The sequence below is a fragment of the Homo sapiens genome, chromosome 12 (assembly GCF_000001405.40).
Source record: "Homo sapiens chromosome 12, GRCh38.p14 Primary Assembly".
In the NCBI taxonomy this organism is placed as follows: Eukaryota; Metazoa; Chordata; class Mammalia; order Primates; family Hominidae; genus Homo; species Homo sapiens.
Genome location: NC_000012.12, coordinates 1926430 through 3058855, shown reverse-complemented (window position 1 = coordinate 3058855; position 1132426 = coordinate 1926430). Strand labels below are relative to the sequence as shown.

At 47.3% G+C, this 1132426-nt stretch overlaps 10 protein-coding genes, 12 long non-coding RNA genes, 1 other non-coding gene and 6 pseudogenes across 125 annotated transcripts, besides 90 other annotated features; 13 read left to right on the top strand and 16 right to left on the bottom strand.

The window, feature by feature from the left end:
* Positions 18180–99459, bottom strand: TEAD4 (TEA domain transcription factor 4). 3 transcript variants are annotated; one of them, NM_003213.4, is made up of 13 exons: positions 99375–99459; positions 98816–98908; positions 63864–64118; positions 47788–47852; positions 46624–46686; positions 41330–41458; positions 40268–40311; positions 39686–39741; positions 38083–38222; positions 36839–37012; positions 20748–20888; positions 18597–18749; positions 18180–18491 (listed from the first exon to the last, which is right to left on the bottom strand). In NM_003213.4, exons 3-13 carry the CDS (start codon positions 64087–64089, stop codon positions 18378–18380), a joined length of 1305 nt encoding a protein of 434 aa, NP_003204.2. In that variant the 5' UTR covers positions 64090–64118; positions 98816–98908; positions 99375–99459; the 3' UTR covers positions 18180–18377. The 3 variants fall into 3 exon arrangements, with proteins under 3 accessions (NP_003204.2, NP_958849.1, NP_958851.1); NM_201441.3 differs by lacking the exon at positions 41330–41458; NM_201443.3 differs by lacking the exons at positions 63864–64118; positions 99375–99459 and having other exon boundaries at positions 98816–98921.
* Positions 26130–26691: an enhancer, noted in NCBI's record as "H3K4me1 hESC enhancer chr12:3141331-3141892 (GRCh37/hg19 assembly coordinates)". NCBI's record gives its function as "activates a minimal SCP1, AML or CMV promoter by ChIP-STARR-seq in naive H9 embryonic stem cells {active_cell/tissue: H9 hESC(naive)}" and the evidence as "EXISTENCE:reporter gene assay evidence [ECO:0000049][PMID:30033119]".
* Positions 44379–45220: an enhancer, noted in NCBI's record as "H3K4me1 hESC enhancer chr12:3122802-3123643 (GRCh37/hg19 assembly coordinates)". NCBI's record gives its function as "activates a minimal SCP1, AML or CMV promoter by ChIP-STARR-seq in primed H9 embryonic stem cells {active_cell/tissue: H9 hESC(primed)}" and the evidence as "EXISTENCE:reporter gene assay evidence [ECO:0000049][PMID:30033119]".
* Positions 54612–55493: an enhancer, noted in NCBI's record as "H3K4me1 hESC enhancer chr12:3112529-3113410 (GRCh37/hg19 assembly coordinates)". NCBI's record gives its function as "activates a minimal SCP1, AML or CMV promoter by ChIP-STARR-seq in primed H9 embryonic stem cells {active_cell/tissue: H9 hESC(primed)}" and the evidence as "EXISTENCE:reporter gene assay evidence [ECO:0000049][PMID:30033119]".
* Positions 59339–59633: a silencer, noted in NCBI's record as "tiled region #741; HepG2 Repressive non-DNase unmatched - State 15:Elon, and K562 Repressive non-DNase unmatched - State 1:Tss". NCBI's record gives its function as "represses a minimal TATA promoter and a strong SV40 promoter by Sharpr-MPRA in HepG2 and K562 cells {active_cell/tissue: HepG2 | K562}" and the evidence as "EXISTENCE:reporter gene assay evidence [ECO:0000049][PMID:27701403]".
* Positions 66696–67197: an enhancer, noted in NCBI's record as "H3K4me1 hESC enhancer chr12:3100825-3101326 (GRCh37/hg19 assembly coordinates)". NCBI's record gives its function as "activates a minimal SCP1, AML or CMV promoter by ChIP-STARR-seq in naive H9 embryonic stem cells {active_cell/tissue: H9 hESC(naive)}" and the evidence as "EXISTENCE:reporter gene assay evidence [ECO:0000049][PMID:30033119]".
* Positions 77207–77826: an enhancer, noted in NCBI's record as "H3K27ac-H3K4me1 hESC enhancer chr12:3090196-3090815 (GRCh37/hg19 assembly coordinates)". NCBI's record gives its function as "activates a minimal SCP1, AML or CMV promoter by ChIP-STARR-seq in naive H9 embryonic stem cells {active_cell/tissue: H9 hESC(naive)}" and the evidence as "EXISTENCE:reporter gene assay evidence [ECO:0000049][PMID:30033119]".
* Positions 91686–92185: an enhancer, noted in NCBI's record as "H3K27ac hESC enhancer chr12:3075837-3076336 (GRCh37/hg19 assembly coordinates)". NCBI's record gives its function as "activates a minimal SCP1, AML or CMV promoter by ChIP-STARR-seq in primed H9 embryonic stem cells {active_cell/tissue: H9 hESC(primed)}" and the evidence as "EXISTENCE:reporter gene assay evidence [ECO:0000049][PMID:30033119]".
* Positions 94098–94923: an enhancer, noted in NCBI's record as "H3K27ac-H3K4me1 hESC enhancer chr12:3073099-3073924 (GRCh37/hg19 assembly coordinates)". NCBI's record gives its function as "activates a minimal SCP1, AML or CMV promoter by ChIP-STARR-seq in primed H9 embryonic stem cells {active_cell/tissue: H9 hESC(primed)}" and the evidence as "EXISTENCE:reporter gene assay evidence [ECO:0000049][PMID:30033119]".
* Positions 98554–99289: an enhancer, noted in NCBI's record as "H3K27ac hESC enhancer chr12:3068733-3069468 (GRCh37/hg19 assembly coordinates)". NCBI's record gives its function as "activates a minimal SCP1, AML or CMV promoter by ChIP-STARR-seq in naive H9 embryonic stem cells {active_cell/tissue: H9 hESC(naive)}" and the evidence as "EXISTENCE:reporter gene assay evidence [ECO:0000049][PMID:30033119]".
* On the top strand, positions 98808–101258 carry LOC124902859 (uncharacterized). Its single transcript, XR_007063159.1, has 2 exons — positions 98808–99115; positions 100631–101258. It is a non-coding gene; the product is annotated as an uncharacterized LOC124902859 (long non-coding RNA).
* Positions 104518–104616, top strand: RNU6-1315P (RNA, U6 small nuclear 1315, pseudogene; annotated as a pseudogene).
* Positions 117718–167965, bottom strand: TULP3 (TUB like protein 3). 2 transcript variants are annotated; one of them, NM_001160408.2, is made up of 12 exons: positions 167868–167965; positions 149276–149327; positions 137934–138093; positions 136454–136594; positions 128511–128608; positions 127616–127819; positions 125326–125438; positions 124295–124409; positions 121127–121225; positions 120571–120742; positions 119432–119545; positions 117718–118326 (listed from the first exon to the last, which is right to left on the bottom strand). In NM_001160408.2, exons 1-12 carry the CDS (start codon positions 167906–167908, stop codon positions 118130–118132), a joined length of 1506 nt encoding a protein of 501 aa, NP_001153880.1. In that variant the 5' UTR covers positions 167909–167965; the 3' UTR covers positions 117718–118129. The 2 variants fall into 2 exon arrangements, with proteins under 2 accessions (NP_001153880.1, NP_003315.2); NM_003324.5 differs by having other exon boundaries at positions 117718–119545.
* Positions 129831–129891, bottom strand: LOC124903097 (U7 small nuclear RNA). The gene has a single exon (XR_007063620.1). It is a non-coding gene; the product is annotated as a U7 small nuclear RNA (small nuclear RNA).
* Positions 135377–135883: an enhancer, noted in NCBI's record as "H3K4me1 hESC enhancer chr12:3032139-3032645 (GRCh37/hg19 assembly coordinates)". NCBI's record gives its function as "activates a minimal SCP1, AML or CMV promoter by ChIP-STARR-seq in naive H9 embryonic stem cells {active_cell/tissue: H9 hESC(naive)}" and the evidence as "EXISTENCE:reporter gene assay evidence [ECO:0000049][PMID:30033119]".
* Positions 139319–139613: a silencer, noted in NCBI's record as "tiled region #7040; HepG2 Repressive non-DNase unmatched - State 15:Elon". NCBI's record gives its function as "represses a minimal TATA promoter and a strong SV40 promoter by Sharpr-MPRA in HepG2 cells {active_cell/tissue: HepG2}" and the evidence as "EXISTENCE:reporter gene assay evidence [ECO:0000049][PMID:27701403]".
* Positions 168070–168119: a silencer, noted in NCBI's record as "silent region_4136". NCBI's record gives its function as "represses an Ori minimal core promoter by ATAC-STARR-seq in GM12878 lymphoblastoid cells {active_cell/tissue: GM12878}" and the evidence as "EXISTENCE:reporter gene assay evidence [ECO:0000049][PMID:35858748]".
* Positions 168390–168569: an enhancer, noted in NCBI's record as "active region_5816". NCBI's record gives its function as "activates an Ori minimal core promoter by ATAC-STARR-seq in GM12878 lymphoblastoid cells {active_cell/tissue: GM12878}" and the evidence as "EXISTENCE:reporter gene assay evidence [ECO:0000049][PMID:35858748]".
* RHNO1 (RAD9-HUS1-RAD1 interacting nuclear orphan 1) lies at positions 169332–182591 on the bottom strand. Of its 7 annotated transcripts, NR_046432.2 has the most exons (4): positions 181574–181633; positions 173322–173573; positions 171745–171878; positions 169332–170945 (listed from the first exon to the last, which is right to left on the bottom strand). NR_046432.2 is itself a non-coding variant. In NM_001257097.2 (3 exons), the coding sequence occupies exons 2-3, from the start codon at positions 173487–173489 to the stop codon at positions 170397–170399; spliced, it is 717 nt and encodes a 238-aa protein (NP_001244026.1). In that variant the 5' UTR covers positions 173490–173694; positions 181574–181633; the 3' UTR covers positions 169332–170396. The 7 variants fall into 7 exon arrangements, 4 of the variants coding, with proteins under 4 accessions (NP_001244026.1, NP_001244027.1, NP_001239428.1 ...); NM_001257097.2 differs by lacking the exon at positions 171745–171878 and having other exon boundaries at positions 173322–173694; NM_001257098.2 differs by lacking the exon at positions 171745–171878 and having other exon boundaries at positions 173322–173593.
* LOC124902860 (uncharacterized) lies at positions 172530–173053 on the bottom strand. Its single transcript, XR_007063160.1, has 2 exons — positions 172959–173053; positions 172530–172903 (listed from the first exon to the last, which is right to left on the bottom strand). It is a non-coding gene; the product is annotated as an uncharacterized LOC124902860 (long non-coding RNA).
* Positions 178840–179793: an enhancer, noted in NCBI's record as "H3K27ac-H3K4me1 hESC enhancer chr12:2988229-2989182 (GRCh37/hg19 assembly coordinates)". NCBI's record gives its function as "activates a minimal SCP1, AML or CMV promoter by ChIP-STARR-seq in naive H9 embryonic stem cells {active_cell/tissue: H9 hESC(naive)}" and the evidence as "EXISTENCE:reporter gene assay evidence [ECO:0000049][PMID:30033119]".
* Positions 181377–181816: a silencer, noted in NCBI's record as "silent region_4135". NCBI's record gives its function as "represses an Ori minimal core promoter by ATAC-STARR-seq in GM12878 lymphoblastoid cells {active_cell/tissue: GM12878}" and the evidence as "EXISTENCE:reporter gene assay evidence [ECO:0000049][PMID:35858748]".
* FOXM1 (forkhead box M1) lies at positions 181682–201176 on the top strand. 29 transcript variants are annotated; one of them, XR_931507.2, is made up of 11 exons: positions 181682–181936; positions 184331–184879; positions 186609–186760; positions 190102–190293; positions 192335–192463; positions 193457–193501; positions 193911–193971; positions 194104–194173; positions 194361–194536; positions 197444–197477; positions 199193–201176. XR_931507.2 is itself a non-coding variant. In NM_001413938.1 (10 exons), exons 2-10 carry the CDS (start codon positions 184378–184380, stop codon positions 199204–199206), a joined length of 1311 nt encoding a protein of 436 aa, NP_001400867.1. In that variant the 5' UTR covers positions 181682–181936; positions 184331–184377; the 3' UTR covers positions 199207–201176. The 29 variants fall into 29 exon arrangements, 28 of the variants coding, with proteins under 28 accessions (NP_001400867.1, NP_001400855.1, XP_047284503.1 ...); NM_001413938.1 differs by lacking the exon at positions 193911–193971 and having other exon boundaries at positions 186612–186760; NM_001413926.1 differs by lacking the exon at positions 193911–193971 and having other exon boundaries at positions 186612–186760; positions 197444–197557.
* Positions 181857–181926: a silencer, noted in NCBI's record as "silent region_4134". NCBI's record gives its function as "represses an Ori minimal core promoter by ATAC-STARR-seq in GM12878 lymphoblastoid cells {active_cell/tissue: GM12878}" and the evidence as "EXISTENCE:reporter gene assay evidence [ECO:0000049][PMID:35858748]".
* Positions 199065–246188, bottom strand: ITFG2 (integrin alpha FG-GAP repeat containing 2). 3 transcript variants are annotated; one of them, NR_147202.2, is made up of 16 exons: positions 246000–246188; positions 241538–241633; positions 240906–240947; positions 240601–240750; positions 238631–238770; positions 237984–238132; positions 237497–237594; positions 237260–237313; positions 237064–237164; positions 235945–236062; positions 234913–235086; positions 234604–234766; positions 227971–228022; positions 221900–222111; positions 200525–200844; positions 199065–199322 (listed from the first exon to the last, which is right to left on the bottom strand). NR_147202.2 is itself a non-coding variant. In NM_018463.4 (12 exons), the coding sequence occupies exons 1-12, from the start codon at positions 246093–246095 to the stop codon at positions 234663–234665; spliced, it is 1344 nt and encodes a 447-aa protein (NP_060933.3). In that variant the 5' UTR covers positions 246096–246188; the 3' UTR covers positions 233780–234662. The 3 variants fall into 3 exon arrangements, 1 of the variants encoding a protein (NP_060933.3); NR_130744.3 differs by lacking the exons at positions 199065–199322; positions 200525–200844; positions 221900–222111 and adding an exon at positions 226640–227072 and having other exon boundaries at positions 227971–228639; positions 240503–240750; NM_018463.4 differs by lacking the exons at positions 199065–199322; positions 200525–200844; positions 221900–222111; positions 227971–228022 and having other exon boundaries at positions 233780–234766; positions 240579–240750.
* Positions 201817–211133, top strand: TEX52 (testis expressed 52). 4 transcript variants are annotated; one of them, XM_047428053.1, is made up of 4 exons: positions 201817–201901; positions 203410–203960; positions 209331–209853; positions 210188–211133. In XM_047428053.1, the coding sequence occupies exons 1-3, from the start codon at positions 201830–201832 to the stop codon at positions 209623–209625; spliced, it is 918 nt and encodes a 305-aa protein (XP_047284009.1). In that variant the 5' UTR covers positions 201817–201829; the 3' UTR covers positions 209626–209853; positions 210188–211133. The 4 variants fall into 4 exon arrangements, 3 of the variants coding, with proteins under 3 accessions (XP_047284009.1, NP_001352103.1, NP_001352104.1); NM_001365174.2 differs by lacking the exon at positions 210188–211133 and having other exon boundaries at positions 209331–209810; NM_001365175.2 differs by lacking the exon at positions 210188–211133 and having other exon boundaries at positions 203410–204007; positions 209331–209810.
* Positions 212056–213041: an enhancer, noted in NCBI's record as "H3K4me1 hESC enhancer chr12:2954981-2955966 (GRCh37/hg19 assembly coordinates)". NCBI's record gives its function as "activates a minimal SCP1, AML or CMV promoter by ChIP-STARR-seq in primed H9 embryonic stem cells {active_cell/tissue: H9 hESC(primed)}" and the evidence as "EXISTENCE:reporter gene assay evidence [ECO:0000049][PMID:30033119]".
* Positions 213042–214029: an enhancer, noted in NCBI's record as "H3K4me1 hESC enhancer chr12:2953993-2954980 (GRCh37/hg19 assembly coordinates)". NCBI's record gives its function as "activates a minimal SCP1, AML or CMV promoter by ChIP-STARR-seq in naive H9 embryonic stem cells {active_cell/tissue: H9 hESC(naive)}" and the evidence as "EXISTENCE:reporter gene assay evidence [ECO:0000049][PMID:30033119]".
* Positions 223051–223594: an enhancer, noted in NCBI's record as "H3K4me1 hESC enhancer chr12:2944428-2944971 (GRCh37/hg19 assembly coordinates)". NCBI's record gives its function as "activates a minimal SCP1, AML or CMV promoter by ChIP-STARR-seq in primed H9 embryonic stem cells {active_cell/tissue: H9 hESC(primed)}" and the evidence as "EXISTENCE:reporter gene assay evidence [ECO:0000049][PMID:30033119]".
* Positions 223595–224139: an enhancer, noted in NCBI's record as "H3K4me1 hESC enhancer chr12:2943883-2944427 (GRCh37/hg19 assembly coordinates)". NCBI's record gives its function as "activates a minimal SCP1, AML or CMV promoter by ChIP-STARR-seq in primed H9 embryonic stem cells {active_cell/tissue: H9 hESC(primed)}" and the evidence as "EXISTENCE:reporter gene assay evidence [ECO:0000049][PMID:30033119]".
* Positions 223821–233508, top strand: NRIP2 (nuclear receptor interacting protein 2). Its single transcript, NM_031474.3, has 6 exons — positions 223821–224214; positions 227996–228148; positions 230442–230524; positions 230809–230930; positions 231179–231231; positions 231557–233508. Exons 1-6 carry the CDS (start codon positions 223873–223875, stop codon positions 231647–231649), a joined length of 846 nt encoding a protein of 281 aa, NP_113662.1. The 5' UTR covers positions 223821–223872; the 3' UTR covers positions 231650–233508.
* Positions 224140–224684: an enhancer, noted in NCBI's record as "H3K4me1 hESC enhancer chr12:2943338-2943882 (GRCh37/hg19 assembly coordinates)". NCBI's record gives its function as "activates a minimal SCP1, AML or CMV promoter by ChIP-STARR-seq in primed H9 embryonic stem cells {active_cell/tissue: H9 hESC(primed)}" and the evidence as "EXISTENCE:reporter gene assay evidence [ECO:0000049][PMID:30033119]".
* Positions 233439–233733: a silencer, noted in NCBI's record as "tiled region #8339; HepG2 Repressive non-DNase unmatched - State 15:Elon". NCBI's record gives its function as "represses a minimal TATA promoter and a strong SV40 promoter by Sharpr-MPRA in HepG2 cells {active_cell/tissue: HepG2}" and the evidence as "EXISTENCE:reporter gene assay evidence [ECO:0000049][PMID:27701403]".
* Positions 238319–238819: an enhancer, noted in NCBI's record as "H3K4me1 hESC enhancer chr12:2929203-2929703 (GRCh37/hg19 assembly coordinates)". NCBI's record gives its function as "activates a minimal SCP1, AML or CMV promoter by ChIP-STARR-seq in naive H9 embryonic stem cells {active_cell/tissue: H9 hESC(naive)}" and the evidence as "EXISTENCE:reporter gene assay evidence [ECO:0000049][PMID:30033119]".
* Positions 238820–239320: an enhancer, noted in NCBI's record as "H3K4me1 hESC enhancer chr12:2928702-2929202 (GRCh37/hg19 assembly coordinates)". NCBI's record gives its function as "activates a minimal SCP1, AML or CMV promoter by ChIP-STARR-seq in naive H9 embryonic stem cells {active_cell/tissue: H9 hESC(naive)}" and the evidence as "EXISTENCE:reporter gene assay evidence [ECO:0000049][PMID:30033119]".
* Positions 245892–246641: an enhancer, noted in NCBI's record as "OCT4-NANOG-H3K27ac hESC enhancer chr12:2921381-2922130 (GRCh37/hg19 assembly coordinates)". NCBI's record gives its function as "activates a minimal SCP1, AML or CMV promoter by ChIP-STARR-seq in naive and primed H9 embryonic stem cells {active_cell/tissue: H9 hESC(naive and primed)}" and the evidence as "EXISTENCE:reporter gene assay evidence [ECO:0000049][PMID:30033119]".
* Positions 245912–246161: an enhancer, noted in NCBI's record as "active region_5815". NCBI's record gives its function as "activates an Ori minimal core promoter by ATAC-STARR-seq in GM12878 lymphoblastoid cells {active_cell/tissue: GM12878}" and the evidence as "EXISTENCE:reporter gene assay evidence [ECO:0000049][PMID:35858748]".
* On the top strand, positions 245932–316230 carry ITFG2-AS1 (ITFG2 antisense RNA 1). 2 transcript variants are annotated; one of them, NR_146317.1, is made up of 4 exons: positions 245932–246294; positions 261910–261979; positions 286949–287003; positions 316067–316230. It is a non-coding gene; the product is annotated as an ITFG2 antisense RNA 1 (long non-coding RNA). The 2 variants fall into 2 exon arrangements; NR_146318.1 differs by lacking the exons at positions 261910–261979; positions 286949–287003; positions 316067–316230 and adding an exon at positions 253539–253725.
* Positions 246272–246361: a silencer, noted in NCBI's record as "silent region_4133". NCBI's record gives its function as "represses an Ori minimal core promoter by ATAC-STARR-seq in GM12878 lymphoblastoid cells {active_cell/tissue: GM12878}" and the evidence as "EXISTENCE:reporter gene assay evidence [ECO:0000049][PMID:35858748]".
* Positions 253433–263886, bottom strand: FKBP4 (FKBP prolyl isomerase 4). Of its 2 annotated transcripts, none has more exons than NM_002014.4 (10): positions 263612–263886; positions 261574–261718; positions 260985–261127; positions 260030–260150; positions 259612–259768; positions 258916–259006; positions 258734–258817; positions 258279–258464; positions 257500–257739; positions 253433–255705 (listed from the first exon to the last, which is right to left on the bottom strand). In NM_002014.4, the coding sequence occupies exons 1-10, from the start codon at positions 263714–263716 to the stop codon at positions 255598–255600; spliced, it is 1380 nt and encodes a 459-aa protein (NP_002005.1). In that variant the 5' UTR covers positions 263717–263886; the 3' UTR covers positions 253433–255597. The 2 variants fall into 2 exon arrangements, with proteins under 2 accessions (NP_002005.1, XP_047284495.1); XM_047428539.1 differs by lacking the exon at positions 263612–263886 and adding an exon at positions 262488–262915.
* Positions 261224–262423: an enhancer, noted in NCBI's record as "BRD4-independent group 4 enhancer chr12:2905599-2906798 (GRCh37/hg19 assembly coordinates)". NCBI's record gives its function as "activates an origin of replication core promoter dependent on BRD2, P300/CBP, MED14 and CDK7 cofactors, and independent of BRD4, by STARR-seq in HCT116 cells {active_cell/tissue: HCT116}" and the evidence as "EXISTENCE:reporter gene assay evidence [ECO:0000049][PMID:35650434]".
* Positions 262838–263247: a silencer, noted in NCBI's record as "silent region_4132". NCBI's record gives its function as "represses an Ori minimal core promoter by ATAC-STARR-seq in GM12878 lymphoblastoid cells {active_cell/tissue: GM12878}" and the evidence as "EXISTENCE:reporter gene assay evidence [ECO:0000049][PMID:35858748]".
* Positions 263598–263657: a silencer, noted in NCBI's record as "silent region_4131". NCBI's record gives its function as "represses an Ori minimal core promoter by ATAC-STARR-seq in GM12878 lymphoblastoid cells {active_cell/tissue: GM12878}" and the evidence as "EXISTENCE:reporter gene assay evidence [ECO:0000049][PMID:35858748]".
* Positions 263688–264067: a silencer, noted in NCBI's record as "silent region_4130". NCBI's record gives its function as "represses an Ori minimal core promoter by ATAC-STARR-seq in GM12878 lymphoblastoid cells {active_cell/tissue: GM12878}" and the evidence as "EXISTENCE:reporter gene assay evidence [ECO:0000049][PMID:35858748]".
* Positions 263688–264461: a biological region, named in NCBI's record as "H3K27ac-H3K4me1 hESC enhancer GRCh37_chr12:2903561-2904105".
* Positions 263917–264461: an enhancer, noted in NCBI's record as "H3K27ac-H3K4me1 hESC enhancer chr12:2903561-2904105 (GRCh37/hg19 assembly coordinates)". NCBI's record gives its function as "activates a minimal SCP1, AML or CMV promoter by ChIP-STARR-seq in primed H9 embryonic stem cells {active_cell/tissue: H9 hESC(primed)}" and the evidence as "EXISTENCE:reporter gene assay evidence [ECO:0000049][PMID:30033119]".
* Positions 264462–265007: an enhancer, noted in NCBI's record as "H3K27ac-H3K4me1 hESC enhancer chr12:2903015-2903560 (GRCh37/hg19 assembly coordinates)". NCBI's record gives its function as "activates a minimal SCP1, AML or CMV promoter by ChIP-STARR-seq in primed H9 embryonic stem cells {active_cell/tissue: H9 hESC(primed)}" and the evidence as "EXISTENCE:reporter gene assay evidence [ECO:0000049][PMID:30033119]".
* CBX3P4 (CBX3 pseudogene 4) lies at positions 271274–271609 on the top strand (annotated as a pseudogene).
* Positions 274928–275429: an enhancer, noted in NCBI's record as "H3K4me1 hESC enhancer chr12:2892593-2893094 (GRCh37/hg19 assembly coordinates)". NCBI's record gives its function as "activates a minimal SCP1, AML or CMV promoter by ChIP-STARR-seq in naive H9 embryonic stem cells {active_cell/tissue: H9 hESC(naive)}" and the evidence as "EXISTENCE:reporter gene assay evidence [ECO:0000049][PMID:30033119]".
* RPL23AP14 (ribosomal protein L23a pseudogene 14) lies at positions 276436–276962 on the bottom strand (annotated as a pseudogene).
* Positions 305153–305653: an enhancer, noted in NCBI's record as "H3K4me1 hESC enhancer chr12:2862369-2862869 (GRCh37/hg19 assembly coordinates)". NCBI's record gives its function as "activates a minimal SCP1, AML or CMV promoter by ChIP-STARR-seq in naive H9 embryonic stem cells {active_cell/tissue: H9 hESC(naive)}" and the evidence as "EXISTENCE:reporter gene assay evidence [ECO:0000049][PMID:30033119]".
* IQSEC3P1 (IQ motif and Sec7 domain 3 pseudogene 1) lies at positions 305619–306289 on the top strand (annotated as a pseudogene).
* Positions 305898–306110: a silencer, noted in NCBI's record as "fragment chr12:2861912-2862124 (GRCh37/hg19 assembly coordinates)". NCBI's record gives its function as "represses an EF-1alpha promoter that drives an FKBP-Casp9 reporter gene in an ReSE screen in HepG2 liver carcinoma cells {active_cell/tissue: HepG2}" and the evidence as "EXISTENCE:reporter gene assay evidence [ECO:0000049][PMID:32094911]".
* Positions 312194–318781, bottom strand: LINC02371 (long intergenic non-protein coding RNA 2371). Of its 2 annotated transcripts, NR_186579.1 has the most exons (5): positions 318655–318781; positions 316676–316782; positions 316248–316351; positions 315309–315392; positions 312194–312820 (listed from the first exon to the last, which is right to left on the bottom strand). It is a non-coding gene; the product is annotated as a long intergenic non-protein coding RNA 2371 (long non-coding RNA). The 2 variants fall into 2 exon arrangements; NR_186578.1 differs by lacking the exons at positions 312194–312820; positions 315309–315392 and having other exon boundaries at positions 315935–316351.
* On the bottom strand, positions 316050–316798 carry LOC100422463 (calcium voltage-gated channel subunit alpha1 C pseudogene; annotated as a pseudogene).
* Positions 360906–1088076, bottom strand: CACNA1C (calcium voltage-gated channel subunit alpha1 C). Of its 56 annotated transcripts, XM_017019926.3 has the most exons (53): positions 1087655–1088076; positions 1023267–1023344; positions 943311–943632; positions 938426–938531; positions 609741–609880; positions 601150–601289; positions 572594–572752; positions 565470–565666; positions 554317–554420; positions 545872–546044; positions 511332–511406; positions 508823–508913; positions 508193–508312; positions 501879–501905; positions 492274–492434; positions 491062–491287; positions 477059–477266; positions 475914–476034; positions 474239–474353; positions 473360–473480; positions 472952–473021; positions 465511–465643; positions 462853–462982; positions 461567–461626; positions 456896–457002; positions 453688–453775; positions 453070–453177; positions 452193–452245; positions 451726–451872; positions 450144–450345; positions 448157–448315; positions 446843–446953; positions 425144–425227; positions 424476–424559; positions 410349–410381; positions 407088–407216; positions 404956–405021; positions 403618–403709; positions 393866–394031; positions 393148–393275; positions 392074–392170; positions 389821–389923; positions 384214–384372; positions 381635–381762; positions 380989–381123; positions 379060–379412; positions 378281–378493; positions 376802–376906; positions 376178–376306; positions 373014–373120; positions 372587–372690; positions 370077–370409; positions 360906–367956 (listed from the first exon to the last, which is right to left on the bottom strand). In XM_017019926.3, the coding sequence occupies exons 1-53, from the start codon at positions 1087791–1087793 to the stop codon at positions 367657–367659; spliced, it is 7239 nt and encodes a 2412-aa protein (XP_016875415.1). In that variant the 5' UTR covers positions 1087794–1088076; the 3' UTR covers positions 360906–367656. The 56 variants fall into 56 exon arrangements, with proteins under 56 accessions (XP_016875415.1, XP_016875416.1, XP_047285469.1 ...); XM_017019927.3 differs by lacking the exons at positions 376802–376906; positions 554317–554420 and adding an exon at positions 553911–554014; XM_047429513.1 differs by lacking the exons at positions 376802–376906; positions 554317–554420 and adding an exon at positions 553911–554014 and having other exon boundaries at positions 384214–384315.
* Positions 366970–367239: a silencer, noted in NCBI's record as "silent region_4129". NCBI's record gives its function as "represses an Ori minimal core promoter by ATAC-STARR-seq in GM12878 lymphoblastoid cells {active_cell/tissue: GM12878}" and the evidence as "EXISTENCE:reporter gene assay evidence [ECO:0000049][PMID:35858748]".
* On the top strand, positions 367699–382855 carry CACNA1C-AS1 (CACNA1C antisense RNA 1). Its single transcript, NR_045725.1, has 4 exons — positions 367699–367787; positions 367877–368049; positions 368646–368716; positions 380959–382855. It is a non-coding gene; the product is annotated as a CACNA1C antisense RNA 1 (long non-coding RNA).
* Positions 378877–379840: an enhancer, noted in NCBI's record as "H3K27ac-H3K4me1 hESC enhancer chr12:2788182-2789145 (GRCh37/hg19 assembly coordinates)". NCBI's record gives its function as "activates a minimal SCP1, AML or CMV promoter by ChIP-STARR-seq in primed H9 embryonic stem cells {active_cell/tissue: H9 hESC(primed)}" and the evidence as "EXISTENCE:reporter gene assay evidence [ECO:0000049][PMID:30033119]".
* Positions 381318–381819: an enhancer, noted in NCBI's record as "H3K4me1 hESC enhancer chr12:2786203-2786704 (GRCh37/hg19 assembly coordinates)". NCBI's record gives its function as "activates a minimal SCP1, AML or CMV promoter by ChIP-STARR-seq in naive H9 embryonic stem cells {active_cell/tissue: H9 hESC(naive)}" and the evidence as "EXISTENCE:reporter gene assay evidence [ECO:0000049][PMID:30033119]".
* CACNA1C-AS2 (CACNA1C antisense RNA 2) lies at positions 386636–390356 on the top strand. The gene is made up of 2 exons (NR_046579.1): positions 386636–386727; positions 389840–390356. It is a non-coding gene; the product is annotated as a CACNA1C antisense RNA 2 (long non-coding RNA).
* Positions 398310–398960, bottom strand: RPS6P18 (ribosomal protein S6 pseudogene 18; annotated as a pseudogene).
* Positions 406282–407155: an enhancer, noted in NCBI's record as "H3K27ac-H3K4me1 hESC enhancer chr12:2760867-2761740 (GRCh37/hg19 assembly coordinates)". NCBI's record gives its function as "activates a minimal SCP1, AML or CMV promoter by ChIP-STARR-seq in naive H9 embryonic stem cells {active_cell/tissue: H9 hESC(naive)}" and the evidence as "EXISTENCE:reporter gene assay evidence [ECO:0000049][PMID:30033119]".
* Positions 419810–420311: an enhancer, noted in NCBI's record as "H3K4me1 hESC enhancer chr12:2747711-2748212 (GRCh37/hg19 assembly coordinates)". NCBI's record gives its function as "activates a minimal SCP1, AML or CMV promoter by ChIP-STARR-seq in primed H9 embryonic stem cells {active_cell/tissue: H9 hESC(primed)}" and the evidence as "EXISTENCE:reporter gene assay evidence [ECO:0000049][PMID:30033119]".
* Positions 430582–431251: an enhancer, noted in NCBI's record as "H3K4me1 hESC enhancer chr12:2736771-2737440 (GRCh37/hg19 assembly coordinates)". NCBI's record gives its function as "activates a minimal SCP1, AML or CMV promoter by ChIP-STARR-seq in naive H9 embryonic stem cells {active_cell/tissue: H9 hESC(naive)}" and the evidence as "EXISTENCE:reporter gene assay evidence [ECO:0000049][PMID:30033119]".
* Positions 431252–431923: an enhancer, noted in NCBI's record as "H3K4me1 hESC enhancer chr12:2736099-2736770 (GRCh37/hg19 assembly coordinates)". NCBI's record gives its function as "activates a minimal SCP1, AML or CMV promoter by ChIP-STARR-seq in naive H9 embryonic stem cells {active_cell/tissue: H9 hESC(naive)}" and the evidence as "EXISTENCE:reporter gene assay evidence [ECO:0000049][PMID:30033119]".
* Positions 446369–446521: a silencer, noted in NCBI's record as "fragment chr12:2721501-2721653 (GRCh37/hg19 assembly coordinates)". NCBI's record gives its function as "represses an EF-1alpha promoter that drives an FKBP-Casp9 reporter gene in an ReSE screen in phorbol 12-myristate 13-acetate-treated (for megakaryocytic differentiation) K562 erythroleukemia cells {active_cell/tissue: K562(+PMA)}" and the evidence as "EXISTENCE:reporter gene assay evidence [ECO:0000049][PMID:32094911]".
* Positions 446946–447446: an enhancer, noted in NCBI's record as "H3K4me1 hESC enhancer chr12:2720576-2721076 (GRCh37/hg19 assembly coordinates)". NCBI's record gives its function as "activates a minimal SCP1, AML or CMV promoter by ChIP-STARR-seq in primed H9 embryonic stem cells {active_cell/tissue: H9 hESC(primed)}" and the evidence as "EXISTENCE:reporter gene assay evidence [ECO:0000049][PMID:30033119]".
* Positions 502986–503486: an enhancer, noted in NCBI's record as "H3K4me1 hESC enhancer chr12:2664536-2665036 (GRCh37/hg19 assembly coordinates)". NCBI's record gives its function as "activates a minimal SCP1, AML or CMV promoter by ChIP-STARR-seq in primed H9 embryonic stem cells {active_cell/tissue: H9 hESC(primed)}" and the evidence as "EXISTENCE:reporter gene assay evidence [ECO:0000049][PMID:30033119]".
* Positions 506774–507973: an enhancer, noted in NCBI's record as "BRD4-independent group 4 enhancer chr12:2660049-2661248 (GRCh37/hg19 assembly coordinates)". NCBI's record gives its function as "activates an origin of replication core promoter dependent on BRD2, P300/CBP, MED14 and CDK7 cofactors, and independent of BRD4, by STARR-seq in HCT116 cells {active_cell/tissue: HCT116}" and the evidence as "EXISTENCE:reporter gene assay evidence [ECO:0000049][PMID:35650434]".
* Positions 525198–525705: an enhancer, noted in NCBI's record as "H3K4me1 hESC enhancer chr12:2642317-2642824 (GRCh37/hg19 assembly coordinates)". NCBI's record gives its function as "activates a minimal SCP1, AML or CMV promoter by ChIP-STARR-seq in primed H9 embryonic stem cells {active_cell/tissue: H9 hESC(primed)}" and the evidence as "EXISTENCE:reporter gene assay evidence [ECO:0000049][PMID:30033119]".
* Positions 537713–538912: an enhancer, noted in NCBI's record as "MED14-independent group 3 enhancer chr12:2629110-2630309 (GRCh37/hg19 assembly coordinates)". NCBI's record gives its function as "activates an origin of replication core promoter dependent on BRD2, BRD4, P300/CBP and CDK7 cofactors, and independent of MED14, by STARR-seq in HCT116 cells {active_cell/tissue: HCT116}" and the evidence as "EXISTENCE:reporter gene assay evidence [ECO:0000049][PMID:35650434]".
* Positions 550351–550851: an enhancer, noted in NCBI's record as "H3K4me1 hESC enhancer chr12:2617171-2617671 (GRCh37/hg19 assembly coordinates)". NCBI's record gives its function as "activates a minimal SCP1, AML or CMV promoter by ChIP-STARR-seq in naive H9 embryonic stem cells {active_cell/tissue: H9 hESC(naive)}" and the evidence as "EXISTENCE:reporter gene assay evidence [ECO:0000049][PMID:30033119]".
* Positions 550852–551352: an enhancer, noted in NCBI's record as "H3K4me1 hESC enhancer chr12:2616670-2617170 (GRCh37/hg19 assembly coordinates)". NCBI's record gives its function as "activates a minimal SCP1, AML or CMV promoter by ChIP-STARR-seq in naive H9 embryonic stem cells {active_cell/tissue: H9 hESC(naive)}" and the evidence as "EXISTENCE:reporter gene assay evidence [ECO:0000049][PMID:30033119]".
* Positions 565099–565599: an enhancer, noted in NCBI's record as "H3K27ac-H3K4me1 hESC enhancer chr12:2602423-2602923 (GRCh37/hg19 assembly coordinates)". NCBI's record gives its function as "activates a minimal SCP1, AML or CMV promoter by ChIP-STARR-seq in naive H9 embryonic stem cells {active_cell/tissue: H9 hESC(naive)}" and the evidence as "EXISTENCE:reporter gene assay evidence [ECO:0000049][PMID:30033119]".
* Positions 565600–566101: an enhancer, noted in NCBI's record as "H3K27ac-H3K4me1 hESC enhancer chr12:2601921-2602422 (GRCh37/hg19 assembly coordinates)". NCBI's record gives its function as "activates a minimal SCP1, AML or CMV promoter by ChIP-STARR-seq in naive H9 embryonic stem cells {active_cell/tissue: H9 hESC(naive)}" and the evidence as "EXISTENCE:reporter gene assay evidence [ECO:0000049][PMID:30033119]".
* Positions 633425–633965: an enhancer, noted in NCBI's record as "NANOG-H3K27ac-H3K4me1 hESC enhancer chr12:2534057-2534597 (GRCh37/hg19 assembly coordinates)". NCBI's record gives its function as "activates a minimal SCP1, AML or CMV promoter by ChIP-STARR-seq in naive H9 embryonic stem cells {active_cell/tissue: H9 hESC(naive)}" and the evidence as "EXISTENCE:reporter gene assay evidence [ECO:0000049][PMID:30033119]".
* Positions 642774–643273: an enhancer, noted in NCBI's record as "H3K4me1 hESC enhancer chr12:2524749-2525248 (GRCh37/hg19 assembly coordinates)". NCBI's record gives its function as "activates a minimal SCP1, AML or CMV promoter by ChIP-STARR-seq in primed H9 embryonic stem cells {active_cell/tissue: H9 hESC(primed)}" and the evidence as "EXISTENCE:reporter gene assay evidence [ECO:0000049][PMID:30033119]".
* Positions 648429–649191: an enhancer, noted in NCBI's record as "H3K27ac-H3K4me1 hESC enhancer chr12:2518831-2519593 (GRCh37/hg19 assembly coordinates)". NCBI's record gives its function as "activates a minimal SCP1, AML or CMV promoter by ChIP-STARR-seq in primed H9 embryonic stem cells {active_cell/tissue: H9 hESC(primed)}" and the evidence as "EXISTENCE:reporter gene assay evidence [ECO:0000049][PMID:30033119]".
* Positions 671480–671589: an enhancer, noted in NCBI's record as "active region_5814". NCBI's record gives its function as "activates an Ori minimal core promoter by ATAC-STARR-seq in GM12878 lymphoblastoid cells {active_cell/tissue: GM12878}" and the evidence as "EXISTENCE:reporter gene assay evidence [ECO:0000049][PMID:35858748]".
* Positions 680932–681533: an enhancer, noted in NCBI's record as "H3K27ac-H3K4me1 hESC enhancer chr12:2486489-2487090 (GRCh37/hg19 assembly coordinates)". NCBI's record gives its function as "activates a minimal SCP1, AML or CMV promoter by ChIP-STARR-seq in naive H9 embryonic stem cells {active_cell/tissue: H9 hESC(naive)}" and the evidence as "EXISTENCE:reporter gene assay evidence [ECO:0000049][PMID:30033119]".
* Positions 681534–682137: an enhancer, noted in NCBI's record as "H3K27ac-H3K4me1 hESC enhancer chr12:2485885-2486488 (GRCh37/hg19 assembly coordinates)". NCBI's record gives its function as "activates a minimal SCP1, AML or CMV promoter by ChIP-STARR-seq in primed H9 embryonic stem cells {active_cell/tissue: H9 hESC(primed)}" and the evidence as "EXISTENCE:reporter gene assay evidence [ECO:0000049][PMID:30033119]".
* Positions 704463–705057: an enhancer, noted in NCBI's record as "H3K4me1 hESC enhancer chr12:2462965-2463559 (GRCh37/hg19 assembly coordinates)". NCBI's record gives its function as "activates a minimal SCP1, AML or CMV promoter by ChIP-STARR-seq in primed H9 embryonic stem cells {active_cell/tissue: H9 hESC(primed)}" and the evidence as "EXISTENCE:reporter gene assay evidence [ECO:0000049][PMID:30033119]".
* Positions 705058–705654: an enhancer, noted in NCBI's record as "H3K4me1 hESC enhancer chr12:2462368-2462964 (GRCh37/hg19 assembly coordinates)". NCBI's record gives its function as "activates a minimal SCP1, AML or CMV promoter by ChIP-STARR-seq in primed H9 embryonic stem cells {active_cell/tissue: H9 hESC(primed)}" and the evidence as "EXISTENCE:reporter gene assay evidence [ECO:0000049][PMID:30033119]".
* Positions 707011–707511: an enhancer, noted in NCBI's record as "H3K4me1 hESC enhancer chr12:2460511-2461011 (GRCh37/hg19 assembly coordinates)". NCBI's record gives its function as "activates a minimal SCP1, AML or CMV promoter by ChIP-STARR-seq in naive H9 embryonic stem cells {active_cell/tissue: H9 hESC(naive)}" and the evidence as "EXISTENCE:reporter gene assay evidence [ECO:0000049][PMID:30033119]".
* Positions 710676–711183: an enhancer, noted in NCBI's record as "H3K4me1 hESC enhancer chr12:2456839-2457346 (GRCh37/hg19 assembly coordinates)". NCBI's record gives its function as "activates a minimal SCP1, AML or CMV promoter by ChIP-STARR-seq in primed H9 embryonic stem cells {active_cell/tissue: H9 hESC(primed)}" and the evidence as "EXISTENCE:reporter gene assay evidence [ECO:0000049][PMID:30033119]".
* Positions 720894–721394: an enhancer, noted in NCBI's record as "H3K4me1 hESC enhancer chr12:2446628-2447128 (GRCh37/hg19 assembly coordinates)". NCBI's record gives its function as "activates a minimal SCP1, AML or CMV promoter by ChIP-STARR-seq in naive H9 embryonic stem cells {active_cell/tissue: H9 hESC(naive)}" and the evidence as "EXISTENCE:reporter gene assay evidence [ECO:0000049][PMID:30033119]".
* CACNA1C-IT3 (CACNA1C intronic transcript 3) lies at positions 770111–789080 on the bottom strand. Its single transcript, NR_046769.1, has 3 exons — positions 788915–789080; positions 770652–770837; positions 770111–770188 (listed from the first exon to the last, which is right to left on the bottom strand). It is a non-coding gene; the product is annotated as a CACNA1C intronic transcript 3 (long non-coding RNA).
* Positions 784170–784763: an enhancer, noted in NCBI's record as "H3K27ac-H3K4me1 hESC enhancer chr12:2383259-2383852 (GRCh37/hg19 assembly coordinates)". NCBI's record gives its function as "activates a minimal SCP1, AML or CMV promoter by ChIP-STARR-seq in primed H9 embryonic stem cells {active_cell/tissue: H9 hESC(primed)}" and the evidence as "EXISTENCE:reporter gene assay evidence [ECO:0000049][PMID:30033119]".
* Positions 784764–785359: an enhancer, noted in NCBI's record as "H3K27ac-H3K4me1 hESC enhancer chr12:2382663-2383258 (GRCh37/hg19 assembly coordinates)". NCBI's record gives its function as "activates a minimal SCP1, AML or CMV promoter by ChIP-STARR-seq in primed H9 embryonic stem cells {active_cell/tissue: H9 hESC(primed)}" and the evidence as "EXISTENCE:reporter gene assay evidence [ECO:0000049][PMID:30033119]".
* Positions 788254–788452: a silencer, noted in NCBI's record as "fragment chr12:2379570-2379768 (GRCh37/hg19 assembly coordinates)". NCBI's record gives its function as "represses an EF-1alpha promoter that drives an FKBP-Casp9 reporter gene in an ReSE screen in HepG2 liver carcinoma cells {active_cell/tissue: HepG2}" and the evidence as "EXISTENCE:reporter gene assay evidence [ECO:0000049][PMID:32094911]".
* Positions 802414–802913: an enhancer, noted in NCBI's record as "OCT4-H3K27ac hESC enhancer chr12:2365109-2365608 (GRCh37/hg19 assembly coordinates)". NCBI's record gives its function as "activates a minimal SCP1, AML or CMV promoter by ChIP-STARR-seq in naive H9 embryonic stem cells {active_cell/tissue: H9 hESC(naive)}" and the evidence as "EXISTENCE:reporter gene assay evidence [ECO:0000049][PMID:30033119]".
* Positions 802914–803415: an enhancer, noted in NCBI's record as "OCT4-H3K27ac hESC enhancer chr12:2364607-2365108 (GRCh37/hg19 assembly coordinates)". NCBI's record gives its function as "activates a minimal SCP1, AML or CMV promoter by ChIP-STARR-seq in naive H9 embryonic stem cells {active_cell/tissue: H9 hESC(naive)}" and the evidence as "EXISTENCE:reporter gene assay evidence [ECO:0000049][PMID:30033119]".
* On the top strand, positions 835375–838319 carry CACNA1C-AS4 (CACNA1C antisense RNA 4). The gene is made up of 4 exons (NR_046578.1): positions 835375–835491; positions 836436–836656; positions 837161–837241; positions 838002–838319. It is a non-coding gene; the product is annotated as a CACNA1C antisense RNA 4 (long non-coding RNA).
* Positions 839933–840127: a silencer, noted in NCBI's record as "fragment chr12:2327895-2328089 (GRCh37/hg19 assembly coordinates)". NCBI's record gives its function as "represses an EF-1alpha promoter that drives an FKBP-Casp9 reporter gene in an ReSE screen in K562 erythroleukemia cells {active_cell/tissue: K562}" and the evidence as "EXISTENCE:reporter gene assay evidence [ECO:0000049][PMID:32094911]".
* Positions 860319–860613: a silencer, noted in NCBI's record as "tiled region #515; K562 Repressive non-DNase unmatched - State 24:Quies". NCBI's record gives its function as "represses a minimal TATA promoter and a strong SV40 promoter by Sharpr-MPRA in K562 cells {active_cell/tissue: K562}" and the evidence as "EXISTENCE:reporter gene assay evidence [ECO:0000049][PMID:27701403]".
* Positions 866496–867065: an enhancer, noted in NCBI's record as "H3K27ac-H3K4me1 hESC enhancer chr12:2300957-2301526 (GRCh37/hg19 assembly coordinates)". NCBI's record gives its function as "activates a minimal SCP1, AML or CMV promoter by ChIP-STARR-seq in primed H9 embryonic stem cells {active_cell/tissue: H9 hESC(primed)}" and the evidence as "EXISTENCE:reporter gene assay evidence [ECO:0000049][PMID:30033119]".
* Positions 867066–867633: an enhancer, noted in NCBI's record as "H3K27ac-H3K4me1 hESC enhancer chr12:2300389-2300956 (GRCh37/hg19 assembly coordinates)". NCBI's record gives its function as "activates a minimal SCP1, AML or CMV promoter by ChIP-STARR-seq in primed H9 embryonic stem cells {active_cell/tissue: H9 hESC(primed)}" and the evidence as "EXISTENCE:reporter gene assay evidence [ECO:0000049][PMID:30033119]".
* Positions 869246–869841: an enhancer, noted in NCBI's record as "H3K27ac-H3K4me1 hESC enhancer chr12:2298181-2298776 (GRCh37/hg19 assembly coordinates)". NCBI's record gives its function as "activates a minimal SCP1, AML or CMV promoter by ChIP-STARR-seq in naive H9 embryonic stem cells {active_cell/tissue: H9 hESC(naive)}" and the evidence as "EXISTENCE:reporter gene assay evidence [ECO:0000049][PMID:30033119]".
* Positions 871124–871624: an enhancer, noted in NCBI's record as "H3K4me1 hESC enhancer chr12:2296398-2296898 (GRCh37/hg19 assembly coordinates)". NCBI's record gives its function as "activates a minimal SCP1, AML or CMV promoter by ChIP-STARR-seq in naive H9 embryonic stem cells {active_cell/tissue: H9 hESC(naive)}" and the evidence as "EXISTENCE:reporter gene assay evidence [ECO:0000049][PMID:30033119]".
* Positions 874646–875145: an enhancer, noted in NCBI's record as "H3K4me1 hESC enhancer chr12:2292877-2293376 (GRCh37/hg19 assembly coordinates)". NCBI's record gives its function as "activates a minimal SCP1, AML or CMV promoter by ChIP-STARR-seq in primed H9 embryonic stem cells {active_cell/tissue: H9 hESC(primed)}" and the evidence as "EXISTENCE:reporter gene assay evidence [ECO:0000049][PMID:30033119]".
* LOC107984131 (uncharacterized) lies at positions 890292–926887 on the bottom strand. Its single transcript, XR_001749435.2, has 2 exons — positions 926845–926887; positions 890292–910022 (listed from the first exon to the last, which is right to left on the bottom strand). It is a non-coding gene; the product is annotated as an uncharacterized LOC107984131 (long non-coding RNA).
* Positions 906386–906605: a silencer, noted in NCBI's record as "silent region_4128". NCBI's record gives its function as "represses an Ori minimal core promoter by ATAC-STARR-seq in GM12878 lymphoblastoid cells {active_cell/tissue: GM12878}" and the evidence as "EXISTENCE:reporter gene assay evidence [ECO:0000049][PMID:35858748]".
* Positions 918574–919073: an enhancer, noted in NCBI's record as "H3K4me1 hESC enhancer chr12:2248949-2249448 (GRCh37/hg19 assembly coordinates)". NCBI's record gives its function as "activates a minimal SCP1, AML or CMV promoter by ChIP-STARR-seq in naive H9 embryonic stem cells {active_cell/tissue: H9 hESC(naive)}" and the evidence as "EXISTENCE:reporter gene assay evidence [ECO:0000049][PMID:30033119]".
* Positions 919074–919575: an enhancer, noted in NCBI's record as "H3K4me1 hESC enhancer chr12:2248447-2248948 (GRCh37/hg19 assembly coordinates)". NCBI's record gives its function as "activates a minimal SCP1, AML or CMV promoter by ChIP-STARR-seq in naive H9 embryonic stem cells {active_cell/tissue: H9 hESC(naive)}" and the evidence as "EXISTENCE:reporter gene assay evidence [ECO:0000049][PMID:30033119]".
* Positions 920938–921733: an enhancer, noted in NCBI's record as "H3K27ac-H3K4me1 hESC enhancer chr12:2246289-2247084 (GRCh37/hg19 assembly coordinates)". NCBI's record gives its function as "activates a minimal SCP1, AML or CMV promoter by ChIP-STARR-seq in naive H9 embryonic stem cells {active_cell/tissue: H9 hESC(naive)}" and the evidence as "EXISTENCE:reporter gene assay evidence [ECO:0000049][PMID:30033119]".
* Positions 922530–923325: an enhancer, noted in NCBI's record as "NANOG-H3K27ac-H3K4me1 hESC enhancer chr12:2244697-2245492 (GRCh37/hg19 assembly coordinates)". NCBI's record gives its function as "activates a minimal SCP1, AML or CMV promoter by ChIP-STARR-seq in primed H9 embryonic stem cells {active_cell/tissue: H9 hESC(primed)}" and the evidence as "EXISTENCE:reporter gene assay evidence [ECO:0000049][PMID:30033119]".
* Positions 1008771–1009272: an enhancer, noted in NCBI's record as "NANOG hESC enhancer chr12:2158750-2159251 (GRCh37/hg19 assembly coordinates)". NCBI's record gives its function as "activates a minimal SCP1, AML or CMV promoter by ChIP-STARR-seq in naive H9 embryonic stem cells {active_cell/tissue: H9 hESC(naive)}" and the evidence as "EXISTENCE:reporter gene assay evidence [ECO:0000049][PMID:30033119]".
* CACNA1C-IT2 (CACNA1C intronic transcript 2) lies at positions 1009393–1010504 on the bottom strand. Its single transcript, NR_046768.1, has 2 exons — positions 1010246–1010504; positions 1009393–1009722 (listed from the first exon to the last, which is right to left on the bottom strand). It is a non-coding gene; the product is annotated as a CACNA1C intronic transcript 2 (long non-coding RNA).
* Positions 1023625–1023914: a silencer, noted in NCBI's record as "silent region_4127". NCBI's record gives its function as "represses an Ori minimal core promoter by ATAC-STARR-seq in GM12878 lymphoblastoid cells {active_cell/tissue: GM12878}" and the evidence as "EXISTENCE:reporter gene assay evidence [ECO:0000049][PMID:35858748]".
* CACNA1C-IT1 (CACNA1C intronic transcript 1) lies at positions 1030017–1042185 on the bottom strand. The gene is made up of 3 exons (XR_001749433.2): positions 1040564–1042185; positions 1037850–1038930; positions 1030017–1030311 (listed from the first exon to the last, which is right to left on the bottom strand). It is a non-coding gene; the product is annotated as a CACNA1C intronic transcript 1 (long non-coding RNA).
* Positions 1046739–1047247: an enhancer, noted in NCBI's record as "OCT4-NANOG hESC enhancer chr12:2120775-2121283 (GRCh37/hg19 assembly coordinates)". NCBI's record gives its function as "activates a minimal SCP1, AML or CMV promoter by ChIP-STARR-seq in naive H9 embryonic stem cells {active_cell/tissue: H9 hESC(naive)}" and the evidence as "EXISTENCE:reporter gene assay evidence [ECO:0000049][PMID:30033119]".
* Positions 1054124–1054353: an enhancer, noted in NCBI's record as "active region_5813". NCBI's record gives its function as "activates an Ori minimal core promoter by ATAC-STARR-seq in GM12878 lymphoblastoid cells {active_cell/tissue: GM12878}" and the evidence as "EXISTENCE:reporter gene assay evidence [ECO:0000049][PMID:35858748]".
* DCP1B (decapping mRNA 1B) lies at positions 1054399–1117265 on the top strand. Of its 3 annotated transcripts, NR_135060.2 has the most exons (11): positions 1054399–1054574; positions 1060881–1060921; positions 1065465–1065592; positions 1067610–1067735; positions 1090946–1091012; positions 1093163–1093298; positions 1103296–1103424; positions 1105568–1106440; positions 1109522–1109770; positions 1112570–1112704; positions 1117065–1117265. NR_135060.2 is itself a non-coding variant. In NM_152640.5 (9 exons), the coding sequence occupies exons 1-9, from the start codon at positions 1054425–1054427 to the stop codon at positions 1112648–1112650; spliced, it is 1854 nt and encodes a 617-aa protein (NP_689853.3). In that variant the 5' UTR covers positions 1054399–1054424; the 3' UTR covers positions 1112651–1112803. The 3 variants fall into 3 exon arrangements, 2 of the variants coding, with proteins under 2 accessions (NP_689853.3, NP_001306221.1); NM_152640.5 differs by lacking the exons at positions 1067610–1067735; positions 1117065–1117265 and having other exon boundaries at positions 1112570–1112803; NM_001319292.2 differs by lacking the exons at positions 1067610–1067735; positions 1090946–1091012; positions 1093163–1093298; ... (3 more) ...; positions 1112570–1112704; positions 1117065–1117265 and having other exon boundaries at positions 1065465–1067400.
* Positions 1054678–1055317: an enhancer, noted in NCBI's record as "H3K27ac hESC enhancer chr12:2112705-2113344 (GRCh37/hg19 assembly coordinates)". NCBI's record gives its function as "activates a minimal SCP1, AML or CMV promoter by ChIP-STARR-seq in primed H9 embryonic stem cells {active_cell/tissue: H9 hESC(primed)}" and the evidence as "EXISTENCE:reporter gene assay evidence [ECO:0000049][PMID:30033119]".
* Positions 1065099–1065393: a silencer, noted in NCBI's record as "tiled region #10568; K562 Repressive non-DNase unmatched - State 24:Quies". NCBI's record gives its function as "represses a minimal TATA promoter and a strong SV40 promoter by Sharpr-MPRA in K562 cells {active_cell/tissue: K562}" and the evidence as "EXISTENCE:reporter gene assay evidence [ECO:0000049][PMID:27701403]".
* Positions 1103600–1104799: an enhancer, noted in NCBI's record as "MED14-independent group 3 enhancer chr12:2063223-2064422 (GRCh37/hg19 assembly coordinates)". NCBI's record gives its function as "activates an origin of replication core promoter dependent on BRD2, BRD4, P300/CBP and CDK7 cofactors, and independent of MED14, by STARR-seq in HCT116 cells {active_cell/tissue: HCT116}" and the evidence as "EXISTENCE:reporter gene assay evidence [ECO:0000049][PMID:35650434]".
* A 5014-nt stretch (positions 1117266–1122279) lies between the features above and the next one.
* Positions 1122280–1129654, top strand: LINC00940 (long intergenic non-protein coding RNA 940). Its single transcript, NR_036546.1, has 2 exons — positions 1122280–1122402; positions 1127426–1129654. It is a non-coding gene; the product is annotated as a long intergenic non-protein coding RNA 940 (long non-coding RNA).
* Positions 1125102–1125700: an enhancer, noted in NCBI's record as "H3K27ac-H3K4me1 hESC enhancer chr12:2042322-2042920 (GRCh37/hg19 assembly coordinates)". NCBI's record gives its function as "activates a minimal SCP1, AML or CMV promoter by ChIP-STARR-seq in naive H9 embryonic stem cells {active_cell/tissue: H9 hESC(naive)}" and the evidence as "EXISTENCE:reporter gene assay evidence [ECO:0000049][PMID:30033119]".
* Positions 1129655–1132426: the final 2772 nt, after the last annotated feature.

Genomic DNA, 1132426 nt, shown 5'->3' with positions numbered 1-1132426 from the left:
AAAGTATATGTGAGCTCCTGAAAATGTCAACTGGTTTTTGGTTGTTTTTGTTTTGCCAAAGCCAATTGTTCTGAAGTGTCCACTTTTAAAACACTGTGCATACCATAGCCAAGTTTTGATTCATAATTAAGCTATGAATTTCTTGTACTTTTTTTTTTTTCTTTTGAGACAGAGTCTGGCTCTGTCGCCCAAGTTGGAGTGCAGTGGCGCGATCTCGGCTCACTGCAAGCTCCGCCTCCCAGGTTCACGCCATTCTCCTGCCTCAGCCTCCCGAGTAGCTGGGACTACAGGCGCCCGCCACCACGCCCGGATAATTTTTTGTATTTTTAGTAGAGACGGGGTTTCACCGTGTTAGCCAGGATGGTCTCGATCTCCTGACCTCGTGATCCGCCCGCCTTGGCCTCCCAAAGTGCTGGGATTACAGGCGTGAGCCACCGCTCCCAGCCCGAATTTCTTGTACTTATGTATTTATATCAGGTAATGAGATTTAAAGGACACTCAGGGATGAAAGATGCACTGAGTTATTTAAAAACAAAAAACAAAACAAAACAAAACAGTGAGAGTTCTATGAATCTTGTTAATTCGGCAGGAAAAACTTGACCAAAGGAAGCCACCCACACTGATAATTGCCAGCCTGGGAGAAATGACTGTAGAAGGCACATCCAGGCCCCACTCCCAGACCCAGTGCCCAGGCTCCAAGCATCTCTCCATACTGGAACAGCACGGCAGCTCCAAATCTGGAACTCATACCCCGATCTGTAACCGTACCTCAGACCTACATCTTCAACTGATTTCAGCCCAACTGTGAGGCTAATTCTGCTTTCTTTCTTTGGATAGAGGCTTAAAAATAAATATAAAGAAGATGATGGACACGAACGTACATTAATACTCTTGTAATACCTTTAAGGAGTAACTACTTTAATAGCTTTAGGTAATAACTACTGCAAACACTGGGATGATTTGGGTTTTATCTGCTTTTAGTTGAGGTAAAATTCACGTAACAAAATTAACCACTAATGACTTTAAAGTATAGAATTTTAAAATCTGCTTTTTAAAGTGTTGGAAAAGTGTAAAAGCATGTGACATTAAACTTGTGATATTAGTTTAGTATTTAGGTAGATTAAGTTTGGTGGTTAAATGCTTAAATAAATCTAATTGGGTCTATAAATTGAGGCTATGTTTTGTGAATAGTGTTTAAATTATTAGTGCTACATGCTTAGTGTCTAAGATTTTGTTAGATTTGTATATCTGCCTTGTTAGATGTTTGAATATTAATATTAATATAGTTTAAACAGCCTAAGCTAATTTAATTAATCAAGCTTATAAGTAATATTTAATGTTTAGAGAATTTATAAGCTAATCAGGCATTAATCAAAGAACAAGTGATAGAAATACTAGATTTATGAGCAAAGTAACATAAAAATACTAGATTTATGAGCAAAGTAATAAATTGTATGAGTTGAACTTAACAAAACTAGTCTTGAAAATGTACAACTTTGGGTGCAGTGGCTCATGCTTGTGGTCCCACCATTTTGGGAGGCTGAGGCAGGAGCATCACATGGGACCAGGAGTTGAAGGCTGCAATGAGCCATGATTATACCACTGTGCTCCAGTTTGGGTGACAGAGCGAGACTCTGTCCCCCCAAAACAAAGTAAAACAAATAAAAATGAAAATAACAATAAAATGTACACCTTCAATAAACTGGAAACATAAGTAAAATACACAAATAAATTTGTTCCTCTCCACGCATAAAAGCTTCCCTCAGGCATTAAAAACTCAACTGACCATGACTTAGTAGCTTATAAACTAACACAAAAGTATAGAAAGAGATTTATTTGTTGAAATTTTGACAGTTAAAAATATTACAAGTCAAATTAAAAGGAAGCACCTCTTTCAAATTTAATTTTCTTTCATTCATTTTTATTGGTGTTTTGTTTGTAAAGAGAAAAGTCACTAATTTTTACAAACGGTGATGAATATGCTGCTCAAATGCATACCTTTCCATGGAAGGAAGTCTCTGTATCCCACTCATATCCCTACTCCATCTCCATGGGGGAGAGGAGTTATCATGGATTGACCATGGCTTTGGGGTGATCAATCTGTACCTGGTCAAAAAGTCTAGCTCTGTTGTTTCTCAAACTTCAGGAACCCCCTGAGGATTTTGACTGGGAAGGGCTGGAGTGGGTGGGGTGAGGTTTGCACGTGCAGTGGGCTCCCAGATGACGCACTGGCACTCTTCCGGGGACCACGCTCTGAAGCCCAGAAAGTAGGTGCTGTTCACAAGTGAGCACCTGTGCATGTGGCTCCTTCCGTGGTCCCAGTGACCACAGGCTGGGGCTGCTCCCTCAGCCAGGTCCGCCCTCTCTCTCTGTAGTGTTGTTTTGTTATAGATTAGGGGTCTTGTTATGTTGCCCAGGCTGGTCTCAAACCCCTGGACTTAAGCAATCCTCCTGCCTCAGCCTTCCAAAATGCTGGGATTACAGACGTCAGCCATTGCACCCAGCCTTCTCTAGCATTTTCTTTCACACAGCAGCGGTGACCTTGTGTCAGGAGGCTTTGGGGCACCTGCCGCCTCTCACTTCTGCATCTCACACTCCCTCTGTTGATCTAGTGTGTGTGTGGCCTTGCCTCTGTCACGCAGATCAGATCCAAGAGTAGTTTGGGTATGGCTGGGAGGGGGAGAAATAGAATAGGAGGCCTGACACAACTCTTCATTTGTTATGTGACTCCCCCCAGTAGAATATAAGCTCCTTAAGGGCAGGGACTTTGATTTTATTCACTGCTGCATCCCCAGCAGACAGAACAGTGCCCAACACACCCTAGGTGCTTAGTACATGTTTATGGGATGAATGAGGCCTGTCTGGACTCTAGGCATTCCTAGAATTCCTACTGGAGGCCCTGGGAGGACACAAACCCAGAGGAGGGAGCAGGGCAGAGGGCTAACAGAAAATGGAGGCCACCCGGGGAATGTGATGAGTTGCCAAACCAGGAGAGCAAAAGCAAATATCAAAGCCAGGGACTCCAGCCAGGAATCCAAGCCCCAGCCAGATGAAGAGAAAGAGCAAGTGGGCCAATTATAAGCCGGGAGGGGCTCGAGGCCTTCCCAGGAGCAGGCATCTGAGGCGTGCTTTCATGTGTCTCCAGGGCCAGTGCTAGGGTGGGTCCGTCAAGATGAAAGGGGCACAGGGATGTGATGGACGGAATGGTGTTTCCTGGGGGCTCTTCCTTTTCCAGAACTAATGCTGGGAGACAGCGTGTGGTCTAAGAAGTCACAGGCTGGCTTTGAGTCCCAGCTTCCACTCTCCGACTGTGTCAACTTGAGCGAGTTACGTACAAGTCACTCACCTTTGCTTGCTGTTAAGACGGTGCAAACCCCTAAACAGCTTAAAATCAGAAATCTGTGTGTCCCCGGCAACTTCAACATAATGTTGGCAGACACCAGCCCCAAAGGGTCTGTGCAGGATTGGTGGGGATTTAGAGAAAGAAATTGGAAAGAAGTCAGCAAAGTAGTTACTGACAAGGAAAAGCAGAATAAGAGAATCATGCCAAACTTCAAAACTTCTCAGCTTGGCCTCTGAGGGAGCGAGGCTGTGAAGAGAAGCAGATCCCTTTGATTCTGAGAAAACATTGATATAGTCACAAGACACTCAGCAGACTCTTGGTCTGAACATCTGATTACTCCCTGATTACTTCTAAGATGGGATTGCTAGCGCGCCAGCTGGCAAGCACATTTCCCTCTCGTGGTGCTTGTCTAATGTTTACTTCCCTCTATTCTCCACAATCTCCTGCACCCCACATCACCCCTATAGAAATATTTTACTAGCCTGGGCAACATGGCAAAACTCTGTCTCTACAAAAAAAAAATAATACCGAAAAATAAGCTGGCCGTGGTGGCGTGTGCCTGTGGTCCCAGCTACTCTGGAGGTTGAGGTGGGAGGATTGCTTGAGCCTAGGAGGCAGAGGCTGCAGTGAGCCAAGATCGGGCGACTTCACTCCAGCCTGGGCAACAGAATGAGATCTTGTCTTAAAAAAAAGAAAAAAAAAGAGAGAGAGAGAGAGGAAAGGCAGGAAGACAGGAAGGCAGGCAGGAAGGCAGGAAGGAAGGTAGGAAGGCAGGGAGGCAGGGAGGCAGGGAGGCAGAGAGGCAGGGAAGGAGGGTAATTGTTGCACCAAAAAGGGATTGCTTTCTCCCTTAATGCTGGTGCTCTCTGGGGCCTTCAGGGCCAGCTTCCAACTCTCCTACCTGGCCTTAGGCAAACCCTGCACATGCGTCACCTGCTGTCCACCTCTTTTCACGAGCACTGTGGAGGCGCCAGGACTTCCAAGTTGAAGTACAGTGCAAGATCTGCAACCTAGTAACCAAGTGGCGTTGAGTTAGTGATTTCTCTGAGCCTCTATTTCTTCATCTGTGAAGAGGATGTCTACAGTATCACAGTGTAGCTGTAAACGGCAAGAAAGACGTTGTATTTGAAAGCGCTTTGTAGGGGGCCAGGCGAAGTGGCTCACACCTGTTATCCCAGCACTTTGGGAGGCTGAGGTGGGCGGGCAGATCACGAGGTCAGGAGATCGAGACCATCCTGGCTAACACGGTGAAACCCCGTCTCTACTAAAAATACAAAAAATTAGCCGGGCGTGGTGGCGGGCGCCTGTAGTCCCAGCTACTCGGGAGGCTGACGCAGGAGAATGGCGTGAACCCGGGAGGCGGAGCTTGCAGTGAGCCGAGATCGTGCCACTGCACTCCAGCCTGGGCGACAGAGCGAGACTCCATCTCAAAAACAAAAAACAAACAAAAACAACAACAAAAAAGAAAGTGCTTTGTAAACTGAAAAGTGCTGTAGTCAGGGTGGCTGGGCACAGTGGTTCATGCCCATATCCCAGCACTTTGGGAAAACAAGGCAGGAGGATCACCTGAGTACAGGAGTTCGAGACCAGCCTGGGCAACATAGTGAGACCTCCATCTCTAAAAAATAAAATGAAATAAATTAGCGGGGTGCGATGGCATGCACGTGTAGTCCCAGCTACTCAGGAAGCTGAGGTAGTAGGATTGCTTAAGGCAAGGAATTCTAGGCTGCAGTGAGCTATGATCACACCACTGCACTCCAGCTCAGACAACCAAGCAAGATCTTGTCTCTGGGAAAAAAAAAAAGAAGAAGAAGAAGCTGGGCACAGTGGCTCAGGCCTGTAATCCCAGCACTTTAGGAGGCCAAGGCAGGAGGATTTCTTGAGCCCAGGAGTTTGAGACTGGCCTGGGTAACATAGTGAGACCCCTGTCTCTACAAAAAATTTTAAAATTAGCCAGGCGTGGTGGCGCATGCCTGCGTCCCCAGCTATTCAGAAGGCTGAGGTGGGAGGATCACTTGAGCCCAGGAGCTCAAGGCTGCAGTGAGCCATGATCACGGCACTGCACTCCAACCTGGGCAACAGAGTGAGGCCATCTCTAAAAAAGAAAAAAAAGTTTCCAGGAGTAGTGGTCAAATGCTATTGACAGAGAGTTAAGATGAGGGCAGAGAAATGCATTTGTCGTAGAGATCCCTGGTTTCCTCTACTTCCTGAGTAATAGGATTCCTCCATATGGCATATGGTCACTCAGAATAAAAACTATATTTCCTAGGGGCTCCTGCAGCTAAGTGAGGCCAATGAAGGTAAGCAGAAATGCAATTTCCAGAAATTCCCAAAAGGGAGGGGCATGCTCTTCTTCACTCCTTTTTCTTTCTTTCTTTCTTTTTTTTTTTTCTGGAATCTTAAAATTTATTTTGCCATTTTCCATGGAATATAATAAGAACACCATAAAAATGTGTATCAGTACATTATAAAATTGTAAAGCTTATATTAGTAAAATCTTGAAAAGTAAACTATAGAAATAGCATAAAACAGCAGAGTTCGACATTTGAGCAACCCATTGTCTAAGAAAGCATTGTCTTAGTCCTTTTGCGCTGCTATAACAGATATCTGGGACTGGTTTATTTATAAAAAATAAAAATTTACTTCTCTCAGTTCTGAAGGCTGGGAAGTCCAAGATCAAGGTTCCAGCAAATTCTGTGTCTGATGAGGGTCCAATTTTGGTTTCCACAATGGTGGCTTGAAAGCTGCATCCTCCAGAGGGGAGGAACACTGTCCTCACTTGGCAGAAGGCAGAAGGGCAAAAGGGCCAACAGCCATGGGAAGCCTCTTTCATAAGGGCACTAATCCTGTTCATGAGGGGAGAAGTCCTTATGATATAATCACCTGTTAAAGGCCCCACCTCTTAATACTATCACATTGACAACACCTGAATTTTGCAGGGGACACATTAAAACCATAGCAGCATAGATCTTACTTTCTTTTTTTTTTTTTTTTAAACTGAGTTTCGCTCTTGTTGCCCAGGCTGGAGTGCAACGGCCCAATCTCGGCTCACCGCAACCTCCGCCTCCCAGGTTCAAGCAATTCTCCTGCCTCAGCCTCCCGAGTAGCTGGGATTACAGGCATGCACCACCACGCCCAGCTGATTTTTTTTTGTGTGTGTGTTTTTAGTAGAGATGGGGTTTCCCCATGTTGAGGCTGGTCTCGAACTCCTGACCTCAGGTGATCCGCCCACCTCAGCCTCCCAAAGTGCTGGGATTACAGGCATGAGCCACCGCGCCCGGCCGCATAGATCTTACTTTCTTACTCGATTTCAGACATTGAGGTGTCAGCAACATACATAACTACCAGATATTACCAGAAAAAGATGATAACAGAAATTTTGTTAACAGATGTTAGGAGAAAAAAAAAAAAGCAGTCTCCCTACCACAAAATCTTGTCAGGGCCTTCAAAAGCTTCACTCCTTTTTCTTTTCAGTTGAATGGAATGTTATGTAATGGTCTTGGATTTCCTGAAGCTCTTCTGGACCATGATATTACCTTAGGAATAGAAACTACCCATTGTAAAGCAACAAGGTAAAATGATCTTGGAGCTAGGTATGGTGGCTCACACCTGTAATCACAGCACCTTGGGAGGCCAAGGGGGCAGACTGCTTGAGTCCAAAATACTCCAACGTGGTGAAACCCTGTCTCTGTGGAAAATACAAAAAATTTGCTGGGCATGGTGGCACACACCCAGAGTCCCAGCTACACAGGAAGCTGAGGTAGAAGGATCCCTTGAGCTCGAGAGGCACAGTTTGCAGTGAGCTGAGATCGTGCGACTGCACTCCAACCTGGGTAATAGAGTGAGACTGTCTGAAAAAAAAAAAAAAGATATTGGGTCCTTGATACCATGGAGTACCTTAACAATAATGGACAGATTTCATGAGAGAGAAATACTTTTCTATCTTAAATCACTTATATCATGCCATTGCGCTTCCAGCCTGGGCGACGAAGCAAGACTCTGTCAAGGGAAGGGGAGAGGAGGGGAAGAGAGGGGAAGGGGGAGAGAGAGAGAGAAAGGGAGGGAGAGAAGGAGGGAAAGAAGAAAGAAAGAAAGAAGAAAGAAAGACAGACAGACAGAAACAAAGAAAGGAAGGAAGGAGAGAGAGAGAGAGAAAGAGAAAGAGAAGGGAAAAGAGAAAAGAAGAAAGAAAGAAAGAAAAAGAAAGAAAGAAGGAAGGAAGGAAGGAAAGAAAGAAAAGAAAGAAAGAAAAAGAAAGAAAGAAAGGGGAGGGAGGGAGAGAGGGAGGGATGGAGGGAGGAAGGAGGGAAGGAGGGAGGGAGGCCAGAGTGTGGTGGCTGAAAGGAAGGAAGGAGGAAGGAAAGAGAAAGAAAGAAAGAAAGAAAAGGAAGGAAGGAAAGAAAGAAAGAGAAAGAAAGAGCAAAGCCAAGCCAGAGTGCAGTGGCTCATGCCTGTAATCCCAACACTTTGGGAGGCTGAGACGGGTGGGTTACTTGAGTCCAGGATTTCAAGACCAGCCTTGGCAACATGGTGAAAACCCATCTCTACAAAAAAATGCAAAAATTAGCCAGGTGTGGTGGCAGATACCTGTAGTCCCAACTACTCTGGAGGATGAGATGGAAGGATCACTTGAGCCGGGGAGGTGGAGCTTGCAGTGATCTGAGATCATGCCACTGTACTCCAACCTGTCTCAAAAAAATAATATTAATAAGAGAAAGAAATAAGAAGGAAAGCAAGCAAGGAAACAAGCAAGAAAGGGGCTGGGCATGGTGGCTTATGCCTGTAATCCTAGCACTTTGGGAGGCCAAGGCGGGCGGATCACTTGAGGTCAGGAGTTTGAGACCAGCCTGGCCTATATGGTGAAACCTCGTCTCTACTAAAAATACAGAAGTCAGCCCAGCGTGGTGGTACACGCCTGTAATCCCAGCTACTCGGGAGGCTGAGGCAGGAGAATTGCTTGAACCTAGGAGGTGGGGGTTGCAGTGAGTCGAGATCACGCCACTGCCCTCTAGCCTGGGTGACAAAGCGAGACTCCTTCTAAAAAAAGGAAGGAAGGAAGGAAGGAAGGAAAGAAGGAAGGAAGGAAGGAAAGGAGAAGGGGAAGGAAGCTGAATCCTAAACCAGGGAAAGCCACAAAGGAGCATGACTCATACCACCAAACCCTTCAAAAGTCATGAACTGGTGGCACCAGGTATCTCTGGAAGTAGAGGTAGAGATGGGGCCAAAGACAGAAGAATTGACCAAATTGAGCTCAAGAAGAGATAGATTCCCCAAATCTCTCCTCAACCCCGTGCAGTTGGGGGACTTCCCCTGCACAGCTCAGGCAGCAGCTGGGAGTTCTCTCCCTGGGGGACACCAGCTACAGCTGAACGCGAGAGCACACAGTGCATGAAACAGGGGGATTAGTGAAAGTTTCCATACTGCAGGTTGAGACATTCCAGCACTTGGTTCCCAGAATGCTGGTGGCCACATGCTCTCCCCAGCAAGCAATTGAAGAAACCCCATCCATGGAATTTGACCAGGCCAGGAGGAAATACCCTACAGAAACTCACTTCCTAAAATAAGAGCCCAGTCAGATGGTCACAGAGCGCGACCCAGTCTCCAGCACCTGCTGCACAGTCAGAGCCTCTCATTGGCTTTTAGCGCCCAGTCTTAAGTTTGAACAACTAGGACTGCTGGGCTTCTGAGGAAGGGCTCTGCCATGAATGGCCAAGACCCAAACTAACCAAGAGAAAGCCAACTGGGAGGAAACAGATGGAGCGGGAGAAAAAACCACCTCCCGAAACCGCTACTCTCCTCTAGTAAATGATTAAAGATACACCCTGTGGAGCAGGACCAGGACGTCACTCCAGCCCTCTTTCTCCACCTGAACATGTGCGCTCTCCTGCCTCCACACACTTGCCCTGGGCTCCTTCCCCAGGTCTTCACGTGGCTGGCTGCTGTATCGCCTCAGAGAGGCCTTCAAGGACCACCCACTCTGAAAAAGCCATTCCAGCCACCCCCTAATGCAGGAGTGGGCAAACTTTTTCTGTGAAGGGTCAGATAGTAAATATTTCAGGTGCTGTGAGCTGTATATGGTCTCTGCCACGACCACTCAGCTCTACCACTGTGGCATAGAAGCAGCCAGAGAAGATCTGTAAACAAGGGACTGTGGCTATGTTCCAATACAACTCTATTTATGGCCGGGCGCAGTGGGTCACGCCTGTAATCCCAGCACTCTGGAAGGCCAAGGCGGGCAGATCACTCGAGTCCAGGAGTTCGAGACCAGCCTGGACTACATGGCAAAAACTCGTCTCTACAAAAAATACAAAAATTAGCCAGGCATGTGCCTATGGTCCTATCTACTCTCGAGGCTGAGGCAGGAGAATTGCTTGAGCCCAGGAGGTGGAGGCTGCAGTGAGCTGAGATAGCACCACTGCATTCCAGCCTGGGCAACAGAGCAAGACCCTATCTCACAAAACAAACAAACAAAACTCTATTTGTGGACACTGAAACTGGAATTCCATATCATTTTCCAGGGTCACAAATGTTATTCTGCTTTCAATTTTTATTCAATCATTTTAAAACAAAATCCTGCTGGGCATGGTAGCTCACACTTGTAATCCTAGTGCTTTGGGAGGCTGAGGTGGGAGGATCACTTTGGGCCTATGAGTTCGAGACCAGTCTGAGCAACATAGCAAGACCCCACCTCTACAAGAAATTTTAAAATTAGCTGGCAAGGTGGCGCTGTCCTGTGGTCCCAGCTACTCGGGAGGCTGGGACAGGAGGATCACTTGAGCCCAGGAGGTTGAGATTGCAGTGAGCCGTGATTGTGCCATTGCACTCCAGTCTGGGCAACAGAGCAAGACCCTGTCTCCAAACAAACAAATGTAAAAACCATTCTTAGCCAGATGTGATGGTGTGGGCCAGTAGCCCCAGCTACTTGGGAGGCTGAGGCAGGAGCATCACTTGAGGCCAGGACTTCAAGACCAGCCTGGGCAACAACAGTGGGACCCTGTCTCTAAGAAAAACAAACAAAACAGGCGCTGGGCTGGACTTGGCCAAACCCTACTCCAACACATCATCTGGTTTTATTTTCATCAAAGCACACATCACCTCCTGCTGCTTTCTTGTTTACCTACCTTTTTTGTTGCTTGTTTCTTGGAAGTCCCCTGCTAGAAGGGAGGCCACAGGAGATTGAAGACCTCTGCATTCTGCCCCACTGTATCCCCAGCACCTAGGACTGTACTTGCTTCTAGCGTTTGCTCAGGAAATGCAGCCGTTGGCTGTGGCAGAATAGCACTGGGCCGCGCCAGCCACCCTCACCCCGCTCATCACTGCTGGCAGTGCCTGAAAGGACAACTCTCAGGGACAATAACGGGACTCCCAGCCTGGCTCCTCCCACATCCCTTCCACTTGTGTTTTCCTGTTCCTTTCTCCTTCCTTGCTTTCGTCAGTCTCAAATTGTAAGCCTGTCTGTGATGCCCAGCACAACCCACAAGCCTGAACCAAAAAGAACTCAGTCTAAAGCAGACCCTCCTCCACCCTCCCAGCCCTAAAGGTGAGGGGTCGTGTTGGGTCACTGGTCCAGCCTACAGTCTGAAAGGAAGGTGCTGAGCATGCGACCGGCAGGCCTCCTGTCTCTCCGCCCAGACGGGGAGAGGAAGCGGGGAGAAACTGCTCCAGGTACAAAGGAGGCTTCGGAATGATCCCCCTCTGAACCCTAAACTACTAAAAATGAGTGTAGTCGAGCAGCCAACTCTCAGGTGCTCAGTAGTGTTTGGGGAGTGACCGCTGGCTGCGTACTGTACCCTATTCAGCAGCATCGTCGCTTTCTGCATGATGTAATGCAGCAGTCCCCAACCTTTGTGGCACCAGGGACTGGTTTCATTTAAGACAATTTTTCCACGGATGGAGCGGGGAGTGCAGGTGGGATGGTTTGGGGATGAAACTGTTCCACCTCATATCATCAGGCAATAGATTCTTTTTTTTTTTTTTTTTTGAGACAGAGTTTCGCTCTGTCGCCCAGGCTGGAGTGCAGTGGCGCGATCTTGGCTTACTGCAAGCTCTGCCTCCCGGGTTCACGCCATTCTCCTGCCTCAGCCCAGAGTAGCTGGGACTACAGGTGCCCGCCACCACGTCTGGCTTATTTTTTTTTCTATTTTTAGTAGTAGAGACGGGGTTTCACCATGTTAACCAGGATGGTCTAGATCTCCTGACCTTGTGATCTGCCCGCCTCGGCCTCCCAAAGTGCTGGGATTACAGGCGTGAGCCACCGCGCCTGGCCAATAGATTCTCTTAAGAAGAGCGCAACCTAGATCCCTCGCATGCACAGTTCACAGCAGGGTTTGTGCTCTTGTGAGAATCCAACGCCACGGCTGGACAGGAGGCAGAGCTCAGACGGTAATGCTTGCTCTCCCACCTGCCGCTCACCTCCTGCTATGTGGCCTGGTTCCTAACAGGCCACGGATGGGTACTGGCCTGCAGCCCAGGGGTTGGGGACCTCTGATAGAATGGACTTGTGGTGGCAAAAAATGTTGTTGGGCACGGTGACTCATGCCTGTCATCCCAATTACTCAGGAGGCTGAGGTGGGAGGATTGCTTGAGGCCAGGAGCTCAAGACCAGCCTAGGCAGTATAGTGAGATCCCATCTCTAAAAAAACAAACAAAAAGTCATTGCTAACCAATGTCCAGAAAAAAGGATTTCTCGATTCTCGGATGGGAGAATTCAGGTCCCTGTAGTGGACGCAGGGGCACCAGGTCCTCAACATCAATGGCCTGCAATCCTTTAAGGTTGGGCAACTCCGTGCGTAAGCACTGGCACAAGCTACCGTGTGCAAGTGATCTGGTGTTCCATGGAGGAAGGAATGTGCTGACAGGCAGATACAAGCATTCCCATGTGCTGGGAGCGGTGCTGTTCCGTGTGAATTAATGAAGTGGCACTTGGGCTTATCAATCACGCTGCTCTGATTTTGGCTAGCAAGTCAGTCATGTGGGCTGCTAGTAAGCCTGCTTATTCCTGAGCCAAGTGCTAGACTCGAGTTCCTAGGATGCCAAGCTAGGGATCACATCTTGCCGGCCCCTGCCTGAACCTCTCCCTTTGACCACTCTTCAAATCCAGGGGGTCCTGTGTCCATTTAGTGTTGCTCCTAAAGGTGCAGTGCTCACAGAACCTGGTGACAGAACTCCCTCCTGGAACCTCGCTTGGGGACAGTAAAGGACTGAGATAACCAGATAGCCATGGAGACACTTGTTCCTGGGGAGCCCAGGGATACTGGCTTGAACCTGACCCCAGGCTGGGAGGCGTCCCTGAGTGCTTTTCATTCTCTGGGTGGGGGGGGGGTTGGGTGGGAGGCTGGGCAGCTTGCACGGCTGAGTCCCCGCTTCCACTGCCTTGCTTCAGGCTGTGATGGCCTCGGTGGCTGCGACCTGCTGCTGCCACCTCTGTGTTCTGTGGACAGGTGTGCACCTGTCATTTCCAAGAAAAAGATCACGCACACAAAGGCCTTTGTGTATGTAGCAGACTTTACTGAAGATTTGGAGAGATGAAGGGGTTTTACATAGCAAAAATACAAAAAAAACTGAAGGTTGAGTATTAGACATCCATGAGCTGAAGAAGACTCAGCCACTTCTACCAATGGGGCTCCCGCCTTCTACGAAGGCACCTGACCACCTCTCCCTGCTGTTTCTCAGGAAGCTGAATGAAAGCCAGATTTCCTGACAGTTTCTTAGAGTATTTTAGTCCTCCATTTGCTCTGCCCTCCCCCCCTTTTTTTTTTTTTTTTTTTTTTTTTGAGATAGGGCCCTGCTCTGTTGCCCAGGCTGGAGTGCAATGATGTAATCTCAGCTCACTGCATTCCTGACCTCCTGTGCTCAAGCGATCCTCCCACCTCAGCCTCCCAAGTCACTGGGACTACAAGAGCACGCCACCATGCCCTGCTAATTTTTCTATTTTTTTGTAGAGATGGGGTTTTGCCATGTTGCCCAGGCTGGGCTCAAGTGATCCTCCCGCCTCAGCCTCCCAAAGTGCTGGGATTACAGGTGTGAGCCACAGCACCCGGTCTGTCTTTCCTTTCTAGACCTTCCCTTGGGACCTCTTTCTCCCCTTAATGGGCCACAAAGTTATCTCCCCGATTTAGAACACTCCCTCCCCTTTCCTGACACCCAGATGAGGACGAAAATCTAAAAGCACAACCTTGCACGGGGCAGTTTTCGCTAAACCAAGACTCAAGGTCTTCTCCTCACCTTCTTTGAGGGACATTAGAGCTTTTTTTCTCTAAAAATAAGTATGCGTGCATGTGCGTGTGTTTTAGGGGCAGGAAGGGCGGAGTCAGGGGACATTTTTACACACCCACATTTCACATTCCCTGAGCTCGCCGTGAGCGAGGGGTGGCCCTGCTCCTTCACACACCATGACCTGTCCTCCTCCCAGTGGCAGTCCCAAGTCGGAGCATTTATTCCCATTTCACAAATGAGATTATGAAGTTCCCTAGAGGGTGTCTGTCCAAGATCACATGACTTGTAAGAGGTCAATTCAATCACTGGCCTGGCTTAACTTTAAGTTCTTTTTTTTTTTTTTTTTTCTTTGGGAGACAGAGTTTCGTTCTTGTTGCCCAGGCTGGAGTGCAGTGGCGCGGTCTCGGCTCACTGCAACCTCCACCTCCTGGGTTCAAGCAATTCTCCTGCCTCAGTCTCCCTAGTAGCTGGGATTACAGGTGCCCACCACCACACCCAGGTGATTTTTGTATTTTTAGTAGAGATGGGGTTTCGCCATGTTGGCCAGGCTGGTCTTGAACTCCTGACCTCAGGTGATCCACCCACATTGGCCTCCCAAAGTGCTGGGATTACAGGCGTGAGCCACTGCACCTGGCCAAGTGTACATTCTTAAGAACAACGTACATAGATTGGGGAAAAGTATCTCGTTTTCATTCTGAGAGCTAATACAACAGAGAGTGTACGAAGAGGTCAAACACAGGGACTGCTGGGTGGAACACACTGCCACTCCCCCTCCCCCTCCCCCTCTGTGCCACACACCTGATGTGGCCCCACCCAACACAGCCACGACCCTCCTACCCCCCACCACCTGCCCAGTGTCCTCTGAGTCTCAGCCCAGCAGAGGGAGCAGGTGCATGCTCTAGGCACACACAGGGTACAGGAGCTGGGCGAGGCCAACCATGCCAGCCCCTCGCTCCACACCCCACCGGCTTCCATCCTGAAAGGTAATACACACACGCACACACACACCAAATTCCTGTGTGGGTTTCTTTGTTAGAAAGATCATCCCACTCTGAAAGATGGGGGCCAATGGGAAACAGTCTGCTGGCTCATGGCTGGACCCGCTGAGAGAGATGGTCTGTCTCCCATCCCCATTTCCATCTGGACAGTGCTGCCTGCTAACTCGGATCATGTCAGAATGGTGGAAGAGTCTCTATCCCCACAGGGCTCAGGGACCCTTCCTCACCTCACAGGCCCAAGGGACATGACCGCCTGCCATGTGCATTCGCTCACTCATCAAACAGAACCAGGAAATGAGGTCTCACTGTGCAGAGCCGAGTTTCGTGGGAAGAGCCCGAAACACACTATCACACATGCCTCTCTGAGGTCCACAGCAGCCCACTGTCGTTTTCTAGAAAATCTGATCAAAAAGACTCCCCTGCTTAACACACTTCCAGGACTTCCCATCACACCGGGTAAGGTCCAAAGCCCTCGCCAAAAGAGGTGGTACCACCGGGCCACCTGCTGCCTTTCCCCACCTGGAATGCCCTGGCCCCCTCCTCTCTCCTGTTCACTCTGTTCTCTGTACCTGGGACACATCTGTCACCTCCCTGCCCCCAGCACCTGCTGTTCCCTCCACTTGGAATACCATTCCCCCAGACCCCCAGGGCTGGCTCTTCTTGTCCTTCAGAATCAACTCAAGCCCCACCACCTCAGAGAGGCCTCCCCCAGCAACTCGATCTCAGCGCCTGCGCAGCCTCACCACGCCCGCCTGTCTCCTCACTTGCTTACTCTGCTTCCCAAGGAGCCTGTCTGTCGTCTTCCTCACTGCCACATCCCCACTGCCACATTCCCACTGCCACATCCCCACTGCCACATCCCCACTGCCACATCCCCACTGCCACATCCCCACTAGCTAGCACAAAGCAGAAGTTAAATAAGTATTTGCTAAGTGAATGGATGGATGCATGAATCATCCAGGCAAGTTAGTGGAGCTCTCCGTGCCACGTTTGCCTCATCTGTAAAATGGGGCTAGCATAGTACCCATTGGGTGAGGATGAGAAGAGACCACAGAGGCACCTGTGTTCAGGCACCATGCTTGTGACAGGGGTTCTAACAGGGCATAAATGCAATGCTTTTGACACACAAGGGCAGGCATGACTGTCTTCTGCATGAGAAGAGGGGATTCCTCTTTGGCTCTGGAAGAATGAGTGCCAGATCACAGATGGAAGACGGGATGAGAACCACGGGCTGGGGGTGCTGGGAAGTAGGTGATTCAGGGCGGCTAGTGGGGAGGCAGCAGGGGAGCCTCAGAGGAGGCTGCAGGCGAGGTGGGGCCAGCTCACCCATTTGCCTCAAGGGTCATGGTCTGCACCACACCACAGGGAAGGCAGCTAAGTCTGCCACCTGCTATGGTTGACTGGCTTGGATTTTACACCTGTAAGGAGGTGACTGTCCACTAGGCTGCTGAGGTCAGTTCATAGAGGAAAGGAAAACTCACAGCCAACACCTGGACCCAAAAACATCTGCACTGACCTCTTTCCCAGCCAGGACACAAAAAGGTTATCTCTTTAAATGTGCATTTGTCCTGCGGCCAAGAGGCTGCTGGCACAACACATCCTTCCGTCACAGCGCTGGTGCTGCCAATCAAGCTAGAAGGACGGCCAACCCCAGCTTCCCTTATTCAATCCCCCAGGGACAGGGGAGGGGAGAGAGTGAAGGCAAAGGCTGTGCTGGTGCCTGGGGGTGGGGGCAGGAGAGCCTTACACAAACACGAACCCACACTGGGACATGTAGGCACCTGCCACCTGCTCAGGGGCTCATCCGACCCCAGGTTCCCCTAGAGCCCATGCCCCAGCTTCTGACGAGAGCTGGGCCTCCAGACTGCATAGCTCTGCAGCCTGGCAAGAGGTGTAGCGGTGGTCCTGATGCCCAGAGGGGTTTGGTTAAAGCTGTTCTTTGGTAAGACAGTGGGGGCTGGGCCGTGGAGGAGACTAGGCTGCTGGCCTCTTCCCCACATCTGGGATGCCGGTCAACTTCCCTCCATCTGCTTCACTAAATGCTGCCCACCCTTTAAGGGCAGCTGCCCTCAAGACTACCCTTCCCTGAGTCTTCTGCACCTTGATCTCTCCAGTCTCTGAGCGCCTGTGGCTTTGAGGATCACTTAATAGTTTTCCAGTCGGCCCTAGTGAGACTGCAAGCTCCTATGATTAATAACGACGTACATTTAGTGAACACATTTATGTGGGGCACTATGCTAGGCACTGTAGATACGCGAGGTAGGTTATCGTTATACAAATTTTACAGATGGGGAAACTGAGGCACAGTGAAATGAAATAACTTGCCCCAAGGTCACTCAGCTAGTCTGTAGCTTGTCTGACTCCAGAGCCCTCGCTCCTAACCACACTCCAAGACACCTCTTCGATGCTGTCTTACTTATGTAGTCCCATGCACTATCTCCACGAGTGCCAGACACACGGTAAACATAAACACCCCTAGGTTGAATCTTCCTTCCCTTTCTGCTCTAGGCTACTGGATCTGTGGTTCCTATGAGGGAAGATGACCCCAAAGAGCCACTAGGTGGCAGCAAGCAGCCAGATTCTGGCCTCCCCATGGGAGGGAGGGAGGCAGGGAGGCAAGGAGGCAGGGAGGGAGGAGCTCATTGTTAGGTGTATTAGTACAGCTTGCACCAGGCGCTTCACAGACTCCATCTCTTCCCACTCTACAGAGAGGAAAGGATACTAAGGTTCAGACAGGTTGACAAATGCCCAAGGTCAGGCAGCTTAGAATGCTAGGACCGAAGCCAGGAATGGCAAAACTCAGAGCCCATGCCAGTTCTCAGGAGAAATAAACCCAGGAACCCCTTCAGCTGCATATCTAAGTCTAGGCTCAGGGTGGGGTCCACTCCCCTCCTCCACCCCCGGGGAGCACAGAAACTACCCCTCAGGGAAGAAGTTAGATGGTGCAGGCTGGCTCTGAGGAGGCCTCCACCTAACAGGCACCCTGGCTGGGACAGAGTTTGAACAAGCCTCACAAGCACCAATGGCTCTCGGGGACCAGCGGAGCACCAGAGACCTCTCATCAACCTCCTGGCCACAGCCAAGAGGACACTGGTGCACCCAACCTCCCGCCGAGACTCCTCAGGCCGGCCTCAGCCCTGCCGCCTCCTGCCCTCCCCGCTTCAGGGTCCTTTGATTTGAAACCAGTGCCCCCAACGTGGTCACGGAAGATGGTCATGGAATCCACATCCATTGAGATGGACGGAAACTATCCAGAGAGTTCTGACAGTGTCCCCGTCCAACAACTGTCACCGCCACACCTAAAACCCACCCCCCAGGGGATGGGGCCTCTCTGTGTGAACCGTCCTGGGAGTGCAGCAGGGGCGCACGTGGCTGTGGGTGCGTGGCCCATGCATTCATCGGGCCTCACGGCGTGGCCAGCACCACAGTGCAGGGGCTTGAGAGGTAGCACAGGGACTGTCACATCTTCAGTTCCAGGGTCCGGCGATGTTCCTGGCTGAGTCCATTGGGACGCTGGCTTCAGAACTGCCCGGGGTACGTCTCTGAGCACTGCTTCCGGCCTGCCTCCCAGACGGCCCCCTTGCTCCCCCAGTCCCTCCCGAGGCTCACACAGCCAGACCAGGTCCTCTGAAAATACACAGCATCTTGGGTTTATTTGGGGTTGGGCACCTCAGGTTCAGGCACAGTTTGTTCCTGGGTAGAGTCACAACTGCTCCTCTCAGCTCTCTTGGCACTTCAGGGGGCTGCCCCTGCAGGTCCCCTCCCCACGTCCCCGTTTCCTGCACACACGTCTCTTCCCCCCTCCCTGCTCCCCGAGTCTCTCATTCTTTCACCAGCCTGTAGATGTGGTGCTGAGCCCCGTGCTCACTGGCTGACACCTCAAAGACATAGGCAATGCACAGCAAGGTCTCCTGTGTGTCTCTGTTGGTGACCACCTGTGGGAGAGAAAAAGACAAGGGTTAATAAGGCCCCAGAAGGGGCATGCCATGGCTGCTACCCACACACAGACTCCAGCCACACCCGCAGCACCCGCCGCACACCTGCAGGATGGTGAAGTTCTCCAGCACGCTGTTCATCATGTACTTCTCAGGGAGGTGCTTGAGCTTGTGGATGAAGTTGATCATGTACTCACAGAGCGGGGACCGGTGGATGCGGTAAGAGTAGTGTCCATTCTCATAGCGAGCATACTCTGTCTGCAGGACCCGGGGAGAGCAGGGGCTTAGAATCCCATTCTGACCACCTCCAGCCCAGACCCAACTCCACGGGAAGGAAAGGCAGAAAGCCTGGGGGCCCTTAAGAAAAGAGTCACCCCCAGCCAGGGGCAGTGGCTCACACCTGTAATCCCAACACTTTGGGAGGCCAAGGCAGGCGGATCACCTGAGGTCAGGAGTTCAAGACCAGCCTGGCCAACATGGTGAAACCTTGTTACTATTAAAATACAAAAATTAGCCAGGCACGGTGGCGCGTGCCTGTAATCCCAGCTACTCTGGAGGCTGAGGCAGGAGAATCGCTTGAACCCGGGAGGCGGAGGTTGCAGTGAGCTGAGATCGTACCACTGCATTCCAGCCTGGGCGACAGAGTGAGACTGTCTCACAAAAAGAAAAAAAGAAAGTCACCCTCTTAGGTTGGTGGACATTAAACAAGACCTCCTTTCTCCATGGGTGGCCAGCAGGAACCGGGGATGGCAGGAGGGGAGCTTAAGGAGACACAGGAGCAGTGGTAGGAGCCTCTCAATCCTGACTGTACATGAGGACACCATGAGGGGCACACAGGGACCCCTGGGAGTCTGGTGGTGATCATGCAAATTTCCCTGTCTACACACACGCATGCAAGCGCACATAGGAGTGCCGATAAAACTGGTGAAATCTGAACCAGCTTGGTGGACTGCATCAACGTCAATTTCCTGGTTGTCCACTTTACACTCTAGTTATGCAAGATATGGCCAGGGCAAGAGCTGGGTAAAGCGCACATGGGATTATGAGCCCAAGTGGATCCACCATTATCTCAAAAGTTTTACAAGTTTAATTAGAAATAAATAATTTGAGGAACTTTTTAAAAACCACTAATGCCTGGACTCTACCCTAGAGACTGAGGGGTGATGAATGGGTTTCAGGCACTGGTGTGTTTCCAAAGCTCCCAGGAGACTGCAAGGTGCAGCCAGGCGGAGAAGCACTGTGTGGAGTAATGTCTCCTCCCTGGTGCTGGCCGGGCATCTGGCTGCATTTGGCATGAGGAAGGCTATCAATAACTGACAGACTGTGAGAGTAGGACTTCATTAATTCAGACCAATCTGGGGAAGGGGTGAGGAGAGGGACGAAGACTGGCCTGCACGGTGAGGAGGTTTAACAAGTGTGTGGGCGGCACAGGGCCCCGGACTCTCAGAGTCCACAGGTGCTTTGGGTTGGAGGCCTTCAGTCCCAGCTCCTTGTCACTGCCACTACGCAGCGGGCCCAGAACACAGGGTGCTGCAGGAGACCGTGTCACGGACAGTGAAGATAACTTGGCCCTTGTTTAGGGCCAAAATACAGAGGATTTTATCACAACCCCCCAGACACGCACCGGAAAGCAGGGTGCCTGGGTGGGGATTCACCTGCGCTTATGCTCCTCACCACTGCCCTGCACTGCCCTTGGCCGGGGGTTTAGCAGAGTGGGAGAAACCATAAAAGGCAGGCCTGAATTTTCTGTAACTTCCATTAGAGCAGGGTCTCCAGGGTACCCATAAGCAGAAAATCAGGGAAGGAACAGTTTTAGGCATTCATGGAGTTCAAAGTGAGCAGGGGACAGAGATCTTAGCCCTGCTTCTGCACTAATGAGCTGTGTGACCATGTGCGGGCGATTGGTGGGAGGCCTCCGCTCTCTCTGGGCCTCCACTGTGAAGCCAGAGGGCTGGACTAGGTAGATGCCCAGGGCTCTGCCTGTGCTGCGGCTCTGCTCTTGGAGAGGACCGGGGGTGCCTGCAAGGACGTGCTTGGAAGATCCTGAAAGGGCAGCAATGGCTCTGGTTAGCTGGGCAGGACACTGGTGCCAAGGGGAGTGTGGGAGGCACACAGCACTGACAGCAGACAGGGAAGGCAACAAGGGATTATCCTGGCTCCCTAACGGAGGGCATTCCTCCTGAAAGCAAATGGAAGCCATGCCCAGCAAACACAGACCACTGCCACCGGCCCTCACCCGCCAGGGTGGCCTCCTACCTCAACTTTCTCCACCACCTGCTTGCCGAAAGAGCAGACCTTCGTGGAGCAGGTGATGATCATGTTCTCGGGGCTCTCATACTGGCTGGAGACCCCATAGAAGGAGCTGCCTTCATCCTCGATGTTGGTGTTGAGGTCTGCCTGGAGGGAGACAGTGGGAAGGCGAGGGAGTGTCAGCAGGTGCCATGTCAGACGGGAGCATCAAGGAGACCTCAGGGTCCCGGTCCCGGCTCTAGGGCTGGGAAGAAATCAGACTGAGGGTAGACAGTAGGACGCCAGAAAGCTTCCACATTCCTCTACATCTCTGCCTGGTACAAAATCAGGTCGTGTTGCCTAAATCATGGGAAAAGAGGACACTGGGACCCACACAGTTTCAGGCCACTGCTGCCTGCCCAGATATTAACACACCCAGCAGGTGGGAGCCCCAGATTCCATCTTTAAGATTTCAAGTTTCATAGTCTAAGACTTTGTTCTTGTTAAACTGCAAAGGTTTGAATCTCTACCAGTCAGCTCTATTTTAGTTTGAATGCGTCTATCAGAATTATTCCAGAGTCAATTTTGATAGTGCAGGAAGCATGAGAACAGAAAACCAGGGCAAGAGACCGGCAGTGGGGAGGGTGGAAGGGGTGAATGCTGCTCCTGTCTCATCCTCTTGTCTCGCCAGAGACCTGATCGATGCTCCCTCAGAAACGGCTCTGGGGCTGGCCTCTTCCCCCTCTAGGCACTGCTGGGTCCCGTCACCTTGGATCTTTTGACATCTCTGCTTCAGCCTCCAGAGCAATCTCCCCAGCACCAGCTGTCCCTCCCTTTGGTTCATTCTCTTAACTGCCCCGGGAATCTCTTCAGAAGTCAAGTCACTTCACCGTCTCATTGAGCCATTTAGCCACAAGGGACAGGAGTCTTGGTCCCCGGCCTGGCTCACAAGGCCCTTCACAGGCCCAGACACTGGTCCTCTAGGTCAGCTTCTCACCTTGCCTCAGACAGGCTGCTCTTCCTTCCCCTGATGAAAACAGAGCCCAGGGGGCCTCCTGCTGGATGTGGGGCTGATCTGAAACTTCCCTTCTAGAAAAGGCGGAGTAAGACTCTGTGCTGATCTCACACCCAAAACCACGGCCTCGGTTTTATCCATGAGGGGTCCTGACTGTTAGCCTTGCCCAACACCATCCAACTAGTAAGTGAAAGACCCCAGGTCTTCAGCCTCCAACCCCAATACTTGTCCCAAACCAGCAGAGTGCCACAGCGAAGAAAGGAAGGCACCAGATGAGACAATTTGGTGCTTTGGGGACTCTGAGGCAGGAATTGTATTCCTGAAGCCCTACGCCTTAGGGGTCCCCATGCCCAGAACTCCAGCCCCACATCAAATCACCCCATCTGAGCCAGGGGTGCTAAGAGAACAAGTCAAGACTCAGAAACAACGCACAGGCACATTACAAAGGCTTATTCTCAGGGGAGGCCGCTCCTCCCACCCACACCCCGGTCTGAAATCACTGCAAGCTGTGCCCAGAGCGCAGCCCTACGAATGCAGTAAAGCGTCAGGCCTTGGTCAAGGTTCTGACACCAAGGACTCTTCTGTGCAAAGATAAGGGGATCCCTAGAACCCCAGGAAGGTTTTGGTCAGATTCAGAGCCAGGCACCAAGCAATTCTACTACTGGCCATGAGGGGACACTCAATCGTTATTTTTCTCTCCTTTGGAGAAGTTTTCCCAGAGCAGGACCTTTCTCTAGACTGGCGGTGGGTGTTGATTGTCTATAGCACAATAGAAACATTATGTAGCCACAAAAAAACGCTGAGAAGGACCTGCATTTATTATCATGGATGACTACAAACACACTGAGTGGGAAAGCAGGCTACGGAGCAGAATGAGGGTGGATTACGTTTATGATGAGGAAAAAAAGGCTGTTTTCATGCTGAAACAGAATGGCATATGGTTCAGTGCACCTGCCTCGGCTTTGATGAGGCCTTTAGGGAAAAAAAGCATTCGTGTCAATGCTCAGCCTCTGAAACAGACAGCAGCATTTATCCTAAACACCCTCCACTACCACCCCTGAGCTGGCCTCAGTCTCCCCACTCTGTCTCCATCTGTGATGCTGGGAGGGAGGGGATGACACATTGTAGGCAGGGTGCCCAGGATGGCATGGCAGAGGTGGCTGAGGCCTCTGCCGGACTAGATTTAACTGTGGCTGTGACTGGCCGAAGGTCTTACAGGCAAATATAAGGTGAATGGGACCAGAACCCAGGCTTTCGGGCTCCTGTTTTCTTCTTCTTCTTCTTTTTTTTTTTTTTTGTTAAAGACAGAATCTTGTTCTGTCACTCAGGCTGGAGTACAGTGGTATGATCACGGCTCACTGCAGCCTCGAACTCCTGGATTCAAGCAGTCTTCCCACCTCAGCCTCCTGAGTAGCCAGGATTATAGGCATGTGCCACCACACCTGGCTAATTTTTAAATTTTTTGTAGAGGCAGGGTCTCGCTGTTTCCTAGGCTGGTCTCAAACTCTTGACCTCAAGTGATCCTCTCACCTTGGCCTCCCAAAGTGTTGGGATTGCAGGTGTGAACCACTGCACCTGGCCTGTCTCCTATTTTCTCGAAGTCACCTGCTCCTCCTAGGAGACTGACTTTGTCAGACTGTTCCTAAAAAGGGCCTGGGGGACAGTTTGTGTGCTCAGGACATATTCTGTAGCTGGAAGCACAGGGCAAAAATGTGAACAATGCCTGAAATGCCGCTGGCAGGAAGCCCAGCTGCCTGGGAAGGATGCACTGGACATGGTGGGGAACACCAAGAGGTGAGGCCAGGCATCAATGGTGGTGACCCTCAGATTTTAACCGCGCATGGTCCCTCTGATCAATGCCACATTCATGTGCCATCTACGACACATCCTGATTCTTTGAAATCAACTCACTTTTATTCCTTAATTCCATTCTAAGCAATAAATCCATGAAATCAAGGATTCTATTCTTTCTAATATATATGAAAATAACTATATAACTATTTTTTTAATTTTATTTTTTGAGACGGAATCTCGCTCTGTCGCCTGGGCTGGAGTGTGGTGGTGCAATCTCAGCTCACTGCAACCTTCGCCTGCCGGGTTCAAGTGATTCTTCTGCCTCAGCCTCCTGAGTAGCTGAGATTACAGGTGCCCACCACCACGCTCGGCTAGTTTTTGTATTTTTTTTTTTTAGTAGAGGTGGGGTTTCACCATATCGGCCAGGCTGGTCACGAACTCCTGGCCTCAAGTGATCCACCTGCCTCGGCCTCCCAAAGTGTTGGGATTATAGGCGTGAGCCACCGCGTCTGGCCTATAACTATTTTCCATATTTTCAAATAAAGTTATTTTAAAACACAGGGATAGGGCTTCGCCATGTTGCCCAGGCTGGTCTCGAACTCCTGGGCTCAAGTGATCCTCCTGCCTCAGCTTCCCAAAGTGGGGGGATTACAAGAATGAGCCACTGAGCCTGGGCAACTACTTAACTATTTAAAAAAATGCATATTCACGTGCCATCTTAGAAGAATCCAGTGTGCCAAGCTGGGAAGGACTGGCATCCACACCTCCCAGCTCTTCCAGACACACAGAGGCAGCGGCTGCCCCCAGCCCCCAGGAGCAATTGGCAGATCCCCCTCTATTACCCTGCTTGTCATAATCTGTCCAGATGTCCTTGCCCCCTTCCAGATACGATGCTCCCTGGAGGCAAGAACTAAGCTCTCCCAGGGCCTTAGTAGGGTGGGCCTTCAATCAAGGTTGCAGGCGGCTGTTCACCCTCTCACCTCCGGGTGGCACCAGTGGGAAGAGCAAGGTCCCTCAGGCGCAAGCAGGAACCTACCCTGTCCTGCTCACCCTGAGAGTTCTGCGCCCCAGCTCCACCCCCATCTCAGATACACTCTTCTGTCATCAGCTCCCACTCCCTGGCTCTTCCCATCGCTCAGGTGCCCATTTGTCCAGCCCAGGCCAGCAGTGCTAGAGGCAGGGGGGCCCAGAGAGGTTGAGACATTGTTTCTGCTCTCAGGGAATTTATAATCGGGAGAACAAATAGAATGCAAGTGCTAGGGTTGAGCAATGGGTCAGGGGGAGAAAGAGAGATCCCACAATCAGCCCCAGAACTCATGTTCACACTGCATAAACCCGGAACACACCAGCCGGCGACACGGACGAACCGCCCCAGAGCACCTCGACTCGTCCTCAGTGCCTGGATCCTTCTAATTACAGCCTCACCCCTTCTCCTGCAGCTATACTCCTTCCTGACATTTCCTGTCCACCCTCATATCCCCCCACACTGAGCAACCACCCAAAACAAGCTACGCTTCTTGGCCTAAGAAAAAATGAGAGCTGCCCCGGTCCCCTGCCCTGTGAGTGCCCCCTTGCAACCCTCCCTCCGCCCTATTCATAGCTGTGCGTGCGGGTGGGCAGCTGTGCCTGGAACAGGTGTGGGGGATCGGGTGACTGACAGATGAGCAGAGACAGCCGCAGCCCGGGTGTGGGGGCCTGGAGGGGCTCAGATTCATTGTCATGTGCTGGTATGTGCCTGGGAGAAATGTCAGGGACTGAAAGGGAAGAGCAGGCTGAGATGGGAGGAAGGCCTGGGGTACTCTGCTGCCTCCACGGTGCAGCCCGGCTCTGCCTGGCATTTCCAATGTGCAGAGCGGCGTTAATGGCCACCAAAGGCCCCCTCTCACCGGCCCCAGAGACAGGTGGCCTCTGCTGGACTTGCGGGGCTCTGGGGGAGGAAGGGAGCTTCATCGCATCAGTCCCTCGCTCCAGGCCCCGTGGCGCTCAGCAGATAGGGCTGAGGCTGTGCACAGCCCTAGCAGCCTCAGCCCTTCAGGCTGGCAGATGCCACTTCTAGCTGGAAATGTGTCCCAGCAGTCCGAGAGTCTATGAATGACCACCACAGCGCCCTCAGTAAGAGCAGTAACTCAGGGGACAGGCAGGGAGGCTGGACTGGAGACGGACAAGTCCTCCTCCCACTCCAAGGGGGTTCTGATTGCCTCTCCAGCACACACATTCAGGGCCTGGGAGCCAGGACTGAGAAAACAGCCAGGCAGGAAAAGAAAGGCTCCGGGAGAGGCGACACCGTTTCCTTGCCTGAGCAGTTTTCCTTCCTAACTGTGTGTGGCCAAGTTCACACCAGCTGATGGAGGGGGAAGGCGGGACCAGGCCAGGGAGCAGAAGACAGGAGCTTCCCGATGCGGGGGGAGCCGGGGCAGCCTGTGAGGACCCACGATTGACGCAAAGTCTCATTGTCAGCAAACACGAATATGTACCTTTCCCCGTCACATATGTGTCTTCCTCTGGTGCCTCTGCCCGCCCCACACATGCGGAGGAGGGAGCAGATGACCGCCAAGGTGCCCTGGCCTCCGGCGCTCCCTCATCTCTGATTTCACCTGCCCAGGCCGCTGGCACTCAGAGGGCTCAGGCAAGGGGTGGGGCAAGGGCAGGCCACAGCCCCCCACTCAGTACCAGCCGGCCACATACACGGGGTCTTCAGCGACACAGCCCCTGGCAGGTCCCCAAGATCAAACTGCTGACTATTCACACAAAGAAGCAGAGGCACAGAGAAGCCAATATTTGCCCAGGACACAGTTCTCAAGTGGTAGAACTGAGACTCTGCCCCAGCTGGGGCCAACTGCTGCCCACCGTGCCCTGCCATGACACATCAGAAGGGCCTTGCTGGGGGGCACACCACAGCCCCCTGTCCAGCGGCTCCTGTCCCAGGACCCCGAGACTCGCGCTGGATCCTCCCATCCAGAGTGCGAGCTCCTGGAAGCCGAGGGCCGCGCTGGGTCCGTACAGCACACGGCTGGAGCACACGGTCCACAAGGGAACCTGCTGAATCCCATGTCTTTGGCACCAGCTGTCCCAACCCTCTCTTCTCCCATCAACCCCCACCTCCAAACTCCCCTAAGAGTCAGAAAGAAAGAGAGGACACAGGCCACTACCAAGTTTGGAAAAGTACCTTCTAGGTCCTCCTTCCTTCCTGGCAACCTTAGTCTCCACGCAGGGCCACTGCCCTATTTTCTGGAAGGGATATCTGAGGTCGAGAACGCCCAAGAAGCCCAAGGGGCTGGCTCTACATTGACTGCACAGAGCTAAGTCTGCTCTCCCCACGCTGCCACTGCCTGCTGTTCCTCAGGGGGCTGGGGATCTGTTTTAGACAATTCAGAGCCTTCTCCAGTGGGAGCAGGAGAAGCTCCAGGATGCTGCATGGAGGGCAGCCAGTGACTTCGCAAGGAGGACTGTTTAGTATGGTGGCTCCAAGCACACACCCTGGGGTCAGGCTGCTCAGGTATGGACCCGTGGTCTGGTATGGGTCTGGTACTATGAACTGGGCAACCTTTGGCAGGTGATTCTACCTGTCTGTACCTCAGTTTCCCCTCTGCAGATGAGGTTATCCAGTCTTGGCTGTGGTGAGGATGAGACGTGTGACTGTATGTAACGTGGTGAGAAGAGTGCAGCTGTCATCTCTCTCAGTCTATCTGGGCCCATCTATCTCACAGCATGTATCCAACAGGAGTGCCCACAGGACAGAGGTCACCCTGGCTGGGGGACTCAGGGCCAGGCCCTGCTTACTCCATGCCTCAGTTTCCCCTACTTGTGAAACAAGAGACCTAGGATGGTCCTTATCTGGAGGGTGGCTAGAAGAACACAGAATATCACCAATAGCTAAAGGCAGGAGCTAGTGCAAGAGGGTCCCGGACATGCCACCTCCCGCTCCAAGGCAGTGTTCCCATGAGTGCTTCCTGCCACTGCCAACTGGGTCTCCGCTCTGACCCCAACTGTATCCCCAGGGTCCTGAGCCATGCCGGGAAAGAGCCACAGATCAGCTCGCCTAAGCTCCTTCCGCTGAGTCAGGGCTGAGCCTGGACAGGCCGGGGGCGGTGAGTGCTCAAGCAAGGGTGAAGGCTTCTCCAGGGGGCTGGGGGCCCCCTCAGACTCACAGCAGGGTTGGGAAGCGCCACTGCCAGCTGTACAGGTTCCAATTCCCACAACCGGGGCTGGACGGGAGACTGGGAGATGATTTAAGCCCCTCCTGAGAAAAAGTGGACAGCATCCTGCCTCCCACGCCACACCCTGAAGCCAGCCTCTCGGCCGAGGTCCTCAGGAGGCACATGCGTCTTGCCTGGTCTCCACTGCAGGAGTCTCACACCTGCTTCCAGTCTGGGTGCCAGAGTTAACCAACTAAGCACAACCCTGGCCACGTCCTGCCCTGTTCGAAAACCTTAAATGACTCCTCATCGCTTAAGGAGAAGGGCTAACAAATATTTCCCTGGCTACGCACGTGGCCATGACCGTCCACCCAGCACTCCTCCCTGCTAGAGCCTTCTCAGCCCAGCACTCCAAACAGCGACTGCCGACCCCTTCGAAGTGGCACACAGGTCACCCCATCATCCTGGACACCTGGCTAAAGGTGGGAGACTGACTACCCCAGTTTATTTTTTCCCCTTCCAGAGACCCAGCTAGAAGGACAACAGCAAGTAACTTTAAACAATATGCAGCACCACAAAGATAAAGAAAACAAAGAGACCAGCTGACAAGAGAGCTGGGCAAGCTTTGGAGACTCAAAGCTGATTAGGACCACACTGGATTCCACGGGGTAGAGAAAGCAAAAAGAGTCACAACCTACCAATATCTTCAGGGGTGACAGATAAGAAGCTGAGCTGCGTGGCTCGGAGCTGGAGGGAACAGGATTTGTCCCCAGGAACTGACAAAAAGTCTGTACACTGGACAGTCCAGCCCCCAGGCCCACCCCTCCCATGCATCGGTAGAAGATCAAAGGGTCAGCCGGGTATGGTGGCTCCTGCCCGTAATCCCATTACTTTGGGAGGCTGAGGCAGGAGAATGGCTTAAGCCCAGGAGTTTAAAACCAGTCTGGGCAACATAGCAAGACCCTGTCTCTATGAAATTAAAAATTAAAAAACACACCAACAAACAAAAAAACTTTTTAAAGAGGACCAAAGGGTGACCATCTTCAGAAATTAAACAGGAGGGCAACAGGTCTCAGGGACACAGGGCTTATTCAAAAGAGAGGGAAGAGGGGGAGTAAGAACAGGAGAGTTAAGTGAAAGCCAGCATCAGAAATGGTCAGGGCCCCTACCCCCGACCCTTTATCCCACTACCAGAACACTTGTGACCAAGTATGTCCCTTCCAGGGAAATTAGATGAATCGTCTCTGGAGAAACTAAATCACCTCAGGGGGAAAAAAAAGTCCAGTAAACACACATATTTATTGATTTCCCCAATAAAACAGCTAGCTCCCCAAGCCCAATCACCCTAAAGCGAAACCCACCAGGTGACAAGTCCTACCTTGCACGAAGAGCTCCCAGTCACTACTAAATATAACCAGAACAAATAACAAAAGGAAAACTTGATAAACTGGACATCATCAACACTAGAAACGTTTGTGCATCAAAGGACACTACTAGGAATGTGAAAAGGGGCCAGGCACAGTGGCTCACACCTGTAATCCCAGCACTTTGGAAGGCTGAGGCAGGAGGATCACTTGAGGCCAGGAGTTCAAGACCAGCCTGGGCAACATAGTGACACCCTCTATAAAAAATTTAAATAAAAATAAAAACTTGGGCCGGGCGCGGTGGCTCACGCCTGTAATCCCAGCACTTTGGGAGGCCGAGGCTGGTGGATCACGAGGTCAGGAGATCGAGACCATCCTGGCTAACACAGTGAAACCCCGTCTCTACTAAAAATACAAAAAAATTAGCTGGGCGTGGTGGCGGGCGCCTGAAGTCCCAGCTACCTGGGAGGCTGAGGCACAAGAATGGCGTGAACCCGGGAGGCGGAGCTTGCAGTGAGCCGAGATCATGCCACTGCACTCCGGCCTGGGTGACAGAGTGAGACTTCATCTCAAAAAAAAAAAAAAAAAAAAAATTGGCCAGGCGTAGTAGTGCATGCCTCTAGTCCCAGCTACTCAAGAAGTTGAGGCGGGAGGATCACTTGAGCCCAAGTTCAAGGTTGCAGTGAGCAATAATCATGCCAGTGCACTCCAGCCTGGAAGACACAGCAAGACCCTGTCTCTGAAGAAAAAAAGAAAAAAGAATGTGAAAAGACATTCAACAGAATGGGAAATAATAATTACAAATCATATAACTGATAAGGAACTTTCATCCAGAACTAAGAACTCATAATTCAATAATAAAAAATAACCCAATTTATTATAAAAATGGGCAATGGGGTTGGGGACAGCGGCTCACACGTGTAATCCCAGCACTTTGGGAGGTTGAGGCAGGCGAATCGCTTGAGCTCAGGAGTTCAAGACCAGCCTGGACAACATGGTAAAACCCCGCCTTTACCAAAAATACAAAAATGAGCTGGGCATGGTGGTGCGTGCCTGTAATTCCAGCTACTCAGAAGGCTGAGGTACGAGAATCAGTTGAACCTGGGAGGCAGAGGTTGCAGTGAGCCAAAATTACGCCGCTGTACTCCAGCCTAGGTGACAGAGAAAGACTGTCTCAAAAAAAAAAGGGCAATGGACCTAAATTTCTGAATTGGCATTTCTACAAAGAAGATATACGAATGGCCAGTAAGCACATGAAAAGATGCTTACCATCATCAGTCATCAGGGAAATGCAGATAAAAACCACAATGAGATACCACTTCACATTTGCTAGGATGGCTACAATCAGAGAATATCAAGTGTTGGTGAGGATGTGGAGAAAATAGGATCCTCATACCCTCATACCCTGCAGGTGGGAACAGAAAACGGTGCAGCCACTTCGGAAGACTCTTGGGAGTGCCTCAGAAAGTGAAAGAGAGTTGCCATATGACCCAGTAATTCCAGACATAAGCATATGGAAATGAAAATGAACGTCCACACAAACACTGGTACGTAATGTTCACAGTAGCACTACTCCTAACAGCCAAGAGGAGACAACCCAAATGCCCATGAACTGATGAATGGATAAACAATGTGGACTCTCCGTACATTTGGCCATAAAAAGGAACGTACGTGCTACAACATGGTTGAACCTTGAAAACACTATGCCAAGTTCAAGAAGCCAGTCACAAAAGACCACATCCTCCACAAACCCTTTTATACAAAATGTCCAGAATAGGCAAAGCTTCAAAGACAGAAAGTAGATTATTGCACAGGGCTGGGGGGTAGGAGTGGGGAGTGACAGCTAAAGGGAACAGGGCTTATTTTCGGGATGATGAAAATGTTCTAAAATTGATTGTGGTGATGGTTGCACAACTTTGTGAATATACTTAAAAACTCGGAATTGTATACTTTATTTTTTGAGATGGGATCTTGCTCTGTCACCCAGGCTGCAGTGCAGTGGTGTGATCTCAGCTTACTACAACCTCTGCCTCCCAGGCTCAAGCGATCTTCCCATCTCAGCCACCTGAGTAGCTTGGATTACAGGCACGCACCACCATGCCTGGCTAATTTTGGTATTTTTAGGAGAGATGGGGTTTTGCCATGTTGGCCAAGCTGGTCCCCAACTCATGGACTCAAGCAATCCACCCGCCTCGTCCTCCCAAAGTGTAGGGGTTACTGGCACATGCCATCACGCCTGACTAATTTTTGTATTATTTTTGTGGAGACAGGTTTTTGTCATGTGCCCAGGCTGGTCTCAAACTCCTGAGCTCAAGCAATCTGTCTGCTTCGGCCTCCCAAACTGCTGGGATTAAGATGTGAGCCACTGTGCGTGGCCTGTATGTTTTAAGTAGGTGAACTGTAAGGTAAGTTAATTACATTGCAAGAAAGCTGTTAAAAAAATACAGACAGGCAGCTAAGAACTAAAGACACCAAAGAAAACCCTCCAGCTGGAAAGACAAGGACCAAAACAAACAGAAAAACGGAATTAAAAAGAAACAAAGACAAAGAAAGGAGCAGGAGGCTGGGTGTGGTGGCTCACGCCTGTAAATCTATCACTTGAGGTCAGGAGTTCGAGACCAGCCTGGCCAACATAGCGAAACCCCTCTCTCTACTAAAAATACAAAAATTAGCCAAGCGTGGTAGCGGGCACCTGTAATCCCAGCTACTTGGGAGGCTGAGGCAGGAGAATTGCTTGAATAGGGAGGCGGAGGTTGCAGTGAGCCGAGATCACACCACTGCACTCCAACCTGGGCAACACAGCAAAACTTAGTCTGGGCGTGGGTTGGGGGAGGGTTAGGAGCAGGAGAAAACTTAAGAAGTAACACTTACTTCATACCTTTAAGAAAAAGAGGAGAAAAACTACATCCATCAAACATCTTGATGCAATCACAGAACAAGAAGGAGCTCTGGAAAATTAAAATGTCAGAGCCGAAATTAAATATTCAACAGAAGGTGTGGCAGAGATGCTGCTGTATTCCACTCATCTAATTCACCCTTAACTGTAGGATGCACACTTTATAAACTACCCAGAAAAAACAAAATGTCATCAACTGAACTAAGATACATCCATAAAAGGATGTATGCAGCTTCTTCTACAGTATTACAGCTCTGATTTTATTCAGAACAGCAACTTACCCAACTAAAAAAGTACCTTTCCCGGGTTCCTTACGGCAAGATGCAGCCACACAACTAATTATGGGGCTTCCCAGCAGGCCCCTTACAGGGAGCTAAACTGGCTTCTTTTGATGGTTGGAAGATGGCTACAGTGGCTGGAACTCCAGCAGTCATGACCCTGAGTACAGAAGTCATACACTGAGGACAGCAGATAGAGAGAAGCCAGGTCCCTCATGATGTCAGGAGCACTGGGCCAGCACTGGACAGTCTTTACCTCCAGACTTCCTTGATGTGAAAGAAAAACTATTTATGCCACTGTTTCTTTGGGGTTTGTGTGATATGCACTTGGACACAACCTTAACTAATTCAGAAAAGAGTCAGAATACAAAATTAAGGAAATCGCTAAGAAAACAGACCAAGATTGAAAATAAATGGTAAAAATCGTAGAGGATAAGTCCAAGAAAATAAAGAAATGGTAAACATCATAGAGGGTTCCAACATCATAACAGAGATTCCTGGAAAAGAAAACAGAAAACAGAGGGAAATAAATTATCAAAGAAATAATACGAGTACATTTCCTAAAACTGAAAGACTCATCTCACAGTTAAAAGTGCCTACCAAGTACCTGGCTCAAGACGGGGAAGTAAAACAACACATATCCCAAAGCTCACCAATGTGAAACTGGCCATTAGGGAGAAAGAAGAAACATTACAACTTCCAGAGGAAAAAAAAAAGTTACATAATAAAGGATAGGGAATTAGAATGCTATCAGACTATTTATGTCAGAAGATAATGACAAATGCACTAAAGAATGATCCTCGAAAATCATTTCTAGGCCAGGCACGATAGCTCATACCTGTAATCCCAGCAATTTGGAAGGCCGAGGCAGGAGGATCACTTGAGACCAGGAGTTCAAGACCAGCCTGGCCAACACTGAAAAATCCCATCTCTCTTAAAAATACAAAAATTAGCCAGGCCTGGTGGCACACGACTGTAATCCCAGCTACCTGCAAGGGTGAGGCATGAGAATTGCTTGAACCTGGGAGGTGGAGGTTGCAATAAGCCAAGATTGCGCCACTGCACTCCAGCCTAGGCAACAGAGCGAAACTCCATCTCGAAACAAGACCCTGTCTCAAAAAAAAAAAAGTCATCATTTTCTAGGGAAAATGATGTATGATCTAGATTCTTTATCCAGACTACCAATACCAATCAGTCAAGTATAAGGATATAATAAAAATAATGACATTTCAAAGAAGCAAGGTCATTTATGTACCATGCATCTTTTCTTAGAAGGTACTAGAGGATGTGTTCCCACAAAATGAAGGGGTTATACCAATAAAGAGAGAAATGCAAGAGCTAGGAAATTGTATCAATATAGGGGAGGCTCAGGATGACAACTGTAGGGCAAGCCTAGAGAATAACATGCTCAGGCCGGGCGCAGTGGCTCACACCTGTAATCCCAGCACTGGGAGGCTGAGGTGGGCAGATCGCCTGAGGTCAGGAGTTCAAGACCAGGCTGGCCAACACGGTGAAACCTTGTCTCTACAAAAAGACAAAAATTAGCCAGCCATGATGGTGGGTGCCTGTAATCCCAGCTACTCGGGAGGCTGAGGCAGGGGAATTGCTTGAACCAGGGAGGTACAGGTTGTAGTGAGCCGAGATCGCGCCACTACACTCTAGCCTGGGCGACAGAGTAAGACTCTGTCTCAAAAAAAAAAAAAAAGAATAACACGTTCAAACTGGAGCAGAACAGAGGCAGCCAGGAGAAAGATCTCCAGAAGAAAGGAGAAATTGATAAATTATCTAACAGTTTTGAATATTTGGGGGAAAAAAATTTTAATTTTATATGGTGGTTCTGATGGAGCAATTTGTAAAATTTTAAGAATAGGCTTATTAAAAAATATGCAAGAGCCATTTATTTGCAGGAAAAAAAAGTTGTACAAGAGGTAAAAATGTAATCATAATACCCTTCTTGACTCTTTGTACTTTTGTTTTGTTTTTTGTTTTTTTGTTTTGAGGCAGGGTCTTGCTCTGTCACCCGGCTGGAATGCAATGGTGCGATTTTGGCTCACTGCAACCTCTGCCTCCCAGGCTCAAGCAATCCTCCTACTTCAGCCTCCTGAGTAGCTGAGACCACAGGCACACACCACCACACCCAGCTACTTTTTGTATAGATGGGGTTTCATCATGTTGCCCAGGCTGGTCTTGAACTCAAGTAATCTGCCCACGTTGGGCTCCCAAAGTGCTGGGATCACAGGGATGAACCACCACACCCAGCCCGTTCTTGGCTCTTTGGTGTTCAATCTACATTGTCAAAAAATGTGAACATTACTTTGGGAGGCTGAGGCGGGCAGATCACGAGGTCAGGAGATCGAGACCATCCTGGCTAACACGGTGAAACCCCGTCTCTACTAAAAAAATACAAAAAATTAGCCAGGCGTGGTGGCGGGTGCCTGTAGTCCCAGCTACTCGGGAGGCTGAGGCAGGAGAATGGCGTGAACCCGGGAGGCGGAGCTTGCAGTGAGCCAAGATCACGCCACTGCACCTCTAGCCTGGGTGGCAGAGCGAGACTCAAAAAAAAAAAGTGAACATTTTATGACTTTTACTAAATTAAATAACTTATTGGATATTATTACATTGGGATGATGAGGGGGAAAAGTGATGTAACACAGCTAATTTTTTCTACCATAATGAAATGAAAATATAATGTCTTAATCCTGACATCGAGATACAGCAATATAAGCATATTACTTAGAACTAAAGAGATAAAGCCCAAAATAAACAGCTGAAATTTGCAGTGACTACCTTTGGGGATTGGGATTTGGGTGTGGGGAGGAGTAGGACAAGAATATGATGCTTTTCACTTTTTTTTTTTTTTTTGAGACAGTCTCGCTCTGTTGCCCAGGCTGGAATGCAGTGGCCGCCATCTCTGCTCACTGCAACCTCCGCCTCCCACGTTCAAGCGATTACTCCTGCCTCAGCCTCTTGAGTAGCTGGGATTACAGGCGTGTGCCACCACGCCTGTCTAATTTTTTTTTTTTTTTTTAAGTAGAGATAGGGTTTCACCATGTTAGTCAAGCTGTTCTTGAACTCCTGGCCTTGTGATCTGCCCGCCTCAGCCTCCCAAAGTGCTGGGATTACAGGCATGAGCCACCGCAACTGGCCCTTCATTCTCTTTCGTTAAATAAGGCTCCTGGTATTAATTAACATTTTAACCATGAACATGCATTGATTTAAAAAGAAGACCAAGTAAAATAAAATACTACTTATTTTTCATTCCAGAACAGGTTAAAACTCAAACTTTAGTATGATCAAGACCTTCCAGAACCTAACTCACTCTCCCAGTTGTCTCCTCTTATTCCCTCTTTACCTACGGCTTCAACTTCACTCCAGAGCCCACTTCCTTCTGCCTTTACTACTCATGCACTCCCAGGCCGCAACAGCCTTTCCCATCTCTGCCAATAGATGTGCCCATCCCTCAGGCCAGGGTCCAACTTCCATTCCGCTGGCAGAGCGCAAATGCTAAGTGTCTTAAAGGTCAGGGGCCCTAGGTCTCAGTTCCAACACTTGCCCCTTCTGGAGACAGCCTGCCCCCATGTTCAGCTGTGGATGAGAGCCAGGCTGGGAGCTGCTCACCGGGAGCCGGCAAGCCATCTGAACGTCTATATAAACTTCGGTGTGAATATGCCTCTTTCTAGGAAAAGTAAAGCTTTGAGATTATGAAAGTGGTCTGGCAGTAAATAAAGGGTAAGAATCTCTGCACAAGAGGCATTGAAAAGAGCGTGAGGAGAGCTGAAGGGGAGTGGGGAAGAGGGATGCGGGCAGAGCCACCCAAGCCTCAGTCCGTGTCCTGAGAATACTGGAGGCCTCAGTCACAGAGCCTGATTTCCTGCCCTTCCTCACCGCTGGCTTCATTAGCACTTACTTGTCTGACTCTCTCCTCGCACCCCTTTTCTGCACACACTGGGCCCCCAGGAAGCTAAGCTCCCAGAGCAGCTACTGTACCTCCCGGCCTCAGACAAGACGTTTCAATGGAGGAGGTTCCACCCACAAAATACCTGCCCGGGGTGAGGTGGGAGGGCAGCAGAGGCCAAGTCTACAGGCTGAGCTATCTGAGAAGCTGGGTGGGTGTTTCTTGTGGGGTGGCCTCGCCCTGGGGCAGAGTCAGCTGGGTGACCCATCCAACACTTCCCTCCCCTTCTCCAAGCTCTGTTCAGCCCAACATGCCTTGGACGCGAGCACCGAAGGACCAGCTCCAGGCCCGGAAACCCATGCAGGACTTGTCATTCAAAGACCTGGGTGACAAGGGCGCTCCTAGTCATGTCTTCACTTATCCCCGCAGGGTCCCGTTTGTCTTTTTCTGGAACTACACCTCCTCACCTCCTGAGGGCTCCACTGTTAGCCCGGCTTAGCTGCCATCCCCACCCGTGAGACAAGGCCTCGTTCGACTAGGCCAGCTCTCTGGGATCACCGCCCCGCTCCTCGGCTCAGCTCCAACCATCCCATAGCCATGCTGGGCTTACTCTCCCCTTCTCACTGGTGCCACCTCCCCAAGTTTCTACTGTGACAAGGGCACACTCTGGGCACTCTCGCCCCGTTCTCACTACCACGGACACGCTGGTGGCAGGAAAGAAGGGGTTATCACAGGCTTACCCAGAACTTCACAAGAAAAAAGGCATTGGAGGGTCCCCGTTCGAAGAGATCCTTGAGTCCACCCTTTTTCTCCGGGAATTTGTCATAGATTTGGCGGATGTCCACGGCTTCGAGGTAGGGGTCGCTGTAGCTTGGGCTGGACTGGCCAATGTGCACGAACAGGTGCTTGTTGTACTGTGGAGAGAGTGGGTCTGAGGGAGACGGAGCACAGGCCAGACGGTCAGACAGACAACCCTGGCTCTGCGTGCCCACCACGTGACCTGGTGCAAGCCGCTTGGCCTTTCTGGGCCATAGTTTCCCCATGAGTAAAATAGAGATGGTAAAAGTCTACTCCTTTTGTTTTACATCCTGGACTTCTAAGTAAAGGTCTATTTGGTTCATGGGTTCCTCAGCTAAAAAGAAGTCTGAGCCGGGTGCGGCGGCTCACACCGGTAATCCCAGCACTTTGGGAGGCCGAAGTGGGTGGATCACTTGAGGTCAGGAGTTCAAGACCAGCCTGGACAACATGGTGAAACCCAGTCTCTACTAAAAATACAAAAATTAGCCAGGTGTGGTGGCAGGCACCTGTAATCCCAGCTACTCCGGAGGCTAAGGCGGGAGAGTCGCTTGAACTCAGGAAGTGGAAGTTGCAGTAAGCTGAGATCATGCCACTGCACTCCCAGCCTGGGTGACAGAGTGAGGCTCTGTCTCAAGAAAAAAAAAAAAAAAAAGAAGTTTGAAGATGTCAGAGTGAGAAGGGCCCTGGCATCCTGTCACCTTGGCCTCCTCCAGGTCCCCCTCTGACCTTTGCAGGTGACGCTGGTCACCCAGGACACTGGACACCGAAGGGGACAGGCTGGTATCCCATAGGATATGGAGCAGACACAGGAGACTCCTCAGCTTCCTGCCCGCTTCTCAGAACCAGAGAGAGGCTGGGACAGTGTAGGGGTGGGGCTGGGACCAGAGCAACCTTGGACTAAGGGTCGGTTGGGTTAGGAGGGGAGGAGGAACACAGGACAGGGAGGGAGGAGCGTGACGCTGACTGGGCGCTGGGACACGGAAAGGAAGCCAGGGAGGAGGGAAAGAGGGAAGAGGGGTGACGTGAAGGAGGAAAGGAGGAGTGGGGGGAAGGGCAGAAGGGAAGATCGGAAAGGAACAGGGAACTTGAATTAAGCCCCAGCATGGAGTGGGGCAAGACTGCCGGAAGCAGAAACAGAGGGAGAGGGGGTGACCAGGGAGCTGGACAGGCAGAGGCCAGGACCTACCGTGTCCGGGTCCTGCTGCTGCTCCAGGAAGGCAGAGAACTCCAACATCCAGAGCTTGGAGCTGGCCACGCTGCGGCCCTGCCATGGGGGTGCCGGGGGCGCAGAGGGCGATGGGGCGGGCCCTGCAGGAGACTCAAACCCTGCACAAAGTGAGAAAGGCACATGGAACCTGGTCACGGACACCCGCCCTGCCCGCACCCTCTGCAAGGACCCCAGGCCTCCTCGGACAGACCCGTGCTGCCTGGGGGGACCGCCTGTCTCCCTAAATGGACCTCCTAGCAGAGGTGGTGGAGGGAGTGCCAGGCTTGGGCCAGGGCATCCTGGAGCTGCCCTGGTGGGGAGGGGCTCGCCTGGTACAACTCGGGCCACTCAGCACTCTGCATGGAACCGCCGAGCAAGACTGGATTCTGGAGGGCAGCTGGGGCCCTGCAGGACCGAGAGGCTTCCAGAACAGGCACTGTTAAGTTCCTGCCCTCAAGCAACTTCTGTTCCAGTCGGGGAAATAACCAGATGAATCCACTATTACAATATGGCATCATCCCGGAGAGACGGGGACGTTTCCTGTTTGCATCACATGTGTCTCCCCCGCTCCCAGAACAGGGCCTGGCCCAGAAGAGCCCCTCAATCCAGCGTTGCTAACAGATGAACCTACTCCAGTCCTACTGTAGTTTAGATCGTGTCCTGAAGGCACCAGGGGGCCAGGAAGGCACCATAAACCTGGAAGCAACACCGTGAGACTGAAGCTCTGGTGAGTGACAGGGTGACGAGAGGAGGTGAGACGGGACAGCGAGCCGGTGGAGAGGCTGCTGCAGGAACGCAGGCAAAAGCCAGCAGGCCTGGAGTGAAGACATGGTCAGTGTGGACAGAAGACTGGCATGAGACAGAGGGTGGACGGGACCTGACGCTGTGACTTTGTTTTGATGTGTGAACGAGAGAAAGCAGCCTTCAGGACCTGGGGGACAGAAGGCAGCAGGGCTGCTCTTGGTGGCAGGGAAAGCCAAGGGGCCGGGCAGGCAGACTCCACACCAGAAAGGGCAGTTTAAGAGTGAGGAGCTGGTCTTGTCCTACAGAGTGGGAGGTGGTGAGGGCCCCTCCTGAGAAAGAGACGAGGACAGAGCAGAGCCTGTCAGTGAGAGGGCGGGGTGGGGGCTCCTGTCAGCACCGCTGGCTGCCTCCACCAGGTCTTCTCCCACAAGGGTCCCTCTTCTCGGGAGGGGCTCCAGGCTGGTGAGCTAGACACCCCTCGGCCCTCCCAGGACCAGGTGTGTGAGGCACACTGCAGTAACAAGGCCGGCCAAGTGGGGCAGCCGCCAGGGCACGGGCACTGCCCTTGGAACTGCACGTGCCCCACAAGCCCTGAGCACAGCTTTGAGGGGACAGGAGCAAGGCAACCCGAGGGGCATGAAGGGGCTTGGCACACGGCTGAGGTGTGCATGCTGGGGGAAAGGAATGGGGTGTGGCCAGGGACTAGGACGTGTGGTCAGTGTGCATGACGGGGCAGCATCTAACAGGGACACGCAGGCGTTCGGCTGCCGGGGGCCTGGACCCAGAGGCAGGAGCCACATGGCTGCGATAGAAAGGGGGCCACGCAGCGCCCACCCACCTGGCAGAGGCAGCGGAGGCTGGACAGCATAGGTTTGCTGAGAGAAAGGCTTCACACTGCGGGAGAGAGAGGAGGGGAGGTGTCAGCCTCGGGCAGGCCACCGCCCCGGATCCCTGCACTGGGTCCAGTGGTCTGTGTGGTAGGTCCTGGTGGTCTGGATTTCAGTGGTCCCGATGGGCCTTGGCCTCCTACTCCCGCCCCTGCCGACTCCCCTGGGTTTCGTGGCGGGTCCACAGACACAGCGTGTCTGCTGAAGAAATCCACCCCTCCCTCTCCTCCTCCCAGGCCAGCCAGAGGTCTGCTTCCCAGCCTCCTCCCCTGGGGGACCCCAGCTCTGGCCCTGCCTATACCCTGGACAGACTGGAGTTTTGGCAAATACCACCCTAGGGTGTAGACATCACAGATGAGCCCAGTGATGGCTGACAGTAGAAGAGCCCAATCCCTGAGCTCAGAGCCATCCTGAAAGGCCGACCCCAGCAGCGGCCCCAGCACACCCTGGGGCCCAGGCTTAATGCCATGAGTTTATGGGTTCAAGTTCAGTTCAGGGAGCAACTGGCAAGAGAAACCAGAGGCCATACTCACTCATGGGACGTTCCGGCTTGGCCTGGCAAAGCTCCTTGCCAAAACTGAGGAGGCAAAAGGCATGGAATCAGCACGGCCCCAGGTGCACCCGGGGCCCTGTGGTGTGGGGGTGGGGGTAGGACCGGGCAGGGCCTCCACTGGGAGGAGAGGCTGGAGCCCGAGGCCTCGCCTAGCTAGTGAATGCTAACAGGCCACAGCAGCACCCCCAGAGTGAGTTTCAGGGGGCTCTCAGGCCCTGTGGAGGAGGGGCTCCATGGGAAAAGCACCCAGGTGTGGTCCACACAGCACAGGGCAACTCCTGCAGAGTCACAGTGCAGACCTAAGGCTCAGAAAAGTCCCAGTGCCAAGAACCCACTTAATGCCAAGGGTCCCAAACTTACTCACAGAACCACTGTGTCCTATCTGTTTAACATGCAGATGGACTAGTGCTCTCTGGGACGCACTTTGAAAAATGCTGTGGCCTGGCACTGCCCCTTCCCCACGTGCCTAGGGCGGTGCTGCAGGTGCCTTGAAGACTCATTTAGTCCCTGGAGCCAAGAAAGCCCCTGTGAGGAGACAGCTCTGAAAAGGGGCCTTTCTGGATCATTCTGAGAGTGTGGCCAACATGGTCATGGCTGGGAAAGTTAAAATCTGACCAGGGGTTTGTTTTTGGGGCACCAGCTCTCCACCTGGCAGGAGGGCAGGAATGAGGCTGCGTGGCACGAGCTGCCCAGGTACATGCTGGTCTCAGGCTTCCGCTCAGCCCCCTTGGCTTCAGCTTCCTCATCTGTAAATTAGGCCAACATGGCAGAGCTACCAGGTGGTCAGCTCCTGGAAGCTCCCCCTTCCCCCTTGTGAAGTCTGTGGAGTCATTGCCGAGGACCCCAAGAAAGCCGTCCCAATACCAGCCAAGCCGGGATGTGTGTGGCCCTTGGGTCCTTGTTCCCTCCTTCCCTGACTGCCCTGGCCAAGAGGACTCAGGTGAGAGAAATCTGGGCTGGCCAATGCTTCTGGCTCTTCTGAACAGGGAGGAGGGAGGAGGAGAGGGCTGGCCTGGCCTCCAGCTCTCGGCAGCCCACTTACCCCTGAGACTGCTGGGCGGCCGGGGCCCCGGGCGAGGGCCATGCTACTGTGGAAGGCCGTGGCGGAGATGATCTGTGCAGACGACATGGCAGCCATGCTCTGCAGGGCCTTGTCCTTAGCTGCCTGGTCCTGGGGGAGACATTGCAAGGGAGGACCTCAGCAGGGTCACTAGTCAGGCTGAGGCCAGGCAGGTCCGGCCCTCGGGTCAGGGAAGCTGTCTCGCTGCCAGTGGCCAGAGCTGGGGGACCAGGCGTTAAGTCTGTGCCGTGCTATTAACTTGTTTTGCAACTGAGAAAGTCAGCTGGTTTCTCTGGTCAGTTTTCTCATCTGTCAAAGGGGCATGATACTTGCCCTGCTTCTTTCATCAGAGCTTACAGAGACATTATCTGTCATTTTATTAATTACGGGGCCACCTTCTATGCCTTGCTCACCTCTCTACCACAGGTGCCTAGCTCAGCACCTGTCTTGTGAAAACGATGCATGAATATCTGCTGGATCCCTCCTCGAGTGCACAGGAAGCATCATCCCTGGCCACACGGGCTGTCTGGAGGCAAGAGACCACCTCCTGTGGCCCCTCCTGCCTCAGTCCTGCCCTAAGGATCTCCCTGGGCACTGTAGGCACCTGGGACTCACCCATCTTTCATGTGTCAGAGTGTAAATACCCACTGTCTGCCCTCCAAAGGTTCCAAGACCCCAGAGGATGGGTTCACCCTGAATAGGCCCGGAACAAATAAGCACACAGGGAAAGCCACTTGGATGGCACGGGTAACAATAGTAATCGTTTGTTATATTCATATAAGCCAGTGGTTTCCATCCTGAGTGCCCGAATTCCAAAGGTCTTCAAAACCAATGACACAACATTCCCTATTTCAAGAAGCCTAATGGAAACTGTGTCTTTTTCTTCTTCTTTTTTTTTTTTTTTCCAGAGACAGGGTCTCACTCTGTCGCACAGGCTAGAGTACTGCACAATCATGGCTCACTACAGCCTCAAACTCCTGGGCTCAAATGATCCACCCATCTCAGCCTCCTGAGTAGCTGGGACCACGGGCATGCGTTACTGTACCCAGCAGGGATTATCCAAAATAAGACCACACACACACGGGCTGGAACAGCAAGTATTATTCACTGTCTGCAGCTTTATCGGGGCTAAATGGCTCGACTGAGTCAACTCAGGGGCTCTGATTAGAAATTTGATACCTGGCCGGAAGTGGTGGTTCATGCCTGTAATCCCAGCTCCTGGAGAGGCTGAGGTTGGTAGATCGCTTGAGCCCAGGAGTTCTAGGCCAGCCTGGGCAACTTGGTGAAACCCTGGCTCTACAAAAAATACAAAAATTAGCCAGGTGTGGTGGTGTGTGCCTGCAGGCCAAGCTACTCAAGGAGCTGAGGTGGGAGGATTGCTTAAACCTGGGAAGCAGGGGCTGCAGTGAGCTGAGATTGCACCACTACACTCCAGCCTGGGCAACGGAGCAAGAATCTGTCTAAATAAATAAATAAATATCTTTATGATGATTATTATTTTTTCAGACAGCATCTCATTAGCCCAGGCTGGCCTCAAACGCCTGGCTTCATGTGATCCTCCTGCCTCGACCTCCCAGTGCTGGATTATAGGCATGAGCCACCGCCCCCACCCATGAATTTTTTTTTAATGACAAAGATAAAACCATTATTGAATAACTAATAATAATTAACTTGGTAGACCTGGATCTCCCTTAAGTGATACAAAGGTTGAGAACCTCCCAACTACTTGGGAGGCTGAGGCAGGAGGATGGCCTCAGCCCAGGAGGTCGAGGCTGCAGTGAGCTGTGACAGCACTACTGCACTCCAGCCTGGGTGACAGAGTGGAGTCTCTAAAACACAAACTAAAAACAGAAGTTGAGAAGCAACGGTGAGCCCTGCAGCTCGCCAGCTCTTCCGAGGGATGCCTCCACGCGGTCCACACGCAGCTCCATGAGGTGGGCAGCACCGCGGCCTGGAGGCTCAGGGAGGCTCAGAGAGGCTCAGTGCTCCCCCGCCATCCTGGTGCCGTGCAGGTGTGAAGCCAGAACACAGCAGGCCCTTCCACTCATCCTCTCAAGGTGACCATTTCACCCATGTGGCATGAGGCAGCCCACGGAAGGTTTTCAAGAACACAACCTCACTGAGTCCTGTGAGACTGACAGGACTTGTAGGATCATTAAGATGAAGAAACTGAGGCTCTGAGAATTTGGGTGACTAGGGTGCTGAGAGTGGTGATGGTGACCAGGTGAGCTTGGACCAGACTGGCACACGGGGGGCCATGCAAACCAAGGGGTCGGGGGAGACGCACCATAGAGGGCGGTGGGGAGTAGGGAACTGTTCCGAGTAGTGGGTCATTGTCGATGTGGACAAAGCAGTGAAATAGATGAGGTTTGTCCCTGGCCCCCCTTGGCCCCCTCCCCACTGTCCTTTTGGGGCCAAACTTGGGCTTTGCTCTCAGAGGCTGTCTCTGATAACCAAAGAGGGAGCTAACTAGTAAGTCTAAGTGTGTGTCTCCTCCCAGGACACTTGGAATTTTCAGGAGGAAAGTGCCCAGGCCAGCCCCTGACCTCTCCCCGCAGGAGGGCATGAGGGACTTGGCAGGCGCACCCTTGCGAGCCCGAAGACCTCGGCACTTAACAACTCCATCACGAGGCCGGGGCTGCATCTACTCAGTGCCTGCCTTCCTGGATACTCGATCTAAACAAACGGCTGGGGCTCAGGAAACCGCGGCCTGGGCAGGGTGGGGCAGGGGTCAGAGGAAGTGGGAAGGACCCGATGGGGAGTGACAGCAGTAGCCGGGCAATGGAGCCAGGGAGCCACTAACCGGGGCCGGGAGGGGAACTTGGATGTCACCTTGCTCGCCTGTCACTTTACAGATGAGGAAACTGGAGCTCCAGGAGGTCCCAGTGACTCTGCCCAAGCACTCACGGCCACGGGGCAGAGCCAGGCCTAGGACCCAGCCTCTCACTCAGGGATTTCTATTGGATCACTGTCCAACCCAGAGCTTAATCACTTTGGGTTCTAGATCCTTTGAGAATATGACAAAATCCTCACAGCAATCTCTCCAAGGCAACTCACATATACATGAAAATTTGCATATTTTAAGGAGTTTATGGCTCCCCTTGGTGTCTGTCCAGCCATCCACTGAAGGCTGTCCTTGGGCCCCAGGTCAGAACCTGTGGACAAGGACAAGTACAATTCCCTGAAGCAAATGTGGGCCACACAGCCGGCCCCCAAGGGATTGCCCTAAACCCAGTAGTGGGAAGTCTGTTCACCGTGGTCATCTGCAGGGTCCCGGTGAGTCAGAGGCAGACGAAAGAGGGGAAACAGGGAGCAGGGCTGGGTTCCATGGCTGTGGAAGCTGAGGCTGAGAGGCGGGAGCAACAGCTGAGGGCTGGTCAGCTGTCCCAGGGAAAAAGGAGCGAGGTGCCAGGCCACAGCTGTGGGGCTTGGGGAACAGCTGGGCTGATGGCAGGAGGAATGGAACTGAGTGGGCAGTGGGGTGTGGCTTCCTAGGAGGCAGAAAGGTCTGTGGTTCCCACCCACTCGTTCTGAGATTCCAGTGTCAGGATCATGAACTGCCAGGGCCAGAAGGGACTTTCAAGGTCATCTAATTCAGTGGCTTTTCTTTAATATAAAAAATATTTTCAGAGATGGGGTCTCACAATGTTGCCCAGGCTGAAGTGGCCAGTCACAGGTGCAATCACAGCCCACCGCAGCCTCCAACTCCTGGCCTCAACCTCCAAGTACCTGGGATTACAGGCGTGCATGCCCAGCTAGCCCAGTGGCTTTTTTTGAGATGGAGTCTCACTCTGTTGCCCAGACTGGTGTGCAGTGGCACTATCTTGGCTCACTGCAACCTCCACTTCCCAGGTTCAAGTGATTCTCCTGCCTCAGCCTCCCGAGTAGCTGGGATTACAGCTGTGTGCCACCACACCTGGCTAATTTTTATATTTTTAGTAGAGACAGGGTTTCACCATGTTGGCCAGGCTGGTCTTGAACTCCTGACCTCAAGTGATCCGCCCAACTCGGCCTCCCAAAGTGCTTACAGGCGTGAGCCACCGCGCCTGGCCTCCCAGTAGCTTTTAAACTGGATTCTGAGGTCCCCTAGAGTTCAAGTTCCATGGGGTGGGAAAGGATGCGCGGGAGGAGAGGAGCTTTGCCAACCTAGCTTTGACCAGAACGGCTCCTCTGATAACACATCAGGGTGATATTTTGTTGGGGGAAGAAAAGAAAAGGGGCTACATTGCTAAAAAAAAAAAAAAAAAAATGTTTGCAGGCCAGGCCCAGTGGCTCATGCCTATAATTTCAGCACTTTGAGAGGCCAAGGCAGGAAGATCTCTTGAGCCCAGGGGTTTATGACCCGCTCAGGCAAAATAGGGAGACCTCATCTCTATAAAAAAATAGAAAAAAATGGCCGTGCAGTGGCACTTGCCTGTGGTCCCAGATACTCAGGAGGCTGAGGTGGGAGTGTGATTGGAGCTTATGAGGTCGAGGCTGCAGTGAGCTATGACTGCGTCACTGCACTGAGCGTGGGTGACAGAGACAGATCCTGTCTCTAAAAATAAATAAATAAAAATGTTTATAAATGGTCTAGACTTAATGCCTCAAATGTCAGATCTTCCCACCAACTTGCTGTGTAGCCTCTGTCGTCATCACCTCCCTGATGGAGAGCTCACTCCCTCCCAGTGTTCACCCAAAGGCCCCTGGTTCCAGGGTCCCAGAGGCCTGACTCCTGTGGGGAGCAGGGCTACCCCGAGGGGAATGCCAGCAACATCAGGCCCCCCAGAGCCATCACCTATCAGCAGAGGCCCTGCAAGACGGGGCTGACCCAGGGAAGGGAAGGAACACCCAGTCCCACAGGACAGGAAGCAGGAAGGAATTTGCCAGCTCCCACAGTACCATAAACGCCACCCCCACCCCCACAGCAGGCACCCCCCCATGCCCCTGCCACTCCGCATGCTCTGGTCGAGGGCACTGAGGGGCCCTCAAGAAATGAGGGCTGGTGGGTGATCCGGCTGCTCTGAGCCGTGTGAGCCCCTCTAAGCAGGAGCCAGCAAGGGGGGATCCCAGCAGGAGCCTGGCCTGTAGCTCCCAGGGTGTGGGGAGCCAGGCATCCACACACTTGGCCCTCTTGTGCGGATGGGAGAGAGGTTACAGGCCCAACCTGGCTCTCCTCAACAGAGAGAAAAGCACACTGACTTGCACACCAGCAGTGATGCCCTGACCCCAAAGGGAAGATATGCTGCTGGCCACCACTCCTGGCCACTCCAGCACCCCCACTGCAGTTTCCTTACCTTTAGCTTGGCCTGGATCTCGCGAGCTTTGCGACGAGCCAGCACCTGGATGTGGCTGGAGACCTGTGGCAGGGAGAGAGGACTCCTGTCTCTACCTCCCAACAACCTGTGTTCCCCAGCCTGGCTTCCTGACTCTCGCCCTCCACAGCCCTCAACCCACATCTGTGGACCAAATGAATGAATGAATGAAAGGGTCAACTGGTGGGCCCTCAGTCCTGCCTTGCCCAGCTAATCCAGAAACCGGCAGTATTTCAAAAGTGCAGTGCCGGCAGGGAGCAGTGGCTCACACCTGTAATCCCAACACTTTGGGAGGCCAAGGCAGGTGGATCACTTGAGGTCAGGAGTTCGAGACCAGCCTGGCCAACACAGTGAAACTCCATTTCTACTAAAAATACAAAAATTAGCTGGGTGTGGTGGCGCATGCCTGTAATTCCAGCTACTCGGAAGGCTGAGGTAGGAGAATCGCTTGAACCTGGGAAGCGGAGGTTGCAGTGAGTTGAGATTGCGCCACTGCACTCCAGCCTGGGCAACAGAGCAGGACTCTGTCTCAACAACAACAAAAAAGAAAAGTAGTGCCAATGTTTTACTGTCTGTCCTAGTGTCCTGGAGAAGGATGAGATGGGGGCTGATGACTTTCCAGAGAGGCGAGGGGTTTCCTCCTAAGTGATGGCAGCAGGGACCCCAAGAAAACTGGACCACCCGGCCGGGGGTGGTGGCTCACGCCTATAATCCTACCACTTTGGGAGGCCAAGGCGGGTGGATTACATGAGGTCAGGAATTCGAGACCAGCCTGGCCAATGTGGTGAAACCCCGTCTCTACTAAAAATACAAAAAATTAGCCGGGCATTGTGGCGGGTGACTATAACCCCAGCTACTCGGTAGGCTGAGGCAGGAGAATCACTTGAACCCAGGAGGAGAAGGTTGCGGTGAGCCGAGATCACGTCATTGTACTCCAGTCTGGGCAACATGAGTGAAACCCCGTCTCAGAAAAAAGAAAGAAAAAGAAAACTGGACCACCTGTGACACGCCCAACAGGGATAACTCATCCAGAGCTGCCGCCCCTCAAAAGCCTGCGTCTGGTCCTGGGAGGGCCTGGCCCACCTTGGGAGCAGACTGGTGCTGGGGTACCACCCCCGGGACCCCTACCCGTCTCTTGAGGCCCACCTGCTTCCTGGTGCGGGTCTTCCCTGTCCGGAGCTTGATGTAGCGGGCAATCAGCTCGTTCCGACCTGCAGAGACACCAGCAGCCTCTCAGTGGAGAGAAGGACAAAAGGCTGGAAGCAGTGAGGGGGTGCGGGGTACCTTCTGCGGAGGAGCCCTGCCCTCACTCTCTGCCCATCCTAAGCGGATTTGTGGGGTGAGGATTCTGTGGGTTCCCTCTCTGGATCACAGGGATCTCCCAGCAGCGAGAGGAAGACAAGGCCTCACTGTGGGGACTGAAACCCGAGAACAAGGTTAACAGGGCCCGTGGCCACCAACCACGCACAGCCTGAGGAACTTCCAGAGCCTCCCTTGACCCCCGGTACCGTTCCTCACCCAGCGCTGGCGGCCTCCTCTCCTCTCCCCACACTTTCTCCTGGGCCTTCTTCACACTTGGGAGGCTCCAGGGAGCTGCCCGGCCCTCGGCCTTGCCCTGTGTGACTGCCACCGTGCCCTCCGCCTCTGTAAACGAGTAGAAGCGTCCAGACTTCTTGTCCTGTCTGCAGGCAGCAGCGGGCATGGGGGGTGCAACTGCTGGAGACACTTAGTGTCCCTGGAGAGGAGGCCTGAGCCCGTCCGCTCATAAAGAAAAGCCAGTCAGTGCACATGTGCAGCCCCATGGCTGACTCAGACCCCTCAACAAGGAAGGTTGAGCACTCTCCATGGGCCCAGCCCCCGAGGGACTGCTGCTACGCCTGAAGCATCCTGGAAAACCCCAGAGCATCCATGGTTTCCAGTATTGAAAAAGATGATGGAAAGGGGTTCCTTATTTCAAAGCATTACCTAGTTCAGGAGCGGCATGTGCCCACACAATGGAATCCAGGGGTGCTACGGACAGGGACGTGTTCAGAGGACCGGGGGCCAGTTCGGGCTGGGTGGTCAGGCAAGCCCTTGGGTGGCCCTTCACCCCTGGCTAGTGTTAAACCATACGGAGAAGCATCGGATGAGGAGAGGCAGAGCAAGAGGGTTTGAGTGGGGGGATCAGAGGGAGCAGGTGCCAGCCCGCCCTGTGCTGCGGAACCGGGAGGGCTTGCGGCTGTCCGTGGGAGGCAGCTGCTGATGCCCGGGGAGGTGAGGGGAGTGGGCTGCCTGCCACCTGGGTTGTAACCAGAGTGCACGGCCAAGGCCAAGCTGACCCCCCAGCTGACCTTTCCCCAATGCCAAGGCCGAATTACGAGGCTACTCTCCAGAGGTACTGTCTGCCAGAAAAGGTGTGCTGGCCTGGGACCACTGCCTCGTCTGTGTCAGAGGAAGGAGTGGGGGGAGAATCGGAGTCTGGGGACACTGTCTGTGGTCTGATCTGCACCTGAAACCCTGAGTCCACAAGATGTCTCCTCTCAAAGCTTTCTAGGGAAAGGCTTTGGCGGTCCAGTGAACGGTCGACAGTTCTACCCCAGGTCTAACTAAAGCCACCCATGCAGCATCTCGGGTCTAAGTCATCACCGGTGGGTGAATGAAGTAGGGCCACAGACCTGGGAGCTGGTGAGCCAGGCTAGAGCCTGGCAGCTCCACCAATGAGCTTTGGGAGCACGGTAAGTCTCTTCCCTTTAAGGACTTTCACTCAGCCTTCTCTTCTTCTTTATTTTTATTTTTTATTTTTTTTAGACGAAGTCTCGCTCTTGTCCCCCAGGCTGGCGTGCAATGGCACGATCTCGGCTCACTGCAACCTCCGCCTCCCGGGTTCAAGCGATTCTCCTGCCTCAGCCTCCCAAGTAGCTGGGATTACAGGTGCGTACCACCATGCCCAGCTAATTTTTTTGTATTTTAAGTAGAGGCAGAGTTTCACCATGTTGGCCAGGCTGGTCTCGAACTCCTGACCTCAAGTGATCCACCCGCATCAGCCTCCCAAAGTGCTGGGATTACAGGCGTGAGCCACTGCACCCAGCCCAGCCGTCTCTTCTTAAATCTAGTTCCTTTAAGGTTTTTCCCGCAGATTCTTCCAAATTTCTACAGATGTAGGAAACAGACCTCAACGCTGGCTCAGTGAGAACACTCTGTGGCTCAGTATCCTTTTCGGTAAAATGAACATGCTCTAGGCCCAAGTAAGTAACCCAGCTCAGAGACTAGTCTACGGGCAAGGAAAAGCATGAGGGAAGAAGAGAGGTTCCCAAGAGCTGCGAAGTGGGTGACGGTGTAGCAGGAGGGATGGGGATGGCAGACCATCTGGGATACGGTTCTTGGTTGCTCCTCTGGCCCGTCCCTTGCACACAGGATATCGTGTGCTCATCAGTTATCCATGTCTGTCTTTCCTTGTTAGACTCTCAACAGCTCAGAGGAAGAGACTATGCCTCCATTCAAGTCTGCATCTCCAGTACCTGGCACCTACTCACTGAATGAATGAATGAGTCTGGTGTGGCTCTACCTCCAAAACATATCCAGAATTCATACAGCCACTGTGCACCACCGCACCCTCCAGGGTCCAAGCTCCCGCCATCTCTGACTTGGATTAGGATCATCACCTTCCACCTGTATTCCCTGCTCCAAGTCTATGCTCAACACAGCAGCTGCAGCGACCCTATCGAAATTCAAAAGCCCTCCAATGGCTTCCATCTGCCCCAGATTAACAGTGTCCAAGTCCTTACAACGGCCTGGAAACCCCTGCAGGATCTGGCCACCCCAGTTCAGTCACCTCTCTGATCTAGTCTACCCGATCCATCCTAAACTTCTTGCTGTCCTGAAACACACCAGGCCCACACCTGCCCCACTATGGTCCTTGTGCTTCCTGTTTCTCCTCCAGGGAACACTCTGCCCCAGAGTCCCACACCACCTGCACCCCTTGGGTGCCACTGTCTCTTCCCTGACCACCCCACTGAGGGCTGAAATCATACTCCTACCCGCCCACCCTGGCACCCACTGCCTTTACTTTCCTCCACAGCACCTTCTAGCATAATACATAATCTAACTTATTTCAGTACTGTCTGTGCCCTCACCCCCGTCAGAACCACAGTCCATGCGAATAGGGATTTTTGGTCTATTTATTCACTTATTTATACCCACCACCTAGAAAACTGCCTGCACATTGTAGGCGCTCAATAAATACTTGCTGCCTGAATGATGAGGGAATGAATGCTAAGATGCTGGTCAGATGTCCCGTAACTGTTTTAGCCTTCTAAGACAAAGGAGTAAGTTAAATACATGCAAATAACCTTTTACTTCTGATTAGTCCGACGTAACTCTTAAGGCGCTGTCCTATCCTGGTCTCATTGAACTTTTCTGTACATGAGCAAACCCAGACTTTTGTGAGGCCTAAGACATTTAGCAATTGGGAGGCTCCCTTTGGGAAAAAGAATTTTAAAAATACAAAATTAGGTTAAAAACTTGGGGGCAATGGACACATTCATTATCTTGATGGTGGTGATGGCTTCACAGGTGCATACATCTGTCAAAATGTATCAACTTGGCCACTTTAAGCATGTACAGTTTGTTGTAATGTCAGTTATACTTCAATGAAGCAAAAATTAAGTTTAGGGACTTGGAAGGGGCCCATGTAAGTGCTGGGTCCTAACGCGTAAACCTCATTAACTTCACAGTAAATCCACCTCCTCCCTGCAGTGGGCAGGTAATTATACCTATTTGCCAGAGAACTGCACCAGATCACCCACAGCAGACCTAGGACTAACTGCCCAGGTGTGACTCTTGGCTCAGGTGCTTGAATATGGCCCGAGGCCTGGCCAAGCGAGGATGCTTAGTTAATGGAACCTCCTCTCATCAGGCAGGACTGCCCCGTAACAGTGCTGCTTCCTCTGCAGCCTGTGGTGAGAAGCAGTAGGGAGGCCTTGGCCCCCATCAGCTGAGACCCTAACCCCAAACATCACAGAGGACTCAGCCTCTGCAAGGAGCCCCTGCCCACCACCCCACAACTACCCTCACCCTCTGCCACAAGGTTCCAGGGCTCTGCTGCTAGAAAGGCCGTCTCAGCCCCCGGCGAGAGGCTAGTAATGGGGCGGGACAGGAGCCACACCAAGGGGTCTAAGGCAAGCTCAGCCGTCTTCTTTTTTGTTTTGTTTTGAGAGGGAGTCTCGCTGTCGCCCAGGCTGAAGTGCAGCTGGTGTGATCTCGGCTTACCGCAACCTCCACCTCCTGGGTTCCAGTGATTCTCCCACCTCAGCCTCCCAAGTAGCTGGGATTACAGGCGCACACCACCACACCTGGCTAATTTTTGTTATTTTTAGTAGAGACAGGTTTTACCATGTTGGCCAGGCTGGTCTCGAACTCCTGACCTCAAGTAATCTGCCCATCTCAGCCTCCAAAAGTGCTGGGATTACAGGCATCAGCCACCACACCCGGCCCATCTTTGTATTTTTTTTCTTTCTTCTTTATTTTTGATTATTTTTATTTTTCACTTTTTTGAGACGGAGTTTCGCTCTGTTGCCTAGGCTGGAGTGAAATGGCGCGATCTTGGCTCACCACAACCTCCGCCTCCCAGGTTCAAGTGATTCTCCTGCCTCAGCCTCCCAAGTAGTTGGGATTACAGGCAACGCCCAGCTAATTTTGTAGTTTTAGTAGAGATAAGGTTTCTCCATGTTGGTCAGGCTGGTCTCGAACTCCCAACCTCAGGTGATCTGCCCACCTCAACCTCCCAAAGTGCTGGGATTACAGGTGTGAACCACCACGCCTGGCTTTTCTTTCTTTTTTTAAACTGTACATACTGGTTGACTAGCCCTTATCTAAAATGCTTGGAACCAGAAGTGTTCCAGATTTGGGGTTTTTTTCAAATTTGGGGGCTATCTGCACTATATACTTGCCAGCTGAGCATCCCTAATCCTAAAATCCGAAATCCAAAACGGTCCAACGAGCATCTCCTTCGAGGCACACATCTCAAAAAGTTTCGAACTTTGGAGTATTTCAGATTTTGAATTTTCAGATTTGGGATGCTCAACCTGTATTTATGGGGTACAAAGTGATGTTATGATATACGTATATAATCTGCAATGATTGAATCAAATAATTAACATACCCATCATTTCAAATACTTATCATTTTTCATGATGAGAACATGAAATTTACTTTCTTAGCAACTTATGAAAAATGCAATACGTTATTATTCGCTACAGTCACCATGCTGGGCAATAGGTCTCCAAAAACATTCCTCCTTGACTGGGCGTCATGACTCACACCTATAACCCCAGCACTTTGGGAGCCTGAGGCAGGAAGATCGCCCAAGCCCAGGAATTCAAGATCAGCCTGGGCAACATAGTGAAACCCACTCCATCTCTACAAAAAAATAAAAATAAGTCTGGGTGCGGTGGCTCACGCCTATAATTCCAGCACTTTGGGTGGGCAAGGCAGGCGGATCACGAGGTCAGGAGATTGAGACCATCTTGGCTAACACAATGAAACCCCGTCTCTACTAAAAATACAAAAAAAATATAGCCGGGCATGGTGGCGGGCGCCTGTAGTCCCAGCTACTCGGGAGGCTGAGGCAGGAGAATGGCTTGAACCCAGGAGGCAGAGCTTGCAGTGAGCCGAGATTGCACCATTGCACTCCAGCCTGGGCGATAGAGCGAGACTCTGTCTCAAAAAAAAATAAACAAACAAAATAAATAAAAATAATAAAAATAAAAATAAAAAATTAGCCAGGCGTGGTAGCACATGCCTGTAGTCCCAACTACTCAGGAAGCTGAGGCAGGAGGGTCACTTGAGTCCAGGAGATTGAGGCTGCAGTGAGCTGTGATCACACCACTGCACTTCTGCCAGGGAGGGAGAGTAAGACCTTGTCTAAAACAAACAAAACGGAAAAACAAAAACTAGAAACCAAAAACATTTCCCCATCTAACTGAAACTATATTCTTTGACCAACATCTCCCCGTCATGCCCGCCCCAGCCTCCAGTAACCACCATTCTACTCTCTGCTGCTGTGAGCACCACTGTTTTAGATTCCACCTCTAAGTGAGCCCTCTCGGCATTTGTCCTTCTGCGTCTGGTATATTTCACTTGGCATACTGTCCTCCAGGTTTGTATTTGTTAAAGTTGTGCTTTTCCCTGGCTGTCTGTGGAGCTTCCTCCTCCTCTCCCTTGCTGGCTCATCTCAGACCCTCCAGCCTCGTTGTGCTGGTCAGGGGTGATGCCGGCAGTTGAGAACCCCCCGTGAGGGAGTGAAGTGTGGGGTGTCTGTGGGTGTGTGAGCCAAGGGGACCCAAGCAGCTTCCTTCCTGCCACCAGGGGTGCTCTAGAGGTCAACGCAGCCATCTCCCTGCCTCCAGGCCAGCTGGCATCTAATCCAGGCTTTACACACAGAGGGAGCTGCCGTGGCCTGTCACTCCTGTGAAAATCTTGATGACAATGAACACTTGCTGCATACCTCATCAGTACAAGTATCTGTGCGGATACAGATATGTATCCTGTGACAGCTTTATCTGCATTCACCCTTTCGATCCTCACAACAGCTAAATGAGGGTGGTACTGTCATCCACGCTACAGACAGGGAAACAGCAAGGTTGAGAAATCTTCTCAGGGTCGTAGGCAAGCATGTGGCTGAGATTCGGGTCCATGTAGTCTGGTGCCAGTGCCCATCTGTGGCTACTGCATGGTACCACTCCGAATGAACAGGGAATTGGAGGTCACTTCTCTCAGAAGCAGGGCTGGACCACGTGACTCTAGAGGTCCTGTTTAGCCTGATGAAGATGAAATGGAAGCCCAGAGAGGGGAAATGACTTATTCACAGTCTCATGGCTTGCTAGTGTCCCAGGCACCACGAGAAGGTATGTTTTCCAAGGCTGCCCCAGTGCTTCGAGAGTATTACATGCTGGCTATTTCCCCCCAGGATATGCTCCCCCGACAGGGCTGAGCTTCCTCCGCAAGGGACGATGCTGCTCCTTCCCTTTGGATCAATCCCCCCGATTCCTAAGTCTCTGCATGAGGTAAGGTCCCGGAGGGAGATCCAACTACTTGGACCTGAGGTCCTGCCCACCACTCATGGACAGTGGTACCCACAGCTGGTGGGAGCCAGCGTATCCTGGATCATGTAGACACCAGAAGGCCCCCAGAGTCAGGGGCAAGAGGGGAAGGGAGTAGGGAGCGTGGGCCTACAGGTAGAGTGTGGGAACCACAGTGAAGGCCGGCAAAGAAGGGCCATGGCAGTGAGAAACTTGTAAAGCACCCAGCTGAGGTGGTGGCGGTGGGAGGGGCTTGTCCTTGTCCTTGTCCCAGCTCTGCCCCTAGCTGCATAACCACAGGCTTCTCCCTCTGGTGGCTGAGAACACAGGCTGGGGAAGGAGGAGGCCAGTCAGGCAGCTGCGCATTGCAACGTGGCAGGTGGCCTCGGCCAACCCCAGGGCCGGCCTGGGTGGGGATGGGAAGGACACCCCTGCCAGACTGTGGGCCCATCTGTCCATCTGTCAGAGCACATGTGTCCGACAGCCCCCAGCTCACACCCACGGCCCCACCCCACCGGGGGCGAAGGCTGCCCGTGGAGAAACAGGAGCCTTGGCCTAAAGGCTGAGGGTGGAGCATTCCTGATGCAGCATCCAGGAGGAATCTCCGCTTTCTCCTAGCCCCACACTCAGCCTCACACACACCCTGCCGGCCACCTCCGCCACATAGCACCACTGAAAACGTTACCCCAGCTGCAAAATCCTGCCTGGGCTAGGTCATTTCTGTATCTCATTTCCTCTGTGCTGAGTCCCCTCTCTCCATGGCAGCCCACCCCCTAGACCATAAACTGTTAAATGGCATGGAGTAAGTAAAGCACGCACCACTCAGCAGAGGGCCAGCAAGGTCAGCGATTACTGTTAATATTGTTAACGAAGCCCTATTATAACGAATGCTATTAGCTTTCAAACTTGAAAAGGACTGAGGAGCTGAGAGCACAAGCCTCCCCACCCAAGAGTGGGTGGAAGTGTGCGTGGACATCTTTGGTTCACTGTAGGCCTCTGGTGGAGTGAGCAAGTGCCACACTGCACCCCTGTAGGTTGGGGCTCAGGGAGAGGAGGCTGGGCACATCCTTGCTGCCCCACCCTAATCCCCAATGGCCTGGAAGCGGGGGCCAGGGTGTGTGTGTTGGGGGTGCAGCTATCCAGGGATCAACTGAAGCCATAAACACCTGGGGCTGGAGAAGGAGGCTATTTGTGGAGAAGGAACTTCTGACTGAAGCCTGAGAAGGCAGCAATTGGGCCTGACATTTGAGCTGTTCCTACCATTGTCCCTGGAGGGCTCTGAGGCTTCTGGTGAAATCAGCCAGGCTTCAAGGCCACAGCTCCAGGAAGCCCCAAGAAGCTTGCACTGCTCCCCACCCAAGAGGGCATGCCCATTCCTGCCTCGGTGTCTGTCCTAGTCATGCTCCCCCGCCACACTGTGAGTTCCTTGAGGGCAGGTACGTGTTCCCCTCACCCCGTGCTGTGCATTTGGCACCTACTGTGTGCTCTCATCCCTACGACAACACTAGAAGGCAATGTCTTATTCCAATAACCTCATGGAAAGATGCTCCACAACACTAATCATCAGGGAAATGCAAATCAAAAACCACGAGATAGCGCTTCACACCCACTAGGATGGCTATGATCCAAAAAATGGAAAATAACAAGCGCTGATGAGGATATGCGAAATCAGAACCTTTGTTCATTGCTGGCGGGAATGTAAACTGATACAGCTGCTGTGGAAAACAGTTTGGTGGTTCCTCAAAAACTCAAACATAAAATTACCACATGAGCTAGCAATTCCAATCCCACAAGAACTGAAACCAGGGACTCAAGATACCTGTACACCAATGTTCACTGCAGTATTAGTCATAGTAGTCAAAAAGTAGAAGCAATACAAATGTCTATCCACAGGTGAACAGATAAGCAAGATGCAGTCTCTCCATACAATGGAATATTACCCAGCCTTAAAAAAGAGGGAAATTCTGAAACACGCTACAACATGGATGAACCTTAAGGACATTATGCCAACTGAAATAAGCCAGACATAAAAGGGGAAATATGTATGATTACATTTTTTTCTTTTTGAGATGGAGTCTCACTCTGTCATCCAGGATGGAGTGCAGTGGCATGATCTCAGCTCACTGCAACCTCCACCTCTCAGGTTCAAGCAATTCTCGTGGCTCAGCCTCCCGAGTAGCTAATTACAGGTGCACACCACACCCAGCTAATTTTGTAATTTTGTATTTTTAGTAGAGACGGGTTTCACTGTGTTGGTCAGGCTGGTCTCGAACTCCTGACCTCGAGTGATCTGCCCGCCTTGGCCTCCCAAAGTGCTAGGATTACAGGCATAAGCCACATGAGCCATCACGCCTGGCCTGATTCCACTTTTTTTTTTTTTTGAGACAGAGTCTCGCTTTGTTGCCCAGGCTGGAGTGCAGTGGCATGATCTCGGCTCACTGAAACCTCCGCCTCCCGGGTTCAAGCAATTCTCCTGCCTCAGCCCCTGAAGTAGCTGGGACTACAGATGCACACCACCACACCCGGCTAATTTTGTAATTTTGTATTTTTAGTAGTGACAGGGTTTCACCATGTTGGCCAGGCTGGTCTCAAACTCCTGACCTCTTGATTCACCCGCCTCGGCCTCCCAAAGTGCTGGGATTACAGGCGTGAGCCACCGCGGCTGGCTTGATTCCACCTTTATGAAATGCCTAGAATAGGCAAATCATAGAGACAGAAAATAGAACAGGCTACCAGCGGCTATAGGGGCAGAGGGGAATGGGGAATTATTGTTTAATGGGTACAGAATTTCTATTTGAGATGATGGAAAAGTTCTGGAAATGGATGGTGATGATGGTTGCACAAAAAGGTGAATGTACTTAATGCCACTGACCTGTACACATAAAAATGGCTTAAATGGTTAATTTTACGTAATGTATATTTTTCTCACAATAAAATAAATAAACCAAATCACCTCCCACAAAGGTAGTAGTATTATGACCTCCACTTTACAAAAGGAAAATGAAGCCCAAGGAGGTTAAATAACTTGCCCAAGGTCACGCCAGCTCTCAGGGACAGAGTAGATTTGAACACTCCCGTCATCAAGTCTCCAGGCACCTGAAGTCAGGGTTGTAGGCCGCAGGGAGGAGCATAGGAGCAGCTGGAAACCCACAGGGCAACAAAGCAAAGAGGAGCAGAGAATCCTGCAAATGAGGCCATGGTGAAGAAGCGGGGGGCAGGAGCCCAGGTGAAACTCCGTGACCTCTGTCCCATCACCTTTGTGAAAAGACCCTCGACGTGCTCTATCTAGTCCCAAACTCAGGCTGAGTCTGGTCCCGGTTCTGCCTCTTATTAGCTGTGTGACTCATCCAGAAAACGAGGGAATCCCTTCACCTCTGACAGTCTGACGAACCAACAGTGCTTTGCCCAGATCCTCCACCAGGGTCCCCCAAACCCACCATGTGAAGTCTCGCCTCTAGACTGATGCTCACAATCTCTCCACCCCCTTGCCTGGAGCACTGCTATGGTTTGAATATTAGTCCCCTCCAAAATTCATGTTGAAATGTAATCCCCCATGTGGCAGTATGGACAGGTGGGCCTTTAAGGAGTGATACGGCCCTGAAGGCACTGCCTTCACGATGGATTAATCCACGCAGGGATTAATGAGCTAACAGAGCGCAGGAGTGGGACTGGGGGCTGTCTCCGAGGAAGAAAAGGCCTGAACAAGCACACTCGGCCCCTTCGCCACGGGATGCCTGCACCACCTCGGGACTCTGCAGAGTTCCCTCCAGCACGAAGGCCCTCACAGATGCAGCCCCTCAACCTTGGACTTCCCAGCCTCTGTAACTGTAAGGAATAAACTCCTTCTTTATAAATTACCCAGTTTCAGGTATTCTGTTATCAACAACAGAAAACAGACCAAGACAAGCACTCACCCTCAGCTCTGCTTCCTTCAGGAAAACTCCCAAGATAAATCTGGTTAATATCGGCTGTGGACAACCCCAGTGTCTGCTTGGGTGGCTAACTGTCCAGAGAAGTTTTTCCTGCCCCTCTCATTAGACCATGAAGTTGTGGAGAGCAGAGACCACACGGCCTCAGCCCGGCCTGCCCAGTGTGGGGTGGTCACTTAATGAGAACTGACGGGCTGCTAATAGGATGGCCCACCTGGGACACAGGAGGGGAGAAGCAGAGAGAGAGGCAGGGAAAAGAGGCAGGAAGACTCGGGAAAGTCAAGAGCAACCTCAGGAAGGTGAGAAGCACAGGAGGCAGAAAGGGATGAATGCAGAGGGAACCCCAGAGCCAGCCACAGCCCTCCAGAGAGCAGGAGGCGGGACACGAGCCCACCCGGCCAGCACTGAGTGTGAGGAGCGGGGAAGGCGGGGAGCAGGCAGAAGGGGGCGAGAAGTTGTTCGAATCCCACCACCTGCACGCTAGGCTAGGCCGACTGTGAGCCTGGCCAAAGGAGGTCAGGGTGGCCAGCGTTGGCTGTGCCAGGGGGAGGGTCACACAGTGACAGGGCAGAAATGAAAGCGGCCGTGAGCAGGAGAAGGCAAGCACCCCGGGCTCGGGAGCCGGCCCAGGAGGGTAAGAGGTGCTCAAGGGGAGGGCTGGAGCCAACAAGCGTGGGAGACTCAGCTCAGAAATAGCAGGTGTTAATCTGCCGTGCTGCTTTGCATGTCATCTGCATGTCTGCCTGGCCTTGGTCAGCGTGTCCTATGCTGGATGTTCCGTGGGCGGAGCTCGGAGCAGGCCTAACCCCTGTCCTCAAACAGCTAAGGCCGGGTCCCCAGGTCGGGAATCATCCTCTTAGCCCCACCCCATACCCCACCGGGCCGGCCCACTTGGAAAGGGGCTGGTGGCCTTTGGATGCAGGGAAGTGAGGGGGGAGAAAAGACCAGAGCTCTGGGGATGCTAGAAGCAGCTGGGGGCTCAGAATGGGGCTGGGGTACACAGAGGATGGGAAGCGCAGATGCCCCAAGGGAAGATGAGAAGACAGGAGGGGAGCAGCCACGGTGAGCTGAGGTCTGAGTCAGCTCTCAGCTCGGCCTCCCATTCCGCCTCCCAGAGGGCCCATCCCACACACTGGGGGTGAGCTCAGAGCTATCTATAGCTCCCAGCCGGGCTGGTCAGCACTGCCTGCTGAGAGCCCTCCATCAGTCCCCACGCAGTCCTGCCTTGGCTCGGCCCCCGGGACTGGTAAGAAGAGACGGGGTGAGCGGGTGTCTGGATCCCAGCAGAACCTATTCTCATGCAGGACAGGTGCTGTGGGGGCTGGGCGGTTGTCAGAGCCTGCAGTACAGCCTCCAGGGCCCTGCCCAGGGCCTGACCCACCTGGAGCCAGGGCCAGGCAGTGGAGGAGCAAGGCCATTCAGCTGACAGAGGAACGCCAAGCTCGGAGGCAGGAGAACTGGGTTAAAGCCCCACTCTCCACTTCCAACTTGAGAGACTGGGAGAAACTCTTGGCTTCCCTGAATTTCCATTTCTGCATCTGCAAGCAGAGGTGCCATTCCTCCCTCCTTGAAGGGACCGTTGAAAGGACCGAAAGATCACAGATGCCCAGGATGCTGGGAGCGCTGACGTGTTATGAAGCACAGTGAAGCAGCACCTCTGCCTCTCCTCACTCTTCCTCCAGGCCCTCCCGAGCGTCCCCATCCCATGCCCCTCCCTGGGTCTCAGCACAGGGGAGGAGCAGCATCCGAGATGCCAACACGGCCAGGACAGTTTGCCAAACCATTTTCAGTCTGCTTCCCTGAGTCAGTGGCTTCCCTCCTGCCAAAGAGAATTCCAACCCAAGTCCTGCCAGAGATCCACAGCCCGGCGCTTCCCCAGGGTTGGTCACGGTCTCTTAACCCCAGTATCTTTATATGTGAAGCAGGGACAGAAATATCTACCTATAACAACTAAATAAAACTAAGCATCCACCCAAATGTCTGTCGGCAGATGAACAGATAAACAGAATGTGGTCTATACAATGGAATATTACTCAGCCTTAAAAAGGAAGGAAACTCTGACCTAGGTTATAATACAGATAAACGTTGAGGACCTTGTGTTAAGTGAAATTAGCCAGTCACAAAAGGGCAAATGTTGTATGATTCCACTTACATGAGGTAACTAAAGGAGTCAGACCCATAAAGACAGAAAGCAGAATGGCAGTTGCCAGGGCTGGAGGGCGGGGAGGATGGCGAGAATGGGGAATTATTGTTTAAAAGGTAAAGAATTTCACTTTGAAATGAAATATTTCTGGCGATGGGTGGTAGTAATGGCTGTACATCAATGTGAATATATTTAATGCCATCAAATTATAAACTGAAAAACTATAATGATTAAAATGGAAAATGTTACGTATTTTTTAACACACACACACCCCCCCCCCGAAAAAGCAAGTCCTCAAAGCCCTTGGTCCCCAGGGGTGCTCAACTCCACAAATGTCTGTTGATTTAGTGCATTCTAGCATCTCCACGGGGCCCTCCCAGACACCCACAGCGCCCTCCGCCCTTGCCCCTTGCTGGATGCCTCATGCACACTTTCGTTTTCCGGCCCACCTCTGTCTCTAAAGCACACAGACCTGCCCTGTGAAGGGTCCAGGACATACACCACAGCTCCCCAGCCAAGCCACCTGCCCTTCCCTACACTCCCCCTGCCCTTTCTCATTTCACACCTAAGCTACAATCTATACCCATCCCCTCCTCCACCAAAGCAGAGCCCGGGGGGTCCCAGAGGCTGCGTCCCTCCTGGCTAAATGGCAACAACCTCTGCAAAGCACCGAACACCACACCAGGCACCCCCAGGTGCTCCACACACAGCTGTCTCCCCCATGACGCTTCCCCAGGCGCTAAAAGTAAGAAGCAGAACTTCACAAGTAGAGGTGGAAGGGACTTCACAGGAGTTCTGGCCAGTAAATATTTCAGGGGTTAGTTTCCCAGTGTCTTCCTTAAATGTATCCAGGTCACTCTTCTTCATCCCATTCTCCTGTCTGCTAGCTGCAATGTAACTCCTGGAGCTGAAGCAGCTGCTTGGGCCTTAAGGGAACATTCACAATGGAAGGCATGCTCATGAGCCACAAGACGGAAGCATCCTGGGTCCCTGAGAGCTTCATGGAGCAGAGCTGCCACACCTTCCCTGGACTACCTACCCTCCAGACATTTATAGGAGAGAGAAGGAAATTTCCCTTATGTAAGCCACTGTTATTTGGGATCTGTTAAAGACAAATTTTATCTTAACTGCCACAAACACATTCAAGTATTTTATTTAGAAATACAGATGCAAGGCCGGGCATGGTGGCTCACACCTGTAAAATCAGCCGAGCGTGGTGGCGCACGCCTGTAGACCCAACTACTCGGGAGGGTGAAGCAGAAGAATCACTTTAACCCACGGGGCGGAGGCTGCAGTGAGCCGAGATTGCTCCACTGCACTCCAGCCTGGGCGACAGAGCAAGACTCTGTCTCAAAAACAAAAGAAAAGAAAAGAAAAGCTGGGTGCGGTGGCTCACACCTGTAATCCCATCACTTTGGGAGGCCAAGGTGGGCGGATCACCTGAGGTCTGGAGTTCAAGACCAGCCTGACCAACATGGAAAAACCCTGTCTCTACTAAAAATACAAAATTAGCCAGGAGTGGTGGCACGTGCCTGTAATCCAAGCTTACTCGGCAGGCTGAGGTGGGAGAATCGCTTGAACCCGGGAGGCAGAGGTAGCGTTGAGCTGAGATTGCGCCCATTGCACTCTAGCCTGGGCAACAAGAGTGAAACTCCATCTCAAAAAAAAAAAAAGAGAGAGAGAGAAAAGAAAAAGGAAAAAATAAGCAACCATCAGAGCAAGAAGTGGTCAAAGCAGGGAGAGTCTAGAGGGCCGACCCAGAAGTAAGGGCGACCCTGGGGAAGCCGAGCCAAGCAACAATGGTGGGGGTGGCACCAGCGTTGGGTGTGGGGGAGAAATGAATGGAAACCCGTGGGGGTGGGCAGCTGGTCTGGGGCCATCCTGTTGGAAGCCAGGCAGGGGCCCCGTTGTCACTGACTTCAGCCATTTAGAGACCCACTCAGGGCTCTCACTCCTGCCCCAAGACCACTGTTTTGAGCTAGGATTCCTAGAGGACTTTCCAACAGGAACAGAAGCCTTATCTGGGCCTTCCAACAGCCATTCAGTTTTTATTCTTGCTTCATTTTTTTTTTTTTTTTGAAACAGGGCCTCACTCTGGCACCCAGGCAGGAGTGCAACAGTGCACTCATGGCTCAATGCAGCCTTGACCTCTTGGCCTCAAGAGATCTTTCTGCCTCAGCCTCCCCAGTAGCTGGGACTGCAGGCTGGCACCACCAAACCTGGGTAATTTTTTTTATTTTTACTCCAGATGGTGTCTCGCTTTGTTGCCCAGGCTGGTTTCAAACTGCTGGCCTCAAGTGATCCTCCCACCTTGGCCTCCCAAAGTGCTGGAATCACAGGCTTGAGTGAGCCACCATGCCCAGCCCCTGCTTCATTTTTCCAGATGCCCCCTCTTCCATCCAAAAGTCATCGTGGCCCCATGCCAACTGCTTGGTCCTTCCCATGCATCGCTGAACAGTTTCAGCTGTGTTCTGCAACCCCAGCCACTCACAAAGATCAAGCCGTTTCTGGTGACCCTCTGCTGGGTTGGGGGGGGCCTTTCCTAGGGGAGTGGTCTCCAGCACTCTGCCTCTCCTAGGAACTCTCCAGGCTGCCTTGCAGAGCAGGTATCTGTGAGCTCACATTACCCTCACCCCAGATGACAGGCTGGGACTAGACCCGTCTAACCCACACCAGGCACACAGAAGGCTCGGCATCTGTTTGTTGCATGAATGAGTGAGGGAAAGAGGGGATGAGTGAGCATCCTTCACAGCCAAGGTGGGCAGCCTGCTGGTCAGGCACCTGCTGGGGTACAGCTTGTGGGGTGCTCCCCACCTGCTCTGGGGGGATGTTCTACCCCACCCAGATTCGCCTTTTCCAAGATTCCCACTCCCATCTCTGCTCACCGCCAGGGGCCCCACCCTCCACACCCCCTCACAGGCTTCTCCTCAGATGCCCCCATCCCTTGGGAGCCCAGGAGGGAAGAAAGCAGTGTCCACCCGACAAAGCCCCAAGTGGTCATCCCCTTCTGTGGCCCGGCAGGAACCCCAAGGTTCTGGTGTCGGCCCCTTGCCTCAGCCTCAGGTACAGGGCTGAACCCGACGGGCTCCTTACCATACATCTTGCCCTCGTCCGACAGGATGATTTTGCGCCTGCCACAGGGCGGGTAGATGGCGAGGGCCTCCTGGAAACTCTGCTCAATATCCGGGCTCCACACGCCCTCTGCGTCATTGTCGATGGGCTTGTCCAGTGCCTGACTGCCCCCAGAGGCGGTGCTCCCCTCAGGGGAGGTGGGAGAGCTCCACTCGTTGGAGGTAATGGTGCCGGCCGTGCCCTCCAAGGCTCCGCTTGGAGGAGCGCTCGTTGGACCTGTGGGGACAGGAACCACAGCCCCGGTGAGCAGTGGAAGAACTGCGTGGGCCACGGGATGAAGGCACTCCGGGGAGTGCCAGAGCCCGAATCAGTTGCTCAGGAAGCAAAGCGTGAAGTGAAAGATCTGTGAGAATCAGGCCTGGGGTCTTGAACAGGTCCCATCCCCTCTGGAGAGCTCATCTTCCCATCTGTCGAATGAGCACAATGACCTAGGCACTCCCTGGTATCAAGGAACCCAGACAAGGGCTGAAAAGTAGGAGACAAGGATGCAGTGCCGGGGATGCACTGACATTAAATCGACCCTGGGCAAAAAGCATGCAAAATCCTGGGTACTGTTGGTGGGAATGCAAAATGGTACAGGCCGGGCGCTGTGGCTCACGCCTGTAATCCCAGCACTCTGGGAGGCTGAGGCAGGCAGATCACTTGAGGTCAGGAACTCGAGACCAGCCTGGCCAACATGGTGAAACCCCGTTTCTACTAAAAATACAAAAATTAGCCAGGTGTGGTGGCGGGCACCTGTAATCACAGCTACTCGGGAGGCTCAGACAAGGAGAATCGCTTGAATCCGAGAAGCAGAGGTTGCAGTGAGCCGAGATCCCGCCACTACACTCCAGCCTGGGTGACAGAGCAAGACCATATGACCCAATACCTGGGTATATACCCAAACAAACTGAAAGCAGGGTCTCAAAGATATATATGTACACTCATGCTCGCGGCAGCATTATTCACAAGAGTCAAAAGGTAGAAGCAAACCAAGTGTCCATCAATGGATGAATGCATGAACAAAATGTGGTGTATACCTACAGCGAAATAGGAGCTTTAAAAAGGAAGGCAACCGGGACACGTGCTGCAGCACAGACGGACCTTTAGGACATTATGCTGAGTGAAACACGCCAGTTACAAAACAACCCAAACACTGCATGATTCCGCTGACGAGGTATCTAAGCAGTCACATTAGGCCAGGCACAGTGGCTCATGCCTATACTCCCAGCACTTTGGGAGGCTGAGGCAGGAGGATCCCTTGAGCCCAGGAGTTTCAGACCAGTCTAGGCAATATCGGGAGACCCCATCTCTACAAAAAATTAATTTAAAAAAAATTAGCCAGGTGTGCTGGCTCGCACCTATAGTCCCAGCTACTCTGGAGGGTGAGGGCAGAGAATCACTTGAGCCTGGGAAGTCAAGGCTGCAGTTAGCCATGATTGCGCCACTGCACTCCAGCCTGGGTGACAGAGCAAGGCTCTGTCTCAAAATAAATGAATACAATAAAATAAAAATAAAGTAGTCGGCAGGGTGCAGAGGCTCACACCTGTAATCCCAGCACTTAGGGAGGCTGAGGCAGGAGGATCATTTGAGTCCAGGAGTTAGCAAGACTTCATCTCTACTAAAAATTTTTTTTACAAAATGTTCTTAAGTGGTCAAACAAATAGAAACAGAGTAGAATGGTGGTTACCAGGAGCTCGTGGGAGAAAGACACAGAGTTGTGACTTGACAGGTACAGAGTTTCGGTTTTGCACGATGAAGAAGTTCTGGAGACCTGCTGCGCAGCATTGTGAATATACGTAACACTACCAACCTGGATACTTCAAGAGGGTTAGGATGGTACATTTTGTGGTCTTTTTTACCACAATGAAAAATTTTTAAAAACGCATATACAATATAATGTAGGTCACTATTCTCCTGTTCCCTTCCCAACTCAGGCTCTTTCTGAAAGAAACAGTCTTGGCAGCTCCTCACACACTGGAGCAACGGCAGGATTGACTTTCTGGTGCCTCTGGAGGCTCATGGTCACAACCCCACCTTCCCCTAACATGAGACAAATCCAGTGACCTCTTGGCTCCAACCATCCAAGCTGTAAGCTTCCAAACATAGTTCTCAGGGGTTTGTGAAGGAGCAGGACATACCAGTAATCTTAAGGCAGTTTTTGGGTTATGAGTACCAGCTGGGAACCACGTACCTCCCACAGCCCTCGCAGAGCCCCCAACTTCTCCCCATCCCAGCCACCGAGTCCACTTGTAAAGGAGGACCTCACCGCGTCACACACATTGCCCGTCCCTTCTCCCCCACTAGCCTTGAGGAGCAATGCAGTCCAGCAGCCCAAACCCAGGCTGGGGGTCTAAACCCCTGAGTTCGACCACTTCCACCTCGGATCCTCTGAAGTGGGACCTCCCAGAGCATTCCTCGCTTATCATTGCCCTCCATACCCTCAAACCCCTCATCTCCCACCCATGGCCTGTGAGAAGGACAATTTCCTTCACAGAGAGGCACTGTGAGGGAGGGGGTGAGGATCGAGGGGAGGGAGGGGCTAAGTGTGGGAGGCACATCCCAGGAGGAGAGGTCAAAAGGAGCTTGGCAAAGCAGCTGGCACAGACATGCAGTGGGAAAGAGGTTAGAGCCACTGACACGTAAAGCAGGAACCAGCCGGGCGCAGTGGCTCACACCTGTAATCCCAGCACTTTGGGAGGCCGAGGCGGGTGGATCCCCTGAGGTCAGGAGTTCGAGACCACCCTGGCCAACATGGCGAAACCCCGCCTCTACTAAAAATAAAAAAATTAGCCGGGCATGGTGGCGGGTGCCTGTAATCCCAGCTACTCAGGAGGCTGAGGCCAGAGAATCACTTGAACCCGGGAGGCAGAGGTTGCAGTGGGCCAAGATGGTGCCACTACATTCCAGCCTGGGCGACAGAGCGAGACTCCGCCTCAAAAAAAAAAAAAAAAAAAAGCAGGAACCGCCCCCCCCAACCCCCACCACAGGAAACCTAAGCAGCTCCTTCAGCTTGCTGAAAAGGGCACTGAGGCCCAGAGGCCTAAGGACACGCCCAAGGTCGCGCAGTGAGGCCAAGGTGCAGGTCAAGGTCTTGTTCTCAGCCCTTCAGAGTCACTGGCCTTTTTAGTGTAACAAGTGTTGCCTGTTGTCTCTGTGGCTGTTAAAGTAAGTTTTCATGAGAGTTTGGGGGCAGAGTCGCTTTTTCGGGAATAAACTAGCTTATTCTCATCAGAAATTCTGGTCTTGATTCTATCCTGAACATGAAAACATTTTTCCATACTTCCAAAACAAACTTCTTTTTTTTTGTGGGGGGACGGAGTCTTGCTCTTTCACTCAGGCTGGTGGGCAATGGTACAATCTCGGCTCACTGTAACCTCCGCCTCCCAAGTTCAAGCAATTCTCCCACCTCAGCCTACTGAGTAGCTGGGATTACAGGCACACATCACCACACCCAGCTGATTTTTGTATTTTTAGTAGAGACGGGGTTTCGCCACGTTGGCCAGGCTGGTCTCAAATTCCTGACCTCAGGTGATCCATCCACCTCGGCCTCCCAAAGTGCTGAAATCACAGGCGTGAGCCATCATGCCCAGCCTGAAACAAACTACTTAAAAGAGTTGCCAACTTTAATTTCTGGCAATATAGTAGATAAGATGATTTTAAAACTCTCACTCTATAAATAAATTTAGAAACGACTGAGCAAAGCTCCCTTAGTAATGAGGAAGCTGGTTTTTTATTTTTCATCACTTTAAATTTTTATTATTTTTTATTTTTTAGAGACAGTGTCTTGCTCTGTTGCCCAGGCTGAAGTGCACTGGCAAGATCATAGCTTAGTACAGCACTGAACTCATGGGTTCAAGAGATCCTCCTGCCTCAACCTCCTGAGTAGCTGGGACTCTAGTCACGCACCACCATGCCCGGCTAATTATTTATTTACTGTAGAGATTATGTATTTACTGCAGAGGTCTCACTAGGTTGCCTAGGCTGGTCTTGAACTTCCAGCCTCAAGCAATTCTCCCTCCTTGGCCTCCCATGGAGTGAGCCACCATGCCTGGTCACAACTGGGTTTTAATGGTTGCTCAGAGATGAGACCTTAGACCTAAGAGATGCAGAGAAGCTGAAACTGGGAACTATACCTAAATCCTCAGAGAACCAGTAGAACACTGACAAAATATGACAGCGAAGATTCTCTGGGCCAGGCGTTCTCTGGGCCAGGCGAAGTGGCTCATGCCTGTAATCCCAGTACTTTGGGAGGCCGAGACAGACGGATCACTTGAGGTCAGCTGTTCAAGACCAGTCTGGCCAACATGGCAAAACCTCTTCTCTACTAAAAATACACAAATTAGCTTGGCATGGTGGCACACGCCTGTAATCCCAGCCACTCGGGAGGCTGAAGCAAGAGAATGACTTGTACCTGGGAGGCAGAGTTGCAGTGAGCTGAGATCACGCCACTGCACTCCAGCCTAGGCAACAGAGACTCCATCTCAAAAAAAAAAAAAAAAAAAAAAAAAAAGATTATCTGTCTTAGCCTAAATTCTAGATATAAAAAATAATTCTTAAAAAAAAGAATTTGTAACCAAGGGCCTACCCTTTAATGGATTTGAAATTTGAATTTTATATCGCTTAGTAACCTCTAGCCAATTCTTAAAAATAAACAGTGGTCCCAGGCTGAAAATCTCTGAAGAGATTATGTTTAAATGATTATTGACCTAAATAAGGAATTGTAAATATGGGAAAGAATAAGATATTATCAAAACTACAAAGTAGGCTGGAAAAAGAACTACATCAAACATTTAAAAATAAACATTTTAGTCACTGAAATTAAAAACCCAATGGTTGGGATTAACAACTTAGATACAGCTAGATAAAGAAGTAACAATCTGGAAGACAGAGCTGAGGAAATTACCCAGATGTATTTTTTAAATGACAGTAAAGAGCAAGGAGAACAGAATAAGGCAATTCAACATCAGAATTCCAGAAAAAGAGAACATAGAAAATAAATACAGTAGAGCAACATTTGAAGAGAAAACAGCAGGCAATTTTCCAGATTAATAGAAGACATGACTCCAATAATTCAGGAACCATGCTGAATCCTAACCAGGATAAATTCAAATAAAAGGAACACATAACGTAGGGACACTGCAGAATACCCAAAACAGAGATCTTAAAAGCATGAAGAGTGAAAAAGGGCAGATTATCTAGAAAGGAAGGACTATTAAACTGATATTGAACTTCTTTCTGGTGTGGTGGGTCATGCCTGTAATCCCAGCACTTTGGGAGGCCAAGGCAGGTGGATGGCTTGAGGCCAGGAGTTTGAGACCAGCCTGGGCAACATAGTGAGACCCCTGTCTCTACTAAAAATACAAAAATTAGCTGGGCGTGGTGGTGGGCGCCTGTCATCCCAGCTACTTGGGAGGCTGAGGCATGAGAATCACTTGAACCCAGGAGGTAGAGGTTGCGGTGAGCCCATATTGCACCATTGCACTCCAGCCTGGGCGACAGAAGGAGATTCTGTCTCAAAAACAATAATAACAACAAACTGATAGCAAACTTCGTAACAGTAACACTAGAAGACTCAATATAACATCACCAAATTGTTAAAAGAAACTATCTGTTAATCTTGAATTTAAAACCCAAACAAAAAATCATTCAAGAGTGAAGATTAAATAGAGGCATTTTTAGACAAAAATAATAGAGAATTTACCAATCAAAGAGCCTCATTGAGAAAATCAGGGCTGGGCATGGTGGCTCATACCTATAATCTCAGCACTTTGGGAGGCCGAGAGGCAGGAGGGTTGCTTGAAGCCAGGAGATCCCACAGGGTGGGGGCTCGGTTCCACAGGACTGCCTCCCGACTTCCCATGCCAATCCCATGCCCTGGGTTGTTTTACCTGTGCTTCTGACCCACCAGCTATAGGTGGGGTTCCTAGAACCCTCTCCTTAGGATCAATTAACCTGCCATAGTAGCTCACAGAACTCAGAGAAACACTATCTACCTTTACCAGCTTATTCTAAAGGATCTCACAAAGGATAGAGACGCATAGGGCAAGGCACGTGGGACGGTTCGAGAAGCTTCCATGTTCTCTCCTGGGTACGCCACCCTTCAGGTCCCTCCACCCGTTCAGCTTTCTGGAAGCTCCTCGAACACAGTCCTTCTAGGTGTCTATGGTGGCTTCATTACATAGGCATGACTGATTAAACCATTGGCCACTGGTGATCAACTTGACCTTCAGCCCCTCTTGCCTCCCTGAGGTTGGAGGGTGTGGCTGCAAGTTCCACCCCTCTAATCCTGCCCTTTGTCTTTCTGGAGTCTGGTCCCATCCTGAAGCTACCTAGGGACTGCAAGCCCTAAATCGACTCATTAGCATACAAAAAGACACATCGTTTTGAAGATTGCAAGGATTTTAGGAGTTGTATGGCAGGACACTGAATGAAGTCCCAATATATCTTTTTTTTTTTTTTTTTTGAGCTTTTTTTGCCCAGGCTGGAGTGCAGTGGCGCAATCTCGGCTCACTGCAACCTCTGCCTCCCAGGTTCAAGCGATTCTCCTGCCTCAGCCTCCCAAGTAGCTGGGATTATAGGCACCCGCCACCTCACCCGGCTAATTTTTGCATTTGTATTTTTAGTAGGGACGGGGTTTCGCCATGTTGGCCAGGCTGGTCTGGAACTCCTGACCTCAGGTGATCCACCCGCCTCAGCCTCCCAAAGTGCTGGGATTACAGACCTGAACCACCGCGCCAGACCCCTAGTATGTATTTCACAGTGTCATAATACCTAAATAAATGGAGAGAAACTGTGTTCATGAATGGGAAAACAATATTATGAAGATGTTGAATCTGTCCAAATAAATCATAAATTCAATGAAATTGTGATTTTTTATTTTATTTTATTTTGTTTTTGTTTTTTTGAGATGGAGTCTTGTTCTGTCACCCAGGCTGGAGTGCAGTGGCGTGATCTCAGCTCACTGCAACCTCCACCTCCCAGGCTCAAGTGATTCTCCTGCCTCAGCCTCCCAAGTAGCTGGGATTACAGGCATGTGCCACCATCACGCCTGGCTAATTTTTATATTTTTAGTAGAGACAGGGTTTCACCATGTTGGCCAGGCTGGTCTTGAACTCCTGACCTCAAGTGATCCTCCTCCTCAGCCTCCCAAAGTGCTGGGATTACAGGTGTGAGCCACCGTGCCCGGCCCTGAAATTGTGATTTTAAAAAATTCCACACAGTTTTCCACAAAGCTTAACAAGCTGATTCCAGGCTGGGCACGGTGGCTCAGGCCTGTAATCCCAGCACTTTGGGAGGCCGAGGCGGGCGGATCACGAGGTCAGGAGATCGAGACCACGGTGAAACCCCGTCTCTACTAAAAATACAAAACATTAGCTGGGTGCAGTGGCGGGCACCTGTAGTCCCAGCTACTCGGGAGGCTGAGGCAGGAGAATGGCGTGAACCCGGGAGGCGGAGCTTGCAGTGAGCTGAGATCGCGCCCCTGCAGTCCCACCTGGGTGAAAGAGTGAGACTCCGTCTCAAAAAAACAAAACAAAACAAAACAAAACAAAACAAACAAAAAAAACAAGCTGATTCTGAAAACACATGGAAGAAGCAGGAGGAGTCTGTAGTCTTCCAAGTCAGCTCCAGGCTTCCTTTCTCCATATTCCCTGGGCTCCATATTTCACCAGACTCATTCTATAAAGATGTGTCCCTGGGTTCTGACCTGACCTCTTCTTTTTAAACCCTAAACAGACTCCTTGGGGGATCCCCACCCAAGGCTTGCATTCCCACTCTATTGGTTTAATCCCCAAATCTGTGTATCTTTCCTGAGGTGAAGGTCCTCACAGAAACTGCCTACCAGGCATCTCTAATCAATCTCCAGAGCTCCTCAAACTCAACATGCCCAAAACCAAGTGTTCAGCTTGTCCCCATATCCTGTTCCACCTCCTCGGCTCTCTCTCAGGAAATGAACCACTCACTATCCACACAGAGACCAGAAAGCTAGGAACGCAGTCATGCACTGCATAACAAAATTTCAGTCAGCCCCAAACGTTCATTCAAAGGGGGTCCCATAAGATGATAATGGAGCTGAAAACTTCCTATTGCCTAGTGATGTCAGAGCCATCCTACCATGGCAGTGCCACACATTCCTCACGTGTCTGGTGGCACTGGTGTAAAACAAACCTACTTGTGCTGTCTGTTGTGTAAAAGTCTAGCACACACAATTATGTACAGTACACAATCCTTGACAATAAACAACTGTGTTACTGGTTAACTATTTACTATACTATACTTTTTGTCGTCTCTTTTTATTATATCTATTTTATTTATTTATTTTTTTTTATTTTTTGAGACAGAGTCTCACTCTGTCACCCAGGCTGGAGTGCAGTGGTGCAGTATCAGCTCACTGCACCTTCTGCTTCCTGAGGTCAAGCGATTCTCGTGACTCAGCCTCCCGAGTAGCTGGGATTACAGGCACGTACCACCACGCCCGGCTAATTTTTTTGTATTTTTAGTGGAGACGGAGTTTCACCATGTTGGCCAGGCTGGTCTCGAACTCCTGACCTCTGGTGATTGGCCCGTCTCAACCTCCCAAAGGACTGGGATTGCAGGCGTGAGCCACCGCACCCAGCCTTTATCATCATTTTAGAGTGTACTCCTTCTACTTGTAAAAAAAAAATTACTGTAAAACAGCCTCAGGCAGGCCCTTCGGGAGGCATTCCAGAAAAAGACACTGTTACCCTGGGAGATGATATCTCCATGCGAGTTACTGCCCCAAACGCTTTCCAGTGGGGCAGGACATGCAGGTGGAAGACAGTGATACTGACGACCCTGACGCTGTGCAGGCCTAATGTGTGCGTTTGTCTCTGTTTTTATTATTTTTTTTTAGTTTTTATTTTTTTGAGATGGAGTATTGCTCTTGTTCCCCAGGCTGGAATGCAGTGACGCGATCTCAGCTCACTGCAACCTCTGCCTCCCGGGTTCAAGCAATTCTCCGCCTCAGCCTCCCCAGTAGCTGGGATTACAGGCAACCGCCGCCATGCCTGGCTAATTTTTTGTATTTTTTTAGTAGAGACAGGGTTTCGCCCTGTTGGCCAGGCTGGTCTTGAACTCCTGACGTAGTGATCCACCCGCCTCGGCCTCCCAAAGTGCTGGGATTACAGGCGTGAGCCACCACGCCCGGCTGGTATGTCTCTGTTTTTAACGACAAAGTTAAAAAGTAAAAAAACAGGTGAGGTAGGTGGATCACGAGGTCAGGAGCTCGAGGCCACCCTGGCCAATATGCTGAAACCCCGTCTCTACTAAAAATACAAAAATTAGCCAGGCATGATGGTGCGCACCTATAATCCCAGCTACTAGGGAGGCTGAGGCAGGAGAACCGCTTAAACCCGGGAGGCGGAGGTTGCAGTGAGCCGAGATCGTGCCACTACACTCCAGCCTGGGGGACAGAATGAGACTCCGTCTCAAAAAAAAAAAAAAAAAAAAAAGATTTTGTAAACAGAAGAAGGCTTATAGAATAAAGATATAAATTAAGAAAATATTTTTGTACAGCTGTACGATGTGTTTGCGTTTTTGGGTTTTGTTTTTTGTTTTTTGTTTTTTTTGAGACAGAGTCTTGCTCTGTCACCCAGGCTGGAGTACAGTGGCGCAATCTCGGCTCACTGCAAGCTCCACCTCCCAGGCTCATGCCATTCTCCTGCCTCAGCCTCCTGAGCAGCTGGGACTACAGGTGCCTGCCACCACGACTGGCTAGTTTTTTTGTATTTTTAGTAGAGACAGGGTTTCACCATGTTAGCCAGGATGGTCTCGACCTCCTGACCTCGTGATCCACCCGCCTCGGCCTCCCAAAGTGCTGGGATTACAGGCGTGAGGTGTTTGCGTTTTAAAGTGTTATTATAAAAGAATCAAAAAATTAAGAAGTTTATAAAGTAAAAAAGTTACAGAAAGCCAAGTTAATATATTCTTGAAGAAAAATCATTTTAAATACATTTAGCGTAGCCTAAGTATCTGTTTTTATAAAGTCTACAGTAGTATCAGTAATGTCCTAGTGTAGAGTAGTGTACAGTCAAGCCTACAGTAGCATACATTCACTCACCATTCACTCACTGACTCACCCAGAGCAGCTTCCAGTCCTGCAAGCTCCATTCATGGTGTACCCCATACAGGTGTGCCATTTGTTATCTTTTATATTTTATTTTCACTGTACCTTTTCTATGTTTAGGAATGTTGAGATATACAAATACTAACACTTAGAGTTACCACTGTGTTATAGTTGCCTATAGAACTGAGTATAGTCACATGCTGTACAGATTTATAGCCCAGAAGCAATAGGTTGTACCACACAGCCTGGGTGTGTCGTAGGCTATACCATCTAGGTTTGTGTAAGGACCCTCTATTATGGTTGCACAAGGATGAAATCGCCAAGAGACACATTTCTCAGGAGGCATCCCCTTCGTGAAGCAGCACATGACTGTTTTGACTTTTCCCTCTTATTAATATCTCCCACATCTAACTAATGACCACATCCTGTCTTTCTGTCGCCTACATGTCTCCTGAATCTACTCTATCTCACAGCCCTAATCCAAGCTTCCAGCGATGCACATCTGGATGACCTGGTGCAACCCCATTCAGGCTCCATAATCTCTTCACCCCAGCCAGTGATTTTTCTAAAATGCAAACCTGATCACATGATTCTGCTACCTAAAAATTTTCAATGCCTTTTCTTTGTTCTTAAGATAACACTACACACTCCATGATGGGATTTTCTAGCGCTTCCATCTGCTGATCCCTGCTCTCCGGCCATACCTTCCGCACACAGGCACCACCCTCTGTACTTCCTTCTTTGAACCCACCTCCAAGCCCCAAACTCAGCCATCCAAATCACCCCCCAACATGCTAGGCTCTTTCTCCACTCCTGGTGGAGGTGCTGCTACCTGAAACTTCCCTTCCATTCCTTGTTCACCGGACCAACTCTTGCTCAGCCTTAAGGTCCAGCCATATGTCACTCCCTCTGGGAAGATGACTCCAACCTTAGCAGATTCCTGCATTTCCATATCCAGCCCCCATCTCCCAGTAAGGACTGGTCTCCACCACACTTTAGACACCATGGGGACAGGGACAGCTGTCTTCCTCTGTAAGTCCTCAGCACGCTGCACAGAGCTGATGAACACAGAATGAACAAACGAAGGGATATTTGTTAAGTGTTATTGTGGAATAATGATTTCTCTGTGGGGAGAACAGATTGCTCTGTGCTTAGTTTTGGGAAACAAAAGAAACCTCAGGAAATGTCTGGATTTTGGCATACCAGAAAAAGAGCTTGAATTGTGCATAAATCCCTTTGGGGCTTATTTTGGAGGCTTGTAGAATGGAAGTGTGATGTATGGGAAGCAAGAGCCTGGCTTTGGTTCCAGTTCTACCACCAACTACACAACCACAGACAAACCACCTCTCATTTTTCTGGGCCTCATTTTGCTTATCTGTAAAACAAGAAGGATGCCCTCCTTGGGATCCAGGGTCCTTTCTGTGCTAGCAGTATCTGTGGTTCACACTCCCTCCCCAGATCCCAGAAGTCTCCAGTGGCCTCTAGAAGTACCTTGCAGACTTTCATGTGTGGCTCTGCTCAGAAGGCTGGGGAACTGATCCATCCCGGAAGGCTGTCCCGCAGGAGAGATGACATAGTGAGATGTCATCTAGCGTAGGGCCTGACACAGTCAGTGCTCATAAGAGCTATTTCTTATTGTCTTCATTGTTACTAAGCCATAAACAATGCCAAGTAGAAAGTCTGAAGCCCTAATGCCTAATATTAATACTTAATTAATTAATCATTTTAATACCTGAGGCCTCTTAAGTCCTGGTTGTAGCCTAGATTTTCTTCTGGACCTGACACTAAGTACAGATGGATGCCCTGAGTCAGGTGGAGGGTGCGGTGGAGGCCAGGATGTCAGGAGACGGAAAGGAGGGCCGCCACCTCCCTTACCCCACCTGACCCCTTCTATGGTCTCTGGGCCCTGCTCCTCCTCAGAATTCCCCTTCCTTCACCCAAGCTGAGCTGGACTGGCCTGGTGAAGTGAGCACCATCAGTCCCTGCAGAAGTTGGGCCTAGGGCAGCCCAGCAGAACACACACCTGGGGAGAACCAAAGACTCCTAATGCCAGACCCTGCCCCACGAGTGGGGTTTTCTGAGGACCTGCACTCCATGTCCCTAGGATTGGGTCTGTCCCAGGAAAAGCAGGGCAGCAGGTCATCCAAGGCCCTGGGCCACAGGGTTTGTTACCGAAATGGGGTTGCTCCCAGCCCCACGTGTCCCTGGTGCTCCAGGTTCACAGCCGTCACTGGCGAGCTTCTCCTATCTGCCCGCGGCCCACATCCCGGGGCTGGCAGCTGCCTCCTGCCACCAGGCAAACCTCCCACGCACCGCCCTGCCCTGCGGCTCATGGAATGGGGTAAGCCAGCACCAGCCTCCTCCTCCTTCCCCAAGTGCACCACAGTGACCCAGGAGGGCCTGCCAGGGGAGAGCTGGAGGCGGGGGACAGATGGCATCGTGGAGCTGGGCCATGCGCTGTGAACAGAAGAGTAAAAATAATCCCAGACTTGGTTCTCAGGGCCCAGCCCAGGAGCCTCTACTCTGCCTCAGCCCCAACCAAAAGCTACAGGGTAGCCCCCAGGGCAACCCCAGAAGACAGCAGGTTGCTCCATCCTAGGGCCCACAGGTGCTAATTACTCAGGAATTTCCAGAAGGATCAGGAATGTATGGGCTTTTATTAAGATCTCCCTAATACTCAGAACAGTAAGCTCCTCCAAAAACACTTTCAGGACAGGAAGGGAATCAGGATGCTAAGTTCCAAATGGAGAGTCCAAGCCTCAGGGAGGGCAAAGGACCTGCCCCGAGAAAAGGCAGAACCAGACCCCAGGCCAACCTGACGTCCTCTCCCTAGTCCGATCCATCTCACGCTCCCAGAGCCCTCCTTTCAGAGCCTTCTGCAGCCACTGTGATCCCTAAGCCCCTCACAACTCCTCCAGCCTCTAGAGCTGAGACAGAGAATTCAGAAGAAAACACCCTGATTTTGGGGGTCACTGGGCTTCATCTCTCAAAATAAGAAATGGAGAAGTCTCTTCATTTTAAGAGAAATCATCTCTTAAAATGAGACAGGTGAAAGAGGAGCAGCAGACCCCAGCCTTCTTCCAGGTGCATCCCCACTACCCTCCAGCACCCCTGGGCTTCTCACCATCTCCTGAGCCCCAAGTCTGTTCATACTGCTTCCCTGCTTAGGGTGGGCCTCAGTACTAATTTAATTCCTGCCAACAGTCCATCAACTAACTCTTTACTTGAAGTACCTGTTCTTGGACTAAACTCTAGAGAAAAGGGTCCAGACCTTCATGGGGCTCAGACTTCAGATGGGGATGGGAGACTAGACAGACATGCAAACAGGTAAGTGCTATGGAGTGTCAGAGGCTTGGGTGGAGGTAGGTACAGGGCACAAGCGGGTGCAGTGAGAGGCCCCCTCTACCCTGAAGGGTTCCCTGAGCCCCAGTTCCCAGAGGCCCCTGAGCTGCTACACTGATTGCCTGAATGTGCTGTGCTACTCTGGCCAGTCAGTTGTCTGCTGTCTTCCACGCTAACTAAGCTTGGAAACTCAGGAGCTGGAAGACAAAGGGAGGAGGCCAGGGGACCTGGGCGGGAAAGAAGAACCTATCCTGCAGGTAGTGCCGGGTGGGCTGTGCTGCCTCCTCACACAGTGCAAGCCCCTGTGCACTGGGCAGGCGACCCTGCAGGACGGATACAGGCAGCCCAGCACTTGTGGGAGGGCTGAGTGTCAAAGAGGTGCCCTGGACACTGAGGGACACACGTTTTACTACTTTAACACTAGGAGGTGCCAGTTTCAAATGCCCACTCTGCATCAGGCACTGGGCAAAGCACTTGACTACATCTTCCTCCAATCCTGCCCCCATCCCCTTGAGGTAGCTGCACTGCCCCATTTGGCAGGTGAAGATGCTGAGGCTCCTAAGGTGAAGTGCTGTGTCCCAGCCCAAAGCCAGTAAGAGACAAGGCTCAGACTGCGGCTCTGAAGCCCTTCCCCACTGCAAGCTGCCTCCTGCCCATCATGATGCTGCTTTTTTCTTGAGATGGAGTTTCGCTCTTGACCTCAGACATCTGCCCGCCTCGCCCTCCCAAACTGCTGGGATTACAGGCGTGAGTCACTGCGCCTGGCCATGATGCTTCTTTGACCTATTTTGCCAACTTTTTTTTTTTTTAATTGAGACAGAGTCTTGCTCTGTCACCCAGGCTGGAGTACAGTGGAGCGATATGGACTCACTGCAATCTCAGCCTCCTAGGTTCAAGAGATTCTCCTGCCTCAGCCTCCTGAGTAGCTGGAATTACAGGCGTGCACCACCATGCCCAGCTAATTTTTGTTTTTTTAGTAGAGGTGGGGTTTCACCATGTTGGCCAGACTGGTCTCGAGCTCCTGTCCTCAAGTGATCCGCCCGTCTCGGCCTCCCAAAGTGCTGGGATTACAGGCGTAAGCCACCACATCCAGCCTATTTTGCAAACACTTCTGTTGACAATAGGAAGGGGGATGATCTGACTCTGCAGCACGAGGGATGCAAGTTAGATGTGCAGAGTTGGAGGGAGGGGTAGCCTGGATTGGCAGGCTAAGGGAGCTAGAGAAGTTCATCTCTGCAGACACGAAGACCTCTTGGTCTCTTTCGTTGCATGGACCCCACTGTTCCTACGGCCTCCAGTGAAGGTCCCAGCGGAGAGAGGCAGGGTTCCCAGGGTTTGTGTGGAAAGAATCTCGGGGAAGAAAACTGCCCTCCAATGTATAAGTGAGGAGACTAAGGCCCTGAGAGGTGAACTGACTTGCCAAAGACCACAAAACCTGTTAAAACTGGGACTAGAACTACATCTCAGGCCTGCACTTTTCTGCCACACAATTCCAACCTCCATGACCATCACTGGATGCCTCTCAGTGAGCACAGGAGAGGGCTTCTTCCCAGGGAGGAGAGGAACAGGCTCCCCTGCCAGAAAGATCTCTCCCTGCTGATTCTCATGCCTAACAACTCAGCACAGGTACTTCAGTCCTTGTGCCCTTCATTCACTCACTGTTCACTGGGCATGTACTATATGACAGGCATTGGGCGCTGCTCTGGTATGAACGTGCCCCTCAAAGTTCGTGGGTTAAAAACTTAATCCCCAACACAAGAATGTTGGGAGATGGAGCCTTTAAGATGTGATTGGGCCTTGCTGAATGGATTAATGCTGTCATCTCAGGAGGGAAGGAGGGAGAGTCATCTATGAAGATGCAAGTACAGTCAATCCTCATTAATCACAGAATAGTCACAGATTTTGTACTTGCAAGTTTGCCAACTTGCTAAAATTTCTAACCCCCAAATCACTACTCCCAGTATCTTCACAGTCATTTGTGGACACATGCGTGCACTGAGCAGCCACAAATTCTCACTGCCTGACGCGCACGCTCCCAGCTGAGGTCGGCAACGCCGCACTTCGTCTACCTGGGTCAGCTCTCCTGCAGGTGTCTTGTTCTGGGTCTATTTAGTGCTGTGACTTCTGCACTTTTGCAGGTGCTTTTGCTGCCTCAAGTGGTCCCAAGCATAGTGCGGAAGTGCTGTCTGCTGTTCCTGAGCACAGAATGTCAAAAGGCACCAGGATAGTCAAAAGGGGAAGCAGCCCAAATGTCCATCAATAGAGGAATGGATAAACAAAATGTGGTGCATCCAGGTAATGGAGGATGATTCGACCTTAAAAAGGAATGAGACCGGGCGCGGTGGCTCACGCCTGTAATCCCAGCACTTTGGGAGGCCGAGGCAGGCAGATCACCTGAGGTCGGGAGCTCGAGACCAGCCTGGCCAACAATGTGAAACCCTGTCTCTACTAAAAATACAAAAATTAGCCGGGCATGGTGGCAGGTGCCTGTAATCCCAGCTACTCGGGAGGTTGAGGCACAAGAATCGCTTGAACCAGGGAGGCGGAGGTTGCAGTGAGCTGAGATCACACTACTGCACTCCAGCCTGGGCAACAGAGTGAGACTCCATCTCCAAAACAAACAAACAAAAAAGGCATGAAATTCTGACATAGGCTACAACATGGATGAACCTTAAGGACATTGCACTAAGTGAAACAAGCCAGTCATGAAAGGACAAATCTCATGTTATTTCACTTCCATGAAGTACTGAGAATATGCAAATCCATAGAGACAGCCGAAGAGAGACTATCAGGGGTTGGGGATGGGGGAATGGGGAGTTTCATTCATAACATTAACAGTCATTGTCAGGCGCAGTGGTTCACACCCGTAATCCCAGCACTCTGGGAGGCCGAGGCAGGTGGATCACCTGAGGTCAGGAGTTCGAGACCAGCCTGGCCAACATGGTGAAACCTGTCTCTACTAAAAAATACAAAAATTAGCCAGGGGCGGTGGCGCAGGCCTATAGTCCCAGCTACTTAGGAGGCTGAGGCACAAAAATCACTTGAACCCCGGAGGCAGCGAGCCAAGATCGCACCACTGCACTCCAGCCTGGGCAATAAAGTGAGTAAAGTGAGACTCCCTCTCAAAACAAAACAAAACAAAAAAAAACAAAAAGACAAAAAAAAAAAACAGGCACTTACTGTTTAACGGGTACAGCGTTTCAGTTTCGGAAGATGAAAAAGTTCTGGAGATGGAAGCAGGAGACTGCAGCACAATTGTGAATGTCCTTAATGCCACCAAACTGCACACTTGGAGTTCAAATGGCAAATTTTATGTTACATATATTTCACCAAAAAAATTGTTTAAAGCGCACCAGGAGATAGAAGACAAAAAGAAGAGGGCAGAGAAGGAAAAGAGGGTCTGCAGGGGACCTGGGCCCGAAATACAGGAGCAAAGGAAAGGGCCTGGTTACAGCTGGAAAAGAAAAGAGAAGGACAGGAGAGTCCCCAGGTCACAGGCAGGTGAGTCCCGAGGGATGGAAGGAAAGGGATTGGTGGAGAAGGAAAGAACCCAGCAGAGAAATGGATTTGGTTGGGCTGGGCCGGGCCAGGCTGTGTACTCAGTTAGAAACAAACAGATCCCATTGTGATTTCGGAAGGGCCAGGGCCTGCCGGAGGCCAAAAAAGGGCCCTTCTCAGAAAACAAGACCAAGAAAACCTAGGTGTCCCAGGGCCTGAGCTCCCACCACTGGAGTGCCTTCCTCTTGCTGAGCAGTGCCCCTTCCTCTCCTGAAATGCAACAAGTTCTCGGGAAAGGCCACGTGAAGTCCGGGACATGTTAAAGACGCCTCAGAGTCCTATGACCTGAGTGAAACCTGCCTCTCACCAGCTACGTTGCACAGCTGTTCAGCAACTTACTGAACCTCCCCAAAGCTTCTGTTTCATCACCTGTCAAATGGGGATGAGCATTCCTGCCTGCAGAGCCACTGAGGATTGAGAAAAGCAAGTAAAGCCCCTGCAAGGCAATGCACGGCAGCACCTTCCCGGCCATCCTTTGGTGTGAGGCCTTCATCACACCTGGCTTCAGGACAGGATGGGGAACGGGGAGCAGGTGAGAGGGGGGGAGGCCCCACAATCCTTCCCAGGCTAAGGAGATGTTGGAACAAAAGTCAGAGAGCTGGACCCCTTGAGCAATGCCTGGTCAAAAGAGAGAGGAAAAAGAAGGGAAGGGGGAAAGGGAGAGAGAGCAGGAAGGGGAGAAAGAGAAAGAGAGAGAGAGACGCCTGGGGCAGAGATTTAGCGTTTGGGCTCTGGACTCAAGACGCCTGAGCTCAGATCCTGGCCCAGCCTCACAGGGACCTGGGAGTCCTGAGCAAGCTACTCTAATCCTCAGTGTCCTCCCAACCACTGAAGAGGCACCAGTGCAATCTCAATCTCCCCAAATAACGGCTGTGAGGATTGAATTCCATCATGTCCATGAGCACAGAGCCTGGCCCAAAAAGGGGCTCCTTGCACGTGATTCACGGTCATTGCCCTGTAGTCATCAGGAGGGATGATGGAGGGCGGGACAGAGAGGAAGGAGCAGGAGGCCTGCAGGCTAGCAAGAGGGGAGGTAAATTAAGTAAATGGAGATGGCCTGGGATGCAGGCCAGCTGGGAGGAGTCTCCAGTGGGAGGGGCAGCTCAGAGAGCAACAGAGGGAGATAAGATTCCTAAATGCTGCAGGCCCCAGCCCAGGCCCAACCCAAGCAGTCTCTTCCCACCCAGCCCCCAGGCCCGGGCGGCAATGGGGTGGCGAGTACTTGCCTGGACCCAGCATCCCATCTCCTCAGCTCTCAGCCTGGACCCAGCATCCCATCTCCTCAGCTCTCAGGGAGGTGGAAGCTGGGAACCCCACCCCCAACCCCTTCGGCGTCAGGGGCGTGGGTATCTGCAGGCCCCACCCAACACATGCAGGAAGTGGGTCAAGGCAAGTGGTGAACAGAGGCCTTGCCCCCTGGCCTCCCCTCAGCCTCTGGACAAAGCTGTGATGATACAGGTTTAGTTCCAGAACAGCGCCCGGCCCAGAGGCCCCTGGAAACAGGTACCCAGAGGAAGGCAAATTAGCCTCCAAGCGCAGCTTTGCCACAGGTTCGTGGTGCCTCTTGAGCCAGTCACTTCCCCTCTCTGGGCCTCAGTGCCTCCATTTGCAAAAACAAAAGGTTGGGAGGGGGCAGGGTGTAATACTATTCAGAAAAAAAAAAAAAGAAATGAGATGGCCAGGTGTGGAGGTTCACGCCTGTAATCCCAGCACTTTGGGAGGCCGAGGTGGGCAGATCATCTGAGGTCAGGAATTCAAGACCAGCCCGGCGTCTTGGTGGAACACAAAATGGTGTGTCTACTAAAAATATAAAAATTAGCCGGGCATGGTGGCACGTGCCTGTAGTCCCAGCTACTCGGGAGGCTGAGGCAGGAGAATCACTTGAACCCAGGAGGCAGAAGTTGCAGTGAGCCAAGATCATGCCACTGCACTCCAGCCTGGGTGACAGAGCAAGACTTTGTCTCAAAAAAAAAAAAAAATGAGCTATGAAAAGACATGGAGGAAACTCAAATGCGTATTACTTAGTGAGAGACGCCAATCTGAAAAGGCCACATAGTGTATGATTCCAACCATATGACATTCTAGAAAAGGCAAAACTACAGGGACAGTCAAAAGATCAATGGTTGCCAGAAGTGGGAAGGAGGGATGAATAAACGGAACCTGGAGGATTTGGGGAACGGTGATGCTATTCTGCATGATACTGTAATGGTGGGTACACATTATTACCCATGTGCCAAAACCCAGAGTGGACAACACCAAGAAGGGACCCTAATGTGAACTATGGACTCTAATAATGTGCTGGCTGGGCACGGTGGCTCATGCCTGTAATCCCAGCACTTTGGGAGGCCGAGGTGGGCAGATCACCTGAGGTCAGGAGTTCAAGACCAGCCTGACCAACATGGGGAAACCCTGTCTCTACTAAAAATACAAAATTAGCTGGGTGTGGTGGCGCATGCCTGTAATCCCAGCTACTTGAGAGGCTGAGGCAGGAAAATTGCTTGAATCTGGGAGGCAGAGGTTGCCATGAGCCGAGATCACACCATTGCACCCCAGCCTGGGCAACAAGAGCAAGACTCCATCTCTAGTAATAATAATAATAATAATAATAATAATAATAATAATAATAATAATGTGCCGATATTGACTCATTAATTGCAACAAATGTACATCAATTGCAACAAATGCAAGATGTTAAGACTAGGAGAAACTGACTGGGGGCGGGGCAAGAATGTATCTACGGGAAGTCTACTTTCTGCTCAAGTTTTCTATAAACCCCAAACTACTCAAAATTATAGTCTTTTTTTGTTTGTTTGTTTTAAGGGTTGAGAGACTTTTTCTCCTCGGGGCCTTTCTTCAGGGTTCTAGAATAAAGCAAAAGTTGCCATGACAGGGATACTAAAAAATAAATAAATACAAAATTTTAAAAGTGAAATAAAGCAAAAAGCAAAAATTATGAAAATACAGTACTTGAGAGGCAAAAGTACTCAACCAAACCAATTGGCTTCACTTTAAGGAGGCGTGTCCTAGGAAAATGCAGATCTGAAAATATTAATAGATTTAGCCCGGGAGTGACTAACAGAAGCACTTGCCCTGGAATTCCGTCAAAGCCAGCACACTTGTTTCCTCAGCCTCGGGGGTGGGTTTGCCCTCAATCAGCTGCTCTCAAAGTCAGGCAGGAGGATCCCACCCTGTCAGAACCCGAGGGTCAGCCCAAACCAGGTGTCCAAGCAGCACGGGCATCTGGGGTGGGGCCTCGGTGCACGCCCTGCCCTGGGAGAAGGAGGAGCCAGGCAGAAGAGGGAGTCTCCACACCGGGGAATGCCTTCCAGGACCCAGAGCCTCAGGGAGCCACAGGACATCCTGGAGGCAGTGGGGCACTAGGAGCTCCGGGAAAGTAGGACTCCAGCTCTGCCCTACTCTCCAGCCCTACGCCCTAAGCACCTCTGGAAAAGCATCTGCACCCCCAGGGGGAAGAATGAAGACTCGAGCCTCTGGACTGGGCCATGGCTCTGAGGACATAGGAGCAGGCGGGGTTAGAATGAGCTTGGACAAGAGGTGGGAGGCGGCATCCATCCTGGCCTTGGTCATTTTTCATGTAAGTCTTCTGTCCCAGAGCCACCCTGCCTGGTCAGGGATAGGAAGGAAGATTATGATGTTTCAGACATTCTGTTAACAGCTCAAAGCTGGCCGGGCACGGTGGCTTACGCCTGTAATCCCAGCACTTTGGGAGGCCGAGGCAGGTGGATCACCTGAGGTCAACAGTTCGAGACCAACCTGGCCAACATGGCGAGACTCCCATCTCTACTAAAAATACAAAAATTAGCCAGGCGTGGTGGCTCAAGCCTGTAATTCCAGCTACTCGGGAGGCTAAGGCACCTTGAAAACCTGGGAGACAGAGGCTGCAGTGAGCCAAGATCGTGACACTACACTCCGGTCTGGGCGACAGAGTGAGACTCCGTCTCAGAAAAAAGAAAAAAGAAAAAACAATAGCTGGAAGCCTTCACTCAGACCCTAGGCTGAGGTTACCATCCCAGAGGACCCACCCTGACCCAGAAAACTCACCCCCACTGATTCTGTCTTGCACCAGCCACACACCCAGCACCTTACTCCTGCAGGCCTGCCAGTTACCGCGCCTCCCATTCCAGAAGGCACGATCATCCGGTTTGGAAACAAGGCCATGGAAGTGGTTGAAATGCAGGCTGGACATGAACATTTGTTTTTCTGGATGGGGCCAGCCCGGCCTGACCCAGCAGGCCATTAGCTGCAGACCAGGTGCAGCCCGCCAGGCAGGAAGGATGCCCGGCAAACCAAAATTCCCACCTGTGCCTCTCATTCTGAACCATGCTCTACGCCAGGAACAGAGCTTCTTGGAAGGCCCCGTGACTCCTCTTTTTCATGTCATTCTCTAGGTGTACCCCACTCCTCATTCCTGGTCCCATCTTGCACTGTGAGAAAGGCCACAGCTCAGGACACCAAACTCTCACCTCACTTTCAGAGTTCCTCACTCCCATCATCTTGTGAAGATTTTCTCCATAAACTAATTTCCTCCAAACATCTGTAAATCACATATCTGACTGTCCTGACAAAGAACCTGTATCCAGAATATGAAAGAACTCTCAGAACAACAGCTGGGCATGGTGGCACACACCCACAACTGTGGGAGGCGAGGCGGGTGGACTGCTTGAGCCAGGAGTTCAAGACCAGCCTAGGCAACATGGCGAAACCTCATCTCTACAAAAAGTACAAAAATGAGCCGGGCGTGGTGGCGTGTGCCTGTGGTCTCCACTACTCAAGAGGCTGAGGTGGGAGGGACACTTGAGCCTGGGTGGTCAAGGCTGCAGTGAGCTATGACCTTGCTGAGTGAAAGAAGCAAAGACCCAAAGAGCTATGTAACTGCATGATTCCATTTGTGAGACATTCTTGAAAGGCAAAATTATAGGAATGAACAGATCAGCGTGGCCAGGGGATGCCAAGAGGGGAAGGGGGAGGGATGACCTCCAAGGGGCCAATGCATGGATGGAATCGTTTGGGGGATGGAACAGTCTTTACCTTGATGGTGGCGGTGAAAACACATTCTGTGCATTTGTCAACATCTACTACTTACCAAAAACACTGTATTTTGCTGTATGTATGTTAAAAATAAATTTAGGGAAAGATTCACTCTATTTTATAGGATGAGATGTTTTTCTACAGGCGCGGTGGCTCACGCCTGTAATCCCAGCACTTTGGGAGGCCGAGGCGGGCGGATCACCTGAGGTCAGGAGTTCGAGACCAACCTGACCAACATGGAGAAACCCTGTCTCTACTAAAAATACAAAAAATTAGCGGAGTATGGTGGCGCATGCCTGTAATCCCAGCTACTTGGGAGGCTGAGGCAGGAGAATTACTTGAACCCAGGAGGCGGAGGTTGCAGTGAGCCGAGATTGCACCATTGCACTCCAGCCTGGGCAACAAAAGCAAAACTCTGTCTCAAAAAAAAAAAAAAAAAAAAAAAAAGAGACATGCTGCCTGAGTCTAAATAAACGTAAAAAATGAACGTAAAATAAGACCTTCTTATCCTGCCCAGAGGGCCTAGCTCAAACCCACCCTGTTCATAAAACCCACTTGGCCGGGTATGGTGGCTCACACCCGTAATCCAAGCACTTTGAGGGTCCGAGACGGGAGGATGGCTTGAGCCCAGGAGTTTGAGACCAGCCTGGGCAACACAGTGAGATCCTATCTCTAGAAATAATGTTTTAAAAATTAGCCAGGTGTGGTGGCACATGTCTGTGGTCCCAGCTACTCAGGAGGCTGAGGCAGGAGGATTGCTTGAACCCAGGAGCTCAAGGCTGAAGGGAGCTGTGATCACACCACCACACTCCAGCCTGGGTGGCAGAGTGAGACTCTGTGGCTCACGCCTGTAATCCCAGCACTTTGGGAGGCTGAAGCCAGGGGATCACTTGAGGTCAGGAGTTCGAGACCAGCCTGACCAACATGGCAAAACCCCATCCCTACTGAAAATGCAAAAAATAGCCGGGCATCATGACACGTGCCTGTAATCTCAACTATTTGGGAGGCTGAGGCAGGAGAATCACTTGAACCCGGGAGGCGGAGGTTGCAGTGAGCTGTGATCGCGCCACTGCACTCCAGCCTGGGTGATAGAGTGAAACTTCACCTCAAAAAAAAAAAAAAAAGAAAGAAAGAAAAAAAAAAGGATATAAAAATAAAACCCACAGCCAGGCGGGGTGGCTCATGCCTGTAATCCCAGCACTTTGGGAGGCCGTGGCGGGCAGATCATGAGGTCAGGAGATCGAGACCATCCTGGCTAACATGGTGAAACCCCGTCTCTACTAAAAATACAAAAAATTAGCCAGGTGTGGTGGGGGGTGCCTGTAGTCCCAGCTACTCAGGAGGCTGAGGCGGGAGAATGGCATGAACCCGGGAGGCGGAGCTTGCAGTGAGCCGAGATCGCACCACAGCACTCCAGCCTGGGCGACAGAGCGAGACTCTGTCAAAAAAATAAATAAGATAAAATAAAATAAAATAAAAATAAAAATAAAACCCGCAAAAAACAAAACCCACTTACCTCCCCTCCTCTCATCACTTCATGACAATAGCCCTCAAATCACATTTTCTCTGTCTTCTCAAGGATAGTTCTGTTTCTCTTCCTCTCTGTCTGCTTCCCTCTCTCTTACACATATACACGCTTGTCAGAACCCCACCCACTCTCAAAGCCAGCTCAACTGCCTCCTCCTCTTGGGACAGAATCAATCATCCTTTACCAGGCACTGCCACAGACCCTGCTTGTGCACGTTCTTTCGTCTTGCAGTATGTTACTGCTAGCTTCACAGTCCATTTCCCTGCAAGTTCCATGAGGACAGGAACCAGGGCTTCCGTTCCATACTCCCGCTGCACCTAGCACAGTGCCGGGCACACCGTGGGTGCTGTGGCTGCTGTGGATTGGGTGAGGGCAGGTGCAGTCGGAGGGAGCTGATGCCAAGAGAGGAGAGCTGGCTGTGCTGGGCTGGCAGTGCCCTGAGGAGGTATGGGAGGCACTGGTACAGCTTACTTCTTCTCTTGCATAAGCAGCAACTATTGCTTCAACCTCCAAGTGCTGGAAGTGACCCCACCTCTCATTCCAACATGAGGTCATGCAATTTACGACGGAGCATTTCCGAGGATGCTTTTGCTTCCTGCATGCCACCCGGCACAGTTCAAGCCCCAGGCAGACAGATGCTCAGGATGCACCTGCCGAGGGATGGGAACCTGTCTTGTCATCAGGATGCTGTCATTTCTCACTTCCAGAAGGCAGGTGCTCTTCACAGCAAAGAGTAGATTAGGATCTTCGGATCTGAAGTCCATTTCATTATGGAGAACTACCACAGTACAAACGTGGACTATCAGTAACTCCACAGGGCCACTCTACGATTGGGTTTTTCCACACACATCATCGACCCCCTACCTCTTACAAATTCCAGCTTCGACAGTTTTTAAGAACCATTTATAGGTCATTTATTTGACAAACACTTACACAGTGGTTATTATGTGCCGGGGAAAGAACTAAGCACTTTACAGATATTAACTCATTTAGTCTTCACATACACCGTATGAGGTTGGTTCTATTAACCTTATTATCCCACCCAGGTGTTAAGTGGCAGAACAGAGATTCAAACCCAGGCGGGCTGGCTGGAAAGCCACACTGTGCCAACCACGACCACTCGCCCCACGTGGTTACTGAACACAAGAAACGTTGTTAGTCCAAATTGAGACGTGTTGTTAAGTGTACAATACACACTACGGTTCTAGCGCTTTGTGTGGAAAGAAGGTAAACTATCTCATTGATACTTTTTACTATTGATTACGTTAAAATGATAATATTGTAGTCATAGGTTAAAGAATATATTATTACAATGCATTTTACCAGTTAAGTTTTCCTTTCTTTTTTTTAGAGGCAGGGTTCTCGCTATGTTGCCCAGGCTGGTCTCAAACCCCTGGGCTCAAGCAACTCTCCCGCCTCAGCCTCCTGAGTAACTGGGACCATGGGCAAAAGCCACCACACCCAGCTCTTTTTACTTTTTAAATGTAACTCCTAGGCTTACATAGTATTTCTATTGGACAGCACCACTCTGGAGTCTGCACTGATAGCCACTGCTCTCTGGGGTTGTGGGGGGTCATCTTCCCCACCCTCCAGCCTCAGGGCAAGACCCAGATTCCGCCTGTTCCTAACACCGTGCTTGTTTGGACAAAGACGATGGCAGCCACGCAATAATTCCCTCATCTCCCCATTCTGCTTCCTCTGACTGCTCAGACACTGCACCCTCGTCCCAAGCCTTGCCTCCAACTCCAGGTGCAGCTTCGCTGTACTACCTCCCTGTAGCAGGAATCCCGAAGTGTTTCATCTAGTGGAATCCCCGCATGCTGATATGTGGAGAAACTGAGGCCCAGGACCACAAAATCTTCGAGGAAGCAGTGGCCCTGGAGGTGACCTAGTCCTTTCCCATGCAGGGCAGAGACTCCTCCAAAGCATCCCTAGTAAGTTCTACATAATGAAACTCTATGTACAGTAGTCCTTTGGTATCTGTGGGTGATCGGTTCCAAGGCCTCTAAGGATACTGAAACCCGAGGATGCTCAAGTCCCTCATATAAAACGGTACAGTGTTTGCACATAACTTACGCACATCCTCCCATGTGCTTTAAATCATTTCTAGAGAACTTATCATACCTAACACAACGCATGCACATCACTTCATTTGCATGGATTCAATGCAGCATTCAGTGAGCAGCAAATTCAAGTTTTGCTTTCTGGAACTCTGTGGAATGTTTTCCCCTGAACACTGTCGATCCAGGGTGGGTCGAATCCATGTGGAACCTACAGATACAGAGGGCCCACTAGTTTTATGTGGTTTTACATAATGAAGTAATAGACTTCAGGTCAGATGGACCTAACCTGCTACTGCTGTAAAGGGTGCCTACCTTCTAGAAATGAGAAATGACAGCACCCAGATGCTGGGCAGGTTCTAAGTCCTCATCCAGCCTCTGTTAAGACACTCACAGGCCCAGCACAGTGGCTCATACCTGTAATCCCAGCACTTTGGGAGGCTGAAGCTGGAGGATCGCTTGAGGCGAGGAGTTTAAGACCAGCCTGGGCAAAATAAAGATAGCAAGACCTTGTTTCTACAAAAAGTTTTAAAAATTGGCAGGGCATGGTGGCACAAACCTGTCATCCCAGCTACTTGGGAGACTGAGGCAGGAGGACCATCTGAGTGCAGGAGTTTGAGGCTACAGTGAGCTATGATCACACCACTGCACTCCAGCCTGGGCAACAGAGCAAGATCCTATCTATTAAAACAAAACAAAACAAAAAAAACACCAGCCTGGGAAACACAGCAAGATCCTGTCTCTATGAAAAATAAAAATTAAAACAAAAAAAATGTTAGGCGGGCATGGCATCACCTGTGGTCCCAGCTACTGAGACCTGAGTAGCTGAGAAAGCTGAGGTGGGAGGATCACTTGGGCGCGGGAGGTTGAGGCCACAGTGAGCTGTGATTGCAACGCTGCACTCTAGCCTGGGTGACAGAGTTAAGACCCTGTCTCACAAAAAAAAAAAAAAAAAAAAAAAAAAAGGCCGGGCGCGGTGGCTCACACCTGTAATCCCAGCACTTTGGGAGGCCGAGGTGGGCAGATCACCTGAGGTCGGGAGTTCGAGACCAGCCTGGCCAACATGGAAAAACCCTATCTTTACTAAAAATACAAAATTAGCCAGGCATGGTGGCAAATGCCCGTAATTCCAGCTACTCAGGAGGCTGTGGCAGGAGAATCGCTTGAACCCGGAAGGTGGAGGCTGCGGTGAGTCGAGATCACGCCATTGCACTCCAACCTGAGCAACAAGAGCGAAACTCCGTCTCAAAAAAAAAAAAAAAAAAAAGACCCACATGTTTGAGATCAGATCACTGGTTGGGGGTAGAGGAAGACCCACAAAAATGGCGAGCTCAATACTTAACAGCTCAGGATATATAAACTTTCCAAAACCAGATGTGGCTTCCAATGTGGCCAGAGGGTCACAGAGCTTAGTGAGTAAAGGTTTCCCTTGACACAGACCTTACCACAGCACTGGCCCACACAGGCTTATGGTTTAATGGGGCAGTTTGAGAGTCAGATTGACCTGGGTCCAAACTCCAACTGCAGTATAACTTCTACAGTGTCCCCTCTGTAAAGTAGAGGTTGAAAAACAAAACAAAAACAAACCAAACCTTTCTCACAGGGCTGAGAGGATGAAATGAGATGATGAAGGCAGAAATGTCTAGAATAATGGTCTAGCACCTAACAGGCATTAAAATGTTCATTTCCCTCTTCCTTCGTTTTTCAGCCCAAAACCCCAAGCCTTTTCCCTCAACATGAATGAAGAGTAAGTCCCACTCTATTCTAGACTTACATAATTGATGCTTTGAACTTAAATGCAGGATGTTACACTTAGACCTATTACATTTCTTCTTGAGATAAGTATATGTTCAACATTGCTCAATGTCAAGTAATTTTTAAAAGCTAAAAACTAAAAACAATGTTTTAAAGTCAGTAGGGCATAGTTAAATATAGTATAGTCATAGAATGCAATGTTACTTGGATCCTTAAAATTATGGTTTTAAGTATTTTTTATGACATGCACTATTACCCATTAGATAGCATTCAGTAGGGAAAAAAACGGGATAGAGTATAATTGCAATTATGTTAAAATATATAGATTTGCATGAACACAAATTTGGAAGGACATTCACCGAAATACCAGCCCACCCGAATTATAGTATTATGTATCATTTTTTTCCTTTATGCCTTTCTTTATTTTCCAGGGTTCCTACAATGTACATATATTAATTTTAAGAGAGAAATATTTTTAAACTTCATCTTTCTACTTAATGGCAGCATTCCAGTCAACTGAGATGATTTTGAACCCTGGTTCTATCAGCCAATGTTTGCTACCCTCAACGCCCATAAAAACGAGAAACAGGGTCAGGTGCGGTGGTTCACTCCTGTAATCCCAGCACTTTGGGAGGCCAAGGCAGGTGGATCGCCTGAGGTCGGGAGTTCAAGACCAGCCTGGCCAGCATGGTGAAACCACATTTCTACTAAAAATACAAAAATTAGCCAGGCGTGGTGGCAGGTGCCTGTAATCCCAGCTACTCAGGAAGCTGAGGCAGGAGAATCGCTTGAACCCAGGAGGCGGAGGTTGCAGTGAGCCGAGATCGCACCACTGTACTCCGGCCTAGGCAATAGGGCGAGACTCCATCTCAAAAAAAAGAAATACGCCGGGCATGGTGGCTCACACCTGTAATACCAACACTCTGGGAGGTCAAGGCGGGCAGATCACAAGGTCAGGAGTTCGAAACCAGTCTGACCAATATGGTGAAACCCTGTTTCTACTAAAAATACAAAAAAATTAGCTGGGCATGGTGGCGTGTGCTTGTAATCCCAGCTACTTGGGAGGCTGAGGCATGAGAATTGCTTGAACCCAGGAGGCAGAGGTTGCAGTGAGCCAAGATCACGCCACTGCACTCCAGCCTGGTGACAGAGCAAGACCCATCTCAAAAAAAAAAAAAGAAAGAAAAAGAAATGAGAAACAGAAGACACAGGCCACACAGGCTCCTGGGAGAGGCTCGTATCTATGGAAAACATAGAGGACTAAGCCAAAGACAGCCCTGCGGCACATCACGGGGACCTCTTCACAGTAACACAAGCTCAGGAGTTAGGAGTCAGCATCCAGCGTAGTGGGTCAAGCAGTCACACATCCATCTCCCTGCTGTATCAGCCAGACCACACTGCTTTCTCTTGTACCAAGAAGATCATTAGACTGAAAAGGCTTACTGAACATTCCTCCACCCAAGTTAGAGTTGTTTTCTCCAAGACTTGGTAGAGTGAACCCAGGTTGGCTACTAGGTATCTCACTTCATTTTCACACTCTCCACATATTTTTGTTCAAAAATCTAACCTAGGCTGAGTGCAACCGTGTACACCTGCAGTCCCAGCTACTGAGGAGGCTGAGGTGGGAGGATTGCTTGATCCTGGGAGGTCAAGGCTGCATAAGCCATGACCGCATCACTGCACTCCATCCTGGGTGACAGAGCAAGACACTGTCTACGATAATAATAATAATGATAATTTAAAAAAATTTATGGCCGGGCGCGGTGGCTCACGCCTGTAATCCCAGCACTTTGGGAGGCCGAGATGGGTGGATCACAAGGTAGAGAGATCAAGACCATCCTGGCTAACATGGTGAAACCCCGTCTCTACTAAAAAATACAAAAAAATTAGGTGGCGGGTGCCTGTAGTCCCAGCTACTGGGGAGGCTGAGGCAGGAGAATGGAGTGAACCCGGGAGGCGGAGCTTGCAGTGAGCCAAGATCACCCCACTGCCCTCCAGCCTGGGCGAAAGAGCGAGACTCCGTCTCAAAAAAAAATTATTACACTGAAATTATTTTTGATAACACTAGGGTTTAAGAAAACACCAACATTAACTTCACTTTTTTTTTTTAAGGTGGCTACTAGAAAATTTTAAATTGGCAGGGTATGATGGCTCACATCTGCAGTTCTAGCACTTTGGGAGGCCAAGGTAGGAGGATTGCTTGAGCCCAGGAGTTTGAGTTCTGCCTGGACAACAAAGCGAGACCCTACCTCCACAAAAAAACTTTACAAATTAGCCAGGTGTGGTGGCGTATACCTGTAGTCCCAGCTACTCAGGTTAAGGCAATGAGGATTGCTTGAGCCCAGGAGTTCAAGGAGTGAGCCATGATTGCACCACTGAACTCCAGCCCGGGTGACAAAGTGAGTCTCTGTCTCAAAAAATAAAAAATCATTAAAAAACAAAATCTAACCAAGAATTGGGCAAGGAATCAATTCTAGGAGTCTGCCATTTCCAGGGTCCCCATCTTGCTTCCTTGAAGAAACAAATCAAGACAGCATGTGTTGTCTCTCCTACTCCTACCCTCCTTCCAGGTCCTGGCAGTGGTTCTGGGGTCACTCCTACACCTTCTCTTGGGACCCCAAAGCCTATCTGTGAGAATCCGGCAACCTGAACTCAGGCAAAGCAGCTTGTGTGGCCTGACTCACAATTCTCTCAGGGTAAGCTGTGGCCTCCTCACAAAGTCTGGTCGACCCTTACAAAGATGGAGGCAAGACAAGAGTCCTCCGCCTCCAGAACGTTCCACCCACTGTCTCGCTCTGCCTGCGGCTAAAGAAATCCCCCATGGCCAGGCGCACGGTGGTTCACGCCTGTAATCCCAGCACTCTGGGAGGCCGAGGCGGGTGGATCACCTGAGGTTGGGAGTTCGAGACCAGCCTGGCCAACATGGAAATACCCTGTCTCTGTTAAAAATACAAAAAAAAAAAAAAAAAAATTAGCCAGGTGTGGTGGCAGGCACCTGTAATCCCAGCTACTCAGGAGGCTGAGGCAGGAGAATCGCTTGAATCCAGGAGGCAGACGTTGTGGTGTGCCAAGATTGCAGCACTGCACTCCAGCCTGGGCAACAAAAGCAAAACTCCGTCTCAAAAAAAAAAAAAAAGAAAGAAAGAAATCCCTCACGTTGTCCAGCGACCCCAGCCTGGGGACTCCCTGTCCAGAGCTTTGCCCACAACCCAAGATCGCCGTTCCAGCCACAACTGCCCAAGGCTCACAGCCAAGGTGGAGACCAGCCAGGGAGCAACAACACCAGCCTTTTATCCCAGCCAGGATGATTCGCAAAGACATCTCAGGGGCTTGAGGGGAAGGGGAAGACCAAGTCCTGGCAGGGGCGAGCGTGGCACGAGCGGAGGCTGGCAAACACGAGCCCTGTGCTAGTAAGAGCCGAAAGCTCAGCACAGAACCGGCACGGAGCTCTAGCTTCACACTGAGTCAACGGCCCCCTTTGGAGGAGGGCCCCACCCCAGAGGCCCACCCTATGTGTCATCAGCCCCTCCCCAGCGCCCTCTGCACTGCCCCCAACCCTCTACCGGATATGCAATCCCATCCCCCAGGAGGGTCACCCCTGGCTCTGCACAGTTCCCATTTCCTGCCCCTGGTGACTCCTCTGAAGTCTATTGTTCCCATGAAGTTTGGGTCAAAGGAAGCAGAGTCCCCACCCATGGGGGCCCGCCTGCCCACACCAAGCCAAGGAGCCAGCCCCCGCTACAGGGAGCCTGGCCCATCCTCTGGCCCTTCCAGGAGCCCCCCTGTATTAAATGCAGGAGGACGTGGGCATAGATCTTGGAGACCTGAGTTCTAGTGGAAATTTTCCCAAATATCCAGTCCCCACCAGCTAAGGGCCCCAGGGCCAGATCACACAGGTGTGATTAGAATCTCCCAGATAGTAGCGGGAAAAACCAAAAGCAAGGGAAGAACCGTCATCTCAGAAAGCGTCCAGGCAAAAGTGGAATTAGAAGATAGGAGCTGGAGACCGTGTTCTCCCCAGTGACAAAGCCCTGCCCCCACCTCCACCTGGGCCCTCCTGGCTGCTGACAGCCCCCTCACCCCCCTTTACTGGACAGCAGCTGTTCAGCTCCAATTTCAGAGCTTTAAAGGGAGCTGTCGTCCAACCCCGGCCAACAAAGGGTCATGGGGGCAAAGGAAGACAGGCAAGGTAAAGCCACCCTCACAAGCCCTGAATTTCCAACTGCCACTGGACTGACCTCAACTGCAGGAAAGGCAAGGTCCAAAGCTGGGGACCAACGTCCTCCACTTCCACTGGGAAGGAGAAGGAGGAGCCACAGGTTTGGCAACAGGCATTGCTTTGTGACAGTCACCGGGGCAAGACTCCAGAGTGGAAATCAAAGGAGGTTGTGACATTTGCAACCCAGGAGATCTAAAAAGATAGGGAGAACCTTCACCTGCCGGCTCATCAAGGGGAGAGGAGGGTGTGTTTTAAAGACCCGAGGGCCCCTTCCCGACTCCACAGATTCTACAGTGAGATGGCTCCTTCCCCAGAACAGCTATGTGCTTTCTGCCAGGTCGGAGCAGAGTATTTCTGCCTCCTACCAACCTTATCTGAGCGACAAGGCATGGCCCAAGTCAGTCTGCTCCAGCTTCCGCGCCTGTTGGATGAAGGCGGCTAGGGGGAGTAGGGGGTGTACAAGCACTGCAATCCACAGGGCAGGAGACAGAACGCCAAGGGGAGAGCATAGGTTCTAATCCCTGCTCTGCCACTCACCAGGGTTGCGGCATTAAGCAAGTTACTGTCCCTCTAGGAGCATCAGTTTCCCCATCTTTAAAATGGGAGACTTAGGCCAGGCGCAGTGGCTCACGCCTGTAATCCCAGCACTTTGGGAGGCCGAGGCGGATCACCTGAGGTCAGGAGTTCAAGACCAGCATGGCAAACATGGCGAAATCCCGCCTCTACTAAAAATACAAAAAACGGCTGGGAGTGGTGGCTCATGCCTATAATCTCAGCACTTTAGGAGGCCAAGGTGGGCAGATCACCTGAGGTTGGGAGTTGGAGACCAGCCTGACCAACATGGAGAAACTCCGTCTCCACTAAAAATACAAAATTAGTGGGGCACGGTGGCGCACGCCTATAATTCTAGCTACTTGGGAGGCTGAGGCAGGAGAATCGCTTGAACCCGGGAGGCAGAGGTTGTGGTGAGCCGAGATCGCACCATCGCACTCCAGCCTAGGCAACAAGAGCGAAACTCCATCTCAAAAAATATATATATATATTTATATTTATATATATATTTATATATTTATATTTATATATATAAATAAATATATATAAATATATATATATGAAACTAGCCGGCCGGGAGGCTGAGGCAGGAGAATCGCTTGAACCCAGGAGGCGGAGGTTGCAGTGAGCCAAGATCATGCCACTGTACTACTGCCTAGGCGACAGAGCGAGACTCCGTCTCAAAAATAAATAAAATAAAATAAAATAAAAATAAAGTAAAATAAAATAAAATGGGGGACTTAGATGCTGACATTAGGGTATCTAATAATGTTCAGCAAGCTCACCCTGGGGCCAAGGCAAAACTGGAATCAGAAAATAGAAGCTGGCACTCTGTTCTCTGGTGACAAAGCCCTGTCTGTCCCCCTCCCTCCTGACCTGGGCCACTAGGACCCTGGATTCCTAAGGACGCGGAACACAGCGTAGGGCCTGGCTCACAGTAAATGCTCGATTCATGTTTGCTAAATAAACATGATAGACAGGGCAAGGTTTCTCAAATGGTGCTCAGAGAAACACTAATTCAAAAAACACTAATCCCTAGGAAAAAGGGGTTCTTACTGAAATAAGCGAAGGAAACACTGGATACAACAGCTATCCTATGGAGTCCATGGGATGTGCCAGGCACTGTGCTGCTGGGTGGGGGCTCTGCAGACATCGACTTTTCACAAGAAACTTTCTGGACAGAAAAGCTCCGCTCGTATTACCCACCAGGAAACAGCCTGAGAGCCTTAAAGGTAGTGAGAGACTCAGGATTTGTACCCTGGTCTGCCTGACCCCAAACCTGTGCCCTTTCCACTCCATCAGTGCTGCTTTTAGACCAGTCGCACACCAGGCCGAAGAGGTGAGAGGGTGAGGTGTTTCCCACAAGAACATCCACATCCTCAGGATGGATGGAGGAGCAAGGACGAGAACCCCCAACCCCCGAGACAGTTTCTGGCTCCTTCCTTCCAAGAAGCCCTACACATGATATCCACGTTGAAGCCCTCATGCAACAAGCTACTCATTCCTCTTCTCAAAGGAAGTGCTGAGTGTCTGGCAAGTTGGAAAGAATGAGGGATTCTTCTACTGGGTTACCTGGTCAGCTCCGAGGAGAGTTAAACCAGGAAAAGTAGTTCAGGCTGGTATACCTCCCTGTTTGTCCTTGAGGGCAACTTAAAAGCACTATTTACACAAGTCTCCAGATTCAAAACTGTCTCCTTTTCCCGGGGATCCACCCCGACAAACCTTCCCAAATCTCACCCGCCCATCCCATCCCCCAAAGGCAAAGATCTCAACTTCCTTCAGCCTCCTACCAGCTTTTTGACCTATTCCAGGCAAGCACAAGACCCTCGCCCTGAGAAAGTCAGCCTCCTGGCTCCAAGAGGCAGGTGGAGCCAGCTTCCTTCCAGCTCTGCCCGGTCCAGGGGAAACGGAGCCTGGAGGCCACACACTCCAAAACCACAGTCAAATTATCCCTGCACTCAGGCAACCAGAGACACTGACTCTTGCCCACGGCTATGTAGGGAGGAAGAACAGTCCTAGCCAGAACCAACATCCTCGAAGAGAAACACATACTCAAGAGACGTGGCATCACACACCTACTCAGAGATACTCACTTTCAGACAGCCCCTTCTCACGCAGACATATACACACACTCTGTCACTCACGTTCAACACAAACAAATACGCCCACTGGAAGCCAAGGTGAGCCACACGTGAACAGACATCACCCACACAGAGACTCAAAGCGAGGGGGACTCGCAGTCAGGTGTCACACAGACTCAGCACAGACGCAGTCAGTCCGCGGGGCCTCAAGTGCCTCAGCACAACGGGGGAAATGTTCACTTTGGGGTTTGAAAGTTCTGCTCCCTGGATCGATCCACTAGTCCCCATCAGGAAACACAGCAGCTTCCCAAGCCCTGAGGTGTAGGACCTTTTGCAGGGGTCCCCCGACTTTCGCATCGCCTTTGCACTTAAAACAGGCAGTCCGCTTACCTCCAGGTCTCTCCCTTCCAGGCTCGAAAAGGGCCCAGCAGAAAAGAGGCATGGGTGCTGGGTCTCTTCTGTTGCCGATGCTCTCGGTTCTGCCTCTCCGGTCCTTTCCACACCGGCCTCCCTTTCCCCCAAAGTCCCGAGTGTCCACCCCCCTTACCCGCCCCTGGAGCCGCTTCGCCTCCAGCAGCCTCAGTCGCGCCGCCTCCACGTGCCTCGCTCTTCCCAGTCTCGTCCCGGGAGGGAGCTCCGCACGCACCGCGCAGACTCCTGCCCTCCGGCAAAGTCCTACCAAGTCCCCGCGCCCCAGCCTTACCGGTCCCAGGGTGCGGGAAGGTGGGATGGGTGCGCTAAGCCAGTTCCAAGGAGTCCGCCCCGAGCGCCAACTCTTCCGGCCGCGGCGATCGTTCTGCGGGGACGACAGGGCGTCAGCGCGCAGAGCCGGGCTCCGGCCGGGGCCGACGGGCGGCGCAGTGAAGGCGGGGCCGCGGGGCCAAGCCCACCCCGCGCCGACCGGCCCCGGTGCGCCCAGCGGAGCGGAGCGGAGCGCGCGGAGGGAGGAGTTTTCCCAGAATGGGACTGACGGGAAAACACGGGGATCCCTATTCCTGGAGGAGTGAGTCAACCGGGAGCGAGGAGGGGAGCGCGGGGCGGACAGGAGGGAAGCGGGAGAGGGGCAGCGAGCAGCGCCGGAGCGCGGAGGGAAGCCAGAGGTCGGGACGGAGCGCGTCGGAGCGCAGAGGTCCAAGGCGGGAACGCGGGCGGCGGAAAGAAAAGAGCAGCCGAGCACGCGGCGCGAGCGGTCGGCTGCGGCGGCGTGGGGCGCGCGGCCCGTGAGGGCGCCGGCGGGTGCGGCGGGCGCGGGCGCCTCTCACCTGGCGGGACGCGGCGGCGCCGGAGCTGCGGCCCTCCCGCCCCCTGGCCTCGAGTGTGCGAGGAGGACGCTGGAATGCGCGGAATGAGGGCTGGAATGAGATGCGCGCCGCGGCGGGAGGGAGGGAGCCGGAGGGAGTGGCGGCGGGGCCACCGGCACCTCGGGGAGGAGACTGCGCCGCGCGCGGGCGGGCGAGGGGCCGGGCCGCCGGGGCGGGGCGGGGCCGGGCCGGGCCGGGGCGGGCGGCGGGGGAGGGGGCCGAGGGACGGCGGGGACCCCTCCACCCGGGCCTCGGCTGCGGCCCCCACGCCCACTAGCCCTTCGATCTCTCCGCTCCGACTGTTTGGCTGCTCGTTGCGCGCCCCGCGCCCTCCCCTCCTGGCGGGGTCCCGACTCCCTTTCCCAGGAGCCGAGAGCCTTCCTCTTCGCCGGGGTGGGGCTGTCCCGGGGGCGGGGGGGTGGACGGGGCCCAGACTCCCGCCCCGCCACCCGGCGTCCCTCCGCACGAGTCCCTGGGAGGCCGGGGAAGGGGCGGGCTCCCGGCGCGCAGGAAGGGCTGCTCCCTTCCTGCGGCTCCCACCAAAGGACACTTGCTCCGGGGAACCAGGAAGCAGGAACTCGCGGGCTCCATTCCCAGATCCGCTGCCAGTGCCCCCTCGCTTGCCCTCCCCGGCTTTAGCTCTTTCCGTTTTTCTCTCCTGCCCCTTGGGCATCTGTAAAACCGCCACTACGAGTAAACCACATGGGAGAAAGGGCACTCGGTTTGAAGTCCATGTGGCATGCCATGGGACGCCTTCTGGGCTCAGTGACTCAATGAATATTCATCTAAGATGTGTGATGAGTCCAGATACTGTGAAGATCAGGATCAGCCGTCAGCACCTGCCCTCAAAGAGCTCAGAGTTTAGCTGGGGAGGCCTCGGTGTATACTGCCATCGGTGAGAGTCTGGACTTCAGACACACATGCCCAGGAGTCTCTTATTGGGGCAGGAGGTGCTGGAAACACGCTGGGCTCCTTGTTTGGAGACGCTTAGGACAAACGGGCTTAAAGCAGTGTGCTGGCAGGTAGCGCCATCATCTACCTGGCCAGGAGACTGAAACCAAAGGACTTTTGGCTTTTTCCAAAAATCAAATCCAACCTTTTCTGGGGCATTATCACTTAGCCTTGTGTTGGGTGGTTGTCTAGATCTTATCTCCCTTGCCAAACAGAAACTTCCTTGAAGACAGAGTAATGTCTGATTTATCTTATCTTTCACACAGATCCAGCCTGGTGCCTGGGATAGGGAAGTGCATGATAAATGCTGCATAAATGAAAAACAATTGCTACCGTGGAAGATATTGAAAGGAAAGTGCTATCGATGCCAAAGTTGTTTCCAAGAGAGGTATTCCAAAAGTGTTTCAAGCAATGACTGAGCTAAGCATCCAGTCCTGCAAGGTGAAGGCGTTGAAGACGCAGCCCTCATTTGAATAGATGAATTGTGGTATTCTTGTTAAATAATGAATCATATCAAGGCTTGGTCACACCTCATGCACATGAAAAGACCAAAACGCAAGGCAGCATATCAGCGCCACGTGAAGTACACACTAAGCACCAACTATTTAATTCAGCAATCATGGGGGGCCCGGTGGCTCACGCCTGTCATCTTAGCAATTTGGGAGGCCGAGGCAGGTGGATCGCTTGAGCCCAGGAGTTCGAGATCAGCCTGGGCATCATGGTGGCCTGCACCTGTAGTCCCAGCTACTCAGGAGGCTGAGGTGGGAGGATAGTTTGACCCCAGAAAGTTGAGGCTGCAGTGAGCCGTGAATGCACCACTACACACCAGCCTGGATGACAGAGCGAAACCCTGTCTCAAAGTAATTAATAATAATTATATTAATTCAGCAATCATTGGAGTGTTTGTTGACTTTGACACCGCACTAAGGGAAGGAGTAGGTCCCTTTCCTCAAGTAGTTCCAGTCTAGGTGAGAAGACAGACAATTATGCAAAGTTCAATGGGAACCCAAGGGAAGGAACAGTGAAATCCAATTACAGTGCATTTGATCTAGCTCTTGAGGATAAATGAGGGTTTGCCAAACTGAGACTGGAAACCCCATTTAAGACACATGGAATAGCACCTACAAAGGTGAGGCAGCCAGTCTGCTGGTGTGTTTAGCGAAGCTATGTAAACTGGTGTGGCTGGAGAATAGAGATGTGGATAATAAGATTGAAGGAAGTGGATACCAGACTTTGAAGGTCATTGCGTGCCATGCTGAAGAGTTAGGCATCAAAAAAGACACAAGTGTGACTTAATCAGCAGCACCATCAAGAAGACCGTCTTGCAACAGTCTTGCAGTTGAACTGGAGACTCGGGGTGCCCTAAAACTCAAGCAGTGGTCCTGAGGTTGAGGAGGAGGGGAAGGAGCTAGGAAACGGTTCAGATCATTTGGCTGTGTAGTGAGAGAGAAAACAAAAATCGCTAACCTTTAACAGCTGAACAATGGTTGGTGTCAGTAAGTGAGATAAGAATTCAGGGCTGGGCACAGTGGCTCATACCTGTAATCCCAGCACTTTGGGAGGCTGAGGTGGGTGGATCACGAGGTCAGGAGTTCCAGACCAGCCTGACCAACATGGAGAAACCCCATCTCTACTAAAAATACAATATTAGCTGGGCGTGGTGGTGCATGCCTGTAATCCCAGCTACTCGGGAGGCTGAGGCAGGAGAATCACTTGAACCCAGGAGGTGGAGGTTGCAGTGAGCTGAGATCACGACATTGCACTGCAGCCTGGGCAAAAAGAATGAAACTCCGTCTCAAAAAAAAAAAAAAGAAAGAAAGAAATTCAAGCAAAAGGGGAGTGGGGTGAGGTCGGAGGGGAATCCAGCCAGGTTCAGGGGACGGAGAGGAAAGCAGGACAGAGTCCAGAGTAGAAACAGGAAAGCAACCCTAGTGTCACGGTTAGGGTAGACTGCTGACAACGAACTTGGAGATCTTTATTCCCTCTAAGTCTTAACTATCCAAGACCATCAGTGATCCAAGCTGGGAAGGTGTGTCTTCAGGATCTTGACTTTCTGGCCCATACCCTTATAGTCTCCTGGAGAGCTCTGGAGCTTTGGGGACCTCAGGCTTGGAGCTGTTGAGGAATGTCTAGGTAAAGGAAAGTTAACAGATGTACAAATTCTGAAGAGTTAAAGGCAAGGTGATTTTACCCACACATCAGCCCTTCCCAGGGATGTTTACATTTCTTAAGGGACAGGACCCTAATTCACTGACCCTCAGGAATGAGTCTTTTGGTGGAAATATTTCAGCTGTCTGGATCCTACAAATGGATCCTCACTCAAGCTTGATGATGGACTGTGCAGGAGGAGGAGAGTAAGGGTGTGGGCAGGGCTGGGTGGTTTCATGTAGGGGTATTTGTGTTGGCTATATTCCAAAGTCAAAGTTAAAAATCAATTAATTGGGCACAGTGGCTCACATCAGTAATCCCAGTACTTTGGGAGGCCGAGGTTGGAGGATCTCTTCAGCCCAGGAGTTTGAGACCAGCCTGAGCAATATAATGAGACCTTACCTCTACCAAATAAATAAATAAATAAAAATTAGCTGGGCATAGTAGCACACACCTCTGGTCCCAGCTACTTGGGAGGCTGAAGTGGGAGGCTTGTTTGAGCTCGGGAGGTCAAGGCTGCAGTGAGTCGTGACCTCGCCACTGCATTCCAGCCTGGGCGACAGAGCAAGACGTTGTCTCAGAAAAAATAAATAAAATAATATAAAATAAACCAGACACATTCATGATATAAGTGGAAAAGCAGATTCTAAAAATTATATATAGGGGCTGGGCATGGTGGCTCACACCTGTAATTCCAGCACTTTGGGAGGCTGAGACAGGCGGATCACCTGAGGTCAGGAGTTCGAGACCAGCCTTGCCAACATGGTGAAACCCCATCTCTACTAAAAATACAAAAAATTAGCCAGGCGCGATGGCACGCGCCTTTAGTCCCAGCAACTTGGGAGGCTGAGGCAGGAGAATCACTTGAACACAGGAGGTGGAGGTGGCAGTGAGCCTAAATCGCACCGTTGCACTCCAGCCTGGGCAGCAAGAGTGAAACTCCATTTCAAAAAATAAATAAATAGCTGGGCGTGGTGGCTGACACCTGTAATCCCAGCACTTTGGGAGGCTGAGGCGGGCGGATCACCTGAGGTTGAGAGTTCGAGACCAGCCTGACCAACGTGGAGAAACCCCGTCTCTACTAAAAATAGAAAATTAGCCGGGCGTGGTGGCGCATGCCTGTAATCCCAGCTACTCAGGAGGCTGAGACAGGAGAATTGCTTGAACGCTGGAGGCAGAGGTTGCGGTGAGCAGAGATTGCGCCATTGCACTCTAGCCTGGGCAGCAAGAGCGAAACTCCGTCTCCAAAAAATAAAATAAAATAAATAAATAAATAAAAACTATATATCAGATGACCCTGTTTTTGAAAAAAGTTGAAAAAGTATTTTAAAGGGATTATTTCTGAAAGTTTGCAAATTAAGGGGATCTAGTTTCTTGTTTTTATTCTTTTTTTTTTTTTTTTTAAGACAGAATTTTGCTTTCGTCGCCCAGGCTGGAGTGCAATGGCACAATCTTGGCTCACTGCAACGTGCGCCTCCCAGGTTCAAGCAATTCTCCTGCCTCAGCCTCCCCAGTAGCTGGGATTACAGGCATGCACCACTGCACCCAGCCCTATTCTTTCTTTTCTTTTCTTTTTTTTTTGAGACGGAGTCTCGCTCTGCTGCCCCGGCTGGAGTGCAGTGACGCCATCTCGGCTCACTGCAAGCTCTGCCTACTGGGTTCACGCCATTCTCCTGCCTCAGCCTCCTGAGTAGCTGGGACTACAGGCGCCCGCCACAACGCCGGGCTGATTTTTTGTATTTTTTAGTAGAGACGGGGTTTCATCTTGTTAGCCAGGATGGTCTCAATCTCCTGACCTCGTGATCCACCCGCCTCGGCCTCCCAAAGTGCTGGGATTACAGGCGTGAGCCACAGCGCCCGGCCTCCTATTCTTTATTTTCTGTAACAAACTTGTAGTTTATAATCAGGGACAAATGTGACTAGAACTATATATCTAACCCTTCCCTAATTTCTCCACATCTTTAAAAAACAAAACCCTTTACACATATGAAAATATCACATTGTGGTGCTTGCCTGGGCAGCACATATACTAAAATTGGATACTGATACAGAGAAGATTAGCATGGCCCCGAGCTCACAAATTCGTGAAGTCTTCCATTAAAAAAAAAAAAAAAAAAAAAAGGCCAGGCGCGGTGGCTCACGCCTGTAATCCCAGTACTTTGGGAGGCCAAGGCGGGCGGATCACGAGGTCAGGAGATCGAGACTATCCTGGCTAACACGGTGAAACCCCGTCTCTACTAAAAATACAAAAAATTAGCCGGGCGTGGTGGCAGGCGCCTGTGGTCCCAGCTACTCGGGAGGCTGAGACAGGAGAATGGTGTGAACCCGGGAGGCGGAGCTTGCAGTGAGCCGAGATGGCACCACTGCAGTCCGGCCTGGGCAACAGAGTGAGACTCCATCTCAAAAAAAAAAAAAAAAGGCTGGGCGTGGTGGCACACGCCTGTAATCCTAGCACTTTGGGAGGCTGAGGCAGGCGGATGACGAGGTAAGAGATCAAGACCATCCTGGCCAACATGGTGAAACCCCGTCTCTACTAAAAATACAAAAATTAGCTGGGCGTGGTGGCACGCACCTGTATTCCCAGGTACTTGGAAGGCTGAGGCAGGAGAATCGCTTGAACCTGGGAGGCGGAGGTTGCAGTGAGCCGAGATCACACCACTGCACTACAGCCCTGGCGACAGAGCAAGGCTCCGTCTCAAAAAAAAAAAATGTGGCCAGGCACGGTGGCTCAAGTCTGTAATCCTAGCACTTTGGGAGGCCAAGGTGGGCAGATCATCTGAGGTCAGGAGTTCGAGACTAGCGTGGCCAACCATGGAACCCAGGAGGCAGAGTGAGCCGAGATTGTGCCACTGCCCTCCAGCCTGGGCGACAGAGCGAGACTTCGTCTCAAAAAAAAAAAATGCACATTGTACACCATAAATATATACAATTTTTATTTGTTAACTATACCTCAATAAAGCTGGTGGTGGTAGCAAAGAGATTATATAGGATTAGAAGAACTCAATGAATAGGTTCTGAGTAAACGCCACCATGTAAGTCTTCTAGACTTCTTATCGATCCACTCATTATCCTACATATTTGTTTCAACTATTGCTGACTGCCAGTTTACAACTCTAGAAACTTTTTTCCCCAGTAAATCAAACCATTCCCACCAAACAAACAACTGACAGCTGGATTGAATGGCCTAATAGGAAACTGACAGAGTAAAGAGAGATTGTTTCCTAGCTTTTAGGTGAAAGGCAAATATTTTTCTTTTTTTTTTTATTTTTGAGACAGTGTCTCGCTCTGTTGCCCAGGCTGCAGTGCAGTGGTGCAATCAGGGCTCACGGCAGTCTTCACTCCCTGGGCTCAAGTGATTCTCCCACCCTAGCCTCCCAAGTAGCTGAGACTACAGGTGTGCACCACTTCACTTGACTAATTAAAAAAATTTTTCTTTGTAAAGACAAGATTGCCCTATATGCTCAAGCTGGTCTCAAACTCCTGGCCTCAAGCCATCTTCCTGCCTTGGACCTCCTAAGTGTTGGGATTACTGGTGTGAGCCACTGTGCCGGGCCACATCTTGCTTTGGAGATTTCCCCAAAGCTGCTCCCCATACCTTGGAAAGTATTATGCAATGACTCCTGCTGGTCAGCTGTGACTCAGGTGCTTTTTCTTTTTTAACCTCTCCATCCTATATTTATTTATTTATTTATGTTTTTTTTTTTTTTAGTAGAGATGGGGTTTTGCCATCTTGGCCAGGCTGGTCTTGAACTCCTGGCCTCAAGTGATCCGCCCACCTTGGCCTCCCAAAGTCCTAGGATTACAGGTGTGAGCCACTGCACCCGGCCCATCCTATACTTTTATTTACTTTTTTCCTTAAGAGAATGTTCACTTGACATCAGCTGAACTTCATTTTGTGCTTTGAAGGACAAAACAGACCATTTCCTGTTTTTTGTTTTGTTTCTTTTTTTTTCTTTTTTTTTTTTTGAGACGGAGTCTCGCTCTGTCACCCAGGCTGGAGTGCAGTGGCGCGATCTTGGCTGACTACAACCTCCACCTTCCGGGTTCAAGCGATTCTCCTGCCTCAGCCTCCCAAGTAGCTGGGATTACAGGCGCCCGCCACCACACCCAGCTAATTTTTTGTATTTTTAGTACAGACGGGTTTCACCATGTTAGCCAGGATGGTCTCGATCTCCTGACCTTGTGATCTGCCCGTCTCGGCCTCCCAAAGTGCTGGGATTCCAGGCGTAAGCCACCGCGTCCAGCCTGTTTTGTTTCTTTGAGCGAGAGCTCTGTCTCCCAGGCTGCAGTACAGTGGCGCGATCTCGGCTCACTGCAACCTCCACCTCCCGAGTTCAAGCGATTCCCCTGCCTCAGCCTCTCTAGTAGCTGGGATTACAGGCTCTCGCCACCATGCCCAGCTAATTTTTGTATTTTTAGTAGAGATGAGGTTTTGCCATGTTGGCCAGGCTGGTCTCAAAACTCCTGACCTCAGGTGATCCACCTGCCTTGGCCTCCCAAAGTTCTGGGATTACAGGCTCTTGCCATCACGCCCAGCTAAATTTTGTATTTTTAGTAGAGACGGGTTTCACCATGTTGGCCAGGATGGTCTCGATCTCTTGACCTCATGATCTGCCCACCTCGGCCTCCCAGAGTGCTGGGATTACAGGCGTGAGCCACTGCGCCTGGCCTTGTTTTGTTTTGAGACTGAGTCTCGCTCTGTCACCCAGGCTGGAGTGCAGTGGCAGGATCATGGTTCACTGCAGCCTGGACCTCCCGGGCTCAAGCTATCCTCTCACCTAGGCAAAACGGATCTTTATCAAAGGTTTTTTTTTTGTTTTTGTTTTTGTTTTCCCCAACTGTCTATAGAATAAAAGTAGTCAATAATTTGATAAGCATACTATTCATTCTATTATGTCTTCATGAAAGGCAAATGTAGGCCAGGCGGAATGGCTCACAACTGTAATCCCAACATTTTGGGAAGCTGCAGCAGGAGGATCACTTGAGGCGAGGAGTTCGAGACCAGCCCACGCAACATAGGGAGACTCCATCCCTACAAAAAATAAAAACAAAATTATCCGGGTGTCGTGGCATGTGCCTGTAGTCCCAGCTACTTGGGAGGCTGAGGTGGGAAAATTGCTTGAGTCTGGGAGGTCGAGGCTGCAGTGAGCCATGATTGTATCACTGCACTCCCACCTGGCAATAGAGCAAGACCCTGTCTCAAAAAAAAAAAAAAAAGAAATGTGAAAGAGAACAGACCCTAGGTCCACTGTCTAGGGAACAGTATATGCTGTGGGCTAAATTGTTTCCCTCCAAATTTGTGTGTTGAGGTCCAAACCCCTAGTACCTCAGAACGTGACTGTGTTGGAGATAAGGCCTTTAAAGAGGTGACTAAATTAGCAAGAGGTCATTAGGGTGGTCCATAATCTAGTGTAACTGGTGTCCTCATGAAAGAGATGAGGACACAGAACACTCAGACCAAGGGATGACCATGTGAGGACACAGGGGGAGAAAAGGAGAAAGGTCTCAGAAGAGACCACACCTGCCAGCACCAGCATCCTCCACTTCCAGCCTCCAGAATTGTAAGAAATGCATTTCTGTTGTCTGTGGATTTTGTTATGGCAGTCCAGGCTGACTAATTCAGTGTATTTATATTTCCAAACTGAAACAAACAACAGGTTTCCATTGCACAGAGGTGGAAGCCTTCTCTGCACAATTCTCAAGCAGGGTGAAGTTCCTACGGGGTCTTATCCTCAGCTATCCAGGAGCTTCCTGAAAAAAAGTCAAAAGGAAGGAAAGGCTTTCTCCAATCTCGCTCAGCTAAAATCTTCATCTTCAGTAATCCTGTTTGATAAAATATTCTGAAAATGAGAGTGCACTAAGTTGTGTGCGATGACCTTGTCGGGCCGTTAAACAGTCAGAGTTTAAATTCCAGCTTGGCCACCTACTAAGTGAGCCTCGGTTCCTCATCACTCATTTTTTCACTCCACATTTATTGAATGTGTGGAAAACAGAGGAGTCATGATGTCTGCCTCTCAGGCTGCTACGAGTGGAACACAGGAGCAGAATTGCTAAGAAGATAGTTAGCTTGGGAACCTGAAGTTGAGATTTCTGTAGACCAACTAACATTTTCCAACACAGCTTTCTGTGATGATGAAAATGTTCTCGGCCGGGCACAGTGGAGCATGCCTGTAATCCCAGCTACTTGGGTGGCTGAGGCACGAGAAGTCCTTAAACCCGGGAGGCAAAGGTTGAAGTGAGCTGAGATCACGTCACGGCACTCCAGCCTGGACAACAGAATGACACTGTGTCTCAAAACAACAACAAAACAGTTGGGCACCGTGGCTCATGCCTGTAATCCCGGCACATTGAGAGACTGAGGCAGGTGAATCACGTGAGGTCAGAGGTTCGAGACCAGCCTGGCCAACATGGCAAAAACCTGTCTCTACTAAAAATACAAAAATCACCCGGGCGTGGTGGTACACAGCTGTAATCCCAGTTACTCGGGAGGCTGAGGCAGGAGAATCGCTTGAACTGGGGAGCTGAAGGTTACAGTGAGCCAAGATCGCACCTCTGCACTCCAGCTTGGGCAACAGAGCGAGACTCCATCTCAAAAAAAAAAAAAAAGAGAGAAAGAAAAATGTTCTCCATCTGCACTGTCCACTGTGGTAGTCACTAGCCTGAGGACTTGAAATGTAGCTAGCCTGACTGAAGAACTGAATTTGAATGAATTTGAATGTAAATAGCCACATGTTGGCCAGCACAGCTGTGCACCATCTCAGCGGGAGATGCCCAGCAACAACTGGATAACACTTGCAGAGCTTGCAAAAAAATGTGGGACTGTGGGAGAAAGCAAGTGTAAACGTGTAAACTTATGGGAGTTACTAAGTGTGAAGAATGAGAAAGAAGAGGATTAAGATGACATTAGCCTGGTGTGGTGGCTAATGGGACACACCTGTTGTCCCAGCTACTTGGGAGGCTGAGGAGGAAGGATCGCTTCAACCCAGGAGGTTGAGGCTGCAGTGAGACATGATTGCACCATTGCACTCAGTCTGGTCAGCAAAACGAAACCATTCTCAAAAATTCATTGGCCTGGTGTGATAGCTCACACCTATAATCCCAGCACTTTGGGAGGCCAAGGAGGGTGGATTATTTGAGGTCAGGAGTTCAAGACCAGCCTGGCCAACATGGTGAAACCTCATCTCTACTAAAAATACAAAATTAGCCATGCGTGGTGGCACATGCCTGTAGTCCCAGCTACTCAGGGGACTGAGACAGGAGAATCGCTTGAACCTGGGAGGCAGAGGTTGTAGTGAGCCGAGATCACACCACTGCTCTCCATCCTGGGCCACAGAGTGAGACTCTGCCTCAAAAATAATAATAATAATAATAATAAATTATTTAATAGTAGTAATTTCATATGGTTTAAAACTTCTTTTTTAATGATTCCTCCTGGCCAGGCATGATGGTGGATGCCTAGAATCCCAGCACTTTGGGAAGCTGAGGTGGGAGGATCACTTGAGTCCAGGAGTTGGAAACCAGCCTAGGCAACATAGTGAGACCCCATCTCTACAACAACAACAAAAATTACTGGGGCATGGTAGCATGTGCCTCTGGTCCCATCTACACAGGAGGCTGAGGCAGGAGGATCACTGGGACCCAGGAGGTCAAGGCTGCAGTGAGTCGTGATTGTGCCACTGCACTCCACCCTGGGTGACAAAGTAAGACTGTCTCAAGAAAAAAAAAAAGAAAAGGATTCCTCCCACATCTGTCTTGCCTTCCTGTGCCCTGTCCTGCTCCTATAGTTAACCCACTTTTTAGTTTCCAGTTTTTCAGTGTTTATGCAAAAATAATAATGGGCTTGCAATTTCCCACCCTTTGTGCACAAAAGGAAGCATACTGTATACGTGGTTCTTTAGCTTACTTCTCACGGAATGGATCCTGCAGACATTTCCACATCAATCAATACAGTCTTCCTCATACTTGTTGATTCTCCACAGTATTCCATTGTGGGAAGTACCTTAGTGGGCTTTTTCCTCTTTTTTTTTTTTTTTTGAGGCAGAGTCTCTCTCTGTTGCCCAGACTAGAGTGCGGTGGTGTGATCATGGCTCACTGCAGTCTCGATCTCCCCAGCTCAAGTGATCCTCCCATTTCAGCCTCCTGAGTAGCTGGGACTACAGGCATGTGTCACCATACCTGGCTGATTTAAAAAAAAAGTGTTGTGTGGTTTTTTTTTGTTTGTTTATTTGTTTTTTTGTAGAAACAGGGTCTTGATATATTGCCCAGGCTGGTCTCAAAGTCCTGGGCTCAAGCAATACTCCTGCCTGGGTCTCCTAGAGTACTGGGATTAATTACAGGCATAAGCCAGCTGTGTCCAGCCTTACCTTAGTGTTTTTAACTAGTCCCCTGTAGATAGGCAATTTGTACATTAATCATGTGTGTGTGTGTTTGTTTTTTGTTTTTTTTGTTTTTTTGAGACAGGGTCTTGCTCTATCCCTAGACTGGAGTGCGGTGGTGCAATCCTAGCACACGTAAGCAATCCTCCTACTTCAGCCTCCCAAGTAGCTGGAAATACTACTGGTGTGTGCCACCACACCTGGCCCAAAGGTTACATTTATGTACCTCTATCTCTCTGAATAGCTGATATACGCCGGGCGCGGTGGCTCACGACTGTAATCCCAGCACTTTGGGAGGCTGAGGCAGGTGGATCACGAGGTCAGGAGATCGAGACCATCCTGGCTAACACGGTGAAACCCCGTCTCTGCTAAAAAAAATACAAAAAAAATTAGCCGGGCGTGGTGGCAGGCGCCTGTAGTCCCAGCTACTCAAGAGGCTGAGGCAGGAGAATGGCGTGAACCCGGGAGGCGGAGCTTGTAGTGAGCCGAGATTGCGCCATTGCCCTCCAGCCTGGGCGACAGAGCGAGACTCTGACTCAAAAAAAGAAAAAAGAAAAAAAAAATAGCTGATATAGAACAACATACGACTGACCAAAGGCAAAAATCAGGAAACCTTTTTCGAGGTCACTTTCTACTTTAGCCTGGTATGGTTTGTCCTAAGTATGCATCAGTACTTTGGAAATGGAACTTAGACCCACCTTTTTTGTTGCTGTTGTTGAGACAGTCTCACTCTGTCACCCAGGCTGGAGTGCAGTGGTGCAATCTTGGCTCACTACAACCTCCGCCTCCCGGGTTCAAGTGATTCTTGTGCCTCAGCCTCCTGAGTAGCTGGGATTACAGGCGTGCGCCACCATATCTGGCTAATTTTTGTATTTTTAGTAGAGATGGGGTTTCACCATTTTGGCCAGGCTACTCTCAAACTCCTGACCTCAAGTGATCTGCCCGCCTCGGCCTCCCAAAGTGCTGGGATTACAGGTGTGAGCCACCGCGCCCACACCCGGCCTAGACACACTTTAAAAATGCTGCTCTACTTCCTAGCCCTCTTCTGCCTGTCACCCTCCTTTCTCCTCAAACCATTCTTCCTTCCTAATCTTCCTACTCCCAAACTACGGAAGAAAGAGAACTGCTGGATAATTATTCTTTTTTTTTTTTTTTTTTGAGACAGAGTCTCGCTCTGTTGCCCAGGCTGGAGTGCAGTGGCGCGATCTTGGCTCACTGCAAGCTCCGCCTCCTGGGTTCAGGCCATTCTCCTGCCTCAGCCTCCCGAGTAGCTGGGACTACAGGCACCCGCCACCACACCTGGCTAATTTTTTGTATTTTTTAGTAGAGACGGGCTTTCACCGTGTTAGCCAGGATGATCTCGATCTCCTGACCTCGTGATCCGCCCGCCTCGGCCTCCCAAAGTGCTGGGATTACAGGCGTGAGCCACCGCGCCCGGCCTTGCATAATTATTCTTGAAACACTTAAGATTCATGACAAGGGGCAGAATCTAGGTAGAAAGTGCTTAACTAGATGTTAAACCCTGTGGCTTGAGAGCCCCAATGTTAAACCAAAGAGGTATAGTAAAGGCTGGTGATAGACCAGGAAAAAGCCTGCCCCCACCTAAGCCCCCAGCTTTACCCCGCTTTGGTCATGGCCAAAGCCGTGTTGGGGCTCAGGCCTGACGGACCAAAAGACAAGGCCCATCTATAAAGAATCTTGGAGGCCCATTTTGTATTTGAAATACTTCAAAAATTTCCAACAACATCAGGGCTAATATTTGTACAGGCAGTTACTTCAAGTAAAAACAAGAGAGATGGGTACAAAGTGAGGAAAGGGAGGTAGGATCAGGGCTGGGCTAGCACTGGTGTGTGGAGTAACCTGATTAAACCGTGCTGTGCTTCTGTCCTCTCCTATTGTCTCTGAAAAACCATCTAAATTTGCTTTATAAACATGTATAAGCCATTCTCTATAAGTGCGTGGCTAAGAAGATAATTGTTCTGTTAAGTTTTTTCTTAGAGACAGGGTTTCACTCTTTTGCCCAGCTGGAGTGCAGTGGTACAATCTTGGCTCACTGCAGCCTCCTGGGCTCAAGCCATCCTCCCACCTCAGCCTCCCGAGTAGCTGGGACTACAGGCTCGTGCCACAGTGCTTGGCTAATTTATTTTTGTAGAGATGGGGTCTCCCTATGTTGCCCAGGCTGGTCTGGAACTTCTGGGCTCCAGCAATCCTCCCACCTTAGCCTTCCAAAGTGCTGAGATTACAGGTGCGAGCCACCATTCGAGCTCATTGTTTTATTTTTAAAGAACATTAATAAAAATTATGGCCAGGCACAATGGCTCACACCTGTAACCCCAGCACTTTGGGAGGCTGAGGTGAGAGGATTGCTTGAGCCCAGGAGTTCAAGACCAGCCTGGGCAACATGATGAAACCCCATCTCTACAGAATACAAAAAAAAAAAAAAATTAGCTGGGCGTGGTGGCTCACGCCTGTATGCCTGTATCCCAGCAGCTCCGGAGGCTGAAATGGAAGGATCACTTGAGCCTGGGAAGGTCAAGACTGCAGTGAGATCATGCCACTGCACTCCAGCCTGGGTAACAGAGTGAGACCCTGCCTCAAAGTAAAAAAAGATAATATAGATATCTGCCACTATACTTAGTGTTTATTCTGTGCCGGCCAGATCCTGGGCATTTTACCTAGAATACCTTAACTCGTTTCTTTCTTTTTTTTTTTTTTTTTTTTTTTTTTTTGAGACAGAGTCTTGCTCTGTTGCCCAGGCCGGACTGCAGTGGCGCCATCTCGGCTCACTGCAAGCTCCGCCTCCCGGGTTCACGCCATTCTCCTGCCTCAGTCTCCCGAGTAGCTGGGACTACAGGCGCCCACCACCGTGCCCAGCTAATTTTTTGTATTTTCAGTAGAGACGGGGTTTCACCGTGTTAGCCAGGATGGTCTCGATCTCCTGACCTCGTCATCCTCCCGCCTCGGCGTGAGCCACCGCGCCTGGCACCTTAACTAGTTTCTAAACTCCAGAAATATTAGTGTTCTCAGGCTTTCAGAAGAGAGCCATGGTCTAACACGAGGTGCTTGGTAACTGCATGGTCATGTGGTCGGCTTGCTGTTTTCGCCTGGTGACTTCCTCACCTGTGCGGGGTCTGCCCGTTTAACGCACCTGCAACATGCATTCCTGGACAGTGGGTGGCGCCATGGAACCATCTGCCGTTCTCACTGCACCCCTTCATTTGTGGCAGCCTTAGCTTTTAGTGGATGAGGGGAGTCTATTGGTTGATAAAAAAGACTGTGAGACTTTTAAAGCATATCCATCGACAGTGATAACGAGGAGACGTAAGCAGGAAAGGAGGCAAAATGATCCACTATGCCAGTGGTCAGGAAACGTGTCTCAGGAGGTGGCACAGAAACTGCCAAGTCCTTGGCATGCCCCTGGCTGGGGCCTGCGTGGGCCAGGCTGAGAGAGCTGTGGACTGAAGAGAAGCAGGTGTTAGACGTGCAGACAGTTCCCGGGCAGGAGCTGGAGGCCGAGGAAAAACGCAGCTTGCAACATGCTGGAGTTCAGGAGCAAGCTGTGTGTGTGTCTTAAGAATTGCTTGTAAGAGTTACTATAACCAAATCGACAAATGTCAACTTGGCTAATAAATCGTACTTGGTAGAATAAAGAGGACAGTTCTCAGTGCACGATCCTGTTTCTTCCACAATTCCGGTCTCCTCTCCATGGTGCCTTCGCTGAGGCAATCTGTGCTTTCCCTGAACTCTGTGTCACCTCTCAGGCTAGCCGTCCTTAGCCATGAACAGAGCTAATGAACATGAGCCATGAACATGAAGCTGTCCAGGGGTAACCAGTGAGTTCAGCTCAAAACAGGGGAATGCCAGAGTGTTGTCAGCATGAGTGGGGAGAAACATGTAATTCAAGAATGTAGCCGGGCGTGGTGGCTCACGCCTGTAATCCCAGCACTTTGGGAGGCCGAGGCGGGCGGATCATGAGGTCAGGAGATCGAAACCATCCTGGCTAACACGGTGAAACCCCGTCTCTACTAAAAATACAAAAAATTAGCCAGGCGTGGTGGCAGGCGCCTGTAGTCCCAGCTACTCGGGAAGCTGAAGCAGGAGAGTGGCGTAAACCCGGGAGGCGGAGCTTGCAGTGAGCCGAGATCCCACTACCGCACTCCAGCCTGGGCAACAGAGCAAGACTCTGTCTCAAAAAAAAAAAAAAAAGAAAAAGAAAAAAAAAGAATGTAAAAGGGCACGTAGTTCAAAGTCTCTCAATCTATAAAGGAGGCACATGGCAAATCATTGGCAGAAATAGGGTCAGAACCCAGGAAGATTTTGCCTTAGTCGAACCATCACTTTATTTCTGCACTTACAATGCTGATCTCAAGGAAATGAATTGATGCTAGTTCATTTCTTCTATGATCTATTAAACTGATCAAAAAGAGCCTTTTGCAGGCCTGTTTTTAGACTTGTAATTGACACTTGCTGAAATCTTTCATGTCAATGCCCACCAGTATGTCCCTGATCACTAGTGTACAAAACTGTGTCACAAAGAATCTATTTGGGCCAGGCACGGTGGCTCATGCCTGTAATCCCAACACTCTGGGAGGCCAAGGGGAGAGGATCGCTTGAGCCCAGGAGTTCAATACCAATCTGGGCAACATGGTGAAACCCTGTCTCTATCAAAAATTAAAAAATTAGTTGGGGGTGGTGGATGCCTGTAGTCCCAGCTACTCAGGAGACTGAGGTGGGAGGATGGTTTGAGCCCAGGAGGCAGAGGTTGCAGTGAGCCAAGATCACACCACTGCACTCCAGCCTGGGCAACAGAGCCAGACCCTGTCTCAAAAAAAAAAAAAAAAACAGAAAAACTGGCCACCCATGCACCTTAGCCAAAAAGAATCATATGAAAAAGAAAATACATGTTGTGCATGTGGAAGACTAAAAAAATAAAAAAGGAAAAATCAAGTTGTAAGAATCGACTCCAGCTCTTGTCCTGATTTTTAGGCTCTTCTTGCTTCTTTCCATGTGTTCATCACTGTGATGCTGATAAGAGCCAGAAAGCCTAGGAAAGCTTTGTGGACACTTTTTTTTTTTTTGAGACAGAGTCGCATTCAGGCTGGAGTGCAGTGGCACAATCTTGGCTCACTGCAAACTCTGCCTTCCCAGTCCAAGTGATTCTCCTGCCTCAGCCTCCCAAGCAACTGAGATTACAGGCACCCGCCACCACACCCAGGTAATTTTTGTATTTTTAGTAGAGACAGGGTTTTGCCATGTTGGCCAGACTGGTCTGGAACTCCTGACCTCAAATGATCCTCCCATCTCGGCCTCCCAAAGTGCTGGGCATAAGTCACCACACCCAGCATTTTTTTTCAACTTCTGAACATAGGGCAGCTTAAAAATGTGAAGGCCGGGCATGGTATTTCGTGCCTGTAATTCTAGCACTTTGTAAGGCCGAGGTGGGAGGCTCACTTCAGCCCAGGAGTTCGAGCCTGAAAAACACAGTGAAGCCCTGTCTGTACTTTAATACAAAAAATTAGCCAGTCTTGGTGGCACATGCCTATAGTTCCAGCTACTCAGGAGGCTGAGGTAGGAGGATCCCTTGAGCTCAGGAAGTTGAGGCTGTGGTAAGCCAAGATCACACTACTGCACTGCAGCCTGGACAACAGGAGACCCTGTCTCAAAAAAAAAAAAGGAGGGGGGGGTGCCGAGCGCAGTGGCTTACGCCTGTAGTCCCACCTACTCGGGAGGCTGAGGCAGGAGAGTTGCTTGAACCCAGGAGGCAGAGGTTGCAGTAAGCCAATATCACCCCACTCCACTCCAGCCTGGCAACAGAGCCAGACTCCGTCTCAAAAAAAAAAAAAAAAAAAAAAAAAAAAGGCCGGGTGCAGTGGCTCATGCCTGTAATCCTGGCACTTTTGGAGGCCAAGGCGAGACCAGCGTGGCCAACATGGTGAAACCTCTTCTCCACTTAAAATACAAAAATTAGCTGGGTGTAGTAGCGCACGCCTGTAGTCCCAGCTTCTCAGGAGGCTGAGGCAGGAGAATTGCTGAAACCTGGGAGGCAGAGGTTGCAGTGAGCCGAGGTCATGCCCACTGCACTCCAGCCTGGGTGATAAAGCAAGACTTCGTCTCAAAAAACAAACAAAACGTTAACATTCAGAGGCAAGCGATGGGGTCTATGAGATAGTTCATTTGTGTTGCTGCTGAACCAGTAAACAATGCCAACAAGAACAAACCTGGGAAGCGGACCTGGGCAGGCATGCAAAGAATGTACACTCTACCCTCTGTGGCCTTGCTAAGCTCAGCTCTCGGTCCCGTCCTCTGTCCAGATGCCCCTGGCTATCATGTGTATAGTGTGTCTAGGTAGCCTCCGGAACACAGCCTTCTTAGTCTGCAGATTCCTGCTCTACATCAGGATGAGAAGTTTGTTAGTAATCACCTGGTTTTACAGAACTGATGTGTTACCAAAACATTTTTTTTTCTTTTTTTGAGGCGAGGGTCTCACTCTGTGGCCCAGGGTGGCGTGCAATGGTGTGATCTCTGCTCACTGCAACCTCAGCCTCCCAGGTTCAAGTGATTCTCATGCCTCAGCCTCCTGAGTAGCTGGGATTACAGACATGCACCACCACACCTAGCTAATTTTGGTATTTTTAGTAGAGATAGGGTTTTGCCGTGTTGGCCAGGCTGGTCTCCAACTCCTGGCCTCAGGTGATCCGCCTGCCACAACCTCCCAAAGTGCTGGGATTATAGGCGTGAGCCACTGCACGTGGCCCAAGATGACAATTATGATTATATAACATGACAGTAGGAACTTCCTGAGGCATAGGACTTGCAAAGGCAGTGACACATTTTTATATAAATTAACTTTTATTTCTGTAACATATAAAAGGTATAAATAGGACTTATGTAAAAACCAATCACCTGCACACACAAATTATGTGAAATTAGTTTATATATCTCTTTAAACCAGAGGGAGGAAGAAGCAGGATGAGGTCCACCTGGCCCACCATAAGTCCTTCCCCACATGCTGTCGTGTATTAATAGCTTCTGTGGCCAACCAGGGTTATCTGCCAGGCAGTGCCTCAGGATGGGGTGGGGGGTGGTGGTGGTGACGAGGTGTGAGGCTTCTGGGCATGGCTGTGAGGGAGGCACTTGGTGGGATACATGCCTGAGATGGAAACAGTCTCGTCCTCACCCAGCAGGTGGGACTTGTCGGTGGGGGACAAGCCAAGGGTCCCGCAGCTGCCAGTTGGCCCTCCTTCACATGCTTATCTGATGTGGTGCAGGAACAACAGGCGGAGGTGAGAGGTCAGTCCACAGAAGGGAGGTCTGAGGGAGCAGCCGCCACGGGTGTCCCACCCAACGCTGGCAAACAGTTCTGTGCACAAGGGATGCAGCTGAATGGTGCTGACGGTGGAGCTCACAGAGCTCCTGCATTCTCAAGGTTTGGATACATTCTGGGAAGGGTGAACTGGTGTAAGAGTCACATAATACGTGGAGGGGTGTAATAATCAAAAAAACGTAGCAAAACACCTTCTGTGCCTGAGCCAGGGTTGAGGGAGCCGAGAAGAAAGTCCACAGCTCTGCCACACGGGCCAGCAGTGCTCATGTCTGCTGGCTGATCCTCCCCAAAGCCTCTCCTGCCACCTTTTTTTTTTTTTTTTTAACTAAACTAAATGGTCAATACTGCCATCTCTCTTGATAATGACAAAGTGTTTGCACAGGATGCCTACAGGTGTGTGTGTCGCTCCTCACTAATGGATCCGTAGTCATATAGCTGTGAGAGGCACTCCTGGGTTGAAAATGAAGGCAATTATCACATTACTGTCAGTCCTGACTGAGTCACCTCTAGAGTTTATGCTTTCAGCCTTAATTGAAATGAAGACAATTATATAAAATTCTCACATAATTGATCACAAATGTGATCACAGCCACTCTTGACTAAGATTGGTGCCGGCCAATCTGCTGTGAGGGAATGAAGAGAGGAGAGGAACTGCGATGTCAGTCCCTGATTCTACTGCAAGTTTCCAAGCACATGAAATCCCATTCTAGCTTTGGAGACCCCAATGTGACAAGAATCTCCCTGTGCTTTAAATCATCTCTCACCCATGCTAAGCTGTGATCCCTCACCAAGTCTATGAAACCTGGAAAAGGAGTGAGAGTGCGCGGGGTGTGTGTGTGTTTTATATATTCAGGGGTCGTTCCAAAAGGGGCAAACTATTGCTCTTCGTGTGTGTGTTTTATATATTCAGGGGTCGTTCCAAAAGGGGCAAACTATTGCTCTTCGTGTGTGTTTTATATATTCAGGGGTCGTTCCAAAAGGGGCAAACTATTGCTCTTCGTGTGTGTGTTTTATATATTCAGGGGTCGTTCCAAAAGGGGCAAACTATTGCTCTTTGTGTGTGTGTTTTATATATTCAGAGATCATTCCAAAAGGGGCAAACTATTGCTCTTTAAGTCCTGGGGCAGGGAGGGGAAGGGGAGGCCACTGTCTGCTCCTGAAAGCTCTGTGGGGAGAAGGGCTCCCTGCCTGACTGTTCTCTCATTCACACGCCAGCTTACTGTCAAAGCTAGAAAGACCGATGCCAAAGGCCTGTACTGCACAAAGTGGGTAGTTGTAATCCAGTGTGAACACGTCATCTGCCACACGTCCAAACTGCATGACTATATAATCAGCTAGAAACAGAAAGAAATCAACATGTTAGAATATAATGTGGTTGCACTCAGGGAAATCTTTTTCTTTTTCTTCCTTTTCTTAGATGGGGTTTTGCTCTGTCGCCCTGGCTGGAGCCTAGTGGAATGACCACAGCTCACTGCAGCCTTGACCTCCCGTCCCAGGCTCAAGTGATCCTCCCACCTCAGCCTCCTGAGTAGCTGGGACTACAGGCAAGCGCCACCACGCCTGGCTAATATTTTACTTTTTGTGAAGATAGGGTCTCACTATGTTGCTCAAGCTGGTCTCAAACACCTAGGCTCAAGTGATTCTCCTGCCTCGGCCTCCCAAAGTGCTGGGATCCTATTTATGATACAGAAAGAATCCTCCAAATAGGCCAGTTAATCACCAGGTTTCTGTAGAATAGAGAGCAGCTTGCTGGGAATGTCATAAACTCCGCAGGCTAGAGCTGCCAGGAACCTTTATTGGGGTCATTTGCCTTTGTTTCCCAAACAACCTACTCTATGACTTCTCTGATTTTTTATTTTTTTCTGAGACAGGTTCTTGCTGTCACCCAGGCTGGAGAGCAGTGATGCAATCTCAGCTCACTGCAGCCTCGACCTCCTGGCTCAAGTGATGCTCCCACCTCAGCCTCCCGGGTAGCTGGGACTACAAGTGCCTGCCACCACGCCCAGCTAATTTTTCTATTTTTTGTAGAGATGGGGTTTCACACCATGTTGCCCAGGCTGGTCTCAAGCGATCTGCCCACCTCGGCCTCCCAAAGTGCTGGGATTACAGACGTGAGCCATGGTGCCCAGCCAACTTCTCTGATTTGCTATAGCATCTCTCTCACACTCCTCTCCCCTCCTCAACACAGTGATTTACAAGTTTTCTCTAAAACTGTAGTTTCATCTTTCCAAAGAAATCCTGTCTCTCCTCCATGATTATCTGCTGACTGTCACTTCCTATCATGTACAGGGAATGTGCATTCCCATCCTGTAAGAGCATCTGTCCTCCTCTTCCCACCCAACCCCTCCTGGAGGCTTACGGTCATTTTTGTGGACTATCTGGAAGTTCTTCACAGACGCCTGAGTGACCCGGCCACGGAAGTTGAGGACATAGGACTGAGTGTCACTGTTCCAGACGGGGGCCTTGTTGTGCAGCTCAACCAGATTTTCCATAGTTCTGTTCTGCCACCTTGAGAGCAAACTGTCATGGTTCTGTCCAAAGGGAAAATCATTACTTTGTACTGAGAACTCCAACTCTACGAGGTAGAAGGTAGAGTAGGAGAATACTTTCTCCATTTCAGAAAGGGTAAACCAGAAGCGAAGAATGAAAGCCAACAATGAAGACAGGTTTTTTTTAAAATTATTCTACATCATCCAGCATTTCTCTTTGTAGAAAAAATGGTTTCAAGGCAATGACTCTGCAACTGCTCTTATCCTGAGGTTTTGGAGGGGCAGCTTTCCTAAAGAAGTGTATGGAGCTATCTCCAGTGTGGGGCTCTGGAAGCTCAATCTTTTTTTTTTTTTTTGTATTAATCTCTGTGTATTGTACTACTGTCTTTTAGAGTCTTTCACTGATTTAAATACATTCTTACTCACGTTTTGTGGCTGATAGGGGATCTGCTTATGATTCAGTGTCATTCCAGGAATGATCACAGACATTTTCCTAGGACCTTTAAATCCAAGTACGTTTGTTTCCTGGAAGATAGGAAAACAAAGCAGAACTTGGAAACAGGAAAAAAATAGAGACCACATTCTTTTATAACATGAGACTTTCTTGGGAATGTAAGATGCTGACAATATCAGCTGTATCAGCCGGGGCAGTGGATCACGCCTATAATCCCAGCACTTTGGGAGGCCGAGGTGGGCAGATAACCTGAGGTCAGGAGTTTGAGACCAGCCTGGCCAACATGGTGAAACCCTGTCTCTACTAAAAATACAAAAATTAGCCAGGCGTGGTGGCAGGCGCCTGTAATCCCAGCTACTCGGGAGGCTGAGGCAGGAGAATTGCTTGAACCCAGGAGGCAGAGGCTGCAGTGAGCCGAGATCACGCCGTTGCACTCCAGCCTGGGCGACAAGAGTGAGACTCTGCCTCAGAAAAAAAAAAAAAAAAAAAAAAAAAAAAAAATCAGGTGTACCAAAAATAATTTTATTACTTTGCTGTAAACAGAATCAAAAACAGGAAAGTAATATTATATCTCTTTATACTTCTCTTTTTTTTTTTGAGACAGAGTCACGCTCTGTCGCCAGGCTGGAGTGCAGTGGCACAATCTCAGCTCACTGCAACCTCCAATCTCCACCTCCTGGGTTCAAGCGATTCCTGTGCCTCAGCCTGGGACTACAGGCGCATGCCACCACGCCTGGCTAATTATTTTTTGTATTTTTAGTAGAGACGGGGTTTCACCAAGTTGGCTAGGATGGTCTCGATCTCCTGACCTCGTGATCTGCCTGCCTCAGCCTCCCAAAGTGCTGGGATTACAGGCGTGAGCCACTGCACCTGGCCTATACCTTCTTTAAACACCTACATTTAAAACAGAATCTCTTGGCTTGAGAGTTTACTCTTAACTATTTTTTTTTTGGGACCAGAGTTTCACTCTTGTTGCCCAGGCTGGAGTATAATGGCACAATCTCAGCTCACCACAACCTCCGCCTCCCGGGTTCAAGCAATTTTCCTGCCTCAGCCTGAGTAGCTGGGATTATAGGCATGCGCCACCACACCCGGCTAATTTTGTATTTTTTTTTTTTTTTTAGTCGAGACGGGGTTTCTCCATGTTGGTCTCGAATTCCCGACCTCAGGTGATCCGCCCATCTTGGCCTCCCAAGGTGCTGTGACTACAGGAGTGAGCCACCACGCCCGGCCTCTTACTCTTGAGTCTTAAATGTGATTTGAGATAACTGTGAACAAACTGTTCAACTTTGTCAGCACCAACACATATTTATTTCCCAGTGAGGGCATAGCACTATATTACATACAGTGAAAATTAGTTGTGGTTAAATAAGGCCTGCACTAGGTATTAAAAATGCCTGTCAAGCCAAGCAGATTATTCTTATTTTATTTTGAGATGGCGTCTTGCTCTGTCACCCAGGCTGGAGTGCAGTGGCACAATCTTGGCTCATTGCAACCTCTGCCTCCTGGGTTCAAGCGATTCTCCTGCCTCAGCCTCCCGAGTAGCTGGGATTACAGGTGCCTGCCACCACGCCTGGCTAATTTTTTTTGTATTTTTAGTAGAGACGGGTTTTTGCCATGTTGGCCAGGCTGGTCTCCACCTCCTGACTTCAGGTGATCCACCGGCCTCGGCCTCCCAAAGTGCTGGGATTACAGGCGTGAGCCACCACGCCTGGCCGATTATTATTATTTTTTAAACAGGGTCTCATGCTGTCGCCCAGGCTAGAGTGCATGGTGTGATCACGGCTCACTGCAGCCTCGACCCTCCTAAGACTCAGGTGATCCTCTTGCCTCAGTGCCCCCAGTAGCTGGGACTCCAGCGACTGCCACCATGCCCGGCTAATTTTTGTATTTTTAGTAGAGATGGGGTTTCACCATGTTGCCTAGGCTGGTCTCTCCTGGGCTCAAGTGATCTGCCCACCTCAGCCTCCCAAAGTGCTGGGATTACAGGTGTGAGCCACCAAGCCCAGCCAAGCCAAGCAGATTATATATGAAAGCTATAGAGGAAAGACACCTTACATTAAAGTGTGAAGTCAAATGGTTCTCAGGCATGTAGATAAGATCTCATGGGATTAATTTCAACTTAAGAAAGTTGAGACTTTGGAATAAAAAAACCAGCTGAGATGGGTCAATTCCTTCTTGCTTTCTCTTACTCAACAACTCTTTGAATATCTACTGTGTGCCAAGCCATGTGCTAGTATGGATATAGCCATGAGTAAGAATTCACAAGTTTACAAACTGGTGGAAACGGTTCATGTTGAACAAGTAATAACAAATACATGTGGGTTACAAATGCTACAAGGACGCAGATGAAGGAATGTCAACCACATCTAGTGGAGTACATCAGAAAAGACTTTGATAAGGCAAAAGGCCAGAAAGAGGAAAAGGGAAGCCTCTCCAAGGAGGAAAGATGAGTGTGGTTGGACAAAGGAATGACAGGAGGGCTGCTTGGCTAGAATGATGGGAAGGAGGGGCATGCCAATAGAGAAGTCTGAAAGCAAATGCTACCATGTTAGATCTCACACAATGGGTAGTCACTAAAAGATTTGAAGCAGAACAGGAGGATCAACTGGAGCCTCGTTGTAGGAAGATTCATTTGGTGGCAGCAGAGAACGAGCTAGATAGTTCTCAAGCCTTTCCCGGGTGTGAAATGAAATGAAAAAGGACAATAAAACAAATAATAATAAGATACAATTTAAAAAGAAGTGGACTATAAATGCCAAAAAGAGGAAAAAAAATAAGAAAAAGAGATTAAAAAGAGAAAAAAGAGAATGAACTAGATAGGAAAAGATTAAAAGCAAAAAAAGATCAGCTTTAATTTATTGTAACCTTTGGCCACTGGGTAAGAAGTAAAGGTCTGAATTAAGTGGCAGCAGGAAAAAAGAAAAGGAAATAAGGGAAGAAATGTTCTGAGAGTGAAAAATAATTGAACTTGGCAATTCAAATAACTAAAACTCAAATACATGGAGAAAATGGTACAGCAACAGAAATCACAGAAATAGAAACAAGCTTGGGAGGGGAGGTTCTTCAGCGACACTAGGTGAAAAGTGCCAGCAGGACACCAGGAGGGCAGGCAGCGGCCCTGGGAAAGCAGCACTCACATAGGAGATGGCAGCCAGCTCCTGCCGGGTGTGGGCCGCTCCTACCAAACCCCGGCCCTTCATGGGGCAGATGCCACGGTCATAAACTGTAAACTTGGTCCCCATGAGGTTGGATCTGGAGTCAGGAGAAAAAGTCACCATGATGATCTGTATTTTTTTTCTTATACAAACACAATCTAAGAGAAGGAAAATGGAAGCCTATTTGCCTGTTTTCCAAATGTCTCAATGTTCATCATCACTTTTTCAAAAATATCTCATTAAAGCAAGGAAGGAACTGAGATTTTCTTTTAACTTTTTATTTACTTACTAATTCGAGACAGGGTCTCGCTCTGTCGCCCAGGCTGGAGTGCAGTGGCAGGGATCATAGCTCACTGCAGCCTCAAACTCCCAGGCTCAAGTCATCCTCCCACCTTAGCCTCCTGGGTAGCTGGGGCTACAGGTGAGAACTGCCACGCCTGGCTAATTTTAAAGTTTTTTGAAGAGATAATGTCTCAGTGTGTTGCCCAGGCTGGTCTCAAACTCCTGGCCTCAAGTGATCCTCCACCTCAGCCTCCCCAAATGCTGGGATTATAGGCCTGAGCCACCACACCAGCCTTATTTTTTTATTTTTTTGAGACAGACTCTCATTCTGTTACCCAGGCTGGGGTGCAGTGGCACTATCTTGGCTCACGGCAACCTCTGCCTCCTGGATTCAAGCAATTCTCGTGCTTCAGCCTCCCGGGTAGCTGGAATTACAGGCTGTTCTACCACACCTGGCTGATTTTTGTATTTTTAGTAGAGAGGGAGTTCTGCCATGTTGGCCAGGCTGGACTCCAACTCCTGACTTCAAGTGATCCGCCCGCCTTGGCCTCTCAAAGTGCTGGGATTACAGGTGTGAGCCACTGCGCCCAGCTTTTTTTTTTTTCCTTTTTCTTTTTTTTTAAGATTACAACATCAATACATGCTAGTTGTAACCAAGATAAGGACTGTTCTGCAACTATAGGAATAAGACTATCAGAAAGAATAGGACAGTGATCTAAGGTTGCTTTCACCTAAGCTTGCCGACATAACTTTCTCCTTCACGAGATAAATCAACTGGATCAATGGAGATAAGGTAGTTGGCTGTTTTGCTCTTTTTCCGCTTTCTAGCTGCAAGAAGAAATATCTGGGAAAAGAAAAAGTGTCAGTCAAAAATGAAGTCCAGAGAACCTGCCCCACCTCTGGTCATGGTTGTCCTACATATTCATTCAGCCAGTGCTTAGCAAGTCCTCAGCATATGTCAAGCTGTTAATCTTTGGGCCTTTATCCCTTTCTCTAACTCTCTTATCAGAATTCACTATCAGGCAGGGTGTGGTGGCTCACGCCTGTAATCCCAGCACTTTGGGAGGCCGAGGTGGGCAGATCACAAGGTCAGGAGATCGAGACCATCCTGGCTAACACCGTAAACCCTGTCTCTACTAAAAATACAAAAAATTAGCTGGGCGTGGTTGCAGACGCCTGCAGTCCCAGCTACTCAGGAGGCTGAGGCAGGAGAATGGCATGAACCCAGGAGGCGGAGCTTGCAGTGAGCCGAGATCATGCCATTGCACTCCAGCCTGGGTGACAGAATGAGACTCTGTCTCAAAAAAAAAATAAAAAATAAAAATAAAATAATTCACTATCAGGGTTTTCTTCCTATACAGTTTTTCTAAATTCACTAGCTTGATTCTCCATATAATTAGTTACAACTTCATCCCTAAAACTTCCAGTTAAAAAAAAAATCTCCAAAGCTGGGCCAGGTGGCATGAGCCTATAATCCCAGCTGCTTGGGAGGCTGAGGTAGAGGGATCACTGGAGTCCAGGAGTTCAAGGCCAGCCTGGGCAACCTTGCAAAATCCAATAAATAAATAACAATCAATGTTCATCCAATGCCATGATTAAGAGTCTTTCCAACCTTAGGAGAGACAGGATCCTGAAAACCTTCCCATTCTTTACTGTGATGGCTTTTTTTTTTTTTTTTTTTTGAGATAGGGTCTCACTCTGTCACCCAGGCTAGAGTGCAGTGGTGCAATCACAGCTCACTGCAACCTCTGCCTCCCAGGTTCAAGTGATTTTCCTGCCTCAGCCTCCCGAGTAGCTGGAACTACAGGTGCATGCCACCACTCCTGGCTAATTTTTTAATTTTTTGCTAGAGGCAGGGTCTCCCCATGTTAGCCAAGCTGGTCTCGAGCTCATGTCCTCAAGGGATCCACCTGCCTCAGCCTCCCGAAGTGCTGGGATCATACGTGTGAGCCACCGCACCTGGCCTGTGATAGCTTTCTTCATGCCATGGGGACACAGACAGAGGAATGTCAACCACATCTGGTGAAGCACATCAGGAAAGACTCTGATTAGGCAAAGGGCAAGAAGGGACAAAAGGGAAGCCTCTCCAGGGAGGAAATACTCTTTTTTCTATACTGCTGTTGTGTTAAACCACTGTGACCTCAATGGCATGAATACCATCCTATATAGGCATCCTTCCTAAACTCTCCTAGACTAGGACCATAATAGGGAAGCAGGAGAGTGGCAGTGGCTAAGCAGGAAGACTTTAGAATTATGCAAAATAGGTTTGAATTTGGCTCTGCCACCACTTAGTGCAACGTGGGGTAGGTAAGTCACTCCCTAAGCCCCAGTTACCTCATCTTTAAAGCAGAGGTAAGAAATCCTACCTAACAAGGTGGCTGCAAGGATTACAGGTGATAATATATATAGATATATATGCATATGCTTGGTCTGTCGTAAACACTCAATAAATGGTGGTTAGAAGAATTAACACCTAGTATCATTATCTTATTTCTAGGCTCTTAAAATCATCTGTTAAGACCTGGTATTAATACAAAATTAATAAAATAAAGTTCATCGCTGGCTCAAACTTATAAAATAAATTAGAACTTCTAGGGTGAGAAACAAGACATTTAACTTGTAGGTCCTTCTGTATTTCTAATTCCTCCTATTCCCTAAAACTCACTCTCCTTCCACAATGTCATGTTCTTCCGTAATAAAAAGAAAAACCAAAAGAACAAACAGTAACATTCAAAAACTCAATCATGGGAGACAGGTGAAAATAATTACATTAACAACTACCCGTCCATTTTCCCACTTCGTGGATAAAGCTCTTATTTGTGGGAGGGTAGAGCTTGCTGCCTATTAGACCATGAGCTCTTTGCAGAAAATGAGAACACAGCATCTGGGGACTGAAAGATACAATCTACTTCCAGCTGGCTTGGTCTAATACCAGAGTTAGTTCCCTAAGGCCCATCAACAATCTATTCCCACAACATTCTTCTCTCTCTCAAGAGTTTTCTTAGAAATCAATTCTCATACCTTCTGATTTTCTTCTTTTTCCAAGTACATATAGTAGGTGGGGAAGAGACCCCGATCCATTCCCCTTTTATCCCGGATTATCCGACATCTTACTGTGACACCTTGAGGGGCAGGACTATACACAAAGTCCTCCAGGTCGTCTATGTCTCCCAGGAGGTTATCAGCTGGTTGGGCGGCAGTAGCAGAACCGGAAGTGCCTGTATCCTGAAAGGACAGCCATACATGAGCAACAACAGGCCGAGACTCAAAATCTGATTCTCTTTGAAAAACACTTAGTGGACAAAGCAACTTAGTAATTTACCCGTGTCTTCAGTCTTCTGACAGAATGAGGAAAACTGAAAAGTTAAATTAAGTATATGAATATTGAGAGTAATGAAGAGTAAGTATCAAAATGGGACAAAGCCTCACAATAGCTGACCTGAGACAGAAAAAATTAGATCATAAACTAAATTTGAGCTTACACTTCTGAAGGAACCCTCACTCAGTAATGGTATTTAAATACTGAAGATATGTTTGAGGGCTGGGCACGGTGGCTCATGCCTGTAATCCCAGCACTTTGGGAGGCTGAGGCGGGCGGATCACGAGGTCAGGAGATCGAGACCATCCTGGCAAACATGGTGAAACCCTGTCTCTACTAAAAATACAAAAAATTAGCCGGGTGTCATGGCGGGCGCCTGTAGTCCCAGCTACTCGGGAGATTGAGGCAGGAGAATGGCGTGAACCCGGGAGGCGGAGTTTGCAGTGAGCTGAGATCATGCCACTGCACTCCAGCCTGGGTGACAGAGCGAGACTCCACCTCAAAAAATACATAATAATAATAAATAAATAAATACTGAAGATATGTTTGAGAAAGAGTCAAATTAGCTCTAATGGAAGAAGTTTCAGAACTACATACGGTTGAATTCTGGCTTGATGCAGAATTGGGTCTTTCTAAACATGCTGACTGGGATATTCCATCAGTCTCCTCATCGAAGTTCACACTTTCAGAGATATCTAGCAGAAAAGGAAGAACTGTTAGCACTGCCAACACTGTTTAAAAAAGGTCTTTGAAACAAAGATAGTTTTAATTTTCTTGCTTAAAACATTCTTAACTATTCTGACCGTAAACACAACTATTTTGTCCAAATACATAAAACAGGCAAATTCATAGAGACAGAAAGTAGAATAGAGGTTACTAGGGGCTGGGGGCAGGGGAGAATGAGGAATTATCTTGAATGGGTGTGAAGTCTCTGGGATGATGAAAAAGTTCTGGAGATGGATGGTAGTGATGGTTGCACAACATTGTTAATACACTTAATGTCACTGAATCTCACACTTAAAATTGATTAAAGTTGTAAATTTTAGGCAGGGCAGGCTGGGCGCGGTGGCTCATGCCTGTAATCCCAGCACTTTGGGAGGCTGAGGTGGGCAGATCACGAAGTCAGGAGATTGAGACCATCCTGGCTAACATGGTGAAACCCCATCTCTACTAAAATACAAAAAATTAGCCGGGTGTGGTGGCACGCACCTGTAGTCCCAGCTACTCAGGAGGCTGAGGCAGGAGAATCGCTTGAACCTGGGAGGCGGAGCTTGCAGCGAGCCGAGACTGTGCCACTGTACTATAGCCTGGGAGACAGAGACTCTGTCTCAAAAAAACAAAACAAAAAAAATTTAGGCAGGGCACAGTGGCTCGTGCTTGAACTCCTAGCACTTTGGGAGGCTGAGGCAGAAGGACTGCTTGAGGCCACCAGTTTGAGACCTGTCTCCATAAAAAGTTTTTTTAAAAAAATTAGCTGGTCACGATGGTACCTGTGTGTCTGTAGTCCTAGCTAGCTGAGGTGGTTGGATCACTTAAGCCCAGGATTTTGAGGCTAAAGTGAGCTATGCTTGTGCCACTGCACCCCAGCCTGGGTGACAGAATTACACCCGAACTCTTTTTTTTTTTGAGACGGAGTCTCGCTCTGTCGCCCAGGCTGGAGCGCAGTGGCGCGATCTCGACTCACTGCAAGCTCCGCCTCCCGGGTTCACGCCACTCTCCTGCCTCAGCCTCCCAAGTAGCTGGGACTACAGGCGCGCGCCACCATGCCCGGCTAATTTTTGTATTTTTAGTAGAGACGGGGTTTCACCGTGTCAGCCAGGATGGTCTCTATCTCCTGACCTCGTGATCCGCCCGTCTCGGCCCACCCGAACTCTTAAAAAAAAAAAAAGTGTACTTTTTGTTATTTGGAAGGGAAGGGAAGGCTTCAGTAAAAACAGGAAAACTTGCTAGACAAATTCTAAAAAGAGCTGCAGCACTGGTAAATTATTATGATTTTTTGAGATGGAGTCTCACTCTGTTGCCCAGGCTGGAGTGCAGTGGCACCATCTCAGCTCACTGCAACCTCCGTCTCCTGGGTTCAAGCAATTCTCTTGTCTCAGCCTCCCCGGTAGCTGGGATTACAGGTGTGCGCCACGAAGCCCAGCTAATTTTTTTGTATTTTTAGTAGAGACAGGGTTTCACCATGTTGGTCAGGCTGGTCTCAAACTCCTGACCTCAGGTGATCTGCCCACCTTGGCCTCACAAAGTGCTGGGATTACAGGTGTGAGCCAACATGCCAGGCCAACACTGGTAACTTCTATGTTACGATGCATATTTTACCACAGTAAAAAAAAAATTCAATGATGCATTATTCTTTACAGCAGTTTTATTCCCCTCAGCATTTTCTTTTTATTTTATTTATTTATTTTTTTTGAGATGGAGTTTCGCTCTCGTTGCCCAGGGTGGAGTGCAATGGTGCAATCTGGGCTCACCGCAACCTCCGCCTCCTAGGTTCAAGCGATTCTCCTGCCTCAGCTTCTCGAGTAGCTGGGATTACAGGCATGTGCCACCACATCCGGTTAATTTTTTATTTTTAGTAGAGACGGGGTTTCTCCATGTTGGTCAGGCTGGCCTCGAACTCCCAACCTCAGGTGATCTGTCCGCCTAAGCCTCCCAAAGTGCTGGGATTATAGGCGTGAGCCACCATGGCTGGCCCCCTGGCATTTTCTTAATCTCTGTCTAGTTAACTAAATCTAACTAGGAATGTTTGAAATACTAGTACTTTGGATTTATGGAGCATCTTTTATAGGAAATTTAAAACTGCTGGATGAAAAACTATTTTTTCATTTTATTCTTACATTTGAGTTAGAGGAGGAGATACTGATAGTCTTTTTGTTTTCTATTGTTTCTTGTTCATGGAGTATATAATCTGGAGAGGAATGCAGATGTAAAATAAAGTGTGATCAATGTGTGTTATGAAAGAGTGACGAGCCTCAGATTTATATGTGGGAGTACAGGCTCAGGAAGAATCATTTCTCCAAGAGAAAGAGGCAGAGCAAGACCTAAACTAAATTCCCTTGTGTCTAGTATCTGCGGGGTGAAGTTACCCCTCACTGAAATGGTCCTTGAATCATAGATTTACAGATGGAATTAACAAGTGTGGCTTTTTTCTCTGAACCACTTTTTGTGCACATTCAACATCTCGGAAAGAAAAATGATCTATTTTTATACGGTACATACATAGATTGGTATTAGCTTTACTGAAGAACACAAGGATAAGACAAAGGTCAGTTTTAAAAAAATCAATCTCAGGCCGGGCGCAGTGGCTCATGCCTGTAATCCCAGCACTTTGGGAGGCCGAAATGGGTGGATCACAAGGTCAGAAATTCGAGATCAGCCTGGCCAATAAGGTGAAACCCTATCTCTACTAAAAATGCAAAAATTAGCCAGGCACCTGTAGTCCCAGCTACTCAGGAGGCTGAGGCAAGAGAATCCCTTGAACCCAGGAAGCAGAGGTTGCAGTGAGCCGAGATCACATCACTGCACTCTAGCCTGGGCGACAGAGCAAGACTTGGTCTCAAAAAAAAAAAAAAAAAATCAGTCTCAACTGAAAACATAGGTCCATACAAAAACTTATGAGTGTTGATAACAACATTATTCCTAACAGGGAAAGTGGGAACAATCAAACGTCCATCAGCTGATCAACAAAATGTGGTTTATCCATACAATGGAGTGTTATCCAACAATAAAAAGAATGGAGTACGGACACTTGTTATAACATGAAGGAACCCTGAAAACATTATGCAAGTAAAACACTAGACACAAAAAGACAAATAGTGTATGATTCTATCAATATGAAATGTCCAGAACAGGCAAATCCACAGAGACAGCAAGTAGACTGGTGGCTGCCTAGGGCTGAGGGGATTGGAGGGAAATGGGAAATGACTGTTGAAGGTTATGAGGTTTCTTTTGGGGGTGATGAAAATTTTGTAAAATTGATTGTGAAAATGGTTGTAGAACTCTGTACTGAAAACCAATTTATTGTTTATTTATTTAAAGACAGAGTCTAGCTCTTGTAGCCCAGACTGGAGTGCAATGGCGCGATGTCTGTTCACTGCAACTTCCACCCACAACGTTCAATCGATTCTGCTGCCTCAGCCTCCCGAGTAGCTGGAATTACAGCTGCCCACCACCACCACACCTGGCTACTTTTTTTTGAATTTTTAGTGGAAACGGAGTTTCACCACGTTGGCCAGGCTGGTCTCGAACTCCTGATGTCAGGTATCTGCCTGCCTCTGCCTCCCAAAGTGCTGGAATTACCGGCGTGAGCCACCATGCCTGGCCTATTGTTTACTTGAAATGGATGAGGAGTATGGTCTGTAATTTATATCTCAAAAGAGTTGTTACTTAAAAAAATTATTTGCTTTGCAAAGGACACTTTTTCCTTCTGCTGTCTAAAATACTAACTTATTATTTTTTGAGACAGGGTTTCACTCTGTTGCCCAGGTGGGAGTGCAGTGGCCAAATCACAGCTGCTCAGTGCAGCCTCAACTTCCCGGGCTCAAGTGATCCTCCCACCTCAGCCTCCTGAGTACATAGGACTACACCATGTCCAGGTAATTTTTTTGTAGAGATGGGGTTTCACCAAGTTGCCCAGACTGATCTCAAACTCCTGGGCTCAAGCGATCCGCCCACCTCGGCTTCCCAAAGTGCTGGGATTACAGGCATGAGCCACCACACCTGGCACCCCCCCTTTTTATTGGTAGCAGAAAGGCAGAAACTCCTGAGATATCACTATCGTATGGCTATCTTCACCTATTACTATGCTTTCAAATGCCATTTTAATACCAAGAACTCAGTTCCCGTGAATCTGTCTTGAGAGATCAAAGATCTCTCTGAAACTTTTAAGACAAGCAAATTGGACCCACTTACAGGGACATAATCTGCCAAACTGACACTTCTTAGAATTTAATCAAAACAGCACTTAATGGGTTTTATAGTCAAGATGCAACCTGTTGAGACATGAAAAGGCGTTAACTCACCTGGCACTGGAAGGCCAATTCTGAAAACGAACAGCCATTTCATAGAGCAGTGCACAAGGAGACAGTGTGGTGTTTACAGTCAGGGATAAAGAACCAGACTAAGAATCAGAAAATCTAAATCTGCCACTTTTCAGCTAGTTGACTCAGGGTGAGTAATTTAGCTTTGGTTAAATAGAAAATTATTTTTGCTCCGACTCATCCTATCTGTCCAACGCATATCTTTCACTTTCTTTTGTTGTAAAAATAGTGGTAGTAAAATAATAGGAAAGTACCATGGTCACCTTCATGTTAAAGACAGGAAAACTGTCTTTACAAACCCCCAAGGCACTATTACAACTATTAAATCAGATGAGGTAGTACATGTCAAGTGCCTGACACATGATGGACACTCACAATGTCAGGCTCCAGCTACTTCCCTGCTCCCCTAGCACGTAGGCAGACACACATCCTTCTTTGTTCAGCGGAATCACCCCCTCCCTTCCTCCTGGTACCTCTCTTGTCTCTTCTCATTGCCCTAGCAGAGCAATTCTGCATCTCCCCTGCCTGTGCTTTTGCAAACACCACACTATATTGGAACTGGAGGTCAGGCCATCATCAGTCAAACGATCTCCTAAATAGCTTTCCTGTTTCTGGACTTCCCCCTTCAATTCCTTCTTTCTGGTACACAGTAATTTTTCCACAGCTCAACTGTGATCATATCATTGTTCAGCTTAAAATTCCTCACAGGTTCTTACTGCTCTTTTTTTTTTTGAGACGGACGGAGTCTTGCTCCGTCGCCCAGGCTGGAGTGTAGTGGCGTGATCTCGGCTCACTGCAAGCTCCGCCTCCCGGGTTCACGCCATTCTCGTGCCTCAACCTCCCGAGTAGCTGGGACTACAGGCGCCCGCCACCACACCTGGCTAATTTTTAGTAGAGACAGGGTTTCACCGTGTTAGCCAGGATGGTCTTGATCTCCTGACCTTGTGATCCGCCCGTGTCGGCCTCCCAAAGTGCTGGGATTACAGGCATAAGCCATAGCGCCCAGCCCTATTTTTTTTTAATTAATTTTTATTTTTAATTTTTATTTTTTGAGACAGGGTCTCACTCTACACACAGGCTGGAATGCAGCAGCACAATCTTGGCTCACTGCAGCCTCGAACTCTGGGGCTCAAGCAATCCTCCCACCTCAGCCTCCCAAAGTGCTGGGGTTATAGGCATGAGCCACTCCACCCAACCCAATTTTTTTTTTTTTTTAATTTTTAAAGACATGGTTTCATTCTGTCACCCAGGCTGGAGTGCTGTGGCATGATCATAGCTCACTGCATCCTCAATAACCTGGGCTCGAGCAATCCTCCTAGCACAACCTCTCAAGTAGCTGGGACTACCAGTGTGTACCACCACACCCAGCTAATTAAAAATTTTTTTTTGTTAGAGACTGGGTCTTGCTATGTTGCCCTGGCTGGTCCTGAACACCTAACTTCAAGCAATACTCCCACCTCAGCCTCTTAAAGTGCTGGGATTACACATGTGAGCCACCATGTCCAGCCTTCTATTACTCCTTAGATAAAGTCCCAATTCCTGACATGGTCTATTAGGTCCCATATAATTAGAGCCCACTTCCCTCTCCTGGCTCATCTCTCTACATCCCCCTTCCTACCCTATGACCACACGCCCTGAGCTGCTGCCATTCTGAACTGGCCAGCACCTCTTCCTGAGTCAGGCACTAGCTCAAATATCACTTTCTCTGGGAAAGTGTCCAAGTGGAGTGAGGCGTCAGGCTCTCTCAGCACCTTGATTTTCTAGCTCTAGCCTATTTAAGTGCATGAAGCTTCAATTAGAATAAGCGCTCCATGAGGGCAGGAACCATGCTTACTCATGTATCCTAAGTACCTAGAATGTTGCCTCAGATATGGTATGTACTCAAACATATTTTCTTACTTTACTTCTGTTGTTGTTGTTGTTGAGACGGGGTCCTGCTCTGTAACCCAGGCTGGAGTGCAGTGGTGCAATCGCAAGCTTAGTGCAACCTCCACTTCCCAGGCTCAAGCCATCCTCCTGCCTCAGCCCCCCAAGTAGCTGGGACTACAGGTGTGCGCCACTGCACCCAGACAATTTTTTTTTTTTTGCATTTTTTGTAGAGACAAGGTTTCTCCATGTTGCCCAGGCTGGTCTTGAACCCTTGGACTCAAGTGATCTGCCCGCCTCAGCCTCCCAGAGTGTTAGGATTATAGGCATGAGCCACCATGCCTGGACTCAAAACATACTTTCTTTTTCTTTTCTTTTTTTTTTTTTTTGAGAAGTTTCACTCTTGTTGCCCAGGCTGGAGTGCAATGGTGCAATCTTGGCTCACTGCAACCTCTGCCTCCCAAGTTCAAGCAATTCTCCTGCCTCAGCCTCCAGAGTAGCTGGGATTAATAGGCACCCACCACCATGCTTGGCTACTTTTTTTATATTTTTAGTAGAGAAGGGTTTCACCATGTGCTGGTCTCAAACTCTAGACCTTCAGGTGATCCACCCACCTTGGCCTCCCAAAGTGCTGGAATTATAGGCGTGAGCCACTAAGCCTGGCCAAAACATACTTTCTAAATAAGTGAATATACAAATTTGTTTAAACGTTCATTTATTATGCCATTCCGTGGTAGAATCTCCTGATTCATATATGCCAGGACCTAGCAATGTTTGCCTAATGCAAAGTAGGTACCCAATACATATTCATTATTGGGCTTCAGTTTTCTCATCTGCAAAGGGGATGCTTAATCCCTTCTCATTATAAAATTATTTTTCGGCTGGGCGTGGTGGCTCACGCCTATAATCCTAGCTAGCACTTTGGGAGGCCGAGGCGGGCGGATCACCAGGTCAGGAGATTGATACCATCCTGGCTAACACCGTGAAACCCCGTCTCTACTAAAAAAATACAAAAAATTAGCCAGGCGTGGTGGCGGGCGCCTGTAGTCCCAGCTACTCAGGAGGCTGAGGCAGGAGAATGGCGTGAACCCGGGAGGCGGAGCTTGCAGTGAGCCGAGATCGCGTCACTGCACTCCAGCCAGCGCGACAGAGTGAGACTTTGTCTCAAAAAAAAAAAAAAAATTATTTTTCTAAAAAGGAAAGAAGACTACAAGGGACCTTTGAAATGTATGGGAATATTTATGGAAATGAGAGCTCCAACTAGAAGAAAGGCTATCAATCATCACCAACTATGAAATGGAGGTGGAGTAGAGGGGTTGAGTGACAACTCTGTCAGAAGAAGAGGGTGGGAACTGAAAATAGTCAAAAAGAAACAAACAGTCATCTATGGCCATCTATGGCAGCTAGTATTTTATATTTAATTATCTTCTTTTTCTCAGGCAACAGTATAAATACTACCATTGCTGACAATTACCAACATTCAGATGTAAAAGATGCTAAACACTGTCACCTCTGTGAGGCCCTAAGCCATGAGTCATTTTCAGTCATGTAGATTGTTACCCACAATGAAAAGAAAGGAAAAGATTACAATTGAGTAAGGAGACAAATTGCCTTAAAATCATTACCAGTCCTCACCATGCTTTTGGAGACGCTCCTGAAGTCCTGGCTTGGAAGCAGTATCCACGGTGTTTTCAGCATCTTCTTCCACAACAGAGGAGCTTACTGATGGAGCATGAACTTCGTCTGGTTTCAGGACAGCAGCTGGACCATCAATACCTAAGGGCCAAAATAAAATGAATTTTAAAAAAGGAGCAAAGTATTATTCACTAGTTGGGTAGATTTGGCATATGTGATCAGAATTAAGAACTACCAAATCATTTTATCTGCCCTCCTTTCTTAACATCCATAAGAACATTTGTTAAGAGAGAAGGTCAGAACTGGTGTTCTTTTTTTCTGAGACAGGATCTCACTCTGTCACCCAGGCTGGAGAGCAGTGGTGTAATCACAGCTCACTGTAGCCTCGACTTCCTAGGCTCAAACGATCCTCCCACTTCAGTCCCCCGAGTAGCTGGGACTACAGGTGTGTGCTACTACACCTGGCTAATTGTTAATTTTTTTGTAGAGATGGAGTCTTGTTATGTTGCCCAGGCTAGTCTCAAACACCTGGCCTTAAGTGATCTGCCTTTCTGGCCTCCCAAAGTGCTGGGATCACAGGTATAAGCCACCACGCCCAGCCTGGTGTTCATTTTATTAACATGCTCTGTTACTAAAGTCATATGTACTTGTACTTCAGTAACTGAAGTAATATGTACTTCAGAAACTTAAGAATGAGACCAAGAAAACAAAGTAGGTCCTCCATAGTACAGATCCTGTACAAGCCAATAGCTCCAGTGGCTTGATTTAGAGGCACTTACAATCTTATTCTTCCTCCGCCCCTCCCCATCTCAGATGATCCTTTCAACTATCTGTTGGAAGAATGGACGCTCTCTACCTATTCCCGGCTTCATGATTCACCTCTGCCACGATTTAACAATCAAGAGCTCCTCAAATAGGTCATTCTAAACTCATTCATCTGGCATCTAGAAAACAACAGTTCTTGCCGGGCATGGTGGCTCAAGCCTGTAATCCCAGCACTTTGGGAGGCCAAGGCGGGTGGATCACCTGGGTCAGGAGTTCGAGACAAGCCTGGCCAACATAGTAAAACCCCGTCTCTACTAAAAGTATAAAAAAATTAGCCGGGCATGGTGGCAGGCGCCTGTAAACCCAGCTACTCGGGAAGTTGAGGCAGGAGAATCACTTGAACCTGGGAGGAGGAGGTTGGCAGTGAGCCAAGATCGCGCCATTGCACTCCAGCCTGGGCGACAAAAGCAAAACTCCGTCTCAAAAAAAAGAAAACAACAGTTCTAAAATGGACGCAAACCTTAAGGCATCTTCCACTGATTATATCATTGCTTTTATTCTCCTCAAAGACCCCAAATGTGATTATAAAGATTTATGAAGGTACCTAGTAATGGTGCTAATAATATTGTCCCTTTGGTCCGTCTGACAATCCTCGTGCCTTCTAGGTTTGTGAAAATTGTACCCCACTAGGAAGTGATGCTGCCTAAATACACACCATGTAAGATGACATTGCTGTGGGGAGTATGACAGTTCACCAAGGGAGTCTGCTCATCACTGGCCCTTGGCTTTGCCCGACGTAGCCTGGCTTCTGGATTGGGCTGCACCATAAATGGCTCAAGGCGCTTTTTCCTTTGCCTCTTCTCAAGTAGTAGCCTCTGGGAAAAAAGCGATATGACAGCCAGCAAGGAGAGTTTTGACATGACCTAACCATTTCCAACATGCCCAGTTTGTTTTTCACTGATCCTCACAAAACATCTTGTAAATTATTTTTTCCCCATTTAAGAAATGGGAAAACTGAGGCACAGAGAGGAGTAAGGATTCAATCATTTCATTTAACAAATACTTTTGAACACCTAACACCTATAAAGATCTATTTAAAATCAGATGATGCTTTTTTTTTTCTTTTTTTTGAGACAGAGTCTCACTCAGTTGCCCAGGCTGAGTGCAGTGGCACCATCACAGCTCACTGCAGCCTTGACCTCCAAGGCACGCCCAATCCTTCTGCCTCAGCCTCCTGAAGAGCTGGGACTACAGGTGTGTGCTACCATGCCCAGCTATTTTTTGTATTTTTGTAGAGACAGGGTTTCCCGACATTGCCCAGGCTGGTCTCAAACTCCTGAGCTCAAGCAGTCTGCTTGCCTTGGCCTCCCAAAGTGTTGGGATTACAGGCGTGAGCCACTGCACCTGTCCCACACAGTGCATTTGTAACCAAGTCTACTAAAGATGTATGGGAATCATCATAGCATTATCAAATGTGACCACAAGCTCAAAACATACAAACACACATGCACGGAGGACAGATGGAGGAACACAGCAAGGGTGGTTTCTTCAGGTGGCAGACTATGGCATGATTGTTTTCTCTTTTCTAGTCTTTTTTTTTTTTTAAGTTTTCTTACTTTTGTAAATGGAAGAAAAAAACTTTATTATTCTCTAAAACTCAAATTATTTCCATGTTCTAATTAGTCAAAGGGCAGTAAGTTTGGCATTCTTGTTTATCTTATATAATTAGAAATCAAATTTGGATCAAGGGTGAGAAGAAAAAAATGGCAGTTGGAACATATCAAATAGAAAGCAGTCAACTCTATGAATAAAAGCAAGATAAAGACTATGGTAGCAAGAAAAGTCAGGAAACAAGCATGACAGACTATGAGAAAAAAAAACCAATGAAATGGAAAGGAAGGTACTAGCACATAGTACTAGTACCTTTTGGCAAATAAGGGTTTATAATATATAGAAATTATTATTGATCTGGGATAACTCAGAGTAGGAAAAATGTTAAGCCCCATGCTAAAAAATAAAGACATGATTAAAAAACAAATATATTATAACCCACTTACTACTGTTTTTCAGGCAAAAGAAGCCATCTGTTTACTTTTTTCCATCGATACTGTTTTAGAAAAGTGCCTCCAGGAAGAAGAGTCACTCCAAGGGGTGAGACTATCAAAAAAGGAAGTGTGTTTTTCCTGAACTGGGCTGATGAGAGCACACTGATTAATTCAATAGCTTGCATATAGAGGGAAAAGATTGGGGAGTTAAGATAACGTGCCAATACAGAATATACCATCAAGAATGAATAGGTGTTAGAGCAAGGACTAAGTTGTTTGGAGATTATTTTGAGATTTCATGAATTACCATGAATAGAAGGACATTAACCCAGGAACACTAAATACACAGGAGGCTATAATGACTTCCACCAAACAGAATTGGCCACTGAGATTCTTCTAGCAGCCGGGCGCAGTGGCTCACGCCTGTAATCCCAACACTTTGGGAGGCAGAGTCAGGTGGATCACTTGAGGTCAGGAGTTTGAGACCACCCTGGCCAACATGGTGAAACCCCGTCTCTATGAAAAATACAAAAATTGGCCTGCGTCATGGCGCATGCCTGTAATCCCAGCTACTCAGGAGGCTGAGGCAGGAGAATCACTTGAACCCAGGAGGTAGAGGTTGTGGTGAGCTGAGATCATGCCACTACACTCCAGCCTGGGTGACAGAGCAAGACTCGAGACTCTGTCTCAAAAAAAAAAAAAATTCTTCTAGCAACCAAGAGGTCTTGTATAATGGATAAAAAGTAACTTGCTGGCCGGGCACAGTGGCTCATGCCTGTAATCCCAGCACTTTGGGAGGCTGAGGCGGACGGATCACCTGAGGTCGGGAGTTCAAAGCCAGCCTGACCAACATGGAGAAACCCCGTCTCTACTAAAAACACAAAAATTAGCCGGATGTGGCGGCGCATGCCTGTAATCCCAGCTACTCGGAGGCTGAGGCGGGAGAATCGCTTGAGCCTGGGAGGCGGAGGTTGCGGCGAGCTGAGATTATGCCCCTGCACTCCAGCCTGTGCAACAACAGCAAAACTCCATTTCAAAAAAAAAAGTAACTTGCCTGAAAAGGTGGTAAATATGAAGTACTGAAATCATAAGAAACTGCCATATCTTATCTATGTGGCCACAGCTATTTCATCTCATACATAGTCTGTGAAATGATCGATGAAACAAAATCACATACTGTAGGCTGGGCGCGGTGGCTCACGCCTGTAATCCCAGCAGTTTGGGAGGTCGAGGTGGGCGGATTACCTGAGGTCAGGAGTTTGAGACCAGCCGGGCCAACATGGTGAAACCCCGTCTCTATTAAAAAATAAAATTAGCCAGGCGTGGTGGCAAGCGCCTGTAATCCCGGCTACTTGGGAGGCTGAGGCAGGAGAATCACTTGAACCTGGGAGGCAGAGGTTGCCGTGAGCCGAGATTGGACCACTACACTCCAGCCTGGGCGACAGAGCGAGACTGTCTCAAAACAAAAACAAAAACAAAAATGAATGCTGTAGCTATTTTTTGAGACGGAGTTTCACTCTTGCTGCCCAGGCTGGAGTGCAATGGTGCAACCTCAACTCACTTGCAATCTCTGCCTCCTGGGTTCAAGCAATTCTCCTGACTCAGCCTCCGGAGTAGCTAGGATAACAGGCACCTGCCACCACACCCAGCTAATTTTTTTTGTATTTTTAGTAGAGATGGGGTTCACATGCAAGGAAAATATTTTCTTTTTTTTTTGAGACAGAGTCTTGCACTGTCACACAGGCTGGAGTGCAGTGGCGCGATCTCGGCTCACTGCAAGCTCCGCCTCCCGGGTTCACGCCATTCTCCTGCCTCAGCCTCCCGAGGAGCTGGGACTACAGGCGTCCGGCACCGCGCCCGGCTAATTTTTTGTATTTTTAGTAAAGATGAGGTTTCACCGTGTTGGCCAGGATGGTCTCGATCTCCTGACCTCATGATCCGCCCGCCTTGGCCTCCTAAAGTGCTGGGATTACAGGCATGAGCCACCGTACCTGGCCAAGGAAAATATTTTCTATAGAAAAGGAGTTTTCTGCTGTGGTCTAGAAAAGGGAGGCCAAAGAGCTAGAATTTGATAGGGTTATCAGGTTTGTCCAAGAAAGAGAAGTATCTTTTTTTTTTTTTGAGACAGAGTCTCGCTGTGTTGCCCAGGCTGGAGTGCAGTGGTGCGATCTCGGCTCACTGCAACCTCTGCCTCACGGGTTCATGCAATTTTCCTGCCTCAGCCTCCCGAGTAGCGGGGATTACAGGTGCACCCCACCATGCCCAGCTGATTTTTAAACTTTTAGTAGAGATGGAGTTTCACCATGTTGACCAGGCTGGTCTCAAACTCCTGACCTCATTCCCTCTGATTCCTTGCTCACCAATAAGCCTTCTAATTTGAAGTTTAACTTCTTAGGTATCGTATTCCCAGGAAAAGAGTATTATGAACAGTAGACATGAATACACACTGAAAGAGTAGAGCTCCCTTTATAAATTAATAACTTGGGGTTCTGGTTTTAAAACTTACTGGTGTGGGTTTAACTAGCGTGAATTTGTGCCAAAGGACCTGGTTATATCCAGTTCACTGACAAACTAAGCTCTCACTTGTTAAGGGGAGACTAGACCCCTGACCACAGTGTTCCTGCCAAGGTATCTGGGGAAGCCTCTCTCTATCTACTTACAGACAAATCAAACTCATTTAGACCAATGACTTAAGAAAAAAACAACTGTAGACTCAAACTGTAATCAGGGCCACAGCTACTATACCTCAGTATTGAATGATCTTACTACTGTCCAAGTTTACAAATAAGAAAAATACCATTAAACATATATGTGCAAGCTGCCATCTTGGTGAAAACCGTCATGCAGTTTGGATGGGGGAGGAGAGAAGTGCTACTTGTGTTTGAATGTAACAATGTCAATTCCTATTCCATCTATATTTTACTTCCCTGAAAACCTAAAAGTGCTTTAAACGAGGCTACATCAATGAAGGACTCATTACCAAGATAGAGTAAGTCAGGGAGCCAGGAAGAAAGCCAGAGCTGATGGTTAGATGCCCTAAATGCAATTAAAACACACTGCCTTCGTGATTTTAAGTGTCATATAAACTAAAACTTAATCACTTTTAAATTTCCTAATTATCTTGGGAATTGAACTGTAAAAGAATCTATCTTCCCAAGAATTTAGTGGTATGTCTTACTATCCTGCTAAAATATTGAATGGTGATGTCAAAATAAACAGTAAGAAATTAAAGGAGATCAGATAGGTGGAAATTTCCATGAAATAACTTTATCCAATAAAATAATAAAGCTCTGACCGGCGCAGTGGCTCATGCCTGTAATCCCAGCACTTTGGGAGGCTGAGGTGGGCCGATCTCTTGAGGTCAGGAATTCGAGGCCAACATGCCGGAAACCCCATCTCTACTAAAAATGCAAAAATTAGCTGGATGTGGTGGCACAAGCCTGTAAATCCAGCTACTTGGGAGGCTGAGGCAGGAGAATTGCTTGAACCCGGGAGGCAAAGGTTGCAGTGAGCCAAGATCGCGCCATTGCACTCCAGCCTGGGCAACAGAGCAACCATCTCAAAATAAATAAAACTTCATTTAAATTAATGATAGTTTAACTAATTCTCAATTTTCCTAGACAAGGAGTCACCCTAGAGGTGATGGGCTAAGGTTACACTATGACAGTTTTCCAACAGACTGACCAACCACAGAGTACAACCAGCATCAGGCTAGTTGTCTGCAGTCTATCAGTTTGTTTAAAAATCTCGGCCGGGCACGGTGGCTCACGCCTGTAATCGCAGCACTTTGGGAGGCTGAGGCGGGCAGATCACGAGGTCAAAGGATTGAAACCATCCTGGCCAACATGGTGAAATCCCATCTCTACTAAAAATTAAAAAAATTAGCTGGGCGTGGAGGCATGCGCCTGTAGTCCCAGCTACTCAGAAGGCTGAGGGAGGAGAATCGCTTGAACCTGGGAGGTGGAGGTTGCAGTGAGCCTGAGCTGAGATTGCACCACTGCACTCCAGCCTGGCGACAGAACGAGACTCTGTTTCAAAAAAAAAAAACAAAATAAAAAAACTAACTTAATCTCCCCGCCCACAAAGCAAGATCATAGGAAGGTAAGACTAAAATTTTTAAACTAGACTTCTTAAAATATCATTCAGTGCAGTGATGACCTCTCATCATACAAATAGATGAGCAACTTGGCTCAAAGGAACTATGTTGTACTTTAATCCATTTTCATCAGACGAAATAAATGTACTCTACCTAATATGCATCCATGTCAGAAATATCACAGCAAGAATCAGAAAATCCATTCTGGGCTGGGCGCAGTGGCTCACGCCTGTAATCCCAGCATTTTGGGAGGCCGAGATGGGTGGATCACTTGAGGCCAGGAGTTTGAAACCAGCCTGACAAACATGGCAAAACCCTGTCTCTACTAAAAATACAAAAAATTAGCCAGGCATGGTGGCGTCTGCCTGTAGTCCTAGCTACTCGAGAGGCTGAGGCATAAGAATCGCTTGAACCCGAGAGGCAGAGGTTGCAGTGAGCCAAGATCATGCCACTACACTCCAGCCTGGGCAACAGGGCTACACTCTTGTCTCAAAAAAAAGAAAAGAAAAGAAAATCCATTCTGCAGCTTGCTAAGGTGCCCACATACCCTGAAAACGAGTATCTTGCCAGGTATGGTGGCTCACACCTGTAATCCCAGCACTTTGGGAGACCAAGGTGGCTGGATCACTTGAGGCCAGGAGTTCAAGACCAGCCTAGCCAACATGGTGAAACTCCATCTCTACGAAAAATACAAAAATTAGCCAGGCGTGGTGGTGCACTCCTCTAATCCCAGCTACTCTGGAGGCTGAGGCACAAAAATCACGTGAATCTGGGAGGCAGAGGTTGCAGTGAGCCAAGATTGCGCCACTACACTCCAACCTGGGCAACAGAGAAAGACTTCTCCTCAAAAACAAGAAAGAGTATCCTAGTGAAACTGGTAAAAATAAAAGCAAGATATACTCAACAGGAAAGTATTTCGATAAATGGTGTTGGGAAAGCTGAATATCTGAATGAAGCTGAATCTCTGTTTCACGCTATACACAGCAATTAATTCAAACATACAGTTAGACAGAAGAAATATGTTCTAGTGTTCAATAGCACAAGAGGGTGACTATAGTTAAGAATAATTTATTGGCTGGGAGTGGTAGCTCATGCCTGTAATCCCAGCACTTTGGGAGGCTGAGGCGAGCAGATCACCTGAGGTCGGGAGTTCGAGACCAGCCTAACCAACATGGAGAAACCCTGTCTCTACTACAAATACAAAATTAGCTGGGCGTGGTGGCACATGCCTATAATCCCAGCTACTCAGGAGGCTGAGGCAGGAGAACTGCTTGAACCTGGGAGGCAGAGGTTGCAGTGAGCCAAGATTGCGCCATTGTACTCCAGCCTGGGCGACAAGAGCAAAACTCCGTCTCAAAAAAAAAAAAAAAAGAATTATTTATTGTATATTTCAAAATAGCTAGAAGATTTGAAATGTTCCCAACACAAAGAAATGACAAATGTTTGAGGTGATGGATACCTTAAATAACATGATCATTACAATAATTTGATCATTACACGTTGTGTGCATGTATCAAATATCAAATATCATGTGTACCCCATAAATATGTACAATTATTATACGTCAGTTTTAGAAGTAAACCACAGAGGCCGGGCACAGTGGCTCATGCCTGTAATCCCAGCACTTTGGGAGGCCGAGGCAGGCGGATCATGAGGTTAGGAGTTCGAGATCAGCCTGACCAATATGGTGTAACCCAGTCTCTACTAAAAATACAAAAATTAGCCAGGTGTGGTGGCGCACGCCTGTAATCCCAGCTACTCAGGAGGCTGAGGCAGGAGAATTGCTTGAACCCGGGAGGCGGAGGTTGCAGTGAGCTGAGATTGTGTCACTGCACTCCAGCCTGGGGGACAGAGAAATACTGCATCTCAGAAAAAATAAATAAATAAAAATAAATAAACCACGGAAAGTGTAAAAGCTAAAACTATAAAACTTGACCAGGCATGATGGCTCATGCCTATAATCCTAGCACTTTGGGAGGCAGAGGAAGGAGGATCACTTGAAGTCACAAGTTTGAGACCAGCCTGGGCAACACTGCAAGATCCCATCTCTAAATACAGGAAGAAGAAAAGAAAAAAGAAAAATTAGCCAAGTGTGGTCGTGCATGCCTGTAGTCTCAGCTACTTGGGAGGCTGGGGTGGGAGGATCGCTTGAGCCCAGGAGGTCAAGACTTCAGTGAGCTATGACCGTATCACTGCACTCCAGCCTGGGTGACAGAGTGAGAACCTATCTCAAAAAAATAAAAAAAAATAAAAGGCCACCACACACACACACATACACACACACACACACACACAAACTCAACATAATTAGTCATTAGGGTAATGCAAATCAAAACTACAATGAGATACCACTTCACACCCACTAGAATGGCTCTAAATCACAGACAGACAATAACAAGTGTTGGTAAGAATGTGGAAAAACTGGCTGGGCACAGAGGCAGAGGTTGCAGTGAGCCGAGATCGTGCCACTGCACTCCAGCCTGGCGACAGAGGGAGACTGTCTCAAAAGAAGAAAAAAAAAAAAAAAGAACGTGTTAAGGGAAAGAACAAGATCTACCCTATGTCTCTAGCACTAAGGCAGGGAGAATGTCCTGGGCACATGCGAATCTCCTTCCTTGGGTAGGTATATCCCTTCAGAAGAGGTGAATTAATCCTACTATCATATTTTAATGTGTCACTATAAATAGCATTTTACAAACTCTACCTGCTCTGATTTCGAATATACCAAGCTATGTCCCGATCGCAAACTTCCCACAGATATTTCTACTGGGAATGTAATGACCAGCTAATTCTCGAACACAGTTCACTAGAAAGTGATTCTCAGATTCAGATTCATCACTTACGAGACTGGCTAATACAAACCAATCCTCGGGAGACTGATTAACTTTGGTTGCTTTTAGCTGTTTCTTATCCTACAGAGCTCATGACCAGTGACACTTAACCAAAGGGACACTGCCATAGCAGAATTCCTGAGTCTAATCTAATGTACATCTGGGCAGGGCTTCCCCAGCCTCTGCCACCTCCATTGAGGGTAACTGCTAGGATGTGCCACCGTCACTGATGGGTGTGCACTGTATCCCTTGGGCAGGCTGGCCTACTCTGGACTGTGAAGCTCGCACCAAGATACTGCCCACCTGGGATGCCTGGGCTGAGCTGTAGCCTGCCCTTCCTCAATATGCCTCCATCTTGGCTCTAACTTAGACACGCTTAAGATTCTTTCTAACATTCTATTATTTTATCCAGTCTAACTTCACTCTACAGATGAAATGACTGAGGCCAACTGACTTTAAGAACTTTACCTAAAATCACACAGCTGAATAATGGCAGAGCCAGAACTAGACCAAAGCCTTCTGATTCCCAGCCCAATGTTTTCTTCATTATGTGGTGCTGCCTTTGTTGCTGTTATACACCATTTGAAAGCTCAGCTTGCATTTGTGGAAATTCCCTTACCCCCTACTGAGTGACTTCCTTCTTAAGCACTTATTGGCATTTCATGGCTCTAACAACATTCTCATACACTTTTTTTTTTTAAGAGATGGAGGGTGGTGTCTTGCTGTGTTGCCCAGACTGAACTAAAACACTTGAGGTCAAGGGATCCTTCCTCCTCAGCCTCCCAGGCAGCTGGAACTACAGGTGCACACTACCATGCCAGCTTCTCGTACGTTATTTAACACCAGAATGTATACATCTGATCCAAAGAGATTTTTTAATTTTAAAATATTCCTTTGAAACTCCTAGGCATGTAAAAAAAACTCCTATAAAATTTTATGTCTCTAAATTCACTGACTCAAAAAAAAAAAAAAAAAAAAAAAAAAAAAAAAAAAAAAAAAAAGGCTGGGCGCAGTGGCTCACGCCTGTAATCCCAGCACTTTGGGAGGCTAAGGCGGGCGGATCATGAGGTCAGGAGTTCGAGACCATCCTGGCTAACACAGTGAAACCCCATCTCTAGTAAAAATTAAAAAAAAATAAAAAATAAATTAGCCTGGCGTGGTGGCAGGCGCCTGTAGTCCTAGCTACTTGGGAGGCTGAGGCAGGAGAATGGCGTGAACCCGGGAGTTGGAGCTTGCAGTGAGGCAAGATTGCGCCACTGCACTCCAGTCTGGGCGACAGAGTGAGACTCCGTCTCAAAAAAAAAAAAAATTCACTGACTATCTCTGGAAGATATATTAAAAGTCAGTGATAGCCACTGATAAAGAACTGAGCCAAGCAGAGAGAGATGTTTTCATCAAACATCTATCTTATATTATTTGAATTCTTATGTTTTTATTACCTATGTAAAAACATAATTTAAAAAAAATTGTGCTACAAAAAGGCTTACAAAAGTTACAACATTTATTATCACATGTAGCATTTTCAATGAAAAGAATACAATTACAAAATATTAGGGCCACCTTAAAAAAAAAAACTCAGAAAATGTATCTATATACAAAATTTAAAGTTTGATGTCTTAGAACATGATCCATAGATGAACCATAGATTTTATCTAATGTTAACAAAGTAGGTACAATTGGGCCTTACGATACTAGGATGCCTAAGAATAAAAATGAATAAAAATAAATCAAAGATCTACATTTTTGTGCCCACTTCTCCCTAAATACAATTTGCTCTGCAACAGAATGAAGAAAATAAAGGGCTCATCACAATTACTGTGATCTCTGCGGGCAGAGGGATAAGTGTGTATGTATATGTGTGTGTGTGTAACAGAATTTTCTCCAAGATCACAGTAAATTAGTTTGTTTCTTAGTTTTCAGTAATTCCACCTTTAAAATAATTTATTAGGCTAGAAGTCCCATTATTAGTTCCACCAACCACATAAAGAAGAGAAGACAAAACTTTAGAGACTTTTAGTCACCTATTGAATCCAGACATCTTGACTGTTAACGATCCTAGCTACAGAATTTGCTGAATTAGAATAGATTCATAGAAAAAAGCGAATATAAATGCAATGTATGTTGGGTATACGTTCTAAGCTACCTGAATATGATGATCACAGCATGTAACAACACAAAACCGTTCATTTAGTCCTTCCTTTGTTCAAATACCTAATGAAGGATTACTACATGTCCAGCACTGTGCTGAGAACTTCTGATATAATGGTTATCCAAAACATGCTTGGCTCTGTTCTCACAGAGCTTAGTGTAATGGAGAAAACAAACTAAATGTGCCAGCAGCTCTGTGAAGAAAATTATTCTCTATGCGATGGGGATTTTTTTTTTTCTTTGAGACGGAGTCTTGCTCTGCTCACTGCAAGCTCCGCCTCACTGCAAGCTCCGCCTCCTGGGTTCACGCCATTCTCCTGCCTCAGCCTCCTGAGTAGCTGGGACTAGAGGTGCCCGCCACCATGCCCGGCTAATTTTTTGTATTTTTTAGTAGAGACTGGGTTTCACCGTGTTAGTCAGGATGGTCTCGATCTCCTGACCTCGTGATCTGCCTGCCTCGGCCTCCCACAGTGCTGGGATGACAGGCGTGAGCCACTGTGCCCGGCCCTGCGATGGAGATTTGAAAGCAGCACGGCAGCAAGCTCGGATATGCATTTTCGCATAAGAACACCATCTTGCAGTTAAGTGAAATGACATCGTAGAGAGGTACTTAAGGTAGCAGAACCAAATTACTACACAGAAATACAATGTTAACACTCTTCTAATTCCTCAGAAAGAAAGGCGCCAAGGAATTTTTGGTGATTGTAAATCCAAGGCCAGTCTTGTTGCTGACATCCTCAAAGCACTTTGGTCTTGCCATAGCCAGAGCCTTGGTTCAGCAACCACTAACTCCAGACACTGCTTCACAGGTAACCACCCGAGCCTTCTCCTTTCCAGTCTTCTTTCCATAGCCCTGCCAAAGGCTTCAGAGCCAAGACCATCAGCATCACGGTCAGTATAGTTGGCCACCTATTTCAAAAGAGGAGACTCTGCTCACCTGATAATCCAGCTTAGCCTGTCGCATCTTCATCATTTCTTCATGGAAGACACTGTTAAAAAAAAAAAAAATAAAGCAAGTATATAAAAAGAAAACGCCTTGTCAATTTCATCTTTTTATGTATGTACTCTTTTGGGCTATTTGGAACCAATCGATTCTGCCTCATAGAAGGCATCAGCTTCTAGAGGCTACCCACACTGGCTACAGGAGGACTTCCCACCCTTAACACCACACTTATTCCAGAGGACCTGAGGAGACTGAAATACTCCAAGGACAAGAAAAAGATGAAAACACAGACCCCACGCATGCAGGGATTTCCTTTTGTTTTAAACAATGTCTTAGGTACGCATTATGCTCTGAACACAGTGGTAGGCATTTTACATGGTATTATTCTGTTTATTCTTTCAAACAGCCCTAGGAACTAGGTACCATTATTTTTTACACTTTGAAGATGAAGAAACAGACTTGAAGAGTCATGTGTAAGGCTAAACAGCAGAAACAGACCCCAATTCTGGTCTCCTTCTGGCATCTAAATTACATCTGAAAAATCAAATATATTTATTTATTTTTTGGAGTTAGTTCTAAGACGGGAAAAATTTCACTGTGTATAGCATCTTACTAGAGCCTACTGAATTCCTGAAGATCTGGGCATTTCACTAAACTTACTCAAGTCTGTCATTAATAACACTTACTATGCCAGTCATCAAAGGAGAGGAGGACTGTAAGTATGGATGAACAGATGACATTTATTGCCACTGAGAGACAGATTTGCTTGAAGAAGGAAAAAAACAATAAAAATGGAATAAAACCAGTCTTCAGCTGATAAACCAAGCCCTTCTGAACATTTAAAAACTTTTTGGGCCAGGCACACGGTGGCTCACACCTGTAATCCCAGCACTTTGGGAGGTCAAGGCAGGTGGATCACAAGGTCAGGAGTTCGAGACCAGCCTGTCCAACATAGTGAAACCGTCTCTACTAAGATACAAAAAATTAGCCAGGTGTGGTGGCCACACCTGTAATTCCAGCTATTCAGGAACTGAGGCAGGAGAATCGCTTGAACCGGGGAGGTGGAGAAGAGCAAGATCACACGATTGCACTCCAGCCTGGGCGACAGGGTGAGACTATGGCTCAAAACAAACAAACAGAAAAAAACAACCTCTCTCTGAAGCCTTTTCTATTTTTGACAATTTCCTAATTTAAGACTTTTATTTTGTGACTCGGCATTCTTGGAAAGTGTGAAGTATGAAATAAGGCATAAATGGTTCTCAATTATTTGGATGATAAATGTTTACTGGGAACTTAGCGCCAGAAAAACTGGAACTACAAGGTGCTATTTAAGAAGACAAATTCCATTACCACAAAGAGAAACATGGTTTTTGCTACATTTGGGGCAAATATACCAAAGCATTTATGTATGGCTTAATGGTGTGCCACTATATTCCTACATTTTAGAAGGTTCTATGCATCTTACTAATGCATAGCAACTTCAATTTGCATGCTGTCTCAAAGATTCTTCCTCTTCATCACTTGGGAGGCACGTTTAACAACCCTCACACAGACGTGCAGGTGCTTTGTGATTTTCTGACATGCCTCTCTATTAATTCACTCATGACCTTCATGTTTAAAAAACAAATAAAAAAACACCGGGTGCTCAATAAATCTCTTTTCTCCCAGCTCCAAAGAGGAACAAATAAACAAAAATGTCAGATACAACAGCCTCTGGCCTTGACTTTGTGCCCCCCATGTTTCACCTACATATGTTCCTATGTTTCTTTAATGTTTTTTATCTGCAGTCATGTATTTTTAAATCCCAAATTTAAAAATCCTTCATTAATATAGTGTGACAAAAAAAGATAAAACAAAAACAAAACTAGAGTGCTAGAACATTACAGGTGTTCAGTGTGTATAAGAATAAAAAATTTTTTTTTTTTTTGAGACAGAGTCTCTCTCTCCTGCCCAAGCTGGAGTGCAGTGGCTTGAACTCATCTCACTGCAACCTCCGCCTCCCGGGTTCAAGCCATTCTCGTGCCTCAGCCTCCTGAGTAGCTAGAACTACAGGCATGCACCATCATGCCCAGCTAATTTTTGTATTTTTTTTTTTTTTTGGAGACGGAGTCTCACTCTGTCGCCCAGGCTGGAGTGCAGTGGCACGATCTCGGCTCACTGCAACCTCTGCCTCCCAGGTTCAAGCGATTCTCCTGCCTCAATTTTCCAAGTACCTGGGACTATAGGTGCACGTTGCTACACCGGGCTAATTTTTTGTATTTTTAGTAGACGGGGTTTCACCAGTCAGACAGGATGGTCTCGATCTCCTGACCTTGACCTCGTGATATGCCCACCTCAGTCTCCCCAAGTGCTGGGATTACAGGTGTGAGGCATCGTACCCGGCCAATTTTTGTATTTTTAGTAGAGATGGGGTTTTGCCATGTTGGCCAGGCTGGTCTTGAACTCCTGACCTCAAGTGATCTGCCCACCTCGGCTTCCCAAAGTGCTGGGATTACAGGCGTGAGCCACTGCACCTGGCCGTGTATCAGTATAAATTTTTTAAAGTTCTGCATAAAATGACATTATATAGCAAAAGGAAAACTTGGAGAAAAAAGTCCACTGTTATGGACTAGTAGTTTCATTTTTTAAAATTTATTATTTATTTATTTACTTATTTTGAGATGAAGGGTTCACTCTTCTTGCCCAGGCTGGAGTACAATGACGTGATCTTGGCTCGCTGCAACCTCCGCTTCCCAGATTCAAGCGATTCTCCTGCCTCAGCCTCCTCAGCAGCTGGGATTACAGGCGTGTGCCACCACGCCCGGCTAATTTTTGTATTTTTAGTAGAGACGGGGTTTCATCATGTTGGCCAGGCTGGTCTCAAACTCCTGACCTCAGGTGATCCACCCACCTCGGCCTCCAAAAGTGCTGAGATTACAGCCATTTTTTTTTAATTAAAAAAAATTAGGCCAGACGCAGTGGCTCATGCCTGTAATCCCAGAACTTTGGGAGGCCAAGGTGGGTGGATTGCCTGAGCCCAGAAGTTCGAGACCAGCCTGGCCAACATGGTGAAACTCCGTCTCTACTAAAATACAAAAAATTAGCTGGGCATGGCGGCATGCACCTGTAATCCCAGCTACTCAGGAGGCTGAGGCAGGAGAATCACTTGAACCCAGGAGGCGGAGGATTCAGTGAGCCAAGATTGCGCCACTGCACCACTCTAGCCAGGATGACAGAGCGGGACTCCGTCTCAAAAAAAAGAAAAAAGAAAGGGCCAGTGGCTCACGCCTGTATTCCCAGCACTTTTGGAGGCCGAGGCCAGCGGATCACGAGGTCAGGAGTTCAAGAGCAGTCTGGCCAACATGGTGAAACCCCATCTGTACTAAAAATACAAAAAATTAGCCGGGTATGGTGGTGGGCACCTGTAATCCCAGCTACTTAGGAGACTGAGGCAGGAGAATCGTGTGAACCTGGGAGGCGGAGGTTGCAGTGACCCAAGATGGCGTCACTGCACTCTAGCCCAGGTGACAGTGCAAGACTCTCTCTCAAAAAAAAAAAAAAAATTTTTTTTTTTTACACAGGGTCTGGCTCTGTCGCCTGGGCTAGAGTGCAGTGGCATGATCTTGGCTCACTGCAATCTCCACCATGAACTAGTATTTTCAAACAGCTGCTGCTACAAATCTGCACTCTGTTCTCAACACTAAACCAAAGGTGTGATGACTTCTGGCATGGGGGAAAACAAATCATTCCCCACCCATGCTAAAACTTCCTCAAAAATGCTAAGTTCTGGCATATGACTAAAGTTTTCAAACGTTTCTCTTAAGGCCTCAAATAGTGAAAAAAACAGGTGTGTCTCTGACAGTACATCTAGACACCACTTATTCCTTTCATCAAGCCTGGGCAAGCTGAACAGACAATCTGAATAAATAGGGTATAATCAAAGCATTTTGACCCGAACAGAAGAGACAATAAATACATGTTAAGTAACTGTAACATTTACAAGTCTCCTATATATCAAAAGTCACACTTTCTCCGAGTTCTAAGTTTAAATAAATTATAATTTAAAAAGTTATACCTTTAGTTAAATTATAACCTATAAAGACATTTTATAAGGCCGGGTGCGGTGGCTCATGCCTGTAATCCCAACACTTTGGGAGGCGGAGGCAGGTGGATCCCAAGGTCAAGAGATCGAGACCATCCTGGCCAACATGGTGAAACCCCGTCTCTACTAAAAATACAAAAATTAGCTGGGCGTGGTGGTACATGCCTGTTGTCCCAGCTACTCGGGAGGCTTAGGCAAGAGAATTGCTTGAACCTGGGAGGTGGAGGTTGCAGTGAGCCAAGATCACGCCACTGCACTCCAGCCTGGCAAGAGAGCGAGACTCTGTCTCAAAGGAAAAAAAAAAAAGATATTTTATAGACATATTCAATCTGAACTAAAATTTCTAGTCTAATCTGGAATATCATCTTAATAAATTTACATTTTTCTGATTTAATATTCTTTTTTTTTTGAGACAGAGTCTCACTCTGTCGTCCAGGCTGGAGTGCAGTGGCACGATCTCAGCTCACTGCAACCTCCACCTCCCGGATTCAAGCGATTCTCCTGCGTCAGCCTCCCAAGCAGCTGGGATAACAGGTGCCTGCCATATTTTTAGTGGAGACGGGGTTTCGCCATGTTGGCCAGGTTCGTCTCAAACTCCTGACTTCAGGTAAAGATGATCTGACCACCTCGGCCTCCCAAAGTGCTGGGATACAGGCATGAGCCACCATGCCCGGCCTGTGTTAATATTCTCTTTCCTTCATTTTAACTTAGTTATTGAATAGTAAGCCTAACCATAACCAAGCCTGGTTAATAAATCAACACAAAACAGAAAGAATTTCTACAGGAAAAAAAAAAGTGGAGTAATTCTTTTTCCTCTCATTTTTCTCAAAGAAAATTTCCTATTTTCTTGGTACAAACAGGGGAAACCCTAAACACACATCTTGAAGAAACACAGAAACACTCAAGCGTGGCAGAGGAGAATGCCCATAGAACACCATTCTCTTGAACTATTCTCCATTTACCAACCAGTAAAGGCTAAACTGAAGATACCTGCTGGGCATGGTGCCATGAGCCTGTGGTCCCAGCTACTCAGGAGGCTGAGGTAGGAGGAGTGCTTGAGCCCAAGAGTTCAAGGGTGCAGTGAGCTGTGACTGTGACCCTGCACAGCAGCCTGAGCAACAGAGCGAGATTCCATCTCAGATAGATATAGGTGAGACAGACAGATAAAATAAAAACTAACTGAAGATAACTACAAGGCCTTACAACACTGCACAGTGTACAGAAAGAGAATTTTCTGACAATGTGGTGAACCTTTATTTACGGACACCAAAAAAACCTAGACTAGGAAAGAGACATTAGTGGGAAAACTGACAAAATTCAAATAAGGCCTGTGAATCAGTTAACAGTACTGATTCTATATTAATTTCCTGATTTTGATAATGTGGCTATGGTTATATAAGATGTTAACATTAGGCCAGGCACGGTGGCTCACGCTTGTAATCCCAGCACTTTGGGAGGCCAAGGCGGGCGGATCACGAGGTCAGGAGTTCAAGACCACCCCGGCCAACACAGTGAAACCCCGTCTCTGCTAAAGATACAAAAATTAGCTGGGCGTGGTGGTGGGCGCCTGTAATCCCAGCTACTCAGGAGGCTGAGGCTACAGAATCGCTTGAACCCGGGAGGCGGAGGTTGCAGTGAGCCGAGATCGTGCCACTGACTGCACTCCAGCCTGGGCAACAGAGCTAGGCTTCATCTCAAAACAAACAAACAAACAAAAAAGAAGACGTTAACATTAGGGGAAACTTGGTGAAAGGTATAGAGGGATTCTCTAATATTTTTGCAAATTTTCTGTAAGTCTAAAAAGATTTTTTAAAATCAGGTATAAAAAATATTAGTGATGAATCTAGGTGAAGGGCATAGGTTTATCAACTGTGCTTTCTTGCAACTTTTCAGCAAATTTCATTTTTTTCTTTTTTCTTTTTTTTTTTTTTGAGATAGAGTCTCGCGCTTGTTGCCCAGGCTGCAGTGCAGTGGCGTGATCTTGGCTCGCCGCAACCTCCGCCTCCCGGGTTCAAGCAATTCTCCTGCCTCAGCCTCCCAAGTAGCTGGGATTAAAGGCATGCACCACCACGCCTGGCTAATTTTGTATTTTTAGTGGAGACGGGGTTTCTCCCTGTTGGTCTGGCTGGACTTGAACTCCCGACCTCAGGTGATCCACCCGCCTCAGCCTCCCAAAGTGCTGGGATTACAGGCATGAGCCACCGTGCCCGGCCAAATTTTTCAAAATAGAAAAAAAGAAAATATACATTTTCAAAGAGAAAAAAAGAAAATATACATTTTGGTAATTTTTTTTTCATTGTTGTGGACTGGCTACCTTTAAAAATCCCACTGCTACCAGGTGCAGTGGCTTATGCCTGTAATTCCAGAACTTTGGGAGGCTAACGTGGGGAGATCACTTGAGGTCAGGAGTTCGAGACCAGCCTGACCAACATGGTGAAACCCCATCTCTACTAAAAATACAAAAATTAGCCAGGCATTGTGGTCCGTGCCTGTAGTCCCAGCTACTCTGGAGGCTGAGGCAGGACAATCACTTGAACCCAGGAGGTGAAGGTTGCAGTGAGCTGGGATCACGCCATGACACTCTAGCCTGGGCAACAGCGCGAGACTCTGTCTCAAAAAAAAAAAAAAATCCCATTGCCCTTTAATCTAGCACCTAAATTATGCTCACACAGTATTTCTAGGGAATGAAGATGGTATGAACAATGAAGAAATTTGCTAAAGATAAGTAACAGAGAAACTTTGAGCATACTTTAAAACGTTACTCTCCATTGCTAGTCTAGTGCTATACCCAACAGACCACACTGCCAAGTACTTTGAAGCACTGAATAATGTTACTAATGACCCTCAAGAATCTATGATTATTCGGGACTCTCAATGTTCCTGTCAACTTCTCTCAGCCTGTTAAGTGTAAATTTTTCGAGCTGCCAGTAACACAAAATCTATTGCCACTAAACAATCAAGAGTGTTTCTTGCTGCTTCCTACACTGTGCCAGATAAGGATGCTGTAATCAGCACTCAACTGCAATTTGGCCACTGATGCAGGAGGCTAAACAGGCTCCTTCTGTGGTACTGGAGAGAGTAAACACCATCCTTGCCAGGAAAGCAGCAGGATAAGACTTGCAAAAATAAAGCCTGTGAGCAGCCCGTTGCTTTTCCTGATAGTAACTTGAGTGAAGGCTTCCTTTACTGACTACAGTATTGCTTCAGAACATCACAAATTGATGTTTTTTAGACTTAGAAATTAGATATAGTTATCTTCTCTCATTAATGCAACAAGTGCCAGTGTGCAGTGATAAAGAGGACAACTTGGCAATTTAGAGAAATTCATAATTGTAAATATTTAGTAATCAGCTGCTGCATGAAGCTAAAATAAATATAATTTACAAAAATTTGGTTCAACTCAACCTATCAGAAATAAACATAGTATGTGTGAGACAAGGAATTACTGCAAAGATATTACACAGGAAAGATAAAGGAAATAAAAGGTTTACCTCAAGAAAACAACTACAAAAAACAATTTTTTATTCTTAAATCTAGTTATTCATGCTTATTTGAAGATTGACTAACATCCTTTAGAAGAAAAACTGTAGGTATGATTATGACTTTTACTTAAATTCACATACTTAAAAATCAGCAAGTTGGACTTCATCAAAATGAAAAACTTTTGTTCTGCAAAGATACTGTTATGAAAATTAGAAGGCAAGCCACAAACTAGGGAAAATATTTGTGAAACATATATCCAACAAAAAATTAATATTTAAAATCTAAAGAACTCTTACAGATTAAGACAAACAACCTAACTAAAAATTGGAGCCAGGCACGGTAGCTCACACCTGTAATCCCAGCACTTCGGGAGGCTGAGACGGGCATATGACTTGAGGCCAGGAGCTGGAGACCAGCCTGGCCAACATGGTGAAATCCCATCTCTACTAAAAATACAAAAAATAAGCCAGGTGTGGTTGTGCTTGCCTGTATTCCTGGCTACTCAAGAGGCTGAGGCAGGAGAATCGCTTGAACCCGGGAGGCAGAAGTTGCAGTGAGCTGAGATCACGCCACTGCACTCCAGCCTGGGCAACAGAGTGATACTCTGTCTCAAAAAATAAAATAAAACAAAATAAAAATTGGGCAAAAAGCCTAGGCAATATAAGGAGGCCCTGTCTCTACCAAAAAAAAAAAAAAAAGAAAGAAAGAAAGAAAGAAAAAAAAAATCAAATTAGCCAGGTGTGGTGGAGCGCTCCGGTGGTCCCAGCTACTTGAGGAGAATGAGGCAGGAGGATTGCCTGAGTCAGGAAGGTCAAGGCTGCAGTAAGCCGTGATTGTGCCACTGCACTCCAGCCTGGGGAACAGAGACCCTTTCTCAAAAAAAAGAGGTGGGGGGAGGGGGCCCAAAATATTCACAAAAGAACTTTTCCGAATGGGTAATAAGCACATGAAAAGATATCCAATATGATTAGTCATTAGGTAAGTGTGTACTGAAACCACAACATGGCCAGGCACAGTAGCTCACGCCTGTAATCCCAGCACTTTAAGAGGCAAGAGGATCGCGTGAGCCCAGGAGCTCAAGACCAGCCTGGGCAACATGGTGAAACCGTCTCTACAAAAAAAAAAAAAAAAAAAGTATTTCGGCTTGGTTGCGCATGCCTATAGTTCCAGCTACTTGGGAGGCTGAGGTGGGAGGATTGCTTGAGCCCAGGAGGTTGAGCTATCGTCACACCGCCACACTCCAGCCAGGGTGAGAGAGCAAGACACTCTCAAAAAACAAAAAATAAAAATAACTGCAAGTAGAAAAAAAAAAAGTATCTGCAAGGTCTACAGGAATAGAAGAATTCCAGAAGGATATACACAAACTATTAACAATAGTTACCTCAAAGGTAGGGTGTTAAAAAAAAAAGTATTATTCAAAACAGATGTTTTTGAGTTTAAAAAGAGTACTTTATTAATTCTACCAAGACATCAGCTGACAAGGGTAGCAGAATAGGAAAGCTTGCCATCTCCCTTAGGCTTTACTTTTGTAATTTCATAGACCCAGTCACCGATCATTATTCCCTTTCAGTTTTTGGACATTTAAATTTTGCACTAATAATCTGTTATTGATATATTGATGTTTATACAGGTTACTGCAGGCAACATTTCCAATCCAAGTGCTTCAAACAGCCTAAGAAAGTGCTTTTATGCTCTAAATGAAATTGAGGAGAAAGGAGGAAAGTACGGTCCAGAGACCATCTACAGAACAACGTATCTTTAGAATCCAAGTTTTTTTGTTTTTGTTTCTGAGACAGAGTCTTGCTCTGTCGCTAGGCTGGAGTACAGTGGCGCGATCTCGGCTCACTACAACCTCTTCCTCCCAGGTTCAAGCTATTCTCCTGCCTCAGCCTCCCCTGTAGCTGGGAACACAGGAGTGCGACCACGCCTGGTTAATTTTTTATTTTTTTTGTATTTTTAGTAGAGACGGGGTTCCAACACATTGGCCAGGCTAGTCTCGAACTCGTGATCTCAGGTGACGCGCCTGCCTCAACCTCCCAAAGTGCTGGGATTACAGATGTGAGCCACCACAGCCGTCTCCAAGTTTTTTTTGTTTTTTTTTTTGTTTGTTTTTTTTTTGAGACGGAGTCTCGCTCTGTCGCCCAGGCTGGAGTGCAGTGGCATGAGCTCTGCTCACTGCAAGCTCCGCCTCCTGGGTTCATGCCATTCTCCTGCCTCAGCCTCCCGAGTAACTAAGACTACAGGCACCTGCCACCACACCCGGCTAATTTTTTGTATTTTTAGTAGAGACAGGGTTTCACTGTGTTAGCCAGGATGGTCTCGAACTTCTGACCTCGTGATCCGCCCACCTTGGCCTCCCAAAGTGCTGGGATTACAGGCGTGAGCCACCACGCCCGGCCCCCGCCTCCAAGTTTTATCTTGAAAATTAAATTCTGGGTTTTATTCCATAAGGTAACGGGTTCCATTTTAATATAAAAACAATCTTCAATGCTCTCTTAAATAATATTCACAGTATGAATAACTATGACCTTCCAGGAAAAAATACTTTTATGATTTAGCACAGGGGCTGCAAACTATAGCGTGTGGGCCAAATCTGGCCTGCCGTCAGTTTTTGTACTGCCTTTGAGCTAAGAATGAATTTCGCTGTTTTTTTTTTTTTTTTTTTGAGACGTCGTTTCGCTCTTGTTGCCCAGGCTGGATTGCAATGGCGTGATCTCAGCTCACCACAACCTCAGCCTCCTGGGTTCAAGCGATTCTCCTGCCTCAGCCTCCCGAGTAGCTGGGATTACAGGCATGGGCCACCATGCCCGGCTAATTTTGTATTTTTAGTAGATACATGGTTTCTCCATGTTGGTCAGGCTGGTCTCTAACTCCTGACCTCAGGTGACCCACCCGCATGAGCCTCTCAAAGTGCTGGGATTACAGGCGTGAGCCACTGTGCCCAGCCTATGAATTTCACATTTTTAAAAGGTTAAAAATATCTGAAGAATAATATTTTGAGACATGTAAAAATTATATTAAATTCAAATTCCAACCAGGTGCAGTGACTCATGCCTGTCATCCCAGCACTTTGCGATGCCTATGTGGGCAGACTGCTTGAGGCCAGGAGTTTGAGACCAGCCTGGGCAACATAGTGAGACCCGTCTCTACAAAAAATTTAAAAATTAGCCAGGTGTGGTGGTGCACACCTGTAATCCCAGCTACTCAGGAGGCAGAGGAAGGAGGACTGCTTGAACCCAGGAGTTCAAGGCTGTTGTGGGCTACGACTGCACCACTGCACTCAGCCTGGGCACATAGTGAGAACCTGTCCCCCCAGCCCAAAAGAAATTATCACTGTGCAGGAAGTAATGAATAAAAAGAAAAAAGTCTTCAAATTCCAGTGTCCATAAAGTCTTATTGAAATAGACACATTCATTCACTTACCTATTATCTATGGCTGCTTTTGTGCTACAACAGCAAAACTGAGTAATGAGCAACTGGGACAGAGACTGTATGGCCCACAAAACCAAAAACGTTTGGTTAAGACCTTCGCAGAAAAGGACTACTGGCCAGGGGTGATGGTGCATGCCTATAGTCCCCGCTGCTAGGGAGGCTGAGGCGGGAAGATGGCTTAAGTCCAGCAGTTCAAGACCAGCTTGGGCAACAAAGCAAGACCCCATCTGAAAAAAAATAATTAAAAAGGTCTGCTGACCCCTGGCTTGGCCTATATTAGTTCAAACTAATTGTAAGTCCCCATTTAGAGACGTGTGCTATGTGGTTACAGCACAGTTCCCAGTACAACTTAACCTAGTAAAGCCTCAAGTTTCCTAATTTACAAAGTGAGGACAATGACACTTAACTCAGAAGGTTATTGTGAAGATTAAATGAAACTTGGCTCATAGTAAGCACTCAAACTGCAACTGCTATTATATCTTTTTTTTTTTTTTTTTTTGAGATCTAGTTTCCGCTCTTGTTGCCCAGGCTGGAGTGCAATGGCGCGATCTTGGCTCACTATAACCTCTGCCTCCCATGTTCAAGTGATTCTCATGCCTCAGCCTCCCAAGTAGCTGGGATCACAGGCATGCGCCACCACACCTGGCTAATTTTGTATTTTTAGTAGAGACAGGGTTTCACCATGCTGCCCAGGCTGGTCTCTAACTCCTAACCTCAGGTGATCTGCCTGCCTTGCCCTCCCAAAGTGCTGGGATTACAGGCATGAGCCACCGCACTGGGCCTAGAATTTTTTTTTTTTTTTTTTTTAAGAGACAGGGTCTCGGGCCAGGCAGAGTGGCTCATGCCTTTCCAGCATTTTGGGAGGCCGAGGTGGGAGAATCACTTGAGGCCCGAGTTCAAGACTAGCCTGGGCAATACAGCAAGACCCTATGTCTTGAGAGAGAGAACAAACGAACATGACAGACCAACAGACAGACAGGGGGTCTCACTATGTTGCCCAGGCTGGTCTTGAGCTACTGGCCTCAAGTGATCTCCTTCCTCCTGCCTCAGCCTCCCTAAGTGCTAGGATTATAGGCCTGAACCACTGTGCCTGGGAAGATTTTTGTTTTACAATACTTCTTAATACTACAAATGAATGTGTTACCTTAATCTTCACTTCAGTGAGAAGACTAATGATTTCATCATAATACTTTATCACCTTTCAAAAGCTTTCGAATGTTGGAAACCCAGAAATTTCTAATAATTTCCCCTGTATTAAAAAAATCTTTAGGCTGGGCGTAGTGGCTCATGCCTGTAATCCCAGTACTTTAGGAGGCCGAGGCAGGTGCATCACCTGAGGTAAGGGGTTCGAGACCAGCCTGGCCAACATGGTGAAATCCTGTCCCTACTAAAAATACAAAAATTAGCCAGGGGTGGTGGCAGGCACCTGTAATCCTACCTACTCAGGAGGCTGAGGCAGGGAGAACTGCTTGAACCCAGGAGGTGGAGGTTGCCATGAGCCGAGATCCTGCCACTGCACTCCAGCCTAGGCGACAGAGCGAGACTCCAAAAAAAAAATTTAAAAGTCCAAAATTGTATTGTTATTGAAACATTGTTAAAATGTGTTGTCACTCTGCTAGTTGCACTTAAGTACAGTTCTACTTAGTGAATATTTAATACTGCCTGCCAGGAATTATATTAAATATATATTATTTTTCACATATGATGTGTGATAATTTTCACGATAACCTTGACAAAGTAGGCACTATAATCTCATTTTACAGACAGATATGAAACTCATAGATGCTCTAAATGAATTTCGGGAGAAAGGAGGTGAACTCCTTTCATATGAGTTTCATATCTCTCTGTAAAATGAGATTATAGCACCTACCTTGTAGATTTATTGAAGTTTCTTCCTGCAAAGCTAAATAGCAATAATTTTATTTTTCCAGGAGCATATTTGAAAAATATTTCTTGCTTTGTTACAGCCTTATTTTCTACACATCACAGGAAAGCAATTTTAAACTTACAACTATAGTTCATATTCTAAAGGTCAAACAGCTGATCAGCGAAAGAGCCCAAATTCAATCACAAGTCTCACTCCCAATCTACCTGAATGTGTTAAACCACACGACTGAACACGTGTATTAAAATGGTCAGCAGAGACAGGAATTTCATTCTCTGGTATTTCAATATGTTCATTAAAAATGCCAGCTGACTTGCTATTTTTAGGTAGAACTTCCAAGCCAGTGAATGGATTTTTAAGCAGCCCTGGGGAGGAGTGCCCTGAATAACGACATTTAGGTCAACCATACTGCATATACAACAGGGGTCCCCTAAGATGATAACACCACATTGTCAGCCAGGCACAGTGGCTCACGCCTGTAATCCCAGCACTTTGGGAGGCAGAGGCGGGTGGATCACTTGAGGTCAGGAGTTCAAGACCAGTTTGACCAACATGGTAAAACCCCGTTTCTACTAAAAATACAAAATTAGCTGGGCATGGTGGTGCACGCCTGTAATCCCAACTACTTGGGAGGCTGAGGCAGGAGAATCACTTGAACCTGGGAGGCAGAGATTGCAGTGAGCCGAGATCATGCCATTGCACTCCAGCCTGAGTAACAAAGATGCGACTCCGTCTCAAAAAAAAAAAAAAGTATTCTCACTGTACCTTTGCTATGTTTAGATATGCTAATACTTACCAGTGTGTTCCAATTGCCTACAATATTCAGTACAGTAACAGGCTGTATAGCTTTGTAGCCTAGGAGCAACAGACTGTACCACAGGGCCTAGGTAGGTAGTAGGATATCCCATCAAGGTTTGTGTACACTATGACGTTCACACAACAAAATCCACTAATGACACATTTCTCAGAATGCATCCCCATCATTAAGTGGCAAATAACTGTATAGAGTGAAAGAGGCATCAGATTTCATCATGTTCAAACTGATAACAATTTCAGATAATTGTGGAAAGAGCTATTAACAAAGTATGTTTCCTAACTCAATTGACAAATAGGTTCACCTTGTCCAAATCCTAAATGTCAATATTCGAAGGCCATGTTTTTACACATACTGACACACCAAGAACACATCTGGCTTGAACAAAATATTGCTTCTGAGAAAAGACACATAAAGGTCATATGAGAAGTGTCAGAAAAGAATTCCTTTGACATCTATCCTTCCTCATCTAGGGAGAAATGTTAGTATTCTAAGCTCAGCTGTCCTCTACTTGAAAGACGGCCACAATCTGGAGCTAACTTAATTGAAGCCAGGGAATGAACATCCATTTCCTAGGAGGCCCATTTAGTAGAGACACAATCAGAGCAGGGAGAACTGCCTGGGGAGAGGGAGGCAATGAGAAGCAAAGGCTGGCCGCTGATTTGAGCATTCCCATAGCCCCAAAGAATGCTGCAGGGAAAACTATTTTAGAGTAAACCCCTCCTGATTTTGCAAGTACCACACAGCAAAAGCAAAAAGCATTCTTTTGAGTGAACTAAACAAAAAGGCTATTTAAGATGTATGATTTAATCCAGAAGTTAAAAGAATGCATTTATTACTTGTAGATTCAAACAGACATTACTCAGAACTTAAGTTCGTTTTAACTTTTGCCCAATTCTCCCTTCTCAGGGGTTATATTTTCTCTCTTCGGGAATGTTATTTATTTTCACTATTTCTTATTTTTATTTCATTTTATTTTATTTTTCAAATGGAGTTTTGCTCTTGTCGCCCAGGCTGGAGTGCAGTGGTGTGATCTCGGCTCACCGCAACCTCCGCCTCCCAGGTTCAAACAATTCTTCTGCCTCAGTTCCCGGAGTAGCTGGGACTATACGCACACACCACCATAACTGGCTAATTTTTGTATTTTTAGTAGAGACAGGGTTTCGCCATGTTGGTTGGGCTGGTCTTGAACTCCTGACCTCGTGATCTGCCCACCTCCGCCTCCCAAAGTGCTGGGATTACAGGCATGAGCCACTGCACCTAGCCTATTATTGAGCTTTTTATCTTGACAGATCTCTTTTTTGTGTGCGTGCGTGTGTGTGTGTGTGTGTGTGTGTGTGTTTTTGAGACGGAGTCTTGCTCTGTCACCCAGGCTAGAGTGCAGTGGCACAGTCTTGGCTCACTGCAACCTCCACCTCCCTGGTTCAAGCGATTCTCCTGCCTCAGCTCCTGAGTAGCTAAGATTATAGGCACCTGCCACCATGCCTGGCTAAGTTTTGCATTTTTAGTAGAGATAGGGTTTCTCCATGTTGGTCAGGCTGGTCTTGAACTCGTGACCTCAGGTGATTTCCCCCCCCCCGCCCCGCCCCCCCGCCATCTCGGCCTCCCATGGTGCTGGGATTACAAGTGTGAGCCACCATGCCCAGCCTACTGTTTATATTTCTAAAGAGAAATCATGGTATATGGACAAACCACCGACTGGGATTTCTTAGATGACTCCAGCTCACAAGGTCACACCACAGTGGGAAGCACGCCTTCAATTCTCAATTCTCTATCACTTACAAAAGGCCAGATAGGGCTCAAGTTCCAGCACCAGCCAACCCCCGTCATCTCCAGGGAATCTATATTATAAAATGCCTAGCCTCAACAAAGGTCCTGAGTGTTGTTTCAAATTTCACCTCCAATTTTCACTAAACATTTCTGATATAAGAAAATAGGCCAAGCCTGGTCGCTCACACCTGTAATCCCAGCACTTTGGGAGGCTGAGGCAGGAGGATCACTTGAGACCAGGACTTCAAGACCATCCTGGGCAACATAGTGAGACCTTGTCTCTACAAAAAAATAAAAATTAAAAAAAATATTTGTAGTTAATAATTTCTCTATTTTGTTGAAAATAAATCTGCTTCATGATAAAAGTTACATAATTCCAAGAAAAAAAAAAAACACAGAAAACCTAAAAGTTGGTTGTTATCCTTACATTGAAAGGCAGTAATACAGAAAATTCTATCAATGTATTTCATCAAAAACATTAAACAGCCAGGCAGGGTTGGGGGGCTCACGCCTGTAATCCCAGCACTTTGGGAGGCCGAGGCGGGCGAATCCCCTGAGGTCGGGAGTTCAAGACCAGCCTGACCAACATGGAGAAACCCCCTCTCTACTAAAAATATAAAAATTAGCCGGGCACGGTGGCGCATGCCTGTAATCCCAGCTACTCAGGAGGCTGAGGCTGGAGAATCACTGGAACCCAGGAGGCAAGTAAGCCAAGATGGCGCCACTGCACTCCAGCCTGGGCGACGAGAGCGAAACTCCGTTTGGAAAAAAAAAAAAAAAAACACATTAAACACACAACCTGAAGCCCAAAAAGAGAAAAAAGCAAGAGACTCCCTCTTAGTAACAAATGAGTTAAACACTGATAGAAGTTGCACTAACATTACAGAGGGCAGGAGAAACATTTGGTGACTCACACATTCCCCTTTGATGTCAATTTTACAATTTAGGGCCAAGTGCAGTGGCTCAGGCCTGTAATCCCAGAAGTTTTGGAGGCTGAGGCAGGCAGATCACTTGAGCTCACTTCGACACCAGCCTGAGCAACATGACGAAACCCCACCTCTACAAAAAATACAAGAAATTAGCCAGGTGGTGCCACGCACCTGTGGTCCCAGCTACTAGGGATGCTGAGGTGGGAGGATCGCTTAACCTGGGGAAGAGGTTGAAATTAGTTGAGATCGCCCACCACATCCTAGCCTGGGCGACAGAGTGAGACCCTGTCTCAAAAAAAAAAAAAAATTAAAATTAAAAGAAAAGAAAATAAAATTTAAAGAGCTAGTTTCTTTCGGAAGAACAAGGAGGGGGCCAGGCGCAGTGGCTCACGCCTGTAATCCCAGCACTTTGGGAGGCCGAGGTGGGCAGATCACCAGGTCAAGAAATCGAGACCATCTTGGCCAACATGGTGAAGCCCCGTCTCTACTAAAAATACAAAAATTAGCTGGGCGTGGTGGCGCGTGCCTATAGTCCCAGCTACTCAGGAGGCTGAGGCAGGAGAATCACTTGAACCCGGGAAGCGGAGGCTGCAGTTAGCCGAGATCGCACCACTGCACTACCGCCTGGCGACAGAGAGAGACTCCGTCTCAGAAAAAAAAAAGGAAGGAAAAGCCTCTTGGTCCCAATTTCAAAGTCAATCCCGCATCCCGTTTTTTTTTCCCCAAAAAATCTGAGTCATATCAAACATCTGGTACTCATGAAATTTACTACTTTAAATTCATGGAATTAAAACTGAGCGCCCACAACTGAACAAATATTTTCGGAATTCAACCAGAGATGCTGAATACTAACTTTATCTCCTCTACCACTTACACCTGTAAATGTAGTTTTCTTCCTCGACTTGGGAAAAAAAAAAGCACAGTGAACAAATTTCAGAGTGCAGCTATCACCTCAATAGAACTTGACGAAAAAGGAAAATACATGTTCTTTACCCCCAACAACTTTGTGACAATTTTTAAAAATGGTTTAAAATTGTTTAAATATCTACTAGTGGAAATATCAAACTAAATACTTACACGTCAAATCATTTTTTTTTTAAGGTGACAGGATGTCACTGCGTTGCCCAGGCTAGCGAGCTCAGTGGCCCAACACAGGAGTTTGGAACTCCTGGGCTCAAGGAATCCTCCCTCCTCAGTCTCTCGAGTCGCTGGAACTACAGGCGCGCACCACCGTGTCCGGCCAAATTTTAATTGATTGACTGATTGATTTTATTTTATTTTATTTTTTTCTAGAGATGGGGGTCTCGCTATCTTGTCCAGGCTGGTCTCGAACTCCTGAGACCAAGCGATCCTCCTGCCTTGGCCTCCCAAAGTGCTGGGGATAATAGACGTGTTCCAAGGCGCCTGGCCCCAAATCTTTGTCTTGGTAATGGAATAAAAAGCGGGGTATACAGTTGGCGTGTAGGGCTTAAATCCTCAGATGACGCCAAAGTTTCTAACCAATGATTTCAAACGGCTTCCCATTAACTTCTCATTAACCTAGCGAACAAGAAAGTGACACGCTGAGATTTTGGATCCTTTTTTTTCCGAGGCTCTCCCTCTGGCAGAGAAAGAGGCGCACAAACAAGGGGTGTGGCCCACTGGCAAATCAGTCAGACCATCCCGAATCAGGGACAAACACTGGAAAGCAGAGAGGAAAAAGAAGTTTCGCGTTTCCGCTCCTCGGACTCTGCTCCAGAATTCAGCTTTACCCGTCCGAAGCAGCGGCGTCAGAACAAGCTACTAAACATCACCCGCACCGCCTCCCGGGAGGGGCTGGGTCCCCTCTCGGCTGTGACACCGCCGGGCAGTGGGAGCTGAGCGGGGCCAGCGCCTCTCCCCCGAGGGAAACCCGAGGCCCAGAGGGGCCGAGGGAGCCCGTCACGAAAACTCCAGAAGTTCCTAAGCAGGGACCTGAACCAAAGGTCTCTGCCCACGGCGCGGGATGTAGTGCCGCCGCTCCACTTGAGAAAGGGGTCCCCACACGGGAGTAGGGCGAGGGGGTCGCCTCCCGCCGCCGAAACCAGTCCCTCCCTGAGTCGCCAAGTCCCGAGTCCCGCCCTCTCCCCGCAGGGCTCCCGGAGAGGACCTCCGCCTTCTCGCTTCGCCCCTCCGCCTCGCTCAGGAGGAGACCTGCCACGGCCCTGTCTGACCTGTCGCCGCTGGGACTGAGCCGGCAGCGCGAAGCCTCCATGCCCGCCACCGAGGAAGCCCCCACCACGTACACACTCTTCCCCGCCGTCGCTAGAGTGGCTAGGCTGGCACGCCGCCGCGTCCCGCCTCCTGGCAACCGCGTTCCACACTGTCGCCGCCGCCGATTGGTCCGTGTTCTCGTGGCTCCTGTCTCATTGGCTATTGCCGGGGCCCAACGATGCGGGAGGGTTGCTAAGGGGCGGGAGGCGAGCGGGAGTTAAACGCGCCTGCGCGGGGGTGGGGTGACGCGAGCTAAGGCTTGGTCCTCTGGAGCGCCTCGCGGGGCCGGTACTGAGCGGGAAGACTTTGTTTTTGCCTGGGCCTCGCCCGCCGCGCGGCCAGCAGGCGAGTCCGGTCAGAGGAGTCTCCTATACCGCACCAACCGCCACGCACGCAACGGCTCCTCGCACCCCCGCCATTTTTACCGAGCCCACCCAGAGCGCTTCCCGAGGTCTGCCCTGTGAGGATGTACAGACCTCTGCCGCTTCCCATTCTGGCCCCTGCCCTGATACCAGCGGCCTTCGTGGACCCCCTCTGGTACCCTCTCCACTCCATCAGTCACTCCCAGTGAAACGCATCTTCCATAGGCTGGCCTTGAACTTCAACTGCACAGAACTTAAGCTTCCCCTACTCCAGCCCAAGCTTTTAGGTCATTCCTAGACCTGCTCTACAGACTCCCCTAAAGCACACGAGGGAATCCAGAGACTTTAATTTTTTGAGACAGGGTTTCTCTCTCGCCCAGACTGCAGTGCAGTGGCCCGGTCTCAGCTCACCGCAACCTCCGCCTCCCAGGCTCAAGCGATTCTCCTGCCTCAGCCTGTGGAGTAGCTGGGATTACAGGCAGGGGCCACTACTGCCTGGCTATTTTTCGTATTTTTAGTAGAGATAGGGTTTCACCATGTTGGCCAGACTGGCCTCTTAACTCCCGACCTCAAATGATCCACCCGCCTCAGCCTCCGAAAGTGCTGGGATTACAGGCGTGGGCCCGTCCTGGAGACTCTTTCCATCTACCTTTCTACCTCCTGTGGGCCTTCCTCAAACATCCATAGCCCACCGTGAGAGCCCCTGTCTAAATGTGTACTCTTGTCTCCAATAAATCCCGTCCCCAAATGTCAGTCCCTTTCTCCCTACCGACATGCACATTATAGTCCCTACAAAACATCCTGAGTCCTGACAAGTCACTGCACAAATGGCTTTATGGCGTTCTAAGGTCAAAGTTGTTTCCACATTGGTTTTGAACCTACAAGTTAGTACTTTAGGAGGCACACGCTGAGAGTGGACCGTTACACTGCCTGGGTCAGCGTGCACTCACTGTGTGACCTGTGCATGGTTCATTCTCTGCATCAAACTCCCATCTGTAAAATATACAGTAATCCCTGCTTGATCTAGTTGGGGCTGGACCTGACACAGTAGGTCCAGCTGAATGAATGCTAAATGAATGGGTTTAATGAGATGCTACTTGTCTGAGTAAAAGGCCGAGACATTCGGTTGACTGGGGAAGTCCTTCTGCATTAATTACAATAAGTAATACTCATTGAAAACTTTCCTTATTTACACACAGTTGAACAGTTATTCTAAGAAACCATTTTCCCACCCTATTTAATATTGACAGATTTCTTCAGTTAGAAACAAAAACTCAAAACACACGCAATCCTAAAGAACTCATCTATGTCCCCCTTATCTCCCCTCATCTTATGTAGTCCCTAAAACAGGGCTTGCTGCCCTTTCTTCTTCTTGCCTTTTCAGCAGATGAGTCAAGGTTGCAGAGGTGGCAGTCAACCATAGAGTCACAGAGTTTGATTTTTTTCCATCCATCAGGTCGTAGAAGCTGCCACTGAGCCTGACAAGAGTTGGTACTCAAAAATGCAGAATGAATTAGTTTGAATGAGGTGATTAAGGATTAATGAGTAGTGGTTAAGGAAACAAAGACCATTAGTGGATGGGGTAATATTGCTGTATTACTGATGGAAGCAGGATTCTCTAAAAAAACTTTCTGCAGCCATTTACTTACATACATTTTAAAGAGTTACTACAAGATATTTTAAAAATTTAAACAGTTAATACAAGAAAAATATGAAGTGAATAGTTCATGACACTAAACTGAACTGTTCATGACACAAAGTATCTTAGAAAACAAATCTCGGCTGGGCCAGCACTTTGTGAGGTCAAGGCCAGCAGATGACTTGAGGTCAGGATTTTGAGACCAGCCTGGCCAACATGGAGAAACCACATCTCTACTAAAAATACAAAAAAATTAGCCAGGCATGGTGGCTGGTGCCTGTAATCCCAGCTACTGGGGAGGCTGAGGCAGGAGAATCGCTTGAACCCAGGAAGTGGTGGTTGCAGTAAGGTGAGATCATACCACTGCACTCCAGCCTGGGCAACAGAGCAATATTACATCTCAAAAACAAAAACAAAAACCCTAGGAATTGAATTCCTTTATGACTCCAGAAAACATATCTCTTTTCTATTGAGATTACTGATGGCAGTCAGCTTTTCACAAGGAATTGGCTTCTGCTCAGCTTCCCTCTCTCCCTGAGGTAAGCAAGCAGGTGCTGTCGTCTCCTCCATGTGACCTTTATTCCATACTTGTCCTCGGGGGTGTCTTTAACCAGAACAGGTCCAGGCTCTGGGCTATTAGGAGTGCCAGTGTGAAGAGTGCAGCTTAGAAGGCTGTTTTCCTTCTGATCTTGGGGAATGAGTTCTTCCTTCACAGACGATGACTCTGGGGTCTGGATATCAGGTGGAATGAACACATAAGGTAAGCTCTGAAGTGCCTGCACTGACATGTTCCCACAGCTTTGGGGACTGAGCACTGGAACTAAGGGTCTTCTGGAAACATCCTTTTCTGATTCACTGGGGCACTCTCGGATTAAGGGGATCCCCAATGTCTCTGAACTGGAAGATTGCGGACTCTCAAAAGTTAGATGTGGAAACTTGGAGGTGGTAGGTTTTCGACTTGAGTGTCTCGCCCGGTTTTGGTGTTTCTGGTAGGCTGGGAACAAGCTTCCTGCTGCTGTATCAAAATCAGGTGATACCTTAAAAAAAAAAAAAAAGTGAGGTGAGCCTAACTAAGTACTAACCTAAGAGAGGAAACTGTATCTGATGACCAGACTCTTAAATCGGGGTCTACTGTAGTAATGAACACAAAACTAAAATAACTGTCTAATGGCATAATAACAGGAAGCTTTGGGCAAATTATTCCATCTCTCCGGCCTTCAGCTTCCTCATGTGTAGGAAAGGGGACGATGTCTCTTTCACTTCATCACACCATATGGATATAACTTTTTTTCTTCCCCCTGGGATGGAGTCTCACTCCGACGTCTAGGCTGGAATGCAGCGGCACCATCTCGGCTCATTGCAACCTCTGTCTCCCAGTTCAAGTGATTCTCCTGCTTCAGCTTCCCGAGTAGCTGGGACTACAGGCGCCTGCCACCACGCCCAGGTATTTTTTTTTTTTTTTTTTTTTTGGAGACAGAGTTTTGCTCTTGTCGCCCAGGCTGGAGTGCAATGGCAGGTCTCTGCTCACTGCAACCTCCGACTCCCTGATGCAAGCGATTCTGCTGCCTAAGCTTCCCGTGTAGCTGGGAATATAGGTGCGCACCACCACGACCAGTTAATTTTTGTATTTTTAGTAGAGACAGGATTTTACCATGTTGACCAGGCTGACCTTGAACTCTTGACCTCAGGTGATCCACCCACCCCGGCCTTCCAAAGTGCTGGGATTACAGGCATGAGTCACGGCACCCAGCCAATTTTTATATTTTTAATAGAGTCAGAGTTTCACCGTGTTGGCCAGACTGGTCTCAAACTCCTGACCTCAAGTGATCCACCCACCTCAGCCTCCCAAAGTGCTGGGATTACAGGCGTAAGCCACAACACCTGGTCTAGATATAACTTATTTATCTTTAAACTTCATGAGGGTAGGGACCAGTGGTCTTGTTCTTGATTCCCAGCACCTAGCAGAATGCCTGGAACAAAGAAGGCCCTCAGTTAATGAATAGCCAACTCCAAGCATAGCGGGTGAGAACTAGCAGAGGACCTGGCATATAATGAATATTCAATAAATGTTCATTCCTACTCTCATCCACAGGATTCTGATGTTTAGGTTTCTTCCACAATCCTGTAGCAGGTATTATGGTTCTTCCAAGCAGTCCTGAATAAGTTACATTTATTAAATACTCCTAAGCCAAGCTTATGCTTTTGTCTGGCCCTTTTACTATACTACTTTCCTGTTGTATAGTAGCTATATTCTCTTCCCAGGGTTTCTATTTTTTTTTTTTTTTTTTTTTTGAGACAGGGTCTCACACTGTTGCCCAGGCTGGAGTGCAGTAGCACAATCTTGGCTCACTACAGCCTTGACCTCCCGGTTCAAGAGATCTGCCCACCTTAGCCTCCCAAGTAGCTGGGACTACAGGTGCGCACCACCATGCCCAGCTAATTTTTCTATTAATATTTTTAGTAAAGATGGGGTTTCACCATGTTGCCCAGGCTGGTCTCGAACTCCTGGGCTCAAGCAATCCTCCTTCCTTGGCCTCCCAAAGTTCTAGGATTACAAACATGAGCCACCACACCCGGCCTCTCTTCCCAGGGCTTTTAAGCGGTCAAAATATGACATATGCTATTCTTATGGGGTTTTATTTTTCAAGGTTCAATCCATTACACAATAAACAGAGTATCTAGCCAAGTACTCCACCTTTCACATGAAGTTGAGGGAACAATCTCATTTTTAACTTGTTCTGCCATTTATCTGGCATTCTCACCCAGCTAATGGGTAAAAAAACTTTTACAATGAACTCTTTCAGAGGAAAATAGGGGAAGAGAAAGACTCCAGTTCCAACTAACCCGTTCCTCAGTTTGAACTGAGAAAAGAAGATGTACCAGGGAAGATGGCTGGCCACAGACAGAATACATTAACTCCTTGCCCCCGCCCCCATGAATCTTATTCTTTGGAGTCCCTGGTTCAAGGGGCAGAAGAGTCAGCATTCTGGAAAACCTAACAGAGTAAAAGTCAAAGTAGGCCGGGCAGAAGAGTCAGCATTCTGGAAAACCTAACAGAGTAAAAGTCAAAGTAGGCCGGGCGCGGTGGTTCACGCCTATAATCCCAGCATTTTGGGAGGCCGAGGCGGGCGGATCACGAGGTCAGGAGATAGAGACCATCCTGGCTAACACGGTGAAACCCCATCTCTACTGAAAATACAAAAAAATTAGCCGGGCGTGGTGGCGGGTGCCTGTAGTTCCAGCTCCTCGGGAGGCTGAGGCAGGAGAATGGTGTGAACCCAGGAGGCGGAGCTTGCAGTGAGCCAAGATCGCGCCACTGTGCTCCAGCCTGGGCGATAGAGCGAGACTCCGTCTCAAAAAAAAAAAAAAAAAAAAAAAAAAAAAAATGTCAAATAGTAATCCCATGGGCCTACCCAGGAAGTGATGGTGCTGTGGTCAATGGGCTTGCTGGGCACCTGTCGAGTGTGAGTGATGGGAAGCTGTGTAGATGCACAGCTGTGTTTGGGGCCCTCCAGTGGTTGTTGGTGGAACAGCAGCGGGGCTTTCTGGGAAGGCTGGCGGCGTTTTTTTCTGGGAGGCATCAACCGGTGAATGAGGAACAGTTAGTAACCACATGATGCTGTTAGCCTTCGGGTTGGGGGATAGGCTCCAATTCCAACCCATGCCTGTAGAGAAGAAACAAAAGCTGGGAGCAAATAATTCAGATGATTCCCCAGTTCTTCCTGATCCTCTGCCAGCCAATTCTACCATAAACTTCAAGGCTTTGGGGAGCACAGCCTCCTATACCTACAACCACCAAGCAAAACACAATATTCATATTCAACATTCATCTAACGAACATTTATTGAGTATGTGCTAAGTGTCATGCTGGGTGCTGGGAATTTAAAGATGAATAACCATTTATTCAACAATCATTAACTGAGTGCAAAGCACTTGTAGTGATACAGAGGTCATCCCTGTTTCGAGGAGCTGAAAGTCTAGCAAAGGGAAACAGACATTTACAACACTGTATGAGAATACAGTATGGTTCCATTCATTCCAAAGGAGGCTTTCTGGAAAGGGAGATACCTGACCTAGGTATGAAAGGCATAGAAGAAACAAAAAAGCAAGGAGGGCACTCCAGCCTGAGGAACAGTGTACACAAAGGCATGGAGACGAGACGGAGTATTGTGAATTCTGGGAATTACAAATTCAATGTATCTGGACACAGTATGAGAAGATAAATGGCAAGAACTCAGGATAAACATGGTGTCAGGCTGAGGTTAAAAAAAAAAATAGGTGACATGGCTGGGTGAGGGGGCTTACGCCTGTAATCCCAGCACTTTGGGAGGCTGAGGCAGGCGGATCACCTGAGGTCAGGAGTTTGAGACCAGGCTGGCCAACATGGTGAAACCTCGTCTCTACTAAAAATACAAAAGTTAGGCTGGGAGTGGTGGCTCACGCCTCTAATCCCAGCACTTTGGGAGGCTGAGGCAGGCTGATCACTTTAGGCCAGGAGTTCAAGGCCAGCCTGGCCAACATGGCAAAATCCCACCTCTACTAAAAATACAAAAACTAGCTGGGCGTGGTGGCACATGCCTGTAGTCCCAGCTACTCAGGAGGCTGAGGATCACTTGAACCCAGGAGATGGAGGTTGCAATGAGCTGAGATTGCGCAACTGCACTCCAGCCTGGGCAGCAGAGCTAGACTCTGTCTCAAACAAACAAACAAACAAAAAAGATTAGCCGGGTGTGGTGGTGCATGCCTGTAATCCGAACTACATGGGAGACTGAGGCAGGAGAATCGCTTGAACCTGGGAGGTGGAGGTTACAATGAGCCGAGATTGCACCACTGCACTCCAGCCTGGGAGACAAAGCGAGACTCGTCTCCAAAACAAACAAACAAACAAATAAAAAAAAACAGGTGACACCATATGAGTTTGGACTTTAAGCAGAAGAATTTGATCCCACCTGGCTTTTAAAAAATTTTTCACTCCAGATAATGTCAAATATATACTAAAGTAGACTGAATAATGTAATGGACCCTGTGTACCAATTATCCAGCTCCAATAACTGTCGGCTAGGCTAATCCTGACCCATCTACACCCCTAGCCACTTCTTCTATCCCTGGATTATTTGGAAGAAAATATATTTGGCCGGGCGCGGTGGCTCATGCCTGTAATCCCAGCACTTTAGAAGGCCGAGGCGGGTGGATCACCTGAGGTCGGGAGTTCGAGACCAGCCTGACCAACGTGGAGAAACCCTGTCCCTACGAAAAATACAAAATTAGCTGGGCGTGGTGGCACATGCCTGTAATCCCAGCTACTCGGAGGCTGAGGCAGGAGAATCGCTTGAACCCGGGAGGCGGAGGTTGCGGTGAGCAGAGATCACGCCATTGCACTCCAGCCTGGGCAACAAGAGTGAAACTCCGTCTCAAAAAAAAAAAAAAAAAAAAAAATATATATATATATATATATATATATATATATATATTCTATCCTTCCCATTAATATGACTAAACAAATATATAAATTCTTTAACATTAACAAATATCCAGCCAGCCAGTGTTCCCATTTTCTTTTTTTTCTTTTTTTCGAGATAGGGTCTCATCTGTTGCCTAGGCTAGAGTACAGTAGCATGATCATGGCTCACCACAGCCTTGACCTCCCAGGCTCAGGTGATCCTCCCACCTCAGCCTCCCAAGTAGCTGGGACTACAGCTCGTGCCACAGCGCTGGCTAATTTTCGTATTTTTGTAGAAATAGGGTTTCGTTGTATTGCCCAGGCTAGTCTTGAATTCCTGAGCTCAAGCTATCTGCGCACCTCAGCCTCCCAAAGTGCTGGAATTACAGGTGTGAGCCACCACACCCCAGGTTTTCTATGTGTTTTTTTTTTTTTTTTTTTGAGACAGGGCCTTGCTCTGTCACCTAGGCTGGAGTGCAGTGGTGTGATCATGGATCATTGCAGCCTCAACCTCTAAAGCCCAAGCAATCCTCCCACATCAGCTTCCTGAGTAGCTGGAACTACAAGCAAGCACACTGCACCTGGTTAACTTTTTTTGAAACATTTTTTATAGAGATGAGGTCTCACTGTGTTGCCTAGGCTGGTCTCAAATTCCTGGGCTCAACCAATCCTTCCCTCCTTAGCCTTCCAAAATACTGGGATTACTAGCAGTTCTTTAGATAGGCCTTCCCTAATAACTATGTCTAAAATAACAGTCAACTCAACCCCTTGACCTGTTTGATTTTTCTCTATACTTTTATCTTTTGAGACGGAGTCTCACTCTTTCGTCCAGGCTGGAGTGCAGTGGCTTGATCTTGGCTCACTGCAACCGCCACCTCCCGAGTTCAAGAAATTCTCCACCCTCAGCCTCCCCAGTAGGTTAGATTACAGTCACCTGCCACAATGCTTGGCTAATTTTTATATTTTAAGTAGAGATGAGGTTTCACCATTTTGGCCAGGCTGGTCTTGAACTCAGTTGAGACCTCAACTGATCTGCCTGCCTCGGCCTCCCAAAGTGCTGGGGTTACAAGCGTGAGCCACCATGCCTGGCCCCTCTGGTAGCCTTCTAACTGAGTTCCCTGCTTCCTTTTTCCACCCCCATCTCCAACCCGACTTTTCTCACAAGGTGCCTAGAGCATCTTTTTTTAAAGTTTTATTTATTTATTTATTTATTTATTTATTTATTTATTGTAGAGACAGGGTCTTGCTTTGTTGCCCAGACTAGTCTGGAACTCCTAGGCTCAAGCAATCCTTCTGCCTCGCCCACCCAAAGTGTTGGGATTACAGGCATGAGCCACCACGCCTGGCCCAGATCAACTTTAATAAGGGCTTCTTTGGTGGAATGGTGGGACACAAGGTTGAATGCAATAGGTAGAGAGGTAAATGAGAGTTGCAGCTGAGCATGCTGGAAAGACACAACAGAGCAGGTTGGTTCTATGCATTTGTGATCCATTCAATCAACAACAAAAAATAATATGCTTTGACTTATATGACTAGGCAGTAGAGATACAGGTTAAGAAAAAAAAGGACACAGTTTCTCTTTTTTTCTTTCTTTTTTTTTTTTTTGATGGAGTCTTGCTCTGTTACGCAGGCTAGAGTACAGTGGCGCGATCTTGGCTCACCACAACCTCTACCTCCTGGGTTCAAGCGATTCTCCTGCCTCAGCTTCATGAGTTGCTGGGACTACAGGCGCACGCCACCATGCCTAGCTAATTTTTGTATTTTTAGTAGAGACGGGGTTTCGCTATGTTGACCAGGCTGGTCTCGAACTCCTGACCTCGTGATCCACCCGCCTCGGCCTCCCAAAGTGCTGGGATTACAGGCGTGAGCCACCATGTCCAGCCAAAGTTTCTATTCTTAAGGAACTAACATCTTATAGAAAACACAAAAAATATATATATCCATTTGTTCATTCACTCATTCATTCACTTGAGAAATATTTACTGAGTGCCTACTGTGTGCTAGGCACTGTTCCAGGTGCTGAAAATATATACCAGAGAATAACATAAAACCTCTGCCCTTGTGGTGCTTACATTCTAGTCGGAAAGGAATAAAAAGTATAGAGAGGCCGGGCGCAGTGGCTCATGCCCTTAATACCAGCAGTTTAGGGAGCTGAGGCGGGCAGATTACTTGAAGTCAGGAGTTCAAGACCAGCCTGCCCAACATGGTGAAACCCCATCTCTACTAAAAATACAAAAATTAGCCAGGCGTCATGGCACACACCTATAATCCCTGCTACTCAGGAGGCTGAGACAGGAGAATCGCTTGAACCCGGGAGGCGGAGGTTGCAGTGAGCCGAGATCACGCCACTGCACTCCAGCCTGGGCAACAGAGCGAGATTCAGTCTAGAAAACAAACAAACAAAAAGCTACCACAGAAATCCAGTGAAAAGATAACAGTGGTAGCAATGGCTATAGTTTTGAAATTCATGACTTGCTGAAAGTCATCAGCTTCAAATGGGTACGTTGCTCAGCAATCCTGTTTCCTTGATCAACTCATTCTCCACAAAGATTATCTTAAAACTTCTCCAAGCTAGGTGCAGTAGCTCACGCCTGTAATCCCAGAACTTTAGGAGGCTGAGATGGGAGGACTGCTTGAGGCCAGGAGTTCAAGACCAGCCTGGGCAACATAGAGAGACCTCGTCTCTACTACAAATTTAAAAGAATAATTAGCTTGGCATGTTGGCATGTACCTGTAGTCCCAGCTACTTGGGAGGCTGAGGTGGGAGGATCACTTGAGCCTGGGAATTTGAAGATATGGTGAGCTATGATCGTGCCACTGCACTCTAGCCTAGGTGACAGACAGACCCTATCTCAAAATAAATAAATAAAGTGGAAATTTTGTTTGTTTGTTTTGAGACAAAGTCTCACTCTGTTGCCCAGGCTGGAGTGCAGTAGCGTGATCTCGGCTCACTGCAACCTCCTCCTAGGTCCAAGCGATTCTCCTGCCTCACTCTCCCAAGTAGCTGGGATTACAGGCGCCCTCACCACGCCCAGCTAATTATAGTATTTTTTAGTAGAGATGGGGTTTCACCACGTTGGCCAGACTGGTCTTGAACTCCTGACCTCAGGTGATCTGCCCACCTCGGCCTCCCAAAGTGCTGGGATTACAGGCGTGAGCCACCACGCCCAGCCTGAACATTTTTATTTTAATTTTTAAAATTATTTTTAGAGATGGGGTCCTGTTCTGTTGCCCAGGCTGGAGTACAGTGACACGATCATAGCTCACTGCAGCCTCAAACTCTTGGGCTCGAGAGATCCTCTTGCCTCAGCCTCCCGAATAGCTGGGAATACAGACAAGCACCACCACACCTGGTTAGTTTCTTATTTTATTTTTTGTAGAGATGAGGTCTTGCTTGAACTCCTGGGCTCAAGTGATTCTCCTCCCTCAGCCTCCTGAAGTGCTAGGATTACATGTGAATCACCACACCCTGCCCACTTTCTTAGAACTTCAGAACACCCCTTTTCTCTTAACAAATGACTTTACTTCCTACTTGACAAAGAATACAGAAGACATCAAAGGAAATACTCTCATTTTCCAGAAAGCAAATATACAAACCTATGCGTATCAACATCTATCTTCTTTCTGCTCTAATTAGAGGTCAGTTCATTCTGCTGTCTAAGTCCTTCCCCTCTGGTTGTGCTTTGGAGCTGTTCTCACTCTATATACTTTTCTTAGGCAAACTCATCTGCCTGTATTTCAGTATCCACCTAGAAGTAGATGACTTCAATATTTATATATTTTAGAATTCCTTAAGTTTGGGACCCAAATATCCCATTACCTACCTGAACAGCAACTAGATATTTCAAACGCACCTCAAATTCAACATGTGTAAGGCTGAGCGCAGTGGCTCACGCCTGTAATCCCAGCACTTTCAGAGGCCGGGGTGGGCAGATCGCTTGAGCTCATGAGTTTGAGACCAGCCTGGGCAACACAGTGAAACCCAAATTCTACAAAAAATACAAAAAATCAGGTGGGCACGGCTGCGTGCACCTGTAGTCCCAGCTACTCAGGAGGCTGAGGTGGGCAGATCACTTGAGCCCAGGAGGTGGAGGCTGCAGTGAGCCGAGATCGTGCCACTGAACTCCAGCCTGAGTGACAGAGCCAGAACCTTGTTTCAAAAAAAGAAAAGAAAAAAAAATTCAACAAGTTTAAAACTGAACTTGGCCGCGCACAGTGGCTCATGCCTGTAATGCCAACACTGTGAAAGGTGAAGGTGGGAGGATCACTTGAACCGAATAGTTCAAGATCAATCTGGGCAACAGAGTGAGACCCTGTCTCTACAAAAGATACAAAAATTAGATGGGTGTAGTGGCATGTGCCTGTAGGGGGTCCCAGCCATTCAGGAGGCTGAGGTGGGAGGATCACCTGAGCCCAGGAGGTTGAGGTTGTAGTGAGCCAAGGTCATGCCACTGGACTTCAGCCTGGGGGACAGAGCAAGACCCTGTCTCTAAAAAATAAAAAGATAAATAAAAATAAATATATAATTAAAAAAAAAACTCATTCTGAGCATTGCTTTGTAGTAAAAAAACAAAAACTGAATTCACGATCATTCCCCTGACAACCCCCCGCCCGTCCCTTGGCCAAAGTGATTATCTTCCAGGGCCCTTGGTCAGGGAATAGTGTCATTATTCCTTCAGTTATGCAGCTGAAAATCTTGACACTTCTACCTCCCATCCAACCCACCATCAAGCCCTGTCAACTTTACCTCTTAAACATGTTTTCTTAATGCCCCTTTTTTACTCTCTCTGTCTCCTTCTTTCTCTTCCTCTCTCTCTCTCCCTGCCACCCTTTTTCAAGCTCCAGCAGTTCTTGCCTGGAGTATTGCAACATCCAACTGTTCTGCCCTAATCCACTCTAGCAATCCCCGCTATAGAGGGACCTTTTAAAATGCAAATCTGACCTGGATTCACTTCTGCTTAAAGCTTATGACTGGTTTCCTTTAATTCTTGGATAAGCACAAAACTTCTCGGTATGGCTAAGGCTCTGCTTCCTCCGGCTCCAGCTTCAACTCACACCACACTCCATTCAGGTCGATTAGCTCAAACCCCTCAGATATTTCTCAGCCTTTGTACTCACTGTGCTTCCTCCTGCCATCCAGCCTTTGCACGCCTGATTCCCTCTGCTTAGAGGAGTTCCCTCCTTTCTTTGTAAAAGGCATCAGATCTCACACCAAGCTCTCATTACAAAAGCCTTTCCTGTCCTACCTCTCAAGATCTCGTTATTGTAAATACTCAAAGTATCATTAACCTCTAATGTTTCAATTTACAGCAATAATTCAACATTTGTTTGTTTTGGAGACGGTGTCTCCCTCTGTCGCCCAGGCTGGAGTGCAGTGGTGTGATCATGGCTTACCATAGCCTCCACCTCTCGGCCTCAGGTGATCCTTCCACCTCAGCCTCCAGAGTAGCTGGGACTACAGGCACGCACCACCACGCCCGGCTAATTTTTAGTAGAGAAGCGGTTTCGCTATGTTGCCAGGCTGGTCTCGAACTCGTGACCTCAAGTGATCCACCCGCCTCGGCCTCCTAAAGTGCTGGGATTACAGGCGTGAGCCACTATGCCCAGCCCACATTTGTTTATTTGATTAAAATGTCTGTGCCCCTCTTCCAGGATTGGGCTGTGAGCCCAGGGGAAGGAAAGAACCTTGTCTGCCATTGTATCTTCAGGGCCTAGCGGTGCCTGGCGCACAGCAGTTGCTCAACTAGACTGGTTGACTAAGTCAATAAATAAAGCACTACGGTCTATTATATCCGAAGGCTTGGCTTCGGGAGGGGCAAAAGACAGGTTTCGCGCTGAGGTAGGGTTCATGGTGCCGACATTTTTTTTCAAGATGGAAGAAAGCGGAGATAATACGCAGCCCTCAAAGGAACTTAGTCTAATCGGGGGGAGCAGACGATCGTTCACTGTGGGAAAATGGGGTACGATTTCCCCCAGTGAGGAAATCAACTAAAGCCGAGCTTTGAAAAGGGGAGCAGAGGAGCCTGAGGGGAAGCGGGGGCGTGTCGCCTGGCGTGACCAGCGCGGCAGGAAAAGCGGGCCCAGGGACCCGGGCCTGTCACGCCGCTTCCGCGCGTCCCCAAACTCTCCCTCGGCTCGCCCACCCACGCGGCGGGGACCCCTCCGGCCCCTCCCCGGCCCCACGGCCACTTCTTCCCCCACAAGCCGGCCTGCGGTCCGCCTTACCAGCCCGGGCCGGACGGGGCCGCAGCTCCTGGCAGACCGCACAGCCTTCGAGCCCGGAATGCCGAGACAAGGCCGGCGCCGATTGGCGACGTTCCGTCACGTGACCTTAACGCTCCGCCGGCGCCAATTTCAAACAGCGGAACAAACTGAAAGCTCCGGTGCCAGACCCCACCCCCGGCCCCGGCCCGGGACCCCCTCCCCTCCCGGGATCCCCCGGGGTTCCCACCCCGCCCGCACCGCCGGGGACCCGGCCGGTCCGGCGCGAGCCCCCGTCCGGGGCCCTGGCTCGGCCCCCAGGTTGGAGGAGCCCGGAGCCCGCCTTCGGAGCTACGGCCTAACGGCGGCGGCGACTGCAGTCTGGAGGTGAGCGGGATGCAGCAATGGAGTCCCAGGCCTGGCCTGGGCACAGGCGGGGAGCAAGGCCTCCGGGCGCGGAGGTCAGGGCGTCTAGCAGCAGGGCACGGGCCACGAGTGGAGATTTGGGTCACACGGGAAGAATCTGAGCCAGGGTGCAAGTTTTTTCTGCGTCCACCTCCTGGCCGTGGCCTTCTCACTGCTTAAAGCGCCCCTTGGCCTTCCCTGGAAGTCTGACCTCCGCACCCTGCCCGCGGCCTCGGGAGGGCTGGGGTGGCCTACCTTCTTAGGCCGACTGTGGCTGAGATGAAGACTGAGATTGTACTACATTGAGTCAAAGACCAACCTGCATACACACTCCCCTGCTCCCAGGCTGTCTCACCACTAGGCAACACCGCCTCCATCTTACTTACCCTTTTGCAGGGCCCTTTTCCTGGTTCTTGAGAATGTAGCAAGATTTCCCCGCTCAGGATGGGGATGGGTCGGAGGAGCCACTCTGGAAGTTTCCCGGGCAAGAAAGTGTTGGCAATAATAATAACGGGCTGGTCAGGAAGTAGAAGAGAAAATTAAGACTTAGATATCCTGTGGAAAAAGAGGAATAATATCTACTGATTGATGCGGGGAGAGAGGGAAGCCTGGAAAGATCGGAGGTGAAAGTAAAACTGAGATTTGAAGGTAGAGGTGTGGAGGGCCTGTGAACTCTATGCAGATGACAAATGTCAAAAAAGTGCAGTTGCTTTTCAGGGAGAGAATAAGTGTCCTAAAAAAGAGACAGCCAATTCCTCTGTCTTCCAAAGTTCCGTGAAATAGAATTACACAATTTTGCTTAATGGTAGAATATTCCATGTATCTATTAAAATCAACAAAAGGCCGGGCGCAGTGGCTCACGCCTGTAATCCCAGCACTTTGGGAGGCCGAGGCGGGTGGATCACCTGAGGAGTTCAAGACCAGCCTGGCAAACATGGTGAAACCCTGTTTCTACTAAAAAAAAAAAAAAAAAATTAGCTGGGCATGGTGGTGCATGCCTGTAATTGCAGCTACTCGGGAGGCTGAGGCAGGAGAATCGCTTGAACCCGGGAGGCCGAGGTTGCAGTGAGCTGAGATTGCGCCATTGCACTCCAGCCTGGGTGACAAGAGCGAAGCTCCGTCTCAAAAAAAAAAAAAAAATTAAAAAAAATCAACAAAAGACTTAAAAAAAAAAGACTACACTGTTAGCATTTCAGAACCACCTTAGTGTAATGATGATAGCTCATTGTGGTACTAAGAAGACAGGGGTTATAGTCTTATTTCTGGAAAAGAAATTAATAAAGTGGCATGCTTAGTTAAAATATATATAACCACATGCAAGTACTAAAATGCCACTGTATAAATACAATACAAATTGTAAAAGAAAACATGCTTTTTAAATTAGAGCAAGTATAATAGCCTGTGAAATAAATGTCACCCTCTAGAGTTGTTCAGTGCACAAGCTGCACAACTTTACATGGGCCTTCAGTAGAGGTTTCCATTTTATGTGAGGTTTTGTAAACTGGGAGATGATTTTTCCAGTAGTGTGGCAATAGTACAATCTGCCTTTCTTCCCTGATTCTGTGTGCACTGGTCCTATTTACAAAGTAATATAAAAATCAAAAGGCTTGGCCAGACGCGGTGGCTCACGCCTGTAATCCCAGCACTTTGGGAGGCCGAGGCGGGCAGATGACCTGAGGTCAGGAGTTTGAGACCAGCCTGAGCAACATGGTGAAACCCTGTCTCTACTAAAAATACAAAAACTAGCCGGGCGTGGTGGTGGGCACCTGTAATCCCAGCTACTCAGGAGGCTGAGACGTGGGACTCGCTTAAACCCAGGAGGCAGAGGTTGCAGTGAACTGAGATCGTGCCACTGCACTCCAGCCTGGGTGACAAAGTGAGACTCTGTCTCAAAAAAAAAAAAAAAAAAAAAATTAAAATCCTTTGTCTTGAATGGATTATGGGATCAGAGTTTCATCAGGACTCCTAATTACCATATGCTTTCCTATTCTAGCATCTTCCATTTCTGTCCATACAGTCATTGCAAGTGATCTATTTATATTATAGTAGGCAATTATAGAGATTTCCACATATTTGTAGCTATCCCATCCATTTCTGTAGCCAAATATTCTGAAGCTTCAAGGAGATCTTTGTCTTATCTCCAACCCAGTCCCATTTTTGCCCTTTGAATTGCTTCTGTCTGCTGTAATTTTAGCCTTCTTTTGTCAGTAAAGCTTATCTCCTTATTATCTGAGGTCTTTACAAAAGTCCATGGAATGTTTACCTGGGCCTTTAGGCTCATGTTCCTGGTCATATAAAGAGGAGCACCTTTCTCTAAAAGGACCTCTTCTCAGCCTAAACAATCTCTAACATCTTGCCACTATTTGCATTTTCCAGGGTCCACACTTGTGATTCTCAATGGAGAGTGAAAACGCAGATTCATAATGAAAACTAGCCCCCGTCGGCCACTGATTCTCAAAAGACGGAGGCTGCCCCTTCCTGTTCAAAATGCCCCAAGTGAAACATCAGAGGAGGAACCTAAGAGATCCCCTGCCCAACAGGAGTCTAATCAAGCAGAGGCCTCCAAGGAAGTGGCAGAGTCCAACTCTTGCAAGTTTCCAGCTGGGATCAAGATTATTAACCACCCCACCATGCCCAACACGCAAGTAGTGGCCATCCCCAACAATGCTAATATTCACAGCATCATCACAGCACTGACTGCCAAGGGAAAAGAGAGTGGCAGTAGTGGGCCCAACAAATTCATCCTCATCAGCTGTGGGGGAGCCCCAACTCAGCCTCCAGGACTCCGGCCTCAAACCCAAACCAGCTATGATGCCAAAAGGACAGAAGTGACCCTGGAGACCTTGGGACCAAAACCTGCAGCTAGGGATGTGAATCTTCCTAGACCACCTGGAGCCCTTTGCGAGCAGAAACGGGAGACCTGTGGTATGTGGTCTTCCAGGGAAAGGGGTGAGGGAGCCCAGCCTTTCCTCTGTAGTGGCAAGGTGTGTAGTCAGTCTTGATGCTTACAACAGTCAGGCTTCTGGCCGAGCACAGTGGCTCATCCCTGTAATCCCAGCACTTTGGGAGGCTGAGGCGGGCGGATCACTTGAGGTCAGCAGTTTGGACTAGCCTGGCCAACATGGTGAAACCCGTCTCTACTAAAAATATAAAAAAACTAGCCGAGCGTGGTGGCACACGTCTGTAGTCCCAGCTACTCTGGAGGCTGAGGCAGGAGAATCGCTGAACCTGGGAGGTGGAGGTTGCAGTGAGCTGAGATTATGCCACTGCACTCCAGCCTGGCCACAGAGGGAGACTCTGTCTCAAAAAAAAAAATAAAAATGAAAAAAGAAGGGGTCTCAAAAATAAATAAATGAAGAAGGGGTCTCACTATGTTGCCCAGGCTGGTCTCGGACTCCTGAGCTCAAGGGATCCAACCATATGGGCCTCCCAAGGTGCTGGGATTATAGGCATGAACGACAGCGCCTGACTTCATTTTCCTTCTTTTTTTTTTTTTTTTTTTTGAGATGGAGTCTTGCTCTGTTGCCCAAGCTGTAGTGCAGTGGTGCAATCTCAGCTCACTGCAATCTCCACCTTCTGGGTTCAAGTGATTCTCCTGCCTCAGCCTTCTGAGTAGCTGGGATTACAGGCACCCGCCACCACACCTGGCTAATTTTGGTATTTTTTAGTAGAGACAGGGGTTTGCCATGTTAGCCAGGTTGGTCTTGAACTCCTGACCTCAGGTGATTCGCCCACCTCGGCCTCCCAAAGTGCTGGGATTACAGGTGTGAGCCACTGCGCCTGGCCTCATTTTCCTTCTTGATAAAGGAGAAAACTGAAGCAAGAGGAGGAAAATGACTTTTTCTTTAGAGATGCGGTCTCGCACTGTCACCCAGGCTAGAGTGCAGTGGCGCAATCACGGCTCACTCTAGCCTCGAATGCCTGGACTCAAGCCATTCTCCCACATCAGCCTCCCAAGTAGCTGGGACTATAGGCATGCACCATCATTCCCAGTTAATTTTTTTTTTCTTTTTGCAGAGATGGGGTCCCACTATATTGCCCAGGCTGAAAAGTGACTTTTTTGGTGTGCATATCTCAATAATTCTTTTGTAAGCCTGCCTTGATTGATCTCTAAGGCTCAGTGTGGCTCAGCTTGAAATGCAATTTGAACTATGCTCCTAAATTTGTCCTGAAATGCATAATGGGGCAGAGTAACTTAGAGCCACAATAGATTCAGCATGTGTTCTCCGTCCCTAAAGGCAGAGGTCTTGGACAAGTGATCCCTAGCCACCAATTCTTTCTTTTTTATTTTTTATTTTTCTGAGACAGAGTCTCACTCAGGCTGGAGTGTAGTGGCGCAATGTTGGCTCACTGCAGCCTTCGTCTCCCGGGTTCGAGCAATTCTCCTGTCTCAGCCTCCTGAGTAGCTGGGACTACAGGCGTGTGCCACCACACCCAGCTAATTTTGTATTTTTAGTAGAGACGAGGTTTCACCATGTTGGCCAGGCTGGTCTTGAACTCCTGACCTCAGGAGATCCACCCGCCTCGCCCTCCCAAAGTGCTAGGATTACAGGTGTGAGCCACTGCACCCGGCCTGCTAGCCACCAATTCTGATGGACACACCTGGGCATCTGATGAGGCAGCTAAGTGGGGTGTTGGATTATTTTCCCTCTAGCAGATGGTGAGGCAGCAGGCTGCACTATCAACAATAGCCTATCCAACATCCAGTGGCTTCGAAAGATGAGTTCTGATGGACTGGGCTCCCGCAGCATCAAGCAAGAGATGGAGGAAAAGGAGAATTGTCACCTGGAGCAGCGACAGGTTAAGGTGAATTGTTCCGTCCCTCACTAAAGAAATCAGATCCAGTGTAGGGAATTCCTAGGTAGGGAAATGGATCAAGTGGCCTGATGGACCAGAATTTCCAAGTTCTGGTATTAGCTCTCCACTTCATGCTATTCTGCATAACTTTTGAGCTATTTTTCTGCCTGGGATCTTTTCTCTCCCATCTGTGAAATTTCCTTGAGGGCAGAGTCCCTTGGTCACTCTGTATTCCAGCCAGCACTGGGTTTAGTATTTTGTCCTTAGTAGGTATTCAGGAAATGATTAAGAGGTCTTCATTTTGGGAATCCACCTGAACTTTAAAGATGCTTCCCAACAGTATGAACAGTATGAATTGAATAGAATACAACAAGTTAATTTTATTAGAAGATATAATATTAATAGCAGATAAAGTCAGTTATATATATACACGTATATATATTTTTTTTTTTTAAGACAGCGTCTTGCTCTGTTGCCCAGGCTGGAGCGCAATGGTGCAGTCATGGCTCTCTGCAGCCTCGACCTCCAGGGCTCAACTGATCCTTCTACCTCAGTCTTCCAAGTAGCTGGGACTTGCCAGCTTGGTGCATGCCACCATGCCCAGCTAATTTTTGTATTTTTTGTAGAGATGGGGTTTCGCTATGTTGCCCAGGCTGATTTCAACTCCTGGGCTCTAGTGATCCTCCTGCCTCAGCCTCCCAAAGGGCTGGGATTACAGGCGTGAACCACCAGCCTGGCCTAGATACGAATTTTAAATACTTCTCTAGCAATCAAAATTGATCTAACCCAATTGTGTAGTCTGGGTTTTTTTCCCACAGTTACCAATATAACACATCTAGATTCTATTGTATATATGTGTAAATCACTCATTCAACCTTTATTTTCTTTTTTTTCTCAACTTTTATTTTAGGTTCAGGGGGTACATGTGCAGGTGTGTTACATGGGTATATTGTGTGTCGCTGGGGTTTAGTGTACAAATGATTTTGTCACCCAGGTAGTGAGTATAGTACCTGCTAGGTAGTTTTTCTGTCTCCCCCTCCTCCCACTCTCCACCCTCAAGAAGGCCCTGGTGTCTAGTGTTCCCTTCTTCATATCCATGTGTGCTCAATGTTTAGCTCCTGCTTTTTTTTTTTTTTTTTTTTTTTTTGAGACGTAGTCTTTCTCTGTCTCCTAGGCTGGAGTGCAGTGCTGCGATTTCAGCTCACTGCTACCTCCACCTCCCAGGTCAAGTGATTCTCCTGCCTCAGACTTCTGAGTAGCTGGGATTACAGGTGCCCGCTGCCACGCCCGGCTAATTTTTGTATTTTTAGTAGAGATGGGGTTTCACTATGTTGGCCAGGCTGGTCTTGAACTCCTGACCTCGTGATCCACCTGCCTTGGCCTTCCAAAGTGCTGGGATTACAGGCGTGAGCCACTGCGCCCGGCCTCTTTTTTTTTCTTTTTGAGACGGATTCTCTCTTTGTTGCCAGGCTGGAGTGCAGTGGCACAATCTCTGCTCACTGAAACCTCTGCATCCCAGGTTCAAGTGATTCTCCTGCCTCAGCCTCCCGAGTAGCTGGGACTATAGGCGCCCGCCACCACGCCCGGCTAATTTTTTTATTTTTAGTAGAGATGGGGTTTCACCATGGTGGCCAGGATGGTCTCAATCTCTTGACCTCGTCATCCACCCGCCTCAGCCTCCCAAAGTGTTGGGATTACAGGCGTGAGCCACCGTACCCAGCCTAGTTCCTACTTATAAGTGAGAACATGCAATATTTGGTTTTCTGTTCCTGCATTAAATCGCTTAGGATCATAGCCTCCAGCTCAACAATCTTTAAAAGTGAAAATTTGGCCAGGCGCGATAACTCATGCTTGTAATCACAGCACTTTGGGAGGCCAAGGTGAGTGGATCACCTGACGTCGGGAGTTCCAGACCAGCCTGACCCCGCCTCTACTAGCAATACAAAATTAGCTGGGTGCAGTAGTACATGCCTATAATCCCAGCTACTCGGGAGGCTGAGGCAGGAGAATCACTTGAACCCAGGAGGCAGAGCTTGCGGTGAGCCAAGATCGTGCCATTACACTCCAACCTGGGCAACAAAAGTGAAACTCTGTCTCAAAAAAAAAAAAAAAGTGAAAATTTACATGCGTGTATATGTAAGTAAATATTAATTGTGCTATATACATAAAATTTGTGTACTTTAGAAAGTAATATCTCCAATTTTAAAAATGTGAATGAGACCGGGCATAGCGGCTGACAATTGTAATCCCAGCACTTTGGGAGGCCAAGGTGGGCAGATTGCTTGAGCCCGTAAGTTCTAGGCCAGCCTGGGCAACATAGCAAAATCCTGGTCTCTACTACTAAAAATACGAAAAAAAAAAAAAAAATCGCCAGGCGCAATGGCTCATGCCTGTAATCCCATCACTCTGGGAGGCCAAGGTGGGTGGATCACCTGAGGTCAGGAGTTCGAGACTAGCCTGGCCAATATGGTAAACCCCATCTCTACTAAAAATACAAAAAAAGTAGCTGGGCGTGGTGGCAGGCACCTGTAATCTCAGCTACTTGGGAGGCTGCAGCAGGAGAATCGCTTGAACCCAGGAGGCAGAGGTTGCAGTGAGCCGAGATCGTACCATTGTACTCCAGCCTGGGCAACAAGAGTGAAACTCCATCTCAAAAAAAAAAAAAAAATTAGCTGGGCGTGGTGGTGTATGCCTGTAGTCCCAGCTACTTGGAGGCTGAGACAGGAGGATCACCTGAGCCTGGGAAGGTCAAGGCTGCAGTGAGCTGTGATCCAGCCACTGCACGCTATCCTGGGTGACACAGTGAGACCCTGTCTCAAAAAAAGAAAAAGAAATGTGATTGATCAGCTCTTTGCCTAAAACTTAGCTAACTGTGTGCTTTGCAGACATTGTCTGACTCATAGTCTTGAGAATGTTTCTCTCATACAAACATTGAAATGAGATGCGTTTATTCACAGCACATCAGGAACAGAAATGGGACTAAGACCTAGGTTTCTAGACCCAAAAGTCTGAAAAACGGGCGTGGTTTTAGTGTAACATCAATGCTTTGAGAATCAAAGTACATACTCAAACTTTCCTAAGAAATTTCAACTGGAAGGGACTGGATTTTCTCCAAATTCAACAAAATGATGGATGACAAAACCAGTTTCTTATTGGCTAGGGTCTAGGCTAGATCATCTCCAAGATTCTTCCCAACTCTAAAATTTTATTCTATGAGATAGTGGTCTCAGATGAGTTTGTTTCTAGACCGTCCTATGGGATAAAGGTTTCTCTAGATGTTCTTCAAGGGCTTGGGTTGGGGGTGCTTCTCATGAACTCTTTCATGTCATTCCCTGTGTCATAACCCTCAGGTTGAGGAGCCTTCGAGACCATCAGCGTCCTGGCAGAACTCTGTGTCTGAGCGGCCACCCTACTCTTACATGGCCATGATACAATTCGCCATCAACAGCACTGAGAGGAAGCGCATGACTTTGAAAGACATCTATACGTGGATTGAGGACCACTTTCCCTACTTTAAGCACATTGCCAAGCCAGGCTGGAAGGTAATGTGTCCCACAGCAACCAAAATCAAGGTCAGCCCAGCCTGACAGTCTCTCCAGTGCTGTACTGCAACTTGTATCTGGGACAGCAGTTAAGTGCAAAGGACACTAGAATGATAAACAAATGTATCTTTTAGATTGTGACTCAATCTTATTGAATCCAGGCAAAATCATTAAGAAGAGCTCCTTAACTACTTCATGTGTTACTACCTAAAGTCCATGGAGGGTCTTCAATGTAGCACTCAAGCCCACTTTTCTGCTACACTCAACAGCCGTCCTAGATGCCAGCAGCTAGAGTGGCTAAGTAGTTTTATGAAAATGTCTTGATTAAAAAAAAAAATGCTGTCTGTGAGCCTCATGACCCAAGATGTCATCTCCTGTAGCGTCACATAGCATTTCTAGTGGGCAGGGGTTTTCCTTTCACTTCATTCATGGAAAGACCGAGATGCCTGTGAGTCAACATAGCTCACGCAGTTGGTCGGTGTCAGAGCCACAAATGAGGTCTTCTGACGGGTGCTCAATTCCAAGTCAAGTGTGCTTTGTTTTCCTCATGGTAGAACTCTTTCTTTTTTTTTTTTTTTTTTTTGAGACAGAGTCTCGCTCTGTCACCCAGGCTGGAGTGCAATGGCAGATCTCAGGTCACTGCAACCTCCTCCGCCTCCAAGGTTCAAGCGATTCTCCTGCCTCAGCCTCCCGAGTAGCTGGGACTACAGGCATGCGCCACCACGCCTGGCTAATTTTTTTGTATTTTTAGTAGAGACAGTGTTTCACCATGTTGGTCAGGCTGGTCTCGAACTCCTAACCTCAAATGATCCACCCGTCTCGACCTCCCAAAGTGCTGGGATTACAGGCATGAGCCACCACACCTGGCCCCTCATGGTAGAACTATGTTTTTTTTTTTTTTGAGATGGAGTCTCGCTCTGTCACCCAGGCTGGAGTGCAGTGGCGCGATCTCGGCTCACTGCAAGCTCCGCCTCCTGGGTTCACGCCATTCTCCTGCCTCAGCTTCCCGAGTAGCTGGGACTACAGGCGCCCGCCACTACGCCTGGCTAATTCATGGTAGAACTTTTAATTTTACTCCCTTCCATCAGCTTACTTTCCTAGTTTTTTGTTTGTTTGTTTTTTGAGACAGGGTCTCACCCTGTTGCCTGGGCTGGAGTGCAGCCTCAGCCCCCTGGGCTCAAGCTCTTCCCTCCTCAACATCCCAAGTAGCTGGGATAACAGGTGCACCACCACAGTCCGCTAATTTTTTTTTTGTAGAGACAGTTGCCCAGGCTGGTTACTATGTTGCCCAGGCTGGTCTGAACTCCTAGTCTCAAGCACTCCTCCTGCCTTAGCCTCTCAGTGCACTGTGATTACAGGCGTGAGCCACCACACCCAGCCTTAATTTCCTAGTTTCTTGTTTGTTTGTTTGAGACGGGGCCTCACTCTGTCACCCAGGCTGGAGTGCAGTGACATGATCTTGGCTAACTTCAACCTCTGCCTCCCAGGTTCAAGTGATTCCCCTGCCTCAGCCTCCCGAGTAGCTGGGACTAAAGGCATGCGCCACCATGCCTGGCTAATTTTTATATTTTTGATAGAGACAGGGTTTCACCATGTTTGCTAGGCTGGTCTCAAACTCCTGGCCTCAAGTGATCCACTCACCTTGGCCTCCCACAGTGCTGGGATTATAGGCGTGAGCCACCACGCCGGGCCTAATTCCCTAGTTTCTTAATTTCTCTGAGCCACCTTTCTTGCTATTGATCACTACCTCACAGCCTTACTCTGCTTTTCTAGCCCCTGACAGCTATCTAGGTCTTTTCTTTATCACAATCTAAGGTTGGCATCAGTCTTTATTCCCGTAGAATAGATGGGTTTATGGCTGAAGGTGACGGCTCTGCGGTGTGGAGTGTCAGGAGAGTTGCCAAGAGGGCTGCAAAGACACCAGACGAAGCCTGTGCTGAGCACAGTGGGAGGGGCCTGAGGCTGGTTTCCCCATGTGTTTGAAGGGTGATGTTTCTGAATCTAAAGTAGCTGATAACCAGTTGTCTTGCTCTTCTTCCAGAACTCCATCCGCCACAACCTTTCCCTGCACGACATGTTTGTCCGGGAGACGTCTGCCAATGGCAAGGTCTCCTTCTGGACCATTCACCCCAGTGCCAACCGCTACTTGACATTGGACCAGGTGTTTAAGGTGAATGCCCTGCTTTCCTCTAAATAGGGCCTAAGTTGGAGGTTGTCATAGCCATCTCAAAAGGAAACAAGTTCTGCTAGTGATGCTTTCATTTGATCAGGGGAGAGTTAGAAGCCAGCCACCCAATTAGTGACTTGCACAAAACCCAGTGAATTAAGTACACTTGACAAATACCAAATGACACATTTTTGTGCCAGACCAGAGCAAGGAGAAGGCTGTTCTGACCCAACAGAAAGGGCTCCCCAGGGCAGTGTTTTCCTAACTTCCCTGTGAATGGGAATTGCCTGGGACATTGTTAAAACACAGCTTCCCAGACCCCTCTCTTGGGGCTCTTGATTTAGTGCTTCTGGGATGGGCCCAGGAATTTGTATTTTTAGCAAGCATCTCAGGTGATTCTTACAAGAAATTCTGGGAATGCTTGCTCTAAAAAAAGCCCTTCCTGCTGGGTGTGGTGGCTCACGTCTGTAATCCCAGCACTTTGGGAGGCTGAGGCAGGTGGATCACCTAAGGTCGGGAGTTGGAGACCAGCCTGACCAACATGGAGAAACTCCGTCTCTACTAAAAATACAAAAATTAGCTGGGTGTGGTGGCGCATGCCTGTAATCCCAGCTACTTGGGAGGCTGAGGCAGGAGAATCCCTTGAACCCAGGAGGCGGTGGTTGTGGAGAGCTGAAATCGCACCATTGCACTCCAGCCTGGGCAATAAGAGTGAAAGTCTGTCTCAAAAAAAAAAAAAAAAAAAAAAAAAAGCCTGCCTTAGGCTGGAGACCAGAAGCTGAGCTACCAGAACGTCTTTTCAGAAAGAAGTTATTTTGGTTTTTCAGAGTGCCCATAAGGCTGCTGGTAGCTGTAACCATTCTCCTGGGAGGGGCAGTTGTCTGGGGTGTCTTTTGTCATCAGTCAGGAATAAGTGTTTTTCCCAATCCGGTCAAATTGACCACGTTGGTGGTAACTTCATCTCATTTCTCTCCCACAATGCCTGGCCGCCACCAGCCACTGGACCCAGGGTCTCCACAATTGCCCGAGCACTTGGAATCAGTAAGGTTCTTTCCCTCTGGCTCGGGGCTTGGCCTTGTTTTCCTTTCACTGCTCAGCATGGCTTTAGTGGACAGAGACAAGATGTGATGTGGGGAAGGGTCCCTATGGCCATGTTTTGTCTAGGTGCCAGCCCTAGACACAGAACACCCTGAGGGTCAGGCACACACCCACTTCCCTCCCCTTCCATGGGCATCACAAGGGCACACTGAGCAGAGCAGGGCACAGCAGGGGAGCATGCTGCAGCAGCCACAAGCGCATGGCACCAGCCTCAGGGGCGGCAGTTCGTTCGCTCACTTTTGTGCCTAGCTTTTCTTTGCCACGCATATAGCTACCTGCTCTGGCATCCCCCAGGGGTGTTGAGGACACGTGGGTGAAGCGGTAGTGCCACTCTGCCATCATGTGTCTGTAGGCCACCCACCTGCCCACTCATCACAGTTTTGGAGACTGCTCGCCTACGTCCATCCCCTCAGGTTGGCCTCCTCTCTCTGGGCTGTCATTAACTCAAGCACACACCACCAGAGCAGCTGGTGGGGTTTTGCCATCCCCTCTTTACCTTATTGTGTTAACATAGGTTTCTTTCTCTCCCCATCTGCCACAAGCAGCAGCAGAAACGACCGAATCCAGAGCTCCGCCGGAACATGACCATCAAAACCGAACTCCCCCTGGGCGCACGTTAGTATGGGAGAGTGGGCCTTGGGCCTGGTCCTTGTTCTGGGGCCATATCTTTAGGGAACCAGACTCTGGGATTCTGTTCCCACCTCAAAGGGATCTGAGCCCAGAGAAGGAGAGCAAAGCTCCTGGGGCTGAGAAGGGGTGTACTCCAGTCCCCCTGCTCCTGATCTCTCGTGTTTCCTCCTAGGGCGGAAGATGAAGCCACTGCTACCACGGGTCAGCTCATACCTGGTACCTATCCAGTTCCCGGTGAACCAGTCACTGGTGTTGCAGCCCTCGGTGAAGGTGCCATTGCCCCTGGCGGCTTCCCTCATGAGCTCAGAGCTTGCCCGCCATAGCAAGCGAGTCCGCATTGCCCCCAAGGTGGGTGTCCTATTTTCCTCTGAAGAGAGATTCTGGCCAATTAAGAATGTTGGACCTTCAGCTTGCAAAGCACTCTGATAAGTGTTCCTTGAGAGCTTATAAATCTAGTTGGGTAGAAAAGGCATAAAAACATAGGGAAGTGTAATAGCATTAGAAGAGCTAAAAAGGTATTTGGATTACAATGTAAGTGGTGTCAGAAGGCCCATAAATACCTGATGAGCTTGTAAGAATTCAGACAAAAGTGATTGTGATAGATGGGCTAGGATTATTAAGGAAGATACACAAGGGAGGCAGGCCTTAGAAAGAGATGGATTTGGCCGGGCGCTGTGGCTTACACCTGTAATCCCAGCACTTTGGGAGGCCAAGGCAGGTGGATCATGAGGTCAGGAGTTTGAGACCAGCCTGGCCAACGTGGCGAAACCCCGTCTCTACTAAAAAATACAAAAATTAGCTGGGCTTGGTGGCACATGCCTGTAATCCCAGCTACTTGGGAGGCTGAGGCTGGAGAATCACATGAGCCCAGGAAGGGAAGTTGCAGTGAGCCGAGATCACTGCACTCCAGCCTGGGTGACAGAGCGAGACTCTGTCTCAAAAAAAAAAAAAGAAAAGAAAGAAGTGGATTTGAGGCTAGACGCTGTGGGTCTCACTTGTAATCCCGACACTTTGGGAGGCCGAGGCAGGGGTATTGCTTACAGCCAAGAGTTCGAGACCAGCCTGGGCAACATAGCAAGACCCCAGTCTCTGCTAAAAATGCAAAAAAAAAAATTAGCCACGGTGGTAGTACATGCCTGTGGTACCAGCTACTCAGGAGGCTGAGGCAGAAGGATCACTTGAGTCCAGGAGGTTGAGGCTGCAGTGAGCCCTGTTTGCACCACTGCACTCCAGCCTGGGCAACAGTGAGGCCCTGTCTCAAAAAAGAAAAGAAAAAAAGTAGATTTGGGTAAGCAAACAGGTGTAGAGAGAGCATGCTAATGGGCAGTGCCATGGAGGCGGGAAATGCAGTTCGTACCTGGCAGTAGTAAAGTGACTGGGTCAGACTAACTCAGGGTTTCTCAAGTACTATTCACGTTGACAGCTGGAGAATTCTTTGTTGGGCGTGGGAGGGACTGTCCTGTGCACTGAAGGGTGTTTAGCAGTATCCCTTGTTTTCCCCACTAGACGCCAGTAGCACCCACCACAGGCGCGGCAATCCAAATGCCTCCAGACATTGCCAAATGTCCCCTGGCAGGGAGGGAATCACCCCTGCTTGAGTATCACTGGTCTAGCTTGAGGGGAAGGTGAGAAGGGTAAATTCAGAGCCAACTTGGATCAGCCATCAGATCTGCACTTAACACTGTTAAAGGGTTCTGTGAGTACGGGCTGACATGTAACCAAAGTGAAAAGCTTCCCCCATCCCCTTCAGAGAGATGAAAATAGCATAGAGTCTGGAGTTTAGAGCGACTTGGGTTTGCTTTTTTTTTAATATATAAAATCTTTTAGGCCATGCACAGTGGCTCACACCTATAATCCTAGTATTTTGGGAGGCCAAGGCAGGAGGATCACTTGAGGCCAGGAGTTCAAGACCAGCCTGGGCAGCAAAGTAAGACCCTGTCTGTAACAAAAAAAAAAAAATTTTTTTTTAATTAGCCAGGCATTTTCATGTATACCTGTTGTCCCAGCCACTTGGGAGGCTGAGGCAGAAGGATTACTTGAGCTCCAGAGCTGGAGGCTGCAATGAGCTATAATCGTGCCACTGCATTCTAGCTTAGGCAACAAAATGAGACCCTGTCTCTAAAAAACATTTTCTTTAATTATAAATAAAACATATTACACACAAAATTATACCACACATACATAATTTAGCGTAAATTCATTCATGTGGCCGTAGCATGTGCCCTGTTTGGGTTTTCATGCAGTGGGTTTTCTCCCCTTTCCTTTTTGGCTCCCTCTCCACCCTACCATCACCCACATCACCCCTACTCCCAAGATAACTGGTTGATAATTTATGATGCTTTCTTGCATATTTTATCAATGCTCTTAGTTATACTATACATGTATAGCGATAGCCATTTTATATGTACACATACAACACACAGAACATTGATAATGTAATCATGTTGTGCATACTTCTCTACATGTCTCTTTTTTTTTTTTTTTTTCCTGAGACGGAGTCTCACTCTGTCGCCCAGGCTGGAGTGCAATGGCATGATCTTGGCTCACTGCAACCTCCGCCTCCTGGGTTCAAGCGATTCTCCTGCCTCGGCCTCCTGAGTAGCTGCGATCACAGGCGCACGTCACCACGCCCAGCTAATTTTTGTATTTTTAGTAGAGATGGGGTTTCACCATGTTGGTCAGGCTGGTCTCGAGCTCCTGACCTCATGATCCGCCTGCCTTGGCCTCCCAAAGTGTTGAGATTACAGGAATGACCCACCACGCCCAGCCTCTACATGTCTCTAACTCAACAATGCCTCATGGAATTTCTTCCAAGTCACTTGGCATAGTCCTAATTCATTATTTTTTAGTGTCCATGTAATATTCCATGATGTGGCTACACCACAGATTTTTCAGCCATTCCACTTTTATGGACAGATTCTGTTTCTCAAATTTTGCCCAATGAACGACACTGCAATAAATATGTTTGCAAGGATCTCTCTTACTAGTGCTTTCATTTCTCTAGGATAGAGTCCCAGATGTGAGATTGTTGGGTGAGAAGGTATTTTAAATTCTACTAAATATTGCTAGATTGCTTTCCAAAAAAGCTATGATAAGTCATGTTTAAACCAGCAATATATGATAAGATCTATATCTTTGCCAGCAATTGGTATTATTAGTCTGTTTAATATCTGCCAATCTAATATGTATAGGTTATATCTTCTTAATTTTTTAAAATGTTTTATTTATTTATTTTTAAATTTTTTATTTCCATAGGTTTTTGGGGAACAGGTGGTGTTTGGTTACATGAGTAAGTTCTTTAGTGGCGATCTGCGAGATTTTGGTACACCCATCACCAGCTTGTTTAATTTTATCTTTCTTTGTTTATCAGTAAGTCTGAGCACCTTGTCATTATGTTTGGTGACTTGGAATTGTCCTCTATGAATTGGTTATTTATGAACATTGCCCATTTTTATATAGGTTTTGTTATCAATTTGTGAGAGCTCTTTTTTTTTTTTTTTGAGACGGAGTCTTGCTCTGTCACCCAGGCTGGAGTGCAGTGGCGTGATCTCAGCTCACTGCAGACTCTGCCTCCTGGGTTCAAGCGATTCTCCTGCCTCAGCCTCCCAAGTAGCTGGGATTACAGGCGCCCACCACTGCGCCCAGCTAATTTTTGTATTTTTTAGTAGAGACAGGGTTTCACCATCTTGGCCAGGCTGGTCACGAACTCCTGACCTCATGATCCACCCACCTCGGCCTCCCAAAGTGCTGGGATTACAGGCATAAGCCACCACGCCCAGCCTGTGAGAGTTTTTTTTTTTTTTGAGATGGAGTCTTGCTATGTCACCCAGGCTGAAGTACAGTGGTGTGATCTTGGCAACCTCTGCCTCCCGGGTTCAAGCAATTCTCGTGCCTCAGCCTCCCGAGTAGCTGGGATTACAGGTGCATGCCACCACGCCCGGCTAATTTTGTATTTTTAGTAGAGACAAGGTTTCACCATGTTGGTCAGGCTGGTCTCGAACTTCTGACCTCAGGTGATCTGCCTGCCTTGGCCTCCCAAAGTGCTGGATTACAGGCGTGAGCCACCGCACCCAGCCCCCTGTGAGAGCTCTTTGTTGTTAAAATAATCTTCTTTCTTTTATGCTGAAGATATTTTTCTACTTCTATTGTTTATCTCTTTACTTTCCTTTCTTTTCTTTTCTGAGACAGGATCTTGCTATGTTGCCTAGTCTGGAGTGCAGTGGTGTAATGAAGGCTCACTACATCCTTGACCTCCCAGGCTCAAGTGATCTTCCCACCTCAGCCTCCCACCTGTAGCTGGAACTACAGGTGCATGCCACCACATCCAGCTAATTAAAAAAAATTTTTTTGTAGAGATGGGATCTCACTATGTTGCTCAGGCTGGTCTCAAACTGGCCTCAGTGTCTTGCAGTGCTGGGATTACAGGCATTGTTTGTTGTTTCTTAACTTTGTTTATGGTATCTCTTGCCACAGTAAAATTTTAAAGTTTTATGTAGTCAAATGTCTCTCTTCTCTTTTACAGTTTCTGGGTTTCCAGTCTTGGTTAAGAAGGTCACCCGCACCCTCAGATTGTATATGTAGTCTCCTAGATTCTCTTTCAGGATTTGTATGATTTTAAGGTTTTCATTTTTTTTTTAAAGCCAGTCAAATTTAGCAGTTGGGGGTTGTGTACCAACTTTAGTGACAATAATGTCACTACCCGCTACCATCAGAGCAGCCTAAGGTTCTTATTTTCATGCATTAAATCTTTGTATACAGTGTAAGACAAGCATGCAATTTTATTTCCTCTCGGATGAATGCTATTATAATTATGCCACTACATACTACATACCCGCATCTTTTACCCCCAGAATTGAACTACCAACTTCAACATACATCGTATTCTCATATTTAATAGATTTTAAGACTTCAAAACGACACAAAGAGGATCAGAACCCGTATGTGATATTTTTGTGCGTCCTGTCTGGTGACCGTTGGTTCACCTTATCTCTGTTTCCCTTTCAGGTGCTGCTAGCTGAGGAGGGGATAGCTCCTCTTTCTTCTGCAGGACCAGGGAAAGAGGAGAAACTCCTGTTTGGAGAAGGGTTTTCTCCTTTGCTTCCAGTTCAGACTATCAAGGAGGAAGAAATCCAGCCTGGGGAGGAAATGCCACACTTAGCGAGACCCATCAAAGTGGAGAGCCCTCCCTTGGAAGAGTGGCCCTCCCCGGCCCCATCTTTCAAAGAGGAATCATCTCACTCCTGGGAGGATTCGTCCCAATCTCCCACCCCAAGACCCAAGAAGTCCTACAGTGGGCTTAGGTCCCCAACCCGGTGTGTCTCGGAAATGCTTGTGATTCAACACAGGGAGAGGAGGGAGAGGAGCCGGTCTCGGAGAAAACAGCATCTACTGCCTCCCTGTGTGGATGAGCCGGAGCTGCTCTTCTCAGAGGGGCCCAGTACTTCCCGCTGGGCCGCAGAGCTCCCGTTCCCAGCAGACTCCTCTGACCCTGCCTCCCAGCTCAGCTACTCCCAGGAAGTGGGAGGACCTTTTAAGACACCCATTAAGGAAACGCTGCCCATCTCCTCCACCCCGAGCAAATCTGTCCTCCCCAGAACCCCTGAATCCTGGAGGCTCACGCCCCCAGCCAAAGTAGGGGGACTGGATTTCAGCCCAGTACAAACCTCCCAGGGTGCCTCTGACCCCTTGCCTGACCCCCTGGGGCTGATGGATCTCAGCACCACTCCCTTGCAAAGTGCTCCCCCCCTTGAATCACCGCAAAGGCTCCTCAGTTCAGAACCCTTAGACCTCATCTCCGTCCCCTTTGGCAACTCTTCTCCCTCAGATATAGACGTCCCCAAGCCAGGCTCCCCGGAGCCACAGGTTTCTGGCCTTGCAGCCAATCGTTCTCTGACAGAAGGCCTGGTCCTGGACACAATGAATGACAGCCTCAGCAAGATCCTGCTGGACATCAGCTTTCCTGGCCTGGACGAGGACCCACTGGGCCCTGACAACATCAACTGGTCCCAGTTTATTCCTGAGCTACAGTAGAGCCCTGCCCTTGCCCCTGTGCTCAAGCTGTCCACCATCCCGGGCACTCCAAGGCTCAGTGCACCCCAAGCCTCTGAGTGAGGACAGCAGGCAGGGACTGTTCTGCTCCTCATAGCTCCCTGCTGCCTGATTATGCAAAAGTAGCAGTCACACCCTAGCCACTGCTGGGACCTTGTGTTCCCCAAGAGTATCTGATTCCTCTGCTGTCCCTGCCAGGAGCTGAAGGGTGGGAACAACAAAGGCAATGGTGAAAAGAGATTAGGAACCCCCCAGCCTGTTTCCATTCTCTGCCCAGCAGTCTCTTACCTTCCCTGATCTTTGCAGGGTGGTCCGTGTAAATAGTATAAATTCTCCAAATTATCCTCTAATTATAAATGTAAGCTTATTTCCTTAGATCATTATCCAGAGACTGCCAGAAGGTGGGTAGGATGACCTGGGGTTTCAATTGACTTCTGTTCCTTGCTTTTAGTTTTGATAGAAGGGAAGACCTGCAGTGCACGGTTTCTTCCAGGCTGAGGTACCTGGATCTTGGGTTCTTCACTGCAGGGACCCAGACAAGTGGATCTGCTTGCCAGAGTCCTTTTTGCCCCTCCCTGCCACCTCCCCGTGTTTCCAAGTCAGCTTTCCTGCAAGAAGAAATCCTGGTTAAAAAAGTCTTTTGTATTGGGTCAGGAGTTGAATTTGGGGTGGGAGGATGGATGCAACTGAAGCAGAGTGTGGGTGCCCAGATGTGCGCTATTAGATGTTTCTCTGATAATGTCCCCAATCATACCAGGGAGACTGGCATTGACGAGAACTCAGGTGGAGGCTTGAGAAGGCCGAAAGGGCCCCTGACCTGCCTGGCTTCCTTAGCTTGCCCCTCAGCTTTGCAAAGAGCCACCCTAGGCCCCAGCTGACCGCATGGGTGTGAGCCAGCTTGAGAACACTAACTACTCAATAAAAGCGAAGGTGGACATGCTGGGCTCTGTGGTTTATTGGCGTCTGATTCCTAAGGCACCAGGAGAGGCTGGAAAAGAAAGAGGGTGTTGATGGAGACGATGGTGATAGGGAAGAGGCAAGGCCTGAAGTTCACCCAAAGCAGCAGTTGGAGCACTTGCACAGGCACACACTTGACAACACAAATTGCCAGTTTTCCCAGTGCTAGTCCTGCACAGCTCACCTCTTTTCCCTGGCGTCTCTGACCTTGTTCCTTGGGACCTTTGGACCTGCTGGTTAACTTAGGCCTTTTGAGGGTTCTTAATAAGACAAGCTCACGAGGGGTAGGGCCCCCTGAACATTAGGGCAGGAAGGGCCCAGTTACAGGTGCTTCATTCCCACTGCCATCCCCACCCTGAGGCCTGGGAGCCAGCCTGCCCTGCTTTTCTTCTGCCCGGCAGCAGCTCCTGTTACAGTTTTTTGCAGTCAGAACTTGAAGAAAGTGCTATCCCCTGCCTGTCTAACCTGAAAAGTAGCCAGGGGCCCAAGGGTCACAAGAGGCTCCAGGGACAGGTGAGGGCCTCTTCTCTGCATCACCACTCAAGCAGCATCACCATAGCAACCCCAGGAGTAAACAATGGTGCCAGAAAGGGCTTCCCCACAAAGCCGCCCCTCCTGGCTCTGAGGCCCAGAAGAATGGCCAGTAACCGGCAAAGATCACTCAGAGGGCCCAGTCACCCATCTCATATGGAAGAACCTTTCCTGCAGGTAGGGGGTGGCCCATCTCTGCCGCCTACCTTTTTGTACCCCACTGGGCTACAGGCTGTCCCTTATAGTGGGCCAGGCTTTCTTCTGGGCAGCAGACTGCCTGGCCCATACATTTTCTGCTGTCTTCCCCTTTTCATCCTATGACACTAGGAACCCAGAGCTCAGAACAGAGAGGAGATGCCTGGCTAGTGCCACATCTCCCAGCCCCACCCACTGGGGTGATCCTGTAGAAATGACTTAGGGGCCCAAGCTCAAGAAACAGGTGGGTTTTTGCAATCAGAAAAGTCCTGGGGGCCAGGCACAGTGGCTCACGCCTGCAATCCCAGCACTTCGGGAGGTCGAGGGGAACGGTTCACCTGAGGTTAGGAGTTTGAGACCAGCTTGGCCAACATGATGAAACCGTCTCTACTAAAAATACCAAATTAGCCAGGCATGGTGGCACGCGCCTGTAATCCCAGCTACTCAGGAGGCTGAGGCAGGAGAATCACTTGAACCCGGGAGGTGGAGGTTGCAGTGAGCCGAGATTGCACCATTGCACCTCCAGCCTGGGTAACAAGAGTGAAACTCCATCTAAAAAAAGAAAACATCCCTGGGGATGGATAGGAGGGCGAAGCATTTTAAAAGAGGCACATTTTTGTTGCAGTCAGGCACTGTGCTAAGTAAGGCCATTTCATTTCACCCAGCATGGTATGCCAAGCAAGAGCACAGACAGAGGGCTTAAGTCCCAGCTGTCACTCAGGCACCAGCACCCTGTGTGAGTCACCTACCCTTACTGTGTGTTGCTTTCTGCATCTTTGAGATGGGGACGATAGCAATACTTGCTCATAGAGTTGTGGGGGTTCAATAAGATCCATGTAAGTATTTAGCACAGCATCAATATGTACTTGCTGCTGTTTATTTAATGGGGGGCAGGGTGCAGAAAGGGGAAGGAGCTGCCATTCTAGATGCTTTCTATACTAGCGTTTTAATGAGGAGTGGGAGGAAAGCGTCAGTGACGGACAAATGAGTATTGAGAGGAGTCTGGGATGGGAAAACCCCTGGCCCTATTTTCTGGAGGACTTTCCTGGTATACCGCCAAGACCAGGAGCAAGTGAAGGTGGGCTGCCCCCCTTGGCATGGTAGGGAGCATTTCCCTTCATGATTTCCTGAGGCCTGATGTGCCCTCTAAGGAGCACCAGTTCCTGGGTGGGAATGTGGGGATGCCAGAACGGAGGAGGGAGGTGAAGGTAAAGAGTGAAAGCTGAGTACAGAGGGTGGGAAGTCAAAGCCAAAATATGGTCAATGGCAAGAGATCAAAAGATGAGTGACTGTGAAGATGATACGCAGCAGCCATAACTTCCGCCGGGAAGGAGAGGGATGGAGATGCGGCCCTGCCAGGACTTCTGCGTCCTCATGAGAATCCTGGGCTGGCAGAGGTCGTGCCTGGGAAGGAGAGCGGAGTGCCTCACCCACCTTTCTGCACCCCTGTCTGCACAACCTTCCCCAGGCTCCCTTTTGTCTCTCCCTAGATGGTCCAGGCCAGCGAGTCCCTCCCACCCTCCCAAACGTGGGCTCAGCGTGAGTTCTTCCTCCCCAGCGAGTCCTGGGAGTTCCCTGGCTTCACCCGGCAAGCCTACCACCAGCTGGCTCTGAAGCTGCCGCCCTGCACAGATATGAAGTCCAAGGTGCGTCAGCGGCTCATCCACCCTTGGAAGGGTGGCGCCCAGCACACCTGGGGCTTTCACACGTGGCTCGATGTGTGCCGTCTGCCTGCCACCTTCCCCACCCAGCCTGACAGGCCCTACGATAGCAATGTCTGGCGCTGGCTGACCGACTCCAATGCCCACAGATGCCCCCCCACGGAGCACCCCATCCCCCCTCCCTCCTGGATGGGGCAAAACAGCTTCCTGACCTTCATCCACTGTTATCCCACGTTTGTGGACATGAAAAGGAAGAAGCAGGTGATTTTCAGGACAGTGAAGGAGTTGAAGGAGGTGGAGAAGCTCAAGTTGAGGAGTGAGGCAAGAGCACCCCCACTCGATGCCCAGGGCAACATCCAGCCGCCAGCGAGCTTCAAGAAGTAAGACGGTGCCTCCTCAGGGAGCCCACCCAGCCTGCCCTGCCCAGGTGACCCCTCCCTCTCTCAGGTTCCTGTTTCTAACCGGGACTCTGTCCTTCCCCGCTCTGGCCATCTGAAAACCAAACTCTTTTCTGAGTGTAGCTGGAAGGACGAGGTGGAGACAAGGGAGGAACAGCGAGTGGAGGCAGGGAGTTTCACTAAAATCTGGGGGACAGCTATGCAGGTGACACCTGGTAGGCACTGGGGACACAGAGAAGTGTGACTCAGTGCCTGCCCTCAAGGAGCTTTGCAAAGATAGCTATCAAAAAAAGGCTACACATGCAAAGGGCCCAGAGTGCGAGACAGGGGGTGTTGTAAGGAAGTCAGTTATTAATGTAAAGAACTGGAGTGAAAGCTGTAGCCCGAAGGCCTGGAGTACAGTTCCAACCCCATCACCATGGTGAGGTGCCCAGCTTCTCCAGCCTCAGCTCCCTCACCGATGAAGGGGGGAGCCTCAGGTACCGACCTCACTGTGGGAGGATAAATTGAGCTAGTGAATATGTGGAAGAACTGAACAAAAGTTAGATGTTATGGCAGGGCGTGGTGGCTCACGCCTGTAATCCCAGAACTTTAGGAGGCCGAGGCGGCCGGATCACCTGAGGTAGGGAGTTCCAGACCAGCCTGACCAACATGGAGAAAGCCCATCTCTACTAAAAATACAAAATTAGCCGGGTGTGGTGATGGGTGCCTGCAATCCCAGCTACTCAGGAGACTGAGGCAGGAGAATCACTTGAACCTGGGAGGCGGAGGTTGCAGTGAGCCAAGATGGTGCCATTGCACTCCAGCCGGGGCAACAAGAGAGAAACTCCATCTCTAAATAAATAAATTAATTAAATAAAAGTTAGATGTCGTTACAGAAATTCAGGAGAGAAGGGGTGCAGCGACCTGGAGTGTCCCCGCCACAGGAAGGCCTCATGGGGAAGTCAGGGTTCAGGCTGGAAGGGTGGAAAGCCAGCAGACAGCTAAAAGCAGTGGCTGAGCCCCTCCAGGCAGGGCTGAGAAGTCGGGAGCGGAGCCAGGAACGTTGAGAGGAGCCGCTGTGAACCCCGCAGCTCCCCCTCCCGGCCACCCTGGGAACTCACGGATGCTTCCCAACTGTGTCCAGCCCAGGCACTACGCATGCAAGAGTAACAAGAAAGGGGGAAGGCAATGAAAAGGAATGTCTCAAATTCCAATCCCAAGGGCAGGACCAAAGCACTGGGGAGTTGGAGTGGCTGTGAAGATTTTTAATCTGAAAAAAAAACAAAAACAAAAACAAAAACAACAACAACAACAAAAAAAACAGGCCGGGCCTGGTGGCTCACGCCTGTAATCCCAGCACTTTGGGAGGCCAAGGCAGGCAGATCGCCTGAGGTCAGGAGTTCGAGACCAGCCTGGCCAACATGGTGAAACCCCGTCTCTACTAAAAATACAAAAATTAGCTGGGCGTGGTGGCAGGCGCCTGTAATCCCAGCTACTCAGGAGGCTGAGGCAGGGGAATCACTTGAACCCGGGAGGTGGAGGTTGCAGTGAGCCAACACGCCACTGCACTCCAGCCTGGGTGACAAGAGCGAGACTTTGTTTAAAAAAAAAAACAAAAAACCAAAGGTTGGTGACTTTGAGAGATCAGTCTCCTTTGTGGGGACCCAGGCTTCTCCCTGCTTCCCTGCTACCCTTGCCCTGAAGATTGCCAGTTGCTGATAGGTGCTGACCCTGGCAAAGGGGAGAAAGACTTAGAGTACTCCAGAGAGACTCACAGTGGCATGACAGTGCCAGGTGGTGTTCTGCCAAACACTTCTCTGTATTATTTAATCCCCCAGGACCTTCTGAGTAGAAACTATCATTAACCCCGTTTTTTTTTGTTGTTTCTTTTTTTTTGAGGCAGAGTCTTCCTCTGTTGCCCATGCTAGAGTGCAGTGGTGTGATCTTGGCTCACTGCAACCTCCGCCTCCTGGGTTCAAACCATTCTCCCTGCCTCAGCCTCCTGAGTAGCTGGGATTACAGGCTCCCGTCACCATGCCTGGCTAATTTTTGTACTTTTTAGTAGAGACGGGGTTTCTCCATGTTGGCCAGGCTAGTCTTGAACTCCCGACCTCAGGCCCAACTCGGCCTCCCAAAGTGCTGGGATTACAGGCGTGAGCCACCGTGCCCGGCCTCATTAACCCCATTTTACAGGTGGGCTATCTGAGCTGGACAGGTCAAGTATCTTGCCTAGCCGAGTATGATGGTTCATGCCTGTAATCCCAACACTTTGGGAGGCCGAAGTGGGAGGATCGCTTGAGGCCAGTTCAAGACCAGCCTGGGGCACCATATGAGACCCCGTCTCCACAAAAATATCAAAAAATTAGCCAGGCATGGTGGCACATGCCCATAATCCCAGCTACATGGGAGGCTGAAGTGGGAGGACTGTCTGAGCCCAGGAGGTCGAGGCTGCAGTTAGCCATCACTGTGCCACTGCACTCCAGGCTGGGCAACGTGGTGAGACCCTAGCTCAAAAGAAAAAAAAAACAGTTCCCACAGCAGGTGGTTAAGGTGGTTAGAGGGTCAAATGGCACAGGGCCTAGCATACATACAGAAGGGGCTCAATAGATTGTATCATTATTAGTATGGTATCTCCATGACAGTAGGATCCTTGTCTCACATGTTTACTGCTGTAGGCCCAGGCCCTGGAACCAGGAATGAAGGAATGTGTCTCAGACAAGGAATTAGGTCCCCAGAGAAGGCAGGACACATAACAGGAAGTCATGTGCCACAAAACCTTTTGGTCAGTGACAGACCACATATACCACAGCGGTCCCATAAGATTATAATGGAGCTAAAAAAAAAACTCCTGCCTGATGATGTTGAAGTTGTCTTAACATTTTAGCACAATTACCTCATTTTAAAAATAAATTTAGTGGACCGGGAATGGTGGCTCACGCCTGTAATCCCAGCACTTTGGAAGGTTGAGGCGGGCAGATCACTTGAGGTAAGGAGTTCAAGACCAGCCTGGCCAACATGGTGAAACCCTCTCTCTACTACAAATACAAAAATTAGTCAGGCGTGGTGGCACATGCCTGTAATCCCAGCTACTGGGGAGGCTGAGGCAGGAGAATCACTTGAACCCGGGAGGTGGAAGTTGTAGTGAGCTGAGATCACGCCACTGCATTCCAGCCTGGGTGACAGATCAAGACTACATCTTGGGAAAAAATTAAAATAAAAAAAATAAATAAAATTAAAATAAAACAAATTTAGCGGCCGGGCGTGGTGGCTCACGCCTGTAATCCCAACACTCTGGGAGGCCAAGGCAGGTGGGTCACCTGAGGTCAGGAGTTCAAGGCCAGCCTGGCCACCATGGCGAAACCCTGTCTCCACTAAAAATACAAAAACTAGCCGGGCATGGTGGCGGGGCCCTGTAATCCCAGCTACTCGGGAGGCTGAGGCAGGAGAATCGCTTGAATGCAGGAGGTGGAGGTTGCAGTGAGCCAAGATCATGGCCACTGTGCTCGAGCATCAGGGACAGAGTCAGACTCCATCTCAAAATAAATAAATAAATTTAGTGTCACCAAATCATGTAGTGTTTATGAAGTCCACAGTAGTGTACAGTAATGTCCTAGGCCTTCACATTCACTCACTCACTCTCCACTCACTCACTCACCCAGAGCAACTTCCAGTCTTGCAAACTCCATCACAGTAAGTGCCCTATACATCTTTAAATCTTTAATTTTTTTTTTTCAGATGGAGTTTCGCTCTTGTCGCCCAGGCTGGAGTGCAATGGTATGATCTCGGCACTGCTCACTGCCTCCTGGGTTCAAGCGATTCTCCTGGCTCAGCCTCCCAAGTAGCTGGGATTACAGGCACGTGCCACCATGCCTGGCTAAGCGAGACTCTGTCTCAAAAAAAAAAAAAAAAAAAAAAAAGACTCTGGGCCTGGTGTGTTGGCTCATGCTTGTAATCTCAGCACTTTGGGAGGCCAAGGCGGGCGAATCACTTGAGGTCAAGAGTTCGAGACCAGCCTGGCCAACATGGGGAAACCCCATCTCTACTAAAAATATAAAAAATTAGCCAGGAGTGGTGGTGCACCTGTAATCCCAGCTACTTGGGAGGCTGAGGCAGGAGAATCACTTGAGCCTGGGAGATGGAGGTTGCAGTGAGCCAAGATCGTGCCACTGCACTCCGGCCTGGGCAACAGAGTGAGACTCTGTCTCAACAAAACAAAACAAAACAAAACAAAACAAAACAAAAACAAAGACTCTGGATCAGTCAGTGAGCACACTGAAGCACTGAAGCTGTAGGGACCCAGAGGACTTCAGACATAGAATGAGATGTAAGCATGATCTTGTTGAGGAAATACAACATTTACATGTAAACCTGGCAGCCCATTATCATGACCTGGGGCCCCATTTTTTTTTTTTTTTTTTTTGAGACAGAGTCTTGCTCTTGCCCAGGCTGGAGTGCAGTGGCATGATCTGGGCTCACTGCTTGCAACCTCCTCCTCCCGGGTTCAAGTGATTCTCCTGCCTCAGCCTCCCGAGTAGCTGGGACTACAGGTGCCTGCCACCATGTCTGGCTAATTTTTGTATTTTTAGTAGAGACGGAGTTTCATCATGTCGGCCAGGCTGGTCTCGAACTCTTGACCTTGTGATCCACCCGCCTCGGCCTCCCAAAGTGCTGGGATTACAGGTGTGAGCCACTGGGTCCGGCCTAGGGGCTCTTTTTTCAAATGCTGAGGTTTGAGCCTCCCTCTGGAGATTCTAACTAACTGACCTTGAGGGCAGTGTGGGTGGGTTGTGTTTAAAAGCTCCCAGGGTGATTGTAATGTGCAGCCAGGCTGAGAGCCCCTGCATAAACCAACAACAGCAAACAGGGGACTATCTGCCGAACCAGGGGCAAAGTGCGCTGAGTCATAGAAAACTGGCCACTATTCAGCTGTGTTAAAAGAAACAAAAGTCTGTTTCCTACTGTTCGACCCAATACCGCAGGCTTACTGAGAAGAGGCAGTTATCCAGTTGAGCTGAGTTCTGTGATTTTCCCACTGTCACTGCATTAGTGGAAAAGGTGAGACTTGAAGGACAGTTAGAATCTGGATTGGGATCTGGATCATAATATTATATGCAGTATGTCAAAAGGATGGAAGGCTTACTAGCTGCACGACATTATTTCACCAGCCTAACACCAACACACACACATAAGGTGCAGGCCATTTGGCACAGGTCAATATCCGATTAGGTGGAGAGACAGAAGGGATTCCCTGCCGCCTGATGGCTAACTAGCTTGTGGACAGCGGCATCACCCTTCCCCTTCCCCGTCTCTCCACTGTCCCTGGATCTCTTCTTTGATCTCTCTGTTCTCTCCATACCCTTCTCCCAACAGGTACCGGCACATATCCGCTGGTGGGAGGTTTGAACCCCAGGGCCTCCAGCTCATGCCCAACCCGTTTCCCAATAATTTCGCCAGGAGCTGGCCCTGCCCAAACCCTCTGCCTCACTACCAGGAGAAGGTGCTAAAGCTGGCCTTGCTGCCCAGCGCGCCCCTGAGCCAGGACCTCATAAGGGATTTCCAAACCCTGATAAAGGACAGAACTGCCTTACCCCTCCACCATCTCTCCAAGGCACAAGCAAGCAAATCCCCAGCAAGGAAGAGGAAGAGAAGACCTGGACACTTCTAGAAGGGCTTCCAGAGGGGACGATCGTGATACCCAGAGCCCCAGGCTCCAGTGTTCTCAATCAATGCTCCTTCAGCAAGAGGCCCTGGGGTAGCAAAAGGACTCTGGCTTCTGCAGAACAGCCTCTCCACCATCCTCCCAGCCTCAAGCCACCTCTGTACCCCAGGCTATTGGAGATTCAACTGAAATTCTAAATTGTTATATTTCTTCCTTGGAGGACTCTCATCGAAGGTGGGAGGACTGCGGCCAGGAGGCTGGGTAGAGCAGGGAGAACAGGGAGGGGCTCCAGTTCCTAAGGAGAGGAGAAGTGGGAAGGAAGGAGTGTGTGTGTGTGTGTGTGTGTGTGTGTGTGTGTGCGTGTGTGTGTCTGTTGGGGTGGGGGAAGAGGCACTGTAAGAAACATGGATAAGAAGAAGCTATCTCCACTCTCATAACCCATTGGGAATGAGGCTGGGATTGGTCAGGGTATAGAAAGCCTCTTAGGCAAAAATAACCAAAATGCCACCCCCTCCCTGGACCATTTGATGTCTGGACAAAGACCAGACACAGCTGTGCTTGGTTGCAGGGCCCCATGCAGGGTTTGGAGGAGGAGAGGTCAGGTCAGGGCTGGTGCTGGAGAATGGGAGAGTCAGGCCCCAGGAAGGCTAACCAGGTCTCAGCAGAGGAACAAGAGTAGAACAAAGTAGAACTTCAAGGTAAAAGAGCGGCCTCTCCACACCCTGTTGGGGATACCTGTGGGGGAAGGGTGTGGAGGACTTATGCCAAAAGAGCAGTCAGCCCAGAGGCCTTGGGCCTCAGCTTTTTCTATCAGGGAGTCAAAGACCAGGGGTAAAGTAGAGGCAGGCAAAGCAACAGTCAGAATGGTGTTGGCCCTGGCTGGGGTGGAGATGGTTGGGGAGGGTGATGGGAAGGTGGCTGGAGGGGAAGAAGCTGAAATGGTGGGGGCCCTACCTCACCTCCTCCCACCCCCATCACATTCCCACATTGATGGTCACACCTGCTGGGCTTCTCTTGGCCTCCTGCCCACGGCCTTCTTTGTCTCCATTTCTCTCAAGCCCTGCAGGCACCTGGGAATCAAGACATCACAGGGCTCTAGAGCTGCTTTAACCACTAAGCAGCAATGTGACCTTTGGAAAAGTCACTATTCCCTCTGGCTTTCAGGTTCCTCACCTGCACAATGGGGACCATTAGTTTATAAATAAATGGAATAAATACAAGAATATAGGTGAAGGACCTGCAAAGTGTGTAGCACACTGGTGGCCCTCCAGAAATGAAGCTGTCAATCAGTGTTCATAGAATAAAAATAATAAGTAGATAGAATATTATGTAGCCATAAAAAGAAATTGAGTATTGATAGATGCTACAGTGTGGATGAAACTTGAAAACATCATGCTGAGTGAAAGAAGCCAGACACAAAAGGCCACACACATATTGTATGATTTCACCTACGTGAGGTACCTAGAATAGGCAAACGTATAGAGACAGAAAGTTGAATAGAAGATATCAGGGGCTTGGAGGAAGGGCATGGGGAGTCAGTGATTTTTTTGGGGGGCTTTTTTTTTTTTTTTTTGGACAGTCTTACTCTGTCACCCAGGTTGGAGTGCAGTGGCGTGATCTTGGCTCACTGCAATCTCCACTTCTTGGGTTCAAGCAATTCTCCTGCCTCAGCCTCCCGAGTAGCTGGGACTACAGGCGTGCGCCACGATGCCCGGCTAATTTTTTGTATTTTTAGTAGAGACGGGGTTTCACCGTGTTGGCCAGGATGGGCTCGATCTCCTGACCTTGTGATCCGCCCACCTCGGCCTCCCAAAGTGCTGGAATTACTGGGATTACAGGCGTGAGCCACCGCGTCTGGCCGGGAGTTACTGTTTAATGGGTACAGGGTTTCTGTTGGGGATGATGATGACAAAGTTCTGAAAACAGACAGTGGTGATGACAGCACAACATTGGGAAGGGACCACCTCATGCCACTGATTTGTGTACTTATGAATGATTAAAAGGTAAATGTTATGATATGTATATTTTACACATTAAAATTTTTTTTAAAAGAATACATGTTACAACATGGATAAACCTTGAAAACATTATGCTAAATGAAAAAAGCCAGACACAAAAAGCCACATATTATATGACTGCATTTACATGAAATGTCTAGAACCTGCAAAGCCACAGAGCTGGAAGGTGAATGGATGCTTCCCAGATGCTGGAGGAGGGGAGAACTGAAAATATTTTTGAACTAGATAGGGGTAGTGGTTGCACAACACTGTGAATATATGAAAAGCCACTGAAGTGTACGTACACTTTAAAATGGTAAATTTTGTGTTATGTGAATTTCATCTAAATTAAAAATAATGTAATACATCGAACTCTTGTAGAGCGTTTCTCAGTTTCCTTCTAACGCCATGTCCGTGATTGTCTTACATGGTCCTTCTCTTTGCTCCTCTCTGCTTGGTGTATGTGAGTCTATGTGTGACGGGGTGTGTGAGAGCAGAATTGAGGGGTGAAGGAGCGTTTCCTGAGTGCTCCACGGGAGTGCCAGGGCTCTGGGAATTTACCCAATCTCCTCACTCTGGACTGGGAATGAGGGTGGAAAGGAGGGTTCCCTTTACATAGGATCCAAAAATGTCAGAGCTGGGCAGGCCATTAGAAAACACGCCTAACAACCTCAGACTTCAGATGGGCAAAGTGAAGCCCGTCGAGAAGTGACTTGCTCCGGACCACAAAGCCAGGCAGCCTCCTGGCGAGAGGACGGGAGGGGTGTGCTGGAGCGGGGACTGCAAGGCCTGGGCTACCATCTGCTTCTCGGGCTACTTGCCACCTCACAGCGAGAGGCCCTGGGCATGGTTAGAGGGTGGGCAAGAAGATTTAGGGAGTGGGAGGAAGAAAGCCATTGGGATTCTTGAAAACAAGCTGCCTACTCTCTGGCCTTAAGCTAGGGGCGGGCAGAAAGGAAGCTGCACTCACACAGGCTCCTGCCCTGGCAGACCCTGCCCACCCAGAAGCTCCCAGCCTCTAGTCAGGACTTCACCCCGCCCCACCACCTTCCAGCCCTGCTCTCCGGAACAGCCTCTGCTCTGCAGCAGTATCCAGGCTCTCTTGTTCATCGGCCAGAGACACAGAAGTAAGGCTTCTGGCGCCCCCTAGCTCCAGCAGGCCATGGGGGTCTGCGGGGCAGCAATAGCAAGCACGCGACCTTCCGGGCCTGGGGACCCTAACGAGGCAACCCCCAGCCAGGCAGGTGCAGTGGTGTGCACCTGTAGTCCCAGCTACTTGGGAGGCTGAGGCAGGAGGATCGCTTGAGCCCAGGAGTTTCAGACCAGCCTGGGGAATACAGTGAGACCCTAACTCAACAAAAAAAAGAAAAAGAAAATCACCCCAGCTCAGCCTACATACACTTGGCTGGCAAGCATGAGCAACCTCCTTACTCCATCCCCACACACGAATGAACCTAGAGGTCCTGAAAGCCTTTGGTGGGGTGGGGTGGGGGGAATCTCTGTATCTGTATCTGCCTAAAGATCCACTCTTTCACCACAGCTGGAGTGCAGCTCTGAGAGGGAGGCAGGGGTGAAGGTATGGACACCCCTTTCCCCCACATACTTCACTCCCCAGAACACCCTGTGCCCTGCTGAATGCCACCAGCTTCACGGACAACAGTTAATCCCAGCAAAGGAAGTCTTCCCAGCCATTTCCGGGCCAAAAACTCCCCTCCCTCCACCTCCCCCTTTCCAAGCCTGATCTTGGTGTCATGACCTGAGCTGCTGACGCAAGTTCCTGAGCTGCTGGGAGCTTGAGGAATGGCTGGGGCCAGGGAGTCGGGAAGCTGTGGGGACTGGGAACCCCTGGGGGACCATACAGGGCCACCCACGTTGCCAGTCATGCCCTGCCAGGGTTGTCTCATCTAATTACCATGCCTCAAAAAGCCCCATAGCTGCTCCTTGAGATGACAAACTCGAGCCAAGATCCCCTCTGCAGACAGTCCCCACCCAACTCACTTTCCAGCTTCCCTGCGACCCTCCAGCCTTCATTCCAACTCATCGCTGCCTCACTTGCTGGGAGCCCCTTGTCTTCATGCCTCTTTTCCATCACTGAGCCCTGTCCTTAGTTGTGCTGCCACCGAGCCGCACACATTTGCTCTTTTCATTACACAGTGTCAATAGTGGCTGCTGCCCACCTGCCATCACAGGTAGCGGTTCCCGTGGCTCTTCACATAGCTGCTCCACTTATGTTAGTCCCAAGCCAGTTCATTCCCTGCCAGTCCCAGGGCAGAGCCTCACGAACGCCTCCACGCTTGTAAAGAATGTGGCTGCATCTTGCCATTGTCCAAATTCCAAGACAGGAATTTCGATGTGTGGCTTCCCTTAGACCACACTTATGTTTACTGGGTGTTTATGGAACGTTGACACTAGGTATCATGACATGGTTCCCAAACAATAGTCAGTGACTTCTTTAGTCTGAGTATCACTAGGAAGGGGAGGTCGTGTCCAAGGGTGCCAAGTGCAGGCCCACAGCTTAGGCAAGGAGGAGGGAAAAATACAGGGGAATGGAAGCGGGAAATAAAAAAGATAAACAAAGAGGGAGGGACAGGAGTGCTGAAGGTAGGTCCTGTATGATTTCCACCTTGGAGATACTAAGCTGAGGCATACAGTTTACTATTATTTAATTTATTATAATTATTATTTTGAGACAGGGTCTTGCTCTGCTGTCCAGGCTGGAGTGCAGTGGTGTGATATTGGCTCACTGCAACCTCTGCCTCCTTGGTTCAGGTGATTCTCCTGTCTCAGCTTCCCAAGTAGCTGGGATTACAAGCGCACACCGCTATGCTCAGCTAATTTTTGTATTTTTAGTAGAGACAGGGTTTCGTCACATTGGACAGGCTGGTGTCGAACTCCTGACCTCATGTGATCCGCCCACCTCAGCCTCCCAAAGTGCTGCGATTACGGGCATCAGCCACCATGCCCAGCCTTATTTTATTTTTTTTGAGACAGGGTCTCACTCTCACCCACGCTGGAGTGTAGCTGTGTGATCTCAGCTCATTGCAACCTCTACCTCCCAGGCTCAAGCAATCCTCCCACTTCAGCCTCCTGAGTAGCTGGGACCACAAGCGTGTGCCACCATGCCTGGCTATTTTTTTTTGTATTTTTAGTAGAGATGGGGTTTCGCCATGCTTGCCCAGGCTGAACTCCTGGGCTCAAGAAGTCCTCCCTCTTTGGCCTCCCAAAGTCCTGGGATTACAGGCGTGAGCCACCATGCCTGGCCTAGTTTACTACTTTTTGCTATTCTGTCTCATTCAAACTTCGCACCAACTCTACAGATTATGTGTTATTTCATTTTTACAGATGAAGAAACAAATGCCAAAAGATTAAGCACTTCACCCCAGGTCACCCAGCTAGTACAGGGACAGAGTTGGAACTTTTTTTTTTTGAGATGGAGTCTCGCTCTGTCACCCAGGCTGGAGTGCAGTGGCACGATCTCAGCTCACTGCAACCTCCACCTCCCGGGTTCAAGTGATTCTTCTGCCTCAGCTTCCTGAGTAGCTGGGACTATGGGCGCACGCCACCATGCCCACCTAATTTTTGTATTTTTAGTGGAGACTGGGTTTCCCTATGTTGGCCAGGTTGGTCTCGAACTCCTGACCTCAGGTGATCCACCCACCTCGGCATCCTTAAGTGCTGAGATTACAGGCATGAGCCACCATGCTCGGCCATGAGTTGGAACTCTTGATCAGGCCCCTCTGAGTTCACCATGCCATGCTCAGGCTGCTTTCATCAACAGAGCCAAAGCACTTGACCTCTTCGTGCCTTGGTTTTGCCATCCATGAAACAGGAAAATAATCCTAGCGTCAGAAATATAAAATGTTGTCCTTGCCTGGCAGCCTTTGGAAGATCCACCTCTTTGGGATGGCAGTAGGGAGGTGTGCTCTCCTGGCAGCACGGGCTGCCTGCGGCCCTTGCTGGACAGGAGAATTCTGGAAAACAACTTCATTCCTGTCTTCAGTAGATCTGACAGGCCCAGAGGAGAAAGCCTGAAATAGAAACTGGCTGCCCTTAACCCTCCACGGGTTCAAGAGAGCTGTTTGTCTAGCTCTGAATAACCCATTCTATAAAGAATATTCCGGGAATTTCCTTATGTGGCAGGGCACTGGACTGGGTGATTTCACTGGGCCAGAGGAGCTCTCCTCTCCATCCCCACCAGCAGAGACAAGAATTGGCACTATTCAGCCTTGAGGAAAGAATGTTGAAAAGATGGAAAGATCTCTGAAGGCATGAACGGCTATGACAAGGAAGGTGGGATACAGTTCATCTCTATCTCTGCTAGGCTTGGATAAGAGGGCATGAACTTTGAATATAGCCACCAGGACTTAGATTAAAAAAGAACTTCCTGAGAGAATTGAGATTCTATCAGGAAAGAGGAAAGGAGCTGTAGAATCTATTTAGATCAGGGCTGTCCAACAGAAACATAATGGAGCAACATCTATAATTAAAATTTTTTGTTTGTTTGTTTTGAGACAGGGTCTCACTCTGTAACCCAGGCTGGAGTGCAATGGCATGATCTTGGCTCGCTGTAGCCTCTACCTCCTGCGCTCAAGCAATTCTCCTGCCTCAGCCTCCCGAGTAGCTGGAACTACAGGCGCATGTCACTATGCCTGGCTGAATTTTTTTTTGTAGCGACGAGCTCTCACTATGTTGCCCACACTGGTCTTAAACTCCTGGCCTCAGGTGATCGTCTTGCCTTCCAAAAATGTGGGATTACAGGCTTGAGCCACCACACCCGGCCTAAAACATTTCTTACTTTTTTTAAAAAAAAAGGAAACAAGGCTGGGCGTGGTGGCTCATGCCTGTAATCCCAGCACTTTGGGAGGCCGAGGCGGGTGGATTACGAGATCAGGAGATCAAGACCATCCTGGCTAATATGGTGAAACTCTGTCTCTACTAAAAATACAAAAAAATAGCTGGGCGTGGTGGCACATGCCTGTAGTCCCAGCTACTTGGGAGGCTGAGGCAGGAGAATCCCTTGAACCCAGGAGGCAGACGTTGCAGTGAGCCGAGATCGTGCCACAGCACTCCAGCCTGGGCAACAGAGCAAGACTCCATCTCAAAAAAAAAAAAAAAAAAAGAAACAAGTGAAATTAATTTTTATTATTACATTGTTATTATTATTATATTATTGTTTTTATGTATTTTATTTAACCCAATAGATCAAAAATATTATCAATATGGGGCCACACACAGTGGTTCATGCCTGTAATCCCAGCACTTTGGGAGGCTGAAGGGGGTGGATCACGAGGTCAGGAGATCGAGACCATCCTGGCCAACATGGTGAAACCACATCACTACTAAAAAGACAAAAATTAGCCGGGCGTGGTGGCGGGCGCCTGTAGTCCCAGCTACTCGGGAGGCTGAGACAGGAGAATCACTTGAACCCAGGAGGCGGAGGTTGCAGTGAGCCGAGATCATGCCACTGCACTCCAGCCTGGGTGACAGGGTGAGACTCTGTCTCAAAGAAAAAAAAAAAAATCAATATAAAGTAATGCAATCAATTAGAAAATAATTCATGAGATGTTTCACACAGGTTTTTGTATTGTTTTCAAAATCCAGCGTGTGGTTTAACTTGCAGCATATCTCAGTTCAGATTGGCCACATCTCAAGGGCTCAATAACCATATATGTCTAGTAGTTACTGTATCAGACAGCATGAGTTTAGGATCACCAATAACTGTCTGACACCCAGTGGTAAATGCAAGGTGTGGTCTGGTTTTATCTAAAGACAGAAAGTGTTTTAGGAGGCCTTTGTGCCTGAGGGCTTATCAAGCTGGAAGGCCAAGGGAGCCTTCCTTTTTAAGCCCTTCTCTGCCCCTTCATCATTGCTAGAAATACAAAAACACCAGAGCCCTCTGGCGAGTCTGAGAACGCACTCAGTGGTACTCCGTGATCTCCGTTCTGCAGAGGGAACCCAGGGTCTGGCAGCCTAACAGATTCAGTGGGATGGGCACTATGCCAGGGTGACTGAGCAGCGGGATCCAGGACAAGGGCTTGCTCGTGGTATAGACAAGTTAACCCTATTCTCTCCATAGCAAGAGATGACGTTCTGTACTGCAGCCAGTCTGTTGTTAGCAGATGTGAGTGACTAGCCATAGGAGGAGACGGGCCTGACAGAGGGGATGGAGAAAGGCCAGTCCACCCCCTTGCCCCAGGCGGGTTTGGGGACATAAGAAGGACAATCCCAGACTACCCTGTCTTACCTGCACTCTTCCCTGTGTCTGTGGCACTCCTCCAGGTGTCTGCATGGCCCTCTCCATAGTGACCTATGTGTAAATGTCATCGCTTCTAAAAGAGCCACTCTGCCCAGCTCAGCTCCACCACTTTCTCTTCTTACCCTGCTTTTTTCTCTTTTTTCTACAAAAAAAAAAAATTGTATTTGGATTTTATTTAGAATTTTATTTATTTATTTTGAGACGGAGTCTTGCTCTGTCACCCAGACTGGAGGGCAGTGGCGTGATCTCAGCTCACTGAAAGCTCCGCCTCCCGGGTTCACGCCATTCTCCTGCCTCAGCCTCCCGAGTAGCTGGGACTACAGGCGCCCGCCACCTCGCCCGGCTAAGTTTTTGTATTTTTAGTAGAGATGGGGTTTCACCGTGTTAGCCAGGATGGTCTCAATCTCCTGACCTCGTGATCTGCCTGCCTCGGCCTCCCAAAGTGCTGGGATTACAGGCATGATATTTAGAATTATATTGAGTTTATGGACAAATTGGGGAAGAAATTAAATCCTTTTTTTTTTTTTTGAGACAGAGTCTCGCTCTGTCTCCCAGGCTGGGGTGCAGTGACGTGATCTCGGCTCACTTCAACTTGATCCACCTCCCGGTTTCAAGCGTTTCTCATGCCTCAATCTCCCGAGTAGCTGGGACTACAGGCATGAGCCACCACACCCAGCTAATTTTTTTTTGTATTTTTAGTAGAGACGGGGTTTCACCATGTTGGCCAGGCTGGTCTTGAACTGCTGGCTTCAGGTGATCCACCCACCTCGGCCTCCCAAAGTGCTGGAATTATAGGCGTGAGCCACTGCGCCCGGCCATCTTTATATTGAACCTTCCTACTCATGAACTTGGTAGATCTTGCCCTTTTTTTTTTTTTTTGGTTAGATTCAGGGGGCACATGTGCGGGTTTGTTAGAAGGGCACAGTGCATGGTGCTCAGGTCTGGGCTTCTCTTGATCCTGTCACTCAGAGAGTGACCACAGTACCCAACAGGAAGTTCTTCAGCCCTAGCTCCTCTTTCCTTCCTCGCTTTTGGAGTCTCCAGTGTCTGTTGTTCCCATCTTCGTGTCCATTTGTACTCATTGTTTAGCTCCCGCTTATAAGTGAAAACACGCAATATTTGGTTTCCTGTTTCTGTGTTAATTTGCTTAGGATAATGTCCTCCAACTGCATCCATGTTGCTGCAGAGGACATGATTTTGTTATTTTTTATGGCTCCATACTATTCCATGGTGTATTTTCTTCAGCACTTACCACCACCTGAGGTTATAAATTTAGTTGTTCATTATCTACCTGTTCCATTAGAATGTGAACTCCATGAAGGCAGGGACCTCATCTGGCTCTCCACTGTACACCCAGGGCCTAGCTCAGCGTCCAGTACATAGTAGGCGCTCAATAACTACTTTTTTCTGAATGAAAAAAAACTTCATTCATAGAAGAACCAATGCAGCGAAGGAGCCATATTTATCACTTTCATTTTTTCTCTCAGCATTTCTGAATTTAGATCCATTCACTTCAGAGAATAACAGACATTTTCCAAGTGTTTTGGACGAGAATACGCTCACTTCTTCTACTCCTAACGGTTCAGAATTGCTTAATCTTCCTGAATAGTTGGACGAAGTTTCTTCCCCCTCTGTCTCATTATTAGAGACCAATGGAGTTATTCCTTGTTGATTAATTATTTGGTTTTTTTTTGAGCCGGAGTTTCACCCTGTCACCCAGGCTGGAGTGCAGTGGCATGATCTCGGCTCACTGTAACCTCTGCCTTTCAGGTTCAAGTGATTCCCCCACTTCAGCATCTGAGTAGCTCGGATTACAGGCATGCGCCACTATGCCTGCCTAATTTTTGTATTTTTAGTAGAGACAGCGTTTCACTACATTGGTTAGGCTGGTCTCGAACTCCTGACCTCAAGTGATCCACCTGCCTCAGCCTCCCAAAGTGCTGGGATTACAGGCATGAGCCACTGTGCCCAGCTAAATTGTTTTTTTTTTTTAATTCTCTGTTAGGTAAAAAAGTTATGAGGGGAGGAGACTGAGCTGTCATGGGCAAGGCCGGGCCGCTCGCCTAGCCTCACAACACTCCCCACATTCTTCACTATCACAGCAAAGTGGTGTCTACAGTCCTGCAGAAAGGCCTCAGAGCTTTATATTGCTAGAACAATATATCCCACTCTTCTGGCAATCTGGGGGAAGGGCAGAGACTATGCCTTGTATTTACAAAGGAAGAAACCAAGAAACACAAAAAGGCAAGAGAGATTCTCCTTACTGCGGAGTCTGCCCCAAGATGGCAGTGAGACAGTACTTGCTTGGGTTACAGAACACAGGGGCCAACTCTCTCCCTACTCCACAGCTACATTCCAGAGAATGGCATTTTCGGAGCACAAGTGGTTTCCAGGGCCAGGCAACAAAGGACTTATCAGACTAACTGGAAGAGAGAAGCTGATGTCCCCAAACCCACTCCAAACTCCAAACTCCAAAGTCTCCATTCTATGCCCCAGGCACATTTACTCTTCCCTGGAGTGCAGTGTACAGACCTGAGCTCACTTGAGAGCCTGGGACAGCCCATCCATGTTGGCAGGCTGGCTCCCTAGAGCCAGCCATCTCATCCTTGTGAGTTGATAATTTAGCACAACTCCCCCAAAGGATGCATTAGTAAAGGACTCTTGAAGATGCTGAAGAATTTTCAAACCAAAGGAATGAATTGCTAAGAATAAAGTAAGTTGGAGGAGATGCTTTTCAGCTTGGGGCCTGCCCAGCATCACGCTGTGTGTCACTCAATAATCTATCAATTATAGATTATAGTTAATCCTGTTGAAATGACTACAGGAACCCAGCAAAACATGCCAGAGGATCCTCTTTGACCTCTATCCCAAGCAAACATATGGTGGTAATGGATGTCAAGACATGGGAGGGAGCTAGAAAGTTCCACTAAAGCTAAGTCTAAATGAAGCTCGGCTCTGGGTGGGGCAAATCTTGAGAAATGGCATCCTATTGCAGTTTGGTTTTCTTTCCGTGTTTATCATCTCTATCAGTATTCTCCTTTAGGCACAGCGTAAATTGAACAGACCTTGGGAGAGAGAACACAAGGACTGGACCACCTGCTCTGCTATATCATAACTGAATCTTGGGCATATTTTCTAAGAATTTTTTTCTTTTAGAGACAGTGTCTCGCTCTGTCACCCAGGTTGGAGTTCAGTGGTGCCATCATAGCTCACTGCAGCCTCGAATTTCTGGACTCAAGTGATCCTCCCACCTCAGCCTCCTGAGTAGTTGAGACTATAGGTACATGCCACCACACCTGGCTAATTTTTAATTTTGTTTTGTTTTTGTTTTTTGGGTTTTTTTTTTGAGACGGAGTTTCACTCTTGTTGCCCAGGCTGGAGTGCAATGGCACAATCTTGTCTCACTGCAACCTCCTCCTCCCGGCTTCAAGCAATTCTCCTGCCTCAGCCTCCCAAGTAGTTGGGATTACAGGCGTGTGCCACCATGCCCAGCTAATTTTTTTTTTGAGACGGAGTCTCTCTCTGTCGCCTAGGCTGGAGTGCAGTGGCGTGATCTCGGCTCACTGCAAGCTCCACCTCCCGGGTTCACGCCATTCTCCTGCCTCAGCCTCCTGAGTAGCTGGGACTACAGGCGCCTGCCACCGCGCCCGGCTAATTTTTTTGTATTTTTAGTAGAGACGGGGTTTCACTGTGTTAGCCAGGATGGTCTCGGTCTCCTGACCTCGTGATCCGCCTGCCTCGGCCTCCCAAAGTGCTGGGATTACAGGCGTGAGCCACCGCGCCCGGCCATGCCCAGCTAATTTTTTGCATTTTTAGTGGAGACAGCGTTTCACCATGTTGGCCAGGCTGGTCTCGAACTCCTGATCTCAGGTGATCCACCCGCCTCAGCCTCCCAAAGTGCTGGGATTACAGACGTGAACCACTGTGCTGGGTCCTAAGACTTAATGTACTAGTTTCCTGGGGATGCCATAACAAAGTATGTATCACAAGCTTGAGTGGCTAAAACAATAGAAATTTGTCATCTTACAGTTCTGGAAGCTGAAAGTACAACAGGAAGGTGTTGGCAGGGTTGGTTCCTTCTGACAGCTGTAAGGCAGGGTCTGTTCCACGCCTCTCCCCTGGCTTCTGGTGGTTTGCTGGTCCTCTTAGGTGTTCCTTGGCTTGCAGATGCATTATCCCGACCTCAGCCTTCACGTGGCGTTCTCCCCATGTGCGTTTCTCTCTGCGTCCCACTTCCTCCTTTTAATAAGAGCGCAGTCATATGGGAGTAGGCTCATCCTAATGACCTCATCTTAACTTCACCATATCTGTAAAGGCCCTATCTCCAAATGAGGTCGCCTTCTGAGGTACTAGGGGTTAGGGGTACATTTGGGGGGTGAAGGAAACAATTCAACCCATAACACTTTCTTTCCCTCTAAATGGGGATTAGAATACAGTATTTCTTCATATAATTGCAGTGGTTGTGAAAGTGTCTCAAAGAGGCTTGGTTCCTAGAAGCTCAGCAGACATCTGGTTTGTCTGAAAGTACATGTGCCTTGGAGCTGTCTGAGTCAGACTGCACCCTTAGGGAGCAGGGCTCAGGTGGGGTAATCACCCTGTGAGCATCCAACACAGGTAAACAGGTGCTTGGCCAATGCGTTTCCCTGATGGTGAAGAGGAAAGGCTGGAGAGAAAAATCTGCTGATAAGCCAGGGCTAGAAAAAGTCTGATACCAAGTCCTGGAGAGGATGTGGAACCTCAGGAGCCCCTGTGTGCAGCTGTCTCAGTGTGCACTGGTAAAAACACTCTGGCAATATGCCAAAAAGGCAAAGCTGTATATGGGATGCCCCAGCAATTCCACTCCTAGGTGTAGGTGTATACTCTAGAGAAATGCCTACATAGGTGCCCCAGGAGATGTGTGCAAAAATATTCATAGCAGCATTGTTTGTTAGACCTAAAAATGAAAAATAACCTACATTTCCTCAATGTCATGCATGCATCTAATGGAATACTATGTTACACAGCAGGTGAAGTCAATTAACTAGAGCTGGGCATACCGTATGGATGAATCTCACTAACAAAAACTATTCAGCAAAAAAGAGCAGATTGCAGAAGAATAAATACAGTGAGTAGGACAAAACCAACGACATATTGCTTAGAATGCATATGTAAGTATTTGCATAAAGAATATAAAGAAGTCTGGGCCTGATAAACACCAATTTCAGCAGGCGGAAGTGGAAGTGCACAGGGAGCTTCAACAGCTTATTTTTTAAACTGGTGATGAGTGAAGAGTACTGGTTATCTTATTCTTTATAACTTCTGTATATTTGAAATGCAACATTTTTTAAAGAGCCAGGACTTGAGGAGAGTCATATAAAGGAGACTGAGATGCCAGGGACAATTTCTACTCGTGGGAAGATTCAGAGTTGTTCCTGTCATTCCCTGGAACCCAGAATCCAGAGTCAATTAGTTAAAGACTCTGACATCTGCTAGGCGGGAGGCAAGAGACCTAACAAGGTAAGGCTAGGGGGATGAGAGGAGGGAAGGACGCTCTCATGCTGCCCCTCTTTGATCTGAACCCAGTTACTGGCCTGCGCGCCAGCCCTGGGCTGCAGATAATGCCAGGAGAAAACAGCTGGGCAGTCCTGGGAAGCCTGGGAGGGATGCAGAGGAGGGCGGGGGCCACACACGCTGGGAGGTGCACTAAGGCTGCTGCCCCCACACAGTGACAAGCGCTTCCTCGCAAACCACCTGGCACGGGCACCCTGACAGTTTACAGCACTGTCTCTCACTCTCCTTCTCTCTCTCTCTCTCACACACACACACACACACACACACACACACATACGCCCCATCCACCGCCCGCTCTGACCAGGACCCCAGCGTTGGGGATGCGGCCAAGTCAGCCAGCTGTGGGCCCTGCCAACCCTCCCTCTCTTCTAGGACTGGGTTTTTCCAGCCGGAGTCTCACTCCCTCTACAGCAATCTCGGGAAATTGGAGACTGACGCGGCTGCTCCTGCATGTTATTTATTTTTCCTCTTTCCCTCCCGTGGAGACCCTCCTGTTGGAAAGAGAGCTGCAGCACGGGACAGAGACAGGCAGGAAGAAGCAGAGAGGACTCGGTGACGCCCCCACCGAGCAGCCCCTGGCCCACTCCTCCAGCAGGGGCCATGAGCACCAAGCAGGAGGCCAGGAGAGATGAGGGAGAAGCCAGGACGAGGGGGCAGGAGGCACAGCTTCGAGACCGAGCCCACCTGAGCCAGCAGCGCCGGCTCAAACAGGCCACCCAGTTCCTGCACAAGGACTCGGCCGACCTGCTCCCGCTGGACAGCCTCAAGAGGCTCGGCACCTCCAAGGACTTGGTGAGGCATCACCCCTCCCCTGCCAGCGTCCCCTGGCCTTTTCCTTCCACTTCCCAGATCCTGAGCAGGAGGCAGGACCAGAAAGTGCAGACCCTCAGCTTTCAGGTCCCGCTCCCTTGCTGAGATGGGGAGAGGTCATCCTGCCAACTCAAGGCTCTTCACCGGGGATGTTCCCATGGTTTGGTGGCTCTGAGGGTTCCTATTCTCTCATTGCTTGGCTTCCCTTTTTCCTCTAATGGCCCCAAACTTGAGGGTGGTGAGGAGCTAGGCTGTTTAGAAGTGGGGGCTTACAGGAACACAGGAACCCTCTAGAGTGGTCACTTACAACCAGGAGGGCCTGGAGGACTGGCCAGTTTAGGGTTGTGACTTCCTGCTTCCCCCGAACCACAGGTTCCCCAGACCAGGTCTGTCTATCCACTTGTCCTTTCTCCTCAGAATCAAAACATCGGGGGTCTCCATCCTTCCCAGGGCATCAGGGTTTTGTGTGGCTCTTGCCGGGGGCCCCTGGCCGCCTTGAGTGCTGCTCCCCCAACTCCTGAGTGGAATGGACCTTCCAGGCTCCTCTCCTCCCATCCCATGTCTGCAGCAGCTTTGGCCTCAGAGGAATGGGGCAGGGGAGTAACAGTGAGGATGTGAGTGGGCGGCGGAAAACTGCAGATTCAGGCATTCCCCTCTGAGAGGCAATGCTGACAAGCGGGGCTGCGCAGCCACTTCGCTTGGGATCAGATCCTGGCTCTGCCATTTACTAACTTGTGCAATTGACTTTACGTCTCTGTGCCTCAGTTTCTTCATCTGTTAAATGAGAATCAAATCAATCATAGGATTGTTGGGAGAGTTGTTAGAGCTAATATATTTAAAGCACTTAGAACAGTGCCTAATAGCAGGCACTATCTAAATGCTATTATTATTATTCCCCCAGCTATTACTCCATTTAGTCTGAGAAATATTCCTGGCCTCTGACCCGTGGAAGAGAGGAAATCCTTTGTAGAAAGGCTTGGGAGCACTCGGTTCCCTGTCCCCTCTCCTAGTCTGAGAAGAGGTACTCAACCAGGCCTGTACTGACAGGTTGGAAGCATGTCTGCAGGCCTGTGCTCCACCAACTGCTTCTCCCCGGGAACCTGAAGGCCAGTGCAGCACCTCGCCTTTCCCTACTTAGCTCCACCTTTCCAGACTCCTCTCAGCCTGGGTTGCCCCCACCAGGACCACAGCCCAGAGGTCTGGCAATTCCCTAGCTCCCAACGAGAAAAGGGATTGCACTGAGACTTAATTCAGGGAACTGCCAGGGGCTTATTCCTACTTGCAGTGGCAGCAAGCATAGCTGAAAAACAGGGATGGAGCAGGGAAGCGGGTTCTTCGGCTCTCAATGGCTGGAACCTACTGGGGACCATCCTACATGTGTTTGGCCCCAGGAGAAGGTGCTCTACTGACATTGCCATCCCGGAGTGGCAGGTCCCGCCTTCTAATGAGAAAGTCCCGGGCTTTTCACCTCTCCCCTCTGCCTAGGATATCCCCAATTGATCCCTAGCAGTTACCTCCTATGGCTCTGGGAGCAAAGGCACAACAGGCAGGGAAGACCCCATCGTCTCCCTCCCTGGGATGGCTGAGGAGCAAACTGCACAACAGCGGGAGGGGCCTGAAGCCTGTGTTCATCGTGGGAAGGTGGAAGATGGGAAGTGCAGAGCCAGTCTCTCCAGCCAATCCCAGAGCTCGCTGAACTTTTCCCAGCACTGGGTCTACTGCTGGCAGCCTTGCTGCCAGGAGCAACCCCAAGGGCCTCATTAATCTAAGGGTAGAAAAACAATCCCAGGATCCCAAGGAGAGAGGGCAGGTGGAGAGGTGCATAGAGCCTGGGGGAAGAGTCAGTCTGCAGCAAGCATTTATTGAGTGCCTACTAGATGCTGAGCCATGCCCTGGGATATAAAAATGAGTGAGGTAGACTCAAGCGCTCTCCAGGCTAATGGGGGAGTAAAATCCATACATAACATTTGTGAGAAGCATGGAAAAGGGAGCTAAGACAAGGGACCCCAGCTTGGCGTGTATGGAGAGAGGAGCATGAAGAACTCAGAGAGGGTATCCTGGAGAGGGTACATCCTGCATTATAGGATGTACACAGAATCTCAAACTTAAGATACAACCTCTCTCTCAAATAAAGTGTGTTAAGCCAGTCATCCAGTCTAGCCTCGAGAAGAGTGAGGAAGAGGAGTTTCAGGAAGAGAGGAGAGAGGAGAGAGGAGTGAAGACATGGAGGCAAAAAGCGGCCTGGTATGAGCGGTGCTTCTGGGGCCCATAAACAGAGTGGCAGGGAAGGAGGCACGGCCCGGTCATGTGGACTGTGGATCACCTTCAAAAGCTTGAGCTCTATCATGAAAGCAATGCGGGGTAGGGTGGGGGGTCTTTGATGCATTTTAAATAAGAGAAGACATGGTTAGTTTCATGTTTTACTTTGGTGCTTCTCAAACTTTAACCTGCACATGAATCACCTGGGGATCTTGTCACAATGAAACATCTGATTCGGTAGGTATGAGAGTGCATTTTTAAGAGGCTTCGAAATGATGTTAAAGTTGCTGATCTGAGGACCACATTTTGGAGTAGCAAGGTTTTTAGCTTCCAGGCTGAAGCTCCAAGCAGATGTATTTGAAAGGTAACAGGTCTGGAGACAGGTTATGAACTTAAGAAGGTGTTCCAAGGATCCGAGAGAGCTGTGGGGAGTCTGGAACACAGGCAGTAACAGAAAGGAAGGATGGAGGCCAGGTACTGTGGCATATGCTTTTGGTCCCAGCTGCTCAGGAGGCTGAGGCTAGAGAATGCCTTGAGCCAAGGAATTAGAGTCCAGTCTGGGCAGCATAGCAAGATCCCATCTTGAAAGAAAAGAAAAAGAAAGAAAAGAAAGAAGAGAGAGAAGGAAAGGAGGGACAGATTGATTCTACACAGGAGGCAAAACTTATAGAATTTGGGAAGTGACTGGATGGAATGGGAGTGGTTGTAGATGAGGGACAGGTCAAAGATGACTCCCAGCATCCTAGTTCTTAAGAGTTTTTTTTGTTTGGTTTTTTTTTTTGAGACAGAGTCTTGCTCTGTCAACCAGACTGGAGTGCAGTGGTGTGATCTTGGCTCATTGCAACCTCTGCCTTCTAGGTTCAGGTGACTATCACACTTCAGCCTCCCGAGTAGCTGGGACTACAGGCACATGCCAATACATCTAGCTAATTTTTGTATTTTTAGTAGAAATAGGGTTTCACCATGTTGGCCAGGCTGGTCTCGAACTCCTGACCTCAAGTGATCCACCCACCTCGGCCTCCCAAAGTGCTGGGAGTACAGATGTGAGCCACCACGCCTGGCCTAGTTCTTGAGTTTCTTACTGTTTTTCATCATACCATCAACCCTGGGATCTGAAGCCCATTGAAGGATGAGGTCAGAGGGGAAGAAAAAAAAAACCCTCCTAGTTAAAAAAAAATGTAAGTTTGAGACAAAACTTCCCCCAAGCATACTAATTCCTGAAATGTCCCTTCGGCTACTAAGTCAGTTTAACAGAGAATGGACCATTCTCCTCTTCCCATTTCTTCACTGCTGAGCAATCTATGGGTGTCCAAGGAAAACGGCATGATTTGATACTGGGGCTTACTCTGCTCTCATTATCTGGGACCCTAGGGTAAACTCCTAGGGTAAGGCTCAGGGCTGGGGGGGTGGGGGGAGCATCCTGGGGTATCTAAGTGGGGTAACTGAGCAGCCTGGATGCCTGGGTTTAGAACTGCCTACCTTCATTGTTTTGTGATGGAGCCAGCAGCCGCGCAGTGTGATCCAAAGACGCCTGGTGGAGGGAAACCCGAATTGGCTTCAGGGGGAGCCTCCCCGGATGCAGGACCTGATTCATGGCCAGGAGAGCAGGAGGAAGACCAGCAGGACAGAGATTCCAGCTCTTCTGGTCAACTGCAAGGTGAGAGGCCTCCCAGGGACACACTTTCATTAACAACCCTGCCTGCACTCACTTCACCTGCTCTCCTTTCTGCTCTGCCCTGATGGGAGAGGGAGGGAGGGAGAAAGGGCACCTCTCTCCCTAGCCTGGACCTAACCAGGATCCTCTACCTCCTTCCTCCCTGCCCCAAGCCATGTCTCCTCGGTGCAACTCCATCTGTCACCACCATTACTCTGCCCCCCTTCCTTGGTCAAAATACAATACTTAAATTAAGTAAGTACTCCTCAGTGTGCTCTACACAGACAAATGGTGTGTGTGCATGGATAACGTAATTCTGGAAAAAACTCATGTGTTCTAAGGCATTGGCCCTGTAATCTCTGGAACCACTTAACCACTCAGTCACTATTGAACATTCGCAATAAATTCCCACTGGTCCTCGGCCACCGTCTTTGCTCTGTGCTTCTTCTATGTGGATTGCTCTTCTTGCTCTCCAATCATTCTGGGTCCGCATTCTGCAAGCAAAAGCCCAGCTCAGATGTTACCTCCTCCTTGAAACCTTTTCTGATTTCCCCAGTAGGAAACAGCCTTTCCTCCCTCCCAACCTCTAAGGCATGTTACTCACGTCCTTTTTTTAAAAAAAAAAATTTTTTTTGAGACAGAGTCTCGCTCTGTCACCCAGGCTGGAGTGCAGTGGCATGATCTTGTGTCACTGCAGCCTCTGCCTCCTGGGTTCAAGCGATTCTCCTGCCTCAGCCTCCTAAGTAGCTGGGACTATAGGCCCACACTACCACACTTGGCTAATTTTGTATTTTTAGTAGAGATGGGGTTTCTCCAGGTTGGTCAGGCTGGTCTCAAACTCCTGACCTCAGGTGATCCATCCACCTCGGCCTCCCAAAGTGCTGGGATTACAGGCGTGAGCCACCGCACCCCTCGACTTTTCCGGTCCTTTTGTTTATTTTTTAGAGACAGATTCTTACTCTGTCACCCAGGCTGGAGTGTAGTGGCATGATCAGAGCTCATTGCAGCCTCAACCTCCTGGACTCAAGCGATCCTCCCACCTCAGTCTTCTGAGTAGCTAAAATTACAAGTGTGCGCCACCACAGCTGGCTAATTCTTTTTTTGTATTTTTAGACTACCACGTTGGTCAGGCTGGTCCTGAACTCCTGGCCTCAAGCGATCCTTCCACCTTGGCCTCCCAAAGTGCTTGGATTATAGATAGGTGTGAGCCACAGGGCCAGGGCATTCACATCCTTTTATAGACCATAAAACTTTCTGCCATATAGTAGAGTTATATTATACTTCCTTTAGACTCCTGAAGAATAGCATTCATTGATATACCTTCCGGTAACATATCTTATAGTAAATACTCAATGAATGTTTGGAATGAGAAAACGATGTGTGTGTATATCCAAGCGTATATCAAAATGTCTATGTCCCAAAGTAGGTGAAGTTGTCTTCCTTTGTTTCCAATAGCGAACTTCTTGGTTACTCATATCTGAGTTTCCTAACAGGGATTCCAGTCTTCTCATCCTTCCTCTATTCCTAACCTGGAGTTTTCGAACCAGGAGGCCATCAAACTCCCAAGGATTCCTCTAAACAAACAAATCACCGTTTCTCCATTTCTGGCAGATCTTCCCCAAACTTATGAACCCATCACATATAACCACTTTTTTTTTTTCCATTTTATTTTTTGTAGAGACAGAGTCTTGCTATGTTGCCTAGGCTGGTCTTGAACTCCTGGCTTCAAGTGATCCTCTTGCCTCCAAAGTGCTAGAACTACAAGCATGAGCCACCGCACCTGGTCCACTTCCTTTTTTGATTTATTTATCTGGGAGTTCTGCCCCTATTGTATGAGTCTCATAAAAACCAGTTTTTTTGTTTGTTTTGAGACAGAGTTTTGCTCTTGTTGCCCAGGCTGGAGTGTAATGGCGTGATCTTGGCTCACCACAACCTCCGCCTCTCGGGTTCAAGCGATTCTCCTGCCTCAGCCTCCCGAGTAGCTGGGATTACAGGCATGCGCCACCACACCCAGCTAATTTTGTATTTTTAGTAGAGACAGGGTTTCTACTAAACCCTGGTCAGGCTGGTCTTGAACTCCCGACCTCAGGTGATCCACCCGCCTCGGCCTTCCAAAGTGCTGGGATTACAGGCGTGAGCTACCGCGCCTGGCCCCGATAAAAGCCAGTTTTAAAGACAGTTCATTTTCTCCACTCATTTCTAGGAGGGAATCATCAATGGGCTGGGAAACTGAAGGATCCAATTCCAACCCATTCTCCTAGGGACTCACTGATTCACCACGATTCTTCTTTCTTAGTGCCAGGACCAGCTGCTTAGAGTGGCCGTTGACACAGGCACCCAATACAATCGGATCTCTGCTGGATGTCTCAGCCGCCTGGGGTAAGAATGTGGCCCAAACAAGCAAGTGGGGGACAGGGTTTCTTTTTGGGGTGATGAAAATATTCTCAAATTAGATAGTGACGACAGTTGCATATTTTATCTCAATAAAGCTGTTATTTAACAAAAGAGTGGCTAGAAGACTCTGGCAGAGAAGGCAAGGATTTAGACCCCACGTGAGGTCAGGGGTTGGAGATGAAACCATAGTAGAGAGGGACACCTGCTGATTAATGGGGTGGAACCCTCTAGGGGCTGTGGTAGCCATAACCCTTGCTTCCCAACCACAGGTTAGAGAAAAGGGTCCTAAAAGCCTCAGCTGGGGACCTGGCCCCTGGGCCCCCAACCCAGGTGGAGCAGTTGGAGCTACAGCTGGGGCAGGAGACTGTGGTGTGCTCGGCACAGGTGGTGGGTAAGTCCCCCCTTCTGCAACAGCCCTGGTGCTCACCTCACCTTTCTCTTTGGGGTGGGGCAAAGGCTGAGACTTTCACTCCCTGCAGCACGAGGAGTTCCCAGAGATGTTCTGACTATCCCCCATCTCTGTGCCAGTGTCCTCGGATCTGGGGATGGGGTGGGCAGAGAAGGAGCAACGGCTAAGAGGAGGGCAGCAGTGACCACTGGGAACCCTCAGCCTCTTCTGTTTTCAAATTGTTCCTATAGATGCTGAGAGTCCTGAATTCTGCCTGGGCCTGCAGACTCTGCTTTCTCTCAAGGTAAGGCACCCACTCAGGGCCTGACCCAAAGCACTGGGAAAAAGTAGTAGAAGGCACAGGTGTGGAACCTGGACCAGGTTCTGATGAGAGTGACTTAGAGATGGGCAACTGTCCCTTTGCTTCCTTAGAGGTTCCTTACTTACCACCAAGTGAAAAATCAAGAGAACTGGGTCACCCCCTTCAACAGGAGTCTAGGGAAATGGGGATGGGGGAAGAGCAAAAGGCAGGTGGAAGCTGTGGGAAGTGGGAGGGGGAACAAAAGGAGCAGGCCGGGAGGCAGGTGGCGGGCTGAGGTGACCTGGCATGACTGCTCTACACCCCGCAGTGCTGCATCGACCTGGAGCACGGAGTGCTGCGGCTGAAAGCCCCGTTCTCAGAGCTACCCTTCCTGCCTTTGTACCAAGAGCCTGGCCAGTGACTGCTGTCTCAGTCAGTCCCCAGAGGGAAAGACCTTGCCTTAGAAGAAGAGGCGTGTGGGGAACGGGGGCTCTTGAAGCCAGGTAGCTGGGGACTATGGTGTCTGCCCTTCCAATCACCTCCCTGACCCCTGCTGTCCCATTTTCCCCAGCTGGCCGCATTCCTCTCTGCTTCTCAGCAGCTGTCCTACTCCCCAGGACGAGTTTTCACTAGAGGGCCCACGATGCCAGGATTCTGATTCATCTTCCTCCCAAGAAAAGCAAAGCCAAATCAAGACCACAGATAGGAACCTAAGCACAATGGGGTGCCTGCTTGGGCTGGGTCGAAGGCTCTGCTGACTGCTGTCCTTGTCCATCACCCAATACCACCCCAAACACAACTCAACTTCCCACACCACCATGTCTCTCACCACACCTTCTGGGCCTCATTATCTCCCACAACTAGACCGCCATGCCTCACCAACCTATGTCCCTGGACCTCCTGGTGTCTGCCTCTCGGAGTCTGTGCACATCTGCTCACAGTTGAGTGGGGGAAGAAACAGCCAGAATTCAATACAACAAAGAGCGGGAGTTAGTATAGGAATGTCCATCTCATAAGGCTGAGAGCTATTTTTTCCTGTGGCTGCAAATGTCTGAAGCCAGTTAGTTTGATTACCCTGTGCAAAACCTTGGACATACTTCTGCTATTAACGCTATAGGTATTTATCCGTTTCCACTGGCTTTTTGTACCCACCGAGCCCCTGAGCCTTGCGTGTGTGTGTGTGGAAGAGCCTTGTAGAGAACTGCTCCTGTGAGGCAGACAGGACAGTGAGGTTGTCACCACTCAGACTTCACCTATTCAGCATTCTTTCTGATTTCTAGAACTATCCACCTCATTAGGCCTTCTTCCTATCCCCATCTCTGGCCTCTTGAGCTTAAGCTTGTATTGTCCTGGAATCAGTGGCTTTCTAACCCCCTGCCAGGCTTTGCCAAAGCAAAAAGACAGAGGCTTTTTTTTTTTTTTTAAAGTTTGGGGTCTGTCAGGAGACAGAGGCTTTTTTGAATTCACTGTGAAGAGAAGAACCCGAACCTTAAGACGCCAGATCCCTGAGAGTCTTTCTGGCTGGTTTGAGTCTCTCAAATCATGGATTAGGAGTAAAGAAAGAGGCCAGGCGCAATGGCTCATGCCTGTAATCCCAGCACTTTGGGAGGCTGAGGTGGGTGGATCACTTGAGGTCAGGAGTTTGAGACCAGCCTGGGTAATATGGCAAAACCCCATCTCTACTAAAAAATACAAAAATTAGCCAGGTATGGTGGTGAACACCTGTAATCCCAGCTACTTGGAAGGCTGAGGCATAGGAGTTGCTTGAACCTGGGAGATGGGGGTTGTAGTGAGCCAAGTTCGTGCCATCGGACTCCAGCCTGGGTGAAGGAGTGAGACCCTGTCTCCAAAAACAAACAAAAAAGGAGCAGAGAAAGACAGTGGTACAGCTAACCTGAACAAGGGAACTGGGACCGTTGGGCTGAAACAGTCTTGAGCCTGGGGTTGACTGGGTTAGAGAAGAACCGGGATGCAAGGAGCTGCCTGTGACACCTGGCCTGCCCTTTCTCAGCTGCCTCCCCTGCCCTTTCTCAGCTGCCTCCCCTGCCCTCAGAAGGAAAGGAGAGGGCTCACTTATCACTTGTGCCATAGCACCTGGTCTCAAAATCCTAAAAGCTTTCCTCGCCCTCACTGCCTTGCTCCACAAGGTCCACTTTCCTGGGTCTTGTGCTGTGCCTTTCCTTGTCTGCCTCCTGCTGCTTCTGTAACTGCAGACCCCAGGCCCAATGGCAAGCCCTCGGCTCAGCTGCTTCTCCATTGGAATAAACTCTTGTTTCTCTATGTCGATGTTCTTCTCTGGTCTTCCTCCCTGCCTATCAAGAGCTGAGTGATAATTGCCCATTGTCCCTTACAGAAAGGAAATGTAAATGTGGGCCCTTGCCCAGGCTGACCCATCTGACTAGGGTCAGTATAATTGAGAGGAATTTGAAAGCAATGGCTTTCAAACTCCTCGACCACAGCTTACCACAGCAGGAATACATTTTACATGGCACTCAGTACACACATGCACATATGACTAACAAAACAATACTTACCTACACTGAGAGCAATGTACTCTGCTATTTTCTATTTTACTTTATTCTATTCTACCTATTTAAAAAATGCTGGCCATAATCCACCAAAGGACTGCAACCACAGTTTGAAAAACACCGATTTAGAGCATAGAGAATCAAGAACAGACGGCACATAAATGACCCAAGATATAATTCTGATTGTGGTCTGGATCATAAACCCGCATCACATTTTAAATGTCTATTGTCTTGGAGACAATAAGCTGTTTTATGGGGGAATGGGTGGGTGGAAAAATGGGAGCAGGGCTTCTGAAGCTGACTAATACCTGAAGAATACGGCAACGTGAGAAAGCACTGACCCGGCTGCTTTGGTAAATGGAAGAAAATCATCTCAGGGTTGCTAGGAACATGGGTAAGACCAGACTGTAGAAAGATCCTTCAAAACAAAACAGTTTGCCATTCCTTTAACAATTACTAACGTCAAGAACTTGGAATTGTGCCACGGAAGACAGAGCTTAAGATGGGGTGGAGCCCTTACCTCCACTGCTCCCCTGGGCCTAAAGCCTGGTTTCCTTATGGGTGTTGGGGCCACACAAACAAGTCTCTGTTTTCAACACAGTGACAGTGGGGAGTGGGTCATGTCCCAGATGATTTGGAACAAGGCCAGGGTCCTATGACCCTGCTGGCATGATGGGTGAGGTCCATAAGGAAATGGGCAGAGGGTCAACTTGTCTCTTCTTTCACCGAAAAGACTGCGAGGTCTATAGTTCACGGTCACCCTAGGGCTGCTGCCATCTTTCATGCCCAGAGTCAAATCCTGCATTTCTGTAATGCATATTCCCTATCCTGCCAATACCACAGATACCTTTAGGGGGTAGGGTGGGGGTTCAGAAGAATCCTTCACCAGCTATGAGGCAAGTACAGCTAGGTGGGATCCTGGAGGCTTGAGGGAGCACACTGTGGTGGCTGGTCTGGATGGTAGAGCGTTTGGTGAAGCAGGGCACGAGTCACAGGGAGGTCGTCAGGATCTGAGAGCCAAGAAGGGGTGGGTAAGAGGCTGTGGGTCTCCTGGGCACCCGGGCCACTGGCTTTTCTGGGACTCACCCACGCCCAGCTCCTGCAGCATGCTGTGGGTCTCCTGGGCACTCGGGCCACTGGCTTTTCTGGGACTCACCCACGCCCAGCTCCTGCAGCAGGCTGTGGTACTCCGGCTTGGTCTCCAGCAGTTTCACCAGATTGGTAGACTCCATCCGCTCCAGCTGCACCTCCCAGTACACATAGATCTTCTGGTTGAAAGTGACATATACGAGGCAGGGGCTGTTGCGGCCCTCTTTGCAGGCGTACAGGCCTGGAAGATGTTGGCAGGGAGATAAAGGTCAGGAAGTTTCAGTGCCGACAGTGGGGGGCAGACAGCAAGACACAGACCTCCGAGTCAGCACTTTCCATCCTCCCACTGATGTCAGGAAAAAAATTAAAGGTTATTTCTTCTCTGTTGGGAACTCAGTAAAACAAGTAAGATGGGAAAAGACCTGGCTCACTTCAGATGTAGAAAAACCATAGTAACAAAACCCGGGCAGAATAGCATCCAAAAAGGTGCTATTTATTGCTTTTCCCATCTTAGTGATATCCCTGGAGTGATGAGGGATGGCATTGCTCGCCCAAGGGCGAGACTAGCAAAACACGATCAGAAAGTAAAGCTTCTCTTAGGTGCCAATCCCTCCTTCCAAATGCATCCCCCAGTCACCCAGAGAGTGAGTGCTGCCTCCCAAGGCCCCTGATTTGGAACTAATGAAAATGCTCTAGGAGAACTTTCTTCACAGAGACCTGGCATGCTGAGGTGGAAAAGAACTTCCTGATGTCTTCACACATCCCAGACAGATGACAGAAACTCATTCCATTCTTTAAAATATTCGGGGTGGAGATGTTACTGTCTTTTATTTCTTCTTATTTAAAATTGTCAAGATGGCAATGTAGTGACCACCCCTCACCCCCAAACAAAAGAGCTGAAGAACTCACGGTGAATGAAGACTTACATCACTCACCCCTCACCCCCAAACAAAAGAGCTGAAGAACTCACTGGTGAATGAAGACTTACATCAGGGGATACGTCAGAAAGGGAAGTGAGGGGCAAACACTTCCCTGGCATGCCTAACACGCCTATCTAACTTAAGTGTGGTTAGAAAGGGGCCATGGGGGCGGGGGTCACCTGCACAGAAGGCACGGATATTTTCATCCACTTGGAAGCGGACGACGGTGCGGTTGTGATCAATGATATATGTCTGTCCATCCCAGGCGCATGCAACTACCTCCTCATGCCCGTTGCCCTGAAAAAGGACAGAGACAAAAGGAACATAAAGGAGCTGTGGACTGGATTCTGGATGACAAACAGCGAGCTGGGGAGGAATTTCACCCGTGGGTTCGGCAGTAAACGCAACTGTCAAATGAGCCACCTCACATAATGCTCACAGCCACCCTAGGAAGTAGGCAATTTTATACTGAGGAAACCTCAGCTCATAGAAATAGAGTCACTCACCCAAGGCCACTCAGCTAGGAGGCAGCAGAATCAGGATTCAAACCCAGGTCTGCCTCTTCTCCTAAACCAACAAGCATGCCTGATGGCAATATAAAGTATAGCCCCTACCTGCTGATTCAGGGGCCACAGTGATATTAAATAGAGATTCATATATGGACAAGAAAAACCTACAAAATATGCCTCTGGAGTTGGGATGAATAACACACTTCCAGGCTCTTACAGTAACTTTTCTTTGGGGCTACTACTTCTGCTGAAGTTATGGAAATGACAGACTTCTAACAGCACAGTATAGCATTAATTATGGTCGAGTAAGAGGAAACAAACTCGCTTCAGATGGATTTAGACCTATCTAAAGAGACTTACGGCCAGGCACAGTGGCTCATGCCTGTAATTCCAACACTTTGGGAGGCTAAGACGAGAGGATTGCTTGAGCCCAGGAGTTTGAAACCATATATAGTGAGATCTCATCTTTACAAAAAGTTTAGGAAAGTTAGCCCAGTGTGGTGGCACACGCCTGTAGTCCCAGCTTCTCAGGAGGCTGAGGTGACAGAATGGCTTCAGTCTAGCAGAAAAGGTTGCAGTGAACCAAGATCATGCCACTGCACTCCAGCCTAGGTGGTAGGGGGGAGACCCTGTCTCAAAAAAAAAAAAAAGGAAAAAAAAAAAAGAGACAGAGACTAAAGATAAAGGTTGGGAGTTCCCTGGGATGTGAGAATAGCCTGATTATTCCAAATCTCATCTCTCCATGTGGAAAACGCAGGAATGCTCTGCTCTGCCAGGTTTTCCACTCACGGTGACATCCAGTTTCTCCAGGGCAAAGAGCTGGTGATCCACCTGCACTGACCACAGCAGCTTGTCTGCTTCTTCCATTTCTTCCATGAGCTTCAGTGTCCCTGCCGGGGGAGAGGCAGGCTGAGTGTGGGTGGGATAGGCCCCGAGCAGACCCTACAGGCATACAGCCCCCACACCCCATCCTAGCATTGCTCACCATCCAGGGTGCACAGGGCAAAGAGGCCAGAGCCACTACTCTCAGTGCCGTGGCCTGTGAGGACCAGAGGAAGAATATGTAAAGGGCAGGGCAAGGTCAGAGCCTACGGGGAGAGGGGTGTTCTGCAGCAGCAGGGGAAGGACAGGGCTCGAAATGAGGGGAAAGCTATGGATCTCCACTCCTCCAGAACTGACGGCTACCCCTCATCTCCCTCCCTCACACCCACCACACTTTCACCTTGTTTGATGTTGCCAATTAGGTGAGTGGAGACATTCTTGTTGTGGATACGGCCAGATGTCTGGTGCAGCACCACGTCTCGGGCAGCTGGGGTCTCCCTGTGCACAGCAGGTGGACGGATCAAGCGGGAGACCAAGTGAGCTGAGCTCTCCAGCCCTTTGTAACCCCTATCCCTGCAAGAGCTTCTGGGATTTGAATCAGCTTAGAAACCTACCACTGACCCTATCTGGCCCATGTGGCAAACAGAAAAGACAGGGATGGGGCTGCCAGGTTGGAATCTCAGGACCTCTTTCAGGTGCTACAAAGTTAGAGCCCAGGATTCCCTTGGTCTTAAAGTAATCTTCCCCAGTGGGGCAAAGGTGCTTGGGTTGGGACCTAGATGAGGCAGCTCTGCCAACTGCAGACCCATTTTACTACCATGTGGCATCTGGGAGCCCATCCTGCTTCCATGCACCCCCACACCATCCACTGGCCTGTACCCCCTTACCTACTACCATCCGTGGGCCCTTCAGAGGCAGGAGGGGACCCAGTGTCCTTTTTCCAGGTACACAGTAGAATTGCATACGCACAACCTGGCTGAGACACCATCAGTTCAGGAAGACCCAGTGGCCCCAGAGTCACTGAGAGGCTGTCCACCTGCACCAGGGAATGGGATTAAAGGGAGACGGAGAGAGAAGGAAGTGGGTCCCTGCAGAGAACGGCAGGGGGCGGTGGGTGGGCGGGGGCGGGGGCAGGGGCAGGGCAGCAGTCCTGGGAACAGCCCTCTGGGCTTCAAGGGTAGCAGCAGGAGGAAGGATTTCGAGTTTCCAGGGCTCCTGCCTGGCACCGTCCTCTCCACACAGACCACATGCTTTCCCCTGTGCATGTCCCAGCTGGGGTCTAGGTCCTGATGCGGCCCACTCCACACCTACCTTCACACTCCTCATTCTTAGCCCAACATGCCCTTCTCTTTGCCTGTTACTAGCAATTTCCCCTAAGCCCCTGATTTGAAATGGTCTTTGGATCTCTCTTGACAAGGTGACTTTTCACTTCTCCCCACCCTGGCCCTGTCCCATGACTGCTCTCCCACTACCTCCTCCAGGAGACCTTCCTCCCAGCTCCCTGGGGCCTTGTTCCCCAGAGTCAGCTTCTTACCTGACCCTCCAGCATCCATTTCTTGAGGGACACCAGCTGCCCTGTCAGATGTTCAGGACCCTCACCTAGCTCCTCCCAGCGGAAAGCTCGCACCACACGGTCTGTGTAGCCCACCACCAGCTCACGACACCCATCTCCATCTGTGGGCATGAAAGACAAGATGGGCTCTGGAGTCCCACGAGCAGCCCCCGCTCCTCTGCTAACAGTGGCACCTTCCAGCCAGTGCGGCTTCACACCCGATCTGCGGTGCTACTCACTTCACCCTCAGTCTGCCCCCGCCCCTGCCTGTGTTTGCGGCATCTTGCCCGTCCATTTGGTCCATCTGTTCCGCAGCTCCTATCCGCTCTCTGCCTTCATATTACTTCTCAAACATGCAACTCAAAGTGTCCCAATTCATCCCACGTATCTCCCACCACCTACAAGCCCCCTATCTGGATGGTTCCCTTGCTTGCCACTTTTTTTTTTTTTCACCAAATGTTACCTTCTCAGTGAGGATTTCCCTAACATCTCCATTTAAAATTGCTACCTCTACCTCGACACTCTAGCTCTTTCTGTGAATTATTTTCTCCATTGCACTTACTATATATTTTTTTTTTTTTGAGACAGAGTCTTTGTCACCCAGGCTGGAGTGCAGTGGCACAATCTTGGCTCACTGTAACCTCCACCTTCCGGGCTCAAGCAATTCTCCTGCCTCGGCCTCTAGAGTAGCTGGGATTACAGGCATATGCCACCACGCTCAGCTCATTTTTTTTTTTTTTGAGACGGAGTCTCGCTCTCTCGCCTAGGCTGGAGTGCAGTGGCGCGATTTCGGCTTACTGCAAGCTCTGCCTCCTGGGTTCATGCCATTCTCCTGCCTCAGCCTCCCAAGGAGCTGGGACTACAGGTGCCCACCACCATGCCCGGTTAATTTTTTTTTTGTATTTTTAGTAGAGACGGGGTTTCACTGTGTTAGCCAGGATGGTCTCGGTCTCCTGACCTTGTGGTCTGCCCTCCTCGGCTTCCCAAAGTGTTGGGATTACAGGCGTGAGCCACCGTGCCCAGCCCAATTTTTGTATTTTTACTGGAGACGGGGTTTCACTATGTTGGTCAGGCTGGTCTCGAACACCTGAGCTTAAGGGATCCGCCTGCCTTAGCCTCTCAAAGTGCTCTCGAAGTGCTGGGATTACAGGCGTGAACCACCGTGGTCGGCTGCACTTATTTTCTTTTTTTTTTTGGAGACGGAGTCTGTTGCCTAGGCTAGAGTGCAGTGGCATGATCCTGGGTCACTGCAACATCCGTCTCCCGGGTTCAAGCGATTCTCCTGCCTCAGTCTCCTGAGTAGCTGGGATAACAGGTGCCTGCCACCATGCCTGGCTACTTTTTGTATTTTTAGTAGGGACAGAGTTTCACCGTGTGGGCCAGGCTGGTCTCAAACTCCTGAACTCAAGTGATCTGCCTGCCTTGGCCTCCCAAAGTCGTGGGATTATAGGGATGAGCCATCACGTCTGGCCGTGTACTTACTACCTTCTAATATACTACTTAATTATCTTACAAAATGTATAGTTTTTCTTTTCTTTTCCTTTTTTAAATAGAGACAGGGTCCCACGCTGGAGTGGAGTGCAGTGGTGAGATCATAGCTCACTACAGCCTGGAACTCCTGGCCTCAAGTGATCCTCCCATCTCAGCCTCCCAAAGCGTTGGTATCACAGGCGAGAGGCAGCACACCTAGCCTATATTGTTTCTTTTCTGTTTCTTCATAATAAGGCCCAGGAGGGCAGCAATTTTTGTCTATTTATTCACTATGGCAATTCCAGTGCCTTGAGTGATGCCTGGCTTATCATGGGAGCTCAGCACATAACAAATGCATACATGAATACGGATTCTCCCTCTCACCCCAATCCCTTGGGATATGCTCTAGTATCCACTGACTCCTACTCTCCTGGCTGCCTGCAAAGGTAGGCATGCCCACCGATGTCGCTGATCAGCATGACCTTGGTGTTGGCAGGGATGTGCTGCTTGAAGACTGGACGCTGCTCCTCTCCGATTAGTGTCTCGTGGTGCCCAGAAGCATCCAACACCTTGGCAGGTGTCAGGTCAAACAAATGAAACCAGCCTTCAGCACTCACTGCCACCAACAGGTTCTAGGACAAACAGAGGTATAGTAGAGATGGACTGGGGAGGGAGTTTTGGAAACAAGCCTGATCATCAGATCACAGAGGTCAGAGCTGAAGCCTTTAACCTTCAACTGATTTCCACTGTGAGCTAAGAACCAAGGAAGGTCCCCTATAGTTCTTACCTTTCCTTTATTACACACGTCTCCAACCCCAACGCAAGTCAGCTGTAAGAGAGAAAGGGAGGCTCAGGGAGACGCTAAGGGAGACCAGTACTCCCTGATCTCTGTGAAGCAGGAGGAGCGGGCAGGTTTTCTAATCACCATCGCTCACTGAAGACTTTCGCCATATGAACCATGGTGATGGTCTTTATTAACGGCGTTACTGTGCTGTAGGTTTGGTTTACCCAGACAGCAACATGAAGACCTGAGGCGGTTAAGACAACCTGCACTTAAAATAAAATAGAAACTCTGTATTTAATAGAGCTAGGCTATCACATTTCTAGACTTACTCAAATTATTGCCCCCATTTTTGACTATACTTTAAGATTAGACAACCTTAGGCAACTTCCATAAAGTGTCAAGGAGTACTCCACGACACAAAAACACCCCAGCCCACGCACGCGTGTGTGAGGACAGATGGGAGCACTAGCTGGGGGCTGCCCTCCCTGAATCAAATTGGCTGCAAGTCAGTGGCTGGGCCCAGTAGCTAGGGAGTCAGGACACATGGGTGAGCACCTGTGTGGGGCTCACCCTAGGTGGTCCCTGGACAGAAGGGATCCCTTCCCCCCTCCAGGCCCAGGGAAGTGAATACTGACCATTCCCTGGCAGGAACAGGTGAGCCATGGCCGACTGTCATCATTTTTATACACAGACACCTTCCCGCTGGTGTCTCCCACCACCAGTTCATTTAACTTCAAATGGAGAGAGAAGAAAGCGTTAGGATGGGACTCTGCTGAACCTCTTCAAGCTCTTCTCTACTTAGCCTAGCCAAGGGTAATCACAAGACCTCAACTTGTATCTTCATCTACTTTATTAAAAGTCTGGCCAGGTGCAATGACTCACACTTGTAATCCCACTACTTTGGGTGGTGGAGGTGGGTGGATCACTTGAGGCCAAGAGTTAGAGACCAGCCTGGGCAACATGGCAAGATCCCATTTCTACAAAAAAATTTAAAAATTTGCCAGGTGAGGCCAGGTGCAGTGGCTCATGCCTATAATCCCAGCACTTTGGGAGGTGGAGGCGGGTGGATTGGTTGGTTGAGCTCAGGAATTCGAGACCAGCCTAGCCAACATGGTGAAACCTTGTCTCTACAAAAAATACAAAAATTACCCAAGCATAGTGGTGCATGCCTGTGGTCCCAACTACTCGGGACACCGAGGCAGGAGAATTGCTTGAGCCTGGGAGGTAGAGGTTGCAGTGAGTGAGCAAGACTGCACCACTGTACTCTAGCCTGGGTGACAGAGTGAGACCCTGTCTCTCAAAAAAAAAAAAAAAAAAGAAAAAAAGGCCAGGCGCAGTGGCTCATGCCTGTAATCCCAGCATTTTGGAAGGCCAAGGCGGGCGGATCATGAGGTCAGGAGATTGAGACCATCCTAGCTAACACAGTGAAACCCTGTTTCTATTAAAACTACAAAAAATTAGCCGGGCATGGTGGCGGGCGCCTGTGGTCCCAGCTACTCGGGAGGCTGAGGCAGGAGAATGGTGTGAACCCGGGAGGCAGAGCTTGCAGTGAGCCAAGACTGTACCACTGCACTCCAGCCTGGGCGACAGAGCGAGACTCTGTCTCAAAAAAAAAAAAAAAAAGGCTGTGTGCGGTGACTCACGCCGATAATCCCAGCACTTTGGGAGGCCGAGGCGGGTGGATCACATGAGGTCAGGAGTTCGAGACCAGCCTGGCCAACATGGTAAAACCCCGTTTGTACTAAAAATACAAAAATTAGCTGAGCGTGGTGGTACACACCTGTAATCCCAGCTACTCGGGAGGCTGAGGCAGGAGAACTGCCTGAACCCAGGAGGTGGAGGTTGCAGTGAGCCGAGATCGTGCCACTGCACTCCAGCCTGATGACAGAGCGAGACTCTGTCTCAAAAAAAAAAAAAAAAAATTATCCAGGTGTGGTGGTGCACACCTGCAGCTTCAGCTACTCAGGAGGCTGAGGAAGGAGGATCACTTGAGCTCAGGAACCTGAAGCTGCAGTGAGCCATGATCGTGCCATTGCAGTCCAGCCTGGGTGACAGAACAAGACCCTGTCTCAAAAAACAAAACAAAACAATCTTTTGAGGCCAACACAACCATAGTTTCCCAGTTCTTTATTTCCATTTAGGGGTGTGTGTGTTAGGGGGCAGGAGAGGTTACAGGAATTGAGGCTACACACAATCTATGGCCCACCCCAGAAAAGTATGCGACCTGAACAGCTCTAGGTTACACATGCCTGACTTTGGCTCTTTGAATTTGCCCATTACAAATGGGACATGTTTTGAAAACAGCCCAAGATGGTGGAGTTTTGGAGAATCTAACTTCAGACCTCATGTTTAATCAGGGGCCAAATAAAAAGACAATGTGAACTCTTGGGGCCTTCCCTCCTCTAGCAAGGCCTTTTGATCTTGAGGTGTATGTGGGAACCACAAAGGATGGTGGGGCCTGAGGGGGCAGAGCCTGAAGGGGCTGCTCCCCACTCTGGGCCTCCAGTGCCCTCAAGTGATGGCTAAGCTCTAGAGAAGGGAGGTCCCTGTATGGAGCCTCTCCACCATTTGTATCTGGGTAGCTGCCCTTTACAGGGGCTCACGATGTTAACCAAGTGGCTTCAAACCCCACTTCCGCAAACTGCTTTATGATCTCCTCTTGGGGGTACAGCCAACATCCCCTTCCTGTTCCCAGAATACATTGAACTAATACTCTCAAGAAATTTAGTTCTAAAGGCAACAGAGATAAACAGGTGAACAGTAAGGAAAAGTTAGAAACAAATTGGAATTTATTTGAATCTTTGATTTCTGGCTGGGCGCGGTGGCTCACGCCTGTAATCCCAGCTACTTTTGGGAGGCCGAGGCAGGCCAAGGTTCGCTTGAACCTGGGAGGCAGAGGTTGCAGTGAGCCGAGATTGTGTCACTGCACTCCAGCCTGGACAATAAGAGTGAAACTCCGTCTCAAAAAAAAAAAAAATCTTTATTTTTTAATTGTTATAATTGTTATGGGACTTTCTGGTGAGAATATCAGATCACAGAAGCATAAAACTGGTTTTTTTTAAATCAAACCTATTACTTGACGTTTCTTATTTCTTTTCTTTCTGTTTTTTTGTTGTTTGTTTGAGACAGGGTCTCACTCTGTTGCTCAAGCTGGAGTACCGTAGTGTGATCATGGCTCACTGCAGCCTCAACTTCCTAGGCTCAAGTAATCCTCTCGCCTCAGCCTCCTGAGTAGCCGGGACTACAAGCATGCACCACCACACCTGGCTAATTTTTTCTATTTTTTTGTAAAGACGGAGTTTCCCTGTGTTGCCCAGGCTGGTCTCGAACTCCTAGGCTCAAATGATCCTTCCATCTCAGCTTCCCAAAGTGCTGAGATTACAGGCGTGAGCCATCACACCCGGCCAGTGCCTACATTGTTCTAAGTGTTGAGAATATAGCAGTGGAAAAAACAGATTAAAACATTCCTACCCCTATGGAGCTTATAGTAATGGAGCTTACAACTCAGGTGAAAAAAAATGGTAGTATATCTAACATTGCAGAAGTGAGTGTGTAATAGTGTAATTCTTTCAGATAAGTACAATTTCAAAAAAGCTGGTGCTATAAACCTATAAAAAAAGGGAATGCTTTTAAACAAAGAAGGCAATCAGATAAAATGGAAAATAATGTATATCTGAAGGTGCTTTGTCAATTTACTGTTTAAAAGTATGGCCTGGTGAGGTTGCTTACACCTGTAATTCCAGCACTTTGGGACACTGAGGCCAGTGTACTGCTTGAAGCCAGAGGTTTGAGAACAGCCTGGTTAACACAGTGAGACCTCATCTCTACAAAACTTTAAAAAAATTAGCCAGACATGGTGGCAGGCACCTGTAGTCCCAGCTACGCAGGAGGTTGGGGCAGTAGAATCATTTGAGCCCAGGAGTTCAAGGCTGCAGTGAGCTACGATTGCACCACTGCACTCCAGCCTGGGCAACAGAGTGAGACCCTGTCTCTATAAAAAACAAAAAAATTTTAAAAATTCCTCCTCTAATTTTCTCATAAAATTGGACTGCTTGGCAGTTCATGAAGAAACACGAAAGCCCAGAAAACATAACACAAATTTATGAGAATAACTCTTTCCTCCCCAGAGAGGGTAGAGCCAAAAAAGGCCTCATAAGATACCTTCTGCATCACAGCACTAGGGGGCGGTGGGAAATAAGTACAGGACAGTTAAGGAACTGTGAAGCAGGGAGGCCGAGTAGGAAGATAGGGCAGAGGGTAGAAGGGGGCAATACAGTGCTTTGCATTAGAACTATGAAATAGATGATAAATGAAAAGATAAAGTCTGCAAAAAAAAGAGCATCAGACACTATTCCCTTTAATGCTCCACCGGAGAATCCTCTCCATACTTTAGTCAATGCATCTCATTACATTTTATTATCCGGTGACTATTACACAGCTTGATTATGAGCTATCTGAGGACTGGAACTCTCTCGTTCATTTTTGAATTCCTAGAATGTAGCAGAGTCCTTGGTGCATAATGAGCAGTTCAGTAAAGATTTGCAGAAAAACAGAATAAAATACTAACACCACCACCACCACCACTAACACTTAAGTGAGCACTAAACTGTGTGCCAGGCATTGTTTTACCTGCTTGACCTGTGGTAATTTATTTAAAAAACGAGAAGGGCTGGGCACGATGGCTCAGGCCTGTAGTCCCAGCACTTTGGGCCAACATGGTGAAACCCCACCTCTACTAAAAACACAAAAATTAGTCGGGCGTGGTGGCGGGCGCCTGTAATCCCAGCCCCTTGGGAGGCTGAGGTAGGAGAATCGCTCGAGCCCGGGAGGCAGAGGTTGCGGTGAGCCGAAATCAAGCCACTGCACTCCAGCCTGGGTGACAGACGGAGCCTGTCTCAAAAAACAAACAAAACCTCCCAAGGAACAAAACCAACCACGAACACTGAAGCTATCAATAAAGTTTTTCTCTCTAGCGCTCCAAACTAGCCACAGCGCGCATGCTCACGCTCACGTGGCACGCTCGGGCGGCCTCTTCCACTTCCCTTGCCCCGTCCCTGCACAGATCCAGGCTGTCTCTTGCGGTGCGCATGCACCTACCGTATCGTTATCAACGTCTCCGAGGCAGATTGCGTGCGGGAAGAGGCTCCCGCTGAACTCCAGCGCCACGCGCTGCACGTAGCTAACTGACCTCATGGCACCTCCAAGAGCAGAGGGAGCGGAGAGGCCCAGTAAATATTCCCTGAACCCCCGTCGCGACAGCCGCCAGAGCGGAAGGCCACCTAAGGCAGCAAGTTACGTCACTGCCTGAACCTCCAATCTCTGCCTCTTCCTCCTTTAACCTTACAGAGGAGGCGGGTCTTCCGGGCTTGGAGGCGGGCTTCCCAACTCTGATGTGAGTGACAGGCCCACGGGCCACTCCTTTTCTCCACAGGGCTGCAGACCGTGGGTAAACCAACCCTGACGGGGGTCGATCTGTTCCCTTGGCAACAGGGCTCCCAAGGGCTTGACCTAATAACCTTGACCTTTTTCCTTTGTTTCCCTGGCAATGAAGATTCCTAGCCATCAGACCATTCCTGAGAATCTTACTAATCTTCGTAATAACTGATAATTGCATGGTTTTGAAAAGTGTTTTTAAAAAACTACCCATTAGGAGTGAAAACAATGTAGTGAGTTGCAATCAGCATATAAAAAATTAAATACAATAGTAATATACCAAGTGACTCCCAGGTAGTAAGGTAAGTACAGTTTTTGTGAAACTCTTGTTTCAATTGTATATACTTATATGTGTATACTGGCTTATAATGTAAAAAAAATTTTTTTTTTCAGTGTATGTGTTTTCTGGTCAATAGTTTAAAAGCCACCTGCTGCAAAGCACATTTCACATATTTCACATAATTAGTTCAGCCACTATGCGAGCTTTTTTTTTTTTTGGCTGAGGAAAACAGGTTCAGCAAGATTAAGTAAAATGGCAGAAGGAAGGATTGTGGGGCGGGGTGCGTGCTCAAACCAGAATTGTTTGATCCCAAACCCTAGGGCCTCTCCATCATTTACTATCATAGTTCGTAGGAGAGTCTTCAGGCTGGAAGTGAAGGTTGCCTGGATTCCGGATCTGCTCTGTCTTGTGGCCCCCCAGCACAAAGCTCTTGCATCTCAACCTCAGTAGCCTTACTCTTGTAGCACAGATGGGACTGTCACTCTCATGGCTGGCTTCTTGGGATACTTTCTTTCCATGTTGAATCCAGTTCTGCCTTTCTTTGGGGTGCCTCGTCAATCAGGGCAATATTTATGAAATCATACAGGTGTTCAATACATTTTTAGATTTAGGTCTAAAAACCCAGGCTGACTCGCACTTGGTGTTTCAAAAAAAAAAAAAAAATGATTCTACCTTATCTGGGATTTTGGACCAGGGGCTGTTCCTTTTTATCTTTTTTTTTTTTATTTTTATTTTTATTTTTTTTTGAGACAGAGTCTCGCTCTGTTGCCCAGGCTGTAGTGCAGTGGCGCAATCTCGGCTCACTGCAACCTCTGCCTCCCAGGTTCAAGCAGTTCTCCTGCCTCAGCCTCCCGAGTAGCTGAGACTACAGGCGAGCGCCACCACGCCCAGCTAATTTTTAATTTAATTTAATTTAATTTTTTTTTTTTTTGAGACGGAGTCTCGCTCTGTCACCCAGGCTGGAGTGCAGTGGTGCGATCTCGGCTCGCTGCAAGCTCCGCCTCCCGGGCTCAAGCCATTCTCCTGCCTCAGCCTCCGGAGTAGCTGGGACTACAAGCGCCCGCTACCACTCAAGGAGAATTTTTTGTATTTTTAGTAGAGACGGCGTTTCACCGTGTTAGCCAGGATGGTCTCGATCTCCTGACCTCGTGATCCACCCGCCTCGGCCTTCCAAAGTGCTGGGATTACAGGCATGAGCCACCGGCGCCCGGCCGCCCAGCTAATTTTTGTACTTTTAGTAGAGACGGGGTTTCACCATGTTGGCCAGAATGGTCTTGATCTCTTGACCTCTTGATCTGCCCGCCTCGGCCTCCCAAAGTGCTGGAATTACAGGCGTGAGCCACTGCGCCCGGCCCCTTTTTTCTTTTTCTTTCTTTTTTTTCTTTGAGAGTCTTGCTCTGGAGTGCAGTGGTGCGATCTGGGCTCATTGCAACCTCCGCCTCCCAGGCTCGAGATCTTGTGTCTCAGCCTCCCAGGTAGGTGGGATTACAAGCGTGAGCCACCATGCCCGGCTTGTCCCTACTTTCTATGTCTGTACATAGTGGGAGGAGGCTGGAGGGCAAGACCTTTTCTTGGGGGAAGGGGGTGGCAGATTTTTTCCTAGATGTCCCAGTGGATCTGACAGCCAGGTAAGAAAGAACAGCAGGTCAGAACAGTAAACTGGAGGAAGTCTGGACAAATACTGGAGACTGCAGATATATTCTGAAGCTGAACTGTGTTACAAGTTCATATTTCTGGTTGTGTACTGTGGGATGGCCAGGTCCATTAAAAGGCACTGGGTCCCACAGGTATTCCTGGTGCTTTGAATACATTTTCTCATTTACAGAGCAGTTGCATGCTCCCTCACCCCGTGTTCTACCCCATCTCTATTCTCTCATCCTAGTTCAAATCCTAAGCTTCATATTAGGCCTTTAAGGGGTGGGAAAACCAAAACCAGTATCAAAATGTTCACCTCTAGGTTGGCTGTGGAGGCTCATGCCTGTAATTCCAGCACTTTTGGAGACTGAGGCAGGCAGATCACTTGAGCTCAGGAGTTCAAGACCAGCCTGGACAACATGGCAAAACCATGACTCCACCAAAAATGCAAAAATTAGCTGGGCATAGTGGTGCATGCCTGTGGTCCCAGCTACTCAGGAGGCTGAGGCGGGAAGATCTCCTGAGCCCAAGAGGCAGAGGTTGCAGTGAGCCAAGGTGGTGTCACTGCACTCCAGGCTGGGTGAAAGTGAGACTCTGTCTCCAAAAAAAAAAAAAAAAAAAAAACTTTACCTCTGAAATGGTTTTTTCTTTCTTTCTTTCTTTTTTTCTGAGGCAGTCTCCCTCTGTCACCCAGGCTGGAGTGCAATGACACGATCTCGGCTCACTGCAACCTCCGCCTCCCGGGTTCAAGCGATTCTCCTGCCTTAGCCTCCTGAGTAGCTGGGACTACAGGAGACTGCCACCACGCCCAGCCAATTGTTTTTGTATTTTTAGTAGAGACGGGGTTTCACCATATTGGCCAGGCTGGTCTTGAACTCCTGACCTTGTGATCTGCCTGCCTCGGCCTCCCAAAGTGCTGAGATTATAGGCATGAGCCACCACGCCCGGCCTCTGAAGTGGTTTTAAAAAAATATATTACTAAATAACTCAGAACAAGAGATGAGATCACCCAGCTTCTTTCATCAGGTGCCTTGGCCTGACCCAGTTATCTAAGATCAGACCCCAACCCAGGATTCCCCAGTGCCTTAGTTTTATCTTCCTCATCATTTGGGTTTCTTGGTCTGGATCTTTCTGTGACACGGGGTGTCTGTTTTTAATTGTAGAATATGTTTGCCATGAAGGTCATGTAATTATGATCACAACTTCTTTTTTACTTTTTTTTTTTTTTGAGATGGAGTCTCGCTCTGTCGCCTAGGCTGAGTGCAGTGGCACGATCTCAGCTCACTGCAAGCTCTGCCCTCCGGGTTCACGCCATTGTCCTGCCTCAGCCTCCCGAGAAGCTGAGACTACAGGCACCCGCCACCACACCCGGCTAATTTTTTGTATTTTTAGTAGAGAATGGGTTTCACTGTGTTAGCCAGGATGGTCTCAATCTCCTGACCTCATGATCCACCCACCTCAGCCTCCCAAAGTGCTGGGATTACAGGCGTGAGCCACTGTGTCTGGCCTTCTTTTTCACTTTTTTGAGTTTCACTCTTCTTGCCCAGGCTGGAGTGCAATGGTGCGATCTTGGCTCACCGCAACCTCCGCCTCCCGGGTTCAAGCGATTCTCCTGCCTCAGCCTCCCGAGTAGCTGGGATTACAGGTGTCCACGACCATGCCCAGATAATTTTTTTTGTAGTAGAGACAGGGTTTCACCATGTTGGCCAGGCTGGTCTTGAACTCTTGACCTCAGGTGATCAAAGTGCTCGGCCTCCCAAAGTGCTGGGATTACAGGCCACCATGCCTAGACGTATGATCACAACTTCTATACCACACTTTTTGGCTTTTGTCAAGAGAGCCAAATAAAGTTAGGCAGGAAAGATAGGTCTCCAAGAAATAGGGCACAAGTGAAGTCCTTCCATGCCTGTGCCTCTCCCCACCTTGCATCAGTTACTTTAAGTCCAGTGAGTGTTTTGTATGACTAGGCATTGTCAAGCCATATGGACAGATCCCTGGCTCCACAAAGAGCACTCCTGGTCTTGGCCCCTTTCTAGTTGGAAGGTTGCTAGGTCTCTTTGGGCACCATCTAAACTCCATCTTGTCTAAGCCAAGCACTCTTTCTGCTGGTTTTTGTCTTGCTCCCCAAAACTGTCTAATTAGGGTATCTTCCTGGTTAGGTGACATGGATACAGTTATATGAGTGGCATATTCTTTACAAACAATAGAAATCTCCATAGGAGGGGATGGGGGGATTAAGTGGGGAGCGTTTCTTTCTTTTTTTTTTTTTTTAAGATGGAGTCTTACTCTGTCGCTCAGGCTGAAGTGCAGTGGCGCGCTCTTGACTCACTGCAAGCTCCACCTCCCAGGTTCACACCATTCTCCTGCCTCAGCCTCCCCAGTAACTGGGACTACAGGCTCCCGCCACCACACCCAGCTAATTTTTTTTTTGTGTGTGTATTTTTAGTAGAGACGGGGTTTCACCGTGTTAGCCAGGATGGTCTTGATCTCCTGACCTCGTGATCCGCCTGCCTTGGCTTCCCAAAGTGATGGGATTACAGGCGTGAGCCACTGCGCCCAGCCAGTGGGAAGCATTTCTAGGAAGATTCTTTGTGTACTTCATCCTCCAACAGTAGACAGAATGGTTTGTGTTTGCCCAGGGTGCCCAGGTAAGAAACAGGGTCTCCAAGTATCTTTCAAAACATGAGGCCCAGAGCCTCACCACCTTGGGGGCAGGGTCCATGGCTTCTCAATGGGCTTGGTTTGGCTTATATCACCATTTCCCCCTCCCCTCTCTCATTCATGGTACACCTTAGCATATTAAACTGTTGGAAAAGTTAGGTTTTTTGTCCTAGAAACTGGCAGAGTAGTGTGGGGCAGCTCTGCACCGGGTGAAATGCTGTTATTCAGAGCTCTACTAAGTCTCACTGCCTTCCTCAAGTTTGCCCCTGTTAAAATGCACCACCAACTCTGGGACGCTTTAATCCTAGAACTAACTCATCAGGATTGTCTGCTCAAGACTACTGATGGATGAGAAGTTCACTGTCACTGTGTCACTTAAACATTAGGAGACAGGGTTAAAACACAAAGAATGAGGAAGACGTTTTGGAACTAGATTAACACTGTAAAGACTAAATGGCCACCAAACTGTTGAATTTAAAATGGTTAACTTTGTTTCACCTAAAAATGTGAATTTCACCTAAAAAAATACAAATCAGTTTATGTCTGATGCACTTCTAAAACAGGAGACTGAAGATCCAATGGAATATAGAATATACATGCTGATCCTCTCTTCTAGCCACAGGACCCTTGACATTCACAAAGGCATTGCTTTTTCTTGATCATCCCTGAGACCATTCACTCTTACTTTGCCTCTCAAATTGGTATAGCATGGCAGGGCACAATGGCTCACGCCTGTAATCCCAGCACTTTAGGAGGCTTAGGCAGGCAGATCTCCTGAGGTCAGGAGTTCGAGACCAGCCTGGCCAACATGGTGAAACCCCATCTCTATTAAAAGTACAAAAATTAGCTGGGCATGGTAGTAGGCACTTGTAATCCCAGCTACTCAGGAGGCTGAGGCAGGATTATTGCTTGAACCTGGGAGGCACATGTTGCGGTGAGCTGAGATTGCGCCATTGCACTCCAGCCTGGGCAACAAGAGCTACACTCTGTCTGGAAAAAAAAAAAAAAAGCTGGGCATGGTGCCATGTGCCTGTAGTCCCTCCCAGCTACTCCGGAGGCTGAGTTGGGAGGATCTCTTGAGCCCAGGAGGTCGAGGCTGCAGTGAGCTGTAACTGCATCACTGCACTGAGCCTGGGCAAAATAGTGAGACCCTGTCTTAAACAAACAAACAAACAAAAAAACAAAAAAAAGAAAAAAAAAATAGGCTGGGCGCAGTGGCTCACGCCTGTAATTCCAGCACTTTAGGAGGCCAAGGCGGGTGGATCACCTGAGGTCAGGAGTTCAAGACCAGCCTGATCAATATGGCAAAACCCTGTCTCTACTAAAAATACAAAAATTAGCCAGGCGTGGTGGCGTGCGCCTGTGGTCCCAGCCACTTGGAAGGCTGAGAGAGAATTGCTTGAACCTAGGACGTGGAGGTTCCAGTGAGCCAAGATTGCGCCACTGCACTCCAGCCTGGGGAACACAGCAAGACTCCATCTCCAAAAAAAAAAAAAGAAAATAAATTAAATTAAAAAAATTGGTAGTGTTATTTAGCACAGGATAAATTAATGTTTTTATTATTTCTAGGTTTTCTAACTGGGGATAGTTAATGCATCCACATCATCTGAGGTTGGCAAACAGCTGGGGAACTGTAGCCATAAGGCAGCAATAATGAATTCCAGAAAGAGAACAAATTTTCCTTACTTACAATGTCCAGACTCTTACATTGGTTGTATTCAGCACTGCCCTTAATGCATTGTCGTTTCAACTTGTTTTAAGGTTCTGAGGTGTTTTGCATTTGGAAAGGGAAAATTAGTCACTGAGACGTAACAGGAATAAGGTTTGAGAAGTTCTGCTTTCTAACTTTTTCCAGTAATGACATTTTCTAAAAAGATACTACACTTTACTAGTCCTGCATAAAGTGCCTTTCACATATTTTTTCTCCAATGGAAATGGAATACAGTCCTCCATTCACCCTCAGGGTGGCGAAGCTGGCATAGAGTGAGGGCAAGTGTTAAGTGCACTTTGCCAAGCCTTGCAGGGTTTTGTGGGCCATGATAAGGATTCTTTAGCCTAAATGGGATGGGTAATCATTGAAAGTGATTTAAGTACTCGGAGGGACACGATTGGGATGCAGTACAGAGTGAACTGCAGGAGGGGCAGGAGGGAATCCCAGATAGGAGCCTGGGATTTGCAGGAGAGCAGGCTGGAGTGCATGGTGATGGGAGGGAGCGGTACTAGTATGGAGGGAGTAGAAATACTTGGGAGATAAAATTCATGGAACTCGATGTTAGAACCAGCACTAGGGCAAGATAAACCCTATTTTAAATTTTTCTAGAGACCACTTGCAAAGCTTGTTAAAAGCTCACAGTACTGCTTGCTACTAACTTTTCTTTCTTCAGGCACATTTCTCTGCATATAGAAAGATTTAAGTGTCGGTAGGCAGGGACAACTGACTGGGAAATGAACTTGTAGCACTGACCCAGGGCAGACTTGAGTATGTGGCAGGATTATTTTTAGGCTGAAAGACTTGTAGGCATTTTAACAAAACATCCTCACTAGACAGTTTTAATGTTACATAAACTAAGACTTATCTCTAGATGTTCCACGGTTACATGCAGTTTTACATTCTTGGAATCCTACAGGATGCAGAGCTGGAAGAAACCTCAGGAATGCTTTCGATTTTGCAGATGAGGACAGAAGCCCAGGACTTGCCAAAGGAACCTCATGGGAGAGTCTGGATTAGTTCAGAGACCTCACCTTTCCATTTAACTTCTGAGTCTTGGTTTTCTTATCTGTAAATAGGGTTATTAAAGTTATACCTTCTTTGTAGGATGGTTGCAAGGATTCAGTTTCACTCATGTGATGCTGTCAGTACAGTGCTAGGCTTACTCCATAAATGCTTGAGTTAGTGATTATTGTTGGCTGCAGGCGTAAGAATCTACTACTTTTGAAATACCAAGAGGACCCAGACACAAACCACAAACACAGGGCTGTGATGTGAGGTAAGCCCAGTAAGAAAGCAGTTACACAGGGACTTTTTTAAAAAAGAGATGGTCTCACTCTCTTGCCCAGGCTGGCGTGCAGTGGCACAGTCACAGTTCTCTGCATCCTTGGTGTCTTGGGCTCAAGGGATACTCACACTGGGAGACTTGTACACCCCAATTTTAATCCTGGCTCCAGCATCAGCTGTGTTGTATGACTTGGTGAAAATTTTCACACAGAAATACATCTTCCACCATTATACATTTCTTCTGGAAGGAACTATACAGGCATGTGGCTAAGCAGACAACCACATCGCTGTTGGGAAAGGACTGGAGAGCTCACAGTAGGAGAGAGGGATGAGGGCAGACACGGGCTCTGGCCTGGAGCCAGGATTATCTGGAGGCAGCTCAGCATGACTGGCTTGTGCTGCCTGGCTTCTCCCAGGGCCCCATCATGCCATAGGAGTTAAGGGTCAAAGCATAGTTAGAAAAAAAGCACAAGCCTTTTCCTGTTAAGGCTGAGAAGGAAGCTGGACGTGAACACTCTGCTTTACTCTTAACCTTAATCATGTAAGTTATCTGACAGGAGGAGGTCAGTGACACCAGGAGTTTTACCTTGTTAACAAACCAAAATGCAGATACCTCTGCCAGATCAGAGGTAGGCAGAAGACCAATTCCAACTTCAAAATGAACATGCATGGTGTCCCAGTCTTCTAGATCTTTATACTTTCGTCTTCCTAAGTGTCAGGGAAGAAAACCAGAGGCACTAAAACTGCCAGGTTGCTGGAGGGAGGGAGTGCTGGGAACCTTGGGCGAAGCCATAGACACAAATCCCAGCGGCAGCCTGTGCAGTGCTCAGGAAGCCATGCATGGTGGGGCTGCTTCCTGCCCAACTATGGCATCTACATGAGATGCTCACTTATTTAAGCTCAACTGGAACTAAGTGGGTGACCCCTTGATTGTGCTACTACCCATTATGTACCCACCCATACCCACCACTCCAAGGCTGAACAGAAAGGGTTGTCTGACACCCAGGTTTTATTGTTTCCACTTTATTGCTCAAGCATGGAACTTGAGGCAAGCCTGGACCTTCAGCAACGTGCAGAGAAGAGGCTGAGGGGATTTTGGGACACAACCTGGCCGAGAGGGGAAACTGACAGGGGAAATACCAGAACAGGGAACAGGGGGTGGTCACCATGACACCAGAAGACATCATCAGCCACACCGTCGGGGGTGAGGAAGGGAACAGAGAGAAGAAATGGCATAGCAGTGGTTTTTCCCATGTCCCTAGCACCCACATGGAGGCCACATTTGGAAATGGACTGGGAGAGGGAAAGGATGAGGAAAACGGCTGCCCAGGAGTCTCCCTCTCCACCCTGGGTTCTTATCAGACCTCATCCCTACCACTTGCCTCTTCTACCCTTAGAAAATGGACCTAACAGAGGGAGCAAAATAAATTAACATTCTGATGAATATATATGGATGGACATATGTTCATGTGCAATGGAGGAAGGGAAGAGGGGCTGACACCAGCTAAAATGATTCCCCACCTCAATCCCCCAGCCTACACCTTTCCCCCTTCCCCTAAAGCCACCATCCAACCAGATAGAAAAATAAAGGTCTAATTCACTCAAAATTCTTCAGTTTTTACAAAACTAACAGGGTGGAGTGGGGAGACTGGGGGGCAGGCAGCCGCAGGAGTAGGGCTGGTGGAGAGGGGCTATGCTTCTGTCTCCACCTGAGACTGGCTCCCTGCCGTGTTGCTCTTCTGCTCCTCCTTCATCTCTGTGTCAGTGGGATGGTCTCCTGAGGAAGCCTCTGCCTTGGCCTGCAAGGAAGATGAACAGCAAACGGGCTGACTTCCCAAGTGAAAAAACACACACTTAATTTCCAGCAGAATTACACAGATACACCCATTCTCCTACATCTGTCCTAAAGCTATACCTGTATAGGCCAAGCCTGGTGGCTTATGCCTGTAATCCCAGCACTTTGGGAGGCTGAGGTGGTCAGATTGCTTGAGCCCAGAAGTTTGAGATCAGCCTGGGCAACATGGTGAAACCTCATCTCAACAAAAATTACAAAAATTACCTGGGCGTGGTGGCATGCACCTGTAGTCCCAGCTACTCGGGAGGCTGAGACAAGAGGATCACTTGAGCCCTGGAGGCAGAGGTTACAGTGAACTGAGACTGTGCCACTGCACTCCAGCCTGGGCGGCAGGGCAAGAGACACTGTCTCAAACAAAACAAAACAGAACACTTGTATATGTACAAATTATGAACTCATGAGGTTATTCACTGCAATGCTGTTCTAAGCAGCACTGTCCCGTATGGTAGCCACTACTGTAAGTGGCTAGTTCAAACTCGTGTTTTTAGTGCAAAATATACATTGGATTTTGAAGATGGTTTGAAAAATACACAAATGCAACTAAAATTTAATTCCATTTGTTTTTCACCTTTTTAACATGGTTACCAGAAAATTTTGAATTACATGTGGTTGATACTGTATTTCTACTGGACAGTGCTGGTTTAGAACACTGTTTAAGACTGGCTGGGTGTGGTGGCTCACACCTGTAATCCCACCACTTTGGGAGGCAGGGGTGGGCAGATCACTAAAGTCAGGAGTTCGAGAGCCTGGTCAACATGATGAAACTTCGTCTGTACTAAAAATACAAAAATTAGCCGGGTGTGGTGGCGGGCGCCTGTAATCCCAGCTACTCGGGAGGCCGAGGCAGGAGAATCGCTTGAACCCAGGAGGTGGAGTTTGCAGTGAGCCAAGATCATGCCATTGCACTCCAGCCTGGGCAACAAGAACGAAACTCTGTCTCAGAAAAAGAAAAAAAATAAAACCACTGGAAGACTAAAAAGGGACTGATTGACTAAGACAAGCCATATCCATACAATGGAATACAATGTAAGCCTAAGAAAGAATGTAAAAGTTCTTTAAATACGGATGTAAAATAAGCCTCCAGCTACTATTACGTGAAAAAAGCATAGTATGCGCCAAATCATAGGTGGAGCACGTTGCCTGTGTTAGGGGAAAGGGAGGAAGCAACAGGAACGTCTGCCTGTGCCTTGACGCAATACACTGGACCATCCAAGACCCTGAAGGGGCAGCTGCTTCTGGTGGGGGAGGCAGACTTGACTGTATACTTTGGTACAGTTTGAATTTAACTAAGTGTATTATTTATTTAATCACACACAAAAAGCATCTCGCTTTTCTTTTTTTGAGATGGGGTTTCATTTTGTCACTCAGGCTGGGGTGCAGTGGTGCCATCCTAAGTCACTGAGGTCTCTACCTACTGGGTTCAAGTGATCCTCCCACTTTGGCTCTGCAAAGTGCTGGGATTGCAGGTGTGAGCCACGGCGCCTGGCCCACAAGAAAACATAAATCGGGAATTACACTCAGGGCAACCAACCCAACTTCTGGGGCTTGTGGGTAGGTTTCCCGCACTGATCACAGAACACTGGCCCCAACAGCAGGAACACGTGCTCCTTAATGCTCCAGGGAAAAGGCAACTTCTGGTTTCCGGGATTGGCACAGACAACCAAAGGCACAAAGAGCCCACAGTAGCCAGGTTAAGTGGAGGGATGCTATTCCAACTGTTCCCCACCCCAATCCTCACCTTGTTCTCCTCCTCAGCCAGCCTCTCAAACATATTGGCATAGAGCTTCTTCTCCCGGGCAAGCTGCCTTCGGATCCGCTGCTGGCACACAGCCAGCTGGGTCTTGGCGGCTTTGTTGTTGGGGTAGAGCTGCAGGACCTTCTGGAAATCAGCCCGTGCCAGTTCAAAGTCATTCACGGCCAGGTGGGCCTCTCCCCGGCGGAAGAGGCCCTTCTCGTTGTTGCTGTCCAGTTCTAGGGCCTAAAGAATGCAGAGAGGAAGCCACATTGTGGGAGCTCAGGGCTTGTAGCTCATCTGGCCTAGACTGGGTTCCAAAGGTACCCCTCAGGAGGATGAGGAGGAATGCAAGTGGCTGGCTGCACCCCAGGAAGAACAAGGCCTGAGGCATTAAATGGAACAATCCAGGGACCTCATTTAATCCAACAGGCAGAGAGGGAAGACAGCAGGTCTTTGGATGAAATAAAGACTTCAGACATTAACATTCACTTTAGAATAAAGCAAGTAGGTAAGCGGAGAGGCTAAGAACCAAGGTGGAAGAAAACTCTTTATGTGATTCTTCCCATTCCGTGTCCTCCTCCTTCTTGCCAACTGCTTCCCACCAAAGCTAAGGTTCTTGCTATGAATACTTGCATCCGTGCCTTTGGTCTGTAACCTCAGAGCTCCCACTGATCCACCCTGCTATCCCTGCCCTAGTCACCAAGGGGAAGTTTCAGACATGCTGGCAGCTCACCCAACTCTGCCTGTGAATGCTGCTTCCATGACCTCTGAGGGGGCCTCACCTTGTTACAGCTTTCAATGGCAGCAGAGAAGGCCTGTAGTTTCAGATGACACATGGCCAGGTTGAGGTGAGAGGCCAGTCGAAGGGCCTGTGCTTTCTGTGCTTCCTCATTGGAAAAACTAGACTCATATTCCAGCCAAGACACGATCTTCTTATACTGTAGTAAAGCTTGCTTGTATTTACCTTCCTGGAATGGGAGAGAGGCTCAGGCACCTGGCACAGTTTCAGTGGTACTAGGCTCTTATACCCTGCAGACATCAGTGACACATGGCCACAAGAGGTTCCTGCTCCCACCCTTCCCACTGGCAAGGCCAGCAAGCTCACATATATGAAGTGAAGATGGCAGGTGCCAACCTGTCCACTTCTTGGCAGAAAATGATCTCAGTCACCAAGGGAAGGGGAGGCTCAGAGCAACTCTTCCTGGGAGTGTCCTTAGGACAATGACTGTTGGCTCACCTTGAAGTACACAGTGCCCCGCTCTTTCACTATGGTGCTCTGTTCCAGCTTCTCTTCTGAATTCATCTCCCAAGACTCCTTGGCCTGCCACACCCCAGGAGAGAAACAAAGTTGTCAGCTACCCCAGAGTCACGTACAGGGTGGAACTTGACTTTAGATGGGAAGACCCTGAGCAAACTTACCTTTTCAAAACTCTTGAGGTGTAATTCATATTTCAGCTCAGCATTTGGTGGGATTTGGAACTTTTCCTTCCCAACACTGCCAAAAGCATAGCTGGAGGGGTGAAAAACACTATGTATCATCTTGGCAACACTTAACCTGCTCCAGGCTGAAAAGGCTTCCTGTCCATTTCCTGGAAAGTACCTTCCCATCCCTTGAGACTTGGTTCAAATGTTTGGCAAATCTTCCCTGGCCTCTTCACACTGTCAGATGGTCCCTCAGCATCCTTCATACCCTTCTAATAACTTACAGCCAGGCAGCAGTGTGATTACTAATTTAAATAGCACCTCACTAAACAATGAGCTAGAATTAGAAGGCAGAAACAATGTTCTATTAGTCTCTGAAGCCCTATAGGAATTTTCAGCAGTGCCTGGCATGTAGTAGCTGTTTCAGTAATGACTGAAATGAATTAATGGGAGAGGAAAATCTTGATGGCAGAGGAGAGAATCTGTAGCAACTATGACTGAAAAGACTGGGCTTAGATCCAAGGAGATGTAGACAATTGGGCCATACTTCTAAGTACACTGAGGATATCATAATGGTGTATGTTTGGTGTGGCCAGAGTTAAAAAGGATACAAACAGCTGGTTCTACAATTCATTTTATATCTTTGATCTTGGTTTGCCTGCCTGCCTACCCTACGAAGTGCCCACCCCTCACCTGGGCTTGAGGTACACGATGGAATGTTCTCCTTTCTCCATGCGCTGAATGGCCCTCTCCAGACCATAAGGCAGATCCAGGTTCTCCCCCTCGCCAATCTCAAAGCGGAGCTCCCGCTGGTCAAAGAGCTTGTCCTTGTAGTACCCTTCCAGTGCAACTGGCATGAAAGAGAGGCAGTGTACCAGAGTTGTAAGAGGGCAGGTGACTGAGGAAGGATGCCATCAGCCTCCCTGCATCACCCCCATCATCCCAAGATTCTCCTGTGTTCTCAAATCTGGAGTGATATGAAGAGAATATGGTCCAACCCCTCATTTTATGGACAAGAAGATAGGCTCGGAGAACGGAAGTGTCTTGCCCAAAGCCACACAAGGCCTAAATATCAGAATGAGAATTGAAAGCCCAGACTGTACTGTCTCACCCTCCACGATAGCACCCTCATTGGGCTTAGCATAGCCTTCACCGCGAGTCTGTATTCTGCGAATGATTCCGCCATCTTCCTCTTCCGTCAGATCTTCTCCCTTAAACTCAAACAACTCCACCTGTGGGACAAGATGTGACACAATTCCTTCCCATGCTAACTCATGGGCAGTGAAACACAATCTTTCTCATCCGAGAGAGTCCCTACTAACTGCCAGGCCGGATCTGACCACAAGGGCAGTCACAAGGAGTTGGGTAGAGTGGCACTTTTTTTCAGTTCTTGGGAGCTGCCCTAATCTCAACTTTGGTAGAGGTGGGCAGACTACATAGATTTCAGTTAAGCTGAGGAGAGCAATCTATTTGCTACCTGCTCTACTAACACGGACATATCAGGACGCGTCCCAGATAATCCTAATTCACACTACCTGATAAGCCCAACCTGGTAGGTATTAGAAATGATTACCCAACATCTCTCAGCAGTTTCTCAGTATTCAAGGGCCCACGGATTGGCTCAACCATTTTCAGATTGAACAATGTCAAGTTCTATCTCCTCAGTGAAGCCTTTTCTCAGCCCTTGACCCACAGGGGAGCTACTGCTCCCTCTTCTGGTCTCTAGAGCACCAATATTCTGTACTGCCATTTATAACGGGACATAGTTTCTGACATCCCGACTCCTTTCAGTATTCTTCTGGGTACCGCTCTGGAGATAAAGATGCCTTAACCCTGACCATGCTTTGAGTCTGGAGAGGGGCTTGTGCCTGCCTCTTCCCACCCGAAGCTTCTATTACTTCCATTACTAGCAGCAGCAGAGCCCTCTGCATTTCTCCTCCCATAAGGCCAGACCCTCAGCCTTGGCTACATTGTCTCCAAGAAGCAGGAAGGGCTGGAGGGCAGCCAGGCATTGGGCTGAGATAAGGCCTGGCTCTTAGCCTGGATCTCAGTGACCAAACACTCACCTCAAATACAAGCGTGGCATTGGGGGGAATCTTTGGAGGACTGCCTGCTGAACCGTAGGCATATTCTGGTTTGCAGGTGATGTGGCACACCTCCCCCACCTTCATGGTGGCTATGGCAATGTCCCAAGCCTTGATGACCTCCCCTGCAGGTACAGAAGCAAACAGGACCGCCTTAGCAGGGTTCTGATTCTGGGCTCAAACAGTGCTCCTGAAGAGTTACTGCACCACACTCATGGGGAAGCTGGACATCCTTTAGAAATGGGACCAGAAGGTGAGGTACCTGGTTGTATTAAGTGCTACCAGGTCTAAGAACTGTAAAAGATCACGTGACCCTGAACAAAAGAGTTTAAGATGCAAGACAGTCCACCTTTGAAGGGGGAGTAAGGTGTTGGGAGGTGATGAGGAGAAGGGGAGACAGAGATCAATATAGTTACAGAACGGTAGAAAAAAAAAAAAAAGAGTGACCGAAAGAGTTAACAGACTGTGATAAACCATTCCTCCCTGAGCTTGGTCCTGAGAAAATGGTTTCTGCTTGTGACAGCTTGTGTCCACCTCGAACCTATCCTACCAGCCCACTGACCACGCCTACCTTTTCCCAGGTCAAAGGAGAATTTGTCCTTGCGATCCAGACTGGAGTCAAACTTTGTGCCATCTAATAGCCAGCCAGTGTAGTGGACAAAGACTCGGTCCCCAATCATGGGCATCTCTGTACCTGTGCCCTCTCTCTTGATGACCTGGGAGGAAGGGGGAGAAAGTGAGTACCCCAGGGTTTGGGGCAGAAAGGGGCACCAGCACTGCCTGCAAGCCTCCAGAGGGAACATAAAGGGACTTCTCTGTGTTCATCCTCCTCTGCCTACTTGTCCCTCCAGATTCAGTTACTAGCAGCTTGGCTTATGAGTCAACTAACCTTCTTGTCTTTCTTGAGGTGCAGCAAGACTTGGTTTGAAAAAGGAGACAAAAGGCTGAGAGATCTGAGTTCAAGTTTCCGCTGTATGGTAAGTTTTTAAAATTCTCCACACTTTATTTGTAAAGCAGTGATGATAATCCCTATCTCCTACAGTTGTTGGAAGATTAGACCAGTAAAAGGTTGAATAATAGATTATTATTATAATCGGCAAAGGGGGAAGTATTTATGCCACACTTCCTCCTTCTTCCTTCATGCCAGTGGTCGTCAGACTAAGGTCTGGTTTGGAGACAGGAGAGCGAGAGGAGTATGAGTGAAGAGAATAGAAACAGTTCAAAACAGGTAAGGAAGAAACCAGGTTATAGGTGAACCCGGAGGCTCTCCATGGGACCTTAAACTCTGACTTGGGAGCTGAGTATTCCTCTGGTAGTTAGTCCAGGGCTGGAGTATTTCCCAGAAACGTAAAGGCTTCTTTAGCGCCACCTGGTAGGTGTGTGGTTACCCTCCAAGGGAAAGCTTCCACGAAGAATAGACAGGGGCTTTGAGGAGTAGAAAGGTAAAAGGGAAGGAATGATGGATCAAAGGGGAAATGAGCTTTCCTGGAATAACAATCTCGTAGAAAACGGCAGGACGCTGGAGCGAGAAGGGGAAGTCACATGCCACAGGAGAGCCGCTGGAGCAGACGCTTGAGGTCCCCAATAATCTGGTGCAAAGACAGATGCACTTCTGGACCAGGTAAAGGCCCCCTGAGGTGGGTGCCGCACACGCGGAGCTCAGCGGTGGGAAGCCAGGATGAGGACGCAGCAGCGGATGGGGAGAAGGCATAAGACGCAGGCTGGGAATTCACCATCTCTGATTCTCCCTGGAACCTGCTCCGACCCAAGGCAGGTTGTCCTGGCCCAGGTCAAGATGCCCTCCCCGCAGCTCCCCAGGCTATTTGTAGTCGAGCGGTCACTCGGCGGCAGGCTCCACAGCAGAGCGCCTCCTCCCCGCCCCACACCCCGCAGCCCTGGCTCCGGGAGGCGGCGGAGGGGGGAGGGGACTACAGCTCCCGGCATGCCCCGCGCCCGGCCTCCCCGGGGCCGAGGGAGGGGGCGCCGCGCGGCGAGTGGGGACCTCGCTGGGTCCCGGCGTCGGCAGGGGACCCCGGGAGGGCGCCGGAACCCTGTCGCGCCTGCGTCGCACAAAGGCCGAAGGGCCAGGAAAGCACTGTGGGGAGTCGCTCCCCGTCCTGGCCCGTGTTCCACCGCCCGGGTGGGCGAGCCCTGGCACCGCCACCAACGAGGCGGCCCGCGGCTGGCAGCTCCGCTGGGGCCGCGAGGTCGGGGGCGGCGTGGCGTGGGAGGCCCGGCCTGGCCCCGGGCTGCGGCTCGGGTGCCCGCGGCGGTCGCCTCGCCCCGCCCCTCTCCGCCGCCCCGCGCGCGCCGGGGTGGGCACTGCAATCCCGACCCCCTGCCCGGGCCCGGGCGCTGCCGGCTGGGGAGCCTGGGGCCTCGGCCCGCGCACCTAGGCCGCCCCCCTGCCGAGCGCATGGCCGGCCTCGGTGCCTTAAACGACGCAGCCCGGTCCGGGACGGCGATGCCACCGGCCCCCGGCGGGACGGCCGCGAGGCTGCAAAGGCGGCCGCCTCGACCCGTGCCCGGCCGCGGGCTCCGGGCGCGGCGGAAGGGCGGCCCGCGGGGCCCCGGGTTCCGACGCCTCCGCAGGCCCCGCCGCCCCTCACCTTCAGCACGCCTTCGTCCTGTTTGGGGCTGATGTCCACTCCCTCCATGGGCAGCGGCGCCGACTGCGCCCCGCTCTCGGTCGCCTTCATCTCCTCGGCTGTCATCTCCGCGCGGCGCGCCGTTTATCCGGGAGCTGGTGCCGGCGCGAGCGCACTCTGGGCCGCGGGCGGGGGCGCTACCTGCGGGGCGTGCGGGAGGCCGGGCGCGGCGGCACTGACTGCGGACCGCGAGGAGGCTTGAGCACCTCTGCACGCGGCGCGAGAGCTGGGGTAGGTGGGTCAGGAGCGGCTCGGGGAGCGATTGGTCCCGCCCCGCCGCGAGGGAGGGGCTGGGAGGAGCGGGAGCGCAGACAGAGGGGGCGGGGTGCAGAACTTTCTAGAGACGGCGGGACTGAGCCGGTTCGGGCTCAGTGCTGCGGGCGCTTCGGAATTTTTTTTTCTTTTTTTTTTTTTGGTTCTTGCCTCCTTCTGGCTGCCTGCCCCCTCCCCCTTCTCCTGGGACCCTCGGACTCGGGATCTCCCCGGCGGCCTCCCTTGGCCCTTCCTCCCTCCCTCCCATCCCCGCCCGCTTCCCTGTCTAACCGGATTCTTCCAGATTCTTCTCGATCGATCTCCCGACATCACTCCACCAGTCCGCTGCGCCTGCGGCGGGGTGTGGGGAGCGCAGGCTGCGGGATGGCAGTGGCGGCGCCCCCTCCCCGGGACCGGCCGTCACCACGGGCGGCGTGGCCTCTCTGCTATGACCCGCGTAGACCCTTCCCTACTTGGGGGAAAGAGGGCAAGGGCGTGCGCGGGGAGCGGGGAGTGAGTGGACAGCGCTGCCCCGCTGCAGAGAGCCGGGGAAAGCGACCTCGATTTCCCCAGATCCGAGAAGCCCCGGCCAGGCAGCGATGCCTCGCTCAGCGCCTGCAGATGCTGCGAGCAGCGGGGTTGGCAAGGCATGGCCCGCCCAGCTCGGAACTCAGATGGGGCACACACTCAGGGGACCCTTCCCGGCGGTAATAAAACTGCCGTTTCCGCGAATGCTTACAAAGATGGGTTCCCCTCACGAAAAAAGTCACTCGGTTTTCCTAAAGGCCCACAGAAGGAGTATTTTCTTCTCAATGTTTGCTTCCCGAGTGTTTTTCGACAGGCTGTGGAGCGCGCAGGTGCCGGTGTCACCTAAGCTATGGTCGTGGGACCTAGAGAGCCATCTAGAGAGGGGCCTGGTTTTGCTCAGCACCTAACCCCAGTTTAGCATAGTGCCTGGTGAGTGATGTCCCAATAGTTACTGGCTGCATGAATTTTCCTTTTTTAAATTTCTTTTTCCAAGTCTTGGCTGATTTTTTTTTCTTTTTTTTTTTTTTTTGAGACAGGGTCTTGCTCTGTCGCCCAGGCTGCAGTGCGGTGGTGCGATCTTGGCTCTCTGTAGCCGGGACTACAGGCGTCCGCCACCACGCCGACTAATTTTTGTATTTTTAGTAGAGACGGGGTTTCGCCATGTTGCCCAGGCTGGTCTCGAACATCTGGTCTCAAATGATCCGCCCGCCTCGGCCTCCCAAAGTTCTCGGATTACAGGCGTGAGCCACTGCGCCCAGCCTGAATTTTTATTCCAATAATAACTGTATTTTTGGACTTCCCGTTATGTGCCCGGCACTGTGCGATTGGACGCCATTAGTCTCATCAAACTAAATTGAAAGCTTTTTAGAGATGAACTTTCAGCGTCATAATGTGATGATTTATTGTAGTCCCTGCCGACGGAACTTGAAAGGGATGCAGAAGAAAAAGCCCTTCGCTTCAGCAATTTACAGCCCAAATGAGTTGAGCCATAATGAAGACGTCTCTTTAGGTGGCTGGAGACAGCTTCAGAGGATACGGGGCGCTGCCTCTGTAGGGGTTAAATCCACTACTTTTATGCAGAAGTAACAGTGCCAGGGGTCACCCAAACTCCGGGAGACCAGGATGGTGGGTGCTGGCTTCCGGGGTGGCAGTTTACCGCAAACTGTCCTTGGCTTGCACCTACTGATTCTCCACGTGTGGCGGTTTCTTTTCTGCGTCTTTTTCTTCATCGGAAGCGGACAGTGTGGGACCCCCCCTTTAATTCTGTTCGGCACGTACATAGTGGAGCCCTTCAGATTGCCTGCCGTTACATTAACACATAGCCTAATACCCTAGTGGAATGAGCATGTGCTTTGGAGTAAGGGACGTTGGGCGGCCCATGTGTTATGTTAGCTGTTTAAATTGGGGCAGGTTAGTTAATCTTCATGTCTCGATTTCTTGTCTGTAAAATAGAGATAGTAACATTTGTAAAAGAGGGTGATTTAATGGTTAAAAAAGCGGGAATCTGTGTATGGTATCTAGCTCAGTCCTCGCCTCCAACTCCGCAGCTGGTAAATAACGGTCGTTTTAGTGTGATCTGATAGGCGCTGCAGTGGAGATGGGGACAAAGGGCTAAGAAAACAGAGGTCTGTGAGACAGGGAAGGGCAAGAGGGCAAGGTTCCCGGTGAGAAGCTCTGTCCCCACACAGTGAAGGAGGAAACTAGGGGACCACAGGCAGAAACTAGGAGAAACCACAGGAGGAAACTAGGGGTCTTGAATCCTGGAGCAGGAACTTACTGTTTCTCTTAGAATATTTCCTGGTCGTTTATGTGATATTTTTCTGATCATAAAAAGTACATATACTGTAGAAAGTGTGCACGTGTTTTAGTCTCTTTCCTCTATCTCCTCACCCTTTCCCCAGGCCATTTAAGTTAGTATTCTCATTAAAGATGTGTAACCGGTACCACTCGAAATTCTTCCAAAATGTCCCCTTTTTTTGCGGGAGGAAGTCAGCACACTTTTTCTCATCCACCTTATCTGTAGGTGACTCCTGCTGGGATCAGAAACTTTGTTTTCGTCACACTGAGCCTCTTAGAGCTGACCTGGCTCAGATCCCAAACTCTGGGCCCATCATTTACACATGAAGACCCCTTGTTTCTACAGTTCATATCTTGACCTTCCTAGGCTGCCAATGCACTTAACATCCAAATAATTGTATGATATTTGGATCGTTCAAAAGACTGAAATGCATATAGGTGTGTGTGTTCATGTATGCATACATGTTATGCAGTATACCAGTACAATGAAAGCTGGAAATCTGTCACCCAGCCTAAGTTAGAATGTTCCCAGTATAATTTGTCAAAAATGTAATGCCAAAAAAAAAAAAAGCCGTTAAAGACCTTTACATATTTTCTTGTTAACTTTGGTGTCTGTTGATTGAGAAAATAGAAACTCTACTGACCAAAAAATACATATTTCTTTCTTTCTTTTTTTTTTTTTTTTTTTTTTGAGACGGAGTCTCGCTCTGTTGCCCAGGCCGGACTGCAGTGGCGTGATCTCTGCTCACTGCAAGCTCCGCCTCCCGGGTTCATGCCATTCTCCTGCCTCAGCCTCCCAAGCAACTGGGACTACAGTTGCCCACCACCATGCTCGGCTAAATTTTTGTATTTTTAGTAGAGACGGGGTTTCACCGTGTTAGCCAAGATGGTCTCCATCTCCTGACCTCGTGATCCACCTGCCTCGGCCTCCCAAAGTGCTGGGATTACAGGCGTGAGCCACCGTGCCCGGCCTCTACATACTTCTTAAAACATTTATTTATGTTAGTGATTTTAGTCCCATTTTCATACAATTTAAAAATAGTAGGCCCCTATGTGAGGCCTGTGCATAGTGAAGACCTGCGTGAAGGTTAAGCTCATGGGCTCTGGATTGGATTCTCCTGGATTCCAATTCCAGCACAAGCTCTTTACCTGGATTCAAATCTCAGCTTCATCATTGAACTCACCGTGTGAGTCCTGGAGGAAGGTTTCCTTGTCCCTAAAATGGCTGTCATGATAATGCCTTTCTCTCAGGGGTTTTCTCTGAAGATTAAATGGGTTATTTATTTTTTGGAGACAGGGTCACACGCTGTCGCCCAGGTTGGAATGCAGTCGTGCATCACAGCTCACTGCAGACTCCGCCTCCCAGGCTGAAGCAAATCCTTCCACCTCAGCCTCTGGAATAGCTGGGACTACACAGGCACAGACCACCATGCCTGGCTAACTTAAAAAAATTTTTTTTGTAGAGATGGGATCGCCCTGTATTGCCCAGGCTGGTCTTGAACTCCTGAACTCAAGTGATCCTCCTTGGTCTCCCAAAGTGCTGGGATTACAGGTGTGAGCCACTGAGACTGGCAATGGGATATTACATGTGAAGTACCTGAACTTGTATATGGTACACAGGGCGTAGGTGAGTGGTAGTGTGTGTGCCACATTTCAGCCTGTTGATTGCTGGAATATGCAGTTGTGTTTTTTGTTTGTTTGAGACAGGCTCTCGAGCTCTGTCACCCAGGCTGGAGTGCAGTGGCGTGAACATGGCTCACTGCAGCCTCAATCTCCCGAGCTCAAGCAATCCTCCTACCTCAGTCCCCCAAGTAGCTGGGACTACGGGTACATGCCACCACACCCAGTAATTTTATTTTTTGTAGAGACGGGGTCTCACTATGTTGCCCAGGGTGGTTTCGAACTCCTGAGCTCAGGTGATCTGCCCGCCTCAGCCTCCCAAAGTATTGGGGTTACAGACATGAGCCACAGGACCCGGGCCTTGGAATACGCAGTTGAAGATGTGGAAGACTCCAGCCCTGAAGTTGAAAGCCACTGGTCTAGATAAGGCTTTGCTCCATTAGTTCCAGAGGAGTGCTTCTCTTCTAATGTTAAATTACATCTGTGCTTTATGCACCTGGACACTTGACTATGAACTTGACTATCTCATGTAACTCACAGTAGCTTCACCTGCTGATATTCTGTCATTCCAACAAGACTGAAAGCCCCTTAAAGGTAGACTTGGTGTCAACACTTCCATGAATCCCACCATTAGCTGATCTCCTTGAGAGGAGGTAATGGGATATTTGGTGGTTGTCCTGCTGAAACAAAGCTTGTTTCCTTTTATAAAATCTAATTTCTTCCTTCTGATAAATACGCATATTTCTGTTTTGCTCTTGGGGAGATAGGAAGTAGCAAATCTTCATCCTACTGTATCTGTGGATGCACTGAAATTTGGCTTTGGCCTGGATCTTCAGAGGGTCAAATAGCCAAAGGTTGATTTCAGCATTATTTCTGTCTTCCTTGAACTTGTGTGTGATCAAGGATCACGTGGCCGGGTGCAGTGGCTCATGCCTGTAATCTCAGCACCTTGGGAGGCTGAGGCAGGAGGATTGCTAGAGGCCAGGAATTCAAGACCATCCTGGGCAACATAGTGAGACCCTGTCTCTACCAAAAACTAAACACAAAATTTTACATATGAAAAAGCATCATGTATGTGTCTAGGTTATTATCATATCTAATTAGCATAACTAGGACATGGATTGCCACTTGGGAAAAATAGTCTGAACGTCCATCATCCTCAGTTGAAAGTAAATGTATATTTAATATCATAAATGTGCACTGCAGTGATCACAAGAGCAATCCAGCAGCTGTCATTATTGAGAAATTAAGACATCATTGTTCCTTCACTATAACATCCAACTTCTATGATCAGTCTGCTAACTTTTAAAAAAGGTATGAATTGTAATAGGAACAATAATTTATTTGAGAGTTCATATTTATTCTTGTATCCTGGAAGTTCATTCTTTGTTGGTAATAGTTTTTGTTTAGTCAGATATTGACTTAAATATGTGTCCCTTTAGCATTTAGCCAAAATGTGTATTCACTGTATCTCTGAGTCTCACTCTTCACATAGGCTCACAGATGAGATGTTACGTAGCCCTTCTCTCTACGAGTAGCCTCCTCTGGGGGAGTTATTTTGGTTTTTCGTTGGGTTTACCTCCTCAGGTTTAATTTTCTCATGGGAAGAAAGGTTGCTGGAAGCCCTGGCCAGGGGTGGGGATTCTCACATAGATTCCTGGATAGACCAATCTGTCCCTCGTTAGACTCATACGCCCTTGGAGAAGAGGGGTATCTTTTTTTTTAAGGGGCCCTTGTTTGCTAGGGGCTTCATTGATTAATTATGTGGCACCCCAACCATCCTCTCTTTCCTTTCCTTGAGGGGAAAATGATGGAGAACGTCCCACAGCCCCTGTCCTCAGGGCTTGCCCCCTCCCCCCGCAAATTTATACTTCCTGTAGATGGCCAGCCGGTGGAAAGATGTTTATTGAGCACCTACTAGGTTCCTAGGTCTGTACCAGAGGCTGTGGAGTGCAGAGTCTGTGACATAATCTACCTTCCCTTAAGGAGCTTGCCTATAAAGAGAAGTAGAGCAGAACCCAGGACTAGCCAGTGTGGCACAGTTTCAAAGTGCAGAATGGCAGCATCTGGAAAAAGTATTCTGGGAAGTCCTCACAAAGAGCTAGAACTTGAGAAAGAGCTTGAAATATGGAAAATCATATTTACTTACTTTTAAAAGGACAAAACATATATCTTAAATGTATAGCTTGATACATTTTTCCATATGTATGTGTCCACAAAACTGTCACCCAGATGAAGATGTAGAAAATGTCAGCACCCTTAAGGCTCCTGGATGTTCCCTCCCAGTCAATCGTCATCTCCAATAGTAACGACTCTTCTGACCTTTGTCATAATAGATTAGTTGTATCTGTTTTGCACATCATTCAAGAGGGGTCGTACAGTATAGACTCTTTTATGACTGTCTTCCTTCCTTCCACATTATGTTTGTGAAATTCATCCATCTCGTGGCAGACAGGAGTAGCTCATTACCTGTCACTGCTTTGTAATCTTCCATGGTTTGAACACCCCACACTGTATCCATTCTATTGTTGATGACATTGGGGCTTCCAGTTTTTGGCTATGATGAATGAAGCTTCTCTGAATATTTTTGTACATGACTCTTGATGAACATACGTGCTTATTTCAGTTTGGTAGATACCTAAGAAGTGGAATTGCTGGGTTTGGGTGTTCCTTATATTTGGTTTTGGTAGATACTGACAATTGCCTGCAGTTGTGGTTCAGGTTACACTCCCACCGAATGTGTACAAGAGCACCAGTTTGTCCACACTCTTGCCAACACATGGTATTGTCAGTCCTTTTCATTCTAGTGCACCTGGGGGATGTAGAGCTAGATACATAATACATAATCTGTATTTTCTCGATAGCTAATTAAGTTGAACAGTTTTCATATACTTATTGGCCATCTGGATAGCCTCTTTTGTGAAAGACTTGTCTAAATCTTTGGTCCATTTTAAAGGATTTTGTTGGCCAGGCATGGTGGCTCACACCTGTAATCCCAGCACTTTGGGAGGCCGAGGCAGGTGGATCACCTGAGGTCAGGAGTTCAAGGCCAGCCTGGCCAACATGGCGAAACCCCGTCTCTACTAAAAATACACAAAATTAGCTGGGCATGGTGGCAGGCACCTGTAATCCCAGCTACTTGGGAGGCTGAGGCAGGAGAATTGCTTGAACCTGGGAGGTGGAGGTTGCAGTGAGCCGAGATCACGCCACTGCACTCCAGCCTGGACGACAGAGCGAGACTCTGTCTCAAAAAAAAAAAAAAAATTAAAGAAAAAAGAATTTTGTTGTCTGGTTATTAATCTGTGAGATTTCTTGATATATTATAGATAAAATTTGCTTTGACACACACACACACACACACACACACATATAGTAATGATCTTCTAGTCTGTGGCATGTCTTTTCACTTGCAAAATGTTTTTTTTTAATTTAACTTGTCCAGAGTTAATTGAAGCTTTTCTTAATTCTCAAAAAGCTGGTAAAGAAAAAGATGGTACTAAAAGAAAATCTGTATCTCACAGTGAATCTGATGTCAGCAAATCACAGAAGAAAAGAGATGCTGCTGACAAACCAAGAGGATTTGCCACAGGTCTTGATCCTGAAAGAGTAATTGGTGCCACAGATGGCAGCGGAAAATGGATGTTTCTCATGAGGTGGAAAGATTCAGGTGAGGCAGACTTCATGCTGGCAAAAGAAGCAAGTATGCAGTTTTCTCAGTTGTAACTGCTGTTTTTTTGGAGACGGTCTTGCTCTGTCGTCCAGGCTGGAGTGCAGTGGTATGATCTTGGCTCATTGCAACCTCCACCTCCTGGATTCAAGTGATTCTCCTGCCTCAGCCTCCCAAGTAGCTGGGATTACAGGTGCTCGCCACCACGCCCGGCTAATTTTTGTGTTTTTGGTAGAGATGGGGTTTCACCATGTTGGGTTGGCTGGTCTCAAACTCCTGGCCTCAAGCGATCAGCCCGCCTCAGCCTCCCACAGTGTTGGGATTACAGGCGTGAGCCACTATGCCTGGCCAGTAATTGCTTTTTATGAAGAGAGACTAACTTGGCATTTTTGTCCAGAAGATGAAACTCAATAATTGTTCACGTTAAAAAATATATATATGTGTATATATATATATGTGTATATATATGTGTATATATATGTGTATATATATATGTGTATATATATGTGTATATATATATGTGTGTGTATATATATATATATATATATAACATTTGGGTCTTGCTTTTTGATTTACTAATGTGACAAAATAACTACATTCTAATGAAAATCAAGTTTGATATGTTTGTTTTGAAAGTAGTGTTGGAAGAGTTGTTGGGGTTTTTTTTTCATCAGTAATACTGGTTACTTTGAACAAATAAATAAAAGATTTCTGTAGTTACTTCCTTTATTAGAAAAGAACATTTGATACCATGGTGTATTATTTCTTCTGCATTAAAGAACAGCTTTTCTATATGTTGGGGGAAATTTTCAGTCATTACTCCATTACTCCATCAGAACTTGTGTTTTTTTTTTTTTTTTTGAGACAGAGTTTCGCTTTTGTTGCCCAGGCTGAAGTGCAATGGCGTGATCTCGGCTCATTGCAACCTCTGCCTCCTGGGTTCAAGCAATTCTCCTGCCTCAGCCTCCCAAGTAGCTGGGGTTACAGGCATGTGCCACCATGCCCAGCTAATTTTTGTATTTTTAGTAGAGATGAGGTTTCCCCATGTTGGTCAGGCTGGTCTTGAACTCCTCACCTCAGGTGATCCGCCCGCCTCGGCCTCCCAAAGTGTTGGGATTACAGGCATGAGCCCCTGCACCTGGCCAAACTTGTTTTCTTATAAGCCTAAGGACCATCTAGATTTTTATTTATTTATTTATTTATTTTGTGTGTGTATACATAAAATGCACATGTAAATGTTTTCTTAAAAAAAATTCACCGAAACAAAAGCCACAGGCAAACCCATGTTTTTGAGATGCCATTATTCTAAGCAAGCTACGAGATGATCACTTCAAGTTAAAGTGAAAAGCTTCCTGAAGCCATACATTTCAAGGGAAATAAGTAATTCTACTTAATAGGACAATTTAAATCGGCTAATTTTAAAGCATCTATGTCTATAAATGAAGTGGTTTGTTTGCAAAATTCCTAAATGGAAAAATTTTATCACTGCCATCACTGGAGGTTTCCCCATCCAGATGAGGAAACAAGACACATCCCGGTGTGTTTTAATTAGCTAAACAAAACTGAGTTAAGTGAACATGTGACAGTTTCTCCAGTGGGCCATTCCTTAAAAACATTTTGAAATCTCTGTTGCTATATTGACTTAAAGTCATGATTCATGGAATATGTAAGACTTGGCTCATAGAAACCTAGTGAGATGGTTAGAGGTATTGGCAGTCTAGGACCTGCTGCCATAAATGTGTGAACAACCTTTGGTAATCTCAACTATTGACCTGTATGTTTCTTCTTTACCCCAATGTAGAGATTCAGTCAGGCTGGTGGGAAAAATATTAGGGATTGTTATAGAGATAGACAGAAATCTTCTTGGAAGGCCGAGAAGTTTGCATAATTTTGGTAATAGATCTGGCTAAAGGCAGCCTGGTCCCTTTACCTTTAGTTAAATAGATTAAAGTAGTAACAAAAGAATGTGGGGAAGTTATCTAGCTAGCTTGTTTACTCATATGGTCTTAAGATTAACCTTTGATGTACGGTGGGTGCTTAAGTGCTTTCTACTTGGGAAGTCCACAATGTCAATTACCCTCTAGTGGTATTGACTCAAGTCTTTTGTCAATAAATCTTTACCAATAAATGTGAGTCTCACTAGCTGGTCAGGGCTGAGTCGCAACTGTTTACAGGACTCTGCTGGAGTCTGTAAGCGGCTCGGAGACACTCAGCTGGACTGGCAAAGCAGAATATCTGAGTGTCAGTGTACTTCATTCATCTGTCACTGGGTCAGAGGTCTGCAAAGGACAGACCCCCTGCAGCTGGTGTCCCCGTGTGAGGAGTGCTACCACACCCCGACTCATTCCTTACATGTAGACTATTTTCTTTACTGGTTCAGCAAAAGCCAGGAAAAACAACTCTGTAGCAAGCAGAATGTTATTCGACTATATATTGTTTAATTTATTGTAAATACTGGTGAACAGTGGTCAATAAATAGTTTTATATTCCTTCAAAAAGAAAGAAAGAGCTTGCAGGGTGTGCATAGGTTGTCTGCAAACGCTGTGCCATTCTGTATCAGGGGCTTGAGCACCTGTGATGTTAGTATCTTCAAGGGAGGGTCCTGGAGCCAGTCCCCCACGTATACTGCGGACTGACTGTATTTGGATTTTGACAGAAGGCTGAGAAACCCAGAATGTCAGAGACAACCTCCCAGCCGTAGAAAGCCGAGTTAATATCAGGAGAAGCCAGTGGTTAAATTCACAGTCTTTTTACACACAAGAGCAAAACAAATTTTACAACAATGGTGGAAAAAACTCAGTGATCGCTCACTGAAGTGAATTAAAGGTGCAGTGATAGTTACAACATGGCAACCGCATATATTGACAAGCGAGATCTCATCCAAGAGTATAGGGTTTGATGGGGGGAGCGAGAGCCTCTCTGAGGATGCATCCTCCTTTGAAAGCACTCACCTCGCCCCTGCGTCCACGAACGTGGGAAAAGTGTGGGAGATGGCAGAGTCTCAGCAACCCCTCAATCCAGTTTGTCTCTTAGACAGCATCCATATCCCCCATCCTCCATCAGCTCCTTTTCCAGCTTCCCGATCCTGCAGTTGTTTTTGTACAGCGGAGAGGGAAGTGTCTGTGCTTAGGACAATGCTTCACATTGCCAGGAGAGGGCAGCAGATCACGCTCCCGTTCCCCGCGCTACCTCGGCGCTGTCCGGGATTCCGGTCAATTTTCAAGGGTCGTTGAGTGCTCATGGGAGCCAGGCTCTGTGCCAGGCACTGGGAGCGCAAAGCCAACTGAGATACGGGGCCCTACTTTGCAGGAGGCTGTGGTCTAAGAGGGCGAGGCAGCCATGGAAACATACAGGACCAGCGGGGCGAGGCGCTGGGGCAGAAGGCTCTTCAGGGGAGTGTGGGGTTCCCAGGAGGGGTATCAGAAAACACTCAGCAGAGGCCAGTCGCAGTGGCTCACGCCTGTAATCCCAGCACTTTGGGAGGCCGAGGCCGGCGGATCACTTGAGGTAAGGAGTTCGAGATCAGTTTGGCCAACATGGTGAAACCCCGTAGCTACTAAAAATACAAAGATTAGCTGGATGTGGTGGCTGGTGCCTACAGGCTGCTCGGGAGGCTGAGGCACGAGAATCACTTGAATCCTGGAGGCAGAGGTTGCAGTGAGCTGAGATCGCGCCACTGCACTCCAGCCTGAGTGACAGAGCTAGACTCTGTCTGAAAACAATCAATCAAACAAACTATACCCCACACAGCCAGCAGGAAGAGGTGCTTGAGCTGAGTCTTGGAAGCGGGTAGGTTTTTCCGGTTCCTAGGCCAGGCAGGGCACCCCAGGCAGGGGAGTCGGGGCTGAGTGTGATGCTACAGGGTGCGCTCAGGTTTGAACACAGAGCACTGGGGGCAGGAGGAGGATCTCAGAAAGGGGGAGGATCACGGAGGGCTGTCCTCCTTGGCCATGCTAAGACCTGAGACCTCCTGGGCTCAGGCCATCCTCCTGCCTCAGCCTACGGAATAGCTGGGACTACAGGCGTGTGTCACCATGCCCAACAAATTTCTCAATTATTTGGAAAGATGGGGTCTCCCTATGTTGCCAAGGCTGGTCTCAAACTACTAGGCTCAAGTGACCCTCCTGCCTCAGCCTCCCAAAGTGCTGAGATTGATGATGTGAACCACCACACTGGTCCAGTTCAATGATTTTTAGTATATTTGGTATATTTACAGAATTGTGCAACCATCACCAAAATCTACTTCTGGAACATTCTATCATCCCAGAAAGAAACTTGTGCCCATCAGAGTTACTTTTCATTCTCATCCCCAGCCCTAGGCAACAAGTTGTCTACTTTCTGTCTCTATATTAGGCTGTTCTGGATATTTCATATAAACTGAATCAGGCAATGTGAGTTCTTTTGCATCTGGCTTCTTTCATGAAGCATTGCATTGTTGAGGTTGATCAATGTAGTAGCATGCACCAGAACTTCCTTTTGATTGCTGAACAGTATTCCATTGTATGTTCCATGTTTTAATCCCTTTGCCCGTTGATGGGCATTTGGGTTGTCTTGACCTTTTGGTTCTTGTGAATGGTGCTGCCATGAACATTCACATACAAGCCTTTGTGTGGACATACATTTTCATCTTCCCTGGGTACATACTTAGAAGTGAAGTTGCTGGGTTTAAGGCAATTCTGTTTTTAACATTTTGAGAAACTGTCATACTATCTTCCAAAAAAGTGGCTGCACCATTTTATTTGTTTATTTATTTATTTAGAGGCGGAGTTTCACTCTTGTTGCCCAGGCTGGAGTGCAATGGTGCAATCTCGGCTCAGTGCAACCTCTGCCTCCCGGATTCAAGTGATTCTCCTGCCTCAGCCTCCCAAGTGGCTGGGATTACAGGCATGTGCCACTGCACCCGGCTAATTTTGTATTTTTTTATGGTGAAAAGATATACATATATTTAGAATTAGCCAGCTGGACTCAGTTTAGATGATCCCAATTTTGTTGGCAACATCCAAAGCATCATAATCAGGAGATGGCTGAACATACGCCTTCTTCTCTCCATCAGGCCGAATCAGGGTGTTGAATTGGGCCACGTCAATGTTATAGAGCTTCTTCACAGCCTGTTTGATTTGGTGCTTGTTGGCTTTAACGTCCTTAATGAACACAAGCATGTTGTTGTTGTCTTCTATCTTCTTCATGGCCGGCTCAGTGGTCAGCAGAAACTTAATGACAGCATAGTGGTCAAGCTCATTTCTCCTGGGGGTGCTCTTCCGAGGATCTTTGGGTTGCCTCTGGAGTCGCAGTGTCTTGGGCCACTGGAAGGTTGGTGACATGTAGATCTTCTGTTTTTTGTGGCTGTGGACACCTTTCAACACTGCCTTCTTGGCCTTCAAAGCCTTGGCTTTGGCTTTAGGAGTGGCAGGAGCTTCCTTCTCTGCTTTCAGTGCCATCTTGTGAAAAAGTAATTTTGTATTTTTAGTAGAGACAGGGTTTCACCATGTTGGTCAGGCTGGTCTCAAACTCCTGACCCAGGCTGGTCTCGAACTCTTGATCCACCCACCTCGGTCTCCCAAAGTGCTGGGATTACAGGTGTGAGCCATTGCGCCCAGCCTGCACCATTTTGTATTTTCACTGGCAGTGTATGAGGATTTTGATTTCTCCACATCCTCTCCAACACTCGCTGTTATCTGCTGATTGGTTATAGTCGTTCTAGTGGGTGTGAAGTGACATCTCATTGTGGATCAATTTACATTTTCCTAGTGACTAGAGATGTTGAGCGCTTTTTAATGTGCTTATTGGACATTCATGTATGTTCTTAGGCCAGGCACAGTGGCTCACGTCAGCACTTGGGAGGCCAAGGAGAGCGGGTCGTGAAGCTAGGAGTTTGAGACCAGCCTGACCAACATGATGAAGTGTTGGGAACAGGCCCCAAAATCTGGCCATAAACTGGCCCCAGAACTGGCCATAAACAAAATCTCTGCAGCACTGTGACATATTTGTGATGGCCATGAGGCCCACGCTGGAAGGTTGTGGGTTTACTGGAATGAGATTTTATCCATTTTAATGGGTTACTAGCTGCTAATCTGTCTGCAGCTACTTCAAGCACTCCAGTTCCTGGCACTAAGGTCAGGTGTGCCTGGCATGCTTTAAATATTTGTCCTTTTAATTTTACAATTAAATTTTTTTTTGAGATGGAGTCTTGCAGTGTTGCCCAGGCTGGAGTGCAGTGGCACAATCTCGGCTCACTGCAATCTCCGCCTCCTGGGTTCACACCATTCTCCTGCCTCAGCCTCCCAAGTAGCTGGACTACAGGTGCCTGCCAACATGCCCAGCTAATTTTTTGTACTTTTAGTAGAGACGGGGTTTCACCATGTTAGCCAGGATGGTCTCAATCTCCTGACCTCGTGATCCCCCTGCCTCGGCCTCCCAATGTGTTGGGATTACAGGCGTGAGCCACCGCACCCGGCCACTCTGTTGTCTTTTTAAAATATTGAACTTATTTAAATAGAGACGGGTCTTACTATGCTGCCCAGGCTGGTCTCAAACTCCTGGGCGCAAGTGATCCTCTTGCCTCGGCCTCTCAAAGTGCTGGGATTACAGGTGTGAGCCACCATGCCCTGCCCTGCTGTCTTGTTTTGGGAGGTTCCTCCTTTCACATCATCCCCTCTATTCCTTTACATTCTGAAAATCCGTACTCACCAGGCCCTCTTCTTTGAACCTCCTCCTAACTCCTGCAGAGTTAATTATGCCCTCCTCTGTATCATTTCAGAGCATTGTATGCACCTATAATATTGCATGCATTGTCCTATAAGTATTTGTCATTTTTACTCACTCTGAGTTCAGCATTTATACTAGATTTATCTTAAATGCTCTTATAAATATCAGCATATAGAAAATATTTGTTAAAAAATATTTGTTGTACTCACTAGAATTAGGATTTATCTACAAGCCTCCTTGCTTTTACTAGATCACTTTCTAATTTGTCAGTTTAAATGCATTTTTAAGAGAACATTCTTAAAAATAACATTTTAAAAGTGACAAAGTAACATGTTTATTTCAGAATATATTAAATATTTCAGAATATATTAAAAAACCCTTAGAAGAAAAGAAAAATTATATCTAAATCTACCATCTGGATATGTTACCATTTTGATGTATGCCCTTTCAGTTTTATCTGTGCATTCATATGTTTTTGTCTATGTACACATACATATGTGTATAGATATGTGTATATATGTGGTTTACACATACATAACTGTATAATCTGGATATACCTAACTCCATTATCCATATCATTGGATATGTCTAAAACAATGTTATCTATGCTCTTTATAACCTGTCTTAATTTTTTTATATTTAATTAATATGGATACATACTAGTTGTACATATTTATAGGGTACCTGTGCTATTTTGATGCAAGCATACAATGTGTAATAATCAAATTAGAGCAATTGGGATATCCATCACCTGACACATTCATCAATTCTTTGGGTTAGGAACATTCCAATTTCACTCCGTCAGTTATTTTGAAATATATAATATTGTTAACTACAGCCACCTTATCGTGCTACCAAACACTAGATCGCAATCATTCTATCTAACTGTATTTTCCTACCCATTGTCCATCTCCCTAACCTGTCTTTTGTAGCTTAGGCCAACTCCAGCCTGACACCTGATGCTGTAAGTTTTCACTGGAATTCAGCCAGGCTGCTCATTTGCATATAGTTTGCATATTATCCAGGGCTGCCTCTGTGCGGCAAGGCAGAGTTGAGCAATTGCTACAGAGACCCCATGTATGGCTCACAAAACCTCAGTTACTTCCTCTTGGATCCTGTACCGAGAAAGTTTGCTGAGCCCTGAGTCAATCATCCCACATTGACTGGATAGCTCCCTATACAGGGCTAGGGAGAGAGGGAAGTGCAAGTCACTCTGCTTGTCTTGGAGCTGCTTTCTATCTATGGGGAGGGAAACCCTCAGAACTGTTCTTGGGCGTGGTACGTGCTGCATTACCAGCAGGGCTGCATTACCAGCTATTGGAGCCCAGAGAAGAAGGGATTAGTTCTGCCTGGAGGGATTTCAGGAAGGCTTCTCAGAAGAGGCCAGGTTTGAATTGCACCTTGAAGAATGAGGCAGACATAACAGACCATTACATAACGAGCCAGGAGATTGAATCAGTAATAAAAGGTCTCCTATCACAGACAAGCCCAGGATCTGATGGCTTCACTGCTGAATTCTACCAAACATTTCAAGAAGAACTAATAACAATCCTGCTCCAACTTTTCCCAAAATCTGGGAGAAAATTATGAGGCCAAAACCAGAGGAGGACACTACAAGAACATTACAGGCCAAGATCCATGATGAACATAGATGCAAAAATCCTCAATCTAATACTAGTAAATCGAATTCAATAGCACATTAAAAAGATCATTCACCATGATCAAGTGGGAGTTATCTCAGGGATACAAGCGTGGTTGAGTGTACACAAGTCTATAAATAGGACATGCTACAGTCATAGAATGGAGGACTAAAACCATAGGATCATCTCTGTGGATGCAAAGAAAGCATTTGACAAAATTCAACATTCTATCATAATGAAAACTCTCAACAAATTTGATATAGAAAGACTGTACCACAATGCAATAAGGCTGTATATGGCAAGCCCAAAGCTAACATCATACAGAATGGGATAAAGTTGTAAGCTTTTCCTCTAAGATATGTGTACCCCCAGGTGCACTGCAGCACTATTCACAATAGCTGAGAAATGGAATCAACCTAAGCCTACATCAGCAGATGAATGGATAAAGGAAATGGGGCATATATATAACAATGGAATATGATTTAGCCTTTAAAAAGAAGGAAATCCTGGCCGAATGCAGTAACTCACACCTGTAGTCCCAGCACTTTGGGAGGCTGAGGCAGGTGGATCACCTGAGGTTGGGAATTCGAGACCAGCCTGACCAACATGGAGAAACCCCGTCTCTACTAAAAATACAAAATTAGCCAGGCATGGTGGCGCATGCCTGTAATCCCAGCTACTTGGGAGATTGAGGCAGGAGAATTGTTTGAACCTGGGGAGGCGGAGGTTGTGGTGAGCTGAGATTGCAAGATTGCACTTCAGCCTGGGCAACAAGAGCAAAACTCCGTCTCAAAAAAAAAAAAAAAAAAAAAAGGACATTTGTGACATGAATGAATACGAAGGGCATTCATAACATTAAGCAAATAAGCCAGAAACCACACAGAAAAGCAAAACCACACAGTGTCACTTACATGTGGAAGCTGAAAAAGTTGAACTCATAGGAACAGAGAGTAGAATGGTGGTTATCAAGGGCTGGGGGTGCAGGTTGGGGAAATGTTTGTCAGAGTTAAGCAGGAGGAAGAAGTTCCAGAGATCTGCTGTATAACACGGTGATTAGAGTTAACAACACCACAGTGCAGGCAGGAAAATTGTGAAGAGAGTAGGTTTGAAGTGTTCTCACCACAAAAAATGGTAAGTGTGTGAGGCCATGCATGTTACATAACTCAGCGTGCTCATATTTGAAAAACACTACATTGTGCACCATAAATATCCAAATTATATCCAAAGTATATCCAATTTTTCTTTTTTCCTTTTTTTGAGACAGAGTCTCACTCTGTCTGCCAGGCTGGAGGGCAGTCGTGCAATCTCAGCTCACAAACAAAAACCAATTAGAGGGAACAGCATGAGCATGGAGAACCTTTTCACTGCAGGGCCAGCTGTTGGGGCCACCTTTTGGGTAGATGAGAAGGTGCTGACTCCGTGGAGTGAAATCAAGGGGCAGAGAAAAGCCCTCTGTATGCCCTGGAAATGCTCCCGTGGCCGGAGCATCCTCCCATTTCATGGATGCTTGCTGTCGCGTGGTCCTGCAGAGCCTGCGATGACTGCTGCCTGGGGACTGCGATGCAGTCATGTTTTATAAAACACACAGAAGCACTGAAGAGCCAGGTTGCGTGAACTTTGGGAAAATGGTTTATCCGGTGATTCTTGGACCCCTTTGGAGACTCAGGGCCCTTTGAGAAGCTGGTGAAAGACACATTTGCACAGGATTTTGCACACAATCCCGGAGAGTCTCAGGCCCTGTGAAACTCATCCCTAATCCCCAGGTGCAGAACTCCTCTTTATGCTGCTGCAGTTTATGCCTTAGTGAGAAAGAATGACTAACAACAAGGTTTAGCTGGGGTGATGGGGAGTGCAGATTTCTGCAGGGAATAGGGATGTGAGAAGGGGCTCTGAGGAAAGAAGAGGCACAGAGAAAGAGAGCAGTGTGACCCAGGAGACCTCCGTGTGACCTTGACACACTGGCTCAAGGCCTAGGCTGGTCAGAATGCACGTGTCCTGAGTGGCCCTGCCCCCTTTGTCAAAGGCCACTGTGCGTGGGGAGAAGTTTCTGGGGCATCTCCGTAGGACATGCCCTGTGTGTTGGATGGACAAGCAAGCTACGTTTCTCAGCAGTCACTGCAGAAGACGACGGGGAGACAAATCATGGAGCAGTCATGAATCCTGGTGCGACTTGGCCATTTCCTGGAGGGTGACCCTGAGACCCAAGGCACTCGCTAAGAACTCTCACCGCCTTAACTCAGTGATGAGCCGTCTTTCCTGCGCGCAGGTCTTTGTGCGGTGCTCTTACACCTCTGTCCTCACAGCAGTCCTGGAAGGAGCATGCACAGGAGGCAGTGTGGCCAGGCTTCCTGTGCAGACCACTGGCGTTCAAGTGGTATTTACCGGGGGTGAGGCCTGGAGCCGATCCCTCGCCTTTCCGGAGCCGCCTCCTTCTCATCCGTAAAATGGTAACAGCGCGCCCGCCTCCCAAGGGTGGGACGAGGCTCAGTCAGGAGGATGGCCATGAAAGCACAGTGTGGAGCTGCATCCGTTTTCTCTTGATGTGTCACAAATTACCAAAATATGGACTCTTCATGATTGTAGGACTGAATTCCCTGTTTTCCAGCTGGATGTCAGCCAGGGGCAACTCTCACCTCAAGGAGGCCACTCATGTTCCTTGCCCTGAGGCACCCTCCAGCTTCGGAGCCAGCAATGCTTCCTCATTGGATCCCTCTTGCCCTTGAGTCTCTCTGCCTTCCCTTCCTCTGACCTCTAGGCCCAGATGTAGAACAGCTCATGTGGTTAGGTCAAGCCCACAGGGATCATCCCCCTATATAAATGTCAACTGCAAAATCCCTTCCCATCAACACTGAGATTACTGCGTGACTGAGTAACTGACAGAAGATGTGTGTATACCAGGGCCCTGGAATTTTGGGGGTCATCTCAGAATTCTGCCTCTGTTAGGCCGATGTTATAGGATTTTTATTTGCATTTTAAAATCATATTCCATTGTTAAATATATGCCACAATTTCTTTATCCATTTGTCTGTTGATGGATGCTTAGATTGACTCCTGTTTCTTTCAGGTCACCCAACACTTGCAGTGTTGGATTCCCTTAAGGTTTTCTTGGAGTAGTGAGGTTCTTTGAAAATAAGTGCAGCGTCTTGGGTGAGGGGTCCAGTCCTGGTTGTGTTGAGTGACGGGAGAGCTGCACCCTGGTCCTGCCTCGAAGGCTCGAGAGGGCCATGTGAAATCATAAGGGCTTGGACCAACCTGGAAGACATGAGGAAGGAGTACTTCCCTTGAGGCTGTGGAAAGGGCTGGGACGACCTGTCCTGACTCTGTCCTTGTGCACACAGTGCATTTGCCAGCTGGCCGAGACTCTGGCTCTCAGTGGCTGTGGAGGTGTTAACTTGGAGTCCCAGCTGGGGAATATCACAGGGGTGCTGTTCCAGCTGGTGGGTGCGGCAGGCCGGAGGCATCCTGTCCTTGCCCTCTCTCTTCTTTGGTGGTGATGACTTCCTCAGACCAGGTCACCATCTCCAGACGGTACAGGGGTCTTTGACATGGTGACCTTTGCTGCACACATTGCAGGCTTCTCTGAAACAGGCAAATGCCTGGATTCTGGGCACAGAGTGGGACGTTTTCCATGAGGTAACTTGGATACATCCTGTGTGCTTTCTGGGGTGACAAGCCTCTGTGGCTCCCCCTGGACTCTAGGGAAAAGGCAGAAGGTTCAAGGCCCTCCTTCAGCCCGTGGGAGGTGCCAGGTCTTCTGTGTTGTGGAGTAGGCAGAGGACAATTGAACATTTTGCAAAAGGATGATGCCTTCCTTATATTTAATTGGCTGGCCTCTGTCTTGTTCCCTCTGGGGCTGGGAGTGGATTCCTGGGCTCCACTTTTCTGCTCTCCTTACAGCCTGGTGCCATGCACTGCATGGCTTCATGCCTCAGTTTCCTCCTCCACATGTAGGATCCCTGGTTTCCATCCTCCTGGGCCTGAAGGCCTTGGTCTCCCTACAGATAAGTGGCAAATACTACTCGGATTGTTACTCCATGCTGAACCATAGCTTAGCTCTGAGGGCTTTCAACATACTGAGTAAGTTCATATGTTTTCCTAGCCATGTGTGTGCGTGTGCATATGTGTGTGCACATGCATGCATGTGTGTGTGCCCACATGTGAACTCAGGACCCCTTTAGTCTCTCCCTGGGCCGGAGTTGGGGCCTAGGTTCCTATGGGAAGGTGGGGGTTCCAACCTCCGAGACAAGATTCAAAGTAATTAATGAGAACTTTGCCTGAAATTGAGTGAATCAGAAAGGGCATAGCCATGGCCCCACCCCACCCCTATTGTTCCCACTGCCTCACCTGGGGCTGACTCCCCTTTCTCCTGGCATGATCCCTATTTCAGAAAGGTGCTTATGACAGGACAGCACTGATGGGCACAGTGTGCTGCCTGTGGGCAGGTATGTGGGGCAGGAGGGGCACCTGGCACATGCTCGGCACATGGCAAATGCTGGGTGGACCTGGTTCTCTTTCTTTTTCTTTCGTCCAAGTCATGGTCAGTGGTTTGCTGTGAGCATGATTTAAGCCTGGGTATTACCTCCCGTTTAAACATACCCCTGACTGCCCTGTATTCACATCCTTCTGATAGCCAAGTTATATGGCAGGGATCAGCTGGTGATTTTGCTGGAAAACATCGTCAAACCCGAGGAGTCTGCCAAGGCAGTGACAACCCCGCAAGTCTTCAGGGATGTGTCCTGTAGAGGGAGTGGGAATGGGGCATGGTCCTGGGGTTCTAGGACTTGATCGTTCCCAGGAAATCTCCTTTCTCTGGAGACAGTCTGGTATAGTAGTTAGAAGCACGATTTTAAATGCAGTCATCTCAGTGGGTTGGGATCTTGGCTGTGCTTCTCACTAGCTATGTGGCCTAGAGCAAATGACTTTTAGTCTGTGCCTCTATTTCCTCATTTGAAAAACAGAGGTAAAAATAATTGTTACCTTTAGGGATTTTTAGTGAGGGTGGAGTGAATAAATGTGAGGTGCTGAGAACAGGGCCTGCTCTGCAGCTGGTTTTATAGTGGTTTATCTGTGATTACCGCCTGGAAGAGCAGGCTTCACCTCCAGTCAGGTATGGATGTTAAGCTTTCGCTGTGCACTAAGCACTGTGACAGGCACGGAGAATACACATACAGAAGACAGCCCCTGCCCTTAGCGAGCTCACTGTAGGGTAGGGGGCGAGGCTGTCCACATGGCGACAGTGCGGGACAACATGCACTGGGCTGCTTAGACGGGAGCGGCGATGCCGACAGGAAGGCAAGCAGGAGGAGGTCAGGGAAGCCGGGGTGGGCTTTACAGAGGGGATGGGCCAAAAGTAGAGAGGAGCCTGTGACCATGGATCAGGACAAGGAGGCCACAGGGGAGAGGAGCAGCAGCTGAGGTTGGAAAGGTTGAGATGGACAGAGGAGAGGACAGCTTGGCTGGAGAGGCGGATTTGTGTGGGCAGTCATGGAGACCAGCGAGGGTTGGGGCTCAAATGCCCTCCTGTGGAAAGTACTGGCCAGGCTGGTGGGTTTCAGTGTGGTTGGAGGCACAGGGATGGCTGAGATGCCTGTGGAGACTCCACCTGGCCTTTGACGGCCGGGACTGTACCTGGTGTTCCTCCCGCCCGGCTGTCATCTGATGTCTCCCCAAGCAGCAGAGGCGGGGTGGAGGCTGACCTCCAGCTGCACGCCTGTGTTTTCTCTAGTGCCCCAGAGGGAGACCTTGAAGAAGGAGGTGATGAGTTCAGTGGTTCTGCTGATACAGAAAGATCTGAGACCTGTGAGCATAGAGGCCGTGTGTCTGTGCTGGGAGGGCAATTGCTTTCTTGAGACCCTGGTGTCATGTAAATGGAGAGGAGAGGGAGATAGGGAATGAGTAGGAAGGCACCCTCACCAAGCCAATTCAGGCTCAGACCCCTGTCCTTCAGTTCCATTTGGGTTCTTTAAAACCAGAGAAGAGTTTGAGAAGTGGAGAGGTGGTGCCTAAATGCCCCCTTCTGAGCCTGTTCTGTGGGCGGCACTGTTGTGTCCTCAGGGCTCCAAATGACACTGACTCAGGCCCCAAGAACCCACAGGTTTCTTGGGAGGAGAAAGCCTTGGGCTTCATGGCTGGAGTGGGACCTGAGAAGCTGTATTTTTAAGCAGCTCTGCAGTCAGGGGTGCAGGCAGCAGAGACTCCCAGCTCTGGATGGTGTAGGACAGTGCGTTGGGATAGCTGCAGCAGGGCATGCTGGTTTTGAGTGTTAAATAGAGAACAATGCATCAGCCTGAAAAACAAGGGCCCAATTTCCAGAAGGGTCACAGGAGGCTGGGCTCTTGAGGGCTGGGCCCTCAGGACTTGCCAGATTGCTTCCTGGCTTTCCCTACAGAGGCCAAAACACGAGACCTTTCCTTCACTTGGATTCCCCTCCACCAACACTCCTGCCAATTTCAGTATCTGCGGGCATATGAAGTATGGGAAGTAAGTTCTTGGAGTTCTCCAGGAGGATGACAGAGCTGGAGTGGATCGGAACTTCAGAGCAGAGGACAGAAGTGGGCAGGTCCAGTCACGGGTGGTCTGTCACAGCCACAGCACCCACTGAAGAGTCACAGTGGACTTGGAGTCAGGAGGCCTGAGGTCCTTGAAGACCTCCCTGACCTGCTCTGGTCCACTGTGTGCTCACCTGGAACAAGAGGCCATCCTGCAGCCCCTTCCTGTCATGCATGTGATGGTCTGTGACCCAAAGGTACACATGCCCCTGCTGAGCTTCATCAAGACGCTGGGGCAGCACAGCTACATGACTCTGCCCCAGGGGAACATCATCATCCACCACCTTGTTGGGCTCAGCCAGCCAGAGCCCTCAGTGAGCAGGACCTGGTGCAAGTGAGGGGACCGAGGGTGGAGTGAGCCAGGGGCAGGGGACAGAGAAGGGAAGGGGTGGGAGCAGAGACACAGAATAGGGGCCTGGCTGGCCTGACAGGGAGGTGCTTTGGCATCCACACCCCTGATCAGTGGGCCAGGGGAGGCCAATACCTGGGAGATTCAGTTGGCATTGGTTCCATGTCTTGATCCTTTCTTTTGTTTCTCCAGAATGAAGAAGATACCCAGCAGATGTGTGCCAAGATTCTACAAATGGTACATACAGGTAGGGCCAAAGAGGCCTCTCCATTTCCTCCTCCCCTGCCTCCCAAGATCACTATTCTGCCCCCTTAGACTGCCTTCTTCCTCCCTCCCCTCCATCTAGCCCCTTGTAGTGTCTCTTCCTCCCCTTCTGATCTCCATCTGTTTCTGCTCAAAGGTCGGGGTCTCTTCTGAGACGTGACTCAGTGGAGCGAAAGACGGGCATTGAAGGTAACTCTGGAGACCTGAGTTTGAGTTCCTCGGCCAGTTTCTAGCTGTGGACCCTTGAGTCCCTCGGCCAGTTTCTAGCTGTGGACCCTTGAGTCCCTCGGCCAGTTTCTAGCTGTGGACCCTTGAGTCTGTAGGTCAGTTTCTAGCTATGGACCCTTGAGTCCCTCGGCCAGTTTCTAGCTGTGGACCCTTGAGTCTGTAGGTCAGTTTCTAGCTATGGACCCTTGAGTTCCTCGGCCAGTTTCTAGCTGTGGACCCTTGAGTCTCTAGGTCAGTTTCTAGCTGTGGACCCTTGAGTCCCTCGGTCAGTTTCTAGCTGTGGACCCTTGAGTACATTGCTCTCTGGGCTGCACTTGCCCCTTCTGTAGGAGGACTGTGAATTCCTCTCCTCCTGGAGGCACAACTGCTCTCCCTCCAAGCAAGCCCTGTCTCCTGACCTTTAACATTTCCTCTTCTCTGGAATGTTCCCCAGTGAAGGCGATAACAAGTCGCACAATTTCAAATTTTAAGAAGCCCCTCTGTTTAAGCACGTCCTTCCTAGTGTGATTTTCTTTTATTTATTTATTTATTTTATTATACTTTAAGTTCTGGGGTACATGTGCAGAACGTGCAGGTTTGTTACATAGGTATACATGTGCCATGTTGGTTTGCTGCACCCATCAACTCGTCATCTACATTAGGTATTTCTCCTAATGCTATCCCTCCCCTAGCCCCCCACTCCCCGACAGGCCCTGGTGTGTGATGTTCTCCTCCCTGTGTCCATGTGTTGTCATTGTTCAACTCCCACTTATGAGTGAGAACATGTAGTGTTTGGTTTTCTGTTCTTGTGTTAGTTTGCTGAGAATGATGGTTTCCAGCTTCATCCATGTCCCTGCAAAGGACATGAACTCATCCTTTTTTATGGCTGCATAGTATTCCATTATGTATATGTGCCACATTTTCTTTATCCAGCCTATAGTGATTTTCATAAGGACCTTGGTTACCTTTTAGCAATAAGGGGTAAGAGAGGAGAGAGCGAGAGAGGGAGAGTCAGAGATGGAGTCAGAGACTCTGTGAGCACATGGGAAGAGCGGGCTGTGTGTCCAGGCCTCTACTGCCCCTCCAGGAAAGGGATCCAGGGTTGTGGGGTTGGAGAACTCATGACGGGGACTGATTTGGGCTTGGAGTTGAGGTCCTTGCGTGTCGCCTGCCAGGTGTCCCTGCCGGTACTCATAAACCTTCTATGCCAACCAAGCCACATCTCGGCCTTCGTGGTCCTCAGCAAGGCAGCCAGGAAGGTGGCTCTGCAGGCCCACTCCCTGGGGCCGCACCCTTACCTCAGCAGCTTCCATGGCAGGCGTGAGTACAAGGCTGGGTGGTCTATGGGGAGGGGCAGCCAGGAAGGCTCCAGCTGCTGCAGGCATGGAGGGCAGTGGGGGCAGGCTGAGGCCCTGCACGGGTGTGAGATGGGGAGAGGGTACAGCTCTGCGGTGGGGATGAGGCCACAGATTGAGCCAGGGCCAGGATGAGAAGGGGAAGGTCAAAGGTCAGGGAGCAGCCTGAGGCAATTAGCCCCTGGCAGTGGAGAAAGGGAGCCTCCTTTGGAAGGGAGCCACCGTAGAACCAGTTCCTTGTCACCTTTAGTCCTCTTTTCACAACACTGGCATCCAGGTGGAAAAGCACTCTTGTTAATTACAAACTCATGGCTGCACTGACAGTCCTGCTCCTTTGTCCTCTTTTTGCCCCACTCTGAGCCTGGCTCTATACTTGTCCCATCCTTGACCTCTAAACCCAGTGGGGCTAGAGAAGCGGTGAGGGTGTCTGTTCAGCACTTCCTCAGTGGTGTGGTCACTGTTGTTAAAGCTGAAGATGCAGTGGTGGTCTTTTTTTTTTTTTTTTTATAGCTGCTTTATTTGTAGTAGCCCAAACTGGAAGTAAACCAAATGTCTATCAAGAGGTGAACAGGTGAAATGTTCCATTATATCTGTGCAACATAGTGAACAATATAAGGAAATGAGCAACATACTGAGAAATATAAATAAATGAATTAATTATACATAGCAACATTGATGAATCTCAAAATAATGATGCTCTGTAGAAAAATAAGACAAAAAAGAGCACATGTTTCATAATTAGATTTCTATAAAATTCTGGAAATGACAATCATTTAAAATCATATAAAATTCTGGAAATGACAAAATTCTAAAGCTTACCCTATAGTGCATAATGAAAGACTGAATATTGTTTTCATAACTTTATGAACATGGCAAGAATGCACTCCCCTATCACTTCTATTCTGAAGGTCCCAGGCATTAGAATAAAGCAAGAAAAAGGAATAAAAGCATAATAATTTGGAATGGAAAAAATAAATATTTCTCTACCTGCAGGTAACTTGAGTGTTTACATAGATAATACTAATGAATATACAAAATCTATTGATTTAGCATTTGTAATATAGAAGTTAATGACTAAAAATTTATTTATATATATATATATATATATATATATATAAGCACGAGGTGATTGGAACATGCAGTGGTGGTCTTTAGGCTGAGTGGAGATGTCACAAGGCCTCGGCATGGACACTGATGCTCATTTCCTCTTTGCCTGTACTCCTGCTCTGAAGAACTGATGGGGGATGCCAGTGGGGGCTGGAGGTGGGCTCCCGGGAGCTCACCCTTACTGTGTCTTCTTCTGTTGCCCTCTCTTTAACTCACCCTCAAAGGTCATCTCCCCACAAAGACTACTGACCCACCTTGTGGATAGTGGTGCTGAGATGGACATGGTGTCATCCATCCAATCAGTTCACAGTAGCCCAGGGCCATTCCATTCCAGGCCTGATGCCAGATATGGAGTGAGGAGGGAGGGCCGAGGGTCACGGGGGTCCTGGGAAGAGGCGCCTCAGGCCAACGGGCTTGGAGGTGGGGCCCTGGGCACGTAGTGGTAGGACTGGAACAGGGGGAGGCAGAGGACATAGGGAGGGCCTGGCTGTCTTCTCTGTGTGGCCTTGTTGTGAGCTTCTCTCTGTTGACCTGGGACAAGTCCCCCTGCCTTTCTGGACCTCCTTTTCTCAGCAAGCATGTTTTGAGTTTCTTAATTTTCCCAGTGCTGTGACAGACATAAAGAACACGTGGAGAGACAGGATGTGCACCTGGCTTCGAGGGGTTCACAGTGCTAGTGGAGAGACAGGATGTGCACCTGGCTTTGAGGGGTTCACAGTGCTAGTGGAGAGACAGGATGTGCACCTGGCTTCGAGGGGTTCACAGTGCTAGTGGAGAGACAGGATATACACCTGGCTTTGAGGGGTTCACAGTGCTAGTGAGGGAGACAAACCTGGGAGTAACCTCACCACCCACAGTTAAAGGTGACAGAGGTACTAACAAGTGCAATGGGATCTTAGCAGAGCAATGGATAACTTGGCCTCCAGGAGTCACGGAGGGCGTCACAGAGGAGGTGGCATCTGAGGGCATTTTGGGGAACTTGTTCAGCAGGTGGAAAAGAATGGGAGGGCTCAGCTTCAGCTCTACCATTCCATGGGTTTGTTCTAATTTTCTTCTTTGCCTTCATTCTTCTCTGCCTCCCATTTGCTTCTCTGGCTGTTCAGTTGTTCTCCCTGAAGCCCTACAGAGAAAAGGCATTTGGAAAAAACACCCTAAAGCTGTTATATGCTCCGCATCCCATTGCCTCCCTGCACCCCGTCATCAAGTCAAATGTGGGCCAGCTGTGGATGTGGGAGGTTCCCAAGATGTTGCAGATCCTGGAGGGTGAGGGCTTGTTTGAAAGGGAGGAGAAGTGGGGCTGGGCTGTGGGGCTGACTGTGGAAGGGATGGAGTTCCAAGCTGAGGGATGAATCTTCCTCTGGGTGAGGAGGGGAGCAGCCTCTCTGTCCCTCTGGAACGTCATCTGGGTGGATCTGCTCATGTGGGCCACACTCCATGCTGGGCAGACATGCAGTCCAGAGTCCTGTGGCTCCCGTCTCTTCTTGTGGGTGGAGGACCCCGGAAGAGTGTGGGCTTTGAACCAGACGCACCCGTGTCTGGCCCCTGCCTATCCCTTGGCCTCTGGCATCCCTCTCTATAATATGAAGTCCCCTCTCCTCAGTGGCATTCCTGGGCTCTGCTCTCTGGTCACACCTCTGTCTCATCCCAGATCTTAGGAAGTTCCTGTCGCTCTCTGAGCTGGATAGTAGAACAAAGCTGCTTCTCACCTGCTACTGGAGCATGCTCTGCCTGCCCCCGTCAGAGGTGATGCAGAAGGAGGAGTCCAGATCCACAGAGGGACAGGCCAGTGTGGTAAAGAGCTCTTTGAAGGCTGTCAACTGTTGTTGTTTTTGAGAGGGTGGGAGGCTGTAGGCTTGGAAGTTTTATGTAAGGCCCTCTTGTCATCTCTAAGAAAAACAAAAAGGAAGGCCTCATCAGAGGAAGGGCTGCTAGGTGAGGCAGCCTCTCCTCCACCCAGGAGATTATCATTCTTCCACGGGGCACTCATTGATGATCACTGTGCCCCTGGAATATCTGGCCCAAAGGTGGACACTGACTCCCTCCCTTTATTTATTTCGTTATTATTATTATTATTATTATTATTATTATTATTATTATTTTTGAGATGGAGTCTTGCTCTGTTGCCCAGGCTGGAGTGCAGTGGCGTGATCTCGGCTCACTGCAACCTCTGCCTCCTGGGTTCAAGTGATTCTCCTGCCTCAGCCTCCTGAGTAGCTGGGATTACAGGCATGTGCCACCACACCCAGCTAATTTTTTGTATTTTTAGTAGAGACGGGGTTTCACCATGTTGGCCAGGATGGTCTGGATCTCCTGACCTCGTGATCCTCCCACCTTGGCCTCCCAGAGTGCTGGGATTACAGGTGTGAGCCACCGTGCCCGGCTGACTCGCTCCCTTTATAGCTGTCATACAGCTGAATCCAGGCTGGAAGGTACAGACATGACTTTCCTCAAGGCCCATGGGTGAGCCACTGCAGGGAACCCAGGGGTAGGAGACTGAGTCCCTTTCCTGCAGGGCCACCAGGGTTTCCTGGAGGGAGGGCAGGGGGTTCGTGTCTTCATCTGCATTCTTCTGTTTTCCTCCTAGGAACTCTTTCCTGCTCTCTGAGTATTCCTTTATCTTGACTGGTTGTTCCATTTTATTGATGCTATAGTTGCTTGGATTTCTTTGAGGATATTAAGAAGAATTTTTTGAAACAAGGGAGGGCAGGGTTTGTGTGTTCATCTGCATTCTTCTGTTTTCCTCCTAGGAACTCTTTCCTGCTCTCTGAGTATTCCTTTATCTTGACTGGTTGTTCCATTTTATTGATGCTATAGTTGCTTGGATTTCTTTGAGGATATTAAGAAGAATTTTTTGAAACAGAATGTTCTACTGTTTATGAAAGAGTTTGGTTTCTTCAGGGACTGTTGGCTTCGTGTGGTTCTGGTGGTGGTGGGTGGGCGTTTGACAGGGCTTCCTCGTATTTGGGGCAGGCTGGGAATCCTGGCTGCCCAGCAAGATTGGCTTTAATCTGGAGTTGGGTTTCTTTTGAGGACTTCGTTCTGCAGAGTGTGGTCTTTCCTTTTCTTTCACGCTTCTTGCCATTATTCGGGCCCACAAGTATCTTGTAGGAGACCTTCCAGGCATATCGCCTACTTTCTTGATAAGGTTTTGGTTTAAAGGCAAATACTCACTTTTTCTGGGCAGGTCCACATTATTCATGAAAGGGCAAGCGGGAGAAATGCCCTGTCCTGGCGTTTGTGATTGCCCTGCAGATGGCCAGGCCGGCCTTCTTTCTTCCCTGGTGCCAGGGACCTCCTAGTCATCGCTACTGACCCAAGCAGCACGCACCAGGAGCAGAGCCCCAGAATGAGCACAGCCTAGGGTGTGGGGAGCGCAGGGCTGGGGGAATCTGTCAGGGAAGTCTCAACCCAGTAGGATGAGCTATATCCCAAGCAGACATTTGTGCTTTTGTGCAAAAAACAGAGGACTCCATTCAAGTTCACAGCAGGAAGGCAGCACTTGGAAATGTATGGGACAAGTTGCAGGGCAGAATTTAGCAGGGAAGCCTTCCTGGGGGAGAGAAAGAGCCCAGCAGAGTTTAGGAGGAGGAAGGGGCAGTATTGAGGCAATACTCTGAGTCCCTCTTTCCTCCTCAGTCACTGTTCAGGAAGTCCCCACGGTCTCTCTGCAGGCTCGTGGGAGCTCCCAGAACTGAGACACACTGATCCAGGCCTGCTTGGAGGTCAGTGGGATAAGGCCCTTGAAAGTCGGTGTATTGGGTTCCTAGGGTTCTCATAATAACACGCCATAGCTGGCTGGCTTTAAACATCAGGTGTTTATTGTCTCAGTTGTGAAGACTAGAAGTTCAAAGTCAAGGTGTTGTCAGGGTGAGTCCTACTGGAGGTTCTGAGGCAGATCAGCTCCATGGCTCTCTCCTGGCTTCTGCTAGTTCCTGGCACCCTCTGTTCCGGGCCTTGTAGACACATCACTCAAAGCTCTGCCTCCATTTGCACAGGGCACATTCTCGTGTGTGTGTGTCTGTGATGTGTGTGATGTGTGTGTGTGTTCTCTTCCTAATAAGGACAGCAGTTATTGTACTAGGTAGGGCCCACTCTAATCCACTGTGAGCTCCCCTTACCTTGATCTCATCTGCAAAGACCCTCTTTCCAAACAAGGTCACCTTCTGGGGTTTAGGTCGACATGAATTTTGTCAACCCTGTAGAGCTGAGAACAGAGCAGTCAAGGGCGGGAAAAGAGATCAACCTGAGGATGAAGCTTGGGCACAGAACTTTGAGAGAAGTGTTATCAGGGTTAGGGTCTAAGCAATGTTGGTCTGCTCCCTTGGAGGAGAATTTTCCCTTCTTCCTTCTGCTCTTTAGCTAGGGCTGTGGCCACCTCCTCTCTGCTCCCTCCAAGGAATTAAAGGTTAGAAGCATGGGCTCTGCACTTCCCTACCCTGCAGGTCCAGAGCCTGGTTCTCCTGTTAGCTGTGTGGCCTTGGGGACTTATGCCACTTCTCCCTACTCCAATTTCTCTGGGAAAATGGGAGAACAGTAGTACCTGGTTTATGCAGCTGTTCTGCAACTGAGTGAGACAATGTTTATAAAGTACTTGGCTCAAAGGGTTGAAGTTCAGGTTCAGGCAGTTTGCCTATGTTTAAATTGGCTTGGCTGTGTTTTTAGAGATTTGGCTCACTTTATGCTAAGGTCAATGTGATATTCTGGCCTTCTCTTGATTACCCTGTTCCCCACTTACCACATGAAGCTTCAGTTTTCTTTGCAGTTCTTTTGTTGTCAGAATTGAGATCACTCAGGGTTACAGACAGAGTATTTTGTTCAGAAGTTACTGAGGTAATCGTTTTCTGTGTGGTTACAGCATGAAATTGATATAATTTAGATTTTAAAATTGGTGTTAAATTTTAGAATTTCTGTTCTCCTTTCTTAATAGAAGATATTGGTGATGTAAAGATTTACATAATTAAAAAGTTACAACTACAGTTGTACTCAGAGTAGTTTTGCTCCTATCTGGATCCTCTTAACCTGTTCCTCAGTCACCCCTAGGGAGAACCATATTCATTGGCTTCTGATTTGTCCTTGCCATTTTTATTGTGGAAAGAAGCAAATGTGTGTTTCTGGTACATTCTGATTTCCCTTTTTTTCTCACACAGTAGGTAGTGCAGTCTCTCCAAGTGCTCTGAATCTTGCTTTTATCACTTATGCACACCAGGTGGCAAATATATTCCTTATTTTTTATTGTTGCATACATGGTGTGGATGGACTCTAGTTTATTTGATCAGTCCCCTATGGATGGGCATTGGGCTGACTCTAATCAATGATCATGTTGCTACTATCTGCTAGTTCTCTTCTTAACTTTTTTTTGGATATAATTGTGGATTCACAGTTAGTTGCAAAAGTAGTAGAGAGAAAACCAGGGCATTGGCATCGGTTGGCTATTGTTAAGACTACGGACCTTGTTAGACTATGGACCTTATGCAGCTTTCAGTGTCTGTATGCGCTGTGTGTGTATTCTACGCAAGGTGATCTCATGTGTAGTATCTTGTAACCATCTCCACCCCTGCCATTGCCATAGAACTGTCTCGTCACCGAGTGGAACTCACCTCCCTTGTGATTCTCCTTTTGAGACTCATCCCCACACATTGCCCGTGTGTCCTTGGCAGCCACAAATCCCTTCTCTGTTCTCCTCCATCTCTAGTTTTGTCATATGGAGGATGTTATGTACATGGAAGCGTGTAGTGTGTAACCTTCTGTAAGACTGGCCTTTTTCACCAAGCTTCCTGCTCTTATGATCCTCCACGCCGTTGCCTGTATCAGTAGTTTATTTATTTTTACTCTTGTGTGGATATCCTAGAGTTTGTTGACTCCTTCACCATTGAAAGATATTTGGGTGGTTTCCACTGTGAGGAATAAAGTTCTTAGGAACATGCATGTACAGGTTTTTGTGAACCTGAATTTTCATTCTTTGGGGTAAATGCCAAAGAGTACAATTGCTGAGTCACATGGGAAGTCCATGTTTGTTTGTTTGTTTGTTTGTTTTTTGAGATGGAGTCTCGCTCTGTCACCCAGGCTGGAGTGCGGTGGCACGATCTCGGCTCACTGCAAGCTCCGCCTCCCGGGTTCACGCCATTCTCCTGCCTCAGCCTCTCCGAGTAGCTGGGACTACAGGCGCGCGCCACCATGCCTGGCTAATTTTTTGTATTTTTAGTAGAGATGGGGTTTCACTGTGGTCTCGATCTCCTGACCTCGTGATCTGCCCGCCTCGGCCTCCCAAAGTGCTGGGATTACAAGCGTGAGCCACCGCGCCCGGCCCATGTTTGGTTTTTTAAGAAACTGCCAAATTCTTCTCTAAAGTGGCCGTACCATTTTTCAGTCACACAGCGATGTATGAGATGTTCAGTTTTCTTGCATTCCTGCTAGCACTTGGTTGTTATTTTTTTTTTATCTTATTCAGTCTAACAGGCATAGTGATAGCTCATTGTGGTTTTATTTTGCATTTCTCTAATGGCCAGTGGTGCTGACCATATTTACATGTGCACATTTTCTGTTCAGCTACTGTGTTTGGTGAAATGTCTGTCCATGTCTTTTGTCTGATTTCTCATGGGATTTTTTTTAAATGTGTTGAGTTTTGAGAGTTCTTCCTAGATTCCAGATACAAGTCCTTTGTCAGATACGTGGTTGCGGTTATTTTCAATCGGTCTGTAGCGTGTCTTTTCATCCTCTTAATAAGACCCTTCACAGAGCAAAAGGCCTACATTTTCATGAAGTCCACTTTATCAGTTTTTATTTCTATGAATTGTTATTTTGGTGTCATCTCTAAGAACTAGGTGTTAACTATTTCCATGTTTTTCCTTACTCACTAGAGTCTTCTTTCTACATTAGGGGAAAAGGAGGTGCCTCTGCTACTCTTCCTACCCAAAGCACTGGACCCCCAGAAGCTGCATGCTGTGCTGGCCTGGCTGCCGCTCTCCCCATACTCCCCAAGCGGGGGGGCCTGGTCCCCCCTCCCACCACCTCCAGCTACACTTTCCTTTCTTAAAAAACCTAAAAGGCTAGTCCTCCTTCACTCTAAAGTTCTTTCAGGAATGCTTCTGAAACAGCATGTCTCAAACTTCGGCGAATTCCACCCAGAGTCATAAAGACGTTTCACGAGGAGACCCCCTAGATACATACATCTTTGGCAATTCAGCAAGTGTGTCACAGCACAGCACTTACCTTTGTGGCATTTGATGTACACTGATAGTTTTTATTACGCTATGCTGTGCTGTACTATTCTTTTCAGAGCCAGTCATAGCTGACCAAATGGATGTCACCACCTTCTAATGGATCTAGGTTTGCAGCTAAAATGCTCCAAAAATTCCAGCAAGGACAAAAAAGTCTCAGGCCTAGATTTGCCACCAGTGCCGTCTTCTGGGCAGCTTTATTATAAGTAATGTCATGAAACACTTGTCAATATATGTATGTGTGCACTGAGTCTCACCAGAAAATATACTTACCGTCTGTTGGTTATAGCCTAAAAAGTTTAAGAAACTATGTTTAGAAATTTTCCTTGTCAGGAAAGGCCAAACTAAAAAGGGCATTGTGTGCGTGTGTGTGTTTGTGTGTGTGTGTGTGTGTGTGTGCATGTGTGTGTTGGGGGCTCCCGTTCCTCTAAGACGATGACAGAGGCTGTGCAGGTGTTTTCTATGTGATCTCCTCTCCTCCCGCAAATTATTCCCAGAGGAGGGATCTCAGGGACCTGCCTCTGCCTCCCCAGACATGTTCCCACATTTGGGTCAGCCTGGGCAGAGGGCAGAAAAGCTCACATATCTGTGTGGCGAGCAGGCTGGGCTCACTGCAGGCCTCCCTGTCATCATTCATCTTCACTTCACAGGTCTCATCCTGAGACATCTCCTCCTGACCCACCATGGCTGCCTGGCTCTCCCGGGAGTGGCACCTACAATGTTCAAGATAGAGAAAAACATCAAGACCTGCCAGCCAGCCCTTCTCCCCTTCCCTCAGCAAGTAAAGCATCACACACGCACATATACGTACACACAGAAACACATGCACACACAAGCATAGACGCACACACACAGGTGCACACGCACGTGAACATGCATGCAGTTGCTGTGGGCTCATACTCTTGTGAGAGCCATTGAAGCCGTGGAGCCATTGAAGTGTTGAGATCGGGGTGAGGGTTGCATGTGAGAGGGCATTTGGTATAGATCCAAGGAGATCTGAGTCCTGACCCTAATTCACTTACCGTCTGGTCCAAGTCACTTAGCCCAACACATGCCTCAGTTTCCCTTTCTATGAAATTGGAGTGACATATGCCCTGCCTGACTCAGAGGCTTGTTGTGAGTCACAAATAAAGCAACAGATGAGACGGTGCTCTGAGGGTTGAAAGAGCCAGCTTTGACGGAGGGTCCTGAGTCCATAAAGGGCAGAATGGGCCCATGAAGAGGCTGCTCCCCGCCAACCCACAGCTGTGACAGCTGGGCCTTTGGCATTTGTTTGGCTGTAGCCGAGGTGTCCCTGGCATCCTACTTTGATGATGCCCTTGATTCTGAATCTGGATCCCTGGAGTAAAGACCCAGAGAGGAAGCCTCACCTAGAGGGGTTTGCTTTCCTGAGCAGAGGGCACTGAGCCTGAGTCCCTGCTAAGCCTGAATCCCTCCTGAGCTCCAGACCCTCCCACACCAGGGCGTGGATTTCCCTGCTGGGACAGGGTCTTCTGCTCACCGGGTTGTGTCTTCTTTAGCTCTGGACCATGAACTCTTCCTTTTCCTGTCTGAGCTCAGCTCAGTGCCTCCCTCCATCTTTATCCTCAGACCCCAGAGGGCATCAACATTGGGAAAAGATCCCAGTTCATCCTTTCGGAGCTGAGCACTAGTCAGTGCCCTGTCTCTGAGCATCTCAGGCAGGGTAGGGGCAGTTTTGTCTCAGGGAGGCCTACAGATCACTACTGGCCCCGCAGTGGGAAGGAAAGATGAGAGGTGGGAGCTCCAGAAGGATTGGGAGGGGAGGGAGGTGGAGTGGGCTTTGGCGAGGCACGTGGGGGAGGGGCTGGAGACGCAGAGCAGCAGCAGGCAGGCAACAGCACTTCTGGGGGCCACAGGGCACAGGACATGCTGGTCCATCCTCAGCACAAGCAATACTGGCACTGGAGCTGCCCTTAGCCTTGAGCTGCGACACAGAGGACAAGGCCTGGGAGCTGGGATGTGGGCTATGCTCCTCTTCTTCACCAAGCTGAAGCTTGGCTCCTTGTGTTGTTTGTACCATCTGCAGTGGGCAGAGGGAACCGACATTTCATGAGCACTGACTGGGTGCTGGGCACTGTGCCGGGTACTTTGCATGTATTTTGCTCTGTGGAGAGATGTATCTGTGGGGCAAGGAAATCCCCTGGGACCTCTCCCCTAGCTCCTCTAAACCTCCCTCTCCCCTTATGTCACAGAGAACAAAGCTTCACATGAAAATGCCCTTAGAGGGCAGGGACTTAATTCACCCTGAGATGCTAAAGACGGACATGGAGCCCTCCTTAAGCAGAAGCTTCATGAGGCCAGAGGGGAGAAGGGGTGTGGGGACTCAGCACATCCTCAAATTTGGCTAATTAAACCTGGAATTGATTGAGACATGTCTCAGTCACTCTTCTTAACAAGGTCAACCGAGGCACAACACCAAAGTCCACCTTTCGTGCCCACTTTTAAATAACAAAGGAAATTACAAAATATTTTGCGCTGAATGAAAATGAAAACAAAATTTGTGAGCTCCAGCAAAAGCAGTGCTTGGTAGGAACTTTACAGCTCTAAGTGCTTAAATTAATAAAGAAGAAAAGTCTAAAATTAATACTCTAAGTTTCCACCTTAGAAACCTAGTTTAGTTTCCATTTGCAGCTGTAATAAATTACCACAAACACAGTGACCCAAAACTACACAGATTTAGTATCTTACAGTTTCAGAAGCCAAGAGTCTAAACTGGGCTTCATCTGGCTGAAATAGAGGTATTGACAGCACTGTGCTCCTTCTGCAGGCTCCAGGGGAGAATCTGTTTCCGTCCTTTCCCAGCATCCTCCGGCTGCCAGCATTCCTTGGCTTCTGGCTCGCAGCAGCAATCACATCACTCCGACCTCTGCTTCTCTGGTCACATCCCATCTCTGGCTTGTTTTTTTTTTTTTAATTTTTTACTTCCATAGGTTTTGGGGGAACAGGTGGTATTTGGTTACATGAGTAAGGTCTTTAGTGGCGATTTGTGAGATTCTGATGCATCCATCACCCAAGCAGTATACACTGAACCCAATTTGTAGTCTTTTGTCCATCATCCCCTCCCACCCTTTCCCCCTGAGCCCCTGAAGTCCATTTTATCCTTCTTATGCCTCTGCATCCTCTTAACTTAGCTCCCACTTAGGAGTGAGAACATACGATGTTTGGTTTTCCATTCCTGAGTTACTTCACTTAGAATAATAGTCTCCAGTTCCATCCAGTTGCTGTGGATGCCATTAATTCATTCCTGTTTATGGCTGAGTAGTATTCCATCATACATATACCACAGTTTTTTTTATCCACTCATTGATTGAGGGGCATTTGGACTGGCTCCACATTTTTGCAATTGCGAATTGCGCTGCTATAAACATGCGTGTGCAAGTATCTTTTTCATATGATGACTTATTTTCTTCTGGGTATATATCCCTTAGTGGGATTGATGGATCAAATGACAGTTCTACTTTTAGTTCTTTAAGGAATTTCCTCACTGCTTTCAATCATGGTTGTACTAGTTTACATTCCCACCAGCAGTTAGAAATTTTCCCTTTTCACTGCATCCATGCCAACATCTATTACTTTTGGATTTTTTGATAATGGCCATTCTTATAGGAGTAAGGTGGTATCACACTGTGATTTTGATTTGCATTTCCCTGATCGTTAGTGATGTTACTCGTGTTCTCATGTTTGTTGGCCATTTGTATATCTTCTTTTGAGAATTGTCTATTCATGTCCTTAGCTCACTTTTTGATGGGATTGTTTGCTTTTTTCTTGCTAATTTGTTTGTGTTCCTTGTAGATTCTGGATATTAGTCTTTTGTTGGATGTATAGATTGTGAAGATTTTCTCCCACTCTGGATTGTCTTTTTACTCTGCTGATTGTTTCTTTTGCCGTGCAAAAGTTTTTTAGTTTAAGTAAGTCCCACCTGTTTCTCTTTGTTTTTGTTGCATTTGCTTTTGGGTTCTTGGTCATGAAATCTTTGCCTAAGCCAATGTCTAGAAGGGTTTTTCCAGTGTTATCTTCTAAAATTTTTATTTTTTCAGGTCTTAGATTTAAGTCCTTGATCCATCTTGAGTGGATTTTTGTGTAAGGTGAGGGATGAGGATCCAGTTTTATTCTCCTACATGTGGCTTGCCAATTATCCCAGCATCATTTGTTGAATAGGCCCTGCCTCCCTCTTACAAAGACTTGTGATTACTTTGGATCCACCCATATAATCCAGGATGAACTTCTCATCTCCAGACCTTTACTTTAATAACATTTTTAAAGTCCCTTTTGTCATGTACAGTAACACATTTATAGGTTCAGGGGACAAAGATATGGGCATCCTTGGGAGGTCATTCTGCCTACCAGAGAGGCAAATACCAAAATGGATAGACAAAGAAATAGAATACCTGAATAGTCCTGTACCTATTAAAAAACCTGAACGTGTAGTTTAAAAATCTTCCCACAAATAGACCTCTGGGCAGACATGGCTTCGTTCTGTCAAACACTTAAGAAAGAAATGAACCTTAACTCTTCACATTGAACACAAAAGTTAACGTGGAATGGATCATAGACCTAAACTTGAAAGCAAAAACTATAAAACCTCCAGCAAAACAAACAAACAAACAAACAAGAGAGCATGCTTATAACCCTGAATAGGCAAAGAATTTTTGATAGGACACAAAAAGCATGAAGCATAGAATAAAAATCAGTATATTTTCCATCAAAATAAAAATCTTTGCTCTTCAACAGATATTAAGACAATGAAAAGGAAAACCACAGGCTGGAAGAAAATATTTGCCATACATACATCTGACAAAGACTGCTTTCCAGAATGTAGTAAAAAGTCTTATGATATAGTTTAAATATTTGGCCCCGCCCAAATTTCATGTTGCATTGTAATCCCCAGTGTTGGAGGTGGGGCCTGATAGGGTGTTTGAGTCTTGGGGGCGGTTCCCTTGTGGCTTGGTGCTGTCTTCAGGATGGTGATGAGTTCCTGTGAGATCTGGTTGTTGAAATGTGTGTAGCACCTCCCCCCTCACTCTCTCTTGCTCCTGCCTTTGCCATTTGATGTGCTGACTCCCGCTTTGCCTTCCGCCATGAGTAAAAGTTCTGTGAGGCCTTTTCAGAAGGCACGCAGATGCTGGCACCATGCTTCCTGTACAGGTTGCAGAACCTTGCCAATTAAACCCCTTTTGTTTATAAATTGCCCAATCTCAAGTATTTCTTTATAGCAATACAAGAATGTCCTAACACATCTTACAACTCAAAAATAAGAAGGCAGACAATTCAATAGAAACAGTGGGCAAAGGAGATACACAAGTAAACAATAAAACACATGTGAAGATACTCAATGGTGTTAGTCACCAGGAAAACACTTATTAAAACCATATTCATATGCAACTACTTGCCCACTCAAATGCATTAAATAAAAAAGGGATGAAAATACCAAATGTTAGCAAGGATTTGAAATACCTGACCCTGTCATATGTTGCTGGCAAGAATTAAAAATAGTACCATCGGCCGGGCGCAGTGGCTCACTCCTGAAATTCCAGCACTTTGGGAGCCAGGTGGATAACCTGAGGTCAGGAGTTCGAGACGAGCCTGGCCAACATGACGAAATCCCATCTCTACTAAAAATACAAAAATTAGCGGGGCTTGGTGGCAGGCTTCTGTAATCCCTGCCACTTGGAAGGCTGCGGCAGGAGAATCGCTTGAATCCGGGAGATGGAGGTTGCAGTGAGCTGAGATCGCGCCACTGCATTCCAGCTTGGGTGACAGAGCAAGACCCTGTCTCAAAAAAAAAAAAAAAAAAAAGTACCATCACTTTGGAAAACAGTTTGGCAGTGTCTTATTCAGTTAAATACATATTTTTATGTAATCCAGCAATTTCAGTTCTATAATTTTAGTCTTGATAAAACAGATGAAATATGTCCACACAAAGACTTGTCCATTAATAATCACAGCCAAGGCTGGGCGTGGTGGCTCACACCTGTAATCCCAGCACTTTGGGAGTCCAAGGCAGGTGGATCACTTGAGGTCAGGAGTTTGAGACCAGCCTGGCCAACTTGGCAAAACCCCATCTCTACTCAAAATTCAAAAATTACCCAGGTGTGGCGGCGCATGCCTGTAATCCCAGCTATTCAGGAGGCTGAGGCAAGAGAAACACTTGAACCCGGGATGTGGAGGTTGCAGTGAGCCGAGATCGCACCACTGCAGTACATCCAGCGTGACAGAGCAAGACTTTGGCTCAAAAAAAAAAAAAAAAAATCACAGCCACTTTATTAAAAATAACCAGAACTTGGAAACAACCAAAATGTTCATCAACAGGTGAATACATAAGTGATGGTATATCTATTGTGAATACGACTCAAAAATAAAAGGAACAAACGAGAGATTCCCATAACAGAATGATTAAGCCTCAAAAGCACTATGCTGAGCAAAAAAGAAAGACATGAAGTAGTACATGCTGTATGATTTCCATTTATGTGAAATTCCATAAGAGGCACAAATAACATATATTGATGGAAAGCAGATCAGTGGTTAACTGGTGCTGAGGAGGGGAGGATTGACTGCAATGGGGCATGAGGTTACTTTTTGCAATAATGGAAATTTTGATTGTAGTGGTGACTACGGAGATGTATATATTTGTCAAAATTCATTGAACTGTGCAATCAAGATGAGTGCCTATTACTGGATATAAATTGTAAGTCAGTAAAGTTGATTTTTAAAAAATAACAGCAAGAAGTTAAAAAATGAAAGTTCTTGGTCCTCATTCTTAGTGATTCCAATACAGCAGGACTGATACAGGGCCCAGAAATTTGCATTTTCAGCAACCCCCATGTATAATTATGCTGCAGGCTGTTTCACTTATAGTATTTGTCTCTATCAGCACACAATCCTGGGCAACAAACCAAATAGGCAAGCAAAGAAAGTTCAGAAGAAAAGAGTTTGAGGTTTTGTGTGTCCTAGTTCCATCCCCCAACCTCCATTCTTTAGATGGAATGCTGGTCACTACCAAAGCATCCTCCAGGGTGCTGTTTCCCCCAACCGTGGGCTCAGCTGTGGATAAGCTTCCTTCATTCATTCTTTACAAAAGGAATTTTGCTAAGAAGGTACATGGGATAGAAGCAAAATAAAAACACATCAGAACTGCAGAGAAGTCATTGTATTTTCATAGCACGAATAACTTCCTATAAGGTCATGCAAGTCTGGCACTAGAAGGGGTTGGGTGGCCCAGCTCATTGGGCACATGGTACCCACAAATATGCCTATCCTGGAAGAGCAGGAGGTCAACAGGAGCCTGATGGGCCACCTGTGTAAAGAATGCAACAGCATAACAACAAATATGCTAACACCCACATCCCAGCCTTCTTCCTACCCTGCTCCTATAAAAGGGAAGAGAGGGTAATTTCCCTGCCAAATTAGATTAAACCATACTGCTCTGTTTCTGTTTGTTAGTCTTTTCCTGCTATCTGCTGTATCTTCCCCATCTGTGGCCCACTGTTGTCTCTACCTGTTGAAATCCTTCTCATTCTTCATGGTCCAGCTTGAATAACACCTCCATCAAACCTTATCAGATCATCATAGTCAAATGAAGCCTCTCCCTCCCTTAAGCCCTGTGGCACTTGGCTTGAAGAGCTCTTACAGAGATCTTGACTTATATTTTACTGATTCATGTGCATGACATATCTACTCTACTATACTGGAATCAATTAGATTACAGAAACAATAATTTCTTATCTATGCCTGGTGGAGATCCTAGTACATTACTTTGCACATATGCATCTGTCAGGTACTTTACATAAAATTATTATAGAAATGAATGATTTGGTTGATGCTGATTAGTATCTCTGAGCTTTTGCTCATGCTGCCCTTCCTTTCTGGAAAACTTTTCTCACTTTAAGAGTCACTTCCTCCTGTAGTTCATAAATGTTTGTCAAATAGAATGATTTATTCAGAAGTTTCTGGAAGAATTAGCCCTTGCTACAGAGGGCCTGGTTTATTTAGTTTGTGTTCCTAGTAGAAACAGCCAAAACCGTCCTGAGGTCTCACTCCCAGAGAAAACCCAGCATGAACAGTCTTCCCACCCCAAGTTTTATCATGGCTGAAGGAAGGAGCAGGACCAGATGCTCTTTAAGGTCGCTTAGAGCTCCAGGATCCTTGTGTTCCAGGGAATTCCCCAGAACAATAGATTGCTGCGAGCAAGAGGCGAGTGTGGGCTCTCCTCAGCGGGTCTCTAGATGGATTCCAGCCGCTGGAAGGCCTGGGCCTGGGAAAAGAATTTGCGCCCCTTCAGGGACCCACGCCTTCCTCTTCTCCAGCTCATTTCTCTCTTTCTTTGCCCCCACCTTCCCCTTTTCTTCTTCCTCTCTGCCAGCTTCTCCCCTTCTCTTCCTTTTTTTTCTGCTTCTCTTCTCCTACCGGCCCCACCGCACCTTCCCTGTATCACCTCTTCCCCTTCGCCTACTTTCCCGTCTTGCCAGTCAGATTCACCCTCCTTCTCGGGTCGCCTGCGTTATCCTGCTTCCCTCCCACGCCCCGACACAGGCTCCCTCTCGCTGGCCTCCTCCCTCTCCTCTCTGCCCAGCGGGAGGCAGAGCCTCCTCTGGACACCAAGAGACAGGAAGGGGTGCTCTGGGCCGCGGCCTCTCCCCGTGGTGAGTGTGTGACAATCGGGGTGGCGGTGACGCGGCGCTGGCGGCGGGAGGGAGGCTGGGCCCGTGGGAGAGGACCGCTGGGCTGCTGGGTTCCCGCGCCCTCGCGCTCCCAGGCGCCAGCCCAGGGGCAGGCAGGGCGCAGGCGGCGGTGGGTGGCATCGAGAGCCTGCTGGAAAACCCGGTGCGCGCCGTGCTGTACCTCAAGGGCTCTGGGCCATCCATCGTGCAGAACCAGCAGAGCCTCGTCCACATCCAGCGCCAGCGCATCGACGAGCAGGAGCGGCGGCTGGATGAGCTGAGCGCGGAGAACCGCAGCCTGTGGGAGCACCAGCAGCAGCTGCTGCAAGCCCACCCTTGTGCCCGCCATCGTCGTTCCCGGTACTGGCCTTCTGGGCCACTGCTCTCACCGTTGCCACTGGGGGCCAGGAACCTCTCCAGGACCAGGGACAGCGCTCACCCGCCGCGCCACACCCCGCGCCCGAGCAGACGCCGCTTAAGCACCACGGACAGCTCCTGACGCAGCCCCAGCCTCCTGGCGGCCGGGCTCATACAGCCCAAGCGCCCCACCAGCTCCCGGGACACTTGGGGCCGCTACATACAAGTAGAAGGAGGGGTCACCGACTCTCCTGCAGCCCTTCTTCAGTACAAATGCCCCGCGCCCTCGGCAAGGGCGTCCTGAGCAGGAGACCTGAGTGAGCGGGGAGGAGCAGATGGGCACTGCTGTGGTGGGAGCCAGGGAAGAAAGTGGGTGTGAGAAGGAAACGGGGAAATAGAATGCGCAGGAGTCTAAAGGACCGGGGTGATGTGGCGTGAAGGGGTGAGAAGACGCTTGGGGACAAAAGCGTGACAGGAGATTTGGGGATGACGAAGGAACGATATCTGTGCTTGAGAAAGTTTTGGAGAATGTTGGAGCAAAAAAGGAGTAACCAGACCATCGGTAGGGGCAAAGGAGGAAATAAATGGGTTTTAAGCGACTGGGGACGTTGAGAACTGGCGGATTTAAAGGGGACTAGACTGTCAGGAAGTTTGAGTGAAGACTAAACTGAAGAAAAGAGAACCACTGAAAGATTTTTTTAAGTTAGGAAAAATTTGGAAGGAAGTTTGGGTAGTAAAAGTATTTGAATGGAGAGTGAGATATGAAAATATGGAGACTGGGAAAAAGGCATGTGAAGGGCTTTAACAGGGCTGGGGCCCAGGAAGAATGGTACTCGGGTACAGGGTAATTCAGGAGGCAGAGGACATAGCTGAAAAGCAGGAGTGATGTGGGAAAGCAGGGGAGCTGGAGGCAGGGGAAGAGAAAGTGTAGCTCTTTACATGTTGCAGTGGGCATCACAGCCAGGAGTGGCTCTTTAGGGGAAGCTTTCTCTGCTCTGACCAGAGGGGGCACCTTTCTTCTGAATTCCTGCAGAGCTGAAGCCATGCAAGGAAGCATCCCATCAGACTAATGGAGGACTCAGGTATAGCTTGAGGACTTGGTCTGGTTATAGCTTTTTCCTTCAACTCAAGAAGGATTTCCATGCAAGGTCATTGGCCATCATGGAAAGGGAATGATGATACAGGGGACAGTTGGCGGATGGAGTTGGTATTTGGATGACCTGACTGTTTAAATCTTCCTGTTAAGGCCAGCAGCTGCAAACCTGATTTCCTCTTGGTTATCTGCTGATCACTGAAATCTCATCTTGGGTCCTGAGAAAAATGTTAACTTCCCAGGACCTAGGGCCTAAAGCTCTTTCTTCATTCATGAGGTCTGTGAACTAGGCATATGGGAAGAAGACATGAAAGGGGCTGGCATGCACTCTCCTCTGTACTGGAAGGCTGTGGCTATGTCAGCTGTATTTCTCTGGTTAGACAGGTCATGGGGAACAAAAGGGAAGAACAGCTGGAGGAAATCACACCTGGTCAGCACCTGGCCTTGACAATGGTTATGCTAAAGGGGATTGGGAAGGGGAAAGTAGAGCTGGGAATCTCATCTTCATATAGTTTCATGTGTGTTTTAAGTCTGGGGGATACTTGTGAAGATTTCCTGTGTTCCATAAAAGCTAATTTTCTTCTTGCATCTGCTGTAGAGTTAGAGAAGTTGGGTTAGGGCATGTTAGCTCACAGGGTAGGTTGACCAGAAGCATGGAATCGAAGAGGTGATGATCTAACATGATCTGGCTTGGCAGACCTACAACATTCTATTCAGGCCCCCAAAAGACGCTGTTTTCTACCCCAACTTCCTCAATGGCCCATTTGCGCTTCCCTCAGTCTCACATTTTTGTTGTTTTGGTTGTTGTTATGTTTACTTGTCTGGCAAAAGCAGAAAAACAATTTTCCCTCAATGCTCAAGTCTCATCAAAAAGGAACATTTGGAGGTGCGCAGTGGCTCACACCTATAATCCCAGCAGTTTGGGAGGTTGAGGCAGGCAGATCATCTGAGATCAGGAGTTCAAGACCAGCCTGGCCAGCATGGTGAAAACCTGTCTCTAATAAAAATTAAAAAAAAATTATTTGCGGGCAAGATGGCTGAGTAAGAAGAGCTCTGGTCTGCAGCTCCCAATGAGATCAGCATAGAAGGCAGGTGATTTCTGCATTTCCAACTGAGGTACCCAGCTTATCTCATTGGGACTGGTTAGACAGTGGGTGCTGCCAACGGAGGGTGAACAGAAGCAGGGTGAGGCGTCACCTCACCTGGGAAGCTCAAGAGGCCGGAGAACTCCCTGCCCTAGCCAAGGGAAGCCGTGGGGGACTGTGTCTTCAGAAATGGTGTACTCCGGCCCAGATACTATGCCTTTCCCACAGTCTTCACAACCTGCCGACCAGGAGATTCCCTTGGGTGCCTACACCACCAGTACCCTGGCTTTCAAGCACAAAACTGGGTGACCATTTGGGCAGACACCGAGTTAGCTGCAGGAGTGTTTTTTCATACCCCAGTGGCTCCTGGAACACAAGCGAGACAGAACCGTTCACTTCCCTGGAAAGGGGGCTGAAGCCAGGGAGCCAAGTGGTCTAGCTTAGCAGATCCCACCTCCATGGAGACCAGCAGGCTAAGGTCCACTGGCTTGAAATTCTCACTGCCAGAACAGCAGTCTGAAGTCGACCTAGGATGCTTGAGCTTGGTGGGGGAGGGGTATCTGCCATTACTGAGGCTTGAGTAGGCAGTTTTCACCTCACAGGGCTTCCAGGAAGTTCGAATTGGGTGGAATTCACTGCAGTGTGGCAAAGCCACTGTAGCCGGACTGCCTCTCTAGATTCTTCCTCTCTGGGCAGGGCATCTTTGAAAGAAAGGCAGCAGCCCCAGTCAGGGGCTTATAGATAAAACTCCCATCTCCCTGGGACAGAGCACCTGGGGGGAGGAGTGGCTGTAGGCACAGCTTCAGCAGACTTAAATGTTCCTGCCTGCTGGCTCGGAAAAGAGCAGCGGATCTCCAAGCACAGCTCTAGAGTTCTACACAGTGTAAACAAAGCTTCCGGGAAGTTCGAACTGGGTGGAATCCACTGCAGCGCGGCGGAGGCAAGGAAACTAAGAACGCTGAAAAAAGGTTAGAGGATACCCCTCCCCCACCAAGCTCAAGCATCCCAGGTCGACTTCAGACTGCTGTTCTGGCAACGAGAATTTCAAGCCAGTGGACCTTAGCCTGCTGGGCTCCATGGAGGTGGGATCTGCTAAGCTAGACCACTTGGCTCCCTGGCTTCAGCCCCCTTTCCAGGGAAGTGAACGGTTCTGTCTCGCTTGCGTTCTGGGTGCCACTTGGGTAAGAAAAAAAACTCCTGCAGCTAACTCGATGTCTCTCCAAACAGCTGCCCAGTTTTGTGCTTCAAACCCTGGGCCCTGGTGGCGTAGGCACCCGAGGGAATCTCCTGCTCTGTGGGTTGCAAAGACGGTGGGAAAGGCACAGTATCTGGGCTGGAGTGCACTGTTCCTCAAGACACAGTCCCTCACTGCTTTCCTTGGCTAGGGGAGGTAGTTCCCTGACCCCTTGAGCTTCCTGGATGAGGCGATGCCCCACCCTACTTTGGCTGGCTGTCCGTGGGCTGCACTCACTGTCTAACCAGTCCCAATGAGATGAGCCAGGTACCTCAGTTGGAAATGCAGAAATCACCAGCCTTCTGCCTTGATGTCGCTGGGAGCTGCAAACCGGAGCTGTTTCTATTCTGCCATCTTGCCAGCCACCAGGAGCTGGTTTTTTGAAAAGGTTAACAAAATAGATAGATCACTAGCCAGACTAATAAAGAAGAAAAGAGAGAAGAATAAAAAAGACACAATAAAAAATGATAAAGGGGATATCACCAGTGATCCCACAGAAATACAAACTACCATCATATATTACTATAAAAATCTCTATGCAAATAAACTAGAAAATCTAGAAGAAATGGATAAATTCCTGGACGCATACGCCCTCCCAAGACTAAACCAGGAAGAAGTCTAATTCCTTCTGAAATTCTGAATATCAAGTTCTGAAATCGAGGCAGTAATTAATAGCCTACTAATCAAAAAAAGCCCAGGACCACAAGGATTCACAGCTGAATTCTACCAGAGGTACAAAGAGGAGCTGGTACCATTCCTTCTGAAACTATTCCAAACAATAGAAAAAGAGGGAATCCTCCCTAACTCATTTTATGAGGCCAGCATCATCCTGATACCAAAACCTGGCAGAGACACAACAAAAAAAAAAATTTCAGGCCAATATCCCTGATGAACATCGATGCAAAAATCCTCAATAAAATACTGGCAAACCGAATCCAGCAGGACATCAAAAAGCTTATCCACCAGGATCAAGTTGGCTTCATCCCTGGGATGCAAGGCTGGTTCAACATATGCAAATCAATAAACGTAATCCATCACATAGAGAGAACCAATGACAAAAGCCACATGATTATCTCAATAGATGCAGAAAAGGCCTTTGATAAAATTCAACATCCCTTCATGCTAAAAACTCTAAATAAACTAGGTATCGATGGAATGTATCTCAAAATAATTAAGAGCTATTTATGACAAACCCACAGCCAATATCATACTGAATGGGCAAAAACTGGAAGCATTCCCTCTGAAAACTGGCACAAGACAAGGATGCCCTCTCTCACCACTCCTTTTCAAGATAGTATGGGAAGTTCTGGCCAGGGCAATCAGGCAAGAGAAAGAAATAAAGGGTATTCAGATGGGAGGAAAGGAAGTCAAATTGTCTCTGTTTGCAGATGACATGATTCTATATTTAGAAACCCCCATCATCTCAGCCCAAAAACTTCTTAAGCTGATAAGCAACTTCAGCAAAATCTCTGCATACAAAATCAGGGTACAAAAATCAAGCATTCCTATACACCAATAATAGACAAACAGAGAGCCAAATCATGAGTGAATTCCCATTCACAATTGCTACAAAGAGAATAAAATATCTACGAATACAACTTACAAGGGATGTGAAGGACCTCTTCAAGGAGAACTACAAATCACTGCTCAAGGAAATAAGAGAGGACACAAACAAATGGGAAAACATTCCATGCTCATGGATAGGAGGAATCAATATCGTGAAAGTGGCCATACTGCCCAAAGTAATTTATAGACAATGCTATCCCCATCAAGCTACCATTGACTTTCTTCACAGAATTAGAAAAAACTACTTCAAATTTCATATGGAACCAAAAAAGAGCCCATATAGCCAAGACAATCCTAAGCAAAAAGAACAAAGCTAGAGGCATCATGCTACCCGACTTCAAATTATATTACAAGTCTACAGTAACCAAAACAGCATGGTACCGGTACCAAAACAGATATATAGACCAGTGGAACAGAACAGAGGCCTCAGAAGTAACATCATACATTTACAACCATCTGATCTTTGAGAAACCTGACAAAAACAAGAAATGGGGAAAGGATTCACTATTTAATAAATGATGTTGGGAAAACTGGCTAGCCCTATGCCGAAAACAGAAACTGGATCCCTTCCTTACACCTTATACAAAAATTAACTCAAGACTGATTAAAGACTTAAACTTAATACCTAAAACTATAAAAACCATAGAAGAAAACCTAGGCAATACCATTAAGGACATAGGCATGGGCAAAGACTTCATGACTAAAACACTAAAAGCAATGGCAACAAAAGCCAAAATTGACCAATGGGATCTAATTAAACTAAAGAGCTTCTGCACAGCAAAAGAAACTATCATCAGAGTGAACAAGAAACCTACAGAATGGGAGAAAATTTTTGCTATCTATCCATCTGACAAAGGGCTAATATCCAGAATCTACAAAGAACTTAAACAAATTTACAAGAAAAAAACAACCCCATCAAAAAGTGGGTGAAGAATATGAATAGACAGTTCTCAAAAGAAGACATTTATGTGGCCAACAAACATATGAAAAAAAGCTCATCATCACGGGCCATTAGATAAATGGAAATCAAAACCACAATGAGATACCATCTCACTCCAGTTAGAGTGGTGATCATTAAAAAGTCAGGAAACAACAGATGCTGGAGAGGATGTGGAGAAATAGGAACACTTTTACACTGTTGGTGGGAGTGTAAATTCGTTCAACCGTTGTGGAAAACAGTGTGGCGATTCCTCAAGGATCTAGAACCAGAAATACCATTTGACCCAGTAATCCCGTTACTGAGTATATACCCAAAGGATTATAAATCATTCTACTTTAAAGACACATGCACACGTATGTTTATTGCAGCACTATTCACAATAGCAAAGACTTGGAACCAACCCAAATGCCCATGTATGATAGACTGGATAAAGACAATGTGGCACATGTACACTTTAAAATACTATGTAGCCATAAAAAAGGATGAGTTAATGTCCTTTGCAGGGACATGGATGAAGCTGGAAGCCATCATTTTCAGCAAACTAACACAGGAACAAAAAACCAAACACCGCATGTTCTCACTCACAAGCGGGAGTTGAACAATGAGAACACATGGACACGGGGAGAGGAACATCACACACCGGGCCAGTCTGGGGGTGGGGGAGCTAAAGAAGGGATACCATTATGAGAAATACCTAATGTAGATGACAGGTTAATGGGTGCAGCAAACCACCATGGCATGTGTATACCTTTGTAACAAACCTGCACGTTCTGCACATGTATTCCAGAACTTAAAGTATAATAAAAAAAATAATAAAAAAATTAGCCAGGCATGGTGGAGCATGCCTGTAGTCCCAGCTACTCGGGAGGTTGAGATGGGAGAATTACTCAAACCCTGGAGGCAGAGGTTGTAGTGAGTGAGATCACACCACAGCACTCCAGCCTGGGCGTCAGAGTGAGATCTGTTAAAAAAAAAAAAAAAAAGAAAGAAAGAAAAGAAAAAGAACATTCTTCAAAGACGCTAAGTGGTCTTTTCCTTAAATAGGGAGAAAGAAATTTTCCTTCTTTGGGGTAAATGCCAAAGAGTACAATTGCTGAGTCACATGGCAAGTGTATGTTTGGTTTTATAAGAAACTGCCAAAATATTTTCCACAGTGGCTGTGGGAAGGGAAGGGAAGGGAAGGGAAGAAAGGGAAGGTCTAGTCACACAAATGGTGCATGAGCTGTCCAGTTTCTTAGCATTCTTGCTAGCATTTGGTGTTTTAATTTTTTTTTTTTTGATGTTATCCATTCTAACAGGCATAGCAATAGCTCATGTGGCTTGAATTTCCATTCCCCTAAGGGGCTAATGGTGCTGATCATATTTATATGTGTGCATGTGCTGTTCACATCCTTTCTTTGGTGAAATGTCTATTCATGTCTTTTGCCCATTTTCTCATGGGATTGTTTTTTTTTTTTTTTTTGAGACGGAGTCTCGCTCTGTCACCCAGGCTGGAGTGCAGTGCTGTGATCTTGGCTCACTGCAACGTCTGCCTCCCGGGTTCAAGTGATTCTCCTGCCTCAGCTTCCTGAGTAGCTGGGACTACAGGCGTGTGCCACCACATCTGGCTAATTTTTTGTATTTTTAGTAGAGACGGGGTTTCACCATGTTAGCCAGGATGGTCTAGATCTCCTGACCTCATGTTCCTCCCACCTTGGCCTCCCAAAGTGCTGGGATTACAGGCATGAGCCACCGCGCCCGGCCGAGATTGTTTTTTTTTAAAATGTGTTGAGTTTTGAGAGTTCTTCATGGATTCTGGATATAAGTCTTTTGTCTGCTATATGGCTTGCAGATGTTTTCACTCAGTCTGTAGCATGTCTTTTCATCCTCTTAATAGGATCCTTCACAGATCAAGAGTCCCACATTTTGATGAAGTCCATGTTATAAGTTTTTCCACATATGAATTGTTATTTTGGTGTCATGTCTAAGAACTAGATGTTGAATATTTCTCCTATGTTTTCTTCTAAAAGTTTTATAGTCTTGCATGTTACATTTAAATCTGTGACCCTTTGGAACTAATTTTGATATTAGGAGGAATTTCAGGTTGAGGTTCAAATTTTGCACATGAAAATTCCATTATTCCCATAGCATTTGTGGAAAAAATGCCCTTTCTCTATTGAGTTACTTTTGCACCTTTGTCAGAAATCACTTGGCCATATTTGTGTAGATTCATTTCTGTACTCTGTATTCTGTTCCATTGGTCTCTGTGTCCATTCCTTCAATAAACCACATGATTGTGATTACTCTTGCATTAAAGTAGGACTTAAAATACTGTAGCACAGTATTTTCATCTAAATGAAACTAAATTCATCTTTTTACCTTCACTTTTGCATATAAATTTAAAAATCAGTTTGTCTATATAGACAAAATATCCTATGCTAGGATTTTGATGGATTTGTATTTAAGTTACAGATCAATCTGGGGAGAATTGAAATTTTTACTATGTTGAATCTTCCCATCCGTGAATATCTCTTCATTTATTTAGACCTTCTTTGATTTTGTTTATAGCACTTTTTAAGTTTTCAGAGTAGACAATCTTGTATACCTAAGAATTTCATTTTTCAGAAGTATTATAAATGTAATTTTTGCAACATTTAAAATTTCCAGTTATTTATTGCTAGCATGTAAGTATTGAATTTAGTATTGCATGTGTTGACCTTGTATTATTTCTGGGTTTTCGTCTCCCCCAAGAAAGTCAATTTTTTACACAAGGAAGTCACTCTGGTTCTCCCTCCATGTTTGTCTACGCAGTGTCCACCCTTCCAGGTGTAGGCAATTCCCTTATCTAGAGCTCAACCCCAGCCCTTGGGCCTTAACGGTGTGTGTCCTGGGGAGGTGGTTCAAGCATCCCCCGTCAATGTAGAGATGTGGCAGAAACCCGTTCACCTGTTATATTGGTATCTGGCTCCAGAAAGAAACGTTTCATTGCTTTGACATAAAAATAAATTGATGAATGAAGTTAAACCCAGAAGAAGCTTCGCAAAGAGGCCGTGTAAGCATCTGCCCATGGGACTCCCTTCCACGCACCGTCTTTCTCACTAGGTGTTGGGGAGGACAGGGAGCTGGGGCTGGGGAGGGCAGTGGGAAGAGGGAGCTTTGCTTAGTTACAGGGAAAGGTGCCCCATTCCTGACAGTTGTAGGACTCTTCTTTCCCTCCTATCTTCCCCCTCAACCTCTTCAAATCGTAGCCTCTGGAGAACCTGGACTCTGGCGGCTGAGGCCTCCCTGGGAGTGAGGTTTGGGCTTCCCCGCCTGCCTTTGCACAGCAGCCTGTGTCAGGTGGCACCTGGACAGCCTGAGGGGAGGGACATCAGCAGAGGGGGGACAGGGCGGCAGACACCCCCACATCCCACCAGCTAGGCTGAGGTGGCTGGGACAACACCCCCAGATGGAACGAGTACTCTTCTCACCTTCCCAAATAGATCTTTGAGATGTCAGCGGCTCCACCACACTGGTCACTGTAGGTGAGTGAGCTGAACACGTCCCTCCATGAACTGGGAAGAGACACAGAGGGAGTCAAACTATGCCCTTTTCTTGCCTCCATTCTCCCAGTCCTCTCTGTGCTGACATTTGCCTCAGAGGCAGATCTTGTTTAAAAAACAAAATTGGCCCAGGCTCCATCAGCAAGTAGTTTCCTCCCTTGGGATTTAAAGAGGTCTTCTGGGAATCAGCAGGCCCCTTTTGTGGCCTCTTTGCTGAATTGTTTCTAAATATATTTTAATTATTCTAGGCCTCTAGGGACAGAGATGCCGTCATCCTCCTTTGCCACCTTTTCTATGATGGTTTGATGAGGTTAAAAACCCCGACGACCAGGGTTCCACTCTATCCTTCTCCTAAACATTTGTTCTATTTCTTTGCCTTTAGGAGTGGTGGGTGTGTATTGTCAGGCCTATTGTAAAGGATGGTGTAAAGTAACCATCCAAAGGTTGGTTACTTTACACGTCCCTTTGGATGACTTCTGTACATAGCACTCTTGCTATGAGTAATTCCTTTGTAGAAATAGGCTCTATGGAGAATTGTCTCCTTGGACCCTTCATGTAGCTCACGACTTTTATTATGGAAATAAATGAATAAAAGCCTGCAATTGTGGACAGACACAAATATGCTTGGACATGGCTATCTCTGATCTTGTGTGGCTCAAAATAACTTACAGAGTCTTCATTTTCAGAGTGTTCTCACCCAAAAAGGTACCAACTTGGGCATGGAAAGACCTGTTTCTCCTGGACTCCTGGACGTGCCAGCCATCGAGACAGGGAAGACCCACTGATGTCTTCAGGATTTGTCCATCACCCTGGGGACTGTCTGGCCTGCTGGCAGGTGACAGTGGCCTGTCCAAAAGTGTGAGCTACCTGATGATGAACCAGATGCAAGGGCAGGACTGTCTTCTGAGAGATGTCTCCCCCTCGGTCCTTCTGTCACTTCAGACATTCCAGGTGGAAGGAGGCTCTTTGACCTGCAAAGCCAGCCAGAGAGCCAGGATCAGGGCAGGAAAACAGGACGCTGGCCTGTGACAATTCACACTCTGGTGGGGTGCCAGGAGCAGTAACTATGGCCCGAGACACTCCTCCTTTCCCCTCCCCTCGTCTGAGACGTATTCTGGTGTCCAGGGCTCATCCCTGCACACCCTGCCTTTGGAATGTTGTCTCCTTGCTTTGGAAATGCCCCCACTGTGTGGGGCTGATTTGAGGCAGGCCACAACGATTTCCCAATCATCCCTGACCAGTGTTCTCTAGGGAGTAACCACCGACCACATCCAGAAAGCGAGCGGTGCATTTACCTAGTGAGGCAGAGCGGAGGAAACCCCTCTTTGGAGATTGCCGGATGTCCCTCTTGTCCTCCTCTGGGAGCATCAGTTGCCGATTTTTGTCATCCTGGTAGGAGAGCCTGGAACAGAGAGCTCATGGGGCTTGTTCCTGGAGGCTGAGAAGTGGCCACCCATAGGGGCAGCTGCACCCCCAGAAAGCACTTTGCTCTGATCCTTAGTGAAGGGACGCCCACTTTGTGCTTACATGCAGGTTTGGGGAAGTTGCCTACCCAAGAAGTTCTGGCCTGCCCCTGGCATCTTCCAGGCCTGCTCAGTGGGAATGGCCAGCTCCTCACCCGCAGCCTGTCTCATAAGCCTGCAGTTCTGACTTGGGGCAGTGAAGGCACTCTGGGGTCAAAGGTGTTGAGAAAGCGGAAAGAATCCTAGGCCCATGAAGTTCTTTTGGGGAATGGCCTTGGCTCCCGTGTTTGCATGAGCTGATGCTGTTTTCCCCAGTGACCCTCAACTTTCACCCAAACTTATGCCCGTCCCCCGATTTCTCCCGCCCTGCCACCCCCTCATCAGCAAGAGCACATAAGCAGCTGCCTACAACCACTCTACGGTCACTCAGTAGGTGAACAGCAGGGCTGTGAGGGACCTCATGGGGCATCTAGTCTATGGCTTCCAGGCCTTTGATGGAAACTCGATGAGAAGTAGATTTGACAGCTTCTCATCACGCACAGACACACCTGATGGAATGAAGCCTCATGCCCTTTGCTTACCCTCAGTGCATGCATTGCACCCTGGTGAGTCCCAGTCCACTTTAGTCTGTTCTATTTTTATTAAAATTTTGATTCACAATCTCTGCTGGGTCAGCCTGCAGTTCAAGAAGCACAGCTGCATTCCAACCTCATTCCCAGATGAGACCACTGACTTGCTGGTCCCTGGTGCCACCCTACACCTCTGAGGGTGACTCCATGCCTGCTCATGGCACAGCACAGAGACTTGGATGATTTATAGATGTGCAGGAAGGCTGGTAGAGTGCAGACCGCAGTATTTATACCTTCAAGACTTGCTCTTACTCTCAGCTAGCTAAGGCCTCCCTATTATATTTTCTTCTTATGCAAATCACCCCGGCTCTTGCAGATCCAGCTAGTATTTGACCCTGTGCATGGTACCTACTAAGGTCACCCTGCCCTCAACCTTCTCTGAATGCCTGTACCCTTCGGGGTTCCGCCACTCTAGGGCAATTAATGAGAAACTCTCTGTGTTATCTTCCTCTCCTGAGACCCTCTTAGTTTACTAGTTTGTGGGATCTCCTTAAGGCATGATTTAGCAGGTGCCTCGGTGCACCAAGCACTCTAGAAAACCAACATAGGTTAAATTATATGCTTTTCCTGATTTCTAGGGAAGGTGGTCAGGTATTAATTTGTATTCCCTAAAAATCAATTTAGAGACTGTTATCTCATAAGGAGCTTTGGGTATTTCCCTTTTTTATATTGACTGTGTTTCACTTAGTCAGAAAAGTAGAAGGTCTGTCACCCCCACCGCCCCATTTTGCTGATGGGGACATGAAGGCACAGGGCAGTTGAGTGATTTGTCAAGCGCCGCTGGTTGGGACTCTTTCCATGCTTTTCCTTACTCACTCGATTCTTCTTTCTATGCTGGGGAAAAAGAGGTGCTTCTGCTACTCTTCCCATCCAGTTCCTGAGGAGAAAGCACTGGACCCCAGGAAGCCGCATGCTGTGCTGGCCTGGCTGCCGCTCTCCCCACACTCCTCAGGGTGGGGCACCTGGTGTCCCCTCCCACCACCTCCAGCCACACCTTTCCTGTCTTCAAAAGTCTGCAAGGCTAGTCCTTCCTCACTCTGACATCTTTTCAGGAAAGCTTCTAAACACTGTGTCTCAAACTGCTGTAAATGCCACCCACAGTCATAAGACGTTTCACAAGGTGACCCCCAGATACACACATCTATTGGCAATGAAACAAGTGTTTCCCAACACAGTGCTTACCTTTGTGACATTTGATGCATTCTGATAGTTTCTGTTGTGCTGTGCTGCGCTATGCTATTCTTCTAAGGGTTAGTCATAACCGACCAAATGGATGTCACCACCTTCTAATGGATCTAGATCCGCAGCTAAAATCCTCCAAAAATTCCAGCAAGGACAAAAATCTCAGGCCTGGCTTTGCCACCAGTGCCCTCTTCTGGGCAGCTTTATTATAAGCAGTGTCTTGAAACACTTGTGTAATTGTCAATAGATGTATGTGTACACTGAATCTCACCAGAAAACATTTTTATGACTGTTGGTTACAGCCTAAAACGTTTAAGAAACAATGTTTAGGAATTTTTCTGGTCAGGAAAGCCCAAACTAAAAAGCATCGTGTGTGCGTGTGTGTGCGTGCGCGCGTGTGTGTGTGTGTGTGTGATGGGGGCTCCCGCTCCCCTAAGGAGATAACAGAGGCTGTGCAGATGTTTTCTCTGTGATCTCCTCTCCAGCAAATTATGCCCAGAGGAGGGATCTCAGGGACCTGCCCCTGCCTCCTCACATCTGTTCCCACACCAGGGCTTGGCTGGGAGAGGGCAGCTCACATCTCTGTGGAGAGCAGGCTGGGCTCACTGCAGGACTCCTATGTTGTGGGTTCATCTTCACTTCATAGGTTTTGTCCTGGGACCCAACCCCCCTCCTGACATGCCATGGCTGTCTGGCTTTCCTGGAAGTGACACCTACAATATCCAAGACGGAGAAAAACATCAGGAACTGCCAACACTTTTCCTCTTTCCTCAGTAAGCAATGCATTAAACATGCACACATGTGACATGCACACACACGTGCACATCTGCACACATGTGCACACACGTACACATCTGCACACATGCACACACGTGCACAGCTACACACATGCGAACAGGTACACACCTGCACACACGCATACACACATGCACACATGCACACATGTGCAAACACGCATACACACGTGCACATCTGTACACACGTGCACACCTGCACACATGCACACACGTGGACATCTACACACATGCACACACAGTACACATGTGCGCACACACCTGCACACATGCACACACACATACATGCACATCTGCACACATACACACATGCACACACACGTACATATCTGCACACACGCACACACGTGGACATCTGCACACACTCATACATACATGCACACATGCACACTCACATACACATCTGCACACATGCATACACACGTGCACATCTGCACACACATGCGGACATGCATGCAATTACTGTGGCCTTGTACTCCTGTGGTGGCTGATGAAGCCATGGATCCATGGAAGTGTTAAGATTAGGGTGAGGCCTCCATGTGGCAGGTTGTCTGGTGTGGAGCCAAGGAGATCTGAGTCCTGACCTCAATTCACTTATCCCTTGGTCCAAGTCACTTAGTGCACCCCTTGCCTTAGTTTCCCTTTATATGAAATTGAAGTGACATTTGTCCTGCCTGACCCAGAGGCCTATAGTGAGTCACAAATGAGGCGACAGACGAGACAGTGCTTTGAGACTGGGAAGAGACAGCTTTGACAGTGGGTCCTGGGCTGTGCCATAAAGGGCAGGGTGGGCCTGTGAGGAGGCTGCTGTCCCACCCCCAGCTGCAATAGCAGGGTCTTTGGGCATTTGTTTGACACAGCTGAGATGTCCCTGGCATCTTATTTTGATGGTGCCCTTGATTCTGACACCAGCTCCCTAGAGTAAAGGCACAGGCAGGAAGCTACCTAGAGGGGTTTGCAACTCTCCCACACCAGGACGTGCCTTTCCCTGCTGGGATAGGGTCTTCTGCTCACAGGGTTGTGTCTTCTTTAGCTCTGGGCCACAAGATCTTCCTTTTCCCATCTGTGCTCAGCTCAGTGCCTCCCTCTGTCTTGCTTCTGACCCACTTTACCCTCAGACCCCTGAGGGCATCAGGGAAATATCCTGGTCCATCCTCTCAGAGCTGAAAGCTGGATCAGTGCCCCTGGCTTTGAGCCTCTCAGGCAGGGTAGGGGCAGTTCTTTCTCGGGTCGGCCTACAGATCGCCACCTGCCCCACAGTGGAAGGAAAGATGAGAGGTGGGAGCTCCAGGAGGATTGGGAGGGGAGGGAGGTGGAGTGGGCTTTGGTGAGGCACGGAGGGAGGAGCTGGAGACACAGAGCAGCAGCAGGCAGGCAGCAGCACTTCTGGGGCCACGGGGAACAGACTTGCTGGTCCATCCTCACCACAAGAAATGCCAGGGCCTCAGCTGCTTTAGCCTTGAGCTGTGACGCAGAGGACAAGGCCCGGGAGCTGGAACGCGGGCTATGTTTCTCTTCACCAAGCTGAAGCTTGGCACCCTGTGTGTTGTTTGTACCCACTGCAGTGGGCAGAGGGAACCGACACTTCATGAGCACTGACTGTGTGCTGGGCACTGTGCCGGGTGCTTTGCATGTATTTTGCTATGTGGAGAGATGTATCTGTGGGGACAAGAAAATCCCCTGGAGTCTCCTCCCCCAACTCCTCTAAACATCCCTCTCCTCTTATGTCACAGAGAACAAAGCTTCACATGAAAATGCCCTTAGAGGGCAGGGACTTAATTCACCCTGAGATGCTAAAGACGGACATGGAGCCCTCCTTAAGCAGAAGCTTCATGAGGCCAGAGGGGAGAAGGGGTATGGGGACCGAGCCAGGACCTCTCTGGAATGAGAGTCTCCTGACCTACTTTCAAGCAAGGCAAGTCGGAGAATTCCTTTCTGACCATGCTCAGGGGAGAAAGGAGAAGTGTGGGTCAGAGAGTGACCTTCTTGCTCCTGCCGTTTTCTCCATCTGCTTCCATAGAAAATACTCAGGAGGCCAAGGGGCCATATGTTGGGGTAATGGGTTCTGGGCCCTGACACTGTCCTCCTACCTCTCTGACCATTTCCTCTCTCTTCCTTTGTGGACTTCTCTCGCAGGTGTCCATCTCTGTCCATCACGGGGACTCCGCCAGGGAGGGTGGGAGGAGGAAGCCAGGGATCTGGGGTGATCTGAGGGCAGCCTGAGAGGATTGAATGAGAGGGAGGGGGCAGGAGTGAGGGCCAGCTGCATTGATTACATTGATTCATATGAAATTGCTGATATTTGATCATTTTTACCTCTAAAAATCATAATTTCATCTGGTTCAAACTAAAACGTCAAAGCTTGCTTCAGTAAGGCTCATGTCCCACTGGACTTGTAGCCAGACGGTTGGGAGTGCAGGGTGCTTACAGGAAGGTGACTGGAAACCCTGCCGCAGGGCTCCTCTGCACACTTTGTAGCATCGCGGTTACAGAAGAGAGGTGCAGGGGACTCATGGGGAATCCTATATAGCCACAAAGTCACGCTTTTCCAGCTGAAAAGTGTATAGCTGACTGAAAACATCTGTCACTATTGCAGGAGGACAGAGAAGTACAGCAAATCTCTGCATCTCCAAGACTGGGAAGCCATCTCTGGGGTGATCTTGCAGAGCAGGCCCTGTAGTTCCATCGTTGTGTGGATCTGCACAGCAGGCTGTAATGCAGAGCCACTGCTGGAGCTTTAGAAATAGAGTTGTCAAATGGGTGGTTCTTCAAAGATATGCCTACAAAGTTCTCTGCAAAAACAAAAGGCTTGCTATAAGGAAGACTCCACTGCAGGGCAGCGGATGAGCAGCTTACCACCTGTGGATCTTAGTCAAGTCAATCTCTCTGAGCCTGTTTCCTCATCTATAAACGGGGATGATAATGCCTACCTCTTAAAGACTGTGCATAGCTTGCTTGGGCTGTCATACTGAATATCACAGACTGGGTAGCTTAAATAACAGAAATGCATTTTCTCCCAGTTCTGGAGGCTGGAAGTCTGAGATTCAGATGCTGTCAGGGTTGTTTTCTGGGGAGGGGTCTCTTCCTGGCTTGTGGATGGCTGCCTTCTTGCTGTGTCCTCACGTGGCCTCTTCTCTATGTACACGCAGAGAAAGACATCTGTAACATCTGTTCCTTTTCCTGTAAGGACACTAGTCCTGTCAGATTAAGGTCTCATGCTTACAACCTCATTTAACCTTTATACCTCCCTATAGCCCCTATCTTCAAGTAGTCATATTAAGGGTCAGGGTTTCCATATGTTAATTTTAGGGGGACACAAATCGATTCATTATAGACTGTTTTGAGGCTCACAGGACATAGATTATGCTCCGAAAATGGTAACTCTTTGGATATGCGTCATCCAGGAGGCCTAACAGGTTGCAGGGAATGAGGCTGATGAAGAAAAATCTGACCAAAGACCAAGATATCCCCAGGTCCTTGGAAGAGAACTGAACATGAGCACCAGATCCCACTCGACAGCATCAATATTTCACCGCACCTGGATTTATGCTTGAATCCACTGTTTAATAACTACCTGTGGCTTTCTTTCCTTAGTGCCAACTTCTCTCTCACTTCCTGGATTCAGTCACCCCCCACCAACTGTGCCTTGTCTCCTTCCCTGCTAGTCAATGAGCTCAGGCCTCTGTCCTTGATGGCTTGGCTGTGAACAATAGCTTCCTGCCTGAACTTTTGCCTTTATCCACTCAAATCCACTCACACCACAGACAGGCTGATCATGTACAATGTAGACTAGATCCTGTCACTTCCTTATTTGAAATGTTTCAGTGACTTCTATGATTTTAAGATAAACCCAAGCTTGTTAACAGGCTCACAAGGCCGACACCACCCACTCTAACCCCCATGTCCCTTGGCCTGGGTGCTTGCCACTCACCTACAAGTTTCACCCTCAGACTCAGATGCTCCTGGGTCTCTGCCTCTTTCTCTGCCCACTCCTGTTTGCTCCCACATCCTTGCCCCGGTCTGACTTTTCAGATCCCAGATTCCAAGTCACACCACCCTCTGGGGCCTTTTCTTGGAGTTGGGTCAGGCTTCATGTGTCCACGGGGCACCTGTTCCTCCTGTCCTGACGGTTACCTCACCGCACTGATTCTCTGTCCGCTTTAGGCTCTGAGCTCCAGGAGACGGTTGGCTGTGCCTACAGTTTTGTTTATCGTGGTCCCTGGCACAGCGTCTGGTCCAGAACAGATGCTCAAGTACTGGCTGAATAAATTTTCCTTTATGAATCATTTTTAATATTTCTGCTCCTATGTTCACAGAAGGCTTATTCGCAATAGCCCAAAGGTAGAGACCACTCAAGCATTCCCTGATGAATGAATATATAAAAGTGTGGTCTACTCATACAATGGAATATTATCTACCCTTGAAAGGGGATGGAATTCTGACACATGCTATGACATGGATGAACCTTGAGGGCATCACGTGAAGTGAAATAAGCCAGACACAAAGGAACAAATATTGTATGAATTCACTTCTCCTTCTCCTTCTTCTTCTCCTTTTTTGAGACAGAGTCTTGCTCTGTTGCCCAGGCTGGAGTGCAGTGGCGTGATCTCAGCTCACTGCAACCTCCGCCTCCCAGGTTCAAGCAATTTTCCTGCCTCAGCCTCCCGAGTGGTGACAGTTGCCCAACAATGTGAACATGCTTAATGCCACTGTGTCATGTTGCCCAAAATGGGTAAGATGGTAAATTCTGTGTTACGTATATTTTACCCCAATAAAAATAACTGTACTAAAACACTGTTTATGCAATTCCAAGTGACAAAACTAAAACCCCCAGGTAATACTGTAGAGAGACAGAAATGGATCAGGGTCCCCTGCTAGGGGCTGTGGTCAAGATTCCAGAGCCCATGGTGGGCAGGTCGCATAAAGGTCCCCACCATGGCTGGTCTTAATGCCACTAGATGGCCTCAGGTTACTCTTCCACCTGCTCCAGACCCAGCTGCTCATTTTTGTGTTCATGTCAACTGAGATATTTAAAAAGAACACCCAGGGCTTCATGAAACTGTTCTTAGAGTCTACTCACCAGGCTGCCTGCTAAGCAAGAGTGCCTTGAAATAGGCTTTGCTGCAGGTCCAGAAAGGAAACGTCCTTAAAGGCCCAGCAGCAGACTGTTTCCAAAGATGACCATACCTGCAGCTCCCATCTGGCAGGATTTTTGCAAGAAGATCTTATCTCTCCTCCTATCAAGGGGGAGCGTCTGTCAGCATCCCTTTCCCTTCCCCTTCCCCTGAGTCTGAGACTGCAGAAGTGAGGTTGAGTGGCTTCTGAGGCCGTGCCATGACAGAAATCCTGTCTCTGGGGACACCAGTTGCCACACAACGAAGAAACTCAAGATAAGAGATTGAGTTAGGAAGTGTCCACTCTCACCACTCCTATTTAACATAGTACTGAAAGTCCCAGCCAGAGCAATCAGGCAAGGGGTCGGGGTGGGGGGACGTGTATGGACCAGGCAGGCATCGTGTGAGTGATCCTCAGCTTAGCCCAGCTGCTGGCCACTGGGACTTCATTCAAGAACACCCAGGCTGACGCTATGTGGGACAGAGTAGGCCAGCCAGATGCAGCCCCACCTGCTGGCCCATGAATCATTAGGAATAATCCACCATCACAGAAGTGCCTTGATAGGATTTCCTGCAACTTCAGGAAGGAAACGTCCTTAAAGTCCCCAGTGGCAGACTGTTTCCAAAGATGACCATACCCGCAGCTCCCGCCTGGTAGGAGTTTTGCAAGGAGACCTTATCTCTCCTGCCATCAAGGGGTATGGGAATAGAGAACCAAAACCATGTTTTCTACCAAATGGAACACACAGAGCGTAGAACTGTATTGCAGAGCACTCTGGCACGCCCCCTCCACCTTGTATTCCCTGTGATGCTATTAAACAAGAAACAAAAAACAACAACAACAACAAAAGGATATCAGCCTGCAGCTCCTCATCCCATGCTTCACCTGTTTCGTCTCTCTGTGCAGGTGTCTGGTGTGTGTCGGTAGGCACGCACAGTTGGCCATGCTGTTTGTCAAGCATGTAACATCTGTGGTTTTCCCTTTTGACTTTATATCATTCATTTACACACTTGACAAACATTTATTGAGAGCTTCTCTATGCCCATCACTGGGGATTTAGAATTAAATGGCTACATATTGTTTTTTCACACTTTGGGCTATAATTTATATCATCATTGCCTTGAAATTGCTTTTTGAGTTAAATACAAACTGAACCAGGTGTGTCTCTCCTTGTCTTTCTAGAACTTTTAGCTCCAAAGACTTTATGGTCGCTTATACTATGATCTGTGGTATCAAACTATAAAGTAACCATTAAAACTATGGGGAAAGGAAAAGAAATGTACCATGAACCCAGTGTAATAGAATTAGTCTAACTACCCATGTAGCTCTGCTATTCCAGGCAAGATAAAAACAAAGCACAACAGTGAATTAGTCATTCACATTGCTTAATTACAGCAGCACATCACCTGCCTGAAGAAGAGGGCGGTCAGACCTCACCAGGTGGGAGCAGTTGAGGGTGAATCTGAGGTGAGGAGCTGAAGGCAGCATGGAGGCTGGTGTCCGCTCTGCCAAGGGGCTTGGCTGTGAAGAGGACAGAGAGAGAGGGTATGTTGTGGTGGGGATGGGTGGTGAGATGGGAGACACTCTTTGGCTGCAGATGGGAAGACTGTAGAGGTAGAAATTGAGAATTTAGAGGGAGGGGGCTGACGAATGGTGCAGGGTCTCTGAGGAGGTCTGGGGCTGAGAACTGGAACACCCCCTGGACGGGCCTTCAAAGAGATGAGTTGCAGTATTTCCGCCTTGTGACAAGGGGGAAGAAAAAGGAGGTTTGTGGGTTTGGAAGGGTAGAAAACAGGCGCTTCCTGGCCGGCAGTTTCTGTTTTTTCAGTTTAAAGTATGAGAGGAGATGAGAGTGTGGGAGAGGGGAGTTGGAGGTTTGAAAGAAATGGAAAAAGTGCTGATACCCTTGTGGGACCTGCTGATGGTCTATTCCAGGTCAGACTGCCGCACATCTGAATCTAGGGGCAGATGGAAGAAAAAAACAGGTCCCAACAAGAGCATCCCCAGGGCCTTCGCCCAGTCTTCAGAGCAGGCCCCTGATCCCATAAACACCTGCCTTCTAAACTCTTGGAGATTAGGCCTTCAGGCTCTCCTGCACCTGCTTTTCTGAGCGTGGTGATTCGTGGAGACTTAGAGACAGGCAGGAGGCTCAGCTCATGGGGCCGCTTGGAAGATTCTGCAGGGTGGAGCAGTTGGTGGGAGGGGAGAGGTTGTCCTTTGAGTAGGAGACCTAAGGAGGAGAGGGAACAAGAGCCAGCCCATTCTGGAGGCTGCCCCCTTGATTCCGCCTGTGATCGGCTTGAATGTGATCTGATCCTTGGGAGTAAATTTAAAATATGCCGAGTCTTAGGTAGCTTTTAAAGAGACTCTTCAGCACTAGCTGAGATCATTATTCAATGAAAACCAAAAGCGCTATTGAAGAAAACACAACCAGCAAATAACATGTTGGCAAGGATGTGGAGAAATTTGAACCCTTGTGCATTGCTGGGAGGAATGTAAAATGGTGCAGCTGCTGTAGAAAATGGTGTGGTGCGGCCGGGCGCAGTGGCTCATGCCTGTAATTCCAGCACTTTGGGAGGCCAAGGTGGGCAGATCACCTGAGGTCAGGAGTTCAAGACCAGCCTGGCCAACATGGCGAAACCCTGTCTCTACTAAAAATACAAAAAGTAGCTGGGGGTGGTGGCGCGCGACTGTAATCCCAGCTACTTGGGAGGCTGAGGCAGGAGAATTGCTTGAACCTGGGAGGCGGAGGTTGCAGTGAGTGAGATCTCACCACTGCGCTCCAGCCTGGCAGCAGAGCGAGACTCTGCCTTAAAAAAAAAAAATGGTGTGATGATTCCTCAAAAGATGAAACACAGGTTTACTATATTATCCAGCAATTCCCTCTCTGGTTATTTACCCAAAATAAGCAAAAGCAAGGACTTCGACAGATATTTGTACACTTATGTCCATAGAAGGTTTTATTTACAATAGCCAAAAGGTAGAAACAACCCAAATGTTCAGTGATTGATGGATGGATAAATAGAATGTGATATATACTTATTGTGGAATATTATTCAGCTTTTAAGGGGAAGAAACTTCTGATGCATGCTACAACCTGAATGAACCTTGAAGATATGCTAAGAGAAATAAATTAGTCATAATAAGATAAATATTCTATGATTTCACTTATGTGATGTACCTAGAGTAGTCAAATTCAAATGAAATTCTTCTGAATTTGACTATAGAAGGTACAATAGTGGTTAACAGGGCCAGAGAGTAGAGACACAACATACCAAAATCTGTGGGATGCAACTAAAGCAATGATAAGAGGAAAGTTTATAGCATGAAACACCTACATCAAGAAGTTAGAAGAATGTCAAATTAACAATTTAATATTGCACCTAGAGAAACAAGAACAAACTGAACCCAAATCTAGCAGAATAAAAGAAATAACCAAAATTAGAGCATACCTGGATGAAATTGAGACCCAAAAATCCATACAAAGACTCACTACAAACAAAAGCTTGTTCTTTGAAGAAATCAACAAGATTGATAGACCATTAGCTGGATTAACAAAGATAAAGAGAGAAGTTCCAAATAAGCACAATCAGAAACGACAAAGGTGATATTACAACTAATCCCACAGAAATACAAAAAATCCTCAGAGAGTATTATGAACACCTCTATTTTCTATATACAAAGTAGAAAATTTAGAGGAAGTGGAAAAATTCCTGGAAATACATAACCTTCCAAAACTTCATTAGGAAGAAATCAAAACTCTTCACAAACCAACGCCAAGTTCTGAAATTGAGTCAGTAATAAAAAACTTACCAAACAGAAAAGCCTCTGACCTGATGGATTCATAGCTGAATTTTAGCAGACATACAAGAAGAGTTGGTACCAATCCTGTTGAAACTACTCCAAAAAATTGAGGAGAAGAGACCCCTTCCTAACTCATTCTATGAAGCCAGCATGATCCTGATACCCAAATCTGGCAAAGATCACAACAAAAAAAGAAAACTACATGCCAATATTTTTGATGAACATAGGCACAAAGATCCTCAACAAAATACTAGCAAATCAAATCCAGCAGCACATCAAAAGGTTAATTCACCATGATCAAGTGGCCTTTGTTCCTGGGAGGTAAGGCTGTTTCAACATATGCAAATCAATAAATGTAATTCACTACATAAACAATTAAAAACAAAAACCATATGATCATCTCAATACACACGGGAAAAGCAGCAGGTAAAATCTGACATACTTTCATAATAAAAACCCTCAACAAACTAGGCATTGAAGGAACATACCTCAAAATAATAACAGCCGTCTATGACAAACGCACAACCAACATTATACTAAATGAACAAAAGCTGGAAGCATTCCCCCTAAAAACTAAAATAAGACAAGGATGTCCACTCTCACCACTCCTATTCAACATAGAACTGAAAGTCCCAGCCAGAGCAATCAGGCAAGTGAAAGAAGTAAAAGGCATCCTAATAAAAAAAGAAGATGTGAAATTATCTCTCTTCACTGATTATATGATTCTATACCTAGAAAACCCTAAAGACACCACCAAAAGGCTCCCAGAGCTGATAAACAACTTCAGTAAAATTTCAGGGTACAAAATCAATGTACAAAAGTCAGTAGCATTTCTTTTTTCTTCTTTTTTTTTTTTAGATGGAGTCTCGCTCTCTCACCAGGCTGGAGTGCAGTGGCACCATCTTGGCTCATTGTAACCTCTGCCTCCTGGGTTCAAGTGATTCTCCTGCCTCAGCCTCCTGAGTAGCTGGGATTACAGGCATGCGCCACCACGCCCAGCTAATTTTTGTATTTTTAGTAGAGACAGGGTTTCACTGTGTTGGCCAGGATGGTCTCCATCTCTTGACCTCGTGATACCCCCACCTCGGCCTCCCAAAGTGCTGGGATTACAGGCATGAGCCACCATGTGCGGCCCAATCAGTGGCATTTCTGTACACCAATAACATTCAAGCTGAGAGCCAAATCAAGAATGCAATCCCATTTGTAATAGCCACACATACACAAAACCCACCTTGGAATACATCTAACCAAGGAGGTGAGAGCTCTTTACAAGGAGAACTACAAAACACTGCTAGAAGAAATCATAGGTAACACAAACAAACGGAAAAATATCCCATGCTCATAAACTGGAAAAATCAATATCGTTAAAATGGCCATACTGCCCAAAGCTGTCAAACTACCACCATTTTCACAGAATTATGAAAAGCTATGCTACAATTCTTATGGAACCAAAAAAGAGCCCAAATAGCCAAAGCAATTTTAAGCAAGAAGAACAAAGCTAGAGTCATCACACTACCAGTCTGTAACCAAAACAGTATGGTACTGGTAGAAAAATAGACACCTAGACCATTGGAACAGGATAGGGGACCCCTACCCCCAAAAGCCACATACCTACAACCATCTGATCTTCAACAAAGTTGACAACAACAACCAATGAGGAAAGGACTCTTTACTCAATAAATTATGCTGGGATAACTGGTTAGTTATATGCAGAGGAGTGAAACTAGACTCCTATATCACATACAAAAATCACATAGCATACAAAATTACATCACATACAAAAATTACATCACATACAAAAATTAACTCAAGATGGATTAAAGGCTTAAACATAAGAGCTAAAACTATGAAAATCATAGAAGAAAAACTAGGATATACCATTCTGGACACCAGCCTTGGCAAATAATTTATGATTAAGCTCTGAAAAGCAATTTTACCAAAGCCAAAAATGGACAAGTGAGGCCTAATTAAACTAAAGAGCTTCTGCTCAGCAAAATAAACTGTCAACAGAGTAAACAGACAACCTACAGAATGAAAGAAAGCATTTGCAAACTATGCACCCAACAAAGGTCTAATATCCAGAATCTAAAAGTAACTTAACAAATCAATGAGCAAAAATATCTCCAATAAAAAGTGGGCAAAGGACATGAACAGACGCTTCTCAAAAGAAGACATACATGCAGCCAACAAATATGTGAAAAAAGAATCAACATCACTAATCGTTAGAGAAATCCAAATTAAAACCACAAGGAGATACTATTCCACACCAGTCAGAATGGCTGTTATTAAAAAGACAGAAAATAATAGATGTTAGTGACATTATGGAGAAAAGGGAATCTTTATACACTGTTGATGGGGATGTAAGTTAGTTCACCCACTGTGGAAAGCAGTTTAGAGATTTCCCAAAGAGCTTGGACTTACCATTGGACCAAGCAATTCCACTACTGAGTGTATACCCAAAGGAAAATAAATCATTCCTCAAAAGAGACACATGTACTCATATGTTTGTTGCAACACTATTCACAATAGCAAAGACATGGAATCAACCTAGATGCCACCAACAGTGGACTGGATAAAGAAAATGTGGTATATATACACCATGAAATACCATGCAGCCATTAAAAATAATAAAATCATGTCCTTTGCAGCAACATGAATGCAGCTGGAGGCCATTATCCAGAGTGAATTAATGCAGGAACAGAAAACCAAATATCACATGTCCTCACTTATAAATGGGAGTTAAACATTGAGCACACATGAACATAAAGATGGGAACAATAAACACTGGGCTACTAGAGGGAGGGAGTGGGCGAGGAGGTAAGGGTGGAAAAGCTACCTATCAGGTGCTCACTGCCTGAGTGTAGGGATTATTCATACACCAAACCTTGGTGACACACAATTTACTTGTGTAACAAACCTGCACCTGTACCCCCTTAATCTAAAAGTTGAAAAAAGGGAAAAATTGTTAAATTCATGTATTTGTTCCTTCTCTCATTCATTCATTCATTTGTCAAGCATAATTAGTTCCTTATTAGATGAAAGCTCTGTGCTGGATGATATGTGCATTGTACATGTGAATAAGGCTTGATTCCTCATATTTAGGAAGAGGAGAGGTAAGATCTACAAATGTAATTATAATACAGTTGAGCTGTGTGGTGTCCAGAGGTGGACAGCCTTTATCACAGGCTGAAACAGAGAGAGAGGAAGAACCACATCATGGGAACACAAACACTCCCTGCTTAGGTTAGCTGTAGAGATATGAAACTGAGAGCCCGTGATGGATCTAAAACTTGAGCAGCCTTCTTGGACGTGCTTAGGATTCTTGGCAACTTCTCTCCCTTTCTGACCTTGAACTCTCTTTGCCTTTCTTTTTCTCCTAAGGTACTGTCAGAGTTCTCCTGGTCTTAGATTCCACTGGTCCCCTAAGAGTCAAAGGAGATGACTGCAGCGGCAGTGGCTGCACTGATCCCTGTACTGTACTCTGTGGCCAGCAACATCTGGCTACTACATTGGGTAGCAGCTGTGGTTTGGTTTAATTGCCATGTATGGAGTGGTGGGGTACGTGGTCCATGTGCCCTGGACCACCACCCGTGAAGATTCCCAGTGCCCTGGCAAAATCACCTATCCTTGCTTGATGGAGTATTTTGAAAAAAAATTTGGCAATCCTATAATGGGAATTTGGTACTTCTTCCTCTTCACAGTCCTACTCTTCCTTATGGAATTCATGGCTCAGCTTTGGCATAAGCAAGATGAAGGGGAATGAGTGGAGCTGGGAGCAGGTGAAGTGGAGGAGGGCTACATGGTGGGAATCCAGGAACACACCACCTCCCCAAAGAAATTCATCCTAAACTTCCACCAGAGAAGATGATTTTGCTTTTCCACCTCCTGTGCTTTCTCCTGCAGGTTGGCACCCAGCATGTGTTTCTGCTCCTTCTCCTGTTTCAGTGCCTGCCTGTGGTGAGCAAAGCCAATAACCACTACAGCACCGATGGCTGCCCTGGCCCCTCTCTCTGCCTGAGGTGAGTAACCCTGGAGAATCAGATGTCCATCCACACCCTCATCACCTTGTCCTGCATGGCCATCCTCTTTATGATGCATTCAGGGGCCTTTTGAGTTCTAAGTTTTGGATGATTGAAATTTGGGAGGGATAACACCTTTCTTACTTAAAGTCTTTTCTCCCTCACACAACGCTTGTGTTCCTGTAAATATTGTGTCTGGGGCAGGGCTTCCTCCTGCTAACCTTCTTTGGTTTTCTCCTTTAAAAAATAAACATTTGCTGTGCTATTAAGAGTTTTCTCTCTCTACAGCCAAGCTAAGGCTGTCTGAATACGGGTGGTGGTATGCAGTTGAGAACCTTGCAGAGCTCTTTCACGTAGGCTGTCTAATTTGATTCTCACATGAAGCCTGTGACACTAAGCTTTCTTCCAATGTCTCCAAATCCAGAAGAGTCCTTGTAGTCCTGGAACAAAGAGCTTTAGATCGATTTACTTGTATTCTGGCCTCTCTAGCATTGGTTTTAAATACAGAGAAGGCCATTATTCCCCAGAGAAAAATTCTCAGCTGTGCTTTCAGGGTAGGGTCACCCTGCTTCTTCCTCTTGGAATTAATTCCCCAAACTCTTAGGAGAGCCCTCAGTCTTGATGCCTCACTTGAGTTTCCAGTGAGGACTACATATACCTGGATGAGTACCATTGGGGAACAGGAGGCATTTTATAAGAATATTTACTGTACATATTGTGGCAATGCTGAAAGTCCCACCCCTTCAACAAAGGGACTCCAGTCTGAAAATTGGCTTAGGTCTGGCAAGGGGGTTAGAACGAGAGTCAGTGGAAGCAACCCAACTGTGACTTGCTCCCAGACCTGACCCATCTATCTTGAGATAAGCTGCAGCCTAGCTCAGGTCTACACTACGTTATTAACTACTCTTTGGGGCTCCCTGCCAAGTCCTGGTGTTTGCAAGCACAAGGGAGTTTGACTAGACATGGCAAAATCTCTTCACATTTAGAGATGGGCAAAGCTGGGGATTAGAATGAGGAGGATGTTTCAGAGAAGGTATGGTCAGTCACCTCATCCTGTGTTAGGCATATCACCCTCAAAAGTAGTTTGAGTGACCATGCTGTGCCCAAGGCTTGGGCTCCATCCAGGGGCTAAAGTTGAGATGTAGAGCAGGGGCATCCAGTCTGTGCTGTTCAAGTGAGCATGATGTTCACAGATCACCTGAGTGAAGAGAAATTTTCCCCTACTGTAGTCATATACACCTCAAGATGACCTGGTGATTTTCTGTGTCCTGGTGTCCCCATTGCAATCCTCTCCTTTTGCGTGCAGACAGAGACTGTGACTTGCTTCTAACTAATAGGGTATGGTAAAGGACGTCACTCCTGTGATCATAGTATGTTATGTGGAAGTCCATTTGAGTAGGGCAGAGCAAAAGTTTTCCTTGCTGGCTGTTAGGAAGTAAGTTGCCATGTTATGAGAAGGCCAATGCAGGGAGATACATGGCAAAGAATTGCAGGCACCCTTTTAGAGCTGAGAGTGGCCCCCAGCTGACAGCCTGTAGGTAAATGGAGACCTTGGTCATAGACGGCAAAGGAATTGATTCTGCCAACAACTTTTTTTTTTGAGACAGAGTCTTGCTCTTGGCACCCAGGCTGGAGTGCAATGGCATGGTCAACTCACTGCAACCTCCACCTCCCAGGTTCAAGCCATTCTCCTGCCTCAGCCCCCCTAGTAGATGGGATTACAGGTGCCCGCCACCATGCCCAGCTAATTTTTTTGTATTTTTAGTAGAGACGGGGTTTCACCATGTTGGCCAGGCTGGTCTTGAACTCCTGACCTCAGGTGATCCACCTGCCTTGGCCTCCTGAAGTGCTGGAATTACAGGCACGAGCCACCATGCCTAGCCTCTGCCAAAAATTTTAATAAATTTTGAAGTGGATTCTTCCCCAGTCAAGCCTCAAGATGAGAATATAACCCGGAATATATCTTCATTACAGCTTTGTGAGGCCACAGGCTAAGGACCCATGATTGGTCTCCCATATCAACTGTGAGATGATATATGTATGTTGGTTTAAGTTGCTAAGTTTGTGGACATTTGTTACACAGCATTAGAAAACTAACACAGTGACTCTGGGGCCCCTGCAATGGTACAGGAGCCAAGGGAAGCTGAGCGATCTCAGCATTAGGCATGTGTGGAGACATCCTTTTCTTTCCTCCCAGAAAACAATCCTCCTTCACTTCTTGCAGCAGCAAACCCAGCTTACTGCAAGAGGCCTGAGCAAGTCTTAGTAGAGTGTCCAAGACTGAGACCACTCTGCTGCTGCAGCAGCTCCTGTGCTTTCTCTCTGGATAAGAAAGCTCTTGCACAGGCCAGTCCTGCAAAAATACTCGTGGTCCTGAATAGATGCATTCCGTTGTACATTTAGGCTCAGCAAGGTGAAACTTGAGGTCCCAGTACAGTTGTGCACACAATTACAACTGTGTGTGTGTGGACTTACACAACCCCAGCAGGCACAAGACTCAGCAGTTAGAGCTGCTTGATGCCACCTTCCACACTCATCCTAAGCTGGGGATCTTTGTGCACTGAGTTACCTACACCACTGTGTGCATGGCCCTTGGAGTCTCCCTTTTGAAATGCAGTTGAGTTTGTGGGAAGGCCAGCAGGCACCATGCGGGTGAGGGTCTACCCAATGCACGCATGGAGTTATGTAGTCATTTAAAAGAGGGATTGCCTCTCAGAGATGTGGGACATTTTAGGGGTGAATCAGAACCAAGTGTTGCTGTATACCTAGTGCCTATAAACAGTTTTTGATACATAGTAGGGACTTGACAAACACTTTTTGGGCACACAGAGTATAACCACAACCGCTCAGTTAATCTTGATGTTTCTAGGGCTTGTAAGTAGTGGAAATACTGTTCTCAAGCATGTTCATTGAGAGTCAAACCTCAAAACTCAACATCTGGTTTATGTCACAAGTAACACTTTTATGTCCACTCTCCTGGGCTTATCCTGGTTGCAGACAATGGCCCCCAGTGGTTGGGTCTGTGCCATCTTGTTTCAAAGGATAAATGGAGGCTGCCTCAGAGGCTTCAGTTTAACCATAAAGGAAGGAAAGTTTGGACAGAAACAGCTGTCAGTCAGCAGCTGGGTTTGAACAGTTGATGGTCTAGATGAAGATTGTTCCAGGCAGTGACAATGGCAAGGGTCCTGACCCTTACTGAGATGGTCTATTGGTCAGGGATCAATAGGCACAGAAACCACAGTAATTTGAATGTTGAGACTTTAATACAAAGACTCATTAACTAGTTAAAAGTGGCTGACTACTTAACATGGTAAAAAGAAGACTTAGAATTGTCCAGAAGTAGCAATTTCAGAAAGCAGCTTTTACCTCTAGGGCTGAGGGAGAGAACAAAGAGTCTTAGCCACACTAAGAATGTGTGGCTGCCACAGAAACCTGTAGCCTTGGATGATTAAAAAAACTTGGCAGAATTCCTGGGTCAGAGCTAATCTGTAGGAGCAGAGCAACTTGCCAGAGGGTGCAGGCAGGAGCCAGTCCATGAGTGGGTGCTACCAAGCCTCCTGAAAACCAAAGAACCAGCTGCTGCGCCAAAAACTAGGACACCAGAAGGAATTCCTTTCTCTCTGCTATTGCCTCTCAGTGTCCTAGTATTAACTATTGACAAGTTGTAACATCAAGCCATCTGGTAAAGGAGAAATGTTCATAGGGTCCAGCTCCAGTATAACAAAGCAGAAAAAGAAGGGATGGATTTGGAGTTGGGAGGCAATACATTGATAACTGGCACAGTCTATCTGTTTGGCCACCCAACTTCTCTATATATCCTTCTATACACACATGCCCTAATAAGCTGAAACTGTCCTTTGTACAAGTGAAGTTCTCATACTCTTTCCAAAGACATTATATCCATTGCTGGCTACATTCGGTACTTCCAGGTTTAGTCACAGGCAGGAAAGGCAAATTCATATCCAGAATATGTGTCTGCTGTTGTGAGGACAAATCTCTGTTCTCTCAGTAGTGGAAGGAGAGCCAAGGTAATCAGCTTGCCATGAGGAGGCTGGCTGGTATCCCTGACGGATGGATCCTTATGGGGCTCGGTGTTGATATATTCTGTTAGTAGATTATGACCCATCAGGTGAAGTTCCCAGTTCAGTGGGGATGTCCGTATTGTTGAGCCCAGGAAGAACCTCTATCCCTGCCATGGCCATTTTGTTCGTGGGTCCACTGAGCGGTCAATGGGGTGGTTGAGGAAAGAAGCTGACTGATATTCACAGAGTGTGTAATTTTGTCCACTGGATTATTGAGAGCTTCCTTTGCAGTGAGTGCCCTTTGGTGAGCATTCACGTGGGACAAAAATATCTTCAGGCTGCCAATTCAGAGAAGAAGTCCTCCCACATATATTTTCCTCAGACTTCTTTCTCACCAGTATTTCAGTTCTGTTCCTTCCAAGTTCAAGACCATTCGAACTGTTAACAACTGCTCATGAGTCACGTAGATTTTTTATTTCTGGCCATTTCTCAGTCCAGCAAACTTGGCAACCAACGATACTGGGCAAAATTCTGCCCACTTGAAGAATTTTCCTTCACCATTCCCTCTCACTCCCATAAAGTAGCATTCCTTAGTGGAGTCTTATGCTGCAGTTGTCTACTTTTGTGTGGTCAATCTATCATGGAGAACATCTATAAACCAGTCTCAAGCTCTTTCTTCCTCAGGCGGTTGATCTTACAGAACTCCTCGTGATGTCCCACGCCTGAACTGGGAGAGAGAAGTTAATGTAGGAGGTGTTAGTATCAAAGGAATCTGAGTCACTGGTCCGTATAACTTGTTTCTTGACTTTCCTTGAGCCCAGATTTTGTATAGCATTTCTACTTGATGATGGATTGCTGCAGTGCACACCCAACCTTTTGACTAACATAAGATAACACAAAATTTCTGATAAAAAGCTCAGCCTCTGTGGTCCTAACATGCTATGAAGAGATCTCTATCAAGAGCCAGTAGCAAGTCAGAAGGTATTTCTCAAAAAGGAGAATATTCATCTGCAGAAGAGGGCATATATGTATTTAAAAATTTGAGAGGTCTGCACTGTGATTCTCCTATTAGTGCTTGCTGGAGACTCCAAAAACCTTACTGTTTTCCACAGACACAGAAAATATTGGATCAGCTTGATAATAAAGTAAGTGAAATAGCAATTTGCATTGTAGCCTGGACTTGGTACAGAACTTTCCCTTGCACTGATCGTTACTGAAAATTTTCAGACTTTTTGGTGACTTGGGTCAAAACCAGGACAAGGTGTTGCTTCCAAAATACAGACTACCAAGCCTTGCACCTCTGTGTGTGTGTGTGTGTGTCTGTGTGTGTGTGTCTGTGTGTGTGTGTCTGTGTGTGTGTGTCTGTGTGTCTGTGTGTGTCTCTGTGTGTGTCTGTGTGTGTGTCTGTGTCTGTGTGTGTCTGTGTGTGTGTCTGTGTGTGTCTATGTGGGTGTCTGTGTGTGTCTATGTGTTTCTGTGTGTGTCTGTGTGTGTGTGTCTGTGTGTGTGTGTCTATGTGGGTGTCTGTGTGTGTGTCTGTGTGTCTGTGTGTGTCTGTGTGTGTCTCCGTGTGTGTGTCTGTGTGCGTCTGTCTGTGTGTGTGTTTCTGTGTGTGTCTGTGTGTGTCTGTGTGTCTGTGTGTGTCTGTGTGTCTGTGTGTGTCTCTGTGTCTGTGTATGTGTGTCTGTGTGGGTGTCTGTGTGTCTGTGTGTGTGTCTGTGTCTGTCTGTGTGTGTGTCTGTGTGTGTGTGTCTGTGTGTGTCTGTGTGTGTCTGTGTCTGTGTGTGTGTGTCTGTGTGTGTGTCTGTGTGTGTCTATGTGTGTCTCTGTGTGTCTGTGTGTGTGTCTGCGTGTGTGTGTCTGCGTGTCTGTGTGTCTGCGTGTCTGTGTGTGTGTGTCTCTGTGGGTGTCTGTGTGTCTGTGTGTGTGTCTGTGTGTGTGTGTGTGCCTGTGTGTGTGTGTGTCTATGTGGGTGTCTGTGTGTGTGTGTTTCTGTGTGTGTCTATGTTGGTGTCTGTGTGTCTGTGTGTCTGTGTGTGTGTCTGTGTGTGTGTGTGTGTCTATGTGGGTGTCTATGTGTGTGTGTGTCTATGTGGGTGTGTGTCTGTGTCTGTGTTTCTGTGTGTCTGTGTGTGTGTCTGTGTCTGTGTGTGTCTGTCTGTGTCTGTGTGTGTGTGTGTCTGTGTGTGTGTCTATGTGGGTGTCTGTGTCTGTGTGTGTGTTTCTATGTGTGTCTGTGTGTGTCTGTATCTGTGTCTGTGTCTGTGTGTGTGTATGTGTGTGTGTCTGTGTGTGTCTGTGTGTCTGTGTGTGTCTGTGTGTCTGTGTCTGTGCCTGTGTGTCTGTGTCTGTGTCTGTGTCTGTGTGTGTCTCTGTGTGTGTGTGTCTGTGTGTGTCTGTGTGTCTGTGTGTGTCTGTGTGTGTGTCTCTGTGTGTGTGTCTGTGTGTGTTTCTGTGTCTGTGTGTGTCTGTGTCTGTGTCTGTGTGTCTGTGTGTGTGTCTATGTGGGTGTGTGTCTGTGTGTCTGTGTGTGTCTGTGTGTGTGTGTCTCTGTGTGTGTCTGTGTGTCTGTGTCTGTGTTTGTGTCTGTGTGTGTGTCTGTGTGTCTGTGTGTGTGTGTGTCTGTGTGTGTGTGTCTCTGTATTTGTGTGTGTGTGTGTGGTAAGTGGTGCTAGGTGCAGCAACTTGCCTTTCACCTTGGATGGGGATATCTCAACACGCTCCACACCTTTGGATTCCCAGAAACTTCACGGAGCTGCTGGGCTTCCAATTTGTGTGATATAGATCCTCCACCTTCTGAGTCATTTATGTCTTGCTAAGACATCCAAATGATTTACTCCTTCCTGCTTGTCAGACTCAATCAGCATAATGGTATTTTGTGTGATGTTTAGTGGATTGTCAAATGACTGGGATTTCTCTGGGCTGTATTATGGTAGAGGAGGAGAGCTGATGTAGTCCTGAGACAAGTCTGTCAAAATGTATTCTTGGCTCTGCCTAGTAAAAGCAATCTACTTCTAGTTATCTTTTGCAAATTAATGTGGAGGAAAAAAGCACTAGCTAGGTCCGTTCCTGCATACCAAGTGCCAGAGGCTGTGTCCATGTGCTGTAGTAAATATGCCACAACTAGGATAGCAGCTGCAATCAAAATTTCCTTCTGATGAAGTTTACAATAATCCACAGTTGTTCTTCAAGATTCGTTCAGTTTTTGCATGGCCCCAACAGGCATGCTAAATACAGACGTGTTAGACATCACCACTCTTGTATCTCTCAGGTCTTTGACGGTGGCACTGATCTCTGCATTTCCTCTAGGGATGTGATGTTCCTTCCATCTTGGTAAAGAGGGGAAGTTCTAGGAGCTTCCACTTAGCTCCTTGTATCACAATCACCCTTACCTTATGGGTCAGAGAGCTAATGTGGGGATTCTTCCAGTTTCTAAGCACATTTATTCTAATTATACATTCAGGAACTGAGAGAAGAGCCACAGGGTGGGTTTGTGGAGCAACCAAGGTCACTGTGAGTGGAACTTGGGCTGAGACTCCATCTATTACAGGGGGACCATAAGCTCCTACTTTGACTGGTGGGACACAATGATGTCATGAGTCCTTAGGAATTAGCAGCATCTCAGAGCCAATGTCTAGTGATCCCTAAGGAGTCTGAGTAGTTCCCTTTCTCCAGTGCTTGGTCACTCCAGTAAGGGACTGCAAATCTCTTGAGGGAAGTCTTGGAGGAATATTAACTGCATATACAATAGCAAAGCTTCAGAGTCCTGCCCCTTCAACCATGGGACTCTTGGCCTGTAAATTGGCTTAGGACTGGAAACTGGGTGAGAGACCATGACTTTTCATTGCAGTGACTCAATCCAAATCTTAAAAAAAATTTTATTATTATTATTATTTGTTTTAGATTTAGGGGGTACATATGCAGATTTTTTACATGAGTATATATTGTCATGTTGAGGTTTGGGCTCCTTATGATGCCATTGCTCAAGTAGTGAACATAGTGGCTGATGGTAGTTTTTCAACCCTTGCTTCTCTTTCAGAACCCCCAGTGTTTCTTGTTTCCATCTTTGTGTCCATGCGTACCCAACGTTTAGCTCCTACTTATAAGTGAGAGCATGTGGTATTTTGTTTTCTGTTCTTGAATTAATTCACTAAGGATGATGGCCTCCAGCTGTATCCATGTTTCTGCAAAGAACATAATTTCATTTTTTAAATGACTGCATAGTATTCCATGGTGTATATGTACCACATTTTCTTTATCCGATCCATTGTTGCTGGGCACCTGGGTTGATTCCATGTCTTTCCTATTGTGAATAGTACAATAAACATAAAAGTGAATGTGTCTTTTTTGTAGAATGATTTATTTCCCTTTGGGTGTATGCCCAGTAATGGGATGCCGGATAGAATTATAATTCTATTTTTAATTCTTTGAGCAATCTCCAAACTGTTTTCCACAGGGGCTGCACTAATTTATATTCCCACCAACAATGCATTGCCTTCTCTCCACAGCCTTGCCAACATGTTATTTTTTTGATTTTTTAATAATAGCCATTCTAACTGGTGTGAGGCGGTATCTCATTGTGATTTTGATTTGCACCTCTCTGTAGTTCTTGTAGAAATCTTAGATGTAATCTTAGAAATCCTAGATTCCTAGGTATTTTACTTTTTTGATACGTGTAAATGGGATTATGTTCTTGATTTGGCTTTCATTTTAAGTGTTATTGGTGAATAGAAATGCTACTGATTTTTATATATTGATTTGATATCCTGAGGCTTTGCCGAAGTCGTTTATTTGATGTAGAAGTCTCCCACTAGAATCTTTACGGTTTTCTAGGTATAGAATCATATTGTCAGTGAAGAGAGATAATTTGACTTTCTCATTTCCTATTCAGATGCTTTTTATTTCTATCTCTTGCCTGATTGCTCTGGCTAGGACTTCTAGTACTATGTTGAATAGAAGTGGTGAGAATGGGCATCCTTGTCTTGTTCCAGTTCTTAAAGGGGAATGTTTCCAGCTTTTGCCCATTCAGTAGGATGTTGGCTGTGGGTTTGCCATAGATGTCTTGTATTATTTTGAGGCATGTTCTTTTAATGCCTAATTTGCTGAGAGGTGTTTTGTTTGTTTGTTTGTTTTCGAGATGGAGTCTTGCTCTGTTGCTTACGCTGGAGTACAGTGGCACAATCTCAGCTCACTGCAACCTCTGCTTCATGGGTTCAAGTGATTCTCCTGCCTCAGCCTCCCAAATAACTGGGTTTACAGGCGCCTGCCACCACGCCCGGCTATTGTTGAGGATTTTTATCATGAAGGGATATTGGATTGTATTGAATGCTTTTCTGTGTCTATTGAGATGATTGTATGGTTTTTGTTTTTAATTCTGATTATGTAGTGAACTACATTTATTTATTTGTATATTTTGAATCATCCTTGGATCCCAGGAATAAAGCCCACTTGATCATGATGAATTAACTTTTTGAGGTGCTGCTGGATTCAATTTGCTAAGTATTTTGTTGATGATTTTTGTGTCTGTATTCATCAGGGATATTGGACGGTAGTTTTCTTTTTGTTGTGTCTTTGCCAGATTTTGGTATCAGAATGATGTTGATTTCATAGAATGAGTTAGGGAGGAATTCCTCCTTGATTTTTTGAACCAGTTTCAGTAAGATAGGTACCAGCTCATTTTTGCATGTCTGGTAGAATTTGGCTGTGACTCCATCTGGACCAGTGATTTTTTTTAGGTTTTTTATTACCAATTAAACTTTATTACTTCTCCTTCTCCTTCTTATTCTTCTCTTTGAGATGGAGTCTTGCTCTGTCGCCCAGGCTGGAGTGCAGTGGCACAATCTTGGCTCACTGCAACCTCTGCCTCCTAGGTTCAAGCAATTCTCCTGCCTCAGCCTCCCGAGTAGCTGGGATTACAGGCACCTGCCACCATGCCCAGCTAATTTTTGTATTTTTAGTAGAGACAGGGTTTCACCATGTTGGGCAGGCTGGTCTCGAACTCCTGACCTCATGATGCACCTGCCTCAGCCTCCCAAAGTGCTGGGATTACAGGCGTGAACCACTGCACCTGGACAATTTTATTACTTCTTATTTGTCTCTTAGGATTTCTGTTTCTTTCTGGTTCAATCTTAGGAGGTCATGTATTTCCAGGAATTTATCTATTTCCTCTAGATTTTCTAGTTGGCATACATAGGAATGTTCATAGTAGTCTCCGAGGATCTTTTGTATTTCTGTGGGATTAATTTTAATGTCACTTTTGTCATTTCTGATTGGGTTATTTGGATCTTCTCTCTTTTCTTCTCTGTTAATCTAGCTATGGGTCTTTCTTGTTTATCCTTTCAAAAAACAAGCTTTTCATTTTATTGATCCTTCGTATGGTTTTTTGGGACTCAATTTTACTTATGTTCTAATTTTAGTTATTTCTTTTCCTTTGCTAGCTTTGGAGTTAGTTCATTTTAGTCTTTCTAGTTCCTTTAGGTACAAGGTTCGGTTGTTAATTTGAGATCTTTCTATCTTCTTGATGTAGGTATTTAGTGCCCTAAACTTTCCTCTTAACTCTGCTTTTGACACATCTCAGAAGTTTTGGTATGTTGTATCTCTATTTTCATTGGTTTCAAATAATTCTTTGATTTCTGCCTTAATTTTGTTATTTATTCAAAAATCATCCAAGAGCAAGTTGTTTAATTTCCATGTATTTGTGTGGTTTTGAGAGTTTCTCTTGATATTCATTTCTATTTTATTTCACTGTGGTCTGGGAAGATGATTGGTATGACTGAATTTTTTTAAAATTGAGACTTGTTTTATGGCGGAGCATGTAGTTGATCTTAGGGTATGTTCCATGTGCAGATTAGAAGAATAATGTATATAATGTATAATGTATATTATATATGCGTGTGTTTTTGTGTGTGTGTATATATATATTTATACACACATATTGTATTAGTCCACTCTCACACTGCTATAAGAACTGCCTGAGACTGGGTAATATATATAAAACAAAGGTTTAATTGACTCACAGTTCTGTATGGCTGGGGAGGCCTTGGGAAACTTACAATCATGGCAGAAGGGGAAGCAGGCACCTCTTACATGGTGGCAGGTGAGAGAGAATGTGTGATGTCAAACATTTATAAAACCGTCAGATCTTGTGAGAACTCACTCACTATCAAGAGAACCGCATGGGGGAAACTGCCCTCATGATTCATTCACCTCCCACCAGGTCTCTCCCTTAAAACATGGGGATTGGCTGGGTGCGGTGGCTCACGCCTGTAATCCCAGCACTTTGGGAGTTCGAGGCGGGTGGATCACCTGAGATCAGAAGTTTGAGACCAGTCTGCCCAACATGGCGAAACCCTGTCTCTACTAAAAATACAAAAAATGAGCCAGGAGTGGTGGTGGGTGCCTGTAATCCCAGCTACTCGGGAGGCTGAGGCAGGAGAATTGCTTGAACCCAGGAGGCATAGGTTGCAGTGAGCCGAGATCACACAACTGCACTCCAGCCTGGGCAACAAGAGCGAAACTCCGTCTCAAAAAAAAGAAAAAAAAAGTGGGGATTACAATTCAAGATGAGGTTTGGGTGGGAACACAGAACCAAACTCTCTCTCTCTCTCTCACACACACACATGCACATACACATACACACATGAAAAGTGTATATTTAACTATCTTAATGTATGAGCTATTTTCTCCTGGGTCATACCGTGTGTCTGAAACATGCTGAGATTTGACTTGTGTTGTGGGTCTATGGGCAACAAGGGTTAATTACAGTGAGTCTTGAGGAGAAATAACAACTCTTTCAAAGCTTCTTCCCCAGATGATGTTATCATAGGGTTTTCCAGCAAAGGAAGGCTAGTCATGGTAGAAGTGATCTACTTCCACTGTCAAAGGTGATCAGAGTGTCTTGAAAATGTAAGATTCTCAATTTCATTAGAATCCTACCAGATTTCCCAATTCCAACTTTCAGGGTCTTATTATTTCTCCATCAGTTCCCTAATGTTTACATGAAAAACTTGTTAAGGCTGTGAATACCAGTGCTATTGTAATCTAGCCACTTTCACAGTTAAATGTGGTGTTCGATTTTCAGCAATAGTGGCCCTGTGGTTATGAGACGTGAAAATGTATTAAAACTGCCATGGAAATGTTTGGACTCTCAGACTGTGATCTTGAGCTTGTCCTTTTCTGTAAGTGCAGTAATGCATTCAGGAAAATCAGTTCCACACTGCAATAACTGTTGTCATCACTACTGCTGTTATAATCAAATTTAGTAGCCACTAGGGCTCCCAAGGCATTTGCTTTAGTTAGCACATCATCATAATCAACCACAGGTAATAATCTAACTTACTTATTGAAATGTCACTGTATGTCATGGATAACTAGCATCTGATTTCCCATTGGCAATGAACTCAGCACTTCCGTCAAACCCAAATCCATGACTAATCCAATTCTCAAATCCCATCTTTGAAAATCTATCTTCTCAGACCACTCCCAATACCAATGCTATAGCAGGGTTCAATCAGAAAACAGAAAACACACTAGTAATTTAAATGAGAAAAATTTAGTATTAATAATTGCAACTTGTGATAGGTGATTAATTATCAAAAGAGAAGTCGCAAATGCAAAAAGCAGCTATCTATCTCTAGGGCCGAGGGGGGCAAATTAAGAAGAAACTGAGAACTTAGAAAAGCTCTCCCTACCATCCACTTCAACACTGATTTGTACCTTTTTGGGAAAGAATGGCTGCCATTGGCACGCACAGTCTGCCAGTGGTAAAGAAATTTTCCAGAGAGCATTGGCCAGAGCGTTGGCTTCTAGGAGTGGCCTCTGGGTGGAGGAGAAACTAGTTAGAGGGCATTGGCAGGCTGGAGCTGGTCTGCAAGGGCTACTGAGATGAGCATGACCAGATCTCTCACATACCACTGCATGGGCTGCCATGCTTAAAAATAGCACACAAATTTGGGGAAAAGTCCCTTTAGCTTGCAATTGCCTTGCAGCGTCCCTTCAGGGCTCTCTATTGATAAAGCCTCTATTGACATTGAGTCATCTGGTGCAGGAGAAATGTTTACAGGACCCACCTCTAGTATCTCAAAGCAGGGTAAAGAAGGATGGATTTAGAGCTGCGAGGCAATAAACTGATACCTGGCACAAGAGTGAATAAAGTTGGTTGTTTAATGGTTGGAAAGAAGGCTACTGCAGCTGGAGGTGAGTGAATAGCACAGGGACAATGTAGGAAATGAGGTCTGAGAGCAGAGAGGTAGATGGAGTCAGGTCATGTAGGGTTTTATGGATTACAGCAAAGACTGGATTTTAATCCAAGTGTGATGGGAAAGCCTTGAACAGTTTAGAGCAGGGGTGTGGTGTGGTCTAATTTGTTTAAAAAGATCAGTCTGATTATTACGCGGATACTTGACTTTAGGGGACAAGAGTGAAGAAAAGGGAGGCTCCCGTTTACCAAATGCCAGGTAACAACTTATCCTGCATCTTCTGCAGGCTGCACTTTCTCTCCTGAGTTCTAACCAGGATGATCAAATGTCTTAGCTTAGTTGGCCTGCAACAACTTAGGGCTCGTGCTTTTTATTCTCAAACGTTATAGGCTGAGACCATGTTTTATATGGTCACCCTAGTTCTAACATTATCTCAAATCCTCTCCTTTCTTGAAAAGAAGCCTGGAATTTCAAGATCATTAGGTAGGATTTCTAGGAGTGACTGCTGTATCATTGCTATCTTTGGAGAATGACTGAAGTATGGGTAATTCCTCAGGACCTCCCTGCCAACTGCCCCACCTAGTGATAGGAGCCACTGGTACCAGACTGATTCCTGTTAAAATGCAAAGGCCAGTGAGGGAGAAAACACATAGTTTGTATCAACACCTAAGAATCCTTTCTTCTCTGCTATTTCTTCATACTGGCAAGCCCTAGCCCACTGGTATAATTCCTGCTGTTGAGTGTTGGCATTCCTCTAACTTAAGATGCCATAAATATGACTAAGGGACAGTCCCACTGACAACAGCCCTATTTTGAAGACCAGGATACCCACAAAGCATTTTGCAGAAGAAGCCTTTCAAATTTCCTAATAAGATGTCCAAAATGCAGCTATGTGCAGAAGATCAAGCCATCTGTTACTTCTCCTGGTCCTTGGAACAGAAGTCAGAACTCCTGCTTTAGCTGACTTCGTTGCTTTTCCAGCCAAATCAAAATTTACAGGTAGGTGAAACAGGAGGTTTGCCCTAGGATGCCTCTAGCTGTTTTACCTAACCCATTACTCTCCCACCTTTTGTCGTATTTTCCCTCCCTCTCCATTAATTTACCATAAAGCTGACAGCCTTTGGACCCATTTTCCATCAAACCGTGTTTTCCAGTCTTTTATTATACCCTCAGACCTTTGTTACCCACTATAAGGGAATGGAATGATAAAAAACTATACATTTCCTCTCCCAGTGACTTTGCATTTTAGAAGGAATCAAAGTCTGATACCAGTGGTCCCTTGATGTAAGAAAAAACTATGTGGGGAGCTTATCTAACATGCATATTGATGAGCTCCAATACCGAAGAATCTGGTTAAAAAGTTCTGGGGTGGGACCTAGGAATCCATGTTTTAATCAAGCATCTCATGTGATTTTTTTTTTTTTTTTTTTTTTTAGACGGAGTCTCGCTCTATCGCCCAGGCTGGTATGCAGTGGTGCAACCTTAGCTCACCGCAACCTCTGCCTTCTGGGTTCAAGCGATTCTCCTGCCTCAGCCTCCCGAGTAGCTGGGACTACAGGCGCCCACCACCACGCCTGGCTAATTTTTCTATTTTTAGTAGAGATGGAGTTTCACCATATTGGCCAGGCTAGTCTCGAACTCTTGGCCTTCTGATTTGCCTGCCTGGGCCTCCCAAAGTGCTGGGATTACAGGTGTGAGCCACTGCGCCTGGCCTCATGTGATTTTGATAGTTGTTTCAGGAGCCACACTGTGAGAGTAATGCCTCAAGTCGAAGGGCAGAGTCACTGATGCTAGAGTTGCATGCATAAGCTGTGAGAAGTGAAGGCTTTATTGAGTCCCAGGAGTCATGCCATACAGACAGTTGCACACAAATGTATAAACTGTCTTCTGATTCTAAAATTGTGTCACATGGTATGTCAACGGGGACATCACTGAAACACCTGGGCTAAGTGGCCACCATATCTTATGGGGTTATGTGAAATTTTGTTGTTATTAAAGCTGTTCAAGAGTGCCAAGTCCTGCCCTGCCTCTCCTCCCTGTGAGATTCCCTAGAAAATTATAAACATGAAATTACAGTCAATTAAAACTATAACTCCTATTTCATTATTAGCTGGAATAATGTTGAATAATGTGCAGCGTAGAGCTCTGTAAATGCTGGATTGCAGTCCAGCAGTTTGGTTCATGGTCAGTACAGGGTCTTCTATTTCACCACTTCCCACAGTCTGAATTCTCAAGTTGATATTTCCAAATGTGCTTCTGAAGAGCAAGAGATTGCCAGACTGCTGAGCCATTTACTTGGTAAGCCATATGATAATAGTGGGAGAGAGAGATAAAATAAGAGCTAGATATAGAGAGAGAGAATGCTTGGCTCTGCTTACTATTACTATATAGAGGATAAAATGGGCAGAAGTAGATCTGGTGCAGGAAAAGGTGGCTGAAGGCCAGGATAGACCTAAACAGCTGACACCAAATTATAAAGCAGAAGTGTGGCCCTACATACACGTTGGATGACTTTTACTCTGGTGAAATGCTTCCATGGTTTTTTAATTCCTGGCATCGGTTATACCTCCACTCTTTTTACTCTCATTCAAGAAAGCATACCAAAATGAAAAAGAGTAATTTCTTTATAAGTCTTGAATCTGTTATAGTTGATTAAGAATGTCATTTGCAAACTTTGAAGCTTTAATGATTACTGGTAACAACATTTTACAGCTGATTGTGATCTATCAATAGATTATGACCTAGTGTGCCGGGTTCTGGTAAATACACCTGCAACCTCTTCCTGGAGCCGAGGCAAGCAGCAATTTCAGATGAGGTCAATCCTCTGCTGCTCTCTCTAGTTCTTGAACTCCTCTTCCCCCACCCCATGCAACTCAAGACTCCAGGGTTCAGGCTCTGGGTGATGGGGCAGGGTGGAAGGAGGTTCTAGTGGGGAAGCAGAAAAGTTGGCTTACGTCAACTTGCAGAAGTTGGCTCTGTAATTCTCAGAATTAACTTGATCATCAATGGGGAGAGGTTAGGAGAGTTCCTACAACTGTATTCAGCTAATATACGTGTATTTTGGGGACAGATTATATTTTTTTAATTTTTAAATTGTGGCAAAATACACGTAACAAAATAGCCATTAAGTGGCATCAAATACATTCGTAATGTTGTGCAACCATCACCACTATCATCCCCAGAACTCTCTTCATCTTGTAAAATTGAAATGCATATTTTCACTACATGAAGTACCTCATATAAGTGGAATCATACAGTACTTGTCTTTTTGTGACTGGCTTATTTTTACTTAGCATAATGTCCTCAAGTTTCAGCCATGTTGTAGTATATGGCAGAATTTAATTCTTATGGCAGTTTTATTGTTTTGGGCCTTGCATTTAGGTATTTGATCCATTTTGAATTAATTTTTGTATATGGTAGTAGATAGGGGTCTGATTTCACTCTTTTTCATGTTGATATACATTTTCCCAAGAACCATTTGTTGAAGAGACTGTTCTTTCTCCCATTGAATGGTCTTGGCACCCTTGTCAAAGATCAGCTGACTATATACAGGGTTTATTTCTGGGCACTGGAGTCTATTCCATTGGTCTGTATGTCTGTCTGTATGCCATTATCATGCTATTTTGACTACTGTAGCTTTATAGTAAGTCTTGAAATCAGAAAGTGTGAGTCATCCAGCTTTGTTGTTTTTCAAGATTGTTTTGGTTATTTGATGTCTGTTGAGATTCCATATAAATTTTAGGATGGGTTTTTCTACTTCAGCAAAAAGTATCCTTAGGACTTTTGGTAGTTATTGCATTGAATCTTCAGATCACTTTCAGTGGCACTCACTCCTTAATAATATGAATTCTTCTAATCCACATACATGGGGTATGTTGCCATTTATGTCTTTCTTATTTCTTTCAGCAATGTTTTGTAGTTTTCATTGTATAAGTCTTTTATCTTCTTGGTTAACTTAATTCCTAAGTACTTTAATCTTTTTGATGCTACTGTAAATGGAATTATTTTCAAAATTCCTTTTTCAGATTTTTCATTATCAGTGTACAGAAATGCAACTGATTTTTGTGCTTTGGCTTTATATGCTGTTATTTTGCTGAATTCGTTTATTAGTTCTAACTTTTTTGGTGTCTGGAATCCTCAGTATGTTCTACATAGAAGATAATATCATCTGTGAACAGAGCTAATTTTACTTCATACTTTCTAATTCAGATGACTTTTTCCTTTTTCTTGTCTAATTGCTAGGGCTAGAACTTTCAGTACTATGTTGAATAAAAGTGGTGAAAGTGGGCATCCTTGCTTTGTTCCTGATCTTTGAGGGAAAGCTTTTTGTCTTTCATCATTGAGCGTGGTGCTCACTGTGGGCTTTACATATATGGCTTTTATTATGTTGAGGTAGTTTCCTACTATTGCTAGTTTGTTGAATGTCTTTATCATGAAAGGATATTAAATTTTGTCAAATACTTTTTCTGCACCAATGAAGATGATCATGTGTTTTCCCCTTTATTTTATTAATGTGGTCTATTACATTGATCAATTTTCATATGTTGAACCATCTTTGCATTCCAGGAATAAATTCCACTTGGTTATGGTGTATAATCCTTTTAATATGCCGCTGAATTTGGCTTGCTAGTATTTTGTTGAGGATTTTTGCATCAATGTTTATAAAAGACAGTGGTCTGTATTTTTCTTTTCTGGTAGTATCTTTGTCTGGCTTTGGTATTAGGGTAATGCTGGCCTCAAAGAATGAGATAGGAAGTGTGCTCTCCTCTTCAATTTTTTTTGAAAGAGTTTGACAGGTATTGATGTTCTTTAAATGTTTGGTAGAGTTTGCCAGTGATGCCATCAGGTTCATGGTCTTTCTTTATGGGGAGATTTTTGATTATTGATTTAATCTCCTTACTAGTTATAGCATGATGTGGATTTTCCAGTTCTTTGTAATTTAGTCTGGGTGAGTCTTGTTTTTCTAGGAATTTGTTTATTTCATCTAGGTTATCCAATTTTTTGGTGTACAATTGTTCATAGTACTCTTATAGTCCTTTTGATTTGTGTATAATTGGTAGTAATGCCTCCACTTTCATATCTGATTTTAGTAATCTAAGTCTCCTCTCCTTTTTTCCTTGTCTGTCTAGCTAAAACTTTGTGAATTTTGTTGATATTCTCAAAGAACCAATTTTGGTTTCATTGGTCCTTCTCTATTGTTTTCCATTCTCTATTTCATTTATTACTGTTCTAATTTTTATAATTTTCCCTCCTTTTTGGTTAATTTGTTCTCATTATAATTTCTTAAGTTGTAAGGAGAGGTTGTTAATTTAAGATTTTTTTTTTTAAATGTAAGAACTTATAGCTATAAAATTTCTCCTTAGCCCTGCTTTCTCTGCATTCCATAGGTTTTGGTATGTTGTGTTTTTGTCTTCATTTGTCTCTAACTATTTTCCAATTTCTCTTGTGATATCTACTTTTTTGATTCAATAGTTAAGAGTGTGCTGTTAAATTTCCACAAATTTGTGAATTTTCCAACTTTCCTTCTATTTTGGATTTCTAATTTCATCCTGCTGTGGTTGGAGAAGATACTTTGTATGATAACTTTTAAAATCTATTGCGATTTCATTTGTGGCTTAACATATGGTCTACCCTGGAAAACGCTCCATGTACTCTTAAGAAGAATCTGTATGCTTGTGTAACTGAATAACGTTTTCTGTATGTCTGTTAGATATAGTTGGTTTATTGTGTTAAGTCCTCTATTTCCTTATTTATCCTCTCTGGTTATTCTATCTATTATTGGCACTGGAGTATTGAAATCTCCAATTGTTATTGTAGAATTGTCTATTTCTCCCTTTGATTCTGCCTGAAGTTTTTGTTCCACATATACTGATGGTCTTTTATTAGGTGTGAAACTGTTTATAATTGTTATAATTTCTTGCTGTATTGAACCTTTTATTAACATATAATGTCTCTTGTAAGCTTTTTAAAATGTAAAGTCTATTTTTTCTCATGTTAGTGTAGCCCTTCCTGCTCTCTTTTGGTTACTATTTGCATAGAATATCTTCCCTATCACTCTTAGTCTGTTTTTGTGTCTTTGGATCTTAAGTGAGTCTCTTGCAGACAGCATATAGTTGGCTCATATTTTTCAATACATTCTGCCAATCTCTGTCTTTTGATTTGACAGTTTAATCCATTTAAATTTAAAGTAATTACTAATGAGGGACTTACTTCTGTTATTTTGCCATTTGTTTTCTAATACCTTCTTTTGTCCCTCATTTCCTATATTACTGTCTTCTTTTGTGTTGAGTTGATTTTTTTGGGAGTAAAGCACTTAAATTCCTTTCTAATTTTCTTTTGTGTATATTCTATAGCAACTTTCTTTGTGGTTACCATGGGGATTGTACTTAAACTCTCAAAATTATAACACTGTAATTTGAATTTATACCAGTTTAGTTTCAATAACATAAAAACTCTGCTTCTTTACTACTTTGTCCTCAGCCCTTTGAGTTGTTGCTGTCCCAAAATTACATCTTTATACACTGTGTGCTCCAAAACACAAACTAATAATTTTGGAAAATGCATTAGTCTTTGAAATTATGTAGAAAATAAAATGTTGAGTTACAAACTAAAGTTATAATAATACTACCTTTTAGATTAGTATTTTTTAAGTACTAGTCTCTTAAATCAAGTAGAAAATAAAAAGTGGAGTAGAAAAGAAAAAGCAGAGTTATAGTTGCCCATGTATTTAACTTCATTGAGATCTTTTATTCTTCATACAGCTTCAAATTACTGCCCAGTGTCCTTTCATTTCACCCTGCAGGAGTGAATTTCTTGCAGGGTAGGTCTAGTGGTAATGAACTCCTTCAGCTTTTGCATATCTGGGAATGCTTTAATTTCTTCTTTACTTTTGAAGGACAATTTTGCCACATATAGAATTCTTCTCTGACAGTTGTTTTTCTCTCTCTTTTAGCACTTTGAAAATACTGGCCTGCTGCCTTCTGGCCTCAAAAGTTTCAGGTGAGAAATTTTCTGTTAATCTTGCTTAGACTACTCTTGTGTGTGATAAGTCACTTCTCTGTTGCTGCTTTTAAGAGTCTCTCTTTATATTTCAAAAACTTAACTATAAGATGTCTTAGTATGGGTCTTTTTCATCTTACTTAGAGTTTGTTAAGTTTGGATATTTATATTCATGTCTTTAGTCAAATTTGGAAAAATTCCAGTTACTATTTCTTCATATGTTATCTCTTCTCCTTTCTTTCTCTCTTATTCTTCTTGGACTTCAACAATGTGTACATTAATCTGCTTGATGGTGTCCCACAGGTCTTTTTAGGCTCTGTTTACTTTTCTCAATATTTTATTTCTGTGTTCCTCAGACTCAATAATTTTCATTGTCCTATATTTAAGTTTACTGATTCTTTCTTCTTCCTGCTCAAATCTGACTTTAAATCACCCTAGCAAATTTTTCATTTCAAGTATTGTATTTTCAGCTTTAGAATTTTTTTTGTTTAAAAACAAATTTAGAATTTTTTTTAGGTGTTCTGTCTCTTTATTGATATCACCATTTGTTCATACATCTTTTTCTTGACTTTCTCTGTATCTTTCTTTAGGTTTTTTTTCTATTTTATTTTATTTTATTATTATTATACTTTAAGTTTTAGAGTACATGTGCACAATGTGCAGGTTTGTTACATATGTATACATGTGCCATGTTGGTGTGCTGCACCCATTAACTCGTCATTTAGCATTAGGTATATCTCCTAATGCTATCCCTCCCCCCTCTTCCCACCCCACAACAGTCCCCGGTGTGTGATGTTCCCCTTCCTGTGTCCATGTGTTCTCATTGTTTAATTCCCACTTATGAGTGAGAACATGTGGTGTTTGGTTTTTTGTCCTTGCGATAGTTTGCTGAGAATGATGGTTTCTAGTTTCATCCATGTCCCTGCAAAGGACATGAACTCATCATTTTTTATGGCTGCATAGTATTCCATGGTGTATATGTGCCACATTTTCTTAATCCAGTCTATCGTTGTTGGACAATTAGGTTGGTTCCAAGTCTTTGCTATTGTGAATAGTGCTGCAATAAACATACGTGTGCATGTGTCTTTATAGCAGCATGATTTATAATCCTTTGGGTATATACCCAGTAATGGGATGGCTGGCTCAAATGGTATTTCTAGTTCTAGATCCCTGAGGAGTTGCCACACTGACTTCCACAATGGTTGAACTAGTTTACAGTCCCACCAACAGTGTAAAAATGTTCCTATTTCTCCACATCCTCTCCAGCACCTGTTGTTTCCTGACTTTTTAATGATCGCCATTCTAACTGGTGTGAGATGGTATCTCATTGTGGTTTTGATTTGCATTTCTCTGATGGCCAGTGATGATGAGCATTTTTTCATGTGTTTTTTGGCTGCATAAATGTCTTCTTTTGAGAAGTGTCTGTTCATATCCTTTGCCCACTTTTTGATGGGGTTGTTTTTTTCTTGTAAATTTGTTTGAGTTCATTGTAGATTCTGGATATTAGCCCTTCGTCAGATGAGTAGGTTGCAAAAATTTTCTCCCATTCTGTAGGTTGCCTGTTCACTCTGATGGTAGTTTCTTTTGCCGTGCAGAAGCTCTTTAGTTTAATTAGATCCCATTTGTCAATTTTGGCTTTTGTTGCCATGCTTTTGGTGTTTTAGATATGAAGTCCTTGCCCATGCCTATGTCCTGAATGGTATTGCCTAGGTTTTCTTCTAGGATTTTTATGGTTTTAAGTCTAACATTTAAGTCTTTAATCCATCTTGAATTAATTTTTGTATAAGGTGTAAGGAAGGGATCCAGTTTCAGCTTTCTACATATGGCTAGCCAGTTGTCCCAGCACCATTTATTAAATAGGGAATCCTTTCCCCATTGCTTGTTTTTGTCAGGTTTGTCAAAGATCAGATAGTTGTAGATATGCGGCATTATTTCTGAGGGCTCTGTTCTGTTTCATTGGTCTATATCTCTGTTTTGGTACCAGTACCATGCTGTTTTGGTTACTGTAGCCTTGTTTGAAGTCAGGTAGCATGATGCCTCCAGCTTTGTTCTTTTCACTTAGGATTGACTTGGTGATGCGGGCTCTTTTTTGGTTCCATATGAACTTTAAAGTAGTTTTTTCCAATTCTGTGAAGAAAGTCATTGGTAGCTTGATGGGGATGGCATTGAATCTATAAATTACCTTGGGCAGTATGGCCATTTTCATGATATTGATTCTTCCTGCCCATGAGCATGGAATGTTCTTCCATTTGTTTGTATCCTCTTTTATTTCATTGAGTAGTGGTTTGTAGTTCTCCTTGAAGAGGTCCTTCACATCCCTTGTAAGTTGGATTCCTAGGTATTGTATTCTCTTTGAAGCAATTGTGAATGGGAGTTCACTCATGATTTGGCTGTCTGTTTGTCTGTTATTGGTGTATAAGAATGCTTGTGATTTTTGTACATTGATTTTGTATCCTGAGACTTTGCTGAAGTTGTTTATCAGCTAGAGGAGATTTTGGGCTGAGACAATGGTGTTTTCTAGATATACAATCATGTCGTCCGCAAAGAGGGACAATTTGACTTCCTCTTTTCCTAATTGAATACCCTTTATTTCCTTCTCCTGCCTAATTGCCCTGGCCAGAACTTCCAACACTATGTTGAATAGGAGTGGTGAGAGAGGGGATCCTTGTCTTGTGCCCGTTTTCAAAGGGAATGCTTCCAGTTTTTGCCCACTCAGTATGATATTGGCTGTGGGTTTGTCATAGATAGCTCTTATTATTTTGAGATACGTCCCATCAATACCTAATTTATTGAGAGTTTTTAGCATGAAGGGTTGTTGAATTTTGTCAAAGGCCTTTTCTGCATCTATTGAGATAATCACGTGGTTTTTGTCTTTGGTTCTGTTTATATGCTGGATTACATTTATTGATTTGCGTATGTTGAACCAGCCTTGCATCCTAGGGATGAAGCCCACTTGATCATGGTAGATAAGCTTTTTGATGTGCTGCTGGGTTTGGTTTGCCAGTATTTTACTGAGGATTTTTGCATCGATGTTCATCAAGGATATTGGTCTAAAATTCTCTTTTTTGGTTGTGTCTCTGCCAGGCTTTGATATCAGGATGATGCTGGCCTCATAAAATGAGTTAGGGAGGATTCCCTCTTTTTCTATTGGTTGGAATAGTTTCAGAAGGATTGGTACCATCTCATCTTTGTACCTCTGGTAGAATTCTGCTGTAAATCTGTCTGGTCCTGGACTTTTTTTGGTTGGTAAGCTATTGATTATTGCCTCAATTTCAGAGCCTGTTATTGGTCTATTCAGAGATTCAATTTCTTCCTGGTTTAGTCTTGGGAGGATGTACGTGTCGAGGAATTTATCCATTTCTTCTAGATTTTCTAGTTTATTTGCATAGAGGTGCTTATAGTATTCTCTGATGGAAGTTTGTATTTCTGTGGGATTGGTGGTGATATCCCCTTTATCATTTTTTATTGCGTCTATTTGATTCTTCTCTCTTTTCTTTTTTCTTAGTCTTGCTAGCGGTCTATCAATTTTGTTGATCTTTTCAAAAAACCAGCTCCTGGATTCATTAATTTTTGAAGGGTTTTTTGTGTCTCTATCTCCTTCAGTTCTGCCCTGATCTTAGTTATTTCTTGCCTTCTGCTAGCTTTTGAATGTGTTTGCTCTTGCTTCTCTAGTTCTTTTAATTGTGATATTAGGGTGTCAATTTTAGATCTTTCCTGCTTTCTCTTGTGGGCATTTAGTGCTATAAATTTCCTTCTACACACTGCTTTGGATGTGTCCCAGAGATTCTGGTATGTTGCGTCTTTGTTCTCATTGGTTTCAAAGAACATCTTTATTTCTGCCTTCATTTCATTATGTACCCAGTAGTCATTCAGGAGCAGGTTGTTCAGTTTCCATGTAGTTGAGCGGTTTTGAGTGAGTTTCTTAATCCTGAGTTCTAGTTTGATTGCACTGTGGTCTGAGAGACAGTTTGTTATAATTTCTGTTCTTTTACATTTGCTGAGGAGAGCTTTACTTCCAACTATGTGGTCAATTTTGGAGTAGGTGGGTGTGGTGCTGAAAAGAATGTATATTCTGTTGATTTGGGGTGGAGAGTTCTGTAGATGTCTATTAGGTCCTCTTGGTGCAGAGCTGAGTTCAATTCCTGGGTATCCTTGTTAACTTTCTGTCTCGTTGATCTGTCTAATGTTGACATTGGGGTGTTAAAGTCTCCCATTATTATTGTGTGGGAGTCTAAGTCTCTTTATAGGTCACTAAGGACTTGCTTTATGAATCTCGGTGCTCCTGTATTGGGTGCATATATATTTAGGATAGTTAGCTCTTCTTGTTTCATTGATCCCTTTACCATTATGTAATGCCCTTCTTTGTCTCTTTTGATCTTTATTGGTTTACAGTCTGTTTTATCAGAGACTAGGATTGCAACCCCTGCCTTTTTTTGTTTTCCATTTGCTCTGTAGATCTTCCTCCATCCCTTTGTTTTGAGCCTATGTGTGTCTCTGCACGTGAGATGGGTTTCCTGAATACAGCACACTGATGGGTCTTGACTCTTTATCCAATTTGCCAGTCTGTGTCTTTTAATTGGAGCATTTGGCCCATTTACATTTAAAGTTAATATTGTTATGTGTGAATTTGATCCTGTCATCATGATGTTAGCTGGTTATTTTGCTCATTAGTTGATGCAGTTTCTTCCTAGCCTTGATGGTCTTTAAAATTTGGCATGTTTTTGCAGTGGCTGGTACCGGTTGTTCCTTTCCATGTTTAGTGCTTCCTTCAGGAGCTCTTTTAGGGCAGGCCTGGTGGTGACAAAATCTCTCAGCATTTGCTTGTCTGTAAAGTATTTTATTTCTCCTTCACTTATGAAGCTTAGTTTGGCTGGATATGAAATTCTGGGTTGAAAATTCTTTTCTTTAAGAATGTTGAATATTGGTCCCCACTCTCTTCTGGCTTGTAGAGTTTCTGCCAAGAGATCAGCTGTTAGTCTGATGGGCTTCCCTTTGTGGGTAACCCGACCTTTCTCTCTGGCTGCCCTTAACATTTTTTCCTTCATTTCAACTTTGGTGAATCTGACAATTATGTGTCTTGGAGTTGCTCTTCTCAAGGAGTATCTTTGTGGCGTTCTCTGTATTTCCTGAATTTGAATGTTGGCCTGCTTTGCTAGATTGGGGAAGTTCTCCTGGATAATATCCTGCAGAGTGTTTTCCAACTTGGTTCCATTCTCCCCGTCACTTTCAGGTACACCAATCAGATGTAGATTTGGTCTTTTCACATAGTCCCATATTTCTTGGAGGCTTTGTTCGTTTCCTTTTGTTCTTTTTTCTCTAAACTTCTCTTCTTGCTTCATTTCATTCATTTCATCTTCCATCACTGATACCCTTTCTTCCAGTTGATCGCATTGGCTACTGAGGCTTCTGCATTTGTCACGTAGCTCCCGTGCCTTGGTTTTCAGCTCCATCAGCTCCTTTAAGGACTTCTCTGCATTGGTTATTCTAGTTATCCATTCGTCTAATTTTTTTTCGAAGCTTTTAACTTCCTTGCCATTGGTTCGAATTTCCTCCTGTAGCTCGGAGTAGTTTGATCGTCTGAAGCCTTCTTCTCTCAACTCGTCAAAGTCATTCTCCGTCCATCTTTGTTCCGTTGCTGGTGAGGAGCTGCGTTCCTTTGGAGGAGGAGAGGCGCTCTGATTTTTAGAGTTTCCAGTTTTTCTGCCCTGTTTTTTTCCCCATCTTTGTGGTTTTATCTACCTTTGGTCTTTGATGATGGTGACGTACAGATGGGTTTTTGGTGTGGATGTCCTTTCTGTTTGTTAGTTTTCCTTCTAACAGACAGGACCCTCAGCTGCAGGTCTGTTGGAGTTTGCTAGAGGTCCACTCCAGACGCTGTTTGCCTGGGTTTCAGCAGTGGTGGCTGCAGAACAGCGGATACTGGTGAACTGCAAATGCTGCTGCCTGATCATTGCTCTGGAAGTTTTGTCTCAGAGGAGTACCCGGCTGTGTGAGGTGTCAGTCTGCCCCTACTGGGGGGTGCCTCCCAGTTAGGCTACTCGGGGGTCAGGGACCCACTTGAGGAGGCAGTCTGCCCATTCTCAGATCTCCAGCTGCGTGCTGGGAGAACCACTGCTCTCTTCAAAGCTGTCAGAGAGGGACATTTAAGTCTGCAGAGGTTTCTGCTGTCTTTTGTTTGTCTGTGCCCTGCCCTCAGAGGTGGAGCCTACAGAGGCAGGCAGGCCTCCTTGAGCTGTGGTGGGCTCCACCCAGTTCGAGCTTCCCAGCCGCTTTGTTTACCTAATCAAACAACTAACTCGGCAATGGCGGGTGCCCCTCCACCAGCCTCGCTGCCACCTTGCAGTTTGATCTCGGACTGCTGTGCTAGCAATGAGCGAGACTCCGTGGGCGTAGGACCCTCTGAGCCAGGTGCGGGATATAATCTCCTGGTGCGCCGTTTTTTAAGCCCCATGGAAAAGCGCAGTATTAGGGTGGGAGTGACCTGATTTTCCAGGTGCCGTCTGTCACCCCTTTCTTTGACTAGGAAAGGGAATTCCCTGACCCGTTGCGCTTCCCAGGTGAGGCGATGCCTCGCCCTGCTTTGGCTTGCGCAGGGTGCGCTGCACCCACTGTCCTGCACCTACTGTCTGGCACTTCCCAGTGAGATGAACCTGGTACCTCAGTTGGAAATGCAGAAATCACCCGTCTTCTGCGTCGCTCATGCTGGGAGCTGTAGACCAGAGCTGTTCCTATTCGGCCATCTTGGCTCCTCCCCTAGTTTTTTTTTTTTAAACATCTTTAAGAGAGTTGTTTTAAACTCTTTGTCGAGTAGATCTGCCATCAGGTCTTTTCTAGGAGCAGTTCCTGTTAATTTATTTATTTTTCCTTCGAATGGGCCACACTTTCCTGTTTCTTTCTTTGCCTTGTGACTTTTTGTTGAAAACTGGACATTTGAATCTAAGAATGTGATAACCCTGAAAATCAGAGTTTCCTCCTTCCTTAGGGTTTGGTGGTGGTGTTTTTGTCTTTTTTAGGCCACTCAAGCATCGGCATGAGGTGTAAACTTCAGGTCTTCTTAGGTGTTTTCTGAGCCTGTTTCTTTCCCAGGGTATGTGCAGTCACTTTCTAATTTTCCTTGTATATGCAGTTGCTTTTGAGTGTCTTAGTCTTTAATGTCTGTCTCCCAAAGAAGGAAAAAGAGAAAAGTGAAGGGGGAAGAAGGGTGCTGGTTCTTCAAATTATCTGGAATCACTTCAGCTAGTGGTGGAGGGGCTTGCAGCAGTGGGGAGAGGTGCAACAAAAGTAGCTGCCCACCTCTGTGTTTGCACCTCTGTGATTAGAAGCAGCAATAAGTATCCTGAACAAAGATCCCTGAAATTTGAAGAACAGGATATTTTTAGCCCACTCTGGCCTCTACACGCTGTGTGCAAGGTGCTATTGGACAAGTGCTCAGCTGCCTGTATTATGAGATAAATAGTACTTTCTCATAATAATAATAGGTTCTGCTGGTACTATTTCCACCCAAGGAAGTCACACTGGTTATCTCTTCATGCCTGTCTATGCAGTGCTCACCCTTCCAGGAGTAGAAAGTGGGCTAGGGGAGGAGAGTGGGTTAGCTGCTACTGTACTAAGAGCTGAAATTGACCAAAATCAACCTTGATTTACTGTCCAAGCCTCCCCCTGAAAGTTGCAAACCTTCATTAGACTCCAGAGTTTCAAAATATTAATAGTTAAACAAAACAGATTCTGCCAGTGTATTTGTTGTCTATCGGGGAGGATTCTTGGTGCTCCTTACTCTGCCATCTTCCCAGAATCCTCTGGGACAAATTATTTTTACTTAAGGGGTTATTCTGAAAGGTTTATCGAAATCAGATTAAGTTATAATAACAAAAAAAAAGAAAAGCAATCTTACATTTGTATAGTCCTCATAGTACTTTATATATTATCATATCTCCCCCTCCTTTCTTCTCTCCTACATTCCATCCCTCTTCCCTTCTGTCCTTTCAAAACCAATTTCAGAGACTGCTTTTCCTGTCTAATCCATGTGAATTAGCCATTTAATTCCTCTGATTTTGTCTCCTTTTTAACTTTTGGCCATTTTTCTGTCAACTCTTTCATGAGAAGGAAGAAATAGGGGATGGGTTAACTGCTGAATGGACTTAGGTATTATCATTGGATTCATATTTCCTGTGTTCTCTCCAGTCTTCTTCCTTTTGGGGATCCCAGACAGTTGAGATAACTGAGTGAAGTTTGTATTTGTGACCTCTAGGAAACAGGAGAAAGGAAGAAATAAGGAAGAGGGAAGATACAATGAAGTCAATGTAGACATTGTTAAGAAATTTATTTGCAATTCTTATTTTTTGTGTTTTTTGTTTGTTTTTTAAATAACATCATTCCTTAGATAAAAATGCAATCTTACAGGAATATACAATAGTGTCTCACACAGAGATGACCCTGAAGCTCTCCTTGAAGGGTTGCCCCTTCTAGATTCCCTGGCCTTTCTCGAGGGTGAGAAGGCCCATCAGGCGAGGCCTCTGACAATGGGATTATTTGAGGATTACAAACTGTACAATGATATTTACAACAGTAAGACTGTGAAGTCGTGGAGCCTGGAGGGGAGGGTGTGGGGGTGTGTAGGGGTGTGGGGAATGGTGACAACGGAGGCACTGCCCATCTTTCTGTGCCTCTCTGATAACAGGCATGATACAGATTGGTTTGGGGGATGAAGGTGGGTTTGAGCTGGAGGACATGAGGGAAGGGGAGATTAGAGGAGCTTTATCTGGAGCGTTTCACAGGAGGAAAGTTTTGCATGGTAGCTCTGGTGGATTAAAATAAAACAGCAATATTATGAGAGTAATAGACCTTTCAGTGCTTCACCAACGGGGAATCTGTCGCCCTATTTCTTAATGAATGTGCGTGTTTTGCCATGGGTTATTCTCATCCACTACCATCACAGACTTGTCCAGACATGCTCATCTCTGTTTCCCATGGCCTCACTCCCACGAGGCTTGGGGGAACAGCATGCATTCTGGCCAGGACAGGACATGGCAATGGGGTGGTATATAACCTGGCTGGGATTCAAGAGATGGATTTCAGGTGTGGGTATGGGCTGCAGCTGGATGCATAGGTGGCCTGAGGCAGGAAAAGAGAAGGTGCGCACAGCTTTGGGATGCTGGAGACACCTCCTGAAGGGGATCTTTCTGCACAGGACTGTGTGTTTACAAATCATCTTCCCTTGATGTACAAGTTCTTTCCTTTTCCCCTTTTAAACATTGGTGTAGTTTCTCCATATTGGGAAGTCTTGGGGTTGGGGGCTATGTCCAGGACCCAGTGACCCACCCTCTTTTGCTTCTCTTGTGACTCTACAGGAGAGACTTCTCTTTTCTCCTGGCCAATGGCCAGGAGAGGTTTCTTCAAGGGGGTCCCTGAAACCTGCAGCCTCAGGTTCCTTGGCAAGGGAGCCACTGCTTGGCCTGGTGCCTGCTCACCTTTTTTTCCTTATTCCCTTGGTAATAAACTTGAGATCTCTAAGATTTCCACAATGGGAATTCTCCAGACCCAAACAGTGAATAAGAATCATTCTGTCCATTTCTGCATTTCCTCACATAGAAATGACCCTCTCTTAAAACTTACAAACTCTTCCACCCAGAGCTTTTTTTTTTTTTTTTTGGATAATGACCTTGGTTTGAGGTGCATGAGTGAATTTTAGAAATGAATGTACAATGTATGTCTGATTCACACCAGGGGAAGTGGCACAGTGCCCTTTCTGGGATCCCTACAAAGTCAAATTCCTTAGATCCTGAGAAGTGGAGTGCATGGGATGCCCTGAAAAGGTGGGGGTGTCCCTGTGTAGCAGCCAGTAACTGATCTGAAGGGAGAGGACTTGGCTCTGGTGATGTAACATTTCAAGCCTCTGTGTAATTACCTAGTCTTAGTCTTTTCTTCCTCATTCTTAGTAGAGACGTGGGGAACTTTCATGAAAAATGCTAATTCTGACTCCTCTCAGCGTGCAACAGATTTGTTACACTTCATCCACTCAGCTGCAAGATCTAGAGTGCTTTCAGAGGTGACTGGAAGAGTTCTCTAATACCCTACAAAGACCATGGATCTTTGCCACTTCAGGTGCTGTGGCTCAAACCTCTTAAAGTCATCCCAGGAAAAAGTGTTGATTGTAGTATTCTCTCAATGTATGTAAATAGAATTTATGTCATAATAATAGTAGGTTCTGATGGTACTACTTCCATCCAAGGGAGTCACTCTACTGCACCCTCCTTGTCTGTGTATACAGTGCTCACCCTTGCAGGAGCAGGAAAGTCCCTCATCTAGAGCTCAACCCCAGCCCTTGTGCCTTAACGGTGTGTGTCTGTGTAGTGAGGGGGGTTGTTCAAGCATCCCCCGTCAATGTAGAGATGTGGCAGAAACCCGTTCACCTGTTGTATTGGTATCTGGCTCCAGAAAGAAAAGTTTCATTGCTTTGACATAAGAATAAATTGATGAATGAAGTTAAACCCAGAAGAGGCTTCACAAAGAGGTCGTGTAAGCATCTGCCCATGGGACTCCCTTCCACGCACCGTCTTTCTCACTAGGTGTTGGGGAGGACAGGGAGCTGGGGCTGGGGAGGGCAGTGGGAAGAGGGAGCTTTGCTTAGGGACAGGGAAAGGTGCCCCATTCCTGACAGTTGTAGGACTTTTCTTTCCCTCCTGTCTTCCCCCTCAACCTCCTCAAATCGTAGCCTCTGGAGAACCTGGACTCTGGCGGCTGAGGGCCTCCCTGGGAGTGAGGTTTGGGCTTCCCCGCCTGTCTTTGCACAGCAGCCTGTGTCAGGTGGCACCTGGACAGCCTGAGGGGAGGGACATCAGCAGAGGGGGGACAGGGTGGCAGACACCCCCACATCCCACCAGGTAGGCTGATGTGGCTGGAACAACACCCCCAGATGGAATGAGTACTCTTCTCACCTTCCCAAATAGATCCTTGAGATGTCAGCGGCTCCACCACACTGGTCACTGTGGGTGGGTAAGCTGAACACATCCTTCCATGAACTGGGAAGAGGCACAGAGGGAGTCAAAATATGCCCTTTTCTTGCCTCCATTCTCCTCCCAGTCCTCTCTGTGCTGACATTTGCCCCAGAGGCAGGTCTTCTTTAAAATATGGAAACGGCCCAGACTCCATCAGCAAGTATTTGCCTCCCCTGGGGTTTAAAGAGGTCTTCTGGGAGTCAGCAGGCCCTTTTTGTGGCCTCTTTGCTGAATTGTTTCTAATCCTTGACAATGATATTTCAATTCTTGGCCTCTAGGGATGGAGATGCCATCATCCTCCTTTACCACCTTTCCCACGATGAGGCTAAAAACCCCGATGACCAGGGTTCCACTCTATCCCTGACCTACATTCGTGTTTTCTTTCTTTGCCTTTAGGAGTGGTGGCTGTGTATCTTCAGGACTCCATAAAGTAGCCACCATCTTTTGGGTGACTTCCAAAGTCCTCATTTTCTAGGTGTCACTGTTGCTCAGGAGATGAACTTGGGCATGGAAAGGTCTGCTTCTCCTGAGGTTGCCCCACTGTCTTCAGCTGCATGGGCAGGAGACATGCTGGGTGGAGAAAAGCTGGGAGAAAGTAACGGGTAGCTTCACTCCAGACAAGCACCTGGAATTTGGAACTGGGAAATAGAATGAGAGACATTGCCTTGTTCCTTTGAGTGGATTTCCCAGTGAGAGTGAGGCCTATTGGATTAAGAAGAAGGAAAGGGGTTATAACTAGTACCTTCTGAATCAAAGCTGGGAAAAATTCTCCAAGGTCTGGAAATGAAAGAGGCAGGGCTGGTCGGAGGACAAGAATTAAGTTGACCAAACTGCAGACCTTAAACTGTTGTTTCTTCAAGTCCCTTGGGCCCTTAGCCCCTGACTGTTTTCTCCTGACACTTGGGGGCTGTCAGGAGGGGTATGGAAGATGTGACAATTATGTTTTACAAGGTCATGGGGAAAATTCCATTTTAGGTGGAGAGTAGACATCACTTGGAAGATTGTGCTGTGGTTCATTGATGTCACTACTTGTGCCAGTCTGTTCTGATGACAGGCATCATACGCCAGTCTTATTCTAGTGGATCAGAAGGTCAAGCTAGGATAGTCCTCCTGCCCTAGACAGGGAACGCCTGTGTGTACCTCCTGGTAGAAATCTTGGGAACTTTTCAAAGGATGATACCTAAACTCAATTTCTAGAGGACCTTGATGGCAGTGAAAAGGAATCAAGAAAGTTTGGATGACTTGGGTGTGGATATCCATAAAGAAACTCTGTTTCTAGACTGTGTTAACCGGGGAGTATTGAGTACATTTCTCCACTTTGTCATGAATCAGTCCAGCAAGCTGTCATAGAGGAATGGACTGTCCCTTATTGTAATTTCTAGCTTACTTATATATGTGCCAAGAGGGGCTCAGGGAACACTAGGACTGGAAGAGATTTAATGGGTCAATTCTGGGTGAATGGTTGGGTCCTGTTTTCCCCAAAGCAGTCCCTTTTCAGCCACCACTGTTGACATACATTTGAAGGACACAGCACCAAAAGAGTGATGTTCTAGGGAGATATAAGTGAGCATTAGAGATGCCCCCACAAAAATCTGTTCCCACCCCCACTGTGAGCTCCGGATGCCTCTTCCCTTGTCCTGGCCCCCTCCCCGGCAGCCCAAACATTAGGGCAAGCCTGAAGGAAAGGCTGCTCCAGAGTGAGGAAGGGATGGAGAAAGGAGCACGCAGAGTTGACTTTCAGATGGATCAGGGTTTCACCAGTTCCTTTCTCGAGCCCCTGCTGTCCTTGTTGGGTAGAGCAACAAGAATCCGGAAGTGAGGATGCCCCTCCCTCCAAGCAGCCTGACTTTAATTTTATCCTCCCGGTTAGTGTACACTTTCCTAAGGAAGCCAAAGAGAAAATTCCGTGTGGTGGAAGGGAAGGGAAAGCCAGCTACCTCTTCCATGGGGGATGCGGATGACGGCCCAGTGACTGAGGGCTCATCAGAACGCCTCCCTGCACCTCACAGTGAAGGGCTGTTCTTGGAGAAGTACCAAATCAGATGACCAGAGCAGAGTGGACAGAGTGAAGACTGGAATAAAATAGGTCCTGGTCTCTCACAGCAAGAGGCGGTACAAACATACCCAGCAAACGATTTTGGAAAAATTGAGGGAAATGTAAGCAAACACAAGATATGCAAAACAGTAATGTCCAAACCTGTTTGTGGAGAGCAGAATAATGACTACACTGGTGATACCTTTGCTCATTGTGCAAACTAAAGAAAACTTGTTCCCTTTCCCCCAACCACATATAGAAAAGCACTTGAGTTCAAAGGTAAAGCTTGTCACACTCCAAATACAAAATGATTTACTTTACATGCAGCAAAATATACAAGAAGTGAATCCGAAAACCAACTTAATTCAATTCATTATATTCGCTTGGCACAATTGCAATTCAGTTTTAAAAAAATATTTGAAAAATACTGAAACTGACCTGAATTCAAGTATAACGGTTTCTTCAACAGAAACATTATCAATGCAATAAAACATTACACGGAATATATTGAAGCAAAATGCCTTCTTGTGTTTTTCCCTTAAATTTCTGTCTTTTTTTAAAATACAGTTTTAATGCCAACACAACTCACAATTGTATTTTTAAATGAATATTATTGCATTGTTTTTGCATATCTTGTGGGACAGAAAATGCAAAGAGTTACTGATTCCCGTTTCAGAAGCAGAGACAGTGGTTTGTTTTTGCTTTCAAACGGCCCCAGATTCAGATCTTCCCACAGCTAAACCAGAAAGGGGGGACTGCGTAGTCACTGGTGTGCACGGGCACATGGTGTGGGTGCATATACACGGGCAGGACATATGCACACAGACAACCCACCACACACACACGCGTCGCACACACTCGGAGACTCTCTCGCGCATGCTCCTCTCTCCCAAACCCACCTGTACACCCAGCATAAAAAGGAACCCAACTCTATCACCCACATGTGCAAGACCACATCAAGTGCATTGCCAGTTACCTTTCCATTAGATAACCGAACCAAACCAGAACAAAAATAGGTTACTACCTAAGGAAATGATAACAAATTATTGGGCATACACAATGGTTGGTAAAACTCTCCTGCAGCGGCTTCTATTGAACCTCCGTGGAAAAAGGAAACCACAACCGTTTAAATAATACAAGAAAACCAAACCCGATGTACATTGGCAAAAGTGAAAACAGAAAGGTGAGGGGGCTACAGGACTTTGTAAACACTCTTCTTCCTCCCCTCCCGCTGGGAAAGCAAAATAAAACATTTAAAAAAAACCAAAACCGAAAAGAAACTGCAACATGCTGTCAAGAAAAGTGTCAAACCACAAAACAAAAGAGCGCTCAGCGGAAGCTCAGCACCACCTGGTTGGGCGGAGCCGGCGGCGCAGCTCCTCCCTCGCGCTGCCTGCGGGCCGGCGGCTGGCCGGGAGCTCGGCGTGGCCCGTGCCGGTCGGGGGATCCCGTCGCAGGTGGGCAGGGACGGAGTGAGCCGCACCACTGCCGGCCCGACGCCCATCCCCAGAGCTCCGCGCCCCTGGAGGCCTCCTCCTCCCTCTCCGGGCCGGGTTGGGGTCCTCCTGGAAGTCCTGCCCCGCTCCCTTCTCCAAATCCGCAGGGCCCTGGCTCTAGGGAGACAGCGAGGCTCGTACAGAATATGTGCAAATGGTTTCTACAAGCAGAGTCGAAAGACACCCGTTTGCTGTAGGGTCCTTTTGGTGAGGGCGCGCGGGAAGCCGGGGTGCTCTCCCCGCGGAGGCGCGGCCGGGCCCGGGGCCTGCGAGCTGGGAGAGGGCAGGCGCCTTCCTCGCGCCCCGGGACCCTCGCCGCCTCCTCTCCCCGCCTCTGCAGACGCAGCCGGGCGCCTTCCTCCCGGAGGGCGGCTCGCGCACCCAGGCTCCGCGTCTGGTCCCAACAGAAATGAATGAAGACGCTGTTCCGGTTAACTCCAGGTCACGAGAACAGTGAGGCACTTCTGAAACGAACCCATTAGGAACATTGAAACAAATAAAAAAAAGCCCGCATCTGGCAGCGCCCACTACAGGCTGCTGACGTAGACCCTGCTGTCCTGGAGCTCCTCCTCACTCGGTCGACCCCGCGCGCGCACACAGCCCGCGTCCTCTTCGCCCCCGGCTCGGTCCTGCCCCGCGTCCCTGCAGTTCACAAAGGGTAAGAGGGCGCCATTGGGGCTCTGTGGGGCGCCCCCGCTGAGGATGTTGTCGGCCGCGCTCTCCATCTCCTCTATGGTCATGTCGCAGGCGTCGGCCAGCTCCTGGGTGGTGACCTCGATGAACTTGGGATCTTGAGCAAACTGCCCCAGTCCTTCTGAAATCAAGACCTGAAGGAGCGGGGTGGGAGCCATGAAGAACCAAAGGAACATTACTCCTGGAGCCCAGCTCTTCCCTTGAGGGCTAGAGCGAGGGGGTATCTGGTAGGTCACTTGGGGAAGTGTGCGTGTGTGCACGTGTACGTGTGTGTGTTGGGAGGGGCACCCATGGGGAACAAGTGGAGATGGAGCATCTGCCAGAATTAGGGATGTGCAGGCCAGAGAAGTTTTGGCTGGGGTGGTCAAACACTGTCATCAAATATATGAAGACTTGCTTATGGCCCAGCACGGTGGCTCACACCTGTCACCCAGCACTTTGGGAAGCCCAGGCAGAAGGACTGCTTGAGCCCAGGAGTTCGAGACCAGGCCCAGGCAACACAGGGAAACTTCGTCTCTACAAAAAATTTAAGAATAATTAGCTGGGTGTGGTGATGCACACCTGTGATCTTAGCAAGGCCAGAGACTGAGGTGGGAGGATCATTTGACCCCAGCAGCGCCAGGCTGCACTGAGCTGTGATTGTACCACTACACTCCAGCCTGGGTGACAGAGCGAGACCCTGTCTCAAAAAACAACCAAAACAAAAACCAGAGAAGGTTTGGCTCTCAGAGGGGCCGGGGGGTTGCCCTGATGCTGTATCAGCAGATCCCAGCCTGCCTCTCTCCTTTCTGACACCCACTGAACCTTTATACTATTCTTTCAGAGAAACCATTCTCCCTGGTGAAACTGCTGAGACAGGCCCACTGCCCATTGCCTGCTGCTGCCTTTCCAGGGGTGAGGTATCTGTGCAAACACGGCGCATGCCCCTGCCTTGCTTCTGCTGGGAAGGGCCAGCAGGTGACCCTTAAGCTTCTCTGTCCTCCCTACCGGCTGCTTAGTGCCTGGCTATGGGAAAATCGGCTCCTGAGCCAGCGGGTCGGGGGAAGCTGAGTGCAGCCTGGCACTCGCTCCTTTCAGGCATCTGTTTGTCTTGCTCCTTGCCCACGCCACTCATTCTCTCCTTGCCCTGCTTAGTTTTTCTTTGGCACTCCTGACCTTCCTGATGTGTTATATATGTATGTGTTTATTATCTGTCTCTCCTCACCATGATGTGAGCTCATGAGAGCAGAAGCTCTGTTTCTCAGCTGTGTCCCTGTACCTAGAACAGGGCCTGCACATGGTAGGCGCTCAGGGAAGGTCTGTGAAATGAATGCAGGATGATCGAGGCCACAGGAATACCAGACTTTGAGAGGTAAACCTTGGAAGCCACCTGGTTTAACGCCCCACCTCCTGCACCACAGCCTGACGCCCGGATGAGCACAGTCTCTGCTTGGCTATGTCTGATGATGGGGGGCTCACTACCTTTCAGGCAAGCCCCTCTCATCTTGGAAGAGCTCATTTGGGAAGGTCTTCCCCATGTGAGCTGAAATCTGTCCGCTGGTGGGCTGAGCCTGCCACCCTTTCCCCATCCCACCCGTTGCAGGTGTGAGAGGTGTATCGCACCCTCCAAAGTCACCTCCTCTCCAGGTTTTCTTCCCGAATTCCCTGAAACGGTTCTCCTAGGAAATGGTTTCTAGGAACCTTGCCATCCTGGTCATCCTCTGTTGGGTTTGTTCCAGTGTGTCAAAGGTCCCTAATAATGTGGTGCCGGGATTGCACTAGATGCTCTGACCAGGCAGAGCACAGTGGGACTGAAAGCTCGCTTGTTCTAGGCTAGTGGCTCTCAACCTTGCTACACGTTAAAATCATCGAAGAGCTTTAACAATCATCAGTTAATCTGTCCCGGGTTTCCAAAGCTCCCCAGGTGATGCTCACGGGCAGTCAGGCCTGAGCACCTTGGATCTTGCCTGTCTGTGTATAAAGGCAGCCAGGCTCACATTTGCATGTCGAGCAGCTGCAGTATAAGGGATAAGTTGCTCAGTGGTTTCTGCCGCCCTCTGCAGTGGGCCCAGCCTCAAGAGAGCCCATAGCATCTTGTGCAGTCATGGCTTTCCGCACACGAGCCCTCCTGCAGCCCTGAGAGGGAGGGTCTTTCGGGCTCAGATATTGACTGCAATGAATTTGGCAAGAGCCAGGTGCTCCCTTCTCAGCCCCGCATGCCAAGTCCCCTTGTTGCCCGTGGCCTCTCCCCCCTGCCCATCTGCGAGTCACCTACCGCTTCCACCAGGCTGCTGGCACTGCCGTGGAACTGCCTCCCTGGGGCCCCAGCCTGGCTGGGCACCATGAGGGAGACGGGCCGGACTCTCCGGGCGGCGCTGCTGCCCCCGCCACCGGGGGTGGTCTCAGCCCAGGAGCCGCAGTGGATGGATGGGAAGCTGCTGTTGAGTTTCTCACTGGACTCGACCCCCTCAAGCCGCAGGGTGGGGACGGGCTGTGGGGGCCAGCCTCGGCTGCCAGGTGTGGCTGGTGGGGTGGCAAAAGGCCTAGGGAATGAGGCAGGGGAATGGCTTCTCTGGAGGAGGGGGCTCAGGCCTGCCACTGCCAATGCCTGCGGACACACAAGGAGTGTGAGTTAATAGGAGTGGCCGACCCCAAACAAGGCAGGCCCCTGCTTCTGAGCAAGCACTGCTTTGCAGCTGCTGTGTCCAGCTAGCTCCACCTGCCTGGTATTCCCATGCCATTATTTTCCCCTGTCGGTCCTATCTCAACCTGGCATGACTTTCAACTATCTCAAAATACATCTTAGGATCATCTGGGTCTGAAGTGATCTCTTTCTCCTGTAACTTCTGAAAGCTGGGATTGGGTGAAGTCGTGGTAACCTGCTTTTAGCCCTGGCCTGGTCACCTGTCAGCTGTGCATTCTCTCGCTCTTGGTTTTGTCCTCAATAGAATGGAGAGCAGGGTGAGGCCTGCATGTCTGTAAAGCCAGAAAACGAATGCTGTCTATCCATCTGCCCTGTGGGGCTGGTGTGAGGCTCAAGCGCAATGAGGTCTGTGAAGAAGCGCTGTGCACCTCACAAAGAGTTGGGAAAACCAGTATTTGTGGTTTTAGTTCTCACAGTTAATGGGGCCATTCATAATGCCCTGCCAGTCTCTAGCTCAGGTTGTCTTTGAGCCATTGTTAAATCCGGTGCTGTATTGTGATTAAAAGATTCAGGGCTGGGAGCAGTGGCTCATGCCTGTAATCCCAGGACTTTGGGAGGCCAAGGCGGGCAGATCACCTGAGGTCGGGAGTTCAAGACCAGCCTGACCAACACGGAGTAACCCAGTCTCTACTACAAATGCAAAATTAGCCAGGCATGGTGGTGCATGCCTGTAATCCCAGCTACTTGGGAGGCTGAGGCAGGAGAATCACTTGAACCCGGGAGGTGGAGGTTGTGGTGAGCCGAGATCGTGCCATTGCACTCCAGCCTGGGCAACAAGAGCAAAACTCTGTCTCAAAAAAAAAAAAAAAAAAGTCACACGGTACGCCCTCTGTCCCTGAATATTCTTGAGCATCCTGAGGGTAGGGACCAGGCCTGTCTGGCTGTTGCCATGACAACCTGCCAGGGCAGAGGCTCTGCAGGGTGAGCTGCTCTGATGGGATGTGCTCCCGGGAGAGAGCGACACTGTGGTGGGGAAAGACCACCTCTAGGGTCACAGAGTACAGGAGGAGAAAGAGATGAAGAGGAGAGTTTCGTGCCTACCAGTACGACAAGAACAGATAGGTGAAATCGACTTCTAGAAATCTTTTAAGATAGCACACACAGTGTCCCCACATCCTTCCACCTCCTGCCCCTGCCCATGGTGGTCCTCAGCCTGGGGCTCCTGGGTCCCTGGGAATCTGAGAAAAGTGTAAGGCCATATTCATTATTTCAGAAAGCCCAGTGGAAGACAACACCACACAGGCTAAGAAAACCTGTTTATTTTTTGGAGCTGAAGTACTATCAACTCAGCCAGGCCACACTGGCCATCTCATGCTGATTATGACTTTTGATTGGCAGTTGAATGCCTTTGGGTACAAAGCATAGGTCTATTTAAAACATAGGTCCATGCTATAAAAGAGTATAACTTTAATAAGGTCAGAATGTTGGGAAACCCAGGTTTAGACCTCAGTTTGCCTGGGGTTAATAGACTGGCCTTAGATAACACTGAAGTTCAAAGATACTAAGGCATGTTTGGTCCTGGCATCTTGGATTTCACTGTCTCAGCTGGAGTCAGCCATGCCAAGAGACATTTCATTTATGGAATCTCCCTGGACCTGCTTCCCACGGATGTCATTCCCTACTCTTGACCATGTTGCTGGTGGGTTCTTTAATCACTTCTTTATGTCACTGGATGGATTTTTGTGTGGCAAAATTTCCAGGTATATTCAAACTCTAGGTACAAGTACATCTTCCTGAGTGCCCTGAGGCATAGGCCAGTGTCAGAGGCGTCAGTGGCATCTGTGGCAGCCTAAGAAGAAAGCTCAGGTGGAACCTGCAGCTGTGGGTCCTCAGGATCACACAAAGAGCTCCTGTGCACCAGCACTTCCTAGGCCCCCACCTGCGATGCTGCAGACCTTGCCGTGGCCCTCACCTGCACAGGAGTGTGAAGCCCTACAGGGATGGCTCTTAGGGCAGGGGCAGGACGTGCCAGCCATCTGAGACAGGCAAGACCCACTGAAGTCTTCAGGATTTGTCCGTCACCCTGGGGACTGTCTGGCCTGCTGGCAGGTGACAGTGGCCTGTCCAAAAGTGTGAGCTACCTGATGATGAACCAGATGCAAGGGCAGGACTGTCTTCTGAGAGATGTCTCCCCCTCGGTCCTTCTGTCGCTTCAGACATTCCAGGTGGAAGGAGGCCCTTCGACCTGCAAAGCCAGCCAGAGAGCCACCATCAGGGCAGGAAAACAGGGCACTGGCCTGTGACAGTTTACACCCTGGTGGGGTGCCAGGAGCAGTAACTATGGCCCGAGACGCTCCTCCTTTCCCCTCCCCTCGTCTGAGACGTATTCTGGTGTCCAGGGCTCATCCCTGCACACCCTGCCTTTGGAATGTTGTCTCCTTGCTTTGGAAATGCCCCACTGTGTGGGGCTGATTTGAGGCAGGCCACAACGATTTCCCAATCATCCCTGACCAGTGTTCTCTAGGGAGTAACCGCCGACCACATCCAGAGAGCGAGCGGTGCATTTACCTAGTGAGGCAGAGCGGAGGAAACCCCTCTTCGGAGATTGCCGGATGTCCCTCTTGTCCTCCTCTGGGAGCGTCAGTTGCCGATTTTCGTCATCCTGGTAGGAGAGCCTGGAACAGAGAGCTCATGGGGCTTGTTCCTGGAGGCTGAGAAGTGGCCACCCACAGGGACAGCTGCACCCCCGGAAAGCACTTTGCTCTGATCCTTAGTGAAGGGACGCACACTTTGTGCTTACATGCAGGTTTGGGGAATTGCCACCCCAAGAAGTTCTGGCCTGCCCCTGACGTCTTCCAGGCCTGCTCAGTGGGAATGGCCAGCTCCTCACCCGCAGCCTGTCTCATAAGCCTGCAGTTCTGACTTGGGGCAGTGAAGGCACTCTGGGGTCAAAGGTGTTGAGAAAGCGGAAAGAATCCTAGGCCCATGAAGTTCTTTTGGGGAATGGCCTTGGCTCCCGTGTTTGCATGAGCTGATGCTGTTTTCCCCAGTGACCCTCAACTTTCACCCAAACTTATGCCCGTCCCCCGATTTCTCCCGCCCTGCCACCCCCTCATCAGCAAGAGCACATAAGCAGCTGCCTACAACCACTCTACGGTCACTCAGTAGGTGAACAGCAGGGCTGTGAGGGACCTCATGGGGCATCTAGTCTATGGCTTCCAGGCCTTTGATGGAAACTCGATGAGAAGTAGATTTGACAGCTTCTCATCATGCACAGACACACCTGATGGAATGAAACCTCATAGCCTTTGGTTACCCTCGGTGCATGCGTTGCACCCTGGTGAGTCCCAGTCCACTTTAGTCTGTTCTATTTTTATTAAAATTTTGATTCACAATCTCTGCTGGGTCAGCCTGCAGTTCAAGAAGCACAGCTGCATTCCAACCTCATTCCCAGATGAGACCACTGACTCACTGGTCCCTGGTGCCACCCCACACCTCTGAGGGTGACTCCATGCCTGCTCATGGTACAGCACAGAGACTTGGATGATTTATAGATGTGCAGGAAGGCTGGTAGAGTGCAGACCGCAGTATTTATACCTTCAAGACTAGCTCTTACTCTCAGCTAGCTAAGGCCTCCCTATTGTATTTTCTTCTTATGCAAATCACCCTGGCTCTTGCAGATCCAGCTTCCATTTCACCTTGTGCGTGGTACCAGTTCAGGTCACCCTGCCCTCAACTTTCTCTGAACGCCTGTACCCCTGGGGGTTGTACCACTCTGGGGGTAGTGAGAAACTCTGTGTTATCTTCCTCTCCTGAGACCCTCTTAGTTTCCTAGTTTGTGGAATTTCCTTGAGGATGGAGACTGGGTTCTTAACAACCTAGCAGAGTGCCTGGTGCACCAAGCACTCTAGAATAACCGAAATAGTTTAAAATATATGCTCTTCCTGATTTCTAGGGTAGGTGGTCAGGCATTCGTTTGTATTCTCTAAGAATCAATTTAGAGACAGTTATCTCATAAGGAGCTTCAGGTATTTCCCTTTTTTATATTGACCGTGTTTCACTGAGTCAGAAAAGTAGAAGGCCTGTCACCCCCACCGTCCCATTTTGCTGATGGGGACACGAAGGCACAGGGCAGTTGAGTGATTTGTCAAGTGCCGCTGGTTGGGACTCTTTCCATGCTTTTCCTTACTCACTCGATTCTTCTTTCTATGCTGGGGAAAAGGAGGTGCTTCTGCTACTCTTCCCATCCAGTTCCCGAGCAGAAAGCACTGGACCCCAGGAAGCCGCATGCTGTGCTGGCCTGGCTGCCATTCTCCCCACACTCCTCAGGGTGGGGCACCTGGTGTCCCCTCCCACCACCTCCAGCCACACCTTTCCTGTCTTCAAAAGCCTGCAAGGCTAGTCCTTCCTCACTCTGAAGTCCTTTCAGGAACTGAATGGACTGACATGCTGGGAGGGGTCGGTGAGGGCTTCCCTCCCGCCCTGGGCCCCCGTGGGGCTCCTCCCTGTCTGCATCGGCAGCTCCAGGGTTCCCTGGCGGGGCTGAGAGAGGACACACCCTGCATCGTGCCTGGCCACGCTTCACTGTGCTGCCGTTCCAGAGTGGGACAGTGGCTCCCAGCAGGTGGCACAGCCCCCCAGCATCCCAGGTTCTTGACATGCCTGCCCTCCAGCTCAGAAAATAATAGAGAAGTGGGAGCTTCTCTCTAAACCCCTGGAAAAGTGTCCATCCAAGGAGCAGGCACACCTGCCGCTGGCCTGCCTGTCCCTCCAGAGGGCCCATTTTCAAGTGGCTGCACGCAAGCCCATGGGACCCAGGCATTACCCCCTGGGGAAAACCCCATGCCTCAATTTCCCTTTCTACAAAATTGAAATGACATATGCCCTCTCTGTCTCAGAGGCCTGTTGTGAGTCATGTATACAGTAACAGATGAGACAGGGCTTTGAGGGTGAAAAGAGCCAGAAAAGCTTCGGAAACACTGTGTCTCAAACTTCTGTGGATGTCACTCTGTGTCTCAAACTTCTGTGGATGTGACTCAGAGTCATAAAGATGTTTCTCAAGGAGACCCCCAGATAGCCACATCTGTTGGCAATTAAGCAAGTGTTTCCCAGCACAGCGCTTACCTTTGTGACGTTTGACGCATTCTGATAGTTTCTGATATTGTGCTGTGCTGCACCTGCTTTTAAGGGCTAGTCATTAGTGACCAAATGGATGTCACCACCTTCTAAAGGATCTAGAACTGCAGCTAAAAATACTCTAAGAATGGCAGCAAGGACAAAAATCTCAGGCCTGGCTTTGCCACCAGTGCCCTCTTCTGGGCAGCTTCATTATAAGCAGTGTCTTGAAACACTTGTTTAATTATCTATATATGTATGTGCATACTGAGTCTCACCAGAAAATATATTTATGACTGTGTCTTACAGCCTACAATGTTTATAAAACAATGTTCAGAAATTTTCCTGGCGAGGAAACCCCAAGCTAAAAAGGGCATCGTGTATGTGTGTGTTGTGTGTGTCTGTGTGTGTGTGTGGTGTGTGTGTGTTTGTGTGTGTTGTGTGTTGGGGGGCTCCCATTTCACTGAGGAGATGAAAGAGGCGGTGCAGATGTTTTCTCTGTGATCTCCTCTCCTCCTGCAATCAGCCCCAGAGGAGGGATCTCAGGGACCTGCCTCTGCCTCCCCACATTTGTTCCCACACTTGGGTCAGCCTCAGCAGAGGGCAGCAGAGCTCACATCTCTGTGGAGAGCAGGCTGGGCTCACTGCAGGCCTCCGTGTCATGGTTCATCTTCACTTCATAGGTCTCATCCTGAGACGTCTCCTCCTGACCCGCCATGGCTGCCTGGCTCTCCCGGGAGTGGCACCTACAATATCCAAGATGAAGAAAAACATCAGAAACTGCCAACCTTCCTCCACTTCCTTCAGCAAGTAAAGCATCACACACGCACACACATGCAGGTGTACACACGTGCACAAACACAAGCACACACACGTGAACAGGCATACAGTTGCTGGTGCTTTGTTCTCCTGTGATTGCTGATGGATCCATAGAAGTGTTCAGATTAGGGTGAGGGTCCCATTTGGGAGAAGGATGTCTGCTGTGGATCCAGGAGTCCTGACCCCAATCCACTTACCCTCTGGTCCAAGTCACTTGGTCCACCTCATGCCTCAGTTTCCCTATGAAATTGGAATGACATATGCCCTGCCTAACTTAGAGGCTGCCCCCCACTCACCTCCAGCTATGACACCTGGGTCTTTGGCATTTGGCATAGCTGAGAAGTCCTTGGCCTCTTATTTTGATGGTGCCCTTGATTCTGACACTGGCACCCTGGGGTAAAGGCACAGAGAGGAAGCCTCACCTAGAGGGGTTTGCTCTCCTGAGCAGAAGGCAGTGAGCCTGAGTCCCTGCTGAGCCTGAATCCCTCCTGAGCTCCAGATCCTCACACATCGGAACGTGCCTTTCCCTGCTGGGACAGGGTCAGGTCATCTTTAGCTCTGGACCAAGGCCTCTTCCTTTTCCTGTCTGAGCTCAGCTCAGTGCCTCCCTTTGTCTTGCTTTCTATAGACCTTGCATGCTGGGCCCACTTTATCCTCAGACCCCTGAGGGCATCAGAGAAAGATCCTGGTCCATCCTCTCAGAGCCGAGTGCTAAATCAGTGCCCTGGCTCTGAGCATCCCAGGCAGGGTAGAAGCAATTCTCTCTCTCGAGGAGGAGGACTGCAGACTGCCACCCGCCCCGCAGTGGAAGGAAAGATGAGAGGTGGGAGCTCCAGGAGGACTGGGAGGGGAGGGAGGTGGAGTGGGCTTTGGTGAAGCACGGAGGGAGGAGCTGGAGACGCAGAGCAGCAGCAGGCAGGCAGCAGCACTTTTGGGGGCCACCGGGCACAGGACGTGCTGGCCCATCCTCAGCACAAGCAATGCTGGCACTAGAGCTGCCGTTAGCCTTGAGCTGTGACACGGGGACAAGGGAGCTGGGACGTGGGCTATGCTCCTCCTCTTCACCAAGCTGAAGCTTGATGCCCTGTGTGTTGTTTGTACCATCTGCAGTGGGCAGAGGGAACCGACATTTCATGAGCACCGACTGTGTGCTGGGCACTGTGCCGGGTGCTTTGCATGTATTTTGCTATGTGGAGAGATATATCTGTGGGGACAAGGAAATCCCCTGGGGTCTCCTCCCCCAGCTCCTCTAAACATCCCTCTCCCCTTATGTCACAGAGAACAAAGCTTCACATGAAAATGCCCTTAGAGGGTGGGGAATTAGTTCACCCTGAGATGCTAAAGACGGACGTGGAGCCCTCCTTAAGCAGAAGCTTCATGAGGCCAGAGGGGAGAAGGGGGTATGGGGACCCAGTACTTGGGTCCTCAAAGGCCGTGGAAGGGGAGTGAGGTTGCAGAGAAGGATGAGGCCCCCACAACAGGTGCAGGCCCCCAAGACTAGATGCCTAGATTAGATCCTCTCCTATGCAAAGCCAGCCCTTCAGGCCGGCACATAAAATCCAGTGCCCAGCACACTGCCCTGTGCACACAGAAGGCAGCAGTGCAGGCCTCATGAATTGAAGGATGCCCCCAGTGCTGCTTCTGGGTGGCTAAACCAGCCAACCTTGCAGAAAGGAAAGCAGACAGGGAGATGGTCCTTTTAACTGGCCTGTCGTCTGACACAATTAAATGCCTGAGTCCCATGGGCTTGCATGCAGCCCTCTTGAAATGGGCCCTCTGCAGGGACAGGCAGGCCAGCGGCAGGTGTGCCTGCTCCTTGGATGGACACTTTTCCAGGGGTTTAGAGGGAAGCTGCTACTTCTCTATTATTTTCTGAGCTGGAGGGCGAGCATGTCAAGAACCTGGCATGCTGGGGGGCTGTGCAGCCTGCTGGGAGCCACTCTCCTACTCTGGAAGAGCAGCACAGTGAAGCGTGGCCAGGCACGATGCAGGGTGTGTCCTCTCTCAGCCCCGCCAGGGAACCCTGGAGCTGCTGATGCAGACAGGGAGGAGCCCTGCGGGGGCCCAGGGCGGGAGGGAAGGTCCCACCATCCAGCATGTCACAGCAGTGCATCCTAGAGCACAGGGATGAGAGGACAAGGAGAAAAGAGTGAGTCAGGAGTAAGAGGTACAGTCAAGACCTCCAGGAATGATCCTGTGCTGGGCAGAATGGGCCAGTGCTACAGATGGCGCCTCCCACAGGGGATGCCCTCTCCGGGAGGCTGGCAAAGGGGCTCCAGGGAAGCAATGGAAACACCATTCCCATCTCGGCTGGGAGAAAGGCCAGGTTTGGGCAGAGACTCGGGGAAGGGCAGACGGGATGGTTTCTGTTGTGAAGCCGGAACACAAACATCTGATGATCACATTCTGCCACTCAGGAAGTGTGGGAGAGGAGAGGGCCCTGTGGGAGAACCAGCGCCGCAGGCCACTGCTGACTTGCCCTGAGCCTGCCAGGTCTGATCAAGGGCAGGACTTGGGAGACAGCATAGTGCCTCCTGCTCTTGCTGGAGTCTGGGGCAGCAACCTCCTGGAAGCTTGAGGGACAAGTGGCTGGCCGAGGCCTCCGTCTCCTCCACTGTCTCCTGAGGGTTGCAGCACGTGGGCCCTGTGTGCCGCCTGGGGTGGCCAGCCTCCCACTTACCTGTTGGAGCTGAGCTTCCACGCCACCTCCTGCACCCGGATGGCAGGGGACAAGGGGGGCCCGTGGCCCTCCACAGTGCTGACCGTGCTGGGGTAGCCGGCGGGGCGAGGGAGGCGACCCAGGGCGGTGTTGTTGGCGTTGTTGATGTTGGCGTTGGAGCCGGTGGACGAGTAGCTGCTCGGGGTGAAGGTGGAGTCCACCAGCTTCTCGTGGGATGGCGACTCAGTGTCGCCCTGGCTGCTGCCCGCCTTGTTGATGTGCAGCGGGCGCTGAGTGGTGAAGGTCTGGGGGAAGGCGCTCCGGCCGTCGCTTTGGTAGTAGCTGACGTGGTTGCCGAACAGGCCACCGGCCCTCTGTAGGCAAGAAGGAGGGGTGGGTGGAGAAGCCCCTTAGCACCCACTCCTCCCAGAGAGCAGCCTCCACAGCCAGGTCAGGGAAGTGCAGGGCCTGGGAAGGCGGGCTGCCTTCTTTCGGGTAGGCACAGCCCTGCTGGGAGCCAGGAGCACCTGAGGACCTTCTTCATGCCTGGCTGCTCCAGAGAGGGAGGGACCCGGAGTCTCAAGGCTCTGGACTCCCCTCTGCAGCAGCTGGGAGAACCCACCCACCAGTGGGGATGGGATTGGGCAAGGGGCTGCCGCTGGTACGAGCTGCCCTGGAGGTTTCCAGTGAAGCCCCTGAAGGCTGGGAGTGAGTTTCCAGGGCACGTCTAGGATGGTGGTCCCTAAGAGCAGCCAGCACACCGTGAGGGCGGGGGCTGGGAGAGCGACCAGAAGATTCTAACCAGATTTAAAAAATGGAAACCCAGTGTGCTCACAGAGCTAAAAGCTGGTTGGCCAAACGGTTTTGAAAATGAAGAATTTCCTGCATGATGGTCTTTTTCCCCTCGGGGACTCAGAGAGATTTAAAACCAGGAGCCAATGTTTTTCCCCAGTATTCTTTTCCTTGTCCTGGGGAAGTGGGCAAGTAGCTATTTGCACGGTTGTTCCAACCCTTGACATCAGAGCATCCCTGGGCCTTGGTGACTGAGGCTTTGGTTTCTGGTGTCTTGTCGGGTTGTGTCACCACCATGCCATGTCCCTGAGGCCACTCAGTGACGAATGTCTCCCAGTGACAAGAATAAGGATGAGGAAGAGACGGAGCAGGGGCAGGATGGGCTCAGCTTGCCCCCTGTGTGTTCCACAGCCTGGGAACTGGGCCCGCGGCCGGGAGAGAGCGGTGTGAGCAGGGTCCTGCACAATTATGGCTGGCAGCTTCTCCCTTGCTATAGAAGGATTTGTAACCAAACACCAGCGTGGTGAGGCAGGCAACACAAATGAGTGATAAACGCCCCTTATTCTGGTACAGCCGTTTTAATTTTCACTATTGCAACTGCTGGGCAGCTTCAGTCTCCAGGAAAGGAGAGGGAAAGGGGAGTTCTGGAGGGGTCTTGGAGACCTGGAGAACACACGCTATGCTCCATCTCAAAGGGCCACCGCCTCTAGGCTCCGGCCCTCTGCTGCCCTGTGGGAATGCAAGCTTAATATTACCAGGTCTCCTGACTTTTCCAAAGAATGCCAGAAGTCTTGATTTTCAAATATTAACAAACAAAACAAGCCTGCAGATTAGATGTGCCCCAGGGGTGACCACTCTGCAACTTCTAATGCAGAAGTTTCTCCTAGGAAACATTTCCCTTAGGAAGGCGGTTCCTTCCCGCTTCTCTGAGAGCCAGTGACACTGAGAGCTGCTGTTTCCAGGGAGCCCTGCCTTGGGATGGAGTCAGGCTTGGAAAAGGCAAAGGGGTGAGGAGACAGCTCATCAGGAAGAGCCTGGAAGTAGCCCTTTCCTCTGGTGCAGCTCCTTCCCCTGGACGTTCCCCGCAAAACCCCAGCCCAACCTCTTGCTCCAAACTGAACTTTATAGGGGTCGAGAGTGCGCCATGGCACCACCCACCCTGAAGATGTCATCTTCAGAAGCAGCGGACACAGCCTCCTTCATGGCCTTGTCCAGCTCCTCCTCAGCGGTGAGATCTCCAGAGATGGCCCGTCGGATCTCAGGCCCGATGTCATGCAGTGTGCGCAAGCCAGCCTGGAATCCAAGGGGAGGATGGTGAGGACCACGCTCCCTTTCCTCCAAGCTCCCCAGCCAGCCACAGCCTCGGGCCAAGACCTGTCCCTCCAGGGCCCTGGCATCCTCCACCCAGCCAGTCGACCCTCCGGAAGGTTTGTGTGTGTGTGAACTGGGGGCTGGGCTGCCCTCTGATGGAACAATCCACTCGCCCATCCAGGAGGGATGAAGGCTCATTAGGACGGGGCACCAGGGGTCAGGGGCTGTCACGGGAGCCTCAGTGAAGTATTTGAGAGATCTGGGGGCTATGACAGCAGGCAGAACCATGGAGGGCAGTCGGTGGGTGGCAGGTAGGGAAGGGCACATCACCCCCTTCTCACAGCCATCTTTGGAAAGGTCTGGAGCTCTCTGAAAGGTTCCCTCTGCAGGGACCTGGCCTCCAGCCTGCTGGGGAGGGACCGGGACCCTGACTGGAGGTCAGAGGCAATGACCAGGACCTTCCTGGAGTGTGGGCCCGCCCCCAGGCCCTCACCTGCAGAGACAGCGCGTTCCTCTGGGAGGGCTTGCCCACAAGGCCCTGCTCTTTGCGCTTCTTGAACTTCCGGAAGTACTCCTGGATCAGGAACGTGGCGTAGAACTTGCCAACGGTGACCTCATCATCTGAGACGTATGGAGAGGGGAGAGGGGGTAAGAGGGGAGCAGGGGAATTCAGTTGAACTTCATTCATTTTTTTTTTCAGCATCCAAAACTTTTTAAAACTTTAATATTTTTGGAGAGGTAATACATTCACATGGCTTAAAAAGAGAGAAAAAAAACCATAAAAAGGCTTATGGTCAAAAGTCTCTCCCACCACAGCCCTTATCTGCCTAGTCACCACCTCCTGTAGATCATCTAGTTTCTTGAGTATTTTCTCAGAGATTCTTAGTGCAAATTAGTTATGTAAATCATCAAACATATTATCTCCTGTTTTTTTTATGCAAAAGGTAGCCTACCATCAAAATTATTTCCCGCTTTTTTTTTTTTAACTGAACTGATACATTTGATTCCAGAGCTTCAAATGTCCCTCATCAACTGGCCACTCTTCCAAGTGCAAGTGCAAAACGGTTCAGCTTAGCTCGGAGGGAGGGGCTGGTGGAAGGAGGGCTTTCTTCCCATGGAAGTTTGGATTTTTCTTTCAAACCCGATTGAGTTTTTGTGCCAGGTGGCTTGGCTGCATCCCTGCTGGGCTGGATACCCAAGATTATATGTGACATCATCAGTCCCTTTCCTGGGAGTAAACCTGATGGTGGAGAAGCCATAAGTTCTTAGAGGAAACATTTCATGCCTGGGGAGGAGCCCCTTGGATCTACCTCCTGGTTCTTTGTGAAGAGATGCCACGGGCCCAAGAGACAGCTGGGGATTAAATCTAGGGGCTGGTGAGGGTTCTCCTCCTCCTACCTGTCCCTCCAAAATAGCCACATCCATAGCAGTGATGACCCCTCCCTTCTCTGGCAAGCACCCCCTTTCCACGTGGGAGGGAAAAACCCAGGGTCCCCTGTCCAGCATAGTCAGGAAGGAAGAACTGCATGGTGGGACAAGCCTGGAGTCCTACCTGGAGTCCTAGGTTCCCTGGGGCCTGGGTTTGAATCCTGAATCTGCTGTGGACTCTCCAGGTAACCTTGGGCCAGCAACTTAGCTTCTAAGAACTTTAGTTCCCTGAGCAAACTTCACAGAAATGTTGTCAGGATTCAATAAAACGATGTATGTAAACATCACATGGCACTGGCGAGATTTTCGCTTAGCCCAAATCCGGCTTTCCCTCTGGCAAATGGTTCTCAACACAAGTGGTGTCGCCTCTTAAGGAGGGCACAGTAAATGTGTGGGGTGGTTTTTAGTTGTCGGGGTACTGTGGGGGTGCCACTAGCATTAAGTAGCTCCAGACCTGTCCCTTAAAGTGCAGGCATGTTCTGCAATCACAGCTTTGCACTCTGCATGGCTCTCAAGCTTATGCCACACATCCATGATTCTGCTTAGGAGTCTCTGGGCTCGGAACATAATTTCATTTTGCAAATGAACACAGGACATTGTTTTGCATGGTTTTAACACACCTGACAATTTCCAGGAATACAACTGCTGTGTAAATTGAGGAAAACTATACTTTGGATTATTTAAACTTGGCCAAGAGAGGTTCGCATTTTGGAAAACTGTATTCCTGATGGCAATGCTCTTTAGGGTGTGTGGGTCACTCACCGTAAGTGTCACATCACGGTTGTTCTGCATATGTGTAAGTATGTGTGTGTGTTTATGTGTGGGGGGCTATTTATACACACACTTATTTAATATACTGATTTACCCCTTATTTCAAAATGGCAAATCAAAGTGTTGACAGTATTCAGTATTGTCTTGTTTCCTGTGAACCCAGCCGTATGTGTTGTAAGTGGGTGCATGAGAAGATCTCATCAATTAAATGTACCTGCTGGTATAGTTATGCCTGAGTATTTACATATTGGAAACATCTGCTTTTAATAGATTTTATGTTAGAGTGAAGGCATTATATTAATATTTTGGAAATTATATGTATAGGAAAGTTATATTACCTATAATTTTCATTCAGGATCATAGTAAAGGCAATATAAACTCTTTGCTATAAAAAGGGATTTGAGGCTTGATAGGGTCAAGAAACACTGCTCTTGGAAGAACAAAAAGAATGTCATCCAAGAGGGGAGGAATCTCAGGGGATTCTCGTTTGAGGGCCTTAGAGCAATCCTACAGCAATCAGGTTTATGGGAAACCTATACTTTGTGGAGTTTCTTTAGAAGTTCTGCCAAACCCCTAAGCATCAGGGACTTGCCTGTTACCCTATGTAAAAAGCAGGGTTGTACCAGATTTCCAACCTGACTTTCTGTTTCTGAGTTTGTGCAGGGCGTTGCACCTGCCTCCCTTCTAACCAACAGGGCCTCTGAGCCCCACAGGAAGGGTCTGAAGGCAGACCTCCAGCAAGCCTAGGGGACTCAAGAAGCAAGTCTCAGGGGATGCTTCCGCATTCTAAGGGTGCCACAGCTGGAGGAGAGGCAGGCAGAGGGGGGCACGGCCAGGCAGTGGCCAAGGTGCGGGAGTCCAGGGAGCACTCACCACCTGCAGGGGGCACCACCTGGTCCAGCAGCTTCATGCTGGTCCGCTTCCAGATCTTCTTGATGATCGCCCGCAGCTCCTCATTGGCTTGTTCTAGGTTCCCTGCAGGGCGGAAAGGATCCTCAGCCCCTTGGTGGGCCTCTGATGGGCTGGGTCCCTCTGCGTAAGGTAGGAAGCCACAGATGGTGGCATCTGCCCCACGCAACCCTGACTCATCAGTTTCTTTCTTGCTTGCTTCACTTCTCCCCAGTCTTCCCATTTTCCACCTCCTTCCTCTTCCCCTTCCTCTGTCCACCTTCCTTCCTTCCCCCTTCCCTCTTGTGCCCCGTCCAATGCCATTCCTGTCCCCTTCCCCCTGCCTGTGGCTCAGGCCAGCCAGGGGGCCCCTCCACCGGCACTCAGTGCTCTTCCTTGTAGACTGAGCCCAGCCCCTGGGCAGGAACAATGGCGGCCATGCGCTCACCAGCTGGAACACGTATGGCCCTGCCACGGGCAGTGGGGGGCTGGTCCCCATGGGTGGCATTTCTCATGGACCTCCTTCGGCAGTCACAGGGAACATGGATGATTGGAGGGTACATCTGTCGATGAGGGCTCTGTCCCGAGTTCCCCTACTTAGATGCCTGCCTTATGCAGCCTCTGGGGTCCTAGCCTTACAGTGATGAAAAAGGAAAGCTGAGCCTTACAGCTGTAAGGGCAGATGTAGGGGACAGGATTCTAAGATGCTCCTCATCAGGGTACACATGCTGCCAAAGCCCTGGGCCCCTGACCATCATAGATTTTACTCCTGAGATTAGGTTATATGGCACACGGCACCTATGACCTAAGACAGGGAGGTTAGGCAGGCCTGACCTAGTCACATGAGCCCTTTAAAGGCAGAGTTCTCTCCAGCCGGCCTGGAAGAAAGCAAACAGTCATGTGGGCTGAACTGAGAGAGGCAGCCTCTAGGAGCAGAGGGGGTCCCCAGCTGTCAGCCAGCAGGAAAGTGAGGATCTCAGGCCTACAATTGCAACAAATGAATTCCACCAACAACATGATCTCCCCCAGAGCCTCCAGAAGAGACCATGGCCTGATCAATATCCTGGATTTGCCTTATGAAAGCCCAGCTTCACCACTGCTGGACTTCTGACCTGCAAAACCATGAGCTACTAACGGGGTGTCTTTTTTTTTTTTTTTTTTTAGACGGAAGTTTGCTCTTGTTGCCCAGGCTGGAGTGCAATGGCGCGATCTTGGCTCACTGCAACCTCCACCTCCTGGGTTCAAGTGATTCTCCTGCCTCAGCCTCCCAAGTAGCTGGGATTACAGGCATGGGCCACCATGCCCAGCTAATTTTATATTTTTAGTAGAGATGGGGTTTCTCCATGTTGGTCTCGAACTCCCAACCTCAGGTAATCTACCTGCCTCAGCCTCCCAAAGTGCTGGGATTACATGTGTGAGCCACCGTGCCCAGCCAACGGGGTGTCTTTTTAAGCTGAAAAGCTTGTAGTAATTTGCTTTGCAGCAGTAGGAAACCAACACGGGATGTTTACTGCTCTCGCATAGGACCGGCAGTCCAGTATTGTGGTTGAGGGCTCTTGTGTCAGACTGCCTGGGTTCAAATCCACCTCTGGGGCCACAGGGCAGAGCATGCAGAGGTGGCAGTAGAGGGATTGACGGAATCCCGAGCTCCCCAAATGCCAGATCCAAACAGGACCTGAAGGCAGGGGACGACTCCTGGGCCTTCCAGCTGCACAGATGATCAGTCCCCATCACGGGAGAGGTAGCTGGAGGTTTCTGACACACGCAGTGCAAGATCCTAACACACATGGTATTCAAATATACTTAGCTTCGGTACTGGGCTGAATAGTGTCCTCCCAAAATTCATGTCTGCCTAGAACCTCAGAATGTGGCCTTAGTTGGAAATAGGATTTTCACCAATGTAATTAGTTAAGGTGAGGTCATCCTGGATGAGGGTGGGCCCTAAGTCCAATGTGGCTGGTGTCCTTCCAAGAAGAGGAGAGGACACAAGACCCTGGAGGCTATTTGAAGATGGAGGCACAGATGGCGTGATGTGCTGTGAGCCAGTGCACACCAGGCATCATCCACAGCCCTCAGAATCTGGGAGAAAGGGTGGAACAGACTCTCCCCAGAGCCTCCAGAAAGAACCAACTCTGCTGACACCTTAGTTTTAGGTCTCTGGTCTCCTAAACTGAGAGAACTTTCTCTTGTTTCCAGCTGCCCAGTTTGTGATCATTTGTTACAGCAGACCTAAGAAATTAACATAGTTTCCAAAAGGACCTTTCATTTTTTTTTATCAGCCTTAATTTATTCTCATGATGGTCTATGTAATTGTTGAAGTTCACCGACAATTGTTTCATGTCATCTAAGTATTTTTCACTATCTTCCTTTTATGTTCCAAGAGAGAAGCTTGTTTGGCTTGGTACTGGACTTGGGATGAGAGCTCTTCCTTCTACGTTCCAAGAGAGAAGCTTCTTTGGCTTGGTACTGGACTTGGGATGACAGCTCTGCTTCTCTGAGGTAGGTGTTAATTTCGCCCCAATTCCTTCCACGCTGAGAAGTCTGAAGGGTGAGGACTGATGCAAGCCTCATCTTCACAAATGTAGATGTCTTCTCACATTTCTTTCTAGTTGCTTCCAAGACTTGACTTTGTCTTTCTTTCTTAGGATTTTAACAAGTTTGTGGAGGGCCCGTGTCTGATGAAGGCTCACCCTTGGGTGGGGGCGTTTCGATTTTAACAAGTTTATGGAGGGCCCATGTCTGATGAAGGCTCACCCTTGGGTGGGGGCGTTTCGGGCCCTTTGGTAGCTGTTCTGAAATGTCTTTGTGTTTAAAAGATAGTCTGTAATTCTTGACAGGATTGTAGTTCCCACATGGCTGGCTTCTCCTCTTTTCTCTGGAACTCTTATTTCCTCAGAATTGGGTCCCTGCATTTGACTGGTCAGTCTTTCGCATTGTTACTAGCTATTGGTCTTCCTTAGTTGGCATGTGGTTGGCTTTGACAGTGAACCTTCGACCCTGCTGAATTCTTGCTTCCATACCTCCCTGCCTTTTGTTCCTCTAGGGAACAAAATCTCACATCCTTAATTTACATCAATCTTTAAGTATTACAGCATATTCCTCCTGGCAGTCATTTATATCGCCTCTCCTTCCCTCTGAACATAGGGGAGTAACATTCCTTGCAGAACATTTGGAAAGTAAAAAAACTAAAGGAGTAAGGTGGATGTCACTGCTGATCTTTCTACTCATGATAATCAGTGTTAGCATACGAACACATTTCCTTCCCAGTTTTCTTCCTTGTTATACACACATATGTGTGAATTAAATGTGTGTTTTGGCCGGGCGCGGTGGCTCATGCCTGTCATCCCAGCACTTTGGGAGGCCCAGTCGGGCAGATCACAAGGTCAGGAGATTGAGACCATCCTGGCCAACATGGTGAAACCCTGTCTCTACTAAAAATACAAAAATTAGCCGGGCGTGGTGGCACGTGCCTGTAATCCCAGCTACTTGAGAGGCTGAGGCAGGAGAATGGCTTGAACTAGGGAGTCAGAGGTTGCAGCAGGCCGAGATTGTGCCACTGCACTCCAGCCTGGCGACAGAGCGAGATTCCATTTAAAAAAAAAAAAAAAGTGTGTTTTGGTTTTCTGGCAGTCAGAAATAGGCCTATTTACACCCATTTCAGATTGAGTGATTGCATTGGCTACTGATGGTATATTTTTTAAGCCTTTGCTCTTTTTTTTTTTTTTAATTTAGTAGCAGAACTTGTCCTATTTTTATTATTTTATTTTATTTTTTCAGATGGAGCCTCACTCTGTCGCCCAGGCTAGAGTGGGGTGATCTCGGCTCACTGCAACCTCTGCCTCCCAGGTTCAAGCGATTCTCCTGCCTCAGCCTCCTGAGTAGCTGGGATTACAGGCACGTGCCACCACGCCCGGCTAATTTTTGTATTTTTAGTAGAGACGAGGTTTCACCATGTTGGCCAGGATGGTCTCAATCTCCTGACCTCGGGATCTGCCCGACTGGGCCTCTCAAAGTGCTGGAATTACAGGCACGAGCCAGCACGCCTGGCCCCTATTTTTATTTTTTAAAAATCAGCTAATTATTTTGACTTGTGTCTTGGTGGACTGGTTCTTGTTTCACTTCATTTGAAATGTTTCTGTTATTGTTTTTGAAGGATCTAACGGAGAGAAGGCCCATGTCTGGGTTATTCAATGAATTAAATTCCCAGATGTCATCACCTTTCTCTAGTCTACCAATGGAGCAACTGAAGTAGAGAGAGAGTAAATGGCTCATACTCATGTCATTAGTGAGAGAGCAGGGACTCGGATTCGAGCCTCCCACCTGCCCGGGGCTCCTTCTGTTGCCCCGAGGAACACACTGACGGACAGCCTGAGCTTTAAGCTGGAAGTGTAGGAAGGGGAAGGAAGCATACTGCTTGTCTCATCTGTGTTTTCTGTAATTACTACACCAGTGGGTTTGAATCATCTCTGTAGTTGGTTCAAGATGCAGATTCCTGGGCCCCATGCTCAGGGATTTGGCATCAGCAGGTCTGTGTGGGTGCCTGGGACTCAGTAGCTTAAACAGGTACCCAAAGCTGATTCTGCAGCGGTGGTCTTTTGACCACGCTCTAAGAAACACTAGACACTCCAAGGCTGGACACTCTTGGAGAGAAATGGTATCTTGTTAGGTGTGTTTAATACAGCCTTTCCCATAGTGGTTCGCAAACTCTTATCCATCATAAAGCAAGCAGATTATCTCACTCAGGCTGCTGCTAGCCCTTAGGGTGCCTTGTGAAAACTAGAAGGGCCCCTCCAGGTGGACGCAGCCCTGAGGGAGCCCGGTCTGACTAGGTGGCACAGGTGAGGTCTGAATCCTCACCTGTCCGCTGGCTAAGAGCCTTAAGCCAGGCTCAGCCCGCACAATGTGTGCGATGACCTCCACCACGGCCACCACTTGTCACTGTGTCCCCTTTCCCACACGTCTTCCCAGCACAGTCCTATTAATTTAATGAGTTGAGCATTTGAGACACCCACCTGTAGCCAGTGTAAGTTCTTTTAGACAGGGGTTGGTCCTGCTTCAGGTAACACCCGTCTCCTTCTGTTTTGTGAGCTATACCCTCTGACTTCAAGATACCACCCAGAATGAGTCCCAGAGTTTCATGGAAAGCTAGAGTTCAAAATGAATAAGCTAGAGCAGGCTTGTCTAACCTGCAGCCCATGGGCCACATGCGGCCCAGGACGGCTTTGAATGTGGCCCAACACATATTCGTAAACTTTCTTAAAACATTGAGTATTTTGCAATTTTTTTTTTCAGTTCATCAGCTATCGTTAGTGTATTTTATGTGTGGCCCAAGACAATTCTTCCAATGTGGCCCAGAGAAGCCAAAAGATTGGAAACCCCTGAGCTAGAGGCAGGGAGACCATTCAGGAGCAAAGAAGTCATGAGCAGGCTGGGGCCCTGCGATGTCCTGGAGCGCACGTTACCCCCGTATCCCAGCTCGGATGCTGTCTGGGGCAGGAAGTTCCCTTGAGCACTTTGCAGGCTGCCGAGCTCCTCTCTGATTGTCTGCTAGACCTTCTGAGTGTCTCTCCCAGTGCCCACGGGCGACCTTACCTTCTGTTTTGATCCTCAGGGCCGTCCTGACCAGGGCAAACAGGGTGGCATTGAACATGACTGTCCCGTCGCTGTTCAGAGGCATGTTCATGGAGACCAGGCGCTGCAGGCGAAGAGAAGCAAAGCTGGTGATGATGGCAGGCGGTGCTTAGGGGACCGCAGAACACCGTGGCAGAGTGATATGGTTTGGCTCTGTGTCCTCGCCCAAATCTCATGTTGAATTGTAATCCCCAGAATTGGAGGTGGGGCCTGATGGAAGGTGATTGCATCATGGGGTGGATTTCTCATAAATGGTTTGGTACCATCCCCTTGGTGAGTGAGTACTCATGAGATCTGCTTGTTTAAGTAAGTGTGTGGTCCCTCCCCCTTCTCTCTTGCTCCCTGTCTGTCCATGTGACGTACCTGCCTCCCCTTTGCCTTCCACCATGATTGATTGGAAGCTTCCTGAGGCCTCCCCAGAAGCAGAATGCTAGTGCCATGCTTCCTGTACAGCCTGCTGAACTGTGGGCCAATTAAACCTGTTTTCTTATAAATTACCCAGTCTCAGGTATTTCTTTACAGCAGTGCAAGGATGGCCTAATACACAGAGGATGCTGGGGGTGACACGCAGCTTGTGTGGGTGTTGCTGGAGTGGGCAGGGAGTGAATGCTCCCTGAAGCATTCCAGGGAGAATCTTGCCTTTGCCACAACTACTTTTGACCCTCCTCGTGGAGTGGGAGAGGTATGAAATTTGTCCTCATTAGACCTTCACTTCCACAAAAGGATGTGAAGGCCACCCAACTTTGCGCCCTGCTCGAAAGTCTGCTCAGGCGTGCAGGTGTGCTCTCCACTGGCAGCAAAGACCGGCTGTACGCCAGCATGTGCTGGGAGCCCACCTGCCAGGCAGCATTCGTCCACAGCCCAGAGAAGAGAAAGGATCACAGGAGCTTTGCCTGCAGGAGATGCTACATGTCCTCTCTGTGTATTGACAAATATGCTTCTGCATCAAGTTGGAGCAGAAGCTTGCTGACACTGGATAGTGCTGTCTTGCCCTCTTCTTTCCCAGCACACACCCCCAGAACAGGCTTCCCTGGCACGGAGCTCTGGTGTGGGGCCTTCAGCATGCAATGGGTCATGACGAGCAAGCGCGGTGTGAAGCTCACCACAGCGTCCATGCCAAGGGCATGCTCAAGGGGGGCTATTTGTCAGCTCACACGGTGACCTCCTGCTAATCTCAGTGTCTAGAAGGGTTACACTTCTCCTGAGTGACCAGATCTTGATGAGCCTCATGGACGGTGTGAACTGTATCTTGGCCACCGGAAAGTTTCGCACCCAGGCTTCAGCCTGCCCAGGCCCGTCCGGAGGCCACAACGGACGCACTTTAGCCCCCTCCAGGCTGCACCCCTCCCCACCCTTGCCTTGCATGGTGTTTGTACCTTGCATTTATTTTATGCTCTTTTCTGATATTTTCTATGCCCTTGGAAATCTCTTAAAATCTGTTTTTGTTGTTGTTGTTGTTTGTTTGTTTTTGGAGCAAAGTGGAGGCACAAATGAGAAGAAACTCAGTAAACAGAGCACAAGTAGAAGGTTCTATGTTCCCTCAATCTGCGTTTTCCATGAGTGGATTCTCACAGAGCCGAATCCTCCTGCCATCTGAGTTTCCTCCTCTCTCCAGCCCTCTGGTCTCCCTTCCCCCAGCTCTCTGTCAGCTCATTATTGCCCCAACAAGGAGCACGGAATGGCCACGGTGGAGAGGAGGGAGAAAAGGAGCGTGGAGTGGCCATGGTGGAGGGGAGGGAGAAAAGGAAACGACACTTTTTTTTTGGGTCATGGTCTCACTAAGGAATCTGATTAAAGTGAGAAATCCTCTCCCTGGTAAACTTTGTATTTTAGTGATTTTATGAAAAATTTTAGGACTCAAAGACCCCTGAAGTCAATGCCTGGGCTTTCTAATGGCCTTCCAACTCCAGGAAAAGAACGCCGAACCCCTCTAGCCTAGGCTGGGAAGTCTCCCACCCCAGGATGCCCGGATGGTGCAGTGGGATGGACTGAACAAGTCCTTTATCCAGGACTGGGTCCCTGGCTCAGTAGGACAGGAGGCATTCACTCTGTTATTCCCTCATAGAGTCTGAGAATTTAGAGCTGGAAGGACCCTTAAAATGTAATCTTTAGGCACATAAACTAGTATGTTCATTCCCTTAAAGGATCACAAGAAATGGGCACTTCACTTCCCCTATTTTCCCTCTCCCTCCCATGAACCCCGTTATCTCTTACTTTGCAAGCCACGCGGTGAGGGCACAGCTTCCCAAAACCTAGTGGCGGCTGAATCCGCCGGAGGAGGGTCACCACATCCAGGTGTTTGATACGACCCCTAGAAGAGGAGGGAGAGGAGGGACAGGGCATCAGAGAGCCACGGTCTCTGCCAGCAGCCCAGGACGCATGCGCCTGAGGGGTAGGGCCCACTCATATGGGCAACACTGCACAGTGTGGTAGCCCTATTAGTCACACTCAGTACAGAGTTGCAGAATTGCATGACACAGCCCCAAACCAATATACATATACACGTGTTTAGATTTTAATGAATCATTTTCTGCCCATGCTATGTTCAAGGTGGAAGGGATTTTAGCAGTGCAACAAAATTCTCAATATATACTTGCTGATTGAATGAACTAACCTTCTGACCAAAAGGTATTTACTGAGGGTCAGCCGAATGTGATTGATCTTTAGACCAGAAGCGGGAATGGAATCAAGATTTTCCCCGGCCCTACCTATCCTAACTTGAGCACTTACTAGTTATTCCTGATACTAGAATTTCCTATCCTTCCATTCAACTGAATATAGTAGATATATTATTTTCTTTTTCTTTTTTAGATGGAGTCTTGCTCTGTCGCCCAGGCTGGAGTGCAGTGGTGTGATCTCAGCTCGCTGCAACCTCCACCTCCCAGGTTCAGGCAATTCTCATGCCTTGGCCTCCTGAGTAGCTGGGATTATAGGCATGTGCCACCATGTCCGGCTAATTTTTGTATTTTTAGTAGAGATGGGGTTCACTGTGTTGGCCAGGCTGGTCTTGAACTCCTGGCCTCGAGTGATTCAACCACCTTTGCCTTCTAAAATGCTGGGATTACAGGTGTGAGCCACCCCACCCAACCTAGTAGATACATTCTTGACTTAATTGAAGGTGCCGGGCCTCCTCCTGCTGGCCCTTGACCTTTCACCCTAGGGTGTGATACAATCCAGTGTTTCTAATTGATCCACCCAGTGTTGGCCAACCTTGAGCCCCTCCTGCAGGTATGGTCAGCTATACCCTCTCTCAGCTTGGGGAATCAGGATTTCCCTCTGGGAACTTACTTGGCTTCAGGGTCATACTCTGCCCAGATTCTTTTAAACTCATCCAGGTGGTGGGGACCAAGGATGGACCAGTCCCTTGTCAGGTAGTCAAAGTTGTCCATGATGACAGCTACAAAGAGGTTGATGATCTGTGGGGAACAGTACAATGAGGTGCTGTGAGAAGACCTTCCTACACACCTGCCTCTGGAACCCCCTTGCCAGCTGGGGCCTACTGATGGCAGAAGCCAACATTTCTAAAGACCAGTCATCCATCCTACCAGCCTGAGAACCTGGGTCTCTTGGACATAAACTTGACACAGTTTCCCTGAGAGTTGTGTGTGATGAACCCACAGGTGGGCTGGACAGCTTCCCTCCTACCGAGCTGCTGGGCAGGGCTGTGCAGGACAGAGGGGGACTTTATCCCCTTTTCCTCACTCCTCAGCAAGATGCCAAAAAAGTACAGTTCTTTCTAGGCCCCCACATGTCCCCGTTGTCCTCTGGGACAATGCCACCATGACAACAGCCAAGAACAGACAAGCAAGATGCTGGTGGAGCTCACTCTGGCCCAGGGCTTTCTGCCTTTCTCTCCATGTGGCTGGACACTCCTGCCAACTTAGTCTTCCCAAGCCAGCTCCTCTGATAGGGTTGCCCTGACCATGAGCTGCAGAGATGGACGGTTCAGACTGCCCTGGAACTGGGCAGTCATGGCTGCTGGCTGTTGAGTTCCCCCTTGGCTTACCAGGAAGGCACAGAGCATGTAGAAGCTGATGAAGTAGAAGACAGCAAAGCTGCTACCACAGGGTGTTTCACCCTCCGTGCTGTTGCTGGGCTCGGACTCTGGGGCACACTTCTTGCCTGGCATGCAGGCCAGCATGATGTCCTGCCAGGCCTCCCCGGTGGCACACCTGGAGGGGAGGGAGAGCCACGTTCATGCAGCCCATCCTACAGATGCCAAGGAGGGCCCTCTGCATCCCTCCCCACCTGTCCCTTTCCTCCTTCCCCAGAGGGAGTTACTAAAATGAACTTGATGTTCATCATTCCCTGAATGCTCTGATATATTTGCTAAATATGAAACACATAGCATTATTAAAATTTTATATAAACAGTAACAAATTGCACCTTTTCCGAAAACTTGCTGTTTTTGCAATCCATGTGATGTTTTTGAGACTTAGCCCTTTGGATGTATTTTAGTTCCAGTTCATTCACCTTAACTGCTGTACAGGAGTATGCTCTATGAACTTACCGTAAAAAAATCCACTGTCCTGTTAAGGAACATTTAGGTTTTTCATTTTTTCTTTTACTAGTACAAATAACACTGCAATAAACATGCAGATTTATATCTTGGGTATCCACTTAGAAGTGGAATTGCCAGTTAAACTACATGCATCTTTATTTTTACTAGATATTCCATGACCTCCAAGGATTTGTCCAACTTAGACTCCTATTACCAGTGTAGGAGAAATAACACTACTGTACAAACTCATCAGTTCATTAGTGAATTGTTTTAAATGTTGCTCATATAATTTGTGTGAGATAATATGTCACTGCTGTTTTAATTTGGTTATAAAATGATTAGTGGGTTGAGAACTTAAATTTTATCTTCCATTAAATTGCATGTTCATGTTTTTGCTTGTTTGATTCAGGTTGTCTTCTTGTTCGTTTGTAGGGTGCTTAAGATACTCTATTCTCTGGCCGGGCGCGGTGGCTCACGCCTGTAATCCCAGCACTTTGGGAGGCCGAGGTGGGCGGATCACGAGGTCAGGAGATGGAGACCATCCTGGCTAACATGGTGAAGCCTCGTCTCTACTAAAAATACAAAAATTAGCCGGGCGCGGTGGTGGGCGCCTGTAGTCCCAGCTACTTGGGAAGCTGAGGCAGGAGAATGGCGTGAACCCGGGAGGCGGAGTTTGCAGTGAGCCGAGATCACACCACTGTACTCCAGCCTGGGCGACAGAGCGAGACTCCGTCTCAAAAAAAAAAAAAAAAAAAAAAAAGATACTCTATTCTCTATTCTTTTTTAAAATTTCCAATAGTTTTTTGGGAACAGGTGGTTTTTGCTTACACGGACAAGCCCTTCAGTGGTGATCTCTGACATTTCGCTGCACCCATCACCCAAGCAGTCGTCTTTGATCCCTACCATCCTCCTGCCCTTCTCCGAGTCCCCAAAGTCCATTACATCATTTTGCAAATGGTGCTGCTATAAATGTGTGTGTGCAGGTGTCTCTTTCACATAATGACTTCTTTTCCTCTGGGTGGATACCCAGGAGTGGGACTGCTGGATGGAATGGTAGGTCTACTTTTAGTTCTTTAAGGAATCTTCATACTGTTTTCCATAGTGGCTGTACTAGTTCACATTCCCACCAGCGGGGTAAAAGTGTTCCCTTTCCACCACATCCATGCCAACATCTATTATTTTTTATTTTTTAAATTGCAGCCATTCTTGCAGGAGGAAGGTGGAGTCTCATGGTGGTTTCGTGTCTATTCTTAACCCTTTGTTAGTTATATGCAACAGAAATATCTTCTTCCAATTTGTGGGTTGTCTCTGGTATTATTTACGGTGTATTTTGGTGAATCTAAGTTTTTTATTTCAATGAGGTCAAATTTATAGTTTTTTCCTCTATGTTCTGTGCTTTTTGCATCACGTTTAAAAAATCTTTCTCTATTTTAGGTCATAAAGACATTCTTTTCTGTGTTCTTCTAAAGGTTCTAAAGTTTTGTTTTTCCGCAATAACTTATTGACCTGAAATTTATTTTCATGTTTGATATGAGGTAGAAATATGCTTTTATTTTTTCTGCATAGATAAGTCATTTTGTTAATACTATTTATTGAATAGTACATCTTCACCTACTTAATTGAAATATTTCTTCTGCCGTAAGTTGTATTTGCGTAGATGTGTGGGTCTTGTTCTAGCCTTGTCATTGCATTCCTCAGGTTTATTTGTTTATCTTGGTACAGAAGTACTGTGTTGTCTGCATAGTAAGTTGCCTTATAGTAAGTCCTGCCCTCTCACAGTGCAGGAGTCCTGCCAACCTGTTGTTCTTCAACATTTGTCTTGGCTATTCAGTTTCCTTTTCTATTCCATAGACACTGTAGAATCAGTTTCAGCCTCTGTGAATAATCCTGTTGGGAGTCTTATTAGAATTGCACTGAGATGTCAATTCATTTGCAGAATCCTGACATCTTTATGATATTAAGTCTCCTGGCCAGAAACGTGGCATCTCTCTCCTTTTATTTTGTTGTACATTTAAAATGGTATAGTTTCAACATTATATTTTAAAAGCTATGTCCATTTGCTGCTGATATAGAGGGAATACAATTGATTTCATATTACAGAATATTTGCTAAACTATCCTATCAGTTTTAGCAATTTTCTGTAATTTTTCTTGTATATATACACAGGCAATCAACTTTTTTGGCATTTAATTTTGTTTCTTCCTCTCCAATTCTTATCCTTTGATTTATTTTTCCTGTCTTGTTTTTTTTTTTTGAGATGGGGTCTTTCTCTGTCCCCCAGACTGCAGTGCAGTGGCGCAATCTTGGCTCACTGCAACCTCCATCTCCTGGGTTCAAGAGATTCTCCCACCTTAGCCTCCTGAGTAGCTGGGACTACAGGCGCCTGCTACCACGCCCGGCTAATTTTTTGTATTTTTAGTAGAGACGGGGTTTCACGGTGTTAGCCAGGATGGTCTCGATCTCCTGACCTCGTGATCCACCCGCCTTGGCCTCCCGAAGTGCTGGGATTACAGGCGTGAGCCACTGCGCCCGGCCTTTCCTGTCTTATTTTATTGGGTAAGAGTTACAAAATAATAACATTGAAAAAGTGATAGCATAAGATCTTGTCTATTACATTTACTAATTAGTTATTACCAGTACAGGAAAGCAATTATTTTTCTTTGTTAATCTTTTAATCTTCCACTTTATTAATTCTATTGTCCTAAAGGGTTTTTAGTTAATTTGCATGGATTTTCTACTTGAATTAGCCTGTTGTCTGCAAACAATGACAATTATGTGTACATATTTTCATATTTATAACTGCTTGCTTTTTTCTCTTTTTCTCATTGGCATTAGCTTTATATTAGTCTTATGGAGTGGGTGAAGAGGTTTTCTACATCTTTCTGTTCCTGGAAAGTTTATATAACATTGGAATGATCCACTCCTTGATAGTCTGGTAGACCTCACAAATAAAAATATTGAACCTTGGGCCTTTTCAAAGGCTAAATTTTCAACTACCTTTTCAATTTCTGTTGTAGTTGTTTTTTTTTAATTCTTAAGATAATTTTATAATTCTTATTTTCTACATAAAAGCGTCTGCTTCATTTAGGTTTTCAAATATATTTGCATATTTGTTCATGATGTTCTCTGTCTTCTTTTTAAAAGTCTGATATTATTTGTCTGCTACTCTTAGAAAAATCTTGTGTGTGTGTGTGTGTGTGTGTGTGTGTGTGTGTATGTGTGTGTATGTGTTTAGAGATGGGATGTCACTTCATCACCCAGGCTGGAGTGCAGTGGAGCCATCTTAGCTCACTGTAACCTCAAACTCCTGGGCCCAAGTGATCCTCCCGCTACAGCTTCTCAAGTAGCTGGGACTACAGGCACATGGCACCACACCTGGCTAATATTTTTATTTTTTATTTTTAGAGATGGGGTTTTGCTGTGTTGCTCAGGCTGGTCTCATACTCCTGGTCTTAACTGATCCTCCCACCTCAGCCTCCCAAGTTGTTGAGATTACAGGTGTGAGCTGCCATGCCTGGTGAAAATCTTATTTTTGATAGACTCAGAAGCTCTCAGTGAGCATAGCCTCCATGTCTTGGAAATCTGTTCCTGGCATTTTTCTTTGGTCTCCTTCATTCTCTTGGCCAAAAGTTTAGCATATTGTTTAACCTCTTCCTTATATTTATTTATTTGGAGACAGAGTCTTGCTCTGTCGCCCAGGCTAGAGTGTAGTGGAACAATCTCGGCTCACTGCAACCTCCACCTCCCGGGTTCAAGCAATTCTCCTGCCTCAGCCTCCCGAGTAGCTGGGATTACAGGTGCCCGCCACCGTGCCTGGCTAATTTTTGTATTTTTAGTAGAGATGGGGTTTCACCATCTTGGCCAGGCTGGTCTCGAACTCCTGACCTCATGATCCACCTGCCTCGGCTTTCCAAAGTGCTAGGATTACAGGTGTGAGCCACCGCACCGGGCCTTACTTATTTTTTTTTTTAGTGTTCTGTTTCTTCAGAGCAATACGTCAGCATTTGTGTTGCAGGACATGTGGAGTAAGAAGATGCCGAGTCTTGGGTGCTTTGGTCCTGGGTTCCTGACATCCTTTGTTTAGGGGTTTACTCACTGATGGACATCATCTTTATGGAGAATGAAAAGTTATCGGACCGTGCCATCTCTTTTGGACCCCAGGTGAAAAGGCACAGTAGTATCAGTCAGTCTAGAAATATCTTTCTCTCCCCCCCATCTTTTTGTACAAAAACCAAATTAAGAAGTCAGACTGGCACCCACAATGCAACTCTGAACAATCTGTGCTTTCCTTCTGCAGTTCTCCTTGGTCTATAACAGAATGCCCCGTATGCAGTAGCAGGTGGACACAACCACAGGTCAGGACACACTGCTTCATAGGGAAACCTCGCTTGTCATTTGTACCATTGATTCCACCCACATAAGCCTTCCATTCTTCACCCAGAGTGGCACCAGCGACTTCTGAGGCCATATGCTTCTCATAAAAGGTATGGTTTGCATTCACTGTCCACTTCAATGAGTTTCTGGCAGCCACTGGCTGGGAAGGAGACTTTCTGCTTCATCTTGAAGTAGATGATCACCTCTGAAGTGCCACAAAACAGAGGCATGAAATTCTCTTATCATTCTAAAAATCACTTCCACATCTGTAATTATGTTGCTTTTTGCATTTCTGATGTTGTTGTGTTTTTTTTTAAAAAAATTGGATTTGATGGTTTGTCTGTTTATTGGTCTTTTCAAAGGATCAGCTTTAGGGTTTATTGATAAAATCCATATTTTATTAATTTATGCTTTTATTTTTAAAAATGCATTCCTTCATATTCTGGGATTATTTTACTATTCTTTTCCCCATCTATTAGCTTATTTAATATACAGCTTTTTAGATAAATAAATAAATTTCAGGCTCTGAATTTTTTCTTTGGTGCTGATTGATGCATCTCATACGTTTAAGATCTGGTGCCCTGGCCCTCATTTCTAAGTACAGTCCTGTGTCACTTAACAGTGGGGAGATGCATGGTTAGGCAATTCTGTTGTGCAAACAGCATAGAGTGGACTCACACAAACCTAGATGCCGTAGCTATTACACACCTCAGCTCTGTGGTACAGCCTACTGCTCCTAGGCTACAAGCTTATACAGCATGTGACTGTACTGAATATTGCAGGAAACTGGAACACAATGGTAAGTATTTGTGTATCTAAACATATCTAAACACTGAAAAGGAACAGTAAAAATAGGAACAGTAAAAAAGGAACAGTAAAAAATATTTAAATACGGTGCACCTGTAGAGGGCACATACCATGAGTGGAGCTTGCAGGACTGAAAGTTGTTCTGGGTGGGGCAGTGAGTGAGTGGTGAGTGACTGTGAGGGCCTAGGACATGACTGCACGCTACCGTACACCACTGGAGACTAGAAACACTATAAACTTAGGCTACACAAATTTATAAAAAGTACTTTTCTTTCTTCAGTAATAAATTAACTTCAGCTTAATGTAACATTTTTACTTTATAAACTTTTAAATTTTTTTTAACTTTTGGACTCTTTTGTAATAACGCAACTTAAAATACACATTGTACAGCTGTGCAGAATATTTTTCTTCATATCCTTATTTTATGTTTTTTTAATATTGAACTTTTTTTTTTTAATTTTAGCTTTTTGTTAAAAGCTGAGACACAAACCCACACATTAGCCTAGGCCTACTCAAGGTCAGGATCATCAACATCACTGTCTTCCACCTCCACATCTTGTCCTATCGGAAGGTCTTCAGGGGCACTAACATGCATGGAGCTGTCATCTCCTATGATAACAATGCCTTCTTCTGGAATACCTCCTGCAGGACCTGCCTAAGGCTGTTTTACGGTTAACTTAAAAAAAAATAAGTAGAAGCAGTACACTGCAAAATAATGATAAAAGTATAGTGCAGTAAAGACATAAACCGGTGACACAGTCATTTATTCTCATTATCAAATATTATGTACTGTACATAATTGTATGGGCCATACTTATCTATGACTGGCAGCACCACGAACACCTGAGTAAGGCACTGCACTGCATTTTGATGCTATAGCGTCACTGGGTGATAGGAAGTTTTCAGCTCCATTTTAATTTTAGGCAGTCTGTCATTGGCTGAAATGTCATCATGTGGTGCATGACTGTAGATTGTAGTTTCAGCTTTGAGTTACTAAGAAGAGTGCCAAATTTTTAAGTAGATTTTGGAGGGGTTTTTGTTTTTATGGCTAATTTCTAATTTGGCTATATCAAAGTAGGGGCAGTTGTAGAATTTGTTAAATTCTTTGTGACTTAAATCTTGGCTAATTTTTGTGAATGTTTCTGAGGTGTTTAAAAAGAATGTGTTTTTTTTGGCCATTTACTGAGTATAACTCGATAAGTTCAAGTCTGTTAATTGTATTATTTAGATATTCTTTACCCTTTTTTCTATTTTGGTCTATTTGGTCTGTCATGCTCTACCTGTATTAAATCTTCCACTGTGTGTGTGTGTGTGTGTTCTCCTTATACTTCTATTGGTATGTAATTGATACATTTCCAAACTATATTGTTAGGCTCATGTAGTTTTATGACTATTATATATTTTTGATGGATTATACCTTTTATCAATATAAAATCCCTCTTTGTCTTGTTTAATGCCTTTCACCTGGAATTCTATTTCTTCTGCTACTGCTATTATTACGTCTACATTGTGAGCCTTACATGGTATTCGTTTTTCCATCCTTTTATTTGCATTTTCTTTAGGCCATTTTGTTTTACTGTAGCTGTTATAAACAGGCTAGAGCTAGATTTCTTAAAGCCAACATCAGAGTATCTATGTTTTAATAGTGAACTTTACCTCAATAAGTTTAGCAATTATTATCTTTGTTCTTATTCCTGCCATCTCATTTTATTATTCTAATTTCCATGTTTTATTTATTTTTCTACTTTTACTTTAGCTTCCTTTTGATGGATTGCTAAGTTTTATCCATCCATTTTTTTCCTCTAGTGGTTTAGAATATATACATTCCATTTCTATTTTTTTAGTGATTGACCTTTAAATCTTTAACATATATATGTATACACACTTTTCCCTTAGTTATGTACAGAATTAAACAGTATATACTCTTATCCCCAAACAAGAGAAGAATCTTAGCATGGTTTCATGTTTCTCATTCTTCTACCACCTCACTTCCTACCTTGTAGAGATAACATAAAATATTACTTCCAAATTGTCATTAAGGTTTTGTACATTTTCCCCTTAACAAGTATCTAGACTTTATATAAACTTTATAATGTCCTTGTTCATAACTCATAACTATAAACTTCATTATTTTTTACTCATATCATTACTCTGCTCATTCTATTTCTTTGATTCATTTTTCATTCTGTGGAAGTACAGCCTGAGTAATTGCTCCAGGGAAGACTTATGTTGGGGAGTAAACTTTATGGGTCCTTAAACACTTGGAAATGTCTCTATTTTGCTTGACTACTGGAATGCTGATTAGACTGTATTTAGAGGGCCAGATTCAAAAATACATTTTTCCTCATAATTTTGAACATATTATTCCATTGTCTTCTATTACATATATACTTTTGTTAATGAGAAGTCTAATGCTAATGATGATTTTGAAAGTAATTCCCTTTTTCCTCTTTGGCAACACTATTTATTAACAAGGCTGTTCTTTCTCCACTGTGTGTTCTTGGCACCTTTGTCGAAAATCAACTGGCTGTAAATGAGTGGGTTTATTTCTCAGGTTTCTCTCCTGAGCCATTGCTCTATGTGTCCGTTTTTATGCCAGTACCATGCTGTTTTGGTTACTGTAGCTTTGTAACAGATTTTTATATCATGCATTGTGGTGCCTCCAGCTTTGTTCTTCTTGCTCAAGATTGCTTTGGCTATTCAGGGTCTTTTGTGGTTCCATATGAATTTTAGGATTGTTTTTTCCATTTCCATAAAAAATGACATTGGCATTTTGATAGCAATTGCATTGAATTTGTAGATTGCTTTGGGTAGTATGGTCATTTTAACAATATTAATTATTCCAATCCATGAACACAAGATATCTTTCCATTTATTTGTGTCACCAACTATTTCTTTTATCAATGTTTTATGAGTTCTCAGTTTAGATCATTAAATTTATTCCTAAGTATTTTATTTTAGTTTTTTGATGCTATTGTAAAAGGGACTGATTTCTTAATTTCTCTTTCAGATAGTTCATTGTTAGTGTAAATAAATGCTACTCATTTTTGTGGGTTGATTTTGTGTCCTGCAACTTTACTGAATTAGTTTATCAGTTGTAATAGATTTTGGTGGTCTTTAGGATTTTCTATATATAAGATCATGTTATCAGCAAACAGAGAAAATTTCACTTCTTCCTTTCCTATTTGGATAACTTTTTAAAACTTGCTTAATTGCTCTGGCTAGGACTTCCAGTATTATTATGTTGAATAGAAGTGGTGAGAGTGGGCATCTTTGTCTTGTTCCTCATCTTAAAGGAAAAGCTTTCAACTTTTCACCACTAAGTATGATGTTAGCTGTGGCCTTGTCATACGTGGCCTTTATTGTGTTGCAGTACCATCCTTCTATGCCTAATTTGTTGAGAGTTTTTATCATGAAAGGATGTTGAATTTTGTCAAATGCTTTTTCTGCATCTATTGAGATGATCATGTGGGTCTTTTTTCCTTCATTCTGTTAATATGGTGTCTTACATTTATTGATGTGCATATGTTGAACCACCCCTGGAATGAAACCCACTTGATCATGATGTATCATCTTTCTCATGTACTATTGGATTCAGTTTGCTAGTATTGTGTTGAGGATTAAGTGAGGATGACGCCCAGTGCATGTGGACATAAGCGCCCAGCACGGCAAATGGCACAGGTGCTGGTATAGTGATAGATATCTGTACTTATTGGACAAGAAAACTGAGGTTCAGAGAAGTTAGATATCTCACTCAAGGTCACAAAGCGTGTCGGCAGGTTGGCTTTGGGCCTGTTCAGATTCCAAGCCAGGCTGCTTTTAGCATGTGACTTTTGCTCCCCTAATGGTTTTGTCTGGTTTCCAGCAGGTGTGCCAGTGCATAGTGGGTTGCTCTGTGGAAAGTTATCATAAATGACAATGGACCCACTGGCCTCCTTGTCAGGCAGAGAGCAAGCAACACATCCTCTCCCTTCCTACTCCCCGGGAAGCAGTTCCCTTTCATTCTACCACCAGGCCACAGTGTGGCACCATGCAGGTGTGTGTGTATCTGTGCACCTATGTCTTCAGGGACCCACCTGAAGAGGAGCAGCACGGCCTGGGGGAAGGTCTGAAAGTTGTTGTTCCGGTTGATCTCTGTGGTATCATTCAGGGCAATTTTCCCAAACACCTAGGAGAGAGAAGGAAGAGGTGTTCAGTGATTTGTGGACAGATAGGGTCCTAATTTCCCACCATTGTTCAATGGTCTCTTCAGGGGTCTCAGGTGTCCCTGGAACTGGCTGCCACAAGCTGAACAGTCTTCCCATGCAACCTGGCAGGCACCTGCTGCCCCACCCAGCCCCTGAGCCCAAATCCCTACACTGGACAAGCATGAGAATCAAAGTGCCCACAGCCTCAGGAAGGTCCCTGCAGCCCAGTGGGAGCTGGGGCTGAGAGCGGTGGATGCTGGGACCGGGATCCTGCTTCTGACAGGACACAGGACGCACTGCGTTATTTTCTTTGCTATTTCAGTTCTGCATGTCCAAGCACTCTTTCAAATTTAGTTCTTGCATTTTGGAGTGATGTGGAGTGAGTGATCTGAGGCTAGGGCAAGCTTAATGCATTCCTGAAATCCCTTTTCTTCCTGGTCTTTTAAAGCTGTGCTTATCTTAGAAACTGCCACCTTTATCAGGTATCAAGGTAGCTCTTTTAGTCTCAAAAGGTTTTGGCAACTGAATCTTGGGTCTTTCTGCGATGAGCAAGTAGGGGACTTCCTGAAGGAGCGGCCGAGGAAGCGCTTTGGGCTAGTGTGGGCGCCCTGCCAAGTTTGGCCTTGGGACTCAAGCTGGAGCCCCAAGACGGGAATGGAGAGCCCTAGGTTTGCGGTGAATGGTGCAGTGGGCACCTGGGAGGGGAGGCCCCAGAAAACTGCTGCACATTTGATGCGGTGAACCTTGTGTTGATTTGGCCCTTCCTTGCTTCCTTCTTCCCTCCCTCCCTCTCAGCCATTAGCTTCAAATGAATCTGGTTGGGGTAACTCTCAGGCCCATCAGACCTGGACACAAACAGGGGTGCTGGACACAAACAGACACACCTTGCTGCTGTTTCTTGAGAAGGGGCTGTGTCTGTCCCGAGGCCCCTTGCATAACTGGAGAGTGTCTTTCCTCTACCAAGAGCAGAACCCAGGCCTCGGGGAGGGAGGCTCTCTGGGCTGTGTATTCTGTACCGGGACATTCTCCTGCTACCTACAGGAGATCCATTTGGGGAAAGTTCCAATTCCTGTGGCTTTTTGGGCCTCAGAAAATGGAAGAGGAGGGAGAGGGACAGTCAGGAATGAAAGGGAGAAGGGAGGGAGGAAGGCGTTAGGGAATGTGGTGCTGGGAACTGGGGAGAGACAGAGCGGGAGGCCAGGAGCCCCGTGGTGGGAGCCTCCCTACCTGCATCCCGATCACCGCGTAGATGAAGAACAGCATCACGATCAGGAGGGCCACATAGGGCAGGGCCTGGAAGGAAGTGCAGGAGACTCCCATGAGGCTGGAGTGCAGAGGCCAGCTGGGCCCCTTCCCAGGGAGCGCCGCATCCCTGTCTCTGCAGCCATCAGCTATTGCCCGGTTTGGGCCGGGGGACACTTCCAAGAGTCCCACAGGACTACGGGGAACCTGCGAGAAGGTCTGAGAAACCGGAACTGACTTCCCATTTCAGCTTGGTTTTCAAAGCAGGCCGCAGAGTAACGATATAGTGCGACACTACCTGGGCAAAACAATCAAGAACGAGCAAAACCTCCTCCGACTACACATGTGCGGTGTGTCTGTACGAGGCAGGAGAAATCGTGGAGGACAGCACCCCGCTGACTGTGGTTACCTGTGGAGGAGTGGGGTGGTGGCAAGTTACACCCTTTCTTTACACAGCTTAATTCCATCCCACTAGTTGTAGTGAGCGGGTATTACTATTGCAATGGAAACATTTAATAAGGAAAAATTTAAAAGAAAGATCATGGGTTCAAATCCTGTTTCTGCCACTTTCTATCTGTGAGGGTTGGGGCACTTAACTTCTCTGAACTTCAGTCTCCTCATCAGAAAAATGGAAACAATAATAATACCTCTCAGCGGTTTTGTGGTTGAAAAGATTTAAGGCTTATAAAGTGCTTAGTGCAATGCCTTGCAGAGCTGGGTTCCATACGCTCTATTCGCTCCATGCATTATCTGCCTGGCAACTCAGACAACTAATTTTCCAGAGCCCCCGTGACTTCTGGGGACAGGCCATGGTCCCCAGGATGGGAGGCCCAGCCCGTGTTCCCGGGCGCCGCTTCAGCCGTGGCCACCGGTCACTAGAGGGTGCCGTCAGAGCAGGCGCCAGCTGCCTGGCCCGAACGCCTGCGCCGCCATCAGGCCCTCGCAGTCACCCGGTCTGTGCCTCTTCCCAGCCCCAGGAGATGTCGGGGGGGCAGGGAGAGTATGGCAACTCACAGCCGTGGGTTCCGCGTGCACCCAAGTACAGAGTCAGCGGCAGTCCTGCTTCCGCTGGTGTCTACTATTCCGAATCCCCAGAGCCTGGGCTGAGCTGGGCTCAGAGTGCAGGAGCCCCAGCTCATCACTAGGCAGGGGTCAGCCTGGCCATTGGGAGCTCCCTCGAGAGCCTTGGATGGTCAGTCCCTGGCAGGAGGCTGCTGGGGGCAGAGCGGGGACGGGCATCTTTCCTCACCTGGACCAGGCCCAGGCATGCCCTGTCCCCGGGCAGGGACTGGCCAGGGTGGGGCACACAAAGACCATCTTCCCTGACAGATTCTCGTCTTGGAAAGGCTGAGAGCGGCCCCTCCATGGGGGGAGAGAAGCCTGCGTTCCGCCAGCCCAGGGAAGCATGAAACCGCCTTCACGGGTTCTGCGCTCATCTGGGGGAAGTCAAGTGACCCAAGCGCTTTGCTTCTCCTTAACTTCAAACCTACAAAGACTCCTCCGAGCTGGCAGGGGCTGATTGTCACTCTGTTTTAATGGGAAAACAATGGCTGAGCGGAGGAACTGATCACATGGCCAGGCAGTCCTGGGCCCATTCGAAGGGCCTCTCTAGCCGAGCGGAGGACACCAGGGTCCTGCGACTCTGGCCGAGGACATGACAGGTGCTGTCAGCAGATGCTGCTGAAACGCCTACGGGGAGGAGGGCGATGGCCAGATTCTGGAAATGCTGAACTCGAAGGGCCATAGCGGTCACCAGGTTGTCCAGGCCCGTGTTTTTCAGGTTTGTTCCTTACCACAAAACCCCTTTGTCCAGTAAATTCTTGTGCAGAAAGACATAAACGATGGTTAAAAGTAAGGCAGACCCTTTCTGCCTCCCCTTAGCTCCCATCCCTCCTTTACCACCTGGCCTTCTGGGGCTCTGAGCCTGCCTTGGAAACCACATGCTTCGTCTAGGCCTCTCGGTGCGGAAACAGGGAGCCAGGCAGAGCGGCCGAGTTCTGCCACACAGAGGAAGGAGCAGGGCCCCAGAGTGGAGGGCTCCTCCTTGTGTCAGCTGTGTTCTGGGCCACGCGGCAGCCCTGCGATTCCCCGGGCCGCAGGACATGAGGGGCGGCTACCTGGAAGGACTTGATGAAGGTCCACAGCAGCGTCCGGATGCCCTCCCCACGGCTCAGCAGCTTCACCAGACGCATGACCCGGAACAGGCGGAAGAAGGTGATGGAGATGCGGGAGTTTTCCTCTGCGTTCTGGAACCCGTCGGCAACAGGAGGTGCAGTTAGCACAGCAAGAGGGGGGTGAGAACAGGAGGGCCCCTCCGAGAAATACAGACCTCAGTGGCAGTGGCGGAAGGCAGGCCAGGGTTTGCTGCACTAGACTTCCCCCTCCGATGGGAGGGCGGCCGCCCACTTTAATGAGTGGACAGCCCAGCCCCATGGTCTCTGCAGAGCTAGACTGTGCCCAGGCCGCTGGGCTGTGGTCCTGTGTTTTTATTCTCCCCGATTCCCCTTCATTCCTAGTTCTTAATGCCCTGGATGGAGGACAGACGACTCCATCAGGAACTACCATAGGCTTTGGAATCTTCTAGGCCCAGAGCCAGCTGCCCTGGGAACCCCTCCTCTGCACTGCTGAGGAAGCAGTCCTAGCCTGTCTCCCGTTTGTCTGGGCAGACAGTCCTGTGTCCTAAGTGGAGCCCAGCACTCTCCGAGGATGTGGGTTGGTGGCTGGCCTCTCTCCCAGCTGTAGGTATGCGTGGATTTGGGGGTCCTGGTGGGCTGCCCCCTGAAGGACCTCATGCCCCAGCTGCTTGGGACTCCAGCACTTTCCTTGTATCACCTCCTTCTACTTTCCACAGCCCCTGTCCCAAAGGGAGGGATTACGGGTGCTACTCAGTGCTGGAGAGGGTCTGGTTTGCAGCCCTTGCTCCGAAGCTGTTGCCCTCCTACTCCCCTCTGCCCTGGGGCCTCTAGGAGGCTCCAACCCTTCAGGCTGTACAAGACCCTGGAAGGGAGAGGGGCAGCGTAAGGGAGGGGAGGCCTCCCTTGCAAGTGAGGCTTCTGCAGATGGTCTCCCTCAGGGGCCCTGGGGAAGGGGAGAGGGAAGGTGAAGGGGAGGAAGGGTGGAGTGCAGGCCAAGGTGACTGGAGGTGCTTGGGCTGCTGCTGTTGGACCTGGGGGAGCCTGGGGGCTTGGGCACATGCCTGGCCAGGGCTCAGGGGGCAGGACGGGCTGCCCTGCGGTCCTCTGCCTCCAAACCTGAGAACATGAGCTGACTCCCCACTTGGCCCTCCTCCTGCCCACATCGGCCTGGTGAGCAGGAACCCAGGAGGAAGCCACTGCCAAATCCGGAGCTAGTGCAGCTCACCCAGACCTGCGGGCACCGGGAGAGAATGGACCCTCGGGGCTTCCTGTTACTGGTCCCGTCCACACCTCCCGCGAGGTGGGAGGGCTCAGGTTGTTACTAGGGCCACCTGGGCCCTCCCCACTCCTTGCTTTACCTTGCCTTTTATCTTTAATTATTTCTAGGTCAGACTCTCACTGGCAATATCCAGCGCTAAAGCCCTTCTAACTGCGCTGCCTGCTCTGGCCCACCCTGATGAGGCGTCAGAGGCCGCTCCCCTCACTATGCAGGACAGGAGATTATGAGGGAAGCAGGGAGACCCGAAGGCAGCCACCACTCTGCCCAGAAGCAAGCCAGAGACCTCTCCTGCTTTCCAGATCTTCCAAACAGGAGAAGAGCAAAAATATTTCTTATATTTCAAAATTAGAGCTGCCTCAGTTCCTCCTAAGGCTCCCGTTCCCCTCAAGGCAGGGGACAGACAGGTGGGACTCGGGACCTGCTGCACGGGTACCTGAGGGGCTGGGTCAAGAGCTGCAGGCAGCAGCCCTGTCCTGCCCTGGGCTCTTCCCTGCCTGTGTGTTCTGAAGCCTTTGATGACCTTAATCTCTGTATTTCTATCACCTGTGTATCTGCTTGAACTTCTATTTTCACTCCTTAAAAGGAGGTTGTGTTTCCCCAGAGGAGTATGCAGAGGAGGCTTAGGATTTTATAACTCAGCTGTCAGTTCCACCGTGTTCGAGAAAGGAGAAAAAAAAGAACAAGCTTAAGTGGAGAACTTTAGCTGCAAGTGTCAAGAGTTTGAGAAGTTGGTGCCACAGGGGCATCTGGATCTGCTCAGTTAAAAAAACAAAATAAACAAACAAAAAAACCCAAAAAACGCCAAACACCAAGCTTGCAGCGTGAATTCCATTCCACTGTTCAGAGCCCTCCCCTGTGGCTGCAGTTTCCTAATGCTGCTCGAGAAGGAGAATAAACTCACTGCCATTCGGATGCACCAATTTGCTCTAATAAACCAAATAACAATGCAAAAAGGAGGCAGATCCAGATGGCTGATCCCAGAAGCAGAGTCCCCAGGAAGCGGGGTAGAGCACCCGGGCTCAGCCTTTCCTGTGGCAGCCTTGTGGCCAGGCAGCGCCAGGCTGCACTGGGGAACACATCAACCCACCCAAGCTTGCCTCGGCCTGCAGACTTGGTGGCTTGGTCAATCAACCCCACTGGTCCTTCTAAAAACTCATACTTGGCCCGGTTAGAAATGCATAACGGCAGCCTTTTGGAGGCGGCTGGGCCAAGGAGGCTTCAAGGTCACACTGAATGGCGTCTCTTTTATCACTTCAACCAACGCGAATCAGAGACTCCTACAACAGGAGTGGTCCAATCAACGGAGCTTGTTTTTCTGCTTCCAGCTTGCTGCGGAACAGTGGCTGCAGCCTAATTTTAACGGACTTCAGGAATTTAGAAAAATGCAAGGGATAGCAAGGTTGGAGTGACTGGAAATTCAATCACGCGCTCAGTAACAAATCCCAGCTGAAACCTTTTATGGTGGCCTTTCACTTGAAGCACAGGGAAGCTAGGAGCCACAGACACTGATTAACAGGAATCATCGTCCACCCTTCCATCTCCTGCCTAGAGCACCTGTCTTCCCTCCTTACCCTGGAGCCCTACCATGGCTCTCATAGGTACCCTCTGCAAATTTCTCCTATCAGATTAAGGTTAGAGGCTTTGGCCGGTGGAGTCCTCAGGGTGTTTAACAGGAAATGGACCTCGGGTCCCATTCTCTCCCAGTGGCTTGTTAGATAGTCAAGATCACAGTGAATTACCACCCCAAGGAAAGCTCAGGGGTAAAACACCACCACTGCACAAACAGCATCTTCACAGCTCACACGAGAAGGGAACAGGCAGGCAAGGCACACGGCAGACACAGTGGCCACATGCAGTGAGAGCCAGGCAGGGCTCCCAGGGACTCTGGAGTTCGGGGTGGGGAGAGTGGGGGTGTTAGAGGGGGACACGGAAGCCGGGAGCATGGTCGGGAGGGTTGGTCTTACCATAGAGGGAGAGCATTGGGTATGTTCAGCTGGCTTTAAAGAAAGGCAGATAGAGATAAGCTGTAATGAGTCTCCCATGAAGATGCCCGGTATTCTAGGTCTTGGCTGACACGGGAGCAACACAGTGGCAGAAGAGGGCAAAAGGAAACAAGTGAAAGAAACGTGAAAGCGTAGGCCTGGCAGGTCCTGGGGCGTCCCCATGAGTGTGGGGTCTGTGTTGCTGGGTCTCATGTCAATCAAGGACCCACAGGCATTCTCCTACCTATGCCCTTTAAATAACTCACATTCATAATATTATTAGATAAGCAGATGAGGTCTTTGGGATTTTGTGGATGGAGGTTTATAATTTTTTTGTTTGGTTTGGTTTTAGAGACAGGGTCTCAGCTCTGTTGCCCAGGCTGGAGTGCAGTGGCATAATCACAGCTCACTGCAGCCTTGAACTCCTGGGCTCAAATGATCCTCCCACATCAGCCTCCCTAGTAGTTAGGACTATAGGAACGTGCCACCATGCCCGGCTAATTTAAATTTTTTATTTTAATTTTTTTAGAGACAGGGTCTCACTATACTGCCCAGGCTGGTCTCAAACTCGTGGGCTGGCCTCAAGCGATCCTCCTGCCTTGGCCTCCCAAAGTACTGGGATTACCGGTGTAAGCCACTGTGCCAAGCCTGTTTTAATTTGTTTTTTATTAGCCATTGTTAACCTATGAGGACTTAGGCTTTGTGCACTTTAGCTTACCCCAGGCAGGGCCAGCTGAAGGACAGAGGCCTTGCTGACCCCAGAGCCTATCCTTGCCCACATATATTTAAACAAAGCAAGGGCAGTGGCCTCTCAGGTTTAGGGGAGACCGACTTCAAGTCAACACTGAGGAGGGCCTCCAGAGGTGGCCTCAACCCACTCCATAATGGGGCTTGTTCTGAAAGCTCAGGCTCAGGCAGGAGATGGCCTTGCTTAGCTGTTGGTCTATAGGTGCGGCGAGCCCTGACCGTTGGCATGAAATAATGACTGTTGAATTGTTTTCTAAACTTGAAAGCCCTGCACACAATTTAGGACACTAACACCCCAGGAAGCTGTTCTCACGGGTCTGACTGCTGAACTCATTTGGGGGTAGGAGCTGAGGAAACTGGCCTCTGGTGAGTATCCCAGGGCCAGCCCTCTCCCCGAGTTCCTGGAGCCTGGATCTGGGAAGGTGCCCTTACGTTTTGGGCTCCAGCACAGAGGGCTCAGCCCCGACTGATCTTGACCATCTGAGCTGCTAACTCTTTCTAGAAAGTCAGGACTTGGCTTTTACTCTCCACTTTCAGATGGTTGCTCTTGTATTTCTGTTTTTAAGGTACAAACAAGGAAAATGTGTTATGGAATTTTTGAAGGATGGAAATGTGCACAACTAGACATTTGCTTGCAGCCTGAAAATATTTCTTGGGTAACAGATTTCTCAGCAAATTCTTTTTTTTTTCATAGCTAGTTGGTAGGATGCCCTTTTAGGGGATGGTGGAGATATAGGGTGAGGTGAGGGAGGAGAAAGAAAGGGACACTTCTCTAGGCTTTACAGAACACTCTAAATCTGGATCTCTAGATCTCAGCTTCTGCTTCATGAAGATTCCACCTGCCAGGTCAGTCCTTGTGATTGCAGGGTGTGGGGTCCCTAGGATTTGGCTAGCAGACTGAGATTGAACACAGAGACAAACATAGGCAGACACACACACGCGCACACACACACTCTCTCTCTCTCTCTCTCTCTTTCTCTCTCTCTCTCTCATACAGGCATGCACAGAAGAAATTTCTTGGCAAAGCACCTAAACCCCTTTTGCTCTGGTGTGTGATAGTTGCCCAGGATGGTCAGGTCTAGCTATCCACTGGCACCTTTCTGCCCCGCTCCTGGCCCAGTGCTTGAGCTCCCTTGCTCATGGACAAGGAGTTCTGTGTTTCTCAGGCTTCAGTGGGGCAGGGAGGGAGGTCCAGAGGGAGGTAACCTACACCATGTTAACTCCTGAGTGTTGGGCAGAGCTCCCAGGAAGCTTGAGCCATTGCTGGCCTCTTGGATCCATCCTGAAAACCATCACAGCTGCTCATCACTTCTAAGAACCCTGGGCAAATGCTTGAAGGTCTTCTGGGTCAATCCCAGCCTGAACAGGACCAAAATGGAGATAATTCTGACAACGCACCCAGGTACTTGGCTTGCCTGGCCTAATTGAACCAACCTCTAGGCATCAAAAAAACAAAAACAAAACAAAACAAAACCAAAAAAAACCTGTTTTACTTCTTAAACATTCAGAATCCTTCATTTGGGATTTTTAAACATTTGTCTTAACTGTCTTTTTTCTTGTTGCATTTTATAGCTCCCATTTAAGACCTCATTTATTTAAGTCATATTTCACTTCAAGACTTGACTTTGGATCTGTTCAGATAATCTTGATAGTATTTTGTATTTTAGTAACATGTATTGATTTAACATTTCCTATGGCATGTCTCTATAATGGCAGACAAGAGAAAGTCAGGAGCAGCTATGAGGACAGTAGAAAGAGGAAGAATGAGGACGCTCTGAGATGTCTGTGTGGCATTCTCCTGCCCCGGTAATGACAACTCTCCAAAGAGACCAACTTTGGAAGAATCTAGAGACTCAAAGATTAAGTTTTTCTTGAGCCTTAAGCCATGCTGTTCACAGGGCATTTTTGAGTAGCTAGGACACTGTTGCCTCTACCACCGCTCACACCTGTTTCCACATGAGGAGCTGTTTACAAGGTCCGTGGTCTCATAAATGAATAACCACTCGCGATGAAATCAGAGAGCAATCCCTGAGTGATTTCTACATGGTAACAATAGGAAGCAGCCTAAGCCACAGCCCCTGCCCCCAAGGCCCCCGAGGTCTACTGATGCCCTGGGCGTTTCCTACATGATCCCACGTCATCCTTAGAGTCTTTGGTACCCTTTCGCCTTGGCAAATGAATCCCCTGCTGAGATGGAAGGAGAGATTGGACTTGCTGGAGTTGGACATCTGTGGTATCCCAGGATCAGCACTTTTAGTTTCTGTGGTTTGCCACTCTCTTTAAATACCAAGTACAGCCCCTTGAGAAACTACAAAGCATCAGTTCTACCTTTGGATGTAAATTCAGAATTTGTTGGTAGCCATCAATACTTGGGCCATTAATCTCTGACCCCTTCCCAGATTTGCTGCCGGTGCCCTGAGTTAGTTTGTAGTTTCTCCCATCTGTGGTCTTTCTTGGGGAAGAAAGGGGCCGTAGGATTCCCTGAAGACATACACCCCCAAGCCTGGAGACTGCATTCCCCTTTTAGGGCAGCCAACAGAGCTGCTTACATAACCTGAACATTCTGGCTGATTTTTCATATGGCACTGTCTCCACTAATGGTAGGCGTGGAGAAATTTCTGAGCAGCCAATTCTTTCATCCTTGTTTTCTAATGATCTGGTAATTTTCAATGATTTCATGATATTGGGGCAATTAACTTAATTTGTTCACGTAATTGATATAAATGAAATGAGGTTATTATTCCGTATCTGAGGCAGAGGTCGGGCATTTTCAGAGACAGCGAGCTCTGGTTAGTGGTTCCAGATAACAGGCTCAGGGCAAACAGAAAGGAAAGACGATTTCCTTCCTTCAATATGCTTATGCAGATTGCCTTGTTTTGGCAGAACTGGCAGTGAGGAGGGGAGTGGTGCAGGGCAGCTAATGAGAGGGAGGTCTCTGGAAAGCTGTCTTTCTGAATTAAGTTCAGGGTCAAATGAGAAGTAACACCTCAGTGGATGAAGTCTTTGTTTCTGGAAGGCACTCACTATGCACTTATTTTCATTGGAGTGCCAGGTCTAGGCCACATTTAGGATGCTGAGGGGCGATACTCAGGGAATGCCAGAGGCCAGCAGAGACAGGATCCTCCCAGGTGGAGGATTTTCCCACCAGGATGGTGTGGGAGGCCGCAGGATGTGTTTCCTGGTTGCCACATTACATGGTCTCTCTGGAGACTTAAAAGGTAGTTGAAAAATAGCTCTTCACCATACGAAAAAAAGTTTTTTAAAAATTATTATTTTTTTAAAGCACAGCCAAGGGTAAGAATTATAGAAATTCAGGGGCTGAGCAGTAGATCTCTAGGCTGGAATACCCAACCCAGTTGTCCTCCACAATACTCTCCTGCGGTCAGGTGGCCAGAGAGCATTGTGAAGGGGGCATAAGCCATGGCTGCATTCTCCTTGGCAGGCTGATTTTGAAAGGTGCAGATTACCTCTGATCTCCTCCAGGGAAGGCTGGTCTTAGCCCTACAGAAAACGGCTGCCCAATTCCAATGGCTGCCATTGAGACAATGCTATGACCTCAGTGTCACTAAGATTCCACGCACCTCTGAAACAGATGTCAAAAGTAATGTCATGGGAGTGTGAGTCTCTAAATAGTGGTCCTGCTACAGAACCCTTGCTATATTTTTTAAAATGTCTTGTCCAGAACTTAGGGAGGTGGATCTGATATAAATTTCATTCCAAGCCACCTGAAGGTCTCCATCCAGCCAGTACCCCCTCCCCATGCTCCGCTTCTCCGCTTGTACTACCTCCAATCTCAATTTGACCTGCAAGACACAACAGCTGGTTCTGTTGGGGGGTGTCATGGTGTGGAGGAAGACCAAGGGGTGGGGCTTTGAGGGAGAGACCTCGGAGGTGATCTAGGTTGGGAGGAGGTGGTCAGGCTGGTGCAGAGAGAGAGCTGGGAATGGCAGGGGTCAGGGGCTGCTGGAGACATCTGACGCCAACTTCATGGCCAGGAGCCAGCAGGTGTAGGTTAAGGGTGTGTGTGGGGGGATCCTCACGATCCTTTTATCTCCCCTTCCCACCAGGAGAAATGCACATCTCAGGAGGAGTCGGGAGGTGCTGAATCTTGGAGCCACTGGGTATGGCAGCGGGGCAAGACATTTTAAGGAGGCCAAAGGCAAACATGTTTTAAGCTGCAAGCCTTCTAAAGCTGAATGAACAGGTACTTGCTAAGAGAGGCGAAGGTTAAACAAACGTTAGCTGGGATAGACAGAAGCTGAGGGTAGAGGCCATGGCTTTCAGACAGAAGAGCAAATGAATGAGGTATGCGTAGTTGAAAGCAATTCTAAGCAGAATTCCCATTTTGGTTTGGTGTGAGTGGAGAGACAGAAGTGATGGAGGAGAAGAACTGAGCAGAAGAAGACAAACAAAGGGCAGGGAACGCACCAGGATAAAGCTAAAGATGGACAGGGACCATGGAAAGGACTCTGTCCCGGGCCACCACCCCCAGGTCGGAAACCCACGGGCTTTTGTGTTTCTCCAAAGTGGAATTCCAGCTAGAAGGAGAGGGCCCTTCTTGCCTTTCTTGTGTGTTTGGAGTTACAGACACTGAGTTGAAATGCCCCTTCAGAACTCCCCTCGAGGGGTCTTTGGCCCCAAGGGGACTGGCAGCCGGGCTCCCAGCGTGGGGCTGCAGCTCCTGGCCCTCTTTTGCTCTTCCTGCTTTGTGTGTGAAGCTGTGGATGGCTGAGAGCTATGCCCTGTGCTACTGGCTGCAGTGACCAGTTTGCTGGCTGGAAGTGGCTGAAGCCTCAGGGTCTCACTGTTATCATGTGCAGCCTGATGGCTCCCAAGGTGTTATTACCTGCCAGAAACACACACTAAACAAGACTGATCACAGAATTGCCTGGGAGTTTCATCTTCCCCTGGGAAGGACAGCCCAGCGTCTAGTCATTCAAACAAACCAACCAACCTCCACCAACAAAAAGCCCATGAAGAATAAACGAATGAAATCAAGGTGCCAGTAGTACTAACTACATCAAAGAATTCCTTATGCCAGAGGGAGAGGTCACAAGATAGAGAAGAAAGGCAGAGAAACAGAGTGGGTGAGGCAGGGCGGGGCAGAGACTCAAAAAGGAAACAAACAGATGATTCCCTGGGTGGGAGCACCAAATATGAGAGTAAGTGGGCATCAACAGAAGTGGCCATGCTTCTCGAGGCACCCTACGTATCTTTGAGCCTTCCTGTGTCTCCTCACTACCAGCTCATGGCATCTTCTAGGTGCCTTTGCTTTACGAGCTTTCTGGAAAGAACCCCAGCAGCAGGTTGCTGAGCCTGTAGGAACTGAAGTGTCAGACACTGGCCAGGTACAATCAGTTGTCTGGCCACAACAAAAGGTGTGCTAGGCAACTTCCTCCCACCCTTACACGGAGGGGAAGGGAACAGAGGGCCGTATGTGGGTTGATAAGATGAGAACAGGAAAGGAAAGAGCATTTGAGGGAAACAAAAAGTGACACAGTTTGGGGCAGAAGGCAGAGGGCAAGGGGAGCCTGGATGGGTCAGAGCCGCATCAGGACCTCGGCAATCTCACACAGCTGAATTAACAACCCAAATTGGATGCCTATAAAAAAACAGGTTCCCATGACCTTTCGGGTCAAACCTGCAGGGTACTTCTCAAGGCAAAAGCTTTTGAGAAGACTTGCTGCACCAGGCCACTTCTCAGGCCCGTCTCTCTGTCTGCACCCCCTCAACCCCACATCACACCAGTTCACACAACAAGCCTCGCCCTAGACCTTGAGATCCGGGGCATTCGGCCTCCTCCCAGGGGACTGCTGATGGTCAGATGCTTCATCCCACTTCTAGGAATGAGGGTGGCTCTGCTAACTCTCTCAAGGGCCAGCCATACTCTTAAGCAGAGTAGAAAACAGCCTTTGTGGGGGGATGGGGAGGGACCTCACAAAAGTAATCTCCCCACTCAGGGGTCACGTTGCTAAAGGCTCACCTGAGATACAATAAACATTCCACCTGCAGGTTGAGCATCGCCTTCTCTTCAAGGTACAATGATCTATTAGAAGGGCAGCTCACTGAGTTGCTACCACCCAGCATGAATGACTGTGCTGGAATCACTTCATTTTGAAACAAGGCATCTTGGTAGCATTAGGTTTGTTGGGGGTGGGGGCTGTTGCCGAAAGTGGGAAGAAGCTGGAAGGGACTCCGAGGGCAACAGGAGGCTCCAGCAATGAGAAGGGGGGCTGGAGGGAGATGTCAAGGATAACCTCTGCCCCACCCAGCTGTCCTGAGACCACGGAACTTGATTTAATCTATGTGTCCTAGAACCAGCTCAGGCCACACCCACCAATGTCATCTAGACAATGGTTGGCAACAGCACCCACTGGAGCCCCCTACTGACCGGGAGTTCCGGTCAGCTTGCTGTGAAAAACCTGTGAAAATGAGCAAGCTGTTTCCTGCCTCTGGCCTTTTGTGTCCTCATCTAGAAAATTTGTATATCCTCAAGCAACATCACACAGCGGGTGCTCAAGGTACCTTTGAGGAATAAACAAATAAGGGTTTGGGCTAGGTGGTCTCTAAGGTGTGTACACCCTAATGTCCTTGGACAAATCTGCTTTCTGACCACATCTCTCTACCCTCCTTCCTCATCACAGCTATGGGCAGTGGGGGGCACTCAGCCTTGCCTTTCTTGTGCCCATTCTGGCCCCTTCTCTGCCATGGCAGGGGGCAGGAGGCGTGGTTACAGCCACAAAGGCAGACAGAGACAGCCAGGCCCACTGTCCAACGCAAGCACTGTGGGTTGCAGGCCGAGAGAGAGGGCTGGAGTCGTGCAGGCTGAGCTGACTCACCCCTGAGGGGGTGGACGTGCAGCAAGTAGCTCTCTCTATGACTCAGGACTGACTGCTTTTCCTCCATCCTTCCAGGACCCAGAGCCAGAGAGGAGCCCGGCTTGCTTGTGATTGTTGTGGAGAGTAGTGAGTGACAGTTATAGGAAGTTGTGCCTGGGGGCCTATGGTGGAAAGATACTAAGGTAGAAAGGCTTTCAGGGCCTGAAGGTGGGGAAGACTTGGGACCAGTATCCCGACATGCTGATCCCTGGACACTCTCTGCCCTGCCTTGTCGCTGCTTGCTCCTTCTGGCCCCCCTCCTCCCAGTCTCTTTCTTCAGCTGCAGATGCAGATGCCAACTGGGCAAAGGGAGTGGTGCTGCTCTGCGCCTCCTGGCGTTTGCCTTCTGTTCCCTGTAACCAGAGACACGGATCCGGGTGTGTAGCCTGCATTCTGTCTGAGCATCCCAGGGGGATCCCAGGCTTTGTGGATCCAGCATCCGCAGCATCAACCGACACAGAGAAGTCAAGTCAGGCAGCTCCGCCCCAAGTCCCGTTGCCAGGAGGCACTGAATGAGGAGTGCAGGAGCCACTGGGCCCTGCCCTTCAGTGATGCCCAGGCCAGCCTGGCCCAGGGATTTAGCCAGCGGGCACTGTGAAATGCAAGAGCCAATTCTTGGACAGAAATGAGTTTGAATCCAAGATTTGCCTCCCATTCACCGTGTGGCCTTGGGCAGATGTTCGTCCTGTCTGAGCCTTGATTTCCTCATGTGGAGAGTAAGCACACGGGTTTCATCCGATCATGTGTATGGTGTCCTCAGCATGATGCCTGATCCGTGCTCATCAGGTCATCCTCATGTCGGTCCTCTTCTCATGTTCACAGCCAGTGCCACCTTCGCTTAGCTTTATTTCCCTGCTCTGGACACTCCTGTGCATCGTGCAAAGCCTCCAGCAATTCCTCCTGAGAGCTGTGCCCAGAAGCTCCAGGGCCAGTGTTCTTTCCCCTCCCTGTGCCTGCTCTGCTCCCCGAAGGTCTTTCTCCTGCTCCTTTTCTCTGGAGAATCTCCAGGTGAGCTCCACCAAAGCCAAGGGAGCCTGTCCTCCCTTGCTGCCCTTCAGCACTGTGGCTTCAGGGATTATCTCTATGCAGATGATTCCCTGGAGGAAGCATCCCCATGACACCATGGGCGCCTGATGACAGGAAACACCACCTCAGAACCCAGCAAGGCAATGGGGGCAATGAAGCATCCACCTCCAGCTGTCAGAAAATGCCCAAGTCAGAATCACTGCAGGCTAGAGTTGCAAGAGACCATCCTAAACCTCTCACTCCTCACTTTTGCATTCAAGGAAATTGAGGCCCAGAGAATGGAGTTCATTGCTCTAAGTCACCAGAGCTGGAAGCATAATCAAGGCTTCTTCATTGACAACTTGGGAATGTTTCTCTATGTCCATAATGCAGGAATTCAGGCTGCCCAGCACTTTCTATTGTTCAGTATATTTTAAAATACAAAATGAAAAAGAAGTGTGTCGGGAAAGGCTGTTGGCCCAAGCAGTCAAATTAATTCCAGTTTGGGATGTTTAGGGAGCAGTTTCTGGTGCTGTAGTAACTTTCACGAACAATCACAGGAAAATATGATTTCAGACCCAAGCACTGAGGAAGAGCAAGAGGCTTCCCTAGAGCAGCAGGACATCGCACTCTTACCTCCCCGGCTCACAGAGGAAGAAAAGCTCGGATTTAGACCCAGGTGATGCATTGGCAGGAGAAGGGCCGGGGCCCATGGCTCAGATACTGAGGCTGAATTCAGCATGACCGCACGAGGGGGCCTGAAGACGGTCCTCTTGTGACACCTGGCAGTTGTTCAGCGGCATCTCCCAGATGAACAGAAGTTTGCGGGTCCCGATCTCCTCGCGCCAGAGGCCCTGGCCCAGGCCTCTCCGCTCCTCTGCCTCTTGTCGCTTCTTCTTCTCTAGTGCCGGGGCTTTGGGTACCATCTTGTTGTGAATGACTCCATCCCCAGGCCTCTGACCTGTGTGTCCACCTGACATCTCCCCTCCAAGGGCTAACAGATACGTCAAAACTGTGCTCTGGCATTTCCTAACTCACACAGGCCCCGCCTCCAGCCCGCCTCCTTGCCTACCTGCTCCATCCTCCTCTGATTTAGGCCAAACCTCCCAGTCCTCCTGGGCAATTCTCCTCCTGCCCCCATGCAGTCTGTCAGGAAACACTGTTAATTTTGCTTGCAAAACAGAGTGACGGGCTGGCCATTTTCCACCGCTTCTACTGCCACAACTTTGCTCCACGCTATGCATCTTCCACCTGGATGACTGCATTTGCCTTCTAAATGATCTTCCAGATTCCACCCTTGACTCCTACAGCCAGCCAGAGTGGTCTCTTTAAAAACCAGTCGGGTCACGTGACACCTCTGCTCAAAGCCACCAGTATGTCCCCTTCTTGCTCAGAGTAAAAGCCCAAAAGTGGAACCTGTTAGTTACCCCTCTGCTACCCTCACCTCTCCTTTCCCAGCTCAGTCCGCACCAGCCAGGTTGGCTCCTCCTGCCCTGCTACCTCTTCTCCCGATCTCCACATGGAGAATCCTCAATTCCTTCATGCCTTTGCTTTGTTCAACTGTCACCTCCTTAAGGAAGCCCATCTTATTTAAACCAATGCCTGCCATCACTGCTCCCCAGCACCTTGGAGCCCCCTTATCTGGCACTACTTTTTTTCCTAAAACGTCTATCATCTTCTAACACACCGTATGAGTTCCTTATTTTCTGTCCTCATTGCATTGTGAATTGTCTGATTATTCCCTTCTACAATGCAAATCTGTGAAGGCAGGGGCTTTTGGTTTGCCAGCTGATGGATCCCAGGTGCCTCAAACGGTGCCTGACGTATAGGAAGTGAGACTCTAAATGCTGTGGATTGAATGAATGATGGTTCCTGAGAGGGAGGGCCCCATAGCCCGGAAAAGAGAAAAGGTGAGACGAGTTTAAATGTGGGGAATATTTGGAGGAAAGTTAGGGTGGATAAGGCATCTGGGGAGGGGTTTAGGAGTTAAAGATGGCAGGTTACAGGTGAAACGCCCTCATGGATCACACTGAGGCTAACAATGTAGACTCTTTCCAAATAGACCATATCCCTGGGAATATATGTCTTGTGATGAGAGGATGACTAAAAATACCTGGGAAGGCCCGGAGCAGGGCCCAGGGATGCAGGATTTTCTGAAGGATCCCATGGGATTGGAAGAAAATGCTGGGGCCGCCCATACGCTGCTAATGCCCTGGAGGCAGAATCTAGTGGGAGGGAGCGACCTTGCTCAATTAAGCTGCTGTCCCTCACACTGGCTGCGATGTGAGCCCAGGGTCAAGCCGGACTGTGCTTTCAGAGCAGGCCCCTCAAGGCCCAGAGTTATGGGCCGTGGTAAGTGTGTGTGTGCTGGCTTTGATCTGGTTGTACCTGTTGGCCATCTCTATGGGTCTAAGCATATCTGGGAAACAGGGCTTTCGACTGTGGGTTGTAAGTTATAATTAGACTAACCAAAAGGTCTTGGTTGGAGACTAGGCCCTCCGAGTGACACCAGCAGTAACTTTGGAAGGAATGTCATTTGCCTGGGTGCCACAGTTCCTCCCATTCCACAGTGCTTTACCAGTTTATATAGAGTTTTTAAATAGATGCTCTTATTTGAGCTTCAAAACACACTGCTGTAAATACCACATTCCTCTGACAGATGAAAAAACAGAGTCTCTGGGCATGTTGGTAACGCTTTGACAGGAAGCAGCAGCAAGACTCAACAATCTGCCAGTTTTCTGACTTCAAGTCCAGCTTTCTCCTCTCCCAAACCGCCTTCCTGCCTTGGGGGATGTTATGTTTGTTCTTTTGGTTCGGAAGCCATCAGTTGTGTGGGAGAGGGAGAAAGTGGCTCTGAAATAGGTGTTGGGTCTCAGGACACCTCCTCTTGCTGTCAGTCACATGCACAGTTGCCACCCTGTCCCCCGACAATCCTTCAGTGGGACTTCAAAGCCACAAATGCCTCAGCCCGGAGCATCTCAGTATGGGAGGACACAGGGGCAGCGGAACTCTCAGGGTGGCTGATTATTGCTTATTTAGAAAGTGGAAAAAACCCTGTGCTTATTTAAGATATCAATTACAGAATGTAAGTTCTGAGTAAGTCGTGGCTAGTGGCAGTACACCAGGAGGGACAGGTGAGGTTTCTCTTTACCAAAAGGCACTGTGGAGTACAGAAACCAGGAATTCTGGCCTAGCAGGAAGTGAGCTGGCCCCAGGAGGGCTAGGCTGACTCTGAGGCACTGGAAAGGTACTTAATCTCTCCATCATCACCTTTAGCATCAGCAAATTGGGGATGAGAATTCTTACCTGTCAAATTTAAAGGGTAGTTTAGAGTTGTCAGATAAATGCAAAGTGACTTGTAAATAGAAAACCACTATTCCAATGTCAGGAGCTGCTGGACGGGTTCAGGCCCCCTCCCTATCCCCAACAGAGCCCCCTTTTCTGTATAAATTTTATATCCTAGAAAATGCTTTTTTGTTGTTTTTTCTTTTTCTTTAAAGACATGAATAGTTTGGGAGAAAATTGCAGACTGAGCGATGGGGCCTTGGTGACTGTAGGAAGAACCCATAGGACCCCCAGAGCTGCAGTGGGCCACTGTACAGGGGGGCAGCTTGCGGTCACCTTTCTGCGTTTTCCTGCTGTGGGGCTCTCGGCCCCTCTGCATAGATTTTAATGTGGCTCTGCACTGCTGTCTGGAAAGGAAACCTCCTGAGGGCAGAGCCCACTGCTGCCCTGTCTTTCCTGTTTCTCTCCCTGCAGTGTCTCCCACGGCTGAGCACTGCATGGCACAAGCTCTGGGCACAGAAGCTCTGGCCTTTATGTGTATGAGTGGGAACAGCAACTTGGGGCTCATCCAGCTGCAAAACTGGGGTCCATTCAGAAAGGGGAGAGGAGTCTCAGAGCACGAGTAGGAAGACTAATTTTAAAAAAATGATCTGAGGATTTACTGGGAGAAGTTAAGAGAGAGTGCACATACACACATACACTCACACACATACACACATGCACACATGCTCACACACACACAGACATGCACTCACATATACACACATACACATACACACACACCGGACAAAGACAGTTCTCAGAGACACAGGGAGACAGAGGGGCCATGGTCTCTGGAGCTATAGGGTGAGCAGGGTTGGGGCACCAGACTACAGCGGGGGACATATGACAAGTGTGACAACCGCTTTCCATAGTCCATCTGCTAAAAGAGGAGCAGACAGGGGTCTCTAATCTGGAAGAATCTGGCAGGCAAGATAACACGGCAGTGTAACTGACTGAGAGCAAAAGATGGAGTGGAGAGGGGAGTAAGGGTGCATGGAGGAGCTGGGGGTGGTGGGCTGGGTAGTTCCAAACATCTTAGATCAAAACTCTAAAGCATCTGCTCTGTGCTGTTATTCAATAGTTCAGTGCATCAAAAGTCTATGCAAACATTACCAAGTCTCTTAATTAAGGAAAAATAATAACGAAAAAATTAAACAACACATGTTAAAGACCGCAAGAAGGCTTGCCTATAGATAAAGAGAGATTTAAACATGCCAGGTAACAGAAAAGACATGTGCAGGAACTGGTAGGAACTGTATAGGAGGAGGCACCTCTTGGGAGAAGGAGGTGGCAGGAGGCCTTGCAGAGGCTGGGGTGCTGTCTGAGGCTCGGGAGCCAGAGGCAGGGGTGTGAGAGGTCAGGGGTCGAGGGCAGGGGTGGCAGGTGCATGTGGGAGTGAGGCGCTCACATGGGGCCTGCTTCCACAGCAACTAGGAGGAAAGGTCCACCCAGAGCAGCTCTCAGTACGTCACCCACCACCTCTAGAGAAGAGTTCAGACATGACTGATCCTCCCCTTCTCGTTCCTCTTCCAAATGAGCCTGCAGGGACCTGGATGCCTGCATGGGCTGCTGATGTTAAATGAAAACAGAGCCCATTCAACCCGAGATCATGGGTGGTCCTTGGGCGAGGGTGGGCTATGGCTGACGGTGTAGGCTGAGTCTTAGCCTTATCTCAGGGTGTTCCACTTTGAGAGAGCTCCCTTCTGAGATGCTGTGGGGATGCAAAGGAGAGAGTAGGGAAGGCAGTGGCTGGAGGAGAAGGTGGAGGTCAGAAGAGGTTTGGGTCCCTGCCCCAGCAGCTGCCCAGAGTGGCAAACATCCCCTCATGTTCTCACTCCACAGCTCCCAGAGCTGCTTCCTCCGATACAGTGTGAGTCATGCCAGGCTGATTGTATGGGAGAGAGAAAAGATGCAGCAATCAGAACTTAACAGAAAAGGGGAAGGCCTAATGCGTTCCAAAGTTAAAAAAAAAAAAAGATTTCAAAATAAAGCAACAAGGAAAAAAAAACCTTCAAACCAATTCAAACAAACAAATTAAAAAAAAAAAATAAGAAGGTGGGGAGAGAAAATAAAATGAAGGAAACAAACCGGGAAAAGGCAAATGAGTGTTAGAGCAGGCACGGACGGTTAGGGACAGACGCCATGTACTTACGTTTACCTCGGTGATTGCTATATCAACAATGCTACCCACAACAATCAAGGCGTCAAATGTATTCCATGCATCACAGAAATAGTGCTGCATGGGGCAGAGCAGCCGGGGAGAGAGAGAAGAAGAACCAACAAGAAAGGACAAAACAAAACAAAAGGGAAGAGGAAAAATGAAAAAAAAAAAAAAAAAGGTATGGAAAAAGGGAGAGAAGAGAAAAAAAATGAGAAAAGAAAGAGGTTACGTGGGCATATTAAACACTCTCTTACCACTCTACAGTTCTGGCAGCTCAAACCTGGATAACCTGGTTTTCGCAGGGTGCAGAGGCCTGACAAAAGCTGGGTTAGTTCAAAGGTGGCGTGGGGCTGTGGCCGCCCCGGGGAGCCGGGCGGTGTGTCCCCTGCACCGCCACTCCCTCTGCTCAGCTCCACGCCCCAGCCCGGCAGCGCCGGGCAGAGCTGAGGTAAATGGAAAAAAAGGAGGAGAAGCTCCCACTTTTTTTCCCCCACAGGACGACGGCAGGTTCAATAAAAGGCATGACTGGAGGCGGGTAAAAACAGGAAATTAAAAAAAACATAAAAGAAGGTAAACAGAGAGAGTGAGAGAGAGAGAAATAGACGAGGCAGAGGAGGAGGAATGAGGAGGTTTCCTGGGGAGGGCAGAGTAATACTCACATTAGTCTCACTGAGAATGACGTCAATTATGCTGCCAATTACGATGAGGAAGTCAAAAACATTCCAGGGATCACTAAAGTAACCCTACATAAGGGAGGGCAGGCAGGATGGGGATTAAAAAGGAATATTAGACAGACAAGAACAGAGCAACACCACCATCAGAATCATCGTCCAGGCACCTCCGTGTTGCCTCTGGAGTTCCGGACGCCCTCACCATGGCCAGGAGCCCAGGAGCACCAGCAAGGAAGGAGCAGCAGGGAGGCGACACTCTAACCCTACTGCCCGCATTCCCTCGGTCACGTGGCCCCCATCCTACAGATCCACCCACCCTACCCCTTCTCCACAGAGGCCCTGTCCACGTCCCACCAGGGGCAGGAGTGGGTGTGGGGGGCGTGGGTGGTGCAAATCGCCAGGCGGCAGGATGTGGCTACTATGCTCTCTTCTCAGTCCACGCTGAGCATCTCCTGCACCCCCAGTCCTCTTCCAGCAGAAGGGCCTGTCTGGAGGGAGGGAACACAGGTGTGTGACCCCTCAGAGGGTAGCGGGCTCGGTCCTATGGGTGAAGCTGGGAATGAAAAAGGCTTTGAAAACCACAGCCATCAATGTGGGCCGCAGGGTGGCAGGTTATCTGGGCTCACTGGTGACTCATATAAAGCTCAAAAATAAAAGAAGGACCAAATTGTTAAAACAAGATCCATAATAAGTGCAACTCTTGCAGATCAAATCAGGGTACCCTAGTTCCTGCACTGGGTGCCCCAGTGTTTCCAGGGGCAGTTCCAACCCTGGCAAAGACTTTCCTAAGGGAAAGGAGACAGAGGCAAGGCTGGGCTCCTACTCCGGGAGTGTGTTATGTGGCTCTTGACAGGGCTTTCTGAGGCTTTCTAAGCCCCTCCCCAGGTTCTTTCATGGTCATTTGGAGGTAGGGTCCTGCTGAATGCAGACGCCGCGCAGAGGGCACGCGGTGATCAAAGCGTTTCCTGAGGATGGGTTTGCTAGGGATAGGCTGGTAGGTTGGGGGAGGCTGGCTGCCTAGAAGGGGATGAAGACAGTGGTGCCCTGAAGGAGAGATTCTGGCACAGAAGGGGAAGACCAGTATCCTGACTTTACCACTTGATTCTGTAGCTATGGATTTTGTTTATTTTTCACCATGTTTGGAGAAGAGAAGGGACGAATGTTCTTAAAAGACTTTTTTCATGTACTTGGACAACAGGTCAACCAAGGAATGGGCTGTCCCAGAGGCCCTATAGGACCCCAGGTGTCCTGGATGAGTGGACTCTTTAGCAGATGGATTTCTTGGGTGTAGGAGGTGTAGGGGCCTGCACAGCGATGTTCTGTGACTGAATGGGTGCATACACCCCCAGCTACAGGCGATCATATTCCCCATACACCCCCAGCTACAGGCGGTCATAGTCCCCATACACCCCCAGCTACAGGCGGTCATATTCCCCATGGGTGGAGGGGGAAGGACCGAGTACTACAGAGATTTGTCTTCTTTAAGAAAAAACATTCACGCCTTTAGTTTAGAAATGGTCTGCGAAGGGGACAAGACAGGGCTGGCCACATTTTTTCAGTGGGACCAGTATTTGCCTGCCCTCTGGGCTTCCAGGAGGTGGAATTCTGAGGTCGGAGTGGGGTATGAAAGCATGAAGCGTCCTCCGAGAGGTTCCCCAGATCTCTCCCCAGCTCACTTGAAGGCTGCCAACTTTTCCTCTTCATTTTTTACTCACAAAGCCAAGAATCTGTGTTCTTCCCTTTCCTCCCAGCTCTATCCAGCTCCCTTAACTTCCCACTTCCCAGCCATGCCCTCTTTCCAGAGGGACCGAAAGACATGCTGTCCTGGGGCTGTTATTCTTAGCGTGGGAGGTCAGGTCACAGGGAAAGGGGCCTTTCGGTTCCCAGGCATTTCTGCCGAAAGAAAACAGAAACGCCACCCCGGAGACTGGACAGCCAGGATGGGTGAAGCAGAGATTAGCTGACCAGGGCGTGGGTGAGGTGAGGGTCAGCTTCAAATCAGGGCTTTCTTGTTGGCTTCCCAGGGTATTTTTCTGAATATAGTGGAGCCTATGAGGCAGAGAGACTTCTTTCTCCCATTTAAGTCACATGCTATGAGCAGGAAATAACCAATTCGCTCTCAGGTTCTCAGATATCATTCACAGGGCAAAAGGAGAATAGTGATTTTGGGGAGAGGGAAATAAGAAGTGAAGACCCCAGATGAACTACAGCTATGCATAAGACTTAAAATTAGATTTTGGAAAACACTGGGTGACCCTCTCGATATGAATACTGTCTTTGTGGGGTAGAGCTATTTCAGAAGGGAAGGGCAGGGAAGTCAAGGAAGAGAAGGGAGACAAACAAGAACAAGAGCAGAATCCAGGAATTCTCTGCATCAGCCTAGAAAGCGTGCAAGAAAACATTATTTCGGTGTGGGAGGAGGAGGAGAGAGAGGAAGGTGTGAGTGTCAGTGCTCAAGAAAGGAGGATGAGTTGGAATCTTCATCCACCAGAGAGACCTGAAACAAAATGGGTAAGTTGGCCTTGGTCTGCAACACCTCTAAGATGGAGAAAGGAAAAGGAAGAAATGGACAGAACAGAGCAAAGGTTTGGTGTTGAAAACCAGAGAAACACACACAGTTAATCAGCGGGCACACCAGGGTGAAGGGCTGAGACCTAAAGGAACCCTGTTAACCGCCTGGCTGTGCACCCCTGGTCACCCTTTCTCCCAGATTTCTTTGTATATGTGCAGACAGAAGGCACAGCCCCCTCTTTCTTGACCATGGGAGCCCCCTCCTCCCATGGCTCCACGCTGGCTCTCACTGGATTGGCACTGGCTGGGCTCTGTTGGAGTTAAGGCCTTGTGCCTCACACTTGTCCTCAGCAGGCTGTGCTACTCCAGGCTTTAGACTGACATCTGTTTGGTGGCACACTACCTGGGAGCTGCAGAAACCAACCAGGTTCCTTGTCGCTGAGAGCTCCTGTGCCCCAGCCCTGGGGGATTTCCACAGAGCTGGAATGCAGTGGGTGAGGGTACATGTCTGGGCACAAACAGGGTCCCTTTAAGAGGCAGCTCTTCACCCTGACCCATCCTCCCACCGTCCTGCCTTTGGTGCCCAGAGCCCCTCAGTCCTCCAGCTGGACCATGAAGACAATTTCAGGGCCAGCTTTCAGGCCTCCATCCCCATTGCCCCTTTGTCCCCTCCTCCCACTATTTCAACAGCCCCTTCCTCCCACTTGGACCACACCCTGCCCAGAAACAAGGCCCAGGTCCTTCCTGCTGGTCCCCAAGTCCCCAGGTGGTTGGGTCCTAGGAGGAATACTTTTCCCAACACTCTCGGGAGTGGAAGGGCTTGATGCTGTCTCATCTCTCTTCTCTCTGTTTTTGCCCGCCCCCTCGGTTGCTGGAAACCATTAGTAATAGGGGTTTTAAGGGTGTAATGGAGAAGGGAGGGTGGGAAAAAAATCATACACGTCTTACGAAATCAGTCTGACCTGGAGTCTGGTTATACCTGTTGCCCCTTATTTCTCTGGTGACTGTGTCCCAAATGGTTGAGAAGTAAGGGGTTGGAGAAAGGGTTTTCCTGGCTCTCCTTGAAGTGGCAAACCAAACCTCTACTGTCCAGCTCCTCAGAGCCACGCAGGGCGGGCTGCCCAGAAGGGAAAGCGTTTTTGCAGCTGGAAGCCTTGCCCTCGCCATCCCCCAATCCCACAGGCTGAGTGGATTTCCCCCTTCCAACTCCCCACTCTGGAGATGTGTTCATAAGATGGGCCTCTCCTCTGGCCATCTCAGGGCAGGTCCCAGTACCTAGGCCTGAGTGCCAGAGCACCTCCACTCACTGATAGGGGTGGGCTGAGAAAATGGTCACCAAATTGTTATTGACATCAGAAAATCATTGCTGGGAAGGAACAACTGCTGCAAAAGCATCATAGGATGCATTTCACATGCACGAGAATTGTGGATTTTCTTCCATTTTGGTTGTCCATGCCCTGATTTGGCTCCATCGTTGGAGATATACCAAGTTGAAAGAGGCAGCATACTGGTGAAAAGCTTGATCTCTGGAGGCAGATCTGGATTCAGACACTACCTCTGCCACTGACTAGCTGGGTAGCCTTGAACAAATAACTTAACTTCCCTATACCACTGTTTCCACACCTAGAACATGGGATAAAGCACAGAGTTGAGGTGAGGGTGAAAGGAGACCATGCATCCAAAGCACTCAGAACTTGCCATTTCTTCTGCTCCCATCCACAAGGCACATGTGTCCTGATCTTTTATTGCTTTCTTCTGGTCCCAGATACTGTGTCTTAACTGTGGGGCCATGGTCCAGTGGTACTTCCTGGCTGTAAAATGCCTACCTCCCGGGTCCTCTGCTTTTTGGAGACAAGACATGCCCATCTCCCAGTGGGAAAAGGGATGGGATGACTACCTATGTAAGAAATCATGGGCCTCCTGCCAACTGGAGGAACACTTCCCAAGCCCTCTGTGTGCAATCGCTTAAAACAAAAAGCAACCAGAGTCCAGAGGCTTCCACCTCATTACACCTTCAAGTGCAATTTCAAGAATCTCGTCATCACCGTTGTCTTTATTCTAGTCGGCTGGAGATTGAGCTTTCTGAGGGGAGGTAATCATAATCTGATTATTATCCATACAAGCACCAGTCCTATGTCTTGCATAGGGTTAATGTGAGGACCAATACCTAGGGAAGTATTTTAAAAAAATCCAAGAGATGCCTATTCTTTATACCGACTCTATCCGGCCTCCTCAGGAATAGGTGTTCTGGATGTGTGAATGTTCCAGACAGAGGATGATGACCAAAATCTCTGAATTTCTACCTTTAAAAAAAATGTTCACTTTAAAGACAGGGTCTCTCTCTGTTGCCCCAGCTGGAGTGCAGTGGTGTGATCATAGCTCACTGTGGTCTCAAGCTCCTCAGCCTCCCAAGTACTACGCCCCTCTAATTGTTTAATTTTTTTTTGTAGAGATGAGGTCTTGCTATGTTGCCCAGGCTGGTCTGGAACTCCTGGTCTCAAGTGATCCTCCTGTCTCCGCCCTGCAAAGTGTTAGGATTACAGGTGTGAGCCACTGCGCCCGGTCAGCCACTGTCATTATTTACCAGCGTTGCTCTGCCTAGTGACGTAGGAGTCACAGGTTCTATTTTGGGTGTGGGACTGAACAGCAGGGAAACAAAGCCTAGGTGTGTGAAAGGAGGAAGGAGGAAGCTGAAGGTTCTGGAATCTTGAGTTCTCCTTTAGTCTGTCTCTCAGGTCTTTTCTGCCCATCCTCCAGGTCACTAGTATTCAAACTCTCCTGAATGAAATCTGGCTGACGCTGTTTGGGATTGGCGACAGGGTGCAGGTTGTCACGGCTGCATTTTGTAAGACTCGAGTTCATGTAGACAGTTAACTGCTAGGTTCTTAGAAGCCACTCTTCTTTTATCGAGAGGGGTGGTGGCAGGGGCCCATTTTCTGTCTGTTACAGGAGAGCTGCGAGGGGACTGCTGTGGAAGGGGTGACGGGTGCATGCCTTTGCCCTTCAATTCCGAGTCCTTCGCTCCTTCTCTGCCCAGAGCAGAGGCCGCACCAGCTTTCAGTCAGGCTGGTGGCAAGAAGGCGTCCACGACGAAGTCCGCACACCTTTCACTCCTTGCCTGGGGTGGTGCTGTCAGTCTTAGGCATTTGGAGGGCAGAGGTGCTGTCACTGCCATGACTCATTTCTTTCTCTTCTCTGTTCCTTCCTGCCTGCCTTCCTTATCTGCCCCAAGAAACACAGGGGAGGCAGCCAGCTCCTGAGTTCCCCGGCCCTGTGGGGAAGCTGACTCTGAACACGTGGTTTCCCCTCCTAGGACACATGGGTCACGGAGCGTGCTGGCTGGAGGGGCTGCAGGACTTCGGGGCTGGATTAGAAGTGGGGCTGCTGAGATTGAGACAGAGAGTGGAAAAGGACAACGGGTCCTCTGAAGGGCCCTTGGAGACAGGGGTAGGAACATCAGTCAGGAAGCAGCTGGAGGCTGCCACGGTGGGGTGGCGCTGAGGGAGGGAGGGGCAACAGATGGCTTCACCGGACCTAGGGAAGGGGGTCCCTGCAAGAGAGCAGAGGTCCTGCTTGAGTGAGCAAGCACTGGAGAGAGCACAGGTGCGCCAGGCAGGGCGCTGGGCAGAGGTGGCTGTGGGGGAGGGAGCTGTGCCCAGCTCCTGGAAACACTGATCTTTTCTGGGTCCCAGAAATGATGAGAGCCGAATGAACCGGGGAGAGGAGCTGGGTCCCACTGGCAGCTGGCGGCGGTGGTGGTGAAGTCTCAGTGCGTGTCTGTGTGTCTATGCAGAGTTGATCCCATTGAATATCATGAAAACAATGGTAACCGACACCAAGCAGAGATAATATAAATTGTATTACACCAGGATGCCATTTAGACATAACAGTAATCATGGAAATTAGTGGCACCTAATGGAGAAGGCATAACTGGAGCACACAGCTGCCAGCAGCCTGGGAGGAGGTGGGGATTTCTGCCCTCCTCTGTCAGCTCCCATCCTGTGATGTGTTAATTCAGAAGCACCCCAAGACACACGCTGCACAGCTAGCTTGAGGACTGCTTGGACAAAGGGCAGGAGTGGGCAGGGGGCTGGGTGCTTGCCTCGTGAGAGGACCCCAGGCGGGTGGAGGCGAGGGGGGCTGCTCTCCTAGTTGCAGGAGGAACACACACTCCTTAGAATGCACACTTTTAACTGGACACTTTCTGCTCCCATTTTTCTTTGGAATTAAGGCTTATCCTCCCCAGGACATTTTTGAAGGCCTTCGTCCATTTATTTACTCATTCATTTATTTATCTCATCAACACATAATAAGCACTTACTAGAGGCCTGTAACTATGCAAGGCTTGGGCATACGAATATGAATCAGCCCTCCTGAAGCCTGCCATCTTCCCCACTGAGAGCAGATGAAAATTTGGGGTTATGGGTTAAGCTCCATTTGGGGGTCTCAGGAGGCTCTTTTTCTGCCTCAGTTTGTACCTGGGTAGATTGGGGGATCCCAATAGCTGCTTCACACTACTCATGCTGGAATAAATGAGCCGTTTTCTGCAAAGGTGCCTCCAGGACTAGGGTGCTGAATCAATGCCTCCTTGGAGAGGGATAAGGCTAGGCAGACACATGGCCATGCACACAGGCAACTTTAAGCTCAAATGAACAGCACCATGCACTCTGAAGAAGGGAAGGCAGGAAACAAGCAGCATCAGATGTGGCTGGAACAAGGAGGAGCAATCTCTCCTTTGCTATGGGAGGGCTTGAATCTGTGGCAGCCTTCAAAACCGCCTGCCTGCCTAGAACCCCTTCCAGTCCAATCCACAGGACCAAGGCCATGGAGAGAGCTTTCCAAACCCCAAACAGAGAGGTCCCTTCCTGCTCAGCACTCTCAGAAAGCTCCCACAGCCCATCCTGTCACTCCTGCCTTGTGCCCTCTCTAACCTAGTGGGCGAGTGCTCCTGGAGAGAGCACAGGTACGCCAGGCAGGGCGCTGGGCAGAGGTGGCTGTGGGGGAGGGAGCCATGCCCAGCTCCAGGCATGGCCAGGGCATCTGGCCGGCAACCTGCACCCACACTCTTGAACAAGATGTGAATAAAATGATAGACCGCCTTCACTTCCCACAATGAGCCTCGGGTTGTGCAGGCAGGTTACCTAACTTCTCTGTGCCTCAGCTTCCCTACCTGCAACATGGGAATAACCAGAGTACTTGCCCTTGTAGGGTTTTTATTTTATTTTATTTTTAGAGACAGGGTTTAACTCTGTCATCCAGGCTGGAGTGCAGTGTTGCAATAATATTTCATTGCAGCCTCCATCTCCTGGGCACAAGAGATCCTCTCGTCTCAGCCTCCCAAGGAGCTGGGACTACAGGTGTGTGCCACTATATCTGTCTAATTTAAAAATAGAATTTTTTTTTTTTTTTTTTAGAGATGGGGTCTTGCCCAGGGTGGTCTTGAACTCCTGGGCTCAAACGGCCCTTTGGCCTCGGCCTCCTAAAGTGCTGGGATTACAGGTGTGAGCCACTGTGCCTGGCCCCTTATAGGGCTTTGTGAGAATGATATAAGTTCACACCTGCCCTGTCTGGCACCGAGAACGTGCTCACTGATTGCTACAGTTGCTACTATTGCTGTTGTTGGTGGGGTTCTTGCTGAGAGGCTACCTTCCTGTACTGCCCGCAGCCTGTGTCACAGAAGGTCCTTCCTGCCCCTAAGGCAGGCTGACCCAGCGCAGGGCCGGAAGCACTGGCAGCACCTCGGGCTTTGGTGGGTCGGGTTATCGCCGACGCACCCTGTAGGTCTGGGAATCCCTCTTCTTCCTACCAGACCGGTGTGTTCCAGTTTCCTTCCCTGTGGCAGGGCCAGAGACGGAAACCACAGTGTACTTTCCCACCGGGCTTTTTTACACCGTGTGAATAATTTTCTACATTAAATAATTAAATGTAATAGCTAATACTAGCCTTCCCACATGAAGGCTTTATGCAAGTCATATAATTATTTTTTATGCTTCATAGTGACTTTTAAGCTCTCCAGCACAAGGCCGGAAAGAAACCTGTCACAGTGTTGTAACAAAATGCAAATCCCTGAGTGCAGAGCCATGGGGGGCGGGGGGAGCGGGGGAAGGTCCTCCTGGCAAAGCTGGGGCCTGCCTGTCTAAGGAGCACTGCGTGGCACCCGGTGCCCCGTGGGCACTCTGCAAATAAATAATAATCAGGGGAATGCGGGAGCTTGGCCCACACAGCTTTGGCCTCTGAATTCTGTGCCGATGGCGAAGGCTGGGGCAAGAGTTGCCGCATTTCATCCGCAGCTGCTGCCCTTCTTTCCCGGTCCCTTTTCTACTCCTTTTAATGCATTTCTCTACCTAGGGATTTCTGTGGACGGTGGCAGACACTGCAGTTTCTCAATAGATTGGATAAACAGGTTTCATCTAAAAGTCACTAAGACGCTGAGTCAGCCAGCCTGAGGCTATGTGTGGGTTCTTAGAGAGGGGGTGACACTGGCCACCACGGGGCGCTGTGGAGCTCTGTAGGGACATGGAGTATACAGTGGGTGCGGAGACTATTCCAAAAAGAAGAGCACTGGGTCCAGAAAGGATTGAAGACCTAGCCCAAGAGAATGTCTAGGTTTCCGTACGATTTTTGAAATAAAATTCTTGCTTGCTCTTCAAGTTCTTCAATGTGAATATTCCAGGTTAGTGAGGAAATGCAGTCATACAATCCAAGATACGGTCATATTTCTAGTGGCAGTGTTATCCTTGCTGAGCCTCGGCCCCTGGCCAGCCACTGAAGACTCCCCCACTATCAGTGTCACTGAACATCACCCATGAAGGGTGCTCCTTGGATAAGTATTTCCCAAACATTCCACAGGGCCCAAGGATGCTCCTTCACTGGGCAGAACCCTCTCACACGTTGTGGGACTTTCAGCATCCTCAGTCCCACCCGCTAAACACTAAATGTCAGTTTTACCTCCCCGAATCATGGTGACGCCCTACAGATTTCCAGAACTGTGTTCTGTAGAACACTAGGTCTGTGGAAGTGTTCATCGGCGTTACAAAAAACCAATGACACAAAACAAACCCCCAAACAAGGACCCCATCCTCCAATGAGCCTGGGAGGGTTGAATTTCAGAACTTTGGCCTGAGGTAGTCTCAGGGCCCAGCACCTCTCACTGGCCCTGAGTTCTGCACTGAACTGTCTGAGCACACTTGAGCCAGAATTTCCCTGACCTGGGTGGCCATGCTGCTAAGTCCTGCTGAGCACGGCACGGATGGCGGCTCCGGAGCCACTGTCTTTGCCTTCCATCTCTGCTTTCTCTTCCGGCAGACCACCCCAGAGAGTGACAAGCTCCTGTGGTGGGTGGAGAACTGAAGGGGGTGTCCTTGCTGGATGCCGGAGCTTGTGAGCCAGGGGCTGGAGTCACTTTTGCGAGGAGGGGCACCCCAGAGGAAGCTGCCTGTCTTGTCTTCCGTTGGCCTTCATTCAGCTGACACTGACAGAGATGACAGGCACACGGCATTCCTGGGCTAGCATTTGGAAGGAGGTCAGTGTGGATGCCACCAAGAGACAGTCCTGCTCAAAGACTTTCCAGTCCTGCTGGAAGGATGAGACATTTCCATCAAGAGCTCTGATTAAGTACCAGAAAAGAGGGAAAAGGGTGCTCTGGAAGCTCAGAGGTGGTGGAGACCACTTCTAGCCAGGCTGATCTCGGGAGGCAGCTTGAAGGATGCAGCACTAGAGGTGTTTATTATTTATTACACGGAAAAGGTGAGAGCATGGGTGGCTCTGAAAAGGAGACAAGGGCTGGAGGACGGGGCCGGCCAGAGCAGCTTCCTCTGTGGACAATGGGGAACCATGGAGAGGCTCGTGGGGGCACTCAGGACCAAGCAGAACCACGAGGAACAGCGAAGCTTCTGCAGGGACCCAGAGAGGCTACGGCAGGGGAGGGATGGGAGGGAGAATGCCAGGCAGGAACCAACAGTCTCGATGTTTGAACGTGACCCAATCACAGCCACTTTCCTTTCATCCCAAATCCTAAACCCTTGTCCCACTAGACTGCCACTTTTTTTTCTTCAGGCAACATCTTAGACTGTTCTTGAATACCTTCCCAAAGAGCAGGGCTGAACACAGAGCAGTGAACGACGAAGGCCTGGGCTCCTGCAAAAGATTTTAAGGCATTTCCCTGTACATCGAAAGACTACATAGAGATGAAAACGTCTTCCTCAAAAGTGACTCCAAGAGCAGGGCATTTCTTGCTGTGGTCAGGGTTATCCCCACGAGGCTGAGAACAGCCACTGGCCCTGAAGATCTGTCCTGAGGCCCCACAGAAGGCCACCAGGAGATGGAAAACTGAGCCGGCCAGACTTATGAGCCTCAGGCTGCCCTGACCATTGTAGGGGCGGAACACAGGTGAGGTGGTGGGTGGTGGGCAGAGCGAGGAGAGAGGAAAGATTGTGAAGGAAAGAAGAGAGCTGTATGAGAACGCCTGTCCCTAGCTTCAGCATTGGGCTGGGGGCGGGGTACACTCCCCCATTATCCTGTGTTTTTTATAGCAAAGAACCTCTTAGCCAAAGAGAAGTGCAGAAGGTCTGTCTTGGAAACTCCTTTTATGGAATCATGAGGACTGCAAATTCAATTCTGCACAGCTGGGAAAAGGAAAGGGCCCTGGTTCTGTCGCAAACATGTCCAGCAAGGTCTGGGAAGGCCTGGCTTTTGAGCTCCTCCAGGGCAAGGATTTCTAGTATGGGAGAAGGAGGGGCAGAGTCAGGGACCTCTGTGATGCTCAGTATGGGAGGACGTGGGTGAGGGTAAAGGTGCACACTGAAGACCCCAGATCAGATTATGCAGTTCCCCCACTGAATGACCCATCCCTGTGGTTTCCAAGGACAGTCAGAGGAAGTCCACACTCCTCACTGTGGTCCTGAAGGGCCTGCACACACTGGCCTCTGTCCGGCCCTTTTCATGTCACCCTCTGGACAGCAGGGCAGCATTCTGGCCTCCCTCTGCCTGTCCTCAGTTTCTAGAAGGCCTGGAGGACCGTTTCTTTCTTCTCCGCAGCTGGCTTAACTCATCCCTACTCTTATCCTGGGGAATGATATTTTCTTCTCCACCCCTCATTTCAGCCTTCCTGGCTCTTGGCCTCCAGACCCCTTTCCTTCTCCTTCCTCTCTTCTCTCCCAGTTTCCTTGTGATTCTGCATGTTCTCCAACTCTTCTCCCAGGACTTGAAGGCTTCTGGACAGGATTCTTGGAGTTTCTATCTTCAGAGGGAATAGATGGCGCTGACTCCTAAAATACATCTCCAGCCCAGATCGCCTGTCTGAATTCCAGATTTTCACAGCCTACGTGACATTTTCTAACCTAATATATCCCCACATTCTCACTTTAAACTGGTTTCTTCCTGTTCTTCTCTATTTCAGCAAATGACACCACTCTTCCATCCACTCAGGGAAAGCCAGGAACCCCGGAGCCGTCTCTGATTCCTGTTCCTCACCCTCACATCCAATTCGCCATCCAGTGATGTCATGACTCTGCCCCCCTCGCTCCATCTCTTCCACTGCCACCTGCCTTCCCAGCATCAGGCTCCTTGCTGCTCCCCATCTCACCACACCAGTCATTTGTCAATGAGCAGCCAGCATGCTGGTTAAAAAATGAAAATCAGATTATATAATCCTCCCCACTGAATGGCCCATCCCTGCGGTTTCCAAGGACAGTCAGAGGAAGTGCACACCCCTCACCGTGATCCTGAAGGGCCTGTGCGCTCTGGCACAGTCCTTTTCACGCGCCACTCTCAGTTTCCAGAGCGAGCTGAGCTTGCCCCTGCCTCGGGGTCTTTGCTCTTCCTTCTGCCTGAAATGCTCCTCTTCTGGCTCCTTTTCACCCTCCAGGGCTCAGCAGAAATGGTGCCTTCCTGACCTCCTTATTTTAAACAGGTGCCTCTTCACTCACACTCTTTAGTTTCCCCACCCCAGCCCTTACCCCATCTGAAACCTTTGTTTGTTGTGTATTGGTGTCTCCCGCACTACTCTGTGAGCCCTATAAAGATGGTACCATGCTTCAACATCATCACTGAGGCGCTCAAGAACTACTTATAGAAAGAAAAGATGGAAAAGGAAGTACGGATAAGTGGAAGTTACAGAGGGGTGCATTTTAATTCAGTATAAAGAAGGATTTCCAACAGAGCTACCTCTAGAAACAAGGAGACTTGTATGGCAGAAAGTAGGACTGTGTAGAGATTTCTGCACTGATGGAAGCTCAATGGTCTCAATCCTTTCTGACACTAATATTCCGACTTTCTTTTCCGGGCTCACAATTCTCATTCATCCATTCATGCATGCATGCATCAAACTTTCACTGAATGCCTCTCATGGCACAGAGATGAACATGAAACAGCTCCCGCCATTGATGAATTTGGCAATTTTTGTGTCCCCAATGTGTAAGTCTTCCCATTGCAAATGTGTGTGCATGTGTGTGTGGAAACACATGCAGATGAGTGTGTAGTAGGCTTCGGTTTCACTTTCCTGAGCCCACCTGTCAGCTGACTACCCCTCTCCTGAAAGTGCTTGTCAACTCAGATTTGGAAACAAAATTCAAAGGTCCAAAGCAATCTAGGGAATGCAGGGGCCACAGACAGAATGGCTGAATGAGAGGGAAGGACGGCAAGGGGCCTCAGAGAAGGTGGCAGGACACAGGAGTGGAGTGAACACTTTCCATTCCAGAGGGTGGTGACTCGAGAATGGCTTTCTTTCTTTCTGTCTCGGATCTTAGAAGGAAGACAGCTAACATTTACTGAGGACTCACTAAGCGCATAGCAACAACATGGCTTATTCACATTTCTTGTTTTAATAGGGTTGTCGTGGAAAGAGTGGCTTTTGAGTCACCTAAGCCTGCAATAGAATCCCAGGATTTTTACAATGATTAAATGCATTCCTATTAAGGTGCTTAGAGCAGTATTAGGGTGCATACTAAGCAGGATGGTGTTTGTTACAAACTGACAATAACAACAAAAAGCCAGCTCTGGACTTAGCCTTTTTCTGACCTCCAGTTTCTTCAGATGTAAAATGGGAGGCCATAATATTCGTCTTATGGATTGAATGAGATAAGGCAAGTAAAATATCCAGCTTCATGTCTGGTTCTTCATTGACAATATATGTTGTTTGCTTCCCTCCAGTGCTTCTAAATGTTACTTGATCTCAGGTGTAGGCATTGATTATCGACTGCTTCTTTTAAGTTGAAATATGAATGCCAGCTGACAGGAGTTTTCCTAGTGACAAATGAGAGGGTGAACTGGGGATGCTACAAGTCTCAAGAGTGGGCCAAAGTCGCCCCAGGCAAGTGTGGCCTTACCTACCTGCTTGTATTCATGATTGAGTCCCTGGTACCAAGCCTACCGCCTAGCACGTGAGCTGCTCAACAAAATATTTTGGGGGTTGTTGGTGAACTTTAGCCTGCAGCAAAACACTAAGCAAGTCACACAAACAAAGAGTTCTTGAAATAAAGAATACGAAGAATGGCAAGGCCTAGGCACCGAGAAAGAGAGGGAATGGTGAAAAACTGAGCTGAAGGCTTGAAAAGCCGACTAATGGGTTGCATTAGCCACAGGAAAGGGGAGTGATAGTTTAGATGCTGGTAGCGTCGTTGATGCTTGCACAACCCAACTTCAAGGATGCATTAAGATGAGCCTTAAAGTTATTTCATGGTGTGAGACAGAAATCAGACTGAAGGGATAGAATACATGGGCTCAGGATGAAAGACGACAGAATACCAATATTGCAAAAGGGCCCATTTAAAATGGTCACAGACAAGAGGGCACACCCAGGCTGGAGGTGAAGTTCCTTTGGTGCTGAGTTAGAGGGCTGGGCGCAAACTCCCCAGGCGTAGGGATCCGGCTGAGTTTCATCTGAATGGCACTTTCCCTGAAGCCTTCATTCCTCTGTAGATATGACCTCACTCAGTCTCACCACAGTATGCTAAGGCAGTCTTCCTACTTTACAGAGAAACAGACATGGAAGGAACAAGTGCTTGTAGGAAGCTCTTCCTGTCCCGTCTGCTCAGCCCTGGCTGGTTCAAGGTGATGCTGAGGTGGGATCTAGGCTTCCTGGGTCTCAATCTACCAGAATTTCCTCTCTGGGTGGGATCTGGGGTCAGTGGATGATGAAGCGAAGACATAAAGCAAAATTTGCTTTGTAAAAATTAAAACTTCACAAAAATTACTGCATCATACAGAAGTGCATGGCTAATTTAAAACAGTTGGAAGAGGATGATTCCTGGTGAGCGGTGCAGGTGGAGGCAGAGGTCAAGTTGGAGAGAAAGTACATTTCAGCCAGCAATGTCATTGCTGCCGAAAACATGACTGAAAAACAAACCAAGTTCCTAGAAGATTCTCCGCTTTCAAAAAGAGGAACGGGCTCCAGTGTGCATCCTTTCCTCCTGGCCATCCCACTTCCCCTTCCTTCTCCTGGTCCTTGACTGAGCTTTTAAGAACACGTTCTGAAATGTCTCTCAACAGTCCATGGAAGAGTCTGTGGACATCGGAGTCTCTCCTGCCTCCGGGGCAGGCTCAGCTCAGGCCTGATGGATTTAGCTTGCAGGGTTCCCCTGGCCCCTCAGGTGGCCACATTGGTGTCTTTAGAGGAATTCTGGCCCTGGCATTCTTCCCACTGCCTCAGCCCTGGCTGCCCCAGGGCACCGGTGGGGCAGTTTGGGGCCTCGTGGCCTTTGCCACACCTCTCCTTAGGCTGATGAGCCGCTGCTCTGACACAGGCTCATGCACTCTCTTCTCCTGTGGCTGTTTCTGTCACCATTGGCAACCTTCAGGAGCCTGTTCTTTGGTGTGCCGTCCACTTGCCTCCTCCCGGGGGCAGAGAACATGTCTGATTACCATCCAGACTGACACCCTGGCCTGGGTGGGAAAGAGGCCTGGCCCACAGTTCGTAAAGGTGGTTTCTCTTCCCTTGCTCAGACAAGCAGATCTGACCTTTGACTTGGGGGCTGAGTTGTCTGCTGAGGGTGCCCTCCCAACTTCTCCACCTGCCAGGGGAATGTCAGAATCTGGTCCCTTTCCTGGGAGCAGCTCACTCCTGGCGCCACAGACTCCAACACCTAAAACAGCAGGTCCACACCTGAGCAATCCGGACCCTCAGCCTCCAAAGTCCCCTTGCATCTGCACAGGGCATGGATGCCCCTGGAGAACCCCAAGCTGGCTGGAGGAGGGACCACAGTATCTTCGGGTCATGTGACGAAAGCTATTTGCCCAAAGAGGCCAGATGCTAAATCTAAAGGACAGAAGTTTCTAGACATGGACAGAGCTGACAGAGTAGATGAGAAACTGGGCTGTTGTTTCTCTATGGAAGCAAGTGAACTTCCCCATGCACCCACCTCCTCATTCCAACTTTCCCTCTGCCCATCCATATGCGAACCTACAGCCCCAACTCAGCCCTCATCTGTGCCTTTCGACACAAGCCCAGTGAAAACAAGGCAGCTGGTGATGACCCTTCCATTTGAGCCACATCCTCAGGGTATCCCCAAAGATTTCTCCCCTCCGCAGGGCCTGTGGCCACCCATGTCAGGGCCAAGAATCATTTGTAAGAGCAGAAACCAGTCCTAAGAACAGCAGAGCCTGCAGAGAAAAGACTGCTCTGGAAGCCACAGGATCCCTGCCCCCACATGGGCACACTGGATACGAGGACGGCTGCCCCTGAGTGTGGAAAGTCCAAGGCCAGCAACAGCCTCTGTCAGCTCAGAGCCTTCACGATGCAGAGTGGGCTGGTTTTGGCACACGAACTCCAGGTGCTCGCCACTAGGACGACCATTCCAGAGCCCCCTGGCCCTCCCTATAGCTTAGCTGGCATATGTGTCAGTGAGACCGGGGCAAGGCTGGGCCCAGAGCTGTGCTATGAAGAGTGGCCCCAAGAGAGAGCCAGCATTTGACCTCCAGGGTCCCGAGCAGCTCTGGTTCTGGTAGCATCTCATTCACCAGGCTACCGACTAGTCCTGACTCATCCCTCACTCTCGATAAAGGAAGTGCCCAGGGCCTCGTTGATGGATTCCTCAGGACAACAGGTGGGGGACCGGAGAAACCGCTCCTCTTTCTGCCTCTCTACTCTCTGAGAAGCAGACAAGGCCAAGGCTTCACTGCCTTCATTTCCTCTTTCCTGAAAGATAACAGGGGCTTCAAAGCAGACAAGACTGTGGCAACTGAACTGCTGCCCCATTCTTAGCTGATCCTCTGAAAATGCCAGCCACGTCCTTTGTGTGTGGTGGCAGACAGGAGCCACAGCCCCAGATGGCTGTGGTAAGGCCTGTCGGGCCCAGCAGAGACCAGCGTGCAGGGCAAGGGCGCCGGCAGGAAGTCTGGAGAGGAGCCGTGGTGAGGAGGCTGCCTCCACTTCGGAAGTGGCATGGAGGCCATGAGGCGGCAAGTCTGGCCAGCAGCTGGACAAGGCTCTGCACCCCAGAGGGGGTCAGCTAAGAACCCAGAGGGGCTCACGGCTGTTAGATTTCTGTCACTAGGGCAATAAAATGCTGATGGGGAAGTCTAGACAGAAGTCCAATCGACTGTGGAAAAGAGTGTCTGGGTGCCCCATGGCTCACGGGACACGCCCTATGGGGGCTCGCAGCAGCGACTAACTCCAGACCTCACCTGCGCTTGCTGCCTTCTTAGGGCCAGCTCAGGACTGGGTGGGAAAGAGTCTGCAGGGAAAGGGCTGGGTGCTTGCAGCTGCCACTGGCTGGGGAAGGCCAGGGAGGGCTGGGGCAACTGACAGTGGGAGAAACTCACTCGGCCAGGGCGAGAGACTGTCTAACCCAGTCAAGAGGGGCTCCACTATATATGCGTCAACTTCTGGCTGAAAATCACCAGAAGAAAGGGTAGGGGGATGAGAGAAACCATCTGGCTTTGTGAAGCTGGAGCAGCTGGGCTGAGGAGGCCCAGACAGAAAGAGAGCGGAGACTGGGAACGTGTGGGAAAGGGGCCAGGCCTCCCGAGGTTTCAGCTGCTTATTCAAGAAAGCAGGGGGTCAGAGGGGCCAATGAGTGCTTTCACTCTGGGTCCATTCTCCCCTCTGGACCATTCTCAGGCTGGGGGAAAGCCAAAAAGGGAGACCGAGACTTGGATTCCAGAGAGCTGCCAGGGTCAAGGCCCTTCCAGCGTCCTCCTCTTGGGGAGGTGATCACTGGCTACTCCCTGAGTGGGATGGCTTCAGCTGAGGGGCAGAGGTGAGTCTCAGCTGCTTCACCCCTCTGCGGCCCAGGTGGAGCCTGTGTGGAGGGGAGGAGTTAGGAGCCTTCCACGGGGTGAACCCCTGCCTTCCTGGCATACCACATTCCACTGAGGAGGAGAAGCTTGGAGCGCAGCCTCTCACTCATCGCCTCCTGCAGCTCCTCCCCCCCAGTACCCTTGCTGAGACATCCTCGACAGCAAACCTCAGGCAACTAAGTGACATCATCACTCCCACTACCAAACCAGCAGCCGACACTGGAGTAGCTGAGACAGACACTGCTTCCCGCGCCAGGCTCCTGTGCATTCCCTCCTTGGTGACCTCAGAGCTGCCCGAAGGGGCTGAAGCCTCAGGACCACCCAGCCTCATCCTGTTGGCCGTAAAGGATTTACGTGTGGCTCCCTCTCCTGCCATCCTCACCTCCAGCAAAGTGCAATTGGGAGTTTTAACTGGAATGGTATTGAGCCTATGGATCAGTTTGAGGAGAAATGATATCCTAATAATATTGAGCTTTCCAATTCAGGAACATGATAGATGTCTTCAGTTATCAGCTTTTCTTGAATTCCTTTCAATTTTATCATTTTCTCTGTAGAGATCTTAGCCATTTCTGTTAGACTTTTTCCCCAGGCATTGCATATTTTTCAGTTTATCAAATCTATAAGAGTATCTTCAAAATTTATTTTCCTGTCTTTGCTGACAAGCTTCAGTTCATGATAGGACTATCCAGTTATTTAATTACCTTCAGAATATTCCAGCCAGCACTTTTCGTGCTGCCCAGCCTGGTCCTGCACCTTCGTGTGGGGTGCAGGGGCCATCCAGTTATCTCCAGGTCATGGCCTCTCACTTCTAGGGAAGGAGATCCTTCTGGGTCACTGTTCACTGTTCAAATCAATGCTGGCATGATCCACCTCACTCTCTTCAAACCATGCCTGCAGGTTCCTGAGGCTTTGTCAGGGACCGACTCAATCTAAACTGGTTTATGTTGATTCCTAGTTTCTTTGTGTGATTTTTTTTTTTTTTTTGAACAGAGTATGAATTTAAGGAGTGGGATGGTTAGATTTAAGGCAGGGACTTACTTGAGTAAATTTATTTTCCATGGAGTGGTGAGGAGAACACACAGAAATGAAGAAATTGGGAACATCCATGACCATGAAAACAATGAAAGAATGAAGCAAGAATACAAGTTGACCGGCTGATGGACCAACCAACCAGCCAGTTGCAGAGACGAAACATAAGCAGTGACAACTTCAGACTGTCTTCAACATCCTTGGTTCCTAGCCATCCTTTCACAGCAAATGCTGATGCTCATCTGGGTCATACACAAACAACCATGCCAGTGAAATAAAAAGTGCAGCACAGAGTCCTACTTAATGGTGGGAAATGAAAGTTGTCATGGATTCAGGTCATGGTTAGAAGCCACTGGTTCTTGGGCCAGATCCAGCTGGATATTCTTCCAGAGCTTCAAGTTTTTCCAGTTTGGTTTTCTGCCTGAAAATTTTGGAGCTGCTTTACCTGGAGTCTATTTGTGAATGAAGAACATAGCTCAGTAAGAATCCAGGGACTCAGCTGTGCTCCATGATGCTCCTAACTGGGTGGTGACCTTTATCCCCCTCTTGCCAGAGCCCCTTTAGGGAAATTCACAGGGAAAGATCCATTTTCCTTTCTCTTTACACCATAGATGTACCCTGGAATGTGAAATGCAAATGGGCCCAGGATGGCTGTCTTCCTTCTTGGGTAAAAGTCTCTGTTATCTTGCCCCATCTTCTCACAATAGAAAACCAGGGACAGAGGAAATTAGGAGGCACTTTACAGTTTAGACCACTCGCAATGGTTACTTCCTAGGAAACTGGCTTGTTCCTTGATTGGCAGGATTTAGGTGGAGTGTCTTTTAGACGGAGGACGGAGGCTCCTGCAGGTGTCAATTTCATGCACTTCCCAGGGAAGGTTGTCTGTATGTCTCCCGTGCTCAGGAGGCATGATTCAGAAAGTCCACTGCAGGCTCTCCAGACTGCCTCAGACATCGTCAGAAACACATCTGAGTCAACTGTGGAATGACTCAAGGCTTTGAAATATTTAAACCATATGTCTCGTGACACTGTATGAAAATGATGCCAGTTTCCCCACTGAGAGGAGTCATCCGAGACTGAGGCTCGGCTAGGCAGTGACTGCACTCCTGGCCTCAGCTGGTCATGCTGCTGTGGGTGGCGAACTGTCAGAGCTCCTGGGCTGCAGGGCTTGGAATAGGACCATGTGTGGGCACAGACACCGTGTACCCTAAGGAAGGTGTCAGGGCAACGCAGGGGTCCTCTCTAGGTCAGGACAAGATCTGTCCTCCTAAATGGGACTTGTACAGGAAGGTGAAAAAGAGTGTACTTGCTTCTCTGGAGAAGGCAGGAAACCACCGTTCTATCACCAAAGGATGTCCCTTAGGAGACTTCCTCTATGAAAATCAGCTGGGATCCCCAGGCATTCTTTGAGTGACAGAAGAATCTGCATTGTAGGAATATTGTCTTATCTTTTAAGTCCCTCCAAGGTTGTTTCCCTCTTGCTAAAAAATACCCGCAGAACACTTGACATGGGAAAATGATAGTTAACCTCAGTGTGGTGGAAAATACAGTGAAGTCAGAGGTGCCGGATTCCAGTCTCCGTTCTGCCAGTTCTTAGCAGTGGATCAATTAATCCTGGGCACTTAATTGTTTGAGCCTCCCTTCCCCCTTCTCCACAGAGGGATGCTAATACCTACTTTAAAGGGACGTTTTGAGAATGACGTGCGATGATATACATGTAGCACATGATATGGAATCCAAAGTGTGAGTGAATATTCATTCAAAGAAGGCTGTGGATATCTCCTCAATGAACATGGATTCAAAGGCCGAGCTGGACCCTCCCCCACCCCCAATTAATCTTGAGACCAGTAAAAACTTGAATGAAAATAGAAGATATGGCCAGGGATTCTTGCTCTTGGCCTCCTGTTGATCTGTGTTGCCTCTGGGAAAACTACCAAAGGAGGGAGGGGAAGGCTCAGTAAGCTGGAGAGATTGTCTCAAGTCTGTAACTGCATGATGCTCCTAGAACTCGTTCCTTCTCATCCTTCTCCAAAAGGTGTTATGGTAGCCTGGGGGCTGCTCAGTTGCTCTTATAGCCTCCCTCAGAAGCAGCTGTCCTGGTGGTGAATCCCGGCCAGTGGATACCCGTGATTCTGACCCATCTACAGAGGCCCAGGGTGGAAGGTGTGGCTCATACCAGTGTCTGCTCCTCCACCACTGAGGACAATGGGGGTGACTGGCTAGGAAGGGCACAGATGATCCAAAGAACAGGAATTCTGACCCTGCCTCATTCAGCAGCAGGCCTAATCTTCTTGCCCTTACACAAGGAACAAAGCAGAGAAATTTGCTGGTAATTGTTCTTCCTGCCCCAGAGCATGTAAGGAGCAATGCCATAGCCTCTTAGGCAGGGAACAGGAGTGCCCATGGGCTGGAGCCCTCAGTCCTGAGCCCTGAGCAAATCCAGCCCTGGCTGAATGTTTTATATGAGGTTGGTCTGTGTGGCTGATGAAATGGGAGGAGGGTGGAACAGAGGCCTGAGTGGATCTGGGGGGCTGGGCCTGGAGAGGTTTGGTCTGCCAGTCTATGAGCATAGTTTCTTCTATTAACAGGTTATGTACTAGAGGATGGGACATAGGAGAAAGACCATCACCTGCCTCTCCTAGGAGAGGCTCAGAGGTTCAGCTCAGCGAGGAATCTGCAGCTTGTGCATGCCAGCCAGGGTCAACACTGAGAGCTGAGAGTGTTTCCTGGAGTTGGCCTGGTTCAGCTCTGGGCAGGTGTAGGAGTTGGGGCACTGACCATCGGAGCAGGGATGGTCCTTCACCGATGCCTTTTTCCCTCTTCCCCTCATTCTGCCTTCAATACCTGCACCCCACCTCCCCGTTCTGTCCACCCCTGATGCCTGGGAATCAAAGGTCTTTCTCAGAGGCCTACCTTGGGTTTGAAGGCAATGAGCTTCAGGATCATCTCCACGGTGAAGAGGCCAGTGAAGAGCATGTTGAGGATGTTCATGGCGATTTTGAACAGGCAGCTCTGGCCGTAGTGCTGCATCAGGAGAGGGGAGGAGCTGTGAACACGGGGCAGGGAGGTCGCTCCTCCTCCCCACCTTTTGCCCAGCCTTCTCGAAGGCCCTCGCCTCAGCAAGACCTTCCTTGAACCAAACCCCCAGAGGGCCGCCCACCTCTCCGTGGGCAGTCAGGAGGACTCAGGAGAACCTCCAAGATCTTCCCTGCTCTGCCATCTCTGAACACATCTGTGTTCATTTCCCTGGTTGGCCGTGACAACTTTATGGAGACTCTGGCACTCAAGAGAGCTTGGGAACAAGCTCTGTCCCTGAAGACAGGTGGATGCAGAACCCACCTCCCTCCACACGCCACACCTTACCGACAACGAATGCGTCCAGCTCATCCCTCCCTTCTCCATCTCCTCCCCTCTCCCCACTTATCAACCAACAATGAATGCATCCAGCTCATCCCTCCCTTCTCCATCTCCTCCCCTCCCTTCTCCATCTCCTCCCCTCTCCCCATTGATCAACCAACAAGGAATGCATCCAGCTCATCCCTCCCTCCTCCATCTCCTCCCCTCTCCATTGATCAACCAACAACGAACACATCCAGCTCATCCCTCCGTTCTCCATCTCCTCCCCTCTCTCCATTGATCAACCAAAAATGAACGCATCCAGCTCATCCCTCCCTTCTCCATCTCCTCCCCTCTCTCCATTGATCAACCAACAAGGAATGCATCCAGCTCATCCCTCCCTTCTCCATCTCCTCCCCTCTCCCCATTGATCAACCAAAAACGAACGCATCCAGCTCATCCCTCCCTTCTCCATCTCCTCCCCTCTCTCCATTGATCAACCAACAAGGAATGCATCCAGCTCATCCCTCCCTCCTCCATCTCCTCCCCTCTCTCCATTGATCAACCAACAACGAACACATCCAGCTCATCCCTCCGTTCTCCATCTCCTCCCCTCTCTCCATTGATCAACCAACAATGAATGCATTCAGCTCAACCCTCCCTTCTCCATCTCCTCCCCTCTCTCCATTGATCAACCCAGGGTGCCATGGATTCTTCCGTAAGGCCCAGAGAGGAGCACATCCTTGACAGAGAACACTCGTCTTTCTCCAAATGCCTCCCTTGGTGACCAGGAAAGCGATGCACTGAGCTGCCTGCCGCTCCGTTACACTTTCCATCCCCATGGCACACTCCCTTCTGCAGCACCATGGCTGTGCTCCTCCTGGGACTGACCTGCATGGCCAGGCAGATGGTGTTGAGCAGGATGAGGACGAACATCAGGTACTCGAAGTAGGTGGAGTTGACCACGTACCACACTTTGTACTGGTGCTGGTTCTTGGGGATGTACCTCCGCAGGGGCCGGGCCTTGAGGGCGTATTCCACGCACTGTCGCTGGGAGGGTGGTGGAGGATGGGGAGAGTGGGGTTAGTTAACTGGAGGGTGTGGGGGGAGCTGGCAGAGAAGTGTGGGATGTGATGAGACCACACACTGTGGGGTGGGGTTCTCCGGAAGTCTGAGAAATCATTGGCCGCTCCGGCTCACTTACAGGTGGGAGGTGTTATTTGGAAAATGTCTTGATTTTTCCATGGCCCCCTTAATCAAGGAGAGAGCCCCTTCTTGTCAAATCCCCGTAACAAGGTCCTAGGCAGGGACCATACACCTCCTTTCCTCACCCTGGTGATGCCTGGCATGTGCCTCGGCAGGGAGTCGGCATCGCTAAGAATGTGCTTCCTGACCGACTGACAGCTGTGCTTCTCACTGATTACTTCCCATGCCACAGACCCTCCTTGGGTACTTCTCTCCTCAGTTTTTCTTTCCTGTCCTAAATCCAGCAGGCTGGAGTGCAGTGGTGTGATCTTGGCTCACTGCAACCTCCATCTCCTGGGCTCAAGCGATTCTCCTGCCTCAGCCTCCCAAGTAGCTGTGATTACAGGCACACGCCACAACGCCCAGCTAATTTTTTGTATTTTTAGTAGAGACGGGGTTTCACCATGTTGGCCAGGCTGGTCTCAAACTCCTGGCCTCAAGTGATCCGCCCACCTTGGCCTCCCAAAGTGCTGGGATTACAGGCATGAGCCACTGTGCCTGGCCAACTAAATCAATCTTTCTTATTTGCCAGTGTCCATAAGATGGAAAAACACAGTTCACTGAGAGGGAAGGAGATTCTGGGCTAACTAGATTCTTGGGACTCTGGCAAAGAGCCAGTCCATTTCTCTGTACTTTGCCCAGGCTTCCAGATCAGGAACTGGGGAATGTCCCCAGCTTCTTCTCAAACCCTCAGCCCCGGTGTCCAACGCCTGAGTCTTAACGCTTTTACCTCCTCCTATTCTTTCCATCGCTACCATCATTAACCGGATACTAGATCGGGGTCTAATCCTCTCTCATTTCCACTTTCTAACTGGCCTCCTCTCTTTCCTGTCTTCTTTCAATCCAGGGTCCACACAGCAGCCAGCAGAGTGAGTCTATGCCTGAGATGTAGACTTGAAAACCCACAGGGGACTGGCTGGCCTGGCGAGGGTCACAAGGAGCACACCACGCTGCGCTCCTGCCCGTGGGCACTCCTTATTCACAGACAGGGATGTGTTTCCCCACGGACTCCTCCCAGTGGGAGCCGAGCTAGGGAACAGACCTGAGGCACTACATCTACCTCCCACCACGACAGCTTCCTGACTCAGCCACGGCACTGCCAGCTCTTCACGGCTAACAGAACCTGTCACGATACTTGGCATCACCATCTCACTCCCACTTAAGCCTCTTTCCTGCCCCCACCTCCCACACAAGCCTCTGGGTTTTACTTAAGAAACCATGTAAGAGTGGTTTCCTGAAGCCGTTCTGTTCCCCACCCCAAAAGCCCTCACTCCCTCACAGTTCTAGTTTCTCTCCTCCGTATCATGGTGCCGACCCACTTGGGTCCCTCTAACTTGTTAACTTCTATATAGGGCATGAGATTTGACAAAACCTATCATAGAGTATCCTTAAGTAGAAGCTTCATAGATATTTGTTGGCTGAGTACATTTGCCAGATCTGGGGTTTGCAGGAATTTGCATTTCTTTTGCACAGGTCCCTCAAAAAGACTGACAGCCCACTCTGGTTGAGGAATAGAGAGACGATCTCAGTATCTGCACGGCCTCTCCCTGTCGCAGCCCCTCTGCGGGGTGGGCCGCAGGCTGCCATTCCCTCCGTGGGCCCCGCTTCCCTCCGCTCCTTCCTAGGAAGCTACCTGGTTCTTGTCCAGCTCACAGTTCTTGTACTCCTGCTCCCCCTGCTCCTGAAAGGTGACGATGACGAAGCCCACGAAGATGTTCATCATGAAGAAGGCGATGATGATGATGTAGATGATGAAGAAGATGGAGATCTCCACACGGTAGTTGTAGATGGGGCCCTTGTCTTCCGTGTGGGAGTCGATGGAGCGGTACAGCAGCCTGCAGGAGGAGACAGGTCCCACAGAGGGAACTGGAGAAGCAGGGTCCCCTCTGCGGAAGGACGGCACCACTGCTCCAGGGATCCCAGGGATCAGGGTGCAGGAGACAGCTCTGGGCTGGAGTCCCAGCTCGGCCTCTTACTGGCTGTGTGACCTTGGGCAAAGCGTTTAACCTCTCTGAGACTCAGATTCTTCATCTGTAAATTGGAGACAATAATTCCTGACTTTCCTACCTTGCAGGGTAGTTAGAATAATGTATAGGAAGGTGTTTTGAAACTGTGAAGAGCTATTTAAATGTAACATGAGTCATGGACATTGATTTAAAACACTGGAAATATTGGTAAATATTGAGACAGCTTTGCAAACTGGCATGAGCTCAGAGAATGTTAGAAGGAATGTAAAATAAATCTCTCCGAGAGCAAATATCCACTTAGATAAAAACACTCACATGACCCATGCTACTCCGATCATCACCAATGGCCTGGTTTTAGACATAAGCAGTTTACATACATATGCCATTCATTTGAGCCTGGGCTGTGTGCCCCATGAAGCTTGTTATTTTTCATGGACAGGGATTATCTCTTCCCCTTCCTCTGTAGCCCTGCACAGCACTTGGTTATTCTCCAGCTATCACCTATATCTTACCACATAATAATGTGACTCTTACCTAAGATCCATGCATTGCTGTTGACTTAGAAACATTTAGAATTTTCTGACTTTCAGATTCTAATTTCACTGGAATACATATTGGGGGAAAAGCAGGTATCTATACAAAGATATAAGGATCTGATGGGAAGCTGCCTGGTAGAGGTGATGCAGCGTGCAAGGCCCACGGGCTGCTCTACGCACAAACGCATTGCCTCTGCAGAGGAAGTGGGGCCCGGGCTTCCATCCCTTTCCTACTTTCCACTGTAAATACAGGCAAGGCTTTTTCTAAGGAGACCGGGATCCAGTCAAATAAAACAAAGACATCTCAGCCATCTTTACCCAATGAAGGGCATGCTGGGAGTGGCAATCTTGAATCCTATGGTGACCACAGGGCCCACACCTGGAGAAGCTCTCCCCACACCCAACTCCCAGATGCCATAAGGGTAATGACAGAGATCTCTGACATCGTGGCTCATGCTGAGGTTGGAAAGAGGGCTAAAAAAAGGTCACTTTTGGTGGGAGTTTCTTGACACCTTCTAGAGAAAGAAGAGTCGGTTTCAGCAGTGACAGTGGACTGTAAGTTCTAGAAATACACCTCACTGCCTGGGGAGGACCCAGGTAAATATGACCTCCAGAGGGAGTGCGGGACATTAACAAAACTTGGGGATGGGCTGGAAAGTCAGTACTGGCCCTTGAATGTCAGGGCTCGTGGGGCCTTGCTTTGCATACTCACTCTGGCCACCCTTCGAAGGTGGAGACGGTGAAGAGGGCCATCATGGCTGCCAGAACATTGTCAAAGTCAAACTTGCTGTTCTCCCAGCTGCGGGGTTGGATGATGGGGTGGTCAACCTCCCCGTCTTTGTACGTGATGTAGTTGCCCCTGAGAGAGGAGGAGAAGGAGTTTACTCTGGGATCTCCCATCTTCCTTCACGCCTGGCCTGCCAGTGACCTTGAATGCTGGGTGGGATGGGACTGCCTGGCTTGAACTTCACCGTTCTAGCCATGGGAGGAGCTTCAGTGGGCAGAAACTTCAGGAACAAAAAATGCTACACATTGTGTCCGTGAGGCCAGATGACACACAGGCAGAGCGCAGGTGCCACTGCAGTCTTAGAAAATGAGCTGTCCCTCCTTTCTGGTCAAGCCTCCAGCCTCCTGGGGCTGACCGGCCGTGGCCCTGGCTGCCCTCCCACCTCTACTCACTTGCATTCCGCCTCTGTCTGCTTGGAACTGTCTGAACAGGTGTACAGCTTTCCCTGGAAGGCAGAGAACAGAGTATCAGAGATGTTCAGTAATCAATGAGTCAATCCAAAAGCAATTAGTGAGCATCTCCATAGCCCAGCACTGTGCTAGGGACAGTGGGATAAAAAGTGCAGAATCCAGATGGGCAGGACCTGACTCACACGCACAGAACGGTGGCGAATACAGACGCCAGTGCTGCAAGTAGCACTGCAATGCAAAAACAGGAGCTCGGGTCCATGGGAGCTGTACTCTCCGGGGAGGTCTCGCCAGGGAGGGAGAAGTGGAGCTGGGCTCAGAGGGATGAATTAGATGGGCGTTTACACAGTGGAGGGGAGCGGGGGCGAATGCTCTAGGTGGGAGAATAGCAGAACTAAAAGGGTGAGGGCAAAAAAGACCAGAATCCAAGGAGGACACGAGGGGTGCTGCAGGAAGCAGCAGGAGCTGACTTTGACAGGTGCAGGGCTCTGAAAGCTGGGTGGTGCAGTGGGGACGTGATGCTGTTGATAATAGGTCACCGCTGCAGGCTTTAAGCAACTGACTGACACAGAGGTTCCACAGGATGAAAGTCCCTCTCTCTCTCTTTCTAGAAGGAAGGGCAGTGACCTCAAGGGCAGGTGAAGTGGAGAGGGTGAGGGGCCTCTGGCCTGGTGGCCCGATGCCTCCTTCTAGCGCCTCCCTACCCTGGTCTGAAGGTTGAGTCGGGCTGCAGGTGGAGGTTATATCCAAGCCAAGTCTGGCTCAGGACACTGTCTCGTTTGTACTATATCTGCCAGTTCCCTTCCCCAGGAATGCTGATGGGAGGGGAGGTAGGAGGACCACAACGGAGCCCAGACTTTACCTTGAAGAGCTGGACCCCGATGCAGGCAAACATGAACTGCAGCAGGGTGGTGACAATCACGATGTTCCCGATGGTCCGGATGGCGACAAACACACACTGAACCACATGCTGCAGTGGGAAGGGACGGGGAGAGGGACGTGGCTTCAGGAGATGCCAGGAGCCTTTCCAGGAGGTAGCAGGGGCAGCCCGTTTGCCACAACGGGGAGTAATTGGGCTGAGAGGGGCAAAGCCACGCTCCCAAAGTCACATGGGAAGTGATGGACCCTAATGGGATGCAAAGGCCCCCACTGGACTCTCCGTGACTACAAGGACAAAAGTCCTGCCAACCTCCCATCTTACAGTGGAAGGAATATAGGGATGGTGGCACCACAGGGGCACAGGGTTTGTGTGGGATCTCCCTTTGGCACATTCTGCTTAGGGCAGACACTTGGGATGGCTGCCTCTGTTACTATTCTGTTCATTACGGAACCGGGACATGCAGTGGGACCAGTGTCCGGGACCCCACATGGCAGCCACTTGGTCTGACCATCATCTCCTTCCAACCCACCCCTCACCTCTGTGGAGCTCCCACTCCCCAATGGGCTGGCTGGAGACTCCCTACCCAAGCCCTCAACTCACCTTTAGCCCCTTGGCCCTGTTGATGGCCCTCAGGGGCCTGAGTACTCGCAGGACTCGCAAGATCTTCACGACATTGATTGCACTGGACCTGGGAGAGGGAAACAGGCAGGGTAGTAAGCTCCTCCTGTTTCTGGGGGGAGCAAAAATAATGTGGTAAGGGAATGTCCTGACAGGTGAATCCGAGGCAAACCTGAGAAAACATAAAGCCCATCTTGGGGATGTTCGCATTCTGGGACCACTCTCTACTCCTGTCTCCCATCCCGTGAGAGCCTGGAGCTTGCCTGTAACCCTGGGGCTTTCCTGTGGGTGACTAAATAATATGCAAGGTGGCTCATGGCAGGTCATTAGCAATGTACTGTGCTACTCACAGGGGCATTCACAGTGTCACAGAAAGAAATTCAGAGCAAGGCCATGGGAATTCAGACCCCAGTGCAGGCACTTGCTAGCCAAGGCACTGAGGACAAATTTCCTAAATTTTCTGAGCTCTAGTTTCTTTATCTGTAAAATGGGTCTGTAATCAGCTCAGAAGGTCTTTGCAAGGGTTAAATAAGAATTCTATGTAAATCACCCAGCCATGTGCTTGAGAAACTGCCTGAATGGTACCTGCTCATGAGGCCTGCTGAAGACGTTACTACACTTAAAGGAATGCCGTACTAACGGTGGGATCTCGGGCCTTGTGGCTGGAGGTGATGTCATGGGGAGGAGATTTCTTAGTGTTTATCTCCAAACACATATTGCCCCTGACACCTAAACATAAAACCCACCCAGAGCACACTCAGGACTCCAAGGAAGGATGGGCTTCGCTGTTGGGGCTCAGGAAACAACACCCCGAAACGACGGCCTTAGAAGCAGTCTCAGAAGCAAAAGTTTTTCTCTGACCTTCTCTTGCCCTCCTGTCTCAGTCCCCTTCTCCTCTCAGGCTAGCCATAGACACTAGAATCCCTCTTCCCCAAGATGGGTCACAGAAACCAGAACCCAGAACCCCGTTTCCTCAAAGCCAGCCACACAACCTAAAATATTATTCAAAATTTCCCTCTCCTTTTCTGTATAAAAACTGGCCATAAAAAATGACCAGATCCACCATGTGGGAGTGTAGATCCTCAGACTCCTGTTGCAGACGGGATCCTGCCCCGACCCAGAAGGAGGGAAAGCTTCACAGAGAGCACAAGAAGAACCTAGAGACAGGCCTTGCTGGGTTCCCCACTCGGTCCATTCACGTTAGATCCTACGCTTCTTGTCCAATCACATTTCTACATGGCTGTCCATACTTTTTTGAACCTAAGCAGAAAAATGGTCAGTTTCCCCTGTATCTTTGGGTCTGCATTCTATAGGCTCTGTGTATACACGTTAAATAAATGTGAATGCTTTGTCTCCAATTAACCTTTCTTTTGTCAGTTGATTTTTCAGTGACCCTTCAGAAGGCCAGTCCCTTTGGCTCCTACGTGGCACTACAGGTTCCATACACCTGGGATGCTGAGGCCAAGCCAGAGCTTCTCGGAGTCTCGGGCTACGGCTTTTCCCTAGTGCAATGGAGACAGCAGGAGACAGGTCCCTAAGCAAGATGCCTGGATGGTTTTTGGAGCTGTCCATCCTACCCAGGTGGGGCTCATTAACCATACCACCTTGGTGAGCAGCTATGGAGCACATCCTAACCCTCACGGGCTAACTACCTGAGATAGCCTCTCAAGCTTTTGGAGAGCCTCATACTTGTCTTGGGACCTAAACAATGAATGACAGGCCAGCAAGCGCTGATTTCATGCTTTGTGTGGTCAGGATGATGTGCTCAAGGGGCTGGTGGAAAGATCCGATTTCTCTGGTGCATGACTCTTTTATTCCAAGAGATGCAAAGGCCATTCCTATCTATCACTGTGTCTCTCCTACAGTCTCTCTGGGAGGGAGTCAGTTTGCACCGAATCACAATGGAAGGGATTTAAAGGTCAGATGGGAAAAACACAGGCTAAAGAGGAGGAATTCCTCATTCAAGGTTAAATAGTGACTGAGTGGCCATGCTGGGATTCAAATCTGGACTTGTAGGCTCCCAGGCAGAAAATATGGGGTAATATAACTGATGATCACAGAAAAGGGTCTCTCCCAAGGTCCTGGTCCCTGCATGATCTCAGCCAACCATGAAAACACTCTTGGGAGGAGAGACCCAGGAACGCTGGGACTTAGGCCTTTCTCTACCACAGGTGTGACCTTGAGCAAGTGTCATGATGTCCTGAACTCCAAATTTCCCATCTATACAATCATGATAACACTTGCCCCGTCTCCCCCATCGTTTTGTGTGTGTGAGGACCACAGAAGAATGTGTATGTGGAAGTGCTTTGAAAGTTAAAGTGTAGGATTCACACTATCAGCTGTTAGAACTTGGTAGAAACTGGTAATCAGATCCTCCACACCTGAACGAGGACTGCAAGCTTGGCTGTACAGGGGAGTCACCTGGAAAGCTCTTAGAACTCACACCCAGACTGTACCCCAGACCAGTGAAATGAAAAACTCACACACACACACACACACACACACACACACACACACACAAGACACAAATATACACAGTCACACACATACATGCACTCACACATACATATGCACATACATACACATATACATTCACGTCCATAGACACATATGCAGACACAAACACAAACACATACATACACACACATACACACAGCCACAAACACACATCCACATATACACACACCCCACACATCCACACACGTGCACACATACACCCCACACTTACACAGACATATATATACACACATTCACACATACACTCATACATGAGGTGCTTTGGCTGGAGAGAGAGGGGAGAGAAAGGGAGAAGGAGGGTCCAGGTCAGGGGAGGTCACGGCAGTGGCAGACTGTGGGTTGCTGAAGGTCAGCCTAGGGCACTGGGGCCGTGGTGGAGGAGGCAGGAAGGTCCTGGAGACAACCGTTTCTTAATAGCTGAGCCTGGCCCTGCCTGTCATGGCAAAACCCAGATAATTAAACATATTCTCACCTGATCAACGTGCCCCAAGTATCAGACCACTGAGGACACAGAACCAAGAACCCAAAGCCACCATGCACAGCTTTGGAGGCCCCACCCCACTCTCATCACACTGCGGTGGCCCTGCAGGCAGGCCCTCCAGGGTCTGGTTGTCCTCTCTGGCACCCCTTGCTAGCTGCATGGCCCATCGTGGGCTGAGGGGCTCCCACTCACTGGATGCCAAAGGAGATGAGGGACACGCTGACCACCAGCAGGTCCAGGATGTTGAAGTAGTTCCGGCAGAAAGAACCCTTGTGCAAGAAAGCCCCATAAGCAGTCATCTGCAGGGAGGGACAAAGGAACACCAGTGTGAGTGGCCCTAGCCCTAGCCCAGAGACCCCTCACACCACCCCTTCCTCCCACAGCATCCCTTGGGCAAGTCCCAAGCACCATCCATGGGGAACAGGAAGGACAAAGACGGCGCTATGGTGCCAAGAAAAGAGTTCTGCTACCATGCACACAACCACCCAAGACTCTCGCAGCCCAGGACTGCTGGGTGGCTCCTTGCACCTGCCAGGCCAAGCCAGGCTCTTTAGTCCTCCATTCAAAGCCCTTTCAAGTGGGCCCCACCATCCCACTCTAATTTCGCACTGTTCCACATCCCAAGTCCATGGCTTTGGGCCTGCAGGGTCCTTTCCTGATGCTGTCGGGTTGGGAGCACACATCCCGACTGCCTCTCCAAATGCTTGAGTCCTTAGGCCAGCTGAGAGCACCAGACATCTGCCGTGAGTGGGTGGGTTGGGGGGCGGGGCATGCCCAGCAGGGTGACCAGCCATCCTGGTTTGCCCAGATTTGCTTTATCATCAGAAATCCTGCATCCCAGAAAACTCCTCAGTCTTAGGCAAACTAGGCCAGCTGGTCACCCTGGTGCCTGGTGAGAAGTTCCAGTGGTGACCCTGGCAATTAGCATACCTCCCCTTCCTGGCCTCAAAGGGTGCTTATTATTGATGCCAAATATTCTAAACTCAATTCTACTGTCCTGCTTCTAGACTACATCTGGAGTTCTTTAAGGGCAAAAGTTGTGTGATCAGAGGGGCTATGAGGCTCAGTGGCTAAGAGCACAGGCTCTGAGGCCAGACGGCCTGGGCTGGAATCCCAGACCTGTGGTATTTTATTTTTGTGGCCTGGAGCAAGAAACTCAAATTCTCTTAGTGCCTCTGTTTCCTCATTGGAAAAATGAGGATAAGGTCTACCCTACAGGGTTGTAAGCATCAAGTGGGTACCTCTATGTAAAATACTTAGGATGCCACCCTGCACACGGTGAGCCCCATAAAAGGGTGAGCTGTCACTACAGCCTGGATTTGAATTCTGGATGCTTCCTGGATGAGAAAAGTTCTGTTTTCTCATCAAAAGGTGAGGAAACTATCCCCTGGCTTTGTGAAAGCCCTTTGGAAACTTTTAAAAAGAGAACACACAAGATGACGATGACTGCTACAGGACTTGGCCATTATTACCACCCTCTGAGCCTGGTGTAAAGCTGCGCACTGCAGGTGCTCAACAAATCACCTTTACAGCCTTTCTCATTTTGCCGACTTGCGTAAGGGCCAGTGGTTATCCAGGATAAGGGCTGTGACAGGCAGCGGACAGGAAGCATCGGCCAAAGGGAAAATGTGGAGCCGACAGTGGAGAGGTGGAGCAAGGCTCCCCGGTCATCTGGGGTCCAGTTCATCTCTTTGGAATCAGAGCATGCCCAGGGCAGAGTGTCCGCAGAGCCATTCAAAAGCAAACACAGAGGGAAATGGGCAAAAATAGCTCTTGCAACCTAATTCTTTCCATTTATCTCTTGCAGCAGGGGGTCCCAAAGGACTCAGGCACCTGTGTTGGGCAATGGTTTTTAGAAGTGGGTAGATTACATAAAAGATGCAAGGGAGTATAGTTCTAGAAGGCCCACCATCTGGAAGCCTTGCCTCCCTGCCTCTTGGTGAAGAGCTGGGACCCCCACAGACTGGACTCAGGAGGCTCCCATAATTCATATTAATTGTGCCTGCAGAAAGCCCAGTACTTCCCCAGCCACCTTGCTTTTAGTGTTAGGAAGGCACTGGGTCTGATCCCTTCTTGCTCCTGGCTTGGATCTTCTGAGGCTACTACTGAGCTCTAACAGAACACTCTGCATTCCTCAGATGGGTGGACTAATAAGGCTCAGAGTGCCAACTCTGTCCTCTGGTTTTGGGCTCCTGTTTTGTTTAGGGACCCTCAAATGAGACCAACACTTGAGCAAGTGCATGTGTGTGCATGTGGGGGCGGTGGGAACATGCATCCAGGCAGGGCCAGAGGAAGAGTGGCTGTACAAGAAAGGGCAAATGGACATGGGGAAAACGTAGCATTTACTTGAAAGTCATCTGTGGTGTTCAGGGCATCAGGAAAAGCCAGACTCAGGTACCCAGTGCTAATTGTTCCTCTTTGACCCTTTTTTTCTGATTGCCAGCCACCTCGGTCCTGCTTTCCTAATTCTACACCATTACTTGGGAAGGGGCCCTTGCTGGGGTGTTTCCATCCTGAGGAAGGAAAGGAATGGGACGTGGCTCGCTAGCTCTGCCTGGAAGGGTAGGAAAGCTCTCTGTTCAACCACGGGCCATCCCTGCCTCTCCAGGCAGCTCTTCTAGCTATGAAACCTGTCTTTTTTTGTGATTTCTACTCATTGGTCTTGATTCTGCCTTCTTCCTCTTCTATGTGACGGTCCTTTGTATGACTCAGGCCAACTGTTGTGAGCCTACAAGCCTTTCCTTTTTAAGGCCAAACATTTCCAGGCCCTTCCACTGTTCCTTGTGCTAAATGTCCCCCTTGGACAGCCACGGTCATCTGTGCCATGACATGACACCGGGCCTTAGGCCGGGAAGAGGGACCCAGTGGGAAGGAGGTACAGGGGAGTGTTCCGGCATTGGGGTTTCTATTCAGAAGCATGCTGAGCATAGAAGAAAGTAGAAGAGGGAGGGGATGGAAGGACCTTGCCATGACAATGCTTGCAAAGAGACCTTTCACTTCAGCTTGTATGGCAATCCCGAAGGAGAAATAGCACCATTGAAATCCACAAGGGCAGCTCTGTAGAAGGGCACTGAGAATTGGGCCTCAGAGCGTCTCTTGTCCTGGGAAAGAACTCTGGGGTCTGTGTGCCTCCCTGCATCTGAAGTCCGGGAAGCAAAGCAGCTCACCATGGAAAGCAGGTTTTGCCGCGGTGCATCTTAGTGCAGCCACGCAACTTTCGGTTCCCTCTCCCGACCTCCAGGAACCAAGGCCTGGTCAGATCTACTCTCCACGAGCAGAAAAGAAAAATCTGAGCCACATACTTGGTTAGCAGGAACCAGGGATGGCAGCTGGGGGCACCTGAGTGTCCTGGGGACAAGGACACAGGGGAAGGCACATAAAAACTGCCCCATTCAATTTGTATCTGGATGTGACTGAACTGTCCTGTCCATCAACAGGCTGGGCCATGATGAGGGAGTCTCATCAGGGAAGGAGAGGCCTGCAGCTGGCAGTGGCATCGGTTAGGTGTGGACTTCAGCTTGCATTGGCCACAGCGATAGGATGACAAGGGAGCCTGGACTCCTTGGGAGGGGGAGTCCCAGGCTAGTCTCCCAGGAAGAAGCTAAAGCTGAAGCATGGGCTTCAGAGCCTTAGTCCTTCTGTTTGGGGAAAGGGTAGAATCTACCCCCTTGCTCAGAGAGGAGCACACGTTCCCTGAGGTCATGGAACTCACACCCTGACTCTCAGATGAACTGGCTTGCCACGCATTGGTTTAGAGACTCAGAAATATACCCGAAAAATGGAGGAATACTCTTTCTCTCATCCCAGTGTTGCCCTGAGGTGGGCTCTGCCTGTTCTGAGGGTAGCAATGTTGCAGCAGTTCCCTTAGCAGAACTGAGCTGGGCCAGCAGCAGGCAAGGGCTGGGGGCTGGGGGCTGGGTGCTCAGGTTCCTTGCGGCACCTGCTCTCATCCTGCTGTACTCAGCTCTCCAGCACAATTCTCCCTCCCCCACGCTCAGGGCAAGGGGCACTGTGACAAAGCTTTGCAGCAGGTGACTGAGGGTCGGCAGTAGTCTGTAATGGCCCTGCTAAAAGCCCTCAGCTGGGAGACCAGCTCCACATCTCACAGTAGGCCTGTGATCACTGTGACACAGCCCCAACTCCAGCTTAGACCCAATATCTGCTGCAAGTACTGAGGAAGGTGCTAAGGATGGGCATCCAAAGAGAGTAGCTCAAGTGATTCTTTCACGCCCCAGGAGGTTTCCCACTTTCAGAGTGTATGAAGCAGGAGGAGGGAAGGAGAGTCCTACGTGGGCTCAGGTATCAGTTAACCGGAGCTGGTGCATGTGGGCATGTATGTCTGGCGCTGCTGACGGCTGCAGCCCCAACCAGTGAAATGGCAGCCTTAATGTTGGCACAGCCAACACGTGTCCCTTCCAGGCCACGGACTGCTTAGGGGTGGCTGGAGGGAGGAGCTGTGGTGGGGTAGGCTGCTCCTGGCTTCTAAGTCTGGGCAAAGTGCATCACACAAAGTGAGGGGCACTCATTTTTCCAATTTCAGGCTTGGGAGTAAAGAAAAGAGAGAGTGAAAGAAACAGAAAAGACAAAAGATCCAGCCACACAGAGCAGAGATAGACAAAGAAAGCGACAGAGGATGCATTGCCCAGGTTGCATTACCTTAAGGATAATTTCTAATGTAAAGATACTAGTGAAGACATAGTCTGCATTGCCTAGGATCTGAAAAATAAGCATAATTGGATTAGTGGCTCTGAGAGTGAACCCCACACCAACAGGAAGGAGCATGTGTGTTAGCGACAGACAGCGGCAGAGACCTGGTGCTGGCACAAGGGGGACAGGAGGAGCAGAAGGGGATGGGGGCTTTACCTTCAGAGCAATTTCAATGGTGAAAATGGTGGTAAAAACAATATCAAAATAAAACAGAATCTGCAAAACAAAAAGGAACAGGGTGGGGATGGGATGGGGAAGGGAGAAAAGCAGGACGGGAAGAGAGGTCAGTGGATGTTCACCAGAAAAGGGGCCACACTTCAAAATGAGATGCCTGGCACTTAAGCCTTTGCACAGGGACACAGATGGACATGGGGGGCAAGCGGCACACACACAGACATCCTGAGGCGGGGCTAGCCTCAGGCAGCACAGCGGCTTCCCTTGAAGCCCCCAGATAAGTGAGGTGAGCTTCCAGGGCATGCCTCAGCTGGTACTGGATCTGAGCAGCATCTGGTTGGATGCTTTTCCCATTAATCCAATTTACTTACAAACCCAAATCAGACCACTAAGATACTTGTCAAAAGGACAGAGAATGGGGTTTGTCTTTTTGCAGGGAGATTCAAAATGCTTCGCTCACGTTGGTGGGACTGAGCTGGCCAGCTTCCTGTGATGGTGGACATCTATTCCTGGGTTATGTCCTCTGGGGCAAGGGAGGTGCATCCTTCAGGTGAGGTCTGCACAGGCTGAGGACCGGCTCCAGGACTGCATACTTATTATATTTCAGGTGATGGATCAGGGATGGGGCCAACACCTGCTAACCTCGGTAAGACAGCCCTGGACCAAGCAGGCCCCAGGAGCGCAGAGTGGTTTGGCATGGGTATGGCTTTAGATCAGCGGGCTGTCTTCATGCCCACTTGGTTGGGACTTGACAAAGTTTTGAGGTTTTGAGATAGAGCAATTCTTAAACTGGCCTTTAATATTGTTCACCAGAGCCTTGGGTGGGTCCTCACATTTGGTTCTACTCTACCAAAGGTACCAAGACTCTCTTTTAGGTAAGGTCAGCCATATCATTGGCACCTATTTGCCAATGCTCCCCTTCTGGTCAGAGCATGCTGGGAGCAAGGGAGGGCATGTAGTCAGTGGCCACATTTTACTAAGTTTGCAGGGAACTAGAGCTTCCTGGGGAACATCCACAGGCAATGAAAGTCCTGATCTTTGCCAATTATCAAACCAGCCTGAGCATTTGGGTACATGCTCTTTTATTTGCTTGTGGTCCTAGGGTGGTTTTCTATCAAAGCCCTACTCTCTTAATGAAATGTTAGTTGTGGATCTAATTATGACACCTAGAATTGGGCTCCTGATTGAACAATGATGTCAGCAACAGAAGCTGTGGGCCTGGCACAGCCCCAGGGGGAAGGAGTGCAGAAGACACAGGCGATGCATACATGGTTCCTGAAGGAGGTGTGCTGGACCGGGTCCTCAGCAGCCAGGGAAATGCTGCTGAGCAGAATGAAGAAGAGGATCAGGTTGGTGAAGATCGTGTCATTGACAATGCGGTGGCACTGGAGGCGAAACCTGTACGGGAGAGGGGACAGGAGGAGAGACAAGTCAAGGCAGACAAGGGGAAGCACCAGTCGGCTCTTGGGAGCCCCTCTCCTCAGCTCTCCCCAGCAGCTGGCAACAGGTGCTTGTTGGCCTGAAGTGACCTCTTCATTCTGAAGTCTTACTGCTGCTTGGTAATGACAACTGCTCACCCCCATGGTGCACATATCATCTTTGATATTTTAGAAGGTTACATCTGAGACCTTTGAGAATCTCTGAATTCCCAAATCCTGCTCTGACATTCATAACTGGCTTTTGTTTGGGGACTTATTTTCCCTATCATTGAAAAGAAATCACTTTATGAGATCAACTCTATGCTTATGCATAAGGCACAATAGGACTACCCGGAGCTGGGTATGCTGAGAGGCCAGCCAAACCGGCTCTCTGTAGGTGATCTGCTCCTGTGTAATAGCTTTAAATGTGCAATTCACTTCCATGCCCCAGCACAATTACCCAACTGAGCTTCTAGGCACTCAGTGATAGCACCAAAAATGCTAGGTTCCTAAATGCCAAAGTGTCTTGTACACCATCTCATCTTGACAGCAATGTAGGAAGGAAGGGATGGGTGTCATCATCTTCATTTCACAGGTAAGAACACTGAAACCCAAGTAGGAGAGGCTTGCCCAGAAACACAGCCTTAGTGTGGGAGAGTCAGGGCTTCAACCCAGGCCTTCAGACTTCTGCTCCTGGCATTATGGTTGACTAAATGCTCTGAGAAGCCCTCCTGCTGCAGAAGCACCAAACCCTCGAAGGGCCAAACTCTCTCAGACAATTCTGGTTTATAAGAGTTAGGAGATGGCTGTAAGAATCATCTGCTTCAAACCAACAACCCCTCCCACCAACCTCCACTGAGCTGAGGCTACGTATGGAGAGAGAGCCAGCCAGGAGGGCAGAATTGCTTGAAGATGGAAGCCAATAACAGCAGTGCTGTCAAGAAATTGCAGGTTAAGCCAGTCTTGAGGTGGGGCAGGAAAGCCTGGGAATTTTAGGCCAAGCCAACACCTCCAAGGGGCATCTGGAAGAAAGTCTCCCCAGACCTACTTTAGGTCTTCAGGACTCTCACAAATGAAGAGGAAGTGTTGGGGTCACAATCAAAGATCATCAGATGCACAAAAGGACAAGCCCCTAAGATGGGAAATCTGAAGAAACACTGGATAAGTGATTTAGATTCCAAAGACTGGAGGTATTGGAAATATTAGATATAGACTATAAAACAACTATATTTGAAATATTTAATGAAATAAAGGACTAAATCACAAAGATGAGGAATTGATAGAAACTACTAGATTTAGAGATGGATCTGGAAAATCAAGCAACAAATGGAACTGACTGAAACAAAAACATATAATGGTCAAGATAAAAAATTGGTTTAAACAGTAATATAGATTAAGTTGAAAATAGAATTAAGAAACTGGAAGATACAGTTGAAGAAATTTCCCAGAATACAGAAAGACAAGGAGATGAAAGATATGTAAGACCCTCTAAGAAACAGGGAGGACAGAATGAAAATGTCTAACAGATGTCCAATTGGAGTGTCAGAAGGAAGAAATATAGAATTAAAAAGAAGCAATATTTAAACATTATGGCTGTACTTTTTCAATAACTGAATAAAAATCTAAATACATAGGCTTAGGAAGCAGAATGTATTCTAAGCAAGACAAATGGAAAGAAATCCACACCTTGACACATGGTAGTAAATCTGTACAACCACAAAGGCAACAGAATATGTTAAAAGCAGCTACAAATAAACGTTAGGTTACTCACAAAGAAACCATAGTTGGAATGACAGCTGACTTTACAGTGGAATAACACCTTTCTTGTGCTGCAGGACAAAAATTGTCTGTCTAAAATCGTGTACACAGCAAAACTATCTTTCAAGAGCAAGAAGTGAAACAGTTATAGGTAAGTAGAGGCCCACTGAATTTGCCATTACGGAACTAAAGGAGCCTCTAAAGAATGTACTTTAGGAAGAAAGAAAATGCTAGCTAAAGGATGGACTGAAATGAGTAAAAAAATGGTGAACAAATAAAATGGTAAGGTGTACATATATCCAAACACACAGTATCTATATAACAGTAAGACTCACTAACTTGTTGGATTAAAAATAAAAGTTGGACTAAAATACTAACGACAATTCCATGTAAGTAAGGAGCAGATGAGTGAGTTAAAATAGTCTAAGGTCACTCTATTATACAGGAGGAGGTTCTTGATATTGTTTAACATCACATTTTGTTAAGTTAAATAGAATTAGTAAATTATCAAGGGTAATCACCCAAAGAATAGAAATAGAGTTTAAACATTTCAAAAAGTGGAGAGAAAAATAAACACAAGTCTTCTGATTCAAAATCCAGGACTCTTCCCTAAATGAGTGCCTGTTTATACAATTTGCAAGGAGCTGGGAGAGTCTCAGTCTCCATCCAGAGGTTCAGGTAAAATACAGGCAACTGCCAGGCTGGTACTAGAGAGAGCAGGACCCCACCTTCCCCACCATTGCTGCACACCTGTTGTTAGAGCTGAAGATGAAAAACGCGCTGGCTTCTGGCATGGGCACTGCCTTTTCCTTAAGGTGAAGCTCAGAGAGTGGTCGTGGGCGAGGGCCGACAGGCATCTCTGGCTCCTCCTCATCCTCTTCTCCTGTAAGAAGAACAGCACCATTCTAAATAACTCCAGCACTCCCACTTATTTTACCACTTTCAGAGACCTTCCTACTGGCAGACATGATTATGGCTCTGAAAATGTAGGGTACCAACCAAGACAGACATTCTGCTGTCTCCCTGTGGGTGCTGCTGCAGCTCATCTCTGCTGGAGAAGTCGTATCTGGCAGTGCACAATAAGGGGGATTGTAAGTAGGGCGACCAACTTGTTCTGGTTTTAAAACTAAAATTCCCACATCCCAGGAAACCCCCTAGTTCTGGGCAAACTGGGGTCGTTGGTCATCCTAGTTGTAAGGTATGAAAAAAGGTGACCAGGTAGGACAGGGCACTGCCAGGTGTTACTCATCTATCTAGGCCGCAGGTTGGGGAAAGGGTATGGCTGAGTTGGCTTGTGGAATCCCTTGCAAATAACCTCACTCTTGGAAGTTCCAGGAATTAGAAACCAACACTTTCCCAATTTCTGCAACTAAAAAAAAAAAAAAAAAAAAATTCATGTGCTGTCGAGATAACAGGGCAATACTACTGACCACAGCAGGCCCTTCATGCAAAGGTTTAGACACTGACACCAATTAAAGAAGCGCCTTCGTTCTCCCAGCCAGTGGCCACATTTAATGTGGACCAAAGTCAGACAGCTTATTCCTGTGCTTGCCAGCACAACGCTCATGACGGGAAGCACTGCCCATCCTGGGCTGCTCAAATGTGTTGAAGATGCTCAGAGGGGAAAGTAACAACATGGGAGTGAAGAGCAGACTCTCCAGCCAATCGCCTGGACCAGAATCCTGGCTCTGTTTCTTTCTAGCCGTGGGCATTTTATTGAGTCTCTCTGTGCCTCAGTTTCTCCATCTAAGGTGGAATAATAATAACAGTACCTCTATACCTCAGAACGGTGCCTGGCACATAGCAGCCGCTCTGTAAGTAAGTGTTTGCTGCTTTTATTACAACCTCTACCTATGGGACAGACTCGAAGCCTGTAAATTAATGCTCAACATCTTTCTCAGTCAGATCCTTACCACCTATTATTCCCTAACAAACTGTCCACTCACACGAAACTATTTTCTGAGCACTTCACTACAGTGGGTTGAACAGTTTCCCCCGCAAACTCATGCCTACCTAGAACTTTGCAATGTGACCTTATTTGGAAATATGGCCTTTGCAGATGTAATTGGTTATGAAGAAGTTATTCTGCGCTAGGATGGGCCCTAAATGTAATGACTGTTATCCTCATCAAGACAGGCACAGAGACACAAAAACACACTTAGGGAAGAAGGCCATGTGAAGACAGAGGCAGAGATTGGAGGGATGCATCTACAAGCCAAGGACTGCCGGCAACCACAAGAAGTTAGGAGAGGCAAGTGAGGATTCTTCCCAAGAGCCTTTCAGAAGGCGCTTGGCCCTGCAGACCCCTTGATTTTGGACTTCCAGCCTCTAGAACTGTAAAAGGATGCATTTCTGCTGTTTAAGCTGCCCAGTGTGTGGTCACTGGTTATGGCAGCCCTAGTGAGCTGACAAGCTCACTGTGTGCTCCGTCCTTCCTCATGCTCTCTCTCTCTCTGTTTGAGCTGCGCTTCATCTCCCTCTCTGCAGAGCACACAAGGACCCCCAATCCAGATAGCATCCTCCTTCCAACTTTCCTGAGTACTCACGCTCCAGGGAATGACCTTTCCATGGATCCCAGCAGAACCTCTGCCTCCAGTACCTTGATGACTGATTTTAAATGTCTGTCCCTTCTCCCTATGTGCTGAAAACCCTGGAAAGAAAAGCTTTGCCTGGCACTAGAAGCCCTTATTTCTTGATGATGATTGAACTTCCACACCGGTCAGAAGGAAGGGGACTCTGTATAAGATGAAGGTGAAGGGGATACTAGTCTGGCTGGAGAAAGATAGTTATGGGATGCTCGTCTCATGGACACAGCTGTGCCTCTGCATGTTCTCCCTCTTCTGGTTCAAACAAAGCCAGGTACTGCAAAGAAAAAAAAAATGCCTGGCACAGAAAGCAATTCTTTATCAAGCAAAAAGCATTCAAGCATTTAGGGACCCAAGGCTTTTTTGGAGGGCCAGTACCATACAGACATCAATCAGATTCTTTCCCTAGGGTAATTAGAGCTGACCAGCAAGACAATTAATATTTTTTCAGCAGAAGAGAGGCCCAAGATGAAAAACTGTCTACAGGACAAGAGTTGGAGTTCTTGTGACACCCAACCCTTGGTATGTAAAAGAAAAGTCTTCTACTTAAAGTCGAATAAGTAAAACCAGAATTGGCCTAAATCATGGTATTTCAAGTGAAATTTAATTGAGAAGGATCTTAAATTCCTGCCTAGGTGTTTGTATTCTTTTCAGTTTTGCTCGAAATGACCCAACACTTTCTTCTTCATGATAATTTGATAACAGGTAATTTTATGCTTATTTTAATCATTTGTGTTTACAGAAACCCATATTTACTATAGCTTTGTGCCATTCGAACTTCCTAATGGAAAACGGTGCAGGCTCTTACATCTGCACGAGCTCCCCCCCGTTTATGAAGCTCCATGCTGAGCTCCATTCCTGGGGAGAAGCAAGTTAGCTGGTCCATTCAGACACACAGCAGCTGAACCTCAGGCACAGTACTTAAGAGGAAACGATTTCTGAAGGACAAACTCAGATTTGTAAAGGAACACAACTTTGACAGCACGTGATGCTTAGCAGGTATTATGGATGAGGAGGGATGCTGACAGATCAGGGAAAGTCAGGCAAGGCTCATTTTGGGGTTGGCAACTGAACCACCTAGCCTCCTACTCCCAAATGCCAGTAGAATACATTAGGGATCTTTCTTTTCTAATTTTTGTTCTTGGAGGTTTGGAAAAAAGCATCGGAAGTGAGGTGCTGCTGCACGCTGGAGTTGCTGCTGCATTTCAGAAGGCAGGTCAGAGGATTCCAAAGTAAAACCAGGGTAGCACTCAAAGCCCCACCCTTGGTCCTTGGCAACCCTTGCCCCCCTCCATCTGATGCTCATCCTCACTTCTGTGATTTTGCTCTTGGCCACATAAAGTAAAGACATTTGTAGGATCTAGTGCCTACAGAGTATTGAGCCCAAGGCTGAGAAGACAAAGCCATGGTTCTTGTCCTCAAGGAGCTTAGTTTCTAGCAGGGCGCAAGAGTCTGCTACCAGCTGAAGGGAGTGCCTGGTTGGTAAGGGCCAGACACCCGGAGCAGTGCCTTGGGGCACAAGGAGCACAGGTGGTGGATACAGTTTCTGCATTGGGGATTTTCTCTTCGCTGGCTCAATTAGAAAACCTCAGAATCACCCTACATTTCTCTTTCCCTCTCTCCAACATCTAAGCTGTGAGTGAATCCAGCTGGTCCTACCTGCAAAATGTACCCCAAGCCTGACCACTTCTCTGCATCTCCGGCACCATCCCCTGTCCAAGCTGCCATCCTCTCTGCCTGGATACTGCGCAAGTATCCTCCCTGCCCCCATTCTGCTCTCGAACACCACTGCTCTTTATTCACACCGCTCAGAGGGAATCTCTGAAAGGGTGAGTCGGACATCAGGTCAGGGCCTCCTCTGCTCAGACGTTCTGGTGGCCCTCTAGGGCACTGGATCAGACCCAGCCTCCCGCATGGCCCTGCGCCTTCTGCCCTGCCCTCCTGCCCTGCCCCGGCCTCTCGCCTCAGGGCACTATCCCTTGGTTCTCTCTGCTGCAGGCACACTGGCCCTCTTTGGAGTCCCCACAGCCAAGTGCATCCCTGTAAGAGACTCTGCACTCAGGGTCTCCACCTAGAGAGCTCTTCGCTCCGATTCCATGTCTAGTTCTTTTGAATCCTTCAGGTTCCAGTCAAATGCTGTGTCCTCAGAGAAGCCTTTGCTGACCACACAGTCAAAGCAGCCTGACCCCTGAGTATCCCCTAACACAATCCTTGATTTTACTATCTTCACATCATGTGATGTCACCTTTTTGGTTGGTTTGTCTGCTGCCTGTCTCCCCACTGATATGTCAGTTCCAGGAGGGTGGGGGTCTTCCCTGTTTGCCCACAACAAGGACCCCCATGTCCCTGGTACCTAGCACAGTGCCTGGCACACATTAAATGCTTCATGAGTAGTTCATGAATATCTACAAGGTTCCTCCCAACTCTCAGCATCTCTGATGATTGTACGATCCTGAAAAAACTCCTTCAGCCTCTCCAACTCCCTGACTCAAAGCTCAGTCAAGACCACCCTTCTGCATGAAGCCCCCAGACTCCACCACCTCATGGCTCTCCTTGTCCTTGAACCCTCTGCAGCAATGAAAGCCTCCCCCAGCACAGGCGGTGCTGACTACTCAGTGTCTGGTGGCACTCCTTTTTTTTTAGTGTGTACCTGTTAACTTTAAGTCCTTAGTGGCTCTTGCAAACATCTGCATGCTCACTCAAATAAATTAATAAATTAAACAAAAGTAGAATTAGCTTCCACTCATCTGGGCACAATGCTTTCCTTTTCAGTGAGTTGGGTTTTTCTCTATAATTAGGGTATACCGATCTGGGAGGTTGAAAGCAGCTGGCGAGCTTTTCAGATGAAACAGAGAGGGAAGGATTCTAGGGCCATGGCTGGCCTCGATGGCCCCTTGTTGAATTAGAAACAGGCCCCTCCTCTGAGTATTCGCGGTCATGCGAGGGTAATTGAAGCTGCAGCCAGCAGAGTGCACTCTGGAGTCCAGCTCCCACTTGGCCACTCTGATACATCACTTTGGGTGCAATCTGGACAGCCCAGGAGAGAGGGAGAGGGCAGGGGGCAAGCCTAGGAGACAGGGCAAGAGAGAGACAGGGAGGGAGCAGGAGAGCATGGCAGTGTGCTCCCTGACACCGGCCCTTTCTCCCTAGTGGTCTGGCTGAAGGCAGAGCAGGAGGGACACTCACCAGTGCTGCCTGCTAAGGGGTACCTGCATGAACCAGGCATGGCAGGGGCCAGCGGCCTGGAAGGGGCAGCGGTTGGGAGCACAATGGTAGATCAGGATCTTTGCCATTCGTGGTTCGGGAGAACAAGAAGCAGGAAGGAACCAGAGATTGACCAGAACAGAGACAACAGGCCACGTGATCTTCGGAGGAGTCTCTGGGAACTTCTGCTGCACCTGGCACTAAAGGATCCAGGAGCTGACTGTGGAGGCAGGGAAGGGAGGAAATGGGAAGGCAGGAAGAGCTGGGAAGCACAAGCTAACTTAGCCTTTGGGGGCAGAGTGATGTGTGGGGCCACCAGCTTTAAGAGCATGCTGCCCTTTGGACCTCCTGGATGAGGACCTGGAAACCAGGGATAGTGCACAAATGGGCATGCTTGGGGCTGGCTTCAGAGGCCGGAGTGGTGGCTGGTGTACGTGGTGGGGCAGTCAGGGCAGCCTCAGGGTATGGACCAGAGGTCTCAACACGAAAGTAAAGAGACACATGTAACCAACAGAAATGACGGGGAGCGGGCCGTACACTCAAAAATCTCAAGAATCCTGAGGCCTCAGCAGAGGGTGGGAAGAGCTTTTCAGCTGGAAAGCGTAAGCATCCCCCAGTCCTCAGAGCCACTGGGTAGCTACGTGAGAGGCATTTCTAGGATGGCCGACCTGGTGACAAAATCCTCATTAGCCCTTTTTTTTTAAAATTAACATTCTTCTCTTTGATTTCATTAGAGCAACAAAGAAAAGAAAAGCCAAGAGTATAGATTAATAGAATTTGAGATTTTTGTTGAAGATGCAAGAGGTGTATCTGCCGTACAGGCCTGGCTGCAGCTGGGTGCCTGTGTGAAAAGACCCTCATGCTAGATCTGCCCTGTTGTGTGTGCAGGGAGGCCCATCCTGGAGGCTGGCCCCATGGGAGGGCTCTTCTCAGGGCTCTAAGGAATTTGTTTTATTACTGTCTTTCATTTTAAACCTTAAAGATTTACACAAGAGTACAGTCTCACATACTAAACCTCATATATATAACCAGCTTCAACAACTTTGGACATTTTGCTAATCTTGTTCCATTTATCTTCTCTGTCCCCATTTTTTTTTTGTTGGAATATTTTAAAAGCAAAGCAACTCGTAAACATTTAGACTCTGGCCATAAACACTGCAGCAGTTTAAAAACAGAACTACAAAATATTATACCAACAAGATTAACAAAACTACTTTCAATCATTTAGTTCCCAGTCCATATTCAATTTCCCCCATTTCCCTCTAAAACGTCATTTTAAAGTGTATTTGTTGCTTCAGGATCAAGGCAAGATCCTCCCATTGCATTTGTTCAATAATTCTAGTACGTCGTTGAAATTCCCTAACGGTTTCACCCTAGAAGGGGTTTTAAGAACTTCAAAGCCTTAATGCCGGGCATATGAAAACGCCCTTCCTGTTCTTTCTATCCAAGCTCCAGGAAACCACATCCTATTCCCTTGCAGGAGGAGGGGAGTGAGGATGGTGTGACCACAGGGAGTCTGGTTCCCAAGGATGCCTGTGAGTGTTCTAAGCAGAGAACCAGCGGAGGGAAAGCAAAAAGGGAAACCGAGCTTTGCTCATAAATGTAGGAGGTTCTCAGCCACCTAACTTGGTGAACAACCCAAATATAGCCTAACCTACAGGAACAAGGAAATGTCAGTAAAATCAACAGTCCCTTGATAGCATGTTATTGACTTCAAGCTTGAAACTGGCGATAATATCTGCAATCCTAGGTCAGAGGAAGGCAAGCCCAGGCCTTGCACAGGGTATGGGATTTCAGGGAGCAGGGAAGTGAAGCCTGGAGGGAGGACCTCTGATCTCTGACATTAAAGCTCTTGAGAAGCAGACTGCCTGCCAATTTAGGTATCAGATAGAAGCATAAAAAGATGGAGTCAGTAAGCGCGCCTTTTATAATGAGACCTGAAATCATTGCCTAAAGCAACAAGTGGGACATCTGTGGTGGCAGCTGTCCCTGCACTCGGCACTGCCTCCTGAGTAGGGGCAAGGCAGACTTGGGATTGACTATTAATATTAAGTGAGCATAATGTTGCAACATATGCCATACTAATACATTATATAAATTAATGATGATTTTACAACATGTAATGTAACAAAAATTTAAATGTACACTGAATCCAACTTGGAAAGGACACAAAAGCACTGCTCAAATGTGATCTCATTATGAGGAAACCAGAAACAAACCTGCCTCCCAGATGCTGACTGATGATGCTTAAATATAGAGATAGAAGACACTCAGCAGTGGAAGGTACTTACAGAGGGACACTGGAACCATGGTCCCTAATATATGGCCACTCCCACGTGGCTTTAGAATTTAGATCTCTGCCCCCAATCTCCCAATCCCAGGTTAGGCAGTGGGACTGGTACCTGTAGTTTCTGGGTTGGGGTAGGGGCTCTTATCCTCATTTTCATTGGGCTGGAGGTCATCCATGTTGATCTAGACAGTCACAGGGGAGAAGGGGGAAGAATAGTTAGATACGTCCCCAAGTTAAGAGGCTTGCAGTAGCCTTGAAGTTGCATTTTAGTCAGTGACTTAGCTCAAAAATAGGTACTTGTCACTTTGCATATCTCCTTCAAGACATCAGCAGATGGCTGGGATCCAGCCAATCTGCCTTATCTTCCCCCTCCCAGCTCTCCTGTTCATCCCCACTGGCTTTCTTTCCACTGGGTGTCTTTCTTTCTCTCCTCTTCTCCACAGGGTTCTGGCCTGGGAAGGCTGTGGCCCTCCCTCCCCAGCACCGGCCTCACAGCTCCAGGAAGGAGACAGCTCCTCACCTTGGTGGCGGGTGGAGACTCTCCGTCAGCCGTGATGGATTTCAGCTCAATCTTCTCCTCCTTGGATTCCCCCACTGCCGGCTTCTCCACCAACTCTTGTTTCTTCTCTGGGCTGGCAGTCCTGGCCAGTCAGCAGCAGAAAAAAATAAATGGCTGTTTACTGGAGTGATAGGGAACAGTGTAGGAGGGAACCGCCCTGTGGCCTGTTGGGGCCAGAGGGGACAGATCCCCTGGGTCTGAGTCCATCTTCCTTTCTCCAGGACGCTTCTCGTGTGCAGCTCAGTCACAAGTGCTATGGGGCTGAGCTACACCTGCTCTGCCTGACACGCAATTGGCCTCTTGCAGCTCCAGAGATGCCTGGGTCGCCAAAGCAGAAAAGGATGGTGGATCTCATCTAGGATTGGCTCCTGGAGGAGCTCTGCTCAGTGCCCGGCAGCTGTGTGGCCTGGAACTGTCCCGTCTAGATAATGATAGGATACAACATAGGGCCCCGTCTTGCCTTCCTAACACTGGAGATGAATTATAAAGTAGTGAGGAGGACTCCCTCTGTAAGCTGGAGCTGCGTTTCCCAACTGAGTGGTTACCTTTCTCTCTCCCCACCCTACACTCCTGCCACCTATCACAGCTTCTCAAAAGATAATCCCAGCAGGTGGAGAATATGACACCATTGCAGAGATTATTATAATTCATGATGGTCCCTACCAGAGTGATGCTTAGGAATTAGGAGAGAGGCCCAACTTAGGAAGCCCCAAACCCAGAGTCCTCCTAGGAGGGAGAGCCAACAGAGGCTAGCAGTCAAGCCTCTCTCTGCCACCAGTGGGAAGACATTCCACAATGGGAGCCCTGGAGCCCCAGGCCTGGGCAAGCTTAGAGGGTTACCTGGCCAGCTTCTTTCTCTCCTTCTCCTCTTCCTCCTCCTTTTGGGCAGATGTGAGGCTCTCAGCATCAGCCAGGTTGTCCACAGCAATGGCCAAGAACACATTCAGTAGGATATCTGTTTGTGTCCATTCTTAAAGAAAATGACCCTTGGTTTGGGGTTTTGGTGGGCACAGGGGCACGGGGGATGTGGGGCGTGCAGGGTAGAGCTCCTCAGCAGAGAGAGCTTGAGGGGGAAGCAATTTGAGGGAGTCAGACCCCAACAGTGTTCCTCCCCTCCCCTTCCTCCCCATCACCCTCCTAGCTACCTGGAGCTATCAAGAGGGATGAGAACAGGCTAGCCTGCACACTGGAGCAGGCGGGAGGGAGGCAGCAAGCCCTGCCTTGCACTTTAATTGCTGGGTTTCATGATTGCTTTCCCTGCTGAGATGACTGGCTGTAATTGACATTATAAACAGCATTGTCTCTAGCAGGATGCAGAACGCTCTTAAGAGCGGTTTATTATAACTGGGCGCTGAGGGGGTGGCTTGGTATCTCTGCCAACTCTTAATGTGAGCCTGCACCCACGAAGACCCTTGGAGGGTCCATCTGGAGCCAGCCAAGGCTTGGGAGTTCCCAGTGGAGACAGTTCTTTGCCCTTTCTCCTCCCCACTCCACCAACAGAAACACTGTGGGTCAGAGAACTGCAGAATCAACGAAAGCATAGCTGGAAGGGGGCTTTAAGTCTGTGAAGTCTGACCCCCGGCCCCAGGCACCCAGACATTCATATCATTTCACACACAGGGAAGCCGCAGCAACCCAGGCTGGGGAAGAGGGGCTTTGTCCAGGGTGGCTTCTGAATGTGGCAGAGGCCTTGCATGCATGATCCCATGAAAACTCCCAACGACCCTTTATGTAGTAGGTTCTATGATTCCATTGCCACATTTTACAGACACTGAGGTAGAGGACCTTCAATCTGCAAGAGGTCATCCAGCTGGGAAAAGAGGAAACCTTGTCTGCAGGCTTCCATGACTGTGTTTTCTGCACTGCCTTAGCTGGGACTTGGCCCAGAGCTGTTCCTATGTTACCCCTGGCTCTGGACGTGACTCTCTCGGGGTTATGAGCTGGGGAAGAGAAGCAGCACCCGTGGCTTGTGCCCTGGAAACCTGCCCCAGCCGGGATCAGGAAGGAGCTTTTGGGGCTGTTTGAAGTCTGTGCAGCTCTGCCCGTGACTAAAGTCCTGGAGAGCAGCATCAGAGAGAGGGCTGCTGACCAAAAAGCAGGAGGAGAGCTGAAGGTCACTTGAAGGACAACGGCTCATCCTCCCTCCCGGAGCGTCCCGCCTCTGAGCAGACGCCGCGGCCCCAGGGCAGCCGGCCCGCTCCCGCGCGTCCCTATCGCAGGCGGTGTGAGTGGCCGCACACGCCGCAACGCCAGGGGGCGCCGCTCACCCAGATTACGGCGACAGCCCGCCCGGAGCGCGGCGCCGCTGCGGGCCCGGAGGGTTCAGGAAGGTGAACCTCACCCATGCCAAAGCTGCAGGTTTCCACCCAGACCCACCTCCGCCGCCATGGGGTTCTAGGCTGGGTGGTGTGAGCCCGAGCAGGACCGCCCGGACCTGAGGGGCGTGCCCGTTTGGCACTGTGCTGCAGGCTGGGGGCTGGGGGCCGCAGGGGTGGGGGGCAGCAGCAAAGGATACAGTTTCCACAGATGAAGAGGATGATGAAGTAAATACAGACTAACATCCCTGGAAAAGAGGGGCCGCCATAAGCCATGATCCCATCATACATCACCGAATTCCAGTCCTCCCCGGTCAGGATCTGAATGACACATTCCCACCAATAAGGGACACAGCGTTAGACCAACAGCAAACCCAAAACCACCCTGCCCTGCCCCACTACGTCAACAAAATTGTCCAAAATTTCCCTTTCACTTCTTTCCCTCCTCCTGGCCCCCAATTCTCCTCCCCAGGGGCTCTGAGCTATTGAACTGTCCTTAGACAAAATGCCTGGCTATTGGCATAATATTATTTGAAGGGTGACTAAAAGGGCTTTTTGGCCCAAAGATCTCTGACTTTCCCCACACATGCTTGAGCTGACCGTCAGCCATTCCTGGGGGTAAGGCGTCAGGACCCTTTTGCAGTTGTGTGTTTGCTGAGACAGCCACAGGCTACACCAGCTTTCCCCAAACATTCGTCACTGGGGCATCATCTTCAAGACTTTGACAACATCTACATGTGATTCATTTTTACCTCTCAATCGATCTGCTTTTAAACTTAAATAGATGCCACTTTGAGTTTGCCCTAAGCCAAAATATCTATGAAATCACAAATTTGATGGGCTAGTAATATTTTTTTCAAGAGACAAGCATGGTAGGAAAGCCAGGGTTTCGTCACCCTCCCCTCCCCCAGTAAGAGCAGTCTGCTTTTCTTTATGTTTTGGGCTTTCATGGAGAATTTAAGTAAAGGATTCCATGGATAAGAACGATTTTTTTTTTTTTTATTTGAGACGGAGTCTTGCTCCGTCACCTAGGCTAGAGTGTGCAGTGGTGCAATCTTGGCTCACTGCAACCTCTGCCTCCTGGGTTCAAGAGATTCTCCTGAGAAGGCATTTTTAAACCACTTATATTGTTTCCCCTAATGGTCCACCCACTAGTGGAATTCCATGGCAGATGGGGACAGGGAAACTACAGAAAAAACTCAAGACTCTCCCGGGCATGGGCTCTCCAGGGCTGATCTAGGATGGCTGTGGCTGCCCGGTAAAAGGGTGCAGCTTCCCACACTCCTCCCACCACCCCGCCACTCAACCACCCCGAGTCCGAATCCCAGCAGAGAAGAGTCCATACCTGAAACACAGTGAGGAGGGACTGGGGGAAGTTATCGAATGTGCTCCTCCGGGTCTGCATCTCATCAAAGTTGAACTTTCCTCCAAAGAGCTGCATCCCCAGGAGGGAGAAGATGATGATGAAGAGGAAGAGGAGAAGGAGCAGGGAGGCGATGGAGCGCACAGAGTTCAGCAAGGATGCCACCAGGTTGCTCAAGGAGTTCCAGTACCTGAGAGCCAACAGGAGGGAGGTCAGCACTCTGCCCCTTGCTGTCCTCCCCATCGTGCCTCATTCTCACAACTGCCCACTGCAGGTTCTCAGAGGAGCTGCCACTCTATGCTCTTTTTCCCTGCCCGTGGGGGATGCGTGTTGGTGGTGGTGTGAGTTGCCACCCTGGAGGGAGTTAATTCAAGGTCTCAAGATGATTAATCTGTTGGGGAAGAGAGGGGGACAGTGGTCAGAAGCCCGCGACCTAGCTCTGCCGGCTACCTGCTGCATGTGCCTCTGGGCAAGACATTTCACTTCCCTGCCTTCTGCATCCCCATCAAAAAAATGGAGATTGTTGTAGCCCTTGCTTCATTAGGCTATGGCAGGATTGCGTGACATGATCCACCTTTCCCCAAAGAGCCCCCTGTAGAGTGCCTGGCACATAGTTGATAAAGGTTGGTAATCATTGTTGTCACTGTTGGTCTCTAAACAGAAAGAAAGCTTTTTTTCCCCCACCATGAATGCCAGTCTGAGCTCAGCCTATAGGCAGCAGCCTTCTAGCAGAGGCAGGAATTAGGTCACCCACGGGTAAGAGAGAGTTCATGGCTTGGTGGTTTCCCAAGTTTACGCTGTCCTAAGAATTGTTTCTTTAAGGGCCTTTCCTCTTGAGATTGTGATTCATTAGCTGTAGTTTGGGGCCCAGATATCTTTGTTTCTAACAAGCATCCTACAGGATTCTGATCAGCAGGTGAGTCTGGGAAATCCTAGATTATAGCAAACCTGTCACACCCACTGGGGCAGCTCAAAGCACGAGTCCTCTGAGTGGGCAGGAGCTCGGTCCTGAGGGGACATGGGCTTTCAGTGGGATTCCTGGGGAGGAGGTCCCCACTCCTTACAGTCCTGGGGCCTCTCTCCACTATAAATACAGCGATCCTGGGAAAATCCCTTTCTCATGACAAAGTGGGAGGGGGAACCTACTAATGACTGCTGGATGCAGGGTGGGCACCTGTGTGAGGGTCAGCTCAGGACCAGGAAGTGCACCATGGCAAAAGGACATGGCCCTGAGGGAGCAAGAGCAAGAACAGAACAATCTCATTTCCCTCTGGCCCCCTCTGGCCCACCTGCCTCCTAGGTCACTCCCTTGAGAGATTCCCAGCTCATCACCAATCCAGACAGTGGATTGCTTTTGCTGCTTCAGTGAGTGACATGCAAGCCACTCCCATTGCAGCCACAGCCTGGGCTCATCTCTGCAGAGAATGGTTCCACACCAAGGGACAGAAGCAGAGGGGTCATAGTTTGGATGGCAACATGAACTCTTTACCAACCTGCAGCCTCGAGGGCACCTTTGGCCTCCACAAATCCAGCTTTTCCTTACTTCTATTTTGCCTGCCAGCCATACCCCCTCTGTTGCAGAATATTAATATACATCTATTTGTATCTGTTCTATACAGTCTTGTCTCACCAAAATAGGCTCTAAATTTTAGACGGCAGAAGATTGCAGGGTTTTGTCCCCCTCCAGCTTCCCAACTCTGTCCTTATATAAATTCTGTACAACCCAGTATGTGTGATGGACTGCCTGGAGCCCCTGCAGGCTAGAGGCTGTAGTGATCTGCTTAAAGGAAAAAGTAAGAGAACCTCTCTGGGGGTAGAACACCCTCCCCTCTTACAGCTAAAGCAGTTTTCCCAAGCCTGCCCGGTGATCAACATCAGTAGAGGTGGCTGGGCATGGTGGTGGCTCATGCCTATAACCCCCTTTGGGAGGATTGTCACTTTAGGAGGTCAAGGCAGGAGGACTGCTTGAGGCCAGGAGTTTGAGACCAGCTTGGGCAGCAGTGTGAGACCTCATCTTTAAAAAATTAAAAAATTAGCTGGGTGTGGTGGTGCATGCCTGTAGTCCCACCTACTGGGGAGACTGAGATGGAAGGATCACTTGAGCCCAGGAGTTTGAGGCTGCAGTGAGCTATGTTTGCACCATTGCCCTTCATCCTGGGTGACGGAGTGAGACCCTGTCCTAAAATATTAATTAATTAATTAATAATAGAACAACAACAATACCAGTAGGGGTGTGTTAGCATTTCCTAAATCCTGATTCCCAGGTCCCTCCCTTGCACCATGAAACCCTAATCTCTGACTCTGGGGCTGACTCTGGGGCTGGGGTAATCCTCAGGCGACCAGTCCAACACCTGCCAATACACTGGGAGTTGGGAACCAGCAACTTTAAGCATATTTATAACAAGAATTTCCAGCTGTATCCGAGGGAAGAGTGTCCGCATGTGCACTGAAGTCACAAATCCTCTAGAGATCCTCTGTGCGCTCAACTGTCATGGAAGATTCTGGAAAAGCCTTAATGGTCATGGAAGGTTGGAGCCTTCGTTTTCATGAAGTAAAGAGGCATGTGGGAAATAACTGCAACTGGGATTATACCTGAGACCCAGGTATGTCTGACAGCCATGGGGACCAACGGGAGCCTGACAAGCAGGTCATGGCTGCAGAGGGAGAGGGCCAGGTGCCGTCAGCAAGAAAGTCTGGGGGAGGCCCCAGATGAGGAGCAGAGAGGGATGGTGAGGTGGGGGGGCCCTCCTGACCTGGGAGCCCCTCAGAATGCTTGGGGCTCCAGGGAGGAGGAGGCTGTGGCCCAGGAACAGATCCAGTCTCTAAGAGGGGAGAACACTCCTGGGAAGGCAGAGATGGAGCATGGAAACTAGCAGGGATCTCCTAGAGCGAAGGCCAAAGGCAAGGACGTGGGCAGGGACACAGAGCTGTGTCTGGAGGAGCACCCTCTGCCCACTCTCCCTGCCGCCCCTGCCTCCCTCAACCCCTGGGGCGTCTGGGAAAGTCCAAGCTGCACAACACCGGGTTCGTGCTCTGATGGAGCTCCTGCTTCCCACCCATCACCTTCCCCGTCTCAAGGAAATGAGAACCATAGCTTTTGGCTCAAGGCAAAGTCCTCGGAGTCATCTTCCTGGCTCTCTCACACTCTGCATCAGCAAATCCTTCTGCGCCATCTTCAAAATGAGTCCTGACTTTGGCCACTTCCCACCGCCTCCTCATCCTCACTGCCTGGACCCCCGCTCCGGGCAGCTGATGTCCAAGCTGCAGCAGCAGCGGGTGTTGCTATGAGGTGAGGCCCACGAAGCCTCAGTCTTGCTTCAGTCACCTCCCCTTCTCCTCTGGGTCAAAGCCAGAGTCCTCCCAAAGGCCTAGCAGAGGCTGTAGATTCTGGGCCCAGAGCCTCAGGGACCAGCCAGCTGCACTCCCCTTCCTCGGGCCCCCTCACTTTCTCCAACTCCTACACATGCTCCTGCCTGACCAAGGCCATGCTGCTGTCCGTCCGCAGGTTCTTTGGCAGACGTCAGTGGAGCTCACCCCTTCAGCTCCTTCAGGCCTCACATCTCCCCTGGCCACCGCTCTATCCCTCATTACTCTCAAAGAATAATTACTTCTGGCCGGGCGCGGTGGCTCACGCCTGTAATCCCAGCACTTTGGGAGGCCGAGGCGGGCGGATCACGAGGTCAGGAGATCGAGACCATCCTGGCTAACACGGTGAAACCCCGTCTCTACTAAAAATACAAAAAATTAGCCGGGTGTGGTAGCGGGCGCCTGTAGTCCCAGCTACTCGGGAGGCTGAGGCAGGAGAATGGCGTGAACCCGGGAGGCGGAGCTTGCAGTGAGCCGAGATCGCGCCACTGCACTCCAGCCTGGGCGACAGAGCGAGACTCCGTCTCAAAAAAAAAAAAAAAAGAATAATTACTTCTTTGCTTATTGTCTGCTTGCCCTCGCCAGAATGTGAGGCCATGGGAGAAGGAACCCATCTGTTACATTTATATCCTTGGAGCTTAGAACAGTGCCTGGCCCAAAGCAGGTGATGAGCAAACATTTTGTTCAGTGAATGAATGAACCTTACTATTCATATGACACATTGGTACTTCCTGGAGGGAAAGGCAAGGGGCCATGGAGGTGCATGGGTGCTTCTGTGCATGTGTGTTTGTGTGCGTGTGCACTTAAGTTGAACACACTTTGCCAAACAGTGAGAAGTGGCTGCCTGCCCCTGCTCCCATAGCCTTCCTATTCCCATAGCTTCCCTACATCCATGGGGAGGGATTTTCTGAGATTCCTGACTGTTCCATTGCCAGACCATGCATCAAACTAATATGTATCAATATGTCCTACAGAAAACGGTTTCTGTGGCTTGAGCAAACCTTGGGAGTAGGATTTCCAGATCACTGTGAACATGTGTCACCTTTGGGGAAGAACTCACATTCTCAAATTCACTGGTCCCAGTTTTGAGGGCACAGGTCAGCCTCTGTTTAAAAGATGAATTGGCACCAGCCTACTGTCTACATGAAAAACACCTGAGGGGAAAGACACTGTCCTGGGGACCAGTAACACAGTTAAAACATGGCTCAGACAGACAGACAGACAGAGATATGGTTGTTTGTGCTGTTTGTCTTCAGCCTACTGTTGCTTCCCATTCAACAGAGAGAAAGATGGGGTTGGGCCCGAGGCAGGCCTGCCACCTGTCCTTTCCTTTCCTTTGCAGCAGGATAAAGGGGGCAGGCTGCTGCCCAGGGCCTGGCATCACGAGGGGTGCTCAGCTTGCTGAGCAGAAGGCTTCCATTCCTAACGTGCAAATTATCAGGGATGTTTTATATGCTCATCTAGAAGATGAGACAAAGGAATTGCTGAAATGATGATGTGGCAAAGAATGCTGATAGGGTTCAGAGGAGATGGGCTGAATTCTGGAGACTGGCAGGCCTTGGCTGGTAGCAGGTTGAGGGTGGGGGCTCACTATCACTGATATGGATGGGATTTGGAGGTGTCCAGGTGGCAGCCTTTGAGGTGGGTAGGGTGACGTGAAACCACTTAAATAAACAGCTGGCGGTCCTGCAGGTCCTCACACTCCCTCCTCTTAATGTGGTCTGATGGCTCGCACAGCTATGGCCTGAAGATTGGATGATGGCCTCCTATCCTAGAATCACCATCTTTTTTAGGAAGATTCACTGTTGGTAAACTAGAGGGGTTAATGGCACATTCACAATCAGCTGAAGCTTTTTTCCTCATTGGTCAAAAATATGAGATACACACGCTCACACACCAAAAAGGCAAGAGCTTTGGAGAGAAGCGAGCAGCAGCAGAGCAAAGCACTTCATGTCTTTTGGTCACAGGCCTCATGGAAAAGCATAAAAATGAAGCACTCTCTCATCAGAGCAGTGCACACACATGCCCACAAGCTCACATTCAGTACTGTGGGCTCTACAGCACCCGGGTGCCGGTGTCCAGCTCTAGATCACCCCCCAGACACTCTGCCTGCGTCGCCATCATTGGCATCAACTTTCCTTTCCCATTCTCCAGCTGCTGGAATCATTCTCTCCAAACTGTGCGTCCCTGCTCACCCCATCCCCCATCTGACCCACTCGGCTCCCTGTTTTATCCTTAAAAGTACAGCACATCTGAGGGCTTTTCATCACATCAAGTTCTCTGCCACCTAAATTCTCTCCTTCCCTCTACCTTCCTACTCCCAGCCTCCCTTTAAGCTCTCTCACTTGCCGACCACCATGTCACTTCTGTTACCTTTTCCCTCTGCCTCTCCTGATTTAAGTTACCACCATCTGTTCAGAAATCCTTTTATCTCCATTTGTTTCCCCGTCTCTAGGTCTGTCTCTGGGTTTGGGGCTCTGTGGAATTCTTCCTCCTCTTCTATAATATAAAGTGACCCGAGCCTTCCTTGAACTGGAACTTTCATCTCATGAACCTTTTGCTTCAAAGAGCTCAGGGCCAGGTCCTTTACCTTTATTCTAGGTATAGAGCAGAGCATTGAGCTTGCCATAAATAAGAGATCTTCAAAATAACAGTACCCACCACTTTCGGATGCTCTGCAAATGTTCCACCCTATTCTCTCTGTGTTCCAGAGAAGGTCATAACTGAGTTTGATACCTGCCCAAAATGTTCTCATCCTGAAGGCTAAAAAAAAATTCTTAGTTTCGGTGGCAAGTGATCTATTGTTAAAAGAGCAGTTATAAAGCAGTCCCCTGTGGTGAATCTGTGTGGCTGGGGCTTCATGGGAGGCAATGGAGTGAAGAGGAGTGAGAATTGGCTGAGGCCACCTGGGGAAGCAGGTAGAATCCATCCAGCAAGTGAGCACAGGAGGGGGTGTCCTCAGAGCAGAGCTTCCGTCAAATTGAGCCCCAGCCCCTTAAGACACAATAGAGCTGGGAGGGATTAGGATGCCCAGAGGCAGAACCGTATATGCTGGGCTGGGCCAGGAGGAGTCAAGCAGAATTCTAGAGTATTTTGGTCTGGGACAACCTGGGCCCCAAGGCCTCAACTACCGGTTCAGTTTCTACTGGTACCTGCCCCTGCTCCCGTCCATTCTAGCAGGCTGGGAAGACCATTTTGTGGTTTCACTTTTGAGGCAAGGGCTGACTTAGTTAACAAGTTCAAAGGTCTTGTCTTCTCTGTTTGCAGCAGATGTCTCGGTCACATTAAGAACGGAACCTGCATGGGGAGTGTAACCTGGTCAAGCGGGCAAGGTGGTCTGGCCTGGACCTGGGGATGGCCTTAGCAGCATGCTTCTCTGAGCTTCTGGGCCACGGGGCTACTCAGTGTCACCTAGTTGGCCCCTCCAACCACAGTTGTGTCAGGGCTAGGGAGTCATCCTCACCTGCATCTTTTTAATCTTTCTCCTAGTAGGTGACACCAGTCCATTCCCATACCAAAGGAGAACCACCCATTGTGTTGACAGCCACATTGCAGGCTCTGGAGTCTGAGCTACCTTTGCCACAGACCCCTGCCAGGGAACTGGGCATCTGCCAAACAGACTTCCTTAATAATGGCCCTCAATGAGCTCAGAGGCTCCAGGGGGCCTGAGAAGAGTGGGGGCTAGAAGGTGATGGAAGAGCTGGGAAGGTGTGGGGCTGGATCTGCTGCTCAAGGCCAGATGCTGGTAGGGACATGGAGACATTTCGAGCCTGGGAGATGTGCTAACGGCTCTCACCTGGAGCTCTGTGGGGCCCATATGTGGCCAAGATTTATGAGCCAATCTGTCTGTGCTGAATCAGCCCCAGCTCCCATTTCAAGGCCTGGGAAGGGAGCTGCAGGGGAGGAGCAGCAGGAGAAATAAAGAGGGATTGAAGGTGTGAGAGGGGAAACAGCAAGTGCTAGAGGGGCCTCACTGCACTTGAAAACCAAGTGTGTCAAAAATGAGATGCAATCAGTAAACTGGTATCACGTCCGGATTGAATCTGTCTGGAGCCCTTCTCCCACCCCACAGAATATGTCAGACTGGGCTGACAAAGAGTAGAAAAACTGGATATTGAATCTGGGCAGCACCAAGAGCCACAGGTGGAAGAACCCAATCCATCATGAGGCTGGAAGGCCCACCGTACTGGGGCATTTACTCAAAGATGACAAAGATTCCGGCCATGCGTGTGCCCCACTGTTTTCAATGAGCAGGAATCTTGTCTTCCTCAATCTTTTCTATAAAGTAATTTTCTTACAGTCTAGTACAGGCTTCCTGGCCTTTTTTTTGTCTTGAAACAATAGGATGAATGATATTCATACATGTAGCACATTCCCTAAGGTGTTCTCAACAAGAGGATGAATGATCTTCATACATGTAGCATACTCCCTAAGGTGTTCTCAGATTTTGACAAAACACAAAAAATGTCAGTATGTAAATAATTCATTTTCCTCATAATGATATATCAAAGACATCTGCTCCCTTCAGGCATCATGGATGAGTTGTAAGTCCACCCGGATCTCACCCATTCATAGAAGCATTTTGTAATGCAAGTGACAGAGTGATGCTATTATGTTACAAGGACAATATTAATTTGTTTTATTTTTTAAAGAAACTATTCACAAACTTTGGAATTTCAGCTCTCAGTAATAAATTATTTGCTATCACTATCCAGCTGCTCTGGATGTACCACTGTGTCATGACCTCAGGGTGAAGAACCATTGATTTAGATCCCTGTTCCCGACCCTTGGACCATGGGTCCTGGGTGAGGGAAGAGCAGCCTGGAATTCTAGAATTCTAGAAAGGGATCCATGAATCCATGTGTACACCAAGCATTATACTACTCTGAATAAACAGCCTTGTCTTGCATTCATATTACCACTTTTCAAACATACACAGATGTGTAGGAATTTAAATTTAAAAGCTTTGCTGAATTCATAGTAGTTCTTACCTTGATGTGTTTTCTCAGTCAAAAACTATCAAAAGTACCATCTTGACAGAATTAGAGACTACAGTATGGAGAAGACAGTGGAGATGTAAGAATCAAGTTTTTTGGCTGGGCAAGGTGGTCAGCCAAGTGAGAGGATCTCTTAAGTCCAGGAGTTCCAGACCTGCCTGGGCAATATAGTGAGACCCCATCTCTACAAAAAATAAAAATATTAGCCAGACATGGCACTTATAGTCCCAGTTACTTGGGAGGCTGAGACGAGGCTGGAGTATCACTTGAGCCCAGGAGTTTGAGGCTACAGTGAGCTATGATTATGCTACCACACTCCAGCCTAGGTGACAGAGTGAGATCCTGTCTTGAAAAAAGAAGAGGGAAGAGAAGAAGAAGAAGAAAAGGAAGAAGAAGGAGGAGGAGGAGGAGAAGAAGGAGGAGAAGGAAGAGGACAGGAGGAGGAGGAGGAGAGGAGGAAGAGGAAGAGGAGAAGGAGGAGGAGAGGAGGAGGAGGAAGAGGAGGAGGAGAAGGAGGAAGAAGAGGAGGAGAGGAGAAGAAGAAGAGAAGGAGGAGGAGGAGGAAGAGGAGGAGGAAGAGAAGGAGGAGGGGAGGAGGAGGAGAGGAGAAGGAGGAGAGGAGGAGGAGGAGGAGAGGAGAAGGAGGAACAGAAGAAGGAGGAGGAAGAGGAGAAGGAGCAGGAAGAGGAAGAGGAGGAGGAAGAGGAGGAGGAAGAGGAGAAGGAGGAAGAGAAGAAGGAGGAGGAAGAGGAGGAAGAGAGGAGGAGGAAGAGGAGAAGGAGGAGGAGAGGAGGAGGAGGAAGAGGAGAAGGAGGAGGAGAGGAGAAGGAGGAGGAGAGGAGAAGGAGGAGGAGAGGAGAAGGAGGAGGGGAGAAGGAGGAAGAGAAGAAGAAGGAGGAAGAGGAGAAGGAGCAGGAGAGGAGGAGGAGGAGGAAGAGGAGAAGGAGGAAGAGGAGGAGGAGGAAGAGGAGAAGGAGCAGGAAGAGGAAGAGGAGGAGGAACAGGAGGAGGAGGAAGAGAAGAAGGAGGAGGAAGAGGAGGAAGAGGAGAAGGAGGAGGAGAGGAGGAGGAGGAGGAAGAAGAGAAGGAGGAGGAAGAGGAGGAGGAGGAGGAGGAGGAATAATAATCAAGTTTTCCGATTGCATATGAAGGGCAGTATTTTAGGAGAAGAAAGCAGACCAAGAGCAGCAGTAGGAAATTAGGCCAGTGGTTCTTCAAGTGAGGTCGGTCATTGGACCACTAGCATGGAACTCTCCAGGAGTTGCTGGCCAAAATCTCTAGAGATGAGCTCCTTAATGAACTCCTTCATGGGTTCAGCTAAGTTTAAGAATTGCAATTACTGGTTCAGACTACATTGTAAAAAAAAAAAAAAAAAAAAAGAGAAGAAATTTCTTCTACATATGAGTAGCAGCAAGACATTGCAAAGTACTTTCCAAGATATTTTAAAAGAAGAAGGCATGCACTTGTCTGATGGCAGGACCATGCACAGATGACCCATTTCAAGGTTCAGCTGAAGGGACCACAATGTCCACTCCCAACCCATATTTTAGGCATTTTTCTTGGTCACTGTCACCCAGTCCCAAGGCTGGCGCTGGAGACGGACTTATGGGATCCCCCAACCTAATTAGTCTCTTTGTTGCTTTCCGAAAGCCCCCAGAGGCTTTGGAGACTTGAAAATAGGAAGATGACGGCCTTTGCCACAGTCACTTTCAATTAGACAATGATTTTTTCTGTTTATAGACTTCATAGAGATCTGAAAATACTACTACTCCTTCTTGTGGAGGGACTACAGGAAGCTCTCTGATTAAGATAGATTTTTAAAAATGGTTTCTTGGCAATATCTTCAGATTAGAAATAAATTGGTGATTAAAAATAGAATGAATGTTAAATCTTTTCAAGATGTCATAACAATATATAGCAGCAAGATTTCTTTTCTATAGAAATATATACATAAAAGCCCAAAACAGGGACTTTTGAGAATTATTTAAGAGGCATTGAAAACTGCAAGTTAAAAATAGTTTTACCAGACCCCAGGAGGAGCAAGTAGAATCGGCAATTATCTAACAAGAACCAGGGCATAAAGATCTTTTAAGTCCTGTCTCAGGGACCTAGACAAGAAGACAGGTCAGCTCTCAGCTCTGCAGTGCATGGCAGTGGTTAGGAGTATAGCACCTCAAGTCAGACCACAGACCTGCCTTGCCTTTTAATCCCAGTGTTACCTCTGAGCAGTTTTGTGACCTTGGGCAACTGACAACTCTCTAAGCCTCAGTCTCTCATCTGCAAAGTGGGAATAATAATAGTAGTAGCCTATCCTCATCCTCATGTAGGTACTTGGGAGGATCACTCAAGCTAACATTCGTAGGCCTCTGCTCACCCTATCTGGCACAGAGTAAGCACTGGTGCATGGTAATCATTGCTGATATAAGGATTTCTACCACTTTCACTGTAAACCAAGGACTTTCTGTAATGCCAACATATTCAGGACACTTAGGAAGAGCTCTCTTTCGATGGGGTCAGAGAGGGAAAGAAGGCTGTTGCTTAGGAGCATTAAACTTCTGGATTTTAATCGTGGGTGTCTGTTAAGTCCCTCATCTGAGATTCAACCTTCTCCAGGAGCTATCTCCTGCTCCCAATTTCTCACAGCAGGTAATTCCCACGCCCACCACACTTTGCCAGCTCATTATATTCTGTCATAGATTTTCCTTTAATCTCTTCATGTGCACAAACTCCATCTCCCCAACCAGACTATACATTTCTCCTGGATTTAGTTCACGCCATACGCCTTATTTTTCGATTTTTTCCATCTCTCTGAGCTCAATACACAGTATATACGTAGTGGGTAAATAAGTAAGAACAAGAGTATGTGAATATGTAGGTCACTATTAGCTCTCTTCTCTTTCTTCCTTCTAATAATAGCAGTCATAATATTAGATGAATAATAAAAGCTTCTGCATATTGAGTCCTTTCTGTGCACTAAATGAAACACTTTAAATGTCTACCTCCCCGGACCATCCACAACACCATGTGACCATGCTCTGGGTGGTTGCCAAGAGAATTGTGACGAGAAGAGCAACACCTAGGGACACTCAGAAACACGCTCTGAGCAAGATGCCATCAGCTCCAGATCCTGAACTGAAGACACCAACCTCCATCCCTTTTTACCCATCACAATCCAACGGATGGTTTTAGTGCTCCTGTTATCAAAGATTCCCCAAAGCAGAGATTTTGGGAGCCCCCAAAGCAGATTTTTAAGGACAGGGGACTTGTACCTTAGAGGGGCACAGGTTGAAAATTCCTTCCAGGTGTTTCCCATATGTCTTCTAAGGTTGATCATAACGCACATTAAGAAATATGTATTCTACTGCAAGTCAGGTCTGCATCTCAGCTTTTTATGAAACAATGTTTACGTTCATGTGAGACCCTCTGATGTTTTCCTATTCTATTTCATTCTTTCTTTAAAAACGATGCTTGTGAGAATGTGAAGAAATTGGAACCCTTATACATTGCTGGTGGAAATGTAAGATGCTTTAGTCTCTTTGGAAAACAGTTTGACAGTTCCTCAAAATCTTAAACATATTGTTACCAAATAATCTAGAAATTCCACTCCGAGGTACCTATCCAAGAAAAACAAAAGCCTACATCTATAGGAAGACTTGAACATGAATGTTCATAGCAGCATTATTCATAGGAGCCAAAAGATAGTAACAACCAAATGTCCATCACTGATACATGAATACACAAAATGTAGTATATCCCTACAATGGAATATTATTCACCATAAAAGGAAACAAAGTACTGATCTATGCTACAACATGGATGGCCCTTGAAAACATTATTCTAAGTCAAAGAGGCCATCACAAAAACACATATTATAAGATTTCACTCACATGAATGGTCCAAAATAGGCAACTCTATAGAGACATAAAGTGAATTTGGTTGCTGGGAGGGAAGATGGGGGAAATGTGGAATGGGTATGGAGTTTCTTTCTGGGGTGATGAAAATGTTCTACAACTAGAACATGGTGATGGTTGCATAACCATGAATATAAAAAAACAATTAAGTTACACATTGTAAGGGGTAAATATATGGGATATGAATTATATTTCAGTATGTTTTAAAATGATGGTTGTGATCCAATAAATGGATTCCACCACTCCCAGTGGTCATAAGTCAGGTGAAAATCATTGTCCTAGAGCATGGTGCCCCTCAGCCCTGTCCTTGTCTTGAGAGTCACTGCTTGGCCTAGACAGTGAGGGAGATGGCCTGCTTTGGGTAGGTGCCGGACTGACATATGGAGGGGTGGCCATGTGGACAGAGGGTGAACACCATCTGCAGTGCAGTGTCCACAGCCCTTTACAGTGGCTAGATCTTGAACGCATTTTCAGCAGAACTTGTCCTGCTAGAATACTGCATTTCTCAGCCTCCCTAACAGCTCAGGTGCTCAAGAACAGAAGCCCTTGCTGAGACTTCTGGAAGATTTCTTCCAATTTGTTTCACTGTGTTAAAATACACATAACATAAAATTTACCATCTTAACCTTTTTTTTTAAACTGTAGAATTCAGTGGTGCTAAATACATTCACGCTGTTGTGAAACCACCACCATCCTCCATCTCCAGAACCCATTAAACACTAACTCCCCACTGCCCCCTCCCTCCAGCCCTGGGCGCCCACCATTCTGCTTTCTGTCTCTGTGAATCTGACTACTCTAAGAGCCACATATAAATGGAATCATACAGTATTTGTCTTTCTGTGACTGGCTTATTTCACTTAGCATAATGTCCTTAAGTTTCATCTACTTTGTAGCATGTGTCAGGATTTCCTTCCTTTTTAAGACTGAATAATATTGAACTGTATGTGTAGACCACATTTTAAAAATACATTCATCTGTCTAAGGCACTTGGGTGTGCAAATATCTCTTTGAGATCCTACTTTCAATTATTTTGGGCATATACCCAGAAGTGGAATTGATGGATGAGAGGGTAATCCTATCATTAACGTTTTTAGGAACTGCCATACCATTTCCCACGGTGGCTGCACCATTTTACACTCCCACCCATAGTGCACAAGGGTTCCAATTTCTCCATGTCATTGCCAACCCTTATGATTTTCAGTTTTTTTTGACAGCAGCAGTCCTAATGGGTGTGTCTGGGAGTGACTTCTGGGAGTGGAGAAGCTGACTTGGCCGGGGTGGTCGGCCCTTTTGCTCCTTTCTCTTCTTCCCACCTCCAATTTGAATGTGATGGCTCAGTCTCCAGAAGTCATCTTATGACCCTGGAGAAGAATCAGCACCAAGGCTGGTGAAGCACAGGAGAAGAGATTGAGTCCCTGACCCTCTTCTTGAAGGCACCTCAGCTAGCTGCCTCTGGACTTTTTTTCCATGGCTGAATAAGTCCCTAGCTTGCTTACATTACTGAGTTGAGTCTCTGGTATTAGCAGCCAGAGGAATTTCCAAATGATGTGCCATCTAAATGAACACAAACTACCCCCATTGCATGTGAACTTCAGAGACACCCTTTGAGGAAGAACAGCCCCCCTCCCACCCAGGCCTTGCCACCTCCCTTGCCCTCTGGAAGAACTTCTTCCTGAGTCCCCTCTTCAAAGTGAGAGGGGGAGCCCAGTACCTCGTGATCTTGAAAATCCTCAGCAGCCGGACGCATCTGAGCACGGAGATGCCCAGTGGGGACATGATCTTGGTCTCCACCAGGATGGTCTCCAGGATGCCGCCACACACGACGAAGCAGTCAAAGCGGTTGAAGAGGGACACGAAGTAGGCCTGCAGGCCCAGGCTGTACATCTTCAGGAGCATCTCTGCCGTGAACAGGGCCAGCAGGGCCTTGTTTGCCGTGTCTGGCAGGCCCAGGAGAGGGATGAGATCCGAGCAGGGCCAGAGGAGGCAGAGAGGGAGGCAGGGAAAGGAAATACAGTAATTATCTCCATTGGAAAAAAGATCCCCCATGACACCTCTCCCATCCACCTCGGCCAGAACAGAAGTTGGGGCCAAGCCAATGGGAAAGGGCTCTCTCGTCACAATCATAACAGACATTTACTGAGCATCTCCCATGCACCATAGGCTCAGCACACACAATCTCTCCTCCTCATAGCAGGCCTGTGGGGATGGTACCACCATCGTCATGCCCATTTTCAGAGATGAGAAAGGAGGTTCAAAGAGGTGAGTAGCCTGTGCAGGCCAAACAGCCAACAGTTGGAGCCGCACTGTCTGAGTCTGACTTCTCCGCCACTAGACCCCCTGCCTCCCAGGACTCTGGAAAGCAGCTGTGGAGGATGGGGCCAGGTCTTCTTGACTGCCCAGCAATGATGCTGAGGCCTGGCTAGTGGGACCCTCGTCTAGGGGCCCAAGGAAGGATAATGAGAATGAACGACCCATTGAAGACGGTTCCTTGTGCTCAGGCCCTATTCTCTTCTCTGCCTTTTTGCTCATTCCATCCTCATGTGTTCTGGTTAAGGCCACCTCAGGGCTGTAGGAAGGCCCCCAGGTATTTAAAATCCATGCTGGGGAGTTGGCAGCCAGGAGTCTGAGATAGGCAAACAAGCTGCAGCCCCTTTCCTCATCACCTGGGTCCAACAGTGACTTTGGGGCAGGCTGATGGTGTGGGCCCAGTCAGGAGAGCCGTGTCTGTTTTTAACAAGGTAGCGCATTTTATTGTGGGGCTTTGGAACTGCCAGGCCCTTGGTGTCTCCAGCACAGCACCTGCCAAGAGCCCCGACCATTGGCTGCTTTCCCCTCCACCTTCTGCCTGTGGTTATGCCCTCCCCTGGGCCTTGGGGCTGAGTTACCAGGAGGAAACCAGAGCAGAGCTGGGGCCGCCGCTCACCTTGGACTTCTGTGAGCCAGTTGGGCTGGTTGTAGTGCTCAGAGGCAATGGTGAGCGTGTTGAGGAACACCAGGAAAATCACCAGCCAGTAGAAGACATTAGACTTGACTGCGGCGCGGCACTTCCTTCTGCAGAACCGATTCCACCGGCGCCAGTAGCGGCTGGAAAGGGGACAGGGAGAGAAGGGTGGGGTTGGCTGTGAATTCAGGTTTCCTCCAACCCAAGATGCAGCACCATGGCTCTTCTCGCCCCTCACTGATCTGGCCTTGCTAGAGCAGCCCAATCTGGTGGCAAGGAGCCCAGCTTCTCATCCAGCTAACCAGGCCCTGCCGCCTTGGGGATGCCCCTGAACTCCTCCAAGCTTCAGTTCTCCCGGGAAGAGGGCCGACCTCATGGGGTTATTGTGGGGATGGATCAAATACCTTATAATGCATCTGGCTGCTTTGAAGTTGAAGATGCTCAATAAATGGAAGTTTTTTTAATTTTTGTGAAACAGCATTCTTAGAAATAGTGTTGTAAGCAATAAGAGCATTATTAGTAACAGTGGAGGAGGGGCCCAGTACCACATCAGGCACTTCTCATGCCTTCTCTCCAATTCTTTCAGTAACTCTGCAAAGCACGCATTATCCTGATTTTTGTGGAGGAGAAAACTCAGGGCTGGGGAGGTTGAGTACTCGACCAATATCACAGCAGGCAGAGCCATCCGTAGTTTTCTGCCCAGCCTCTTGGCCCTGACTGTGTGTGCCACATCCATATGGTAGAAGGGGTTCATCTGGAGCACAGGCTCTTTGTTTTTCTGGGTTATAGAATCTTTCCAGAATCTGATGAATGTTTAGATCTGCCTTTCAGAAAAATGGGCACATGCCCACACACACACCTTTACTTGAGAGCCCACACAGCACACAGACCCCTCAAAGCTCATCCATGCTCCATGGACTCTTCCCCGTATCTTGGTTTAGGAGCCTTTGTCAGTGATTCTCAAACCTGGCTACACACAGAATTACCTAGGGAACCCTCCCCAAAACCCCACTGGTCCGCAAGCCCCAACACCAAACCAATTAAGTCTGATTCTCTAGGGGTTGGGTATTTTTTTTTTTTTTTTTTTTTCTGAGACGGAGTCTCGCTCTGTCGCCCAGGCCGGACTGCGGACTGCAGTGGCGCAATCTCGGCTCACTGCAAGCTCCGCTTCCCGGGTTCACGCCATTCTCCTGCCTCAGCCTCCCGAGTAGCTGGGACTACAGGCGCCCGCCACCGCGCCCGGCTAATTTTTTGTATTTTTAGTAGAGACGGGTTTCACCTTGTTAGCCAGGATGGTCTCGATCTCCTGACCTCATGATCCACCCGCCTCGGCCTCCCAAAGTGCTGGGATTACAGGCGTGAGCCACCGCGCCCGGCCGGGGTTGGGTATTTTTAAGGCTCCCCAGGTGGTTCTAATGTGTAATGATGGTTGAGAACCAGTGGCTAAGATGATCCTAAAGAAACACATTTTAAGATTCTATGGTGGAGGCGTTTTCATTTTCCTGATACAGAGAAAATATACAGCTCTGTTTGGTTGAATTCAGTAGACGACATGGTTAATAAATGGCTGCACTGTGCAAGGAGAGAAGAACCATAGCTGGAGAGGTGCTGAGGAGGAGACTGCAGGGGCCATGCTGAGGGCTTGGGGAGGGGGAAAGGACATGATCAGGTTGGATTGGAACACCCCACAAAAACAGCCCCTCTGTCACCTTCTAGACCAGGGAGAGTATGAGGAATTCTCTTCCTGTTCTCCAGGTTAGAGATGATGAAGGCAATAGCTATATTAATGGAAAAGATGACACAGAGCTGGCAGCAATTTTAGAGGCAGAATCAATAGTCCCTTGAGATGAGCGGATGTGCAGAATAAGAAAGACAGGTATGGAAGGGACTGCCAACATTTTTAGCTGGGGCGATTTGGGAGGGCAGCACAGAGGAGGGCCAGAGGAGCGGGAGTAGAGCTCCAGGCAGAGGGGTCAGTTATGAGAAAAATGGGGTGCTTAGCTCTGCACATGGCTTTGGGGCACCTGTAGGGCTTGTACGCAGACCCACGAGGCATTGAAGATACAGCTCCTGCCTGGGTAATGAAGGCAGGAGGAGAAACAAAGTAGAATCCTGGTGATAAAGTCCATGAATATCTGTATTTTTCCATAAAATGATCTCCTTTCTATGAATCTCTCTCGTCTAGACAGACATTCCTCTAAATAAGCATGCAGAATCTGCCTCTGGGCAGAGGTTTCAAACCTCACACTGCAGCCCATTAGTGGGTCATGAAATCTATTGAGTAGGTCATGCCTGGCACTGAATAAAGGAATAGAGTGGAAAATATCACAGTGCGTATCATATCGTAAGGAAACTGCTTTTTAAAGTAAGCAGTAAGCAAAAATATTTTTACATAAAACTTTGTTTCCGGTGTGTGTGTGTCTGTGTGTGGCATACTAAGTCTGGATGTGAAAACCGGCCCTCCACTTCAGCGCAAGGAAGCTGAAATGAGGTCCTCCATTCTAAATCACAGTCCATGGCATGAGTCCGTTTCTCCAATCTTCCTGCCAGAGATGACCATCAAGCCTCAGCGTCACCTCCTGGGTCAAGTTATGCTGGTGGTGGAACAGCAAGCCCCATCTGTGTGAACTCACTGGTCTGTGAATGGCCTATTCCTTCCTAGCCCCCGGGCATGTAGCAGCACCACATGTGGGTGTGCCCCAGGGGGCAGGGACAGCTCCGTGCTGTGTGCACTGCCCTCAGCCTTGGTCCTCTACTTCCAGGGCAGAAGCCCCTCCAAACATCAGCAAACTCCAAGATGCCAACCTGGGCTGTTACGGATCCCTGCACATACCCCCAAAATTGCCTCTTGGAGTAGCCTGACTTCATCCACCTTTCTACTCTGTCATTTTTCTATCTATGATCTGCAGAAAATCCTGTTACCAAGACTTTGCTAAATCTAAGATGAGGTTAGGAGAGTGAAGAGTAATCAAAGAAGGGTACTCTTTCTTCAGGACTGCAGGGAGAACTTAGTTTTTGGCTTGAGGAGCAGGGAGGGGAAAAAGGATTAATCCAGGCAGTGTTCTGCTCTAGCTTGAAGGCCATCTCCAGTGAGGGCCACACCTTAACATGCGACACTGGCCTACCACTTGGGGGAAAATCCACTACACAGGGAAGCAGGCCACCAGGTGGAAAACATGGTTTCCAATCTGTATACTGAAGAGATATCTGCACTCCTATGTTCTCCTATGTTCACTGCGGCACTATTTACAATAGCCAAGATACAGAATCAACCTAAGCGCCCATCAGCAAATGAATGAAGAAAATGTGGTACATGTACACAATGGAATATTGTTCAGCTATAAAAAAGAATGAAATTCTGTCATTTGCAACAACATGGATGGAACTGGAGGCCATTATATTAAGTGAAATAAGCCAGGCACAGAAAGACAAATTGTACATATTCTCACTCATATGTGGGAGCTAAAAATTAAAGCAATTGAACTCATGGATACAGAGAGTAGAATGATGGTTACCAGAAGCTGGAAAGGGTAGTGGAGATGGTAAATAGGTGAAAAAATATAGTTAAATAGAATAAATATGATGTAATATTTGATCATACAACATAGGAGAGAAGGATGGTGACTACAGTCATGATAATTTATTGCATATTTTAAAATAAACTAAAAGACTGGAATTGGAATGTTCGTAATACAAAGAAATGATAAGTGCTTGATGTGAGGAACACCCTGATAACCCTGGTTTGATTTTTGCACATTGTACACCTGGATCAAAACATCACATGCACCTCATAAATATATACACCCATTAGTGCCCATAAACATTAACAATTTAAAACGTTATGATTTCTAAATGCACTTTGGGATTCTTGCACCCCCAGACATACTGCCCTGGATCCGAGGGAGGATGGTGGAGGGTGGACAGAGGGACAAAGAAATGAGACAATGAGTCCCAGATGGTCCTCTTGAGAGGCGACCTCTGAAGTTTGCCAGATCTTGATACTAAACAGTCTTATCTTGCAGGGCATGCCTCTGCTTTTTTCCTGTGATTGTGATTATTAATACTGTACAGAAATTTGGCAAGTAGTTTATTCCCCTAAAAAATGAATTTTCAGGACAAACTCATATCTGATCTTAAAGAGCTGACAGTGAAGTTTGCAAAGAACATGTTTTAAATAGATACAGTCTCAAGTTCCAGAAATCACTGATAATTGTTATTCAGAGTCCAAGGCAATCAAGGTTGCTTTCTTTGCGGTATGTAGAGCTGTCTTGGAGTGGGTTTAATATGAGAGCTTGATTATGCCCCTTTTTCCTCATGCTTGGGAGTAGTGGATATGGGTGCTGTGTGGTCAGGCTGGTCCCATGGGTCTGGAGCTGCTCTGCACAGACCCCTGAGGAGTGGCCGGAGTGGACAGGACGGTGTCCCTTTCAACTGGGGTGCTCCTGAGCAGACCCATTTGGGAGAGTCACATGGATTTGGGCTGGGGTGGGGGTGGGGTAATTACTATCCAGAGAAAGTATTTAAAGATAATTATGCACCTCCCACTCTTCAAAATATAGCTTTGCTTGACAACTGGTTTCCTGGCAACACTTCCTACTGTATAATAAATGTAATGGTTTATTAGAATGTGTAAATTTATTTATGTTTACATATGCATGGAGGATACAGAAATTAAATGATAAAATAGGGAGGAGAAATTTGCCTGCTATTCATATTCCCTTCACACTAACTGGAAGTCATTTTCTCTAGAAATAGAACCTTCCATATGTAGACACAGGAGAGAGGGATGGATACGAATGGGTCTCATCTATGTCTCTAAACTTCGGGATCACTGCTTCTAAACTTCTGCTCTCGCAGCCCCAGCTCCACCTGCCCTTCTCCCTACACTGGGCCTTCCTCTTGCCTGTCCAGCTGCAAGGCAAGTCCTCCCAGCTACCGGAAACTCCACCGTTGCTTCATCCTGTCTGTCCTGCCCCTCCTGTGGGGCTCACACTGAGTCCCAGCTTCTCCACGATGCATGCTTCTAGTCTTCTCAGCCTTGGCACTCTTCAGCGCTTACTGTCTGCATTACTCATTTTAGTTACACATCCAAGAAATAGTTACTAAACACTGACCACGGGCTAGGCACCAGATACTCAGTAGCTAGCACAGCGCTCACAGGCCTCCTCTGCGTAAAAGCTACACGGAGACACAGACCACTAAGTGAGCAGTCACAGCAGGGCCTGAGTGCTGGGCGGGTCCACCAGGGAGCACACGAAAGGACACCTTAGGCGAGAAGGGTCCCCAGAGGAAATGAGTTCCCATTTCCTTGTACTGTCAGTTACGTTTCATTTGTATGGTTCCTGCCTCTCCGCGGAGCTCACAAGACCCACGAAGGAATCGGGTTGTGTCTTACACTTGGTTACAGACCCATGGGACTCAGCACAGTCCATCCTGCACGGGAACCCCTGGCTGATGGCACGGTTGAGCAGCAGAGACGAACTCTACGCAAATGTACTACCTCCCTCTGGAAGACAAGGCTTGAAGATTCCCGGAGCTCTTGTGAACCAGGGCTGAGGGTGGAGGTGAGGAGCGGACAGTGCTCCTAAAATAGTTTGCTTGACATGCAATGGTGCACAGGCATCTGGAATCGTCGACAACATCAAAATGATGGGCCCTGCAGGCTCCTTCTAGTGGCTAGAGTAAGTTTCCACTTTTTTTTTTTTTTTTTTTTTTTACCAGAACCAACAACAAACACCACAGAAAATCATTAAGTTTAATTCTCTTGTAAATAAGTAACTTTACAAAGGACTATTAGAGATTGGGGCAAATTTGGATTTGTGCCTTGTTGCTGATGGTATGGCAGAAGTGAAGAGAACATTGGAAGCACATTTCACTGAAGACTGGGCAAGCTAGTCCTCCCAATTTCAGAACCCCGTGAGGTTCACTTCAGAACTCCGTAAAGTTGAGATCCAGAAACTCCAACTTGTGTAATCAATCCCTTCAGGTTACAAAAGACTTCCTGAATCATTTGTTTCATAACTGTTTACATTTATTCTGAACAGTGAGCTCCAAATGTCACAAATCTCTTATTTTAACTAATTCCTCTAAGTGAAAACCTGGATTACCAAGGGAATCCTCCACTATGGCTGTAATCCACTAACCGGCCACATTTTCCCTAGAGACTCCATTCTTACAGTTCTTTAAAGAAACCGTGACTTTGGATCATTCTGTTTTGCAAAGGAAAAGGCCAGTTTGAGACTCAAATTCCATTATCTGTAATTGTTAAACTGTTTCACCTAACTTGAGAAAATGATCAGGAATACTTTGAAAACGTTGGTGGCATTTTCAATCTATTTGTAACCTTTGATATTCCCTAAGCAGACACCATCAGTGAACTGCTGAATCTAGATTAGACGGCTGCTGTGTGATACCTGCTCATGTGTGAAACCTCCAGGGCCACGTGGCCTTGCGTGGCAGCCGCTAGCAACATGCAGCTACCGTGCATGGGAAACATGGTCAGTCCAGACTGAGATGGGCAGTAAGGGAAAAACACACACTGAATTTCAAAGACTTGGCACAAAAGGATGAATGCAAAATATGTCATTAATAATTTTTATGTGAATTACATATTGAAATAGTAATGTTTTAGAGATACTGGTTTAAATCAAAGAAATTTCCTGTTTCTTTTTATTTTTTAACCTGCCTACTAGAACATTTTTAAAAGTACATATGTGGCTTGCACTATATTTCTGTTGAATAGCATGGCTCTAGAGTTACACACTCTGCGGACACACTAGCTATACAGGAACAGGGTTTACTATTCCCGGGCAGAACCTCATCACAAGGATGGCACAGTGATTGGCAGCAGAGCCCCTGGGTATGAGCTCTGACTCAGCCATACTAGAGCCCTGTGACCTGGGCCTCTCAAAGCCTCAGGATCCTCATCTGGAAATGAGTTTCAATGATAGTGCCAATCTACTAGCTGTAAGCCTTTAGGAGAACAAAATCTGCCGTCCGCATTACTGCGGTGTATTGAGGGGTGGCTGCAGAAGGAGAAGGCCTTCCCAGAGGCAGATGATCAGGGCTGAATGGCCAGCACATAGCAAAGCCTCAGGGCCGAGGGAGACTCCAGAGGTTTACAGGCACCACTGCTCTTTCCCTCTTGTTGAAAAGCACAGTTTGCACCATAGATCACTGGATGAAAATAATGTTCCCAGAGTGTTCCAGGCAATCTCTAACTCGAGACACAAGTATGTAATTTTCCCTTCCATCCTCCAGATCATATTCATTCATTCATTCATTCATTTATTAATTTATGATTTACTCACTTGCATGAACTGAGAATGATATTTTGGAAATATTTTCAAGTGTATTTTTAATCCCTTTACTCTTATTGTGTGGGGGCTTTGGAACTGTTAAAGCACAACATGCTTTTTCAGCTTTGACTGTCAAATTAGATATTTTGTTTGAATCTGTGTCAAGTCTATTGTCTTACTGGGGCAAGATCATTCATTTATTAATTACTCACTCACCCAGCAAATATTTATTAGGTTCTTGTTATGTACCAGCCACTTCTCCAGATGCTGGAGATTAAGCAGTAACAGCCAAGCATTACTGAGAGAGAGAAATTTTTTTTTTTTAATATTTCTGGAGCTCTTGCTCTGTAATAAGAGCTAGAGTGGATGGGCCTGACCCTAGATGTTTTATGTAGATGAGGTCTTGGTTTGAGAGAAACAAGGATTGGGAAAAAAGCCTGTATTTTCCAGTCCTAGTGAAACGGGAGAGAAAGAAGGTATCAGAAGTGGAGCAAAAGTCAGACACCAGGGTCCCCACTTAATTTTTAGCCCTTGGTCACCACAGCCCAAGAGGTTGGTGGGGAGTTGCTTTAGAAACACCCAGATGGCCACGGGGAAGCCCAGCAACACTGGGGCTGGTGGAGTGCCTCGGCAGACCCTGGGAGAAGGTCAGCCCTTGGCTTGAAGCTTATCCTGGCTGTTACAGAGGTTGTGATGGGACACCGGTAGGCCAATGAGCCTGTCATAGGGCTGCTGTCTCCTCTAGCTCCTTCACGGAGTGTGAGGGACCTGGAAGTGTCCATGTCCTCAGCTGAGGTATAGAGGTGCTAAAGTCAGTGGGCCAACAGAACTCAAGGGTCAGAGAGCAGAGGTGGAGATTTCAAGGCCGGAGGCAAGTAGAGGGCATGGACTCCAGCAGTGGATGCCCTAAGGGCATGGACTCCAGCAGTGGATGCCCTAACCAGATGGACCTCAGCAGGTACCAGTTCAGACAGCAGTTCAGCCTAGCCCCATGCAGCAGAGATGAGCAAGCATCCAGAGGGCTCGCGTGGCTTCTAGGACCAGCCCTCATCATTCCCTGCTTCCTGGGATCTCAAAGTCCCTCTCCGCCATGTGTCCAGCTCCGTCCAAGAGAGGAGCTGGGAGAGAGGCAATCTGAGAGACAAATCACTTTACCTTAAGGGACTGTTTAAAATACAGCACTGGGCTACATTTACTCAGCTGGATAAAAATTTCTCTATGCTCCTGCCATGTAGGAGATAGGGCTAGGGAAACAAGATTAGCTCAATTATGAAAAATAACCAATATTTTTTGGCACATACAAGCTTTGTGGGAGTGAATTCACATTCTCCCTGCACACATCTGTCCACTCATTCATTCAACACACATGTATGGACGTTCACCACTGGACAGGCACTGAGCTGGGTGCTCTGGAAATAACCCCTGGAGGCATGCAGGCAGAGCCTTTGGAAGCAGGGGACTGTGAGCCAGTAATCCGAGTGTCATGTGCTGAGTGCTGTGACAGAGGCATCAGCAAAGCACCAGGGAAGGGGGAGCTGAGTAACTCTCCCTGGAGTTTGCAGAAGGTATTTTCCAGGCCCAGTGAAATGGCAGAGAAAGCAGTAACACGGAAGCAGTCACATCTGAGGGTCTGAACAGAAGTGTGAGTTCTCCAGATGAAGGCATGGGGGCATAGTGATTTAAGTGAAGGATTGGCTCCATGCAGGGGCCTCAGTGTGCACCAGGACAGGGAACATTTGGATAACTGCAAGAAGTTCCTTGTAGGGGGAACAAAGGTTATTTTCATGGAAGTGCAGGAAGTGAGGCTGGGAGGCAGATGGGGGCTGAGGACCCTGGATCCTTTTGTAGGTTCTGTCATTGTCAAGAGCAGTGACACAGACGGGTGTCATAATCCTACGTGCTTTCCATCATCATCAAAGGTTACATCTCACCATGTTCTATAAACATGAAGTAGGTCATGACAGTCACAAGGGCTCACTTTATGTTTCTTTTAACTGGACTTCATCTTAGAAGGGAGGAAAACACATTTGGTCTGACAACTTCCTAGGGACTGTGCTGCCAAAAAGATGGACAGTCCAAGATCATTCAACAAATATCAACCGCTGGATTATTTGTCTGATCTGAGCCATAAGCTTTTTCTTGATGGCCATACAGAAAGTAGTTACCCCCTTAGAAGAACAGCCCTTACACTACTGGCAACTTGTAGGTATTACCTTGGGCCACCCAACAGGGTGGCTGAAGACAGAGCTGGTGGCAGAAGGAAGGAAGAGCAGCGTGAGTCTCACTCACCTGAACTTTGACTTGGAGATCCGGTGGCTGAAAAAGAAAAAGGAAATGTTACCAAAGGATGGACACACACGTGCATTTAAAAGACGGTCAACAGTCCCAGGGAAATTTGATGTTCCCCAGGTAATTTCGTGTGGGTGCTGGAAGGAGGCATGGTGTGAACTAGAACATCTTGGGAGAGAAAGAACCCTATTTATGTATTTGAATGTGGAGACTGAGGTCTGGCCTGGCTAGCATCTTCTAAGTATAGACAATCCTTGCTGCAGAGGGAGAGTAGCAGGTCCTCAGGGTCTGCCTAGAAACTTCTATGAGGTCAGGTTAGGAAGAGCTGTATCTTGAGACAAGCTGCAGAGAAAGAAAAGGCCTCTCCTGATGACAAGAGGACCCCAACAGCAGAAAAATCACAGGCAAGAACAGGTCGGCACAGACCTCACAGCTGTCTGCCAGAGCCCAGCTAGAGTAGGGTTATGAAGGGAAGACCAGCAAAAGGAGCCAGCCAGAAATGGAGGGGCCACAACAGCCCCCACCCAAGAGCTGCAGAGGAGGCCTAAGGCGCCAGCCCCAGACTCCGAGGAGAAACCCAGGATGCTGACGGTCACACGCAGCCCTGAAGACCTGGGGACCTCTGGGCAGAAGCTCAGGGTGGGTGTGAGGGTGGCTGCCTGGAAGGGTCATGGAACAGGGAGGAGGTTCCATGGAAAGGCAGAACCTTCAAGGAAGTCCTGAGGCTCCCTAGGTCATGTAGGGAAGAGTCCAGGGGAGGCAGGAGGCTGGAGAAGAGGGCAGGAGGGACAGACTGTAAAAGAGAAGTGTGGAGGAGAGAAGGCTGAGCCAAAGAGAGAGAGACAGGGAGAGTGAGAGAATGTAAGCAGTTGAGACCATTAGAAGGCACCTGTCAGCTTGGCTTTGGTGCTAGGAGAAGGGCATGAACGCTGGGGATAGTGCAGGTGGTGACAATGTTCAGATGGAGAAGCAGAAGGACAGAACGCAAGTTAGAGATGAAGAAAGGGATGGAGACAGTGGTGGAGCAACAAGGAGAGGCATGGGGAGGAAACAGGAGAAGGGAGTCTGGGAGGCAACCGCCGCAGGCCTGCGACGTCCCAGCGCGGCACACAGCTAGCTGTGTCGCAGAGCAAGAAAACGCCAGCCCCTCTCGTTATTTCTTATTAAAAAAATTAAGCCAGAAGATGTGACAGGTGGCAAAGCCATCGTGCATGAGATAATTACATCTCTGGGGCACTGCGAGTCTGAGCCAAGCGCCTTTACTGCTCCGAACGGTTAGCTAATAACCTCATCCCACCCGCAAAGACTGCCTGTGAGGGCTGGAGGGCTTAATCACAGGTTAACAGCGTGTGGGAGGGGGACTGGGAGCCCAGGGCAGCATTGTTATTTACAGCCACAGTTTAACCAGCAAACAAATGTTTCCCAGCTGCTAATTGGGTGCTGGGGAGCCTAGGTGCTCTCTTCTCCAGCGGGGCCATGCTGAGCCCCAGACCTTCAGTGTCTTCCCAGGCTGCTTTTGGGTGGTTGTCTCCCCTTGCTGTTAACCATAAGCTCAAGTGGGTGACCATGGACTTCAGCCTTGTCACTCTGACTCCAAGCCTAGCCTGGTCCCAGGCCTTCTTTCAGAAACACCTCAGTAGTCCTGTCTGGGGTGCCCCTTGATGACGACCACCGGCCCTTTGCCATGAGGCGTTGTCTTGCTCACAGTGCAAGCGGGTCACAAGTGCAAGTGGGCTCTGAAAAGCTCCCCTCTGGGGAAACCTAATCCTGAGTGTTCGTCTCCAAGGGAAATGACCCTGGGAAGCAGGATTGGCGCTGGGGGTGCTGGGAAAGGAGGTCCTGCTTCAAGCACAGTCGTGGACTACAGGTCCTTCTGTGGCATCCGGGCACATTCTGAGCACGAAATGGACAGAGCCTTCTTGTCTGCTTTGTTACAGGTCTGGATGGATAAGCCTGGGCACCACACTTGAAGACTGATTTTGTTGCTATTGTTGCTATCCTCCGGGATTGTGAGCAGAATTTTAGGTTCATGGGGATCAAAACCTCATCCGCTTTTAAAGGCTGGCACTTTTGACAAGCAACCGCCAAATGGCTAAGTTCCATGTCAGGCAGGCTCCACTCCTTGCGAAGGGGAGGACACTGCTCAGCGGCTTTTGTCTGGAGGCCAGGGAAAACTCCATGCCCATGGGGAGCTGAGGTGAGAACTCTGTGACGTCTGAACGCCTTGGTTCTTTCTGCTCCCTTTGCACACCTTGGCGTTAATGATAGGACCTCTTTGCCTCCTGGGAGGTGGCCCAGGGTTCTGGGCTGGAAAGGTGCTCCTGCAGTGAGAGGACGCAAGCCAGGAGCCCGGGTGCCTCGGTGCCATCAGGAGCCCAGATGCCTTGGTGCCATGGTGCTGGTCCACACCCTAGGCCGGTTCACTGTGGCCAATGCCTCCCTGCTACCGATCTTCACAATCTCCAAAGAACTCTGAGAACAGCTGGGGGCTCTGGCTTCTCTATGCACAGCACACTCGGAAGGCTTCCTGGTTGTCTCCACTGTTGTTGTTCCAATGAGGCACAATTCCTACCTCAGGTTGAGCGGATTCTTGAAGAAGAGCGAGGAGGGAGAGAAGGCTGGTAAGGAACATGAGACCATCAGAACAGATCCACTGGGTAGGAACTGAAGTTCATGCAACCCCAGATACTTTCTCCACCCAGGACTCCAAGACAAACCTTCTGGGAGACCATGATTTTCCTTCGTGCTTTTCAGGTTCAGAATTAGAGACAAACCCCAAACTCCTTTTTTCCCCTAGTTACTCAGTTTGCATTTGTCATTATTTGAGACATATTTGAACTTCTTGAGAGCCATTTGTATTTTCAGCCTCTCCCCTCTTCTTAGAGGAAAGAGTGCCATATGTTTACTACCTGCTGTGTAAAATAGTATTTCCCTGAATTGTCCCAAATTCGCCTTTAATATAAGTCAGATGGCACTGCAGTCATCATCCACATTGACAATGCGTCTGACTCAGCATCCTTAACTCCAGGACGTCCTCTCCCCCACAGCTCTTATTATTGGGAGGGCCACATCCTGCCCTTGCACGGCATAGAATTGCTTCCACTCCTGGGTGCTGAGCTCAGATGCTCCATGACTCTGGCCAGAGCCTCCCTTTCTATGATCCCTCCTGCTCTTTCAGAGGACCCAACATTTGTCCTCACTGGATCCTCCCCATCACTCTCACCCTTTAACACCAGGCTTGACTACAGTCATGGCAATGTTGCCCGCGATACCACACAGACTCCACACCGCCTGGGCCTTCTGCCATGCCTGCATGGCTAAGCCCCACCCTGGGACACGCCGCTGTCTCTTTTTAGTGCTCTCAGGCTTCAGAGTCTGCCAAAAATACGGCTGACTGCACATTTATGATATCAGTCTCCACCGTGGCATCAGTGCTGCCCAGCAACCTTTGAGCATCCTCTCGACGACTCACTGGTTTCAGTCTCTATACTGCCCTTCAAGTTCCTGTGACCCCTGACCCTTGCTTTGGGAGATGAGATGGCTGAGCTCATTCGGAGTGACTCCTGTCACTGACCCCTTCATCAGAGCCTGTTTCTGATTCTGTATTCTTTACAGAACTGTAGGCTTTACAGAACTGGAAGGGACCCTTAGATACCACATGGACCTACGGTTTGCAGTTTCTCCAGGTGTAGAATGCTTTCTTCACATGAAATCTTGCACCGCTGCAGGTGGTTTCCGCCCCCCACCCCAGCCTCTGCAGAGATGTCAGTCTGACCCTTCTTTTTCCCAGAGGACGAGGCTGAGGCCCAGAGCGGAGTGCTTTGGCCAAGATCCCAGGGCTAGCTGGAGGTTGGTGGGCACTAGACTCTGGGACTCCTCTTCTTTCATTTTCCAATTAGTTTCAGGTGCACAGAAATTCCTCCTTCCTGAGCAAGTTCAGGGCCTCAAACTGTCTTTGCTGTCGCCCTTCTCCTCTTCAGAAGCAATGCCTTCCTATAAGCACTTGCTTCCCCTACAGCTTGTTTCACCTCTTCCTGCTCCGTGACTTCTTCCTTGTCTTGAAGTTTGCCCTTGCCTTTATTACAATGAAGGCCAGCGCTTCCCACACTCATGCTACTCCTCTTCACATGCTCCCATCTTCCTCCCTGTCCATGGCCTCACTGCCTGAGTGAGCACTCTGTCGTGGCCCATTTCCACCCCATCTCCCTCACTGAGACCGACTCCCAAGACCAGTGCCCTGCAACCCTGAGGGGTAGCACCCCAGAACACACACACAACACAGCCCTTCTTTCCCTCTGCAGCCTGAGCTGCTGCCACATTACCTCTCACCTGTGTCAGGCTCTTGCAGCTTCTCATTCCTCCCTGCTCTTTTCCTGACGTCGCAGTGATCCTTCAGGAGCTCAGAACTAACCAAATCAACCTCCCACTCAGCTCTGTTCTGAATGCCCTTCAGTGACTTCTCACACTCTTCTGATGCAGACCCAAACGGTTAAGGGTCTGCCAGTCCCTCAATAACTCATGTTCATCCTTCTGTTCTCAGCTGGAATTTTAATTCTGCAAAGAAGCCTTTCCTAACCTGCCAGTCCAAATTAGAAACCTTTGTTATTAGCCCGACTTTACACTTACTTTTCCTTCATAACACTTACCCCAATCCTATAGTTGCCTATTTATTTGCATAGTGTCTCTCCCACACTAGACTGTGAGCTCCAGCACGATGGTGTCAATTTCCTCCCTGTTGTGTGTCACCACCACCTAGCCTTAGCACCAAGCTGGGCAGACTGTTGAACGAATGCATGGATAAACAGCTCTGTCCTGAAATTCCTCCTCCCGCGGCTTCCAGGCTGGCGCTGCTGCCTGTTCTCTTAACATTCCTTTGTCTATTTTGCTTGCTTGGTCTTATTCTTCTGTGTGTCCATTTCCCAAGATTCAGCCCTTGGTCTTGTTTTCCACTTCACTCTGAACAACCCGTCCTATCACCTCATTGGTAGTTTTCATCCCAACAACCTCAAACATGTGTGTCCACCCTTGTTCAGGGCTGAGTTTCGGGCCTCCGTATCTCGTGGTCTCCATGACACCCGCAGGTCACTCCAACTGGGCTCCTGCTTCAGATTTCACTTCTGCCTCATTATCCTCTTCCCTGACTGTGACGGCTCCTTCCTCTTCATTACCTGCACCCGCCTGCCCCTGCTGCCATGAAGTAACATGCCGTAGTTCCTTCCTCCCTTCCCCCAACAGGAACCGTCTTCATCCAGGCCTCCTTACTACACAGCAGTCCTCATCGTGACCTAATCTCATTACATGAGACTTTTAACCCTTAGCTTTAAAGATCCCGGTCACTCACTTCCCCTCAGACCATCACACGCAATCTCAGTTCCCATGCTGCTTCTCCCGCCAGGAATGCTGGCAGTCTTGGCTCATCATTGTCTGGGGCGGGGTGGGAGGTAGGGAGATGGGGAAAGACCACATTTTATTCGGGGCATATTATAATTCTGGCACTGTGACTCAGCGTTCTGTATGCACAGAGTACGAATGTGGCTAAACATGGGGATAACGGGGACCATTTCTGCAGAGCTCTCCAGGCTGCAGAGCATGTGCTCTGAGCAAACGACAGATCCACTGGAGACTGCCAGGCTCCATCCGTGGGGGAATATCATGTTTCCTTCCTAACAGAGCCTCATGCTCTCCTGAAATGTACTATCAAGTGACTTCCTGGTGCCAGCTCCCTAGTCCCTCCTGGTATGCGACTTGGGCCTGCCCAACAGCCAGAGTTGCAGGGCCTTTGATCATCTCTCTAAGCCTCGTCTTGGTGGCAAGACAACAGAAAGGCCTAGAACTGACAGACTTTGAAGCCTTCCTATAGGCCTTTCCCTAGAGTTGCTGTTTGGGACCTACTTCCAGAAACTCAAGTGCTTGTTTTGTATGATTCCAAAAGAAGAGGTTTGCACTGCTGCTTAAAAATGTAATTAGCATCGTATTTTAACAACATTTTGACAATAATTGCTTCCCGACAATGCTGAGAAATCTGCAGTGCAGACTCCCTGGTGCCAGTGTCAGAGTGAGTGATACTGAAGCTCCACGCTCCCTGGAAACAGCGGCTGTGAGAGCTGCTCTGCCGTCAGCCTCATTCTCCCTCCCCAACATGGGCTCCCAGGCCACGCTCAAGGCCGGCATTGCTGTGTTTAGACTCTTCCACAGCTCAGCGTTGTGAAAGGGCTGCGCTTGCCCAGGCTCTCCATCATTCCACAGACGAGGAGGGAAGGGAGATGCCGCCCTGCCCCGCCCCCCAGGTGGAGCAATTCAGAAATGCATTGTACCTGGGACTGGTCTGACTCAGAGCCTCTGTTTGCAGTTCTTCCAGAGGCCAGGGTGAGTTTACAGTCGTGACACCCCAAGGCAACAGAACAGCAGGCTCCACTGCACTTCTGCTTCCCTTACTGGCAGGATGAGAGAGCTTCAGGTAAGGACCCACATGCCAGTCATCTCCCAGAACATCTTCTCACCTGGCTGCTTCTCTCCCAGGTCACATTTATCAGAATGGAAAGGGTGGCCAGCAGGACTCAGGGCCCTAACCTCGCTGTCTCTTTGAAGAGGGGCGAAAGGGACTGGAGTGAAAGAAACAGACTTTGGGGCCGCCCCCTACACACACACCCTCTATATTTCTCAGATGTGATGAAAAGAGGCTCAAAACCTAAGAGTCAGCACCCCCGAAGAAGTGATGAATTGAAGACTAGCCTTGATTTTAAGACTCACCCCCGGCCAGGGCCACCCTCACCCCAGGGCCCTCTGCTCCCCATCTTGGTTCCCACCTGAGGTTTGTTTCTTGCCACCGGCTCTAATCTCTGCCCTTCCTAGTGATGAGCCAGCCCACTGTGATTTCCAGATGCAGCTTTTCCACCCATGCTCCAGAAAAAGCCCCAGCCCCTGGGCTCGCCGTGCCTACTCACGCCAGCCTGGCCCCGCAGTTTTCTCCCTCGATGTCACCTCCAGCCACGTTTTCGGTGTTGACGGACTCGGTCTCACTGGTGGGCATGCTCACTGCAAGAGTCAAAGGGAAGCAGAGCCAGGCATTGAGGGTGGGGAGACAAGGGAACAGAAGAGCAGTAGTTTGCAACACGCCCACCGCAAGACCCAGTGCGGGTTGGCAGAAAGAGAGGCTGAGCACGCTGGCTGGCTGATCTGCACAGATCCCCTTGATGGACACATCTGCTGGTTGTCCAGGCAGGTTTTGCCGCCAAGAACACTGTAAACTAATGGAAGTATGGGAGGACATCTGGTAATAAGAGCATTTTACCTCATAGGACACATCCTGAAAAAACTGACCATTGAATCTCTCCTCTCCACTCTGTGGACTGGAAGAAGCTGTAGAGGCTTTCCATTTGCAACTACCACTTGCCACAGAAAGAGGAGCTTTCATGAAAATATATCATTTTCCTTACTTCATCCCACCCACCATCTCTAAGGGGCTCCATCTCCAAGAACAGGGACCAGCCTGTTTGTAGAAAGGGCGTGCTTGCTACCTTGATGAGCTGCTGGGTGGACAGAGGCCTTCCCTTTCCGGCAGTTGGTTACACCCAGGAGCACAACTGAGACAGAGGGCTTGAGGGGAATGGCCATCCCCAGAGCCATGCACTAAGATTCAAGCTAGCCCTGCAGACATAAGGAGTGAGGAGTGGAAGTGTGCAGTCCACACAATTATGTTTAATTGTGGTCAGAAGACAGCCTGTAGGGATACGATTTCCCCTTTCAGCCACCCTGACATTCCCATGTCAACAGGCTGACTTGGATATAAGCCGTTTAATTCAACTTGTCCAGCCTCCTCCCAAGGCAGCTGTGGGCTGAATTTCCAGAACAATGGGAGTTTTCTGGCTTAGAACCCAGTTTGGTGGCTTGAAAGAAGCCATTTCTTTTATTATTATTATTTTTTCTTCTAAATAAAAGTTTAACTCAAAGAATTTTTCTCCACCTTCCAACACTCTCTTACTATGATACAATGCGTTCCTTAGTTTTGTAACCCTTATTCTTTAGAGTGGCCATCATATCCTTGGTCCTGGTTCTGCTGTTCCTCCAGAATAGAACTCCTCATATGCTGAGAAAGTCATCAGCCCTCAGCAGACACAGAATCTGCTGTTAGTTGAGGGAGTGGCCTCTGGTGACAAGTCCCTGCGAGGCTGCCAGAGCCCAAGAAACACTTTTACTGGTTGCATGGATAATGTTGATAGATGTGGATTTTTCCTGGTTTCCTTTCCTTCAGATGAAGACAAGCCAGGTTGGTGAGAAGAGAATCATTTCAAGAACATGGAAGATACAAACAGAAAGTCCACGACTTACCGTATGTTTGACTGTTGTGTATGAGAGACCTCTCTGACCTTTTTAATAAAATTGAATTAAAAAAAATCCAGATGTCATTTTATAGAACTCTAGGGCTGGGTGAGGCTTTAGAAATTATCTGGCTCTAACTCGTCCTCCTCACTCCGCAGGAGAGGAAAGTGAGGCCAGAGAAGGGATGTGATGCCCATGGTCATATGGTGTGTTCAAGTAGGGCTGGGTCCAGGGCACAAGTGTCACACCTCCTGTAGCATGTTCATCTTGAGCGCCCCAGTCTCGACCACCTCTGTACTCTACACCCTAGGCAGACAAGCTTCTTAAAGCCTACTAGGCTCTGGGAGCACCACAGGAGGGCAGTGAGTAGCCAAACAGGGGCACTGAATTCCACAGCATTACACTCACTTTATAGTCTGAAGTCTGGAGGGGCTGGTGAGACCAGCCCTTAGGGATGGTTTTAGCTCAGACCTTCAGAGCTTGCCAGGGGCTTTGCTCAAACCACACTAAGGAAGCCATAAAATGGAAGCACTCTCAGTCTTCCAACCCATCTATCTCCAGCCATCTCAGCCCAAAGGTTTTTTTTATTTTTTATTTTTAGTTTTTAGCTCTCTACCCTCCAGACATCCTTGTTTGAAGGGCTAGGCCACGTAGAAAAAGTTCTGTGACTTTGTGACACTTCGTTCCCAGAGCCTTATGTGTGAGTACAGTGCTGTGGAGGTGGTGGTGCTAGGCCTGGAAAGACAGACAAAATCGGAGGGGCAGGCCTGGGCACTGGAAATAACGACAGCACCTTCTAAATCAAGGCACTGCCTGTGCTGGTTCCAACCGTGCATTCACAGTGTGCTTACTCTAGGCCAGCACTGCCCAGAGGAAGAGCTCCTGGAGGAATAGCTCTGCCTGTTTGTCACACCCACTGACTTTACACATATGAAGCAATGATAAGGCAGTGGCTTTGAGGGGGACAGGTTGCCATCCCTTCACAAACACACACACACACACAACATATATACATACACATATATGCACACACACAGAACTACTGCGGCACAAGCCATCAAGAGAGACACCTTCCCATTCAGTCTGGTATGCACCCACACGCATTTACACACACAGAGCACAGGGGAACATTACCATGGGTTTCTGTGGAGTGACTAAACCAAGCAAACTTCCCTTTCTTCTGATCAAGCATGCCCGCCGGAGTGCCTCCTTTCACAGACAAGATGGTCAGTGTCAAGAACCAGGAACAAGACATCAATAGAGCACACGCAGTCAGCCACGGGCAAGAGAAAGAAACAAGGAACTCAGCTTTCACATAGAACATCCATTTTTATCACAGAAAATAAACAAAAAAAATTCAATAAATCAAAACATACAGGAAAACATAACACAATAGAACCAAACTCCCAACTCACATGAATTAACATCACAAAACAAATGATGGACCCTGGAGAGAAGGAATTACTCCAGGAGAGAGAGGCTATCTGGCATATCTAATGAGTGACTTTGAGAAGGCTTCCAAGGAGGGGGCTGCCACTCATCCCTGTTGTTTCCATAGGGAGCTGTCGCCCTTTGCAGGCTCAAGCGGGGTCACTGCTAAAGTCTAACTGTAGCCCTGGTATCCCCTTCATCCCTACCCAATAGCCAGGTGACTTGTCTCCTCCCTCACATGGGACCACAATGCAAAACTTTCACCTGTAGTGGATTCAAGGGCTTCCTTGCTATTTGCACCTGGATGGAGTCACCTGCAGGTAGAAAAACAACCCACTGGTCGACCTACTTGCTCCTTGTTCAGTTCAATAATTCAATTCTATTCAGCAAAGACCCATCAAAGGCCTAGGGCTCACATCCAAAACATATATGTGTCTGCTTTTAATCAGTTTAAATGGGCCAATAAGTTGTTAAATTGCCTGTCAATGGGTGGTCATTTGAGGAAGTTTGTAAATAAGGAAGAAGAATTCTGTGAGCTCTGCTGGGTCTCGGCTACAGCTGAAGAGGAGAGTGCTCCAGAAGAGTGTGAAGACACTACCCACTGCATGGGAGGGCGTGAAGACACCAGCCACTGCACGGGAGAGCACGAAGACACCTGCCACTGCATGGAAGAATGTGAAGACCCCAGCTACTGCACGGAAGAGTGTGAAGACACCAGCCACTGCACAGAAAAGTGTGAAGACATCAGCTACTGCAGGGAATAGTGTGAAGACACCAGCAACTGCACAGAATAGTGTGAAGACATCAGCTACTGCAGGGAATAGTGTGAAGACACCAGCAACTGCACAGGAGAGTGTGAAGACACCAGCTACTGCACGGAATAGTGTGAAGACACCAGCTACTGCAGGGAATAGTGTGAAGACACCAGCTACTACACAGAATAGTGTGAAGACACCAGCTACTGCACAGAATAGTATGAAGACACCAGCAACTGCACAGAATAGTGTGAAGACACCAGCAACTGCACAGGAGTGTGTGAAGACACCAGCCACTGCATGGAAGAGTGTGAAGACACCAGCCACTGCACGGAAGAGTGTGAAGACACAAGCCACTGCATGGGAGAGCAGGAAGACACCAGCCACTGCACAGAAGAGTGTGAAGATACCAGCTACTGCACGGAAGAGTGTGAAGACACCAGCCACTGCACGGGAGAATGTGAAGATTCCAGCTACTACATGGAAGCATGTGAAGACACCAGCCACTGCACTGGAGAGCATGAAGACACTAATCATTGCATGGGGAACGGGAAGTTATGTATGGACTTGGAGTTCTGGATGTCAAGTGCTTTAGCTAACTGTTCAGATAGAGTTTTCCCATTTCATCTGAAAGAACTGGCATGAGCTGTGCCTCTGCGAGGTCACTATGCAGGGTGCTGGGAATGAGAGGCAAGTAAGGCACAATCACAAGTTAGGTTGGTGCAAAAGGAATTGTGTTTTTTGCATTGTTGGAATTTGCCATTTGGTATTGAAATACATTCTTAAATAAATTTGGTTATGTTATACATCATTTTAATGGGCATTTCTCACTTTATTTTTTTGTTAATGATGTATTACTTGCTATTTATTTTATGTTTATTTTAGACTATGGAAAGGATGTTAAAGAGCAAATTCGAGCGATTTGGGTCATAAAGCAGTGGAGACAACTTGCAACATCAACAGCTCATTTGGCCCAGGAATTGCTAACGAACGTACGGCACAGTGGTGGTTCAAAAGGTTTTGCAAAGAAGATGAGGAGCATAATGAAGAAGATGAGGAGCATAATGGCAGGCCATGGGAAGTTGACGATGACCAATTGAGAGCCACCATCAAAGCCGATCCTCTTACAACTACAAGAGAATTTGCCGAATAACTCAATGTCAACCATTCTATGGTTGTTAGGCATTTGAAGCTTATTGGAAAGGTGAAAAAGCTTGATAAGTGGGTGCCTCATGAGCTGAGCAAAAAAAAAAAAAAAAATCATTGTTTTGAAGTGTCACCTTCTCTTATTGTACTCAACAACAATGAACTATTTCTCAATCAAATTGTGATGTGTGAGGAAAAGTGGATTTTGTGTAACAACCAGCAACGACCAGCTCAGGGGTTGGATGGAGAAGAAGCTCCAAAGCACTTCCCAAAGCCAAACTTACACCAAAAAAGGTCATGATCACTGTTTAGTGGTCTGTTAGTATGATTCACTACAGCTTTCTGAATCCCAGCGAAACCATTACATCTAAGAAGTATGCTCAGCAAATCAATGAGATGCACCAAAAACTGCAATGCCTGCAGCTGGCATTGGCCAACAGAAAGGGCTCAATTCTTTTCCACAACAATGCAGGACTGCATGTCGCACAACCAATGCTTCAAAAGTTGAACGAATTGGGCTACAAAGTTTTGCCTCATCTGCCCATATTCACCCGACCTCTCGCCAACCAACTACCACTTCTTCAAGCATCTCGACTTTTTGCAGGGAAAATGCTTTCACAACCAGCAGGATGCAGAAAATGCTTTCCGAGAGTTTGCTGAATCTGGAAGCACGGAGTTTTACATAATAGGAATAAAAATCTTATTTCTTGTTGGCAAAAATGTGTTGATTGTAATGGTTCCTCTTTTGATTAATAAAGATGTGTTTGAGCCTAGTTATAATGATTTAAAATTCACAGTCTGAAACCACAATTTCTTTTGCACCAACCTAATATTAATGAGTGGCAGCAAATGCAGGTGGGAAGTTGGTCACCACTCACAGAAGGAAACATGTGCCCTGCTGAACTTGTGGGCTGCACCATCACTTCCAGGAAAGGCATGAGGGGAGGGGCAACCCAAATCTTAGGTTTTTCTATATTTCATCCTCTTATCCTAGAACACAGATTATAGTCAATGGACTTCCTTGGATGTTGCCTGGTAAGGAGAATTTTGGAGACTGGCTAGTGATAGAAAAGGGCCATGCCTATTTTTAACCTGAAGATCTGTGTCTCACACACTCATCTTTAAGGTACAAAGTGTGGAACAGAAACTTCATAACCGGCAGGTTTTTTTTTTTTTTTCACTTCTCAGAAATCCTACATGCAAAAAGCACTGAGAGTTAGGAGCTGAAATGAGCCACTTGGTTCAAGTTTCCCTTCTAGGGAAAGGTGTCTCAAACAGTCACTAACATGGGACTCTCATAATGAATGGTCTTTCTTTCTGGAGATATAGGGGGTGGACGTAGGCTGCCAGTCACCAAGTTTCTATCTGTGTGGTGGCTGTCTGAGGGGATGAGAGCCCTGCTTAGTGGTGGAGAGTCCAGAACATTGACGCCTTCCATGCAGAAGCATTATTCAGCTTTTGGCTCTGACATCCTAAGTGTCCTATGTTGTCCAATTTCAGAAGTAACTGTATGATCATTTTATGAACCTGAATTTGACCAGGGCTGGTCTTTCATGGGGGCCAAGTTGGCAGTCACCTGCATGGAAAATGATCTGAAGAGCAACTAAATCATCTCCCTGGATGGTTCACATAAGTCTCAGATCTTTCTTTTGGGGCACTGCATATATCTAAAGGTTCCTTTCTGAAATAAAAATGTCTCACCTGGAAGAAGCAATATATGAACACATTAGTGCCTATTAATTTGCGATAGTTTATCCCATAAGCACCTGCAGGAATCAAATGGTGAAATGGTGTTTGTGTTCCTATTACCAAGGGATTACATAGTGGTATCAAAGCTGATTCCTCAAGGAAAACTTCTAGGAAGCTGAATGTCCAAATTGTTGAAAGTTTAGAATCATGAATGCTGGATACTTATTCAGTGGATGAGATGGAAAGCCTGACCCCTCCCTTGGCCATTCAAATGATGAGTTGGTTGGAAACTAAGGGGCACCTTTTCTCTAAAGCCAACTTGCTTCACTTCCTTAGAAGTGAAGTTTGATTGTCTGCTCATCTGCAGGCAATGTCATAATAGCACATCCTTTATAAGGCACAATATGCTTTATTGAATGGATCTGGGAAGGAGAATGCTGGGGAAGAAAGCTATACAGGAAGCTTGTTTTCCGATTTTCTAACCTCCCTCTTACCAGGTGCTATGGACCAAATGTGTTTCTCTGGGCTATCCAGTCCCTTGCTTCTGGTGAGAAGACTCCACAAGAAAATGAGGTTTCTTTGAAAGTGCAAGAAACATCTGCCAGCAGGAGTGGCTGGCCTCTCAAGAGATTTGCTAAGAAAATGACCAGTCTGTATTCTGGAACTTGGCTGGTAGCTCAAGATGGCTAACATCATTGCATTTTTAGTAATATCATCAATGGCTACAGCAAGTTGTATGGTCGAATTGCCAACAACTGATTACATCCTTTAATTAATGTCTTCTCCCCTCAACCCCACAAACATGTACTCTTGGTGGCCACTCTTGCTTGAACAGCACTTAGTAGGACTATTTCTATGTCTCAAGAGAGGTGCCCAGTTATTGTCTTACAGCACCAGTGTCTCCCCCGACCTGCTTTGGTGTGTGACTACTGGGGAGATTATAAAAAGTCATTTTCTCCCTGGAATAATCTCTTGAAACTGGAAGCACACCAGCTGTGCTAGGGGAGGAGTGCTAGAGCTAAGCCATTGTGTAGATTGCCCTTCCTTGGTGTTTGGGTTAGCAAACCCTCTGAGGGTTTACTCGCTGAAATTTGGGAATCCTCCATTAAACACCAGGTGGTGCTTTGAAAGTATGGCTGCACTGATCAGCGGGCCAGGCTTCTTACAGCTGTGGTCAACAAAAAATGGGCAATGTCAGAGCACACAAGCCTCACTTTCCCCATAGGAAGTGAGCTCTCTGTAAAACGAATGGCTCTCTTGACAGTTCCCTGTATTGCTGAAAGCAAGTCTCCAAGTAGTGAATCTGCCGCAGGCTGTGTCAGCGTGTGAACACTCATGTTCTCCTTAAAAAGAAATTGGGTCTCATTTAGCCACCATGAGGCCAGCATGATGTGTCCAAAGATGACCAAAGTCATCCTCATGAATAAAAAATGACTCCAGAAGGGGTTTTGGCAAAGGATTGAGAGTCAGAACCACTTTAGTTTTGATAAAAAAGAAAAATGGCACTAAGGTGACAGCAATAAATCCACGAAGGAAACAATGAGCAAAATCCTCTTTGGTGCCCGCTGCTGTACTCTCGTTTCCTTCCTCCCTGCCACATCCTGACTCCCTTCCTTCCCATCCTGAGACTGGCAGGAGGATGGGGAGAACCATCCTCATAGAGAATATCCGGCCTGTTCCTGAGGCCCCCGTCTCGGAGCTTTTTATGCGTCATGACTGACTGAGTGGCACCAGAGCAAAGCTCCACATGAGAGAATGAGGGATGGATGTGGGGCGAGATGAAACAATCTGCCTAGTTCCGAAACCTTTGGTCACCCAAAATAGCTTCGACTTTGTCCCAGGGATGGAGCTTTGTAATGTCCTGATGTGCCTGTCAGCAGGAGTGGCTGGCCTCTCATGAGATTTGCTAAGAAAAATGCCCAGTGTGTATTCCGGAACTTAGCTGGTAGCTCGTTATCCAAGGCCAGAGAGCTCACCAGCTGCTGTCAATCTTATGCCTCCTCCGGGAGGAAGAGGGTTGATGCCTCAGGCCCAGACATCCCAGGCAGTGGCTGGGGGTATCGGGAGCACTGCTTGCCCCACCCAAACTTCTCCAGTGTGGTGGGATGTCATACAAGGCCAATGGCTGAGTCCAGGTCACCAGTCTGCTGGGATCCAGTGTCCAGGCTTCCCGGCACTCCAGGATGGAACTAAGGAATTGACTTTGCCATGTACTTGGCCAGGTGCCCATCTTATTACATTTTTTGCATATGAGCGGCATAATTTGTATTTATTTTCTCAAAGTACTAATCAGACTTACGGTTAACAAGCAAAAGGATTCCTCATTTCCTACCTCATTGACTCCAATCTGGTATCTAAAACACCCTGTAATTTGGCTTCATCTTATCTGCTGTGAGTTGAGTTATATCCCCTCGGAAATTCAGATGCTGAGGTCCCAGCCCCCGCATACCTCTGAGCGTAGCCATGTTTGGAGACAGAGTCTTGAAAGAGGTCATTAGATTAAGATGAGGTCATGAGGGTGGGCTGAATCCAGTGTGACCGGATCCTTATAAGCAGAACAACTGTGGCCACTGACAGGTACAGAGGGAAGACGATGTGAAGACTCAGAGACAAGACAGCCACCTGCAAGCCAAAGAGAGGCCTGGGGACTGACCCCTTTTCCCTCATGACCCTCAGGAGGAACCAAGCCCGCCAGCACCTTGATCTCAGACTTCCAGCCTCTAGACTGATAAAATCAGCTCCTGCTGTTCCAGCTCCTGGGTCTGTGATACGCTGTTGGGCAGCCCTGGCCGACTAAGACACTGTCGGTTCTCTCTCATGTCCTGAGACTTCCTGCAGAAACTCCAACCACACCGGGCTGCCCTCCTCACCATCCTTCAACGTGCTGGCTCCGTACCAACCTCTGGTCTTTCCCGTGCATGGGGCCCTACGTCATGCCCTGTCCCTGGAGTGCCTGTCCACCTCCTGCACGTATTCCAGGGGTCAGCGAACTGCAGCCTGCCCTGTCTTTGTCAGCACAGTCCTCCTGGGACTGCCGTGCCCTGTGTGTGCTGTCTATCACCGCTCTCACACCACAGCAGTGGAGGGGAGGAGTTTCGGTAGAGGCTCTGTGTGGCCTGCAAAGCCTTTGATATTGACTCTCTGGCCCTTTCTAGAAAAAGTTAGCTGACCCCTGATCTATCCAAATTTCATCCCTTCTCAGAGGCCCAGTTCGCATCTGTGGCAGCTCCCAGGACCACCCTCCTGCCCACCGAGTCTCCTCTTCTGAGCTCCTGTGACTCCGGAGTCGGTGAGAATTTTAAGTAAAAACCTGGATCTGTGTTTTGGTTTCACCCTCTCCCTAGAATAACACTTCATATCATCATGGGGTTTTAAGGGGACTCCTAGGTGCCGGACAGTTGAGAGTCTGTCCTCAGACCCACTCTCCTTCCCTCTCCCCAGGCCTGGTGCTCCAGGAAGCTGACCTTGCTTCCTGCTTGGGCCGGCCCATGGGCAGCACTAGCAGGACGTCCGTGGGTGGACCCGAGGAGAGAGAGGTGGGGCGTTCGCTCCCCAACTGCAGCACACAGGGTTGGTGTAGACTGGCTGCTTCTTGCTGCCCAAGGCCACATGTCTGCCCCATGGCCCTCTCCACATAGCTGCTCTCTGACTCTGAGGCTGCCCCTCACTTTGTTCCTCCAGCCTTTACCGGTAACAGATCCACACAGCTGCTACCCTGGGGTACTGTACTTGCTGGCTTCCTTAAACCCTGCCTGCATCTTTATGAAACCCTCCTTAAGTCCTTAAACCCTGCCTGCATCTTTATGAAGCCCTCCTTAAGTCCTTAAACCCTGCCTGCATCTTTATGAAACCCTCCTTAAGTCCTTAAACCCTGCCTGCATCTTTATGAAGCCCTCCTTAAGTCCTTAAACCCTGCCTGCATCTTTATGAAACCCTCCTTAAGTCCTTAAACCCTGCCTGCATCTTTATGAAACCCTCCTTAAGTCCTTAAACCCTGCCTGCATCTTTATGAAGCCCTCCTTAAGTCCTTAAACCCTGCCTGCATCTTTATGAAGCCCTCCTTAAGTCCTTAAACCCTGCCTGCATCTTTATGAAACCCTCCTTAAGTCCTTAAACCCTGCCTGCATCTTTATGAAGCCCTCCTTAAGTCCTTAAACCCTGCCTGCATCTTTATGAAGCCCTCCTTAAGTCCTTAAACCCTGCCTGCATCTTTATGAAGCCCTCCTTAAGTCCTTAAACCCTGCCTGCATCTTTATGAAGCCCTCCTTAAGTCCTTAAACCCTGCCTGCATCTTTATGAAGCCCTCCTTAAGTCCTTAAACCCTGCCTGCATCTTTATGAAGCCCTCCTTAAGTCCTTAAACCCTGCCTGCATCTTTATGAAGCCCTCCTTAAGTCCTTAAACCCTGCCTGCATCTTTATGAAGCCCTCCTCAAGTCACCTAGTTTAAGAGTACCTACTGTTTCCATGGGGACACTGACCGACATACCCCTACGGCACAGGCAAGGTAGATATTATTATCCCCACTGACAAAAGAAAGTGTAGTCCCCAAAGGCTGAAGTTAGGTGCCCAAGGGGAGAGCTAGTAAATGGCAGAGAATGACAGGTCTTGAGTCCAGGCCTTTTTCAGCCCCATCAGGCGACGTCGCTGAAATGCACATTTGCAGGCTGGACTGCTGCTGAGAGCTGGTGGTGCAGGGGCCTGTAGCAGGGTTGCTCCAGCCCCACCGCAGAATAGACCTGAGCAACTGGGCTGTGTTACTTCCCAGGAATTGAGGAACTGTGGCACGGCATGTTTCATCTGATTTAATTTTCTCTTTCAGAAAACAATAACTTGGAAAGTTATTCCTTATGACTTTTCTACCGTTGGATAGATCAAGCACGTGGCCATATGTATTGTCAAGTGGATAGATGAAGGAACTCTTCATATGTGTTTGCCCAGTTTGGAGTCTTAGGAGTCTCTAATACTGTGAGTCCAGGAAAAACAACAAAGACAGTCCTCGCCTTGGCCTTGCCCTAAGTAGCTCCAAAGCTTTGGCAGGTCACAGTACAACTCTGGTCTCTTACATGGATAAATTGAACCGGAGGGTGAACTGAGGATCTCTTCTAAGGAAAAGAAAGGAAAGGAATGGCAAAAGAGAAAAGAAGGTTGTAGAATAAGAGGAAAGAGTGGATGAGAGAAAAAGAGAAGAGAAAAAGAAACACAGTTCCCAGGCCACAGCAGCCTGCCTGGGTGGAAAGGTCACAGAGAAAGGTGCCATCAGCTTCCAGAACCTTCTCAACAACTTCCTGCCAGCCCAGGCCCAGCTTGGCTTCCTCTGCATAAGCAATTAAAGCCTGGTTGATTTTAAGCCATCAGAAAGTAAATATAAAACAGGATTAAATATTAAGAAGCCAAACAAAGTGGCCTTATTAAAAAGGCACAATAGAAGTGCGCTCTGCCATCACCATAATTATGATCACTGCTATAAACTGGGAGGAGGCATAAATGCCTGCCCTTGATCTGCAGCCATAATCCAAAGAAGAAAGCCAGGGTTACTGTGATCTCAGCAGGCCATAAACATCCTGTGCTCCCAAGCAGAAAATCTCTCTCCACCATTAGGGCACCACGGAGTCTATCAGGCTGCCTTGGTTATTGCTGCCGGGTTGGCGGGGAGGTGGATGGGGCCGGGAGGGGGCAGGGGCAGTAAGTTTAGCTGCACCCAACAAACTCTTGAACTTTGGCACACTCCCTCTCCCACCCCCACCCCACCTTCACTAGAGATGGCAGGGCAGCCTGGGACATGCTCAGACCCTCGGGGACTATGGGGAAAACAGGCTATCTGACCACACAGGAGGGCGAGACACTCCAAGGGGAAAACACAGCTTGCCTGCAACCATTAGGGATGGGACAGGGATCTTCTAGACATGGAGTGTGGTGGTCTTTCTCTAGAGCACTCCTTTGGAAACCCAGTTCTCACTACTAAAAGGACATTAGTGGTGTCCTTTTAAGTGCTAAGTGCCACATGCCAGATGGTCACCCACGTGGTATGATTGGAAAGGGATAGAGTATGATTTGCACCCCCAATCCTCCTCCAACCCGGTTCCATGACACCTAATGGCCATTCCTTGATTTTAAGGCCTTGTCTCCCAGAGTGTGCAATAGCAACATCAGCCATTTCTATCTTCATATTAACAACAAAGCTCAGTCTCTCAATCACTCACTATATGCCAGCTACTCTTCCATGAATTTTACATACATTAACTGAGGTAACCCTATGAGGGAGGCATTAGATGTCCCCATTTTTTGGATGAGAAAATTGAGGCTTAGAAAATTCAGTCGTTTACTCCAAGCAAGCGCCAATAAGATTCAGGATTTGAACCCGGGTAGATCTGATGCCAAGTCCATCCTCTTAGCTAGAATGTCTATTGATGAATTTATAAAGCCTTTTCCTATCTGTCATGGGAGAGCAAGGGTAAGAGAGCCCTGAGGATGTGCTGGCATCACTAAGTGGAGGAGGAGGGCAGTGGGTGCAGGTGGTGGTCCTGGGGAGAAGCCACTTATTTTATGACCCTGCCCAGGGCCTCCCTGCCGGCTCCTCTGGGCAGAAGGAAGCAGTCAGCAGGCAGCGTGGTTAGGAGCATGGGCTTGGGGGCCAGGGGCCTGAGTTTGGATCCTGGCTCTGCCACTTGGAGCTATGTGACCTCACTCTTCTGTGGCTCGGTTTCCCCAGTGTGAAATGGAGATCTTAATCATGACATCATCACAGTCAGAAGGGGTCTGTAGGATTGTAGGCCAGCCCTTCATTTGATTTTTTATTTTTATTTTTTCTGAAACAGAGTTTCACTCTGTTGCCCAGGCTGGAGTGTAGTGACATGATCTTGGCTCACCGCAGCCTCCAGCTCCCAGTCTCAAGTGATCCTCCCACCACAACCTTGAGAGTAGCTGGGACCACAGGCATGCACCACCATGCATGGCTAATTTTTAAATTTTTTGTAGAGACAAGGTCTCACTATGTTGCCCAGGTTGGTCTCGAACTCCTGGCCTCAAGCAATCTTCCCACCTCAGCCTTCCAAAATGTTGGGATTACAGGCATGAGCTACTGTGCCCCACCTAGCCCTTCATTGTATAGGTGAGAATGTTAAGGTCCAGAGAGGGTCATCAGCTTGTCCAGAGTCGCAGAGGCAGATAGTGGTAGAGTTTTGAACCTCTTTCCACCATCAGTGCTGCCTCCCTTTCTCACTCACCATTGATGCACATCACGGAGAGGCCAGGAGCCCACCCTTGGTCAGAAAAGTATCAAGGATGGACACAGGCCCCAGGCTCCCTCTCCTGTACGGAAGTCAGAGTTTTACTATGGATGAGTTTTGACGTTTGCACCCTGTTCTTTGCCGTTCACAAAGCTATGCAGAGCTCACGATTTGTTCTCATTTTCTCTCTTCTCTGGGGCCCCGTCTTTCCTGCTTCACTGCTTTCTGCTGCTGAAGAGCAGGTCAGATTTCCTGCAAGGAGGATCTACAGGGGCCCAGCACTACCTTGAAGGCCGTGAACAGCCACAGAGGGAAAGCCGCCTTGAGTATGGAGCAAGACTTCCTCAGACAGGTCTCATTTGTGTCTTCCCTTCCAGCAGGCAAGTAAATTGCTGCCTTAAATTTCTAGGCTGCCGCCATTGATGACATTTATGTGAAGTGAGTCATTTTAACTCCAACCCCATGGTGTCTCTTCAGCCCCATAATTTCATGAATGAGTTTATGGGCAGCTGTCAGAATATCGATCAGCTTGCCCTGCTATGTAGCGTGTCCTTTGCTTTAATTCTTCTCCCAACTCTGCCTGCTGGATGCTTGCAGTTTGTTTTCCTCTTTCTTGCCCTGGGGCAGACAGAGTCTTTGGTCCATCTGGCTACTTTATGTGTTGTTTTAGTTTTAGGTTTTTTTTTTTTTTTTTTTTTTTTTTTTTAGACAGGGTCTTGCTCTGTCACCCAGGCTGGAGTGCACTGGTGTGATCACAGCTTGCAGCAGCCTAAAACTCCCGGGTTCAAGTGACCCTCCTGCCTCAGCCTCCCAAGTAGCTAGGATTACAGGCCCACACAACCACACCCAGCTAATTATTTTGTTTTTTTTTTTTAATAGAGATGGGGTTTCACTACATTGCCCAGACTGGTCTTGAAGTCCTGGGATCAAGCGATCATCCCACCTCGCCCTCCCAAAGTGCTGGGATTGCAGGCGGGAGCCACCATGCCGGGCCTCTGGCTGCTTTTTCTTTTTCTTTTTTTGAGACAGGGCCTCACTCTGTTGTCCAGGCTGGAGTGCAGTGGTGCGATCTCAGCTCACTGCAAGCTCCACTCCCCAGGTTCATGTCATTCTCCTGCCTCAGCCTCCCAAGTAGCTGGGACTATAGGCGCCCAGCACCATGCCTGGCTAATTTTTTGTATTTTTAGTAGGGATGGGGTTTCACTGTGTTAGCCAGGATGGTCTCAATCTCCTGACCTCGTGATCTGCCCGCCTCGGCCTCCCAAAGTGCTGGGATGATAGGCGTGAGCCACCGTGCCCGGCTCTAGCTGCTTTAATTGCCCACATCTTTTGTGAGAGGTCCTGCGGCTTCATGCATTTCTAGGCTCACTGCTACAGGCAAAGACCCAGGGAGGCAGGGCTTCCCTCTCCCATGTATCAGGCAGGCCCCCTTAGGATAGAGGTTCAGTGCTCAGGATCATGTCTAAAGGGGGCAATAATAGAGTTCTTTGATGGGGAAGGGCCAGTAAGTCATGTTGTGTCACTTATAGAGAACAGTAGAAGAAAAAATGGAAAGGTTTAATTTAGATAAGGAGAACCTAAGAGACCTCGCCACCACCTTCCAACATATGAAGTTTTTTTCCACAGGAGGAAGACAGCACCTGCCCAGAGTAGTTTTAGAGGGCACTGCACTAAAGAAGGAGAACTGCAGGGGAAGATCGTGCCCTAATGGATGAAACATTTCCCAAATGGCCTGGCTATCTGGAGAGATGAGGACTTGCTCATTAGTAGAAGTTTCCAGGCAAAGCCTGGATAAGCATTTGCTGCAGGGGTGGGGGAGGTGAAGGTTGAGAGGAGATCTCTAAGATTTCTTTGCCTTGGAAAAAAAAATTAAGCTCTACAAGAAAGGAGTGGGTTGATTGGATGAAACAGTTAAGTTGTTGGTTGTAAGGGGACTCTCGGCACAGAGAGAGAGGGGCTTGAAGCCCACACGTAATTCTCTCATCTTCTGGAGGAGTCTTTCTCAGCAGGGACTTCACCATGTCACATCACTATCACTCAGCACACGGGACCCTTGTCCTGGCTCCCAGGGCCCTTGGCAATCCGCTTTCACTCTACCCATCTAACTACACCTTCCCTTTCCAGCATTCGCCCTCTGATCCATGCACTCAGTCCTACTCTCTGCCTCCAGAATATGCCACACACGGTTCCTCTTGCTTTGACACCACTGATGGAGGGCTTAATGCATCCAGGGCGCTTGCTGGGAGCTGTGCGCCTGTGTCTGGGTCTTTGCCCTGCTGCCCCACTCTTGGAATTCCATCCCCACCACTCCCCCACATGCACAAAAGCCTTCCTACCTACCCTCCAACTCCGACCATCTCCATGAAGCCTCCTTGACCTACGTGGCATCCCAGAATGGTCCTTTTCCCTGAGGCATTTACTATTTGTGCCATGTAGCTTGGTGTGCTGACACATATGGTTCTTTGCTCGTTCATTAGGAGAGTCCAGCAGTGTGGCTGTTCAAGCGCTCACATGACAGCACCTCATTTCATGCTCCCAACAACCTGGGGAGACTACTGGGGAAGGCGTCTCCAGCCACAGGTGGAGATGAGAAAACTGAGGCTGCCGAGAGCAGAACCGGGACAGGGACGCAGGCCTTCTCCAGCCTCTGCTCCCTGCTGCTTCCCCAGCCCTGGCGCTTTTGACATGTGCTCCTGGGACAAGGAAGAGCGAGGCTGCCCTAGCCCCACCTGGCAGACTCCACCAGCCCTCGTATCCTGACTCCCCTGTCCTTTCCTCTCCACCGAAGCTCCCAGAGAGCACACCTCTGCTGCACCAAGCAGCCTTCCCTGGGAGGGCAGATGGGAATGCCCCAGGGAGGGAACATGGCTGGGGACTTCCACTGGAGGCATCGGAAGCACCCTGGAAAGACTGGCTGGCACTGGGGCACACACCCCAAATTCAGCTTTTGCTGTTTCTCCTTCACGCTCAGAGAGGGGTATGAATGAGCATCTTGGGGCCAAGGGACGGGGTGTGTACTCCTTCACTCATTCAATGTTTGATCCATTATTCTGGAGCCATTTATCCAGCCACCCACCCATGAGCTCCTTCCTCCCTCCTGGGTTATTTTGGGTAAGGGCCAAGATGTGGAGACTGGTGAGCAGTGGTTTTCATGCCCACAGCAGCTGGGGCAGCTCTAAGCCAAGCACATTGAAGGAGAAACCGACCCCAAACCAAAAGTGCAAAAAGAACAGACGGGGATGAACGCCTGCCTCTGTCACTCTCATTATTCCACTGAACAGCCTCTCCCTCCAGATCCTTCCTCTCAAGGCTGAGTCTGAATCAAAGGCCTTCTTCACCCTTCATCCCTCCTCCCTCTTTGCCCGAATCTTAGAACTATTCTGTAATTTCTCAGGAGAGCTGGGCTTGTTGGGGACGCTGATTGTTCTTCCTTCAGAAGAGAGAAATGGTTTTTGAAATCCAGAGAACAGGGACCACTGTCTTCAACAAGCAAAAGGCCTGGGGGCATGACAGGAAGTGGGAATGTTAATGATCCTGAAATCGACTTGAAATGTGAGGCCTGACCTTGGGCTCACCTGGGCCCGACTGCCTGGGGTACACTGCTACCTCTCCGTGACCTGTCTCCTTCTGAGTCTTAAATTCTAGGAGGATTCATGCTGCAGGCTCAGTGGCCCAGGAAACCTGGAAGGAAGGAAAGGACACAGAGGTTCTGATTTGGGGATGGAGTCCTGGTCCTGGTGGATGGAACACAGGAAGGCTCTTGGGGTGAGGAGTGGGAGTGTCGGGCAGTGTGGGCTGTGTGAACACAGGCATCGGTGGGCCTGTCCAGCCAGAACATGGGCCCTGGGCAGCTTCAAGCTGCTCTATCGCTTTTGCTGCTTACATTACAAGAGTAACAACTACCTGGATGGTGAAGTTGGGATGTGCCTGATTTGGGGAAAGCAGAGAGGAGACAGTGGCCTGTTACTATCTCAATAATACTGTGGGGGAGCGGGCCTTCTTGCAGATGGGAGTGACCAAGCACAGATGTCAGAGAGGAAGGAAGGACTGTGTCGAGGGGTGGGAGGGAGAGAGGCAGACAGAGAGAGACAGAGAGATCCCTGATGCCTGCCTGGGCCAGAGGCAAGAGGCAAGAGCTCCTCTCTGCTCAGTGCTGGCTCCTTGGTTGAGAAGGAACATGGTGTAGCAGCTCAGCGCTTCCCTCAGAGTCACTGGGAGGACAAAGGGAGAAGAGGTGGGAAAAGATCTCAAAAGCACAACCCCTCATGGAAACATAGGAGGCAGGAGGGAGCGCAGTGACAGAAAAGCAATTAGTGTGAGTAATTAACCATGCCAGGATAATTCACCACACCATCGGGAGGATGCCACTGCACCCAGGACACTGTCTTTCCACTGTCACTCAATAGCTGCAGGTGTCAGCTGGAAGACCTTCCAGCAGCTGAGGCTTGCACAAAGATGGAAGGGTTTTTTGTGACTGGTAAGTTCCTACACGGAGAGTGTGTAAGAAGCAGGGTGGAGAGACTCCGTAGTGAAGGTGTTGTAGAGGAGTTTCACACATAGGTGGGGATGACGGGAGAGAAGGAGAGAACCTCAGGACACCTCCCGGCACTGAGGTTCTACTGTTCAGTGCTCTCAAGGTAGACAGACATTGTCAGGGTAGTGGCTCTGGGAAAAGGGCAGGAGAGCGTGGGCCCCGAGGAAAGAGTCAGCTGCTGGATGCGTGCTGGCAGAGAAGCTGTCCAGAGTCCTTATGCAGTGGACACTTCCTCTCTTGTGACCTCTGCTGCCTGGCCAAGATGGGAGAAGCGTCTCTTTGCAAAATGAGGGCATCCTCTCCTCAGCTTAGCCACAGACTTGTTCTGGAATGTGAAACTCCAAGAGAAAGACAGGGCTGGATGGGGCTTCAAGGGGATTGGAATGCAGAAAGATTAACAGACAATTAGAGATCCTTTGGGTATTACTTTTACCTATGAGGAAATTGAGGCCCAGAGAGGAAAGGGTTGTTTAGGTTACAGGGCCAGTTAGTATCAGAGCTGGGACTAGGAACCAGGTCTCCATACTCCCTTTCTAGGGCTTCTTTCCACTCCACTTCTCCTATCACCAGGCTCATGATTCTGGGGGGTTACCATGTGCTTGCCTCTCTGACAAAAGAGAAAGAGGGAAGGCTTTCGAGTCAGATGGGGCGTGCCTGGGTGTAAGCCTGGGTAAACCTCCTGTTAGCGAACTGGCCTCAGGCCAATGATCTGAACCTCACTTTTCTCATCTGAAAATGTGAAGTGAGGGCAAAGATAATATGGGCAAAAGGAGGTGCTTGATGAGCAGTAGCTGTCGTTCCTAATATTCAGTATTAGAGCTCTGAGTGTGTAGGATGCCTGGACACTGGGCATGTATACAAAAGCACATGAATATAAAAGCAAGTGCAGGCCAAGAGAAGAATGTCCTCGGGACCCCTTGCTGTGCGTCTAAAGGTCGCCTGGAGGCGGTACTCTTACTGGAAGGGATACAGCATTCTCAGGGCCACCCCCTAAAGATGTCACAGTTAGCCGTGTTCCCTCTGGGGCCATCAGCTTCTCAGATGTGTTCCTCATTGCTGTCATTCTCGTCATGCAGTATTCATAAAGTTCCTACTGCGTGTTAACGGTCACTTACCCATGGCATGGTCCCTATCCTGGAAATGATCTTTATGATTCATCACGAAAAAAACTGAAGCACCGCTGGAAAAAAGAGAGCTGCATTCAACTCCCTTTTGTGCCCCCTTGAATTTGTTTTAACCCTAAAGTAAGCCAAGGCCCTGCCAGAGATTGTGTTCTGTTCTCTGAACCCACTCTCTGCCATTCAGAAAAGGTCACTTATGACCACAATTTGGGCTCCATCATGGTCCTTCTGGCCTTGCTCTGGATGATCACTGAGGGCAAGAAGAAATCTTTAGGATGGCCACTGCTACAGATCTCTGTAGTTTAACTGGAAAGAGTTTTTACTTCTAGGAACCAGTAACACCAGTACCAGGGCAACATGGGGCCTCAGCTTCTATTGGGTTTTAAATAGATTTTGGCCTAAACATATTTATCAATATGCAACAATTGGGTTAGTCTAATGACAAATGTCATCCCCTTCCATCGCCAGAGCAACAGGCCATTTCCATTAGGAGTAATGTTTCCTGGCCAGATTAAGGCATGGAAAATAATTTTTGGTCATCAACAATTCCCTTCAGTTTCACTGATCTGATTAAACTTAGCAACGGAAAAAGGAATTTACAAATTAGATGCTGTTCTCTATTTATTACCAAAATGGTTGCTTTCCACTACATCCAGGAGATACAGCTGAGTTCTCATTAAGTCTCAGCTTGTGATAACATTTACTCCATAAATCTCCATTGCAGCCAGTGAATGAAATGAGCATTGTGCTGAAGACCACATAATGGACGAAATCAAACCTCTGCCCCCTTTGAAGGGAGTTGACCTTTCAAGCCTTAAATGTATTCAGCTTTCTAGTTGTAAAGAAGCAACTCAGAATTTATTCTTGGTATTCTCTTAACCATTTCCTGACTGCTATTCTTAGCTGGCTAGCTGGCCTTCCTGAGAAAGGATAAAATGAGAAGTATTTCTGACACTTCCGTGGACAGGTTTGAAGAAGAAAGAGGAGGAGAAATTAGTACATGAAGAAAAACATCATGGGATAATCATGTCCTCCTTGAGAAGTGAAAAAGAAATGTTGACAGGCAAGGAATGGAAGATTAAAAATTAATTTATGTGCCTGGTTAATTACATATCCTCTGCTGGATCAGATCTGGCCCAACCTCGTTTTAGATCTGACAAAGTGACAAAGCAGGCCTAAGTGATCCATTCCCAGAGGCAGAATTCCAAGGACTTCCAAGCCAAGACCCTACTTTTATCCCCCAATTTCCAAACCCTTTTCCAACCAATATTCATTGATTGCCTATGCACCAGGATCTGTATGGGATTCTGGTAATACAAAAGTCCCCACATTCAAGATGTACTACCCAGCAGACGGTATCAGATAGATGAATGCCACAGATAAAATGCAATGAATACAGCAGACAGGGAGACACTACAGATCACATACAATAAGTACTATGATGCAGCTGTGGAATGGGGTTTCTGGGAGCATGAAGGAGCGGGTAAGACCCTGCTGGGGAGAAGAGGTGGTGAGGATAGAAAAGGCAGAAAAGGAAGGGATGGTTGATGGGGCTTTGAAGGTGGGGTGGTGAAACCAAGGGCTAACCTAATGAGGTCACCAAACCTAACTTGCCTCACTGGTTTCTAGTTGATTTTAAAACATATGCAGCTAAAAGTCATGTAGTTAAGGAATATGTAACTAAACTTCTACAAGCCTCCTTACAGATAACATCTCTGATGTATAAGTCACCATGATAATGGTTGCTTAAGTCATTTTTCAAGAGCTTGGGGTCAGCTCTTGTCCAGTTCAAGCTAGCTCAGACCACTAATCCTCCAACTGGGCCTGCGTGAGTGTCCAATGGGCGACCTTTTGGCATCAGAGGGCCCAAACATCCATCCTCAGATCACGCTAACGATGCCATTTTGTGAACTTGAATCCCAGGAAGAGCTGTGAAGCTTGACTATACTTGCGCAGATAACCGACGGCCTCACTTTTCCTTACCCCCAATCACCTTTCCCCATGCCTTGGACCTTGCTCCTCTATCCCATAAATATCCCTAAAACCCCATCTTTGGGGAAGTGGATCTGAGACCTGCTCTTCCATCTCCTTGCTTGGCTGCCTTGTGAACAAACGCTTTCTCCGCTGCAAAACTTGTGTCTCCGTGATTGGCACATGGCATGATGGGTAGGGCAAGCCTGGCCTGGTAACATGGCAGTTCGGAAGGCAGATGGTGGGGCTGGGCTTTCCGTGCAGAGATCAGGGTGTGCACAAGTGTGCAGAGGATCGTTGGAAGAACGGGCTGGCTTTCAGGGTGCAGGCAATCCTGCAGGAGGAAAAGTGCAATTCCAGGAGTCTGAGGACTTAAGAAGCTAGAATCAACTGAATTCCTCTGGGGTCTGATGGACTGAAATGATCAGGTTTGGCCCAGGCTCCTGGAGCTAAAGCTAACGTGTGTCAACTGAGAACTACAGAAACAAATTCCAAAGCTGGAAGGGGCTTTTACTGACCTAACCCCCGTCATTTTACAAGCAAGGAAACTGGGAGAGGCCAACTGCAGACTGGCTATCAAGTGGGGCCGTGAAGTCTGGCTGCCTGCTTTTCTCTGGCTCCTGTTAGTTCCTGTATAGCACACGACAATTGTTCAGACTAAAAACTCTGGCATCCTGTTGGGAGAGGAACATGAGGGTCATTCATCCCAGATTGCTGTATTCTCAACTCATCTAATCAAGGGGTAGGACTTAATAGATTAATAGAATTAGTTTACTAAGGGATTATGGAAATTATAATTCATGGACATGATTGTATACCATCTAAGAGGTACAAGAAGAAACTCTGCAGTTTTTATTGAAGCTTGGGATCTTCTTGATGAAAACCTAGGATGCTCGGCCTGATGGTTAGCAACTGACCCCTTAGCTTCCTAGTCAATGCAGAAGTGGTCCAAGGGGCTGGGACCCACCACTGACATTACTTTTTCATGTCAAGCAGATGCTCTCCCCTGTGGGGACAGCAGGGATCTTTTTCTCTGCCTCTGCCAGGCATAGCAAGCATCATGCCAAGCTTTTTACTCAAAGCTGGACCCAGCTGACCTTAGCGAATATTAGTAAATTCATTGAGACTCTAATTCTGAATATTCCTGACAAGAAAGGAGTCCTTAATTTCTTCTTGCTCCTGTGTTTGGTGTGTGTGCATGTGTTAGTAGGTGTGCATTTGGTTATTTTCAGATAATTTTGTTAACATAATAACTGACAGTGGACACCATTATCATATCTCATGAGTCATGGACATGAGATACAATGGTTGGACAGGCTGATTTGAAGCTTGAAATTGAGAAGGTAAACAAAGGCTTTTTCCTTTAAAGCTAGCCTGTCAAGCAAATAATTAAGGCTTTTCAACTTCATCAGTAAGTTGTTGAGAGTAGATCTAGTCTATTACTTCAAGCAAAAGACACAAACAAGTCCCAGCACAGTTGTAATCATTCTTTAACAGTGCTGGCCTGCGGTTTGTCTTCGCTTGACCTCTAATCTTTATACACTGTGATCCTGCACACAAGGCACTATTGAAGTTCTTAGAGTAAGACTTGGGCCATGTTAGTCAAAACCAGACTCAGGCTTAGCAAATAAGGTTTTAGAACATGATTTAGGGAACAGCAAGGGCTCCTCTGCCCAGACATTTTTAAAATGTCTTAATATCCTTACTTTCTTGTAGAATAAAACAAAACACTGAATAACTTTATCAAAATTCAAATATATATATTCAGAAAGGATAAACCTTTAAATTTCTCTTTTATCAAAATTCAAATGTATCTATTTAGAAAGCATAAACCTTTAAATTTCTCTTATCAAAGCTCTTCTGTCCAGTGGCTCGGCCCTGCAGATCTTTGCTGGGGTTACTTTTCTTCAGTCGGAGGAACTAATCTGTATTAATTCTAAATTGCAATGGACGTGTATTTTTATGACTGAGTAAATGGCTACACTTTTCTTTATTCATTCTCTTCTTAGGCTCTCTGCAGCGCCATGTAGAAGTGAACATGCTACTCTATCACTCCAGTCTACCTTCACCGGAGACCATTCATTCATGGGCTGTGTTTAGAGACTCTTGTGCAAACACGTTTCTTGCCCATCATTTCCTTTGAGGAGGGATGACTCTGGATGGCACCACATGTGTGGGCCCTGCTGGTGAATCAAACTGGGTGCAGGAGGAGGAGAGTTTATGGCCTTATCAGTAAAGTGCAAGTTTCGGCTCAAAGCCAGGTGTTTGGAAATGAATACAACTTCCTGTTCTGTTGTGGAAGGCCCTTGCCCTGTTCCCATGATGCTACCTTTGAGCATGTCCTGTGATTTTTCCAGAGACAGTGTTGAAACCTGCTCATATCTCTAAAAGAAACGGAATCCGGGAGCACTGTCAGCTGGGAGGTGGTCACTCCAGTGTGATGTGACAAGGCCCTGGAATAGCAGCACAGACACTTGTCTTTGGGCCAACAGCCCCCACATGGGGTAGGGTGTGGTTCGGGGGATGCATGATTAAGCCCAGGGAATGAGGACAGACTCAGGGACCTGGAGCCCCCTTTATGCCCCAGGGTTTTAGAATTCCGTAATTTTTGGATGGCGATGGAGCTAACCACATGGCTAAATAAGGAATCCAGCACCTGGTACCAGGATATAGAAAGAAAGTAAGACATAAATGAGCCAGCCCTTCTCTCCCCAGCTGCCCCTCTTCTCCTGACCCTCACCCCAGCCTAACGCTGCCAATTGCCTTCTATTTTGAAGAATTCCATCTATCTCCCCAACAGACCACCCTTTTCATTAGGCAACTCTTTGAGCAGATTCTCTGTTGTTTCTGGCAAGGCTTCAGTTCTGTCCCTCTAGCAGTGTGGCATCGACACAAAGTGATCACGGTGATTAACAGTTCAGTACTTACAGCAGGTATCATAGTTATTTAAGAGGACAAAGTCTCTCCTATTATATGAGGGTAGAAATCTCTTCTGGAAACACTGCAGCTGTCACCAGAGGCATGAGTATTTCCATTTGGTGAAGTAATCCTGAAGGATGGAGCCATCAAAGCCTATGTTTGGGGTTGTTACTCGACTTTTTCCCCAGGAGGCATTTAATCATGCAGGCAAGGATTTAATAGGCTGAGTTGCTTGGAATTCTCCATGTGGCACCTTTTAGGGTAAGGGGACTGCTTGTGGGTGTGTTTATGGTCATGGGTATTAAACAGGCCTTGGAATGCCAAGGGGCAGAGGGTCATGGCAGGGATCCCACCAAGGAGCAGGCAGGACAAACCAACTCCCAGGAAGAGCCCCTCAGAGGGGCATGGCACTGCACAACCTCCTCCATCATTCCTGAGGCTGAAAAGCACAAGGTGTTTATCCTGGAGCCTCCAGGATAGGTGTTCAGGGCCTGCCAGCCCTTAGGACCCTATCCCAGTGGATGCAGGCTCTTTCCAATCCTTCCCCGCCTGTCCACTCCCACTCAGGCCTTATCAGCCTCTGACTGACCCCCACTCCGCCTCCAGCTTCTCTCTCCTTCCAGCCCATTGTCCACACTCGGCTGCACAGTGACCTTTCGATGGTAAACTGGTACCTTGTCATCCCTCTGCTTAAATCTCTTCGGTGGCTCCTCCTTAACCACAGGATAGAGTCCCACTCCGAGGCCCTTTGGGACCAGGTCCCAGTCTTTCTGTCCTGATCTTTCTTTTTGGCTTCTCCCCTGTGCACCCTGAACTCAAATCACCATGAAACATGTGCAATTCCATTTCCTTTCCTTCTTTTAAAAATTATTTTGCTTCTACAACTTTGCAAATGTAGCCCCCTCAGCTTAGAAGGTCCGGTTGCGATCTTTTGGCCGTGTGACCTGCTGCCAAACTGCAGCAGGAACACTGTCCTGTGCCCACCCAGCCCCAGTCCTTCTGCCCCCGAGCACTTAGTTAGCTGCTCTTCGCCAGTCCCCTGGAAGTCAGGCGGAAGTGGGAGCTGTGTTCCGGCCGATGGTGTGTCGCGAGCAATGCCCACACTCCCAGGCCTGGCTGCTGAAGCCTCCAGCAGGCCCTCTGCTCCCTCTTCTGCTGGCCCGATGCAGAGCAGACAGGGGAGACTGTGAGGCCCCGGGGGTGGCAAAGCCACAAAAGGGGTGCAGCCTTGGGGCCTGAAGACCGGTGTGGTGGAACTCTCCTCCCTCCCATCCCCAGCTCACACTCCACCGTGGGGTGAAAAGTAACCTTTACTGTACTAAGCAACTGAGATTTCATTTGGGGGCTGCTTATTACAATGGTCCACCAACCCTGACTGACATGGCACCTTCATGAATCCTTCTTGGGGCAGGCAGTCCCTCCCACCCTCTTCCAAACTCTGCTCTCTGTCTTCTGTGTTTCTCCAGCCCCTGGTTCATGACTGCAATTCATCACTGTCACCTGTCTGTTGGTGCATCTGTCTCCTGAACTAGGCTGTAATTCCCCTTAGGACAGAGACGGTGTCTATTTATCTTAGTATTCTGGGTGCCCTGTTGGGACTTAAATGTGTGTTAATGTGCCCATGTCTCTCTCAAGCACTCAGGATGGCCTGGCATGCATGTGGCTCTAGGAGGTTCCCTCAGACACTAGCCACTGTGTTGAGGCCAATGATTCCACTTTCTGTGACCTTTCCACTAGCTTCAGGGTTCCAGTTCTATAAATCATCCTCCCATGCCATGCACCCGACGATGGAAATACAATACGTGGCTAATCTCCCTCCATTACTGGATGATAATTTTCCACATCAGCAAGTAGTGAGAAAGGCTGGAGCTGTCACTCTCCCCTCCACTGATAGCCTCTGACAGTTAAGATATCTTGATGCGGCATGAGCTTCTTACCCCCACTGTTTACAGAGAAGGAAGCGTGGAGTGGGTGAGGGAGGCAAGGGTAACTGTAGTGTAGGCAGCTCTGTTTCGGGGCTGAGCACTGGTTATTGGAGAAAATGGATCAAAGGGAAACTCAGGATGATTCATCTCCCCTTCCATCCCTCTGCTGAGCTACTTTAACGCCCAAGTGTATAGATCGATTTGCAAAGCACCAAATTAAAGTCAAATCAGCTCTTTACTGAGTGCCTACTCTGGGCAAGGCCAAGTGGACACAGGCAGATCCATTCTTAAAGCGACCCGTGGCTTTAGGTAGGTGACAGGACTTCTCCAAAGACACCACGTGTCAGTGATCCCCCCCGGGGCCCCATAGTGCTGAGGTTCCTGGGATCAGAGACTCAGAAGTGATGACGCTGTAGCACTGCACAGCCCAGAATCATCAGAGGCGGTTCCATGACATTCCTCACACCGTACTTGCCAAGGCAGGAAAGTGGTAAGCTAGAACTCCCATCCCCAGAGCATTGTGGCTGATCAACACCCTCCTCTAAGCCAGTCCCAAGGAACCCTGAACTGAAGGAAATCGGATAGGTCACGGAATTGACACATCTCCTTCCAAACAAAACTGCCTCTTAAACCATTCCAAAGGGATGGCGCTTGACCTCAGTTCGCTTTTTCTTTCCGTGAGCAAGATAATGCCATAACTTCTTTCCATGCTTCAAACAGAGTTCTCAGAATCATAAAGTTCAACTTAAAAAAAAATCAAACCCATGCCCTACTACCAGCACCACCGCCCCCGCCCTCCCGCCCCATCTCCGCTCTTTTCCTCCTTTCTCCGTCCACCTGCTTTGCATATTAGGCTGAAGCGATAAATGCAACAACCAAGGAAAATTCACAGGCTGTTCCGGCTGGGGGACTGGAGGGCCCACTTCTGGTTCCCCTGGTTGGAAGAGAAGGGCATTCGTGAGGGGGCTTGTGGTAGAGACCAGCATGGTACGGAGGGAGCAACGGCCACATAACTGTGCAACTTACAAGCTGAACAATGTGAATACGTTAACTTTTCCGAGCCTCACTTTTCCCATCTGCAAAATGGGGCAAACAATACCCATGTGAGATGATCTTGGGCAAGATGAAAGGAGACCATCCAGGCCTTCTTCACCTTCCATGCAAGAAAAAGACATCCCCTCTCATGCCTCTGCCCCTGTCCTTCCTCTGCCCCCCAGCCCAGGAGAGCCCCAGAGGGCTGAAATGTATCCATGATCCAAACTCAGAATCTAAAAGTTGACGCCATACAGTGAAACAATGACCCCTCCTACGGGGAGTATGTGGGCATGAGGCAGCTTTGTCCCTGTTCTGTCGACTCCCGGCTTTCTCTTCTCCTGGGACTATATAATTCTAACTCCTTCCAAACTTTCCTCTCGGCCCACTTTCTCAACGCCAAATCATTTCTGCCCATTCTGTCAACCACAATACACTCTCTGGGGGCTACCATGAGCATGGCTAAGACTGGAAAAATGGTATTTGGCCAACTAGGTATGAATATAGGGCTATCAGACCTTAATTCTCTGATCCGAAGAGAATTCAATTCAATTCATTATGTGTTTTTGGGGGAAGTCTGTGAAATAGAAATCATTGCCCTACATACTGAGTGGGAGAGTGAATAAGAAGTTACCAATGCACGCTGCTGCCTCCCAAGAGCTTTCTATATAACAAGACGGCTGGGCCACCCCCACCGACTGGTGGGTAGGTGAGGGTTGAGTGCTGACAGTGCCTGTCCTGAGATGGGGGCTCTGGGAGGCCTGAGCCAAGACGTGCTCTTCGACCTGGGCTAGGAGGCCACGGAGGAGCAGGGGAGGAAACAGGTGCTGTAGGCAGAGGGATGGGAGATGGGTAAAGGTGCAGAAACAGGACAGCAGCAGGCGTTTCTGGAAAACAAGATGCAGTCTGGCTTTGCGGCAGGGCAGTAGGGAGTGATAAGGTTCAAGCTATTGGCTGGGACAGGTTGGAGATGCCTGAAATACTGAGAGATGTTCAGGCTTTATTCTGTACCCATGGAGACACATTCAAAGCTTTTGAACAAGGGAGTGACACAGTCGGCTGCAGAAATATGAACTTGGCTGCATTACACAGGTTGCGTGGGAACGGGGCTGGAAGGCAGGGCAGCAAGGTGGCTGCGAGTCCAGGCGGAGAGAGGTGAGGGGAGAGGAGGGAAGGAGTGAGAAGTCCAAGCGAAGAAGCGAAGAGGACAGCCCATACGACTTGACTGACTGAACGCAGGCACTGATAACTGTGGAAGGGCACAGGAGAGGAAAGAGGAAGGCGGCTTTGTATCCTGGGGAACTGGGAAGATGAAGAAGCCTCTGGAGAGAGAAGTGGGCTCGGAAGATGCTGGTTTGGGCTGGGACCCTGGCGGGCAGGCAGAGGATGCTGTCCTCCAGGCCCTGGAGAGGAAGAGGGCCTTCATGCTCCACACCCTGCCAAGGACCCCCAGTGTGCCTGGCAGTTCAAGAGCTAACAGCCTGTTTGCTCTGCCCCTGCAGGGTGGCTGGCTAGCCAGCGATCCCAGGAACACAGCTGCTCTCTATCCACATCCACTTTAAACTGCAGGAGAGGTCCCGGTGGCTCCCTGGTAACTCTTGTCCCTCCAAAACCACAGTGTGGCCTCCACAACACCCGACCCAGCCCCTGCTGCTCATAGGCCCCTCCACACAGCCTCTGTTCCTACCATAGCTGTTACACAGTGAAAGGTAGACCAATACAAAGGCAGGTATCTAAAAAGGGTGTGGGAATCCTTCTTCTGGTGTCTTTCTCAGCTGGTATTGACAATATTCTCCACCATAAACCTAGCCATCTGGATTCTGGAGTTTGTTGGCTTATCAAGGTTATCGTTTTGGCCTGGACACTCCCCTAAAGTCAAGTAGGCGTCTCCCCAAGGGGAGCAGAGCCTTTATTAGCTGATGGCTTGGCAGAGCTGCCAGGCACCTTTATGCTGATCTAATGCCAGGCCCAGGAAGCTATGAATGTCTCCTGTCAAAATGTTATGTGGCTGTCACCTTCCCACTCCTCTGAAGCACACGGCCATTGGTCAATGAGAAGACTGTCATGGCTTCCCTCCTCTGAAGCACACGGCCATTGGGCAATGAGAAGACTGTCATGGCTTCCCTCCTATGAAGCACACGGCCATTGGTCAATGAGAAGACTGTCATGGCTTCCCTCCTATGAAGCACACGGCCATTGGTCAATGAGAAGACTGTCATGGCTTCCCTCCTCTGAAGCACACGGCCATTGGTCAATGAGAAGACTGTCATGGCTTCCCTCCTCTGAAGCACACGGCCATTGGGCAATGAGAAGACTGTCATGGCTTCCCTCCTCTGAAGCACACGGCCATTGGGCAATGAGAAGACTGTCATGGCTTCCCTCCTCTGAAGCACACGGCCATTGGGCAATGAGAAGACTGTCATGGCTTCCCTCCTCTGAAGCACACGGCCATTGTGCAATGAGAAGACTGTCATGGCTTCCCTCCTCTGAAGCACACGGCCATTGGGCAATGAGAAGACTGTCATGGCTTCCCTCCTCTGAAGCACACGGCCATTGGGCAATGAGAAGACTGTCATGGCTTCCCTCCTCTGAAGCACACGGCCATTGGGCAATGAGAAGACTGTCATGGCTTCCCTCCTCTGAAGCACACGGCCATTGGGCAATGAGAAGACTGTCATGGCTTCCCTCCTCTGAAGCACACGGCCATTGGTCAATGAGAAGACTGTCATGGCTTCCCTCCTCTGAAGCACACGGCCATTGGTCAATGAGAAGACTGTCACGGCTTCCCTCCTCTGAAGCACACGGCCATTGGGCAATGAGAAGACTGTCATGGCTTCCCAACAGCTTAACCTAGCAAGCCTTGCCCAGAGCTGGTGGTTTTGCTTTGGGAAGTGTCCGACAGCTCACTGAAACAGGCTGACGTGCCTACTTCGCACTGTATACACAATACAGCCTTTCCATAGCTCTTCCACTGCTCCCCTGGCTGGGAAAATGGCATTTGTACACTTACGGGGCCAGATAGCACAGCAGCCAGGCTGTGCTCCAAAGGTAATGTGCTACCAATGAACAGACCCCTTCTGGATCCTTACTACAACATGGCCCCCACGCCCCGCTTTGGGTGAGATGCCTCTCACAACACCAAGTCCACAGGACCTCGCCCATGGGTATTCATGACTACCAGAACCAGAAATATCCATCAGTGGTTTCACTGCAGAGCCCCAGTACACAGCCCCACTAGCCACCATGGTCTTCAGGGAACAGCAAAATCTCGTTGCTTAAGAACTCCCAATGCTTTCCCACGGCACTTCAATTTCCCTGTCATCGCCACTGTCCACACGTATGGGGGGCTCTGTGCTTATTCGCCTGTTTCCAAATGGTGCCTTCCAAGAGTTGAGAGTGACTGAGGGCTATTGGAAAGCAACCGTGTTCATGAAAGGAAATGACTTTGAAAGGATGTCATCGGTGATGCCACAAGGAAGTCAATTCTGAGCAGACAGAACAATGAGCCAACTCAGTCCAGGGGCAGTGTGAGCTCACCTGTTCCAACAGCTTAGAGCATGGCAGAAGGTGCTTTGCCAAAACTGGCATATGGCATGCACTCGCGTTTGCGTGTGTTCGTGTGACTCATATGTGCCATGACATTCCCATGCTCTGGCCTGTGTCAGGTCATGGGGACACAACGGTGAATTAAAGGCAGCCCCAAGAAGGACCTCTCAGTGTAGCCCAGCAAGCAAGTGTAAAGAGGTGGATGTAATTCCACAAGATAAATGGGGATGTGCCCCAAGAGCTAGGGGGACAGAGGGACAGTTAGGGAGTGCTGCTGCCTGGGTATCCAAGAAGCCTTCTGTAAGGAGCACTGTGGTCTGCTGGGCAGGGTCCTGCATGGGGAATCTGGAGCCCTGGGTTTGAGTGCTGACTTCAGTAACATTTAGGCAGGTGGCTGTTTCCCACCTTGGGCTCCAGTTTCCTCACCTGATCTCTCCAGCAACTTTCCAGCACTAAAGTTTCCAGGGCTCTGATTAGGACCAGCTAAGAGTTAACGTGAAGGCCCAGGAGCTACTTCCAGGCTCTGCCTTAAGGATCTGCTCTCACTTCATGGCCTGGCAGCATGATCACTCAACAGTGCAAGGTATGAACAGAATCAAGGACAAAAACAAATATTGGCATGTCTTCTCATGTAATCTGAGCCAGATGCTTCACATGTGTTTGTGTGACTCGTATGTGCCATGACATGGGATTGTGTTGTAGGTATCGAGAGATCTAGATAAATACTGATCGTACTGATTTTTTTTTTTTTTTTTGAGACAGCGTCTGGCTCTGTCGCCCAGGCTGGAGTGCAGTGGCGCGATCTCGGCTCACTGCAAGCTCCGCCTCCTGGGTTCACGCCATTCTCCTGCCTCAGCCTCTCAAGTAGCTGGGACTACAGGAGCCCGCCACCGCTCCTGGCTAATTTTTTGTATTTTTAGTAGAGACGGGGTTTCACTGTGTTAGCCAGGATGGTCTCAATCTCCTGACCTCATGATCCACCCGCCTCGGCCTCCCAAAGTGTTGGGATTACAGGCGTGAGCCACCACGCCCGGCCCTGATTTTTTTTTAAAGATCAAATAACTATGTACATGCCCTTGACACATATAAAATAATGTAAATCAGCGATATTCAGGTTACTGCTCTCAAGCCACATGGGGCCCTATCGTGGGCAACCTGCAGCTCTTACAAGCCTTCCAATTTCCTGTCTCAGTAATATGTGATCCTAGACTCTGTTGGGCAGGCAGCAGGCACGTGGCTCTGCTAGCTGGTGATGACTGCAAAAGTGGCTCCCGAGTCACATAACTCGATACCATGGGGTAAATATTTAATCCTGCTTATCTGCATGGAAATTCAATATTTTGGTTCCACTGTCTGTCTGTCTGTTTACGTGCTCATCCACATCAATGTCTGTATTGAACTGCAAGCTTTAGAGAGCCAGGGTGCATTTAAGTTGTCTTAATGACATGAAAGAGAGATTCCTGTAAGGATGGATATTTAATAGATGTGTTTTTTCATCTTGAAGAGGAAAAAGAAGAGAATCTGTCTCTTTTTCTTTATGGCTTCTCCCTGTAGTGTCTGACCTTCTATTAGATTTAACGTCGGAGCTGGAAGATGAGCCCTGTCCCTTTGAGCAGTGCATCTCTGCTGATGACAATAACCCTGCACTAATGACAGTTCTGCAATGGGTCCCTTCACAGGGGCTTCTCACTGCTGCTCAGAGGGAGGGGAGAAGCAGTCACTAGAGTGGGGAGACCTCAACATTATCCTAGTCTTTACCCAGAGAGAAAAGGGGCTTGGCTCTTGGCTGCCCCACTTAGGAAGCCACATCCAGGGCAACAGTACATAAACATGCCCCTTTCTTGCCCCTTTTTTGCCTTTTTGGCTCTGAAATGGCTCTTGAGTATCACGTCCTCTTTTTTCCAAGACTGTAACCCATTGCAGAGGCAGTGGCTAGTATTGGCATTGCTGTAGAAGGGAACATCGTGATGGGCTAAGCTTTAGACACTGACTGTCTTGAGGCCATGGGCATGCTAGAGTCTGTGTGAGTCTCCTCCTCTCCTCTTTCTGGTTTCCTGATGGCCAGACTCTTCAGATGGCTGGAAGCTGGGCCATGCCAAAGAAGCAAGAAGCCTGCAGAGCAACGCTCCATGCCATTGCAGGAGGCATGCAGACTCGAGAGATGCACAGGGTAAGGCTGATTTGCCAGGAAGCTTTCTCCCCAGCATTTCATCCAACAGCCTGTGTTAAGGCACCAGCAAGTGAGCCCCACATTGCTAAGCCCAATGGTCAGTTTCCAGTCACAGCAGCAACGCTCACACCCCTTCCTTTGCATTCCCTCCTGTCTCTCTGGCCATGCCTTTAGGAGTCCTGTTTGCTGGTTCTTTCCCTGTATCCCAATCTCCAAACATCAGTAGGGCTAGGACTCAGTTCTTGGACAGCATCTCACTTCTGTCTACACTCACACCCCAGTGATCTTATCCAGAGATCCAGGGGTTAAGTATCTTCTATATGTTGTTGACTTCCCAAATTACAGTTCAGCCACAGATCTCTCTCCTGGAGAGGTTCATTCCTTATTACATACTCAACATCTCCACCTGGATGTTTAATAGGCACTTCAAACTTAAAGGTCTCAGATGGCTTTCCTGATCCTCCTGCCCTGACACCCGTTCCTCTCACAGACTTCCCCATATCCATAAATGACAATTCCCCTCTTGCCATCGTTTAGGACAATTGCCTTGGAAAATGCCCTACCTCTCTCTCTCACATCCCATATCTGACGCGTCTGCAAATGACATCATCCTGAAGTCTGACCTTATCACTTCCATGGGTGTCAAGACCAGGCCCAGCATCTCCTGAGGCAGCAGGCACCTGACGGGACCCCTGCCTCTCCCTGGCCCACCTTCATTCCATTCTGCACATGGCAGGCAGACGGATCCTGATAAGTGTCTGTCAGATCGTGTTGCTTCTCTGCTCAATAGCAATTAAATACCCAGAGGCTCTTTGGTTCACTCCCAGTAAGAGCCAAGTTCTCACAATAGTTTATATACCCTACTCCTTGGGTCCCACAGCCTCACCTTACACCATTCACCCCCTTACTCCCTCCTCTCCAGCTGCACAAGCCTCCTCAGCTCCGGATTCATCAGCGTGGCCCCTTCTCATTGGCCCCTTCTCGCTAGCCTCTAGAAGGCTCCTTTCCCAACTATCTGCATGGTGCTTTTCCTTCCAGCCTCCACGTCTTTATTCCAATGCTGCCTCGATCGTGAGACATTCCTTGGCTGACCCCTTAAAATCACAACCTCTCAACACTCTTCCCCCTTCACTGCTTCCCCCCTCTCTGGCATGCTATTTAATTTACCACCTGTCTCTCTACTAGAATCTAAGTTCCACGAGGGCAGGGACTTTTGACTCCCTTGTTCACTGCTCTATCACCAGTGTCTATGGCAGTGCCTGGCAGAGAGCAGACCTTTCATGTGTGGATGGGTGGACTAATGAATGAATGAACTGGAACATATTTTTGTATATAACTTACGGGCCACTTCACTTACACTAATATTTAGAGAAATGTCCCCAACTGCACGCTTTCTTTCTGTTGTCCTTCCAGCCCATTTTTTCTACTCCTTGGTGGCTTTTGCAGCTTTCCCTAAGGAAACAGAATCCCTGGGCTCCCCTAAGATATGCTGGGTGTCACCAAGCAGCTCCTGCACTGCACTCAGCCCCACCTCCCCAGCCTCACACCACGGGCATCCAGATGCTGCCCAGGGGAGAAGCGGAGTCACCACAGCTGCTGATGAAGAGTGATCGGCCTTTTCTCTTAAAAGATGACTTGGCTTTTGAGCTGAAGAGAATTGGCAAACATACCATACTATAGTCTTTTAGAAATTTCAAAGGCTAAGATATTACGGTAATTGAAACACACATGCTTCAAACGTAGCAGGATTTCTCCCCTTGTATTTGTTTCAAAGAGCAATCTATGAAATTCTCAAGACAGGAAGATAGTTTCTGAGCCACTGTCTTACCTTTTTTGCAAGTGAATTAGGCCTCTGATTCCTTAATCATTTCATCACATCAATTCTACTTTTAATTGGACTTCCCCAACAGACACAGTCTCTTCCCAGCTCCACTCCTGTCTCTCACGTTCCACTTCATTGCATGTGTCTATCTTACTCTCTACATCTTGCTTTTTAAAATATTCATTCCCCTGCCTCATCCCCTGGAACTGTCCCACTAATTAGCATTTCCACTAATGAAGGAGCCAGGCTCCCACTCCAGTCCTCTTAGGACAAGAAACAGACCCCCAGGGCTCCTCCAGCCGTAAGGAAGCAGTGCAAGGTGAGAGAAACCAGTCTCCAGAGTCTAAGGCCATCCTTATCTAGGCTTAGGAAAATCTTAGCGAGACTGTCTATTGGGTTAGGCAGCTCATTATGCTCTTCTCAAAGTTTGTCAAGAAATTTGGGTAGATGGGCCTTGTCAGTGTGATCTGCTCCAGCAGCAAATAATACTCCATGCTGGGAACTCTCCTAACAATTTATTCATTTAATGGGTTAGATGGAGAAGCAGCACACTCTCCCTTGGAAGCTCCTGTTTTAGGCGGAGAACAGAATAGCAACGTTCTGTTATCTCGGTGGATAACCACTGGCTGCTAAGCGTGTAGTGGCTACTGCAGGTTTTCAATAACACGCGCTACAGAAATGCTCATCACCGTCAGTCACAAGGTAGCACCAGTGCTCTGACTTAGGGTGGAGCCAGGAGCCAGCATACAAATTCCTGCATTTTAGAGGTAGGCTTCTCCGTGGCTCACAGGCCAACTTATTTATTTACCATACCACTCAGTGCCACAAACTAATCAACTACTCCTCAGTTCCATCAACAGTGTAATAGAAGGTGTCAGGCATTTTTCCAGGAAGACCCTCATTGTTATAATCCATCAAAGGCCCTGTATTCCAACTTGCAAAACCACTTAATGGAGCACAAAGGCCTCCTTAGGTTACTACATTATGTTGTTAACAGTCCCTTGTTGTTTGTGTGCTTTAATTTTGTATTTGCTCCTTGAGCAGCGTTATCAGAAAGGGAGCAGTTGATAGATTTATTAAAGCTATCTTTGAAATGAGGGAGCAGAGATTCTGCTCCCGTGAACATCTTTGGCTATCTTCGTCCTTTCTTCCTGCACCTGTTTCTGCTCCTGGCAGCTCTTCTCATCATCCTCTCTGCTCAGGGTGAAGTTCCAGTTCCCTGTCTTTACCAGCATGACTCCACGCAGCAAATGCCCTGGATGGCTCTTTAACCTGTTTGCTTCGTGGAGTACTCTAGATGCTCAGTGTTTAGGAAACTGTTTTTAAGTAAGGCTGCTTGAGAGGACAAAAATGCACCTATTCAAACATGTATAGTGAAAGAGAAAGATATCACACACAGAAAAAGAAAGAAAGAGTATGATTCGAGTCACAGAGATCAAGGCCAAATGAGATATAGAGAGTGGTTAGAGTTAACCCAAAGCTTCTCAAATTTACTATGCATCTTGATCACCTGGGGGAGTTGTCAAAACAGAGATTCCTGGGCCCCATTCCCACAGTTTCTGGGTCAATAGATCTGGAGTGGGGCCCAAGACTTTGCATTTCTAACAAGTTTCCAGGTAATGCTGACGCTGCTGGTCAGCGGCCATGCTTTGAGAACCATGGAGCTAGTCTGGTAAGAGCCTGAATTTTCATGATCCGTCATTTTTTACGTATTTGTGAGTCAATGTCATCCATCACTTTCATTTCTATCTCAGCCACAGCCTATCCAACAAGGGGCCACGTGAACCCCCAAGGAAGGGAATTGGCTCAACTTCCATCACCTAATTGCATTCTGCCGAATTCCTCTGGGCTTCCCCCAACACTCCCACTTAGCACTTCCCCAGGTCTTTGAATCTAACCCCCTTAAGGAAAACCTTTCACTACCTTTCCTATGAGAAAGCTCAGTGGTGCATGGAAATCTGCAAAGGGGGAAGGAATCCTGAGCAGGTATAAAGTTTTCCAGGCAGCTGCTTGGCACACATTGTTCCTTTTAAACAAGCCTGCGCTTTCAAACGGGAAGCCTGTGCCCCTGCCCAAAGAGGTGGAACCTGGAGGAGAAGGATCTCTGATTTTAAAAAAGCCTCTGCCTTAGCAAAATCTCAACAGTCTTTCAAGGTGAAATATTCTAAAAGGAGCATGAGGTTTTCTAGATCGACAGCTATGATTTCCCACATGTGACCGATGTCTGTGTGCAGCAAGTGACTGCCATCAGTGAGATAACTGCTGCTCCAGGAAGGCACCCCGTGGGCTTCTAAGAAAGGGTGGCGGTCAAAGTTCTGTGCTGACCCCGATGCTGTCTCCTCTCCCCCAGAACCCAGCCCAAACACAGAAGAAGACGGCTGCTCACTGTTTCGGGGCTTCTCCTCATCCATGCCTTCGTCCTCATTCTCAGGATCGATGTCTTCGGCCTGAGTGATCCAATCCAGGTAGCCTTTGAGATCCTCTTCTAGCTGCTGCTTCTCCCGCAGCTTCTGGAAATCTCCCCGGGCCTTGGCCTTCTCCCTCTCTTTGGAAAACTCTCTGGTGAGAGTGAGAGGAGGGGCAGGGCAGGAGAGCACAGAGAAGGAGGGAGCACCGAGAAGGGTCGAGGATGGAAGGAGAGATGGAGATAAGGAGAAACAAGAGTCTTAATTGCTTTGCAGGGAGAAACCTGCCCACACGCCCCTACTTTCCACAGACAGCTCCGCTAGTCAGCCTAGGTTAGGTCTACTATCACCTCGATGGGAAGCGTCAGTAAGGGGACATTCCTGACACTGGCCAGGAGAGGCTTAAGGGGATGGATGAAGTCCATCTCCCTCTTTTCCTGGATCATGATCACAGGCTTTGCTTTTTAATAACTGTTCTCCGAAGACCTGGGAACTCGTTCCAAGCAGTAACTAAAAACCTCCACCACCATTCCAGAACATGCATTTCCATCCCACCCAGTATTGAGTGGTAGTTTAAAATTCTCCCAAGGGTCTCCAGGTGACACAAGGTTTTAGGACCGGCAGTGTACCAAAGCCCACTCACTCGCCCCAGGTCCTGAGAGCCAATCATTCATGTCTCTTCCCAACTCTGGCTTCAGGGATGTCTCGCTGGTAGCTTGAGATCGGCCACAGTGGGAATATTTACACCATGGTAACTGGCAAATGCTGAAAACCAGGGCTTTCCCCATAGAGAGCCAATTGTTAAATATTTACCAGTATACCACTGATTTGGGACCCAGGAGATTTAATGTCCTCAATCTCTATTCTTATGACGAGCTCAACCTGCCACTCAGCATTCCTGGAAGGATTTCTAATCTAGAGAAGGTTCTCTCCCACATGAAGACAAATGAAGATTCCAAACACAAGAAAATGTCCTGGGGGCTGCCCTTTTGGTTTAAAGAAATCCAATCAGAATAGAAAAATACATAAAATCAAGATGATATAAAAGTTAAATGATGCATTTGATTTAAAGTAATAATGAGTAGAAATTGAAACTGGGGTGGGATTTGCTGGAAGAATGGCCTATTGAAAAATTTCTGACACAATAACTATTTCTTTTCTATGATTCTGTCCTAATTTTCTCTCTGACTTCGAATTCACTTTCTGAGCAAGGAGGAGGCTGGCAGGAGAAGGCAATCATCAACAAAGTGAATTCTCAACCCTCAAAGCAAGTCTGTGCCTTTTCTTGCAAAATAGGCATAGGGGAGTATTTTTGGTTTTGATATGCAGTCTTTGGGGAATGAGGCCCTTGGTGGTGCATGTATGTGTGTATTTGTGTGTGTGTGTGTGTGTGTACATGCATAGGACATCTTGGTTAATTCTTGGAGCCATGATGTCTTCCTCTCTCACCCATGAAGGCCCAGTTCAGGGCACGAGGCTGCTGGAAGCACCTTGGAGAATTTTTTGCTGAAGCCACACTCTAGGAAAGGCACCATGGAAGGAGGGACAGCACCACAAACCATAAGAGGGCAAAGGGCTCTGCTTCTGAGTCTACTGTCATGTGGGGCAGCTCCATCACTACCTGCACTGCCTAGTGCTTGCATTTGGCCTGTGCCACTTGGGAGAGCACTAATTTCAGCATGCACCGTCTTTATGGTGAGATGGAGTTGGGGCTGGGGTGGGGCCTAGGGAACTTTTTAATTGGGAGAATGTGGGGGCTGTCAAGCTAACCAGTTCTCTTCAACTGCTGCCTTAATGATGCTCTGGTTTGGATTGAATTTTCTTCTTAAATTTGATTGAATCCAATTCTAATTGGATTGTACTTGCTGTTTCTTGGGCTTCCTGCCAACCAGTGGGTACCTTCATTTTTTTCCCAAGGACTTTTATGCTAGGGAAAAGGGACAGATTGACAGCTCACAATGGCGAGGGAAACTTTGCTCCTTCCCTTCTGGGGATGATCATAGAGAGATGCCATCCCCTCTCCTCCTAACCTCTTATCCCCTGTACCTGGTTAAGCCTTCGGGGCCTTAGTCTTGCTCCTGGAGACAGTAACCTCATATAGCATTTTTCTCCCTATGCAAATCAACTCCAAAAACTATGTTTCAAGGCCTCCTCTCTTGACTGTCTTTCTGTCTACCTCCATTTGCACCCCTCTGGGGTGGGTTTGGAGTTGCAAGGGGCTGAACTTCACAGTCCCTTGTAAGGGCTCACTTCAGCTCTTTTGAGTGACTTTGCAGAGGGTTCAAGTTCTGGTTACAAAACACCTTCCCATCCTTCTTTTGGAATTGGGAGAATAGGACTGGGACTCAACTGGAATAGGGACAATTGGCCCAATCCTGTTTTACAGCAACAGTCCCATGGAATGAAGCTCACCATCTATACCCCAAGGCCTCTGGGGATCTAAAATAAACATTACAGGGGGAGAAACAGAACACGAGGTATGCTGGTGATTCTGCCTGGCTTGAAGATAATTTTCCTCATAGAGGAAGGATGTGTTTTGGGAGTGTGAGAGGGATGGAGAAGGGCTTTAGTCAGATCTGGAGCATGGCTGGATCCCATGGAGTATGAGGCACAGACAGGCTTGAGGCTGGATGGAAGATGAGCCAAGGTTTCCCACGGTAAAGGATCTGCTGGTGGCAGTGCCTGGCTCTCTTTATCTCCTTGCCTGGATGCCAGCCATGTTCCTGCTCTGGGGACTGAGCTAATGAAGACATGGAGCCCCAGCCTGACAGTCTGCACTGGGCCCAGGGACTGAAGCCGGCAAGACAATCAGTCACAGCTGTGGGATTTGTCACGAGACAGGACTGCATCTCTCGCCAGCAATGGCCAACATGAAAAATGAGGGGTGGTGTGGAGAGCCAGGGGCCAGGGCTCAGCGATGTGAAGCATGCACAGGGCGGTGTGTGTGGAATCCAACCAATAGCCTGAGGTGTGCTAGGCCCTTTGATCATCGATACCACCCAGGCTCCTTATTTGTGGATCCCACATCTACAAATGCGCCTACTCACTAAAATGTGTTTGTAACTCCAGAATCAATACTCGTGGCACTTTCAGTCATCTGTGGACATGTGCAGATGACAAAAACTCTACATGTTCCCGCTGAGGCCAAACAAGGGGCATGTAGAGTTCTGCCTTCCCAATTCAGCTCTCATACTGTGAGGTGTCCTTTTCACCGTCCACTTAGTGCCATGTTTTCTCATTTTTGTGCTTTTTGTTGGTGATTTTGCTGTTTAAAATGGCCCCAAGCATAATGCTGAAGTGCCGTCCTGTGTCACTATGCGTAGGAGGGCTATGATGTGCTGCACAGAGAAAACACGTGCATTAAATAAGCTTCACGCAGGTGCGAGTTACGGTGCTAGTGGCCAGGAGTTTAATGTTCATGAATCAATCATATATATTAAATAAGGTGTCTTTAAATAGAAACACACTTAAAACAAGGTTATGTATTGATTGGTTGACAAAATGTGGGCAGAGGCTCACAGGAAACAACTCTGTAGTTCCTCAGGACCAACGTCTCAGTGTCCACTACTTCATGTTTGTGGTGACTTTATGGAATGTAACCGTCATGAATAAGGGTTACATTCCATAACATGTAAGGGTTACATTCCATAACATGACTGTGTATGTTGGGCCATCTCTTCTGCTCCCACCCACAAGGCACGTGTGTCCTGACCTTTTATTGCTTTCTTCTGGTCCCAGATACTGTGTCTTAACTGTGGGCCATGGTCCAGCGATACTTCCTGGCTGTAAAATGCCTACCTCCCGGGTCCTCTGCTTTTTGGGGACAAGACATGCCCATCTCCCAGTGGGAAAAGGGATGGGATGACTACCTATGTAAGAAATCGTGGGCCTCTTGCCAACTGGAGGCGCACTTCCCAAGCCCTCTGTTTGCAGTCGCTTAAAACAAAAAGCAACCAGAGTCCAGAGGCTTCCACCTCATTACAGCTTCAAGTGCAATTTCAAGAATGTCATCATCACCGTTGTCTTTATTCTAGTCGACTGGAGATTGAGCTTTCTGAGGGGAAGTAATCATAATCTGATTATTATCCATAAGAGCACCAGTCCTATGTCTTGCATAGGGTTAATGTGAGGACCATCAGATAATAAAGTATTTTGAAAAAATCCTTTAATATCTATTCTTTATATTGACTTTATCTGGCCTCATCAGAAATAGGTGTTCTGGATGTGTGCATGATCCAGATAGAAGAGGTCTAACCCTCTCAGGGCCAAAAGTCTTTGAATTTCCATTAAAAATTTTTTCTTTTTTACTTTTAGAGACAGAGTCTCGCTCTGTCACCCAGGCTGGAGTGCAGTGGCATGACTATGGCTCACTGCAGCCTCAAACTCCTGGACTCAAGTGATCCTCCCACCTCGGCTTCCCGAATACCTGGGACTATAGGTGCTGCCACCAAGCCCAGCTAATTAAAAAATATTTTCTTTGTAGAGAAAGGGTCTCACTATGTCGCCCAGGCTGATCTCAAACTCCTAGCTTCGCATGATTCTCTTGCTTCAGTCTCCCAACACTGGGATTATAGGCATGAGCCACCATGCGCAGCCCTGAATTTCCACACTTTAAATGGAAGCTTTATGGAGTCATCTTCTCTACCTTCACAAGCACAACACACCAAGCACCGTTCAATCTTTCCTTAGTGACTGAAGGACATAATTTATGAGGATGAGTTACTGTGCAGGGCTATAAAATCATATTATCCTTAATTGTTGGAATGCAGGGTTTCACACCCACTTCTCCCAGTCCCAGAAGGCTCCAAGACTGCAGTGCTATTCAGTTAGTGGCTTTGCTCTCTTTCAAGGGCCATGAAGATCTGCAGGGCTGCCGGTCCCTCTGCTAAGCAGCCCAGCCCTGCTGCAGGCCTCTGGGCGGTTGCCTTCGCAGCTTCCTGCTGGGATTCTGTGTGCCTGCTGGCTGTTTCCCGCAGTCTGTGCTGATTGCTTCTGTGCCTGCCTGCTCGCTCCTCTCACCCTTCCTACTGCAGCTTCTGCTCTTCCCCTCTCCATTTCTCGCCTGTCATTTAAAAGCATGGGATGAACCCGTCCTATGGGTTTGGGGAGAGTACACCACAGAGGTCAGGGATAGAAGTGATGGATTCACATCGCTTGGGCTCAGCTCTGCATCCTGCATTTCTCACCTGCTGGGATTGAGGTCATTTTGCCTGGTGAGCTTCACTTGCCTTCTCTGTAGAATGGACACAGGAATAGCACCAGCTCACTGAGTTGCCATGAGCATTAACTGAGCGAATCTAGCGAACACGCCGAGCACGGAGCCTGACACAGAGAATGCTAGTGACTGTTAATGTGACAGTCAATTTCATGGAGCAGTGAGACCTTTTTGAATGCTTCTGGAAGTGTAGCTTAATCAGAAGTCTGATGAATAAGTGGGTGTTTGACTGCATGGTCAACTACATCTGCACCCAGTAAGTGTGTGACTATTCTACGGTCCTGGCTAATCAAGACACTGACTGGAAACCGTTGCCTCTGAGTGGTCAGCCAACAGAAGCTGATTCCAGCTTTGGCACTGCATGGGGCGGGGGCAACCAATTCAGAGTGGCCAGCCCTTGACACATGAGGAGAGGCCTCCTTAAACCAGAAAGGGGAGGTGCTCGCCCATACACACATCTTTGCTCTTTAGGGCAGACCTTTGGCCAAGGAAGCCTTGGCAGATGTTCTATCAGTGATTCAGGAGCTGCAAGGAGCAGACGGCAGCTCTCAGAACAGGTCAGGAAACAGAGGCTGGCGAAGGTCTCCAGGAAAGACCAGCGTATCGACTCAAAGACTCCTAAGTTCAGAGGTCAGATAGCCTTAATGTTCTTGTTCTGAGTCAACCAACATTTTTGAATATTACTAAGCTCCAGGTTTGGGGTGAGGGGTCTAAATACACCCTAGCGCTTTTAGGCTGAGTCAGCCAAGATATGGCCTTCAAAGTGGCTTCTTCCCCAACATCAGCAGTTTCTGTCACTTGACTTCACTGCTTTGATTCCTGGGCAGACGCTCTGCTCAGGGAGGACCCTCAGGGCCCAGCCCTCATTCTCCACTTCAGGCTCTTGGTGGGGGGTTACTTGCTCAGATTTGGTTCCCAGTCTCCAGGGGAAGAAAGTGGAGTTACATTCTTTTAAAAGTCTTGAGCTGTGGCTTGTGTTGCAGTTCAAGCTCATTCATCATAGATCTCATGGGAGGCGGTGCCTTGAGGGCTGGCTCTGGTTCTGCTACTTACCAGGGAAGTGACGTTGTACAAATCACTTAACATCTCTGGGCTCACGCTCCTCATCTTTAAGAGGAAAGGCTGGAGCATGTCTAATATTTGATGATTCTATACTTCTAGTTATAACAGGCACCAAGTAAATAATAATCATTGTAATGATAGCACCATTATTGGGCACTTATTATATACCACTGTGTTAAGTATTCTGAAAATGATCTTATTCTATCATCACAGCCACCTATGCACTGGAATTATCAGCTTCACTTTTTCAGATGGGGAAACTAAGATTTAAAAAGGTGAAACCACCCAACATTATGTACCCAGCAAGGGCAGAGCTGGGATGCCTCAATTTCTGCTTTGATTCAGGGTGATGAGGTTGATTTTTTCAATCTTTTCCTTAGAGATTCACATATAAACACATGGGCATTTTCTTGTGTTTGAACATAAAACTGAAAACCTCTCTACCTTCCAGGCAATGAATCAGGGACTTACGTTGTTCTGCTCATCACTGTTATCCCTGATGGAAGGCACTAGTCTCCTGTGTGGCCTCACCTTAGCAAAAGGCATTTTGTCATCAAGGTCTCTACTGGGCCATTCTCCATGGGAGGTGGAAGAGCTGGGAGGAGATTCTTTCCTCTACGCAGCTCTGAAGGCCAAGCCCACTGCTCTGAACTGCATTAGGGCAGCTGTAGGAGCTGGGAGTAGCGATTCCCAGTTTAGGTACTGGGGGAAAGTGGAGAGCAATCTTTGTCTTTATGCTTAAATTTCTCCCAGCATTAACCTCTCTAGACATTTAGGGAAGACTCTGCAAAGCAGCTGACCAGTCTCAAGCAGAGTAGAAGTAGATTACCCCCCTCCCCCAAGTGGCAAAGGCAGCAGAGTGGGTTACCCATGAGCAGGTCACCAGGAGCATTTAGGTGTTAGGCCTTGGCATGGCTGGTGTGGACTTCTGAAGAAGAAAGTGGGTTGAGGAAATATCCTATGCGTTTCCATGGTGAAAAGGTGGCCATCCTCAGGTGCTTCCTTCCAACCACGTGCTACTTCTACCATGGGGTCTCGCTATGTTGCCCAGGCTGCAGTGCAGTGGCACGATCATAGCTCACTGCAGCCTTGAACTCCTGGGCTCAAGTGATCCTCCTGTCTCAGCCTTCTGAGTTGCTGGGTCTACAGGTGTGCACCACCATGCCCGGTTACTTCTACCACTTCTAACTTCATCTGAGCAAGGGCTGAAATTAGGTAGATGTGATACTTGCAGCCAACTAGATATAAAGTTAGAGGAAATTGCATCCCATCTCCTCTATTCTTAAATAATATATGGCTTTAAACAGTTAAGGGTCCTTTCCATTCAGAAAAGGAAACTCAGAGATAGACTGCTCAGTCTATGAAGTAAAATGAGAATTAGATTTTGAGTCTGTCTTTGTTTATGTTTTAAACCAGTCTTTTCTTACCCAGGCCTGTTCACCAGAGGCCACGAAGGCACAAGGAGAAGTGCCCTGCCTGCCTGGACAGCTACTTGAGGCTGGGAGGGGCCAGCTGGACCCACTTTTTGTGGTGAAGCCAGCTCTCCTCCATTGTCCACCACCAAGACCAGTGGCACATCTGACCCTTTACCCAGCCAGGACAAGGACATCCACTTCAAGGCTCCTGTGGTGACCCCTTATCCCAGGTTCATCAGAGCCAGAAAAAGAATACAGCCAGGAATAGCAGAAAGAATAAATAAAAATAAATGGAAAAATCAAGACCTTTTTCCTTGGTCCTGCTTACCCGCTAAGCACACCGAGAACCAAGTTAAGTACAAAAAATGACCCTATGATGATTAGTGTAACAAAATAGATCCAGGGCCAGTCCCTTCCTACGGCATCATTGACCTGGAAGAACGGAATGATAGTTAGTGAGGCACACTCAGCAACCGAGCACGGCCAGTGCCGGTCCCCGGCTCCCGAGACACTGACCCACGCAGCGCCAGGATCCGGGGACCCTCTAGGTGCAAATCAGAGGCCAAACAGCCTGCCTGGCCAATGGGTCAGAATCTGTGGTTGAACAGAGGCTTTGTTGTGGTTTTCCTGGGCCTGTCAGGGTCCCATCCCTGAGGACCCCGGGCATGTACGGAGTGGAACCTGAGACCTTGCTCGGCTGCGTTGTGGAGAGGACATAGAAACGGTCAGCTTACCCGCTCAACACACCGAGAACCAGATTTAGAACGAAAAAGGATCCAAAGATGACCAGACTGACAAAATACACCCAGGGTAACTCATAGCCCATAGCGTCCTGCATCTGGAAAGACGAAGGAAAGTTAGGAAAGAAGAAGCAGAATTGGGTTACAGCAAAGAGGCAGGCAGCAGGTGTGAGCAGATTGGGAGGGGACAGACGGGGCTGAACGTGGGCTTTGTTCATGTGCACCAGGTTACCCGTGTTACCCAGGGCATCGCCCATGTTCAAAGGAACTCCTGTGACCGAAGGGGACCTCGGCCCGCTCTGCCTCAAGAGGAATCACTCTGTCTCTCTGTGGTTTTATTTTCTGAAAAAGAAACATTTCTCCAATGTTTTCTATTCACTTGTCTGAGAAAATGGGTCACCTCAAAAAATAATTTCTTCAGCATGGGATGGTTTAACTCACTTGGGTTTGCCTGGACATTAAGCCTTCTGTTGCACCCGGAGGCCCCTGACCTTGGTGTATGAAGTGCGTCAGCTCCTGCTGACAGGCCTGGAGAACTGAAACCACAGAGGAGGTGTGAGGAAAGATAACCTTCCTCAGAAGATAACCTTGGCCACCTGGACCGTGGGCCAAGCCCGGAAGTTAGAGGCTAAACCCCAGTGCTTCACACGTACTGCGGGCCACCGGCTGGGAGAGGCAATCATTTTGGTTTATGTATTCAGAGAAGGGTCCTGTGACTGCAACCACAGCTTAGGGGTAAATGGTCCTTAATGTGGAAACTGACTGTAACTACTGAATGGTGGAGAACGCCCTGAAAGGTCACAAACCCCTACGGCAGCCAGAGGGAGTGGTGCGCCGGAGCTGGCTCCTGGGGGCTGAGGGGAGCTCACCGTGCACATCTCTTCCCAGCTCCGTGTTCGTTGACCACACTGGCAGCTTGAAACTGACCATGGTGGAAGTATTTACACCACAGAGATAGGCAAGCAATAAATCAGCCCCCTGTACCCGCTGACCCTAAGAAGAGATGCTTAAACATTTATTAGCTCACCACTGGCTGGAGGGTGGACGTGAAGATAAATTGCAGAGCTGTGCTTCCATCAGAGGAAATTTATTCTGATTTAGTTTCTCAAAGCTATCTCTTCTGATGCCTTCTGACTAAACAGGGTTAAGTTCTGGCTTCCTAAAAATGCACCCAACTTTGTCCTTGTGAAACTAGCTCATAGAAACCCAAACTTCCAAGGCACACAAGTGTCCTGAATGATTCACATCAATGGCTCTCAAAGTGTGGCCCACGGACGAACAGCTTCAGCGTCACCTGGGGACCTGTTCAGAAATGCACATACCTAGACCTCACCCTGACACTGTGGGGAAGGCCCAGCAACCCACGTTTTGACGGCCCTACAGGTGATTCTGATGCATGCTTGAGCACCACTGATCACATTGTTCTCTCCATAGCTCCCAATTTCAAATGTAACAACACAAGTGTGTGGCTCTCCATGTACCTCCACAAGGTTGCATAGCAGTGTTCCTCAAAGTGTGGTCCAAGGACCACCAGCATCAGAAACATCTGGGAGAGTTATGAACAAAGCAGATTCCTGCCCCATGCCCCCAAGATCTCAGGGTGGCCCACAGTCTGCATATTAACCATCCCAGGTGATTCTAGGCTATGCTCAAGTTTGATAACCACCCCACGATTTCCACCCAGGGGCCTCAAAGGAGTTCAGGCAGGTGGGATAGTAATACCCTCAGCCCTTGGGCTTTGCAGCTTCAGCAGCCACATGCATTTGTCTAAGTACGCTGGATAAACATGTTCTCTGCATGCCGGGAATAAAAGACTGAGAAGTACCGAGACACCTAGCTAGTCTGACTGGTATGAAGTGTTACATCCCAATATGTTCTTTACAGATCCATTGAGATGTATCTGATATTACTAAATTTTGGTTAGGAAAATTCACCCAACATAATCATTGTGCATAGTGCAAATATCGTGTCTGGGGCAAGAAGATTCCCAGTGTGTGCCCACTTGGCCATGCCATCGTGAAATTCAATTGAACGTGGGTTTACTGAGCATGCCCATTTTCTCACATCTGGTTTGCTTTCCCAGAGCACTTCTCACTTGGTAACTGTATCATTACCTATTTATTACGTGTATTATTTGCTGTTTGTCTTCCATGCTAGAATGTGAGCTCCCCGAGGACAGTTGGTTCTGGCCTGCTTTGTTCACGGGTGTACCCCAGGTGCCTACAACGATGCCTCGCACATAGTAGGTCCTCAGCTAACGCTCTTTGAGTGAATGAGTGAACCTGATATGTGCTAGGTACTGTGCTGTAAACACGAAATCCTTGCTGGAGGGGAGACAGGAAATGACCAGGCAGCTACAGTGCAGGCTGGCAGCTGCAACTGCAGAAGGAAGCACGCAGGGTCCCAGAAGGCTTCCACCAGTGGAAGAGTGTCTGCGTGAGGCTGAGGGGGGCAAGGGCCAGGCTCAGCAGGCCTGTGTCAACCTTGCACTGCACAGCCACTGAAGGCAACGGAGATAAAGAGCAGGAAGGAAGCCCCAGAGTCCATGTGGTCCTATGATAGCAATGGAGGTTTGCAGAAGTCGGCAATTGTTAAAAATAGAGCCTATGGCTGTGAGGCCATCCTGGCTGCAAAGATTCTCCCAGTGGCTGAACTACTAAAATATCCAGCAAAAGAGCATCTGTTAGGAGAGGCGGGGTGAAAGGTCCTTGTGTGTCAGACACTGTCCCCATCCCAGGGAGCCTGGGAGCTTTCCTTTAGCGATAAGGTAACTGTCTGAACCAACAGTGCAAAGGAAACCACACCAGACTTCAGCACCAGGAGAAGAAAAACAAACCCGAGCCAATACAGGATGGGTGGGATTGGTGACATGAGATTAGGGAGAGAAAGGCATGAGAGCCACATGAGCTGCCTGACCACAGGCCACACTGACAGCCGTGCTGGCCACGATGGGCTGTGGTCTGCAGGTCCCATTTGACGATGGGAACCGTGAGGTCATTCTTTGACTATTCTTAGCAGTGGTCACATCAGAGTCCACGTTTGTTCAACAAGTATTTACCGAGCGCCTACTTGTGTAAGGGTTCTGTTGTGTATCGGACTCTCTGATACAGGGAAGGCAATGGGGTTGAGACAGCCCTGGAATGGGAGTCCCAGGCACCTGCTGAGGAAGAGGGAAACCTGGATCCAAGGTCAGGGGGAGCCTGTGGGTGTCCTTGTAGCTTTTCCTCTCTCAGAGTAAGTCCTGCTAAGGAGGGTCAGAAGCAGTCCCTTTCTTTTCCTCTAAATGAGTATTGCTTTACTTTTTTTTTTTTTTTTTTTTTTTTTGAGGTGGAGTCTCACTCTGTCGCCCAGGCTGGAGGTGCAGTGGCGTGATCTTGGCTCACAGCAAGCTCCACCTCCTGGGTTCATGCCATTCTCCTGCCTCAGCCTCCCGAGTAGCAGGGACTACAGGCACCCGCCACCACACCTGGCTAATTTTTTTTTTTTTTTAAAGTAGAGACGGGGTTTCACCGTGTTAGCCAGGATGGTCTCGATCTCCTGACCTCGTGATCCGCCCACCTCGGCCTCCCAAAGTGCTGGGATTACAGGCATGAGCCACTGCCCCCGGCCTGCTTTACTTTTTTGAGAGGGTGGGGCAGTCAGGAAAAGCTTTTGAGAACTATGGACTCCCACCAGCAGTAATGTGCACTGCACACACACAGCATCCTGCAGACAGCCTCGAGGGCACGCCGGCACCCTGAAGCGCGTGCAGAACCCCATGGTACTGACCTACTCCAAACAACTGGTCTGTTCTGTTCGACCCCAAAGGAGCTTGCCCCGTGTGCGTCAGGGGATCAAGAGTGGCAGAGGATGTCTGTTCTTGGCAAACTCCCCTTGCTCCTCTCTGGGTCACAGACCCCACCTTCTTCAGGACACGTGGGAGCAGCCAGTTCCAGGAGGCCACGACGTGCTCACCACAGTTCCCCTCCCAAAGCTGCCTCTGGAGCCTGGGCAGATGGCGAGTGGGAGTTGGGCTCGATGGCGCCCAGGCAACTTCCTCAAAATGAAATCTTTCCTCACTAGTTCCTCACACCCCTTAAATTTTGTGAACATTTAACCTCACAGAAAATGCAGCCTTGGAGGCCACACAAACCCACGCGCCTTGGAGATTTCCTAAGGCCCGAGCTTAGTCTGGGAATCCTTTCTTCTGCGCCACACACAAGGTGAGAGGCTTCCAGCATATGAAGGACTTCAAAGGGGGAGCTACAGACCTCAAGGTCATGGCCCCACAGACAGCCAGGACCATAAGAGGAAACTCATGGGTCCCCCTCGCCGTCCCACACTGCTGCTTTGGTCCCCCCTGGGCTGTGGGCTGGTTTTTTAGAGGTTCGAGATGGGGAACAGCAGGCGAGGGCAGGAAGCAGGAGGACAGATGAGAGATGGAGACGGACGAGGCCAGGGTGGTCCTCAGAACCCCACTGCCTGGGTGAGCAATGCTCGGCTGCCACAGAAGGTGATTCTCTGGCCTGCCTGGCTCTGGTCTGAAAGGAAAGTTCTCCTTTCACTTCCCTCTTACTTTCTCCTCTTTATTCTGGTCCACCTACTTTGGGGGGACAGCTGAGTAGAGAGCACACAAAGCTGGGTGGCTCTGAAGTAGGGCGATGCCTGGAGTCATGAGATTGATGTCCTAAAGCAGCTGAAATGGAGCTATTAAGAAGACAAAGAATAAAGTCAGATTTAAAAAAAAAAATGACCCAGATTGCTGACACCCTTATTTAGAGGTGAAATAAGGGATAGGTCTTCTAGAGCCATTAAGCCGTGTTCCTCAGGTCTCCTGACTTTCCTAAGGAAAGTCAGCTCATTGTCTGTAGCCTTGAGGGCCTCCAGGCCCAAGTACTGGCAGGACGGCCCCTGCCTTGGCTGAAACAGCCTCACTACAAAGGGAGGGAGCATTGAATGAACACTATCAAAGACCTTTCGGCAACCAGCATCTAATTCCTTGAAGGGAACCCCAGATTTAAACCCTCAAGTCCACTTTTTATCTTTCCCCAAAAAGATAAACAGGGGAATAAGCTTCCCTAGCCCCTCTCCTCGAGGCCAACTCCCCAGCCCAGCAGACTTCCACGGGTTCTCAAGCTGTGTGTACCTTTCCTGTAAGGTTCTTGGCACAGGCACTGTGGATCCAAAAAGGCTGAATCGTTTCAGCAAATGTCGAGAGAGAGGCTGACACCTGCCATCGAAAGGCAGGAGGTGTAAATCTGTGAAAGCCACGGTGCTTTACACTGTCACTGGGGGACAGGATCTGCTGCTGCCAGTGAACACCAGTCAGCTCAGGGCAATAGCTCCATCAACCTGCGGCTTTCAGAATCTATGTCACCTTGCTTGCTGGGACACGGGCAGCTACCTCACGGAGCACCAAGTGAGCAGGAAGTTGTGGAACAGGCTCCACCTGGCTGCTCCCCACCCCTGCACCTGCTTATTGAGTGCTGAAAACCCGGGAGTGCCTCAGAGCCCAGGTAAAAGCTTAGTTTACATGGGGGAAGAAAACAACAAGCTCCTAACACCAAGGCAAGCCAACAAAATAAGCTCCTCCATGCATTTCAAACTCCCTGGAATCAGATGGACTCATGTGCTGACATCATGTGGGAGGTTGGGAGCTGTCATAGAGAGTAGTGGGCCCCAGTGTGTGAAGACCTGTGCAGGAGACAACTGGCTGACAGCCATAGCAATGTTGAGAGAACCTAAAACCCAGGTCTCTGCGGCCTCCCAAACTGAGACAAAGCTTGCTTTCCCCAGGCAGAAGAGCCTTCTCTCCTGGTCCAGTAAAGCCCCACTTGGTCCTGGAGTGCTCTGTGCCCCTCAGGGCTGTCCTGCTCCCACAGAGGGCACTGACCCCCATGGCTCAGCTGTGTTCCTCCGCATGTCCTGCAACTCTTTAGTTAGACCTGAACTGCCTGGGCAGGCCTTATTCTTCTCTGTGCTCCCACATCCCTCGTCCCAGGAAACAGCAAATGCTCAATAAATGTTTGCTAAATTAAATTACAGAATCATAAGGACTCATCTAATACCAGCAAAATAAATAAAATGAAACCCAATAAATAAATAAAGAATGGCTTTGAGAGATGCTGACTCTCTTCCTTGATATGCTTCTGAACAGCCAGTTTACTGTTTAGATCAGGGATTCTCCATTTTAGGCAACAGGTGCACCCTGGGGGTAGCACGGAGGCAGGTGAAAAGTCAGGGACCACAGAGGTCCTAACACGGTCTCTACTCCGATACCTGAGAAAGGGCCCTGGACACTGTTTCTGGGTTACTTGAGGGTTTCTCAGCTCCTCACTTAGAATGACTCCTAGGTCATCAGCAGAATTCAGCTCTAACTTTTATGAAGCCTTCAGCAACTCTATATTCTGCAGTGAAAGGAGGTGGCTTTGTGAAGATGGAGTAGACAAAAATAGGGTAAAACACCCAATTCAACCTGCTTGGATGCAAAAGGTCTTTGTCATAAACGAGGGATATTTCAGCAGCACCAATACCAAGAGATTAATAGCTGTTGTGTGTGTGTGTGTGTGTGTGTGTGTGTGTGTGAATTTAATAGAAATACCTTCTCCGCACATCCAGACACATAGTGGGATGGCAAGATGAAGGGTGGAGCTGACAAGTGACTTATGAAAAGTTAACTCATTAGATTTTTGTTCCAAGAGTCTCCTGTTGGCTGAACCAAAACAAATTCCAGGTTCTAGAGAACACACTATTTGTGACTCTAAAAAAATCTTTCTTTTAGATGATTTCTCATTAAGTATTTTTTATAACCTAATTTTTAAGTTTAATTTTTAACTTGTAAAAAAAAATCAGTCGAAGAACTGATCACGGAGAAACTAATGCAGGGGCAATGGGTGGTGTCAGGAAGAGGGTGGTCCCAATAGGATGGGAAGGGGCATGAACCCAGGATAACGCGGGCCAGAGGCTCTTTACTGTGGTTCACAGTGTGCAACATTCTTGGGGATCCCAGAAGGGCATGGGGTGGACAGAAGTCAACAGAATGCTCCTGATGAATTATCCAGGCATTGAGATTCCTAAAGAGCTAGAAACACATCCTCTAGTGTGATGCCTAGTCTAGCTGCTGCCCCCCTTCCACAATTCTCACCTGCAACGTTCTGCGTGTGTCCCCAACCCCTATCAGTGGCCATGTCATTCTGTTTCCCATGAGCAGGGGCCTCATCTCAAGTGCTGAACACAAAGTCAGCACTGAAAAGATGTTTAATTGATGGATATTTCTGTTACCTGATTGTGACTGCCCACAGTGTGTAAGAGGTCATGCTCAGAGTTTCAAACCAACTGGAATTCTCAGAGCATGCCTATGAATCCTATCGACAAGGTCCTGCAAAGGAGGCTGACCCAGCAGACTTTACATCTTTGAGATGGCTCATGCGTAGACCATGGGAGACAAGCAGCCTTGAATGATGTGCAAAAGGCTAGGGATGTTTAGATTTTTGAAAAAAACAAAACGTGAAACTAAGAATGGAAAACAATGGTAACGTTACACATTAGGTTCTTCCCTCCTTGGTGCTTCACTGCCTCTGAAGAAGGCCAGCGCTTTTTATCTGATCACACTCCCCACACCTACCCATCTGTTTTTAAGAGTCTTGGACATTCTGAGAGTAAAGGATGAGCCTTTGGCTTAAGAAGTAATTTCCTAAGGAAACTATACACCAAACCCGAGTTTTGTTTCATTTCCAAATCCCCGGTATCCACCCTTCCTTATTCTGTCATCTGCACACTCCTCAAACAGGATATTAGGTAGAAGAAATGTTTTCAGCAAATTGCTCGGCTTGTTGGAGCCTCAATGCAATGCATGGCCAATGGCTTTCATAGCTGAAGCAATGTTCAAGTATTACTCGACCAAGTCTGATTTTATTTTTAGTCCACTCTTTAAAATCTAACAATGGAATGCAATAACGGATGTTAGAGGAAAAGAGAAAGATACTGTATCATCCACAACTGGAAGCAAGTGCTGCCATCTGCTAGGTGCCTTCCCTGATCCCTTCTATCTCAGGCCATAACCAGCGGCTGACCAATCGCTTCTTTGATGCTTTAGTGACTTACTCTTTTCCAGCTGTTTGGTGATTTAGAATGAATGGAGCTCTGGGGTTTCCATGCATTACTATATTTGAAAATCTTGGCTGCTCCTTCTCAAGTCCTTTAGACTTGCCCTTGTGCCTGAAGGACAATTCATTCTTCTGAGTGAAAGGCCTTATTTCCCCCTCCTCCCTGTGGAAACTATCTCCTTAGAAGGGTTCAAAGCCAGCAGCATCATACCAGCACCATGAGGTTCAACAGGTTAGATTTCCAGCGTTTTCAAACTCCAGCCTGGAAATCAGAATCACCTGGAGAGCTTTTTCAAAATGCAGATACTGGGGCCCCGACTTTAGAGCTTCTAATTCAATGGCTCTGAGGGAGGTTTGGGTATTTTTATATTTACAAAGCTCTATGTTTGATGCTAGAACATTTTGAGATTTGAGAGTCTGTGCTTTAGAGATACTGGCCTAGAAGCTAAGGAGGAGGGACACTGGAGAGAAAGGAAGAGGGAGAGGGAGGAAGAAGGAAGAAACAGCCGTAGAAAGGTCAAAGCAATTAGAGAAATTGAAAGCAGGAGCACTGGGCTAGGCAGGGCTTCTATCATGAATACCCAAGTTTCAGTTTTAGGTGTGTGTATGTGCACGTGTGTGTATACACACTTGCAGGCGTGCACACACATACAAATGCACACACACACAACATGGCCATTTTGGGAAGGTGCTGGGAAAATCAGAGAGAGGCATGTCCCATGAGCCTGGGATTGTTTCTTCACCTCTGACACTGTTTCCATTCCCAGCCTGAGCACTATCACACGCTCCCCAGGGGAGAAGGCACAACACAGCTGCTGAAAATTGGTGGTTGCAGTTGTTGCTGCTTCTGCTCCCCGCCCCGGCTGTCATTATGACAGTATTTCTTTGGATCACATCTGGCTGGTGGGGCATCAATGACTTGTGGTGGTGGGAGAAGAAGGGAGTGGTGAAGGAAGAACACAAAAATACATCAGCAAAGGCAGTCATATCTATTCCTACCCTCCACCCACCCTCCACTGCCACCTGCCCTCAGTTTGATGCCATGGAATGCATGGGCCTGAAGCTTATGGGATGAGGCCCCAAAGCACAGTCCCACACAATCATTTATCCTATGTGGCCTGTAGGCAGAAACTGCCTGTTGGCAGAAGGATGTTTCTGTCCTTGGCTGGTCAGAGGGACCCACCCCAGGAAGAAGGACCAGCTAGGTCCACTTGGGAATTTTGTCTGCTTTGCTAAACAAAATAAGTTTCCCTAAGTGTAATAAGTTCAATTCCTTCTGTCTTACAAATTATTCAAAACCAAGGTCTTATTGAGCATGAATCTCAGAAATGTTTTCCAGTGTTTCATTTTAGTTTGAGGCAGAGGGGTTCTGACCTTTGTCTTCTTTTTGAAAGTATCACAACACAGCAGCTTTGCCGCGGCATGGGTCCAGCCATACTGCCATTACTCAGTTTAGAGTTTAGTTGGCTTCCTAGACTGAGATAATTGGACTGGACTGGATCTTATTTATGACTGAATCCTCAGAGCCTAGGAGCACCCCTGGCAGGCAAGGACACTCAGGAAATGTTTGCTGGGTACAAGGTCCTCGGGCAAGTTTCAAGTTGTCACTTACAGAGGGAGGGACACATGTCATAGCAACACTGGGGTTTGGCATATTGACTATCATGTAAAAACTGAGAAAGAGGGATTCTGAATCAACAGGACATGGTGCTTTTAAAGAAATCATATGACAGAATACTGTGCACCAAATCTCCGTACAGTTACAAAACTCTTCCTTCCGATTCAGGAAGAAGTCAACGCCTCTCTTGGCATGATTTCCTTTTGATCTGGCAGCTCTGCTCAACGGGAAGCATTTGCTCCCCTCTCACTCTTCCCTGCTTTGGTTTGTAGACATGTTCCCTGAGCAGGCTCTTAGATTGTTTTCACGATGGCCAAATAAATTTGCCTATTTGCAAAACTCTGAAGGAGATGGTATTTTTAAGACTGGCAGCATGCTTTATTCGCCCAAATTCTGGAGAACAACACTGGATTCTGGCAAGTCATTTCTCAGGCTGAAGTTGGAGACACTATGAAGAATAAATTTTCTGGAGTTTTTCCTAATAATGGACTTTGCCAGAATCGAGACAGCTCAAATATGGAGTGTGGATTTGCCTGTGGGGTAGGCTGTACAAAAATCTGGCACTTCAGAGGCTCAAAGCGCAGCAAAGTAGTGTTGGCTACTGGGTAATAAAAGGGGCAACTTTAAGGTAAACGAAGATTTGCTATTGATTGGGTGGCTCTCGAGAAGTGGTATTTCTCTACCTAATGTATGTGGGGCTTAATAGATGACGGGTGGATGGGTGCAACAAACCACCATGTCTCATGTATACCTATGCAGCAAACCTGCACGTTCTACACATGTATCCCAGAACCTAAAGTAAAATAAAAATTAAAAAAAAAAAGTGTATTTCTAAATAGGCATCACATGACCAGCAGCATGTTTGGGGAATAGTAAAAATGCTGCCAATGCATTTGTCTGATGGACTATTCTAATATGTTAAGGTAAGAGTAAAATAAAAAGTAAAAATTGAATAGCATGTCACAATGCTACACAATTCAATAAAAATGGTTTCTTTATATAACTTCTTTTTAGAAGATCAGGACTTCTTCTCTTCTGCCCTAAGAATACATAATTCTGCCTTCTAGCTCCCTTTTGAGGAAAGAGGCAAGAAAAGGATGAGGGCAGAAGGAACTCTGCATGGGAGGAGGAGTTGAACGGAACCCTTGTGCCAGCCTGGCCAGCTCATCCATGCCTGCACACCAGGGTTTTGCACTGTGGGACGCACTGGAAAAATGACCTTCCCCTAAGGCTGGCGGGTGGGGGAGGGGACTCGTTAGGGTGAAAAGCTCATGCCTTGTTTCTCAGGCAAGACCTGGAAGAAATCAAAGACGCTCTTCATCAACCATTCCATCAAGATGCGTATGTGACCCCAAGACCATGGGGAGGAGGAGAAAGGGAGGTGTCAGGGAAGGGTTCACGGCCGCTGTTCCCCCACCCTCTGACTGCCCACTCATGCTACGTACCCAGTACAGCACGTCCGTCCAGCCCTCCATGGTGATGCACTGGAACACCGTGAGCATGGCGAAGGCAAAGTTGTCAAAGTTGGTGATGCCGTGCTTGGGACCATCCCAGCCGGGCTTGCACACCGTGCCGTTCTGGCACTGCCGCCCGTGGCCCGTTTCCAGCGCACAAGGGGAAGGGTCATCTTCTGCTGGAACATCTCAAATGGCCAGAAGAAGACAGGAGACGGGAGCAGCAGGGAGGGAGAGATGTGGGCAGAGAAAGAAGTCAGAGAGAAAAGTGACAGGATGAGGTTGATGGGATGGGCAAAGCAACCATGGCAACAACAGCGCAAGACATGTTTAAATCAGGTCCCCAGATGTGAATTAAGCAACACAAGAAAGTAGGCTTTCCATTTAGGCTGCTGTTAATTTAGAAGGTCAGTCCTTTCCACTCACTGTTGTAAAAGCTGTATTTTAATCTTAGTAATTGATTTCTATTGCCCATTCTGCTGCAACATGTCAGCCTCAAAATCAAATGGCCAATCAAAAAATAATGATGATGCCACCACTGCAAGTGGAAACTGACCCAGAAAGCGATTAGAAGTCCATATTTTCTTTTTCTGGTGGTAGAGTTCTATAGACACTTGTATTGGAATACCAGAATTTAGGGTAAGGACAATACCAATGCAAAGACTCCTTCACATAGTTAGCCAACCGATCCCATCCAATAAAGCTTTCTAACTATATGGGTCCACTATGTATTAGAGGATACATTGCCAGGGACGCAAGTCACTTTACAGTGAAGCCTTACATAGGCGAAAGACGGAAAACGGACTCTGACTGCCGGGGAGAGGGATCACCTGCAGCCGTTTTCCTTACAGCCTGTGAGTACACGCTACTGACTGTATTTCATGCATGTCATGTGGGACTTCACAGCTCTGCCCTTTGCTCTGCAGCATGAATACTTTTCAGAAGAGAAGAATCATTTTCTGACCTCTATCAAGATAGAGCGGCAGTGAATAATAGGGAGTGTGCTTCCTCAGTACGGACGGGGCTTTGTCAGGAAACAGTAGAACACAGTGTCTGTGGCTAAATGCAGCAGTTGGACTAATTTCACGTGCTGGGAATAGCTCCCAGCAAATTAATGAATGAAGATGTGACTTATATTTTGAGTGTGGAGATTGATGGTAAATTTAAACAAGACCTGACTGATCTAAGAATTTCCATTATGGGAAAACACTGAGAAAGTCTTGGCTCTGGCTATGGAAGGTAACGGTGTGGAATTCACAAAAGTTTGTGAAATCAAGGACATTGTCCTGTCCTTAGACAAAGTAATGACAATAACAGACAGAAGAGACCCCAGTTCCAACAAATAAATGATTGCCTATAACAATGAAAATACACTTCCAAAGAGAGAGAGAGAGAGAGAGAGAGAGAGAGAGAGAATTTGCTTATAGTTCTTCATTTAGAGACAACAGATAACCCAGGATTATTTTCTGGTTTCATATATATCAAAACAATCGTAAGTGTGATTACTTTGCCTACGTTAGGCTGTGCATTGAACAGGACTGGCCGGTGGGCTGATTCTCAGTCGGTGGCTTTAAATCTGAAACTGTTCACTCCCAAGAGGAAGACCAGAAGAGAAATATTAATCCTTAAGTAAGAGATAATTCTTAGGAGAATAGAGTCTACTTGAAAATATATGCCCGATTGTGTCTTCCCAGCAGCAGTGGCAGCTCCTCCTCCTCCTCCTCTTCCTCCTCCTCCTCCTCCTTCTTCTCCTCTCCTCTCTTTCTCTCCCACTGACCCCATCAGCTTTATTGACTTATAATTTACATGCCTCCTCCTCTTCATTGTCATCATCACCTTCGTGGTCATCTTTGTGGCCTCCTCCTCCTCCTTGTTCTCTGTCAATTTCATTTCCTCTTCCTCCTCTGTCATTTCCTCCTCCTCCTCCTTTTCCTCCTCCTCCTTCTTCTCCTCTCCTCTCTTTCTCTCCCACTGACCCCATCAGCTTTATTGACTTATAATTTACATGCCTCAGAATTTATCAATGTAAATGTACATCTTAATTATTTTTAGTAAGTTTATATAGTCATGCAGCCATAACCACAATCCATTTTAAAGCACGGCCATCACTCCCTGAAACCCCCCTCGCCTGCTTGCAGTCAATCCTTCCTCCCATCCCCAGTCCCTGGCAACCTGATCTGCTTTGTGTCTCCATTGCTTTGCCTCCTCTAGAAATTTCATATAAATGGAATCACACACTATGAGGCTTTTTATGTCCATCTTCTTTCACTTAGCATAATGTTTTGAGTTTCATCCGTGCTGCTGCATATATCAGTAGGCTCTGTTCCTCTTTATTGCTGAGCAGTGTATTTCATTGTATGTTTATCCATTCACCAGCTGATGGACGTCTGGATTATTTCCAGGTTTGGGCTATTATGAATAATGCTGCTTCCTGGCTTATTCTTGGGCCAGTGCTTAAAGTTGTGTGTGAGTCCTGTGTTCGTTGATCAAGGTGCAAAGGTCTGCACTGCTGGTCCCTGAACTGCTAGAGAGACAGTATCCACACCATTTCCTTATTTCAGGGTCCAGCTCCCAGGAGGGCTCCATTAACGCAGCTGAAACAAGCAGTCCTCTAACTACAACTTTTTATGACTTTTAAAAATGTGAAATCTTTAGAGATTTGGATGTGATGCTACAAAAAAGGGGGAGGCTAAAATGTAAATCCTAAGCCTAAATAATACATGAAAAAGTGGATAATAAGCACCGAAAAATTTGGGAGCTGAGAGACTGGAAAACCAAGAGCCAATTAGATCATTAATTATGTTGGGTTGTCACCCATTCTAGTCATAGCTTTCTAGGGAGATGTGTTCAGTCACTGTGATAAAAGTACTGGAATGACAGCAGAGACGGGACAAAGAGAAAGGGTGAAAAAGTGAAGGGGAAGCTTGCATCTTTTTCTTGCATCTTTTTCTCATGTTTTGCTTTTTCGCAGAATAAAGATGAAGTTAATCTTTACATTGGGACCACTCATCTGACAGCATTCCCTGCACTCTCAGTTCCTGAAACATCACAAACAGGGAAGAGGAGAAGGCTGCCAAAGGGAATTCTGAGTGTCCTCGAGAAAGGAAAACATCTCTGGGGATTTTACGAATATCTGCGAAAAAGAAAATGGCATCAAGGGGAAGTGATCTCACTAATAAGAGAGAAAGGGATGAGATTCAGAAACATTATCTAAAGGTTTAGTGCCACTCTGCTATTTAAAATCCGATTTGAACAATAATGAAAAAGATTTGAGAACAATTAAGAAGCAGTGATGATCTGGTAAAAATAGGTATCTATAAAAAGCGCTAAAGCGAACACTTGAAAAAATGTGAACACACACAAATCAGCAGGTCCTAGCAACACACACTCTAGGGTGAGGAGAAATTTGCTTAAATGTAAAAATGTGTTAGTTTTCTTTTGCAGAGTCATGAAGTCCTGGGGAGGAAAGTGGGAACATGAAGTGGGAGACAGAAACAAAGCAATGCAGGTTCTACATTTTAAGACAGAAATGAAGAGAGGTAGAGTCATTCTGGAAAGTCCAAATTAAGTTTTCGGTAAAATAATGGAGGTGACGATTAGGAGAGAGTTAGAAACGCAGTTAATACCAACACAAACATGCAATCCTGGGAGAGCTCCAGTTAGTGATTCCAAGGAGAAATCACTGAAGACAAAAATCAATTACTTTTTTAAAACTCAACTTTAAGGAGTAAATAGAATGAAGATGATTTCATTTCTAGGTTTTAGCCAACCAGCTCTGTGCCAGTCTCAGGGGTAATTACTGTGATTGGGAAGCTATTCAGAGTGACCTGGCTCAGTGCACCATCAAACAGATGGGACAACCGGAAACAAAAGGTATCGGCATATGGTGATGTGTCTGTTGAGGAGCTGAGAAGGCGCCTTGCAGATGCCTCCGGGATTAGGGAAACGCCGCCTCTTCTGAGACCGCCTTCACCGGGGCTGCTCCCTGGAAGGGCAGTCTAGAGGTAGAACATGGCTCACCTGGACAATTCCATAACTTTCTTTATGGATTTTATTGGAAACATGGCTCAAAATCAAACGTATTTTGAAATCTAGAGATACATAAAATTCACAGTCTGTGAAATAATATTGGACTATAAAAAGAATTTGATGTAAATCTCATCAAAAATTACAACAAAGGCTCACAAAGCACTTTTGTGTAATCTAAATTTGCGGAAAATAGGGTAATTCAATCCAAAGTCTGAAATTTTAAAAAAAGAAAGAAAGAAAGAAAGAAAAAAATTAAACCACCCATTCCAAAGTTTATATAAAACTCTCCAAAACACTCAGGGGTTGGTTTCAAAGCCTGCAAGTATTTGGTCTTCTACTCCACGGCTGCACAGACATGTCTGGGTTCTCGCGTATTTTCCCTCCTTGTCTGCACTGCCCACTCTGTGGGTGGACAAGGGCTTGATAGCAGCGGCATCGTGTTGTGCTAAGAGTGACAGAGTGGGTCCTGGCTTGTGATCAGACGGCAGGTTTGGGAACGAAGGGACAGCAAGCTCCTGATTGCAGAGTATTTGAGAGGACAGGCTTCTGCAGCTGTGTCCTGGGCCCCTCTTCCCAGCAGGGACTCTGACTCCAGCGAATGAGTGAGGCCACCTTCTCATGGAGCCTGGCAGGGCCCTTCTCTCTGGAGCACTTCTGCTGTTGTCCTGGCCCCCTTGGCTCATGGCCATTTCTGTGATGGGAGCCTACTTCTCTTCTGAACTTGCAGGCAAAGATAAACCCATCACATAAACAATCTGATGAGTCTCTTGGTAGGAGGCAACTTCTCAGGCACTTTTCCTGGTCCTGTTTACTATCAAGGGTGGACAATGTGATCCTAAATTGGCCATTCCAATTGGGGAGGCCAAGTCTTATCTTTGTCCTAAGAGAAGAGGAGGCCATGACAGGTTCGGTACTTGGGGCGTTGGGGCGACCTCTTCACTGGGCCCTACGGCTATGGCCTTCAGGACGGCTCCCTCCCCGTGCCATGCTTTCTTTGTCTACCATGCTCACCATTTTCTGACTATCCAGGGCCTCTGAGGCCTGGTAACAAAGCCTTGGGCTTCCAACCAGTATTCAGGGCCGCTTATCCTCACCCGCCCTTGCAGGAGCCCACCACCGGCAGAAAACACTCTTGGACTGCTTTCTCGTTAGGATGATGGAAATTGCCTGCAGCTTTGGAGCCCCTCTCCTTACTCTGTGGTGCACAGACCTCTGATTGCACAGCAGGGCCGCCATCTTTGGCTCGATGGCTGAATTCTACCATTTCGCTCTCCCCCATTTTGTTAGTGAGGGCCTCACCATCATTCACTGCTGAACTGATGGGGAATCTTTGAGACTCCACATGTCTGAGACTTCCTGAGGAGTTTGGGTCAAATGGGTCATTGATAATTTCAATACAACTGCATGAACTTCAGACATACCACAGTCAGTTTTTAAGGAGTCTTAAAATGAGCTCTCACAGGGCCACACAATTCATATAAATTTATTGGTTCTGAGCTAGCTATAAATCAACCTGAATAAAAGGAAGGATTTTAATTAAAGGGGAAAATATTATTCATATATGGTTTCGCATTTCTTTAAGCAAGGCTAAAAAGTCTCAGAATTTTAGCTACAGGCAAGACCTGCTTCTTCCAACTTAACAAGGATTCCATTTTTGAAAACAGGATAGTTTATTTTATACAATTATGACCCAAGTAATTTGGAAATTCTCTCTAGAGTGAAAAAACAGTCTCCTGTTAAACAGACTTCCATCCAAAAAGTGAAAACATTTGTGTGATTCTGTGTCTATAGGAGTATACGTTTTGTGTGTGTGGTTTTTTGTTTTGTTTTGTTTTTAGGACTGTGGCTATGTAGAAATAAACTAGAAATGCCCTCAAATATGCAGTTAATCCATCCGGTCATACTAGATCATACATAGAAAGTATTCTGTTTTGGTTTCTGCTACGAATTTCACTCCCTGTTGTTTGGAAGCTATCCCTCCTCACCCCAATGAAGCGAGAGGTCCCATTTAACTGAGTGCTGGGACTGAGTGGGAATGAGGTGCAGTGTCGATGGAGAAAATTAGGTATCCTTCACTGTTTCCGGCAGATGATGCTCCCCTTTTTCCACCAAGATGCTAAAAACTAAGATGATGGATCTTGCTGTGTGAAAAAAATCATATATATTTAACACAGCTAGCCCCTTTGGGGTGGGTGTTATTTTTTCAACAAGTTCTTTGTGTTAAGCCACTGTATATGTCTGTTTAAAAGCCTTGTCAATTTCTGTTTAAATGTTTCTTTAAAAGGCCAAGCTGCGATGTTAGTAGCTTTAGCAGCAGCTTGCAGCATATCCTGCAAGCCAAAACTCCAGTGCCACGCAGGGAAGCGCCTAATGAGCCAGCATTGCTGTTAAATATATTGATTTATGGAAGGAACGTGAAGTGGGAAGGCTCAAAAAGGAAGGGACTGGGAGTCATGGGGTAGAACTAAGCCTTCTCCTTGAAGGGAGGAAGTTTGGCTGCCGGCAAGGGGGTGATTCCCACCTGCCCTCCTCCCCCACCTGGAATAGGGGCTCTGGGGCATCTGCCTGTGAATGGAGAAGCAGAAACAATAATTACAGAGGATCTGGAATCAGCACCATGAAGGTAGAAAAATCTTAGAGTGGTGCTGGGAGAACCTGTTGCTCAGGGCTAAGCGGCCCCGTGAAAGGGCTCCCAATGGCCAACCACACTGAAGCATGGAAGGAGCAGAGACTGACGACCCCAGGTCAGCTCTGATTCTTAAAATACTCAGGGTTGGCTTGAAAAGTCGTAGATTGACAAAAGATAGGTTCTAAGTTATTCAAATGTTTCTCAAATTGTGTAGCTTATTGAAAAGTGCTGAACGAAGTTTGCGTTAGGCCGGTTTAACAGAGATTAAAACAAAAATTGGAACTGAGAAAAAAAGGATACGGGTCTCTGCCTCTCACTTAACCATGCCCAGTGTGTGTCTGAATGAATGGGGCCTTCCCTGGGCTCTGCTGGTCATGTTGGTGTAGCCAGCAGCGGGAAAGGTGCTGGGAGCGATAGAGGGCAGGGCCTTGGGAGCGCAGCCGCCTGCCCCTCTTACCTGCTATGCCCTCCTGGTTGTAGCAGGTCTTGTGCATCTTCCCCATGAAGAGCTCCAAGCCGATGATGGCGTAGATGATGATGACAAACAGCACAAGCAGGGCGATGTGCAGCAGGGGGACCATGGCCTTGATGATGGAATTCAGGACCACCTGGAGACCTGCGGGGACAGAGCCACTCACTGAACCAAGCATCACCGCGGTACCGTGCTGACGCCATCTCATGCAATCTTCCAGCAACTCTGCAAGGAAGGAACTGCCAGCCCTGTTGTTTAGATGAGAAGACTGAGGCTCAGAGCCACACGCCAAGGACTGATGGTGCAGGGGTCTAAATCCAGGTTGGCCTCACTCCAAATCTGTCTTGGAGACTCATCCAAAGCAAAGGACTGGCAGCTGCTGTACTTCCAAGGGGAAGAACATGTTGTTTCCATCCATAACTGTCAAATTGTGTAATACCCCATCTTACAGACAACTGAGCATCTTTTTCTCCTAGAGCAGCATCTCAGGACAGTGAGAGCTCATGTGGACTCAAGACGGCCCTGCAGGGACTCATTTATCCTCGAGGTTTTTCCCATGGTGGGATTGGAAAAAGTCCCAGAGCTGGATGGTGATGACAGTTGTACAACAGTGTGAAGATACTTAGTGCCACTGAATGTACACTTGAAAATCATTGAAATGATCAATTTTGTTATGTTCTTATTACCACAAGAAAAGAAACTCTAAAAAGCACCCAGATCCCTCTGGTAAAAAAGAGTAAAGGAAAAGCCCGCCTGGGGACATGGGTGTTGTCGGTGAGGTCTGGGGCTTGCACCGCGGTCTATGGGGAGAAGGCCCCCCTTACTAAGCTCGGTTATACCAGAAATAACACACTGGGGATGGCATTCATTTAAAGGGACACTGCAAATCATTTGCAAATGACAGGAAGGTGGTTATCAGCAAGTCACCCCCAGATGACACCCAGCCCCGAGAAAGTCACGTGTGAGATTCCTGCCCAGGTGAGTGCAGTGAGTCTCACATGCCAGGTGAGAATGTGGAGGCAGCTCCTCCTTCCCTCCAGCAGAGCCAGTGGTGCAGAAAGTCACCCTGAGTGCCACCTCTGACACACAGGACAGGAAACCCCCCTCCAAGTCGCACTACACAGGTCACTTTTTGTGTCTTTACCTTCTGTGTGGGGCATCTCACCCTCACATTCATCCACCGCGCTTGCCCCTGGGTAAACTAAGGCTGGTCACCCCTTTCCCAAACCCCAAGGCCGTTGTTGGTGCTTTTCATTCTGGTGATGTGATTCTCGCAAGGCTGATTAGAATGATTCTTCCCAGCTATTAAGCCAAGCTGGGAAGATAAAAAAAAAAAAAGAAAGAAGAGAAAAGCTGGAATGATTTTACCTGTGAATTAATAAGAGTGCTTGCAGCCTCCCATTAGAACAAGATGTTTTCAGATTGAAATGATTCCATTAATTAGCAAGTTGTATACACATTAGTGTTGGAGTATGCAGAGCCGCGAAGAAAGTTGAAAACTGAACTGCAAAGCGGCTTTCAGGGCATCTGCTGGGGGTGGGGGGTGGGGGACGTCTTCCAAGTGCTACTCGAGGTGGTGGGAACCCCAAATCTGGGCTACCCAGGCATGAAGGGGTGTCTCGACGGGCCTCAGTGCCACCGCCTCCAATGGCAAGAGAACGGTGGGTGTGGGACATAAAGGGACACCCATCGGGAGGCTCCCCTCCAGGCCACAGCTGGAGGGCTGCTCAGCAGGCTGCCTCAGGCCTGCTGGAACTTTGAATGCCTTCCTCTGCTCTTAGGATGAAGACAAGATCCTTCCTGTGCCCTACAGGGCCCTGTCGGGTCTGGCTACACCCACCTCTCCACCCACTGCCTCTCCCCAACCCACTCCAGTAAAACAGCTCTTCTTTTAGAGAGTTGAATATGCTACTGTTCCTCCCACCACAGGGCCACCACATATGCTGTTCCCTCAACCTGGAATGCTTTTCCCCACTTCCCTCCCACTTATCCTTCACTCTCAGCCCAAGCATCTGTTTCCCCAGGGATCATCACGCAACTCCCAGACCAGAAACGTTTCCTTTATGTCTTCTTGGAACTATTTTCTATCCTCTGGAGAGTGCACCTCAGTTTGAAATGTTATGTTCCTTAACGGGATTTTAAAACATTTATATCTGTCTCTCACATTAGGCTGAGTTTTGTGAGAGGGACTGTGCCTGTTCTTTTCCATTTTGTTGCTAAGGCCTGGCTTGGTGCTGAGCATATGTGGGCACTCAGTAAATATTTACTGAAGGAGTGACAAAACTTATCATCTAAATAAATGCTACTGCTGTCCTGGAGCGCTGGTGAGTATTGCTGCACAGACACCTGCTTTCCAGATAGGTGTCTAAGGGACAGGTGAGTTTCAGGGCCTGCAGGGGACAGAGGCCACTGAACAGGCTGGAGAGAGGCCAAGTGGAGTGAAAGCAGCTTGTGGGCGTCATTTCAGCTGTCAGAGATGCCATAAGAATTCCTGCCAAATGCCCTGTTCCTCACATCCCCGTCCAGGCTGGGGGTCACGCCACTCACCTGAGCACCCAGACCAGAAAACTGATCTCCTAGGCTCCTTCTTCCACTCAGTAACCAAGTCCTGCTGGTTTGGTTTAAAAGTATCTTTAGACATGAATACATTTTTCTTACTGTATAAATAATACATGCTAATTATAGAGAAAACAGAAAATACTTATTATAGAGAAATTGCAGAACACAGGGAAGAAGAAAAAAGCAATGACTCATTGTCCTGCCCCCAGGAGAAGAGCCACTGTTAGCTTTTCCATCCATGACTCGTTTTCCTCCTCTCTGTCCCCTTGGTGCTCGTCATTTTGTCAACTGGTCTCCCGGGTTCCAGTGTTGCCCAGTCTTCAAGCTACACTTAAAATGCTCTTCCTAAAGTACACACTGGAACATGTCACTTTGTAGCTGAAAGTCACCCAGTGACTCCCTGTCACCTGCAGGTAAACTAACCTGCCTCCTTCCCCAGTTTGGTCTCAAATGACTCCCAGTTTTTACCCTAGGCTTGAGCAATACACCCCGCAGTTCTCTGGCTTCGTGCCTCCAATCCCAGCGCACGCGGCTCCCCTGCCTGGAAAGCCATTCCCTGCCTCGCTGAGAGCTCCTTGAGTCTCATCACATCTTCTTATCTTTGTGTCTCAGGCACGTGGGGAGGGACTCCATGCACATGGAGCCAAGTCACGTGCGTGAGCACGGGGTGCCTTCAGAAGACAGAAACCACAAGAATGAAAGAATTGGAAATAACATCATTCAATAATCATTAGAAGAAATTGAAGGTGTTTTGTCAGGAATGGTGAAAAGGCACAGGCAGGAGGGTAACGTCAGTGATTTTCAGAGGATCTCAACTGCTATTTGAGGAAGAGGGGTTAGATGAGTTCTGTCTGACCACAGGATGGAACTACGACCAACTGCGAAGTGTCCGGGAAAGACTTAGGTTCAGCACAGATAAACACTTATCTGTCCGAGAAACAGGCTTATCTGAAGGTGGAATAGGGTGCTTTAAGAGGTAGTGATTCCCCATCCTCAGAGGTATCCAAGCAGTGACTTGAGGAAGTGCCTGACTGGGGATTCTGTCACTGGGTGAAGGACTGCCCTGGAACACCAAAGGCCCTCCAACTTGATGAGCGCGTTCTGAAGACTTGCCATGGGCGACAGCAGCCCTCAGCACTCTATTGGATCATTCCATCTCCTCCCGGCAACAACCTAGGAAGTAGGCACTATTTGTAACCATATGTTTCTGATGAGAAGAGTGGGTCCAGAGCAGTGGAGTGATCTACCCAGGGTCGCACAGCTGGGAAGTGGTGGCACAGGGCTCAGTGCCAGGTGGTCTGGCTCCTAGCCCATGGCTTCACGACTGTGCAAATGCCCCCCACACGCTTAGACAGCAGCTCTCAGCCTCCACGACCTGAGTCTATAAAGCAGTGACACGTGCTTGCAGCATCTGCTGGGAAGGCGGGGGAGTCTAGTGGAGTCCCTGCTTCCAGGAGAGCCCAGATGTTTCCAAGGCTGGTCCAGGAAAGGCTCTCGCTTCCATCTGCTTTCCTCGCGGCCTGCCTGGGGTGGCAGAGCCAGGCTGGCTTGTGAAGGCGTGCGGCCAGACATCCTCCTCTCTACCCTGCCATGTAGAGTTTGGCTCTCAGGGCCTGGATGTTTAACAGCTTCTTGGGATTGGCTCACAGCTGCCCCAGAAACAGCTCCTCCAACTCAAGTTCTAATTTGGAAAATACACGACATTTCTCCACCCAAGTGTTCTCAGATAGGCCATGCTCACCGCTGATAAGCGAGTGTCGGGCCTTCTTCAGGGCTGGCTGCTCATGTTGGTGAAAGAAAATGGGCCCTAGACAAGCCTGGTGAAGCAACTGCTGACAAACGTTCTGTGAACACAAGATCACTATTGGCCCACGCATGTGATGAGCCTGTTTTTCTAGCCCTACATCAGGGTAAGATCTGACAAACACATGTGTACTTATGGGACCAATAGGACTGAGTATGTGACAGGAGAGCTCTACTGGAAAATTTGGAACATACGGTTCCATGCAAAGATCAAACAGCACATAACCTAGAAATTCAGTCTCGCTAGTTTGGAGTTCATGTCAAGTGACTGCCTCTTGGCGGGTGGAAAGACTCTCAAGGTACCAGGAAGACCTTCCAGGGAGATGGGGCCTTGGGCAGTGGCATCATTCAGTGCTGGGCTCGGGAAAAGGGGAGGATGGAGTTTAGCCGGCAGACATGGATTTCCTTTCTTCCTCTTACAGTGCTGCCCGCATTCCCTCTGGGGTGCAACTTGACAATTCCGGTTAGGAAAGGCTTAGAGGACCTGCATCTATAAATCACACTGTTTCTCCTTAAAAAGTCAAGAGAAGCCGTCCATTGCAGAAAGCAATGTCTGGCACCTTTCTCTACGGTGGTTTTGAGGTTAGCCTGGAGATGCCCAGATTGGCCAAAGTTGGTGCTTCCATTACCTGGTCCATATTGTCCACCATGACTGACGAGGGCTGACAACAGATCACATCCTCTTTTGCTTTATAAAACAGCATCTCACCAAGCCCTACTTTTGGGATGAAGTGTTCTGCTCAGGGCCCCAGAGATACTATCACAAAAGAGTATGAAAATGCCTTTATGAGCAGAGGAAAATGAGAACTTCCTGGGGCTGGAAGGTAATGTGCCTGATTCAAGGCTCCTCTTAAGGACTCTATTCTTTTCATGTAATCTTCAACCCATACTTCCCTCTTTTGAATTCATATTTTGAGTCATTTCACATGAGATGGGAGGGCACAGGGAGAAACTGTTGAAGACCCTAGAATTGGAGATCATTGCCAACGTTAGATTCCATTGTTTGGATTCCACATTGACGCTCTGCTTTTCTGTTGGTGTTTAGGCATGAACATTTCACATTCCCAATTATTCAAACTCAAAGATTCCAGCCAAGCCTTAGGAAAGTATGAAAACGATCAAGGAGGCTTGATGACAGAATTCATCAGAAGACAGTGCTGAGAATCACTGAACTAGGAAAAGAGAAGTTTGGGTTTAGGGGGTTGGTGGGTACAAGTTTCTCATAGGTGGACTCAGAGTTTGCCATGACAGGAAGAGGACTTTGGGATCACCTAACCCAATACCTTCATTTCACTCAAAGACTATTTACTGAGCTAAGCTCTACAGGCCATGAGCCATGCTTGCGTGCTAGAGATGGGAATACGGTGGTGACTACAAGCCCTGCAGGCCTTGCCCTCACAGAGCTTGTAGGCAGCCAAACATTAGTCAAATAATCATGCAACTGATGTATAATAAACTCTGTGAAGAGCCTTAAAGAAGCAGAATAGGGTACCACGAGGGTCCTCCTTTGGCATGGAGGCTGCAGAAAGGCTTTCCAGGAAGTGGTGCTTAAGCTGAAGGCTGAATGGGGAGAGGACCTGGTCAGGTATGTGCAGGTAGAGGGTCCCGGCGCCAGGGCTGTGGGGTCCAGACTGCGACGTAGCCTGGATAGCTATAGGACACCCAGGGCTCTCCGTCTGTCAGCCCCATGCTCCTCCTGGCTTTGTTCTGTCTCTCAAAGAAATCCCTGGAAAGAGGTTTGAGGAACCAGTTTGTTGCTTGTGTGTGAAATCAGAGGAAGCAGATATCACTTTTACTTTCAGGAAAACAAATTCAGGAAGCACACGAGGAAGGCCCTCCTGATAACGTCCTCGCTGGTAAAGTGGAGGAAATAATCCCCATCTGGTGCCACAGAGGGGCAGGGGAAGGACAGCATTAGGCCAGGGGTCCTCTACTCTGCTGGCTTTACTGGGGCAATCTTAACCACAACTTCTCAGCGACCCAATCCAACAGAAGAGAGGGCTGCGGCACCATGTGAGATTCTGCCAATACGGAAAGCCTGGATGAAAAGAAATGGCGAGTCAACCTCAAGCCTGGGAAAACCCCTTCTACATGTGATATCCCCAATCCCGATGTAGTCAGGGCTTCCCAGGAGTGGGGCTGACTCTGGATTCTGCTGTGCTTCAAGCCAGCATTAAGGCGACAGCCCACTTTCAAGACTGGGGCAGGAGTCAGGACATGGAGTTTTAGAAAGCTGCTCCTTAACTTGAACTGGCTGTCCTTGCAGAATGGAAGAGAAAGCCATACTGCTTAATCCAGATGTCTGATTAGCTGAATGATGGCTGACTGAGAGGCTGGCCCTACCAAAGCAAGTTATGCCTTCTGTATTTCCAAATAAACTTTAGCCAAATCCAAACAAAAAGAGTCACTAGATGGTGGGCAAATTCTAAGCTTCGCTACAAGTCCTTCCTCTTAGAATTGGATGTCATCTGAAAGAAATAGATTTCTCTTAAGACAGGTGTTCAAGGCCAGGCACAGTGGCTTTAGGCTTGTAATCCCAGCACTTCAGGAGGCAGAAGTGGGCAGATCACTTGAGCCCAGGAGTTCAAGTTTACAGTGAACTATGATCATACTACTGCACTCCAGCCTGGGTGACAGAACAAGACCCTGTCTCTAAAAAACAAAAAGAAAATTTAAAACAATTTTTAAAAACTTAAAAAAAACAGGTGTTCAAGTGAAGGGCACTGTCCTTACTGTGCCCACCGAGCCCCATAACTGCCCTTGAACCTCACTATCCTTGGATTTGCGATGCAGATTCTAAGAAAATGTAGATCAAACACCAGCTTCTCCCACAGGGGAATCTAGAATGAAGTTTTCCATCCTCAGCTACATCCTCTATCTGAGAAAATACTATCGGAGAGTCTCTCCCTTCTGTAATGAGAGAGACAGGCGTACCCAGGCTGTAGAAAGTTTTCCCCAGATGATCAAGGTTCCCTTTCTTGAGGCTACCACAGACAGCTATGCCATCATTCACTTGTGCATCTTCCAAGCACCTACGGAGAACCTATGAAGCACCCTGCTGATTGCCATGGGAGGTGGGAGAAGGAGGAGAGTGCAGTGGTTGAAGAAGAGGGACCCTTGGAGCCAAATGACTCCAATGAATCCCAATCCCACCACATCTCATCCATGTGTCCTTGTACCAACTATTGACCTCATCTTAAAGAGAGGATGATCGTTTACCTATCCCATAAAGTTGCTGTGAGGATTAAACAAGTTAATTTAAGCAAAGTGCCCAGAACAACATCAGGCCCATAGTAAAGGCCATATCAGTGACAGCCATTGTTATTTGAAGTGTGGTCTTAGAAGCGTGACACAGGTCTCAGTGGGACCCTTTAGGGTAAATGAGCACATAGGTCCCCTAGGATCTTGTCAAAATGTGGATTGTAATTCTCCATCATGGGTGGGGAATGAGTTTGCATTTCTAACCGGGTCTCAAGTGACACTGCAGCTGCTGCCCCACCAACCAGCAGCCAGGCCCTAGGGCACGCTGGCCATCCTGGGAGGCTGCAGCAACCTCATCCAGTCTTTTTGGTGTTATCAGATGCTCTCAAGCAGTGACTGGAGTTTTGCCTGCATGGGGGTTATCCTCAGTGATAATATTCCTAAGAATTATGCCCAAAGGACGGTGGAAGCATAGAGGAGAGGGAGAGACTATCTTCACCTAGGAAAATATGAAAACAGTTCCCAGAAGACTAGACCTGTGAGCTGTGTCCATGGGTGGAGCTTCTCTCTGCCCTTTTATTCTGTTAGTCTTCTGCCCTTTGTGTGGCTCTCTCTAAACTCTCTCTCAGAAAATTCATGCACTTCACTCCTTCCTAAGAGTCCAATAGTCACCACTAAGTACATGCATCCACACCTGTACTTACATTTATTTTCTTTGTCCTCTCTTCTGAGTTCAAGACATGCTTCATAAGCCTACTAGATATTTCTACGAGGTTGTCCCACCATCTCCTCACACTCAAATTAAGATAATTTGAGATGACTGGTGCTTTTTATGATGGGGTAAAGAGAACCACAAGGGTGGCCTGGAAGTGGCAACAACAGTGATCTATTAGCACCACTAGGCTGAAGAAGCAAGTGGAAAGAGTGGTTACAGAAAGTGGGAAGGACAGCATTCTGTATAAAGGACCACTCGGAGAGGCTGTGACAATGCCAGCCCAGACCTGCAGGGAAGGATCTGGGGACAGAAGAACCTGACCTCACCCTACTCCCACCTGCTGATCTCTTGCTCGGCTCCCCATCGACTGAACCCAACTACAGACTGGAGATGAGGCAGCCTGTTGATGGAGGCCATCTGGTCGACTCCCCAGCCAGAGAGCAGAGTGGGGAAGGGTGGAGAGCAGATGTGGTAGCGCAACTGTAGGATGACTCGCAGATAAGACAGAGTGGCTTTCTATGTGCCACCATCACCTTTCCATTAAGCCAGGAGGAGGTATTCCACCTGGAGGGCTTCTAAGTTTTGTGAGCCAACAAGTTCCCTCCCAGGGATAGTGATCAGATAAATATCCTCTTACTATAACTCACTAGCCAACTCTGGGTCCTCATCTTCCAAAGTCATACCTGACTGCTTCTAAAAATGAGTGCTCCTTTCAGCATTTGTGGTGGTGACAATCACCACTGTCATCATCAGGTTGTGACTACTAGCCCACGCTTACTTCTGATCTCCATGAATCATGTTGCACTGGCTAGAAGCTGGAGACGTGATGAATCTCACAGATCATGTTTTCTGCCTTCATTTGGCTGATGAAGTAACAGACACTTTTAATGGTCTCACAGGCTTAATGGCTTTCAAAAGAAAATAGGTCTAGAACTAGGAAGGCAGATAGTTCTCTCTTGGGGAAAGGAGTAAGTTTATCAAGCTGAGCTTCAAAAGTGACTAATGCATTTTCTTACTGGGAAAAGAAGCTTCCTATAAACGGGGAAAGAACTATTGCCTGGATAGCTTTCCTACAGCCTCAAGTTTTATGATTTTTGCATGTTCTCATTAGAGTGTCCTTATTCATTAGAGATTTTCATTTATTTTTAATTTAGCCTTTCCAGATTAATAAATTCTGCATCCCACACATGGTATGAGGAACACTAAAGGAGGGTTCTTGTCTTAGCAAAGGGATGGTGGGTAACTGGTTCCCCAATAAATTAAAACTTTAGGAGTAATTAAAATATCAGCCTTCAAGTTGAATTAATTTTTTATATTACCAATGTGGATTGAAAAGAGAAATTCAGAGAAAAAGATATAAAAGAAACCCTGTGTTAGAAGAAAACTGCATATGGTGAAAGGCAGACAAGATGATCTAAAGCAAACAACAACAATAATAGTATTAACTACCATTTCCCGAGGACTCGGCACCTGCTGGGTACCACATAAGTGCTTTACATACATTGTTTCATTTAATTCCCCAGCCGTCTTAATACAGATAAAAGAAATGAGGCTTAGGTAAGACAGATAAATTGTCCCAGATTACACACTTGGTAAATGGCAGAGTTGGAGTTAGAAGCCAAGCCAACTTGAAGCTACCACTTCCATTCCTTAGCCATTATCCAGGCAAAATGACAACTACACTGCACACATGTGCCACTTGTTGGCCCGCGTCATGGCAGATGCTGCTCCTTCCCTCTGGTCCAGATGGGGCCTCACAATCCTTCTCAACAGTGCATCTCTCATGACAGCTCTAATCCATTGGAAGTGATTGCATCACGATGGCCGTCCCTCTGTGCTGCCTCCCTATTGGTGGCAAACTGTAGTTTTGTGCTCCAGGCAGAGTAAGGAGCAGATCTCCTTCGGCATCTGCCAATGATATAGCTACCTGGACCTGTACTTTTGCTTCTTCTTACATCTTTTTTTGGAAAAAACTGTGAAATATACATACAAAAGATGCAAGAAAGGGGGATGTTACAATGTATGATTTATCACAAAACAAACAGCCATGCAACTATTACTCAGACCAAGAAATAAAACCCCACCAGCTATACAGCAGCCCCACTCACCCCTCCTACACCAAGATAACCACTATATTATACTTCCATAACAAGTTAATATGTAATTCACATTAACTTAAAAATAACGATTCTGTCAGATGTAGGAAAAAAACATTTCATAAATGTGAGCATCCACTTATTCCCTGATATTCTGTACTCTTCTCTGCATTCCCAATTCTTTTCAGTTTCTGTGTTTGATTATCAGTATTTTTCCCTGCCCTCTCTCTAGTTCAATAACTGTTTTCAGCTGTGCCAAGTCTTCTTTTAAATCCATTCACTGCCTTTTTCATTTCAGTGATTGTATTCTTCATTTCTAAAATTTACATTTGGTTCTTTTCCATATCTGGTTCTTTGGAAAATTACCAGTCCTGTCTTTGATATCTCTGAATGTGGTAAATACAGTTATTTTCAAGTCTATATCTGACAATTCCAATATCTCAATTCCCTGTGGGTCTATTTCTATGGTCTATAGTTTCTCCCCGTTTTCACTCAGGTTACTTTGTCTCCTTGTGTATATAGTTATTTGGTATCATGAATGAAACCTTCTTTTCTTTTCTTTTCTTTTTTTTTTTGAGATGGAGTCTCACTCTGTTGCCCAGGCTGGAGTGCAGTGGCGTGATCTCGGCTCACTGCAAGCTCCACCTACCGGGTTCACGCCATTCTCCTGCCTCAGCCTCCCGAGTAGCTGGGACTACAGGCGCCCACTACTGCGCCCGGCTAATTTTTTGTATTTTTAGTAGAGACGGGGTTTCACTGTGTTAGCCAGGATGGTCTCGATCTCCTGACCTCGTGATCCGCCTGCCTCGGCCCACCAAAGTGCTGGGATTACAAGCGTGAGCCACCGCGCCCAGCCAAAACCTTATTTTCACACAATTGGTTTTCAAAGTAATTTGAAAATGTTGATGATGTTATCTTTCTCCACAGAGGATTCACATTTGTTTCTATCAGGCATCTTTTCCAAGCTCCAGAAAGAAGATTTAGAATATTTTGTCCAGCATTTCTAATTGTCCTCGGCAGGACAGTTGATCTGAATCATCTCAACTGCCAATTCTGAAAGAAAAAGTGGCCTGCATTTCTTTTTTTCTTTTTCTTTCTTTCTTTTTTTTTTTTTTTTGAGATGGAGTTTCGCTGTTGTTGCCCAGGCTGGAGCGCAATGGCGTGATCTCAGCTCACTGCAACCTGCGCCTCCCAGGTTCAAGTGATTCTCTTGCCTCAGCCTCCCGAGCAACTGGGATTACCGGCGTGTGCCACCATGTCTGGCTAAGTTTTTGTATTTTTAGTAGAGACGGGGTTTCGCCATGTTGGCCAGGCTGGTCTCAAACTCCTGGCCTCAAGTGATCTGCCTGCCTCGGCCTCCCAAAGTGCTGGGATTATAGGCGTGAGCTACTGCGCCTGGCCTGGCCTGTACTTCTTATGGGAGAAACTACCTACGGGATCCACCTGTAGCTTTTCCTGCCACACTCACTCCCAGAACCAGACAACTGGGTTTTGAATACAAGGATATATTCTAGAGCACTGGAAAATCTTTGCGACATTCTCTTTGTGCCAAACCCTTGACAGAGCCTCTTGGAGTGAAGTTTCTGAGGACTGGCTGTTTGCTGAGCAACATACTTGATAATAAGGCCAAACAGGAGGAAAAGGTGGCTTGGTTGCACTCACTGCAAATCCTCACTCCTTCCTTTAGAAATGTAAAAAAGGTATACTTTTGGGGAAAACTTCAAAATATCTCTATGGTTTTGGTGGTAAATGAGATGTACTCATTATAGAGTTATCTAGTTGAATGAGTTACTAAACTAGTCTTAATTATACCTCTCTAATGATTTTTTTTCTGGCAAATACCATTATACCCAGGCAACAGCTTTCTCTTCCCTGGATGTTCTTGAGATGGAGTGTAACAAAGAACCAAATTTGTTCATTGCTGCCAACTTACGGTAACTCTACGCCATAAGCTAATCTTTCTATGTAACTCGAACAAAATGCTCTTAGGGTCACATACTTACTTATTTTCTAATTCTGGCTCAAATCACTATTGCATCAATAGGGACTTTGGCACTAACCAAATTTTCTATAGTGGTAAAAATTTCTAAACATCATGCTTAGATTTTCTTTTAAAATATATTTTTGGAGGGATTTAGTGGGGGAAAATGCCAGGCTATTTCCTCTTCTGCTATCAATAACTGTGTGACCTTGACAAGTCATGTCACCTTTTGGGTCCAGGTTTCAACATCTTTAAAAGGTGGACATTGGATGAGAAAATGCAATCTGGCTCTAAAATTTTCTAAGTTGTTATTTTCCAAATAAAGCAAGATTCTAGTACCTTTCCTTCTTCCAATTACTACTGTGCCTTATACACAATAAGTCCTCAGTAAATGTGTGACATATAAAGTAAAATATAACATATAACATTATATTATCTAATATACTATAATTAAGAACAGTTTCCCGAGGACAGCACAAAGAGCTACAGTTCAAGCACAACACTGCAGCCCCATGGAATTGAGAAGGCAGAAATCAGGTTGGAATGTGGGAAGCTGAAGTGGCTGTGGTGGGACATCCAGAAGAGACAGCGAGGTAGATACAGGGCCCTAGAAGTTTGTGTAGGGGTTGCCTGTGTGTCTGTGGCTTAGGGCTGGGTTGTACAGGTACAAGGTGAAACCAATGAGGCATATCAGATAGCAGCTGGTTTAGGGTTGACAGCAGAAAAGAGATGGTACAGGTTAATCAGTGCTGGGGAAAAAGCAGTGTCAGGAGGTTGGACTTACGGCCCTGAAATTGTGGAGAGACCTAGTTAACATCTCATTACCACCCTGGACAGATGACTCTGACACTGCAAGGGCACCTCCTGGGAGTAAGGCCCTTTGTCTACAGTGAGACCCACTCTAGATCCATCCTGGCAAAGCCAAAATCATTGCCCTGACAACATCAGGAGGGGAAAATTAAATGTGGAGGTTGAGGGGTTTGGGCTTTCAATGTCTCAGCACCAACAAGCATAAAACCAAGCCTACACACGTTCATGGTAAACTGTCTGCTGATGAACCAATACTCTTAGGAATATGAAAAGATCCAGAGTCACAACAACATATTATCCATGATTCTAATATTCGGTAAAAAGAAATCACTAGACATATAAAGAAATATAAAATGTGATAGTCAAGGAAAAAAGCAGTCAATAGGAAACAAAAAATGAGATTGTTCAGATGTTGGACTTGGCAGACAACGATTTGAAAACAGCTATATATATGTGGGTGTGTAGAGAGATATATATATATAGAGAGAGTGCTACATATGTATCCATATATAGATACATATATTTAAAGGATGGAAGAAAAACTGATTAAAGGAAATAAATGAGTATATGATCTTAAAGGGAGAAATATAGAGAATTCCACAAATAAATGGGAACTATAAAAAGGAACAGAATGGAAATTCCATAATTGAAAAGTAACTGAAATGAAAAATTATGAATAGGCTTAATGAAGATGGAGACATTAGAGGAAACATGAGTCAACTGAAAGAATAATCAACAGAAATGAACTGATCTGTGGAACACAGAGAATAAAAGACTGAAGAAAACTGAACAAAGCCCCGGGGACCAATGAGATACTATAACATGGCCAAACACCATGTATAACAGGAGTCCCAGCAAGAGAAGAGTGAGAATGGAGTACAAAAAAATATTTGAAGAAATGATGGCCCCAAAAGTCCCGAACTTGAAAACTTCTCATTTATGAGTGTATCTGAGAAGCTCAGAAAACTCCAAGCAGAACAAATATAATGAATATAATAATGATGCACATCATAGTCAAACTGCTGAAAACTGAGAGAGAAAATTTTAAAAGCAGTCAGCAAAGGAAGAAACATTATGTGCAGGGAAATAATAACAATAATATCAGGCCAGGCATGGTGGCTCACGCCTGTAATCCCAGCACTCTGGGAGGCCTAGGCAGGTGGATCACGAGGTCAGGAGTTCAAGGCCAGCCTGGCCAAGATGGTGAAACCCCGTCTCTATTAAAAATACAAAAATTAGCCAGGTGTGGTAGCAGGTGCCTGTAATCCCAGCTACTCGGGAGCTGAGGCAGAGAATTGCTTGAACCCAGGAGGCGGAGGTTACAGTGAGCCAAGATTGTGCCACTGCACTCCAGTCTGGGCGACAGAGCGAGACTCCGTCTCAGAAAGAAAAAAAAAAATCAATGACTTCTCATCAGAGACAGTGGAAACCAGGAGAAAATGGAACATCTTTAAAGTTCTGAAAGAAAAAAAAACCTGTCAATCAAGAACTCTATACCAGCAAAAATATTCGTCAAAAGAGGATGGCAAAAGACATGTTCAGATAAACAAAAGCTTAGCTAATTCTCCAGCAGCAGACCTACATTATAGAAATGCCATTGGGTTGCTTCAAGATAAGGGGAAATGATACCAGAAGGGAACTTGGATCTATAGAATGTGTAGTAGAAGCATCAGAAACAGTAAATAAGTAGGTAAATATAAAATACTATGTTTTATTTTTTCCCATAATTTACTTAAAAGACAATTGACTAAAGTAAAAATAAAAACATTGTTGAGTGGAACTTATAAAGTATGTGTAAATAGAAGACATATAGTAATCACACAGGACAAGGGGTTGGGTAAGTGAAATTCTATGATTTTAAGGTTATTACACTTAAGTGTACACTTAAAATATGTGAATTTTATTGAATATAAATTACGCTTCAATAAAGTTATTTTTAAAATGATGTGTACGTCAGGCACAGTGGCTCACAACTGTAATCCTAGCATTTTGGAAGGCCGAGGAGAGCAGATAACCTGAGGTCAGGAATTCAAGACCTGCCTGGCCAACATGGTGAAATCCTGTCTTTCCAAAAAATACAAAAATTAGCCAGGCGTGGTGGCACATGCCTATAATCCCAGCTACTTGGAAGATGAGGCACGAGAATCATTTGAACCCGGGAGGGGGTGGTTGCAGTGAGCCGAGATCTTGACAATGCAGCCTGGGAGACAGATCGAGACTCGGTCTCAAAAAAAAAAAAGATCAAGTATAGAAGGTCCCCTTCTCTGATCAGTCCAACTTGGAGCCTGAGGTAGACAGATAGGGAGTTGGACCCACAGAGTACTAGTAGCTAGTATTTGCTGAGTGCTTCCTGTGTGTTTCACACAATTCTATTGCTTTAAAAGCATTTACTTATTTAATCCTCACAACAACTCCAGGAAGCAGGCAGGTGTAATTTTAGCCCCCATTTTATAGATCAGGAAATCGAGGCACACAGCTAATAAATGGTGGCTCTGGGAATTTGAACCTAGGTAGTGGGATTCCACCATCTGAGTCTTTAACCACTAAGTGTCATGAATCAGCACGAGAGAATCAACCAATAATAACAGGCACATGGGGCTCACGTTCTGCGTATTGATCACTTCACAGGACGCTGGCCTCACTGGATCTTCATTTCATTCCCCCCTCATTTTTCTTTCCAACATTTAGAAAGCCTGGGTCACTTATAAGCCTAAGTGGCCTTTATTATTGCCATTATTTTTAATCAGTCATCACCTTGTCTGTGATTTCATGTTTGGAGGTCTCCAGACACAAAAAGGAATCCATTATGGAGCTTCCTGAGTTTAAGAAGCCCTCTTGTCTCTTGTGATGATTATACCACCTGCCACAGTCCTGGGCTCAAGATGAGTGCTTAATAAATACCTGCTCTTATTTTAGGACCTACTCTCCCACCTCTGGGCTGTGTGATTGCTTACTATATTGGGAGCTGAAAGAGTGGCATTTGCCCAGGGTCATACTCTGTCATGACACCTCAGGTCTAGAATTAGTGGTTAAAAAAGAAATTATTAGGTCACTGCTATTCTCTATCAACAAAGCACAGGATGATAATACTCAGAGGAATTTCAGGGGTATTCAAGCTTTTTTTTATTTCTGGAAAATGCAATGTAATTAATATAGTTTACATCTACCTGCTTTCACTAAATCTCAAGAAATTCAGGAAAGCTCTTGTTGACCATAGAAGGTAAGTCTAACAATTTCTGGGGAAAACATATGATCAAGGCATTATTTCTGGGAAAATTAAGTGAATAAATATATTATTTTTTTAAAAGTATTTCTGTTTTGCACAAGTATTTATTAGTAGGACTATATGGTCTAGTAAAAACAGCCTGAAGAAGGCATTATACTTTTGGATGTCTCCTCAATGCAGTTGATGGTGCTCACAGTCCCAAGGCTTTTTCTGAGTTCAGCGCTTTTCCATTATCCTCCAACAGCAGTACATTTTAAGAATACTCAGAATTATCCCAGCTTAGAACTGGAAGCAACACTGAAAACTCACCTGATGACATGCTGTTCCAATCACCCATGTCTTCAGAAGGAAGATGTCTACAACTTGTGCCACGTTACTCTCCTCTTCTCTGCCCTGACAAACAGCTTGACACCTCCTATGACATGAGTGTATTTCCTATTTCAGTCCTTTGCCAGTATCAACACAATGCGGCATAGATGAAGAAACGGACTGGTGGCTCGTGTCGCGTGGCTCGATGCCTGGCAGATAGTAGTCTCTGAATAAATGCTCTTGATCAATGGCATGTCTGAGTGAAGACAGAACTTTTCTATCATCATCAATATCATCTGCTGCTGCCACAGACCACAGTGTTTTGTGAGCTTTTTGTGAGAGGCACAGAACCATTTCTCCTGGCTAATGTTTGTATATATGTATATATATACCAACAAGTTTTTCCCCTCCCGATGTGATTCTGTATATCCTTGGGGTCATACACCACATAGTCTACTGGGGTACCCCCAACAGAAATGGCAACAACCTTGGTGGCTCTGAAACGTTCCCAAGCCAAATATTAAAAAACAAAACAAAACAAAACTAAACTAACTAACATGCAAGAGGGTGCTCAAGAAGTCAGCTGACTGAAAATTACGCATGATTCAGAGGGCAACTGCCATGGTGAAAGGTGAGCACGGCAGGCATCTAAAGGCTAATACTCTAGGGCGAATACAGTTGTACCCTCCCATTTTGCAGGTGAGGAGGCTGAGGGTCAGAGGTTAAATGACAAGGTCACACAGCTGGCCAGACTTAGATCCCTGGTCTCCTCACCGGCAGGCCGGAGTGCCTCCCACCCCATCACAATTCCTGAGGTGACAACAATACTATTTGCCATCAGGTCCTGCCACCCAAGGGGCTCACAACTCTTGAAACATAAATAAGGCAACAGGCAAACTATGAACTACTCTCAATCTCTAGAGCCAGGCAGGGCGCCCTACAGCCCAGAAGCAATGTGATTCCCCTCGGCTCAGGAAGCTGTGTTCTCTTCCAAACAACAGAAACCAAGTCCTGGAGGGAGTTATCCCGACTGGAAAACAGTCTGAACTAGATAGCCTGGATTTGCCTATCTCTAAATTAGGGATAACGTCCCTGTGTTTCTAGACCACTGGGCCGATTCATCAGCTAATCAAGCTCTTTGAGTCTGAAGGCCTTGAACGGATGCTGAATATTGCTTGTAGTTGGAGGTAACCCTAACATTTATCACTGCCTCCTACATTTTGTTCTCAAATCAAAAAGAGACCAGTTCGTGACTGGAGGAATGTGTGTGTGCCTTAGCACACATGTGACGTTCCTGTGTGACTGCAGGCATTCTTTGCCATGAGGACTTTTTACCTGCTGTATCTAGAACACTAAATAATAGAGATGTTCCCAGTTCAGCCACATACTGTTGTTGATACTCAGTAACCTCTCAGTGAAACTCCACTATAGCAGAGGCGGGAACCTGTGAGTGTGCTTACTGTGTCCATCAGCTCACTTTGCCGCATGGCGGGCCTCTTCCCTTCCTATCTGGTGCGGTGGCTCCTGCCAACCCACAGGGTCCCTCTCCAAGAGGTCTCGGATGCTGGGAGCTCACAGGGCTGCACAGGTAGAATCTCCTCCTTATCCATGGCACCCCCATCACTCACTCTTTGTAGATTGAGAAACCGAGGCAAAGCACCTGGCAGGGCAACAGAGAAGTCGCAGCAGGGTCGGGACTCTGAGTGGGCCTTGAGCTGCTGGCCCAGGCGTCTTTCAGGGGCACCTGGGAGGATGCCGGGAAGAGAGTTGCTTAACTGGGGATGCAGCAGTCAAGGGGAAAGACCGTCCACACTGGGAGATCAGGAGACACCGGGGGAGAGGGTGGGCCTGGCAGGTGCTAAGGGGCAGGGCGGGGCTGGGCGTGGGACCCACCCTGTTCTAAATTCTGTTTCTTAGAGGCAAGCCTCCTGCAGTGTGAAGGGCCCCCCGCCACCCCCTGCTGTCTCTGGCTGCCCTCCAGGGTGCTCTGCCCCATCTGCAGAGCACAACCCCAGGCTGCCTGGGTGGGAAGGCGGGGAGCGGGTCCTGGGGCTTCCTCCCTTCTGGGGAGGCTGGGAGACCTGGGGGCAGCAAAGATCAGCAGCCCTGAGGGTTCCCTCACCATTGCCATCAGAGTCCCCTTGCAGACCGTGCAGGAAGCAAGGGTCCTGCCCACCTGCCACCAGGTCACTCTGTGACCTTAAGGAAGCCATGTGGCCCTCTGGCCTCAGGGCTCCTCTCTGCAGAATGGAAGCTCAGTTGTACTAGCCTAGTCCCCTCCCACCCAGACATTCGGATTCAGGAACAGTGCCATGAGACACATACAGCGGACAAGGTTTGAGTACTTCCTGTGGCAGTGAAAGAAGTGGGAGGGAAAGGGCTTAGAAGATGTTGTAGGGACCATCTCCGATGGGCGGGCAGGGGGACCAGGCAGCCTCCAGCGCTGTGTGAAGGAGAATGAGGGACGGCCTCAGGGGTGGCCCCCTGCACATGCCCCTGTCCTCATAAGTAGCTTTGTAAGTGTCCCCTCATGTTGTTTAAGGGTATGTGGCCTGTAAGACCCCTATAAGACAAAGGGGATAAAAAGCAAGAGGAAGCAAAATAGAAAGTGAGGGGAGAATGAGGGCCAAGTCCAAGGACATGAGAGGGGGTGAGAACAGGGGTGGAGAGGCTGAAGGTCTGCAAGCAGTGAGGGTACAGCCTGGTGCGGTGGGGATGAGCATGTGGGAGAGGGAAGGGGATGCAGAGGCCAGCCAGTCCAGGCCCTTCAAGCCCCAGATGCAGGACAAAGTCCAGAGGGAGGGCAGACCTGCCCAAGGTCTCCAGGCTTGTCCGGGTGAATGCAGGGCTGGAGGCTGGGTCCTCTGCCTACCCAGGCTTGTGCTCAGCTGCACCAGCAGCATCCTGTGGGTACTTCAGTGTTAAATCACATCAACCAGAATTAAAGGAAGTCTGGGAACATGAGGACACAGGCAGTGGAAAAAGCAAGGGATGGGGAGTGAAGCACTGTGGTTTGAGCCTCTTCCCTGACTCTGGGATCTTCTCTGGGACTCCAAGATATGTCAGTTTCAGGGGCTGAGTTACAGGATTTTGAATATCTGCTCCAGAAAGATGTTCTCTTATCAGTCCAGACTGGGAGGTGTCCTTAACTGCAAGCGAGGTTCAGGAGCTGTTTGCAGGGACCATGCCTGCTGCCTAGCCTCCTCTCTTGCACAATGCGGCACCAACTGGGCCAGAAAACACTTTCCTGGGAGCCACGATGGGATTGCAAATCTGCTGTGGCTCAATTTACCAACAGCAAATTTCAGACAGGACAGCATGAGTGGCTTTAAACCATCAAAGTGTGAAAACACTCAGAAAAGCCGCTTTTAGCAGCCCTAATGTGCCCTCAGTGGGTCTGATTAACTGGCACCGCTTGCTAATCAGTGTGGCCAGTTTCACGGTGACTAATCCCCAGGAGGGGAGAACCCATCCTGGGAGGAAAACTACATCTCGGGATGCGTGTGGTTCACCTGGGGACTTGGCACTCAGGTGAGTTTTCAACTTCTGCAGCAGCAATTTTTAAGTCAATATTCATCGTATCAGTAAGAATGTTTTAAAAAAGAGTGTTTGGTGTCAAGCAGCATAGGATCTTCTGGCAGGGCGCTCAGGACAGAGCAGGATGGCCCAGACCTGGCCTCTGGGATGGAGGTCATGCAGGGTGGGAGAGAGCGGTGACAGCTTCGGTATGGCTCTGACCTCAGCTCTGCCACCAGCCCGGGTGGGTTCGTGAACCTCCCTGGAATTCAAGATTCATGGTCAGTTCTGACCTTCTTTTGTAGATTTCCAAGACACTTAGCTGTCTCTGCAGTGCGGTTTTTTTGAACGTTTTGTATGGAGAGTGAACAGCAGTGGCTGTTTAGAAAACTGCCTCTTGGTGTGCCATCCAAGACCCAGCTCAGTCTGCTCACTGCGGACTTTTGTCTCCTGGCTCTCACGACCCATACTTCCTTTTCGGTAATGGGTTTGGGCACCCCACACCTATGTGCTGGCCGAGACTGGCCCACATTGGTGACCTAAACAAACAAGGTTTTCACCCTCAGATGTCCTTCCATCCCCATCCCTGCCTGTTCCACATAAACCTCAGGGCTTATCTCCGGTATGTCCTCCTTCATAAAACTTTTCAGACTGCCACAGTCCCTGGTAAACTCTCCCCTTGAATCCATTTCATCATCTACACTATGCAAGTCAAATAATCATACACATGCCTCTCTGGTGATTTTTGGTCTCAAACTGCTATTTAACTCTTGAATATTCCTTATCTTTTAAAGTATATTTGTTGTCTCTTGAGAATGATCTTGTCCTCTATTTCAGTCTACATATGTAATATAATATAATGTAACAGCTACCACTTAACTGAGCACTTACTATAAGCAGGACACCATTAAAGTGCTTTGCGTGCCTTAACTCATTTAGTCTTTCCAACAGCATATGTAATACGTTCGATTACAATTCCCATTTTACATAGGAGGAAACTAAGGCACAGAGAGGCTTAGCAACTTCCCTAAGGGTACAGAGTCAGTAAGTGGCAGAAGCCAGTAAGTAGTCTGATTCAAGAACTCATGTTCAAAACCAGCATGTTGTAAGGCTTTCCTTGCCTTCTATATGGTATCCACTCCACAGATATTTGTCTACTAACTGGTGCTGATTTGCTTTCAGGAAACAGTCCTCACCTGAGCAAGGAAAAATTGAAGCTTCTGACCTCTATCCACACATGGTCCTCAGTGCTCCTTCTCACCTCTCAGGATGAAAGTAAACTTCCGTTTAATAGCGAGCTGTTTTCTATTCTGTGTGCTTCCAGATATAACATTTTACTGACAAAAGGGACATCCTGAAAGATCTAATCTTGTAAAGACTCACATACTAGGAAAAACGTATCCCACGAAAAGTCCTTAAAGCATTCCATTAGGACTAAATCAAAATCACATTAACCAGGATTAAAGGGAAGTCTGGGACGATGAGGACACAGGCAGTGGAAAAAGCAAAGGATAAAGAGTGAAGCAGTGTGGGCTTGAGCCTCTGCTCTGATTCGGAGATATTCTCTGAACTCCAAAATATGTCAGTTTCAGGGACTAAGTTACATGATTTTGACTATCTGCTCTAGAAAGATGTTCTCTTATCAAGTCTGGACTGGGAGGTCCAGATCTAAAACCGGATGGTCCTTATGAAAACTGGACAGGTGTTCTGATTTGACTGATGGGAGTGCACTATCTACCTCTGTCCCCGCACCTAGCTTTGTGCTTGGCTCACAGAGAGTGCTCAATAAACATTCATGATGAGTGTCTTCCAAGGCTAGTGCTGGTCTTACAGAAAGGTGATTTTTCAGTTCCTTTCATCATCAGATCAAGTCTAGGTTGCTCTGAGTTTTCGTCAAAGACCCTACACATCTTTCTCATCTCCATTTGACTTCTCCCTTTATCAAGTCCCTCCTGAAAGTTCTTCTCCAGAAGGCATATGAGATGAAATGGAAAGCAGGAAACGACCCCTTGCTTACTGCTTCACAAGCAAATGTACTCCTTGCATATACATTGCAAATATTTAACCACAACTCTCCCTATGGTTCATCTGGCTGTATAACGTTGATTCCTCCATATGGCTTAGTCTTTGGTGTAATACGCATGCTCCACAGCACGGCTGCAGTGGGAGAGTGGATGCTCACAGCAGAGAGAACTGATTCTGTTACTGTAGAAGAGTCTCTATGAAGCCAAATGGCCAAATCTTTCAACTACACAGAACCCCATTGGAAGAGCCAATCTGATTTTCACCTCTGCAGTGTAATCAAGCCGTTAGCCTTGCAGCCTCACAGTGTGCATCTCCAGGGCCACGGCCACTCTCCTTCCTTTGTGTGATTTCCTGGAATGCCTCTCCTCACTCATCCTTCAAGTTCCATCCCAAATGCTACCTTCTCCAAGAAGGCTCTCCTGATTCTCTATCACCACTCCCCAAAGTATGGTGTCCCCAATGCATGGCTTGTCACAGAATTCATCACATTGCACATCTTACCTAAACTTTCCTTTTTGACAGCTCCAATTTTTATTTATATAATCATTTTTATGAATATTTTTTCTTCTACTACACTTCAAGCTCTCTAGAACACACTTAGCATCTGACTCACTTCTGTATCTGCTATAATGGCTAACAAAATCTTACATAAAGTAAGTACTCAGTCGATTTTGTTGAACAAATTGATAAATGACTCATGGACTTGTACCCTCGCAATCATCTATTTCCATAACCTGTGATCATAAGATTTCAATGACATTTAGTACATATATGTGCATTTAAAAAATGCAACTTTTAGGCCGGGTGCGGTGGCTCACGCCTGTAATCCCAGCACTTTGGGAGGCTGAGGCGGGCAGATCACGAGGTCAGGAGATCGAGACCATCCTGGCTAACCGGTGAAACCCGTCTCTACTAAAAATACAAAAATTAGCCGGGCGTGGTGGCGGGTGCCTATAGTCCCAGCTACTCGGGAGGCTGAAGCAGGAGAATGGCGTGAACCCAGGAGGCGGAGCTTACAGTGAGCCGAGATCACACCACTGCACTCCAGCCTGGGCGACAGAGCAAGACTCCGTCTCAAAAAAAAAAAAAAAAAAAATGCAACTTTTGGGGCCTCTAACACTATTGGTCTAGAATTGCAGATGTCAAAAATGGCCCAATGAACCTATTTGTTGTAAGAAAAACCCTACATATCTATATATTGCCTATGTACATTTCTTAATATCACCCAATTGTCATGAAGATCAAATGAGACAGAAGAAGTAAAGACCCTTTGGAAAAGCCAGCAAAGGCACATGTCCAGGAAGCTGGCACCACTCACATCATTTTAGTGGGTGGGGTGGCTCTTAGGGCCTGTGATGTGAAGCTATGCCAGCCGCCATGGGCGTCCGTGTAACCATGTTTGCTCATTCTACAGATATTTATCACCTTTATTGTCGGTGCTGAGGACACAGCTGTGAACACAACTAACAAAAATTGTTAGCCTCACGTAGGTTACATTCTCATGAGGTAAGGGGTGATAAGCAAATGAACACATACACATACAGAATGGCAGATGGTGAGAGGTGATGTGGGGAAATGGAGCAGGGAAGGGTGGATGAACGGGGAGTGAGGGGATGGCATCAGCGGGGGCCGAGGAGGTACGCAGGCCTGTGCAGAGAGCTGAGCCAAGGGGCGGGCCGAGGAGGTGCGCAGGCCTGTATGAGAGCTGAGCCGAGGGGGTGCCGAGGAAGTGTGCAGGCCTGTATGGAGAGCTGAGCCGAGGTGGGGGCCAAGGAGGTGCGCAGGCCTGTGCAGAGAGCTGAGCCGAGGGCGTTCAGACAGAAGGAGCAAGTGCCGGCCACCACCCCACAGTGGGGTGAGCTTGGAATGTTGGAGGAATAGCAAGGGAGTCACTGTGGAGGGCTGGTGAGGAGGGAGAGGAGGGGAGGGTGAAGGGGGTGAGCTTAGGGAGGAAGGAGGCGTGAGATCGCAGGGCCTATGGGACTTTGGCGCTCACTCTGGGCAAGTCAGGGAAGCCGTGGAGGGTCCTGAGCAGGGCAGGAACATGATCCGACTTGGCTGTTCAGAGGGCCGTTTGAATGCCGTGTTAGGTCCGGGCCATGATAGGGGTTGAGGCAGAGACTCCTGCAGGAGGCTGTCGCCATCATCCAGGACGGAGGCGAGGGCGGCCAGCGCTGAGCTGAGTGTGCAGGTGGTAAGAGACAAATTCTTGACATGTTTGGAAGGTAAAGCTCATAGGATTTTCTGATGGATTGTAATCAAAGAGTGAGAAAAAGAAATAAGTCCAATAAGGCCTGAGAAGCTAGAAGGATGAGGCTAGCATTTACCAAGCTGAGAAAGACTCTGGGAAGACTGTGAGTTCTGCCATGAGTCTTGCTAAGTGCAAGATACTTATTATCTATTCAGACAGGAGAGGAACGGAGTCGGCAGGTAGGGATACAAGTCTGAGGTTTGGAAAAAAGGTCTGGGCTGGTGACACACAGCTGCTGGTTACTGGAAGATACATAGATTATATTTAACACCAGGAGGCTGGACGTGATAACTAGGGAGTGAGTACAGACAGAGGAGAGGTCTCAGGATCTACCCCTGGAGCTTCCCAATGTTAAGAGGGTGAGAAGATGAGACAGAAGTCAGCAAAGGATTCCAAGAAGAAGAAACAAGTGAATGAAGGGCAGAGCTAAGAAAGAGCAGTGTGCCAAGGGCCAAGGGCAACGGTGGTTCAAAGACAAGGAGCGATCAGCTGTATCCAAAGCTGCCAACAGATCATGTAACATGGCCCTGGAGGACAGAGCACTGGGTGCGGTAACGGTGATCACTGATGGTCTGGACAGGAGATGTTTTGGTGCAGCAGTGGGGAAGAAAGCCCCATCAGAGTGGATTCAAGAGAGAATGGGAGGACAAGAATCACAGACAACAGGTAGAGGCAACTCTTGAGGAGTTTTGCTGAAATACAGAAAGAGATAACCTATGGCTATGAGAAGTAGAAGACGGAGGCATTTGTCTAGGTTTGTAGTCAGGGGAGATACTGCTGACATCTTTGTAGATGACACCAACCACACTGGTACAGTGCACTGATCCACCATGGTCTGCATGGTTCCCTGTTTCAAAAGCTGCACAGACACTATTCCAGCAAGAAAGGGCAGAAGGCTGGATGAGCTGAGGAAGAGCCACCATTTTACTGGTGACCCAAAGGAAACCAGACACCGTTGCTGCTCCTATGCATAAGCATGGAGCTACCTACAAGGCACCCACAACAGCAAATCCATCTCAGTGTCATCATCTCTAATGGCGAAAATATTTTCCTGGACTGCACGGCAGGTAACATGAGGGCCTTGCATTTGAGGCCTGCATCCTCTTGAGAGAATTCCTAGGAGTGTTACTGCTTCCTGACCACTACAAGACACGTCTACCTTACTTAAGTGCAGATGGAGACAGGGCTCCGTCCTCGGGAAATTTCCTCTGTAGTGGAAACCAAGTGACCCGATCTAATCTAATTCTTCCTTTTAATGCACTGTAGCATGAGTGGCTCTCAACCATATTCATCTCTAATTAAGAATCTCTGTACTAGAGCAATTACTGTAGCTACAGCTGTTGATAACAATCATCTCCTCAGTCTCTTTGTGGTAGGCTGCTATGTGTTCTCAATCGTTCACCCATGCTTCTCTGCAGGTACAGCACACTTCTTGGCCCCATTATCTTTGAGGGTGGCCATGTGACTCGCTTTGGCCAGTGGAATGTGAACAGCTAAGACAGAAGCCACATCTAAGCATAAGCCTTAAGTTGCTAGTGCGGTTTGGCTCTAAGCCCCATTTTGTGAGCACCTCCCCCAGCCATGACAACCACAAGGCCTACCACCGAAGGTGAGGGCTCCTTCGACCTGGGCTCCAGAATTGGATGGCACGCAGAATGTGGTCAAGCCCAGAGTCCAGCTGAGTGCAGAAGAGCTGCAGCTGACCACCACCCTCAGGTGCCATGAGCCAGGTGTAAATGTTGCTGGTTGTAAGCCATGCAGAGTTTGAGATGGTTTATTTCCACAGCAAAAGCTGACTGTTATACTCTTTTCTTAGACTGTCAAATTTCTCTAGTGAAAGGACCATGCTTGTTCTTTATGATACGTCCTAATACCCCTAATAAAAATTGCAGGCCCCTAATAAATACATAGATAACAGGTCGGGGTCATTGTGTCCATTTCGCTTGGTTGGCTGGCATCTGGAATTAACTCCCAGTTGCTATCACTGACACACTGGCGGTACCATTACAAGCTCCTTAAAGTCATGTTCAAAGTCACTGTCATCCTCCCTTCCTACTTCCTGATTTTGGCTATTGAGTTCTGGCTGATTGACCAGGAAAACCCAAATAATTTAGGCTTCAAAAAGAAGTGGGTCCTGGCCACGATATATGCAGTTTCTATACCTAAGTACCCCCAGACAGTTAAGGCCGAGTAGAGAAAGTCTGCTTTAATTGTGCTTGTGTGCTCAGCTCTGCGTGCCTTTTGAGCCTAAGACAGGCCACAAGCTTTGCCCAGGGAGTCCCACTGCAAAGAAAACAAACTCTTTCTTTTGCTTATTCAGTAAGTTCCCTTTGCTTATGTTGTGTGGGAATCAGAGGCAATAGAAGGCACAGTTCTGGGTTTCAAGGGGCTTATAGTGTAGTTTAAGAGACAGGATATATGTGTAAAAATCCAAGACAATTGGCCGGGCGCAGTGGCTCATGCCGGTAATCTCAGCACTTTGGGAGGCCAAGGCAGGCAGATCATGAGGTCAGGAGATTGAAACCATCCTAGCTAACATGGTGAAACACCGTCTCTACTAAAAATACAAAAAAAAAAAAAAAAAAACACACACAAAAAAACAAAAATTAGCTGGGCATGGTGGCAAGCACCTGTAGTCCCAGGTACTCAGGAGGCTGAGGCAGGAGAATCGCTTGAACCTGGGAGGCGGAGGTTGCAGTGAGCTGAGATTGTGCCACTGTACTCCAGCCTGGGGACAGAGTGTGACTCTGTCTCAAAAAAAAAAAAAAAAAAAAGAAAGAAAAAGAATCCAAGACAATCAAGAGAGATATACCACTTAATTCTTTAAAAGAGGCAGTGCTGTATGGCAGGAAAGAGCTGGTCTAGAAATCAGGAGACATGATTCTAGTCTTGGCTCTATTGCTAGTTAATTAAAGTCACAGGAAGATCTTTTCACTATTCCGTGCATGAACAAAAAGTAAACTGGTTAATATAAAGTCCCTCACATTTCCACGGTTTCATGACTCCAGATGATACCACCCAGCAGCACACCGGTAACCAAGTGCTCAGTGCATGCCATGGGTAGGAGAGGCTGTGCATTCGGAGGTCCTCTGTCTTCCTGTCCCTTACACCATCTCCAAACTCATCTGGTCCTAGCCTAGTCTGAGGGGTCTCCTATGTCTTGAGTCATGGGCCAAATCTACTGGAGCTGAACTGAAAGCAAAATTTAAGCAAATGAGTCCAGAATTGTTCTCAGATACCACAAACTGAAGAGGGAAGAGTAGAAAGGAGTTCTAAAGTGGACTGAGCTCCCAGGAGCACCTTGGGCTGGGGTTTGCTTGCGCCTTCCCAGGGGGCCTGAAGCCACTGTGTTCAGTACCTGGGGTGCACCCATAATGGGCCAGGCTTCTGGAGAAGTGGCAGAAGAGGCATTGTCCATGTGACTGACATCCGGATAGGCAATACCTCTCCAAACCCTTCCCCTGATTCAGAGAGCGGAATATCCTCCTCTCTTTGGGAAAAATAAGTTCTCACAATGACAGGCGTGGTATTTCCAGTAGGGCTCCTGAGGCCTGGGCTGCCCCATTTGACAGGAAGGGAGGAGAGGGCTGGGAGAAAGGTCAAAACAGAACTTTTAGAACATCCACTGATGCTTTCCTGATTGTTCTTTGGAAAAACACAGAAAGTAGAGATAATCTCATTGGCTAAAGTGCTCTGGAGCCTCGGAGATTAGCCACCTGGCTCTTCTGCTACAAAATGTATTTAAATCCCCATCCCAGGGCCTCCAGGGTGGCTCAGATGGCCACTTCCTTTATGTAGGATTCATGTGGCTGAGTGACTGCTGTGAACTTTCTCCAGGAGTTTCCAGGCGCTGGGACCACAGTGTGTTTTAAGGCACTTACATCCGAGTTGGGCTCTTCAGATCAAAGGAACTCATTTTAAAACAAAAACAAAAACCCCTCCATTTATATGGAATCAGGTCCCTTTGCAGAGTGTTCTTGGCAATTCAGCAAAGGACAGCAGAAGGTGGTGAGGAGATAACACTGTACACAAGAACGGGCTTCACTTACTTGGGACTCCGGACACCAGCCGCAGGGGGCGCAGCACGCGGAAGGCCCTCAGCGCCTTCACATCAAATCCGGCCCCTTTCCCTCCGAGAGCGTTTGCCCCATCTGCTTTGGTTGCTTGTTCTAAAATTGCACTAAAAAGCCTAGAAGAGAGGAAAGAGAGAAGGACTGTCAGGACTGGGTTTTCTTTTGCCCAGCTGGGGCTCTGACCTCTGGATACAGCCCGGAAAAGCAGATTGCGCAGGCGTCTCCAGCCCAGGGGCGGGCGTTGTGGGTGTGCGTGGAGTCTGTGGGTGGTTGTAAGCTGACATCCCCTCAGTGTGGGTGGTGGCCATGCCCAGGGTGCCACCATGGCCCAGGGAGGCCTGAGCGAGCTGAGGGGCAGGCCCTCTGCCGTCATAAAGGCAGGAGCTGGACAAGCGCTGGACAAACGTGGGAAGCAGGTGAAGTCTGTTGCCAGTCCTTATCTCCTTGAGGAGCCCTCCGGCTTCTCCATGGTATCCTAGCGCCCCTCCCAGGTGTGCCAGCAACCATGTGCTCTGTTTCCCCACCTCCTTCCTTCTAGATACCCCCCCTCTTTGACTTGTTCCTGGCCCATGGAAATCTCCTTTGTGCTGGCCTTGGTGGCTGCTCAGGAGGTGCGTGCTGCGCAAATGAATGAATGGTTGAGTGGTTAAACAAGAAGGTCTCAAGTGGGGTAGAACCACACGTGCACGTAACTGAGACACAGGGCTTTCAGCCCTGCCACTTTAGGTCTGAGCTGGCATATTCACTCCTCCAACAAACAAGAACACCTGCGGTGTGCCGGGCACTGTTCCAGACACTGGGGCTATAGCAAAATGGACAAAGCCCTTCCCCTCATGGAACTTGCATTCTAGCAGGGAGACAGACAATAAACTGAGCAATCAGTAAACAGACACTGCAGCTTAGAGTGATGAGTGCTGAGGAGGAGGAGCGGGGAGGGGCTCTGCAGAGACAGGGTGAGGGCCGCCTTCCTTCCCACCTGAGAAATCTGCACAAAGAACTCCCTGCAGGTGACACTTGAGCAGAGGCCTATGGGAAGTGAGGGCGGGACCCACTTCACTATCTGGAGACTGTTCCAGGCAGAGGAAGCAGGTAAGCCAGGGGCCCAAGGGAGGGGCAGGGTGTGCGTTAGAGGAACAGCAGCGACCAGTGTGGCTGGAGCAGGGCAGGGAAAGGGGAGAACTGTGGGAGAGGAAGTCGGAGAGGAAATAGGGAACCCCACCGGGTGCTGGTATCCTCTCTGAGACAGAAGCCATTGGGGGACTTTGAGCAGGAGAGTGACATGATCTAACTACAGGTCTAAAAGAATCATTCTGCTGTTGTGGGAGACTCCCCTGTCGGGGGCGAGGCCAGAGACCAGCTGCGGCAGTCATCCAGGCGCGAGACACTGGGTGGCTCAGAACAAGTGGTGGTGTTAGAGGTAGTGAGGAAAAGTTAGATACCAGATTTACCTTAAGATAAAGTTAGTGGGACTGGCTGATGGACTAGATGTGAGGTGTGAGAAAGAGAGGGGAATCAGAGAAGATTCCAACAGTTTGGGCATGAGCAACAGGAATGATGAGATATGGCGGAATGGACATTAAGCGTTCTGCTGAGAACTTCTTGAAGTTTGAGTTGTTGCTTGGACATCGAATGCATGTCTTGAGTTGGTTCTACTGTGTCTGGAGGTCAGTGGGGAGGTCCAAGCTGGAGACAAAAGCGCAGCAGTTGTATAGTTCATATTTAAAGTCAAATTGTATGTGACTACCTAGGAGGCCAGTGCAGAAGGTGAGGATGTGAAAGCACTCAACCCTGCAGTGCTCCCACATTGAGGGGTCAAGAGAGGAGAAAGCAACAAAACAGACTGATGAGGGATGGCTTGCAGAGCAGGGACATGGAGAGAACGGCGCCCCATGAAGAGAGCGGTCAGTGAACAGGCGGTGGTGTCACGTGCTGCAGAGACATGGCTGGACACCGACCGCTGGGTTTAGCAACACCAAGACCATCCAGACCTTGAAGGCATCTGTGTTGGTGGAGTGATGTGGACAAACACCCAGCAGACATAGGTTCAAGAGAGCATGGGAGGAGTGGGAGGCCGTGAGGATAGACAGCCCTGGCCAACAGAAATCTGATGCAAGCCACAAGTGTGGGCTGCATGTGTAATTTACCTTTGCTAGGAGCCACATTAAAAAGTAAAAACAGGTGAAATTAACAGTGATCATAGATTTTATTTCACCCGACATAGCCAAAATATTATCATCTCAACATGTAATAAATATAAAAAATCATTCATGAGACATTTGTCATTCCTTGTTTTGTACTAAATCTTTGAAATATGCTGTATGTTTTATACTTATAATTATTATTATTGCAATGCAGATTAGCCACATTTCAAGTGCTGAATGGCCACGTGTGGCTACCGTATAGACAAGTCTTTTGGGAAATTTTGCTCTAAATGAGCAGAGAAAAAAAGGGGGTTACTAGAAGTGGGCGTGGAGTCAAGAGGGTTTTGTTTCTGAATGGGAGATATGACAGCAGTTTTCTATGTGATGGGAATCATCTAACAGAGGCAGAAAATGTGATGACATAGAAGCGAGAGGGAACCATTGCTGGAAGGACGGAGCTCCTTCACTGGCAAGAAGGGGATGGGTGCACAGAAAGGGTGCCACCCGTGCAGGGGCAGGGCCGTGTGGGACGGAGCTCCTTCACTGGCAAGAAGGGGATGGGTGCATGCGAAGGGCGTCCACCTGTGCAGGGGCAGCGCCGTGGGTCGTGGTTCAGTGAGAAGGCGCATTGTCAGCATAGACGCGTGGTTGTGGGAATACATGAAAGTTTCTTCTGATTGCATCTTTCTAAGGGAACTGGGGAACGAGGCCATCAGCTGAAAACGTGAAAGGGGAAGGAGACGGGAAGTGTGACGAGAGAGGCACGGGTGCTGAAAGAATTAGCTCAGAAAGCAGAAGGGTGAATGGAGTGCGGACAAAGCAGGAGGGCCCTCAGGTGTCACCGAGGGCCTCCTTGAGGTTGGAGGTCATGAGTGTAAAGTGAGAGTCTGCTCAACTTTGCAGATTTCTTGACCCTTTCCAGGTACCAAGCAGATCTCTGGTTGGACTTGATTAGGGTTGGTGTTTTTCCAGGTGTGCAAGATAAACAGACAGAAGACTAAGAATGCTGAGCATAAATGCAAGTGAGTGAGGGCAGCAGTGGCACATGGCGTCTGAGCTGGCTGGAAGGAGGGTGGACATGGTGGCAGGGATGAAGAGTGCGGTGGGACGAAGGGATCGTGGGAGTCAGGGTGAGAGAGGGAGGGGACCGGAAAGACGGTGGTGCTGGTTAGAGGGTAGGATGTTAGATTTGGGATTATGGGGGAGGTGTTAATCAGTGGTGACAGGGATATTGGCTATAGCCATGGGATTGGGACTACTGAGATAGGTTCCCCAGAAGCCAGATATCCAAGAACCAAGAAGCTACTGCAGGAAGGTGGAGAAGTGAGTGTCGGAGTGAAGTAGAGCGAACCAAGAGCCCTTGTCCTCAAGGCACAAGGAGGGGTGACTCAAAGGTCTGCAGAAGGCTGCAGTAAAGAGAAGTAAGGCATAGAGGATCTGATGACACAAATGTCAAAACTGGAGGGCTCCAGGGAGGTGGGGGTGCAGTGGAGCAGAAATCAGGAGCTGGCAGGGCCCCCTTAGACCTGGCAACCTGGTGCAGTGGAAGGAGGCTTCTGGGAGAGGAAGTGGCTGCCTGCTGAGAGACAGCAGAGAAAGCTGCACCCTCAGGGAGAATCAGGAAGTGACCAGAAAGGAAGCTGAGAACTGGGCCACCTGTTTTGCAAAGTTTTGTTGGAATTCAGTTACACCCACTCATGGAGATGCCACTCTTGTCCTGCTGCTGGGCAGGGTGGAGTAGCTGGAACAGAGACTGCATGGCTTGCAAAGATGAAAACCAGCATCCGGCCCTTACAGAAAAGTTGGCTGACCCTGAACAGGCGAGGGACTATGGGGATGGGAGGGCACAGTGGGAAGGTTTCTGCAGCGGGGTGGTGAGAAAGGAGGGATTAGATCAGAGGATGCACAAAGCCCCATGGGAACAGGAGTCCGGGTGATGAGGGATGACTCAATAATTTTGGGCTTTTCGTGGCAACCAAGAAAAATAGGGAAAAGGGCGTGCAGGGTGATTTCTGTCCTTTATACCCAGAGAGGATGCTACAGATTCATTGCCACAGAGTGCACTACACGCTGGGTCGTGTTTCTTCAACAGAGGGGCGTGGGATCAAGGAGGGAGCCCAGGTATTAGGAGTGGGTCTCCATATCAGATCTAAACTATGAACCAGGACAGCTTTCATTCAGGAGCAATAGGCTTGAGCTCTTAAGTGACTTATGCCCCAGGTATCTGGATCTAGAAATGGGAAGCTGCAGCTGGGGGATTAGCCAGATGCATTAGCAGAAGTTCAGGGCCAGGCAGGGCTGAGCGATGAGGGGATTGGTCTAGAAACGCTCCATGGAGGCCCCCAGGCACAGACTGGCTGCGTGACTGGCGTTCTGGCTCCTCTAGTCCAGAGGAGCTTCCCTTCTATCTGGTCTGTGTCTTGGACCTCTGAGCGAGACTCTCAACAGTGGGTTCTGCAGCCGAACGAAGTTTGAGAACCCTGTCCAGGCCGTATCTGCAGTGTCTCTCAGCCTGGCAACTTGATGGCTTCCTATGTTAGCTGGTGAGGCCTTGAATCCCAGGCAGAAGTTGCCAGGATGGGGGAGTGGGCTTCTTTCTCCACAAGGGAAATGTTCTTTCCACTGAAGCCTAGATCACTGAAACCTGAGGAAATGGAGACCAGTTTGCAAATTTGTCAAACAACATTCCAAATGCAAACCAGATTTTGTTCCCAGTATTTCCTGCAGGAAAGTAATATGCTGATCGGAGTAAAAGAGGTTCACAAAATACTATTCGGTGAAGGGAGTGGAGATTAGACAACTTGCCTTTAACTCCTGCCTCAAGTTGAGACTCTTTATTAAGTATCCGCTTTTAATTCTGAAAGGGTAGAAAATTCAAACATGGGTGTAGGAGTGGCTGGTGTATTTCTCCTCAATGAGACATTCTAAAGGCAAAACCACTGCTTGGTGCCCACTGGTCCCTGAGGGTTGGGCTCTGGTGTGGACGCCTGGCCGAAGGACTGCTCTGGGAGCTGTGTCTGGCAGATCTGTAGTCCGGCAGTGGAGCTTTTAGAAGAAAAGGACCGTGAGGCTGTGGAATGATCGTGAGGCCCAGAGAATGGGAAAGGCAGGGCCTCCACCCTGCTAGGGAGGTAGGGATGCAACAAAGCCTCACTGGCTGGCGTGGAACCTCCTGAGGATCCACTGAGGATTCCACGGTCCCTCGGTAGGGGCACGTGGATCTGAGGCCGCCACAGTCCCTCTGTGTTTATTCAGCAATCCCACCACCAAGAGGCCTCTGCTTTAGGAAGGAAAGAAATGCCACGTGTCTTGTGCCACCAGAATAGCAATGCAGAGATGAGGCTCTCAGCCTGGCACTCAGGCAGTAGGCAGGCAGGTCCACCTTTCTCTAGGGTGAGTTAGGCTCCCCCAGCTTTGTGGGAGGCCAGGAGAAACCTTCCCCTACAGCTACAGAAGAGGGGCCAAGGATAGCAGATATTTTCCAAGAGACACAGGGAAGCAAAGGGCTACCCATTTAATATTGCAAAGGAAGCAGAAAAAGGAGATGAGCTGAAGAGAGGTGGTAAGCTGCACCCTGCAGCGATGGGGGATTGTTACAAGAATGGGCTGATTTAGACAGGATGAAGAGCCCTTAGGAGAAGAGAGACTAGGTGCCAAATATGTCCCAGTGCAAGACCAACCACGAGCTGGGCAACTGCTGGCATCTTAACCTCTGTGGCTTAGAAACAGGAGCACACAACTGGATGCCTCCCTCTCTTCACCAGCCTCATGGCCTAGGCCCTAGGGAGATGTGACTGGAATCTGGGCTGACCCCAGAAAAAGCCTGGCCCCTTGTGGTTGTGTGGAGGAGTCTAAGGGATGAAGCGGGTCCAGACAGACCGCAGGTGAGGCACCAGGTGTGGGCCAGAGATGCACCACTGCACTGCCTCCCTGTCAACCCAGGCAGGGCCCCTCCCTCCCAGGGCTCCTGTTCGGTGCCTACTCACCCTGTATTTCTTGTCTCTGCTCCCCCGACTCATGATTTCATTAAGACCACATATGGGGCAAAGCACATATAATCAACTCCAACTCACTTCAAAATTCCAAAATTTTGCCTAAACAAAATTCGTCCCTGCAAGTCACCCTCATCCCTCCACTGGTCCCAGAAGCATCTGCTCTCATCATTCCCAAGGCTCTTTTCTATGCATGTGCAAAAGACTCCCAGGAGACTGAGGCCTTGAGAAAGATGCCAAATTCTAAAAAGGATTTAGGGGCATTTGGAACAACCCACCTTAAGGACTTTTGCTATGGTTTACTGAGTCATTCAAGGCATGCGTTTAGCCACTCTTTGTTTATTCTGGCATGAGCAGAAGCAGCAAAATCTCTCCTATAGCTGCATGCACACCCCGAGTGCTATGAGCCAGAGCTAGACCTGGCTAATGATGCTAATAACCTTAGTGCACCTCGTATCACCCAAATATTCCTGAGGTTCATGTGGCCAAAGTGCGTCATTCATTGGCCAGGCAAAATAAGGCAACAACAACAACAACAAAAACCCTAACGTGGTTCCAAGCAACCTTATGAGCCATCCAGATGGCCAGAGACAAGGAAATAACTTGCAAATGATCTCGACGTCCTCCTGCGTCATTTCCTGCAGTAAAGACCAGGCACTCTCACAAGATGGTGAACGGCGGGTGCTCTGGAGACGTCCACAATGGCTGTGTCTCCTCCGGGATGGCACAAAAGGATCCTCCAAAAATAGGCCTCTGGGATAAAGAGCTCCTGACATTCTGACCTTGACTCTGCAGACTGCCAGGACTTCAAGAGAGGGAGAGTCCAAGGTGGCAGCCACTTGAGCACTCACTGGGCTCAGAGTAACAAGGGATTAGCCCAAAGGAACCGGCTTCTTCTCAAGGTAAAATCTGCTGCAATGGGCTCCCTCCTATTACAAGACAGATGTGTTGATGGAACTTCATCACCTGCGTTTTTTTTTTTTTTTTTTTTTTTTTGAGATGGAGTCTCGCTCTGTTGCCCAGGCTGGAGTGCAGTGGCATGATCTCGGCTCACTGTAAGCTCCGCCTCCCGGGTTCACGCCATTCTCCTGCCTCAGCCTCCCGAGTAGCTGGGACTACAGGCGCCCGCCACCTCGCCCGGCTAAGTTTTTGTATTTTTAGTAGAGACGGGGTTTCACCGTGTTAGCCAGGATGGTCTCGATCTCCTGACCTCGTGATCCGCCCGCCTTGGCCTCCCAAAGTGCTGGGATTACAGGTGTGAGCCACCGCGCCTGACCTCACCTGCATTTTAATAACTTACACTTCACCAGTGTAGGTAGGCCTGTTAGGTACAAATATTTTATGGAGATTCTTTTTGTGAGGTTAATAACTTATTTATAAGGAGATCTCTTCTACATTTTATTTAAGATTCTTTGCATTGCTGTTTTGAAAGCCTAGACTGACTCTACCTTATCTTATGCTACAGTGGAGCAGGGTGTCTGGGGGAAGCTGCATTTGATTGGGGTTTGGTTACCTGTCATCTTCGCCTTTCATAGTTCCCTGTTTCCTTCTCATCCACCTGTCTTGAGCAGTCTGGTTTTCTGGGGCCACAGAACCAGGCCCCCTGTAGAGTGAGAATGGGGAAGAGGCCTCTGTACAAGTCCAGAGCACAGGCACAGCCTGTGTGCGCCCCACCCTCACCCCACACCTGCAGACTGCATGCTCACGGACGAGCTGCCCCAAATGTGCTCAGTGATACAGCAGGGAAACTATCAGAGGAACTGCGGGGCCAGATGTGGTCTGAGATGAAACGAAAGTCCTTAAGCAGGGGGATATCCTACAGCAGCACAGAGCAGCCTGGGTTCCATCAGGAGCACTCAGGTCCAACCGTGTGTGCATGCTGTGTGGGAGTGGTGGAGAGGGGTGCTCTTGGGTCATAGCCCCTGTCCCTCTGGGGAAGTCTGAATTCAAAGTGATTTTCACAGATCCTTTCTTCTTGCCTGAAGCCCAGCATAGTTAGGACCAAATTGAAAAGAGATAACACAGAAGGAAGAAGAGGGATGTACTGGTGAGACAGCCAGGTGGGGAGGGGTCCCCAGAGAAACTCCAGCCAGCCTGCGCACTGGGAGGAGTGCACACTAGGGTGGAACCACGGAAGTTCACGCCACCAACTGCAGCAGGGAGAAGCCTGACCCCTCCTTTTCCTGGGTAGAACCTTGGATTCAACCTGCGAGGCGGGAAGCCCATGGGCAGGAAGCGCACTCTCTCACTTTGCTGAGTCTCTCTTTCCCTTTCTGTTCCTTTTAGCAAAATAAATCTCATTTTTCTCACTCTAGATCATCTGCGAGCCTAAATCTTTGTGGCCGTCTGACAACGACCCTGTCTTCAGCTGACTTAAGGAAAAGTCCCGCAACACTGGTAAGATAAAGGGAAAGAAACAGACAGTGATACTTACCCCACAACCACAATTATAAAATCTAGTAGGTTCCAGCCGTTGCGGAGGTAGGCATTGGGGTGAAAGAGGAGTCCATAGGCGATTACTTTTAAAAACGCTTCCACCGTAAAAATTATGAGAAAGAGATATTCCACTCGTTCCTAGGAAACAGAAATAGAAAAGAGAGAAAAATAAGTCATTGGTTTGGGGATTTGGAAAGTTTGGAACCAGTAGATCTCACAAGTAGGTGGAAGATAATGCTGCCCCCTCTGTGGTGGAACCAAGTGGGGACACCCAGGCCAAATTAGCAACTCCACGACCTGCTCTACCGCGACAGCACCAAGCTACTGGGGATTACAGGATTTTTTTTTTTCTGCATCAAAGTTCCCCCATGAACATGTAAATATTAGACTAGTGGAAAAATTTCATATTTTTTGAAACATTTTATTTAGTTAATCAGTTGACATTTTATTGTGCTCTCCCAGAAGAGAATTCATAGTGTCTCCATCTAAAGGGAAACAATGTCAGGGCCAAAAGAGAAGGGGATAAAGCACAGCTCCTGGAAAACCGCGCTCCGATTCTGCAGGAACAAGCCCTGAAGACAGCAGACTTGGTCTTGGGGAGGGTACTAGCCGAGTTCCTCCAAAAGACAGAGCAAAAATGCAGCCACAAAGAAATGGAGACGGTGAAGATCCCTTAAGAGCAGCCCAGACAGAGGCAACCTGCTCACATACACCGATCCAGAAATGTGAAATCTCTTTCTTGAGAAAATAAAACCTTCTGTCCAAAGACGTCGAACATTTCAGCAGAGAAAATCAGCACTTTGCGGATGGAGGCAGGCACTGGGTGGGAGTGGAGAATGGAAAGAGCCCCTCTCTTTCCTCAAGGGGCAGAAGACAATCTTCTTCCTCCCCTGCCACCTTGAAGAAGGGCTTTGCATTTAAGGATGCAGCTCCCATCCCTGGGAGCCCAGAGCGAACAGGACAAACTTGTTGGCTCAATTAGAGCCAGCCGACTCTGTGCTGATTCATGCACGTCCCTCGCCACTAATTGCTTTCTCCCACACCCCCATCCCAAGTGCAGAGCCTTAATGGCCCCCACCAGGCAAAGGCTGCCTGGATGCCTTCATGCTCCACTGCTCGCCTCTGCAGAAGCCTCAGCCATCCCTCACTGGAGCCACGAAACACCCATCCACATTGCATTCGGGCATAGGCCCTCCAGAGTGCGGCGGGCCTGTCCACAGCCCCAAGTGGGCACTCGGCTCAGAACCCCTAGACCCATTTTCCCCTCCTCTGCGAGTCAGAGGGAGCTCTGGTGTGTGCATGTGGGAGCAGTGGTGAGGGGGTGTTCCAGGCTCACCCACATTCTGGAGGAGGGATGTTGCCCACAAAGGCCCACCTCCTCCTGCCTAGCCAGCTGGAAGGTTCCTCCAAGGCAGGGCCATCGGGAGCAGGGCCAGATGGGAAGCTCTGCAGGGAGCCATCAGGCCATATCAGTACCCTGGGCTCCCATTCATTCCATCACAATCCCCTGGGCATGTAGGGAGTGCCAGCCTCACTGTGAAGCAGTTTGAGGATGCAAAATTAAAAACTGTAGAATTCTGGGCCCTACCCAGACCTACTGAAACAGATCATCTGGCTATGAAGCTTGGAAATGTGCATCGTAGACAATTTCCAGGTGTTTCTGAGGTACCCGGAAGAACCACCAGCTCACGTGTGGATGAAGGCCCAGATCACGCCGCGGCGTGGGAAAGGAGTGCAGGGGTCAGATTTCATCAGCATCTCAGAGGCAGATTCGTCCTTCCCTTCCTGCCCATTTTTGTGCCATAAAATTGGTTTAGGGAGGCAGCTGCCTTGGGGTTGTGAACCACAAACAAATCACAGGACGTGGGAAGCTCCAATCTTTTAAAGTCAGGTGATGTTGGGTTAAAATGTACATCAGGGCAATGTTGAAGAAGAAAACATGAGACAACACAGCACAGGGGAACCTGAGGATGTTTGTGGGAGTGGGAATAGTGGAGCTGTCACACAGCCCCTTAGCCCATCTCCTTATCCCCAACCCATGATGGTTCAGAGCTTTCATGTCTGCCACTAGATGACAGGGTCACCTCTTTCTATATTCCCAGAAAGGTGAAGCTGAGATGGGAAAGAAAGCACAGGAAAGGGAAACACACAAGTTGGGTATCCATTAGGTGTCAGGTGCTTTCATATGTGCTAGTTGCTTTCACACTTCCATTCACCATCACCTGCCCACCCATCCATCCATCCACCCACCCACCAATTCATCCATTCATCCATCCATGTACCCATTCACCCATCTATTCATCCATCTTTTCATGCACTCACCCATCCATTCATCCATTCACCCACCCACCCACTCACTACTCATCCATTCATCCATCCATTCACCCACCTGTCCATCCACCCATCAATCCATCTATCCACCCATTCACCCATCCATTCATCTATCTTTCTACCCATCACCCATCCATTCATCTATCCACCTACCCACCCACTCACCACCTATCCAGCCAGCCACCCACCCATTCATCCATCCATCCATTCACCCACCTATGCACCACCCACTCATCCATTCATCTACCCATTCACCTACCTGTCCATCCATCCATCCATCCACCCACTGACGCACCCATCCGTCAGTCCACCCACCCACCCACCCACTCACCCATTCTTCTATCCATCCAACCACCCACTCATCCATCCACCCACCCACCTATCCATCCACCCATCCATCCATCCATCCATCCACCCACCCACACACATACATACATATATATACCCACCCACCATCCAACCACCCATCTATACATCCACCCACTCACCCATCCATCCATCCACCCACCTATCCATTTATTCAGCTATCCATCTATCCACCCACCTACCCATCCATCCATCCATCCATCCATCCATCCATCCACCCACCCACCTACATATATCCATCCATCCATCCATCCACCTACCTACCTATACATTTATCCATCCATCTATCCATCTACCCATTCATTCGTTCACCCACTCACTCATTCTTCTATCTGATCATCCATCTACTCATCCACTCACCCACCATCCACCCACTTACCCACCCATCCATCCACCCATCTGTCCCCTTAGTCATTCATGATCAGTGTGGCACAACTAGTTGCATTGTCAAAAAGTGACCCTGTATCTCCCTCTGGGTTGTCTAGATAATGAGCCCTCCAGAAGAGGTAGCACTCAAGCACAGAACCACTCCTCCCTCTGGCAGAGAGAGCAGCAATATCCTGAAGGCTCTGAGGGCCCTATATGCTGGGAAACTGGCATTCCCAGACAACTCCTATAAGCAGCTGGCACCCCTAGTCCAGACTGCCTGGTACCAAGCAGTCTGCTTATTTCCTCATTGACAGGCTGCTTTCTCTTGCTTAATTGCCCTATAAAAAGAGAGAGCCATGGGTCGCGGGGTGTGGTGAGGGCCCTCCACTTGGGTACAGGTTTACTGCAGGGCCAGCAGCATCCTGGACCTGGCATATCTCTTTTTGAGATGGAAGGGTTGGGGGATGTGACTTCTCTTGTTGACCTTTGGCCTTGGCAAATTTTCCCAAAAAAAGCCTATCCTGCGATCCATGCCATGTAACATTTGTCCTGCATCCTGGCATAGAACATGTGGAGACCCAGAGGGACCTGTCCCACCTGACAGTGATCATTCAATCCAACATTAACTCAAGCATTCACAAACATGTTTATGTAAGTGTTGGGTGCTGGAGACTTGAGGAAAAAGTCTCAGAAACAGACCTCAAGGATGTACTGGTACAATGCAGGGCAAATGGACAGATGATTCCAATACAATTAGGACATGGCATGGCATTCCGGAGGCAAGCACAGCTGGCTATGGATGGACTTCCCAAAGTAAGAATCTTCAAGCTGAATCTCGAAGGATGAAGAGTTGTCCAGGTGAAGAAGGTTAGGTGCTGGGGGTAGGGAGTAGGGAATGTGGAGGGGGTCAGGCATTGCAGGTGGAGAGTGAACTAAGAAGATGGGAAGTATGGACAGCTCTGCTATGCAAACATTTGATTTGGCTGGAGTGAGGGTGTTGAAGTAGCAGGGCTGGAGGGCCCGGCAGGAGCAAGATGACCAGGAACTTTGTGGCTATGCCTGGATGCTTGGATTCCATTCTGAGGAGAATGGGAATGACCTGGTGAGATACGCCCTGCAATCTGGCACTGGCTGGAGAATGAGTGATAGGGTTAAGGGCAGGGGAGTGACCCATGCAGAGATCATGGAGGCGGGAGCCAAAGTAGAGATAGTGGGATTGGTGAGATGTAGGTGGATTTGAGAGGAGAAAGCATGTGCTTTGTTTTCTGGTTGTACGTAGGGGTTGAGGGAAGAGGCAGTGCAGAGATGTGCAATGCCCCCTCCCTGAGGTTTCTAATTTGGGTGACTGTGTGGATGGTGATGCCTCTCACTGCAGCAGGGGACTTCAAGAAGAGGAAGAGGGGTTTTGGAGGAAGGTAGAGACATCAGTTATGAACTTGCTGAAGTGGAGATATTGGGGATCAGACCTACAGAGGTGGGGCCCAGAGCAGAGTTCATCTTGCAGGAGACGGCTGAACGAGGAGAGTGTGCAGACTAAAGAGAAAAGGGCAGAGGCTGGGCTCCAAATCAGTACGGAACAGCCACTACAAACCCCCATTAGCATGTGCATCCCATCAGAAACCTCATCCCCAAGAAAGTCCCTTCACATTATGCGAATTTATCTCCAGCAGAAGTTACAGGACCTCTCTTAAAATCATGAAGTCTGGGAGAGAAAGAAACTTAAAGGTTATCTAATTAACCTCCTCACCTGAAAAATTAGGATTCTGACAAGATACTCAAGCCAGGGAGAAATGCACAGAGGACAGGAAACCAGACTTTCTGACCTTCAAGCCAAAGGTCTGTTCATCACATCTCACCTGCCGGGGTACTGGAGAAACGCAGTTCACTGGTACCACTTATCCCCAGAGACATGGCTGGTTTCACAATCCTCATGCCTGATTGTTTAAGGGTCTGAGATAGAACTGGAAGGGCCCAGAGAGCCAGTAAGAGCGGGTCTGAACAGGAATCCAGAGAAAGACAGCTGCCTATTGTTGAAACGTCTGGGACACGGTCACTGTGTAGCATTTGTGTGCACTGTGTGTGTGCGTGTGCTGACTAAATGTTGCAAGAAGCAGTGTTATTCACTCTGACCTTAGAGGCATGACTGCCCTTCTAGAATTACTTTAAAAAAAACAACAAAAAACAAAAACAAGCAAGACAGCTTGGTTAATTCCTTCAAAACATACGTTGTGCTGTCATAGAAACATCTAAGGGCGAGTATGAATGGAGTGAAGAAAAGAAAAAGTTGGTCAAAGACTGTTCTCATAGATGCCCCACGTGCCTCTGGTTCCTTGAATATACAGTTCCGTGGCCCTCTTCATGCCTGAACTCTGAAGCCAGAGGCCTGTGTGCCCTCCTAAATCCTGGGTGGTCACAGAGCTCATTGAGAAGGCACCAAATATTCAGCATGCAAACTGGCCCTTTTGGTGATCTTGGGAAACGGGAAGCTTTGGAAGCCAAGTGGAACAGATGAAGACTCCCATTCCTACTGTTCAGTGTTAAGGTTGGATAGTGTAGAGGAGGTACGAACAACTGCAGAAGAGAGAATGAACCCCAGACCAATAGCATGGAAACACCCAGACTTTCAAAGCTGCAAATGGGCCATACCCAAGGCCTTGGGAGCCCACCCCTCACACCAGTGTGCCCTGGATGTGGGACACGGAATCATAGCAGATCATTCTGGCTCTTTAATGACTGCCCTACTGGGTTTTGAACTTGCCTGGGGACTGTGACCCCTTTCTTTTGACCAATTTCTCCCTTTTGGAACAGGAAAGTTTACCCAATGCCTATATTCCCATTGTATCTTGTAAGTAACTAACTTGCTTTTGATTTTACAGGCCCATAGGTGGAAGGGATTTGCCTTCCATCTTGCTCCTACCGGGCCCTCCAGCCCTGCTACTTCAGATGAGTCTTTGGACTTTTGAGTTAATGCTGAATGACTTAAGACTTTGGGGGGACCATGGAGAAGGGATGATTGTATTTTGCAACATGAGGACATGAGATTTGGGAGAAGGCAAGAGCAGAATATCGTTTGAGCATAACTTCACCTAGATCTCATGTTCAATTGTAATCCCTAGGGTTGGAGGTGTTTGGGTGATGAGGATGGATCCCTCATGAAAGGCTTAGCCCATCCCCTTGGAGATAAGTGAGCTCTCTGCATTCCTGTAAGATCTGATCATTTAAAAATGTGTGGCACCTCCCTGCTCCATTCTCTCTCTTGCTCTGTTCTCATCATGTGATGTGCCTGCTCCCCCTTTGCCTTCTGCCATGATTGGAAGCCTCCTGAGGCCTCCCCAGAAGCAGATGGCACTATGCTTCCTGTACAGCCCACAGAACCATGAGCCAATTAAACCTCTTTTCTTATACATTACCCAGTCTCAGGCAGTTCTTTATAGCACTGCAACAACGGCCCAATACAGGCTGGAAGGGATTCCCCGGTGCTCCTGGAGGACCCTGCTCCTCTGACAGTGGGTGGATCCCTGCCAGCCTTGAGGCAGGCTGATGACCTTGCCCACAGATAGCTCCTGTCTTCTTCCTTTCTACCACTTTCTCTTCAATTCCATTTTTCCTTTATTGCTTCCTATTTCCATCTTCTTCTCCCTTTCTTCCTTCTCTCCCTGTTCATTTCTTAGATCTCCTACTGGCAACTGGGGGGTCCATGGCCACACTCATGTCTGAAATATTTAGAAGAGGTCAGTGGAGAGAGAGCCCCAGTTCCAGGAATCATGATGGCTTCTAAACACTTGTGGAGCTAATTAGACACTGATGTGTACAGGCTATCCTAGTTTTCCAATTTATCTTCTCACGTATATATTACCACTCTTTTCAACTACATTATAAGCTTCTTGAGGACAAAGACTCAAGAATGAGAATAATAATGATGAGTCTTTACTGATGAGAAGTCTTTGAATGATGGTAATAATTTTGATTCTGGCACCAACTGGCTGCACATCCTTGGACAAGTCACTCTACTTCTCTGGGTCTATTTTCTCATGTGCAAAAGGACGTAAGAAAATTACAGTGCTGCAAAGAGCTCTAGGCCTCCACAGAGGGCTTCGGGACAGGTGCAGGCAAGAGGAAGGCTAAGTAAGGAGGCTTTGACTCCCCATCCCCTCTTGAACCAGAGCAATGCCATAATCCCACATGCTGAGTGTCGAAGGGTCCTAACACAGTTGAAGAGGGTCCAGGGAGCCAATATGACAGAGTGTGGACAGAGAATACACACAAAAAGCAGCAGCAGCTACCTATTACTGACCAGTCCGGAAGAATTTTACTGGCTTTATGTGCCAGGTTCTGCATAAGATTTGAAAAGAGGGATCAGTGTTTTTTTCGTTTTTCTTGGAACTTTGAATACCACTTCCAAAGCGGTAGCTAACTTCCAAAGTCCCTCCAAGATGCTATGGCGAGGGAGACCGCCAGGCCCTGGTTTGTGTGCATTTCTGCCAAAGGCACAGTGAGATTTTAGGACATGGGACGGAATAAAGAGCTCCTCTTCTTCACTTCCTCTCCTTGTTGTTCTGAGGATCACCATGAATACAAAGAGACTTTATAACAAAACACCCTCCATTAATGAGATTATTAATATTTGTGCTTTAGAGGAACACAGACTCCTTGTGAGCAGAAGCCATGCCAGGGTAGATCTCTTGGGACCAGGACAGTCTGGAGAGACTGACTGAAGTGTCTACTCCCATGTGCACAGTAGAGCTGGGGGATGCTCACCCACCTGTGCTGAACACTGTGTGGCTACATCCACTAGGTGACAGACCCAGGGTGTGAGAACTCATACCAAGACAGCTTGTGTGTGCCCACCTAGATTTATGTAAATGTACTTATGGAAGCCAGCAAGAATTCTCCACCAAACAGAATTGATGAGAAGCCCAGTTATGCAATTCCATCTCAGTACAAGGTGCAAAAGACAATCAACACAATAATAACACCTCAAGCAGCACGCTGTATCTCAGGTTGTTTCAGAACTTGAATACTCATCAGCCCGACCTCTACATGCATTTCCTGCCTATTCTCTGTCTGAGAGATGAAGGATGCACAACCTCTTAGCTCTCACTACCTCATTCTTCTCCCATGTATTCATCCAGCACGCCACAAATACTTCCTGAGAGTTGCAGCACTTTGCTCCACTTGCCGCATTGCCCTCTCAGCGCATCGATGAGTTGGAGAATGTAAGAGGCTGGGAGAAAAACCAGGACACCCATCCCAAACTCCTTGGGATATGGAGGTGAGGGGGCTGATTCAAGGACACATGTCTTGCCTATGTGAGGGGCATGAGAGTTTCTCCATGGCTGGTCTGACATTCCTTCTGCTGAAGCACGGCCGTCTCTATCCATGGACTGTCTGAAACCCCTGGGTTACTGTGCCCAACAGGAGCTGCTGGGCAGGTAAAAGCCTGCTTGCCAGGTATGGCTGGAGGGGTGGGCAGCAGGCCTCCCACACTGAAGGCCTCCTCCTCCTGGGATCTCCACCTATGCCTGAGATTCAGCCATGAAGAAGCCTTCCTTCCACTGACAGAAATGGATAAACAAAATGTGGTGCCTACACATTCCCACACATGCTACAGCATGGACGAGCCGTGAAAACACTGTGCTAAGCAAAAGAAGCCAGACACAGTAGGACAAATACCGTATGATCCCACTTACATGAAAGATCTAGAGTAGGCAAATTCACAGAGACACACAGTAGATTACGGGTTACGAGGGGCTGGGGGAAGGAGCAATGGGAATTACTGCTTAACAGGTACAGAGTTCCTGTTTGTGGAGATGAAAAACTTCGGAAATGGTGGTGATGGTTGCACAACATTGTGGGTGTGATTAATGCCACTGAATTTCACACTTAAAAATGGTTAGAATGGTAAATTGTGTTATATATATTTTACCACAATAAAAAAAGAAGCATTCTTTTGGATCTTAAATGTTTGACAGCACAGCCTTTTGTAGTGGGCCAGCGGACAGATGCGCAGGGTGAGCCTAGACTGGGAAGAAGGGCTGGGCAGGGAGGTGGGGCAATGCTGTGATTTCACAATCCTGAGGGCAGGTCCTGCCGGGGGTCTTCTGCAGCAGCCTCTGCTAGAAGGTGCCTGCTGCTCCGAACGGTCTGGGCTTACACTCAGGACATTCTTGTAAAGCAGAAGGACAGGGAAAACCACTAATAGCCTAACAGCAAAGCAGCCTTGAAGAGAACAATGCACCTATTTATTGAGGGCAAGCAGCAATTGAGGCTGGGTGAATTAAAAAGTATGCTAGTTTCATTGCTTTTACAGTAGCTCAATTAAAAAAAAAAAAACCCTTCTCAAACTTATCTCTTTCTCTGTAGTTGCCCAGGATGTTAAGTTGAAATGGCTTAGTTGCCTATCAGTTTCTTGCGAGTATGCTTTCCTCCCTGCCCCAGCACATGGGTGTGGGCCTGACTTGCCTCCCTGCCCCAGCACGTGGGTGTGGGTGCTCAGATCCAGGGTGCTGAAAGCTGCCTCGTTGTCTGACACTAGCCCTGTGCACGCCTCTTGGGCTCTTCACTTCCACTGCCCCAGCCAAGACATGTGCCTGTGCTGACCTCTCACAGGCAGGTCTGGGGATGAGAAGCCAATGCGGTAGATTTGCACACCCCAGTGGCCTCCTTATGGCCCACGTTTTTCCAACTGCAACCTACAGGGCAGGCATGGGGCATTTGATTTGCCTGGTGTCCAGCGTTTGAACAGTACAGAGGGCATGATCAACCTTTGCCACAATGCTGCCTGTGTCACCCTCTTGGAGTTGAGAGGAAGCCCAAATGCCACCCAGGCCAGCCACCTGCCCAGGGCAGAAGCCCCTTCTCCACTGACCTCCTCTATCCCAGGGCTGTCAGGTCCTCATAAGGCTACTTGTTCTGTCATTGGGCAGCTGTGTGTCAGAGCGTGGCCACAGCCCCAAACTCTCCAAGGAGCTCACTGTGCTCATGGTGATTACCTCTTCTTTGGGGGCAATGGAGTGGAGAGGGTGACAGATATTACCAATCAGGGCTGAATTACTCCTGGGGACAATGGGCATTTGCTTAGTGACCTGTGGGCTAGCATGTAATTTCCCAAATGGGGAAAAAGTGCAGCAGTGGCCTTAAAACTCTCTACTAACTGCCCACCTTCTTTCAGGAGTTAGACCAACACCTGGCCCAGGGAACAGGATCCTGTCTTTCTGCCTCACCCCATGGCCTCTCCCCACTCAGGCCCCCATCATGGGTTGTTTGGATATTAAAAGAGCTTCCTAACCAGGCTCATTGACACCTAGGGAGTTTTACTGCTCGAAAGCCTTCAATGGCTCCCTTCTGCCCTTAAATGGGATCTAGCCTCCTTAGCATGGTTCAAGGTCTGTCACAGTCTGACCCTCCCCGTTCCCCAGCCACATTCTGTGCTCCAGCCACACCAAAGGCTCACCACACCCAAACCAGGCAGGCTGTTTCCGGCAGCTTTCTTCTTCATGCCCTTCCCATCCCTGCCACTTTCTCCACTTCCAAGAACTCCTACTCCTCCACGATGCAGCTCAGTGGCCACCCTGCTCTGGACTTCTCAATCCCCATCTGCCTGCCATGTCCACCTCCAACATCACCTCCTTCCGCCATCACCACCACCACCATGACTACCATGACCACCATCACCACCACCACCATCATTACCACCACCATCATCATTATCATCACCATCCCCACCATCACCACAACCACCACCACCACCACCACCATCATTACCACTATCATTACCACCACCACCATCACCATCATTATCATCACCATCCCCACCATCACAACCACCACCACCACCACCATCACCATCGCCGTCATTATCCCACCATCCCCACCACCACCACCACTACCATCCCCACTATCACCATTACCACCATCCCTACTACTACCTCTACTATCACTATCATCACCACTGCCACCACCATTACCACCATCACTACCATCATCACCACCATCATTACCACCACCACCCTCACCACCACTACCATCATACCGCTACCATTACCACCACCACCACCATCATCACCATCATTATCACCACCATCCCAACCATCACCACCACCACCACTCCACTGCCACCACCACTACCATCTCTACTACCTCTACTATCACCATCATCACCACCGCCACCACCATTACCACCACCATCACCACCATCATCACCACCATCATTACCACCACCATTACCACCACCACCATCATCACCATCCCCACCACCACCATCACCACCTCTACCATCTCCACTATCACCATTACCACCATCCCCATTACCACCATCCAAACTACCTCTACCATTACCATCATTGCCACCACCAACACCACCTCCCCCATCATCACCATTACCACCATTTCCACCTCCCCTATCTCCACCATCATCACCTCCACCATAGCTGCCATTAGCAACAGTCGGAGCCTGGACATTTCTGTTCTAATCCTAACAGTAACTCTGCATGATGGGTAAAAACTATCTCCAATATAGAGATGAGCAAACAGATCAGAGGGCTTAGATAATCTTCCACAAAGCCTTACTGCTAGTAGGTGGTAGAGCCAGAATGTTGAGTTTAATGTTTTTTTCCCATTGTTTGTGATTAGAGGGAAAGCTGGACTCCATCAGCTCACCTCCCAGCCACCTCAGAACCCCCTTTACCTGGCACAATTGTCAGAATGGGAAGTGTGTTGGGGCTTTGTTGGGGCTACACTGAATGCCTGATTTTTGAGTCATGTGCTGGCTGCTGCACAGGCCTCCCCACTCTTCCCCTACCACACACTTTCTTCCCACTGCCTGTCAGACCTGGTCACCACCTTATGAGGAGCACCACTGGCTATGAACCCACCACTGGTGTAACCCAGCTAAAGCTGACTTTATTCCTTTTCTCTTCTCCATCCATTAGCTTCAGAAGTGGCCTGAGACCCAACCCTGCCAGTGTGGCATGAAGGGAAATTTTCTCATTGATTCAGAAAGACAGAGAGGCATACCAGCACAAAAGCACTATGATCTCTCGTTGAATGGGAAACATCCATGTCTATATGTGAAGTCTGGAACTGTGGCAGCCATCTGGGGACCATGAGGACAGCTAATTGATGACAAGAGCAACATGCTGAGGGTGGGCAAAGAGAAAAGGTGGGAAAAACTGAGGTCCTGGGGGAAGCAGTTGAACCAACTTCAGTGCCACCTTAATTTGGGGCTTCCTGTATGTGAGATAAAATTTCCTTATTGTGAAAGTCATTCCGAGTTGAGTTTTCTAGTACTTGCTTCTGAAAGCAGCTCTATTGATGGGCTCATCTGATGTCTCTGCAACGGTGCCCAGTGCTTCCACCCCTTATCAGCCATTTGGGCATATTAAAGCTCAACTTAGTCCTGCCTGGGTGGAAAAGGCAGTAGCGTGCAGACACTGGAAGACAAATGCTGCTCTGCCTCCCTGTTAGCTCCCAGCCTGTGTGGGAGATGCTTAGTTCAAATTATGGTCTCAGACTAGATCTACAGCCATCAGCCCAAACCCCCAGCCAAGGGTAGCCCATGTAATTCTGTGCTTAGCCTCTTGTTACAGCACAGAGCTATGGAGCAGAGGATGAGGCTGTGGGAGGGAGGCAGTAACGTTACAGCTCTTAGAGAGGCCGGGGTGAGGAGGCGGAGAAGAGGCCCCTTCAACAGCCTCAGATCTACAGCTGGAGGACACAGGGATGCAGACCCAATATTTCCCCGCCTAGTGGTGGCTTCTTCCTACCTTCAAGGGATGAAGGAATTTCTGAGCAGTGAATTTCTGACAAGGAACTTTCCAGAGTCTCACTTTGAACATGCCACTTCCCTAACTCAAGAACTTATAAGGATTCCCAATTAGTAGTTCATCAGGACCCAGCTTCTCTGCTTAAATCCTTCCTTCCCCACCTCCATATCTTGTCTTCTCCCAACTCTCACTGCTCCGGTGGAGAAGTTGCCTCCCTGACCACCCATCTCCATCACTGCCCCTGCAGCCCCTTGCCTGGGAAGCTCTCACAGCCAGGCCAGCTGGACTTCTCCTCCCCTGGGAGGGTGCTTTGGCTTGCCCAGCCTCTCGGTCTCCTTTTCCTGTGGTTCTGCAGCCTCCTGGCCAGTCTGTCCACTGCTCGTTTGGGATGTTGGTACATGGCACGACGGCCTGCTTTCCAGGCTGTCCCATTCAGCAAGCGTGCAAGACCTCGCTCCTGCTTCAGGAGCAGGAGCACTCTGAGGGCAGATTTTCCTGTGCTATCCACAGTGCATTGTATAGTGCCGGGCACTAGAGGCTCACAGAGTCCTCCAGAGTAGAAGTTGAAGGGCACTGAATGCCATCAAGGTCGATGTCCCAGCCACGGCCTCCCTCCAGTGCCTGCAGCATGTCATGGTTGACAACATGCTTTCACCTCTCAGGCTGCCTGTCTCCCAGCACTCGGGGTGCAACTCCAGGGGTGCTGCAGAGGCCACCCTTCTTCCCGGGCAACCCTTCCCCCTGCCCGGACCATGTGAATTCAAATGAGCAGCACCCACCAGGACACCTTAGTATCCTCAACACGGACGGCCTGTGCCGAGGGCCCACCCTGAGAGCACTGGGACAAAGGACTGCAGTTACAAAGGGCAGGAGATGCTTCCCCTGCCTTTGGGGTGCACAGTCCAGGCAAGTGGGCAGGAAGGACACATGCCATGGACAAATTACAACACAGATTGTGTGTGCAACCTGCCACATGAGCCCTGCTGGTAATCGGCAGTTTAAGGATTTGGAGAAAAGGCGATTGCTGGGGCTGGTGGTCAGGATGTGTGGTGGCAGCGAGGCCTGAAGGTGGCAGGGGAGGAGCTGCACAATGGGGTCCTGGTCAAGGTCGGTGACCTCCACATGAGAAACACAAGATCCTCAGGGGAAACAAGCAGCAGCCCCTGTTTGCTGGAGTGTCTGCACGGTGGGGGAAAGCCTCTGCCCAGGCAGGTGAGGTCTAAACTCCAGCCAGCCTCCAGGATCGCAGGAAGAGTCTACACTCCCTACCCAGGATGTTGTATCTGGGACCTAACATCCACGTTGACTTGGGCTGACGACGGTTCACGATCAAAGGGTGATATGTGCCAAGCTATGTTTTAGGAAATAAATATGAAAAGCAATCTTTAGATGAACTAGACTGAAGTGGGGAGACCTCTGCCGTGGTCCAGGAAGGAGGTAATGACAGTCTGAATCAAAGAGAGGGAGAAGAGGAAGAGAAAAGACAGAGTGAGAAAATGTTACGGCCTGACGGGGACTATCAAACGTGGCCTTCAGACTTCATTCAGAACGGCTGGAAGAATGAAAGGCTCACAGAAAACAGAGTCCAAAGTGTGGGCTGGCCAGTGACCCCAGGGGACTTGGACATGCCATGCAAACTTGCCAGACCGCAGTTTCTTTATCCACAAAAGTGAATTTGGCTGGATAATCCCCACTCCCCTTCGTGCATGCAGCTAGAAGGCATCCCAGTGTAGTGGGACGTCCACGGCGCTGGAAGGAGACAAATCAAGTTTAGAATTTTAGCTCTTCCACAACTATTGCAGCTTGGACAGATGGTTTAACCTTCCTGTGTCTCCATTTCTTTGGTTGTAAAATGGAGAGAATATCTTGTTGCAGAGACTCTTTTAGGACTAAAGGGAAGATGTGAACTGAACACATTAAATAGGAAATACTTAAGAAATGTCCCTTTCCCCAACCCCTAGTGGTTCTAGAATTCCAGGGTGTCTGAGAAGCTCACTTCAGATATGACATGATGAAGAGATGTGATGGCCTCCCCGTGGAGATGTATGTGGGGATTACAGACGGGGGGTCAGGCCTGACAGGTGGGCTTGACAAACAACCTATACAGATAGTTATGTGATATCCACAATCAAAGAACAGTGTGAAGTGAGGGGAACAGAGGGAGCGGGTGCAGGAAGGGAGCGCAGGTGAGACTCCCCAGTGCAGCATCCCCCGGGACCATTGGAGCCCTTGCCATGTCCATGTATGCATAGCGTTTTTCCTCATTTTTTCATTAAATCAACTCACTTTTTTCTTACATAAAAATCTGGAAAGGGAACTTTTTTTAAAAATCACCACTATTATTGCTTGCTATGATAAGGGTAACAGTAAAAATAACTATTTAAAATGTCCATGTACTGCCCCAAATTGTCTCCCCAGCCATGCGAAGGGCCCATTCCACACTTGGAGAAACACTGGGCTCAACGGCTGTCCCTTGAAATGATCAGGCTTGGTCCATGTGGCTCTGGAAAGGAGAAGGAAGTCGGCAGGACTAAGCAGTGGGAACGAGACGGAGGCCGATCTTGTCTCAAGAAAGAACTTCCAGACTTGGAGTTTCCCAAGAAGGAAGGGCTGTCTGTAGGCAATGGAGGGACTGAGCCTCAGAGAGTTAGAGCACATCTCCTCCAAGGTCCTTTTGATGACCAACAGCACTTGATGCCATGAGGTATCCTCACATTCATGAGTGAGAAGAAAGCAAAGAAGTACATGGATAAATGGGTGGGTGAATGGATGAATGAATGAATGCGTGAGTGAATGGGTGGATGAATGGATGGGTGGATAGATGAATGGAGGCAGAGAAGGGCTATTTATCAAAGCAGGCATGGGTCCAGGGCACTGCAGGGCTTCTATTGTCTTAGCCAAACCTCCCTCCTCTCTCCTGCACCTGGGCTTACCCAGGCTAAGACTGCTCCAGGTCTGCGGCCCCACAAGAGGGACTGCCCCTGAGTAGGACCACCTGTGGCCCCAAGCACATCAGCTACACCAGGATGGATGCCTCCTTGGCCTCTGTATGCCTTTCATCTCTGCTGCTCAGCTCTGCTTCCTGTGCTGAGATGGGCACAGGGCAGCATCTATACAGCCTCCTTAAAACCAACAGGCAAGGAAATAAAATACCCACCAGCAGCAGCCTGGACACCCTTACCATATGGTGCAGAGTCATCAGCACACACGTCAAACGCGTGGAACAGGAACCTCATTCCAGCAGCGAGGCTCCTCTGGCATGGGTTGCTGTGGAAGGGGACTGTCGCTGCCTAAGTGGCACAGGGTTAGTCTCTAAAGGAAGACTTCCCCTCATCACAGCCTCAGTGTCTGCTTTGTTTGCCCTCTTCAGTCTCCAATTCCTTCCTGGTGGTTCACCTGGAAGGCAGCAGAAGACTAACAGGCTTTGTGGTGCACAGCAAGCATTCTAGCTGGAAGGGATATGGAAGTTCATCTGGTCCAGGGCTTTAGTTGTTCAGATGAAGACAGTATAGCACAAAGAGGGGGAAGGACCTGCTCAAGGCCACAGAACCAAATACTATCAGTAATGTGGTAATGATGCTTATTTACACACTCCATTTTTTAAAAAGAAGATTGCACTTATGCCTTTTCTGATCCATCATCCAGAACAGATGATTGCACCATTATCTGGACTTGCACCTGTGTCTCCCAGGCCTGGCCTTGCTCCAACTCCCTTAGCCCCGGCCACTAATCCCCAAGGTAGCAAGAGAGTGGGGCAGGTGGGAGGAGAGGGTCAGACTCCCAGAGAAAAAGAAGCTGAACCCCAGAAAATCAAGTCCCTTTCCCCAGGTCAGTCAGAGGTAGGTCTTTGAGGCTGATGATCAGGATGGTCATCTCCCCTCTCCAGGCATTGAAAGCCCACCTGGCATCATGGTGAGCACCAGGGCACCAGCAATGCGAAGAACGTCACCCTCCATCCACTTCCTTTCTTGTAAGTAAGTGACTTTCATTCCCAATAACTGCTCCTGGCCTCTTTGCCGACCACATGCCCCCTAAAAGGGCTAACTCGCCTCTCCTCCAAATCAGGCTCTGCTCTGAAACTGTCTGACACCCATACTGAAGGCAGATCTAATTTAAAAAGTGTTTGCTGCAAGCTTTAAACTGTCATAATTTTGGCTTTTTTTTGTGGGTGTCTCCTTTCCCTTGTAAAAATGGGTCTGTTCTCCTTGCTGATCAGCACAATTATAATGATATAAAACAGAGTACAATAAAAGCTGGGGACCTGCCCTTAAAAGGGAAGTTGTGGGAAAAGTGATTCACGGCCTTATCCTCTGGTGACCTTGGCAGGGTTGGGCTGAGCCTTGAGTTGGTTCTCCCAGATGAATATGAATTTTGTGGTAGGTGAGGGAATGGGAATCTTGGGGTTTGGAACACCAGGGCTCACAGTGCCCAGGAGGTCCCTACATTGAAGACTCTTTACTGCAGAGCAATGCAATGGCAGCTGTACCTCCACCTGCTTGGGGGACTCCTCCATTGCCATAACATCAGGGGAATGAAGTAACTGGGCCTGAATCCCTCTCATACAGGCCAAACCCTTGACCCCTAGTTCTTGCTGCATGCCAGGTCCTGTGTTTAATGTTTTATGTAGATGATCTCACAACAACCCTGGGAGGTGGGTATCATCATTATTCTCATTTTACAGGGTTGGAACCAAGGTCTGCCTGGTACCAGGCTGGCGTCTTAACTATCATGTTCTACCGACCTCTCAGCACAGAGCACATTTGGATTACTGGATTCCATATTGCCTCTTATGTTTTTTCTCCCTCTGGAAACATAGCAAGGGCAAGGAGCAAGCTGTGGCAGTAAGAGCATCATCTTGGAAGCCAGGAATCTTGGGTTCTAATTTTAGTTTCATCATTATCAAGCTGGGTGACCTTGGGTAGGTGACACAGCCTCTGTGAGTCTGATTTTTCTCATCCACATAATGAAGACGTTGGAGTATATGAGTGGATCCCAAACTTCGGTTCTCCTACAACTACCTACAGATATTTTGGGGTACTGGTTAAAAATGCAGCCTCCTGGCCCCCACTCCAGACCTGCTAGGTCAGAAGATCCTGGGGAGGACCTGGGGATCTTGACTTCTAACAAGGTCCCCACTTCTGAAAAGCACCAGGGCCTGGGAACTACTGACCTAAGTGGCCCCATGGTTCCTTTCAGCTACAGGATTCACTGCTTCTCAAACATATCACCCTGCCCATGGCCACCCGTCAATGAAGGGAGCTCCCTCTGCCTGCAGGGCAGGAAGTGCAGAGCGGGTGAGGAGAGACAGAAGCTTTGCCTGAAGCCGCCCACAGAGAAGCCATGTGTGGCTGGGGTACTGGGACATGGAGTCAGCAGTGGGTGTGTTTCCTGGGTGGGAGGCTCAGGAACAGAGGAGAAACAGAGTGAGGCCAGGGTGCTCAATGCCATCAGCCTGTGGGGATTGGGCTCCATGGGCCCAGCTTCATGTTGAGGACTGCAGGGAACACAAAGGAAGGGCCTCCTATACACCTGGGGGAAGGAGACCTCCACATCCAGATCCTACAATGCCAGGAAGGAGTATACCAGTAAGCGGCATCTGAAGAACAGAGACCAGGGTGCTTGGGTTTACAGGGGAAAGGGGAAAGGAAGTGTTTACGGAGCACATACTCTGTGCCAGCATTGGGTCTCATACATGCTCGGACCCCCCCACCACCTCCCAGACTGAGTCAGGGGTGGGCAGGTGGGGAGAGCAAACTCAAGGCAAGTGTGAGGGTGGATGGGTCTACAGTTTTCTGTAAACAGTCCTGGGAACTAGTTAAAAGAATATACTGGACCATGAATCAAGGTATCTGGGTCACTTTGCCATGAACTAATTGCAGATCCTCAGGCAACACATTGAGTGTCTCTGGATTCTAGTTAGAAATAAGAACACCTGTCCTGCCAGTTCATGGAATGAAACATAGCACAGCAGATCTGTGGAAAGTTAAGATCACTGCTTGTTATGGTCCGAATGTTTGTGATTCCCTCCCCCAAATTCCTATGTTGAAATCCTAACCCCCAAGGTATTAGGAGGTGGGGCCTTTGGGAGGTGATTAGGTCATGAGGGCAGAAGGCCTCATGTATGAAATTAGGACTGTTATACCAGAGACCCAGGAGAGCTAGCTCACCCCTTCCACCATGTGAGGACACACCAAAAATACAGCCATCCACGAATGAGCCCTCACCAGACACCAAGTCTGCCAGCACCTTGATCTTGGACTTCCCAACCTCCAGAACCATAAGAAATACATTTCTGTGGTTTATAAGTCCCCAGGAAATACCCCAGTTTACAGTATTTTGTTACAGCAGCCTGAACTGACTAAGGCGCTGCTCAAATCTCTGGTCTTTGTATGCACAGCCTCCTCTCCTACTCCTCACCACAATTGGCCTGAACTCATGAGCTTGTGGAAACTACTCTTCCTCATCACCTAAGATGGGTGGAGCTGGGCACGGCTGGTGTTTTGGCCCATAGAATATCACGAAGTACTTGGGAGTGAGCAGAGGGACTGGTATCTATCAAATAGCTCCAAGCACCCCTTGCAAATTTCTGAACTTAACTTACAAAGCCATCTCCTGGACAAAAAGAAGCATGGTACCATCCACCATGTGCATACTGCCTGCAGGCTACGAAGAGCTTTTGTGTGAGTGGATTTTCTTAACCTGAACCCTGGGAGGGAGGAAAGGGTATTATCATCCCCATGGGAAAGACAAGGAAAGCAAGGTTTACCCCACTGGACTACGGTGGAGACTGGGCTTATACCTAAGTTTTCTGACTCCAACCCCAGTGCTTTTCCCCCACATCAACTTGGTGTGTGCCTGCTGAATAGATGTTAGGTCCCAGAATTCTCTCTGTTAGCCGAGGAGAGCGCAGACTCCTTCCCAGTCAGTTTGTTACAGAATCCAGGCTGGCACTGGGTTGAACAGCATCCTCCCTTCCCCAAATACATGTCTTTTCCAGACCTCAGGATGTGACCTTATTTGGAAATAGGGTCACTGCCAATTTAATTAGTTAAGATGAGGTCATCCTGGAGTTTGTGGGCCCCTAATCCAATATGTTGATGTCCTTATAAGAAGGGAAAACAGACACACACAAAGAGGGAAGCCATGTGACCACCGAGGCAAAGCTGAGTGATTAATGCATCTACAAACCAAGGAATGCCAAGGCTGTTGGCAACACCAAAAGCGAAAAGAAAGGCATGGAACAGATTCTCCCTAGAGAATGGCCCCGCCAACTCCTTGATTTCAGACTTCTGGCCTCCAGGATACAAAAGTATACATTTTTGTTGTCTTAAGCCACTCTGTTCATGGTACTTTGTGACAGCAACCTTAAGTAACTAACACAAGGACATCACCTAAGATGCTCCCAGCTTCTCCTCTTTGCACAGAATCAGCGTGACAAGGCTTGGACACAGGCTAAACATCAGCATCAGCCTCTTGGTTTCCCGCTGCAAAGTCACTGCCCAGGGCAAGCAGAGAGCACCTCTGACTTTAATGAGCTCTCTTTCTTCTCTCATGTCTTTAAGGAAATGTCCAGCCAACCAGGAGGACATCTCATTGGGTTGCAAGTTCAGTGGGACCATGAGTGTCACAGCACAGATAAGTAGGTAGCAGGGAGATACATGCCTGGCCCCACAGTCTGGGGCTCCTACTGTGTTGGCTCCTTTCAGAGTGAGCAAAGCTCCCCGCCTTTGAGATGCCACACACACGGGGCACTCAGGGACTGGGAAGACAAGATCTGTGCCTCAGGAAGGTGGCAGTCTAGGCAGGCAGGATTAATAGCCCCCCAAATAGAACTAAATACCAGGTGAGTGACATGCAAAGCCAACACCACAGCTGGCTGGATCCAGGAGTGAGGGCTTCCTGGAGAAGGCAGTGTAGGAACTTCCCACCAAAGAGAGGGCAGAAGAGAAAGCTGAAAGGCAGGGGAGGACCCAAGGCCAGCAGGAGACAAGCCCATTCAAGCACAGTGCCCATTAGACCTGGTTAAAGCAGGGGTTTGCAGGGTAGGGATGGCACAGAGGGTGGGGATGTGCTGGGGGTCCCTTCAGGGAAGGCTTCAAATGTCAGTGAAAAAAATTGGGGCTTGCTTCTGTAAGTTTTGAACAGACAGTACATAAGTCAATCTTATGAAAGTAGTTTTCAGGTGTAATTAAAACAGGTTTTCCATTTACAAGCAAGTAATAAGAGACAGTCTTTCCTTTGAAAGTGTTTCTCAGTTTGAAAGCTCTAAAGCGACAGGCCGAGTGTTTGATCTGATAAGGAGCCACTAATACAGTATAAACATTCCAAAATCAATGGTATTTTACTTTTTAAAATATGCCTCATGGCCAGGCGCGGTGGCTCACGCCTGTAATCCCAGCACTTTGGGAGGCCGAGATGGGCAGATCACTTGAGGTAAGGAGTTCAAGACCAGCCTGGCCATCATGGTAAAACTCCGTCTCTACTAAAAATACAAAATTAGGTGGGCATGGTGTACATGTGTGTAATTCCAGCTACTTGGGAGGCTGAGGCAGGAGAATCACTTCAACCCGGGAGGCGGAGGTTGCAGTGAGCTGAGATCACACCATTACACTGCAGCCTGGGTGACAAGCGTGAAACTCCATCTCAAAAAATAAAAAAATAAAAATAAAGTAAAATAAAATATGCCTGACAATTGCTAGCCATTCTCGGCCCAGCTGAGATCCCACCTCTGCTGGGAAGGCCTCCTTGATGTGTGGGTCGGTAGCGAGCCATTTCTTCCTTCTGGGAATTCTTGATCTTCATAGGCTATCCAGTGACACCCAGGCTCTAGTCAAGATTTTATTGATCAGTACAAAAGCAAAAGAAATGTTAGGAATGGACACAGGGTTGCCAACTTTTTATTCTGCCAATAATATATTAAAAATAACAATGATCATTTGTTATCCTTTTCATTTCATGAAAGGAAGGAGAAGCAATACTAGAATAAAGAACAGCTGAAAACCCCACTACCATCCCCATCCCCGTCCCTGGCATGTACACAATGCACCCTTCCTGTTTTTCTCCTCTAACTGCAGGCTGATAAACCTTCATTGCAGATTGGCACAGGTCGGCAGACTGGCACTGGGAAGCACAGGTCCTTCCCACTCTCTAGCTCATTACATCCTTTCTATGTCCTTCCTACTAAAGGGTTCTTTGGTCTGGCACCCAATCCAACCAACCCATCTGTGGAAGATGGCAAAAATGGCCACGATATTTTGCAGCTCTTCTTTTCCAGAATCAGAGTCTATTTCCTCATCTCTTCAATCTGAGCTGACTTTGTCACTTGCTTTGACCAAAAGAATATGGTGGAATAATGTGCAACAGCTAAGCGTAGGCCACGTGAAGCCTTGCAGCTTCTCCTCTCACACTGAGAACTTTTCTTCCATCACACAAACAAGCCAAGAAAGCCTGCTAAAGAATGAGAGGCCATGTGGAAAGAGGACATCCCAGCCATCCCAGCCATATCAGCCAATGCCACTATGAACTGCCTATCTCTAGCAAACCACCAGCTGACAGCAGACACTTGAACACCAAACCAAGATCAGTGGAGCCCTGCTAGGTCCAGAAGAACTGCTCAACTGAGCCAATCCAGATTACCAACCTGCAGAAATGTAAGTTAATAAATGGTGGTTGTTTAAAGCCACTAAGTATCCGGGTAGTTTGTTACGCAGCACAAGCTAACTGATATATCACCTTTCTGACCACAATTTTCATGGGCATCCTAAACCCTTCTACTGCCTTTCAAATACAGCTTGGGCTTTCCTATCTGTAAGAATTTACCTGTATTATTTCCCCCAGACCTGAAGTATCTACTGCATGTATCCTCAGATTTTACCCATTCTTACAGACCCAGCACTCACTGTCTATGCCACTCTCTTGGCACTTAATCATGTACTACTCACCTTGTGGCATCTCTCACACACTGTTGTCAATTATTTCTGATAATATTAACTTCAGATGGGTTTATTACCTTCTCAATTAGATTGCCAGTCCTTCACGGCAAAGGCATGTATCATATTTAGACCCCCCAGTTTTTAACCCAGTATTTTGCACAGGGTGGGCGTATGTACTGCTCATTGATTGATAAGATTTGGAAATTCAGTGGGTATATGAAAATAACTGTGCTGGGTTAGTTCTCACCAGTGTTCCCTGCCCCCAGCTCTGAGCTGTATCCTACTCTCTCATTCTCTTCCATGAGGACTGGGCTAATTTCTCAGTCCCACCACAAATGCCTTCGAGAATATGAGGAACATAGTCATCTGTTCCCCCAACAAGAATACCACGAAATCCAAAGAGGCACACCCAAACCAAAGCAAGGAAGACCCCTCCTGCCAAATTATTACTTGACTTCCCAAGTCTCTTGGGGCTTTCTAAAAACCCTCTGGAAACTTTTTCTTCTCATTCTTGTGACCTTTCATTTGTCCCAGGCATTGGGATTGGATAATCCAGGCTTCCCATGCTTTTCCACCTTCAGTAAAGTCTTTAAAGTGAACTACAAAGCTTTGAGGGGAAAATAGATAAAAAGCTTAGCATTGCAAATGAGGAGAGCATGAAGCCCAGGCTGGAAATGAGGTAAGTGCATTTAAAGCCACACCTCTAAAGACTGGCTGCAAAAGGTTATATTGTAAAGGTAAGGACCAGGGTTCCCTGCTCTCATGGTTTAATCCTTTGGTTCAGTTTTCTCAAATGGCCAATAAGAAGTCAGCAAAATGTGACTTGCTGTTGTCCCAATTATTTCTTATAATCTCGATAATTTTATTTTCTAATAGCCAAATAACAAATTCTATGTTATAAATTTAAGAAAACTCTGAGACACCCACCCAAAAAACAGGAAAAGGAAAAGGAGCAGTATTCCACTTCCTTGAAGCTACTGTTGCTGACATTTTCGCTTATATGATTAATCTACTTCCTTTGTGTGTATTTTTCCAAAATTGCGATTATACTGTTCGTATCATTTTATATTCCCTATTTTTGCTTAACAACAGCTTTTAAACATTTAATACACTGTCAAATTTTGTCTACAATATCATTTCCAATAACCTTATAGCATTCTAGTAGCAGGAATAGCTGTACTATAATTTATTTACCCAATTCTCTGCTTTTGGTGTGTTAGGTTTCTATGCTACCTAGCAATGATTCCGGGCCTATCCCTCCCTGGGGAATGTGACAGCCAGGGCCTGCATTAGCCCCAGGGCTGCCTCATGCCATGCTTCAGTCCCTGACCAGACCTCTGGACTCTCCTTCCCTCCCACAGTGCAGACAGTCGCCCAGGTGAGTCCAGTGGGCCCCACGTCCTCCTCCAGGTGCAGAGGAGCTACTGTTGGCCAATAGAGGACCACAGCCCTGTGACACTGCAGACAAGGACCTGGCCTTGTCATGGTGTTAGGACCCTCCCCGCTTCCTGGCCCTTATCAGCGCCCATGCCCATGGCCTCTGCCAGCTCAGTCTCTGGGAGAGAGGTTTCCTCAACTTCCTCCTCACCCTCCCACAGGACACAGTACCTGGAACAGACTTTGCCACTTCACAATGGAATTGGGAGAGGGAGGCAGGCAGAAGGGTCCTGGAGCTGCTGAAGCTCTTGGAGAAGTGAGTTTCTGCACTGTCGATGCTCTGGGCCCCACTCTCAGCATAGCCCAAGCACTCACCCCCTACCCACATGTGAAAGAAAGCCCCGTTCCAGGCCTGAGCTTTCTGCAAAGTGTCCTAATGCTCTCCATCTCCCTGTCCCTGAGACAACATTCAGTTGACATATTTTTAGCCAAGACACCAAACATCCAAGAAAGAAGTGAATCTGTCTCATGCTGGGTGAAAATAACCATGTCCTCACACACGCTCCTCCACATCTGCTGTGGTTTCTCTCACCTTCTCCCCGTTTTCCCTCCCTCCCCCTTGACTTTTCCTCTCCCCGCTTGCTTTTTCTTTCTGCCTCTTCTCTGGACCTCTCAGATCACCCCTCTCCACCTGAGGATGGACAGCTGAGTGCATTCTGAATGCCTTCACTGAGTCACGTAGGAATTTGGCTAATTGAGGTCTTTCCTGCAAATTGCTGAAAATGTGTGCAGACCCACTGAAGATGGAAAAACACAGAGCTGTTAGCCTCAGCTTGTGGCGCTGAAGACGCCATTAATGAGGCACCAGACCTTGTAATACAGAGATTGGGGGAAATTTACTGATCCATATGGAACCACATAATGTGCGCGGGTTACTGAAGAAACACTGACATCGCAGGCAGTCTCTCCCAAGAGGAGGGGAGGGGGAGCGGGAGGGAGCACGAGCTTGTCCATTCAGCCACCTGCCATGAGCCCATAGTACAGCAATGGCATAACAAGCACCCTGCACCTGCCACTGACCTTACCAGATTATCGGAGGTTGAGGAGGGGAGAATTTCAGCTCCCCAGCCAATACTCTCTCAGGGCTAGATGGGGAAAACATCTCTTTAAACATCATCTTTATTTTTCTCATTACCTTGCCTGCTGCTTCTGACCTGTGGATATAAATCCTAAGGTAGACACAGCGCAGTAAATTCTGGGGTCACTGGGGTCACATACAGACTGTGGGGTCAGTTTCTGAGAAGAGTCCCAGTTATGCCATTTACTTGCTGGGTGTAACTACTATACTACTACCACTGCTGTTAATTGCTACCTCCACCACCTCTACCACTCACTCTATCAACTCATTTTATTACATGTGTTCTATATTCCAACCAGTGTCCCAAGCAGCTTGCATGAATCGTTTCATTTAATCCTCGAAACATCATTATGATGTAAGTATATTACCCCATCCTACCGATGAAGGTACTGAGACACTGAGAGATTAACTTGCCCAAACCACACATATTGTGAGAGCTACGGCAAGTGCTTGAACCCAGGCAGTTTGAGCCCAGAGTCCCCTTTACTTGGCCTTTACTTAGCTTTAATTTCTTCACCTATAAAATGAAGATGATGAAAATAAAGCCAGAGTCATGTGACTGTGGTCAGATACATGCAAGTGCTCTGTCAACTATAAAACGCACCATGAGAATACTAGATACTAGCTGACATCCGTCCCAAAGTGCAGCTTCACTCTGGAGCAGAGAGGGCCCTCTCACAAAGTTACCATAGGATCACACGATTCTAGGGTTGGAAGGGAGCTCGGATGTTATCTTGCACAATCCCCCACTAGATGGAGGGAGTGGGAAATCATGCTAGATGACATCGGAGCTCCCTTCCAAGCTAATCCTCGATGGAGGACGAGATTCGAATTATGGAATTGAAAGAAAACTTCAGGTATCTTGGTCCAACATCAGAGAAGGGAAACGATCCCACTCAGATGACAGGAAGCTAGGAGCAGAGCTGGCCTGAAACCCACACCCTGACCTGGCCAGCGTTTGTTCTGTGCCGGCAGGGAGTGCTGCCTCTCCCTCACTTGCCCCACGGGCCGCTGCAGTTAACCCATTGCCAGGGCTTTGCTTGCTGAGCCACAACACGACTGCAGAACCCTCCTCAACACAGCACTCCAGCAGCTGCTGCCAGTCAGCGCTGACACATAAGGTGGTGCCCTTTACCCTCCCTGCAGGGTATGTGGACTGGCCACACGAGTTAGCACTCAAACAAGGGCACTTTAGAGAGCTAAAGAGGGCAACTATTAATAATTTTGTGGGGGACACAGGTGATTATGCTGGGGTTATCTCAGATGACCTGGAAAACATGGCCATCCTATGGTACTTCAATGAGCCTCCCAAGGCATCCAAGATATACCCAGGTCCTTGTAGGGCAGAAATGCTCTGAAACTGACTTGAAGGAAGGCTTGTTGGGATCCTCTTCCTACAGATGGCTGGGGAGGCACCAAGGGGAAAGAAGGGAAACTCTATTGGTAAAAAAGGACGAAGGCTCAGCTTGGTTCATAGACTTGTCTGCAGAAATGATTCTGCCCTCCGTGGGTTATTTTCCCTCCATTCCACTGGCCTGTAACAGCTATCTTCCTAGCCAAAAGCCATGTATGTCTGCTAATGCTCCCGCTCCTTCCTCCTCCTCTCTTTCTCCTCCTATATTGAATAATTGTTTCTATGGTAGTTTAATTAGCCAACTATGAATGTATTCAGGCATCTCATGGAGGAAGAATCACTTTGTTTACTTTTTGGAAACTGAATGGGCCGCATTTTGTTTCTATTTTGGGATATTTATGGGTATTTTCTGTTTCTAGATTGCAAAATTGAAAAATTAAAGTCTAACCAAGTATTAGTAGATTTCCCTGAGTGGAGGAACAGAGAAAGGTATTTTGTTCACTACCAGGTTGCCCATGTCCTAGCATGGCCATGACAAGAGACAGAGAATTGCGATGCTTTTTTTTTTTTGTTGAGACAGAGTCTTGCTCTGTCACCATGCTGGAGTGCAGTGGCATGATCTTGGCTCACTGCAACCTCTGCCTCCCAGGTTCAAGCGATTCCCCTGCCACAGACTCCCAAGTAGCTGGGACTACAGGTGCACACCACCACACCCAGCTAATTTTTTGTATTTTGGTAGAGACAGGGTTTCACCATATTGGACAGGATGGTCTGGATCTCCTAACCTCATGATCTACCCACCTCGGCCTCCCAAAACGCTGGGATTACAGGTGTGAGCCACTGTGTCCGGCCAGAATTGCGATACTCTTACAGACCCAAGAGAAGAGAGGAAAGGAACTTAGCAGGCTCACCTGACAGAACGCTTATGTTGTAGTGAGATAGAATTAAACTGTTGGACTACTCTAGTTGGGCTGAGTTGACCTCTTCCTTCTCCAATCTGGGATGTTCCTCTCAGATAACTCTCTTTCCCATGGTGAATCCCATTTGTCCCTCAAAAAAGAATTGAGGCAGATTTAATTAACAGTATGAAACTTCAAGCGTGCAAAGTTCTAAGCAGGCATTGCCTCATTGACTCCAGTTTGCTTCAGACATTGACTGAGTCTTGCTTTTCCTTTGCCCTTACGTGTTCTATGAAACAAGTTTCAGAAGTTATATGAGAGGTTAATTGGGCAGATTATCCTAGCAAAATAGTTGCAAACCCAGTTAACACAAGAAAATTACAATCATCACATGTTTTATATATTTCTAAGTTCCCTATAATTTTTTTTGCTAAGCTTTAAATATTCTGCACGTTTGGGTTGGAAGTATGAGAAAAACAATCTGAAAACTTTATGTAACAGCAAATGAAACTGTCTTCTTGACACTGATGGAGACTTCAACTTAGTTAGTCACTAATAGTTTACCTTCTTAGCTATTATGGCCATTTTAAAATTTAATTCACAGGATCTGACTAAAATAAGGGTGCATTTCCTACCATTAGAAGAGATAAAGGCACTAAGGTTTCAGAGCACCCCCAAGGACATTCGGGGCTCCAGAACTGCACACAGAGCTTCAAATACAAAACCCCATTCCATCTTCACAGTGATCGTGAGAAATAGGTATGTTCCTCCAGATATGGAAGCCAGGTGAGAGCAATGCAAGGCGCAGAGCCAGGGCTGGAATCCTGCTGTGATTCCTACCCAGGTCCCGGCTCTGCCCAGCACCCCAGGCTGCTGCTGGATGCTCACCATGTTTTATTGGCCCATTCCAAACGTCTCTGAGTTCCTACAGATGTTCCAGAGACCTTGCTTAGAGAGACACTGTGGGCAAATGCAAAATCCCTTTTGTTCTTCACTTGGAGGATGCAATGAAAGGGACTGGGTTAATTTAATAACAGTGTCACTCTCCTTCCACCTTGGCCCAACACACATACCTGCTTCAGGACTGAGATGACCAGTTACAGCATGCAGGGAGAAAAGCCAGTGGGAGGACACAGCTCTGAGACAAGAAGCCTTTCCTTTATCAGGATGGCAGCTCTGTCTAATGAAGGTGGCCCCAGTCAACCACACCATCCCTCCCACAGCCTCAGCATCACAGCGGGGGTGAAAGCCTGGTGGCATCTCCCTGGTCCAATCTCTCATATGAATTAACAGTGGCAGCTGGCTGGAACGCAACTTCCAAGGATGGAGGGAAAGAGGAGGGAGGTTCAGTTAGTGGGAGTGGCTCCATGTCCCTGTTGGCTCTGTAGCTCTTTATTATCTGGTATTCTCTCCCTGTTGAATGCTCCCTCCCCCTACACACACACACACACACACACACACACACACACACACACACACACCATTTTGCCTAAGTCTGATTACCCTGTCTGGCTGCGTTGTCCTGACATCCAGAGGGGTGAGGCCATGGCCAAAGTGACCCCATTACGAAAAGCTTGGCAGGGCCAGAGCAAGGCTGAAAGTGCAATGTGGGCCAAATTGGAGACTGGTGGCGGGTACAGAGATGGTGTGGAAGTGACCCTAGCACAGGGCAGGCTGGGCCCCGGCACCCATGATGACACAGGTATGAAGCCCCCATCCAGCCTCAGCACTGGCTGCCCTCTCTCCCGTGTGGTTGAGGTTGGATTGCAGAGTCAAAATCTCTTAGGGGGAGAGGCCACATACACCCTTGAGAATTCTCTTCTCTTCTTTATTGCTGCAACCACTATTCCTCAAGGGCCTACTGTGTGTGAAGGAAGGGTTTGTGCCCCTGTCTAGAGGGACTATTCTTTGAACCCCCAAATCAGGACACACAGATGGACAAGTCTCAATTTATTTGGAACATTCTGGACTGCGGGGCCCCTGCTTATGCCCTAACGAGTCTAATTTGATGTGACACATGATTCATGGTAGATCTGGGATGACAGAAAGAAAGGGAACTGGCATGGTGGTGCTATAGTTCAGATATCTGTCCCTCAAATCTCATGTTGAAATGTCATCCCCAACACTGGAGGACTGGAGGTGGGCCTGGTGGGGGTGTTCAGGCCGTGGCGGTGGATCCCTCATGTCTTGGTGCTGTCCTTGGGATAGGGAGTTCTCATGAGATCTGGTTGTTTAAAAGTGTGTGACACCTCCTCCCTCCCTCTCTCTTGCTCCCAATCTTGCCATGTGACATTTCCTGCTCCCCCTTCACCTTCTGCCATGATTGGAAGCTTCCTGAGGCCTCATCAGAAGCTGACGCTGGTGCTGAGTTTCCTTTACAACCTGCAGAACTGTGAGCCAACGAAACCTCTTTTCTTATAAATTACCCAGCCTCAGGTATTTCTCTACAGCAACGCAACAATGGCCTAATACAGGCAGAGAGGCCTAGGGTTGCAGGAAGGCGTTATGCCCCGGAGGGCCTCAGTTTTCTAATCTGTAAAATGAACACCCCATCCTTTTGCTCCCTCCTAGTGCTTATTTTATAATGTAAAATCACATATAGTGCTGCATGTACACATTTGTTTGTATGTTTCCATAGGGGTCTGTAACTTCCAACAGACCATAAGGGGCTCTGTGACTCCAGGAGGTAAAGAACCCCTCAGCTCCCAATCCCCTCTACAAGCAGTGGAGCTGGGGGTCAGCATGCTCCCACTGGGGGTCAGCATGGGCTGCATCTGAGGCTAAACCTGGCTCGTGTCAGGTTGTAGGACCCCACCTCCCTAGAGGCTCCACTGGCCAGTTGTCCAGGGGTGTCAGCTCCCTGCAGGCAAAGGTGAGTCCCACTGATCAGGATTGCCCAAGTGCTCTTTGAAACTCATTTTACTTGCTGGAGGAGGGATCCTGGGCCCTTCCCGGGATGATGCAGTCCTTGTGGTGCATAACTGGAACATAACACAAGAGCCTTTTCCTCCTCTTCCTGCCCTCCTCCTCCTCTCTCTCCTCACTCAAACACTCATCTCCTCCACAGGGCTCTGGCCTAACTGAGCAACAGTCTGCTGTGGGCAGGGCTTGTTTTACAGGCTCTTCCCCTGCCCTCGTCAGGCCCGCAACTCTGCCAGGTTCTCTCTCTCTACTAAAACCTACTCTCAGGACAGATTCGATGTTAGTCATTCACACCTTACTGCACAACCCAATGGCAGTGGTTGCTCTCCTTGGAGCGTCTGAACTTGCACCTGTTGTATTTATAGCCATCTGAAATGTGGAAGACCCCATCCAAAGGCAAAAGAGGTGGGAGGTGGGGAGCACTGTGGGGCAGCAGAGGCTCCAAAATCAAAGGCCACCCGCAGCCCAGGAGAAGCCAGCCTGGGAGATGCCTGCCGTAATGCTAGGGTTCTGCCTATCTGTCTATGCAGCTGAGCGAGCTGAGGCAGAAGGTTAGACAGGGACCCAAAAGCAGAGAGGGAGCGGCTCCCTCATCCTGTGGGAAAGAATCACTTAAGTAAGGTCAACTTCCTCTGCTTGATGTAAGCCCAGTAACAGCAGGAACTGCACCTGGTTTTGGTCTCCACTGAAGTCCCTGCTGAGCCCAGCACCTGTACCTGGGAGGCCCCGCACAGGTATTTGCTGAATATGCAGCTAGAAGAATGTCTGCTCTGGGAGGCCCCCCTTGCCATTCCTGTGTCAATCTTTATTGCTACAGGCGGGAGGGGTAGCCACCTGCAGGGGGGAATTGGAGCACAGTGAAAAGTCTCCTGCCCAAAATCTCTCTCTGGTTTCCAAAACTGTCAGCATTCACATCACTCACTTCTCAAGGGCCTTTTCAAGGAGATGAGATTTTTAACTGAATGAGAACGTTCTGCTACCTGGGAGGGATGATACATTAGCACAGATTAATGTTTCTGATTAACAGCATCATTACCTCTCCCTTGTCATCCGCCTGGACCACCTTGCAGCCAGTCACATGCCACCAAACAGACTGCAGCACACGCACAGGGCCCCTTGATCCGACAGGCCAGAAAGAGGTCCTTGGCGCGTACCTCCTGGGAATTTTTAACAAACTGCCTGGGCCCTATCCCCAGAGACAAGGTAAACAGCGGCCAGGGAAGGGCCCCAGGCATTAGCGTTTTTAAAAGCACCCACAAGCACTGTCAGCCAGAGTTGAGATCCACTGAACCTGTTGTGGGTGTCTGTAGCCACTACCGTGCAGGCCCATGAGGTGAAGGTGAATGACTGCAAGTGGGTCACAACTGCTGGAAGCTGATCATGACAGGACATCACCGGGCGGGAGCCACAGATACAACCCGCATCGCAGAGTATGGGCTAGCTACAAGGAGTCTCCCCACGCATGGAAACGGCCACTTTTAGGAGAAGGCCTTCTACATCAGCATGACATGAGCTAGGTCTGATTTCACCATTGGACCAAAGCGACATCCTTGCCAGAGGACTGGCTGCTCCACATTGTATAGAAGTGACTGCAACAGCACACTTGATCCACTGCAAGCATGTTTAAGAGAGGTGTGTACGGAACAAGACTTTCCACAACAGGGAGAGGCAGTCACTAACATCTAAAGGACTGTCTGTGATGAAAAGCCAAGTAGCATGAGGAATGTGAACACTCCGGATGTGGAGCTAGAAGAGCTGGGTTCGAATCCGGCCTCTGCTTCTTGCTAGTTGTGTGAACTCTGGCCAGTCCCTTAGCCTCTCTGATTCTTAGAGTCCTCGTTTGTAAAGGGTCCTTTTCAGAGGGTTGTGATGAAAACGAAGTGAAATTGTGTCTGAGATAATGACTTCCACAGTCAGTGTCAAGTAAAAATTAACTCCTCTTCTCCCACTTCTGATGGAGACGTTCCCTGGCATGGTGGGTGGAGTCCCAATTGTCACCCACAGGACTTCTGCCTTGTACATCTTACTGCAGGCTCAGAGCGTGGTGGTTGAGCCCAGAGTCTGGAGACAGACTGGTTCTGGAGCCAGGTGCTGCCACTTACTAGTGGTTTGACCTGGGACAAATTCCTTAAGCACTGTGCCTTAGTTTCCCCTCTATAAAATGGAGACGGTAGCAGCTACCCTATTGGGTTAAAACTTATAAATATTACAATCGTCCCCCACTCCTTCCTTCCTTCTCTTTTTTCTTCCTCCCTTCCCCTCTCTTTTCCTCCCTCCTTCCTTCCCTCCTTCCTTTTCTTCCACCACTCCTTCCATTCTTTCATTCCTTTTCCTTTCCGATAGAGCATCTCCAATGTGCCTGATACTTTCCAGGCCCACGAAATAGAGTGGGGAACAAGAGAAGAAAGAGAAAGCGAGCCATAAAGGAAGGGTGCTGTCACGGAGGTGCACGCAGGTGGGAAGGACGGTAAATGAGTGAACAAATAAGACCTTTCTAAAATAGCGATGAGCTGTCAAAGGAAAACAACCAGGGCTGAGAGAGGCCTCTCTGAGAAGGAGGCACTGGAGCTGGGACCCGCAGGACAAGAAGGGACCAGCTTGAGGATACACGTGAAGAGGTCCCGCCCCCACACCCTCACCTCAGCAAAGCCTGAAACCTGGGCTCCTCTGAGAGGACAGAAAGGGAAGGGGAGAGGAAGGAGCAGGAAGAGAAGCCTGCAGTCAGCACTGAGAGTCACCCAGCGCATAAGAGAAGGGTGGCCGGGAAATGCGGGGAAGGGGTGCCTGATAAGAGCTGGCCAGGGAAAGGGCAGGTTGACCACACTTGGAGGAGAGAAAGGTAGGCAAAGAGAGAAGCAAAGACAGAGAGGGGCTGGGGGACGAGGCCACCATGGCGGGGACTCCTGCATTAGCTGCTCAATGAGAGCCGCCAAGCTCAGCTCTGGTCACATCAAGCAGGAAGGCCCCGAACACACAGGGCTGTAACTGCCACTGACGGTCACCACTGTCCGACCTCTGCCTCCCCAGGGCCTCTGCTTGACCAACTCAGAGGAGAGCGGCAGCCACAGAGTGTGTCACTGTTTTCATTTCTTCTTCTTGGGACGGTGGTGTTATTCCTGCTGCCAGTACTGTTTTTTATTTTCATTTTCTGTGGCCTTGGAGAAAATACATAAAGTATTTCCACTTGGAAGAAAAGCTGAATATTTCCTTTTCATGATCACAGCTCAGGTCACCAGCTTGCTGCCATGGGGCACTACAGGGGCGCTGCGCGGCCTCCACGGGAGGCTTGGAAGTCAGTGTACCGGCCAGGCTCAAGTTTGGAAACGTAGGTAGAAAAGCGTGGATGTGGCTCATAGGACAACAGGCGAATGGTTGAGCCTACTCACAGTGGAAGAAACAAGGTGAGAGATAAAAAAGACTAGCAAAAATTACTAGAGAGGAACATTTAAAAATACAAAGGAGAATAAAAAGGCAAATAGGAAGAGAAAACATACAAGAGCAAGACAGAAAAGTGGATCCTCTGCGTGAGCCCCCTCGCCACCCTGACAGAACCTGGGTTCAGGTCCCACACTCGCATGCCACAGAGGTATCTGCCCAGCAGAAGAGGGTGTGCGTGCCTATGGAACAGGAGCCCATGGCACACACAGACCGTGTCGGGTGCCTTGGGGAAGAGAGCCCGGTGGGCATGACTCATACCTGACTCCAGGAGGCGGTAAGCCCTGTTTTGGGTCCCCTGGGAAAAGAACTGGCCTTTGGGCCAGTTCTTGGGAGAAAGAAAGCCCGTGATCCCAGCACCCCTGTCCAACTGAAGCCAGGGTCTCCCCGGCAGACACCTGACTGCCCTCTGGCTAGAAGTGACATCTCCAGCTCAGGGCTGCCCACATTCAGTAAGGGGTACAAAAAACTTGGGAAACACTGGGTTAAGCAAAGTCCAAAGGTTTCTTTGCTACAGGACTTCTCAGAGCCTTTAATGAGCTCGTATGCCCTGTGACACTCAATCAGAGGTAGAGGCTGCAGTCAGCTGACACCCGGAACACAGAACCCTTTCATTTTTTAAAAATCTCAGAATAGCTGTTGACATCTCAAAGGACGCTGCCCTTCCTTTGACACTGGTAGGTGGGAAGCCTGACGCAGGCATAAAGACACCAGCTGAACTTAGTTCCTATCCAGGCCTCCCAGGTCCTTCCCTTCCCTTCTGTTCCCACTAAGCACAGGCAATCAAAATCCGGCCATCCACGGGAAGCTGGTGTCTGCCTCATGGCTTATGTACGACTTCACCTTTGATGATCTCAGTAAAATTCCCATTCCCAAATTCTGAGCCACAAAAGGAATGGGAAGTTTGTGTTGCTTAAGTGCTAGTCCTTTTAAAAGAAATATTGAAAATGATGGGCTCTAGTGGAGTGAGGAGAATACAGAGACAGGCAGCTATGTCCTGAGTGAGTGCCATGTGCAGACAGTAAATCAAGTGACACTTGGAACACGGGTGACTAGTGTCATCCCCATCTTACAGATAAGGCAACTAAAACTCAGAGATTACGCCACTTATCCCGGGTCCCACGGCCAGCAAATAACGGAGACGGGATAGGACTTGGGCCAGTCTTACTCTGAATCCCACTCTCTCTGCACTGCCTAATGTTGCATCCCTGCTATGCAAGGCACTGATTTGAGTTTTGGGGGCAGCCTTGGGTGGGGGGTTATTTAAAAACTCATCAGATGGTCTCAGCTTTTAAGGAGCTTATAGTCTAGCAGGAGAGGAAAACTCCTGTTCCCTAACAAAGAAGTGCCTGGGGAAGAGGAAGGGAAGCTCACCTCTAGCTCAGGAACGGGAGGCATTTGAGCTGGGCCTTAAAGGACAGAAGAGTTCCAATGGCCTAAATGGCAGTGGAGGGCCTTCTCCGTGGAAGGACCATGGTGAGCAAAGATGCAGGTGGGAAAGGTCAGGTTGGCTTTGGGGACCCGTGTGTCTCACATGAGGTTATGGAGGGACGGCGGGACTTGAGTGAGATGGTAGGACGGCGGCCAGACCCAGCCAGAGGGGCTGTGAAACCTCAAACACAGCAGTTTTGCAGCAGGATGGTAGGAGGTTTCGGGATAGCGGGCTTTGGAACAGCATGTCGCTGCATTTTATCAGAGCTCTGTTGACACATGTCTGGTCCAATAAATTAACATTTCCATCTCAGCTGACTTCATTTGGCAGGAGCAATAAATTCACATGGCAATTCAAACTGAGGAGGGGAAGAGTGTTGGGGGAGGGGGCCTATGGGGATAGGATAGATGGTAGAGTCATTCACGCTTTATCAAATTGCTTTCATTTGTTCATGCAGTCATTCAAAAAGCATTGGGTAGGCTGGGTGTGGTGGCTCACGCCTGTAATCCCACCATTTTGGGAGGCTGAGGCGGGTGGATCACCTGAGGTCAGGAGTTCAAGACCAGCCTGGTCAACATGGTGAAACACGTCTTTAGTAAAAATACAAAAATTAGCTGGGCGTGGTGGTACACACCTGTAGTCCCAGGTACGTGGGAAGTTTAGGCAGGAGAATCACTTGAACCCAGGAGGCGGAGGTTGCAGTGAGCCGAGATCACGCCACTGCACTCCAGCCTGGGCGACAGAGCGAGACTCCTTCTCAAGAAAACAAAAAAGCATTGGGTCGGCCCAAGAACCAGCTTATTTTATGAGAGTATCTTTCTAGCAGCCAATTCACTTATATCATAAATTTTACTTACATTTTGAATTGTTAGGCTTGGACAGAGTTGCATGCTTTTCAGAGTCTTTTCTCAGTGTGCCCTCATGTCATTTATTCCACAATTCTATCCCGTAGAATAGGTTCTCTGCTACGTACTCAACATGAGACAAACCTACATTCAGACACGTTTATTCCTCCAGCATAGCCCCTTCCTCCTGATTTCAATAGTTTGAAAACTCAGCAAATCCATTGTATAGGCATCTCTTAAATATCTATTTATTTACATATTGATCAATATATTTATTCTCTGGTTCAAAAAAAAGTGAGATGATTTACTGAGCACTTACTATGAAGCGGAGGTGACTGAATTAAATTGAATTAATGACAGAGATAGGGCAAACTTACTCACTCGCAGCTCAATGTGCTTTCTCCCGAGCCCTAAAGCAAAGCATACAGTGTGAGCCTCTGGCCGCGGGGGCGCCTGTCTCACTGCTGGGCTCCTGGAGCTTATGCATCTCTTATCTCCTGGAGACCATGGTTTAAGCAGCCAGGTCTGCTGGGCACCGCCCCTTATCCCCATGATCTCAAAAGATCCAGGGAGGGCCTGAAGAGCACTTAATGGAGTACAAAGCCACAAACGTCACTGCCTGACCCGTTTCTCTAAGAAGCCAGGTCTGAGGTTATCGAGGCACATAGAGAAGGCCTCTCCGGTGTGTGCTGTGGAAGGACGGCCTTGCCAGCAGGGATTGTGGGGGGCCTTTGTGGTATCCTGGGCGTCCTGCAGTGGGGCTGGGGCTGTGGTGAGGGAAGGAAGGGACCCCTGCCTGGGGAGCTGCTTTTCCTGAGGGACCTCCACAGCCACAGGGGTAACGAGCTAAGGGCAGTGGAGTGGCAGGTGGGCATGGGGGGGGCTTGGGCGTGGGGAGCCGGGGTCTTGGGCGTGGGGAGCCAGGGCCTAGCTCGAGCAAGAAGACAGCTCTGGGGCCCAGAAAGCCTCTTCCTGGCTCCACAGGACAGCTCAGAGGGACAGCCAGGAGGGAGAGGCTATCTAAGTCAAACGCCTTCCCCTTTCATGGCCCCTGTGCCTCCGACTTCTCTCCCCAAATGAAAGGAAGCAGACATCTGCAATTCCTTTGGGGCAGAGCTTCAGAAGGATGGTGCAGCTTTCTGCCTCCAGCCCAGCAATCCTGAGGATGGGGGAGGAGCCTCAGGGTGGACAGACAGCAGCGCTGGGCTAATCCCCTGCACACACCTGAGGATCTGAAATCTTCTTCTTATTGGATTCCCTTCAGCAAGCCCTGGAAACCTCTGGGCTCCCTGGTGTAAAAGGTGAAAGGGTGGCCAGGCTACCTCATGGCTGCTTTCTGAACGAGGGGCTCTTGGTTGCCTCCGGTGACTCCGGCAAGGCCAGGGCCCGGGGACTAGGAACAGAGGCAAGGGCTCTGTTCCTCCTGGTTCTTAGCTGCTCTGAACACACAGCCAGCAGTGCCATTTTAGCCCACAGAAGGAGCAGGGCTTCTGTAGTTGTTGTTAGTGGTTTTCACTCAGCGAAAAATAGAACCGTAACATTCCAGTGTACCCCCCACCTCCAGCCCCTCACTCCCTAATTCTAACAGGTCTTTCACCTGCCTTGTCCCTAAAGGTCCTAGGGCTCTGACTCTGCCCGTGACTGAGTACTTCCAGTCACCCTGCTTTTCCTGTCTATATAAGGCCTGCCTTCATTGCAGCTCTCCACCGCAGGGCTGCTGTGGGCTGAGGCTGCTGCTCTGTCCTTCTTCCCCGCTCGAGTGGTGAGGCTCCTGATACCCCACAGGGCTCAGGAGGTGGGGAGGAGGCAGGCTTTGCTGGGGACAGTTGGAAATACCCAACACATACACGGGCGGAGCAGTTGGGGACATCATGATGGTGAGATTTGCGCTGATCTAGGCCCTTCCTAAGAGGCAGAACTGGCCTCTCTGGAGAGTGATGGAGCCTGGTAGTCTTACAGGTACTGGGCCTCTCATGCTGCAAGGGGAGTAGGGAGAGAAAGATGAGAGAAAAATCCATGTCACAATGGGAGGCAGCCAGGAGAAGGGAAGGATAGGGCAGCCAGGAGAAGGGAAGGATAGGAAGGCCATCCTCACAGCCAGGGTCAGCTCCTGAAACACACACACGCACATGCACACGCACACACACACATATACACACACAGGGGAGCCATCCTGACAACTAGAGTCAGCTCCTGGAATACACACACGCATGCACACACACACATGCGTGCACGCACACACACACACACAGGCGAGCCATCCTCACAGCTAGAGTCAGCTCCTGGAACACACACACGCATGCACACACACACACACACAGGCGAGCCATCCTCACAGCTAGAGTCAGCTCCTGGAACACACACACGCATGCACACGCACATGCACAGGGTCCAGATGCTTTTTACTCCAAGCATATTTTTTCCTCATTTACTTTAAATATTTGGTTTTGGCATCCTTTGCACAAAGTAATCCATGGAAATCATGGTCCTTTGAAAACGAAAACTATATCATGCACCAATTCCTTGCTGGGGTCCACTCATGACAAACTTCCACAACCAGAGCCACAGTGATTCCAGAGAGAAGGGAGGTGGTGGGACACGAAGGGCCTTGTGCCCTTTTCTGCTGTGAATGGGAGGCCAGGGTTGTGTTTCCAAAAATGGGTGGTGGGGCTGCTAAAACGGTGCCCGGCGACGAGCTCGTTGAGGTCGATTCTGCGGTCGCCATAGGCATCACGACTGGCCAAGCCTCAGTGCTGCGGGGAAGGACCCTGTCCCTCTGGCAGATTGGAGTGGGAACAGAATGCATGAGCCCACCATCCAAGGCTGACAGCTAAAAGCAACCCACAGTCTGAGAGGACGAAGCTGCCAGCTTGCTGAGGCCCGCGGCTGGCAGGTGAGGATGATTCATTCCCACCCCGAGCGAAAATTCTCCTCTGTTTGCGTTCCTGTCTCTCCGAGCTGTCCTGCTCATCCACCTCTCCCTTCCACTAGTTCTCCCTTGTGCTCTCCCTTCCTCTCCTGCCCCATTTTCCTCCTAGCCCTACTTCCCTCTCCTCCCTGACCTGAGAGGGACTGTGTACATCACACCTGCGTTGCCTCCACCTCCCCTGCTGGGCAGCGGGCCCTGCGTTGGCTCCTCTTTCTTGCATTTGGCACAAGTGCCATGGGAGGCACCAAGGGAGCACAGGTACTTGCCTTGCTAGGGTGAACACTGCAGCTTCAGGGAGGACTATAAGGGGTTTGGGGGGGACTGCGAGGAAGTGGCAGACAGAAAGAGGACCCGCAATCAAGGCACCTAACTTCAAGGGGAACAACAGACAAACATCATTTCTAATTTGGTTTTTGCTTCAAGCACAATTGCCAACAAAAATTAAGAAATTATGGTGAGAAACCTAAAATAGGAGTCTCGTTGAAGATTCTACCTGTAGTGACCGTCCACTGCTGGTTAATATATCCATCAGCAAAAACTCATCAAGGAGGGCACACCTACGGTGATACCTCCATTCTCAACCTCCTGGTCTGACGGTGCTCTTGACTTTATCAGAGCTGACTAGCCTGAACCTGAAGATACTTCCCAGAGGATGGGTCCCTAGGGATGATCTAGTTCTACACCTGTCACTTTAGTGGTGAGGGGTCTGAGGCTAAACATCTAGGGGAAGGAGACGATCAGCTGATTAGTGGCAAAACTAGGTCGGAACCCAAACATCCCAATTCAAAGCCCATTGCTTTTACCAGGGTGCTACATCAGGGTGCTTCATCCAAGAAGTGTTTTAACAGTCAGCAGTTATCATGAGGACAAAAGGACAAGTCCAATGTAAGTGTGTATGATCACATGTGCTAACAAGAGTGTAAAAGGAACAGAGCCACGAGCTGAAGACACTAACAGGACAAGAAGACAAGGATCAGCATAAGTAGGATAAACTAATGTGATTATGAGTGGCACTAGTCAACACACCTGGGATTAGTATTATTGCAACATTGGGCAAAAGAGATATTGAGGAAGGGGATGTCACGGAGGATGGCAATAGGCTTCTTACTTGATGTTATGACTGGTGCCCTGGAAATGTCTAGAAATATCAATGCAAGGTTTCAGAAGTAGGAGTCCTTTTCCATGAAAATGAAATATATTTTTCAGCTATAAGTTTTATATACTAAATTGAAATGAATAAGACTTCACTAGTGAGCAAAAAGAAATGAAATGTGGACAAAACTCTTCACATAAAGTGGCCTGGAGACTTCTGCTTCCAGAAAGATGGAGTAGACACATCTTTCCCTACTAAGTGCAACCAAAATCCCTGTACGTTATATGTAAAAGAAACATAAAAAGACTCTAAAAGAGGAGAGAAGCAGTAGACCAGAAGGGAACCCCAGGACCTGAGGAATAACATAGCAGAGTTCTCTGGATTCCTGGGGAACCCAGAAACATCAAAAGGTACAGACCAAAAAAAAAAAAAAGCCCCAATTAGAGCCTCCTCTCGTTAGCCAAAAGCCCAGGAAAGGGGAAGTCTAGCAAGACCCAGACTTTGTAAAACTGTGGTAAAATATACATAACATAAAATTTACTGCGTTAGCCATTTTTAAGTGTAGCATTCAGTGGCATTAAGCACATTTACATTGTTGTGCAATTATCACCACCCATCTCCTGAGCTTTTTCATCCTCCCAAACTGAAACTCTGTATTTAATAAATAATAAATCCCCATGATCCCTTCCCTCCAATCCCTGGAAACTACAATTCTACTCTTTGTCTCTGTGAATTTGCCTAGTCTGGGTACCTCACGTAAGTGGAACCATGTAATATTTGTTCTTTTGTGTCTGGCTTATTTTACTTAGCATAATGTTTTCAAGGTTCACCCATGTTGTAGCGTGTGTTGGAAATTCCTGGTTCCCCACCTGTCTTGATGCCACCCCGGCAAAAGAGTTGGGGTGCCTTGTTACAGCCTGATGAGGATGGACGTTGAGGTTCCCCACTTGGCCTTTGCTGGGGGAAGAGTGGGTGAAGCCGCAGTGTTTCTTGTGGTGTTTGGCTGGAGGAGAATAGTTATTGTCTAACATTTTCTGTCTTAATATAAAAATAAGCAAAGGATTTGAATAGACATTTCTCTAAAGATCTACAAATGGCCAATATGCACATGAAAAGATGCTCGACATCACTAGTCATTAGGGAAATGCAAATCAATACCACTGCACACTTATCAGGACGGCTATTATCAAAAGGACATTCCTTCCCACTGGGTCATGATGAGGCTCCCCAGTACCCACATGGTGTCAGTGGAGACGATGTCCACCGCACACTTATCAGGACGGCTATTATCAAAAGGACGTTCCTTCCCACTGGGTCATGATGAGGCTCCCCAGTACCCACATGGTGTCGGTGGAGACGATGTCCACTGCACACTTATCAGGACGGCTATTATCAAAAGGACGTTCCTTCCCACTGGGTCATGATGAGGCTCCCCAGTACCCACATGGTGTCGGTGGAGACGATGTCCACTGCACACTTATCAGGACGGCTATTATCAAAAGGACGTTCCTTCCCACTGGGTCATGATGAAGCTCCCCAGTACCCACATGGTGTCGGTGGAGACGATGTCCACTGCACACTTATCAGGACGGCTATTATCAAAAGGACGTTCCTTCCCACTGGGTCATGATGAGGCTCCCCAGTACCCACATGGTGTCGGTGGAGACGATGTGAGAAAACTGAACTTCCACCCCAACTAGGCAGTAATGAGGTGTGCCCCCCTTTCCCTGCCGAAGTGGTGTCAGAGGAGGTCTAAGGGAGCGCCAGGACATTCACCATGTGGTAATGAGGCCTCTCCCTCGCTGCGGTGTCGGTGAGGCAGTAACGAGGCTCCCCTCTGCCTCCAGCCAGGGTGGTATCAGCAGAGGTCTGGCAGTGAGCCTGAGCCACGCCAGCAGTAATGAGGAGGCCCTGCCTCACTGAGTGCTGATGGGGGCCGAGTGGGAACCTGACTTCCACCCTTACTGGAATAGCAAGATGGTGGCATCCCTCCTCCCTGCTGGGTCAGTGGCAAAGGAAAGCAGCTGTAAGGGAAGGCTTCAGATAACATCCGGAGCTGCATAATACCCAGAACATCCAGGTTCCAATTGGAAATCATTCCTCATACCAAGAACAGGAAAGCACCAACTTGAATGAGAAAAGGCACTTGGATGACACTAGCACTGAGATAACCCAGATGTTAGAATTATCTGACAAAAATGTTTAGGTGGCTACTGTAAAATGCTGCAACAAGCAATTACAAGCAGGCTTGAAACCGTGGAAATGCAGAAAGTCTCAGCAAAGAAACAGAGCCTCAGTAAAAAAATGGAAGACATAAAGAAGGCTAAATGAACATTTTAAAAGTAAAAAGAACAATAAATGAAATTTCAAAACTCAATGAATGGGCTCAATAGTAGATTATAGACAACGAAGGAAGGAATCAATGAACTTGAAGGTAGAATAATAGAAATTACCTAATATAAGGAATGGAGAGAAAATAATCTTTAAAAAGTGAGCAGAGTTGGGTGGCCTGTGGGATTATAACAAATGCTCTAACATCCATGTCATCAGAGTTCCAGAAGGAGAGAAAGAGGAGGATGGGGCTGAAAAAGTACTCAAAGAAATAATGGCTGAAAATTTCTTAGCAAAAGACATAAACCTACAGATTCAAGAAGCTCAGTGAAGCCAAAATAGGATAAGCCCAAAGAAATCCACACCAAGATATATCACAGTCAAACCCTTGAAAACCAAAGTCAAAGAAAATATCTTGAGAGTAGTGCAAGGGAAATGTCACCTTGCCCAGGGGGGAAAATAATTCAAATGACAGCATATTTCTCATCAGAAACCAGGAGTATTAGAAAGAGGTAGCATACCATTTTGCAAGTGCCTAATGAAGGAAAGTGTCAACCAAATTATATATCCAGTGCAAATATTCTTCACAAATGAAGGGGAAATAAAGGTATTTTCACAGATGAAAGAAAACTAATAGACTTGGTCACCAACAGACCTACACTAAAAGAATGGCAAAAGGAAGTTCTCTAAGCAGAAAGGAAATGATTTTTTTAAGGAATCTTGGGTTATCAGGAAGTAAGGAAGAACAGAAAGAGCAAGAATATGGGCAAATGAATACACTTTCTGTCTCCTCTAGAGTTTTCTAAATTTTGACAGTTGAAGCAAAAATCGTAACACATGCATTTCTCATGTGTGTGGAGGAAATACCTAAGGCAATTCTATCATAAATGGGTGAGGATAAAAGTGAGACAGACACACTTCATTTGGGCTGGAAAAAAGTAGTACCAGTAGACTGATAAATTATGTATATATAATGTAATACTTAGAGCAACCACAAAACAGCTACACGAAGAGATATACTCAAAAACACTAGAGGTAGATAAAAATGGAGTTCTAAAAAATGTTCAACGAATCCACAGAAACGCAAGAAAAGCCATTTATATAACATTCTTGAAATGACAAAATTATAGAGATGGAGAACAAATAAGTAGTTGCCAGGGGTTAGGGATGATGAGGAGGAAGGGTGGGTGTGTCTAAATGTGCACACGGGGAAGATCTCCATAGCGAAGGAACTGTTCTGCATCTGCGGCAGTGGTCACATGAACCTACATATGATAAAACAACACAGAACTATACATGCACGTTGTTCCAAAGTCAGTTTCCTGGTTTTGATACTGTGCCATCGTTATGTACATATGGTGTGACTATTGGGGGAAACTGGGTGAAGGGCACTGCCTCTGTGCTACCTTTGAAACTTCCTATGAACCTATAATTATTTAAAATTTTTAAAAAATTTAAAGTGACTTGGATCAGTAGAATGTATCTATATCCCGTCCGTATTCTTTCCAGATATCCCACAGGGAGTAGCCGAGTTATCCTCGAAGGAGTCTAAACTAGCATGCCTGTCAGGTGGGGAAACAGAGGTAGGGAGCTCCCTTAACAGAATAAGTTCCTTGTGCAGTTTAGCAGTGTTTATGGAAAGATCTACTATGTCCTGTGCACTGCTCCAGGCAATTTGAGAAGAAGTCAGAAACATGTACGTGGATCCTTCCTGATAATCCCAAAGCTACTCTTCTTCCTGGATACCCTCGGTCCTTCATGCTTAACTCTTCACAAAGAAAAGCCACAAAAAAAATCCAGCCACAAACTTTGGCTGTGTAATCTTTCTATGGTAACCTCCACTGCTTGGTTTCTTCCCATGTGAACAAGTGACCCCCAGAAGCTGACGAGACAAACTATTTGTCTTCATGTGCTTGGCCACTTGATCTTCTGGAACCCAGGGCCCCCCATGCATCTGGCTGGGAGCTGGCCGCTTTCTGCCTGGGCACTTGAGGAGAGTCCATGTTAGGAGAGGCGTGCACAGCAAGCCAGCTTCTGAGAGGAACTCGAATCCTGCCTTCCAACAAATCGTCTGATCATGCAGGATTGTATACGGTTGAATGTCACTGATTTAATCTTGCCTAGACAATACTGATTGTAAGTACACAGGGCACTGCTTCCCATGCAAAATGCCTGGCTTGGGTGCGGGGCTCCTAAGAAGAGGGTGGCCTTTACCCTGAGAAAGGAACACGTGGAATGTTAGGGTAGACAAGAGGACAGGAGGAGATGTGCTTCACCCAGAAAGACAGGCTAGGCTGCCCCCATGAGCGCTCTTAGTTACTGTGAGGAAAAGGCCAGGGGCTCATTCCTGAGGAGCATGGGGCTCCGGCAGTGCTGAAGAGCTAAGGACACGGCTCGAGTTTCCCGGGGCACTTCAATTACTCTCCTTGCTACAGGCCCCGGAGTGGACTAGCGGTGATTCTCAACCTTTTCCATAGTGTGGCACACAGAGAAAGGGACAGTGCTTTTATGGCATCCACAGGGAAATGGATGAAGCGCCCACAACCAGAGGTGACCAGCCTAGGGGATCCTGAGTCCAGGCCCTGCCTGGCTGGACGGAGCCCACAGTGTGCCCTGGTACACAGCAAGGACATTCTGACTAGAGGATTTCTGTACACACTTTCAAGGGTGAGAATCATTAAGTCTTTCCTCTAGGTGGAAACAGGCATCTCTGAGAAAGTCCCTGGGGCCCCAGAGCAGAGCTGTGGTCCACGGACACCAGCAGTCTGTCAACACCACATCTTCGTCATCTTGTGGTGGGAAAGGCACCGAGTGCTCCACGCAGCCCCTGAGTGATGTGGCAGACGTCTACCTGGGGCTCACTGGGAGATGGTGGGGGCTGGACTGGAGAGATGGAGGAGGGGCCCTGCAGGTTGCACGAGTCATCTTCTCATCTGTTATTTACTGTACTTTCCTAATCATATAGTGTCAATGCATCTATAAATTATCTTGTCTCGCAGCAGCTGCCAGGAGTGGTAAAAGCTGTCACTTAATCAAAAAAGTTTAATTAAAGAATTTTAAAAAAAGAAAGGAAAGGAAAAGCAGCCTTGGGATGGCAGCTCCGGGCCTTGCAGAGCTGGTGAGAGGTGAGGCCAGTGCAGGAGTCACGTGCCTGCAGCTTCCTCCTTGACTTCTAAACCCTCCTCCCTGGGTCCTCACAGCTCCGCGCTCACTCCTGCCTCCAACGCCATCCCTCTGCAGCGCACCTTGACACAAGAGGGGAAGTCACTCGTCCAATGACACAAGCAGCTAGTCAGCTGTGTGGCCAAGACCAGAAGGTCAGTCATAGGAGATGTGTCTTTGGCCTGGAGTAGTATCTGCTTCACCTTGATTTTGGGGCAGGGCAGCGAGACACTAGTTGGAAAAGAATGAAGGCTGTTAAAAGCAGGTTGACCTCCAGGAAATGTTGGGAAGACTGTGGTTGACCCTCATCACTCCAGGCCTACGTCCTAGCCCCGTATCTGTGTGCTGCTGCCTACACACACAAGTCCCTCTGCCCTGCCCCACAGTGCTATTCTAATGCCCCTAACTTGAAGATCCTCATGATCTGTCTATCTCTTTCAGCTCGCATCCCTACCCAAAAACAAAAGCAAAACAAAGCAAATAACCTTGCTCATAGCAGAGGGTCAAATAGGTAGGAAAAAAATTAATGGACCTATTATTCCTAAGGTATTATAATTGATATGGCTTAAATCATAACCTAAGGAATAAATCCTTGAAGGGAGCGATGTTCTAGTGGTGGTGGCGGTGGCACAGCAGACCTTCCTGTTGACCGTGAGACCAGACCACCAGGGCTCCCACTGGCACTGGGGGCCTACAAGTCTGGTTCGGAGGATGAAAGCTGAATGGCGATGCAAGGCTATTGCTAGTAGATTGCTGCTTATCTCCAGATTACAACAACATCAGTGTGCACTTGAAGATTTATAGGTCAGTTTCACATGTGAAGTCGTCAGAGCCAGCATTAAAATTCTCATTTCACAGATAGGACTACTGAGACTCAGAGAGGTTAAAGGCTTTGCTTAGGGTCACACAGCAGCAAGTGGCAGAGTGAGGCCTGGGACAGCAAACCCTTTGCTGTTCACATTCACACCGCCTGCAGTGCCACCTCCTGCCTGCCTCTTCCAGCTGGTGGGCTTCTGTTCTCTAGAGCTCCCAGTCAGGTCTGGCCCAGGCCCCTGGAAGCACACGGAGGTGTCCCTTCCAATTGCACTATCCAGCAGAGTCTCCTAGCCAGCCACGTTGCACGTGGCGCTCAACTCATTTCATTATCTTTCTCAAAGCTCCAGGAACAAGAGGAGAAGCATAATATTAAAGGCCTGGACCACTGCCAGCCAATAAGATAAACAGTCAAAAAGGTCAGGTGCTGCTTGGATAATTGTCTAGCTTTGGTGGAGTCATAGAACCAGACTACAAATCAAAGTTTTCTCAAGCAGGATGTTGCAGCATTTGCAATAAACACTGCCATCTTATTGAGATACTGTAATTCAGCTTGTATTCATCTTCTCTGCCAAGAGGCATGAACCTACAATGTTCATGTATAAAGGAAATTCACCATGTTTAACGAAAGTTTTAAAGAATGAGGTCCTCATCCCATTGTCAGAGGCTCATGCCATATCTAGAGCCTTCCTTAAGTAACAGAAAAATAGGTGACACTTTACTCCCTTCCTTCTCATTGTGGATGTGTTCAGAAGTGTACAAAAGGAGAGGACATAGTGTAAAGAACTCCATATGCATGTCTAGGTTGCATTATTTTACAACATTCAGTGCTTACTAGCTGCCAGGCACGTAATCAGTTAATACTTGCTTTGAAGATCATAACTCACTTATTCCTCATAATGAGCCTATGAACTAAGTATTATGTCCATTTTAAAGAAGGGAAAACTGAGGCATAGGGAGGTTAAGTAATTTGCCAAGGAAACAAAGCTATAAGTGGAAGAGCTGGGAATCACACCAGCCAGTCTGGCTCTCGGGTTTGTTCTTGACCATCATGGATGCCCCACCCAGATCTGTGGTTGCTCTCCTGTCTGCTAGCTCTATAATGTTATACTCTGTGACTAAGTTTCCCCATCTGTTCAAAGGGGAGACCTGTCCTACCTGCTGACCTCATAGGTTGGTTGATGATGATCAGATGAGGTCGTGGAAATGTGTCCTTTGTCACAAGGGTGTGAAATGAATGTGAGCATAATAATTTTTTTCTTTAAAGGTGCAGCTGAAGTCCTCCCTTGAAACTTAACTGTGGGCACCCTGGCTGCTGCCCAACAGACTCATCCTGAAGCCTCCTCTGTGCGCAGCCTGGCACTGGGCCTGGGCAGGGGGCAGGGGACACAGGTTCCCACCCCTGCCACAGAGGCCCAGCACACCAACAAGGACTGGAGACTCAAAAACATACATGCAGTAGTATCAGAATAATTCTGGCCTCTTCCAGACCCTGAGGTGTCACTAAGAGCCATCCAGTTATTCTGAGAAGGCTGTGGGCAGGAGCTGGGAGAGACTGAAGGGAGGACCAAGCCTTGGGGGGCTTCTAGGCCGAGATGGGGAGGGGGTCTGAGGGCAGTGGGGAGAAGGGGACTTGGGAGAAGGGGACTTGGGAGAAAAGGCTCAGAGGATGAGGATGGAGGTGCCTGGCATGGGGAGGGCAGGAGGGAGATGCCACTGAAGCATCAAGTATATTTGGGGGAGGAAGGAAGCAGTAACAATAGCTGTAGCTGCTGTGCCTCCTTCCGTGGTCACCAGTCAGCAGATCAGCATTAGAGGTGTACATCTCTGCCCAGGTGTCAGGCACTGTCAGGGCCGTGCACTCAGTGGTGAGCAGGCCAGATGGGGCCCCTGAGATTAGGTAGCTTGGAAGCAGATGGATAAATAAGAGGGAAGAATGCTTCAAGGGAGGCAGAGAGTGCTGTGGGGGCACAGAATGGGAGACCCTAAGCCAACCTGAGGTGTTCAGAGAAGATGCCATGCTAAGCACGTTATTTGCATTATCTCGTTCTGTATTCGTAGCAGCCCTGTGTGGGTTTTCATGCTACAGATAAGGTCAGCAAAGTCAAGTTTGCTCGTACAGCATGGGGATGAAATTATTCGGTAAAAGGAGCAGGTTCTCAAACCCAGCCTCTGACTCTGATCGCATGCTTTGACCCTAATGAGAACTTGGTAGGTAGATGGAGTCAGTTATGGGCACATAAGCCCCTGCCCCGTAGGCACCACCTGGAGTCCACTTCACAATGAGCCATTACTCATTGCTGAGTTCCTCACTCTGCTTTAGCCTTTGCATTCAGAGAGAGGCAATAGGGCACGAAGGAATGACCTGGTTTCTAGAGCTCCACAGGCTGGAGTTGAGTCCTGGTCCACCAGTGATCCATGTTATTTAACTTTCCCGAGCCTCAGTTCTTAGCTGTGTAAAATGGATTTAATATTATCCACACCATGGTGGTGTAGTGAGGAATAAATGAGATAATGCAAAGTACCAGGCCCTTCACACTGTTGGTGATATAGTTTTAGGAATACACCCCCCTTGCTTTCACCTCCAGGAGGCGAGATCTTTAAAAACTGGGCACAGCTGTTGTAAGACTCACTGTCTAAATCTCCTAAAAACCTTGCAAGGGGGAATCAAACCCCTGGTGCATACAGGCAGACACATTGGCATTAATATATCCAAAAAGCAGGAGACAGGAAGTCAGAGTTCAGATGCTGAGTTATTAATGATCTGAGGTCATTGTGAGTAGTTCTTTAATAAGATGCAGTAAACCCATGGGGATGATATGGCCAGGAGGCAGGGAAGAAAAGAGTGGGGTCCCTGGCAAGGGTTCCACCCCCAAGCCTGGACCCATGGCCCTAAATGAAAACTTCACATCCCTGTTTTCCTGCCCAAATGTTGCCTTTTGGCTCACCATGCTCCCATGAAAACCCCAAGCTCCGCTGGCAGAGGAGCAGAGCAGCGTGGCAGAGAAGGAGAGAAGAGAAGAGGTGTCTGAACATTGAGAGGAGAAGAGGCAGCTGGACATCAGAGACTATGGTCAGAGAGGAGTTCAGCCGGGGATGGTTGGACAGGAATTTGGCTGAGGATGGCTGAACTCCAGAGGAAGATTATCTTCCCACTCCATCCCCTTTCAAGCTCCCCATCCTACTGAGAGCTATTTCCACCACTCAATAAAATCTTTGCATTCACCATCCTTCACATCTGTGTGACCTGATTCTTCCTAGATCCCGGACAAGAACCCAGGCACCAAGAGGACAGGGGGTAAAAGGCTGTCGCCCTGATCCTCCACTGACCTGGTTTAACATTTAGTCATCCACGGATGGAAAATACTAAAGGAGCACTGTTTGTAACTCACACCCTCTGAGGCTCTAGAGGTCACAGGCAACCACTAGACATTGTTGTGGGCAGGTATGGGGTTCATTCCTGCCAAAGCCCAAGAGCACTTGCCCTGCCTCCTGCACCCACTCACCTGCATGCTCCCCTTCCCACAAAGGGTTAGAGTGCAGCAGCCGAGCAAAGGAGCCACCCCTGTCTCAAGTCCCCGGGGGGAGGTGTTAAGGGAGATCTTCCATCTCAGGGAGAGGGTCAAACTGTACCCAAAGCCCCATGTTCCTGGGGTCTGTGACAATGACAGTTGCCAGGGCACTGAGGGGGCACCTCACAGCTGTTACCAATAACAAAAATACTAGGAAAGCTCCTCTGGCTTTCCCAGTAAGAATGTTTCATGATTTCTTCCTGTCCTGAGGTCCCCAGGTAAGAAGGTGTCACAGCTTCCTTGTTCCTCTGCAAGTTTCTAGCCTGCTGCCTCCTTTGGGCTGTCTCACCAGGAACTGTCTTGGGCATCTTTAGACCCCACACATCCTCTCCCCTGGACCCACGCTCCCCTCTCTTTCTGCAGCTTTGGGTGGGGTAGGCCACCCTGTTCTGACCTGGAATGCTGGAGAAGCATTTCAAAGTGCTTCTCTAGACATAACTCAGTCAATGATGACAACTCTGTGGAAGGTGGGCAGGATGTAAGGTATGGAGGCCCCCAGCTGTCCAGCTTTCAGATAAGGAATGGTGGCTCCCAGAAGTCATCTGGTGAGTGGCCAGTCTCCCGATGCACAGACCAGAGCTCTGCCCGACTCAGCACCACCCAGCCATGCTGCCCTTTGCTTCCACAGAGTATCCAGATGAAGGGCATATAGTTTGGAAAAGCTTATTCAATGTGAAAACTTTATATTTAGAGATGAAAAAACACATCTTGCTTTTAAAATGCAAACTTCACGAGGTAAAGCTCAATACAATTTTCTTGGCCTGGTAGCTCAAAGAAGGTGTGAGGGATTCTCCAGGGGAGGGGCACGTATGTGGAAGAGGCCTTCAGAGCTGGGCTATTGGATTTTGCCCAAGAACAGTGGAACTCAGAAAATGCAAATAATGGCATCAAAAGAGTGCATTGATATTTAAAGCACAAAAATGAGAAGTCCTCCTTCTTACCTTTTGGAAAAAGCCAAATGGCTCTCTTCCTTCTAATTGCGCCTCCAGCTTGGCCTGAGTTTATTTCAAGCCTGGGCCTGCCCTCGGGCCAGTGATGGAGATTCAGGAGTGACAGGCCCAGGGGCTAGGCAGGGGCCTCCTGGACCAGCCCTTTGGGGCACCACACTTCAAAGTCCTTCCTGCCTGCCAAGGGCGCTTGTTGTGACTCATCTGAGGGACAAAGCACGCTGTCTGCCACAGCTAGCTGCCCGAGAGCTAACTATGCTTTCTCCTGACTGCCCCTCCCTACCCCTAAATCAGAGGCTCTGACAGAGCAGTAAGATTTATCAGAAGGCTCATGGCTTGGGAAGCCAGCAGGATGCCCTCTGCAGACGCTCTAATCCCACTCACAGGTGATGGGGTGTTTCCATCCTCACCAGCTTTGCTGCTCCACTGTGTCTATCATCTGCCAGCATTGAGTGTATTGGGCCTCTGTTTTGTGCCAGTCACTTGGTACACATAAATTCCCCTGCAACCACAAGCCTGATTACCATTTCCAGAGCCGTGGACTCTGGACTGGTCCAGGGCCACCCAGTCAATCAAGAGCAATGAGAGTCTGAATGTAGGTGCCGCCTCCGCGGCACGTGTGTTGCTGCTGCTTACCTGACTTGCTCCTAGAGCGTGAAAGCTCCTGGGGGCTCTGAATAATTGCCCTGGAGTGACTTTGTGTCTGGGATGGGCCTGTCACTCAACTGAGCTCCCACTCTTACCTGTGAAGTCTGGAGTGATTCTAATGATCTAGCCCCCATTCTACCACTCAAGGACTTCGATTCAAAATCCAAGACACAAGCAAAAAGCCAAACAAAACAAAACCCAATACCTGTTTACTCTTCTTGATGGATAACACTCCACAGTCCCCAGAGTTTAAGTGTGGAAGCAAGTGTGGTTTAGCACAGGGGTTCTCCACTTGGATCCACTGATGATCTTTAGAGTGTGGCTTGTGAATACCTTGCAATTCTAAGCACAATGTTGTACATATGTGCATGGATGTCTCTTTCTGGGGCAAGTCCAAAGCTTTCATCAGATATGAAAACAGGTTGGTGAACCCCAAATATAAACTATTTAGAAGTTAGTTTAGAACTACTAACAGGCTAAACAGTTTGAGAGACAGATGTGTGGCCCAGAAGTATCCAGACCAAGAAAGAGCTGAGACAGTGCAGCAGCCTGCCCTGGGCCTCCAGCCTGGACTCCAAGTGACCAGATTCCTGGGTTTGGGATCCTTCAACAGTTTGGTTTTATGAAGTGTTCACGTACTTCTGAATGGTGTGGCTCGGCCAGGCTTGGCCCCATGCCTTTAGAAAACCGCTAATGAAACATTAAATAGTTGGAGAGGCCTAGCTTCATGCCAGAGCTCTTGGCCAAGAGGCGCCTGCTGTGTGGCCATAGGCCAGGGGCTGCTGGGTCCCCAGAAAATGTAATAGGTGGTGACAAGGCAAGTCCTGGTGACAACAACTCACCCTGTTCACAAGGGCCCTAAGTTTTGGGATCCTCAGCTGGTGTTTTGGAGGACCACAGGCCTGGGCAACAAGCCACTGCTTAGCTGAATCAAAGCTCAGCACATTCCCCAGGCCAGAGGCCACAGACCGAGTTAAGCCTGACCTGAACCACTTGGGCAGCCGGATCGCCTTTCTGCCCCCAACCACAGAAAGAGAAAAATCATCCCTCTTCTTCTTGGGCAGGCCTCTTCGTCCCCTTGACTCGGACACCGAAAGGGAGCAGAAACAGCTTTGCTAGTGTTGCATGCAGAGACAATCAGGCTGCAAAAATATTTCCATGTTTCCCAGAGTGCTTTCTCTCTTCACCTCTTTCTGTTGCTCCCCAACTCAGAAGGCTTGAACAGATGTGTGTCACTGAAAGATACACAACTTGGCACAGATAGAACCCCAGGAAATAACCCAGCACCCTAAAAGACCATCAGAGTGTCAGACCCAGGGGCTGAGACTGTACAAAAGACACCACGCACACACACTTCCTGGTCAGCTGAACTGTTTCAGCAGGCCAGGGACAGCCCCTGCTGAGGTTCAACACCAGGAGTGCAGACCATGGGGACGGGCACCAGGCTCCAGTGAGGTAGACTGGAATCTACTCACTGTGAGATCTTGACAAATTAATCCCTCTGAACACTGGGGACCCTAGTACCGGATCCTGGCTTGTAAAGATTAAATAAGATGACGTGTGTTTGTGCCTAGCACCTTCTAATTTCTCAACCAAAGGCAGATAATGGTATGAGCAACTACTCATGTGGCTCAGATCTGTGCTAATGTCAATGCAAAAGAGAAAGTCGGGGGTTCGGCTACCTTTTCTCAGATCATAGGGTTCAGGGATGCACATAGAGGTGCTGCGTTGAAAGGAATACATGGGAAGCCTCAGACTGGAAAAAGGAAACAGCTCTAGCCTGGAAAATCTGGTTTCTCCTGGATGGTTCCAGCAGCCAGCCACTTGGCTCTTCCAGAGGCTCAGAGGGACCCGACTTGCTTTCCCTGTAACTACAGCCTCTGGCCACTGGGGGCGCACTGAGTCCCTCTGTCTTCAGGGTCATGAAAAAAAAAGCCCCTTTCCCTTTATTCAGTTAAAATAAGGCTGGTCACTTTGAGAGGCCAAGGTGGATGGATCACATGAGGCCAGGAGTTCGAGACCAGCCTGGTCAACATGGCAAAACCCCATCTTTACTAAAAATACAAGAATTAGCTGAGCATGGTGGTGCACACCTGTGTTTCCAGCTACTTGGGAGGCTGAGGCAGGGGAATCTCTTCAACCAAGAAGGCGGAGGTTGCAATGAGCTGAGATCATGTCATTGCACTTCAGCCTGGGCAACAAAGCAAGACTCTGTCTCAAATATTTAAAAAAAAAAAAAAAAAAAGCTAGAGAAAAGAAAAGAAGGCTGGAGTGCAGGCACAGTGCTTCCTGCCTGTAGTCCCAGCTACTCTGGAGGCTGAGGCAGGAAATCATTTGAGCCTGGGAGGTCGAGGCTGCAGTGAGCTATGACTGTGCTACTACACTCCAGCCTGGGCAACAGAGTGAGATCCTGTCTCTATTAAAATAAGTAAATAAATAAATAAATAAGGCTGGGAATTTTCAAATGAAAATTTCACTAGGAAACTAAGTGAAATAAACAAAAACTTAGACAAGTTGACAGTGAAGAATTTGGATCCTAATTGAACTTAAGTCTAGCCTTACACTGGCTTTGCAGATACAGCTTATGGTACATCTGGCCAAGTTAGAGATGGGAAACCAAACCACTCCAATTTCTTACCCGAGACTCACTGGGTTGGTACTACTTCTTGTGTTTTCTCCAAACGTGGGCTCTAGCTCCTGATCCTGATAGCCCTGGATAAGGAAGACTCTTCCTGACAGAGGTGTCCACTGCCCATCCCTCTACACCTGGGGCCCTTCCTACTTGATGCCATTCTTGTCACCAATGCACTTCTGAAGACCCCTTTGGATGGGCCCAGAGAGGAGGCCTTCCAGAACCCCATCCAGGGTTTTACAGTCTGAAAACACTTTACATTCACAAACTCAGTAAATGCGATGACATCGTTTCCACTAAGGAGAGAAGGTGGCCATTCTCTCCAGACAGCAGGGGATTTTATAATTAAGTAAAATATTTAATATTTAAAGGTATACTTGCAGGGGAAGGTGGCTCAAATTTATTCTACATCTTCCCTTGAAAATCAAGCATGAAGAAATGGAGAAATTTTTATTTATTAGTCACTCTTATCTTTTCAAGCTCTTGGATTATAAAGCCTGCGTTTATCATGGCTGTGTCCAAGTTTCTCCTGTGGGCCAGGGACCAGCTCCTGCGTCCATACCAGAGAGAAGCCACATCAGGAGTAGGAGGAGGGCCATGTGGGAGTGCAGACGACAGGCCTCCGCCTGGCCCGTGCTGGTTCACCCTGGCACCTTGGAAAATTGTGGAGCTTCTTCTCCAGTGTCCCTCCTTTTCCTTTTTTTTTTTTTTTTGTTTAGAGACAGGGTCTTGCTCTGTTGCCCAGGCTGCAGTGCAGTGGCACAATCATAGCTCACTGCAGCCTCGACCTCCTAGGCTCAAGAGATCCTCCTGCTTTAGCCTGTAGCTGGGACTACAGGCCCATGACACAGGTAATTTTTATATTAATTTTTGTAGACATGTAGAGATGGGATCTGGCTATGTTGCCCGGGCTGGTCTTGAACTCCTAGCCTCCCATGATCCTCCCACCTTAGCCTCCCAAAGTGCTGGAATTACAGGAGTGAGCCTCCACGACCAATCCCCAGTGTCCCTTTTCAGCCTAATTCAGAGATGTAAACCCTTTCCTGAGTTTTACTTCCCTAAAATAAGAAATTTTGATCTTATAACCTTCTTAGTAAGAAAACGAGTACCTGCCAAGGATTTAAACCAGAGAGAATAGAGAAGCAGCATCTACAGAACCTTTGTGTTAGGCATTTGATAAACATCATTTCATCTCTGCAACAACCTGCACAGTAAGTATTTTTATCCTCTTTTGCAGACTAGAAACAGAGGCTCGGAGAAGTTCTATGGCTTGCCCTCAGCTATATAGCTAGCAAGGAGTGGGGGTAAGCTTTCGGCTGTCAGGCCACACTTGCCCAAAGTTACACAGCTAGTGGATGGCAGAGCCAGAAAATGAGAAGGATTCCACAGTCAGAAGCGTGTACTCTAGCCTCACTAATGGATGCCACAGTCTTCACTGGAGCAGGAGATGGTGGAGGGCCAGCCAGCAGGGTTTGAATCCATGGTCCAGGCCTAGAGCTAGCAGTCATTCACATGCCACTCACCCCTTCTCTGCTTGGCTGGTGATCAGTTAGAGGCCTCCTCAGCCCAGCCTGCATTTTCTGCTTGGTTTGCAGTTTGCTAGGCGGCTTCTATGGTAAGACAGTGGTCTGGAGGCCTTGCCCCTCCTAGTGAGCCCAGGTTTCCATGGGAGATGAAGCTGCAGCCTTAGCTTCCAGCTACGAGGCAGGACAGTGCACTTTCAAGGGCTGTTGACTCCGGAGCAGCTCCCAGGGTGAGGTCTGGCTGAGGGGCATGTGTTTGTACAGGGGCTTGAAGTGCACGACAGTACTTTGCTGTGCTAATACTAGAGGGTTAACAGTAGTCAACAGTCTACACAAGGTAAGGACACAGGGTTCTTACGGACACAAGGATTGGTCCAGGAATTTCAGCCAAATAGCAAAGCCCAGATGGACATAAAGAAAAGCTCCCTAGCTGCCATACTTCTGCTGAACTCATCCATGAACACATCCATGTGCGATGGGGCCAGCCCTGAGAACATTCTGCCAACATGCTCTCCTCCCCCAGGTAAAGGCCACAGGAAAAGTTCTCAGGTACAATCCTCTGCCTCCCACCTGGGCATCAGCAACATTCCTCCAGCCCAAGTTCAGGTCCCGCTGTATGCAGAATAATGCAAAGGACCTTTTTAAACCCAGGTATCTTGGAGACACCAAATCACCCCATGACAAATCCCCTCTAAAGAATAATAAGGAAAATAGCTCAGGGAGGAATGAAAAGTGTGCTTTGAGCTTGGGCCCAGACACAACGGTTTCTCAGAAACCCACCCCCGGCTGATGGATGCATGCGAGGGGCTGGCAAATCAGATGCTTTTTCTTCCCAGCAGCTGACAAGGTCTGCTTAGGTGCCCAGACAGGTGAAAGCTATAGCAGGGCCTCTGCAGCTTCCTGGAAGGAAGGGGCTATGGTGCTAAATTTCCCTAACGAGCTCATAACTTTCAAAAAAATAGAAAAATGAAGTTACTGTAGATGCACAAAAGCTAATGATCAGATGGAAGTGGTTATGATGGTAGCAGTGGAAAGACTAAATAGATGGCTCAGTAGAAATAATTCTCACGTTTACATTTCTCTCTCTTATGTTTAACAACATGGAGCAATTTATTATCGGTCAATGCCTGGAAAAAATGCTGACTTGAAAATTGTAAGAATTCTTCAGCTTATATGATAAAAATACCATCTGGTTTTCTTCACCTCAGAACTAGGTTTGGAAACTAGATAAGCAGATTGGGCTTATATACTCTACTAAGTTCCAAAAGGCAGAATTAGGAAGATGGTGAAACGCAGAGTTTAAAACAAGGCTGTCCAGCGGAACTCCTGGCAAACACGGGAACGCTCTGTGCCGGTGCTGTGCAGCATGGTGGCCACCAGCCACGTGGCAGCTGAGCACCTGATACACAGCCAGTGCCACTGAGGAACTGAACTTTACATTTTATTTATTTTAATTAATTTAAATTTAAATAGCCACACTTGGTTAGTGGCTAGTGGATTCGATAGCCCAGGTCTAGAGGGCAAACAGAGTGGGTGTTCTTTCAGAAGTCACTGTAAAAAGGGACTTCCTTAAAACTCCATTAACCTGAAAAGAAATACTTTCAATTAAACCCCAGCTCACCCTCCATCTTCACACCTTGTCTTTGCCCCACTTCAAGCACTCAGAAGGAGTAGGCTACACCTTGTTTCCTCCTCTCTGCCTCCCGCCCACTGTCATGGCTCCTGCCCGTAACTTCAAGAAAACTGCTCATCCAGCATTCCCAGCTTGACCCTGCTTCCTTCCGGGCTTCCCTGACAGTCCTGTTCTTGGTTCCCTCCCACCCTGCTGACTGCTGCTTCTGAACAGCCTTTCGTGGTTGCCCTTTCTTTGGGGTTAGACGTTGCCCAAAAATCAACCCTGGGTTCCCAAGTCCTCTCGCTCCACACTTGCTCTCTGAGTCATCTCATCTACAATCACATCTTCTATCAGTGCACCGAGGAGTCAGTATTTCTGACATGAATCTGTCCCTCGAGCCCCAGACCCATAGATACAAACTCCTAATGGACGTGTCCGTGTGGATGCACCACAAACACCCAAACATGCCCCAAATGGCCTTTGGTGACGTCAGACTTAGCTGCTCTCCTGCTCCCTGTCTCAATGAAGGGAAACCCCATCTTCTTGGTCTTCTGAAGCAGGCTTGTGTGATCTTGGCATTTTTGCGTTCCTCACCTTCCACGTCAGTCACTGCGTCCTATCGTCTCAGCTGCCAAATGCTCTCTTAGGGTTGCCTCTTCCTCTGTCCTCTCTGACCCTGCCTTGGTTCAGAAGCAACACACCACCACTGCTGTGTGGAGAGTCTCTGAGGTGACCTCTCCACTTCTAGTGGTTTCCTACTCTGGCCTTCTCCACACCTTCACCAGATGTGTCTACTAAGCTCCAGCATGCCACAGGCCACTTCAGACCTTGCACTCACGCAAAAAGAGATCACAAATGCACAGAATGAATGATGCCTCCAGAAGGTGAATGGGTCCTGTCAGGGCCCTGTCCAGTTCTCAGCTTTAGCTCTTGCTCTCTCTTTTACCCACCGTGCCTTCGTTCCACACTCTTGGCACACATTCCCTCTCCTGCAGCCCTATTCCCCAAGAAATCCTGATCATCTTCAAAGCCCAGCTCTCCTGTCACCTCCTCTGATTCTCGAACCCCTCCAAACTCATCCCTCTTCTGCTTTTTTCCCAAAGCACTTCGTCCATAAAGCTATTACTTACCAAAACTGAAATCAAAACTTATCACACAGAATTATGGCAAATTTTATTTGTGTCTTTCTTCCCCAACAGTTTTTTAAGGCAAGGATTATATCTTGTTGTCGGTTCTAGTGTCTGGAACAATGCCTAATCCATAGTAAATGCTCAGTGACTGTCCCGTAATGTTAAGCACTAGCCAAAAAAGAGTCTCTCGGGTTCTGTCCCCCATTACTCATCACAGGCAGGATGACTGCATGTCCTGGCTAGCCCAGGACAGTCCTCATTTACACTGGTTGTTGTTCTGGTGTTCCCAAAGATCATACCTGGGTTCCCAAGTCCTGTTTGGTCAGGGCCCCCTTTGGCATCTCTGTTTGAATGCAAAATTACATGGTCGCCCTAGTCATAAGGGCTGGGCTTGGGGGACCTTTTATATAGAAATCTTAAAGAAGACGTACCTACAAAGAGTTTGGAAATCAAGCTGCCTAGAATTAAAGGGAATGGGTCAAATAACCCCTCAACTTCTATTCAGTAGTAAGGTGCAACGACTCTATGATTTCTAGAAATATTCTTGAGAGATGCTATAATAAAAATTTAGCTACTTTAATTTCCTCAGCCTGGGAGTAGAGGGCATTCCAGGCAGCCTCCTGTGCACTCTGACAAATGAGAAGTAAGAGAGGAGGGAAATACGGGAATTCACTGTAACCAGCTGGAACTTGCCCAGGGGACAGAGGGAGTGAAAGGAGGGATTCGGTGCCGGAGGGTTGGAAGAACGAGGGTGGGTGGGCAGCACCACAGCAGGAGCACACACACCAGTATCAGTGGGGACTCCGAAAGGCTGGTGACAGGAGGCTTCTTCTAAAATTCTGCCAAGGAAGAGAAAAATGGAGGCCCCAAGTGTAGACAATTAGGAGGCAATGGAGTCTCTGCAAAAGCAGTCATCAATGAAATGAGGCCAGTCCAGGAAGCCTTGGCCACTCTAAATGCCTATCAGGTTAGACACAGGGCTTGTAAGATGACATCTGGCACTGATCACATTAAAAGGATGCTCTCTTTCACTCACAGAGGACAGGATCACAATCTTCCCTTTTACTTAAAGTTTAGCCAGCTTGCCTCTCCTACTTCAAAACAAATGACAACAAAAATAGAAGATATCCCTTGATCCCAAAACTGTCCTCTTTCACCCCTCTCCTTCCCAGCACAGTGTCCTAGAGTTCAGACGCTTGTCTCCATCACTTGCCTCCCACTGCTTGGCACAGTGTGCTCTGACCTCTGCCTCAGCACTCCTCTGGCATGCTTGCCAAGTGCACCGGTGATCAACACATCTCGGAATCCAAAGGCCACGCCTCTGTCCTTATCTCATTTGACCTCTCCTATCAGCAAGAACAGGGGACTCTGTTCACCACCTCTATTCCCAACACCATCTTCCTTAGCTTCCATGACTCCACACTTTCCTGGTTTTCTCTCTACCTCTCTAGTCACTCATCTCATTGCTGCTACTAGCTCTGTCTACGCTGGTCATTGATTAAATGTGATGTCCTATTCTCCTCCTACCCTAGTCATTCTTCCTAGACAATGAATGACCCTTGCTCCTATAGTTTCAGTTATCATACACTGATGACCCCAATCTACATTTCTCTCCCACATCTCTCCTCAAATTTCCAGAACTGAATTTCTAAGTGACTCCTAGACAACTGCACTCGGATATGTCATAGACACTGCCAACTCCACAAACCCAACATGGACCATGAACTGATCAACTGCACTTGGATGTGCCACAGACACTGCCAACTCCACAAGCCCAAAGATGAACCATGAACTGGTCAACTGCACTTGGATATGTCATAGGCACTGTCAACTCCACAAACCCAAAGATGAACCACGAACTGATCAACTGCACTTAGACATGTCACAGACACTGCCAACTCCACAAACCCAACATGGACCATGAACTGATCAACTACACTTGGATACGTCATAGGCACTGCAAACTCCACAAACCCAACATGAACCATGAACTGATCAGCTCTCCCTACCTCTCTCAGATTCTTCATACTTCCCTCACCTCCATCATCAAATCCAGTCATGATGTTCCATGATTCTGCTCTTATTTTTCCCCAGCTTTATTAAGGTATAATTGACAAATAACAACTGCATATTATTGAGATGTAAGATTGACATTGGTATACACTATGAAGTGCTTACCACAACCAAGGTGATCAACTAATCCATCACCTCATAGTCACCATAGTCTTACATGTGCCCACCACACATAGCAAATTGTGTGTGTATGTGGTGGGAACACATAAGACCTACTTCCTGAGCAAATTTCAAGTGTATATTTTTATTAATTATAGTTACCATGCTGCACATTTGTTTTCTAGAACTTACTCATTTTACAACAGAAACTCTGTATACTTTGACCCAAATCCATTTTCCCCAGCCCCCCAGCCCCTGGCAACTACCTTTCTACTCTCTGCTTCTATGAGTTTCATTTCTTTAGATTCCACATATAAGTGAGACATGATTCTGCTTCTGAAACCCCTCCCTTCTATCCATTGCAGCAGCCTCTTCCCTACTCAAGGCTTGGTCTCCTGCTCTCTAGTTTCATCTCTCCTGGGCCACTGATCTGGGCAAGTTCTCTTAGTACAGATCTGGTAAGGGGGCTCCCTGGTTTTATGCCTCAGTGGGGTTTCACTGCTCCTAGGATAGAATCCAGACTCCTGAAAATGGCTTCCAAAGCCCCTCCTGCCCTCGCCCCTCTGCTGTCACTCCTCACAGGCTTTGTGGCAACTTCTTTCTGTTCCTTGCAGCTGCTGAGCTCTCTCTGGCCCTGGAGCCCTTTCACAGGATCTTCCAGTTGCAGGGAACAGCTTTCCACCTTCCTCTTTGCCTCAGGTGTCAGCCCTTGGCTCCACCTACTCTGGGGAGCCTTCATGAAACCCCACAGACTAGGAGCTAACCCTGGATGGAACCTAGCATTTTCTATGCTATAGCTCTTAGTTCATTATTAGTCATTGCTTTCTTTCTTTCTTTCTTTCTTTCGCTCTTAGTTCACTTATTAGTCATTGCTTTCTTTCTTTCTTTCTTTCTTTTTGAGATGGAGTCTTGATCTGTCGCCCAGGCTGGAGTGCCGTGGTGCAATCTCGGCTCACTGCAACCCCTGCCTCCCGGTTTCAAGCGATTCTCCTGTGTCAGCCTCCTGGATGGCTGGGATTACAGGCGCCTGCCACCACGCCTGACTAATTTTTGTATTTTCAGTAGAGCCGAGATTTCAGCAAGTTGGCCAGGCTGGTCTCGAACTCCTGACCTCAAATGATGCACCCACCTTGGCCTCCTAAAGTGCTGAGATTACAGGCATGAGCCACTGCACCCGGCCAGTCATTGCTTCTTTAATCATCTGAGTCACCTCCTAACTGAAAGTGCTCTGAAGAAAGTGCCCTCCCCTGCCTTGCACACCACTGCATCTCTAGGCCTGGAATAATGTTGGCATGTTATTGAATGAATAATGAATGGACAGAATTCTAAACCTGGAATAACTAAAGTCAGTTTAAAAAGTCTTATTGTTAAAAGAGCTGTGAGAACCATCTTCACACCACGTCTAGCAGCAGCAAGCTCAGAATGTGGTCCATCACAGGAATGGCAGTAATTTACTCTTCCTGCCTTTAGAAAGGCTGGGTCAGGTGGAGGACTGGGGTGGCAAGAAGGCTGCCCCAGGAGTCAGGAAACCTGGTTTAGCTCATTTATCCATCCAGTAAACACGGACTGAGCATCTACTATGCTGGTGCTGCACTCCCTGCTGGGATGCAGAGAAACAGGGCACGCCCTTGCCCTCGGGTGCTTAGTGTCTAATGGGGGTGGAGATAGAGACACATAATCAGAAAGCACCATAAAATTCTAAAAGCCCTTTAATGAGAAGACATACAGGTCACAGAGGCAGAGTGGTGAACCTGTGTGGGGAGGAGGTATAGGAAGAGCTCACACAGGACAAAGTACTGAGCTGAGTTTTGGAAGATGAACAGGTGCTTGCCAGGCAGACAAGGAAGTGACAGGCATTCCAGGCAGAAGAATCAGTGTGTCTAGGAGTAAAAACACAGAATGAGAAATAACATGGCACTCGTGTTTGGGCCACTGCAGTTGGTTGTGTGTGGCAGGACTGAAGAAAGTTGGGGGGAAGAGGAGAGTTTTTCTAAGAGATGAGGCTTGCTCAAGAGGCAGAAAGAGTCAGATCCTGGCTGGTGCTTCTCAACTCTGCTGCTCATCAGAATCAACCGGAGGAGCTTTAAAAAAATCATGTAAATACCTGAGCCGCAGCCAGTGATATCAGTGTTTAATGACTTGTTGGGGGGCAGGGGCTGATTTGTAGCATTTGCCAATTTCTATGATGTAAATACTCATGCCATGGTCAATTTCAAGCTACCAATGGGATGTCACTGACTGCAGAGTTGGGAGGAGATGTGTAGTAGCACACCATTATATAGTATTTCCACCCAGCAGATACAATCAATAGAAATTACCTCGAAAGGTAGTAAAGGCATCAGGCAAACCTGACTTTTGAGTATGTATTACCTTTGTTTTTAACATAATGTACTTACTTACAAGTTTGTATAATTTTTAATAATGGTCATTTAACAACCCACTCATAAGATTCCTGGAAGCGATGGCCTCTCCTGAGTCGCTGGGGCTGGTTCCAGCTGTAGGACACCACTGGCCCCACCCAGGCCCACTCTATGGAGTCACTACGGGTGAGACCCAGGCACGGGTAATTTTAAAAAGATCCCAGGTGATTCTAATATACACCCAGGGGTGAAAACCACCTATTTGTAGCCCATGTTAAGGAGTTTATAGTTATCCTAGGGGCCACTGAGGCCATTGCAGGATTTCAAGACTTTTAAACAGAAGCAATTTTACCAGGTTTGCTTCTTAGATGGGTGAGGCAGCCACAGAGTGACAGGTGAACTAAGAATGGAGGGAGGCAGGGGGACCCGTCAAGAGACTGTTGCAAATTTCCAGGCAAAAGCTGCCAGGGGCCTACCTAAGGCTACAGAGGGAGGGAGGTCATGGAGAGACAGCAGCGGGTCCTAGCTGCCCTTGGGTGTAGGGGTGCTAAGTGGATAAGGTGAGGGGGATACAGGAACAATTTTAGTTGCTGGTGGAGACTGAGAAAGTTGAGGAAGTTGTTTTCTGATCACCTCATTTTTTTTTTTTCCTATCAGAACTAGGTGATGAGGTTCCGTTGCCGGGAGAGGGAGGCAGGCATCAGAAAAGCCTCTGGCCCGGCCGTGCAGTACCTGGCTGTGTGCATCTGAGGGGGCCGGTCTTCCTGTCTATAAAGCCAGGGAGCTCAAGCAGATCCCTCTGAAGTCTCTTCCAGCATGGAGACTCTGATTCCATCACACTGGCATTTGCTCATGTTTTCACTTTCTTAACTTCCCCGGTGACTCAAATTACAACTTGTTATGGGTATAAAGCCTCATTTTCTCTGGGAATCTGGACTACGTCTTTGTAAGTCTTCAGCTCGGGGCAGGCAGTTTCAATCCTTGGGGAGCGAGCACTATGCTTACTTCGCTCTCATCTCCCTCCTTTCACGGTCAGTTGGCTCCCCTCCCTGAGGCTGACCACTCCCAGCCCCTTTCCAGATGGCGTCTAATAAAGCCGAATGGGACAGAGACGTACCTTCTGGATAACTACGCATGCAGTAAATTCTAGCAGACCAAAAAGTAAAAAGATTTGCTAAGCCAAGGAGTGGGCTTTGCTCAAATTGCAAAGGAATTTCTCCAAAGGCCTCTTGCAATGCCTTGCTATGGAGTTCATCTGTCCCTGCAGTGCCTCTACTGGTACTATACTATGCCACGGTGAGGACCAAGACTGCAAGAGGCTGGAGACCCAGGTTGCAGGTTGCCCATGTGGCTTACTCTCCCTCCACCTCCCTTCCCTTTCACTGTTGCTGCTCAGAGAAGGAAAAGTGCAGGGTTGTCTACCAGGAAAAGAAAAATAGGGCATGTACACAAACGGAGAAAGGGAGGCTGGGGTTGAAAAAGAGTCATGAACTGGAGAGACTGACCATGGGCTTTTGTTAGAAAGAAAAAAAGGAGACAACAACAGGGTGCCAGGAGACCTCTAATTGTGCTCATTCTTGCTAGAGTCCTTCATGGACTCTAGGCTCAGTTCCGAATCCACGACCAAAGTAGATGAACTTGGAGTAAGATCCAACAACATAAGGTGATTAGGGTCAGAAAGAACAACTTGCACAGAAAGGGTGAAAGACGCACAATGTGTAACCTGGAGGAAAGACAGTAGAAACAAGATGTAACAAACATCTTCGAGAATATGAAGAACTCTTACACAAAGACAGTACAGTAACCCGCGATTCTCCGCCAAGGAGCATGCAGATGAGTCACCTGCGAGAAAACTTGAGTGCAACAGTGTTTCTGGTGGCACTGCTGCTAACCTGGGTGGTGTGTGATCCACAGAAGGAAGGCAGCTTGTCTGGAGGGTTTTAAAAATCAGAGTGGTCCTTATCAGTTTGCTGAGGTTCAGATGAGGTTCTCCATGTAGGGGTGGCAAATGCATTCACAACCTCTCAAGTACCTTGCACCCGGAGGATCTGTGATTTCCCTGCTCATTAGCACCTTTGGCAGAAAGGGAAGCCAGGATGAAATGCTAATCAATTAGATTTCCTGCTCATTAACAGCTCTTCTGAAATGATTAAAGGAGGAAGTGAGAACCAACAGACAAATTCAGGACTGGGCCCTGGCCTCTTCTTCTGCCCTCTGGCCCATTCTGCAGGGCGTTGTCTTGCACTGGCTTCTCACTGGGGCAAAGGGTACTTCACTGTATTTTTGGTTCCTTCTATTTTGACGTGGTTTGAGTGTTCAGCTCTCCCCAGCAAGGCATGGGAAAAGGCTCTTTTCCTTGCCTTGGCTCTGAGACAAAATCCTTTCTTAGGATGATTATTATTGCTATTCACATTATCATTGCAGACGAGGCAGTGAAAATTCCCTACTTACTCTGCTGTCTCATTGGATCGCCTCCTCTGTCTGGGAATTCAGGCTTTCCATTTATAACTCCACTGGTTTATCGTAGGGTTGAAGCTGACCCCTCGCTCAACCGGACATGAAGACATCATTACTTAGAAACCAAGGACAAAGGGCACATTCCTGCCACCCAACGAACTACAGCTATGTTGCTGATCTCTTACCACCCAGGAGTGGTTACGATTATTCCAATGACAGTAAGACCAGGCAAAGGGGGAAATTCCAGGCCCCTAGGTTAAGCATCGCCACGAGACAACCCGCTTTAGTCTCCACTGCTCTTGTTTGCCTTTGCTCCCACCCACCCTTCTTTTCCTGAGCCTTCCAAATGCTACAGGTGCTGCTTGCATATGATCATAGTAATAGCTACACTCGTTTAGTGCTTACAAGCCAGGCACACCTACACAGCACAGCACCCCATTTTATGGAAGAGAAGGCTGATAAACCACTTGCCTGGATCACACAGTTCATTAATGATAGTGCTGGGACTTGAATCCAGGATTACAAACTAGTTCCAGCTGATCTAGAGTGCATTAGGGAACACTGCCTCTCTTACCTACAAGTGGCCTTGGTCCAGCCTGCTGAGCCCAGAGCTAAGCAGCTTCCCAGCTCTGATCCCAGTGACTAATACCAAGGCTTTCCCCATCCTGTGGGACTCTCAAGAACAGCTGAAAGGCGGTTGTGTCAATAAGCCCATCTCAAGATCTCGGATGAGCTCTATTCTAAGTCAGTCAGTTCCACATCGATGCAAGTTCCTTTCAAATACTCATGGGTTATTTTCTTATTTAATGAGGAGGTAAAGGGTGCCCAGGGCAAAATACATTCTGGGATTTGCCAGTTCAGGAACATTTGCTTATGGGATATATGACTGGTTTCGAATCTCAGCACACACAAGGTTGGCTCCTACATCTCTCCTTTCTGTCTCTCACAGCCTCGATGTTCACATAAGCTCAGAGCTCCCCCTATGATATGATTCAGACACAAGCAGCACAGGATTGAAATGTGAATTGCCAATTTAGAGAAGTCTGTAAGCTTCTTGTGCTGTGGCTGCCTTTGGTGGTTCTCATGATGGCTGTAGGTCCTTCTCAGAATAATGTTCTTAAATGGAAATAAAGGATTGCAAATAAAGCCAGTTATGTTGAAATATAGATATCAAAAATATTTAAAGACAATTTTGTAATACACAAATATGCATGCTTCTTTGATAATATGTTAAATAACAAAATCTAGTGGATTACCAGAATTTTGAAGTAGTATTGAAAGCAAACAATATTTTTGAGATATTTGCAACCATCTTAACGTGATAAGAAAATATCCATGGTTTCTAATGGTGGACAAAGTAACAGAAACTGCTAATGCTATTGTGGTGTGTTGTCTATACTTGCGAAGGAATACCGTGAGAAATTTCGGCTAGAAGCCTGTGATAATAAAGATCCAGTTATTCTCCAAGTTCATAAACCCTCTGGAATTCCATCTATAGACTTCATGAACCCCAGTTTAAGAAGGGAATGTTTGGGAAAACAAATGACACAGAGAGGGATGGGTCTGCCCCAGGCTGGAGGCAGCACTTGCTTTGAAGGAGGGCCCTCTGATTGTTGGGCTGTCCCTGGGATCCATCTGCAGAATCCTCCCAGATGTTCTGATTCTCAGAGTTGTTTCTATCTTCTCCCAGGATACCTCCAAGGACTGGGAGATTTTCTTAAGCATCCCCATAGTCAAAGTCATTATTATTAATTTGTTAGTAAAATTCCAAATGAGAAATGCTGCCGATTGCTCTGAGATCATTCTATCTGAGTGAAAGCTAGAGATGGTGAGATGATGAGAAGGTAGCCAGTCTGGGGAAACTGGGTTAGTTCTCTACGACAAGGAAACCACCAAGGCTGCCCAATAGTGGAAATGGTCTTCAGGGTTAGCCCCAGGATTGCTACAGTGTCCTGGGGTGGAGGGCCTTACATCGAGGAAAACCTGGAGGCAAGGAGCCAGGCTTCCCAGGGCTGTTGCAGATGAGGTGGGAACACCAGAACCACCATATCTGGGGAACTTTCCTGGAAGGCTACTTGGTCAATACTTTTAAAGCAGCTAATTTATAGGGCATTTCTGACCGAGTATCCATCATCTGTCTCTACAACCTGAATGCTGAGTTTGTCTGAGCTGACAACACACGTTAGGTTTGGAAGTTCTAAAATCATAATCGGGAAGAGGAAGATGGATCCTTGGGGAGCATCTCACTTGGTGGCCCTTAGCCTTTGGTTCAGGGACCTCTGAGAATCACAGGCAATGGCCTTTTAGCTCCTGACAAATGCCTGACACACATTCACATTTTATATATAATTTCAGGAACTTCAAGGACTCTTGGAAGCCTGATCTAACCTCCCTTCCTCCATTCAGAGATGACAAAACTGAGGACAGAGGAGTGAGGGACTTCCCACAACCACAGGCAGCCAGCTTGAGTGTGTCTGCTGCACAGTTCACAGCAGGTCCTGGAAGGCAGATGGCCATGGACGTGGAGACCTTGCAAAGGGCCACATCCCTGGAAATTGCTTCTCTTCTTTCACACACCTCAGTCCCCCTCCCCATCCCACGTGCTGCTGGGAAAAAGCACACGGGCCAGCTGGGAAGGAGGTTGCACCTTCCGTAGGTGATCCTTGGTGATGTGCCTCTGCCTTAGGACACCATCCATCTTACGTGCTGTAATGAGGACATTGCCCCCCACCCACTCCCAAGCAGGGCCCCCAAAGAGGCCAGTCATGTTATTTAAGGCTTTATCTCTACACAAATAATAAATGCAGAGATCACAGGCATGGGGAAGTTAATTAGTATTATTGTGTCTTTAATTCTAACATTGCTCACTGGCAGAGCCCTTTCGTGCCAGCCTTAAGCCAAGAACAACCTTTGTGATACTCACTTGGACAAACCCCTTGTGTATGTGATGAAAGAGGGATGGGGGAACACTGGGAATCTAACCAACCTATTAAGAGCCCAGTTTATCAGAAGAGGTCAGTACCGGGCTCCCAGAGGGGTGAAAAACATCAGCTGCAGACAGAGAGCAACTGAATGCTCCTTGCTACCACCTAAACACACAGATGGAATGCCTGCATGCCCTCTTGCTATCGTTCCAATCTTTTAGAAGCTATATTTGAATCCTAATACCATTGTCCAGGTACTGCTTTTTAGTCACCTCAATTGCAAGATTGTGCCTGTAAAGAAACAGGCAGCGTCACGTGTTAAAGCTTGCAAAGCCAAGTCCAAAAATAGCCATGCAAGCACCATGCAAGTTAGGGTTAGACTACACAGATGCTACAGGAAACAATTCACACCAGGACGACATCTGTCTTCCAGAGAACACAATCTACCATCAATAACTTGGACACAGAAAAGGATACAAGGGACACCCAGCCACTTGGGCAGAGTGTTGAACACGTGCTTAAGCTGACTTGACCATCACGTGGGTGGGGATGGGAACCAGGGGACCTGTGCCAAAGGAGAGCTGGTAATATTATGTCTTTTTTTTTTTTTTGAGACGGAGTCTCGCTCTGTCGCCCAGGCTGGAGTGCAGTGGCGGGATCTCGGCTCACTGCAAGCTCCGCCTCCCGGGTTCACGCCATTCTCCTGCCTCAGCCTCCCAAGTAGCTGGGACTACAGGCGCCCGCCACTACGCCCGGCTAATTTTTTGTATTTTTAGTAGAGACGGGGTTTCACCGTTTTAGCCGGGATGGTCTCGATCTCCTGACCTCGTGATCCGCCCGCCTCGGCCTCCCAAAGTGCTGGGATTACAGGCGTGAGCCACCGCGCCCGGCCATGTCTTTATTTATATTATTATGTCCCGCATCATGGCAGGCTCTCTGTAATGGGTGAAGGAAGCTCAATGTCACTTCCAGATGACTGTGCCATGTGACCATGGGCCAGTTACTTACGTCTCAGGGCTTGCATCCCTTCCTCACCAGTAAAATGAGAGATGGACTGGACAATCTCTACCACCCAGACAGCCTCACACTCCTAGGAGGCAGACCAAGAAAAAGCTGTTCTATCGGGAGCGTCAAGATCCTCCAATTCCTGTACACTTTTAACAACGTGCCTTCTTCCTTGTCCCCAGCCCCAGGGTGAGTAAAATTCTCAGGGTTAAAAGCTTTTTCCACTTATGCTAAAATGTGGAAGAGAAAACCGATAAAGGGATATGAACGGTTACTTAAGATTTCTCTAAAAGGCTGAAGGAGCTAAATAAAGGGTTCATGATTATTAGCCCGGGACAGCCTATCATCACCGTTACATGGACAAATTGTACTGCATGTCAGAGCACGCACAAGATGCACAATAATTTATCAGTCAGGACCCAGAAAATTGTACAGTACAAGTGCCTCTGCAGCTTGTGCCTCCCTGCCCTGCCACCCTCCCTCGGTTCTGTCAAAGGGACATTGCCAAGAGAGGCCCTTGATTTAGGACTTGGTTTAAAAAAGCACTTATCAAAACCAAAAAGGAACTGAAATATTTCTGTGACATTTATGAGTAAACAACAAAAAGAAAACAGTATTTTTCTCGCTGTTCTCCTTCCCTCCTGTGGTTTCTCACTATTCTCTAGGTAGTTTCCTAAATGCGACCACAAAAAAGAAACCTAAATTTGTGCAGTAAACATGGGATTGACCAGGAAGACACATGAAACTGACTACGGTGGCCTATTGGCAAAGAAAGGAAAGAAAAGAAAAGGAAAGAAAAAAAGAAGGAAAGAGAGAGAGGAAGGAAGGAAGGAAGGAAGGAAGGAAGGAAGGAAGGACCCAAATAAACAAACAAAAAGAACAAGGACAACCAAGCAATGGCCGAGAGCAATGAAGATTTAGTAGCCTGTGAAGTGGTGAGGGAACACTCTTCCCCCACGGGGAGTATTTTATCCCCGACCTTATTTAGAATGGCCAGGCCATGATGACAATACAAAGTAGACCATCTTTCTGTGAATTTTATGATTGTTTTTAAATTTCCCATAGACAACTGCTCCCCTCTTGCCCGCACAGGGTAGATGGCTCCCATGGGCCTGTGCTTGGTACACCCCGTAGACACTGGTTGGCATCTATGTGCTTACGTTTGATGATTTGAGGAATCATGGGTAATGAAGACAGGCGCTTTTGTGGCGGCACAGTCCAACCCTGTGATGTTCTAATGTAAAAACAGTTTTAAAAGACTGCAGATTGCAGAGGCCATAGAGGGGTGCTGGAATCTGGCATTCGAACCCATCCACATGCAGAGGCCCGTGCTTCCCTTAGGATGCCTGGAACTCTCCTGGAAGCTGTTCCTCTTTTTCTAGCTTGTGTTTCTGGGGCTGTTTCTACCTCTAGAATCTGCTCACAAGACCTAGCACTTCACTAATTCCCAAGTATTTACTCAGTTGTGGTTGTTAATCGTATTATTTCTAGACTTTATAATCATTATTACTGGAAGAAACTAAAGTCCAAAGAAGGGTATGGGAGTCCAGTGAGCTCCTGGCAGAAGAGAAGTCATGACTCGGCTCTGCGGGGGATCATACTCTTCACACTCACCCCAACCCTCTTCTAGGCTCAAGACCACCAGATTACTGCCAGATCACTTAGTAAGGCCAATTCACTCAGCTCTCATTCCCCAAAGCTTACGGGAGCACTCAGGCCTACCTTCTTTCACATTTTCCCACGTAGTAGAGACAGTGAATTCTCCCACAGGACACAGGGAGGCCTCGTGTGTTCTTCAGAAATCATGGAGAAGCAGAAGGAGCTCCAGGAGCCAGGCGGACTCACTTGGCATCCTTTCCCCTCCTCATTAGCTGTGTGAACTTGGGCCAGCCACAACATTCTTGTGAACCTCACTTTACTCAGCTGTGAAACGGGGATAATACGCCCCACCTTTTAAGTGAGCAGTGCAGACTGGAGGAGATAAAGAACATATAACGTGTGCTCAATGCTCAGTACCTGTGGCTGTGGTGAAGGAGGTATGGGGTGTTTCTTTAGTATTTCCTGGCTGTCTTCCCACAATCGAAATTGCAACGCGAACCATGCTGACAGCAAATAAAACAAAACCCTAAATCCCTCGACGTCAGGGGCCCAGCACACCTGTGATAGCCGCTGTAAGGCTAGGCTGGTCGGTGAGTTCCTTGAGGGCTGTGAGTAGGTCAGGGGTGCAGCGCTGTTGCAGCTGGGTGCATGTGGTGTTCGCCATGTTTGTCCTTGCACTGCATGAAAGCCCCTGAATCCTGGGCTTCGGCATGACAACATCACCTCTTAGGGCTCTGCTGAGAGTCCTCCCAGCTTGTGCTCACAAACAGAACGGGGGCCGGGAGAGGAGGGCATTGAGGCCACACACAGCCCTGCTCAGTGAAACCCACAGCTCATGCTGGTGTTTAAATGCTAACTATGGGCTCCCAGGACAGCCCATTTAATTTCTCCTTTTGTTGGCCGTGTCCCAGCCCTTCCTTCTCCTCCAGGCCCCTCCTCAAATACCACGCCAGCTGGGGAGCTGCCCCTCCCCTAATTATTACCCTGGGGCTGCCAAGATGCTGGCTCCACCCCCGCAGAGGATGGCGGCAGAGCACAGAACGTGACAACAGCAGCAGCAGGTGGCCCCAGCAGAAAAGGCCTGATCATGGTCCCTGCGATTCCTACCATTCCTGGCCAGCTAGTGGGCGTAGCGAGCATGCTTTGTGTGGCGCAGGGGTTCTGCATTCTTAGGGCACCACCATCTTTCACCCCATCTCTGTGAAGCAGGGAGGAGGTGGGGGGTTTTCTGTGCAGCAATGTATGCCTAAGACACACTCTTCTAGTCAAGAATGTAGGATTGCTTAGCCTAGAGCAGCAGAATCCCAGTTAAGGTTTCATGTTGGGGTTCTTGGGGTGGTCTTGCCCTCCACATAGCTCCCCAAGGGAAAGGGCTCCTGTGAGCAGAAATATACTGCAGCTCACAGCCCCCTAGCCTATTACAGAAAGGTAGGACAATCCTTGGGAAGCAAGCAAAGTTTGCCGCCAGCAGCTCCCAGAACCTTCCTTGCACATTTATTCGTCCACCTGTCCGCCTAAGCTGTGCATCCATCCGAACACCCACTCATCTTTGCTGAGAACCTAATGAGTGAGGGCTCTGTGCCACATGCTGGGGATACAAAGGTGGGTAAGACACCATCTCGGTGCTATTTGCCCCCCTCCTCAAGCACAGGTACTCAGGGGGCATCATCCAGTTGTAGTTTATGAGGACTCTGCAATAAGAAGAAGAATGGGCGCTTGTCCTCACATACAGAGGCTCAGAGTTTAGTGGCTTGCCCAAAGCCACACAGGAGGTCACAAAGCCATGACTCCGACCTGGACTTCTGATCTAGAGTGTCCTCCATGGCAGTGTGTTCTCTAATGGCAAAAACAGACCACTTCCCCAAGCAATGGCTGAGACTGAAGGGGCGACTCTGGCCTTGAGCATGGCTGCTCCTTCTACTGAGCAACCATGTCATTTCACTCAATGTTTCTCAAACACTTGTTAGTGCCAGGCCCTGTGCTGGGCACCAGCCAAACTGCCTGGGGCCCTGCTTGTCCTCTTCCCCTGTTTTGATTTGCTTGCTTCGTTGTTTGGTTCTTCTTGGACTGTTTCTAGGTTGGTTTAGTCTTTGATACTCCTCCCATGTGAGAAGGTCCTGACTGGTTTCATCCCAGGGAAGGAAGACAGCTCCCAATCAAGTGGTGTGGTCAACGTCTTCCACTTTGCCATGCAGAGAGCCTGAGTTACCAGTGAGCTCTGGGCAGAACCAGTGGGCTAAAGACTCTCCATGGATTATATCAACACTGTCAGAATTGTCAAGTTAGGCACTGTCTCTAACTCAATATGTTAAGATACATATACTAAGACAAGGACTTGATTTAACAACAGCAGCAATAATAAGCATCCTTAGGGTATGATGTATAAAGAAAAGAGACAGCGGCCTGGAAAACCCACAGGTGGCACTTCAATACTAACTATAAATGGGAAGTTGAAATACCTCGGAAAAGAAACATCTGATCATCAAGGAAGAGCTTTGTAAATCATAGAATGGTATCAGTGAGTGTAACGTTGGGGACCTCCAGGCTAACTCCTTCACTTGGTGTTCAGAGAGCTAAGACTTAAGAGTACTCCCAGTGCCACAGGAGCCGAAGGTGGGCCAGACCCAGGAAACGCATCTCCTGAGCCTCATGCCAGGCCTGTTCTGCTGAGCCACGACACCGGGCATCATTCACTGGGCATCATTCTCATCAGAACCCCAAGCAAGCCCTGCTTGTACCTTGCAGATCTCAGCCCAACCTGTCCCACTGAGGCAGCACAGGGAAGATGCCAGCCCTTCTTCTGCAGAGTCTCAACCATCCTGTCTCCTTGGCAGCCGCTCAGCACATGCACATCTGCTGCCCAGAGAGAAGGGCAGTGTGTGAGAAGTGCGCCCTGCACTGGGTTCATGTTCCAACCCTGACTTTCCCCAGCCTGCTGACCTTGAAAGAATCACTAATCCTGTCTCATTTTGTTCCCCATCTGAAAACTGGAGCAATAATCTTATCTCTGAAAGCTTTTGTAAAGATGAAGACGTAGACTGTCACTGGAAGCACCTTATTATTGATATTGCCCAGTTCCCAGACAACACTGCCAAGCTCTGAGGCTGTCCTGCCACAGATCCCGATGTGAAGCCACCCTGCTCTCCAATGAACCCAACTTCCAGTGCATGCATGCCTTTCAGAGTGAGGAAACGCGCTTCTGCCTCATTGTTTGCTTTCCCGGCTGTGCTGGTTGGATGCAGCAGGGATAATGTTGACTGGAGATGGTTTATTTGTCACCTAATGCTAATGTGTCATCCCTGCAGCAGTGGTTATCACCTACTATTAGTATTCTTTGTCTGCTGAGTGAATGGCTAAGGGGCCCTGAGCTGGAGTGGACAGAAGAGGGGAAGACAAACTGTGGAGTTAGGAGCTGCTATGTGGGTGTAAGCCAGCAGGGAGCCCTGACCGCTCTACCAATGCCTCAGAGTAGGAAAACCACCCTGGCTGAGTTCCCACCCTGAGGCCTGGCCCACGGAAGGCCAATGTGGCGTGGGCTGTGATATGCTATTGAGACAGGCAGAGGGTTGGTGGCCTTGAATGCCATGGCTGGAATATTGAGTTACGAACAATAACACCCAGTCCCCAGTCATGGGAAAATAAGCAGGGCTTAGGGAGGCCCCAATGGGAGCCACAAATAACACCAAAGCAGAAAATGGCAAAAACAATTGCCACCACAATAAAAAACCACATAGAACCAAAACTTATGGCCAAATTTCCCACATACTGCAATCAACAGTCCATTACTAAAAAATTCCAGCATACCAGGGAAGAATGACAGGACCAGAGGAAGGCAGAGAGATGAATCAGAAAAGGAAGAGAAGAAATAATGAGCACTGGTAAGTAAACGTGCACGTGGGAAGACTACTAGTCTACTGTCTACTAGTTGTGGGGCGGAAGAGGGTGCTGGGTTCTAGCACCAGAGGCCCAGCCCTGGCTAGCGGAGTTGTGATGTGGGCCAGGTCCCTTGACCACTGTGGCAACCAAGTTTCCTCATCTGTAAAATAAGGACTGGACCCAGTGATCTGTAAGGCCCCCGCTGGCTCTAGAATTCTAAGAAAAAGGAATTCGGAATATCCCTTGAAGGCTGGCATAACAAAGTTCGTCATGCACAAGAGAGGAAAAATGGGACTGAGCTTACTGATACTGGAGAAAAGCATGAGGTTTGACTTGCAGATCACCTTCAAGCCTAAGAAGGGTGGCAAATATCTTTTTTTAATCGCCACTAATGGAAAGGCAAAAGGAAAATGGGCTTGAAGAGGGTTTGTTAAGGCAGCTGGAGCAAACTCATAAATACGAATATAATTCTGTTGTTTCCCTTCTGAAATACTTTCAATGGTTCCCATATCTATCACTTAAAATCCAATCTCTCCCCTGGCTCACAAGCCCTACAGCTGCGGCCCCTGAATCCACGCCAAACTCCTGCCCCATTGCTCTGCCCAGTTCAGAGCGCTCCATGCTGGCCTCTGCATGCTGCCTGGGACACCCTCTCTCTAGCTTGTCCCAGGGCAGGCTCCTCAGGGCAGTCGGGCCTCAGTGTCACCTCAGGAGACCTCTGCCGACCACTCACTTTGCAGCCTCCCCCAAAACTCCCCATTGTATATTCATGTTCCTGACATTTTCTTTACTTATTATCTGTCTCCCCCATGAGAATGTAGGTGCCAGGAGAGGAGAAACCCCGTTCGTGTTATTCAGTGCTCAGGGTCTAGAACGGAGCCTGCCACATGGAGAAGCTCAGTGAGCATTTGCTGAATGAATGAGGGGTGACAAGTAAGTAATATAAGTAGAAAACATATGGATGTTTTCCCCAAGGAAGGCTGAAAGGCACTCAAATGAAGGGTTGGGGAAAATCATGGATCCTCCTTCGCTGAAAGTCTCTTTAAAGAACAACGAGATGCTTTCCTGTCAGTAACGATCCAGTTCCTTGTCACTTCTCCCGCCACAGACCAGACCAGGAATGTGCCGAGTGCCCCAGGCTGGCTGCCCACTTTGTGACATACAGAAGCCAACACCGTGCATTCCTTTGGATGGTGAGTCAAGGAGCTTCTCGGCACCGGACTTGCTGGCCTCTCCTGGGGCTGCCCCCGCATCCATCTGCTACCATTGCTAACGAGCCCCTGGCCTCTTAGGCCTGCCCAGGGAGCTGCCATTGCACTACTGGCATGTCCCCGGACCCCTGAGGCTGACAGGACTTCTCACCAGCCAGCCAGGCCAGATGGACAGGCCTCAAGGAACATGCCAGGGGGCAGGCTAACGGATGGATGGGCCTTGGAAAGGGAGGCGATAGGGATTGACCCTCAAACTATGTTTTAATCTGCTGAGAACATTAAAGTGATCCATTGCTTTATTTTTTCAGGTTGCCAAAAAAAAAAAGGGAATGCGGATTTATTTATTATTATTATTTTGGTAATGTGGAGGATGAAAGGCAGGCAGGCAGGATTAGGTGGGTTGTGGGAAAATGTAATATTTTCCAGTACTACATGTGTCCATCTCTCCTGGATTAACTGGAGATCAAAGAAGCCCCTGCTGGAGATCTGCCTGTGTCATAAGGTGCAACGAGTCAACCTGATGTTGCTATAGGAACCAGATTTCTCCCCAGCGTCATGGCAACAGACTCCGGTGTGTTAGGCGCACAGTCTGCTCACACTGACATAGTGAGCTCAGGAAGAGAGCAGCAAGGGGTGGGGAGATGTGGGGGAGGCTGTACACAGTTCTCTTCCTAAACCAATCAGCTGAAAGCTCAAATAAATGAGCCTTACTTTGAATGGAGATGACGACGGGAATTGTGCATCTTTGTTGGAATAACTGCAGGACACTGAGGACATCATCAAACTTGGGGGTCCCATCTGTGGTTGTCTACATCATATACTATCTGTTCTTATAACGAGGGGTTTCACTGAGGAAGACTCCTTCCAAGGTCCAGTAAAACAACAAATGATAAACAACCAACCAACAAAACAAAACCCAAAAGAGCTAATTATGGGCCATTCTGAAGTCCATGAGCAATATTCTATTTCCTTCATGAATTTCTAAGTGACAATGAACTTCCCCACCATCTAGGAACATCTAAGAGGGGAAGGAAGAAAATTGCAGCATCCGCTCCCCTTAGAGGCTTTTAATACTCAACATCAATTTCTTTGGCCTGGTGACAGAGCCCATCATCCAGGTAGAAATGTGGATCTGGAAAGAACGGCCTCCAGTCTGTGATTTAATTCCACAAGTTTCAACACTATTGTCCAAGAGTCCGAGATTAAAAAAAAAAAAAAAAAAAAAAGCCATATGTCATTTAGTATGTGCTTGCTTCCTGTGTGCCATATTTTTTTTCTAGGTCTCTGTACCATCGGGCTTAAGAATATCTCCTTATTTCTTGCTCTTGACCTAAGGAGATGGTTCTCAAAGTGTGATTCCTGGAGCACCAGTGGTAGCAGCAGCAACATCACTTGAGAGCTTGTCAGAAATGCAAATTCTCAGGTCCTCACCTGAGACCTGCGGAATCAGAAACTATGGAGGTGGGGTCCAGCACTGTTTTAACAAGCTCCTCAGGTGCTTGTGTTGTAAAGCAAAGGTTGAAAACCAATGGCCAAAGGAGTCTATGCCCCTTCAACGCCTTCTTTCTGCCCACCTGGGCCTCCAGTCAGTCAATGATGGGACTGCAGAAATCCTACGGCTGGGTCTTTTGATGCCTTCTATTCCAACTTCTGCCCGATGAAGCCTCTCATCTTCACTCCTCAAGGATGCTTTGTGTCCTGGTGAGCTCACCATTTTGCAAGATGAACACCTGACTACACCTTACATGGCTCTAAAACCTGCCTCTCCCTTTCACTCCTACCCAAAATCTAGTTCTGCTTCCTGAAGCTACTCAGAATTAGTCTGATTTTTCAGCCTCATGTAGCCCTTTATGTATGTGAAATCAGCTATTCCATTGCCCCTAAATATCCTTGTTTCCAGGTAAAACATCCCTAGATCCTTCTGCAGTTCCTTATGTAACAGTTTCCAGATGGTTCCCCTGGGGTCCCTCACTGAATGTGACCAACATGAGAGGAGGACACACCTTGCTTCTCTTTAAACTTGGAGAGCAGACGAGCCTGACTGTACAGAGCATAGGGACTGCCCCCTCCCCACCTGGACACCGCAGACTGCCACCAAGGCAACCCAGGTCAGCTTCGACTACAATCACAACACCAAGCCTGGGGCAGTGAAATCCCCCCGATCCTTTTCATAAATGCAATAGTTAAGTTAGTCCTCTTTCATTCCTATTTTTTGAGGCTGAGCCCATAACTTAGCATTTCTAATACTAAATTTATCTCATTAGTTTTGGCCCAGAATTTTTATTAAGATACTATTGAATTTATTTTTATACTGTACAAAAATGTGATACTATGCATATTTATTTTCCTTTTAAACTTTATTCAAATTCATATGCTGTCCATATATTTTATATCCTGCTATTAATGTGAAATGAGCATTTCAACTTGTTGGCTTCAAAAACATAAGTTTTATTAGCTCATCATATGAGTTATAACACATTTAAACATTCCCCTTTGATGTTAGGTTCTCTCCTCTTTTCTTGCTGTTATACATGAGCTGAAATGAACATCATTATACGTAAATATAAAACTTTGTCTAATTATTTTTCAGCCCAAATTCCTAGATGGAAAATTAGTGGTAATAGGGTATGAACATTTCAAAGACCTTGATATGCATTGCTAAATTGTTTCCAGAAAGGTTATAACTTTTTTCTATTTCTATCATAGTATATGAGAGCCCATTTTACCACACCTATTGCTAATGTATTTTTTTAATCTGTGTTACTTTATTAAGTGAAAAATAGCATCTTCTTTTAATTTATGTTTCTATTTTACTAGTGAGGCTGATTTTAAAAATCAAAATGTATTTACCAGTTTGTAGTTTATATTTTGTGAATAAATCTGTTCACGTCCTTTGCCAAATTTTCTAATGGGGATGTGTTTCTTTAATTGATTTCTAAGATCTCCTTATACAGCAGCAATATTGACCCCGTGTCTACCACTTTAATAAACATTTTCCCAGTGTGTGTTTGCCTTCCAAAATTTTCTGTAATTTTTCTGTGGGTAAAAGTTTTCTATTTTTATGAGTTGAATCTCAGTCTTTTCTTTTGTGCCTTCCTCCATTACTTTCATGTTTATAAAGTCTTCCATAATTCTGGAGGCAGTTAAATAGTCTTTTTCCCCCAAGTCTTATGGTTTATTTTCTTTCATTTAACTATTTGAATCCACCTGTAATTTGCTTTGTCTAAATGTATAAGATAGGTATGTAGGCTGGGCGTGGTGGCTCACACCTGTAATCCCAGCACTTTGGGAGGCCAAGGCGGGAGGATCACCTGAGGTCAGGAGTTCAAGACCAGCCTGGCCAACATGGTGAAACCCTGACTCTACTAAAAATACAAAAAAAAAATTAGCTGGTTGCAGTGGCATGTGCCTGTAATCCCAGCAACTCGGAAGGCTGAGGTAGGAGAATCGCTTGAACCCGGGAGGTGGGGGATGCAGTGAGCCAAGATTGCGCCACTGCACTCCAGCCTGGGCAACAGAGCGAGACTTTGTCTCAAAAAAAAAAAAAGGTATGTAAAGTTATTTTATTTCCAAATACTTACCAATCCAGTCCCTGCCCTCGCCCACCTTCCTTAAAACTTCTTTGCTTCCTTTACCATATAGTAGGTTCTCATGAGCCACAGATGCACTGCATATTAGTTTCATTTTTTAGAGAAGCACCTTAAAGTTATTTTTACCATACATAAATTGAGGGGAATTTTAAACTGGTTTTGTAAGGGAAAACAGATTTTGTTTTCTAGTACACAGTATATGCTACTTTGGAGACACATAGGAGGATGCAAATTTTCTTCTGCCTTTGACTGATGCATTATTTTATGGCTCTGGCCTTCTACTTTTAAAATGGTGCTGTTGAATACAAGGTTATTTTGGACACATTTATTTTTAAAAATTTTATTTTATGCCCCAACAAATATCATTACTAGAGGCTGTTTCCTGGTTGTTTGTTTCACACAGCTCTGTCCGTGGATTCCTTTACCCGCACCATTCTGTTCATCTGTAGGAATGCCGTCTCTTATCCTTTCCTCACTGTGCTCATGACATATCTTTCTTGGTAAATTTGGTCTGGTTATTTTTCCAGATAAATTCTAGAATTATTTTTCTAAGCACTCTCCTTTCCACTCCCCACCAAAACAACAAACAATGCCCAAACCAAAATATAAACAAAGAAAATACACCCTGGGCTGTTGATTAGGGTTCTTCTTAAACTCATGAATTAATTTGGAAAGATTTGGCATCTTCAGATATTCAATCTTTCCTATAGAAATACGACATGCTTTCATTTATTCTAACTGTTCTTCTATATCTTTTAGTTAAATTTAATTTTGTCATACAGTCCCATGTGTTTAGAATATTTTCCCTAAGCACATTTTAAAAGTTTTGTAATTGTTGTAAATAGGAATTCTTTTCCATTTTATTTTCCAGATGGTCATTTTTGGTACATAAAAACTACTGATTATTAAACTATTTATGTCATATCCAGTCACGTTTCTGGGGCCCTTTTATTAATGCTAACTATTTTCAGTTAGATTTTCTAGGACTATAATCACACCATTTGCAAATATTGATAATTTTCTCTCTTCCTTTCCACGTCCTGCTTTGTTGTAGCCCCTCGACCTTTCACAACGCTGACTGGCAATGGTTCTAGTGCACGTTCCTTTCTTGTTCTTGATTTTAAAGGAAATGCTTCCAGGACATCATCACTAAATGTTTGCTGTTAGTTTGAGATACATTCTTTATCATATTAGCTGTCATTCTATTCCTAGTATTTTAAGAGTTGTATTTAAAATGGATATTGAGTTTTATTGCATGCTGCATTTTTTAGTTGACTTACCAATGTGATATATTATAGTATTAAATTTCCCAGCATTGAATAGTCCTTGAATTCATTGGCTGTGTCTTACCTAACTGTGAATCCAATGGATTCAATTTTATTTCATTTTTCTTTTTTCATCTGTGTACATATATAAGATTATTCTAAGACTTTTTTGGTGACATCTTTGTCAAGATAATGCTAATTTTATTAAATAAATTTTTAACTTTAATGTTCTTCTGTATTTTGAAAAAAATTATCTAAAGTTGAAATTTATATTTTTCTAGAAAGTTACAATTAAGATTTTCAAATTTCTTAGCATACCACTATGAATAGCATTCATTCTCTTATGCTATTATGTTTCCTTATTAATTTTTGCTCTTTTTTATTTCTAAATTTCCAGAGGTAAATTAATTAAATTTTGTATTTTATAGCACCAGCTGCTTTATATTGTAAATCTATTCTGATACTGTTTCCTAATTAATTAATTAAACTTTTAGCCTTTTTGCAACACTTTGTTTTAGTGTCTCCTGTACAGAATATGGATACATTTTCTGTTTTAACCAACATCTGTAAGTCTTATACTTTTAATAATAAGAGTGTTTAACCCACTTACATATTTTAGCATAGTTAAACGTTCAACCCTACTTCTGTCATTTTGTTTTATGCTTCTGGATATCTGTGTGTTTACTTTCTCATTTTTTGTTTCATAGAGCAGGAGTCCCCAGTCCCCACAATGGCGGACCGGTACCGGTCCATGACCTGTTAGGAACCGGCTGTGCAGCAGGTGAGCTACAGGTGAGCAAGCATGACTCCCTGAGTTCTGCCTCCTCTCAGCATTAGATTCTCATAAGAGCTCGAGCACTATTGTGAACTGCGCATGTGAGAGATCTAGGTTGCATGCTCTTTATGAGAATCTAATGCCTGATGATCTGAGGTGGAACAGCTTCATCCCAAAACCCTGCCCCCATCCCTTCAGTCAGTGGAAAAATTATCTTCCATGAGACTGGTGTGATATGGTTTGGCTCTGTGTACCCACCCAAATCTCATCTCAAATTGGAATCCCCACATGTCGGTGGAGGGGCCTGGTGGGACATTACTGAATCATGGGGCGGACTTCCCCTTACTGTTCTCATGACAGTAAGTGAGTTCTCACAAGATCTAGTTGTTTGAAAGTGTGTAGCACTTTCCCCTTTGTGCATGCGCTCTCTCTCTGTCTCCCCTGCTTTGCTGTGATAAAACATGCCTGCTTCCCCTTTGCCTTCTGCCATGATTGTAAATTTCCTGAGGCTTCCAGGCCATGCTTCCTGTACAGCCTGTGGAACTGTGAGTCAATTAAACCTCTTTTCTTCATAAATTACTAAGTCTCAGGTAGTTCTTTATAACAGTGTGAGAACAGACTAATAAATGGTCCCTGCTGCCAAAAAGGTTGGGGACTGCTGTCATAGAGTATACTTTTGTTTTATCTTGAGTTTTTGAAAGTTGAAACCCGGATTTTTAACCTTTATACGTATTAAAAGCATTTGCAAATTAAACTTCTATAATTTACAAAGTTCAAAACAAAACTTTAACTCATGGTTCCCTTCATTAACACAAGTAAGTTTTAAAATACATGTAACACCTGCTTCCCTCCAGCACCCAATATTTCCTTGTCATTACCAATTTAGTCTTGTATTATATAGGCAATTTCTTATATTGTTATTTCTCAAAATATTATTTTTAAAACTAAATTCTAATTTTTATTTTGTAACTATAGTTAACATAGTTATTTTTATAAATAATACTAATAAAGTTGATAAGAGTTGTAATTTTGGGCACTTTACCTACATTTTCTATTTAATCCTCACAGAAATCACACCTGTTCAGTGAAGTTCAGAAAGGTTAAATAACTCTCGCACAGTCCCACAATTAGTAAGTGGCAGGGGTGAGGCTCATTTGCAGCTCCCAGAGCTTGTGCTCTTGCTCAGGATGCCTCAGCTCTATTTAATTGGTTTCAATTCACCATTGGTCCATTTTATACTATGCTGGGGTCCTGGATTTTCATTCATCTCAATCACTTGGAACATTAAAAATTAATTGATTCATTGTCTCTGGAGGAGGACATGTATGCTTTATTTTCTGAGACCTTGCATATTTTCATATGTCTTCATATTTTTCTGCCTGAATCACATCTTATTCAACAATCCAGCTCTTTGGGTCTGTCAGTGGATAGACACGTGGAGTGCAGGCCAGAAAAATGCCTCTCAATTCACCCATTCCCACTGGTAGGAATTCCACTTGCTCTTTAGCGCCCCTTGATTTACAATGTGATTGGAAGTTTCAAACTTGTTGGCATATTTATGGTACTTTATTTATATGTTCTTAGGAAGTATATCAAGCATATTTGGTCTCCTGTCATGTTAAATTAAAAACCAGCATGGATTTTAAAAATATTGTTTTCTATGCATTATTTATATGGCATTAGTCATCTCTCCCAACTTTGTGTCTTCAACAAATTCGTTAAGTTTCTATTTTGCAATTTCATGAAGGCCAGTGGTAGACATGCTGACTAGGCCTGAGCCCCATGACAATGAACTGAAGTCCTCCCTCCAAACTGACATCAATCTGTTAATCTGCATTTTTGGGCCAGTGTTGGCCTAACAATTATTAACATATTTCTCCATATTTTTCAAAAGAAATCATGATAGATGCCCCTCAGTGCCTTAATAAAATCAACACTATCTTCGGTATTCTTTTGATCTAAACCTAGTAGACCTACAATAAAAGAAAGTTCAGTTAATTTGCCATGTTCCTAAAATTACCGATTTCTTTTGAAAGCACACACACTATTGTTTAAAGAATATACCCTAAGAGTCTTCCAGGAATTAACATCGAGCTTACTCTCCTACAGCCTCCTAGCTGTAGAAAATCAAAATGTTTCGCTTCTCTGGCCCCTACACACGCTCCATAATTTCACAGAGATCACTGTCAGAAGCTTTAAGAAAGTATCAGGAGGTTCTTCCACTACTTGGGATAAAGCTGGACAAGAAAGACTGGAATGCTTTGTAAATGCATTGGGTCAATTCCTTTGTGGCAGCGTCTGCTGTTCTGTTTCTAGCCTGTAGGCCACTCACAGGCAGGGGCTGTTGCTTCCTCATTCTCCTTCTTGCCTTAAATTCACCGCAGAGGCCCATGTGGTATTCTCATTCTCTGCAAGCCCCTGCTTGTTCTACTCTTCTTGAACTACCTTCTTTTCAGAGACTCTCCTGGAATCACAAGATCGTTCTCTTCTTTGTGCTTCCTGAGGTGTCTGTGGCTGACCTCCGTGGGCTGAGTTCTGTACGGCAGTCTCTGCTTTCAGGACGAGGAGCCCCGAAATGACTGGTCTTTCTCCTCCATGATTTCCTCACCCCAACTAACTCTTCCTCTTTCTCGGAAGTGAGCCCAGCGTGGCCATCCCTAGAGCTGCTCCCACTTCTTGAGAGCTGGACCTCTCAGCAGCCCATGGCAAGAGTGTATTTAAACGTTCTGCTTTTAGCCGAGTGAAATTTCTAGCAGAAGATTGGGACTGTTGCCTCTGTACCTATTTTCTGAACGGTATTAAGAAGTCACATTTCCACAACATAACTTAAGTTCCTCTCTCTTTGTATCCTAAGTCTCTGCACTGGGCCGCCACACCGGGTTTACAGGTTTCTACAACAGTGTGGATTTCATAGATGTCTGGTCCACTCCCAGCCTCTCCCACTGGCACTGCACCTTTCAAACAAGGTGTGCACTTTTACTGCCACTGCCAGGTCTTAAAGTGAAAACCAACTCTCAGAGACGCCTGTAAAAATTGCATTTTCCCTATTGCATTCACATTTTAAATTTATTTCCTTTGTCCTTATAGGCATTCACCTAGAGACTGTCAAAATCATGCCAATAATGGAGAAAAAAAAGAGAACTAAAAGGAGAGTGTGGGCCTTCACTCCGGCCTCACCTCTCGTTTAGGTCTGAAGACTCACATCAGATGCAGTGGACCTTGGGGCTGGTCTGGGGCTGGGATGCTGACTGATGAGTTAGGCTGTCCTTGGAGAAGACCAGGGATCAGTCCACCCTCTCTGCTAAACTGGCACTCAAAGCTCTAAGGGCTGATCGTCACCAGGCACGAGGGGATGATGGCACTGGCCTCCTGGCCTGCAGGCCGGCCAGTAAGTTTGGACCACACCTGCTACTGTTGTTCAGGGGGTCTGCCTACTATTTGAACATCCCCAGCCTTCTCCCTTCCAAACTGTGCTTCACTGACAGGTCCAAGAAGAAGCAGAGGTATTCTTTACCGTCCCCCTACCCCAAACCTTAATACACACCATTATCCAGTCCAAGACACTCAAGGAAATCAAGACTCCAGAGGCTGTAAGAGATCTTCCAGGTTATGTTGCTAAACCTCCCACACACATATTGTGGCTATTCTTATACAGAGATCACCTTCAGGGGAAAGAAAGAAAAAAGCTCTAGAAAACAGGAAGCAGGAAGGGTGGGGAGAGGCAGAGGCTGGGGTGGGGTGGGCACTGTGGAAGCACTCCCCCACTGGGAACCCCAGCAAACTGGGGAAGGATTCAACAAGAACAGAAGAGAAAGACATCTGCAAACAGCGCCAGATAGCCACCTCTCCTCCGACAGCTGAAAGTGGTTTTGTGAGTACGGGTTGGTAACTTATTTGGAGTGGACTACCTAATTGGTTGAGCCAGGTCAAAATGATGTGGAGTTTCCAAAAGCAGGAATATAGAAATGATATGGAGAGGGGAAGAATGATCATTTTAGTGGTTTCCAAGATCCTCCTCAGTATATTATGAGATGAGACAAGGTGGGTTTCCAGGGAGAAGCAGGCCCCTGATCAGGAAGCCATCCAAGGTAGCTTGTCTCCTTACGGGGAACCTCCAAGAGCAGACAATGCTATGGTCAGCCAGGGAAAGGGCACAACTGGGACAAGAGGATGCAGGACTGGCTCTTGGGTGAGGGGAGTGTTCCTCTGGAGGGCCATACTGTGACCATGTGGGAGTGCAAGAGCTCACTCCTGATGGAAGGAGGCAGTTCAGCCCAGCTGCCTGATACCTACTCACCCCAGGCCATTATTGCATGTGACTAACAGCCTGTTACGGCCACTGGGAGGATTTTGATGAGGGAACTTCTTTTATGTAGAGATTTCCTTAGGGTGAGAAACCATCTTTTATCATCCAGTTCACACCTGGGTCAGAGGAAGGCTCTCCTGTGTCTGCCTGGCACAGCTGTCCTGATGCCCGCTGGGCCTAGAATCTGGGCTGGGCCATGTGTGCACCTGGGGCTGAGCCATCCCTCCCTGCTCTCTTTCCATTCTCCCTCATTACAGTCTGCAGCCACAGGAGAGAGAGGGCTGTAGGCCTGATCTGAGCCCTCGCAGAAAAAAATATTCTTAACTGTAAAACTCAGCTTTCTCCATCAAAACACTGAGTGCCTACTGTGCCTTCCACACTAAAGGAACGATCAGAACGGGGCTCTGCTTTCAGGAGGATTATGGTCCAGCTGGAGAGGACACACATGCACCCCAGCAGGAGAACAAGTGTTGTCTTGAACTGTGTGGTCTTGAAATAAGCTCAGTGCAATGTTGAGGATTAGCTAGACTAGGTTGGGTGGGTCTATGGGGGAGGAAGGACTTCCGCGTGCCACAAAAACATGTAGGATTCAGAAGGAGTAAAGGAGAAGGGAAGTATCCCGAGCCACAGGCCCACGTGAGTGAAGGCCAAGAAGTGCCAGTCTAAGATGGGATCCTTCAATCTCTGGCACTGTACACAGGCTTGGGATGCATTCCCAAGCCTGCATCACAGCATGAAGGCACACACAGGCTGCATACCTGGGCCCCATGCTACAACACTGGAGATGTCCCAGTGGCCTTCACGCCCCCTCAGAGCTGGGGCTACACCGTATGCCTCTGTATGTCCCCAGCGCATAGCACAGTGTCTGTGGCCAGGGGGACATACCATGTGCCTATGTACACACAGAGCCACTATTTTTAAGCACCAGCTGTGTGCTAGGTACTAAACAAGACACCTAATACATACGATGTCTAATGCCAATGAATGGCCTGCGGGGTGGAGATTATTACTCTAATTTACAAATTAGGAAATCCAGACTCAAGACAATCAGTTGATCAAGATCACAGTCGGTCTCAGGCAGAGCTCGACGTCACACTCCATCTGTCTCCAAAATCTCTCCTTTCCTGTGCTATGTTATAGCAAAAGTCTACTGCTCTGAGCAACTCAGCAGTGGCATTTGCTTATCAGGGCTACCCTTTGCCTTTGACCTTGGTTCTCACCATCTAAGCCAGCTCACCTGGAACTTATATGGATTCATTAGAATTTGGTGCAGCTGCATAAATAAAACAAAAGATAATAGTGGCTTTATTTTTCTCTCACATAAAAGATGTCTGAAGGGAGACAGTCCTGGGATGGGATGGCAGCCCCATGGTCATCCTGTCCCAGGCTTTCAGCTTTCTGCTTTGCCATCCTCAATGCTTGGCTTCCATCTTATGGTCCAAAGTGGCTGCTAGAACTCCAGCCATTACAACTGCACCCTGGGAAGGAGGGAGGGAGGCAGAAGGGAGGGAAGGAGAAATGAAGGGAGGAAGGGAGAAAGGAAAAAAGGATCCTTTCCTTACTTTTTTAAAGGAGGCTTCCTTAAATTATAGCCTACAGTAATTTAGTTTATCTCTATCATCGTCCAGAGCTCACCTGGCCATGCAGGACACTGGAAAGTCTATTACAGTCTAGGTAGCAATGTGCCCCAAATCAGGTTTAGTTACTAAGGAGGAAGGCTGGGATAGTCAGCTAGCAATTTTTCTTATACTAACATTTCATTATTATTTTTTAAGTGTCAGGGTGTGGCTGGTCCAAAAGGTTAGAAGCAAAATTAAAATTGATATTGGAGCTTTTTTTTTTTTTAAAGTACCACCGCAATCTGGAATTCAGCAAGAAACAAGCAAATAAGTGTGTGAAATAATGATCCCAGCCCCCCAACCTTCCTAGTCTCCCCATGAAAAATACTCGTTGATTCCAAGCTACACATTTAAAACATACACAAGACTGTTCTGAGGCCAAAGAACAGAATCTGTAGTTTGGTATGCTGCCACCAAGGGACCAGAGAGCTTGCGCATGGTCGTGTGTGGTGAACGGCAGGCCTACACACAAGCTGAGCTAGCTGGAGACGAGTGGATTCGTATATTTTTCCTCATCCTTCCCAACTTCCCTAGGATAAGTTATGCAAAGAAAAAAAAAACATTGAATTTAAAATACTTCACTACGAAATATTACACTGAATCTACTTTATACTCTTCGAGCATTGCAATTCTTCAAACAGCCAGTAGAGACAGAAAGGTAGAGCTGGATGGACCTCAGAGACTGTCCAGTCCGGGTGTCTCCTTTTCCAGAGAAAGAAACTGCAACGGGGAGAGGTAAAATGACCTGCTCAAGCTCAAGGCAGATACATCTCTTGACTCCCAAGCTCATTCCATTCTAGCCCCTGTGGGGCAGCGGTGGTGTCTGAGGGACCCGTTGGAAAACTCCACAGAACTGTGACCTAAGACTTCAGTGACTGCTGGTGAAGTCCAGATAAAAACATGGAATGAGCATTTTTCCCAGCACCCTTGTCATTAGGGAGAGACGCAGGGGTTCTTCAGAGCTGTAGGGCAGCTTTGATGCCCCAGCGTCCATTCCAAGTGACCCAGCAGGGATGCTGGACGGAGCCACCAGGGCAGGTGTGGCCTGGGCTCCTGAGCAGCTCCCGGGCAGTGGAAGATCTAGCGGGATGCTGCAGGCAGCAACCTGAGGAATCCGGGGGAGGCATTTCCTCTTTCCTCACATCACCAGCCTCTTGGTTCTCAATGAGTTAGTTCTGCATTTGTCCTGGTGGGGTGGGGTGTGTGTGTGTGTGTGTGGGGTGGGGGGGTGGGGGGGGGTGGGGTGTGTTTGTGTGTGTTTTAAGAATACAGACACCTGGACTTTCCTCCCAGAAACTCTAAACCAGGAGGTCTGGATAGGGCCCACGAAATTGTATTTTTTACTACGTGTCCCTGGAGATGCTGAGGCAGCCATCTCGCTACTATCTGAGGACAAGCGATCGGGAAGCTGTGCACTGGATGACTTACAGAAATCCCTACCACCGTCCCAGTGCTGCTCTCGTCTGGGAAGACTGCTTGGTGGAAGAGCTTGTGATCCATCCTGCCTTGCTATAATTAACAGACCCTGTGATAAGGAGTTCTTCCTGTAGCCTCAGGCTCCCCTACCTCCCACTTTAAGTGTCTTTTCTTCCCTGGTAGTGGGAAGCCAGTCTCCATGTCCTAACCCTCCACAAACTGGAAGCCTATTACTAGGTCACCTGTCAGCCTCTCTGTCCCAGTTAAATCATCTCCATTCCCCTCACCATTCATCCATGCTCCTATTTTCCAACCCATCAATCATTTCCCCGCTTTTCTCTAAATGCTCTCCAAGTTCTCTCCAGTCCCCAAGTTGTCTTTGTTCCTAATTCTTCCCTTGAACAGTTTGTGTCTTGTGAGATTTAAAAAAAAAAAAAAAAATCCTGCTCCAAAAGGATTCGAAGGCTATTTTGACAAGATTAATTTAAGAAACCTCCCTGCAGCATCACAGCAATCCGGGAAAGAGGGCAGGTTGCATAAGAAAGTCTAAGGAAGGTAGTACAATAAATACTCCATTGTCTCCTTGGTAACACACCCCAAAAGTTTTCTGGATGCTCACATAGGCAGGAAGGTGAGTCTATGGGCTGAAGGTCCACCCACTGGCTCACTGGAAAGCCAGGAAGGACGGCTTAGCTTTCCCTCCATTCACGTGGTAGAGATCAGGGCAAGCTGAGACTACCCGAAGGACCGAGCAAGTGGGAGGAAACAGAATCGAATGTGGGAACCAGAGAGCAAAGGGAAGGAGTGTAGGAGATGGGTGGGTCATCACTGACCCCTGCTGACAATGGTATCTGTTTAAACCATAAGCAGAAATTCACTTTTGAGAAGATTTTTAAGGAAGGCAAAAAGCTTTCTCATGGGGATGATATGAAAAATCAGCCAGGAGAGGTGGAAGGAGAAAGAAGGGAAGTAAGACCAAGAGCAGAACAAAGAGAGACAAAGTTCAGTGGCTGCTGCAGACCTATTTTCTACAAAGAGCAGAAGGAAAGGGAGAAGGCAGCAGAGGGAAGAGAGGGCAGTGGAAGAGGCACAGAAATGGAGTAAGAATCTGCCTTCCCAGTCTCGGGGGCCCAGAAGAACACTGACTGCACCTCCAGTGAGGACAGTGACTGTAGGCTTTGCTGGAAACTTGGGAAAGTGGGCACCAGTTTCTAAATATTTCCCAAGAGGTGATCTCACAGAACAGCCATGTGGGCGTGCGCACTGTTCTCTCACCCACAAACTGCCCACCGCTTGCGGTTAACCTGGATTGTGCAGTTTCCAGAAAGCCTAGTGCACTTAGAAACTCGTCATTTAGCACTTCTCCTTTCTTTCAAGTCCTTTCTTATATGATAATTTTTGTCTTCCCAACAGAATTGGCATTTATTAGTCGTAAATTCCTAACACTACGGCCACTGACTTTAGAGAGTATAGTTAATTCCTGTTACTGCCACTTACTAGGTGTGGCCCAGAGGAAGTCTGTAAATCTTAGCCTCAATCTCTTGGTCCAATAAATGGAAAGGGTTGTAATGAGATTTTAAAGAGATGATGTAATTACATGCCAAGAAACATTTGCTGAATATGAATGCCTCTATCTCTTTCTGCACTGGATATGCTGAAGATGACAAAGAGACACACACACACACACACACACACACACACACACACACACACACACACACACACACAGGAGGACGCCGCTTCTTTTAGGCCAGCCTGGTGGCAGATGGGCTGGGGTGGACACACCCTCCCGGAGAACGGCACCTCCTTCTTCCATCCTATGCTGAGGTCAGGCATTTCCTTTGGAAAACCCCTCTGAGGCCTCCATAGCTGATGAGATAAGGAATCATCAGTAACTTTTCCTCAAATGGTGAACATGTTGGGTAAGAACACTTTAGATACGATTATGATAAATTACCAGTGGGGAAGGGCTGTATGTTTTGTTGCGATTTTTTTTTTTTTTTTTTTTTGAGACTGAGTTTCACTCTTGTTGCCCAGCTGGAGAGCAATGGCATGATCTCAGCTCACTGTAACCTCCACCTCCTGGGTTCAAGCTATTCTCCTGCCTCAGGCTCCTGAGTAGCTGGGATTACAGGCACCCTCCACCATGCCTGGCTAATTTTTGTATTTTTAGTAGAGACGGGGTTTCCGCATGTTGGCCAGGCTGGTCTCGAACTGCTGACCTGAGATGATCCACCCGCCTCAGCCTCCCAAAGTGCTGGGATTACAGGTGTGAACCACTGTGCCTGGCCGATTCCTTTTTTTTTTTTTTTTTTAAGGAAAAAAAACCCAAACAAATAAAAAACAAGCAGACTAAAGCCCTTCTCCACCCTTTGGTTCAATCCTAAACCCTGGCCCAATAGCTAATTTTGTTGGTTAGCCTCTTTGTTCACTAATTAGCAATTATGAACAGCTAGAGAGAGGATTACTCACCTTGAGAAGAGGGAATTGTGGGCTCAAGAGGGATGTCACTTAGGGAGAAAAGAAGAACCTCTCCAGATACAAGATGAACCAAACAAAACATGCCCCAAATTAGATACATCTTTAAGAAGGCCAAGAAAAGAAAACACAGCTCTGTTTGCCTCCACATGGCCAACATGCCACCCCCTGGTTTCTGGGTAGCTCCACTCTCTAGTACCTACTTTCATCAGGAAACAGAGATGCCAGCTTCCTTGGAGCAAGGTGATTCTCTTGTAATTTTAGACCTACTTGAAACCAGGGCGTGCAGCTGGGGAACAGCAGGTTGTTCTGGGTGGAACAGAAAATCCAATCTTGGAAAGAAGGAAAGCCTCACTTCTAATCTTGTCCAGTTTTGGTTCTCATCAATGAGTGACACATAAAAAGCCCAGAGATGACTGCGCATATTGCAAGCATAGCTTAAAAACACCCAGGCAAAGCAGGCTTGAGTTTCAAGACCCCATGGAGGATGGAAGGATGGGCAGAGGCTGCATTTTTGAGAAGTGGACAGAAAGGATGCTGCAGCACTCTAGAACGGCCAAGGCATGGACTCTGAGTTTGAAACCGGTCATTATTGCATACTAGCTGTGTGACCCTGGGCAAGCAACACAATCTCTCTGTGCCCCAGCGGCCTCATCTGTGGAATGGGAATGCAGGTGGAGGGGAGGGGAGCAATGCATATAGAGCACTTAGTATATTTGGGGAGAGGCACGTAAGCTGACCAAGTCCAGCCCCTGCCTGGACGCAGGGAAGAATTTCTATTCCCCTTTACAGAGGAGGGCAAGCCCACAGGTCAGGGTCAGACAGCTAGCGCTGGTGAAGGGGCTGGCCACACAGAGGTCATCTGCCTCTTCAGGTCATGTTTTTTCTGCCTCACCAGAGTGCTCACACAAACAGTGTGCCCCTAATGCACTGCTGGTGTGACAGGCTCTGCTCCCACAGCCTTGGGGCCAAGGGCAGCGCCTGAGCCAGCCGCCTGCCTGCCCCCTTTCCTGGGCATACAGTTCAGATGGGAGCATCTTCTCTGTGGGTTCCAATGTGAGAACACTGAGGAGCTCAGCTCCATACCACACTGCCTCTCAGTATAGACTCTGGACAGTCCTGCACTTTTCCAACCTTCCTCAACAGACAGTTGGGGCAGTGGCTGTTTTTGGCCCCATCACTTTTGAGACAAGAAGGTCAGAGAGTTACTTGTGTCATTAAGATGCACAATAAATGAGAAGTGTCTGAAACCACTCAAGGCCACAGCTTGCAAGCATTTTCAATTTTCACTCTCATCCCTAAGTCCCCAGTCTAGGTCACGGAGGCCACTTCTTGATTGTGAAGCAAAGGAAAGACTAAGCTACTGCACCAGGTAATTGGTGCATTTGCCTAACGATCTGCAGGGCAGCTTAGGTTCAATTCGATTTGATTCCATTTAACTAAATGAATTCAATTCAGCCCCATTTATTGAGTGTCCAACTAAATGCAATGTCTCACCCTGGTTCCTGGGGGTTGCGGGCCTGGAGGAGAGGGTTGGGGCAAGATGCAAGCAGCTGTGTCCTGCCCTCTGGGAGCTCCCAGGAAGGAGCTGAACAGACACGGAGGCTTGTAGATCTCTCAGCTCAGCACTGCTGACTTATTGGGCTGGATCATTCTCTGGGGTGGGGCTGTCCCATCTACTGTAGGCTCTTCAGCAGCATCCCCGGCCTCTACCCGCTAGATGCCAGTAGCTCCCCTTTCAGTTGTGAAAACCAAATCTGTCTCCACACACTGCCAAATGTCCCCAGGTGGTAAAATCGCCCCCATTGCAAGCCATAGCTGTAATAGGAAGTTAAATATAATTTTCCATAAAAGAGGTATAAACCAAGTGTCAGGTGGGCCAAGAAACAGGTGACCAGGGCAGTCTTAGTAGACAAAGTGACATTTGGGCTGGGCCTAACAGAGTCAGTAGGGTTTTGACAAGTCTCATTTCTATCTCATAAGGAAAAAATACAGCAGCAGGAAATATGAGGACCCAGTGTCAAGGGACTTGGCATAACCTGCAGGCTACAGTGAACTTCTGAAAATACTGAACCACGGTGGCACCCACCAACCGAAATGAGTCCAGGGAGCAGCCTTCCACTGAGGAAATGTGGGGGGGTGGGAGGTCCTGGATGGGGGATGGGCACTCAGGGACACAGGACAGCTGAAGTTTCTCAATATTTAACAACTGATGTGGCCATGCAGCCACATGTCAGTGAACATCAGCCAGCTTCTCCCCCTCCGGAGGAGGGCAGATCCCAAAGTTTAATCCACTCTTGGTCTTAAGTGAAAGCTTAATCAGCTCTGACCTGGCAATGTTGGAAAACCCTTTTCTATGCAATAGTTCACACTGACGGTGTGTGCGGTAGAAGGTAAGCATGATAAATACCCGGGGAAGCGGGCAGAGTTGGTTTTGCTGCAGTAGGTTTAATATCCAACCTTACACAATGTTACGCCTCCTTCTTCAGCCCTCCACCCCACCCCACACCCAGACCCATCCTCACACCTGCACCTCCAGGATTTGGCTTCATTTCACTCAGGTCGCTCAGCCTGCCCAAGTGCACACCTGGGTAATGTAAATTTCCTCACCAAAATGGAATCTAAAGCTGCGGGGAAACGACCAGCTCTGAAATGGTTACTCCAGCTAAGCCTGGAAGGTGGAGAGCAGCCCAGGGAAACGAGAATGGAACCAGAAGTCAAGGCCAGTCTTGCCGTGTCTGGAGAAGGCAAAAGCAGGTGTCAGGCCCAAGTGACATGCAGGATTCTCTTGCCATGCTCAGAAAAGCCAAATTACAAGCCAGTCTGTGGTCAGGAGTGTCTGGGCTCTCCCTGGAGGCCAGGAGAAAGGATGGACTCCGTTCCTGGGCTCTCCCAACCAGAAGCACGCACTTCTTACAAGCATAGCTAGGAGAGCATGCATGCGGAAAGGCATTTTCCCTCTCTTGGGTCTCAAAGATGGAATTCAATTCAGCTGCTGGTGAGGTTCTCCGTCCCCTTCTCAACAGTCTCCTGTTCCTCCCGGCGTTTCCCTACAGGCTGCAGTCATAGCTGCAGCCCTGGCTAGCTGTGTTTTCGCTCCTCTAAAGAAAGATTTGGCTTATCACCACTCCAAGCAGGTGGCTGCAGAGCGACCTAGAGGCGCCAGAGGAAACACAAGCTGTGTGCGTGGCTTTCTGCTCTGTGTTTCCTGCTCTGCAGGGCTTCTGTGACAGGCTTAGGCAAGAGAGCCAGGTGAGGGTGCGAGGACAGAGGGACTCGGGCAGCCTAACTGTGCGGGGCCCACATGAAAGGCGGGGCTTCCACTGGGTTAAGGGGTTCTGGAAAAACAGACTCCATCCAGTCCTTCCCGACAGCCCCCACTCCATCCCCATCAGCATTTCAGAGCAACCTCCCAGCTCTGCCACTTTCACCCAGCTCCCGGGACCCTGCAGTGGTCGCTGGGCAGGCATTTGTCTCCAGATTCTCCTTCCTCTAACCTGTGTGAACACAGTGGCCAGATTAATCACACCCAAACATGACTAGCGTCTCATCCTGCCACACACAGAAGGCCCACTGCTGATGGCAGGACAGTGCAGCACCACAGCCCAGCATTCGGGACCAGAAGGTGTGCTCCCAGCCGCCCTGATCTCCTTCCCCTGCCTCTCCCCACACAGCTCTGCCTCAGCCAAGCCATCTCATCAGAATCCCACAAACAGGCTCTGGCCATCTCAGCCCTGGGCCTGCACTGTCTCTCCCACCCCCAGACAGCCTCCCCTTCAAATCTCCTCTAGATTGAGGCACGGGTCATGCTCCACTTCCTCCAGGAAGCCCTCCAAACTGGAGTATTCTCCCTGAGCCCCAACACAATGGGGGGCACTTGGCAAATCCAAGGGCAGAGGCTGCTGACCCGTCTCCTCCATGGGGCCCTTCGGACCTTGACTTGATGGAAGCAGACCCTCCACGTCTCCCTCTCCACCTCCTGCTGCAGGGAGCCCCAGGGCTCCAAGAGGCAAACTAAGTGCTCTTCTTCCCAGCCCAGGTGCTGAGCGCGGCAGCGCCGCCTGTTAGGACAGTCTTCCAAGGCAGCAGCATAGAAGCGCTCCTGGCATGGGACAGGTAGGGAGGATAAGAGCACGGCCAGGGGGACAAGGTTGTCCCCATGGGCTTCAGAATTTCCCAGCACCAGGGGGGGCTCACTCTGCTGTGTGAGTCAGGCCTTGGAGACTTGCAGGGTGGGTGAGAACTTCTGCATAGGCCAGCATCTCTCCCTGTGGAAATTCTACCCACCTGCCAGACTCAGCCTGAGGCCACTTTCTCCAGGACAACAGCCCCCAGCATCCCAACCAGAGTGACGTGGCCTTCCTCTAAACTCCCTCCCACCTGACCTGCTTCGGTGCCAATTCCACAGGTGACCTCGCCCCAGCACCCAGAACACTGCCTTGCACGTGGAGCGCTCAACCAAGATTACTTTAAGGACAAGATTCCTTAAAATAACAATCCCCCCTTTTCTTCCACAATAACAATCCATCAGTCCCTTGTGTGTATGCTTCATAAGTTGAAACTGCATTTGTCTTGCAGAGTCTGATTTGGTCCTCGCCACTGCTCTGAGAAAGTCAGTGTGACATCATTATCCAGTCTTACAGATTGGCAACACTGGAGGTCAAAGGGGCCTTTTCAGATCCTATATCACAACAAAGAGGTAGGTCAGGGTTAGTCCTGAACTCATTTTTCTTTGCCAGACACTCAACGGTCCACAGAGTCTATTTCCCCCAACAAGTAATGCAGTGCTAATTCAGCATCCTTGGGGGTAACCAGCATCTCCCCACCAAGAGGTATGTCAGGGTTAGTCCTGAACTCATTTTTCTTTGCCAGACACTCAACGGTCCACAGAGTCTATTTCCCCCAACAAATAATGCAGTGCTAATTTCAGCATCCTTGGGGGTAACCAGCATCTCCCCACCAAGATAAAGAAAGGAGGCCATTACTGGAAAAGGCGGGATGACAGCAGCGACACAGAATTCACCTGGCATGTCTTGTGAAGGTCTTCAAACCCGACCACGTTTCCCCAAATCTTCCTGCAACCCACACACATCAAATGCAGGCAGCTTATTTTGTATGATTGATGAAGACTTTTTTTAGCATAAGAATTTAATTACAGGGTAACTGTATTTTCAGAGGGCCTGTCAATTGAGGTCTCACCATACAGACCTTCTGACAACCTTAGGCAGCCTAGGAGACCTCGTCAAATGAGCAGGAGAGTGGGAGAAGAAAGTAATGTCTTCAAGTCGGTGCCTCTGCCAAGGCCCACAGTGCAGGTCTGGGACATTAGGTGAGCATCTCACCTGATGATGCTCTAGACTGTCTGTCTTCACACCAAGCTGCTACAGAACAAACTGGAAACAGAGAAAGGGAATTTTTGTGGCTCTAGGGACAGGGTGATTGTGCTGCATTTTGGGTGAAAGCCTGACGTTTCAACCAACACATTTCTGAGTCAGGACACAGATAACAGGGCAGGTTACTAAGGTCTTCTGCACTGGGCAGACAGAAAACCTGACAAGACCGGAATCCTGGCTTTGTCCTCAGGACTTTCCAGAGCCTGGGGATGTCTCTTCCTTGCTCCCGTCTCCTTGTTGGGTAATTTCCAGACCCACGGTGTGCAGAAGAGGTGGTGGGCATGTATTTAGGGGTAGGGGTAGGGAAAGGGGCAGCCCAAGGAAGCACCTGCAGAACCCACATGGGAGGAAACACGCTCTCATGACCCTAAGCCAGGACACAGGCGTGCAATGCTGTTTTCCCTTCTGCAGCATGGCAGACACCAACCAAATGAGAAGATCACTGCAGACACACCCTGGGGAAGGACAAGTGGGAAAGACCTTAGAAATAACCCATCCCTCCACTGCCAGCCACGCCCTGGACCCTAAGGTCCCTCAACTCCTGCATCAGCCACCCTTGAGGAGAGGAAGGACAGAAGGGTGGGGCAGGCCCTATGCCACCCATTGCTGACAGGGCAACTGAGGAAACCAGACCACCTCCAGGGCCAGGAAGTGGCCTTGGGGACCGCTGCCTTGTTTATTCCAGGCCGCTTCAGCAGAGGCCAGGTGAAGGGAGATGGTTTTGCTTCAGCCAATGGCCATCGGAGGCTGGGGTGGGGGCTGCTCTCTGAGCACTGGGCAAGGCAGAATTAGAACAGCAGATCAACCCAGGCGATTTCGGCCACCTTCGCCCCAGGGGACATTTGGCAGTATCTGGAGACATTTTTGGTCATCACAGCTGGGGGTACGGCGTGACTGCTACTGGTACCCAGTGGGTAGAGGCCAGGGATACTGCTAAACATCCTACCATGCACAGGCCAGCCCCAGACAAGAAAGAATTATCCATCCCCAAATGTCAATAGGGCCAAGGCCAAGAAACTTCCATTAGAGTATCTGAAACAGTTCACTCAGAAATTGCCTTCAGAAGGGGCCCGAGGGAACAGACCAGAGGGCCTGGCTAGGGCCAGTGGCTGGAGCTGCTCCAGGGCAGCCTTCGGCTTGAGTTTATGAACAAGAACTTTCTATCAACTAGATGGACATCCAAGGGCTTCTCCATCATCCTTGCTTGATTCGACAGGTCCTGCCAAGAAGGCTACAAAGGACTCCTGAGTCAGGTGGAAGAATAAACAGGGTGACCTCCAGGGTCCTTCCAACCTGAAGACTCTGGTGTCCTGCGACATGGGGAGGTGCCTGCGAAAGGGGGCAGAGCTCAGCAATTGTCCAGGGGAAAGGGCTTGGAAAAAAGAGGACTCCATTCAGGCCAATGGCAGCTGAGCCGCCGAGCCTGAAGACAGCCTCTGCTGCCCATATGAGGGGGTGACCAGCCATTCATCATCCAGGCATTCGGGCTCTTCAGTTCATGGGCATCAATGGCCCCGCAGCCCAGCACACTTCCTCTTCTGTTTGCCATCATTGTGGACACATTCAGGCCCCATTGCCCCCTTGATCTTTCTCTTTCTGCTACTTAAAAGGCTTAGAGATGAAAGAGACAGATTCTGGAGCCAGACTGTCTGGCTGAAATCAAAGCAACATCACTATTTGTGTGTGCTTGGGCAAGTTATATGACTGTTTACTACCTCAACTTCCTCATCTGTAAAATGGGAGAGTCACAGTCTCCTACCTAACAAGGCTGCTAGGAAGTAAAGGCTTCAGCAGCATCTGGCCCATGACCACCCCTCACTCAGTGTTGATAATCACTCATCTCATCACAACCCACCCCTGGGGAAGGTCCAGTCAGGGACTCCTCTCTGCTTTGGATCTTCACCTGATGGAGGTGAGGTGGGGTCTCTGGTCTCACACTAGTGTTGTGAGAGAAGGCACGAACAGCAAGAAGGAATTCCTTATAGGCCCCCCAAAAGGAGGTTACTAGAAGATCACCTTCTCACTAGACAGTGAACAAACATGACTCCTAAGAGGGGTGTCATAGCCAAAAACCCAAAAAGGAATTCTGAAACCTTTCGTGAATGCTGGGGCCACCCCTTTGTCCTGGCTCCATTTCTTTCTCTGACTGTCTCTGCAACCACATCTACACATACTGATCCATGGAAAACGACTCTTCTTTCCTCCCCAAGACTAAGTAAATCACAAATTTCAAAACTCCTAGTCAGATTGCAATCTTTCCTGAGCACCTAGTACATGGAGAGCCCCTTTCGGAGGGTGCTGTGTGCCAGACACTGTGCAAGGTGCGTTCCTCCCATACAACCATCCTATCCCCATTCTGCAGATGAAGAAACAGAGGCTCAGAGAACTCACGTAGCTCCAGACTCGCAAGAGCTCCTGGTTTAAAGCCAGATCCGTGGGACCACTGCAGAGCTCTTCCTACCCTCTGCAGTACCTTCCTCCTGAGTCCAGACACCACCTTTCACACCCATGGCAATGCCAAGCAGGGGCTAAAATTCCAGAGGGGAGGAGGGCAGGGGGCAGACGTGGGAGCTCTTCTCTGCTTTGCATGCTGCGCCCCTACTCAAAATGCCCCCAGGCTGGCAGAGGCAAGCATCTGCTTGTAAAATGTTTATTTCACCTGAGCCCTTCCATTTTTCTTCTTAACTTTAAAAAAAACGATGATTCCAATTGAGACAGTACTAGAGAATCTCCCTGCGAGTCTGTTGAAATTCCATACCCAGTTAGAACCCCACCCAAACTGCTCTATGTCCCAACGCTGCCAGGGGCCACTTTCCACACCAAGGTTCCACTCACACAGGACCATGGGACTTCATGCTGGCCACATCTCAGTCCTAACGGTGTTTGTATTGTATTCTACCCTTCTGACGTTTTCCAGTCCATGGGAACATGCTATTAGAGCAGACCCCTCCCGTGACCTTGGTGTAGTGCTGAATGCCATCAGTAGAGCAGGTCACCATCCTCTATTAGGCCTCAGTTTCCCCATGTTATAGATGAAGGGGCTGGATAAGATAACCCACAGTCTTTTCTGGCACCACCGTCCTTCAATTCAGTGTGTTTTGGGTGACAGCCATTTTCTTCACCATTCTGGGCTAACTGAACTCCAAAGTATCATACCAGTTAGCCAGTCGATGCCTGCCTCTAAGAGGAATTCCATTAAGGAGGACTTTAGGAATTGGGTTCACTTTGAAGGAGGCTTTTTCCTGCCGGGCTCTGAATGCTGACATGACGGGTAACATCCAACAGCCCCACCCTGTGTCTGGGAAGTCCAGCCATGAGCAAGCTTGAAGCTACTCTCCCATGCCACCCAGTTCCCGAGGAAGGAACCTTTCCCCCGAGACATTCCCAGCTCCTTCTCCAGGGCGCCCCACACTCTGGGTCCCTCTGGGAGAAATCTTAAAGTGTGGCAGCAGACGGAAGCATGAGTTTATATTCAGCATGCCAAACATTCTCTGGACGGCTTCTAAACATAACCAGGCCTTAATATAGTGTCTCTTCTTGTGCCGACGACTTGAAATCCTTGCCCACCCGGCGTATGAGCCCATTCCCTCGGGGAGACTATTTGTAGCCCTAAACCAGGTGCTGTGGCTCAGCGAGAAGACACCATACACGCCAACGGGAAAGGGGGTTCTTACATATGCCAATCACCTCCACGTTTGGATTGACTAAGTTGCTAAGAAGCCGCGTGACTCAGTCGTGGGCCGGGAGCTCTTGGGAAGTCCCCCGCACATAGGATCCAAAGGGTCTAGATCCTCAGGGCCAGCACTCAGGACGGCCTGTCCTGGCCCTGCAGTGGGGGAGGGGCTGCAGACCTGCCCCCCTTCCGGTGAGCAGAAGGCCTCAGGAGTCAGGCACAGCTGGCGCCTCGCTGCACTGCCCAGCTCCTCCGGCTGGGGCCATCCCACTGGCAGCTAGCCCCACGCTCCCACTCCTGCAGCAGGCAGGAGGGGCTCCCCTCGAGTTGAGAGTGGGCCTGCCGCACAGTCACCTCACTGCAGTTTCTAGGACAAGCTTCCTCAGGGAGACCTCACAGATTTCCCAGCTGGCACTGGCTCTCTCAGCAGGTACCAAAGACTGTTTCCAACAGTCCGGTGAGAATGGCCCCAGGGCATAATCCTCCCGCTCCTGGCCCCTCTTCTGGAATCTGGTGTGATACTCCAACAGCCTACCAAGTGCACAGCCCCTTGGAGCTGGTGGGGACAGAGAAAGGGCAAGACCTGAGTCTGGGACCTGCTCCCAATGTGGGGATGTGTCCTCCTGTAGAAGCTGGCCAGGGACATCACTGGGCAGGTCTGGTTTAGTGTCCAAGCTCAGGCATGAGTCAGGCAAAAAGGGCATAGGGCCTGGCCACATGGATGGAGCTCAGAGAATGGAATCCCATAAGGCAAACCCTCCCACAAATCCCAAAGGCAGGAGCTATGAGACTGGCCCCCACGGGTCCTGGGCTCCTGTCCTCTAGGATTCTCTGGTCCTGGAGCGGTGTTCCTACTGACTGGGTCAGAGGAAGCCCTGGGATACCACCCTATGAGCATCAGGCCTAGAGCCTGCCAACTTCTGTGATCCTCAGCCCGCTGCACTCAGGATCTCTCTTGAAGCTTTTTACTGGTACAAATGTGGAGCCTAATTTCCTTTCCCCATCTCCCTCCAGAAAGGATAAGTTTAAACAGTTGTCAGCAGCATGAAATGAAACTGTGATGCTGTGGATGTACCTAGCACACAGCACTGGATGCTGAACTGCAAATGTAAACCGTATGATCGGGAAGACAGGCAACCATGGGTGCTGGTACATCTCACTTAGTTCATTCCTCACTGACAGATGTGGGGAAAGTGCAGTGTTCGTGGGGAGGTGAGAAAGGGTGCATTTGTTCATTCATTCATCCATTCAGATGCTAGCTGCATACACATGGCAGGCTCACATACCCTTGGAGGTAGTACAAGGAGCAAGGCTTGGTCTCTGCCCTCCAGGAACATAGGGGAGCAAAGAATTATAACAAGAGTTCAGACAGGCTAAAACTGCGGTGTGATCCTACACAAAGAGGAGCACCCTACTCATTGAAAGGGGGTCAGATGGCCTCTTAGTCCTGTAAGGTCTGTGGCCCCAGCCAGTGGAAAGGGTTATACAAAGGACTAGCATTCTGAGAAGAGGGAGACACCAGCAAAAATGCAGAGGTGAGATGGTTCAAATCATGGCACCCCTAACAAGCCTTGGAGGTGAGTGAGGCACCAAATGATTGCCACATACACACTGCTTTGTATGTATTTGTGTATATGCTGCTATATGCTTATCATGAGCTGGATGCAAAATCAAGTTTTAATGTCCAAGTCACGTTTGACTCCTGATTTCTAAATGTTCCTTTTAAGGCCTTCCAATTCCCCCTGCTAAGCCCTGGCAAAGCCTGTACTTCATCACGGTGGACGATGCAGTCATTCTCCAGGCTTGGAAGGGCAGTGACTACGCCCCCAGGACACACACTGGGGCCGGCTAAGAGAAATGGGGGAGTATGTGACTGAGCCACAGCCATCCTAACACAGGGGCAACTCTCTTCCTGGGGCCCAAAATTTAAAACATAGCAAGCCCATTGTCCCAAAGCCCTGGACAGCAAAAACATTTCCTCTAGGACCTGTGGAATGTGAGCTTGTCCCAAGCCTGGGGAAGGGGGTGGAACACAGTCTTGCCCAAACACAGACATAGACACACAAACACACAAACACAGAGACATACATAGGCACACACACACATTACAAAGACACACAGACACACAGAAATGTACACACAAACACATTACATAGAGACACAGGCACATACGAGAGATGCACAGACAGAGACACACACAGACACACACAGAGATGACACACACAGAGACACACACGCACACCTCTGCCTTCCTCGGCTCCACCCACAGACAACCAAGCCACGGCTATCACCTTGCAGCGGATCCAGGTCTTGGGAAGGCTCCTGGTGCACCTGGGGAGCTTCAGCGGTTCTAAATGGAACACAGAGGCTGTGCATCTTCAGCACTATCTCAGCCTCCTCCCATCACTGCCATACGGCCCACGTTCCTTCACAGACCAAGCCCGGGCGTCAGAGGTGATTAATGGGGGTTTCATGTAGCCAGGCAGGGTCCTGAGGAGGCGAGTGGGTTTCTACTTCCCTTCCTCCAAGTCCTGGACCTTGGAATTTGGCCCAAGGAAGAGCGGAAAAGTTCATGAAGGTTCAAAAGCATAAACATCTCACCATACTCCATTTTAGGACCTCAGGGACAGATGATCACGGCTGTACCATATGACCCACCCCATTCAGTCACCTCCATGTCATCATTTTGAAGTGAACTATTTCTAGTGGCCAGCCTAGATCAACCTGCAGAGACAGTAACAGGCGATTTGCATAAGGAGACAAAAGTCACCTTGTAATTAAGAGCACAGCCTTCAAAGTTAAACAGATGGTTCCAGTCCAGCCGTGCCACTTTCTAGCTACAATTTTAGAGAAGTTTCTTAATCACTCAGTGCCTCAGTTTCAACATTTGTGAAATGGAGATATTAACAAAATCTAACTTCCGGGTTATTTGTAAAAGTTACTGAGTTAGTATGTGTAATAAAGCATTTAATATTTAACTAAGCACTTACATCATTAAAACACTTTGGAACCAGTTGGTTAGTGGCCACTGCCCTATGCTCACCGAGAATCTTCCACCTTGTGGCCCTCCTTCCAGGGCTCCTGGACCTCTTCGCAATCCAGCTACCAATCCAGTTAATGCCTGGCGTACAGGGGGAGCTGCCTGTTCGAGCCTTGATATCTATGCCACAGCATCCTTCCCTGTTCAAATGTCACCCCTGCCCCATAGACTCTCTCACATTCCCTTTCACCTCTGCGCACTTGGCAAGCTCCTGAGGTATGCCCTCTTCCTACTCTCAGAGGGACTGAGCCTTCTAACCCTGCTCAGCTTCCTGCTGGTTCTGATTGAGCATGCAGTTCCTCTCTAGATCATTCAAACCCACAGACATGGGGCTCACGGCCAGAGAGCTTGATCTAGTATGGTTCCCAGCTTCATTTCAAGGCCAAAAATGTTTGGGAAAAGCTGGAATCAACGTCCACACTTCTGCGAAGCTAGGAAAACCCCAAAGCTAGTCTCTTAGGGCAGCAGTAAATGCTCAAGAAAGTAAATATTTCTTAAAGAAACAGTTAAATCTGTCCAATTCTGCCACCACTATGCACCATCTGCCCTGTCCTGGTTTGTTATCACTGTTTTGATGGAGTAACCTGGCAAGTAGAAAGTATGACATTCAAATAAAAAAACATGAGCTTGAATCTCAGTGGTGCTACATGGGGCATTGGGCAAGTGCCTGCAGTCTCAGCCTCCACACACACAGGGACACACATAGGCGCACATCCTCATCTGGGAGTGAGGTGTGCTGTGGGAATAAAGCAAGGTGAGGGCCCATCCCAGGACAGCCCACAGACTCCGCACTCAAGACACTATTGAGGGAGGAGGTTTTGGGCCATGTATCTTCACATTCTCTGGAATGATAAGCACTCAAAAAAGCAGTTGAACATAAATGTTTTAAAAAGAGTTGCTTGGTCTGTGGATTTGTAATGCAAATGCCCCTAATAAGAGAAGAGAGGGGACAGACTCACAGGAGGGCACTAGGCATGTTCCTACCTCTCCAGGGTGCAAGAGAACCCAGAGCTACCTTCACAAAGATACTGTGAAAATGCAGAGTGTGAAACGCTCACACACCTGGAGGAAGTGTTCAAAAAGAATGCCCTTTCTTTGCTACATCATTCCATTTAACAGGCTGGCAATTTTCAACTTATCCACAACTTCTATTACCTGAGACCATCACAGGTAAATTTCCTAACAGTAGTAGCAATCGGCCTTAAAAGCATGATGTGTGAGATCGCAAGAAGGCATTATTGGGAAAATATGATATTCTGGATTTCAAGAAATTCTCAACTGCCGGAAGTCTTTGGTAACCTAATTCCGTTTTCAAGACAGGGTTGCTCCTTAAATTTACTGCCTGGGGGAACCAAAGTTTTCAAACTATCAATGTCAGATCAACTCAAGTGTGTGGGGAAGGTGGCACCGTTTTCTCTATTTCCAGGACAGGAACCAAACTGGTCATTATGTTAGGCAGGAGATGAAACATTGTTGCAGTCAAAAAGTAATACACTTTTACAGTCAAAGTAAACAGACCCTTATTTGGTGTGTGCATGTGTCTCTGAGCCTTGGCCTCTCCGGTCTGCCATTCTTTTTCATATGAGTTGCTCTTTCTGCAGCTAGCGGCCACATCATTTCCCTACTGCCCTGTAAATAATAGCTCAAGATCCGTCTTTTCCAGGAAGCATTATCTAATTAACACTATACATTCTGCAACCCATTAATTTATTTTCCCAGCCCCCACTCTTACTGAAGACTCTGCTGTCATTACAGATCAGACACTGCCCACCCAGCCACAGTCCTGGTATTAGGGCTACAGATAAAATACAGGACACCCAGCTAGATTTGAATTTCAGATAAACAACAAATAATTTTTTTTTCAGTATAAGTATGCTCCATGTAACAGTTAGGATATACTTACAAAAAATTATTTGTTGTCTATCTGAAATTCAAATCCAGCTGGGCATCTTGTGTTTGGTTTTGTTCTGTTGTTTCTTTGTTTTGTTTTTTGTTAAATCTGGCAATTCGATCTGTTACCCTTCCTCCTTGCTTACACTTCAGACAGAGAGAAGAAAAAGGTTGTGAACAGCCAAATAGAGAGAGGCCACAAAACCCAGGCACTAAATCTCAAACACTGTCTCCAAAGGAGAGACTCTTAAACCTTCACCTGGTCATTTTGCGCCCAATTTTAACAAGCTTTGTGGCAGATTACCAGTACCAAACTAGAAAGAAGGTTGGGAGTTGCTAAAGGGAAGAAGGATGTTGGCACAGAAAGAGTCCCAGCCTAGAATCAGGACACCCAGTCCTGAATCCCAGTGTCTTCCTTCTAGCCATGTATCTTTGGCAGGTTGCTGAGCTCTTGAAAGCTTCAGTCTGTTGCTTGCTTGTTTGTTTTTTCTCTTTTAATCAGCAAATTGGAAATGATCCTATCTGCCTTGCAGAGCTGATATAAGGCTTAAATAAAATAATGCACATGAAAACTGCTAAATAAATGTAAGATGCTTGTTATCACAAAGATTCACTGATGGAATAAAAAATAAGCATCCTCAGTTTCACTGCTGGGAAGGAGGCAAACTACAGAAATCAAACACAAGGGCTCACAAAGACAACACTCAGGCTGATTTAACGTTAAGGGCAAAGAACTGGTATACCTCAATAAAACAGAAGCAACACATCATCCTACTGCAGCACTGATGTTCAAAATGATGGCTTGGAGGCATCAGGAAAAGATGAAAGTAAATTCAATGCATTCTGTTTAAGAAGGCAGGGAAGTGTTTCATCCAGGCGAATCTATCTAGGCCAGGGGGCTTCAGTATGACACAGCTCCGTCAAGAACCCTGAGAGTTGCTTTTTATAAATGCACTGGGCACCTCAGTGTGCCAGGCACTGTGCTAGGCATAGTCACATTCATGGGCTTAGAAAGAAACTCTTTGTTCAAAGCAACTGGCTGTTATCCTGCCAGTTGTGGATATTCAATATTTGTGGATTGAATGAGGAAGAGGATGAATGAATGCCTATAGTAAATTTACAAAGTGCTGGATACACAAAAAGGACTCAGGATATACAAGTGGCTGGATTAACTCCCTTTATATTATAAGTGACGAGACAGGGCAGGGAAAAGAAAAGGTACCAGTTATGTGCACAAAGTAGAAACAAACAGAACGATGCCCTGACTGAGGATACCCAGCATGAGTTCAGGGTGGGTAACTTCAACACAGCAATGACAATCATACTGCAATCTGTCGGGTGACACCGCTCAAGGGAGCCAAGGGAAGACATGCCTAAGGAGGGTTTTTAAGTGGTTAATACTTCATGAGTCATCCTATTTCTCTACTCTTTGGAAACAGTCTGGTTTTATTTCCTAACAAATGACTGGGCCCTGTAATACCTCACCATCATGATTTTAACCCGTGAGGTTGGGTCGAAGCATACCCAAGCAGCATGGGGTTAACACTCCCCAAATCCGAGGCTATCAGTGGGCCTTAAATGCAGCCATGAGCTGAATGGGGCTATGTGGGTTGTGCCGATGGGCTGAAATCCACTAAGGTTAAGCTGCGGTAAACAGATCATCACAGCCAGGGCCAGAGAGGCTGACCCATTGAAATCACTTCCTTGCCAGTCAAACTCCTTATCAACCAGTCAGTTACCCCTGAATGAGGGTCCGTCACACGTGCTCGTACTAGTTCCAGACTTATTTGAGGGCAGGCAAAAGTCAGAGGAGATGATGAACCTGGTCTTGCCCTCAGGAAATTCATTTTTCTAAACAGAGGACAAACCCACAAAGGCAAGAAGACAATGACAGACATCTGCTAAGGCATGTGGATAACGTCACAGTCCAGCAGGGCTCCGCGGGAGGCTGCCTCTCAGGTGTGCACAGGGGCCTGTGGCTACCTGTGTGAAACGCAGGGCCCGCACAGCACTGCCTCCCAGAGTGGGGATTCCACAGCGACTCTGAACTTCATACTTAGAAGAGCAGGGCCTCACCTGGGCTGCCTTGGAATCCTCAGGAAATTGGATCTCATGGGGTTCTTAGACATCAGATAGTTTAATCCCTCGCTGGAACAGATGAAAAAGGGAAAGAGCCAAAGGAAAACAATGACCAAGTGCCAAGCTCGCACCATGTGCTCTAATCCTCACGCTATCCCAGGGGTCAGAGACACAATCTTTCTGCAGATCGCCTGCCAGTCACACAGCCAGGATGCAGGGAGGAACCAGGATCTGTGTGACCAGTGCCCCAGCACTCCCCTCACTGCCCCAAGCCACCGCAGGTGAAAACAGGAAGAGGCCTGTCCAGGTGACAAGGGTAACAAGTGGCACATCCAGGCCTGGACCAGGGCTTTCGACCAAGTCTTACATGCAAAAACGTTCATGTCCACTCCCCCTAGGGAGTGTTGAAGGTGCCTACTGCCGTATCGCTGTATTTCATTAAAAGGCCAAGTCTTTTTTTTTTCTTTTTTGAGACGGAGTCTCACTCTGTCGCCCAGGCTGGGGTGCAGTGGCACAATCTCGGCTCACTGCAAGCTCTGCCTCCCAGCTTCACGCCATTCTCCTGCCTCAGTCTCCTGAGTAGCTGGGACTACAGGCGCCCGCCACCACGCCCGGCTAATTTTTTTGTATTTTTAGAGAGATGGGGTTTCACCGTGTTAACCAGGATGGTCTCGATCTCCTGACCTCGTGATCTGCCAGCCTCGGCCTCCCAAAGTGCTGGGATTACAGGCGTGAGCCACCACACCCAGCCAGTGTCTTTTTTCAAGGAAACTTCAGCTATGGATCAAATCAATCTCCTCTCAATACATTTCCAGGGACCCTCCGGATCCCTCTGTTGATCAGAATTTTATCTTAACTACAGGTAGAAATAAGAATGCCCCAGCTTGGGTTCAGCCATGTTTTGTTAGAGGTTGTACAGGTGGCACTTGGGTTGTGTTTTAGAAGAGTAATTGTGGGTTCAGAAAGCATTTTCCCAATGCTATGTCCCATTCACTTGTTTTCTTCCTTTCAGATTAATAAAGATAATGCTCAGCCTGTTGGCATGGGTGTGAGGAGTCAGAAACTTTCATATTCTGCTGCTGAGAATCCAGATTTGGACAGGCTTTCTTAAGTGCCTTTTGGCAAAATAAAGCAAAAAACATAACTTTTCACCTATAAATCCTTCTGTTAGAATACATCTGCAAAAAGGGGTATATATAGAATACAGTTATTTATTTTACATATATATGTTATTATGTACATTATAAAGTTGTATATAGAAGAATAAAGTTATTCTTCACTGTGCTGCTGAAACTGTGAAAACAGCTTCGTGCTCACCAAACAGCAGATGAATTATGAACACCAGGACACCTTCACAGGATTCCACATTATACTGCAGATTCATATTTAATGCCACAAAAGGACAGTCATTACATATAGTTTTTAAAAACCAAAGTACATAGTAATATGTGTAGTAGGATTCTTTTTTAAAAAAATATATTTCCATATTTGCATGGTAAAGACTGGAAGGATATACACATAAAAGAGAGTAGTATCCCTTTGGTCTGAGATTTTGAATGAACTTCTTTGCTCTTTAAAAATCTGCCCTTAATTTTTTGATAATGACTATGTACGACAGTCACGTGCTGCATAACACTGCAGTCAACAACAGGCCACATACACAATGGTGGTCTCATAAGGTTATAATGAGGCTGAAAAATTCCTATCACCTCATGACATCTTGATGACCTGCGTAGGTCTAGGTTACTATGTGCGCGTGTCTTACTTCTTAACAAAAAATTTACAAAGCAAAAAATAAAATAAAATAATTTTTAATAGAATACATCACATAGAAAAAAGGATATAAAGAGAGTATTTTTGTACAGCTGTGTGTTTGTGTTTTAAGCTACATGTTATTATAAGAGTCATCAAGTTAAAAATTAAAGTTTATAAAGCAAAAAAGTTATAGCAAGCTAAGGTTAACGTATTATTGCAGGAAGAAACATATTTTTTATAAATTTAGTGTAGCCTAAGTCCACTGTTAATAAAGTCCACAGTAGTGTGCAGTCATGTCCACTCACTCATGACTCACACAGAGCAACTTCCAGTCCTGCAAGCTCCATTCATGGTAAATGACCTACACAGGCAAACCACTTTCTTAATCTTTTATACTGTACTTTGTACCTTTTCTATGTTTAGATATGTTTAGCATTGTATTACAATTGCTTACAGTACTGAAGTACAGTGGCATGCTGTACGGAATCCAAGGAACGATGGGCTACGCCATATAGCCTAGGTGTGCAGCAGGCTCAACCATCCAGGTTTGTGTATATTCACTCTATGATGTTCACATATGATGAAATCACCTAACAACGCATTTCTTAGAATGTATCCCCATTGTTAAGCAATTCGTGACTGTACTTGTGTAATTATAATTTTGAAATTATTCTCTAAATTAAAAGAGAAGCTATTATTGATATGGGGGGAAGCATTTTTCCTATAAAACAATCTGTAACTCATAATAAGATAATCAGATTGGATCATAAAACCTGTTAAACCTGTTTAGCATGATGGGTATGCTAGCTCAACTTGGGGGTGTGTTGGGGGAAAGGGACAAGAAGGAAAGAAGTTCCCTTCATTTCCTTGGGCCTAGGATAAGCCCTCAAGAGCCCTATTCCACCCCCAAGGGCACCTCCTCCAAGGCTCCTGCTATTCTCATGCTTCCTGGGCCCTGTGTCCTGGATGCACAGGCATACCGGGTCGCTCGCTGCTCCAAAGTTACCCACTTCACACCAACCTTGCCAACCCTAACCCTATCTCTCAGACATCACCCAGTCTCTGGGGAGCAAAAGAATGGCATCTGCCAAAAGAACAGCTGAGATGAGCCACCGGTGGTCAGTGTCACTGACTGGAGGGAGGGGGACCATGGTTCCAGCTGTATCAGCTTCATGGGGGTGGGGGTGGGGGGACATTTCTGGTATGCAGCCACTTTTGGCTCCAGTGCATCCTGAGCCACACAGCCAGGACCTGTGGACGGCATGTGTCCATTGGCCTTGGCATCTATCTCAGACAGACCCTTGTGCACAAGGCGCCCACCCTGGGGTCTCTTCTTGCTATGGACTGCATGGGGATGCTATTATGCCTATACAGATGTCCGTTTTCTTCATTTACCGATTCTCTGACTTACTGATTCAGAAGACGTTTGCTGCTAATTAGCCCCTTGCCAGACATCAAGGAGGGGTCAATAGTTAAAAAACGAGTTGCCCTCTCCTCCCCCCATGTAGCCAGCACTGGGGTCTAAAGTTGGCGTGGCATGCTCCTGCCAAGTCCTGCCTGGCTGTAGGAAAGGCATGCTGGGGGTAGTGAGGGGGAGTGTAGGGTCCTGGGATAGGACCAGGCTGTGCAGAGAGGGGATTCCAGGCTGGAAGTGTGGACTTAATCCTGGGACAGTCATTCCAGGTGCTGAAGCAGAGAAAGGGGACAATTAAGGAGATCTGCCTGGGGGCTGCCTGTGGGATACTACAGGGGGCTGAGACCAGAGGCAAAGACCAAACCTGAAGTCAGAGGAGGAGGCGTGGTCACCACAGGCTTCAGAGAAGGTGGCCAAGGGCAAAGTGCCTGGTTCAGGAGGGCCAGCTTCTGGCCTCCCCAGTGGTGGGTCCTGGAGGGTGTTACTCAGTTCCTCTGGGCAGCCCACTTTTCCTGAGTGAAACGCACATGATAACTCTGCCCTCGCATCTCAAAGGGGCTGGGTGCATTTAAAGTGCTTTGTTAAACTGTAGAGTGCTATACAAATGTTAGCTATTATTATTAAAGGGCTGAGACAGTATTTTGTCAGCAGCTTAGTTCAGCTTGGTTGAACACGGCACTCCAAACATTTCACCAAATACCAAACAGGACTTTGTTATTTAGGGAAGAGATTCAGGAGCTTTCATGGAACACTGGAACATCTAAACACCAGCGAAAAACACAACTATCCCAGCCTCCATGATAAGCATCTTCACTGTGGCGAGGCTGGAGGGCTGGTGAGCACTGTGACCCTCAGGCTCACGCCCAGAGAAGGCCTACAGTCTTGGGGTGCTTGGCTCCAAAAGGAGTCTAAGTCTGGAGGAAAGGAAAAGGAGGGTGTTCATACGGCCAGAAACAATGGTCCTGGCTAGTCTGTGTTTAGCCAGGTTTACCCTGAATGCTCACTCAGTTCTACAGGGGAAGGGCCTCTCAGGGACTACTGACCATGCAGAACACCTCAGAAACTTGGAATCCCAAAACCTTGGTCTTGGAAGGGCATTGCAGCCAGGCTGCCTCTCTACCTGCTTATCTTCCTCCCACAAGCCTGTGGGCTTCTCGAGGATGGAAACCAGTCCCCTAGTACCTAGCAAAGGACCGAGGACGTAGCCAGCTTCCCATATGCATTGGTTGTTTGGATGGATGGATGGATGGTGAATGGATGAATGAATTCCATAGCATTTCTAATCAAGAAAACACCAATCTGTTGCTTCCCACCTTTCCAGGGGAAGCCACCTTTTCTTGCGGTGTCTTACTCTTAAAAGAGTAGTATCTCATCCTGTGTCCCAACCCTGCCCGACATGGCACTCCACTCGCTCCTTTCTCCCACCACTGCTGCCCATCAGGAGGCTGTTGTGTTAATTCTGAAGGCTGAAGCCACCCAGAAACCTCCGCCCAGATGCCTTAGAGGGCCCCTAAAGAGGAGGAAGTAGCCAGGGGGTTGGCCTCATTTCCCAGCTAGCAGCACCAGCTCTTCCCTGGGTGTGAGCTGAGAATTTTCGGGGACAGGCAAAGAGCCTTCCGGAAGGGCAATAGGTTCCTATTTAAACGGTTGTTTTCATTTGCGTGTTTCACTAAGCACAAAAGCTCCCCTTTAAGCCCTCATCTCATGGTGAACAGACTATTCCTGCCTGTCTGAGTCACATATCTCTGGGCAGCCAGACCTTCTGACTCACTGGTGGTTGAAATCTCAGATTCACAATACCAGAGAGTTGCTAAAAATAGGAATCATGTACCTGGGCCCCAAAATAGGACAGAGTCAAACACGGCTCTTTAAAAACCTACTGCCCAATGTGTAACATAAAAATCAAAGAGGGGCTATACTTGTCTTCTTTCATATTATCTTAAATGTAATAAAGCCGTCTCTAATTCCTTTGGAAATCGGCAAAGTAGATGGACCAATACAATAGAAAGATAGGTTGGAATAATCGTGCCTAGTGCACTCTGGTTGTTTTTATTAGAAAATTCTATATCCTTAAATTAGCATAGGGTATTTTCACAGCAGTGGTAGGGAAATGAAGCTTCTCCATCCATGCTTTGCCAGTTTCTCTCTTGGGAATCAATGTGGCTTAAAATAGTAAGGAAATTTTCACTGAGGAACAAAGAGGATGCTTAGGGTTTGTTTTTTTTTTTTTTTTTTGGAGTTGTTTTATATTTCCTTTCAAGGCTTTGAGGTCTCCCTATATTAAAATTTTATAGCTTTTTCCATTACTTGCAAACTGTTTGTACTTGAACAGCCTTAGGATCAGCCTTGATTTTTTTCAGCCTTACTTTTTTTTGGGAAAAACATCTATACCACTTGAAGTATTCTTGACAATTCTGGGCAAAAGTCACAACAACTTTCTTCATCCTGCGTCTCTCCTATAGAAGTTACCATGGCTTCTGGGCCTCTGCTGACCTCACAACAGCCTGCAGGGAGGTTGGGCAGATGTCCTCACTCTGGGTCTACAGATGGGACTCAGATGTGCAGGGAGGAAGCACTCAAAGGGAGGGCCGGTCCCTCACCCAGTGTTTCTGATGCTTGCCCTGTCCTGCACCTGGAAAGGCTGGGAGTAGACACATGTGAAAGAAGAGAACAGAGCAGACCTGCCTTCCAGGGACAGGAGGGAGCCACGCTGTGCATGTCCTGCTCTGTCTGATGGCTGCCACCCGTGGAAAGGTGCTGCCATTCTGTCTTCCATACCTGCACATCTTTCTACATTATGTTTAAGGTTTTTTTTTTTTAACTAATATGCTCTACAGAGCAGATGACCTAAAGAAAATCACCCTGGAGATTGTCTCAAGAGGAAGGAAATGGCTCTTGACATCGTAAATCACAGATGTTTGTTTTCATGGTGTTTTAAATTCCAGTGACTTCCGGAAGGTGGGAGCCTGCAGGCATGGCGGAAGAGACCACTGAGTTATGGATCATAAATCACTGGGGCCACTTGTGGAACCCAGCCTAAAATCGCCAGCAGCCAAGATGAGGCTGCCGGGTGAGTGAGGGGGAAGACAGGGGATCACAGTCACACTTTGGCCAGCTGGGACAAGGTAAAATGGCACTATGTGTGGCTGAGATACTAGAACCTCCAAACCCAGAGCATCTCAGAATAGGGTTGAGGCTCATGAGAGGCCACTGCTAGCTTGGAAGCAGGCGTGGGAGTCCCTGGAATGGGTGCCTCAGCCTGGGGCCATTGGATAGGTCTATGGGGGAAAAGCTTAAAGAGAACGTGCAAGAAGCTCTGATAATGAAGCTTAGACATTTAAGAAAGGCGTTACGGTCTTATCTTTCTTGAACACACAATGGAAACCCCAAACCATGACATTTCTATCTAATTTAGGAGGGAAATAAATTGCCAAGAGTTGATGGTGGCAGGCCTTTAGTTGCTGTCATCTCATTTAATCCTTGCATCATACAATGGGACAGTTTATTTATTCTCTTAATTTTATAGCTGAAAAAACTGAGTTTCAATGAAGTTAAAGAATTTGCTGGAAGTCACACAGCTAAGAAATAAAGTCAACATTGAAAAAAATATTATTTTGTAGAAACGGGGCCTCACTATGTAGTCCAGGCCGGTCTCAAAGTCCTGGCCTCAAGAAATCCTACTGTCTTGGCATCCTGAGTCACTGGGACTATGGGCGTGAACCACCGTGCCTGGCTGGAGTCAGTATCTGAACCATGACTTGCCAGACATCCAAGCCCACTTCGCCTCACTACAGCACAATTCCTCTCTAGGACATGTGCCCAGTCTGCTAGTTGGAAGTTGAGCATCCTAATGAACCAGCGCTCCTGTCCTTTTGAGCCTAGAATGAGTTCTTTTGACTCAACCCATGGCAACCTTTTCCCTGGCTTTCTCTCTCCTCAGTTCCAGTAGAGTGACTGGCATATGCTGGTAAATGTCTGCTGAACTGCAGTAATGCTGTGGCACCTTCACTTCAGGGGGCCTCCTCTAGAATAAGACATCATGAGTGGCCAAATGGCTTCCACCCACTTTCTGCCTTGTGTAAATCTTTTTCACTAGGTGGGGGTAACCTGAAGGAGAAGGATTTATAAGCATGGAGGGCCCACCTCTTGTAGGCAAATTCATCTTCTGAGGCAGGAAGCAGCATTAGGAATGATCTAGCCCATCTCCTTGCCCCAGGGTGAGACAATAAGGGATCTTCCACTCTGCCCAGCATCGTACTGTTTGCAGAAGGAGTAAGAAGGGATAAAGAGGAAGTTAGAAGACTGACCTAGTCACCAATGACGGGAGGCAAGTAACTTGATTTCCCTGAGCCTCAGTTTCCTTTCCTAAGGGAAGTAATTCCTGTCTTGTCTTTCTTAGGGAGTTCTTGTGAGACCCTAAGGAGGGCTGTGTGCCACAGAGCTTTGAACATCAAAAAGAGCTACACAAATGGCAGGCATTTCTTCTCCAGGCTCTCTGGGGAGACAGTGAATGGTGTCTTTGTGTGATTCATTTTGTGTTGATTCACTCTTGCTGTCAGAAAGGCTTCTGAATGCCAACCTCCATCTCTCTCTGCAGCTGTCCCCTGTCGTTACGCCTTGTGAGGTGACGGAGAACAAGGGGTCAGAATCACCCTAACAAGGCTGCATCCACTGCTACTGGAAGGAGGCTGGATGGCGCGGTCATGCTTCCTATGCACAGGCATACAGTTTGCCTTCCCCTTAGGCCACTGTGGGATGAGAATTCCAGGAGAAAACGCAGGAAGGATGCTTGTTATTTAATAACAAGCTTGAGGAAATCACAACAGAGAGGAGGAAGCAAACAGGCTGACAAGTCAGGATGGCAGCGTGGGGGCCAGCGCCCCCAGTTCACCCACCATGGGCATGATCCAGGAGGCCAGGCAGGGCTGGAATTAAGAGCACAGGTTTTGGAGTCTCCCAATCTCACCTGGAATTCCAGCCGCACCTCTTACTACACACTGGCCTTGGGTAAATCATTCTGTCTCTCCAATACTTAGTGTTCCTTATCCACTAGGGGGATTAAATGAGATTCCGGAGTGCCCAGCACACAGCCCATCAAGACCTGTAGGTGTGCCACACTCCACGTTGTCACCATGACATCAGCAACCCCTCCTCTTCCCCCACGGAGTCTTCCCCACTTTCTGAAGTCTGAAGAACTGGGACTGGAACATGTCCAAGGGGCTGCTCGTCACTGCCGGAGGGATAACTGTTCAGACACTGTCGTCACACAGTCACAGAAAGACTCAGAACTTCATTGCTACTTTATTTGTTGTTTTCTGCCTTTAGGATACTTCCTTATGATAAAAAATGTGATATTACTAAAAAAATATTAAAAAGTAGGGAGAAATGCTACCAAGTATACTCCACATTTTGGCTTACTTTCTTCCAGATTTATAATGCGTATTTTGGATGTAATTGAGATTCTACTGCATGTACATTTTATTCTGGTATTTCACAGGACATGATAAGGTAAGCATGCTGTCATGCTGTTAAAAACTCTTCAGAGACATCATTAAATGGGCACATCCTATTCCATGGTAGGGCTACACCAGGCCCCCATTGTTAAATATTTAAATTGTCTCCAATATTTTACTGTTGGAAGTCACACTGTCATAAGATACTTGTGCATACGTCTTTGCATTTTTGTTTATTTTATTTGAGCAGAAATGGGGCTAAAAGTTATGGATATTTTTAAGATTCTTAATACAAATTGCCAAGTTACATTCCAGAAAAGTCTGGCCAAGTCTTTCCTGTGGCTAGGGTTTAGGAGTTCCTGCTACACACTCACATCCTCTCCTTCAATGGCTTGTCCTTATTCATCAACAAGCAAAATAGGGCACTTGCCTTTTTCTTTTTATCTTTTTATTTTGAAATAATTTCAAACTTAGAGAAAAGTTGCAAGAACAGAGAAAGACACTCACATAGATGCTTCCCCTAGATGGTCCAATTGCTAACATTTTTGTCATATTTGCTTTATTATTCCTCAATAGATAGGTATGTAGGCAGAAATATACATATGTAACATACATACACATACATAAACACACATATATTTTTTTGGAATCATCTGAGACTAAGTTCCAAACAGGATGTCCTTTATGCCTAAATACTTCAGCATGTATTTTATAGAAACAAAGACATTTTCATATACTGTGATGAGCAAAATAAGAAATTTAACATGGACACAGTACTGTAACTAATCTGTAGGCCTTAAATTTCACCCCATGCCCTTTATACCAAAAAAAATTTAATAAAAGGGAGTTCAGGATTCAACCTAAGTCATGCATTACACTTAATTGTCATATTTCTTTAGTTCCTTTAATCTTTAGTTCCTTTAATCTAAAACAGTTCTCTCCATCCCTCTGTCTTCCATGACCATGACCTTTTTAAAAAGAACAAGCCAGGATATTTGTAGCATGTCCCTCAATTTGGGTTTGTCTAATATTTCCTCCTGATTAGCTCAGAATCACGCATTTTGGGCAGGAGCACCACGGAAGTGATGTTGGGTCCATCTTGGGATATCACATTGGGTGGCGTGTCCACATTTGTTAGTTGGCATTATGTCCTAAGGAAAAGTTTTCCTCATTCTGCCCCGTTTATTCACTAACTTCCGTATGTCGGTATAGACTCATGGATTCTTATTTAAGCTGTTAATGTCTCCTCTCTTTTGATGCTCTAATTATCCGGGATTTAGGCAGTAGGAAGCTCTTGGATGGGACTTCTGTGTCCTTTGACACGACCTCGTCCTTCTGAGAGCATGACTTTCTGGCACCAGATGTAGCAAGAAGCTCTCTTGTGCTGACTTTGCCTTTGATTCCTTTCAGTAAAGCACAATATTAGAAACCAAAATCTAGATGCTAGACTCACATATTGCTCTAGGGGTGTCATTATTTCTAAGTCCTTTCAGCAGCTCTCGAGTTGGGATATGTACATATGTGTGTATGTACATAATCCATATTATATATACATCCATACATGTACATATGATATAGATGAATAAATATAATCATATTAACATGGTATTTCTTTTTAAATTAGAATTTTTTAAATTATTGCTGAGGTTGAACACTTCCAAATGTTATTAGGGTATCATACGGCTCCTTTGCACACCTGTCTATCAGAGTCTTCGCATTTCTTTAGATACATATTTAAATATGGATATTAAGGAAAAATACTACATTCGTGGTAAGTACTTTCCCAAATTTATTGTTTGCTCTTTTATTCCTGATGCAGAGACTTCCAGTTTTTTAAAGTTGTAACTATCCCCAATTTTTGTAATTTCTTTCACTGTTTTGAGCTATTAAAGTCCTCCCCCAGTCAGACATTTGATACTCTATTTTCTTCTTCTTTTTCCATTAATCTATTTAATCAACTTGGAATATATTGTGGCAAACTGTATGAGATGAGGATCCAAATCGCTTTGATATTTTTTCCAAGCAGCTAACCAATTGTCCTAGCACCATTTATTATATAATCCTTCCCTTCATCACTGATTTATCATTGTTGTTTTTAGAAATTGCTTTTTGTATCTCCATCTGGCCAAGTGGGCTTTATAAAGGTTGCAGGGTAAAACTGTTTTTCTCTCCTAGTCCCACATAATTTAGGACATTGGAAAAATAGCATCCTGGCTAAGCACTTGGCCTCTGGACTGAAGCCAGGCTGCCTGGATTCAAATCAAGTCGCCAGCTTTCCCACCTGTAAAATGGGGCTAATCAGTGCACCTACCTTGCAGGATATCATGAGTATTAAAGGAGTCAAAACACTTAAATGCTTAAAATAGTGCTTAGCACATGGAGGAACTCAATAAATCTTAGTTATTATTCTTTTTCAAATTATCTTGTTTTTAATGTTAACTTGTTTATTTCTCAGATGGGAAAATGAGGCTTAGCAATATGAGGTGATCCTCCAAGCTCACGTACCCCAGGCCTCCCACACCGATACATTTCCTACGAGAACGCAGGTCTTCCCCGGCATCTCATGCTCAGGTCAAGCCCCATGGCATTGACCTACGTAGGCAAATTCCTCTATGAGATAAGGAGAGGGAGGGAAGGTGAGAGGGCGGGAGGATGCAATTCAAACAGGATGTGTGGTACCATCCACCCTTCTCTCAGCATATGTCCACCCCATGTGAGTGGGGAGACCCCGACAGCTGTTCAGCTTGTCTTTCTTAGTTCCTGTGGCCTTCTTCACCACACTGAGTGGGTTTCCAGTGTTTAAAGATATGTATTTTCAAACAACACGGCCCCTAAATGTAAACCAACTAACGTTATTCCATCTGGGGCTCAACTGTTCCAGCAACAGACCTCTAATCCTCCTGGAGCAAAATCCAGCTGTCATGGCCTTCACAAGAAGTGGCTGCCATTCTGCAGCACGGCCCTTTCCTAGGGGAGTTTATTCACTACAAGGACTATGAGAGTGAAGTCACAGCCGCCCAGCTGCCACTTGTTTTTTGTCTTAGGTCATTCCCCTTTTCCTACTTTATTCTCCTCTAATGTGAACTTCATAAAGTGCACACTGGACTCTTCACCATGTCCCCATAATCACACAACCACACAACATCTATAGCAGCAAAAACGGTTCCTTTTGCCAAAATGCTAAAATCAAGAATTATTATTATTTTTGGGGGGTAGACTGGAAGAGCCTAAAGTGACAAGTCGGGATAGAGCATGTGGCATGTGCAGAATAGGATGCACTTGCTTGACAAGAGGCACAAAGGAATGATGTTCATTGATGGGGACAGGCATCGGCCCTCACTGCATTGGCTGGTGGTGCACTGACACTGCAGGTGAAGGGACTCTTCCTCATGAGCAAGTTTCCACACTTGGGCTTGAGTAGGGCAAACAGCTAGGTAATGTCAAGACAGAGCACCTAATTCTGGCTAATGCATTACAGAGTTCCATGTGTTTGAAAAATTGTAATAACGGTAGAAACTGTTGATGCTGTTATTCCACTAATCAAAACCATTCCAAAGTTACATACAGGAAAAGAACATGATACTGGTAGAGAAAATGGGTGGAGACTGAAATGCAGTCATTAGACCAGCAGCATCGATCTGCGGTGTTTGTAGACTCAGTAGGTGGCCAACAGGACCAGGAAGCCATTGTATACCAACATTGCTATTCAGGGTGCTATCTTTAGTTATCTATCACAAAACCAGGAGGCATCCACAGCAAATTTTGTTAATGCCCATACTGTCATTGATCCTGAAAAAATCAATCCGAGAGGTAAAAATAGAACAAGGGTGACAACAAGCAGTACTCAATTTCACCTGATTATTACACAGACAAATTCCACTTGGTCCCAGATGAGACACCGCATTGCTCCTTAGTCATTCTGTGGAGGCTGCCTTGAGTGGCCTTGTCTACCCACACTGTCAAAGTGAATGTTGCAATTGATCAATGGCACAATAAAGAAGATGCATTAGCAACAACTAAAAATGACTTGCTAATTGAAGCTGACACAGTAAAAGCCCCCATCTAGACATCCTTGTCTAATTGCACCAAGATGGCGAATAAATGGCCCAAGAACAGACCAAGTGGCATTCATTGATTCAGTTCTCAGCTTCCATAAAACTCATCTATCAAGCCCATGCCCACCTATGTTTTCCATACTGAAGCTGCTCCAGTTGGTCTGAAGAGTGATAATTCACTAATGTTCACTTTTGGGGTTCTTAATGCCTTTCCTAGGGAGAATGAACAAAAGCAGACAATCAGGGCTGCATTTGGAGCTAAACTTGACTAATCCACCCATCGCTTCAGCTCATTCTAACACCCATTCTGGGGTCAGTACTAAGTCACACCTTTGGACAAATTAAAATAAAAGAAGGGGGCAAAAATGCTAGAATCCTAGTGACTTCACTGCTATCACAGCACCCCAGGAACTTATGTTAAACCTGGGCACAAAGCCTCACTGGGCAGAAGCTCTCTAATAAAGGGAGCTGAGTATCCCCAGGGAGGTTCTGCTACCCAGGTACTAAGAAGAAAGAACTGGGGCATCCAGGAAATTTCTGTGAACCTTGAAAGCTCAAGGATCATTTGGGGGGCAAGAGATATTACAGCCAGCACCCTCTCTACTCTCAGTGCACGGGGAGAAAAGGAGCCAGCAGCCTTGCCGCTTTGACAGATCTAATGAAACTACTCTTTTGGCTGAAGTTCTATCAAAATCTTCCTCTGCAAAGAACTGCCCCCCTATCTAGGGCATCTGGAAGATATGTTCTCCTACAGAGTAATTAAATGATCTCATCTTTTGAACTGGATATTCAGGAGAACAGGCCATAGGTGAAGGAGGAAGTAAGGTGAGGAACCATCTGAGGGTTTTCCACTGAGGTCCAGTTTTCAGGTACAACCTCACCTCCCAGTGATTTCACCTCAGCAGGTCCAGTCATGCCGATTTTTCCTCTGACACCATCTTCCTTCATGAGTACCTATAATGAGGTAACTGAATTTTCGTTTTGCTTTTGGCAAGGCAACCTTCCAAGTTCACCATCTTCCTTGTAATTACGCTGTTGCATCAACCCTCAACTCCATCCATTTCCTAGTCATTTGTCAACCAACCACAAGGTAAGCTTAGCCAATCAGGTTCACGTATTCCGAGTTCCTGCTCACACCACACGAACACCTCTCAGAACTACCGTTAGGTCAGAATGTTAGAAATGGATGGAGTGTGGAGGTCGTCTGGTTAAAGACTGTCATTCTACCGTGGACCACAGTGAATGCCAAGGCACAGAACGAAATCAGAATCAGAATCAGGAAGAAAGCCCAGAATTCCTGACGCTACCAATGAACCCCATTTTCTTTGAGTAGAAAGGGGAGGATAGGCAACCTAATCAACCACTTGCTCAGTCAGCTAAGTGTTTGTTGTTTGACTGTAGATGCCTGGCAGTGTGTTTCATTTCGTAAGATCTGCAAAGGAAGTATACGTACAGCAGTTACCTGCAAATAACTTACAAAGCTAGCGGAAAATTGAGAAGAACAGGAATTCAGCATCCAGGACCTCAATCTCAAGGAGCAGGTCTGGGCTTCCTTTTTTTTTGTTAATTAAACAACATAGAAGTTCATTTCTTCTCTCTTATGTAAAACTCCGAGGTGAACAGTCTACTCCACTCAGTCTGTGGACACCAGATGCTTCCAGCTCACTAGCTGATCATCTCCTACTCATGGTCCAAGATGGCAACTAAAGCTGCAGCCATCACATCCACATTCCCAGCAGAGGAAGAAGGAGGCAAGAATGAATACTAGAGGGTAACTGATATATCTGCCATGGCACTATAGAGAGAATGTTCACCAAATCAGGAGCCTCCTGGAGTTTGGCCCTGCCTATTTTTACAAAGCTTCACAAGCAGTTGTTGATGCCTACCCTGGTTAAGGACAATTGAACCAGATCGTCTCTCAGGTACCTTCCAGCAGGAGCCATTCTGAGTGACATGAAATGAGGAGAGATCGATCAAGTATCACGCTAAGCTTTGTTTCAGGCAGTAAATCCAGTGGGCTGATCAATGCAGCCAGGCCTTGAGAACAGGGTGAAATACAGGCTGGGCCCTCAAGGCCAAAAACAATGCCAAGAGTTGCAGGCAGGTATTTACTAGGAGACACAGCATGGCGAGAGCTAGGAGGCAGGGGTCAAGCCTGATTACATTCCTGGAAAATAGCTCCTGTAGTCCAAGGGCAGTGGCAGCCCCTCTAATGAGATAAAGAATCTGCTTTTACCAGGGAAAGGAGCCTGGGACTTTCGAGAATCTCCATTCCAGGGCCCAGCTGAAGGTTCTGTACTTCTCAAAGTGTGGTCTCCAAATATCTACATCCAAATTGCTAGAAGAGCTGGTTAAAATGCATATTCCTAGGGCCCTAGTTTAGACTTATTGAATCAAAGTTCAAAGATTTGCATTAAGTTTTCAAAATGTGCAGTTTTAACAAGATTCCCAGCTGATGGTTAATGAACATGAGATCAGCGCGTTCCCTCTGAATGAAGGGCAGCTTATACCGTCCACCTTTATCCTCCTAACTATCTGCCCCCTTTATGCACCATTTCTCTGCTCTCTCTCTCCTCCCTCGTCATCCTCCTTTTTCTCTCCCTGCCTCCTTTAGTCCACCCCTCAAAAGCCCTTCTGAAAAAAATTGATGATGAAGAACAAAAACGCTCCCCCTGAAATGTGGGTGAGTCCTGCCTCCCCCTGCTGCCCCCAGAGTTTCTGCAGGCCCTTGTGTGCCCTTCCTCACAGCCGTCCTCAGGGGGCTGGCCAGGCTGATGTTTGCCGTGAGTGGAATGAAGGGCCCCTTGGGAAAAGCCAGTTGAGCTCGCACACACAGTAGCGGCTGGTGGCGATGTCTGAAGGAAGTCCTATTTCAGTCCCCCTCTTCCTCCCTGGCCTAGGGAAAACTTCCTGCTGTCCGCAGAGCTCGTGGCCTGAGTGTCCCTTCACGAAAGGTACAGAACACCACCACCTTGTCTACATGGCCAGGGCTGGGCTGATGCATAAGTGAAGTTGGTGGCTATTACATGACTTGAAGGAAAGCAGCAAAACCTGTTTGCCCTCAAAGGGAAAGGAAGGAAACTCATATTTATTGATGGTCCTGCTGAATGCCAGGCTCTGTGCTGTGCACTTTGTGTGCGTAACTTCACTTATCCCCGTATTACAAATGGTACAGTGGGAGCTCAGAGAGTTTGCATAATTTGTCCAAGTTCACACAACGAGTAAGTGAGGGTTGGGATTTGATATGTAACTCTACAGCCGATATTCCTTCCAATAAACCATATACCATGTACCCAAAAAGAACAAATTTCAACTATTAGACATTTACTTCTTAGGATTGGTTCCAGGAGTCCTCTGTTAAAACACGTTGCCTCTGTGAAAACAAGGTGCTCCCCTAGTAAACTAATCTACTATTTCCCGACCAGGTATTCTCACTGTATCAGAGAGTTTCTTGGATAATTTTCCAATGTGAGAGCAGCTCAGAGGAAATGGGTCTCGAGACCAGATAGTATGGATGGTGGGCAGAGGTTGCCCAGGAGGGGCTGTAGTGAGGGTGGGTGCCTCCGGACAGCAGGTGACACACAGAGCATAGGAGATGGGAGCCAGGGTAGGGCGGCACACTCATCCGCTTTACAGGACTGCAGAGGGCTCTCGGCTGGCACAGACCTTGGGAAAGAGAGCCCAGGTCCAGGCAGAGCTTTGAAACCAGAGCTGGGTCTAAACCTGTGTGATTTAACCTCTTTTGTCAGTCATTTAACCTCTCTGAGCCTCAGTGTTCTCATCTGTGGAAATGGACAGTAATTCACTCCTCGCCAGGCAACAGTAACGACTAAATAGCTTACAGAAAGCTATCCAGCGCAGTCCCTGGCACGTAGTAGGTACTCCATGGCATTTTCCTGACAGAGTTCATCACATGGAGAGCAAGACAGACAGCAAACCCCCCGAGAGGCCCAGCTCTGTGCCCCAGACCCAGCATGCCCTTCCCCAGCCACCCTTCCAAGCAAGCCCGCCAAGGAAGTGATTGATGGAGGCCTGTTTATTTCCTTTGCATATTTTTAATGACCTCTGGAGTCTACCAGCAAGCCTGCCCTATTTCCTACTTCAGACAGAATCACAGAGCAGAGAAGCAGCTGAAACATCAGGGTCCTGGCAGCATGCCTGCTCCAGCAGGTGCAGCTCAGGGAGCCTTTTCTCCTGGGGAGGCGGGGCCCGGGCAGCTCCGAGTGCAAGCGCGGGACCCAGGGCTGCTGTGTGTTCCTCAGGCATGTGTGCAATGGTCTTGGACAAAAACAGGACAACTCCAGCGTGTCATCTGGGCACAAACTCAGGTGCCACCAGGTGGAGATTCGGGCAGCAAGGGCGCGGCTTGTCCCTTCTTGGTCCAGAGAAATGAGATGACAAAAAATCCAAAATCTCCCCAAAGCAAAATGAATCGAGAAATGAACACTTGTCAGGCCCCTCTAAGTGTCTGTGGCCCTGTGAGGTGGTTTCACGTTTTGTGCCAGGCCCATGGAAGCCCTGAGGTGTCAGCCCCATCCCCCGGGCTTTTGAGGGAAACTGAGGCTAGAGTGGCTAGAGTGAGTCATCTTTAAGCATCAGAACTGGGACTTGCTCTCCTATTTTTAGACTTGAAGGGAAGGATTGACAATTCTCTGGACATTTGGGTTATATATAGAGCCAACTGGCTTGTTCTCAAATGGAAATGTCCAGACTGACTACATGAGCCAGACTCACCAGATAAACAGACCCGGCTCCTGCGATGGAGAACTGGAATGGAAGGACTCAGATTTCATCTTCTCCATGCCCTTCACTCACCACCACTACCCCACTGTACGCCCCCATCCGTCTAGGCTCTGCTGGGAACCAGGGGGAGGTTCTGATTCCAGACAGAGACAGAGGTCCCTGCCCCAACCCCCTCCCCCACCAAAAGCTCCTCCCTGCACGGACTCCCACAATGCCCTACGCAGCCTCCATTAGACCCACCCTGAAGTTAATGCACCATTTCCCCAAATCTCCTGGTCATGTGCTGGGCTACAACCCAGGAACAGGAAGCATGAGCTCGCAGAAGATAAACTGTGGGATGAGCTGTCACTGGGCAGGGATGGAAGCTGCCTCAGGTCTGGTTTTTTGAGGGTCGCAGGGGACAGGTCCAGGGCAGCAAGCTCAGTGTGTGGGCACTGCAGGGGAGGACAGGGTGGTGAGGGGTAGGTGTGGTGGGGCCAGCTGAAGATCCCGCCTCCTATGTGGGTCTACTCTAATCCTATTCTGATGGCGACACTCACCGTCCTCTCAGATTCTGCCACTATTTTCCTATTCCACAAACAGGCCCAACTTCCTCCCTTGGTCTTTGCCAAGGTGCAGCTGCAGGCAGTGAACCCCAGCATATCTAGGCTAGAGAGACCTCTCCAGGGGGAGCAGAGCCCCTCAACATTGTGGCCAGTGAAGGCTGCTGAAATACTTTTTAAAAAATTATTATTTTCTGGATTGTGAGCTTAAAGAACATCTTCAGAACTTCAAATTTCCTTAGGGTTGTGAATTACCAGATTGAGATAGAGGAAGCAAGGTCGGCTGAAAAAGAGCTACAGCCGTGTCTGGCTGTCTCCCGTGTGTGCAAAGAAGAGAGGAGAAACAGGGAAGGAAGGAGGAAGGCGGGGAGGGAGAAGATGGGGAAAGAGCATAGGGCTTGAGGATCGTCACAGAGAACAGGCAGGTAAATGGAGAGGACAAGAAAGAAGAACTTCAGAGACCAGGGCTGGACCACAGCTATGGGGAGTGGTGAGGACCTTCAGAACAGACAGCGTCGGGACAGCGTGGTGCAGCAGGCAGGCGGAGGGCCACTTCATCACCCAACCACTCACGTTTGTGGAGTGCTTGCTATGGACCAAGCGCTGCTCTAAGTACCTGCCATGTATTCACCCACTTAACTTCCAAGGTAACCTCGTGAGACAGATGCTCATGCAACAGGCTATGGGATAGAGCTGAAATTCGAGCCCAGGCAAGCTGGCAGGTGGCAATGCCACAGCATAACTGCCGTGCAACGCGGCATGGTAAGAAGGGGCTCAACAAAGCATTTGGGGTGAGCAGAAGGAAGGGAGAGAGGGAGGCAAGGGGGAGGAACACCTGACTTTGGGAGGGTCCCGTTTCTAGCCTGGACAGTCCACTAAGGTTTCAGAGCCTCATTTTTCATCTGTAAAATGGAGAAGATGATTTCTCTCTTGCCTTCTCATAGGGCTGTTCTGAGCCTGCAGATCGTGCAGATGGAAGTGATTCATGACTGTACAGCGCCACACATGCCCGGGCATCATGACCACTGGTGGCCATTGGGAGTCTCCCACGGTGGCAGGAATATACAATGCGTAGTCTCCAGAGTCAATGTGCTGGGCAGGCCCTCGGGCCCTCCCAGCCCTTAGTCCACCTGCTGGCTTCTGAAGTTAGGAAAAGCTTTACTACATTCATTGAAAATAGATGTCTTCATCTGGGGGTGGCTCCAGTGCCCCTGTGATTCAGCCCGATTCACCTTGTAGGCAGATGTGCCTTTCCCGGGCTCTCAAGCACTTCTCCTTGTTCATCACCCACACAGGCACATGTGCACGGAAAATAACTTGTAAAGATAAACAATGTGCACACACAAGTGTGAAGCAACTCAATTGACCCAAAGTGCAAATTAAATCGATTTCTTAATAATGCCCTATAAATAAATTAGTTTTGGCTATTGAACACAATAATGAGCCTCAGCAGCTGCGTCTAGTTCTGATAGATCAGGCTAATCTGGGACACCTCCCAAGAACTCAGCCCTTCACTCCCAGGTGGAAGATTCTCTGATGTATACCACCAGGTCACCTTGGGATTTAATGCAAACTTGATCCAGACTTTACCTTCGAGGAAGGAACCAGTTGCCATCACAACATAATCACAGACTTCATTCATTCCTGCCCCAAGGACTTTGCACGAGCTGTTCCCTCTGCCTGGCAACTTCTCCTCCAGATCTTCACATGGCTAGGACTTCATCCTCATTCAAGTCTCGGCTCAAATGTCACCTTCTCAGAGCCCGCACCTCCCAGCCCATATGACTTTACCTTCTTCATGGCACCTAGTGCTATATGAAATTACCTTGTTTATTCACTTGTTTACCTGCTTAGTTGTTTGTTCTCCCCACACACATGCTCACACATGCCACTAAATGCAAGCTGTATCTCAGCCACTGCTTTATCCCCAGAGCCTAGAGTCATTCATCCTGACACACTGTAGGTGCTCAATATTTATCAAACCACCAGAATTAATAAACTAATTAATGTAAACACAAGGCTAAGCAGTATTGCATTCAATCATCCCATCAGCCCTACGAGATGGGTACAAGTGCCCATTTTACAGATAAGGAACTGAGCCAGGCTAATGCACCTTGCTCAAAATGGGACTCCAAAAGCTATGTTGCCCTAACAGGTGGACAGAAAACAGAACAAATCCATCCCACCCAGGAACAAAGGAGGAGCCAAGGTGAGTACAGGCACCTGCTCTTCCCCCACCCCCCCAACGACCACCTTGGAAGCCAGAAAAAGCCCCTCCCCTGGACAGGTAGGAGGATTTGAAGCAGTTCCAGCTGCAGGTGACACTGGCTGCCTGAGCTGAGCCCAAGCAGACAGCCTCTGTTGGCTGAAGAGGCTGTGCCTCACACACCTTTAATTTTCCATAATGCAGCAACTGTAAATACGTGATTATAGGCTGCAGCCTCAGCCATCCATTGCCTTACACAGCTGCTGCTGCAGCATCCGTGTGGTGATGGAAGCCCCTCCTCTGGGCCCCCCAGGGTTGTAGATGGTCTAGCTTGTCTGGCAGGTCACCCAGGACCTGTGACTATCCCCGAGCCATAGGTGCAGGGAATGAGGGTTTCCAAGCACCCAGGAACCTCATCCTTTTTGTCTCCTGCTCCTACCCCTAGCTGCCTTGGCCTGAATGCCTGGCTGAGACTGCACACCTCCAAGCTGCTGATTTAATAGAGAGCTTTTCTTGAGGGAAGCCGTGTTTTGGGATGGGTCACAGAGAAAGGGAGGAGAGAAGAGGTGGCCTTGGAGGGGGTCCAGAGTAACACAGAAAGAACCATCCACCCCCAGAGAGAAAAGAAACCCCAGAGAAACCAGCCCTCCCCTTCTCCTTCCTCTATACCACAAGCTGGCTCCCAGCCCCTTACGGTATCCACTAATGCCACAGGCAAGGTAAATGGAGGAGCGGGGGCAGAGGGTGATTAATCACGTGTACATTCTGCTAATTACAATAATTGCTATTTAATGACTTGTGTATATTTCTCAGACTGAGAGCACATACACTGCCACCTGATGGACTAGGACGTGTTGGTATTTGGGTTCTGCTTACTTTTTATTTTTGCTAAAATATGCATACATATTCAACAAATACATGGGAATTAAACAAAAGCAAGGCCAAGAGGCAGCTATAGAGGGTGGAACTGCAGGCTGCTCTGTCAGCCTGGAATAAAGTCAAAGGAGGGAGTTAGGATGAGGGTAGCTGGATCCCACAGGACCTGAAGTCCAAGATTTTCATGGCACTGACCAACCACTGGAAACCCAATCTAATGCTCAATTTGGAGTCAGGGGCCCAGGTCAGTAACACTGTGGCTTATCCTCAGGCAGGGGACACACCCAATGGCCTGAATCCCCGGGGCTGGAGAAGAGGCCAGGGACGTGGCCCTCTAAGAAGGGAAGGGAAATACTTGGCTGCAGACTTCAGAGACCATCCTGCAGCAAAACCCCCAGGGACAGGAGCTTTAAAGGGTGGGAGCCGGTGTCAGGACCAGAATAGCTCATGGGGCTTCCTCAGCTCTGGGAAGGATGTGCATTTTCCCTGAAATGTGAACATGACTCACACCTAAGGAATGAAGTGAAATGTCTGGGGGCCCCTCCTGCTAGAAGGGGATACCTGGCAGGCTCTTTCAGGGTCCAGCCCCTTCCCATCTAGTGCTCTGCTGTCTCCCTTCTTGAGGAATGCTCATCCTCTCCCGGCCCAGCACACCCCCGTGAGCACCAACATTTGCAGACACCCCAGATCAAATTTAATACACAGCAAGAGCAAGCCAAAGAGTAAAAGAAATGTCTGAAGAAGATGAGGTCTGCCCGGAGGGTGTGTGGAGACCTCCAGAAATGAGCAGAGCTACACCCTTATCTCAGGCTCACCCGGCAATGCCCCTGAGTGGAGACCCTGGAATCCAACCCACCCGCTGGCTGCTGGGGGTTCGGAGCCAGGGTGTCAGGGGCCTGGGGCCTGGGGCTGTGGCGTGGGAGCGAGGTCTCTTCCTCCTGATGCATGGTGGCTGCTCATCGTGTACACTGGCCATCATGTACGCTGCCCATGTACGCCACCCATCAGGTACGCTGCCTACCAAGCACACTGCCCCCATGTATGTTGCCCACCATGCACGGCACCCCCATGCATGCCGCCTTCATGCACGCTGCCCCCACAGGCCACCCACCATGCACGCCGCCCCCATGTACACTACACATCATGTAAGCTGCTCATCATGTACACTGCCAGGACAGGGCAGGGGAGCCCACGAGGGTGCAGTGATATGTGGGGACCCCTGCCTGCCCAGGACAGGTGACAGGTAGGTGATGGGGTAGGAAAAGGAGCCGATGAACTTCACAGCCCCAGGAAACAGCTGGGGTGAGAGACTCACAAGCCCCACTCTGGAGAGTAAAGATTGGTCCTTGGAAACACCACTATTGTCAGAAAAGGAGCTCAACTCTGAGCTTCCCAGTCCTTTTCCTGAGGATTTAGAGGAGTAGGCCTCCCTCCCTGCCTGCCTTCCTTCCTTCCCTGCTCTCCTCCCTCTCCTTCTCTCTCTCCATTCTCTTCTATCCAACCCTCCCCATCCACCTCCCTCCCTCCTTCCCTGTCTCTCTGCCCGCTCCTCTAGCCCCGCACTCCCTGTCCCCCACCTTCTGTCTCCCTGCCCTATTTCCCATCCTCCATCCCCATGCCATCTCCCTCCTTCCCTCTCTCCCTCCATTCTCTTTCTTTGGTACCTAGTCCGTGCCCAACACTATTCTAGGTGCCGTGTGGCGCCTGCCTGTCTGGTGATCTGTAAACTCCTCCAAGCTGGGAATCAGCACTCAGCCTGACTCCTCTGATTTCTGGGACCCTTAGCAGAGCCTTCTCTAGACTCTGCGCCCCTTGAGGGCAGGAGCCATATGCTTACAGAAGCGTAGCACAGGGCGTAGCATATACCAGGCCCAGAGACAGCTCTTGAGCAATGTGGGCTGGGTGCCAGGTCCAACGGATGGAGGCCTCCTTCCACCACTGGGATTGATTTTACTGGGGATGTGGTGCTGGCTTATGGCTCAACAGGGTTGCCCTGCACAATAGGGAGAATTCTCCGCTGTCGCCTTGCTTAAAATCATTGTTTCAGCGGCTGCAGAGTAAGATGTTCCCTCTGACTTGCCACCTGTCAGGCCTGTAATTACACTCCACAGCTCCAACAAAATCTCCCTCATCCTGTGAGTTCCCGCCCCAGAAGGAGAGCGCCCAGGCCAAGGGGCGCAAAGATCATTCTTTAAATGCCTCACGAATTTTTCTCAGAGGGGAAGGTCAACTAGGTCAACTGAGTGAGAAAAACTCTGTCTATTCCAAACCCTGGGCCGGTCAGACCAAGCCATCCGCAGCACCACTCCTACCCACCACCCTTCAAATGTCCTGGACCCTCGGCTCGCCCCCTGCTCTCCCCGTCTGCCTCTGAGCACCGGCAGAAGGCGCACTTCCTCAGGCCTGGCTCCCGGAGCTTCTCCACTAATTAAAATGTGATGCCAGTTATTTATTCCTTAGGATGAGATCAAGCCACTGCATCCTCACCTCTCCCAGGGCTGCTTTCAGTGTGATTATGAAATGAAGGAGATGGCGCCGTTTCCTCTTCTCTCCTGAAATCTCCTCTCCACCCAGACTGTGTTCCCACATCCAATCGCCACCAGAGCCTCTGGCCTGCGCAGGGCCACAGTGCTTGGAGGGATTTCTTCTGTTCATCTGGATTCAGATACAGCAAGTATTCATTTGAGTTCCTTTTGTGTTTTTAAATTTTTAATTATTTTTAAAAATTGTGGGAAAATACATTAAAATTTGCCATCTTAACCATGTATAAGTATGTGGTTCAGGAGTGTTATATACACTCAAATTGCTCTGCAACTGATCTCCAGAAGGCTTTTCATCTTGCAAAACTGAAACTCTGTACTCCTTCAATAGCTCCCCATTCCCCACTCCCTTCAGCCCCTGAAAACCGTCATCCTGCTTCCCATCTCTATAAATTCCATTACTCTAGGCACTTCATACAAATAGAGTCATGCAGAATTTGTCTTTTGTGACTGGCTAATTTCTCTTCGCGTCATGTCCTCGAGGTTCATCCATGTTGCAGCATGGATCAGAATTTCATTCCTTTTTAAAGCTTGCAATCACATTTCACATTTTGCTTATCCATTCATCTGTCCAAGGACACTTGGGTTTCTCTCACGTTTTGGCTTTTGTGAGTGATGCTACCACGAACATGGGTGTGCGAATATCTCTTTGAGGCCCTGCTTTCAATTCTTTAGGGTGCATACCCAAAAGTGGAATTGTTAGATGGTATGAGAATTATATTTGTAATTTTTTAAGGAAACACCACACCATTTTTCTAAATGATACAATTTTATATTCCCACTAGCAATGCCCAACGGTTCCAATCTGTCCACATCCATGCCACCACTTGTTTTCTGCTTTCTGTTTTGTTTTGTTTAATAAGAAAATCCTAGTAGGTCTGAGATAATTTCCTTTTATGTTTCAGGCACTATGCTGGGTGCTTGGCATGAGTATTCTCATTCAGTCCAAGTCTCACCAGCAGTCAGCCGGTAGTGTCCGCATTCTCCCCGAGGTCCCTGGCCATCTTTTTGTGCCTGTGCACATGGGTCTCCACTGCAAATCAGCTCTTCATAGGACACACCCGCACAGTCACGCAGGCTGCCAGCACAAGCCCTAACTTCAGCAGATACTTGGGAGTTTTCTGTTGGTGAACTAATGAGTTCATGGTGTTTGGGCATCAACAAGAAAGGTGGGATTTCTCTTTTTGGCCATTGGGGTCTCCACTGAAACTCAGTGACCATATACATGCTATTCCACCTATTCATGAGACCAAGCCTGGCACGGTATACAGGATGACCAAGGGCTTTCCTTGTCAGCTAAAGCAAAGTCTCAAGTAACTAACTGAGCACTATGTGTCAGCTTCAGCTGTGCATGAAGCAGGTACCTGAAGGCATGTCTGGCCTCTGTCTGCATACAGTAGATACCTGACAAATGTTTTCTCCAATAACAAAAAGCCTACACTCTTGAACGTTTACCACATGCCCTGCACATTACATACACTGACTGATTTAATCCTCATAACAACCCAATAAGGGAGGTATGATTCTCCCCATTTTACAGATGTGGAAACCAAGGTCTCACAGAAACACAGGCACTTTCTCAAGACCATACAGATAAGAGATGGCAAAGGTGGAATTAAATTTTTAACTGTTCTGCCCTTCTGTGTCTCCATCTATGTTCAGCTTTGGGGGCCTGCCCCACATTGGTAGAAACTGAACAGGCCCAAAGCCCATTCTCTTAGTGGAGCCAGCAGCTTCCTGGGTGGAGCATGGGACCCTCAAACACCTGCTCTCTGTCCATGAAGGTGCTGCCCTCTGGCAATAACTTATGGTTATTCTTACCCTTAGAGTTGGGGCCAAAGAGGTCAGGAGCACCTTTATACACAAGGAACTGGAATGCAGTTCCTTTCTGTTGTTGTTCTCTTGCCCGATGAGAACATGTTCCCAAGCTTCAGTGACATTAAGAGACTTTGACCAAAAAGCCATTATTCTTAGGGCACTCTTACTGCTAAAAGTGATCTAGGAAAAGTCTCAGAAAATTTCTGTTCTGGGGAAGCCAGCAAAACTCTTAATTGTATTTTAAAACTAATCATTCATTCACTCATTTGCTCCGGAAATTGTACACACGCACCTAAAATAGTGCCTAGAACTTAATGTGCGTACAATTAATAGGGTTTTTTCTTCCCTTTTACACCCCTTCCCCCAAGCCCTTCAAGGGAGGATGGATGGATGGTTTGAGGACACTCACAGCTTGCGGGACTCTGTGGGAGGCACGGGGCGTACAACACCTGCCTTCGTTTCTTTCCTGAATGAGAACTGTGATGGTTAAAGGCCTGCTAGAGCCCATTCTTCTCCCTAATAAGTCAGCACACTGACAACACAGCTTCCTAATCAAGAAAGGTGGCGACTAGAAGGGGAAAAAACACAAACTGTGGCATGTTCACCCAGGCATTCATCAGTCTAGCTGATGGAGGCTGGTTCCGTGTTGTCATAAATTCAATCTCAAGCAAACACTCATCTCTCTCTCGTGCCCAGATTGTTGGCACAAAAGGAAAGCAGACGGTTGCAGATGATATCCATCAATGAATGTCAGGGAGCTGTGCTTCCCCAAACCCTCTGGATAAACAAGAAAAGGCCACGTCTGTGGTGCTCATCTGGCCTTGAAGATTTGAAGTTCAAATAAGGCACTTTGTGGAAAATTATATGAGCTATAGAATGGGTTGGGGGAAAGTGTGACCCGGGAGAGAGGAGGACGTGTCCTTTTCTCTCATGTCCGTCAAAAGAGAGGTTCCTTGCAGGCTAATAGAAAGGCAACTAGGCCAGGAATCAAGAAATAGCAGTCCTCACCTTGCACAAGTCCCCACCTCTGTGTTTTCTTTCATAAAGGCAAGTCGGCAGGGGCTGAGGAGATAAATGTTCTCACATTTTCTACATTGAAAAAACTTCTCAGTTGCAAAACCACTTTGTAAAACTGGCAATAATTGAGCTAAACATAGGCACACACCCTACAACCCAGCAATTCTACTCCTAGGCATTACAGGTAATTAAAGTACATGCATATGTTCTCCATTAAAAAAAGACAGAAAATATCCATCAATGACAGAATGGGTAGAAACACCGTGGCACACTTGTACAATGGAACACTATACACTGATGAACATGAACAATGGAATACTATACACCGATGAACATGAACAACTTTAAAACTACAGGCATGGATGAATCTCATGAACATGATTCTGAGTCAAGAAATCTAGACAAAAATATAGACTTCATGAGTTTATATCAAGTACAACAAGAGGGGAAATGGATCTATGCCATTTAGGAGTCAGGGCAGTGGTTCCTGGGGAAGGGAGGCAGTGACTAGTTGGGGCACGAGAGGTGTGAGTAACGTTCTGTGTCTTGACCCGGGTGCTGGCGACACAGCCGTGTGCACGAGGTGAGAATTCATGCTGTGCACTCACAATGTTTGCATTTTGCCGTCTGTGTGCTGTACCTCAATGACATTTATATTTAAAGCTTTTACTTTAAAATATCAGATCATGGAATTTTGAAGGCTCCAAAAAAACCTCAGTGAGATAGAAATGTTATCCTGGGTAGCCTCCGCTGGAACATGTCCCTGGGCATCTGAATATATGAGCAGTATAGGGGGCCCTGGAACAAGAGGAGGCATGGACCCAGCCTAGAAGGCTGCAAGCTCCTCAGAAGAGCAGGTGCCCAGGAGAGAAGGTGACGTGGCTAGATTCCCTGATGGTGACAGGGTATAATATAAAAACCTTGGTCAAAGGGAATAAGAAGTGGGGGGGAGGATAAGACAGAGGAAAGGGCTGGGCCATCTGGAAAGGCCGTGTGCCCTGTGCCCACATAGGCACCGCCAGCAGCAGGCAGGCTGTTGATATTTTCCTGAGCCTCCCTGGCCATGGGAAAACATGCGGCAGGTGATGGAGCTGCTTTGCTGGTAATTATTTCCTGCTCAGACAGGGAGGCGATAGATCATCTCAGGGGAGACTCCTTAATTGAAAAAGTGTCAATAGATAAAAAGCGATAAAAGCCTTTTCAGCTAAAACCCTGTCTGCCTCAGTCTCAACCAATGGCTAATGCTGCTTCACCAAGAAAGACCCTCCCGGGCCCTCTTAGCTCCAACCTGACCGACTCCTTCCCTAAGGCAGGGAGGGAACCAGCATGTGTCCACATTAGAGGGAAAGGGCTCCACTGCTTTTAAGTCAGGAAAAGCCAGTCCCCAATCTCTGAATCAATGTTTTAAATGAACCAAGGAAACCAAATGTTGTCCCAAACTGTCATTTAGTTTATCCTCACTGATTATAGGAATGCTCTTTTTTTCTGGGGGATTTTCTAGGCCCTTAATCTTAGGCTACTTCTCTTTCCAAAGACCTGCAAGCCAGTTTCCTGCTGATTCGTGTCCTACCAGAGGGCTCCAGGAGAAATTAAACTCAAAGCCCCCACTTTGTGAGCAGTTTTGAGGCAACTTTTTGGGTGGGGAGGAAGTTAAGTCTGAATGATCACCTGCAAGGAGGCTAGGGATGACCTTGACCATCTCAGCCCGCAGAATGTAGTGGATGCCTGCCACATGCCAGGCACCACATCCCCCTGCTAGCCTGCCCTGTCTATCACAGCATACATCTCTTTAACCAGTCCTCGCACACTCTCCATCAATCCTTGGGAGCAAAGTGGAGAAGCCCAAGCTGGATGGTGGTGGCTGGGTGGACTCAGGGCGGCCTTACCACACCCACATGACTCTGATTGATATAAACTGAAAAGGTGGTCTCTGTACTCCCAGGCCAATTCTGTACAGCATTTCAATCAAGTTCTGCTATATAGAATTCTAACTCAGATGAAGACATAGACACACCCAAAGCTAGGGAAGGACAGTGGGTGAGGGAGTCAGGACTCAGTATCTGGATATCAAAGGCCCTGATTTTAACATAATGAATAAGATTTCTAGTAAATTTCTGAGTTTAAGTTAAATAAATTTACCTAATTTCAGGACTGGGGAGCCCTTGCTCAACAGTCATTCATGTAAAAAAAAAATCCCTGAGGCTTCAGATGATCACAAGCTTTTTTAAGGAAAGGATGGTATGACGGTTGAAATGCAACATTGGGGGATAATGTTGGACATATGGAAGTCAAAACAGAACAGATGATAAAATTCCCATACCCCTCTCTGAGCAGACCACTATTAGTATTGGGTTTAGTTCTGGGCATTATCCTGAAAAACTACTGTACACCCAAAGCAGACACCCAGGGTGGTTAGGGTCTGGAAGCTGTGTCATATGAGGAAGAAACTGAAGAGAAGAGGAGGAGGTTCTGGCGGGACACAAAGAGTATTTTCAAAGTCGTATAATGCTGTTGGAATGGAATTGGCCCTTGTGTTGATCTGAGGGCAGAAGGATGGTCAATGGAGAGATTACAGTGCTTTGTTGTGGGTGTTGCCTTGCTTCATATAAAGAGGGAGGAACCGGCAACAACTAGAGTCTCAACAACAGAACAGCTCGCATGTGCACACCCGCACGCCTGCCCCACTGCCACGCTGCAGGATACTGAAGTCTTTCTCCTTTGGGGGAGAGAGGGTAAGTAGGTAGCCTCCAGCAACTCTTTTCATAGTTACAGCCAATAGTGAAGGCAACCACATATCAGCATTTCTCAGTGCTCCCTGCCAAAAGAGTCACCCCTCTAACAAACTCGGAGCGGGTGTGAAGGATTGGTCAGCTCCAGGGGCATGGGTTTCTGGTGTTTTACATAAATGCCCTGAAATATCCTGACATTGTGTGGGCCTGTTCCCAGGAAGCCAGAACTTCACCCTCTTGTATTACGTGGGGGAAATAAATGAGGACTATTCCAGGGGTTCTCCTAGTTTACATAATCCCAAAGAGCCTTTATAGTCTGAACACCCTGCTCTTTTATTTGGGGGATAAAATATACATAACACAAAATTTACTATGTTAACCATTTTTAAGTTTACAGTTCGGTGGCATTAAGTATATTCACGTTATTATGCAATCATCATCACCATCCTGCTCCAAAACTTTCATGCTACTTTTAAATGCCATGATGAAGTTACAAAATTATTCTCAAAAGCTGTTTCTAGTTTTATCAGGCAAGTATGAGATGCCACGGTTTTTCTCTGCAGGCCCACCATGAATGTGGCCATTCGTGTTTAAGGGCACACTTGTATTTCTGGCTAAAGAAGCCTCTGACGTCTGACATATCGCGGAAGAGGTTCCTGCCTGCCCTTGGTTCCCCGTGATGCCCAGTTAGGCTTCTCACGCTGTCGCCTGTTTGCTGTGCGAGAGAGGATGGCTTAAGCAGCCTCTTCTCAGGTTGGGACTGTGGAAATGGGTCAGCTTGGTTCCCGTTTCACTGTTTTCTGAAGGTAAAGGGAGAAAGTGAAAATCAAGGGTCCCTGCATCCTCTGGTTGATCTGCTTGGCTTGGTGTTAATGTAAACAGTTAATTGCAGGCTTGCAGGCCTTAGAGAATACAGGGCTGCTTTAATTAATTCCAGCACACGTCTTGCAATGTTTACATTCCAAATTACCTTCATGTCAGAAGTATGCAGCCCAGAACCACAGTTTGGGGGCAATAAAATTCCACTAGCCGCTGCTTCCAGCATCTGGAAGTCATTTGCTCAAAGAACCAGAGTTTGCTATTTGGGAAAGTTAAATATGCTTCAAGACAGAGATGAGGTGACACTGGCTTCCCCCAAAACTACTGACGTCAGGAAAGCCCCAAGCTGGCTCCAGAGGAAGGGTGATGCCCTGTGGATTCCGGGCAGAGAGGAAAGCCTCACTGTGTGTGGCCATAAGCGTGAAAGAAAGCCTAGGATGAGGGTTTAGAGAAGAAGAGATGCTACACGGATGACCAGGATTAGACTCTAGAAGGCACTTTATGCTGTTGCAGACATCAGCCCTGGGTTCTGCTGAACGTAGGGGCTGTCTTCCTTTTTCTACCCCTCAACTCCCTCCCACCCAAGTGCACCTTCCGGGATTCACAGAAAACTCCATCTGCATTAGGAAGGGGGTCTTGCGGCAACCATTGGTTCTTCTGATGTGCTTCAGAGCATGAGCTCTCCAAAACACACCAGCTCCTTGGCATCTCTCATGCCCAGAGAACTGGTGCCCACAGAATGAAAGAACCCTGTGAGTCGAAAGCCCTTGCAGGTTTCCTCTAGTCCATCCCCCTGCCTTTAGGAACAACTAAATAGAAACAACTCCAGACTTTCAGTTACCTACCTTGTTGTTTCCCTCTTCAGATCTAAAAATGGAGGGCTGGGGCTTGAGAAATACTTTGCATTTGCTCCTTTGGAAGTCGAATTTCCAAATGAGTCGACAATGCCAAGCTCTTTATAGCATCTCTAAACAAACCAGAATTTCATGTAAGTCCTATTATCTGTCAATGTCATTTTGCCTCCCCCACATTCAAAACCAAATTAGATATGTTGGTGATACACATCAAGAAGTCTTTATTCCCATACATATATATATATATATATATTTTTTTTTTTAACTGGGAGGCAGAGGACAGGACAGGATGTTGCCCCATCTTTCCTGTTGAGGGAACTGAAGGGAATAGAATGTAGGCCCTGGAGTCAAACAAACCTGAGTTGGGGTCCCTGACTTGGGTTCAGTTATGTAGCCTCTCCGAGCACCTCAGTTTCCTTGTGTGTAATAATACTACTTATCTGATGGGGTTGTTAAAGGGTTAAATGAGCTAATCATCGCAGAGGGCTTTGTATGGCAAGTGTTCCGCTTCGTAGCCAACCAGTGAGCTGAGCAGCTCTGCGGACCAGACAGAAAGATTTAAACATAGATCTTATAGACTTCCAGGCCACCAGGTCTCTGACTACAGGTAGTACTAGGGTGTTACCAGACTGCTCCCTGCTGAAAATGCTAGAGGGTGAGAGATACCATACAGACCTTTAAGAAACCTCGGAAACTCATGCAGTTCCCCGGCTGACTAGGATCCAGCTGTCTCCTCCACAGCATTTGCTACTTGGTGTTTCGCTGCTCCACTTCCTCATTTCTTCCCTCCTGGACTGTAAGTCGCCAGAAGGCAGGGGCCATATCTGTGCAGATTGCTGCAGGCATATGCAGTACAGTACTCACAATGCCCCCTGCAAGGCGATGCTTAATACTTTCTTCTTATTTACTTTTATTTATATTTTTACAGTTTTGTAGTTTAAATATAGCTATAGTTTACAGTTTTACCCAGCTTTATTGAGGTATAACTGACAAATTAAAAAATTGTATATATTTAAGGTGTACAACATGATGATTTATGTGTACACTGTGAAATGATTACCACAATAGAGCTGAATAACACAGTTCCCTCTGTGTGTGTGTGTGTGTGTGTGTATGTGTGTGTGTGTGGTGTCATAGGCCTTAAGATCTACTTTCTTAGCAAATTTCAAATATACAGCATAGTATTTTTAATTACAGTCACCATGCTGTACATTAGATTGCCAAGTTTATAACCCTTCCCCATCTCCCATTACCTCTTCCCCCAAGCCCCTTTAGCCCTGGCAACACATGTTCTACTCTCTGCTTCTATGAGTTGGGCTCTTTTAGATTCCACATACAATTGAGATCACACAGTGTTTATCCCTCTGTGTCTGGTTTATTTCACTTAGCATAGTGTCCTCTGGGTTCATCCACACTGTTGCAAAGGGCAGGATTTCCTTCTTTTTTAAGACTGAATAATATTCCATTATATATAGAAAATCACATTTTCTTTATTCATCTGCCAGCTAACACTCAGGTTGTTTCAATATCTTGGCTATTGTGAATAATGCTGCAATGAACATGGGGGTGCAAATATCTCTTAGAAACACAGATTTCATTTCCTTTAGATATACACCCAGAAGTGGACTTTCTGGATCCTATGGTTAGTTCTATTTTCATTTTTTTGAGGAGCCTCCATGTTGTTTTCCATAATGGCTGTACCAATTTTCATTCCCACTGGCAGTGTACCCTGCAGGATTCCCTTGTTTTCATATCCTCATCAATACTTGTCATTGCTTGTCTTTTTGATAGCCATTCTGACAGGTGTGGGGTTTTGATTTGCATTTCCCTGGTGATCAGTAAGGTTGAGTACCTTCAATATGCCTGTTGGGCATTTGCATGTCTTCTTTAGAAAAATGTCTTTTCAGGTCCTTTGCCCATTTTTCCATCAGGTTATTTGCCTGAATAGCCAAAGCACTCTTGAGAAAGAAGAACGAAGCTGGAGGCATCACACTTCCTGATTTCAGACTGTACTACAAAGCTATAGTAATCAAAATGGTATGGTACTGGCACAAAAACAAGACACATAGACCAATGACAGAATAGAGACCATAGAAATAAACCCATGCATATATGGTTAACTAATCTTTGACAAGGGTGCTAAGAATACACAATGGAGAAAGGATAGTCTCATCAATAAATGGTGCTGAGAAAACTGGCTGTTGAACCCTTATCTCACACCATAAACAAAAATCAACTCAAAATGGATTAAAGATTTAAATGTAAGAAAATATTTGCAAGCCATATATCTGATAAGGGGTTAATATCCAAAATATATAATATATTCATACATCTCAATAACAAAAAAAATTTTAAAAAGATTATCAGGATGATATCATTGTGCTACATGTTATCCACATTAAAAATCAAGATGCCTTGCTTCTTTCTCTAACCCACTTGGACAATCATAAACCTGAATTTCTAGCCTCATATCCTAGCATGTGGGTGTTTGAGTGATTCCTATAATTACACAGTTTTGGTTCTTTACTATGTAAGTCAGTATTTCTCCAAGTGTAGTCCAAGGATGAACTGCATCAAAACCACATGGGTGGAGGTGGGAAGAGGGTGTGCTGGTTAAAATGCAGATTCTTGTCTTCCACCCCAGACCTCCTAAATCATAATCTCTGGGGAAAGAGCCAGAGGTCTTCCTTTTAAATAAGTCCATGAAGAGTAGCCTCTGTGGCTCCCAGAGTTTGTTTCTACCTTACTTTTCATAGTCTGCAATAGTGGGCAGCCGCATTGCCTTTTGGAATTGAAGGTGTGGCCAGTTTGTTATGTAAGTGGGCTTAAGCAATAGGAATTTGCACCTCCTGCCCTGTAAAACAGACCATGCAAATTCAAATGCACCTGAGAGCAGGAAAAGCTTCTCAGTGCTCCAGGTTCAGCAGCGCAGAAAGAACACTCCATCTAGAGCCTCAAAAGATGAAGCAACTTTCCCAAGACCCTGGCCCTTCAAGATGGATGATTCTGTAATTTTTACAAAGTGCCCTGGGTGGGTCTGCGGCACAGTAACATTTAAGAACCATAGTTAAAGGCCATGAATCTCGGCCCCAGCACCCTTTGCAGAGAAGTAGAGCTATGCAGCCGAAAGACCATGAGTACTGGGAAGCAGGGAGCTGGGTGCTAGTCCTGGCTCAGCTGCTTCCAAGGAGCTGTGTGATCCTGTACAGGTCTCAGCATCTTGGAGCCTTAATTTGCCTCAACTGTTAAATAAAGGAGGTTAAACTACATCAGCAGCTTTCAGATTTTCTTTTTGGCAATGAAATGCTTTTGCCAAAGAAACTTTTCTCAGACCCTGGGTAGAGAAAGCAGATGAAAGTGAAGCAGGAAGCCCTACTGGATCCCAGAGGACCAAAGAACACAACTCTGAGTCCTCTGGGCCAATGACCTAACGTCCAGGTCAGATTTGCAGCTTTGCACATCCCAAGGGTACAACCCAGGAGCTGACAGGAGGGAAGTCAACAGCAGGCCCAAGAAGAGGTGTGAAGAACTGGCTGGCAGGGGTGCCTCATGGCTTCAGCTGAGACCATGGCAGGTGGCTAAGAGTGGGCTCTGGTTTTGGTGAGGGGGGTCCTGATTTCCTCTAAGGCTAGTCACGGGGCTGGGGAAGTGCCAACAGCATAATTCCTGACAGCCAATGGACGCTACTAGTTTGCTATGACAGCCACTGGCAGTGCAAACAGGCCTTGAAAACACTTCCTCATTTGTATGTGAGATGGAGGGGAAGGGGCTCAGCTTCTACCAAACTGCGGATTAGCTCTGCCTCCCAAGGACATTTGCATATCAAAGATCCTGAGAAATCCTGTGGCACATCAACTTGTTTAGCGTGACTTTAAGCCAGTGTGTCTCAAACTTTTTTTGACTAACATACCCTTTTTACAAGAAAATTTTATCCAGCGTTCTTTGAAAGTCAATTTGGGATATACCAAAGTATTAGTTTCTGAAGTGCTTGAAGAGTGTGCAGAGTTTGGGGAAAGATTGACATTCTGAGGATTTGGGCAAGACGGGACAGGCAGAGGAGGAATTCTTTTTAGGACCTTTTCCCTTTAATTTTCTATTCTACAGGATAAAAGACCACAAGGACTTAACTTTATGACTGTGTAAGTGCTAGGATTCAAACTAGCTATGAGGCATTTCCAGGGTCTCTCGTTTCTCTGCTGTCTCTGAGAGATCTCAGGAGAAGACAGAGGACCCAAGAGGGCCCCCAGCTGCCTGCTGGCCTGTGATCAGGCCCTGAGGGTGGAAGGTGTCAGACGGCAGAGCGCACAGGCTGAAGGTGGGCTGATCTGCTCACTCACTGCTTCCCACCATGGACCAGAGCCTGAGAAACAACCATCTGCACAGTCAAACCACAGCTTCCGGAAGTATCCAATGTCCCCTTCACATCCTAGCAGGCTGTCACTCAACAGGATGAGCAGCACAGCAGGGCTCCCCTCAGAGGAGAGGCATCTGAGGTTAGGAACTCAAGGACTGCAGTGAGGCTGCCTGGGCTCAAATCCTGGCTCCACTACCCTCAGCTGCATAACTTCTGGCAAGTTCCTTACCTCTTGGTGCCTTCGTTTCTTCAACTGTAAAGTGGAGAAGGTCGATATGAGGATTACATGAGCTAATATGAGTAATATATTTAAATAGGGCCTGGCACATGGTCAGCCTTAAAAAAGTGTCTCTATTACAAACCTTATATCACAATTTGGCCTCACTAGTAATCTGGGTTTTGTTTTTAAGAGACAAAGTCTTGCTATGTCACCCAGGGTGGCATGCAGTGGTGCAATCACAGCTCACTGCAGCCTCCACTTTCTAGGTTCAAGTGATCCTCTGGCCTCAGCCTTCTGAGTAGCTGGGATTATAGGCATGCACCACCATGGCCAGCTAATTTTTAAATTTTTTAAGCAATGGGGTCTCACTATGTTGCCTAGGCTGGTCTCTAATTCCTGTTCTCAAGTGATCCTCCCACCTCAGCCTCCCAAAGAGCTGGGACTACAGGCATACCCTCTGCATCTGCCTTGAGCAACCTGTTTTTTGAGGGGTGGGGAAGAAATGACCCAGACTGAGTTGTGTCTGGACCTCCACAAATATGTCCAGCTGAAGAAGGACATGAGGATGGGGAAAACACCCCAGGTAGGACAAATCAACAGAAGGACAGATATGCTGTCATCCAGGGGAAGGAGCACCAGGCTGGGAGCCAGGGGACCTGGGCTCCACCTGAGGCTGCACCATAAACTTTGCTTTGTCCTAAGAACATGTCTCAACATCTCTGGTCCTCAGCTTCCTCCCAAGTAAAGTGATGAGACTGAAATAAGAGCTCTCAGAATCTGCCCCAGCTTTTAAATTCTATGTTCCTAGACCCAGGTACTGGGCACAGGGAGGGCTAGGGGGCAAAAGCAAAACCAAACTGAATAAAGAAATAGCCCTGCAGTGTGTGCATCTGTGTGCAGGACAGGAGATCAGGGAAGATGGATATTCAGATGCCTCCCAGAGCCCCTGCCAAGGAGTCTCTGCCCAGCAGTCCTCCCAGCAGCTCAGGATGGCATGGATGCTGAGGCAGTTATCATCCTGCAAACACCCGCACACAGCTGCCAGCCAGCCACCAAGAGAAGTGTTCAACTAGGGAAGAATTTAACGTCACATTAGAAATGAAAGCTCTGTAAAAACATAAAGCCCCCGGGCATGGCGGCTTTTCTCACCCAAACCCTCTGCTCACCCTGCCTGCCCTGCCTGAGACCTGTTCTTTGTGCCCAGGTGTTGATGCCCAGCAAACCTCACCTTAGCTCTTGCATTTGGATGCAAGGAGCATTTTTTAAATTTAGAAACAACTGGCTGTCCTAGCAGGAAGGGATCTACCTGTGTGGTGCAGAGGGCTGGCCCTCAAGGAGGCCTGGATGTGCCCAGAGCCTCCTGGGAATGTGCTTTGTGGCCGGTGGAGCAACCCGCTCTCTGTGCCTTTACAGAGAGGAGGAGGCAGGGGCTGCCTGCCCTGGGGCCAGGTCATGGAGCTGGCACTTACTCTTCCAGCTTTATCCAGTTAATCCAGCCCTGCTCGGGAGGTGGCACAGCAAAAGCACAGGGGGACAAACGTGTCAGGATGGAGGTGATTTCACGCTCTCAGAACAAGCTGGTGGTAGGGGATCTGCCTCGGTGCCGGGTTGGATATCAGTGCTATTTATGTTGCTGCTGTCGCTGCTGTGAGAGGGACCCTTGGCTTGCTTGGTGAAGCCTGACCCTGAAGGAAGGAAAGGAACTGCAAGCCCAAAGCGTGTCCTAGGCTGGACCGCCCTCCAGCTTTCTTCTGGGGCCGTGCACCTCCTCAAGCCCTCCACCTCGCCTCACACACACGCCCGGCTGGCAGCCCACTGGAATCCACCCTGGGACTTTTTCACTTTCCACCAGAGTTCACAGCCCCTGAGGGACATCCCTCAGAGATCTGACAGAAGACACAGCAAATGGTCCCTGCTCCGTCCTGTGCACCCCGGGCAAGGGAGCCCAAGTATCTCCTGGGGCACATGTTGCAGCTTTCTTAAGAAAAGCCCACATCTCACCAGGAAAGAGGCAGGGGCCATCTGCAAGAAGTGCCTCCACAATCTCTCTCCACCACTCCACACCAGACGCCAAGCCAGCGCTCACCATGTGCAGATACGAACTGGGGTGCAAAGTCAAACAAGACCTGTCTCTACCCCAGAACAACTCATCTCCCCAAACCTGTGGGAAACACACAGGTTTTCTGGGCCAGGCCCGTCCACAGGGGGCCTCCTTGGACATCAGACTGAGGTGCCTCCCCTGGAGTTCCACCCGGCGCCCACTCCGCACAGCCTTGCAGAGCAGCCTTGCCCGTTAGACAGAAGCATGGACATTCAGCTATGGGCTGAATGTGTCCCCACCAAAGCTCATGTGCGAAAGCCCTCACCCCTAGCACCTCAGAATGTGTGATGGTATTTAGAGGTAGCATACTATTTTGTTTGTTTTTTTTTGTACAGACAGGGTCTCCCTGTGTTACCCGGGCTGGTCGCGAACTCCTGGTCTCAAGTGATCCTCCCATCTCAGCCTCCAAAAGTGCTGGGGTTACGGGTGTGAGCCACTGCACTGGCCTAGGGGTAGGGTATTAAAAGAGGTTAAGTTAAAATGAGGGCATGAGGGCGGATCCTATCCAACATGAATGGCGTCTTTGTAGAAAGGGGAAGTGTGAACACGGACGCACAGAGGGATACCATGTGAGGACCCATGGAGAAGCCAGGGAGAAGGCAACCCTGCACCACCTTGATCTCAGATCTCCAGCCTCCAGCCTCCCGCCTGAGAAGAAACCTGTTTCTCTTGTGCAAGCCACCCAGTCTGCAGTGCTCTGCCACAGCACCTCAGCAAATGAATCCAGGTTTCCTCACTCATTTTCCCACCTGGAAGGCACTTTTGTGACCGGAAGCCACATTCACGAGTCCATACTAGCGGCTCCAGCATGCAACCACATCCCTCTGGACTGGGAACATGGTCCCGACCAGGGAAGCTCCCACGGCCGGTTTCCCGCCTCCGTCCTGGGAGAAGGAGGAGCTCTGCACCCTGCTCTTGGGCTCCCCACTTGTTGCTGTGATGCAGGCTCTGCATTTACCAGGCCCCCCTCCCGGGGCCGCAAGAGCCCCTCACCATGGCCAAGGCAGCAAGCCCAGCCAAAGCAGGAGTGAGGTCTGGGAGCGGCCAACCCCAGGATGGAGCCGAGAGGCTCCCTGGTCCCAAATTAGAACACAGAGGGCAGAGAGACAAAATAGACCAAAATACCATTCTTCTCATGAGGGAATATTTACTGAATAGTTTATATATACTGAATGAATGTTATGTAAGAGTCAACATGTTCAAAGCACTAAAAATAGTTCTGGATACATTTTGGCGAATAAGCTATTGATGTATTTAAACCCCTCTAAGGACAGGGCACATACAGGAGCAAAGGTAAGTGGCCACTCCCTGTTGGCACGCTACCCATCCCAAGCCCTGGCTCACTGGTGGAGCATCCGAGGGGCCCGGAGGACACTCCCCTCCCAGCAAAGTGGAAATGTCCCCAGGCGTCCCAGAGGCCAGAGCCACAAGGGGAGGAACTTCCAATAATTGGTGCCTTTGGAAGAAGATGGGCAGTATGGACGAGGCAAGGGACTGACGCTACGGCTGCCTCCTGCCTCCTTTGGAAGAGTGACCTTGGCATTCTCAGCACTTGGGCAGCCTGGCACTAGCAAGCAGAGGCGGCGGGGGTGGCAGGGGGCACAGCAATTATGGCATGACCTTATGTTCCTGACGTCAGCCTCTGCTCCTGCCAACACACAGGCCAGGCATCCTCCATCCGAAAGTCCCAGCAGTGGGAGAGAATGGCGAATGGGTTAATAGCAAGAATGAGGCCTCAGGCTAGGAATTCACTGTGCGAGGCTCACTGAGTGGCAGAGGCAGCCAGATTTCAGTTCATAAACACTAGTCAGTCACGAAAATCAGCCAGCCTCAAAAGCAGTATCTTTTTCAAAAACCCAAACACTTCTTTCTTGTAAGTGAACCAAAGTTTACAAATTGTTTCCTAATAAATCAGTTGGATCATACTTTTTGTAAGATTACTGAACCAGAAACAATCTAAAATGTCTTCAAAATAGCCTCGCAACCACACTGATAGTTCATTCAATTGCAAAGCCTGCCCACGAGTCTCCTCTCAGCCTTAATTCCAGCTGGTTAACAACTAAGGAACATTAAACCAGACCTGGGATCTGAGGCTCCCCACCACTGCAGGGCCAGGCTGGGGAACTTGGGAATCTCCTTTCAGAGTCTGGGGCTTGGAAAATGAACAGGCAGATGGAAGGCTCCTTCAGGCTCAGTCTGGCAGGACCTCATCACTCCAGTTTTTTCCAAAGGAGATCAGGCTGGGTCACAGGTCGCCCAGAACATTCACAGGGACTATGTGAGAAGGGTACTGTGGTCAAGACAGTTTGCAGGCCACATAGGGCTCTAAAGAGGACTTCTTCTGCAGGACTTCTCTGAGCCTTTAAAATGCCAATGAGCGTCTTTGTGACTCTCTGGTGGGGTGGCGGGGGGCGGATGAGGCTGCTGCATTTCTTATGCTCATTTAACTAACAGAACCTTGCTCATTTTCACCTCCGGGGCAAATCACGGATCAGGTACCTTCTGTGCGAAATTCTGCCCTGCCTCTGTGCTAAACTGCTGGCCCCAAATTAAGACCTTGCCTGATCACAGAATTTAAGGTCTAATCATTCTTGTAAATGTCATTTTACAGGATCAGAAGGTTTTTAAGACCCACAGATACGGAGCTGACTTCTGGGACAGAGGGTTCTACCGATACCCTCTAAGCGATGGCACAGAGGAAGGAGGCCACCTGCTCTCCTGTCGCCTACACCCCACCCAACCACCATCAGCTCAGCCCTGGGGCCAAGCGCCTCCTGCAGATAGTGCTCTTGGGCCGTGCTAAGTGTGCCTGTGGCTTCCTGGGCAGATGCCGCCCTGAGGACCGGCTCACGACAGGACACGGAGTGTATGCCTGCAGACTACCACCAGCTGTCAGGGGGCCACAGACCCAGATGACCCCAGTTATAAGTGGCTGTGCAGCTCCAGGACAACAGGGACCCTCACCTTCCATCCAGGTAGGGCAGCTGCTCGTCATCCCCATCTCAGCCGTCACTCTTGTCCCAGGACCCTCCTTGGATATCTCTTTGGATTTGCTTGTAGTTTCCTGCTCCAGATCCCTCCCTACTCTCCCAACAGGCTCCCCCAGCCACCTCCATGGCTCATTGTGTTGCCATCCTTGAATCATCTAGCCCTGGAGAGTCCTAGTGACACAATTTAGCACTTAATTACACATCCTCTCGTCCTGCTCCTGTTCTTCAAAGGGAGCTAATTGTACTTCCCAGACCAGACGGCCAATTCCCTGAAAGAAAGGAATCCAGTCCTTTTCATGTATTATTATTATTTTTTTAGAGAAGGTCTCACTCTGTCACCAGGCTGGAGTGCAGTGGTGCGATCACAGCTCATTGCAGCCTCCACTTTCCAGGCTCAGGTCATTCTCCCACCTCAGCCTCCCAAGTAGCTAGAACAACAGGTGCATGCCACCACGCCCAGCTAATTTTTTTTTTTTATTTTTAGTAGAGACAGGATTTCACCATGTTGCCCAGGCTGGTCTCAAACTCCTAGATTCAAGTGATCCACCTGCAATCAGCCTTCCAAAGTGCTGGGATTACAGGCATGAGCCGCCCGCCGTGCCCGGCCTGGTCCTTTTTATATGTGATGCCACCAAGCACAAAGCTGAGCAAACAGGAGGCACTCCATAAGTGCATGTAAATTAATTCATTCTGGATGACAATCGGGACCTCACTGTTTTCCCAATTATGGCTTTGTACTCTTAACAAACAGGTCTTGAGGATTACCTGTGTGATCTTACTCCAACTCTCTCCAGAGAAGCTTCTGGTTCAGATACAAGTTTAAAACCAATTTACCCCCACTAGCCTCTAGATTTGCCTCAGACTTCACAGCCAGAATTTTTTACTTCATTCTCTTTAAATCTTAGAAATTGCTCTTACAGTGTGTAGCTTCTATCTGAGTTACAAAATGATAGTGCTGATGATGATGATGGCAGTGAACACACTGAGTATCTACAATGTGCCAAACACGCATATTACCTCATTTAATCCTCGAAACACTCTTAGGAAGCAGAAACCATTATGGCTCTCATTTTACAAATGATGACATTGAGGCTTAGAGAGGCTGAATGCCTTGTCCGGGTCACATGGTGAGTAAGTGGCCTATCTAGTGAACCCTAGGGCCATCAGATGACCAAAAGGAAAATGTAAAATCTTCACTCCTAGGAATTGAGGATCAAGTTTTCCCCTTTCGGTGGTTTCTGAATCAAAAGCATCTTCTGGGAAGCTTCACTATTCCTAAGAATAACAGGAATAACAGATTCTTCATTCCTACCCTCAGAGGTTCTGTTCCGGCCAATGTGGATGAGGCCTAGGAATCTGTATTTTCTCAAAGATCATGGGGGGATTCTGATCATGATTTCAGGACTGAGAAGCACTGGTCCCACAGGAACCCCTCTGTCCATAGCATCTGAACTAGCCATGCCAAGCATCCGATGAGAGCTCTCTGGCAAACACTCCCTGAGCATCCACCAAGCAGGAAATGGTACACAGCTGGGCAGCACGCCAGCCCTCCCTCCTACCTGCCTCCCACATACACCGGAAAACGTTTTTAGTTTAGCCCGGTGGGCCTCAACCTTGGCTGCACGAGAACCACTTGGAAAACTTAAAAAACAAAAAAGCAAAAACCACACCCCCTGATGTCCAGGGAGGGCCAGTGAAGCAAAGGAGGAGGTGGGGCCCAGGCACCCCATATCATTATATTTAAAGTTTCCCTGTTCATTCTAACGCATAGCGCATAAAGTTGTCTTTTTTAGGATGAAAGACACTGGGCATTCAACCTTGGCATTCAGAAGCCCCTTTCTCACATAAGCAAAGTGAGCAGGGACTCTCCTTAACAGCTCGGGCTAATTTTAAAACTAATAACACTAAAATGTTTTAATGCCCTCACTAGCTCCGTTCAGCCTCATTAGCAAGAGTAAATAAAACAGACCACATTCCCACACACATACTCAAACCTATGAAGTCCCCGGAGGTGGGAGCCACAACAGTGTTACTCTTGAAGTCAGTTTCCAGCACAGTGTCCTGCAAGATTGGAGTGGCCAGGCACAGAAGGGTGGGCTGGGAGGACTCCAGAGAGCCCCTCGATGGGTCCACTGTGGTCCAAAGATAGGAACCGACTTGGCTGGGGCCACAAAAAGCACTAGCAGCAACATGGAACAAGAAGCCAATTCTGCGGCCATAGAGGGCACGGGCCTACAGAAGTTAGTCCGAAAGCCTTCCGGGCTCCACTTGTCACCTTCTGAATGCCAGGGCAGACATAAACCAAATCTGTCCTGAAAGCCTCCATGTTAAGACCCTGTCACCTGGCCAGGCACGGTGGCTCATGCCTGTAATCCCAGCACTCTGGGAGGCCGAGGCGGGCAGATCACAAGGTCAGGAGATGGAGACCATCTTGGCCAACATGGTAAAATCCTGTCTCTACTAAAAATACAAAAATTAGCTGAGTGTGGTGGTGCGTGCCTGTAATCCCAGCTACTTGGGAGGCTAAGGCACAAGAATCGCTTGAATCCTGGAGGCAGAGGTTGCGGTGAGCCGAGATTGTGCCACTGCACTCCAGCCTGGCAACAGAGCGAGACTCTGTCTAAAAAAAAAGACCCTGTCACCTGAGAGATGCTTGCGTTGTAAACTTGAGCTGTAACTATAGGATGAGCAATTGTGTTCCTTGTGAAAGAAGGCTGAGACTATTGCTGAGCACTTGTCATGGGGAGGGCAGGGTGCTCTTCCCAGGAAGGACTGTCCCTCTTCCTCAGATGGGGAAACTGAGGCTTTGAGAAGTTGAGTTGCCGCACCAAGCACAACAGCACATGTGAGTATTTGAACCCCACTGTCGGACTCCACAGCCCTTGCCTGGACCCTCTGTGATGTCGTCTCCTTTAGATGTTACCCAGCAAGGACAGAAGTCTATTTTGGGAAGAACTGCTGAGGTCCTCTGAAACAGAAAAAGCAACCTCCTCTGGCTGTTTTCTTTTCTTCCTTCTCCTTCTCTATTTATTTATTTGCATGTGCACACGTGTGTGTGTGTGTGGTTTTAGGTTTTTTTTTGTTTCTTTGGTAAAGGTTGGAGAGCTGCAACACATCTATATATATCCAACTGTTCAGACAGATACACGTATATGCACATTACAGACTTAAGTATATGCACAGAGTATGGAGAAACACACACATATATAATATAGATGCATGTTTATCTGTAGATACTTAGACTAAGCATAAAAGAGGACCCTAGATTCTCACAAAGACGCAATGGAATGCTTTCGATGTCACAGTATCACTTGTAAAATTCACAAGCCATGCTGTGGGGCTCAGCAGTGGTGGGGAAAATACACACCTGGGCGTCTGCTTTCTACAGAAACGACCCCCTAGCATCTCTCTTCCCTTTGCCTTTCCTCCTTGGAAGCAAGGGCCACTGCCCATGTTCTCCAACAACCCATTGTCTCTTGACAAATTAAAATAACAACCATAATAACAGCACTAGTGAATCAAGCCAGTGTACTTGTCCACTAATGACAACCCTTTGATACTGCCAATGGTTTTCTATTTTTCAGTCTTCTCCTGTTGCAGGCAGGATTTCTCTCTCAAAGCCCAGACAATGCTATGGATAAAACAATCAGCCTTTAAATGCCTCTGGTGAATGCTGCTGTCACTAACACAGCTCCTGCAGTGACGGCTCCCACGTGTTCTGTGCTCCTGTCCCTAGAGAGTTGATGACACCAGGAATGTGGACGGTAGGCTGACAGGACAGCACTCGAGAAGCCTGCTCATGCAATCGGAGTTGCTTCTATTACTGAGCGGTTTCTTTGCTGTCCTGGACCTGACATCTTTCTTCTTACCATGGATATTTTTCTCCCACAAACTAAGAGAGGGTTATACCCCCAAGGCAGGAGGACCAAGACCAAAAGGTGATGAAGACAGAGTTGGCTTTCTAAGCTCTTCTCTGTTTCCTCAGTCATCTCTGTGGATGTATATGATCTGTGATGAAGTGATTCTGATCAAGGTGTTAGCCAGGTAAAGTTTTCTCTTCCCCTGGAAACTGTGGAATAATGGAAGCAAAGTAAAGCTAGAATGGTGAAATCTCAGGCAGTGGAACATTTACAAAGAAGAGACATTTCCACCCCATGCAGATGGCTATCCATTTCCGTACTGTTAGACCACAGACCAACGGGGGAATTTGGTACTACTTTGGTTCCCTTAGAACCCCTGGCTTCCCTTTCCCTTATCCTCACTCCTTGGCTCTACGGTAGAGAATTTAGATAGTGTAGTGTGAGGTGGAAAAGCCTAAGGCAGAAGGCTGGGGACAGAGAGCCTAGTGGAGGTGGTGGTGGTCCCATGTGAGGATATTCTGAAAGCAGCACCAATTATTTGTTTGGGTTGGCCTTAGAAGCAAGAGGAAAGCTGGGCCTGCACTCCTTCAGACCCCAGTAATTTTCCTCCAGCCTGTCACCACTCCCAGGGCAGTGCTGCAAATGATCTTGGACTCCCCCAGAGCCCAGAGGATGGCAGTGTCAGGAAATATCAGATGTCTTTGTTGTCTATGACCTGTCTTTTGGATCTGCAAGGCCAGACTGTTACAGAGATGCTCCAGCCACTGTTTGCAGCCTGGAGTTTTAGGTTCCCCTGCCACTAGGGTGAAGATTCCTTGTGCTCCTGCATTTGCAGCCCACAGACTGCTCCTCATAAGCATTAGAACAGAGTGACTATCACGTCCCCACTCCATTAGCATGGATAAACATTTGTGCTCACTCATCATCTGTCAGCGTCTCTCTGCTCCCCACTCCCTTTGCATTTCTCCATCTTTACTCTAAGGCACAGTGCATGAATCATCCGTTCTTATGACACCTGCTGAGCAACCTCATTTTTCTGACCATTCTGGCATGTGATATCCCTTCCATTCTCCCTGCTTCTTACCAAGGCTGCTCTCATAGGAGAGACATGGGCAAAACCCAATCACAGGGATAAGGAAGCAACGTGGTCACAAAAACAAAACAATGAAAAAATCCCATGCGATCTGGGAGATGCAGCTATGGCAGAGGACACATGTTGAGAGGTTGGGAGTGTGGGCCAAGAAGCAGAACACTGGCCCACTTCCACATTTGCCACTTACTAGCCACATGACCTTGGTCAAGGTATGTCACTTCTTACCTGCAAAATGGAAGTAATGCCAAGACACAGGTTGGTTACGCTGTATTCAATCATATGATGGTTGTAACGGGTCTAGCACTGTGACCAACCCATTGCAATGAATAAATGGTAGGTATTGTTATTACTTAAAAACCATTATCACTCTTAATACTACTTAGCATTTATTTGGCCCCGTCAGCTGTGCCAGAATCATTGATATCAATACACATTCACTGAATGGCTGTTTTTTAGAATTCTGCTAGGTACTGGGACTAAAGGAAGTACAAGAAAATTCCCTGCCTTAGAAAGAGAAATTGGGGTATCCAGGCACAGTTGTCACGTGCCACAGGGCTCATGTGCACAGTAAGGAAGGACGTTTCACTGAGAGGCATGGGGTTGCAGAAGGCTTCAAGAAGGAAGTTTGGTTTGAATGAAACCTTGAAAGACAAAAGAGGGAGGGGCATGTTAGTTGGGGTTGCCAGAGGTGAGAAGCGGCATGACATGAATAAGAAACAAGGAATTCATCTGCTTGACCATATGGGAGGACTCCTGAAGGATAACGAGGAGTGGATTCAGGGAAGCTGCTAAGGGCTTAAGGATGTTCACTGCCCAGGCTTCACAAGGGGACTGAAGGGCACGGGGTGGTTTAGGAAGAAGACTCTCAGAGGCACACATGAAGGGCTGGTGAGTGGGCGGCTGTAGGCAGGGAGCTGGCAGAAAGACTCCCACACTCAAGCCAGCCCCGGAAGACGTGGTGAAAGAGGGAAGACGAAGGAGGGCTAGGGTGGGGCACAGGCCAAATACACCCCTTCCCCGGGAGAGGCACAACACAGAACTGTGCGCACAGCATTGCTTCACTGACCACGGAGATTACACAACTGGAGCAGATGTGACTCACTGAGCACCATGTGCACACAGACGGAGACCACCCTGCCCCACCTACTGCCAACTCTCTTGCTTGATCTGTGGTGAAAGCTGCCTTGACTACTTGTCTGGGTCAGTGTGACCAACAACGCGCCCGCAGTCCCAGCGGCTGCCAGAGATGCTCAATATTGAGGCGACATGTTACATATTAACTAACAAAGCCATTTCACCCGCAGCTGTACTTGGGTTCCTCTGGCTTGGATGGCTCGGATGGCAAGCCTGAGGCCACGCTCCCTTGCTTGGTTTCTTGGCATGCTTCAGGCTCCATGATGTATCCCGACAGCACGCACAAGAGGAATCTTTCCCCCACCACATCAGGCCTACCGCGATGGTTCCTGGCCAGCCTCCCCCGCCCCTCACTCTCCACTGCCCCAGGTGACCCTTCCGAGTCTCCTCAGGGCCTTTCTGACTGCCTGCTCAGCTTCTGCCCAGGGTATTCAAGGCCTTCGTGCTTTGACTCCAATCTACGTTTCCAGCTCCACCTTCCTCAGCAGCCGCCTCTTCAGGGCTCCCCAAGCACAACCGTACCCGTGCCTCATGCTATGGGCCACGCTCTTCCTTCTGCCAGGACCCACCACCGCTGCCATGTCTTCTCGCTGACTCCTGCTCGTCTTTAAGATGAAGCTCAAATACATCCTCCCCGAAACTCTCCCCTTTAAGGCCAGGCAAAAAGCACTTCCTCTGTCCTAAATTATGAATATATACTCTTCATTAATATATTACCAATCGATATTTCATTTTAAATTATATGCCCATCTCCCAGGTGGATGGTAAACACCCCTCATGTCTGGTCAGGGTTGTGTCTCGTCTTCCTTTGAATAACTAGTGCCTGACAGTGGCTGGTGCATATTATTAGAAAGTTAATAAATGATTCAATTAATATATTAGCACAAAAGAAGACTTGCTATTAGAGTTATTACAAGAGTTCTCTGTCACCTTAAGAAAAAAATGATAAATTATAGTGTAAGCACTGGCAGACACTGGAAGCTGCTGTTATCTATTAGTCACTCATCAAACACTTATTGTCTACTATATTCAGGCACTATTTTAGGCCGTGGTAGGGATACAAATAAAAATGATAAGAGTATAATATGGTTTGGAAAATGAAGTACATACATATGAAAAAGAATAAGCCAAAGCAAGATACTCTAAAGGTCAAACTGTGGAAGGCTCTAGACCAGGGATGCCCAATCTTTTGGCTTCCCTGGGCCACATTGGAAGGAGAAGAATTGTCTTGGGCCATACATAAAATACACTAACACTAGTGATAGCTGGTGAGCTAAAAATAAATGCAAGAAAAATCTCATACTGTTTTATGAAAGTTTATGCATTTGTGTTGGGCCACATTCAAAGCCATCCTGGACCACGTGTGGCCAGTGGCCCATGGGATGGACAAGCCTGCTCTAGGTGTTAGAGGCATTCATGGAGTCACAGGGCTGAAAAATATTAATTATAGCAACACCAATTACGCACACTGGACATTTAGTTTATTCCACTCCCTGCATCTTGTCCCAGTCAGATGAGAATTGGCCATATGTATAAAAGCTTATTGTGAACAGGCAAAAAGGCATTTGACATCTATCAGGAAAAACTTGCTTGTGTCTATTCTAGCACACTTATGCTACAGGTTGAGCCCATTTCTTTTGCTTTTGGTCTTCAGAGGAGATTTAAAAGTGTTACCGTTTCCTTGCCAGAGGTTACCTTCTCACCTTCTGCTCCTTTCCCTCTCCTGCCCTCAAGCCTGAAGTGCACCCACTAAGGCCTCAGATTTTACAAGATTCCCCGTGAACAACCAAATAATACACACAAGTGTTTGTGCCTGGGCATATATCAAGGAAGGTATAAATGAGCTGCAGAGGGAAATGGAATTTCCTGGGTTGCCAAGGGGCTTTTAAAACTCATAAATACACCAGAAAAAAAAAAAAAGAAAGGACGCAATTACGGAAAGCTCTCTGGCATGCCCCTTTAACCAGGCATGCAGGCTCCCACCAGCACTCCAGTGTGGGCCTGGTGCCGCAGGGCATGGGAGAAAGGCAGGAAGAGACACTACAGCCACATCCCCACTTGGACCTTCACCCATAGGCTGCCCATTCAGGGAAGAGATTGGCTGAGAACTAGAAGCTCCCCAGGCCGCCTAAAGCTGGCAGCTTTCCTTAGACACACTCAGTCTCTGCCCTGCTCACCCTCTCCACCAACCTCTGCACATCCCTTCAGTCCCTCTAGCCTGCCTGCCAGTGCCGGTACAGTATTTAGTAAACGTCTGTTGATTGGATACATGAAGCTGTAGAGAGGTTTGATAACTTGACCAAGGACATACAGGTGGTAAGTCCTGGAGGTTTCAAACGTGGGCTGTCTGATTCCTGAAACAGTGCTCCTGACCTCTGTACTGCACAATGTGAAAGGGCTGAAAAATGGTACTCAACTGTGTCCTTCTCCAAATACCTCAGAATATCAACAAACGTGCTCTGTTTATACAAAATGGGACACAATAAACGTGCATGGAATTGAACCTTCACCTTGGAGGTCAGAAACTGTGTCTAACTGAACACATGCATGCTTCCTTCTCCAATATTCCACAAGAGGATGGACCTGTCCACTAGGACTCAGCACTTGCTTCACTCACTATTGTACACAGATTTAGCACAGGCTTCTCTTGTCTACTAAACTCTCAACCTCTTAAGGACCAAGGTCATGTTCTATGTTTCTTTGCCTCCCCGGGAGCCAGCACAAGGCCTGGCACTTAGTAGTGCTTCATGGCTGTCTGTCAATTGACTCCACGCTATTTCCAGTCCTAGTGATGTCCTCCTGCTGGTCTCACTGACAGCTCAGCTCAGAGCAGCCTGAGACCTGGGCAGGTCATTAAGCCCAACAGAACAGTGGGAAACTTAAACGACCCTTTCCTACCTTCTCAGTTGGAAAAATGCTTCCAAACAAAATCTCAGAATGAAATGTGGCATGGCTCCCTAATTAGGATCTCTCTCTTCTTCTAGCTGATGGAGGATTTCTGGAAAAGGTCTTCTTCCTGCATGTGAATCACTCTTCCCACGTAGTAAACAGAGGTGACGTTAATGGCAAAAGGACCGATTCCAGTGGGCTGGTTACATTCACCTTTCTTGCTTCGTGGGAGGGACAAACAGCCAATCAAAAGCAGCCTGGATGCTCTACCCAGAACAGGCACTTCCAAACGCTGCCATTTGCAAGTGGCCTCTAGCTCTGCTCCGTCACAGCCAAATCCTGCGCCCTCCACTGCAGGGTACTTCTGTGACGAGTTTCAATAAAACTATATTTACGCTAAACACAAGACCGAACAAAAGCTCCAGACTCTAACATCTTATTTACAAACATCTCAATTTGAAGTAATTAAAACAGTTGCAAAACTACTAGTTACCTTCCTTTCCTCCCTGCCTCTCCTGGTGTCCTGCTCACCAAAGAGCAGTCGAGAAAGAGAGTGTGTAGTTCTAAGAAACCACCAGTAGGTGGTGCAGGCAAATTCTGCGGCGGAGTAGGCCCTTGAGAAGCCAGGGGCCCTTGAGCAAATATCCGTCTGGGTTCCATTTTGATTGTTTTGGCTGGTGGTTTGGGATTTTAAGTCCCCGTCATTAAAAGACTGTTCCATTTCCAAATAACTTTTCTGGCTTAAAAGGAAGGACCTTTTATTGTTTTGTTGTAATAAGGGTTACCATTTAAGTACCTCCCAGGTGCCAGACACGCTAGTAGGTGCTTTACCTACTTTCAATCCAGGCAACAACCCTACGACATATTCACCATCACCTCATATTACAAAGGAGCTAGGACTCAGCAAGTTCTAGTGCCCTGCACACAGAGCTGGAATTGGTAGAACTGGGGATTTGAATCCAGTCTACATAGCTCCAACATCCATGCTGTAAACCCCCTGATATCACTTTGAAGCTGCTGATTCAGACAATACATTTGAGGAAGCCACAGAAGGGCTATTTTAGAGCAGTCCAGACAGCATCCCTAGGTCCCCAAGATCCTGAAATGACTGCCAAGGATACTGGGAATTCCATTCCTGGAACACGTCTCAGATCCCTGGGAGACCTACCTCCCCTCCAGAGGTTACCATTCCACGCTGGTAGGAGTCCTTGACTCCTTTTCTCATCTCTAAGACACAGAGTGGAGCAGCCCTGGAGGCAGCAGGAGGGATTCTGGGTAGAGCAGCCCCGAGTGTATGTCTCTAATAAAGCCAGGTACAAGCTCCTCGGCTCACTGTCCATGGACAGTACAATTAATCACGTTTCCACTGCCACCTTCCCACCCAGCCTCGTGGTCATCTTCCAGAGTCTGCCTGGTTAGGAAAGGAAGTCCTTTGTCACAGATCATTTCTTTCTCCCCAAGAGGGCATTTTTTCTGCCCCCAACCAGCACTAATCCCTCATTCTTATACATATCCTCCAACATATCTGCTCCAAGATTTCTGTTGTGGGACTGCCACCCTGCAGGGCTGCCCAGAGGGAGTCAACACCATTGTCTCTGAAAACACGCCCCTGCCCAGCTGAGCCCAGGGAGGCCCAGAGGACAGTGCCCCAGCACTGCCACTTTCCTGATGCCCTTTATCATACCCTGCCCCCAATCCCCAATTGCCTTGACATCTGTGAAGCAAGGCAGGCGCTGGCCAGGAGGCTCTCTCTGATGCTGGCTCTCCACCTGTCCATGCTTACCACCTGTGGACTCCAGCTCTGCCGGGCCAATTAAAACATTGAATCTTCAGAGCGAGGGCAGTTTGGCCATAAATGCCCAGGAACTTCCCCTGAATCGCTTCATTTTTCCAAAGGGGAGGTAAAGTCAAAGAAATACTAATCTGGGAGTCAGAAAAGCAGAATTCCACCCAAGCTTTATTACTAACTAGCTGTGCGATTTTGGACAGGTTCTTTAACTTCTCTCCTTCAGCATCTGCATGTGTAAAGCAGAAGAATTAGGCCAGGTGATCCTCCAAGTGCAAATATTCAGTGATTCTATGTGACTTGACGCGAATTTCCTCTTATCAGAAGGGTAACTTGAGCTAAGTGAATGTGAACATGTAAATGGCAAAATAGGGAAGCTGTTCTGACCACTTGGGATCCTAAAAAGTCACTTAAGAACTAGGTGTCCCCGGTGTGTACCCATCGGCAGCTTGGATCATTGCCCATATGGCACTGATACACTGATCACGTAACGCCTGGTTTAATCCATGTTCTCCAGTGGCACACAAGTCTCGGTGAGGGCGTCGTGCCTTTATCTCACCCACCGCTGTATCCCCAGTCCCTAGTACCACCAGCACAGTGTAGGCACTCAATAAATATTTGTGGCATGAATGAATTTCCACTGTACAAATCTGATTTCCTGACTATACCGGAGACCAGGCAGCAAGCACACATTTAATAGACTCTGCAGCTCTTCTCTATCTCTTCCCCGTAGATTTCCACAGGAAAATGGGCTTCTGATGGTTCTAAAAGTGAGTTTTGTCCAGCAGGGTTGCCTCTGGAGGTGGCTAGTTTCCCTCCTCCATCCACCCCCTCCCCAGGCAGTGAAGGAAATTCAGGATGACTATTGGGCATAGTGCCTCAAAAGCCACATCCACTCAAAGACACACAATTTGCTGCTGGGCCATGGGCTCTTTTTTCCCACCTGCTCCTTTTTGGCATGTGCCTCGACTCTCATACCCTCCCTCTGTACTGTCTGCACCCCCTGACACTGCAGGAGAGAAGACCCAGCATTTTTCAGGAAGCTTGGCTCCTGCTGGCTCTGCTAACCACCTGAGGGCATATCTTCCCCATATGGGATGCATTTGGTGCATAATTAGTCAAAGGCATCCGATTTCAATGAAGCCCTAGTTCTCCCAGCTTGGTCCACAGTGCACGAGAGAACCCTCTTAACCCGACCGGCAGCCTGACAGCTTGGCATTTCTGTATCTTTAAAGGCAGGCTGAGTTGGAGAACAGACTTTTAATTAAAATTTACCTTCCTATACATGTGTTGCCCCACCATTTACATTGTAATTTTCAGGTCACACATGCATATTAGTGCTACCTTTTGGGTGCTGGCAGTGGCAGCTCTACTGATGAAGGCTACACTGCAGGATCCATTGACTGGGGCTGCCAGAGCCACTGGGTAGCTGGCATCCCGCAGCAGGGTGATTAATCTGTATGTTCTTCCTCATAGCTGTTGTAGATACAAGCATGGGGCGGTGGGTGGTCCTGAGGGAAAACAGACAGAAGGGAGGCACAGACCCACCACGGACACACAATACAAAATGCAAGGGCACCTTCTCAGCCCCGCAGCCAAACTGGGTGGAAAGGGCCACTCCTCAAGACCCTGGAAAAACAGACCCCATCAAGGAACACAAACCCATTAATGGACAAGCTGACTCAGAGGGAAAATGGGGTTGCAAACACCTTTGATGGGGAGAGGCGGAAAAGCACTTCTGGGGTGCAATCAACCTATTTCAGGGCAACTGACCATGCTTTCTAGGTTGCCAAGGCCAGCTGGTTGATTGGTTCCTGAACTGTCCAGGAAGGCAGAATCTGCGCAAGAGCCTCAAACTCCAGAGCAAAGTAAACAGGCCATCATCATGTACTTAGCAAGAAATCCTCACTCCTCAGAGAGAAGCTGGCTGGAGAGGGAGGCCAGGGAGGGTAAATGACAGGCTCTCATACTTACTGCACATTCATGCTCAAGGAGGAGGGGCTGGGGTGTGGGCAGGAAGCTTCAGCTGTGCTTCTCCAAAGGACAAGGAAGAGGAAAACAACTGTATGTCCTTGGGCAGGGCTCGGTTCCCTTTGATGATTCAGTTGTCAGTGGAATTCTTGAGGGTCTTCAACTCTAACTCAGTGCCTAGCACACAGTCTGACCAATGAATAGTTATTGGATGATGCAAAAAAAAAAAAAAATCAATGATCAGAAATCGTTTTCAGCCAGAGCTATATGTTAAAATCACCTGGAGAATGTGAAAAAATTCAGATGCCCAGGCCACATCTTCAGAAATTCTGATTCCTGTTCATAATCGTGATTTCCAAAGTGTGGTCCCAGGCCAGCAGCAGCGAGTCACCTGGGAGCTTGTTAGAAATGCAAATTCTCAAGCTCCATCCTGGAGCCACTGAAACTCGGAAGCTGGAGCCCAGGAATCTGTGTTTACACAAATCCTCCAGGTGATTCTGGTGCCCACTCAAGTTTGAAAATGAAGGGCGTGGAGTAGACTGTAGGATCCTGGCATTGTTTTTTGTTAAATGATCCCAGATGATTCTTATGTGTGGCCAGGGATGAGAATTACTAACTTAAAGAATCACAGGAGCACTCCCGATGGCACATGGTCTGCTTTACCCAGAATCACAGAATTGGAGGGAGCTTCTCATCAGCCAAGACCACATCAAGACCACGCAGGCTGAAACTGCTCTTCGGGCCCTGATCTCCACTGACCCAACCTTCCTAAACAGCCACGGAACACACGAGCAGCCACGTTCATTCTCATTCCCTCATTTCTCTGGAACTGCACCATGTGCAGCACTGCCTCAAGGGACACTGATCGCGTATCCAGCGACACTCCATGAGGCACGGGTCGCAATCACAATCCAGACGAGCAGGAATGACTCAATACTTGCCCGATCCCTCCCCTTGGGAAGGTCATTCCCAGAAACCCTTCCTCTAGAATATTCCTTGGGAAAAATGGAGAGAAGGGGTTAAAAGTACCAGGAGACCATGAAGGAGGAAAAGCCATAATTTGAGAAACCCAGAAGGGGTCCTAACGGTAAAGAGCCCTCTGTCAACTGGGGGCAGGCCCCTGTGGGACCTCCCACCTCTGGGCCCGGGGTAATTGGGACAGTCAGCCAGACAAGGCACACAGCTTCCAAATTTCTTGCATGACCTCTCCACACACACCCTTCACTTTAGATTTTGCCTCCAGAAAACAAGAATAAAAATCTGCTTAAAATTCCTCTGGCGTTCCAATGTGCTTGGGGCACATGAGTAAGGGAGGGCCACTACCAATTTCAGTCCTGAGGCACATTCTTTTGGGACAGTGAAGAAATCCTTTCTCCTGTTATGAGCATTGCTCAGTAAGAAAAAACATAAAAGTTGTAAGCATGAGTTCCCAACGCACATTTCCCACTCTCCAGAGGAGGGCTGCTCATGACAGCCTGAGCCTGGGTCCTGTCATTGTTTCTTGTTTGTCTCCTTCCACTGGCCACAGTGCTCTCGGGGGAGGGACTGCGCCTCCTCCACTCTGCAGCCCCAGCCCTGTGTCCGGCACACCATCCACACTTGATCAACAAGAGCCCCCGAATGAACCTCACAGACCTGTTCTTCAGCCACCCAGAGAAGCCCCGAAGCCAGAACTACTGCAAAGCAGCTGGGTGCTGGGCCATCAGGCCCTGTTACCTGTGACATCTTCCCACAGGGTCCTTACTGTGCAGAGCCTGTAGACACTGGCCCTTCCTATCTGGCTTCCTGCCTAAGGCATATTTTCACCCGCTCGCTCCACTTTCAAGTATTATGTTCTAGGAATACTAGCCACTAAGACATCTTCTCAAATTCCTTATTAAATAGGCCAGAGCCTAGGATAATTAAGGTTCTTGCTTCCTACTCCCTTTTAATGCAAACAACCAAACCTGTTTCCCAGGCCTCAGCAAGCTTTGACATTAACTCTAAATGGAAGGTCAAGCAGGCCAGTCTTGTTTCAAAGCTCTTTGCAAAGAAAAAGGACAACTGAAAACAGAACCGGCCAGGTATAAATGACGAGTATTTAGCTCTTGGTAACTCTGTTCATTCTAATAACTCTGGCAGTCATCCATAATTCACACGAGGCAACATCCCTTTAAACAGCTGAGTGAAGAAAACAGGCGACAGGACTAGGAGACCTTCATTTTTAGTTAGAGTTCATCCCCTGGGAAATGTCCCTGGGCCTCAAACTCCCTGACTATAACATGAGGGCTCGCCTAAACGAAATGGCCTGAAAAGCTGTGCAGTTTGAAGAATCCCTATCTTCAGTGGAAAACGGCTGAACTTTACCATCCATGTGGTATTCCTTGCACATATAACGTAAATTCCTAATAAAACACTCCCTTCCACTGCCGCCCAAAAAGCCGCTGGGTAGGTGCGCACCAGCCTCTCTCGAATGAGCACGTTAGCAACAGGTTGAGAAAAAGAGTAGAAATACCGTCAGATAAGAACATGGGGTTTGGAGACCAGGGAACGGTGGAAGGGAGCCTAGGAACGTCGAAAGTAAGTCTCGTCCATCACTCTGCTTTGAGTGATTCCAGCTCTGCGGCACAGCAGAGTCCTCTCATTGAAAGTCAACCCGTCTGGGATGAGGAGGTGTTTAAGGAGAGTTTAAGAACAGAGCTCCTAAGTTCCAAAAGCTCCTGAGTTGTAGCCGGCACAGGCTATGGGCAAGGAAGGAAGGCTGCCATTTCCTCCACTACCTGGGCTCTCCCTGCAGCCCTACGTCACCTTCACAAGTGGTTCCAGCCAGTGGTATGTTGTTAAATGTTTTAGCAACTGGCTTTTAGGAGAGGGGGAAGGAAAGCTCTGGGTGTAGCATATGCCAGTTTTTGTGGTGTAAATGTTCCCACTACTGCCCATTTCAAGTTATCAATGTGATGACATTGAATGCCCAGTGTAAAGGGTTGAGTTCAGTCAGCAATCATGAGCCCTTCCCACCCGCTTGACCCAAGGAAGAGGAAATTCCTGCTAGGTAACACGCAGGGATGGAATGGAGAGAAACAGAGTGTTTCTACAGAGGGAGCAAGGTGTGAGTGACAGGCTGCCGTCAGCACTTAGCGGCCCGTCCCTCCTCCCAGAGAGCAGGAGAGATGCCAGGCACCACTGGAAGCCAACCCAGGATCTGCAGAACGGCCCTACCCCAGGCCCCGCTCACTGAAGGGCATCGCCCACCAGAGGGCAGGCTGGAGAAATGAAAGGAGACACATGGCCCTGGCCCATTCTGTGGCTACCAGGAAGGTAACAAGGAGGAGGCTTCAGGCTCTAAGGAAAATGAAGTTTGGGGATCACTGGTAGAAGTTAATTATCCTTGCTTCCCCTTGGAGCAGCGGGCATCCCTTCCCTGCAGACTCACACTGGAACAAGGCTGAAATGAGAGCCGCCTGCCTGCAGCTTAGGGGCAGAAGTGTCTCGTCCAACTGCCACTCAGTCAGGAAACTGAACAAAGCAGGACCCCATAGAGTGCACAGGCCGGAATTATGGTAAATTACAAAGCAATGATAATCATTTACATGTGTGCGTGTCTGCCAGTGTATGCCTCACTTTCACAGACCTTTTTTCTTTTTAATTCTGATCCTGGGAGGCAGACAGAACAGTGAGCTCTCTCCCTAAAGAGTTGACAGCATAGAAGCGGGCAGTATGCCCGCCTGGAGGGCTGTTCTGTGCTGCGCCTGGGTCCTGTTCTGCACCCTCCTCCCCCAGCCCCTCACTGTCTCTTCCTTTCAGTGGCTCTTCTCATTCATTCCATCTTGGCAGCAGCCGCTTGTGTAACTAAAACCGCAAGAAACTTTGTTTGGCTTCGAATTCAGAAGAAATTCCAGTAACTCACTTCCCACTACCAAAAAAAAAAAAAAAAATCTAGAGGTCTGTTCTAGAGAATTCAGCTTTTTCCGTGGGTAAAATATTCACAAAAAAATGCTCCCTCTCCCCAGCTTACCCCACTCCCCCGCTGAAGCCCCAACATCTGAAAGACATCGGCCCCTCACTCATGCAGCCCGGCAGAGCCTCAGCACTTCCTGAGGGCCAGGGACGAGCTAGGGGGATGGCGGGTTCCTGTTTCGTGGCTGGAGCCAAGCAAGTTAAGAGTTGTTGAAAGACGTGCTTGGCTGGTCTCTCTCCTCACCCGGGTATACTGCTGTTTTGTTTTCAGTGGACAAGGAAGCCAGGGATGAGATCTCTGAGCATCCAGCTCCCGGATCTTGGAAAAAGGCATAGCCAAGGCCCTCCTTACTCCTCCCCACCAGCCATATCTAATATCTGCTAACATCCTTGCAAGCAGCTTCATGCCTGCATGAATGAAGCACAAGTAGCTGCTGCTAACTCAGGAGGAAGGACTTTACTCTGCATGTCCTAGGCCCTTTCTATTGAAAGTGGGGCCCAGGATTCGGACCAGACGGCAGCATCCTCTGGGAGCTTGTTCCAAATGCATCATCTTGGATCCCCATCCTGGATCTCCCGAATCAGCACTGCATTTTCACAGGATTCCCTGGCACTGTCTTTAGACCATGTGCCAATAAACATTTCAGTGTAATAGACACGTATTGGGTACCTGCTGTGTACCGGGCACTGTGCTGGGTGCTAAGGTGATAAAATTCTGAAAGTGGAATCCCTAATCCAGTGAGTATACAGGACAGACTGGCTCGTGGCAATAATGCCCTGTCCCTGCAGGCTGAGTGTGGATATAGAGTAAGGGGTCCATGGTCTTCCCTCATGGAGGTGAAGGCTCTAATTTGTCCAGCCCAACCTTGTGACTTCAGATGCTTCCATACCCTGCATTTTCAGTAGAATTCTGTGACTGATATTGGTTTGCTACCCAAAGTCTCCCCTGAAAAAGGTAAGATACTTTGTCAGCCTCCCTTGCAGCCAGTTGTAGCTAGTTAATTGGATTGTGTCACTAAGAGTAAGGAGAAGTAGCCTTGCACCTTGCTACTCAAAATGCAGTTTCCAGCCACACTGACACACTCTGGCAGCTTGATCAAAATGTGGAATTTCAGGCTCTACCCAAGATCTACTACATCCAAACCTATATTTTAACAAGATTCCCAGGGGATCCTTGTGTAGATTAAATTCAAGAAGTACTATGCTAGGGACTTCTGGGAAAGCCTCTGTTTTATGTAAAAAAAAAAAAAAGGGCCAGAGTGTTATTGGCTCCACTCCTTCCTGGTTCCACCTGCCTTGAATGGGGGTGTGATGCCTGGAGCCCCATTGACAACCATCTTGCAACCATAAGGAAATCAGCTTGAATATGAAAAGCCAACAGACTTAGTATAAGGAAGTGGAAAGAGAGAAAGAGCCTTGGTTCTCAGTGGCATCTTGAGCTGCTGAACCAATTCAGAGTCCTTAAGTATCCTGTTACTTGAAGTCGAGAACATTCCTAACTTACATGTACTCTCTGTTCTTTAAATGAGCACAGGTCTTGAGGTGGCTGATCAAGCCTGAAGAAAGCTAAAGATTCTGCTGAGACCTGCCGCAGCCAGACTGCAGGTCTCCTTTTCTCTGGCAGGAGGCGGGTGCGCTGTACCTGACCACTCATTCAGCAGGCACAGCTGACTCTGATCCCATGAGCTGTGAGGGAAGGAGTGGTTTTGGTGACCTCCTCCTAAGGTCATTGTCTCAGACAAAGCTTTCCAGGCCTACAGGGGAGCCTGAGTTTTCTTCCGGGTGTTGACTTGGAACTCAGTTTCCATAAAGCTGCTGTTCCTGTCTCACTCCTGTGAGAGGCTCCCTAAGTCTTCCCTATTGAGAGGGAAATCCGGGCGTTCAGCCCTGTCTGCCAAGAGTGTGCTAGGGCTGTCTAGTGCCTTTGGGCTCACAGGACTCTCCTTACTTTGGGGATAGGAAAGAAGAAGAGGGAGGAAGCAGGAGAAATTGGATGTACCCTAATCCAGCCTCTAAAATGTCAAGTCCTGCGAAGTCCCCCAAATTCCAGGAATGTCACCCCCTGTGTTCCCTCCCTCCAGAATCTCCAATCGGTAGTTTGGCTTTGGGAACAGAAGCTCTGGATTGGTTCTGAAATAATAATCATTATAAAATTAGGTAAATCCCCCTAGGTTCTTCTAAAGGAAGGAAGATAAGGAATGAGGGAGGGAAGAAGGCAGGCAAATTATGTATGGCAAAAAAAGAGAAGATTCATAAACACATAGTATAGGAACTATCCAAAATGAAGGACATAGAAAAAAAAGAATTAAATAAAATGAAAGTGCCAGTGATCTGTTCGACAATGTCAAGCAGCCTAATACATGTGTAATTAGAGTTCTCACAGGAATGGGGGGAGAAGCAAAAAAAAAATTATAAATAATAGCCAGAAATTTATCAATTTTAATTTTAAAAATATAAACCCACAGGTTCCAGAAGCTCAAGGAATGCCAAGCACTAGAAACATGAAAAAAGAATTATACCAAGGCACATCATAATCAAATTCCTCAAAGCAGTGATCAAGAGAAAATGTTAGAAGTAGCCAGGGCATAAAGACACATTTAGGTACAGTGGAACAGACAAGAGGGACAGCAGGTTTCTTATTAGAAACAACACAAGCAAGAAGACAGTGGAATCATAGCTTTACAGTCATGGAAGGAAAAACTATCACCTGAGAATTCTATACTAAGTAAAAATATCCTTCGGAAATAAAAGTGAAAAATAAAGACTTCTCTTCAGACATAGAAAAGCTAAAAGATTTTAATCCTAGCAGACTTGCACTGCAAGACATGTTAAAGGAAGTCCTTTAGGCAGAAGGAAAATAATATGAGATAGAAGTGTGGATCTACATAAAGGAATCAAGGGTACCAGAAATGGTACTGACATGGTTAAGTATATATGATTTTCATTGAAAAGATCATTGACTGCCTAAACAAAAATAGTAACAATGTATTGTGAGGTTTAGAACAAATGCACAATTAGCATGTATGGCAGCAACGGCATAAAGGCCAGGAAGGGAGTGATCTAAGTGTGCTATTGTGAAGTTCCCGTACTATATGTGAAGGGGTTTAGTAACAACTGAAGACAAACTGCGATGATTAAGGCCTGTTGTGGGGTGGGGGCGGGGGGAGGGAGAGCATTTGGAGATATACCTCATGTTAAATGACGAGTTACTGGGTGCAGCACACCAACATGGCACATGTATACATATGTAACTAACCTGCACGTTGTGCACATGTACCCTAAAACTTAAAGTATAATAAAAAAAGGATGTATACTATGAGCCCTACAGCAACTGTTAAAATAACAAAACAATGGATTTTAGCTAATAAGTCAACAGAAGAGATGAAACTGAATCCTTAAAAATACTCAGTTAATCCAAAAGGAGGCAGAAAAAGAGGGAAAAGGGAACAAAGCTACATGGGACTAACAGAAAACAACAAGAGGTTAAACCGAAGCACAGCAAGGTATCAAGAGGTTAAACCGAAGCACAGCAAGGTATCAAGAGGTTAAACCGAAGCACAGCAAGGTATCAAGAGGTTAAACCGAAGCACAGCAAGGTATCAAGAGGTTAAACCGAAGCACAGCAAGGTATCAAGAGGTTAAACCGAAGCACAGCAAGGTATCAAGAGGTTAAACCGAAGCACAGCAAGGTATCAAGAGGTTAAACCGAAGCACAGCAAGGTCTCAAGAGGTTAAACCGAAGCACAGCAAAGTATCAAGAGGTTAAACCGAAGCACAGCAAGGTATCAAGAGGTTAAACCGAAGCACAGCAAGGTATCAAGAGGTTAAACCGAAGCACAGCAAGGTATCAAGAGGTCAAACCGAAGCACAGCAAGGTATCAAGAGGTCAAACCGAAGCACAGCAAGGTATCAAGAGGTCAAACCGAAGCACAGCAAGGTATCAAGAGGTCAAACCGAAGCACAGCAAGGTATCAAGAGGTTAAACCGAAGCACAGCAAGGTATCAAGAGGTTAAACCGAAGCACAGCAAGGTCTCAAGAGGTTAAACCGAAGCACAGCAAGGTCTCAAGAGGTTAAACCGAAGCACAGCAAAGTATCAAGAGGTTAAACCGAAGCACAGCAAAGTATCAAGAGGTTAAACCGAAGCACAGCAAGGCATCAACAGCAAATTGGTTGAATATGCCAATTAAGTCAGGCTGAATAAAAGAGCAAGACCCATCTATCTGCTGCTTATGAGAAATCCACTGTAAATATAAAGACACAAATAGGTTAAGAGTAAAGGAACAGAAAAAGATATGCAGCTGTCCCTCAGTAACTGTAGGGGATTGATTCTAGGACACACCTCCTCCTGCCCCACAGATACCCAAATCCTCAGATGCTCATGTCCCTTATATAAAATGGTATGATATTTGCATATAACCTATCCACATCCCTCCATATGCTTTAAATCATCTCTAGATTACTTATAAAAACCAATACAATATAAATGCTATGTAAATAGTTGATACTGTATTTTTCATTTGCATTATTTTTGTTATATTTTTTATTTTTATTTTCCAATATTTTCAATTTGCATGTGCAGAACCTGAGAATACAAAGGACCAACTATACGATACTAACACAGTCAAAAGGACACTGGACTGTCTATATTAATATCAGGCAAAATAAATTTCAGCGCAAAGGCTATCACTAGGGATTAGAAAGGGCTTTTCAAAACAGCAAAGAGGTCAAGTCTTCAAGGGTGCATAACAATCCTAAATGTTCATGCACCTATTAACAGAGCTTTCAAATAAATACATGAAGCAAACACTTTTCTTTGTAGAAATAGGCAAACTGATTTTAAAATTCATATGGAAATGCAGAAGGTCTAGAATAACCAAACAACTATGAAAAATCACAAAGATGAAGGGGTAACTAGCACTATCTGATTTTAAGCCTTATTATTATAAAGCTATAGTAATCAAAGCAGTGTGGTATTGGTGTAAAAATAGACAAATGGATCAATGGAACTGAACAGATGGTCTAGAAATAGACCAACACATATATGGAAAATGACTTCCAACAAAGATGAGAGAGAAAAGATGACACAGACTGAGATAAAATATTTGCAAAGCACATATCTGATTTTAAAAAAAACTTATAGCCAGCCAGAATATATAAAGAAACCTCATAATGCAATAATATGAAAATGACCCAAATATAATGTATGCAAAATATATGAACAGATACTTCACCAAAAAATATACGAGTGGCCAATAACCACAGGAAAGATGTTCAATATTGTTAGTCTTCAGGAAAATGCAAATTTAAAACACAATGAGATACCACTGCATACACATTATAATGACTAAAATTAAAATTAAAAATACTGACCACACCAGGTGTTGGTGAGGATGTAGAAGAACCAAAACTCTCATACACTGCTGATGGCAGCACAAAATGGCACAACCACTTTGGAAAAGAGTTTGGCAACTTCTTAAAACACTAAACGTACACTACCACATGATGTAACCATTCCACTCCCAGGTATCTACCCAAGAGAAAAGGAAAGCATACATCCGTACGAAGCCTTATACACAAATGTTCATAGCTGCTTTATTTAAATAGCTCAAAACTGGAAACAGCTCAACATGGATGGATAAACTGTGCTATATCCATACAATGGAACACAACTAAGCAATAAAAAGGAATAAGCTATCAGTACATCCAGAGACATGTGTAAACCTCAAAATAATTATGCTGAATGAAGGAAGGCAGTCAAGAGAGTCCATGCTGTATGACTTCATTGATATAAAACAATAGAAAATATAAACTAATCTATGATGACAGAAAAGAGATAGCAGGGGTGGGGAGGAGGGCTGAGCTACTGGGATTACAAAGGGGCAAAAGGAAACTTTTGGGAGTGATGGATATGCTCACCCTCTTGATTGCACTGATGGTCAATGTTGAAACTTTCCAAAGTATACAGTTGAAATATGTGCAGTTTGTTATATGCCAATTATACCTCAGATAAGCTGTTTTTAAAAATTCATAGAACAATAGACTGAGTGGGTGAATCTTATGTATGAAAATTGTACCTAGTCCATTAAAACATCTTTAAAAATAAATGGCAGATATGAAAGCTGGGAGAAAACATCTGGATATTTGGTGACTCCACCCATTGGTTTATTCCTATGGAATTTAAAATCAGATGGCTTCTGTCCCCAGTGCAGATCATGAGGACTGAGATTGGCCCTCACTGCAGGCTTGAGGCCTGTCAGCACCCAGCATGGGTGGCCTGGCCAGCCTCAGTCTGTGCTAAGAGTGGTGTGCCATGCAACCCATCTCAGCACGATGAGTGAGACTGGAGGCAGTTTCTCCATCTAATGCCGCATGCTCAGGACCCTCTGCTCTGCTTGCTCTGTGCGAGTGTAACAGAATCAGGTCCAGTAATGAAGTATTAACATGCAATAAAGCAGCATCAGAGAAAACAAGTCAATTTTTGGTGAGCGGTTATGGTGGGAGGGAGATGGGGAGGACAGGAGCCATCTCCTGTGAGGTAGAGAAGGCAGGAGAGAGAAGGCTTCCTCAGCTCCTTCGGATGTTGCCTGGCTGAGACTCAGAGGTGAAGGACTCAAGCCGCACTGAACTGGGACCTTCAAGAGGAATGGTGTTGGGGGCCTCCTCCTGGAGATCTTTGCAGCAGCCCTTCAGGGTGGGGTGGACCCCACTGTTGCTGCCTGAAGCCTCCTTAGATTTCTGAGCAGGGCTGAGGGTTCTGAAGGGGTTTTTTTGTTAGAGAGCAACAGTTGGGAAACAGCTATGGAGAATCAAGAAGAGAAGTCCTCTTCCCTATCAGCCCTCAGTGTGTGTGTGTGTGTGTGTGTGTGTGTGTGTGTGTGTGTGTGTGTGTGTGTGTGTGTGTGTGTGTCTGTCTGTCTGTCTGTCTGTCTGTCTGTCTACTAGAAGGAGAGAGAGATGAATTAAACCAGACATTTCCAGGACATGAGTTGCTAGAAACAACTATAAGAAGTAATTGTTAATGACAGTGTTTCCAAGTAATGGCTCACGGGGCCCCTGACCCTGTGTTTCCACACCTTTAAAAGAAGGATAATAATAACAATAACAATAGCTACCTCAAGGGGTATTAAGAGAAGCACCTAACATATGAGAGTGTTATATTAACTGTGAAGTGCTATGCAAATGTCAGCTATTAATATTAGTTGAGGACATAGTTCCTGATAGGAAAGCTCAATGCCATCATCTTTTTTGTGACTTTGCAACCCCTGTGATGAGCAGTCTAGGCCGTGGCAGAGGCGCTGGGATTTTCATGCTCCAGGTAGTTTTATGGAGTAGCTAGAGTTTATGTCTGAGACCTTCTCTGGTCTCTCTGGTCTCCCTGGTCCCTGCCCCAGTGATTCAGGCCCCAGCTTCCAGGCTGCCCTGATTCTCACCCTACCCCGCTACCCCACCCTCCGTCATCCCAATGCACTCCAGCTGAACTTGCCCTTCCTATGTTTCAAGCATTTCCATAGTGCTCCAAATATTTCCTTAATCAAAAACTATCCTGTTGGGAACCCTATTCTTTTATCAACCTAGTCTCTGATCTCAATTACTCTGCTAAACACACCCATGCTAATTAAGGTGTAGAAGCTGTTAACGTCTGCACCTATTCATCTGCCCTGGTAATAGAGGCCATAAACATTTCTCACTATACTCCATGGAGCTCTAAAGGTTCTAGCAAGAAGCATAAGGGACCTCGCTGGAGAATCAGGAGAAGCTGAACAGGTCAGCTCTGAATCATCCATTCTTTCCCATGCACTTGAACAAAAGCATCTCTGCTCTTTTCTGTTCTGTGTTGGGTCATGTGGGAAGAAAGAGTTCTTTGGTAATAAGATGTTTGGTAATCCCTGACTTACTTCAAAGGTAATGCTAAAGGTAGAAATTCTAGGGAGGAAATGGCAGATCCCTCAAATTCCAGCACATGGACAGCTGTCTGCTCCAATCCTGAAACCAGCTCAGCCCACTTTTGGACAGACTGCAACAGAGATTCGGGTTCATATCCCAGACCTGGAGCCAACCAACAGTAGTTCTTAAGCATATCCTTGCCTATGTGTTAGGTCTCAGTTTTCTGCTCTGAATAATGAAATACAGTTGGCCCTCTGTACCCGCGGATCCAACCAGCTTTGGGTAAAAAATATTAGGAAAAAAAAATCATTAAAAAATTATACAAATTAAAAAATAAAATATACCATATGTAAAATACATAAAATGGTGTAGTATGTGCATATAATCTACATACATAAAAGGACATGGGCATCCTTGGGTTTTGTATCTGAGAGGGGTCCAGGAATCAGTCTCCCCACAGACACCAAGGGATGACTGTAACTGGGCTTGATGACTTTCCGTCTGGCTCAAAACCCATGTTTTTTGAGGGCTCGCTGCAGACAAGCTTCACCAAAGAACAGAGGGGGCCTGCTGCTGAACATCCACCCGTGGAAGCACTGAGCCCTCCCCACTCTACAGTGCTGGCTGTCTTCTCCCACCTATGCTTCCGTGCCCTAACGATGGTTTCCTGCTCAACCTGGCCCGACCACAAGCGAAAAGGTCAAATCCAATCTGAGACTGGCCGTCTTCTCACAGAGAGAGGGGAAAGATCCAGTGGTGCTGTGGGCTTAGAGTGGTCAGGCCACCTCTCTTCCATGACACAGGCTCCACAAGCAGGTGCAGATGGAGGTGGCAGGTCAAGGGTGGGGCTGCGTGGGGGTTGCGAGCTGGGGGACAGTGGACGGAGGCTGCATGTGGGATGGAACAGGGGGCCAGGAGAGAGCTAGGTCACATGCACAGAGCGATGCGGTACAGCTGGCGGGCTCACCAGACAATCTGTGCGGGCACGAGCCTTCCGGGAAGACACAGCCAGCAGGACTGTCCCCTGTTGGGTGATGGTGAGGAGTCGGGGTCCACAGACAGGCAGAGACACATAGTCATGCCTCTCCCTCGCCCTTGCCACACAGAGCCTGACATGTATTGGGCAAAGGAAAGAAAGATCACGTTTGCCGGGCTAACATTGCTGATGATGACTGCTAGCTAGCAGGACAATGATTACACACCAAACACACTGCCACAACTAATTTTCAAGCAGATCAAAATAAATCAGAAAACAAAACCATTCTGACAGCAGAGAAATGTGGAAACCTGTTAGGAGGTAATTACGGTCCTTTCCGCCTTGTTTCACCTGCATCTCTCCCACCACTGGTGCAGGCATGGAATCCCAATCATCACTCTGTCAAGAGGCCTGTGTGCCTGAAGGTTTGTGCAGGGCAGGCCAGGCTGGGAGTGCTGCCACCATGCCTGGCTGCCAGGGACCAACATCTCCTGACAGGGACATTCGTCCATCCCTGACACTTGAAGACACTGTCTCATCCCAGCCGGGGCCCCACACCAGCCAGCCTGGAACTCCACCATCTCATGTTCCTTCAGACAAACCCCATCAGTCCCCGCTCTAGACTGCACCCTCAGACCATACCGTGGAAAGAGCCCAGCTTCGGAATCAGACAGCCCTAGGTGTAAATCCCAGCTTCACTAATTACGGCCTCCTAGTTAGATGGCCTTGGGCAAACTACGTGAGTTCCAGGGGCCTCAGTTTCCTCATGTGAAAACAGGATACAGGAATGCCTAGCTTATGCAGGGACCGTGTGAATTAGAAACCGTGCACGTCGGGAAGCCACTCCCTGGTTTGCTTTCTGAGGGGCTGCTGTGCTCACCGTCACTGTTCTCTCTCACAAGTCTCACCAGAGCAGTCACCAGCGGCTGAAAACTTTCACTGCAACCCAGTGGCTGCCTGGGAGCCTTCCTGGTTGATGAAGTGTCTCAGGACGTCTCTCCATGGGGCAAAAGGAAACCTTCCCTTTTCCAGATCATGCTTCCCCTATTACCTGAAGGAAGCCCTCCTAGCTCAGAAACATCAGCAGGTACTTGGAGCTGAACGAAGGAAGCAGGCAGTGAGTGAAATGAACACACGCAGTGAGAACGACTCGGGAGTGCTCATATCCTCTGAGAGGACGCCTGGGCCCCACAGCACTTTCTGAGGGAACTGCTGGACGTCCAGCTTAGAAATGGGGCCCACAGGACGAGGACTTGCTGCCATAAACGAGGAGGCCGTGAAGATAAGGGCACGAGGCTCTAGATCATTATCAAGCACCCAAGTGGGACCTTATGCCACTCCTTCGACCCAGGGCCACCTTTTAACACTGAGGCCAGGATAGCTCCTGCCGCGTGCTGGACAGGACGCAGGTGAACAAGCCCTGCCTGCTGGAGGCTGCCAAGCACAGCCCACACCCCTTGCATGGACAGTCGGTCAACAGCCACCCATCAGGTGCTCATCAGGTCAGGGGCACAGCCTGCACACACGTGCTGTCCAGGCATTTGCACTGAGGGAAACAGACAGCCTCCTTGACCCCCTCCCGTTCTCTGCCCCCTAACCAAGCCCGGGGTCAGGGAGAGGGGGTTGACCGTCTCCCTTCCCTGTAGGAACTTTCCCTATGTTGCCCTTTCAGATTTGCAAGCGTCTTCTCTTAGCCCATAGGAAATCGTGCAAAGTTCCTTGAACACCCCTCCGTCTATCTGAGCTTTGTTTGCCAAGTTACCCCAAGAAGTCTAGATTCTTCTTCTGGTTTCACTCTGATTTGATTCCCAGAAAAGGTCACATGCCTCTCCCCATCTCCAAAACCAGCAGCATGTCTCCATGGTTCTGGCCGTCCTGCTGGTCCTAACCCAGCAGCCTGGAGGAGCTCCCAGCCCACAGAAAGAGCCGGCTCTGGGAGTCCAGTTTCTTCTCTGCCAGCCCTGTACTTCCCCTAATGATCCGTGCCTGGGCCCTGGGCTCTCCACTTTGAGCTGTTGATACAGTTGGCCCTTTGCATTCTTGGTGATTCAACCAGCCACAGATAGAAAATATTTGAAAAGAAAATTTTTAATAAAAATAATATGACAATAAAAATCATACCAGTAAATGAAAACAGTACATCATAAGAACTATTTATATAGCACTTACACCGTATTAGGTAGTATAAGTAACCTGGAGATGATTTAAGGTACACAAGAGGATGTGCATAGGTTATATGAAAACACTATGCATTTTATGCAAGGGACTTGAGTACCTAAGGATTTTGGTATCCAAGGGGTTGGGGAGTCCTGGAACCAATCACCTGTGGATACCAAGGGACAACTGTATTTAGATTGGAAAAGATAAAAAAGTCACCTGGGCAAATAACCTTTAAACACTAGACTACAGTCAAGAAGCAAAGATATCACTGGGACCTTCTAACGCGGACAAAATTAAACTGTAATATGTAATATGAGCAGTTTCTTTTTAAGGGCCAACATCAGAGTCTTGTTTGCCTATAAACTGATTTCTTCTAGCTGTGGAGCTATTTTATTCTGATCCTGGGCCTACGAACATGTGTCCAATAGAACGGATAAATGTAACGTAGCACTAGTCATAGAAAGTGTCCCTGTTTCAGCGAAGGATCAAGTCCCAGGCAGTGGCCACAGCCCTTTTGCTGTCATCTCACGGCACAATGCAGAGGAAGCTCCACATTATAATACTGATGGGGTGAGAAGAACAACAAAGCAAATCAACTGCCTTGGAGTGACTGCTCTACACAGCCAACCGTCAAACTCCCATGATGCTGGCCCTAGGAATAACTTCCAGGAAGTTCAGCCTTTCTTGTGTTCTTAAGAAATTATAGCAAATTTACAGGCAAATCCACAGGTTTTCAGTTTTGGAATATCTGCTGTCTGGCTTCCGGCTCAAGGCATCAGTAGAGAAAGCAATAGGCTGCTTGGGAGGAGGTGACTGATGATACGAGGCAGACACCAGCCGGGGAAGCAGGAGGAGGCAGGAGGCAGAGGATGGTGATCCACAGGCATGGACAAGCCTTCAGGGCAGAACTGGAGCTGGAATCGAAGAATGGATAGGCTTTGGAGGGAAAGGTGAGGAAGGAGAGCTTTTCAGGCAGGGTAAGGCAGAGGTGAAAACAAGTAGGAGAATGGGGCCCATAAACAGATTTTCCTGGTGAAGCAGAGGGTTTGTGGCCAGGAATGGGCACAGCCAGACAGCAGATTGTAGACAGGATTGATTTGGCCTGCATCTCCAGACAAGCAACTCACTGAGGGGTTGTGAGCAAGGCAATAGCTCGATGGAAGAGATGCTTGGGGAACACTGGGGGATACTAGTCCCGTTGGTGGCCTTGCGGATGCTCCATCTCTCCAGAGTCCTAGGAGGATGCTCTGCCCAGAAGAGTATGCTTCTTGAAATAAATAAGAGCAAACATTTGCATGGCACATGGCATGCATTAAGCACTGTTTTCTGCACTTGACACACTTAAACATTTTTTTTTAGACAGTCTCACTCTCTCACCCAGGCTGGAGTACAGTGGTGTGATCACAGCTCACTGCAGCCTCAAACTCCTGGGCCCAGGCAATCCTCCTGCCTTAGCCTCCCAAGTAGCTGGGACTACAGGCATGCACCACCATGCTCTGCTAATTTTTTTTTTTGTAGAGATGGGGTTCACTATGTTTCCCAGGCTGGTGTCAAACTCCTGGGCTCAAGCAATTCTCCTGCCTCGGCCTCCCTAAATGCTGGCATTACAAGAGTGAGCCACCATGCCTGGCCTTGACACAATTTAAACTGTTTAATCTTCATACTAATTCCCTACCATAGACACTATTTTCATCCCCATTTTATAGATTAGGGTATCGAGGAACTAAAATGTTAAACAACTTATACCCAGCTAGTAAGTGGCAACACCAGGACTTGAACTCAGGCAGTCTGAGCTGGAATGGAAAGAGCGAACAGCCTTTGGAGGTACTCAGAATACCTAACTCCTTAAGCTACACTGCCTCATGGGGGAGATTCTCTCTGAGTACTTTTCCCAAGGCTCAGGGTAGCCTCCACTTCTCAAAAGGGAAAATACCCGCTCTGGGGCTGCACCTTGGACTTAAACCTACAGAAATGTTTTCCATTTAGAATGAAACTGGGAAGTAGAAACACAGGAGTCGAAGAACAACTGAATTTCACCCAAATTGGCCCTGGAAGCCATGAACTGGATCCCACACCCCACCCCTCACAGGCCCTTCCAACCCGGCCTGAGTAGTGGCAGGTGGCTACCCAATACTGGCTGGAGGTGACAGAGCCTATCGGGCCCAGGACCCTGTGGGACTCAGAAGAGGAAGAGACAGCTGGATGCGAAAGAAAAGTGTCTGCCATTACCCCAAACAGATCCACGTTGTCCTAGAGAGCAAGCAACAGGCCACCAGCCCTCGGCAAAGGGAGTGTCTAGACACCCTTCATCTCCCCTTTCATGCTTACTTCACCCACACCCCCCACCACCATCCAGCCCCTCCAGCCTGGCCAGAGAGGGGAATGGCTGTCTGTGCCAGCACTTGCTAATGATTTCATGTGCTCTCCCCGCAGGTGGAGTAAGACTTCACCCAAAAGAAGAATTGGAATAGTGGCAATACAGACATTGTGGCATCAGGATGGAGGTGACATTTGAGGACCACGAGCCCTACTTAAGACATCCCATGGCCAAGCTTAAACCAGAAAGGGAGTCCAATGACCTTCCACTCCTGCTTCCTCCATCCTGGCCTCCTGAGTTCCTGTCTGGCTGGGTGGCATGGCCGTGGGCTCTCTATACCGTAGAGGGTTCCATCACCACGTCTGGAGTGCTGTGGCCCCCACTCAAAGAGACTACTCGTGTTCTCTCACTGGAGAACTCAGGCCACTCAGCAAGACGGTTGCCTTGACCAATTCAAAAGCCTCAAAACATTGACATGAGGGGTCACTGAGTACGGCATTCTGGAAAGTGTAAGGCACTCCAGGTGTGGAGGGTTGAAGTGATTCAAGACAACTGCTCATAAAAGAATCAGGCCCTGCCCTCAAAAAGCTGACATTTCACAGAGAAGGAGGGTGTATGGGAGACATTTCAGAATTTCATTACAGCTGGCTCAAGGTAGTTTGCAAGGTAAACACACTAGTCTTGACGATGGAATACTTTAAGAGTCAGTAATAGCTTTCGAAGCTCGCCTTCTCAGGACGAGCCTTCTAGAGTTGGCTAAACAAGACAAATATTACAAATGAGCTCCAGCTCCCTGCTGGCTCCCCTAGACCCCTTCCACCCTCTGTTCCCTGACCCCGTGCCCTGGAAGCTTGGTGCATGGGGACTGCTTGAGGTGCCCGGCTCCCTGGCCCTCCAGCTTCAGGTTGGTTTGGCCAATGAGCAGTGTCAATAAGAGAGTGGAGATGGGAGGACAGAGAAGGCAGGGTGTTTTCTTTCCATGTCCCCCTACCTTGGTGTCTTGGTCCTGGCAGTGACAACATCCTTCCATGACTATGGTTTCTCCCTCATGGTCCTCCTCCCAGCTACAGCTCCCACCAGGCCCCCCAAACAGTATTTTCTCCCCTTCCTCCTCAGGCCCTAGGGTGATGACAGCTTCCCTCTAAGTTTAGCCCTGGGTGCCTCAATATCCCTTGCTGGTCTCCTTACCCCTCCATAAATATGCCCCTCAAGAAACTCTGTTCCGTTGAACCATCTGTGTAGAATTCTGTTTCCTATTATGATGCCAACTGAACACTCGGTACCCATTCTTTGTCCGTAGTCAAGGACAGCTTATACAGAAAACACAAAGCTTCCATGGTTAGAAGCTGGTTCCTGGCTTCCATGAGTGGCTGTACCCAAACCTGTCCTAAGTAGATAATCACCATTCTCGTTTTTCAAATTCTCCACAAAGACTGTACGACTGTACATCTATGTTATCTAGAGGGCTGTGTATGATTTTGAATCCAGAACCCAGGGGCTCAGAATTCCTCCACCCTAAACCTTCCTTCATCAGGAACTTCACTGTCACTCCCATCAGTAGAGAAGAGACAGTCTCAAAGTTCATTGAGCCCATCCCCTTAAGCACATACACAGATAGCAGAATTTAGGCAGGTTTAACCTAGGTGATTTCTTTCAGCCGGTCTATAAATCAAGAACTAATTCCCATGACTCCCTCCTGGCTCTAGAATGAGCATTCCCTCCCGGACTCCTTGGAATGTCTTTTGCATATTGAAGTCATTTTCCTCATTGCTCACCCTTCCCTGAGTAGACGCGGAGGCATTTTGTAACTGTCAGTGTTTTGACAAAGCATGAGTATTTAATCATGTGCCCGCTACTCCCTGTAACCCACACGGCACACAGGCTTGCTGGTACCTGCTGCCAGGGCAGGACAGTGGGCAGAGAGCCGGCAAGCACCCAAGACATCCGACCCTGGGCAGGGGGTGGGGACAAAGCCAAGGAGGTAAGACTCTCCCTTTCACAAGATGCTCAGAGTCTGCCCAAGGCCGAGTCTGTCTTCCATTCCACTTCAGGAAGGGAATGCTCAGCCCGGAATGAACAGCACCAAGATTAACTGGGACAGAAAGGACCATCTCGTTCTATCCCTTGCCTCTTCCGGAACTAAATCATCTTTGGCAGATGGTGTTTCTAGCCACAGTCTCCCGGGGAACCTCCCCCAGCGCCTAGCAACCTTCAGCATTGGGGAGCCCTTCCCGTGGTTTGGTCTAAATGCCCACGATGCTCCCAGGCTCAGGGGTCCACACTCCTCTGTCCATTAGGGTCCCTCAGAGGAACCCTCCCCCCAGGACACCACAGGTCCAACTGTTCCCTCGCTGGGAGCCCTTGGCCATCCCACCATGGGGCGAATGTGACCTCCCACTCCAGCCAACACTCCCCACACCCCCAGCCTGCCCAGGAGCATTTGCTTTTCAAAACTTCCCTTTCTTAAAAAAGACACAATTTTCCAAAGCCCAGGGAGTTAATCCATGAAATCTTCTGGAACAAGAGCAGCTGGCCCAGGCCTTGGATAAGTCGATCAACAAACATGCCAGAGCCCCGTGTGGTTCAAAACATTCTTTGTTCCAGCCACCGAGCCTGGATCTCGCTGGATCCTGCCGGTGAGTTGGCTTCTCAAAGTCACACCCCTCTGGCTGTCGACCCCACCCCTGCCATACCCTTGAAAGCTAAACCCTCTTCAGAGGGACCACATCATCACTTTCCCCTCAGTCTTTCCCTCTTTCAGAAACCACCTGAAGTGAAAATGTTTGGAGCCAGTCAAGGTTTGCTGACAATGGAAACAAACCAGTCCCTGGCACAAGGCACAGGCTGCTCAGTGTAAGTGGAGGCCCCATATGGTTGTTATTCTGGGAGAGAATCAAAGAACCTAAAAACCTGCTTCTTAGATGACAACAGGGGGAAAAACACACAAAAAAACCTGTTTTTTAAATACCCATTCTTCATTTTATGTGCAATCGATCCTGAACAGTGTCAGATGTTTGGCGGGTGCTCCGAGACCAAAAGAACAGTGGAAAAAAGGACTGGCGAGGCCAGCATGATTTCCCAAGTATCACCAGGGGGAATACCCCTCCCAGATGTGCCACAGGGAAGGAATTCCAGCAGGCTCCTTCCTCGCTGCCCTCCGCAGACACATTCCAACCCCCCTGCTCAGAGAGGGCGGGAAGCTGAGTGCAGCTGCCTGGCAAGGCTGAGCATCCTACTCTGGGATGAAGGAACTCTGGAAATTCATTTGCCCTTCTTATTATTCTGTTCTTTTACCTGAACTCTCTCTGGCTGGAGCTGAGCTTCGGGTTCTTTCTCCCTCTCAGCCTCAGTTTCTCATCTGTAAAATGGGCATGGCTGGAGGCCGTTATGAGAGATAGGATTCCATGTATCTTCATGGGGGCAGATGGTGAATCCGGCAGGTGCTCAGCTGTTTCCTCCCTGCCCAGTCCTGCCCACACCCTTTTCCCAAGCTTCCAAGGAGGCTCTGACAAGTACTGTACAAGAAGGCTTTGTTCCCTAGTTCCTAGTTGAGTGATCTAGGGCACAGCACTTAACCTCTCCTGACCTCAGTTTAGTCATTTTTAACTGGGGAGAATAATTATATATTATGAACCCAAAGCTCAGCTCCAGCCTGAGAGAGTTCAGGTGAAGGAACTGAATAATAAGAAGGGTAAATGAATTTCCCGGGTTCTCCTTGCCAGGCAGCTGCACCCCCTTGACTGCATGAACATTTCTTAAGCGCCCACCGTGGGCCAGGCACATGCTGGGCTTTGGAAACACAGCGCCGGGCAATACCCGTAGAACCCCTGCTCTCACAGAGACACTACACAAACCAGCCAAAGTCCACGTGAAGTAATGTGTGATTACAAATCCGGCTACATTTTATGGAGGTTTTAAAAAGGAAAGGAAGAAAGGTCCTGGCTCAACATAAGCGTTTAATAAATAACAGATACTCCTGTTATCACTGTGAGTAACCAGTCAGTGTAGCTTCATTATCCCTTGGTTGACAGAAGAGCAAAGAAAAGCTCAGAAGAGGTAAGTACATTTCCCTAGGCAGCACAGCCTGAAGAGAAACACTGGAATTCACACCCAGGCCTGCCCAGCTCGAGCCCTTACTCCTCCCTCTGTGTCCCATGGCCTCTGTGTTTCATAGGTAGACTCCCTTGCAGCTTTCCTAAGAATTTCACATGATCTCACTTGATCCTTATAACATTCCTTGAAGTGGGAAGACTTACTGTTATCCTATTTCTGCTTCTAGGGAAACTAAGTCCAAGGTCACTCACTTACCAAACCAGAGCCAGGTCTATTTTCACTACAAGACCAAATCAGTTCCTGCTTCTCTTGGAACCCAATGCACCTTCCCAACTCCCAGGTCCATAAAGGGAGCAGGAGTGCAAGCACATCATGCCAGCCCTGGCAGTGACAACCTTGAAAGTCCCAGGTTCCATCTAACAGGTGTGCCTAGAGCACGAGAGGGTCACTGCAGAAGGAGCATGAGAACAGGTGTTGGAGGTTGCAGCATGCCCAAGGCCCTGCAACCCCCAGGTCAATATGCTCAGCTTAATTATTTCCAGGACCTGGCCAGTGGCTGGTGCATCCCACTAGGAGCTCCATCAAAATAACAAGGCCATATGCCCCCAGTACTGCCCGCCCGGCCCATTCTCAAATGCCAGCAGGCTCGAAGGCATTGTTCTGGAGGTGGAGGAAGGGAAAAAGTGAGGCTGCTTTGGGGAAAAACAGGGGCTTTGGGGCAGGGAGAATGTGTTTTTGCCCAATGATGGGCACATGGCAAGCCACATGCCTGCTCATCCTGCCTTGGTTGCCTGAGTTTCTGAGCTCTTTGATAGCAGAATAGAATTGCTACTCTGTGTCCACGGAGCCCAACGATGAGGCATTTATCTCATCAGATTGTTAAGATACAGTGTGGGTGTTTGGATGTCATTACTGCATGGATAGGAGCGTGGAGCGCAGGGGGGCAGAGATGCTGAGATAAATAACACAGGATCCTTTAAAAATACACTGGGAACCAGGAGGCTACAGAGAACTGCAGGAGGTCTGAGCCAAAAGGGGCTCCAGAGATTGCTGGGCCACCCAGCTCTCCCTCTCTGTGGGAGACTGAGGCCCAAAGGGGGCGGGAGCACTCAGGCTGACAGAAAGGAAGGGGTGGAGCACACTGGAGCCCCCGCGTCTTCATCCTTGCTACCAGGCACATTCCATTGCACCATGGGTTTATGCTCTGGCATCCCCAGCAGAGAAAAGATGATGGCAGAGAAACCACTGCACAGCGTCACCCTGCATTTGCAGGGAAGATGGTCCCCTGGGGGATGCTATTCAGCAACCACAGAACAAAGAGGTTGGACTATCTGTAATGAAGGGACAGGGGTGTGGGAGGAGAATGAGATAGGGTACAGGAGTCCTGGATCCTTGCCAACGTTCCAGCCCCCCACTCTGCAGTAAGGTGGAAGTAGAGGAAACCACAACGCCAGATAGAGAGGGCATCTGCCCCTTTAGCCTTGGGATGAAGCATCAAGCACCTCTGGTTTTAGAGACCCAGGCCTAAGTTTTGTCCCTGAAACAGGAGTGGAACAAATGCTCCCGTGTGCTGTTTCCAGCTCTGTAATTCACAACTACAGTTGAGGAGCAGAGGGTCGGGAGTGCTTCACCTAGATAGCCAGACATTTGCGGTAACTAACTGTTCCCTCCCAAAGCCTGTGCAGAAGGTCAGCATCACTCTATCCACCCCCAGCAGGCCAAGGGCCTCCCTCAGGCCAGCAAAGATGCTGATCTTCAAACTCACTGTCCTGGAATCCCTGGTATTGTTGCTTAATTCACCAGGTCACTTGAGGGTAGGAATGACCTCAGCTCATCAGGCAGGCGTCCTAGAGCTGATATTTAAGGAGAAATCCAGAGGCTTAAGAAGTAGTCAAGAAAAAGGCAGCTCAGACAACGGGAAGGACAGAAGGGTTTGCAGAGAGTGAAAGGAGCCAACGCAGGATAGGGCAAGCCAGAGCAAACAGCTCTGGGCTGGGGTGGAGGTGGACTCTGGCAAATGGAGAAGAACTTGGGATGGAACTAACTCTCTGCCCCACCAAGGGCATGGGGAATAGCAAAGCCAAAGGGGGGCCATCAATTTTAAGCAAGATATCTCTTGAGGAAGTACTCGCTGCCAAGGGAGTCCATGTTTCATCAGCCAGTGGGCAGATTTGACTGGATTGCCAAAAGGGCTGGCTGGCCTCCGGGCTGCCAATCATTCCCCAAACCCTGATCGGGCAGTAAAAAACCCATGTGGAAGAGGGTTAGGGAGAAACAGGAGGAACCACGAGCACACAGCCATCTCTGAGCCACAGCATTTAGGAAAATGCTCTCAACTTGGCATGATTGCAAGGGTTAAGTGATTTGCCCTAGGTCATGAAGCTTCTAACTTGGACAAGTCCCATCATCTCCCTGGACCTCAGTTCCCCCATCTGTAAGAGGAGGGAGTTGAACGGGATGCTTTCTGCAGTTCTTGTCAGTGCAGACATTCTGCAGGTCTAATCAAGGGCTTCTGATCTGCCAATTTCATCTCCCTGGATTACTGTGGTTATCTGAAGACAGGCCCAAGGGAACAACAGAGCCAGAGGGCTGATCTGAGAAAGGCAGAGCCTGCTCCTCTTTGAGAGCCCCCTGGAGCCCTTGCAGAGGCATCCCCAGGCTTAGGAGGCATCACTATACAGGAGAGTCCATTCCAGTTCCAGCGGGGTCCTCACCCTACCCCTACTCCCTGGGAGTCACACCTGTGAGGTAAGCTTTGAGCCCTGCCTCTTGCCACCCGTGAGTGCAACAGGGGCTCTGCAGCACCACCGGGGTGGAGGGGTGGATACCCCAGGCTACTCTGCTGCTCTTTGGGATTAAGCTCAGGGTTAGAGGCTGGCTCTGAGATTTCCTTTCCTTTATGCATTTGATCTCCGAGGCAGGACTTGGCTGAACAAGTGCTACTGCTGCTGTTTCCCTCTTTCCTTTGCACATCCTGGGTCTTTCTGCCTGCTCCAGCCTAGACCTCTACAGTCAGTCTCTACTTGGGCATCTCAAACTTGGCATGTCCAAACCCCAATTCTTGAGCCTCCCCCACCCCAACCAGCTCCTGCCCATCTCGGATCATGGTGACTCTCCAGCCTTCCATTCACTCAAGCCAAGATATAGAGTCCATCTTCCCTCTTCCTTTGTTCATACCTCATGTCCGGTCTGTTAGCAGATCATTTCTGGTGTACTTCTAGAATGTATCAAGGATCTAGCAACTTCTCTCCACCTCCACCTTTATCACTCTGGTCCAAGCTGCTAACATCTGCCTCTTGGATTACTGATCCAGCCTCCTGACTGACCGTCACACTTCTACCAACACCGAGAAGCTCCCAGCAATGATTCTCTTTCAAAACAGATCAGTCACTCCTTTGCTAAAAAGCCTCCACTAGCTTCACACTTCACCCCAAGTTAGCACCACAGTCATCACAATGACTTACAAGACCCTAAGTGCCCTCTGTTCCTCACTGACCTCACCTCTGAGCACTTGCTGTGTTCCAGCCATACCTGCCTCCTCCCTGCTCCTACCTGAGGGCCTCCGCACCTGGCCCTCCTGCTCCCAGACACGCTGGGCATACTCCCACCTGAGGGCCTCCGCACCTGGCCCTCCTGCTCCCAGACACGCTGGGCATACTCCCACCTGAGGGCCTCTGCACCTGGCCCTCCTGCTCCCTTGAATGCCCTCTCCCCAGATCCACAGCACTTACCTCGCCATTTCCCACTGGTCTGCTCAAACGTTATCTTCACAGTAACACCTTCCCTGACCCCTCTATTAAAAGCTATAACCCCACCCTGAAGCACCCTATCTCCATCCCTGCATTCATCCCTCCACTGTGTCTAATATTATGTATCGTATTTATATTTTTTCCTTTATGTTCTCCTTTCCTTTATTTTCTTCTTCCCACAAAAGTGCAACCTCCTTGCAGGTAGGAATTGTCTGTTTTATTCACTGAGGTAACTAGTGATGCACCTACAACAATGCCCAGCCCTTGACCATTATTTGTTGACTGAATAGTAGCTTCTGCCCACTGTGGGCATTCAGATAACATTTAAAAAGCAGGGGCAAGGAGCACTTTTCACATCTGCTGTGTGTTTCTGAGCTTCTGCCTGCGGTCACTAACTTTCTGATTCTTAGCATTCATCCCATATTTTAGACACAGCCTCCACCCCACCCCAGTCCTGCAAGGCATCCCTCTGGCTCCTGGATGCCTCCTGGCCTCCTGCACCACCAGCCACAGCATCACACAGATGCTGGTCTGTTCTGCCCACAGCTCTTGGTGCAGGTCAGATTCCTGATCCTGGCTCCCTGCATTTCATTGTCAACCTATGGCTGCACACACCACTGCAGATGCTGAAGACACCGTCTTGGCCACAGGGAAGACTGTACTACTGAGACTACAAGACTGAGCCTGCCTTTTGATTGGTCAATGTTGCTTTTCCCTTGGTGGGAGATGAACAAGAAAACAGACTGGGGACTCAAAACACACCAGGTGTTTAATAGGTGGCTAAGTGAATAGGCTTTCCAAATTACATGCCAACACAGCAGCTTGCCACAGCTTTCAGCCCACTGCTTGCACTATGGTTTCTGGACTCAACAGAAAGGTCAAGGGAGTGCCAGCTGACTGTCACATGGTCTGCAAGCCCCTGATGGGAGGACCAAGTCATCGACTCTAGCCTGCATCTTAGCATCTCCTGGGTTGAACTGACAAGCTGTTTCCAGCATTCAGCCCCAGCAACTGTGAGTCCTGAAGCACTCCACTGTGCCCCTTGGCGAGCCTCTGCCTGCCCTCTTTAGCCTGACTCTGCTGTAGATCAGAAAGGCAGGTTCAGGTCCTGGCCCTGGCACTGCCTTCCCAAGGGACTGGACTGGCTCCCTCCCCCATGAGGATAACTGCAGGGTGATGGGGAGGTGAGTGCTTTGCCTCCTAGGAGGAAAGGCTACTATGTGATGCAATGTCCACTCACTGTCATTCCCATATTAGTACTGCACACATCCCAGCACAGCAGCTTCAGATACATCCAGACACTTTCAGGGCTCCCCCCAGCCAGATGGGATGGCATGGAACTGCTGGTGGCAACAGCAGAAGCACCTGTTGTGTGTGTGTGTGTGTTGCACAAGGACCCTTCTAGAGCTTGGCCCATATATGTATAGAAAACCACCTCTGATGCTATATCTCCTAGTAAATAGTGCTGTTTGTAATAATGTTTTACTCAGTGATTACCATATGCAAGGTGTTATACTAAACACTTGTCATGACTTATTAATCCAGTGTTTCTCAAAGTGTGTCCCAAGGAACCCCAGCAGGATCTCTGAGACCTTTTTCGTGTATCTGTGAGGAGAGAACTATTTTTATAACAACTCTAACATTTTCACTGTAATGCTCTCACAAATACACAGCAGAGTTTCCCAGAGCCTACATGATGTGATACCATAACACACTGAATGACAGAGCAGATATGAGAACCCAGCTGTTTTCTAGTAAGTCAGACACTAATCTATACAAATGTAAAGCAATGTCACTCTTCTGTTTTTTTGTTTTACAAAAAAATTATTTTTCAGAAACAATATTGCTTATGTTAACATGCAATCAGTTTTTTTTGTTTTTGTTTTTGTTTTTTTTTTTGAGACGGAGTCTCGCTCTGTCACCCAGGCTGGAGTGCAGTGGCACTATCTCGGCTCACTGCAAGCTCCACCTCCCAGGTTCACGCCATTCTCCTGCCTCAGCCTTCCGAGTAGCTGGGACTACAGGTGCTTGCCACCACACCTGGCTAAATTTTTTTGTATTTTTAGTAGAGACAGGGTTTTACCATGTTAGCCAGGATGGTCTCGATCTCCTGACCTTGTGATCTGCCAGCCTCGGCCTCTCAAAGTGCTGGGATTACAGGTGTGAGCCACACCACCTGGCCACAATCGGTTTTTTAATGAATTAAGTTGATTTCTAATACAATAAACATGAGTAGCTATAATTTACACAAATAAAAACTCTCTGGGATTCTCAGTAGTTATTGAGAATATAAAGGAGTCCTGAGACCAAAAAGGCTCAGAACTTCTGCATTAACTCATTTAATTCTCAGAATAGCCCTGCAAGGTATATATAATTAACCCCACTTTAGGAGCAAGAATGTTGAGGCAGAGAGAAACAGTGCCTAATCTAAGATCACACAGCCAACAAGTGTTCAAAACAGGACTTTAGCCAAGGAGTCCATGTGATCTCAACCATGATGCTACCCCGACTCCAGGACGGGCCGAGGGCCCCACCAGCAGAAGTGAGAGCCTTGCCTCCATGGGGTTGAGCAATCTGTGCTCCTCTCCTTTTCTCTCTTCTTTCTTTTCTTTCTGTCTCTTTCTTCTTCTTGTTCTTTTTTTTTTTTTTTTTTTTAATAGAGACAGGGTCTCTGTCACCAAGGCTGTAGCACAGTGATATGATCATGGCTCACTACAACCTCAAACTCCTGGGCTCAAGCAATCCTCCCACCTCAACCTCCCAGGTAGCTGGGACTACAGGCACGTGGCATTATGGCCAGCTAATTATTTTTATTTTTGTAGAGACAAGGTCCCACCATCTTGCCCAGGCTGATCTAATTCCTAGGCTCAAGCAATCTTCCTGCTGCTGCCTCCTAAAGTGCTGGGATTAACCAGTGAGAGCCACAGTACTCAGCCCATACTTCTCTTTTTTCCCCAGATTGTGTCAGCCAAGTCAGGCCAAAATGTGCCCCCCACAGCAGGGAATTAGTGACCATGTGGAGGTGCAGGATGTCGGTCTTCCTTCTGATGGTTTGGGACTGCTGGACCCAGGCTGCCAGGCAAGCTGGTTTCTCCTGCACACCAGTGTGCAGTCTGGTGGATGCTGGTGGGGAGAGGGGGATTCTCTGAGCATGACCATGAGAACACCCAAGAAAGCGGGACTTAGCTCACAAAGCTATTACTAGTGCTTTCTGTCACCCAGGCTGGAGTGCAGAAGTACAGTTCTAGCTCACTGCAGCCTCCACCTCCTGGGCTCAAGCAATTCTCCCACCTCAGCCTCCCAAGTAGCTAGGACCAAAGGCACGTGCCACCATGCCTGGCTAATTATTTTACTTTTTTAGTAGAGACCAGGTCTTGCTACATTGCCCAGGCTGTAATGCACTCATTCTTACTGATAAAATGAAAAACAAAACAAAACGTATAGCTCCTGCTCTGCATTACATTAAGAAAGCTACACACTTAGATCTGATACAATGCTTAGTCTAATAATGACAGGCTGTCTCCGGGCCAAAAAAATAAGTCGTCCCCAACCACTTCCTCCTGTCAAAAGACACTGGAAAATTCTGCCCTGCTCTTAGCTCCCCCTTGCAACATCTCAAAGCGGCTCTGCTTCTTAAAGAGGCAACTTACTTCTGGTCTCCTGAGGTTTGTTTTGTTCTTTTTTTCTTTTTTTGATAAAGACATTAATTTTCCTCATTAGCATTTTGAATTCACTCAGGGATGTTTTAACTACTTAGTTATGATCCAAATAAAGAGTGGCTTGCAGCCCCTCTCAGAGGCTGTTTTAAGCTAACCAGTCTCAAACTTCAGCATACATCACAAAAACCTGGTGGGCTTGTTAGAACACAAACTGCTGGGTCCCGTGTGGGGCAGGGCGGGGTGTGGGGAGCTTCCTTTTTGTAGAATCGGCACTTCTAGTAGGTTCCCAGGTGATTTTGATGCAGCTGGTTCAGGGCCATATTCTGAGAACCACTGCTTTAAGCTACCTTTCCTTAAATGGAAAAGAAAAACAATTAAGTGAAGGAAATATTGAGTTCCGTGATTTCCCCAGGGCCAGGTGAAAGACTTCCACTTATGAAAAGGCCTTGGTTAGGAATCATGCTGAACTCACTAGTGTAATTCCATCTCCCTCATCTATTTTTGGAATTTGAAAACACATATGTTAATTTATATTGAATTCATAATATTACTTTATTAATCCATCTCTCAAATGGATTACTTTTTAAGGGAGATTTGTGCCTTCTTCTCTCCTGAAAACTTAAATATTCATTTTAATGAGACAAAAATAACCAGAATTTGATCAGAAATATTCGGTAACTTTAAGGAGCTGATGCTCACATATCTACAATAATAAGATAGAAAATATTCAGGCGTCTTAAAATACGAGTTATCTGAAATCGAGAGGGAAGAGATTAAAGTGATGATGAAAGGGACAGTCTGGAAGGGCAGCATTGATACAGCAGAAGGGGCCCTGGATTAAATCTGGTTGGGAAACCCAGTCCCAGTTACCCCACTGAGGAGCCTTATGGGCTCGGAAAATTGGTTTTTATGGACCTCAGGTTCTACATATGCAAGATGAAGATAACACCGTCCTCCAAAGACGATGATATAATTAAATTTAGTTGTTTTATCCCACATCATTTTTTAAGAACTTGAGATTTTTAAAATTTCACATTTAAAAAAAAAACTTGAGGAAAAAATGAGTTTTCAAAAATTAATGAGTAAAATACATATTTTAAAACAATATATACCAACCAAAAACACACAGTAAAATTATTCTGACTAATCACAAATGCTGGCCTAAGTTTCCTGGCAGTTAAACTGAAGAAGGGAATTATTACATAACTCTCATTATCTCATAAATTGAGAGGCGGAAACAAGCGAATTCCTCAAAGCAATGAATGAGATCATGTGTGTGAAAGCTTCTGGCAAATAACCAGAAATAAGATGTCATTATTAAGGTTTCAGGAAGAGGTGGGATATGAGCTTTACTATGGTGGGACAGGGCAGACCCCAAACACAGCAGGTGATGAGATGTAGTACAAAGAAACTCTGCCTCCCTCTTCTCTTTCCTTTGGCTTGGTTCTCAAACCTCTGCCTACTGCAGAGTGGGAGTGCACGTGCTGAAGGCAGATTGAGGGTGCTCTTCAATCAAGTTGAGAGTGTAGCATTCACTTGTATGAAAATGCCGCTTCTGTAGGTCAAAAAATATCAGTGATTTCCTAAGGTTAAACCTAACAGTAAGACCAAGTGAAGTGGAGGCAACAGGTATAAAGAATATACCATTTCAAGGCTGTCTTTGCAGTTCTAACAGTTAGAAAAGAACATTCTGAAGACTAGAGAGTTAAACCTTAGTTTGGAACCTCACTGCTTGAGAACCTGGGAGAATCTGGAGGAGAAGAGATCAATGAAAATGCTTAAAGACTTGGAGAGGAAGGGAACACGCTAGAGCGGGGGTCCCCAGCCCCCAGGTACCGGTCCATGGCCTGTTAGGAACCAGGCTGCACAGCAGGAGATGAGCGGTGGGCAAGCCAGCATTACAGCCTGAGCTCCAGCTCCTGTCAGATCAGCAGCAGCATTAGATTCTCATGGGAGCAAACCCTATTGTGAACTGTGCATGCTGGGGATCTAGGTTGCATGCTCCTGATGAGAATCTAATGCCTGATGATCTGAAGTGGAACAATTTCATCCCAAAACCATCCCCTCTCGGTCCTCCATGGAAAAATTGTCTTCCACGAAACTGATTCCTGGTGCCAAAAAGGTTGGAGACCGCTGTGCTAGAGAAGACTGAACTGTCCCACCACAGCCTGGTCCCGTCCTCCAGGGTACTCAGCTGGACTACATTTCTCAACCTCCTTTGGAGACAGGTGTGGCCCATGGCTGACTTCTGGCCAGTGAAATGTCAGTGAAAGTGATAGTCACAACTTCCGGGCCTGGACGATCTTGGCCGCCATTACAAACAACTGTGTTCATTCCTCTGTGACTGTCTGAGTGCTGGATGTTAACACCCAGGGAGGCCTGGAAAGCCACCAACGAAGACAGCAAAGCCCTGGTCCCCTACAATATGGAGCAGAGCCACCCCCGTCCTGATTGGGTTTACATTCTGTTGTGTTGAGTCACCACGATTTTTGAGTGCAACTGTAACATATCTGGTGTAATAGAAGAATGGATAAAGGAACTGTTGTTCTCATGCCCCCTCTAAAAAAGAGATAACTAATCCATTTACTATTTTAAAAGGTAGCATGCTGGTTTCCAAACCTGGAAACACCCATCAGAATCACCTGTGGAGTGTTTTAATCAAACAGATTCCTATACTACACCCTGAATCTCCTGAATTTTTCCAGGATTTTTTTTAAGTTCTTTAGGAGTTTACAACTGATCATTAGGCTGGAATCTGAGGATGGCTAGAAAGGATGTGGCTGCAATGCTGACCTGCCGATGTCCTCATTTCTCTACCCCTGGAAACGCGCCATCTGCTTTACGTCCTGGCTCTTAATCTTGCACCATCTTCTCGTCATCTCTAACTGGTTAACTGGTGTGTTTTATCAACTCAAGAACCCTGTACGCTCATCAGGGGCCAGGATTATAGCTTTTATATTTATTTTCCAAACAGCATGAAGCTAGACAGGTAATGAAAGCTCAATCAACACATTAATTCATTTGATTTAAGCAGTTGTTTTCTTCTATACCATCAGAATAAGGGGAAAAAGGGCTTTTCTAGCAACGTAGACACAGGCTAGACTTAGCAAAACAGTTCCAATTATGTGTTTAAGTCATTTTTAAGACACCAATGTGCCCAAGGTGACTGATTACCCCATGCATTGATGGAGAAGTAACCAGTTCTCAAAATTTAATATGTGCAAGGCTGAACTATGAAGCTTGTTAAAAATGTAGATTCCTGGGCTTAGCCTCCAGGTAGTCTGATCTAGTAGCTCCAGTGTAAGGCACAGGAATTTGCATTTATGATATTCCTCCTCCTACCCCATCCCTGAGTTGTGTGCAAGTGGCAAGAAACAGGAGGTGTGATTGTAAACTAGTAAGGTCAGGATCGTGTGATTGTAAAGTAGTCAGGTCAGGATCGTGTGATTGTAAACTAGTCAGGTCAGGGTCGTGTGATTGTAAACTAGTCAGGTCAGGGTCGTGTGATTGTAAACTAGTCAGGTCAGGGTCGTGTGGTTGTAAACTAGTAAGGTCAGGGTCGTGTGATTGTAAACTAGTCAGGTCAGGGTCGTGTGATTGTAAACTAGTCAGGTCAGGATCCTGTGATTGTAAACTAGTAAGGTCAGGATCGTGTGATTGTAAACTAGTAAGGTCAGGGTCAGGTCTATTTTGTTTAATGTGATATCCGTAGGGCCAAGCATATTGCTTAACTCACAATAAAGCTTATTATCTGTCCAATGAGGAGGAATCTCATCTGACTTATCCTAAACACTGCCCTTCCTTCCAGAAAGGAAATGAACCAGGTGACCCTCCTGGTCTTCTGAAGGCCACCAGCTTACTGTCACACACTTAGTAAACTGGGAAGTGCCCCTTCTGGCTGCCTCAGCCCCATCTGCTCAGAGTTCTAATTGAAGAGGCCGACCTCCTTTGATTGGCACTGCCTTCTTGCTGTGCCAGGGACCATCTGTAGCCACCACCTCCTGGCAGTTCAGACATCTCTTCCTTCTTGCAGGCATGGATGGGCAAGGACATTAGTAAATGGACCTGGATCTAGGAGAGAGGGCCTGCCTGTCACACCCCGAATGACCCCAGGTCTGTTAGCAAACTCCACACAGGTACTGAGAACTCCCACACCTGGGGAATGGTGCTTTCCTAGTAACTAGGTTTTTTTTTTTTTTTTTTCTGCAGCAGAATGCTGAGCATCCCATAACCGTGATTTCACTGGCTCTCACAGTACCTCAGTAAAACCAGGAGGGAGCACGGGTCTGTATCCATATTTTGCAGATGGCAAACAGAGAGGAAATCTGACTTGCCCAAGGTCACACAGCAGGTCAGCCATGAAGCCAGGGAGGGTACCCAAGCTCTACGCATCCACAGCCGTGGCATCTGCAGGGCCACAGCCCCTTCACAGGGGCGGGGAATCACAGCTGCTTCCATTTAAGGCTGTTGCTCCTCAATTTTACACAGGGGTATGTGCTCTTCAGAAAGGAAATACTAAGCTAAGCTTTGCCTCTCTTCACTTAAAAGACCTTCGGGATGAATCTCTTTCAGAGACTCAACTGCCATCCAAGTGAAGAGAGGACGGGGGGATATGAAAAGATCTTTTTCTTGGCAGTGGTAATGAACCTGTAGTTCTCAAAGTGTAGATGGGACGTATCAGAATCACCCAGGCACTTTCTCAACATATATCGTCCCCCATTCACAGATTCTGCAAGTCAACCAACCCCACTTCAGCCCTGACTCCATAGCAAATCTCACAATGGAGTAGTTTGAGTGGCTTTTTTCTTTTCCCTTATCCCACGGGCAGGTGTTAACAGCAAAGGGGACAGGGGTGAGCAGTAGGAAGGGGAAGCCTGGACCCTGGACAATCCACAGCAGAGGGTGCGGAGCTGACATCCCCTGTGCCAGTTTGCCGCAGCACGATACAAAAGGTGCACAGGACACAAGAGTAATGGGGCAATCCGGGCCCACACCTTCGTTCTCATACTAAGAGGAAAACAGAAAATACAGGGTTACAGAGTTCACAGCCAACACTCAAAACAACAGACTGGAGTATGTGTCTAAGGAAGACATGAAATGGAAGGGCCACTACAGACAACTGGCGGTTGAGAAGATAAGACTCAGCCTACATCCTCCAGAAGCATACTGACAGACAGAGTCTGGGGTCGTTTGAGGCTCTCCTCTGTACTGATACTCTCCACCCCACTCCCTGAGAACAACTGGAGGGAGGGTGCCTGCCTAGGGGCTCTCGAGTGGTGAGCACAGTGCTGGGCACACACAGTAAAGCTCCAGAAAAGTGAGTTGTTTTTGCATTGCGAGTTTTTCTGGACTGTGTCAAGTTTTACTTTAAATAAGGCACATCCAAACTAAGAAGTGCCCAGGTGAGGTTGGTCACCCAGTGATGGCTTCCAGGCTCACCAGCACACCCTCAGTCCTATCCATGACTGAGCCCTTCCCATCCAGCCCTCCCCTGGATCCCAGTACTGTTGCTTCTCCCACTCAGTACGCATCCCTTACTTCCCTGTTGGTTTCAAAGTTTTCTCTCTCCAGTGATCCCATAAATCAGGCATGTGAGACAGAAGGTTTTCACATCATGTATTAAAGGTTATTAAGTGCTCCCAATGAGATAGAAGAAATCTTCCATTGCAACATGAGAGGCATACTTTGGACATCAGAATGAATAGTGGTAAGCGCTACTTAAACAATGTAGGTTACCAGTGGATGGACGGAGAGGCAGAAACTGACATTTACTGACTACCTACGTGTGTGAATGTGCTTGATTTTATTTAATCCTCAACACCCTCCTGCGAGGAAGGTATCATTATTTCAGGGATGAAGAAAGAGGAAAAGAATAGCATTTCCACAGCAGATGTTCTTAGAAAACAGAAGCCACGGACTTAGGTTCCAATGACTTGCAAATAGTACCCTGGTGGGGAAAAGTATGCACATATGTTTGGCCTCCACTGTACCCAGAGCTGCTTGGAGAGCCTTCCACATGGATCAGTCAATGACCAAGGAGGAGTTCTAAGCCTTTGGGTGGCAGCCAATAAATAATCATCCTTTCTGCCCCTTATAAACTCAGAACCAATTAAGAAGTAAGATATAGGACACACAGATTAAATCAAACCAAAAGCTTGATTAGAAACAAATTATAAAATGGAGGAAGTGGCTTAGACGGGCTTCGAAGGACTTCCTAATATTTCAACCACTATTAAATGTACTTACCCTGCCAGAAGGTGAGACCATCACAGGTTTTCCCCACAGGGCCAGATCAGTCCCAATAACTTGGTGAACCCTTCTTTGGGGATAAGTGGATTCAAAAGAGAGTCCCAGAAGGGGCTACACCAAACTCACCAGTCAGATAGGTCACTTCTCCCCTGGGGACAAGGGCATAAAGAGACAGGGAAAAGTGGGATGTGTTCCTGCCATACCTTCCCTTCCGGGAACATGAGCTAGAAACTCCCTCCTTCCCCTGCCCATGTAACACAAGGGGTAGGGAGTAAATGATATTCCTTTTGCGGGAGAGGGCCATCAACACTTTCAAGCTAACTCGAATGTATGGGAAAGACTGAAAAAAAAAAAAAAAGTTAAACCCATGGACCCAGCAAAGTGCCATCCTCTAAGGAGGACTTGGAAGGACCCAAGAAAGTCTTGGGAAGTAAAAACTGGGGAAGAGTAAGAGCTTAGAAAAAAGAAAGAAGGGGTTTGACCTAACAGGTCTGTAACAGAAAACATACAGCTGTCCCCGCACAAACACCTTCATCTGATCTGGAATTTGCTCTACATAGAACCTGAATAATCTCCTGGAACCCACCAGGCCTCTACCACCTACAAAGGCAACCTTGACATTTAAAGTGCATAACTCTTGTCCCTGCTTCTTGATAGACAGTGGAGGACAAATGATGACTCACACAAGAAGCCCCCAAGCCTGCTCCGGGGCTTCTTAGCCTCAGCTGCACGGTTGCTGCTTTCCATGTCCTTCCACCTTCCACTCAGCACGTTGGCCTCCCAGAGGGTCCTCTTTCTACACTGTCCTACAACCCAAACGTTTGTGTATCGTATCAGAGCTGCTGATGTGAAGAAGCCTTTGACTGTGGCCAGATTGCAGAGGCCACTCTGTCTAAACCAGCCCTTTTTTGGACTTTCTTTTTCAGGCGGACTATTTACACACTTCAAGCAAGCCCCACAAGAGCCCCCAGCAAATAATACATTCATCCAAGCAGCCATCTCTGGTGGAAAAAAATCGTTATTAATTGGGGTTACAGCACTCATTTTAACCGCAGCAGGAGCTGAGCCAACTTGATTTAGTGGTGTGCAGTCTTTTTCTGAACTCCAGTGGATACTTCACAAATAACAATAAAAATTTTAATGGTAGGACAGACATGGAGTGGGCTACACAGCTTCACTCATTAAACAAACTCCATCCACCATGCTCAAGGATTCAAGCTGTTTTATGTGGCCAGCCACTTTGCCTAAGCCTGCTGCAGATGAGAGACTAAATTTTCATGGTGTCAAGTTGCAGTAAGAAACAGGTTTCATTAGCCCTCTTAACAGATGCAGAAACCGAAGGCCAGAGTGAGAAAGTGATTTAGGATCAATCAGAGGAGGTGCCAGGAGTCCATCCTCAGCCCCACCTCTCGCCCCAGCCTCATTCAGTTCTGATTTCCGAAACATTTTCGCTTCATGGAAACTAGGAAGACTCCATTCTCTGGAGAACTGCAGGGCAGCTGTTTCTGATTATTTTTCCAAGAGAGACACATAACCAAAAGGGTATTTTGGTTATAAAGCAATTTATTTCTCTAACCATTAGAAGATATGTATGTTCATTCCCATGGGCCCGGGGCTGGGTTTGGTTGCCCTGCAATGACAACGTCTAGCAGGACTCCACTGAATCCAGGAGGCCAGTAATGGAAACTCAAAGACTGTGGCAGTGCCACTTAGATAAGCACCTGCGGCCTCCCTGACCTACCTCAACCTCCCTGGCTTGGAAACCTCTGCTGGAAATTTCATAGAAGCTACTTCTCCCCTTGCAGGGGAGAATTTTCATTACAAAGGAGGATTTCAACACGCTTCAGCCATGTCCTTTAGGATCACTGTACTAGAAAGCTGGGTATAGCTCTGACCAGCCATTGACCGCCTGCCCTCATGATGGTCACGATCCCAGGAGACATGTCAGTAGACCACACTGTCCAGCAGCAACTCAGCTTCCCTTTGCCCTTCACCCCCATGACCTTATGCTGACTGTCAACGTGATCTATTTTCTCCCCTGCTCTTCAGAAGCCCTCAGCAACGATTCTCCACTCCCCAGATACTGATGACAGAAACTAAATGATCAAGAAGTATTCATATGAGCAGACACACATCCCTCTCAAACTCAGGCTCTTCCAAAGTGACATGACTGTTCTGCAGACGGGCTGAGCCAACGCAGAACACACTGTCCCTCCTTCTGCGTCATGCTGGAAGTTGCTCTAAGTGCAGGATGTGGTAGAAGTCACCAGGGTGGATGGGATGGTCTGTGTTCCAGCAAACCCACAAGGACAGAAGAGCCAGCCTGGGCTGGTTAGGGAGAGGACAGCTTCAAGGCTGAAGACTAAAAAGTAGAGCTATTATTCTGGGTGGCTTGTCGTCATCTCCACTGAGAGCAGAACAAACCCCTAAAGCATGTGGAATTTCCATTACAGACAAAAAAGAATTATTGGACAGTGAGGGTCATTAGACAATGGAATGAGTGCCCAAGGCTACAGCACTGGCATCACCACAATGATCAAGTCAGGAGGGCCGGCTGGGGTTGGGAGGTCACTGGATTAGAGATGGATGACCAGGGCTCCATTGGCTCAGTGGGTATTTAACGCATGGCCTTGGAGGAGGTGCCAGTCTCTCTCCACTTCAGCTACAGCGTAGGCCATCACCCAGTTTGTCCCCCTGAGTAGTTGCTATGAAGATCAAATGAGATCATGGATGTAAAAGTGTTCAGTGAACCATAAATTGCTACCCAGATATCAGCTGTCATCAACCACACCCACAATCCTGACTAAAGGTCTCGGGATGGAGAGAGGGTCTTGGCCTGTGCCCTTCAGGATTCGGTGCTGTGCGTGCAACCTGGGAGTTTCTGCCCTGTTAATAAGCTGAGTGCTCCCAACTCCAGGTGCTGGGAGGTGAACGGCCCAGGGTTGGAAATGTCTCTTCCTGGAGTGCTCAGTGCTGATGCTGGCCAGGTGGAGCACAGAAGACAAATGAACTCCGCAGATACTGACTGGGTGGGCTCTGTGAGGCACTGTCCATGCCTCAGGGAGATGGACTGATGCATCCTTGTCCTTGAGGAATCTAAAGAGAAGGCAAGGCAGGCCGGGTGCAGTGGCTCACGCCTGTAATCCCAGCACTCTGGGAGGCCGAGGCAGGTGGATCACGAGGTCAGGAGATCGAGACCATCCTGGCTAACACGGTGAAACCCCGTCTCCACTGAAAATACAAAAAATTAGCCAGGCGTGGTGGCGGGCGCCTGTAGTCTCAGCTACTCGAGAGACTGAGGCAGGAGAATGGTGTGAACCCGGGAGGCGGAGCTTGAGGCAGGAGAATCGCGTGAACCTGGGAGGCGGCGCTTGCAATGAGCCAGGATCGCGCCACTGCACTCCAGCCTGGGCAACAGAGTGAGACTCCATCTCAAAAAAAAAAAAAAAAGAGAGAAGGCAAGGCAGATGTCACTGATTCGGAGCCACCGGCCGAGTGAGCCCTAGACTAGATTTTAGGCCTGGCCTCACCTTGGACAGGTCACGTGAGTCCCCTGAATCCCAGGTGCAATAAACAGGGAACAATCATCACCTCTGTGTGCCCACTTCACAGAGCTAATGTGAGGGTTGGGGGTGACGAACTGCAGAGGAGTACCAGCAGGAATAACAGCAAACATTTACCTGGCATCTGCTCTGTGCCACACACTGTTTAAACCTTTTACAATCAGAGGGCAACAAACTTTTTCTGTAAAGGGTCAGGTAGTAAATATTTTAGGATTTTATTTTAGGATTTGTAGGACAGACAGTCTCTGTCACAATTACTCATCTCTGCTGCTGCTGCAGAGAAACAGTCACAGACAAGACATAAATGGATACGTGTGGCTATGTTCTGATACCATTTTATTTACAAAAGCAGATGGCAGGCCGGATGTGGCCTGTTCGCCAGTTCACCAACTCCTGCTTTGCATACTTCCCCTCACCATGACCCAGTGAAGTATACGTCACTTCATACTCACTTTACAGATGAGAAAAGTGAGGCCCAGTCACATGAATTAACTTGCTCAATGTCAGAGAGCTGTTAAGTGGCAGGCTTGGGATTTGAAGAAAGGCAGTCTGGCCCCAGAGTCCTTACCTCCTTACCTCTCTACTGACAGCCTATTCAGAACGCTAGAAATGAAACGTGACAACCACTACATCAAACTGAGGTGCCAGTCAAGCATGGCCATAATAATAGCCAACATTTCCTGAGGGCCTATTTTACGCCAGGCACGGTGCCAGGTGCTTCCCAGATGCAACCTTCATAGCAGCTCTGTGAGAACAGGACTATCGTGATGCTCATTGTACAGAGGGAGAAACAGAGGCTGAGGGTTACCATAACTTGCTCAAGGTCCCAGAGTCAGCAAGTATTAGAGCCATAATAGAACCTAAGTCCGTCACCGCCAAGGTTGGCATTGCCCCTCCACACCGTGAGGCCCTCTTGCCAGGAGGCAACATCCGCTCCTGTCTTTCGGTTACTTCTTTCCAGAGTAAAGGTAGACACTGTTCTCTTCGAGAGTTTATACCACTGCGGCTTTGAACACGGGAGCGTGATGCACTGCCTTGGGGATGATCACCCCCAGGAAGACAGGAAGGCTCACTTCTCTGCCCCAGTTGCAGCCATCGCCTCTCCAGCACCGACTCCTGTCTGTCCTGCACACCACTCAACACAGAGCATCTGCCAGTTTCTACAGCACTGCAGGCAGAACACTCACTTGCAGGCTGCTAACTAAAAATACTGGAAAATGGAGCCCAGTGAGGCGGCCTCGGTTCCTTCACAATGGAAAGGGATGATCCCGTGGGTCCTTGGCCCGGTGCAGAGAAATGTTCCCTGGAAGGACAGCACGGAGATTCCCAGCATCCAACTCTGGTTCCTGGACTCATCTCCTCCTCCCCTTAACTGGTCAGGAGCTGAGCATGAAAGAGACACTGCTCACTGGTTATATTTATAGAGCAGAGTCCAGCAGCCAGGAAGTGGACATTATGGGAATGTACAGTGTAAACACAGCATAGGAGAGGAGATTCTTAATTACTTTGCAATGGACATTTGAGCCAAACCTTCCTAGGTTAGCTAAGTTGTGTGTGGTGTTACTGTTTCTCCAATGAACACACACACACATATATACATAGAACTTAATTTTAAGTTAAAAAAAGTTTGAGTGGAAAAAGATGCCCACGATTCAGCTCAATTTTAGAAATAACTAATTATATTTGAGAATGGGAGAGAAGAGTTCTTTCTGGCTTACAAAGGTTCTCAGCCACCTGTCCCCCCTCTGCAGTGGCCACAGCACCTTTTCTCCTTTCCATGTACTGTTTCTTGCTTTGTTCCTAAAATTCAAGTTGTCTTCCCCTCCCTTGGAGAATAAAGAGAAAGGAGCAGGTGAGAACGAGACTAAGTGGAGGTGACAGAGAATGAAAAGAGGAAGCACAAAGAGGCTCGGCAAGAATCCAGAATTTTAGAAGGAAAAAGAACAAGTGATTAAAGACCTAGAAGGTTTCAGCAAAAGTTTCCTTTTGTCCCTTTGCAAAATCTTGCCATCGTCCATAGGGAACTGAGGAGGGACCAGGAAGTCTAGATTTCGCCGTGGCTGCCCACCAGGAAGGTCAGGAAGCCTGAAACTCAGCCATGGGGACAAAGTGCCCACCAGGCGGATGAAGTCTGCAGTCACATTGCCGTGTTAAACTGGGACACTCCATCACAAAATGGCATGGTCGATTTCTCCCAGCCTAGAAAGCTGTGAGGAATTTCCCCACGAAGGTTATATCTCATTTTGTCACATGCAAATTTAGCTAATTAAAACCCACCCGGAAAAGGAGTTCAAGGACAAGAGAGCATCAGACTTATAGGAAAAACAGACCCTGCGGCATTGACAGGGCAGAGAGGGTGCAGGAAATCAAAGAGTGACCTCACAGGAAAAGGCGAGGGTGCTCCCAACTTCCATGCAATGCACTGTGACCATATAGAGAGAGCAAGGTTATAACAGGCCATCCCCGCTGCCCAAAGAAAATGTCCTGCCTATTTTTAAGACAAGAATAAAGGATAATCAGGGTGAAAACTGGAAAAAAATTCCAGAATGAATTGAAGGAAGCTACAGATTTGCAGGAGTCAAAGGGAAGAAGGAAGGAAGCTGATTTAGCCTTTCTTACTTTATAGTCTTAGCTTAAGTTTTTCAAAATTTTAATTCTACCTATCGGGGAGTTATTGCAGGCATGTGTAGGCATGTGTGTGCATGGGGGAAGAACGGCCTGGAAGGGGATGGAGAAGTGGGGAGACAGGGATGCAGCCGCTATGCATGAAGCGTCAGCCCAGGGAACTGGCCTCCTTGAAGACAGGAGATTACAGTTCTTGGATGGGTCATGACATCACCCCTCACCCCCAACCTTGGCCAATGTGCCAGCAGGTTTCTCCATGCCCAGGCAGCGGTGTGGACCAGGAGAAAAGCTTCCTTGCTGGGACCTATAAAAGAACAGGTTAGGACAGAGCGTAGCAGTTAAGAGCACACACACACCATGCTGGCTGGGTTCTCACCACAGCCCCCACACTCGCGACTCACGGGACCTGACGACCTACCCTCGGTGTGCCTCAGTTTTCTCATCTATACAAAGGGGACAACAACGGTATGAATTGCACAGAGTCGTCATGGGTCCAGCAGTTACAGGAGTGCCTATTACACAGGAAGCACTGTGTAAGTGTTAGCTGCTATTACTCAGAAACACGTTTCAGGCAGGGAGGCATGGCTCAGTGGGATAAGGAAAGCCTGAGATTCAGGATCCTGTTCACTCCGGGAGCCACCATCTAAAAGGCCTTACTACAGCCTCCTATTCAGCAGATTACTTTCCTGCTCAGAATTCAGCCTCGGCCCCCGATCTACAGAATTGGGTCCACTCTCATCTGCTGGGCAGCAAGGTCTCCAGCATCTGCATCCCCTGCCCAGCTCTGCCGAGCCTGCCCCACTGCAGTTGTCCTGCCACAGCACTGACTGTGGGCACTGTTCACCTTAACTGTCCCCACGCCATGCCCTGTGCTGTTTGCTGCCGGCACCATCTTCTCTTGCTCTGTTTGCTTGCCCTTCCTCCTGCCACCCTAACGGCAGGTGCTTTGTGGTGACTCTGAACAGGGGGCCTGGTTCTATGTCCATCCCACCATGGGTGTACCACGCACAAAGTTAGGGTACTGAGGTTTCACTCCAACTAAGCAACAACATGCAGGTAGTGCTCACTGTGTGCAGGGCCTTCTAGAGCTCCACGGTCCCTTATTGGAAACCCTTGGGGCCAAATGCATTTCAGAATTCAGAATGTGTCAGGTAAAGTCATTTGCATATCTACTGTATGTAATAGCACAGCAGGGTGAAGGGCCCCAGAAGCCAACGTATTTCTGCAGTAAATCATATGAATATTCACTCTAAGCAGGTTAAATAAGACTGCAACTACCCTTGTGTCAGTTTAGGACAACTCTGCCCCAGATGAATTCAGGAAAGGCCAGATTTTGCTGTCAAAGGGATAATAAATGAACTTTCACTTTTCAGAGACTTGGGGATTTCAGAATTACAGAGAAATGGCTATGGATCTGTACTAGGTGTTCTGGGGTCATAAAGATAAATATTTTTACACAAAGGAAATAGTATAACTGCTGCCTTTGGGAGGAACAAGGAAAGGAGCCCAAGCATGGGCACATTCTAGACCACCCGCTCTGAGCCTCAGTTGCCTGGTCTGTGAAATGGGATGACACTCTCCCGGCAAGGAGAGGTTTATTATAAAGCACCTGAAACACACTGCTCAGAGATCTCATGTGTGTTTGCTTCTCCCCTTTACTGTTCAGTCAATGAAAATTTAAACCCGGGTGGCTAAGCAAGCATGCATGTGCTGAAGGGTTCTCAATGGAGAATGGAGCTGAGAATGGCTCAGCTAAGAAGCTTCCTGGAGGGAGGACTCAGCAAATCCTTATGCTTCCATTTTGCTGTCTTCAACTAGGAGGAACAGAATGCCATTAATTGAACCACCTTCTTAAAGTATGCAAATCCCAAAGAATAATACAATTCCCTTTGCTCTCACGATCAGCGCGGCCCCTCCACATGGCCATGCTGTTTCTGTCTTGCCTGCTCCTCTTTTGCACTTTCCTAGACACTTTCTTTTTGAAAGACATCAAGCACACAAGTACGTTCAGGCAATCAGTTCAGCAGCAGAATTGCATTTACAGCCCCAGAGAAAAACCCTGTGGGAATGTCAGGGTGAGCAGACAAGAAGGCCTTGGCTTCGATGGGTCTGGGTTTACAGTTTACTCTGTTTGTTTTTTGTTGATAAAAGTAAAGTCTTCCCCTGCCCAGTATCCATTGTGAAGCATTCCCTTTTACATAAATGAACCTAATCCCCCTGTTTATTAACATTAAACTTGATATTTACAGCCCAAGTGCTTTATCAGCATTAACCAATAATCCTCAGTGAATTCTTGCAGGGGGAGTCCACGTGAGGCACTGAACTGCTCAACAAGAGCCTTGGCACAGCCCAAAGCAGGTGATGGCTCTGCTCTAGGAAGGAGGAGGTGCTTATAGGACTGACCTGTGGCTTCACCCCTCATGCCCTACACGGCAGACTTCTGCATTCCCTTCTCTCTAAACACAGAGGGAAGTGTGTGCAGCCTGAAAGGTAGTGGGCACAACATGGTTAACAGGGGAATCCTGAACTACTGCTGGGACCTGGGGGGCAGTTTCCGGAGGAGATGACTGTATTTAGTGTTTTGCATAGGTAATGATGGAAGGATGAGGTCTGTGTTCACCTGGCACCTTCCCTTAGGACCTTCCCTGCCTAGTGATAAATACAGGCTCAGGCCCTGAGTGCTTCTGTTCAAAAGCGGAGCTGCAGCCATGAGTCAACACCGCATTCCTGGGCTAGTGGTAATGAGCACAGCAGGCAGCTGACGTCCCACAACGCATGCTAGGGGAGCCGAAGGCCCCTTCACAATGAAATTAATGAAGGCTGTAGCTGAAAGACTCTTGGAGCAAGTGGCTAACTACAGACTCAGGAGGGCAAAGGCCCTGAAACAGATAGATGAATCTGAGCCAAGAGCAGCAGGGGATGGCCCCACAGAGTGGGCAGGATGCTTAAGGGAGCTCTCCAGAGATGCTTCTCTCTGGTAACAGTTCACCCAGGTCCTCAGTGGAGAGAAACTGGAATTCCACATCATAACTCAGTTCTATATCCATAGTTGTACATAGTTGGCCTGAAGTTTAATTGAAAACAGCACCATTTCCCTTATGTGCACCTAGTCATTCTCCAGTTGTCTTTATTATCTTAATAAAACCTCAAGTTAAAAGGCTCCTACCAGTACTGTTATAAAGGAATATTTGTATTGACTGAACCTCATCTGACAATTGCAGCGAGGAATTCAGTGCCCAGCATTGGCAAAACCAGATAAACAGTGCCCTTGTGAGTACTGCTCTAACAAAGCAATTTATAACTGGACTACACATTGCACTTGAGCACCTGGCCTGTTCCAGGGACAGACTCATGAGGTAGCTACTATTATCCCATTATATAGGTAAAGAAACTAAGGCTCAACAGAGTTAAGTTGCCCCACAGCCAGGGATTAGTCAAACCCAGATCTGACTCCAAAATGCCATTTCCACTATGTCATTTCATACCTTCTCATCATCCCCCCATGTGGTCTTCTTGGATGGTGATCGCACTGATGGCAGCAGTCACACGTGCTATCATGCATGTTTGATCAGTGGCTACCAGCAGACCATGAGCTGAGGGTTTAGGACTATGAGCCACCAGGCCCCTGACTAACCTCAGGCACAGCCCAGCTTTGGTTTCAAGTTATGGTTCTCTCTCAGGTGGCATCTCCACTTTCCTATGATTCAATTCATCAGCAATTACTTACCAAATGATTCTATGGGCCTCTCTGCACTAGACTTCATCCCTGCTTCCAGGTACTCACACACAACCTGGTTAGAGAGGTAAGATCATGACATATCAAATCGTCAGAGCTCAATTACCATGGTGTATGGATGAGTGCCACACTATGAGGAAATGGAGGGCATACACTTATTAGTAATAACCCATATAAGTAAGCTCCTTACTCCTTCTTATGCACCCACATAGCACTTAACAGCTTACAAAGACAGATCTCATTCTATCCAAAAGTTCAAACAAAACACCAAACCACACAGCAGATAAAAGACCCAAATGACACAGCCAGCTCTACCAATTATAAACCCTATGATCGTGGGTAAGTCACTTCACCTCTCAGACCCTCAGTTCTTTCCTCTTAAATTAAGAATAACCACACTTGCCCCTGCTAACCACACAGGGTTCTTTTGAGGATCAAATGAAATCACGCATATGAAAGCACTTTGAAACTACAAGCCACACAGCTGTACCATGGTAGATTATTGGACAAGCCAAATATTATTGCTCTCATTTACAAACAAGGAAACTGAGGCTGGAAGCAGACCCGGGACCAGGGCCCAAGTCTTTAGGTTCTTTGGCCAGAGGTCTGTCCTCTCCATGACGATGCTTCACTAACTAGGAGCAGGTAGGAAGTAAAGAATCCGGTTGGGCCTCAATAATCTAGGAAGACTCCCTGAAGTAGAGGCCAACAGGCCACTGACATAGTTGATTAAGAATAAATTTTTTTGAGTCATCATTTAAGAAACAGTAGGTTTCATACAAAATCCAAATTTTTGCCTTGAAAAGTCAGAAGAGCTCATAACAGCGGGCACAGACTTCCTCAGTGATGACCGTCTGCTGTGGCCGCCACCTTTAGGAAACACCTGTCATTTCAGTTCATCACAGTTACCCTGGTCCCCCATTGTTCCTCCAGCACGGAGGCCAAGTGTCAGTAGCTAGTTTTCATTATCCTTGCATTGCTGTCTCTGTGTAGCAATGGAAGTGAGTATGTTTCTGCGGGAAAGTGAAGACTCCTCCTGCACCTGTGTACCTTTCTTGCTTATTTCAGCAAGATTTAAGTTTGCATTGTCTGACCTGAAGGACAAAGAGACTCCCAGGAGATAGGGTGGCAGGAATGTAGCAAGAGCAAAGTATGGCTGGGAAAACTGAGCGTGGAGGTGGGAGGCCAGGTCGGAGGATGCGGCCTGACTGGGAGGAGGGGCTATGCAGAGGGCACAAGGACAATGGAGGACTGGGAAGACTTTACAGCTAAGAAATGAGGCTGCAAGATGGAGCAGGGAGCTTGAATGATGATGGCGATGGCAGGGACAAGGGCACCATGCATGGTAGTGCCAGCCCAGGGAGCAGGAGAAATGGAAATTCTGATGGGCAAGAACCAGGAGAAACGCCTTGCGAACTCATTCATTCAAAAATTTACTGCGGACCCACTGCGTGCCAGGCACACTGAGTTCTCTGGGAATACAGCAGGGGATCAAACATAACAAAAAATCTCCACTTTATGGCAGATGCAGCCACATTGGGAGGGATCTTTCCACAAAATTCCCCCATGAATGATTAAGGATAGCTGCTTCTGAGCCACGGAGGACAATAGGCAGAGCTGACTGTGACAGGGAGAGGGGATAGTCAAGGCGTGAGGTTAAAAATGCCCCACCTGCCAGTGCTCAGCTGGTGAAGGCACAAAGCAGCTGGAACTACCTGCCCCATCTGTCTTCGGAAGACCCAGAGGAACTTGAGCATGAGAATACACATAGCTGGTCCTGCCACTCCCCCACCTGCTTGGCCAGGCTGCACACGTTTTGCAATTGATCCCATCCCACACGCGTGCTCTCCTCTGCTTGCCACACTCTGGGACAAGGGGGGAGGCATAAAAAACATGGCATGATAAAAAGATCTGGAATTGGGATGACTTGAACTCCAGCTCTTTCACGTGACCTTGGGCAAATTACAGGATCCTTGGCTTCTGGTTTCTCATCTTTAAAAATGGGGACAATATGATTTGCCTCAGAGAATTTCTCTAAGGCTGCCATGACATCATCTATGTGACAATACACAGCCAGGCCAGCGCGGGGACATAGCGGGGCTGCAGTCAATGCTGGTCTTCTCCATGCGTGGGAGGATGGAGGCTTCTTGAACCACTCGCAAGTCAGAAATAAAGCTGCCAGGAGCCTCGCAAGGAAATGCTTGCCCTCTTCCCACCCCCCTCACCTCGTACTGGTTATGTAAACCTTGGCTCACTCTGGCATTATTTGAGAAACATGTGAAATCCCCTCTGTGGTAACTCCATTTGGGTTAATACTTCCATCCCCAGTAAATTCCTGTTAAGATGCAAGCATAATCCCTGGCGAGATCCCACCCTGGCAGAAGCACCCACTGAGACGGTGTAGAGAGGGGACTCTCACCCTGGAAATTCAGGCCCTGAGGGAGTTGGGTGAGCACTGCTGAGGGGAGCTCTGGGCTGCCAGAGGTCAGGGGGTGGGGGAGAGGGCAAGGAAAATGGCCAAAAGAGAGGTGGAAGAGGAGGCCACGCGTGCCCACCTAACCATGTGCTAATGACCAAGCATGGGTGGAGAAGGCACCTTGTCCCTTCAGTCAATACCCATTAGCATCCGCCATGCAGCAAGGTCACCAATATCAGGCACTCTGGGGGATGGTGTGCCCAACGCTGACGCTGGCCTCCCAGATCTTATGAAATGTCTCACCCCTCCAGGAGTCCTTCCAGCCAGCTTGTGGCTCAGGCCGCTGTCACCATAACCCTCAGTGCAGGCCCTGCCCCATGCCTGGAGCCCTATCAGTGGCTTTTGTTGGATTCTACCTGCCTCAGTAAAGGTGCAGATGTGTCTTCACACATCACAGACCCCAACAGAAGATTGCTAAAATGCAATCCAAATCCCTTTTTAACCTCTCTACTTTTTAGGACTGTTCAATATCACTGATTTCAAGGACCATGGTACGTCTTTGTTTTTCTAAATAGGGGGAAATGTCTGCAACCAGCATCCACCTTTAACTCCAGCAAGAAGGGGAGCAAGGGAGGGGAAACTGCATGTCAGCTGAGCAGGAAACAATCGAGGTTTCTCTGCTTCTCTGAAGACTACAGATCAAGCCAAGCAAAGAGCGACCATCCTGAGCTATTTGTGTTTCATGTAATAATGCCCTAATGATCCAATTAGCATTGATTCTTCAGCAGCAACAATATTTTCTGACTGATCCAGCAATTTAGCGATCACTGTTGATTGATACAATTTCTATGAGTAATAAAGCAGTTTGAAAGAAATTTGTTTAAGTCTTCACAAATCACTTTTTAAAAACATTTCAATTTTAACCTTATTTCCATTTTCCATTTTTTCCCAACCAGTGGACCCTTTATGACATTTCCCTTGGGCATCCCACTCCCCTGGCCATCACGTGGGCCAGCCCTCCCTGCCCCTTGTCTGGGCATCCTCAGCCTTCACCGCCCCCCGCAGATGCTCGCTGGCTGCAGCCCGGGGAACAGATGGGCGCAATGGCTGAGCCTTAGGGAATGGTAGCCGGGCACACAGCCTCTGTGGAAATGGCCCAGGAGAGAGCCACTGGAGCAGGCTTCCTGAAAACCTGCCCTGGTAACACCGCTAAAATTGGAAACCAGGCAGGGGTGGGGGACAGCGTGGGAGGCGAGTGGGAGGGAAGAGGGACAGTCACAAACAGGGAAGGGAGCTAGAACAGACTGTCGGGATAGAATCTCCTACCCGGGAAGCGCCGGGCTTCCCAGGAAAAGAGCTGAGACCCAGCAGCTGGGTGGAGAGAGCAGCCCTGGGAATGAACGGCCCTTTTGACGTCAGGGACTGGGCAGAGGGCCGCGAGGTCTGTGCAGCTGACCCTTCCTCCAGCAGTGCCCCAGCTGTGTCTCCCACCAAGAGCCTTACGAGATGAAGCCTGTGTGTGTGGAAGGAAAGCCTCACCGCCTGGGAGAGCTGGTATTGGCCCAGCCCTCACCGTCATTCAGGTGACTGACACGGTACCCGATGACCAGTGGGCCCTGATGGAGGGGACCAAACCGGAGTGCTCTGGAGGCAACTTCTCCCAAACAGTTCTCTGGCTGTTTTGGTACCCACTCTAACGCTGACCTCCTGATTATCTTCACGGCTCCTCCCTTTTGCCCTGCCCACGGACGCTTTCCCAGTCAGGTTATTGTAGTAAAACTAGGAGTAAAAATAGCTGCTAAAATTTCACGAGCTACCATGTGACAGGCATGACGCTAGCTAAATGGTTCATATGTGTTATGTCATGTAATCCTCTTAACCACCTTCTGAAACAAGTGTTATTCCCACTTTACAGGTAAGGAAACTAAGGCTTAGGGTGGTTTAGCCACTCAGTCAAAGACATTTAATAAGCCAAGGAGTGAAGCCAGTCAAAATGAAAATCCCTGGCCTCCAAAACCAGGGTTAGGCATTACAGAACCTCTCTGGATCATGAGTCCCCAAATTTCAGCCTTAACCAGGCAGATTTTCTCCTGACTTTACTTCCTCCTCTCGGCTTCCTGCAAGTTCAGCCCTCATCCTCTGCTTCTCAGAGAAAATACCTAGATGGGGAACACCTTTCCAGGACACTCTCCTTGGACAAAGAACCACATCATCCAGGTTCCCTCTGCTCCCAGAGAATGGCTAGTCCTCTTCTCAGAGGGCACTTGGTAGGTCAGTTCCAAAGCCTATTTCTTTGAGGCCTGTCAGAGCTACCTGACCATTCTCATTCACAAGAAAGTCAGACTGACAGACTCATCCCATTTCTCTGTAAGATTCAACATGATTTTGGTGGAGTTCCTATAGCAGTTCCCCAATTCCCAAACCTTTTACTGTTCACCACTATCTCAAGGAATGTGAGAAACTTCCGAGTCTGCAGCTCAGAAATCACATTGAAGGCAAGGGTGAGGAGACAGTTTTTGGCCACACTTCAGTTCTTTCTATATTAAGTGAAAGCTTATCTTTGTCTATATATGGTCCAGCACCGTTATTTCCGTGGGAAGGTCATGCCAAAGTCACCTAGTTACCTCGTCACTCCATCACAGGAGATACATCCCAGTTTATACACATATCATGCCTACTAACTATATTGGTTACTCAGGGGAACAAAAAATGCTTCTTCTGCATAATAGTTTTCCAGGCTCCTGTGTAGAAGCCTTGCTCCCAAACCTGATTCTGTCTGTTTTGACGACGAAGGCTAGAACAAAGAGTCTCTGCCACCCGTGGGATTGTTTGGCTTTTAAACAAACCTCCTTAAAGAACATACAGATAGGAACAGCAATCAAAACTGCATTTATTAATGTTAGGTCTTCAATACTAAAACCTATCATTGTCGCCTTGATACCACTGGAAATGTTTTGGGTACGTAAATAAAGGTGGAGCTAGGGAGGGCAGAGGGAGCAGCACAGGTCTTCATTTGGACTGACGGCACATTTGTTAATTAATGTTCTATCGAAGGATGCTCTTTCCTGAAGTTTTGCTTAGCAGTAAAAACAGTGCTGTTGGCTAATGCTGGTTTTTTGAAGCTTGGATATAAAAATGAAGAACAAGGCTAGTGAGATTAAAGCCACCATCTGCCCAGTTCTTCCCAGGAAATGTCTTTTTAAGGCAACATCATAGGGAGCAGAAAGGCCCATCCTTCCTTCCAACTGGTTATGTCTCAAAACAGGCCAACCATTGACCACTAGGAATTGAGTGCTTAGGGTCTTCCCAGAGACTCAATACAACACTCTGAAGCATCTCCAAATCTGAAAGCTGCCTGTCAAGACATCACGTGGCCAGGCTACTGCATCTTAGTTCATTACTTCCTTTCTGTCAAACAACAGGAACAGAAATCAGCATTTATATTCCATTGGGTCATTTTGGTTTATTTTCTCTCAGCTCCACAAAACATTAGGTCCTGTCACAGGCCTCAGTGGAGAGATACAGAATGCATCTTCGCTGATGTCATCCAAATGAGATGGACAAAGTGAACCCACACTATCATACCCTAGGCAATGGAGGCTGCTGTGTGCAGAGGCAGAAAGAGAAGAGATAACAGGTTGCTTTTTGCTTGAACGTATATTTTTAAAATTGACCCAGAAAATCATACTTTCACTGGTTTCACACATTGGAATTAAGATTTCCCCCCAAGGGCACCATGTGATAAGGTCTGGTCTTCCCCAGCCCATCCACTACTGGACTTGGCATATGCCCCACACGACAAGCAAGCAGATACACCAAAATACAGACACATTAACACAGCAAGACTCAGATGTGCTTATCTACCAAAACTCAAACCAGAAGAACAAGAGTATCACAAGGCATTGTAGTAATCTCATGGTGGTGGAAGTTTAGGACCAGAAACCCCTGGAGGCTAACTGCAGGACTGGAGGGAGGGGAGGAGATTTTGAGTGTCTGGAGTCTTCAGAGTAAACAGAAGCCCCTCACTGTAGGGAGGAAGATACCACAGCCTAGTGTGGGCCCGGCACCACTCCCCTCCATTTCTCAGGAGAACTTGGTTCACTTCAACTATCGCCTCTGCTCAGGTTGCTGGGCACACTCAAGAATCAAAGGATGCAGTTGCCATGGTGATTCTGCTTTTGTGATGGATTCAACCTTGTGTCTGATCCCTTGCACACTGCTGGGGTGTGGCTGGGAGAACTGCATATAATGGTAACTGAGAAAAGTTAGGACTAAAGTAGCCTAGAAGTGCCAAGTTAAACCCAGCAACAAAGGAAAGACCCTTGGCAAAGATACGAAAAAGGGGGACATAACCTTTCCATTTTCCATTAGAGTCCTAGGAAACTTAGTTTTTAAACAAAAAATTGATTACTAACTGCTACTATAGTTGATCACTCATTAAAAATTCTTACTGGTATTATTCTATTGCTGAAAGAGCTCCCTATCCAAATGCAGTTAACTCCAATCTGACAGTGAAATTAGTACACAGGCATGATAGTAGTCTACTACAGCACTGCTGCTCAATGTGTGGACCAGCAATCAGTCACACTGACATTACCTGGGAGCTTGCTGGACCTGAGATTCTCAGGCCCCAACCCGAACCTGCTGAATCAGGATGTGCATTTTACCAGGATCCCCAGATGGCTCTTGGGCACATTCAAACCTGAAAGGTACTGTCCTGAGAGACACTGTGAGGTCTCCGGCTCTGAAAACACTTCGGGCTGAGATGGAATGGAACTTATGTAATTGATAGCAAGACTTTGATAGAGCCAAGTGGACTCTGAAGCCAAACTGCCTGGTCCAGCTCCAGAAGCAAATGTCCATAAGCAAAATTATTAACCTTTCAATGATTCAGTATTCTCATTTATAAAACAGGGACAATGGTAATGCCTATCTGTGATGTCCTGTGAACGTCAAATGAATTCATTTATGTAAAGCACTTAGACTAGGTAAGGCATGTAGTAAGCACTGTACACAGTGGGCAGGCAGATGGGAGGATGGATGCAAAGTGGAAGTGAAAAATGGAACCTGGGAGTCATTCCACAGCTCTGGTGCACCGGACTGCTCCTACCTGCCTGCCAGAGACAGCTTCTTTGTTAGTCATTCAGACCTTTGTCCTGGCCATCACATCAGACACGGCCCTGCTTTGCAACTGATTCCCAAGGGGGCCACAAATACAACCTGAAGCGTAATACACTGCACCCCATCCCATCCCTGGGTAAACCGGCATCACCCAGAGATGGTCTACGTAGAGAAGCACTGCAAGGCAGCATGTGGGAGAGATGGACCCCTAGTGATGGCAAGATCTCCTCATCTACCAGAAATAATAAAAATGCTGCAAAATAAGCCAGCAATTTAAAAATATCTAACCCATGATTTTCTGGGTGAAAAAAAATTAGCCTTGGGTTGCTCCAGCCCTTGGCATCCTCGTCCTGCCACATCAGGGTTGGTGCAGTGCCCAGCAGCTGAGCTGGGTGCAGAGGGGAGAAAATCTGTGTTGGACCCCGGCTGAATGGCTTTCCTGACTTGGTAGCTCCAGATGTTAGCTTGTCATTGCAGAGCAACTGAGTTAATTAGGCATTTCTGTGGAATCAGAATTCTGAACAGTAGAGAAGAAATGGAAAGGGAGGAAGAATGGCCCCCCTGTACCACAGACAGTGTTTACTCTCCAGGTATTCCCCCGGGAGCAGGCCGAAGGGGCTGGGAGAACACTGGCCCTCAGAGAGCCACGTATAGAGACACTGGAAATGGAAGAGCGGATGTGCAGAAGAGCAAGGAATAATGCTGCCTGAATCCTTCCCTTGAAGAGAGTTTGCTTGGCACCATCCCACAAAGGCTATGTGTTCATAGCAGGCGGATATCCAGAAGCCACCTTTGTGAGAACCTCACCCATGGAAAGGGTGTCAGAGCTTCCATGACAACTATCAGTCATGCCTTCTTCCCAGAATCGCTCGTCACTTCTATTGTTTTGTCTGAACCAAAGCTCCTGGGAGGGATCTTCCCCTCCCTCTCCTCCACCTCTTGCCAATCTATACTGCCTGTTACTTTTAATTGAAATAGTTAAGCTATGTAGGTCAGCTAATTTAAAATTCTCAAGGGCAGATCACTGCATTACAAGCAGGATGGGACATACGAGGCTGTTCTCTAAACCGGATTTCATATATTAAAATACACACACACACACAGAAAATTTTTGTGAAAAACACCAACATAAAAATGGAGGGAGGCACTAAAGACTCATTTCCACAATCTGGCCCCTGGCCCTACACCAGGCTCAAAGCTGGGGCGAACGCTCCAGGCTGTTGAGGAGCCTGCATACAGGAGCCCATCTCTGGCAGTATCTTCGGCACACCTGACGAACAGATGCTCAGGTGCCTAGACCCTACATTACTTTTCAAGGCACATGCAGGTGACCCATGGTGCCCTCACATTTTTGACCACAGAGTGCCTGGCAATCAACTCACCACAGCTTGAGTGTTCCCTTCCTCTCAAGAACAGGCAATCGGTCAGCCATTGTGTGCATATTTTGCATGCTGAGAACACATATTTGTTCAGAACACAAAAGACATAATTTAACACATGCCAGAAAGGAACCAATAGAAACAGAGAACCAGCCTCAGCATGAGTTTTCAGCACTCCCATCTTTTCCAAAAGAAAAGGAGACACGGGACACTTCCAGCTAACTGACTCGTTTGAAAAGGCTGCATCGTCCAGCAGAACACTCCTTGCTGGAGACACCTTTCTGGGCCGTGAAAGTGATTCTTATTCCATTTATGCTCAAAAAGTTAAAGGAAATGCTAATAAACAGCCAAAGGGAGAAGTGTTGGAATAATGCCAGATTGTATTAAATCAAGTGGGAAGGGTGGACCTGGGAGTAAGGATCATGCCCATCCAAATGACCTTAACTGACCTCACTTTCGACCCCCTTGAAGCTGAACCCAGATCCAACTTGACTTGTAGGTGGAGGAAAGTCAAGCAAGAGAATCTTTGCTGAAGGGATCCTTTTGGGGTCTGAGAGTGGTTTGAAGAGGAGGATGCCTCCCCTATACCCCAACCCCATAGGAGAGGGAAGCACTGACCAGAGAGTATTGGTTAGAGGGAGCAGCTAAGACTTCAGAGGTCTTATCAAGTCAAAGTATATATCTTCAGCCTCCTTGCATCTGAAGAAGTCAACCATCTATGTATCAGAAACAAGGCATGGGCAAAGGTTTTTAATGGCCCCAGGAGCTACTGGGACAGGGAATGGTATCTTCATATTCCAACAACCTCTGAATCTAAAATCAAAATTTAAAATTCCCTAGGCTGAACTTACATGATTTTAGAATGCTGAACAATCTGAGATGAGTTCTGATAATATACAGAACCAAGAAAAGGAGTAATGTCTCCTAGACGCCATCAAAGAAACTATAGTATAAACTTGTTAAAGGCAGAATTTTACTCACTAATGTAAACCCAGTGCCTATCACAAGGCCCAACACACAGTGTACATGCAAGACATATTGACTTAATGAATGAGTGAAAGGATAACACTGATTCATAACTTTAATTCAATAGAATTTGAAATTACCCCCAGATGAGTCACATGGACACGGTGACACAACAGAACTTAAAGATCACTGAGACTCAAAGTGGGAGAGTCACGAACTGGTCCTGATATGATGAGATAGGAAGCTAGCACCAAAATGTGAATCAACACACTACTTCCTTCATCAGGAGAGTCTCCATATAAACACAAGCTGATAGGAATGAGCACACCTAGTGCCCAGGTCTTGGTTTTCACATACTACCACTCTCCAATAAAACGAATCAGTACTCCTTGGAGTAACAGTTGATTCTAGGGCTGAGGGGGAAATAAAAGATGTGCCTGGAATATCTTGTGGTCCCAAAGCAAGAAAACACTTGAGAAAGGTTGGGGGTATGTCAAGAGGCACAGAAGCCAACCAGAAAGCGCTCCCAATGGCCAAAGCTAAAACAATTTGAGCAAGAAAATAAATTAACAGTAGTAGTGGATTATTACTCATAGAATAAAATAAATAAACATGATACTGGTATAAATTAATGACTAAATAAATAAATAACTGGGGAAGAAGGGACAGTTTTTCCTTAATGGGAGAAGTCTAGTTAATAAATATGGAGGCAAAAAGGACAATAGAAAAATCATAATTAGCCAAACATAATAACTGTTGTAAACAAGATGTACCAGGGAATGCTAAAACTATGGGCAAAAGCTTGACAAAAAGCATGATATTTGCATAGTCTCAAAATATCTCCCCCAGGATACTTATTAGAAGTGGGGAAATAGCAGCTTTATAGTGAAGAAACTCAAAAGACACCACCTTCACCAAGTGATGAAGGTTAACAGCACCAGTAGAAAGACATCAACATCCTTTACCCTTTGATAGGACACATTGTGAAGGGAACATCACTTCTGTGATATTCAGAAGTATGCATTTAGTATGCAACAAATGCATACCCTCCATCTAATCATGAGTAAACATCAGACAAACCCAGATTAAGAGACATTCTACATGATAACTGACCCGGATTCTTCAAAAGTGTCAAAGTCATTAAAAACAAACAAACAAACAAACAAAAAAAAAAAAAAAAAAAAAAAAACAAGGAAAGACTGAGAACTACCACCACTTGGATGAGACAAAGGAGACACGATGACTAAATGTCATGTGGGATCTTGGATTGGATCTGCACCAGAAAAAAAGGACTGAAGTGGAGAAACTCGTAAGATCAAAATGAAGTCTGAAGTTTGTTAAAAGTATTATACCCATGTCAGTTTCTCAGTTTTAATCACTATATTATGGTCATGCAAGATATTAACATTAGAGGAAGTTCCCAAAGGGTTTATGGGAACTCTACACTATTCTTCTACTTTAAGCCTAAAATTATTTCAAAATAAAATGTAAAAAAAAATAAAAAGACAAACTAAGCAGTGTGTTTATAGACACAGCTGATTTACATTCTGTCACAAGCTCCTGATCTTGCCAAAAACTGGTAAGTGATAACCTGCCTACCGGTCAAAGGATCACATTCTAGATAGTGCTAGTGCACAGTCTAGCACTGTGCAAGACTGTTAGCAGCTTGCAGGAGTCAAAACACCCTGTTGTTCATGCCTAGCGAACAATTAGGTCCTGTGTTCAAGCTGTGTATCCAACAGGTGTGTACCGGGCGCTGCTTGCAAAATAGGAAGACCAGGAGATGATGGTTCTGATCTCCGCTCTGATTTTAAAAACAAAATCAGAAACAGAAACAAAACCCATTTGTGATCTTGGATAGCTCATTTGTTGTCTCTGCCTTCAGTTTTCTCATTTTCTTATAATTAAGTAATGCGTGCCTCCCACTCTCAAAAGGGTTAGCAGGAAGACGAAACAAGATAAACTGTGCGGAAGCATTTTGAAAACCATAAAAACATTATGCAGCTGTAACTGTGTTATGATTCACATATTTAAAGGTTCTCATTCTCATTGTTTTCAGAACGGAATGGCTTAAGTGAGAGCTGGTTACCACATGCATCCATTTAACGTTAGAAATGATTTAGTATTTACTGAGCACCTATTATGTTAAAAGCACTGGCTTAGATACTATGGTGAATATAAAAATGGATTGCACATGGACTCTGGCCTCATGAGTCTCCAGCCTTAGGAAGAGGGATGACATATACATCAATAAATTATAACATAAAATAAGAAGTGAAAATTGCCAGTCACCAGCTGCCTGGCAGGTGCTCACATGGATATGGGAAGAAAGGGGCTTAAGCCGGTTTTTATTTTCCCTTTCTGACCTTTGTGCGTATCTGTATATGTTATTTCCAAAAACTCCCTCCCAATAGTCCGCGTGGCAAATAAGAAATTAAGAGATTGACAAAGTCAGAAGCATGCGTTTGGATAATGTCCCAACACCTGTTAGCAAGGGTCTTTGGGCCAAGTCCTTCTTTGGTTTCCTCCTCTGCAAAATCGGGATAATAATACGACCCACCTCACCAGATCATTCTTTAAGATTAAAGGAGTTAGTACAAACCAAGCACTCAGAACAGGACCTTGTGCAAAATAAGCACCGGAGAAGGGTTAGCTGCTGTTACTCTTTTCTTGTCTTGGAGAAATGTATTTATGGCTTTGTGACTGACAGTGGAATAAAGTCCCGCACAACCCAAGATGGAAGATTCTAGCCTCTTTTCTCCAGAAGGCCCAGGCCTCCCACCGTTAGTGATCAGGCGCGGGAAGAGCCCGGTCAGCAGGGCGGGGACGGCCAGCTACTGAGGCCGTCGAGGGTCACGATGGGTGCTGTGTAACCTCAGCCAGCATTCCCTTCTGTTCTCCTCTTAGCCTTTTGGACACTCAGGTTCTACCCTCAGCTTTTAAGTTCTCAGTCTCTTCCTGAGGGGTCGCACTGAGAGTTCCTCGCCGGCAGAGGGCTGACTGTGCTTCCAGGCTCGGCCCCGCCTCCCCTTCCGGGACCGCCATTGCTCCTCACAAGGCACCTTGCGCGCCACCAAGGCGAGAGGCCCCGCTTGCCCTCAGCAGGCCCTGGCGGCTCAGCCGCAGCCCGGCGCCGTCCCCACGTACACCCATGGCGCCCTTCCCGACCTCTGACCGCGAGCTAGACGCGCCAGGCCCGCCCCCCGGGCTGCGGAGCTCGGCAGCAGCCCCTCACTGCCTGCCCGCGGCTCCAGGTCGCAGCCCCGGGAGGGGACATCCTGAGCACAGTCAGCGAGGGCCGCGCCACCACGAGAACCACACCTCTCCAGGCCCCTTCTTCCCCTTCCGCCTCTAACCTGAGGGAATCGCTGCCGGAGCTTAAGGCAGTTCTCAGAGCTACTGCGGAGCCAGGCGGGCGCGCACACAGGACAGACCCCTCGTCACCTCCCATACAGCAGCCATGCTCACCTGGGATAGCCCGCGTCAGACCACGCCACACCCGCTCAAAATCTGCAATGGCTCTGGCCTCCTTCCGGGCAAAAGCTGCCGTGCTCACCGTGGCCTGCAACGCCCTGCTCCGCCCGCCTCGGGACCCCTCACCTGCAACCAGCGCCCACCCTGCTCATGCCGCTCCCTCGCCCTTGAGCCTGCCAGGCCGTTCGTCTGTCAGTGTCTGTAACTGCAATTCCCTCTGCCTGGAATGCGTTCCTCTCGAATGTCAGTCTACCCTGCTGACCCCCTCATTCCCATAGATGGTGCTCAGGCATCCCCTGCGGAGGCCTTCCCTCATCGTCTTATTTAAAAGTAAACCTCCACTCACACCCCATTCCCCTGCTTTACCTTTCTCCACAGCCCCTACTGCCACCCAACAAAGTGTGTTTAACTTATTTTATTCATTGTCTCTCTACTAGATTGTAAGCTCCCCGTGGGCAGGGATTCAGGCCTGTTTTATTTATTGCTAACTCCCTGACACCTAGAACAGATACACGATAAATATTTGATGAATGAAGGACGGACTTTTAAAACCCATACACACATATACAAACGCATATGTATATATTCCTAGGTGTGCATATCAAGGCTGCCACTGAGGGAGCACCAGCAATTAATACATCCCAGGCCCTGGAAGAGGCCTGTATCAAGCCTGCACTCTGAGTGTCTAATTAATTCTTTCAATGAGGCCGAGGTAAAAATGGACTACCCACATTATAAAACTGAAACTAAAGCTTGGAGTTTAAGGAACTTGCCCAAGTGAGCCAGCAAGGAAAAGACAAAGCTCAACGTGCTCTTCAGAACTCCAAATCCTGTGCTCTTTCCACCAATCAACCGTTCTCTTGGTTCTCACACCCCTAAGAACTTGCCCCGCTAATAGTAATGGGCCCATACATCTGCTGTCTTCACTACCAAACTGAGCTCTCTTGAGGCTACAGGAGCGTCTCCTCCTCTCTGTTTTTCCAGGAGATATGCACACACACACACATAATATTCTAGCTCCTGGAAAATACTCCATCTCAATCACTCACTGTTAGAGATGTTAATTTTCTTTCTACCTGACTTGACAGACCATCAAGCACATACTCCTCTTTCCCTGGCACCTGGGGCATATCTGATTCAAGGCAGAAGACAGAAAAAGTCACAGATGGGAAAAGTGGGGCACTGTTCATGCCAGGTAGCCAGAGTCACCCCTGGCCCTGGAACCATGCTGGCACAGTGCCAGAGATGAAATGATGGAATGAGTGTACCTGGAGAAAAGGAGCTGAATATTCACTCAGAAAGGCTCAAAATCTGTACTGGGTTTTCCTCCTCTCCATCCCCCCTTTTCTACAAACTCTATAAGCTACCCCTACCTCTTTAGCACATACCTTGTCAACCAGATTCTTAGGAGAACGAAAACTCAGGCTTAACTCCTATGCTGTTTTGTCATTGCCACTAGGTAAGGCAGAGTTGCCAACTCAGGCTTGGAGAGAAGCAGAAGGACAGAGAGATTCAGATCAGGACATTTGGAGCCAGACAGATCTGAGTTTAAGACCTGGGCAAGTAAGTTAATTCCTAAGCCTGGGTTTGTGTAAGATAAAGAAGTACCTACTTTATGGAGTAATCATATTAATTAAAAGAGTATACACGTGTCAAGTGCTTAACAGGGCCTAATACACAGTATGCACTCAATAAATGTTGGTTGAAAAGCCCACTTTGAATATTACATGATAGGGAGTTCCCTGTGTAAGGTGTGGGAAAACATCTCGGGGCCAAACACAGGGGCGGGGTTGCACAAGCCAACTGAACTCTGACACAAGAATGCAACCCTAAGTGTCATTTGCACTCTATTCACATGTGTCCCAGAAGCCCAGAAACTCTTCTTCCTGCTGCCCCTTTATCCAGATGGCAGCCCACCACCTAAGGACATCTTGCAGACGCTCCAGCACAAGGCACCTGGGAAGAGACTGCATCAAGAATCACCAGGTCAGGGCAGTTGTTTGCCATTTGAGTTCAGGGAATTTAAAGTCAGGTGTTTAAAAATAATTACCATATGTCCATCAAGTCAAAGTTGTAAGTTGTAAGATGTGCCCATTATTTTATGTATCAATGAGAAAGAAAAAATGGTGCCAACTAAAGTGTAACCTATTAGTTTAGATTGCACTTTAGTTTTAGAGAAATGAAAATGTAGGGGAAAACATGTCTTAGGATCAGTAGAATCAGTAAAATATAGTAGGTCAAACCAAAAACTAATTGACACCTGGGGTGTATTGTCAAGTAGGAGTGATAACTGATGGGAGAATGACCTTTGGCTTCTGCCTAGTTCTTAGCAAGTCATCCAATGACCTTGAACAGATAAAGAGGCTTTGTGAGTTCTTCAGGAGAGAAACAGAAAAACGGAACTGACATATAATGATTCACCACAGGCTGAGCACATCCAGGTACTTTATGTGATATCATTTAATCCTTCTAACAGGACAATAGCATTGTCTTCATTTGGCAGACTCTGAAAGGTTAGGTAACTTGCCAAAAGTCAGTCAAAGGTGGTATAGAGATTCAAACTCAAGTCCCTCTGATCACAGAGTCACTATGACTCTGAATCAACAGAATGAAGTGTCTGTCTGGGAAACTCCTGTGACTGGATAAATTCCCGAATCAGCACTCAAAGCTTGAAATGCTCATGTTCTTGGGGAAAATTGACACTGAAGTGCAAGAACCATTTTTCCAGAAAGTTGGTCCTGGTTAGAGGAAGGCGAGGAGCTGGAAGGAGATCCTGGACTAAAGTCAGGAGGGGATGATTTCAGAGAGGAGGGGAATAGCTAAAAAGGGGAGGGCAGGGAACAGAGAAAGCATGCAGCAATCCCCCCATCACCCAGCAGTTGTGGAGGGAGTTCTTGGTGAGGACTGCCTCCCCACACAGGCCATGGCATCAGCAGTAACGGCAGCAATATCTGCAAGTGGGCTAAGGACAGGCATATTTGAAAACCTTAGGCCAGTTTAGCATCTTCCACCTGGACCGGGATTCAGATGCATCCCTTTCAGATTTATTGCCTGCCCAGCGCATTCATTAGAAAAGAATTTGCACTGTGATGGGCTATTTTTCAAGAGCCCTTCTCCTGCCGAAAGAATACTTGAAACTCGTGCTGAAAACCAACAGGCAGAGAGCTCGAGAACTGGAGGGAGATGGGAGTCAAACTCGGTGTATTTTGTAGCTGTTTAAGACCCAAGTGCAGTGAAGGACAAGTTCCTGGCTTGCTAGCTTCCACTGTGAGTCTCCGTGGAGGAAACAATGACACTATGTAATTATTAAGAGCAGCAAGCCAGGTCTTAAGCATGCTGTGCACTATGGTGACACAAAATAGTAATTTAAAAACATGAGATATGGAGAGGAAAACTAGGTATCTAGATGGGGCTTGAAATCTTTGTATGCAAAATTTGTGATAGGTGGTATTTAAATACATTGGCTTTAGACTGCTGACCATCTTCCAGAGAGAAAGTCAGGGTATTACAGTGAATATCTAAATCTGGTCTCTGCCAGATTCACACTGGTTGTGTGACCTTGGCCAAGTTATTTAACCTCTGAGTCTTGGTTTCCTTTTATGTACAATGGGGATGATTAATCTTAGTCTCACCTACCTTGACAGCTAGTCTTTTTATGTCAAATGAGATCAAATCAGTGAAAGGATGCTGTAAACTATAAGAGAAACACAAATAATAGCTAATTTAATTAATTTCCTGACAGGTTTTACTACCCCTGTATGAAGAAAACTGTGTGTGTGTGTGTGTGTGTGTGTGTGTGTGTGTGTGTGTGTGTGTGCGCGTCCCCATATCCAAGCGGCATACCTTGGGAGTTCAGCTTTTCTAAGAAGTCACAGGAAATAATTTAGTTAGTAATCTCGGTCTCATCACCTTCCTCTCCTAGCATTGGGGAAGCAAATGGTACTCTTCTCCCTAGAGCTTTCCTTTCAAAGTGTGTAACTGATGGGGAAGTCAGATGTATACAGACTTGTAGAATTTTCTCAAGATGATTCAGACAGCTCAGTGATTACATTTGTATGGCGTCCTCACTCTCTGGGGCCTCATCCATGTGGTTTCCATCCAGCTTGGTTTGGATCTCATCCTCATGATGGTTCATAATTCAATGAAGGCCCATAATGCAATGACCACAATATTCACAAGAGGAATGATGGTTGCCTACCACTCTACAGCATCCTCTCTAAAGCATAGACCTTTCCCCTTAACAGGGTCTTAAGCCTTAATGTCTGAGTATTAGTTGACTTTGGAGGGAGAAGAGACAGTGACAGAAACCCAAATACCAGAATCCCAAGTAAAACTCTCCAGAACACTTTCCCTCCCCACTCCGCCCACTAGGATCTTCTTCTTGCTCAGGTTCCAGGGGGCAGTATCGCAATTTCATTTACATAAAACCAGGTTCTTGCATGACTTGGCTCCAGAAAGTTGAGAAATTTCTGATAATTTTATCTATGTATTTTTGATAACTATTTCTGTGTATTCTTGATAACTGATTTCTTTGCGTATTGGTGCTTGTTAATTATTTATGCTACTGTTATTTGTGTAGCTTAAAAGATAACATTTGAATTATTGCTCTCTTTAGTTGCCTAGTTTCTGCCTTTTTAAGAAGATATTAGAATATAACCTAGCAGACAAGGCAGGGATCTAGTCTTTATAATTCTCTTTGTGCAATGCTACATAAGTGCTGAATAAATGCTTTTTAATGATGCAGCAGCTGACAGCGTTCCACACATTATCTTCTTCATATTGAAGATATCCTGGCAAAGTGAGCAATGTCTCACAGATGGAAAAACAAAAAGCAGAGAGGTGAAGTGACTTGCATGAGATCAGAAAGCAAACCAGAAATGGAGCCTTGACAAGCCTTCACACTCTTAAGTTTAGAGTGCGAACGTTTATTCATCCATTCTGAAAAGCCACAACCTTAAATGTCTGAGTTCTGCGGTCCTGCAAAAATTTGGGTGTGACAAAAATCACTTTATAAATTGTGCTAGAAGAAAAACAGCCCTAACAGTTGGCTAAGGTACATAACCGTCTCTTTCAACCCAACATCAGAAAACCATTTTGCAAGCAAATACGACATTATCATCCCCTCCAGACAATGATGGCAATAGCACAGTAGTACTTACATGAGGCCTCCCACCTCTGGGACCCACGGTGCTTCATGATGTAATTATCTCCAACACTGACCTGTTTACTTATACGAAGAATGCTAAGTTGCCTTTTCTTCATCAGGAAATTGATGGCAAAGTAAGCTACTCCCCAAAATCCCAAAGTGAGCCAAAACAACAGCCTGACCTCCAAAGTCATCTTATAACACACAACTCTGGACCCACCACCCCATTCTTCCCTTACTACTAACATGCAATGCAGCTGACCACCCTGGCTATCACCACAAGGGGTGGAGCAGAACAGGGGCTGGGAATGTGGGAGCTCATGTACAAGGGAGTCTGGGAAGGTCATGCATTCATGACCTTAAATCATGTTTCAACCTTAAATCTAGAAGAATGCTGGATAACCAGGATCAGAGGCTCCGCCAGGGGGATTAGCAGTTCAAAAGAGAGCTCTAGAATGAAGATACAGATGTGTGACTCGTTTGCATATCGGAGACGGTGGAGAGGAGACCAGAAATCATACTTTCTCTTGTAGGCCTCTTGTGGCAAGTCAGGTTTATCAGAATAAAAACTTCATTTCCCAGCTCCCAGTTGTTGATATCATTAAGAAGTGGAATTACAAAGCAGAAACAAACCAGGGCACCTAGGGTCTACTGCAGGAACCAATCAGCAGGCAGGAGGTTCAGGGTGGGAACCAAGCCTCACCATCTCTACCTGTCAGAGTGTTTACAGGTCTTTAAGACCCATCTCAAATGATACATCCAACTTTTATTTTCCTGATTTCTCCAGAGGTATTCTCTCCCGTCTTTAAACTCCGATGGGATTTTGTGTGTGCACCTTTTATGAGATGCATCATAATCTGATTGGGGTTATGGATATCTATAAATAAACTAGAATATATTTGTGTATTATCATTTACTCAATAATTATTTATTGAGCTCTTGCTATGCACTTCAAACTCTTAAATAATAATACATATAAGTTTCTTGAGGGATGGAACCATGATTTATTCATTTTCTACGATGTATAACATTTTCATTCTAATGTACGTAGGGTACAATTGAATTCAAATCCAATAGCACTGGCAAAACAACTCTATAAGAGGAAGGATAATGGAGGACTTCAGAGCAGGAGTCTTAGAGTCAGAGAGATCCGATTCAAACTCTAGATTAATACCTCTGTAGCTTTATGGCCTTAAGCAAGCAGCTTAGCTTATCAGCAGGTGGGTCTGTAGGGTCATCCACCACAGGAAGGACGATGAATGTTACATCACAAGGAACCCACTATTGACACACTTAATCAGCAGCTATGGGGCCCTTATTCAAAATGGCCAGGTTAGGGTCCTCTTCTTAGGATCAGAAGGCACTACTGACCACCAGCATTCTTTCCAACCAGGCAGTTCCATCCAGGAACAGGTATCCTTGTTGGTAACTGGTATGTGCTATATTTTCTACACCTCAATGGAGCTGGGAGTCCCCAAGAAATAAACCTCTGCAGTTGGTTAGACCTGGCTGCTTCATCTCCCTTTACCCAAAAATCCCAGCTGAAAACAGGGGCTCAAACCCTTATGTTTGGACCCATTCACCACACAGCTTCTTTTTGGAGGTGTGACTCCCCAGTAAGACATTCCGATGCAGACAACATTGTCCAGTATGCTATGAGTCTTGCAGAGCCAAGTAGGATATCCCTGTCCTTGAACAATCAAGGATTTAAAAATTAAGTGCCTGCTGAGCTGTTCATCAGCATTTATGTGCGTGTCCATTCCAGTATGTAAAGATTGTGACATTTCAGATCCCAGTGTTTAGGGTCCATTAAAAAGCAAATGTCTCCTTTAAATGGAGAGGTAGTGCATTTCTCCTTTGTCCTTATTCCAATGGGCACCTCCCTCTGCTCAACTCCTTTGCAGGTTCATTTCCAATAGGTTTATGTAACAGAACAGCTGAACCATGTATCAAAGGGGCTCTGGGTGTGGCTGCTGAAGCAGCATTTCACTTACAGTTTTCCAGTGAATGAGAAAGCACTCCTCACTTGAGAGCCGCCTGCCACTCAGGACAACTCATTGTCCCTCATGTTCAGATTGCTCACTTAATTCAGGGCTTGGGATCAGACGTGAGCTGGCCATTTGGTTGCATGAGATGTACACCAGGCAAAGGTGTACTAAAGGGCACGACAGGGTACCATAAATGATCCATCCAAAAATCTATTGGTGCCCATAGTCACGTCCATGTCAAAGACTTGGGCCCTGAAATATTAATATTTACATTGTGGTTTTCCTCTTACAAAATATTTTCTAATTCCCTATCACTGAATCCTCACAACTCCGTGAAAGCATTATTCTTGTTCTTGTTATCACCATTCATTCCCACTGCAAATTGAAGCAGCCAAGAGTCTGTGCATTAGAGGTTAAGCGTCGTGTTCAAGATCACAAAGCCAGTGAATGGCTGAGCTGGGACTCCAACTCCAAGTCTTCTGACTCAAATCCAGTGACTTACTCAACACAAACTTTCTGAATACAAATGGTTGTCCTATGTATGGCAGTGTATTAAGAAGGGCCACCAGCCCACTGATTTATTCACTTTTCAGTTTATACTTGGACATGGTAAGACATCACAAGTTTTTTCAAATAACAGGGCTTTTTTTAAGTTTTTATTTCAAATGTTTATGTTAGAAAATTTAGAAGAATCATAAATAGAGAATGAAATAAAATAATTTGTAATTTTGTTCCCTGAATTGGCTTATCATTAACACTCTAATGTATACCTATTATACCTTCCAGGGTATAGTATATCCTGTCTACACTCATATGAGATGTAAATAGAGGTTATATATCTTATAAAATTTGGGATCATATTGTAGATAACTTTCTATGTTTGTTCATTTAGCAGTGCAGTTGAACATCTTTATGTGCCATTAACTGTCCTTCTAGGTTATCATTTGAATGGCTACATGGTGTTCCATCATATGGACGCATCCTAACTTAGTTACCCAGCCCTCTGGTGATTAATAGAGGAGAGAAATTATCCCAGGTTTAGCTCCATTACAAATAAGACTACAATGAACACACTTGTAAGTAATCCTTGTGTATTTCTGACTGTTTCTGTAGGATAAAATCCTATGGACTTGCTGAACCAAAAGAAATGAGCATTTTGAAGCCTTTGAACATTTTGTCAAATGACCCTCCAAGGTGAGTGGAACTTCTGCACTGCCATCAGCTGTATCTAAAAATGTCCAACTTCCCAACACTCTTGACAAGACTTTCACTGTTGATGTTTATTCTGAACAAACTGCCTGGCATCCTTTGAGGCCTCCTTGCCCAACTGCCCAGCAGGCCCTGGCAACTCTGCCTCCCAGGCACTTGCATTCATCCCACTGGCCAAATTCTGTCCATTCATCTCACCTCCACTGCTGGCACCTGGTCCCAGCCTCTATTCTCCTACCCAACTGGCCTCCCAACCAGTTTCTCATTCCCTCCCAACTCCCTTTTCTAATCCACAGGCAGAATGATGGTATTCTAAAAATAAAAAAGACACGTCACCCTCCCTACCAGTCATGATCTAGCACTCCCTCTCCCCACACCGCCAACCCTTTGACCAGTTCACCTGCACCCGCCTGGTCATTCACTGTGTGCCAGCCTTGCTCTTCTGTTTCTGACACATGCCAAGGTTGTCCTGCCTCTGGGCCTTTGTACTTGCTATGCCATCCCCCGGAAGGCTCTTCCTCTCTTTCTTTGCAAGCCTAGCTCCTTCTTGTCTTCCAGGTCCCAGAGGGGACCTCCCTGACCAACAGCTTAAAGTAACCCCCACCCACAGTCATGTTACCACAAAACTCTGCTTGTTTCTCTTTGATTTCTTTTTCATAGCACCTACCATAATATGAAGCTCTCTCATTTATTTGCTTACATCTTAAATTTTCTCTCTCTTCTCTTCTTGCCCTCATATGCACAGAGAATGTAAACTCTCGCTCAGCGCCAAGCACAGCATCATCAGTGCCTGTCAAAGTGCCTCGCATATAGTTCATCCTCGATAAATACATGTTGAATAGATGAATGCACAGGAAAAAGGAAATAATTTTAGTATTGCGCTAACCAAGCATAATACTCAAGCTAAAACTAATGTAAAACTTACCACCAGCTGCCTTCCGGAAACAAGTGAAAAAAGACAAGAGACACCACAAACAATGGTGAGTCAAGACTGGTCAGTAACTACAGATCCCAAAGCTCCAGCTGAAGATGGCTCTCCTACATCAGACTGATCTAGGAGAACCCAACCTAGTATCAGCACCCCTTCACACCTAGTATCAGCACCCCTTCACACCTAGTATCAGCACCCCTTCACATCTAGTGTCAGCACCTCTTCACACCAAATATCAGCACCCCCTGTCTCATGGGAGGGCAGAGGTAATGCTTGTACCAGTTCCCCATGCCTGAGCCTTACCAGGGAGCCAGCACTGTAGCTGGTGTATCACATGCGTTAGCATGCACAGGCCTCACAACTCTGCAGTATCATCATTCCCACTCTTACAGATAATGAAACTGAGGTTCAGAGAGCTATGGATTAAGCTCAGCTCAAAGGAGTTGAGCAGAGGGAGCTTTGAATTGTGTCAGTATTCCAGCACATATCTATCTGACTCTATATACATGCTTTCTGTACAATTGCCCAGGGACCCCACAGCACTGCCAGTTGGAGAACAGGGGAGCCCAGATGCTGGTCCCTGACCACTTCCACCGTCTTGTGCTGATTCTGGATGCAGGATGCAAAGAACCATTTCCCTCAGCATCTGAGGAGGAGGAAATCCTTTCTATCATGGAAAGCAGCTTGGGTTCTCATGACAAATTCAATGTCAGAGAGCTGAACCAACATCATAGAGTGCTCTTCAAGGAAAGCCTCCCTCCTGGGCCCTCCACTGCCTAGGTCACCAGGCCTCCAGACTCCAGGCCTCCAGATCCCAGGCCAAAAGGCTGCTTGTATTTCCTTACTCTCCCAGGGCCTCTCCTGATACCTGGCCTCTGAAATTCTTTCCACATATAAGGGTGCACTCAGTGTTCGTGAAAGCAAGTGTTTCCAGGGTTTCAGATGCTCCACAGAGAAACTTTCATAGTCATTCAAAAAGATTAGCTTTTCTCTCTAATTCACATCATCACCAAGGAATAAAGCCTCACAGGTTACGGGCTGGAGCTTCTTCCTCTGAGGGTCTAACAGGAAAAGCTGGACAAGGATATATTTGTTCTTTTCTACTTACAGCCCGAAAGAGTGGCACAGTCCCCAAAAATACTTCATTCTGTAGTTTTTTTAAATAAATGGACAAAAAAATAAAACACTTGGTTTCTAGATGGCCAGGTAAAATAAGAAAAGAGCATTTCCAGGGTTGAGTTGGCAGCCCTATCTGTTGGTCTCTCCACTTCAGTGAGGTCCTCTGAATGGTAAATGAATGAAGGCAGAAGAGGGGAGAAGAGCTTTTTCTGACCTCACACTAAAAAGTAACAGGAGTCAAGAAGGAAACAGGCAGAAGCCTGAAGGGATAGGAACAATGTGAAAAGTAAAGTAGGTCTGTGAGCTCCTTCCCCAAATCCCTGCATGGCCAGTTAGCCCAGAAATGCACCAGGGCAGAGCTCCACAAAGGGAGAGAAGCGTCCAGCAGCCATGGCGCTTATGACCATCATAAAAGGGACAGCAGTTCTGGAGATGGAACTCTACCTGGCTGATTTTTAGATCATATAGTCAGATACATATTTGTTGATCTAACTCAGCATTGGTTCATACTCAACCCTTCCCTTCCACATGTCAAGCACACAAATACACATCCCAGATTTACAAACTGACAGTTTCCCATTCCTGTGCCGAATGCCTTGGCTTAACTTGAAAGGCATTTCAGAGGCTGAACTACTGAGACAGATTCAACGCATACAGTGACACTCAGGCTGCTAGATACTGACTAGTCAACCGTTGGCCAGCAGCTGCCAGATGCTTAAAAACCACACTGAAATGATCAGACCCCTACGTGCAACCTGCAACTGATCTGAGAACCTCCCTGTTTTGTATTTTCTGTTGTTCTAACAAAAAAAGGATCTTCTTAAATCTATTTCACGTATTACAGTAGCCCGGACATCAAATGTTTCCCAGAGTGAAATTAAATATAGCATTTTATTTGGAACAAGCCATCCTAACTCAATTTCCCTCCCCAGCATTGCCACAGAGAGACCTTCCATTTGGCAGCTGAAAGATGCGCTGAGCTCTAGGCTGGACGTAGGACTTCTTTCCACGCTCTTGGTAATGCATCTGCTTCCTCTGCCCCAGTACAAGCACTACAGGAATAAAAAAGGGAGTTTTGCCCCTCTGCCCCTATGCACTGCCTTTAGGGAAAAATATCCCTGTCTTTCCAGCACACCCTATCCAAACTCCTGCAGAATATGGTGCTGCACCAGCAGAAATTTTCTTCCTGAAGAAAAGTCAATGAGTTTGCCATAAAGCAGGTTTCTCTCTTTGGAGGGAGCCGGTCATATCTGGGATATTGTTGCATGTTGTTGATGATTAACCTGCAGGAGACGCGTTGTCAATAAACATTTACTGGACATCCACTGAGGGCCCTGCATCTCAGGGAGTGAGAGGCTACGGAGAGGCAAAGGATGCTAGAGTAGGGACGTGGGAGGAGCCCAGAGACCCCAAAACCCAATGTGTTCACTTTGTAAATGTAGTAACAGAGACCGAGAAAGAATCTGGTGTTGCCAAGGTCACAGCACCATGTGGCAGCCCTGGCGACTTCCTGAATCTCAGATCAGGGCTTCTCCGAAGCTCTCTCCTAAGTTAGACGGGTAGAAGTGGAGACTGAATATCTATCTCAAGTACGTAAAAGTGTCCGTGGAAGTCTCCGGTGACTCTGCAGTTACAGCTCCCATTTCCCGACGGCCTGAGCAGGGACCTGGCACCTAAGTTATCTTTAACTTCCCAAACAAGTCTGAAATAAGGACACTTAGGCTCAGAATGAGGCCCAAGGTCACACCGATCGTGAACATGACAGGTGCAAATTTGAACCCAGTAGTGTCTGATTCCAAAGCTGAATATACGGATATGTTAGGATGCCCACCTACTATGTCACCTCACTTACTCCACCCTTGAGATGGAACCATCTCTGTCAAGAAATAAGGATTAAACCAAATCAAGTACAAATGAAAACCCAGACTGCAAGCCATCATAGAAAGTAAGATTCAATGTGTGTATGTATTTGCATGATTAAGCACATGCAGAGAAAGAATACATCTAGATATCAAGTGGTAATTTTGAAATTTTCTCCTTTATACATTTCTGTTTTTCTCAAATATTAAAATAGATGATTCTTATTAATCTGAAATTAATTTTTTAGGTTGTGGTAAAATATATACATGTAACATAAATTTTACAATCTTAACCATTTTTAAGTGTACAATTTAGTAGCATTAAAAACATTTACATTGTTGTTTAACCATCACCTCCATCCATCTCCAGAACACTTTGCTATTCCTGAAAATCTGAAATCCTGAACCCATTAAACAACAGCTCCGCACTTCCCCCTGCACCAGCCCCTGGCAACCACCATTCTACTTCTGTCTCTATAAATTTGTCTATTCTGGGTACCTCACATAAGTGGAATCATACCATATTTCTCCTTTTGTGTCTGGCTTATTTTATTTAGCATAATGTTCTCAAGGTTCATCCATGTTGTAGCATGTATCAGGATCTCCTTCCTTTTTAAGGCCGAATGATATTCCACTGTATGTATATACCACATCCTGTTTATCCATTTATCCACGAATGAATACTTGGATTGCATCTGCTTTTTGGCCATTACAAATAATGTTGATATGAACATGGGCAAACAAATATTTCCAAAAGCCCCTAGACTTTTTAAATCCTGGAGTATACTTTTAGAATGTGCCGCTGTGAATTAAAATCAGGATATGCTTTCTATTGGTCTCAGCCTGGAAAACAGCAAATTCTGTGCTGGAGTCTACACATTTTGCCTTCTGTCTTTAAACACCTCTAAACCAGTGGTTCTCAACCCTGGCTGCCTATTAGAATCACCTGGGGGTGCTTTCAAAAAATACTGATGTCCCAGCCCTATGAAGGCCACTGAATCAGAACTCCTCTGAGTTGAGGCAGAGGAATTGAGTATTTTTAAAAGGCTGCCCAGATTATTCTACTGTACAGACAAGAGTAAGAATCAGTGTCCTGAAGCCTCTTCTTCTGGGGGGCCCTTCTCTTTATTTAAGAAAACTCTGCCTTATGAGTAATTCCTCTTCTTTCCTCCCATCAAAACCCAGGAGGGTTTGATAACCAGTCAATTGCCCTAGTTGTTTGACTGATTGCATTCCAACTGAAACATTCGCTCCACGGCCTTACCTCCTCCAGTTGAAGCCTTTTATCTCTAATTGTGGACTGCGTGCCTGCTTCTTTCTTGGAAGGAATGTTGATATGAGTAAGCAGTTAGGGAAGTATTTCTAGGCCTACTCAGTCCTTCAGGTAATTATAATCTAGTCCTTTCAAGGCAGTAGGGACAATAAGAGGGGCCAGAAGATGTGGTCCCAGTCCATATCCAGTGCCCGACTGAGGCACTGAGCCAGCTCAAGAGGCCCCTCCCCATCCTCACATTTCATCCCTAAGCCCTGGCCTCCCCTCGCTCTTGCCCAAGACTCCCAGCTAGTTAATTGGCGTGCCCCAGGGACCTCTGGTGGTTTTGCCCAGTTCTGTCTTTGCTAATTTTCTTTTGTGATGGGGTTCCTTCCTCTAACACCCTAGGACACATCTCTGCTGAGTGTGCTTTCTCTCTGGTTCTTGTGTTCTTGACAACAGAGCATGTCAACTGATGGGCGGCATGGTGACTTCGAGAACAGGATGAGTTCCCAGCATCTTTGTCAGAAATTTCACAACCACGGCTGATGTCACACTGGTGGCAGCAGGGCGTGTTCTAGGACACAGATTCGCCATCAGCTGCTCCCCAGGCAGGCAGGCCTGGGGCTCCAGGGCCCTTCAACTCACCTTGGGGCTCTTCTGCCTCTTTGCAAAGAGCCCTCCAAACAGGGTACTGGAAGCTGAAGCCATGGCAGCAGCTCCAAGGACTGGCCTGTTTGGGAGAGAACATGGTCCTTCCCTCTGCCAGGCCTACCCTGGAGCCTGTCCCTGAAGGGCTGGGACATCCTGATCCTCCACAGGGGACTGGCTGCAGTGCCCCTTTATGTCCATGTGCAATGCTGATGTAAAAGTGTTAACGGTGTGGGGGACAGGGACTGTGGTAGGAGCTCTGAGGAAAGACAGAGCATGAGCTGGAGGAATCAGGCCCCGAGGAAGGAGAGGAACCAAGCCTAGGAGGAGGGAGAGCGCATCCCACCCAGAGGAACAGGCCCCACTCAGAACCCTTTTGCCCTCACAGGCATGCTGGGCCCTGCAAGCTGGCAAGCCATCAGGGTAACAGAGCCCTCAGCACCACCACCTGATCCACTGACCAGGATCCATCCTAGCAAGTGGGCAAGCTCGCAGAAAGGGAATGATGAGGAAGTGCAAAGGACAAGGAAAATGAAGACTGAAGCCCCACTGAATGCAACAGAACACCCACAAATAGCAGATTAAATCCAAGCAAAGGGACTCAGATTGACATGTCTCTGATGTCTCAGTGACCAGGGAACCCCAGATATGCCGGCAAACATGGCTTCGTTTCCCCATCTCATGCAGCACACGTTTGCTGAGCCCTCCGACACACCCGCTGCAATGCAGGTCCTCACTGCCTCCGGCTCCTCCCGACTTCACACCCATGAGGTGCTCCAGTCCAAACCCAGAGAGAGCCCCTGTGCCTCGCTGGGGGAAAGGGGACGTGGGGAGAAGACACTGAACACTCCTCTTCTCTCTTCTTGAGTACCTCTTTTGGCGGGGATGAGACATGGCTGCACATTTTCTAGATAAAGAAGCAGAAGCATAGACTAGAAGGGATGGGGTCAAAGGAACCTCACATGTCCATCAACCATGTGCGCTAACTAGAAGTGTCTGCCTGTGAATGAGTGCTGGGCCTACAGGGAAGACAGGAAGGGGGCTGGCGGTGACACCTCTTATCCAAGGAGTGCAAGGTCCTCAGGCACACTCCTGGGGTCCCGGGCCCACCTCCCCGGAGCAGGGAGAAGTCACTGAGGGCATACAGGGCCATCCCCTTCAGGCTCACCTTGCAATGTGCAGTGTGGTGACTCAGGGCACGCCTAGGCTTCATGTTGCTTCCAGCGACCTTGGCAGTTGCTCAACCTCTCCATGCTTCAGTTTCCTTCTTTGTAATTCAAGAATAATAGTCCTAGTTCACGAGATCAGTGTGAAGACTGAATAATGACCACACGTAGTAAGAACTAAGATTTATTGAACCATGATTTTATTATAAGCCCCGGACACATATGTATCTGGTTGGAGTCCTGCAATGACACTCTGAGGTAGGTACTATTACTATCCTTATTTACAAGTGAGAAGTGGAGTCACAGAGGGGTCGAGCAAGTTACCCACATCATAGAAATGGTGAGCAGGAGCCCAGAGCACTTCACATGAACCCCTCCTCAGCAGCGCCAACTTAAGGACCATCCAATTTCAGATATGCGCTGCTTTAGAGATGGACAAACTGAGGCACAAGGAGGCTGGAGCAGACTCTGCCTGCTCTTCCTCACAATTATTGTAATGCTGCAAAGGCACCCTTGAGGGACAGATGTCAGAGAAGCAAGACAAGAAGCTATGGTGGTGTTACTGACTCTCAGCCTAAGAGCTGAAGGTGCAGGTCTTCCCTCCCCAATGTGAGCGCCAGTTCCAGCCACAAATCTCCTCTCCCAAACTCGCGATTCAGCCCTGCTGATCAACTGCAGAGAAGGTGCTGTAAAAACCGGCTCAAATCTTGAGGTGCCCTAGACATGAGAAAATGGGCTACAGCTACCGCTTAAAAATGTGGACGGATGGACTGCGGGAGGAGGGGCAGTGCGAGAGCAGCAGCCCATCCGTGAAGAGAGGAGAAGCTGGGAATGTGTAAGCAGAGCCATAAATCCCTTGTCAACGCTGCCTCCGTGCCTTCCCTCTGTGGACGGGGCCCGGGGCCTGGGAGGCCTGCAGAGGGGAAGGAAGCCTAGCGTTTAGCCTCTGATGGCCAGAAAGATAGCTCCACACGGTGTCTGTCAGAGCACCAGGAGAGCAGACACACTGAGAGTTTCACTCATTAACATCGGTGTTGCCATGACAATAAGCTGTTGCCAGGTAGCAGCGAACTAGGAGAAGAGTGAGAATTAGCAAAGCCTAAAAATAAAGCTGTTATGTTTCTTCCCCCGTCTAGATGTCCATGTGTAACAGGCAATAATCTCGCCGCCTCCTCCTCACCCCAGCCCTGGAAGACCACATGGGACAGACAGGGCCCTGCACAGAAGGGGAAGGTCACCTCTCCAAGGGAGGCAGAGAAAATAGTACCCGAAGATAGTGGTGGCCAAAATCTGAAGGCCAGCAACAAGCAGCACCAGAGAAAGCTCAAAGTAAAAAAATCCCTGGGAGGGATTTTTCCTTCCCTTAGGAAGTAGCTGACCTGAAGCGTTAACCTCAGTTCCAGATTGGAGCAGGGCCCTTCCAGGCTGTCAGATGCCCGTCCAGCTCCTTGGCTCTGAAAGAATGGGAAATGGCAGGCGCTGGCTCCTGACTGACTTTTCTCCTGGAAAATATTTAGCCGGGCCCCAGCCCCAGAGGCATCTGTGGGAGTCAGGAGCCTAGACTGGGCACATGGGCAGTTCCTGGTTGCTTTTATAAGCATGCTACCGCCAGAGGAGCCACTGTGATAACAATTCCAAACAAGAGGATATTTTAACAATCAACATCACTGAGCAATGTGTTAATATCTCCAAGGGACATGCAATAGAATTATTTTCAGGATCTTCCAGTTTGGCTCTGATGTCAGAGGAGAAAATGCATGGTGTCCAGTTCTGTGCTTCCTTTGTCCATCCCTCCCACCAGACTGTAAGCTCCATGAAGGCAGAAACCATGTCTAACTAGTCACCCTCATGACCGCAGCACCTGCTGTCACACCAGACACTTAGTCAGTGTGCAATAAATACACAGAGGAAAGAGGAAGTGGGGAAGGGGCAACTGACTCAATCATAACAGAGTCAACATTCTAGATAAAACAGTAAATATATTAACAGTAAAAATACCTGGCCTAAATAAAATACATACCTTTCTAAAATTATAAGCTCTGCATTCTAAGGACTGAATCCTATTCCTGATCTAACTCTCTATTCTCAAAAAATAAGTTAGCAAGTATGCAGGTGTCATGCTTTAAGCAGATCAGATTAGTTGAAATCCAGAATTTTGGGGCAATGATTTCCTTTATAAGCAACCGTAAGATTTCCTCAAACACAGAACCTGCATGATCTCTCTAAAGTAAAATTGTTTAATTCAGATAATATGTAATAATCTGGATCTATACATTGAATGAAGCTAGCGGCAACCACTGGATTCCCGGTTTCTTTCCTTGCAACCACACTTACCTTTGAGTTCTCTCTACCACAGGCTGATGAGTGCTCAGGAAATGTAAACAGTGGCTAATTTTGCTATCAGTGCAAGAAACACACATTTAGGAAACAAAATTCATTCTTTGTTTCACCATCACCCCATAAAAACATATAACCTGGAACAAAATATTAATAATTTCTTGGTTCTTTAACTGCTCTGGATTACCCAGCCATTGATCCAAATACCAGCTCCTGCCTCTAGGCCTCCAAGCTTGTGTAAATAACGTAAAGGTAGCAGAAAGAGGCCGGGCGCGGTGGCTCATGCCTATAATCCCAGCACGTTGGGAGGCTGAGGCGGGTGGATCACCTGAGGTCAGGAGTTCAAGACCAGCCTGGCCAACATGGTGAAACCCCATCTCTACTAAAAATACAAAAAAATTAGCCGGGAGTGGTGGTGGGCGCCTGGAGTCCCAGCTACTCGGGAGGCTGAGGCAGGAGAATCGCTTGAACCTGGAAGGCGGAGGTTGCAGTGAGCCGAGACCATGCCATTGCACTCTAGCCTGGGAGAAAAGAGCAAGACTCTGTCTCAAAAAAAAAAAAAAAAAAAAAGCAGCAGAAAGAGTAACAGGTGAAAGAAAGGAGGAGCCAAATGACTGGGAATTTGAGGGCAAGCCCTGCTCATGTCCCCCCAAGCCCTAACCTCCAAGCAAGGCCAAACCTGCATGAATGACTTTACACTCTTAGAAGAAGGAGAGTCTGCTGGTGGGGTCCTACTGAATTAATCATAAAGATGCATAAGGCTGCTAGAGTTAAAGAGGCCTCAACAGAGGGTCATAGATTTACAAAACTACAGCAGCAACAGCTATCCAGTTTGCCTTTGGCATTGCCTCTAGAGAAGTTAGAGTCCACGGACATACTCCTTCTCTACCAACATGAGACACCCCAGACCTCTCCTGGTGAAGCCATGTGCCCACAAAACCTGACGTTCTCACCACCAGGCACAGCCTGGACCAATCCAATAAGCTGCTGGAACATGGTTACTGTGAGGTGTAAGAAAGTGGGTAGCATCCTGTAAACTACAAAATCCCAAATTAAATCTGACCTTGACCTGACTGCCTGGGAGGACTCCTAATTCAGGGAGCTCTGCCTGATTTACTGCTCTCATTGCTGACGCTGAAGGGACCTTCATGCAAACACCCACCTTGATTCCTGGGTTTTCAGTAGGGCCTTCCTTGACCACAGAACAAAGAAAAGTCAGTCCTGACACTAACTAGAGAATAGAACTCTTTTGAATGCTTTATGTTCCTTTCTGCTAAAATGCATCCCAAGAGATAGTTCCTCCATTACTATAACCATCTTGATACACATAATCCCAGCTTGCCCACCTGTATACTTTCTTCCTTCTCTGTGGCACAAAATACCAGTTATAGCTGCAGATTCAATTGGAAAGGAGTTACCAGAGAGGAGATGATACTGCACCTAGCTTCAATCTGCCCCCAAATACAGCCTCCAGAAATGTGCTGGGGTCCTGGCAGATGATCAAGAAAGGTATGTTGCATGACTGAATGACTGAATGAAAAAATTAACTTAATGCTTTTTTCTCTAATACACTTTGATCAATGAAATGTTTCTAAACTTTGAAACTGGGACCCTGTCCTCTCAGATTCTGCCAGTCTAACATTGATAATGTTTGCCTCAACTTCCAGATCATGCAGCACAAAATGTCAGTGTCAGCACAAGCACCACGTGAACTGGGTTAAAAATCCACTTATAAACTTGAGTCAACAAACCCCCCACCAATTTCCCAGACTTCAGGTTGGAGGTACCAACATCAATCCCAGGCTTCCTCCTAGGAAAGAGAAACAAGGCTAGCTATTTAAATGCTTCCAAAGAAAGAGGGCATAAGTCTTAAAGCTATTGTGATAAGCACTATCATCACATCCCACTGATGGCATGCACTGTTACAGATGCCACTGTTTCAGCCTACCCCTTCCTCAACTCCCAACTATGGAAGAGTTCATATTTTCTATCACAGCCCTGGGAAATAAAGGTCTGTGACCCTAATGAAACTGTTGAAACATAGGCATACCCCAATTCTCACTTGCCTCCCAGATGTTCTATTGCAAAAGCATTCAGATAAAAACATATCACATCAGGCTGAAGATCAGATTCCCCTCTCTGTCCTTCCTTCCTTCCTGCAACAGATACATTTGTTTTCTTACTTTGCATCTGCCATTTTTAGAAACAAGTTGAAAGTAAAATTCGAGCCTCTCCTGGAGAAAAGGATAAGCATCTCTTTCTCTCTTTCAATCTCTCTCTCTTCCCTCCTTCCTTCTCTGGCATGTGTTACTGAATTTTATATAGCTTGACTTGCTGCATCTCTGATATGAGCCACTTATATACACAACATAACCAGACACACATTTTTAAGAGTATGCAGCACTTAAAATAACTGTATCTTAAACCTTCTGATTTTAGTTGAGAATTTGATTTAGGGACTGGATGGATCTTGGCTCTTGAGGAAACAAAGCAATTACTATTTTAAAGGAATACGAACATAATCTTTAAGGAGTCCATTAACTGAAAAGTAGAGAAATCTGACTTGCTTCTTGCCCCATCAGATTCCCTTGGAAGTACAAATATCCCTCTGTGAATATTTTCCAGAGATGAGCTTTCTGAAGCTCAAGATAGTTATTTTAAACTTCAGCTCCCTAAATTGTATTTCTAAAATATAATTCGGATTCTTTATTCTTGGGTAAACAACTGGTAATAGGGCGCTGTGTGACGGTGGTACCAGTCAGTGAACCACCTTATGAAACAGCACCCCAGCTACAGAGCAGCCACGGGCGTGCCTCCCCCACTCCCTCGCTCCCTTTCACACAGATGGAGCGCCATTTGTCTTCAGAGAGCCACCAAACTTCAAGCACACTATGACTCCTCCCCGTGAGTTTCTTACTATTACAACCGTCGAACATACCCCTTCCCACTCCTTTGTTCATAAGGATTGTTGGTGTTTGTTTTACTTGGTTTTCTTTCAGACCATACTGGTTTGCAGAGGGGAGGCTTACACAGGTTTTTAGGATGATTATTGTTTTTATAAAAACAAATTCTTATAATCACATACCTCATCCAAAACCAAGACTTCACTGTGGTACTGTGTGACTCGCTGCGTCTTACTGATAGAAGTGGCAGGCATGGGAACCAGGGGGGTGATAGCTACAAGATTTCATACCAGGTGCTGCACAAACACCACCATCAGCATGGACGCTGCTGGCCGGGAGAGCTGGCGCGGGGCTCTGCGGCCCTCAGCTTTGCCATGCACAAACCCTCTATTTACTGGATGGGGGTGAGGCCCAGGGGTCTGGGGCAGGGATCACAGTGCTGGAGCACTTTGATTAGAATCATTAGAGTGGTCAGGTCACAGGTTTCTCTATTATTTCAATGTAGGGTACTTAAACCCTAAGTTAGACCCTTAGGTTACGCCAGGTGGAACACCCTCCAAGAACACAGGACTGTTGTTATTGGGTAAAATACATTTCCTGGATTGGGACAAAAGAGGATGGATAGCCTACACCTCTGGCTTCATTAGCTTACCTACCCCTGGGGTCCAATTTGGGCTGATCTTCAGCTACTGTGCATGGTAAAACATACTGGTCATTAAACAGTAAAACACTGTATGGGTTGGTAAATATCAGTGCCCTGAGTCCCTCAAATGCCACCCACCACCCAGACATCCTTCCTTAGGTCCCTGGAGCTTCCCTCCAATGCACTGCATAGCAGATTTATGCCTAGGGGACAGAGGGCTCCAGAGCCTGCCAGCTCCCTCAGCCGGCGGCATCCACTCTAACGGGCACTGCAGTGCCAGGTGTTAATAACATGGGCAGCCCTCATCAAGACCTTGCCTTAAGGCCATCTCAGCTAAGATAACTGTCCTAGCCAAAGCCACAGCAACCTCTCAGATGTGCACGTCATCTCCCCTCTCTGAGCAGTGCGTTGTCTAGCTGTTCTTCTCTTTTAGCACATTGTAACTTTTCTACCTTGAATCATGTTGTGCTGTGTGTTTTTAATGTCTTCTCATTCCTCTTAGACATAGAGAAGTTCAGGCTGGGCATCATGCTACGTTTTCCGCTTCCTTGCTTATCACTTTATACTTGGCACAGCACCTGTGCATGACAGGTACTTAAGGAACATTCATTGAGAAACTGCTAAAGTCTGAAATTCCAAGAGCCATGGCGTATGTGGTTGCTACCCATCCTCTCCAGCCCTGCCGTCCTCAAAGGTCCACTAATTTGGCTGCGTACCTCCTTGTGCTATTTGTTATGTTCCTTATATGAATGCTCCATTCTTATTGTTTGTTCTGTCTCCCTAAAAACACTATCCACGCCTTGAAGATAGGGACCATTTGTAAAAAAGGCACACATCAATAAGACTTTCCCGAAAGTCAGATGTTCTGTGGGAAACGCTAGCCAATTTCTCATGGTTTTTTTTGTTTGTTTTGTTTTTGAGACAGGGTCTGGCTCTGTCACCCAAGCTGGAATACAGTGGCACGATCTCAACTCTCAGCTCACTGCAGCCTCAACTTCCTGGGCCCAAGTAATCATCCTGTGTCAGCCTCCAGAATAAATGAGACTACAGGTGCACACCACCACACCTGACTAATTTTTTTTACTTTTTTTTGTAGAGACGAGGTGTTGCTATGTTGCCCAGGCTGGTCTCCAACTCCTGAGCTCAAGTGAGCCTCCCACCTCAGCCTCCCAAAATACTGGGATTACAGGCTTGAGCCACCGCACCTGGCCTATTTCTCATCTTTTAAATAAGAAAAATTATAATGCATTACATGTCAACTCAAAGCCAATTTCCTAAAATGTAACCAAAACACTTCATCATGTATTTCCTAAAAGTAACAAAATACAGCATAATGTCTATTATATAGTAGAACTATCACACAAACTATCACAATGAATATAACGTGCTCCTGACCTCTCCGCTTAATGTGCAGAAGCCCGTCAGCTGACTTCACACAGCCCCATGGAGGGGCCAAACAAATGACCTCTTTCTAGGAAGACTGTCAGCCAGAAAAAGGGAAGGGAAGAGTCCAGGTGTGTCATGGGTCGGGAAAGCAGCCTGGTCTATCCCCCAAATCCTGGCTCTGCAAATCCTCCAACACATGTAGCCAAGATGCCTTGCCTTGGGAAGGGAAAGATGCTCCTCGAATGTGGTCCTGGGGCCCAGACACATCCCCAAAGCAAGTCCCCTTTATTGACACTCGACGGGCTCTACACAACACCCACAAGAGATTCCCACATTCTATCAACTGTACTTGAAATGTAACTCAAGACTTTTCACTAAAATGTTATATTGCATTTGGAGGCTGTAAATATAATTTCCTATATAAACAGCAGCTTAAAATCATTTTATTAAAATATGTGTATAAAATACGAAGCATGGGTATTAAAAATCCAAAATGTATTCTCCCAGGAACACATTCATGTGGGAGATGGTCTGCAGGATAAATCTGTGCTCCTAAATCTTCACCACCCTTCACACAACAATGGGTCCATTACATGCATATAATATGCACCTATGGACTACCTAGTTAGTAGATGTGACAGCTGACAGAATAAATTAGACTAGATTGGAGAGCAAGAGAAATTTAAAACTGGCCACGCTGGCTATTCAAGAGAGAAAAGGAACAAAGAACAAACACTCATTGGACAGTGAGTAGGTAGGGAGGTGGGTACACACATCATCTCATTGAATATTCATGACAACTCAAAGAGGGCAGTGTTACTAGCCCCATTTTGCAGATAAAAATGCTGAGTCTCAGACTGGATAAGTGACTTGGCCAAAAGCTACATAACTACTCAGCGGTGAAATCTAGAATCAAATGCAGGTTCCATTCCAAAGCCCAAGCTCTTTCCACATCTCACAGTGCCTCCTCTCGGATCCGAAGCAGCCTCCACTTCCCATGCTCTGCCATTCTCCCAACCCTCAGAGTCTCATCTGCTTTTTTAAAATACTACTCTGCACTTCTGAAAATACAAATCCACATTTCATAAGTCATCAACTGGCCTTCTTCCCTCTGGATCTCCTTCCAAGGGCTGGGTTGTAAGTCTCCTGGAGCTCCTTAGAAGGGCCGGATCTCAAGCAGGCTCCCAGGATGCTGCAGACACGGTTTACGCGGAGCCATCCCAGGTCTGTCCAGCTCGCCCTCCCCCTCCCTAAACACTCCTCAAATCAGGGTAATTCCCACTGCACAGTCCATGTACATGGTGACAGACTGAATGTGTCCCCCCAAATTCCTATGCTGAAATCCTAGCCCCCAGTGTGATGATATTGGGGGAGGGGCTTTCGTAGGCAATTAGGTCATGGGGCAGAGCACTCACGAATGAGATTAACACTCTTAGAGACTCCAGAGAGCTCCCTCGCCCCTTCCACTATATGAGGACACAGTGAGGAGACAAATGTCCACGAGCCAGGAAGAAGGCCCTCACCAGACACCAAATCTGCTGGCACCTTGATCCTGGGGCTGCCCAGCCTCCAGGTCTGTGAGAAATACATTTCCGTCTTTGTAGTCCCCCCACTGCGGTATTTTGTTATAGGAGCCTGAGCAAACTAAGATGACCCCAAACCTTCTGCCTACTTCCTACTCTAAAAACTCAGCCGGAGAGGATGCTACTGCCACTGTTTATTCATTCTGCAGCTACTAAGATGCCAGCACTTGCAATGCACAGGACCCCAACTCATGCAGTTTACCATCTACTGGGGGTGACAGATAATAAACATATAAATAAATATAGAATTACACATTGTTTTCAGTGCTATAGGAGCCAAGAGCACCACAGGGCAAGATGAAAGGTTAAGGTGATTTAGAATAGGAGTCTAAAGCAGACTTTTCACATTAAGTGACACATAATGAGACCCGAAGAGAAAGCCAAATTAAGAGTGAGTGCCTCTGGGCAGTCCCCCTCCTCCCTGTACCCAGGCTACATGCCCTGCCCCCACCAGCCAAGCCCCACAGCCAAGTGTGGACACCTGGCCTCTCAGGACTGGTTCAGGTCACGCTGCACCTCCACACACTGGCTTTCCCAGTGTAACGTGCAGAAGTCTGTTGCCTAGTTTCACCCAGCCCTTCAGAAGTGCCCGAATACATGGCTTCCTTCTAGAAAGTCTGGCAACCAGGAAAGGGAAGGAGGAATGTCAGGGCCCTGGGACTGCTGTGGGTGGAAGAGCTCACTGGCTTTGCAGAGCCTCCCACACATGTGGCCAAGACCCTCTCCCTGGGAAGGGAGGAGGTTCTTTGGGGAGGAACGTGAGCATGAGGGAATGAGTATCTAAGAGGTTTTTTTTTTGTTTTTGTTTTTTTTAATTAATTTATTTTTTTTTATTAAAGTTTTAGGGTACATGTGCACATTGTGCAGGTTAGTTACATATGTATACATGTGCCATGCTGGTGCGCTGCACCCACTAACTCATCATCTAGCATTAGGTATATCTCCCAATGCTATCCCTCCCCCCTCCCCCAACCCCACCACAGTCCCCAGAGTGTGATATTCCCCTTCCTGTGTCCATGTGATCTCACTGTTCAATTCCCACCTATGAGTGAGAATATGCAGTGTTTAGTTTTTTGTTCTTGTGATAGTTTACTGAGAATGATGATTTCCAATTTCATCCATGTCCCTACAAAGGACACGAACTCATCATTTTTTATGGCTGCATAGTATTCCATGATGTATATGTGCCACATTTTCTTAATCCAGTCTATCATTGTTGGACATTTGGGTTGGTTCCAAGTCTTTGCTATTGTGAATAATGCTGCAATAAACATACGTGTGCATGTGTCTTTATAGCAACATGATTTATAGTCATTTGGGTATATATCCAGTAATGGGATGGCTGGGTCAAATGGTATTTCTAGGTCTAGATCCCTGAGGAATCGCCACACTGACTTCCACAATGGTTGAACTAGGGCTAATATCCAGAATCTACAATGAACTCAAACAAATTTACAAGAAAAAAACAAACAACCCCATCAAAAAGTGGGCGAAGGACATGAACAGACACTTCTCAAAAGAAGACATTTATGCAGCCAAGAAACACATGAAAAAATGCTCATCATCACTGGCCATCAGAGAAATGCAAATCAAAACCACAATGAGATACCATCTCACACCAGTTAGAATGGCGATCATTAAAAAGTCAGGAAACAACAGGTGCTGGAGAGGATGTGGAGAAATAGGAACACTTTTACACTGTTGGTGGGACTGTAATCTAAGAGGTTTTAAATGTCCCTCGTCTGCTTCTGATTCATTCCTAACTCATCACATTGTTGTTTTGCAAGCATCATTTAATGTCCAAAAGACTGCAGAGCCTCCTGGTCCCCCATGAAGGGGCAGAAATCACACGCAGCAAAGACCTGTGCCGGGGACCTGGGCCCTGAGATTTGGCCAGAAGTAGGCCTATAGGTCACTTCACTCAGTTCCATCCCCTTGGGCTCTGTCTAGCAAGCTCTCTGGTGTGAAAACATATCCCAAATGCATGCAACCCAGGACCAAGTATGAAGGCAGAGGAGATGCCAGAGGGCCCCAAGGAGATACAATGTGCTTCTTGGCTGAGTGAAGCCATGAGGGGCTGGTGGGTGACCCTGAAGGAGCAGTGTCCCCTGGTGCTCTCTTTCCCTACATTCAGAAAACCCTCCTAAGAATGCGGATCCCTGGAGGTACAGGTACCGGCTTGGCCATAGGACTGCAGCCACCTCCAGAATCCTGACTCCTAATCCGTCCTGTAACAGAGGCCCAGAGCAGTCTGCTCCACGGGAGATGGCGAGAAGCTGGTGCGGGACTTCTGGTTGCTGCAATACCTGGGTGGGTAATTGAATGCAGGTAAAAGCCAAGGATCCTAAACCTTCAAGGATCCTTAACCTTAACCAAGGTCTACCCTTCAGTGGGTGAGACAGCCCCTAACAACGAACAGTCCCTGCAAAAATGCCAACAGCACCACAACTGAGGGGGACTGTAAGAAGGAAAAGTCCAATGTCCATAACTGTTCCTATGGGGACATGAGGACAGGACAGCATGGAGATGGATCGCAGGCGGACATCCCATCCTACACCACCTTCTCAGTCCTGGCTGGTCGCTCCTGTGGCCTGATACTTTGAATAGTTTGCAGGCACTTCCCTTCATGGAAAATACTATGTACGTTTCACTATAGACAGGGTATGCATGGCTACACCCCCAGCATGGAAATCAAGACCTTTCTAAATTCCCCAGAGAACTTTAATAGGATCCTGATGGGGATTCCATTCACACAGAAAAAAAGAAAACTTTCGGTGTACAAATGGCCAGCTCCTAGGTTTCTAGGATTGTACTTGGGTTTCCAGAAGCAAAGCATCTCTTCATAGAGAAGAGAGGTCCTCTCCTTGGATGCAGACTTGGGGACCTCTGTCAGACAGACAACTTCATCTCCGGGGCTTGAAGCATTCTCAAGGCCCAGGGTCCTTTATCCTCAAGCCTCATTCCACCCTCCGCTCATGGGGAAGAGGACAACAGAGCTCAGAAGTTGCTCATGAAACATTTTTAAATTAAATAAGCGTCCAAGGATGCTTCAGGTGAGACACTCCTTCCCACGTGAAGCAAGTCCCCTTCCTCTTCTCCTCTGTGGCTGTTAGTGGTGGCAGAGCTGCCTTCGAGGAGGAAGGGGCAGAAGAGGCACCACCCAGATGATGTGGTTCTGAAGGACCAAGAAGAGGACTGAAGGTCCTCATCCCCCAAAACAACTTCCATACCTGTTAATAAGTGATTGAAATGTCTTTAAATGATTCAAGAGAAGACTTAAAATAAGAAATATCTAATATTCATGCTGAGCTATATATGACTACTACTTAGTTCTCCAGTTCTGGTGCAGGTTTCAACTGAGATAAAGACCTAAACGTGTACAATAGCATTGATTAGCTGGAGGCAAACGGGGACCAGGCTTCATGAAATTAGGAAAAAGACACAAAGTAAGAGCCTGTGCACCCAAAGCGTGCGGGCCTCAGCTGAACAAGCGGTGAGGTCCTGGGCAGGCCACATGGCAGCCTGGGCTCAGTGTCCCTGTGTGGAAAGACAAAGACTGAACTGGCTGTTCTTTAAGGCTTTCCAAGTCTAAAATCCTCTAAGTCAATCCAATTTATCAAAAGCAATGCCTGTGCATTGTGAAGGCCCAGCTCAGGCAAGGGGAAACAAAGGCCCACGATCATTATCATTTCTCTAATCATTATAACAAAAGACATTCTTGCATGTGATGAAGAACCAGAAAAATATAAATGGTCAGTATCTTCTGAGTCCTTGCCAGGAAGACAAATGATAAAGTTGGAATCGTTGCCTACCCAGAAGCACTCCCTCCTTCTCCCTTGCTGGGAGTGCCCAGATTTTGTTTGGATGTCACCTCTCCCCAAGCAATGGAGGCACATCACAATTCACCCAAGCCAATCCCATCTTCCCTGCTAAAGAGATATCTGGCCAGCCCCTGGCCAATGAAGCATGGCGGAGTCTGCTGGAGGGTTCTTGGAGAGGGTTCCTCACTCAAGGAAGACACGCTTTCCTGTTCCCCCTGGAATTCCCTCTCCCAGAACTTGATATGTGACACAGTAACTTGTTGTTAGGGTCATGAGGACACTTGCAGCCAAAAGCAACCTGACTGACACACAAGCAGTAAAAAAAGTGACATTTATAGCGAGGATAAATACATGCTAGAAGTATAGAAAGAAAAGCTAATTCCTTTGACATTTCCCAGATTGGCAGCAAAGACCTAAGGGAAGACATTTCCAGTCTTCTGTTCAGTCTGGGAGAACACAGAGAAAGATGTAGAATTTCTCTGGGACTCTGTATGGACATGCGACTCCTAAGAGGAGGAGCCAGGCTGGGCAGTGAAGAAAAAAGTGTTAGTGGGTTTGTAGCACAATGGTATTGAATTATACTGCGTTTTAGGGCTTTATAACCTAACACATAAGAACACCAAACTATTATTGAGGAAATTAAAGTGATCTTTCAGGCTCAATTATTGAATCTCCAACTGCGGCTAAGTTGCGGGGAAGGTCCCCCACCTTCTCTGTGCCCTTCTTTATTTTTTGGAATGTCCTATCCTGGGACTGTGTGTGTGATTCTCTGAGCACTGAGTGGAGAGACAAAGCTGTAAGACTCCCAATTCTGGGAAAGGGGAGGAGGAATCAACATGGCAGCCAACCTCAGAAAGATAAACCACCACTCTTAAGGAACTCTGAAGTCTAGAAAAATACGTTTTTTAGGAAGCTTAGCTCTTTCCAAAAAACGAGATATTGCAAAAAAGAATACTAATCTAATGGTTTTTCAAACAGATGTCTAGGCTACCTTCATTGGATAAAAGCACATTCAAGCCCCAGAGTGAATGGCCCTCTTTGAAACCAACCTAAACCTCAGAACCTTTGGAAAGTTTTCCCCTTCCCCATTAGCACTTGCTGTCTGACTCCTCCTGGTAGGGTCTGCCAGATCTCCAGGGTTGCCTCCAGCTCATCTGGAGGGGTCCCAGCTCATATGCCACCTCTCAGAAAGCTTTCCCCAATCCGTCGATCTAAGTAACTCCCACAGCTACCATCGCAACATTCTATTTGCTTTCTTTGTCAGCCCTTGTCATTCCCAGAATAATCTCATTTGTTTATTGTGTATCTATCCCGGTTCCTGCAACAGAATATAAGCTTCATGGGAGTAGGAGCCTTGCCCTGTCACCACCGTATCCTCAGACTCCAGAACAAGGTTTCTCAACCTCACACTATTGACACTATTGACATTTTGTGCCAGATGATTCTTTGTTGTGGGGCTGTCCTGTGCATGGCAGGATGTTTAGCGGCTTCCCTGGCCTCTATCCGCTAGATGCCAGTAGCAACCTACCACCCACCCTGACAACCAAAAATGTTCCTAGACATTGACAGCTGCCCCTGGAAGGCAAAATCATCCCTAGGTTAGAGCCACTGCTCTAGAATAGTGCCTGACACTTGGTAAACACTCCTCAAGAGTCTGCTGAAGGATTTACCCCTTACAGACTGAGTACTGAATGAAAGCATTCACAGGAGAGTTTTTACACATTACTAACCTTCCTAATGGATATACTGATACAGTGAAACTCCTGAGTGTTGTCTGGATTAAAACATAATAATAACAGAATCGAGGGTCCATCCATTCATTCATCCTTATAATAAATTTTTGTCGAGTGCTCACCATGTGCAGGCACTGCTCAGTGCTAAGGATACGGCAGAGAACAGAGAACATTCTGGTGGGAGGCAGACAAAAAATAAGTAAATAAATGAGATCATTTCAGATAGTAATTGTGCGATGAACAAAATAAGACAGAACCATGGGCTCCTGAGTGATTCCTGGGAGTGAGGAGCTGGGAGGATGGTAGCACTTTTTTTTATTATTGGTATTATTTTTGAGCCAGGGCCTCACTCTGTTGCCCAGACTGAGTGCAGTGATATGGTCCTGCCTCACGGCAGCCTTCACCTCTCGGCTGAAGTAAATGGTGCCACTTTACATAGGCATCCACAGAGGCCTCTCTGTGGTGGTAACCCATGCTCTGGGACCTGACAGAGGAAAAGGGAGGGGGGCAACACCTGTGGGAAGAGCAGTCCAAGAAGATGGAATGCAGTTTGCCCCTAAACAATGTGGGGACTGGGGGCGCTGACTCCCTTACAGTTGAAAATCCAAGGTAACTTCTTACTCCCCAGAGACTTAACTACTCATAGCCTACTATTGACCAGAAGGCTCACCAACAGGATAGTCGATGAACACATATTATATATGTTATATATATTTTATGTTATATTCTTACAGTAGAGTAAGCTAGAGAAAAGAATATATTAAGAAAATCCTAAGGCAGAAAAAATATATTTACTATTCATTAAGTAGAAGTGGACCATCATAAAGGTTTTCACCCTCATCGTCTTCACATTGAGTAGACTGAGGAGGAGGAAGGGGAGGGGTTGGTCTTGCCATCTCAGGGGTGGCAGAGATGGAAGGAAATCCACGTGTAAGTGACCCACACAGTTCAAACCCGTACTGTTCAAGAGTCAGCTGTAGCAAGTGCAACGTCCCTGAGGCCAGAACAAGAGTGGCCCTCTCCTGGTACCAAAAGAAATTGGGTAGTGAGGAAGTATAATTCGTGGCTGGGAGGGGAGTTGAGGGGATGGTGTGGGGAAGGCAGCAAGACAGAGATCAGGGGGATTCACGCTTAAAAGTCTATCAAGATATCATGGACACGATCATGATCAAATGACTTGGAGCCACTCGATGTATCTCAAAAAGGACAAACTTGCAACAAATCTCAGGCAACAGGACTTTATGCAGCCAATACTTAATTTATAAAGTTTGAAATATTTACTGCAGGAAAAGTTCTTAAAAGATCTGTCGATAATAAACCATAACATATGATTAAGAAAAATTAGCATATAGTAAAATGCATCCTCACCTTGAAAACTTAAAAAAAATCACCTAAGATTATTATGCCTCTCTCTGATGTGGTGGGAATGAGGGCCGGCCACAGCAGCCACCAGGTGACAGCACGTAGTGGGCAGTTTCCTTGCCCGTTCCCTTCCTAGCCAGAACCCCCTGTCTCTCCCTCCCCACCTCCCACCTCTGCCTGCTTTACCCTGGTGGAAACTGCAAGCCACAGAGAAGAAAATAAAAAGAATTCATATCAAAGGCATTGTATAAATTTGCCTTTTCCTCCAAGCCTGGTTCAATTTCTGTTTTTTAAAATCGAAGTCCTCACAATTTGGTGATGTGGAGAAGCAGCTCATCAACATGGTGCCGCACGGAGATTACACCCCCATATAGGTGCAGTGCCTACAATATGCGGAGCTGTAATTAATTGTTAAACGGTGAGTCATCCTCATGCCGGAGGAACACATTTAAATAGCCGCAGAGGGGAGGCCTCCGGTTCCACAGAGACAAGGAATTCTCCTGGCCGCCAACAGCAGCCTCCTCAGAAGCCGCCTCTCCGGGGGGAGGCAGAGGCGGGGAGAGAGGCAGGCAGAGCTCCAGGTAATCAGCTCCTGCTTGCTGCAGAAGATGCTGCCAGATCTGGGTATTGTCTTAAAGGACGAAGGCACAAACACAAGCACCTTGCTTCCTGAGGATGCCCTTTGCTGTGGGCCGCACTGTGCTACAGCTTTGGATGCAAACTCGGCCTCGACTCCCAGCCAGGGCGGGTGTCCTCATTCCAAGGCCCGCTCACCCTCTGGGCCAGGCAAGCTGCATAATGAGAGAAGGTGATTTCCATACGGGGGCCTTCCGGTAGTAAAAATGCATTTAGGAGAAAATAAATTTGAATTAAACTTACAAAACCCAGAACATGTAAATCAAGAAAGCGTTCCAAATGAAACCACAGCTTCGTTTGGAAATCATCTCTTAACACTGCAGTTCTAGACCTGGGTTCATTTCTGCACTGAACCCATCAGTAGGTGCTTATTTTCAGAAGCTCTGGTTCTATTAAAGGGTCCTCAAAACTGTCAGATTTTGAAATTAGTAAAATTAATTTCAGTTTGGTGTTACTGGTTCAAAAATTAATCTTCCCCCAATTTGGTTCTATTCAATCATTGACTTAAATGTGAGAAAATCTCACTTCTCTGGATGTTTTTGGAGGAGGGGAAAGGAAGGAAGTCCTGACTGATTAAAAAATGTCAAATTTCTGATTTTTGAAGAAAGGCAGTTTTAGTACTTGCACTGAACATATTACAGGCTGACTTAAATGAACACTAATAAGTAAAATTCAGCTAGTCACTGAAAAATTACTAGCCATAATAGGGCTTTATTACATAATAATAAGTGACATTATATCACTGAGTCTTAATTTTTAAAATCAATGGGAAACACAGTTTGTGTCAGATTTCCTGGGGTACAGTCTGAATGTACGCTGCCTGGCATTAAACTGAGCATTGTCAACAGTCAATGAGAGGATCCAGTGGACACAAGATGCAGGGGGATGGGGGCAGCAAGGAGGTCTTCCCAGAGAGGAACACATGCATTTCCAAGTGTGGAATCTCAGTTTACACACTGTAACAGGGAAAAGCAGCAGAGAGAGTGATGGGATTTAAACTTCCCGAGGGCGTGGTGGGTATGTTCTGGGCCAAGGTGGAGGCCAGTGTGTTGCATTCTCTTGGTTCTGCCAGCTTCCACTCCTGATCTCAAAAGCACAGCACAGCACCTGGAAGGAGGCAGGTGTTCAGGGCCAGCCTGTACCTCGTGGAAAGCCAGGCTCTGGAGGTAGGCATTGCATTTACTTTGCTGGGCAGCTCCAGCCCACCTTTTCTGAGCAAAAGGCAGGTGGCTAACAGGTTCTGTCCTCCTCAAAATCTGAGAAGCCCTAGAGGCTTCGCTTTCCCCAGCCCCCCTGGCTCCTAACAACTCTGGACCCTTGGTCTGGGGCAGTTCTGAAGAGCCCAGGAGCAGTTTTTCAGGAGGTCGTGTGGCTGCACACACCCATGACCATAAGAAGGCTAAACCCTGCTGCTCTGGTCGCTGCTTCCCTGGGACTGCCTGCAGACACCCAGTGACCTCTTGCTCCTCATGGCCCTCACAGCAGAGTAAAGATGCATAAAGCAACCGTCTTTTACGCTTCAGTGTAAATGTGTTCATGTGCTGGCTGGAACCACTGAAGGCCTTCAGGGAGTCTGCAACTGCAATTCTACATTATCCATTTGCAAAAATACTACTTTCCATTATGATTTATGGCAACCATATAGTGTGTCAGCTGTGTTATGCACTAAACAGGCCAGCCTGGAAAACTAAATGCCATTTGCAGTTTTCTAAGTTTGAAACACCAACTTAATAATAAATAAAAGAGCAGTTCAAAAGTTGGGAATCATCTATAAATTACTTCTGTGTGAAAAACTCAAAATATCTTATCAGGCCTCATTTGGGCTTTCACAACACCTAAGCTGGGAAATTCTGACTTGACTTTATCACAATTTATCACCTGAGCGTAGCAGAGAATCCTGGATTCATTACTTCCCACTAAGAGGTGGTTAACTGTTAGACTAAGCTGGCAAATCACAAGTATCCAGGCCAGACAGACAAGAGGAGCTTCCTAAACCAACAGAAGGACCCCAGACTCCTTGCCCCAGGTACACTGCCCTAAACCAGCCTGCCCCATCCACTTTAAGTACAAAAGGAAGTCTCAAGACAGTTCTCATCAGTTACATCATAATCTCTAAAGCAGAAGTTATTGGAAGAGAGGCTGAAGGATCCCAATAAGCTCCACATCCCTGAAGTAAGCCCTGCTCCACTAAGATCTACTTAGCAGGGATGGTACACTTGGTGCACAGGCTGGGGACCATCTGATCTGAACACTCCTCTGCCAGCGATGCTCCAGGAGCTCGGACCACGTGGCCTCAGGAGTCTTTTTCTCCCAAAGGCTGGGATCTCCAGGGATGCTGACATAAAATGAAGGAGTGGACTAAGTGGTCACTGTGGTCCCTTTCCAGATCTGACATACGAATTCTGAGTTTGGGGCTGAGGGGAAGCCCCTTCCCGGTTTCGACATTCCCTATCCTAAGCACTGTCGAATTCCAGGTGCAGAGCGAGAGCTAGAGTAATATAATCTTGCGACTCCCTGAAAAATCAGTTCTAAAATTATTTCCCTATTCTGTTTAGGATGCTCATCCATCTGTCCTCCTTGCCTTCATCCCTACCCCTGCTTCCTACAGAAGTGGTTTCCTAACCCCCATTCAGTTTGTCCAACATCAGAAGACATTTTGATGATGGCATTTTTTCTTGTGACAGCAATGTTTTCCAAAGGAACTTGTCACTGAAATAAGGGAAACAACAAATCATAGATCTTTAGAGCTGGAAACCTACTTAAGTGCATCCAATTCAATCCTGCCACTTTACTACAGGAGAAACTGAGGCCCAGAGATTTGCCCAGTGGTAGTAGCAGTAGCACAGCCATGAGCCCCAGTGAGTTCCTCCCTGCCTGTCCTGTGTTCTGTGGGAAAACTCCATTTCCTGCGGAAGAATCCCTCCTTCCACAGGGAGGGGCGTGGTGAGGTCCTCCAGCTGTGATCAGGACATGCCTTAACCTCCCTGAGGCTTTGGGACACTAAAACCCACTCCTCATGACTTACCGCCTGGACCAACTGACAATGTGTGCAGGCACTTAGCAAGGTGCCAGGCACGGCATGGGTGACTGTCACCATCATCACTGCTGCTATCGGTGATTTAAATACACACACACACACATCTCTTCTTTCATTCAGGGAAGTGTATTTGATTCATTTTCAAGACAACATTAGAATACATTCCCTATTTTAGTAGCTTGAAACTTTCTACCAGATCCCATCATAGCCAAAAAGACATCCTAGTCAGTGTTTGCTCTTGGGAATAAAGTGTCCCCAATGTCCTCAGAAGACCTTAGATCAGAAAACATTCCTATTTTCAACAGTGATGAAATTTTCAGATATTCCAATACGGATGCAGGGTAAGTCCTGGGGAACACTGTGCTCCTCTGAGGCCAGAAACCCAGTGACTCCTCCCCTCAGGTGCTCCACGGCAGGGTCAGGACTTTGGGGAGAAACGTTCCTGCATGGGAAGATGGATCGAGCTGCTGGAACATAAGTGATAACAAGGAAAGCAGCTCAGATAAGGCCCAAAACTTCTCCAGTCACTGAAATACCAGGCTCACAGTGGAGAGGGTATGTAAACAAGAATGTCACAGAGCAGGAAGGGGGAAGGAAGGAAGATAGGCAAGGAGACCCAAGAGCAAAGTCATCAATGAAAAACATTTGGCAGAAAATATCCAAGAGAAAGAACAGTACATGAACAGAAAGGGAGAAACAAAGCTCACCAGCAGCACAAGGTCAACGTGAGTAAGCTATGTAATATGGCTGCTCAGAGGAGGGGGAAGAGGGGACAATCAGGAAGAGGAGGGGGAGCAGGAAGGGGAAGGGGAAGAGCAGGGAGGAGGAGGAGAGGGAGGAAGAGCACAGAGGAGGAGGAACGGGAGGAGGCAGAGGAGGTGTAGGAGGAGGAGGGATAGGAGCAGGAGGAGGAGGAGGAGGAGGAGGAGGCAGTGGAGGAGGAACAAAAGGAGTAGAAGGAGGAGGAGGAACACAGGGGGGAGCAGGAGGGGAAGAAGAGGAGAGGAACAGGAGGAGAAGCACTAGGAGGAGGAGGGAGAGTGGGAGGAGCCAGAGGAGGAGCAGGAGGAGGAGGACGGGGCAGGTAATCTTGGGCTGCATCAGTGGGAATCCGCTGACTCTAAGAGGAAGCCTCTTACTGCCTGGGGTCCAGTTGGAGCTGAGGTATCCTGGGTCAGGAATAAACACTGAGGTTCACATGGGAGTGGCCAGGACTGAGGGAGAGGGTGCAGAGACAAGGATGGCTAACCTCAAGGAAGATAAGTAAGAAGCACAGAAGCACTGTCTTCAATACCAAGACAGACGTCCTAGGGAAGAGAGGACACGTTCCTCCTCTGAGGACAAAATGAAGAGCAGCAGGTAGAAAATAAAGACTGGCAGCTCTAAGAAAAACCTTCCTTCCAATCATAATCTTCCCCACATAGATGGCCAGCCCTGGAGGTGTCAGGGCAGAGGCCAGACAGACCTGTCAAGGCTGCTGTAGGAGAAGGGCCTCCTCGGCTGGGTGGGCTGCAGAGGCCCAGTCTAGCACTGTGATACCAGGAAAGCAGGGGAGAGAAGGGTTCCAACCCAAGGCCCTTGCTCAATTCAGACGGCTTGCTCATCGCTTGCCTGAGTTCTCTTCCTACCTCTAAACAGAAGGAAAGGTGGCGAGCTCTCAACACCAGCCTCTACAGGGAAGGAGTGCATGGAACCTTTACAAGTTTTTTGTTTTTTGTTTTTTTTTGAGACAGGGTCTAGCTCGATTGCCCAGGCTGGAGTTCAATGGTGCAATCTCAGCTCACTGCCACCTCTGCCTCCTGGGCTCAAGCCATCCTCTCACCTCAGCCTCCCAAGTAGCTGGGATGACAGGTATGTGCCACCAGGTCTGGCTAATTTTTGTACTTTTTGTAGAGACAGGGTTTCGCCATGTTTCCCAGGCTGATCTCAAACTCCTGGGTTCAAGTGATCCACCCGCCTCAGCCTCCCAAAGTGCTGGAATTTCAGGCATGGGCCTCTGCACCCGGCCTTGACGTGACAAGTTTCAACCAGATGTTCCTGGCAGGGCCAGTAAGCCCCAGCACACCTGGCAGGAAACCATGATGTTCTCCCCTCACTCCAGGTGTGGAATCACAGCAACTAACAGCTTCTCCTGGGTGTACCCTGCAAATGCAAACCTACATGGAATGACATCTTGAATCCGAGGTGGGGAAATCTGCTCAAACAGACAGCTGTTTAAAAGGTTCTCTTCCCATTTGTACCTGATGAACTCTCTTCTGACTCTGAATGCAGAGGACAAAGGCCCACCTCCTCGGAAAAACACACAGCATGAAACTCTGGCTCAGCGCACCCTCTCCAGCTGTCCCTCACCGCTCCCCATCACACACTACACGTATCACAGCACCGCCAAGTCTTCCAGGGCTCTGTGGAGGAGGGGGAGAGTGGGGGGAGTGCCAGGTACCGTGTGGAGGAGGGGGAGAGTGGGGGGAGTGCCAGGTACCGTGTTACACACTTTCATACATTATCATCTTTAATTCTCACGACAACTTTCCAGTTGTGATGGCAGCATTCACATTTCACATAAGGGAAAATTAACTTTAATGAAATTAAACATAAAAGGAAAAAGTACTTAAAACCGACACAATTAGCTTCTGCCTTCTGAGACAGTGACATCCTTCAAAGCATGGGAAATGGACGTCTTTACTGCCCCTCTCCCTGTGGAAGGAGACAGGGTCCATCCCACGTGAGCCGGCCCGGCCTGCTGTGAGTCCGCAGGCACGGGAATCCACGCGCAGAAGAAGGCTTGGAGCTGAGCTCAGGGGTGGGGACTGGAGAGGGCTGAACTGCTCTGTATAACAAAAACAGGGGGCGGTGGGTGTTAAGAGTTGTTTGGGAGCAGCAAAGTGGGAGAGGTGGAAAGGGCAAGAAATATAGGAAGACACAGCAGCCAACCTGGCAAAAAGGCCTGAGGGGATTTCTCAGCACAGAAGTTTCAGATATTCAACATTCACATTACTGTGATGTCAGCTCCATCTTCCCAAAAACTTGAGTGCAGGCTGAACCAAAAACCGTGAGAGGGAGGGAGGGGGTGTGTGTGTGCGCGCCCATGTGCGTGCATGTGTGTGTGTGTGTCTGTGCCTGAGTGTGTATGTGTGTGCCTGTATGTGTGAGTGCGTGTATATGTGTGAACGTATGTGTGTGAATACATGTGTGCGTGCGTGTACACGTGTGCCTGTGAGTACATGTGTGCGTGTATGAGTGTCCATGTGTAGGTGTGTGCCTGTGTGAGACCATGTGTGCATGTGTGTGCCTGTGTGTACGTGTGCGCCTGTGTATGCGAGTACATGTGTGAGTGCATGTGTGTGCCTGTGTATGTGTGTGTGCATACGTGTGCCTGTGTACGTGAGATCATGTGCATGTATGTGCCTGTGGAGGTGTGCCTGTGTGTGAGTGCATGTGTGTGCCTGTGTGTACGTGTGTGCCTGTATGAGACCATGTGTGCATGTGCCTGGGTGTACGTGTGTGCCTGTATGAGTACATGTGCGTGTGTGTGCCTGTTTACATGTGTGCCTGTGAGTGCATGTGTGCCTGAGCGCATGTGTGTGAGTGCATGTGTGTATGCTTGAGTACATGTGAGTGCATGTGAGTGAATGTGTCCATGTGTGTATGTGTGAGTGTATGTGTGTGTATACATTAAAGAAAAAGCATCAGGCCCATGTCTGGGTTAATCCACAGCAAAAGGAAAGTCACAGCCAGAGAACGTGACTCCCGGTGAGCCTGGAGCCAGCGTGACTGCAGAGGGCCAGTCCCCAGGTGATGCCGGTACGCTGGAGAAGGCCTGGGAAGATGTGCGGAGACAGACACCTGGGACACCTAAGGACCAAGCCCAGAGCCACGCTGCTGGTGAGTGTGGGCCGGCGCTTCAGTCTGTCTCTATCTGAAGACACATCCAGGCCTTTTCCTCTTCCTTGCTTGGGTTGCTGCTCTTCTCATGCCCCTGCTCTCCTGGACCCCACATCCAGCACCCCACACCCCACATCTCCCTGGCAAAATCCCCTCTGACAGAGCCTCTCCTGACGCCCCAGGGTGAACGGGCTGCTCCGTGGAGTGGGGACATGGCTGACGTGCACCACACCTGCTCTTCCTCCTGGGCACGGCACTGGACCACACTTCCCAGTATCCCTGGACAAGGCAGGGCCACAGGCTGAGTCCCAGCCAATGGGACTTGCAGGAAATGACTGGCACCCTTTCTAGGCCTAGACCCTAAAACATGGGTGCGACTTGGGCCCTTATCTGTCAGCCAGACTCAGGGGTTTAAAAGGGGGCGGGTTCCAAGGCCTGAGAGGATGGCACAGCCTGTCGGCAGAAGTATTCTGAGACCCTGAATAACCCTTCTTGCCACCCCACCAATCCAAGCTGGGCTGTGATGTGAACAAGAAACTAACCTTTACTCTGTGAAGCCACCAGCTGCTGGGGGTGACTTGCTACAGCAGACAGGCTACTCAGAGCACTGTGCTCCTCTCTCTACAGCCTCCTCGCCTGCCGGCTGTATTTCCATTTTCCACAAACACACCTGTTTTCCCACTGGATTGACCTCCTTGAGGAAAGGAACTGTATTATACTCATTTCTACGTCCTTTGCACCTAGAATGCACAGCTTATGTCTTCATTGAGTGCGTAATGAATAAATAAGTGAATGGCTGGCAGGGCCTAGTGGAACCCAACACGTCTACGATACCCTGAAAAAATTAAAACAAACAAACAACAAAAAACAGAAAACCAGACCCAATGCTAGATAAACGGCTGATGGAGGGAATGGGGCACTGCGGGGCGGGGATGAGCAAAGCCTTCCCTGCTGTGCAGCCACACCTTGAATGACAAAAACCTTACCTGGGAGAACGCTGGCTGGCAAGGAATTTTTCACTGTGCTCCATCCTACAGTATTTTGAAATCTTTTGTTTAAATCGATTGGCAATGTTTAAACACGCCATTTCACACAGAAGTACAACATTGCTAATTAGGCAATAAGGAGAGAGACAGTGTCATTTCCTGGTAACGCATCATGCACAAAAAGCCCTCCCTCCTTCCAATAAATTTTAAAGGATTTCACATCATCTCATTTTTAGTGCAGAAAGAGGATTCCATTCCATTAACAAAGAGCAGGTTCTGGTTGGCTGTGCTATTCCTTTAACGTTGAACCACAAGGCATGTCCCAAGATGCTTCACTCAGGTGTAAGAAGCACTGGTACCCAGCCTTGAAGGTTTCGGCTCTCACCTGGATCACAGGCAGCCTCTTTTGGGACCTCCTTTGTTCTCTTGCGTCAGTGATCTCAAGGGATCTGCATCTTCTTTTGCTGTAGATAATTGCCTCAAGTACTTTTGTGAGTTTTTTTCTTTCTTCTTTAAATATCACTAGTTGTAAGAGCCCTTAATGAGCACGTTATTTTAATGGGGCTGGCCACAACTTCATGCTGTTTTACTTTAGCTTCTCTTATGGCAGGTAAATCACAATGGCGGAAGATGGCCAAATGTTCCTTGGTTTCCCTGCCCCTACAGGTTTCCACTCCACACGCTGATAGTTTTCCAGCCAGTTAGCAGCCCTCTGCCTGGAAGCTGCCCTTTGGAAGCTGGACCTGGCCCCCTCATCTCGCGCAGCAGCCAGCGCCCAGCTTCAGTCCCCACACAGGCAGCCACGATGGCCCATATGGCAAGTCTCCCTGTTTCCATGGACTGGGCCCTTCTGACACGTCCTGGGGAGCCTGCTCCCGCAGCGTGCAAGGTTTTCTCCAGCCTTCTCTCCTTGTACGCATCCCACTCTTATCCCGAGTCAGTTCTTCCCCATTCCTCTGGTAGCCATTTGGTGCTCAATATTTGCACACACAGCCAGCAAGGGACCTCTGTCCTCGCTGCATCCATCTAGCACAAGGCTCTCTTACTGGGCAAGGGGAGAAATCCTGTATCAGGTTACACCAGATCCACACAATGGTGCTAACCCAGGCACCATCCCAGGAGAACCAGTGTTCTCCACTTCTCCCAACACTTAGAAAAGCTGAGCTGTTTGATGCTTCACGTTGGGAATGTGTCTTTTTTTTTTTTTTTTTTTTTTTTTTGAGACGGAGTCTCGTTCTGTCGCGCAGGCTGGAGTGTAGTGGTGTGATCTCAGCTCACTGCAAGCTCCGCCTCCTGGGTTCACACCATTCTCCTGCCTCAGCCTCCCAAGTAGCTGGGACTACAGGCACCCGCCACCACGGCCGGCTAATTTTTTTGTATTTTTAGTAGAGACGGGGTTTCACCATATTAGCCAGGATGGTCTTGATCTCCTGACCTCGTGATCCGCCTGCCTCGGCCTCCCAAAGGGCTGGGATTACAGGCGTGAGACACCGTGCCTGGCCTTATTCTTCCTTCTTCTAAAGGATTTGGGGCAACTGATTTAGTATCATCTGGGATCGTCAGAAATTTTCCACATTTCTCAGAGAACACTTCTTGTATTTTATAAGGATACCACCAAATAGGAGATTAGAGGACCTGAGACCCAAGTATAATATAGGCCTAAAAACCGAATATCAATTTGCTGAAACAGTGTCTTTCTCTTTTTATTTTTATTTTTTCTCTCTCTCTGGGGATGGGGAGAGACAGAAGAGATTTTATCCATTAGGTGCAATAGGTTCAACTCTTATATCCTATAAGCTTTTTCACTGTCCTGAAAAAAAATGTGAAAATCAGAAACAAAACTAGATTGGGTCCAAAATATAAAACTAGAAAATCAAAATAAATATTTCACACAACATCTACAAAAATTAACATTGTGCCAACTAGTCAAATGCATCTCGATCCATAGTTATCTATCAGAATAAGAGTTTATGTTGCAAGACTAAAATGAATAATTTATTCTTAATAAAACTCAACATTATAAAAAATACAACCATTCTTCCCAATTGTGTTATAGCAAATATATTCTATTTGATGTGCGAGGTAGATGCATTTTCAGATGTTTGATATGCGGAAAGGCAGAGTTGCCAACTATCTGAGGGTCTGGGACTTCAGAGGCCTTAAGAGACCATGGGGAAGATACCACTTACCAGTCCATGTGGCCCCTAGGGTACCTGCTGATAAGAAGTTCCTTTTTGGTGTTTTTAATTCCTAGTGAAAAGCCTCCTAGGCAGGCTGCTTATGCTGCTGGGTGTCTGCTTCTCACAGAAGCAAAGCTAGGGCTTCGGGGAAAGGCAGCTCCCAACCTGTGGCCAATACCACAGCAGGGGCCAAGGTGCCTCTCCTGGCATCCTCCTCGCCCTCAGCTCAGTCCCCGTCCTGGGGGCAGCAGACTCTTCTCTGAGATCAGGATGACCTGTCAGGGGCCTGGAGCCCCCCACCTTCTGCTGCAGGCATGAGGGATGTGGCACCAGGAGGGGTCACCGAGCAAAGTCGGCTTTTGCTCCTTAGTAATCTTTCTCCGGAGGACAGGCAGGGACCCCACAAACCAATCGCCGCCCCTGTGGGGACCACCCTGCTTCCTTGGCTACTCCGGTTCTCACCGCAGTGCCCACATCTTCAGCCCTCTGGCCTGTCGGTCACTGACTCAGAAAGGTGGGTCTCTTCACCCTTGCCTGGAAGAATCAGCTTTTCCCTCTGAGAGGGAGACTTACCTGGAGCTCCCAGGAATGAACAAACTAAGCCCTGCGCAGATGCTCAGCCTTGGGAAGAGGCTGAGGCCTCCAGAGGGAAGTTTCTGTGTGCCCACTCTGTCCCTTGCTGCCTCAGCCTCTCTCCTGCCCACCGCCCCACCTCAGTTCCTCATGCAAATCATTTCCTGGCCGTTGCTGATTTGTATCTTTGGCCCAAGACAGAGAGGCTGCTATGGGGGCTGGCTTTGCACAGAGGTTCCTACCAGGGTAGACTGGTGGATTAGAACTCCGAGCCTCGACTGGGTCCTAGCTCCACCACACAGAGGCTAGGCAGTGCCACCCCAGGCAATCATTTAACCTCTCTGACCTCAGTTTCCCCAACCATAAGACAGAAAATATTCACTCACAGAATGATGGTAAAAATTAAATTAGATACTGCCTGGAAAAGGTTCTGAAAACATGAAAAGGTACACAAATGTAAGATAACGTTTTACCATGAGTCTGTGTGTTTGACTCTGCTGGCAACAAGCTGAGCACCGAGGGATGGGGGCAGCAGGACAGGCAAGGGGGCAGCAGGACAGGAAAGGGGTCGGGTGTGCTCACAGCCAGTTTGTGGGGAAAGGGGACCTCACAGGGAAAAACAGATGGTGCAGCACCAGGAAGGCAAGCAAGAAGTGTCACATATGTTTAAGATAATACACTCTGGGTCAGGCAGACCTGAATGCAGAGCCCCTGCTCTTTTAGTCATGTAACCTACTCTGAGCCTCAGTTTCCTCTTCTGGCAAGTGGGGCTAATGAGAGCTTCCCCATCGGATTGTCGAAAGGATTAAAGGAGGTCGTGTTGATAACTGACTTAGCATAGTACCTGGCATATAGTAATCACTTAAGAAATCCCATTATGATTAAACTGATGTCCATTGTGCTATGGAAACGTGTAAGTGCTGAATTCCAGGCACATGGTATGAACAAGTCAGGGATCAATAAATCCATAAGCAATGTCTCCAGCACATCTCAGTTTGTCTCACAGACCCTGACCCCCAGGGTTTTTAGTCTCTATTTCTCCCTTCATTTCTTTAAAATAAAAAAAAGTGAAGGCAAGTTCTCTTGGGTACAGGCACATTTCACACTGAAAGGAACCCTTACCCCCTCAGCGGCCACCTGCCCATGGCCCGCAGCCGCTTCAGGACACCCCTAGGAGGATGCAGAGGTGGCCACCTTGCCTCACCCACAATGGACCTAGTCACTTGGGCCTAGATCCCAAGACAGCCTGCCTTCCCGGCCACCCATAACATGAGCCGAGAGGACCGACCACACAGCTGGGGACTGTGACTAAATGCCGGGAGGGAACCAGGGAAGGCTCTGTGCTGGCCACATGTCGGGAAGGGAGACCTTTATTGCAACCATCCCACGCTAATTGGTCCTGGGCTGGGCAGTTTTCCCATAAAGATGAGAGGACTGAAAGAAGCTCACCAAAAACCACAGCCCGTAGTGGAGGCAGCTGCTGAGGCGAGTCTGGCCGTAGCCACCTCAGAGTAGGGAACCGAGTGAGGTGCCTGGAAAAGGAGCCAGAGAGCGGCCAGGAAACGATCCGTGCCCTGGCTGAGAAAACCAATCAATCAGGCTACAAGTGTGCATTGGGCGCTCGGCACGGGACAGCCACAGAGAAGCCTGAGAGACTGCAGGAAGTCTAGACTGCTGCCCAGGCGCGGCTGGAGCCCACCGGGCAAAGACACGTGGTGCAGGAGGAAGGGTGAGTGACACTCCCAGGCCGCTTCTGCCCAGGGCCACACAGACAGGGCAGGAGGCAGTGCTGGGACTGCCCTGACAAAGTGCCACAGACAGGGCAGCTTACTCAACAGAAATGAACTTCCTGAAGGCTGGAAGTCCAAGATCAAGGTGCCAGCAGGGTGGATGTCTCATGAGGCCTCCCGCCATGGCTTGCAGTTGCCCCTCTTCTCCCCATGTCTTCACATGCTTTTCCTTCTATGTGTGTCTGTGTCCATGTGTGTCTGTGTCCAAGTTTCTTCTTTTTATAAATCCAATCATATTGGAGTAGGCCCACCCTAATGGTCTCATGCTAACTTAATCACCTCTTTAAAGACCCTGTCTCCAAATGCAGTCACATTCTAGAAGTACAGGAGACAGGGCTTCAACACATGAGTTTTGGGGGGACCCAACTCAGCCCATAGGATTTCAGCCAAGAGACAGGTGGGCTTCCGGGGTTAGGGCAAGGCCCTGAGGGCGTGGTGGGATATGGAGAGTAGACGGGGTGGGGAGCGGTGCAGGAAGTGCTCCAGGCTGGAGGAAGGACTGTCCCCTTCTCTCCTGCAGAACAACTCCTCCCCATTGTCTATCTCGCCTGCCTGCCACACATTCAAATAGAGAAGAATGTGGGCCACAGGTGAGGTGGGAGTGACAAAAGCCAGGGAAATAGGAACCCGAGAGAGACAACTTGGAGATGGCAGTGGGGACATTTGAACTCCTGCTGCTTGGCCACAGCATGGTGAATGAACTACAGCTGCGTTGAGTTGTAAAGCCCAGGAGCAATGAGCCACGCGGAGTAAGATTCCATGGCTGCCAGTAGGGCCTGTCCCCCCAAAAATATTAGCTCCACATGCCTTTCCTTAGGACTTTAACCCCAGTTCAATACTAAATGACTAAATACCCAGAGGTGGGGTCACATTTTAATTCACCATGAGCCCTTTAGATGTCAGTGCTAATGGGCATGTTTGGGGATAGCGGAAGTGGGATATATAAAGAGACTGCACCTCTGAGCAGGGTTGGAAAGCAAGGTTCTCTGCCTGCCTCTCCACGGCGCCTTGTTTGCCTGTCTTCCTCATTAGAACCTAAGTTCCGTGAGCCCAGGACTTAGCCTTGCTTCTCACTCTGCTTCCAGAGCCCATGACATGCCTAGAACATGGTTGACAAGCAAGAAATAGTTGTTGAACAGATAAATGAACAGGCTAATGAATAAACTATGTAGAAAGATACTTAAGCACTCGACAAGTTCATATTCTAGATGTAGCCTCATCAGAGAGGCAAACACATTCTTGGGTTGATGTGGTCTATGATCAGCCCTGCCAGGAACGACGAAGAAACATGTACCCTAACGTATTCACCGAAGACTCCAAACTAACACAAACTTATCTCAAATTATCAGGGAACCAGATCATCTACAGCAACCAGAAGCAGCTGTGAACCTCTGTCCCTGTAGTGGTAAACACAAGGGTATGGTCGGGAAGTCAGAGCTCCTCCTACAGTCCATGGAGCATCCTAGAAGATTTATAAGAATAAAGAAAGCAAGTTACAAAGCCGAGGCCTCGTGGCTTCAGAAGACACATTAAATAACAAGTCCCTTCGGCTGCTAAACACAGAGCCAGCATTCTCTTCCTGCCGGCTTTCAACACGCACACCTGAAAATCCTTCAGAACAACCGCAGCCCCAGCTCTGGTGCCTGCTTGCCTTGCCAAGAAATCAGAAGCTGCAGGCAGTGGGGGATGGGATGGAGAAAAGAGAGGAGATTCCTGCAGAAAAAGACTGGGCCAATTAGGAACAATTGCAAAAGCTTTCAGACCAGGCAGAGGCTGGCCCTCTCCTGCACATACCAGATCACTCTGTCTCCCTCTTCCACGTGGATGGATATAATTCATAACAGATTTTACGTTTACAGGAACCAGGCTGGAACATTTTCCACGCTGACTTTTCAGGCTGGTGACAACTAAGTATCTTAAGAACCTCTAGAGACAGAGCTGATGAGATACCGCTATTTCCTCAGCCACTGCCCTACCTGCTGGAGAGCCCCGTGACTAACCACCTGTTCCTATTTCCTGACCCACCTGGCGGGAAGGCAAGAGACGAGGGCAGAGCAGGGCTGGCCCTGGGGCCTTTCGCCTACCAAGCCCTCATTCTCCAGCCCCACTCTCTGTGCCCGCTAGCACATACCATGAGAGGATGCATCTTCATTTGTGTGGGACCGTGACATTCTGATGAAAGCCGGGGGGGGGTCTGTCCCCAGAAAAAGACGCAGACAACTTTTGTTGGTATATATTGTTAGCACGTCTTCAAACTGAACTATGCATCAGAATCACTGGGGAAACATTTCTGATTCCCGTGCAGCCCCTTCCCACACTTGTGGAAATAGAATCTCTAGAGAAGGCAGCCCAAACTTTGTGTTTAAGAGACCATTCCCGGTGCTTACCAGATCAGCGGGACACAGACCTATGAGCAGGTGTTAGGGAACCTCTGCATAGGGACTCATGCCCCTCAGGCGAAGGAGCTCTGTTCTCCTACAAGGTCAGGAAGGGAAGAAAACTTTCTTTTTTCTTTTTTTTTTTGAGCCAGGAATTATGTTAAGTGGCTTCCCTAAATTAACTCATTTAATTTCATTTTCATAGAAATCACGTCAGGGGGCTGGGCATGGTGGCTCACGCCTATAATCTCAGCACTTTGGGAGGCCGAGATGGGAGGATTGTTTGAGGCCAGGAGTCGGAGACAAGCCTGGTCAACATAGTGAGACCCCATTTCTATTAAAAATACTAAAAATAATAATTTTTTAAAAACAAAATAAAAGATCATCTGGGGGAAGTGATATCCCCATTTAAGAGGTGAAGAACAGAGGCTCAGAAAGGTTAAGGATTACCTGGCATCCGGTGGACTAAGGACCGAAACCAAGACCACCTTCTTCCAAAGTCCTCTCTTCCGAGGACAGCACCATCTAAACCCTGCCTGCAAGATGTCTGCACACGCGCCCCTTCCCTGAGCCGCTGCAGGGTGGGGTGTGCCTTCATCAGGATGGCCGTCATCACAGTGTCATCGTGGACCACTTCCTCTTTCCCCTACCTTGGACTCAGGGATGCTCAGGCGCACATCCCAGTCACCTTGCAGTACACAGTCCCTAGCACACTTCCAGTCCACAGTGAGCACCGGACAAATGTTCTGTGGAGGAATTAGACAAAGGAAAGGAGAGAGTGTAGGGGTAAGCTCACCACCTTCTCCCTATAAAAGCTTCAGAAGAGAAGTCATTTCCCCAAAGTAACTTTACATTTTGTAACATCAATACTATAAGATACCAGCGACCCCCGACAGGGCTCACCAATATGCAAAGAGACTGTGAAATGGCTACAAATGTGAGTGGATTTCGATTTAAGGTGGTTTAGGAGGGGGAAAAAAACCCCATAAGGAGAGATTTGGGAAAGGCATTGGGAGAGGGGCCTCGTAGAAGCAGAAGCAGAAGAAACCATCAGCATACCCACCCCAGGGTGCATGAACCCATCACTGTAACAATGTCATGTTCTCACTCACACAACGGGGAGCCTGTGTTTGGCTTTCACCAGTATTACCTGATTTGCTCACACAATTTTATGGTGGCTGTTCTTGCTTGAATATTACTGAAGAAGATTACATGGGTTCAAGGTTGGTACCGTCATTTTTTTTTTTTTTTTTTTTTTTTGCAGACAGAAACTCACACACAATCTCCCCAGTTCCCTCCCGATGTTAAAATCCCTTCTCCAATACCTCCCACAGCCACCCAACCTCTCCTTGAATGCTTTCAGGGATGGAGAACTCCTGGCCTCTCAACATGTTCCATTTCTGAAGAGCTCCCTATTGAACCCATACCCTCCACCCACTGGTCGGAGTTCTACATTAATGAGTAATCCAGAATCAGTTTACCCCCACTCTGCAGGACCCCCTTAACACACATCTTGCCTGCATCCTCCAGCTGTTCCTCTGGGCCAGAGACAGAGTGTCCTTGCAGTCCATTACTTACCCTCGCTAAGCTCCAGTGTTCTCATCTATAAAAGGGTAATAACAGTAATATCTACCCCATGGGGTTATTGTGAGGATTCAGTAATGAGCTGTAAAAAAACGATATCGTGGATGTGGGTCCCCTGGCCTACAATAACTAGAATATTATTGCTCTTCTTTTTCTTGCCCTGGCCTACACACTACTCACTATTCTGTGGGTGCAGCATGGAATTGTGTCATATTTGTAGCAGTTCTGATGGCAACAAGAATAAAATAAAACACCTGGATTTGTTTTCATGGGCATGACCCTCAAATCTGCGCTCCCCTATTACGCCTTTCAGCAACTGAGTTTTGGAACCTAACATCAGGCTCAAATGTTTTCCTGTTTGTTTCAGCTCGCCGTGTCAGTCTGCTGTGATCATGTTGATCTTAACTCTGTCCCCACACTGAAGGCCTGGGTGCTGCCCCTTCCAGCTGTCTCTCCACTTGTATCTTAGAGATTCTCTAAATAACTTCAAGCATGAGCCCCAAGACTAGAGACTCAGGAACTGCCTCTGTGAAAGGACTGCAATTCAGCTGAACATTTTCTGGATGAGGAAACAGAGGTGCAAAGATGTCAGTTGGCTACAGGAAATAACAGAGGTAGTAATGATCATTGTTACCGCCGTCACGGACTGGGCTCTCCTGTCCACAGGCACTATGCTACATGCTTTACACAGGGGTCTTCCCCAGACTGTAACCCCCCAGAAGAAAACATTTGAGTCTGATATGTAGGTTCCAAAACTCAGTTGCCCAAACACGTAATAGGGGAGTGCAGATTTGAGGGTTATGTTCATGAAACAAATCCAGGTGTTTTATTTTATTCTTGTTGTCATCAGAACTGCTACAAATATAACACAATCCCAAGCTGCACCCGTCCCCAGAGGGCAGGATGCGTGGCTGCAGTATTCAGCACCCCATACTCTGCACTCAGCTCTGTGCCAGACACACACTAGGGACTCAACAAACACTTGCTGAACAACCATTTGACATTTCCAACAACCCTCATTTTGAAAATGATAAAAACTATACTTTAAGAGATTAAACAACTCACTCTAGGTCCCCAGCTGATTCTGGGACACGCTGTGATTAGAACCCAATCTGCCTGGCTCCAAAACCAGCCCCTCACTTTACGGCCTCCCTATCAGCAAAAATGTTCTAGAACGCAGCGCACTGGACAGTCTCTCAGCATTACATCTGGGAACTGAGCCACTGTAGTCACATGCCCCAAACTTATATCTAAACAAGAGAAGTGGGGAAAACCTACCAAGACCTAAAATATCTTTGAGCAGAGAAGATCCTTTAGCCTCTGCTCCCAAAATGACTCACTTTCTGGTTCCATTCTCCCACTGACTCATCCTGCTGGGACATTTCGCTTCCTCCAAAGCAGGAGGGCTCCATGCCAGGCTTGCCAGCACTCAGGCCCTGCTGGGCTTCCTAGCAGAAGCCAGTTCCAGGGAGGAACAAGAACCAGAGCCTCTGTATCCTAATGCTTTCCCCACCACCCCTTTGGCCTTTGCCAGACACCAGGGAAGAAAGAAAGGGTTCTTTCTCTTCATCTACACTTAAGAGTGTGTGGTGTTTCTGTGTGTAGGTATGTGTTTATACTTGCATGCGTGTTTACTCAGAATGAAGGCTTCATCCATCCATCTACCGTGTGCTCAACCTTACAACAGACACTGTTGGGGTTACAGGGAACGAGAAGACGTGCTCTCCATTCTAGCAAGTATGAGCAAAGACCTGAGTGAGGCTGCTCAGGAGGCAGTTGGAGGGCCTGCCTGGCCAAAGGATGAGTGGAGAAGGAAGGGCCTTGAGGACCAAGCTCAGAAAATTTTGATTTTCACCTGTCAGATGAAGAGAAATGATCAAAATTTCATTTGAAGCAGAGAAAGAGCATGGTAGAAGCTGATTCTTGGGAGATCAATCTAGCAACGGTGTGTACAGTGGTTTGGAGGCAGGAAGGCAAGAGCTCTTCCTGAGAGCAGGCTAGCATCCAATGAGCGTGGAGCAAGCATATATCCATTGAACAGCCAAATACTCATTTGTGGTCATTATTAGGAAACTTTGTTCTTTTTCGAGCTACTCTTTGCCAGTCTCCATTTTCCAACTTCACTCATGTCTGTTCCTTCCTCTGGACATCCTTCTTTCTAAATCTCTTCCAACTTTGAGACTCAGGTCTGGAGCCAATATTCTAGCAGCATTCCACTAATTGCAATAATATTTTCTAACGCAATAGGGGTCTGGGTCAATGTTCAGTATTCAGAGCCCGGAGTTTCTGTGGTGCGTATTAATCACGCATCGAGTGGGGCAAGGGGCTAGATGACTTCAAAAGTCCTTCCAACCTTAGAGTCTATGGGTCTAGGGTGCTAACTCCACTAACAGGTTGGTATGTTTTCCTTTCATTAGACAACTTACTTGTTCAGGAACATGGCTAAGACCAACCTATCATCAGCAGGTCCAGGGAACACTTCCTAAGTCTGTGGCAATGCATACCTCCTCCCCGACTTACTTCTGTGCTGAACTCCCAGCTCCACCTGGCAGGATGCCTGCCACAGCCATGAGTGCCTGGAATCACAGAACACTGAGAGTTTTATAAAAGACTGGATTCCAAGTCATCAAACATTCATTTTAATGCCTGTTTATCCATTAAATAACTATTAGGTTGTTCTAAGTACAGAAAAGACCGCCATCACATCTATCTCCTCTTTTAAATTATTTATTTATTTATTTATTTTGAGACAGAGTCTTGCTCTGTCAACCAGGCTGCAGTGCAGTGGTGCAATCACGGCTCACTGCAACCTTTACCTTCTGGGTTCAAGCGATTCTCCTGCCTTAGCCTCCTGGGTAACTGGGACTGCAAGCGCCTGTCACCTCAACTAGCTAATTTTTGTATTTTTAGTACAGACAGGGTTTTGTCATGTTGGCCAGGCTGGTCTTGAACTCCTGACCTCGGGTGATCTGCCCGCCTCGGCCTCCCAAAGTGCTGAGATTAAAAGCAAGAGCCACTGTGCCCAGCCTATCTTCTCCTTTTCTTCTCAGGGTCTGTGAATTTGTACGGGGGAAGAAATCACAATCACGGGTCCTGTTAATAATCTGGTACTCAAGCGGTTCCAAAGGCTCCCGAGTGGGAACCCGGTCATGAAGGAAGTCGGAGAGTCTGTCCTGGGGCCAGGAAAGGAAGGCATTTTCCAGGAGCAGAGAGGTGTTCACAGCCTTCTGTGACACCCCCACAAGGGGCCCAGACTCCAGGTCTTAGCGACCAGCTCTCCAGACACAGGAGCATTGATACCACAAGACAACTGCTTAGACTCCTGCTCAGATCCTGTAGCAAGCCTTCTGCAGATCCCTGGATTGTCGGAAAAACATAATCCTACATGCAGCATCAACTCTGAGTTAGGTTCATCCCATGCAAAAAGCAAAGTCCATGCTTCCTACAGTTAGTGCATGGCCCCTTGAAGAAACTCAGCAAGTGCTAGCTCCCTTCCCTTCTCGATAGCCAGCCGCTGGCTCCTCCAAAATCCTCCTGGCATGACAACTCTATTTCCTCTCCTGTTAAACTGATGGATATTGGTGGCTACCAAGGACGGATACCCATTTGAAATAATCTGCTACTTCCCCAGCAAGCAACTTTCCTTTTAATAAGAGGCAAAGAGTCCATTCCTAAGTCCTGATATCCCTTCCTTGGAGAATCTGCTTCCTTCACTGTGTCCTTCCTTTTCTCTGCAGATCTGCAGTTTGAGAAGAAACTTGCAATTTGGAGATGCCTGCCCTTCTCCTAGCTCCTCACCTCCCTTGGTGTGTCTCATCTTCATGCTAGGCTTGTGGGAATCTCAGAGGGTTACATAGAAACACTGGAAATCAGCCACGGGCAGTGGCTCATGCCTGTAATTCCAGCACTTTGGGAGGCAGAGGCGGATGGATCACCCGAGGTCAGGAGTTCAAGACCTGCCTGGCCAACATGGCAAAATCCCATCTCTACTAAAAATGCAAAAATTAGGCTGGTGTGGTGGCAGAAGCCTATAATCCCAGCTACTTGGGAGGCAGAGGCAGGAGAATCACTTGAACCCAGGAGGCGCAGGTTGCAGTGAGCCAAGATCGTGCCACTGCACTCCAGCCTGGGCAACAGAGCGAGAAGAAAGAAAAAGAAAGAAAGAAAGAAAGAGAGAGAGAAGGAAGGAAGGAAGGAAGGAAGGAAGGAAGGAAGGAAGGGAGGGAGGGAGGGAGGGAGGGAGGGAAGGAAAGGGAAGGAAGGAAAGGGAAGGGAGAGGAGAGGAAGGAAGAAAGAGAGAGGGAGGGAGGGAAAGACAAGAAAAGAAAGAGAAAGAAAGAAAGGGAGAGAAACACTGGAAATCAGGCAGGGAATAATGAGAAGGGATGCTTTCAAGCTGTCTTTGAGGCAAGATCTGCTTGAACTGGATTCTGTGTATTTTTTATTTATTTAGGAAGTTGCTGTTTAAGTTGAGGTGGAGTGTCTCTCTGGCTACTTTCACTGCATATACAAACCCAGAGGAGAAGACGAACAACGGGAGCAGCTACCTGACAGGGATAGAGGCGGCTTGTATCGTCCCCTCTCCTGGTTGCTAAGCACCCAGAAATTCACGAGCAGCCTTTGATAGGAGAGAGTTACAGGCAAGGAGAGATGCTCATCCACAGAAGGGCTCTCTGGGTGTTGGGAAGGCAGCCTGGGTAAAAAGTGCTCTCCAAGCTGGCTGGGAAAATCTGGATGGAAAGGAAAAGGTGCCCTGTTGCTCTGCACCTTATGCCATCAGACACCTATTGATTAAGCCGACCTGGCCATGGGTGGAGGGGTCACCCTCCGTAGACTGATGGCCGATCCCACCACAAATGCTGAGTTCTGGAATCATGAGAAGTTCCCCCTGAATGTGCCTTGCTAGCCAATGCCAATTCTTCAGTGATGGTAAAGACGGTCCAAAAGACTCACCACCAACCATGAAAGAAGATGGGTCAAGTGATAGCATTGTCCTCGTGTATCCCACTTTCAGTATAAAATGGAATTCCAGTTCTCTGGGGTGATGGACATGTAGCCATTGTTTAGAGACTCGGGGAGGAAGGTTTCTGCTCCGGGATTTTATGTCCTGAAGCGCTCGAGAATGCTATGCCTAGGAATTTTAAAGGACGGGATTGAGTTGGAAGCATTTCCTGTAATGCCACATGCACAGAGAACCCCTAGGAACAGGTGAAGCACTTGCTGCCCCCCAGCTCCAACCCCCCCAATAGGCCCTAGCTGACATGGAAGGAAGCTTGACCAGGGCTGAAGGCTCTCTGCTTTCAAGCCTAAACTCAGTTCTACCCTTACTTGACTTCTCCATCTTCTCCCCAAGCGGCCAGCAGGACCCTTTAAAAACGTGAGTCAGACTATACCTCTGCTTACAGTCCTCCAGGGCTGCCCATCTCATCCAGGGGAAAACCAAGGCCCTGAAAATGGTTTCTAAGACTCTGCCTGGTCTGCCCCTGCAACCACCTCTCTAGGCCCGTCTCCTACCATCTTCCCCACACGGGCTCCACACCAGCATCCCTACCTCACGCACTCCAGCCTTCTGCCTGGCCTGCTCCTCTCCAGCAATTTCTCACCTTCTCAAGAGTTTGCTTAAATGTCACCTCCTGAGCCTGCTTACCCTATTCAAGATTGCAAACCCAAATTCCTAGCATCCTCTAGCATCCCACCCCTCTAGCATCCTCATGTCCCTGTCCTGCTTTGCTTTCCTCCATAGCCTGTATCATCCCTGAACTAAATATATAGCACACCAATTTGTTCACTATCCATCTTCCCCCATTGGAATGTAAATTCCAAGAATGCAGGGATTTTTATCTGTTTTGTTCACTGCTGAACCATCAGGATGTTAGAACGATACCCAGCATATAGCAGGAACTCAATAAATACTTGTTTAATCAATTAATTAAAGACCTATCCTCCTTTGCAAGGGACCAACTCATTACTTTGAAAGCCGGTAAGTGATGAGAAAGCACCTGTCCTGCTTTTTCTGCCACATGGTATTTCAGGGTAACCAAACTGTTGATGAGAGAGCGTTCTTCTTTATAGAAGAATTCCAGCTACTCAACGCAAAAGGAATGACAGAATCAGAAAATGAGCATTTCAAGCCCTAATGAAATAATGGATCTGGGCAACAATCGTCAATGGATGTGAAAACCATCAGGGGAAAGGCTGATGGGGCCTCAGTAATAGATGAAGGATGAGGCTGCCAATCCCGGAGCCCACCCACCCATCTCAGTGTCACAACAGGAAGGGGCATAACCACAGCTGGCACATCCTTGACCCTCCCTTCAAAACAAACGGAACCTGAATCTAACTCCGAGGTCACAGAAAACATGGAGGATGAAGGAATAAATTAAGGGACAATAAGGAAGCAGCCAACCAAATCAAAATGAGGGACATTCTGCAGGACAACTGACCTAGTTTCTTCAACAAACAAATGACATGCAAAATGGGAGGGGGAACAATCATAGATAAAAAGAGATTTACAAACCTACAAGCAAATGTAATGTGTAGACTTTATTAGAATCCTGATTCAAACCAACCGGCAAAGATATTTCGACATAATAAGGGAAATTTACATATGAACTGAATATTAGATGATGTTAAGGATCTCTTGCGTTTTACTGTTATTGTTGTCTGGAGTGATAGAGGCATTTGGTGATATATATTTTTTTAAATCTTGTCTGTTAGAGATGCATGCCAAAGTACAGCTGACCTTGAACAACACAGGTTTGAACAGCGTGGGTCACTTACATGTGGATTTTCTTCTGCCTCTGCCACCCGAGATGGCAAGACCTAGCCGCCCTCCTCCTCCTCCTCTTCCTACTTCTCTTCCTCAGTCTGCTCAATGTGAAGACAAGGAGGATGAAGACCTTTACAATGGTTCACTTCCACTTAATGAATAGTAAATATATTTTACCTTCCTTAGGATTTTCTTAATGACATTTGCTTTTCTCTAGCCTACTTTATTGTAAGAATACACTAAATAATACATACAACATACAAAATATGTGTTCATCGACTGTTTATGTTATCAGTCAGGCTTCAGGTAAACAGTAGATTGTTAGTAGTTAGGCTTTGCGGGAGTCAAAATTTATGTGCAGATTTTTGACCATCCAAGGGTCAGCATCTCTAACCCCCATGTTGTTCAAGGGTAAACTGTACTTACAGGTGAAATTATATAATTGCTGGAATTTGCTTCCAAACATCCCAGAAAAGAAAAAAAAATCTTGAGGGAAATAGATAAAACCAAATCAGCAACTGTTTATAACTGTTGAAGCTGGAGCACGGGAACTCATTATCTATGTCTCTTTGATTACATTTGAAATTTTCTGTTATAAAATCATTTTAAAATATAAAAACTACCTGTCTTATAGATGAACTTAATGAGGTTAAAAAAATTCAAAGTACCTAGAATAGTTCTGAGCACCCCATCAATTCTGGTTGGAGGTCAAGTACTAGCAGCTGAAGAGCTGCTCATTTTATGACTATAGGGACTTGCTTTCCCTTCTAGAGAAAGCACCTCTGCCTGCAACAAAGCCCAGGCACTGGTGATGTCTAGAGTTTTCTCTCTTGCCTGAGAGCCCTCGAAGGCTGGCCACCATTTATCTGGGATACCACTTCCCTTTTCCATGCAAAGCCACACATGTCCCTCTCGTCTGCCTCCTTCCCCTTGGGCAGCTCCTTCGCCCCTTAGATGTTCTTTAACCACAACTAAACATATTATGTAATAAATCTGTGAACTTGTGTGGGAAGTATTAAAACTCGCCCTTTGATGTCTGCTGCTGATTCTAAGGGGGAAGGGGGCTAATTTTTCTTAAATTCCAGGCCCTTAAAAGGTAGGTAATATTGTCCCTGATTCCCACATGAGGAAACAAAAGTGCAGAGAGATTGGGGAAGTTACCAAATCACAGGGCTCCCCATCATCATAGCAGGACACATCTGGTGCCTACTTTGAGTCAGGCACAGTTCTAGTAGTAGGTACTATAGTTAGCCCCGTTTTACTGATCAGGGAACTGAGGCACAGAAAGGTTAAGGAGCAAGCCTAGTGGTGGTGGCAGTGGGGCAGTTGTGGTGGAGCAGGTGGGGGTAGGGCTTGAGCTGGATCCTGCTACTGAGGAGAACAGGCTCAGGCGGGGAGAAAGGGAGTCCCGCTCCCAGCAGAAGATGGGGATACAGGGTGAAAACACACACTGCACATAGAGCATGCATCTCACTGCACCTGGTATCAACAAATGGGGTGATTATACATCTCATAGATCATAAGTAAGGTGACCACATGTCCCAGCTGGCATGGGCCAGTCTTTGTTCCCACATAATCTGCCGCCTTTCCTTCTCAAATGTATCCCAATTTGGATGATAAATTGTATGATCACCTTCCATCATAAGCTCTTGTGGGGTAAGAAAAGCACATGATAGCCAATTAATACCCGTTGAATAAAAGGTTAATGAATTTCTTTCCTATGGTGACAAACCTTCCTGGAAATGGAGAACTGACTAAGTAATGGTCTCTGCAGTTTCCTTGGTAACTCTCTAATTCTGTGACCCACAACCCTTTCCTAACTTCTCCCCTCAGACTTAAATATCCACTCTGCCCCCAGTCCCCTCCATCATCCCACTACATCTCTCAGGGCAGTGAAGTGGACCTGGGTTAGGGCCAAACACGGAAACTCCTGCACTCTTCCTTTGTCACTCTTAAGTAAGAGACACCGCCGGACACACTCATCCCACTGCTTCCCTCGCTCACAGTAAGCCCTGCTCTCTCCTGGACAGACGCCAGTCTCCTGTCTGCAAACGTCCCTGCCATTCAGAACTCAGTCCTTCCTGGTGAATCCCCCTCCCAGCTCCTCACCAACTCTGCTGTCCACTGCCACTTCTGGTCCCATGAGGCCCCAGCCAAGGCTGGCCAGTCTCCCTGGACCCACCCTATATCCGTTCTCCACAGACAAGGTCCATCAGGGTAAGTCTATTCCAGTTTTCTCCAATCTTGGCATTTTGCAGTATCTAATTAGCTTCATTCCCTTATTTGTGCCTCATCTCCTTTCTGTGACGTTAAGATAATCCCGTTTCCCTAATCCTATCACTATTCTGGCTTATTGCCAGGAAAGACTAGCTATCTTTATGAAGTCAGAGATAAAGACAAGAGAAAGACGGGAGCCTTATCTTAACGTTGGATGCCATCTTCCCAACTTCTCCGTGGGTCCTCCTTTCTTCCTAATGTAGGATATTTGGACATATTATTTTAATACTTGCATTTTGAGCTCTTCAGAAGAAAAGCAGACATAAAATTGTGAGATTATCATAATTAGTAATATTAATTTTTAGAGCTAAGATAATTTGGGTTTGATTCATTGCAACCATATGGCACTTATTGGACAAGCACATTACTACTTAATTAGAGGACCAAGAGCTCCTGGTGATGTGACAAGAGTCTGGAAAGGCTGCCTTTTAAACTGACATTACAGCAGGATAGAGCCTCTGGCTCAGACTAGCAGAAACAGCCAGCGGCAGAGAGGAGCAGGCCTTTGGTTCTCCCAGGGCCCCTGTTGCTGAGGTGATAATGAGCTTTACTTCCCTGCGCTCAAGCTCCTGGTTGCTTCAGGTCCTGTGTGTACTGCCACACACAATGATTAGACTGCAGTCGTTAGGGTGGCACTAGCTGCTGCAGCAAACACACCCCAACACTGAGGCGGTTTCTAGGCACAATAGGAGTTTATTTATTGTCCACGGTCCAAAGCAGGAACAACCCTGCATTCACGCTCTCCCACAGCTCGGTTCAGAGACTGGTCTCTGTCCTCCCATAGGGCCCTGTGGTCATCTGCATACTGGTCTTCCCTCCTCAGGGCCATGGCATGTGCTGCTGCCTCTGTGCATAGTGGCCGTCCTCCCAGACCTATCATGAGTGGCTCTTTATCACAGGGTCACAGCCCAAGTGGAATTCCCTCGGGGAGGCCTTCCTCTCCTCTGCTATCTGAGATAGTCGCATGCCCCTCTCCACCTGTTATCCTAGTTTCTTGAAAGCACTTACCCGTATTTGAAAGTCTGACTGACTTAGCTGTTTGCTTCATTTTTCCCTCTCTTCCTGCCATAGCACCAGCCTTGTCTATGCTATTCTTCACTGCATTTCCAGCATTTACAACTCCTGATGGGCACTCAGAAAATATTTGTGGGGAAAAGGAAGAGAGGGAGAAAACGAAGAAGGGAGGGAGGAAAGAAGAGAAAGAAGGCTCAAAGAGTTTAAGTGACATTCCTAAGGTTCCCTTCCCAGGAAATGGCGGAACCCTGTGGAGTCCCCACCTCCCCGTCTGTGAGCTTTTCCACCATGGACTCATCTTGACGGACTCCCTGCAGAATGCTCATCCCTCCTCGCACGTGGAGAGAACAGGCCCACAGAGAGCATGTGGGGATGGCGTGTGATCCACCCCACTCCCTTCTCCAGCCTCCTATCTGTGAGCTGGCTGGGGTGGGGGACTCAGGCGAACAAAGGTCCAAGGCTTAATCTCTACGGGGCCAGTTTGCTCAGTTCCAAGGCAAGTCCTGTTCCATCAGACACTCCTCTCACTCTGGCCAAACAGCTACAGACTGTATCGCCCTGACAGGTCAGGCTGCCCCTGCCCTTCCCTGGCCTTCAGAAAAGATGTAAATTAACTTTCCAGACCCGAGTCCACCTCACCTATTCAGGGATCCGCCAGGTAAAAGATGTTCTCAGCAATCCAGCCCCACACGTGAAAAGCCATCCACGGTAAAGGAACCACAGGCTCTGAGGCCATCTCTCCCTGCCACAGGGCACTGTGCAGATGGGAGTGCCCAAGCACAGGGACAGACCAGCCCTTCTCCCTGCCTCCAAGGGCAACACATACCCTCCCAAGCAGCAGGGGTGGGTCCCATTCTCATGCCCACCAACCCCTGCCTCAGGGCCCCTGCAGGCCTGGAGTGCCCTCCCTAGAATCTACGGGCCTAGGAAGCAGACCTCTAATGCGTATTGTGGTACGTACTGAGGTAACGTGTCCTCAACTTCCTTGCTTCCCAGTGAACGTGGGAGAGGAAAGAGAAAAAGCACAGGCAGAAGGAAACAGCTCAGGTCCCCACTCCATGGCCTACCAGCCCAGGCTTCTAGACACACTCTGCACTCCCCAGGGAGCAGGAGCCAGGAGACTTCCACCTCAACTCCCTCACTCTTCAGTTGGAACATAATGTCTTCACAAGGGTGACTCACTATAGCAGTGAAAACTGACTAATTATTTTGATCTTCTTGAAGTCAATTGCCTCATTAGTGAATATTCTCCATCCTGGGCCAAGACCCAGTCTTGCAGTCAAACTTGGCTCAGTCAACCAAGCATGAAGTGGTGGGACAGCCTGGCCTCTCTCTTTTCTTTAGGTCATGCTTAAGGTCTTCTCTCTCTTGCTCTAAAATGGACATTTCCCTCTAAAAACCAGTGTCTGATCTCAGTCACGGCAGGTAAAGCAGAGTAGAGGGCTTATCCCCCTTTTTTCATAACCCTGATCATGCCAAAGCCATGACACCATGGAAAAAGAATAAGATGGCAAAAGTTCCACTATCCAAAAATGCAAAGCGTCCTTTAATGACTCAGACCTGGCCAAGCTGAAATCAAGCCTGAGATTCACAGATTTAACTGTTGGCCATGGTTGGACATGAGGCTTTCATCTCCTAAGCATCTACTATGAGCCAAACATGAGGTTAAGTGCTGGGGATAAAGGAGTGGAAAAAACCAGGCAGAGAGCCTGCCACAACTGACAGGGGAGCCTCCTGTTTCAGGGGAGCCAGCCCTGCTCTTCTGTGTCACTCTCCCTCAACCCCTCAAGCTCACCTCACCCCACTCTTCTGCTGTCCACAGTCCCCAGATGGAGCACCAGAAGTAGGTAATGTGCTCCTCAATCAACCTGTTCTAACAGAATAGGCCTTCACAAATAGGAGAATTCTGGAGGCAATGCTGTAACACATATGAGTTACATCAATGGCAGAAACTTCAGGCCCGGAGTCAAGGAGGCAGGAGACACACTCAGAAAAGGCCTCACAATGCCCTCAAATAGTAGGAGCAGAGTCCACACATAGGCCTGATTCCACCAGAACCAACAAACAGAGGCTGGCAAATGCCAGCCGTGACCTGACTTGAAGGTCACATGCTGCGACCACATGTTCCACTTTCTGGTATTTCTGCCAAATCCAATTCAGTGACCACAACATGACAGAAGAGAGAGACCTGTTATGGAAAGGTACACCATGTCTACAAGCTTGGTTTGCAGCGTAGAAAAGCCACACAGCCAAGGAAGGGGCATGAGCAGGTGCTTAGACTTGGGCCTTCCTGAGGACAAGCATGTTTTCTCAATCATGCTGGTGAATATCCTCAGGCCAAGCTCAGATGCCTAGCAAATATCTGAAGTGATGTACTCACACGTTTCAGATTGGGAACAGATCAGAGAAAAATTTGAGAGCCATATAAGACAATATCATTTAGTCAGCTCTGAGTAAAATGACATTCATCAAAGTAAAAAGCCGTGCAATCCTGGGTAGAAAGCCTTGGTTTACAGTTCACTCAAGCAACAGCACACAAAAATTATATTGCTGCCTCTCCAATTCCTAAAACCTGATGTTTCACGAACTGAGTGCGGGATCGATTTACAGAGGTGGTGCACTCAGCTACTTTCAAGCACTAAAGGACCTGAGCTCTTAACGAGGCAAAGCACAGAAAAATGTGTCATGCTGAAGGCGAGCGGCTGGACTTTGGATCCCCTCCCCAGCAAGGACAGGTGTTGCTGTTCAGTGTGTCATCACAGTCTCTGACTCACACCAGGGCAGAGCAGGAACTCTTTGCTCTCCAGGAAGCCTTAGAAAGGGTAGGGCATCCTGAGGCTCAGGAAGCCTCATTTTCCTATTGGTTCAGAAACAGGAAAGGATGAAACCAACATGCCCATCACACCACCACCAGCATCTCCTGAGGTTCTCATAAGACCATCATAGAATAGCTTCTCACCCTTCCCAATTTGGGTACACTTTGCAATGAATCCCTAGCATTGGGTTCTTGCTAGGCCCACCTCCACCTCTCTGAGGACTGAAAAAAAATCAAAGTCAGGTTAATAGTAGGCCATTTAAGATCACATAAAATGACCAAATACCTGTTGTGATACAGGAGGTCTGAAGGGAGAGCTGGAGAAATTCAAAGGCTGTTACCCACCCGTGGTGCATTCATTTGTGTTGTTTTGTGCCTCCATTACCTTAATCTATTCACAAGCCATAAAATATCACTAAATGGCATTTTTTAAAGCCTGGGCTTCAAGGGCTGTGTATAGTGCTCTGCAAAAAACAGCCTTGTGGGAACTCCTGGCTACAGTAGGACCAAGTAAAGTCATTAATGGGAAGATCGGAATACTAGAGCCATAAGAGACATTAATGATCATCTAGTTCAACCCCTCATCTTCCAGAGGACAAAAACTGAATTCTGTTTCCCCATCAATCCCCTATCTTTCTACCTCTTTTGATTCATCCTTCATACAGATGCCCAGCAATGTTTCTAAGAACAGTTGTGATCATTTTACTCTTAAGATTAAAGCTCTCCATCACAGCCTTCAGGATCTAGTTCAAATTCCTTAATATAACCCAGAAGGCTTTTGATGATCTGACCTCTGCCTTTCTTTAAGCTGTGCATATTTCCATGCCCCTGTAACACACGCATGCACACATGTACACAAACACTCCCCCCCACACACAAACTGACCTACTTGCAGTTCTTGAAATATCCATTGTGGGAGTTTTGCTTCCAATATCTCAGAGTAGTGTATATTGGACCTATCATCTGAACATAACTATTACTTAGCAAAAAATTAAAAATACCTATTTGCATGCACTAGAGAGCAACTCAAAGCAGGCAGAACCTGGGAGAAGGGAGCATTGGATGAGTTTCTGGGTTTCACAGTTTTTTGCTTGAGAGCAGAACCCAATCTGTAGTATATAGAGTGATTAGAAACTAGATAGAAATCTGCAGGATCAGAAGGGCAGCTGGAAAATGGAAGGAGCAAATGGTTGGGGCAGCTGGAAAATGGAAGCAGAAATCCCCAAAAGGAGAAAGCCTCAGAAGGGATGCTCCAAATTCTGCATATAAACTCCATCCAAATCTGTGGCTGACTCCTGAGCTATACATGCATGGGGCAGATTCCAAGCAACCCATCTAAAATTAATAGAACTGATCAGAGATTTCAGCTTCTGCCCCCCATGGAGGAGATAGTTTGGTGTTTGAGTTCAGTCAAATTAAATGCCTGCTAAAATAAAAAGTCAACACTCTCCAGAGAAACATAATAGAATCCATAGTCTCTACACTAGACCATCAACAATGTCTAGAATATAATCCAAAATTACTAGACATAAAAATATGGCCCATACTTAATAGGCAATCAATGGAGACTGACTCTGAGATGAGTTAAATGTGAGAATTAGCAGACAAGGATTTGTCACACACAATGCTCTGTCATCCATGCCTTTCCCCTCACTAGATAACTCTCACTCATCTAATCTTAGGAATCAACTCCTCCCAGAAGCCTTCCCAGGGCACTTCATTCCTCCTGATCACTCAGGAACTTGTTATATAATTGTCTAGTTACTTACCTGCTTCCTTCTTCTGCTTTCTTGAGAGTAGGGAGTGGTTCATTTTTATCTATAACATCAATCAACAGCACAGGTTTGATGATAAACGTGGGTTGAATGAATGAAACAAAGAATGAAGAAACTGAGACTGATAAAAGCTTGAGTATTGTTGACTCATGGGTCGCCCTTTTCTACCTTGCTCACATTGTCTTGAAAATGCTTGGGTTCTTTTTCTGTTACTACGTCTGGTGTAGGTTATTTCTGTGGCAAGGAGGGCGCAGGCACTGCAGAGATGTGCTCACATCCTGCACACTCCCACACTCAGAAGCCTGCTGCCTAGTCTTCTCCCTGATCCCCACTTTTCCCAAGGTGAGTCTTATTCCTTCTTAGCATCAGTTCCAACGTGCCTACTAATCCTCTGCTTAGACTAGTTAACATAATTTCAGCTAACTTTTATTGAGTGCCTGTATGGTGTGAGGCAGGCACAATGCCAAGCATTTAACAAATACTAACCCATTTAGTCCTCCTAACAACGCTATGAGGGATACATTACATTGCTGCCATTTTACATATGACAAAACAGAGACTGTGAGAAGGTTATTTATAAAATTAGTAACCGATAAATTCCTTTGCCCACCATACTAGACAGAGAGCAAGACTTCAAGAGAAGCCCATTGTTCCTCATTGCTGACACTCCTTAGGTATCTCACTTCTAATTTAGAGGCACTTTGAATGGGGACAGTGTGTCTATCCACCATGAAAGTCCTAATAAACGCCCAAGGCTATATGAAGAATTGATCAGCCAATGTAAAGTTAACCTGAGCACATGCTGCTTGCCCATTATCTTTATGTTTCTCTTCCCTTCCAAAGGGGTGTGAGTGATAATCCCAAAGAATGACTACTGATGGTAGAGGCCTCTCTCTGTTCCTGACTGGAGCTGGTGAGGAGGGGGCCAAGCTGGAGGAATATGGGTAAACATGGCACAGAAGCCCATCATCCCAGCAGCACAGAATGTTTGCTGGGTCTAATGGGACTGGAAAGCTGAGGGCTGATGTAACACATTTCCCCAGAGATAATCAATCTTTGAGAAATCGCTGGAGCACTAATGGGATTAATGGATAAAAGACAAGTCTTTGAAGTTTCACCCTGTCCTGTTTCATCAAAAGCTATTTCTTCACTAACTACGTGCCCTCTGCACGTATGCCATTTCCATTATTTCTTTTTGCTCTCTGAGTATTTATTAAAGTTTGGCTTTCTGGTTTTCCTTTATCTTCTGGAATTCTTTCTGACTCTGAGAGTCAATGTTAAAACTCAGTTAAACACAATTGTCAAGACATGGGAGATCTGGAAGTCCTAAGTCTAACTAAGTCTAGCTCACCTACTGCACACTGTGTGCTAGAAACCTTTGCAAGTACTTGAACTTCAGGCTAATACACACACATACACACACACACACATATGGACTCTGTCCAGAAGTTGCTTGAAAGGTAATGTTCACTCACCATGCATTTTCCACTTAAACAGAAAGGGATCATCTTAAGCCAGGTTAAGTTCATCCAGGTTTCACTGTCTAAAGCTGGGCGATGTTCATCCCGCCATCTACCACTCTTTTAGTTGGTAAGATTGAGGTATCCAAGGTTAGGAAGTGACTTTCCAAGCACTCAAAGCAAGGCAGTTGGAAAACTTTGATTCAGACCCAAAGTCTTTCTTGGGTCTTCATTGCTTAGATCACTGAGCCACCCTCCAAATTTAATACTTGAGAAGGCTTCAGTTACTTAAACCCAGAGCAGCTAGAAAAAGAGAAGCAAGTACCACAGTGTGTCTGTTGCTTTTGGTAGTTCAGGGACAATCTGGAAAATCTCTCCTTAGCAAATCACCTCAAGAATGAAGTGTCTTGTTAAAATAGTTTCTTATCACTGGATTTGTTTCCTTTTTCACAATTTTGTTTAAAAGTGCAGGTTTACAATTGATTTATTTGCACTGGCAGGAAGCAAGAGCAGCCTGTTTGAATCACTCACCAGAAACCTAAGACTCTAGAGAGTCAACCCATGTTTTTGTAAGTCTTCCCAATTCCATAAATTATGGAACTCTATTAAAATGCTATCATGTGCACAATTAGTACTGCTAGTGTTCTTATTAGAACTAAAATGGTTTTCCTCAAATCATTACACTGCTTATGAAAATGATAAAGGCACTGTCTTAAAATGCAACCAATAGTTTACAAGTCAGAAAATGCTCACCAAAGGACTAGAAAACACACCCCTCTGCTTCTTTCCCCTCCCCACTTCAATGACGATGACTGCCACCATTGAGTGAGCTCTGACACTGTGTGTGCGCCATACCTGTATTATCTCACATATTCCTCCATTGCCTTGTGAGACTGGCATTAACTCCATGTTTCTGAAAAGAAAGTGGTACTTAACAAGGTGACTTGCTCAAGGCCACACAACTATTAAGTGGTAGGGCTAAGACTGAAACCCAAGTTTGTCTGATTCCCCAGTCTCTGCTTCTAAACACTACTCAACACTCCCTCATTCTCTTTTGTGACCTTCCTGATATTATGAAGACAAGTTTTTAAGTTACATTCAGGCAAATCAGAGGTGCGGGTGATAAGCCACAACAGCTTACCAGGCTGCAATATGGGGAGCAGAGAGAGACAGGTAAAGGCAATGAGCATCTCTTCGGCTTAGTCTACAATTAGTTCCAGAACTTTGAATTTGAAATGGACCTTAAAGATCATCCAGTTCAACTCTCATTTTACAGATATGGACTGAGCAACCCAGAGAGGCAAAGGGATTTGCCCTGGCAACAAAACCTGGTCTCTGGGTTCCCAGGTCTCCATGTTTTCTACGCCCTCCACAATGCCTCATTCAGTGAACCGTCAGCCTTCATGTGTACCCAGCACAGCCAGGCACTGTGAGAGAGGAAGGAAAGCAGACCCAGTGTCTGGCCCCAAAGAACACAGTCAGGATTATTGTCCATGAAGCAGTCATAAAATGGTGCAAGGGGATATTCTTAAAAGCCCCAACATGGATGACAAACAATGAGGTCACATACATTCTGGGAATGGAGACTCCGTGAAAGGAGCAGGGTCTTGCAGCAAGGAGGGTTTAGATAGAGGAGGGGAGGGAGGAAGCCCACTCCAGGCCCTAGGGATAGAAGAAGCCACGGCAAGGTGGCGGGCAGCTTGGTTTTCCAATTACGCAGCCAAACCTAAAGAAAGAAAGAGACGTCACTTTTGGTATCTACTCCACACGGGAACGTGAACTTTTTACTCCAGCTGGGTTATGGGACCCAGAGCCCGAGAAGCCAGCCTCGGATGCAGGTGGCTCCAGTTATGTTTTAGATCAGCCACAAATAGCCCTTGCTTTGTACAGGGCCGTGACCCCGCCGAGCCATCATCATCACTGGAATGCCTCAGAGGCCAAGGGAAACACATGCAGCCGCCAGAGCCGCTGCAAAATCGATCCAAAATCCAGGGAGCGGGGGAGGAGGGCCTGACTCAGCCATGGTCAACTCGCCTGCCAAAGTCTTCTGGCACCTGGACCATGCTGGAAGACGCTTCTGGATCCCATTCTTTCTGTGAACCTTCACCACTGAAAGCCATTTTCCTTACCCCCACTAGAAAACAGAAAAGTGTACCCAGGATGTACCCACCAGGGGGTGGTAAGAAAAGTCACACATCTTGTTCCTAGGCTATCAATAGCAGGGTGGAAGAAGCATCACAGATGACAGAAAAAAAAAAGGAGCGCTGGGTGTGGAGTCCAAAGATTACACCCTGCCTTGGCCATTTACTTACTGTATGAACCTGGCCTGGTGCCCAAGCCATTCCAGCATCCGCTTCCTTATCTTTGAAGTGAGAATACGAATACTGCCTACGTCACAAGGCTGTTGTGAGGCTCAAATGATGGATGAGAAAATGCACTGTCAATTTTAAAGCATTATACACATTTCAGTGGTCACTTTTTTTTTTTTTTTTTTGAGATGGAATTTCACTCTTGTTGCCCAGACTAGAGTGCAATGGCGTGATCTCGGCTCGGCTCACGGTAGCCCCTGCCTCCTGGGTTCAAGTGATTCTCCTGCCTCAGCCTCCCAAGTAGCTGGAATTACAAGCATGCACCACCACGCCTGGCTAATTTTGTATTTTTAGTAGAGATGGGGTTTCTCCATATTGGTCAGGCTGGTCTCGAACTCCAGTCAGTGGTCATATTTTCCATCAGGGAAGGCATATCCGTGGGTTTTCCATGTGCATGGGCAAATGAGGGGCAGAGATTATTCTAGTTTTAATGAAGACGTTCAAGAAGGCAATGGCTTTGTGCTGGTTCTCAATGGAGTGGTTCACAAAAGTATACCAACAAGGAAATTTCATCTCAGCAAAGTTCTCTGTTTAGGGCATGGATGTCAATCTGGAAACGGCAAAGCCACTACTGATGGTAACATCACTATGGGCCAGGCAGTGTCCCAGGGGTTTTGTATTCATCATCTCCAACTCTTCTTGTCAGGAAGGCAATTTCTCCCCCAGGCCTACTGTTCACCCCTCTGCTATTCACGGGGGCACGTCCTTTCCTCTCTCTGCCCCGTCTCTAGGTCTCCCTGTAGAAGGAGTAGCTATTATAACTAGTTACTCTCAGGGACATTCAGTGGGCAGGCTTACTGTGCCTCAAAGACACGGCCTCCTCCTTCTTTTATTTATTTTTTGTTTTGTGGCTGATAAGAAAAAATGGACCACTGCCCTCTGAACTTTGCTTGCTATTTCCCCCAACTTTCTCTTGTACCCTCAGCCTCCATGTGGAAGGCAAACGGGGCAGACTTGTTTCCCTAGACACAAAATCAGCATCCTCATCCAAGCAGGACTGATGGCTGGAGAGCTGCTCCTCAGAGCGGTTTAGGTTCAGCGGGAGGGGACAGGGAGGCCTCGAATGGGAGGGGGTGGTGGTCAGGTGCTTGTGGAGCTCATTAAGAAAGGGACAACCTCTTTGCCATTTGGATATTGTGCTTTGGGAGTAAGGTGTGTCCTGAGAGGCCCTGGAAGGGTAGACAGGTAGACAGGAGCAGTTAGGCCCAAAACTAAACCCTGAACCCCTAACACTCATAGCAAACCTGCATTTTTATCCCCATTCCTACAGATGAGAAAACTAAGACTTACTCGTAAATAAACTACCATTGTTGACCTTACAATCTGGCTGGAAACAGATAATTAGAACATATCACGAGAAACAGAACAGTTAAGTGCCAAGCTCTGGTGGAGGTTCTAAGTGCCAGAGGTCAGGATATATTTTTGAGTGCTTCTGCTTCCAAACATCACTCTTTCAAAACAAAACACAAAGATCCCCAACCAGCATTTCTGCCCCCTGAGGCACCAGCAAGGTATATAAACGGGCTTGCAAAGTTTGATATACGGTCTCCAGCCTGGCTTTCTTTAGTCTGGGCTCAAAAGCCAGAACCTCTGGGGGCCAGAGAGCGCTCTTTGTTTGCCAAACAGCATTCTCGCACATCCTGTTCTACAGCACCGTCAGTTTGGCTGTGCCCCAGAAAAGTGCAAGTGACTCTTACAAAGCAAGAAAGTAGGCCACAGTCCCCATCATTTTTCACGGCTTGAGGCTCCCATTCCCTCTAGATTCGTTTGCCTTGCCGAAGCATTTATCTCCGCTGCCATGGGCTCTGTGATGGGGTCTGGATTGCAGGGAGAGGTGACAGGCGGGGCCCCTGGCACAGCCACACCGGCACCTCCACCAGCCCTCAGCAAAATGACAAAGTGGGCCGACCAAGCTGGCGTTTAGAGCCTCACACCACTCTCTGTGCCCCTGCTCTGCCCCTGTCTGGAGCCCTCTGTCCTCAGTGCAGCTGCCAACAAACCCCAGGAATAACTAAGTAGCATGCAGTGCCCCCGTCTCTCCCCTCCCAGAGACCCCCTTCCCATCCCACCACATCCACACTGCCTTTGGCAAGGTCTTGTCAATCACATAAGCTGTTATTGATCATTATTCTCTCCTTCCATTCTTGTGTTTATCACAGATAGACAGCTATCAACTCAAGCATCTGTTCAGCAAAGGATAACCAGAGCTAGCCGGGTGCGGTGGCTCACGCCTGTTATCCCAACACTTTGGGAGGCCGAGGAGGGTGGATCACGAGGCCAGAAGTTCGAGACCAGTCTGGCTAACATGGTGAAACCCTGTCTGCACTGAAAATATAAAAATTAGTCAAGTGTGGTGGCGCACGCCTGTAGTCCCAGCTACTCAGGAGGCTGAGGCAGGAGAATCGCTTGAACCTGGGAGGCGGAGGTTGCAGTGAGCCAAGATCAAGCCACTGCACTCCCGCCTGGGTGACAGACCAAGACTCCGTCTCAAAAATAATAATAATAAAATAAAAAATAACCAGAGCTACCATACCAAATCGATACTCTTTCACTGGAAAGCAAAGAAACTTGCCATTTTAGTTACTCTTTGCAGCCTTATCTTAAATAAATGGGCAGTTTCCATTAGGTGTTTTGAAATATTAAGAAGTGCTCTCTGGCCACCATTATGCCTGTTATGAGATCCCAGCATGTGGGAGCTCCAGGTTGGAAATTACTGTGATGATGGGTCATAGTATTTTTCCTCTTAGGGACACCTGTATTTTCCTTAATTTCCAAATATTCTTCAAGACGCAAACTACTGGATCTCAAATCATTAGATTTCAGGTAGCAAAAGTGGAAACAACAGGGAACTGGGAAGGCTGCAGCAGGCCCTCTGTGGTGGCCCCTTTTTGCCAAAGTTACGAGCCGTCTGAGGATGCAGGGTGGCAGATATTTGGTCCTCTTTGAGGATCAGAGACAGGAGAGAGAAAGTGAGTACATGTCACAGTTACCATGTTTATTCAGCCACTGAGTGTCTGCTATGTGTCAGGCCATGTGCTAAGCAAATAAACAGTCAACTGTGCCAGCTAGGAATCTGTGGATACAGCACGCTTCTCCCATCTCAGAAGAAAAAGCAAAACGTACCACTTCTGACAACTCACCACTGGAGAGCATGAGAGAAGCATTAAGTAAGACCTCCCTGACATCGCACTAGGGCCACAGCCACACCCAGCAGAAATCCAGAGGCGTATAGGGCAGGTGGTAACTAGCAAATTAAATAGGATCCCAGCAGGACGGTCCAGAACAGGAGCAATGAAAACAAGGGGAAATAAGGAGAAAAGAAATTGCCTCAATGCCCAGCACATAACAGATACTCAAAACAAAATCTGTGGAATAAATGAATGGACAACACAGGACTCTTGTTTTACTTACATGAAATAAGTCTAGGCCAGGAGCGGTGGCTCACGCCTATAATCCCAGCACTTTGGGAGGCCGAGGCGGGCAGATCACCTGAGGTCAGGAGTTCGCTACCAGCCTGGCCAACATGGTGAAACCCCGTCTCTACTAAATACAAAAGATTAGCCAGGCGTAATGGCACATGCCTGTAATCTCAGCTACTTGGGAGGTTGAGGCAGGAGAATTGCTTGAACCCGGGAGGTGAAGGTTGCAGTGAGCCGAGATTATGCCGTTGCACTCCAGCCTGGGCAATGAGAGCGAAACTCCCATCTCAAAAAAAAAAAAAAAAAGAGAAAGAAAGAAATCTAAAGGAGATAAACACCAATAATCAGCTATTCATTTTTCTAGTTTTAATCTTTATCTCTTATGCATACATTTAATTTATTTATTTATTTATTTATTGACAGGGTCTCACTCTGTCCCCAAGGCTGGTACAATCACAGCTCACTGCACTCACTGCAGCCTCAACCTCCCAGACTCAAGCAATCCTCCCACCTCAGCCTCCTGAGTAGCTGGGACCACAGGCACACGTTACCACACCCAGCTAATTTTTGTATTTTCTGTAGAGACGGGGTCTCGCCATGTTGTCCAGGCTGGTCTCAAACTCCTGGGCTCAAGTAATCCTCCCAACCTTGGCCTCCCAAACTGCTGGGATTACAGGCATGAGCCACCATGCCCGGCCTATACACATAATTTAAAGAGTCAATTTGTTCTAAAAGGTTCATTGAAGAAAAAAAATCCACAGTTCTCTTCTTACCCCCCTCCCCAACCTGCCCCTCAACAACAATAAGCTTTCAATTCCTTAGCTGTTTCTTTTGGTATTCCATTCCATATTTTTAATAATATGCTTATGTAGCCCCTTGGTGATTTTTAAGGTTTTTTCCTCATCATAGAAGGTAAGGGTTTAGCCCTCTTTCACCTCTTCCCTATCCTCTGCAATAGTTTTGTCATGATTTAGTTTAGATCAATGTCCTGCATCCACTTTATCACGACTATGAAGGGCCCCCTCTCACATACTCCATCTTCTGTGTTGGCCCCCATTTCCGGGATCCTATGTTTCCCTTGGTTTACTCCCTCCTCATGGTGAAGAACTCCAATAGCTTCCTGAGAGAAGGTGCATCGGGCTAAGTTTTATTTTTTTCTTTTTGTTTTATATTTTTACCTATCTGAAAATGTTTCTCTTTTACCTTCTTGCTTGAGTGATAGTTTGATCAGATATAAAATTGTCAACTGGAAATCATTTTTCTTCAGAACTTTGAGGGCAATTCTCCTTCGCCTTCTAGCTTCCCACATGGCTGCGGGTAAATCAGGCTGATTCCTGACCTTTTGTAATACATTTCTTCTTTCTAGAAACTTTTTTTTTCTTTGAGACAGAGTCTTGCTCCATCGCCCAGGCTCAAGCAATCCTCCCATCTCAACCTCCTGAGTAGCTGGGACTACAGGCACGTACCACCAAGCCTCGCTAATTTTTTGTATCTTTGGTAAAGACATGGTTTCGCCATGTTGCCCAGGCTGGTCTCGAACTCCTGAGCTCAAGCGATCCACCCGCCTCTGCCTCTGGTACTGGGATTACAGGCGTGAGCCACTGTGCCCAGCCTAGAAACTTGTAAGATCCAATTGTCCCTACTTTTCTGAGATGTCACAAAGATGTACCCTTGGGATAGGCCTGTTTCATCTATTTGTAAGGGCACTTAATGAGCCATTTCAATCTGGATACTAATATCCTTCTGTTCTAGCAAATGTACTAGAACTGTCTCATTGGTGATTTCCTCCCCTCTGTTTTTGTAGTTATCTCTTTCTGGAACTCCTAGTATTCAGATACTGGACTTCCTGGACTGTCTAATGGTCATATTTTTTTTACTCCTAATTTCCATCTCTGATTTTTTGCCCTACTTTCTTGGATATTCTTCAATTTTGTTTTCTAACCATTCATAGCACTCAGTCATCACATTTCTTAATTATCAATGTTTTAATTTTTCCCTTTACATAGCAATCAGCTTCTGTATCAAGGATATAATATCTTATCCCTCTAAAGACAGAAAATAATGTGTTTTTTTTAAGTTTTCCTCGTGTATATTCTGATTTAAATAGGCATCCTTTGCTTGTTAGCTTTGGTTTCTATTTTCAAGGCCTTCCTAAGATATTTAGGGACATTTAGGGATCCTTAACTGATGGACCTTATTTAAGAGAGAACCACCAAAAACTGATGGGACATTGTGAGCACAGGTGTGGCTTATGATGCACTAGGCTTTGCTCTAAGGCCCCACAGCTGGAACGCCCTGTTGGCTAGATCTTAGGGCCCCCTTAGGGCTGTCCTCTTTAGGCTGGTCCACTCTGCCAGGGAAAGCCACGCAGATCTTCTGCCTAGAGAGTACAGGCTTATGGGACAGCACTCTGAGAGCAAGTGGGAGATACTCCAGAAGTCTCAGCCCTGTATTCGCCCCGGGCGTGCTGCCCTCCATTGTGCCAGTGGTGCCCCCATGCAGACCTCTTGCTTTATCCCCATTAGAGAACATTCCGCTTTATCCTCCAGTCCTCAGCTGAAATGGGAAGAGTATTAGTTGCTGAGAATAGGAGTAGGGGTCTGAGGTCTAATTAATTTTTTTCAATGGACAGATAAAATTATATATATTTACTGTGTACAACATGTTTTGAAGCATGTTTACATTGTGGAATTACTCAATCTAGCTAATTAACATATGCACCACCTCACATAGTTATTATTTTTGTGGTGAGAACACTGTGCCATCTACTCTTAGCATTTTCTAAGAATACAAACGTTGAACCAATTCTCCAGTTCTTAGCCCCATTTTAACCGTCACTTCCAAAAATACCTGATACCACAATTTCCAAGCCTTTTGGAGGTTGTGAGCTGCAAGTTTAATTGTGTCTCAATTTTCCCCACTGCCGCTTAGGATTCAGCTGTCTCATACAGTACATGCAAAGTCTGTTACTACTTGTCCATCTACTTTCCAGCTTTCCCAGCTGCCACTGGGCTGCATGAAGGCAGAACATCTCCAGTGAGTTCAACATTCAGCTCCAACCTTAAGCCTCCACCATGGCCAAGAAAGGCATTGCTGCTGGGGGAGAAATGGACATTAACACTGCTTCAAAAGGGTGCTGAAGACCACCCTCATCCCCGATGGCTTAGCTTGTGGAATTCACGGGTACTTGCATCTGACCCTCATGAGTCTATGTAGAAAAACCTGGTTGAGGAACTGTTTGTTGACACCCACATCAGCTTAACTGAGGTTGGTCAAACTAAAGGAATGGAGAAGGCCTCTGCAAAATCAGCAGAAAAGCAAAGCCCTGTAAGCAACTGGTTGCAGCTGTATGGTTGTTAAGGCCAGCGCCAAAGAATCAAAGCCAAATATGTCATCAAAGAGTATTTCAAATACAAAAAAATGAACAAATAAACACCGGTGGGTGATGTCTTCTTTGGATTCATTTTGTCTTTGTGGTTTATGCATTTTTTAACGATTCCTTTACCATCATGTTAGTGTGGTTTTGGAAGAGAGCATTCAACCCACCATATGAATCTGCAATTTTTACGCTACTAGCTTTTTTCTGATTTCCATGTCACTTTATTCTATTTTTATTTAAAAGGTACATATGACATATTTTTATAGTTTAATGAATAATAAAGCATACTTTCATGTAACTACCATCAATCCAGAAACACAACATTACCTTGACTTTGCGATCATCATTTCTTGACCTTTCTTTATGCTTTTGCCACGTATGTATGTGTACCTTAAAAGATAGCTTCATTTGGCCCATTTTTAGCTTAACAGGAATGGAGTCCTGCTGAACACACCCCTTTGCCATGTTTCTTTCACTCAACCTTAGGTCTGTCAGATTCACTCTTGTTCTTGTGTCTAAGCTGCAGATTTTTTTTATTTGCGTCTTTACTCTTTAAGGAAAAATGCTTTATAACAATAATAAAAATTAGAGTCATTGGGGAACTATGGAGGGGACAGAAAAAGAAAGATAAATAATTTGTTCAACGTTAAGATAAAAAATCCTCAGGTTCAAAAATATTTCTCTCAAGCACGGAGCATAATTAAACCCTGGAAAACATGAGAAAAGCACCCCTAAACTGGCTTTCCAGGGACATCTGGCTCATCCTCCCACCTCCGGTGGCTCTAAACTAGTCTAAGTGCCCGTTTTCGCTAGGAAAGGAGACACCCTCATTTGAATTGGTGATGTCTTCTAAGAGGTGGTCAGTTTCTCCTTTCAGCAATCCAATATGCTCTCACAGCACTTTTAAGTGAGACACAGCCCCAAGTGACATGAGGCTCTAAAACTGGTAACTCCTTATATAAGGAAAACTGATTGAGGTCAGAAATTCCTTAACAAACAATTGAGCTATTCTAGTCAGTTCCACAAAGGCCAAAGAATGGTGAGAAAATGACAATAAAAACTCATTATGTACGGAATTCTGAAAAAGTCCTTAAGATCCTTTGGGGCAATTCTATTTTTTTTTTCTTTTCATATAGGGAAACTGAAGCCCAAGCAAAGTAAAATTGTGTGTCTAAGTGACAAAGCTCTCTGGGTTGCAGTCTCTTCCTCTGTGGAGGAAAGGTGTTCTAGTACATGATCTCCGGGACCCTGAAGAGCACTAACAAAACTCCTGTTGTCCACAGGTCCATCAATCCCACACCAAGGGAACCACTGTCATAGAAAATGTGTCTTCACGCTCCACGTTCTCCACGCAAAACAACGCCCATGACACACCAGGGGTGTGCCTCTGTGTGTGTGTGACGCCTCTGTGTATGTGTGCGCCTGTGGGATTGCAAGAGAATTATGTCTGTGTTAGGAGAGTCTTCCCACAATGCCAGGATTCACCAAGTGAAAAAAATCTTTCATCTCCCGATAACTCAACACACAGAGATAGACGGCACCTATACTCTAGGACGGCAGGATGGGCCGCTTTCAGAGCACAGAGCCGGCTCCGGAGACCAGCCTGAGGGAATACCCCACTTTGGGGAGCTTTGTCAACACCAACATGATCATCGGGAAGCTCCCACCTACCCACTGTCCTGCGGGGAGCTTCTGTATCATTGGCAAGACAAGGCTGATAAACGAAACTGTGAGAAAACAGTAGAAAGCAGCTAAACTCTCCGATCAGACATTCTGTGCCTTTGGAGCTGAGAGAAGGAAGGAGGCAGCGTAGGCAGCAGTCATCAGAGAGGGGGGCGTTCTAGGCTTCAGTTTCTCCCCATTTATAAGTCTGCCTGGTAAACCTTCAGTGACTTCTTCCCTGGAGCCCAGGATTCCCCACTAGGCAAATCCCAAGGCCTTGGAGTTGTAGCTGCAAACACAGGACTCCAGGTTGAGACCCCTGAGCCCTAACCCCAGCCTCTTCCCTGACCCACTGCTGGCCCCGGGTGAGGAGTCTCCCTCATTGCTCCTGTTTGTTAAGTGGGCGCCAGGCTGCTGGACACAGCTGGCCACGACCACGATGAGTGGGGCAGGGAGCAGGAAGATTCCGTGTGTGCGGGAAGGAAGCAGCTCTGTGCATTGGAGGTGGTGTCCTTTTGATAACCTGGCAGGTTTTGTTTTCTGACCGCCCACTCTTTGATTGCCTTTCCAAGTGTACCATCCCCTGTCCCTCCCCGGCCAGGCTCTGCAGCACAAGCTGGAGTGGGATGTAGGATTTCTTCGTTGTTTGTTTTTAAGTAGGGCCTGTCACTGGGGGAAGATGACTAAGCCTCCTTTTGTCAGGAAGAACCCAAGATTTTTAAACAGAGAAGCTGGAGGAAAAAGAACTCCTCTGGGTGGACCTGTTGTTGAATTTCATACAGGAAATCACTCGAGTGAGAGAAGAGGCCGGGAATGTCACTGGGGAGAAGGGGAAGTCTGATTTTTTTCTTGAATTTTAAAGAACCTCTACCCAGCATTTTGGGAGAAAGGGAACAGAGTGCAGACAAAGGGAAATAAATGTCCAAGGACGGGTGAAAGCTGCACTTGTTGAGGTGGCACTTGGTGAGACCCTGTGATTATTCAGCTTCTCTGAGACAGTTAATATTTCAGATTTTGCCAAGTACCTTCCAATTATCTTATTAATGATCTATGCCTGTGTGCTCCAAATAGACAAGGCAGGCACCATTTGCTCCATCTCCCAGGAAGGAAAAGTAAAGATGAAATGAGGAGAGCCTTTTCCCCAAGAGGGCTGCCCCACCCCACGCAGAGGACAAAGGAAAACTGCAGGGCGGAGGCCTCATGGTCCCTGTCAACACGGCCCTGTCCTTCCTACCAGCAAGGGATCCACTTGCCTCTCCCATGACTTAGCCAAAACTAGCTCCAGTCACAAAAGGACAAATACTCTGAGATTCCACTTATATGAGGTTCCCAGAGTGGTCAAATTCATAGACAGAAAGTAGAATGGTGGGTGCCAGGGGCTGGGGGAAGGGGGAATGGGAACTGATTGTTTAATAGGTAGAGCGTTTCAGTTTTGCAGGAAGAAAACAGTCCTGGAGATGGATGGTTGTGATGGTTGCACAACAGTATGAATGTACTCAATGCCACTTTAAAATGGTTAAAATGTGAATGTTATATTATGTATATTTTACCACAGTAAAAAAAAAAGTAGCCTCCATTCTAAATTGGAGAAAGAGTTCTGTAAGTGGGAAGCTTCTTGAGTGTTGTCTTTCATTAACCTCAAGGATAAGGGCCAATTCCTCAGGCAAGTCCCAATAGGCTTTGCAGGAACAACAGACACAGAGAGAGGATTGAGAGGAAAATCAACTGCTCCATTCGCTCAAGGGTCATTAAAATTGATTATTAAAGTTAGATCCGAAATGAGTCTATCTCCTAGCCCTTCACTCTGCTGATCTCTGCCATAGTGACCACCACTGAAAGGCAGCTGGATGCCCAAAACTGTTTGTTTTCCTTTGCTTTGTAACTACCTCCTTGAGCTTTCACCTCCCAATTTTAATTTTTCTGCCACCATTCCCAATCTCTAGGAGAATCCAGTTCCAATATTATCCAATATAAAGGGCCGTAGGACACTCGGGACCAGTGGGACCTACCAATCTTTCCTACCGGGCACACCAGTCCTGTGGGTGACATGGGAAACGGAAAGAGGAGGAGGAGAAACAAGGCACTTCCACCTCCTGGTTCCATGTCCTGACTTTTTTGTGTTACTTGAACTTGGCCAACTTATCCAAGTGCTATCTGTTGTTTTATTTTTATTTCTTAATTTTTAAATTTCTTTGCCTTCCAAAATCAAAGTTCCCAATAAGTAGGGTATAACTTAAGTTATGAATTGAACCATGGTTGACAGAGACCAAAACAACAGGGATTCCCCATGAGAGACATTTACTTCCTCTCTCCCATGGAAGCCCTCCCCCAGCCATCACCGCCTTCTGAATGGTTGCTCCAGCACCTGGAAAGGGTCTTTTAGTCTGCATGATATGAAATGGCTCCTCACCATGACGGCAACACGCCTGCAGAGGGAGAAAGGGAAAGGGCAGGCATGACTTTGCCTTCAAGGGCACACACCGGAAGTCACACGCATCACCTCTGCTGACATCCTACTATCTAGAACTTAGTCACAAAACCTCACTTAGCCACAAGGGAGGATGAGAACTGTAGTTCTTCATTCTAAGCAGTCATGTGCCCAGCTGAAAATTCTATCCCTATGAAAGAGGTAGAGAACAGACACTGGGTAACAGTCATTTCTGTCACAAGTGGCATCTTTGCCCTCTTTTGTATGAACAATCCCTACATTAATGTGCATGCCATAATGTGGTCCATTGCAACGCAGCTATCTAGGGAAGGGCACCATCGATGTTTTCCTGAAACTAAATGACCATTACCACAAATAGCAATGAGACTGAGTTTCAAGTTTCTCACACTAGTCAAGGCACTAAAAACGCCAGGGTTTAAAATCTGCCCAGATAGGCTGACTGTAAGTCATCCACCGGCTGCCACACCCTCGCTTGGTTCAGATCTCCCAGAGGATACTCTGTCCCTGGGGCAGCACTAGCTCAGATATACCTGGCAAGCATTAAGCTATTGAAATGGCCTCTGCCCAGCCCTTGGCTCATCCACCCGTGCATCAGAATGGATTCCTGAGGGTCCACTGACCTATGTATTTGGGATGGAGGAAGACAAGCTTCGTGTGTGTCTCCGAGAGTGGCCTGCTGTCATCTGTACTTTTTTGTAACACTCTCTTCATGATGGAGGCCAAGACAAGGTAAAAATCTCCCTTCTTCATCAATACAAAGCCATTTCTGCAAACCTGGCTCTCTGCCCAGCTTCACGACCCATTCTATGACAAGCGCTTATTCTCTGAGACGTACCCAGCCTCCCAGCCAGATGCCTTGGCCTGGCTACTGAAATGTATGTGATAGGGACAGAGTCCAAAGCCAGTGAGTCTTCTGTGCAGAGTTGCTCCTGAAAAGGGAAAGACTATTTCTGGTTCTGCTACTCCAAACCAATGCAAATGTCTATAAAAACCTATAAAAATGGCTCCTCAGTCAGACACCCCTCCTACCATCTCAAATCCCTTTTTTTTTTTTTTTCAGCTACCACTGGTCAGCCAGTGGTATATACAAAGAATCCTGGCTATGGTAAGGGTGCCTTCAATTTTATTCAGACCTGGGCAAAAAATAAAAAAAAAAATCTTACTGTGCCTCAGTTTCCTCATTCTGTAAAGTCAGGGAATTGGATGAGATGATCTGATCTGCAAGTTTTCTTTTAGCTCCAATGATCCATAAACATTGATTTCTACGGAGTTGAGTTGAGTTGTGGCCATAGGAATCCTGTACCACTTGTAGAGTCTGTTATGAACAAAGTTCATGAGTTCAGTAGAACTCAGGGAAGCTGTGACTGTCATGCTTCTCCGTAATTGCCACAGACAGACCAACAGTGAACTCAGCCAGAGGAACCAGCCAACACAAAGGAAAGCATGCAGGACCCAAAGACACAGGCTGCTACAGGCCTTGGCACCTGCCCAGAAGTGGCGTTGACCACCATTTTTACATGTCACCTTCCCAAGAGGCATTTCCCAAGTGCACTGTACCTTATATAGCACTCTACTAATGGAAAAGATTGTTATCAGAGTGAGAAAATAAGAGCGGTAGAGACAGTTTCTCCATCTCTACCTCTCAAAGGAGAGAAGCAGAAGGAAACTGAAAACCTAAACTTGTGGGTTAAATTTTGATTCTGTGTCATTGTCTTCAAAACACCCATGTAAATAAGTATTCATTGCATGCCAACCCACACGTGTTTTTCGCCAAATGCCCCTTTCATCAGAACTCACAGAAGGAATGAAATTAGCCTTACCTATTTTAAAGCCACCTAACTTTCTAGAGGAGAGGGAGTGCACTGCTGTTATCAAAGCTGCTCTGTAGCCTGGGAGCCCTGTTTGGGAATTAAGAGGGCGGAATATCATGATGTGAACACGGCTCTTGTTCTTCTTTGGTGAGCATTCCACATTCTGGGTGCATGAAGCTTATCCTGGAATTCCCCTACTCTGTCTTCCCTCTGCCCTGTTCCCCAGGGAATGTTGGGAGACTGGGGAATGGAGGTGACATTCACTCCTCTTGAGTTCTGTGATGTCACTTGATAGACACCTGCCTTCTACCTCTTTCTTCCATGTAGTGGCTGCTCTAGAGACCAAGGACAAGACCCATCCTATTCTCCGTGTTATTTTTACAGTGCAGCCAGACACGGGCTTATCCTGCAAGCTCCAGGCCAGCCAAAACTGGAACTGCGTCTCTGCTCCTGACCAACATGAAAAGTTCCTAAGCTGATACAAAAGGTTGCCAGCCAGCCCCTCTGGGAGCTGCTACTCTTGCTGCCCAGATTCCATGAGCACAGCATGGCTCTCTGTTACCCAGTCTCCATGCTGGGTCCTTGACCCCCTTTTAGTGCCTCTGGGCCTGGACACCCCATGCATCACTAGTTATCATAACCTGGCTCCTCATCCTTGCTTCCTGCTTCCTGCCCAGTCTTGACTCATAATTCCAGTTTGGTCCTTTAAACTCTGCCTGCTATCCAAATTGCTGGGCTACTAGAGGTGCTGATGTTCTACTTCAGCCTGGGCCCCAGGTCAGGCCTCCGGATCCACCGGCAGCCCTTTCCTGGGGTGTGCTCCCCCCTGGGTCCTACACAGCTCCCAGTGAGAGCTGATCTTCCTTACTTGGGGTTGGCTCTCTTAAATTTGGGTCCCACCTTCCGCCTAAAACTGAAAGAAATTTCTCTCGCCCTGCATTTCAGGTCATTGTCTCTTACTCAAGGGAAGTCCCAATCTGAGAAGTTCTCTGATAGGGCAGACAGTTAATAAATGTTCAGGAAAAATAAGATACTGTTGAAAACCAGAAAAGTCAGTAGCCCACTCTCTACTGCTATGAGCATTCCTAAAGCGGGAATGTTCACAGCAGTAGAGCATTCCTACAGCCAGGATTTTCCTAAACTCCAGCTTTCCAAAACACCATCCAGTAGAGATATGTCTTGCAATCGAAATATTAAATGGGTCTTGGGCTTTTTAAGAGAGTCCAGAAAAGACCGTGACATTTCCTATGATATTTCACCAGGCCTCTCTTTCTTTCTCTTGGCTTTGAGCCTCGGAAGGATGCATACTCAGCTTGATTCTTCACACTGGCCTGGCATGAGTCTGAACATGTGCACTCATCTGAGCATTTCCACAGGGTCACAAGAACAAAATGCAAAACCCCAAGATAGGTCATAGCTGCCCTTTCTTCCTCAACATCCTTTGTGAGTTCTCAGATCAAGCAAACTCATCAGTCTATTAGTTAATTCCACATTAGCCCCAAATGTCATCTTGCAAGGTTTCCTCTGCTGCTTAGGTGACCCCCAAGACCACATCTTCCCAGATGCAAGACATCCCTTGCCAAGTCTTTACAGATGACCCAAGGAAAAGTCATATTCTCTGTGGACTCTCCACTGGAAAAGTCAAAAAAATAAACTGTTAGGGATGGTCCAGACAGGCTGCAAAGCAATGAGTCCCAGGGCCACCCGCCAGGCTGCCCACTGGACTGCGTCTGGTAGTGCATAGAGCCAAGGAAGCACAGGTCCCAAGGCAACTCCTCCAGACCGCAGGGAGGGAGGGTACTTTGGAGGTCGAGGCAGGAGGACAGCTTGAGCCCGGGAGTTTGAGACCAGCTTAGGACAGCAAGACCCTGTTTCTACAAAAAATTACAAAAACTCGCCGGGTGTAGTGTCACATGCCTTGTAGTCCCAGATACTCAGGAGGCTGAGGTGGGAAGATCGCTTGAGCCCAGGAGGCAGAGGTTGCAGTGAGCCGAGATCATGCCACTGCCCTCCAGCCTGGGAGACAGAGTGAGACCCTGTCCCAAGAAAACCAAAAAGATGACAAATTCAAAGTTCCTGGCACATAATACATGCTGTAGATGGTAATCATTACTAGTATGATCAAAGTAAATGGCAGCTAGAGGGAAGATGTGACCCAGAACCCCTGGAGCCTGGTCTGGCCATGAAAAGAGTTTGATCAAATATACAAATGTGAGCAGCAGGGATTTCCATCTGCAATCTTTGAGCCATGGCTGGAAGACAAGTTCAGACGCCCTCTTGCCCATAAGTGGGATCAACATCTCCATGGCAGGTCTTTTCAGTGCGATATTTCAATACGAAAGACAGAGACAAAGTTTCCAAAAAGAACCATCGGGCAACAGGGAGTTTAGTTCATAAGAGATTTATCAGAGATTTCTGTGGTTGTGTGGATGATTGGTTTGCTGCAGAGTGATATATTTAGGCTTTTTCTCACATCTTTCTCTACTCTAAAGTCCCTTCAGAGATTCCTTATGACTTTATAATGCTAATCCTTTCAAAAATTTTTGAAAAATTTGACAGGTTTTATATAAGTGTGCATGTATGTGTATATATGCATGTAAACATACAATTTTTAGAAGCCTAGAAGTTGCATAAATATTCTGTATTCCCATTCCTAGCATCCTCCTGTTACCAGATGTACTGATGGCATATTGCTTTCCAATGGGATTCTGCACAACTGACAATGGTAATCCTAGGATTATGAACCAAGAACATGAAAACTCAAGTGTGAAGAGGTGGGTTTTTCAAAAGGTGTGAAAACCTACTGCCTATTTGCCCCCCCAAAATCCCCCCAAAACATTTGAGAGTAGAAAGAAGTCTTCTTTCACTCTGTAATTTGCATTTTCTCTCCTTCCAATCTGACCATCGTATTTTCATTAATTTCATTTTACATTTTATCCTCAGATATATACTTCTTCACATCTTTATCTTCCCTCTTCCTCCAGTTAGTTCTGACACTCATTCAATCTTTACTCTCTCCACTCTCTCACCTTTCTGCTTTCTCCATCAATAATGCAGTTAATGGAAATTATCTAACATTTGTCACAAAGAGGCAACAGGTCCCTGGAAGTATTTAATAGCAGATAATTCTGGCAAAGCCCCAATACCAATAAAGCTAGAGGTCTGCTTTGCCCAAATTTGGCATTTCACTCCCCAAAGTTGCCTAAGGAAGTTGTCAATCACTTTCCCATTTATTAACATCATACAGAAGCACACTGGAAGGAAGCCTGGCCTGGCTGAAACAGCAGAGTTTATTCCCACCATCAACCTCTATAGCACGCTGTTTCTAACTTTCCTCTCTCTCTAGTCAGCCCCACTTCTTGAAATTTAATCTAAATTGCTCAATTTCTTTGAAGCTCCTGAAACATTAAACAAGCAACTCACAACATTTTGGAGGTTCCCCCCCTCTCTCAGTGATTCGTTTGCTGTAATTTCCCTAGAAATCCCTTAAGCCCTGAATTTATAGACCTAGAGATAGGGACAGGAGAAAGGATAGAGCTAGTATGGAGATATGACTTAGAGTGACATTGATTTGCTTTGATAATTGGGGGGGTTGGAGAGCTCTCAGGGAGGATATGTCTGTCCTCTCTCCTTTGCCTGTGTCTGGAAGGGCTCAGGCTGTCCTTCCCCTCTCTTCCCTGCTTCCCCTAACTCAGCCCTGCTTGGGTCCAGTTAACTCAGCCCTGCTTGGGTCCAGCCCTGCTTGGGTCCACCCTTAGACATTCACCTTGGATGATTAAAGGCCTGAAAAATCACAGTCAAGTCATAACAAACCCATTCTGCAGAAAAGAGGGGAAAGGGTGAAGAAGGCTACGCGAGTTTGGTTGTGTGACGCTCTGCCCACCAGCAGGTAAACAGAATGGGGTACTGAGAGCAGAAAGCTGAATGGGAAAACCAATAATTGAGGCTGTCAATAGTGGAAACACAGAATATGCCTTTCCAATGGCTCTGCTTTCGTCTAAATCCTGCCCTTCCCTAGGCCTGTGCCCACCGCCTCCCCACACCTTTCCCAAAGACCTCAGGCCCGGGGCTGCCCCTCCTGTGGCGCCAGTGGAGGGAATTTTGTACCATTCATTATCATTTTTTATCCAAGTAACCTGACTCCTCAACCAAAATGTATTTGTGAGTCCCTTGCCACATACTGCTACTCAATCAATATTTATTTTACTATGATGAGCACACAAAGATGATTCTGATTCCTATGCTGATGACGGCCTCACTCAAGTGCCACTTCACAAGTGAAGCCTTTCCTGACTCCTACTGTAGAATTTTGGAGCCAGAAAGGCGCGGAGAGATTCTTGAGCCCTCTATCCCTTCTCTCAACTACCATTACCTGCTTCTCAAACTGGTTCTTGTCTCCCCAGTCTGATCATAAATTCCTCGAGGGTGAGAACCTTTCCTTGCCCCAATCTAAACGTGACAGGGAAGAGGGGTGATAATAACCCCTCTCTTCTTTTGTTACTATCCCAGTGTTGAATTAGAAGGCACTCAATAATAAAAATAACAATAACTTCCATTTGAATGCTACACAATTTACAAAGAGCTTTTAAAAACATTATCTCTAATGAGATAATGCCCCTCACAAAAAGCCTGGGTGTTAAGTAGGTATAATCAGCTCTAAGTGACAGATGGAAACTGAGGCTCAGGAGGGTTAAGTGACTTGCCCAAGGGCAGAGAGCCAGGTTCGCATTTCTGGTGTGGATCAGCATTTTCCTCTACACTGCAGGGCCTCCCCAGAGACTTTAAAACATCCCTAGCATGAAATGACTATCAGGCAAATTGAGGCAAGAAAGACAAATTCCAGGAAAGCTCACTCCTGCCACGAAATCCCACACTTGGCCATACTTGACATTTACAGTAATCAAGATTTAATCTAGCGTTTTCCTCACAAGCCCACGGACTACTTAAGCCCGCAGGTACCATACCCTCTCTCACAGAATGCCCCTTGCCCAGTGCCTGGTACACAGTAGGCACTCAATAACTGGTAATAAAATGAGCAAATGATGACAAAATAAATGAGCAAGCAAACACATGTATAAACCTACAATGAGAGGCGTGTTGAAGCTATAAACGTAACCAAGAATAGATTTCAAATCTAAAGGAATCCACAAGTGTAAGAAAAGCTGATTTCAATTTATAGAATTACAAATGTTTGAGATAAAACAGCTCTAACACAAGCAAAGACCCAGCAGAATAAACAAAGAGTTTTATTACTTAGCTCCAAAAGGCCAAAACCAGCAATTCTACACTGGAGAAAATGAAAAGAAAAAAAAGTTATTCAGGCAGGAAGCTCTTCCAATTCCAAAAGGATAAATTAACTATAACCATTTTTTTTACAAAAATAAAAATAAACAAGCTTTACTAGAAATGGCTAGCTACAGGGGGAAATACGTACTTCAGCAAGTCAGAATTTAAAGTCTTGCTAATAGGTAATGACAGCAGGCAGCCCTTAGCAGCTCAGCATCTCACCAACAGTTAAAACAGCCTTAAACACATATACTTTTTGTGCATGCTAATTGAGTTTTCAGTTTAACAATCTCTCCAATATAGTGCTGCCCTCCTGTCCACCTCTAATACTGCAGAGGGTTGAAAGTTTGCTCAGTTCTTTCCCTGGTATGTTCTCTTTCCTCCTAGAAGCCTCTCCTGGTCCCTCATGACAGGTGTGGCTTTACTTCAAACAGACACAATCTACTCCCCATGAAGATTTGTAGGTCCTCCTCACTCTTTTATCCCTTTCATTCAGCAAGTCTCAAGTTTTATGATTTAGGGATCACTTTAGCAGGATGAAAAACTCTACAAACAATCTACCCTAAAACATTTTTTTCAATCATAATTTAAGACAAATGTCATCTTCATGAGACAGCCCCCGCTTCCATGAAATACAGTGATCATTAGTTTGGGTTTTGTTTTTTCAGTAGCACGCGTAAAATATTAACTTAAAACAAATATAGTCACACCCCAAACCTAAACATTTTAGAGGTGAGTTATAAATGAATAAATAATTATGTAAATAGATACTGAATACCTGTCTCCCTTAGATAGAAGGATGCCCTATGAAGGCAGGAACTGTGTGTGTTTTAAGCACTGCTGTGTCTCATACATGATAGGTGCTCGATAGGTAATTGTTGAATGAATGAAAACAGACCACCCTAAGAATGATCTTAGACTGAACTTTGGAAATTCTGTGTTTATATGTCAAAATGATATCTTTCACATGGAATGGTGTCTCTTCTTTTCCTTACCTGGAATCCCAGCACTCCTACCATTGGTCCAGACAATTCTTCTACACCCTTCAAGATGGCACTCAAGCCCGGCTTCTTCCAAGAAATCCTTTTCTACCACTCCAATTCATGCTAACCACTGCCTTATTGGCTTTCTAATAATCACATTACAGTCAGAATCCTGCAGATAGCTCCTAATTTTTCCATGTGTCTTAGTTGTTTTCTCAGCGTTTACACAGGAATGATTAGTCCTCCTGTGTGCCCACGTGGTGCTGACCACAAGCAACAGAGCAGGGATCAGTTCATCTTTGTTTGACTGGACCAACTAACTAGCCTACTGTTACCAATACCAGTGATTATAAATTCACAGTCAGGCAGCTGAAAAGTAAAGACACAACTTACATCATATAGATAGCATGTAAATAGCACTGGGTGTTGGGGTGAGGTGGAGAGAGGAAATAGCAAATCGAAAGGGTGGGCATTGGGGTGGGGCAGGGAGAAAAATCATAGGAAGGCTCTGCATCACTAGAGGAGGTACCACAACCCAACCAAATCCAGGAAGCCCCACATGAATGGTCTTCTCAACAAAGTCCTTTAAAGTTTACCCCTAATTATAGTCTTGTATCTCCTGATGACAGGGATACATTCTGAGAAATAAGTCGTTAGGTGATTTTGTTGTTGTGTGAACATCAGAAAGTGCACTTACACAAACCTGGATGGCACAGCCTACGACACACGCAGACTGTATGCTACATACAGCCTAGTGCTCCCAGGCCTCTGACCGTGCCTGAGACTGTACTGAACACTGTAGCAACTGTCGCACAATGGTAAGTATTTGTGTATCTAAACATGTCTAAACATAGATAAGGTACATAAAAAATAATCTATAAAAGACAAAAAATGGTGCACCTGTATAGGGCACTTACCATGAACGGAGCTTGCAGGACTGAAAGTTGCTCTGTGTGAGTCAGTGAGTGAGTGGTGAGTGAATTTGAGGGCCTAGGACATTACAGGACACTACTGTCGACTTTACAAACATTGTGCACTTAGGCTACACTACATTTATTTTAAAGATTTTCTAGGCCAGGTGCGGTGGCTCACACCTGGAATCCCAGCACTTTGGGAGGCCAAAGCGGGTGGATCACCTGAGTTCGAGACCAGCCTGGCCAACATGGTGAAACCCCGTCTCTACTAAAAATACAAAACTTAGCCGGGCATGGTGGCAGGCACCTGTAATCTCAGCTACTCGAGAGGCTGAGGCAGAAGAATTGCTTGAACCTGGGAGGCGGAGGTAGCAGTGAGCCAAGATAGCACCATTGCACTCCAGCCTGGGCAACAGAGAGAGACTCCGTCTCAAAAAACAAAAAAAAAAATTTAAAGATTTTCTTTATTCAATTAAAAATTAACCTCAGCTTACTGTAACTTTTCTACTTTACAAACCTTTTAATTTTTTTTAACTTTTTGACTCTTTTGTAATAACACTTAGCTTAAAACACAAACACACTGTATAGCTGTACAAAAATACTTTTCTTTTATCCATATTCTATAAGCTTTTTTCTATTTGTAACATTTTCTTAACTTTCAAGGTTTTTGTTAAAAACTAACACACAAATGTCCACATTAGCCTAGGCCAGGATCGTCGATATCAAGGATCAGGATCCTTGGTCAGGATCATCCATATCACTGTCTTCCACATCTTGTGCCACTGGAAGGTCTTCGGGGAAAATAATACACAGCTGCATGTCCTAAGATGACAATGCCTTCTTATGGCTACCTCCTGAAGGACGTGCCTGAGGCTGTTTTACAGTTAACGTTTGTTTTAATAAGTAGGAGTATACTCTAAAATAACAGTTAAAAGTATAGCACAGTAAATACGTAAATCAGTAACAGTCATTTATTATCAAGTATTGTGTACTGTACAGTACTGTACAGAACTGTCTGTGCTAGACTTTGATAAGACTGTCAGCCCAGTAGGTTTGTTTACAACAGCACCACACCACCACACACACGTAAGTAATGAGTGCCACTGCACCATTACGACGGCAGAAAGATAGGGAGGTTTCGGCTCCGTGATAGTTTTATGGGACTACCATCGTACATGTGCTCTGTCCTTGATCAGACTCTTGTTATGCAGTGCCTGACTGTATGATCCACCCCACACGGTCCTTGGGAGATGGTGGGAGGTGACGTGTGTAAGGCACAGAGCTGCACACTGCGGCACTCATAAGCATTAGGCATTCTTGCCACCATCACGTGCCAGGTGGTGGCTGTCCCCCACCAGACCAGGGACTTCCCCATTCAGTGCTGCCTCCCCAATACAGAGTCTTGTCCCAAGGAGGCAGTGCTCCCCAAATGAAGGAATGCTGGAAAGGAGAGGATACCCTTCCCACGTCATCCCTTCAAAGAGCCGCCCGGCTTCCGCTTTATGGTATCCTCATGCAGGCTGGGTTATTATGGCTTACACAGGGCTGGTCACCCACCCCAGCTGCCATAAAGGAAAGGGTTGAGCTTGAAAATGCAGTCTGCCTCACCCCACTTCCAGATAGATGGGGGCCAAGCGCTGTCAGATATACAGCAATCTGGGTGTCCACAGCTGTCTCCACGCTCCTTTCCCCTGAGGCCAAAGTCTACCCAGGGCCAGAGGCGCTAAGGAGTGGCCTGCTGCATGGGCCAACCTTCTGGAACCTCGCAGCCCCCATCAGCGAGGAGCCTGAGTGCTCGTTACGGAGCTTGCATCCCTTATGGGGTGACCAGAAAGGTTTCTCTTATGGATCTGGATGTAGAGAAGTTGCTAGGGAAATGAAGGCTGGATGGCCAAGCCCACAGTGTACACAAAAGAGACGGGAAAACACCTCACAAGAGCCTTGTGTCCCAGAAGCTTCTGGCAGGTCCCTTTGACATGTTTCCATGACCGACTTCCCTTCAAGAAATGGCAGCTTGCACCGTCCAGGGCTTTCTTCCCCAGTGAGCTCTGGCCAGGCCCTCTGGCAACCACATCAACTGCTCTGGGAATGCTAAAGTCAAGGCCGTAACCCTCGCCTATCTCTGCTACCTTCCTAACCCTCCTCCAGATCCTTCCTGCTCCTCTGGAGCCTTGGGAAGCACACAGACCTGCCAACGTCACACTCACAACAAACTCCTCATGCTGACCCACATAATTCAGCCCCTGTCTGCCCCTCCAACCCCACTCACATCCTCCTTCATCTCCCCTCCTGAGCAGCAGCCACAGTGGGCCCTGCTCACCTCGGGGTCCTGGCCCTGCTGTCCCCTGCCCGCAGCCTCCTCCCCAGGTCTGCCCAGAGCCAGCCCATCTTGTCACCACCTCTCAGCCCCAGTGCCACCTCCTCAGAGAGACCCTCCCTGCCTACCCGCTCCAGGTGGGCCCTTACCCTGGAACTCTCCATCTCATTATCTCCTTTACTTTCTCCATGGTATTAATATTCACAGTGCTCTGAAAGCATGGTGTGTATGAAGTTGCCAGTTGTTTATTGGCTGGCATCATAAGAACGTAAGCTCTTATCAAACCTGACAAGCTCTGTGAGGGCAGAGACCCTGCGCACCCTTGTTTCCGCACATCTTGCTTTTCCAGCACCTAGCCTGGTACACAGTAGGCATTTAATAAATATGACAGAAGGAATGCATGAAGGAATGTGCTCATATGAAGTCAAATGGTCTACTTGTCAGGCAAAAGACCACAGATGCACAGAACATAAAAGAATCCTCTACATATACTCCTCTCCTAGATTAAGAAAAATGAACAAACAGAGGTCAAGAGAAGCAAAGACATTTGCCCAAGGTCACTCAGCTGGTGAGGAGCAGAGAGAGGTCTGGGATGGAGGCCTCCTAGCCTCTCATCTGGTGCTGTCTCAGCCATGCCACACCTTGCCAGAATCCCTAGTCCATGAACAGCTTCTCTTCTTCACATATTCATTCAGTTATTTATTCAGCAAATACTCATCGAGTGCCTTCTATGTTTCAGGAACTGTGTTAAGAACAGACACCAAACCAAAAGTGACTGGGAGGCCCTTGTCTGCAATCCCAAAGAAATCACCCTGCAGTCGTGAACAATGGATCCTCTTGCTGGAGGGTCTCCGACCATTCTGCAAATCGTCCACCCACCGTGACTGTTCCCAGAGTGAGCTGGGGCCTGTCCCTGTCCCAGGACAGAGGTTCTCTGGTTATGGGACAGGTTCTCTGCCAAAATATGATGACAACACACAGCCGTATGGGCAGTGAGAGAGGGGTCTGCAGGGAGGGACGCCCTCCAAAGCTCCTAGCCTAGTACACAGCACCAGGAGCTGCCTGGGTCACCGCTGGTCCACCAAGAGCTGCTCATCCTGTTTGGACTGAACTGTGGCAGAGATAAGCCCCTGCTGAGACCCCTGCCAAACCTGATTCACAGCACCCTGAGAGCCAGGGAGGAGGCCAGCCCTTCCCTGGATGGCCTCGGTGCTTAGGGATCCAGAAGCCAGGGCATGTCGCATGAGGCCCGCTGTGTCCTGGGAGCGGCCTCACCCCTTACACCTCCAGTTCACACTGCATGCTCCCATCTTTAGGGCGCATGTCTGAGGCCAGCGGGCAGAGGAGGCAGAGAATGAGGAGGCATTGGTGCTAAGCTGCAGGACTAAGATATAACTGGAGGACCTCAGGGGCGCAAGAGATCTCCTCTGCCACACATGCCACGGTCCCTCAGGCGGCTATACTGTAAACGGGTACAGAAGCCCACCCTGTCTGGAGCTAACAGGCAAGGGCAGCGGCCCAGTCAGGACCAGCATCCACACTGAAGCACACCTTCCTTCAAGAAACACTCTAACAGCCTGGCCTGGCCCTCACAGACATGCGCAAGGCCCCAGCTGTACTCCAGGTACTGCACTGGATCTGTGTAGATGTGATCCCTTCTTGCACAGGGCTCGCTGCTGGTGAGAGCTGCAGATGGACTTTATTTGGAAATAAAGTCTTTGCAGATGGAATCATGTGAAAATGAGGTTATACTGGATTAAGGTGAAGGAGCCCTAATCCAATGACTGCTGTCCTTATCAGAGGAGGGAAAGCTGGACACAGAGACACAAACACCCAGGGGAGCGCGCCATGTGAAGACGGAGGCAGAGATCTGGAGTGAGGCACCTAGAAGCCAAGGGATGCCAGGCGCTGCTGGCAACACTGGAGCCAGGGCAGGAGCACGGAACACACTCCTCAGAGTGCCCAGAGGAACCAATGCTACTAACACCTGGACTTTGAAACTCTGGCCTCTGGAACTGTGAGACAATAAATTTCTATTGTTTTAAGCCACCAAATGCATGGTATTTTCACAGCAGTGCTAGAAAACAAACACACTGAGAGACGCAGATGAGTAAGCAGGAGGCTAAATGTGCTTTGATAGGGGTCATCTAGAATGCTATGGAAACACAGAGGGCAGCACCAAAGCCAGTCATGGAGGAGCAGAGAAAACTTCCTACAAGAAGGGACTCCAAGTCTGGGCCTTGGGGATTGTCTAAGTCCATTTGTGTTGCTATAAAGGAATACCTGAGGCAGGGTTACTTAAAAAGAAAAGAGGCGTATTTGGCTCACGGTTCTGCAGGCCGCACAAGAGGCATGGCTCTAGCATCTGCTTCTGGTGAGGGCCTCAGGCTGCTTCCACTCATGGCAGAAGGGGAAGGGGAGCCCGGCGTGTGGCTGAAAGACCATGTTGGGCTTCACCTCTCTCTGGGATAACCTCTGGAACATTCCTCCGATGGGCAGGAAGCGTGGAAGTGACCCCGGCCTGCTGCTGGTCACTCTCTTACCTGCTCTCTCTGGTCAGTCTAGCAGAAGTGGGACTCGGAGCCACACCCTGGCCTTCGACACCTTCTCCCACAAGGCCCGTCCCTATCAACCGTGCCCAACTGCCAGGGTTCAAGCACCTCCACACTGTGAGCTGCGTACACAGCCCAGCCCTCAAGCATAGCATCCACCACCTGCCACCTGCCTTCCCCCACACAACCAGGATCCATCTGCAAGCACAGGCCACACCAAGGCTTGTGCTCCCCAGCCCTGTGAAGGCTGGCCTGGCCACAGGGACCACAGCACTTCCAGTCAGATCTGATGAAGCCTCGGTGCAGACGTGAGGTCTCCTCCTGGATATCCTGGCCTTCCTTATTCTTGATGCCTGACCTTGTTCCTCAGGACTCAAAGGCACAGAGAAGAGAGGCTGCCCCAGGCCATGTTTCTGACTGTGTGCCCGAGAGCCCAGATAATAAAAGCCCTGGGGTTTTCCCACTATTTCTGCTATGCATTTGAGGAAGGGGTTTGCAAGTCACAGGACAGCACCAAACGAACTACTCAGCAGCTACACTCGCTGTGCCAGAGTTCAGCTAGACCCAGTGAGAAAACAGGGAGTGGCCCGCATGAGCTCCCGGCAGGGGCGCCTGTGTGAGGCGATGTGTCGGCTCCAGGACTGCACACAAAGACAGGGTCCACTGGCCTGGCGCTCCCGGACCCCGGCAGCCCTGCCAGACTCTTGGCAGCAGGCAGGTTGCAGCCACACCACTCACCACCCATCTTGGAAAGGTCAAGAACTAAATTTGGAACTTGGCTTCTAGTTCTTTTGCATCTCTAAGTTATCTTGAGAGGAGGCTGAGGAAAAAGGTTCACAGAGGAATGTGCCAGAAAAAAAAAAACAGTAAGTATTTTAGAGACAAATATATCTGTCTAGTTTGAATCATAACAGTAATAATGATCACAATAATGCCTCTATGTTTATATGGCACTTTGCATTTTTCCAGAGCATTTTAAAAAATAAACATGGGGTCTCGCCCCATCACCCTGGTGTAATCATAGCTCACTGCTGCCTTGAACTCCTGGGTTGAAGCACTCCTCCCGTCTCAGCCTCCCAAGCAGCTAAAACTACAGGTGCAAGCCACCATGCCCAGCTAATGTGTGTGTATGTGTGTGTATATATATACTTTTTTTTTTGGTAGAGCTGGGCGGAGCATTTCTATCTATATTCTCATTTGCCCTTGCCATAACTCAGTGAGGTAGGAATTATTATCTTTATTTCACAGCCGAGAAACCTAAAACTCAGAGAAGTGAAGTGACAAGGCCGTGCCACCAGGCAGAGGTAGAACTGGAACCAGAGCCCAGGGCTAGGACATGCAGCTCAGCACTCTCTTACTACCCATCCCACATCCTGGTGTTCAGGCCGTAGCTCTTCGATGTTTCCACGTCTCCAGTGGGGCCTAGGGTGCACAGGCAAAACCTGTGGAGCCTCTCGGCACGAGAGGGGGACTGCTCTCACCTGGGCGGGGCGCCGTGGGGTCCCCCACATGTTATGCTCTGAGCCCTGCCAACCACCAGTACTGACTGGGGTCCCATGAAGGCCCCAAGTTCAAATGCAGGCCCAGCAGCTCCCAAGATCTGCTTCCAAGGACTCAGTCCACGAGAAGGGTCCCTCAAGTTTTAAGTTTGTCTCAGAAAGTCAGGCTGATTCTGGGTTCCCTCACCCCAACCAGAGATTCTCATCTATTTAGGAAGAGGCCCGGGGGCCTGTTTGGTTGAGGATCTCAGGTAATATGAATCACTGATCCCTGGGAAAATATGGCCTCAAAGCCAAGTCTACCTCTCAGGTAGTAGCAGATGAAAAGGCCTCCCCTTTGCCTACCCCTTATGCTTTCCAAATGGCATGGCCTGGGGGCTCCATGGCATGCCCCCAGGACCCCTACAGACACCACCCAGCCTGGGGACGTTCACTCCCTCCTTCACTGTTGCTCCTCCCTTGGTCCTCTTGGTAAAGACAGAAGCGCACACACTGCATAAACTCTAGTTGAAGGCCTGATAATTAAGGCATCGTATTCAAAGCAAAATACCCCTCCCATTTATACCTTAGTTGGGGGCCACACAGCATAGCAGTTAAAAGCACAGACTTGGGAGCCACACACCCAGGCTGGAATCCCAGCTCCACTGCTTCATAGCTATGCAAACTTGGGCAAGTTAGTTCATTGCCCTGTGCCCCTTCCTCATCTTTAAAATGGGGTGATTACAAGAAAGGTCTCGAGGAGGAGCCAAGATGGCCGAATAGGAACAGCTCCGGTCTACAGCTCTCAGCGTGACCGACGCAGAAGACGGGTGATTTCTGCATTTCCATCTGAGGTACCGGGTTCATCTCACTAGGGAGTGCCAGACAGTGGGCGCAGGCCAGTGGGTGCGCGAGCCAAAGCAGGGCGAGGCATTGCCTCACCTGGGAAGCGCAAGCGGTCAGGGAGTTCCCTTTCCGAGTCAAAGAAAGGGGTGACGGACGCACCTGGAAAATTGGGTCACTCCCACCCGAATATTGCGCTTTTCAGACCGGCTTAAAAAACGGCGCACCACGAGACTATATCCCACACCTGGCTCGGAGGGTCCTACGCCCACGGAGTCTCGCTGATTGCTAGCACAGCAGTCTGAGATCAAACTGCAAGGCGGCAGCGAGGCTGGGGGAGGGGCGCCCGCCATTGCCCGGGCTTGATTAGGTAAACAAAGCAGCCGGGAAGCTCGAACTGGGTGGAGCCTACCACAGCTCAAGGAGGCCTGCCTGCCTCTGTAGGCTCCACCTCTGGGGGCAGGGCACAGACAAACAAAAAGACAGCAGTAACTTCTGCAGACTTAAATGTCCCTGTCTGACAGCTTTGAAGAGAGCAGTGGTTCTCCCAGCACGCGGCTGGAGATCTGAGAACGGGCAGACTGCCTCTTCAAGTGGGTCCCTGACCCCTGACCCCTGAGCAGCCTAACTGGGAGGCACCCCCCAGCAGGGGCAGACTGACACCTCTCACAGCAGGGTACTCCAACAGACCTGCAGCTGAGGGTCCTGTCTGTTAGAAGGAAAACTAACAAACAGAAAGGACATCCACACCAAAAACCCATCTGTACATCACCATCATCAAAGACCAAAAGTAGATAAAACCACAAAGATGGGGAAAAAACAGAACAGAAAAACTGGAAGCTCTAAAAATCAGAGCGCCTCTCCTCCTCCAAAGGAACGCAGCTCCTCACCAGCAACAGAACAAAGCTGGATGGAGAATGACTTTGACGAGCTGAGAGAAGAAGGCTTCAGACAATCAAATTACTCTGAGCTACGGGAGGACACTCAAACCAAAGGCAAAGAAGTTGAAAACTTTGAAAAAAATTTAGAAGAATGTATAACTAGAATAACCAATACAGAGAAGTGCTTAAAGGAGCTGATGGAGCTGAAAACCAAGGCTCAAGAACTACATGAAGAATGCAGAAGCCTCAGGAGCTGATGCGATCAACTGGAAGAAAGGGTGTCAGCAATGGAAGATGAAATGAATGAAATGAAGTGAGAAGGGAAGTTTAGAGAAAAAAGAATAAAAAGAAATGAGCAAAGCCTCCAAGAAATATGGGACTATGTGAAAAGACCAAATCTACGTCTGATTGGTGTACCTGAAAGTGATGGGGAGAATGGAACCAAGTTGGAAAACACTCTGCAGGATATTATCCAGGAGAACTTCCCCAATCTAGCAAGGCAGGCCAACGTTCAGATTCAGGAAATACAGAGAACGCCACAAAGATACTCCTCGAGAAGAGCAACTCCAAGACACATAATTGTCAGATTCACCAAAGTTGAAATGAAGGAAAAAATGTTAAGGGCAGCCAGAGAGAAAGGTCGGGTTACCCTCAAAGGGAAGCCCATCAGACTAACAGCGGATCTCTCGGCAGAAACCCTACAAGCCAGAAGAGAGTGGGGGCCAATATTCAACATTCTTAAAGAAAAGAATTTCCAACCCAGAATTTCATATCCAGCCAAGCTAAGCTTCATAAGTGAAGGAGAAATAAAATACTTTACAGACAAGCAAATGCTGAGAGATTTTGTCACCACCAGACCTGCCCTAAAAGAGCTCCTGAAGGAAGCGCTAAACATGGAAAGGAACAACCAGTACCAGCCGCTGCAAAATCATGCCAAAATGTAAAGACCATCGAGACTAGGAAGAAACTGCATCAACTAATGAGCAAAATAACCAGCTAACATCATAATGACAGGATCAAATTCACACATAACAATATTAACTTTAAATGTAAATGGACTAAATGCTCCAATTAAAAGACACAGACTGGCAAATTGGATAAAGAGTCAAGACCCATCAGTGTGCTGTATTCAGGAAACCCATCTCACGTGCAGAGACACACATAGGCTCAAAATAAAAGGATGGAGGAAGATCTACCAAGCCAATGGAAAACAAAAAAAGGCAGGGGTTGCAATCCTAGTCTCTGATAAAACAGACTTTAAACCAACAAAGATCAAAAGAGACAAAGAAGGCCATTACATAATGGTAAAGGGATCAATTCAACAAGAAGAGCTAACTATCCTAAATATATATGCACCCAATACAGGAGCACCCAGATTCATAAAGCAAGTCCTGAGTGACCTACAAATTGACTTAGACTCCCACACAATAATAATGGGAGACTTTAACACCCCACTGTCAACATTAGACAGATCAACGAGACAGAAAGTCAACAAGGATACCCAGGAATTGAACTCAGCTCTGCACCAAGCGGACCTAATAGACATCTACAGAACTCTCCACCCCAAATCAACAGAATATACATTTTTTTCAGCACCACACCACACCTATTCCAAAATTGACCACATAGTTGGAAGTAAAGCTCTCCTCAGCAAATGTAAAAGAACAGAAATTATAACAAACTATCTCTCAGACCACAGTGCAATCAAACTAGAACTCAGGATTAAGAATCTCACTCAAAGCCACTCAACTACATGGAAACTGAACAACCTGCTCCTGAATGACTACTGGGTACATAACGAAATGAAGTCAGAAATAAAGATGTTCTTTGAAACCAACGAGAACAAAGACACAACATACCAGAATCTCTGGGATGCATTCAAAGCAGTGTGTAGAGGGAAATTTATAGCACTAAATGCCCACAAGAGAAAGCAGGAAAGATCCAAAATTGACACCCTAACATCACAATTAAAAGAACTAGAAAAGCAAGAGCAAACACATTCAAAAGCTAGCAGAAGGCAAGAAATAACTAAAATCAGAGCAGAACTGAAGGAAATAGAGACACAAAAAACCCTTCAAAAAATCAATGAATCCAGGAGCTGGTTTTTTGAAAGGATCAACAAAATTGATAGACCACTAGCAAGACTAATAAAGAAAAAAAGAGAGAAGAATCAAATAGACACAATAAAAAATGATAAAGGGGATATCACCACCGATCCCACAGAAATACAAACTACCATCAGAGAATACTACAAACACCTCTACGCAAATAAACTAGAAAATCTAGAAGAAATGGATAAATTCCTCGACACATACACTCTCCCAAGACTAAACCAGGAAGAAGTTGAATCTCTTAATAGACCAATAACAGGAGCTGAAATTGTGGCAATAATCAATAGCTTACCAACCAAAAAGAGTCCAGGACCAGATGGATTCACAGCCGAATTCTACCAGAGGTACAAGGAGGAACTGGTACCATTCCTTCTGAAACTATTCCAATCAATAGAAAAAGAGGGAATCCTCCCTAACTCATTTTATGAGGCCAGCATCATTCTGATACCAAAGCCGGGCAGAGACACAACAAAAAAAGAGAATTTTAGACCAATATCCTTGATGAACACTGATGCAAAAATCCTCAATAAAATACTGGCAAACCGAATCCAGCAGCACATCAAAAAGCTTATCCACCATGATCAAGTGGGCTTCATCCCTGGGATGCAAGGCTGGTTCAATATACGCAAATCAATAAATGTAATCCAGCACATAAACAGAACCAAAGACAAAAACCACATGATTATCTCAATAGATGCAGAAAAAGCCTTTGACAAAATTCAACAACCCTTCATGCTAAAAACTCTCAATAAATTAGGTATTGATGGGACGTATTTCAAAATAATAAGAGCTATCTATGAAAAACCCACAGCCAATATCATACTGAATGGGCAAAAACTGGAAGCATTCCCTTTGAAAACTGGCACAAGACAGGGATGCCCTCTCTCACCACTCCTATTCAACATAGTGTTGGAAGTTCTGGCCAGGGCAATTAGGCAGGAGAAGGAAATAAAGGGTATTCAATTAGGAAAAGAGGAAGTCAAATTGTCCCTGTTTGCAGATGACATGATTGTATATCTACAAAACCCCATTGTCTCAGCCCAAAATCTCCTTAAGCTGATAAGCAATTTCAGCAAAGTCTCAGGATACAAAATCAATGTACAAAAATCACAAGCATTCTTATACACCAACAACAGACAAACAGAGAGCCAAATCATAAGTGAACTCCCATTCACAATTGCTCAAAGAGAATAAAATACCTAGGAATCCAACTTACAAGGGTTGTGAAGGACCTCTTCAAGGAGAACTACAAACCACTGCTCAAGGAAATAAAAGAGGATACAAACAAATGGAAGAACATTCCATGCTCATGGGTAGGAAGAATCAATATTGTGAAAATGGCCATACTGCCCAAGGTAATTTACAGATTCAATGCCATCCCCATCAAGCTACCAATGACTTTCTTCACAGAATTGGAAAAAACTACTTTAAACTTCATATGGAACCAAAAAAGAGCCCGCATTGCCAAGTCAATCCTAAGCCAAAAGAACAAAGCTGGAGGCATCACACTACCTGACTTCAAACTTTACTACAAGGCTACAGTAACCAAAACAGCATGGTATTGGTACCAAAACAGAGATATAGATCAATGGAACAGAACAGAGCCCTCAGAAATAACACCGCATACCTACAACTGTCTGATCTTTGACAAACCTGAGAAAAACAAGAAATGGGGAAAGGATTCCCTATTTAATAAATGGTGCTGGGAAAACTGGCTAGCCATATGTAGAAAGCTGAAACTGGATCCCTTCCTTACACCTTATACAAAAATCAATTCAAGATGGATTAAAGATTTAAACGTTAGACCTAAAACCATAAAAACCCTAGAAGAAAACCTAGGCATTACCATTCAGGACATAGGCATGGGCAAGGACTTCATGTCCAAAACACCAAAAGCAATGGCAACAAAAGACAAAATTGACAAATGGGATCTAATTAAACTAAAGAGCTTCTGCACAGCAAAAGAAACTACCATCAGAGTGAACAGGCAACCTACAACATGGGAGAAAATTTTCGCAACCTACTCATCTGACAAAGGGCTAATATCCAGAATCTACAATGAACTCAACCAAATTTACAAGAAAAAAACAAACAACCCCATCAAAAAGTGGGCGAAGGACATGAACAGACACTTCTCAAAAGAAGACATTTATGCAGCCAAAAAACACATGAAAAAATGCTCATCATCACTGGCCATCAGAGAAATGCAAATCAAAACCACAATGAGATACCATCTCACACCAGTTAGAATGGCAATCATTAAAAAGTCAGGAAACAACAGGTGCTGGAGAGGATGTGGAGAAATACGAACACTTTTACATTGTTGGTGGGACTGTAAACTAGTTCAACCATTGTGGAAGTCAGTGTGGCGATTCCTCAGGGATCTAGAACTAGAAATACCATTTGACCCAGCCATCCCATTACTGGGTATATACCCAAATGACTATAAATCATGCTGCTATAAAGACACATGCACACGTATGTTTATTGCGGCATTATTCACAATAGCAAAGACTTGGAACCAACCCAAATGTCCAACAATGATAGACTGGATTAAGAAAATGTGGCACATATACACCATGGAATACTATGCAGCCATAAAAAATGATGAGTTCATGTCCTTTGTAGGGACATGGATGAAATTGGAAATCATCATTCTCAGTAAACTATCACAAGAACAAAAAACCAAACACCGCATATTCTCACTCATAGGTGGGAATTGAACAATGAGATCACATGGACACAGGAAAGGGAATATCACACTCTGGGGACTGTGGTGGGGTGGGGGGAGGGGGGAGGGATAGCATTGGGAGATATACCTAATGCTAGATGATGAGTTAGTGGGTGCAGCGCACCAGCATGGCACATGTATACATATGTAACTAACCTGCACAATGTGCACATGTACCCTAAAACCTAAAGTATAATAAAAAAAGAAAAGAAAAAAAAAAGAGATATTTAAATGTATTTGCTAATAAACGCAAAGCTGGTTAATAAGCTCAAAGGTAATAAAATGTAATGTTTGGCATTAAAAAAAAAAAAAAAAAAAAGAAAGGTCTCATGGGGTAGTCGAGGGGACTAAATGAGTTAACACACGGACCATAGAGCAATGCCAGCAGCGTAAGGGCTGAAGTTATTGCTGCTATTATTATTAGTTAGAAGGCGCCAATCCAACAACTTCAATCATACAGAAACTAGAGAGAACAAAGAGAATAAAGGGGAAAAATGGCTTCTAAGAAGCCAAAATCAATGTTATAAAACCCATAAATTAAAGCTAATGCACTTTATTCATAAGTAAGCCCCATAGGTCCTCAATCAGGATCTATTTACTCTAACTTTGCACATAACTGTAATGGACTTGATCAACTGGTTCCCAAGCCTGCAGGAGAGAGGGGGGAGCAAATTAATCAGGCTGGTGCTGGAGGAGGCTGACACCCCAACAGGGTGGTGCATGAAAGGCACATCCCAAATCTTCCCCAGGTCAGGACGTTCCGGGACCCTGTGCGGGTTGCTTAGCTCTCCTGACAGCTCCCCAGCATTACAACAGGTGCAATCATTGAAATTCCTAAGAATTGTATAGTCCCAGAAAAAGGATGAAATATGTTCAGATTTTTCTTTTAAGGATCCAGGGATTTGTATTTTATATTCTGGAAAGACTTCCTTCAAATATACTTAAATTACAAGAAGTTTGGTACATGAAAGGGGTTCTATTACATAAACAGTGAATTTATTTGGAAGATTCTCCCCCAAAAAATGAATAAAGATGGATAAAACTGGAGCAAGAGGTGTCACCATATTTAGACTTCAAATCATCATCTCTCTTTTCCCATCCGCTGGCAAACGCAGAGCAGACAATGCTTTCTCCTCTCTCTGAAATATTTAGTGAGTAAACCCTGAGTCAAACAATTGCCCCAGGCTCTCTGCGGGTTTATGACCATGAGATGAAGCACAGACCCATCCAGAAGCTGCCATCTATTTTGAAATGCCATGTTCCTGATGAAGACAGTCCTGTGGTCTTTGCTCCTTTCCTACACCAGCCTTGCAACGTGTCTCATCCCGTTTCCAGCTCTGTCCTTTCTCCTAATGCATCGGTTCTTGGGGCAACACAGAGCAGCATTTCCCAAAGGTGTGAGCCCGGGAACACCATTCTTCAAGATGTCTGTGATGGTATGAGTGGGAAAGGTGATGTGCTGTCTGGCTAGTCCAGGGACTCACGGAGCACCTTACCACACAAGGAGGCAGCTGTAGCAGAATGGCTAAGAACACAGACCGGGAGATGCCTCACCCACTTCTGCATGGCCATGACTTCGCTTCAGGGCTACATCTCACAGGGTGAATTATTTACCTTCTCTGAGCTTGTGTGTGCTCATCTATTGAATGGGATAATAACATCTCATCGTGCTATAATCATGTTTAAACGCATTTATACGCAAGGCACTTAGGACAGCATCTGCACATGGTGTGAAGTCATAAGTAGTGTCTGTTGCTGTTGTGTTAGAGGCTTGGAGAAGTCTTATAATAATGTATTTACCTGGCCGGGCGCAGTGGCTCACGCCTGTAATCCCAGCATTTTGGGAGGCCGAGGCGGGCAGATCACGAGGTCAGGAGATCGAGACCATCCTGACTAACACGGTGAAACCCCGTCTCTACTAAAAATACAAAAAAATTAGCTGGGCATGGTGCTGAGCGCGTGTAGTCCCAGCTACTCGGGAGGCTGAGACGGGAGAACGGCGTGAACCCGGGAGGTGGAGCTTGCAGTGAGCCGAGATCGCGCCACTGCACTCCAGCCTGGGCGACAGAGAGAGACTCTGTCTCAAAAAAAAGGTAAAAAAATAATGTATTTACCTTTGGCTAACTTGGTACTTACTGAATTTATTTTGCAACAGAACCAAATTTTGTTTGTTTTTATTTTAAATCTGTTAATACTGCTACAGAGTGTTTAATCTTTAAAATATTTTCACATATACTTCATTGGATACTCACAGCGACCCTACACATCCCAGGGAACAGAGCAAAGAACCCAAGCTGTGGTTTCATACAGTCCTAAGTTCCAACTACAGCCCTGCCACTGCCTCACCAAGTCACTTTACTTCTCTGAGACTTTACTTTCTTATCTGAAATAAAGGGATAACACTTCACAGGATCCATTCATTCACCCAGGGTTCACTCAGCAGATATTTATGGAGAGCCTTACGTGTGCCAGTTATTGCCAAAGCACTGGGGATACAGCCATGAACAAGAGGGATACATTCTCTACCATCAAGTAAACAAATAAATAGAAAGCATAATTTACAGTTGTGGAGATTAGAAACATTGCACGCAAAGCTCTGGTACCTGGTGGTCACTCAATAAAGGCAATTACAATGACTAAGCAAGCATTACTACTCCACGTGCCAAAAGAGATACCAACAGAGAGGTTAAGTGACTGACCTAAGGCCACACAGTTCAGATCTCTCTTCCTAGGTCAGTGCCTGCAACTCTGGCTCTGGTATAGCTTTTAAGACACACCCACACCCAGGTCCCACTCAGACCCATTCAGCCGGAAAATCTGAGGGGAGAACTGACTCCGTAGAAGCACTTTCCCAATGCGCTGTGTCAAGCTCATTCTCTCATCCAAAAACAGGCTCTCCACCCTGCCTTCCACACCCCACTACACAGCACAGGACAGGGTGTTTGTACATGATACAGTAGCTATGTGGTTTGTTGCTTGTAGTTATCTATTAGTGTATTTTATAACCCTAGCATTTCTGCAAACCCTAACACCTGCTGCATTAGGACAACACATAAGAGATAGCAATAATAAAGCTCATTTCATTGTCATCATTATTGTTGATGCATGAAAGCCCTATAAAAATACTTCTCACTCTTAGGCAAACCTGATAATAAAAGAAAACACAGTTCACTGCAGGGAGAGGAGGGGAACCCAAAGTGGCATTTCCATTCACTTCTCAAAGCACGGGGGGCGATAGGGCTCAGACGCATCTCAGAACTTGCGGTGGTGGTCCAAGTGCAGGGCCCCATGTCGGGTGATTCAACCCAGCACTGTGTGGGAATGGGGGAACCTCAGGCTGACAGGCACCTCCTGAGCAGACTGGCAAGAGACACACAAAGCTCAGGGGTGGGGGAGTGGGGTCCCCCACCAGTGCTCTCCCTCTGGGGCTCTTCTTTGGCCATTAATGGATCCCAGCTTCTCTCCCTGTGTAGTCAGAAGGCAAGGGTGAGCACACAGACACTAATCTTGCTGGGTCACAGCTGCCAAAAAGCACAGCGTTTTGGTCTCTTCTTTCCCACCCTTCTGAGGCCAAAGCTAGCACAAGGTGCCAATGACTGTGACTTACCCCCAGGGACCAGGCAGAGGGGAGGGGCCCTCAGCCTGGCTTAGAGTTCCAAAGAGCAACACACATTCGCCTGTGCTGGGCATGTCCTGTGAAGTTTACTTATGGTAACTCACTTAATCCTCTCAGCCAGGTTATGAGGCAACTCTGGTTGCCCCAATTTTACACCAATAAATGGGCAAATCTGACATCTCAACCTTCTTCCTAGTCTAGCTCAAGCCCCTCTGACGGACGGCTTCTCCTCTCACAACCTCTGAAGGAAGAAAGCCCAGCCAAAAGATGATCCCTTTGATGGCCTCATCCCGTCTTCTCTCCACCTCCACTTCAAGCTTGGCTCTTGCTCCAGAAAGTACATGCACTGTTCTTTGCACAAGGTCAAATGCCAAATATATTCTCTTAATATTTCAACTCAAGCCAAGTCTTCGTGGGCTTCAGGGTATGCAGAGGACAGGAAGTTTTCCACACACAATGAGTCGGCTCCGCTTGCAGAGCTTGTTCAACAGACATCAGACAATCTACCTAACAGGTAATAGCTCTTGGTAGACAGGGGTTACAGCTGCTATATTATAAACGATGTGCTGCATAGAGGTGGCATTGCCAATAACAGCACTAAATCTAAAGAAAGAATTGTCATGTCATGGCCCAGTTCAGCTTTCATTATGCTTCACTAGCATGAGGAAAAGATAACAAAGATGATGGATTTTGGTGCAAAAGTGTATGTTAGATGGAGCATACAACAAACAGACTTTTATTTAAATAATGAGAGAGAGATCTTTTAAAAAAAAAACTCTATTCTGGAATACTTTTCATCTCTTGGAAACAGAAGAAAGCAAAGTGTTAGAAAAATAAGTGGGAGAAAGGAAAGGGCCTGCGACAGAATGGGTGGAAGCCGATGCGTTTGCGAGGGAATCTGAGAGCAGGAGCAAGCACAGATGTGAATTTGCAAGTGTGTGTGAAAAGAAGAATCTTTTCTAATTCTGTGACAGTGTGAGTGTGCTTTGCTAAATAGATTATTCTTGAACCCAATGGAGTGGGAAAGCTCTCAGCAGTTGACGTGTGTCGTCTTTCTGCTTGGATCCTAAAGGGAACCTGTGGGTAGACAGAGCTGATTGCGGAGGGAGCTGAAGGTGGATCCAATCACACCATGAGGAACATTCTAGGTCACTGTTCTCAAAGAGCAGCCCAGGACCACTTGCATCAGAACCCCAGGGGAGCTTATTAAAAATTCAAACTCCTAGGGCCCACTCCAGAGTCAGAATCTCTGGGAGCAGGGCCTGGGAACATGCATTTTAATCATCTCTATGAACTTATGCCACAGGGGTTGAGAGCCACCTGCTTCAGGTGCATCAGCATCTCTTCTTTGCTGTTTCTCAGAGTAGGGCTCTGAAATCGCAATTCTTTAATTTTTTAAAAAAAGCTATGAAACTAATGGAGGATTTCTCAAGCTTCATTTTCGGGGTACATAAGTGATTTGGGGCATCCCACTCTGGCACAACAATGGGAATGTTTCAAGCATTGAACCTCAGCAAACAGTTGTCATGCACCTACTACTTCAGGGCCTCCATAGGGGTACAGACACAGATCAATATCCTCTTCTCGTACTTTTGGCCCTAAGCTCAGCTCTTCTCAGTCAGGCCAATCCTCTTGTCATTGGCCTTGAGTTGCCATGAGCCACGATTTTGAACTACCAACCAGCCCCTCTTGAATATCTTAAACTCTCTGTTCCCTTAGCTTCTAAGACTCCACTCTCAGCAGGTTCCCCTCCTACCTCTCAGGCTAAGCCTTCCTGACACGTGGTGTATGACCTTCCTTTGCTCCTCTTCCTCCACCCTCTGCAAACGTCACTGTTCTCCAGGGTCTGGCTGTGGTCACTGCTACCCTCCCACTCCACCCTGATGCAGGTGCTCTGGGCCATACCTACAGCTTCTCCTTGTGTCTCTCCTCCTGTTGCCCCCAAGTCTCCATCCTCAGCATAAACAGTCTCCTGGGTTGCAGGCTCCTGTCGACCGCCGGTAGGACATCCCCAGCCTCACGCTCCACGGGCTCCTCCACTTGACAATCCCTAATCGTACGCATCATTCCCTGCCCCTCAAATATGACCTTCCTCCTGAAGTCTTTCTCCTGGCCAAGGGCACCTGGCTCCTCGTATCACCATCCTGGGAGCCAGCTCTCTCCGCCACCCATGATATCCAACTGGTTACCCGTCCAGGCAAGCTTGCCTCCTAAATCCACTGCCCCCTCTCTATCCTTATTGTCACCACCATCTGGACTCTGGCAAGCTTTCTTTTTCTCTTCACAAACAGTGAGGCCTCCGTCTGAGCCATCTTCCTCATGCTGCAAGAGCACTCCTCTGCCGTTAAAGCCTTCGAGCCTCCTCCTCACCTGCAGTTAAGTCCAACAGTTTGCATGGGCCATCAAGCCCCCATCACCTGGCTCTTCTCATCCCCTCAAAACCAGCACCCCTTCCTCTGGTCCTAAAGAATGTGACCACATGTATACTCATGCCTTTGCACATGAGTACACTTCAACCTGAAGTATCTCTTATGGCATCCTCTTCTTGAGAGACGCAATGCAAATATGTCAACCTATGTGAAACTTGCCATTAATCCTTTCTCTACAGCAAAATGAATCAGTTCTTCCACCCTGACACCCTGGCCCTTTATAAGACCTTTCACTATTTGAAACAACTGTTTACAGTTTCATCTTCCCTATTAATCATAGTGCCTATCTGTTGGTATAGATGTTTGGCAAATGACTGCACACACACACACACACACACACACACACACACACACACACGAGCTAGACCAGTGGAAGGAGAGACCAGAGGGAGGACAGCAGGAAGGAGGTGACTGTAAGAGTCCATGAAAAAGGCAACAGGGCCTGGGTTAGGTTGACAAGGATGATGATGATGACAATAATAACAATAGTATCCAGCACTATTAACAAGACCCAACACTTCGCCCTTACTAAGGTGCTCTCCTAAGGGCTTTACATATTTTGGCTCATTTAATCTTCACAACAACCCTATGAGGTAGGTACTGTCATTATCGTTATTTCCATTTTATAAATGAAGAAACTAAGGCACAGGAAGTCTGAACAAATGACTTTGAGAATAGAAAGAAAGCTAAATGTGATACATTGCAAATTACAATCTCCAAGACTGGATTCCTGCTCAGATGGGCATGGCAAGGGGAAGAAGATGTCAGAGATGGTTCCATGTGACAGCAAGGCCAGCAATGCCATCAACCCGGCCAAGGGAAAAGAAAAGGAGCAGCATTCACCTGGGCTATGTTTCGTTTTCTTCAGGGGGACAGGGTCGTGTGGTGGGAGAGAGAATGAGTTCTATTTGGGGCTTGTTTGAGGTATTGGCAAGACATCCTGGCACATATAATTGTCACTGCCCGCCCTACTCTTCCCTAGAACCCTCTGAGGTCACTTCCATTTTACAAGCTGGGGAACTGAGGTTTGGAAAGACTAAATAACCTCAGACTAAGATTCAGACTTAACCTTTTTTTTTTTTTTTTTTTTTTGAGATGGAGTCTCCTTCTGTCACCCAGGCTGGAGTGCGGTGGCGCGATCTCGGCTCACTGCAAGCTCCGCCTCCCACGTTCACACCATTCTCCTGCCTCAGCCTCCTGAGTAGCTGGGACTACAGGTGCCCGCCACCACGCCTGGCTAATTTTTTGTATTTTTAGTAGAGATGGGGTTTTACCGTGTTAGCCAGGCTGGTCTCGATCTCCTGACCTCATGATCCACCTGCCTCAACCTCCCAAAGTGCTGGGATTACAGGCATGGGCCACTGCGCCCGGCCCAGACTTAATCTTAAAGTGGAGAAGCCAAGATTTGAAGTCAGGTCTGTCCAACTCAAATTTTGCTCTGCCCAAGAGGCCGGTTGTTCCCAAAGCTGACTAATCATCGGCATCCCTGCGAGGAAATTTTTTGATGCGCATCCCCAGACCATGCCCCAGAACTACTAAATGTGAATCAGATCCGCAGGGGAGCTGGGGTCTGCACAGTTGGAGTTCTCTCGGGTTGTAATGATGTGCAGGCCTCAGCGGTCGCTGCACCGGTCCACAGGCCTCTCCAATGCGGGAAATATGGGGCCAGGCCTTTGGAAAGGCTTAGCACTGGAGATGTCAGTCTTAGCAACAATTTACTTGGAAAGGTAACTTAAATCTGTGGACACAGATGAGCTCCCCAAAGGGAGAGTGCAGAAGAAGAAAATCAGAGGGCTCAGGACAAAAGCCTAGTAAACGTTCGTGTAGACACAGGAGGAGAGGCTGGAAGAAGCAAGGGGAGAATGTGCTTTGTAAAGGGGGCATCTGCAAAGATGCTGCAGCTTCAAGATGCTGTAGAGAGCAAGGACCGGGAGGCCGGGTCACAGCACTCGCGATGGGTTTCTCCATGGGGCAGAATCGTGTTCTGATTTATTAGCTGATATGAGGTCGTATTTATTCATCTGTTTTAAGGGTTTTCTGATGCCACCCCCCACCTTCAGCTGGCAGCATTCACTGCCCCAGGGGAAGTGCGACATTGTGGAATGCAGAGAATGAGAAGTCATCTGCAGCTTTTTTGAGGTATCATTACCATACCATAAAGTTCACCCCCTGTAAGTACACAATTCGATGATGTTTGGTAAAGTTACACAGTTGTGCAAGCAGCCCCACCACCTCCTTTAGAATTCTTCCATCACTCTGTGATGTGATAAAAACCTGCCATCCCTCCCACCTCATCTGTACACAGCAACCTCACTCCAGCTCCAGAAGAAGTCCAGGGTGACCTCTTGTCCTCTCCTACGAGCCCCTCTGCCTCCAGGAGGTCCAGAGTTGAGGGGTCTCAGCCAGCCCAGGGCTTCCCTCTAGCTCAGCAAGCCAAGTGGCTCCCTTAATCCTCCTGGAAACCGAGGGGTGAAGGGGCTACATGTGGCCATCTCAGGACCTAAGAAAAACCAAACTCCTCTACACACCTTCACCACTGCATGGGCCTTGAGCAGCCCCAAGTGTCATCAGCTTAAGAACAAGATACGGATTCTATGTGGAACGAAGGCTCCTCTTTAAAAGTTGCAGATTAAATGTGAAACTGTAGGAGGGTTGGGAGGACCATGGCAGAGGAAGGAGGTGGCTACACAGGGAAGAAATGGAACCAAGGGAAGGAGTTCCTGCTTCAGGGAGACACTTTGGCTTGTATTTATTTTGACACAGTAAAGATTTCTTGCCCCTTAAGAGATGAGGTCACGCTTCGGATGGCCTCACGGACGGCGGCCGATGCTCTGCCTTCCGACTCTGGCCATGCCATCACTCAGTGGTGTGCCCAGCTTTGAAATTTTTGGAGCCTGTCCCCAACAAAGGGCCCCAAGCCGAGCCACAAGACACCACAGCCCGCAGGCGGTGAACACCTTACCTGCTATGCATCAGCGGTTACCTGAAAAAACTGGGGCGACAGCTGAGAAGTTAAAACGTGCATCATATTTTTTTTTGCTGAAAGGGCCCAAGAAAATGTCAAAGGTTACAAAATACAAGAACCACCCTGTGATGGCATCAGCCCAGCAGCTGTGGAAAGGAGAATCCTATAAGCTGCCTGCTTCTTTTAAAAACCATCTCATTGGACGGTTCCATCTCAGTAATTAAAGGAAGGTACTGACGGCAGGGGAAAGACGGTGGCTCTGATGACCAAACACGCCATGTGGAAATCACGTGGAGAGTGACGGTGTCTCTGCAATGGAGGGGGAGAAAGAGACGGGATTTTCCCTGCATGCCTTTTGCAGAGGCATCCTGGAGTGCCCCAATTTTGCCAACTGCATTCCAGAGCTCTTTTCCTCACATGCCCAGATGGAGCAAAAGTCTTTGTAATGACTTCAAGCTCAGCCAAAAGTAAACACACTCTCCACTTTTTCCATGGACCAATTCTAACCCCAAATTGCCAGAGCTGGCCCCTCAACAATCCAAATGGAAAGCCGCCTTTCCCAATAAAATAAGGCCCTTCTAACTCAATAATACATGTTGGCTGCAAAAGCAAATGTTCCTAAAAGCTTCCTAGAAATTATTTATCGTGCAGCAACACTCCAGATCACCTGAGCAAACCCCACCAATGGAACAAAGACATTCAAAGGAAATACAACACAATCCAAGAACAGATGTTCGCTGCAGCGAACACCTGCACTCACAACTTTTGCAGCACATTTTGTAGCAGTCACGGGATTTGCTACTAAACACACACACACACACACACACACACACACACACACACACAGAGCTCACCACCACCTAACTGGAATATTCTTTTGGAAAACAGGCCGGAATGAGACAGGTGCTGATTTGAATAAAGAGTAAAACAGCACTCGGGATGTGAGCTCTGCAGGGCTCCTGCACATGCCAAACACACGTCTCACTTCTCTCCCACATTCCATGCATCTATGTGATCTGAACGCAGTTCTCCATCGAGTGAAAAAGCAGAGACTTGAGGATGGTGGACTTACCAGGTTGGAATTGGTGGCGTTGGAATCATCTTCTGGAAAGGGAATATAGATCGCTAAGGCCACACAATTGGCAAAAATAGTCAGTAAAATAATTATTTCAAATGGTCTGAGAAAGGGAGTCAAGGAAGTTAATGCCACAGAAAGTACAAGTGAAACAAACATAATCTACATATTTTTTAAAATGAATCAAAGATTCATAAGAATTTTGTTTAAACAATGCATTCCAAGCCCCTTGTATTCTGAAAAGAAACATATGCCTTTTTAAGTGCTTCTAGTGGGTCCCCGCCAAAATTTTCCCTAATATGTCAAAAGCAGTGGAGGCCAGTCGCGTGCCAGAGTAAACACAGATTTCTAAAAACTTGTTCCCCTCCTTTCATTTATTTAGATTGCATTGGTCTTCATTCTCCCCAATGTGTGCCTGAGGTTGCCTCTAAAGAGCATGGCCTGCGCCAAGCACCCCGTTTCTTCACAGTTTATGCCGAACGGCCTGTGGGCCCACGCCCACCTGGAACGGGGGACATGGGTGGAACAGGATTCCAAGACAGAGAGACTTTCTCTGGGTTTCATTGAAATTTGGAGATTTTATTTTTAATCTTTTAAACTAAGGTTAAGAGTGGTTTCCATTTCTTCTCTCTCATTCTCTGGCAGGTTCCAGAGATCCTGAAGACCCCCAAGAGTACGGCAGGGGGTCCGTCCTGAGTGTAGGGAAGGAAAGCTGTCTCCTCTTTAAGGCTGAGTCTCACAGACAGCATAGAAACCCCTCTGGTCTGCAGAGGTCCCGCTTCAGCAGGCAAAGCTTTGATTCCAAGGCCTCCTGATTTTTCCTTGGTGTGTGCTGGGCTCTAGTGGGACAGCCCAAGGTTCCCTCACCAGTAGTAGTGCAGGCAGAGGTTCCCATGCCCTGACTTCTTCATCACATTTTCAGGGCAGGACACGCTCTCAAGAGAAAAATGAGCTAATGTGATAATACCCCTTCCGACGGGACCACCCCACACCCTCCATGGAAGGCCAGCAAGGGGAAGCTTCCCAGGAAGGGCCCGTCTATGCTCTTCCAGCTCCACTCCCACCTACCCCGCTCCCACTGCCAAGTTTGCAGCCCAGTTCATGGAGTCTCACAGGAGGAGGAGGAGGAAGACAGAGAGGGGTGGAGATCCGGGGTGAAGGGACCACCATAATTCTCTCAGGGAAATCCATACTCACAAAGTTAGTGAATATTGAGGCAGAAAGAGACCTTAGAGATGATCTAGTCTAACCCTCTGAGGCCCAGAGAGCCTGAGGAACTTTCCCAAGGCCCCACAGCAAGTTAATGACCAGCTGAGACTAGAGCCCGGATTTCCCGATCACCAAGTCCAGTGTTCACTCCCCTGCCACAGACGGCCTTCTGACGTGTTAAGGGGCAGCCCTGGGCCAGCGTCACAGAATTCTGAACTGGGAGGAACCCGAGTGATTATCTTAGCACTAGTCTCCCTAGTCCTGTGGGTACTTCTGAGGATCCATTTTCCTGTAGAACATTTTCTATGTCCACCTTGATATCAAAAAAGATGCCACACAGTGGACCTGTCAATCTCCCAACTTTGCAGGGGTGAAAAGTAAAGCAGCCAGTCCAAGACCCCAAGCTGGCATATAGCAGAGCCTGGACCGGAACCCAGACGGACTAAGCTTTTACATTCTGCTGCCCTTGTGTTGGATGAGGCACAAGTAGTGATGATGGGAGACAGACGCTGATGCTGGTGCTGGTGACAGTAAGGACAGAAGCTGACCTCTGCCAAGAGCTTGCTCAGTGCCAGGCACATTCTTACGGCCCAACAGAAATGCTCTGTGTGGAATGTACGCTTGTGATCCCCACTTTCTAAATGAGAAAACTGAGGCACAGAAGGGTCAGACGTTAACTTGTGCCAGGTCACAGAGCAAGTAGTAGGATGGGATCCAAGCTCAGGCAGTCTCAGTGTTAAGGACTATTCTATACTGATCCACTCTAAAGTTACCTTGAAGCCTTCATAGGCAGTTCTTTTAGCCCTCCTACCACGCCACCTCTTGCCTCCCAAACCTTTTCTCGCCTGCTTAGGAAAGTGACACCGAGCCCACAGGCTGGCCAGTTTCATTCCATCAGCTGGTGCCTGTGCTCTCCCCATCGGGACAAGGATGCAACAACCCAGCCAAACCAGACCCGTGCACACACACCCAGAACATGTCACTTCATTGCCTCCACCACAGTGGGGCACAGCTGAGCTTGGGGTTTCTGGCACTATCAGTTCCCCTCCCCTCATTCAGACTCTCCACCTATCCATCCTTCACTTCATGCTAAAGGCACTGGGCTAATGCCAGAGAAGATCATGTGTAAAAACCAATCAGGCAGAGAAGAAAAGCCACTGGCTGAAAAGCAGAGAACCCAGGTAAGCCCTGGGAAGTGCTCTGTGTCGCCTTTTGAGGCCCAGATTACTTTTTAAGCTGAGTTCCCTTCCTAATGACAGGGTCGGATTCCACTTCTTCAAGAAGAACTGGCTGGCTAGTACTCCAGGCTATCTCCTTCCCTGTCCAGCCAGTCTTCCCAAGCAATCTTGGAATGCCACCCACCTGGCACTGCTAAGGCTGGGCCCCCTTCCTCTCCTCCAGGTGGGAAGGCACACTCCCCCGGAGGGGTGGCCACAGCACCCAGGGAGTAGGTGTTAGGCCCGGATCCAGGTCCGGCGTGTCCCAGTGCACCTGGACTGCAGGCCCTGAGCATCCTCCTAAGACCTCACCGGTCCCACCTAGTATCTACTAGTACCTGCCTAGTCCTACCCAGTACTATGGATGCATGGGGTGTGGGATGGGCATGGACTTCGGGGTCAGGGGAACCTGGATTTGAAGTCCAGCTCTGTCAGTTGCCAGCTGCGTGATTTAGGGCAAGCCCTTTGTCTTCTCTGGGCCTTGCTGCCCTTCTCTCAGGGGTGCCTGACCTGCAGGGCCCTCAGCTCTCCCACTCCCTGACTCCACCGTGAGCAGATATGCAAGCAGTCCTATGGGGCTGACTAAAGCCTAGTCTCCCATCCAGTACCCCGGGCACTAAAACCATGCTTGGCCACTCAGGCAGCTGCAGCCACTTGTTTTAAAATGCATTTTCTTAAAATACTTTTAAGTTGAGGGGCTCAAACATTTATATTTATTTATTTATTTATTTGAGACAGAGTTTCACTCTTTTCCTCAGGCTGGAGTGCAGTGGCATGATCTCAGCTCACTGCAACCTCTTCGTCCCGAGTTCAAGCAATTCTCTTGCCTCAGCCTCCCGAGCAGCTGGAATTACTGGCATGTGCCCCAACGCCTGGCTAATTTTTGTATTATTAGCAGAGATAAGGTTTCACCTCATGTTGGCCAGGCTGGTCTCGAACTCCTGACCTCAGGTGATCCACCTGCCTTGGCTTCCCAAAGTGCTGGGATTACAGGCGTGAGCCACCGCACCTGGCCTCAAACATTTATAGAACATTTCTGTCTCAATAGAAACTTTCTTTATCTCTAGGCTACCTTCTTTCAACCAGTACCTGAGACTTTTAAATCTTTCCATAGAAACTCATCGATGAAGCCTAATGCTCCCATCCTGGCCCTTGAGAGACACAGCAGTCCTGCCTGGAGGAATCCTTATTATAAAAATTCCCACAGTCAGTACCAGGGTTCTAGTCCCATCTGTTCCTGACCACATGACCCTGGGGAGCCTCTCCTGTGGGGCTCAATTTCATCACTCGTGGAAGTGGGGGAGGAACTTCAGCACTTAAAGGTCCTTTCTGGGCTGGGCACGGTGGCAGATTACACCTGTAATCCCAACACTTTGGGAGGCCGAGGCAGGCAGATCACGAGGTTAGGAGATCGAGACCATCCTGGCTAACACGGTGAAACCCCGTTTCTACTAAAAATACAAAAAAGAATAGCCGAGCGTGGTGGCGGGCACCTGTGGTCCCGGCTATACAGGAGGCTGAGGCAGGACAATGGTGCGAACCCAGGAGCTTGCAGTGAGCCGAGACGGCACCACTGCACTCCAGCCTGGGTGACAGAGCGAGACTCCGTCTCAAAAAAAAAAAAAAAAAAGTCCTTCCCAATTTCTACAGCCCCAGGATTCTGATGAAGTAAGGGGCTTGTAACTCCACAGCGAGCGCCCATCCCTTCAAAGCCACTGTTTCTGAAGGACCCATTTGCTTGTTTCTATATGGACAAACAGAACACTTCCAGACAGTGTTCTCAACTTTGTCTGCACATTAGAATTACCCAGAGAGTTTTCCGTTGTTGTTTTTTGTTTGTTTGTTTTTATGCCTAGGTGGAACTGAGTGGTCTGTAGTTTGTTATAACTTTCCAGGAGACTCTAATGTGCAATCAGGGCTGAGAACCACTGCTTCAGGGCCCTCCAGCCAACAGCCAGGGGCCCTGACCACTACGCTCTTCCATCTCCTGAGCCCCTTCACCCTAGAGAGAGGGAAGGCCGTGAAAGCATCCAGCGCCATGGCACAGAAGGGAAAGAAGGGAATGAGGCAGCATGTAACTAACGACTGTTACCCCAACACATGAGTGGGCCCCTGGGCAAGCTCAGCTACAGGAGATGATATTTCATAACTTCTTAGGCTGATTTTCTCAAATGTTGCTTATTATATGAAAAAAACAAAAAACAAAAACCCAACCCAGGCAGCTTATTATACAAGCAGATTGCTGGGCCCCGTCCCCAGATATTCTGATTCATCCAGTCTAGGGCGGGGCCCAGAACTCTGCATTTCACAGCACCCCAGTGATGCAGATGCAGTAGGCCCGAGGCCCCGTTTGTAGCCCAGCACAGCTGACACAGCTCGTGGCCCAGGGAGCCTCGGAGGGCTGGACCCAGCGTGCAGGTCCCAGGAGCATGCCCAGCCCGGTGAACAAAGGATATTTCCATTCGACAATGCTGATGCAGGCCCTCCGGATGGGGTTCTTCAGGGTCAGGCAGAGCAGGGCTCGGGGCGGGCGTGTGGCCGTGGTGCTGCCCTGCTTCTTGGGTTTCCCATATTGCTGCCGCTTCCGCTGCGTGGAGCTGACTGTGGAGATGGTCGCATTGCCAGCGCTGCCCATCAGCTTAGCCTGCCGGGCTGCGTCGATGGCCGCCTGCCACGACAGGGCAGCCCCCGGGGTGGGGATGTGCTCAGGGGCCAGCCCCGCTGCCGCATTGGCATTCATGTTGGCATGGGCGGGGCGTGGGCTCCCATAGTTGGAACCTGTGGCAAAAGAGAAAAGAACACAACAGTTACTAGATAGAAAACAGGGGCACTTCCGACACTCTCTGGACCCCAGATTCACAATTTTTTCAAAACCTTATTTCAAGCTATTGCAGGCGGTTAGGAGGTGGCACGTGGAAACATGAGTGTGAGATGCTGAGGGAAGAGGGCCAGGATCGTTGCGGTCCTGGTTTAGCTGGGTGACCTTGGGCGTGTCACTCCGCTCTAGTCTCCTTGCCTCACCTTAGGTGGGCAAGAGATGAGATCCGTGCATTACAGCACGTATGGACCTCAGCAGAAACAGATACAACACAACACATTACCTAGAAATTAAAATACATATTTTAAGAACCCATGCAAATGAAAGGATATTCATGAAATCGAATAGAATGATTGTTTAAGGAAGGTGAGGAGGAAAATGAGCATAAGATACAGGGGCAAGGAGGAAGCATAAATGAATGAGTGAGTGAATATGAGAGGTCACTGCATGAATCAATGATGGAAAACGTACAATGAACTGGAGTATGATTCACTCAACTCTCTGCACCTGAGTTCCAATAAACAAAAATAAATATAATAAAATGAGAAGGGCTGGACTAGAGTAAGGTCACATCCAGCTACCTCAAAGCCATCTGGGCTTTAAGTGTTGGTTGACCAGGAGGGGCCAGGGGAGCTGTGATGGTTTTAAATCATGTCAACAAATCCCTTTATATCTGACATCCCTTTTCATTGAGAAAGATCTAGGCCCTCCTCTTGAAATGAGGTCAGCCTTTGGTGACTGTTTTACCAATAAAGTACAGCAAAAGTGACACTGTGTGACTTCCAAGGATAGGTTAAAAAAAAAGCCACGTTGCATCCCCCTGACTGTCTCTGGATGGTCGTCCTGGAGGAAGCCAGCCCCCACACAAGGCAGCCTTTCAGCCCTGAGCTGCCATGCTGTGAGGAAGCCCAGACTAGCCTCAACAGAGAGGCCATGTGGCAAGAGGGAGCCCTGGCCAGCCCCCAGCTGCTCCAATCACCATCTGACTGCCACCCCAGGAGAGACCCCAAGTCAGGACTGCCCCAAATCAGTAACTTTTTGAATTACTGACCCACACAAGAACTTCCTGAATTCCTGAGCCACAGAGACTGAGCAGTAACAGGGTGTCTGCTGTTGTGAGCCACTTTGTTTTGGGGTGATTCATTAGACAGCATTTGCTATCTGGGAAAAGGAGCTGTGAGTGGCAGGGGTTGATGGGGTAGGGGAGAGGGACAGTGTCAGGAAGGAAACCTGATTGGAACCAGTGCAACCCAGGGCTCCAACCTGCGCAGGGACAGCTGCCCTGCTCTGGTGTCTAGGCAACGAAGCCTCTGAGACTGTCCCTAAGACAGCACATATGCTTGGCAAACACTCTTTGGCCTGTTAGGCTGGATGCCTCGCTCTAGAGTCTGTAAGGTTTGCCAAGCGATCAGCTCAGCCTGGCCCAAACCTGAATCTCCCAGAACACATGCATGACCTTGAGACGTGGTACCGCTAGTCAATTGGCCAGGTGCCGCAGGATCAAGAAAAGCCGCAGATAAGAGGGTGCTACTGTGGGCGGTGAGGTTGGCATCTGAGGACACTTCAGCTGCCCAGAGACTGTGGCCGAAGCAGCCAGACCAGTTGCACATACATGACACCCAAGGCCGCCCACAGTGGCCTTTTCTGGTCCATGTGCACAGGGTCTTCCAGGGAAGCTGCTGGGTCCTAAGGTTGCTGGCTCAACCTTATTGACCCCCTCCCTCTCCTCACCTGTTAAGACACAGATGAACACTTGGCGCCTCTCCCAGCCACCTCCCCAACTCTTATCTTGGGCTGATCCTTCTATGTTTGACCTCCAAGATAACTTTGCTCCCCATGTGACCTGCTTTCCAGAACCTATCACCCCCACCTCCACCCCGTCCCCACAGGAACCTGTGAAGAGCACATGACCTGGCTTAGCCATGTGAACATTTTCACCTAGAGAGAGCCTGCCCCAGAGGCAGAGCCCGAGCAACCTCACCAGATTCCTCATCCAGCCACACCTGAAGTTAGCCCTTACCTGAGCCACACGCAGGTGAGGCAGGTGAGACAGGTGTGGCCTCTTGGGGCTGACCTCCATTAGGGCTGTACTGCAAGGCTGGCTGAGCCTCCCCTTCTCCAAGTGATTTTCCCCCACACACTGTGATGTTTAAGTGACTTAAGTGACTTAGCTAAAGCTAATGTGAATTGGGTCTCTGTCCCTTGCAACCGAAAAACGAGCTAATATGCTTGGTAGGTGCCCAAAGCTTGGACCTGGTGGGGCTGTCATTTCTGCTGGACTCCAGTCTATATCCTTTCCATCACACCAGTGACAGACAATAAGTTTCAACTTTTATGCCAATTGATTGACATCACTGTCCACAATGCTATATACTTAAGGGACTCTGAGGATGATAGATTAGTGTTGCCCACCATGGGCACAAAGGGCAGGGAATGGCATCACTCATGCCACATAGCTACCACCCCTGCATGATCCCAAGAAGACCCCTCAGGTCCTCTTGGAGACCAGCTGGTCAGCTGCCTCCTGTCCCGCAACAGTTGCCACCTGCTCTACCGCCATCTGGCCCCTGTAGCATTACAGCCCCGCCTCCACTCCTCAAGGCCTGGAAAATTGCCTCTCTGCCACACCCAGTTCATAGCCACATTCTCAATGTGACACCGACTCTCACCTCACCATATATATTCCCTTCACCTTCCTCCTGTTCTCTGCCCCAGGGATAAACTGCATTAAACAGAACATCAGGCTCACGGAGGACGTGACACTCCCTACAATGAGACGTCTCATCTCTCCTGTAACTCGTCCCTGTCCTCCCTGCACTCACTGTGTAGATCCCAAGCCTAACGTGAGGAAGACCCCAATAAGGCCGGGACCTTAACCTTTCTCATAAGATCCAGCAGGAAAAGATGTAAAGAGTGCATTGGAATTAATGAAGGCACCCAAAGCATGAGAACTGCTTGAACACCCAGCAAGCATGCGTGTCTCCATTTAACACATAAGAAGACAAAGGAGTGTCTGACTCACTAAAGGTCACAGAATGGGGCGACGGAGGGTTGCTGCAGCAGGCACAGGGCTCACGGTGAGCTGCTAGACTCTACCCCTGCCTCCTCAGCCCTCTCTCACACACTCCACATGCACGCACACATGTGCTCGTGTACATGGTGACAGACAAGGTGCACGCCTCCTCCTGGGCTTCTCCAGGCCTCGAGATACAAGGGGCTGGATTTCTGACCCCAAGAACATTCTTTCTGTTTACTATGATCTCCACGTGACAGCATCCACTACACCACCTGCCCCCGCAGTAACCTCGGGGCGCCTCTTAGGCAAAAGTGGAAAGCGCCCTGTTTCCATCTGCTGTACTGGAGCCACTGAGCAACTCCTGCTTCTCTGGCTTGCCAGGGAAGGCTGGAACTCTAATTTTGCTCCATTCAATCTGTGGTATATAATTTTTTCTTCCTAGACTCTCTGTTTGGCACTGACAAAATTTAATAGACTATTTTAGTTCCCAGACTAACTTCTCCTTTTCCCTCAGATACATAAAAGCTGCCCTGTCCCCAACTGTTGGCATTCCCAGCCCCCAATTCACTCATGGTAAGCCCTCCACAGCTCACGCCTCCCCTGAGACGGCTGTCCCCAGACCTTAATCTTTGTACTCACCCCCCTGCATTGCCCTTAATCCCCCCATCTCATACGGGCTGCCAGTTCCAAAAACCAAGAGTCCCAGGAGTTTGGGGACAACACTTGGAAAGAGGGCAGGAAGCCCCAGCCTGAGAACACATCCACCACCCAGAAAAGCTGCGTGAGGGGAGCATCCCTGCACCCGGAGCACGAGGTAGAAGCTACCAAGACGGCAGCTGGCTGTGCAGAGCCCTGGGGCAGCTCTGAAAACCACATCCTGGTGGGCTGCCTTCTGAGCCCTCCCAAAACTCCATGAGGGACCTTATTTATATTGTAAACCATTCCCAGAGCGCAAGGACCTTTCTGGAGCACACCATCTGGAGAAAGCACATATGAACCAGCCCATGGGGAAAAATGGAATGTCAACCTCTCCCTAGCCAGAGGCCAAGAAAACAACCTACACTATTTTGGTCCTGGCAGCTCTGCGCATTGCTGCGGTCCCATGACATGACTAGGGCCCTGCACAGGAGTGCAGAGCCGCACACAGGTGAGACAGACAGGTATGGCCTCTCGGGTGAGACAGGTGTGGCCTCTCGGGTGAGACAGGTGTGGCCTCTCGGGTGAGACAGGTATGGCCTCTCGGGACTGACCACCTCCGGGCCTGGGCCTCCCCTTCTCCAAGTAATTTTCCCACCCACTGCGGTAGATCCCCACCCTGACCTCAGACATATAGACCAGTCTGTAGCAACACTGTCTAATACAATGCTTACAGTAATGGAAACGTTCTATAATCCTAGGCTGTCCAATACCCTGGCTACCAGTCATATGTGGCTCCTGAGCACTTGAAATGTTCTACCAGTATCTCCGGGTCACCCACAACAGGGTGGCACAACTACCGAAGACTCCCAGGAGTGGAAAATCCCCATCTCTGGCTCAATGTTTTGAATCCAGAGTGGTGCCATGAAGGTAGGGCAGGCAGCATTGTGTCCCTGACGGCTTTTGTTAGCACGAAATCACCACCCAATGCAAAGAGATCAATTTTCAAATTATAAAGCTGATTCAAAGCTCAGCCTCCTGGCTGCCAGCTGAAAGGATGCCACCATTTAAGTCTGCTCTGGCTCTGTCTGACTGGGCTGTTTCCACGGATGCTCCCACCCCTGAACAAGGCCCTGAGCAGCTGCCTCGCAGATCAGGCCACACACCAACAGGTAGGTGCCCCCAGCAGTGACCTCATCCCCAGTCATAAGAAAATGCCTCCCACCTGTCAAATGGCCCAGCTCCCCTGAAGACAGCATCTGCGTCCTCCTCCTGCACCCAGGTGCTGCTGCTGGGGACCAGGATGAGGGCAGGACCCCAGCACGGTCTGGCCAGCCTCGTGTCATTCTGCTCTGCAAGGGTCCAAGTGAGGAGTCCAAGTTAGGAGTCAGTGGCATGTGCCTCCTGGGTGTCCCCTGTGAGTGAGGGGCTTGGTGCTGGGGACTTGGAAGGTGTTCAGTGATGAAACAATTTTTTTTTCTTTAATCCATCTCTATTTCTGCACCTGATTCAGGGCCATATCCCAGAAAATGCTCAACACAGTTTGCTAAGGACTGTAACGATAATGCTGTCATGATACAGGTGAAGGTGGACTACAGTGACACTGTAGAAGGAACACTGCTGGAGTCAGTCCAGCCACCCCTAAAGAATGGGCTTATTCTCAAGCCATATGCTCTTCTACTGATTTCTTGGATGTAACCATGGGGGAGAAGTTCTAAGGAAAGGGGTTGTGAGGAAGATCTCCATCCTAGTCCAGGCCACTACCTATCTCTTGCCCACAAGTGCTGCAGTAGCCACCCTGACCTTTTCCTCAGTCCACTCTTGGCCATCCCCAAGCCAATCTCCATGCAGCAGCCAAAGTCACCTTTTAAAAACAGAACTCGTAAATTGGGCCCTGTCATTCCCCTAGTTAGATCCCTTCAAAATCCAAACTCCTTGTCAACAGCTTACAACACCTGCACAGACTGGCCCTGGCCCACTTCTCTGAGTTCACCTCACTCCCCTCTGGGCCCGGTCCAATGCACTCCTGACACAGTGGCTCATTTCATGCCTCAGACATGCTCAGCTCTTGCCTGCCGCAGTGCCTTTGCATGTACTTAGAATGTCCTTCATGTTCTTCCCTCTGCCCTTTGCTAGGCAATCCCTTCTCACGTTTCAGGTTTGGGCTCAGGTGATCCCTTCTTCAAGCCCCCACTCCAAACAAGCAGAACTCAAACACTAGCTGCCAGTGTTCTCCCCACTTCCCTGCCTCCATGCCACCGTTGAATAAACATGCCCAACGCCCCTGGCATTGGAAAGGGACCCCCCAATCAGCCGTGAGTAGGAAAAGGTCTGGGGCTGCCAGCCTGCTTCAGCAGCAGTCACCCTGCTTGGCCTTGGTGCCTTCTGTGAGCACAAAAGCAGGTCACTCCTCCACCTTCGTAGACACAGACACCCACATCGATTTAGAGAGGGTGAGCAGCCGCAGCTCACACCTAGAAAGGGAAGAACTGCAAATAAATTTCTCCCTAAAGTCCTGACCACTGAGCAATCTCTGCAGGGCAAAGGAAATGCCTTCTCTCAGGCCAACATGTCACCCAGAAGCCCACTTGGCTCTTGCTGTCTGTCATCTTGCTGTAGTGACAAGGGGCCTGCATTCCCTTTAAGAGTATCGCAGACAACCTGGAACAGAAACCGGACTTTCTCCACCCACTAAAGGCCCAATGACTAGAAAGCTGGGCCATTAATCTTCCCTATCTATTGCAGTACACAGATAGCTGGAGGACGTGAACAGAGAGGACACCGTCTCTCGATCTCAGACGATAACCCGAGGCCCTGTCATCTCAACCCCAGTGGCACTCCTCTCTGGAAGGATGGTGTGTGCTGAGCACCATGTGGTGGGTGGGAGGCTGGTAAACTTGCGGTCTCAGCAGCTCTTCCACCCTCCTCCTACGGTGCCCCGCTGGACTGCAGGGGCCAGAGGGCTAAACACAATGGCTCCCAACCTCCCTTGGAGCGAGAATTCCTGACACAACTTTTGCCAATCAAGAACTGAATCAAAACTACGTCAGGTGGGGAAGCATCTATTTTGCAGGTATCTGGCTGGCAGGGCCACACCAGTGGCTTCCTGATTCCTGGATCATGCATAAGGCGGTGTGATCCCAGAGCCAGCCCTTGGCACAGTGGCTTCCAGGTCCCCCAGCCTCATAATTGTACCCGAACCGCAGTTCCCTCGGGGGGCCTGTTCTGCAGCACTGTTTTGGGAATCATTCCCACAGACCCGGCCTAAAGCCTGCTCTTGCAGCATTTCCAATTATTGTATAAGCCCCTAAATTCCTGTACTATCTTTCCTCTAAACACGGCTACAGAAGTTTCTGTTATAGGCCTGAACCCTGACTGAGATATATAGACCAGTCTATAGCAACACTGTCCAATACAACATTTACAGTAATAGAAATGCTCTATAATCCTAGGCTGGATTACGGAGCCCTTGCTACCAGTCATACGCAGCTCCTGAGCACCTGAAATGTAGCTAGCACGTCTGACAAAATGCATTTTGCATTTTACTTAATTTTCAATTACGGTACATTCAGATAGTCACATGTGGCTAGAGGCGCCCACACTGGGCAACACAGGTTGTGCTGTATTAAGACAAAGTCCTTGTGGGAAGAGCATGGTGACAAAGAAATGTGAGAAGTGGGGAAGATAACGAGCAGAGCACTGAATTCAAAATTGTGGGAAAACTTTTTAAAAAGGCAATAGCGAATGAATTCAGATGTTGATGGGTGGGTGGATTTTCTGATCAAGAATTAACCACCCTATGCAAAAAGACATATTTTCAAAGCATAAGAGAGTCTAAGACCCAAAAAACAATGTAGAAACCAAAAGTCCTTTTTCAGTGTCTAATATTTTCATCACATAAATGAGAGATGACTTTCTTCTCAATGGCCAAATGGGGAAGCTGGCATTCCCCTCCAGCCTAAGCGAGAGAAATCCTCAGGACACCCCAGCTGAGGTGGAAACCCTCTCCAGGGTGAGCACCCAGTGGCTTCAGGACGCCCAGCTGAGGTGGAAACCCTCCCCGGGGTGGGCGCCCAGTGGTTTCAGCACACCCCAGCTGAGGTGGAAACCCTCTCCAGGGTGAGCACCCAGTGGCTTCAGGACGCCCAGCTGAGGTGGAAACCCTCCCCGGGGTGGGCGCCCAGTGGTTTCAGCACACCCCAGCTGAGGTGGAAACCCTCTCCAGGGTGAGCACCCAGTGGCTTCAGGACGCCCAGCTGAGGTGGAAACTCTCTCCAGGGTGGGCGCCCAGTGGCTTAAGGACGCCCAGCGGCTTCAGGACACCCCAGCTGAGGTGGAAACCCTCTCCAGGGTGAGCACCCAGTGGCTTCAGGACACCCCAGCTGAGGTGGAAACCCTCCCCGGGGTGGGCACCCAGTGGCTTCAGGACACCCCAGCTGAAGTGGAAACCCTCCCTGGGGTGAGCACCCAGTGGTTTCAGGACACCCCAGCTGAGGTGGAAAACCTCCCCGGGGTGGGCACCCAGTGGCTTCAGGACACCCCAGCTGAGGTGGAAACCCTCCCCGGGGTGGGCGCCCAGTGGCTTCAGGACGCCCCAGCTGAGGTGGAAACCCTCCCCGGGGTGGGCGCCCAGTGGCTTCAGGATGCCCAGCTGAGGTGGAAACCCTCTCCAGGGTGGGCGCCCAGTGGCTTCAGGACGCCCAGCTGAGGTGGAAACCCTCCCCGGGGTGAGCACCCAGTGGCTTCAGGACGCCCAGCTGAGGTGGAAACCCTCTCCAGGGTGAGCACCCAGTGGCTTCAGGACGCCCAGCTGAGGTGGAAACCCTCCCCGGGGTGGGCGCCCAGTGGCTTCAGGACGCCCCAGCTGAGGTGGAAACCCTCCCCGGGGTGGGCGCCCAGTGGCTTCAGGATGCCCAGCTGAGGTGGAAACCCTCTCCAGGGTGAGCACCCAGTGGCTTCAGGATGCCCAGCTGAGGTGGAAACCCTCTCCAGGGTGGGCGCCCAGTGGCTTCAGGACACCCAGCTGAGGTGGAAACCCTCCCCGGGGTGGGCTCCCAGTGGCTTCAGGACACCCCAGCTGAGGTGGAAACCCTCCCCAGGGTGGGCGCCCAGTGGCTTCAGGACGCCCAGCTCAGGTGGAAACCCTCCCCGGGGTGGGCGCCCAGTGGCTTCACGATGCCCAGCTGAGGTGGAAACCCTCCCCGGGGTGGGTGCCCAGTGGCTTCAGGACGCCCCAGATGAGGTAGAAATCCTCCCCGGGGTGGGCGCCCAGTGGCTTCAGGACGCCCAGCTCAGGTGGAAACCCTCTCCGGGGTGGGCACCCAGTGGCTTCAGGACGCCCAGCTGAGGTGGAAACTCTCTCCAGGGTGGGCGCCCAGTGGCTTCAGGACGCCCAGCTCAGGTGGAAACCCTCTCCAGGGTGGGCGCCCAGTGGCTTCAGGACGCCCAGCTGAGGTGGAAACCTTCTCCAGGGTGGGCGCCCAGTGGCTTCAGGACGCCCCAGCTGAGGTGGAAACCCTCCCCGGGGTGGGCGCCCAGTGGCTTCAGGACGCCCCAGCTGAGGTGGAAACCCTCCCCGGGGTGGGCGCCCAGTGGCTTCAGGACGCCCAGCTGAGGTGGAAACCCTCCCCGGGGTGGGCGCCCAGTGGCTTCACGATGCCCAGCTGAGGTGGAAACCCTCCCCAGGGTGGGCGCCCAGTGGCTTCAGGATGCCCAGCTGAGGTGGAAACCCTCCCCGGGGTGGGCGCCCAGTGGCTTCAGGACGCCCAGCTGAGGTGGAAACCCTCCCCGGGGTGGGCGCCCAGTGGCTTCACGATGCCCAGCTGAGGTGGAAACCCTCCCCGGGGTGGGCGCCCAGTGGCTTCAGGATGCCCAGCTGAGGTGGAAACCCTCCCCGGGGTGGGCACCCAGTGGCTTCAGGACGCCCAGCTGAGGTGGAAACCCTCCCCGGGGTGGGCGCCCAGTGGTTTCCCGATGCGCCCGCCGCCATGCCGCATCTGACTGCGCTTCCTCCTACCTGAGCTATTTTCACACCATTTCCAGCAGCATTCTGTCACTCTGCCGGTCCTCCTCTCCCCCATCCTGCTACAGACACAGTTCATGAGAGGTGGGGTGCCCAGAACAGGCCCCATGACCACAGCAGTCAAATGTGCTCCAAAACAAGGAGACCGTGAGGGCGCCAGGAGATCTGCGGCTCTCTCCCCAACCCAACTGACGAGTACTCCCTCAAATACAACTGTATCTTTTCTGTCCTACAACCCACCTGCCTCTGATGACTACATGAAGGCTGGAGAAGGCAAAGAGCCTGGAGCACTTCAGAGGCCCAAGCCAATGGGAAAAGCGGAAAAGCTACAGCATTCACACCTGCTAGTGATCCAGTAAACCACACTTGCTCTCTGTTATTTATGGGGCAGCTGGCTGAAAGAAGGTAAAGAAAGGAAAAGGAAGCCTCGTAAGGAACGCCTGGAAGCAAACCACCTGCGATGACCACAAGGCCAACACTGCTTCGGTGAGAGGACCCTGATATAACGCCCTTGGCACTCGAGGGCTCTCATATTGACATCAGAGACCATAGGGAAGAAAACAAACTGACAGACACACAGCTAAGCCACGGCCTTCAACTGAAGATGACAAATTGCCATAATTTTTGCCATAATAACCAAATGCTTCCTCCACTTATTTCCAAGCATGGAGAGGAAGGAAGTCAAGACCTCTTGCTACTTGAACTAAGGCGCCTATCAGCACCTGGTGATAGCAAATCTAAATTACAGGCCCTAGTTAAGGATTAATTCACATTTATTGAAAAATCAGCATTTCAACTTTTTTAGTGTGGCAGCAGAGATTACGGAATGGGCAAAAACTGGAAGCATTCCCTTTGAAAGCTGGCACAAGACAAGGATGCCCTCTCTCACCACTCCTATTCAACATAGTATTGGAAGTTCTGGCCAGGGCAATCAGGCAAGAGAAAGAAATAAAGGGTATTCAAATACAAACAGAGGAAGTCAAATTGTCTCTGTTTGCAGATAACATGATTATATATTTAGAAAACTCCATTGTCTCAGCCCCAAATCTCCTTAAGCTGATAAGCAACTTCAGCAAAGTCTCAGGATACAAAATCAATGTGCAAAAATCACAAGCATTCCTATACACCAATAACGGACAGACAGCCAAATCATGAGTGAACTCCCATTCACAACTGCAACAAAGAGAATAAAATACCTAGGAATACAACTTACAAGGGATGTGAAGGACCTCTTCAAGGAGAACTACAAACCACTGTTCAAGGAAATAAGAGAGGACACAAACAAATGGGAAAACATTCCATGCTCATAGATAGGAAGAATCAATATCAAAATGGCCATACTGCCCAAAGTAATTTATAGATATAATGCTATCCTTATCAAGCTACCGTTGACTTTCCTCACAGAATTGGAAAAAACTACTTTAAATTTCATATGGAACCAAAAAAGAGCCCGCATAGCCAAGACAATCCTAAGCAGAAAGAGCAAAGCTGGGGGCATCACGCTACCTGACTTCAAACTATCTACAAGGCTACAGTAACCAAAACGGCATGGTACTGGTACCAAAACAGATATATAGACCAATGGAACAGAACAGAGGCCCTCAGAAATAATGCCACACATCTACAACCATCTGATCTTTCACAAATCTGACAAAAACAAGCAATGGGGAAAGGATTCCCTATTTAATAAATGGTGTTGGAAATATTGGCTAGCCATATGCGGAAAGCTGAAACTGGATCCCTTCCTTATACCTTATACAAAAATTAACTTAAGATGGATTAAAGACTTAAACTTAAGACCTAAAACCGTAAAAACCCTAGAAGAAAACCTAGGCAATACCATTAAGGACATTGGCATGGGCAAAGACTTCATGACTAAAACACCAAAAGCAATGGCAACAAAAGCCAGAATAGACAAATGGGATCTGATTAAACTGAAGAGCTTCTGCACACCAAAAGAAATTATCATCTGAGTGAACAGGCAACCTACAGAATGGAAGAAAATTTTTACAATCTACTCATCTGACAAAGCGCTAATATCCAGAATCTACAAAGAACTTAAACAGATTTACAAGAAAAAAAAATCCCATCAAAAACTAGGTAAAGGATATGAACAGACACTTCTCAAAAGAAGACATTTATGCAGGCAACTATATAAAAAAAGCTCATCATCACTGGTCATTAAAGAAATGCAAATCAAAACCACAATGAGGTACCATCTCATGCCAGTTAGAATGGTTATCATTAAAAACTCAGGAAACAACAGATGCTGGAAAGGATGTGGAGAAATAGGAACACTTTTACACTGTTGGTGAGAGTGTAAATTAGTTCAACCATTGTGGAAGACAGTGTGGCGATTCCTCAAGGAACTAGAACTAGAAATACCATTTGACCCAGCAATCCCATTACTGGGTATATAGCCAAAGGATTATAAATCATTCTACTATAAACACACATGCACACATATGTTTACTGCGGCACCGTTCACAATAGCAAAGACTTGGAACCAACCCAAATGCCCATCAATGATAGACTGGATAAAGAAAATGTGGCACATATATGCCATGGAATACTATGCAGCCATAAAAAAGGATGAGTTCATGTCCTTTGCAGGGACATGGATGATGCTGGAAAACATCATTCTCAGCAAACTAGTGCAAGAACAGAAAACCAAACACTGTGTGTTCTCACTCATACGTGGCCAGTTGAACAATGAGAACACATGGACACAGGGTAAGGAACATCATACACCAGGGCCTTTCGGGGAGTACGGGGATAGGGGAGGGATAGCATTAGGAGAAATACAAATGTAGATGATGGGTTGATGGGCGAAGCAAACCACCACGGCATGTCTATACCTATGTAACAAACAAGCACATTCTGCACATGTACCCCAGAATTTAAGTGTAATTAAAAAAAATAAAAAATAATCTGCCTGCCTGAGGACAGACAGCCATCTACAAAAAGGAGAAATCCTTCAGGTTGCTGATGTCTGGGGAGAAGGGAGGGTGTGCAGACAGTGGGGAAGAATGCCCCAGAGCCAGGTACCACACTGAGGGGACCCAGACACTGGCTCAGCCTCCCCTTTCCTTCAGCTGCTGAACGCCTGAGATGAGTTAAAGTCTAATACTTGGGTCCTTCTCTTATTTTCCCAGCAACTCACAAGCTCCTTGAGAGCAGGAAACAGCACTGTGGCCTCAAATCCTAGTACAGTGTTGCCAGGAGGCACTCAAAACACATTGGCTGCATGGAAGTTCTTTTACAGAACTTTAATTTGGCCTTCAAAGGTTTCCGTGCAGAAGTATACGGGGAAGATGCTCTTCCGTTATTTTAAATTAGTATGTTTGCCATATGTTCAATGTATCTATTATCATTGGTTAAATGAATATGTGTTTCTTGTTCCCAACAGGAGGGAAGTCCCAGGAAGCATGAGCCTTTGTTTTGCACCACTGTATTCTCAGAGCCCAGGGCAGCCTGGAGTGTGGTATGTGCACACTACCAATGTGTTGAATAAAAGGATGACTCAAAACGTAACTGTCCCAAGGCTTTTTTCCCCATAATAGTAATTACTTGGACTTTGGTCCCATGATGCAGGGGTTCTGTTGCTCTGGCCCAGTTTATTGGTAGGAGGGCAGAGGCAGAGGGTGAGTACAGCTTTCCCAGGCAGCAGAACTAGAACACAGGAGGCAGCGACCTTGTGAGGGCAGTTTTTAGTATTCTCGGTGGCCCCAGCCTCCTTCTGCCACCATCCGAGAGAATGGCTCCCTCAGCTAATCCTCACTCACCCTGCGCATTCACTGTCACCCACTGAACTGGGCGGGCACCCTTGGGAACCGGCAGGACCTGCTCGCACTCCACCTCGTGCCTCTGAACACCCAGCCTCGTGGGTCACGGGACTCAGTGGGATGGCACAGTGGTCCCTGCAGCAGAGGCTGCCCCTACTCCTGAGGCTCGGAGCTCACGGACCCACAGGCCTGACACTCAGGGAGGCGGAGCGTGCATTTCTGTTCTGCACGGTGAGGACGACGATGGAGCTGTAGCTCCCACAGCCCCACCTGGGAGGGGGAGGTTGAGCCCCTAACCCCTCCTAGAGCCTCCTGCACTTTGCCCGGGGGAAGCGTGGTCTGCTCCACCCTGTCAGGACAGCAGTTCAGCACTCTGGTGGGAGTTGTTAAGAAATTCCAACATTCACCACCCTTCTCAGGAGCTACCCTGAGAGAACTAATCCAAGAGTCTGGCAAAGCTCTGCGCCTGGGTACTCGTCACGGTGTGAATGATACCAGTACCAAATTGAAGACAACCTAGAAGCCCGTCACTGGAGAAATGGTTAGAGAAATCAATGCACATCCACTGACAGCATTTTAGGAAGCCATGAAAATTACATTTTGAAAAATATGAAATAATACAGAAATTGTTTCCACAGTCTAATATTAAGCAAAAACAGGGTCCACAAAAGTATATACAATGGGACCACAATTTTTTTTCTTTTTTCTTTTTTTTTTTTTTTTGAGATGGGTCTCACCCTTGTCGCCCAGGCTAGACTGCAGTGGCAGAATCACGGCTCACTGCAGCCACGACTCCCCCAGACTCAGGTGATCCTCCTACCTCAGATTTTTGTTTTGTTTTTAGTAGAGACACCCTGTTGCCCAGGCTGGTCTCCAACTCCTGGGCTCAAGCAATCCATCCACCTTGGCCTCCCAAAGTGCTAGGATTACAGGTATGAGCCACTGCCCCCGACCTTTTTTTCTTTTTTTGAGACAGTCTCGTTCTGTCACTCAGGCTGGAATGCAGTGCCGTGATCACAGCTCACTGCAGCCTCAACCTCCCTGGGCTCAAGCAATCCTCCCACCTTAGCCTCCCAAGTAGCTGGGACTACAGGCATGAGTCACCGTGCCCAGCTAATTTTTTTTTTTTTTTTTTTTTTTTTGGTAGAAACAGGGCTATGTTGCCCAGGCCAGTCCTGAACCCCTAGGCTCAAGTGATCCTCCTGCATCAGGCTCCCATCCAATTTTTGTTGTTTTTTTTTTTTGTTTTTTTTTTTTTGAGATGGAGTCTCGCTCTGTCTCCCAGGCTGGAGTGTAGTGGTGCAATCTTGGCTCACTGCATCTTCTGCCTCCCGGGTTCAAGCAATTCCTTGAACCTCCTTCAAGGAATTCCTTCCTCAGCCTCCCAAGTAGCTGGGATTACAGGCACGTGCCACCACACCCAGCTAATTTTTGTATTTTTACTAGAGATGGGATTTTGCCATGTTGGCCAGGCTGGTCTCGAAGTCCTGACCTCAGGTGATCCACCCACCTCAGCCTCCAAAAGTGCTAGGATTACAGGTGTGAGCCACTGCACCCGGCCCCCATCCAATTTTATGTTTGTTTTCATAGAAGAAATACTAGAAGGAAACACTAGTGTTATTTTTAAGTGTCAGGTAATATACACGTGCTGAGAGGCAGTACAGCCTGGCACTCAGGGGCATGGACCTGGAAACCAGGCAGAATGGATCCAAATTCGAGCCTCTGTCAGTTGCTAGCTGTGAGACTTGAAAAGGTACCTAGCCTCTCTGTGCCTCAGCTTCCTCACTTGTAAAAAGCAGATAATAACACTGCCTATCTCATAGCACTGTGTGACAATCAAATGAGTTAATGAACATCACACTCTCAGGACAGAGCTGCAAGGAGCTGCCTGTGTTTCCCTGTGGTGCTGGGGGTAATGGGGAAGCGGCCTCAGGCAGGTTGGCAGGCAGGCAGCGTGTCTGCCCCCTTCCAGAGTGGGACTGTCCGTGGCTGGGCAAGAATCTGGCACTGGCGTGGCCACAGTAAGAGAAAATACAATATATAATAAATGGTACTAGGTATTTTTGTGATTAATTTTCCAAAATTCTGTGCAATAAGTAATTATTTGGTAATCAGAAAGAAAACCAAGTTACAGTTTGGTTTTGTTGCTTAAGTATACTTCCAATATGACTGTGGCCACCCCAGTGCCAGATTCCTGCCTCTGGAAGGGGACAGACAGGCCGCCTGCCTCCCAACCTGCCTGAGGCCACTTCCTCCTCATCCCCAGCACTGCAGGCAAACAGAGGCAGCTCCCTGCAGCCACAGAGAAAGAAGCAAGAAGTCCCATAAGAACTCAGCACACCTCTCGGCAGCCGTCTCAACTCCAGCCTAAGCTCTGGACAGAGGGCCACTTGCACTCCTGGGTTTCCAACTGTGGTTCTCTGCAGAAGGATCTAGGTTCAGGGTAAAGTAACACAGTAAGACGGTTGGTTTGAAAATTAGCTGAGAAACATGGGCAAGATCCTTTCCTTTTTCTCTTCATCTTTTCCTTTTTCTTTTCGTCTTGTTTAAAAACCATTCTGTTTCCTATCTGCTCGCCTCCATGAAGCATGAGCAGGGCTATGCGCCCAGAGTGAGCGGCAGCGAGACTAAGCCCCGGTCCAGAGTGCACCATGCACATAACCTCAGAACCAGGTTCCAGGGAGGGAGGGCTTCCCCAGCCACACAGCCACGTGGCTTCAGCAAGCAGGCCCTAGCTCTACGGCCGCCCCTCACACGGTGAGCAGTGCTACCAGTGCCAAGTGACACATGCTCTCCACGCCTCAATGTCCCCATCTGTAAAACTGAGATGATACCACACCCCTCACAGAACAATGGTGAAGACTACAAGGGATTATGTCTATGAAAGTACTACCTGAATATGAAGAATTATTTAGTAAAAATCATTCCAGAGATAAAGCCTCGGGGCACGCAAGAAGAACCTCATTTCAATGAAGTAAAATAAAACATGAAAGCTGGGTTTTTAAAACTCTTTTTCCCAGAAGCACATTTTCCATGTTAAGCAACCAACTCTTAAAAACAATCGCTATATCCCATACACAGATATTAATGGATCTCTCCAGATAATTCAGAACACAGAATTCCAGAGATCCTTGAAAATGGTGCTGCATTCCTCAAGGATCCTCTATTAGTAAAAGGCTCTGAAATTCTTCCATTGTCAGGGGATCGCACTGTATGGGGAAGGTGGGTCACCCTGCATATGTACACACTAAAAACATTACATACACAAATGTACCCACACACAGCCTATTTGTGCCACTCCTGGAAGTCTCTAATTCTCACTAAGGCACGACAAAAGAAACAGCATCAGCTTATTTCTACACACTCACAGGCCGTTTAATAACAATGCTTTGTATAAAATACAATGCTTCTTTCATTTAGAAAAGTCAAAGCTATTTATCTGATTAATCCCTACAAAACCCCACCAGACAGCAGGCAGACAAGAAGGTAGAAGGCAACGAAAAAATATGCAAGTCTCCCCTGAGGCTGTCATTCCTTGGTAAATATCAAACTTCATATAGACATGAAGTTATCTTGACTCCTCCCCAAGTTCGGTGGGAAAAGAACTAGGCCAGAAGTCAGTAAATCTGAATTCCAGCCCCAGGCCCATCACTCATTTGCTCTGCGCACTCAGACAAATCACGTTCCTTCTCTGGCTCTCAATCTCTTCCATAGAATGAGGAGGCTCCACCAGATACCGTACGAGGTCCTTCTAGTTCAGACAGCTCAGGTTCTAGAACTCATTGGTCCAGACATCTCACTGCTCCCCTCAGCCTCTCCAGCCGGCCTCATCCCCCACTCCCAGTTGTCTGGTGCCTGGATCTCCTCCCCTACTGATCTCAAAGCAGGGGCTGAACCAGGTGCAGCCCAGCAGCCACCCCGCTCTGCCCATGGCTGGGCTCTCCCAGCTGCAGAGGTGGCCTGAGAGCACACTCAGCTATGCTGAGCGGCTGCCTCCAATCTACCTGTGCTTACAGGGCAAGCTCAACCCAAGGGGCCCCCAGCTAGGAACAGCCACACAGAGAGCCCCGGCGGCTCACTGTAATTTACATGGAAATCCTCAAAGCCAGAGATGGCTCTTCAAACCCCTTAGGACGGCTATTATCGAAAAAATCAGAAAATAACAAGTATTGGCAATCATGTGGAAAAATTGGAAACTTCATGTGTTGCTGGTGGGGAATGTAAAATGGTGCAACCGCTATGGAAAACAGGATGAAAGTTCCTCAAAAAAATTAAATGTGGCCAGGCGCGGTGGCTCACATCTGTAATCCCAGCACTTTGGGAGGTCGAGGCGGGCGGATCACAAGGTCAGGAGATCGAGACTATCCTGGCTAACATGGTGAAACCCCGTCTCTACTAAAAATACAAAAAAATTAGCTGGGCGTGGTGGCAGGCGCCTGTAGTCCCAGCTACACGGGAGGCTGAGGCAGGAGAATGGTGTGAACCTGGGAGGCGGAGCTTGCAGTGAGCCGAGATCGCGCCACTGCACTCCAGCCTGGGTGACAGAGCAAGACTCCATCTCAAAAAAATAAATAAATAAAAATTTAAAAATTAAACATAAAATTACCATATGAACCAGCAATTCCATTTCTGGGTATATACCCAAAAGAATTGAAGGCGAGGACTTGAACAGATACTTGTACACCCATGTCCATAGCAGCATTATCCAAAGAGACAAAAGATAGAAACAACCCAAGTGTCCGTCAACAAATGGATGGGCAAACATAGTGTGGTCTATCCATACAATGGAGTATTATTCAGCCTTAAAAAGAATACAATACTGCTACAGGCTACAACATGGATGAGCCTTGAGGACATGGTGCTGAGTGAAGTAAGCCATACACACAAGAACATGTATTGAATAATTCTACTTATATGAGGTACCTAGAATAGTTGTAAAGAGAGAAAGTAGAATAGAGTTTGCCAGGGCTGGGGAGGAAGAGAAAATGGGAGTTAATGGTTATAAAGTTTTGGTTTGGAATGACAAAAAGTTCTAGAGACAGATAGTGCTTGATGGTTATACAACATGGTGAACGTACTTAATGCCACTAAATTGTACACTTAAAATGGTTAAAATGATAATTTTTATGTTGCATATATTTTACCATAACAAAAAGTTACCTCAATTTAATGTGTTTTAAAAAGCCAAAGAGACTCAGAATACTTGGAAGAACATCCCAAGAGGAAAGAGAAAGAGGTCTGTCCTCAGGAAAAGAACCAGAGGGGAAGGCATTTGGAAGCTGTCCTTCAGGAAGGAGATGGGAGGATAGACTTTAGGCCAGTCCAGAGGAGAGATATGTGGCAGGACAAGTCTCTACCCTATACAAGTGCTTCCGGCAAGCCCTCAGCACATGACATAGGCCCAGAGAAGGATGCAAAGAATTCTGGTCATAAATTGTTTTCAAATATCAAATAAATCATATGTGCACATGCACAAACATGCCTTCACAACTGAGTAAAACCAGACTCACCTTCAAATATATCAACAGTTTTCTCAAGCGCCGTTAAAAATCAGGCATCGGACCTCTGGCTGCGAGAGCTGGTTTGATGGGAAGTTAGATCAACCCCTCATCTCTGCACAGTTTCAGTCCTGTCCAAAAGCTCCACTCTGGGCACCTGTGAGTATCTCCAGGGCAGGCCATGACGTGCTCATCTCTGTGGCTCTGTGCCTAGCCCAGAGCCTGGCACACAGCCAGTATGAAAAGAAGTGTTTGCTGAAGGAATGCTGATTTCAACTCAGTGCCTGATCACTTTAAGTAAGGAGACAAAAGACATTATTCCCAATGATGGTGAATGATGAAACCAAGGCAGAGAGAAGCACACAGCCTCCATCCAGTGGGACCCAGGCTAAGACTGACCTCTCCACTCCTAAACCTTCCAGTTTCTCTGGCATCATAAATCCACGCTCCGTCCTCATAGGATGCATGCACTCTCCTCTTCTGTGGGCGTCTGTTTGCCATCTTCCTATGTCCTGCACTCCCCCTTCTCTTCTTTCTGCTTAGGTTTTTCTGACACTCTCTGGAGCCAGTGGTATCCGACCCTGCCTAGCCCTTCTCCTCCAGGGTCCTTGAAGGACTGGCGAAACACTGGATGGCCTGACTCGGGCCGAGGGCACTTACAGTGCTGCCCGGATTCTCCCGCAGCCTCAACTGCACTGAAAGTCTGGGCCAAAAGGGAGAAGAAGGGGAGGTCAGGAGAAGTCCATCTTTAAGAACCCGAAAGCAGAAGGCAGAAGTCAATGGCACTACCATTTTTCATCTCAGAATGGAGTCAGGATTCACAGAGCAGAACCTAGAGCTGTAAAAACGCTGTAACACTCGATCATCTCTGTGACTCTGTCCCCCTATCTCTGTTCCTCTCCTCTGTCTGTGTCCCCACAGGAATTAGGAGGGTCATAACCTTTAAGACAAATTGGACCTGCTTCTGGTCTATGAAGACAGGAAAGAAAAAGTGGACAGGTGGGAGTGCAGGATCTAGAAATACTGAGTTTTATGGGGACAGGACTGCAAGCACATTGAGTGAATTACAGCAGCCACCTCCAAGAAGAGATAGTGTGATCTGGTGGTTAACAGCAAAAGCAGGAGCCCTAAGTTCCCGTCTGTATTGCCATTTACTAGCCCTGTGAGCCCGGGCAACTTATTTACGTTTCTGAGACTTAGATATCTCTGAGTTGTGACAAGAGTCTTGAAACATTTATAAGCACTTAGCATGGTGCAGCCATCGACTAAGTTCTCAGGGGGAAGTAGTCATTAAATGGTCTCATTTTGTTATTGTTAAAGGGGGTTGAGCCCCTGGGGCCTGCAGCAATGAAGGAGAGGCACAGGAAGGGCTGAGCACCTGGAAGGCCCTTGTAGGCACCCCAGCATGGCCCCATCCAGAGTGGCTGCATTTCACAACCCCCAACATTTCCCCTGAAGCACAGACAGTCCCAGCCACTCCCACTTCCTGGTCGGCTCTCCCTCTTGAGTCACTTTTTTGAGTGGGGCTGAATGCATGAGTCTCTTCCTCCCTTTCCCACTAAGCAGCTGTGTGACTCTAGACAAGTTTATCTCCCTCTCTGTGCTTCAGTCACCTCATCTGTAAACTGAGGGTGTTCACCAAATGACCTCTAAGGTCCTATGCACTTTTCTGGCATTCAGTGATTCTGCAATTCACTAGTGGGTGCTGGAGAAGTTTATCATTCAGGACATGCTGGCCAAAGAAATAGGCTTCCCAAAAGAGAGGAGGCCCCTGCTCGCCCACCTCCACCCCTGAATTTCCTCCCTTAATATTGATAAAGACTTGAATCTGAAAAGTACTCCTGAATAGGGCAGCCACTTACTGGGGGTGCTCCGCTGAGTCTCAACAAACGTGGCTAATGGGCTAGGACCACCGGAACTCCTTGAGCATGGGATGTGCACTGTCCATAGGGCTCAGCTTCTGAAATGTCTGCTGGTTTCTTAAGCTGCTCTCCCTAACCCTTGGGGATGCACTTCAGATTGTGGAGTGGGATGCCACTGAGATTACAACTGCCTGCTCATTCATTTCCCTTGAATACCAGGCTCTTTGGCAGCCTTCCTGCCTTTGCCTTTCCCACCTGTGAAATGGGGCTAATAACAGCTACACACATACAAGGAGGCACCCAACAGCATGTATGTGGAATCTTTGGGGTGACCCAGCAGCATCTTTCTCAAGGTGACAGCTGCCCAGTTTTCACACATGCGGAGGTTACTGGGGAAAATGGGATGTCTGCTTTGGTCTGCTCTATGCACTCAGTATGCTGCTGAAGAAAAATGTCCTTTCAGCACGAAACACAGATGGCCTCAACATAGCTTTGTTATTGGGTGGTCCCCTGGCAGCCTGCAACTGCAGGCACTAGGCACTGAGTGTCATGAAAGAGGGGCGGTTTCCAGCATAAAACTATGGTCTTAGGGCTCACACTCAGGGTAGCAAATACCTGCTCCAACTTCCCAGTTGAGCCAAAGAGTTACGAAGCTGCCCCCATGGGCCCCAGATCACCCATGATCATACAGTTGTGTAAAGTGCTCCGCGATGAGGGAAAGGAGCAGCCACCACCTGCCCAGGGTAAGGGGCTCAGGAGGCAAGTCCCCCACATGACCCCACAGTCACCCTTGAGTACATGCACGCAGGTACACGAGTACAGGTACGAACACATGTTGCCAGCGTGGAACACGGAGGCACAAAGCATACCCACTTCCATCTGTGCAGCTCATGGCCTTGGTCACTGCCTTTCTTATATCCATGTAACTTCTCCTCCTGCTCCAACATAACCCTGAGAGCAGAGTCCTGTCTCATTCCACTATGTGGCCTCACAATGCCTAGCATAGGACAAGTGGTCAAGAAGCATCAGGGTGCAGGCCTACCAGGGGCTCCACTGGTACAGGGGAGTGGGAGGCACGGCTGTGTAAGATACTACCCTGCCACAAGAAGCCACTAGCCTCCCTGGGAAGGAGAGGCCCCACTGCATAGTCACCCACACAGACACATACCCACGTACACTCTCTGGTAACTTTGCCCTGCCAGGGGCCTTGCTCTTTCTGACTCTGTAACTAAATTTGGGCCTGAAACGAAAGTGGCCAACACAAGATTGGCCCACAGTTAGCTCCAGGCAGCCTGGCATTCCAAAGCGGTTGACTGGCCTCTGCCAGAGTGCGGGGTTTGCAGCCGTCACCTCCTCCAGGCTGTGGCTCACTGCCTCCTCCTTCATTCACAGCTCCACATTCCACTCCCAAGGGCAATGGTTTTAGGTGAAGGGAAGAGGCCAGAAGATATGATGTGGCATAGTAGAAAGAGATGCATTTTGAAATTCGACATTTAATTAGACATGAGACTCATTTCCATTTGAGTCTCAGCTCTCCACTTGTTGACCATGTGATCTTTGCTAAGTTAACTTAACCTCTTTGATCCCCAGCTTTCTTATCGGTAAAACAGGGATAATATAATAAGGATTAAATAGGGTGCATTAATACTAATGCATGCTTACTAAAGGTTAACTATTTCAAGTCAACATTCTCCCTTGAGTTGGAAGTGATGAAGAATGACACAAGGACCCAAGAGTCACCCTCTCCTTCCCCAGCCACTGAAGGACGCCAACTGTCCTTGGCAACTTCTCCCAGCCTGCTCCAGAGGAGAGTCGGGCCACCTGTCCCAAAGAGAACAAACAACACCTTTTCTTGCCCCTCAATGCCACGTCCAGGGTGCGAGGCTCCTTCCCTTCCTTGAATACGGATGCCCATGCCAGTCACCACACATATTGAGTTACAGGATATCCAAGCCACAAGGAGACACATCTTCCATCTGGCTGGCAGTTTACAAATATTTGAGCTTATCAGGTTTGAACTGGAAGAGGGGGCTAATTGAAGTTTCATAGGAAATCACTGTACAAGTTATGTATGACCCAATTAGGCTTACAGGGTGTGCAGTATTTCCATTTGTTTGTTCCAAGGATGCTTTATGTAGGGGCTGGGGGAAGGAGGCGGGCAATAAAGCAGTGCCTTCGCGCCCTTCATTCCTGCTATTCCTGTCCTCCTTTGAATTAGCTGGTGCCCAGGAGCCATTTCCCCAAAGTTTCATATAACTTTCCTCTTCTACCCTTCAGGGCAGCCTCAGTCTCTCCATAGCCAATGGGAAAAGGCAATGTGAGGACACCACATGAGAAATGAGAGCAGGTGAGGATATGGCAGAGCGAGAGGGACCTAAAGAGCACCTGGCCCACCCACCTCCTTTAAAAGGTGAGGTCACAGGAGCTCAGAGAAAGCAAGCCTCTTGTCCCCTAGGTTCCCACCCAGGCAAAGCCAAACCAAAGTCAAGCCCAAGCCTTCAGATCCCTAGATGCTGTTCCTACTAACCCAGGGTAAAGTTTAAGTCCAGAAGGCACAGAATAAGAACCCTCCCTACAAAAGATGCTCTTACCCCTGCCTTCCACATAGCAGAGGCCCAGTGTGGGCTGAATAATGACCATCACCCCCAGACACGTCCTTGTCCTCATCCCTGGTACTTGTGAATAAGTTACCTTATGTGGCAAAAGAAACTTTGCCAATGTGATTAAGTTAAGGATGTTGAGATGGGATTATCCATGTGGGTCTGAGGTCATCACAAGGGTCCTCGGAAGAGGAAGGCACGAGAGGAGAGCAAAAGATGCTACATTGTTCTCTTTGCAGGTAGAGGAGAGGGCCATGAGCCAAGGAATGTGGGCATTCTCTAGAGCTGGAAAAGGTAAGGAAACAGTCTTCCAAGTGCCTCCAGAAGTATTGCAGCCCTGCAGACCCATTTTAGACATCTGACCTTCAAAAATATAAGATAATAAAACTGTGTTGTTTTAAGCCACTAAGTCTGTGGTAATGTATTAATACTGAAGCAAGAAGAAATGAACATACCCAGCCTCTCATCCATGTAAATCATCGCAAGGTAGAAACAGCAGGATGGGCAGAGCTAAGCAGTCCAGAGGGGTGCTAGTTATATGGCCAATGGGGACAAGTAACCCGCATACTTTTGGGACTTGCAGAGGGAGAAGCCCCTGCTGCCCTATGCCTCTGCTGGTGCAGGGTTGATCTGGCCCCCTCTGCAGAAGCAAGCCAGTCCCGATATCTGAGGATATGGGCAGAGCAGAAAGAGAAATCCTCGAGTATTGATGTTAAAATGGGCAAAAGACTTGAATAGCTATTTCTCCAAGATGATATACACATGGCCAACATCACTGATCATCAGAGAAACACAAATCCAAACCACCATGAGCTATCACTTCACACCCATTAGGATGGCTGCTATCAAAAAATAGAAATTAACAAGAGCCAGCGAGGATGTGGAGGAATAAGAACGTTAAGCACTGTTGGCGGGAAAGTAAAATGGAGCAGCCACCGTGGAAAACTGTATGGCGATTCCTCAGAAAATTAAAAATAGAACTACTACATGATCCAGCAATCCTACTTCTGGATATGTATCCAAAAGAACTCAAAGCAGGATTTCCAAGAGATATTTGCATGCCCAGGTTCATAGCAGTACTATTCACAATAACAAGTCCAAATGTCCATTGACAGAAGAATGGACAAACAAAATATAATCTATCCGTGGCTGGGCACGGTGGCTCATGCCTGTAATCCCAGCACTTTGGGAGGCCAAGGCGAGCAGATCACTTGAGGTCAGGAGTTCAAGACCAGCCTGGCCAACATGGTGAAACCCTGTCTCTACTAAGAATACAAAAATTAGCCAGGCAGGGTAGTGCACACCTGTAATCCCAGCTACTCAGGAGGCTGAGGCAGGAGAATCATTTGAACCTGGGAGACCGAGGTTGCAGTGAGCCGAGATCATGCCACTGCACTCCAGCCTGGGTGACAGAGCAAGACTCCATCTCAAAAAAAAAAAAAAAAAAAAAAAAAGTAGTCTATCCATAAAATGGACTATTATTCAGCCTTTAAAAGCAATGAAATTCTGACACACACTGTAAGACAGATGAACTTTCAGTCCATTATGCTACGTGAAATAAACCAGTCACAAAGGACAAATATTCAATGATTCCACTTTAACATCAGGTATCTAAAGTAGTCAAATGCATAAAAACAGAGAGTAGAATGGTGGTTGCCAGGGGCTGGAGGCAGGGAGAAATGGGGAGTTGTTTAATGGGTGTGTAGTTACAATTTTTCATTTCTTTTTTTTCCTTTGAGACGGAGTCTCACACTGTCACCCAGGCTGGAGTGCAATGGCATGATCGCAGCTCACCGCAACCTCCGCCTCCCGGGTTCACGCCATTCTCCTGCCTCAGCCTCCCAAGTAGCTGGGACTACAGGCGCCTGCCACCACGCCCGGCTAATTTTTTGTATTTTTAGTAGGGGTTTCACTATGTTGGCCAGGCTGGTCTCGATCTCCCGACCTTGTGATCCGCCCACCTCAGCCTCCCCAAGTGCTGGGATTACAGGTGTCAGCCACCGCGCCCAGCCAGTTACAATTTTTCAAGATGAAAAAGTTCTGGAGATGTGTTCCACAACAATATATTTAACACTACTGAACTGTAACACTTAAAAATGATTCAGATTGAAAACTGTGTTACGTACTTTTTACCACAGTTTTTAAAAATTAAAAAATGTCAAGTCTCTGGGTACATAACATGCCCCGGATGGGCCCGGCAGAGCCCCAAGATTCTTATGGCATCCTGTCACCACGCTCTGTTGCCATGTTCATCACAACCTGTTTTATTCCTGTGTTTGTCTCCCCCAAGAGATCTTGAGCTCGTTGAGGACAGGAGTCAAGTCTTACTACTCCAAGTACCTCGCACGGCGTCCAGCATGGTGCTTTACACATAGGAGGTGCTCAGCAGACCTCTGTTGTATTTAATATTTCAAAAGTGTGTTCCTAGCTTCATGCAAATTAATCCTTTTCTTCCAAAGGGATGCTTAGTCTACCACTCGCCCCCACATCAATGGCTTACCTCAGGGTCGGGGGGACAGACAGGGGTGGTTTAGGGCTTACGGAAGAAGCCCAGGCTGTAAGTGACACAGTGCAGCTATTGTCTATACACTCATGCAATGTCACTCCTTTACCCACTGCCCCACCCTTCCACGTGTGCACGAACCATGAATCCCTCAAGAGCACAGAATCAGCAGTAAAAGCAGAATGAATCACTGGGAGCAAGGGACCACTTCAAGTTGGTTGGACTAAGAAGTGCAAAGTCTCAGAGCCCCACAGGGTCTCCCAGAAGTAAGAATATAGGTCTGCGCGCACAGCCCTCCCTCCGCATTTAACAACGTGATTCATTTAAGAATATCAACGGCAAGCAAGTGCCCAGCCCGCCTAATGCAGTGGAGTCCTCTGATATTCCCTCCACGCTGCAGTGACATATAGTAACCAGTCCGACTAAATCCTATGAACTGAAAAATTGCTTTCCCCGTGTGTTGATGGTCATCTCTTAACGTAAGCTGAGCCCACCCGAGGACAGTGGGAAGGTCCTTCTCCGCATGTCTGCAAGCACGAAGGCTGCTCTGAGGCCCTTCAGATACATGGGAGGAGGTTGTTTCGTCAGCAAGTAACCAAGGAGAACGCATCTGAGGCAAAGCATCTTTCTAAAATACCTGTTTAAAAATAAGAGTTAATACTTGCAGAGTACTCCCTGTGGGCCAGACCCTGTTCTCATGATTTTACATACATTGATTTATTTAATCCTCTCAGCACCCCCATAAGGTAGGCATTATTATGACGCCCACTTCACAGATGAGAACACTGAGGCACAGAGGGACTAACCAGCTTGTGCCAAGCCTCCGGCAAACCAAGCAGCCTGACAGCAAAGTACGTGCTCTAACCACCGTGTTCACGGCCTCTAGAGTTAGGGCCCTGGCCTGAGGGTGTTGACTTTCAGCCTCCTCTCCTTCCTCCCCAGCCTCCAACCCAGCAGAGGGTACCATTTCAGCCCTCACTAGGAGAGGCACACACATTTAAAGAGCTATTTCTAGGAAACAGCATTTGCAAAAAGCTGCATGTCTCAAGGCAAGAACCAAAGAACCAGCATACGGAGAAATAAACCTAACAAAAGTGTAATTGTATTTTGAATTCCCATAGGATGTTGTACTTATGTATTCTGAAGCGTGTTAGAAACATGAATTACTTCTCATTCAAACCTCCTGAAAATTCATCCTGTTCCCATTCCCACTTAATAGATAAGCAGACCATCAAAAGAATGGAGAAGTGGCCTACCCAAGTGAGTAACCTGCAGAATGAGTGGGTGACAAAACAGGTAATGGAACTCAGGCATCATAGTTCCTGAAACCTTACAAGACAATACCCGTTCCATTTACAAAATCATCCGGAACCATTACCCAGAGACAAACACGTTCAGTATGAGCATCTCTCAAACAAGGTCAGAGTCAAAAGCAGAACACCCAGCTTTTTTATTTTTTTCAAAGAATCATGGCAGAAGAAGAGATTTTGAGCTTGCTTATCCATCTCCTGCCACCCAGCAGGTCACTGCAAAGCCTTCTGAGATGGGCTCTTCCACTCCCATTTTTTTCTAGGAAAGCACATTACTTAACCTCTCCATAATGGCATCCCAAATTCTGGAATTTATGATTTTTTTCTTTGTCTCTTACCTAAAATTCTCACACTAAAATGTGACACTTTCTTCTTTTTCAGAGTAACAAAAAAACATGTACTCTAGCATCACCACCTTTGCAATTTTTCTACATATACGTACAGATTATCCATTAACTTCAGGCTTATCTGCTTCAGGACATACAGCATGGATACTTTTGGCTTCCCAAAGCCCACATCTCCCAGTGGCTCTCACTGTAACTCCCTCAGTTCTCTAATTATCTCTAAAAACAGAGTTCAAATCCATACTCTGTACTCATAGGAAGGACTTCAAAGCACAGGACAGAGTGAAAGGACTCTCCCCCATTGTGCCAGGACTTGGAATGGGATGGGCTGTCCCTGAGGAACACATCTGGCAATGGCAAGCAGGTACCAAGAATCAGATGGTCCAGTCCCAGACACGTGAGCAAGTGAGGATCAGCTGCTGGGAAACTGGAGCGATGAGGAGTCAAGATCAGACAGGCCAGCAAGAAAAGAGAAATGAGGTACCAATGGCCAAGAGGGCTTGAGAGAACAGAGAGGCAAAGGGCAGAGATAAAAAAACCCAGCCTGGGAGATAGAAGATCAAAGGGCTTGGAGCACAGAAAATGCCCTGACTAAGAAGAGCTCTGGAAGGCAGCCCTGGGAATCACGAGGTCCAGAATCTAAGAATGGGTGCAATGGCAACTGTTCATGCTCACAAATATCTGTGTTCCCTTTTTCTTCCTGGGGTCACAGCTAGCCTACATTTTCCAGCTGCCGTGGCAGTCAGACATGACCATATGACTAAGTTCTGGCCAGTGAAATGTGCACAGAAGTGATGGTGTGCTAGTCCAGGCCGGGCCAGTGAGAAGCTCCCACGCACCATCCCTCTGTTTCCTCACCTGCAATTGCTTCTCTTTCTCCATACATTAGCTGAATGGAGAAAACGTCAAAGACCACAAAGAGAGAAGCCCTGCAGAATGAAATGGACCATGCTCACTGAGTCACCATGTGGAAGGCCACCTGACCAGGAGTAACTGCACTGGACTGTCACGTAACTGAAAATTAAACTCGTATTGCATCAAGCCAGTGAGATTTTGGGCTGCTTGTAACAGCTGCTAGCCTTCCCTAACTAATACAGGATCAGAGAAACAAACATGCAACTAAGTGGTAAAAATGGAGTTTAACAAGCCTAGAATAGATTAGAAATCGGATGACTTGGAACATATATGGAGAAAAAACCTAATCAATGTCAAGTACACTTTCACTTTTTGAATGGAATTATATGGCCAGTACATCAAAGGGATGCCACAGATGCAGAATCATAGAGTAATGCTAAAAGGGAAGTAATGGTCACTCAGTTCAAGGCAAATTGGAAATGATTTGTCAAATCCTCCATTCATCCATTTTTTCAACAAATCCCAAGTGCCTACTACTATGTGCTAAGAGCTGTGGCTCCAGTGGTAAACAGAGCACAGGCATTGCCCTGCAAGGGCCCTCCACCAAGTGGGAGAGGCAGACAAACAGTCTACCATGTAGTGATGAGTTTTCCAATGGGTACACTTAGAGTGCTGCAGTGGTGCTGAAAAGGGATGCCCAACCCGCTGCATCTGCGGAAGAAGTCCCAAAGGAGGGGATGCTTGATCTGAATCCTAAAGAAGCAGTAGAAGTCAGTTGACTAGAAGGAGTGAAAGGCATCCCAGGTACAGGGAACGGCATATCCAAAGCATGAATTTACATGCTGCAGTTGGGAACCAGCAGTAGACAGTACATCTGAAGTGTAGGGTTGGTAGAAGAAACAGTAAAAGCTGAGAACAGTAAGACGATGCAGGACCACCTATCATTTACAGTGGACAGGGTGCTAGCAAAGGCCTCAGTGCAGTACACTGACATAATCTGAGTGAGGCTTTTGTTTCCTGGTGACACAGTACAGGATGAGGGCTAGAAGGAGTCAGGCCAGGAGTACAGAATCTAGTTAGAAGGTTCTTACAGTTGTATAGGCAAGACGGATCAGAGTCCGAGGGGTGTATTATGAGGTATTAAGGAGGTAGAATCTCTTAGAACAGCTAAGGGTATTTATAATTACCCCACTCAATTGAATTAGCTGTGGAGTGAGAAGAAAGCAAAAGCACTGAGAATGGCTTCCAGGTACCTGGCTTGGCCAACTTGGTGGCACCAAGTTGATCACAGAAAGAGAAGAAGGTTTCAGAGGACGTGGAGATAGTGCATTTACTTTGAAAAATTAAAACATTCTGCAGCTATTCAATTAAAAAATTAAAAATGTAAAAGAGACAGATATCTGGGCTGAAAAGGTAAATTTGAAAGTCATAATCCTACCAATGGTGGTTCAATAATGGAAAAGGTTGACATTGCCTTAAAAAATGAGAAGTAGAAGAGTCTGAAAATAGAACTCACATCACCAGTGTGATTAATACACTCAGGAGGGTCTGCAGTTGGCTGATCCAGAGATGCACTGATGATTGACACATTCATAGGTGCACTGATTCTATGCACAGATGCCTAGGGATTGACTCACTGATACATTTACCCTGGGAGGTCTCTACTGATGTGACCCAAGGCTCTGTCTTTGGCTCTAGCCTTTTGAACACTAAATTAAAAAGTTGGATGAAGACAAATTTGCCAAATGTGCTGCTGACACAAATCTGGGAGGAATAGCTAGTAAATTGGAAGTTTCAGTCAGAATAAAAATGACCTCAACAAGCTGAAACTATGGTCCACACTAACGAGATGAAATAGAATAAGCACAATGTAAAGGACTATACTTAGATGAAAAAATTCACTGCATAAACATAGGGTAGGTGGAACCCTGGCTTGCCTTATCAGCAATTTATATGACAAGGACCCTAGGGATTTTAGTAGGCTACGACTCAATATGAGTCAACAGTAGAGCACAGCTGCCAAAAAGGCAAACGCAATCTTTACTTCTTCCTTAATCTGCATTCAGAGCTCTGAATCAGGGACATAGCAGGCTGAGCACTCCATCCAAGTCGGCACACAGCTGAAGCCCTGTGTCCCTTCTGGGGAACAGACTGCAAGAGGAACACTGGCAAGTAGAAGCTGACCAGCAGAGGTGGGGCAAGAGGGAGAGGAATGAAGCCACGGGAGAACGTGGGTAAAGAAAGTGGGGACAAGAAGTCTGGAAAATATGCTTGGAAGAAACATAATAGTCTGCTTCAAAAATCTGGAGGGCTATAAGAAAATGAAGTAAATATATTTTGTTTGCTCCAGATGGAGGACTCAAGCTTGATGAGCAGAAGTTATAGGATGGTAGATTTCCACTTAATATAAAAAAGAACACTCAAAAGATAATGGCTGTTTAACATTTGAATGGCTGCGTGTTGAAGTTAGTGAGGTCCCCTTCCCTGGAACTATCCAAGTAGAAACTAGATGACCACTTGTTGAGAATGCTAAAGACAGGCCTGCCCTGGGTGGGGAGTTGGGCTAGATCAGTCATCCCCAAGCTGGATTTCAAGGACAACTAACAACACCTTTTCAAATTTGACTATGTGAAAAGTTTTTCAAAAATCAACTATCACCATCATCACACAAAAGAAGAGACATTTTAATACCAAAGAGGAGGACAGATATACTATCAGCATTTTAAAATCCTTTATATATATAGAATAATTTAATTTTATGAAAACAACACACCTAATTTTTCTAACTCTGTGAAAGCCAGAGGAAACATTAGTCATGATTCCACTTGTTTTATTCAGTGTTTTATTCCCAGTGCCTCGTGTTTAGTAGGAACTCAATAAATATTTGCTCAATGAATGATCCAATGAATACATGCATTTAATATATAAAGCACTGGCTTCCACAGAGTCAAATGGCTTCTCCCCCTCATCATTCATCAGTATTTATTGACAGCTCTTGTGGTTCTTGGCACTGAAATATGGCAGAGCAAGGGCCATTAACTTCCCACAAAACATCCTCCAAGCACTGAGAGTAGCAATGCCTTACATTTGTATTGTTTTAAAGTTTACACAGCATTTTCTTCAGTATCATAAATTCTCTTTACAATGTGGAGACAAATATCACCAATCTACAGCTGGGGAAACTGAGGATCAAAGACTCTCCCAAGAGCACAACCTGAGATGGCTGGGTGAATCACAGCATAAACCCAGCTTCTCCAATGGCAAGGTACATGCTGTTTCCACCCACCTCAACTGTGTCCCTAAGAAAGGGATAGCCTGATCCTCTGGCACACCCCTGGGAGAGTCGAAATGCTCTTGGCCACCAAAACACAGGACACAGTCCTCAACAACACAGGCTGCCTGGCAATGCTGGGATCTACGGCCAGGGCCTCTTTGGGGGAAAAGGAGAAATTGGAGGAGTCCATGGCTTCCATCAGCAGCAAGCCAAGAGCCTTTGTTTGCCTGTAAGACACCATCTGTCCACCAGGCCTTTTAACACTGACAGTTTAAATCAGGAATCCCTTTGGTATGGAATGATTTGAGCTCAGGTCAAGAAAAACCCTCCAAAGAATGATGACAGTGTGTGAGAAGCCAGTAATCAGAACCTAAATGCATCAGAGCTCCCTGTTCCTTCTATGTTCAAGCCAGGCCATGTGGGACTACCTGATTAACTGCCTTAGCCTGAAATTAACTGGCAATTCAGGAAACCAAACAGCACAGTCCATGATTAAACGAACCAAAGGGGCAAAAAACAAACACCACCAAAAAACTATTTTCACAGGCGTAACGAGTTAATTATTCAGTGTGTGTATGTACACATATGTGTGTGCATATCTATATATAAATATACGATATAAAGTAGACTTGAGCAGAGATAGGCGTTTTGTTGAAAATATAGGAAACTGAATGAAAATTCCTTGAACGCAAGACATCCCACTCTCAGCACCTCTTCTCCAGTGTGTGACTAGAACAGGGTCCAGTGTAGCTTAGCAACCCCAGGCTCCAGTTTTCTCCCTGATAATTCCTCCATTAAGAAAACCCAAGCTCTGAGGTCCACAGTCTAGAATGAGGTGGAGCATCTCAGTGTGGCAGGGTCAAGGTGCCAGGAGCATCCTGAACAGATGGTAAAGGCAGGTGTGTACAGGAGGCAGGAGAGAGGGCCCCTGCTCCAAATGCTATGATCGCTCCTGCATTTCCTAGCAACACCATGCGGGGGGTGTTGTCTGACTGCCACATAGAAACTGGGGAGCGACAGCCGGCCCAGTCTTGTTGAAAGCAAAGCAAGGATGCAGGAGACGCTGCCGGGCTGTATGACACCTGGAAAGACACCACTAGGACATCAGGGCCTGAATGGGACAAGTCACACAGACCAAAGCATGTGTGAGAGGGGAAAAGCGGGGCATTAATTCACAGGAAGTGCAGGGCCAGCGTCTGACTCGTCTACTCAGAGAAGGAAACAGTGAGGGGCAGACACTGTGGAAAAGAGCAGGGAGTCTCAGGCTAGACAGGCCTGAGTTAGAACCACAGTTTCATCACTTCTCTAACATGTGACACGAGCAAGGTGCTTATTATAGTTTAACCTCAGCTTGGTTTGGTTCATCCACATTCACGGAACACAGACTATTGCTGTGTGTTACCCTCAGTGATGGCAGCACTGAAGTGAATATCCCCCCTGTCCCCCCTGTTTTCTTACCTCTCAAAATGGCAGCGTTACCTTTTTCATACGGTTGCTGTGAGATTAAATGGAATAACATCATAAAAGACCTTGGCACACAGTAAGAACTCCGCATATATTAGTTGTTATTCTAGTGATAATGATGGTGCCCAAAGGTCAATGTCTGGGTATTTCTGTCTGCTTTCTTTTGAATTATGAAATATTTCAAATAATAGTTCATTATTTCCCTGAAAAATACCAAGACCTTAGAACACATTAAATTCTGATCTTTGCACCCACCCCATCCTAAATTTCAATCATCCTAAATCTTAATCTTCTTAAAAAAAATACATTTGCAATGCCAGGTTCATGAAAAAATTAATGCTTCTTTATTAAGCATGTCCCTTGGTAGTTCTCTCAGCACAGATCACTTTAGAGGTAAATACTCTCAGCCTTTGTTTATAGGAAAAATGTCTTTTTTTTTTTTTTGAGACTGAGTCTCGCTCTGTCGCCCAGGCTGGAGTGCAGTGGCGCGATCTCGGCTCACTGCAAGCTCCACCTCCCGGGTTCACGCCATTCTCCTGCCTCAGCCTCCCGAGTAGCGGGGACTACAGGCGCCCGCCAATATGCTCGGCTAATTTTTTGTATTTTTTAGTAGAGACGGGGTTTCACTGTGTTAGCCAGGATGGTCTAGATCTCCTGACCTCATGATCCACCCACCTCAGCCTCCCAGAGTGTTGGGATTACAGGCGTGAGCCACCGCACCTGGCCGAAAAATGTCTTTCCATCCTAACTCTTGAATGATAATTTAGCTTTGTATAGAATTCTAGTTTGATATTCACTGAGCACTTTGAAGATATTATTTCATTGTCTTCTGGCGTCTGTTGTGGTTGATGAAGTCTGGTGTTTGTACAGAAATAATCTGTCTTTTCTCCCTGCTTGCTTTTAAGATTTTCTTTGACATTTAAGCAGTTTTCTACACTGAGTGTCTAGATCGAGATGTATTTTTAATTACCCTACTCAATACTCAGTGTGCTGGTATAATCTAAAAATCAATATCTTTCTTAAATTTCAAAACATTCTTGGCATTATCCTTTAAAGTAATGCCTTTTCATCATTCTCTCCACTGTTTCCTAGAACTCCATTTAGATGTAAGTTAACCTTTTTCATTCTTTCCACCAATTCTTTCAATGGCTCCTTCATATATGCAATATTTTAATATCTGGGCTGTATTCTATGCAATTTCCTCAGATCTAACTTCCAATCCACTGATATTACCTTCTACCATATCTAACCTAATGTTTAATCCATCCATTAAGTTATTTATTTAAATGTGTTTTTCATTTCTAAAAATACAGTTGGGCCCTTTTTAAAAATCTTCTCCTTTTTCATATAGCACTATTATTTTATTATGCTTTCTATTTCTTCCTTTATCTCTTTGTTTTTTGTTTTTTTTTTTGAGACAGAGTCTCACTCTGTTGCCCATGCTGGAGTGCAGTGGCGCGATCTTGGCTCACTGCAAGCTCCGCCTCCCGGGTTCATGCCATTCTCCTGCCTCAGCCTCCCAAGTAGCTGGGATTACAGGCGCCTGCCACCATGTCCAGCTAATTTTTTGTATTTTTAGTAGAGATGGGGTTTCACCATGTTAGCCAGGATGGCCTCAATCTCCTGACCTCGTGATCCACCCGCCTCAGCTTCTCAAAGTGCTGGAATTACAGGCATGGGCCACCACGCCCGGCCATCTCTTTGATTTAAACAAGGTTATTTTATTTGTTTTTTTTGTTTTTGTTTTTTGTTTGAGACAGGGTCTCACTCTGTCATCCAGTCTGGAGTGCAGTGGCACAATCTCAGCTCACTGTAACCTCTGCCTCCTGGGTTCAAAACATTCTCCTGCCTCAGCCTCCCAGGGAGCTGGGACTATAGGTGTGTGCCACCATGCCCAGATAATTTTTGTTATTTTTAGTAGAGACAAGGTTTCACCATGTTGGCCAGGCTGGTCTTGAACTCCTGGCCTCAAGTGATCTGCCCGCCTCAGCCTCCCAAAGTGTTGGGATTACAGGTGTGAGCCACCACACCCAGCCTAAACAAGGTTATTTTATATTCTCCTCAAATTGTCCTGTGACTTCAGTTTTCAAGGTAGTAATTCTGTTTGTTATATCTGCTGACTCTTCCTCAACTCTGTTGTGAGGTGTACATTATTTTTTACTGTAAGCTCATCTTCAGCCTGGACTGCTTATTTTATAAAAGTCTGAAGGGTCCTGAGCTGTGGAAGAAGGCTTCAGAGTTTTTGTGATTATTTTTGAAGGGTCCTATGGGTATCAGTTATCCTAGATCTAGTTTTGTGGGGTTCTTGTTATTGAGGCAAAAATATATATATAAAATTTACCATTGTTATGGACTAAATGTTTGTGTCTCCCCAAAATTTATATGTTGAAGCACTGGACTCCCAGTGTGATGGTATGAGGAGGTGCGGCCTTCTGGAGGTAATTAGGTCATAAAGATGGTTCCTCATGAGTGGGATTCGTGCCCTTATAGAAAGAGCCATGAGAGAGCTCTTCAGTTCTCAACTCTCTGCCAGTGAGGAGACAATGAGAAGGCAGTCATCCAGGAAGCAGGTCCTCACCAGATATCAAATCTGCTAGCACCATGATCTTGGACTTCCCAGCCTCCAGAATTGTGAGAAATGAGTACTTGCTGTTTAAGCCACCCAGTCTATGGTAAATTGTTATGGCAGCCAAACTGACTAAGACAACCATCTTAACTATTTTTTTTTAATTATTATTATATTTTAAGTTTTAGGGTACATGTGCACAACGTGCAGGTTTGTCACATATGTATACATGTGCCATGTTGGTGTGCTGCACCCATTAACTCTTCATTTAATATTAGGTATATCTCCTAATGCTATCCCTCCCCCCTCCCCCCACCCCACAACAGCCCCTGGTGTGTGATGTACCCCTTCTTGTGTCCATGTGTTCTCATTGTTCAATTCCCACCTATAAGTGAGAACATGTGGCGTTTGGTTTTTTGTCCTTGTGATAGTTTGCTGAGAATGATGGTTTCCAGCTTCATCCATGTCCCTACAAAGGACATGAACTCATCATTTTTTATGGCTGCATAGTATTCCATGGTGTATATGTGCCACATTTTCTTATTCCAGTCTATCATTATTGGACATTTGGGTTGGTTCCAAGTCTTTGCTATTGTGAATAGTGCCGCAATAAACATACGTGTGCATGTGTCTTTATAGCAGCATGATTTATAATCCTTTGGGTATATACCCAGTAATGGGATGGCTGGGTCAAATGGTATTTCTAGTTCTAGATCCCTGAGGAATCGCCACACCGACTTCCACGATAAGCGTTTTTAGGTGTACAGTTAAACTAGTGTTAACTATATGTGCATTGTTGTGATCAGATCTCTAGAACTTTTTCATCTTGTGTAACTGAAACTCTATATCCATTGAACAACCCCCTCTGCACCCCTCGTTCAGCCCTTGGCAACCACAATTCTACTTCTAAGAGTTTGACTACTTTAGATACCTCATATAAATAGGATCATGCAGTATTCATCCTTCTGTGACCAGCTTATTTCACTTAGCACAACGTCCTCAAGGTTCATCCCCGTTGTAGCATATGACAGGATTTCTTTCTTTTTTTCAGGCTGAATAATACTCCGCTGTATGTATCTTAATCAGCTCAGGCTGTCATAGCAAAATACCATAGACTAGCCGGCTTAAGAAACAAAAATTTATTTCCTCACAGTTCTAGAGGCTGGAACTCCAAGATCAAGGTGCCAGCAGATGGATTTCTAGTGAGGGCTCTCCTTTTGGCTTGCAGATGGCCACCTTCTCTCTGTGTCCTCACGTGGCAGGGAGAAAGTGAGAGCAAGCTCTCTGGTGTTTCTTCTTCTAAGGGCACTAATCCCATCAGGAAGGCCCACCTCCTGGCCTCATCTGAACCTAATCAACTCCCAAAGGCCCTATCCCCAAATACCATCACATTGGAGGCTAGGGCTTCCACACATGAATTTGCTTCCACACACTATTCAGTCCACAGCAGTATGTATACACCACATTTTCTTTATCCATTAATCTATCAATGTCTTAGATTTCATTTTTATGTTAATTGTTATCCTAAATTTCCTATAGTATGCAAGTAGTATGAATTCAGGTGCCACACATGTGGTTGATACAGCCCGAGAGTTTTGCTCTCTCAAAGGTGACACAGCAAGCCCCAGGACACACAGAACACTTCCTTGCTGTTGACTCCAAAGCAGTAAACAGAGTTTCTCATCTCCCTTCTCTGAACAGGAAGCTCTTTAAGGTTCTGGGCTTTATGCAAGGGTTCCATTCCAGCTCCCCCAATTTTTATAGGCCTGAGGCCGTAACTCTTGCCTCCTCAGCCCCAAACCCTATATCCAGCTCCAAACTTCTATGGGCTGCCATGGCATTAGCTATTTTGAACCTATTCTCTCCTTTGTTCACACTCATATCTACAACACAGGGTTGTTGTGAGAATTAAGTTATACAAGTCACATAAAGTTCCTGACATAAGGCCTGGCATACACTAGATACTCAATAAAGTAAGGCTATTTTTACTTGCAAATCCCAACTCAACCCAGTCTAGCCAATACTACTACTTCATCTTCCTCTTTAAAAAGTAATACAAATTTAAAACTGTGATATAAAACATTATGTACCTTGGACTACCCATACATTAAGATCTCCCCTTTCTCTTGAAAAAGACAGAAGAAAACATTTAGAAAAGAGAGATGTGCAATCAATTGCAAAGTCTGAACCCTAATGTCATTTTTATATGTGGGATACCCCATTATGAAACACTTACCTAGAAGGTTAGCTAATGTTCAAATTTAAACAACATGCCTGAAACTCTCATCAACCTACCACACACATACTCACACATGCAGCTATTAGCTGTACCTAAATTAAATTTCCCTGTTGATCATAAACGGTACACATCTTAAATCAAACTTAAGTGGGCAATGCGTTGTAATGAATGTTGCTCGACCTCATTGCTAAACATGAAGCCACAGCTAGTGAGCCCAGCATGGCGTCCGCTCCAGGGCACGTGCCAGCCAGTGCTTCAGCCCTCTCCTGGATTCCAGGGGTGGCTGGTTCATGTTCCATGTCTCAATTTCCCACTCAGTAGAAAGTGCCGTATAGCAGAACCCAGTGTCCTTCACACACAGCAACTGCGTGTTTAAAGAGCCAGAGGTCTCCCGGGCCTTCCAACCAGGGTGACCCGTCTAACAAGTCCCATTCTATAAAGCAGGGGCTCATTTTAACTGTGTCATCCCATTAAAAACAGCAATGGTTCCGATACAAGTGTAGAATAAATGGGAATCGAACTTGGGAAAAAAGCCAGAGGCAAATAATTTTGTGACTGAAAAATACAGGGTACTAGAGATACCATCTCTGTTGCCTTTTCACATCCCTTGGAAAACTGTTTTTGCTCATGAATGAAAAAATTATTTTGCTTAACAAAGGAAGAAAGGAGGGGGAAAAGTGAAGGGAGGAAGGGAGGGGGGAGGTAGGTAGGGAGGGAGTGAGGCGAGGGAAGGAAGGGGAGAAGAAACATGGCCCGCTCCCAAAAGCAGCAGACCCATGTGAGCCACGTGGCCACTGAGCTGTATGTGTACGAGCCCCTTTATTTATCGTATCCTCTTGGAATGCTTTCAAAGCAAGAACATTACGCATGTGTAATATCCAGAAGTGAAAACAGACCCATTTGACATTGCTCTGCAAGTTTCTGCCCTAAATTAGACAGTGAATCAGAAGGTTACGTCTGCGGGTGGGTTGCAGAGAGAAAACAAAAAACCCTAGCACATGTGAGCACGTTGGAGAAAGATGGGAATCGAAGGCAAGCCTGTGTAAGGATCTTTTTTTCTCAAGTCAGGAAAGGCAGATCCAGGCGAGTCTTGTTTTACTGCAGTGCAGACAGCGACAATTCCAAACCGATAATGAAAGACCCTAAAATAGGCCCTATGTATCAGGCTGCCCTGTGTCCCTGGGAAAGAGCCATGTGTCAACTGGATGTCAACCCCAGCATTTTCTTACTGACCCACCTCCCTGACTTTTATCTCTGAGCATGCAGATAAGCACATATGACAGTCTCTAGAGATTATTTCTAAATATACCAACCCCTGTTTATACCAAAATGGGTTCCCTGACTGTCAGTTCTCCATGGGTGCAGGCAGACTCCCAAGAACAAGCCCTGGCACATCCGCTCCCAGGAGAAACCTGGGGCACAGCACAAGCCAGGACTCTGGGAACCTGGCTCCACTGTTCTACATCTGAGGTTGGGACAAGGACAAGTCCATGGTACTGACGCCACTTCTGTGAACATTCCTACCGGAGGTCAGGGCAGTATCCACAGGCTTGTTCTGCCAACCTATGGACTGCTATTTAAGCAAGCAAGAAAGATCTCAAAAGCCCAGCAACAAAGCCTCCAAATTAGACAGGAAATAACATAAACATGGCAAAGCGTTTTAGAAGCCAGAGCTCAGAAAACAAGCTGCCTACGTTCAAATTCCAGCTCTCCCATTCAATAGCTGTGTGACCTTGAGCAAATTAATGAGGCCCTGGGAACGTCAGGTTTCTTCTCTGTAAAATGGGTTTCCATAAATGTAAAATTTTCTCTAAAGTGTAAAATGTAAGAGGTCCCCACTTCATCAATGGGAGGGGAAGATTAAACAAGATAGAGTATGGGACACACTTAGATTAGTGCCCACCAGGAGCTGATGAGCAGGTCCCATGCCTGCACCCAGTGAGCGGCTGCCACCCCAGGAGTCAGGGCTCCATAAACAATGGTTATTTGTCTTCAGAATGGCCTCCCTATCATCCCTTGCAATCATCAAAGTCTCTGGCTGTAGAAACAAATCCAAATGGAGGCCTGGGCTAAGGAGAGCGGGGGTGAAAAGATGTTGGCTGTCATGGCTCTAAACTGTTTATAACTGAAGGAATGCATTAAGACACTCACACTCAGGGAACTGATTTATGTTAAGTAAATGGCCCTACATCCCTTGGACGTCTCCACTGGAGCTCCCTCCACAGCCCAGTCATTTAAACACATGGCTTGATCCGGGTCCCCATGTGGGTGTTGGCAGGTTGAAAGGCACTTCCAAAGCCAGCAGGCTCCAGAATGCCAAATATGGCCAAGCTCAGACCCCGCAAGGTAGACCACAGGGAGGCTCCCCACAGGTGCCAGAAGATGGGGAGGGGTGACTCAGATGGCATTAGCTGACAGCTTCAGGGTATGGATGGCTATGGGCTATTTTCATTTCCAAACAAAATTTTCCACCCTATAAACCCTAAAGTATTTTATCGAAGCAGGGGGGTCTAATTCATCCATTTGCTGCGGAAAGGGCAACATCTTCAGCAGGGAAGAGACAGCTATTTTGAGTCACGGCACTGGCAGTCTCCTCCCCCTGAGAGGGCCTATCAATAACAGTACTCCCTGGATGGAAATTTCCATCTCCCAGAGGAGACCCCAGAGGAGTCGCAACAAGTTCATGGTACAAAGGAAGAAGAGCAGGGCCAAGCCTGCACCTGCTCAGACTTGCCATTCAACTTTCGGCAAGTCAGATCATCTCCGAGCCTCAGTTTCCCCACCTGTATGCTGGAAACAAATCTGTCATGGGGTCAAGTAAACAATGCAATGAGACAACATGCATGAGATGTTTTGAAAAATCCTTAGAATGAAGGTGCAGTAAAACTATAAAGTATTATTTGCAGACTCCTTCAGGAGTCTAGAACAGAAATTAGAAGCTCTCAAATTAATTCACCTTTAAAAATATGTCTATGATTTACCAACCTAGCTGAATAAAAAGGGAAGAATATAATTTTTAATGGGCAGATGTTTTTTCCTACATTATCTACATTATCCTAACACATACTTCAACTGATTTTTTTTTCACTGAATTGGGTATTTGTTTGATGGCAATGATTGAATCAACTTGCTGTATAAAATACAACCTAAGCAACTCTCTGACTCTATGAGGAATGGCCAGAATTGCAGTGGTGCCGCTTACCTTCACTCCTGCCTAGGCCTATGGCAGACATCACTAATCCATCACTGAACACTTTCCCCTAGGAGCTTAGGCAATGGTTCAGGGTCCTTTCAACAGAGCACTCCAGGTGGCCATAACCAGTCCTGGATCCACACAGGATCTGAAACCTATTTGTCATCTTAGATTTCTCCTTTGCCGGATTTAACTGGAAGTCATAGGCTGGGCAAAATCATCCACAGGATGATTTCCATCTTACTAATTCCTCCTGAACTTATTTGCTGATGCCTGAAATTCTTGGAAAGGAGACAGTCTTTCATTTCACAATTAGAGAAAAGGCTGAACATGCAAATACTTCAGAGGGAAGACAAAATGACTTAAATTTATACAAAAATGTAAATAGTTGATTCCAGCCGCCCTCTGAGCAGGTTCCAGGTGGCTCTGCTCCTGTGGGGCTTTCAGCTACATCCTAAAGACCGTTCTCCTCCCACCTGTGCTGTCTCCTGGCAAAGTTGGCCTGGAGGGCCAGCCCAGCTCCTCCAAGACACAGCCAGCACTGCATTGCCAGGATGAGCAAGAACAGTGCAGCAAGGGCCCTTTCTCTGTGGTCATGTTTCAGCAGAGGGAAGGAGAGATACAAGGGAGAAGCCCTAGATCCCTGAGGGTGAAGTGAGAATGTTCCACAGCAATGGAAGGGCACAGAAGGGTAAGGTGACAACCAAAGACAAACTTCAGTGACATAGAGATAGCCACTCAACCTCACAAAATATCATGTTTCATCCTGTATTTGACCCCCTTATACCAAAAGCTGCTGATCTGTTGGACCACGTTTTTTTAAACACTTGGTCCTTGATGGAGCCAGGGTATCTGCCTGTGCACTGGAGCTCCATGGAAAACAGAGCAAGACTTTGAGAGCTGAAAGATTCACTCACTTCTCAAACGAGTGTGGTTTAACAATGGTCCGTGTTGCCGCCACTGAGAATGTGTGATGCACTTCCAGCCAGCGGCCCCACTGTCCGCTCTAGCACAGCAGATGCCCATCTGTTTTATTCATCAACGTATCTATCACTGTGTCCGTCTGGTATCTAGTAGACACTTAATACATGGCTGTCAAAATTGGTTATGCTTGTTTATGCCCTCTGCCAATGGCTATTACAGTGCCAAGCTCACAGTGAGCACACATTTAACATGGATTGATTGATTGTTGACTGACAGTCTGCCCTGTCTTCGGTTCCCTAAATGAAGGTAGTAGAATGAGTTAGCCTAATATACCTGACATATACCCAATACACCTAACCTAATTTACCTAATAGATACCTAATGTACCAAAAATATATTTTAATGTAGATCTGATATATACCTCATATACCAAATTATATACCAAAACATTGAAAAGGAGAAACCATGGACTAACATCTTGAAAGTTTAAAACACTCTGTAAATAAGTAAGTTCCATCGAACAGACTAGAAATCATTAGGTGCCATGAATAGGAGGCAATAAAGGAGGTAAGCTATTAAATATTATCTTGTCAGGCTGGGTGCAGTGGCTCATACCTATAATCCTAGCACTCTGGGAGGCCGAGGCGGGCGGATTGCCTGACCTCAGGAGTTTGAGACCAGCCAGGGCAACACAGTGAAACCCCGTCTCTACTAAAATACAAAAAAATTAGCCAGGCACGGTGGCGTGTGCCTGTAGTCCCAGCTACTCAGGAGGCTGGGGCAGGAGAACTGCTTGAACCCGGAACGTGGAGGTTGCAGTGAGCCAAGATAGCATCACTGCACTCCAGCCTGGGTGACACAGCGAGACTCTGTTTCCAAATATATATATATTTTTTGTATATATATATATTTGTATATATATAATCTTGTTGCATACATTTGAAGAGTTTCCCCTTACAAATACAGTTTTATTAAATGTCTGATTCAAGAGAGAATTATTTAACAAGCCAAGCAGAGGTATATTTATTATAACCCCTTTCCGGTAAATATACGAATACTTTCAAAGCATGTCCACATCCATTATCTCATTTGTCTTCACAACATCCTTGTGATGGTAGTAAAGTATTATTAGTGGACTATAAAACACAGGTTCAAATTTCCAGTTCTGGCAGTATGGCAGGCCATGCTCAGAGCACCAAGGAATGGAGAATTCACGCACATATTGTGAAATCATTCACAATGGAAATTATAAAGGGAAAAAGATACTCTATGAAAAAACTAAAATATTTGAAAAAGTAGAACTTCCAGGAATAAAATGTCATTGAAATTGCAAATGCATTTAAAGGCTAAGCAGCAGATACAAATGAGGGGGAAACTGGTGAACTGGAAAGCAAAGCAGAAGAAATTATCCAGAGTGTAGCAGAGGATAGATAACAAAATATGGAATATGAAAGAACATTTAAAAGAAAGAGTAAAATGAGAAAGATCAATACATGTTTTAATAATAGAGTTCCAGAGGAACAAAATAGAGTGACTAGGGGAGAGATAATATTTGAAAAGATCGTGAGGCTGGGAGCGGTAGTAGCTCATGCCTATAATCCCAGCACTTTAAGAAGCTGAGGTGGTATCATCACTGGAGCTTAGGAGTTCAAGATCAGCCTCGGCAACATAGCAAGACCTCATCTCATCTCTACTAAAAATGAAACAATTAGTTGGGCATGGTGCCGCACATCTCCAGTCCCAGCTACTCAGGAGGCTGAGGTGGAAGGATTGCTTGAGCCTGGGAGGTCAAGGCTGCAGTGAGCCAAGTACTCACTGTGCTCAAGCCTGGGCAACAGAGTGAGACCCTGTCAAAGGAAAGGGAAGCAAAGGGAAGGAGGAAGGCAGGCAGGCAGGCAGGCAGGCAGGCAGGCAGGCAGGGAGGGAGGGAGGGAGGGAGGGAGGGAGGGAGGAGGGGGAAGCGGGAAGGGGGAAGGGGAAAGGGAAGGAAGGAGGAAGGAAGGAGAAAGAGAAGGAAGGAAGGAAGGGAGGGAGGGAGGAAGGGAAGGGGAAAGGGAAGGAAGGAGGAAGGAAGGAAGGAGAAAGAGAAGGAAGGAAGGAGAGAGAGAAGGAAGGAAGGCAGGCAGGCAGGGAGGGAGGGAGGGAAGGGGAAAGGGGAAAGGGAAGGAAGGAGGAAGGAAGGAGAGAGAAAAGGAAGGAAGGAAGGAAGGGAAAGAAAGAAAATAAAGAAAGAAAAAGGAAGAGAGAAAGAAAGAAAAAAAAAGAAAGGAAGGGAAAGAAAGAAAGAGATAATGACTAAGAACTGGTGAGTGATACGAATCTTCAAGTTGAAGTATCTCACCAACTCCCAGCAATATATTTTAATCTATGTAATTAACACATCATTGTAAAACTGCGTAACACTAATATATCTTTTCAAAAATTAGAATATTGATTATTCATTTAGACTGACAGCAGACTTCTCATCAGCAACAATAGAATCCAGAAGATAATGGAATATCTTTAAACTGCTGAAGAAAGATAACTGCTAACACAGAATCCTGTACCTGACTAAACTATCATTCTAGAATGAGAAGCCAAAAGGAATAAAAGAAAATTTCAGACAAAGACTGAGGAAGTTTACCACTCATAGACCATTGCTGAAAGAACTAAAAAATATATGCTTCAGTACTAGGAAAGAAACTCAGAAAGAAGAAAAGGAATGCAAGATGCAATAAAGCTTCCTCTCAAAGACTTTCTTGAAAATGGGTGTGACTTCTTAGTCACACCTACCACAAGTAAGATAAAGCATCCCCGATTTAAGACTCTCTCAGTAGTTTCATATGCAAGGCCAGGCAAACATGGGACATCCTCATTCCTTTAAGACCCAAAGTCCTTTGTCTCTGGTACTATTTTTGAAGTCATGGAGCAAGGCTCTTTTATACTCTTCCCGCTCGACCCCCAAGACATTCTTTCTTAATGCAAATTTAGCTCAGAAATGCTCTTTAAGGCTGGGCATGGTGGCTCAAGCCTATAATGCCAGCATTTTGGGAGGCCAAGGCGGGAAGATCACTTGAGGCCAGGAGTTTGAAACAAGCCTGGAAAAGACAGTGAGACCCTGCCTCTACAAAAAATTTAAAATGTATCCAGGCATGGTGGCAGACACTTGTAGTCCCAGCTACTCAGGAGGATTGCTTGAGTCCAGGAATTTGAGGCTGCCGTGAGCCATTATCACATGACTGCACTCCAGCCTGGACAACAGAGTGACGCCGTCTCAAGAAAAAAAGAAAAGAAAAGACTCTTTAAGCATTTGAGTCTATGCTATAATGTCCCAATGCAGCCAATAGTACGTAAAGGACCAGACACAAAGTTTTCTCCTGCCATATTTCCATCAATCCCTTTGAAATACTCAAGTAACGGTCATTATAAGTGAGGTTACAAGAATAAATAGATTCATATGGTAGGAAGGTCAGATGCAGAATCCTAGACATGGGAAAATTAAATGGTTCGAACAAAATGCCAATGTGACAGATAACAATACATCTAAAACATAAATTCCTGCTCCCAGATATGGCTGTATCTTGTGACCACATGCTGTCTTTCAGGGGTTACAAGCTCGGTCACACTGCTCTCTCCTCCTCTGCTTCTTATTTTCTCTCTGACACACACAAATGCACATCCACACACGTACAGGCACACCCCCCACATGCAAGTCAAATAACTTGGGGTTTGGCTCCCAAGTGTTAGAGGAATCTTTCCATAAGGCTCCGTCTTTGGTTTAACTTTTCTGTTCATTTCCTTCTGGGCCTGAAAGATGTAAGTTGATGACCCTGATTGCCATTTTATCCTCACCCTTTCAGACAGACCCAGGAAAAATCATTAGGAGGGATGCTAGCTGTACCAGTCTGAGGGCCAAGGACGCATGGGATTGCAGGCTGTGATGTCTACAGGTCTCTGAAGAAGAGCTGAGTCCACTTCTCAGGATACCAGCCCATTCCATGGCTTCCCTCAACTCAAGGACATTCTTCTTCTGGTCATTTTCTTCCTCAAAATTTTCTTTTCTCCTTCATTTTATTAAAGCCAAGTCAAACTCCAAAGAAATGCAGAGGACCAGTTGTCTGAGTATGGCAGCAGCTGGAACTGCGGAACCCTGTCCATCTGGACTCTGAGTTCATTCCCCAACTGATACCCTCAGAGGAAAACATTGCATTCCGCCTAAGTTTCACTGGAGTGGAAAAAAGGAAAAATCCCAAAGCCTTTTGTTGCCCAGACCCAGCAAGAGATCAAGCTGGGGTCAGCGCTGCCCTTGAGGTTCATCAGAATAAGGCCAAACTCTGCAAGTAGGTTTCCAGATGAGGCCAGACGGGGTGAGATGGTGGCCACAGGGCCTGCCATGCCAACTCCCACGAGGGCCGTCATAACACACTGTTTCCAGGCAAGGCACACAGAAGACTAGTGCTACTTCCCTAGCCAAAAATGGAAGAACAAAGGCAAGGACTTGGGGCCACTGGACTGTCTATGCATTTTACCATGAGGAGCTAGTATTGCAAACATCACGAAAATTGGCATCTATGAGAAGTCAACAACTGTGCCTCTTTTGGGAACAATGCCAACATATAAGAATGGATGCAGGGGCTCTGGCCGCTGCAGAGAATTTGAGTGAGGTGCAGAAGCCCAGCCTCCTCAACTCAGAGACACTAGGTCTTTGCAGCCACCGCCTCTCTGCCTGCCTCCGGGAAAGGCCTCCAGGCCACTCACAACCCTCCCCCACACCAGACCCCTCCCAACCAGAGTCCTCTGCATATGTGACAGGGACTGGGGCAGGGTCTGGGGGGTACCTGCTGGTCATTCACACCTTCCTACACCAAGGGTAAGCTCAGAGCCACTCAGCAGAGCATATTTCCATGGCATTCAAGGAGTGTTACTGTCCTTGGCATCAAAGACTCACATCCTTTCATGAAACATTCAGGATATCATATTTTTCTTGATTACAGGGAAATCAAGGCATTGTAAAGCTCAAGTGGGATCCAACCAGAGGCTTTCCAGTGGTTTGTAACATTTTTCTTGTGGGATTACAACAGGGGAGAGGATGAAGAAAAAAATAACAAAATGTTCTGTTCTCAGGAATTTGATATTCTGATATAATTATAAGGATATAAAATCGCAGGGCTTAACACTCCACAAAGGCTAACCGGTTCTCCAGAGAGCCAATATCATAGGCTGTGAAGCTGGGCTTGGTTTGGATGGAAGGGCATGGAAAGACAGGGGTGGGAACAGTGTGAAGGTAAGTATTCTCCAGGTGAGTGCGCTGAGGTTGGCACTTGTGGTCTTGATTGCCCCATCACTCCTCCTTTCTACCGTTGCGCCCTGACTGAGGTTAACAGTGCAGGTTCCTTGTCCTTGATGCCCAAGACAGTCTGTGGGAAGCCTGGTGTCTGACGTCCACCTCCACCAGTCCTCCCATCCCCTGCTTCCTTCCATCCACGTCACAAACGTGACCTCAGGGCTGCACACCACGAGCTCTCTCTGCTTTGGTGTCAGCACCCAGAAGACCCTCTGGAGGCCAAACTGTGAAACCAATAAAGTCTGTCTTCATGTGCCTGCCCTTACATACAGGCACGCACACGCGCGCACACACACACACACACACACACACACACACACGTGCATCCTAGTCCACAGTCCTAAGCCCACATCCTTAAACTGCCACCATCTCCACCACCCAGGCTTTTGTCATCTTCTTCCTGTTATGCTCCCCAAAGAAAGTCCACCTGGCCCTTTGTGCATCCACTCAGAGCTCAAGGGGCCCATTGGCTATTCTGATGACTAATCCACCTGGGATGGAGGCAGGCTGGGGGATTCAGACTCCCTGACTCCCACTAAAACGATGCATCCTGGCTCCTGCATCCCACTGGCCACCTTGATTCTCCCACACCAGCTCGAGCTTGGCACGCCTCCTACAGAGCTAGAACCCTTTGCCCCCAGACCTAGTCAGCAGCTGTCTCACTTTGCCAAATTCATTTCTGGGGAAGCTTTCTCTAGGAATGCCAATCACTCCTGGCCCCTAACTCATGCTTCCAGACCTCGGCCGGTGCCTCTGGGACCTGGGCACCCTTGTGGATTTCTTTGGGTGTCTCATAGTGTTTCCCACTGACCGTTCCCTCTTCCGGTCTCCTCAAGCTCAGGCCCCACTCCAGCTGCCTCATCCCTCCCAGGATTCAGCACCCCTGCCCGAGGCCCCTCCTGTCCTCCTTTCCAGCTCCCCCCATGCCCCTCTACGTTTCCTCATCCCCTGCTTTACTGCATGTCTGCCTCTGAAGACAGAGTGCTACCTCCTTTGCTGGGGTTGAGCCTTCCACTCCCATCCCCAACGCCACTGCCTACTGCCTTCTTCCCCATCTGCTCCCCTCTCTTGCATTTCCAATCTCTCATGTGCCAACAAATCCCTCCCCTCTCCTTTTATTCACAGCCAAAATTCTTGAAAGAGTGGTCCCCATGTGCTGCCCCTGCTTCACAACCACCACGCCTCATCATTGCACAGTTCGGCGGGACAACAGTCACTCTGAACCCACTCTCCAGCCCAATCATTCAATCCAGCGGGCTTCTCAGTTCCCATCTTCCCTTTCACGACTCCATTCAGCAATGACGGCCTCCTGGAAATGCTCTCCTGCCTTGATCCCCAAGACCCTGCAGTAGTAAGGCTCTCCCGCTACCTCCCTGACTACTCTGTCATTGTCTCCTCCATTTTACCCTCCTCCTGTCTGTCTTCAGCTCTCCATCGTTCCTTCCCTCTGCTCTCTCTCTCCCCAATGGCTCCACCTCCACAGCTTCAAATAGCACCTTCTTAGACAGAACTCTAATTCTGCGTGCATGCTGGGCATCTTCTACTTGCCTCCAAATACAACCTCTACCCTTCCCATCCAGATCACAGCACAGGGCTCCCTTGTCTCTGGCTTTCTGCTGGGAAAATCACTCCTTCCCTCTCTTGCCTGGACAGTGGCAACAGCCTCAGAACTGCCCCTCTACCTGCAGCCTCGACTCCCCTACCTTATCCTCTAGCCTGCTGCCTGGAAGAGCAGCTCTGAGTATACCCTCTCTCCACTCAAACACTTTAAACGGCCCTCCATTGCCTACCAAATGCCATGCAAACTCTTCAGCCCAATACAGGGTGCTCCACGCATTATCCCCTTCCTGCCATTCCAACTTTCTCTCCCACTTCTTCCCCCTGCAAAACCTTGCTCCAGCCAAACTCAACTCACTACTCCTTTGAAATCCAACGCACATCCCTGTGAATACATTACAGGCCATCCCACCCTTTCTGTTGGGAATGTGCGCCTCTCCTCTCCACCCCATTTCTATCCACCCTTCAAGGGACGGCTCAGTCACAACCTCCATATAACACTTCCTCCATTTATTCCATCTTTCCATACCACCCTTCTTCTTTAAATCTGTGAGCCTTTATCTTTATATCCTTGTAACATCAAGCATGTTCTGCCTTTTATTACAGTTGCGGATGTCTGTGTGTCTAGGCATAAATCTTACCTCCTAGAATAGATACTTCCCTTAAAGGAAGGGATAGTTGAGGGCTGTACCTTGAAGATACCCTTGAATCCAGAGATCCTATAAGCAAACTGCCTTGCAGATAGCAGACGCTCAATAACTTTTTGTTAATGACTAACCATTCCTATTCTGGAGGAAAAAAAACTATTTAGAATTGTTTTCATCACAACTGGCATGAGACAGTTCATTTTCAGAGATATTTCACAGTCAATTTATCCTAGAAAAGGCTTCTTATCTCCTGGTCTTTCAGACAGCTGGGCATAGGTCAAAATTTTTGCCTTTTAAATAATTTTAAAAACAGAGGCACAAGATCCTATTCACGACAGACCAAATATGAGCTCTGAGTCACTGAAATCCACTTGGATGTATAGCTCGAATCCCCAGGATGTCTCAGGCAGCCAGATATGGCAACAGAAGCTTCCACCTTGGAGAAATGCTGTGCAACATTCCAGCTCTGCACAGCGGCCCAGAGGCACCTGTGAGCAGGGCCAGTGAGGGGGTGTGAGGGCAGAGCCCAAAGGAGAGGAATTTACTAATAGTCGGTTGGATTAAATTAAGTACATTGGCCTTCAAAGTGCAAAGTCTTCTGAGCTTCACATACCTCCATGAGCCTGTGCGCTTTTTTATCCATACCCAGGTCTCTGATTAATGGGTTCAGCTGAGGCATCAATGTATGTGTGTGTTTCTTCCTCAGATTAGCAGAGTTCAACATGCTAAGACAGAAATGCAGCCGATGATATTATCACTCTTAGGTAAAATGATCACCAAGAAAATACCTATCCCAAGACTGGAAAGAGGCTTCCAGAGTCATTTAACTGGGGCATCAATCCACAGCCAAGAGCCTACCACGTGCTGCTGTTTCCCCTGGCTGTCTACCCACTGCTCGCTTCCCTCTCCCCTTCCTCCTTTCCCAATTTTCTCCCCGGACTGTTTACCTTTCTTCTCACGTTTTTGCCTCTCTTGCCTAGACTTTAGATGTATGAGGAGCAGGTGAGAGCCCTGGGAAGCTGCTTTTCCCCTCTGAAGGCAGCTTTCAGGCTGAAGGCAGAGATCCCTTATTAATCAGTCATGCCTGGGGCAGGGCAGGCAGCACCTGGCCAGCACAGAGCACAGAGCTGCCTCCCCCTCACAGTCCAGGGAGGACTCGGCCCAGCCACACATGAGGGGAGCCACCCTCTCCCAACAGTCCCCAGGCTTATCAGGCCCACATCTCTAGCCACAGACATGGGTGCTCCTGGACTAGACACACAGGCAGAGGGAGAGACAGAGACAGACTAAATAGCTTTGTCTTGCCAAACACCAATTTCCTGTTGAGTTACGAAGCCAGGTCAGCAACGAGGTGAAAGCTGAACTGGATATAGAGACACCGGTTTTTTTTGTTTCGTTTTTGTTTCATTTTGTTTTTTTGAACAGAGGCAGTATCAGTCACTCCTCATCAAAAGGCAGCTGTCAGATTGTGAAACACCAATTAAAGTCAAATTTCTGGTATAGGAACTGGGAGCCCAGACTAAATACCAAACCCTCACTACTGACACAATAGGATTTCCTAATGCTGTAGTCTCATCTACGTGGGCTTCAAATTTGGGGCACTACCCAAGGAAGTGGGCTCTTAAAGCTAAAAAGTCATATTGCAGGGCCAGCAATTCCACTCCTAGGTAAACCCAAAATAACTAAAAATGGATTCAAATAGATACTTGAATACTGGTGTTCATTGCAGCACCATTCACAATAGCCAAAAGGTGAAAACGCAAGTGTCCATCAACAGAAGAATGGATAAGCAAAATGTGGCGTGTGCTTTCAATGAAATACTATTCAGCCATAAAAAGGAACGAAGTCCTGACACATGGTACAACGTGGATGAACCTTGAAGACATTATGCTAAGATACCTTTGAAAAATGCTAAAACCACTTTTTTGTATAATTGAAAGAAAACGCTTAATCCCACCTCCAAATGACAGCCAGCTCCCTAATTTCACGTGCTTCCTTTCAATGTCATCATTTATCATGTAAATTGTCATGACCTATCTAGGTCTGAAATTTGTGAGATATGTTATCAACAGTCAGACTACACAGCAAACTCCAACTGTAGAATTATTATTGCTGTTGGCTGGGCACAGTGGTTCACGCCTGTAATCCCAGCACTTTGGGAGGCCAAGCGGGTGGATCAAGAGGTCAGGAGATGGAGACCATCCTGGCCAACATGGTGAAATCCCATCTCTACTAAAAATACAAAAATAAGCCAGGCATGGTGGTGGGTGCCTGTAGTCCCAGCTACTCAGGAGACTGAGGCAGGAGAATCGCTTGAACCAGGGAGTCGGAGGTTGCAGTGAGACGAGATCGTACCACTGCACTCCAGCCTGGTGACAGAGCGAGACTACACCTCAGGAAAAAAAAAAAAAAGGAATTATTATTGCTGTCAATAACACATGAAAATCCATAGAGACAAAAGTAAATTCATGGTTGCCAAGGGCTGGAGAGAGAGGGGAATGAAAAGTGACTACCAATGGGTAAAGGGTATTTTTTGCGGGTGATGAAAATATTGGGGAAGTAGGTAGACCACTGAATCATACACATCAAAAGGGTAAATTTTACGGTATGCGAATTATACCTCAACAAAGCTGCTATTTCAAAATAAATAAATAAATAATGCATGAAGTCTGGAGAGCTCAGCTTACAGGGATGGTCCCCGGGACTCACGGGAATCTCGTTTGAGAATGGAGAGTGTCTATTTTCCTGGAGGGAGTGACTGAGGAAATATTCCAAGAATGGGTGGTGAAGCAAGGCCATGCCACAAATGGGTCCCCCGGGAGACAAGGTGTACTGACCTAGGTGGTCTGTGAAGGCCTGTGAGGAGATGTGAAGAAGCAAGGAGGGCCCTGGCAGAAACCCTGGGAATAAGGGGAAAGAAAGCCAGAGGACGGGACCAGGAGGGGAGGCGGGGTACCACGACAACATGCAGCCATCAAGTAAGAACAAGGATTCCAGCTCTGAGCTTCCACAAGGCAAATCTAAGCCAGGTTCCAGAAGGCAAGGACAAGGTCATTTTCCCAGGATAGAGAGATAGTGGGTTTCTCTTTCTACTGTTCTCCATGGGGAGAAGTAACAGAAAGAGCAAATGTTTTGAAAGTCCGACAGACCTGAATTTAATTCCCAGCCCCAACACTGTCTGGGTGGCTGTGGCCACATTGCTTAAGACTTTGGTCCTCAGTTTCCTTATCTAAAAAATATAATTAAAACCCACGTGGTAGGATTACTGTAAGGATAAAACATATTAAGCACATGAAGCACCAAGAACATTGTCTAACACATGCTAGGCATTCAATAAATGGTGGCTATTACTCTTGCTCTATTTTAAAATTATAACAAGGTAGATGTTATACCTCAATACAGCTTTTTTTCTTTAGAGAAAAATTAAAACATATATGGCTCCACAGATCACAGGACCAGAGCTGGGGGTAGAACAAGGTGCAAACAAATGCGAAAGTGCGAAAGTTTCCCAGCATACTTTTTGATGATGGGATTATTTTTGCTTTGGGAAACTAAAACTAATCCTGTCACTTAGACTATAATGTTAAAGCTCTTTCCTATTTTGATCAGTGTCTTAGGGAGCTACACAGAACTGTCCCCTCTATCTCCAAACCTGCAACATTTTGGCTATGAAAAATAAATAAGTTTATTTTCCAAACCCAAAGTTTACTTTTGAAGCAAAGTTTTATTTTCCAGCCCGTCCTCCTGTACTGGGAAGTTGGGTTTAGGTTTGGGGAATTCACGTTCAAAAGTGAGGAGACATTGGTTGCCCAGGTGGTGTTCTTCCTGCCCTCAATGGCCCTATTTTCAGGCCATGAAAGGACTTCAGGCCAGCGTGGCTTTGGACTTGAGGCCGAAGCCAGGCAGCCATGTGTGGTGGCAGTGAGGGGACAGCAGCATGGCAGGTGGACAGCTGCCAGGCGTCGGATACCCTGCATCCCCATGTCCTCACCCTCAGCTTGGAAACAGCAGCAGTGCCAGCAGTGCACATGGCTCCACCGTCCTGGGAGCCTACTGGCCACAGGCTCCTAGACTCTCTGGAGGGCAAAATACCAGGCCCATCTCAACCAATGGTTCACTTCCTCCCTGATTATTCTGGTATCAGCCAGACCACCTCAGACTCTGGTTTCTCTTTGTTTTACATTTTCACCTTTAAAATATTGAATAATGTCAGCCCTCCCACAACACCTCCAAAGTTGTTTGAAATGCTGTGAATGTTACTTCATGGCGTTGCTTTTCCAAACTCTGGTGCTCTGCTCGCTGATGGGGAGAATAAGAGTAGCTGATGTTTGAACAGCGATATACACTCATTCTCCTATTTGGATCCTCACAGCTGCCCTGCGAAGTGAATTGGCTAAGGATTATTATCTCCACTTTACAGACAAAAAAAAAAAAAGGGATTTGATTCCTTCTGAACTCTCAGAGAAAGAGATGAAGTCAAAGAATGTGACCCAAGACCCAAGTCATTTCTCTAGCCTACAGCCTTATTTATTCTTTAGCTATTTACTTTGTTACTTTTGTTAATGTCTTTGAAAGGTTTTAGCCCAACGTAGATTATTTTGGAAGAAAGAAAGGAATATAAATGACTGTACATGACACAATGGTTATAAAGTAAATAGAGCTTAATTGAGTACTCAAGTCAACATTTCTGCCCACAGGCAATATGGAGAAGAACATTCATTCACTGTCTAGATTTTGGCTTGGTTCTCTAAAGGACAGGAGACAAGATTATTTTATTTTCCTTTTAGCTAGGTTCAAGTGGGCAACACCAAGTGTAGCCGAGTGTATTAAAAGAAACCCCTGTTGGCAAATTGGCAGCTTGAATATTTCATGAAATTATCACAACACTATGTTCTGAAATGATGGCTTCCTCCAGGGAACTCAAAAGCCACATCTCTAAGCATGAGCCTGGCTCATGCCTCCGTCTTCAAGCTAGACCGAGTCAGCCTCAGAGGCCTTCCAGTTTCTCAGAGATGACTTGAAAGAGTATGAAACAAGTCAGCCAATGAACACTTCAAGGAAGATGGGAATGTCAGAGGCAGGTCCTAGTGATTCTCTTCCATGGGCTGAGTCTACCACCACTGCTGGGAATGTCTCCTGGGAGTAGGCCGGGGGTCCTAGGAGACCAACCCTGACATGGGAGCAGAAAGACGCCCTTGGTCGCCCAGCTCAGGTGGAGTCTGTGGCAGCCTGTCTCACAGTCTCTACCCTGGGGCTGATCTGTGTGTCTATACCCCAGCTACTGGTAATGCCAGCTGGTCCATGAAGAATCCCAGCAGCTCACCAGGGAAGTCCCACAGCACAGCCCGGCTTCCCATCCCCATCCCACTCTCGCAAAGGGGCTGAAACAAGCCTAGATTGGGGCCGAGAGGAAGTGAGCAAATAAAAAAGGCTTAGAGGCAGATCTGTTTGCAGACAAAATCGTGATCTGAATTTTGCAGGAGTTTCTTGTGGACATGTATGAACTTCTACTCTGTAGCCTAAGAAAGTGTTTTTAAACCTTTCCAATGATAGATTTCCCCCACCCCACCCTTCCAACTCCATTCCTAAATCTAACATCGCAGAAATTATTTTAAGGCAGTACAAAGGTGGAGGCAGGGGGAGGAAGAATAGAGAGGTTGAAAGATCTACCAAGCAAAATTTAGCCAGAAGCACTAACAATGCTCTCTCAGGGGGCCAGCACCAAGTGTGGTACAGGCAGGAGGATGAAGAGACTGAAGACCTTGTATTTAGTTACATCCCTGCCTCCATGAACCTTTAGGGGCCTCTGTTTTCTCAACTGGAAATGAGGATTGTCTCTAAGGTTCCTTTACCCATAAAATGTCCTGATCCTAGAAAGTAAATTCCCAAAGAGACATTACATTTATTCTATGTTTGACAAACCCTTTAACGAACCAGAGCCTAGCCCCTTGCCCCCTATACACACAGGGTATAGCACAAGAAGCCCATTTTAAAGTGAAGGTGTTTTGCAGAGAACTGTTCTGTGGGGTTTTGGGGAGGGGAGGGGCTGAGAGGTTTGGGTTTCTTGCCAGTTAACCCCCGCTTTCCTCACCCTCTGCTTCAGCCAGATGAACCCTTCCTCTAGTTCCCTCGGCTTCCAGGGAAGGAAGGGTCTATTTTCAACCTCGGTCCGACTCCTGAGCTCCAGGCCCAAACTTCTCTCCTACAGTCCCTACAATCCCAACTTAAATTCAGTTCAGCTCCACAAGGAGTAACTGACTACCCTGATGACCTTGTTCCCCAAACCCTCCCAGACACCCTAGGGAGTTGGGGCTCCTCTGGCTTCCCCTCACCTTCTGCATCTCAGCTCTCGGAGGCTCCAGCCATCTCACAGCTCTGCTTTTCTGTGGGGTCATCCTGGGCTCCCCATCTCCCAGCTGGGGTCCTGCCCACACGGTACACACAGCTAGCACTGAAGCAAGGTTCTCCAGGGACCTGCGCGGGTCCTGCCTGAATTCGGCAGGGGAAAGGGGGCAGTAGAGAATGCATCCACTTCCCTTCCTGCCATGATAAACAGCTGCCTCCAGGGGTGCCTCAACTATAGAAACCAAGAGGGTCTGTCTACCTGCTCCAGGCCCGTGTCTACACAGGCTCAGGAAAGCCTGGTCTTGAGCAAATAAGCACCCCATCTAGGAATTAAAACACAGAGAAGAGCTCTTCTGGAGTGCCCAGGTTTCAGTTCAAATGATGGCATTCATTATTTCAGCCTTCCATTTTGCTTTTTCTGCAGTGGGTTCAGTTTAAGTCTACACACCCGGCTTCGAAATGACACCGAAAAACATTCCATTCCATTTTCCCCGAGGGATCCTGTCACTTTTACTTGTTTTACGTGGTATCTAACCTTGAGGTACATGTAAACAGGTGTTTACTAAATTATTTTAATAATGACAGCCATGGCTCAGAGTGTTATTTCATTATCAGAATGTTTAGCACTTCTGTCCCTAAATATTTGGCACCTGATATGTTGCAAAACAATTCCCCATGCCTTTTTTTTTAAAACCAATCTTCTGTTCTCCTCCACAGTGCCCAACATTAACCTAGGCAACTGTGAGGATGGAATCTAGAAACAGATGAAATCAGTGTGATTATTTTGTTAATTAGGCTTGTTGTTAAGTCTCCAGGTGTTTCGCAAACAGTCTATCAGCTTTCTGTAGTCCATATTGGAAAATAAAATTGTCTGCTAAATCTGAATGCTCAGCACTGATTTCAGGGTCCCAGCAAGGAAGAGGTGAGATGACGCCGGCTGACCTGTACCTCCTACAGAACAAACAGCTGCTGTATCAGGCGGGAGGAATTACTGTAAAAGGAAGAAAGTGCTGCCAGCCACTCACCCCTTCTTAGCACAGTGCCAAGGGCTTCTCAGACCTCATGGAACTTGCCACACAACTAAGAAAACCGAGTGAAGAAAGGAATAGAAAAGAAAATGCCAGGCGCTGGAAAACATCACTGGAAATTAGAACAAATCTCAGTTACTTCCTAACCTGGGTCTCCTGAGCTTTTCTGCCATTACCCAGCAGGAGATCCAGGCAGACTCATAAACGGAAATCAACTGTGAAGTGCACCCAGTTGTTTTTGTGTTCTTTTCCCTATTAAAGTTAGGAAAATGTCCTCCTGCCTTTGGCTGGCAAGCTCTGTGACTGCACAGGTCTGGGTTCCCAGATCCCATGCTTCAGGTCACCCCATGCTCCACTGGGCTTGGGCACCACCGGGCCCTCTGGTTACTAAACCATCAGTGAAAAATCAGGGAGAAAATTAACATCTGGCCATACCAAGTTCAGCGATTCACCCAAAAGGCTTCCTCCAGGCTCGGCGGGATGCTGTCTGTGCTGGAAGGGAACAGACGTCTGTGGGAAGAGCCTGCGACGGACTGGGTGGGCTCCAAAGGAGTTCTCATTACAACAGGGTGGAGAGGTCACTGTGGGACCTGGGTCCCTCAGTGATGCCGCGAGGGCCTCCAGTGTGTGCGGCGGCACGGAGACACACTGGTCTTTTGGGTTACCTGTGCCGGGGCAGGTGTGGGCCTGATGGAAGCAGCACAGCCCCAACAGGTCACAAGCTCTAAACTCCCCCTACACCTTTCATCACCAGGCGGACCCTGAAGCCCCTTTCCTGACTCCTAAGCCCTGTGGCGCCACCTACTGGAAGAGGCAGAAGCCACATCTACTGCAGGTCTGGCCAGGTCGCATTCATTCATTCACGCAGACATTTATTTGTTCAGCCTTGCATCGAGGCCCTGGACTGAGCAGCGGCCTGTACTAGGAAGCAGGGATCCCAAGATGAGCAGGGCCTCGAAATCTCCAGTCAGTATGCTCCTTGGATCCCTTTGATAGGTCTTACAGAAGAACCCAACTCAAGCAGTTTTATTTGAAGAACAAATTGAAGAGACCTAGGTCATTGCCAAGACTGAGAGATGGTCCCACGGGGCTAACGGCTCATCATTTCATTTACAAAGCACTGTGCCTGCAGCATCTACCTGTAAGAACAAGTCTCCCTTTACTATGAAGAAGAAATCTTTAAACAGTCTTAGGAGACTGCATTATCAATACTTCTCTCTCAACACCCCAGGTCCCTGAAGGGCATTAGCCTCTCGTGTGATCTATTTAAAATAGCTTTTCCTTATTCCATGTGTGTATGTATACACACACACACTTAAATACTGTTAGTGTGTATTCTATGGAAATAATGAAAAATTGACTCTTTTTAATATATTGTCATATTCTAAAACACTAAAAAGTGCCTGACCAATAGTAGGAATAATATGATGAACTCCAATAGCCCCTTTCCTCCAGTTTTCTCCATGCAGGATCAAGAAAAAGCAAAGCTATTGCCACAGCTTTCTTTAACCTGCTCAAGCTGATGTGCGAGCAATGTTGTTCTCTGACCATTTGTAAAGAAAGTTAACTGTGATCATTATTATTATTACCTTATTACAGTGATTCTTATTCTGCTGAATCGCTAAGTAGTTAAAAGAAAAGCACAGTGTGTCTTGCACTCCCCAAACACATGTTTCTCCCCTCTGCCTTGTCTCTAGCAGATAAGGGACATTCTGGTGTTTTATTTGTTCAATGGTTGACTATTAAGACACTCATTTGCTAGCTGGAGCCTGCAATAGAAAATCGGCCCAGAAAAGTGGGAGGCTGGCACAGGCCCAGAGCAGACAGGGCACCAGAGGCGAGGCAAGGCTTGAGTGTGCCACCCCAGCCTGAAACCCAGGGTCAGAAGCTGGTCCTTCAATGAACTTCCAGGCTGTTCCCAGGCACTGACCTCCAGTCTCCAGTTCGACCCTCAACACACACACACACACACACACACACACACACACACACACACTCACACACACTCACACATGCACACACTCCACGGAAAAGGTGAGGGAGCAAGGACTGGTGCATTCCACATCTCAGAGCATGTCGGGAAGAGAGGAATGCACAGCCCCCGCCACTGACAACTTTTTTGGTTCTCGACTCTTTGTTTCGTCACCATTACTGATCTTCTGAGGCAGTCCTAGACTCCTCTTCTGTCTCCTGAAACTCTAACCCCTATGATGGCTCACCCGCCCCCTTTAGTGATTAGCCACAGCAACCTCTTCCTTGTCAATATTCATTCTGTTCTAGGTCTGCCCTTCCCACCTCCACCACCCTCCTCCCCTCTCCTACCCCAACAACCTCGGCAATGCCAACCAACTAAAGAAGAGAAGATGGAGAGTAGAGGGGAGACAGGGATCTTGGTGCTCTTCCACCTGGGAACCGCATCTAGAAATGGAGGCAAAACTGCTCCCATGAATTATATAATCACTGCAGCTTCAAGGGAGAGAACTGGAATTCAGGTTGCCATAGCGTTTGCTGGCATGTTGCTGGAAAGGTAGAGCTCTCAGCCGCTGGCTCCCTTGCTCCCTTCCCCTCTACCTTTCTCAGGAACCTCTCTGGGGTTGGCACTCCTACTTTTAATGTCTGCTCCCAGCATACAGCAGGGAGATGCTGAGAGGCAAAGGGGCCAAAGAAAACAACCAGAGTAAGGAAATGGGTTCAGAAGGGGTTTATCCTGCACTAAGAGGAGACCTTGTAAACTAGTTAAGATTATCATCCTGTGAATAAGGTGAATAATCACTATTATTACCACAGTACATTGCCATTGACAGTGATACTTAGGGCAATACTACAGAGCTCTCCTCTTCAATGCTGCTTAGACTGAGGAGGTGGGTAAAGCACGCAGTCTCAGAACCTGGAGGGGAGTCATCTTGCATCCCCACTCTTCACAAATACCACCCTCTTTTGTGTCTCACTCCTTCCCTCCTAAACCATTCACTAGCCCATCAGCTACAGAAGGGAGAGGGGATCAGGTGAGGGATGGGGTCAACAGTAGAGAAATCCAAACATGGATACTGCCCTTGTGACCCCAAAGCTCTGGCTCACCCTAGAACCCATGACCCTTGACAAGATTCTTTCTTCCAAAGGAGGCCACAATCCCCAAGCTGCCACCCATGCTGGAAAGCAGAGAAGACTGGCCCCAAAATCGGTTTCAGGATAGATGGAGACCAGGCAGGCTGGATGGCAGCTTCTGGCTCTAAAGAGTGAAGGCCCTGTCCCCAAAAGGTGGAGCTGGGAGCAAACAGAGGGAAAAAGCTGGACAAAAAGACCTGGAGACAACTCCTTCCACCAGGCTGGTCTTCAGAGGATCACTGGGAAGAACCCAGGGAAGGAACAGAGACCAGCAGTGACAGATAGGCTTTCAGGGGAAGAGAAGAGGAAGAGTGCAAACAGGGAGGCTCTGGGAACTGGGAGAGAAAAGGGAGAGACTACACCCAAAGAGACAGAGCAGTGGCGAGAAGAAAGAGATGTCATGCCTGGAGGTTGCCAGAAAGCCCCGCTGGACCACCCTGTCTGCACCCCCCGTCCCCAAAACCTTAAATGCTAAGCAACGTCCAAGAAAACAACTTGTTAATATGGGGGGAGAGCGGTGAGGGAGAAAGTTTCCAGGAAGTAGGGAGTTACCTGACTGCCTTTCACCATCACAGGGGGAGCTGGTGACACTCGCGGCCAAGGATGGAGATGCTCGGAAAACACTGGGCAATAGTATGGAGCCGCGTGAGCCAGGCACACCCTTTCATGATCTCCTTCAAACACGAAACAGCAAAGCCCACACACCGCCCGGCTCCTCGCCGCTTCCATCCTCAGGTGCTAGCCCACATGTGGGTGCGAATGAGAACACACGCGGCGTGGGCGCGCTCGGGGTCAACAGCAGTGGAGAGGTGGGTGGGTGTAGGTGAGCGGCGGAGGAGGGAGGGAGAGAGGAAGAAGGGGACCTACAGAGGGGGAACCAGAGGGGCGCGCTGGGCTTCACATCTGCACCGCCGCCCCCACCCGCCACCTGGAGCGCGCCGCCCAGGGCAGGGGCGCCTGGACGAGAGTGGACGCCGGGCAGCGCGAGGGCGCCCCAGGGGCGGCCGTGGGCGCCGGGCTCTGCCGGCGCAGGGTGCGCGCGCGCGCGCTCCCAGCCGCGCCCCGAGCCGGGCGAGGGACCCCGGGCCTCTGGGCTCCGCGGCGCCGGCGCCCTCTGCCCCCCGCGCGGCTGGCCAGGCAGCCGGGCTCTCCAGGCGGACGCGAGAAAGCGAGGCGGCGGCAGCCACTTGGGGAACTTTTCCCCCCTCGCCTGGAATTTCACAGGAAACACATGCTCTGGAGAAGCTGGGGCCCGGAGGGGGAGGGGCGGGAATTTTCCGCTCCGTCTCGCGCGGCGGTTCGGGCCCCGGTCCCGCCGGGCTCCCGGGCGCTCCGACGAGGCGGAGGCGCCCCTCGCGGACGCGGCCCCGGGCCACTCCGCAGGGACCGGCCCCGGGGCCGCGGGGAGCGCGGGTAGGGCAGGAACCCGGTGGAAAAGGCAGGGAGCCCCGGCGAGGCGGCGGGGTCCAGCCTTACCTTGGTGGTTTTCCTCTGGAATGTACATCCTCGTATTCTCATTGACCATGGACCAAAAATGGTTTTAATAGGAGGAGCAGCCACGAAGAGGAAGAAATGTGAAAACACCCCCCGGCGGGTCTGGATTAATCCCTCCTCCGAGGCCGGCGGCTTTCGCGCAAGATTCGAGGAAGCCGTGGTCTGCAGCGTTTCTTCTTCCCCGCCGACGATTACCTGATTCCCATTATGGCATCAAACCCCAAAAACTGCTCCTTTCCACTACTGCCTCCTCGAGTGAAACTGTAACGCATCCTCAGTACATCCGGGCCCCTTCCAAGAACTGAGCACCGCACCTCCGGCGGCTACACCATTTGAAAAAATAAATCGGGAGAGGCAGGGCGAGAAGAGGCGGAGAGGAGGGGCGGGGGGCGCGCGGGGCCCGCCTGGGCCGGCAGGGGCCGAGGCGCCTCTGCCCACTCCCAGCGAGTCCTCCTGAGGCCCCTGCCCGGCTCTCTGCTGTCAAAGGGAGCCGGCAACTCCTGGGCGCGGAGGCAGGAAGAGCCGCCGCCGCCGCTCCGGGCCCGCCGCGCCGCGCCGAGCGCCGCTCTGGCAGGAGCTGTTTCTGCAGAGGCAGCGAGAGGGAGACACCGGGCGCGCGAGAGCGCCGCGCTCACTCCCCCCGGCCCAGCCCCGCCGCGCCCGCGCCCGCCCCTGCCCGCGCCGCCCGCCCGCCCGCCCGGCGCGCCGGAGGCAGACGCGCTGAACGCTTCCAGATGTGGCTGCGGCGGCGCGCAGGGAGCCGGGCGCACGGCGCGGGGCGCACGGCGGCGGACTGGAGCCCGAAGTCGGGCCCCCTCCCGGCGCCCGCGGCAGCGCCGCCCGAGCGAGCCCTCCGCCCGCATGACGTCAAAGGGAGCGGGCCCCGGCCGCCGGCGGGCGAGGGGCGGCGTGAGGAGCCCCCGGGGAGGCCGGGGCGCGCGGCGCACCCGGGCGCCAGCCGCGGTGGCCGCGGTGGCCGCGGCGCGGACACACCCCCTCGCGCCCCGCCGGCGGCGTCGCGCCCCCCGCGCCGGCCTGCAGCCCCCCGCCCGCGTTCTCTCCTCCGCTGCGGCGGCGCGTCCCTGCTGGGCCGGCCACGCCGGGAAGGCCTCTGTGAGCGGAATTCCAAGGAGGAGGAATACAATTTGCCCGACTACCAGAGTCTCGTTTCGGATCGGGCCACTGAACAAAACGGCAAGATGAGCCGTGATTCCGTGATTCTGTTTGATCAATTATAATCAGAGCGGTTGTAGAAGTGACAGATAGAGGAGGGGAGGGGAAGCGGGAGGGGCAGCGAGGCGGAGCCTGGTAGGCGAGGCAGCGGTGCCCAGATGTCTGAACAGATTCCTAGACCCAGGTTTAATAATTCCTTGGAGGCAGCCGAGCACGTGTTCTACTAGGATATCCTTACCTACTTCTCTTAATTATTTCTGCAACTCCGGCAGGAATCTATCCAGCACCTCTCCTTCCCGGAGAAGCAAACACTTCCCTCCATCACTCCCTGCAACCACAGCAAGTTCCACGGCACCCCCTGCAGGACCGGGCTCCCCTCCAGTGGGGCTTCGTGATCCCTTTCAGGGGGGCCTACAACTCCCTCTTGGGGAAAACCTCTACCTGCCTCCACATAAGACCTCCTCGCCTCCACATCCACCCTCATTCCCTGGGTGACCCTAACCATTCCCGTGGCTTTCAGCAGCTGTCTATATCAAATGTCTATCTCCAGCCCAGACCTCTCTCCTGAATTCCAGACTACAGCTGACTCCGTCTGATAGACATTTCAAGCCTAATACATCCAAACACTGGATTCCTGATCTCTTCAAAGCCTGCTCCTCCTCACACAGCCTTCCCCATCGCAGTCGATGACCATCCCATACTTCTAGTTGCTCAGTTCAAAATCCTGGAGTCACTCTTGACTCCTTTCTCTCATCATTCCACGTCTAGTCCATCAGGAGATCCTGTTGACCCTACCTTCAGGTGAATTCAGAACCTGACCACTTCTCATTTCCTGCACTGCCACCACCTGGGGCTGAACCAGCATCCTTCACCCAGGTTTCTCCTGTGGCTGATCCCCCTGGTCTACCTTCCCTCTCCCCTCTGGTATTTTCTCAATACAGCAGTCGGAGTAACCCATTTAAAACATCACATCCCAGCACTCCTCTGCTCAAAACCATCCATGGTTACCCATTTCACTTAGTAAAAGCCATGGTCCTTGTGGTGACCTACAGGAATGGCTGAGTACAAATCCCCTTACATCATCTCCTACTGCTGTCCCCCTCACTCGGGATACACTAGCCTCCTGGCTGGGCCCCAGACACTCCAGGAATGACCCCTCAACACACACGCACATTGTAAGGCCTTTGCTCTAGCTATTCCCACTGCCTGAAACACAAACTCCCTCGGCTTCTTCAAGGCTTTCCGCAAATCTCACCTGTTCAGTGAGGCTCACCAGGACCTCATCCTGATTCAGTACTGACAGACCCCCACAGCGCTCCCTATCTCCCCTTACTCTTACTGAAATCCTGTCTAACATACTATATAGTTTACTTATTCATTAACTTTATTGCTTATTGTCTGTATCCCCCCACTAAAATGTAACCCCCATGAAGGCAGGTGTCTCATCTATTTTGTTCACCAGTGCCTAGAGCAGTATCTGGCAGATAGTAAGTACATAATATGTATTGAATAAATGAGTGAGTGCCTGAGATACTTTCAGGAGTGTTGCAATTCCCCCTATGAAAATGCATCTGTCCGTCCCTTGGTACCTGAAACCTTACCACTCCTGTTTCCTTCCTTTGTCCAGTGGTTCTGGCCCCAGTGTAAAATGCAAGTGCCCCTGGGAGAAGTATTAAGCTGTTTCGGTCATCTTCATTCTAATGTTAATAGCGATCTCAATTTTGTTGGTTACAAGAGAAATCTGGCCTCTTTGCCATTCTGGTGTGTTCATACTCAATTTTCAACTTAATAGAGAAAATTAGAAATGACACAAATTCAAATATTTCGCATTTACTTTAGGATGCATTATAGGCCTGTGTTTCAGAGGCTGCTGTAGCTGATAATTTGTTTAAATGAATAGTAAAATTGGTTTGCATCCCCTTTACACACAAGTGCAGGAATAATAATAATAGCTAACACTACTGAGTGCTCTGTGCCAGGTACTGTGATAGGCCCTTTACAGCCTTTATCTTATTTAATCCTCACTGCGATCCAATAAGCTATGTGTTATCGTCATGATTATCCCCATTTTACAGATATGGAAACTGAGACTTCGAGACTTGAATTACAATGTCCAGGGTCACCCAGCTGAGTAAATGTGGAGCCTGGACTTAGCCCAGGCATATCTGACACCAAACTCAGTCTCTACTATTATCTTACTCATTCTTCTGAGGGGTGAAGTGTGGGTGAGCTGGTGGGGGCAGGGCTGCAGGGAGATGAACAGGGTGAAATGATTGCAAAATATGCTGCAGATAATTCACAAAGAGCCAAGTCACTGGGAACAGAGTGTATGTGTGTTAGGGGGTCACGTGCAGGATTTATAGCCCAGCTTTTCTAAAGGTAGGCACTGTATAAATCTAGCAAGTAAATATTACCTCCACGCTTCTTTAGTTTCATTTTTCACTTCTCTTTTCAGCTGTGAAATGTGTTCTTTCCTTTCCAGAAAAAGGTATTTCCTAAATATTTGGTCTTGCAGTATACGCCCATATCCCAGCTTTTAACTTTGGAACACAGCCCTGGGTGTGCTCTTTCGAGGTAACAAATTCTCAACATGACAAAAGGAGACCATTGTGAATTCCGATTTGGGGATTTGGGAGGTGGTGGGAGCAGAGGAGGGAGTCTGCATTTCTCTGTCATTGAATGATTTGATTCTCCAGCTAAAGAATCTCCCATAGGTCTTCATGTGTGCCCTCTTTCTGCATAGTATTTTGCTTATATTTGCATGAGCCTTTTTCTCTCCTCTTCCTTACTACATTTTAGGTGTCTTCAAGAAGAGAACTGTGTTTATTCTTTGTGCATAACATAATGCCTTGTACATATGGACACTCAATTTGTGTTGAGTGCATGATTCACTCTGGAAAAGATTTTTAAATGTGACCACAGATATTTTCTTTGGAAGCAATTAAGAGTGCACTGAATTTGTTAATTACAGTATATTTGTAAGAGTGAAAACCTGGAAATGAACTAAATATTCAACAAAAATGTTGGTTAAATAATAACACTGAGAGATTATTCTAAGTGCCTCACATACATAAAGTCATTTGCTCCTCCAAACAACCCTGTGAAGGAATTGCTTTTATCCACATTTTACCGGTGAGGAAACCAAAGCACAGAAACGTTTACTCACTTGCCCATGTTTCACAGCCAGTTGATGTTGAAAGACCTGGGATTTGAACCCTAGCAGTCTTCAGAGCCTACGCTCTTAACCACCGCATAGATGAACTAGAGTGCATTCATACAGTTAAATTCTACATAGACATGAACAATATTAAGGAAGAATATTAGTAACGTGGAAAAAGATGATTTACATTAAAAGAAAAACAAGTCACGAAAATATTACAGGCACTATGATTTCATTTTCCTTTTAAAGTCAGGTTTATATTTGAACTAGGGAAAAGACTAAATAGGGTTCACACCAAAATGTTGACAGTATCCTCAATCTGGGGCAGGTGGGGAAAAAAAGTGTTGACAGTAGCTGTCTTTGGGAGGTGGGATTACACGTAAATGTTTCTTCTTCTTCTTCTTCTTCCCTGTCTGGTCCAAGGCTTGAAAAGCCAGGTTGCCAAGCAGGCTCTTCCTCTTCCCTTAGCACACACACACCTCTTGACACAGAGCCCTCCCCCCACTGCCTAGCCAGGGACAACACTGCTAATCAATCTCTTCAGAATAAGTCTCCCATCAAGTCTGCAAGGTGTCCCTTCTATTTCTCTCCCTCTGCCCACCACAACAGCCACTCAGCACTAAATGCTGCCACCCACCTGCAAAAATTACCTGTGCAGTGTTTCCAGCCCAAATGCATTGCATTGTCCTCATTGCAATCCAAGCTGCCTGGTTGAAGTGTCAGCCACTCTGTGTTGGTCGTAGAGAGCTAGGAGCACCAAGATGATGGGTAAATCTTAACAGTGACCTTTTGGGAAGATGTTTCATCCTTAATTTCTAATCCACATAATTGCCTGTATATAAGGGTGGGCATTTCAAACCAGGTAAAGTTGATTAGCAAGCCAGAGTAGGAAGAGTGGAGTCAGAAAGCCCAGCTTAAATGTGCCTTCTGACACCTTACCTTCTTTATCTCCACATAGGGCCACGCACAACCGTTCCTTCTCAAAGGCCAGCGATGGGAACATCAGTGTGGTGGTTTTGCATTAGGTCAACTTCACTAAGCTGGAACCTATTTCCCAGAATTGCCTTCCTTATGTGGTTCTGCGTTAAGGTTGTCCACAACAGGTATTTGTGGAGCCTCTGGAAGGTGGACATGAAGCAGCAGCATGCGCTCATTGTCACCGAATTGCTGGCTCACCCTGATGGTGGAGCCCACAGCTCCTCCAGCTCCTGCTAGATCTCCTCCTTCAGCTACTCTGAGGCCTGGGCAAAGTACGTGTCCAGCTCTGTAGTCAAGATTCCAGCTTTATGTTTCATGGTCGAGATCGGAAGTGGTGAAAGGCAAACAAGGGTTTTATTTGTCCTTGTGGGCTCCACTTTGGCCTCACTCTCTCCCACATCATGTCCTGCTTTCCTCCGGCCTTTTGGCATTACGGCAACTTCACACCCATCCTCAGATGCAGAGGCAGCAGCCTTCTAGAGATTCTTCACCAGCTTCCACAACTGGATAAGGTCTAATCTCTGCAATCAATCCCTTCCTCCACATCACTCACGGTGGTACCACTTCCCTGACCAAAGCTGGCTGATGCAACAGTGTAGTGCTCCCACCTGTGACCAGGTTACTTGTTTAGATATTTTTATGGGTAAATAGTGCCTGGCACATAGTTGCCCTCAATATATATGTTTGTTGAATTCATACTAATTATCATCATTTAATATGCCTGGTGAGTATCAGGTGCTATGATAGGCACTTTAAATACAGCGAAGAGCCTGGTCTTTGGAGACAGGCCAGACACAGAGCCAGGTTCTGCCTGCTATGAGCTATGGGCATGTGGACACCTGGCTTTACCTCTTAACACCCAGTTTTTACAATATGAAGCTAATAATGGTACCTACCTCCATAGGGTGGTTGTGAGAATGAAATGAAATAGTCCAAGTAAAGTGTGTGGGGTGCACAGTGTGCTCATTTAATGTTAGCTGTTATCATCCTTCACCCCTGTGAAAAAGATTTGTTGAGTATCTACTATGTGCCCTGAATTCACCACAGCCCTGCCAAAGAGACTTACCACCATTGTACAGGTGCAAAACAGTAGCTAAGAGGTTAACTTTCTTGCGGAAGATTGCTTTGTCAGCAAATTATAGAATCAGGATTTGAACCCAAGTCTACACAAACCCAGAGGCCGTGCACTGGCCGCTACTGTGGGCAACATTTCAGGCACTAGAACTAGAATGGAGGAGAGAAGAAGGCTTTGGGGGAAATCCCCCAACCCACGGTTCAGAGAGCAAAGCTGAAGAGGGTGCAGAATGGCCTTTCTCCTTCTTTTGGAAGACCCATAATAACGCTGAGGCCTTCACAACTTATGTTAGTATTTAAAAACCTCTGCTGGCAGAGTTCTCCCTTCCATCACATCTCCATCTTTCCTCCTGTCTGTTTATCTAGAAGCCATAGGATGGACCAGATCCCACCTAACCCACTGGGCTGTTATACACTACACTTAGGGAAAACTCTCCTGGCAGCTCAGCCCCAGCGTCCGTCCCAAGGGGAAGCCAGAGTACTCGGAGTGTGAGGAGAATTCAAGCTTATTCTACAGCAGCCTAAGTTGTTAGGATAACAAGGTGTGGTAACATGACTAACATGACTAGCCTTGTGATTTTCAGCAATGCTTAGCCCCCAAAGACAGAACGCAGCGAGGTTATTTATGGCCTGATCCTGGGGACTGGCTCTCCCGGTGGGAGAATTCATCTACCATGTGTGAATTCAAATGATGGCCCTCTACCTCAGCAAGCCAGTGGTGCATGCTAATTATGTAACTATCTTGGACTTCTGTTTGCTCATCTGCAAAATGGGAATGTGTGGCCTCATCTCCTGAGGCTCTTTGGAAAGAGAAGTTGATACCAAGGGAAGCGCTCAGTCACCAAAGCTGTACCTTCATTACTTGTTAAGGCCCTGAGAAAGTTTGTTTCATCTGGGTGACCTGCTGACCCCCAGAAGGAACCACATAGTCAAGGCTCAGACCTATCCACTATTGTGTCCACTTTTTTAGGTGCTCAAAGGCCTTCACAAAGTGCGAGCCGTTCCCACATGTATTCAGTTTTTGCCATAGCAAATTACCACTAGCTGGGTGTTTTAAAACAACAGCAATTTATTCTCTCACAGTTTTGAGGCCAGAAGTTGAAAATCCAGCAGGGTGTGCTGCCTGCAGTGGCTCTCAGGGAGAACCCCTTCTTTGTCCCTTTCCAACTTCTGCTGGCTGGCAGCATTCCTTGACTTGTGGCCACATCACACTGTCTCCATGGTCACCTTGCCTCCTCATCTTCTGGCAGTCAGATCTCCTTCTGCTTGGCTTTTACAAGGACACCTGTCATTGGAATTAGGGCTCCCCAGATAATCCCAGACGATGTCTTCATCTCAAAATTCTTAAGTTAATTACATCTGCAAAGACCCTTTTTCCTGATAAGCTAACACTGACACTCTCTGGGGATTAGGACATGGACTTACATTCTGAGCGGCTGCTATTCAACCCACTGCGCTACCCTAACCTACAGGAATGTTTCTTCACCCATTTTCACTTGAATCTCAAGTCCAACATTTGCTAATTCCTGAAACTTTAGCAACCTCTTTCTCTCACTGAGGCTCAGTTTCTTCACTTATAATACAGAAGTTATTGCCATATGTTAGAGCTTAAGTGAGTGGTGACGAAGGTGCTGCACTATGGAGGATGCTTCTTCCCACAGAACTTGGTCTTACACTTAAACAATCCTTTCAGTCAATCACCCTCGGCTATTTAATTAGAGAAATTGAATGCTTGGAGAGGTTCAGTAACCTGGCCAAGCCAACTCAGCTGGGTAGAAGTGGACCTGGCTTTAAACCCCAAAGACCATTCTGATCCTCAACCTCCCTAACCCCTTTACCTTCTTAACTGTTCCAGGCCAGTTCAAACGTATTCAATGGAGCTAGATAGAAAATGTCTTCTCAAAGGAAGCTGAAAAGTGTTCTTTTCAGTAGGGCTTTCAGAACCTTCCTCTTCTAATTAGCTTTATAAATGTTCTCTCTTCTCTTTTTACCCTTCTGTGAATGCATTCTAAGTTCTCTGTCATTTTCAAAACACGGTCCTAAGAGTAAACACATTTATTTGGCCATCAGAAATCAGCCATCAACCCTCATTCTATTCACAGTCCCCCTACTAATATAACTCTTGGCAAACTCACCTTTCCTTCCATATTTCAGCTGGCATTCAATCTGTAATGTCTTCTCTCTCTGACCCCTGGTTCTTCTCCCTCTCACCCAAGGATGAATAATAAATGACGGCTCAGTTTGTATTTGCATTCTGGATTATTCCTTCCCAAATGGTCACTTTGCTTGCATCTCTCTTAGAATTCCACACATTAATTTCCAGCTTGCTTTCCTACAGTATCAGAAGTCATGCGAGACTAGGGTTATGCAGCCAGGAACATTTCTGGTTCCTAGTCTTACACAGGTCAGGTAACCCTTTCCTTGATATGACATTTGGGACCAGGCCACCTCAATAGACAAAAAGGGATATTTGTTCCCTGAAACCTCTTTTTTAAAGATGATGCACTCTTGTAATTGTAGATTCCAAGGATCTTTTATAGGGATACCCTTGGGTCAACCTGCAGCGGTCCCATCCCTGAAATCTAAAAGAATATAGATAACACTGATAGGAATAATTCCAAATATTTACATTCCTGGAACGGTAAACCTCAATGCCATATAACTAATTAACACTTGGCTAGTTCACTCTAAGTTGTTGATTCGGCCATTTTCCAAGTACCTGGGGGCGGGGAAGTTACAACTAATCACCACCGCCCTGCTAGAGAGGTCATTGCTCCATAATACATCTAGAAATAGGCAAAGTCACGAGGGCAACCAAAGGGATATCTTCTCAGTAGTGACTCTCATGAACTTGCCGAATGACTTCCACTTAGTGGCCAAGTGGAGCCTGGTGGAAACAAGAGCTGGGCAGAGTTGTCAAGTATGGCAGGACACTTCCAGTCATGTATTCGTATGACCCAGCTGAAGTACCTCTGCCAGCTAGATAGGTCTTCCTTCAGTCAAAGTCATACTTGAAGGTAAGTTTCAATCTCCCAAGGTTTACATTTTTGCCTCTTTACATAGCAGATTCAAATTTTCTGCCTTTGTCATGTTCGGTCCTGCTTACATAATGATTTTTTGTGATGAATATAACCCCATTATTTTATTATTAATCACTAACTCTTGGTAATCATTTTTTTAACCAATGACCAATTGACCAATGCCACCCATATCAACTTCTACTATAGTTTAGTTAGCAAGAATATTCTGTTTTTGGCCGGGCGCGGTGGCTCACGCCTGTAATCCCAGCACTTTGGGAGGCCGAGGCGGGTGGATCATGAGGTCAGGAGATCGAGACCATCCTGGCTAACAAGGTGAAACCCCGTCTCTACTAAAAATACAAAAAATTAGCCGGGCGCAATGGCGGGCGCCTGTAGTCCCAGCTACTGGGGAGGCTGAGGCAGGAGAATGGCGTGAACCCGGGAAGCGGAGCTTGCAGTGAGCCGAGATTGCGCCACTGCAGTCCGCAGTCCGGCCTGGGCGACAGAGCGAGACTCTGTCTCAAAAAAAAAAAAAAAAAAAAAAAAGAATATTCTGTTTTCTTCTCCTCTGGGGCACATGGCAGAGTGAGCTTCTCAGCCATTCTGCATTTGGACACAACTATTGGACTAGTCCTGACGAATGAAATGTAAGCAGAAGTGACTGTGTCACCTCCAGGTTGAGGAGATGGAAGACCTGTTTCAATTCTTCTGTCTCTCCCCTCTCCTGCCACATTATCCAGATGGTACAGCTGCAAGATAGAGAAGCATCCATCAACCCTGAGTCCCTGAGTGACTTTGTGAACCAGAACCTCTCACTAGCCCCCTCTGGATATAGTATGATCAAGAAATAGATTTGTATTATATTAAGCTCCAGGAATGTGGAAAATATTACCATAGTATGTTAACTATCTTGACTAACAGGCTGGAATAAATCAACAACCGCATGTGTGTGAACCATGTGTGGTTAGGGATTTGCCAAGTTCTGATGCATTGAATTGACTTCTGTTCCAATCAGCATAATATCAGTCAATGATTCTAATTCATAGGAGGGCAGGCTGTAACCATAATGATCTTGCGATGAAGTAATATTGCAATCATTTATAATTTATGTAGCACATAATAGTTCTATTTGTTCCAGATAAACGGGTGACAGTGTCTATTGCAACTGATTATCCAGATGAAACACCCCAAAACACGTCTTCCTCTTAAAGTACAGGCATATTTCTCAAAGTACAGGCATATTTATGCTTGTATTTATATTGAATAGCTTATGCAAACTATTCTTATGTGGATGAATCAAGAACATGCTAACAATTTCCCAAGTGGCCTTCGAAAGTGATTGGAGTAGTGTAGGACATCTTGAAACTTGTGTACAAGTCATGATTTAATAGAATTCATTTCCAGACCCTCAACTTTCATATGTGCTCAGTCTTCACGTTCACCGGAGGACAACCCGGGGCAGAGCCTGGAGCCCACCTGCCGCTTCTCCTGTCTCTCAAAGGGGCATCCTTATCCTACACTTCAGCAGAGAAGCACACCTGTCATTCACCCTGCATCCTTCCAGGTCCATATCCCTGTGGTGTGAATGCCCCCAGGACACCAAACAAGGAAATCTAGGAAATACTGGTGCCCAGACAAGGAGACATTTGAAATACAGGTGTCTAGAAAGCCTCTTGAATCGGACAACATATCCCTTCGATCATGTAAAATATATTATTTCTGGTACATTTTATATTAAGAATTACCTCGAAAAGCTCATAATGTAAATATGTTGTTTTGCTCAGTTGTACATTAATAGTATCTGTGATGAAAATTCAATCCAAAAGAAGCGTATAACACAAAGCCTTATGTTTATAAAATTTTTAAATTTTAAATTTTAATTTATAAGCCTCTTTTTGTTGCAGAGTAATATGGTAGCGTGATCAGTAAAAGACTTTCCAGCATAAAAATATATCGTATTAGGGTAAAATTTTAAGAAGGAAATGGAATGTAAATATGTATCCAAGGAGAAAAAGAAATGATGAAAAATCTTTGACTGTTAAAAACAGGGCTTTTATATATCTTTGAATACATAATAGAAGGTATCAAATAGCTGCAGTGTTTATATTTTATTGGAAACTTTAAAAGAGTAATGCAACAATTTTATGTTAAACTGTCAAGATTTATAAAGCACCAGAAATTGCATCATTTACAACCATTTAAAATTATCATGAAACTTTTGGGATGTCAACTTGAAAACGCATGATGAGGCACAGACTTTTTCACAACTCTTTTGGGGGGATCTGCAAGCAAAGCACTGTGGAGGCCCTGGGTCAGCACAGGCTGCAGCCCCGTAAGGTCCTGGCTCGGCAGCCCCGGCCACTGAACGTTGGTTCAGGCTGCTGCTCTTCACAGGGAAGGCCAGGGCTACAGACCTTGGCAGATAAGTAAATGTTCATAAAACAAATGAACATCTCTGCTTTCTCATTCTCACTCTGTCTTCTATCCCCAACATGATCTTGAACAAGATGCCTCCCTTCTTGGGGTTTGTAGTCTTCTTGAGATTCTTGGAGAAAGCAAGCAAGGTGTCCTGTGGTCACATTATCCCAGCGGATATCAAGAATACCCTTAGCGGGCCGGGCGCAGTGGCTCATGCCTGTAATCCCAGCACTTTGGGAGGCCGAGGCGGGCAGATCACGAGGTCAGGAGATCGAGACCATCCTGGCGAACATGGTGAAACCCCGTCTCTACTAAAAATACAAAAAATTAGCCGGACGCGGTGGCAAGCGCCTGTAGTCCCAGCTACTCGGGAGGCTGAGGCGGGAGAATGGCATGAACCTGGGAGGCAGAGCTTGCAGTGAGCCAAGACAGCGCCACTGCACTCTGGCCTGGGCGAAACAGCAAGACTCCGTCTCAAAAAAAAAAAAAAAAAAAAAAAAGAATACCCTTAGCATCACTGTGACCCACACACCCCTAAGCAGTCTTTTTCAACCCAGATTGTTTGGATTTTATTCCACAACAGAGTCACTCAATTTTAAGTATGTTTTTAACCCAGAAAGGCCAAACAGAGCAGGCACTAGGACTTCACTGCCTATTTCTACCCTTTCAATGTTTGAGATGGAATTTTTCTCAGCCTCAGAAGAAATACTTTCAGTTCTGGCCTTCAATCAGGATTTATTGGACAGATCTGATTCTGCTGTATTTTCATTTACAGCCTAGAAGACAAAAGTGTCAGGTATTAGAAAGAACTCTGAGTTTAAAGCTTGTATCTATTACCACTTGGCTGTGTAACTTTAGCCAGGTCTCTTAATGTTCTTTGAGTATCAGTTCCCTCAACCATAAACCAAGGAACTTTCAAGGAATGGATTCTGAGTACAAAGTGAAATGTTAGTATGAAAAAGCTTGTCAAGGAAAAGTATAGACATAGCAGGGTACTTATTACCACAAAGATGGAATTTTCTGTCATCTTTGACAATCCATTGAAGCACCCAATAATCTTTCTTGGTCCAACCTGAATATCATTAACCACAATTCCAACCATTTTCTTTTTGTCTTTTATTCCTCTTTGGAAAAAGAGACTAGTTGGTCACCATCTCTTATGTAAGAATTAATTGTCTATTTGAAAAGAGGATGCTTAAAACCAGTTCTTCAGAAGTGAAAGTCAAGGTATTCGACATCTCCACATCACCCAGCCTACCGCTTAGACTTTGATAACAAAATTCTCTCACATTTCTTATAAAAGTCTAATTAAATCTCAACAATTTTATCCATGTAACCATTTTCTGCTTGAAAATTTCCCTTAAAACTCTGAAAGTAAATCCTATAGGGGAGGTAGTTAGATCAGCTACATTATTTGCTGTCACTTCTATGCATTTAGTGAAGGCTCACCAAGATGGATGTTCTGCAGAGAGCAGTTCAATGTTAAAAGAGTTTGGGAAGCACAGAGCTAAGAACATTTCCTATCACACAAAGACCTCATTTAAGCCATCTTTGATAGTTTCTACAATACCCAAATCATGAATGTTAAAAACAGAAACAAACGAACAAAAAAAAAATAGATGGAGTTTTGCTGTCCATCCTCAAAGTCTTAACTCTCTCCCTGCTGAAGTCATGGGTGTGCCACAGCTGGGTAGAAAAGTACCTGGATGGGAAAGCAAGTTGAATGAAGAGGTGATGACTTGAAAGAAAAATCTAGTGCCGTCAGGCTTTCCATGGCATCCAAGTAGATGCATTGGTCTCTGCCATCCTCCATCTCCTCTTTGCATAAATCCTACCCCCATCCCCATCTCCAGAAGCACTCTCTCTACATATATAGGCAGCCAACACTGACATGATGCCCCACAGGAACCCAAGAACTGTAATCCCAGCTCAGGCACAGGGATGCTCACCCCTATGGCCCAATGGTCCAAAATCATCCCTTATTCCTTCTCCCCTCCCACACCCAAACTGCAGACCTCCATCCTTTGCATCTGTGTGCAAACTCCTACTCATCCTTTAAGACTCAGCTCAAGAGTCCCGGGTCAAGTTCTTCTTCCTCTGTGTTCCCATAGAGCCTACCGCTATCTCTATCAAAGCACTAGTTATATTGCTGTAGTTATTTGTTTACCTCCTGTATTCCCAACTAGACTCTCAACATCTCAAGGGCAAGAACGATGTTGTACTTACCTTTGAATTTCCTTTACCAAGAATAGTACTTGGCTCACAGTAAGTGCTTAATAAACATCTGATGAATAAATGAATGATTGCTCTATCTATCCTGTTGGTGGTAGAGAATTAATCCAAAAAATATATTGCTAATGGTGCAATTTCAGGCATATTACAGGCTGGTAAAAGAGAAATTTTGAAACCAAGAGACCTGCCCTACTTCTATCAATCATCTCATAAAAGTATCTACATGAAAGGCTGCTCTTGAGCTGGTAGCTAATGTTCCTGGAAAAACTCCCTGGCAGGTTACCCAGGGAGATTAGTTTAAAGGGAGGTTGTTACACTTGTCCTCTCATCATTGTTTAGTGAGTTACTTAGCCAAAAAGATCCTCTACCAGGGGATTGGAACTCTGCATGAAAGTTTCAGCTCTTATTTGTCTATTAAAAGGCCCATGTTATTTGCAAAGGGCTGTCTGTTGGCCTCATAGACCAATATTCACAGCACCTGTCTTTTGCAATTTCCTACCTATGGACATTGTGTTTACTTATATAACATTTGCAATCCTTGCATTTAACAGTGTCCCATTTGTAACACCTGGATTTATCAATTTCCACTTCCCAGCATCTGTCTTTTACAGGCTTTTTTTTTTGACAAAATTTATGTTAAGGGATTTCACCTGTCAACATACCTGGGCACAGGACAGTCAGGGTGTTGCTGTAATATTGGAGTGAATTGCTAGGAAGTGACTTGCATGGGGAAAAAAACATCAGGTCAAGCAATAAAAAGGAGAAATACCATGTAAGCCAGATTTATTTCTACAATAACTGGAAATTAAAAGGAGAAACAGTTGTCACATGTCAAAGCTGCCCGGCAAAACTAGCACCCTATTAAGCATGGGTTCAGCTATCTCCAGAAATAGTTCCTGAATCATATCTCAACAATTCTCTTCTTTTATGTTTCTTTGACTTATCAAAAACTCTCCTAAAATCCATTCCTTATTTTGAAAACTGGACTCTGTATCTTAAGTGGCCAAACATAGCAAAATAATAAAGATAAGAAAGAAGTATCTGAGAAGCAGCACTAAGAATTCAGTGTCTGTGAGCAATAATGAGGGCTTACTGAGCTGGGAAGTTTTGGGGGTCACCCAAAGCTTGGGGGTCCAGTCTGTTACATAGTCGGATTAAGTAGTCACCCACATAGCATCCTATTAGTGATTATAAAAGTCACCCTATCCCCAGATATCTGCAATCTCTGTCAGAGTGCCACCGTGACTCGAATTCTATGAAAGGAAATATAATCTTTAGGTTAAACAGTGATTCATTAAGTACCCTATTTTAGAGTGCAATATCCATATGAGAAAGAACCCTGCAAATCCTAAGTCACTAACAGCTTCATAGGAATTATTTAATCATGTCTCTTTTCTCCAGTATGTCAGGGACCTGGGCTATGTTGAGTGCACAGTCTTCGTCAGTAGGGTTTTGTCTGGGTGCTTTTGGGAGGGAGTGAAGGGAAATGCAGAGAAAAGGAAGCTTTAATGAGAGAAAAGAATATTGAAAATAGAGTCGGTGGTCCCGAAGAGAAGCCTCACCTGCTTTACAACGTTGCCTAGAACAATACACTCGAAATCCACCAAGAAGGACTCTGTTTTCCAGTGGGCTAGACCAGGGGGCCTCAAACTTAAATGTGCATAAGAATCCCCTGGGGTTATTTTTAAAATACAGATTCTGATTCAGTAGATCTGGGTAGAGCCTGAGATTCTGGATTTCTTATAAGCTTCCAGGTGAGGCTGATGCTGCTCTACCCCAGACCATGCTCTGAGAAGTGAGGGTTATATAGAAGGCACAAGTATCTTCAGAACTTCGTGCTGTTCCTCCAGTGGGACACAATTACAATCCTGAGCTGATGGAAACCCTTCCATGACTGGTACGATGGTGGAAACCAGTTCTGCAGTGCACCCCTGCCTGACCTGCACAAAGTGGGGAACACGTCCCTTCCCAGGAGACTTGCATCTGAGTTGGGACCATTCTGACCCTTTTCTCCCCTTCAGAGGCCCAAGGACATTTTTGGTGTACCCAATGCCTTTTAACAATTTCAAGACCAAGTGGGGCCCGAAGATACTTTAACTCACAGCTAACTCTGAAATAATAATACAAGAATTGCTGTTAGCGGACAGTGAGCCCAATGCAGTGTTTGATGATACCAGTAATAAAGGCAAGAGAAATCCTACAATCTCACATTTACATGTGCAGAAGATTAAAATTCCTCCCATGCCTACCAAACAAGGAAGTCTTTATTTCTGTCTCAAACAACTTGAGGAGGTAAGAGAATACAAGTAAATAGCAGATTACTCCGTCTCATGATGTGATCCAGTCGTTGGCTGAAGCTCTGTTTACTCCTATGTATAGATGAGGCAGGATGCTCAGAGAGCTTTGGCTGGTGGAACTTTGCCTAGAATGAATCCTGCCTAAAAACTGCCCCCTAAAGCAAGGTAACTCATGCCACCTGGAGCAAGAACCAGCTCCTAAGGACATACATAGCAAAGTAAGCAGACAAGAAGGTTTTGAAAACAAGGGGAAATGAGTGAACTTGGTCTCTTGCCGCTGGTGTGGAGCCTTTGTTTTGCTGTTAGCAAACCTTCCTCCCAGGGTACCCCGAATCCTCCTGTGCTAACCCCTCCAGTGTCAAGACTAAGCAGCTACTCTGTAGCCCATTTCCTCATCTGGTCACTAAAGGGTTACCTGATAATGACTTAAGGTATAACCCTTCCTAGGGCATTTGCTTTTTAAAGATAGGAAAGGGGAGGCTGGGCGCCGTGGCTCATGCCTGTAATCCCAGCACTTTGGGAGGCCGAAGAGGGCAGATCACAAGGTCAGGGGTTCAAGGCCAGCCTGACCAACATGGTGAAACCCTGTCTCTACTAAAAAGACAAAAATTAGCCGGGCGTGGTGGCGCATGCCTGTAATCGCAGCTACTGGGGAGGCTGAGGCAGGAGAATCTCTTGAACCCGAGAGGCAGAGGTTGCAGTGAGCCAACATCGCACCTACAGCCTGTGTGACAAAGCAAGACTCTGTCTCAAAAAAAAAGATAGGAAAGGGGAGGGAGGATGAAAATCCACTGTCCCATACAACTGCCCTCTGCTGGGTGTTCATTTCTGAGCTCTCCAGAGCTAGAGGCTGGGGCAGCACCCACAAAGCCTGATTCCCCTTTTCTGTGCAATAGATGATCAGAGCGCCTACCCTGAAGTGACTTCTGGAAGGTCCAGCTGTGAGTGGCCCAGCCCACTCCACTGCTCATTCCTTCCCACGGCCCACTCAGACACTAAGGGATAGATGGCTTTCTGGACTAGGTCTACGTGGCATCATTTCAGATTTCAGCTACACGCTTTTCAATGCAACAAAGCGTTATTATTTCCACTAAGTATTGAATTGCACACGATACCAATGCAGCACTTGTCTAAAAGCTATGACATTTGAGAAGTCCTTGGGAACCATCCCTAACTCACCCTCCAACCCCATTTACCAGTAAAGAAAATAAACCCCAAAGAAGGTGTTACAAGAGATAACTTATTCACAAGACCGCAAAATTAGCACCAGAATCCTCTCCTCCCCTGAAGCAGAAGAGCCACAGCGTCTACCCTCAAGGAAAAAGACTTAAATCACAACGGTGGAGATTTAGATCCGGCATAAAGAAGAACTCGCTGGTAATGAACATGATTAAATACTAGAACAGACAGCCACAGGGAATTGTGAAATCGTCCTCCCCAGAGATATTTTAAAATAGGACAGTTAACCATCTGTCTGAGATGGTTTAAGTACCGTCCTGCCTCGGAAGTAGGAAAATAATAAGATGATCCCCTCACCTGTCGCATTTGTGGTTCTATAGGCACACCTGGCTGCAGGTGCACATATTATGGGGATCCCAGCTTGAATCTGGGCTGTGTCCCCTAGTGGCACTCAGATGAGTCCGCGCACTTACACAGCGTGGGAGGCCCACAGGGCTCTGTTGAGGTTGGGTGGGAAGGTGTCTGCACAGAAGAGGTTCGCACAGGAGATTCTGGGGAGAAAAGAAGGGAGGAGGAAGAAATGGAAATGTCTATTTCCCTGCACCCCATCACCTCCCGGCCGCTTGTAGCACCATCCTACCCACTCCCTGCCTTGCAAGCCTCATGACTGCCCCTCTTGCAGACAGAACCCAGGGGCTCCAAGAAACAGAGCCCTTCTTTGTTTCCAAATGACATCGCACATCATCCGGTAAGAGGAAAGAATGGTTTTCTCGTTTCCTTAAAACATCCAGAATGGCTCCGGCCAGGTGCAAATGACAGGAAAACGGCCTCCTTCAGGACTTGGAAGGTGGCAGTTCTGGAGCAGCAGGAGAACGTGCCTTGGCGCAGACGCCGGCGCCCCGCGGAGGGCCCGGGCACACGCGCCGGCGCAGGGGAGGCCACGCCCCCGGGCCTTGCGGTCTCCGCGCATCTCCGCGCACCAGCAGGGGGCGCCGGCACCTGAGGTGGACGACGGGGCTGTCGCGGTTGCGGCTCTGAACCGGCGTCGGCCTTTACCGTTTCCACGTGTGCCGCTTCCAGTGCCCAGACCTCCTTCTCCTCTTCACCCCCTCGCCTCGCCAGCTCCTAAGGCTTCTTCCCCTGTCCCGCAAAGTTGGATTCGGTGTCCCATAGCATCCTGTACTTTCCTAATTATATTTACACACAGAATGAAAATCACCTGTCTGCCTGTCTCTCCCCATTCCCATCTATAGATTCCTTGCACAGGGACTATCTGTTATTCACAGCTATATCTGCAGAGCCTGGCACGAAGGAGGCACTCCGAAAGGTGTTTTTTGAAGAAGTGAGTACATACATGAATGGGAAACTACGAGCTTAAATCACACTAGATGAGCCAGTTAGCCCTCGAATTATTTCAAAGTCGTCGGATATTGAACCAGCATATTACACTGGCCTTCTCTTTGAGCTGTGTGCTGGGGAAGTTTACTTTAGAGTAATAAAACAGAAAGTATTAAGAGGGACTCTTAGTATTAAATACCCACCACAGTACCCTCAACCTTAGTACCTCAGCCTCTGCCTGAGACCTCCGAGGGATGGAAATGCAGCCCCAGCTGGGCTTGTTCATCCCATCTCTGGACAACTCTGACCATGAGCAAGTTCTTTATCAGGTTGCGTGGAATCTCGTTCCTCTGACATCTTCCCTGTAGTTCTCTTTCAGTTATCTGGCATCTCACGGAGAAAGTGTACTCCCTTCCACACACCAGGGAGGCTTACAAAAAGGAACACGGCCTTGGATCTAAAAGGACTTGGATGTGGCAAAATCTTAACTTTCCCACACTAAGCATGTGAGTTTGGGCGAGTCACTGAACCGCTCTCTTCAAGCCTCAGTTTCATCATCTGTATAATAGGAATAAAGATATCCACCTCATGGGGTTGCTGTGAGGATTAAAATGAGTTAGTATGTTCCAACGGCCTAAGGTGTAGCAGATGTTAAAAATGTGGTCGTTATTATTATTAATAAATGTTGCAATACAGTTACTGTATTCTCTTCCTCCCCTCTCTACGAATCTTTGCTTCTCTAGGCCAGAACATGAGCCACTCTCCCATCCTCTTCCATGCTCCTCTGTCTTTCTCTGTCAGTGCTTCTCTCGGAACATGCTGCCAGCACTAAGCTGTCTTCGAGGGCAGTATGGCCAGGGCCAGGCAAACTCTCACCACCTCTATTTGGAATGCTAGACATCTATTCACGGTGCCTACATTTACTTTAACTTTATTGGCAGCTGCATCTGCTGAGGTTCCTGGGCATTTTGACTATGTTATTCTCACTTCTCTAGAGGGATGTTTGCTGGAGATTTGACCTGGGGAATGATTTTAAATGAGAGCGAGCTGGGATGTTGTTGTTGTTTTGTTGTTGTTGTTGTGTTGTTGTTTTCTCATGTTTTAGCATGAGGTTGCCAGAAAAACTTTGTCCTTAGGATTATACTGTGAATCATGTCCAAAGCTCTGAACACAATGCCCCCAAGCCCCAAGGACTCTGAGACTCCAGGAGACATATAGCCCAGAGGAGTGGAGATGAAGCTCCATTTTTCAGGAAAGAAGGGACAGTCGGCCTTATGTGTTTTGAAGATGTAAACATAGCCTGGGTTTGGAGAGAAAATGGGATCCATGTCCTGGGTTCCAGGGTGTCGGATGCCAGAGCTGCCCCCTCAGCATCCCAGGATAGACTTGCAGGCCAGGTGGTGGCCGAGCACATGGGCGGACTTGAGCCTGCAGAGGGCGGGCATCATGGGGGCATCTGTGTCAGGGCCAGAAAGAGGACCCAGCTGGACACAGAGACTGGCTTCACTTGTTCTGGGACATCCTGTCCACACCTTCCTCAGGGTTCCTTGTACGTCAAGGAATGGAGAATCAAGCACCTCCCCTCTGGAAGTGGAATGGCCAGCGGAACTCCCCCAGGGTGGGTTAGCTACATCACTGCACCTAACCAGGCACTGCCTGTCAGTGTCATAGGCTCACCTGGCATTTTACTCCACCACCCCCTACCTTCAGTTTAAAACCCTTCTGATCAAACTGGGAAACATTAATTTTTCACAAAGAAGTCCCCTCGAAAGCAAGCACTGGAGGGATGTTTTATAGGGAGAGAGGTTCTCTTTCCTGACTTGTGTTATTATTTCCAGGACCAGCGCTTCAGCGTTGTTAAATCAGGACCTCGTTCTATAAATATTTCTGATTTGAAAAGCCGCATTCATGTTCTCTACTGCAAAATCTAAGCCCGAGATGGCAGCAGCATCTCAGGAATACGGAATATGAAGAAAACACAGCACAGTTGTTAGCTCCAGCTGCTGATGTTCTGAGCTGCCTGTCCATAATTCAGAGGACAAGACAAGGTCACTCATAAACACCACTGAACTGTGTCTCCTTTCACGGGTTCTGCATAAAAATATTGCAGCCCCAATGAACATCAAACAAGTGTAATGGATTGGTTTAATTCACATCCGAACACTCACAAACACAGTGGCCCTAATAACATTCCTGTTTCCAGTGGATTTCCATGCTTGTCAATTATTCTGAAACATCAACTGTCTTAACGTTGACAAACAAGATGCTAACTTGATTTTTTAACAATCCTTTTCAAGAGCAACAGAGTCCATTCTCTATGTGTGCCATCCACAGGCATGGGCTTGAGCCTCCTGGCCGGGTGTGCTAAGTGCCCCTAGGGTACACCCAAAATACGGCAGGTGACAGAGAAATTGATGTTCACTTTAGGGACTGTCCATGGCACTAAGGCTGATGTGAGTTATACTGATATAAGCACTCATATGACACCTAAAACTGGGAAGGAACTCAAGCAGAGATGGATGGGTGTTTGGGACCACAGGAACTCCTCCAAGTTGCTCCCTTAGAGCATGCCCGCCCCCTCCGGTTACCGAGACTGCCGCAAGCCGTGCTCCCACTCACGTGTGAGCCACCCCTCCTCCCTCTACCTTGCAGCATGGGGATGGGAGCTGTGGTTACACTGCTCTTACCCCTTCCAAACACATACACACAGACACACACACACACACACACAAACACACTCACACACACACTCACACAGAAAGAGCAACACATTTGTCTCCAGGGTGGGGAAATAATAAACAAAGGTGACTATTGCATACTCATGAAAAGACACAGCCCACAGCTGCCCTCTCTCTCCTGAGATCCTGCCACTGTTGCTCAGGAGGCCAGTATTCTCGGGGCATCTCAGGAGGATTGAGCAGGACTTGGAGAAAGCCAAAGAAAGCCACTGAGCCATCTACATTCAAAATGGTATCAAAGCATTCCTTACTGTATAGTAAAATCCAACCATGAATTTGATTTGGGATACAGCCTGGGCATCAGAATTTTAAAATCTCCCCAATAACTTTATTTTACATTCAGAACCTTTACTCTAAGGTAAGGGGTAGTAGGATAGGTAGAGAGATAGAGACCCAAGGAGACTGGCTTTCAAGCTTCATGTCCATAGAAAATAAGGATGGAAATAAAAAAGAAACTCATTATCCAATCCTCTTTTGTTCAAACAAAAGACATGGGACAAGGAATGCAGCAGAGGAGACAGGCACGCATTGTCTTCTGGAAGGTTGAGCCTGAAGAACACAGCACAGCCCCCCATTCACCGTGCTGCCACTTGTGTGCCAATGAATCTGGCCTCCCACTTAGTCCAAACTCACTTGGACACCAGAGGGTTTGGAGAAGAGAAGAGTGAACAAGCTCTTGAGTGCCACGAGTTTTGGTTTCTCCGTACTGAGACCACAATGCTGAGAAAGACAAAATCCAGGTTGGACCCCCAAGAGAGTGATTGGACCCTCCAATTCGGATGAGGAGGAGAGGGTCTGCCTGGTAGGCAAGAACCAAGGATGCCCATGGGCACTTAGGCAGCAAGTCTCTGGGTGCCTTTACTACAAAAGAACAAAATCTATTGTCAGCAACTCACATTAGGAAACCACTGAGAGGTCTAGGCTGCTGTCCATCCTTAATTATGGGTAAGTTGAACCTGTAGAGACCTGTCTTGCCTTCTAGCAGCACACACCTGTGAGTTCTTGCCTAACATAGGACAAAGGAGAAGGCAAAGATGTCAGGACAAAGCTTGCCTCTGTCTTATGAACTAAACTCATGGGTAATGTTCCCAACTTGTTGCTGGGTCTCCAGCTTCCACCTGCCTCACCTCAGGTGACTTTTGAGCCTTTCTGCCTCAACTAAGTTCCCTGAGCCCAAGCTCCCTGCTCCTTCAGGCCTGTGGAATGTGGCCTCATGCCTGCCTAACTTTACGGCCCAAGAGGATGCTGGCACCCAGTCCTGACCCCTTCCAGGCATCTCTGCCCTGCTGTGGCCTGTGCCCGGGCTCCAGAAAGATTAGCACAAATAACCCCATCAGCAAGGCAGACACAACTTCACACGCACCTAAGGAACTAGAACACAGGCCCCTGTGTGGACAAAATGCAGCCCCAAGGGCACATCTGAGAGCCGTGGAGCAGCCCACTGCAACATGTGAACCAAGGGGAAGGAAGATGCTACTTCCTCAGCACAGCCCAAATAAAGACAAACCAGGGATTTGGCTCTAAAAATTCATTATTGGCAAAGTAACCTAAGAAGGTCTTGGTTTATGAGAGTAAGGAAATTAAAACAAAAAAAAAAACTATGTTGGGCAAGATTTTATCTTGACAATGTTCCTTTAACTGATGTAAAATGTGAAGAAATTGACTGTAATTGATTCCAAGGAAGGATGCCAGAGATTCCTCAGCATTGGATCCAAGCTTAAAAAAGGAATTATTGGGCCTGATTAATATGGTGATTTTATTTTTTTAATCTCTCCTCTACAGTTCAGATGTTCATGTTTATAGACAAGAAATTCACCTCATTAACAAATGGAACACCTCAACATTGCAAAATGACACTGTGACATATTGCTCTGGTAATCCGCGTTATGACATTGTTGCCAAGACCCAGAGGGCCCACCTATCAGTGTGGTTCCCCTGTCAGGCTTGAGGTTGTGACAAGAAGCTGACAGCAAAGGTGCTGATAAGAGATAGCCTCTCCACTGCCATGTGGGCTCTGTGCAACACCCAGGTATCATGGTGGGGCCAAATCGCCCAGCCCTTGAAGTCCCTTCCTTCTTCATGCCCTCACAAACACCTGGGCACAAGAGCAGTGACAGGCAGGGAACCTAACAGAGCAGGTCCCACCAGCATAGCAGCAGCTAGACTTTCTCTGCTGTTGGTCTCCTGACCCGAGAAACCAGAAACAAGTTTTCTGTAAATAATAGAACCACAGTGTTAGCCCCTTACTAATGACCAAGTTGTGGGGTGGAAAGAAACAGAAAACTGTGTCACAGTCAGTTAGCCTCACTTCGGGAGTGGTGAGAGACAAAGGCAACAAAATTCTTTAACCAAAGTGCAACGTAAAAGCCATAAAAAGGAATGAAATATTGATTTATGCTACAATGTGGATGAACCTCGAAAACATTATGCTAAGTGAAAGAAGCCAGACACTAAAGTTCACCTAGTGCATGATTCCATTTCTGTGAAAAATACAGAATAGGTAAATCCACGGAGACAGAAAGCAGAGCGGTGGCTGCCAGGGCCCTGGGTGAGGCGGGAATAGGGAGTGTCTTCTTAATGGGTACAGGGTTTCCTTCGGGACTAATGAAAAAGTTAGTGGTGATGGTGTATATTGCGGATGTGTTACATAGCTCTGGATTTCACATTGTACACAGGTTAATTTTATGTGAAATGAATCACACCTCAATTTTTAAAAATTTATAAATGCAGCATCAACATATTGGCCCCACGAATGACAACTGGCTTTCCGATAGAATGCAGGTTCCCAGGACTGTGTCAGGAGTCTCTCCTTCCCTGCCCCCTGCCCTTTTGGAAAAAGCCCCTTAAGATTACTGAGCAAGTCATTTCCACTCATGGGGCCTCAGTTCTCACTCAGGTACTTGTAACATAAGACATGCCTCCAGTCCAAATGGTCTATGATCCTATTACTCCTCCTACCTCTGGGAGAACGGTTTTAACAGACATGAGAGAACACACATCCATGACCACGGTCATCCTCAGCGCCAAACACAGAAGGCAGAAGGACTGACACACTACAGAGTATCTAACGGAAACTTAGAGAAAGACTGATGATTCCAACTTTTAAATAAAAACTAATGTTTATTATTCACTACTTGCCACACACTGTTCTCAGTATTTGTATATGCACTGGTTTATTTCATCATCATCACAGCCTTTTACAATCGAGAAAACAGAGCTACAGGAAGGTAAGTAACTTATACAAGGTTCCCTGCATCATACAGAAATATTCCCTGCATCATACAGGAAATACTCGGTGGAGTAGAGATTTGATCCCAGGAAGTCTAGGTCCAGAGTCTACGTGCTTAACCTCTCTGTGTCACAGCCTCTCCATAGACAGGATCCATTTTATTTTGTATTTTATTTTAGTTCTAACGTTGGTGCTGATAGGACCATGCTTGTCCTGGATAAAAGGAGGAATTCAATAGTAAATAGGATAATAAAAGAACATTGGACTGATAGAAGATCTGTATTCTAGATCCATCTTGGTCACTGGTATTGTGACTTTGAGCAGATTATAAAACTCTCTGGCCCTCAGCATCCTCCTCTATAAAATGAGAAGTTGGACTAGATCAATAGTTTTCCAATGATTTAATCAATGTAACTGTCTTCAGATTAAGCCTCACTTAGAAACCCAATACACAAGCATGGGGTTGTTCTGGCTCAAGATGGGGGAGGGAGGATGCAGACCCGCTCTCCATGCCCCAAGCAGCTCCTGAGACACTGTCTTGGAACCCTTGTAACTCTGTGGAATACAATTTGAAAACCTCTAAAGTTTCTTTTGAAAATAAAACCTAAAAACCTTAAATTCAAATACTGCATCCTTAGGCATTCTTTAACACTGTGGGAAAACTTATAATATTCTGCTCACTTTGCTCAAAAACATTTGTTTGGATTGATGGCTTTGTGCAGAGGAGGCGAAGGTTTCAGGTATGAAGCATGAGGGGATCATACCAAGGACGGATAAGGATGTCCAAAACCTAAACACAGCCCCCTCTTAACTGCTAGATGCTACCAGCCCAGTGGGCCCCTCTTGGGAGACAAGCTGCTCAATTCTCAATCTGTGTGTTTTCTCTAAATAGCTCTACAATTACTAAGCTGGGTTATTTATTAGAGTTTTACATTGATCAAAGTAGTACTACTTAATTCTTCATAAAACTTCATACTGATATTTCCTCTGGTCCCCATCATTAAGCTTGGTCAATGAATAATTGGACAAAAAGTGTCAGGGAGAGAGTGAGTCCCTCATGCTCACTCTGGAAAGATCAGAGTGAGCCTCCAGGGAAGGGACTTTCCGCTTTAAATGCCCACGCTCAAGTCAATTCCATTCTCTCCTCTCACTTCATAGGCATTTATAAATTTAAGTTTGCTGCAGTGCTTGGAAGAGGTTATACAATTGTTATGATGCAGTGTTCAAGGCAGACAGCTCCCCATAACTCAGAGGCCAAGACAAACAGGAATATATTAATAGCAGCCGCAGCATAAAGATAATTTATTTTCAGTATCTAGGAGCTGCGGGGATCAGCAGATAAGACTGTTAAGCATTTAAGCATTAAAGCAAAGGAGCTTAACAAATGGGGGGAAGACAGAAGGAGAGAGATGGAGAGAAGAAAGATTGATCTCCTTTGGAAACAATGTAGCATCTGAACCAATTAACCAAGAAACAATTATGTAGTTATGGGCAACACCAGGCAAAAAGGAAAAGACATTCTCCTAAACCCCCTTGCTCTGCCATTTGGGTGGTATATGCCACCCAAAGGGCAAAGCACTTGTTTAGCACTGGAAGAGAGTTTAAACCAGGAAACATTTTCCTTTTCTTTACACCCCTGCTCCCCAGCATCATCTGGCTTACTAGCCTGATGACAATAAACAAAAAAATAACCATTTTAATTTAATGAAATATCACAGTATCTTTCTTTGGGAAATGGCAAGAAAGAATTAGAAAGCTATTTCTCCACTAACTTTTTTTTCAACCCACAAAACCTGAAGGAAAAGCATCGTTTTGTAGTTTTAGTTCTTTTAAAACATAACAGGGTACACATTTTGATTTTGTACTCCAAGAATGTATACTGTGTACTCCTCAAAATTTCCCCAATAGTACTTCATAAGAAAAGAATCTGACCACCAGCTAGACTGAAAATCAACACTGCAAAGTCTTGTACACAGTAAACTCTCACATGAAATCTTTACAATCCATTTTTTAAGAAGAATATTCACATGGTTTCAGTCTTACAAGTTTGTGTCAAAACCCAAATGTTCAGAAAAGCATACACCATTTGTACACAGTGTAAAAAAGCCAATATTTATTGAATAAAAAAAGACATTGCCTTATACAGAGTGAAGTCTTCCAGCATCTGCAACTTCCCACGCATCCAATTACTCATTTTCAGTGTCTCTTAAATGTGTTCCCTTCATTCATTCCTACCCATTGCCACTGCTAATAATTCAGAGCTCTCCTCACCTCTCACCTTTGCTGGTGTCATTGTCTGGCAGAAATTTGTATCTAACTGATCCATCTGACTTGAGGCTCACTCCTCAACCCCAATCAATTTTTCCCTCCAAATCCAACCTCATCATTCTAATACACAGATGGGACCATCCACCTTCCCTCCCGAAGAATTTTCAAGGCTCCCCGTTACCAACAGGAAAATCCAAAAGCTTTAGCAGAGCCAATAAGTACTTGCCCATCTTGCCCAACTCAGCTTTTCAGCTTTATCTTCTATTCATCCATCCTTCTCTTTTGTATCCTTTTCTCCCACCCAAATAAATAGACCTCCAACTCTCACCTTCTTCAAATTGTTGATCATTTATACTCATACTTCTTCCAGCCAGCAACTGTTTCCATCCATCCACCACTGAATAGGCCAATAAGAATGCCAGCTCCCCCATGAAACTTTCCGACATTGCCAGGCAGTTGGCTTTCTTCTGGTCTTTCAAAGGCTTTTGCACATATGTCTACTAGTAAGGTAATAATTTGTTCTGTTATTGTTTCCAGTAAATGTCTTCCCCCCTTGGTTACCCTAGCGAAGTGCTACACAGGGGAATTATTTGTCTTTGTCTGCTCTGTGCCTAGCAAATCCTAGTAAATAACTGATAAATGCATGAATAAAACAAGTCAGGAGTTTAAAACCTGAGAAGAGGACAAAAATATGTGAAGTTAAATACTGAACAATAGAGATTGGTAATGGCTCTGCTCGGCCAGTGAAAGAAATTTGGGGAGAATTGACAAGGTAATAAAAATCCCAAGGCTGGTATTTTAGGTGAAAGCTTCTCCAAGAGGAGTTATTGGAGTCTTCAAAGGATGAAGAGGATTTGAGTCAGAAGACAGAAGATGGAACAGCATTTTGGGAGGCTGAGATGTGAGAGAATAAAGGAAAACAGGACGGCCCAAACTGTGTTGGGAGGCTAAAAGTAAAATGGGCCCAGAACCATTTTGGAGGCTTAGAGTAAACTAAGTCCTCAACAAGAAGGTGTCTGGCCCTCAACTCTGCAGAGAGTGCAGAGCTGGAACGGGAAAAGGTGACCACCACATTCACCTCTAGAGTCTCTAACACACACCACAACACCCAGGGTACTCACCTAATGGATGTCAACCATGGCAGGGGGCAGACAGCACTGCCCCAGCTGTGCTGAGACACCACCGCTTGGAATCAGCTCTTCCAGATGTTCTGTGGAACGCAGAACCATGGAACATGTCTCTGCACAGCTGGAGGTCATCTTTCCAGTCTGAATCTAAGTTGGAAGTGACCCTTCCCACTAGAAGGGGCCCCCTCGCCTTCACTACGACCACAGAATTGCACAAAGAGACAGAGAACGCAGGGTAAGGGAACTGAGAGCAGCACTTTGCAGAGGCCGTGGGGAAGGCTAAGCCTGCCTTCCCCAGAAATAAGTGCCTGGAGCCTCCACTGTGACAAATGCATAAATGAAGTTTAGTACCTAATCAGAAGAACTGTGAAGAAAAGTTGGCACTCCAGAGCAATCCAAACAAGAACAGTGCAGGATAGTCAGAGAAGACCCAGACTGGACTAGCACAGAGACCACAGCCATGGCCACACCAGCTGAGGGTCTGCACCAGCTCCTTGGAGGAGGGATGGGTGATTGGTGCCACAGCCTGCTTTGGTCTTCGTGGTTTGTTGCATATAAGTTCGTGGCCTACAGTGTATAGAGATCTCCTGACAGGTCAGAGTGCAGATGCTCTCAACAGGCCCTTTGGTTCATCTTAATCAAATCCCAAGACACAGGCCACATGTCAGAACCTGCTACTTGTCTGCCAGTATCCACTCTCCCACATGGCTGCCCAGAACAAAGACTGCATTTCCTACCTTTCAGTGGACTGAGTTCTGGTTGTTGGGCTGAGAGGGAAAAGAGATGGGTGCAACCTGGCTTTGACTCCCCTTCTTCCATCCTGCTGCCTGGACTGTGAACACAGTGGGAAGCCATCATGGGCCATGCAGGGAGGGCAACACTCTAGGTGGGCAGGAGCAACAACACAGAAGGGGCCTGGGAGTCTGACATGGAGACACCCTGGATTGCTTGAGAGAGAAATAAATGTCTACCCCCCTTAAATTCACTGTTATTTTGGGTTTCTATTATAGCAGCTAGCTCTGTGTTCCCCATCTAAGGATGTCATCTATAAATACCTGGCCCAGGTGGAGCTGGCCTGACAGTCAGAACCAAGATTCCTGGGCCATACGTGGAAGTCAGGAGAGAAGCCCCTTATGCAATTTTCTCATAATGAGCCTCAGGTTTTCCTGTATATCATTCTGCCACAGGGCTTGCAGTGCAGTAAATGAAAAGATCTAGGTAAATATCTCTGGATTGATTAAAAGCCTGTTCACTTTGAGCCAAGAGAAGGAAACCCAAGCTCAACATCTGTCAATTCCCAAAAGAGGGAGCCTCCTACAATGTCTGCACTGGGTACTAAGTGCAGGGCTTAGCTATTGCCTAATTCAACTCCTCCCCTTAATCTGGGAAGATTAAACTAGGTGGAAACCCAGGTTTCCTGACTCCCGGTGCAGTGCTCTTTTCAAGATATCTTACTGCCACTTTGAAGGCATTCATAATCTGAATGAAGTCTATTAAGCAGCAAAACATAATATCAGGCCCTGGTGTTCTGAAGAAGGTGTTGGGTAGCTATGCATTCTTCCATGTTACATCTGTCCTTTTTATTTTTCATTGGCAACCATAAGCTGTGAGCTGCATTTACTTAGAAAGGCACATTTTTGTCAAACTGGACTTACTAAGATGACTGGAAGCAGACATCCAAGAAGCACAGTAAGTACCTCTCCCAAATGACTTGTCCTGGAACAGTTACTAACAGCGCACCTCTGCCTGCTTTTGTGAAACCTGCATTCCTGGCATTTATGACAGGCTGAGGAAATAATGAGGAGAGCCCAGAGCTTCCACATTAGCCAATAGGAGGAAGTTCTCACTCGGCAGGTGGAAGCTTCTCCTGGGGAAATCCTGGAGGCTCGTTGTTCCTGTCAACTACTAAAATGTACCCATAAATTTCCTGTGACAGGAGACACAGTGTCTGAGGAGTAGAAAGTGATAAAAGCCAAAAATGTAAAAGCATTCCTGCCAGAACTCAGCCCTTCTCCACGCATGGCATTAAATATACAAGAAAGGAAGCCACTCTCCACACCCTACACTCCATCCCTGACCACTGAGGCTGTCCAGGGCAGTAAGACCAGAAGCCACAGAATAGAGAATGGGTTCTAAAGTTCACTCCAACATATGAACCTACAGAACGACAGAACACTCGATGCACCACCACCAAAGCAGGTGTTCTATTTGTCAGCTTGACTGTTTTCTTTCGTTTTTAATGGCAGACCCAGAACAAGTTAATAATTTGGGGGGCTCAGTGCAGAATGAAAATACAGGGCTCCCTGTTCAAAACTTATTAAGAATTTCAAGGCTGTGACAGCAGAGTATAAAACCAGGCTCAGAGCCCTTCTCAGTGGGAGACTGTACAAGCTGCACGTTCTCAAAGCTAAACCTGGGTAGACTCTACCTTCCACAGCATTCTCTTTTTATACCAGGTGGAATGAATGATTTATTTAAGTACAATAAGTCTTCACTTAATGCCACTGATAGGTTCTCAGGAATTGTCACTTTAAGTGAAATGATGATATAAGGGTATTACAAAATTGGTATAACAAAACCCATTTTACCGTAGGCTAATGGATACGAACAAGAGTTAAGGCTGGGTGACGTGGCTCATGCCTGTAATCTCAACACTTTGGGAGGCTGAGGCGGGAGGATCATTTGAGCCCAGGAGTTTGAGACCAGACTGGACAACATAGAGAGACCCCCTTCTCTACAAAAAATACAAAAATTAGCTGGGTGTAGTCACATGCACCTGTAGTCCCAGCTACTCAGGAGGCTGAGGCAGGAGGACCACTTGGACCCAGAGGTCCAAGTTATGACTGTGCCACTGCACTCCCCCGAGGGTGAGACTCTGTCTCAAAAAAAAAAAAAAAAAGTTCCTTAGGGCATCTTTCTGGTCACAAAAACATTACCAAACCAAAACAAAACCCCAAATTTCTAAATAAAGACCAAAACACTTCTAATACTAAACATTGAAACAAATGTGAGCTATACATACATTTAAGAAAGATTACAGAAATGAGATAATTATTTACCCAAGTATTCCGGTTCCCCTGAACTCAGGTGGCCAGAGCCTGTCCTGGCAGCTCAGTGTGCACAGCAGGATCCAATCCTGGACAGGAGGCCATTCCATCACATAGAGCACTCGCACACACACCCACGCTCACTCATGCTGGGACCCTGTCAATACAGCAGTTCACCTAAGTGCACAGCTTTGGGATGTGGGAGGAAACAGGAAAGGCTAAGAAAACCCATACAGATGTGGGGAGAACTTGCCAACTCCACCTAGACAGTGGCCCTGGCTGGGAATCCATTTTTTCTTCCCATCAATGTCATAATGAAAAGGTGTTGAACACAATAAATGTATTCAAAGACCTGCTGTACTTGCGATAGTCTGACTGTGTCCCCCGAAACGTATGTGTTGGAAACTTAACCCCCAATGCAATAATGTTGGGAGGTGGAGCCTTTTAGAGGTGTTTAGCTTGCAAAGGCTTTACTCTCATGAGTGGATTAACACCACCATGAAAAGGACTTGCATATCTCTCTCTTGCCTTCTGCCATGTGAGAAGCAGTAAGAAAGCCTTCACCAGATGCTGGCGCCTAGATCTTGGACTTCCCAGCCTCCAGAACTGTGAGAGAAAAGATGTCTTTTTTTTTTTAGATGGAGTTTCTCTCTTGTTGCCCAGGCTGGAGTGCAATGGTGTGATCTCAGCTCACTGCAACCTCCACCTCCCGGGTTCAAGCGATTCTCCTGTCTCAGCCTCCTGAGTAGCTGGAATTACAGGTGCCTACCACTACGCCCTGCTTATTTTTAGTATTTTTAGTAGAGACGGGGTTTCACCATGTTGGCCAGGCTGGTCTCAAACTCCTGACCTCAGGTGATCCACCCACCTCAGCCCCCCAAAGTGCTGGGATTACAGGTGTGAGCCATAGTGCCCGGCAAAAATGAGTGTCTTTATAAATTACCCAGTCTCGGGTTTCTGGTATAGCAGCACCAAATTGACTATAGTGCTCTATCTCTGTGTTTAAATTACCTGTAGCAAATTCTGACTGCTCTGCCTATAGTGTAGGTGACCCTGAGCAAGTTATTTAAGCTCTCTGAGCCTCAGCTTCCTCAACTGTAAGATAAAAATGACAACATAAAAAATGATCTATGCAAAGCTATTTGCAGTTGGTTATTATCAACTATTATTATTACCTAGCAAAAAGGCAGTTGATTAAGAAATGTACTGAGTGATAATTAGTGATTAGGAAGCATTTGTGAACGCAGTATCCAGAAATAATTTTACCATTAGGGAAAAATAGTTGACGTGTAGATATTTTCCTACTTACCCTGGAAACTATTCTATGAAAGACTTTTCATGTATGGCCCCAAGAAGTCAGTTCCTGGCCACTGAGCAGAAGTTACTGGTAGGCAAATATGGGTTCCATACAGGGAAGAACTTTCTAATTCACCATCTGTTGAGAGGAGCTAATGAGTTCTTCATGGCCAAGGGCATTCAAGGAGGCTGAACCACCACCTTGTCAAGATGCAGAGCAAATTTATGTATTAGGCAGATGGCGTTCAAATCTCCTCCACTCCTGAGAGTCTATGGATTTGGTGCAATTTCAGTGCTTCTATTCTGTAGCTATGATGTCTAATTTTATTCCTCCCATGGCCCTCCACCAAATCAGCCCTTCTGTCTTCCCTTCTTTCCTGCTCAACCATTTTGTTGTAGCCAAGTGTACTTATAGTCCCAGGAAGCTTTACAGCATCTAGAGTTCTCCTTTCCTACTGTCTCCTCTGCTGCCGTAAGTAGTCCACTTTCTCCCATTCCACGGCATCCTCTATTTTTATTCCTTTATTCTTGTTATATGCATGCAGCCTTACTTCAGGAAATTTGTGCTGATTACATGACATGAGAGGGGAGGAACCAGAGCTAAGGGTGCAAGGCACAGGTTTGGAGACAAACAGCCCTAGGCATCCAAACCAGCTCTCTCAGCTACCAGGGGTGACACTGGACAACTTATTCAATCTCCCTGATCCTCAGTATTGTATCTGAAAAATCTAGAAAATATTAGCACCCACTTTATAGAGTTTTTCTGAGGTTTCGATGATCTAATACAAGCAAAGCGCTTCACATGGTATCTGGCACATAAGTAGTCCTCAGTGAAAGTTAGCAGTTGTTATTATTGCTGTCCACCAAAGAGCATTTGTTAATGGCATCATATTCTTGCCTCCTTCAGTTTCCAAGAGAAGTGTGTGTGTGCACTTATGTGTGCATGTGAGAGAGGGAAAGAGAGACACAGGAGATACACACACACTGTCAGAGAGAGAAAGAGAGAGAAAAAGTTCTCTGAAAGAAATGTATACCTTTAAACATTTGTCTTTCATACTATTTTAAAGCTCACTCTCCATATTCATGGTGCAATGCTGCATAGTAAGAAACATAAAAAGAAATTTAACAAATGGTTCCTCCCTGCAGAAAGTTTAAAAACATGAGAAATAAACAGAAACATAAACCATCTACCACTGATATCTTCAGGATTCAATTAAGTGGTAAATATTAAATACATGTAGGTACATATTTCATATTTAAAAATACTTAACATATTATGGACACTAAAAACTAAATCAATCTGTGAGCAAATCAAATGATTGCTATAGTTAACAGTATCCTCTCACAAAAATACCATGTTACATTAGAAGCCATCTAGATTTTCTTTTTCTTTCTTTCTTTTTCTTTCTTCTTTCTTTCCTTCTCTTTCTTTCTCTCTCTCTTTCTTTTCTTTCCTTCCTTCCTTCCTTCTTTCCTTCCTTCCTTTCTTTTCCTTCCTTCCTTCCTTCCTCCCTCCCTCCCTCCCTCCCTTTCTTTTCTTTCTTTGTTATGTTTATTTTAGATACAGGGTCTTGCTTTGTGGCCTAGGCTAGAGTGCAGTGGCGTAATCATTGCTCACTGCAGCCTTGCACTCCTGGGCTCAAGTGATCTGCCTCAGCCTCCTGAGTGGCTGGGACTACAGGCACGTGCCACAACACCCAGCTACTTTTTAAAAATTTTTTGTAGTGATGGGATCTCACTATGTTGCCCAGGCTGGTCTTGAACTTCTGGGCTCAAATGATCCTCCCACCTCAACCTCCCAAAGGGTCAGGATTACAGGTGTGAGCCACTGTACCCAGCCCCAGATTCCATTTCTAATCCTCAGTCAGCTCCAACTCTGTTTTTCCCTTTGCCCTGCCAACCTATCAAACCATAGACTCACCGAGTTCAGAGCCAAAGATGTAACTCAGAGAGTCACCCAGTTTGGTTTCTCCTTTTTCCCCTTTAACAGCAGCCATGAGAATCCCATCTGTTAAGGGAGAGTGACACATTTTGCTCCCTCATTAGATAATATTTAGGGAAGGGTTAAATGTTTTTTTTATTAAAACCTTGGGACCACTTCTTTAGCTGGTTCAGTTTATTTGCATGTTTGTAGGAGAGCTAGGTTAGGAAAGAAAATCCAATGTTATCGTAAGGGAAAAGTTCTGTCTTCTGTTTCATCACGATCATTCTACTCACATGTAAATTTTGAGCACAGTACTATATTTTTATAATTAGATTTACTATATATTAAGTCAAGCTACCTGTCCCTGCCAGGTACTGGCCAACTGAACTGAGTTTTCTTCCCAAATTAGTTGAGTTGTGCTTATTAAGACAGAGGGCCTGAATGAGCTCCGTCCCATCATTGGCTGCTGCCCTGTGCAACGCCCACGCATGGCTCCATCTCAGCTGATGGAGGAAGCGCTCGTCCACAGCCATAAACTTCAGCTTTCCTTGCTCTGTTGCTTTCATCCTGACTGCCTCTCAACATTCTAGCTTCCCCTCTCCAGCCGTGGTGTACTGGAGCCAGCTTGTACTAGTTTGTGAGAGAATATTGTTAAATTTTCAGAAATTTTGCCAGCCGATTGTTCAACATGGCCAGTATAAAAACCGAATTATGTGAACTTACAACTAAATAAATTATATTAGAAACAAAGAGAATAAATACTCAAAAACTCCTTCCTTCCTAATTATTTTACCACATTTTACCATTCCCTTTGCTCTCAAGGTTGCTTATCATACATGTCAGCCTATGCTATCCGCGTGGTGGAAAGAGCACACCACGGTAAACCACTGCTCAACTCTCCCTAGCTCCCCTCGCAGCAGTGTTTACGTGGACATTCTCGAATCAAGTCATTGTGAGAGTATTTACAACAGGGAGGTCAGCAAATGTGACATATCCGGGCTTGATTTATTGTTCTGTTAATTGTTTAGACCACGCGTCTGCAACCTCTGGCCTGTGGCCTGTTTTCCTGTGTCCCTTGAGCTAAGAATGGTTTTTATGTTTTCAAAGGTTTTAAAAAAATATTCAGAACCTCCCATTGGTAGACACAATAGTATTGTGTTGAGTCCGTGTAGAAGGCAAGCAATGGTTTTTCTAATTTGTGGTGCTACTGCCTTCAAGCCAAAATGGGAGCCTCCCGCTGGGCTCTTCTTGCCTCTTCTGTCTCCTTCCTAATTACAATGAGTCTGGCATGAGGACACACCGACAGCTGACTCTGATGGAGCACAAGGCAAATGGAATGCAGTCCTCTCACTATCACAGTCATACTAGTTCCACAGAACCAATAATAGTAAAAATATTTTTATCAGTAGAGGCATTAGGTCAGAAAAAAAAAAAACAGAAAAAAGATACATTGACTGAAACCATGCTTACATCACCATGTTTAGTGGGTATCTGGCAATTATCCAGGTAATTGGATCCTAAGTAGCCAGACCATCTCTTCTCCCCTCACTCCCTGTGAAAAACTCTATCTGGAAGCTTAATGATCTACATTACCAAAATTAACTGGGTAGCTGTAAAAGCTAACTGAGTTCTTTTATTTTTTAAGGGTGATCAGTTATCTTGTATCATTCTGAAACCCATAAATGCTTGAGCGTTCTTGAAGGGGCTGTCCCCATTTACAGCCAAGCTAAAAAGTACTAACGGAATTCTTTATATGATTACTAACGAGGCCACAATTAAATTTCAAAGCTGAAAACCAGCAGAAGCAGAACATTTTTAGTTGCTTACTCTTTTTCCACCCGTGTGCCAGGGTTTCCGCTGCTACCTAGCATCAGAGTGCCACCATCCCAGTCTCATGTAGGCCCTCGGTGTCATCTCTTCCTCCTAACAATTACCCTGTGTCCAGCCTTTCCAATTTTCTAAATTGTAGCCAGAATTACCTTTCTGAAACTTTGATGTCACTTCCCCTTTTAAAGACTTTTCATTGTACTTCATTGCCTAGAGAATAAACTCCAAATTCCCAAAGTCCAAACGTGGTCCCAGAAGACTCCTAACCACCCAGCGCCAGCCTGTTTTTCCAGAGTTGGCTATATCCTTAAGGAACAGGAAGCTTCTAAACCAGTGCTTCCCAAACTTGGAGGCACATTATAATTACCTGGGAGCTTTAAAGAAACTCAATGCCCAGGCCACGTCCTACATCAATTAAATCAGAATGTCTGTGGGTAAAGCCAGTGTCTGGCACCTTAGGTAATACCAAAACTATATTAGGATTTTGGTGACCCAGATTGCCTGGTAGATCAGGTACTGTTCTCAGAAATGTTTTAAACAGATGGGCATGGTGGCTCACGCCTGTAATCTCAGCACTTTGGGAGGCTGAGAGGAGCGGATCACCTGAGATCAGGAGTTTGAGACCAGCCTGGCCAACATGGTGAAACCCTGTCTCTACTAAAAATACAAAAAATTAGCCAGGCGTGGTGGCAGCACCTGTAATCCCAACTACTCGAGAGGCTGAGGCAGGAGAATTGCTTGACCCCGGGAGGAGGAGGTTGCAGTGAGCCAAAATCGTGCCATTGCACTCCAGCCTGGGCAACAAGAGTAAAACTTCGTCTCAAAAAAAAAAGAAAAAGAAAAATGTTTTAAACAAACCCATTGTCACAATCAATACATTGATACATTGTACAATAGTTAGTTTTAGTGTATCTCCTCCATTAAACTTTAAGCTCCTGGAAGGCAGGGTCTGTATTTATTTTGTTGTACTGATGTATTTTGTTGTACTGAGTACTGTTGTTTGACAGTACTCGGGACCTGATAAGTACTTGGCACCTAATAAGACACTCAGGAAATGTTTGTCAAATCAAAGAACAAACAAATGAACAAATATATGAATGATTTCAACCAGGAGACACCGAACTAAGAAATGAAGTCATTCATGTCTTTTTGAATAAAGGTAATTATTTTAAAGATGGAGCACCCCATTTCCCACTGAATTGGTCATTATAAGCCTTGATAAATCCTCCTGGTAGAAAGAGCATTGCCTGGAAATCGGAGACCTGAAGTCTAGTCCTGTTCTGTCATTACCAAATAACAAAGTCAGTGATTTGTATTTATTAAGTGCTTGATATGTCCCAGGTACTTTATTTGTATTTTCTTGTTTAATCCTCAAAAATAATCTTACCAAATAGATATGATTAGCAACCTCATTTTATTGAGAAGGAAGCTGAGGTTTACCTAGGACAGGTGAACTGCCCAAGTACCATACTAGCTGAGAGAGATCTGAACCCAGGAAGTGCAGAGGCTGCCAACCAGGCTGTCCAGTGGTTCTCCATTCTGCCTGCTGTTTGAATCACTTTGAGACTGACCAGGGCCCAACTTCAGAATCCTATTAACTCCTCTGGATGAGCCCTGGCCATGGGGCTTCTTTTTAAATGCCTTCCAGCAATTTTAAAGTGTGGCCAGGGTTGAGAACTTTCGCCCTAGGCTCTCTCTACTCTATGCCATTGTATCCTCCCAAAAGCCACTTCTCTGTGCTTCAGTCTCTTCTGTACAAAGAGGTGGCTGAAGCCACCTATCTTGGCAATAATTCTAGCTTGAATGCCTACAAATTATCCCTGCCCTTGCTCCACTTCCCACCTTAGGCCCTGGCAAACAGGGGACTCCTAGACTCTCCACATCTGACTCCAGACAGCTTTCCCCTGAAGTTTTCAGCCTCCACTACAGAAAACTTGGGGCTGGGATAAGCTAACACAGTCTTATTTTGTTAGATGCTGTACAGCAAGTAAAAGCTGTAGCTTCTTAAGAATAAGGAGGATAAATGTAGCCCAACGGGTGCCCCTTGTCAGCCCTAATTGAGGATGGTCTTTCGGCACCAGGTAAAGGGAGAGAGAGTACAGAAGCAGAGTCCCCTGACTGGTAAACTAGCCCTTTCATAGAGCAACATGGTCTTCTCAGCCCTGCCTCAGAGGGATGGGTTTGGAGAAGCAGAAGATCCAGTCTGTTTTCTTGGGAAAGGAAACTCCAAGAAGGAGAACAGGAGAAAGCTGAGCAGGTAAAAACTACTGGTGGCTCAAGGATATACTATTTGCATAGGTGAATCCCTGGGCCAAGACCTGCCAGTCCGTGAGCAGGAAGGGATTGCTCCCATTCCCAGTGCTCTTGGGAGGCTCTGAGTCTGACTAGCTCCAAGGCCAGTGGGGACAAGGTGGCTTTAGCATGACACCTATGGCACTACCCAGACAAGTCTCTGGCTCCTCTGTAAGGCCTAAAGCTCAAGCCAACCAGAAAAGTCTTATGTCCAAGAATAACTGAGACCAGCCTCTAACTCTTAGGACCATTCTACCCTGGTCTAGGCACAAAGACAGGAGGTACAGTGTCTTCAGGTCGATACACTTGGCAATTCATGTAAAGAAACTGGAGCCTCTCTTGGGCCTCTGCCATGCTCCCATAGCATCCCAAACTTTTCACACTCAACGCACTTTATTTTGATTACCTGCTTATGTGTCCATTTTCCCCGTGAGACTCTAAGTTCTAGGAAGGCAGGGAATGTGCCTGTCTTGTTCACTGCAATATTCCCAGCTCCTAGCCCGGTGCCTGTCTCATGGTAAGAGCTTCATAAATATTCATTGAATGGACAAGTGATTAAATGTAAAGGTTATCTCATAAGCGAATAAGCAATACTTGCTACCTACTCCATGGGAAAGTGCTGAGCCATGAGTTGCTATGCTTATTATAAGAACTCTCCCATTATAGACTAAACACAGGCTTATTTGGGTTAAAAAAAAAAAAGATGCCTATTTTTCTGACAGTTTGTTGTTTTCTTCTAAAGTCCATATAATTTTTAATAAAAGCGAACAAAACCAAACAGTGGTTTCAGTGTTTGGGGTTGTTTATAAATACACTAATACTGAAGGCCCACGGAGCCAGCCCTGTTAATAACACGGGCCTGGCTGGCTGCAGTCCTGGTCACTGCTCCTAGGAGTCTCCATAGCAGCAGGGGAAGGTCAAAGCACTGGGAGAGGGCTATTTATTACCAACAGGAAATGTGGAAAACACCCTTCCCTTTAATCTTCAAATTACCTCAAGGAAAACAGAAAACAATGTTATCATCAGACATTATCCACAGAGAAAACAGAGCCTTCTGTGGATGCTCAAACCCTACTTCTAAAGCCTCATATTTTATGATTACATCAAAACACTTAAAGTGTTTCTAAGAGCTCTTTCAGCAATACTCACAACAAGCACAAAAATAAATGTTATAACATTATCTCCTTATTAGAGATAAGAAAAACTGGTCTGGATTCTACGTAATTTCTTCCATACCCACAGAAATGGGTGAGAACCTACAGATGCTGCCTTCCAGCCCACAAGGCTGGTACCACTGCCCTCTGCCTTACCTCCAAAGACAGTCACAACAGGTCCTGAAAACACCCAAGATTCCTGCATTAGTATCAGAGCAGAGATCTGTATCTGTGTTTTTTGCATCATGCTCCTGGTCCCAAGATCCCCAAGGACATCACAGAAATAAATCAGGGGCCTGGCAATGGCAATTTGTTAAAAATTAAAAATTATAACCATTAGTAAACCAAAAAATGAGGAGCAGTAATTCTTTGCTTTACATTAGTACATTTTGTTATAAGTGCCTTTATAAATGATAAAGTACTAATTTTTGTTCTGGAACTAAGTATGACTCTTTTGTGCAGGATATAAATCTTGCTATTCTCAGGAGCAAGGGCCAATGACTAAACACTCATGGAGACCTAGCTTCATACCAGGCAGGCACTTTATATTCTAAACACGTCACAGGCATTATATTATCTAGTTGTCACAGTAACGCTAGCAGGTTACCACTATTGTTGTCTCTATTTTATAGATGAAGAAACTGAGGCCCAGAGCTTTAGAGTCTCCCCAAGTTTACACAGCTAGAGGGAGATTGAGACGGGTTTCTTTGACTGCAGAGCTCATGCTTGCAATCATTTTGCTGTATTGTCTCCAAAAGAGAAAGACATTATGCCACTATGGCTAGGTTTAATTTTCTGTAGTTTAGGGAGATTGAAGGAATCCCAAATCCCAGAAAAATCAGTCAGCTAAAGTCACTCAGAAATATTTCTGGTCATTTAGGTGTCCTCTAAGCACAAGGCCAAAAATAACAGTGATTTAAATGACACTGGAGTAGAAATACAGGTCACATCCAATTACAATGGATCTCAAGGGAGCATCCAAGCTCTTATTGTGTCCTGGAACTTTTTATACTAAATATTGCTTTCCCCAACTACTAGAGGTCTCACTGATCCTCCTTCCTTTTCTCCAAATTCTGGTACTTGCCTGTACATCACAGCTGAACCCTTGATTATACACTGTATTTTACTGTTCACATTTTTTCATGTATGCTAGTCTTTGTCTCCTCAACTAGATTTTAAATTCCTTGAGAATAGAAACTGGGCTTCCAATCTATTGTGTATTTACAATGTGCACAAACTGGGTGCCTACTGAGCATGTAGAGAGTCCTCAGTATAACTCACGTATGGATTTGTTTAAATAATACAGGCCAAAAGCCTTTTTCTGTAAAGGACTAGATAGTAAATATTTTAGGCTTTGCAGATCACATGGTCTCTGTTGCAACTACTCAACTCTGCTGTTGCAAGGTGCAAACAGCCATAGACAATCCAGTGAGCATGGCTGTGTTCAAACAAAATTTTATTTACACGACAGGCAGAGGGCCAGATTTAGCCTGTGAGCTGTAATTTGTCAACCCAATATAGAATATTTATGATAGGCTTGAGGGACCGGGTAAGGAAATATTCTTAAATCTCAGCATTATAGAAGTAGATACTATACCTCCCCTTCATCCCTCTACCCCCTAGTCCCCACTATTAGAGTTCTAGCTCCTGACCAAGCCAAGTATTTTTCCAAAGCCTCTCATCTTGGACTTAAGGTTAGTTTAGCACAATATTTTGCAGTTCAATTACCTTTGGGGCTTCATACATCAGTTTAAAAAGAGAAAAATCAATGACAAGGTGAAAAGGTAACATAGTAGGTTGTAAGAACAATAAGTAATTACAAAATTCTTCAAATGCATTCCACCAAGGAGGCTCTGACACTCTTTCCCAACTGCTTCTTACAGACTGCCATGCAAATCATCACAGGTGATTTGAAATACTCATTTCACCTGGATTAGCAATCTACAGCGAGAGCCCATCCACCCTGGCAGGAAGCCACCTACAGGATGGCAAGGGGAAACATTCCTTTCTCCCCACAACAACAGCTTTCCTTCGAGCATGAGGGAACACAACAAATGGAAGAAGAAAGGCTTTTCGGCCCTTAGTTTTGATTTAACGTTAAAAAGTCTTTAATGGGCTGCTTTCCTGACCTAATTTCAATGTGAGATGTTTCCCTAAACATATTGTTCAGTATTGTTTCTGGGCTTTTCTACATGTTTGTAAAGATTTGATACGCATTTGATATGAACCGAGGTAGCTTAATAGAGAACCACAGAATCCGTAGCTGCGTAGCACTCTTCTAATTCAATCTCTTTATTACACAGAGAAGTGAAGTGACTTGCCCAGAACTGTGGGTTCTTTGCTCAAAGCAGATAATCATTCGGGTCATCCCTCTATGACCTTAGCGCTATGATAATGAATCAGCTAGTGCACACCTAGTTAATGGGAAAGGCAATCTGGTGACCACCCTCAACACTCCTCCATGTCCCAGGACAAGGCTCCTGTATGTGAAATCAGCCACATCCAATATCATCTTCCTCAATAATGTGACACAGAGCTGCCTGTGTTTTCAGAGGCATGGCCAGCAACTTCCATTGTCCTTTCCATGGTACACTGAGAATAAAACAGAGATTTGTCTTCTGCAGTTTCTACTTCCTCCTTTTTCCCTTTCTTTTTTTTTTTTTTTTTTTTTGAGACTCAGTTTCGCTCTTATCTCCCAGGCCGGAGTGCAGTGGTGCAATCTTGGTTCCCTGCAACATCTGCCTCCCGGGTTCAAGTGATTCTCCTGCCTCAGCCTCCCGAGTAGCTGGGATTACAGACGCCTGCCACCACGCCCAGCTAATTTTTTTGTATTTTTAGTAGAGACAGGGTTTTGCTATGTTGGCCAGGCTGGTCTCGAACTCCTGACGTCAGGTGATCCGCTCATCTCGGCCTCCCAAAGTGCTGAGATTACAGGCGTGAGCCACCGTGCCCGACCTCTACTTCCTCTTTCTTAACATCTTTTTCTCCCTGTTGATAATCAAATGACTGATTACTTTGAGACTCGTGGACGTTGGGTAGCACTATCAGGTCTTTGCATTTTAAGCCAATGATCTCTTCATGTGGAATTAAAGGTGCTTCCTCATATCTTAGGGTGATGCCCAGAAATACAAAGAAGCAAATCAAAAGGTGTAGCTATTGTAGAGATCCTCTAGACCCACTGAGCTTTCACCTGACTCCTGACAGTGACAGTAAATTAATAGATTTCATGGGACTGGCAGAGAGAAGCAAAGAGAGTGGTCAATTCAAGAGTGATCTCTCCACTCCAAAAAGCTCTAATTACCCCAGTCCCCCTCCAGGTCAAGTTAAGAGAGGTCTAGTCCAGGGAGCTATAAGGCCCAGACTGGAGAATTTCTGACTTTTTCAAAGGTACAGGTTACCTCTTACCCTAGCAAAAGCCCCCCCTGGTAGATGTCTGCCTTCCCCACATTCCCCAGTCTTCACCCCATTATCTGCCCCTTCTCATTCTGCTCTGGCTCTCAAACAATTGTTTCAAATCTTAACCTTTTGTATAACCCTGCAGAACAAAGAGCTATGTCTCCTATATTTTATCTTCCTCTGTGAAGTTTCTGATAAATATGTTTTAACTTGCATCCTTTAGCGTATAAAAATATTGGGAATGTGCTGCCCTGGGAATTAACATATTCTTTGTCACTTATGCAGAATTTTTTTGATTTGAACACTAATTGGGTAATTGGATTAAAAGTATCGCTTCTGGGCTTCTATTAGAAAGAATAATACTGGTCATGAAACTAATAATAATGATGATGAAGATAGTGATACTCTTACTACTACTAATTGTAATAGTTTTTTGGGTTTTTTTTCTATTTGCAGTACATTGTACAGATTGCAAAGCTTTTTCTGGTACATTTTCTCACTTGATCTCATTTACCCAGTGAAATTGGTAGAGCAAATATTATGTTCCCCAGGGTATAGGTGAGGTCATTTGTTGAAGGTCACGTAGATAGAAAGAGGTGAAACTAGTTTCCCTTTCCAGGAGGGGGTGCCCTTCCTACTGTGCTCTGCTGCTTAAAACATAAATGAACCATGCATTGAAAACAACTGATAACACACTGCTTCAAACTGTTCTCCTCCACAGGGAGAGAGAGTTAATTGTTCACTTCTATCATCCTTTGGAATAAAATTCCTAGCAAAAAAAGGGCAACTCATACAGATGGCAAAAGCATAGCATCAGAGGCTAAGTCATCTCAGAATCACAAATTCTTAGGGGCATCCTGAAAGCTCCTCTCTTCCTCTCCATTCTAACATATTCTACTACAGGACAAATGCCAGACTTAGAGGGTATTTACACAACAAAGAAAAGAGTACTAATAAAGCAGACTGTGTATTTGTGTTTTAAAATTGTGATGATATAGTCAATCTATATTTGTATGCAAACATTCATTCATGCCTACAAAACCAGTTTTCAGTTATATTCTGATTTTCAAAGAATCTAAACATACTGTCTTCTTACAATTACCTTAATTGATTAGATGCTGAATTTTGTCTTACTCAGTCATTGCCATGGTATAAAAATTCCAGACCCAAACATTATTTTTTTATCATTCTACAAACTTGTTTTAAATTGCAGTATCCAACTTTGTAAAACCAAGTGTGAGCATATGTTTAATCTCATAATGACAATTATAATATAATCATGAAACTCGAAGTCACCAATATTTGTCCAAGGTATCATCATGAGGCTTATGGAAACACAGTGGAAGTACGCCAGCACTCTGGGCGCCAACAGAAATGGAAGTTACACGGATTAAAAAAGAATTTGCCTATTCGAAATGGTCTTTTACTAATATCGAGCCTGCAACTTAGTATATTTGGTTAAGTGATGATGACCTGGTTTTACAAACACAGATTATTCAAATAGAAAGAAGGCAGAAGGCTGGCGTCATCCTAGAAGGTCAGAGCTTTAGGCCTTTGTGGGGAGGAAAAAAGAATAAAAAATAAATAAATCTCTGTGGGCCAGGGAGATGAACAATATGGCAATGCTGAAGTCATTGCAACATTATTTATCTTTTTTCTCTGAGTATGATTTCTAATCTTCAAGAGTTTTTTGTTTGAAAGTTAAAAAACCAAAAACCTTTCCATGTTTTTCTATCTCCCTTAGAATATAAAATCTGAGAGAACAGGACTTGCTATTGCACGTTTTTTTATCCCAACTTGGATTTCATTATTTTATAAATCATGAGCTCTTTAAAAAATGCTGACATTTAATGAGTAAATTCAACTAACTCAGGGTTTAGTTCAAAAGAATAAGCATTTATTGAATCTCTATTATGTACAAGGCATTGGACCAAGTGCTAGGGAGACTACGTGGTGATAAGCACATAAAAAATAACATCTCCATCCTGAGCAACGTAGTGAGACCCCATCACTACAAAACATAAAAAGTAACATCTCCATCCTGAGCAACATAGTGAGACCCCATCACTACAAAACATGAAAAATAACATCTCCATCCTGAGCAACGTAGTGAGACCCCATCACTACAAAATATAAAAAACATTGGCCGGGCATGGTGGCACCAGCCTGTGGTCCCAGCTACCTGGGAGGCTGGGGTGGGAGGAGTGCTTGAACCCAGGAGGTCAAGTCTGCAGTGAGCTGTGATTGTGCCACTGCACTCCAGCCTGAGCGACAGAGAAAGACCCTGTCTCAAAAAATAAATAAATAAATAAATAAATAAGTAAAACTTTATGAAACATACTATTTCCTCCTTTTTGCTTATCTGTCAAGAAACTCAAAGCCCAATTTCTTGTTCAATTGCAATAATGTTTTCAGGCTAGATTTTCTATAACAATTCTCTTTTATTACAATGACTGTTTTTTTTTAGAATTGGAAAAAAATGTATATGTAACGTAGTAAATAAATAAGTCTAAGTCAGGATAAAGTGAGCTAAGTGCCACAAGAAAAATCGCAACAGAATGCAATGAGGATTCATAGGCTGAAAGGATTGTATGGGAGAAGACAGGAGGTGAGTTTTCCAGGAAAAGGTCATTCCAAGCTAAGAAGACAGATGGGCAAAGGTACAGAGATAGGAATGTGTAAGATACTTGGGAGAAAAGAGTTCAGATACAAGGAGGTTAGAACAGAAGATGGGTTGTTTCATTAACTCTAAACACACAAAAAATTAACTCTTCTCTACTAAGGGTCATATTAGCATGTTGTTCACATATGTGAAATTTTCCCCGTAAGCAAAGTAAGGGTATCTTCATCTTACTCATCAGTGAGATCAAAGACTGGAGAAGACATGACCATGTAATTTCAGCACAGACACAAGAAGCAATAATAAATCATGAAGAATTAATGAATTTCATCAAGTGAGCACTCCATAAATGCTTTGCAATTGTAGTCATACAGATCACTAAGACTTGTATACACTTTTGTTTTATGAACATTTAAGCTTTTACAATGGCCCCTATATTGCCTGTCTTCTCTAATGAGCTCAAAGCAATTCGTTCTTTGGAGGCCATGATCTATTCTTTACACTTTAAAGATGGAAAGACTGAAAAATTATGAGGACAATGATCTGTGTAAGGATCATGGAACTTAACAGACAAAAGAAAAACAATGCCTCATTATATGTACGAGGGAAATGCAAAGTAGAATCTGTGGGTTCATGCTGAAAAATCAAAATTAGAACAGCTAATCAAGTGAGAGAGTGTGACTAGTTCAAGAATTAATCACAAAATTCTCCATTGCCCATATTACAGATTAAACTTGTTTTTAGAAGCACATATGTGATTAAGAGCAAAGAGGTCAGTAACACTGGAAAAAGGTAGTGAACTAACATGGAAAGTTGTCTAGTCAGCTTTGTGTGGTTGCTCAGTTGCTGCAGCCCTATGTTTTTCAAACTACAGGTCACAATCCATTAGTTGGTCATGAAACCAATTTACAAAGTCACAAATAGCATTTTAAAAAATGTCTGTATACTTAGTATTGAAACATTTATTCTAGTTAATATCAGGTATAAATATATAAACATATGTTCTCAGTCAGACTGCAAATGACCCCAGCCTCAGTCAAAAAAAAGTTGTTTGAAAGCCATTGCTGTATTCTTCCCCACTGGGAAGTTAGGCTTGGGAGTCAATAGGACTGAGACTCCAAAATGCAGCTTAACCAAGAATTTCAGTACAATTGAAATTGTGACTGCAAAGATTATATTGCAACATATTATTATGAGAGGGTATGTGTGCCGTATCTATGATATTTCTATATCAAATAGGTAAGAATTTATGAATGTGAGTAGTAATGTCTGCACAGTTGTTCTAATATTTAATGCTAGATAAATGGTTTAGATCAACCATTCTCAACTTTTTAGTCTCAAGACTCCTTTACACTCTTAAAAATTATTTTTTTAATTACTTTTTATTTATTTTATTTTTGAGATGGAGTCTCGCTCTATCACCCAGGCTGGAGTGCAGTGGCAGGATCTCGGCTCACTGCAACCTCTGCCTCCCGGGTTCAAGCGATTCTCCTGCCTCAGCCTCCCGAGTATCCGGGATTACAGGTACCTGCCACCACTCCTGGCTAATTTTTGTATTTTTAGTAGAGACGGGGTTTCACCATGTTGGCCAGGCTGGTCTTGAACTACTGACCTTGTGATCCGCCCGCCTCAGCCTCCCAAAGTGCTGGGATTACAGGCAGGAGCCACCGCACCTGGCCCACTCTTAAAAATTATTAAGGACTCCCTCAGAGAACTTTTGTTTATGTGAGTTATACCCACCTATATTTACCATATTGGAAATTAAAAATAACTTTAAAGACCCCGGGCTATGTGTGTTTTGTTTGGAGTATATGAAGAAACTCTGGCCTCATATGTAGATAATGTAGTTGGAAAAGAGATGGATATTTTAATAGAGTTTTTCAGACAATTGTGGATATTCTTCTTGGATAATATACCAAAACTTGACAAGCTGGAGTTTCTCAAAGCTTAGCTGCAATGTACTATCTGAAATCCTATTAACTTTTCATACTGTTACATTAAAAATCCATTAGTCCACCTTGTCCTTGAATGGATCTTTTGCCTGTGCATGATTATGTAGCATGAGACATTGGTCTTTTGGAAAATACTGGACCACTGAGTTAAGCAGATCTTTGAGATATTGACACTTTCCATTATACAAGATTTGTTAAAATTGCGCTCATTAATATCATCACTGATCTCATCAGAAAAAAAAACATTAAGTACTGAGATGTCAAGCTCATGGCAGTAGATACACATTTTCTAAACTTTTAATTCTGGCTTGAAGGCTTAAAAATTATCATTGGCAGCAGTAATTGTCCCTTGTTTTCCTGAAAGTGACAGGCACACTTTATTTATTTTCAGAAAAATGTCTGTCAAGTACCTGTTTGAATAATCATAGTTTGCCCATCTTTCTTTCAAGTAAAAATGTTTTATGAAAATAAAAATAAAAACATGAATTCGGCCTACAACTCAAGCACAGAAGTATTTTCCTAGAGACAAATATGACACACTTCATTTTGCAGCAGACGTGCTTTATGCCTATTTCCTATTTTTTCATGCAGAATGTTAAAAAGAATTGTACCCAAGGATTAAGCTTCAATGAAATTAATAATTCTTACTGCTTATCAAGAACACCATCAGGTGACACTGGCTCTCTACCTTCTTCTTTTTTTTTTTTTCTTTTGTAACTGAGAGTGCAGATTAGTGACGCGTACTTTGACTAGCAATACAGTTTGGTGCCCCTGCCTTGATTGGGTTAAACCACCGGCGCTTTTAACCACCATTGTCTGCAAAACGTCACCACAGTGAACAAGTCAAATAAGTAAGTCTCAGCATTGTCATAAAAGGTTTTGTTTTTTTTTTGACCTTGCAGATCCCCTGAAAGGGTCTCAGAAACTCCCAAAGGGTTCCAGGACCACACCACACTTTGAGAACCACTGGGTGTTAGCGCATTCAGAAATCAATTCAGTTCTCTTTCTCTTCAGAGTTCTTGATGCTCGAGGCTTATTTATTGTGATAGATTTGATCACTGAAGCGCCAAAGAAAAGATATGCCAAGGGGTCGAACACATCCAAGAAGGAAATCCTACCGCACACACAGCTCAAAGGCTCGAGCGCGTAGAAAAACAGCTCTTGGAGAAAGAAACGGGATGCAGAGGGCAGGCCTGGGCTTGTCGTTGCCAGTGGCAACGATCCTCAGTGGGCGGGGCGCGGCCATCGATTAGTGAGGCCTTGCGTCTGTCGGCGGGCAGGAGGGTGGGGGTGACTGGAGCCGGAAGGCCTCCCGGGCCGTGTGGTCGCCGTGGGTTCTCGGTTGCGAGGCAGCTCGCTCGTTCTGCGATCTATTGAGAGTGGCTTCCAAGAGCCCCGTGCCTATGTCTGGGAGGGAGGGAAGATGGCAGCCGTGGCGGCAGGCGGCCTGGTGGGAAAGGGGCGCGACATCAGCCTAGCGGCCCTGCAGCGCCACGACCCCTATATCAACCGCATCGTGGACGTGGCCAGCCAGGTGGCTCTGTACACCTTCGGCCATCGGGCCAACGAGTGGGTGCGTGCGGACGCGGCGGAGCAGTGCAGCCCAGGGTTGGGGTGGAGGCGGGGGGCGTCAGACTCAGGACTTGAGGACCCGGTGAGGGGGAGGAGACGTTGACGCCCTGGAAGTGGGTGGATCTGGGGACTGAGGCCGAAGTTGTGGAGATGGGGTCTCGGGGGTTTGGGGGAAGGAAGGCGGATCTGTGGAGCTACCTGGAGTTGGGGAAAAGACTTAAATCTCTAACGTACCCAACGCTGGGAGACCAGACCGATCGGGTACGGCACCATAAGAGCCGAAGGAAAGGAAGGACCTGATACCTTATGGCCGGAAGACCGATGTGCTCGAGAAAGTAGAGCAGAGTTCTGTTACAGTGAATCTGTGGCTATGGGGGAGGCAGGGACAGCAGACGAATAAAAGTGCAGAGTTCTGATTTTGGAATGTCAGTCTTAGATGGGGCAAAGAGAAATCAAAACTTGATAGAAGGGGAGAAATCTGCAAGTTGTAAACTTAAGGGGAAACACCAAGAAAAGAGCCAACCTCGTCAAATAAAAGACAAAATGGGGCAGGGTCTAACACTTAGAAGGAAGCTGATGCTCTTGGGAAGATTATTACACGGCAGCACACCAAGTTCGATATTGGAGGTCATTTGGGAGCCAAATTATTTTAGTGCTCTTCTCAAAGCAGAGTCCCAGTAAATGGTAATGGAATGAAATTTCATTTTCCTCATAGTTAGAATGGGGTAGAAGCCTAGAACACTGGAATCCTGTTGCAGGGATTGCTGCTTGTAATTTTGTAACCCACCCACTCGAATGTAGAGACATGTAATTTTGTTTCTTTACTCATAATGAGTTTTGTCCAAATAATATTCATCATCCATTATGTATCACATACATGATATCCATCATTTTAAAATAAGTTACAAAACAGTATGGAGAACTTAGCCTTGATGAATGGATTTCAGATAAACTTTTTGTGTTCTTCAAGTCGGTTGTATAAACATCAAAACTTAATCTAGGAAAACATCCATGTTGAACAACTCTGTATTTTTTTTAACACCCACATTCATAAGCCTACTTATCTGCAGTATAGTTCAGCAGCCTGTAGTAAAAAACTCACCTGAAAATCATTAACATAAAAATAAAAAGACAAGCAAGAATGGGGTAGACAAACAGTTTTGCCCAAAGTTCTTAACGGAGGAAATTTGCCGGAATGGGGCAAAGAATTTAGGTCTGCTCTCCTAGTAGCCAAACACAAAAGGAGAACAGGAAGAGCTCTTTAATATTCGTTCTTCTGTAATAGAAAGTGTACCTCTTGATCAGGAGAAAGAGGTTATTTCCCCCTAGTTTCCAGGGGAATTTGTCACCTACTTTTTTTGTTTGTTTTTGTTTGTTTGTTTTTTCGAGGTGTCACCTTCGTTTTTACATAAAGAACATTGAGCAACATAGACAGTTTCCTCCATGGTAATTAAAAATATATAAAAAGATATTCTACATATGGCTATTTTGCTGCTCTGTAGAAAAATGCTAAAGGTATAATGTTATAATCCTGTAAAAGTAATTCCGTAGTAGAGAGATGAGGACCAGGGATGTATAGTTCTGTAAGTTGACTTGACACTGGGATTCGAGTCTGGAGAATCCCAAGAAACTGTCAGTATAAAGAGAGTAGAGCATTTCTCTTGAATAATAGTTGTTTCCTATAGGCTTTTGACCCTTATCAATGTGATAGATACCTTTTTAAGATAGTTACAGATGTTTATTAGATACCTAAAGCCTCATCAAAAAGCAGATGTGTCACAATGCATTAATTACAGGAGTTATGTTTTCCTGCTTGCTGGATATGTTGCCTTCAGACAGGGCATAATTCATTCAGGAAAAGGTCATTCTTTCAAAGTTCTAATCTTCAAGGCTGTGGTAGCCAGAAAAACAGAGAGACCTAGTTCAACTGCAGAGCAGTTGCTGGAGGCAAACTAATTATGACCACTGTCTCCATGTGCTGTCACTGTGGATGGGAGCCGTTTGAATGTAAACCTAATAAGAATATGAGAACATTGTTGAGAATAGAGGAGAAAGTATTTACAAGAAGGCAGGGGGGATCTTAAGGAGGGGAATTCTTATTGCCCTGAAAATGGATGAAGAATGACTTCAGCCTTTCAAAGGAGGAGAAATTAGGAAGGAAAGGTGTCTAGAAAATGAACTGCTTTAAAGAAGGATTAAGAAAGATTATGTGATGACTGGAATAGGAATTTTAGAGTTAGACCTACTCCCTGTTGCCAGGAAAGACTGCCCCCCGCCTCCAAAATATTAATACCTATGTGTCAATTGAAGACCATAACCCTGGTATTTTCCAGCTGTCAGTCCTTAGACCAGTGGCTCTCAGCTGGAGTTGATTTTGCCCCCAGGTGACATTTGGCAGTGTCTGGAGACGTTTTTGGTTGTCACACTGAAGGGAAGAGTGTTGTGACATCTATAGAGTAGAGGCCAGGGAATGCTGAGCCTGAAAACTGCCCTAAAGTGACTAACGTTGTGTTCCTAGCTAGTGGTTTTCTAAGTTTTTGGTGTATCCAAATAAGTCAGAGTTTTTTAAAAGTGAAAAATGCCAAACTAAAACCTCTGGATAATGAGACCCAGGCATTTCATATTGTTGAAAGCCTCATAGGTGACTCACGTGCTACATGCATGATGAAGAGAGATTTGGGAGGATAAGTTGAGACCTACTTTTTGATTATTTTAACTGAGAATAATCAAGTTAAAATAGAGATTGCGTTGAGCTAGTTTGTGTCAGACAGTGTGCAGAGTCCCCAAAATTTGCAAAACAGCACTATTTTATATTCCATTTTGGGTTTTTTAGTATTTTGAATTCTGAATTGCTTATTTCTTTAGCACTTGTTAGATTTTATAATACAGTATAATATTAAATCCTCAAATTGTACTTTTAAAATTTAAGCTAAAATACCCCAGGACTGGTAACTAATACTTTCACATAAAAGTCCTCCTTAAAGGATCTAAGGAACATCTAATCTTGTTTTAGCTATTCTCCACATCCCTAACCCTGGACTTTGCTCAGAAAGAAAAAAAAAATCTGGTTGCCCTTGGATAACTATGGAGGGGCCAGGAAAATGCGTGAATTTGGGCAGCTGTAATAGAACAGAAATGTATATTTTCAAAGTCTCTTTTATCCAGGTGTCATAGAGCGCCTGACGTTTTTTCATCAAAAGATCTGAGTAGTGTAAGCTGATTATCTCTCTTTTTTTTTTTTTTTTGAGACGAAGTCTCGCTCTTGTTCCCCAGGCTGGAGTGCAATGGCGTGACCATGGCTCACTGCAACCTCTGCCTCCTGGGTTCAAGCTATTCTCCTGCCTCAGCCTCCAGAGTATCCAGGATTACAGGCGCCTGCCACCACTCCTGGCTAATTTTTGCATTTTTAGTAGAGACGGGGTTTCACCATGTTGGCCAGGCTGGTCTTGAACTCCTGACCTCAGGTGATCCACCCGCCTCGGCCTCCCAAAGTGCTGGGGTTACAGGCGTGAGCCCCTGTGCCCGGCCTGGTTATCTCTTTTCAATGGAGAAACTGAGACATATAATAATAAACTAATTAGCCCAGCATGATCTGGCAAGAACCCCACTACAGGTCCCAGGTTGTGATTACTGAAACACAACTCCTTCCTATGAACAAACTCATATTCTTTGTGTGTAATGCTAAATAAAAATCTTAGTTTTAAGAATTACTTGTTATAAGTTAGAGATTAATTTTAGGAGAAGCATGCCTTTTACATTTTTGACCTTGGAATTTAAAAACTAAAATGTGGCATTAAAGGTTTTTTTTTTTTAATTAAGAAAAGAGAATTTCTGTTACATCAAGGAAGAAAGGAAACAAGTCAGAAGCTATTTAGTTTTATGTGTGCTGATATATATAGATATCCTTATTCAGATCTCTAAGATGAAACAGTCCAAGGTCAGATACTGGAAGACCAGGAGAGTGTTTTGATCTTGTGGGGAGTGATCCTGACTACATAGAGGTTCTGCAAAGTCCTAGTTCTATCACCTGTATCTTGGCTCAGTTTCCTAACAATGTAATGGATAATACCAAATACTTTCTACAAATTTATTTTTAAATGCTTTGTGGACTTGTGAATACTTGCTGACTGAATCAGTTAAACTTTAGGGACAGCCAAAAATTTGTATACTGTTCAGGTAGCATTTACTGTACTGTAGGGGCCATTTTCCTGATTAATACTTTGGTGGTTTGGGTGTAAGTAATTCTTAGTGCTTCAGGTACACTCAGGATATACATTTGTCAGCAGATAGGAATTAACCATGTTTGTTTTCAAAGAAAGATAAGTAATGTTTCTGTATATATATTTTTTCATTTTGACTTGGATATTTTTCAAAGTACAGGGGCAAACGAGCCACATTTCAGAAATAAGGATATGTTTCACAGTATGTTGTGGTGATTTATACAAACTTCATAGTGAATCTAGTTTAAGGATGAACTCCCTGACTTACCTATGCTTTTATGTTAGGGAAAAAACTGGCTAAAGTTGTTTTAATTGTTATTTATTTATTTATTTATAAGAAACAGGGTCTCCCTCTGTTGCCCAGGCTGGAATGCAGAGGTACAATCATAGCTCACTGTAGCCTCAAACTCCTGGGCTGAAGCAATCCTCCCTCCTCAGCCTCCTGAGTAGCTGAGACTACCGGCATGTGCCACCACACCTGGCTAATTAAAAAAATTTTTGTTTTGTAGAGGCAAGGTCTCACTATGTTGCCCAGGCTGGTCTCAAACTGAACTCCTGGCCACAAGCGATCCTCCTGCCTGCCTCAGCCTCCCAGAGTGCTGGGATTACAGACATGAGCCACTGTGCCTGGTCTAAATTCTTTATTTATAATTTCATATTCCATAATAATAAACATCTTGAGATTAAATATTTTGTTACTAGGTAATGATTTTTTATAGCCATTTACTCTTGATAATAGCTTGATATGATTTGTGCCATAATGGATTTTGTTTTCAGGACTTGTAATATAATTTCATGGGCAGAGAGTATGTTGTTGAACTAAGGCAGTGAGTGGCTCTCAAACTAGCATACATCAGAATCACCTGGACAGTTTAATAAAACCCAGATTGCTGAGCACCATCCCCAGAGTTTCTGATTCAGTAGGTTTGGGCAGGAGCCCAAGAGCTTGCATTTCTAATAAGTTCCCAGGTGACGCTGATGCCGCTGATCTGGGGATAACACTTTGAGACCCACTGAACTAAAGTGAATGAGAAATTTGCTGAAATTGCCTGAGCATGTGAAAGGATCATGCCTTGTGTGCCTTTTAAAAACTGCTGTTTTGACATTACGCTTTTTTTAAAAGGGCGTATTTTTCACCAGAATTACAGAGTACTTAAATTTTGAATGATTATGGTGATGAATATTAATAATAAAATATCAGGGGTTTAAATAGAATGCTGAAATTAAACCATGTAAATTGCAAAAGTACATTTTAAATTCTGAATTACAGTAGGTCTGGTTCGTGGTTAGTCAAACACCTGGATACTTACATGTGTGTTTTTTAGTATGCATTATATGGATGAATATTATAATGGCCTAGCTTCCTGCCTTTGGAGAAATGGAAAAGAAATGTGAAGTGACCTAGTTAAACCATCATTTTAACTTTACCACCTCTCCCAGATTTTCTCAGGCAGATTTCTTGAGTCCTAACTTGGTAATACTTGTGTAACTTTACTTCAGTGATCTCGGGTCAGACCTTGACTGTAAATATACTACACTAAGTAGGTGATTGATTCATCTGAGAACTCTGTGGCATCATTGCCCTCTCTGTCTAGCAGTCAAAGTAAAGTTATTGACAGATCATCTGCTCTCCTAAGTCACTGGATATGGCAGGAGAAAATGAACCCAGAAAACAAAATGAAGGATAGTGAAATGCAGACACCAGTGATGTCTGCAGCTTTCTCTATACCCAGTGTGGTGGAAGGAGAAAAAGGCAGCACTCTTCTTTCTAATTAAATCCGCATAGCACACTTATTTTCTCATTGTTTCAGCTAAGGGTATGCTGCTATCCCTGTATTTGGTAAAGAGAGATAATGATGATTTGTTTTATAAATGACAAAAGAAAGACTGCTTCCTGCTGCCTAATCTGCAGAGGCACAATGATGACATAGAACTTGCTTTCTCCTTTTCCTGAGAATAACTCCTCATGTTGGGTATATTTGGCCCATTGAAGTTATATATAATTCCTATTCTATGAGAATTTGTTTTATACCTTTGTGAATTGAAGAGAACATACATGTCTTGTGTGTTTTGTTTTTATTGTTTAGGAGAAAACTGATGTGGAAGGAACCTTATTTGTTTATACAAGGTAAGAGTGTTTCACTTTTATAAAGAAACTAATCTTCAAAATAATATTTTAGCTCCGTTGTGTCACTCTTCTTCAAGTGCATGCAGTTTTATTTCAAAAAGAAGTAAAAGAATTAAATCTCAGTTTTGAAATTATTAGTTGACACGAAGAAGGGAATACCAAATAATGTCACCTGGTATATCGTGATGAATACTAATTTCAGAATATAATTTAAACTTCAATGTAGATGAACTTAAATCATTGACTGGGCACTGTTTAAAATAGATTAAATATTCTTTGATTCAAGTGAATGGCACAAAGTTCTTGAATATAATGCATTGGCAAGGAGCTAGAAGAACACTATCAGAAATACTAGATTGTTCAGTTAATATTTGGAAAAGGGTTTCATTGATCATTTTTCTTTTTTTTGAGATGGAGTCTCGCTCTGTCACCAAGGCTGGAGTGCAGTGGCACGATCACAGCTCTTGGCTTGCTGCAACCTCTGCCTCCTGAGTTCAAGTGATTCTCCTGCCTCAGCCTTCTGAGTAGCTGGGATTACAGGCATGCGCCACCACGCCCAGCTAATTTTTAGTAGCAACGGAGGTTTCACCATGTTGGTCAGGCTGGTCTCAAACTCCTGACCTCGTGATCCACCCGCCTTGGCCTCCTAAAGTGCTGGGATTACAGGCGTGAGCCACCGCACCTGGCTGTTGATCACTTTTCTCCCACCCCTGACTCTTTAAAAAAGCATGATCCAAAATTGAAGATGTCTTTCAGTCCTCCATTGTCTAGTCAATAGAATATGTTTCAGGATAGATTTAATAAACTCATGTTTTTAGTCATTTCTTGTTATCAGATATTAATATCAAATTACGAGTGCATATAGAGACATACATTATGTATATTGGCTCAATAAATAAACTTTTCATTCACATAAACATTCACATAAAATGTCATAGCCAAAGGTCATCACCTTCAATGAGGGTACAAAGATGAAATTAAAAGACCTAATATAAACCTTTCTAGGGGTATCTGTTTCACTGGGGAGACAGGAAATACACACACACAAGTGTATTTTCTTTCCACATATATTCATGTTTATGGTAAGCCACAATACAGGATAGAGTATCCTAAGTGCCAGTGGATAGATTCTGAGCAATGAATGGGCTGCTGTGATCATGGAAGGCTTTATCGCAAGCTTGTCCAACCCACGGCCCATAGGACACGTGGCCCAAGATGGCTTTGAATGTAGCCTGACAGAAATTCGTAAACTTCTTTAAAACATTAGAAGAGTTTGTTGTTTTTTTTTTTTTTTTTTTTTTTTTTTTTTTTTTTTTTTAGCTCATCAGCTATTATTAGTGTATTTTATGTGTGGCCCAAGACAATTCTTCCCTTTCCAAGGTGTCCCAGGAAGGCCAAAAGATTGGACACCCCTGCTTTATAGAGTGATGTGTCTTGAATTGGGCCTCAGGAATATGGTGGAACTTAGCTTGCATAGAGGAGAGGGAAGGCAGTCTCAACAGGAAGAATGGCAAAAGCAGGGGCGGAGAACCTGGTGTGTTAAAGGGACAGTGAGGGAGATGTGGTGCAGAGGGCTTATACTGGTTTATAGTAGTTAGCAAGTGTAAAGAGATTTGCTAGCTTGGAATGGCAGACTCTGGATTTTGAGATTATTTTCTTAGCAGTAGGAAGTTATTGAAGGCTTATGAACAGGAGAGTAATAGAGAAAATGTATGGGGAAAGTCAGTGTATTCACTTCATGGGGACGCACTAGTTCTGGAAGAAATTGGAGTCAGGACAGTGAGAAGATTATTGCAGTGGGGTAGATATGAAATGATGAGAGTTGGGATTAGAATAATAGAAATTGAAATGGAAAGGGTATTGCAATGGTGAAATTTTAAAAATGACAATATTTTGAACATGGAAGATTGAGAATGACAGAAGCATTGGTGGAAAAGAAAGACAGGAGGTCAAGAATGTGGCTTGAGGATCAGCCCTCATTTTACTTTGAAGTAATGATTTGGAACTGGTAGCAGGACACTTGGGTGGAGGTGGCCAGCCCCTCAGAGTAAGGGCAGGGCTGGAGATGGTTTAGAGTTGTCTGAAGTAATTTGGTAGTTGAAACCATGAAATAAAAGCTGTTCCCTGAAGGAGTGAGTATAAAGAGGAACCGATGAGGGTTTATGGTTAGGTTTGAGGGCCAGCAAGGATACAGATGAGTCAGCTGGAAAGATAAAAGCAGGACTAGAACAGCACAGAGAGGCCCATTTGGGGCAAAGTGTGGGCATGATGGAGGTCTGTGTATGCTGGGCAGGAGGGAGCTCAGCTGCAGGGGAGGAAGGTCTGTTCCAGTGGAGGCAACAATGGGAGGTGGAAGGAAGGAATGGGAGGCAAGGCCAGCACACTTGGTGACAAGGAGGTCAGGTTCTTCACAGTCTCAGAAGAGCAGTGGAGTACCCAAGAACCGTTGGTATATGAGTCTACATTATGCTCCCAAACATCCAGAGCACCAGAGCATGCCCCCAGGCAAGTTTATTGGGTAGAGTATGAGCACTCTTGAGGATTCTGAAGTTTACAACAAAAGCCATAGGGTTGCACTGTACTATGTGCCATGCACACAGGGTGCGTTCTCACTCATCTCTCACAACACGCATTATGATTCTTTGGAGAAGTGACAGAAAAGATGTATTAGTAAGTATTAATGATTGATTTGGGGAATTTTTAGTAGGGTTTTTTTTTAACTATGGAAGAGGAACAAATCATACAAATATTTTCTTTTGTACATCCAGACCAAATATAAGTTTGTATTTTCAAGGATTTCTTACTATACTCTAAGTCTCTAATGGAACTCTCAATTAAACAAAACATTAAATTGAGAAAAAAATCCTTTGCTGTTTTTTAGTCTTTTCTCCAAATCTAACTCCTCAAGAATGGGATGCCTCCCTTATCCCCTGCAAAACAAAAACCTCCCAGATCCTAGAATGTTGAAGGCTTTCTTCAGTAGCGAATTACAAAAAGCATGTAAAACTCATGGTGGGTGGGGGGTGGGAGGCTTGTTACAGGGAATGGAGCTGGCAGTGATTTATTTTGACTTCTCTTACAGAAGTTGCTTTAGAGCAGTTGGCACATTTATCCCCTGGGCCTATTTTCTAAATTATGAGATGCTATAGTAGCTGTACTATTAAAGAGGTGAGATCCTGTTGTGATAATGAAATACATGCAGAATCAAATTCTCATTCTTGTATGAAAACACTTAATCCCATTTAAAAAATCATTTATTTCCTCCCATGCCTTCCTTTCTGTAATAGAGAGTTCATAGAGACACCCACTGGTGATTTCTGAACTTGACAGTTCCAGAAGACCCCTAACAGAGCTCTTTGGGAGTACATTTTCATTCTTCCTCTGAATTTAAGTTGAAGTGATGATCATGATTATTTCTGGTATTGATTGTATGCTTACCACCACTTTACCCCTTTGTAAAATAAGCTAGGCAAGGATTGCCTCCCATCAATTTTAAAATTGGAGGTTTCAGAAGAAAATCCTGGTAGTGGTTATGTAGCTGTGTTCCTTGATCAGTATCAAATAGAGGTAAAATAAAACTAAGACATAAACAACTTGTCTTCCTGTTGCTCATAACATTTCTGTGGGTTTGTTAATAACAGCCCTAGCACCCTCATTTAAAGTAAATAAATGAATTCTGCTTGCTTCAGCTTCAGTGTGTAAGTATGTGGTGTTTCATTTGTCACCGGAAGTTGCGCAGTTGAATTACTATATGGCTGTCACCCAAGGGTAGATGAATGCACATGTAGTTGTTAGAGTTTATACTCAGTATAATTTGGATTCTTTCTGCCTGGCAGAGCAGGCATTCAAGGTTTATTGAGTGAAATGAAAATAAAACATCACTAAATGTCACATTTTTATAGAGAAAAACTTATAGTGGTTTATCTGTGAAGCTGTTTGCTTTGCATTGAAGAAAACAAAGTATCTGCCCTTTGCACTGTTATGTAAACTTCTAGTTCAGGCTGTGTCCTCACAAGTTCATTGTTCAGAGTTGCTTCATATCACTAAGAGATTTTGCAGGCTTCAATTTCAGACTAACACTTAAAATTTTCTATGAAAATTTTCTTCATATAATTGTGATGTACACTCTAATATTAACTACCAAGATTGTTTAAAATATCTTTAATTAATTTAACTTTTAAAAAGTATTCTTTAAAAGTCAGTAATGTTTTAAAAAGTAGTTACTCTGCCTTAAAGGAATTTACAACGTTAGGTTAAGAAATAAACAACATCTGTATACACACACACACACACACACACACACACACCACAAATGAAGTATGACTCAATTTTACCAAATGAATCATCATGCCAGTGCTGCTGCATTACATGGGAATTAGTCCATAATGATGCCAGTGGTGAAGAAGTACGTGTACAGGCTGCTTATATAAAGCTGCATATACAAACAAAGGTTGAGAGACACATCAGAATGTACTTATACTGAAAATATAGCATACTAAGCAATTTGTCTATTGATTTCCCCCTGACTCCTTGTGATTTTTAGGTCTGCTTCTCCAAAGCATGGATTCACCATTATGAATAGGCTGAGCATGGAAAATAGGACAGAACCTATTACTAAAGACTTGGATTTCCAACTCCAGGACCCTTTCCTTCTCTACAGAAATGCCAGATGTGAGTCTTTCTTACTACAGTGGGTTGTTTTACTTCTGAAGTTTGGCCAAGTGTTTAAAATTGTACAGTGTTTGCCATTGTGTTTGCATTTGGTATCAGTGGCTATGGGGGGTGTCAGCATTTTAACAAATGTTAATGTTTAGGAAATGCATGCCCTAATGATGGAATAGATTCTTCCTTGGAAGAGTTTAAGTGAATATAAATATGATGATATAAACCTAAACCCTGTCTTTTGAAGCTTTATGGATTTGTAGTGTGAACCCATTGCTGATCTTAAGCCTGAGCAGGGCTGGGTGAGGCAAGTTCTTAGTGAGGAGACTGCAGAGACACACACATAGGTGGCTCCCTGAACGAAGAATTAACGAGTCTGCTATGGCACTTTTTCTTTATGTATCACTTTTGGCCGAGTGAGCTGACAAAGTGTTTGAGGGCCTGTATTGTAGGAGTGCCATCTTCTGAATACAAGTAAATAAAAAATCAAAGTCCAAAAAGTTTCTTTCAGTCATTAAGAATTTAATAACCCTTTGTAATGTGGAAGTCGTAGTAGGTAACTAAATAGTCCTTGTCAGATTTGAAATGAAGTAGCCATCGCCTTTCTCATACTACATTTTACTCTCGTATCGTTTCTGACCACTTGTGTTGCACTGCTGGTCAGCCCAGAGGAAGATTGCTGAAAATATGCCAGTTGCAGGGACATCTCTACACACAGAAAACAAGAACATAATACTCAATATATAAATACATATGTGTGCACACACATGCACCTTATGCTTTGTGGACAGCTTTCATAAAGACCTTGCAGTGAAGAAATGTTTTCTGTATATTTTTCATCCTACTCTTTGAACTCAAGATACATGAATTTGCCTACCATATACTATTCAGTGTAATTTTAATGAGTATAATGTAAATAATATTTGACATTTTAACCCCAATGCATCATTAAGATGCATTAAAATGATGCTGTATATAATTGTCATAATAGGTGGTTATCCTATTATTTAGAGAATAAATTTTTATGAGAGAAAAAAATAAAGCTATTGAAACTATAATATGACTTACTAATGGCAGGTCCTGTGAAATGAAAAGTTTTGCAATATAGAAAAATATTGTGTTTTCTCCTCATGTTTCTTTGCCGAAAGGTACACTTTATCAATTGTAGTTTATTACTAAAGACTTGGAATTCCAACTCCAGGACCCTTTCCTTCTCTACAGAAATGCCAGTTTGAATTGTTTATAGTTTGAATTGTTTTGTGTGCTTATAGTTATGTCAGGGTTTTTTTTGAGATTATTAGATTTTATGTCAAATTAATATATAATTTAAGTCCTAATAAAATAACTACAAAGTTACCTGTAATCATCACTTTTGGTTGCTTTTATTTTGGATAAATACATGGTCTGATCAGTTATAGGTAATATTTTATTTTAAATTCTTATTATAGATCACATATTAACTACTATACCAAAAATATAAAAACACAAACTCTCTTTAATGCATCAATTTAAAAAATAACCTTCTTAAGTCCCACAGGGTTTATCTGATAGAAAATACTATTTAGATCTAATAAACATACACCTTGGTTCTAAGCGTGTGCTGTCCACTATGATAGTCACTAACTACTGTGGCCGTTTAGTACCTGAAGTGTGGCTAGTCTAAACGGAGCTGCACTGTGAGTGTCCAACAGGCACCAACTGTCAGACAGTGCAAAAAAAAAAGGAAAAAACCTCAATTATTAATTATTTTATATTAACATGTTGAAATGACAATATTTTGGATAAATTGGGCAAAATAAAATATATTATTAATTTCACTTGCTTCTTTGTATTTTTTAATTTAAAATAACAGATGTGGCTCACGTTCGTGGTTCCCCTCATATTTCTATTGAATGGCACTGTTCTATTTTAATTTGTTTTTCATATTTTATTTTATGTTTCCGTATTTTATAATGATTTTCATTTATTTTACCATGTTTAATAATCACAATTTTGTGGAGTAGACATTTTCATTGCCATTTTGCAGATGAGGAAACTGAGACTCCAGTGAGGAGGCAGACTGTGTAAAAACCCACAGATTCTGATTTCACTTCCGTTGCTTTTTCCACACCACCTGTACTGCTCTACTATTAAACATGGATGCAAATTAAAGGTAGCCTTTGGGATGCATATTAAAATGTTTCTAATGAATTTCCATACAAAAGAAATAGAATCAGTTGAACAACAAAGAGTGAAAGGGAATGGATCTATTTACTTTTCTGGATTCATTTTGCCTTTTTTTTTTTTTTGTCCTTTCTATCTGATACTGATTGCCTTTGCACCCAGAGTCATTTGGTTTTATGTTGTTTGCAAAAGCCTTTTCAATCCCGGGCATCAAAGGTACACAGAAGGGTTTACCACAGGTGCTGTCAGAGTGTCAGATACCTCTTAAACGTTTTAATAGAATTCAAATATGTTATATAATAATTATGTATGGTTTACATGTTCTTTGGTGGCATATAGATTGGTTGGCCTTTCTTTGGGCAAGGAACTCAGCTTTACTCAGGATTGTTTTTGTAAGACTATTTCCTCAAGATATTCTGTATAGTCAAGAATCTCTCTGTCTGGTCTTTGCATTTCACATTGGCTTATGTATGTCATAGGCCATATTTGGGCATTTCAAATAGACAAAGGTAGAATTGATAGAGGTTTGTGGTGAGGTTTTTTAGATTCATTAGGAGAGAAAAAAAAAATCCCTTTCTTGAATTGGATGAATGTAGAAGAGCAAAATAAAGAAATGAAAATCCCAAACTCTCTTCATTTAATCAGCCAAAAAAAGATGCTTGATAAATAGAGTAACTTCATTCAAACACAAAATAGATTACTTTATTACAGAAAAGGGTTTATACATTGTTTAAAGGGTTTAAACATTGTTAAAATGGGGTTTGACCTGTATGAACTTTAAAAGTAAGTAAGATAGCTGTTAAAGTTAGGGCAAACATTTCATTCATTCATTTATTCAACAAACATTTACTGTCTGCCAAACACTATGTTCAGGTTTTATATGGGTTATCCCATAACTTTTTCTTGAAAATACTGTTATTCCTGTTTTATAAATGAGAATACTAAGGTTAAAGGGATTAAGTGATACGCTGTGGTCCATGACTATTTTGAGATGGAAACACCACTTGAACCAAGAAACCTTAACTTCGAGACCCAAGGCCCAAGCAGTGAAGTACTAGCAGTAAATAATGCATTTGAGCCAAGTTTATCATTTACAAACACTTAGTTATTTTAGAGTACGCTCCAAGGTTTAAAAAGCAAGTTTTTTTAGCCTTGAGATTCAAGCATATATCAGTTATTAGAGAGATTAGTTTTTACCAGATTAAAAACTAATTTAACAAAAAGCTGAATTAGACCACTTCTTTTGTAATATTCCCATATAGTAATCACTTACTGTGTTTTTCATTTCGCAACTAAATAAGATATTAGCATATGGAAATATATTTTCCCAAATATAATACTTAAGTTATAGACAGCAATGACATGGGGATTCCTTTCTTTTCTTGCTTTTTCAATTGAGACGGAGTCTTGCTCTATTTGTCCAGGCTGGAGTGCAGTGGCACAATCTCGGCTTATTGCAGCCTCCACCTCCCAAGTTCAAGCAATTCTCCTGCCTCAGCCTCTGAGTAGCTGGGATTATAGGTGTATGGCACCATGCCTGGCTGATTTTTGTGTTTTTAGTAGAGACAGGGTTTCACCGTGTTGGCCAGGATGGTCTCAAACTCCTGACTTCAAGTGATCACCCACCTTGGCCTCCCAAAGGGCTGGGATTATAGGCGTGAGCCACCACGCCCAGCCCCTTTCCTTTCCCTTTCCCTTTCCCTTTTCTTTCCTCTTTCCTTTTTCTCTTTGCTCTGCTCCTGCTCCTGCTCCTGCTCCTGCTCTGCTCTTTAGAGACAAGTTCTTGCTCTGTCACCCAGGCTGGAGTGCCATGGCATTGGTCATAGCCTCATTGCAACCTTGAACTCCTGGGCTAAACCGCCATATCCAGATAATTTAAAACAACCTTTTTAGAGACAGGATCTTGCTGTGTTTCCCAGGCTGGTTTCAAATTCCTGGCCTCAAGTGATCTTCCCACCTCAGCCTCCTGAGTAGTTGGCATTACAGGCGGGAGCCACCATGCCCAGCTGACAGGGATATTTCAGAGCTAGGCCAACAAGTTGAATATAGGATATAATCCACAGTTATAGGATTGCAATGAAATTCTTTTTAGATGCTGGATTTTATTGCAGATGTAAACCTGAAGTTTAGATCAAATCAGAAAAGAAAAACTTAAGATATTTAGGACCAAAACTATTTTAGAAAACTCCTCCTAAGTCTTAAAGTGAATTTACCATTTTGGGTAGTTTTGTATGAAAAAAGAAATGACAGTTTAAATCCTTGATTAACATTCATAGGATCTGGGAAAAACTGCTATAAATAACGGAAATAGTACCCTGAATGAAAAGGAAAATTACAGGTAGCCCCCATCTTCTAAATAGGCCATCTTCATAAAAGTTGCCTTCTAAAGTGAGTGGTTGGTAGACTTTTGGGTAAACGATGGCAGAGTGAGCACACTCCTAGTTTTCCTGAAATTCTCTTGAAATGACAGTAAAAAAATTAAAAAGACATAAACCCAAAGGATGAAGGATCCATTTTACGAAAGAGATAGAATAAACAAGAAATAGGAAGCGTGCTGTAATAGCTTTATTGTTCACAAACATGAGCGTTGCCTCCTCACAGAGGGTTATTTATCTTTGCTCTGTTGGCTATACCACGCATTGACCCACCCTGCAGAATGGTAATATGTACTCACCTTGTTGTACTCAAGTATGGCTATACTAATTGCTTTGGCCAGTGAAATGTGGCTGAAAGTGATATGTATCACTTCTGAGCAAATATTTTAAGAACTAGCTTAAGATTTACTGCCTTTTTTCCTTCTGCCATGATGACCAGCAATATTCCAGGCAGAGGCTGCTTTGTGAGCCTAGGTTCTGAAATGAAGATAACATGGCACAGAGGTAACAATGACCCATGATGGACACGTAGCTTGTAGAAATAAACCTGTGTCATTGTAAGCTAAGCCATTGAGATTTTGGTGTCATTTGTTACTGTAGCATAACTTGGCCTATTGTGACTGATATACAAATCATCCAGGAAGAAGGGAATCTCCCAGAGCAAAGGTGAAGAGTCCCGTAATGACCCCTGTGCAACTGGAGGGGATTTAAATTAAAGTCAAAGGGTGAATTGCTTCAGGAATGGTATCCAAGAAAAAATTTACAACTGATAGTTTGAATCTATTGGGACATTTACAGCTACTTTTTAAGAGTTTGGTGATGATATGAGGAGCATTGAAAACTAAGGGGGAGGGAGACAGAAGAAACCCTTTTTAATTCCTGGGAAAACAAAATATTGAACAAAAAAGGAAATGTAATCATAGTACACCATGTAGCTCTGCAAATCATAATACATAGTTAAAGACACTGAATATGAAAGCATTATATTGGAAGGATGGGGTTGTATGTGTGTGTATCTGTGTGTGAATTTGTGTGTATTGTAAGAAAACTGAATCCTCTTCAGTCAATTTTTGAAAATCAAGAAATGGTACATACATGATATATGGGAAAGGGATTTAAATACCATAAGAAAAATTGGATGAGAAATAAATGGAGAGCAGAAAGAACTGTCGTAGATGTAATTTAAATTGCTTTCAGGGAGCAGTAATCAAGAATGGAGTGACTAGAGAAGGGTTCTATTTGCTATGAAGTTCACAGTATTATTTAACTTCTAAAATTATGTACATGTATTATTTTTATGGAAATAAAAACCAAAAATATAATTGGATATCAAAATACATTCTCTCATAAAAAACATAATTTTAGTTGTGGTTAGCTTTCCAAGTCAACTCACAAAAGCCTTTCTAGCCCAGTGTGCACCTGTTTAAGAGTAGCATACTAGTATTATAATGATGTACATATGAAATACAGCACTAGCATATGTAGGATTATTTCTGTAGGAAAATCCATTCAAGAATAAAACTGTATAGAGGCCAAGAATATAATTTCCTTAGCAGCAGGGCAGAGTACTTCTAATGCCCATTTGTATTAACAAATCGTTTGTAAAGCTGGGAGTTCCTGTAAGTTCTTTTTTTTAAGCATGCGTGGTAATAGTAAACCTTTTGAAGCCTTCACAGCCATGTTTCTTAATTCTGGAGTGGTTCTGTAGCTTCTCTCCTTCGTTCTATCCCCACTTCTATTCCAGTTCAGGCTTTCATTATGTGTTACTTGGGATGTTTCATAACCCCCCATAGCAAAAAGGGATTGAACTTCTGGCATCATCCAAAATAGAATAAGTTCACTACAGTATATCTCTCCCACTGTTTACAACTAAAAGTTCTGGGCAGATTACAAAAGCAACTAACTGGGGCCTCTGAAAGTAAATGACAACAGACACACTGAGGAGAGCAATCAGAACTTGAAGAAAAACTGCTATGGTGGTGAGTTCCTGGCTTTATTCTTTCCTCTTTTATCAACTGGCTTTGACCCAAGAATGCGCCAAGTCACAGAACGCTAGGAAAAAAAAAATAACAAAACCTGAGAGAAACTCCTCTTTCTAAAAACTTCCCCCTTTTCTTTCCCTACCTCCCTTTTACTCTTCTACCCCTACCGTGAAGCCAGTTGCAGGGAAAGCTGAACTGCCACTGTGGTGGTCATGGTGGTAGCACAGGCACCTGACATCCCAAGAAAGACCCTGTCTCTGCCCCTGTGGTCTGAAGAGTGGAGGAAAATCCCATTATGTATTTTTATTTTTATTTTCTTTTGCTGCACAGACTGTCTGACAGTGTGAGAGTCTAAAACCCTGAGATAAACCCTGACTTTGTAGTCGGAAGACTGGGGAAAAAGGCCCCTGACAGCTGGCGAGTGGGAGCAATTCTAGAGGAGGGAGCTGGATGAGGAGATCTCCTAATTCTGTCTAGGAACTCATGCAAATCCTGGGTCCACCTGTGAGCTACATACATGTAACAGAACCCAGGAAATAACAACAGCTTTGAGAATTAACTTACAATATAAACCATTATTCCAAATTCAGACTAGTATATGTATAGGGCAGACATAAACACCTTTGAAAATAGAACTGACGGCTGGGCGCAGTGGCTCACGCCTGTAATCCCAGCACTTTGGGAGGCCAAGGCGGGCAGATCACGAGGTCAGGAGATCGAGACCATCCTGGCTAACACGGTGAAACTCCATCTCTACTAAAAATACAAAACAAAATTAGCCAAGTGTGGTGGCAGGCACCTGCAGTCCCAGCTACTTGGGAGGCTGAGGCAGGAGAATGGCGTGAACCCAGGAGGTGGAGCTTGCAGTGAGCCAAGATCGCACCACTGCACTCCAGCCTGGGCGACAGAGGGAGACTCGTCTCAAAAAAAAAGAAAAAAGAAAATGGAACTGATATGGGAAGCATCATCCACAGGCAGCAAGACAGAGCTTCTTATCTAAACCTAACTGAATTGATTGCTTTCTCAAATATACAAAGTGAACATTCTCTGGAGGGTTTCAAGAGGACTCTGAGTCTCACAAAATAATAAAAATGTCCAGGGTGCAATCCAAAATTACTAGCCAGGAAAATATGCCAAACTGTCAAGGAAAAAATCAGTAGCCACCCTGAGATGATCTGGATGTTAGAATTATAAGATAGTGACATTAAGATAGTTATTACCATGCTCTGTGAGGTAAAACTGGATACTCTTGAAAAGAATGGAAAGATAGAAATTCTTGGCACAAAAATAGGTATAAAAAATAACCAAATGGAAAATTTGGAACTGAATAATATACTATTTCTTGGATGGTCTTAATAGCAAAATGCAGATGACAGTGGAAAGAAGAGTTAGTGAACTCATAGATAGGTCAATAGAAATTTTCAAACCTGAAGAATATAGAGCCAAGATGTTTTTTAAAAATGAACAGGGCCTTCAGAAATCCGTGGGGCAATATCAGAAGGTCTAATTTGTGCCATTGAAGTCTAATAAAGAGGAGAGACTCATAAATATTTGAAAAAATAATGTCCAAAACCTTTCCCAGTCTAATGAAGGAGACAAATGTATAGATTCAAGGAACTCAGTGAATCCCCAAACAGAATAAACCCAAAGAAAACCATGCCCATGACATGACAGTCACAATCAAACTGCTGAAAAACAAAGATTTTTTTTTTTTTTTAATCTTGAAAGCAAACCAGAGAAAACCATTGTGTTACATCTAGGATAATAATGTTTTGAATGACTGCAGATTTCTTATCAGAAATTATGTAGGCCAGAAGACAGTGGAGCAACATTTTCAAGTTTGGAAATAAAAGAGCTATTAACCTAGAATTCTATTTCCAGCAAAAATATCATTCAGGAATGAAGGTGAAATAAAGACATATACTCTGATAAAGGAAACATAAAAAGAACCTTTTTTTTTTTTTTTTTTTTTTTACCAGAAGACCCACTGTAGAATAAATGCTAAAAGAAATTCTTCAGGCTGGAAGGAATAATATCAAAGGGAAAGCTGGAATTGCAGGATGAAGTAGGAACAACAGAAATAGTAAATATACGGGTAATTACAAAAGATTTATTTTTTCTCCTCTCAAATTCTTTAAAATACATGTGACTGTTGAAAGCAAAAGTTATAACATTGTCAGGAAGGAGGTTCAGTGTATACGGATGTGATACATGTGACAACTATAACATAAAAAGAGAGGGTAAATGGACCTGTACACTTATAGAGCCTTTACATTCTGTTTGAAGTGGTAAAAGAAAAACTCTAAGTATAGACTGGGTAAAGTTAGATATGTATATTGTATTTCTTAGAGCAACCACTAAAAAGAAATATAGAGATATCACCAAGAGATAAAATAGAATACTAAAAAATTCAAATAACCCAAAAGAAGACAAGAAAGAGGGTAACAGGAGAGCAAAAAACATGACAAACATTAAACAAAAAATAAAACGGTAGACCTACCCAAGTTCAACCATATCGGTAGTTACGTTACATGTAAATGGGCTAACATAGTGATTAAAAGAGATTGCCAGATTGGATTAAAAAAGCATGGCCTAACTATATGCTTTCTACACAAAACCCATTTTAAATGTAACAATATAGATAGGTTAAAGGTAAAAGGATGAAGAAAGATATACCATGCAAATACTAATGAAAAGAAAACTGGGGTGTCTAGATTAACATCAGACAAAGTAGATGTCAGAACAATGAAAATTACCAGGGATAAAAAACGACATTGCATAATGATATAGGGATAAAGTCATCCAAAAGGCATAATAATTATTAATGTGTATGCACCTAAATACAGAGCTTCAAAGTGTGTGAAGCAAAAAGTGATAGAACCGAAAGGAGAAGTTTTTGTTTTTTTTTTAATTCTGCAGTTACTTGGAGAATTTAGTGCTCCACTTTCTACAATCAATAGAGCAAGAGGACAGAAAACAGCAAGTATATGGAAGACTTGAACAACACTATCAACTAAACACAGCTGTCATTTATATTATATTCTATCGAATGACAGCAGAATGGACGTTCTTCTCAAGTGCACGTGAAACATTCCCCAAGATAAACCTTATCGTAGGTCATAAAGCAAACCTTAAAAATTTTTAAAGAGTTGAAATCATACAAAGTATATTCTTGGGACCACAATAGAATTAAATTAGACATCAACAACAGAAAGGTATCTGGAATATCCCCAAATATTTGGAAATTAAACAGCATACTTCTGAAAAAGTCATGTCAAAGAAGAAAGAAAATTAGAGAACATTTGAACTGAATAACAATGAAAATTATAATATTTCAGTTGCAACCAAAGTTGGACTTACAGGGAAATTTATAGCATCAAATACTTGTATTGGAAAAGAAGAAAGTTCTTAAGTCAGTAATTCAAACGTTCACTTAAAGAAAATAGGAGAAGAGTATATTAAATCCAAAGCAAACAGAAGGAAAGAAATAAAAAGAAGAGAAATCAATGAGATAAAAAACAAAAAAACTGTTTAGAGAAAATTAGTGAAACCAAAACCTGATTATCTTTGAAAAGAATCAGTAAAACTGGTAAACACCTGGCCAGACTGATGAAGGAAAAAAAAAAAGAAGACACAAATTAGCAGTATCAGAAATGAAAGAAAGGCTATCTACAGACATTAAAAGGATAATAAGGGAGTACTATAATTCAGCAACTTAGATGAAATGGACTAATTCACTGAGAAATACAAATCATCAGAATTAACTCAAGAAAAATAGGTAAGCTGAATAGTCCCATAATAAGGAATTGAATTTGTAATTAAAAATCTAACAAAACTCCAAGTTCAGATAGTTTAACTGGTGAATTCTACCAAATGTTCAAGGGAGGAATAATACCAATTCTATACAATCTCTTTCAGAAAGTAGAAGAGGTATTATTTTCCAACTCATTTTATGAGGGCAGCATTATCCTGATACCAAAACAAGGCAAAGACATTTCAAGAAAAGAAAATTATTGATCAATGTCTCTTGTGAATATAGGTATAAAAATCCTCAGCAAAATGCGAACAAAAAAATGTTTATAGTAGCATTATTCACAGTAGCCAAATGGTGGGAATAACCCAAACATCCATCAGTGAATGAATGGATAAACAAAATATTATATACACATACAATGGAATATTATTCAACCTCAAAAGAGAATAAAATTATATATATAGTACAACGTGAATGAACCTTGAAGACATTATGCTAAGTTAAACCAGACACAAAAGAACAAATATTGTATGATTCCACTTCTGTGAGGTACCTAGAGTAGTCAAATTCATACAGACAGAAAGTAAAATAGTGGTTTTCAGGGGCTTCAGGGAATGGAGAGTGGGGAGTTATCTTCTAATGGGTACAGAGTTTTAGTTTGGGATGATGAAAAAGTTCTGGAGATGGATAGCGGTGATGGTTGCACAATATTGTGGATGTGCTTAATGCCACTGAACTGCATATTTTAAACTGTAAATTTAATGTTTTTAATATTTTAACACAATAAAAAAGGAAAAAATACTAGCAAATTGAATCCAGCAATTCATAAAAAGGATATGTCGTTAGCCTTATAATTCACATCTGGCTTATCCCCTCCATCCAAAACCACAGCTGGATTTATCTTCCTGTAGCACAAGCCTAATTAATTTGCTTTCCTTCTCAAAATCTGAAATGCCTTCCAAGTAAAACTTTTCACCTAACATTTAAAGCTGGCTGTAGTCAGGTCAGTTACCCTTTCAGATCACATCTGCTGCTACTCTTGCACGCTTGCCTAATGCTCCAAGCAAACAACTACATATACACTTTCCCAGAACACTCTTACCTGCATGCTTTTAAATATTCTTTTTTCTCCTTAAATTCTCTCCCTCATTCTGACCAATCTCTACCAGATAAATTCTACTCATATTTCAAAACCCAGCTGGAACTTTACCTCCCTGGATGTTTTTGTGAGTCCCCTGTGTAGCTGTGATGTCTCACTGCAGCATATATGTCTTTTATGTTGTACTTATATTTGCTTTGCTCATTTGTTATTGAGCACTTGTCTGTTGAAACTGATTCTGTGTTGGGTTTTGGCAGTAACGAATAAGCTATATCCCTTCCCCCTTACAGTTTACCATCCTAGCACGAAAGACAGACATGTAAACATATATGTTCAAAATAACATGCTAAATCTGAGCTAGAAATAAAGGCAATTACTAGTTGTGCTTATAGTTTACCTTATGTATAATATTTTGTCCTGGCTTCTCTGTTAGAGTGCAGGCACCTTCAGGGCAAAGGTGTCTTTCCAGTCCCCCATAGCACTGAATTCCTTGCATTAAATGTGCACAATTAAATATTTGCAATGAGTACTGAATTGTTTTTATTGGATTTCTTTATTCAAAGCTATGGCTGAAACTTAACCTAAAAGTTCACAACTATTTCTTTAGTTTTTCTTTTGGAGCATTAGCCATTAGGCATTAAGGAGCCTCTGTGGTTCCTGTGTAGAAACCCGAAGCAGTGAGTGATTTTAGCAGCTTACCTAGGAGCCGCTCAGCTTCTCAAGGTTACTTTAATATGTGTAGTGGTAACATTTACCTACAAGTTCCTAGAGGTGATTGTGAGTTGTGAGAATGCCATACATCCTCATCATGGGAAATTTAATAGTTCAAGGAAGAGATATGTAATGTGGGAAAATGTTAGTTTTATCTATGTGAACAAGATGATGTATAATGCATATATATAATATAAATTTTCTTTATAGAACTTTATTTAAATTCTAAAAAGCACTGTTATGGATGTCTCCTTCAACTTGTTTTATGCTTATTGAGATATTGTGATTTGATATTTAAGAAGTTTATTCACTGTGTTAAACTTGATATCTTAATTATGATACATGAAAACAGGCCACATCTCTGTTTCCTCCTGGCCCTGTTAAACCATGGCCGTGTGGTTTAAACAGAAAAGCTTATGCTATCGATGTTTTATCTGCAAATGAAATAAGAACTTTTTTTCATTTTTATAGAAGCAACGAAATAAATAACTCTTTATTAAAAATAGTTAAAGGTAGTATTACCAAACACTGGATTTAAAATGACACTTATAAGCATTTACTATAAAACAAAAAATGATAAATTTTACCTCATCAAAAGTAAAAATTTCATCAAATTAAAAACTTCTGTTCTTAAGATACCTTTGGGATAATGAAAAGAAAAACCACAGACTGGGAAAACATATTGAGAACATGTACATATATCTGACTCAGCACTATATTGAGAATATGTAAATAACACTTAGAAATTAACAACAGAAAGACAAGCCAACTTAAAAATTAGCAAAAGATTTGAAAAGACGCTTTTAAAAAGAAGATATACAAATACCAATAGTCACATGAAAAGATTCTTAACATGATTCCTCAGGTACTTTGAAGTGAATGCATGTAGCCGTAGTTTCTTGCTTTTTATTCTGTGTAGTACTCCACTGCATCATTATATTGCAGTCTATTTATTCTCCTATCGATAGATACTTGAATTATTTCCAAATTTGAGCTATTCTGAATAAAGTTGCCATGAACATTCCTGTCCATGTTTTTTAGGTGGATATGTATGCCTATCTATCTTGGGTTTATACCTAGGAGTGAAATTGATGGGGACATAGTGTATGGGTTTGTTTAGCTTTAGAGATACTGCTGAACAGTTATGTGCCTATTTGTACTCTCTCCAATAATGTCTAAGACTTCCCATTTGCTCCACATCCTTGTCAAAACTTGATATTGTTTGTTTTTTTTAATTTTCTGGGAATTCTGAAGTGATATCTCATTGTGATTTTAATTTGCATTTTACCATAACAACAGACTGTATTGAGCATTTCTTCATATGCTTATTGGACATTGGAAACCTATGCAGATTAAAGCCCAAATAAGAATATCACATACTCCTTAGAATGGCTAAAATTAAAAAGACAAGTGTTAATGAGGATGTGGAGCAATGGAAACTTTGATACATTGCTTGTGAAAGAGTAATATGCTACAACTACTTTGGAGAACTATTTGGCAATTTCTCATAAACTTAAACATATAACTAGCGTATGATCCAACAAGTTCCGTTCGTAGTTATTTACTTAAGAGAAATGGGCTGGGCACGGTGGCTCACGCCTGTAATCCCAACACTATGGGAGGCTGAGGCGGGCGGATCACTTGAGGTCAGGAGTTCGAGACGAGCCTGGCCAACATGGTGAAACCCCCTCTCTACTAAAAATACAAAAATTAGCCAGGCATGGTGGCAGGCCCCTGTGATCCCAGCTACTGGGGAGGCCAAGGCAGGATCACTTGAACCCTGAAGGTGGAGGTTGTAGTGAGCCAAGATGGCACCACTGCACTCCAGCCTGGGCGATGAAGCCAGACTCCGTCTCAAAGACAAACAAACAAAAAATCCAGGCGCTGTGGCTCACGCTTGTAATCCCAACACTTTGGGAGGCCGAAGCAGGCGGATCACCTGAGGTCAGGAGTTTGAGACCAGCCTGGCCAACATGGCGAAACCCCATCTCTACTAAAAATAAAAAAAATTAGCCAGGCTCGATGGCGGGCACGTGTAATCCCAGCCACTTGGGAGCCTGAGGCAGGAGAATTTCTTGAACGCGGGAGGCGGAGGTTGCAGCAGTGAGCCAAGATCGCGCCATTGCACTCCAGCCTGGGTGACAGAGTGAGACTCCGAAAGCACATGTCCACACAAAGACTTTTACACAAATGCTCAAAGCAGTTTTATTCATAATAGCAAAAAACTCTGGTAATAACCTGGATACCCATTAATAGTTACATAGATGAACAAATTTTGGTATATAATAATAGAACACTACTCAGCGATAAGAAGAAATGAACTACTGATATATTCAACAACATGAATTAATTTCAGAAACATGTTGAGCAAAGCAAGCCATCTACAAAAGAGGATATACTGTACGACCCCATTTATATGAAGTTTATATGAAGTTGAAGAACAGGCAAAACTAATCTAGGGTGATAGAAGTAAAAAATTGGTTGTCTCTGCTGGGGCTGGTGGTGGAAGTGGGGTGTGGTTGTTGACTGGAAAAGAGTGATAAAAATATTTTATATCTTGTTTTCAGTGTTGGTTACATAAGAGTGTTTTATTGCCAACTCACTGAGCAGAACACTTTAAGATCTGTGCATTTTCTTGTACATAAATGATTCTTCAATGTAAGAAAGTAGAAATAATTGAACCTTATAAAAGAAGTATTTAAATAAATGAAAATTTAAGGATAATTTTTTACCCTTCTTTATTTTCCTGACATTTATTAACCAGTGTTTCTGCTAACCCTGATCTCTGCTGTGTTGGTTAGAATATTACACTAACTCTTTATTACTTTGCGTCTTGGCTTTTTCAACCTGGAAATAAAGCAGTCCTTGTTCTAAAACACATCTTCAGTACTTTAAACCAACATAATACCAAAAGCTTGATGTCAACTGAAAGCCCCAAGTAATGTGAGGTAATAGAAATAGTTGAGTCTGCATTTCTAGTTTCCAGATCAGTGAGAAGGCTATGCCCCCTTTCTCTGGGTTGCGACATCTGCTTTCTCCCCATGGTCAGAGAAGCAAGATTTCTCTTTGCCAAAAATATGGAAACCGTATAACTTAATATTTTTCCTGAGTGGAAGGAATTAACCTTCCACTTCTCTCTTGAGAGTCAATTTTTTTAAATGTCAATTTCCTAGCAAAGAGGAGCCTTAGCATTATTCTGCAGTGCTTTCTCTAGAATGAAACATATAAAAACAATACAGTTTAAAAATATAATAGTAGATATTTTCTTGGTGGCTATTATAGAACATCTTATGAAGTATAAACTTGATTGTCTTCCAAAGCTCCAAAGTTAAAGTGTACCTGTATATACCCATAGTAAATAATAGCAGTAAGAAAGTCAAATTTAGAGAACAATGATGAGTCATAATTTGGAAACAATATTGCTCACTATACTTAGAATGCATTTTGTAAAACGTTTTCTCTGCCACTATGTTACCATTAATTAATTGGTTGCTAATTATCTAGGCTATTGAGAAGGCAGTGGTATGGATAATAAATTACAGGCCCCTTATGGGCAAAGACCATATCTTATATTTTACTTATATTCTGTGGTGCCAAATAAACACAGGAAATAAACAGATTTAGATAAGAAATAGACATGTACAGTGTACTTAACAAAATTCGCAAATCACTTATATTCTAGAATTGTTATATGTGTATATGTGTATCTGATGATTTTGTGTGGCATCTGGAACATCAGAATGCATAAGACAAAGCTTTGAAGATACGCTGCTTGGAGTGATCAAGCAGGAGTCACAAAGTTGTCGAGCTTTCCAAAATGTCTTCCTGTTTCCCACTTCATGGTAGAGACGGAGAATGACACCTCTCCAACGAAGGCAAACCAGTAGCCACAGCTGAACTGTGTGATTCACCCTCATCATGGCCGAGCATGCTAACAGATCTGTGCTTTTTAAGCTTTCTCCTAGGCTTCAGGCTACATGGAGGAATAAAAGCTCTTCCAACTTAACAAATTCTAAGACTTGGAGACTTTGTTACGTCTTTTCTTAACCTTGCAATCAGTTTAGGCAGTGATTACAAAAGCAATCTGGAAAGTTAAAAGTGAACTCTGTGTAAATTTATTACCAAGTAAATGAAAGACACATTATCTGCCCAGAGATAACTGAGGGTTGTTTTCCATTCTAGGATATTTATTGGCATATTGATAGTCGCAAATAGTAGTTCCTAATCTTCTGTGAGTCACAAACCCCTATGAGAATCTGAAGACTTTTCTTCTTCCCTTTTTTCCTTCATTTCTTCCTTCTTTACTTCCTACTTTCCTTCCTCCCCCTCCCTCCCTCCCTCTCCCCCTTTCCTCAAATATATTTGCTTGACTGCTGTGTGCCAGACATTGTTTTAGAGGGTCTATGCTTTGCACTTTTTCACCTCCCAAAATTTGCATATATACATGACATTTTGCATATAGTTTTAGGGATTTTATTGAACCCCTAAAGCTCTCTAGGGTCAAGAAACTAATATTTAAAGTAACTATATGGCTAAAAATACTTGACATTCTTACTAGGCAAAAACTTAGTATTTGCAGGAATAACAGAATACATTTCTCTTCGGGATCTGCCCAGGAAGACAAGACCTTAAAGTAGACTCATTCACATCATGAGCAGTGAGGAATGGGAGCCGAGGAATTTGACATTTCATATTTAGTCAGAATAGGTAACCTATACAGTCTTGAGGCTCTTTTACTGTATGTGAGAGGAGTGGTTGGTTGAATTAGAAACTTTCAAGGACTCCTTTTAAGCCTGCATTTAATGAGAAAGAAAGAAGAGCCACCAAAATTTAAAAATCATAATGTGGTCACTGAATCTTACTTTGTGTCTCTAAGTCTCCTTTGCCATTCCGACTGAAAAATTGATCTATTTATTATGCACCATTGCTTAGAGAGCTAACATGTTAATATATGATAAAGGGTTATACGTCTACTGTGACTTGAGTGATGAAACTTGTCACTGTGACCTTTAATCCAAAATGACTTTTTTGTTCTCTGTCAGTACTCCACTTAGGCTGAAAGGAAGGGATCTAAACTCTAAAGAAAACTATCCATCTAAAGAAAGGCTCTGAAAAATCTCAAGTAAAGCAGAATTTCACTCTTGAGCCTTGTGGTATCTCTGGATTTCGTATTTCTATTTTTCTGTGTGTTGAGTTGTGACACCAGATAGTTCCTTGAAACACACACATAAGCAGATACACAGTGTGAGTAAACAACCCTTCTCTTCACCCTGACCATCCAATTAACACAGTTTCTACTTCTCCATCATAACTGCCAGGGGACTCACGGAGAGAACCTTCATGTGAATATATACATTTCTTATGTAACTTAACAATCTGACATGCTGAGGTGAGGAAAAACCCATGTGGCAAAGTCATATATGGTGATTTACAGCTGCTACAAAGTAAAGTCACTTGTTTTATCCTAAACCATAAAGACTATTAAGGTTCTCAGCTTGACCAAGAAAACATAGTAATGCTATTCAGATTGATACGCTGCATCTGTGGCTTGGACATGCAGTGTATTTTATGTTTTGTGTTTAAGAGAGCCCAGTTTAGCATGGTGGAAGTCTAAATTCTTGGCAGAGAAAAGCTGGGTTCCAAAACATTTTCTTAAATGCTTAATAAGGAAAGCATCTTTTAGTTTCCCTACCCTTTATCTATAGTAAGTGGTCATTATGGCTATATAATGTGTATTCTTTTAGATTCTGTGTTTTATATTACTAATTTTTGTCCAAAAATCATTTAGTAAATAGTTTCAAATAATCAAGTTCTGGAATCAAAGTAAATTTACTGCTTAACCCACAGAAGGAAAAATTATGGGTTTTGAAGAAGGAAAACAATTTTGGCCAAGAACTTGTATTAGAATTACCTTATGTATAGCCTTAGAGCTCTTATTTCATAGTAGAACCAAAACACAATTTAACTGTTTAAACATAAAGGGTTTTTGGAAAGAGTCTTTTGGAAAGTAGTATCTCCTATGTCTATATTCACAGATTAAGGTAAAAATGAAAAAATAAAGAAACTCTGACTTTTCTTTAATCAGGAAGTAGCACTAGGCTCCTTTGGCTAGACTACTGCTATGTCAAATTGTAGAAATATTTCTGTGATCATGTGTTTTATAGTTAGGCTATTTTCAGCAGAGCTATTCCTATCATTGTTAAACACTCAATTAAATCATCTGGCTCAAATATGAAGAAGTCTGTTCTTCATTGGAACAAATTTTTGACCTGTAGAAATATTCTGTTTTAAAAATAAGCTTAAGCATAAATAGACATGTTTAAACATAGCTTTCTCAAAAACTGCGATTATAGGAGACTGGACTTATTTATGTACATTGAGATTCACTTATGGTGATAGTTGTCAGTGTGTTGCTGGAATGACTGACATGCATCTAAATCTTACATTTTTCAGGTCATTCAGGTGCTTATATATGTAAGCTTGGGATTGCCATTATCAAACGCGACTAGAATATGAATAGCTTGGATTTTCTGGTAGACCAAAGTACTATTAGTTATTATTTGTCCTTTGTTTTTCCATAATGAAGAGAAATGCATGTGATTTTGCAGAATTGTTGCATCCTTTGAGCTCTTAGTTGCCAGTGCCTAACAAGTAGTCAATCAGGAAGAATGGTATATGGTAGAGTTGTAATAGTAAATACACATTAAACGAGTACATTAGTGTCTACATAGTGCTGGATCAATCGAAATATACAGTCTTCGGGAGCTCATATCCTAATGACAGAATCCCATCAACACTACTTAAGCATAAGAAGGTAAAGTGTTTGAAGCAAAATAAACTCTCAGTGAAGGTTGAAGGAGAACAAAAGCGGTGATATGAGGAGACTGTCCATGCTGAAATTTCTGGTAGAAGGTGTAATCAATTGATAGAGAATTCTAGCATATCTAGTCCACATGTTGAATTATTCCAGGAAGTGATAATTATTGATATTAGCAATTACAAGGGTTATTGATGGTAGAAGAGCTTGAAGTCTTAGATTTCATTTCAACTCAGCAAGTATTTGTTGAATGTCTGCACATGCTGTTTGCTGTACTGGGTGTTTTAACAAAGTCCTCCCCTCCAGGAGCTTATAGTCTAGTGGAGGGAACAGATTTATAAATGCTTAATTTATTACCTTTTTTACTACAAGGATATACAAAACTACAGGAGCAAAGAAAAAGTTGGGACTGTTTATTCCTAGAGGAGTGAGAAAGCCTGGGTCTTCAAGGACGAGTAGAGAGAAGGAAAAGATGTATTAGGGACTCCCTGCATGATATTTGTGGCCAAGGAGATTTTGAAATTTTTCAGCAAGATTATGAACAAATGAAAATATAAATTTAAGTGGCCAACAAAGCAGAATAAGTTGTTTCTATTTATATTTGTTGTAAACTATGGACTTTTCTGCTTCCTAATTTTTAAAAGTTTATTTACTCTGTTATATCTCTTAGATTAAAGGAACAAATAAAACTAGGAAATTAGTATACGATGAAAAAGATTCCATATGACCTTTGGTAAACCTGAGGGTAGTAGATGACCTCAAGGTTCCCAGTTTAGGAAGATGATGATCTCTGGGAAGATTAGGAAGATTGAATGATATAACATGAATCCATTATAAATTAAAACTTTCTAAAAGATTAAATCTGTCTTTTACTGGGAAAGTAATAAATTCTCATTTATAGTTGGAGAGTACATATTAATTTAATCCAAATTAGTATAATGCTTTAATTCAGAGAGTTTTGTTTGTTTTTAATGGCATTAACTTTCTAATAACATTAATTTATTTAGAAAGGGGAGGTTTGTTTCTACTGTTTCCCCCAAAATGTTCATGAGTATTAGTCACCCATAAAATAGAAACTGCTTCTCATCTGCTTTGAACCTTCCATTATTCTCAGGTCATGGGATCGCTGATTTGTGAGGTGCAGTAAAACCATGTCATATGAAAAGAAGCAGACCAGGGGCCAAAGATAACAGTGCTATGTAGACTCTCAGTGGCCAGTGAAGATTTTGTTTTACAAGATTGTGTCCGTGTTTGGTCAGTAAAGCTAACGCAGAAGGTGAATGGAAGAACATTACTTTAAAGGCATTAGAGAACATGCCGGAGGAAAGCATTTTGAGTGCAAACATTCCAAATGGGGAAGAAGTACAGAATCCGCACAGAGCCGGCCAAACGCAGCCTGTGTTTCCCATCTATGGATGCCAGCACACAGGCAGCGTCATTGCTGCTCGAGTGTTTACTGCTGTGAAAACACTGCCACTACCAGAAAGCTTAATTCCCTTCCTCTTTCTTTTCTCTCTTTTTCTCCCTCTCCCTCCCTCCCTTCCTCACTGATCTCCCCCCTCCCTTCATTCCATCCTTCTTTTTTTCCTTTTGAGAGTCCATATGAACTTTGGTTTAAAAAGACTAATTCCAGTCTTTTATAACCAAGCCTAGAACTCAATCCAATATGTAAAAACAAATTTGAATGCTTCATGTATTTCATTTGAAAGGCTGGGAGAAGGGCATGTTTTAGGGGAAACAGATTAAACCAAGAAAAATGACTTTGGCTAGCTTATTTAACCTTGTTAGACCACAGATTCCTCATTGGTGAAATAGGTTCTTGAACTGCATGCTTCTTACCTGACTTCTGGCTCTAAAATTTCATGGTTCTATTTTTCTGTTTTTTTTAAATATCTTGGGATCTTTCAAATGCCTAGTAGCTGTGTGTGCATGTGTACTACCATATGCTAGTAACGAGTCATCATCAATGTGGTCAGATTTATTAAAGCTTGATCTAGATAAATGCTATAGTAAATCAAGAAACATTATATTTGAATGAAGTCTCAGAAACAAGTGTTTACACAAATATATGATTAGATATTCTCCATCCTTACATTGAAAATATTATTCTACTCTTGTGAGGAAGACTTCATGAAAGGAGTGGAGTTTGAAGGAATTTTAAATTTTGGTTTATCCTTAGATGCCCAGAAGAGGTTTGTGTAATGTCACACTACCACGTTTCCGTGGCTTTCCAAGTAAAAAGAGGGAACTTAAATGCCTTCCTTGCTGAATGCTAAGAAAAACATATTTCCCTGTCTTTTTGAGAGGAATTAGTGAAGTTATATTAGAAAGAACATTACCAAATCAGATGTCCTGCCTATTTAAATTTTACCCATGTAATTATGTGTTTATCATCCACTTCCTAATTGAATGGATATATATCTTCTTTTAAAAATTTACACAAACATTATCACATGTCCTCATTAGACGATTACAAGCTATCATTCATGATTTGGAGTTGTATGGTATTTGGGTAAAAATATAAAACAAATTATAAATATCTTAAAAGAACAGATCAAACAGAAATATTTATTAGGAACATAAATGAGATAAGGCAAATCCCCAAAGAACATGCAAAATGAACTAATGCACCATGCTAATAAGAATCAAAGGGTTACAAATGAAAATGTACATTTGAATGACGCTGACATGACACTGCCTTTAATGGCCCCTTAACTAGCCTCTTAAAATTTGACCAGCTTTTGGTTTTTCCACTGAAGAAATTTAAAAAGAAAATACCACTACTGAATATAATCAGCTTGCTCTCTGCCTTGTCTTTGTGGACCTAAAAAATCCAGACATGAAGTCTATATGGAAATTTTGATCTCCTTGATCTTACTGACGGAGTTAAAAGGAAAGTAAAAGATTGGTGTTTCATTATGTAAAGGCAGTATTGCATTGCCTGTTGCCTCAAACATCACTTTTTTTCAATTGAGAATTTCCAAAGAACGGCATAAACCAGGATAGTGCAGTTACAGGCAAAATTTTACAACGGTGTGTGGTAAATCCTGATTAAATATGGAGAGATGAGTTCTTAGAGTGAGGAAGTCACATTCTAGGTATCATTAGGATATTTAGAGTAAATTTCAACATGTTCTTCCTACTCTTTATTTCACTTTAGGGTTTCTTACCTCCAGGAGAGATGTAGAAATAGTTGAGTTGAGCTTCATGCACCAAAGTACCCTTAAACTTGACCTCCGTGTTGGCAGACAGGTGGCTGGGAAGCGGCTGGTATGCAGGCGTACCAGGCTGAACAAAGGCTCGAAGCATTGTGAATTTCCAGATGTATATTAATTGGTTGATTTTTAAAGCTAAATAATTATCCTGCTCATGATCTCTTATAATTTTTTAAAACCCAGAAGCTATTCCTGCAGTAACATTTCAGTGCCACAAAAGTTGACATGGCCGTATCGTATCGCTGCAAGTTTAAGTTACAGTAAAATTCCTTTTAAGTTTTAGAATTCTAAAAAACAAAACAAAACACCTTCTTACTTGATTCTTTTCAACCTTGTATTTTCGTCTTCCCTGCTCTGCTCCCTGCCTATGTAGGGATGGGCCTCTCAGCCAGTGGCTTTACGGGAAAACTTGGATTGAAATGTGAACTTCATGGTTTCTGTCAGCCTGTCAGCTCATCACCTCCCTAAGGCATGGTGATCTCTGGTTTTTATATATCTCCACAGACTGCTTTGATAGACCCTCTTGTGTGGAAGAGTGATAGGTTTGTCCAGGGGTTGGTAGACCTTAGGGCTAAGAGGCAGGAAACTTGGAATGCATACTTCCATGGAATTCACAGCCTCTTTCCCAGGGGAATGCACTCAAGTTGCAAAACTATTTTAGGGAGAAGAAAGTTAGGCCCAGTTCTGCATTTTATCTTGGTGCCTCTTTTCGGTAGCCAGAACTCTTGGTTAATGGTTTTTTTTTCCCCTTTGGCTATTTAAATTTTCTGTCCAGACTAAACTGGGATCAAAAGAGTTATCTCAAAATGATCTCATTTTAATTTTTAAAGCCATGTTGCTTTGGAGATAAATGGTTGGGTCCTAAAGAAGTCTTCACGATGTCTTAAATAATTACTGCAAACTCAATCTTTCCTTCATTTTGCTTTGACATTTGAAAGATGTTCCGTAGCATTTTCGCTCCCTAAATCTGCATTTCAGTTATCTCATGGTGATGACACTGTCAAACTGCTTTTCTATTTGTATCAACAGTTTTCTTGGCATCCCACCCTTACGAAAGCCTAATTCCTTATGTCAAATGCCGCAAATGTATAACATCAAACGAAAGATACCCAGAATATTCTTATTAATAGAGCCTATTCATGAGACAACAACGGCCATTTTTTCCTCTGCCATTGGGCCTCGTGTTTCTGAGTTATGCTCTGTTTTTCTCCCTTACTGCCATCTTTCTCCTTTGATAGTTTTGGAAAAGTCAGTCTTCAAGGAAAGAAAACTTACACTATAACCAAAAAAATAGGCCAGGCTCCTAGTTTTGTAACTAAGGTTAAAGTCACCAAGACACGCAAACATACTCAGATTTATTAAGTGGTTGAACGTCAGTGATCCAATCTGCTTTGACTTCAAGAACGTGAGGGTATGCAGGTTAGTGTAGGAATCTGTGTAGGGAATTAGAGTAGGGAATTATTGTTGATGGACTGGAAGCAACCTTGAATATGAAGTTTCAAGATACACATTCAATGATCTTGAGATGAAAGAATTTTGTTTTGATGTAAAAGCTCTCATAGCACATGGGCTTCAGAACTCAGACGTTCTTAAAAAAAAAAAAAAAAAAAAGTCAGTGTACCAAGGAGGAAAATGTGTATGTATTTCCATCTAAGAGAGTAAAATGGTCCTGTTCAAGGAAAAGCTGGGATTTTTTCCCCTACTTCCCCCCCACTTCACGTGCAGGTAGGTAAGATAAAAGATTTCTGGTACACTGATAATTGCAAAACCAAAGTTTAAAGCCCTATTGCCACCTTTTGGCAAGTGAGTAATTCAGATTCATAGGTTCCTCTTTAAGATACCTGCTTAAAATAGCACTATAAAGACATTTCTTGTACCTTTTGATATATGAATCATTACTGACAAGAAGCAGAAATTCCATGCCCAGACATTGGTCAGGTAAGAGGGGAAAAAAGATGTAGTTAGAATATCATAGCTGTTTTAACAGCAAAATACTATTAATATAATTACGTGTTTAGAAAGTTTGAATTTAAAGTCTTTTTTCCCTTGTAAAAACATGTTTTGTTGGTTTTCATTGCCCTATCGTAATATTGCTGCTGTTTTCAGTGAAGATGTTTTAAATGTGTGTGTAGTTAATGCATTACTTAGATGATTAATGCCATCAGATCCTCAACTAGATATTTATAAATGTCTTCTGGAGCTGCTTCAGCCTTTGCTATAAAAATGATATAGATAGGCACATACTAAAGTATACAACTTATTTGAACATTATTGAATGAATCAATAGCAGGTATATTATGTCACAGTTTCTTTCATTACTAAATGAGGAAATCATAGTCATATCTAATCTTTCAGCAGTTATACATTTTCTGTACCATTTTGAAGCCAGAAGTTTATTATTAAATTTTATTTTTTCCAGTGGCCTCTCCCTAACTTACAGCTTACAAAGCCACTTTCTCAGTTAACATGTTCCTGAGAGAAGGAGAAGGGGAGGGAGGCTTCTAGGCATAATTTGAGTATCAGGTTTCTGAATATTTAAAAATAAACATGAAATGTGTTTATGAAATGTGCAAATGGAGTGTAGAAACAATGCTATCTCGCAGCCAGGAAGTATAGAAATTGTGATTTCATTTTCCGTCTGTATTCATTTGCTTCAGAGGATTTTGCCGAGTGCCTGTTGTGTTCAGGTGCCATGTTTTCACGCGGAGCACAGTTTCTTCAATGTGTGTGGGTGCGCGTCTTTGCACAAAACCACCACGGATTTCTCTGTGGACTTAAATTTTGATGCTTTTTTTTTTTTTTTTGAGACAGAGTTTCCCTCTTTTCATCCAGGCTGGCGTCCAATGGCGCGATCCTGGCTCACAGCAACCTCCACCTCCCAGGTTCAAGCGATTCTCCTGCCTCTGCATCCCGAGTAGCTGGGATTATGGACGCCCGCCACCAGGCCTGGCTAATTTTTTTTGTATTTTTAGTAGAGATGGGGTTTCACCATGTTGGCCAGGCTGGTCTTGAACACTTGACCTCAAGTGATCCCAAAGTACTGGGATTACAAGTGTGAGCCACTGTGCCTGGCTTGATGCTGTATTTTTAAGCTTTAACCCCAATGATTGCTTTTATTTATTCAATAATTATTGAATAAATCAATTTAACACATAGATTATTATGTATTTAAGATGGAAAGGAGATTTTTTTCTATTTTGTAGTTTTGAAGATGCTCATAATTTGTTTGATGTGTGTTTTTTGCAGTGTCCATCTATGGAATTTGGTTTTATGATAAGGAAGAATGCCAAAGAATTGCAGAGCTTATGAAAAAGTAAGTACTAAAAGGCTAAATATTTTTCAGGACCTGGTGCTTTTGTTTGTATTTCTAAGTGTGTGTAACTATACTACAGTCTTAACAGAATATATCTCCCATAGCAGTCCTTTTCACTGGTTAGGCAGACATTTAGTATTAATTAATAAATGAAAATTAGACGTAAGAACAACTTGCCGCAGTTTCACTGCATAATATTTATCATCTAGAATGATTCATTTTTTCCTGTGTGTGAAATATATATGAATTGTTCCAGATGGCAGTTTTCTTTAATATTTTCATATGTAAATTAGCAATTTTTTGCTTTGAAAAGTTATCAATATGCCTGTTGGTAAAAAGAACATTCAGAGCCATCCTAAAAGTCTGCTCCCGATTCTGTAAAATCTTTCATTTCCTTCATCCCCCAGATGCTTTCCTTTAACTGTGTATACATGTTTGTGGGAGCTCAGAATTTCCTCCCATGTCTCAGACACTGAGTTAAGGTAGTCTTTATTTTCTGTCTCCTTAGAAATTGCTGAGTTACTATTAGCTTAGTGATCAGTCGACTGTCTCTCTCTTCCTTGTTACTGGTCTCTTTCTTTTAATCTTATGATACCTTGTGATTTGTCCCATTCTGCATTTTGGGCAACTTTAAAATTGCTGTCTGACTTTCCCACTCTTGGCTTCCCTGATTGCGTTGAAAGAGGAGGGCTTGTTCTCTGCTCTGCAGTTGGTTGACTGATCAATTTTTGAGCCCAGGGCTGCTCACTGTGAGGCAGTTATTTCCCTGCCATTTATGGGGATGGGAAGAGTCTCAGAGTGAGATGAGTTTCCTGCACGTGCTGTGTCACAGCCTGGGACTGGACTCAGCCAAGCACATAGGATGGCTGCTGCCACATGGGTATGACACTGTAGCTCTGTGTGCAAAAGAATCAGTCCCCACTTTTAAATCCTGGGGCAATGAAATGACTAGAAAGTGACCTCACGGAAATGAAAAACAGGGAGCACCTTTTAAGAGATGAGATAGATTCCTGAAAGTCTAGCTAGAGGTAGCTAATTTTAGGTAACTAGCTCAAGGTGCAGATGGTGATTAAGTGTATTCAAACTGGTATTTACCACCATAACAACTAGTTCCTAGAACATTCATGTTACTGTAAATTGTGCAGTGGATAATAATAACAGGATTTCATACAGATTAAAAAATACCCTGTAGCTCAGCCAAGAGGCCATGTTATAATTGTCAGCATTCTGCAGTAATTACCTAACAGCTCGGGCAGGAAATTGATTATTTACTAGCAATAAGCAGCTGATTGTGTGGATTCCGACCCCCTCCCCAGTTAGAATTAAGTCTCTCAGTAAGTACTCAGATCTTTGTTACCGTAAACTTCATGGCAATAATAAGAATGTGAGCTGAAAGTTACAGCACATAAAGGGAAAGTATATTTTCCTCGACATCACCTAGCAGCATATAGGAGCAATCTGGTCTATCTTTGTATTGTTTTCCAGGCAACAGAAGAACTCCTCGTTGCTCTAAGTGGTTTTTTAAATGGCCCCTCTTCTCCGAGTTAGAATGGAATCTTTACCATGTTTTGAAACTGCCAGAGAGCTGCAGGATTTGAGTTGCCAGAATCAACCTTGCCTTGACTTCAAGGCAGTCTGTAAAGTAGGGGGTTCTTTCCTCAGTATTTCAGAACTCTAAATTGGGTTTCCTTAGCAACTAATGAGAGCATCCTTTAGAATGCACTGTGTGAGGAGTTGGCAAACTCTTCTCAAAGGGACCAGAGAGTGAGTATTTTAGGCTTTGCAGTCCATAGGATTTGTGTTCCGACTATAGAATTCTGCCCTTGTAATGTGAAAGCAGCCATAAACAACATGTAAACAAAGGAGCATGGCTGTGTTGAGCTTGGCTGTGTTTGTGACTTTCTTTACAAAAAACAGGTGGTGGGCTGGACTTGGCCCACAGATTTGCTGACCCCTATCCTAGATTCATTTGTGTAGTCAGTGAATTCAGGACCTCAACTCTCATTTTTCTCCTTTAAATTCCTAAGCAAGCTTATTTCTAATATGGTTGTAACAGGATGAAAACAACTAGGTGAGAATTGGGATGGTTTTAAACATTGTTTGTGTTGAATTGGCTTTTCTTGTGTGGATTTTCCCCTCTGTTTTTCTAGCCTAACTCAGTATGAACAGTTGAAAGCCCATCAGGGAACTGGAGCAGGAATTTCCCCAGTGATCCTCAATTCAGGAGAGGGCAAAGAAGTAGACATTTTACGAATGCTCATCAAGGCCAAAGACGAATACACAAAGGTGAGTGTTTGCCCTTCCTTGTGATACATACACACTTCAGTTCCGCAGTGGGAATATTCTTGTTTAGCAAGACTAGGTACTGTGGATGCTGTTCCTTCCACCAAACAAAATTATATTACAAATAAAAAATCTTTATTTGTAATATAGATTTTTTATAAGCTGAAGAAAACTGTTTGCCTTTAAGTGGGTTAAAAAATAGCCTGAGAAATCAGTAGCCTTCATATATACAATAGCCTTCATGTATACAATAACCTTCATATACACAACTGGTAGTAAGTCTTGTTAGACTTACTGCAAGACCCCAACTTACAGTAGCAACAAATGAATATAAAATTGTTTGCAATAAAATTCACGAGAAATGGGCAAAACCTATATAAAGAAAATGTTTAAAAACTCCTGAAAGGCATAAAAATAGACTCAAACAAATGGAAATATACACCCTGTTGTTGGATAAGAAGATTCAACATAAAGCTCTTAGAAAAAAAATCTCTACATTTAAGGTGACCACTAAATAAATACCACTGGTTTCTTTTCCCCTCCCCTCCCCACTTCTCCCTTACTCTCTGATCTAGACAAGTTGAGTGTAAGGCTCATGGAAAGAAATATGCAAGAAAGAATAGCTGGGAAAATCCTGGCAAAGAAGTGTGATATTAGTAGGGGTTGGAGGTGGGGGAGATGAGTGGGGGGATGGAGCGAGCTCTCCCTGATTTTAAAACATTGAAGTCAACATTTCAAACAGTATGGTGTTGATGGTATTGATACCTAACAGCCCAATAGACCAATGGGACAGATTTAAGATTCTAAGTCTAGGATTAAATCCAATTGTATATGAAATCTAGGATATGATAAAGATGATAATCTCAAGTCAGCTATTTGAGTGAATTCCTAAATAAATGGTGTTGGGGCAACTGGTAGCCATTTGGAAAAATACAAAACTGAGTCTGTACCTTACAGCATACACCAGGATAAATTCCAAATGTATTAGAAATTTAAATGTAAAAATATAATGATTCAAGTACCAGAAGAAAATTTGTATGGATTTCTTTATAATCTAGGAAAAGAGAAATCTTTCAATTATGCCTAAAAACCCAAAAGCAATTAATTAAACTACATAAAAATAAAAAACATTTTACAAGGTTTAAATACAACACAAGCAAATAGAAAGATACAAAAACAACTCAGAAAAAAATTGTTGACACCAGAATGACAGGAAGGTTATTTTATGAAGAGCTCCTAAAAATTAAGAAGTACAAGATTAACACTAGAAAAATGGGCAAAAAATAAAAATTTTTAAAAATTATAGAATTTGGAAACTAGCTGAAATAAATGTATGTAATTGAATATCATATTGTCACATAATTACTTAGAAAAAAAATTAGAGTGACTTCAAAGCCCGCTGCTTGAACTGAACACTCTTAGTGGGTTATATTTTAAGGACAAAAAGAACTGCAAGACATTATAAACTTCATTCATTGGTTTTATTGTTTGTAGTAATGTTGGCATTTTAATTTTTCTACTGTTGGCATTGTAATTTTTCTACTGTTGTGGATATAATAAATATGAAATTAGATAAACGTGGTTGGAACCAAAACCTTAGTGTAAGGGGAAAAAAATCAAATCTAATAAGTTAAAACTACATAAGATTAAGTGGAAATATCAGAATTAGTTCATGTTTTGTTTCTTAGGTATAAAAACAAAAAATAGAGTTTCTCACTCTTGCCCTGAAAGGACATAAAAATAAAAGTGACTAACTCAGTAGCAGTAAGCATCTATATCACCCAGATTGTTGTTTCGAAATATTACTTCCTTCCAGAAGGTGTCAGGGCTCTTCAAAGAAATTTCTGATTCCAGGTCTGGAATAGTAAAACCAATAGGGTCATGTGAAAGGACACAGAAATCAGCTTCAAGGACACTGACCAGAGCACCACATTCTAACATCAACAGGAGTGACTACAATGGATTAAACCACATTGAATGTATAAAAATCTATGAGTTCCTGGTAATGAGAAAGAGAACAAGCAAACCAAACATATAAAACCAAGCAAAATAATTATTAGTTATCCGTTTGAAGGTGCTAAGGCACCAACTCCTTCCTCTGAAAATTGATAATTAATGGGAATGAAATAAGCTTTTATCCTGCCTGCCCTAAAGGGACTATATCTCAGAGTAATCAAACAGCCCTGGTCAATGAGGGAGAGCTGTTCTCTACCAGAGAATTCCAGCTAGTACGTGTGGAGAGAATAATAGAACTTAAAGACACTCTGCTTAAAATAATTGACTCAGGCAGTGATCATCAGTAATATTAATGTTATGGGAAAGGTTGATAGAAACTTGACAGTGGAAGGATCAGGCTGCCTCCTCCTGAACCCCGCTGATTATCATCATTAAAAGTTAGATAACCAGATTCTCTGGCTTCCTAATGTGATAAGATGTCAAATGTACAGCACCATCTTGAAATATTCTTGCCCAAAGAGTTGATCCTGAATCTCATTAAGCCTTGAGCTCTAACTTTTTAGTTTACAGAAAGTGAAAGTGGGTGGGGAGTGAGGGGAGACAAGGTAGAAAAACAAATTAAATGATGCTATGAGGAAGCAATCAGAAAAATCCTGAATGAAGTGGCACATATAGGCAGTTAGACAAGTTTCTTTAACATGCTTTGCCTTGACTGTGAGCTTCTTGAGTACGAAGAACATCCTTTATTCACTTTTATATCCCTTATTGTCTTCAAAGTACTTAGCACATGGTGAGTGTTAAATAATGGCTATTGAGTGAAGGAAGGAATATGAATGTGAATGAGCCACAGTTTAATTATCCTTCTATTGTATGGCCTGGACAGAGATGCCTTAATCTCAGCTTCAGACAGTAACTATTCTGTATTCATTTTGTGTTTTTTTAATTCTTCAAAAGTCATTAAAAAAAATTATGATGACTTGGCAACTAGTTGAATAATTAGTTATACTTTATTAATTATACTATATTATGCACACTAAAGATTAATCTTCAAAAGGTGACATTTCTGCCCTCCAGGAACTTAATGTTCTGTGAAGACAGTGTAACAATGGTAAATAAATACAAATATTGAAAAAAATTATTTTCCTTTCTTTCCCTCCCTCCTCTCAACACACACATACCTTGTATTGTTTCTGTTTTTTATCTTCTATATGTTATAATGTTTTGACATCTTAAAATCCTTTCTGGCTGGGGAGACTGCCCCTCCTGTGACCAGCCAGTGTTCAGAGATAGCAAAGGGCTTGGCCAGGAGCACGCCTTTAATATGCACACTAACCAATCCTGAGCCATACGTATCTCCTCGTCTCTGGCCTGTACAATATTCCTCTGCCTTAATCATCCCAGGGCCAGGTACCCAGCAACTGGGGACCACTCATACAGTTTAGAGCCTGCTGGAGTTATTCAAACTGGCCAATCTTAACCTGTTTACCATGCCCTGCCTTGCCTTCCTTGAGGAAATTCAGTAAATGCTCTAGCCTACGCCTTCCCCTTGCTGCTGACACCCTGAGGCTTCCACACGTGGCCCTGTGCAGCGTGGCATGCCTCTTGTCTCCAGGACCTGTGAGTATAATAAACTTTGTTTTCCTGAGACTCTCCTGTGTCTCCTCTCTGGCCTCACTTGAGTGACCATCACATAAAAGAACAGCACAAGCACACACATTCTCTGTCTCTCTCAGAAACACTCATATACGGTTCTGGAGATTTAATTTAGGCCATCACTTTATACTGTGCCTATGTCTTGGAATATTTTTCCCCTTACTTTATTTACCCTTCAGAATTTACATATCCTTTAAGGCTTAGTAAAAATGACACTTTTTACGTGGAGTTTTCCCAGGTCTCTTCAGTCAAATTAATTATTCTTCCATGTGAACTCAGTCTATTACTATTTAAAACTTATTTTGTTCTTCCTCATTTATTACATTAAGTCAACTTCTCCCAGTACACTGTAAACTGGTTGAAGTTAAAACAATGTTCTGTTCATCTTTATGCCCTCACAGATTTGTTATAATGTTGACATGAAGTGCAGACACTTAATTCGTGTATAGAAGGTGCTTTTCTGTAAAAATCAAATACATGTTGTTTTATGCGTAATGTCAGTTGCTCCAACTGTGAGATAAATAATAGAGGAAATTATTTCTTCTTCCATTAACAGCCAGATGTTGTGATACAGTGTGCCAGGACACCTGCATGATCACGCTACTTTCCTAGTCTCCGTTTTTCTTGGTTTGTCATTGCCCAGTACAGGAACCCTTGGAGTCTTCAAGCCTTCCCTAAGACGGCCTCAGTTTGTTCTTCTAACCCTACTACCCTCTACAAATATTTGAAACTCCTGCCAAACAGAATACTCATTTTGCTTCCTGAGAGTGCTTTCATGACTTTTCTCATACTGTTCCCACCCCTTCTTCACCCATCAAAATATGATCCAGCTTTCAGGGCCTGTTTCAGATGTTCTTTTTCCATCACCTTATTTTTGGCCGGCCTAACTAGGTGTGCATGCACCCTGCTAGCTGCCAGTGCCTTATGTTTGGAAAGAGCATTCCATCGCCTTCTTACATTGTGTTGTCTCTGCACTCACACACAGATATTTCAGAAAATGTGGAGACCCTGAGTAAAGTGGTTCTGAGACAGAAGAAAGGGGGTGAAATGGAAAGGTAGCGAGAGAGAAGGAAAACAGAATGTTCCTTCAGAGTTCTTGTTGGGAAGTGAGTCTCCGTTACTTAAAGTGTTCAAGAAGAGATTGAACAGTTACATATTGGTGATGTGATAAAAGAATTTGGCTTGTGTTGGATAAGTATTAAACTAAAAGACTTCTGAGATGGTTTTCAGTGCTAGACTTACTTTTATTGAAGTTTTCTTTTTAAAATTATTTTCAATGAAAAATTAAAATTGTATATATTTATGTATGGTATACAACATGATATTTTGATATGCATGTATATTATAGGGTGCCTAAATCAAGCTAATTAACACATGTATTACCTCACATATTTATCATTTTTGTGTGGCAAAAATAATTAAAATCTACTCTTTTAGCAACTTTCAGTATACAATATATTAGTACTAACTGTAGTCATCATGATGTACAATAAATCTCCTGAACTTATTCCTCCTGTCTAATTGAAAGTTTGTATCCTTTGACCAACATCTCCAAAATCCTCCTACCCCCAGCCTCCGGCAACTACCAGCCTACTGTGCTTCAGTGGGTTCAGCTTCTCTGGATTTCATGTAGGAGTGAAATCATGCAGTACTTGCCTTTCTGTGCCTGGTTTATTTCACCTAATGTAATGTCCTCCAGGTTCATCCATGTTGTTGCAAATGACAGAATTTCCTTCTTTTTTGAGGCTGAATAGTATTCCATTGTGTTTATACACCACATTTTCTTTATCCATTCATTCATTGATGAACACTTAGGTTTATTCCATATATTGGCTATTGTAATGTTGTGGTGAACACAGGAATGCAGCTATCTCTTCAACATACTGATTTCATTTTCCCTGGATATATACCCAGAAATGGGATTCTTCGATCATGTGGTAGTTCTATTTCTAATTTTTTGAGGAGCCAACATAAATTTTTTTTTTTTTTTTTGAGACGGAGTCTTGCTCTGTCACCCAAGCTGGAGTGCAGTGGAGCAATCTTGGCTCATGGCAAGCTCTACCTCCTGGGTTCACGCCATTCTCCTACCTCAGCCTCCCAAGTAGCTGGGACTACAGGCGCCCTCCACCATGCCCGGATAATTTTTTTGTATTTTTAGTAGAGACGGGGTTTCACCGTGTTAGCCAGGATGGTCTCGATCTGCTGACCTCGTGATCCGCCCGCCTCAGCCTCACAAAGTGCTGGGATTACAGGCGTGAGCCACTGCACCTGGCCCAACATGCTATTTTCCATAATAGCTATGCTAACTAATATTCCCACCAACAGTATACAAGGATTTCCTTTTCTGTACATCCTTGCCACCACTTATGTTTTGCCTTTTTGATGGTAGACATTCTACCAGGTTTGAGGTGATATTTCACTGTGGTTTTAATTTGCATTTCCCTGATGATTAGCGATGTCGAGCATTTTTCACATACCTATTGGCCACATGTATGTCTTCTTTTGAAAAATGTCCACTCAGGCCCTTTGTCTATATTTTGATCAGAACATTTGTTTTCTTTTCTTACTGTTGAGTTGTTTGAGTTCCTTATCTACTTTGGACATGAATCTCTTATCGTATGTATGTTGTGCAGGTATCTTCCTCCACTCCATAGGTCATCTCTTCACTCTGCTGTTTCCTTTGCTATGCAACAGCCTTGGGTTGGATGTAATCCTGTGTGTCTCTTGCTTTTGTTGCCTGTCCTTAGGGTCACATCGAAAAAGCCATTGCCCAGAGCAACGTTAGGGAGCTTTTCCCCTGTTTCCTTCCAGGAGGTTTATAGAAAAAGTCATTGCCCAGAGCGACGTTGGGGAGCTTTCCCCCTGTTTCCTTCCAGGAGGTTTATAGAAAAAGTCATTGCCCAGAGCAACGTTGGGGAGCTTTCCCCCTGTTTCCTTCCAGGAGGTTTATAGAAAAAGTCATTGCCCAGAGCGACGTTGGGGAGCTTTTCCCCTGTTTCCTTCCAGGAGGTTTATAGAAAAAGTCATTGCCCAGAGCGACGTTGGGGAGCTTTTCCCCTGTTTCCTTCCAGGAGGTTTATAGAAAAAGTCATTGCCCAAAGCGACGTTGGGGAGCTTTTCCCCTGTTTCCTTCCAGGAGGTTTATAGAAAAAGCCATTGCCCAGAGCGACGTTGGGGAGCTTTTCCCCTGTTTCCTTCCGGGAGGTTTATAGAAAAAGTCATTGCCCAGAGCGACGTTGGGGAGCTTTTCCCCTGTCTCCTTCCGGGAGGTTTATGGAAAAAGTCATTGCCCAGAGCGACGTTGGGGAGCTTTTCCCCTGTCTCCTTCCAGGAGGTTTATAGAAAAAGTCATTGCCCAGAGCGACGTTAGGGAGCTTTTCCCCTGTCTTCTTCCAGGAGGTTTATAGAAAAAGCCATTGCGCAGAGCGACGTTAGGGAGCTTTTCCCCTGTCTTCTTCCAGGAGGTTTATAGAAAAAGCCATTGCCCAGAGCGACGTTAGGGAGCTTTTCCCCTGTTTCCTTCCAGGAGGTTTATAGAAAAAGCCATTGCCCAGAGCGACGTTAGGGAGCTTTTCCCCTGTCTTCTTCCAGGAGGTTTATAGAAGAAGCCATTGCCCAGAGCGACGTTAGGGAGCTTTTCCCCTGTCTTCTTCCAGTAGGTTTATAGAAAAAGTCATTACCCAGAGCAACGTTGGGGAGCTTTTCCCCTGTTTCCTTCCAGGAGGTTTATAGAAAAAGTCATTGCCCAGAGCAACGTTAGGGAGCTTTTCCCCTGTTTCCTTCCAGGAGGTTTATAGAAAAAGTCATTGCCCAGAGCGACGTTAGGGAGCTTTTCCCCTGTTTCCTTCCAGGAGGTTCATAGAAAAAGCCATTGCCCAGAGCGACGTTGGGGAGCTTTTCCCCTGTTTCCTTCCAGGAGGTTTATAGAAAAAGTCTGCCCAGAGCGACGTTGGGGAGCTTTTCCCCTGTTTCCTTCCAGGAGGTTTATAGTCTCAGGCCTTACGCTTAAGTCTCTCTAGAATTCTTAAATTTGTGAACATCCCAAGAAGTGGAAGTAGGAAAAATGTTGAGCTATCAGTATATATGATATGGGTAAAGTGAAGTCTGTCTAGTTTACAGGAGGTTAATAAAATAATTTGAAAACTTATTTTGGCTGAAATTTTGTGCATTCTCTTTTGAGAAATAACTTTCTGTGAATCTGCTTTAAAGTAGAAAAGATGTTAATTTGCATTTCATCTCTTTTTATCTCCGCCCTATTCAATTTCTAGTTGAGATGCAAGTGAACAGTAAAATAACCAAATTTTAGTAAGAACAAGAGGCAGGACCAGAAATGATCTACAGGCTGCATAGTTAAGCTTGGAGTATTCAGAAGTGGACTATTTGTGTTTTGTGGTTTAAGACAAGAATTATTGGCTCTTTTCTGGATATAGCTGTGAGTTATTTATGAAATTATAGAAATTTTTTTGTTGAATGATAGAATTCAAAAGAATATAAAAAGAAAAATCACCAATAATCCTATAAACTGAAGATAGAAACTTTTTATACTTTTATTGTATTTTGTTTCAAACATCTCTCTTGGCATAAATACATATGTTTATGTATGTATGTGTTTGTGTGTGATTAAAACTGGATTATATGACATACTTTTTGAGGTTTTATTGTATTTTAACCTCAGCATCCAACAGAGGAAGTTTTTGAAGTTTTAAAGAAATGCCTCAGGTTCTCTGTGAAGAATCCATTATATGCTTTTTCAAAAACTGTTTTTCCCCCCAGGATTTTAAAGATATTTAGGTCGGGAAAAGCATACAAAATTAAACAACTGGAAAATGAGCTACAAACTACTGAGGTGGATGATTAATTCTGAGCACTCTGATAAGAGGGAGCAATTGTTACATAAAAGCAAGGTTTTGTAGGTAGGCAGTTGTAGTGACACAGAAAACAGCTTCTGGAGATAACATTTTAACTAGGAAAAGCTATCAGGCTTATTCATATCAACAGACAAAGCATCCTGTTAGCCCATATGGATATGGGCATAGGGAAGCTGGGAAAAATCTGCCTTTCTTTGCCGGAAATTCAGTGTTTCTGAACATAGAAAAAGAAGAAATACAGAAAGCGTCATTCAAAGAAAGGAAGCATTCACGTTCTTTTAAATAGCAAGGCTTTTCATGCCAAAATTGTGTAAGGGATTAAATGTTAGCCTGTATTCTTGTCTTGTCTTGGTTATCCATGACTTGGGAAAGCCATGCCAGTTGGTCCATGCCGCCATACCCTCATTCACCTAAGAAGAATTGGAAGTAACACTTTATGACTTATAAGGTGATTTTGCATCCCACGTAATACTTGTGCTAAATATACAAATTATTGATAGAATGCCTGGAGGAAGAGAATCTTTTGTATGGTTAACCTCACATACAGTGCATACAGTGGTAATAGATGCCACACCCCCAGATCGTTGGATTAGAGAATACACATTGATAACTGTAAAACACATTGGGAATGCTGGGTTCCTGAGGGACAAGATTGTGTTTATATTTCATTTCATGTCAGGTGTGGAATATTTTGGGGCCTGAGGCCTTGGCTGTACAGTGGAAACAAATGATGCTTCAGAGAGTCTGTAGTACAGAAAGCAGCATTTTATATTGTTTTATTTAGTGTTTTAGCAAACTAGACACCAGTATCATTGCCATGCTCTTTTTGTTATGAATCCTACTGTGTTAGCAATTGCATGGTTGGTTAGATTAATGTATAATAATGAGTCAGTGTTGGAAATGATGAGATTTGTCTCTTGTCTCTTTCTCTACAAAATTCTAATTTGTAGTAAGTAGCTCAGAACGCTCAGATTTGAATTACTCTGTTTATGCAAGAAGTCATTTATTAAATAAAGATGATGTTAGTAATTTTTAAATCAGTGGTTTGAGTCAGCTTTTTGGTTTGTAGACCAAAAAAGATTTAGTTACTTTGATGAAATGTACTCAACTACTCTCCAATTTTAAGTCAACTGCTTAAATTGTCCAGACATGTTATTTAAGGAATGGTTTCTATATTTGTTTATCATTGAAAGACATTAGACTATATATATTTAAACGTATAGTCAATATATTAAGCACAGAACCTTTCAATTATACAGGTGTCTTAAGAACCCCTGGTCCTGGAGGCTGGTGTTGTTAGTAATATTTAGAGCACTGAATTGTCCAACTAAGAAAAATTAAATTTTAACTTGATTTATACTCAAACATAGCTCTTAGAGAAATTTAAGGGATTTTCCTTTGTGCATGAAAATCTATCAAAAACACAGCCGTCTACCAATTAGATAAGAAGTAAAAAGGTAGTCTTTTAAAAAGACTAAAGCTTTTCTAAGCCAAAAATGAGGGGATTTTCTTTTCTATTTCAGTGTAAAACCTGTTCTGAGCCAAAAAAGATAACCAGTTCCTCTGCCATCTATGACAATCCAAATCTCATCAAACCAATTCCAGTGAAACCCAGTGAAAACCAGCAACAGCGTATACCTCAGCCCAACCAGGTACGGAGTTCTCTGCTTGTCATATTCAGTGTGTCTCTAGAATTCTTAAAGAACTTTGACCCAGAATATAGTCAGGGGAGGGCCTGGTGTTGTTGAAGAATGCTTTCAGGTAAACCCAAGAAAGCGGGATTTCAGAATACAGATTTTTTCATTATTAATAACTTACTCTTCCTAGAAGAGGGTTAAAGTTTTTACTTTTGGCATATACCACATTCTGTGCTAATCTCTTGTGAACTTGAACTCCTTAAAAGATAATGTATTTTTTAAAAAACAACAAGCCAGCACAGTGGCTCAAGCCTGTAATCCCAGCACTTTGAGAGGCTGAGGCGAGAGGATCATTTGAGGCCAGAAGTTTGAGAGCAGCCTGGGCAACACAGTGAGACTCCATCTCTACAGGAAAATTAGCCAGGCATGATGGCGTGCACCTGTAGTGCTAGCTGCTCTGGAGGCTGAGGCGGGAGGATCCCTTGAGCTTAGGAGTTTGAGGTTACGGTGAGCTATGGAATGCGCCACTGCACTCCAGCCTGGGCAAGAAAGCAAGACCATGTCTCAGAAAACAAAAACAAACAAACAAGCACCCTAGAAAACTAATAACATTGTCAGAGATGACAGAAACATTACCCATTGGGTCCATATTCTTCTGGGGTGGGTGGCTTCCCAAGGCCACCTGGGAGAACCACCAAGGACACAGAGTTGATTTGAGCACTTCTGAGCACCTCCTCTGTGCCAGATGCAGAGCTAGCACTGTAGACTGGGGTAGCTGCCGCCGAGAGCTCAGAGTCCAAAGGAATGGTATAAAACTCCTCTTCAGATATGATGACTTGTCACTGTCTTTGCAATCTAAATTAGAAATATTACAGCAGCTTTTGTGTTAGTGTATATATATATATATATACACTTCAGAATAGTACAGCAATGACAAAAATTGTCAATCTGTAGGTCCCATTAATGATTGTAAATATAATATTGCTGTGTCATTTTATCATGACTATGACTAATTAAAAAGATTTTCTTAAAGGAATTAGTTTATATCAATTTTGAAAATGAACATGGAGCCAAAAGACATAAAGACTAGTAATGAAAATCTTATATTGAATTTTTAAAGAAAAGAAGTCTTCTAATTTTTTAGCTTTCTTTTTATTGCTTGTTTTATGGAAAGTTTTTATTATATTTTAATAGCGAGACCTGAATATGTTGACTTTAAAATGAAGCTTGTGGTTTTTTTTCTTTCCTCTTTTATTTTTTTTTTTGAGACAGATTTCATTCCTGTTACCCGGGCTGGAGTGCAGTGGCACCATCTCAGCTCACTGCAACTTGTGTCTCCTGGGCTCAAGCAATCCTCCCACCTCAGCCTCCCAAGTAGCTGGGACTACAGGCGTGTGCTGCCACATCTGGCAATTTCTGTATTTTTTGTAGAGATGGGGTTTTGCCATGTTGCCCAGGCTGGTCTTGAACTCCTTAGCTCAAGCAGTCTGCCTGCCTTGGCCTCCCAAAGTGCAGGAATTACAGGCATGAGCCACTGTGCCTAGCCTCATGTTTTCTCAGTGCAACAATGCAGAAAGCAACAGAAGTAAAGAGCAAGAAGGAAGTAGCTTTGTAACTGGCTGGGCCAAGGTAGATTTTATGTATCCAAGGACTTTTTAAATCCTACCAGTATATATTTGAAAGGATCAAGTTAGATTTAAAGTCTTCCGTTTCTTTCCAGCCCTTGATTTCCATAATTCTGTGAAAAACTACTAGAAATTCTGAAATGCTTATATTCCTTTGTATTCTCATATTACTCTGCAGGCTTAGATGGGCTTCCTATTGAACAGATTGTTTATTTTTTTAGTGCATATAATTTCCTACCAAGGTGGTTCCCAATCTGTGAAACCCCAGGCCCTTGAAGATCTTATACCTGTTTTATCGGTCAACAGATATTAAAATATAATAACTGTTTTGGGGGTGCAAGGGGAGCATGCTGTGAAAATTTTTGACATTAAAAAGGGGATCTCATTTTTCAAGTTTATTATTATTATTTTTCATTCTCTCTAATCAATCCTTTGTAAATAGAATAAGTCATCAGATAAGTTATGTTTCATAGCACTTCCTCATATAACCAAATTGTTTGTAGACTCATGTCAGATATCTTTATTTTTTCCAGACCTTAGACCCTGAACCCCAACACTTATCCTTGACAGCTCTGTTTGGGAAGCAGGACAAAGCTACATGTCAGGAAACTGTGGAGCCTCCGCAGACTCTCCACCAGCAGCAGCAGCAGCAGCAGCAGCAGCAAGAGAAGCTTCCAATTAGGCAGGGGGTTGTACGCTCCCTGTCCTATGAGGAACCCAGAAGACACTCACCCCCCATTGAGAAGCAGCTCTGTCCAGCCATTCAGAAACTCATGGTCAGGAGCGCAGACCTCCACCCATTGTCAGAGCTGCCTGAAAACCGGCCTTGTGAAAATGGCAGTACCCATTCTGCGGGAGAATTTTTTACAGGACCTGTCCAGCCAGGGTCTCCTCACAACATTGGAACTTCTCGTGGTGTACAAAATGCTTCCAGAACTCAGAACCTGTTCGAGAAACTTCAGAGTACCCCAGGGGCAGCAAACAAGTGTGACCCTAGTACACCAGCACCTGCCAGCTCAGCTGCCCTGAACCGCAGCAGAGCTCCCACTTCTGTCACCCCTGTGGCTCCAGGAAAGGGTCTGGCTCAGCCACCACAGGCCTATTTCAATGGCTCCCTTCCACCTCAGACAGTAGGACATCAGGCTCATGGAAGAGAACAGTCCACACTCCCAAGACAAACACTCCCCATCTCTGGTAGTCAGACTGGCAGCTCTGGAGTGATCTCCCCTCAAGAGTTACTGAAGAAGCTTCAGATTGTACAGCAGGAGCAGCAGCTGCATGCCTCTAACCGGCCAGCCTTGGCCGCTAAGTTTCCTGTGCTCGCTCAGAGCTCTGGAACAGGGAAACCCTTGGAATCCTGGATCAACAAGACACCCAACACAGAACAGCAGACTCCTCTTTTCCAGGTAAATATGTACCAGGGGCAAAATAAAACAGCCTGGGCAGCATAGCAAGATCCTGTCCCTAAAAAAAAAAAAAAAGTAGCCAGGCTTGGTGTCACACGCCTATAGCACCAGCTACTGAGGAGGCTGAGGTGGGAGGATCCCTTGAGCTCAAGAGGCGGAGGTTACAGTGAACCATGATCGTGCCACTGCACTCCAGCCTGGGTGACAGAGCGAGACCCTGTCTGTTAAGAAAAAAAAAGACAGACAAAGAAAAAGGTATTACTATAATGCAGTGAAATGTAGAGTCCACTTCCATGCTCTAGGGACCAATGTGTCACGTACATTTCTGTTTGGAGCAGGGTGCACCTCCGTGCATCTTGATTGCCTGAACTTTCTACCTGGAAGGAGAATCTTCACTTTGGTTAACAATCTGAGAACTTCCCCCAACCTTTTTGAGAGCATTACTTGTAGAGTTAAATCTTCGTTATATTAGGAGGTCTGAAGACCAACACAGACATGGGAGAAAACCGTAATTTTTGACTGTAGGAACTTAGTATGGTCTGCCTTGAAATCAATCTGGAATGCCAAGCAACTGACCTCCTCTTGTTTTTCAGTCCACAGTAAATTATTCACTTATTTAGTAAATATTTTTGAGCACTTACTACATGTCAGGCATTGTCTACATGTGGGTACATAATGATGAAGAAAACAGACTCCTTACCCACAGCCCATGCTGTAGGTTCTTGAAATAAACAAAAAACAGCCTATTTCCTCCTGAAAGGTGCAGCCAGTTTTTATCTTTCTCTGTATCGTCAGTATAGCCTACTGTAGATCAGGAGAGGTATGCATGCCACCCACCTCCACCCCCCACACAAACTGCCAGAGAGGGAAAATATGACAGTTTTTAGAAAGATTCTCTCCTTTAGAGAAGATGCTTTTCCATGTCCATCACTGACTTGGGACAGTGAGGAAACCACAAGCTATTGATCATCTGCCTGTGGGTAACATCTGGAGATCTGACATTGAATTGTTTTCCCTTTGGATTGGAACACATTCATTGAAAGTACATTGGGTTTAAAAATTGGAAAGTTCTCCCTGTGTATCACATATATCATCACTGGCCCTTTGTCATGTTTTGTTATGTACCTTTTTTTGTTTTTTGAGACAGAGTTTCACTCTTGTCGCCCAGGCTGGAGTACAATGGTGCGATCTCGGCTCACTGCAACCTCCACCTCCCGGGTTCAGGCGATTCTGCTGCCTCAGCCTCCTGAGTAGCAGGGATTACAGGCACCTGCCACCACACCTGGCTAATTTTTTGTATTTTTTTAGTAGAGACGAGGTGTCACGATGTTGGCCTGGCTGGTCTCGAACTTCTGACCTCAGGTGATCCACCCACCTCGGGCTCTCAGAGTGCTGGGATTACAGTCGTGAGCCACTGCACCTGGCCTGTTATGTAACTTATAACAGTTTCTCAAAAATCTTGAACTTTTGGCTGGGCATGGTGACTCGTGCCTGTAATCCCAGCACTTTGGAGGTTAAGATAGGAGAATCGCTTGAACCTAGGAGTTTCAGACCAGCCTGGGCAACATAGACCCTGTCTCTACAAGAATTTTTTGTTTTTAATTAGCCGGGTATGGTGGCATGCCACTGTGGTCCCAGCTACTTGGGAGGCTGAAGTGGGAAGATTGCTTGAGCCCAAGAAGTTGAGGCTGCAGTCAGCCATGTTTGCACCACTGCACTCCAGCCTGGGCAGTAGAGTGAGACCTTGTCTCAAAACAAAAAATTCAGTTTTTTGAAAACAAAGACCTTAGGCATGTGCCAAAAGTCTTTGTGAGCCCCTGAGTCAAAGTGTTCTCATTTATTATTTATTAACATCCCAAATCTGAGTACCGACTGCTATAGAAACAATATTTATAACTCCCACTCCCCCTCATTTCAGTGTTATTGTCCCTTTTTTAAAAATGTCTGCTTTTTTCCTCTTTGATGATTTAGAATTAGAAGCATGCGATGAATATAGTCTGACTTAAATTTCTGATGTACAACTCCCTTGACTTTTCAGTACTCACAAATATCAAGAGCCGAGTGAGAAAGGCAAGCATTTCAGCAGCCCACGCTGTGCTCAGAATGCTTGACTCCACCTCCGGGAGCATCACTGCTCAGCACCGCTCCTCGAAATGTCATGTAGGGACAAGTTAAAAGAAACAGCCTGCCTTCCTCTAGGCCAACTTTTGCTCAAAGAGACGCTAAGGGATTGATTATAAAATTACAGCAACTTCTAGCTTGCTGGCCTCCTTGCCTCCCTCTTAGGAGTTCTTTCGGGGAGTTCGGAGGCTGATAAATAACATTCTTTTTCTTCCCTGAGTTAGAAGCAAATGATAGCTGTAGGAGTCAGTCAGATAAGGATCAAAATGTCACTTGCATAACTGAAAGGGCTGTTAGAAAACTTGGTTTCAGGTCTGTTTGCCAAGGGAGTTAGACTCAGCAGACAGGCTCTGGCAGGGCTGAGCAACAGGCCGCCCGGGTCAGCCCAAACACATCAGCTGCGGAAGCTGAAGATGAGGGCTCTCTGCAGGCAGGCAGATCCTGTCAGGGAAGGACCCAGAAGGGGTGGACCCACACATCACTCTCCCTCCCCACGAGAAGTGAGTGAGGCCGCAGGAGGGGCGGGGAGTTGCTCTCACAGCGCCTCCTGTGCTCCGGGGTCAGGAGGGGAAATGGGGAGGCCCCTAACAAGGGTGGCAGCTCACATAGGTTGTGAGACCTTTAGGTCAGGGTCATGGACAACCAGGTCTAAGGAAAAGGTCAGTAGTCCTAAATGCACTTGCCAAATACTGGTAGCCTGAAAAATAAGCTGTCACCCAGAGGCCAAGCTGCATATGCAGTGGAAAGAATAGTCCCCACAGCAGACGATACCAGAGCTGCTCAGTGATGCTGAAGGAAGGTGCATGGAGCAGTGGAGCAAGAATCAGTTTCCCATAAACTTTTCTCAGCTAGGAAAGCTGTGGACAGGGAATGCTTAGACCACCCGTATCTGCCGCTGCAAGCTATCATGCCGTGAGCTGCTCCTGAACCCCGCTCTCTGTGTGTATTTGCTGTGAGCAGGTCATCTCACCTCAGCGCATCCCTGCTACAGCAGCTCCGTCTCTGCTTATGTCCCCCATGGTGTTCGCACAACCCACCTCCGTCCCGCCAAAGGAAAGGGAGAGCGGCCTCTTGCCTGTGGGAGGCCAGGAGCCACCTGCTGCTGCCACCAGCCTCCTCCTGCCCATACAGAGCCCGGAGCCCTCCGTGATCACCAGCAGCCCACTCACCAAGCTCCAGCTCCAGGAGGCACTGCTGTACCTCATTCAGGTAAGCAAGCACGTCATCTCCCTTCGCACCTGACCACGCCTGTTGGCCTCCTGGCTGCAACTATGAGATAAAGACTCAGCCAAGGCCTGCTTAGCTTCCGTGAGAATAACAGGTGTGTGTAACAACTCATCCTGACCCCAGCGGCTTCTGTGCTCAGTTAGCTAGGTGTTATTTATAATACCAAGTGTGGCTTGGGTGTCTCAGCTCTTCAAGGATTTTGTAATTTGAAGGACTGTCTAAGGCCTCCAAGCTGTCACCTGTCAGAAGAGAAGGAAGCATATGCTGGGGATTAAGCAGTCCCTGAGAGGACCCTGGGTGCTGGAGGCCCAGACAGAAAACTCACCATTGGGAGGTAGAGGTGGGAGCAGTCCTGGGCAAGGGGCCATCTGTTGAGTGGGGAAGAGGCCACTGAGCGAGTGGAAAACAGGGAGGGAAGCAAATAATGGCCATGGCTGCTACAGGTATGTTTTACAAGTCATTTTGAAACCTGCTCATTAGGACGGGATGGAGTGACAGGACTCCTTGTGAGCTGCTAGCCTCACTTGCCTATGAAATTATGAAATAATAATGAGTGCTATAATAGCTAACACTCCACAGAGCTGGCGCCGGGCCCTATTTTCAGTGCTACACACAAGCATATAACTCATTCACTCCTTACATAACAACCCTGTTATTTTTCCCATTCTACAGACAAGGAAACTGAGGCTGAGCAACTGGCCTGAGGCACGGAGCTCGTACATAAGCAGGGCTGGGATGCACCCAGCCTGGCCCCCGAGTGCCACTTCCCACGTACTCTCCCGTGGGCCACGTTCACCACATGAATGTTGGCAGGGACCAGCCTCGGGAGAACATTCAGCACAGGTGCCCTAGCAAAGCACACCCAAGAAATCAACGGCAGTCCTTGAAAAGTGGAACATTTGTAGCCAGACAGACTTCAGACACCCCAGTTAACATATTTAGGTGTCTTTTTGGTAGATAATCTTTAAGAAAACTTGTGTGGTACTTTGCTTAAGCATCAGACGGCCTTTAGAGAGCAGGCCAGCCCTTCTGCGGTTGTCTTATCCTACTTAAAAAGACAGTGGTCTCAATTAGTACAACATTTTTAAAAAGGTTCCATGTTGGCCGGGCACAGTGGCTGCTCACGCCTGTAATCCCAGCACTTTGGGAAGCCAAGGTGGGAGCATTGCTTGAGGCCAGGAGTTCAAGACCAGCCTGAGCAACATAGCGAGACTACAAAAGAAGGAAACATGTTTGAGGAAGAATGAAAGGAATGGGGCTAGAAGTCAGCAGAAGCATAATAACAATCAGAGATAAATAAGGTCAACAGCAAATGATTGAGCCCTACTAATTCATAAGTAAATATCAGGATAAAAATATTTGCCACCTTTTAAAGCTATTCATAGTAAGCTCAGGAGGAATTAGACATCTGTGAACCTCTTTACTTTGAGCCAGTTTCTTAAGTTGTAATTTAAAAGATCCATATGTTTTCTGGCTGATTCCCTTCACATTGTCTTGAGACTCTACTCCAGAGTAGTGGCTGAACATGGCGGATTAGAAATTACATTCCCCTGCCCTCCACTCTGCGTGCATTTTACTTCTTCCCGTGTACCACACCTCATATTCCCAGTCACTCAAGCAGTCTGTTTTTAGTTTCTGCCTCTTGTTAGGACACAATCTCATGCAGAGGAACTTTGTGACTACTTTGCAGGAAAAAGAGGGATAACATCACTCTCTTCATTGCATGAGAATGATGCTAAATCTGTGTGGGGTGCCAAGAGGGAATGAAGGGGGAATGTGAAGTGTGGGTGAATTACTAACACTGTAAAGAATTTGGGTGGGAGGGAGAAGTCTCTAGAATTAAAACATGAGGAAAACCACTGATTAGACCGTGATTCTCACTCCTTAGCCAGGCAAAAGAGCCCAGAGATTACCAGTCTTACTCCTGCCCACTTGCCAAGGCTAGAAACTTTCCATAACTTATGGGAAGACTTATATTAGCTTTGATGAAGTACTGATGAAGCATATTGCAAGTAAAATCCTAAGTAATGCCCAAAACAAAGCAGACACATTGTAGGTGACTTGGAGGGCCTTTAAGAACCACAGTGGCTCATGCCTGTAATCCAACACTTGGGGAGGCCAAAGTGGGAGGCTCACTTGAGCCCAGGAGTTCAAGACCACCCTGAGCAACATAGTGAGACCCTGTCTTAACAAAAAACTTAAAAGCCAGGCATGGTAGCACGCACCTGTAGCCCTAGCTACTCTGGAGGCTGAGGTGGGAGGATCGCTTGAACCCATGAGGTTGAGGCTGCAGTGAGCTATGATGGCACTACTGCACTTTAGCTTGGGTGACAGAGTGAGACCCAGTCTCAAAAACCCAAAAAACAAGAAACAAAAAAACACACCACAGCAATCTCTTAACCAAACTTTGAGACCACTGACTTGGATCATGTCCTCCTAACTCCTCTGTCTGCTGGGGCTTCATGTCTTTTCATGCAGCAGACCCAGGCTGTTCTTGAGTAAACCTTGCTCCATGCTGCCATGTGTCTGGGCTGCCCATCTGTGCTGCATGTAATGAGCTCTTGCTGCTGTGCATACTGACCATGGAAAACCATCAGCTCTGTCCGGCCTTGCCGTCAACCCCACTTAACATTCACACATGCAATTAAAAACCACCAGCTGTTAGACAGGGAGAGATGAGTGTCTCAGTATCCAAAGGCCAGTTCAGCTCTAAGACAGAGGAAGCCTTTTGTGTCTGCCAACCAAGTAACATTCTCTTGGGTCTTTCGATTTGTTTTCCAGAATGATGACAACTTCTTAAATATAATCTATGAAGCCTATCTCTTCAGCATGACTCAAGCAGCCATGAAAAAGACTATGTGACAGCAAGGCCTTTTAAAACTGATTTTCAAGGTCCTTCTAGAACTCCGGCACAAGGTTCTTTCATGTTGAGTGTTGTTTCCTTCAATGTTTCTGCCTTTTTTAAAAAAAAAGTATGTGTAATATGAAGTAAAATGTTTCAGACTTTTTTTTATACTCAAGTGTTTTTTAATTATTATTATACTTTAAGTTCTGGGGTACATGTACAGAACATGCAGGTTTGTTACATAGGTATACACATGCCATGGTGGTTTGCTGCACCCATCAACCCATCATCTACATTAGTATTTCTCCTAACGCGCTTCCTCCCCTAGTCCCCCACCCCGCGACAGACCCCAGTGTGTGATGTTCCCCTCCCTATGTCCGTGTGTTCTCATTGTTCAATTCCCACCTGTGAGTGAGAACATGTGGTGTTTGGTTTTCTGTTACTTTGTTAGTTTGCTGAGAATGATGGTTTCCAGCTTCATCCATGCCCCTGCAAAGGACAAGAACTCATTCTTTTTTATGGCTGCATAGTATTCCCTGGGTGTATATATGCCGTATTTTCTTTATCCAGTCTATCATTAATGGACATTTGGGTTGGTTCCAAGTCTTTGCTATTGTGAATAGTGCTGCAATAAACATACGTGTGCATGTGTCTTGATAGTGGAATGATAATCCTTTGATTATAGTAGAGTTACAATCCTTTGGGTATATACCCAGTAATAAGTAGAGTTATAATCCTTCGGGTATATACCTAGTTATGGGTAATAATTAGAGTTATAATCCTTTGGGTATATACCCAGTAATGGGATTGCTGGGTCAAATGGTATTTCTGGTTCTAGATCCTTGAGGAATCACCACACTGTCTTCCACAATGGTTGAACTAATTTACACTCCCAACAACAATGTAAAAGCGTTCCTGTTTCTCCACATCCTCTCCAGCATCTGTTGTTTCCTGACTTTTTAATGATCACCATTGTAACTGGTGTGAGATGGTATCTCATTGTGGCTTTGATTTGCATTTCTCTAATGACCAGTGATGATGAGCTTTTTTTCATGTTTGTTGGCCACATAAATGTCTTCTTTTGAGAAGTGTCTGTTCATATACTTTGCCCACTTTTTGATGGGATTGTTTTTTTCTTGTAAATTTGTTTAAGTTCTTTGTAGATTCTGGATATTAGCCCTTTGTCAGATGGGCAGATTGCAAAAAATTTCTCCCATTCTGTAGGTTGCCTGTTCATTCTGATATAGTTTCTTTTGATGTGCAGAAACTCTTTAGTTTAATCAGATCCCATTTGTCAATTTTGGCTTTTGTTGCCATTGCTTTTGGTGTTTTAGTCATGAAGTCTTTGCACATGCCTATGTCCTGAACGGTATTGCCTAGGTTTTCTTCTAGGGTTTTTATGGTTTTAGGTCTTACATTTAAGTCTTTAATCCATCTTGAGTTAATTTTTGTATAAGGTGTAAGGAAGGGGTCCAGTTTCAGCTTTCTGCATATGGCTAGCCAGTTTTCCCAACACCACTTATTAAATAGGGAATCCTTTCCCCATTGCTTGTTTTTGTCAGGTTTGTCAAAAGTCAGATGGTTGTAGATGTGTGGCATTATTTCTGAGGGCCTCTGTTCTGTTCCTTGGTCTGTATATCTGTTTTGGTACCAGTACCATGCTGTTTTGGTTACTGTAGCCTTGTAGTATAGTTTGAAGTCAGGTAACATGATGCCTGCAGCTTTGTTCTTTTTACTTAGGATTGTCTTGGCTATACGGGCTCTTTTTTGGTTCCATATGAAATTTAAAGTAGTTTTTTCTAATTCTGTGAAGAAAGTCAATGGTAGCTTGATGGGGATAGCATTGAATCTATAAATTACTTTGGGCAGTGTGGCCATTTTGATCATACTGATTCTTCCTAGCCATGAGCATGGAATGTTTTTCCATTTCTTTGTGTCCTCTCTTATTTCCTTGAGTTGTGGTTTGTAGGTCTCCTTGAAGAGATCCTTCACATCCCTTGTAAGTTGTATTCCTAGGTATTTTATTATCTTTGTAGCAATTGTGAATGGGAGTTCACTTATGATTTGGCTCTCTGTTTGTCTATTATTGGTGTATAGGAATGCTTGTGATTTTTGCACATTGATTTTGTATCCTGAGACTTTGCTGAAATTGCTTATGAGTTTAAGATTTTGGGCTGAGACGATGGGGTTTTCTAAATATACAGTCATGTCATCTGCAAACAGAGACAATTTGACTTCCTCTGTTCCTATTTGAATATTATTTCTTTCTCTTGCCTGATTGCCCTGGCCAGAACTTCCAATACTATGTTGAATAGGAGTATTGAGAGAGGGCATCCTTGTCTTGTGCCAGTTTTCAAAGGGAATGCTTTCAACTTTTGCCCATTCAGTATGATATTGGCTGTGGGTTTGTCATAAATAGCTCTTATTATTTTGAGATACATTCCATCAATACCTAGTTTATTGAGAGTTTTTAGCGTGAAGGGGTGTTGAATTTTATCGAAGGCCTTTTCTGCATCTATTGAGATAATCATGTGGTTTTTGTCATTGGTTCTGTTTATGTGATGGATGACGTTTATTGGTTTGTGTATGTTGAACCAGCCTTGCATCCGAGGGATGAAGCTGACATGATCGTGGTGGATAAGCTTTTTGATGTGCTGCTGGATTCGGTTTGCCAGTATTTTATTAAGGATTTTCGCTTTGATGTTCATCAGGGATATTGACCTGAAATTTTCTTTTTTTGTTGTGTGTCTCTGCCAGGTTTTGGTATCAAGATGATGCTGGCCTCATAAAATGAGTTAGGGAGGAGTCTCTCTTTTTCTACTGTTTGGAATAGTTTCAGAAGGAATGGTACCAGCTCCTCTTTGTACCTCTGGTAGAATTCAGCTGTGAATCCATCTGGTCCTGGGTTGATAGGCTATTAATTACTGCCTCAATTTCAGAACTTGTTATTGGCCTATTCAGGGCTTCGACTTCTTCCTGGTTTAGTCTTGGGAGGGTGTATGTGTCAAGGAATTTATCCATTTCTCCTAGATTTTCTTGTTTATTTGCATAGAGGTGTTTATGGTATTCTCTGATGGTAGTTTGTATTTCTGTGGGATCTGTGGTGATATCCCCTTTGTCATTTTTTATTGTGTCTATTTGACTCTTCTCTCTTTTCTTCTTTATTATTCTGGCTAGCAGTCTATCTATTTTGTTAATCTTTTCAAAAAACCAGGTCCTGGATTCATTGATTTTTTGAAGGGTTTTTCGTGTTTCTGTCTCCTTCAGTTCTGCTCTGATTTTAGTTATTTCTTGTCTTCTGTTAGCTTTTGAATTTGTTTGCCCTTGCTTCTCTAGTTCTTTTAATTGTGATGTTAGGGTGTCAATTTTAGATCATTCCCGCTTTCTTCTGCAGGCATTTTAGTGCTATAAATTTCCCTCTAAACACTCCTTTAGATAGATGTGTCCCAGAGATTCTGGTGCGATATGTCTTTGTTTTCCCTGGTTTCAAAGAACTTACTTATTTCTGCCTTAATTTCGTTATTTACCCAGTAGTCATTCAGGAGCAGGTTGTTCAGTTTCCGTGTAGTTGTGCGGTTTTGAGTGAGTTTCTTAATCCTGAGTTCTAATTTGATTGCACAGTGGTCTGAGAGACTGTTTGTTATGATTTCCATTCTTTTGCATTTGCTAAGGAGTGCTTTACTTCCGATTATGTGGTCAATTTTAGAATAAGTGTGATGTGGTACTGAGAAGAATGTATATTCTGTTGATTTGGAGAGAAGAGTTCTGTAGATGTCTGTTAGGTTCATTTGGTCCAGAGCTGAGTTCAAGTCCTGAATATCCTTGTTAATTTTCCGTCTCATTGATCTGTCTAATATTGACAGAGGGGCGTTAAAGTCTCCCACTATTATTATGTAGGAGTCTAAGTCTCTTTGTATGTTTCTGGGAACTTGCTTTATGAATCTGGGTGCTCCTGTGTTGGGTGCATATATATTTAGGATAGTTAGCTCTTCTTGTTGCATTGATCCCTTTACCATTATGTAATGCCCTTCTTTGTCTTTTTTGATCTTTGTTGGTTTAAAGTCTGTTTTATCAGAGACTAGGATTGCAACTTCTGCTTTTTTTCTTCTTTCCATTTGCTTGGTAAATATTCCTCCATCCCTTTATTTTGAGCCTATGTGTGTCTTTGCACGTGAGATGGGTCTCCTGAATACAGCACACCGATGGGTCTTGCCTCTTTATCCAATTTGCCACTCTGTGTCTTTTAATTGGGGCATTTAGCCCATTTACATTTAAGGTTAATATTGTTGTGTGTAAACTTGATCCTGTCATTATGATGCTAGCTGGTTATTTTGCCCGTTAGTTGATGCAGTTTCTTCATAATGTCGATGGTCTTTACAATTTGGTATGTTTTTGCAGTGGCTGGTACCAGTTTTTCCTTTCCATATTTAGTGCAGAGTGGACCTCCAGCAAACTCCAGCAGACCTGCAGCAGAGGGGCCTGACTGTTAGAAGGAAAACTAACAAACAGAAAGGAATACCATCAACATTAACAAAAAGGACGTCCACGCAAAAACCCCATCCGAAGGTCATCAGTGTCAAAGATAAATCCACGAAGATGGGGAAAAAACAGTGCAAAAAGGCTAAAAATTCCAAAAACCAGAATGCCTCTTCTCCTCCAAAGGATCACAACTCCTCGCCAGCAGGGGAACAAAACTGGATGGAGAATGAATTGACAGAAGTAGGCTTCAGAAGGTGGGTCGTTACAGACTCCTCCAAGCTAAAGGAGCATGTTCTAACCCAATGCAAGGAAGCTAAGAACCTTGAAAAAAGGTTACAGGAACTGCTAACTAGAATAACCAGTTTAGAGAAGAACATATATGACCTGATGGAGCTGAAAAACACAGCACGAGAACTTCGTGATGCATACATAAGTATCAGTAGCCGAATTGATCAAGCAGAAAAAAGGATATCAGAGATTGAAGATCAACTTAATGAAATAAAGCGTGAAGACAAGATTAGAGAAAAAAATGAAAAGGATGAACAAGGCCTCCAAGAAATATGGGACTATGTGAAAAGACCAAACCTACATTTGATTGGTGTACCTGTAAGTGATGGGGAGAATGGAACCAAGTTGGAAAACACTCTTCAGGATATTATCCAGGAGAACTTCCCCAACCTGGCAAGGCAGGCCAACATTCAAATTCAGGAAATACAGAGAACACCACAAAGATACTCCTCGAGAAGAGCAACCCCAAGACACATAATTTTCAGATTCACCAAGGTTGAAATGAAGGAAAAAATGTTAAGGGAGGCCAGAAAGGTCAAGTTACCCACAAAGGGAAGCCCATCAGACTAACAGTGGATATCTCTGCAGAAACCCTACAAGCCAGAAGAGAGTGGGGGCCAACATTCAACATTCTTAAAGAATAGAATTTTCAGGGGCCAGGCGCGGTGGCTCACACCTGTAAGCCCAGCACTTTGGGAGGCTGAGACAGGTGGATCACGAGGTCAGGAGATCGAGACCATCCTGGCTAACACGGTGAAACCCTGTCTCTACTAAAAATACAAAAAATTAGCCGGGCATGATGGAGGGCGCCTGTAGTCCCAGCTACTCGGGCGACAGAGCGAGACTCCGTTTCAAAAAAAAAAAAAGAATAGAATTTTCAACCCAGAATTTCATATCCAGCCAAACTAAGCTTCATAAGCGAAGGAGAAATAAAATCCTTTACACACAAGCAAATGCTGAGAGATTTTGTCACCACCAGGCCTGCCTTTCAAGTGTTTTTGTTTTGTTTTGCTTTTAGAAATCACGTCCTTCAGTACACCTGGTACTAAGAATTGAGCGGGTAGGAAAATTCTTTGCTTAGGTCACTCAGTAAATGCCAAGCTTAGTATGTTTCCTTAAATGTATGGAGCCACTTCAGAAGAATCAGTGTCTCTGTGAGAAGGGCTGTTCTCAGAGCTTAGTTCTTTATTAATAAGTCTGGTGGTTCTTTGAGCAGTGTGTAACTTCCATTGGGGAGCTCCGTGCGCACAGTGCACGCCGACCACCAGGTGGCAGTGTCGTCCCACAAGTTAACCTACAAAGGCTTTAATGAGCCTTTGGAAGTAACGACGGTTTTCTTTTACCAGACAAAGTAAACCTTTCATTTGTAAAAACCCAGTTGGCATGTTTTACCCAATCCTTTGAAGGAAGTTATTTCTAAAGGTATTTATAGCTAGTTTCTAGAGGATAGATGTTCTAGGAGTTGACAAATGGCCCAGATTTCCAGCAACACTTCATCCATCCCAGCCCATGAAGCAGCAGGATGTGCCCGCCTAAGCTTCCGAATGGATAGTATATCACCCTTAGCAGAACACGCTGAGGCGGAGGGCACAGGAGATTGTCACTGTGATGTTCAGGGCGTCATGATCTGCAAGCTGTGTAGCAGATCGAGTTTTATGTTCGCAGAGATGAGGAGCTTAATCTTGGAAGGAGTCAGAAGAGCCCCTGCCAAGTTGTTAAGAGTATCTATGGGAATTCGTCCCTGCTGAGTATTTGTAATAAATAAAGCTTTGCGTTTCAATAGCACTTCTTATTCTCGGATAATAAAAAGATCTTCGATTACTGCACAGCCGACAGGTGTTTTATTCTCATTTTATAGTTCATAAAATGGAAGCGTGAGGAAAACAGGTTTCCCTACCGTTTCTGAGACCTGGGCTTGGACTTTAAGCTCTAGACCTTTGTTCAGCCACAGCATCGAGTGAAAGCATTGTTAGAACACCACCTCCCCTACTCTCCCGCAGGAGGGTGCTTTTTCTTGTGAAGAGAAAGGGTGGGTGGAAAAGGGATTGACTGTTACTGAACCCCTGTTATGTGCCAGACCTTGGCGAGGAGTCTGCTGTGTTACCCTCCAACATTTAGGAAGGGGTGAGTTCTTTTGTTTCGTTGGTATCTCCTACAACATCTAACATAGTGATAAACCATGCAAAGTTTTCACAAAACACTTGAAATTAATAATTGCATATATGGTATCTCAATATTCTTATAAGGAGAACAGGGCGAGGACAGAGACACACTTGGATCTGTTATTCAAAGTCAGTGATCATAGTGCTTGCCTCAGCGATACATGCACAAAAATGGGACAAAATCAATGATCTGATTAACTGCTGGATTCAAAGTCAGTGATCGTAGTGCTTGCCTCAGCGATACATGCACAAAAATGGGGCAAAATCAATGATCTGATTAACTGCTGGCAACCTTAACAATGTATCTTTGATCTTAATTACATGTTTAGAGTTGCTTCGCTAGCTAAGGAGAGATGAATTCCATACTTAATGTTCCTAACGTATTTGCAGTAGCAAATGGCTAATTTCATGAAATATTTATTCTTTTGCTTCAGAACCGAGTAAATAAAACAGAAAGAATATCAGTTGCCGTACCTAATGTGAGAAGGTGCCCATGTTCTGATGCGACGGGGGAACAAACCCAAGCCCAGCATGGTCAGACCTGCCCTGCAGGCTTCAGTCGGGCCTTTCTAGGTCAACACCACAGTCATCTGTTTTGAAAAATAATAAATTCTCCATCCTTTACTGGAATACATCATTTTGAAAGGGACAGGCCCAATTCATTTAGACCAAAGACGAAGTCACCCTTCAAAGGGCAGTTGGTGATGGAGTGCTTATTTCTTCTATACAGCAAAGCAGATGAGAGTGTCTTTGTACAAAAGGACTTTCTCTAGTGAGTCCAAGAAATAGATCAAAAGGGTTATCTAAGGCACCCAAAGCTAGATTTCATAAATAAATGGGCTTTTCTTCTTCCCACTCAGCCCAAATTCTGAGAACATCATGGACGCCACTCCTTAGGTGCCACTGGCTCCCAGGCAGCAGTTTTCACCTGATTGAATCTCAGGTGCAGCCCTGAGATTTCTGTTCGTAGAGGCAGCCTTATCCAGTGCAGTGGGCTTCAGCCTGGTAGACGTTCCAGAAGCCAGAGCCGTCCGGTGTGGGGAAGAGCACCCAGCTATGGAGTCACACAGATCCGCCTTCAACTCCTGAACAAACACATCTTTGGGATGTTGTTTTCTCACTTAGAAAATGAAAGACCCTCACAAGGTCCATATGAGGATTAAATGGGAGCAACATATGGCAGACAGCCCCTCTGTGCCATGACTGTGGTGCGGGGGCCATGCTCCAGTTGTTGGGAGAGGCCCGCAGCTGCTGGGCCGGCCTTTGTTTGCCATCTACCAGGACCTGAGTGTTCAGCCTGGCATTGGCACTTAGGGATCTGTGGCCGCCTTGCTTTACCGCGTTCTCCCCCTCATTTCCTTATCAATGGAATGAAAACAGTAACACTTCTCCCTTCCTTATGAAGGAAGTGCCACAGCTCTTTAAGAGGTCCACATACCCAGCAGTATATTACTTGTAACATACCATGTCGGTATTGTTCTTGCCCCTGCCGTTATGGGTAAAGCACCACCTTAATTGCAAGGCGGGAGAAGGCAGTGCTATTTGATAGGATTTGTACTTCCTGGATCTTCTGAAAAGAAACACTCTGCTCGGTCTCCCCCTTCAGAAGGCCAGACATGGTGATAATTGCAGAGTGAGAGAAACCTTTGTTAGCATCTTCTAGAACTGTCTGGTGTGCATACCCAGCCCTACTGATACACATAGCCCCCTTGTACTGGCTTCTGCCAGCCCTTTTAAGAGGTAAGCCCTGGGCCAACAAACAAAAACAAAACAACAACAACAACAAAATATCGCATGCTGAAGGATTGCCCTGGAAATCACAGATCTGTTGCATTTGGTAAGTTTGTTCTTCCCTCAGACACCAGCAGCCTGCCTGCCCTTTTCAGACCCAGAAAGGACAGAAAGACCTGCTTTCTTCCTCTTGAATGAGAAGGGTGAAAATCTGAAAGTGCGTTTCCACCTCAAGAAATCTCAACTATTGAGTAACAGCCCTCTTTGGTTCTCTCAGGTATAAAGAGAGACCAACAGTCCACCCTTGTTAAGGCCTACTTCCCTGGAGTATGTGGTGCCAAGGATGGGAGGGGCACATTAGAAACGAGTGCTCTGAGCACCAGGCTTTGCTCAGTTTCCATTTGTCAGTGTAGATGCAGGTGGGGCGGGGAGGGGCGGAGTGTTGGGTGCAGTTTTAGGAACCATGTCTCTGGATTAATGTGGACAGATTGGTCGCTCGCTCCTATTAGCAATGAAGCCTTCTGTTTTCTAACAGGGCCTGCTCTATTCAGACATGTGCCGCCTCCTCCCTTCTCCAAGAAATCAGCCTGCCTTGCAGGCTTTGGAACGTGGAGTCATCTTGGAGGTCAAATGCGTCGTTTGCAGCACGCAGGCTGGGGCAGCGCGGCGTGGTGTAAAGGTGCGTGGCCGCGCAGGCTGGGGAGCCTGCCCAGCATTTTGCTGAACACTTGGCTTTCAGATCTCAGATGCTCTGCACCCCACTCCCTCTTACAATTAGAGGAGTGAGGGAGGTGGTTACAAATACTTGGTATATTTAACTCAACCTTGGGTATCTAGATAGATGTTCACTAAATTGAGTCATGAGTAATGCCTGCCAACAGCTTAGAGCCTTGAGAAAAGTACACAAATAAAAACTGCGTGTGCAGACTGTTGGGGGGGAGGAGAGCAGAGCACTGGGTGACTGGCACTCCCGGCGGCTGGGCAGTACAGACAGGCGCGTGGCCCCGCGCCAGCTAGCAGCCCAAGCTGTGCAGCCCAGGCTTCTGAGGGAGGCAGAAGAAAGAAATCCAAGCCTCGGACAAGTTAACTAAGGGCACGGCAGGAAGGAGGTAAAAATATGTACTAAGTGGGCAAGAGAAAGGGTGGGAGAGCAGACAGTCATAAGCCAAAGTCTAAGAATTTCTCTAAAAGTCTGAGGGCCAAGATGAAAGGCGCCAAATGTCTAGGGAGAAGCCAAGGTAAAGCGTCCTGCTGAGGTCGGCAGACACTGAAACAGACATGTGAGGGACGGGTGGGAGTTCTCAGCATTAGAGATGCTGGGGGACAAGCAGGGCCCCGTCTCCAAGACGACGTTCTCCTGGCCCAGGACGGGAGCTGCAGCCCACCCAGCCGTGCACACACACAGTTCTGTGAGTGCCCCAGCTCCTCCCTCCACCTGTCAGGCACACCTGGTACCTACACAATTGAAGGGGCTCAAAAGACCAAGGCGGCAGTCCCAAGATCTAGGCTGTCAGGAGCCCCTCATCCTGTGTGATGTGGTGTAGAGAATACTGCACTCAGAAAGCTCTGGGTTCTAGTCCCACCACCTCCTGTCTCTTTCGCCACCCAGATAAGTATCAAGGGGAAAGGATTTTCTGTGGTGTCAGTCGTAGGAACCTTGCAATGGTTGCTTTGGGCCAGAGCCGCGCATGCTCCACACTGGCGTTTTCTACGTTGGATGGCAGCCCTGTGGGATGTGCCAGGCAAAACTGGCCCTTCCCCCATCAGCCTCACGGGTCAGGTGTGTCCCAGCTTTTCTTATCGCCACTTACGGCTCCGTCATAAGTCGGTCCAAAATTATTTTTGGTGTTGTTATATTTTCTGCCCATAGCACTTCTCCAGGGTCACTTGTTCCTTAGATTTTATTCCCTCCTGCATAGACAGAGGTTTCCCAGCATGCACAGAGGCTGGGAAACTGTGGCTTGATAGGAAATCTTGAGATAACGGGTCCTGAAAGGACAAGGAGCTCTGCCCGGCGGTGCAGCGCCCAGCCTGTGTGTGGATGGCCGCCACCCATCGGATGCCACGCTGGAGACACAGGGATGAGTAAGACCCTGCCCAGGCCCCGAGGATCTCACAGACCAGTGGGAAGGAGAGTTACTGTAGATGACGTTGTGAGGGCCATCACTTAACGTGCAAATGGGAGGCCAGGGAAGGCTTCCAGGAAGAGGTGATGCCTCTCCTGGTTCTCAAAGGGTGGGTAAGAGTTGACAAAATAAGGGGGCAGCAGGAGTTTAAGGCAAAAGAGATGGCATGAGCCAGGACAGGAAGGCAAGAAGCAGCAATAGTGTCTGTGTACATGTGTGCGTGTGTGTATGGGGTTGTGTGTGTGTGATTGGGTGGGAAGTGGGTAGAATACAAGCTATTCGGTGTTCTGGAACTCGAAAGACAGACTGGCGAGAGATGCGGCTGGCAAAGCACCGTCCAGCCCTTCCAGAGACCAGAGACTCCGTGAGGGATTCTGCCCTCTGCTCCCCACTGCCCGGGCCTGGCTGCCAGCAGGGCACCCTGCCCTGTCTGACTGTGACCAGGTGCATAGAGGCAGTGTCCTGCGGAGGGGAGGCGGGGCCCAGGGACCTGGGCTCTAGCTTCTGTATGGCCACTCACAGAGCAGGATGTGGCCGTCTCCCCCTCGGGAGTCTGTTCCTCTCTTTATGAGATAAGGAAATTGATAATGCCAATAATAAAAAATAATAAAATGATGCCTCACACGTGAGGGGCTCCGTGCAGATGAGACTCAGTACGCCCGTGAGCTGCATGGTGATGTGGGTGCCTGTGGGAGAGCACTTAGAAAATGTTAGTCCGATGGGGGCCACCCCGGCTTTGGGGTCTCAGGGAACCTCCTCAGATACTGGGGTCACTCACTTCCCCATCACACCCCACTCTAACGTGAGCAAATGAGGAATAATTTCTTGTTCATGACTTCAGCTGAAGGCTGCAGAACATTTTGGAGGGATTTTGCAGAGAACAGATGTCCAAAAAGTTCTAAAAGTCAAAGATTCTGGAGGTTCAAGTCCTCTTTCTTCTTAAGTGTCACCCAGTTGTCCATCAATGGGGTGACCACGTAATTCCTCATCCAAACTAGGATACTTCTGGATGTGAACTCATCACACAGACAAAAGGCAGAAACATAGACTGTCCTGGGCAAATGCAGACAAATGATCCCCATACATATCGCCAGGTAGGCCCCTGCCAAAATTCCAGCCACAGGGATCCCTTAGATAAGCCTAAAAGAGTCAGATGGCAGGCGACAGCTCCCTTAGAGTCAGGAGGCTGAGTGGGCCAGCTCCATCATTTCTTCGCCCTGGGTGCTAAAGCCAGGCCGTGCAAACACAGGGCAGGTTCCCCTGTCAGACAAAGAGTCTCTACCAGATGTAGTTTCTTCCCATCTCACCATCCAGCCCCCTATCTCCTTTCAGGTCCTTCCTTCTGGTTAAGATGTTATGTTCAGGGGAAATCACTGTCAGAGGTGGCCCCTGGTCCTGAGTGTAGGGTGGCCACCACATTCTCTGCCTCCACATCACCTGGAGAGGCTGCTCCATCTCCAGGTCGGGGTGCTCTGCGGAGCATGGAATGGCCCTGCAGCCCTGGTTTGGCTCTGCCGTGGACAGGAGCCTCCTCCTCTGTGTTGCTTGCCTTTGCTGAGCCTGCTTAGAGAGCTCTGAGCTGGACCTCCACGAACAGGTCACTCCACGGGTGGCTGCAGCCGGCCAGGCTGCCTGCATGTGAGGGGCAGCCACGTGGCCCCTGCCTGCCTCTCTCAGGTGCCCTCTTGTGCTCAGCTGGGGCAACTCTGTGACCTTGGCCACAACAGGCACTTTATAAAATGGGAGCATGAGAAAGGATCTTGTGAGGCCATAATCCAAGCCTTTCCTTTGGCTGCTGAAGACAGGCCCAGAAAGGAGCCAGGGCCTGCCCCTGGAGAAGTAACTTGCTAATGGGGGCCGGGACCGAAACCTCAGTGAACCGCCGCAGCTGCCTCCTTCGCTCAAGGTGCCCCTTCCTCCCACACAGCACAGCTCTCTCCTCTCCCTCGGGGACTCAGGGATTAGTCAACCTTTAGAAGTGTTTATTTATAAAGCTGCTGCTTCTCCTTCCAGCATCTGAACGCATTCTACAGGCATTAATTAAGGAGGCCGCGCAGCAAGCCTGGGAGGCAAAGGAAAAGAGAGTTTGGGGGATTCATTAAAGGACCAGTCACCCCTGCCGGGAGCCTCTCCTGTTTATTCTTTAATTTCTCAGTCTCTCCAGAACACAAGTACACGCACCTGCACACATACATATACACGCGTACACATGCACGCATGCAAGACACGCACACATACTTCACATATACATACACATCACACAAACATGCACACACATACACACACATGAACATGTGTAAACATGCAATACACACATACACCTCATATACATACACATCACACAAACATACACACACACGTGCACATGTGTAAACATGCAATACACACGCAGATACACCTCATATACATACACATCACACACAAACATATGCACATACATTCACACGTACACATACGCACACACAAACACATGCAATAGACATGCACATTCACACAAGCCCATATACGTTCACTCACACACATGCACACACATACATGCACACATACATTAACACAATACACCTCCACATAGCCACATCATAGACACCCATGTACACACATTTGCACACACACGCCCCAGCCCGTTTCCAGCAGTCTCCTGTTATCCTGCGGAACAAACCTCTGCCAGTTCCATCCCAAGCATCGCTGAGTCTCATCCCCTGTGGTTTGGCCCCACAGCACCCAGCGGATGCTCCCTCTGCAGCCAGGGAGAGGCAGGCAGAACCTCTTCACTTCACCTCACATGACCCTCAGCCCACACCCCTTCTCTCCACTTCTGCTCACTAAAACTTTCACTCCTGAATGTTGTGCACGCTCCAGCTCACACCATCTCCCCTGCTGTGGAGAGAGACGCACGATGCACGTTGAGTCTGGCTTCACTGCCAGCTCCCCGCCAGGGCTGGGAAGCTCCAGCCCTGGGTAACCACCGCCAGGAACTCTGTCCTGCGTTCTTCTGTCACGATCTTGGAGTTTGTTCTTGACGTTGAGCAGACCAGGGCGGCCTGCCCTTGGCAATGGGCCTAGGAAGCCGTGGTGCCAGGCTGCCCGCAGAGGCCCCGCCACTCCCCACGTGGTCCAAGCCTCTGAAGCCCTAAACTTCTTGCCTCTGCTATTCTGCTGCTGTTGCTTTTTCTTTTCTCTCCCGACCCCACCCTCGGGCACACAAGCAATCAAGGTAATCTTGCTCCTTAGTGTATATAAACCTTCATCATTGGTTTGGACAAGGACGCTTTAAAAGTTCATTTCCTCCCTTTTACATCCGTACCCCACTCCCATTCCCTACAACCCCTCAGCCATCGTATTCTGTTCAATGTGTTATTTTTTGTTTGTGTTTTTACAAAATGTATATTGTTTTGTGTGCGTGGCTTTATATTAATTCTACAGAGGTGTAAGATGCACACAGAAAAGTATGCAGAGTCCTCAGTGCACAACTCAGCGAAGTTTATAAACAGCCGTCTGTGTGTGTCTGCGTACGTGTGTTAACCCACATCCAGACGGCAATCTAGAACATTTCCGACACTCCAGAAGGTCTTGTATATACCCTGCTTAGTCAAACCAACCTTCCGGGATGTCACTATGCTGATTCCTGTCATCATAGGTTTCTTTCTGGAATTTCACATAAATGGAGTGACACAAAGCAGTGTCTTCACTGTCTTTTATCTGGATTCTTTCACTCCTCATTATGCCCATTTTTAATCACTGTGTCGTATTCATTTGTATGAAACTCTGTGGACCTATTTTTTTTTTAGGACAGGATCTCACTGTCACCCAGGCTACAATGCAGTGGCTCTATCATAGCTCACTGCAGCCTTGACCTCCTGGGCTCAAGTGATCCACCTGCCTCAGCCTCCTGAGTAGCTGGGACCACAGGTGCCCGCTGCCACGCCCAGCTTATCTATTTTTAATTTCTGTGGTTCTGTGTCATGAATCCCGTTCTGGCTTTCCCTCCACTGACTGCCACGTTTAGGTGTCGTCCTCATCGCCATGTGCACGTGTCATCCGTCAGTGCTCCATGCAGTGCTCCACCACGGCATCCGCCACTCTGCCACCAGCTCCGCGGGGATGGACGCACAGGCCCCAGTCATGGCCCTGCCCTGAGGAGATGCTGGTCGTCTTCCTGCTCATTCACTCCCCTGTGCTGCACTGCTGGGGTCAGACAAGGCTCCATCCAAGAACCCATGACTTCAAAAGAAAGAAACCTTTGTCCTCAAATTTGGTAACAGGCAAACGGTCTGCGTGGAAGCCCTGTCTGCAGCCTCTGCTCACTCCAGGACGTGCTGCCCTCACTGCTCCTCTGATGTGCCCCCGGCTCAAGGCTGAGCATTCCCGTATCCACGCAGGAAGGCCGGGGGACTGGCTCCCAAACAGCGGCCAGGACCTTGGGGGCACCCAGGGAGACTGGGGCCCTGCACCTCAGGGCTTTGGATCCAGGTCTGGGACGAGCCCTGGGAATCAGCATGGGAGCAGTGGCAGCCATCCTGTGGCCCTGAGGGGAGCTGGCTGGAGGACAACCTGAAATGCTGAGGGCAGCAGGAGGAAACACAGAAGGAACCTGCGTCCTGGGTGACATCCCGGACCTGCTGCACTCGCCGGCCCTGGAGCCACCTGCCTCTGGCTTCATGTGAGCTGTCACACTGTTATTATTATTTCGTTCCTCAAGTAGGGGTTTCCTGCTCCTTGCAGCCGGAAGCAGTAAGTGGTAGCCACCCCACCCCTGCAGGGCAGTCTTCTGATGGCTCTGAGCTCCCTGAGGTGGGGGCGAGGCAGGGTCTGTGCTCCACTCTGAGGGCCCAGTGGAGCAGCAGGTGTTCGAACACATAGGGTTTACCCCAGGCAGAAACCACCCTCATAAGGGCATGAGACCCAGGCAGAGTGAGCTCTCTGGCCTCTTGGTATTTTCTTTTGTGTCTGTCTTCTCAGCAGCCTATGAGCTCCTCCAGGGCAAAAAACTGCCATCATGCTAAGGGGTTCTGGACCCTGGGGCCAGGCACAGGGCCAGGGACAGAGTGGGCAGGTAACGAAGGCTTGCTGGGCACCGTGGGAGAGAAGGGAACGGAGGCATTGAGGGGCAAGAGAAAAGGAGAAGTGGAAGGCCAGACAGGCAGAGAAGGAAAGGTTCGTGGAGAGCAGTCTCTTCATGGGGACCCAAGGAGGCCCCACCAGAGAGGAACTGAGGCTGTGAAATGGAAGGATGGAGGCCTGAGGGATCCAGGCCAGTGGACAAGTGAGCCCGAGCAGACGGAACCATCCCCATGCCTATCTGGTTGTCTCCTCCTCCTCCTGCTCCTCACCCCCTTCCTCCTCCTCCACCTCCTCCTTCTCCCCCTCCTCCTCCTTCTCCCCCTCTTCCTCCTCGCCCTCTCCCTCCCCCTCTTCTTCCTCCTCCTCCCTCTCTTCCTCCTCCTCCCCCTCTTCCTCCCCCTCTTCATCCCACTCTTCCTCCTCCCCTCTTCCTCCCCCTCTTCCTCCTCCTCCCCCTCTTACTCCTCCCCTTCTTCTTCCCCCTCTTCCTCCTCCCCTCTTCCTCCTCCTCCTCCTCCCCCTTCCTTCTCCTCCTCTTCTTCCTCCTCCTTCCCCTTCCTCCTCCTCCTCCCCCTCTTCTTCCTCCTTCTCCTATCCTCTTTTTCTTCCTCAACCTTTTCCTCCTCCTCCTCCTCCTCCTTCCCCGCCTTACCCCTCCTTCCCCACACTCTGAAATGAGCACATGGCTCAGACTGAGAGGACAAACCTCCAGCTGAATTTAGTTGTAGCTGTGGTTCCCCAAAATGCTTTGAGGATTCATCAGAACCAGTAGCTGCCTCTCTGCTTCCTCATCTACACACCTAATTTTGTAGCTTCAGAACAGGTGTGACTCAGGCAGAGGAAGGGCTACACAGGTGTCACTGTGCCCACCCCTAGGGAGACTGCTACAGACAGACTTCCCGGTGGGACCCGGCCCCCACCCATGCATGGTGGCCACGGGCATGAGGAGGGTGATAATGACAAGGGGAGCCACGATGACCACAGGGTTTATAGAGATCTCGCCATTTGCTGAGCAATGTGGAGGAACGTTACACACACCATGTCGCCTCCCCCGATGCCTGCAGGGCAGGTATCATTGCCCTGCATTCTATTGAGGAGGAAATTGAGTTGGAAGTGCCCAAGATCACGTCGTTAATAAATGGCAGGGCCTAAACAAGCCCTTAGCCGCTACAACACTCCTTGTTGCCACTGTGTTGGAAGCTTAATCAGCATTAATTCTTCTTTCAAACTCAAATGCTACCCCCGTTGTGTTAACCTCTTCAGAAGTGTCTGCCAGTGTGTTCCGTAATGATCCAAGAGCCCTTCTCACATTTATCCTTGACTATTACGGTCTTCACGTTGATTGTATGCCTGGTGTATCTCTGAGCGCAAGGATCCCATCCCCTCACCTCTGTATCACCCCTGCTGTGCCTGACATGGAGAGAGGCCCATCCCACGAAGCCTCCCGCAGGCAGTGCGGTGAGTGCAGGCAGCCTGGGCTCGGTGGTCCTGGCTCTTTCGTGAATGGGGCATGACACCGAGGAGGGCCCTTCTCTCCTGGTCTCAGTTATGTTTCTGGAAAGTTGAGGGCTCAGCTCCAGTAATTCCAGAAGCCCCTTTGAGCATGAGCATTTGATGGCTCCCACTCGCCTCTGCCACTTCCTCCGGGACTGTTTCCAGAGAGGGAACCGGGGTCCGGAGTCCTCCTCTATCCTCCGAGGCGTGCCCAAGGATTTCAGCACGGGAACATCAGCCCAACTAAGGCGAGCCATGGGGCTGGCCCCTGAGGGCGGTGGGCCAAGGGAGCAAGAGTTCACCAGTGAAGGCCAGCCACAGTCACGAAACGGTCACACCCATAATTCCATTTCTCTAACAGGAGACACTTGCACCATTTCTGTACGTTTCCCCCATCAGGGGGAAGTAGATGGACTCTTCCTAAGGCCAATGGGATTCATTTTAATCCCATCATGGCAGTCTGTAAGGCAATGTTTTCTCCACGGATTGCTTGAAGGAGAACCCGGGCAGCAGCCCTGGCTCCTGGCTGGTCTTCATTTGTTGGCCCTGGATAATGCCGACCCTGGTGTGACCCTCAGTAGACCAGGGTCTCTCTGACGTTGACCAGCCCTCTCTGGCGTTTCTGGAATGCTGTCCTTGGGGAGCTCAGAAGAGCAAATTCCCAGCAAGCTGCCAGCCTGGACCAGGCATCCTTCCTGGAAGCTGGCCTGGTTCTCCGAGGAAGCATTCGGCTTCCTGCCAGGCTAGCCCCGCTCCTCACTCTCATTGCTGTGAGTTGCCTCCTCCAGGCTGCTGTGGCCTCTGGGCTTGGCCCGGTGCTCTGAGCCGCACATGGTCACATCTCAGCACGTTTCCAACACCTCGGATTAGCTGGCGTGGGCCCCAGTATTTCTAATGGCAGGGCTTAGGGACTGATTTCCACTGCAGTGGTGGCTGCCCGGCCAGGTGCTCATGCCCACCCTCCTGGTGTAATGCTACACGTGCTGGCTGCCCACCTCCTCCGGGCTCTGACCTGGCACGGCTGCAGAGGTGCAAATCTAAGTGAAGTAGGGAGCTGAAAGGGAGGCTGTGAGGACTTCTGATTCAAAGGGACTCTCCCAGGATTCCATCCCCCTCCCTCCTGACTGCTGGGCAGCCAGGGCTCTGGCCGGCATTGCTTCTGGGCCCCTCTGCTTCCCCTTGTCCTCCTCAGCCTCAGCTGACTGTGTAGTCACAGCCTCTTGCCTGCCCTGAAAGGGATGGAAAAGCTGCAGATGGAGATGACCTGGAGACCAGACTTTCTAGCAACATGACCCTACTGGACGGAGTCACTGCAAAGGGCAGTGAGGTGGCTTCCAAAGAGGAGCAACATGGTCAACACCTGTCCGCATGCCCCAGTGAGCGCCCTGGAAACTCTGCCTTCTGGCCTGATGTGATGGGAATAACCAAGACCATCTTGCTGGGGGCCAGCTGACCTCAGCCCAGCTGCATCCTCCATCTCCCCCTCTCCTTTGACAAAGCTTTTATACCATGTGTCACCAGGGTACATCTTGGCAGACAGCTAACCTGTGTCTTAATGTGTGTGGGATGTGCATTCATCTGCAAGTGCTGCACACGTGCTTGGTTGGTACTGTGTGGTGCATTACATGTGTGCATGCGTGTGTGTGTGTACGTTCATGTGTGTGCTCACTGCCCGCCGCCCGCAGTCACTAAGCTCACTATGTTCCCTAAGCTTGCCTTGCTTCTTCCTCATGAGCTCAAACGTCTCACATTTGTGTAGAACATCATGAGCTCACATGCACTGTCTCCGGTGATCCTCTCACCCAACTCTCTTGTATGTAGATGACAAAATTAAGAGCGAAAAGGCCAAGGTTGCACAGGAGATCGGTTTCAGGGTGCACACTAAAAACCAGGTCTTCTGACTCACATGTGGGTGAGGTTTGTTCCCCTGCACACAACCAGAAAGGCTGTGAAAGGCTCCAAGAGCAAATGGGCCCCTGGGCCCCACAGCTGAGTCCCTGCCCGATCTCTGCCCCTTTTTGTACACCTTTGTTTTCTGCTCTGAAGAAGAGGGGGTGCACCCTTTGCTCGCTCCCCTGAACGTGTCTTGGGAGTTAAGGGTTGCCCATCGGTCCTTAAACAGGGAGAAAACTCACATGTACATGATAATGGTGAGTGTTTTTGAGTGCCAGGCCCTGTGCTGAGAGCTTTACCTGCCTCATTTTGTTCAATACTCACAGGAGTGAGGCAGACCTAGTTGCCCACATCGTACCCTTCTGTTCTTCCTTGATAACAACACCCAGCCCCAGGCAACAGATCATGATTTGTTAGACAAGTTACGGTAATCCTGTTCCCATCTTTCTAGCCTCCCTTGCCGCTGAGGGTGACCATGTTGCCAACTTTTGGCCAATTAGTCAGAGGCATTGCCCTTCTCCTGTCCCCTACTGTGAACTTGGACGTGATGTTGAATGGC

What these genes read in the sequence shown, in the direction of transcription:
- TEX52 (XM_047428053.1), top strand. Translation starts at nt 201,830, where the DNA reads ATGGCCAGTAACCGGCAAAGATCACTCAGAGGGCCCAGTCACCCATCT. An exon ending in TGGAAGAACCTTTCCTGCAG is followed by an intron (nt 201,902 to 203,409) that starts GTAGGGGGTGGC and finishes GTCTCTCCCTAG; the next exon opens with ATGGTCCAGGCCAGCGAGTC. An exon ending in CCGCCAGCGAGCTTCAAGAA is followed by an intron (nt 203,961 to 209,330) that starts GTAAGACGGTGC and finishes TTCTCCCAACAG; the next exon opens with GTACCGGCACATATCCGCTG.
- TULP3 (NM_001160408.2), bottom strand. Translation starts at nt 167,908, where the DNA reads ATGGAGGCTTCGCGCTGCCGGCTCAGTCCCAGCGGCGACAG. An exon ending in CATCAAGCCAGAATTCAACC is followed by an intron (nt 127,820 to 128,510) that starts GTATGTAGTTCT and finishes CTGTCCTTTCAG; the next exon opens with GATACAGGCACTTCCGGTTC. An exon ending in TCCCCTATCAGCCACAAAAC is followed by an intron (nt 120,743 to 121,126) that starts GTGAGTAAGAAT and finishes CCCTTTGGACAG; the next exon opens with AACCATGACAGTTTGCTCTC.
- CACNA1C (XM_017019926.3), bottom strand. Translation starts at nt 1,087,793, where the DNA reads ATGCTTCGAGCCTTTGTTCAGCCTGGTACGCCTGCATACCAGCCGCTT. An exon ending in TTTATAATTGTGGTTGTGGG is followed by an intron (nt 601,290 to 609,740) that starts GTAAGTATCACT and finishes CCTCTCTTCTAG; the next exon opens with GCTTTTTAGTGCAATTTTAG. An exon ending in AGGATTTTCAAGATCACGAG is followed by an intron (nt 477,267 to 491,061) that starts GTACTGGGCTCC and finishes GTTGGCTCTCAG; the next exon opens with GTACTGGAACTCCTTGAGCA.
- DCP1B (NM_152640.5), top strand. Translation starts at nt 1,054,425, where the DNA reads ATGGCAGCCGTGGCGGCAGGCGGCCTGGTGGGAAAGGGGCGCGACATC. An exon ending in AGCAGACTCCTCTTTTCCAG is followed by an intron (nt 1,106,441 to 1,109,521) that starts GTAAATATGTAC and finishes TGCTGTGAGCAG; the next exon opens with GTCATCTCACCTCAGCGCAT. An exon ending in CACTGCTGTACCTCATTCAG is followed by an intron (nt 1,109,771 to 1,112,569) that starts GTAAGCAAGCAC and finishes TTTGTTTTCCAG; the next exon opens with AATGATGACAACTTCTTAAA.
- RHNO1 (NM_001257097.2), bottom strand. Translation starts at nt 173,489, where the DNA reads ATGCCTCCCAGAAAAAAACGCCGCCAGCCTTCCCAGAAAGCCCCGCTG. An exon ending in ACAGCACCATCACTTCCTGG is followed by an intron (nt 170,946 to 173,321) that starts GTAGGCCCATGG and finishes TTTTTTTTTAAG; the next exon opens with GTATCACCTGATTTTGATAC.
- NRIP2 (NM_031474.3), top strand. Translation starts at nt 223,873, where the DNA reads ATGTTATTTATTTTTCCTCTTTCCCTCCCGTGGAGACCCTCCTGTTGG. An exon ending in TCGGCACCTCCAAGGACTTG is followed by an intron (nt 224,215 to 227,995) that starts GTGAGGCATCAC and finishes TGATGGAGCCAG; the next exon opens with CAGCCGCGCAGTGTGATCCA. An exon ending in AGACTCTGCTTTCTCTCAAG is followed by an intron (nt 231,232 to 231,556) that starts GTAAGGCACCCA and finishes TACACCCCGCAG; the next exon opens with TGCTGCATCGACCTGGAGCA.
- FOXM1 (NM_001413925.1), top strand. Translation starts at nt 184,378, where the DNA reads ATGAAAACTAGCCCCCGTCGGCCACTGATTCTCAAAAGACGGAGGCTG. An exon ending in CATTGGACCAGGTGTTTAAG is followed by an intron (nt 192,464 to 193,456) that starts GTGAATGCCCTG and finishes GGCCGCCACCAG; the next exon opens with CCACTGGACCCAGGGTCTCC. An exon ending in CGAACTCCCCCTGGGCGCAC is followed by an intron (nt 194,174 to 194,360) that starts GTTAGTATGGGA and finishes GTTTCCTCCTAG; the next exon opens with GGCGGAAGATGAAGCCACTG.
- FKBP4 (NM_002014.4), bottom strand. Translation starts at nt 263,716, where the DNA reads ATGACAGCCGAGGAGATGAAGGCGACCGAGAGCGGGGCGCAGTCGGCG. An exon ending in TGAGGGTGCTATCGTGGAGG is followed by an intron (nt 259,769 to 260,029) that starts GTGAGACAGTAC and finishes CTTTCATGCCAG; the next exon opens with TTGCACTGGAAGGGTACTAC. An exon ending in GGGGCACTGTGTACTTCAAG is followed by an intron (nt 258,465 to 258,733) that starts GTGAGCCAACAG and finishes CTCCCATTCCAG; the next exon opens with GAAGGTAAATACAAGCAAGC.
- ITFG2 (NM_018463.4), bottom strand. Translation starts at nt 246,095, where the DNA reads ATGAGGTCAGTTAGCTACGTGCAGCGCGTGGCGCTGGAGTTCAGCGGG. An exon ending in TGGAGAAACTGGATGTCACC is followed by an intron (nt 236,063 to 237,063) that starts GTGAGTGGAAAA and finishes GTCCTTTTTCAG; the next exon opens with GGCAACGGGCATGAGGAGGT. An exon ending in GCTGCAGGAGCTGGGCGTGG is followed by an intron (nt 234,767 to 234,912) that starts GTGAGTCCCAGA and finishes CTTGGCTCTCAG; the next exon opens with ATCCTGACGACCTCCCTGTG.